General features: G+C 41.9%; 4 protein-coding genes across 5 annotated transcripts; 1 reads left to right on the top strand and 3 right to left on the bottom strand.

The window, feature by feature from the left end:
* Positions 1-28767: 28767 nt before the first annotated feature.
* On the bottom strand, positions 28768-59842 carry LOC135880853 (interferon-induced GTP-binding protein Mx1-like). Its single transcript, XM_065407222.1, has 14 exons — positions 59764-59842; positions 58648-58744; positions 54743-54935; positions 54044-54181; positions 52937-53091; positions 51099-51237; positions 49567-49765; positions 46573-46651; positions 44147-44269; positions 41967-42111; positions 40110-40268; positions 31697-31773; positions 29522-29764; positions 28768-28998 (listed from the first exon to the last, which is right to left on the bottom strand). Exons 1-14 carry the CDS (start codon positions 59817-59819, stop codon positions 28768-28770), a joined length of 2034 nt encoding a protein of 677 aa, XP_065263294.1. The 5' UTR covers positions 59820-59842.
* Positions 59843-74558: 14716 nt separating this feature from the next.
* On the bottom strand, positions 74559-92518 carry FAM3B (FAM3 metabolism regulating signaling molecule B). Of its 2 annotated transcripts, none has more exons than XM_065421143.1 (8): positions 92482-92518; positions 84470-84613; positions 82755-82878; positions 81283-81341; positions 78231-78281; positions 77562-77649; positions 75592-75724; positions 74559-74756 (listed from the first exon to the last, which is right to left on the bottom strand). In XM_065421143.1, the coding sequence occupies exons 1-8, from the start codon at positions 92498-92500 to the stop codon at positions 74667-74669; spliced, it is 708 nt and encodes a 235-aa protein (XP_065277215.1). In that variant the 5' UTR covers positions 92501-92518; the 3' UTR covers positions 74559-74666. The 2 variants fall into 2 exon arrangements, with proteins under 2 accessions (XP_065277215.1, XP_065277223.1); XM_065421151.1 differs by lacking the exon at positions 92482-92518 and adding an exon at positions 91441-91527.
* An 18426-nt stretch (positions 92519-110944) lies between these two features.
* Positions 110945-178925, bottom strand: BACE2 (beta-secretase 2). Its single transcript, XM_065416631.1, has 9 exons — positions 178641-178925; positions 144706-144794; positions 126460-126676; positions 124615-124743; positions 122439-122573; positions 120550-120651; positions 117410-117559; positions 115811-115979; positions 110945-111198 (listed from the first exon to the last, which is right to left on the bottom strand). The coding sequence occupies exons 1-9, from the start codon at positions 178923-178925 to the stop codon at positions 110945-110947; spliced, it is 1530 nt and encodes a 509-aa protein (XP_065272703.1).
* A 310732-nt stretch (positions 178926-489657) lies between these two features.
* Positions 489658-1044529, top strand: DSCAM (DS cell adhesion molecule). The gene is made up of 34 exons (XM_065422504.1): positions 489658-489749; positions 490502-490570; positions 497908-498218; positions 504194-504340; positions 801517-801663; positions 810845-811123; positions 812923-813198; positions 815698-815994; positions 816823-817098; positions 829113-829391; positions 844446-844565; positions 851680-851853; positions 909855-910051; positions 914777-914873; positions 916309-916437; positions 925448-925615; positions 933213-933283; positions 939513-939753; positions 941467-941613; positions 943883-944038; positions 953454-953587; positions 967165-967318; positions 978220-978337; positions 979142-979305; positions 983992-984090; positions 984408-984596; positions 985928-986218; positions 990457-990633; positions 1000230-1000260; positions 1006527-1006642; positions 1009927-1010076; positions 1014913-1015110; positions 1020351-1020653; positions 1044189-1044529. The coding sequence occupies exons 1-34, from the start codon at positions 489658-489660 to the stop codon at positions 1044527-1044529; spliced, it is 6138 nt and encodes a 2045-aa protein (XP_065278576.1).
* The last annotated feature ends 33182 nt before the right edge of the window (positions 1044530-1077711 follow it).

Genomic DNA, 1077711 nt, shown 5'->3' with positions numbered 1-1077711 from the left:
CCTTCTCTACTTCCCCTTACTCCCATCCAGGCTCCCTGGCCTCCTCTCTCTTCTTTCCACACTCCCCCCAGGTCCCTACCCAAACTCCTTTTTTTCTCCCCAGGCTAATCTCCCATTGAGGGTCTCCAGCACCAGGATCCCCAGTTCAATTCCCTCTCTGACAGAGGTGCTATTTCAGATTTTGGTGGTGGTGGTGGAGGTGGAGGGCAACTAAACTGTGATTCCAGGGCGCCTTGCATCTGAAGAAGTGAGGTTCTTACCCACGAAAGCTTATGCTCCCAATACTTCTGTTAGTCTTAAAGGTGCCACAGGACCCTCTGTTGCTTTTTACAGGGCTCCTCAGACAACCGAAAACTCTAGGTTTTTTTGTTTGTTTGCTTTTTGCAGATAACAACTTAGAAATTAGCTGACAGGAGCACCATATCTAATTCCTATATAAAAAGAGAGAATTAAATACATTAGACCCACTCAGCTCTAATACTAACATTGTCATATCTTGTGTCAAGTCACTTAAGGGACACTGGTTAGGTTTAAAATTTTAATGTATATTCCTACTTTGTCACTAACCCTTGAACACAACAACTGAAAAATCTAGATTACTTTCTATCACTTTTGTGCAGCTCACCAAGCTTGGAATAAGATGTTTCCAAAAGTTAAATGATCTACTAGGCCAAGGCCCTGTGAGTTTATACTGCACCTGCCTGGGGCTGTATGGATGACTCCCTACAAATAATAGACTAGAAACTGACCTTAAACAGGAGTGAAACTGACACTTTCAAGTCACTTTCACAGTATTGCCAATCCCAAATGTTCAAAAATCATGAATCAGGCTCATCAAAAATCATGAGATTATGTAAAAATAATAGATCTGGTGTTCTTTATATTTGCCTTCTGCTTTTTGAGCCTTTAGGGTACACTGGGGTCACATTTGAAGCTTTCTCCATAGCCAAAAGGGCTAGAAACTTCATTTTTCTTTAAGAATGAAGGCTGAAATAATCACATATCCACTTGACTCCAGGAGCTGGGGCTTTAAGGAAAACAATAATTATGAGACTCATGACAAAATCATGAGAGTTGGCAACACTGCTTTCACTTCTATTTAAAGGCTAGTTACTTTCCAGAAGGCTCTTAAACACAACACGAAAGTGACTGAATTGTAGTTATCACAAGAAAATATTTAAAACCAAACACCAAGAAAATTCCACATTTTAAAGCTGAAAAAAAATATTGAGTCTTCTGAGGTATATCAGAGCCACTGCAGGCAGGAAAGGAAAATAAACAGGCACAGAAGTTCTGGGCAGCTCTTCCTCTTGAAAGAAAGTTGGAAGTGTGACAGTGCACTCCATATGAGGTTATGAAAATATGCTAATGAGTGTGAACATAACATAACTGCAATATGCTTCATGCAAAAGGTCTCTTGTAAGGTATCATTACAAAGTTTATAATCTGCTGAGTGTGTTCATCCTATTTGTATGAATGTATCATCCTTGTATCTGAAGCTAGAAATATGAAGTATAACTCTGAGGTCCTATTGTAATTATGAAATGTGTGGACCATTAATGGTGGCTTGGAATCTTGATGGCTCTCATTAACCAGGACAATTGGTTGTAAATTGCTCTGTTTTACCTGTAAGTCAGCTGTATACCTGTGTGCTGGCCAGTGGGTAATGAAGTCTTACAGTGACATGTGATCATGTCACCTGAACTGGAATCCATCTTTAACCTGGGGCTTTTCCATTTAGAAGGAGGGTTGGGAACCCAGAGAGGGACAAAGGATTCCCGCCTTGTGCAAAAGATATATAAGGGGGTGGAACAGAACAAAGAGGGCTGCAGTCATGAGAAATCCCCTAGCTACCACCTGAGCTGGAACAAGGACTGTACCAGGGGAAAGGATTGGGCCCAGACTAGAAGGAGGCTAGTCTGTCAAAGAAGCTTATTGGAACATCTCTGAGGGTGAGATTTACCTGCATTTAGTTTCCTACTGTATTAGGCATAGACTTGTGTGTTTTATTTTATTTTGTTTGGCAATTTACTTTGTTCTGTCTGTTATTACTTAGAACCACTTAAATCCTACTTTTTGTATTTAATAAAGTCACTTTTTACTTATGAATTAACCCAGAGTATGCATTAATACAGGGGTTGGCAACCTATGGCACGAGTGCCAAACACAGCATGTGAGCCGATTTTGACTGGCATGCTGCTGCCTGCCACGGTCCCGGCCCCCAGCCCCACTCAGCCCCCCCTCCCACCGCTCTCCCCTGCGGGGGCAGGAGGCAGAAGCTTGGTCCTGCGGCAGCCATGCTTCCCTCCTCCCCCGCTTCTTCCCCCAGTGTGGTGCTTTACGGCCCCTCCTCCTCCCTCTCCCTGCCACCGATCAGCTGATGGCCCTTGCGATGGGGAGGGGGAGGAGTGGCAGCATGCTCCCTGCTCCGTAGAGGAAGCAGAGAAGAGGTAGGGTCAGTGCCTTGGGGAAGGGGGTGGAACAGGTCATATCCCTTCCTGCCCTAAGCCACTCAGGGCAGGGGGCTGGGAGCACCCCAGTCCTCTGCCCTGACCCCTGAACCCCCCCCCAGCCTTCTGCCCTACACCTCCACACACCCCCAGCCCTCTGCCCTGACCCCTGATCTCCCCCCCACACCCAGCCTTCTGCCCTGTACCTGCACACCCCCCAGCCCTCTGCCCTGACCCCTGAACCCCCCCACACACCCAGCCTTCTGCCCTGCACCCCCACACCCCCAGCCCTCTGCCCTGACCCCTGAATCCCCCCACACCTCACTGCCCTCTGCCCTGACCCGTGAACCCCCCCCACACCCAGCCTTCTGCCCTGCACCCCCACAGCCCCATCCCTCTGCCCTGAACCCCCCACACCCAACCTTCTGCCCTGCACCCCCCCACACCCCCAGCCCTCTGCCCTGACCCCTGAACCACCCCCCCAGGTCTGGCCCCTTGCCAGCCGGCGTCCCAGCCACAGGCCCCGCTCAGCCTGCTGCCAGCCTAGGTGAACAGAACCCCAGGCTGGCAGCGAGCTGAGCAGGCTGGCGGTGTAAGATCAGCATTTTAATTTAATTTTAAATGAAGCTTCTTAAACATTTTGAAAACCTTGTTTACTTTAATACAACAATAGTTTAATTATATAATATAGACTTATAGAGAGAGACCTTCTAAAAAAACGTTAAAATGTATTACCGGCATGCGAAACCTTAAATTAAAGTGAATAAATGAAGACTCGGCACACCACTTCTGAAAGGTTGCCTACCCCTTGTGACGTTATTGACATAATCTGGGACCATATAGAACATGGTTGCAACCAAGGTCCTGTAGTGGCTCCAAATCTTGTATAAAGGGGGTCAAATGAGGTGTCTAAGACAAGGTTATGGTTTGCTGGTTATGATTATGTTGTCTATATGTGTGTATCAATTTTGTAGTTGAAGTTATGAATATTGGCTCTAAACTGTCTGTATTTCAAACTTATGCTATGCTTCTGGGAGACATCCCAGACAAGTTGGTGTTAGTTCTGCCTAGCCTGCTTGATGGCCCATTAAGGACCATCAGCTATACAATTGACCCATTGAGAGAAGGCAAATACGCCTTGCAACTCAGCAAAGTATGCAGGAACTGGCCCATGTGACTCCAGACTCCATTTTGCTGTAATTTTCCACAGTAAGGACAAAGAGGTGTTCTTACACCTGGAAAAGACTATAAAAAGGCTGATGCCTCTCCTCCATCTTGTCTTCAATCCTGCTTCTTACCTCTGGAGGGACTTTGCTACAAACTGAAGCTCTGAACAAAGGACTGAGGACCCATCCCAGCTGGGGATTTATTCCAGAGACTTGATTTGAACCTGCAGTTTATTCTATCACTGCTACAAGCCTGATCCAAGAACTTTGCCATCACTGTATGTAATTGATTCCATTTAACCAATTCTAGCTCTCATCTATATCTTTTTCCTTTTATGAATAAACCTTTAGATTTTAGATTCTAAAGGATTGGCAACAGCGTGATTTGTGGGTAAGATCTAATTTGTATATTGACCTGGGTCTGGGGCTTGGTCCTTTGGGATCAGGAGAACCTTTTTTCTTTTATTGGGGTATTGGTTTTCATAACCATTTGTCCCCATAACGAGTGGCACTGGTGGTAATACTGGGAAACTGGAGTGTCTAAGGGAATTGCTTGTGTGACTTGTGGTTAGCCAGTGGGGTGAGACCAAAGTCCTCTTATTCTGGCTGGTTTGGTTTGCCTTAGAGATGGAGAAACCCCAGCCTTGGGCTGTAACTGCCCTGTTTTAAGCGATTTGTCCTGAATTGGCACTCTCATGTGGGTCCCATCAGAACCGCATCGTCACACCCCTGCATTAATACCTGGGGGGGGGGAGGGAGGCAAACAGCAGTGCATATCTCTCTATCAATGTTATAGAGGGCGAACAATTTATGAGTTTAACCTGTATAACATTTATACAGGGTAAAACAGATTTATTTGGGGTTTGGACCCTATTGGGAGCTGGGAATCTGAGCGCTGGAGACAGGAGCTCTTCTTAAACTGTTTTCAGTTAAGCCTGCAGCTTGTGGGGGACGTGGTTCAGACTTGGATCTGTGTTTGCAGCAGGCAAGCGTGTCTGGCTCAAACAAGGCAGAGTACTGAAGTCCCAAGCTGGCAGGGAAAACGGGCTCACAGGTAGTCTAGGCACATCAGGTGGCTGTCCCAAGGGGATTTCTGTGACCCAACCCATCACAGTGGCGTAGTTGGCAGGATCTGTGCACAGCTGATTGCTTTGAGATACCAGTAGTGATTTTAAGTGAGTTTTGGGTGTGGTGTGGTGGCACCCAGAACAGACAAAGTGGTTACTGGTTATTTTCTGTTTGTTTATTTCAGGTGAGGGAAATAAGCACAAGAAAGCAGGAAAATGACTACCAGTGAGGCAGCTACAAAACTAGAGCGGGCCAGACTGGAAGCAGAAGAGAAGGCAAAGGACCGTGAATTTCAATTGAAGCTCAAAGAAGCAGAGGCAGCCAGGGAGGAGAATACATACTGAAGGGCTATGGAGGCAGAGGCAGCCAGAGAGGAAGCCGCTCACAAAAGAGCCCTGGAGTTACGAGACAGAGAAATACAGACCCAGATTGAGGTCCAGAAGCATGCACTGGCTGTTATGGAGTGGAAGAGACAAAACCCTTCAGCAGCTGGCTCTACTTCCCCAAAAATCCACAAATGGGAGCAACTATGTCCGCATTATGATGAATCCAGTGATACTGCCGAATATTTCATCACCTTTGAGAGACTGTGCACCCTCCATGCAATCCCTGAAGATCAAAAGATGACCACATTGGTAGCAAAATTGACTGGCAGAGCTCTGGACATATTCAATAAGATGCCTATTGATGCTTCAAACTATGGTAAATTTAAGGAACTGGTTTTGAAACAGTTTCAGATTACACCTGAAACCTACAGGGTTAAATTCAGGAGTCTTAAGAGGGGATCTGGATTGAGTAATGTGGCTTATGTAAATGAAATGAGAGACTTGTTAGATAAGTGGGTGAGGGGAAAAGGCATTATAAGCTTTGAAGGAATGTGAGATTTGGTTACTCAGGAACAATTCCTGAATATGTGCAGTGATGATGTAAAACAGTACAGTATTTGTGGGACAAAAAGGTGGATGCAGTGGGTGGATTGGCTGAGTTTGCAAACTCTTTTGAGCAGTCACAAGCTGCAATTAAACATAACTCACTGGCAGAGGGGCACAGGGATGGAGGAAAGCAGAATCACCATTTATACCCCTGGGAAAAAGGAGGCTGGGCATTCACCTCCCCATTCCCCTGTTACTCGTCCCAAATCTCCTGTACAAGCAGAGGAGCCCAAGAGGTGCTATAATTGTAAGTCCACTGAGCACCTGAGGAATAAGTGTCCCTTGCTGAGTGGGAACAAGGAGCAAGTAACACATGAAACTGCTACTTCTCAGAGCCAGGCTGCTGCCTCTTTCCACACAGGATTTGTAAAGCTTGCTTTTACACAACCAAGCAGCGAGCATATGCGTGCTGTTAAACTTAATGTAAATTACTCATTGGATTCAGAGATACGGGGGCTGAAATTTCTGTGGTCAGGAGGGACCTGATCCAGGAGAAGGATTTGTTGCCAGGGAAAATGGCAGAATTGGAACTGGTGGGGGGGTTACAAAATCCTTGCACCTTTAGCTAAAGTACACATGCAAACTAGTCATTTGTAGGCTGAGCTGACTGTTGCAACAGTGGCACACAATTTTGCACAGTTTCTACTAGGGAATGATTTTTTTAATGTGGCAGAATCTGTCCCAGGGTTGGTTAGCAGTGAGAAGGAATCTTGTGCTAAAAGCCCCGGGGGGTAGGGGGGAGGGAAGGGGGAGGGTGAAGTCACATGGACTTCTGGGGAAACAAGAGGGTGTCTCTTAGGCCTGGTCTACACTAGGCGTTTATGTCGAATTTAGCGCCGTTAAATCGAATTAACCCTGCACCCGTCCACACCACGAGGCTATTTAGTTCGACATAGAGGGCTCTTAAATTCGACTTCTGTACTCCTCCCCAACGAGGGGAGTAGCGCTAAATTCGACATGGCCATATCGAATTAGGCTTGGTGTGGATGGAAATCGACGGTAATATCTCCGGGAGCTATTCCACAGTGCACCACTCTGTTGACGCTCTGGACAGCAGTCCGAGCTCGGATGCTCTGACCAGCCACACAGGAAAAGCCCCGGGAAAATTTGAATTCCTTTTCCTGTCTGGGCAGTTTGAATCTCATTTCCTGTTTGGACAGCGTGGCGAGCTCAGCAGCACTGGCAACGATGCAGAGCTCTCCAGCAGAGATGGCCGTGCAATCCCAGAATAGAAAGAGGGCCCCAGCATGGACTGATCGGGAAGTCTTGGATCTCATCGCTGTGTGGGGCGATGAGTCCGTGCTTTCCGAGCTGCGCTCCAACAGACGGAATGCAAAGATCTATGAGAAGATCTCGAAAGCCATGGCAGAGAGAGGATACAGCCGGGATGCAACACAGTGCCGCGTGAAAATCAAGGAGCTGAGACAAGGCTACCAGAAGACCAAAGAGGCAAACGGACGCTCCGGATCCCAGCCCCACACATCCCGTTTCTACGAGGCACTGCATTCCATCCTTGGTGCGGCCGCCACCACTACCCCACCACTGACCGTGGACTCTGAGGATGGGATATTGTCCATGGCCGGTTCCTCGGACATGTTAGCGGACGGGGAAGATGAGGAAGGAGATGAGGAGGACGAGGCAGTCGACAGCGCTTACCAAGCTGATTTCCCCGACAGCCAGGAGCTCTTCATCACCCTTACAGAGATCCCCTACCAACCGTCCCCAGCATTTAACCCGGACACAGATTCAGGGGAAGGATCAAGCGGTAAGTGCTTTAAACATATAAACCTTTATTTTTTACAAAACTTGAATATTAAGACTAAGAACAATCTGTGAATCATGATTTCTTCCCCCTGGGTGCTTAAGTAATCAGTAACAACTATTTAAAAAAAATCAAACAGTGTCCGGTTGTGCATGATTGTGCTGCCCAAGCTGCTCCACTCTTTAGTCCCTGCTACTGCAGCTATATGAAAATCCGGTCTATATGTCCGGGGATAGAGCAGTAATCCTCCACGGACATCTCCACAAAGCTCTCCTGCAGGTAATGGGATAGCCTGTTCATCAGGTTCCTGGGGAGAGCGGCTTTACTTGGTCCTCCGAAGTACGAGACGTTCCCGCGCCAGGAGACAAGCAGGTACTCCGGTATCAGTGCCTTGCATAGCATGGCGGCATAGGGCCCCAGTCTCTGCAGGCTTTCTCGAAGCATCCGTTGGATCTCGGTGTCCGGGATCCTCATGAGAGTAATGTCGCTCATGATGACCTGCTTTGAATTAGGTAGGGGACTGTTAGTATTGGGACTGCTTGCAACAAGTTCCTTTACAGAACTGTGACCGCTGGTTTACAGCCACGCGGTGGGGGCGGGAGAGGGGCAGCATACAGGGATCTTTCCCTGGCACATCCGCGAGGGGGTGGGACAGGGCCAGAGTTCCTGCTTGGCCGATTGCTGGCAGCACAGACTGGCAGTGCTTTCAATGTGAAAGGAGGCCAGTGGTACTCCTAAAGTTTTAAGCAGCCACAAGTCTACGGCTTACCATGTTTGCCTGCTACAGAGAGTACCGTGTCCTGCCCTGCTTCCCAGATCGGCAGTGCAAAAGCCCAGGCACTGAAGGCGAGGTTCGAAAATTCGACCTTGTCCTGAGTGCGCATGTGATAGGTGTGGTTCATGGTCTTATTCACAGAGAAAGACTATGTTCTTGATTCATAACTACATTTATCTTTCGGAGGAATTCACTGCCTTTTCCTCATTCCCACAGCCACATCTGCAACTGTCTCCCAACCCAGCCTGGCATCACACTTCCAGAGGCTAGCGCACATTAGGCGGAGGAAGAAGACGACGCGAGAGGACATGTTCTCAGAACTAATGGACTGCTCCCGAGCCCAGGCAGCACAGCAGAACCAGTGGAGGGAGAATTTGTCCCAAATGCACCGGACACACATGGAACGTGAGGAGAGGTGGCGGCAGGAAGACCAGCAGGCGACTCAAACGCTGCTTGGACTTCTGAGGGAGCAAACGGACACGCTCCGGCGCCTTGTTGATGTTCTGCAGGAACGGAGGCAGGAGGACAGAGCCCCGCTGCAGTCTATCAGTAACCGCACTCCCCCGCCACCAAGTCCCATACCCCCCTCGCCCAAAGTCCAAAGAAGGAGGGGCGGCAGAGTCCGTGAAAACTCTCACTCCACCCCTGCAGACTGCTCAAGCACCAGAAGGCTGTCATTCCCCAAAATTTGAAAAGTCCTTTCCTGCTCGCCTCACCCAAGCCCCCGTCCAACTTTCACCCCCCAGTTTCATGTCTGGTTGTTAATAAAAAATACGTTTCTGTTCATTACTGTTTCAGTCAGGTTCTTTTGAGGGAGAGTCTGTCTGAAGGGGGGGAAGGGGCTTGGTAATTGGACAGGACAGTCACCTTTAGCAGGGTACAGAGGCGGGGGCAGGTCCAGCACCAGGGCACATACACAGTGCAGTGACTAGTTACCCTGGTCAGTCTGGGAGGTGGTTTTCATGTTCTGTGGGGGGCAGGGGGGGGGGTTGGTTGCTCTGTGACTTTGTGGCGGGGGAGGGCAGTTACAGATCTTATGCAGCGGTCCTTGTCCTGGATCACAGAGCCACGCAGCAGGGGATCTGTAACCCTCCTCCCCCTGCCATAAAGTCACATAGCCCCCACATACATGCAGTCCCTCAGGAGGACTGGCAGGCTCCGTTGAAACAACCAGTCCGCCACTGCGAATCCTGTCATTCCTGGAGTTTAGAAGGATCATTTGCATCAGTACACTACACCCGCTCCCCACCACAGTCTGCGTCCCCGGTTTCAAAGATTCCCGCGAAAACAGTACTAAAGACAACGGTGTTCAATAACAAAATAAAATTGATTTTATTTTTTTGGAAGGGGGTGGAGAGGGTCTGTAACTGGAGAGGATAGTCATCCTTAACTGGGTAAAGAAACGGGGGCAGGTTCAGCTTCTCTGTACAGAAACTTAAAAGTCACTGGTCACCCTGCTCACTGTGGAACCTGGCTTTCAAAGCCTCCCGGATGCACAGCGCGTCCCGCTGGGCTCTTCTAATCGCCCGGCTGTCTGGCTGGGCATAATCAGATGCCAGGCTACTTGCCTCAACCTCCCACCCCGCCATAAAGGTCTCCCCCTTGCTCTCACACAGATTGTGGAGCACACAGCAAGCAGCTATAACAATGGGGATATTGGTTTCGCTGAGATCACAGCGAGTGAGTAAGCTTCTCCATCTCCCCTTGAGACGTCCAAAAGCACACTCCACCACCATTCTGCACTTGCTGAGCCGGTAGTTGAACAGTTCTTTTTCAGTGTCCAGGGCGCCAGTGTAGGGCTTCATGAGCCAGGGCATTAGCGGGTAGGCTGGGTCCCCAAGGATCACTGTAGGCATCTCCACATCCCCAAGAGTTATTTTGTGGTCCGGGAAGTAAATACCTTCCTGCAGCCGTCTAAACAGACCAGAGTTCCTGAAGACGCGAGCGTCATGAACCTTGCCCGGCCATCCAACGTTGATGTTGGTAAAATGTCCCCTGTGGTCCACCAGTGCTTGCAGCACCATTGAAAAGTAGCCCTTTCGGTTGATGTACTGGCTGGCCTGGTGGTCCGGTCCCAGGATAGGGATGTGAGTTCCATCTATAGCCCCACCGCAGTTTGGGAATCCCATCGCGGCGAAGCCATCTATGATGACCTCCACGTTTCCCAGGGTCACTACCTTTGAGAGCAGTACCTTGACGATTACGTTGGCTACTTGCATCACAACAACCCCCACGGTAGATCTGCCCACGCCAAACTGGTTCGCGACGGACCGGTAGCTGTCCGGCGTTGCAAGCTTCCAGAGGGCTATGGCCACTCGCTTCTGGACAGTCAGGGCTGCTCGCATCCAGGTGTCATTGCGCTTCAGGGCAGGGGACAGCAACTCACAAAGTTCAAGGAAAGTCCCCTTCCGCATGCGAAAGTTTCGCAGCCACTGGGATTCGTCCCAGACCTGCAGCACTATGCGGTCCCACCAGTCCGTGCTTGTTTCCCGTGCCCAGAATCGCCGTTCCACAACATCCACATGACCCATTGTCACCGTGATGTCCTCGGAGCTGGGTCCCGTGCTTTGTGAGAGGTCTGTGCCCCTCTCAGAGTTCAGGCCCTCACCGCGGTGCCGTAGCCTCCTCGCCTGGTTTATCTGCATCTGCCTCTGGGAAAGGTGGATGATAACCTGCGAGGCGTTGACAAGGGCCACAACTGCAGCGATGGTCGCAGCAGGATCCATGCTCGCAGTGCTGTGGCGTCCGCGCTGTCACTGACCCGAAAAGTGCGCGAACTGATTTCCCGCCGGCGCTTTCAGGGAGGGAGGGAGGGCGGTAGTGACAGACGGATGACGACAATTACCCAAAAGCACCCTCGACCCTTTTTTTTTTTACCCAGAAGGCATTGGCGGCTCGACCCAGAATTCCAATGGGCAGCGGGGACTGCGGAAACTGTGGGATAGCTGCCCACAGTGCACCGCTTCCAATGTCGACGCTTTCCCCGTTAGTGTGGACTCACAAAGTCGAATTACTGTCCTTAGTGTGGACACACAAGTTTGACTTTGCAATATCGATTCCACATATTCGATTTAAGTGAAATCGAAATACCCTTGTAGTGTAGACATACCCTTAGATTCCTCTGTAGCAGTAAAGAATGCAGCTCTGGGGGAAGGGATTGTTGTAGCCAATTCCTGTAGCCCCGGGCTCAAGGCAAGTTCCAGAGGGAGGGGCTGGATGAAGCCAGCTCCTGTCCCACAATCATCTCCCCAGGGAGGGGAATGTACCATCTTGTAGCAGGGGGGCCACCCCAGCTGCTGACTGCCAGGAAGTTGCAGGTCAGCAGGGTACAGGGCCGGCCCTGGGGTGCACAGAGACATGTGTCCTGAAGGTGGAAGTTGGGATTCTGGTGACCACTGTGGTGGGAACAGATCCCAAGGACTCTGTAGCTGGAAGCAAGCCCAACCTGAGTAAGGTCCGGGGTGGGGGGGGGGTTTGCTGGCCAGTGAAGGGTCTGTCATAGCTGGTAGCTGTGAGCCCACAGCTGGACCAGGGTCACCTTCCCTTTTGGGGGACACAGGAGTGTCTGACCAGTGGGGAGCCCAGAGAGGGAAGTCCAGACAGATGATGAGGGGAGACCAGACGGTCTGCCCACCTTTTGTAGGGAGGCTTTTTCCCAGGAGGAGGGTGAAAAATCTGCATTTAAAATGCCAGACCCCTCTCCTGTGAATCAGGTCTGACTGGGGGTCAGATCTGGAGGGGAGCGCCCACCCAGCCCACCTGTTGGGGGCAGAAAGTGGGGTAACCGGGGGGATCTTACCGATCCAAAGCACTCCATTAAAGAATGTTATTCCTGCTACCCTTGTAACAAATCAAGGCTGGGAGGAGAAAAACTCTGCACTTGGAGGGCTTTGAAAGGGGGTGTGGCCAACCCAAAGAAATTCCAGAGGGAGGGGCCGAGGGCAGGCATGGTTGCAGTGCACCCTTTCCTTGCCAAATCCTCAAACACATGCCTGAATTAAAAGCCTTCTCCAAAGAGGCAGAAGAATCTGCATCAGAGCACCTACCAAGGTACACAAAGGAATTGGGATATGCAATAGACACTAAACAAGCTAAATTGTGTGAATAAAGCCTGTCCACCGTAGATTTGCTGTTAATCTTGTGTCTTTTGCTACTTCATCTATGGGTCAAGAGAAAGGAATTAATACTAGTGGTAAGCCCTTTAAAGATGTGTGACATACCTGATTTGTGGAAAAAACTTTTGTACATTCTAGGGATAGTGACAAGACAGTCTCACAAGCATGCTGCTTTTCAGCTTATACCTGTAAACAGACTGGAAGCTTGGCACAGCAGCAAAAGCATAACAGGCCCGTGCTGCTGTGTGGAAGAGGAAACTGAGGCACGCCGCTTCATGGCATTGGTGGCTAAATGCCAAAACACCTACACTTTAACAGATATTGCTGTCTGCATTCTGTTAGCAATACTACACTCCAATGTGTTTTCAGACACCCGGGGACCAGGAACACCAAACCTTGCTAGAACACCTATGAATTACATCATACGGTTTAAAGGTACTGAAAGGGGGTGTGACCAGAGACAAACAAGTCTCTGGCAGTAAGTTCAGGAGGAGGGTGTGACGGTGCACTCCATATGCTAATGAGTGTGAATATAATGTAACTGGAATATGCTTCATGCAAAAGGTCTCTTGTACGGTATAATTACAAAGCTTATAATCTACTGAGTGTGATCATCCTTTTTGTATAAATATATCATTCTTGTATCTGAAACTAGAAATATGAAATATAACTCTGAGGTCCTATTGTAATTATGCAAAGTGTGGGCCATTAATGGTGGCTTGGAATCTTGATGGCTCCCATTAATCAGGACAATTGTCTGCAGATGGCTGTGTTTACCTGCAAATCTTCCTGTATATCTGTGTGCTGGCAAGTGGGTAATGAAGTATTACAGTGACATGTGATCATGTCACCTGAACTGGAATCCATCTTTAACCTGGGGTTTTTCCATTGAGAACATCTGTACAATGGGGATAACAGCACTGCTCTACCTCACGGAGGGGGTGCGAGGAGAAATAGGTTGGACCTTGTGAGGGGCCACATAAGTACCACAAGTAGAGTGGGAATCTCTCTATACCACTGCTATCCCTTCCCTTGGTTTTAGCCCCTTTTCACTAATGCCCCTCAAATCTCTCCTTTTCCGAATAACCTTGGCTTAGAGGGCTTGGCTGTATTTCATCTGAGTCCCTTGTGTTCTCTCTAAAACAACTCCCCCTCCAAGGGATTCCTGTTTTACAGGCTTGATTTCCATATCCTTAATTTAATCACTAGCCCTTTCTGATTTTAATCACCCATCTCTGTAAACAAAATACTCACTGCCCCAGGGGCACCTCTCCTCTGCAGAACTTACATTTCCCACTAATGCTGTGCTGTAGTAGTTAAGGGGGTGGACTCCCAATGGGGTCTAAACCCAAATAAATCCGTTTTACCCTGCATAAAGCTTATGCAGGGCAAACTCATAAATTGTTCGCCCTCTATAACACTGATAGAGAGATATGCACAGCTGTTTGCTCCCCCAGGTATTAATACATACTCTGAGTAAATTACTAAATAAAAAGTGATTTTATTAAATACAGACAGTAGGATTTAAGTGGTTCCAAGTAGTAAGAGACAGAACAAAGTAAGTCACCAAGCAAAATAAAATAAAATGCGCAAATCTATGTCTAATCAAACTGAATACAGATAATCTCACCCTCAGAGATGCTTTAGTAAGTTTTTTCTCAGGCTGGACACCTTCCAGGCCTGGGCACAATTCTTTCCCCTGGTACAGCTCTTGTTCCAGCTCAGGTGATAGCTAGGGGATTCTTCATGATGGCTCCTCTCCCTCCTTTGTTCTCTTCCACCCCTTTATATATCTTTTGCATAAGGCGGGAACCCTTTGTCCCTCTGGGTTTCCACCCCCCCTCACTGGAAAAGCACCAGGTTAAAGATGGATTCCAGTTCAGGTGACATGATCACATGTCACTGCAAGACTTTATTACCCACTTGCCAGCACACACATATACAGGAAGACTCACAGGTAAACACAGCCATTTGCAGACAATGGGAGTCATCAAGATTCCAAACCATCATTAATGGCCCACACTTTACATAATTACAATAGGCCCTCAGAGTTATATTTTATATTTCTAGTTTTAGATACAAGAGTGGTACATTTATACAAATCGGATGATCACACTCACTAGATTATAAGCTTTGTAATGATACCTTACACGAGACCTTTTGCATGAAGCATATCCCAGTTATGTTATATTCACTTATTACCATATTTTTCTAAAACTATCCCAGTTAACATGATAATAAGTGAATATAATGTTTTATAAAACCATATAGACTGCACAACGTCACAGGGGGAGCCCCTGAGAGCTGGGGAGCATAGGGAACTGGGGGTTCAGAGTGTGGCATGCAGAAGGGGGACCTTGAAGACGTGAGGAACACCCTGAGAACTGGGAGGCTGGGACCTGTGGGGCAGAGGGAGAGGCCTCCTGGGAACTGTGTGGGCACAGAGGGAGGCTGGGAGCTGGGGGCACAGGGAGGGGTCCCTCAGGAGCTGGGGGCACAGAGAGGGCCCCCCCTGGGAGCTGGGTGGGCTGGGATCTAGAGGCACATGGAGGGCCCCTGGAAGCTGGAAAGGCTGGGAGCTGGGGGCACAGGGTGGGGTCCCTGGGGAGCTGTAGAGGGGGCTGGGGCACAGGAAAGGGGCCCTCGGGAGCTGGGGGCACAGAGACGGGTCTGGGGAGGGAGCTGGGGGCACAGGAAAGGGGCCCCTGGGATCTGGGGGGAGCTGGGAAATGGGGACATAGGAAGGGGTCCTCTAGGGGCTGGGATCTGGGGCACAGGAAAGGGGCCCTCAGGAGCTGAGAGATGGGGACACAGAGAGAGGTCTCCCAGGGGCTGGGAGCTGAGGCACAGGGTCAGGACCCCCTAAGACTTACTGGTCTCTTCTTTACCCTGCAGTTTTAGTTCCCTTCCCTTCCTCTCCCCTCCCAACCTGGAAGAGGCCAGTAACTTGAAATCTGATGAGGTTCAACAAGGACAAGTGCAGAGTCCTGCACTTAGGATGGAAGAATCCCATGCACTGCTACAGGCTGGGGACTGACTGGCTAAGCAGCAGTTCTACAGAAAAGGACCTGGGGATTACAGTGGACAAGAAGCTGGATACGAGTCAATAGTGTGCCCTTGTTGCCAAGAAGGCCAACGGCATATTGGGCTGTATTAGTAAGAGCAAGGATGCCTACCCGCTATCATGGATGCATTAGGAGGTGCAAGAGTGTTTTCAACCCTCGATCTAACCTCTGCTTACTTCCAGGTTGCGGTGGAAAAACAAGACCAGGAAAAGACAGCGGTGACGACTCTGTTTGGGCTGTTCAAATGGATCCGTGTGCCATTCGGCTTGTGCATTGCGCCCGCTACATTCCAGAGACTAATGGAGCGGGAGTGTTGGGAGACTATATCTTAGGGCTTGTCTACACTTACATTTTATAGCGCTCTAACTTGCTGGCTCAGGGGGGTGAAAAATCACCCCCCTGAGCGCCGCAAGTCTGAGCGCTTTAAAGCATTAGTGTAGACAGGCTCCGAGTGCTGGGAGCCGCACTCCCAGCGCTCGGAGCTATTCCCCTCGTGGAGGTCGTTTACCAGGAGCGCGCGCGACCACACTCGCACTTCAAAACACTGCCGCAGCAGCGCTTTGAAGTTTCCAGTACAGACATACCCTGTACTGATATACCTGGGTGATGTCATTTGTGTTCTTCTTCGAGTGATTGCTCATATCAATTCCAGTTAGGTGTGTGCGCGCTCTGCTTGCACGGATGTCAGAAACTTTTACCCTAGCAGCTACCCGTCGGGCCGGCTGGGGAGCCCTCTGGAGTGGCGCCGAAATGACGATCTATATAAGCCCCTGCCGGCCCAACCCCCCTTCAGTTCCTTCTGTGACGGCTGTTGGAACAGTGGTCTCTTGTCTTTTCAAGTGTTCCACTTATCCCTAGCGTTCTCTTATCTTCATTGTAAATAGTTTGTAGTTAGTAAGTGTTAATTGTTTCTCTATAGTATTAAGTGTAGTTTAGCTGTTAGAGGGCAGTCTCGTCAACGAGTGCCCTGCGGGGCCCTGGGGCATGCCGTCTCAGGGCTTCAAGCCTTGCAAGTGTTGCAGCAGGCCCATGCCTACATGCGACCCCCACGATTCCTGTCTCAGGTGTCTGGGGGAGGGCCATCAAGCAGACAAGTGCAGAATTTGTAAAGCGTTCAAACCTCGAACACGTAAAGAGAGGGAGTTCCGTCTTAGGCAACTCCTCATGGAGTCGGCCCTGCGGCCCTCTCAAGACGTGGACCCGAGTGCCTTGGTACAGAGCACCCCTCCGGCAGTACCAGCTTCGGCACTGCAGAAGACCCCGCGCTCATCTTGGGGCCGGCGATCACCCAGGCCCCAAAAACGCCCATCTCGGCACCATTCCCATTCTCCAGTTGCTGCCAAGAAGCAAGCCGTGGGATGACCCCCTCGTAGGATCGAGACAGTTGCCACGGGCCCGACAGTGCAAGACCCTGGCCAGTCCTCTGATCAGGTCACCATGCCTCGATCTTTTCAGACCACCCCTCCACACGGGATGGTGCAAGTAGAAGAGATCATTCTACCTTCCATGCCAGACACCTTCAAGGCGGCGAGAGGTCTCATAGAGATGACGGCTCCGGAGCCTCCGGCCCCAGCTCGGGTCCCGGTACCATCCAAGGGCAAACCAGCGATGTTCAGGCTGTCAGCCCTCAGACCAGCATCTCATTCCTGCTTGGAGTCCCAGTACCATTCTGAGTCCCTGCACCGCCCCAGGTCTCGGTCTGACTCGCGGTGCTGGTCCCGCGGTCTTGAATCTCGGAGCCATTCTGCTCAAGGTCACTTTCGACTGCGCGAACATGGTCCCACGCGAGGTCCAGGTCCCGATATGTGACCTCGCGGCACCGCTTGGACCGACGAGGTGCGGGTTCCCAATCCCCGTGACAGCGATCGCCACGGCGGAACCGCTCTCCGGCTCGGCACCGCTCCTAGTCGTGGCACCGCTCCCTGTCGTTGCACCGCTCACCAGCTCGGCACAGCTCAACGTCACGGCACCGCTCAACATCGCAGCACCGCTCGCCAGCTCGGCACCGCTCAAAGTCGTGGCACCGGTCGCGGTCACGATCAGCCTCATGGCGCCGATCCCCACTTGACCTGCGCCTGCCAAGAGACTCGGTGCCTGCTTTGATCCACTCCCGCACCGCCCCTCCTTGGCTGTCGTGGTCCCGATCCCTTCTGGCAGGTCGGAGAGAGCCTCAGGGGTCTCGGACATCCCTCATTCTGGTCCAGGGAGCCTCGGCCAAGTTCCACCAGCGACCCACTGGCAATCCCAGTGGCAATTTTGGACACCCTGGGCATACCATCAAGCCCAGAGCACTCCCCAGTTGCCCGACCGCTGTCTTGCTCAAGCGCCAGGCCTCCTGAGGCAACCCTTAGCCGTCCTCCTCCTGACACAGACCAAACTGTGGAGCCAAGCGCCTGCGATAGAGGCTACTCCAGCTCCCCAGGAGGAGCCACCCATGTTGTCCGATCAGGATGCTACACCCACACCCCTTCCTCCCAGTGGAGTCATCCTCGTCCTCCCCTGATGAGGCTGTGGCTGGCACGTCCACATCTGGGCCACCCCCTCCAGGGTGACCCTTCCCATGAATAAAACCATACAAAACAATGCAAAGACTCTCTGGCAAACCCCGGCCTCCATTCCCCCCACAGCTAAGGGGGTGGAACGAAAGTACTTTGTCCCCACCAGGGGTTATGAATACCTTTTTACCCACCCTGCCCCATGTTCGCTTGTGGTAGATGCGATAAATGCCAAGGGCCTGCTCCCAAATCAAAAGACGCAAAACGGCTGAACCTTTTTGGGAGAAAGGTTTATTCTCATGGGAGGTCTCTCGCTGAGGATCGCTAACCAGCTGGCGATCCTCAGTAGGTACAATTTTAATTCTTGGTCTGCGGTCCTTAAATTCCAAGACCTTCTCCCAGCAGAAGCTCGTACAGAACTGGGGGCCATTGCTGAGGAGGATAAGTTGGTTGCCAGGACTTCCCTCCAAGGTTCCCTTGATGCTGCGCACACCCTGGCATCGGGAATCGCTATGTGGCGGAATGCCTGGCTTCAGTCCTCTGGCCTCCCGCCCGAGGTTCAGCATACCATCCAGGACCTCCCTTTCGATGGCCAGGGCTTGTTTGCGGATCAGACTGACTCCCGCCTGCATACCTTAAAGGACACAAGAAACACCATTAAGTCCTTGGGTATGCACACCCCGGCTACCCAGAGGAAGCCCTTTAGGCCACAGACCACCCAGCAATGTCCTTTTTCTCCGAGACCGAGGCAGGACCCTTCTCGTCACAGAGGTAGATACTCTCGACGTAGACTGTCTCGTCCTCCCTCTGGACAAGGCCAAGGACAATCTAAGCCACCCCCGGGCCCTAAGCGCCCATTTTGAAGGTGTGCCAGAGGACGGACTACCAGTTCTCACCCAGGACAGTTATCCCTTTCTAAATCATCTATCCCATTTCTACCATGCCTGGTCCCATATTACCTCGGACCGTTGGGTCCTCCGCACGGTGCAAACAGGATATTCTATCCAGTTCCATTCCAACCCGCCCTCCCACCCCCCCTCCCCGTCCCTCTTCAGGGACCCTTCTCACAAGCAACTCCTCATCCAGGAGGTTCAATCCCTCCTTGCCCTAGGGGCAGCGGAGGAAGTTCCTCAGGAGTTCAGGGGCAAGGGTTTCTACTCCTGCTACTTCCTTGTGCCCAAGGCAAAGGGAAGCCTAAGACCTATTCTGGACCTCAGGGAGCTCAACAAGTACATCGTCAACCTGAAGTTCTGTATGGTCTCCCTAGCCACTATTATCCCTTCACTAGACCCGGGAGACTGGTATGGCGCCCTCGATATGAAAGACGCGTACTTTCACATTTCTATTATCCCGCCCCACAGACGTTTCCTCCGTTTCGTGGAGGGCAAGACGCACATTTGGCTTGTGCACAGCCCCCCATGTCTTTACCAAGTGCATGGCGGTTGTGGCTGCTTTTCTTCGCCGACACCATGTACACGTCTTCCCGTACCTAGACAACTGGCTTATACGGGGCTGGTCTCCTCATCACGTGCAGTCGCAGGTACGCCTACTCATGGACACGTTCACTCGCTTGGGCATCATGGGAAACCTCAGCAAGTCCGTCCTCGCCCCTACTCAAACAATAGAGTTTATAGGAGCAGTCCTGGATGCAAACCAAGCGAGGGCTTTCCTTCCAGAAGCACGGCGCCTGGCTATAGCAGGCATAATTACCAGCCTCTGTAAGTTTTCAACCACCACAGCAAGGCACTGCCTCAGGCTGCTGGGTCACATGGCGTCCTGTACATACGTGGTGCAACACGCCAGCCTCAGGCTCTGGCCGCGTCCGCTTCAGGCGTGGTTGGCGTTTGCCTATAGATCAGGACGCGACAGCCTAGACATGGTCCTCATGGTCCCAAAGTGCACACTCGACTCCTTGCAATGGTGGCTGGACCCTCAGATGGTGGGTGCCGGGGTCCCATTCCATCCACCCCAACCCACTCTGACTCTGGTTACAGACGCATCTGCCCTGGGATGGGGAGCCCACCTCGGCACCATGACAACGCAGGGCTTATGGCACGAGAGCGAGCTGTTGCTGTACATCAACATCAGAGAGCTCAAGGCGATCCGTCTTGCCTGCCAAGCCTTTCTTCCCCACTTGCGGGGCCACTGCATAGCAGTTCTAACGGACAACACCACGGCCATGTTCTACCTGAACAAGGAAGACGGAGCCCGGTCATCGCCGCTTTGCCAAGAAGCCCTCTTTCTGTGGGACTTCTGCTTAGCCCACTCCATCAACCTTCAGGCCTCGTACTTGCCAGGTGTCCAAAACGTTCTGGCGGATACTTTGAGCAGGCGTTTTCTGACTCACAAATGGTACATACGCCCGGATATCATTCATTCCATTTTCCGCACCTGGGGGTTTCCCCGATCGATTTGTTCGCTTCGTGGACCAACAGAAAGTGCCCAGCCTTCTGTTCCTTCTGGAGTCACAGCCCTGGCTCGTTAGCGGATGCTTTTCAGATCACCTGTTCGGGCCAGTTGCTGTATGCCTTCCCCACATTCCCGCTGGTTCACAAGGTGCTCCTCAAGGTCCACCAGGACAAGGCAGATGTCATACTGGTAGCCACTGCCTGGCCGCATCAGTGTTGATACCCGACTGTGCTGGACCTTTCAATTCAGGCTCCCCTACGTCTTCCTCTCGACCCCGACCTCATATCCCAGAACCACGGTCGTCTCCTTCACCTGGACCTTCAGTCGCTCCATCTCTCGGCCTGGAGGATCCGTGGCTGAACCAGGCTGAACGCGCCTGTTCGGACTCGGTAAGGCAGGTGCTTCTGGAAAGCCGCAAGCCATCGACTAGACTTACCTACGAGGCTAAGTGGAAGAGGTTTTCCTGCTGGTGCGCTCAGCAGCAGGTACCCCCACTCAAAGCTTCCATTTCATGCATCTTGGACTACCTGATGTCCTTAAAGGACCAGCACCTAGCCTTTGGATCCCTTAAGGTCCACCTTGCAGCCATTTATGCGTTCCACCCAGACGTGGCAGGGCGCTCGGTGTTTGCACACCCGGTCATGTGGCGTTTCCTCAAAGGCCTGGAGAAGATCCATCCTCCAACGAAGCCACCCGTGCCTGCATGGGACCTTAACTTGGTCCTCTCCTGCCTTATGGGCCCTCCTTTCGAGCCGTTGGCCTCCTGCTCGCTTCTCTATCTTTCCTGGAAGGTCGCCTTCCTAGTGGCCATCACTTCCATACGACGGGTCTCCGAACTACGCGCTCTCACCTGTGAGCTGCCCTATACCATCTTTCATAAAGATAAAGTCCAACTAAGACCTCATCCGGCCTTTCTACCAAAAGTGGTGTCCCGCTTCCACATGAGCCAGGATATCTTCCCACTGGTTTTCTACCCGAAACTGCATGCTGAACAATGCCTCCATTCTCTCGACGTTAGAAGGGCACTCGTCTTCTATATAGTCTGGACAAAGCCCTTCCGTAAAACAACCCAGATGTTTGTCGCCATTGCGGAGCGGATGAAAGGCGCCCCGGTTTCCTCTCAACAAATATCTTTGTGGATCACCAGGTGCATTCGTGCTTGCTATAACCTGGCAAACGTCCCTCCGCCTGCTGTTACGGCTCACTCCACGAGAGCTCAGGCGTCGTCAGCTGCCTTTCTGGCACACATTCCTCTCCAGGAAATCTGCAGGGCTACCATGTGGGCCTCGGTTCATACCGTCACGTCCCACTATGCCATCGTCCAGCACTCTCAGGATGATGCAGCCTTGGCAGAGCGATCCTTCAATCTACGATTCCTTGACTCCGACCCCACCTCCGAGGTAAGGCTTGGGAGTCACCTAACTGGAATAGATATGAGCAATCACTCGAAGAAGAAAAAATGGTTACTTACCTTTCTGTAACTGTTGTTCTTCGAGATGTGTTGCTCATATCTATTCCATTCCTCCCCACCTTCCCCTCTGTCGGAGTAGCCGGCAAGAAAGAACTGAAGGAGGGTCAGGCCGGCAGGGGCTTATATAGATCGCCATTTCAGCGCCACTCCAGGGGCCATGGGATTTTGAAGGATGGAATCCAGGTAGATGAGGAGAAGACCAGGGCACTGGAAAATGGCTGGTACCCAAGCATGCCAAGCAAGTGCAGCAGGCTCTATGTTTCATGAGCTATTACAGACAATTGATCCCAAAGTTTGCACACATTGCTTCACCCCTATAGACTAGTGGGCCAGCTGGCTCAAAGGAAGGGAAAGGACCAATGCTTTGTGTGGGATGATGCCTGTCAGACAGCTTTTGACGAATTAAGACACCACCTGTGCTTTAGGCCTTGAGTTACATGGGCCCGGGGTGCCCAGGCTCCATCAATATTCATGAAGGTGGGCCCAGCTCCACCAATGTTTGGGCCCCAGGCCCCACGCTTTGGGGGGCCCCACGCCATGGGTCGGGAATGTGGGGTACTCTCACCTTGGGGGCAGCTCCCCCCATCCCTGAGTGCTGCGGAGAGTCTTGGCAGAGGCAGGGCAGCTCCACATGCTGCTTCTGTCCCCCTCCCCCACAGCGCTGACCCGGCTCCCAGCCAGCTGGCCCCGGCCCCAGAGCTGCCTGGCCGCACCTCCACAGCAGGGAGGGGGAGGGAGCTGCAGGCAGCGGCTCTCAGCCCTGGGCAGAGAGCAGCAGGAGTCTGTCACTGTCAGACACAGACACAGCCGGGGGAATGGGGGGGGGGGTTGTGGGGACAGACAGATGGAGCCAGTGGGGGGAGAAGGAGCAGCGATGGGGCACCCTGGGGCTGGCATAAAATACAGAGTACAGAGGGGGCTTCCTGGGGAGGCTATAGGAACCCCCTCCCCCCACAGAGTAGACCTAGGCTGCAGCTGGCTCCATCCATCATTCTCCCTTGCCCCCCTGAAAGACCCCCACCTGCCCCATGCCCCCAGCACCCCTCTCCAGAGAACCCCCCACCTTTGTGCCTCCAGACAGCTCCCCTCTCCCCTGCTCCCGAGCTCCCTACAATCTCCCCCTTTGCCTTCTCCCTCCCTCCCAGCCCATTGGCCAGGATGCTCCCCCTATTGGCCACTGTGGCCAATGGGTGCTGCACCTGAGGCAGGGCTCCTGCTTGCAGCTGCAGACCTGCCTGGCCGTGCCTCCACAGCACCGGGAAGGGGAGCCACAGGTGAGCAAGCCCTGGTCATCATCATCACAGGCACAACATTTCTCTGGGTATTTAATTTCACAGAGGCAAGTAATTCAATCTACTCTTCCTTTCCAGGTAGTTTGTGGCTTTTCCTGTAAGAAAACTTGCAATTTCTTTGCAAAGAAATCCATTTATAGTTTTTCACTTAAGTATATTTTCTGGTTGTTCATAAGCTCATTTATTTTGTTAACTCAGTTTCATAGGCAATTTTAAAAGTCACTTGGATTGTACCTAGCTTTTTCCATTGGTCCAGAAACACATGGAAGATGTGCAGATTTTTATTTCTGTGGGCCAAACCACCCTGTGTAGAAATGTAAATGTCAGAGCTAGAAAAGCTCTGCAAGGGTAAGGGTCCCTTCAGGAAATTGTCCTCAAGTCATTCATTCTTCTGGGCATTCCATTCTATTGTTCCCTCCTATAGGGACAGTGAGCTGTGTTTCCACCCACAGGGGAGATGCAGAAGACTGGGCCAACCCTGCAGCAACTCTGCCTCTACCCTTGTTCTCTGTCCACTCCCTCTACCAGCCCCTTTGGCCTTCCTAGGATTGCCCTACCATTACTCCCGCTGGCTCTTCTTTCTCTAGAGCGTCTCATGAAGTAAAACCTATCATTACAGGTTCTTATCTCTATAATGTATTTAATTTTGATGTATTGATTAAGTGTTAATTAATGCACTATGGGAGTCCCCCTTCAGCCCTCTGTATAAATTAATCCCCTTCTTTCCATAGGGTTTTCTGCAGCCCTAGGGCAGCCAGCAATAACCCCTGTACCTTTGCAATGGGGTGAGGGAAGGGGATCAGGGGTTCCCTATTTATTTGATTTGCAAGAAGTGTTAATACTACTCAGGGTACCAAATGTGTTTAAATGATACAAGTGCCTTGTAAAATCCCAAAGCAAGCTCACTTTCATTTCTCATGTAATAATCTCATATACAGTGTACACACATTTTTCATTAATTATACAAGTTGAAGTTATTATTATTGTTTTTATTATTAGCTAGGTTACTGTTTTTTTCGAGTGTGGAAAATTGTGTGCTATTTTCGGGTTGAATGAGTGAATGACATAATTACACCCCCCACCACCACCACCAATGTCCGTCACTAAGTCCGGTAATTTTGTCAAGTGTCCATCGCACAACATGGTGGTGCCTACCCCTGCCCCGCGCTTCAGGGGACGCAGGGTCCAGGGCGGCCTGGGGGGTTAGTGTGGGGGCCTGGTGCCGGCAGCAGCGAGTGACCTGGCCCCAGCCCACTCCGGCATTGCTCAGGGGCGGGGGCTTGGGGGAAGGGGGGGGGAAAGAGGTGGGGCAGGGTGGTCTGGAGCCGGGTTGCTTGCTGCTGCTGGCGCCAGGCCCCCCATTAACCCTCCAGGCCACCCTGGACCCCACGTTCTTCTGAAGCACAGGGCCCCCCAAGTGAGGGGCCTGGGGCCGTTGCCCCGGTCCGTCCTATGGATGGGATGGCTCTGCTTGAGCACCACCAAAAATTATACAAACCTGGCGCCCATGGTGCTTGCATCTCCTGACTTTAGCCTGCCATTTATAGTGACAACTGATGGAAGCTTGCATGACCTGGGTGCGGTGCTCAGCCAGAGGGGGCCAAGTGCATGATCACATATGTGAGTTGAGGGCTGAAGAGGTCAGAAAGACATGACAAAAACTACAGTGCTTTTAAACTAGAACTGCTGGCCTTTGAAGTGGGCTGAAATATTTAAGGATTATTTAGCATACTCTAAGGTCACAATGATCTCAGACCACAATCCACTCTGATACCTCGCAATGGCTAACTTAGGTACAATTGAACACTGGTGGGTGGCCCAACTTGCTGAATTCACTTTTGAATTACAGTATAAACCTGCAAAAACAACTAGAAGTCCTTGTGGCACCTTAGAGACTAACACATTTATTTGGGCATAAGCTTTCATGGGCTAAAATCCACTTCATCAGATGCATGGAGTGAAAAATACAGTAAGCAGTATACATATGAAAAGATGGTATAAACCTGGAAGGCAGAACTTCAATGCAGACACCCTGTCATAACTATAAAGGGAAGGGTAACAGCTCTCCTGTGTACAGTACTATAAAATCCCTCCTGGCCAGAGACTCCAAAATCCTTTTACCTGTAAAGGGTTAAGAAGCTCAGGTAACCTGGCTGACACCTGACCCAAAGGACCAATAAGGGGACAAGATACTTTCAAATCTTGGGGGGGGGGGGGAAGGCTTTTGTTTGTGCTCTTTGTTTTGGGGGTTGTTCGCTCTTGGGACTAAGGGGGACCAGACATCAATCCAGGCTCTCCCCATCTTTCTGAACAAGTCTCTCATATTTCAAACTTGTAAGTAAACAGCCAGGCAAGGTGTGTTAGTTTACCTTTGTTTTCTCAACTTGTAAATGTACCTTTTACTAGGGTGTTTACCTCTGTTTGCTGTACTTTGAACCTAAGGCTAGAGGGGGGTCCTCTGAGCTCTTTAAGTTATTTTCCATCCTGATTTTACAGAGATGATTTTTACCTTTTTCTTTAATTAAAAGCCTTCTTTTTAAGAACCTGATTGATTTTTTCCTTGTTTTTAGATCCAAGGGGGTTGGATCTTGATCCACCAGGAGTTGGTGGGAGGAAGGAGGGGGGATGGTTAATTTCTCCTTGTTTTAAGATCCAAGGGGTTTGGATCTGTATTCACCAGGGAATTGGTGAATAGTCTTTCAAGGCTACCCAGGGAAGGGAATTAGCTTTGGGAGTGGTGGCAGTGGACCAGATCTAAGCTGGTAGTTAAGCTTAGAAGTTTTCATGCAGGCCCCCACATTTGTACCCTAAAGTTCAAAGTGGGGAAGCAGCCTTGACACACCCTATCTAGATTGCCTCTACAGGAGCAATCAGAAGAGGGCAAAGATCTGGAAAAAGGCTTGCTGGTCATTCCTGCAGATGTTGTGCAGACCTGTTTGTGTCTAGAGAATCCAAAGCCCGAGGATGAAGTGATGGTAAAGAATGCAATACAAAACCTGGTAAAAGGGGAATGCCATAATCTTGGAGTACTCATGGGAGGAGATCCAAACTCTGCAATGAGAAGGCGATGTCTGACCTGTCTTAGTGGCAGTCACGAGCCAAATGAGACCAGACTGCACATTTGGGGCCAGATACCCCCAGTCTAAGAAGTTGGCCAGACAGTAGGAACGACTTAGATTACACTGCAGAATGCTGCTCCAGATGACCTACCACCCCCCGAGATGGCGAAGAAGTGTGGCAGGTAGTGGTGCCTGTGTCACTACGCTGGCAAGTTTATGAAGCCAGGCATGATCATGGGGGGCATTTTGGAGACAGGAGCACTCAAGGTGCTGAGGAGAAACTATTACTGGCCCACGATGGGTAGCGAAGTACAATCAGGGATCAATCAGTGCAAACGGTGTGCCCTAACCAAGGATGTGTTTCCTCCCACCCGAGCCCCTTTAACCTGTACTAATGTGACTGTCCCAATGGAGGTCCTAGCAATGGGCTACACATGGCTAGAGAGATCTTCAGAGGGGGTCTGAGAACATATTGGTTCTCATGGACATGTTTACCCAATTCAATGTCACAGTTCCAACTAGAAACCATACAGTGTGGACAACGGCCGAAGTCCTCATGAAACACTGGTTTGTGGATCAGGGAAGGAATTTTGAGTCAGAGGTGATGTCTGAATTGTGCAAACTGTACAGCATAGGCAAAAGCTGAACACCACCCTATCATATGCAAGAAAATGCTCACTGTGAGAGGTTTAACTGGACAGTGCATGACATGCTAAGTTCACTCCCGCCCAAAAAAGAAGCGAACCTGGCAGGAACATCTCCCTGAGCTCGTGTTGACCTAGAACAGCCATATCCATTCGTCAACGGGTTATGCTCCTTTTTATCTCATGTTCAGGAGAGATCCCAGGTTGCCATTAGATATTCTGGACAGAGAGGACCCTGAAGAAGATGACGTGACCAGTTTGGATGACTGGGTCAAAGGTCACCATGACAGACTGAAGACAACCTGTAAATTTGCTCTCAGTACAACTAAAGACACAGCCCAAAGTAGGAAAAGGACTTATAATCACAAGTCCAGGAGGGCTCTCATCACAAGTACAAACTGTGTACTAGTTTGTAACCATAGACACTGAGGGCATAATAAAATAAAGGACAAGTGGGAGTCAAATTCCCCACATTGTAATCATGCACAACAATCCCAAGCTGCCAGTTTCTTGGCCTGAATGCCTAGTTTCTTCTCATGCAAGAAGGCTTTTGGAAGATGAAGAGTTTTGCAACATGTTCTGAGCATTGTCAGATTTGGAAATATTCTGATTTCTTCTGCGGGATCACTGTCAAGGACTCTACCCAAAACATCTTGACCTCAGTAGTTTTACCCTGGGAACCAATAGTTCCAATGTCCCCAGTAGGTGCAGATGTCTCTGTGTATCATGCATGGAAAGGCTATCTCAAGACATCTCACATTAACGTGATGCCTTACAGAAGCATGTTGCACTCAAGGATGCAATATTATAGAACGAGGCAATATGCTGAATAGAGTCAGACATTTCATCTTGCTTATGTAAAAGAGTTTTCATTAAAATCCCCAGCTGACTTCCAAAAATATTGTATGCTTCTAGAATAAACTGAAGAGTGGATGGAACTGTGAAATACCATGCAAGACAAAAAACACACACACTGCTGCTTTCAACTATTTATTTATCAACTCAGTGGAGACTCCCGTTTGATGAAGAATTATTCTGAGTCCCCAGAGCAAAAATACACACACACAGTACCAACCTACACTCACATATGTAACTCAGCTCAAATTCCAGAGGACACTATGCAATATATAGGAATAGGCTTTAAATAACATATCACATGATTATCAAAGTTTAAAGCAGCATATGCTAAAAACCTTGGCAAAAGCACTAGCTGGAAGCATCACAAGGAGGCAAAAGCACTAACCACAAACCTAAACGCCCCTATTGGTAGTCCCCTCCCTTATAGAAATGTGGGAGAAGGACCTCTCTCCCAGCATGATAAGGAAACCCCTTCTCCTCATGAGGGAGAGTTTTGTATGAAGGCCCACAACAGGAGTTCCATGTGCTCCCGGTTCTGTGTATTTGGAGACAGCTGCTAGTGGAGTAGATCAGCTCTGCTGAATCCTCTCCCTCCCTTCAGAAACGTACAGGGCTAAGCAAAACTAACTACTGCAGTAAATTAGGCTGCTGTCCCTCTCCATTACTGGAAAAATCCCTTTGAAGAGCGGTTCTAGACTAGAGGCAGTTGACATGTGAGGAGACAGGCTATCAGGGGATCATGGGAGCTGGGCAGCAGTGCAGCTGGAAGATGCCTCTGCATGGGTGTCTCAGATACTGTGGGATGGGAACGTAATACAGGTCTGGCACAGACAGAGGAGTTCTGGCAGGAAATTGAGACTTTATTTCCTTGCCCCAGGGTCAGGGATCCAGGGTGGCCAGTGTTACAAGGGAACTCTCCTCTGAAGACAGGAGAATCCACAAGGAACTCCATACACTGAAATTTGAAGGGTACCCCTCTACCCTATGCAGGCTATTCCCAATTAGAGGTGAATGGGTCACAAAACAGGATTTTCAAAAACAGGAGCCTAAAGTTAGGCACCAAAATCCATATTTAGACATGTAATAAGGGGCCTGATTTTCAAAAGTCCTGAGTACCCAACACTTCCCACTGAATATTTAGGTCTCGGTTAACTAACTCACACATAAGAGAAATAAGGAAAAGTGCTATTGCTTAGCACATCTGCTTTAACCTGGGAACTTTGCTAAGCGTTGTCGAGCTTGTGTCAGACGTTTAATTCTTTCTTTCACATTTTTCCTTTCAGTGGCAGCATCTTTCTTCTCAAGAAGAAGAATGCTGAACTTATCTTTATCTTGCAAAAGTTGCAACATTGCATTCTGTAACTTTTCAGTGTAGTCCTGGAGGACGTAGGACTGAATAATCAAAGGAATTTGAGTGGAGAGACGATTGCCTGCACCCTAAGAAAAAAGAAGATTATCAATAGGATGATGTATCAATAGTCAAGGATGTATGAGGGAAACACAGAAAATAGGATTCTGCAATTTTACAAGTGATCATTCCACTTAGAGGCTTTCTAGCTATTAGGCTGGGAATATAAAAGTATAGTTAATTAATTCCCTTTCATGTTGAGGTTATGACTTCTCAATGTTACAACACTCCTAGCAATAGGGCACACTATTATACCTGGCAGCAAGTGGTTATTCTATAGCTTACTGCAAGTCGTGAACAGTAATGGGAACAAGTGCCAAAAAGCAATGACTACAACTAGGGATATTTGAACATTTGTTGTCCATAAAGGTCTTCTGTGCCCAGTACTGTTAATCCAGTATTTACTCGAAGCACTACTACTTTCTTTAAAAAAAAATGCTACGAGTAAAGGAATCACCCCTCTCCTTAAATTTCAGCTGTCCATTTCCCCCCAGGTAATTATGTTCTACAAAGTAGGACTGATGGCGGGAAATACACAGACAAGAAACTCACCTTGAAATATGCATTCAAGTGATAAGCCATTTCATCAATGGAATACTGTTTTTGAGATGCAATAGAGTTAACATGAGTAACAGCAACACCAAGAGGGAGGACTCCAGTAGTTTTTCTAATTTCCCGTAAATCCTCATGGTAAAGACTGTCCTGACAGTAAACGATGCGTTCCATTTTGAACTGATTGGCAATTACAGTTTCAGCTTCCTCCTCTTGTTTTTGTTTTAGGTCTTCAATTCTAGTCTGTGATTTAAAAATAGAAGAAGAATCAATAGAGCAGACCCAATACCACCCAACAATTTATAAAGCGACTCATGACTCTTAAGCATCCATTCAAATGTATCTACTTCCCCAAAAGAAGCAACAGTCAGCACAGACCTCAGTCTGTAGAGGCAAAGGGTCCAATCATGACAAAGGTGTTATTAGACACTCACTGAATCAGCTCAAAAAAACAGCTGTAGAGCATTTTCCACTCTAAGCATAGATCCAGATACAACCTACATTGTATCTCTGACTGTCAAGGCAGACATGAGATAACAAGCTGACTCAATACAGCTTTCCTCTGCATAGACATCAAAGCCACCCAGAACAACAAGCCTCAGTGATTTCATTCGCAGGCTGCACAAAGCTGTAGTCAGCTTGGCTGGAATGCAGAGGGGCAATAGACTAATCTGAGCCCCCCACGTCATTACTAGGTTAAGCTCATCCCACAAACACACACTCAGGAGCAGGGAGATTCCCACTTTTGAAGTCAGATGCAAAGAATGAAGCTATACTACCACCCTGAGCCTTTCAGACCATACTGAGAATGCAGATGGAGTGAGCTGGCAAAGCAGCAGCTGCACCTTCCACCCAAGTCTTTGTGACACCTTCAGAGTCAGGAATCTTCTCTATGATTAAATTATGCATCTATTAACAAACAATCTTGCATTAAACGAAACTAAATGAAAGTCAAGGTCTCTGCTAATTGTGCTCTGTATACCTGAGGCAAGACCTCACAGGACAGACTAACTGCCAGCCTACATGTGAAGATTGCTGTCAAAGGGAGAATTGGTGGGACAATCAGGGAACTAAAGTCCTACAAACTATGCACCCAGTGGGACTTCATGAGTTTAACTGTGATTCTGGTCTCAGCAGAATTCTGGAGTAACTCTATGGAGGCCTGTGAAATTACACTTGTGTAAAACCAGTTAAGTGAGATCAGAATCAGGCCCCATGCCATCAAGCTCATAGCATTATTGTTCAGCACCCTCACTTTTATAGATCTATTGCTTCACTATGTAACTTTACACCATTCACTGAATACAGTGGTAGACATTTTACCAATCAGTGGGAAGTTATACAGCTAGACAATAGATTGACCAAGAGTAAAGATAGTTCTAAGCACATGCCATTAATGATGATTTAGGTATAAGATACCATAAATCAGTGGCTCTCAACCTTTCCAGACTACTGTGCCTCTTTCAGGAGTCTGATTTGTCTTGTGTACCCCCAAGTTTCACCTCACTTAAAAACTATTTGCTTACAAAATCAGACATAAAAATATATTAAAAAAGTGTCAGAGCACACTAGTACTGAAAAGTTGCTCTCTCATTTTTACCATATAATTATAAAATAAATCAACTGGAATATAAATATTGTGCTTATATTTAAGAATATAAGAATGGCCATACTGGGTCAGACCAAAGATCCATCTAGCCCAGTATCCTGTCTTCCAACAATGGCCAGTGCCAGGTGCCCCAGAGGGAATGAACAGAACAGATAATCATCAAGTGATTCATCCCGTTGCCCATTCCCAGCTTCTGGCAAACAGAGGTTAGGGACACCATCCCTGCCCATCCTGGCTAATAGCCATTGATGGACCTATCCTCCATGAATTTATCTAGATCTTTTTTTAACCCTGTTCTAGTTTTGGCCTTCACAACATCTTCTGGCAAAGTGTTCCACAGGTTGACAGTGCATTGTGTGAAGAGTATTTCAGTGTATATAGAGCAGTATAAACAAGTCATTGTCTGTATGAAATTTTAGTTTTTCTGACTTTGCTAGTACTTTTTATGTAACCTGTTGTAAAACTAGGCAAATAGATGAGTTTATGTACCCCCCGGAAGACCTCTGCGTACCCCTAGGGGTACATGTACCCCTGGTTGAGAACCACTGCCATAAATAGCCCCTTACCTTAGCTTCTCTGAAAAGATAGAAAAAGTTCTCAAAGTGTTGCATGGCAATTTCAGTAAAAGTTTCTCGTACAAGCTCTAAAAAGGGAGAGGAGGAATAACTATAATTTCATGTTATCAGCATAAATATAAGAACTGTATGAGTCATTAACAAATTGGGTTCAGCTGTAGCTTAAATAATGTTTTAATTTGAAAACTTCTTGGTTTATGCATTTCTATTCTGTGTGGGTGATGGTTTTGTGATGTGTATTATTTTGTGTTCCAGGCGGTTATAAATGTTTTCACTTGCAAATAAGTTGAATAAAAATATTTAAACTTAAAGTTTATAATTAAGTATTTTCAGTTCATTCTCCTTTGAGGCTCTAGTCTAGCAAAACTCTGTTAACACATTCTTATCTTTAAACACTTGAGTAGTCCAATCCATTTGGGGATTTGGAGCCTGGGTATGGAAGACTTGTAGCACTGCTACTAAAATCATATTGAGTCCATGGGTCCTGTGGAGATTGTAATGGCACTTGCACGAAACAGAGTAAAATGAATTTGACACTTCCACCAAAATTATCTGCATCATACTTCCACAGTTTGTAGCAATATATTGCTACTTTAAATTTGATACAATTTTAGTGATAACTCTCTAATCCAGGGGTAGGCAACCTTTCAGAAGTGGCGTGCCGAGTCTTCATTTATTCACTTTAATTTAAAGGTTTCATGTGCCAGTAATACATTTTAACATTTTTTAGAAGGTCTCTCTCTCTATACAAGTCTATATTATATAACTAAACTATTGTTGTATGTAAAGTAAACAAGGTTTTCAAAATGTTTAAGAAGCTTCATTTAAAATTAAATTAAAATGCTGATCTTACGCTGCCAGCCTGCTCAGCCCGCTGCCAGCCTGGGGTTCTGTTCACCTAGGCCGGCAGCTGGCTGAGCGGGGCCTGCAGCCAGGACACCGGCTGGCAAGGGGCCGGCAGCCAGGACCCCAGACCTGGGGGGGGGGGTTTTCAGGGGTCAGGGCAGAGGGCTGGGGGTGTGCAGGGCAGAAGACTGGGTGTGTGTGGGGGTTCAGGGGTGAGGGCAGAGGGTAGGGTTACCATACGTCCGGATTTTCCCGGACATGTCCGGCTTTTTGGGCCTCAAATCCCCGTCCAGGGGGAAATCCCAAAAAGCCGAACATGTCCGGGAAAAGAGGGAGGGGCCGGCGTCGCTGGGTGCTGGGCCGGGGGCCGGGCCGGGTCCGGCGCTGCTCGGCCGGGGGCTGGCCCGGGCCCGGCGGTGCGGGGCCGGGGGTGCGGGGCCGGGGCCGGTAGGGTTACCATTCATCCGGATTCCCCCGGACATGTCCGGCTTTTAGAGTTAAAAATAACGTCCGGGGGGAATTTGTAAATGTCCGGACTTCCCCCCCCCCCGCAGAGCACGCGCTGCTGACAGGGCAGCCGGACGGATGGTGCCACTTACATGGGGCTCCGACAGCCAGAGAGAGCCCCTCCTCCACTTCCCCCTCCTCTCCCCTGCAGCAGAGAGCACTCCCTCGCTCCCTGCATTCGCAAATCACCAGCCGGCCGTTCGCACCGGCAGTCTGGAGCTCCTCCCCCTGCTCCTCCTCCCCGGCACGCTGGTCTGAGCGGCAGAGTAAGGGGGCCAGGGGGTCAGAGAAGGGGCAGGGAGGTTCTGGAGGGAGCAGTCAAGAGACGGGGGGGGGGTCGGGTGTTCGGGGGGGGCTTTCTGGGGGTGTGGATAAGGTTTTGGGCAGTCAGGGTACAGGTAGGGGGTAGGACAGTTAGGGTGGGGGGGTCTCAGGAGGGGGCAGTTAGGGGACAAGGAACAGGGAGGCTTAGGTCGGGGGTGGGGTTCTGGAGGGTAGTTAGGAGCAGGGGTCCCAGGAGGGGTAGTCAGGGGACAAGGAGCGGGGGGGCTGTCAGGGGGCAGGGGTGGGGAGAGGGATCGGAGCAGTCAGGGGACAGGGAGCAGAGGGGTTTAGATGGGTCGGGAGTTCTGTGGGGGGCTATCAGGGGGTGGGGAGTGGTTGGATGGGGCGTGGGAATCCCGGGGGTCTGTCTGGGGGTGGAGGTGTGGATAAGGGTTGGGGCAGTCAGGGAGCAGGTAGGGGGTAGGGTCCTAGGGGGCCAGTTAGGATGGGGGGAGGGTCTCAGGAGGGGGCAGTCAGGGAACAAGGAGCATAGAGGCTTAATGGCTCTCCATGCGTCTCTGGACCCTCTCAGCTGTCGGGCTTGGACGGAAACATTGCCTGAGGGTAGTGAGAGAATGGGTTATCGGTGAGGTGGGGGTGGGCGTGAGCCCGGTCAATAGGGGCAACCCCTACCAAGATCTGAGCCTTTTCTCACACGCCCGTTAGAGCTCGACATTATGCTGTTTGGGACCCCTCTTTGAGGAAAGCCTCTGGATTGCAAGTCCAACCGCTACCTCCTCGTGGTGAGAGTCGGTAACTGGCTTGGATAGCCAGGCGGATTGCGGAGGACGAACCCACATCCCACATTCAGTGGAGTGTGGGACGGGGTTGGGCAGCCCCATATGGTGCCACATGGATGCCCCCCTGGTAAGGGTAGCCTCCCCCAGGTACGGTTTGACTCCCCCTGGTAAGGGTTAGATTCCCCCTGGTAAGGGTAGTCTCCCCCAGGCACGGGTTAGTTTCCCCCTGGAAAGGGTAAGTTTCCCCCAGGTACGGGTTAGTTTCCCCCTGGAAAGGGTTAGTTTCCCCCTGAGAAGGGTAAATCTTTTAGCTATGGAAAAAAGTAATTTATATTTTTATACCGGATTGGCGCTGGACCGGGTTAATAACGCCCCCGCTGTTGGCTTTGATGCCCCGGCTGACAGTGTTAAATATATTAGGGGTGTGATTAGGGTCGCTGGACCAATGGATAAAATGGTGTGGACTATAATGAAGTCTCATGAGCATGAGAGTGAGAATCAAGTCCTCCCAGTGGAGCATGGAGAGGAGGTAGAGGAGACTGTTTGTGATGATCATGGTGAGGAGATTTTATCTATCTTACCGATGGTTTTTACAAGGGACACTTTTAATGATTTAACTATGGAAAGTTTTAATCCAGATTTTAAGTATTTAAGTACATTTGATGATCCATATGTTAGCGAATCGGGATATCTTAATGCTCATTTAGTTAATGGGTCTAGTTTATTAAATAGTTTTAGACCAAGTACTGATTTTAATAGGGATCGTAATAAGGATCTTAACAGTACTGGTAGTAATATAAATATATTAGAAAGTAGTTCGTGGAAGGATGGGGTTTTTTATTTAGAGTATCCCGTTGATAGTTTTAATTGTCCAATATGTCCCCAGATATTACCAACATTTGGTAAATGGGCCAAACACATTAATGTGGTTCATAAAAGTAAAGCCATACGAGTTGTATGTAGTAAATGTGGAAAATCTTCTCAATATCATAATATAGCTTGCCACTACCCCAAGTGCATACCCAAGAAGGCGGATACCCCAATGAAGAGCCATACGTGCTCGGTCTGTGGGCTTGGTTTTCATACTAGATCTGGATTGAGCCAACACTGTAGACATAGACACCCTGCTGTGAGGAATGAGCAAAGAAAAGAAGATATGGCTGCTAAAAGTAAGATCAAAGAGGGATCGACTAGATCTCGTATATGGACCAAAGATGAGGTTGCGCAGCTTATACAGTTGGAAAGGAAATATATTGGGAAAAGGAATATAAATAAATGTATTGAGAGCGAGATGAGGACCAAAACGAATAAACAAATATCAGATAAAAGACGAGAATTAGCAAAGAAGAAGTTAGTGGTAACAGGAGATAGGGAGGAAGTGACTGAGGTAGAGGACATTAGAGTAGATATATTAGAAATTCCGCCCCCAAGAGAGAGGATTTTCCCACTAAAAGGACATCCAGAAGTGGATTTAGTGGAGAAAATAAGTAAACGGGGAAAACAAAGTAGGGAGGGAAGAGAAATAATAAATAGTTTAGGGGAAATTGAAGGATTATTAAAGGAGGATTTAACAAAAGCTCTCGGATGGGCAATGTTGGAAAAATTATGTTATTCATTAGTAGAGGGAAAGGACCCTAGAAATGAAAGTCAAATAGAGTTGAGGAATAAAGGAAAAGGGAAGATGAGAAAGGAGGGGAGAAGGAAGCAATTTAATGCAATTAGGAGATATGCTACAAAGAAAGCTAAGTATAAATTCTATCAACAATTATTTGATAAGGATAGAAGAAGATTGACTCGCATTATAATGGGAAAGCCAGATAAGGCTAAGTGTGCTATCCCTATGAAACAAATTGAGGAATACTATGTGAATATTTTGGGAACAATTGGACATGGTAATATGATAGGGTGGCCATCATCCACAGAGAATGCGGATAATGATATATTAATGAGTCCGATCTCTGTGGATGAGATTAGAATAGCTTTAAGAGAAATAAGAAAAGATAGTGCTCCTGGCCCAGATAAAGTAAAAGTGAGCAATTTGTGGGATATTTTTAATTTAGACTCCTTAATACTTACAAAAATTTTTAATATATGGTTTCTAAATAGACAGGTACCAGATGAACTTAAGAAAAATAGAACGATTTTAATACCAAAGACACAAGATGAGGAGGAAATGAAGAAGTTAACATCTTGGAGACCATTGACAATTGGGTCAGTTTGGATTAGAATCTATACCAAAATATTAGCAAAAAGACTGGTGGAAACAGTTAAGATATGTAGTAGACAAAAAGGGTTTATATCCGCCCCTGGGTGTGAGGAAAATATTGCTATATTAGATAATTTGATTAAAGGGGCTAAACGAAATGGGAATGAAATTGCAATAGTGTTCGTAGATCTGGCTAAAGCTTTTGATTCTGTGGGACACGGACATATAATAGCCGGGTTGAGAAGATTTGGTATAGATGAACATTTTATAGATATTATTAGGGACCTTTATGATAATTGCACAACTAGGGTATGGGTGGGTGATGAAGTTACTGAGTCTATTTTAATTAGGAGGGGGGTCAAGCAGGGTGACCCGTTGTCCCCAATTTTGTTTAATATTGCTATGGATCCCCTTTTAACTAGATTAGAAGTAGAAGGAAGTGGTTTTTATGTTAAGGGCAATGGTGTCACGTCATTGGCTTTTGCCGATGATGTGGCAATTTTAAGCAGCTCATATAAAGGAATGATTAAAAATTTGGGTATCTTAGAGGAGTTTTGTAAAAATACTAATCTCTCTGTTAATGTGAAGAAAACGAAAGGCTTTCATATTTTAACTAAGCATAAAACCTATGTAGTTAATCCTAAGGATAATTGGCAGATAGGGTCAGAGGAGATTGAATATGTTCAACCAGGGGATTTTGAAAAATATTTAGGAGCTAGAATAGATCCCTGGATAGGTGTAGGGGGACCGGTACTTAAAGAAAAATTGAAAGATTGGAGTGAGAATTTAATTAAGGCCCCATTAAAACCGGCCCAAAAAATATTAATTTTACAGACATATATTTTACCGAAGCTATTTTATAATCTTCTTTTAATAGAACCCCCTTTTAATCTTTTAAACGATCTTGATGTGTTAGTTAGAAAAATAGTTAAAGAGATTTTACATTTACCTCAGTGTACCACAGATGGGATATTTTATTCTAGAGGTAGGGATGGTGGTTTAGCTCTCACTAAGTTTAGTGTGCAAATCCCAAATATGTTAATTCGTAAATGGAGGAGACATATTGTCTCAAGAGATGATTGGATGGACCTATCTTATCTATATGCAGGAGAAAATCTTGTGGATAAAATATTGTCATTTAGTGCAGTAACATCTCATCCCAAGAAATGGAGGGAAGAGGAATTTTTAAGATGGTCGGAACTGAGATGTCAGGGAATAGGGATAAAATATTTTAAAAATGATTTAATTAGTAATTCGATTTTTAGAAACTCTAGTAAAGTTAAATCGTCAGCGTATATCGCAGCATTGCAGCTTAGGGCAAATATTTATCCTACTAGGGAGACATTAGCAAGAGGAAGAGGAGGTGTGAATGCTCTTTGTAGATGGTGCGGTAAAGTGCGAGAGACTGTTCCCCATATCTCAGGACAATGTTATAAGACTAAGAATGCTAGGATAAAAAGGCATAATAGAGTAGTGTCTGCAGTTGTAGATAAGGTTGGTAAATTAGGGTGGAAGGCAATGATAGAGCCCCATTTGAGAAATAGTAAGGGTGAGTTAAGAAAGCCGGATATTATATTTATAAAAGGAGATACAGCAGTGGTGGTTGATGTTACAGTGCGATGGGAGGATAATGCCGGAAGTTTGGAACAAGCCCACAGTGAGAAGGTGGCTTATTATCTTGAGTTAGAGGAAGAAATTAAAAACTTAACGGAAGGTAAAAATATTCACTTCTTTGGTTTTGTGCTTGGGGCGCGTGGCAAGTGGAGTGAAGGTAATAATGATTTGTTACAATTATTGGGAATGGACAGAAGTAAAAATTTTAAGGAGAGTTTATGTAGACTTGTTTTATATTCCACTATTGGTATGATGGCTATATTCAGTGACAGGTAAAGATCCCGGAGTTTCCATTCCGTGTATCTTGCCAAAACTAAATTTTAGCTATTTTGGTTTCCATGCTCTAAATTTTCAAATTTTTAATATTTTTTTGAACATTAATTTATTTAGTGTTATTTAATATCTGTCCTTCAATAGAATGGTTTTAATTATATAATAAATACTTATTAATGGATGAAATTCCAATTTAAATTATTAGTTTATTTTTTTTTTTTAATTACTGGATGTGGATGCGGACTGGCCGCGTATAATAACCAGGAAAGGGCAGGTAGTCACGCCTGTACATAAATAGGGGGTGGAGTCCTGGGGGGCAGTTAGGGGCAGGGGTCCCAGGAGGGGGCAGTCAGGGGACAAGGAGCAGGGGGAGGGTTGGGGGTCCTGAGGGGGGCAGGAAGTGGGAGGGAGTGGAAGGAGCAGGGGAGGGGCTAGGGCAGGACTGGGGTGGGGCTAGGGCAGGACTGGGGCGGGGCTCCTCCCGTCCTCTTTTTTGCTTGCTGAAATATGGTAACCCTAGGGGCCAGGGGTGCGGGGCCGGGGCCGGGGGCGTTGGGCCGGGGGCTGGGGCCGGGCCGGGGGCCGGCGGTGCTCGGCCGGGGGCTGGCCCGGGGCCGGCACCCCAGGGCCCGAGCCGAGCCAGGCTGGAGACGCCGGGGCCGGCCGCCGGAGGGAGCCGCTCGGTTGGGGGGGCTAGACTGGGCCGCGCCTCCTCCCCCCACCCCTCCCCATCTTACCTGCTGCCTGCTTCAGGCTTCCCGTGAATCAAATGTTCGTGGGAAGCAGGGGAGGGGGCGGAGTTGGGGCAGGGACTTTGGGGAAGGGGTGGAGTTGGGGCGGGGCGGGGCTGGGGGCAGGGCCCCGTGGAGTGTCCTCTTTTTGGACACTCAAAATATGGTAACCCTAGCAGAAGGGGTGTGGGGGGGTACAGGGCAGAAGGCTTGGGGTGGGGGGGGTTCGGGGTCAGGGCAGAGGGCTGGAGGGGTGTGGAGGTACAGGGCAGAAGACTGGGTGTGGGGGGGTTCGGGGTCAGGGCAGAGGGCTGGGGGTGTGTGGAGATGCAGGGCAGAAGACTGGGTGTGGGGGGGAGTTCAGGGGTCAGGGCAGAGGGCTGGGGGTGTGTGGAGGTGCAGGGCAGAAGACTGGGTGTGGGGGGGAGTTCAGGGGTCAGGGCAGAGGGCTGGGGTGCTTGGCTCATGGGGGTACTCCCAGCCCCCTGCCCTAAGCGGCTCATGGCAGGGGGCTGGAAGGGATATACCCTGTTCCACCCCCTTCCCCAAGGTCCCGTCCCTACCTCTTCTCTGCCTCCTCTACAGAGCAGCGAGCATGCTGCCACTTGTCCCCCTCCCCCTCGCAAGGGCCATCAGCTGATGGAGAAGAGGAGGGGCAGGAAAGCACCACGCTGGGGGAAGAAGCAGGGGAGGGGGGAAGCTTGGCTGCCGCAGGACCAAGCTTCTGCCTCCTGCCCCCGCAGGGGAGAGCGGTGGGCGTGGGGGCTGAGTGGGGCTGGGGGCCGGGACCATGGCAGGCAGCAGCGTGCCACTCAAAATCGGCTAGTGTGCCGTGTTTGGCACGCGTGCCGTAAATTGCCGACTCCTGCTCTAATCTATACTATTCTCCTACTTACATTTAAAAATATGATTTGGTATTTATGGTCTCAGTGAAAACATTTGCATTTGTATATTTGATTTGAAGCAGTACGTGGAGGACTGAATACTTCAATATTTTACCAGTTAGCTACACTCCACAAGTTGTAATTACCATCATTCTGATTGCAGCCCCAAAACTCATCTGCCCCCTAAAAACTTTCCATATGAATTAAAGCTAAGCGGTTATAAAAGCAGCTAAGTGAATATGGTCAAAGTTTATGGCAAACTCAGTGAATGAAACTCACCAGTCACTGTCTTCAGTATCATGATAGCTGGTGATTTCAGCAGCACAATTTGTTGTTTCACAATGGCCTCAAATGTCTTGTAATTGACAAAACCTGGGAGCTCTCTTCCACGATAGTGATTTTCAAAGCCCCACACTTCTTCTTTCATAATTTCTTTTACTACAGCAGTTAAAACAGCACCGTTATTTCTAATAATTCGAGATGTGTTTGTTTTTATACTAAAATCTACGTGAAAAGGCCTGGATTTAATAAGGGGCTAAAACTATTTCTTAGTTCTCATGTGTCTATTTGGATGCAGAACAGCTACAGCAAACCCCAGGTTAGCTTAAGGAATAAGAAGATTGTAGATATAAAGTTTTGAAGCCTGTAGTGCTGTAGATATTTGAGGGGGCAGAGTTAAAGTCACTGCAGGAAGGATCTCTGAATTGTCTTGTGTGTAACAGGCTGAGATATCAAAGGGGCCTAAGGCACTTGGGTATCTACCTCCATTTGACCATTTTGAAAACACAGCTTATCTCAAATTTAACATTACAGAATGTTGTTTAGCATGCAGAGAGATTCACAATCACTTTTGGAGTAATTAACAGGCTGTGTTACCTTTAGCAAGCTGCAGGGCCGTCCTTACCCATACACAAAGTACGCAGCTGCGTAGGGCACCAGGAAATTTGGGGCACCACATTTCCTGGTGCCCTGCGCAGCTTGCGTACTGCTCCAGCCCGTGCTCCGGCTCTTCCCCAGGGCCCCCGCCCCTCCTCCGCCCCACCTCTTCCTGCCCCCGCTCCGCCCCCACTCCCCTGAGGACTCCAGAAGCGGTCGGGCCTGCACTCACCAGTAAGTAGAGCAACCCGGCCCCAGCCTGCTCCGCTCCCCTGGCTCCCAGCCCCACCGCCCCCAAGCCTGGGAGCCAGGGGAGCCGAGCAGGCTGGGGCTGGGTCACTCCACTTTCTGCAGGAAGTGGCCAGCCCCTCTTCCCCCTGCAGTACTCCAGAATTTTGATTTGTGGCTATGACTTTGATAAATCAACTTGCTAACAGTCATGGAAACAAACAGCTCGAAACAACCCAGGAATCTAACTTGCATCACTGCAAGGATTTAATTTCATTAGCCTTAATTTTTAGGGCTGGTACAACTTCAGGTAGAACAGAACTGCGAGAGTAGAGATCATTAAAAGTAGTGACTGGGTCACACTAAACTCTGTACTTAACACCCGCACAATTTACACAGGCTTGGATCCAGATTTGGAATTTGTCCTTTGGACTAATCTCTAATGATGGATAAGGGCCCCCAACAAGAACAAGCCGGTCCATGCAAGCAGACCTTTGTGCCCATATGGAGCCCCATTGATTTCACTAGGGCTCTGGGCACTCACAGATGTCTGTCTGTCAGAGAGGGCTGTCCTTACCCATACACAAAGTACGCAGCTCCGTAGGCACCAGGAAATTTGGGGCACCACATTTCCTGGTGCCTTGCGCAGCTGCATACTGCTCCGCCCCTGCCCTGCCTCTTCCCACCCCTTTCCCAAAGCCCCCGCCCTGCTCCACCCCTTCCCTGCCCCAGCCCCACCTCTTACCACCCCTGCTCCGCCCCAGCCCCGCCCCCACTCCCCTGAGGAGAGCGGACAGGACTGGGCCTGCACTCACTGGTGGCGGGAAGTGCAGCGGCCCGGCCCCAGCCATGCCGCCGGTGAGTGCTGAGGGGTGGTTCCCCCTGTCCCCCAAGCCAGCCCCGCTCCCCACCACGGAGGCCTGCCCTCCTCCCCCCCGCGGGGGGACTGCGTAGGGCCCCAGAATAGCTAGGAACGGCCCTGCTGTCAGCGCAGAACAACTTTCAGGCCAAGTGCCAACATTTGGTGCTTACCTTTCAGTGTACTGTTATTAATATGGGTTTCCCATTCATTAAAGTACTTGCGAACTTTTGTGAATAGTCTTTGTTTTGTTTTATCAGTTACAATTTCTTCTCCTTGCACTGAATTCATGATGTCCTGGTTAAAGAGTTTGAGTTTCTGTAAAGAGACAGGAAATTGTCAGTTAAACAACACTCAGGGGACTAAATTCAGACCCTGAGCTGTTTGCAATGATACATAACCCAAACTTTGCAGCAGGGAGGGGAAATGCTGGAGCAAATGTTACACACTGCTCCCTGCAAAACTATGGAATTCACACTCTGCAGGTTGTCTGTAGCTCCAGCTGTGGAAGTGACATTCTGAGATGCAGTCGGAGCTCATAGGCTGTGTATTTCAGCACAGTAGTGCTCAAACTGCATGGCCTGTGACCTGCTGCTGGTCTGAGGAGGTTCAGTGTTTAGGGCAAGGAGGTGGCCCAGGGTTCTATTCCCAGCTCTGCCACTGACTTGCTGTGTGGTCTTGGGCAGGTCACTTCATTTCTCAGGGTCTGTTTCCCTCTCATCCTTTGTTTGCCTTGTCTATTTAGGTTGCAAGCTCTTCTGGGAAGCAAATATCTTTTAGTCTGTGTATGTACAGTGCTTAGCCTAATGAGGTCTTGATCTCAATTTGGGCTGTTCTAGATGCTTCGGTAATACAAATGAATAACAATAATCCTCCTGGTTTCCAGCAGCTAAATTTCATCAAAAGAAACTAAAAATATATTAGAGACTAAACAATTTATTTGAGCATAAGCTTTTGTGGGCTACAGCCCACTTCATCGGATGCATGTAGTGGAAAATAGAGTAAGAAGATTGTGTGTGTGTATATATATATATACCCATTGTTTCATGTGTGTATATGTGTGTGTGTGTGTGTGTGTGTGTGTATATATATATATATATATATACACACACACACACACACACACACACATATACACACACACACATATACACACACACCGAGAGCATGAAACAATGGGTGTTACCATACAAACTATAAGAAGAGTGATCAGTTAAGGTGAGCTATCAGCAGGAGAGAAAAAGAACTGTTTGTAGTGGTAATGAAAATGGCCCATTTCCAGCCATTGACAAGGAGATGTGAGGAACTATGGGGGGGGGGGGGGGATAAGCATGGGGAAATAGTTTTACTTTGTGTAATGGCCCATCCACTCCCCATCTTTATTCAAGCCTAATTTAATGGTGTCCAATTTGCAAATTAATTCCAATTCAGCAGTCTCTCGTTGGAGTCTGTTTTTAAAGTTTTTTTGTGGTAATATTGCGACTTTTAGGTCTGTAATCGAGTAGCCCACAAAAGCTTATGTTCAAATAAATTTGTTAGTCTCTAAGGTGCCACAAGTACTCCTGTTCTTTTTGTGGATACAGACTAACACGGCTGCTACTCTGAAACCTAAAAATATATTGAATACTTCCCTAATGTTGTTTTTCCATGTAAGCAATTGCTGTAGCAGAATGCTGTGTTATTCTGAATGTGAGTGGAGGTGATGCACAAGGCAGTCTCTGTATTAAAATATAGCCACGCCGGATTTAAAGTTTGAGAAGCTCTGTTTTAGCGCACATCCCTGATCCCTACTCACTGCACACTGCTGGGATTGTTTGAGTAGTGGCTGTGAAGGGGTAGTATGGGATTACCTGGGCTGGTTAGAATACAGGTGGAAAACAATGTTGCTTTTAAAAATCACTGGAATTTTGTGCAAAATATTATGGCCTTGTAAATATGGAATACAACTACTTATTCTTGATTTCTATTACGCCTTTGCCTAATACAGCATCTTCTATTACCAGCGACTTTCAGTGCATTGATATAATTAATGCAACCAAATGTAATTCACCCATTGTATTATCAAAGCTGACATTGATAAAACAGGAACAATCTTATTTTTAATCTGGTTTATTTTATTGGGGAGTAAATATTCTGGATTTATGAAGACTGGGAATTGAGAGTAATGCTCATGGCCTAGTTCTCCTATGTTAAGGAAAGTGCATATGGATCTGTCTGTAGTTAGTGATTTCATGAAGCAACACACGGAGTACGCAGCCTAGAAAAAGAGACCAACTTGCAATATCCACACAATTCCAAATGCTAACCAATGGTTTTTATTCAAATGAGTTACCAGATCCATATTTATACTCACATCTACTAGGAAGAGCATCTGCTCTTCTACGGATTCTGGCACACCTTTGCCATATTTTTGTAGCTTGTTGTTTGCCACCCGGAGTTTGTCCTTTATCTGATTTTCTAAAGTTGGTAGTGATTTCTGGGGGGGGAAAATAATAGAATCATAGAAATGTAGGGCTGGAAGGGACTTTGCGAAGCCATTAAGTCCAGCCCTCTGTCCAGGACCAAGTAAACCTAGACCAACCCTGACAGGTGTTTGTTCAACCTGTTGTTAAAAACCTCCAGTGATAGTAATTCCACAACCTCCATTGGAAACCTGTTCCAGAACTTGACTATCATTATAATTAGAAAGTTTTTCTTAATATCTAACCTAAATCTCCATTGCTGCATACTGAGCCCATTGCTTCTTGTCCTATCTACATTGGACATGGAGAACAATTGATAACAGTCCTTTTTATGACAGCCCTTAGCAGATTTGATGACTTACCAGGTCCCTCCTCACTATTATTTTCTCAAGACTAAAAACATAGCCAGTTGTTTTTTTTTAAACCTTTCCTCATAGGTCAGGTTTTCTAAACATTTTATCATTTTTGTTGCTCTGCTCTAGACTGCCTCCAATTTGTCCACATCTTTCCTAAAGTTTGGTGCTCTGAACTGGACACGGTACTCCAGCTGAAGCCTCACCAGTGCCAAGTACAGAAGGACAATTACCTCCCATGTCTTAAATATGACACTCCTGTTAGTACACACCCGAATGATTTAAACCTTTTTTGCAACTGCATCATGTTGTTGACTCATATTCAATTTGTGATCCACTATAACCCCCAGATCCTTTATAGCAGTACTACCACCTAGCCGGTGATTCCCACTTTGCAGTTATGCATTTGTTTTTTCCTTCCTAAATAAAATACTTTTCACTTGTCTTTATTGAATTTCATCTTGTTGATTTCAGACCAATTCTCTAATTTGTCAAGGTCATTTTGAATTCTAATGCTGTCCTCCAATGCTGAATTCTAATGCTGTCCTCAAGTACTCGCAACCCCTTCCAGCTTGTTGTCGTCCACAGATTTTATAAGCACACTTTCCACTCCATTGCCCAAGTCATTAACAAAAATATTGAATAGTACTGGACCCAAGACTGACCCCTATGGGGCCACATTAGATATGCCTTTCCAGTTTGACAGCAAACCATTGATAACTACTCTTTGAATACGGTCTTTCAACCAATTGCGCACCCACCTTCTAGTAATTTCATCAAGACGACATTTCCCTAGTTTGCTTATGAGGATGACATGGGGGACTGTGTCAAAAAACTTACTAAAATCAAGATATACAATATCTACTGCTTCTCCCCTATCCACTATGCCAGTAACATTGTCAAAGGAGGAAATTAGGTAAGTGTGGCATGATTTTTTCTTGACAAATCCATGTTGGCTATTCCTGATAACCTTATTATCCTCCAGGTGCTTACAAATTGAAAAGAAATAAAACAACTGGTAAGATGGTCCCAAGTAAAAGGTTTGATTTTTTTTTAGTGAGGGGGAAAAAAAACAACAACTTACATTTTAAAAAAGTTTTAAATGTATAATATTACATGGAACAATTATAATTTTCTACTAGCGATTTTCTGAAGTGAATTCTGGGTCATCACTAACCTACAACTGAAAGTGTGAATTGTCACTTGGTATTAACAAGGTGAGGCAAAAATGTTTTTATCCACAACCCAATCTAAGAGAATAGTGTGCAAAACCTCTGATTAGCCAAGACTATTTTATCCATATATAAGGCATTGACATAAAGCTGGTATGGATCTCCTAATCCCTGGTTTAAATCAGGGGATACATATAAAAATGTACCTAATGCTTCTTAAAGATCTGTAAATTGCTTTATGCTAAACCAGGGGTCGGCAACCTTTGGCACGCGGGTTGCCAGGGTAAGCACCCTGGCAGGCCAGGCCGGTTTGTTTACCTGCCGCGTCTGCAGGTTCGGCCGATCGCGGCTCCCACTGGCCGAGGTTTGCCGCTCCAGGCCAATGGGGGCTGTAGGAAGCCGCGGCCAGCACATCCCTCGGCCCGTGCCGCTTCCCACCGCCCCCATTGGCCAGGAGCGGCGAACTGTGGCCAGTGGGAGCCGCGATGGGCTGAACCTGCGGACGCGGCAGGTAAACAAACCGGCCCGGTCCGCCAGGGTGCTTACCCTGGTGAGCCGTGTGCCAAAGGTTGCCAACTCCTGTGCTAAACCATTAGCTAAAAATATGAATTTATGAGAAAAGGTCTCCTTTATATTTATTTTCTACAAGCTAGTTAAGGTTTCAGAAAGTTCTGACCTGCTACTACACTGCTTAAATAAATATCTTGGCAAAAGAGCCAAACAACATTTGCTCTTTTGTGTGTTCACCAAATAGTTTTTTAAAGAGCCAGTAGTCCAGGTTTGCTAACTTACATTAATGTGCTCTATCAGTTCCTGTGTAAGTTTCTCTGCCAAAAGTGGGATAGTAGCTTTTCTTTCTTCCAAAAGAATACTGAAAGAGATTAAAGAATACAATAAATAATATCATCCCAAAGAATTCCTTCTTTCATCCCAAAGGATTCCAGAGTACTTCACTACAGTACAGATACTGACCGATCTGGCCAGTTATATACATACTTACTAATAGTATTAAAAATGGTCAAATTATTTCTTGCAAGTATGCAAATAACATTTCCAGCATGAATTTTTGGAGAAATAAAATGGACCTAGGCGCTCTCAGAAAACTTTATCTGTGACCAAGACCTTCTACAGCAGAGGTGGGCGAACTACGGCCCTCCTGCCCGGCCCCTGAGCTCCTGGCCTGGGAGGCTAGCCCCCGGCCCCTCTCCCCTGTTGTTCCTCCTCCCCCGCAGCCTCAGCTCACTGTGCAGCCAGCGCAATGCTCTGGGCGGCGAGCTCCTGTCGGGCAGCACAGCTGCAGAGCCGCGGCCTGACCCAGTGCTCTGTGCTGCGCGGTGGCATGGCTGGCTCCAGCCATGTGGCACGGTTGCCTGTCCTGGGGCTCTGGGCAGTGCGGCTGTAGCGCCGCCAGCCACTGGTGCTCCAGGCAGCGCGGTAAGAGGGCAGGGAGCACAGAGGGTTGGATAGAGGGCAGGGGAATTCGGGGTGGTGGTCAGGGGGCGGGGGTGTTGATAGGGATCGGGGTGGTCAGAGGGCAGGGAAGGGGGGGGGTTGAATGGGGGGAGGAGTCCTGGGGGGCAGTCAGGAAGGAGAGGGGGGGTTGGATGGGGCAGCATGGAGCGGGCAGGGATTCCGGGAGCGGTCAGGGGACAGGGAGGAAGGGGTGGTTGGATGGGGCAGGGGTCCCAGGGGGGTAGTCAGGAATGAAAGGAGGGGTTGGATAGGGTGGCGGGTGGCAGTCAGGGGCGGAGTTTCCGGGGGCTGTCAAGGAACAGGGAGCAGGAGGGGTTGGATGGGGCAGGAATCCCGGGGGGGGCCGTCAGGGGACAGAGAATGGTGGGGTTGGATCGGGCAGGAGTCCCGGGGGGAACCCCCCATCAGGGGGCGAGAAGGAGGGGGGGCTGGGCCACGCCTGGCTGTTTGGGGAGGGCACAGCCTCCCCTAACCGGCCCTCCATACAATTTCGGAAACCCGATGTGACCCTCAGGCCAAAAAGTTTGCCTGCCCCCGTTCTACAGCATCTGTGATCCTCAGGGATGACGGAGCTATCAAAGACCAGGGTGAGATTAATGGAACTAGAGAGAAAGCCTCCTGAGCTGATAGCCATCAGTGGTGTCATTCCCTTCAACAAGAGCTGAGAGCAACTACAAATCTGGCTGCTCTGGAAACAAAAATGAAAGCTCTCCCATTGTTCTTGTAGAACTAACAATAAGAAATAATTAATTAATAACCATTTCACTCTGTTCCTGAAATGGAAGAAGAGAAGCAGAACACAGGTTTCTCTTCAAAGCAGTGTGGCCTATTGGATGGAGCACTGAACTGGGACTTGGAGGATGTAGATAGAGCTGGGTGAAGTTTTCCATGCAAATAATTTTTTTTGTTGAAAAATGTAGATTCGGGTTCGCTGAAGCAATTGGTGAATTCAGGTCAACTTTGGCAAATTGTTTCAGTCAAATTTAAAAAAAGTCTGGAAATGTCAAAAAAAGAAATTTTTTGGAATTTTTGTTTCGGAATTTCACTCAATGTATTTTAAAAAAATTATAAAAGATTAAAAACGCTCCAAAACAAATATTTTGTTTAATGTTTTCAACTCATTCATTTTGTCAGGAAAAAAAATTGGCGACGGAATTAAAAAATCAGTTATTGGCACAGGTCTAGACTTCAGTTCTGTTCCTGACTTTGCCATAGGCCTTCTGGGTGATCTGGGGCAGGTTGCTTCATTGTTTTCTGCCCCAGTTTCCCCATCTGTAAAATGGAGAGGATACTGAGCTACTTTGTAAAGCGCTTTGAGATCTATTGATGAAAGTATTAATAAGATGCTGATTATGACATTGTCTGTTCTTGGGAAGAGGAAGAAAAGAGGATTTTAGGTCTGTGTATAGGCCACCCATGTGGATTTATGGAATTCTGTATGGTGCTCACACACCACAATGATAAACAGATTTTTGTCTCCGATAATAGAGATTAGCTGGTGGTGATGAATGAAAAGATTATTTTTTTATTCAGGCAGCTGGGTGCAGACAGGACTGTAGTTGTCTTTTGCACTGTAATTCCCAGGCTAAGTGTGCAACCAGATCTGGGCTGCCTCACAGTCCTGGCCTGGTCTAACCAGTCATGGGTGGAACACCTGCCTACACAACATCAATATTAACACCGAGAGTCACATTGTTTAGCTAGGTCCTCAACTACTCCAACTACAAGTGTATCAAAAGTCTCCACGCCATTGTCAGTGAACTACTTCTATTCCTGAATGAGTGAATTTACTCTGTTCTATATGCACAACAACACACGGCTAGACTGTGACTTCAGGCACAATGCTAAACTAGAGGTTGTGTGCAAGCTGCACCACCTCCAGGAGGCATTATAACCCAGAGACACACCGCTGAGTCACAATTCCTCCCCTGCTTCCGCCTTCTCCTCAGCGGGTGGTAATTTACTGATGGCCATAACCACAAGTGAACTCCTGACTATCCTGGCCAGTAAGATGATAAAGCCAAGGCACCACTCACCTGCTCCAGTTGGGGTGTAAGCAAGCAAGTACCCCCACTTACTCCTGTGTGCTTGCACCCAAAGCCTGAAGAGCCCACGTAGAGGCACATAGTTACTCCAGCTACTTCCCTTTGTGCATGCATAGTCCAACTCATAATGTGTCCCAATGACTGGTTTTAACCATTGCATAGATGTATAAGGGCATGCATTTACTCAATTTTCTGTGATTTTTAAAAAAAAAACTCTTAATAGGGAAAAACCTGTCCAATATTCAGTGTGTATTGATTTTAAAGCTACCTAAAATATTCATGCTCCTCAAAGAATTCTCTCTCTTTCTGAATTGCAGAGGCCAGTGTCAAGTTGTCATGGATGTCTTGCTGCCCACGACATTTAACAATCAAGTAGCCCTTCCTTAGGGGGATGCTGAGATTTCGGACAATGTCAACTACATCACTCTCGGTTCCCCTGTCGACCAAATCGGGTTTTGTGAGAATCCCTGTGAAGTGACAAAAGAATTACTGTATTTAGAGAGGTGACACACTTTATAGATGGAAGCACCACTCGTGCTTCCACAGTTAGGACTGAGTTGACTTTTGCATTTAAAGCAGGGATCCAATCTCCCCGCCCCCCCCCCCAAATCACAGCATTTACTGTCTTTTTTTAAAGAATTTACAAGCAAATTGGTTAGTTGATGAATTAAAATTATTTTAAAACGGGTCCCTAAGAAATTTAACACTTAGTGTCCTATATTATCTGATATCCTGAATAATCTCAGTAAAGGAACAAAACAGAGTTTTCACCATGAAAGAAAAAAGACAAATTCTAATGTGTCTTTAAAAATCAGTTTAATTTAACCTGGGGACACTAAAGTGCCTCAGTCATAACCATATAGCTTTTCCATGGCGTCACTACAGGTCAGATTTAAGGTTGTTTGGGTGCCTTACCTGTGGATTTCCATACCCTAACATATTTGTATTTCTTCTAAGTTTAACCTTATCTCTGAATTTCCTTGGTTTATAATGCTTGGTTTTTGGATAATTACATCAGTGTAATCTTTACTTACTGTAAATTACTGATCTATTCGCCCAACCTGAACTCCATCTTAACATAGTTTTAGTCTGGGAATTTATGTGTGTGTATATATCATTATCCACACACAGGGCCAGATCCTCAACTGGTATAAATTGGAGTAGCTCCATTGAAACAGAGGATCTGACCCACTGTCTAATATACTTCTTTTTGAATACTTGATGTTTACTACCTTATTAATGCACTATGAATGTAGCACACTTGCACCTATGTCCTCTTTCCATAGATTTCTATATACTACACTATATATTTTAAAGAACTTGTGAGGGCCTAAGTGCCATGGAGTGCCCAGGAAAGGATTTTCACACAAGAGGATATTCTCCCTGGAGAGTCATTAAAATAAATTCCCAAATGATTCTAGGCTCACAAAGTATCAGAACAGACATTTGCAGGAACATTTTACAGAATAGGATAATGCTCATAAATTCGGGGGCAGGGGTTGGTCGCTCCTTTAGCCATTTTCCCCTAAAGCATTTGTGATTTTTTTATCTGAAATTCAGATTCTGAAACGAAGCATTGATAGGAAAATCCTGTGTGGATTTCAAATGATAGCAAGCCCATACCAAAATACAAATCTCTCGTTCCTTTGCTGCTTTCCTATGATTCTTTTAGCAACCTGGGTAACTGGTAGAAAATGCTCAACCTCTCCAGTGTTTATTACTGAACATTCTTTGCAAGTACAATGACTTTTTGCACAACCCAATCCCATTTTCTTTTTAAATATATGTATCTTTACTTACCTAGAGTTCTCTCCCCCTTAGGGTCCACCTCTTTAGCCATTCTTAGGGCCTCTGTAGTTGCAATATCCACATTACTTGGTACCACTACCAGATTTATAGTTTGTTGCTTACAAATATACTTTTTAATTAGATTTATGATCTGTAATGAAATAAGAAATGTAATAAAAGTGTATTACTTCACATAGGCTGTGGTAGGTAAGTCCTATTACAAGTGGTAGGTTTGGTTCTTCTAGAGTTCATAGCTTTCAAAGGAATTTAGCTTCCCCCCCCCCCCCCCCGAATAATTGCCTAGGTGCATTATGGTGTTTTTTCACTTGCCTCAAAGCACTGAGTACTGCCGGAGGCACTGGATATTACTTATTGGTTCAGTGGTTTGGGTCCAGTACTGCAAAGTTTATGTTCCTAAAACAAGCTGGCTTGTGGTCAGATTTGCTAGCATGTCATTAGTATTACAGATGTGACTATGGGACGAAAACTTACATGAGAATTTTAGAAGAACACAATACAGCCTGAAATCTTATCATCTAAAGGTAAAATTAAATGTGTTAATAAATATATGTAAACGTACTGCATTTGACCAACTTGGACAACATTGTTTAAAAGCACAGAATAAGATTTATGATGGTCTTATTGTAATAGGTTTACAAGTCCAAGCAGGTATACTTAGAACTAAATTAGGAATGATTAAGCAACATCAAATTTTAGCTTTTTATGATGCTATTGAAAACTTGAAGATAACAAGTCTCACAATTTAACATTTAGGCCCAGATCCTGAGCTGCAGCTCAGGAGGTGGATGAGTGCAAATGACTTTAACACACTTGTGTATCCCCTCAGTCTTGGGGCTGGTAGTCATTGGACTGATACTGAGCATAAATTAGGGTAGCCTCAGAGTTGCTCTATTTTATACCAGATGCCCATGGCCTCAAAGGACCATGACACTCAGGGGTTGCTGGGGCATAAGGAAGCCCTGAGCATGCCATTTTCAGATGTGCACCTTCTCTTCCCATGCATTTAAAATACTGTTTTGAAAGAGACAATGAGAAGTCATTTGCCTCAGTGTAAATGTCAGAGGGTCATTACAAAAATAAAAACACTAGATCAAAAATTTCAGTGAAACCACATAAAGTAATTTCTGCAGGCTGACTATCATCCTCATCAGTGTTTGAATCAGAAAAGCTTTCTAGACCATTTTTCTTTCTTCCCCCAAAAATGCAGAGAGTCAACTTTTGGGACACCACTGAGGATGTAAAGATCAGATGCTCTCAATTCTGGTTGAGTCCAAGGGAGATTTTGAATGGACAGAAAATCTAACAACCACCTTCTCCTTCAATTAGAATAGAGTAGGGAAAAGGAAGGATGGAAAATAAAAAGGAAAGATGGAGGAGAATTAATGGGGATGGGCAGGAATTTGTTGGTGAGATGGCCAGGGCTCTACCTTCACTATTTGCCCAAGAGCTTCTGGTAGCAAGTCCATTGCACCTTACGCTAGCACGTGCTAGGAATTTGTAATCCCTGTAACCAGCTCTGCTGAAACCTCTGCAAGGTGAACGAACACACACACACACACACAGTTCCATTAGAGCACAAAGACATTTTCAAACAAATATTCTTGTCTACAGAATCTAGAGTTTCCCCCCCTTTTGTACATGGCACATCCTTCTCAATGCTAGCATTTCCTCCACTAAAACCCTATTTTGTTATATCTTAATTCTTCTTGGTAAATTACATATCTGTCTGTTCTGTGCCATCATTAAGCAGAAGATTATGCAGAGCAAGACACTTATTTCTTTTGCCATCATTTACCAGTTTCCCAGTCTAGAATTGCTTCATACTTTACCTGATTTCCAATGTCTTTTGGCTGATTCCCCACAGCCACCCTAGCAATCCCTGGCAAATCAATCAGTGTCAGATCTGGAACATTCGGGGAGCTAATTTCTAGGGAAATTAATTCTTGGCTAATGCCCACTCCTTCACCAGCCATTGCATCCTGGGCTAGAGGAAGGAGACACAAAAGCAAAGATTAGATGCTCGTCATGGAATTTAAACTAGAAAATGACGTGGATTAAGAAAAACCCTATTGCTAAATTTATTTCTATATAAAATGTGGTCTCAGAAAAGTTATCCCTTCATTTTAGCTTTGAAAGAAGATTTATAAATATAGTATAAAATAATAAAGATTAGTCTTCATTTTTTATACTGTAAAGGACAACAATATCCAAGACTTGGCCCAGGGAATAGCAAATATCAGCCTCAAAGAACAGGAGTGCTAAACCACACGCTTGCTGCTAATCTGTCAGCATCCAGCATAAGTGTATGTCTGGCTTGAAGCACAGAGTAGAGCTGGGTGAAATTTTTCACACATTCTTCTAAGCGAGAAATGTAGATTTGGCGACACCAAAACATTTCACAAATTCATGTCAATTTCACAAAATGGTTTCAGCTAAAAATACATAAAACAAATTTCAAAACAAAACAACTCCCATTTTATTTCAAAACCATCCAAACGGCTGATATCAAATAAACAAGTTTCGAGTTGGTTGAAAGGAAATGTTTTATTTGACCTGAAACAATTTTTTCCCCCCAGTTCACTGACAATTTTCAGTTTGACCCAAAACAAGATTTCCCCCCTCCCCCAAAATCACCAGTGAACCAATAAATCTGTTATTTGGCCAGCTCAGCAGGGAGCCCACTTGCAAATGTTACTTATTGTAAGCACTATGCACTTATGGAGCTATAGAAAAGAGTAAGTGATGATAATGTCTTAACTAGGCACAAACATCCAGAACAGAAGAGTGAGAAATCCCCACTTTTTATGATGCCATTGCAAACGCAGGCCTCAATCCTGCAATATGCTCCTGTGCCCACACAGACATCATTGCAGAATCAGGGCCACAAGGAAATACAAGATTCAAAGCATGTTATTTACGTCCCAGGTTACATTTACCTTTCCTTATTTCTTTTTCCACTTCGGAAGGACCATTCAATTCTTGCTTTATCTCCAAGTAAGTAATTTTTCCTTTCCATTCCTGCGTGTAATGCACTTTCTTCAGTTTGAGCTCTAAAGGACATCTGGTAACAATACCTATCAAATTAAACAAACATAAAGCACTAGTCGAGTATGAAGAATGAAACACGTTTCCCTCCTCTTTGGAAGCCATTGAAATACAGTACCAACATATTGTCTTTAGCTTATTTTCAACATGTATCATATTCAAAGGTACTGCTACTACTACTACTTTGCCATTACACAGTAGTAGGACTCAAATGTAATGTTCATTGCAATAACAGTCTTTCCACTGGAGTTCAAGGACCTCTAGAGTAGGCTCTTTGTGCTCTTCATCTGAAGAACTCAAAGCTCATTACATAGGTGTGTAAATATATTGCAGTTATCCTCATTTTGCAGAAAGGGGTACCTGAAGATCAGGGAAGTGAAGTGAGTTTTACAAGGTCACATGAGAAGTCCCTGGCAGAGCTGACAACATAGCCCAGGTCTCCTGCCTTGCAGCCCCATGTTCAGTCTCCCAGATCACAGGCTCCCCCCCATTTCAAAGCAGTCCTCCAGCACCCTTACAGAATAACACACCACTGTGACCCAGGGAAATGTCAGATTTCGGATATGAAAAGCTGAGAGGTAAATTCTTACCACTGCCTCTAGGAAGAGCGACTCCGGACAGGGCTTCTAGAACCGAGCTTTTTCCAGAACTCTGGTCTCCAATCACTGCAATTGCTGGCAAAGCCAGGTCCTTTTCTACTCCAAGGGCTCTCAGGGAGTCAATGAGATCAATGCAGGGACGAACCTTCTCCTCATATTGACTGCACAAGGTGTGTTCTGCTTTCTGATAAAAAAAAATTGCTTATAAATGGAAGAAGGACCTTGACCTCCAGTTTCAATAAAAGGTCTCTACAAATATAGGCACAGTGTAAGTGATGAGATACTGTGACACCCAGTACTCAATGTTCACCACTTTTATAAGGTTATGATATATTTAGTGCAAAGTATGCCTTGAGGTATCATTTGAAAATTCATAATCTGCTGAATATTATCCTGTTGAAATATGTGTAGCAACATTATGTGTAAAGTTATACGTTTCTACTGTATGATTCTTACTGAAATACGCTGTAGTTCTGGGTAACACCCACAAACCAGTTTCTCAGAGACAAAGACACACTGGCACATCAACAAGGTGTTAAAAAGCGATCACCAGCTTAAGCAGCCATTCTCCAGCATGGGAGAAGGTATAAACAAGAAATTTACATTTTATCTCAGAGACGGTTCACGTATACAGAAAGCTGTATGTCTGCACCCCTGGGGGGGGGGGGGGGAATCCTCAAAGAGGGGAGAGGAGTATAAGAATGAGAGACAGTGACCGCCACATCACCTGTCCTCCTCATATCTCTCTGCTCACAGCATCCACAAATTCCTGAAGGATATTGAACAGGGCGAGGGGTCTCAGGCTGGAAGGAGACCCAGCCTGTGAAATTTACTGCAGCTTATGGTGAGACAGACCTTTTTGCTTTTATAGTATTAACTTGGTAAAGTTAGGAATTAACTTGCAGTTTTATCTTTTTATTTCTTTTTTAACCAATTTGATTTTTATGCCTCATGACTTAAAATCCATCTTTCTAGAGTTAATAAACTTGATTTATTTTGTTTTTCTAAACCAGTATACGTTAGGTTTGAAGTGTTTGGGAACCTCTACATGAGATAAGACTGGGGCATAATCATTTTCCTTTGTTGAAATGACAGACTATATATGAGCTTGTACTGTCCAGGAGGGTACTGAGCAGTAGAAGATGCACATTTCTGGGCAGCAAGGCTAGGACTAAGAATTTGCTGGTGTCACGCTGTACGTAATTCAGGAGTGGCTTACTAGAAACATTCCTATAATCCAGTGGAATGACTTTGCATGCTAAAAGCTGTGTGGGAGCAGCACCAAGGGGTGGAAGCTAAGCAGTGTAAAAGTCATCCCAGGCTAGAGAGCTTGGGGGCGGGGGGAAGACAGCTGTCCAATGGTCCAGATTGTACCCTGGGAAACGTCACAGGTACACAGCATTATGCCAGGAGTTTTTTTGCAGCAGTGTGCTATAAACAGCTCTGTAGTAAAAAAGAGTGATTGCTACAGTGACGGATACTCCGTGAGATACTAAAATACATAATATTGGGAAGAACTGTGTATTCCATATCTATATTGTGAATAACGAAACCCACATGTCTCAATATGTCAGGCTGGGAGACTACCTCCCTCCTCGTGCCATCCCTGCTGCAGTTGAAATGTATGGAGGTGCTTCAGCTAGATCCCCTCCACCTCAGGATGAGACAGTGGGGCAGCTGGCAGGGCCTTTTCCATGAGGACCGCTTCCCTTTGGAATGCACCCGGCTCCTCCCAGCTATTTGGTTCAGAACAGTCTGATCTGTTGATATTCAGAGCACCTTGGAAGGCTCATCTTCTTAAGAGGGCTGGTGAGGCTGGGAAGATTACTCAAGGGGTGGGTGAGGCATTGGGAAAATGGGGGAGTCCTTTTAAGCTGGTTTCAGAGTAGCAGCCGTGTTAGTCTGTATCCGCAAAAATAACAGGAGTACTTGTGGCACCTTAGAGACTAACAAATTTATTAGAGCATAAGCTTTCGTGGGCTACAACCCACTTCATATGCATCCGAAAAAGTGGGTTGTAGCCCACGAAAGCTTATGCTCTAATAAATTTGTTAGTCTCTAAGGTGCCACAAGTACTCCTGTTACTTTTAAGCTGTTTCATCATTCTTGTCTGTGGTTTCTCTTTGTATTGATTCCATCGGTACTAGTGTTTTTAATTGCCGTTGGAGATGCCTAATGTATCAGATAGGCACCCCTTGTCAATTTGTAGACCCAGATACATAAAGTAGCTCTGTACAGCCACACATCTCTGACACAAGGACAGTGTGGCATTTCTGTACAGATAAACAAGTCAAATACCAACCAATAGTGCTTTATAAAGGGCACTCAAATTTCTCTGCCCCCAAAGCTCTAACATGGCTCTGCCCATCCCATTCATAGATTTAGACTTTAAAGAAAGAAGGGACTGTCGTGATCTAGTCTGATCTCCTGCACATTGCAGGCCACAGAGCCCTGCCTCCTGTAATAGACCCCGCACTTACCAGCCTCACACAATCCCTTGCCTGAAAGCCTCCCTGCTTGTACCCCAATAATTATTTTAAGGTATTTCTCTGAATTTCAAAACAACTCAAACTTTGAAGGTTCATATGGAGATTATTTGGTGGCTTTTTCTCCACCCTTCTCTGATGAGCTTCCCTAACTGACGAGGGACATGATAGAAAGGGGAACACACTCATTCTAGTGCATTACGCTGCACAGTTAGATCAACACTGAGAGATTCAAAGACTGTTAAGCAGCCTTCAGAAGTGCCCACAGTTATCGTCACCTACTAACTATTGAGCTGCCCGAGTGAAATGAGCTGGGGATTGCCGTCCAGCCCCCGACTGGTGTCCACCCCACAAAAGCAAACACCATGACTGGCACGGTTCTCTAGTTAGCATTCTCATTGGAGAATGACGAAGTTGGAATCGCCATAGAAACTGAATGACTGTTTTACCCTGAGAGGCAGTCCCTGCAGAAAAGGGTTGGGATACATTGGCAAGGCCTTCTGGGGAAACGTATGCTGCTGCTGTTAGTGCCCACAGGGTAACTGTTCTGTGGCTAAAAGCATTTCAGTCACTAGGGCTGTCATTCCAGCACCTTCCACGAGCACTAACAAGAACTGACAATACTGTGCAGTTACTGCACATACCAAAACAGATTTTTTTTAAAGCAGATATCCAAAGTGAGCCTGAAGACTCAAGCATTTTCTACGTATAATTAATTGCATTTCTCCTACACAGCAGGAAAATAGCAAAAGTTCTTAAATAGCATGCACTGAGACTATTAACAGTTAGGGCTAAAGCTGGGCTTGCCCAGTGCAGGTGTGCTGGGGATGTGCAGGGACGGAGAGCCTTGTCAGTCACCCAGAGCACCCACTTGGGACCCCGGCAGAACGCTGAGATTAGTGCTCCTGGGAACAGCAGTAAGAGAAGAGGACTCGCTAGCACAACACAAGGGATCGTGACCAGACCAGTTGGTGAGATGGCCAGGGCTCTACCTTCGCTATTTGCCCAAGAGCTTCTGGTAGCAAGTCCATTGCACCTTACGCTAGCACATGCTAGGAATGCTACTCAGCATGCTCCTTTCCCTAGCGCTACCTGAGGCATTCGGCCTGCATCAGCTCTGCACAAACAGAACATTCCAGAGCTTCTCTGCTTGGAGGCACAGCTCTGCTCCCTCCTCCGAAGCTCTCCAGAGAGGAGGATGTACACATATACATAATTCTCACAAACCTCGTCGACTGACGATGAAACCAATGCCCAATACTATGTGCGTAGTTAATACAGCAGATTTCAGTGGAGCTATGCCCACAGTACACCAGCCAAATATCTGGTCTTGTATTTCATCAAAACGATGGCTGTATAGTCCTTGCAAATTTTAGTGTATGGTCCTCCAAATATCTATTTGTCACTCACCTGTGCTTTGTTATTCACCATGGGAGATGGGTTTTTTTCCTCTCCCTTGACATTCTTCCCAGACATCATGCTACACTGGAGTCTTCGGGATGTCTTCCTAGGATAAAAATCAAGTCATTAGGCCTTACGGAAAATATGGCCACATTTCATGATCAAAAGAGCATTGTTAATTTAGCTCATATCCCAAGCGGCTAAGATCTTATTAGGCCAGATGCTCAGCTAGTGTAAATTAGGAAGTTCCACTGAAATCAAAACACCAATTTACATCAGCTGGTGGTGGATCTAGCCCATTGTCTCCAACCTTATTGGACTAAACGAACAGAAGTGGAGTAAATATTTAAATTCTAATTAGTTCTACATAAACTGTTGTTACACAGCATACTTCGTTTTATAAACAAGTTCTTTGGGCCTACTGCACGATCTTAGTCCCCCAGAATTATCATGCTTAACCACTGAACAACAGTGAGCAACTCTAGCCGTTATCAGCAGTGTCTTGGGAAGATCTTAGGTTCTTTTATTGCTTCCTCCCCATAAGATATAGTAAACTAGGCCAAAATTAGGACCTGTAGTAAGAATCCATATATCAAGATTTATGGTCCACCCAAATAAAGTTAACAGCACCAGCCATCATGATCATCATAAGAAATAAAACATTTACTTTGCAGCTACAAACAGGTTTTTTTTTAGAAAGCTGGAAATACCATAACATTCCTATTAACAAATCTCAGTTTCTTTTGACAAAATATAATCACACACACACACAAGCCATCACTTGATCCAATGAGGACTAATAAATCTAAAATTCTTAGCTACATTGATTTATAGCAGTTGAGGATCTGCCCCCCTTCCCCTCTTTTTTCTTTCTTTTTTTTTCTTTTCTTCCTTAAGGAAGCTTACTAACTATATTGAAATATATTTTGTAAAGAGTTTTTTTTCAAAACATCCTTAATATACATCATGTCGCCTACTCATTTCATCTAAATTTTCAGAGTTGTTTGCAGTGGCTTCTGTGCTATTTCCCTATAATCCAGATTTCTGTCAGAAAAGTCATTTGGGTTCTCATACAGTAACACCTGCTAACATAAGTAATTACTTAAAGAGAAAGAGGACCTTTACCTGGCATATGCTAGGAGTATTTCAAAACTATTAACTCTTTTAGGGTTGCCAGGCATCCTTTTTTTTCTTTTTTAAACACCAGAACACCCAGTCGAAAAGGGACCCTGGCAGCTCCGGTCGGCATTGCTGACTGGGCCATTAAAAGTCCGGTCGGCGGCACAACAGGGGGCTAGGGCTAAGGCAGGCTCCCTACCTGCCCTGGCTCCACGTGGCTCCCGGAAGTGGCTGCCAGGGCCCTGCGGCCGCTAGGCACATGGGTGGCCAGGGAGGCTCCGTGCGCTTCCCCCCCACGAGTGCTGGCTCCGCAGCTCCCATTGGCTGGAACCGTGACAGAGTCTCCCTGGCCATTCATGCGCCTAGGACAGTGTTTCTCAAATGTGGTCACCGTGGCTGCAGCCACCAAGGGGTTTTCCTGCGGCCACGACAGTCTCCTGGGCAGAGATGTGGGAGGGGACAAAGCAGCAGTCCTTCCCTGAAGTGCTGAGGGGCTCTGGGGGCAGGCTTCAGCCCCCTCCCCCTCAAGAGCATTGGGGCTCTGGCGGCGGTTTCTGGGCTTCAGCCCCCCACCCCTGCTCCAGCCTTAGGGCTCTGGATCTGGGCGTCAGCACAGGGTGATGGGGCTTCAGCAGTACAGGCCTTACCTGGCGCTGTGGTCAAGAGGCAAGGAGGCGGATGAGCCTGGGGTGAGAGGCCATGGAAGGGAGTTTGAGGTGATGGGGGCTGGGGGAGGCAGTCGGGGCCAGGGGGATCTGTGGAGGCCCAGGGAAGGCAGCGGGGACAAGGAGCACCAAAATACAACTGTACATTATTTTTATTATTGAGTCCGCAAAAAAAACCCAACATAAATAAATGACAATGATTTGGACATGTATATGTGCATATTGATAAGTTTTTCCTAACGCTAATTAAGTATTTTAGGAAAATTTGTTGGAGTGGCCACGAAAAATTTTGTTGTGAAAACCCCTGGCCTAGGGGCCACAGAGACCTAGGGGGCCGCTTCCTGGGAGCCGTGGTAAGCGCCACTGGGACCCCGCACTCTGGACCCCCTCCCACAGCACGGAGTCCCCTCCCACACCCAAACTCCCTACCAGAGCCATATTCCCACCATGTCCCTCCCAACCCCAGCTCTAAACCCCTCATCCCCAGCCCCACCCCAGAGCCCACATCCCCAGCTAGAGCCCTCACCCCCCCACCCCAACCCCCTGCCCTAGCCCAGAGCCCCCTCCCGCACCCAAACTCCCTCCCAGAGCCCACCCCCCGTACCCCAACCCCAGCTCTGAGCCCCCTCCTGCACCCCAAACCCCTCATCCCTGGCCCCACCCCAGAGCCTCCACCCCCAGCCGGAGCCCTCAACCCCCACCCCAAATCCCTGCCCCAGCCTGGTGAGAGTGAGGGAGGGTGGGGGAGAGCGAGCAACGGAGTGAGGGGAGATGGTGCGAGTGGGGGTGGGGCTTCAGAAGGGGCAGAGCAGGGAATGGGTCAGGGGTGTTCGGTTTTGTGCGATTAGAAAGTTGGCAACCCTATCTGGTCTTACTTATCTCCGTCCTTCTTTTCTCTGACAGAACTTAGGGAAACTAAACTAACCTCCGAGTGCTAGAATAGCCAAAATCTTGGGAGCCAAAGAATATTACCTTTATAGTTAAGGACCCAGTCATTATCTTTTGCCCTGTATTTTTAGGCTACTAGCAGACAGGGTAGTATTTAAAGCAAAACAGAAAATTTTATATTATTCCAGTGAAACAACCTCTATGCAACTCTTGCTTCAGAATCCTATGCAGTGGCTCCTGTACCACTGCCAAATGGCTACATATGTAAAAAACAATCTCTCCTAACAGTACAATTATTGACACAAACTTTTAGGTTATTATACAAGTGAGGAGAGGTACAAAGAGAGCTGTGGTAGAAAATAAGAAGTCTCCTACTTGCATCTTACTTATTTCAGAAACTGTCAGAAATCTGGTAGCTCCAATCCAATCTCTTTTTTGGTGTAATGCTTAGTTGGCCAAATTCTGATATCAGTTATACTGGTGGAAATCGGGTGTAACTCTACTGAACTCAGCTGTGTTTCTCCTGATTTTCACTGGTGTTAGCAACAGCAGCATCTACGTCACTAACTCTCCGCAGCTTCCCCATGCGGGCAGGGGACTGGACTCGATGACCTCTCGAGGTCCCTTGCAGTCCTAAAATCTATGAATCTAGGACAGCAAATAGCAGAAACGAAACTAACCAGGAGGCGTGTTCTCAGCATCACAGCGCAGTACACTCATGGTCTCCTACACCTGTGGCATAATGCTGTAATACTCCCAATAGAAGAGGGCAATTCCTGGTAATCACAGTAATGTTTTCTCTCCTCTGTTTATTTGAGCTTTCAGAGGCATTCATCTAGTTTCCCTGAATCCCCGAGAGACTGCAGCTGAAAATGAAACTAAGCTAAGGCAATGTACATAGTGCTATCGTTTGTCTCACAATATGATGCACTCTCTCTCTCTAGCCGCGAGGTTACCCATGCTGTAAAGCTGTGTAAAACATTGGATATCAACTCCATCAAATACCACTACAATCTCCTGTTTTAAAATATCAAATTAACAATCATCAGCGATTCCTCCCACAAACATCCTCTTAAAATAGAAACGGCATTTTCCCCTGTAACGTTATGCTACTAGTAGAGATTTTATAATCTAGAGTTCGTTTGTGTCTAGTGAGAGAAAAAACTTTTGTATGCAGTTATGTCACTTTGTTTCAGGCTTCCTGGTAGCAGCGCTTTGTGCTACCCACATCTGGCTACCAAAAGTAATTCCTCTCTCTTGCAATAGAAAAAATCACAGATGTTCACACTGCAGGGGTAAGTGATTAATTGAGAAGGAAGATAGGAGAAAGGTTCTTACCTGTTTCAGATGTTGGGCTGAGAGGGAACTTAATACTCTGATGCTTTTGGCTATACAGTGCTCATTAGCTCCACCCAACTTCTGTGACACAATTCAGGAGAAATGAAACAAATCACAGGAGCTTCTCTGTGAAATAATCTTACAAGGTAGTGCCTAATTTAAGTCTGCAGAAATTGCACTGGACAGAAGTGAGTTGCAGTTTGTATTTACTGTACATAATTAAGGCAGCGTGAGGCACCCCCCCCCCCCAAGAATATTAAAGATAAACAACTAGGGTCAATTTCTCTTTGATTGAAGATGCTGAGTAGTGGGTCTAATTTTTAATATTTGACTGATCTAGGCCCTAATTCTCCAAATTTACCATGCATAGGCAGTCCCCTGCATCTTACCAGAGCTCCACTCAAGTTCATGAGACTCTTCATGGGCACAGAAGCCCACCTGTGTGTTAGAAGGTATGTGGATGCTGCAATCACAAGGTGATCTGGGAATTATACCGCCCTGCCACTGTGTCGACAGACCCTTAAGTATGTATTGCATATTCTGTTCCAGCTGTCCACGTCACACCTGCCTTCTCAGAGCCCAGATATGCCACTGTTGCTGCTGTTGAGCAGTTCCAGTGAAGTCAATAGAACAGTTTAGGTAATACAGTACAGCCTACAGGAGCAAGGGATGGGAGCAAAATTGGGAATGAGATTCAGTGGGATTTATGTTTCTAGGTTACTTAGGAATTTTGCTGAATCCTCATAACCCAGTTCTCTCTTTTCCAGGTAGCGCATACCCTAGGCCATCAGCACTCCCAGTATCATTGAGATGGGAAAACCCTCCAGAGTGCTGCCTCAATGGTCAGCTAGGAACACCCGGGGAGAGAAGGCAGTGACCACAGACTCAGAAGCAGATGGTTTAAAATACATACATTAGCTTTGGCTGAAACATAATGGGTACCTAATTTTTGTCAAACATAAGGAGCTAATGTATCAGTTTGGATAGTGGTGGTTTCATTATTGTCCTTCATAGGAACAGTTCTTATAATTTATTTCAGTTTTTTAAAATAGCAAGTATAGGGCCAGATTGTGATGCCTTTACTCACGCTGAGTAGTACCTTACTCCACAAGTAGCTCCATTTATCTCACTTGGAGTTTTTGCAGAGTAAGGTACTATCCAATGTAAAAGTATCAGACTGGCCCACATAGATGTCTTTCTGCCTTAGTCCAGTCTAACAGGTCATACATCTGAAATCTTCCAAATACAGCTGACAAATGTATTTCAGTACTATGGGTACAAAACCAAATACCCTTCTATGGAAATGTGACTCAAAAGAATGAATTTGTCACAATAAAATGCCCCCCCCCATTGGGTTCCCCGGGTAAGCACCAGTGTTGTATATTGCTAATGCCTTTATATGCATTGGAAAGTATCTTGGGAATGGGAAGGGTTGAAGGTGTGAGTGTGGAGTGGAAGATTCCTTTGCAGGTTACAAGAGGGTGAAGGGGGAGGAAGGGAGAAAGGAAAAGACGGTTACTCACCTTTGTAACAGTTCTTCGAGATGTGTTGCTCATATCCATTCCAATTAGGTGTGCGTGCACCACGTGCACAATCGTCAGAAGAGTTTTACCCTAGCAACACTTGGTGGGTTGGCTGAGGTGCCCCCTGGAGTGGCGCCCTTACAGTGCCGGATATATACCCCAGCCGACCCAGCGCCCTCTCAGTTCCTTCTTGCAGGCTACTCTGACAGAGGGGAAGGAGGGCTCACCAATGACACTTAGAATGAGCATGCTACCTATACAAAAACTAAACATAGGTCCTGCTGCTTAATATAGTGTCCTGTTTTATAGAACAATGTACTGTATTTCTAAAGGAATAAATGGTTGACACTTTATAGACATGCATCACATATCCATAAATTTAAAAAATGGAAGCAGTTCCATGGTTAAATCAAGCATGTTATAAATCTATTTTAAAATATAATTATCCCTCTAAACTAATCATGGCAATTAAAAGAGAAAACTAAAGCCTGCCACTAGTAAGGTGCAAGAAACAATTGAGATGGAGCAAGTTGTAGATAAAACTACTTGTTTACTAGCTACAAGTAAAACTACAGTATTACTTTAGCAGGTATTTATTCTTTCCAATTTATATCAACATACACACCCAATCAGGGCTGCAAGTACATTTACAAACACTCTTGAGAGAAAATAGTTATCAAAAACACCCAACATAGATTGGAAATATTTTGCTGCCTTCTGGTTTGCAGTTTTGCTTTTAAATATAATAAACCCCAGTCACATGCACTATAATGAGTTTTTAAACTGATGAAATTAAAAGTGAGTTATGATTTAGAACAGTCAACTTGACACTTGAATCTGCTCTGTAATACTGCAAATGGGAAAACAAGGAAATAAGATTAGCTACCTAGTGCACTATGAGGTATGATAAATATTGAAAATTAGAATACACTTGTTAAATGAACAAAATTCATTTTATGATGCATTTACTCTTGGTTTTAAGTGTTTTCACTTATCTGCCAATTCAGTAACATGCCATCATTAGTCTGACTTGTGCAAGCTCTACTGTGTATAAGTTAAATGTAAATAAAATGTGGCAGTGTTTAGAAACACCAGACTGAACATCTCTAGTTGTAAGTGCTTAAGTTAAAAAAAAAGACAACAAAAACTTTTGCCCCATCTTGTAAATTAAAACAATCTTTAGATGAGCTTAGGGATTTTTTGTTACCCTCCAGGAGTCTGCATGCAGGTATTTGTACTCCTCTCCACTCCAGACCCTATACTTGGACACCCTCCAACCAAAGAGGGCTCCACCACCACAGAGCACCAGTGCCACATAACACCACATAATAGTAAAGGTTCTGTAGTGCATTTTATAAAAACCTCTACAACGCTTTGCTATGAGCTCTTTGCTAAATGGAGAAGAGAACAAAAATTAGTGAGTTCCTACTGTCTTCTAGCTGTAGAAAGCAGTAATACAACAAACTCTAAAGATCTCCTCGTATAGAAGGAAAACTGAATTTTCAGTGCTCCTGGCTCAACTGTTCCTCAAGTTTTCCTCTTTCATTCTTCTTTCGGTAATGTCCAATTCTTTCTTCTCTTCACCATTCCAGTCCAGTGATGATGTCCTGAGGGCCAGTTTCTTCCTCCAAACACTAGCACTTTCCTTCAGTAAAGTGAGACTGAGAAAGGCTGAGAGTCCTTGATCAAGGTAACATAAGCTCTATACCTACACCAACCCAGCCCTCTGGGATTTGTTCTATCCTATTTCCATGAGTTACAAGCCTGAAGGAGCAACACTGATCCAATTCTAAGTTGCATCCAAGCTGAACTTGGTGCAGTTTACAGGTGGAGGATTGTTGTAATTCCCACCTAACTGCCCATGTCTCTAAGGCAGAGGATCCCAATCTGTGGGGCGTGCCCCTAGGATGGTGCTGAGGAACAATCAGGGGGACATGGCTGGGGCCACATGGGGGGTGGGGAGGGAGTGCCATCCAGCTCCACTCCTGGCCCAGGGTCTCGGCTGCTGGCTCCGCGACCGAGGTCCTGGCCTCCAGCTGTGGCCCCGGCCTCCTTACCTGTGTCCGCATCCCCCCCCTTCCCAGAGCTGTGGCCCCGCTCCCGGCTGTTGGGGTGGGTGGGACATGGACAGGGACAAGGGGGGCACGAGTTAAAACGTTTGGAGACCACTGCTCCAAGGCATCATTCTGGCAACCGGCAATACCAGCGCACAAAGGTCACACCCCCTTCACCAGGGGCTGAGAGGAATAGGGTGGCATAGAACTGCCATGCTGCTGCAGGGAGCTGGCTACCCTGGTTTTCTGGCTGCTTTGCACTTGTACAGCAGCACAAAGCTGCTGGAGCCATTGCGTTACACAATCACCTCCAGAACACTGGCGGCGGCTGCATCTTCATAGCGTCAGAAAACGGCATCCATCACAAGCTCACATTAAAGACAAAAACAGTTTGATCAACTTCCCATTCTCTTGGTACATCATCCAATGTGCGTAAGAAAGCGCAGTCACAAAGACATGTCCACGGCTAAGGGTCTGTTTACACTGTAATTAAATACCCATGGCTGGCTCGTGTCAGCTGACCCATGCTCGTGGGGCTCAGACTAATGGGCTATTCCATTGCTGTGTAGACATTTGGGCTCAGGCTACAGCCCAAGCTCTGGGACCTTCCTGCCTCACAATGCCCCAGATCCCACGCTCGAATATCTGTGCCCTGTAACTTCAGTGCCCTCATGGCCAAGATGCAGTCTGCTCTGTAGGCAGCTCTGGCCAAGAAAAGTCGGGCGCAGGAATGCAGCAGGGAAAGTCCCTTCCACCCCAGGGGCACCTGTTCCAACCCCCCCCCACCCCCTCCGAGTGAACATACGCGTACGCACACACACCCCTCCCACCCCCCTGGAAGAGTACAATGAATATAGGAAAGGAAAATATTGATTTACAGAAGGACGAAAGGAGAAAAACAACGGGGGGGGGGGGGAGATAAAGGGAGCGATAAAACAGGGTTACATTTAAACCAAGGCCCCACAGGCCCAGTGGTAGCACACAGTCTGAAATGGCAGACACCGAGCAATGCGTCTGCACTCAGAGTTCAGGACTCCTGGGCGAAGTTCCAGTCCAGTGAGTCTTGGGGGCTCCTGGTTGTCTTCGGCGATAGAAAACTTTCCCCAACAAACCCCTCTGGTGCCCTCTTCTGCCGCTCTCTGCGAAGCCACACAGAGTCATAACCTCCCCACATGGCTAGCTACAGCCTTCCTCCTTATTCCCAATGCAAAGTCACAAGCCCAGGTACTCACGGCCCATGTTCCCTTTAATTTTTTCCACCCATGTGTGGATTGAATTTTGTTATGTGCACCAATATCAAGGTAATGTGCAGATGTGCGCCACCGGTAGAAACAAAAAACCTAGATAGAATATGTTTTTAAAAAGTTACCATAGGGATAATTACTCCAGTCAGGACAGGTTAGGCATTTTAGAACTCACTACTCAAAGAATTAAATTTAAGCATAAGAGAAGTAAAAATTATGAAATGCACAGACCAGTCAAAAAACTAAAATAGCACTTTGAAAGAATAAAATTAGAAAGAATATACGTGCATTGCAGGAAGTACCAAGTAACAACAACACTACAAGTACATGTTGGGAGGTGAGTGTATGTGAGAGAGAGAGAGAGAGAGAGACACAGACAGACAGACAGACAGAGACAGACAGAGACATGGACACACTGTGTGTGAGAGAGAGGGAGACAGAGATAGACAGACACGCGTCTCTCCCCGGCTGCTGCAGCCCCAGCCAGAGCTGGGGCCAGGGTAGAGAGGCATCTCCTGTCCCCGCCAGAGGCCGAGGAAGAGATGTGTCTTTCCTGTCGTCACTACAGCCCTGGCTGGCGCTGGGGCTGAGGCCGGGGAAGAGGCCCGTCTCTCCTGGGGGACACTTTAGGATCTTATGAATATCAAAATTGTAAAATTGCAATGAGTTGTGCCAGATATGCCGTGTAAGGTATCTGCAAAAATGTTAGTTTGCCAAGTATGATAATCTTGTTTATATGTTTGTATCGCCTTTGTATTATGAGTTATAGATATGTATGTATGTCTGTATTTCAAACTTGTGTTATGCTTCTAGGTGATAGTAACACCCTCAGACAATTTGGCATCATCAGCACTGCCTAGCCTGCTTGATGACCCATTAAGGAGCATCAACTGTACAATGAACCCATTGAAAAGGTCAAGGGCTACACCTTATGACTCAGGCAAGCATGCAGGGGCATGCCTACGGACAGAACTCTATGGCCTTGGCTACACTTGCAGATGTACAGCGCTGTGAGTTAAACCTGACTTCGTGCAGCTGAGTAGGGAAAGCGCTGCAGTCTGTCCACACTGACAGCTGCCCAGCGCACTGTCGTGGCCACATTTACGGCATTTGCTGCGCCGTTGGGAGCGGTGCATTATGGGCAGCTATCCCACAGAGCACCTTTTCCCATTCTGGCGCTGTGGGTTGTGGGAAGGGGGCGTGGGTGCAGGGGATTCTGGGTCCTGTCCCAATGCCCCGTGATGCATCGCTTCGCATCCCAGAAATCCCTTTGTTTCCGTCCACCTTTGGCACCATCTTTCAACGGTTTCTGTGCAGCGCGATCTGTCTGCGGGAAATGGAGTCCGAACTGCTGAGGTGTATGCTGACGAGTCTCGCCAGCACGTCACGTTTGGCTGTCGAACTATTCCTTAAGATCCAAAGTGACAGTGAGGGTGAGGAGTCCGACGATGCTATCGAGCCGCGTAACGCATACGACACGAAATTGCTTGTGGCATTCATGGACATGCTCAGCACCGTGGAACGCCGCTTTTGGGCTCAGGAAACAAGCACCGAGTGGTGGAATCACATCGTCATGGAAGTCTGGGATGACGAGCAGTGGCTGCAGAACTTTCGGATGAGAAAAGCCACTTTCATGGGACTGTGTGAGGAGCTCGCCCCCACCCTGCGGCGCAAGGACAGGAGATTGAGAGCTGCCCTGCCAATGGAGAAGCGGGTGGCTATTGCAATCTGGAAGCTGGCAACTCCAGACAGCTACCGGTCGGTTGCAAACCAGTTTGGAGTGGGAAAGTCGACCGTTGGAATCGTTTTGATGCAAGTTTGCAAGGCCATTAATTGCATCCTACTCAGAAGAACTGTGACTCTGGGTAACGTGCAGGACATAGTAGATGGCTTTGCACAAATGGGGTTCCCTAACTGTGGAGGGGCAATAGATGGGACGCACATTCCTATTCTGGCACCACCCTACCTAGGATCCGAATACGTTAATCGGAAGGGGTATTTCTCTATGGTTCTCCAGGTGCTTGTGAATCACCGTGGGCGTTTCATTGACATTAACACAGGCTGGCCCGGAAAGGTGCATGACGCACGCATCTTTCGGAACACTTGGCTGTTCAGGAAGATGCAGGCCGGGACTTTTTTCCCCAGAGCAGAAGATCATGGTAGGGGAAGTTGAAATGCCCATTGTGATCCTTGGAGATCCCGCTTACCCGTTAATGCCGTGGCTCATGAAACCCTACACAGGGAGCCTTGACAGCAGCAAGGAACGGTTCAACTACAGGCTGAGCCGGTGCCAAATGACTGTGGAGTGTGCCTTTGGCCGTTTAAAGGACCGCTGGCGATCTCTGTATGGGAAGCTGGACTTGGCCGAAAACAGCATCCCCGCGGTTATATCCGCGTGCTGTGCCCTCCATAATATTTGTGAAGGGAAGGGTGAAAGCTTCACTCAAGCATGGACCTCGGAGGTTCAACACCTGGAGGCTGAATTTGCACAGCCAGAGAGCAGGGCTATTACAGGGGCCCAGTGCGGGGCTGCAAGGATTAGGGATGCCTTGAGGGAGCAATTTGAGGCTGAAAACCAGCAGTGATATCTGGTGCCCTGCACGGGAGTGAAGTGCAGTAGTTCCAATCTTTAGGAATCAGTGTCTGCTTAGCAGACAAGCAGACTTGCAGTGCCTGTTTATTTCCTGGGCTAAGGAGTCTTTTACTTTATGCAATAATAAAGAATGTTTTCAAAGCCAAAAAATCCATTTATTGAAAAGAAACAAGCGGGTGGAGTGGGGAACGGTACAATCACAGATTTGCGTATGTCCTGTGTGGTGTGCTGTGCAGCGAGTGCTGCACTTCAGGATAGCTATACTGCATGGTGATGGGGGTTGAGTGCAGAGGGTAAGGGTCGTGGTTTTCAGGGCTGGGTGGTGAAGATACTGGCGTTGGAGGCAGCGGGTGGCGTGAAGAACACGGAAGTTGGGGAAAGTGGGTTGGAGGTGACAGTGGGGCACAACGGAAAGAGTTTTGGGACAAGGGCTGTAGGGGGGGTGGCGTTTACGGTACTGCTCCTCTTTCTGCATGGCTACCAGCTCCTGGATAGCATCTGCTTGGCGCTCCAGGATGCTTATGAGCCTATCAGTGCTTTGCTGCCGGTGCTCCGTGCTTTGCCGCCGGTGCGCTGCGTTTTCCTGGCGGATCCTGCTTTCTCTCTCCCTCCAGTCCTGTGCTTTCTCATTCTCTTTAATAGATTGCCGCATCACTTCTTGCAGCATGTCTTCTTTGCTTTTTCGCGGTCTCTTCCTGAGTCTTTGCAGTCTCTGAGCAGGCGATAAGAGGGACGGCTGAGGTCTCAAGGTTGATGCAGCTGTATAGGCAAAATGCAACATTTAACAGAGGCAGCATTGTTTATACCAGACAGAGTAATGATTCCCCCCGCACTTAAGGAGTAGAAAACACACAGGGTCTACAAAATAGCATAATTTTCCCGTCCGAAACAGAGCACACATATCCCACGGGAGCCTCACAATGGTGAGTAAGGGGGACTGATTGTTTCAGGGCTGCACTGTCCTCTGGGTTTCTGTGCCTTGGGGAGAGCCAACAGCTTCAGGGGGCACCTACACTGAACACTGTCCCAACATTTTCCATAGGAGTTCGTCCTGGACGATATCTCGCTGCTGAGGGTGACCTGGGAAGCAAGGGAGGGTCTTCTACTGCAATGCGGCTTCCGCCCTGGCCCATATGCAGCTTGCCTGTGTGCAGCAATGGTCCCCCCCGCCCCTCGCAGCACAGTGGCGCGGACACGTTAGCCTGGGACAAGGACCACGGTGGCTCTCCCGATAAACCTGCGCAAGCGCATTGCACACGTTCTGGATGAGACATTCGAGGAGATTACCGAGGCCGATTACCGCGATGTGATAAATCACATCAATGCACTATTCCGCATCTAGGCATGCATGCCTAACCCTCCTTTCCCAAAGAGCCCGCACCGAAAAAATTCCTTCCCGAAAAAAAAAAAACTGCTTATCAGGAACCTGCTCTTCTGTTTGTCCTCCACCAAGTACCGGCTGCTGCGACTGGCTACCTTCCTCCTGGTTTGAGAAGAGCTCCTGGCTGCATGGCTCCAGGGATTCCGGGGTGTCTCCATCCGGCCCACCATCATCACTCCCGTTTTCCTCCTCCTCCTCCTCCCCCCCCCCACACCGGCTCTGAAGTGTCCATGGTGGTGCTCGGAGTGGAGGTGGGGTTAACCCCAAGTATCGCATCCAGCTCTTTGTAAAATCGGCAGATCGCGGGGGGAGCACCCGAGCGGCTGTTTGCGTTGCGGGCTTTGCGGTAGGCACTCCGCAGCTTCTTCATTTTAATTCTGCACTGCAGGGCGTCCCAGTCATGGCCCCTTTCCATCATGTCCTTTGATATCTTCCCGAAGGTATCGTAATTCCTACAGCTGGAGCGCAGCTGGGACTGTACAGCTTCCTCCCCCCAAACACTGATGAGGTCCAGCAGCTCGCCATTGCTCCATGCTGGGGCTCGCTTGGCGCGTGGAGGCATGGTCACCTGGAAAGATTCGCTGATAGCACTCCACACCACGCCGGGCTGAGCAAACAGGAAGGGGATTTTTAAAATTCCCGGGGAATGTAAAGGGTCGGTCACATGGTTGGTTACCTGAGGCCAGGGCAGTAGAGTTTGAACAGATGACCAGAGTGGCTAGAACAGGCATTGTGGGATACTGCCGAATAATTCTGGAGGCCATTCACAGCGCATTGGGCGGCCACACTGGCGCCGCAGCGCTGCAGCGGCAGCGCAATACTTGCTATTCCTCTCGGAGAGGTGGAGTACATGCAGCGCTGCAACCACGGAGATATAGCGCTGCAAATGCCTTGCCAGTGTGGACGGGGAGTGAGTTACAGCGCTGGGGGCGGCTTTACAGCGCTGCAACTCGCAAGTGTAGCCAAGGCCTAAGGCTTCCAGGCCATGTGCTGGGCAGCTTGTGTTTGGAACAAAGGGAAGCACAAGCACAAGCCACATGGCAAAAGTCTATAAAAGGCAGCTGCATCTTCTCCATTTTGTCTTCAGTCCTGCTTCTTACCTCTGGAGTAACCAACCTTTGGATATGTTCCAGAGACTTTCAAGCCAGATGTGTTCCAGAGACTTTCAAGACTGCTAGGACCGGATATATGGACTCTGAAGTCTTTGCATGTATGTGACTGTTTTACCATTTAACAACACTCTTCTTGTTCTTTTTTCTTTACAATAAACCTTTAATTTTAGACACTAAAGGATTGGCTGGCAGCATGGTATTTTGGGTAAGATCCAAACCTATCCTGACCTGGTGACGTGGCTGACCCTTTGGGGTCAGAAGAACACTTTGTATATGTGAGCAGAGTTTTTTAAATAACTTCTCACTGTACTGGACCTAGGTGCTGATTGGGAGCCAGAGAACTGGAACGCAATAAGGGGGCTGTGTGATTTCTTTTTTGCTTCTTGATAACCAGTGGGGAGGGGAGGGGGGAATTAGAAGCACAGTTTGTTGGTTGGGGAGTTTAACTTCAGTGTTACCCACCAGTCTTGGGAGTATCTGCTCTACCTTGTGCAGCCTGCCCTGTCCTTGGCATTTCCAGTGAGGGCTGCCCCAGGCACCCCAGGTCACATCTCCTGTCCCCGCTGAAGCCCTGAGACTGGGGCAGAGAGGTGTCTCTTCTTACCCCCCCAACCCCCACCAGTCCTGCATGCCCCAAGCTCCCCCAAACCCCCATCACCTCACCCCACTGCCCCCGCCCTCCACATTCTCCCCGCTCACCTGTGTGCGTGCCTGCACGGTTGCTGAGCAGCCCTAGATGGGCCCTTAGAGGGAACACAGCTCACGGCAGCAGCAACACTGGGTCCAGCTCCGGTTTGTCCTTCTCGGGCGATTCCTCCCTGGCACAGTGCTCCTCCTGGCTCCTGTCCTGGGTGTTCCTGGTCGGCCGCCCTGTGCCTTCCAGGCTTCGGGCGGGTTCTCAGCTGCTTCACTATGTGAGGCCTAATTGCTGTAGCCCTTGGAGCTCCAGACACACACACCCTGTTGCTCTCCCTCTCTCATTGCTCCCTCCTGCCAAAACAGAACTTCCTCCTCCTCAGGACAAAGATATAAAGGGGCCATGCTCTCTAAACCCCAAAGGTGATACAACCGCAATTAAACAGCCCTTTCGCCGGAGCCCCATGAACCCGAGTCAGCTGACATGGGCCAGCCGTGGGTTTTTAATTGCAGTGCAGACATACCCTAAGCAGCCCACAAGTGTCAGTAAATCATCTGCCTTACAGTATGAGCCAGCCTCGTTATATCTAGATGAAAACTTCATTACACAAGTTATAGGAATGAGGCCATATTCAGCAGGTGCTACACTGGATCGGATCTGAATTTACTAAGGGGTTTGCCAACAGTCTGCTAGGTGGTTTACAGACAAATATAACGATAATATGTCTGACCTGAGGAGCTTACAGTCTAAACAGGCAACATCCAAACAAAGGAAATGGAAGAGAACCAACACACACAACAGTGACTGAATAGTGAAGCTAGGCATCTATCTTGTAAGTTCCATGACTTTTGTATGAAGTTATTTTGCACAATTTTTTTCAGTAAGTTAAAGGTGTGGGGGGGGGGGGGGAGGGGGGAGCAAACCCATGAAATTTAAGGGTATAGATCAATCAGCATAGAATTCTTGTAAGTGACTCTCGGGTGATTGCTAGAATAGGTTAATCATCAGTACACAAGTACATTAAAAGTAATGGCAATTCAAACTTTTCTTAGGAGATAAAGAATTACCAATTCACTGCATCAGAGTAATCTGTTTCACTGCTAGGGATTCTGTGATAGAAGAAATAGAATTTGGTTTTATATCATGTTACCTCCTAAAACCTAGAGCAGAAAGCACCCTATAAAAAATTCAACTTGCCATTCACAGTGACAATACGGTACCATTTTGATAATCATGGCAGATCTACCATACCATCATACTTACAGACCAGAAAATGGATTATTTTATCTGCACCTGTCATTGAAACAGGCATTTGCTTTCAAACCAATTGCAGAATACAACCTCTGAAGGACAAGTGGTTAAAATTGTATATATGACTTTATTAGTTTATAGCAGCTGTTTAGATGCTTATTGGTTTTATGACTGCAACCATATATAAAAATAATTTATATGACTTTATTAGCAAAATGTAAGATCAGATCAGGTTTACTGGGATACAACCTTCTATCTGGATTTCAGCTGGCCAGCCATCATATCTGTTCTTGCTATTGTCAGAATGGTTGATCTGGTTTAAAATAAAAAATAAAAAAAAATCAACCTTCAGTTTATCGTTTATAGACAGTCATCACTAGTCTGGAAAACTTCCTGCCTCCCTGCGTAGCAAGAGGGAAAAGATATGGGGGCAGGGCCTTGGAAATCATCAGATACACTTCACATTTTGCTGATCTTAAACTGGCACCTCCTCACCCCATTCTCTATTATATAATCGTTCCTCAGAATGTTATAATCCAAGCCCCTTATTGCCCAGAAGACCTCATAGTATAGGACAATGATGTTGAAGTATTTCCTGTAGGTAATTTGTTTCAGTAAGTAACATCCAACAACACTCTGGGAAAGATGTGAAACTATGGATAATTCCAATAATCTTTGGCAAATAGAATAGTTAGAGAAATCTGTGGAAACTGAGCTGGGCCAAGCATATCGATTTCTTTCCCCTCCTTGCATCACAGAAAGATGACTGTACGAAACATTTAAATGAAAATACCACTGCTATAAGGAGAAGTTCTGATACAGAAATTATTCCTGTTAAATTTTCCTCAAGTCTGAGGAGGCCAAGATTTTCAAAAGTGACTTGCGATTTTGGGCATCTCCCTGCCTGGGTGTCCATCTTGAGACTCTTAAAGGGTCCTGATTTTCAGAAAATGCTGAGCACCTGCCCTCCGAAATTCAGACCTCCTTAAAGGTCTCTCAAAAGTTGGGCTTTCAAAAATTGACACACCCTAAATGACTAGTCACTTTTGAAAACTTGTTTCCAGAAAGAAGTCACAAACACAAGGTTGTGAAGGGTTTGTGAAAATTATAGTTTTAAAAAACAAAACAGAAAACAAAATAAACCCTACCTTTTCTTTTTGAATGTCATCTGGTAGATTGAAACCTTTGGCAGCGATAAAGGCCCAGCTTGACCTGAACTTCATGTTCCATATTTCTTCACTGCCAAGCTCTGCTATTGCTTTTTTTGCACCATCGTTTAATCTAGTAGAAGAGTTGAAAATTTAACATTGGCGACTTTGAAATTCAGAACTTTAAAAATAAGTTACGTAAAAAAGAATATAGTCTGTTGATATTTTATGGTGTAATTTCTGATTTCTTATTAATGAATAATTTTTAAAGCCTTCCTGTATCTTCTACTGGAGAACTGTCCAGTAATGTGCCATAAAATTCATGGAACCAAATTCTACCCCCACCTATACCTGTGCAACTCCACCGATGTTAATAAAAGACAATGAGTTTGCACAAGGGAGCAGAGAGAAGAATTCTATGTTATGAGGGATTCTCTCTCTTTTGTACATTTATTGTTGGAACAAATTTCATGTAATCTCAGTGTCTGAGAGGTACAGGCTGTGTTATATATGGGCAAGTGTTGAATGGAACAGCATTAAATGACTGAGAGAAGGAGGTAAGTGATTAAACCTGGTCATAGCTCAAGCTGTAACAACTTTTGCTTCTCAGAAGGTTGCCACCCTGAGTTCATAGAATCATAGAATATCAGGGTTGGAAGGGACCTCACGAGGTCATCTAGTCCAACCCCTTGCTCAAAGCAGGACCAACACCAACTAAATCAGCCCTGCCAGGGCTTAATCAAGCCTGACCTTAAAAACCACTAAGGAAGGAGATTCCACCACCTCCCTAGGTAACCCATTCCAGTGCTTCACCACCCTCCTAGTGAAAAAGTTTTTCCTAATATCCAACCTAAACCTCCCCCACTGCAACTTGAGACCATTACTCCTTGTTCTGTCATCAGGTACTACTGAGAACAGTCTAGCTCCATCCTCTTTGGAACCCCCTTTCAGGTAGTTGAAAGCAGCTATCAAATTCCCCCCTCATTCTTCTCTTCTGCAGACTAAACAATCCCAGTTCCCTCAGCCGCTCCTCATAAGTCATGTGCTCCAGCCCCCTAATCATTTTTGTTGCCCTCTGTCTGACTCTTTCCAATTTTTCCACATCCTTCTTGTAGTGTGGGGCCCAAAACTGGACACAGTACTCCAGATGAGGCCTCACCAATGCCGAATAGAGGGGAACAATCACGTCCCTCAATCTGCTGGCAATGCTCCTACTTATACAGCCCAAAATGCCGTTAGCCTTCTTGGCAACAAGGGCACACTGTTGACTCATATCCAGCTTCTCATCCACTGTAACCCCTAGGTCCTTTTCTGCAGAACTGCTTCCTAGACATTCAGTCCCTAGTCTGTAGCAGTGCATGGGATTCTTCCGTCCTAAGTGCAGGACTCTGCACTTGTCCTTGTTGAACCTCATCAGATTTCTTTTGGCTCAATCCTTTAATTTGTCTAGGTCCCTCTGTATCCTATTCCTACCCTCCAGCGTATCTACCACTCTTCCAAGTTTAGTGTCATCTGCAAACCTGCTAAGGGTGCAATCCATGCCATCCTCCAGATCATTAATGTAGATATTGAACAAAACCGGCCCCAGGACCGACTCTTGGGGCACTCCGCTTGATACCGGCTGCCAACTAGACATGGAGCCATTGATCACTACCAGTTTAGCCTGATGATCTAGCCAGCTTTCTATCCACCTTATAGTCCCATTCATCCAGCCCATACTTCTTTAACTTGCTGGCAAGAATACTGTGAGAGACCATATCAAAAGCTTTGCTAAAGTCAAGGAATAACACGTCCACTGCTTTCCCCTCATCCACAGAGCGTTCTCTCATCATAGAAGGCAATTAGGTTAGTCAGGCATGACTTGCTCTTGGTGAATCCATGCTGACTGTTCCTGATCACTTTCCTCTCCTCTAAGAGTTGTAAGCCATTTATTATTCTAGCACTGGGCTGGTACACAAATGCTTGCTTACCTGCTGCTTCCATCATCATGGGTCACCATCAAGAGAAGTGACCCTTGAGGTGCATTTTTAATGAAAGTAGTCATGGGTCCCGAGAAGTCTGTTGATACAACAAATGATTATTCATTACCCCCATGCCGATGCACAAAACACCATATACTCAGCTTATTGCTACTTTGCAGCTTTGCTTCTCCAAAAAACAGAAGTTACTTATTTTTCTCTAGCCAGATAATTCCCCCATTCCCATGCAGAGGGCCCAATCCTGAAAGGTACTGACTGCGTTCAACTCCCACAGAAGACTGTGAGGGTACAGAATGATCAGCACCTCTCAGGAGCTCTGGAATAAGTAGGAAGAGACAGATTAGACTCAGACTAAGGTCAGAAGGGACCATCGTGATCACCTAGTCTGATCGCCTACAGCACAGCAATCTAGAAATAAAATAAAGGCCTGACGCAATTTAGTTTTTTTCTTTAGTATTAAACTGTGAAGTACTCCAGATGAGCAGAGATAAATCTGTTTTGCCATCTGTTTTATATTAATTACTGATCATTCTTGGAGATCTTTAGCAACTGTCAAATATTTAATTGAAAAAAATACTTTTAGTCCAAATTTCTTCTGTATGGAAAAGTGTCTACAAGAGACCCTCTGCCACTTTTATTTGGTGATACTTTGGCTCTTACCTCCTTCCCACATGTCAAAAAACTCTGTAGATATAACTTTTCCTGTTTTATCTGCAATAAAGAAATAATACACTTTAAATATGGGTAAGGAAAGGGATATGTAAGGGGAAAGTAAACAATGGTTATAACTAAAAATAAAAACAATGAGGAATCCGGTGGCACCTTAAAGACTAACAGATTTATTTTAAATCTGTTAGTCTTTAAGGTGCCACCGGACTCCTCATTGTTTTTGTGGATACAGACTAACACAGCTACCCCTCTGATAACCAAAAATAAGTGCATCTAGTATTTTATATTACGGTTTCAAGTTTTCATTAGTGCCAGATTTCCTTCCAAGTTCCGACAATTAATCTGGGTGTGGGTGTGGGTGTGGGTGTGTGTGTGTGTGTGTGTGTGTGTGTGTGTGTGTTACTTTATGTTTAAAAGAATAAGTGAATTGTATTATGAACTTTGGTACTTGCATATACACTTTATACTAGTTCCTAACAATGGCTAAGGTTTTCAAGTGGCTGTTGATTTTGGAGGCCCGAATTGAGACAATTTCAATAGCCCTAATTTTCAATGGACAGGTGCTCAGCACTTTCTGAAAAAGCTGGCCTCTTTCTAGTGGCTCAAGTTAGGCTCCCAGACACACTAGTCATTTTAGAAAATCTTGGTCAATAATCACAATTCATTTCATTGTTGTTCAAATGGGCCTATTTTTGAGTTCATGAAACAGATGTAAAACTGGAGGTAATTTTCAAGATTTCAAAATTCTTTGACAAATTCATGGAACATCTTTTTTTGCTAGTAGGAAAACTGCAAAACCAGTAACCAATTTTCATGTTACGCTTTCAAATGCCAAACTGAGTCAGGCATTTATCAGTTACATAAGACACACACGTCCAGGTAGAGGAGGATGCTTTCCTTTGGAGCACTGTATGCTGCCACTCAGTGGGAAGATTTGGCAATTGCTGCCCTCTTTCTGGCTCATCTTGGCTCTCATCCTTGGCAGGATCATAGGGGAGGGGGAAGTATCTTAAAAGCACAGGACTCTGTAAAAGTTTATTTTCCACAATTCAGGAGGCAGAGTCCAGAAGTGGAGAAATAACATTCCAGACGTGGGCCTCTCCTGAGCAGAGACCAGAGATCACACCAAACTGAGGATGCTGGATTTTACTGTGCTTGTATGTGGAATATTGCTTTTTTCTCTCTGTGTTGTTAATCTTGGTTTATAATTTTCTCTTCCTTAACAACAAAAACTGTTCATTCAGAAAAGAAAGGGGACAGCAATGTGAATTAACATATTAAAGTGATGCTACAAAAAAAAAAAGTGTTGGAGAGGTTTAATTAATTAGAAAATATGCAGAGGATGTTTTACTGTATTGAAATGTTAGATATGTCCACTTTTCTATCTGAACCAGTGGATAAAAGAAGCAAGATAATTAAGGAGTACATGTGAATATTTGTTTAGCCAGAAACTACCTCTCAGTGGAAGGATGGAAGATATTCTATTCTGCAATATTTTCACAGATTTTAAGGCCCGAAAGGACCACTGTGATTATCTGGTCTGACCTCCTGCATAACTCAGGCCACAGAACCCCACTAAATAATTTCAACATCAAATCCATAATGTCTGTTTAAGTTGTAGCAGATCCTTCAGAAAGAGATTTAGTTTTGATGTAAAGACTTCAAGAGAATTCACTATATTAGTAAGTAAGTTGCTCCAATGGTTAATTACCTTCACAGTTTAAAATTTGCACTGTATTTCTAGTCTGAATTTGTCTAGTTTCCAATCACTGGATCGTGTTATGCCTTCTTCTGCTAGATTAAACAGCTGTCTCTTCCCCATGAGGTACTTGAAGACCACAATGAAGTCACCTCTTTTCTTGGATAAACTAATTAGGTTCAGCTTTTGTAGTCTCTCATTTAAGATTTGCTGCTCTCAAATCATTCATGTTGCTCTTTTCTGAACCCTTTCCAATTCTTCAACATTTTCTTTAAGTGTAGACCCCAGAGCTAGACACAATATTCCAGTAATGGTCTCACTAATGCCACGTACAGAGGTAATAGCACCTCCCTACTCCTACTTGATATTACTCTACTTATACCTTCAAGGATCATGATCACGCTCTTAACTACAGTCTCACACAAAGAACTCATGTTCAGTTGGTTGTCTACTGTGGTCACTAAATCCTTTTGATTTTTTTTTTTTTTAAATAGAAAGTAAAAATGCAAGATAAGTTTGATGACAAGGAAATGAAAATTTTGGACCAGCTCCTCAGCTGGTATAAACAGGATATCTCCTTCCTCATTGGAGCCACACTAAAGTACACAACTTGGTTCTTTGCTTACTCACTTGGAAGGTAAATGGATGCATAAACAGAACAAAACTTTTTTTTTTTTATATTGCAACATTTTTGGGTTAAAGTAAACACCACACTACATCTGAGCTTGTTTTCCAGACTCAGGACTCTTATTCCTCACAGGAGGGGCCACTATTAAATATACAGCACCTCATCCTAGTTATTAGAGAACTAAGAAATTTCTTTTATGTGACATGCAAAGTAATTCTGCTCTCTCCAATTTAAAATCCAGGGCCACTTGTCCATTCTCATCCACTGAAAATTTAACAAGCTTTTTTGTTTGTTTGTTTGTTTGTTTTTGTTTCCCCACTATTCTAAGATTTTTTTCTTCAAGTGCTTCTTTTTATTGTTGTTAAAGCTGAGATTAATTTGAATCGGATAAAACTAGAAAGTTACCAGCTGCTGCTGTTTAAGGAAACAGAACTCCTCTAAGGCAGTGAAAGATGTGAATGCGGCAGTCTCTGTACTACTGCCACAGAGAAGGCTGTGGTTTTCAGTCATTCATACATTGCAAGGCCACTCTAAAAGCGACTAGGAGTGACAGACAATTATTGTGCTTCGTTACTCTACTTTCATAAGTGTCCAATAGAGAGGAAATGGTAGTTTAAAAAATATAGAAGGAAGACTGTTAGACTGCATCTCAGACATGCAAAATCATTTTTCTTAGTGTACTACCATTGTCCCCATAACATTCTTTTCTTACTTACAATTCACGATGGCAATGTTTATACCTCTTCCAACATTACCCTTCTGTTCACTTATGAGCCTGAAATTGAAATAAATACACCATCAGTCAGGAATTGTACTTCCAGAAGGGCTGTGATATTTACCTATGCAAAGTCATTCCTGGTATTCTTGTTTTTAGGTTAGTCGTTTAACTGAGGAGTCTGCTGAAAGCAATGGAGCCATGTCTTAAAAATCCATGGCACATTGGACAGTTTCCTCCAGAGAGCCCATAATGAGTCTAGTTCAACACTGTAGCCTGTACAAGTGCAGCACAAGCAGAGTAAAAATAATGCCAGAGAAAATCATTAGTTTTGCAGCATCATTCCATGCAGATTTATAGAATAGGCCAGTGTATCTTCACAACAACTCTACACCAAGATTTTCAAAAGTGACTATTGATTTTAAGGGCCTCAGTTTTTGAGTCCCTAACTTGAGATACTGTAAAGAGGCCTGATTTTCAGAATGCACTGAGCATCCAACCTCTGAAAATTAGGCCCTTTTACAGTGTTTCAAGCTGTGCATCCGAAACCTGAGGCACCCACAATCATTAGTCACTTTCGAAAATCTTGGCCCAAAGCAGTTTATATGAACAAAAGAGAAAAGCCAAGATGCAAGGTTAAAAAAAAAGTTAGAGATAGAACAGAAAGACTACTTTAGTGATACAAGCACAGAGAAAACAAAATGACAAAGTAGACTAACAGGAAAAAATCTAAAGTGTCAAAAGAAACAGAAGTATACTTTCAGAATACATACAGCGAGGGAGATTGGAAAGATGCAATGGAACAGAGAAAGTTAGGTGGGGTTTAGTGTTGGTAATGGGCTAAAAAAAGGGTGGGGTTATTCTCTACACAGATGGAACAGAATTATTCAGGGTTTAAAGTTATAAGAGATCCAAGAGTTGACACAATGAAGCCAATCATGTAGTCAGAAGAGACAATTAAAATGTCAGGGGTGTGTCAGCTGCACAGAAAGAAGGACACCGAGTCAAATTTTTGCCCCAGTAAAGTCAGTGAAAATTTTGGCACGGACTTCAATGAAAACAGCATTTTGACACAGTGATGAGAAAGAATCCAAAGGGAGAAAACACATGGATCAGAGGTAACAAAATTGATGAGGATTTAAAAAAAGTTTAGAATCATTAAATTAAAAATCCCAACATCTAAATGAATCCCACCTCTGGATTTCCAAGCGTGCCTCATTTGCTGTGTGACTGTCCTAGAATCACACCTATACTTTACAGAGGAGGTGGTTTCTTGCTTGAGGGACTTCAGGAGCATAGCATGGTAAATAGTATTGAAAGGGGAAAACCCCAAGACTGGTGGTATTGTGTTACAAAGTTTGCATTAATCCAAGAAATGTCTCTTAATAATAAACATTTAGTCTGTTGCTAAACCAAAATGTCCCTATTACTCCAGGCAGTCCTTGCTTCGACTTAAAGTAGACTGGTACTTACAGCTCATCTTCAAAACAAATCTTGGCAAACTTTTCCTTGCCACCACCACTGAGTAATCGATAAGCATAGCTCCCAGGTGAGCACGGAGACCAATGGTCACATTTCTGTCTTTTGGGGGGTGGCGCTGTAGTGAATAGGAAAGCAGAACATGCTTTGTTTGAGCACTATGTAAACACCATTCATATACCAAAATGACCAATTAATTAAACACCGCAGATTTATATGAGCTTGAAATTGGCACCTGCTTGCCAAATGAGGGTAGAGCGGAAAGAGGAATTTGATTGGGGAGAATGGGTCCCAGCAGTCCTCTGAGATGATCTTTCGACCAGTGTTCTAGAGTACTGCAAACGTAGACAACTGCTCAGACAAACAAGTTTGGTTACAATTTGCAGGAGATAATGTTGCTCGTTTCTTGCTTACAATGTCACCTGAAAGTGAGAACAGGCATTCGCATGGCACTTTTGTAGCCAGCGTTGCAAGGTATTTATGTGCCAGATGTGCTGAAGATTCATATGTCCCTTCGTGCTCCAACCACCGTTCCAGGGGATATGTGTCCATGCTCATGATGGGTTCTGCTTAATAACGATCCAAAGCAGTGCGGACCAACACATGTTCATTTTCATCATCTGAGTCAGATGCCACCAGTAAAAGGTTGATTTTCTTTTTTGGTGGTTCACATTCTGCAGTTTCTGCATCAAAGTGTTGCTCTTTTAAGACTTCTGAAAGCAAGCTCCACACCTTGTTCCTCTCAGATTTTGAAAGGCACTTTGGATTCTTAAACCTTGAGTCAAGTGCCGTACCTGCTTTGCGTTTTGTCAAATCTGCAGTGAAAGTGTTCTTAAAATGAACATCATGTGCTGGATCATCATCCGAGACTGTTCTAACATGGAATATATGGCAGAATGCAGGTAAAACAGAGCAGGAGACATAATTCTCCCCCCAAGAAGTTCAGTCACAAATGTAATCAACACATTATTTTTAACGAGCATCTTCAGCATGGAAGCTTGTCCTCTGGAATGGTGGCCAAAGCATGAAGGGGAATACGAACGTTTAGCATATCTGACGCATAAATACCTTGTAATGCTGGCTACAAAAGTGCCATGTGAACTCCTGTTCTCACTTTCAAGTGACATTGTAAATAAGAAGCGGGCAGCATTATCTCCTATAAATGTAAACAAACTTTTTTATCTTAGTGATTGGCTGAACAAGAAGTAGGACTGAGTAGACTTGTAGGCTCTAAAGTTTTACATTGTTTTGTTTTTGAGTGCAGTTATGTAACATTTGTAAGTTCCACTTTCACAATAAAGAGATTGCACTACAATACTTGTCTGAGGTGAATTGAAAATTATTTTTTATCATTTTTCCCGTGAAAATATTTGTAATAAAAATAACAAAGTGAGCACTGTACACTTTGTATTCTGTGTTGTAACTGAAATAAATATATTTGAAAATGTAGAAAACATCCAAAAATATTTAATAAATTTCTATTGTTTAAGAGTACGATTAAAACTGATTAATCACAACTGATTTTTTTAATCACAGTTTTTTTGAGTTAATCGTGTGAGTTAACTGTGATTAATCGACAGCCCTCTTAGGAGAGCAACACAACCAATTATTCAGTAACTAACAACCCATTTGCAGGTTAAATTACAAACACTGTGCTTCACTTATAATATACTGCATATTAGTAGAAAAAAAGTCATGTGACCACATACCCTTAAGTACTGGTTTCTCTCCAATACTCTGAAGATTTTCGATAGCTGATGATAGCGAATCTTCAGGTACGATATCTGCAAACAGGTATCCCAAATACCAAGCACACACTGATGCTAACATAAGTCCTGATAACTTCACAAGGTCTGATAAGAAACAACAAATCCATTATTTAATGCGAAAAAAGGCAGCATGTGATAAGAAGTCTACACAGGGCTACTAAAAATATAGTATCTTCTATGGCGCTGCTACACAAATACAGTACTTTGAGAGCATGAAATTCAGTCCTGATGCACAGGCATTCCACACCACTGGAAATCTTTGGTGGGGCTGCAGACAGAGTGAGCGCGGCAGTCAACAATGACAACCCCTTCCACCTCTAAAAAAAAAAAAAAAGTCTTAAAACACAACTAACAGCAAAAAACCCCATTCTATCCCCAAGCAGAGGTTTGACCCTGGAAAAGGAGACATGCCAGAGATTCCATGAAATCATCTAGAGACTTAGCTATTGTTATCCATTTTAGATTGGCGGCACCCAGATGCTACAGTGATAGGTGGCAGTTTAAAACCCTACCCTACAGATAGCTCACAGCGGGCTCTTCGTATCCTCTTTGAAATACAGGAGGAGACTAAGCTAGGCCTGAATAGGCAGATATGTAAATAGAGTTGGGGTTCAGATTGAGGGTGGAGTTGTGAAATCTAGATTTGCACACATCTGGAGGCCCAGAAGCCTGCAGAGAGATGTGGAGTGACAGCAGCCACTAGTCCAGCCGCTCTCAATTATACTATAATTTCCACCACTATTGTAGAAGCTATAGTAGTGTCTATATAGGCCAGGAGACAGGTGTGTATTTGCTATGTTTTTGGGAGTGAAGCTGATAAATACAGTCACATTGTACCAGACACTTGGTTACCCCTTCTCCAGAAATAAAAATGTATACCTGGACCTGGAGAAAAGTGTCATACCCCCTTCCCCCATGTTAATAAAATATTACATTTCTATTGCATCTTTCACCCCAAAATGACCCAAGTGCTTCACATTGTGAGTATGTACACTGTGTTCATTAAGGAACTACTTTGACCATCACTGAAATGCAGCCTTTTTGGGGGGCTGGAAGATGGGGAAGGGCCAGGGAAAACATGGGAGCTTTTTTACAATATTCAGCAGTTCAGACAAGAAAATCAGGACTGAACATCAAATTTGAAGATTCTCCTGTCTATTTTTAAGTTTCCTTTCCCAGGAATAAATATGGGATATATGGGTAGTTCCCAAATCAAATTCCTGAGCAAGAAGTTCACAAATTCCCTGTGCTTTAGCACAATCCCAGCAAGCTAGGTCCTGTCTATGCTGGAGTGGTAGGTGGGCTGAGTTTAAAATGATGTAAGTTAAAACAGCATTTAAATAAATCATGTTAAAACATTAGCACTAGGGCTGTACAGGAACCAACATTTCTGTTTCACATCAAATTCTGAAATGCTGAATTTTTTTCATTCTGATTTGCTACGTGGTGTGACAAAGCTCCGACCTTGTCTCAGTGGGTCCCGCGCTTCCAGGCGGATTACGCTAGCCTCAGAGGCTCACTATGTCCCTCCACGTAGCCCTTCTCTCTCTAGGGGCAAGGGTCACAGCCTACTGAGCCATTTTCATCATAAGCCAGCAAGGGAGGTGAGGAGACGCTACCCTCCCTCGCATAGTCTCTGTTGTCTCACAGTATTAATCGAGGAAAGGGGGGGGAGGGAGCTCAGGCCCGCACTCTACTCTGGGCTCCAGCCCAGGGACCCTAATAGTAGCAGCTATTTGTAGCTGACTTTTTGAAACAGGATGGGTACAATTCCCTGGGCCACTTCCCCACAGCAGCCCCCACTTCTTCAACAGGGATAGCTCAGTGGTTTGAGCATTGGCCTGCCAAACCCAGGGTTGTGAGTTCAATCCTTGAAGGGGCCATTTAGGGATCTGGGGCAAAAATCTGTCTGGGGATTGGTCCTGCTTTGAGCAGGGGGTTGGACTAGATGACCTCCTGAGGTCCCTTCCAACCCTGATATTCTATGATACTTCACCCTTACCTCAGGGCCTCCTTCCTTGTGCCTGATGGGTTTTTCCTGCCCAGTTTCTCAGGCAGCGCGGCTTCCTCCTACAGCTCCTGACTCATGCCTCTGACTGACTAACTTGGAGGCTTTTAACTAGTTCCAGACAGCCCTTAATTGGCTTCATTTGTCCCAATCAACCTAGCTGTCTCCACTGCTTTCTAGAAGGCTCTTAATTGGCCCCAGGTGTCTTGATTAACCTGGAGCAACTGCCACTTGGTTACCATGGTAACAGGGATTTGTTTAGCCTATGGCTAACATACCTGTTTCACTCTACTTTCCTATAGTCATCTGGCCTTACCCCATCACAGTGGAAATTTCTAAATTTCCCACAAAATGGAATTTGTAAAAATAAATAAATAAATAAATAAACCCACCAATTTCAGGCCAGGTGAAACATTACACTTCAATAAAATCAAAATATTTTGTATCCATTTTGACTTTTTATATTATAGTTTAGAATGTAAAATAAAAATTGGAGAAAAAGTCATTTCAAAATGGAAAATTGAAATGTCCCAGTCCACAGAAGTCAAAACAGAACATTTTGACCATAACAGAATGCTTCATTTTGATTTTTTTTAAAAATGAAATTTCATCAACACTGACACATGGCTGAGAGTTTACATTGCAACAAAATGACATTTCTGATGGAAAAAGATTTTGACCAGCTCTAATTAGTATCCAATTTATACAGGTTTTTAACAACTGAGTTAAGCTGCTCATGGTCTATGCTAGAGATGGAGGTAATTAGATATTGAAAAAGAGCTAGTAGAAAACAGGATGTAATTTTTGCAAAATATGTCAAAAATTTACATTTCCAATAAAAAAAATTGTATTGAAAAATTGAGTCAAGTCTTAGTACATTTTGGGTAGCTCTATTTAGCATTCACTGATTGCTAAACCCTAGCGTATGATTTATCTGATTCAACCTGTCTGAAGTTGAAGGGAGTGGTAGAAAAACAAACAATTGAATGGATTTAAGTAATGACAACAGAGGATTCTTCTAAAGTAAAATGTGAACAATGTCAAGAGTTGCTAAGCAGCAAGCTAGACAGGATTCATGGTCACCCTCAAAAAAGTGCAGAAACTCAGTTTCTTTCACCTTTTGCAGATCAAATGTGACACTGAATAGAACTGTCAAAGTGAAAGAGCAGAACTTTGATGAGTTTGGTGATCATGTAAGAGATTTTCATGATCATAAAAAATATTCACACTGTTCTGTTAAGAACCTTGTTCCAGGCTGATTTAGCTTTTTAACATTAGCTTAATTCAAGAGAAGTCTTTTGTTCATTTTCAGCATCCAAAGAAAGGCAAAGGTCAATCAGTGTTTATGCCATTTAAAACAAATCTGAAAAGCAAAATTTTCCACTTGATTAAAAAAAAAAAAAAAAAAAATCTTGCAACCTTCCTTTACACATTACCATAAATGAAGTACAAAATAAGCATTTTAAAGAAATAATTGATGCACTTAGCCTTGGGTATACTCCTCCAGACAAATTTCAACCGACAGACCCACTCTTCGTGATTGTCTCCACTGAAAAATTAACTCAAGTTTTCTATGCTTGAGTATTCCTCTTGAGCTAGCCTAGCCCTAGCGGGAGCAGCCACACACCAAAGTAACACATAACACTTGAGCTAATTTGTCCACACAGGCACAGCACTCACTCGTGTGGCATTACACTTTTGTCTTCACTAACACAAAGATGTGCGGGATGGTGGGTTTTTGTTTGTTTGTTTACAGCTAGATAACAGACAACAGTTATCCCACTGTAAAATCCTAAATACAGACAAAGCACTTATATTGTTTATCTCAAGATACCTTGGATGAGGCCAGTACTATATTCCTGTCTGTAGTTGACGTCACCTAGTTTACTTTTCAATAAAAGTAGTGCCTTATCTCCACCAGGATTTTACAGCAGTATAGCTAACATATTTGTTAGTTATCCTGTGGTAAAAACACACCATTTTTGTCAGTAACGACATAGCTTAAGACTTCTGGGGGCATATCACAGGGTTTTTATTGTTGCAGTTAGCTGAGTTGCTCCATGAATTCTTTCCCAGTGAACTGTGGGAGGACTTTTCTATATTTCCTGGGCACCTGGGAGGAATTGTGGAAAAGTGCTGGAGGACTAGCAGCATTTGAAGGGAGATAACAAGACCACTCTCTAGCGTGGACACAAGTTAGCAGCTGATGAGTTGTGCTAACTCAAGCGTTAGCCTATACCCCCCAACGGGACAGCCAACAAGGGTTAAAAGCACCACCACATTCAAGTTCAGAGTTTGTGTGGACGTGGGACTCAAGTTAGACACAACACTCAAGTTCTATGTTGAGTTAACTTTGCAGTGAAGACAAGTCCAAAGTGTGTCCACATTCACTCACGTTAGCCTAGCTCAAGAGATGCAACTTTAAATAACTCAAGTTAAGGCTATGTCTTCACAACAGAGTTAAGTACTCCAATGGAAATAGAGGAAATAGTAAAGGAAGAACTAAAAGGATCAGAATTGACATTAAGGAAAGATGATGAAACATGAAAAATGACCCTACAAGAGCTATAAGCAGCCATCCTTAGAAAACTGCACTCCTAATTAATGCTACTGAGTTTATTTCTAAATAGAAAAAAGGAGAATATTGTGTCCAAGCTGCTGAAGATACCATCCAAGAATACGAAGAGAAATATCCCGAGGAAGTCTTTGCCATTGGCTCTGGCAATAAAAGTAAAATGAAAAAGATGAGTGAATGTCTCAGGTGGATTCATCCTTAGCTTCTGATATATGAGTGTTCACCACAGTATTTGAACCTCATTGAGGAAGAAGGAATACCTAAACAGTTCTAAAATGCATTGAGATGTTCTTCTGTAACCACCATCAGATTCATTTTGGTTGAAAAAAGGGAACTTAATGTTCCCAGTTTCTCTAAGACATTTGGTAGAATTCTCAAAAAGTTTCTCTCTCCACAGCCACATCCAGCGACCATAAATAATGCTGAAATTTGCATATATATATTATGATAAGGCCTTCGATTAAAAAAAAAAAAAAAAGCACATTTTTCACATGGCACTAGAATTACAAAAGCAAACTTAGAGACTTCAGAGGGTATGTCTACACAGCTGCAGAAGTGAGCCTCCCAGTCCAGGTCGACAGACTTGGGCTAGTGATCTAAAAGAGCTTTGTAGACAGTGCTTTAAAGTTGTGCCTCAGAAAGGAGCCCTCCATAGGCTTCAAAGCCAAAGTCGCAACTTCAAAGCACTGTCTACACAGCTATTTGTAGAGTGCTAATATGAACCTTGCAAGCCCGAAGATGTTGGGCTGGGGGAGTCTACAGAGCCCATGGAAGTCAGATCTACCCGGACAGACACAATATACACCTCTACCCCGATATAACATGAATTCGGATATAACGCAGTAAAGCAGTGCTCCGGGGGGGAGTGGGGGGCTGCGCACTCTGGCGGATCAAAGCAAATTCGATATAACACGGTTACACCTATAACGCGGTAAGATTTTTTGGCTCCCGAGGACAGCGTTATATCGGGGTAGAGGTGTATTATAAATCACTGCAGTCTCAGTGAAAACTTGGCCTGATCTAATTAACTAGGAAATGGAACAACACAAGGACCAAATTGAAAATGATTCCGAGAACCTGTTACTGAGCCAAAATAAAAAGGTCAGAGGTCAAGCCAGAAAAAAGAAAGTGAAAAGTTTCTGATGGAATGTAAAAGTTAAAGATCCAGGTTTCTACCACAAGTCTATATTTGTGAAGGAGGTTGAGTCACAGCTTTTTGCATCAAAATGGTTGAAATTTTTAGAACTAAAAATCACAGAAAAAATAATTGATTTTAGAACTTTAAAAAAAATAGCAAGGGCTCTGCAGGCCTGTCCACCCAGTTGAGCATCAGTCAAGTGTTTCTTATTGTTCAGTTGGGGGTTTTATTATTATTATTAGTTTTTAATTATTGGTTTGGTCAAATTCTGTAATGGACTTGGTGCTGAAAGAGCAAATAAATTAGTCAAAAGTGTAGTGGTGCCTAAAAAAGATACAAAAGAGCAGAAGGCCTAATTAGACGAAGGACTCAGTTATCGCATTCTTATGATTTACTTACATAACTGCAAGCTTGTTAATTTTTCCAATGTGTGCTCATCTCTCTCTCCTTCCCCCCGCCTTCCTCCTCATTTAAAACTAGTCGCTGCTCACTACACCCCCACCACCATGCCACCTGGCACCATGGTGTACATCTTTATGCCTATCACTCCACACTGAACAACAAGGAGAACAATAGCTACACATACATCAGTACCTGTGAAAACCACCTGGCAGTGTATATGTAGCCACACTGTTGCAGGTTTCAGATACATGGACATAAATATTCCCCTGCCCTACCTCTGTTTTCACTTGGGATTTCAAAGTCACAATGTGGGTAAAAGATTTTTCAACTTCGTATTTGTTTGTTTGCACTTTGACTTTGCTCTCTGCTTCTTTGAACATAATGAAGTTCTTTATTAGTTTACACCAGGAATTACAGCGAATAGCAGGAAGCAAAGCCCCACCCATAGTAAGAACACCCAAAAGACTTTATTTAATAACATTAGACAACACCACTATGGCTGACTGTTAAACTGGCCTTTTAAGACCTCCCTCAGCTGCAAAGCTCCACAGTTAGCTGTTTCAATAGCCCTTGCCTCTTGCTGTTCAAATTCAGCAGACAGTCTGTCCATCTCACCCCTTCATCCTGATGGCAGCTTTTACCACTTTGCCTCACAGATATTATGCATTACACAACATGCAGTTATAACTAGGAGGATATTTTTCCTCTCTGAGATCCAACCTACTGAATAAGCCATGCTAGTGTCCATTCAATCGGTACCAAAAGCATATTCTACAGTCATTCTGCACCTGTTGAGATGGTAGTTGAATCTTTCCTTGATGCTGCCAAGGTGACCAGTGTACAGCTTCATGAGTCAGAGGAGCAAGGGATAGGCTGTATCCCCCCCAGGATCAATATTGGCATTTCAATATCTGCTGTGGTAATCTGTCTGTTGGGGAAAATGTCCCTTCTTGCAGTTTTTTTTTTAAAATCACATGTTCTTAAATATGCAAACATCATGCACCTTCCCTAATCAGTCTACCTTGATATCATTGATTCACTAGCTGTTATCTAATCATGAAAAAATATCCCTCTCTGTTGATATACTTGGTGGCAAAGAGATGTGTGTGCTATCACCCCACCTGAGTTCAGTGGGGTTCCAGAACATGACCCCTCGCTCCTCAAAATCCCCTCGCAAATCACCGGTATCCCACAGAACACTGTGCAAATGATCCACAAGGCAGAGAGCCAGGCGGTGCAGGGCACGCTGGGGTAGTTACCTATCTGTGGGGCACTACATTTTACATCAATGCAAGCATTTGTGGTGAGTACATGCACTAACACTGACACACCCGTGCCTGGGCCAATCAAACATGGAAGTGTAGAGGTGGCCAGACGGGGCAGAGAGCGGGTCCCAGCCGGTGCCAGTGTGGCTGGGGAGAGGGTAGACGCCCAGGAGAAGTGCAAAGAGAAGCAGGAATGGGAGTGGGGACGAGAAGCCCCAACACGTCTAATGTCCCAAGCGCCTCCCGTCAGCGATCGGGGGATAAACATCAAGAAGCAGCAACAGGCTTCTTCTCCGGGTCCAGAGCTGGGCTGCCAAGCACACCCGCCCGGCCCGAGGGAAGCAGGAAGCTGAGCCCTGAGCTCTTGCGGCCAGCCCGACACCCCTGCAAGGGGGCCGCGGGGAGAGGGGATCTGCCCGCCCCACTGCCCCACTCCCCTCAGCCCCCGGGAGAAGCGAGCAGCGCCCGCCACCCCTTCCCCGCGCCCGCAGCCTCCAGCCTGGCCCCAGGGCAGGGGGGCAGCCCGCTAGTTCACACTCCCGCCTGTGCGCGGCGCCTACTCACTGCTCCAGCCCGGTCGCATCTTCCCGGGCAGCGGGGCTTCTCCGCGGCGCTCCCGCCGGCCCCCTGCACCTGCACCGCCAAGAGCCCGGCCGCGCCCCGGGCTGCGGGGACAGGAGGGAGAGCGCAAACTCGCCGCACCTGGGCGCCCGGGCGGGCACGCCCCGGGGGCGGGCTGAGTCACATGTGGTAATAGCCGGGCGCCCCTGCGGCGCTGGGAGCGGAGCTTTCTGCCCGGCCAGGGACCGGTTTGCAGCCAGGAGACGGCGCTGCCCCGGGGGGAGCGGCCGCTGGGTAATCGCGGTGCCAAAGGCCGCTCGGCCGCCGGCGCACCCTGGGGGGCTGGGCTGTAGGGCGAAGAAGTGATAGGAGCGCTCCCCCCCCCCCCCGGGGCGTGTACATCCGCCCAGCAGCGCTGCCCGCACTCATCTCCACTGCCAGTGCTTTCGGTTTCAGTCTCAGGAACGCTGCTGTACTTACAACGTACACGACCTTTCCTACAGGAAATGCTCTCTGGTGTGCCCTGGTGGGCTCAACAAGAGATCAAAAGCTTGTCTCGCTCACCCACACAAGTTGGTCACCCACCTTGTCTCTTGAGCAGATGGTGTAGTTTCTTTTGGTATTCCTCAGTGGGATCGGAGGATAGTGGCCTGTAGAATGTGGTGTTCGAGAGTTGTCTGGTGGCAGCCCCCTGTTCATAATCCGACCTGTTCATGACTACAGCACCGCTGTTGTCAGCCCTTTTGATTATAATGTCAGAGTTGTTCCTGAGGCTGTGGATGGCACTGTGTTCTGTACAGCTGAGGTTATCGGGAAAGTGATGCTGTTTGTTCACCATTTCAGCCTGTGCACGTCTGCGGAAGCACTCTATGTAGAAGTACAATCTGTCATTTCGACCATCTGGAGGACAGAACAGGAGGCTGCGAGACAGCTCTCCAACACCACATTCTACATGCCACTATCCTCCGATCCTACTGAGTACCACCAAAAGAAACTACACCATCTGCTCAAGAAACTCCCTGCTACAGCATGGGAACAAATCTGCACAGACACAGCCCTAGAGCCCCGACCAGGTGTATTCTATCTGCTACCCAAGATCCAAAAACCTGGAAATCCTGGACGCCCCATCATCTCAGGCATTGGCACTCTTACAGCAGGATTATCTGGCTATTTGGACTCTCTCCTCAGACCCTACGCTACCAGCACTCCTAGTTATCTGCGAGACAACACTGACTTCCTGAGGAAACTAAAATGCACTGGTGATCTTCCTGAAAACACCATCCTGGCCACCATGGATGTCGAAGCTCTTTACACCAATATTCCACACGAGGATGGACTAAAAACTGTCAGGAAGAGTATCCCTGATGAAGCCATGGCACACCTGGTGGCTGAGCTTTGTGACTTAGTCCTCACCCACAACCATTTCAGATTTGGGAACAACTTATACCTTCAAGTCAGTGGCACTGCTATGGGTACCCGTATGGCCCCACAGTATGCCAACATTTTAATGGCTGACTTAAGAACAGCGCTTCCTCAGCTCTCGTCCCCTAGCGCCCCTCCTCTATTTCCACTACACTGATGACATCTTCATCATATGGACCCACGGGAAGGAGGCTCTTGAAGAATTTCACCTGGATTTCAACAATTTACACCCTACCATCAACCTCAGCCTGGACCAGTCCACACGAGATTCACTTCCTGGACACTATAGTGCAAATAAATGATGGTCACATAAACACCACCCTATATGGGAAATCTACCTACATGCCTCCAGCTTCCATCCAGGATACATCACATGATCCATTGTCTACAGCCAAGCCCTAAGATACAACCTACAAGATCTCTATCAAGTATTCTTAAAACTACAATACCCACCTGGGGAAATGAGGAAACAGATTGATACAGTGAGATGGGTACCCAGAAGTCACCTACTAAAGGACAGGCCCAACAAGGAAAACAACAGAACAGCCCCGGCCATCACGTACAGCCCCCAGCTAAAACCTCTCCAGCGCATCATCAACGATCTACAACCTATCCTGGAAAACGATCCCCCACTCTCACAGGCCTTGGAAGGCAGGCCAATCATCACTTACAGACAGCCCCCCAACCTGAAGCAAATACTCACCAGCAACTACACACCACACCACAGAAACACTAATCCAGGAACCAATCCCTGTAACAAACCCCATTGCCTTCTCTGTCCCTATATCTACTCTAGAAACACCATCATAGGACCCAACCACACCAGCCACACCATCAGGGGCTCATTCACCTGCACATCTACTAATGTGATATGTGCAAGCAATGCCCCTCTGCCATGTACACTGGCCAAACTGGACAGTCTCTACATAAAAGGATAAATGGACACAAATCAGACATCAGGAATGGTAACATACAAAAGCCAGTAGGAGAACACTTCAATCTCCCTGGACACTCAATTACAGATTTAAAAGTAGCCATTCTTCAACAACAAAAACGCAATTTTCCCTCTCTTGATGACACCTCCTCATCAATTATTGGGAGTGGACCACATCCACCCTGACTGAATTGTCCTTCAACATTGGTTCTCCACTTGTAAGGTAACTCCCTTCTCTTCATGTGCCAATATATATTTATGCCCATATTTGTAATTTTCACTCCATGCATCTGAAGAAGTGGGTTTTTTACCCACGAAAGGTTATGCCCAAATAAATCTGTTAGTCTTTAAGGTGCCCTTCACAAGAAGTTTAAGTACCCAGATCACCTCTCTAGAGAGTTCAGGTAGTAAAACGTCTCCTTGATTTTGTTTCCTGAACTTGTTTTACCTCATTGCATGGCATAGATTACATAACATATTGAATCATGACTACACCGCTCAAGTGAAAAGCAAACAGGATATGCAAAAAACCCCAAACCAACCAACCAACCAAAAACCCCAGGACAGAAAACACCAGCATCTTTTGTCCCCCCTATTTAAAAGAGGCTTTATACCTAATTTTCACAAATGTGAAGGTCTATACCCATAATGATTCTGGAAGGGCTTGACAATAAATATTTAAATAAATCAATTAATCCAGAGGGGGAAAAACAATAGGGGTGATAGTATTTGAGGAACAGTTAGCCAAAGACTCAAAAAGTAATAGCATTTTTTTTTTTAAGTACATCAGAAGCAGGAAGCCTGCTAAACTACCAGTGGGGCTACTGGATGACCGAGGTGCTAAAGGAGCACTCAAGGATCATAAGGCCATTGTGGAGAAACTAAATGAATTCTTTGCAGTGGTCTTCACGGCTGAGGATGTGAGGGAGATTCCCAAACCTGAGCCATTCTTTTTAGGTGACCTATCTGAGGAACTGTCACAGATTGAGGTATCATTAGAGGAGGTTTTGGAACAAATTGATAAATTAAACAGCAATAAGTCACCAGGGCCAGATGGTATTCACCCAAGAGTTCTGAAGGAATTCAAATGTGAAATTGCAGAACTACTAGCTGTAGTCTGTAACCTATCTTTTAAATCAGCTTCTGTACCAGATGACTGGAGGATAGCTAATGTGATGCAAATCTTTAAAAAGGGCTCCAGAGGTGATCCCAGCAATTACAGGCCTGTAAGCCTGACTTCAGTACCGGGCAAACTGGTTGAAACTATAATAAAGAACAATATTGTCAGACATATAGATGAACATAATTTGTTGAGGAAGAGTCAACATTGTTTTAGTAACGGGAAATCATGCTTCACCAATCTACTAGAATTCTTTGAGGGGGGTCAACAAGCATGTGGACCAAGGGGATCCAGTGGATATAGTGTACACCTCTACCTCGATAGAATGCTGTCCTCGGGAGCCAAAAAAATCTTACCGCATTATAGGTGAAACCGCGTTATATTGAACTTGCTTTGATCCACCGGAGTGCGCAGCCCCCCCACCCCCCGGAGCACTGCTTTACCGCTTTATATCCAAATTCGTGTTATATCGGGTCGCGTTATATCGGGGTAGAGGTGTACTTAGATTTTCAGAAAGTCTTTGACAAGGTCCCTCACCAAAGGCTCTTATGCAAAGTAAGCTGCCACTGGATAAGCGGGAAGGTCCTCTCATGGATCGGTAACTGGTTAAAAGATAGGAAACAAAGGGTAGGTATAAATGCTCAGTTTTCAGAATGGAGAGAGGTAAATAGTGGTGTCCCCCAGGGGTCTGTTCTGGGATCAATCCTATTCAACATATTCATAAATGATCTGGAAAAAGGGGTAAACAGTGAGGTGGCAAAATTTGCAGATGATACAAAATTACCAAACATAGTTAAGACCCAGGCACTTCAAAGCGCTACAAAAGAATCTCTCAAAACTGGGTGACTGGGCAACAAAATGGCAGATGAAATTTAATGTTGATAAATGCAAAGTAATGCATATTGGAAAGCATAATCCCAACTATACATATAAAATGATGAGGTCTAAATTAGCTGTTACCACTCAAGAAAGGAATCTTGGACTCATTGTGGATAGTACTCTGAAAACATCCACTCAATATGCAGCAGCAGTCAAAAAAGCCAACAGAATGCTGGGAATAATTAAGAAAGGGATAGATAATAGGACAGAAAATATATTGCCTCTATGTAAATCCATGATACGCCCACATCTTGAATACTGTGTGCAGATGTGATCGCCCCCCCTCAAAAGAGATATATTGGAATTGGAAAAAGTTTAGAAAAGGTCAACAAAAATGTTTAGGGGTATGGGACAGCTTCCATATGAGGAGAGATTAATAAAACTGGGACTTTTCAGCTTGGAAAAGAGACGGCTAAGGGGAGATATGATTGAGGTCTATAAAATCATGACTGGTATAGAGAAAGTAGATAAGGAAGTGTTTACTTCTCATAAAACAAGAATTAGGGGTCACCAAATGAAATTAATAGGCAGCAGGTTTAAAACAAACAAAAGGAAGTATTTTTTCACATAATGCACAGTCAACCTGTGGAACTCCTTGCCAGAGGATGTTGTGAAGGCCAAGCCTATAACAGGGTTCGAAAAAGAACTAGATAAATTCATGGAGGATAGGTCCATCAATGGCTATTAGCCAGGATGGGCAGGGATGGTGTTCCTAGTCTCTATTTCCCAGAAGCTGGGAATGAGCGACGGGATGGATCACTTAATGATTGCCTGTTCTGTTCATTCCCTCTGGGGCACCTGGCACTGGAAAGTGTTGGAAGACAGGATACTGGGCTAGATGGCCCTTTGGTCTGACCCAGTAGGGCCATTTTTATGTTCTTATAAAGAAGAGGGGAAATCTTTTGTGCCAAACAAAAAACAAAACAAACAAACAAACAAAATCAGTGAATTGACTAAGCTATTCAAAATGATTCCAACTGATTTAAATGAAAATTTTTAGAGCTGTTTAATCAAAAATATGAAAATATTAGGAAAGTTTACAAAAAAATTCTGTATGATTCAAAAGGTATTTTTTTGTTTAAAAATATAAATGATTTTAACCAGTCCTAAATATCAATCAGCCTACGCAGAAGAGTGAGGGGAAGCCTGCTCTAGGGTTGTGCAAGGAACAGGGAATAATTAATAGGGTAGCAAAATTCAGAACTTAGTCATGGCAAATTTTGATCAAATAATCCAACCCCCCCCCACTCCCATATCTATGATTTATCTTGTTTCCCTTGCGCCCCCCTCCCCCTTAATAAAAATTCCAACATATTCACCTTACACATTGAGATCCATGACAATATTTCTAACCTCTTCTCCAGGGAGAGTGGCAGCAAGACTTCCTCTACCTTGCCAAGATCAGCTTCTGTGCCCTCTCCTCCACCCTTAAAAGATACTCCTTCCCCCTATTTCAGGGAGCCCCAAGATTAAAAAAGATAGGAAGATTTGCAGTGTTCACTCTCTCCCCCCCAGCAGTAGGGGAGTGCGCTGTGAGACGGATGCCCCTGCCAACAGAGAGGGAGTCACTCCCTGCTCTACTGGAGGTTGGAATATTGTAGTCCCCCCTCTCACCACCAGGAGTTAGCCAGCCACCTGCCGCCATTTGCCATTCCTTGTCAACATGACTAGAGCTGGCAGGTGAAAAGGAACGTCCAGGAGCCATGAACTAACTGGGCAGCATCGCCAGGATATCCAAACAGGATCAGGCAGTAAGGAAGCAGATGCCAGGAGACAAGACAGGTGGAAAACATGGCTGGGTGTGAAGGATACTAGATGGCAGAAAAGCACATGCAATGAATGGAGAAGTGTGCGTGTGTGTGAGGAAGTAAAGCTATGAGAGAAGGAGCAGAACTGCTATTACTTTTTAAAGTAAGCAATTGCTGTGGTTGCCACAGGAATGTTGCAGGACAGCAAATAAGATGGGTGGGGGCCAGGAGATGTAGTCTTCCCTATTAAAAGTTTTTAGCTAGCTGTAAGAGAGAATTAGAATGGCTTTGAATCTAAAACTTGACAAGTGGAGGTTTCTTTTCTCCAATCTGTGGCCAAGACACTGAATTAAGACTCAGAACAACTTTGCAAGATTCCCTGCTTCGCAATATGCTTCCTGTGTGACCTTAAGCAAGTCACTTAATCTCTATGGGTAACACTTTCCAAAAGCGAAGGGATTGGATATCCTATGTGCCTCAGTTCCACATCTATAAAATGGGGATACTTCCCTCTAACTTTATAATACCATTGGGGGTAAATTAATTAATGAAAAATGTCCAGTGCTCAGCACTTTGGAAATACCATGTGACTTTCTTAGGTGCCTAATTATGAATTGCAGAGTTTAACACTTGGCACCTATTTTGGAAAATTTTGGCCACGAATGTTTGTGAGGCGCTCAGCTGCTACAGTGATGAAGGACATAGAAAATCTACTGGGGAAAAAAAAAAAAAGCAGCTCTGGCAAACAGCCTGCAATTGTGCTAGAGCAGAGATATGTTTAAGAATGACTCAATGTCAGTATTTTTATAACACCAGGAAGGTCATGGTTCTGTGAGTTGGTCAGGCAACTCCCATCTTTTCATGTGCTGTATATTTATACCTGCTTACTGTATTTTTCACTCCATGCATCTGATGAAGTGTGTTTTAGCCCACGAAAGCTTATGCCCAAATAAATTTGTTAGTCTCTAAGGTGCCACAAGGACTCCTCGTTGTTTTTCTATGCATGTGGACTCTTGCAGTCTCATGGAGTTCTGTTCAGAGAGTAACTTGCAGGATCAGGGCCTATGACTACTTCAAAACAAAAATAATGAAATAGTCTCTCTGGGGACCCTTGAAGTCCTTCATGAAACCTGGAAGCAAAGGTTTGGGACACAGGCCAGACTTTGAGAATATTAGATTAGCTTCACTGAAAAGCAGAAGGCCTAAACAAAATACAAAAACACCCCCCCCCCCCACACACAGAGGAATTAAATAAGAAACAGAAAAAGAATGGTGAGCAATAAAATAAGCACTTTCAAATGATGAGCTGGAAAAGCCAGTGAAACTGGAATCCAATGGGTTGGTGGTGACCAATTTATGGTTTTGTTTATGCTTAACATTCTTTAACCTGAGGGGTGGAGGTTTGGCACATACTATTACCCCAGAGTGAGACAACGTACGAGAAAATTAGATTTCACCTCTTCCAAATAAAGGACATTAAAACTGACATTACAAGCTTGAATCAGTACTTGTGGTAGAGGCACAGGAGTAGAGATGGGCAAAATGAGTGGAGATGGGTTGGACTTGCAGGACTGAATGGGGGAGAATGGTAGGAATGAGTTTAATTGGTGAAATAGAGTGTAGGAGTGAACTGAAGGAGATATCAGTAATTTGAGCATTGTAGGTAGCAACACACAACCCCAAAGAAACACCCCCCTAAAAAACCCCAACTAACCAAACCAACCCCCACCCCAAAAAATTAAAAAAGATGGAAGTTAGATTTAAGGCTATACTTAAGAAACTCAAACATTGAAAAGTAGGAACAGTCACACCTAAGGTCCCCCAAACTAATTTAACTGTCCCTGCAGCAATGTTCTGAGAAAATCATACTACCTTATGTATCCATTATAAAGTTTCATATTATCAATGACCACGAACACCATGTGATCATCACCCTCTTACTCATACATTTGCTAGAGCTGACAACTCTAGCCTTCTTTACAATTATATACATTCCATAGGAAAAAATAAATTCCTGGTTTGACAAACAGAATATTAAGGCAATTATTCCCCATTCCCCTTTTAAATGCTAAGTCTTGTGTGGTATTGAAGGCATTTGGCACCTCTTAGAATAAGGCCCAATGATTCCAAGTACCAAAAATGCAAGTGCCATTAGACACATATCTGACATCAATGAGGACATGAAACCAGTTATAGACCAAGGGCTGTGGAGCACAGTTCACTATTCCATCTCATTTGCCAGCTGTACAAATACCATGGCTGTTCAAAATTTAAACCTTTAGGTAGACAAGTTCTTATAATTCTCAGAAACATTTCCTCAAAAATCAGATATCTTGCAAAGCCACTGTTAAAAAAAACCAGGAACGTTGGGAAGCTGTAATTGTTGAGGGAGCAGACACAAATTAGTTTGGGTACTTTAACTGTGAACTTTCATACTTTCAGATATTTGAGGTATTATATATTTAACCTTAACTTTGAACATCCTGGCTTTGAATAGGGTTTGTGCTAAATACAGTATTCTTTGTAGGAATTTTTATTCTTAACCTTGTACTCAAATTTAACAAGTGTTTTGTCTGCGCATGCTACACACAATGACTCTCCTTTTAAAGAGGAAAGAATGGTTCTGTTAAGCCAAACCAATCCAATTGTGGATGTGACGGCACCCCCCATAAGGCTTTATGGAAATATCCTAATGAATATATATATGACATAACTGGAATATGTTCTGTGCTACATATGCCATGAAACATATCTATGTAAAAGTTATGATCTACTGAATCTATTAATTCTATTTGTATGCATGTATCATTTTTGTACTCAAAGTTATGAATATTGGCCGTGTACTGGCTTGATTTCTAAATAACCTTAGTAGAGCATTTGGTCAGTTCCTGGAGAAAGGAATTTGCAAAGTTAAGTGCCCAATCAGGAAGCACTTAAGGAACAATGCATCTTGGAATGCTCCAATCCACATGAATGGCTCCAGGAAGACTTGTTAAGATACCATATGGGCAATGGCTTCTGCCTGTAAAAACTGTGAGTCATGCATGGACATGTGACTCGCCCAGGTGACTCCAGAACTCCATCTTGGGCTAGACTTTGCATAGGAGAAAGGAGGGGGGTCTCCACCCACAAGAGAAAGTCTATTTAAGCCCGTGGGAGACCCCTCCATTTGGTCTTCAGCTGGCTAAAGAGAGAGCCTCTCCACCCCCAAAGATACCTGAAAGAAACTGGAACAAAGGACAGTGACTGCAAGGGGTGTGAGTGATTGCTGGATCCTGGCTAAAAGGAAGCATTCTGGAACTGGTTAGGATTTTATCTGTATTCAGTTAGATTAGACATAGACTGGCGTGTTTTATTTTACTTGATAATTCACTTTGTTGTCTGCTATTACTTGGATCCACTTAAGTCCTACTTTCTGTATTTAATAAAATCACTTTTTAATTATTAATTAGCCCAGAGTATGCGTTAATACCTGGGTGGGCAAACAACTGTGCATCTCTCTCCATCAGTGTTATAGAGGGCGGACAATTTATGAGTTTACCCTGTATAAGCTTTATACAGGGTAAAACGGATTTATTTGGGTTTAGACCCCATTGGGAGTTGGGAATCTGAGTGTTAAAGACAAAAACACTTCTGTTAGCTGCTTTCAGTTAAGTCTGCAGCTGTGGGGCAAGTAATTCAGACCCTGGGTCTGTATTGGAGCAGACGGGCATGTCTGGCTCAGCAGGACGGGGTGCTGGGGTTCTGAGCTGGCAGGGAAAGCAGGGGTAGAAGTAGTCTTGGCATATCAGGTGGCAGCTCCCAAGGGGGGTTCTGTGATCTAACCCGTCACAGTGGCGTAGTTGAGCAGGATCTGTGCACAGCTGATTGCTTTGAGATACTGGTAGTGATTTTAAGTGACTTTTAAGTATGGTGGCTGGAGAACAGACAAAGTGATTACTGGTTTGTTATTTTCTGTTTGCTTATTTCGGGCAAGGGAAGTAGGACAGAAAAGGAAGCAAAATAAAGTCTGAACACTGGGCGCTGGGAAAGTCTGTTAACTAAGAATCCCCTGAGCTGAGTGCATCCCAGTTTCAGTGAACTGCAAAGGGGGTTCTGTGATCTAACCCGTCACAGCGATATTTGTATTGGTTAGGACAACGTTTATATTAGAGAAAACTTTCAGGAGTACGGATGGGCATTTCATGGGCTATACACTGAATCAGTGGACGTGTTAGAAGTGTAGGAGAAAGTCAAGCACAGGAATGAACTCTTATCTGACCTGTTACCAATAAGTTGGAAACATGGATGTGTTACAACCAGGCTTCATTGAACAGGAAAAGGCAAAAATCAACTGACATATATAGTTATATATGCAAAAGTATTGGGTAAGTTGAAAATACTGTTCCATTTTATAATATAAAAATGTATCTTGTTTGACCAAATATTCCTGGTATCCATTGACTAGCAACATATTTTGTACAAATACATAAAAGATGCCACTTGGCTGCTTAGAAATAAAGGATTTTAAAAAACAGAATGCTGATTCCTCAACAAAAAGAATCAGACCATCATTATAGCATAAGATTATTTATGTATATGGGTATTTTTAAAAAGGAAACAACGTGTAAACTGCTTTGATTTTATTGAACTATCAGTTGTGAAGAAAGTCTCAAAGAAGTCACATCTGAAAGATGTCACAGGAGTGCCACCTTGTGAGAAAGAATCCAATAAGCAGAGCGAATTTAATATTTCTAGATCTCTATATATGACACCAAAAGAAAAATAAATACCTAAAAAGATGTAGTATTAAAAATAGTACTATGAAGTTTGTGTCCCTTTTTATCTTATAGCTGGAGCATTAGAGATAGCTATAGTTAAAATAGCCAAAGTTTTATTAGTATAACTGTTTTCCATCTGTCTTTCTAAATGATCCAAAAGTTTCACTTACTGGGCTAAAATTATCCATGTCTGATCTCTGTCCAATGGTGAATACTTTTGAGGGAAAGATGAAGCAAAAATAATTTATTTTTAAGTATGAATGTGAAAATCTCACACTCACATACAGCAGTCAGCCTTCTGCAGGTTTTAACTTTCAAGCACTTATAGACAAGTTCTACTCTCACTTTAGAGCTGAAGCCATATTGAGGGGTTATTGTTGAGAATCTTAGGGTTCTTCTACACTACCCACCGGATCGGTGGGTAGCAATCGATCTATCGGGGATCGATTTATCGCGTGTAGTGTAGACGTGATAAATGGATCCCCATCACTCTCCCGTCGACTGCTGAACTCCAGCTTGGCGAGAGGCGGAAGCAAAGTCGACGGGGGAGCAGCGGCCGTCGATCCCACACCGCGAGTACGCAAAGTAAGTGATTCTAAGTCGATCTAAGATGCGTAGCTGAAAGACGTTATTCTCGTAGCTGAAGTTGCGTATCTTAGATCGATCCTCCCTCCCCCCCGCCCCAGTGTAAACCAGGCCTTACATTTGGTCACAGGTATCCTGAATTTCATTGCATTGGGAACAATTTGGTTGGATACTGAACACTAGTGACCAGGAATTGAAATACAACATGTTTAAAAGATACACTGAACAAGTTAGAACAATTATTCATTTATTTAAACAAGCAGAAATTTTAATTTTTTATATAGTGCACATCGAAGAACAGTGGAACTTGTACAAAAATACCAACCTTTAGAAAATCCAGTAATGATGCTTAGCAGGCATTGGGAACAACATTGCACAGCAGCTGAAGACTGGCTTTATAAATGTAGCGTCCCCCTTTCTCAAGATTTTGGCCCCATCTTCCTTTAATTATCATTCAACTATGAACCATTAAAATAAAATTGAGTCCTCAGGTGGAGAAATTTCTCCAGGAAATGGAATTATTTCCTTAAGTGAAAATTCCATCTGGTGTATCATGTGGAACTAAATGTATTCAGTGTTAGAGTTTTAGAAATTTATACATGATTGTCTCTTAAATAGCAAGGCAACTTAAAACACGATTTGCTCGTTTATGTTTTCCCTTCCAGATGAGAGACATTTCAGAACTCAAATTCTTATAATCACTCACACTCATTCTCTTTTGGCCAGTAATGCACTCTTCAGATGAGGCATTAGAGTAACATGTTTTGACTGTTGATGGGGAGCTCACACCAGCTGTCTTCTCCTCCGGTGTTTGTGGAGGAGGAGTGGGGCAAGGCCCAACCCCTCCTGGCAGCCCCAGAGGAGGGGCTGCTACTTCTCCCCCCCCCACTCCCCATCACTACCCAGGAGGCTGTGGCTGCAAGAAAAGCCCCTGGTGGCCGCGTTTGAGAAATGCTGGCATAAGGACTGGTCCTGACTTACTGCTAACTTTCTTGCAATCAGGGCCACCCGGGGGGGGGGGGGGGCGCGCGCAAGTGGGGCAATTTGCCCCAGGCCCCCACGAGAATATAGTATTCTATAGTATTGCAACTTTTTTTTATGGAAGGGGCCCCCGAAATTGCTTTGCCCCAGGCCCCCTGAATCCTCTGGGCAGCCCTGCTTGCAATTATTCCCTGATGTCACCTCCTTTAGAATTTCTTCCTTCTGTCTTCCCCCAGCATTTCCCAAGTGGTGAGAGAGAAGATATACATGTAGATAATATTTTGACACTAAAGTTTAGAAACATTATTTTAGCTACCATTATTAATTGGTGTGATCACAGCCATAATTTAATTCTTTGGTCACCTGTTCAGTTTTATTCCAAAAGGGAAAGATATAAGTTGTGTCAGAAGTTTCTCTCCCTATTTTGCTCATAATATACAAACTGGAGTCAAATTCACAGTTAAATTCTTATGACAATGATCACTTATTTAAAATTAAGACATTAAACATTTAATTGAAAGTTATGTTCATTTGGAAAGTTATAGTTACTTTCTATATTTAACCTTTTGTTGGCTGAAAAAGTATCCTGTCTGCATTTTTTGTCAGAATATAAACTATCTGCCTAACACTGGAGAGCCAACCATGCTGAATTAACGATTAAAAGAAAAAAACGTTTAAATATTTGTGAAGCTATGCAAGTAGTAACTAATATTTAATATATTTTAAAAAAATATATAAAAGAACCTAGTTTCATTTGCCTGCAAATACACTATCAGCAATGCAGAAAAACAAGGTTATCTGCAATTATTACACAATGTGGGGAAAACTATGTAGTGGATGCTTTGAGATTCCAGTTTGGAATTATTACACTTGTTAATGAGAATTATGCATCCACTCTGGTGTGAAGAACATGAGATAGTCTTATTTTTTAAAAACACACCTACAAGTGAATTATCACAAAGGTGCCAGACTGTGAACTAAGATTTAAGTATCCATGGCAGAGGTAAAGCAAGAGCAGCAGCGATGCAAGCTTTTCTATTCTGCCCTGCCAACAAACATGCTTCAGCCGTGATCCATCTTTTAGTAGGGGCAGAGTACAGTCTCTTCCCATACTATTTTACAAAACTAATCCATTTCAACTAATCCTTAGCCTCTCTGCCTCTTAGTGCCAGTAGCAACAGAGCCGCTCAAGAGATGGGAGGATGGTAATGGGATACAACATAACTCACTTATCATAGTCAAACAGCAGCAAGAATGTCAATGGTTCTAAAACCAGTGTTTGCAACAGTCAGGGAGTAGAGTCTGACGTAACTTGAACCTATGTGAGGCATATACTAGTCTACAATCAATTGTAATATTTTGGCAAATTTTTACCTGAAATTCATTTAAAGAATGCCAATTTTGTAGATTTTAAACTGTTTTACAATAGAAACAATTACAAATTGTGGGCAGCTTACTTTTCTGATTTACACATATTTCATTTACTTTCACACTCATTTCTATAAGTTACCTTTCCAAGCTTCTTCATGGTGGCAAATTTGATGTCAGAATTGGAAGACTAGTCTTGGGACCATTAAAGAAGTCAAAAATCACTTCAATGGAACAATCATTCTGGAGTACCTCCGAGCCACAGAATCTAGTCTCTTGTATTTAGCAAATCCTACGTAGAATTGCTACATGTTGGAATAGTTGCTCCAGGGGTTTTCATACACAGACAATACAAACTACCTACCAAGACAGACTTCCACTCTTATAAGAAAACACCTTAGGATTCTACTCAATTTCTTGCTTTCAACTAATAAAGATAAGAATATTGTTAAGAGGTTAGTGTTTCTTTCTTAAAAAGACATACAGATTCTTAATTCTGAGGAGTCTGTGATTTACTATCTATTAATCTACACAAAGGCAAAGCTCAGAACTAGAATGTTAATGCCTGATATATCAGTGTGATGTAAGTTCAAGATCTATAGCAGAAGGATGCTAAGTGTAGGCTATTTAATTAACATTAATGTTCAGCTCAACTTCATTACAATATATAAAAAATGCTTTCAAAGTCATATTTATCTGTTCTCGTCACTGCCTGAGTTGAGCAAGGTAGCCCCAAATAAGATCCCTGAAACTGAACTTGGAGCAACAGAACAGTGAAGACAGAATTGTTGTTTTCCCTTGCTGCAGCTCGAAATCCAGCATGAAGTGAAATCAATCGCACATGTAATTCATTAGGAAACAGCTAAATATTATTAATGATTAAAGCAGCTGTATGCAATGAACTATGACTTTCCCAATTTGCCTGGTAAATAAATTTTATGTTAAAATTGGGAATGCATTGCATCAGAAACTACTATGGTTTTATTCGCATTGGGATATATTGGTCTATTACCCCATCATTTGGGGTACATTTGTTTTTTTTTTTTTTAAAGTGACAAATTGTCTTGGAAATCAATACCTATTTTCCCCCTATAACCTTGTTTTTGAAGGCATGGTTTAAAAATCTGTTGATTTATTTCAGGGATATTCATAGGAGTATCAAATACCTTATAGCACTATTTCAAAATTGGAAAAAAAAAATCCTCCTGAATAAGAAACACTTCATAAGATTCTAGTTCATCATTGAGCTTCATCTTTCATAGTAAAATGCTCAAGTGCATTATTTTCTTAATGTGCTGCTGGCTAACAATTGAAACCTGTAAGAGTTCCCATTGCTTTTCCTGTTGCCAGAGCAACAAAGAAATACCCACCTGAATATCTGCCACTGTAAGTATCAATTTAGTAGCTGAGATGAAGTTTGTGTGGCTAGCAGATGTAACTAATAGCACTTTAACTATAAGCCAGATTTTTAGTGGCAAGGGATGCCATGAAAACACACTGTATTGTTACTGGATTATTGCTTCTATACCGTATATACTCATTCATAAGCCGAATTTTTTTTAGTAAAAAAGGGAAGCATCAGAGAAGGGGGTCGGCTTATGAACGGGTATAGAGGGAGAGAGGTGGGACACAGCCCCTCAACAGAGGGGGCAAGGAGAGGCAGCACAGTCAGAAGGGAAGAGGCGGGGCCAGCGTCTCTCCGTTTCTGGCCACGCTGCTCTCTCCCCAGCCTCCGAAGCACATGCAGCTCCGGGGCTGGCAGGCTGCGGCCGTACCACCTGGCCTGCCGGGGCAGCTGTGGCCAGGCCAGAGATATCCTCCCCTGGCTCAGCCAGGTAAGGTGGGAAGGGATGGGATGGGGAGTCTGGGGGTCCTGGGCTAGGGGTGGGGTCATGTGGGGGGTGGTCACAGGGGTTACTCCCCTTACCCCCAGCTTCTCCCCCACCCCCCAAAAATTTCCCCACCAATTGCTGTCCTGGCCTGTCAGGGTAAGCAGCTGGCATGCCGGGACACTTCGTTTACTTAGGTTTACCTCTGTGCCTGCGGACGCTCAAGGTAAACAAACCGTCTCGGCACCGCAGCCAAAGTTTGCCGACCCCTGAATTATAGGGTCGGTTTATGAACGGGTCATAAACATGTTCCATTTTTACTTATCCATCTTGGGGGGGGAGGGGGGGTTGTCAGCTTATAAACGAACCGGCTTATGATCGAGTATATACGGTAATTCAAGTATTTCTATTAAAATGTCTTGACTGATGACATTTAAAATGAAACAAACTGAAGGGCTTTTATATGAAATACAGTGCATTAAAAATACTTTATTGAACTACTCTGGAGAGAGCTAACTTGTTAATACAAAGCATACCAAGAATTTTGTCCAATCATTTGCTTCTTAAGATCCTTTTCAGTAATCAGAAAGCTAAAGTGAAAATATTTCAAGGGTATGCAGTTTTTCCCCTTCAAAAGTAATAAAGATGGCTCCATTCTCCCCTGCACTATTAATCCAGACTCTGTACAAAAAGTCAAAAAATATTTTAATTTAAAACAAAATATGACAAGAGTATTAAATATATTTCCTTAACAAAACACAGATATTTTCAGTCGCATTCCTATGTGCCAAGTCAAACCCAGGAGGACCAAATGGAGCTGGATTGAAGAACTAGAAACACCATTCTTTCCAAAGCAAAAAACTTTGGGTAAAACTCAAAAAAGGAACTTTCTTTTTATGTTTCAACTCAATGCTCCTAATGCAAATTTGTTTCAACAGTATAACAATTCAATTATAAAGAAACACAGGGCCTCATTTTCAAAAGTGCTGAGCGCCCCAATGCCAGGTGAAATCAGCAGGAGCTGTGGGAGCTCAGGACTTCAGAAAATCAGGTGCATTGCATTTTATTCTCCTTTTGTGCAAAGAAAAAAAAATCCAAACAATCTGAAAGTACACTATGGAACAGAAATGTCATGATATGTGAAAGAAAAAGAAACTCAGTCACCCAGGTCACATGAGGAAACAAAAAGTGCTTTCTTAGCACAATTTTAGTCATCTTCACATTAGAACGGACAAAGGAAAAAAGTCTAATTTTTGCAATGTAAAAAGGGAAGTTGTGTGGATTTATAGAGATAAATATCATGGGGATAAAAATCTATGAAAACAAGCCTAATTGTAACACAATTTTTCTCATTCTTGCTATGCAGATTTTTACATTTCTTAGTATAGTTTTTGATAAGGCCAGGAGAAAAACAAAACAAGACAAGACAAATGCAGAAATTTCCTACTCCTAGTTCCAAGAAAAGCATTTTCAGATATAAAAACAAACTCCAGCTATTTCCTCAGCCAACCCAGCAATCTGAAACTATAATAAAACACCTTAAAAGGCACTTTTAGCCAGGATGCAAAATGTAGGTGGTGTTTAAAAAGTTTAATTATAATTTAATTTCTGAGCCTAGCACTGTTTCTCTCTCCCTTCCACCTACCCCCCCCTCACCCCACCCCACACTCACACTCATTGACTGTGCAAGAACTTTACGAAGGAAACCAAGGTTGAACTACTGCAACACTGGCTTACTAGCTATAAGAAAAGACTCATCAATATTTAAAGAAAGGGTCACATTCTGATCTCAGTTAAACTCCAGATTTATACTTGTACAACTGAGATAATAATCTGGTCCAGAGTGTTTTTTTAATTTTTAATATTCTTTTTAGGATTACTGGACCAGTACTTTTCAGTCTCTTACCTAGTGTTCCAACCACTCTGTGTCAATAGAATATATTTTTCACCAAGATGGACATGCCAGAGTTAAGCTGACATATCTTAATGTGTTTAAGTGAAAAACTATTTTATAAAAGGAGGATTAAGCAATAACTATTTGGGAGTCAAGAAAATGCATCTTGTGGTAAGGGATTTCTTGTAGTTTAAGAGCAGTTTTATGTGCGCCACACTTACCAAGAGTAAGTATCCTTATAAATTAACAGAGGTAGTCTTGTTTTACACTAAGGCTGAGTAGTTTTGGTTTCCCACTTTTCCTCTTCAATCTATTTAGGAAGGACGGCTTACAAAGGGAGACCCACTCAAATGACAGCAGTTTATTTTCTTGGAAAATAAAATTTCTTCTTGACCTGACTTTCTTCCATCTGCTGCGTAAGACTCACCTTCCCCTCTCCCCCGCACTGTGAGCACTGTTTCAAAATGAATTGCTGTAAACAGAAAATAGTATTTCTTTAATGTGATTAATAAGAAAATCAATAAAACTTATGATCTTTTTTCTTTTTCTATATTCAAGGCTTGATTAATGTTAGAAACTTGACAGTTCTTTTCTTCTTTGAGGAAGGGATGAGGAACATTGTGCATCTGATGGAAGAACATCACAATGTGTGGGGTTTTTTTTTTTTAAACGCACTACTGAGATCTTAAAGGTTCAGCTGTGCTATTGAGGAGCAGAACCAGTAAGGTAGCACTTGAGAGTAGTTATAAGGTTTTGGTTCAGAATCAGTGTTAGAAAATAAAGCGTAAAAGTTATGATGCAATATGCCTGGAGAGTATCCAGCAGTAGAACAGTGATTTGAGATTAATGTATACGGAACAAGGCCTTGGCTTTCTCTCCAGGGTTGGAAACTTTATCCTTAATTGTGTTAAGAGAATCCAAGGTTCCTTGACTTTGATCAAGTTCCTCATTTCCATCGATGACGCACTAACGATGACTCATCATTGATGACATCACTGTCAGTGAAGCGATGCTGACAGCGAGGTGGAAGAAGCAGTAAGATTATCAAAACAAGGAGGATGATTCCACATAAGCTCATGAGAGCATAAGAGATAATCCACAACATCGGTTCGTGCAAGGTCATTGTGGCGACACAGTTGCTTGCTATATCTGCTGTTGTGAAAGGGCCTTCAATCTCAGATACTGGAGAGCCACCAACTTCTGAGAAATTACAAAAAGAGAAACATTATCTAAACAGTCAATGCCTAAGGATGGAAAGAGATGACTTTTCTGAGCAAGATTTAAAACAAACAACTACAACAGTAGCAAATTCAAATAGTTCTGTACTTTAGATATTTGGAATAACTGCAGTAGCTCCGTGTTCTTCACAGTTTTTGGGTAAGAGTTATGCTTTATCTACATTTTTGGAAAAAACAGGAAACAGTTGTGGTAAAAACCCTAACACATTAACCTGATGTCAACACTATATGACAAAAAACAATGCTTTTCTATCCCTCCTTACTACTTCTATATAATAAACACTTTCCCTGTCAACTAATTTCTAGTGATATGTCATTCAGGGGTGAAAGTGAGCTGGTACAGGCCGGTACTCCGTACCGGTAAGAACCCGCACCGGCCCATACCCAGCCCACATTAAAGCGCTGCTGCAGCAGTGCTTTAACGTCGCTGCCCCTTGCCGCCGTCGGCGGCCCTGCTGGTAGGGTCCGTACTGGCAGGGCCACTGACAGGGGAGGCAAAGGGGGCAGGGACATTAAAGCACTGCTCCGGCAGCGCTTTAAGGACGGTCCTTTGCCATGGCAGCACTTTAACGTTCCTGCACTGCTGCACAGCAACGTTAAAGCGCTGCCGCGGCAAAGGGCCCTGCAGCGCTTTAATGTCTCTGCTCCATTGCCCCCCCCCCGCAGCCTCCGATGGGTGGGGGGGGGAGGCAAAGGGAGCAGTTGCCCTGGGGCTGGCCATTTAAATGGGCCCGGGGCTCCGGGCCCTTTAAATCAACACGGGAACCCCGGGCGGCACGGGCCAGGCGGCCTGAAAGGGCTGGTTGGGGGATACTGACCCCCAGCCCCGCCCCTTCTAGGGGCTGGAGCCTCCCCCGGCCCATACCGGTAAGTGGCCTAACTTACTTTCACCCCTGGTGTCATTCCCCGTGTTTCACCAATCACCCACGGAGTCTTCCAGCAAAAACAACGTAAATCAGACACGATACTACTACTAATACAAAAATGAGACAAAATATATTTTAACACCGCAAAAAAGGGACACAATCTTACTGCTTTGCAGGGAGCCTTTAAATACATACAGTCCCTAATCTCTCAATTTATTTTGAGAGTAACAAAAAGGCTATCAAAAATGGTTGTCAGAGCAGCTGACAGGAGCATAAAAACATCCCACAAAAATACAACTAAATAAAATAGGGAAACTTGTCCAACTTATTTAAATTTTTTTTTAATATGAACCAACAATTATGACCACTGTTGCACTTTAGCTATATTAGGGTATAAAATGGAGCCAGGATTCCATCCTAGGTGCCCATGATACAACTTAAAAGTCCAACAAATTTAAATCAGTGTATGTTTTGCTATTGCCTTCAATAGGGCAAGAATTTCACTTCTGGGGCCGTGCTCCTTTTTAAACATACATGCATGCATAATTTGAAAGATTTATAGCGAGACCAAGCAAATTTCAGCACACATTTATTTCAGTGGTTTGTAATTTTAAATGTTGGCGGTGTCTGATAATTACTTTAGATAAAAGTTTAATGATGTAAATATGACCATTTTATACTGTATCTACTTTCTGTGTTTGGCCATGAGAATCCCTCAGAAGATGCTTTGACAGATTTAGCTTAGAAAATGATTAATCAGCAATATGGTCAAACTAGGTTTTTTTTTTTTTTACTGCTATTTTATACTTTTCTCTTATATTGCTAACACTCAGTATATTTCTTCCATAATTCATTCATGAGACAGTCTTACATTCTTATCACTTAGTACAAAAAAATTAAAAGGCAGAATCTTACTACATGTAGGAGTTATGGTTAATGAGAGCTGCATTGCTTAAAAAGAAAAAAATCATATGATCTGAACATTTATTCCTAAATGAGAATTTAGGGCCTGATCCAAAACCCTTTGTTTTCATTTTGCAGAGACACAGACAGGCTGCAGTGGCTCTAATGAGGCAACCACAGTTTATGAACCTTCCTCCTCTTCCCTCCATCTCCCCAAAAGCTTGTTTTTGTTATGAATTTTTCCAACAGTTTAAAAATAAACTAGATCTTTAGAATCTGGAATACTCTCCCCAGCCGATCACCTGAGAACTTTTCACAATTTTTTATGAAAAGACAGTCTACTTCAGTATACTCCTTTAAACAACATTGGGACAGATTTGAAATTAGCAATGGGTGAAACACATTTTGAAGCTTCCCTTAAATTAAGCTCAAAAGTTCAAAGGCTTATCTGAACTAGTAATAGTTTGGATTTCTTCTCTTCCTGCAATAATGGACAATAAATAATCCCCTAGCCCTCTATCAGACTCTCCTCAAACTTCAGCTCTCTGGACTTGGCTACACTCGAAACTCCAAAGCGCTGCCGCGGGAGCGCTCCCGGGGCAGCGCTTTGAAGTGCGAGTGTGGTCGTGGCGCCAGAGCTCTCCCAGCGCTGCAGGTACTCCACCTCCCCGAGGGGATTAGCTTACAGCACTGGGAGTGTGGCTCCCAGCGCTGGGGCACTATTTACACTGGCACTTTACACCGCTGTAACTTGCTGCGCTCAGGGGGGTGTTTTTTCACAGCGCTGTAAAGTTGCAGCGCTGTAAAGCGCCCGTGTAGCCAAGGCCTCTCCCGAACAGGCAAGGCAAGTACTGGAGAAATTGAAGGGGTAAGTGAGCAAGAAGGGTGTGAAGATTTGGGGAATCTGTCTGTACAACTTGTGAATTCTCTCCTCCAGAGTGGTGAGGAAAGGGAAAGGAGTGTAGAGTTTATTATTTTTGTACAGATCTGTGTATTTCTTTTGCACTTAAACAGCGATGGCGTTAGAATCCTGTCCAAAGTCTCTGTGTGTGGTTTTTGTTAACCTGTGACCCCCAAAGCACCCACACTACTGGAATTCTCAGAGAGGGTGTGTTTAAGATGGGGGGACGGAGGGGAGTCTGAGGAGTCAGCCCTAGTCCCAGGAACTAGGCAGTTGGACCACAGGATCTACTCTCAGGAAGATCAGCACCCAAGAGAGTGCCTAGGCTCTCCAAGATGCGGCAGTGCCTGGACTCGGAGGTCCAGAGGCTTAAAGCACATGGGATCCAGCCAGCAGTTAGTTCCCTCACAGCAGTGTGGTGCATGCCTGATATAGGATGTTTGCCTGGCACATCCTGGAGAGCCTGACTCTACCAAGTCAAACCTCAAAACTGGTTTTGGTCCAGTTCTTAATGTTTGCTAATTGTATTTTTAATTTCTATTTAAAAGGCCATAAACCCCAGCAAATTCAGAGTGCAGGGCAATGTTCTATCATTAACTACCAACCTGGTTTCATCATAAAACCAGGGACAAGAAACTGTGTATTCAACACTCTCTCAAAAGTGAGGAAACAATCAGTAATTCAGTTTATTTTAAGCCTGTGAATAGGCTTAAGAGTCCCAACTAAAATACAGTAATAGAGTTGCTATGGAAGTCATGGTTTGGCCCCTGTGGGAAGCCAGTTATGCTGCTTAATCTCTGCACACCATGCTGACTGTTTACCATATATAGTCATGGTTTTCTGATGAAAAATTATTTTACCAGACCTCTTGTATATCCGTAATATGGAAGCTGTCAAGAAGTGAATTCAGAGTAACTAGTGTATCAACTCTCACGTGTATGTGGGAATTGCCACATCTGCACAATAGCCCGTCTTAGACAGTGGCTTACATCACATGATTTCTGAAGAAAGCAAGTTCTCATAACAAACATGGACAAATGTGTGATACTGTACCACACAGCTGAGGAGGTTGATTGAAAGAGGAATTCTTCCTGACACCAGCTAGTGATCAGTTTATATCCTAGCTAATGTAAATGCAGATTCTATTCTTATTCAGCAAGTGTAATCCCTTTTCTTTGAAGTAAGATTCTCAGAACTGAATGAAGTATCCAAATTTCATGGATTTATGACAACAACAGGGCACAGAGAGGGAGGACGCCGTCAGGTAGCCAATTCTGGGTCATTTGGCTCTCTGACGCACCAGTTTAGAAGCTGCTCTGAACTAAGCCAGCTGGTTCGGCTCACTTAAGGAATGTCTCTACAGCTATAAAAGACCCATGGCAGCAAGTCTCAGAGCCTGGGTCATTTGACTCAGGCTCACACTGTGGGGCTAAAAATAGCAATGTGGGAATTTAGGCTTGTGAAGGAGCCCAGGCTCTGGCACACCACAAGGGGAATGACTGATGCACTCTCTTGTGTTTCCCTAAAGACTAGGTAAGAGATGAGTGACAGGAGTTCACTCTTTACCCCTTGGTAACAACAACATTTCCTTAACCATTTGCTTAGGACCATCAAAAACCTGTAAAAGTCTTTAATAAATTATATACACCGTTTCCACCTTTACCTACCTTAATCCTTTCAGATATTGGTGAAAGGACAGAAAGTCACAATTTTTACTCTTTCACAAGCTGTGCTGGTTTATTACTATGATCTCATCTTTACTGGCAATGGTGGAAAGTTCGCATTAGCCTCTACTTATCTGCAAATTGTGAACTTGTAAAATGATCGTCCTTGTTGACAGAGCAGCTGATAAAGCTCCAATTTTGAAAATGGCAGATATTTCCCATGGGGAATGTTTCTCTTACCTGCGCACGGACTAACTGCAAAGCCCACTCTCTTCTGAGCCCTGTCAAAGATAACGTAGAAGCCCTCCATAACTGTAGCACCAATAACCAGGGCACTGCTGGAGGAAGAGATGCCAAACCGGTAGCATTCTAAACTCTGTCCAATCCCAAGGATGGGTTGAATATAAAGCTGTTCATTCAAATAAATAATAAATAAAGTAAGTAGCAGTAATCCACAGTATTTAGAAGATAATGACATTAGCTCATAACTGTGGAAGCATGCATAAACACGGCCCTTAATCTGGAGTGTTCTCCAGAGCTTTTGATATCTAATTTTGAGCACTCAGGAGTTCATAAGAAATGAATGAATTAGGGCAAAATGAGTGTTGTAAGATACTTAAAACTGGGCAGAGTGTCAATGGAGTTAAGAACCAGGAACACAGGTTAAATTGGGACTTTTAATTAGCTAACACTTAAAGGTCACCTTCACTTTCACGTAAGTGACCTTTTTACATTTTGTATTGTGTGTGTGTGTGTGCGCACGCGGAGGGGGGAGGGAAGGGGAGGAGGGAGCGAGGGATATGCATTCAAGTTACAGGAATATTCAAAAGGATTCTCTGGATGCAGTGGATCTAGAGAGCATTCATGTCAGCTTCAAGCCTCTAAATGAATAAACTAAAGTCAGTTCCACACCCTTGTTTCTCACTCAGGGGATGAAAGACTGTTAAGCTACATGGTCAATACAGAAAAAGCTTACATCAAGCCTTTGCTCTAATTCATGTTAAGTATACCTATATGTTTTAGCCAAGGTAAGAGGGTGTGAAACTGATGTTAATTGATGTTTAGTTCATATTGCCACCAATGCTGAAAAGGCAATCAGGAATTATATTGGTTTATGATTAAAGCAGAAGTGGCACATTATATTTTAAAAACCAGGCAGTACATACTGCATCGAGACTATAATGACAATAAAAACAAATTGACCAAGTTATGGAAATTGGCAAAGGGATCATACAGGTCCTTTGCCAAGAGTGCCATTTTCAGGAAGAAGGGCCTTACCTCACACTATCATGGGGGAGGGGGGAGAGGAATAAATTTGTTTGCCAAAATGGAAAGATCAAAATCAGCTGAAGAAAAATATGTATTGGTGTCTGATGTAGACAGAGCTGATGCTTTGGGGGGGGGGGGGGAGGGGAGAGAAGGGGAGTACAAAAGCATTCTTGGAATTTTTTCCTGACAATTTGAAAAATCCCCCTTCTGCTCCACAGTTAGTGAAAAAATGGGGATGTTTTTGCAAAGTGTCATTGACATTTTTCCCTTTTCAAATTTATTTTTCAAATTTCATCAAAAATGTTCAGCAGATCTAGAAGTAGCCCAGTTCAGACAACCATTACAAACATTTTTTGTAAGTAGGAACTCCAATGATAGTTAAAAGAAATGATTGGGCTTGATTATTTCTGTATCACCAAAATAGTTTTATACAAATGCGATGAGCAGGGAAGCTGTACAATGCAATGATGAAAGAACTAGGTCATCATAAAGTTTACTTCTTTATTGCTGTAAGGAATTATTAGACTGTAGTGTGGCTGATCAAATCCAAATAATAAGCCAAGTTCAAACCTGTGGTAGGATAGTGATCCGAAATGATCTGCTGGAGTTTTCATCTCTCAGGTAGATAGAAAGTTTAGGAAATAAGGACCATGGTGTTTCAGTCTTATCCCAGCATGCAAGCTGGGAACCAGTCCAGAATCCAGAGGAGAATGCTTGGATCTACGGGAAAAAATGTGATACATACATGTTACATATCCTCTGATAGATGCATATAACAATAATTTTAATCTCTTTAGTATTCAGGCATGCTTTCTTCTCCCTTAAGTAGGGGAGCTAAGGGGTGGACAAGACCAGTGGAGGTGTTTGTCTTCTTCTGTGATAAGACCCATGAAGCTTGTATACATTATAAGCCATCAGTGAGGTCACGTCAACCCTTCAGGCTGTTCTAATGCATCAAACTGATTAGTGTTAAGACAGTCTATTCAAAAATCTTATTGTGGCATAAACATATAAGGACTAATATGCCTAGTGGTAGGATTTTGGAAGGACTGTGGGACATGAACATTTGTATTAGGTCTGTGGATCAAAAAACTAATTTAGCCTTGGCAGCAGGGACAGAATTGTTAGAAACTATTTAACTAACTGCAGTAAATATGTAGGCAGGATGGTCAAACTCATGAGCTCCCTGAGCAATTACTGCAACATCAAGCAGGAAAAGTAGTAAACTAACCTTTGCTCCTTCCCCACCCACTCCACAAACTTTCATGTACATCTGGAGCTGAGCACAGATACAAAGGAGTAGGTACATTTTAAACACAAACAATCTAACAAAGTCAAGAACCTTCTCCCTTCTCCAGAGACACACTATTGTCTTCATGCGACTTCCAAACTATGAATTTAGGGCCTGATCCAAAGCCCTTTGAAATCAAAGGGAACCTTTCCACTGACTTCAGCAGACTTTGGATCAGGCCTTTAGTCCCTTTTCCTGCCTTACCCCTCATACAACTTGACATGCTTTTGAAATAAAACGGATTAACAGCACTTCTTAATAAGCCATGGTACTAACCAAGCAAACAATAAACCCTTGCAGAGCTTCCCCACCCAAGACAAACATCCCGTCCTACTTCTTGAAGCACATAAATGTTGACATGATGCCAGACAAGGCAAACACACTTCCTTAATCCTGTGCAGTACTTTGTGCCTGTTCCTGTTTCTTATGAAACACACACCACACCGTACCTTGCTGTAAGAAACACCATCACACCAAACATTCTGTGTAAGCGAACAAAAAAGCTAAACCTAACTTTCTTTTACATGGTTTATTTGTGCGTATTCACCATAATAGACTCTCATAACAAATTGAAGCCATATACCCAGAAATTAGTTATAGAAAATTTCAGTGGTGACACGTATTTGCAAACAGGGCGTAAAACTTTCTCCAAGTCTTAAAATAAATATGTGAATAAAAAAACCCCTCCTGCTTGGAAGTCAGAACACAGCCATCAATCATTTAGATTTCAACATTTCCTAATGCAATACCTGTCTATCATTCTTGTATAACCCCCATTACTATAGTATCTGAGCACCTCACAATCTTTAATTTAGCCTCATGTCACCACTGAGGTAGAGAAGTGTTATTATCCCTGTTTCACACATGGGGAACTGAGGCACATAAAGATTAAGTGACTTACTCAAGGTCACACACAGAGCAGGGAATTCAGCAGGATTTCCAAAGTCTCAGGCTAACATCCTAACTACTGAACCAACCTTGGTCCCTTTCAGGCAAGGTCAGCTGAACTGATGCCATAGTACTCCTCCCACACGTTGTATAGGGATCACTTATTTTACAAAGAATGGGTGACATCACCATAACAGCAATGTTTGGAGAAATGTTTTGAGATGGTGACCTGCTCATTTCCACAAAGGACTCTGGAAGATCAAAGTTGCCAGTGGGCTATCCAGCACTGAACAGGCTGCTCTGTGTTAAGGGCTTCAGTGTGGCAAGGGGGCAAGCACTGTTCCTGGGCCAGCTAAGCACTTAAATCATGGGAGTTGTCCCATTTAAGTCAATGGACTACTTGTGTGCTTGAAGTTAAGCACATGCTAAGTGGTTGGCTGGCCCAGGACAGAGTGCTCAGCACTTTGAAGGTCTCAGCCTTTGGTCTGTCCTACTGAAAAATAATCTAGAAAGAAAAAATACTTCTTTTCTCTCTCAACCTTCTCTAGGAAGACCGACCTTGCAGTCTGAAAAATACTGTGTGCTGGCATACAGCGTGGACAGGGCAAGACTATAAGGTTTTGAATGCTTGCTTTGATTTCAAGAATAATAGTTTCTTACATTATCCTTGCCTGCCTTATTTTTATATGCCAAACCAATATATTTCGGGAGGCATGGCTTTACACCACATAAATGGACCCTGCAGGTCACTGAAATAAAGATTTTAGCTGTATTTAAGAATCCCCCTCCCACCACCTCTTTTTAACAGAATGTTAATCTAAGCAAATGTCATATTTCAATGAAACAGTGCCTTTCACAAGGAAAGCATGTTGAAAGTGCTACTACAGCACTGTGTTGCAGTAGAAAGTACAGCTACTGAAATATATTCGATGCTAAACATGATCCTGCTAACATTACTCATGTGAGTCAGAGTCTGACACTCCGACTCCCCCTCCATGAACAGTCCTGATTTCAGTAGGACTGGTTCGAGAGCAAGATGCCTCTAAACATAATGGTGGCAGAATCAGACTCATAAGTAGCTTTATAGATATGAATAGTCTCACTGAAGTCCTCGAGACTCTAATGACAGTAGGCATATGCCTGACAGGAAGCTCTTGCAGAATCAACCCTTTATGTTTCATGAACATTTACTTTTGAATCAGTGAACTAATTGTCAGGCCCAAGTACACTGAATTTGAGAAGCAGGGATTACATTAATGGTTCTTCAGTGCATCAGAACAAGTATTACGCCACTGCAAAAGTGCTGAACCTTTTCCATATTAGGACCCCCTTTTCCATACTGGGACCCAACCCTACCCAGCGCCATTGCCCATTTAGCAACATGTGCAGGGTGATCACAACCTCCAAACACACCAGTTCAGGACCCCCCCAGGTTGAGAACTCATGAACTCTTGTGCTAGACAACACCCGAAAATATTCACATGCAGGTTTTCCTTCAAGGAACAAGGCAGGTTTTACAAGATCAGCTTACCGAAGATGTGCTCACAATTGCTTCGACCACAGCATTGAAGACTTTCTGGGGCAGGCGGAGGAGAGTGGTGCCACTGTCTACTATCGCTTTGTCTGCATTATACTAAGAGAACAAGAGGGAAGGAACAGAGTTTATACACCCTATGCAGGTTAAATGGTGTAGTCAGTTGCTTCATAACAATGACTAGACTGTTCTTTTTCAGTAGCAGTCATCATAAAATCTTTACTTCATGTAACCTGACAGCTCTCTACAGCTGGCAACCTGCGTTAAAATGAGGACTAAGAATGAAAGACACTGAATTAAGGTTTCCCCCATAGTTGAAATGGCTCACCATAACTTGAACATACTACAGCAGGCTGACGTATTATGACCTACAGTACTATGCACCTGACTTAAAAAGTAATTGGGGAACTTCAGTCCTCCCTCCTGCTTGTCCTGAGTCACCACCAACAGTACAAATGTCAAGCACTTCACCTACTTTTTACCCCCCCCCTTTTTTTTTTTTTGCCTACTACAGAAAAAAAGTCAGAAGTGCAAAAGGAACTACTGAACCAGAATGGTGAATTCAAGTCTTGTCACATTATAATCCATGCTTTCAAAATGGACATGTTTCTCTTCACTATACAAAATACAATAAATTAAGAAGCTTCTCAAGCATGAGTACAGTATATGAATACATAAACATTAACAAGGCATGCCTTTTACAAAATACATGTTAGTGATTATCGTTAATGATAAAATCATGTGGAAATGGTAGGTTTTTCTATGAATGCTTTTTCTATCAATTGAACCAATATATGCAATATTATTTGAGAGTTGGATGTTTATGGCACAATTTAAAAACAAAACAAACAAGGAAACAGGGTCCTTAATTAGTTTACACTCTTAAATTACAGAAGTAGTAGCACAATTTGAAATCCTTAAGTTTAATGAATATCAATTACATGGAATAGTTTTAAGCTCTGAAATGCGTCGATTAAACTCAAATCTTGTTAAAACCAAAAGATATTTTGGTTTTCTTTTGGTAGTGCTTGGCCCTGCAGATTGCTGAGCACTGTTAAAAAAATGCCGAGAGTCTAAGCATTACCTTGAACCATTCAGTGTTCACTCAGCATGTGTGCAGAAATGCTTCTATGGAGCAAAGGGAAAGGGAATTGGGGGAGGAGGTTGTGGCCAAGACATGTTGTTGTTGTTGTATGTTTAAAACAAAACAAAAACAAAAAACACAAGCTAGCAAACAAACACTGCAGTTCCCCTTCTAGTTTTACCCTCACGGAATTCCCTCAGACCCTTTATAGCACAAAGTCAGCCCTGCCCTCTTAACTGGCTCAACTGGGAGCAGCTGTTCTGGCACAGAGGCATTGGACCTATTTCAGGCACCCACCCTGCTAGGGCCGGCTCTAGCGTTTTTGCCGCTCCAAGCAGCAAAAAGAAGGAAAAAAAAAAAAAAAAAGCCGTGATCGGCGGCAATTCGGCGTCAGGGCCTTCGCTCTGAGAGGGAGTGATGGCCCCACCGCCGAATTGCCGGACGTGCCGCCCCCCTCTTCATTGGCCGCCCCAGGCACCTGCTTGCTATGCTGGTGCCTGGAGCGAGCCCTGCACCCTGCGACAGTGCTGTTTGAAATATTTTCCTTTTAATGTGTTTGGCATATACACACACACACACATTGTATTGTTTAAAATGTATAAAGTTTGTTCTTTTTCACAGGTTGTCACTGACTTTTAAATCTTATAAAGAGGGCTGCAACATACTTCCATTTAGAAGGGCGGTACATTTCAGAATTTAACTTTGATTCCATCCATTTGGTTTAGAACAAAAGTGAAGCAATCTTTGCTTAAAAAATAGTTAGGTTTTTGTTTGTTTGTTTTTTTAATCTATAGACAAATACCTCTCTGCAGTCCAAGTTAAGGTTCTGGCCTCCAACTTCCAGTTTGAGAATTTCAACCTGGTAATACCATTCCTCCTTTATAGGGGTGTACCAGATATCACCCTTGTACAAACTTGATTCAATTCCACCCATGACCTGAAGAGAGAAAATCGTAAGTTTCAGAGTAATGCAAACTTTTCCCCCCTGGTACTTGCCTAAAAACTAAGACAACTGTGATTACACAGGGCAAAGAAATTTTACTGAGCTCCATCTTCAAAAATTCGGTTGTTGAACACAATTGGATAAAAGGATACATTTCAAGTATTTCAAACGTCAAGATGCCAGAGGGCACTTGCTATAGTTAACAAGTCAAATTCCTCTTGAAATATCCTAAGTACCCGCAACGCCTGCCAACTTCAAATTGATTTCCTTATGGGCGTTCCCTTCTTGAGTTAAAATTAAACAGTGTTTTTAATGGTACTGCCAAGGCTGAATCTAGGCAACACACAAGAATGGGAAAGAGCATTAAGCCTTCACATTAAAAATTCACTTAAGAGTACAAAAGAGTTAATATAGCCTAATAATGCAATTTTTAGATGCACTTAAGAGAAATGCAATATGGCAGTTGAGCCAATGCTACCATTAGTAGTTCCTGGTAGCATTTCTATTTCTGTTAATTGTACCTTTGATACCGTAAAGTTAGTTAGTTTTAATTTAAGGCCGTTTCTTTGTCTTACTGACCTCAAGGATAGCATTCTCTGAAATGCTTCCAGTTCCACATGCAGACAGGCAGAACTACAAGGTCTCAATGTGTGGATGAGATGATAGTGTAGGGAGGCAGGTTTTAGATTTATTAGAACCCTTTGAGGAAAGGAGGCGCCTATACAGGAAAGATGAGCTCCACCTAAACCAAAATGGGACCAGACTGCTAGCATGTAAAATTAAAAAGGTTGTAGAGGATTTTTTTAAAACTATGGGCTGGGGGAAAGCCAACAGATGCAGAGGAGCACACAGTTTGGGCAGAGACATCCCGTAGGGATTAATTTATTAAAGGGGGAACTCTATTTCCTATTCTTTGTGTTAGACTATAAATTGGTAAAGTGCAGGTAGTAGCTAGTGAGGAACCGTCACACATAAAAGAATCCCATTAAAATATAAACACATGGAGGCAAACTGACTATTGACAAAATGTACAAGTGCGTATATACAAATGCTAGAAGACTAAATACTAAGATGGGTGAACTAGAGTGCCTGGCATTAAATGAGGATATTGATATAATAGGCATTGCAGAAATTTGGTGGAATGAAGATAATCCATGAAACAGAGTAATAGTGGGGTATAAAATATGCTGGAATGACAGTAGTTCATGCTGGTGGGTGAGTGGAACTCATTGCCAAGGGATGTTGTGAAAGCTAATAGGATAACTGGGTTCAAAAAAGCATTAGATAAGTTAATGGAGGATAGGTCCATTGATGGTATTAGCCAAGATAACCAGGGACAAAACCCCATGCTCTACGTGTCCTAGATCTTCAACTGCCAGATGCGGGGATTAAATGACAGAGGACAGATCACACAACATTATCCTGTTCTCTTCATTCCGTCTAAAGACTCTGGTACAGGCCACTTTCAGAAGACAGGATATTGGGCTAGATGACTTGTACATAAGAATGGCCATACAATAGGATCAGAATTTGGTCTTTGTCATACACATTTCTCAAGTGTATTAACTTACACATTTGTCAAAAATAACTGTAGCAAAAATTTGTAAGGAGTAGGGACCAGATTCTGCCAGCCTTATTCACATCAAGTACTACTTTATTCCGAGTGTTCCTGTTAATTGGAATTATGTTACTTGCAGAGTAAGGTACAACTCAGTGTGAGCAAAGGTGGTGAATCTGGCCTCAAGTGAAGATGTTAAGGGACAGTGCTTCTTTCTTACAAGTTTCTAATTAAAAAGACAAAAAATTCAATATACAATGTAGTGGTTGGCTCAAAAAAAAAGCAAAAAATCAAAAGAAAAAAACAAAAGGTAATTAGTTAAGCATATTTAAGTAAAAATGGATGAAGGATGGAAAGAATAAAGAGGCACTTTAAACTTTTAAAATTAAAAATAGATTTCTTATGTTTATTAATTTTGGAAAGCGAGAGAATGATTAGTTTGGATGATTTTTCCCTTTCAGACTGACAGATACCCACAAGACTACCTCCGTTGGTACCACTTCCAGAAACAGGCATTCCAGCACCACACATTTGCAGGGAGAAAACGTTGGGAATCTTTGCTTGACTCACAAGGGAATCAAAGAATGTCTCCACCGAACTTGAAGGCTAGAGTATGGGGGTGGGGGGGAAGGAAGAAGAGGCAGATAAATACAGGATTATTCACACAGATGATAAACTGCTTTAAGAATCATTTTAAAAAGTTTTTGTAGAAACAAGCAAATCAATCACATAAAATCCCTCTTCACTGGATGAAGATGAATTTCTGACAACTGGAAAGGAGAACGGAACAGACAAACTTTTGTTATTTCCCTTTCTCTAGATATTTCTCACACACATTTTTATTCTTGGTCATTGTTACATGCATCCAGAAGACATCAGTGTACTCATTGATTGCAGTATTGGCTCCTGACAAATTTCGCTGCTAAAAGCGCCCAAGGGCACTCAATTTCTGCAGAAATATTTGCCATATATTGCACCGTGGGTCAGCAGAAGAATCAGGAATCAGTTTTCCCTGCCACTTTTCCATGGTCAAATGGCAGCATTTTAGAGCTGAACCATCCAGCATTTCAGATTTTAACTCTAATCTTCAGTGTCTAAGTCTCACCTTCCTTCCTTTGGAAGGGGTGGAATATCAAAATGCACTTAATTAACTATTAGTTTAATAATTGGTGTCACACACTACATATCTAGAGTGATTCTGTGCCTCCACGCTAGCCTTTACATTTTCTATAAAAACAGTTAGGCTGGGCAGGTTTTATATTAAGATATATCAGCTCTGCATTTCATAACACTTGGCTATTTGTTTGGCACACAGAATACTAGGGCCTGATCCTGTGAGGTGAGCACCCGTAGAACTTCACAAGACCAAGGCCTTAATAAAAAGAGAGCAAAATCCTTGAGTATATTATTTGCCTAATCAGCAATTTGAAAAATAGCTTCCTTCCCTCCCTGCTACCCCAGTGAATGACAGTAAAGAAGGTTGAACTCAATGTAATTGCCATCCAATTAGGAGTAAAGCATTCTAGTTCTGGTGGCAACTGATAACACAATGTATGTTATAAGTGGGTAAGTTTGAGTTTCTGGATTTCTCAGTGCAGCACAATGAATGTAGTGTTAAAGTAGTTTGGGTGGTCTGATTTTCATTTCCAGATCTCTAGAGTTATTGTAAATTTAACCTTCTCTCTCCAAATTTTCTGGTTTTTTAATAGTAGGGCTGTGTGTGGTTTATAAAAATAACACACCCTATGCACGTTTTTGTAAAAGTTTCCCCCCCCCCCTTACATTACAGATATACATATTCCGACTCTTAATGTATGTTTGGTTTTTGTTTGTTTGAAATAAAATAAGCAACATGGGGCTTTGTCTAGTACATGCATCAGCTTCCAAGCAAGCATAAAGAGATTAATCAAGAACGCTCCATGTCCCAAACTTATATGTATTAGGAGACGTGTGGCCTCCTACCAGACTTTACTTATCCTGTGTTCAACAGCCAACCCTTCCACCACTAGAAGATTGTTCAGCCCAAATGAGCAAAAACTGGATCATCAGCCCCCAAACAAACCTAAATCTTCATTGGGGGCAACAGCTCCATTTAGGCTTGCTGGGATCTGCCAAACCTGATAGGCTCCCAGTGGATGTGGAGTAACTGGCTTTGACAACTTTGCTAAGGGCTTGTGGGGAGAAGTGGGAGGAGAAAAAACAAGGAGTCTAAAGCCTTCAGGGGAGTGCTCCATGACATTTGAAAGCACCTCCCTTCATTACCTTGTTTTTATTTTTAGCTTTGTTTTAATCATGAAAGGTGGGTTGGGAGAGGAGCCTTACCTTGGCTAAGGCATCATAGGCAAGTCCAAGGATCCCATGCCATTTAACCCCCGGTAAAAAGAAATTCTCCGATTCCAGAATGGTAGCAATGTTGATAGTGTAAGTGCCATTGATTCCCTTTGGAATGGTAATGATATCAGTGCCAAGCACTCCAGTCCAACTTCCTTGAGTATATCGAACAGTGACATCAGTGCCTTGTGACTTATATGTACTTGACCTATACAACGGGGCAGGAGACAAAAGAGATGCTATAAAATAAATGAACTGCTCCTTTATAATGCTAATCATGCAAATGTTGTTTAACAAAATTATTCCTACTCAAGAAAAAAAAGCAACTTCTTGCAAACAAATCACATATACTCAAGAACGATTGTAAGGGAATGGAAAGAGAAAGTTGACCCCCTATTTTGGTATTTAACCCCTTCAGTGATTAAACTCTTCAGAATTTGAGATGGCTTTTTAATCTGGGATTGTACTAGACACGTACAATAGGACCCTGATTCTGGTTGCGCCACTACCACTATAGAAATAAATAATAGTGCATTAAATTTACAGTGAGAAGGTCGGTGAGGTAATATCTTTTATTGGACCAACTTCTGTTGGTGAGAGAGACAAGCTTTCAAGCTTACACAGAGCTCTTCTTCGGGTCTGAGTTAGTTTCCCAGACCCGAAGAAGAGCTCTGTGTGAGCTTGAAAGCTTGTCTCTCTCACCAACAGAGGTTGGTCCAATAAAAGATATTACCTCACCCACCTTGTCTCTCTAATATCCTGGGACCAACACAGCTACAACACCACTGCAAATATTCAATTTACAGGAAACTGAAAAGCTCTGTGTTCAAAACTGAAATGCCAAGCTAATTGAATAGTTTTAGACAGACACCTAATTAACATTATTAAAAATTCCATTTTGGGTAAATAGGAATGTAATTCCTAGTTACATACCAACAAAACATAAGTTATATGCATTTCAGACCATCTTAATTGTAATTCAGGAAAGGAGACTTAGATTTAATAGTGAGTCACTGACTTACAGGAGGAGGGAGAAAAGTTCTTTATAGACTTGGGGCAGCAAAAGTTTAGAAACAGCAAGTCAAAGAGAAGGGCAGAAGGAATCAGGAGTTCTGAAAGAAAGGAAGGGGCAAATCCACACAGGGTTTTGGAAACTAGAAATTATATTGGGTTTGGAGATTGACAAGGAAACAGATAAATTGAGATTGGTATGGACCTACTTCCTGAAGAAAGTCTGAGTACAGCATTTTGAACTCTAACATTCAGGACTTGATCCTACACCACTAAAGTCAGTGGGAGTTTTGCCCTTGACTTCAATGAGAGCAGGATCAGGGCCTAAGCAAGCACATGTGTGCAGGGCTGGAGGGGGGAGGGTTGGTATCAGAAAATGGAATTGCCATAGCCTAGTGCCAACAGCCATTCTTTAAAAGCTAAAAGTCTAAGTCATATTTAGGAGCCTTGACAGGGCACTAAAACAGAGTGATTAGGATTTTATTTTGAAGGCCCTGTTTCTAACAAGAACACAGCCATCATTTCATGAACTTCACAAGGATTATTTTTTTGAACATTACAGGAGAGCAATGAAACTCGAATTTCTTGCAATTCGGTTTTGGTCCATTTTCCTGGCACCCAGTGTTTTAGTGCCAAATGACAGGGCTCAATTTAGTTCAATACGCCTTTACTATCACAGAGTAAGAACTGCCTTTGCTGGGAGCTTTTAAGTTAGTGAGTTTTATAGTGATGACTATATATGTGTAAATACATAAAACAGTATTATAATGTACATGTGCAATCTATGTATAATTTAAATATATAGCAGGGAATATACATTAAAGACAAGCTGTGCTTGTTGAACCATCTGCATTTGGTTCTCACATTTACATTTATATTCAGTTATATATGAAGATGTGCTGAATGAAAATTTTTTGCGTAGTTTTGGATTTTGATACAAAACTTGCCTGGAGGTTGATACAAATTCCCTAACCTCTAATGTTCATGGCAATCTTGAGGAAGAGTGCAGCGAGCCTATGCAACACAACACAGCATCCTCTCCCAAAATTGTGCATTGTATCTTTGCAAATCACAGTGAAGTTGAACAGTTTACCTTACATGCTTTTTTATTTTTATTACATATAAATAAAAATTGTCCAACCTCCAAGGACAGGAAAATTTTGACTTTATAACCTGATACCTTTCCCCCAAAAAATTGGGGGGGGGGAACCCCACCAAAATGGTTATCACATTAACATACCTCAGCACTTTTTTCCCTTGAGAACCAACATAGCTGTGAATATTTTTGTTATAAGGATTCCAGATTTTTTTCCCCCTCCCAAGAGACAAGTGGAAACTGGTCAACTCACTTGCTTCCTTTCCTGTGAACTTACTCGGTAACAGGGCCTTCCGTAAGCTCAGCAGAGCCAGGGAAAAAACACATGAAACTTATTAGGTCAGTAGCAATGCGTGTGGTGTATAAGAGACTGCATGAGCATCCAAGATTATATGGAAAAACTGGGAGCCTTCTATGCAATCATCACATTCCCTAGAAAGGAGAGCTCCTTTCATGCTCAATGGAAAACTCCTTAAGAAACCCCAGCCTGGTCTGCATGCCATTCCCACAGCCCTCGTTGAAGAGAAAGATGCAAAAGCTTTCTTTGGAGCTCAACCTCCAGTCCGAAAAGGGGGAAAGGCAAGCAATCTCAAGAAGCAGAGTGTCAACTTTCCTGCATGCTCAAACTGCTGGCCCATGAACAAAAGACCAAATTATAGTCTCAAATGCTGCCATCCATCCACCCCTGCACAGGGGGCACATGGCTATTTTATTGGACTATCAGGCAGCCAAACTGCAGTTTTCAACTTAAAATTTTTCACTTATATTTGAAGTCCTTACGCCTAGTGATGGGGAAAGGAAAAAATCCTGAACTCCATCCTCAATTAGTTCTTCATAGATTCCCTAAAATTCAGGGCTGTCTGAAGGTTAAAAGGTCATTGTGGTCCGTTAGAATCCATAATCGTCAAGAAGAAAAAAAGAAAGGTGAACTAATGCACCACTTCTAGGGGCACATCTTCAATGCCACTTTCCTAGCGCTACCTTTAGTGCAGTACATACAGAAACTGTACTTTTGTCTTATCTTAATGGCACTTCTTTTCTAATGCACTTATGGATTTCTTTAGAAAGTCTGCCTACAGAGTCTGATCTCCTCTTCTCCATCAGGGAAAAAAAAATCACTTCCTTCATGCATCTGAATTTGAGATATTCTTCTTTGATTGCAGTTTTATTAAGCACATTCTCCTACAAATTTTGGAAATTTCTGCTTCCAACAGCATACCTTCATAAACTTCCTGCCAGGTGTGTACCTCAGTCACTAAACATGTCCCAGAACCAGCTGAGCATCCGACTTCCTTAAATTTCAGAAGCAGTCATACCACCTTTAACTTGTCACTGCTACAGTTGTGTTAATGTGACTATGTATACTTCTGCATTTGTACAGCACCTAGCACAATGGGGCACTTGATCCCAAGTGAAGTCTCAAAGCAGTACCATAATATTAAAACAACTCTATAAAATCAAAATAGGGTCTGAATAATTGGCAATTTTTATGAAGGAAACTGAAGGGGCTGGGGCTGTGTGGGACAACAGAGTATGGGAGAGCCTGGAGGGAGTATGAGAATTGGTGAGGGAGGGGCTGGAAGGATAAAGAAGGGGGCAAAAGAGTGGGAAAAATTACAGCTTCCCAAACACCAGAGGATAGGAGGGATTAAGAAGAGTCCTACTCTGAGCAAGCAACGAGATCTCCTGTGAATTCATTTAAGGTTGAATTTGAAGCTTGAAATGATCACACACAGATTAGGGGTGAAGGCTTCCATATAAAAAGCTCAAAAATACCCGAAGGCAAAAAAATTATATATATTCATTTATAAAAGCTCACCATTTTAAAGCCCCCTTTTGGGGGGCGGGGAAGGAGGATGGGAAGAAAAGGAGAAAAATCATGCTTCTGATTTCTGAATACATCTGGCTAGCAACACGGAGAGCATAACAGCCTTATTCTATAAATCACTTTCCCTCATTTATTAGGAGAGTGATAACCCATCAGCATCCTGGGGATCTGATGAGACCCTGGCAGAGGTAGTTTTATTCTATGGTATCTATATACACTTCCTACATCTGCTCTGGACTGCATGACCAGAGTCAGCCAATATTTTCATATGACTGATCCAAGAATGCTTTGGCTTCTAGTAAGTTGTTCTAATTCATGGTCCCAGAATTTTAAACAAACACAGAAAGAATCCCACACACACAAACCATATTGGCCATGATTAGAAAATATAAGACTCCAGCGCTCCCTGAAGGGAGTGCACCGGAACTGCCAGGATAAGCAAAGGACCCTGACTTGCCCCCATGGAAAGCAACTATGGGGGTTATAGGGCCACTAGCACCCTACTTCTCCCCTGAAGCCCCCATGTCTCCTGTGATGCAGCCTACAGAAGCCCCCAGGCTCTTTCTAGGAGGCAAAAGGCACAAGTTGAGGAGGCAGCCAAAGCAGCAGGGCATGCACTTCAGAAGCATCACTGACAGCAGCACCTGTAGTTGACGGGCATTTTTTTGTGACAGAGGACTTAGTGATTTCTGAGGGAGGGGGCAATGACTAGATCTGGGGGAGGGAAGAGGAGAGGGAAATGAGTAACTGGGAAAGTGACTGAAATTTCAGAATTTACTTTATGTTGCTAACAAAATAGGAAAAGTATATTAAAAGCCTAACTATGTGGAAGTCTTTTCTTTAGGCCCCAATCCTGCACACGTGGGTCCAGATCCACATGGGCACTGCAGTCTGCCCACGTTACAGGTTTTGGGCCTTAGACCAGTGTTTTCAAAGTTCAGGTTGCGACCCAGTACTGGGTCATGGCATGTAAGGCACTGGGTCGCCTTGCTCAGCACCCAGGGACCTTGGCTGCTCTGGTCAGCACCACCATCCGGAACGTTAAAAGTCCCGTTGGTGGTGCTGCCCAGGTAAGGCAGGCTAGTCCCAACCTGCTCTGACACCGCATTGCGCCCTGGAAGTGGCCAGCAGCGGGTCCGGCTTCTAGGCAGAGGGGCCGCAGGGCTCCACGTGCTGCCCCACCCCAAACACCGGCTCTGCACTCCCGTTGGCTGGTTCCCAGCCAATGGGAGCTGGGGGGGGGGATGCCTGCAGGTGAGAGCTGTGTGGAGCCGGACCTGCTGCTTGCCACTTCCGAGGCGCAGCATGGTCCACGGTGCCAGGACAGGCGGGAAACCTGCCTTAGCACCCCACTGTGCCACTGACCAGGAGCCGCCAGAAGTAAGTCTGCACCCCAACCCCCTACCCTGAGCCCCCCCAAACCCAGAGCCCCTCCTGCACCCCAAACTCCTCATCCCTGGCCCCACCCCAGAGCCCTGACACCTCCCTACACCCCAACCCCCTGCCCCAGCCCAGAGCCCTCTCCCACACCCTGAACCTCTCATTCCCAGCCCCACCCCCACAGCCCTCACCCCAACCCTCTGCCCCAGCCCTGACCCCCTCCCAAACCCCTCATCCCCAGCTCCCCTGCATCACAGGCATCAACAGTTTTCTTCAACTGGGTCCCCAGAAAAAAAGTGAGAACCACTGCCTTAGACTAACCTCTTTTGTACTTGGAGCATGCCTAGCATAACGTATATGCTACTGTAATATTTAAAAAACACATGCAGAGAACAAAACCAAGAAGAATCAGTTTAATAAAACACAAAACACTTCAAGTTTGGCTTCAGTTAAAAATGGAAATAAGCTGTGGTCTCATTTGAGTGCTAGTTGTGTACCCGTCTTCAGTATTAAATAAAACATAACCCAATACCTGTCTGTCTGTATTCCTTGAAAGCAGATCAATTCAGGAGAAGATTCACTGGCAGAGCAATGTGAGGAAAACCTAGCACCCAATTTGTCCACAATCAGTACATGGAATTCTTCCATAATCCCTGTGACGGGTTAGATCACAGAATCCCCCTTGGGAGCTGCCAGCCGATGTGCCAAGACTACCTCTGCTCCTGCTTTCCCTGTCAGCTCAGGACTCCAGCACCCTGTCTAGCACAGCCAGACACACCCGCCTGCTCCAACAAAGACCCAGGGTCTGAATTACTTGCCCCAAAGCTGCAGGTTTACCTGAAAGCAACTAACAGAAGTGTACTTGTCTTTAACACTCAGATGCCCAACTCCAAATGGGGTCTAAACCCAAATAAATCCGTTTTACCCTGTATAAAGCTTATACAGGGTAAACTCATAAATTGTTCACCCTCTATAACACTGGTAGAGAGATATGCACAGTTTTTTGCTCCCCCAGGTATTAATACATACTCTGAGTTAAGAAAAAAGTAATTTTATTAAATACAGAAAGTAGGATTTAAGTGGTTCCAAGTAGTAATAGACAGAACAAAGTAAGTCACCAAGCAAAATAAAATAAAATGCGCAAATCTATGTCTAATCAAACTGAATACAGATAATCTCACCCTCAGAGATGCTTCAGTAAGTTTTTCCTCAGACTGGACACCTTCCAGGCCTGGGCACAATTCTTTCCCCTGGTACAGCTCTTGTTCCTGCTCAGATGGTAGCTAGGGGATTCTTCATGATGGCTCCTCTCCTCCCTTTGTTCTCTTTCACCCCTTTATATATCTTTTGCATAAGGTGGGAATCCTTTGTCCCTCTCTGGGTTCCCACCCCCTACTTCTCAATGGAAAGACACCAGGTTAAAGATGGATTCCAGTTCGGGTGACATGATTACACGTCACTGCAAGACTTCATTGCCCACTTGCCAGCACACACATATAAAGGAAGACTTACAGGTAAACACAGCCATCTGCAGACAATTGTCCTGGTTAATGGGAGTCATCAAGATTCCAAACCACCATTAGTGGCCCACACTTTGCATAATTACAATAGGCCCTCAGAGTTATATTTTATATTTCTAGTTTTAGATACAAGAGTGGTACATTTCTACAAATAGGATGTTCACACTCAGTAGATTATAAGCTTTGTAATGACACCTCACAAGAGACCGTTTGCATGAAGCATATTCCAGTTACATTATATTCACTCATTAGCATATTTTTATAAAACCATATAGACTGCAACGTCACAATCCCCACCTCGCCATTCAAAAATGCCAGACCCCAAAAGCCAGTAAAACCAGGCAGAGAAAGTTTGCTTCATATTTTCCTGTAAATCCCTTACAGTCTCCACAGATACAAGTCAATGTCTAAAGAAACTCAAACAATAGCAAAGAATGAGAGAATAAGAACATAAGAACGGCCGTACTGGGTCAGACCAAAGATCCATCTAGCCCAGTATCCTGTCTGCCGACAGTGGCCATTGCCAGGTGCCCCAGAGGGAGTGAACCTAATAGGTAATGATCAAGTGATCTCTCTCCTGCCATCCATCTCCACCCTCTGACAAACAGAGGCCAAGGACACCATTCTTTACCCATCCTGGCTAATAGCCATTAATGGACTTAACCTCCATGAATTTATCCAGTTCTCTTTTAAATGCTGTTATAGTCCTAGCCTTCACAACCTCCTCAGGCAAGGAGTTCCACAAGTTGACTGTGCACTGTGTGAAGAAGAACTTCCTTTTATTTGTTTTAAACCTGCTGCCCATTAATTTCATTTGGTGGCCCCTAGTTCTTGTATTATGGGAATAAGGAAATAACTTTTCCTTATCTACTTTCTCCACATCACTCATGATTTTATATACCTCTATCATATCCCCCCTTAGTCTCCTCTTTTCCAAGTTGAAAAGTCCTAGCCTCTTTAATCTCTCCTCATATGGGACCTGTTCCAAACCCCTAATCATTTTAGTTTCCCTTCTCTGAACCATTTCTAGTGCCAGTATATCTTTTTTGAGATGAGGAGACCACATCTGTGCGCAGTATTCAAGATGTGGGCGTACCATCGATTTATATAAGGGCAATAATATATTCTCCGTCTTATTCTCTATCCCCTTTTTAATGATTCTTAACATCCTGTTTGCTTTTTTGACTGCCTCCGCACACTGCGTGGACGTCTTCAGAGAACTATCCACGATGACTCCAAGATCTTTTTTGTTGTAGCTAAATTAGCCCCCATCATATTGTATGTATAGTTGGGGTTATTTTTTCCAATGTGCATTACTTTACATTTATCCACATTAAATTTCATTTGCCATTTTGTTGCCCAATCACTTAGTTTTGTGAGATCTTTATGAAGTTCTTCACAGTCTGCTTTGGTCTTAACTATCTTGAGGAGTTTAGTATCGTCTGCAAACTTTGCCACCTCACTTTTTACCACTTTCTCCAGATCATTTATGAATAAGTTGAATAGGATTGATCCTAGGACTGACCCTTGGGGAACACCACTAGTTACCCCTCTCCATTCTGAGAATTTACCTACCCTTTGTTCCTTGTCTTTTAACCAGTTCTCAATCCATGAAAGGATCCCTTTTATCCCACGACAACTAAATTTACGTAAGAGCCTTTGGTGAGGGACCTTGTCAAAGGCTTTCTGGAAATCTAAGTATACTATGTCCACTGGATCCCCCTTGTCCACATGTTTGTTGACCCCCTTCAAAGAACTCTAATAGATTAATAGGACACGATTTCCCTTTCCAGAAACCATGTTGACTTTTGCCCAACAATTTATGTTCTTCTATGTGTCTGACGATTTTGTTCTTTACTATTGTTTCAACTAATTTGCCCGTACTGACATTAGACTTACAGGTCTGTAATTGCCAGGATCACCTCTAGAGCCCTTTTTAAATATTGGCGTTACATTAGCTACCTTCCAGTCATTGGGTACAGAAGCCGATTTAAAGGACGGGTTACAAACCATAGTTAATAGTTCCGCAACTTCACATTTGAGTTCTTTCAGAACTCTTGGGTGAATGCTATCTGGTCCCGGTGACTTGTTAATGTTAGGTTTATCAATTAATTCCAAAGCCTCCTCTAGTGACACTTCAATCTGACAGTTCGTCAGATTTGTCACCTACAAAAGCCAGCTCAGGTTTGGGAATCTCCCTAACATCCTCAGCCGTGAAAACTGAAGCAAAGAATCCATTTAGTTTCTCACAATGACTTTATCGTCTTTAAGCATTCCTTTTGTATCTCGATCATCCAGGGGCCCCACTGGTTGTTTAGCAGGCTTCCTGCTTCTGATGTACTTAAAAAACATTTTGTTATTACCTTTTGAGATTTTAGCTAGCCGTTCCTCAAACTCCTCTTTGGCTTTTCTTATTACATTTTTACACTTAATTTGGCAGTGTTTATGCTCCTTTCTATTTACCTCACTAGGATTTGACTTCCACTTTTTAAAAGATGCCTTTTTAGCTCTCACTGATTCTTTTACATGGTTGTTAAGCCATGGTGGCTCTTTTTTAGTTCTTTTACTGTGTTTCTTAATTTGGGGTATACATTGAAGTTGGGCCACTATTATGGTGTCTTTAAAAAGTGTCCATGCAGTTTGCAGGGATTTCACTTTAGTCACTGTACCTTTTAATTTCTGTTTAACTAACCCCCTCATTTTTGCATAGTTCCCCTTTCTGAAATTAAATGCCACAGTGTTGGGCTGTTGAGATATTCTTCCCACCATAGGGATGTTAAATGTTATTATATTATGGTAACTATTTCCAAGCAGTCCTGTTATAGTTACCTCTTGGACCAGCTCCTGCGCTCCACTCAGGACTAAATCGAGAGTTGCCTCTCCCCTTGTGAGTTCCTGTACCAGCTGCTCCAAGAAGCAGTCATTTAAAGTATCAAGAAATTCTGTCTCTGCATTTCATCCTGAGGTGACATGCTCCCAGTCAATATGGGGATAATTGAAATCCCCCACTATTATTGAGTTCTTAATTTTGATAGCCTCTCTAATTTCCCTTAGCATTTCATCATCACTATCACTGTCCTGGTCAGGTGGTCGATAATAGATCCCTAATGTTATATTCTTATTAGAGCATGAAATTTCTATCCATAGAGATTCTATGGAATATGTGGATTCACCTAAGATTTTTACTTCATTTGATTCTACATTTTCTTTCACATATAGTGCCACTCCCCCCTCCCACCCCCACCCCCCCGCACGACCTGTTCTGTCATTCTGATATATTTTGTACCCCAGAATGATTGTGTCCTATTGATTGTCCTCAGTCCACCAGGTTTCTGTGATGCCTATTATATCAATATCCTCCTTTATCACGAGGCACTCTAGTTCACCCGTCTTATTATTTAGACTTCTAGCATTTGTACTAAAAACTTGTCACTGTTTATTTGTCTGCCCTTTTCTGATGTGTCCGATTCTTTATGTGAATGTTTCTCGTCTGATCTGGCCCGTACATTATCCTCTTCCCTCCTCTGCTCCTGACTAGAACCTAGAGAATCTCTCAATAGACTCTCCTCTAAGAGAAGTCTCTGTCCGATCCACGTGCTCCTCTGCAACAGTCGGCTTTCCCCCATCTCCTAGTTTAAAAACTGCTCTGCAACCTTTTTAATGTTAAGAATCAATAGATTAAACTATTTTAATGAAAAAGTTGTTTCTGTCTCTTCCCCCCGCCAATCACAAAAACATCAAATTGCCAAGCAGACCTTCAATCATTTCCCTTGTTGCCAATTCTTCCTCTAAAGCAAAAAACAAAAACAAAAACAAAAACAAAAACAAAAACAAAAACAAAAACAAAAACAAAAACAAAAACAAAAACAAAAACAAAAACAAAAACAAAAACAAAAACAAAAACAAAAACAGTAAAGCTCCTCATAAGTCTCCTCCAGGGTTTAAATTACCAAATATTTAACCAAGAAGAGAAAGTTGGGTATTCTATTTGGACTCAGTTCTTCAGTGCATGTACCATTAAAACCATACATAACATACATGTCATGCAGGAGGTCCAACTAGATGATCCCAGTAGTCCTTCTGGCTGTAGACTCTTAGTTTAGGGATATTCCTGGCTCTCAGTTTTTAGATATGTTTGATTGGGAAGTTAGATTTACCTCCCAAGTCCAAGGGATGATAAAAATATATGAATGCCTCAGTAGACGTTTCAGATCAGTTCTAAGGCAGTAGACTTAGCTAACATAACTGATTCGTTAAAAGGTTTTAAAGACGAAAACTAGATGGATTTTTATGATCAAACAATTTGAAAATGTAACTTCAAAAAAATAAAGGATTAGGCTAATTGAAGACCCAACATGATATAATCTGAAATATCATATTAAAAACCCCACACAACAGTTCCAGTAAATCCTTTGTGGAAAAGTAGCAAGCTACAATCACCAACACGTATTTTTGAGCAGCATGAGAAATAGAATGTTCAAGAACTTTTTTCTTGACAATCCACTTGCAAAAGTCTCAAGTGGTTTCCATCCATTACCAGAGAACATTCTCACTATCCCACTTCAGGATTACTGAAACAGATCCTTGTGAATGGTAATTTACACAATAGTTGAACTATTAACTTTTCAAATTAAAGATTGTCAGAGCACCTCATAATCCCCAACTATTGAAGTGATCCAGATAGTATTCAAGATAATATCAATCTACTTGCATATTATACTGCTGGACTGCCCAGTTACAATGTTTTGCTTGGTTTATAGAAAAATCCAACCTGTTGAGCAGGCAATACAACATACTTCATGAATAAAACATCATGCAGGACATTGCTGGGAGAGCAATACAGCGGTGCACAGACAATCCAGGAAGTTTTTGGAAAGTGTAGGGGACAATTTCCTGGTGCAAGTGCTGGAGGAACCAACTAGGGGCAAAGCTTTTCTTGACCTGCTGCTCACAAACAGGGAAGAATTAGTAGGGGAAGCAAAAGTGGATGGGAACCTGGGAGGCAGTGACCATGAGATGGTCGAGTTCAGGATCCTGACACAAGGAAGAAAGGAGAGCAGCAGAATACGGACCCTGGACTTCAGAAAAGCAGACTTTGACTCCCTCAGGGAACAGATGGGCAGGATCCCCTGGGAGAATAACATGAAGGGCAAAGGGGTCCAGGAGAGCTGGCTGTATTTTAAAGAATCCTTATTGCGGTTGCAGGAACAAACCATCCCGATGTGTAGAAAGAATAGTAAATATGGCAGGCGACCAGCTTGGCTAAACAGTGAAATCCTTGCTGATCTTAAACGCAAAAAAGAAGCTTACAAGAAGTGGAAGATTGGACAAATGACCAGGGAGGAGTATAAAAATATTGCTCAGGCATGCAGGAGTGAAATCAGGAAGGCCAAATCACACTTGGAGTTGCAGCTAGCAAGAGATGTTAAGAGTAACAAGAAGGGTTTCTTCAGGTATGTTAGCAACAAGAAGAAAGTCAAGGAAAGTGTGGGCCCCTTACTGAATGAGGGAGGCAACCTAGTGACTGAGGATGTGGAAAAAGCTAATGTACTCAATGATTTTTTTGCCTCTGTCTTCACAAACAAGGTCAGCTCCCAGACTGCTGCACTGGGCAGCACAATATGGGGAGAAGGTGACCAGCCCTCTGTGGAGAAAGAAGTGGTTCGGGACTATTTAGAAAAACTGGACGTGCACAAGTCCATGGGGCTGGATGCGCTGCATCCGAGGGTGCTAAAGGAGTTGGCGGATGAGATTGCAGAGCCATTAGCCATTATTTTTGAAAACTCATGGCGATCGGGGGAGGTCCCGGATGACTGGAAAAAGGCTGATGTAGTGCCCATCTTTAAAAAAGGGAAGGAGGAGGATCCGGGGAACTACAGGCCAGTCAGCCTCACCTCAGTCCCTGGAAAAATCATGGAGCAGGTCCTCAAGGAATCAATTATGAAACACTTAGAGGAGAGGAAAGTGATCAGGAACAGTCAGCATGGATTCACCAAGGGGAAGTCGTGCCTGACTAACCTAATTGCCTTCTATGATGAGATAACTGGCTCTGTGGATGAGGGGAAAGCAGTGGATGTGTTATTCCTTGACTTTAGCAAAGCTTTTGATACGGTCTCCCACAGTATTCTTGCCACCAAGTTAAAGAAGTATGGGCTGGATGAATGGACTGTAAGGTGGATAGAAAGCTGGCTAGATCGTCGGGCTCAACGGGTAGTGATCAATGGCTCCATGTCTAGTTGGCAGCCAGTTTCAAGCGGAGTGCCCCAAGGGTCGGTCCTGGGGCCGGTTTTGTTTAATATCTTTATTAATGATCTGGAGGATGGTGTGGACTGCACTCTCAGCAAGTTTGCCGATGACACTAAACTAGGAGGCGTGGTAGATACACTAGAGGGTAGGGATCGGATACAGAGGGACCTAGACAAATTAGAGGATTGGGCCAAAAGAAACCTGATGAGGTTCAACAAAGACAAGTGCAGAGTCCGGCACTTAGGACGGAAGAATCCCATGCAAAGCTACAGACTAGGGACCGAATGGCTAGGTAGCAGTTCTGCAGAAAAGGACCTAGGGGTCACAGTGGACGAGAAGCTGGATATGAGTCAACAGTGTGCTCTTGTTGCCAAGAAGGCTAACGTCATTTTGGGCTGTATAAGTAGGGGCATTGCCAGCAGATCGAGGGACGTGATCGTTCCCCTTTATTCGACATTGGTGAGGCCTCATCTGGAGTACTGTGTCCAGTTTTGGGCCCCACACTACAAGAAGGATGTGGAAAAATTGGAAAGAGTCCAGCGGAGGGCAACAAAAATGATTAGGGGTCTGAAGCACATGACTTATGAGGAGAGGCTGAGGGAACTGGGATTGTTTAGTCTCCAGAAGAGAAGAATGAGGGGGGATTTGATAGCAGCCTTCAACTACCTGAAGGGGGGTTCCAAAGAGGATGGAACTCGGCTGTTCTCAATGGTGGCAGATGACAGAACAAGGAGCAATGGTCTCAAGTTGCAGTGGGGGAGGTCTAGGTTGGATATTAGGAAACACTATTTCACTAGGAGGGTGGTGAAGCACTGGAATGCGTTACCTAGGGAGGTGGTGGAGTCTCCTTCCTTGGAGGTTTTTAAGGCCCGGCTTGACAAAGCCCTGGCTGGGATGATTTAGTTGGGAATTGTCCTGCTTTGAGCAGGGGGTTGGACTAGATGACCTCCTGAGGTCCCTTCCAACCCTGATATTCTATGATTCTCAGCAAAAACAAACTTTCTCTTTCTAGAACACTGAGTTCAAGGTTTCCTCTAAAACCCCATAGTTCCAAGTGGTTTTCCTGGAGACTCAAGGGTAGCAAGATAATTTTCTGATCTACACAAAAAACTGAATTAAGTTGAAATTAAGCATGTATATTTTGTCATTTGAATTAAAAGAAGCCACAAAAAACTAGACACCCAGGAAATTCAGAATTAAGGTTCCATTTCTAACATCGCACTGACATTCTAATAAAAAAAGGACACACATCCATAACTTTTTCAACAGTTTTACAACAAAGCATTAATTCTTCCTTTTCTCCCACCCCCTTTTTTTTGCATTTTTATAACTGTAGTGGAAGCGTGTACTGCTGTTGTTAAATGGAATTGAAATTGCAGGAGATATAATTGAAGGTGAGGAGGGATTTGAAATTATTTTTATTTCCTTTTAGAGGAATAAAAATAGGCACCCATCTTTAGCCTCTGTAAACTGCAATGGGATGGAATCCTGGTCCCACTGACATCAATTGTAAAACTCTCCTTGCCTTCAGTGGGGCCAGGATTCCACCCACAGTATGTCTATGCTTTAAAGAAGTGTTTGGAATTAGAAACCTATGATCCATCCATGTTTGTATGTTCAAAGTGCTTGTGATACAAAGTCTTATGCTATGTTTAGTTAGGATTTGTTGAATGTTTTTGTTCCTCTCTGTATTCCTTCAATGTCACTTATCTTTTGTTAACTATCTCCCAGGAGTGAGTTACAGTTGTGGTTATTTTAGTTAAACTCATTACACGCACAGCAAAGAGCAACCTTAACCCTGAATTTCCTAGATTTCAATGTCCATTTTTCCTGCCAGTGTTTTCCAAAGATAACATACACAAAACACTGACATGTAATTACAACCTTCAAGTGTTTTGAATGGCATTTCTTGGGGGGGAGGGGAGGGGTGTAGACTTGTTTTTAAATGGTCCTAAATCCTAGAGATAAGACCTGTCCCTACAGATACTAAGAAGTCCCTGGGGGAAGAGAAGGAGGGCAAGGAAGGATCCCCCCTCCCCGCCCGGTCTGTTGGCCATGAAGTCTCCTCATAACCCAGTCCTCACCTACCAGCCTGTGAAAGGAGTCCCTAAGCTTCTGTAAAAAGCAACAGAGGGTCCTGTGGCACCTTTAAGACTAACAGAAGTATTGGGAGCATAAGCTTTCATGGGTAAGAACCTCACTTCTTCAGATGCAAGTCTGACTTGAGGTGAGACTTGAGGTGCAAGAAGTGAGGTTCTTATCCACGAAAGCTTATGCTCCCAATACTTCTGTTAGTCTTAAAGGTGCCACAGGACCCTCTGTTGCTTTTTACAGATTCAGACTAACACGGCTACCCCTCTGATACCTAAGCTTCTGATGTCCTAAAGTCTCTATAAAAAGGGAGACCCCACTCTCTGCAGGTCCTCAAGATAGGGGATCGTTTGCGACACAGCCTAGGAGGTATATGGGAATTAGGCTCGCCTCTTGTGAGCCTCTGGATGTCTGCAGGACTGGGGCTGTTTTAAGGCTTGCTGGGGCAGGAGCAAGAAAGAGCATGGTTTACTGGAGGATTGGGGATCAGCAGACCCCAGAGGGTGTAGGGTAAGAGGAAAACTGCTTCCCCCTTCTACCACTGCTCCCCAGCCCCCATGGAGGAGATCACAAGGATTGAGAAACATCTTCCTGGCTCTCCCTGCCACTCTCCAGACTATCTTTGGGGTCCCAGTGAGGAAACACTTCCTCCCCTCCTCCTCTGCTCCCATCCTTTGAGCCTTAGGATACTCATCAAGGCCTCCCACAACCCCCACCCCATGGCCCTGTAGAGGCTCACAGGCCCTCCCCATGATCCTTAACTAGTAAGTTGAAACCCCACTTTCACACCTAGGTCTTAAGTTCTTGGGGCAGGTGGGGCCTCTCAAATTCTCCCCCAAAACCAAACCCTTAGAGAGCTAGCCACTGCTCCTCCTCTAGCTCCCACCCCAATGTGCCAAGATTAGATTATCACCTGTCCCCACAAGTCTACTAAAACTCACAGGAGGGCTGGAATTGACCCCCCTGCTTAACGTCTGAAAACTTACTGGCGGGGGGGGGGGGGGTAAAGGAGGGGATGGGGGAATTTCCCCTCATTCACAACTCAAGAGTAGAGCTGGGTGAAATTTTTCAGCCAAAACTTTCAGCCAAAAAATGCAGATCCAGCAACATTTAAACATTTTGCAGACATTCATGTCAGCTTTGCTGACTTGTTCGTGTAGAAAAAACAAAAAATAATTCCAAAACAGTCAACGCTTTTCCTTTAGGAATTTTAAAACAAAACATTTCGATTATTTTTTATTCAAAACAGCTTTTGATTTAGAAACTTCCTTCAAATTTAATTCATTTTAAGACATTAAAAATGCTCTAAATCCAAGTGAAATGTTTGGATTGACCCACAACAATTTTTTTTGCCCAGTTTTTCTGAGTTGCCAGCAAACTGAAAAAGTCTATTATTTGTACAGATTTACTCAGGAAGGCTTCCCCATAACACTTATATCCTCCTTAAAACCATTATTGAATAGGGGTTGTTCAGTTGGCATACAAAGTCTCCAATATTAAGAATCCCAAGGATAGCATTGAAGGGGACATTCTGGAATCTTCAAAAATGTCTCATTTCTAGAATATACTGTGCAAACTCTGCACTGGTGTTTCCTGGATAAAGTGCAGTCTTATCTGTTGCCATATATCTGTAGAAATGCAATATTGGTCTCCACCCCAAGTATGTTTCATTGAAGACATTTTAAAAAGCCAAATATGAAAAACCCACCCATCTAAGATTTATAAAGAGAAGGGGTATCAAGAATAGAAAGTATCTTTCAGCATCCCCATCTTCTAAATAGTTTTGGGCACATACATCAATTAAAGATCTACAGTTGGGCTTGGAAGGATTAGATTTTTTTTTAATTTCACCATCTATACATGAACCGAAGAAAATATTGTTAGATGATAATCAAAATTTACAGAAAGACAGAGTAAGAAAAATGCTGCTTCAGAATGCAGAGTTTGATTTAAAGATATTTACTCTGTATATTTTGACACAACGTTGACAAGTCAGATTTTAATGGTTATAAATCTCTAACTTTTTGAATCTCGATGCCTATTGTCATTAAATAATTCTCTAACCACCCCCATAATTTCCTACAACTGTGAAATTTTAAATATAATAAAAATGATTACAATGCATAAGTTTGCACATTAAAATTAAGAATAAAAATTTAAAAAATGCTTAAAAACATACATTGATATCACAATTGCCAACTTTCGCACGGTAAATAAGCACCCCGACTTTACAAATAAGCCAAAAATCAAGCTAATCCCATTTCAAAACAAGGCCAAAATAAGCCAATCCCCAAGAACCCCTACTCTCTAGGTGACTAGATTCTCCCCCCCCTCCCCCCAGCATGCAGTCTGGGACTGTGGCGGGCCTGCTGTGTACCCCTGACTCGCTCCCCACTTCCCCCTGCTTGCCAGGAGCTGATTAAAGAAAAAGGGGAAAAAAGGAAAAAAAAGGAAGCAACAAGCTACAAGCCAAAAAACTAGCCAATAAGCAACTCACAAGCCAATTAACCAAAACCAAGCCCAATTTCTGTGGTTTTTTTGTGGGTTTGGCATGTCTGATTCATAACAGTTAAAATTATAAAAAAGTAAACGTCAAATTCTGGCAAACCTAGATATAGTTACATTTTTTTTTTTTGCAGAAGCCTACCTAAAATAATTTAAACTAAGAAGAAAAAATGGTGAAAACAGCCAAACCCTGAGATGACAAGGCATGAGGTCATTTCAATTAATCTTGATGTTTATCTTGATCTTGTATTTGGTGCCTAGATTCTAGAGCATGTGGTATCCTACAAATAATTCAGGGCCAGATTAAAAACAAAAAAACAAAAACCACACCTCATGCCGCAAGTAGCTTCACTGAAATCAGTGGAACCTGTTGTGGAGTAAGGAGCTACTCAGCATGAGGAAGGGTGACAGACTCTGGTGCTAAAAATAAGAGATATATACCACATTCAGCAATCAACTGCAATAGAAGCCCATCCACCTGCTTTGCATTGTCTTTTCCACATACGAGCCAGAACCCAGGACATTCAATCCTATGCAAAGAGTTTTAAAAAGATACTTACTCCTCTGTATTGAAGTATGACGTTACATCAGGGTTTGGGGCACCTGCAACTGCAAAATTACTGCTTCCAGTGTCAACCAGAATATTTAACTGCAAAACCAGAAAAGAAAGGGTTTTTTATTTTCATTTCAGTTTAAGCTTCGATGAAAACATAAGTACAATCTTAAATTTATAAATGAAGATGAACATTGCTGTGGAGAATAAACAAATATTTATGCAAAAATCACTGTAAGGGAAGATATGTTGCTGTGACCTTTCATCAAATTAGCCCACTACAGTAAAATGCTTATGCTCAAATAAATGTTAGTCTCTAAGGCGCCACAAGTACTCCTGTTCTTTTTGCGGATACAGACTAACACGGCTGCTACTCTGAAACCTGTCACTATGCAAGGTCTTGAGACACATTTAACTTAAGACACACAAATAGTCAATGGAACTATATGCATGCTTAAAGTTAAGCACAAGTATAAGTGTTGTCAGGACTGGGGCTATAGGGATCGAAGGCATATGTTAATAACCTGGGCTTGAAAATTTGGCCATTGTATAATCAATGTAAATTGGGGGGGAGGGGAGGGGGGGGGGAGGGGGAGATTTCCAATGTAGTGCAATTAAAATATTAGATATGTTAGAACTTATGGAGTTTTTGCCTCAGGGCTCACTGGTAGCAGAACTAAGTTGAGAGGAAATGTTTTCTCTAACTGAAAGATGAGGTAAGTAAAACACAGATTTCAAATATCTATAGCACTAGCAGCGGAGAGAGATCCGAGAAAGGGAAGGAAAAGTCAGGTTAGAAATGGGAAAGGAAGTGGAGAAACAAGGATAAAATATGGGGGAAGCAGGACCATTAGGACACAGATTAAAAAAAATAAAAAGGTAGAGTTTGGGTGAAGATATTTTAGTTCACAGTTCATCCCGAAATGATCATTTTAGCAGCATTGAGTAGAAATGCTCCAAAATCAGAAATTCTCCAAAGTTAACCTTTCAAGAACACCATCATCATTAAACGACCTTACAATTTGTCACTTTCAAACTTGCATTGGGAGTGCATCTCAGGTAACTTTTATTGGGCAGTCATTGGCAATTACAAGAAGCAGATTTAAAAAATAAAAACGTTTCCATTCTCACTTTCTTGGGTAACTTTAGTTTACCTAGTTAATAAATGATATGGGATTGAACAGATAAGTAGAGATAAAATATGGCACAATGTTCTGAACTGTTCACTTGTTGACAGAATAGCTTATCCTCATTGCTACCAATGCCAAAAGCATTCAAAAATTACTAGTAAGTTAAAATAATAGCTTTTGGGTACTTTTTACTTGTCTTCTGGTTTCTCAGACTTTGGGGTACATTTAGATCATGTTTTCAAGCTTTACTCTGCAACCCTAAGAGCTAGAAACTTAGTTTTTCCCTAAAAAATGAAAGCTGAAATACTCATACTCACTTGATTCCAGGAGCTGAGGCTTTAAGAAAAAACACTATGTATGACTGGCAATAAAATAATGAGCTGACAAACTGTATCCTTCATTTAACAATGGCTTGGAATAATGTCTTAAATTGTTATTCTTTGTAGATAAATTGTTATTCTATTTTTCTTTACAGTAGAAATGAGTATTCTTTCAGAAAGAAATGGCTACAGTGACTAAGCCCATTAGAAACAACAAATATTACCTCAAAGTGGGTCTGCATAGAGAGCTGGGCAAATAATGGATTGGTTCACCAGCAATTCCCCAAAAAATTGAAAAAATAAATTTATTTTGAAACAAAACATTTTGTTCAACCTGAAATGAAACATTTCATTTTGATTCCAACCATTTTTACATTTAATTTATAGATATAATAAACAATTTTACACTAAAACAGAAGAGTAATCTGAAATAAAACAATTGAAACATTTCATTTCAAATGTGTAGAAATGAAATTTTAAAAAGTTTTTTTTTTTTTAAACTGAAATAATTTGTAACAGACACAAATTCACAAAACGTTTTGGTGTCACCAAATTTGCATTTTTTGCTGAAAAACATTTCAGTTGAAAAATTATGTCCAGCTCTAGATGCAAGAATTCAAAGTAATTAGTGTTTCTAAAGCAATTTGTGATCCTTGAGTGAAGTAATATTATACGTGTATGTCACAGCCTTGACATCCGTAAAATACATGGCACCATACATGGAGGAGGAGTTTATTTTAAAAATCAAAATTACAAATAGCTCATATATGAAAGATACTTTAAAACCACAGAAAGGCAGCAACACACAATTCATGAATCCCTGAATAAAGCCAATTTTACTGCCCACTTCACTGAGCAATACAGGATTCACTCTGTCTGGTTCCTAAACAAAGAAAAAAAAAACCCCATAAAATACAAAGAACAGTAGAACACAAAAAAGTTGCAAGCCCACTCTAGTGTAACCAGCATTCACATGACAAATTGCTATTCAAACTGACATTCTGCATATATATGTTTATGCATAACTAGACACAGACAGCTAATACAAACACAGATATATTGTAGTCTTCACAATAGATCCAGTGAGTAGAGGAACATTTTGGGAGGGGTGTAAATTACTGAGTTCTCTCTTTTAGGTCTGCAATTCCTTTCAGCTCCTTCACATCTCATCACGAAGGAAACCCTTTCTGCATTGCCAATACCAAAGCCTATTTTACATTGCGCTGTACATTGCCAATATAACAGAAGCAGCTTGCCGTTCACACTGAAAGCTAGAGTTATCGTTGTTACTTATGCACGGGTATAGAATGGTTTTGTCATGAAGTGTCAGAGGAAGTTACTGAGAAATCCAAGAGCATAGCAACACAACTGAACAGAGATACAAACAGAAAAGATCGTAAGTTGGCAAGACTGCTTAAGTGCAAAGCATTATTATTAAAAAAAAAAAAAAAAAAGACATGCTTGTTTGCTCCTATTTGATGTATAAAGGAAAGCCTGAAAGTTTTTTTTGTTTTTTTTTTAATTGCGGTTTCTAACTTCAATTTTTTTATATATATATATATATATATATACACACATACATACACACACACACACACCTTTTTCCTTTGTAGGTCACCTTTAATAGAACTGTAGGACATGCAATGAAAATCTATAGGGACACTTGAGTGTTATTTTGTTGGATTTAAGTCCTATGCAGAGGTGGATTAAGGTTTTGTGGGGCCTGGGGCCAAAGCAACTGGGGGCCCCTCCCCACCCCTTCCATCTGCAGTCCCCCCTGCAGAGCGCTTCTGCCGGGGCGTAGGGGCTTGCCCCACTCCACCCTCCCAGCACTCCTTCCGGGGAATGGGGATGCCCATTTTTCTGGAGCCTTCCAATTGGCCGGGGCCCCTGGGCACAGACCCTGTTGGCCCAGTGGCTAATTCACCACTAATTCGATGAATGTTAGGTTGACCACTATGAGGGTTACACTAAGAGCATCTAATCCAAAAAGCAGACAAGGTAGTGACATTTATCTTTGCCATGCCAAATTTGAACATGACATTTTACACACTATTCTTTGTAGCTCTTTTGCTGAAGACAGTAGTATAAAACGCCATCAAGTTGTGCTAGTAAAGAGAAATAAAACAAAACCATACATTTATTTAAAATCCCATATGCTAAACATGTTATAACAGTGAGGAGGGGGAAGGCCGTACATTTATATGGCACAATCTATATCTGCTCGGAAATGGCCAAGATATTAAACCCAGGCACGTCTATTGGGGAGTCAAACTCCCTGTCAATACCTCATTTAAAGAGTTCCTCAAATCTTCCAGTATTTGGTTTTGATCCAACATCAAGCAGAGTTTTCTGTATAGTGCTCTACTTCAATTTAAAACAAGGATGTAATGATTTGGGGAAGCTATTCACCACTTATGAATTCTGGCTCATTTTATGAAGTTGCTGTGTCATTTATTGTGTTTCAGCATATGTGGAATCAACCATCTACTGGTGTCATGTCTCCCAGACCTGGGACAATCCCAAGTCATTAACCTGAATAGCTCCCATTCAAATTGGAGTACCTTTGAACAATGGGATGGCTAAAGCCTACAAAAACCAGTTCGACCCAGCTTGTCTGCAGGAAGAGGTGATGGAATTCCCCCAGAAGGTGAACAAAAAAGCCAGTTATCCACACTAGCACACAAAGGTGGAGAAATTGAGGAAGTACTCACAGAGGGACTCAATGGGGCAGGTTGCCTGAGTAAGAGGAAACCTCTTTGATGGAGCTGAAGGACTTTCTCTCTGCCTCCTGCAGTCAAGGACTCCATATGTTTCAGAGGAGAAGCCATGAGCTGGAGGAGTACAGTCCAACACAGGGGGACTTGGAACCCAAAAAGAATACTGACCCAAATTCCAAAGAACACTCAAGAGTGGTGAGGAAACTGAGTCAGGGAATGGCCTACAGTGTTTATATTTTACCTGGAGCTGTATGTCTTGTGCTGTCTGAAGTAAAAACAGTGATTTTTTAAAAAACTCTTTTGCAAAGTCTGTGTCTATTTCCTTTAACTATAAAGTGTCCCAGAATGATTAAACAGTAAACCAGAATGCCCATGAGAGGGAACTCTTGGAAACGGGTATGCATAAGCTACTCGGGTCTTGCAGAGGTAGGCAATGGTCCTGGGGGCCCAGGCAGTTAGGCCATGGAGTCCCACTTCCAGAAGGGGTACCAGACAGGGAGTGTGCCGGAAAAGCCAGTTTAGCCAGTGACCAAGGGGAGCTTACAGGCACAAAGGCCCAGCACGTGGGTCCAAAACCAGCAGCTGGGTGAGCATTCTGGGGAGCTCGACCGGGGCTGCGACAGACTTACCAGAGTGCCTTTAGGGTTTTTTTGTTTTTAAACCTCTCCATTGATTAATATCAATTTTAGAAGTTACAAAACATTTGACTATTGATTTGTTTTCTTTTTCCATCTGGCAACACCTCAGTCATCTCTGGTTCTGATCCCTGTTCCACTTATTTGCTAGAACAAGTTGTGTTGCTATAGGATCATTATTGATAGTTATGTGAAGTATTGATAAGGTCTAAAGGGTGGGAGCTAAATACTCAAAACGTGCAGACATCAGCCACCCCTTCAGGAAACCATCTCCTGTCAATCACTGAGAGTCTCAACATTTCGTATTTTCTTGAGAAGGCAAATGAGACGGCAGCGATCATTCAAGTTTAGATGCACTGGAACCCTCCCGTAGAGCTGTTACCTGCTTGGATCCTGGCCTTCTTTTAGAGTTGAGACCACACTGGTCAGAGTTATTAGTGATCTCTTGCTGGTTTTTGATGGGGGTCAGCTGACCTTTCCCTACTTTCTACCACCTGGCATCCCTCACTGGAGTTCTCAAAACACAAACTAATCACAGTACAGTTCTGATACAAACTAATGACTGGTTACCGTGCCCTCTCCACTTCACTGAAACTGCTCCCACCATTGCCAACATTTAACACAACCTTTTCCTGATCGAGTCCCAGGACCTGCACTCCATTCCCATAGACCACTCTGCTGCTTTCGATGCTATTTGTTGTATAATCCACATTAAACCACAGCTGATCTTTGACTTTGAAGACTGGACCACGCAAATAGGTTTTTTTGTTTGTTTTGAGTCGGCTACTGCCTCCAAACTAATGGACCTGATCCTTTTAGCTGCAGCAGCAGCAGAGGTTTATACTTTTAGATCGAAAGGTCACACACGTTCAATTTCTTGTGGCCTTATCTTTACTGAGGTGGTGATGGAGAGGGGGGCTCGGTAGGTAAATTCTTACCTCAAGGTAAAATCCTAGTGAAGACAAGGCATTTTGTAGTTTTCACCTGAGTTAGCAGCTTGGGTTAAAACACTTAGTTTTTCCATAATTTAGCAGGTCAAGTTATTAACTGTCTGGTCTTCACTAGGCTTTTACCTCAATTTAAGAACATACCCCGCCCCAATCCCAATGAAGATACAAAGACACATTCAGGGGAGTTGTTACAGTCTCACACTGCTCAAAACTTGTCCTCCCTTGCTTTCATGCTTCCTGCTTCTCCTGCTTCAAATAAGATTTATAGTCCTACTCTCTTGCTGGAGTGTGCCCCTACAATAAGCTATTCAAGGGGCTGCTGCCCACCTTTAGGGACTATTCCCTTAATATGTATAGAAACTCCAATGCTTGCACAAGTGAGACGCTTAGTTAATAAAGCAGTACACTCTGACACATGCAAATCTCACGAAACACTAAAAGTCTACCATAGTTGAAAAAACCCGAACATGGAGCATTAATTCATCTCTTATTTTGTTTTACACATCTGTAATCAACCTTACTAGAAGTAATTTGCTAAACAACGCATTAAAAGAGGGAAAACAATTAGGTTTGTAGTTAGTAATTAGCAGCCAGAAATCGTTCAGATAACACTTTTTTTTTTTTAAAGCTGGTTAATAGATAGGAAAATTAGCAGCCAATTTAAATACTGCCTCATTTAACACAATGATTCCTAATTACATTATCAGCCCATCTGGTAAGAATTGCTTGCAACCATCAAACAAGACAGAAAATGCAAACTAACTACTATATATTATGTTTGCCCACAGTTGTGTGTTATTTATTGGCACTGATTTTGCTAGTTGGGTTCTTTTACAATTTCATTTCTGAAAATTAATCATTTTAGAATTCTGAAATATTGGTTTTTAAAAACAGTTACATATTCTTTTATTATCTGGAATAAGATTATAACATTTACAGACAGATTTCTCAAAACAAAAGACAGCTTCACTATAGTTTTTTTCACCTGTTCCTTTTGAAGATACATTTTATTTATTTAAATTAAAACGAATTAGAGGAATATTTGGAAGAATGCCTAAGTGTATAGGATCCCAGTATTGTGCACAGCAATCAGAAACATGGCCCCACTTTTTTGCACATAAAGTAGAATATACATTTACAGCTAATGCGTTTCAAGTGAGCCTGGAACAAAGTACTGTCCAACTTTGCTAATCTCTACAAATGACTGAGATCCTGTTGTGGAACTCCACAGGTGACAAAGAATTTCCAGGTTTGCATCATTTCTGGGCAGTTCCCAGATTGCAGTTACACAGTCATCAATTATTCTGTTGTACCCTGCAGAAGAACCCATAGAATGGTTCTCAGTTGTTTCTGACTGGCTGTTATACAGCTGCTCTGACTCTGAATAAGTGGCCCACCAGGCTCTACCCAACTAATTCTGCAACACTGGCTAATGTTGTCTCCATGTAAATAGCCAGCCCAACAGCGAAAGCTCTTTTATAAGGGCTATCAAAGGGAGAAGGGACAGCATGCAGTTTCATGAAGGTAAACTGTGAGAGTCCCCAGGCTGATCGGGTGGGAGTGGCAGAGGGGAAGAAAGATATCTAAACAGAAGGAAGGTTTAAAAATGAAGCTAGGGTTAGAGGACTGGTAATTCACGTGAAAAAGAAAAAAGGTGTACAAGACAAAATGCAGACGTGGAAACGTAATCATTTCTCAACATATTTTGTTACACAGGCGGTGCCACACATTTTACCAGTGTGTCACATTGTTTGATTAGGCTGTAGAAAGATAGGCAGATGAACAAATTTTGCAAGTCGGTGAGTAAGCAAATGAAAACGTCAAGGCTAGCACAACAGACAAACACACAGACAACTGCAAAATGAGTTCAGTGATTTTACAAAATATTCTACAGAGCATGTACTGAGTACTGGCTTAACATAAGAGACCTCCCCCTAGCACTTCTAGCTGGGGTTGCCAACGTTCGGATTGCAGAAAACCGAATACCTGTCCTGCCTCCAACCCACGCCTGCTCATTCCATACCCCCCTCCCTCCGTCGCTCGCTCTCCCCCCCCCCCCCGCGTTCATTTTCACCGGGCTGGGCAGGAAGTTGGTGCGGGAGGGGGAGAGGGCTCCAGGGTGGGGCCAGAAATTAGGGGTTCAGGACTCCAGCTGAGGGTGCGGGCTCTGAGGTGGAGCTGGGGCTGAGGGGTTTGGAGTGCAGGAGGGGATTCGGGCTCTGGGAGGGAGCTCATGGCTGGGGCAGGGGTTGGGGTGCAGGAGAGGGTTCGGGGTGCAGGCTCCAGGCGGTGCTTACTTCAGGCAGCTCCCGGAAGTGGCTGGCATTTCCCTCTGGCTCCTAGGTGGAAGGGCGGCCTGGCGACTCTGCGTACTGCCCCCATCCACAGACACCGCCCCCGCAGATCTCATTGGCTGCAGTTCCTGGCCAATGGGAGCTGCAGAGCCAGCACTCAGGGCAGGGGCAGCACCCCTGTGGCCATGCCTCTGCCTAGGAGCTGAAGGGAAATGCTGGCCACTTCCTGGAGTCACGTGGAGCCAGGGCAAGCAGGGAGCCTGCCTTAGCCCCACTATGTCGCCGACCGAACTTTTAATGGCCTGGTCAGCGGTGCTGACCGGAGCTGCCAGGATCCCTTTTCAACCGGGCGTTCCGGTTGAAAATTGGACACCTGGCAACCCTACTTCTAGTTCTTTACTGAGCTACTACTGTTTATTAGCAGATGATTAAAACACAAATTAAGGTTCTATTGCAGTGAAACAGAAGAGAACTCAGAAACAAGTTCCTCGATAGTATTTCCACAGTATTTTCTCAACCATCGTACATCCCACTGACTTCAATAGGGCCAAGATTTCACTTTGTAAGTATTACCTTAATCATGACCCCTTTCCTCCAATTGTGGACTCTTACACCTGCACAGGGCCCCAGTGAAAAAACAGTAAGGCTCTGTCCAATGCATAGATCTGCCCCTGTGGAGCACATTGTAGGACTTGGGCCAAAGTTCCTTCCCTTCCCTACAAAGCACTAGTCTCTTTCCTTTGTTGTGACAAGGGGATGGGCGTTCTATGGACGAGTCAATCTGCCCTGCTACATGGATTGTGCTTTTTGTAGTTTAGATTAGCATTTTTTTAAAATACCAAAAATGAGCTACTGAAACTTGCTAAACCAGACTGGCAATAGAAATATGAACATCAGATTGATAAACAGTCATTTAGAAAAGAAATATGGGAAATGCTCTCTCTCTCTCTCTCTCTCTCTCTCATTATATATATATATATCATTTGAGAATAATAAAAGGCTATTACAGTTTAAATATAATAATAAGCAGCCAATCATGGTAACAAAATATCCAGTATTTGTTACTGTGCTTTCCCTTCTGCCAATTCCTTCAGTTGCCTGAACATTAACATTTCTTCCCCCAACACATGTCATTTCTTGTGGTGTCATTTTTCAGACTGATACTTATTCTCAATGTCTAGATTTATCGCATCTATCCTATTCATGATATATGAACATGCTTCATTGCTGAACACAAGCTATTCCTTGTTTATTTTAAAGCAGTGTGAAGTTTAGCAACTTCATTTAATTCCTTCTTGTACCAGATTTTTAAAAGATACTAATTTTTTAAAAAAAGATGTGGTTTGCTGTAAGATGCCTCTGCTGACAGTCATGGGTTCCTACATGTACTCCAGGTAATTTCCAGCCATTATTCCTAAACCAAACATTTATTTTATTTTATTTTTAGAGGCACTTTTGAAGTTTAAAAAACAAACCATTTTTCAAAACATAAATCTTTGTGAGTTGAGTCCTCTCTCTAGCTTCTCAAAGACCCTGATCCTCCAAACATGCAAACGCTTAAAATTCACGCATGTGAGGAGTCCTGCTGGTTTCAAAGTTAAAGATAAGCATATGTTTAAACATCTCCAGAATCAAAGCCCCAAATCTCTGCCACATTCCACTGTGTACATAAACTCCCTGGTTTGTAGGGTTGCTCGTGAGCATTAGGCTGCTAGCAATTATTTTAAGATAGGGGATTTTGAAAACACGAGGTAATTATATTGAAAAAAATGCCCTGGGTAAGCCACATTCTACATCTATTAATGGAAGTGGTATTTCTTTAAAATTATGTTCTAATCAGAGCTTGTTCCTGCTCTTCAGTGCAAATGCCCAGCCTCATGTCTTAGAAAAAAGTTACTTTGTATGACCTGCGTGCACAAGGGACACTAGCCAAGTTTTCCCAACATGATCAGCAATGCTTGTCTGCATGTTGTAGGCCAATTACTGTCCCTTATTAACAAGGGTGCTCAAGGAATAGAATTTTAATCTCAGTAGCACTTCTCAAAATCTTGCATTGATTTATTTAATTAACTGAGGTCTGTAGTGTACATAGATAACGTATACAAACTTTCTTTGAACTCACAGAACACAAGATTATATATATAAAAATAAAATATTTAAAAACAAATGCCCCATGAAAATTATGAAAAAACTTAAAAATTTCCACACACACCGCCCCCCCCCCCCCCCGTTCTTGTTAAATACAAATTAAAATTTCTATCCTTTAGGGAGGATTTGGGAACTAAAGCATTGGCATTCGGCTCAGCATTTACAAGAAAACTGATTACAAGCAGAATGCCACTGGGACTTGCTTTTAGAAACTACTATAGAGGAGAGGTCTCAATACAGATGCAAAAATGATATTAATAACATTATTTTTAATACTAGGTCATTAAACTTGCGAGTGCCTTTACTGAAGCTTATGGTATATTTATCATTACTTTCGTATGTATGGTACTTGGAGAGAAGTACCTCACATGCATACATTTTTGTTTAATTATATGAAATATTGAAGCTGACCAAAGCAATTTTAAAAGGCTTCTACCTTATCTCCCAAGGACAAGCAAATATCAGGGAAGATGAACATGGCTTTAGAGTCATAAAATATTTATTACCTCCAAGTATGTTTATACAGACTCTGGAAGCCAGCTTTATAACTTCGATTTTGCTTTAACATTGTGTATTATTTTCCTTTATATGATGCTTTGCAGGATGTATATAAAGTTAGTTTTTGTGTTTTATGCATAATATTTTATCAGAGCCTGTAATTACAAATTGTAACTATACTGCAAATGGTCGATTCTAAAACAAGAAACCATCTGGTCAAAAACAAAAACAAAACTTATTAGCTTGTCTTATCAAAGAATAGGACACATCTTCTTTGTATAACATGCGAGTTTGATACAAAGGTAATCCTTATTTCAAGAAGGCAAACCATGTCAAGCATTCATATTTTAGGCAGAGATCGGATTGTGAAAAGAAGGTAGGGTACGTTATCAGAATAATCGGTCTAAGTAAATCTACACAAAGAAGTCTAGAAATATCCTAGCGGAAATGAAATTTATAATTAACATAAAAAACTTCATGCAGAAGAGCCTGTTGGAAAGGTGCTTAGTTGGAAGTTTTTTAAACCTTTTGTTTATTTCTTAAACATTGAAATAGCAAAAACCTTTGTGAAACACATACTTGCAAATATGTTAGCTAAATGCAAAGCTCCTAATATGATTGCTATGTAAACAGTAAAATGCTTTATGTACAAATATAGCAAGGTCATTTGATTCTATAACAGGTTACTCATAGAAGAACATTAATTGGGAAATTAGGATCTGGTAATGCTTAATCAACCCCTCACCTAACTCATGAGGACAAAAACAACCGCTCCAAAGATTGGTACAAACAAAAAAACAAAAGACAGGACTGGGGCAGGTCTTTTATGACCATTTAAACTTCAAGATTTTATAAGAATTTAATTTTAAAAAGATTATTTTAAGAGCTGACTTGTATAGAAAGAACAGAAGTGTTTGGACTCATTTGAAATAGAATTTCAACTCCTATTAAACGCTGAAGGAACTGAAGGGATATCTTAGAGAACTGACTAAATCAAAAGAAAGAATTAATACTAACGTTAAATGTTATCTGATGTTTTCCCACCACAAGAACAAAAGGTAATTAAAGAAAGATTGCATATTCATCAGGCAGACTGCGTATTCAGGAGCTGAAGGTATCACCTCAGCCATCCCGAAAGGCATGATGCCAATGAAAAAGCAACAGCAACTAGCTTTGAATCTAAACAAGCCTGAAAGGTGCATTTTCCTAATTTCATGGAAATAAGAGAAAAAGAATATGTTATATATAACTCTGAAGCAAGCACCCCTCACACATACACATTCTACTACCCTGCTTAGGCAGCAACCACTCACAGACAGACTGGGGGGGAGGAGGGGAGAGAAGAAATTTACCCAAGGAATGTCACTCCAAAACTTCAACATGGATTGGCAATAGAAAGTTAACTAATAAGACACTGCAAAGGAATTAGATTTAAACTTGTATCATGATTTTACTGGGATACTGAAATGCTACTGTAACTTAAAATACTAACAGTTCCTCTTGTTAATCACCAAGTGATTAGACCATTTAGTCCCTGTCTCCTGGAATACATCTTGTTAAAGAGAAATAGTGGGATTTAAAAATTCTGAATCTTTGTAATTGACCCTTCTCAAGACAAATCCTTAAAAGGCTACTTCTAAATAACTAATTTAAATATTTACTTTAGTTAATATTATTTATTTTGCCCAATTATGAACAGTCTGATTATTTATTAACAAGTAACAAGATCCTCTTGCACTTAAACAAGTTGTTTTGCCCATACATAAATCTAATAAGATACTAAAATTGAATTCATAATAATATTGGGAAACAGTAACTTTGGTCTTAACTTGCCAAATGACCACCACCAAGGAGGCAGTCCATTCTCAAAGTGTAATGTCTGTTAGCTTTCCACAGTGACATATATAGAAGAGATTGCACCAGAAATAGCCAGCTTATCATTGGTATTCTGTCATTTGTGTTGTTTTGTTTAATGATTTTTTTCCCTTTTCTTTAATAATAAAATAGTATTGGTTAATAATTGTGATTATTTTGCTTGGTTTTGAGGATAGTGTCTCCCCTAACATATGTAAAAGAACTTCTGTGACTAACTAGGGGAATTGCAATTCCTGAGACAGTCTCAGGAATAGCCTGTATCAATAATTGTATGTTTTAATTTTGATCTTCTCTGAGTCAACAGTAAGAGAAACAGTTGGGAAGAGCTGGCCTACCACTTCTCATTTCACAGAACTGAGTATTTTTGGTAGTTTTTAAAATAAAATTACTTGGGGTCCAACAGTTTAAAATTATCCCTTTTAACTCAACACTAGAGTCACTAGAAATTACCACAAACTCACAGCCTTAAATTAGGCCCCACCTATATTGGCAAACTTTATAGCCATAGTTCAGTGTAGTGCCCTCAGCAATCACAGTGGGAGAAGGTATACAGTACGTTAGAATATAGATATTCAAGCCTGCCTGTAAAGCAGGGATTTCCCTAAATCAATGGTCCCCAACCTTTTTCGTCTGGCAGGCGCCAGACGACGAGCCACGGAGGACCATGGCGGCGGACGAGCATCCGCCGAAATGCTGCCGACAAGCGGCAATGTCAATAGGCGTCGCCGCCAAAATGCCGCCGCCGAGCAGCATCATCCAGAGGCGTCGCCGCCGAAATGACGCCGAAAATTGGCATCATTTCGGTGGCGACGCCTCTGGGTGCTGCTGCTTCTCGGCGGCATTTTGGCGGATGCTTGTCTGCTGGCCAGTACACGGGCCCACTTAGATGCCCCGGTGGGCGCCATGGGGACCCCTGCCCTAGACCTCCCCCACCCCAACACCCCCCCGTTACATGCAGTGTTGCCAATTTAGTCGATGGCTGGAAATTTGAATTGAAATTGAAACATTAATGCACACTTTAAAAGTATATACAATATATGAGAAAATACTTGTACCTGAGAAACCATAATAGGTTTGAAAAGTATGAACAAAGACTAGCTTCCTCATACACCTGTTATTTATGACAATGTCAGCACATTTGTTTTGGCTATATTGGCCTACCTAATAATTTCAAAATTATTATTTATAAGCAAGGTCTGAATGAGCTTTCCCCTGACAACTAGTGATGAGCCAGGGGTAGGTGGAAAGGCTTCAGGACCAGACTGTATTTACATGAACACACCTACTCTGCCTAAGTATCCAGCAGACAGAGCTGTGCTACCCAAGTGATCAATTTTGGCTGGTGTTGGGTTACAGATCACTGAAGTATTAACTGTGGGGGATATGAAATGTTGTTATTCTTATTGTATGAGTAAAGGGCAGCAGAACTGTACTTAGCCTGACTGAATGAGGGGGTCTTCCTCAGTGCTTAATTTGTGCTAGGGCTTGCCAGCACCTCTAGGCTCGGCAGTTCATAGCCCTGGGACCTCTGGGCTTGTCACATCAGTTATGAAAGTAACAAACTTCCTTGAGCCTGGGCACCTCTTTCATTACAAATTAAGCATTGATCACCCTCAACTGAACTGCACTCCCTAAACAGGAGGTTTGGATGCCATATCCTAGTGAAGAGAGAGACGGTGGGGCACAGGTGTTTCGCTTGGTGGTGTGCGCTCTGCCTAAGAGTCACAGGCACTATTTGATCTGCCACACTCTCCTGTTTACAGAGAGAGAGCTGATTAGACTTCATAAGTGACCACTAGAGCTGAAATCACTGAGAATCAGGTTTAAGTGCTTAGACCTGCTGTGGGACAGTGTTTCTGTGGAAGACACAGCCCAGCCTGGACTAGCAGCGAGGTTCCCCCCTTGAGAGCTGAAATCACTGAGAGCTGGGTGGAACCTCGAGAGACCGACTCACAGAGGTCACAGTGGCAGGTGGCAACAGAAGGTGACAGTGCAGGGCCATTGAGGATGGAGCAGTAGAGTGAACGGTGGCATGACAAATAACAGCGGCCAGAGCATTGGACTATGTTTTAGTGACTTCACTACAGAATGTTAGATTTGTGACTGGGAAACTTATATAAATACTTTTCCTAGTAGGCCAAGATTTTTAAAATGCATTATTTGCCAAGGTCATTATCTCACATCATCACTATCTCAAGAGGTCACTCTCTTGGGGAGTTTCTGTACTAAACTTTATTATAATTATTTTTATGTAAGAAGGCCATATTATGTCAGACCAATGGTCCATCTATCCCAGTATCTGGTCTTCTGACCGTGACTATTCCAGGTGCTTCAGAGGGAACGAACAGAACAAGGAATCATCGAGTGATCCATCCCCTGTCATCCACTTCCAGCTTCTGGTGAATAGAGGCTAGGGTCACTCAGAGAATGATGTTGCATCCCTGCCCATCCTAGCTAATAGCAATTGATGGACCTAACCTCCATGAAACTTATCTAGTTCTTTTTTGAACCCTGTTATAATTTTGGCCTTCACAACATCCCTGGTAAAAATTTCCATGGGTGACTGTGCATTGTGTGAGGAAATACTTCCTTTTGTTTGTTTTAAACTTGTTGCCCATTAATTTTATGGGGTGATCCCTAGTTCTTGTGAAGGGATAAATGACACTTCCTTATTCATTTTCTCCACACCAGTTAAGATTTTATAAGCCTCTATCATATCCCCTCTTAGTCGTCTCTTTTCCAAGCTGAAAAGTCCCAGTCTTTTTAAGCTCTCCTCATATGGAATCTGTTCCATACCCTTAATCATTTTTGTTGACCTTCTCTGTACCTTTTCCAATTCCAATATATCTTTTTTGAGATGGGGTGACCAGAACTGCATGCAGTATTTAAAATGTGGGCATACCATGGATTTATATAGTAAAAGTGGAGGAGCTTGGTTTGCCAGACTGATCAGCTAAGCCAATACTGACAACCTATATGAAAAGGCTGCAAAATACCATGCCTCTGGACTGTATCAATATGCAGAAAGCCTTATAAGCCAGTCACTGTCAAAGCAATTTTAGAAGAACTTAATGAGACTGTTAAGAATGCTGGAGACACAACTCAGTTTATGTGAACCAACATAGCTGTTGCACCATATTTTCTATTTAAGCAAGAGCTACCACACACTACAAACTGGAGGCCAATGTTAAGTGCATTGTCACTTGTTAATCCTGAAGTTGGACACTGGTTTTGAACAAGGCTGGCACATGCTCGCTATGCTTCTGAAAAAAACTCAGCTGACTCTCTAGAAGCATGCAGTGTAACCGTGAAAGATTCAGCAGTTGAAAAAGTGAAGAACTCTCTCACTATATTCAAAATATGTGCATACATGGCTGATGAGCCACCAATGCAAATAGGCATCAAGTATTAAGTCATTGCATATGTTATCTTGAGGTCTGTGGTAGGCCAGTAGATGCATTCTAGATGTTCAGGTTATAGAAGACACATCAGCTGCATCTGTGATATCTTAGAAGAGTTAAATGCTTGTAAATTGAACCCCAAACAAATGGCTGCTTATGCATTTGATGGAGTTACAAACTTCTCATGAAGACATAGTGGAGTACAAGCTTTGCTCAGAGAAAAGTGTAACCCTAATCTCTCTCATACCCACTACAGAGGCCATCTACTCCAGCTAGCACTAGTACAAGCTGCAGAATCTTAAAAAGACATTAAAAAGCCACAAATGTAATGGCTTTTTTATACTCTTTTTTTCAGCAAGAGTCCAAAAGGACTGAATGTCTTGGAAACAAATAGAAGATACACTGGGATTGTTAGTCCAACCTGGGAAAACATGCGCTTTCTCATGAGCGATTCTTGGCTGTTGTCTTAAAATTACTGCAACTGTTATTACTGGCTTTGGAAAGCATCCATCAAGATAGGACAGATCTAAATAGGAGGCTGGTGGACAACTTTTGTTACTAAGTTCAGAGAAGACTATCGCGATTCTCTCTCTCTTGTAAGTCTACTGTTGAAACCACTTGGGTCATTAAACAATGTCATCCAGGCATCTGGTACAACAGTACTAGATCTTTGTCCAGCAATAGAAGTGACCATTGGATCAATCAGAGATATCCATGGAAAATGTACTGGAAGAAGCAACGACTTCAGTCCAGAAGTTGACTAATGAAGGTACTTATATTGACTCCTTAAGTGAAGAGGACAAGAAGTGCTTGTTGAATCCAGAAATCTGGATTCTACTCAACCTCCATGTAGCTTTTACAGATGCCTGTCTTATAAAAGACTTACAGTTGAGTGGAGTGAGGCACTGCCAGCAATAAGGCTGCTATGTGATCAGGACAGAATGGAGAATTTTGAACACAGAGTGGAATAGCATACGATGAACGAAGATTTAACTTCAACTTCTTTCTCATCACTAGTGGTTCAACCCAATCTTTGTGCTATGTTTCCTGAGATAAAAGTAGGAGGAATTCATCTCTTGCTACTCCCAGTCACAATAGCTATAGTTGAACATACTTTTTCCTCATTGAATATAATTTTGTGTTCTGAAAGAAGTCACCTTCTGCCTGATGATGAACATATCATGAAAGCCTGGAAGTAACGGACACACAAGAAGACAACAAAGAGTGCAAAATTACAACAAGAAACCAAGACAAATGTAGATGTAGTGCTTTGTAGCAGGCTTGAGTAGCCAACTTTAATTTTTGGATGATTTTAAAACATGAGTTAAATCTAATAAAATGGTCATGAAACATTTTTCAGTTTTTACTATGGTGCCATACAGCCCACCTTTGCCCTCACGGTCTCAACCCTCGTTGGCCCTTACCCCCCCTGACTATTCCAACCCCGCCCCCTCCTAATTTCAGTTCTTGAGAAAACACTGCTGTAAAGGCCTATACCAGGGGTAGGCAACCTATGGCATGCGTGCTGAAGGCAGCACGCGAGCTGATTTTCAGTGGCACTCTCACTGCCTGGATCCTGGCCACCGATCCGGGGGGGCTCTGCATTTTAATTTTAAATGAAGCTTCTTAAACATTTTAATAACCTTATTTACTTTACATACAACAATAGTTTAGTTATATATTATAGACTTATAGAAAGAGACCTTCTAAAAACATTAAAATGTATGACTGGCACGCGAAACCTTAAATCAGAGTGAATAAATGAAGACTCGGCACACCACTTCTGAAAGGTTGCCGACCTTTGGCCTATACTTTAAGAACTTAGGTGTATTTTTTCCACTTAGCTAGTTAGAGAGGTATAAAACAAAGAATCAAAATCACAAGTCTGCCTGTGTATGCGCCTTCTCTCACTAGGACAGTCTGAGGCCCTGTTCCTAGGCTAAGGCCTTTGGCTCATCCTCACATTCCAAACCAGTCATATTGAAATAAGGTGGTATTGGGCTGTTAGGAAGATGATCCTGTCCTGATAGTGCCCATCACCACCAGCTAAAGAAACAGATCTTAAGATGGTTAAAGAAAACTTAGTTTGATAGCATCCTGTCTGGCAAGAAATCACTTATCAATGGTTGTGAAACCCTCATTTTTGTACTGTTTTATCTTTATGGCCCCCACTTTTCTATTGTTAATCTGTCTGGTTCTCTAATTGTTTCTGTCTGCTGTAGAATTAATTTTTCTAGGAGTAAGTTAATTAGGGTAGTGGGATATAATTGGTTAGAGAATTATGTTACAATGTGTTCGGATTGGTTAATTAAATTTCAGTAAAATGATTGGTTACGGTATAGCTGAGAATATTACTATATAAACTGGGATCAAACAGGAAGTGGAAGGGGACTATGGAATCATGCTTGCTAAGGGGGGGAGGGGAATGGGAATAGGGAACGGGGAACAGGGACACTAGCAAGGCTCTGCAGTGTCAGAGCTGGGAAGGACGACTTGGGGTAAATGCTCTGCGGCATCAGAGCTGGGAACTGGGAAGCTGCCAGTAATCTTTCAAGTTTGGTGCTACTCCAGTGAAGGCTACTGGAGGATTGTAAATTAGAGTTAGAGGTGGTAATTATGATTTGGCATAACAGGTTTGGAGTCAAAAGCAGAGTTAACAGACCACCTTAAGAGACAGGAGCTGGGACTTGGTCCTAGGGAGTGGAGAACAACCCCCCCCTCTTCTCCCAGAGCCAGGATAAAAACCGGGGTGGGGGGTTCCCAACTGTTTAAACGTAAGGAGCCCTACCTTTGCTCAGAGCTAACTATAGCCTTTTCTTCTTCTCTTCTCCTAGCCTGTACTTTAAAATAACTTCACAGGGTTAATTGGTTGCTTTCCACCCTATCCCCCTCTCTCATACTTTTTGTTTTTCTGAAGTTTTAATGGAGGGTTTTTTAGATATTCATGTGAAATGTTTGGGTTTTTTTGGAAAAAGCATGATGGAATTCTGTTGGATTCCGTTGAAATTTTTAGAGTAAAAGATCCAGGGGCGACCATGGAGATTTTTGGAAAAAGCAGGATGGAATTCTGTTGGATTCCGTTGAAATTTTTAGAGTAAAAGATCCAGGGGCGACCATGGAGATCAAAGTTTTTTACTGCCTTTTTGAACAATCCTGAGGTTAAGGCAGCACAGGGTAAAAGGCAGTTGTTTACAGAAATTAATACTAGAGAGTTTGGGGGGAATTTGGAGGGAAGTTAATTGTGTCCCTTTTAAGACAGAGTCTCTGAGCTGCTAATAGCTTTGGATCCAAAAGCAAACCAGAAAGCATCTGTGTGAATACAAATTACCTAGCTGATAGGGGAAGGAGAAAACCACCCATAAATGGCAGCACAAAGGAGCTGCAAATAACAAATATACCTGGTCAGCAAACAAGCTACTTGTAAGCAAGAAGACTCAGATTATGGCCCTCCAGGAAAGGGAGGTGGGAAAACAAGTGAAGCCTGAAAATAAGAGGGAACAGGTAGTGTGTGTGTGTGTGTGTGTGTGTGTGTGTGTGTGTGTGTGTGTGTGTGTGTGTGTGTGTAAAATCTGAAGACAGATACAAAAGGAGTCTGCTTACATGCACGACACCCCTACCTTGTAATTCACCAAAACCCCAAGGACACAATTAAATTAAAAAGTGTATGCAAAGATTTCAAGAGGGTAATGAGAACACTGGCCTCAAAGACAAATTGTCTAAATAAAAGGCATAGTATAACAAGATACTTATAAACACTCACTGGTAATAGATTTGATGCTAATGTTATTGTTAGTTCATATGGCAATAATGCTTCTCACCTATTACCTGTGAATAAACTTAAAGCTAGGCACAGCAGAGAAACCATTACAAATAATCTGTTGTACAAGAGGGGAAACTGAGATACACCACCTCATGAATTTTATAAATGAACAGTGGGATAATTCACTAGCCTGACTATAGAACAAAACAAGGACAGTGTGGAGGTAATTCTTCTGTCTTTCCTGCAATCAGGAAGGAGATTTGTAAAAGGCAATAATCTGTCCCCACCAGGGGGCTGGGAAATATTTCTTTTGTTTGTCAGACACTCTACAAGCAAGCTGGCTCCCGCGGAAAAATAACCAGAGCACCGTGGGTCTACTGTCGTGACGAAGATTGTGTTGTGTGTTTGTGTTGTTACTACTGTTATTTTGGTGGATATTGTACAAGGAGGGTTAACACATATAGCAGCAAAGGTTAATTCATGGTATGACCTGCCTGGGAAGCACAGTCTACCCAAGCTGAGAAATCAAGTGCAAATAAAAAGGCACAATATGGGGGTTAAGAAGGATGATGTATAAATTGTTACATTAATATTACAGGTAGACCTACAAAGGGGAACCCAAGGATTCCCTGGCCTGGAATGGAACAATCATTGTTGCTAATCACAATTGTCACTACTGTAAACCCTGCCCAGATTCCATGATGTAAAGTGGCAAAAGGAGGGAACACATGGACTGCTACACTCCCGTGTTGTGGTAATAAGGCAGATAAGGACCTTAAGGATCTACCCATAGAAAACTGTACCGCTGATCCCACCCCCCATGGGAATCTGGTAGTGTTGGTATGTGGTAGACTGACTGGAAGGGGAGGGGTCCTAACCCTGTTTGTGCTGATCTGTTTATTTACCATGTCCAGATTTATATACATGTTCTGTAACCAGTTTGGTAACTTATAAGAAACTAAAATTACTAAAACTGTCCTATTCTTAAAGAAGAAAAAAAAAAAAGAGAGAGAGAAAAGGAAGTCTGACAGTCCATATCATATTAAGAAGAAAATTAAAATAAAAAAAATCAAGACCAGCAAGCTTAAATATAAAAACTGCATTATACCAAGTGAACTATTCTGATTAGAAATTGTATATGGTTTAGAATTTCAATCTTCTCATGGTTTTGCTCTCCAAAATTAGCTTCTAACTTAATTTGTCAAGTTACAGCCACCTTTCTTTAGCTCGATTGTTCATTACAATAACTTAGGATCTGCTATATGAAAAAAGCTCAAGTTCAGTTCATACCTATTCTCTATCTAGCTTCAGAAGTCATACCATGTAACAAAAGGTAATGTCGAAATGGGAAAAACAAACAAAAACAAAAAACCTGTGTAATCCTGAAGTCAGTAAGATCCAAGTAGTTTTCTATATTGAGAGAGAGAGAGAGAGAGAGAGAGAGAGAGAGAGAGAGAGAATTTATCTTCAAACCGTCCTCATGTTATAAATAGGTTTGGCAGAATTTGTTGTTGTTTTTTAAATCATTTCAGCAGATAATATTTATGTTTATTTGTAAGCATTATTAAAATTTTGTTTATTTACATGTTCACAGCTGTGGGAAGCTATGGAGAGGTCAGATATTTAATGAGAGCAGGTGTTGAGATTCAAAAAGTTGAATGTTTATAAACTGGTAAAACACAGATTGTATATTTTGACATGCGATGGTGACAAAGTAAATATCCTTACGTCAACAAATCATACCTGTTTTCCTATTCATTCGTTAGTCTAGTTATAATAAGCCAAATTCAAAAATCTAAATCACTGCATTTTGACAAGTTCTCAAGCAGCATTTTAGTCACTTTGCGTATCTATAAATTTCAATTGCTATTGACATATTTGTCATGAGTTTGCATGTGTACGGTGATATAGACGTTTACAGACAATAACTGATAAAAAAACAAATCCTTCCAAGCCTAGTTATACAGGTTTCCAAGCACAACCATTTTTAATGTTTGCTGCACTACCTGGAAATAAATGGAGCGAATCAAGTGCAGTGATTAAAACTCTAACCCACAAAACTAGGAAAACTCAGGTAAGTCAAATCTTTACTGGTGTTTTTTTAGGGATGAAAGAGGGGGTCCTCCCACCCCATGGAAATATTTTGTAAGACATTTGGTCTCCCTTCTACCAAAGCTACTGTGGTACAGCAACCTTCTCTGTAGCAGACATAGAACTGGTAGTCATCCCAGGAGCAAATCAACCTCACTCCAGAATTCCCAAGTAGAGCCTATTAAAGAGCAACACAAGGATCTCCCACTCTCCAAACTCCTCACTCTGGTCCCCCAGTGTGAACTGCACTGCCCTAGGCCAGTGCCATATTATTTAACAGTCTCAAATATAAATAAAAAACGCTGGCTTCAAACTGCACAAGAGATGTGAATCTGAGGTCAAAATATGGTGATAGTTTGAGAGAAGGACTTGCAGAGGGAAAATATAAAATTTCAAATGTAAAAAGTTATGTTTTGAAAAAGAGAACTATATTCTGAAGGTGAGAAGGAGGGGAAAGGAGTTGGGACAAGAGAGTCATTTATACTGCAAGAATATTAAAAGGCTGCGATCTCAAAACGCAAAGAAAAAATAGGTATTTAAAACTAAACTCATCGGGGTAGATATATTTCAATCATGCTTTTTTTTCCTTCTTCAAGGTATTAGCTTTGGAGACAGATACTTTTGTTCAGGGGCGGCTTTATATTTTTTGCCGCCCCAAGCACAGCAGTCAGGTGACCTTCGGCAGCATGCCTGCGGGTGGTCCGCGGTCACGCGGATTCGGAGGCATTTCTGCGGCTGATCTGCCGGTCCCACAGCTTTGGCATACCTTCAGGCCGCCTGACTGCCGCCCCTCACAGCGACTGGCAGACTGCCCCCCGTGGCTTCCCACCCCAGGCATGCGCTTGCTGCGCTGGTGCCTGGAGCCACCCCTGCTTTTGTTAATACATGGCTTTTCAAAGCTTAAGAGCTCCAGGAATGATAGGTGAGGGAAGAACACATGAGGTCATATTGTTCTACTCAGAATGTTGTGTTCGCCTCAAAGATGATTTAAAGAAAAAGTGGGTCTACTCATTAGACCATTGTGCTAGTTGTACTTAAAAGTACTATTTGGGATATGTTAGTAAGCACTTATCTAGTGCTTTCTATCCACCCTTCTAAGAGCACTTCAGCAAGGCAATTATCATCTCTGTTATACAGATGCCGAAAACAAGCACAGAGACATGAAGTTATTACCCCCAAAAAATCATACAAGTCAATGAAAGAGATGCCATTAGAAACCAAGTCCTCAAACACATTCAAGGCACTGAACTATGCTATCTATAAAGGAGGCAAGAGACAGCTGTATGAATGTATACAAGTCTATGGACTTCAACTCCAAGCCAGGACAAGAGCTTGGTTTTGTTGCACAGCCTTAAAGCTCCTACTTCCATGGATGCTGCCAAGTTCATAGATCAATGGGCTGCCAAAACTAAAACTATAGATTCTCAGTTGAATGCTTCAGATTTTTGAATACCAGACTTCATACTAGGCGCATCCTGCAGCTTTGGATTTCAGTGCTCCAAAGGGGCAGATAGTAAATTAACTTAAGAGCTCAGAGAGCGGACTACATAAAAAATAGAGCATTACGCATCTCAAGTAAGAGTCTCTGATAAACTGTCACAACTTGTTTTGTGAGATTTGACGTACAGTATTATGCTTTGCCTTATTTAAGAGTTGTTTTAATTGTATTTCAGATATTTTAATTTGTTAAATAACTACATGAATATATCTGGTGCCCCCGATCTCAGAAGGTAAGGTGGTGCAACTCCAGGGTCTTTTTCTAGTAAATAATATAGGCAAAGTAGATTTTAGGACTATGCCTAACATTTGAGTCTCTCCCCACCTTCCATAATTGGGATATTACCAACTAACACAATTTGATATGTTAACCTTTTCAGAACCATCTAGACATTTCCCGGCACCTACAGTGGATTAGTACGCAGTGTGAATATTTTTAAATGTACTTGTGTTACGTCTAACAGTTTTACTTACACAGGACAGTTGAAGTGCAGCTTTGGTAAAAAAAATATATATATATTATATTATATTATATTATATTATATTATATAATCTTTATTTTCTTATTACCTGACTTATTTACTGAAGATTCACTTTAATGTAGAACCAACAACTATGCAAAATGGCTGGCTTCTCTTGTGGCTCATGCCTCAACAGAAATTACTTATTATTATTATTATTATTACAAAGGAGGATGCATGACCTAGCCAGAACCCAGCCTTGTTTTCAGATGTCAGGTTGAATTTGCAGAGTTAGAAGTTAGAAAGTCCTCTTTTGATTCTTAAGATGAAGAAGTTTGATATGAAAGTCACTGCAAACATAATTCACAGGACATGTTTATAGTTGCCCTCCTTCCTTGCGACTATAACTCCCCTTCAGCCTGTGTGTGAAACTAACTATCCTCAGCTCCGGCAAGGACTGGCAAACTATTGTGTGATGACAGCAGCTCTTAAAGTTCCAATCTCCATCAGTTTGCTTATCAATATGGCAAATTCTGCTTTCTGCAACTTCCTTCCAAATAGTACACAAAGGTGTGCTGCTTCTTAAGAGTGCTAAAACACAAAGAGCTATGCAGTGAGTCACTAACCAGACATGTACGCTTAATAGGGTTCCCAAAGAAGGATATGAAGTCTATGACAACTAGAATATACATAAAAAGAATTGTTACATAAAATCGTATTACTCTCACCTCTGTCCTGCCAATACTAACCTTATGGCATATATAACCGTTTGGCATATATAACCTTTAGCACATATTCAGATTACTAAGTCAAGGAAAGATATCCAAATATCTAGGCACCACAGTTTTGAAAACATGATTAACATATTGGCAGTTTCTTTGAGTCAGGTGGGTAGGAATGCCAGATGTGGACTGGGGCTCTAAGAAGCATCCATATTGGCAGCAAGAAAGGGAAACACAAGGGAAAGAAAGGGGAAATAAGCATAACAGAAAGAATGGGGAGATCGGGGGAAAAACCCCTCAATTTCTAGGGGACACAGAATACCATCTTCTCTTGCAGCAGGAAAAGGATTCCCCCGTCACCCCTTCTACTGCTATAGGAGGGGAGAATGTGGAAGGAGACAGTGATCAGGCCACTTCCAGTTTCCCTTGAAGACCCCACGGAAACTGGTGCCCCCCTCAGGGCACCAAGAAAGCTTTTTAGTATAGGGAGACATGGGAATAAAAAAAGGGTGAGCTTAAACTGGGCAAATTACAACAGTCGGGGTCCTCAGAAGTTCACTCACCTTGTAGAAGAACCTTTGAGTCCATTTAGTGACTAATTACACAATAAAAGCCACATTATCCATGCGGAAGGTCTCAAACATTTGGCTTAAAACAAAACAAAACCCTGATCACATGTTTGACACCAACAGTAGTTTCCACCCCTAAATGAGCATTTGCAGGTAAATCCTCCAACTTTCAGAAAGAGCAGTTCTACAGAGAAACTTAGAAGATCTGGGCAAGTTGGAAAATGATGTAGCATTAAGGAAAGTGGGGGAAAGATTACACTAATCTTCAGTAAACTGTCAGGCAAAGGCAAGCCAGAAGAGTCAACTGACTCAACAAACATCACCCTTATCTGGCAAAGGTGAGCATCCACAGTTAAATAGTCACTAAGGAGTTTTCTGGTTATCTGCAGTTTTTCATCCAGCTGTCAGTTTATATCAGATATCCAAATGCAAAAATCTAGCACTCAGGAGCATGTGAATTTTTGTCCTTCCTTGAAGGATTTCATATCCATAAGTGAATGAGGATTATTTTGAGACAGAGTAACATTTCTGACTGTCAGATATGATCTTGCTACACTAGTGAGAAAATTCAGTCATATTAAAATTATCCTGGTCACTTTTCAGGTTGGTGGCATAGAAGGAAAACCCTAGCCCTGTACTCCTTTCTCAGATTAGAACTGCAGAATTTCAGCTCATCCCCACGCTTTTTTTTTTTTTTTTTAAGTATCTAACATCTTTTTGTTTAGCTCCTTACTTCTCCTCATGGTAATGTACAGAGAACCAATTCTGTAAATCTGAGAAAACACACACGAAATGGCAACTGCTTATTCACTCAAAAAAGCAATATGCGGGCAAAGCCTTTTGGGACATGCCTCTCATTTCACCATCACACTTGTCAGACACAGACTTTTTCCACTTTGCTGGAAAATGTGGGCCATGCCATACCACAAGTCAGCAGTATGGTGGTACAGCCTAGATCAGTGGTTCTCAAACTTGGGCTGCCGCTTATTCAGGGAAAGCCCCTGATGGGCCGGGCTGGTTTGTTTACCTGCCATGTCCGCAGGTTCGGCCGATCGCGGCTCCCATTGGCCGTGGTTCGCTGCCCCAGGCCAATGGGGGTGGCGAGAAGCGGCGCGGGCTAAGGGATGTGCTGGCTGCGGCTTCCCGCAGCCCCCATTGGCCTGGAGCGGTGAACCGTGGCCAGTGGGAGCTGCGATCAGCCGAACCTGTGGACGCGGCAGGTAAACAAACCATTCTGGCCCGCCAGGGGCTTTCCCTGAACAAGCAGTGGCCCAAGTTTGAGAACCACTGGCCTAGATGACTTTCCACATACATGCTTTATGTCTGGTGTATGACACACTTCTCACTTCACTGACCTGAATGACATGCCACAGTTACTGGTTTATAATGCTGCAATGCATCAGTAGTCAGGGATTTTGTACCAACAGGTACTATAATTCAATTTCAGAAGCATCATATTTATTTGATATTGAAAATACTGAAGAGGAGCTAGTCTATGAGGTCAAAAGTCTCACTTTTGAAATTAAAAAAGCTGATGTCTGCAATCACTTTAGAGCCCTAAGTAAACATCATTGTTCTGTGCCCAAAATTGGCAGCCTTCAAATTACCGCCTGTTGGCCCTATACTGTATTTATGATGTGCAGCTTTTTTGCTAATACCATTTAATTATTTTACTGTTGAACAATCTTTCAGATTTTGTTTTGGCATTCTGGCCTTTCAGTAAAAAACAAGAAAAATGTCCTTTATATAGTATTTCCCCCACTCCTCCCCGCAAATTAGAGAGATTAACAGCGTTCCCAGCTATGAAAGTTACTGTTGAGGCAAGAACAAGGAATGAAGATTTGACATGGGGAAGAAAGTGCAAAAATCCTGCTTCCACACATGACTAATAGATTATATGCTTAAACACTTCCTGAGGTTCTGAAGTGTTGATTTGCAGACTACTCACACAGTTAGATCCATGAACAAATATCAAAAGGCATTATCTGGAAGATATCTGTCAAAAGGATTGGATTACTTCCCCCCCTTCCCCCTTTCAAATGGCAGAACCTGGCCTTTAATGAGAAGGGACTTATATTAAGTCCCTCTACTTCAAAATTCACTTTTTAATTATTATTTTTTTAAACTACTGTATTTGATAATGGATATAATGAACAAAAGTGATGTTGTCAAGTAGTTTAGCCCCAAATATGGGTTCATTTGTGTATTATTAAAAAGAGGGGAAGAAGATTACTAAATATGATTGTAATATGAATATCTTTTTAGTTTAAATCACATAAAACAATGCAGTTGACACTGATTTGTTTAAACTTTTTTGAACACATACAAGCCATACATAACAGCAGTTTGTGCTAATGCATGAAAGACAGAGAGACAGCTGGTTATGTTCTATTTTACTGGCAATTTAATTGCAGCATTCACAAATTGAATTAAGTACAGACTTCGAAGAAAAGTAATTTTTAAAAGTCTAATTTACTCTTCATAATTTATTAGAAAACATAGGTAAGGAGAAATAATTCTCAAGTGTAATCATTATCTTGACAGTACCCCTTTAAAACAGAGCCTTTTAATTATGACACATTAATTGTATTTGATGCACTATAATTTTTTTCAGTTAATAGGAAATTTCTCATCCAACCTTTTTAAGTTACCTTTTGTGGAAATCCCCTCTTTCCCATGCACTATTTCTTCATAATGTAAGTGACACATTTGTGTACTGTATGAACATGTAACCTTCCTAGATCATCTTGTTAAACAGGAAGCCAAAAATCTGCATCTCAGGAGGAATGCTACAGAGCAGGAAGAAGAGTTTGTTCCCTAATACATGGTCTATTTTTCCAGAAAATAAGACGCCAATCAGAAAAAAGAAAAAAAAAAGTAAGAGGAGGAGAAGCAGGTCAAGGGAAAAGAAAGAAAGAGGGAAACAATACTGGGGGAACTGAGAGAAGGAAACAATAATGACAATCCAAACTGACTTGGGAAAAGGAAGTTAGACTAGTGGACTATTATGTTTTTAGTTCTCTTGAGAGGCTCTCAGAGACCATGGTGCAAGGTATCATTGTAGAACCGAGACACAGAGAAAGAGAAAGAGAGAGAGCGCTTTGTCTATACTATTATTTTAAAGCTTCTTCCCAGTGTGAAGCGTAAAGACAATGACTAAGTCAAATCCACTTTTCTCCCTGGGGTAACTAAACTACTCTGCTTTATTAGAGACAAGGTGGGTGAGGTAATATATTTTATTGGACCAACTTTTGTTGATGAGACAGATGAGATTACACAGAGCTCTTCCTCAGTGACCTGAAGATATTACTTCACCTACTTTGTCTCTCTAATATCCTAGGACCGACATGGCTACACCACCACTGCATACTACTTTGCTTTATAGCAGTTTTTTTCCCCCTTTCAATTCTTCAGATAACATTACTCAAATTTGCACACAGAACAGATTATAAAAAAAAAATTCCTTTTTTGATTTTAGTAGGGTATATTTTTAAAGTAAACAAAACCATCTGAAACACACACTTGTTTACATAATAAAAGCTAAGTTGGAAAAATCAGTAAGAGGTTAGACAAAGTCATAGAAATGCTGTGTCTTTGACAGAAAAACCACTTTTCTTCTTAAGATGAATATGATGCTTACAAATTACAGGATGGAACAACTGAATACTAACTTGTGCACTTACAAGACCTGAACCCAAACCAAAATCCATGCAGAAAAAAGGCTGTGAGCCATTTCCCCCTCAAATGCACTCTAACTATGAATATAGTCACACTTCATGGCAACAGAGAAAAGATAGAAAGGAATTCAACTCATATTAGCAGATGTTGAAATATAGATGTGCTCCTCAGCTTCCTGCTAGAGGAGTACCTAGGCTTGACCATGACCAGCTAACACATTTTTAAAGGTGAGTGACTGACATTCCCCAGGATGCAATCTGGACCACAGGACTGTTGTGTCCCCTTAATCCTACAGCCTGAGATGCCTTTTACACTGCTTTGGTGGTGAACAGCAACCCCTACAGGCTCTGCTCACTCAGCCACCATCATGTAAAAATCACTCTCTGGTGGATACATGAATGCTATGCCCAGCAACCCACGAATTATATACAGGGTGACACCCACTCCAGCCCCCAGTCTGGCCCCTCAGAAATGCGCGTCTTGCACTCTTCAGTAGAGTCCTGGCCAGTGCAAGCTCATTAATAGTCCATCATTCCATCAAAGGAAATGATTATGCACCAGCCTTTGTTAACCTGAGTAGAGATTCCCCAAACAAACACACTGGTTTAGATAAAACAATAGAACAAGTTTATTAACTACAGAAACAGATTTTAAGTGACTATAAGTGATGAGGCATAAAAGTCAGATTGGTTACAAAAGAAAAAAGATAGGAATTAGATTGCAGTTCTAAACTTTATCAAGCTAAGTAAGATTTGAAGCAAACAGATCTCTCACCCACCAGATGCTGCAGGCAATTCACAGTTGTCAGTTCACAGGCTGGATTTCCTTTCAGCCTGGGACCTCTCTCCCCGTGATTCAGTGTCCTTTCGTTGAGGTCATAAGCAGAGAGAAAAGTGGTGGAGAGGAGAGGTGGACAGGGCCCTTCCCCTACCGCCCCCCCTTTCTTATGCCACAACTCTTTGTACTGGAAAAATCCTTGCTGGGTCATGGGGGTAGGCACTTCCAATGCGTATGTGCTCTGCAAACGGTCCTTCAGGAAAATTGTAAATACTCTATTTATACCTTCCCTCCTGCTGGTGAATGCCCAATTAAACAGTTAATAGTTTCTCAGCACCTGTGCTCAGTCTTTTGTGTTGTTTTTGAGGAGTAATTCTGGGCATTTCCCAGAACCATAACACATTTTAGTAATATTATGCAGTAAAATCTCATCATTTCACATGCAGTGTTATTACACACATCATAACAGGACAATGATGTTCAGCAGATCATGTGTTTTCAAACAATACCTCACAAGGCATACTTTGTACAAAATATATCATAACCATATAAAAGTGGTGAACATGGGGTGCAGGGTGTCACAGACTTGCTTTATCCATAGTATGTCCAAAGTCTTGTTTAAAATCATGTTAATTAAAATGTATTGGCCAACATGTCTAGACAAGCCCACAGAGTAGAAGATGCTTTCCAGAAAAATACTTACAATATGTTGCATCAACACATAGCACTTTTTAATCTATCTTGGCACACATCTTGTCAGGCACATGACTATTTAAGGTTTTATGTCAAAGGTAGTCTATAGCAGGTCCACATAGCATCACCTGTCCCCAAAGTCCATGTTCCTATGTGTGTATGGTTTTTTAAAAAAAACATTCCTTACTCTGCTGATTCCATCCTAGGTTTTCCTTCCAGTTCTCACCCACTCATTCAAAGCCTAGTTCTATCCCTTATTTCCCTTCCCTACCACCACTGCTCACTGATTTAGCCTGTAATAATCTGCTATCCTGCCCTAGTTCAATTGGCTTTTACCCAATTGGCCTCCCTTTTTCTGTCCTATCCTATCACAAGAGCCTTCAGCCCCTCTTGTCACTCCTCACTGGCAGCAATTACTCTCCCATCACCACACCCTGAACTGAATCCAGAACTGCCAGAATTTATAACCTTTGAAACATCAAGCCACAACTTGTAAATGCCCAACACATAGTTAAGGTATTGAATACATATTCCTCTGGGGGTTTTTTGTAGTTGGACAGTGATAGAGGGATTGTCTCCAGTTAATTTTATGGGAATTGGAATTCATAGTTTGCAATAAAGACAGTTAGTCCCAATAACCACTTTATCCTTAATAAAACTTTCTAAATGCCAGTTTATAGGTCAGATTTTTGCTGCCCCTCTGAGCAGAACAAACTGCCATTACAAAAGCTGCTTTCATGCTTAGCATTAATAATTAAACTGAACTGATTGCGTGAAACAGATGCTTGGTCACTAGAATAAAATTCAAGTTCCACCATGGTTTCAATGGCAACTGATCAAAACTCAACTGCATCATGCTGACTACTCAGAGCTATATAGTTCCTCCACCCACCCTTTTGCATTAAAGTTACAAGGGGAATATTTGTGTAGTCTCAATATAGGCACAATTTGGGAACACAATGGGATGAGAGGATAGCAAGATGAGTGTAATCGGAGGAAAGTGTTACTCTGCAAATGTTAGGAACGCTCAAGATAGACGCACTAGAGCAGTGTTTCCCAAACTTGGGACGCTGCTTGTTTAGGGAAAGCCCCGGCGGGCCGGGCCGTTTGTTTACCTGATGCGTCCGTAGGTCTGGCCGATCGCGGCTCCCACTGGCCGCGATTCGCCGCTCCAGGCCAATGGGAGCTGCTGGAAGTGGCAACCAGCACGTCCCTTGGCCCACGCCGCTTCCAGCAGCTTCCATTGGCCTGGAGCAGCGAACCGCAGCCACTGGGAGCCACGATCGGCCGGACCTGCGGACACAGCAGGTAAACAAACCGGCCCGGCCCACCAGGGGCTTTCCCTAAACAAGTGGCGTCCCAAGTTTGGGAAACACTGCACTAGAGGAATCCGGGGAAAATGTGGTATATTTAAAAAAAAAGTTAGACTTCTGTCTCTTGTTTGTCAAAAACTGTAGGAAGAAGCAAAGTAGACAACGCTTTAGTAAAAATACATGGAAAACACAAATAAAACTAGACTTCATTCCACTTATCAAAAGTGCTTATAGCTTCCATTTCGAGGCTGGAAAAATAATACAATATTGAGTAAAGGCATTTAATCTGTTTCCAGATTATTTAAAGAAATAAAAAGTTAGACTAGTGCAGTCAATGCCTTCTCCCCAACTCATATTTCAATCTTCAGATTTGGAATAGCAGGCAGCCATAAAGTACACCATTCATCAGAAATAGGACAACTCCATGAAATAAAAGACATATATAGTAACATTCCTCAAAACACCATGACATTTTAGCTTTCAAATAATTCTCAGAGAATGTAAGTGCACTTGAATCTATTGGTAATAATAGAATGAGGGTGGATTGGCAGCTAAATTGGAGTTCTGGTATTCTAGGATACTGTGCTATAAGTCATCATATTTCATAGAGGCTGAAAGAGGAAGAGAGCTACTACCCTTTAGTTGCTTAGCAGTATATACTATTCACTCTGAAGTACACTTGCATCAGATATATGTTTGTGATTTCAGAGTCAAGCAGAGAAGGAAGTTTGTAAAGCACCTCACTTAAAAGTTTTAACTGTACAAGTCTTGATCCTGCCAACTATTAAGCACATGCATGACTTCACTTATAAACATCAATGGGATCATGTTTCAGTGTTTTCAAAGTATCTATATGACTGACTAACTTTTCATTATGGTAAGAAGTCAGAATAATAAAAAAAATTAAAAAAAAAAATCAAGCATTTTCACCTACATAGGGTCCCTTCATTCACTTAAATCTCATTAAAAGAGTGGGAGTACTAAACTTGAGGGGAAAAAAATATGACACAAAGCCCCAAGGACTTTTAGAAAATTAATCCTTCTCAGCTGACAAGTCATCCCCACCAACAGTCCACCAAGGCTTCACATGACACAGATGAAAGAACAACCAAGTTTTCAAAACTTTTGAAAGAAAGAATTATTCCTCCTCCTTGCCCCCTCCCTTTACAAATTCTAACCACAGGAAGTGCATTCTTTAACTATTAGAAATATAGAGGCTACATTTTAAATAAAAATTAAGATGTTTTAAAACTTTGCATTACTGTCGCACTTAATTTAGTAAGAGTGGTTAAGTAATCTCTGTGGGGGGGATCAGGAGCGTCTGGCAGTCAGCCTACTCCATCACACCTCAAGGCTGACTTCAAAAATAAGATGAGGTATGGTAAATACAATATTTTTGACTGACAGAGAAACTTGTTTCAAATCAAATTGACATCAAACAGTTTGAAACAAAGAGACCGGCTCTGCAGGATTTCCTTAAAATTACTGTGCCTGGGGACATTCGTTTTTCATGCAAAGTGCCAATGAATGGAAATGCTGCCTTTCAGAAAAGTTGCAAGCGGTATAACTGTACTTAGCACGGGTGCAATACAATATCTTTTAGTTTCTCTTTGTTTTTCGTCACCTAACAATACTGTCTGGCAATTAAAAGGCATCGGGGGAGGGCGACGGGGGACGAGACGGAGAGTCAATCCAGTCCTTTAACACTTGCCGTCATCGCTCACATGTGTAACAGTCACGTCTAACTCACCAACATGCTTATGATATTTAAGGTCTTCCAATGTTATAAAAAAAAAAGAAAAAGCCGACGAAGCCAGGAGTGACTTTTCCTCCTCTCCATAAACAATCAAAGGTACCTCTCTAGTCTTCCGAACTACATGAGAAGGGTCTCTTGGGTCCTGTCAATAGTGTGTGTGTGCGTGTGTGTCCTTTTTAATAGTGCTTTTAAACGGAGCTCATGCACAACCCCTTCGGCAAGGGATCTCACCTGGGAAAAAGGCCCCTATTAATGGAAGGCGCACTGTCCCCTGCACCAGTGGCAGCTCAGCTGAGCCCTGTCACCACTCCCAGCGGAGCTGGAGGAGAACGTTGCACTGGGGAGGAGGAAAAATCAGGCGAACTCCTCACCGTGAGTAGTTGGCCACCATAGGAAGAAAGTTTAAATGCGTCTAACGATCCCCGACCACCCCGGCTGCCCCCCCCCCGAATATGCAGGAACGCTCCCCCATCCACCCAAGAACCTTTCCTCGTTGACGTGTCCGTGGTGCCCAGGGCGGCTGGCAGGGCAGCAGCAGCGCCGTGCACGCAGGGCAGCCGGTAGGTTCGGGGGTAGCAAGCTGGCTTCTAGCCCAGTTGGAAGGCAAGTCCCTTGCCCTGGCCCCCGGGAGTCCCACCCGCGGGGGAGTCTCACCTTCTGCGGCGGGGTCCCGATCAGCATCTCCAGGTAGTAGCCCCGGCCGGAGTCCCCCTGCAGGTTCTCCACCATGGCCAAGAAGCTGACGGCGGCCCCGGGCTCCGAGGCTAAGGCCAAGCCGTCCACCTGGCCGGGGGGAGCCTGCTGGAGGCTGGTCGCGGAGCCGTTCCCCGGGGCTGCCGGCGGAGACACCCGCAGGGGGAAGGAGAAGAGAGCCCGGCACAGCCCGGCAGCGCCAGCCAGGAGCAGCAGGAGGCAGGGAGCCGCGGGCAGCGTCCCCATCGCGGCGGCAGCGGGACACTCGGGGGCTCAGACAGGAGGGAGCAGCCGCCTGGCCGCGGGGCTGGAGCAGCCGGGAAGGAGGAGAAGGACGGCTCCGGCTTCCCCACGCCCCGGCTTCATCTCGCACCCCCGAGCCCGGCTCCTCCTCTCACGCGCCCCACCGCTGCTCCCGCCAGAGCCCGGGGGACGCTCCGCGCGCAGCAGCGGGACCCGAGAGTTTGTGCTGGGAACAAGCGCCAAGAAACTTCCCCACCCGGCTCCGGCCAACGGATGTGACGGGGCCGCCCGGAGCCAGCAGGAGAAAGTTTACCCAGGCCCTTAAAGGGACGAGGGGGAGGGGAGCAAACACCACCCACCCCCGACAGGGCGGGGCGGGGCTCAGCCCAGGGAAAAGTTTGTCCTGCCAGCTACTGCCCCGTCCTCTGTGCGGCTTGGCCGCGTTTACACTGAGAAAGAGAAAGAGCCGGTTCCAAAGTCCCCCTGCAAGGTTCGAGCGGGCGAGTCGCCTGGAGGGAGGCGCTGGAACCAAGTATGGAAATCACAGTTCAGATAACATCACCCAGCGCCAGCCGCTTCTGCAAATGAGGTTGTGTGCGAGCATGGCATTTCGCCAGTGCTTTTCATTACAGAGGATACGGCTGTCACCACCAGCGTAAGGAATAACTTCGCACACAGAGACACCTATCATCACCTTCCCTTCCAGAGCTTGTTTTTCACCTCCCCTTTACACATTTTTCCACGCTGTAGGAGCTTCAATTCTCTCTCTTTATTCGTTACGTTTACGCAAGTAAATCGCTTTTATAATCGCACCCTCCAGCCTTCCTCTGAACTGCCATTAATGCATTGCTCCTCTCTCCCTACCACCTCCAAGAGACCGAGAGATAGATGTATATAGTTAGGAAGTAATTAGAGGAATAATTTGTGATCAAGAAGCCAGCTCCTCAGCCCGTCTAAATCGATGTAGCTGCATTGATGTAGCTGTGCACAATACACTGGCTGATCATCTGCTAGCCCAAGATCAGAAACGAGATGATGACCATTTACTATTTCTTTTGGGTTAGCGCCCGAGGAACACAATCAGGGATTAGGACCCCATTGTGTCACAGATACTGTCTGTGTAAACAAGTAAAATAAAGACTATATCTGTCCCGGAGAGCTCACAGCCTAGAATAACGAGGTGAACAAACAAAACCGGGAAGAAGTTCAAGGTAACAATAAAGATAAATGAGTTTGCATATGTTAGTAATCACCCTGATCTCAGTCGCTATGCATTTACATTCATTTTCTATATTAATATGGTATATTGTTTACTGACTTGAGTATGAAGTGTAGTTACACGGAATAAATCCTTTTGTTGTAAACATGATGAGGTTTTTAACATAATCATAACCCAAATAATTATTAACAATTGAAAGATGTGAAATCGAACGAGCTTTTCCTCTAAACTGCTGCAGCATTAGTTTTTTCTAACCTCTCCGGTAATGATAAAGTGAGTGCCAGATAATTAAATTGAGATGAAGGTCTGAAACCCTTGAAAAATAATAGGATGCAAGTCCAATCTGCATAATTTCTAGCTCTTTTCCCCCTGTACTAAGTAAACAGGAAAATATCCAAACCCAAATCGTAAACCTCTAAAGAATCGCTAAACAATTTGTTGTCCTGGGCAACCACCTGTTCTGTCTTTATGTGTAAGACAGCCCTCAGTTAAATGGCTTAGGAAGGAGAGCTTTGCACTGAGAGAGAAAGAGGGGGCGGGGGGAGTTATTGACTTCCTTTATTATTATACTGCATTTCAGAAGATCTCAAAGTGTTTTACAGATATTAATCAATCCCCACAACAACCCTGTAAAGCAAAAAGTATTACCCCCATTTTACAGATGGGACAACTGAGACACCAGTGAGGTCCAGGAGCAACATGCTAGGGAGAAATGCAGGTGAGGTTGCTATCCCAGAACATTGCTTAGAAGCTCCAGCCCAGATCCTCAGTGGGAGATAGGCACCCAGATATGGGCCTCCGGCTTTTGTATCACCTTCTGATAAATTTGAGGCTCTACAACCCTCTCTGAATGCTTCTCACAGGCAACTGACTCTTTCAGGGGAGCATCAGTAACTCTGTCCCTCCCACCGTTACACATTTTGGAGCTCTTCTCCACTATTCCCACTTGCTCCACATGCCTCTCTGCTGCTACTCAGAGCTTTCCCAAGAAGCAGCCTAGCAAAGTTGACATGATTCTTGTCTTTTTCACTAATGTCTCTAGAGTTCTCAACAGCAGAGGGACACTGACCAGAGGTTTCTTAATTTCATTCTGCTGCTGCCTGGGAATTCTATATGCAGCAAGCAGAAACAATGGAAATGTCTGTTTGCAGGCTCAGGTAGACACTACTGCTTAAGTTCACAGTTGGAAGGTTATTTTTACACTCAAGGATTAGACACAATGCTTTTAAATGGATGCTTACATTTTTGAGCAATTACTTAGGACCCCTGGCCATGGGAAACTTGCTACTCACCGCTGACAAGTAGGTGAGTGAAATTTTTCAAGTCCTGCTGTATCTGGCCTCTCATAACCTGGAATCATAGATAACAGAACTAGACAACACCACTTGGGTCAAAGAGTCAGACTCCCTGTGTCTAGATTGATAGAAGCTAAACAACTGTGGAAGTGGCATGTTCAGAGCTTCCAAGAAAGGTTATATTGCTGTAGTAATGACTTTTCTAGTCTAGCAATGCACTGATAGTGACAGGTTATTCAGTAACCTGACCATGACCTGTCTAGTCATGGTCAATATGAGGCCTACTCTCAACCAGGGGAAGTCAAAGGATTAGGACCCTTTGTGGGAGTGCTGAGAATGGGAGGAATGACCTCACCTTGCCAAGGAAAAGGAAATTAGAAAACAATTTAACATCCCCTCACAGCAATAAGTGTATATTATATTAGTCAGCAGCTATATACATTTTGTTTAAATTCTTGTGCAATACAATAAGTCTTTTCCCTCGGTTGCCAAGATATCTAGATGGTATCTCTGGCTAAAGCAACAGCAGTCAGAAGAAACATCTGTGAAGCATAAGTTTTTAAAAGTATATAACATATGCTGTAGTCTCTTCTAAATGTTCAAATGAAAACTAGTCTTTTTGTAACATTTAAATTTAAGCATCTGGTAAAAGTTTTAATCTATCTGGTTCTGTTGCACACAGGATTGGGCTTTTAGAATGCCTGCTTACAAATGGGGGAGTCAAAAACCTTTTGCATATTGAATGATTGTGTTTTATTTTATAATAAGTTATGTGTGCACAGCTTCACTGTACTCCCTCCCACAATATCATGACAGCAGGACTTGTGTTTGGTTGCACAATGGTTTAATTGTATGGTCTCTGCCACTCCTCATTTCTCCTTTATTCACCCTGGTGGTTTATAAATATGGCCCTGATTCCATAATATGCATGTGCATAGTCCTGTTAAATACTCACATGCATGACAGTGCCACTGCAGGATCAGGGTTTATGAAAGCAAGACAAAGTCCTTCAAAAAATCTGAAGACACCTATATCCAAAATATTTCTTCCAGGGCAGGTCATTTGCATATGGTACATATACATTTAATACAAACTTTGTGCACTATATATAAAAATATGAAATGCTGGAAGCAGGTAATCTTAAGTGTCTGTTTCCCCTGTTTTCTAAAATATCTTTAAATAATCCTGGTTTCTATAATATATTTCTCATTATAAATATAAGAAAGTTATTTGATTGAATATCTATTTTGATATAGGCATCTATGCATAGGTATAAATCTATATGTATGAAAACATCCATTTACATGTAGAAATGCAAATTGGAACTTGATTCACCACTGTATTAATCCAATTCAGTGGAATCATGCCAGCATAAAATTGGAGTAACCAATTAGTGAACCAGACCTATTGTATCCATATCTATATCCAAAAGAGCCTTCCACTGGTATTTACAGAATGCCATGTGTGACAGATGTGAAGCTGATCTGTAATTTTACGAATATTTTATGTTGACCTTGTTATTGGGATGTTTACTGTATGACTATATTGGGTTAATATTCCATTGAGAAAACAAGCAGGAAGTAGGTTTGCCAACTTTCTACTTGCACAAAACTGAACACTCTTGCCTCTGCCCCACCCATCTTATGAGGGCCTGCCCCTGCCATGCCCCTTATCAGAGGCCACGCCCCTGTTCACTCCATCCCCCCTCTATCACTCGCTCTCCCCACCCTCACTCACTTGCTCATTTTCACCGGGCTGGCTCAGGGGGTTGGGATATGGGAGGGGGTGAGGGCTCCGGCTGGGGGTGCAGGCTCTGGGGTGGGGGCAGGGATGAGGGGTTTGAGGTACAGGAAGATGCTCCGGGCTGGGGGGTGGAGCCGAGGGTTTTGGAGTATGGGAGGGGGCTCTCAGCTGGGGCAGGGATGTGGGAGGGGGTATGGGCTTTGGGCTGGGGGTGTGGGTTCCGGGGTGGGGCCAGATATGAGTGGTTCAGGGTGTGCAAAGGGGCTCCGGCTGGAGGTGCGGGAGGGGCTGGGGATGAGGGATTTGGGGTGCAGGAGGGTGCTCTGGGCTGGGACCGAGGGGTGCAGAAGGCGGGAGGGGGATCAGAGCTAGGGCATTGGGTTGCGCGGGAGGGGGGTGCAGGCTCCGGGTGGCGCTTACCTCAGGTGGCTCCTGGAAGCAGCAGCATGTCCCCCGTCCAACTCCTTTGCAGAGGTGCGGCCAGGCGGCTGTGTGTGTTACCCCATCTGCAGGCGCCGCCCCCACAGCTCCCACTGGCCATGGTTCCTGGCCAATGGGAGCTGCGGAACTGGCGCTTGGGGCGGGGGCAGCATGTGGAGCCCCCTGACTGCCCCTATGTGTAGGAGCTGGAGGAGGGAGATGCCACTGCTTCCAAGAGCCACGCAGACCCACGACATGTAGGGAGCCTGCGTTAGCCCTACTATGCCACTGACCGGACTTTTAATGGCCCAGTCAGCAGTGCTGACCGGATCTGCCAGGGTCCCTTTTCAACCGGGCATTCCGGTCAAAAACCAGACACCTGGCAACCCTAGCAGGAAGGGGGAACAATGTGCGAGGCTCCTGGGTCTGCTTTTCCCCAGATGGCTACTACATCCATGCCACCACCCAACACCTTTGGCAAAACAGCACTCAGTAGGCTGTAAGCCTTGTAGGCCCAGACCCCCCTGGCTGTGCTGCTCACAAGGGGTCTGATTATCAGTGTTCCTGGGGTCCCTGATTGGCCCAGACAAACTACTTAAGCCTGGAGGGGACACGGGGAAGTTACCTTGCAACTAGGTGGATCCTCAGCGGCTGCTATGACAGCCTTGCTCCTTCATCTTGCTTCTGGCTCCAGCTTTGATCCTTTGCTCTGGGCCCTGGTGCTCCACTGCTAGGCCTTACCATCCAGGCCCTGGCCATGACACAAAGACTCAACATAAGCCACCCCATGATAAACATTTGTGGGTAGTTAGGGAGAATGGGAGAGCCTCTAGCTATGAGGAGCCTGGCATTGCCTTCCATGAAACTTACTGTACTGATTTGGACAAGTAGGGTAAAAGGAACAAAAGAACTCTGGCTGGATAAAAAGATGCTCTCTCTTTTCAGAAGAGAGGTAATTGTTGGGGAGCTATTTAGATTGACACAGCCACCTGCTAGGGTGTCTGAAGAAGCTAGGCCTGCCCAGGCTATCATCAGAAAGTGATAAGCCTTTAGTAAGATAGATGTCTGCGTAGACTTTGTTGTTTTGAAATCCTTTTTGCTAAATACATTTTTCCTACTATTAAAATAAAATAATGCTTTGGTTTTAAGAAGGCTTTCAGATTCCCAAAGGGATGAGCTGCAGGTGCCTCAAACCTGTTGAGTACAAATGGTTGATACACAGGGTTCTATAGCTCTGGGCCTGATCTAAGAGTGGGACAACTGATTGGGTAATTCCACCAAGGACAGGTAAAGGCTTGAGGCCTGACAGCTGAGAGGATGCACTCAGACTACAAAGAGGACAGAGGTGCAGCTAGCCCTGCAATCCTGACATCAGGCCTCCACTCACATTTTATTCAGTCCTAACTTAGACAAAACACCCACTGAAATCAACGGACATTTTGCCAAGCAAGTACTCAATAAAAACCAAACGAGTATTTCAGCATTTCACATCATGACTAATTCCTACATGAGACGTTTAAAACAAGGTAACAAGAAACTATATTTTATATAAAAGAAAAACACAAGAGCTAATTATCTCTTGCAAATATTCCTGTATTCCTTGTCATAGTAAAATACTCTGAAGGTTGCAGTACTGACAGATACTATCAATATGTGGTGTAAATACTAATGTAATGTGAATAGTAGTTCATATTATTTGCCTGTGTATATCACACAAATAGTAGCTCATTACCTTTTTGCAGTTTCTTTTTATGACATCCTGGGCCTGATTCAGTAGACTATATCTGGCAAAAAACATAGCCAAAGTTGCAAGCAGCAGAGACAACAGATCCTGGCTCAGTGGCAGGCCTGTCACCGGGGTGGGGGTGCGGGGGGCGGGGAAGAGAACGAGAACGGGACGACAGGTCACCCTGGCATTGAAGACAAAGAACAAAACAGCTGTTCTGGGGCAGAAGAGATATGCAGACCATGGGAATTATAGCAACAGTACCAGGGTTGTAGTAACATTTCTGTTTTGCCCCAAGTGGTGAGATGGACAGTTCTGGGACTAGCCTAAGAGTTGAGCATATGTTCAAAATATATTACTGATCTGGAAATGGCATGGGGAAAGGACATTCCCCAGCCACACAGCTGATATGTGTTTGCTTGCATGTATGCCATTGTGGAAGAATCATAGTAGAGAATCTTCATCTCTGATCACCATTTTCAAGGATATCTGGATCACGATCTATCTCTCTGGTTGAAACCATTAAGTGAGACATAAGGAACTGATAGTCTTCCATCCATGCACTGGTTAAAAGACTTCCCCAGCTCCTGCTGAACACATTCAGTCATTGTTAGCCCATCTCAGAACTCATGCATTTCTTCACCACAATACCCATGAGCCTGATAGCCCAATCACCATATCTGGCAGACTGGAGTCAGAACCTCAGCCTCTTGGTATGGGGGAAGCTGGAGAACATCAGATGCCACATTCCACACCCACTAAACAGGGGTTACTCCTCAGAATACTGCTCAGGAAGCTTGCAGAGTTTTCACCAGACAGCAGCCATACAGGAAAACTTATTTCTGGATTAGACTTTAAATTATCTATCATTGATCTTCTGATTCCAAACATTCGTACATTACAACTAGCAATGGTTATACATTTATAAACAAGGAAAAATCAAACATGTGATGAACTATTATAGCACTTTAAAAACCTCACTAAAACTGTCAGGCTGCAAAGATTATTCAGATATTTGCATAAATTTGCAGGGCTGCAATCCACTTGACCAACACTAGAAAACATATATATGGTCAAGTTATAACATTAAGGGTGGTATAAATGGTAAGGCAAATATTAACGTACGGCCAGATTTTCAAAAGTTCTCAGCTCCCACTGAAACATCTAAATGAAGTGGCCAGATTTGCAAAAGAGTTTAGCAGCCAGCAGCTCCCACTAAGAACAACAGGAGCTAGTCGGTGATGAACACTTTTGAAAATCTGCCCATTGACCACTTTGGGAGGTTTAAGTGTGTGGAGAATATAACTTGCATGCTTCAGCCAGTCAAATCCACCTATTTACCATGGGGGTAGTACTGCAGAGAGGATGCAGGTAGAAAAGGGAATGTGGTCAATACAAATTGAGGCATGCCCTTCCTTGGCTGCACACTCTTACAGCTACTGTGGTAGTGTAAGTGCACCTAATGGTGACTAGCAGAACTTTCTAAGTTAAACTACCTCCTCACTCTCCCACACATAAGATTTTAAAGTGGCTTATTGCTCAGGGCCAACTGCTCTGGTCTGCAGGGGCCATATCTGATACTTCTGGGGTTGCTGAATATGCTACAGGAAATAAAATCACATTGTAATTGTGGCAAGTAGACTGGCACAACCAAAATATCTAGCCAAGACATAGAACCTTGCATGCAAGATATCCTGAGTGACACAGAAGTCACTTAAGAACATAATCAGTCTAAAAAAAACAAAAATTATATTTTCACAAATTTTCTTTGGCATTGAAATGTGGATGAAAATTTTGTGGAAGTTTTGAATTTTGCAATTTTTTGACCACTCATAAACAGTGAGGCATTTTGTGACACTGCCATATTACACTATCTGTTCATCCAACCAATAGCTAGGAAATGGCCAGCAGATTACACAAAGGAAGCAACTGCATAACTCATTATTTCTGCAAAGCCAAATAATAAAGAGTATCTATCTGTCATATCTGACACCCACATTCAATCCCAGCAGATTGCTCTCAGATCCAGTTTTTAGTTATCTACCTTTCTCTCTTTTTCACACTGACTAATTCCTGGAGAAGACTGTGTAAACTGGGTATGTTATACAAAATTACCACCATCCATAAAGATTTATGCTAAAATCTGCAACTTGTCTAAGTCCCTGAAACCACAGATAAATTACACTGTCCTGGGGTTCTAAATTAGATGTAATGTAACCCCAGAGTAGATGTTCAGAACTGAATGTGGCTCATAGATTTCAGATCAGTGTGTCTGAGTGACTCGGCAGGAGGAGGGGGGATTTGGATTGACAAACTGGGTACAGTACTTAGTAGGATTCATTAAATGTGTTTGGGGAGGAGTTAGAACACAAAGTTTAGCTGTAGTCTGACTGAGAATTTTAACTCGGAGCTGATTTGTTTGGAGTTCTGAAAGTGGTGCTTTGTGTGTGTAAACTTTGCTATTTTTATCTAAAATTATCACAGGAATTATGGGCCAAATCTTGGTGTCATTGAAGTCAATGAGAAAATTATCACTGGGACCAGCATTATAGACATCAAATTAGACTCTTTCTAGCATATGTCCACTCTTCTAACAAGGAAATAACCCAACAATAGGGTTCAAATCTTTCCTGATGTCTCAGAATGATTAGATTTGCAATGTGGGCATATTACCAAGAAAAAATAATATTCCACAATTATCCAGATCTTCCTTGCAACCAAACCATGGTCCATTTGACAGGGATATATATCAAAGTTTCAGGGTTAAGAGCACCTTTGTCCCCCTTCCTGGTCTTTCTTGAAGGCATCCATGTAAGGTTTCAGGCTCCTAACCATCACCTCTCTCAGGTGGACACCTGCATCTTTCTCCTTCCAGACTGGGCGGTTTCAACTTGCAATCCCCCTATACCTCACTGCGATTTCCCTAGCAGATCTGACCAGGTTCCAGCACTGGTGGTTAACCTTTCTCCAGGGGTTACAACAGTGCATACCAATTACCAATCAGACTTCTCAAAGAAAAATATGTATGTAAAAACATTACACAGAAAACATTTAAAACACAAAGACAAAAAAAAAAGGTTTCTATGCTAAAAGCTTATGAGAGGTCACCCATCGTCTTAGATGGCTCTAGTGAGCCAAAGTCTCTCCAACCCTTTCACAAGGGTTATCTCCCCCCACCAGAAGGTCCTGTCCATTTGCTGGATCAGAATGAAGGCCCGAGTCAGTTTAAACTCAGTCTTTTCATACCAAATCCCCTTTCTTTGTCTGATGAACTCTAGGAAACCTAGTTTGAACCAGTGTATGCATCCACAACTAGCCTTATTCACCCCCCCACATCTTCCCAGCTGTTTTTAATTCCTGGACGAGTTGTGGTAACCCTTGCCCCCTGAAGTTGCATACAATCTCTGGCCCACAATGACATATAGACCATTCATAAACTTAAAGCAATATGTTCCCGCAAAGATACTGCAGGCAGTTGTAATATCTGTCACAGTGTATAGCTATAAACATTACAAAATATGCCTTGTTAGTATCTTCTTGTTCCTTTGCAGACCTTCATTAAATTAAACATTTTATTGGGGCTAAAGGACAAAGATATAGAATTTTATTTCACAGAATGCACTCCAATAGCAACTATAATCTTAGTTCACAATGTTCCAGGGTAGACGTAGCTTTTTGAGTGTTATCTCCAACTAGAAGAATAGCCACTGCCTAAAACTCACACATAGTTTAAAAACTGATAATGAACTACTGATAGCTCTCGGCACAGGACCTTCTGCTGAGATAGGGACAAAGCTGTTCAGGTTTTTTAAAGTTAATTAGTAATAAAAGCACATGCCATCTTAAAGCCATATGGCAACTAGATATTGGTGAACCAGTTTGTATAAAATATGAACCATACATCCTTTTTCAAAACAAACCAGAAACATTAGTAAGTTTGAAAAACACTGAGTTACATTTAAAAATATTATTATTACCTGCCTCTGCATTTCAATTTTTCTATTTATTTTAATCTTTGTAGTCATTCATCATTTCTTATCCTGATCTGGGCTCATAGATCTCCTTGTAACTTTTGTATCTCCCACTGTTTGTTCCAAATACCTGGCAATGAGACTAATTATACTTGACTTTTGGCATTCTTTGTTTTCAGGAAACAATGGACCAGGGAAACTGTTCCATTAAGGTAGATTCTCATAGGCAGATAGCCAAAGAAGGCAAAACTTTGAAAACAGCTTAAGAAACTTCAGGTAATTCTACCTTCATTTATAATTGTGTAACCCACTGAAGTAAATGAGATTGGCTGGCTCTTTATATGGGCAGAATTGAGCCATTTTTCTTTAACCAATTTTTTTTAAATCTAATTCATTTTTACACTATTTCTTTTGTTTTGACATTCAAATAATGCATTACAGGAGTTGGTAGTGCTATTTACAGTTAAGATTTCCCCCCACTTCCCATTATAAGACCCTGTTTTCTGTTGCTTATAACTTTGCCAAAATTTAGCTGTTTGAGCTGAAATTTTCCATGCTAGGTATCTTGCCTTCAGCTGAATTGTTTTGGAAAGTTTCAGCAAAAACAATTCAGACATTTCTGAGAATGAGGCTAAGAAGAAAATATAGTGTTTTGCCATTTAAAAAAATGTGAGCAACCTTTTCTTTGAGAAGCTCCAGCAACTCTGTGCTTTGGAGATGGGGCTTGAAATTTGAAAGGGAGCTTGCTCTCATGTCACGGATGTGTCTTTTGCTGGTTACAATGAATATTCACTTCAATTTAGTCAAGTTATAAGCCTCTGAAAAATCTCAGTTTGCACATGCTCAGTAGAGACTTGTTAGCGTATTGCAACTAAATTCTCTGAAGACTCCATCTGCACTGAGCATGCTCTGTCTCCTCAGAACTCCTGCATGTTACCACCCTTTGTATGCACTATCATTATGGGGGTAACTGAGCATGCTCCATCCTAGGGCTGCAGAGGCTAAGCTGGACTTTTCCTGTAATTGCCAGAGGCCAAAGTGGTGCTGGGCACAGAAACTGAGTGTAGAGAGACTGTGTCACCTGTGGTCTTAATACTCCTCTGGGGGTGCTCAGACAGCATGTGGGAGAAGGTGGTGGCAGCAGCAGCAGCAGCCACAATGGAAAGCAAAGTGGTAAGAAATGGAGAAGTGGGTACAGAAGAAGACTGGTTTGCAGCAGCCAGATGGTGCAGAGAAACAGAGGAGGGGGGACAGGAGCAGGGGTTGGGGGCCTAGATGGGCGCTAAGTGAGTGGGGGGGTATGAGTCAGGAGGTATGGTGCGCGGTTGGCTAGGAGCATAGGGGGACAGAGGCAGGCTAGAAGGGTCTATAATCACTACAGCACATTCCCCTAAGTAACCTGGAAATTGAACCCAGGATTCCTCAGTCTTTACATTTCTCTGCTGTCAGAAAATAGATTAATAAATTCCTATAATAAATGCATAGATTTTAAGGCCAGGATGGACCATTATGATCATTTAGTCTGACTTGCACAACACAGGCCAAAGAACCCTAGCTTATATTTTCTGCATCAAACGCATAACTTCTTTTTGAGCGATAGTGTATCTCTTAGAAAGAGATCCCGTCTTGACGTAAAGACTTCAAATGATGAAGGATCTACCAGGTCTCTGGGTAAGTTGTTCCAATGATGAATTATCCTCAAATGTAAAAATTTGTTAACTATTTCTAGTCTGAACTCCTTCCGATGGGTCACCATACTTTTTGAATTGTGGACACCAGAACTGGACACAACAGCGGCTGCAGAGCATCATTTAAAGTGGTTCCCCCCTGCCTCATTCAACCTCCCCACTTGACTCTTCTTCCTCCTCTCAGGCACCCCCAATAGCGGCCTGACCACCCCTCCCTCTCAGGCCAATAAGCCTCCACACCCCAACCCCTCTCAGGAGCCTCAGCCCAAGAGGGAGACCTCCTATCATCTCCTCCCAGGAGCCACTGCCTCCCCCACCCCACTTCTTACCTTACCCCTCCCTGCTGGCAAGCCTCACCCTCGGGTGATGGGTCTGTCCTGCTTCCTGTCTGGTTCCCAGGTCTAAGAGGCGCCATCACTGTTTTGGCAGCTGGTAGGTGAGGGTGTGTCACTGCATGCCATGCACACAGAGCAGGACATGGGTGCTGGCTGCAGCATGCTTCCAGCCATGGTGTGTGTGGTCACTAGTTACAAGCTGACTCCATGTGCAGCTGTACGTCTGTGCAGCAAAAAACTCTGGCAAATTACATTTCTTTTGATTGGCAAGAGAGTAGAAAAGGTGGCCAGGGCGGTCAAAAATGGGTCAGGTGGCAACAATTTTTTCCACATTTCTGCTTAAAAGTTGCTGAGCCATAGCTCAGGTGCTCCCCTCCTCCCCCCAACTTTGCGGCCTACAAGACACAATATTCCAGTAATGGTTTCACTAATGCCGTATAGAGAGGTAATACCGCCTTCCTACTCCTATTTCATATTCCCTTGCTTATACATCCAAGATTTGCATTCACCCTCTCAGCTTCAGCATTGCACTGTGAGGTCATGTTCATTTGGTTCTCTACCACAACCCCTAAGTCCTTTTCAAAGTCCTCAATATTATAAATGTGATCTCCATTTTTATTCCTAGAAGTATGACTTTGTTTCTGGTTGTTAAAATGCACATGTGGTGGTGTGGTTTGCCCCTACTTGTCAGTCTATCCTGCCATCTGGTATGGCCCTTTTTGAGTCTGGGGTGGTCTTATACACAAAGACTTAGGAGACATGGGGAGAAAGGAAAGAGATCTCAGGAAGAAGTAGCATTTAGAAGGGATCCTGGTACTGTATCCTTATAGGACTGCGACCTGGAGCCGTGCAGAAAGGGTGGGGCAGGGCTCTTCTCTCACCCAGCTAATAAGGAATGAGCTGAGGGAAAGGGCCAGCATAAATGCTGCCTTTGCCTTCACAATAAGGACAGCTGTTTGCAGATGCTGAAAGGAGTAAGAGGGCCCCTGCAGGGCCCTGAGTTAGCTGGGATCCGAACCCAGCAGGAGAAGGTTTCCAAACCCTCTGAACCTGATGATTAATGGGGTCAGCTGAGGGAGATAAATTACTAGCCAGCTCCACGAGGAGAGCTCAGGATCCTTGGTAGGGAGAGGGATAATAATTTTTGGAATTATCCAGCTCCAGAAGAAAGCTGAGGCTCCTGCCATGAGGAGAGACTTAAAGACTGAGAATGCTGAGATGACTGGGAATAGAGCTTAGCAGGCAGGCGTCAGAGGAACCTGAAAGCCAGAAGTACCTTTTGTTTATTTGGGACTTCTTGATTTGTTTTGTGTTGGTTTTAAGCTATTTATTTAGGAAACTAACAATTTTACAAATCCTTGCCATGCAAATATCGGAAACAAAACAATCATTACAACAGTTAGTTTTGTTTTAAGAGCTGTTATATAGGAATATCATCATCAGATCTTTCTATTTAACAGGGTGTTGGGGTCCACTAGGCATAGCTACCAGGTAACTCGGGAGAGTGGAAGGCCAATAGTGCCGATGAAGCTCTTCTGCTCTGGGTCTGTGAACCACAGTGACTCCATTTTGTGAACTCTCACCTACTTCTATGCTAACTGCTTACATGTTGAAGCAGAAATGTAAGGGTCAGCATTTCTAGCAGATGACTGCAGTTTCACTCATACTAGCAGAAATAATAGAGATAAGGAGGAGGGAAAGGAGGGGTAGTTAGTTTGCAGGCATCTAACTCAAGATCGCAAAGACTGGGAAAGTTTTCTCACAAGCTTATGTAGAGCTTATTGTAACAGTTGTCTGGAAGGGAGGGGAGGGGGAACAGCCAGACAAAGAGATGTATGCAAACAGTTTGGAGTATAAAAGGTAAAATTTGTTTGTATTTGTTGCACTGGATTTGAGACATGCTGGTCTCCTAGTGCCATTTCAGAGCTCTGAAATAAACTTGGCTTGCTTTCTCCCCTCGGTGTCTTTATTGGTGCCAAGCACACCGGGCGACGGACCCCTGTTTGCCATCTCGAGGCCTTTTTAGGCAGGCAACAGTTTTGGCGCCCTACCGTGGGGCTCGAGGCTGAAATTTAGCCTTGCCCGGATCCCTCCTGGTGGCTGACGGATTACGACGACGACCGACGCCCAGAGCTCACCGGTGACTTCATCGGGGGCCTCGGCAGAGACGTGATTTGCTCGACCCCGGAGGGCACAACGGTGCAACGCACACAGACAGTGGAGAAGCAGCTGCGGGCGATGGTGGGGAACCGGTCCCATGGATAGGGCGACGGTGCAGAACCAGACCCTTGGATAAGGTAGGAACAGTCCAGTGGGGACTTTATCTGTCTTGACCTGGGGACGCCCAGTGTCTCCCTCAGTATGGGGCAGGGACAGAGTACAGCCGGCAGGGTACAATGTACACCCTTAGAATGCATTCTGGGGAACTGGAAAGTGTTTGGATCTGATCAGTTGATTAAAAGTAAATTGAAAAGGTTCTGTACAGTTGATTGGCCTCAGTACCAGCTAGAGTGCCAAGAAAGGTGGCCACCGGAAGGATCACTCAATTACAACATGATCCTTCAATTGCTTTTGTTTTGTCAGAGAACAGGTAAATGGAATGAACATCTCTCTGTGTATACGTTTATGGTGTTAAGAAATAGGACTGATCTTTTGTACAAGTGCCATTTGACTCCGACAGACTCGGTAGTATTGGCTGCTAAACCCCAGAACCCTCCCACTGTTGTAATGCCAGAATCGGTGTCCCCTTCGGCTCCTCCACCCCCACAGGCTTCAGAGAGTACCCCCCCCCCCCCGTGGGATTGTATCCGTTGATTACTGAGAGTGTGGTAGCCCGTCCAGGAACCCAGGATCGTGCAGCTCAGATAGTGTCAGTGTATTCTCATGTTGCTTTTAACCCTGTATGTCTGGCTGCTTTTCAGGCAGAGGCAGGAGAATTCTCAATGAATCCAAGCAAGTTCATTTCTATCTTTGAAGGGTGTCTAGCTAGCCATAAGCCTGACTGGGATGACTGTAATATACTTATGAGAACCTTGTTGTCTGAAGTGGAGCGGAATCAGGTTATAGCTAAGGCTAAGGAGAAGGCACAGAGAAGGCATTTAAGGTTTAAAAGGGAAAGCTATTGGACACCAGAGGTTGTACAGAGTGGAATCCTCAGAAGTGAGTGTGCTCATCCTGGTTTGTTGCTTCAAAGCTTTGCACAGAAGTTATGTTACTGGAAAGGATGTATGATGACAATGTGTATGTGTTAATGGTTGGAGAAAAGGTGTATGAGTGAAGAGTAGAAGGTTCCTTTGGAAGTTAGAAGAAGCTGAGAAAGGGAGAAGAGGAAAAAGCACAGAATGAGTTAACTGAGAGGAAAATACAGCTAGCAAGCTCATCCAAGGACAGTGTTCACAGCCAAGACTTGGCTGACAACCAAGAGAAAGGGGGGCCTGAATGTGCCCAAGCAACTGTGAGATCTGCAAAATATTGCAAGGCATAATGAGGACAACAGAAGGGTTAAAAAGCAGCTTTGTTGGACAGTATTGGCTCAAGGATTTAAAAATTCCCCCACTCTGTTCGGCCAGGCTTTGGCCAGAGACTTGGAGGAGTGGGATAATTCAGACAGAGCCCTCCTGCTGCAATATGTAGATGATTTGTTAATTGCTGCTGTGGGTCTAATCCCTTGTCTTAGAGCTACTGTGAGTCTCCTAAACTTTATTGGACTCCGAGGATTACAGGGCAGTGGACTGTGGGCTAAACCTCTGTATGAATGTGTTAAGGGAGCGGAACATGACCCCTTTTCACTGGTCCCCAGAAGCGGACAGGGCATTTCAGTTACTAGGTGCCTGGAAGCGTCCTGTGGCATACTTTTCTAAACAACTGGATCAAGTTTCAAAGGGATGGCCAGCCTGTTTGAGGGGGGTCGCAGCTACTACTCTAGTGCTTGGGGAAGCTGAAAACTGACACTGGGAGGAACTGTGCAAGTGTATGTTCCCCATATGGTCCGAGCCTTGCTGGATACTAAGGGTGGTCTTTGGCTCACACAGGCTCGGGTTGCTCGGTACCAGGCGAAGCTGTTAGAGAATCCTGAAGTCACCCTGCAGATCTGTCCCTCCCTTAATCCAGCTACCCTGCTACCAGAGACAGAAAAGCAGGAACATGACTGTTTAGAAATCATAGATGTTCAGTATTCTAGCCGCCCAGATCTAAAAGATCAGCCACTCCCAAATGCTGACTTGGAATGGTATACAGATGGAAGTAGTACTGTTGTGGATGGGCAAAGGAGGGCTGGTTTTGCTATTGTGTCTCTTCATGATATCGTGGAAGCTGAGAGTTTACCGGCAGGGACATCTGCCCAGCTTGCTGAACTAGTGGCCCTGACTCATGCCCTCAAGCTGGCAAAAGACAAACGGGTTAATATCTTTACTGACTCAAAGTATGCTTTTGGGGTATTGCATGCTCATGCTGGTTTGTGGAAGCAAAGGGGAATGCTAACAGCCCAAGGCTCTCCGGTCAAGCATGGGTCTCAAATTCTCCGGCTGTTAGAAGCAGTACAACTCCCCTCAGCAGTAGCAGTGGTGCATTGCAAAGCCCATCAAAGGGAAGATCAAGATGTAACCAAGGGCAATGCCAGAGCAGACAGGGAAGCTAAGCGAGCTGCTACCATGAAATCACCAACAGAGGAGAATGCCCAAATGCATGCCCTTATCCCATCAGTGGGTGTGCTTGCAGCCCCTTAGTACTCCCAAGAGGACAGAAACCTGGCTGACAGTCTCGGTCTCCAGGAAAAGGAGGGATGGCTTTAATCCACAGAGGGAAAAATCCTCCTGCCCAAGGGCCTGATCCGACTGGTGTTGCAGAAACTGCATCAAACCACCCACGCAGGCAAAGAGGCTCTTATCCAGCTTATGAATAAATATTTTCTAACCTCTAGACTTAAACCCCTAGCATCACAGGTACAAGCTGAATGTTTAATCTGCCAAAAGAACAACACTCGACCAGGAGTAGCAGTGCCACCAGCCACTCTGGAACCTACCCCAGGCCCAGGATTAGTGTGGCAAATAGACTTTACTGAGTTTCCCAGGACCCAAGGGTACAGGTACCTTCTCGTCTTAGTGGATCGATTCAGTGGATGGCCTGAAGCCTTCCCATGTCGCAACAACACTGCCAAGACAGTGGCTCTTAAGTTTGTCAAGGAAATCATTCCTCGCTTCGGCCTTCCTCAGTGGATGGAATCTGATAATGGAACACACTTCACATCTCAAATTGTTCAAAAGATATCAAGTGCTCTGCAAATCCCCTGGAAGCTCCACACACCCTGGCGACCACAAGCCAGTGGAGTAGTGGAACGCACAAATCAGACACTCAAGCGACACCTCTCAAAGGTCTGCCAGGAGGCCTCTCTTAAGTGGCCTGATGCCTTGCCCCTTGTGTTACTTCGCATTCGTGCTCTCCCTAAGGGTAGAATAGGGCTTAGTCCCTTCGAGATTATGTTTGGAAGAGCATGGCCTATGAATGGTACCCCAGTTCTGGGAATGGGAAGTGGGGTGTGGTTTCTTGTCTCAGTACATGTGCCCTCTGTCTGCTGTTCTTTCTTTTCTTCACAGGTACACCAAAGATTCACAGCCTCTTCTGCTGGATACTCCGGTCCACTCCTTGCAGCCTGGTGACTCCGTTCTCGTGTGGACCTGGAAGGACGAGCCTCTCCAAGAGAAGTGGAAGGGACCCCACACCGTCCTGCTTGTCACCCATACAGCGGCAAAGGTCGAAGGACACAAGAACTGGATTCATCACTCTTGACTGAAAGTAGTACCCGCTCCTAAACAGTGGACTGTCCAGCCTGCGGAGAAGACTGCTAACGACGATTTGGGACTTAAGCTGTTATTTAAAAGACAGTAAGGATCGCTGGGAATGCGTTGTGATCTTTCTGAACAGTCACAGCATACTCCCCGCGAGAACCCTGAGCATTGGTTTTATTTTCTCACAGAAGGCCGACCTGGCCTATGTATTTGGTCTTGTTATTTTTTGACTTGTTTAGTGTCAATACTTCTTATCAACTGGGCATTTGGGTTGTTGTAATCACAATATGGGTTCAGGTTTAGGGTCTCTCACAGCATTTCTTTTTATCACTGAGGCAATTCTTCTGTTACCTACTGTTTCACCCACATCGCATGCAGGATGGGGAGCCATCCCTGCAGATATGGCTACCAACACATACGAGGCCCTGAAAATTGCCTTTGCCCGTGAGTTCAATCTCTCCAACTGTGGGATATGTGCCCAGACTCCCCACCATTCGGCTGGATTGCCCTGGAGAGTAGTTCCTCAAAATTGATCAGACTATTGTCAAAGGTGGATGATTACCAGCAGTAGCACCTCTGACAATTTGAGTTTGCAATCTAACTGTACTGCGGAAGCTCCTTTATGGCCTATAAATGGCTCCCTCATGGTTGGCATGGTAGCTGTTACAAAGGCTATCTTGCTCCTCCCCTCCGCGTTCTACCAAGGCTCCCTCAGGTCACCCTAGGTACTATCGGTCCCTGAGAGCTACCATTGAACCCATTGGAGAAGGAGACAGGTTTGGGATGATATTCCTCCCTTCCTATGGGGTGGGACGGCTAACCCAGCTCTACAGAAGATTGTCTAAATTTCTCACCCAGTTTGCCAATGATACCCTAGCCATAGAGAAAAGCATAAGTTCTGAGCTGTACCAGCTTCGACTGCTGGCTTTGCACAACCGTCAGGCCCTAGATTATGTGTTAGCCTCACGGGGCGGTGTATGTGCCCTTATTGGAGAAGAGTGTTGTACCTATGTCCCAGAGTTTTCACAGGATATTAACAAGCACATCTTGTCAGCTGAACGGGCCTTTAACCAGTGGAAGGCCCAGGAAAGAGAACCCACTATTTTGGATTCCCTTTGGGGCTGGATACCTGGTTTAGGGGAACTAGGGGATATAGGGGGAAGCATTGTTCGCATCTTGCTCACAGGTGTGGTGATATGTTTTGTTCAAAAGATATCAAGTGCTCTGCAAATCCCCTGGAAGCTCCACACACCCTGGCGATCACAAGCCAGTGGAGTAGTGGAACGCACAAATCAGACACTCAAGCGACACCTCTCAAAGGTCTGTCAGGAGGCCTCTCTTAAGTGGCCTGATGCCTTGCATCATAAGCTCATACGTAAGATTTGTACCTCCCATACCCCATAAGTTCCCTTATACCCTCTCATTGATAATCCTGATTGCATGGCGCTTAATCGCATTTTGTCTTTAGAGTATGAGAAAACTCTGACAAAGGTTTGTTGAGTGCTCTCAAAGGAGGGATTGTTGGGGTCCACTAGGCATAGCTACCAGGTAACTTGGGAGAGTGGTATGCCAAAAGTGCCGATGAAGCTCTTCTGCTCTGGGTCTGTGAACCACAGTGACTCCATTTTGTGAACTCTCACCTACTTCTATGCTAACTGCTTACATGTTGAAGCAGAAATGTAAGGGTCAGCGTTTCTAGCAGATGGCTGCAGTTTCACTCACACTAGCAGAAATAATAGAGATAAGGAGGAGGGAAAGGAGGGGTAGTTAGTTTGCAGGCATCTAACTCAAGGTCGCAAAGACTGGGAAAGTTTTCTCACAAGCTTATGTAGAGCTTATTGTAACAGTTGTCTGGAAGGGAGGGGTAAGGGGGAACAGCCAGACAAAGAGATGTATGCAAACAGTTTGGGGTATAAAAGGTAAAATTTGTTTGTATTTGTTGCACTGGATTTGAGACATGCTGGTCTCCTAGTGCCATTTCAGAGCTCTGAAATAAACTTGGCTTGCTTTCTCCCCTCGGTGTCTTTATTGGTGCGACGGTCCCCTGTTTGCCATCTCGAGGCCTTTTTAGGCAGGCAACAAGCGTGTTACCATATTACAGAGTGAGCATCATTACAACACCTCTGTCATTTTTAGTGATTTTATTAAATCATGTGAAATCTCTGTATACACATAACAGACCAGGTATGCCTATGAAATGTTAATATTCCAGAAAACTGGACAGGTGTGTTGGGTTTTTTTGGAGATGAATGTACTTTGTCTGGGCACTGAATTAATAAAAGGTAACCAAATATCTGAGTTTCTATCTGTCCTCTATCTATTGTGCTGGGTGCATAACTGGTGTATGTATTTTCCATAACCACAACTTTTTTTTGGAACTATTCCTCAATGGTTGGGCTATCTTTCTTTTTTCCAATGAGAGGCTACCAATTGCTGAGCTGCTACTAGCAGATTCATTCTTTATTTTCTTTTTGTGTGACCATTTCCACTAGGAAGCGCTAGGAGGATTACCAAAGGAGCATTTGGTAATAAATATTCAACAATTTGTGATATTTGGTTATGGATTTTCCAATAGTCTCTAATGACTGGACAGGTCCATCATACATACATAAAATCTCCCCTTTCACCACAGTTTCTCCAACATGTATCCCCATGCAATCTCTCTCTATTTTATTTTATTGTACTACAGACTAAGGTTGCTGGTTCTCTTTTCCAGATCAAAACCCATTCTCTTAGGGTAATTTGTCTATCCACGTCCCTTTCCGAGCATGTCATATGTGGACACTCTTTTGTTAGGAAAGCTGTCTGCAAAGCTTGATTATAAATGTTTTGTTTTGTTTCCTAGCTGACCAGATGGCATAGCTTCTATTAAAATTAGCTTGTTGTATAAAACAGGCATTCTAAAAAATTGAGAAATATAATTCCTGACTTGAAAGTACTGGTACCAGGGGAGAATAGGCCAGTTAAAGTTAGTTTTGATCTCTAAATAAGTTAGAAAAGTTTCTTTACTGACTAGCTGGCCCACTGTGTGTATTCCTCAGCTCCCCCCAATCTTTGAAACTCTCAGGCTTGTGATTTGGGTTAAGACCTGGATTATTAGCACTGGGTGTCATTGAGAGAAAATAATGGATTTTCTTTCTAGTTTTATCCCAAATCCATAGGATGAAGAATGTGTAAATTTCAGAAGGGTCTGTTGTGTGGGGGGTTTTTTTTTCCTTTTTTTTTTTTTTTTTTTTTTTTTATAATCCATGGTAGTTTACCCCTTGTTTACATTACTGAAGAAGAAAATTGCAGCAAAGACCCAGTGTTTTTGCTGGGTTAGAGCACCTCCAATCCACTACAGAGTTGAGCTGACGGGCTTGATAGTAACAAAAAACATTTGGAACAGCTGGTCCACCCTGTTTAATGGGCCTGTACACAGTGTCTGCTCTCACTCTTCATCTTTTCTTATTGGAACTATTTGTTCTGGCCCTTTTGTAGGGGTCTTGGAATAAACAAGCCTTAAGGAGGGTATTATTGAATCAAGCATCAAGAGTGACTGAGGTGAGGAGCATTATTGCCTTCTTGAGAGGGGAAACTGAAGCAGAGTGTACTTACAGCATCACACTGACTTAGCAGGGGGCACTACAGAGCAGGCATGGCCTATGACACCATGTTCTTCATATGAGTCCACCTTAGCAAGTGGTCCAGGTCAGTCTGTATAATTGCAAAATAGCTGTGATACACACTGGCAAAGTGTATGTCTCATCCCTCTTTAGTGGCTGGTCCACAGAGGATAACAGCCTCATATCACTATCAGTTACTCCGTTACTCAAGTGGTAGAGGTCTGCTGTGGGTCTAAATAGCCCAGATCTGCTGATGAACCATGTGGGGGTCAATATGGTTCCACGTGGTATTTTTTTTCCAGTTTCCTATAAGAAAATAGGAAATTACTTTAAAAGGATACAAAGTCAAGCATTGGAAAGTTTGGAAGTCACTATTCAGGTTGCCCATGCAACCTTAATTCAGCCCCCTTGTGCATATGCTTTACGATACAGCCTTTGACATGATCACATGCTATTTTTTTCTACAGGACCTCTGCCTCATTCAGTGCACAGGATAGACTGTCTTCCAGCAGTTCTCTGCCTCGTGTTCACCACCTACCTTCCAAATGAGGCAGGGGTCCAACAGATAACAGCCTTCTTCACTATACCACCCTGATTCATTCCAAGAGCACAAAGATTGTTCTCATATTCAAGGTAGCTGAATGTCACCCTGGAGAATTGAATTCTATCCCTGTCTCTGCCACAGAGTTCATATGTGCTTCTATAGAAATTCTAAGTATTCTGAAAAAATCAGGTCCTGGGCATCTCAAATTTGGCACCCAAAATTAGTGAACACTTTGACAACTTTGGCCTTAAATCTCTGTGCTTCCATTTCCCCAGCTGTAAAATGGGGATACCACCACCTAAACTCAGATAGGTATTATGAAGATTGATTGCTATTTGTGAAGCACTCAGATACTCAGAGCATTATGGAAATGCCAAGGCGGAAATCAATTTTGTATTCAGTGCTGGGTTTGGATAGTGGATGTTAAATAAGACCTGGGCTCACGCATTGAATGTGGAGGATAAGATGAAATACTGGAAAATCTACCCATTCCCTGACCTAGGCAGGGCTTATTCTGTGTGTGCATGTGTGATGTGAAATAGTATGATATCATATATAATTAAAGACTGTATCATAATGCAGATGCACAAGGGAACCAAATTAAATTTGTATGGGACACCTTGATTCTGACACTTTCTAACACTTGTGTCCTTGACTTTGCACCCTTAATTTTATTTTAACAATTTTTGGGATGTAAGATAGATATTGATAATGTTTTTATGCTGATTGGTGTGGGTATATATAACACACATTCATATGTATGTTTATAGGTGTGCCATATCTATGTCATCTTTAACTGTAAAAATGTAACTGTTGGCTGTCGTGCTTGGCAGACTCATTAGTTAATAATAAGCCCGAGTGAAAACAGACTTAGAGAAGAAAACTTTTGAATGTGAAGCCTGTTTAGCAAGTGAAAAATCTCTTAAATTAACTATAGTTACATCCTATTTGTAAATGGTAAATCTTAGCACATGTATGTATGTGCACACACACAGGATTAAAAGTCGAATTGAGCTGATAAAACTTGTTTTTCTCCACTTCATTCCCTGCACTAGAATATACCATTGGGATACTGAGTATATGATAGAAATATTGTGTTAATGTATTATTGTCATTGCATGCAAGTCTCTCTCATAGAGTGCTCTGTCTTATCTATCTTAACAAGACTTAGACTTTTGGATCCTTATAGTTATATTTATCATTGTTTTTTCCTTCACAATTCTCTCCCCAGAGAATGACTGCATTGATTACATGTTAATACATTCTACAGACCTACAAAAAAAAAAACCCTTGCCTGTACACTGGCCATGACAAAGGTTTGGCTGCTACTGTATTTGAATATGAATTTCAGGATTACGTTTACTATATCCTATTAGCCAGTCTAGAAAACAAAGAATAAGAAACAAAATTCATTGCAATGTGGTAGCTAATCCCCTTCAGTGGACTTGCTGAAAATACAAATCTAAAAGGAGGTGGGAGGGAAAGAGCACTTTCAAGGATCACCATCTCTAGGCCCTAGAAAAGCATCCATATTTTAATCACATAAAATGATCAGGCAACACTCTGCTCAGCAAAGCACTTCACCACGTGCTTAACTGTAATCTTGTTAGTAATCTCAACCCTCTTCAGCAAAGCATGTGCTTAAAATTAAAGCTCTGCTGAATCAAGGCCTTAACAAGCCACTGTGGGTTCACCCTACCACACAGAATTACACTCTGCCATGAGTAGTTTACAACAACCACTTGCATTTGTAAGAAATGGTGGCAGGAGTGCCTCATGCTTAGTGACCCTTGCTAATACCTCTGCTGCGATTTCCAGTGCGTGAGAAGTTGCTGTGTGTGGTACGGGTACTCTCGTGGGAACTCTGACAAGGGCAACACTATGGATCTCTAAAGAGTTAGCAGAAGATAATCAGAACTGTCACTCTCCCCTCCATCCCAAACACACAAAAATTGGAACTATTTCTATGAAGAAAATCCTATACCTCTTGCACTAGGACCCCTCCCAGCCCCCCACCCCCCAAAAAGACCAAGAGTGAAATACTTTGTCACCAAGGGATAGTGTAAGAACTCACCCATTAATATTAATTTTCCTTGCAATGAAAACATATAAAGTGTCTAATGAATTTTAAAAATCAGCTGGAGGGGCAAAAAGGACATGCATGGCTGCTTTGAAGGGAAGAATGTCCTTACTTCATACTTTGGAAAAATCATTCAAGAGCAGTTCATCCATGTGAAAATGTGACCCCTGTAATGCTGCCAAGCTCCGTGAAAGCAGGGATGATCTGCTGGGGAAATGCAGCTTATGCAAGTTTTAAAAAACCCCACAAGAGAGCTTTCAACTTTACCATTTTTTCTGAGAGTAAAACATATGTGGAGAAGAGATGATTGGTAGTGATCATATGCTTATTTTGGAGTGATTCCTTTCCCCTTTTTGAGGAACGTTCTCTCTCTTTTTGAATATACAGGAATGTCTCTAATTTTTTGTTGCAAAAACTGCTTTGTGAGAATAAAATATAAGTAGCAAAACTGCCTACAAGTTAAAGCCTCATCCCTCCACAAGAAATATAGGGTTGCCATCTTTTAGTTGTTTGAGCTGTACAACAAATTACATCATTATAGGCAAAGCTGATAGAGTTGCCTACAGTTAACATTGCCCAATGCATTTCTTTAGAATATACTGTCTTTAGTTACTTATAATTTCACTGAATTTTAACCGTTTGGGATGAATTTTTCCATGCCGATTGTCTGCCTCAGGTTGAACTTTTCTGGGAAGCGTCAGTTAAATGTTCCAGCCAGAGAACCAAATTAGGGAAAAATGCAAGTTCTCCCCGTTAAAAAAAAAAATTCTTACAACATTTAGTTGAGAAGCTGTAAGACCTGCATGCTTTGGCCCAAGGATTAGAAAGATGGCAAGAGTATTTCCCTGTAGTCAGCGATGTGCCTTTTACTGTCCCTATAAAAATGCACCCAAATTTGGGTGAATTTTTAAACCTCTGAAAAAATTTAGTTGGCAAATGCTCCGAGGCTGGTTAGGATTTGGCAGATAAATTCTTTAGAGGTTCCACCTGCACTGGGCATGCTCCAACCCCTCACATGTCACCAGCTCCTACATGTAATCAGACTGCCTATGTTCCATCCTCCCCACAAAGTGACTGAGCATGCTCCAGCCAAGGGCTGCAGGGGAAACTGGACTTTCCCTGCACTTGCTCCTCCTAATGGCCAGGAGACCTTGCAGTGCCAGTGCCCTCAAATTAAAACAGGGAGATTCTGTCTCTTCTGTACTGTCAATGCTCCTCTTGCTGGCATCCAGGCAGTGTGGAGGAGTGAGAGCACAGGAGTGAGGAATAGAGTAGGGGAGGGGAGGGGAGGAAGAGATGCACAGCAGTAGGGAGAGGGTGTAGGAGTCTAGGGGAAAGAGATTAGGAACAGGAACTGGAGAAAGGAGCAGAGGGGGTAGAAGAAAGGGCAGCAACTGAGGACTGGAACAAGAACTTGGGGGAAGGATGGGGCAGGAGGATGGCTGGGCAGCAGCTGGAGGGGGGGGATAGCAGGGGAGGAGAGAGAGGAGAGTGGGGAGGGCATAAGAGGGGCAGAAGGATCTGATAGACCACTCTCCTCTACAGAAGCTGGGTCCTAAGTCCATACATTTCTTTGCTATACAGCACAGAATTGTGAGACCCACTGACAAAGTGTATATCTCCTTCCCCTTCTAGCAGCCCATCCACAGAGGATAACAGCCTTTGACTGCTACCAGTTACTCTGTTTACTAGAGGACTGTGCTGTGGGTGTTCTTCTGATGACCCATGTGGAGGGTCAGTGTGGTGGTTATCCCCCCACCCCCCCATATTTAAGATGTAAAGAAACAAAGGAAATTACATCCAAAAGCTGTTAAAAGAACATTCAGGTTGCAAAGTCAAGCATTCAAAAGTTGGAAACGTTAGCCCCCTTGTTTGTGTGTATTCAGATACAGTCCTGAATTACATGATTACTTACTATTTTTTCCACAGGACACCTGTCTCATTCTGTGCACAGGAAGGATTGTGCTCTAGGAATGTATCAGGGTTGTGTAGTGAAATAGGCTGTTGTCTTCAGGACTTCTGCCTCCTTTGCTGTAGAAGTTGGAAGGTGCCTAACGAATGAGGCAGGAGGCCAACCGGAGCGCTGCTCTGAACATATAAAGTGCTATAAAATATAAAGTACTCTGAAAAATCAGGCCCAGGCCTTCTCAAACACGACACTCAAAATTAGTTGACATTTTTGACAATTTTGGCTTTGATCTTTGTGCCTCAATTAAAATACCTGAGTATAAAATGGGGACAATAATACCACTGTACTAGAGTGTTGTGAAGATAAATTCATTCATGTTTGCAAAGAACTGAGCTATGACAAGAGCACCACAGAAAAGCCCATGAGGAAGCTAATAACTGTACTGAGTGCAGGGTTTGGCTAGAGTATGGTAGATAAAACTGAATGATGAGGGTACAAAGAAATATAGAATAGTTGCCCACTCCGTAAGCATTGATCATTCTGTGCACAGAACAATGAAGGGGGTCCTGTGGAAAAAATAGCTTGTAATTACAAATGTATCAACACATACAAAGAGGCTGAAATAAGGTTTCATGGAAAGCCAGCAAGTGCTCCAGTACATGAATTCACTCACCACTGAAGTGCAACCACTTCTCAAGTCAAACATGGTGGTTCCTTAACAGTGCCCAGCAACAGCTCAGGACAGAAAGCCAGGAATACTTTATTCACTTAAAACAGCAGGAGGAATTTATGCAAGCATGTTGCCATCAGAACCCTGGATGTGTGTACAATGCCTTATTGTGTAGGTCAGTTATTATAAAACCTGTTATTTTCTCTGTTCTGCAGGAATTGTTCAGCTAATGCTGTGCTAATGTACAAAGTGCATAACTAACATCATTGTAACTCTTCCTAGGATGTCTAATCAGTTTGCCTTTTCTCTCTTATGCTTTCAGTCACACCTGGACCTCACCTATTCTTCTTCCCCGCACTGATTCCTCGCCTTCCTTAATTGACTCAACACTCTCCGTCATCACGGGACATGGAATCAACAGTTTTCATAAAGGCAGTTTAAAGTTGCTTCTTAAAATTTCTTTCCATCCTACAAACAAGGACAGAGAGAAGTCTTTGTATTGCAGTCATCTGTGGCCTTCATCATGAACCCTGTCCTTCCCTCATTCTTCCCATATAAAACTCTTGCTGTCCCCATTAACCCAACACTTCCATTTTCTCTATTCTTTAAATCTTCCCTTGATCCAGTCCCACTGCAGCTGAGCTATTTGTCTGCTTTTATCTCTCAGAACCCATGGGCCCTCCTGTACACTGATACTGACTATTGTTCTAGCAAGGGATAGTGTTTTTAACTTTGCCCCTGATTGCCATTGCTCTGTTCTGCACCTTGTTATACACCCCCGTGTATCTCTCAGATTCTGGGAGCCATTAGGAACTAGGGTGACCAGACAGCAAGTGTTAAAGAGCAGGACAGGGGGTGGGGGTGGGAGGGTGTAATAGGATCCTATATAAGAAAAAGACCCAAAAATCGGGACATCTGGTCACCCTATTAGGAACACAGAGAGGTCTCAAACATAACTTACAGTAGCCCCAAGAATGCACTAAATGAGGCAGAGGGCTGGTAGAAAAGATAGTACGTGATCATGTAATTAAAAACTGACTCATAGTGCATACGTGCAAAGGGGGCACATAGCATTTTGCTCTTGAACCCCTCCAAACCATTTTTACCTTGTCATTTTACCACGATAGCTCTCATTAAAAAACAAAACAAAACAAAAAATCCCACACTTTTTAAAATGAGTAAATCCAAAAGTTTCTCTCTTGTCCTCTTTCTTCATGATTTATCAGAGTCTTTGGATCATTTCCTTTTCCTTCCTCACCTTGGCAACTGTGCTTTTTCATATTTTTTTCAATTTTCTTCCAGCTTGTCTGACTGATCCTTCAAGGCGTCTTGAGAGGATGATCCTTTTCCTTTCTCAGTGTATGTTCCTCAGGGTTTTGTTTTTGGTCTCTATTTTATTTTTATACTTGCCCTTTTGGCAACACTTTTGCTCCTGGCCTGCAATATTTGTATGCTGATGACACCCAGCTGTGTTTCTCCTTTCTTGTCTGGTCACTACTCATCAATAATTCTATTTGTATCTTCCTTATCTCCTTTGTGTATGAAAGCCAACTACTTTCAAGTAATAATTATGAAAACAGCAATCCTTTCCTTCCCCTCCAATTCTCACTATTCATCTTCTCTCCTCTCCTTTCTCACTATTGATTATATTCTTATAATTTCAGTTGCCAACACCAAGAGTACATAGTCTCTTTAAAACTAATTATGTTCTTTTTTTTTAAACCCTGGTCTTTCAAATTATCAAATCCTGCAGATATCTTTTGAGCATTTCCCATCAAAATTATTACCTTCAGTTCTACCAGTGCCATCTTTTATGCACTTCTTGTTTTGTGTCTCAACTCTTACAACACTGTCTATGCCCATACCTTTCCCCCCATTTCCCTAGTTGCCCCCTTCAATCTGTTCAAAACCATGCAGCATGACTGATTTTTCACTTTGATCTATTACAGGGGTGGGCAAACTTTTTGGCCTGAGGGCCACATCGGGTTTCGGAAATTGTATGGAGGGCCGGTGAGGGGAGGCTGTGCCTCCCCAAACAGCCAGGCGTGGCATGACCTGCCCCCCGCCCCCTATCCTCCCCCCTGCTTCTTACCCCCTGACGGCCCCCCCAGGACTCCTGCCCCATCCAACCCCCCCGTTCCCTGATGGCCCTCCCAGGACCCCTGCCCCATCCACCCCTCCCCACTCCCTGTCCCCTGACCGCCCCTGGAACCTCCACCCAACCCCTCCTCTCATTCCTGAATGCCCCCCTGGGACCCACCCATCCAACCACCCCTTCTCCCTGACCACCCCTGGAACCCCTGCCCGCCCCCAATTGCCCCCCGCTGCCCCATCCAACCTCCTCTCCTTCCTGACTGCCCCCCCAGATCCCTGCACCCATTCAACCCCCCCTTCCCCGCCTTCTTACTGCCCCGACCCATATCCACACCCCTGCCCCCTGACCACCACCCCGAACTCCCCTGCCCTCTATCCAACCCCCCCTGCTCACTGCCCCCTTACCGTGCTGCCTGGAGCACTGGTGGCTGGCGGCACGGCTGTGGCTGGAGCCAGCCACTCTACCGCGCAGCACAGAGCACCGGGTCAGGCCGTGGCTCTGCAACTACGCTGCCCGGCCGCCCAGAGCATTGTGCCGGCGGCGGGGCGAGCTGAGGCTGCGGGAGAGGGGGAACAGCAGGGGAGGGGCTGGGGGCGAGCCTCCCAGGCCAGGAGCTCAGGTGACGGGCATTAGGGTCCCGCGGGCCGGATGTGGCCCACGGGCTGTAGTTTGCCCACCTCTGATCTATTACTTATGTCTCCCAGCTGTTCTATCTCCAAAGGCTCCCTCTTCCTTTCCTACTATTCTCACCTTATTTTTATTCCTACTGCTCAAAATACTTTTCCTTCTTCTTCACTCCCTAGCCACCCGCCTGTTTCCTTTATTCAAATGCTCAATTTTAGCACAATTTGTTCATCCCATGCTGTTTCTAACATCAAGCTTTCTCCTCTGGCTCCTTCTCTTTGCAAATATGTCCCTTCCCCTTTCACTTTTCATTTCTTTCTTCCTTCGGCGTCTCATCTTAAAGGCTTTCTATGTTCTACAACCTAATCCTACAATACTGTCTATGATGCATCAACATTCCTCTTCTTAGCTTCCTTATGCCTCAATACTGCACTTACACTGGGGTCTAGCGGTTGCTGACTTTGCCATTTCTGTTTATTATTTTTCATTGTTTCCTTTGTAACTGTTGTCCAGCTCCACAGAATTACAAGTGATGTATTAAAAACCTGCAGTGGGATGTGCTGGCCTTTTAAGGGTAGACCCCAGTTGCAGCGCTATCCTGGTACTATTTCAGCCCAGAACCCAGGCATTTGGGGGGTTGTAGTCCCTATATCAGTGCAGATATAGTTCACAGCAAGAAATATAAAGAGGGGCAGCCGCAAGGGATGCAGAGTGTTGCTAATTCTCAAGATTTTATCTCAAGTCTTACAATATTTGGTGTTCTATTAGACGCTCTGGCTCCTGGAGTGTGGATAGGTGAGAATCTCAGCTTTCATTTAGGTGAAAAAAAAAAAACTTTCTAGCTCTTATGATTGTGGAGGAATGCTTGAAAACATGACCTGAGTGCACCTGACAGACTCAGAAACCAAAGGGCAAAAAAAGAACCCAATATTAAAAAAAGAATCATTATTTTTAATCCAACCTCATGATTTTTGAACATTTGGGGTTGACAATACTAAATATGAATACCTCACTTTTCCATAAAAGGAGAAGTTTGGAAGAGGGCAGGGCTTCTAGCAGGCCTGTCCAATGGAAAACTTCGGAAGGAGCTAGAGTGTGGTCTCACTGTCTGCCCAATAAGCGTATGCCTAGACTGCATCTGTGAGAGAGCCTCCCAGCCCGCGTCCACACACTCATGGTAGTGGGGCTCATGCTAGCGAACTAAAAGTAGCAATGCAGATGTTGCTTTGATGGTGCAGCTCACCTCACCCCCAGGGTTCATAGCCCCAGCCACAATGGCTACACAGCTCTTTTTAAGAGCACCACGGCGAGCCCTACTAGCACACGTCTGTGGACCCAGGCTGGGAGGCTTGCTCTCAGATGCAGTATAGACATACCTAAGGGCCCTGGGAAAGGGCCTTGCATGCCAATGGCTGCAGCTGTTGCAAGAGTCATGTGGCGAGAGCCAGACAGCTGGAGAAGGGAAACCTGGAAGGGGACCGTGTGCAATTGTTTGTGAGGGGGATTGCATAAAGATTGAAGCTCTCATAAAACAGTACTGGCTATAGCTAATTCATATGGGGATAGATTGTGCCTTTAGACTCTGCCTTGAGGCAGGGATATTGAATGAGCTGCACCACACCAGGAGTAGCCTGGTGAGACATTATTCCCTAGACACACCTCAATGAGGCACAATTCTGTCCCTGCTTCTCCCTTGCCCTGGGGGAGGGTGTATGTGCGTGGAACTGCTGGTTTATACTAGCAGCAAATTACTACCCTTCTACTAGCTCAGCTGTGCTAGCTGGTGTGGTGGGAGGTGGAAATAATGCTCCACACTTCTGAGTAGGCGAGCATAGCACCCACTTCCACTATGTGCCTGGACCAAAGTCTGGGTAGCTCATACCCAGATGTAAGCAGGAGGGGAAGGGTTCTTCCTTCATCCCTCCTCGCATACAGGTGTGTAGACCAACTCAATCTAGCCTATTGTTATCTGAATAATATATTGTGAACTGAACATTAGAGTATGGTGTTATCAAAACACTGCAGCATCACCAGACTTCTTAAAACGATAAAAGACTTGAAATATAATTGAATGTATTGAAAAAAGTGTTCTGACAGCCTGTTGTTCTGGTTTGATGTCACCCTCAGTTTGGCTCCTTGTTTCAAAGTTCTGGCAGTCACTCTAATCCCACTCATTCTGATTGGCCAAGTCAGTTTCTATGGCTGAATTCTAGTGAATTTTATGGTCAAATTCTCTTCTTCAGAGCAGCCTCTCTGCCTCTGTCATGTCCTAGAAAAGTTGTGGAACAGAACCTGCAGTTGGACCAGAAGCTGCAGCTGGTGCTGTTCAGAAGTCTCTGCCCTGCTCTCTGTTAATGAATGGGCAGATTCTGCCACCCTCACTCACACTGAGTAGTTCTTTACTCTGTGAATAGGCCCATTGAAATCAATGAAGCTATTTTCAGTGTAACGGTAGCAGAATCTTGCCCTGAAAAACACTTTCACCTCTCTGACTTGTAGTTCTGATGAAAAGATGCCTGATTGAAATGCCCAGGGAATGAAAGCTTGAGGGAGGGATAGCTCAGTGGTTTGAGCATTGGCCTGCTAAACCCAGGGTTGTGAGTTCAATCTTTGAGGGGGCCAGTTAGAGATCTGGGACAAAAAAAAAATCTGTCAGGGATGGTACTTGGTCCTGCTGTGAAGGCAGGGGACTGGACTCTATGACCTTTCAAGGTCCCTTCCAGCTCTATGAGATAGGTATATCTCCATATAATAATAAATATCCACAGCACAGATAGCTCCCTTTCATTGCTCTACCAGAGTGTGTGTGTGTCTGTCTAATTTACACTGGAGGACGCTTCCTCAGCCCCCACCATGCACATACTAGGGGGAGGAGGCAGCAGCTATGTCTAAACTTAAAATGCTGCAATTGCACTGCTGTAGAGCTTTAGTGTAGAACTACAGCAACTCAAGGGGTTCTCCCAACACTGTAGTAAATCCACCTCCCCAAGAGGCAGTAACTAGGCCAACAGAAGAATTCTTCTGCTGACCTACTGCTGTCTTGGGGGACTTAGGTTGCCTTAACTCTGATGCTCAGGGTGTGGATTTTTCACACCCCTGAGCAATGTAACTGGGCCCATCTAATTTTCTAGTGTAGACCAGCTCTGAGTCTCCACGCCCTTCACACTTTAGTGGTGAGTGCCAACAGCTGTGCTAATAAATGCCAAATTTGGTGCAGATGCTTAAAGAGATGCATTGAGAAACCTACTCATTTTCCACACAGGTGCCCAAACAATTAAATGGTAATAATTTTCAGTCTGTATCAAGTGGGGCTGGATTCAAACTGATGACCCAGAAGTGAAACGTTCCTTGTCACATGGTCAGTCCCCTAAGCCATCCAGACCTGCAACAATTGTTTTCATTATTATTATTTAGGGTTACCATATTTCAGCAAGCAAAAAAGAGGACGGGAGGAGCCACGCCCCTGTCCTGTCCTAGCACCGCCCCAGTCCTGCCCTTGCCCCGCCCCTGCCCCTTCCACTCCCTCCCACTTCCCGCCCCCCTCAGGACCCCCAACCCTCCCCCTGCTCCTTGTCCCCTGACTGCCCCCTCCTGGGACCCCTGCCCCTAACTGCCCCCCAGGACTCCACCCCCTACCTAAGCCTCCCTGCTCCTTGTTCCCTGACTGCCCCCACCTGAGACCCTCCCCCCATCCTAACTGGCCCCCTAGGACCCTACCCCCTACCTGCCCCCTGACTGCCCCAACCCTTATCCACACCCCCACCCCCAGACTAACCCCCGGGACTCCCACGCCCCATCCAACCACTCCCCACCCCCTGACAGCCCCCCCCAGAACTCCCGACCCATCTAAACCCCTCTGCTCCCTGTCCCCTGACTGCTCCAATCCCTCTCCCCACCCCTGCCCCCTGACAGCCCCCCCGCTCCTTGTCCCCTGACTACCCCTCCTGGGACCCCTGCTCCTAACTGCCCTCCAGAACCCCACCCCCTACCTAAGCCTCCCTGTTCCTTGTCCCCTAACTGCCCCCTCCTGAGACCCCCCCACCCTAACTGCCCCCCCCCCAGGATCCTACCCCCTACCTGTACCCTGACTGCCCAAAACCTTATCCACACCCCACCCCCAGAAAGCCCCCCCCGAATGCCCGACCCCCCCCCCCCGTCTCTTGACTGCCCCCTCCAGAACCTCCCTGCCCCTTCTCCGACCCCCTGGCCCCCTTACTCTGCTGCTCAGACCAGCGTGCCGGGGAGGAGGAGCAGGGGGAGGAGCTCCAGACTGCCGGTGCGAACGGCCGGCTGGTGATCTGCGAATGCAGGGAGGGAGGGAGTGAGCTCTGCTGCAGGGCGGAGGAGGGGCTCTCTCTGGCTGTCGGAGCCCCATGTAAGTGGCACCATCCGTCCGGCTGCCCTGTCAGCATCGCGTGCTCTGCAGGGGAAGTCCGGACATTTACAAATTCCCCCCGACGCTATTTTTAACTCTAAAAGCCGGACATGTCCGGGGGAATCCGGACGAATGGTAACCCTATATTATTTATTGCTGCAGCACCAGAGCTGTGCATGACATTTAAAGACAAATATTAAAAACAGACTGCTCCTGTCATAAAGGAGTTTACAAGTTAAGGGCCAAATTGAGGCTGGTCTGTGAGTAGTCCCACATAAGGGTAATGAGGGAAGAAGAAGGAACTTTTAGTCTTCCCTCCACTGTTAGATCTGGTCACAGTTACAGCACTTGTGCTCCCCTGAGGGCAAGGACAACAAGTCTAGACATATCTGGTTAATCCATTGGTTGAACACAAAAGTGTATGTAATAATCTAATCAAGAACAGAATATTACACGCCTGCCTTAAAACAGAGAATTAAGCTAATTGAAATACTGAAAAGGTGCAATGAAGGGAAACAAATATTTGAGTTTGAGAATGGTGGCACTTACAATGAGAGACTACAAAGATTGGGATTATTTAACTTGGTAAGAGACTTGACTAAAATAGCCAAGATTATGAAAGATAGATAGAGTTAAAAACAGCGTCAGGCACTTTTCTTAACTCCTTCCCACAGTAAAAGAACAAGAGGTTCCTTCAGGAGAGTGAAAGGCAATACATTTAAAACAAACAAACCAAAACACAGTACTTTATTAAATATATTGCCAGTCTCTGGAGTTGTTGCCACTAGAAGTTGAGACAAAGGGCCCATTTGTCTATGTTCAGCACAGGAACAGATGGGTTGGGTGATGGAAGGAAAGGTGGCTTTAAGCCACATTTGAATCACCCATTTTTGGGCCCTGCTCAACCCCTGGTATAAGTCAGTAGTTTACATTCAACTTCCCATGCCTCCCTATAGGCCACAGGAAGTAGAAAATAGCAGGAGTGCAGGAGCATTCTAGTCACACCCCTTCCTGACATGGTCCACCATACACAGACATGCCCCTCAACACTCTACAATAGAGCTTGGGGGAGGCACAAGCATAGTGCCATTCTTTCAGCTATATGTTGGGGGGGGGGTATTACAATGGGCTATGCCCTGAGAGCCATTTCTTCCCTCTTTAGCCTAGAGTATAATATTTATAGCCATGAAAAAAGAAAGATAAAAGGGAAATAATTAGGGCTGTCAAGTGATTAAAAACATTAATCGCATGATTAAAAAAATAATCATGATTAATCGCACTGTTAAACAATAAGAGAATACCATTTATTTAAATATTTTTGGAGGTTTTCTACATTTTCAAATATATTGATTTCAATTACAACACAAAATACAAAGTGTACTGTACTCACTTTATATTTATTTTTATTACAAATATTTGCACTGTAAAAAACAAAAGAAATAATATTTTTCAGTTCACCTAATACAAGTACTTTAGTGCAATCCCTTTATCATGAAAGTTGAACTTACAAATATAGAATTATGTACAAAAATAACTGCATTCAAAAATAAAACAATGTACTCAGACCTACTTCAGCCAATTGCTCAGACAAACAAGGTTGGTTACAATTTGAAGCAGATAATGCTGCCCGCTTCTTGTTTACAATATCACCTGAAAGTGAGAACAGGTGTTCTCATGGCACTGTTCTAGTCGGCATTGCAAGATATTTATATGCCAGATGTGCTAAAGATTCAGATTTCCCTTCATGCTTCAATCACCATTCAGAAGGACATGTCTCCATGCTGATGACGGGTTCTGCTCGGTAACAATCGAGAGCAGAGCGGACCAATGCATGTTCATTTTCATTATCTGAGTCAGATGCCACCAGCAGAAGGTTGATTTTCTTTTTTGGTGGTTCGGGTTCTGTAGTTTCTGCATCTGAGCATTCCTCTTTTAAGACTTCTAAAAGCATGCTCCACACCTCGTCCCTCTCAGATTTTGGATGGCACTTCAGATTCTTAAACCTTGGGTCAAGAGCTGTAGCTATTGTATCTGCTGTGAAAGTGTTCTTAAAACAACCATATGATGAATCATCATCCGAGACTGCTATAACATGAAACATATGGCAGAATGCGGGTAAAACACAACAAGAGACATACAATTCTCCCCTAAGGAGTTCAGTCACAAATTTAATTAATGCATTATTTTTTTAACGAACATCATCAGCATGGAAGCATGTCCTCTGGAATGGTGGCCAAAGCATGAAGAGGCATACGATTGTTTAGCATATCTGGCACATAAATACCTTGCAACGCTGGCTACAAAAGTGCCATGCCAACACCTGTTTTCACTTTCAGGTGACATTGTAAATAAGAAGTGGGCAGCATTATTTCCCATAAATGTAAACAAACTCGTTTGTCTTAGCGATTGGCTGAACAAGAAGTAGGCCTGAGTGGACTTGTTTTACATTGTTTTGTTTTTGAGTGCAGTTATGTAACAAACAAACAAAAACAAATCTATATTTTTAAGTTACACTTTCACAATAAAGAGATTGCACTACAGTACTTGTATGAAGTGAATTGAAAAATACTATTTCTTTTATCATTTTTACAGTGCAAATATTTGTAATAAAAATAAAGTGAGCAGTGTACAGTTTGTACGCTGTGTTGTAATAGAAATCAATATATTTAAAAATGTAGAAAAACATCCAAAATATTTAATAAATTTCAATTGGTATTCTATGGTTTAACCGTGCAATTAATTAATTAATCGCGTGAGTTAACTGCGATTAATCGACAGCCCTGGAAATAATACCTAATATTTCAGTCCATAAAGTGTTTAGCACGCAGGCGTTCTGCCATAGAACTCCGCATCTGAATAGGTGTATTCTCTATGCTTTTGCCTTCCTCTGAGCATCTGAAAGGTAATGGTTTCCTTACAGCAAATGTTGGACCCGGTGTCACAACTCCTATTTTCCTAAAATAAAGAGAGGAATATCTCCCTTCTCTAAGCTCCTTCACTGAGGATTATTAATAATTGTTTTATTATAGCACCTAGAAGTCGCTGTTTTGAACCAGGACCCCGTCGTGCTAGGTGCAGTACAAACAGAGAACAAAAAGACAGTCCCTGCCCCAAAGAGCTTATAAGTGAAGATCTAGAAGATAGGAGATCCCGTGTAGGCCAATTAGTCTGCTGATATGTTTATTTGACCTTTCCCAAAGGCCTGCTGTTATGTTTTGCAATGCCAAGCCATCTTGTCTGAAGGCATTTTTTTTACTTTGAGAAAATGAATCAGGACATTTTTATGTATTACCCCAGTAATCTAATAATTTACATATATTTAAAGAAAGGAAGTTAAAATAATGGTCCAGAAGGTGAAAGATATTGACAAACATAGCAATTAAAGATGGTCAAATTATTCATTTGTAGTGTTGTAGCCATGTTGGTCCCAGGATATGAGAGAAACAAGATAGATAAGGTAATAGATTTTATTGGACCCATAGGCGCTGACTCCAGGGGTGGCAGGTTTGTTTAATTTTTGGTGGTGCCCAGAACAGGTCCAAATACCCTCCCCACCCCCCCACCCCCCGCCTTGTAAGCCGATATATATATTTTTAAAATAATGTAAAAATGTGAGGGCTCTGGGGTGGGGCTGGTGATGAGGGCTTTAGGGTGGGAGGGGGTCAGGCAGAGGATTGGGTGCAGGGGTGAGAGCAGTGGGGTGGGGCTGGCGATGAGGGGTTCACGATGCAGGAGGGGGCTCAGGGCTGGGGCAGAGCGTTAGGGTACAGGGGGATGAGGGCTTGGGTTGGGGATGAGGGGTTTGGGGTGTGGGAGGGGCTCAGGGCTAGGGCACAGGGTTGGGGTGTGGGTGTGAGGGGGCAGGGATGAGGGGTTCAGGAGGGGGCTCAGGGCTGGGGATGAGGGTTGGGGGGGTCAGGAGTTTGGGGTGCAGGCAGGCTGCCCCAGGGCTGGGGCCCAAAGAGCAGGACTCCTCCTAGCCCTTTCCCCCCCAGCAGCACATTCACCTCGCACCACTGTCACTGCACATGCTCCTAGGGGCCCTCAGCTCCAGGAAGCCCCATCGCCTCCCCTGTGGTGGGTGCACGGGTGGGGGGGGGTCTGCTGTCACATGTACACTTCCTTCCCTGCTGCTGCCCCTCACTGGGGTGGGGAATGGGGCTGCCCCTTGCCCAGCGTGGGGCAGGAGCGGTGACTGGGGGGGGGGGGGCTGGGCTGGTGGAGGGTCCCACTGGAAAAGGGAAGGGTCTGAGGTGGAAGGCCGGGGCAGGGTCAACCTGCCCTGGCACTAGTGGATGGGGGGCACTAGGACCCTGCGGCGACAGTTGATGCCGGGAGCCAGCAGAGTGGAGCACAGCACGGAGCTGCAGGGGGCAGCCACCCGCTTGAGGCAGGGATGCTCTGGGGCCAGGGGAGGCGCACGGGGGTGGCAGGTGGGGCCGGGGGAGAGACCCAGCCCCAAACATCGGTGGAGCTGGGCCCCCAAGCCCTGAATATTGCTGGAGCCCGGGCACCATGGGCCCATATAACTCACCGCCTCTGGCTGACTCTGGGTGCTCCGGGGCTCAAGCACCCATGGAAAAAAAAATAGGGGTTGCTCAGCACACACGAGCCATAGTGGTTCTTGCCCCGCCCCCCGAGTTTCGTACTGGAGGTCTCCTCACAGTGCATGCCCTAACCCTAGAAGGAGCTCGGAGTGTAGAATGTGATAAATTCTGTGCTGCTCCCAGCTTCTGCCCTTGGGGCAGGGAGTTTGTTTATGAACAGAGTCAGGATAACAAGGCTCGTCATTAAATTAAATTAAGGATCATTAGATGATCCTGAAAGCATTGCCAGGCACTCCAGTTAAAAGATAGGAAACAAAGGGTTGGACTAAATGGTCCATTTTCAGAATGGAGAGAGATAAATAGAGGTATTCCCCAGGGGCCTGTACTGGGACCGGTCCTATTCAACATATTCATAAATGATCTGGAAAAGGGGGTAAACAGTGAGGTGGCAAAATTTGCAGATAATACAAAATTACTGAAGCTAGTTAAGTCCAAAGCTGACTGTAAAGAGTTACAAAGGGACCTCACAAAACTGGGTAAGTTGGCAACAAAATGGCAGATGAAATTCAATGTTAAATATAAAGTAATGCACATGGCAAAATATAATCCCAACTATATATACAAAATGATGTGGTCTAACTTAGCTGTTACCCTTCAAGAAAGAGATCTTGGAGTTATTTGCAGTACCGTGGAAGCACTATGATTGCAGAATACTGCAATTTTATAAGAATCCTTCTCACTGTGCTGCATCATCCTGAACTGTGGAACACTCATTCTCCAGCTTCAGAAGAAAAATACCTCCCGTCATCAATGGGACAGACGCAATTGAATAATGCAACTGTCCTTAACGTGCATCCAGATCATGCCAGGGAACTAGATGTAAATAAGATTGCTGATTGGTTTATCCAGAAAGCTACAGTAAGATGTAATGTCTTTAAACTGGGATGTCAGTGAAGACAGCTCGTAGGTGACTGCAATGATTTTAATATACTGTAATTCATGATAATATAATTGTGATGGGTTTGGTCACAGAGATCCCCTTGGGATTGTCACCTAACGTGCTGGAATTACCTCTGAGCCCGTTTTCCCTGCCAGCTTGGGACTCCAGAACCCTGCCTTGCTGAGCCAGACACACTAGCCTGCTGCAACACAGACCCAAATCTGTCCTGCTCCACCCCTTTTTATAGCTTTGCCACAAGGCAGGATCTTTTGTCTCTCTGGGTCCCCACCCCTCCTTATAAATGGAAAAGTACCAGATTTAGGATGGATTCCAATATCAGGTGACATGATCACATGTCCTGTGAGACCCCAGCCTCCATTCTTCCTGGGCTGGCCCACAGGTACACAGGAAGGTTTGCAAGTAAACAGAGCCATTTACAACCAATTGTCCTTGTGAATGGGAGCCATCAAGATTCTAAACCACCATTAGTGGCCCACACTTTGCATAATTACACTAGGACCTCAGAGTTATACTTCATATTTCTAGCTTCAGATACAAGAATGATACATTCATACAAATAGGATGAACACACTCAGTAGATTTATAAGCTTTGTAATGATACTTTACAAGAGACCTTTTGCATAAAGCATATTCCAGTTACATCATATTCACATTCATAAGCTTATTTTCATAAAGCATATGGAGTGCAACGTCACAGTAATTATGTAGTTCATAACAATGTAATTATTAAAATAGTAAAGATACCAATGATAGACACATACTCAATAACTAGAATATGAAAGAAGTGTATAAATATGCTGAAAATAGCCTCCCCGCCCCCAAAACACATACACTTCTTCAAAAGCATCCACCTGCAAAACCAAAAGCCAGAGCCTATGATTGGACGAACTTCTGTTTGGGGAAGGTATAATCTTTTGAGCTAAACAGAGCTCTTCTTCAAGTCTGGGGAAGGAAGCAGTGTGTCTGAGCTAAATACAAGTTGGGACAGATAATTACCCATAAGGGGTGACACCTTGAAGGCGCTCACTTGAGATGGAATGGGCAAGAAGGGTAGATTGTTATGCAAAAGGGTTTGAAGTGGGCTGTTAAGGGTTAGCAGGCAGGTGTGTGGTACAGATTGTTGTAACAGAAGTTGGTCCAATAAAAATTATGCATTAGCAATTTAGTCCTTTTCCCATTTTTGAAGTATTCACAGACTGCAACTGGTTTCTACAAATCTATAAATTACTATTCACTGTATAGTTTGGAAGTTTCCAGCCTGGTCAATCTGACTATTTGTGGTGTGTGACTGGTCACCTGGCTACATATTTGCCTCCTGGTTGGATGACTGACTTTTTAAATGGAATTACAGATACCCTTGTTCAAGCATGAACATACTTGTTTATATGCAAATATGGGTATTTGTACAGAGAACAGCTATTCCTCAAACATTCACAGGAACCAAAAGCTGTTCACCTGAATGTTTATGAACAGCAAACAATAAGGACTACATGGACATGGTAGTGATTCAGTATTCAAGCAAACATTTACAGACCTTGTTTGGCTATACTTGAACTGCTTTAGTATCCGTGCTCTGTCACTGCTGTACATTTAATGGTACAGTAACAGGGTGTACTGACCAGGGACGGCTCCAGGCACCAGCTTAACAAGCAGGTGCTTGGGGCGGCCAAGGGAGAGGGGCGGCACCTGTGGCAATTCGGGGGCGGCAGGTCCCTCACTCCCTCTAGGAGCGAAGGACCTGCAGCTGAACTGCCGTCGCCGATTGCGGCTTTTTTTTTTTTTTTTTTTTGCTTGGGGCAGCAGAAATGCTGGAGCCAGCCCTGGTACTGACCCTTCCAGGGTGGTTCAGCTTTACTGAGTTCCTACTTTCAGAACAACACCAGAGAATGCTGGGAATTGTAGTCCAGGAAACTACTGGGAACTGAAGGCTACCCCTGAATTGAAGGCTGGGAAAGAATATTAAAAAACAGCTACTATCTCTCTTAATAAGAAGAGAGTAAAAAGGAGCAGGAGCTGTGACTGGTATCTCCAGTAAGGTTCGTGGGAGACATCCAGATCGAATGAGGAAATCTGGAATGAGAAATTTTTGGGAAACTGACACCAAGTGATTGTAGAGAACCTGTGAACCCAGAAGGAGGGTGGGGAAGTTTGCTTTGTCCTGACTTTTGTTTTGTTCACTTAGATTTTGGCACCAGACTTGAACAGAAAGAATGAGATGCATTGAAGGTGCCTTCAAGCTGCCTGAGCTGGTCAGACTGGGTAGTTTGGACTTTGAATGTGGTACCCTGAAGTGAAGCGGTTTAGTTTGGCTGTAGAGTCAAATACCGACCTGCCATAAAATTGTACAAATGCTTCTCAATCACAAAGGAAATGCTATATCAACAGGGGAGCTTGCTACACTTTCTTAGTATAAATCTTGCTTTTTTCCTCCATCATTTACTCATTTCATGCCTATAAAGTTGTGGCCACAGACTTTTAAAATGAACTCTGCAAGTCACTTTTTTTAATAGAGAAGTATTATTTTGTATTACATTATGTATCTTTGTCTACAAACGCTTTCTACAATTTTTTGAAGGGCGTAAACATCAGACTAAAAAAAAAATAATTGTCAAACACGGTCCAGGGATGTATAATTAGAAGTAATAGTGGGAAGCAAACATTGTGTTTGCTGAAGAACAGACTGAAAGACACTGTCCCCCAAGAGAAATGGTAGAATCCCCATTTCTTGAGCCATTTAAAACTAGTCTGAGCAAACCTCTTGAGACTAGCAACTTAGGGAACATGCCTGGATCCCATTCCAGCAAACTATCAAGCCCCATGAACTCTCACTGACTGTAATGGGAGCTGAGGTGCATAGATTGGACCCCTACTCTCTTCCTTGTGTAACTTTTATGTTAAAACAATAGCAAAAAAAAAAAAAAAAAAAATCAATTACTCCCATGTCCACCAGATGTCAGTATATTATAGGTCTACAACGGGCACCTGATCAAACTAAATGAGATTCAATTCCTGTAAAAGAGGTACTAAGGTATCTTAAATGTTTCCCTGCCCAAGTTCAGAAAACAATGGGGGTGGTGGAGGGGAAGAACGTGTAGTCTAGTCTCCTTCAGACAATGAAGGAAAGTTACTGTTTTCTGGTCTAACTGTTCAGACAAATGGCCAAATTTTCTGCTGGTGCAAATTGCACAGTTTCATTGGCTCCAGCAGAGAATTGGATTCTCCCCCCCCCCCCCCCCACACACACACCAAATAAACATTTGATAAGAGAAATAAACTTAAGCGTGGTTGTGACATTCTATACCTCACAGTAGCATGCTGGAACCCCAATATTCACCACTGTGATATTATTACAGTATGATATGTTTTGTACAAAGTATGACTTGTGAGGTATCATTTTGTAAGTCTTGATCTGTTAAACAATAATAACCTATTGGATTGTACATACTATCATTGTATGTGAAGTTATAAAGTATTATTATATGTGTTACTGAAATATGTGGTAAGGTTGGGCACACCCACAACCATTTACAACAAAGAAGTAGCCATCAATAGCCAGACAGCATTAATGGCTCATCAACACACAATCCACTATCCTAGAAACTTCTTGCAGAAGGCATATATGCCATGGGGCGAACTAACTCTCCTTACAGCTAGGGTGACCAGACGTCCCGATAAAATCGGGACCGTCCCGATTTTGAGCTGTTTGTCCCTCGTCCCGACTGATCTCTGGTCGGGACGCAATTTTTGTCCCGATATTTTGCGCCGGCTTTTTTTTCTCTCTCTCTCTCTCGGCCGGCCGAGGGGAAGTGACATCATCACTTGGCCTCTCCTTCCTCCCCCCAAACACCTGGAAGAACATCTGGAAGACAAAGACTTTGAAGTGGGGGAGGGTGGTCCCAGACTAGAAGGTAGTTCCAGCCTGTGTGTCGAGGAACGGTAACTTGCTTGTACCATTTGTCAGGGTGAGACTTTGTTTGATTCAACTCTTGTTTAGACTAAAAGTTTAGGATTTAGAATGTGTGCTTACTTATGATTTTATTAAGGTAACAGTCTCTGACCTTATAATCACTTAAAACCTAGCTTTCTGTAGTTTCTGTTTTATATTTGACCTAAAATAGTGTTTTGGTTGAAGTGCTTGGGAAATCTCAGCTCAGGTTAACAAGGGTTGTTGCACGTCAGACACTGGTGTAGAGATTTTAAGTGAGACTGTTAGTGTGGTGCCTGAGAACAGTCAAGGAGAAGGTTACCAGTTTGTTATTTTCTGTTTGCTTATTTCAGGAAAGGGAAGTAGGGACAAAAGGCATAAAAATGAGCAAGAGTGATGCAGTTGCAAGCTTGATATTGTACAAACTGCAAGCAGCCCAAAAGGAGAAAGAACATCAGCAAATCTTGGAGCTAAAGGAGCTGGAAGTCGAGGATCACCTCTGAGCCTTAAAGGAGAAGGAAGCAGAGGCTGCCAGAGGTTTGTAGCTAGACATCAGCATCACAGTGTGAGAAACATCCCCGGTTGGTGTGTTTGAGGGCTCAGTGGTCCCACAGTCCAGGTTGCATCCTGGGGACCCAGTCACAGTGGTGTTGTATGAATGCCCTAAATAGAAAGGCTTAGAAAGACAATCAGCACTACCCTGATCCTGCAACTGGATCCATGTAGGTGGACCATTGTAATTCTGTATAGCCTCAGTAAAGTCAAAGAGGCTCTATGTGGGTACAAAAATCCACCCATACAGATTGAATTGAGGGATGAAGGCTCATATTAGTAACAATTTTTTAATCCTTTTGCATGCCCACCCATCCACAGTCACTTCTTCAGAATGCAATATTCTAGCAAGCACTTTGCTAGTGATGTCACATCTTCATGTCTCTGTCACCTTGCAAGCAAAGGGGAACCAGCAGAGGCCCAGATCTTCACTATTTGTATCTGCCTCCTTCTTACTCTGGGATCTCCCAGCTTGGAGAATTCTCCTCCTCTCAGTTGCTGGTGCTGCTCCACCCACTGGCAGGAAGACCTGAAGTCTCAAACACTCCAGCCACATTCAGCCCCTCTAGCTGGTCCCACTGCAAGTCCCGCCCCCTTCTAATTCCTGTTTAGCTTCTGTAACTTGCTGGACTGATAAGTAACGAGTGTCTGTGATGTAACTGGCTCAGCATAAGTAGATGGCTGGTCCAATCTGAAGGGACAGGCCTCTGTGACGTCGTTGGCTCAGCACGTGGAGCTCGGTAAATGGATCTATTTGGAGTCTCTAGTTCAGCATCTCTACCAGTCTGAGCTGAGGTTAGAGCTTATGCTTTTCTGAGGCCATTAGCCTTGCAGCTTTAGCACGCTGTGCCCAAAACAAGGCATGGGTCTTTTCCTCTTGCCAATACTGAAGGCTCAAAAAATCACGAGTCAGGCCCCCCAAATGAGTGTTGGTTTTTTTTAAATTATATTGTGTGTTTTTGTCTGGCCTTTGACTTTTGAAGCTCCTCCCCATCCCCAGTGTGTCTGTGTGACAATTAATGTTGCCCATGCTCTGAAATGTACTGGGTAAGGGGATTTTGGCCCCTGCTTCTGGAGGTCTCACCCCATATTTAAGCAACCCCTGACCAGGAATTAATTCTACCCCTAATCTCCAGATCAATCCTGAGTGAGAGTCATTCATGGATGCTGGAACAATTGGTACAGTGGGGGTGCTGAGAGCCATTGAACCAAACTGTAAACCCTGTATATAATGGAAACCACTGCAAGCCAGTGGGTACAGCAGCATCCCAGCACCTATGGAGTCACTGAGGAGGAGCTTCTTTCTGCCTGGCCCAATCATTTCAGACCCAGGCCTGTCAATTTGGATGAATCAAAATTTTAGGAAGGCGCGAGCGTTCGAGCAGTAGGAGAATGCTGACTCCTCCAGTCCCAGAGCCAGAGTAGTGGATGCTGGAAGAGATCAGTGGTGTTTGTTCATTTGTGGTGTGGATTTTTTTCTTGACACCTACTGTGGCCAAAACACTTAATAGAAAAGGACTGTTACAGCCTCTCCCAACCCTTCATTGGTTAGGTTTGTAATGTTATAATGCCATTTTTTGCAATCCACAATTTTTCCCCCCAAGAAATTGTCCATTCTGGAAACTTTTCATGCATCACTTTTAATTCTTTCCCTCTTTCTGCTTGATCCAGTCATTTAAATAGGCTTACGTTTCAAAAGTGACTGGAGGAAAAGCCAAAACATGAAACCCTAGGAAAAAAATGTGTAAAAGTTACCATGAATTTTTGGGCAAATGTAACATGGGTCAGTTTGAACGCTACAAAATGCAAACAAGCTGAAATTTTTCATGAAACCTTTCTTAATTTTTTTACTCACCCTAGCAACATACTGTTATGTTGGAGGGCATGCTAGCTACCTTCCATTCGGCCTAAATGAGGGAGCAATTCAATGCTTCTTTGATAACAGACCCAATTGGATTGCAGTTGTTCTGTGTGGGTCAGAAGCTGAAAGCCTCTTGAGAAAGCAGACAGAAAAGCACTTTTAGTGTGACATTAGGAGAAAGCCAACAGAAAGCTTTTGGGCAGAGTGCTGGCTGGAAAGCAGCTTGGAAACTGCCTGCTGTTCTCTGTTCCTGTTGTGTTCAAGGAAACAGGACTTTATTAACAAAGATGTACACAAACAGGATAGCTCCACAGAAAAAACTGACTCATGAATTTCTTCTCCTAATGGAAACAATCCACAAAGCCTAAAATACTGGCTAACTGATTGGACCAAAAGGGGTGACAGTATATTGGAAATCTGATCATTGTAGACTCCTGGATGCAGGAGGGGGCTCAGGGCAGGGGACTGGGGGGCAGGAGAGGTGCAGGGTGCAGCAGGGGTCTCAGGGCAGGGAGTTGGGGTGCAGGGTACAGCAGGAGGCTCAGGGCAGGGGGTTGGGGTGCGAGGTGCAGGCAGGGGGCTTAGGGCAGAGGGTTGGGGTGCATGGGAGTGCAGGGTGCAGCAGGGGGCTCAGGGCAGGGGGTTGGGGTACAAGGTACAGGCAGAGGGCTTAGGGAAGGGGGTTGGGGTGCAGGAAGGGTGCGGGGTGCGGCAGGGGGCTCAGGATGTGGTGCCGTGCCAGCCGCTTCTGAGAGCGGCGCGGGGCCTGCGGCACCACGGGGGGCAAATCCCACGGGCCGAATCCAAAGCCCTGAGGGGCCAGATCCGGCCCGCAGGCATTAGGGTGTGCCTGGGCACACCCAGCACACCCCGTGCGCACACCTATGTTCCCAACCATTAACTCCTGACTATGCCCAGGATTGGGCTCCTTTTCCTCAGTTTGGGGGTCTCCCTACTTGTAACAATCATCTCCCTCTGCTCTCCTTTGGAAGTGGGGTAGCTCAGCACTAATAGTTAATTAACTCTCTCCACGTCCATGCTGGATTTGGAATTGAGAATCAGCATCTTGTCATATGGCCATGTGATGAAGCGTGGGTCTGTGCCTGTAGCCGGGCTGTGTAAGGAAAGAACAGCATGGCACATCCTGTATTGGGCAAACACTGAAATTCATTTTGAAAATTATCAATGAGTGTTGCGTAGCAGACTGATTTTTTTGTGTGTGTCTCAATATACTTTTTTGGCTAGTATATTACAGACTGCCATATGGCCCAATTAAAAAAAAAAGTCTGTGTATATGCTGTCTCACATAATATATATGAAGACAAGGTAATTAGCACTGATTAAATCACTCTAAAACATATATGAAACATAGCCTTACAAATTAGTTAATTGGAGTTGGTTGGCCAATTCTTTAGCTTTTGGCTAACTGCTAACAAGTCAAAGATGACGTTACACAAAGAGGTGGATAACATGCTGCCACTCTGTGCACCACTTGCGCTGTAAAAACACTTCCTGTGCCTATGGGTTTTCTTATTCTTTGAAGTAATCAGAGCAGGAGTAAATGTGGGCTCATCATTCCCAAGACAATGGGGAAAACTAGCAGAGTACCTTTTCTTACTTTCTTGCTGATGTTGTGAAGGCAAAGGAAGCTGAATGAATGATTGGATGAAATTTCTCACAGGTGCAACTCTGACTTCAGTCAGGTTGAATTTGGCCTATTGTGTATCAGCATTGCATTCAGAAGCCAAGAAAGGAAGTGGGTAACAGAAGGCTGAGTTCCTAGGTGACATTCTCTGGAAAGCTATTGTAAAGAGTATAGCAAAAGCATGGAGTATTTCCTATGGGACATGAAGAGTGCTTTAGCTTACTCTCCAGGTGCCTAAAGATTAGGACACAGAAAGATTTGCATAGCTCTCCTATCCAGAAAGAAATATTGAATACACTGCTTTTCTATTTATTTTTCCTTGCAGCCTAAAGGATTTCTCCAGCCAATATACGTTCTCTGTTTATTTTAAAGAACTTTAGTGTTTGCTGACAGAGGCATAAGGCCTTTTATATGCTAAAATAACAGCAATCTATCTCCTGCTATAACTCTTCTAGAGCTACTAAATCAATGTCAATAAAACATCTGTACTTAACAGTATAGTTTATAGTCTAATCTTAAAAAAAAAAAAGATGGAGGTGCTGGTTAGGACTACATAGTTAATCAAGTTCCATTTTACACTTAAATCAGGGATTCAACCTCTGTGTTGTAAAATTACAGCACCTCATCCCCAAACTGACAGCCCTTACTCTGTGTGTACAGAATGAATTTTCTAAGAATTTACCAGCAAGTCTGTTAATTAGCTTGAGTTAAAATTAATTAAAACTGGGTCCTTTAAGAAATTTACCATGTTTCTTCATGCCAAATGATTACAACAATGGAACAATGCAGGCACTTCAAACTTCCCTGTAGTACAGTTGGGCCGGGGCTCTACCCTCCGAGATGGAGGGGTGCCACACCGGCTCACTAAATTGCAGACAGTCTAGCCTCAGGTCCCTTTACGCAAGAGCTGAGCGGCTCACAGTTCCGGAGCTCAGGCCCTTAGGTAGGGGCTGACCGCTAACTAACCGTCTAAGCAGGCCCAGGCCCTGGATCAGGGCGGGGCACAAACAGTCACAGCTCAAACCCTTTTGGGGCAGGGGTTGAGCAAACAAACAGTTAAGGGACCCAGGCCCTGGGTCAGGGCGGGGCACAAACAGTCACGGCTCAAGCCCTTTGGGGCGGGGGTTGAGCAAACAAGCAGTTAAGGGGCCCAGGTTCCTACCTGAGCTTTGGGTGAGGGGGAAGCCTGCCACCCGTGAGTGGGGGTGGCAGGGGGGGACGCAGGCCCACCCACTCCACTGCGTCCCAGCCCGGGGCCCTAGCAGCGGCTACTGTCGCTGCCGGTCAGTGGGGTATCCTGACCGAAACACACTGACATCGGCTCACAGGCCTCTGCAGCCTGACTGGGGTCGGCTACCCCCGGGCTACTTCCATGTTCCCCCTCGGGGCCTACCTCCTTGGCGATGCCGGGTTCGGGCCAGTCCAGGAGCATCGGTTCCTCGGGTGCGGGGCTTGGGGACCGGTCCGGCAGCTCTCCCCCAGGGTAGCTGGCCCGGGGCAGGCTTGACTCCTCCTCGGGGCAGCTGGTCCGGGGCAAGCTTGGCCAGTCCTCCTCGGGGTATCTGGCACGGGGCAGGCTGGGCCAGTCCTCCTCGGGGTAACGGCTCCGGGGCAGGCTGGGCCAGTCCTCCTCGGGGTAACGGCTCCGGGGCAGGCTGGGCCAGTCCTCCTCGGGGTAACGGCTCCGGGGCAGGCTGGGCCAGTCCTCCTCGGGGTAACGGCTCCAGGGCAGGCTGGGCCAGTCCGCCTCGGGGTAACAGCTCTGGGGCAGGCTGGGCCAGTCCGCCTCGGGGTACCTGGCGAGAGGTAGGCTTGACCGGCGCGGGGGGGGGGGTAGCAGGCGGCTCGCGGCCTGCGGCGGTCTCCCAAGCGGGAGCTCGGCCCGGGACGTCTGCTCTCTCTGGAGGTCTGGGCCTCACTGAGTTCTGCTGGCGGGCTTTTATACTTCCGGGTCGGGGCCGTGACCTCGGAGGGGCGGGCCCCGGACCCGGTGGCTCCGCCCACTCTGGGATTGGAGGAAGGTCGGCCCTGTCGGAGACGGAGGGGTGCCACACTGGCTCACTACATTCCCATATAACTAAAATTAATTACAGGTTTCAGAGTAGCAGCCGTGTTAGTCTGTATCCGCAAAAAGAACAGGAGTACTTGTGGCATCTTAAAGACTAACAAATTTATTAGAGCATAAGCTTTCATGGGCTACAACCCACTTCTTCGGATGCATATAGAGTGAAACATATATTGAGGAGATATATATATACACACATACAGACAGCATGACCAGGTGGGAGTTGTCTTACCAACTCTGAGAGGCCAATTAAGTAAGAGAAAAAAAACTTTTGAAGTGATAATCAAGATAGCTCAGTACAGACAGTTTAAATTAATTAAAATCTTGTGCATTACTATATTTGAAGAAATTAGGTTTTTAAGATAACAATTAAATACAATTAATAGCTTATGATTATAGAAGCAACAGGCAGGCTCAGGTTACTTTAAAGTGTGCCATTGTGACATCAGAAATAACTCAACCAATCATCTACAGCTAATTTATATGCATTAGTGCTATTGGTTGTAATGATTCAGTGGCATGAGGAAGACTGGACACCTATCAAGAACTCCCATTGGTAGAATGGGGGGCATGGATCAGTGTTCACGTCACACTCCCCGTTAGTACCTGGCCCAAGCCAAGGAAGCTAATGATTCAACTACCAGATCCAATTCGGTGATGAATCCTGGCCAGATGCCATACGAGACATTTTGTGCACAGGCTAAGAAGAAGACTGGGAGAGAGTTTAAAGATCCCATGGGCATGAATGCTTGAAAGGCTCTGCATGGCAAAACTGCCTCAGCTCCATTATGGATTGAAATCACACCAGTAGGTCCTTAAAGCACAGAGACATTGGGGGTCATGGACTGGCAGGGCTGGCTCTAGCTTTTTTGCTGCTCCAAGCAAAAAAAAAAACAACCCCAAAAAACCAAAAAAAAACCCAGCAGCTGCAGGGAGTGCGTGGAGGGCGGCTCGCAGGGGGGTGAAGGGCGGCACCTCGCAGCCGGGCGAGAGGGGCTCCCCCCTCCGGCCTTGGGGTGCCTCTCCCGGCCAGGCAGGCGGAGCCCCCGGGGGCTGCAGGAGGTGCTGGCTCAGCCGCTCCTTTAAAGGCGGCTTGGCTGGGCCAGGCTCAGAGCAGCGCTGGAGGCGGAGGCCGGTGCAGGAGGCGGGGAGTGGCGCGTCCCGGGGACCCCGGCGGCAAGGTGAACGGCGGGGATCGCTAGTTCTTGCCCCCCCGGGCCGGGGTCCGTGCCCCTGCAGGGCTGGACTGGGACTGGCGGAGCGTGGGGAGCCGGCGGGGGGCTCCGGACTGGGCTGCCAAAGCAAAAAAAGAAAAAAAAACATGGCAGGGCGACCGGAATGTGCCGCCCCAAGATTGGCCAGAATGCCGTCTCTTACAATGTGCTGCCCCAGGCACGTGCTTTCTCGTCTGGTGCCTGGAGCCGGCCCTGTGGACTGGGCCTGCCTCATCTCCCCTTTATGTAGTGCCAGTCTCACTAACACCCTCTAAATGAGTGAAGGTTGCAAATTAAGGGCTAGATTCACCAGCATGCTTTGGTTGCTCTCCACTGCTCTAGTGGTGCAAAGCTGTGGTAAATCCAGCTAACGTGGCTGGTGTGCTCCAACTGCATTGGTGCACCAGTGAATCTGATCTTAAAAAGAAAAAGAAATTAGTCAAAGTCTAATTATTTGAAGCTATATAGTATCACATAGTAGCATTCTCTTTGGGTTTCTTCAGTGTTTATATGAATTTTTAAATTATTTTAAAAGTTAAAGAAATTTGAGATAAAAAAACCCACTTAAAATCGAGTTAAGGCGGAGAGTATATATCAGTAACTTTAAGGTTAAAAAAAATTATAGGGATTATAAACCCATGAAATTGAATTAAAGTTACACTTAAAAGAAATCCAAACACACTAAGGAATCAAAACAGTAACTGCCTGTCAGGAACGAGGGCCAGCAGCCAAGCCTGGCACTTACAGCTACAGCAGAACTGCCTGATTGGCTGAAGGGAACCAGCCGCACAGGTTACTAGCTGCTCAGCACTTACACGGTCTGGTTTGTTCCCAGCCTTGCTCCAGCCCTGCTCTGGCTTCTGGTTCCGGCTCCTTCTGTGACCCTAAGCTCTTGTTAATAGTGCCTGATTCTTGCTCTAACCACATCCCAGTTGCTGGCACTGCACTGTGATGCCACAAAGGGGAAGGAGGTGGCATATGGGGGGGAAAAATAACATCTTTCAGAAAAGTCAGTTTACTCTAATCTTGATCTACAAACACTAAAATGCCTTAGTAATAATTCTTTGGTTATTGCACGTCAGTTCTAAGTGACAGACAATGCTGTGGGATTAAGTCCTTTAATAAAAATGACTTTCTATAACCTTTCACTTAATGATTCTTTTTTTCTGAGGTACATAAACTTTCAACAATAAAAGAGAAGAAACACAGTTTGAGTGAAATGTGAAAATTTTGGAGTTAAAATGAGTGATGTCTATCAAAATGAGAGATTTCTGATGGGCAAGGCTCTACAGGTGCCCTGATTTAGGAAAGCATCTCTAAACACATGCCTTAATCATGCACACTTTACAAGATATGCACCACATGCCTATGTTAGCTATATATACACATGCACTGCCTCCTTTCATTCCAAGCACTCACTAAAAGTACTTTAAAAGAAACAGCAAACTTAGTGGCAGACCCTAAACTAAACCATGGGTCTTTTTGTACCAACAGCTAATGCCTAATGTATTAGGTCAGTGAGGCTCCCACCCAAGCCACTGCACTTCTTTGTTATCACATTGGAAAAATGTGATTTAGTAAGAATGCTTTTTGCTGGGTTGGTGTATTTTCTTCTATCAGTCTCAAAACACGTTATGAAGGAGGGTAAGCATTACGCTGCTTATTTTGCAATTGGTCTAGCTGAGTACTGAAAGGCCATAAACCACAATGTCTCTCCTACAAATGTTTCAATACCCAAGATAAGGATTTGATGACAGGCTTTCATTTCCATCTCATTATTTATTTTCAATAGTCAAATGAGCGCACAAATGTATTTTTTTCCTACATTCCCACAGCAAGGAGTTGTAAAGGAGCATGGATTGGGACTTTTCTGCTTAAAATTAGAAGTTCCAACTATAACCTTTCTGCCGGGTATCAATGGCAGAAACAATGCCCAGGTCCTTTTCTAAAATAAAGGCTAGAGCCCCAGCCAGAGCTCCTACTTACCAATTACTTCTACTTCTGGTTAATTAAAATAGAACCTCCCTGCTCCCTTTTGCAAGTAGCCCTGCCTCACGCACAAGCACTCAGAGTCCTTAGGAATGTGGAACCAAAGTACCTTTCATTTAGGGGAAAAGAGGAAAAAACTGAACAAGAGAAAATACAGTTACCATGTATATAGATTTACAGACAACAAGTTGAGCAAAACCCAGTCAGTGTGTCAGGAATACGACCAACACTATAGCCCCAAATGTTAATTGTCTGGCCTATTGAAGTCCAGAATTCCTAGTCACAAAACACCCCCACCTATTTAAAACCGCACTCACAGGTCCAAGTTGACTCACTAGTAGTTAAGGACGTAAGTAGGTGCTCTCCTTTGCCTGATTGCTCCTGTCCAAAGAAGTCTGCACCACCAGGACCTACTCTGACGTGCAGTTACCTGGTTCAGTTCCATGCTGTCAGTGCTGCTGGTCTCATCTGTCCTCACTGCCAATTCAGCTTGGCCCAGTCACACAGAACCACTCTATGCATAGTTCAGAATACCTAGGTGGGGCACCCCAAACACACAGGGCTCTCCATGAGAGAGATGTCCTAGTCCCCAAGACAGAGCCTGCTAGCTTCTTTTGTTGAACTTGAATCCTGTTCCTAAACTATTTCACTGCCTATGAAACCAGGGTGACCCACTGAATCCAGGATAAATCTTGCAAATTTCTGTGCCTTTTCATAACACAGTTATAGTAACAATCAAAATATAGACAAAGTCCAACTAAACCAACAAAACACACCATGTGGAACTATAGGTAAACTATGGGTTAGACTTTATGTAAATGAGGCTGGCAAGTGCTGTTCCCTCCCTCCCCCCATAGGGAAAATAGACATATTTCGCTGTCCCACCACTCCCTGTCTCTCATCTTATGAGCCAATGGGGTACTGAAACAGATAGTAATCCTTCTCGATAGAAACAGTGTCATTTTAAAGTTAGAGAAAGGAACAGAGGGTCAGAAAACCTTGGTTCTATTCCTGACTCTGATTTCCCGTTTGACCTTAGGCAAGTCATTTTAACCTTTCTGGTGAAGTCCTGGCCCTGCTGAAATCAATGGCAAAACTCCCATTGACTTCAATAGGGCTGGGATTTCACTCTCTATTTTTATTTCCCATGTGTAAAATGGATATAACATCCACTTCTGTACAGTGCTTTGAGATTCCTTGATGAAAGGCACTAAGTAAGTATAAAGTATTAATAATATTAGTAGAACTATAAGTGCTTGAGAAAGTAGGAGTCTTACATTGCAATTCTCAGCCTGCTCACAGGAATGGAACAGATAGCAGAGGGAAGGAACAGGGTGACTTACACATGATATCAAAGTAACTCATTTTCCCAGGTCAGTTGATATGTAGGTTGCCTACCAGAGAAATCTGTGGTTTGAACCAAGTGACTTGTGTCTTTCTTTTAAATATTATTTAATGAGCAAGTTTCAGATCTTTGCAGGATTCCTTAGGACAGAAACATTAATCAAATATTATGTGTGTTTGTAACGCACAACAAAAATAAAGTAGTCCTTTTGGTTTAAAGACAGAAATATGTATACATCTATTTAAACAAGATTATTTAAATACAAGCTGGATCTCTGCCAGAAATGGAAAGAGAAATGACTGGAAAAATAATTTTCAGGATCACAAGTAGCAGTATCTGCTTGCTTAGAAGAGGAAGCTGTAATAGCTACTATAACATTTGCTGCTTTAAAAATACATATCTATAGTGTGATACAGAATGACCTACAACAATCAACATGGCAGCTCAGGAACAAGATAACCCATTAAGATTATAATTCATTAGTTGTGATCATCTTGTTTACACTATGTAATGTAGGCTACATGGCCTTCATGGATGTAGGGTAGCAAGCTGCAGGATAAACAGTCTGAACTCCTCTCTTGGGAATTTATTTTGTAAATTACTGCCATGTAATAAAAATGTGGCAGTTTACTTTTATCATTCTGTGTTTAGTTTGGCTTTTATAAAATTATTTTGAGACAGATAATTCACTTGACTCAGTTGTTTCCCATTTAACTTAAAAACAAGGGTTGTTTTTACAATAAACAGGAAAGTAAGACAAAGTAGTTTTTTTACTTTGCAAATACAGTGTGCTGCTTTACTACCCTTGACCCTACATAGATTATACGGCCAGAAGGGACCATTGTGATCCTCTAGTCTGACCTCTTTTATAGCACAGTCCATAGGATTTCCCTGAATTAATTCCTGACCATCTGACAGCACTGCACCTCATCCACATCACACTGACTGGGTAGAAATTAGAAATGGGCGTAAGCTGCAAAATGTGGTTCCATATCTGGGTATTGAACACACCAATGTTCTTGGGTGTTTGAAACCAGGATTTGAGTTGCACTTATTATAAAGATAGAGCCAGGGCCATGACAGGTAGGGGTGTGTGTGGGTGTGGGTGTAGGTGTGTTTCAGATTCCCATCACAAAGCTTGTTGGTTTTTAGATCGAGGGCTGTGGTTTAGGATTGTCTTCAGAAGAAACTGAACAGTACTGGCATTGTATAGCCAACAAGAGGGATCAAGTAAGCTATTCCATTGTTCAAATGTTCACAGTTCAAGGGCTGATTTGGGCTTATGGTTCAGCTCTAGATTCCATTTATCCAAACCCACAAGGTACAGAAGTTTTGGGTAAATGGTAATGGCTTGGGTCTGTCTGTGGCCAGTATGTGTAATTAGTACATATTTTAAAATGAGAGTGACTGAAATTAGGCTCTTAAATAAAAGTGTCTTGATTTTCAAAGGTCTTAAGCACCCACAAATCCCACTGCAATCGATGTATTACGTAGTTCTCAGAATAATTCTATGTCTCTCAGTGCCATGTATGATGATGTAAGAGAAACACTTACATGTCTGAACTAAACACTCTTGATAGGCTTATAACAAAGGGAACATCAGTAAAGCAAAGGTGCAGCGACAGGAGTCTACTCCCTAAACACTAGTTAGCGAGAGCGAGTGTCAGAGAAATATTCATCAGACAAATCACTGATGTTCTTCTGTACTTGTTTGATAGGAAGTTTTATATAATACTGAAATATGCACTGCCTGGTAACACAGGCCTAGATCCTCAAAGGTACAATGCTCTACTTTGCATTGTAATGCCTAACCGGTCATTGCCCTGCTGCCTAGTGGAATCCTCAGCTCTGAACTAGGCACCCAGGCTCCCCCTACAATGCATGGGAAGAGTTAGACACCTAAAGAGGGAATCCACAGAATCCAGCAAGCTGAGTGGAGAACTGCCTAAATCAGCAAGGAGTGAAATGCAAAGGGAAGGGGGGTTAGGCACTCAAGTGGCTAGCCTGATTCACCTAGTTGATGGGCCAGAGATAGACACCATCCCCCTCTTGGGATCCTCAGCTGCAAACCCTCTCCCGACACCTAAGCCAGGTCAGCTGCTTATGTAGCCTACACAGTAGCAGCCAAAACCATCTCTATCTCCTGCTCATGCTTGATACCTTTCTCACGCTCACCTTATGCAGGACAAAGGCCTGATGTTATTTTCTATATGGGACAGCAGACATACTAATTCTGCTAAATACATTATGGAACGTTTTGGATTTAACAAAACAAACCAGTCCTGCTAAACAAATAAGGTAATAAGTAGCCAAACCTAAAGAACTAGAAACACTATTGCTACCTCAGTCATTCAAAAATGAATCAGGCCATCAAAAATTCTGAGATTGGTTTATAAATCATGTGATTAAAAAAACCCCTAACTTGGGGTTCCTTTTATTGGTGTTTATGGTTTTTGAGCCTTCAGGGTGCATTTGGGCCACATTATGAAGCTTTTATTCACAACCATGAGGCTTAGAATTGTTTTTAAATGAAAGCTGAGATTCTCATGTAAACACTTAACTCCAGGAGCTGCCTCTTTAGGATACCGGAAACCTACTGACCGCTATACGTACCTACATGCCTCCAGCTTCCATCCAAGACACATCACACGATCCATTGTCTACAGCCAAGCCCTAAGATACAACCGAATTTGCTCCAACCCCTCAGACAGAGACAAACACCTACAAGATCTTTATCAAGCATTCGTAAAACTACAATACCCACCTGGGGAAGTGAGGAAACAGATTGACAGAGCAAGACGGGTACCCAGAAATCACCTACTACAGGACAGGCCCAACAAGGACAATAACAGAACACCACTGGCCATCACATACAGCCCCCAGCTAAAACCTCTCCAGTGCATTATCCACAATCTACAACCTATCCTGGAAAATGATCCTTCACTCTCACAGACCTTGGGAGGCAGGCCAGTCCTCGCTTACAGACAACCCCCCAACCTGAAGCAAATACTCACCAGCAACTACACACTACACCACAGAAACACCAACCCAGGAACCAATCCCTGTAGCAAACCTCGTTGCCTACTCTGTCCCCATATCTACTCTGGCGACACCATCAGAGGACCCAACCACATCAGCCACACCATCAAGGGCTCATTCACCTGCACATCCACTAATGTTATATATGCCATCATGTGCCAGCAATGCCCCTCTGCCATGTACATTGGCCAAACCGGACAGTCCCTCCGCAAAAGAATAAATGGACACAAATCGGACATCAGGAATGGTAACATACATAAGCCAGTAAGTGAACACTTCAATCTCCCTGGTCATTCTATTACAGATTTAAAAGTCACTATCCTTGAACAAAAAAACTTCAGAAACAGACTTCAAAGAGAAACAGCAGAACTAAAATTCATTTGCAAATTTAACACCATTAATCTGGGTTTGAATAGGGACTGGGAGCGGCTGGCTCATTACAGAAGCAGCTTTTCCTCTCCTGGAATTGACACCGCCTCATCTATTATTGGGAGTGGACTACATCCACCCTGATTGAATTGGCCCTGTCAACACTGGTTCTCCACTTGCAAAGTAACTCCCTGCTCTCCATGTGTCAGTATATAATGCCTGCATCTGTAACTTTCACTCTATGCATCCGAAGAAGTGAGGTTTTTACCCACGAAAGCTTATGCCCAAATAAATCTGTTAGTCTTTAAGGTGCCACCAGACTCCTTGTTGTTTTTGTAGATACAGACTAACACGGCTTCCCCCTGATACTTGACTCTTTAGGAAAAGCATCACAAGACTGACAATGAGCCGTGAGAGTTGGCAATACCAAAAAGTAACATTTCATTGTTGAACAAAAAAAGCTACATTCAACTGAAAAAATATTAGAGTGTTTGTTCTACACAAAGCTGAGCAAAATGTGATATTTCTACCCCTGTCTCTCTTTACAGTCTGGAAGCTGCACCAAGATTAGAAGCACAGATGTGGGGAGGAGGAAGTGTTAGGATTTAAGCTTATTGTAATACTTACCGTGATCTGTGTCTTCTTTAAAGACAGTTGTGGTGGGACAGGCTTCTAGGCCAGCCAGGAAGAGGTTAATGACCTCTCAGGGCACAGTCAACTCCAACCCAATACACCCGTGAGAAGGCAACTCCCTACAAGGAAGGATTCCAGTTTAATAACCAGCAGTACTTACAGGGAAGCTAGAGCTAGATCCCAGAGCAGAGAGTGCTAATTAAGTAAGTGGCTGAAGATAACCTGTTGCCTGACTTCCTGTATAAATAGAGGAATCTTCTTTACTTTAGTTTCTTTTTCTTCAGAGCCTAGAAAGCTCTATGTAGGCCCTTAAGCTGACAAAGGGTTAGAAATATAGCCCTATCTTAGATACATTTGCACTATTGCCCCTCTAAGGAGAGAGGGGTGACCCTACACTATGAGTGCGCTCAACCTTGCCTTTTTCATGTGGACTAAGGTTAACTTCCAGAAAGAGGGAGAATTGCCTCCCCTGATACTTGTAGGTAGAGAGATATAGCCCCTTTCCAGGATGACTCTATAGCAAGTGCTGCTGTAACAGGAAACTGTTGAGGACAGAGGAAGTGCCAGTATCCATGGCAATGGGATGCTTTAAAGGTAAAGCCTGTGACAGGTTTAATAGTGACTGCAGCTGATAATTCTAGAGCAGGGGTTCTCAACCTTTTTCTTTCTGAGGCCTCCCAACATACTATAAATACTCCAGGGCCCAATGTGTGTGGGCCTCTGGGCTTCAGCCACAAAATGGGGGGTGCTCAGGACTTCAGCCATGAAATGGGGGGTGGGGAAGAGACTTGGGGCTTCAGCTGCTGGGACTCAGGGCTTCTGCCCTATGGGGTGCCAGGGCTTAGGCCTCAGGGGCCAAGCTCCAAGCTTTAGCCCCCCATGGGGGTGGACTTGTGGATTCTGCCTTGTGGGGGCACCAGGGCTTAGAGCTCTGGGCTTTCAGCCCCCTGGGGGGTATTAAAGCATTTAAGTCCACAGGGGGTATGGGGCCCCTGAAACCAGCTTGCAGACCCTGGTTGAGAACTGCTGCTCTAGAGAATGCTCAGGACACTGATGTGTTGTCTGAAAAAAAATTTTTTTTTGCGCCTTTTTTCACCCTGAAAGTTCAAATACTGTAGAATGGCTGTGAATGTTTAACCACACAAAGCAGTTCTTTGTTGCAGGGGTTTCTTATGAAAACTGACCATGATCAATGAGGAACCTGTGTTGAATGTTTTCAAGACCGTTTGTTTCATTTTTCAACTTTTTAAAAAAAGCTTTAGCTCTCTCTAAGGATCTTTACCACTTATGTGCTGTGAGTAGTTCAGTTGACTTTGTCTAAAGTTGTCCATACCTCTAGACACGGTAACATATGTAACTAGTTACTTCACTGATGATCCTCCATGCGTGTGATTAACTTTAAATACAAATAGTCCCATGGAGGTCAGGTCAAAATAGTGTGCTAAAGTTTAAGCTTTGTCACGTTTTGCAGTATTAGGGCTTTATGCAGAAAAGTGTCTCCCAATGAACCAGCCCTTTTCCCCTTCCTTTTCTCTTCTCTCCTCTCCCCTGCCAAAAGACACAGAAAAAGCTGTTGTAATGGTCAAATTCATATGAGCCCCTGATTTAATAGGGGTGTGATGTGTCCTACGAATGTGTAGGTTTTCACTGGCTCTAGGGTTGTTGCCTGTTTTATAGGTGGGTAAGCAGAGGTTTTCCCATGGTCACAAGCATGTCAGAGGTAAAGCTGTCAATGAAGAGGGATATGACCTGTGATCTTTTGCAGGGTGTAGAATATTGTTAGGCTGAGAGATGCTAATGGCTGCCATAAAGGGAGTTTTGGCTCCAATGTCCATCCTAGACCCCACTAAAGCCAATGGGTGTGCCATGAACTCTTTTTGGCTCAACAGAAGGAGCCATTGGTCAGCCCCCTATAGTAAAAACTGCTGAAGGTGGGAATTTCCTGAGGTTAAAGCTATGTGGCAGGTCAGAGTTAAGACATGCAGACTAAGGTGTTTCCCCCCGTTGCAAACACAGGGACTCCTATCAGTTGCAAGCTGCCTGCATTGCAAGTAGAAAGCTAGGAGAAGGAGTTCAGTGTGACCCTAATAGGAAGGAGCAGTACAAGGCTTCTGGGGCCTAGCGCTTTCTGGAGTGAAGACTTCAGGATTTCTGGGCAAAAACTACCTGCTTTGTGTCATTCTTCAGCCCAAGAATGCTTCGTCGTATCATCCTCGATTTCCCACTTAACAGAAATAACCCTTCAAGGCCCAGAATACCAGCCACCTGCTCAGCCAAAAAGGCACCAATACTTCATTCCATTTGGTTAAGAAAATAACATTGGCAACAGCACCATGAAAAGACTGTAGCAAACAGAATGGTCCTGCAGTGATGATGGTAACCATCATGAGTGGAATCAGTAAATGGAAGTGTATTTTACTCACTTTAGGAGTTTGAATCTCTGGTGAAGAGCTTGCTGCAGCTCTGGCACACAGTAACAGCCAGCTCACGAAGTTTACCTAAGGGCTGTGACTCATGTTTGTTTTGAAAGGCACAGCACTAAGGGCCTGTGATTTATGTCTATTGTGAGAAATTGCATTGAAGTAATTACAAATGCAAAACTAAAACCAATTTAAAAGGAAGAGAAATAATGATCACAGAAACCTATGCCTACCCTGCTCCTGTGGTTCTTTGTTGCAGAAGAGTCCTGACTTCTCTGCAGCCCCCTGGGCTGAGCTCCCTCACTCTGCTTATAAGACCCAGGTGAGTTAGAGCTCATCACCTAGCTCTTCCACTTCCCCACCTGCCAGCCAAGAGACAATTAGTCACCCCACATGTGCGGAGCATGTTGTTAATTCTGGTTTTTTCCTTCTCTAGCAGAGGATGGGAATTCACCCCATCACAAAGTTATATCTGCAAATAAGCTGTCTCCACACTAGAGTCTTCTGTTGGCACAGCTATGGTGGTCACAAATCACACCCCTCACTGACATAGCTATGTCAGCAGAAACTTGTGCAGACCTGGCCTAAGTGACTTGCCCAAGATCACACAAGAAGCCTGTGGCAGGGCACGGACTCAAATTCAGGTCTTCAAGTCCTAGGCTAGTGCCCTAACCACTGGACCATGCTTCCTTTATTCTCCATCAAGCAGAAAAGAAGCTGGTCAAAAATGCTGAAATTTAATCTTGCCTTTTTACTCCACATGCCTAAGATTCTTTTGTTTGGTATGCTGTAATAGCTGCCCACAGCCTCTTCCTGCTGCCACAGAAGGACACTTCCGATGGGCTAAAAATATTTAAAACTACTTCTCCCTTTCAGGAAATACCTGTGCTAAAGAGAGACATTTTATATTTGATGTGGTACCTAGAGACGCCAGTTAGGATCAGGGCCCATTATACAAAGTGCTGTACGAACTCACAGGAAGTTGTGCTCACCATCCCAAAGAGCTTACAGTTCAAAAGTATAAGAGGAAAGAATCAATTTATTGCAAGACCTGACCCAGTGCTATTCAGTCCTACATGAAAAGGCTTCTGAGAGGCAGATCTTCAATTAATGAAAATGTCAATGGAGCAGTGACAATTTATGCCAGCTGACTATTCCATGTCACTCTTTGGGGTTTCTTTCACAGCCATCAAGGCTGTGGTACATGTATGTGCATATAACCTCTGTGACAGACCCAGACCAGTGGGGTACAGGAGTCTGGTAGAGAGCAAATATACTGGTCACTGGATGAGTAGTTTTCTGTTCCCTGAGTGACCAGAGAAGGGGCTGCACTAGAGTAATCAGGAACCTGCTAGAACCAGTTAAAGGCAGGCAGGCTAATTAGGACACCTGGAGCCAATTAAGAAGCTGCTACAATCAATTAAGGCAGGCTAATCAGGGCACCTGGGCTTTAAAAAGGAGCTCACTTCAGTTTGTGGTGCAAGTGTGAGGAGCTGGGAGCAAGAGGCACAAGGAGCTGAGAGTGAGAGGGTGTGCTGCTGGAGGACCGAGGAGCACAAGCGTTATCAGACACCAGGAGGAAGGTCCTGTGGTGAGACTAAGGAAGGTGTTTGGAGGAGGCCATGGGGAAGTAGCCCAGGGAGTTGTAGCTGTCATGTAGCTGTTACAGGAGGCACTATAGACAGCTGCAGTCCACAGGGCCCTGGGCTGGAACCCGGAGTAGAGGTTGGTTCCGGGTTCCTCCCAATTGACCTGGACTGTGGGTTCTTCCAGAGGGGAAGGTCTCTGGGCTGTTCCCCAACCCACATGGTAAGAACATAAGACCGGCCGTACCGGGTCAGACCAAAGGTCCATCTAGCCCAGTATCCTGTCTACCGACAGTGGCCAATGCCAGGTGCCCCAGAGGGAGTGAACCTAACGGGCAATGATCAAGTGATCTCTCTCCTGCCATCCATCTCCACCCTCTGACAAACAGAGGCTATGGACACCATTCCTTACCCGTCCTGGCTAATAGCCATTAATGGACTTAACCACCATGAATTTATCCACTTCTCTTTTAAACTCTGTTATAGTCCTAGCCTTCACAACCTCCTCAGGTAAGGAGTTCCACAAGTTGACTGTGCGCTGCGTGAAGAAGAACTTCCTTTTATTTGTTTTAAACCTGCTGCCTATTAATTTCATTTGATGACCCCTAGTTCTTGTATTATGGGAATAAGTAAATAACTTTTCCTTATCCACTTTCTCCACATCACTCATGATTTTATATACCTCTATCATATCCCCCCTTAGTCTCCTCTTTTCCAAGCTGAAGAGTCCTAGCCTCTTTAATCTCTCCTCATATGGGACCCGTTCCAAACCCTTAATCATTTTAGTTGCCCTTTTCTGAACCTTTTCTAGTGCCAGTATATCTTTTTTGAGATGAGGAGACCACATCTGTATGCAGTATTCGAGATGAGGGCGTACCATCGATTTATATAAGGGCAATAATATATTCTCAGTCTTATTCTCTATCCCCTTTTTAATGATTCCTAACATCCTGTTTGCTTTTTTGACTGCCTCTGCACACTGCGTGGACACTTTCAGAGAACTATCCACGATGACTCCAAGATCTTTTTCCTGACTTGTAGCTAAATTAGCCCCCATCATATTGTATGTATAGTTGGGGTTATTTTTTCCAATGTGCATTACTTTACATTTATCCACATTTAATTTCATTTGCCATTTTGTTGCCCAATCACTTAGTTTTGTGAGATCTTTTTGAAGTTCTTCACAGTCTGCTTTGCACTTAACTATCTTTAGCAGTTTAGTATCATCTGCAAACTTTGCCACCTCACTGTTTACCCCTTTCTCCAGATCATTTATGAATAAGTTGAATAGGATCGGTCCGAGGACTTCCCTTTGGGGAACACCACTAGTTACCCCTCTCCATTCTGAGAATTTACCATTAATTCCTACCCTTTGTTCCCTGTCTTTTAACCAGTTCTCAATCCATGAAAGTACCTTCCCTTTTATCCCATGGTGAATCTCTGCGGCAAGAAAATCTGCCAATAAGCGCAGGACCCACCAAGATAGAGGAGGAACTTTGTCACACCTCTTAAGTATGACATTGCTGTGATTTCTTAAACGTTAAATGTAAAATATCAGTGATGCAACTGAGGCTTTCCTGAACAGTTCAGATGATTGTGCGTAGCTGATTCTATGCTTCTGAGCATCACACTGGTCTACAATTTTTGAGAAGTCGTCTGCTTCAGAGATAAAATGTGCTATTTATTATGTATTTTGATGTGCTGAATTCAAATATGACAATTAAAACAACTGATTGGCTACTGTTTCTAAGATATTTACGTTTTTACATTTTAGGTCTATGTATATTGTGTAGATAGTAGAGTTTTAATCATAAATTGTAAACCTAGGTCTTTTCATGTGTTTATGGTTGCTTTACATGATAATATTTCACCTGTCCTGTTTATGTAACACTTTAAAAATCAGCAAAAGGGTTATATAAATAAAATTTATTATGAAACAAAAGGCAAAAAACTATTATGTACATAGTTTAGTCCTATTCAGTGTCTACTCGGCGCTTCTTGGCTTGTCTCTTGTATTCATTAAATGGAGCATCTCTTGTCACTGTCCAGCAATAGTCTGCAAGCATTGATGGGCTCCATTTGCCCTGATAGCGTTTCTCCATAGTTGCAATGTCCTGGTGAAATCGCTCGCCGTGCTTGTTGCTCACTGCTCCGCAGTTCAGTGGAAAAAAATCTAGAGGAGAGTGCAAAAAATGTCTCTTTAGTGACATGTTGCAACCAAGGCTTTTGTATGCCTTGAGGAGGTTTTCCACCAACAACCTGTAGTTGTCTGCCTTGTTGTTTCCGAGAAAATTGATTGCCACTAACTGGAAGGCTTTCCATGCCGTCTTTTCCTTGCCACGCAGTGCATGGTCAAATGCATCATCTTGAAGAAGTTCACGAATCTGAGGACCAACAAAGACACCTTCCTTTATCTTAGCTTCACTTAACCTTGGAAATTTTCCACGGAGGTACTTGAAAGCTGCTTGTGTTTTGTCAATGGCCTTGACAAAGTTCTTTATCAGACCCAGCTTGATGTGTAAGGGTGGTAACAAAATCTTCCTTGATTCAACAAGTGGTGGATGCTGAACACTTTTCCTCCCAGGCTCCAATGACTGTCGGAGTGGCCAATCTTTCTTGAGGTAGTGGGAATCTCTTGCACGACTATCCCATTCGCAGAGAAAACAGCAGTACTTTGTGTATCCAGTCTGCAGACCAAGCAAGAGAGCAACAACCTTCAAATCGCCACAAAGCTGCCACTGATGTTGGTCATAGTTTATGCACCTCAAAAGTTGTTTCATGTTGTCATAGGTTTCCTTCATATGGACTGCATGACCAACTGGAATTGATGGCAAAACATTGCCATTATGCAGTAAAACAGCTTTAAGACTCGTCTTCGATGAATCAATGAACAGTCTCCACTCATCTGGATCGTGAACGATGTTGAGGGCTGCCATCACACCATCGATGTTGTTGCAGGCTACAAGATCACCTTCCATGAAGAAGAATGGGACAAGATCCTTTTGACGGTCACGGAACATGGAAACCCTAACATCACCTGCCAGGAGATTCCACTGCTGTAGTCTGGAGCCCAACAGCTCTACCTTACTCTTGGGTAGTTCCAAATCCCTGACAAGGTCATTCAGTTCACCTTGTGTTATGAGGTATGGTTCAGAAGAGGAGGATGGGAGAAAATGTGGGTCCTGTGACATTGATGGTTCAGGACCAGAAGTTTCATCCTCTTCCTCTTCCTCGTCTGACTCAAGTGAGAATGATTCTGGTGCATCAGGAACCGGCAGTCCTTCTCCGTGGGGTACTGGGCGTATAGCTGATGGAATGTTTGGATAATGCACAGTCCACTTGTTCTTCTTTGACACACCTTTCCCAATTGGAGGCACCATGCAGAAGTAACAATTGCTGGTATGATCTGTTGGCTCTCTCCAAATCATTGGCACTGCAAAAGGCATAGATTTCCTTTTCCTCTTCAACCACTGGCGAAGATTTGTTGAACAAGTGTTGCAGCATATGTGTGGGGCCCACCTCTTGTCCTGATCGCCAATTTTGCAGCCAAAATGAAGGTGATAGGCTTTCTTAACCATAGTGGTTATACTGCGCTTTTGTGATGCAAAAGTCACTTCACCACAAACATAGCAGAAGTTATCTGCACTGCTCACACAAGTACGAGGCATCTCTGCTCACTTTAGCTAAACAGAAATGTGTCCCTTTGCAAAATCAAACACTGACAAATAAGAGAGCACGACACTGTATGATTTCTAGAGCTGATATAGGGCAATTTGTTCAGCAGAGTGATGTAACCTTCGTTATGATTGCATCCTCCATGACTTCTAGGAATAACATGATGCAATTCATATCATGTATGACGCAATACCAGCTTCAGATTGCATCATTCATTGTTTTGCCTAAAAAGCAAGTACTGTCCAAACCCAGTCATAGATTTATTCATAGATCCAGTCAAAGATGTATTTTAGTCATTTCTGGTTTAAATTGAGATCCCTTCCCTTTATAACTCACTTATCCTCCGCCATTCCCAAGTCAAGGGTCGTATATACTGACCCAATAGCATATCTTGAAAACTAGAGCCAATCAACAATTTTAAGCATCATTTTCGTTCTCAGTGACCCAGAATTAGTAAAGTTTGACTACATTTATTTCAGAAGCATTTTGGCTGTAGAGCAGTTTGTTTTCATCAAGAATAGTTGTCTGGACATAAGTTTCATTATTTCCTTCTGGGTGGCTTATTAACTTTTAATATTTAAATTTTTAAAGTTTGATGTGTAACTTGGAGGCAGAAACTTTTTTTGAGTGGCAATCTTGTTCTTGCATGCCAATGAATATTGTATGCCATTTTAGGAAGAAAAAATACCCTAGTTTAACACTGACATTGTTCTCTATGTTAAAGGATTTCAGCTGGAAGACATTAAGCGTATGTATTTGATCTTTATTGGCAAATAGAAATAATGAAGAGAAATTGACATTTTCTAAAATGTCTTTGAAGAAAATGTGTTTCGAAAAATGGTTTGAGACCCATATGCAGTGGCAGTGTATGGAATTGATACTAAGGAAAACCTGCTTTTTTGCTACTTGATGGTCAAAGTGCAACTCTGAGTGTGTATTTTACAGGAGTCTGTATTCACCACTCTAGAAAGGTAAATGGAAAGGAAATGGAGATTCAAGGCCTCATTCTTAGCTCTTTTATGATTGTCATAGTGGGTCCAGCCCACCTCCAATTTTCCCTGCTGGTGGGGAATCTCTGCATGGCACCAGGGATTTGGCTGGGAAGCTTTTATGCCCTGGCAATCCTGCCACCATTGACAGTTGGGTGTAAGTTAGAGCAGCACTGAGGGGGCTTTAACTTTTGGAGGGCAGGGCTGGCCCCTGACTGACCCTAGGATCTGGGGAATGCAAAGACTTGTCTGAGCTGCTCCTCTTGCACTGGGATCAACTTAAAAACACCATTCACAATGCATGTGCTGAAACAATAGGATATTCCACTCATCGGCACCAAGACTGGTTTGTCGAAAACGAGGAAATCCTAGCATTAATTCAACAGAAAATAAATGCATTTTGTAACTGGCAAAATGATTCCTCTAACAAATGAAAACCATGAGGTCTATCACCTGATTAAAGCCAAAGTCCAAAGGAGGCTATGTGACATCAAAAACAAGTGGTGGCAAGAGAAGGCCACTGAGATCCAGGGATTCATAGGCCAGGATGACACAAGAAGCTTCTTTCAAGCAACAAAAGCTATATATGGGCCAAGCTTCAAAGGCCTAACCCCCTTAGGTTCTCAGGATGGCTCCACCCTCCTCAAGGACAATGCAGCCATTAAACACTGGAAGGAACACTTTGAGAGCCTACTAAACCCCCAAATCCACGGCCTCTGAGGACACCATTGAGTTTATTCCACAATGCTCAGCAATGGAACACCTTGCTGATCCCCGATCTTCTGAGGAAGTCTGGCATGCCATCACTCAGACAAAAAAATCCAAAGTCACCAGGTCCAGATGGCATCCCAGTTGAGTTTTTTTTAAAAGTGGTGGAACAATGCTCCAGCACAAACTTTGCCAACTCCTCAACAAAATCTGGACCCAGGAAGAAATTCCACCTGACTTTAAGAATGCCAACATTGTTACAATATTCAAGAAAGGGAACAAATCTTTCTGTGGGAACTACAGAGGGATTGCTCTCCTCTCCATTACAGGGAAGATTCTTGCCCGGATCCTAATAAACCACCTCCTCCCACTTGCTGAGGAACTCCTGCCCGAATCAGTATGGCTTGAGGCCATCCCAAGGCACAGTCAACATGCCCTTTGTGGCATGACAGATTCAGGAGAAGTGCAGAGAGAAACACCAGGAACTGTTCATGGCATTCGTGGACCTAACCAAGGCCTTTGACTCTATCAATCGTGATGCCCTATGGAAGGTGCTATGTAGGTTTGGCTGGCCACAGAAATTCATTTCCGTCATCAGACTACTCCATGATGGGATGACTGCCACCATTTTGTGCAATGGCTCAGACTGAACCATTCGCAGTGGTGTCTAGCAGGGCTGTGTCATTGCTCCAACACTCTTCTCCATTTACCTTGCCATGATCCCAATTCTCATTTGTGACTGCCTTCCTGACAGAATCAGGATTGTGTATTATATGATGGCCAACTCCTTAATTGCCAAACAAAATCTAAGATCACGAGAATTGGTGTCACTGACCTTCAGTATGCAGATGACTGTCATTCTTGCACACACACAGAGGCCGACCTGCAAAACCCTAAATCTTTTTGCAGCTGCCTGCACAGCCTGGGTCTCTCTCTTAACATTGAGGAAAACCAAGGTACTTTACCAGCCCTCACCTGCACAAACTACTCTTCATACTCCACAAATCACCATAAGCGGAGAACCCCTGGAAAATGTGGACCTTTTTTCCCCCATACCTTGGAAGCCACCTCTCTCAAACAGCCAACATTGACACAGAAATTGAATACAGGATTCATTGTGCCAGCACATCTTTTGGAAGAGTACTCAAACAAGTCTTCATTGATAGGGATCTACAAACAGGTACCAAGGTCTACGAGGCAGTTATCATCCCCACCCTCCTCTATGGCTGTGAGATCTGGGTAATCTATAGATATCTCAAGCGGCTGGAGTGGTTCCAGCAGAGGTGCCTCAGGAGGATTCTGAGGATCATCTGGGAAAACCGATGCACTAACATCCGCGTTCTCTCTGCAGCCAACATCCGCAGTGTAGAAGCACAGGTCACGAAAAACCAACTCCACTGGGCTGGTCACTGTGTACATATGCCTGACACTCGCCTCCCGAAGCAAGTACTCTTCTCTCAGTTAAGTCAGTGAAGAAGGGCTCGCGGAGAGCAGTGGAAACGTTTCAAAGACCTACTGAAAGTACATCTTAAAAAGGGAGGCATCAACCCAACAAACTGGGAGGACTTGGCACAGAACAGAACACAGTGATGCCATACCATACACCAAGCCACAGCTCATTTTGAGGAGAACAGATGTGCTCATGAGACAGAGAAGTGACAAAGGAGGAAAGAAAGGGCACAACACTCCAGGCAACAGCTATGTCGCCTCCAAGATTACACCTGTCACCCCTGTGGGAAAATCTGCAGGGCAAGAATTGGGCTCCTCCGCCACTTAAAAACTCACCAATGAACCCCCTTGGCAGACATCCTTGCATCGAGGGATAGCCAAAGAAGAAGATATTATGGGGCAGATGAGGTATTTGCAGTGGCAGGGTTGGAGTACAGGGTCTTGCTTGGGTTTGGCACATAATTTGACAGTTAATTATTGCTGTCCCCAAGCATTCAAATATCATGAGTCTAGCTAAAATTGAGGGTTTTTAAAATAGATTTTAATTTGCCTTCTGGTTTCTGAATATCTATCTAGGTTGCATTTGGGTCACATTTTTTTCAGACTTTTCTCTGAAACCATGAGGGCTAGACCCTTTTTAATGAAAGATGAGATGCTACAATCCCTTAATTCCAAGAGCTGGGGCTCAAAGAAACACCATATCACAAGACTCACAATGAAGTCCCAAGAGTTGGCAACACTAGGTGCTTCCCTGCCTGCCAGCCAATCACAGCACTCCTTAGGATGTGCCTACACAGAGTGGCAGCTTGTAACAGCAAGTCTCAGAGCCTGGAATGACAGATTTGGGTTTATGGGGCTCAGGCTACTTCAGTAAAACCAGCTGTGTAGATGTTGCTGTCTGGATTCTGAAGCTTTTGGAGTGGGGTGGGCTTCAGACAGGGCCGGCTCCAGGCACTAGCCGACCAAGCACGTGCTTGGGGCGGCACCTTAGAAGGGGCGGCCAATGTTGGGGTGGCGGGGGGCGCTCGCGGCGTTTTTGTTTTTTGTTCAGCGGGGCGGCGCTCGAGGGGGGTTTTTTTGTTTGTTTCGGCTGGGCAGCGTGGGGGGTGTTTCGGCGGCGCGATGCTCCGGGGGTTTGGCCAGCTCGGCGAGGCGCTCAGCGCTCGGGGGGGTTTGGGCGGCCCGGCGCTCGGGGGGGTTTGAGCGGCCCGGCATGGCCCGGCGCGGCCCGGCGGGTTTGGGCGGCCCGGCATGGCTTGGTGTGGCGCTCGGGGGGTTTGGGCGGCCCGGCCTGGTGCGGCGCTCGGGGGGGGGGGGGGGTTGGGCGGCGGAGCGGCGCTCTTCTTTTTCGTCTGGGGTGGCAAAAAAGTTAGAGCCGGCCCTGGCTTCAGAGCCCAAGCTGCAACATCTACACAGCTGGTTTTACTGCAGCAGCTCGAGCCCTGTGACCCTGAGTCTGTCAACCTGGGCTTTGAGACTTGCTGTTGCAGACTATGTAGATGTACCCTTGGAGGCTCTGGGATTAACAGCCCTTCTAACAAAGAGGGATGTCATTGGCCAGAGGGCACTATAACTCCACCTTGAGGGTGTGACCTGCCCTCCTAGCCTTGTCCCATAATCTCGTAAAGGGTGGCATGGCCAAAACACTTCTGAATGAAGGAAAGTGATTAAAGTCTCAACAATCCAGTTACCTTTTCTTTCCTGGAAGCTATTATGTTGTCTCAGGAATTCATATTCATCGTTCCAACTCTTCTGCCTGCATTAGTTGCATATATCCAAGACTTAGTGTGTGCATCTCTTCCATTTGCAGATATGTCAGAAGAACTGGTATGGATCTATAGTAATGCATTCAGGAGCATTTGTAAGTCTTGACCATGGATCATTCATATGCAATGAATATTGCATACATTATCTGTTATATCATACACCATTCATTACAGCCATATGCACTGGATATAATGCATTCAGGAGGCTGTAAAGTTGCATTTCTGAAGCATTGCAGTAAATATTTTAAAATTTTACATGGCAGTAATGAACTTTGTAACCAAGGAGTACTATGTAGTGAGTCACAATCCCATAAACTATAGTGAGGCTGAAGTATAGGTACTGAATGCAATACTTGTAAATATATATATCAAGTGTATAGGATGGATGTTCAGTGATAGGGACTCCCATAGCGGGGGACAAACTTTAATTCATAGTTCCATTATGAAACCTTGTAGACTATTTTTTCTGCCTATGGGTTGGGCCTAAATATTCATTAATGGCTCATATGAGAGGTTGGTGATTCTCTAGCTAGCTTGCTTTTAGCTATGTGTGTGCTTACTTTAGCATATGACTCTGGGAAAGAAAAAGGGAGCAAGGGTGAGGCTTAAAACAGCCTTTTAGGTCTCATCCTGGTCTTATATGACTCCTTCCCCTCACATAATTTGCCTGCTGCTAGGTTCTTACATTTTCCTCTGAAACCTCTGATATCAACCACTGTCCGACATGTTACTGGACTAGATAGGAACTGCCATATTGTATCCAAGTCAAGATCCATGTTCCTAACTGAAGGAAAATAAGGGGAAGAGAAATTCAAGGCATTAGGGTAAAAGAAAACTTGGTTGGGGTGCATGTACTGGAGCTGGGGTGTAGAAAGAGGCCAGGAAAAGGAAGAGAATAACTAACCGATTTTTCAGGAAGTTCTAAAAAGGGAGGGCAACCTTTCAAAACCTAATCAGGTCAGTGCTGAGTTGAAGGGAAATAGAAAGGTGAGGCACATAAGAACATGAGGGAGGTGGGGGAAAAGAACTTAAGGTGCAGAGAAACAAGGGAGGAGAGGAAATAAATGGGGATATAAAGAGCATAAAAGGTGGCTTTTTTTTTAAAGGTGGTGGGGTGTGGGGGAAGAGACAGGAGAAAATGGTTGTTACTTAAGTGTTTCTTGGACTATGGCTTCCTTTGGAACATATACTAGCCCCTCAAGATTTTTTTTTTTAAAATGGTGCCTCTCTGGCTGTTTTTCAGAGCCCATGTTGAAAACTATAGTTTTCCATCCCTGCCCCTACACATACTTGACAAGGATGATAGAATTGTCAATCACGAGTCCAAAAAAAGCAGAAGTATTCAACATATTTGTTCTGTATTCCGAAAGATACAGCATGATGCATTCGTATCTTACTATGACCTACTTCTATGCCATCAGTAACTCAGGAGATTTAAACAGCAACTATTGAAGTTAAACATTTTAAAATCTGAGGGATTGGATAACTTGCATCCGAGAGTACTAGGAGAACTGGCTGAGGAACTCTGAATCATTAAGGTTGACTTTCAATAAATCTTCAAAATTTCCCCAGTGTTCCAAGGACTGGGGAAAAAGTCAGTTGTGCCACTATTTAAAAAGGGTAAATGAGATGCCAGTTAGCCTAATGCTGATCCTGGGGGATAGGGGGAAATCAAAGGCTGATCTGTGACACAATCAATAAAAACATGACAGCATAATTAATGCCAATCAATATACTTTATGGAGAGTTGGTCTTATCAAACAAACTTGGGTTTTTTGGTGAGAGACCTTTTTCCAGCCAAACTTGTGAACTGACAATTTACTTAAGCTTCTATAAGACATTTGAGTCCTGAATGGTAATCTGATTATACTTTTTGTATAATCCTTTTAAAAAAATGTAGCATGTATTAAATGGGTTAAAATCTGGTTAACTGTGAATGGACAATCCTCATCCAATGGGGTTGTTTCTAATAGGGTCTGACAAGGATCTGTTATTCCAATGCTATTCAGTATCTTGATCTGGAAGAAAATATAAAATCATTGCTAGTAAAATTCGCAGATACTACTCCACCAATTTGTGTCAAATAATGACAGGTCAGTTACCCAGACAGACCTGCATCACTTGGTAAATTGGGCTCATTTGAACAACAATCATTTTTATCCCAGCCAAATGCCAGGTCATACATCTAGGAACAGAGGTCACACTTCTAAGATGGGGGACTGTCTCCTGGAAGCAGTGACTCTGAAAGGACTTAATGGTCATAACAGATAACCAATTGGACATGGACTCCCAATGTGATAATGTAGCTAAAAGGGTGACCGTGGTCCTTGGCTGTACAAGCAAGGTAATATCAAGTAGGAGTAGAGAGGTATTACCTCTCTATACTGTTAGAAATCATTATTGAAATACTGTGTCCATCCATGGTATCCACACTTCAGAAAGGACGTTCACACATTGGAAAGAACAACAAGAATGATCTGAGGTACAAAGAAATATGCTTTATAGAGAAAGACAAAAGCAGCTCAATTTGCTTAGTTTATCCAAGAGAAGATGGATTTGAACACAGTCTAAAAGTATTCACTTAGGGAAGAAATTTCTGATAATAGGTGGTTCTCTAATCTAGCAGAAAAAGGGATAATGAGATCCAGTGGTTGAAAGCTGAAGCTAAACAAACTCATTAGAAATAAGGCTCAGATTTAGCAGTGAGTGTAACTAATCATTGGAGCAATTTATCCAGAGACATGGTGGATTCTCCATCACTTGAAGCCTTTAAGTCAAGACTGGATCTCTTTCTAAAAGAGATTCCATAGCTCAAGCAGAAATTAGAGGTTTTATGTAGAAATCATTGAGTGAGGTTCTTTGTCCTGTTATGCAGAGGTCAGACTAGATCAGAATGGTCCTTTCTGGCTTTAAAAATCTGAATCTGTTTTACTTTTGTCCCTGTAGCGACAGGTGCCGACTCTGTGGGTGCTCTGTCTGGAGCACCCACGGGGAGAAAATAGTGGGTGCTTAGCACCCACCAGTCACAGCTGTTCGGCGGCTCAGAGAGGGTAGAGAGCAGCAAGCAGCTGGCACCTTGGGGGAGGTGGCAGAGCAAGGGCGGAGCACCCCTGGGGTAAAACAAGTCAGCACCTATGCCTGTAGCTGCTAATAATATTTATCACTTTTCTAGTGGCTTATTGTCTGGGAAGCTGAATGTGCTTTACAAAGATAAATGAATTCAGCCAGAGGAGAACCTCTATGAAGCACATCAACATGAAATACACTTTACATAGAAAACTGAGGCACAGAGAAATTAAGTGACTTATCCACAGTTACACAAGAAGGTGGCTATAGAGAGGGACTGTTCTTGCTGGCAGTAATAACAAATGTAATATTAATCTCAGGACACTAAAATAGAAGCTGCCTTCATACAGAAACTTTTTGCTTTCCAGCAGTGTTTTGGGGAGTGAAAGTGTCTTGTAATCTCCATCTTTGGGTACCTAGATGGTTCATCTACTACAAGGATGTCAAACTGATCCTATGGCGATAGCTGAATTTCACTGTGGAGTGTAGTCTCTGGTGTATGCAGTACTCGAATTCCCAGTGATGTCAACTGGAGGCTTCCACAAGTATCAGACACAGATTCCAAGGACCAGAAGAGATCATTGTGATCATCTAGTCTGACCTCCTGTATAACACCTGCCATAGAACTTCCCCAAAATAATTCCTAGAGCACATCGTCTAGAAAAACATCCAATCTTGATTTAAAAATTGTGAGCGATGGAGAATCCATCACAGCCCTTGATAAGTTGTTCCAATGTCAGTGATGGAATGTGACTTTACTTAGTAAGTAAACATTATCATTTGTCCAACACCTTATTGCATTCTGTACCCATCCCCAGAAGGAAAATATGCTCACTTTTAGTGATGTCTGCTATTGCCATCTTTTCTTTTCTTCCTTGGCTTTGTCTGCTCCTTTGTTTTTCTTTGCATTTGTCCCTCCAGCAAATCCCAACTGCTCCCCTCTCGACAGAATGACAACACTATTAGTTTGTGCTTACTTCCCATTTTTAAGGATATTTGCAACTGTAACAGACATGGGTGGTGGGTGAACCCCTGGCTTGAGGAGGCCCCCAGTCCTGCCCCTTCTGTCTGAAGTCCCACCACTTCTGCACCCACTGGAGCCCAGCCCCCGCTGTGGCTGCTGGCCCCTACTCAGTACCCCAACCCCCCTCCCACTGTGGCTGCTGGAGCCTGCCCCAGGCTAGTGCTCCCAGCTTCCCTCATTCCTAGAGTGCCAGGCAGTGTGGCCCCAGCTAGAGTGATCAGCTGTCCAGTTTTCGACCAGAAAGCCTGGTCTAAAAGGGACCCTGGCGGCTCCGGTCAGCACCGCCAACCGGGCTGTTAAAAGTTCGGTCAGTGTTGCTGCCTGGCTAAGGCAGTCTAGTTCCTACCTGTTCTGACACCATGCACCCCAAAAGTGGCAAGCAGGTCGGGTTCCTAGGCGGCATGGGGCTCTGTGTGCTGCTGCTGCCCTGAGAACTGGCTCCGCCCTCCCATTGGGTGGGCAGTGCCTGTGGGCAAGAGCAGCGTGCAGAGCTACCCGCACACCTCTGCTTAGGAGCCAGAACTGCTGCTGGCTGCCTCCGGGGTGAAGCATGGTCTGTGGTGCCAGGACAGGCAGGAAGCCTGCCTTAGCACCCCTGTTGTGCTGCTGACCGGGAGTCGCCAGAGGTAACTCCACACCCCAACCCCCTGCCCTGAGGCCCCCCCCAACTTGTAGTCACCTCCTGCACATCAAACCCCTCATCAAAAGAGAACTAGAGAAATTCATGGAGGTTCAGTCCATTAATGGCTATTAGCCAGGGTGGGTAAGGAATGGTGTCCCTAGCCTCGGTTTGTCATAGGGTAGAGATGGATGGCAGGAGAGAGATCACTGATCATTACCTATTAGGTTCACTCCCTCTGGGGCACCTGGCAATGGCCACTGTCGGCAGACAGGATACTGGGCTGGATGGACCTTTGGTCTGACCCAGTATGGCCTTTCTTCTTATGTATTTCTTCTTATCCTCAGCCCTTACCCCCTCCCGCACTCTAGCCCAGAGCCCCCTCCCATACCCCAACCCCCTGCTTCAACTTGCAGACCACTCCCACACACCGACTCCCTTGGCCCAACCCCCCAGCCCAGAGCTCCCTCCTGCACCTCAACTCCCTGCCCCAGCCTGGAATCCCCTCCTGGACCCCACATTTCCAGCCCCACCCTGGAGCCCATACTGCAGCACAGTAAAAGTGAGGGTGGGGAGAGCGAGCCACTGAGGGAGGGGGAATGTAGAGGGGGGGCAGGGCCTCGGGGAAGGAGTGGGGCTAGGGTGTTTGGTTTTGTGTGATTAGAATGTTGACAACCCTAATCTCAGCCCCCTTGGGCCCGGAGCGCAGGCAACGTAGCCCCAGTCTTCCCGGGCTGCGCTGCCTAGCCCAACCCCTGGCCAGCATGCCCCAGGCCCCGGAGAGCCGGGCACATGGCCCTGGCCGGAGCAGCCCCAGCCCCGGGCAGACAGGCAGCATGGTGTAGCACAGTCCCAGGGGCACACCGTGGCCCCCTGCCTGCCCCCAAGGAACAGCAGGCAGCATGTGGCCTGGGGGTGGAGCATGGGTGGGAGGACATCAGGCTGTTTGGAAAGGCAACGTCTTCCCATGCCTACAGTACCCGCTGTCCATGATAACAGAGTGGCCTTTTGCAAGCACCCCCTGTCCAGGTGCATGTCTTAGGCAGTTTCAGTGACTCAGCCCTCCAACCAAGTCACATGCAGTTCATGTGAAACTGAAACAAAGCAGATCCTTTCCTTGGTATCCGTCCCCCAGGGACCTATTGCAGTGCCTCTGTTTTTAAGCAGTCTCAGTCAGGGCCGTCCTTAGGCATACATGGCATACGCAACTGCATAGGGCACCTGACAATTTGGGGCACCACCGGGCTGAGGGGCCCTGGCCTGTTCAGTGCTCTGACTCCGCTGTCCCTACCCATGGGCAGGCTGGACAGGGTTGCTTGGGTGCAGTTTGCACCCGGTGTCTTCCTTGCTGCACATGTGCAGAGTGAATCAGGACAACCAACCACCAGTGCAGGTGGGAAATTAAAAAAAAAAAGGGGGGGGGTAAAGTGGAAGAAGCCCCCTGGTTTCTCCTTTCAGCCGCCCGCTGGCCAGAGCGCTTCTCTCCACCCCCTGGGAGATCAACAAGGTAGGAGCTGACATGGGGCTGTGGGTGCTGGGAGGGAGCCATGCGCGCTGGAGAGCAGCATCTCCTCTCAAAGCTGGGGGGGGGCCCTGGCCAGAGTTTCCAGCATCCCCCTCCATGCAGATTAACACACAGGCCAACAGAGCATGTGCCCAGAGCCCTCCCACCCCGGCCAACATGGGACCCCCCCTGAAAAATGGGCACCCAAGCAGACAGCGTAAGCCACGGGGTGGAAGAAGCCCTGAGCTCGCCTGGGTGCCCAACTCTTTCCTTCTGTGCAGTACAAGGTCATAGAAAGTCTATGATTTCATTAATAGAAAATGATATGCACAAATCTTGTTATCCCAAATGGAGGTTCCCAAACACTTCAGTCCAAACACACTGGTTTAGATAGCAATAAAACAAGTTTATTAATTAAAGAGAAAGATTAAGTGAAAATAACAGGAGTACTTGTGGCACCTTAGAGACTAACAAATTTATTAGAGCATAAGCTTTCGTGGGCTACAACCCACTTCTTCGGATGCATATGCATATTTTGGATGCATATGCATCCGAAGAAGTGGGTTGTAGCCCACGAAAGCTTATGCTCTAATAAATTTGTTAGTCTCTAAGGTGCCACAAGTACTCCTGTTATTTTTGCGGATACAGACTAACACGGCTGCTACTCTGAAACCAAAGATTAAGTGATTACACATAATGAGGCATAAAAGTCAGATTTGGTTACAAAGAAAATAAAGATAAAATGCAAACTAATACCTCACTTCGCAAGCTAAATGGATTCAAAACAAAGGTTTCTCACCACCTGCTTTTTGTACTGTTTATTGGCTGACAGTCTCTAGGCCACAACCTGTTCCCCAGTTCAGTGTTTCTTCAGGTAACGTTGCTGCCGTGAGCAGAGAGGAATTGAGGACAGGAGTAATTTGCGGTGTGTGTGTGCTCCATTCTTATACCATTCTCTCATCTGAGGATTATCTCTGGCTGTCATCTGAACCCCAGCTGGTCTGTTTACACGAGAACTGCCAGCTGTCTTCCATTGCCAATATGTAAATTTTGCTTATACCCTTCTTTCTGCCAAAGAATGGCCGCTTAACTAGGTGATGGTCCACTTGACTTTGTTGACACCTGGCTGAGGAACTGGTTTGTACTAGTATTTCTAAACTTGGCCCATGTTACAGCAATGTTATACAGTAGAATCTTAACTCTACATACAATGTTGATACATCTATTTTACCAGGACAATAACCTTCAGCAGATTGAGTTTTCAAATGATACCTCACAAGGCATACGTTGTTCAAAATTTATCATAGACTTGTAAAAAGGATGAATATAGGGATATACATTCTGTCACAACTGTTCCAGGAAATTACCCCGTTCCCCCCCCCCAATTTTTTTTTTTGACAATTCCCACAAAAATCTGGCTTTTTCAGACCAGCTGTAGGGGCAGCATTGTGGTAAGCCATGAGTGTGAAAGACAGAGGAAGCAGTTAGGTGAAGGGGAGTACACAGAAGAGGATGCTGGGAAGATGGTTGGAGGCAGAGTGTAGCCAGTGGAGGCTAGCAATATGAGAGTCTGTCCAGGACAAGTAATACTGTTCAGGAAAGAAGAGAGGCAGGGTTAAGGAAATAGGAGCTGGAACACTCCTGAGAAATTCTCCAATAAGCACTGTCACCTGCAGCTTAATTACAGGGTTAAATAATACATAACAGCCCAGAGAGAGGGATTCAGAAGTATGAAGTAAGATTAGCTACTGCTCTTAATTCAAATCAGGCAGAGAGGCGCAGGAAAGCTGTTCTACGAGCTGCAGAGGAGAATTATTCTTGTGCCAAGGGTGATGGGGCTGTATGGGGAGAAAAGTCCAGTGCTAGACTGGTAAAGGGGAGCAAGTTCACTGAACTTTTAAAAGTAAGGGGGCTAATTCTCTCCTGCAGTCTAAATTGACTGGGGAAAGAAATGTATAATATAAATACCATGCTATATTGAAAAAATAAAATAAAGACCTGAAGACTGCAACAACACAATGGCCCTGAAGTAAGTCAGTAATAAACTAAATGATGCGTAGTTACAAAAAGATGCAAAATATTTAAGATCTGACAAGACAAATATCCTCAGGAACCACAAGTGTGCTCCTCTGTTTTCTAGCACAGTACATTGTCACTTATTTCCTTCACAGCATGCATCAGAATTCCAGGATCTAAGTAGTGAGGACTAAATGCTGAAAAGAATAGATGATATCCTCAAGGGAAGGAAATACCCTTCCACGTATTTAATTATAAGCCCCATTTTCAACCACACCTGTAACTTAAACAACGAGGAGTCCTTGACTAACACGGCTACCACTCTGAAACCTGTCACCTGTAACTTAGTCTTCCAAAAGGTTCTGTTCTTGAAATTGCTTTTATTTTATGTCTTATTCCAGGGTCAAGTTTCTCTGGAAAGCTTGGTAAAAATCAGAACATGATTTTTTTTTTCTTTTTTGAAGGTATGGTGTTTTGAAAGTGCGCTAGTGTCTTAGACCAATGGTCTCCAAAGTGGGGTGTGTGCACCCCAGGGGGTGTGCAAGAGGATCCTTCGGGGTGCACAGTAGGAGGAGCGCCGCCGGAGCAGCGCCACTTCGGCAGTTCGGGTGGCTTTTTTTTTTTTTTTTTTGCTTGGGGCGGCAAAAATGGTAGAGCCGGCCCTGCAGCATGGCAGGGGGTGCGTCCTCAAAATTTTTTTACTGATAGGGGTGCGCGATCAAAAAAGTTTGGAGACCACTGTCTTAGACTTCTGACCTTTTTTGGCTCCAAAAAGAAAACAAATGTGCATTTGTAGTCGGTAGGGTGATTTAGTGGAGAAATTAGAGCTGAATTGAGCATACAAGCTGATTTTTATAACAGGCTGTGAACAAATGCAAATGCGGGGGGGAGGGAGAGAGGAAGGAAGTCCCACTTCTCTCTTGGCATGTGGTGCACCCCACTACTACATCCTACTCTTCCTCCACCAACCCGCTACTATTAGGAAGAAGCAAGTACTGGAAACAGTAACCAAAAAAAACCAAAAAAACATTTTAGACTTGGCAGGATTCAGTTTGTTATAATTTTGATGCATAATAATGTGTCTTCAGGAATTTTTCTATTGTGTTTTTAAATTTTCAGTTGCAGGAAATAAGGGAGGGTTGGACAATTATTGATAGATGCAGAGACTCAAAGTTAAAGCTTTATAACCATTATAACACAGGTTGTCAATATGCAAAGCACTTATCCTTAAATCAAACTAAGTTCTCAAGCAGCATCTTTCTTTCTTTGCTTATGTGTAAACTTTATCACTGGACATATTTTTTCATTGGGTTTGTGGTGAAATTGACACTTACCAATTTAAAAAATATAATCTTTCCAAGCCTAAGTGTATCCATCATGGTCCGGCATATGATGACTGTGGGTGGAATGCAGTCACACACAGGGTATGCCTACACTGCAGTCAGAGGTGTGACTGCACCACATGTAGACATACTGGAAGTAGATTTAATCTAGCTTGCTTGAATAACAATAGCAGTGAAACTGTGGCAGCATGGGCAGCAGCACAGGGTAGCTGCTTAAGTACACACTTTTTTTACCATTATTATGCAAGCTATCTAGATCAAAGCTAGCTCTGGTATGTCTACACATGCTCCTTTCACACTTCTGATTGTACTGTAGATATATTCAGTCCTCAGAATTGTGCTTATCAACAGTAGTCAAGAACCTGATCAGTATCCATGATCAACACAAGACCCCACTTATATTATCCTATTTCTATCCAGTTTTAAATGCAGCCAATTATCCCCAGGGGACTACAAAAATCACTTCAACTTAGGCCTGGTCTACACTGGGGGGGGGGGGGGGGCGGGGGAGAGAGAAGGATCAATCTAAGTTACGCAACTTCAGCTACATGAATAACGTAGCTGAAGTCGACATACTTAGATCTACTTACCGCGGTGTCTTCACTGCGGTAAGTCGACTGCTGACACTCCCCCATCAACTCTGCCTACACTTCTCACTCCAGTGGAGTACTGTAGTCGATGGGAGAGTGCTCGGCGGTTGCTTTATCGTGCCTTCACTAGACACGATAAATTGACCCCTGCTGGATCGATTGCTCCGGAGGTAAGTATAGACATGCCCTCATTCACCTAACCTGTAAGTGAGACAAAAGCTACGTAGACATCATAGTAAACTCCGGACCAGCAAACTTCAGTGGCTCATATACCACCTTAATTTGATGTTTGAAGTGTCATATGTACCTTTATCCTTTTTGTGCACATTTATTTGAGGCCTTAATAGGCTTAAGTATCTCTGGATTTGATAGTAATAAATGCCAAAGGAAGCCTAAAATATTCAATTATAACATCCTTTCTAAACATCTCAGGTCTTCAGACAGGGCATCAAAAAGAAATGCTATAAAGCTGCCATTATTATTACTTATGAATCTCATGTTACTCAAACAACAAGTAACAATTATGTCATAGAGGAAGTCTTCATCTATCTTGGTATGTGCCATTGAACTACACTCTGTGGTTTGGCTTTTTAAATTGTCTACCTTAAGCAGCAGCAGCAGGAGGAATTTAAAACTGATCTGGATTATGGGAGAACATGAGCCAAAGTTTTGCCTGGCAGTGAGGGCATTATATAGGTCTCGGGCAGCTTCAGTTCCAGGAGGCCTCTAGCTCCTCAGTAGCTCTGGCACCCTCCTAAGCTGGGCCCTTGGATGCCTGCAATGCAGGGCAAATGGCACAGCATCTCCCCACGACTAAGAGGCTCAAATAGCAGCCTGCTTGGCTCCTGAAGAGCCAGGCAAGGCAATTCTACATAGTCCTGTAGCCAGGCTTGCCGTCATTGAAACCAACCAACCATTCCAGTGGTGCTAACTTTTGAGACTTGAGTGATGTGATATTTTTGGTGTTTCTTAAATCCCAGCTCCAGAAAGTGAGAGGCTCTGAGATTCTCTGCTTTCTTTAACAGGGGAGAGTGTGCATGTGGTTATTTTTTCCATGATGTTTGCAGAGAAAAGCTTGACTGTGAAGTAAGTTCACCCTAAAGCCTCAAACCAGAAGGCAAATTAACCCCCACCCCCAACATTTTATTAGCTTAAACAAAAAAACACCTAACTTTTGGAGCCTGACACATGACTTTTGAATGTTTGATTTCACAATAAGCACAATTTCCCTTTAAAGACAGGAGGGAATTTCCCCTGGGTCTTTTTGCATGGACCCCTTCGTAATAGTGACCATAATATAATTAAATTTAATGTCCCTGTGGTGGGGAAAACACCACAGCAGCCCAACACTGTAGCATTTAATTTCAGAAAGGGGAACTACACAAAAATGAGGTTAGTTAAACAGAAATCCCTGCAAGCTGCATGGAAACTTTTTAAAGGCACCATAATAGAGGCTCAATTTAAACGAACACCCCAAATTAAAAAACATAGTAAGAGAACCAAAAAAGAGCCACCATGGCTAAAAAACAAAGTAAAAGAATCAGTGAGAGGCAAAAAGGCATCCTTTAAAAAGTGGAAGTTAAACCCTAGTGAGGAAAATAGAAAGGAGCATAAACTTTGGCAAATGAAGTGTAAAAATATAATTAGGAAGGCCAAAAAAGAATTTGAAAACCAGCTAGCCAAAGACTCAAAAAATAATAGCAATTTTTTTTTGAGTACATCAGAAGCAGGAAGCCTGCTAAACAACCAATGGGGCCACTGGACGATTGAGATAATAAAGGAGCACTCAAGGATGATAAGGCCATTACGGAGAAACTAGATTAATTCTTTGTATTGGTCTTCATGGTTGAGGATGTGAGGGAGATTCCCAGACCTGAGCCATTCTTTTTAGGTGACAAATCTGAGGAACTGTCCCAGATTGAGGTGTCAATACAGAAGGTTTTGGAACAAATTGATAAACTAAACAGTAATAAGTCACCATGACCAGATGGTATTCACCCAAGAGTTCTGAAGGAACTCAGATGTGAAATTGCAGGACTACTAACTGTCGTCTGTAGCTATCATTTAAATCAGCTTCTGTACCAAATGACTGGAGGATAGCTAATGTGACACCAATTTTTAAGAAGGGCTCCAGAGGAGACCCCGGAATTACAGGTTGGTAAGCCTGACTTTAGTACTGCGCAAACTGGTTAAAACTATAGTCAAGGTCAAAATTGTCAGACACATAGATGAACATAATTTGTTGGGGAATAGTCAATATGGTTTTTGTAGAGGGAAATCATGCCTCACCAATCTACTGGAATTCTTTGAGGGGGTCAGCAAGCATGTGGACAAGGGGGATCCAGTGATTTAGATTTTCAGAAAGCCTTTGACAAGGTCCCACACCAAAAGCTCTTAAGCAAAGTAAGCTGTCATGGGATAAGAGGGAAGGTTCTCTCATGAATTGGTAACTGGTGAAAAGATAGGAAACAAAGGGTAGGAATAAATGGTCAGTTTTCAGAAAGGAGAGAGGTAAATAGTAGTGTCCCCCAGAAATCTGTACTGGGACCAGTCCTATTTAACATTCATAAATGATCTTGAAAAAGGGGTAAACAGTGAGGTGGCAAAATTTGTAGATGATACAAAACGACTCAAGATAGTTAAGTCCCAGGCAGACTGTGAAGAGCTACAAGAGGATCTCTCAAAACTGGGTGACTGGACAACAAAATGGCAGATGAAATTCAATGTTGATAAATGCAAAGTAATGCACATTGGAAAACATAATCCCAGCTATACATATAAAATGATGGGGTCTAAATAGCTGTTACCACTCAAGAAAGAGATCTTGGAGTCATTGTGGATAGTTCTCTGAAAACATCCACTCAATGTGCAGCGGAAGTCAAAGAAGCGAACAGAATGTTGGGAATCATTAAGAAAGGGATAGATGATAAGGCATAAAGTATCATGTTGCCTCATATAAATCCATGGTACGTCCACATCTTGAATACTGCGTGCAGATGTGGTCGCCCCATCTCAAAAAAGATATATTGGAATTGGAAAAGGTTCAGAAAAGGGCAACAAAAATTATTAGGGGCATCGAACAGCTTCCGTATGAGGAGAGGTTAATAAGACTGGAACTTTTCAGTTTGGAAAAGAGATGACTAAGGGGAGAATATGATTGAAGTCTATAAAATCATGACTGGTGTGGAGAAAGTAAATAAGCAAGTGTTATTTACTCCTTCTTGTAACACAAGAACTAGGGCTCACCAAATTAAATTAATGGGCAGCAAGTTTAAAACAAACAAAAGGAAGTATTTTTTTACACAATACACAGTCAACCTGTGGAACTCTTTGCCAGAGGATGTTGTGAAGGCCAAGACCATAACAGGGTTAAAAAAAAAACCTAGATAAATTCATGGAGGATAGGTCCATCAATGGCTATTAGCCAGGAAGGGCAGGGATGATATTCCTAGCTCTGTTTGCCAGAAGCTGGGAATGAGGAACAGGGAATGGATCACTTGATGGTTACCTGTTCATTCTCTCTGGGGTACTGGCATTGGCCACTGTCGGAAGACAGGATACTAAGCTAGATCGACCTTTGGTCTGACCAAGTATGGCCGTTCTTATGAGGGGAACTCTGGTGGCATGACATGGAATCAAGCTTCCCTCAGTAGCTCTACCTGTGTAGCTCAGCACAAGCTGAAGGCTGAGCCTAGTAGAAAGCCAGCCAGATGTACACCAGATGAGAATATAGTATCCATTTGCACAGCCGCAGCACACAACTAAATAATACTATTACGATGCTGGCATGATGAAATGTGTACCACTTCCAACAAGCTCATGTACCAGCAGTGGTGCAAGTACCACAGTTTGGGTGCCCCTGCTCTAGACATAAAGCATCTCAGCTGAATGCATCAATTCAACTATTATAGTGGTGAAGTCAGTGAGGATGATGCATTGCAGTGGAGAATCAATCTTGCTTGCTGTTACTACTGAGGCAGAGAAATGTTAAAGTTCCCGCTACAAAGGTGGGTGTTTTCCAGTATCTCCCACCTATGTAGAAGGTGGGTTTTTTTATCTCACTATTTTTAGTCTACATTTTTTTCCATATAGTCAACCAAATCTTAGTTTAACTTTGACCGTTAAATCACTGGGTGAATGATGAGGGATTATGTAGCAATGGAGAGCAAATGTCCATTTTCAGATGTTACCGTGCATGTAGAATTTTGTTACTCAAAATAGTGTTAAATCTGGGCGTAACTGAGCTCAATGAAAAGACACTTTCAATTTTCATGCTTTTTTGTTGTAAGTAAATCCTTTTTAGATATGTTTTAAAATGTCAAACACCACTGTTGCTCCCTTCCCTCTCAAGAAATCCTAAGTAAAAATGTATATGCTTATTTATGAGCAGCCTAAATAACTGTGAGAGAATATATATCTTTTTCAAACTCCAATGCATCAGTGGGGTATTAGCAGCTAATGGTGATCAGTTCAAGCAGTAACAGTGAAGACATGCAAAACTACTGATTCGGCACTGTAATGTCTAGTTAAATGCTAAACTAGCTATTTAAAAAAGAAAAGCAAGACACTTGTGTATGACTCACTAATCACTGTCTGTGCTAGAGTCAAGAGTACAAATGCCTTTTGTCATGAAAATGCTTGCTTCTTTGATCTCCACAACGTTCTTTAAACAGTTCTACAGAATAAGTAAATCTTTTGGCACATTCTTTGCAAAATAATCATATCAAAATTCAGTGTGGGAGTGTTTGATCCTTAGGAGATTGGTGCTAATACAATTTTAGTAGCAGGTGCATGCTATACATTGCTTTGCCCAAGAGGGGAGGAGAGTTTCTTACTTTTTCTAAGCAGTTAGTTAGAAAAGTGAAATGCACTGTTGTCATGTAGAATTTCTATAATTTTGCAACAGAAAAGCTTCAAAAACAGACTCCAAGGAGAAACTGCTGAACTTGAATTAATATGCAAACTAGATACCATTAACTTGGGCTTGAATAGAGACTGGGAATGGCTGAATCATTACACAGATTGAATCTATTTCCCCATGTTAAGTGTCCTCACACCTCTTGTCAACTGTCTGCAATGGCCCATCTTGATTATCACTACAAACGTTTTTTTTCTCCTGCTAATTATAGCTCATCTTAATTGATTAGTCTCTTAGAGTTGATATAGCTACTTCCACCTTTTCATGTTCTGTATGTATATATATCTCCTTACTATATGTTCCATTCTATGCATCTGAAGAAGTGGGCTGTAGCCCACGAAAGCTTATGCTCAAATAAATTTGTTAGTCTCTAAGGTGCCACAAGTACTCCTGTTCTTTTTACGGATACAGACTAACACAGCTGCTACTCTGAAATCTATAAAGTGGTTGCCATTCAAATGTTAACATTTACCAATAAATATCACAGATAGTGGCACTGTTTTGTAAATCTATCCTGGCATGCAATACAGGCACACCAGCATATTTCCCAAAATGTTTCACAGCTTTTACTCTTTATTTTATTCTTCAGCTGAAAACTCTAGATAACTTTGTTGGAGAGCTAGTAAAATACTGGCTACTATTCCAATAATCAACACATTTCTTCAGTAGAAGATGTAAATTCAGTCCCCTCCTTCATGGCTACAGTGTGCAGAAGAAGGGGGATCAGGGGAAGCCATGGGTATGTGCAGGGGTATGTACCGCTGGTTTGTACAGAGTCTTGCTTTGTGGAACTCCTCCTGTGGACTCCCATTCTCCACCCTATTGAGGGAGGAGACACAAGTTCCCATAGAGGTTACCTCAGCCATTGAGGTGCAGTGGCCACTAATCAGAGCAGCTGTGAACAGAGGTTTTCCTTTGCCTTCCACAGGTCAGCCTAGCTGGCTTTTTGAGGCTCTGCAAATAGTAAAATCCGGAAAAAGTGTTTCTCCCTCCCTCCAGTCCCCTCCCCTCCCCCAACATTTTTGCCAAAAGTGCTGTTGTTTCCATCTAATTTCACAAGCTTTAGCTAAAAGGGGAAGAAAATATGAGAGTAACGTAAAGCTACCCCATTCAAAGATATTCCACTGATTATAAGTATGAGACTAGCATTCCCCTGCCACATAGTGATTCTTAAAAAGTAAAGTTAACCCCCCCCCCCAACGTATCATCTGGTAGCAAGAAATGTTTATCTTTTTTGCATTTCAACTGTAATATTGTAATGAAAGATATGCAGCATATAACGTACACTTTTAAAATGATCTAACTGATGTTCTGTGGGTGTGTGAGTGTGTGTGTGGGGGGGAATGGAGCTGCTGCTGAAAGTTTTGGCATCCAAAAAAAGCTTTGGGTAAATGACTAACCGCTCTTGCTTGTGAAAGAACCAAGAATAGAAATTTCTGTCGTGCTCAAAAGCATGGCTATATAAACTACAGATGGACCAAAACTCCAGCTCCATGCACCCCCGACGTTATGAATATTCAAATTTAATCTCTGTATCTCTAAAGGGAAGAATCAAACCCTGAACTTTGGATCTGGGTCTAAACTTTTTGTCTCAAGTCTATCTCTAATTTAAAACATCTCCTCCCTTAGGATTGTCTCACTGTGGGTACCTGGGATATCACAATGAAACAGTAATCATCTTACCAAACCAAGTGTTACCAAAGAGCCGCTCAGTGTCCACTGGCAAAGGGTTCAATGTCATGTGACAGAAACTCTTATCAAGCCTGACAAACTCGCTACACCTAACACAGTGTTGTCAGTGTTTATAAAGAATGTCATGAGATATCCAATAAAAGCCAGCAATGCATTGGTGATTGACATCCATTATGAAATCTATGTATTAATACTACATGAGGAATTATGGATACTCTTCGATATTATGCATTAAAGTATGCAACCAACCAAAGGGAAGAGAACCTATTTTTCCCAGACAAGAGGAAGGATTGTTATCTCCCTGTCTCCAGTGCTAACTGAGCATGGCAATACCAGAGACAACTTCTATTCATTTGCATCTGAGGTAAACACCAATTACCAGGAGTATGAGGCAATAGCATGACATCAGCACATTGGAGTCTAAAATATGAGGGTGGGGGGTTCATCCTGGCTGAGACAAAGACAATGAACTTTAGGGGATATAAGGAGAAGCAAAAGGGCATCTTGTTATTCACAGCTCAGGGGACAGAGTGCTGATCTTTGTATCTTAGAACAGTGGGTGAGTGACACTGAAAGGTTGCTTTAGATAAGAAACTTAATAGTCAAGGATTAGTAAGCATGATTAAACTTTTCATTTGTAACCATTTTCTATTTCTATCTCTGCTTAGTATCACTGAAATCTGTTCTTCATGAATAAACTTATTCTTGCTTTTATAATTTCACCTTTGTACTGTTATAGTAAAGTGAGGGGTGCATCTTCACTAAGCCAACAGGCTGATATGTATTCTGTCTCTTTGGAGACAGAGGAATTGATCATTTCTGTGAGCGTCCAATGACCGGCTCGATATTGCAGCGGAACGCTCTTTCTGAGGCTTTGGGAGCTGGGGGAGCGAGTGTAACCTGCAAGACAAAGTAAGGGGTCCCAGAGCCTTAAGGAGTTTTTTGGCTGGCTAGCACACTGGGGTGATGGGGAGCTGTCACACAGGTTAGCACCAAGAAATCTGTCTTTTGCTACAGAAGATGGGTGACTTTTCTGGATGCCCCGAGAAAGCATCTCACCAACAAATACCTTCTGCGCTGGGAGGGTCAAGGATCAGCTCTTCTAATGTGGGATGTAAGGCAAAATATATATGCTGATATATCTCTTTATTGGATTTAAGTTGAGGAAATTAGTCTGTCCATTAAATCTATAATGAAATGCACATGAAGGCCTTTATATCCAACCTATATCTACAAGCTGTGGAGCTTCAGTTAGTTTATATAAAAGATGGCAAAGGAGACAGAGCTCTGAAAGGGGGATGGATTATGATCACAAATTGAGAAATTTATTTTAATTAGTCTGTGTGCTATTTAGACTGTATCTCTTTCCCTTGGTTCACATTTAAGTTCGTATTAATATTCTGTGGCTCATACATGTCTACAAATCTTTCATTTTGTCATCCAATTTAAATAGAAACTCTGGCCTCCCAATCAGTGTTTTGAATCACTAGGATATTGACTAAGTATATAATTCTTATCTTAGACACTGAACAGCTGTTGCTATTTGTGTCAGATATGTAATTACAGCAGGGGGAGCTGGACAATCGGAGATTAACAGGATGCTGCTTAATCTTCCACCACATGGTTCCACTTTAAAAAAAAATTACACTTGAGAAATCCCATTACAACACATGGTATATCTGCCCATGCCCCTACCCTCTGTTCAGTTGATAAGGCAGACAGACCTCTTTCTAAAGTTGCTGTGGGACTTATGTTTGAATCTGGGGGTCTATAGACTGTTTAAGAGCGTTCTAAGTCAGGGGTGGGCAAACTTTTTGGGCCAAGGGCCACATCTGTGTGGGGAAATTGTATGCAGGGCCGGAGCAGGGGGTTGGGGTGCAGGAGGGAGTGCAGGGTGTGGGAGAGGGTGCGGTGTGCAGGAAGGGGCTCAGGGCAAGGGATTGGGGCAGAGGAGGGGTGCGGGGTGTATGAGGGGGCTCAGGGCAGGGAGTTGGGGTGCAGGAGGGGTGCGGGGTGCACAAGGGGGCTCAGGGCAGGGAGTTGGGGTGCAGGAGGGGTGCGGGAAGGGAGTTGGGGTGCAGGAGGGGTTCGGGCTCCGGGGTGGCAGCAGCGCGCACTGGGGCCAGGGGGCAGGCTCCCTGCACGCCTGCCCTGTCCCTGGCCCCGTGCTGCTCCAGGAAGCGCTACAGCCCCGGGGGGCGGAGGCAGAGGGCTCCGCGTGCGCTGCCCTTGCTGCGCCTCCAGGTACCTCCCCCGAAGCTCCCATTGACCGCGATTCCCCGTTCCCGGCCAATGGGAGCTGCAGGGGGCGGTGCCTGGAGGCATGGGCAACGCACGGAGCCCTCTGCCCCCCCCGCCTGGGCCTGCAGGGATGTGGTGCCTGCTGCTTCTGCAGAGCGGCACGAGGCCTGCGGCGCCACGGGGGGCAATCCTGCGGGCCAGATCCAAAGCCCTGAGGGGCCGGATCCGGGCCGCGGGCCGTAGTTTGCCCACCCCTGTTCTAAGCTCTAGGCGGCTTATGGATGTCTCCATTCCTATATCTTTTGCCCCATTTTAAAAATGTACCCTGTAGTTTCCCCTCTAACATATACATTAGTAACTTTCCAGAAGGGTAGATGATCCCCTCTGCACAAGTTGAAGGGAGCTAAATTTAACAGAAATGGGTGGAGGGTATGGCAGTGGGACCTTGTCACGCTTTCCCCATGTATTCCTGAATAGGATTCCATGGTAAGGGAGGTAGCATGTTGCAGGGAAGAGTTAGAGTAGCAACCATAGTACACTCCCCTCACAGCATGCTCCCCTCACAGCAATGAATTTCTGAATCTTCCGTGGGCCTACTCACATGTATAATATTAAGCAAATGCATAAGGGCTTGCAGGATCAGAGCCAAAAGTGATCATTGAAAAGACAGCATGTAATGGAAATAAATATCTGACAAGGGGGAAGGAGGAGCGCACTGAAGTCTATGGAGTTGTGAAGATGGCACAGTATTGTCTGTGTTACTTTTGAGGTTTTATTATTTTTTAAATTATCATCAGATGAGTGGTTGTCTGAGAAATGGCTGGACCAGGTAAGCTTTTGCCAAGAGAAAGGAAGGGGGAAAGGACATTACGTGTCATATGGGGCCAAAGGAAGTCATTCCACAAACAGGGAGCAGCATGGGTGAAGGAGCAGAGGAGCTTGTGTCAGGAGACAAATACTTGACTGAAAATACTGCCTTTCATCAAAGTGTGAAAACTCATCTCTGGTGTAATGCTACAGGCTGCCAGTTGAATGGGTGAGTAGCAAGAAGATTGCAACTCTTCACAAATAGGAAGGACTTCTCTCAGAATTACTTTCAGCCAGGAAGTTAGGGGCATGTTTACGCATTCTCTAAACAGGTAATAAATACATCAACAGTAGCAGCAGGTGGTGAGTTGACATTGTATCTCCCTTCTAATGATTGACCTGGTTCGTCCATTTAATAAACTTATATGCACTATGATTTTCCTGGGGAGTATGCCTATTTGTGACGACCCACCAATGAGCAGAGTCTGAGCTTTCCACAGCAATCAGCTGTTATCTTGCAAACATGACTGCAGATGTTGAATAAGCAACATGGGCAAAAAGTAGAAATGGGGGAGAGATTCATCATGAGAAGCTTTTAAAATGTTCTGTATTTGTTAATATAACATTTCATCTTACGTTTGTGGGGAAAAATCAGAATGCAAAATTATGTGAAATGGACAAAATTAATTCTGAATTTTAATAATAAAATGTTCATTAGTTTTGTCCAATGATAAATCTGAGAGCTTTTTTTGATACCCATAACGTTAGTAATAAGGGAAGATACACAATACTGTATATCAATGTATAACCACTTCTAGATAGGGTAGCTTTTAAACAGGTGTCATCAGCTCTTTAAAATTTGTCATTTTCATATGCACTATTTCAGGCTTGATTTTGAAGTGCTTTTTGAGCATCTAATATACTTAAGCTTTCATCTGTTCTAGCTCCTTTTTTAAAAAAACCCCATAACTACAGTGTTCTATAAAGTAAACATACAAAGTAGTGTGTTTTTTTGCGCTTTTTTTTTTGTTCCTCCCTCCTGAAGAAAATTAATTTACAACTGCATCCCACTTCAGGCGGTTTCTGATTTTCCTAAGAATAAGCTTTGGGTCTTGGAAGGATTTATTGAGCGAGATTGGATTTCAAAATAGCCATGTAGTAGGTTCAGTTCTCAGAATTATGACTTCTTTTAGAACACAGTTGGAAAGGTGGTGTTTAAACTTAGTGTATGGAGCAACATTTGAGAAGCATAGTAGCCCATGTAACAAGTCTACCTGGCAGCATGTAAGCAGTTAATGAGGGTCAATTGCTTTGTCTAACTTGAAAACAACAATACTTTAACTCAGAGGGTCTTCAATACTGCATTTGATGTAAAAATAATAGCTTTGGCATGGATGATGGAATTCAAAATGGCAGTGATTCACAGAAGGTTGCTAATATCCCCCATTTCTAAATTGTTTTCCCCTTCACACCCCCAAATTTATCTTTAATCCCTGTCAGATGCATAAAATGTGGTATTGCATCTTTGACACTGGAGAAGGGGAGTGTGAGAGGGAAGAGGTTTGGGCTCTGATCCAAAGCCTATCAAAATAAGACTCCCATCGGAACACTCCTTTCTAAGTATTTACATTTGTGCACCCTCTACAAGGCTTACAGTTCTTAGTCATGGTGAGCACTGTTCAACACCTTTGCTTAGCAGCTATATTTTCACTTGTGTAACTGTTTACAAAACTGTAAGGTAAATAGTAAAACAAACCAAAATATATTCTGCTCTTCCTGGAACTAATATAGCATGTAAACTATAGAAAAAGGGTGTGTGACAGACCAAATCCAGGGAGGGTATTATATCTCACTTGTGGCTGGATCCTTAATAGGAAACACCAACAATATTTATGGAGAAGTAAAAGACTTACCATTATCAGAGTTACTAAAAGTCTCACAGTCCAAGAAGTAACTGGGACAGATTCTTCAGTAGGAAATCAATGAGGAAATGTCAAGTGGTTACCTCTCTAAATTATAAAATAACCCCCCTGCTATTCCAGTATGCCAAATCATCTTGGACAGGGGGGGAAAAATCACTCCGGGTGCATGGAATATTCACTGATGCATGTCACTGAGTAATCTTGTTGGAAGGGCAGGGCCTGCGGAGGTTAGTGTTCTGCAGAAAACTGTGGGTGAACTACGGATTCCCCAATGAGATGTGTGGAATCAGTTCTTCAATAGTGCATCTTCCAAGAATGCACTGTCCACAGGCAATTTTCTCATGTGTCTTGCTTACGTTATTGGCTGTAAACACCACATGTTGTGTGTGTTAATCTACTCCTGTGTTTTTTTTTCTTTTCTTTTTGTTTCTGAGCTTTCCTTGGAATAATGGGCCATTCATCATTTGGGGGGCAGGGGGGGGGAAGATGGACAGTCTCCCTCCCCTTGCCCCTCAATGATCACTAGAGTGAAATTTACTCCTGTATGAGTGGACAGCACAGCCCTCTATTGAGGCTTTAAGTGGTACAGAAGTCTTGAGCTGAGCCTTTGCGCAAGAATGAATCTTACCCCACTAATGCATAACAATGTTTTGGGGAGTTGGAGTAGAAAAATATGAATTGTATTTGAGTGGCCTGTGCGTATTACAGGTTTGGTGAGAGGAGAATGATATAAACTCTGCTCCACTTTATCTAAGCTTTTTTTTTTTTTTTAACTTCAAAGTAAATATTTGTCATACTTCCTTGTAAAATATGTGAGCTGATCACTAAAGACCCAAATCAGCCAGCCTTATCTGTGCTGAAGTTGTATCTTCTCCCTTGAAGAGCCCTATTGGAACCAATGGGCCCATGTATGGAGCAAGTTACTATTCAACACAAGTTAGATGGGTAGAATTGGGCCGTGACTGGTGTAAAGATTTTATGGTGACTTTTCCTGGAAATCAGAAAGTATACAGGATAGCTTTTTCCTTATTAAAAAAACAAAACAAAACACTCCCCAATTCCCCATTTATCTGCTAGAGGCCCTATGTCCTTCTTGCTCCTTGTAGCTGAAATCTTTACTGGTCTTTTCTCATCATCACCTACTGCAAGAGCAGGCAGGTAACTGGTAGAACATTCACTCCCTGCCCAGTTCCCCAATTGGAAGCTCATATTGAATTTGCCGTCCACAGCTAGTTCCCTTTCAGTATTTGTTTCCATGTTTTCCTTCCACTGACTATCTGTTTGGGGGTTTATTTTTACAGAAGTACTTCATTGACTCCATTTTCATCCAAAATTCCAGCTAAAGTCAACAGGCAGTTTGGGTGTGTCAAACATATCTCAAGACTTTTATATTAGCTTAGATTTTTTCAAGGATCCTATCTAATACACCTATTCCATTTCTACTGAGTCTGTGGAAAATGTGTCAGGAGAAACATTTAGACCATTACAACAGAAATTAATTATATAGTGTGGTGTTCATACAGTGCTTCACAGTCCATCGTGGTTCCCCATCATTAGGGAAATGCAACCTAGGTGGAGCTACTATAAGGTGGGTGCAAAACTGATTGGAAAACTATTCCCAGAGAGTAGTTATCAGTGGTTCATAGTCAAGCTGGAAGGGCATAATGTGTGGGGTCCCGCAGGGATTAGTTCTGGTTCTGGTTCTGTTCAATGTCTTCATCAATGATTTAGATAATTGCATAGAGAGTACATTTATAAAGTTTGTGGACGATACCAAGATGGGATGGGTTGCAAGTGCTTTGGAGGATAGGATTATAATTCAAAATGATCTAGAAATGGTCTGAAGTAAATAGGATGGAATTCAATAAGGACAAATGCAAAGTACTCTACTTAAGAAGGAACAATCAGTTGCACACATACAAAATGGAAAATGACTGCCTAGGAAAGAGTACTGTGGAAAGGGATCTGGGGGTCATAGTGGACCACAAGCTAAATATGAGTGAACAGTGTAACACTGTTGCAAAAAAAGCGAACATCATTCTGGGATGTATTAGCAGGACATGAGAAGTAATTCTTCCGCTCTACTCCGCATTGATTAGGCCTCAACTGGAATATTGTGTCCAGTTCTGGGCGCCATATTTCAGGAAAGATGTGGAGAAATTGGAGAAAGTCCAGAGAAGAGCAACAAAAATGATTAAAGGTCTAGAAAACATGACCTATGAGGGAAGATTGAAAGAAATTGGATTTGTTTAGTCTGGAGCAGAGAAGACTTAGGCTAGGTCTACACTACAGGGGGGGGGTCGACCTAAGATACGCAACTTCAGCTACATGAATAGCGTAGCTGAAGTGGCGTATTTTAGGTCGACTTACCTGGCTGTGAGGACGGCGGCGAGTCGACCGCTGCCGCGCCGCCGTCGACTCCGCTTCCGCCTCTTGCCACAGTGGATTTCCGGAGTCGACGGAAGAGCCATCGGGGATCGATTTTATCGCGTCTTCACTAGACGTGATAAGTCGATCCCCAATAGATCGATTGCTACCCGCCGATTCGGCGGGTAGTGAAGACGTGCCCTGAGAAGGGACATAACAGTTTTCAAGTACATAAAAGGTTGTTACAGGGAGGAGGGAGAAGAATTGTTCTTCTTAACCTCTGAGGACAGGACAAGAAGCAATGAGCTTAAATTGCAGCAAGGGAGGTTTACGTTGGCCATTAGGAAAAACTTCCTGTCAGGGTAGTTAAGCTCTGGAACAAATCGCTTAGGGAGGCTGTAGAATCTCCATCATTAGAGATTTTTAAGAGCAGGTTAGACAAACACCTGTCAGGAATGGTCTAGATCGGGGTCGGCAACCTGCAGCACGCGTGCCAAAGGCGGCACGCGAGCTGATTTTTACTGGCACACTGGCCGGGGTCCCGGCCGCCATCCTGCTCAGCCTGCTGCCTGCCTGGATGAATGGAACCCCGGGCCGGCGACCGGAACCCCAGCTGGCAGGAGCTGGTGGACGGAACCCCAGACTGGTGGCGGGCTGAGCGGCTCAGCCCGCTGCCGGTCTGGGGTTCTGTCCGCGGGTCTAGTGTATTAAATTTCTCCCCATAGGAATGTGCTACTTGCGGAGCACCAGGACTGGCAGCTGTAAGTAGTACACCATAAGTAGCACATTCCTATGGGGAGAAATTTAATACACTACACCCGGGTAGGGAAGGCTGTGCCTCTCCAAACAGCCCGCCCCCTATCTGCCCCCTCCCACTTCCCGCCCCCTGACGGCCCCCCTCATAACCCCTGACCCATCCAACCCCCCCTGCTCCTTGTCCCCTGACCGCTCCCTCCCGGGACCCCTCACCCCATCCTCCCCCCCGGGACCCCACCCCCCATCTAAGCCCTCCTGCTCCCTGTCCCCTGACTGCCCTGACCCCTGACAGGCCCCCCGGGACTCCCACGCCTATCCAACCACCCCTGTTCCCTGTCCTCTTACCATGCGGCTCAGAGCATCAGGACTGGCAGCCCTAAGTAGTACACGGTAAGTAACACATTCCTATGTGGAGCAATTTAATACACTACACTCGGCCCCGCTCAGCCTGCTGACGGTCTGGAGTTCTCAAAATATGTTCTCGCACCCCTTATAAAAAATTACACTACAATTACCTTAAAAACTTGAAAACTTAACAATTTTGTTTGTATGTTACAGTAATCATTAAAAATGTATAATGTTAATAAATACACAAGTTTGATGAAACAAAGTAGTTGTACTTATGTGCCTGTGCTTAATTTGTGTTTTCGATGATTTACCTTCTAAAAAAATCTCACATGTCTCGCACCCCCAGAAAGGGCATCTCGCACCTCCAGGGGGTGCGTGCACCCCAGGTTAAGAAACACTGCACTGAACTGATAAGATCTGCATTTTAATTTAATTTAAATGAAGCTTCTTAAACATTTTAAAAACCTTGTTTACTTCACATACAACAATAGTTTAGTTAAATATTATAGACTTATAGAGAGAGACCTTCTAAAAATGTTAAAATGTATTACTGGCACGCGAAACCTTAAATTAGAGTGAATAAATGAAGACTCGGCACACCACTTCTGAAAGGTTGCTGACTCCTGGTCTAGATAATACTTAGTCCTGCCATGAGTGCAGGGGACTGGACTAGATGACCTCTTGAGGTCCCTTCCAGTCCCATGATTCTATGGTCTCTGGGCAAATCCTGGTCCAAAGATCTGGCAGAGCTCCCACTGAGATCACCAGGATCAATGATCCCATGCAAATACCTGCCAACTACAGAGGGACTGAGTTACAAAGAAATGCTTCTAAGGCTGGGGTGATCAACTTCCTTTGTTTAATTTTGGCTACTTACAACCTCACTAATAATAGGATCACCCTAATCACACACAGTCTACATAAAAATATCCAGCTGAAACATTCAAAGGGTCTGATTAGACATATCAAACCAACAAGTCTGAACAGAGGATGGTATATGACTTAATCACATTTAATGTGATTTAATTTAATCTATTTAAAGAGCTATAAATACTATAACTATTTGATCAGTTATTCTTCCCATTGTTTTGAGGGAGCAGTTTATTACTATTTACCTAATAGTGCATAGATGCTCCAACTGAGATTGGAACCATATTGTGCTTGTGTGTGGAGCGACTGGGAGTTGAACCTAGACCCCCTGTATTCTAATCTAGTGCTTTAACCACAAGAACCGATTTCCTTTCTTTTTATGTCTGTCATGTGGCACAAAGCCAGGGTTATATAAATGTGTAATCACAAGCGGTACATGCCATTTCAAGAGGAAATAAAGTTTGTGCATATAAAGATAGGTATGTTTTCTTACGTGCAGAATGTACTGTATGCATTTCTTTCTTAGTAAAATCTTTGCAATTGTTTGATACTTCTTGCAGAATCACTACAGTGACAACTCATGACAAGCCAACATCTTGGCAAGAAAATGACTGAAGTTCAGTGGTAAACAGTGGCTTATTATGCCAGGTACAATCTAATCTACATCTTACAAATTCGGGTACGCTGCTCAAGTCAAACTGAAGTGGATCTGTGGGAAGTACTTATGGCACACTGTGCATTGCTAACTAGTGATGGCTGAAACTCAAGACTTGGCAGCTTGGTTCAGATGAGAGATGCTTCCAAAAGCTTGGATATTGAACCATACCTTACCCAAGCTTTTTCTGCTCTCCCCCACCAGTTCAGTAATAAAGAAACTAAATAATACACAGTGTACTTGATAGAGTCCTCAGCTCAGTCATCTATAAGTACATATTTCATATGGACCGCATTGGCTCTAACATTTGGTAGGTTCCACTTTCTATTTCTTCTACATTCCCTGACAATAGCTTTTTTCACTCTGCATAAAAGGAAGCTAGAATATGGGGCGTGGACACAGTGCAGTATGAAATATATGTGATAAATATCGTGGGCCTAATTCTCCTCTCACTTATACCAGTGTAACTGCATTGGACTTATTGTCCACTTTGCCATACTCCTGTCAAATGGAAGCAGTTCAGGCAGGCACCTTTTGAGGTTACCAAGAGGTTCCTGAAGGTGATCTGGAGCTGGCATGAGAGACATGTAACAGGAAACCTCCTGCTAAAGTTAAATACTACAAATTCATTGTCTGAGGCAGCCTACACCAAATTAGATAGTCAGTACAGCTTGTGGGAGAAATTTCAACAGAACTATATTCAAACAAAATCAAAATGCTTAGATTTGATTTTGCAATTTCATTGAAATCTTGTTTCAGAAGAAAACTGGGGGCGGGGGGAATTGATTGTCAAAATGTCTTGTTTTGGTATTTCTGGAATAAAACATTTTTGATTTTTCATTTTGAAATGACTTTCCATACTTTCAAAATTTGGTATTATACAAAATAAAGAAAAGTCACAATCCAAAGTTATTTCACACAAAAAATCAAAACGATTTGTTTGGATTGTCCCATAAATTCCCTCCCCCCCCTTCCACCTCACCCCCGCATTTTCTTTGAGAACTTCAAAAGATTAGGATTTTTTCCTCTGATTCAGAACAAAACCAGATTTTGAAATTCTTTGCGAAACGGAACTTCGATCCTCTGCACAACTATAGCAGTCAGTGAAATATCACCTCTGTGTGTGTACAAAGAGAGACTTGCTTAGCCAGGCACTGACATGCTAAGTGAGCTATAATCTTGATCTAATGAGTATCAGTTACCCAATATGTAATGAAGAGCAATGCATTATGAATTCACTAGATATATAAGAAAAATTATCACTGGTGGAAAAATCCTGTTTTCATTGGTTTGCCCTCCAAAATATGCATCTCTTATCTTCACATTTTTTCTATAGCTAAAATAAAACCTGTTTTGCTTTATGCTTACCATACTAAATAAATCAGTAACTAAGTTTAAAGGAGTGTGATAACCTATTTGCCCATCGGCTAATTAGGATACCAGGTGCACGTTGTGTAATATATTACCTAGCAGTCTCTGGAAAAAGACCAAATGAAACATTGTTGCAATTAATGTTCTATCTTACATCTTGGTTTGAATTTCTGCATATCAGTTGGAAGCTAAGAGAAGAAGAGTTCTGGATGGTGAGTAGGCAAGGTGGCTGCTAGTGCACAAAATAAATGGCGGGGCTGCAGGTAACAAGGCTCACCTTATTGCTCCTTCCATTTTTCTGCACAATTGCAGATGGTCTGTCGTGTCCTACGATAACTAAGTGGTATATGTTCACATAGCTACATACAGATTTTTTCATGGGGAGGTGGCATTTGTATAGAAAACTATTGTAGTCCATGTTCGTTTCTTATCTAAGTGAGGTGTGCTGATCAATGTGCATGCTGATCTACATAAGAGTAAGTGAGATCCCAATCAGGCTCCCTTTAAGAAATGAATTAACAAGGCAAAGACAGAGAAGGGACTAGAATCTAGTCTCTGAAAGGTTCATAGGTGAGTGCTCTTCCAGCTGAGTTACAAGATGCAAATCCCCTTAAAATGTGTAAGCATTTTATGTGCAGCTGCCTTCATGCATCCAGGAAACCTTTTACGATAAGTGCAGTAAGGAAAATTTGCAGTATATTTCTCTGTTGAAAACAGAAAGCATTTTAGGAAATGCAGCCTCTGCTGAAGCTGAACATTACAGGATGAAATTTATTCCTGGGTAGAAGGCCAGCATCAGGCCTGTGTACCACTGAACTCCCACTTAAACCTTATTTCAGAGTTTAAGTCGGCCTTCACTGGTGCACCAGCCTTGGCCTCGCCCTCTATACAACAGTGAATATCACCTTTTAAGTAGTCAGTGCACTTACAACACACTGACTACATCAGAAGAAAACCCTGGAAATAGGCAGGGGATGGAAATATTTTTAAATTGAAAGCCAAAGCATGCCACAAAAATGAAAAGTAAATTGTTCTGACAGATGAAATAGGATTTACTGTCTCCAAACTTGCATTTTTCTTTTATTTTTCGCCTGTTGCAGTGGCTGGTCAATTTTTTTTTTTTTATCCTGGTGCATAATGTACTGTTACTTCCATATCAGTGGAATTTATTTTCAAGTTTGACTTAAAACATGAGCAGATATATCCAAAACCTTTTTCACTCCCTTTGGGATTTCACTGTGGCATGGATTCTGTGCTGGACCTCTCTGCAGAGAAATGAATTTCACCCCCTGCTTTATTAGTTCACTCCCAGCATCATGCCTTCCTCTGTTCTGCTCCCCATGCCTGGAACAGTTTCGCAATCACCACTTGCAAAGCTTTTTCTGTCACACACTCATTAAACCTTATATGTTCCATGATGCCTTACCATTTTGGGGAGTCTTTCCATTGACTTCCAAGGGCTCTTGTCAGGCCCATAATGGCCACTTGCCACCACAACTGTGCATTGCGTTGACCGTGTCATTCTTTCTGCTAGCCTGCTTGCAGATCATAAAAGCTTGCTACGTATTTGGCACAACTCTCAAACTGTACAGCACTGTGGAACTATACAAATAATATCACTATTTTTCTACCTACTAATGGAAAAAATGATATTCTCTTTAGCTGATCTATGTTCCTATTCTGATGGGGTATTTCTCCCCCCCACACACACAAAATGGGTTTTCTGACATTTCTGTGACCTCTTAGAAGAAGAATTAGATGCACCAGTTACCAAGCAACAGAGAGTCAGGCAACACACTTTCAAAGAGCTCTAATTGCACATAATGGCAAGAACTGCATCCACATTCACAAAAGCTTCATGTACTAGAGACTTATTTGGTTGTGAGAATTCATTTACCTGTTTATTATCAATATAGTATTAAGCTATAATGATCACTACGTGGAGGAGGTGGAAAACTTAAGGGTACATGGGCTCTGGATCTGCTTTGGGTACAGTGAACCATAAAGAACTATTGTCACTCCTTAGAATTCACACATCACATTTTTTGTTTGTCTAGAGACTATTTTTAAGTGTTCAGCTCCCAAGAAGATCCATTCATTTCTACAATATTAAAACCAAAGGGAATGCAAAAACGACTGACTTAATCTTTGAAATATTTTGTAAGAGACCCAATAGAGGCTTTAAAGCACCATATATTCTGACAACTTGTCATTTTAAAACCTTAGAGGATATGTTTTATGATTCACACAATGAAATCCCTATGGGAGAAAAATACACATGCCCATGTTGGAAGGTTTCTTTTTACCCCAACTTGTATCTCGCTGCATGCGAGAACTCAAACTCTTAACTCCTTGATTGGTGCATCTAGGACAGTCAGGGCACCCCTTCCCAAAGCATTCCCATGTAATCAAAGGACCATAATAGTATGCATTCAGTGTAACAACCCTCTTTCCTCACAGGGGTTTGTAAAAGTTCAGCTTGAGCTACAGAATGACTCCACACAAAGTCAGAACTTGTGAATGGACACCCGACTTCTTTATTACACCTTTATTAGTCGTTGCCCCTTAGTTTCCTGCAGAGAGATGGTGTCATCTAGCGGTTGGAGCAAAGGAGTGGGATTTGGGACTATTTTCCACTCTGGCATTGGTTTGCTGTGTAACCTTGGGCAAGTCATTTCATTTCAGAATGAAGGCGATTATATGCCCTTCAGAGATAGGTAAATGCTTGCCTGCCTGTCACAGGTGGTGTGAGGCTGGCTTAATGTTTGAAAAGTGCTGTTACTATTTTATTTGTGCATTTATTTTTCAAGTACTCAGGTATTTGTAAGGCACCTCACAGAAACAGGTAAAGATATAAGGCTTTGCTGAACTACACTGATGTTAATGAAAGTTATGTTGGCGTAAAACTGGTGTAAGTGCGGGAAAAATCATGCTCATAGTCTGAATCTGAACATGATCTGGTCTAGCTCAATCTAAATTCAGCATGATGCATCAAGTGGAAAAATATTCCAACCTTACATGATATCAGGACCATTTTCTGCACCTTCTTCCTTGAGCCATCCATACCATATCTTTGCCCCTCTTGCCATCAGACATGAGCTGGTGCAATGCTTTGTAGGAGAGGTGAGCTGTCCAAGGGCTCGATCCTGGAACCTGATGAGTGCACTGGCCCCAGTCCAACAACGTATTTAAGCATATGAGCAGTCCCATTAACTTCACTGAGACTACTCACATGCTTAAAGTTAAGCCCCTAATTGCATAGACACGTGTATACAAAGTAGGTGGATACTTACTAGTTGAATCATCAGGAGATAAATGAAGTATTGGTTAAATTGCCCACATCTATATGGATTTTTGGAGCTCTCTTTTTCTATTTAGGAACCTTTCAGTTCAGTAACTGTGTAATTACCATGGTTTCCAATAGAGTTACTGTGATATTACCATGTAGTTTATTGCAGAGTATCTATGTAATTAACTTGTCTAACCACTGTAAGTGGAACAATCATGATTTTCCAATCCAAAAATCACTTTTTATAACCATATTCTGACACATTCAACAATGTTTCTGCCATATTTTTAGTCCCACAACTGGTTATTGCTTTTCAGAGACCCAGTCAGGGGGAGAGAATTACTATGTTGGCCAAGTATATAACAAAGACACAAATTACCTGCCACTGTTAATGGCACAAAGTTCCTCTGCAATTCTTCCCAGTTCATGAAGCTGTGGTTAACTACTTTAAGTAGGAATTGTTCAACTCCTATTGAATTCCATCAGATTTGCATGGATGTAGCAAATTTAGATGATCAGTTGCTTTTTAAATGGAAATTTAAGTTGGATCCCCTTCCAATTACACTTACCCTCCAAAATCCTGCTCCCCTTAATAGTATTAGATATTTACATGCTAACGGTATTCTCAGCATTGCTCAATACATAAATATCAAGACAATCCCTGCTCAGGAGAGGTGTACAATCTAGGACATGGAAGAGCAAGGTGTGACAAGACACAGGTAGGAGTTGCTGCAGATAAGCTCCTTTCCCCTCTGAATCTATTGACTTTTTTTGTATTTGTGGGCATCAGGGAGAAATAGGTTGTTGGGAGGGATTTAATAAGGAGAAGGAGCGGGGTTTGGAAAACTGGATGTCAGGGGCGTCATTCTGTCCATAGGGGCAGCTGGAACAAAGCACGAGGGCAGCAAAAGGATTAGAAGCACTTTTTAAAATTAATGCACATCTCCCACTGAAGTTAATTCATGCCCATTCCTGCAGTCCTTACACATGGGTGTTACTCATTGGAGTCAATGAGAGGTTTAAATGTGGGAGGGAGTCAGGATCAGGCCTAGTGGGTCTAAAAGCTTTTGCTATGAGTGATTTTCTGCCCTGATATACCCCCATATAGTCAACATTCTAATTTGAGAGAGAAATAATAATTATCTTACAGCTACAGGGCAATTTCCTTGCAAATATATATGGCTAGTACACATTCCTTCTTGCTACGTCATTACAATTAACATGTAAGCAAACAGCACTTACTGTATATTATTGTACTTTGTATGATGTGCTATCACCAATACTAGTATTAGCCTTGTGAAAGAATATATATATATATATATATATATATATATATATATATAAAAACACTGTAATCAGGGAAGCAGAAAGTCACTCGGGGTCCCAGAGCTCGGGCTCCACCCTGAGCCTGAACATCTACACCGAAATTTTACAGCCTGAGCCCCATGAGCTTGAGTCAGCTGACACAGACCAGCTTGGGTGTTTAATAGCAGTGGAGACATACCTAATGGGGCCAGAATTTCACCCAGAAAGGGGAAAACCAGTGGTAAAGTATCCATGGGATCTGTAAGCTTGTGAAGCAACAGTTTCACCAGCTCTCAAAATATTTTCCAGTTATTTGACTTGCCAAGAGAAGAACTCAATCAATATGCATGCTTGCAAATTACATTTTCTGATAAATTGAATAATAAGGTCAGAACGGTGTTTCCCATTCTCTTCCCCTCCCCCCCCCACCACCTTTCTTAAAATGGTAACCCCTGAAAAGGGTTTTAATATCAACAAAATGAAACCTTTGCTTTCTGTTGGAAAGCTGTGGGGAATGGATTTCATCATATGATTAGCTTTGATTTATTTTTTCTCTGTTAACATTCTGTTAGACACTACAATGCTCACCACAATCTGCCATGAATTTTCTGTAATGATATTCCAGCTTTCTGCAGTCCGTAAATTTTCTGAAAATGTTTCATTTTAAATGGGATTCTCCCCCCCCCCCAATACAGCCACCACTATCATGAAAACAGGCAAGTTACACATTATGCTGCCTGATGAATAGGGTTACTGCAAAGCTTTCAGTGCATGACAGTTTTGCAGCATTTGTACATACCAGCCTGAATTGGCCTACTGGTCCCCAAACTTATTTTCCTGGCCTCTTCTAGAGATGACCCTTTCCCCCTATTCTGGAGTAGCTGGCCCAATTATCTCCTCCTCTAGATCCCACTGTTCTAGCTCTTTAAAATTTAAAATCACACTGGAGTTTAATTCCCAGAATGCATTATGGGACTGTGACAACTCAGTTTTGCATGTTCCCTCCCTTCCATTTTTGCACATGATCTGAATGCTCTAAAGTGATGTGGTAACCACAAGGGTTATTCTTTGTGTGTCTGCTACTGCTTAGGAAGAATAACTTGGAAATTAGCATTTTACAATCCCATAAGATTTAGTAATTCTTTTATTTTACAAATGCAGTACAATATTTTATAAGTACAGCTGTCAGCAAAATGGGGCCTTGATTCTGATTGTAGCTCCTGGGTGCTACCATAATACAAATGAGAAATAATTAATAACGTACTAACAGAACTAAAACCACATATCTGCTTTACGGCTTTGGGACATCAGCCTCCTCTTTTGAGCGACCTAGAGCCTGGTGTCAGTGGAAGGAATGGTGAGTCTGATCATGACTATCTAATTTAAGAGACAGTATACTAGGTCCCCCTTTTTTTCACTTCACTCTTCTTGCAAATATTTATTGTACAATGTCCCAGCAAAGGCTGCCCTTGTTACCAGTCTTGAAACATGTAAGTCTGATCCAGCAGTGGCTGCTTGATCTTAATCAGTCTGGATCAATGCCATTTATCCCATTGAAGCTCAGGCTTTACCATCAGCTAGGCCTGTGTCTGGTACTAATTTCTGAGTGCTTTTTTCATACAAGTGTCTTGCATGCCTTAGTGATCTATACGCTTTTAGCAAATTTGCCTTCAGAAGATTGTAACATGATTGGTGTGCCCTCAGATTACTAGGATTTGGAGATTTTAGAAGCTCTGACTGAGAGAAAAGGATGACTTTTATTATGGTCCTGCCAGCTACTTAAGTGATCACTCAGGTGTGAATGTGTCACTATAAATGGTATTTCCTGCATCCTTGTAGGACAAAGATGGCTGCTGAGTCTATGTAGATGTGATGTATACCACAGAATTGTACTAGACTCTAGAAGGCTTAATGACAGTGGTCCCCAGACTACTGAGGGTCGTGCCCCATCTTACCCCTGTCTGCCGCGCCCCCTCCCCCTGGAGCTGGGGCCAGGAGTGGGGAGATGTGGACAGGGGTAAGAGGGCCAAGGTTGGGGCCGCAGCTGGGGGCCAAGGTTGGGGCCGCAGCTGGGGGTGGGTCTGGGCCGGGACAGAGCCGCCGCCAGGAGCCAAGGCTGGGCTGGGAGCGGGCTGCAGACAGGCCATGGTGGGGACCAGCAGCCAGGCCCTCGGCTGGGTGCAGTTCCACTCCTGGCCCTGCCCCCTCTCCCAGCCTTGGCCCCGGGCTGGGAATGGAGCCGAGGCTGGGGGCAGGGGTGGGGCTGGGAATGGAGCTGCCGTGGAGGCTGGCAGCCGAGATCCCAGCTGGGTGCAGATCTGCGCTGAGGCTGGGGCCAGGGCCAGGCATGGAGCTGGGGCTGCAGCTGGGGGCGGGGCCAGAGCAGAGTTGGGGTGGGGCTGGATGGCGCTCACTCCCTGCCCCCTGTGGGGGCTGGCCTGGTCCGTTACACCCCCCGAATGTTCCTCTATGCCGCCGTAGGGGGTGCTCCGCACTGCTTTATGGCATTGTGCAATCAGTTCTTTGACACTGGGAGATTTAATGTGCCCTGCTCCTGTTATGTTTATGTTACTCTGCATGTTTGGGAGATGATTTGCTTTTCCACGCAAGTTCTCAATGATGTGGTGGTGGTGTTTTTTCCTCTTTCTCACAATGGGGGGAGGGAGGGGTCAGAAGTGACTGTTGCTTTGTGCCAGCTCTCTCATAGCTGCTGGATTCTGAACATGCGATGCTAAAATTGTGTTTAATAGCCCATACCAGTTCATCTGTAATTTGCTCGGCCCCTATCTTTATTTGTGATTTTTGTAGCTTTTGAGGCCCTGCAGATGTCTCTAGCTCTTGGCAAACACAGAGCAGGTTCTTTAAATAGGCTTTCTTCCGGTCTTCTACCAGTCAGACTAAATACAGTTTTCTCTATAAGTAGATCACTTTCAGTGTTCACAGGCTCAGTTTTGTGGCTTCAGTCTCAAATCTGTTATATAATCTTTTCTCTCTCATTTGCTGACAAATTAGAATGAGACCAAAAGTGTTTCTGTTCTGAAATAATGTTCTGTTTAGGATTGCAACTGCTCCTAAACATTAAGAATTTTTGCATGATGAGTGTCTCATTTCCTTTCTTTGCTAATGTGGTGTTATACACTTGAAGAACACGATATTGTTTTCATATCTTTGCTACCTGTCTCTAAACCTTTGTAACAATTTTAAAACATGCTCCCATCTCTTCCAATTCTCTGTTACGTTGCGTCTAGGAACAATGGTGGTGATGGACTCCTGCTGTTCTCTATGGCTCTGTCTTAATTATGACATTAATTTGCCTTTTTGTCCTACTTTCTTTCAAATCTGCAGATTTGCTTTTCTTTCCTGGTTGTGTTCATTGTTAACCAGGATCTTGGCACCGACTGTTCTGTTGCTCACTTGTTTCTGCTCCCCACTTTGCTTTCTTTGTCTTCCACCCCGCCCCCGCCTTATTACTCATCTTGAAAAAACTTGAGTTTGTCCCAGTGCTTCATACACAAATATTGCCATTGGGGCCAGATCTTAATCCCAATGAGATCAATGACAAAGCTCTCATTAACATCACTGGGTTTGGTATTTTTGAGATGGGACAAAACACATAATTCTGCTGTAGGAAATATTTAGAAGAGCTCCTGCACACATTGAATTTCTTCATTTTAATTTTGTTACTCCATAAACATAAGTATTTTGTTATGGTAGAAAAAAAGCCCCCAACAAGACCCTCTAACAGTTTTTGGATCATCACAGAAATGACACAGGCCTGGTTTTTCCTCTTATCTACATCAGTTTAAATCCACTCACTTGAGTGGAGTGATTCCTGATTTATACAGGTGTGTGAGCAGAATCAGATTCTGCATATGCCCATTTATGTTTGTGTATTAGTGCCTCTGATCAAGAGGCAATGTTGCTTGTTCCTGTGATTTATAACAAGGACTATGGCCAATATGGTTACCTTTGTGATTTCAAAAGGGTCTTTTCCAGCCTGGATGTGTGTAAGCCCTAAATCCAGCCACAGAACAGCAGTGTGTTAATTCTATAATCAGTGTACATAATAATCTTTCAGTGATTGTCTCCTTGCAATAAACAAAAAGTACTGTACATAATTTCCCTTTTTTGTTGTTTGTTAATTGGGCTCTTTAGTAATGAAGTCCCTAATGGAAGGAATAAATGAATAACTAGCTTTTATGCAGAGCATACTTTCATTACGTAGAAAAGCTGAAAATGTAGTGTGCACTGTATTTAGAGCCAGCATTACAATAAAGACTTCTTTTATGGATAGTAAAGTAGGAAGCAAATTGTACTGTAGTTCTGCTACCACTTAAATGTTCAGTGGTGCCTCCTCAAGATTTCCACTCTCTTCTTACCAACCCGTGAATTTCATGTTAAAATTAGTTGAGTAAAATGTAATACTTTCAAATATAAAATCTAGTATTTAAAATGTTCCACTACAGGTGGGGTATGAATTCTGCTTACTCGAAATCAGAATGAGCCTCAGGCTGTTAATCCTAGAGCTGATGGGCCAGGTATGTGTTCATTGAGCAGGGATCGGCAACCTTTGGCACGCGGCCCGTCAGGGAAATCCACTGGCAGGCCGGGACGATTTGTTTACCTGCAGCGTCCACAGGTTTGGCCGATCGCGGCTCCCACTGGCCGCAGTTCACTGCTCCAGGCCAATGGGGGCTGCGGGAAGTGGCGTGGGCTGAGGGATGTGCTGAAAATGTTTCCTGCAGCCCCCATTGGCCTGGAACGGCAAACTGTGGCCAGTGGAAGCTGCGATCGGCCAAACCTGCGGACGCTGCAGGTAAATAAACCGTCCCGTCCTGCCAGTGGATTTCCCTGACCGGCCGTGTGCCAAAGCTTGCCGATCCCTGCCGTAGAGGATGGTGATGGCATCTGAAACTGGATAGTAAATTTGGCATGTTAATATACATACACATACTTATATTTTTTCTTTCTCTTTCCAGAAACCACTTTCACCTGGGGATACACAAGAGGGGATCTATTTTAGAATATCTATCAGCAGCGTCTGTATAGCACACATACCCCTTAGGGGCTACTTTGTAGGCTGTATACATTAAAGGATTTTCAAAGCAATTTGCAATGAGCAATTCTATAACAAGAAGGGTATAAACAACTACATTAAAAGAATGTCAAGGTTGGAAAGTCAGGCACTCAAAAATTAGGAAACACCAGAACTAAGGTTGCCATTGCAACTTTAATTTCACCCCTTTGTGCATATGCATTATGGTGATCTTGCCCAGTATCACATAAGAAGACTGAAACAGAGCCAGGAATAGAAGCTAGTTCACCTGGATCCTAGTCTTGTGCCTTAACCACACAAGCACAACTTTTCTCTTCTTATCATGTGCACTGAATGAGGCAGGAGTTTGGTAGAACCAGAGTATGTGATCATGTAACTGAAGACTGCATCATAATGTTTACATGTATGGGGAAAGAATTAAGGATGCATAAGCAATCTTAATCCTGCCACTTGGTAATTTTTTAGTGCTTTACTTCACAACATAGTTTTTGTAATTTCCTAGGTTTCTTTTTCTTTTAATACATCTGGAAAAATATAAATTTCTTTCCAACATGTGAAATCTTGATGTCTTATAAAGGTCATCACAGATTTTAATTCATTTAGATCCACAGTACAGATCTCTATCACTTGAGCTAAAGAAGGAACTAGTAGCAGTGGTAAGGTTGTTTGTTTGTTTGTTTTTGTTTGTTTTGTCTGTGGACTAACCCCTGGAAAGGGATGTGACACAAACTTTGCCAGCTGGTTGCACAGCTATTTGGTAGAAAGCAGACAAATGTTGGGAATCAGAATTCCTAGGTTCTGTCCCTGTGTCATAAGGGATTATGGTCTAGTGGAGACAGGCAGCACAGCCAAGCACAAAGATTTGGTGCATTCATTCTGAAAGGCAACGTGGCTAAGCAGATCAGACTTGAATCTGCCATTTTACAGACAGGATCCTTTTCTTAGTTCTACCTGACGTGAAATGTACAACCTCTAAATTACCCCATCTCTAAAGTGGGGGAAGGGGAGAGGATGATAGGGGGCTGCTTCCTAAGGTGGAGGTATGAGGCCTTGATCAACAATAATGATTCTGTGCATTTAACAGTCTTTAACCCTAGTTAGTGGAAAGACTGAATAAAACTCCTGTTCTTCTGACTCCTAGCTCAGTTTATCTTCTTTTGTTCCAAAGGGGCTGCTGTGATGGTGTTAGCTCGTGTGCTGTCACTGACAAGTGTCAGTGCTCTAGCTGTGTTCCTAAAAGACAGAAAGGATTGTGGGGCCTGGGAGTATGCTCAATGCAGTTGGCATGTTGCAGGATTTTTGGAGCAAGGCTCTAAGCAGCTCTGTTGAGCATGTGCAAATGACCACTTTCAGATTCTTCTAACTTGGCCAAATTTGTGAGTGTTTTCATAGGGACAGCAAACTGCAACTCACTGATGCTGGGATCGTCCCACTGCCAAATTTCAAGTCCCTGTTCCAAAGCAATGAGTTGATAGAGCTCTTCAAAGAGAAAGAGGAAAAAAACTTTGTGACACTAGCAAAACTACCTATTTTCCTGTAACCTTATTCTCAGGAAAGGCTAATCCATTTTAGCTGAAACTTGGGGGCCAGCCGCGGAGGGTGTAGGGGAATGGGGGTGACCAGCCTCGGGAAACAATGGAAAATATCAGACCAAATGTTGAAAGGTTTTGGCAAAGTTTTAAGCAGCTGAAAATAGGGCTTGTAAGTTATAATGGAAAGTGTTAGGAAACTTTAACTATAGACATCACTATCAGTTGTGCCTCTAATATCTCTGAAGTGATACTGTCTGTGATGAGCTCTTCAGCAGAGGCCAAATTATCCAGTTCCTGTAGCGTACTATAGTATTATAAATGTATGATGTGATACATTTCTTAGTTCTGCTCTGTATAAATGGACTGCAGTTTTGGTATCTGTGTACTAGTTTTTGGTATGAGTATGCACAGCTATCTTTAAATAATGAGCAATAGCAGAACAGTATCTTTGTGGTTCAAAGAATAGAAAGTGTTAACACTGAATATATATTGGATCATTCCATTCCCTGGGCCAAATTGTGTCCAGTTGCTGTGCAGTGCTTCTGTGCAACCCTTAAATGGGCGAGGGCATGGGTACAGGTATAAATGAAGATGGAATTTGGTCAGTAGTTGAAATTTCCAAATAAATACTCCAACTGTACCACACAAAAAATAACCTGGGTGTTGACTGATGACCATCTTCTGACTGCAGTTTATGAAATGAACAGCAGATGGGAGAGAAGCAATGTATATCCTTCACCAGCCCCCAGCTAACAATGAAACATCTGAAAAAACAAGGCATTCTGGACCTGAATCAAGCCTTTTATATAATGCCAGTTGAAAAATGCTAGAATGGAATTTAAAATAAAACAGGTTTTACTTCTAACATTAATTTTTTATTTTTCTCCAGTTCCATACTCCCATTTCTCTTTCTGCCTGTCATTCATTAACCTCTCCCAAGCAATCTGCATTGAAATATCAGTTTACCTCTGTTCAGGTACTTCTCTATCTATTCCTCATTCTGTCAGTCCCTGTCTTTACTTTTTTGTCAATTTCTCTTCCCCCCCGCCCCCATCTAGCTGCTGTCCATGTGTCTGCCCATCTATCTGTTTGCATTAAAATCTAAATACTGAATATCAGTGAAAATAACACAGGTTGTTCTGGGGACAAGGTCATTTGCATGACACTTTATGATTTCCCCCGATCTGTGGTCAAACAGAATAATCCTAAAAAGGGTCGTGACTCAGAACACTGATAAAAGTTGTATGCATAAGCAATTAAAATCTGCAATATTTTGCAGGCACCCAGCAGGGCTGCCATAGTTAAGGGCCTGTCAGTGTTTTCATTATCATAACCCTTTATGAGAAAACCTGCCATTTCTTTTTCCACAACATTTCTAATAACTGACCCTTCCTTTCTAGCTCTCCAGCTAAAATGCTCATCCATACCTTGATTATCTCCTGCCTTCACAACTGCTACCTCCTTCTCTCTAGTTTCCCTGATTCCCATTTTGTTGCAGTGAAATCTATTCAGAATAGTGCAGCAGCTAAAATTACCATCCTCACCCTCTTAAACCACATGGATCCCCCTTTTTGGAGCCCTTCACCATCTTCTCACCTTCCATATCCAACTCAAACATCTTGTCCTTGCGTTCAAAACTCTGTACAACCCCATCCAGCCCTACACCTCTCCTCTCCTCTCTTACCCTCACACTCCCTCTGCTTCCCTTGGACTATAAGGTGGATAGAAAGCTGGCTAGATCGTTGGGTTCAACGGGTAGTGATCAATGGATTCATGTCTAGTTGGCAGCCGGTATCAAGCGGAGTGCCCCAAGGGTCAATCCTGGGGCTGGTTTTGTTCAATATCTTCATTAATGATCTGGAGGATGGCGTGGATTGCACCCTCAGCAAGTTTGCAGATGACACTAAACTGGGAGGAGTGGTAGATATCCTGGAGGGTAGGGATAGGATACAGAGGGACCTAGACAAATTAGAGGATTGGGCCAAAAGAAACCTGATAAGGTTCAACAAGGACAAGTGCAGAGTCCCGCACTTAGGACGGAAGTATCCCATGCACTGCTACAGACTAGGGACCGAGTGGCTAGGCAGCAGTTCTGCAGAAAAGGACCTAGGGGTTACAGTGGATGAGAAGTTGGATATGAGTCGACAGTGTGCCCTTGTTGCCAAAAAGGCTAACGGCATTTTGGGCTGTATAAGTAGGGGCATTGCCAGCAGATTGAGGGACGTGAACATTCCCCTCTATTCAGCATTGGTGAGGCCTCATCTTGAATACTGTGTCCAGTTTTGGGCCCCACACTACAAGAAGGATGTGGAAAAATTGGAAAGAGTCCGGTGGAGGGCAACAAAAATGATTAGGGGGCTGGAGCACATGACTTATGAGGAGAGGCTGAGGGAACTGGGATTGTTTAGTCTGCAGAAGAGAAGAATGAGGGGGGATTTGATAGCTGCTTTCAACTATCTGAAAGGGGGTTCCAAAGAGGATGGATCTAGACTGTTCTCAGTGGTACCAGATGACAGAACAAGGAGTAATGGTCTCAAGTTGCAGTGGGGGACGTTTAGGTTGGATATAAGGAAAAACTTTTTCACTAGGAGGGTGGTGAAGCACTGGAATGGGTTACCTAGGGAGGTGGTGGAATCTCCTTCCTTAGAGGTTTTTAAGGTCAGGCTTGACAAAGCCCTGGCTGGGATGATTTAGTTGGGGGTTGGTCCTGCTTTGAGCAGGGGGTTGGACTACATGACCTCCTGAGGTCTCTTCCAACCCTAATATTCTATGATTCTCTAATGAAGACGTCCTCCCTACTCTCTTGTTCTGCAAGCTGCTCAGCCTTGGTGGAACCTTGGGTATATGCAGAACGCTATTGACTGTGCTGGGGCTCTGGGCACTTGGGCAGGTGTCAGCTTCTGCCTGTGTGGAGCTGCTTGCAGGACTGGGCCTTAGTTTCTTCTACTCTCTCACCCGTATGTTTTCTTCCATTCTGGAACGTCCTCCTTCTCCTGGTGCACATTATTTCCCTCCCTGAAACTCAGTTCCTCCACTAAGCCCACAAACTCCAACCCTGTGTATTTTGGGGTCCGTCTATACTTGTGACTGTACAGTTACATGTGTAGTGATGTTCTATAACCCCTGTATTGTCCACATAAATTCCTTCTGGCTTCTGCAGGGAAGCATATGGGAACGTGTCCCTTGCAAACCCCTATGTGCACCACCTGTGTAGGCTGTGATCTCCAGGCTGCAACTCAGCTTGTTTTTGCTGTTGTCATTTTAATGTGCCATCTAAGGCCTTGGCTACACTTGCGCGTTATAGCGCGATAAAGCTGCCAAGAGCGCTCTACCTCACTCCCTGTCCATACTGGCAAGGCACGTAGAGCGCTCTGACTCCGCGGCTGGAGCGCTCCTGGTACTCCACCTCCCCCAGAGGAATAACGTTTGTTGTGCTCTCGCTGGAGCACCGTGGTGCCAGTGTGGACTCCTAATGCGCTCTGATTGGCCTCCAGAAGTGTCCCACAATGCCTGTTCTAGCCACTCTGGTCATCACTTTTGAACTCTGCTGCCCTGTCCTCAGGTGACCAAGCATCAGACCCGCCCTTTAAATTCCCTGGGAATTTTGAAAATCCCCTTCCTGTTTGCTCAGCCAGGCGTGGAGTGCTCTCAGCGCATCTTTCCAGGTGACCATGCCTCCACGCGCCAGGCGATCCCCAGTATGGAGCAATGGCGAGGTGCTGGACCTCATCAGTGTTTGGGGGGAGGAAGCTGTCCAGTCCCAGCTGCACTCCAGCAGTAGGAATTACGATACCTTTGGGCACATATCAAGGGCCATGATGGACAGGGGCCATGACCGGGATGCGGTGCAGTGTTGGGTTAAAGTGAAGGAACTGCGGAATGCCTACCCCAAAGCCCATGAGGCAAACGGCCGCTCTGGTGCTGCCCCCACGACCTGCAAATTCTACAAAGAGCTGGACGCGATACTTGGGGGCGACCCCACCTGCAACAACCACCATGGACACTTCTGAGCCCAGCACAGCAAGGTGGGGGAGGAGGAAAGCTCGAGCAATGGTGCTGAGGCAGGGGGAGACACCCCGGAATCCCTAGATGCATACAGCCAGGAGCTCTTCTCGAGCCAGGAGGAAGGCAGCCAGTCGTGGCGTCCGGTGCTTGGGCAAGGACAAACAACAGAGGAGGTTCCTGGTAAGCGGCTTTCTTTTCAGGAAGGAAGTTTTTAGGTACGGGTTCTTTGGGCGAGGAGGGTTAGGCTGCATGCATGCCTAGATGCAGAATAGCGCATTGATGTGGTCTATCACATCGCGGTAATCGGCATCGGTGATCTCTTCAAAAGTCTCAGCCAGAACCTGGGCAATGCGCCTGCGCAGGTTTATTGGAAGAGCCAGCGTGGTTCTTGTCCCAGTCAGGCTAATGTGTCCACGCCACTGTGCCGTGAGGGGCGGGGGGACCATTGCTGCACACAGGCAAGCTGCGTATGGGCCAGGGCGGAAGCCGCATTGTAGTAGAAGACCCTCCCTTGCTTCCCTGGTCACCCTCAGCAGTGAGATATCTTCCAGGATGAACTCCTGTGGAGAATGTTGGGACAGTGTTCAGTGTAGGTGCCCCCTGCAGCTGTTGGCTCTCCCCAAGGCACAGAAACCCAGAGGACTGTACAGCCATGAAACAATCAGTCCCCATGGACCCTGTGCTTACTCACCATTTCTGGGGCTCCCATGGGTTATGTGCGCTCGCTTTGGGACAGGCAAAATATGGTTTTTGTGATTGCCCTCCTTAAGTGCGGGGGAATCATTGCTCTGTCTGGTGTGTACAATGCTGTCTCTGTTAAGTGTTGCATTTTGCCTGTCTAGGTGCAACCTTGAGATCTCAGCCGTCATTCTTATGACCGTCCGACAGACTGAGAAGACTCCGGAAGAGGCCATGTAAAAGCAAAGAAGACATGCTGCATGAAGTCATGCAGCAGTCTGTAAATGAGAATTGAAAGGCACAGAAGTGGAGGGAGAGCGAAAGAAGGATCCGCCAGGAAAACGCGATGCACCAGCGGCAAAGCAGAGAATGGCTGATTAGCATAATGGAGCGCCAAGCGGACTCTATCCAGGCGCTCATCGCCATGCAGGCGGAGCACTACCGCACTGGCCTCCCCCGCAGCCCTTGTCCCAAAACTCTTCCCCTTGTGCCCCCATGTCCCCTCCAACCCACTTTCCCCAACATCTGGGTTCTTACCGTCCCCAGCTGCCTCCTACACCCGTAGCTTCACCACCCACCCACGAAAACTATGACCCTTACCCACTGCACTCAACCCCCCTCAACATGCCTTATAGCCATCCTGAAGTGCAGCACTCAGTGCACAGCACTCCAGACAGGATTCGAGAGTATGAAATCAGGACATACTCAAGCCTATGGGTGAACCGGTCCCCACCCCACCCCCTTGCCCTTTCGGTATTTTTGTGTTACTTTGGTTTTTATTCAATAAATGAATTTTCTTTTCAATAAATGGAGTTTTTTACTTTGAAAACATACTTTATTAGTGCATAAAGCAACATAGACCTTAGCCCAGGAAAGCAACAAGCACTGCAAGTCAGTGTACCAAACACAGCCACTGCACTTAACTCCCGTGCAGAGCACCAGATATCACTGCTGGTTTTCAGCCTCAAATTGCTCCCTCAAGGCATCCCTAATCCTTGCAGCCCTGCGCTGGGCCCCTCTACTAGCCCTGCTCTCTGGCTGTGCAAATTCAGCCTCCAGGTGTTGAACCTCCGAGGCCCATGCCTGAGTGAAGCTTTCACCCTTCCCTTCACAAATATTATGGAGGGCACAGCACGTGGATATAACCATGGGGATGCAGTCTTCGGTCAAGTCCAGCTTCCCATAAAGAGAGCGCCAGCAGCCCTTCAAACGGCCAAAAGCACACTCCACAGTCATTCGGCACTGGCTCAGCCTGTAGTTGAACCGTTCCTGGCTGCTGTCCAGGCTCCCTGTGAAGGGTTTCATGAGCCACGGCATTAAAGGGTAAGTGGGTTCTCCAAAGATCACAATGGGCATTTTGACTTCCCCTACGGTGATCCTCTGGTCTGGGAAAAAAGTCCCGGCTTGCAGCTTCTTGAACAGGCCAGTGTTCCGAAAGATGCGTGCGTCATGCACCCTTCCAGGCCAGCCGGCGTTAATGTCAATGAAACGACCACAGTGATCCACAAGCGCCTGGAGAACCATGGAGAAATACCCCTTTCGGTTAACGTATTCGGAGGCTAGGTGGGCTGGTGCCAGAATAGGAATATGCGTCCCATCTATCGCCCCTCCGGAGTTAGGGAAACCCATTTGTTCAAAGCCGGCCACATTGTCATGCACGTTACCCGGAGTCACGGTTCTTCTGAGCAGGATGCGATTAATGGCCCTGCAAACTTGTATCAACACAATTCCAACCGTCGACTTTCCCACTCCAAACTGGTTTGTGACCGATCGGTAGCTGTCTGGAGTTGCCAGCTTCCAGATTGCAATAGCCACCCGCTTCTCCACCGGCAGGGCAGCTCTCAATCTCGTGTCCTTGCGCCGCAGGATGGGGGCGAGCTCAGCACACAGTCCCATGAAAGTGGCTTTTCTCATCCGAAAGTTCTGCAGCCACTGCTCGTCATCCCAGACTTGCAGGACGATGTGATCCCACCACTTAGTGCTTGTTTCCCGAGCCCAAAAGCGGTGTTCCACGGTGGAGAGCATGTCCGTGAATGAGACAAGCAATTCCGTGTCGTATGTGTTACGCGACTCGATATCATCGTCGGACTCCTCACTGTCACTTTGGATCTTAAGCAGTAACTCAACTGCCAAGCGAGACGTGCTGGCGAGACTCATCAGCATGTTCCGCAGCATTTCGGGCTCCATTCCTGCAGACCAAAAGGGAAAACAAAGCACGCTCTGCACAGAAACCGTTGAAAGATGGCGCCAAATGTGGACGGAAACACAGGGATTTCTGGGATGCGAAGCGATACATCATGGGGCATTGGGACAGGATCCAGAATGCCACACACCCCCTTCCCACAAGCCACATCGCCAGAATGGGAAGAGGTGCTCTGTGGCATAGCTGCCCATAATGCACTGCTCCAAATGCCGCTTCAAGTGCTGCAAATGTGGCCACGCCAGTGCACTTGCAGCTGTCAGTGTGGATGACTGCCGCGCTTTCCCTGGTGCACTCTCCGACGGCTGGTTTAACCCAAAGCGCTCTACATCTGCAAGTGTAGCCATGGCCTAATATTTCTCACCTGTGAATTTGAGACGGTATGAAATACGTGGGTATTTGACTACTTTTCTACCTTCCCTTCAGTGTTAATGGTCTTCATTTTTAAGTTGTTAGTTTGAATGAATATTCTTTTTTATACATATTGTAATGGCAGGAGATACCATGTGTTGGTATGACATAGTCTTAAAAGTTCTTTATCTTAGTCTCTGAGCAGTACACAGTTTTTGAGGAAATCATTTATTTGTAGTTCGTTTTATGATGCGGTTTTCTTTTTGGATGAGCATTTTCAAGCAGTAGCACAGTTTGCTCTGTTGTAACAAGACATGATGGAATGAAATGAGAAGGAAAATAGGAAGTATTTAGTTTGACCCAAATCACAACATGCATTCAGGAAAATCCTAGAATACACAGAGCCTAATGGCAGCGCAATACCTGATGGGTTGTCTGCTCAGCATTCTGAGCACTTATTTCAAAACAATACAGCACTTTATGGATGCAAGATTCCACAGGGACGTGGCTTAATCTGCGATAACAATGTGGTATGGATCTACTGCTCGCACAACGTTGTTTTGGATACACAAAATCTGCAACAACTTTCAAGTGTAGATGTATCCTTAGTGCCTCTATCTAGAATCAAATCACAGTTGGCCCCTAGGAACCAAGTGTGAAGGGATTGTATGCATTCTGTTTGTGGCCACCTCTGTTCAAGAACTGGTGCATTTGATGAAATATAAATAATTTACACTAAGAAAATACCCAGACTCTACACCACTGATTTCTTCTCCAATGGGGCACTGACCTGCAAGGTATAGACATCTGCTTCTGTATAATTTCCATTCATTTAATGAATTTGTGGGATTCAGAGGCTCAAACTAGAGTACTTGCCCTTCTAATTACCTAATTTAGTAATGTTTTAGGAGGAGCAAAAATGAAACGGGAGTCAAGGGGTGAGGGAATCTGGAGAGAAAGGAGCTGTGCTGGAGAAAAATCTTTGGGAGCTGAGAAGCTCTGCAGGTTAATCTGCTTCCTGCCGCCACCATCGCTTCTACAGTCAATGTGGCTAAAGAATGCCTTTAAAGTTAAGCATGTGTTTGTGTGCTCTGTTGAATCAGGGCCATTACAGTGAGGAAACTGTTAGTAATAGTAATATTCTGGCTCACACTGCTTACCTTTTTGCAAACAAATACACAATTCATTTATAATAATAACAAAAGAAGATACTTCTTAGTAATCAATCCCTAATTCATGACCCCCCTGGATTGCTTTGTATTTAGGTATTTGCTATTAAGTATGTCCTTTTATAGGTGGATTTTTAAATGTTGCTTTGTAAGATTTACATGTTTCAGAATTATCCCAGGTCATTACAAAAGGAAAAGAAAAGTCTTCTGCCTAGCCAAATGGAAAAGAAATAAAATCACACTACTCATGCATGTGTACTCCACACAGCTACAGGTAGTAACCTGTGTTACCTGTCTCATGCATCTCTAGCACCCCTTCCAAATAATTAGTGGACAGTAGGTGAAATCCTGGCCCCACTGAAGTAACGGGCCAAACTCCCATTGACTTCAATGCGGCCAGGATTTCACCTAATATCTAGAGCAAGCTGTTAAATTCCAAATAAGGAAGCTAGTTAGTTATAGGTTCCCATGCTTCACCTATATTAGTTCTCCACCAAGGGGTGAGTTAAAATTTGATTACATTAGCAATGTAAAAGGTGGAAAGAAATATTAATACATTCTGTCAGCATTTCAAAAGCTAATATTGTACTGTTTGTTATGCTAAGTCTTTCATGAACTCCCTTCAAACATAGTAAAACACCTCTCCTTCACCCTGAGAGTTAACCTTAAAAATTAAAAAACAGAGGGATTTGAATGTCAGGAGTTAGAAGTGGATGAATTTCTGCCTTATAATGGAAATGTTCTTAACTATGGAGAGACTGTCAATCTCCTCATCATGTAGTTTGCAAACTCCTCAGGACAGGGAAGTGGTTTACTTTGTGTCTTATTCAGTGCTGACCATATTGTTAGTTAGCACTTAGCAAATAATAAAGAATATGGTTCATATAATAATTCAATACGTATGCTTCAGTTTGGGCTGTAACCTAAATGGCAAATTATCTGCTCAGAAGAATTATTTTAGAAAATTTTATTTAGATTTCTTTAGCTATTTTGTAGTCAGAAAGTTGCTTTGTTTTTAATGTGAGGTGTTATTTCTCTCATAATATTGTACAATGAAGTATGCTGCCTTTCTTTTCATTTGTATCTTGGAGCCACCTGGCCAACTTCAGAGATGACAGGTAAGATGATAAAACTTAGATTCCCTTTACACCAGTGTTTCTCAAACTGGGGTCGCCGCTTCTGTAGGGAAAGCCCCTGGCGGGCTGGGCCGGTTTATTTACCTGCCCCGTCCGAAGGTTCGGCCGATCGCGGCTCCCACTGGCCGCGGTTCACTGCTCCAGGCCAATGGGGGCTGCAGGAAGCGGCGCGGGCTGAGGGACTTACTGGCCGCCGCTTCCAGCAGCCCCCATTGGCCTGCAGCGGACAGGGCAGGTAAACAAACCGGCCCGGCCCGCCAGGGGTTTTCCCTACACAAGCGGCGACCCCAGTTTGAGAAACATTGCTTTACACATGTTGTCCTTTAGACTGTCTTACTCCCACTTAGTGCAAGGAAATTTAAGTTGGTTGTTGAGTTGCCATAAGAAGGAACAAGTAGCCAGTTTTAATCTATGCATTCTTACACCATGGTTTAGTTGTTTGTTTTGCTGCTCTCTTCTCGTTCCTTGGTGTATGAATAGACTCAGAAGGCCAAATTCAGAGGTTATATTTAAGGTGAGGAGATAAATGTTTGTCTGTAGTCTAAGTCTAAGTGAATCTGATGGACCCTAAGTTGGTGCGCTTTACTCTTCATGTTAAAAGGACTGGAAGAAGGTTACATCATCTTAAGCCCTCTAGACTTTCTCAAGCTTTGACTCTTAGGTCCTGATTCAGTAAATGCTCCCAAACATGTACTTAAATTTAAGCATGGGAATAATTCCATCCCTAATTTAAAAGCTTTTAAGCATGTGCTTAAATTTAAGCACACAAGTACTCCCATTGAAGTCAATGGGACACGAGCACATTCTTAATAACTTTTCTGAATCAGTGCCTTAATTTGGCCCATCCACTTTGGACTGCTGCATCATGGCATATTTTTAAACAAAATCACTTAAAACAACTGTTTGTTCCCAAAACAGCAGTGGTGTACACAGAGTAACTTATTTGTAGGTATTGTTTACTAATAGCGTAACTCCTGTACTAATATTATATAGGGAAGCAATGTCATGTAGTGGTTAAAATATGGGATAGGGAGTTCGACACCTGAGTTCTGTTCCTGATGCAGCTAAGTCACTGTGTCACCTTGGGAAAGACACTTTCCATGTATTTGTCATGTCTGTTAACACTTAATTACCTTTGTAATGCTCTTTGAGATCCCCAGTGAAAGATGCTCTGAGGAGTGAAACTTCAAAATCTCCAACTTCATGCTGTGTGTATAACTTCAGATGTTCTACTTTATAATGCTAGAGAACTTGCATTCCCTGATGTGTCAGAATAGCTGCAGGGTCCACCAAACTAAGCCAATGGCGTATTCCAACTCCTGTGCTAGGTGGCAACTTGTCAGTGCTTAGCACTCAAAGATATTAGCAGAAATGAGCATCAGTGACTAGAGCAAGTTTTTTCTGGTTAGCATTCAGTACTGCTGCCATAGTAGGAAAAGGAAGGGGGTACATCCCCCCCGCCCGCCGAGAGAGAAGAAATAACAACGTGTAAAAAAAACATTGCTTGTTTGAGCTGAAGTCCAAGGAAGATGTTGAAACAATGATGTAGGTGGCCTGCTGCTCTTTATTTTGACAGTATCTCTCTAATAAGCTACAAAGATGCCCGCGTTGAGTGGAGGGATGATCGGATACTTAACATTATGCATCATCAACATTCCAGTCATGAGGCCAGGAAGCAGCAGCAAGGTGTTTGCAAGAAACTTGCCACTCTTCGCAACCATTAGAAGCTTCATCTACACAATGTTATAGGGATTGAAAATACATGACTATTACTCTGATTAAATGGTGATTATGCTGATTGGGAGAATCACTGAGGAAACACTTGGAATTTTTAGCTGCTGTTATTTGGGAAGAGGTCCTTCACACTCCTTTTATTTTATAGTAAAATACAAAGGTTAAAGAATCTATGTCAGGAGAATCTCAGAGAAACCAGAGGAATCCAGAGTTACTTACAGCTAACACTTTATGATTTTTACTGGCCTTGGGGGAACAGAGGAAAAGGTAGTCCCAAGGTCACTTCAAATCACAGGCCGTTGAGGGGCATTTAGGCTATGCTACCAGAAGAGCTTAGCTGGCAGAGATGACCCTCTTTCGTATAGAGAGATAAAAATACATTAAAAATATATGAATGAAATGGAAAGCCAAGAAAATAGCAAGCAATAAACAGAGCTCTGGAAATAAGATTTTTTTATGTCATACAATTTGCCTAGAAATAAAATGCATTGCAGAATTTAAAGCTTTAAAATTAAAATGAATATAAAATCTGTACAATTCCCCCTTATCTCCACAATTGCACTGTGCAGATCACAATAAATGAAGCATCCTAGAGACAACTGAAAGTTACAATCATCTGATGGTTGTTTAGTGGCTTATGTAACATTTGTTGCTGGTCTCAAAACCAGTTCCTAGTTGAAAACTGTCCAGATCAGAAAGCCACCATCACTAATGGCACAAATGGACACTTGTGTTGGCAGTGTAATCAGAGGTCAAGGACTGAATTGGCATGGATACCAAACAAAACTTGGACAAGAGAGGTGCTCCTTCCAGGTCAGGGTTGAGGCAGTTTCAGGAAGCTTGACTGCCTCTACCTGAACTCAATCTGTAGATACTAGAAGGCCTTGCTTTCTTCAGGTGTCAATGGGGTAACTTTAAGGAGCATTAAATTCTTTTAACCACCCCCAAACTATAGACATGTGTCAATAAAACACCACTCATTATAGTGGTGCAATAGCAGTGCCATAAGGTAAGGATTTCCTAGAATTTTCTTTCTAAACAGGGCCTTTAACCTTGTTCTGTTCTGACTTGAATATATTTGTATTGTTTCTCATCCAAGAGACATGTGCATTACTTTTTCTTTCATGGGGTTCCATAAAGGGCAGAGTTAAGGTTATCTGGATGACAGCTTAATACCTGTAGATTTATTCCTTAGGGTAATGGATGGTGTGTGTATATGTGAGGGGTGACGAATGTTCATATATGACTTTATTTTGTATTTCCTGGGTTTTCTGTGGTTTTAAGTTTATGGAAACCAGTTAATGTTGCTAAGAGACAATAGCAAGGTAAAATTTTCAGAAGCACCTAATTGGGAATATGCTCTTGAATCACTTGGTGCTTTGACAAACTTGCCCAAGGTGTTTTGTGGTTTTATGTTTCAATAATAATATAAGATTAATTTCAATACCAGCTTTCACAACAGTTGGTCTGAGCTTCAACCTGAAGTGATGTTTCTTGTACAGCTGCAGCAGCTTTGCATTGAAATGTTTACCAGTTCTTTGATTTCCATGGCACTTTGTATGGAATCCTTGAGGCGAGGAGTTGTGTGGTTTCTTGCTACACAAACGAGTACAATCCCCACCAGAGTGAGTGGTGTATTCTTAAAAATATGATAAGCATCTTGTGTTGAACAGGTCACATGACAGGAATGGCATGTTGTAATCTGAAAGGGTGTAAAACCAATTCTGACTGATCTTGGTTGGTGTGTGTGTGTGTGTAAAATATATATAATCAAACTACAGTGGTAGCAATATCATCCTCAGAATATAGATGTTTACCTGTTCTTTACTCTTAGTACTGAATGAGTAACAGAAATGGAAACATCTGGGAGGAGGGATTCGTTTGATGGATTAGTTTAGTCTTTGCATAGCACTGGTCTTTTACCTTTTCAGACCTACGTGTATGTCCAGAGATTATGTTATTAAGAAGTGTATTATGTAGTCATATTTTATTAGTTAATGTTGAAATCAGTTGCTGATTTCAGTTTAGTTTAGAATACAGAATGAGCCACTTCATCATCCACTCAAAGGATGTTACACACCTTTATTCAAGAACAGCAATTGACTTGCAGGTAGAAATGAGGATCACTGGTCACTTTTTATGTGAGGAATCTTTCATAATGTCTGAGTGCTGATGGTGTCTCATGAGCCACAAGACAAATTAAAGCATTTCATAAGGCAAAGCGGGTTCATGTTTTTTAATTTTTTGTAAAGTTATATTGATGAGTGATTAGTCATAGGTAGTTGGGCACTGAGCTGTAGCTGTGGGATATTAGCAATGGAACCTTGTGAGCAGGGCTTTGCCTGCCAGGCCTTAAGTCATCTTTAGGATGATCCTTAACCTGTTCTATAAACTGGCTCTGAGTTCATATATAAGTGTCAAGTTTGCCTACCCATTATTTTTTTTATGCAACCATCTTTCACTGGCCAAAGGGAAACCCAGAGCTCACAAGAGTTAACTGGCTTGCCGTTAGCAGACCAATAAGAGTCTCTGGCAGGCAAAACTCAAACTCGTATCTATATTTCATGTGTCCGCACCAGGCCTTGTGTCTTTGCAAAAGTGCTTGACATAATAAATTCATGTTGATCCATGTCAGATCAGATATTTCACTTACTAAGTTCAGTGAGCAAACCCCAATGATGCAACATTGCTGGTTTTGTGTGGGTTTTTCTTTACTTATCATTATACTTACAGATAAAAATTCTTGATTGATCATCATGAGTTGTAGGTCTTAAGAGGATAGCTTGGGATATTTGAGGACTGAGGTTTAGAATACAAACACAGTATAACTAGAAAAAGTTTGTGTATTTAAAATAACTTCAGACTCATAACTAGATATGCAATTGTGTACACGTTATACTGGACAATGGGTTCTTTTCTGGGGGAGGAAAGACCCCCCCACATGAGTGCTATATCACTCATAAGACCATATTAAATAGAACACAGTCCCTGGTGAGTCATGTCTGAACTGTAGAGTAGAGAGGGGAATTACATTTTTAAAGTGTGATCTACCCATGTCCAATAATCACAATGTCCACGGAATGAGGAAGTAGCATTTTACACCCACTTTGCATAGGTCTGTGTGAATACACAAGGCAGTGGAGAAGCAGGCTAAAAATTTCTAGCCCTAATGGTTTTAAAGAAGCTTTTAAAATGAACAGTGTGTGTGACTGATGCAGTAATGCTGACCGTAGTCTTCAGTTGCCCTATAGCAATAGCTCAAAGAGGTCAGAATTGCACAGTTCATCTCTTTGGCCAATTTGAAATCTAAAGTTGAGAAATGCCAATGCAGCTAACTTCACTGTTAATCAATTTAGCATGCACTAATGTACTTATGCTTTAATCCTAAATCATCGCCCATAACTTCCCAAGTGACAAAAGCCTCAAATGTGCTCTACTCAGATGTCAAAACCTCCAGCTTTCTCCTTTAACAACTTCTAATGTGCAGTTCTGCATTTTAAGTACAAAAATCTGCAATGTACACAACACTGAAAAGAGAGAAAAAACCTCATTGAATTTAATGTCAAAACCAATAATATAAGATATAGTGCACTGATAGTATTTGTTTTCTTACTGAATTCTATAAGAAACCTCCACTGACGAATTTACCTGAATGTGCCACAGATCTTATTTTACAGTCTACTGCTGGTAAAGAAGGAAAGTGGGAGCACCTTCCACAAAATTCTAGCTTGCTACCAAGTACCTGGTTACATACTACAGCCTTGGTTATAACTTTAAATGTTTTAGCTTTGCCTGAGGGTAGCAGAGATGATAAAGACCTGACAAATAGGGGTGTCCACAAGAGGTGCTCATAAGAAGGAATTTGGGTTTGGAAGGGCAGCTGAGAGAAGGAATAAAAAGAATCTCTCTCTCTCTCTCTCTCTCTCTCCCCCCCCCCTATAAAATGATCTTTTCTCTATCAATATGGGATCTGCACAAATCCTTCATTAGAATGGCAGTTCACAGGATGTTGATGGGGGCTGACAGAGAGGGTCAGGGGTGCACACTTTAGAAGTTAATACATGATGTTTTGGAGCCACTATCTGTGCATAAGATGGGGTTTGATAAGTCATTGGGCTAGAGGCTTCCTCCATTACTCGTGGTTATGTCTACACTGCAGCTACGAGTGAGCCTCCCAGGCTCAGTAGACACACTCTACCAGGGCTCAAGCTAGTGCACTAAAAATAGCAGTGTGGATGTTGAGTCTCCAGTGGAGACTTGGGAGAGCCACCCAAGCTCAGACCCCAGTAGAAGGGCTTGAGAACCCGAGCTACCACCCAAGCTGCAACGTCTACACTGAGGGATGGGTAGGTCCATTACTGTGAGAATAGGTAGATTCATTATCTTCTCTAAGCCTCCTCAACATAATATAGGAGCGGGTCGGGAAAGAGAAAATTAATTTGCTGGATGTTTATTTTGAGGGAATTAAGATTATCTTCCTGTCAGCATCAGATATCCTCTGAATCAAAACCAAAAAGCTGGAAAGAGGGAAGGAAGTGCACTGTCCTCGCTGTTACAGAGAAGAAATAAAATAGTATGAAACAAAGTGCTGAAGAGAGCATTACAAAATCAAGCAAGATTGAGGTCTGGGATTTTCTTTATTGGCGAATCAGAAGAGGAACAGGATAAAATTCAATCTCCTTGTGTGCAGACACATTCTGAGCCTTAAATCCTTTTTCTTTTAATCTTTGTCAGACAGAGAGCTATTTCCAAGCAATGAAGATGCTTCATACAAAGAAAGAAGGCTGACACTACACAGAGTACCTGTAAGCAAAACTCTTGTGTGTTTTTGATCATTTACTACTGACAAACATCTCGAAGTATCCTGTCTTTCAAATAATAATCCACAGTCAGGTCTTTCATTCTCTCCATTCACAGCATCATGGTTAATGGTAGCTTCCCTTACCTATTGTCAGAATTCTGTAGTAGATGGGGTTGGCGTGTGGGGCCAAGTGGCCCTTCCATACCCTGAAATGCCTTATATCATAGTGAAAGGACATATCATGTCGTTAATAGGGACACAACACAATGTTGTTTGACAGGCAGAGGGATGGCATCATTGGGACATCTGAAGATAACTCTTCCTGTATCTCAGCCTTGTGACTGATGATAAATGAAAGGATGAATAGACTGAGCCTATAGGACTTGCATCTTTTTTTGGTCAGCAAATAACTTGTAATAAAATAAAGTACATACGATTCCCTTTAATGTATATTGGTTCAAATCTAAATAGGGAAAAACTGCTAGCAGCAAATATCTCCAGTGGCTGGTGATGGGACACTAGATGGGGACGGTTCTGATTTACTACAGCGAATTCTTTCCCAGCTGTCTGGCTGGTGGGTCTTGCCCACATGCTCAGGGTCTAACTGATCATCATATTTGGGATCGGGGAGGAATTTTCCCGTGGGTCAGATTGGCAGAGACCCTGGGTTTTTTTGCCTTCCTCTACAGCATGGGACACGGGTCACCTGCAGTTTTAAACTAGTGTAAATGGTGGATTCTCTGTAACTTGAAGTCTTTAAATCATGATTTGAGGACTTCAGTGACTCAGCCAGAGGTTAGGGGTCTATTACAGGAGTGGGTGGGTGAGGTTCTGTGGCCTGTGATGTGCAGGAGGTCAGACTAGATCAGTGGTTCTCAAACTTGTTCCGCCGCTTGTGCAGGGAAAGCCCCTGGTGGGCCGGGCCAGTTTGTGTACCTGCTGCATCCACAGGTTCGGCCGATCGCAGCTCCCAGTGGCCGCAGTTCACTGCTCCAGGCCAATGGGAGATGCTGGAAGCGGCGCGGGCCGAGGGAAATGCTAGCCGCCGCTTCCAGCAGCTCCCATTGGCCTGGAGCAGCAAACCGCGGCCACTGGGAGCCGTGATCGGCCGAACCTGCGGACGCGGCAGGTAAACAAACCGGCCCACCAGGGGTTTTCCCTGCACAAGCGGCGGAACAAGTTTGGGAACCACTGGACTAGATCATGATGGTCCCTTCTGGCCTTAACGTCTATGAGTCTGAGCTTGCAATTCTTTAAGTAAAACACTAGGCCTCCCACTCTTTTGTTTCTGCCCTCTGCTTTCTGGTGCATATTTTATTGTGAAGCTTCAATCAAATCAATGTAAATGTAATAAAACAGACTAATGGATGGAGTCCCTTGTGCCAAATATCTACTACGTTTTGGTTGAAGTCCTCTTCAAATTCAGTGCAAATGTCGACATATTTATGGTATTGGATGCAAACATAGACAGTCTTCCTGAGGGTTCCACTAAGTGTCATTGAGAAGCTGGGGCATTCAACTTTTTTTTCAGTCATCCAATCCTGGGGGGGGGTGTGTGGGGGAGAGGGGGTTGGTGTTGTGGAATAATGTTGAAGAACCTTAATTACCATTGTGACTATGTTTCAATAATTATGATGATTTATAAAATTCTCCTTTTCTTTATCATCCCACACATCAGTATTCTGCTCTTCCAAGTTAATGGTACATTTGATCTTGAAGGATCCAAAGAAACAAGCCTTCCACATTTTTTTTTTTACATGAGCACAAGATCTTGCTAATTACCTCTGGATGATGTCTATCTTAATTTATGACAATGTTCATATTTTGCTTTGAAAGAATTATCTATTTTTATTACTTCACCCTATTCGGTCCTAGCACTCCTTTCAACTTTAGGTATGTTGAATTGGATAAATTCAGACACTGATGTGTGATAATCACTAATACTAATCACTAGAGCGGTTGGATATATTTTAAATTTCCAAACCTCCACAATTTTGAAATAAAAAAAAAATTGGAAAAACTTTGAATTTATTGTGAAATCCCCTCCTCACTCCCCCATTTTTAACCTAGTATACAGTTGGTTTTGAATGTCTGAAATTTAGAATTTCTGAAATTTCTAACTTAAAAAAAGAGGAATATTTTTTAAATCGCAAAATTACTTTTTTTGTCAGCTCTGTTAATTATGTACTTGCAGTTTTGATCATCAGCTTTCACATTTAGTACAACAGATTGAAAAACACCTACCCTGTGTACTGTACATTGAAAACTCAAACAGAATAGTAAGACGAACTAGCTAGTTTCATTTAGAACCACATTAGACAAAGCCATGCAGATCATCCAGAAGTTTCTAGATTCTAGCAAACCAACCCCTCCTCCCCAATAGTTGACAATGCCACCCTTCCCTCTTTTCAGTATCCAGTGACATTTGATTTCACCCACTAGTCACAAAATAATTCCACCCATTCTTTTCCCTCCTCTAGGCTTCTAGACTTACTGTTTTTCATAACTCTTTTATTGTTTCCTAATAGGCATTAAGGATTTTAATAATGGAGTGGAGAGTATGCTTATAAAATGTGCAGATGATACCAACCTGGGAGGGGTTGCAAGCACTTTGGAGGACAGGATTAGAATTCAAATGACTTGGACAAATTGGAGAATTGGTCTGAATTCAACAAGATGAAATTAAATAAAGATAAGTGCAAAGTACTGCAGTTCAGAAGGAAAAATCAAATACACAGCTACAAAATGGGACATAACTGGCTAGCTGGTAGTGCTGCTGAAAAGGATGTGGGGGCTATAGTGAATCACAAATTGAATACGAGTTAACAATGTGATGCAGCTGCAAAAAAGGCTAATATCATTCTGGGAAGTATTAAAAGGAACTGGTGAGGCCTCAGCTGCAGTACTGTATCCAATTCTGGGCGCCACACTTCAGGAAAGATGTGGACAAATTGGCAAGAGTCCAAAGGAGAGAAACAAAAATGTTAAAAGGTTTAGAAAATCTGACATACGAGGAAAGTTTAAAGAACTAGGAATGTTTACTCTTGAGACAAGAAGATGGCAGGGGAGGGGCTGATATATTTGAAGATTTGTTAAGGGCTTTTATAAAGATGATGGTGATCAATTGTCCCCCATGTCCACTGAAGGTAGGACAAGAAGTAATGGACTTAATCTGCAGCAAGGGAGATTTAGGTTAGATATTAGGAAAACCTTTCTATCTGTAAGGGTAGTTAAGCTCTGGAATAGGTTTCCAAAGGAGGCTGTGGAATTCCCCTCACTGGAGGTTTTTAAGAACGGGTTAGACAAACACCTGTCAGGGATGGTTGAGGTTTACTTGGTCCTGCCTCAGCACAGGGGGCTGGAGTAGATGAACTCTCAAGGTCCCTTCCAGCCCTACATTTCTATGAAAGCAAGAACTTTAATATTCTTATTACTTTCCTCTTGGTATTTTAAAATAGTTAATTTTCATTCAGAATTAAAATAGTATAAAAACTCTTTCAAATACATTATGTTCATATAAATACTTCAGAATTTTACTGGAAAACAACCAACACCTAAAGCCATATAAGCCTTTTCAATGCCCTTCCCTGCCCCCCGAATCAACACTAGGGTAATCCTCCCTCACCCCCCCCCAGAAAAAAGGTCATTTTTTGCCAATACTTTCTATCACTCCCATTTAGAAGCAGATAGAACTTATTCCTAAATGTTTTTCAGTGGAGCAAAATAAAGTCAAATCAAGGCAAATTTTTAACATTGAGGGTAATTAACCAATTTACCAAGGGCAATTGTGGATTCTCCATCAGTGGCAATTTTTAAATCAAGACTGGATTTTCCCCCCCAAAGATATGGTCTAGTTCAAACAGGAATTAATTTAGGGAAGTACCATGGCCTGTGTTATGCAGGAGGTCTGATTAGGTGATCAAAGTGGTCCCTTCTGGCCTTATAATCTATGACTCTTTGCACTAAGCAATGAAATAATCCATTTAATTTTGTAGTATTCTTTTTCCAGTTTTTAAATGTCTCCTCTGCTTGCATTTATCTTTAGTTTAGAGAGAGTTGTACCAGAAACTATAGTTCAAAAATAACTTGTGCTATCTACCTGCTGTTTGCCCTCTTCTCAAAATTACAGTTAAAAGCTTCTCAACAGCCCTAGCTCACTTCAGAAATTGAAATCAGATACCATTACAGTATATTTGAATTGATAATGCATATATCCCATCTGAAAAACAATGGATATTCAATTTCAATTTTTTTCCATTCACGTTGCTTTTTATTTTCATCTTATGCCATAGCAACAAATGGACAGAAGACTTGGATCAGTATTAAATAAATGATTTCATGTTGGAGGGATAAATCTTTTAGCTTTCAGAGCTGCTAAGTATGGACCAAATTCTGATATCCTTACTCATTTGAGTAGCATCTTCCTCCAAGTGTAGAAATATTGGCTGGAGTGGGATCATTTATGGAGTAAAAGCCTTATTCTCAATGAATAGTACCTAAAGGGACCCTATATTAGAAGAGTTTTTTTTTTAAATAGTATCTTGGTAGACAGTAAAGACAATAAGGAAGTGGTTTGATGATGGTAATGATACACGTTAATATCATATCCATCATAAGACGTTGAAATAGCACAGGGTTCTGGTTCTTTTGGGAATAATAGTCATTATAACACCTAGAGGCTCCAGCTGAGATCAGGAATCCATTGTGGTAGTGTCATGGGCTGGTTGGCATGGTGAGTAAAGCTGGGCTCAGCTTTGCTCATGACTTAGGAGCTGTCCCACAGCCTCACTGATCAGTTGGCAACATCAGAGCTAATTAGTGACCTCAGTTGGGTATAATGGGATTTACTTAGAAAATGACCCCAGCTGTGGTGGTAAAACAGGGAAAGCACCACAAACAGAGCTGGGAACTCCAAGCCCCAGTGACAGTCTCCTTGACTGGATTTCAATGAAGATAGAAGATTCACTAGGAGTTGAGAAGAAGGATGGGTTGCACTTATTTAAATGTTTTCCTACCCAAAATCAGATACGAGTTCTTATGGGTTCTGTTCCAGAGTAGGGATGAGTTTTAGGGTGAGTCTTATGAGGTTTTTCTTTACCAAAATGATTAGGCTATCCCTATATATGAAGTACAGTATCTCCACTTCTGTGATGGCCCATCATGAATGACACTAACTCAGGTTACCAGTGTGTATGTAGGTTGGAGTTAGCAATACTCTTGTATGAGCCCTCTGGCAGAGTCACATTTTAAGTTTGAAAAAAAGCTACCCTCAATCCTTTAGCACCTTTAAAACAAAACAAAAACACCCTATCCATATGAAAGAAATGTTATTGGTAACTCAAATAACAGCACGTTACACCTTGGCCTAAACTTACTCCTTAAGCTTCACTGATCAGATGGTTTCCCCTGAATGACCTCCACTGTTCTAGCCCTTAGTTCCCTCTATCCTGAGATACTCCATCCCCTCATGTCTTGGTTAAAGCTAACAAGAGTTGCCTTCCAGCAGGAGTCAGCAGTAATTAATCAGCATCTTTTTATATGAAGTTCCAGCCCCTGATCTTCAGTGGCTAAACAGAGGAGCTTAGATTCCTATGCATAGACCTAGGTACTACTGCCCTGCTATAGTGTAATCAAACTTCAGTCAGATCTGTTGCTTCAATGGTGGTTTGAAGGATTTTTGTGAACAATGTTAATGTTGCATTTGAAAGACATTCCATTTACACCCAAGAAATTGTAGAACATAAAACTGTCCATGATGCCGTCTCGGCCTTAGGCTATATCTTCATAACAAAAAGACATTTCAGGGAGATAAGTCGTGTGTGTTAGCTATCCAGCTGTATAATCCTAGCGGCGACAAGGCACAGGAAGTTTTTACTGTGATTTAGCTAGGCCAAGGTCGACTACAGCTGGAGGAAATAGTGTCGATCTCACCTACCTATGTCATAGCACTTTTTTTTGGAAGTGAAGATGTAAGACTTGTAAATGGTCCCTCCACGTCAAGGTGAGGCACCGTGCTTGGTAGTGTAGAGAAGCTTGCACTTGTGCTGCCTTTGCTGAACATATTTGGGGAAAAAAACAAGATTTAATTCTTCATCACTCCATGCTGTATCTTTTACCTTTAGCACAGCAGAGTGGTGCAGTAGAGGTGTGCTGGGTCCATGACTCAGAGGTGAATAGATTCCACCCCCACACACACACTTAGTCTGGGCAGCATCCATTGATTCCTTGGACTCATTTTTGGAGCAATGGGCATTGTCTGGGATTCTCCTTCTGGTTCTCTTGTAGGTCATATGGTCAAAACATCCCTCTCTCTTTGTTCTTCTTTTTTGCCTCTCAGACTCCGTTTGTGTCTGGGTTCTGTGGCCCCTCTCTTAAAGGGGAGAAGGTTCTGTTGATTTGGTGGGCTCCAGCCACCAATCCTAGTCATAAAGTAGGCATACACCTTTCACAAGCACTAACTTCACTTCAATATGAACAGAGAAATCGTCCAAGGAAAGACAATGTTTTCCTAGATGCACCGATATAAAGTGATGGTTATTTCACACTGGGATCTCTCAATATGGAAGAGATACATAATTTTATAACTATTCAGCTTTACAGATACCCAAGCATGCTGAAAATAGGACCATACATTTATGGGAGATAAAACAGTTTCATTTAAAAAAACCCTCGTTCATGGGTGTATGGTCTAGGGTATTTTGGTAGCCATTATGAAAGAAATGTCATCCCCCCCCCCCCCCCCGCCCATCCCGCCTGCTTTTATTCTGATTGTGAATATTAAAGTTGAAAGATTCCCAACTTATAATAAAAGATTGAAAAAACCTTCCTTATTTCATACAAAATTGTTAAAGTTAACCAAACACTATGATATAAATTTTATCAGTGCTCACCAAGAGAATCACAGAGCAGTCATTAAATCTTATTACAAAGCAAAGTGTAGAAAGTAATTGCCCATATTTGTAAGTAGCTTAGAATTGATTTAAAAATGCATAAAGAGAAACTGCAAAATTTTCTTCAGGCTCAAGCCTGCTAACCCCTTCAGGTAAACACTACACCAGCTCATTCCTCTAGTTACCTTCTCTGTTTTCTACTGATGTGGCAAGATGGGGATTTCCCCTGTTTTTGAAGGCAATGAAACTGTGTGTGTGATCCGTTTCAATTGCAGGAAAGCTGTACAAGATATGGAAGGCCTAAATTCATATTAAAGTTAGGAAGCGTTAGGAGAAGCTCACCAAGTAGTTTAGTTTAAGCTGTTCCTCAGACTATGTCCCCTGTTCCCTCTTCCCCGGCCGCTGCCACAGAAGACTGTATTTTCCAAATGATGTATCGGGAATTAAGTGCTTCAGTTCCTTGGCTCTTAATGTGATTTTTTTTGGTGAATTCCCTCCACCCACTGACACCACATTGAGACTGAAACCTTATGTGAGGTTATAGATATCCTTGTGACATTGACAAATAAGGATGCATGTTAAGTATCTGGGTAACTTTAGAAAGTGCCTGTATGTTAGGTTATAATTAATTTATTTGCAAATATTTCTTGAACTATGTATTTAGTAACAGTCTTTTTCTGGGGAGGCTGGGAGTGGAAGGGGTGAGAAAGCAATTATGTTTGGTACATTTGATATAACGTGACGAAATAGGTTAAACAACTTTCTATACTATATTTTGCTTTATTATGTAATCATTTTCCCTGAATGAGCAAGACTTTGTATGAGTTGAAACAAATTCAGGTGCTTCAGAAAAAGCAAGAAATAGTCAAATCTTACGCCATTCAGACCGCAGCAAGCAACCTTTTAATTTTAACTGTCACACATTTAAGCTACACAGCACGTCTCTGTTAGCGTGTTCAGAATTCTTAAAATCTGTATTGTGTAATCATTTTCTCTTCCTTTTGGATTCACATTTTTCTTTCAGCAGCAGCTGTGGGAGGTGGTGAAGAGGAGACTGAAGGTTGTTTTTTTTTACCACTATACTTTCCATCATGCACCAGACAAACCTCTTATCTAGCTCAGTGACCCCAACACTTTGTTTTGAATGCCCACAGCATTACAGTCTTCAAGTCAGTGCGTCCAGCCCAAGGAGAGGCAAGGGGGCAAACAACCCTGCCCTATAACCTTGGCACAGTGGCTGGGTAGAGGAGTCCTTGAGTTCTAGGGCTAGCACCCCTAACCTTTGCAGGTAGGGTAAGGAGGAACTTGGCTATGCGCCTCCCATGAAATGGCCACTCGGAATATGATGTGTCTTCTTTAAGAGTGGCATTGAGAGCGCACTCCCCGGGAACAAGAGCACCCAGCTGAGAATGCTTTTTGGGGGAGTGAGCTATGATTTCTGTGTGTTAATTTACAAAACTGCATTGTATTTTTTCCTTTCTGAACAATGACAATCATCAAAAAGATATAACTGAAAGGATTACAAAAGGATTTTGCTCCTCTTTGTGTTAACTTAGAGCATCTTTGGGGAGTTTTGAATAGCCTTTATTCATAGCCAAGTAAAAGCACATGTTTTTGCAACTTATTCTCAATTCATTCCATGGGACTAGACCTGCACAGCTGCCCTTCATGCTAACAGAACCGAAGCCTCACATGTTTTGCTGTGTACATCCTTATAGACTTTACAACTGACTTGTGACCCTAAGAATCCCTCAGTGCCAACTGGCAAAGGGTTTACCATTCTGTAACAGTAGCCCCTGACAGGCCTGGCAAATTCATGACACCCAACACATTGCTGTGATAGTATTTATCTATTAAGACTGTCATATGAGGTCTTAAATGAAAGTCTGGATCATGCTGCTCCTCAGTCATTGCATGATGTATGTACAGATATTTAAGAGCTAGTGTATATATGCTAAACATATGTTTAAACTAAGGCTTGGTTGACAAACAAGTTTTTGAGTCAGACAAAAGATGTTGATTCACCTGTTTTGCGGTGGCGGCTATGTAAATTAAACCTTGTAAGTCAACATAGTGGAAGCCAAATCTTCATGCGGTATAAACAGAGCTGGGAAGTCACTGGAGTCTAAACCATCAGGAGTTATCCTGACTCTGGAGACAACATATTGAACTTTGGGAATATACGAAGGATAATATACGTTTATCCACCAGCGAGGGAGCAAAAAGGACCGTGCTTTTTTGCATTAAGGAAAGGTGGATGGGTCCCAGTCACATTGGTGTGGTTTTAGGTGGGAAACACTACTTTAGACAAAGATTTTAGCCTGTTAACGTTAACTTTAACTCACTTCTTAGTCTATGCTGCTTATTTTATATGCAACCATTTCTGTTTCCATTATCCTTACTGAGTATCTCTTAAATCTTCAACTTAAGTTTATTATCAATGATTGTTTTTGCGATAACTATATCTCAGTGCTGTGATGGTATAAAGGACCTGATCCTGAGTTGTAGCAGTTGAGCTGTGTGTATACTGTTCCCTTGGGGACAGCAAACCTGATGACTTTTGTGAGTGTCCAGTGATGGGCTGGATACTACAGGGGGATGCTTTCAGTGGGGAGTGAGGGCTGGGGTACACCTATTGTTACCTGAAAGGCAAAATAAGAGCTGGCAGAGCCCTGAGGATATTGCTTGTTGGGGTGGGTGGCTAACAGACCGGTGGTATTAGGGAGCTGACATTGAGTTAAGCACAAACAAGTTTCTTTCTCACTGAGGCAGGGGGGGATAACAAGGTGACTCGCAGCTTGAGAAGCTGCCACACAGCTCTTTGAATCATGTGATTACATGGGAATCTCAACTTTCATTTAAAATAAAAAAGGCAGTATCTAGCCCTCTGGGTTGTAAAGAAGATCTTGAAAACATGAACCCCAAAGGCTCAAAACTCAGATGGGCAATAACTTTCATTATTTTTAAGCCAGGCTCAAGTTGCTTTCTTTTAACAAAGGCCGTATTGCCAACTGCATATGTTTCTTCTGAAAAGAAGAGATCCCTCCCTTTGGCGCCATATTTAAAAGATGCCCCAAAACAAAAGCAAACAAAAAAACCCAGTTACAAATTTGGGGAAATTCTGCTGTCAGTCCCAGATCATCCCTTGTGCTGGGTATGGGCATGTAAGAAACTGGAAACTCAGTGGATTTCCACTCACTGAGTTTTCAGCAAATTGTAAGTTCAGGAGGGGGTTTGACCCCCCTCACAGAGAACTGGCAAGGGGGTGCAGCCCACAGAACCTGTTCCTAAGAAAACCGTAGACTGTGACCAGCAACATGACACTGTTTCTGTCTTCTCTTGCCCTCCCTTAATCCCCAAGCTCATGTGGCTCTAGTAGGGGCGGGGCTTCCCTGGCAGCCACTGCCCTGCAGCAGGGCTTGAGGGGAAAGGGTGAGCATGCCCTAGAGCAGGCATTCTGCTCTTCCTTATCCCCACTTCTGCTCATGCCTGAATCCGAAGGTTTTTACTCCAGTTACGGAAGCAGAGGGGAGAATTTGCCTGTTACTCCAGTGCAATGTACCTGAACCCTAAGGAGACTGCACGAGTATAACTGCCCAGTGTTGTACAATGTGCCCATGGAGAAAGCAGTTGATTCCATTAGTCTGAATATTTTCATATTTGAAAACAAATTAAACCATTTTTCTTATCACTGGTGAAACTGTGATAAAATCACTGGGCCAAATTCCTTCTTGTCTAATTCCATTTACTTCACTGGGATTATACCAGGGATGGATTTTGCCCATTGTTTTGTTTTCCAGATGAGAACTGTGAATGAGGCTGCTGAATTATAAAGAAATCTATCTTGGTTTTTGAATTTAATGACCTCATCTTTGGTTTGGCCATCAGATTGTGATGTTGGTAACCTTTGTAACCCATGGACAAGAGGGTGTAATTCAGACCTAGTCAATATGAATATAACTGCAGCAGTACTAACACCAGCTGAAGACAAAGGTTTCCTAGCAACTGGAACTCTGTAAAAGCTCACTGAGTAACAGTTCAAATGTGTCATGTAGAGCTGGGATGGGGATGTAAGTTAGTGGAGTCTCCACGCAAGTCAAAACAAGCTACACATTCAAAACAGTTACCCCACTTGAGGGTAGGTTTTATTAACATAAAAGGTGATTAAAAGCCATTACAGAATATCAGCCTAAAATGCCCGCTCAAACTAGGCTGCTCCTAAGGCTCTTTTCCCAGCCTAAGCCTTCCTACTAGGAGCTTGACTGCTTCTGGGGTTCATTCTCTCAGGACCTGTCAGTTCCAGACCCAAGCTCCCTCTTTCAGAAGTGAAGTCTAATAAGCCACTTCTATCTTAGTGAGTGAGCAGGAATTAATCTGCAGCACTCTGCAGGGTTCCAACATCTGCTAACTGGATGGGGGCAACAGCTGAATCCTGGTGTCCTGACACAGAGAAGAATAGAGTAAGTATCTAGATTGCTCAAGAGCCTGCAGAAATCCTGAGTATGTGCCCAGACTTGAGCACTGGGAGGGTACATTTAAAAAACAAAATACATTTGCAAACCCTGGTACTGTAAGAATCCCCACCCTATAGGTTTGCTGGAGTGCTGAGGAACTCCAAACCTCTTTACATGCATGTGCCAAATGTACCGCAACTCTAAGGCAAACACGAGAGGCTCTAGCATCTGGTGGGTGTCAGTAAACACGCAGAGCCATGGCTCACACAACAGGATTGTTTACTGGGGCTGGCAAAAGAGGAAGTTGTTACAAATACCTTAAGTAGAGTGGCTTAATTACAATTATCACAGCAATTCCTAGCTTGGGCCCCTACGGGCAGCTGCATTCCTGAGGCCTAAGCACCTAGAATACCCCTCTCCCCAGTTACGGATCACATGCAGGTCCCACTGGCCAGGGCTCAGCCCCACCGCCTGCTGACTCACTGGGGGCCCCTCCACATGGTTCTCCAGACAAAGCTGCATTCTCGTCGGCAATGATTTGGCTGCAAACCCCACCCCACAGTCTCTATGATGTATATCTACACAAGCCCTTCTATGAGTACCTTGGAGGTCTAGGTGCAGCTTCTCTACTCCTGAGTCCCCTCCACTTTGTGGTCTGCAGATGAAAGGTACTATAGAGATACTGTATTTTTATCCCGTGTGTCAGTTATTACTCAGAAAACACCCAGTCTACTAACAGGGAGATTAGGACTCTTGATGCATTAATCCCCATACATGTGGAGCTGGTTTGATTGAAAACTCACATTTTTACAGTGAACTGTGGGTTTTAGTGTTCCTTTTATCTTTAGCACTTCCAAAATTTCACCCAGCAACATTTCAGAGTTCAATTTTCACATCCAAATTTATTTCCTTCTCCAGTAATAGCACAAAGCAGTAAAAGAACTTTCATGAAAACATGCAATGGAGTTTGCTTTGACTTTTCACCATAAAAGCACCTATTGCCAATTGTTCCTAACATTACAAAGTCATCTTCTTTCATATGGAAATAGCAACATTTCCAAGTTAATAGGAAGATTTGAAATCTATTTGAGGGCTTCAGGAGAGGCAAAGTGCAACTTTGCTATACCTCCTGGAAATGAAAAGATTGGACACTTGTTCACAATATGTTCAGTGGATTGGAAGTCTCCACGTTCGCACTGTGGTGAACACTTGATTCTCTATTTGTGAATCAGGTGCATGCATCTTCTGTGTAACATCCTAATAGAGTTTAAGGTTGTCCATTGTCTTCAGCAGAGGAAGAAACCAGGAGGTTCAACAGTGGGATCGTCTATGAGGTGCTTGTTGTTTACATCACAGCCTGCTCATTGCATCTGCCAGGTGTCTTTTGGGTTGAAGTTGGATGACAAAAGAGCTGCTCCAGCTACCCAGAATGTTTGTTGAGTCTTAATGTGAGTACAAGGCGGGTGAACAAGATTATCATGGAGTGGGAGCTTTTGGTTAGCTAGAGTTTTCTTGAACTCTCATAACATAGCTGTCTCTCACTGGATGGTTGGGGGAAAGATGTTTGTGAGGATTGGAAGCCTAGGCAGCGGAGTGGATTTCAGGGTGCCAATTACAAGTCTCACAGTCATTACCAAGTTACATTGCAGAGGATATTTTGAAAATGCTTTAGGTTCTGGTGCATGGAAGCATCCCAGTTCAGGAAGCACGGTTAAGCACGTTTAACTTGAAGCACATGCTTATGTCCCATTGAAGTCACTAGGTTCTATGCACATGGTTGAGTGCTCTCCTGAATCAGGATCTTAGTTTCTAAAGGGGATCCTTTCTCTTCATTTTCACTGTACAGCATTTCTTAGCATACGTTAATACTGTCATTACTTTATCAACAACCAATCGGAATACAGGAGAGCTGGAGTTTGGCTAATCACAGCCTGGAGAAAATTGTAAGCTGATATCCGTACAAATGGGCAGGTATGAGAATTTGCTCAAATACAACTTTTTAGTACCTTCATTAGTGCTGTAACAGCAGTTGATTTTTTTGCAGAAGAATTAAGATAAATGCTAGTTAGATGGGCAGTGTACTTGTACTTTACTTATTTCCTCTTCTCAGAAGATCCTGTGGGTGACGTCCTGGCCCCGCTGAAGCAGGTAGCAACACTCCTGTTGAATTCAGTGAGGCCAGGATTTCACCCAATAAGTAGGTGTCTTGCGGATAAAGTATTTGGCTCCCCGTCTTGGTGTGATATTCATAAATTTAGGATAACTTCCTCAAAATGAAGATTTCCATCTGTAAGGGAATCTTCAAGCAAGAAGTTCCCAACTGAAGTGCTACATGTTAAAATAAAAATTCCCTTAAAAAGTGATTGGTGCCATAATCACACAAAGAACCAAGGAGTCAATGGCGTCTCCAACACCTATCACGGGGCAGTGAATACAACTCTCTACACTACTTTTAGATGCCAGTAATATCAGCTGTTTCAGAAGGACCTGAATGCTAGACAGGTTTAAAAAAACATGTTTGGTCCAGATTCTGCTCCTACACCCTCATTTCAACTGAGTTATTCCAAATTTAAATCAGTGTAACTGATTGCAGCATCTGACCCTTTCAGATCACAGTTAAATTGAGTTAGTTCTTGATCCTGCAGTCAGATCTGTACCTATTCAGAGCCTCATGGAATACCATAGGTCTCCATGTCAGTTGACCCCTCCCCCCACTATGACAACACTGTATTGGATCTTAATTTATGATATATAGCTTCACAAATTAATCACAGGGGTTAATCCCACCTTGTCTCCAATCTACATGAGTGGAAGGCCTGGAACGCAATTCTATTGCGTACAGGTGAATAAGACATGAAAAAGTAAAGGGAGAATGCAATACCTCTACACAGAGAGGCCATGCAACCTGGATTCCATGGAATATACTGTGTGGGGGCTTCCTGAGCCTCAGCATGGAGGAGGAAGAAAGGAATGGGTCAGTGGATTCACAGGTACTTGAAACCAATAGCCAACACGTTGTGTGAACTTAGGGTTCTTCAGTCTGAGTTGGAGGTGGAGGTTCCAGCCTGGGGAGACATACCCACGCTAGCGCTGATCAATCTAGTGCATTAAACAGAGTGTATTTGCAGCAGCACAAACACTGGCAGGGGTTAGCCACCCTATGTATGTGCCTAACATCTCAGATGGGTACGCTGCCTTAGCTAAACTCTATTTTTAGCAACCTAGCTCAATCAGAGGAAATATGGGTATGTCGTCTTGAGCTGAGGCATACACTTCCAGCTCAAACTGTGGATGGACCCTGAGAGAATGTGTCCGGTAGTTACATGAGTTTCATTCTGTTCTGCTGCAACTTTATAGTGTAGGGAGAGGATTCAACCCTGACATCACCTGCTTTGGGCATCCTCATTTCACAGCCCATTTGCCACCCAATGGATCCTGAATTTGGTCCTTCAGTGATCTGAGATCTCAAACAGTTTTTTCAATGTAGTATTTTGTTTAAAGCATTTCAATTTATCGCTAAAGAACTAAGTAATTTAAACACAGAAGTAGAATTAAACTTGTGGGTTTCATTACATTACCATGGTGATTTCAGTTTTAGTGTGACCTTGTTAATTAAATACAAATATTTGCTGGACTGGCTATGATGACACTGATTCCAAGGAGAGAATGGAGTTTGTTTAAATGTAAAGAACTCAAGTATGCTTTAATTTTTGTGTGTCTGCCTTTATGCAATTGCACACACATGCACAAGCGGTCTCCATATTATGGCCTATCCTTTCAAAAGTAACAAGAGGTTCTGAGTGCCTCAATTTTTGCATGTCATAAAGGGGCAGCACTCAGCAGTTTCTGTAAATGAAGCCCTTTTAAGCTGTCTCAAATTGGATGCCCAAAAATCACTAGCCACGTTTTTGAAAATGTAGGCCATATACATTATAGGCTATATAAACATATGGCTATATAGAAAACACACACCTTGCATATAATGCAAACAGGTAAGCTCTCCCTGTGATTAGACTGCATGCCAAACATTAAATATGTTTAATTTTGTTATATTGGCTCTAAAAATAAAACATTAAGGTAAAATAATACTTTTCATTTTTATGCAAGTACTTCAGATGGAATACAGAATACAAAATATTGATTCAAGAGGCTAGCTGTATTGAAAATCAAATGAGTTTTGGCCATTGCTGAGAGCAGACAAGCCCAGTAATCAGCCTGTTCAACTAATCATTACAACAGTGCTGTTTGTGGCACTCTAGTTAAGAGTCTGTCAGCAAATTCATTATAAACCTCATTTTTCAGGGATTTATATCTTGGCTATTAAAAGTTGCTCTAATCTGAAACTTTCAATACATATACTCGTGTGGATGGGGATTGAGAGAACTGACCTGACCTGCCTAGCTGCTTACTGAGGGTCTGCTAGTGCACTATTGAAGTCAGTGGGGAATCTTGCTGTTTACATCAAATGGGATTATGATTTGACCTGCTTGTACCCTATTTATGTTAATGGGAGTGTTGCCATTGAGTTCAATTGGCCTCAGATTGGGCCCCGGTACTACTTACCTGCTGTTGAGACATGGATCTCTAAAAATGCCTATAAGAAATGTTATCTCAATAAGTAGTGCCATTATGACGTAACTCTTGGTAGAAACCTTTCTGATCAGGCATTTCAGTGAGTAAAGTAACCCAACATAGTAGCACATGACAAGGTTTCAAGGCAAAGGTTTAAATGCAAGATTTGATGGAGGTATTGTGATCTAAGTCAAATTGGTCTTTTTACCAAAGTGCTTTTGCTCAGGGTATACCCAAGACGAAATAGCAACTCCTATTGGCTATAAGCCAAATAAAATACTTAAAACAGTCCCAATTACCTGCAATACATGCATTTGCAAGGTGGAGCCATCACACTAACCAGTATGGAAGGCTGTTAAAGTGGTTGCCTAAATGGGGATCAAAGCAGCAAATTCAGATTTTGGTAGACATCAAACTTCCCATCATTTTGGGATGTTCAGACCTCGGGTTTTGCTTTGGCCCATTATCGAGAAAGAGGCCATTTTGCAAAATTTGGATCTGGTTTCAGTGTTTGAACACCCCCAAACTTCATAAGAACATAAGAACAGCTGTACTGGGTCAGACCAAAGGTCCATCTAGCCCAGTATCCTGTCTGCCGACAGTGGCCAATGCCAGGTGCCCCAGAGGGAGTGAACCTAACAGGTAATGATCAAGTGATCTCTCTCCTGCCATCCATCTCCACCCTCTGACAAACAGAGGCTAGGGACACCATTCCTTACCCACCCTGGCTAATAGCCATTAATGGACTTAACCTCCATGAATTTATCCAGTTCTCTTTTAAACGCTGTTATAGTCCTAGCCTTCACAATCTCTTCAGGCAAGGAGTTCCACAGGTTGACTTTGCGCTGTGTGAAGAACTTCCTTTTATTTGTTTTAAACCTGCTGCCCATTAATTTCATTTGGTGGCCCCTAGTTCTTGTATTATGGGAATAAGTAAATAACTTTTCCTTATCTATTTTCTCCACATCACTCATGATTTTATATACCTCTATCATATCCCCCCTTAGTCTCCTTTTTTCCAAGATGAAAAGTCCTAGCCTCTTTAATCTCTCCTCATATGGGACCTGTTCCAAACCCCTAATCATTTTAATTGCCCTTCTCTTAACCTTTTCTAGTGCCAGTATATCTTTTTTGAGATGAGGAGACCACATCTGTACACAGTATTCAAGATGTGGGTGTGCCATCGATTTATATAAGGGCAATAATATATTCTCCATCTTATTCCTTATCCTCTTTTTAATTATTCCTAACATCCTGTTTGCTTTTTTGACTGCCTTTGCACACTGCGTGGACGTCTTCAGAGAACTATCCATGATGACGCCAAGATCTTTTTCCTGATTCGTTGTAGCTAAATTATCCCTCATCATATTGTATGTATAGTTGGGGTTATTTTTTCCAATGTGCATTACTTTACATTTATCCACATTAAATTTCATTTGCCATTTTGTTGCCCAATCACTTAGTTTTGTGAGATCTTTATGAAGTTCTTCACAGTCTGCTTTGCACTTAACTATCTTTAGCAGTTTAGTATCGTCTGCAAACTTTGCCACCTCACTTTTTATCCCTTTCTCCAGATCATTTATGAATAAGTTGAATAGGATTGGTCCTAGGACTCACCCTTGGGGAACACCACTAGTTACCCCTCTCCATTCTGAGAATTTACCATTTATTCCTACTCTTTGTTCCCTGTCTTTTAACTAGTTCTCAATCCATGAAAGGACCTTCCCCTTTATCCCATGATAACTTAATTTACATAAGAGCCTTTGGTGAGGGACCTTGTCAAAGGCTTTCTGGAAATCTAAGTATTCTATGTCCACTGGATCCCCCTTGTTCACATGTTTGTTGACCCCTTCAAAGAACTCTAATAGATTAGTAAGACACGATTTCCCTTTCCAGAAACAATGTTGACTTTTGCCCAACAATTTATGTTCTTCTATGTGTCTGACGATTTTGTTCTTTACTATTGTTTCAACTAATTTGCCCAGTACTGACGTTAGACTTACCGGTCTGTAATTGCCGGGATCACCTCTAGAGCCCTTTTTAAATATTGGCATTACATTAGCTATCTTCTAGTCACTGGGTACAGAAGCCGATTTAAAGGACAGGTTACAAACCATAGTTAATAGTTCCGCAACTTCACATTTGAGTTCTTTCAGAACTCTTGGGTGAATGCCATCTGGTCCCAGTGACTTGTTAATGTTAAGTTTATCAATTAATTCCAAAACCTCCTCTAGTGACACTTCAATCTGACAGTTCGTCAGATTTGTCACCTACAAAAGCCAGCTCAGGTTTGGGAATCTCCCTAACATCCTCAGCTGTGAAGACTGAAGCAAAGAATCCATTTAGTTTCTCACAATGACTTTATCATCTTTAAGCACTCCTTTTGTATCTCGATCATCCAGGGGCCCCACTGGTTGTTTAGCAGGCTTCTGATGTACTTAAAAAACATTTTGTTATTACCTTTTGAGGTTTTGGCTAGCCGTTCTTCAAACTCCTCTTTGGCTTTTCTTATTACATTTTACACTTAATTTGGCAGTGTTTATGCTCCTTTCTATTTACCTCACTAGGATTTGACTTCCACTTTTTAAAAGATGCCTTTTTATCTCTCACTGCTTCTTTTACATGGTTGTTAAGCCACGGTGGCTCTTTTTTAGTTCTTTTACTGTGTTTCTTAATTTGGGGTATACATTTAAGTTGGGCCTCTATTATGGTGTCTTTAAAAAACGTCCATGCAGTTTGCAGGGATTTCAGGGGTATTTGGATCTCGGGTTTTGGTTTGAGTCCATCTATCTATATTTAGGCAACTTTTAAAAATGCACCCTTCTTAATCCTTTCCTAATATGTATTCTATGGGCACTTAGATAACACCATAAAGGAAATACTACTACTATTATAATAATACTATAAAAGGGAAACAAAAAGTAAAATAAAACTGCAAATAGTGTTAGAGGACTGACATCGTGATGACCTCTGAAACAGGTAAAGATTTTTTTTTCCAAAAGTGTCTAAGGGCTAGATTTTCAAAGATATTTAGGCTTCTAAAGTTGCAGGCATATACTTTTGAAAATCCCACTAGGTGCTAATCTGCATCTTTAGGTGCCTAAATACCTTTGCAAATCTGGCCCTGAGTGACTTAGGAGCCTAAGTATCATTGGAAGTCAATAGTACTTAAGCTCTTAAGTGCTTAAGTGAATTCTGAAAATACAATTTAGGCTCCAAAGTTACACAGTTGATTTTGAAAGTTTTGCTCTTTCAAGCCATGATAGCAATGGCACTATGGGTTCTGGTTCCACTGCATCATCATTTTCTCCACAAAACTGGGCAACTCCACTGAAATTGTACTGGTGTAACAGGAGAATTTGGGCTATTGCGTCTGGTTATTTCAGGTTGCTTCAAGTAGCAAGTGAGAAATACAGTACCTACAAAGAAAGGATAGAAATTAAGGAAACTGGAAATTGAACAGTACAAAGAAATGTCATAAAATGTATTAAGGCCTTTATAACATGTTAATTTACTATTTGTAATTGCACACAAGAAATTCTACCAGTCGCCGTACTGAAAAGAAAAAATACCTACTATATTTTCACAAAAAAACCCACCATTTGCTAACGTGAAAGCAACCTGCTGTTTTTCTGGCATGTACCATGAGGGAGAGGCTTGTGGAATAAGAAAGTGGGAAGAAACTGGAGGTAGAATTTATTTGGTGAAGATTGCGGTAATATGACTTTATTTCCCTCAATAAGACAGGATTGCAAGCTTATATCCATGATATGAAATATTACACATCTGAGAGAAAATAATGATCCCGATGTAGATTAATGTCTCATTTCAAAACATTACAGTATTACATTGCCCTGTGAAAGTATTAGTAGACTGTCTATTGACAAAATATGGATTCATCTAGCCATTATGTGACTGAGACTTTTTTATTAGATACGACTAACTTTTTACTATGTTAGATAAAAGATTCATGACACACAGATGAATATATGACTGGTTCATAAAAAACCCTTCCCAAATACTGCATAATCCCTGCTCTTTCCCATTATCCCAATTTTGATATGTCTGGCATTGCCTCCTTATAGCTGAGCATGTTTTTGGTTCTCTAGTTACTGATTAGCTCCTAATCATCTGCTCTGTATAAGCTCTAAAGGGTAATTTGCTGTTGTATTTTCATGAGCATTAAGAGCCTTTCTTTTGGATTTGACTAACTTCAGCTCAGTCTTGCTGTAATTTCTAATTTTGTGGAAGGTGGTTGTTTATAATTCACAAGATGTTTGTTTTAAAATAAGCAGTTGCTTCAATACTTAGCCACGCTGCAATCCTGCAACTTGCTCCTGAGTCAGCTGCTCTGCTTGTTTGCTCCATCATTATCCTGGCTGAAAAAATGTCAGAGTGATGGAGTACCCAACAGCAGCTTCCCTGAGAAAAAATGAAAGGATTTGCTGAGTGAGCATAAGACCCATTCCACAGAGAATCCTAATATCTGATGGTAAATCCATGAGACAGGACAGAAGAAAGCCTTGTTTCAAGAGGGCCAGTTGCTAATGGAAATGTAATCCTCGCGGAGGGGAGAGAAGCTAAGAAGCAAGAACTGCCTCGCAGTCATCATTTTCTGATAGCTGTTCAGTAGCCTATATAAAAAATTATGTCCCACAAAACAACATTAAAAGAATGCTAAGGTTGTACAGTCAAGCACTCAAACCTTAGGAACTGCCCAAATTATGGTTGCCCATATTTATTTTAATTCAGTCCCTTGTGTGCCTGCATTATGATAGTCTTTAATTACACAATTACATACCAGTTCCCCCCCCCCCCCAACAGGATCCCAACATCATTCAGCACACCGGATAGAACGTGCTCTTTTAACATAGGCTTTAAAAATGTAATTTCCTCATTTTTTATAAAACTTAAACTGAAAAAGAAAAATCATATCGACTCTCCGCATGGGTCATCAGCAGGGTTGGGATCTTTACATCCACAGCACCGTCCTCTACCACTTGAGCTAAAAGTAATTGGTAGCACCAGATGGCTGCTGACTTCTGTGTGGATCTGCCACAAGAGGGGAATGGAGAGAGACCCTGCTGGTGGGTGTCTCAGCTGTTTGCTAGACAGCAAGGGAATGCCGAGACCTAGAATTTCTGGGTTCCATATCAGGCTCTGAAGGAGGGTGTTTCCAGTGGTTACAGATCCTTCTGCGACCTTTCCTCTTCTCTCCTCTCTTCTCCCCTGCTCCTACCCATCTCACCTCTGCCAAACTCCTGACCCATCCTTCTCTTCCTGCCCTCCCCACTCTTCTCCTGCTCCTGTCCCACCCCCACACTGTAGCTCTTTCCTCCACCTCTTAATTTCTTAGCCCTCTGCATTTGAGTCAGGCAGGTTCCTACTTCTGCTTCATGCTGCCTCAGCCCAATATATGTGTGAGGTCATTGAAAGTACAGAGGAGACAGTCTCCCTGCTCTCAGTGTCTGTGCCTGCCACCATAGGAGCCCCTGTTAGGCAAGAGGAATAATTACAGGGAAAATTCTACTCAGCCCCTCCATCCCCTGAATGGAGCATGCTCAGTTGCTCTGTGGAGAGAGCACATGTGCAGTCTGGTTGGCATGTGGGATGGAGTATGTACTGTATGTTCAGTGCAGATGGACTCTTCAGCCATCTTTTTTAGCTGCCAATCTCTCACAGGTGTCTAGTAAGTATGTGCAAATGATTTTTTTTAATTTGAGGCTTATAAATTGGCCAAATGTGAGTACTTTTTAGAGATGGTAAAAGCTACATCCTGGCATTAGGACAACCCTGCTTGTCAAATTTAAAGTTCTTGCTCCAAAGCATGGATGCACTGGAGCATCTCAATAAAACGGTTGCAAGAATGTCTTTAACAGGAACAAAACAATCATCTTTCTTTGACCTCATTCTGAGAAATGTCTGAACTATTTTAGCTAAAACTTTCAAAAAAGATTCAGCCTGAGACAGACACATAAATTGCAGCTTGAACAGTTTGAATTTGTAAGGTTATGAGCAACTGAAAATAGGATCTTATAATGAAAGTATTGGGCAACCAAATCTATTAGGGTCTCTATCTGCGTCACCTGAAATACTTTTGAGTTAGTGGTCAGGGTCCAGTGTATATTGCACAGGTGTCCATGTGACAAACATCACAGTCATAAGTGGTAACTTTAACAGTCTCAACAGGGAGGCTATGAACTGGTGTGTGTGTTAGGTTGGGTTTGGAGACTAAATTAACCTGTCACCCTTAGATCATCCCTTTGGGTCAGAACTGAGGCTTTTGAGCAAGTCAGGGTGGAAAAGCATGCCTTGCCACTAACTAGACTGTAAGGTTTATTTTCCCTTCTATAATAAGAAGAGGACCTTAGCTTTTGGTGGGTTTGCTGGGTTCTGGCTTTTCATCCCCTCTGGATACAACAGAACCACATGGTTTTCCCTGAGCATAGAACCCCCAATAGCTGTGAAAGAAGGGGCCCTTAATTTCACCTTAAAAATAAAATAGTCTTCTGTCTTACAGTAGATCTCAAATAAATAGGAGAAGAGTTCTCATAGGATTTTTGGGGGTTTTGCATATTAATTTTTCTGAAAGATGTAGCAATCGACTCTGTTCTTACTAACAAATAAATGTGTTCCACTGCTGGCAAAACCGCTGACACTGCTTGTGAAAGTGAGGAAAATAATTTTTTCTGCCCAGTCCTTAAAGCCTCAAAAAGGAGACATAACACCTTTTCTCTGTGTGGCTTTATTTTTCACAGCTCTAAAAAAACAGAAGATGATGCCATTCTGTGGAGAAAGATGCATTATATTACTTTAGTGTTTTATTGTTAACTGTATGGTTTGGGAATGTTCTTTACTTCCCTAGGGAAAAAGCTGTTTCACAATGTACTGTACTTTCTCTAATGATGTTCTTAGTCTTCTAGGATGAATGCGCAAGTAGTCTGGATAGGATGTACTTTTCCTCCTACAGCGCTGATGAAATAATTCCTCAGATGGTCTCATAGGGCTGCATTGTGTCCCTGAGATCTCCACACAGAAGCTAGCCTCTGCACATTGATCTTTCCCTTCCCACACTGGGTGAGGTGGGGCTCAGACATCTTTGCAGCACAATTGTCCCTATCCTGAAACTCTGTACTCGCCATGTGCTCAGGCACAAAATGAGATTAAACTAGCTAGAGACATAAAGAGTAACAAGAAAAAATTCTACAAATACATTAGACACATGAGGAAGACCAAGGACAGGGTAGGCCCATTACTCAATGAGGGGGGAGGGGAAATGGCAGAAGTGCTAAATGACTTTTTTGTTTCAGTTTTCACCAAAAAGGTTAGTAGCGATTCGGTGTCTACCATAGTGAATGCCAGTGAAAATGAGGTAGGATCAGAGGCTAAAATAGGGAAAGAACAAGCTAAAAATTACTTAGACAAGTGAGATGTTTTCGAATCACCAGGGCCTGATGAAATATATCCTAGAATACTCAAGGAACTGACCAAGGAAATATTTGAGCAATTAGCAATTATCCTTGAAAAGTCATGGAAGACGGGAGAGATTCCAGAAGACCGGAAAAGGGCTCTATATTTGCCCATCTGTAAAAAGGGAAATAAGGACAACCCGGGGAATTACAGACCAGTCAGCTTAACTTCAGTATCTGGAAAGATAACAGAGCAAATAATTAAGCAATAATTTGCAAACACCTAGAACAGGGGTGGGCAAAATTTCCCACATCTGGGTGGGGAAATTGCATGCAGGGCCATGAATGTAGGGCTGGGGCAGGGGGTTGGGGTGCAGGAGAGAGTGTGGGGTGTGGGAAGGGGTGCGGTGTGCAGGAAAGGTCTCAGGGCAGGGGGTTGGGGCACAGGAGGGGTGTGGGAGGGGGCTCAGGGCAGGGGGTTGAGGTGCAGGAGGGATACGGCAGGGGGCTCAGGGCAGGGAGTTGGGGTGCAGGAAGGGTTCAGGTGCAGGCTCCGGCCCAGTGCTGCTTACCTGGAGCGGCTCTGGGGTGGCAGCAGTGTGCAGCAGGGCTAAGACAAGCTCCTGCCTGCCTGCCTGACCTGGCCCTGCTCTGCGCCATGCCGCTCCCGGAAGCGGCCGGCACCACAACTCTGCGGCCCCTGGGGGGGGGGGGGGGAAGGGGCAGGGGGCTCCGCACGCTGCCCTTCCCTGCAGGTACCTCCCCCGAAGCCTCCATTCCCCGTTCCTGGCCAATGGGAGCTGCGGGGAGCGGTGCCTGGAGGAGGGCAGCGTGTGGAGCCCTCTGCCTCCCTCTCCCCCAGGGGCTGCAGGGATGTGGTGCCAACTGCTTCCAGCAGCGGTGCAGGGCCCACGGCACCATGGGGGTGGCAATCCCGTGGGCCGGATCCAAAGCTCTGACGGGCCGGATCCAGCCCGCGGACCATAGTTTTCCCACCCTGACCTAGAAGATAATAAGCTGATAAGTAACAGACAGCATGGATTTGTCAAGAACAAATCATGTCAAACCAACCTAGTAGCTTTCTTTGACAGAATAACAAGCCTTGTGGTTAGGGAGGAAGCGGTAGATGTAGTATATCTTGACTTTAGTAAGGCTTTTGATACTGTCTCACATCTCCTCATAAACAAACTAGGGGAATACAACCTAGATGGAGCTACTATAAGGTGGGTGCATAACTGGGTGGAAAACCATTCCCCGAGAGTAGTTATCAGTGGTTCACAGTCAAGCTGGAAGGGCATATCAAGTCGGGTTCAGCAGGGATCAGTTCTGACTTCTGTTCTGTTCAATATCTTAATCAATCATTTAGCTAATGGCATAAAGAGTACAGTTTTAAAGTTTGCGGATGATACCATGCTGGGAGGAGTTTCAAGTGCTTTGGAGGATAGGATTAAAATTCAAAATCAACTGGAGAAATGGTCTGAAGTAAATAGGATGAAATTCAATAAGGACAAATGCAAAGTACTCCACTTAGGAAGATATAATCAATTGCAAAAATACGAAATGGGAAATGAGTGCCTAGGAAGGAGTACTGCAGAAAACGATCTGGGGGTCATAGTGGAATATTAAGCTAAATATTAGTGAACAGTGTAACACTATTGCAAAAAAAGCAAATATCATTCGGGGATGTATTAACAGGAGTGTTGTAAGCAAGACACAAGAAGTAATTCTTCTACTCTACTCTCCGCTGATGTGGCCTCTGGCTGGGATGATTTAGTTGGGGATTGGTCCTGCTTTGAGCAGGGGGTTGGACTAGATGATCTCCTGAGGTCCCTTCCAACCCTGATATTCTAGGATTCTATGATTCAACTAGAATATTGTGTCCAGCTCGGCACCACATTTCAGGAAAGATGTGAACAAACTGGAGAAAGTCCAGAGGAGAGCAACAAAAATGATTAAAGGTCTAGAAAACATGACCTATGAGGAAAGATTGAAAAAACTAGGTTTGTTTAATCTGGACAAGAGAAGAAGACTGAGAGGGGACATAACAGTTTTCAAGTACATAAAAGATTGCTACAAGGAGAAGTGAGAAAAATTGTTCTCATTAACCTCTGAGGATAGGACAAGAAACAATGGGCTTAAATTGCAGCAAGGGAGGTTTAGGGTGGATATTAGGAAAAACTTCCTAACTGTCAGGGTGGTTAAGCACTGGAATAAATTGCCTAGGGAGGTTATGGAATCTCCATCATTGGGGATTTTTAAGAGCAGGTTGGACAAACACCTGTCAGGGGTGGTTTAGATAATATTTAGTCCTGCCTGGAGTGCAGGAGACTGGACTAGATGTCCTCTCGAGATCCCTTCCAGTTCTACGATTATGCTGTTGGGATCCATGCAGTAGAAGGAACAGGGGCTGAGAAGGCTGGGGATGGAGTATTGATTGGTCGGGGATTGGGTAGAACTAGGAGGACTTAAGTTGTCCTGCTCCACCTCCAAACTCATCAGCTCTATGGAGATTACTAAGAAAATACAGCCTCCTTTTCTATGAAGCCCCTCAGTATTGGGGTGTCCATGAGTAGCTGTAGTCAGGGGAAGCCCTGGTAGTAGGACTCCAATGAGGCTGTGCTGCTGGGTGTGATGGAACACCAAGTGCACTATATCCAAAGCCTGGATGGGTCTCTGCAGAATTCTCTGTGAATCCAAAGGCTACGCTGGTTTCTGGGATAGCATAAGGGACCGGGGTGTAGGTGGTCTGGCTGTAGAGCAGACAATCTGTATGTAGCTAGATCAGATATTCCAAGTTAGATTTTCCCCTCTGACACACCAGAACATCACAAATTGGAAAAAGGAGCTGCAGGTTTTTCACACTGTGTCGGACAGTTTTCATTCTTAAAACTTACAAGTCAGAAAGTTGGGCTCTTGCTACCAGCTCTTTCTTAGAAAATAGACTTTTTAATACAGTCTATTTGTGAGAATTTTCTTTTTAAATTCCTTCTGTTAAAATTCAAATGTATCCCATTGTATTGTACAGGGTCCCATATACAAGTCATTGACTGAAGGTGAGGTCAGTGACATGAAGCACATTTGTGCAGGGGTTCAGTATATTTCTTTAAGCTGAAAACATTGTGTACTTCCAGGATTTTTCTATGAGATCTTTCAAGAAGAGATTTTCCCACTGGTTGTAGATGGTGGCATTAACCACAACAGCAACCCACAGAGCCTGACCTCTGCTTCTTGCTGTGGACTGAAGACTTAGACCAGTCTTGAGTGGAATAACAAAGTAGTATACATGTTCTTTTTCTACATTTTACAAGAATAACTATATTAAGGTTGCAGTATTAAGCACTCAAGTACCCACTCACCTTACAAATGCCAGACAGACCCTGATCCTGCAGCTTGTTGCATGTGTATAGACTGGTGCAGAGCCCCAGTTAAATCAGTGGGAATCTGCATGGATGCAGTAGTTTGCCCTCATGCCACAAGCTGCAGATTATCAGGGGGTAGCCGTGTTAGTCTGTATCCACAAAAACAACAAGGCGCCCGGTGGCACCTTAAAGACTAACAGATATATTTGGGCATAAGCTTTTGTGGGTAAAAAGTGAGGCTTATGCCCAAATATATTTGTTAAGCTGCAGATTGTATGTGCATCCTTAAACCCCAATCTTAACTATGCCCTTGGTGCATATGCACTATGATGCAGTCTTGGACCCTATGGATACTATGTAATATCATCTTGCCCTTAAAGAAAAGCTCTGTCGAATGTAATAGGGATGCAACTAGCAGGTTTCATAGAAATGACTCAAAAATCTACAGGATTTTTATAGCCACCTATACACTTAAAAAGAGAATAATAGTTCTGTTCTAAGAATTCTGTGAACTGGTAATATTCCTACAATTTTTTGTAGAATATCCTCTACTAAATTTTGTAGGACTTTATGGAAAAGTTCTATATAAATGACATATATAAGAGCTATATATCTGGCATACAAGGAGTAGTAGAAGATACTACGTGTCTATTTAAGGTTGAAGAAAAAAGGGTTGGCTGCATGCAAGTGCTTTCCTGGACCTGGGCCTCCATGTTCATGCTGAATGAAATTCAAAAATAAACTGACAAAAAATACTTGGTGACAGTTTATATTTTAAATACTCCATCATTTTTCATCAGGACCTTTGCAGTGTCCTTTCAATATCAAACATAGGCAGCAAATATGCTACAACCCATATTTTTCATGGTTCAGTCAGTAGTGGGACTAGAAGCAGAGTGTACAAGTGACCACCCAGCATTTGTGGTAAAGTTGCATTTGCACATTTTTTCTTCATTAGACCAGTTCTTTGGGAATTATTTAATCAAAGTGTACACATGATTTTAATGGTTAAAATAATCCTCACTCACCATTCTTTGTCTATGGAAATTTAGAAATAGGTGGTGAAAGAAGAGGGGAGGTGTTCCTAATCTGTAACAAATATCTCATGTACAGTAGTATATATTATACACCATAAAAGCCTAATCACTTCTTATGGTATCTGTTAATGGTCTTGTAGGTGAAAATTGCTAACCTGCTTTCAGTATTGTATCTCTGAAATTACTAGGGGGGAAATACCTGAATGTACTATATGGTTCTCAATAATTTGAGATTAACAAATTATACATTGACAACAATCCACACTACCATCATATTCACACTGTTGTAATCATTGCTCGAATGAAACGTTGGAAAGGCATCTAGCTACAGTGCAAGGAGAGTAATAGGTTTATTTCAAGCTCTAGAATACTCATGCTGAAAAAAAGTGGGGAGTAGGGGGGACCGGGTTCTTGTGTAAGGGCAGTGCTAGTAGTACTACCTAGAAGAGCAAGACATAATGTGGACAGACTTTTGGTAAATTTCCCTAAACAGATCTATTGATGCACCTTCGTCTTGACCAGCTATTACAGGTTATCTCTGAGCAAATATTGACCACAGTATATTGCATTAGCTGTGTGGACACATGTCCACAGTGGACTAAGATGAGACCCATTAAGATGACCCATAAATGCATTTTCACATGTCACCTAAACAAGGACTGAATCCCATTTTCCAAAGGCAAAAGGCTAGCGCTCTGACACATTGGTCTATCAAGTCTTACAGCAACAGACTTATGTTGAAGATTCTTGCTCTCCATGTTCTAGGGTATAGCACTGAAACATTGCACAAAAAGTGTGTTTCAGAAGATGTTGAGTGAAAATCGGAATTAGATTTCAGGCAGAGAATTTGGTCAATACATGAGCTACTCTAGTAATGGAAAGGTAGGTCCGTTTTCAAAACTTTTAATGAGACTTGGCTGGGAGTCAGCTCAGAAAGAAGAAAGAACTACAGCTGACTTGTGCTGGAAGAAAACACTTTCTTTTCATCCTACAAAATGTACTTCTTCAGGGAAGTCTGGAGAAATAAAATGTTGAGCCCTGCACATATCATGAATGGATCTCAGCATCTATAATCTTAATAGCAAAGATTACAAAAAAATTGTTCAAAATTCAATTTCCATAAATAAGAAACCCTGGAGAACAAATGATATGAATCCTGGGGAAATTATGCTTAATGCATGTTTATGACTGTAGCTGTCTGCCTGAGAGCAAAAATCAATGGTTTATCCTTACACAAGGCACTCTTGAGGATATGGGAAAGCAAGGTCTAAGTAACTTTTTTTGAAATAGCATTGGAGTAAGCTTAAAAAAACCACAACTAAATACCAACGCAGTCTCTGATTACATAATGCCATATAATACTGCTTACTGCATGCCAGCAACTCTATTTAGATCATGTAAATTTCTATTGGTGCTGGGTGTGTTTTACAGAAAGCTGGCTTTTTGGTTAAGGTGAAAAACAGGGATATGTGGAAACCCTGGATTCAGTTTCCAGCTCTGCCATAGACTTTGTGAGACTTTGGGCAGGTGACTTAATCTCTCTGTGCCTAAATTTCCCCTCTGCAAAATGGAGGTAATAATATCTTCCTATGTTTCATGGGTGTTATGAAAATTCATTTTGTTTGGGAGATGTTCAGTGATGGGAGCCATGTAAGTAACGATAGAGACCACTCTCCATTCTACCATATAAGCAGTCTCTGTTGTGTTCCTTTATTTCTCATGTTAATGTTAGTGCTGGCTTCTCTATCATTATCTACTGTCATGCATCTTGAGGAGGCATAATTATAATGAAATTCACTTCCATAGAGGGAAACTGGGTTTGATTTCTGGCTGGTAGATTGGAAATATTGTACAGACAGCATACATATCCCTTGAGAGAGAGCATATCTGCAGAATGGCTCAGGAACCCTTCTTTTGGCCATTTAACAGCTGAATATCAATCTGTTTTAATTCCGTTTAGTTTACATGAATTTGTTTATCTTTGATGGGTCTTGTTGCCAATCTCTCTGAAGCTTTGATGGACTTTTGATAATCTCAATTTTTGGCTTTTTTGCGTGGATGATTTAGCTTTGCCTAAGAAATTTGAAATGGGCTGTGTCCTAAAGTATTATACCCATGTTAGTGAGTGATCTCAATAAACAGCTATTGCTTTGGAGCCACCCAGGGAGGAAAATCCTAGCAAATACTGTCACGTAACTTAATCATTAACAAACAATATTACTCAAACCTCAACAAGTAAGTGCATGAGATAGAAAACCCCAGAGCACTCGCAGTTAGTGGCTGTTTGATACTTTCTCATAGTTGACATGCAATAAAGTAGAACATGGATATTTTTCTGGTTGTTTAACTGAGGGGCACATTTGCTCCAGTGCAGAGGACCTGCATAATCTTTTGAACTCCATTTAAGCTAGTGTGTAGTCTTTTGTTGGCCTGTGCACAGGGGTAGGGGTAAATATCACCCTCACAATGCAATTTTCAGCCTGTACTCAAATGCCTTCACTTAGTTTTTCAATCAGATCCCCAAATGTCTGGGAGTTTTAGGCATTTGGTCAAATGCCCAAGTGAAATTGGTCACTTGACAAGATGACTGAAAGTATTAGTCATTTGGCCAAATGACTGTCATTCTGCTGTAGTAGTACACTTAGTCACTTGAACTGTCACTGTGTTGGTGGGGCCATTCTGTTACATAACTGACCATACCCTTTTAACCGTGGGTTTCTTCTTTTGCGCAAGCAGTGTTGCCATAGTAACTTCTTGTTTCTTGACCATGCTGTCTTTCTCGGTTCAGGGCTACTTCTATCAGCATGGTTTCAGGAAAGCTCTGGTTTCAGAAAGTTTCTCTGTTAAAATTGTCTTATCAGAATACATATGAAGTGGTGGTCTCTCTCTCTCTATATATATATTGTGGCAAACCCAGGACAAACAGCTACAAAGGGGGTAGTAATCAGTCCCAGGGGGTTAAAAAGGCCTCTCCCAAGCCACTGAAGAGAGAGAACCATGGGGAAATAAGGTTCAGCTGGGCAAGGGGTTACTAGGGAACTAATTAGGGTCAGCTGGCTCCAACTGCTTGGGACCTTTTTAAACCCTCCCCAGTGTGGAAGGAGGGGGAGAGAGAGTGAGAGAACCAGGGAAGCTGCCAGTAAGTTAGGAGCAGCAAGACTCTGAACCCTTCCTGCAAGGAAGGCTGCACTCTGTCCCCAGAAGGGAAGATAAACAAGCACAAGGGGCTGACTGAGAAAAGGGATAGCCAGACCCTGCGCTACCTGCAGGGATTTGCCTTGCCCAAGCCTGTGTCTCCAAGGCTAAAAAGGACTGAGCCTGCTGCGGAGGAGACGGTACTTTGCCACAATATATTATAGCTGAAGCTGGTAGTACCACCTATTGAAGGTTGCTCAACACTTTCCATTATAAGACCCTGTTTTCAGTGGTTAATAGTTTTCCCAAACTTTAATCATTAGGGCTGAAATTTTCCATGCAGGGGGACTCTCAGGTTGGTGTGGGGGGTTCTTATTGTTTAAATTTCAGCCAAAATTGTATGTGTGATTGCACTGGCACAGTATAATAGACTTTTTTTTTTTTCCAAAAAGCAGAAATATACAGTATCTCTGGTCCCTCCGAAGTTTATACCTATCTTCTCTTTCTAAGCTCAGGCTTAAATTTTCAGAAGTAACTAGTGATTTTGAGTGCCCAGAAACACTTTGAAAGAGCTTGATTTTTCAGAAGTGCTGAGCACCCATCTTCTGAAAATCAGATTGGGTCACAGGGAGGTCAACATGAGCAAGTCTGAGCAATTGCCAGAGGTTAAAGTAAGGCAGAGCAGGAGTGAAGCACAGCTTAAAATAAGAAGGAAGCACTCCCCCTCTTCTCTCCGGGTTGGGTGACCCGTGCTCTCCCACTGCTCTTTCTCCTGTTTGATCAGCACAAGGAAACCTCCCACTCCTTTTTTCAGTGTACTTTAAGCACTGGCAGTTGTTTGGACAAGATGATATACAGGCTGAACCTCTGTAGTCCGGCACCCTCGGGACCTGACTGGTGCCGAACCAGAGAATTTGCCGAACCACAGGAGGTCAATGCAGAGTGCCAGCAGGTCTCCATAGGCACCGGAAGTAGGAGTGTGGGGGTTGCTGCAGCACCCCCAGGCTTTGCACCCAGCATGGCCCCCCCACCCGGGGGTTCTGATGCCAGCCCCAGGTCCCAGCCGCCGGCCCCTTGCCCACGGTCCTAGCTGCCAGCTCCAGATCCTCCCCTTCCCTCCCGGAGCTTGAACTCTGCAAATCAGCTGTTCGTGGTGCTCTGGAAGCACTGGGAGGGAGGAGGAGGAGTTGGTAAGCGCAGGGCCACTGGTATGTGAGAGGCGCAGGGGGATGGGGGCTGAGGGGGAGCTTGGCAACAGTGGATGCTTGGCACCCACTAATTTTTCCCTGTGGGTGCTCCAGCCCCGGAGCACCCACAAAGTCGGCACCTATGCTGGACCACAGATGTTGCCAGACCAGGGAGTGCCAGATTAAAGAGGTTCAACCTGTAGTTGATTATGGTGGTGTATGCACACCCCATCTCCTGTCAGGGTGGATAGTGGGTGTGCAGACACTGCAGTTACTGTCTACCCGACTGTCTTGGGCCTCACCACAGTGAGGTTCAAAGGTCAGGGTCAAAGCAGTGGCCTTTGGGTTCTGGGCTGCCTGGCCTAATGGCTGGGGTCAGTACAGCAGCTTTTATGTTCAGGGCCGCATAGCCTAATGGTCAGAGTCAATATAGTAACCCTCAGGTACAGGGCAGTGTCAATATAACAGCCCTTACATATAGGGCAGTGTGGTCTAATGATTGATACCCAAAGGGCAGCCACGGGGAGGGGGGGAACCTGGTGGCCCAGGTATGGGGGCACAGACCCACCCAACTCCACCAGGCCCCAACTCAGGGCCCTAACAGTGGCAGAGTGGTCCACCACTGGGTCAGCAGGGAATCCCACTGAAACAAACTGACCTCATACGGGTGGGAGATGCCACTTGCTCACCCTCCCTGGGTTACTTCCTACCATGCTTCCTGAAGCTACAGTCCATGGGGCATTGGGGTCTCCGGGCTCCTCAGTGTGGGTAATTCCTTGGGGCTCCATTGGCCACAGATCTCCATTCCAGATCGCAGGATTTCCAGCCCCCGCAGGCAAGGGCTGTGACAGCTCCTCAGCTGGAGTACCTACCAGAGGTCATTCCTCTGCAGCAGTCAGCCTGGACTGAGCCAGGCTTCTCCCTTTTATACAAGCATAGCACTTGGAGCATGCCCAGTATGCTATGATGGGCAGGACTTCCTCCACCCATAGTGTGGGGTTAACCCTTTCCGGCCCAGTGTGGTGTATGCACACCCTGTCACAGTGATCATATTGTATTGATGCATCCCACTTGCCAGTGATGCTGTTGGATGGTGGAAACACAACTCTGTCTAGTTTCAAACCAATCTTTTATTTTAAGGTTATTGCTGGAATTTCCCCCAAGCAGCATACCATTGCAGAAACTGTTTTGTAAAGTACAGTATAAGTGTTAAAGTTTGTATTGGCTGCAGGTTGAATATGCAAGTTGCTATTGACAACCCCAAATATTAAAAATTGAGTTAGGCCCTCAACATCATGTGACTGACTTTAAAATCACGAGATTAAAGAGAGAGAAGGGGGCTTGGCAGAATTCATTATTTAAAACAATTTTCATGGATAACATCAGTTTATTTTTAAGCATTTTTTTATTTTATTGATTTAAATGTTCATAGCTGCAGGAAATTATGGGTGGGTCAGACAATTATTTCGTGACCGTAGATGTTGAAGTTCAAAACGTTACAGCTTTATAGCCGTCAAAACACAACTTGTCAACATCACATGTGTAAATATCCTTCAGTCAAACTCTAAGTTCTCAAGCTGAATTTCTCTTACTTTTCCTATCTATAAATTTCTATTACCAATGGAAATATTGTGTATGTGTACAGTGAAATCAACACTGACCAACACTGATATACATCTAGTCCTGCAAGCCTCTCTCTCTCTAAACCATGATTCTTTTTATTTGCCTGCTAGCTTTTGAACTTTGACAACTGTGCTCAGATCATATTTCCAAGCTCTCTTCCACAGTCATAGGGACTGGAAAGTAACTTTCTTAAAAATGAAAGTCAAAATTCTCATGTAATCATTCGTCTCCAGATGCTGGGGCTCTAAATAACATATCATGAGACAGGTGATAAAATCCGTCAAGTTAGCAATGCTGGTAAATAAATGAAGCCTGTGATAATGTGCGTTTCCTCTTTGTTTGACTTTGTGGTTGTTTACATGCCACATGAGCTCTTTCTTTTATTTATTCTGACCATCAGAATGACCAATCATAGTTCAGCATTCATGATATGGACCAATAACCTGCCAACAGGGGCTGCTCAGACCCTCCTCCAGGACTGTGGACAAAACATTTCCAGGGAAATCCCTCTCTGCGTGCCCTGCCCTGCCCCATCCCATTCCTCTGTCTCCTTGGGGAAGGACAGCAAATCAGAGCTGCTGAATGCATTGAGAGAAGGCCTGGTGCTCCCCTGTCATCCCAGCTGCAAGTGCAGGGCTGGAGTGCTCTTATAGCACTCATCCTGCTTTGCTCAGCTGACTGAAGAGTAGCTGCTCCTCTCCCAGGCCTGGGAGGGGTGACAGTCCGGCTGCTACCCACCCCTTTCCCTTATGGTGAAGGCAGGGATTAAGAACTTCATTGTGCTGCCCTGTCCCTTCCCAAGATTTCTAAGCTGAAATGTGGTGCTAAAAATGAAAACCCCAGGGAAGTGCTTGATGGAGCTATTACAAATAAAATGGTGGGGAAGGGAAGTTATGAACAAAATATCTGGTGAGAAAGAGGTTAGAATTAAATGCTGAGATCTCATTCTGCCCAGTACTCACTACCTTTCTGGGATTTCGAGCGTGATGAGATTGATAGCCATTCAAATGCCCTCCAGTGACGATTTCTAAGACTTTGGCCCTCTTGCTGAGAGTCCTGCTCTTGCTCTCCTGAATGCCATACGTACAGCAAACGGCTTCATAGTTCCTGAGGAAAGTTATCTAGGAGTAGCTTTATTTTAGACTTGACTTATGTATAATTAAGCTTTAAACTTACCTAGCAGATTTTTGAGCAGAAGGGTTTAGCAGGGGTCCTGGGGGAAAATAGCCTACGAAAAGACAGAATTCTATACAAGGGTCAAGAAGGGAACTCTCAGTGAGGTTCCCTTATGGAGATTCCCCAGATTGTTCTGATGTGGGTCAGGGAACTGGCTGTCCTTTCAGAATAGGCAACGGATCCCAACCCTCGAAAACCACACGCCTTGTGTGATCTGTAGGAGGCTAGAGTCATCGGCCCAGAGTCCCTGTGTCTTCGCAGCAGTGCTAGGCAACAGAGCCATGTACAAAGCCCGTGGCGGCCAATGACAGAGCCTGGGCTGACAGACTTGGGCTTGTGCTACAGCTGTGTAGATATTGTGGCCCAGGTTTTGAAGCCCATCCCCCTCCCTTGGCTTTAGAGCCTGAGCCTGAACATCTACATAACTATTTTTAGCACCGTAGTGAGAACACCCACAAGCCTGAATCTGTAGACGTGGGCTCAGAGACTCGCTGCTGCTCACTATGTAGATGTAAGGAGAGGCTCCCTTAATTCTGTGGCAGTACAAAACTACTGAACCTGCTTTCTGGGCCTCCCCTAACACTGGCTGCCCTCTAGACCTTCATGTAAAGCGGGATTCCCATTGCAGAGGGAAAGGCTGAAGAAAAGATAATATATGCCTAGAGTGTGCTTTCTTTTCATAGGTTTCAGAGTAGCAGCCGTGTTAGTCTGTATCTGCAAAAAGAACGAAGAGTACTTGTGGCACCTTAGAGACAAACAAATTTATTTGAGAATAAGCCTTTGTGGGCTAAAACCCACTTCATTGGATGCATGCATTGGCAAATACAGTAGGAAGATATATATACACAAAGAACACGAAAAAATGGGTGTTGCCATACCAACTGTAATGAGAGTAATCAATTTAAGGTGGGCTATTATCAGCAGGAGAAAAAAAAACGTTTGTAGTGATAATCAGGGTGGCCCATTTCCAACAGTTGACAAGAAGGTGTGAGTAACAGTTGGGGAAAAATTAGCATGGGGAAATAGCTTTTTGTGTAGTGACCCATCCACTCCCAGTCTTTTTATTCAAGCCTAATTTAATGGTGTCCAGTTTGCAAAATAATTCCAATTCTGCAGTTTCTCGTTGGAGTCTGTTTTTGAAGGTTTTTTTGTTGGAGTATTGCGACTTTGAGGTCTGTAATTGAGTGTCCAGGGAGGTTGAAGTGTTCTCTGACTGGTTTTTGAATGTTATGATTCCTGATGTCAGATTCGTGTCCATTTATTCTTTTGCGTAGTAACTTATGTCACTCAGGGAGGTAGCTTATTCACACAGGGGTGTGTGCAAGGGGGGTCAAGCAGGGGCACGCCCCCCCCCCCCCGCGCACACCCCTGCAGAGGAAGGCTGCAACAAGACTGGCTGTTGGAAGAGTGTGGTATTTACTAGCTTCTAAATCAACTGCCATCTTTTTTATAGGCTAAGTTGGGGAGGGAGGTGGTAAAAATAGCACTGAGTGGTCCATTTATGGCCTGGATTCTGCCATGTATTGTACGTGATGAATACCTGCATCTGGACAGAGCCCTGTTGAAATCAGTGGTCTCTAAACTCACCTATGTGTAATACTTTTCAGAATTAGGGCTTCTGGCACCCTGACTTTTCCCAGGAATCTGGAATGTTTCTTAATGAATGATCATGTATGTTGTAAGCTATCCTTACAAGCTATAGAAATATGCTGCACTAGACAATTTCCCTATGATATTTGTAAGTTTCACTTAATTCTGAAAGTTTACTCAAACTTTTCAGAATTGTTGATTATTAATAGAGTATGGAATATCTGTTCCATATGCAGTTTATAAAGTGGTTAACATCAATATATTTTTGTGTGGTGTGATATCATACTTCATCTGCTTCACTGCAGTAATTTTTTTATATCAGTAACATATGGCATTAATTTTTATTCAAGACAATTTTAGGATTAACTTGACTATTATTATTCTGTGCTGTATCTGTGGTTTTCAAAAACAATTACTGAGTGAAAACAGAATAAAGATCTCACATTATTACTATTAATAATAAACAACTAATGTCATAAATGTGCATAGTAGTTTGCAGAATCCAGAAAAGGCATGTTGTTGCAGAAATGTCAAACACATGACTTGCACGATGTATTTGTGGTCCATGTGGCACATTCAACATTTGCAAGAATCTAAGTTTAAAAATAAATGTCTAACCCTTATGGTTCTGAAGAAAACCTTCCAAATGTGAACTATGTGTAACCAATGTGGTATGACTTTCCTGAATCTGCAAACTATTTTTTTAAAAATGTTTGAAGTGTGTGCTTCCCCACCTACCATTAATCTTATTGGGGCATTGACATTAAAGCAAAATGACATTTTAAATGTCAACATCTACTATTTCTTTGCTTATTTTAGCTCATGGGATGGGAAAGAGGCTGGGAGAAAAACAAGGTGTGGGAGGCGAATTGAGAATTGTTGAGGGGAATCAAAGGCAGAAAAGAAAATGAGAAATAGAAAAAGGAGGCTGGGGAAGGAAGAGAAACAAAGGGCAGAAAGAATGGTGGCCCTGAAGAAGAGCGGTGATGGGGTGTGTACCTCCCACAGGCAGTGAAATGGTTAATATGGGCCTGAGGACAATTGTTACCTGGTTGCACCTGGAGAATGGGACAACGTTCATTAGAGATGAAGCTCAGCTGGGAAGGAGGTTGGTGGTGCTATAGAGGCAAAAAGAGTGGAGCAGAAGGGGGCTTCAGAGAGGAGGGAACTCTGCAGTCACCCTCTAGACCTTGGGCTAGAGACTGGAGAGACCAACAGGATCAACAAGAAAGCCTGGGGGACAGTTGGTCCTGGGATTCTCTCCTGAATAGGGAAGGCTGACAAGTGACCAGGAGAAAGATAAGAGCAGCCGGTGGGGTGGAGCAGGCTTTGGTGGTGTGTCTTGAAAAAAGGTTGGGATCTGGACTTGCAGGGAGAGAGCCCTTGGAGGTGTTCAGTTGAGGAACAAAGCAGGGAAAACCAAGCAGCCAAGAGGGACAGAAGGTCAAGACTGAGGAGGGGTGAAGTTGGGTTTGTCCATATTTTGGGATTTTGTTGGGGGAGGGATTCTAGGGAAGAGGCTTGAGGGAAGGGTAAACCTAGAGAGGTTGTGTGGAGAAGGTCTGGTAAAAGACTACAGTCAGAAGAAGCACAGTGAGGTACCAGGGACATGTCATATAGACAAAATTTGCTTGATCACTACAGTGTCTCTGGGCTGAAACCCAGTGGAGTGGAAGGACCTGGGTTCCCCTACTAGTCACCAGAGAAGATGGTGTGAAGCCCCTGATAAGGGAGTAAGAGCTACTGGAAGCACTGAGACAGGAATGGAGACCCCGGACCCAGAGTTGGGGCTGAGACTTTTTGTGAGGACATTGGGCTGTTTTCTGTTGGATTTTCTGTTACCACACAAGGGGTGGACTAAAATATGACCTATCCAGAGGGCTGAGTTACAGGAAGAAAGGGTCCAGACCAGCCATCAGCAGGGGGTGCCAGAAGGGGAAAGAGCCTGCTATGCTATGGATCTAGGGGTTATAGTGGACCACAAGCTAAATATGAGTCAACAGTGTGATGCTGTTGCAAAAAAAGCAAACATGATTCTGGGATGTATTAACAGGTGTGTTGTGAGCAAGACACAAGAAGTCATTCTTCCGCTCTACTTTGCTTTGGCTAGGCCTCAACTGGAGTATTGTGTCCAGTTCTGGGCACCGCATTTCAAGAAAGATGTGGAGAAATTGGAGAGGGTCCAGAGAAGAGCAACAAGAATGATTAAAGGTCTTGAGAACATGACCTATGAAGGAAGGCTGAAAGAATTGGGTTTGTTTAGTTTGGAAAAGAGAAGACTGAGAGGGGACATGATAGCAGTTTTCAGGTATTGTGATAGACCCAGACCAGTTGGGAACAGCAGAGTAGCAGAAGGGAGATATACTGGCCACTGGATGAGTAGTTTTCTGTTCCTTGAGTGACCAGAGCAGGGGCTGCTCCAGGCTAATAGACCACCTGACTCCAATTAACCTGCTAAGAGTCAGGTTAGGCAGTTAAGCACCTGACTCTAATTAAGGCCCCTCTGATGCTATAAAAGGGCTCACTCCAGTCAAGCCAGGGGGAGCCAGAGGAGAGGAAGTGTGTGTGAGGAACTGGGAGCAAGAGGTGTGCAAGAAGCTGAGAGTGAGTAGGCGTACTGCTGGAGCACTGAGAAGTACAAGCGTTATCAGACATCAGGAGGAAGGTCCGGTGGTGAGGACAAAGAAGGTGTTGGGAGGAGGCCATGGGGAAGTAGCCCAGGGAGTTGTAGGTGTCGTGCAACTGTACCAGGAGGCACTCTAAACAGCTGCAGTCCACAGGGCCCTGGGCTGGAACCTGGAGTAGAGGGTGGGCCTGGGTTCCCCCCATACCTCCCAACTCCTGATCAAACACAGGAGGAATTGACCTGGACTATAGCTTCTACCAGAGGGGAAGGTCTCTGGACTGTTTCCTGACCCACAGGGTGGATCTGTGAAGCGAGAAAAATCCGCCAATAAGCGCAGGACCCACCAAGGTAGAGGAGGAACTTTGTCACAGTATCTAAAAGGGTGTCATAAGGAGGACGGAGAAAACTTGTTCACCTTAGCCTCTAAGGATAGAACAAGAAGCAATGGGCTTAAACTGCAGCAAGGGAGGTCTAGGTTGGACATTAGGAAAAAGTTCCTAACTGTCAGGGTGGTTAAACACTGGAATAAATTGCCTAGGGAGGTTGTGGAATCTCCATTTCTGGAGATATTTAAGAGTAGGTTAGATAAATGTCTAGCAGGGATGGTCTAGACAGTATTTGGTCCTGCCAAATTAGCTTCATTAAGCTTCATTAAGGTCAGGATTTCACACCTGCTCTCTACCAATCTCCCATTGACTAGAGTTGGTCTGAAAATGGAATTCCCATTCCACGGGAATTCTGACACTTTGAAACTTGTTTTCATTCTGAATTGGAATGAAAAGTTGAAATTTTCCCATGGAACAGAAATTGAGGGAAAAAATTCATTTTGAGACATTGAATCAGTTTGTTTTGATATTGCAACATTATAATATATAATATAAAATTAATATTTCAATATAATATAAATGTTAAAACAGTGATTTAAAATGATAGGGTGAAAATGTTTCGTTTTGACTTTATCTAAATGAGTCTAAATTATTCATTTCAACATTTTTCCAGTGAAAATTTCATCAGTCTGTACATTCCTCTGGAACATTTTGATTTCCATGAAACATCGTTTTCTGACATAATTGTTCCATTGAAAGTTTGTTTGGTTTTGTCCAGCTTTGTGATCAACACCTTTGGGAGTTCTAGTGTGGATGGGAGTTTATTGTTCTAAATTTTCACTTTGGCCCACAAGCTATAATTCAAAATGGAATTCAGTCCTCTCCCCAGGATCAGATTTATACCCTGTTTTTACAAAAAGAAAGATTAACTCATGATTCAAATCCATTAAATATCTGATGAAGTGCCAATAGGCACAAGACCTTTAAGGCTCATTCACCAATAACATTCTGTAGTCAAAGTTCGGAGCCTTCCTCCTGAAATACTGCTATCATTATTGCCTCTAAGCAGGTTTAGTTGAGCCCTTATTATATCATCAAAATGATTCCTCTTTCATGTGAACTAGAGTACCTCATATTAAATGAGGATATTGATATAATAGGCATCACAAAAACTGGGTGGAATGAGGATAATCAATGGGACACAGTAATACCAAGAGGTACAAAATATATCGGAAGGACAGAACAGGGCATGTTGGTGGGGGAGTGGCACTATATCTGAAAGTAAGCGTAGAATCAAATGAAGTAAAAATTTTAAATGAACCAAACTGTACCATAGAATCTCTATGGATAGTAATTTCATGCTTGAATAATAAGAATATAGCAGTAGGGATATATTACAGACCACCTGACCAGGATGGTGGTAGTGACTGTGAAATGCTCTGGGAGATTAGAGAGGCTATTAAAATAAAAAACTCAATAATAATGGGGGATTTCAACTATCCCCATATTGACTGGGTACAATATCACCTCAGGAAGGGATGCAGAGGGAAAGTTTCTTGACACCTTAAATGACTGCTTCTTGGAGCAGCTGGTCCTGGAAACCACCACAGGAGAGGCAATTCTTGATTTAGTCCTAAGTGGAGCACAGGATCTGGTCCAAGAGGTGAATATAGCTGGACCGCTTGGTAATAGCAACCATAATATAATTAAATTTAACATCCCGGGGGGGGAGAGGGGGAGAAACACCACAGCGGCCCAACACTGTAGCATATAATTTCAGAAAGGGGAACTATACAAAAACGAGGAGGTTAGTTAAACAGAAATTAAAAGGTACATCACCAATAGTAAAATCCCTGCAAACTGCATGGAAACTTTTTAAAGACACCATAATAGAGGCTCAACTTAAATGTATACCCCAAATTAAAAAACATAGTAGGAAAACCAAAAAAGAGCCACTGTGGCTAAACAACAAAGTAAAAAAAGCAATGAGAGGCAAAAGGCATCCTTTAAAAAGTGGAAGTTAATCCTAATGAGGAAAATAGAAAGGAGCATAAACTCTGGCAAATGAAGTGTCAAAATATAATTAGGAAGGACAGAAAAGAATTTGAAGACCAGCTAGCCAAAGACTCAAAAAGTAATAGCAATTTTTTTTGAGTACATCAGAAGCAGGAAGCCTGCTAAACAACGAGTGGGGCCACTGGACAATCAAGATAATAAAGGAGCACTCAAGGATGATAAGGTCATTATGGAGAAACTAAATGAATTCTTTGTATCGGTCTCACAGTTGAGGATGTGAGGGAGATTCCCAAACCTGAGCCATTATTTTTAGGTGTCAAATCTGAGGAACTGTCCTAGATTGAGGTGTCATTAGAGGATGTTTTGGAACAAATTGATAAATTAAACAGTAATAAGTCACCAGGACCAGATGGTATCTACTCAAGAGTTCTGAAGGAACTCAAATGTGATATTGCAGGACTACTAACTGTCATCTGTAACCTATCATTTAAATAAGCTTCTGTACCAAATGACTGGAGGATAGCTAATGTGATGCCAATTTTTAAGAAGGGCTCCAGAGGAGACCCTGGCAATTACAGGCCGGTAAGCCTGACTTCAGTACCGGGCAAACTGGTTGAAACTATAGTAAAGAACAAAATTGTCAGACACACAGATGAATATAATTTGTTGGGGAATAGTCAACATGGTTTTTGTAAAGGGAAATCATGCCTCACCAATCTACTATAATTCTTTGAGGGGGTCAACAAGCATGTGGACAAGGGGATATAGTGGATATAGTGTATTTAGATTTTCAGAAAGCCTTTGACAAGGTCCCTCACCAAAGGCTCTTAAGCAAACTAAGTAGCCACAGGATAAGAGGGAAGATTCTCTCATGAATTGGTAACTGGTGAAAAGATAGGAAACAAAGGGTAGGAATAAATGGTCAGTTTTCAGAATGGAGAGAGGTAAATAGTGGTGTCCCCGAGGGGTCTGTACTGGGACCAGTCTTATTTAACATATTCATAAATGATCTGGAAAAAGGGGTAAAGAGTAAGGTTGCAAATTTTTCAGATGATACAAAACTACTCAAGATAGTTAAGTCCCAGGCAGACTGCGAAGAGCTACAAAAGGATCTCTCAAAACTGGGTAACTGGGCAACAAAATGGCAGATGAAATTTAATATTGATAAATGCAAAGTAGTGCACATTGGAAAACATAATCCCAACTATACATATAAAATTAGCTGTTACCACTCAAGAAAGATCTTGGAGTCATTGTGGATAGTTCTCTGAAAACATCCATTCAATGTGCAGTGGCAGTCAAAAAAGCGAACAGAATGTTGGGAATCATTAAGAAAGGGATAGATAAAAAGACAGAAAATATCATATTGCCTCTATATAAATCCATGGTATGCCCACATCTTGAATACTGCGTGCAGATGTGGTCGCCCCATCTCAAAAAAGATATATTGGACTTGGAAAAGGTTCAGAAAAGGGCAACAAAAATTATTAGAGGTATGGAATGGCTGTTGTGTGAGGAGAGTTTAAAAAGACTGGGACTTTTCAGCTTGGAAAAGAGACAACTAAGGGGGGATATGATAGAGGTCTATAAAAGCATGACCGGTGTGGAGAAAGTAAATAAGGAAGTGTTATTTACTCCTTCTCATAACACAAAAACCAGGGGCCACCAAATGAAATTAATAGGAAGCAGATTTAAAACAAACAAAAGGAAACATTTTTTCACACAACACCTAGTCAACCTGTGGAACTCCTTGCCAGAGGATGTTTTGAAGGCCAAAACTATAACAGGGTTCAAAAAAGAACTATTCATGGAACATAGGTCCATCAATGGCTATTAGCCAGGATGGGCAGGGATGGTGTCCCTAGCCTCTGTTTGCCAGAAGCTGGGAATGGACGACAGGATGGATCACTTGATCATTACCTGTTGTGTTCATTCCCTCTGGCGCACCTGGCATTGGCCACTGTCAGAAGACAGGATACTGGGCTAGATGGACCTTTGGTCTGACCCAGTATGGCCGTTTTTATGTTCTTATGTATGTTCTTGAGTAGACGTGGCTTTTTCTACTCAGGAAGGCATGCCTAGAGCTGGGACTCGCTATCCATGGAGCAAGTTCTGAGCAACTTTGGTCAGTAGAATCAGGATTCATCTCAGCAGGAGAAGAAACACTGCAGAGGCTCTGCAGCAAAATACACTGAAAATGAATTTTGACCAGGACAGAGTTCTAAATCAGCAAAGGTTAAGTATCCAAGGATGTGCATTAGCTGTAATTCACACACTTAAGCACATGGATATCTGCTATCCTTTGGGAGAAAGCTCTCTAGATAAAGGAGAAAAAATTGTTTAAGCTATTTTGTTTGTTTTTTTAAAGTAGAGCAGTGATTTTTAAGTGACAGCAATTACTCATAAGGTATCTTGTCACTATAATTTTCAATGGATATGTAGTTATCCAGTAAGACTAAAAAATTTAAAAGTATCCTTGTTTTATCAAGTAGTAGTAGTAAAACTATATAGAATAGGTCAAATTCCTATGGAGGTACAGCAGGGATGAATCTGGCCTTAAATAATAATACTTTGTGCAGTTATCACGTTTTTCCATCAAAGGCTCTCAAAGCGCTTTAGTAACATACATCACTATTGGGGTTTTGGATGCTTTGCTTCTAAAGTGATCAGCCATCAAAACTTCAATCTTCAAGGCACTTTTATAGACTCTTCCCTGTTATTTTGGACATAAATTACTTTTCAGTTCTTGGTAACTAAAGTCCCATGGCATTTAGTGTGGAATTAGGCACAAGCAATTGAGAAATTAAAGTTTATTCTGATATAGTGGGGAACCTCTGAAAATGTTCCTGTATAGTGAAGTCCATGTGAGACTTTCAGTGAACTCTGTTCACTACTTACTAATTACAGGAAAAAATTAGGTCATGAAATTGCTTCCAAAATGACGGTGGGCCCCACAGTTTATTATATTCCTGTAACATCCACATTGTGCTAACACATCCTATCCTCTTATATTAGATCAGTTCAGCTCCCATTGTTGGATGACATAGTACAACATGGAATACTGGAACCTAATCCAGTCTGGACAGAATTTCTCTAGGTAGGTCTAAAATTATTTCAGGTACAAAGCCCCTTAAGTTATATTTTTCTCCAAAGATAGTAAGAATTCTGCTGCTGCTGCTACTTGTGAACCATTGTTTAACAGTCACCTGACTTAAAATTGTTCAGTGCATCACATCTCTGTTATGGTAGCTATTTTGTAAGGGTACAGTAATTCCACTATGATATATAATTAAAAAGGTGGGTGTAACAGTTAGATTTGGGTTTTAAAAAATCATGCCTAAAATAAAATTGGCAAAATTATTTTCTCCATCCTCAGGACTAGGCCTAGACCTAAGTAGTCACTTATTAGGGCAGTCTTGCACAGCAGTTTTGGGAATGCCTCAGGGGGTGGAAGTTCTTACTGTGATTCCAAAAGACAAATACTCCAAACTCAATGGAATGTCATGACATACGTATCCTTTTAGAATCAGTCAACATGTATGAGGAGTTCGAGTTGTTCCTTTCAACAGGTGCAAGGCATTGTGCATTGAAAAGAATTGTTTGAACTACTCATAACATTGATGAGTTTTAACTTAACTGTAACCACTCAAGGAAAAGACCAAAGTATCATTGTGAATATCTGAATGCCTTGCTTCAGTCAAAAAGCAAATATGATTTTTAGGCTGGCATTAAGGATGTGATAGAGAATAATTGTGCAAATGTCATAATGCCCTCATTTTGAATACTGTTCAGCTTTTAATTTGTCTCAAAAAGACATGGCACAAATGGGAAAGGCCCAGAGATGAGCAACAAAAATGATTAGAGGAAAGATTTTCCTGTGAGGTGAGATTTAAACAAGTTAGAAGTAATTAGTTCAGAGAAGAACTTATAAAAGGAAACCTGATAGACATACATAAAATTAAGAATATTATGTGGAAGGAGTCACTTGGGCTATTGTGTTTACTGTTCCTCATAACACAATAACAAAGGGAAATTCTCAATAAATTAAGTAAGGCAAGGATTTTAAAAATGGTACAAGGATTTTTTTTTTCTGTCTTACAAAGCACACAATGTCTTATGGAACTTACTGCTACAAGCTATCATGAAGACAAAGAACACAGTAGGACTTCAAAAAAGAATAGATGTAATAGAATATGTAAAATAAAAATATCCTTAGTTATATATCCTAGATTAAAAATTTATGGGGTATCACCCCTTGTGCTTTTGGATATAAGTGAAGTACTAATTAACTAGGAACATGAATGAACTTTCCACATGGACATATTATTACATAAGTGTCCTTTGTGGGTGTCTCACAGCTCTTCCTGAAGCAGCTGTATAAAATGGGGCTAATACTACTTACCCACCTTGGATGAAAATTGCTGTAGAAGTGAAATATACTTTATCTGGTACTGGACAAGGCTGGAGGCAGATATCAGATTAGATGGACCACTGGACTGAGCTGGTATGGCAATTTCTATGAAAACTAAACAGCACTGGAGTTATATTGTGCCTGGTGTATTTTATCTAGTATGTTAGACAACTGCTAAATTTGTAGTTTTAAAAGACTTTTAAGTAACAGGATGATGCTGGAAATTTGCAGTGAAATATTATGTGTTAGCATCACAGAATCAGCAGAGAAGAATGTATAATGGAATGACAGAATTTAGAAGCTGGGAAAGACCCAATGTGGTGTGCAATGCAGGATTGTTCCCAACAGCGTATTTTCTAATGTTTTATTGAACAGCACAGTCACTGGCCAGAAAGGCCCTTATTATTCTCATTTACATTGTCCCCTTTACACTGCTCTAGCTGTATAAAGGGGCTGTAAAGTGGGAGGGAATTACAATTACACCCACTTTAAGGCCTTTGCGTATTGCTAAAGTGTACAGGGGCTTAGTGTGAAGGAGATTCAGGCACATTGAACAGCTTGGAAAAGTGCAGCCTCAATACTCATGTGCATCCCATAGTCAAAGCTCAGACACACATTTATCAAAAAGCCCATTATGTAGCAGATGGTAGAATAAAGTGGTTGTTTAAACACAATGTGACTCAGTGTAACCTGGCATAGCACATTATCATAATGTGCTGCATGTGTTTCTTCACAGTTCTGGACTAAAAATATAGCAACTAATAACTTAAAAAAAAAATCCTGGTACAGAAACATGCCTTTTTTGCTCCTACTGGGATATCTACAGAGTCATAACAGTAATTGCAAAACAATTGAAGGGTGTGGGGAGCAGAAAATGAATTATGTACATTCATAGTAATATAGATAATACCCAAAACAGAAAAGAATTAGATCTGCAATCAAAGGGATTTTTCTCTGTTATTCATATGGAGCTTCACTGACTATAAGTGGCGCAGAAAGAGGGGCCTCTTTCTTACAGCATGGTCATCAGACTGCAGTAGATGAAGTCTCATAGAATTTACTCATGCACTGGAATATACACTATACACTAGAACTTATATACAATCCAAGCAAATAGAGCCCTTCATAGCCGTATGAGTGTATTGCCTGCACAGTATCCTGCCTATACTGTATCCACAAGATCTACTCATGCACAGGCTTCTGGAATAGATGTGGCAAAGTGGTGCTTTTGACTGCAGATTTTAAATATGGAATCAGAGTGGACTCACCTTTTTGGGCTATATAAGGAAACTATAAGTCTAATCAATGTACACTTGTGTAATGAGGCAGCCTTCCCGCATAAGCAATGTGAACAAGTTTCATAAGCCAGTAATTGAATGGATTCCCAGAAACCCTCTAAATAAGAAGAATTATTTTAGAAAAGAGAAATCCACACTATCATTTGCACTACGTCGGTGCCTTACTATGATGGGTTAATATCAACTAGTTCTGTGGTTCAGATAAATTCCCAGTGGTTCAAATCCTTAGGAATCTGCAACATATTGGGCTGCAACTTTCATGAGGTCAGGCTTTCCCGTAAAGTTTCTGGGGCTTGTGATCAGGCCAAATGTTCTGTAAGAAAATATTTCTCGTGGTATTTTGGAAATTGTACATCTTGTCCATTTTGAAAAAAATCCTCAAGTTAGGCCGACTGGTCTATAATTCCCCAGGTCTTCTTTGTTCACCTTTTTAAAGATAGATACTATGTTTGCCCCCCTTCAGTCCTTTGGGACCTCACCTGTCCTCCATGAGTCCTTAACGATAATTGCTAATGGTTCCAAGATCATTTCCTAATGCTGATGGGATGGGAAAAGCTGCTGGAAGAGTTGGTGGAACTTGTATCAGCACATTGCATTGGGGAGTTTGACTACCATTTGTAAAACAGACATGCAACATGAGGGCGTTTGATAGTGGGCTACTCTTGGATGCCTAGATAGCAGTTGTGGCCAAGAGCAATTTCTTTTTACCTGAACCTTTTCACGCTGATGTGGACCTTGCCACAATTGATTTGTGCAATTGTCACCTTGTGATAAAATGTCTGTAATGAGCTTATTATTGGAATAGCATGTTGAGAACACTTTTACACCAGTTCTCTGTGATCTGTGCTTGGTTTCCAGAAGCTTCCAAGAGGAATTAAAAGCATTAATTTTAACCTATAAAGCCCAAAAACATTTTGGGCCTACTTACCTGAGAGAGATGACATATGGCCACAGTTGAGATCAGCATTGGAACTTGAGCTGGAGCTATCTCAATATCAATAAGAGAGAATTGCTGGTAGGTCATTCTCTGAGAGCAGTCCATGGTTTTGAAACTCACTCCCCATTTTGGTCTGCCAGAACCCATATTTGTTAATCTTCTGCAAATGATGCAAAACTCATCTTTATTCTTTCTTCTCTAAGGCTGTTGAGGAGGGAGGGTACTGAGGGAGGGTATTTCTGGATAATCCTTTGTTTAATTTATGGGATAGATACCCAGGGCACAGGATATGGGCCTATAGTCATATTTTAAAAAATTGAAGATATATAGCCATACAGGTAGAGATACTGATCACCTTGCACAAGCCTATGTCTTGACATCATCCCAGGAAGTTGGAGGTGCTGCACCAGTGACCTCACAGAGGCCGGTTCCTTAGCAACATCCCAGTGAATTAGTGTGTTGATTCACTGACCTCACAGTGGCTTGTATCTTGAAATTAGTCTAGCAAGCTAGGGGTTTTGAGCCAGTTGGCTCACAAAAGCCTGTGGCTTGTCACCAAGCCAGAGCTGCTGACTCTAATAGCATTGGTAAGGTCAAAAAGACTCCATGGCTGCAGACCAATGAAACACAAAAACAAAAATTTTCTCCCAAAATCCAAACATTTTTTGACATTTTTGAAATAAAACATTTAGATTTTTTTTATTCAAAATGAATTTTTGTTTAGATATTTAGTTCAGTTTTCTATATCAAAGTTTAAAAAGCTCAGATGAAACAAACATTTTATGTTGGGTTGAACAAAGCATTTCATTTGCCCTGAAATAAAAGTCATCCACTGGTATCAGATCTTATTGACCTTATTTTAGTTTGGCTTTTATCCTCCCATGAGTGAATATTTATTTCATTGTTAGATCAACTTCTGTAATCAGCATCTAACCTTAAAAGTCTAGCTTGTGACTCAACAGTTCCCACCTTTACCCAAAATTTGTCTAAATCCCTCTTGAACTAATTAATGCTTCTTTCTTCTGTTGGTATCATTGGCAGCTTATTTTATATTTCAGCCACTTTGCAACAGAAATTCTGTCTCACCCTGCTTTTGGGATCACCCTCCTTAACCATGGCCTGAGACTTCTTGTTTCTGATTTAGTTATCTCAAATAGTTTGTTGGCATCCACATTCATTTCTTTCTTTTCTCAATCTTTCTGTGCATCAGTGAGACACCAAACCAAATTGGTATAACATATTCAAATCTCTGTCTTGTTGCCAAAATTAATGCAAACAAATTAAAAAGTATCTGGCCTTTGAAGTTTAAGAATAACAGAGGCTGTAGTAGAAAAACTTTTATACTAGTGATATGATGGCCAAGGCCTCTGGGAGTTCTTAGTTTAAAAAACAACAACAACAAAATCTCCAGAACTTTGGGAAACCAGAGATAGCTGAATTAAAGATGTCCCTATTGTGTATAATGACTGCAGTATAGCAAATGTAGCTGTTCTGGAAATGAAAATCCTATAGTAAGTAATAAAATAACTAAAAAGTTTCTAGTATTACAATAGTGAAAACTAATTTTATGTGAAGCAAAGTTGCTAAAATCACCAAATAATGTTAAACTGTTGCTGCAGAACACAAAACAGTTGTTTTTAATGAGGGCTAGGTTACATTTGTTCAAAGATTTACACTTTGGCTTACCAGGTTGCCCAGAGATTTAGTAAGGGGAGACATGGGCGGCGGATGAAGCCCCCCTTCTGGGAGGCTTGCTGCTGGTTCCGCCTCTTCCGCCTGCCCTCCCTTGCCCAAAGGAGCCCCAAGCCAGCCCCGGAGCTGCCCCAGCTGCCCCAGCCACGCCGTGCTTCCCCTTCCCCTTCCCCTCCCCAGATCCCAAGCCGCCCTGCCAGAAAAGTGCTTTGTCTCTTCTGGAAGAACCTGAACTTTTATATGCCCCATGCAGGTTCAAGGGCAGCTGAGGAAGCAGTATGTGCTATTCAGCTTCCCGGGTTCATCAGTAATCTCTCTGGTGTCCTCAAGGCCACTAAATCAAATCAAGCCCAGGTTTAGTAAATGGCTGAAAGTTGTTACTATCTGTTGGTCGTTTGGTCTCTAGTTTCCAGTGCAAAGATGTCACAAAAACAACCACCATTAATTGGAATTTTTGGCGGTCTCAGCAGAAAGGTTAAGGGCTTGATGCTGCAAGGAGGAGCTCAGCAACCTGCAGGTTCAGACCCTAAATGAATATGGAAACTAAACTCCCCTTCCTAGTAGTTGTTCTTCTAGGACAGGCATGAGATACTTTAATGGATAGTTGCTGAGACTTGCATTGCACCTGTTCTATGGCTTAATAAGATTTCTCTCTCCAAGGCTGTCTTATCTGTCACCTCTGATCAACCTTAAAATCCACACAACGTATAGACGATGCCCAGTACATTTCTTATAGCTTCAAAAATCCTCAGCCAAGTGCTTTCACCTCAAGCTGTAAAATAAGGATACATTTTAATAAGAGAATGTCAAATATGAAACCAGGTCAGAGAACCAAGTGAGAACCAAGAAGAGTAATTATCACTCACTTCACCAGCAGCATCAGTACACGCAGGGGTTCTCCTGTGGATCAGGTAGTTCATTTTGGTTTATCTGCCATATTATGTAAAGTAAGTTCTATCAGAGAGAGATTTCAGTAAGAGCAAATACTGATACTTTGTAGAAGCTTGTCAGCAGCAGCATAGACAAGATAAACAGCCTCCAGACAAACCAACCCCATTGAGTCTTCCACTTGCTGAATTTTAGCAAAATAAATGAGAGAGAAAAACTACAGTTAAGATGAGAAGTTAGTGGAACCCATTGGGAATCAAGGGGCTGACGCTGCTAGAAGTTGAGTGCCTTTTTTGACAGACATGGCAATTTCCTGCAATGTCTTTGGGGGAATCTTACTGTATTCAGTTTATATAATATTGTGGGCCAGGTATTGTATGTAATTCTATGTGAGACGGTGACCACAACTCCTCCAGGAACTATGCACAGTGTGTGTGTGGGTGATTAGACAAATTCACTCAGATTGTAACACCTCTAGAGAGGTACCACCACCTGGAGAGGTTTGTAGTTCAAACTGGATTCTCCAGTGAGTGACCAACAGACAAAGAAAGGTTTTTTGGTTAAATAGCCTGAGTTTAAACTGACTCATGACTTTCTTTCTATGAAAGGTTGGTGTGGGAGGGAAGGGGGCGGGCACAAGTCTTCCTGGGAAGAGTTGGAAAGACTTGGGTGTACTGAGGCCCCATGAGACCATTGGGTGACCTCAACTAAGCTCTTAGCATGCATATAAGAACTTGTATTGTTTTTATATGTTATACATATTGTCACCCTTACTCAGAGGTGAAAGTAAGCCGGTCCGGTCCGGTACGGTGTACCGGACCGGCTTCTCCGGCAGTGATTTAAAGAGCCCAGGGCTCCAGCACATACTACATTCTCAGCACTATGTTAAGTAAGGTAAGTAATCCACACAACGTCTCCAGTTGTATGGAAGCACAGAGAATATCAAAGTCAGATAACAGATTCAGGGGTAGGGAGGGGGAATAGTGTTTTTGACTTCATCACTAAGGGTGAATGAAATTCCTTGCTGTGGAGAAAACCAGCACAAGGCCTATACACCACTGAAGCCCCATTTCAGATGTACTTTAGGGTGAAATTCACCCTGTGTTGAAGGAAATGTATTATTATTCAGTGACAAAAGTAAAATGCTTTACTACAAGAGTGGGTTATTTCATTACAGTCCCTCCCTTGCAACAACCTTGCTGTGTAATTACTGTCATAGCGCCCCCTGATGTCAGGTGGTGGTGTTGCAGAGGACTTTGACTCTAGCCGCCCCTCTGATGGCCACTTCCTTAGCCTCACAATGGCCTGCCTCTGTGCATGTTTTCCAGTGCTTGACCCTCAGCCAGGTCACCTATAGGTTTGATCCTCTTCCAGGGTAACACAAGGTCCAACTCTAAGTCCAAATAAATATCTAAACTAATTCTTCTTCTGCCCCTTTTGGGCTACACTGAAATTCTATGCTTCTTGGATCCTGCAGGGGTTCACCTATGCTGCTTCCTCCCTGCGGGTTTGCCCCCACTGCCTCCTTTCCCCAGGGAATCTTGCAGCTTCCTCAGGGATTTCCCTGCTCCTCACAGACCCTATCTCAGCCAGACATCTGTGGGCCTCTTGCAGCCTGATTTCCCTAGGCCCTTCCCAGAGAGGGTACTCCCCAGGTTCTTCTTTCCTGGCTCCCCTTCCCCTAGACCAGGGGTCGGCAACGTTTGGCACGCGGCTCGCCAGGGTAAGCACCCTGGCGGGCTGGGCCAGTTTATTTACCAGCTGACACAGCAGATTCGGCCGATCGCGGCCCCCACTGGCCGCGGTTCGCCGTCCCGGGCCAATGGGGGCGGCGGGAAGCCGCGGCCAGAACATCGCTTGCCCGCGCCGCTTCCCGCCGCCCCCATTGGCCCGGGACAGCGAACCACGGCCATTGGGGGCCGCGATTGGCTGAACCTGCCGTGTCAGCAGGTAAATAAAACTGGCCCGGCCTGCCAGGGTGCTTACCCTGGCGAGCCGCGTGCCGAACGTTGCCGACCCCTGCCCTAGACTGAGTTTGCAGCTCTGTTTAAGTAGTTCTCTCACTAATCCCCCCCAGCTGTGGTTAGTCATTATAATTAAGTCTCTATCACTCTCAGCTATGGGATAGCTGTCTGGTCACAGGCCAGGCTGAGTCGGGCTTGCCTTCAAGGGTCAGCAAACCTGTGACACTTGCTAGCTCATAACTCCAAAATAAGTTTTGTGGACCACAAAAGTACAGGTTGATTAGTGTGTTTCTAAGAACATTCCACATGGCAGTGTCTGTACGTAGATTTGGGGCAGAAAGATCAGTCCATTACTAGAGCTGGTTCAAAATTCTCCAAGGGAAAAACAGTGCTGATTAGTCAAAATATGTTTCACAGAGATTGTCTGATTTCGACTAAGTTGTGATGGAACTCATACAGGGTTGGAAACCTGTCTGGTTTCCTGCCAACTCACCCACCCAGCTCCCCCATAGCCTGCCTGTCTGGCTGAAGGGGAGTCAAGAGCCTGGAAGCTTTGGGAGTTCCAGCTTCCAAGATCCACAGCTCTGGGGCACTCCTGTCAGGTGGGTTGCCCCAGAACTGGAGCTTCCTTTCATGGTGAATTTTGAAATCTTTGGGTTTTGTTCCAAATTGAAATGAAACCAGATTTTGAAATCTCAAAATCATCCACAAAAGAGAGTGACTTTTCTTTGCTCAGCTCTAGCCATTAGTAAAAGAACTTATTGGCCAATTTAACAAGCACATTATGGGCCTTCTTTTTGGTGTGTCCTGAACCTCACCTTCCTGTGTGGGGGTGTTCATGCACAAAAGGATAGCGCACCAAAAATGCCAAACATCAGCACATAGACAATTATTTCTGTCACTTGTGTGCGAGAGTACAATAACTTGCATGTGCAAAACCCACTGGGTAAATGAGGCTTATGCCAGAAAATTCTATCACCTACGAGCACAGATGTTAATGCACTGGGGGCATGGATGCAGAGTAGAATGTTTGCAAGTAGATGCAGCCTGCTGAAAACTAGGCCCTAGTTGCTTAGCATAGCTTTTCTTTCAGCATTTGATTATCCTTTTGGGGCCAAATATGTTGCAGCTTCTTATCTGCATATTGACATGGTTGATACCGCACAGAGCATTCTCTTATTGCTAACCTAGTTTATAAATAACTATTTTAAGTTGACTCTGGTAGACAGCACATTTTAAATTAGGTTTGAGTAGTCGGCGTGGGGCAGAAGACAGATATTTACTGTAAGTAATATTTTGGACATTTTTCTCAGTAATATCAAGCAGCAAATAGACAAATACAACAATGCACTTGTTTCATTAGCTCTGATGTTAGAAGAATGGGCCATGCTAAGCACCCTTGTGTTGCCTCTTTGCTGTTCTCCTGTCCTTGACTTATCCCTTCTCTTGAATCAGTGATGACTGCCATCATAGCCTTTGGGCTTCTCCATGACTGCATTCAACTGAGCTAGTCTTTTTTATTGTTTCTTACTGCCCTAGTTTTGTGCCTGCCTCCCCAGCTCCCCTCCCCTTTAAATTCTCCAGCAACTTTGACTAAGCTCACAAGTGTGGCTAAAAATGCACAAGCTTTTTTAAAAAGTGGGAATTTTCTACACCATGCAGGATTCCTGGTAGAATTCTCCTACCTCTAATGGGTGTCAGTGAAGTATTTTGAGGGGCCTGTTTATAACAGCTATAACCTCCTGCTTCTAAGCATTCTGACACAAAATGTTAGTTGCAATGCACACAGTAATTCACTTTGATAATATATTTGTGTATAATAGCAAAACAATTCATAATAGCATTGTGGTCTCTCCAGTGGATACAGCTATCATGAGGTAATCACACCCTCAGGGGATTAGAACCACTCATCTGTTCCGCATTTTCTATCACACCCCAAGGATGCGATTATCCCATGCCAGTAGTCATATTCCTTGTCATGCCTTACTGCTTAATTGCAGCATCCTTTAAAAAAATCAGGTGAGATATTGTTGAAACCACTTTAAGATACTGTGTTAGCTTCTGAGCTGTTAGCTATGGATATTAATTAACCCTTTTTAGAGAAAATCCACAGAGGCACGCTAAGAGACAATGTTTTCTTTCCCTCCTTCCCCCACCACCCTCCCGATACCCTGGTGTAGTCTCTCTCCTGGTATCTCATGCACTGCTCCAGGGTGTTCATGTCAAAATATACCAGCTGAGAATGTAGGATAAGAACAGCCAGAGGCTTTCTTCTGGTCCTCAAGACATTTCAAATCTATACATTCCTGATTAGTATAATACCCTGTATCTTCAAGAGCACAAATATTTTTCTTCTGGTCTCCAAATGGGCAACTTATACAGCAACGCACAAAAGCAGTATTATAAGCAGAGAGGAGAAAAACCAGGAAAATACACCAGGGAAACAAAAACTATAACGTATATTTACTTTTTACATTGAGAAACATTTAAACAATTCCTTAACATTTATAACTGCACATCCATTTGGAATAATTGAAACTGAAATGTGAAAAGAAATTACAATTTGCTAATCCATTTACAATGGTATAAATTGCTTCTCATAGCCAACTGCCAGGCTGGCTGCTTTATTTAATAACTTTAATGCTAAAGTTCCCTGAGGCAAGGACATAGTTATACCACCAACTGTGGAAGGTTTTACTGAGGTCCCCTGGCTATTGTCCAGGTACTGTGTGAGAGCTTAGCTAAAAGATTCAGATGCATTCTTTATCTTTTACAGATGTTGCAATTATTATATATTTTAATTCAAGGTAATTCAAGATGGAATAGAAAGCATATAAACAACGTATCTTACCAAATCAGGCTTATTTATTACTATACAACAGTGACTCTGTGACTAATAATTTATTATAATAAAACATGCATTGCTTTTATATTTAGGAGCCTGGAACTGAGCAATTATGACTTTATTAACCAGTAGAATCATAGAAATTAAGTATTAAAGGATTTTCTAGAGGAAATAGTATCTAGAAAGATAGTGCAGTAGCATAACCATTTGATAGACACTGCTGTCTATAATACAGTTGTCTATGAAGCTTATTCCCCTGGGTCTTTCAATAACATCAAGAAGCCTTGAGGGTTTTCTCTCCGTTTAGTTCCTCTCCCTCCACAATGATTCACATTCAGGGCCGGCTCCAGGCATCAGCCTTCCAAGCAGGTGCTTGGGGCGGCGGGGGCAGTCCGTGCGCTGTTAGGGCGGCACCCGCGTTTCCGCAGTGGCAGCAATTCGGCGGCAGCTTCTGTGTTCAGCTGCCCGCGGCGGCAATTCGGCGTGCTGCTTGGGGCGGCAAAAACAGTAGAACCGGCCCTGCCCACATTGGGCTGAACTTTCTCTTCAGGCTGAGGGCTGGACACAGCCCCATTGGGCAGGCTCCTGATCTCGTTTATGCTGCTTTTACATTGGTGTAACTCCAGTGACTTCAGTGGAATTATTCCTGACTTTTATCAGTCAGGAGAGATCGAAATCCAGTCCATTCTCTCCTTGTCAGCTTGAATGTGCTGTCTTGGCAGTTTACGCTTAACTAAATATGATATTTAAAAACAGGCCGTTCATATAGTCAATATCTTTAAAAAATCTAATTATTCATTAACCTTCCTAAAACCATAACATCAAAGATAACTGTGCTGATTTTTTATAAAATTGTATTTCTAATATCTACTATGCATGTAGGTTGTATGCAGGATTATGTCTATTTTTGTATACAAAGAAAATGCATTTTTATTTTCAGCAAAATTGTCTGTAGGTCAAGCTCTAAAATTGTTCTCAAACAGATAGTATAATTAAGGGTTTGACCTGCATGATGGAAATAGATTAGATGAAGCAGAGGTTAATGCTACTCATGTCCATTTTTTTCCCTTTCTGCTTACGAAAGGAGTGTTTACTTTGAACAATGTTTAATTTCTGACACATTCACCTCTGGGGTGGAGACTAGAGGTAAGTGAACTTGCAGATAGTAAATTTGCAGTTATGGAAGGTGTTCTTCCTATGTGAAATAACTTTATTCACGCTTTTAATATAAAACGTAAGCAGAGATTAGAGTGGACAAACCAAGAAAAATTAAGGTAGAGATCTGCTGGTAAACCAAATGTTCCAAGAAGAATAGGGCTATTAGTGCGCTTGGGAGTCTGGCAATGTGAAATGAAACCTTTGACTTGAACGTCCCTGGTTTGACTCTAACTCTAAATTAAATTCTATCAGGAAACCTACTGCAATGTGCAGTAAAGGTTTCGGAAACTATGAAGTGGCAGAAACTTCTGAGCCCTGAGGTCATAGTATTTCTGAGTGCTATGGAGTAGAGAGAGAGAGAGAGAGAGAGAGATCTTATGCATTGTTTCATCATGCTACAGTGGACAATACTACCTAAAGAAATTATCTGCTTTGCCATATGTGGGATTTGTTGGAAAATTATTTCCATTGTTAGTCAAAGCATGTATTTAACCACTTCATTCAGTGAGAACACATTTTCCTTTATAATGGTGACTTAGTCAAGAAGACTCATAAAATGAACCACATGTGTATATAGAAGTAAACATGCTTGGGTTTATGGGTATCAGCTCTTTCTAGGCAATATCAGGGAAACGATCAATTATATATAATCACAGTGTCAAATACAACAATAAAATAATAAAGCCCCCATAAAATAATACCAAAGAATGTCATACATAACTCTTACATGAATCATTCAATGCTTATCTGACCTAAGACTGAGATGGCTGACAGAGACATACAGGTCATTCTCTTCAAATCATTTCAACTACGCATTTTTAGCACTGTGAAAAGATATGGCTTGTGTGCACATTTTTCTTTAATAAGATATATTTTTTTGATCCTGTGAGAATTAATGAAATTGAAGTTCATGAAGTGTCTGTGGGAAAAGGTGATTCACAAAGAGCAATCTCTTCTGCTGAGTAGAAGGACAGTGCCTCTAATGGGCCTTTTATGATCTATGCCATGGTAATGGAGCAATTCACTTTGTAACTATGCAAACAAAAGGACAACCCCTTCCCAATGACTTGATGTGAACTGACACCCAATGGTTGTCCTTATATTACATTCTCCTGACTGGAGGCAGAGGTCCACTTAGAGTATCATAAAATTGACTTGAGCATGCATAGCCATATTCTTCTCTGTTATGCGGATGCAAATCCTGTTTAAGTCAAGGAGAACAATGCCTGGGTAACTGTGAGCAGAATTTGGCCTATGACTTCATAGCTGGTTCATCTAGCTTAAACATTTAAATTATTCAGTCTGGAGGCTGGACATAAGCACAGCAAGTCTCTCGGTTTTGTGCAGGAAGGATGGGGGATGGAAATCACGTTCGATAAGGATCAAACAAAATGTGTCATTCTTGGTGGGTCCCTCTCAGTCATTGACACACATACTAGTTGGTGAGATGGTTGGGTCTTGAGAAAGTGAGCTAAGTGGGGTTAGTCTCTAAGATTCCTCGGAATGTGTATTTGTAAGCCTTGCTTGGCTACAAGGATGCCTGATTTATTTGGGCATAAGCTTTCGTGGGTAAAAACCTCACTTCTTCAGATGCATCCTTGTTGTTTTTAAGGATGCCTGGTGTAATTTCATGAACTTCTCTGGAGTAACATCCAGCATGAAGCTGTCCCATTTTGTTTATCTTGTGTCTGTGTCTCTTCAGTTACCTGAGCAGTACTTACAAGATAATTTTAGTAATTTGGTTGTTATTTAACTCTTTGTATTTCATGTTTCTTTTACTGTATATTTTTGGACTTGTGAATGATAAGAATAAATGCCATCACTGTGCCGTTTTTCACTGTGACTATATACGGGTATATCCATCAGCTGAGACTTGTGGAAGCCAATTATCCAAGAGAGAACCAATCCATCATGGATGGTGATGTTCTGAGCCATTTGATCAGCAGACAAGAGAAAATTTGAAAAAGAAATTCCAGAACATAGTGAAACCCTTGTCTTGTGTTGTGAGAATTAATTGATTAATTAGGTAGTTTGGGTAATGTTCTTTGAAGATGAAATTATAAGTAATATGGTTATTTATAATCACAAAGCAAGACCAGGAAATGATACCACTGTTATATAATCTTGAGCATTTCGTATAGCTTCAGGCTGCATCATATGGCCAAGAACTGAACAAGCACAGTATTGAGTTGTCTGTGAGATTAGTCTGTGACATGCATACCTGTGGAATCCAGGGTATGCTAATGTCAGAGAAGGCATTAATTTTAGACTTTCTCATTGTCTGGCAGAGATTCAGAGTTAGATGTCACCAAACTTTCTGAAAGTCAGCAGGATATAGACAGGCTTTTAGGACCTTAGGGCACTGGAGTTTGATTCCCAACGCTTCTTGTAATCTAAAGAATAATGGTAACTATTTTGACTGTGCTGTGACTATTCTGAAAAAAATACACGACAGAAAAGCCTTCTCTGTTTCATTAATAGCATACAGCAATCAGAACATTTTGTTAGCTGTCAATATATCTACACACTAACTTTCACTGCCTCCAATACTGAAATGACATGCACGGATCACTTCCAGAATCACCTCAAGTCAAATGCTGTTTTATCGATTCCCTTGGTAAGGCCTTCAGGATAGGGACTTTGTTTAATTATCTGTTCTGGAAGGTTCTTAGCACACCTTTAGGTGTAGTATAAGCAATAAAAGGTTGCATTTTGACTTACGTGAAAAGCTACTGCTGCAAGGGTCTGTAACACACTTTGAACATTGTACCATATTGATCTATTTAAATCAAATGTAGCAATTTTGTATGACAGCACCATGGGTTCAGCTCTGGTTGCTGAAGTTTCAAGCTCAACAAAGTGAAAGTCACCTCTGATGCTTTTCTCAAATTTGGAGATGCTAGGAACATACCAACTCCAAGGCGAGTGACTACAGACACAATCACAAGTACAAAGTCTTATCTGTACTACACGTTTTATTGAAGCAATAAGTAAAGTTACAGTGACCTATGCATATATATAAATCCTACAAAAATCCATGCAAGAATTATAACTGTAATCTTCTTATATCCTCCAAGAGATTCTGGGGTACGATAGATCTTTCACCAGATAATAATCAATACAGGGATGATTCCTTCCGGGGTTTCCTGTGCAGTCATCCCTGGATCTTCCTACTTTACCCAACCAGGGAACCCTTTTAATATTGTCATTCTGACCACACCTAACACCTTATGCACATGCATAAAGGTTTCAACCCTCTTTTCCTTATCTGTACTTCCACACCCAATAAATATTTTGGTGCCCAGTTTTTCATAGGTTGTTTCTTAGTTCCTCTGACTCTTTTAGGATCTACGTACAACATGTGTTTCTATGGCAACCTGCGGTCAGGACTGAGCGTTCAAAGACGTTACAATCAGGTGTCTTGTGGTGTTGGACAATACATTGGGGTCTATTGCAATCTACTTTTTCGTAACATCACTTATTGGCACATCTTTTACAGTAGTCTTGTGACATTACTGGCATAGCGTTACCCACTTATGTTAAGCATCCTTAAGCTTATAGTCTAGTCTGGTAAGCTAAAGTCTTACAAGTCTCAGCCTGTGGGCCTTGTGTGCCAGCCATGCTTTACTTATATACCCAATACATACTCATCACTCCTAAATACTTGTCAATCTCATACTTCTGTAATCTTACAATTTAAAACCCATTTAGCATACATTGATTATATATATATAATAGCATATGAATTGACCATAACACCACATAACACAGTGAAAGTTAGATAATACAATGAACTCAGAGAGTCAGAGTGTAAGGCCAGAGGGGACCACCAGATTATCTAGTCAGACCTGAAGTGTATCAGAGGCCATTAGCAGCACCCAGTATCCACACACTAAACCTGACAACTGAAATTATATCAAGGTCTTATAGTTCACAGGAGATTAAACAATTATAGGCCACAGGAAGGGGACCAAGGTACACTGATGCCTGAGGCCCTGCAATATCAGAGAAATGATTTAGTGACATATACCCAAATAATCCTGGCAAGTGACCGGCACCCACATACTACAGAAGAAGGTGAAAAAAACATCCCAAGGTCACAGCCAGTCTGATCTGGGGGAAGATTCCTACCTTGCCCCACATGTGGCGATCAGTAACACTCTGAGCATGTGAGCAAGAATCAGCCAGCCAAGCTCCTGACAAACTGCTGAGCGCCACCTCAGTGAACTGGCCCACCCAGTCCTGTGTCACATGTCCAGCCATGGCCATCTCTGATGCTTCAGGGGAAGAAGAGCAAAAACAACAACAATAGCAACACCCCCCGACCCTCGCAACAAAAAACAACAAACCCAGAATACATTGGGGAAGGATGGGAGATAAATACCTTTCTGACCCCTGAAAGTTGCTGGCTGAAGCCCTGACACAAGAGATTTTAGGAACAGAAGACATAAAGCAGAAGGGAATGAAAGGGTGGCTGTGTTCTGATCCCTACCATCACAAGCAACCACATCATACAATCCCACTTATAAATGTCTCCAGCTCTCTCAAAACTAATTAAGTTGTTAGCCCCCCACAGTTCCTATTGGGAGGCTGTTCCAGACCCATACTCCTCTGATGGAATGAACAAATCACATGTAACAGCACCCCTGGCTGGGTCACCTGCAGGGATTGAACCTCGGATATCTGAATCTAAAAGCATGAGCCTCTAAAATAACCCAAACAAACTGGTCCATTAGCTTTGGGGCGGAAGCAGATTCAAAGATAAAATAGAGCTTATTGGAAATTTTCTGATGAAGTATTTTTTTGTTGGAAAATGCCACTTTGTCAAAAGTGAAATACTGCATGGAAACTTGACAATTTTTTTAAAAATCTTCTTTCTAGATAATGTTGAAACCTTCAATTTTGACCATTTTGGAACAGAATATTTAGAATTTCTGTGTTGAAAAGATTTTTAACATTAATTAAAAAAATGCGAAAAGTCAAAATGCTTCAATCAACCCTAAATTAACTTTTTTCCCTAATTTTATTTTGTAGGAAATTTCAATTCCTTTTTGTTTTCATTCCATTTTGCAAGAGACTAGAAATTCCAAGTCATGAAATACCCCATGAAATGAAAAATCTGGTTCTTGCCCAGCTCTGCTCATAAGGCTTATAAAACTTAAATCAGGGGTTCTCAAACTGGGGGTCGCGAGGTTATTACATGTGTCACGAGCTGTCAGCCTCCACCCCAAACCCCGCTTTGCCTCCAGCATTTATAATGGTGTTACATATATAAAAAAGTGTTTTTAATTTATAAGGGGGGTCGCACTCAGAGGCTTGCTATGTGAAAGGGGTCACCAGTACAAAAGTTTGAGAACCGTTGACTTAAGTGATCCAGCCACTAATGGGGGACAAAACCCACACTGATTTCATGTGGGATTTTTCATGTAACCTATTTCATTAGTTACTACATAAAGGTGGCATGGTCTAGGATCCTTATTAATGTGTATATCGCTTTTGGGACTCAACCTTTTATTGGGAATTAAAACACTCCTATAAAGGTGCAAATCATGACTCATAGTGGCAGGTGTATCTCATTAACGCCCACTAGGCTAGGTGTGGGCTTGCAGCTGCTTTATCTACTTTGAGGGGAGAGAATTTGTAGAAAGAAATCTTTAGAACAAAATCATGCTTAAGTGGAAGCCTAATTTTATGTTCTGTGGTTGCTTAAGTTTACAAGATAAACTCTTGGAAAGGGAGTGAGTTTTGCACCTTAACCTGTTGTATTGGGGGAGCAGAGTGAGTGCTGTTCAGAGTCACCAACACGTTTTGACTAGCCCTAGCTGACTTGCTTACTGTATACTGTTGGACAGAATGTTATAGACACGAAAACCGTGCTTGTTGTAACAGCTTGCAATGAATCATCACCTGTGTACAGGGCTGCTGGACTCGACAGCCTCGCTTTTCTGACAAAATAAGATTCATGGTGAGTTACGTGACCAATCTTGGTCAGTATTTTTTTTTTAATCGATACAAACTCTAATTTAACTTGTTGTGAAAATGAGTCAGGGAATCACCTTTTCTTGGATAGGTAACATGCATCTGCTGCTGTTTCATACAACAGCAGCAGCAACATCCCAAAGAAGCCCAGGTAGGGAGAGAAGAGGCGGAGCACCTAATAGCATGAGAAGTACAGGGGAAAGCACCTAGAGAGGTGGGCAGGAGCAGTGGGGAGAGGGGGTGATGGGAAGAAAAAGTGTGTGGCCAGCTAACAGATGCTTAAGTTTCTTGGCCACTTAACTCTCTGCCACTCCCCCTGAAGAGAATGTTGCAGCTATTGAAGCCACTGTATATGATGGAAACCACTTCAATCCAGGAAGTGCTGCCGCACCCCCAGCATCCCTAGTTCCAGCACCCATGCATGCGTGTGCACATCCTAAAGGGAATATTGAACATAAGTCAACACAATCACGCACCTTGTAGTAGCATTAGTGGGTGACTGCTTTCTTACTTAGCAATTACTGATAAATATTCAAGTCACAAATACTGACTTGAACATTCAGGAAAGTAATTAATGGTGCAAGCAGTAAACTAACAATTGCAGCTGCCAGCCACAGCGTAGCCTTTCTCACCATTACCTACAGTATATTTATGCTAAACCTTTTGAACAGCACTGGCATGTTTTTGCATGTCTGAGAATAATGTCCCCCCAAAATTCATGCTGAGCTTTTCTAAAAAGGGCCCAATTACTGGGGGTGGGTGGGGAGTGAGTGGGTATGTTTTCTTCTCTTTTTGCCACGTGAATCTGTAGATTAACCACTAGCTTTGATCCTAGTGTAATCCAGCATTTTAGGAGCATGTGTGTTGTGGGACAAGTGCAGGGAGGAATTAGCTTGTGAATTACTGGTAGAAGTGCAATGTGCTGTCTCCCAGCTAATACAATGTTCCTTTTTTAATCATCTCCATGAATGCATTCTTCATTAATTCTTCTCACTTTTTGTTTGAACAAAAGTCTTAATAAATAAAATTATAGGTATATTAAATAAAAGAGCTGACTTTAATGTAGTACTTTTCATCTATAGATCTTAAAGTATTTTACAAAGGAAGTGGAGATACTTATTCCTATTTCTGTAATGTAAGAGAAATGTTGCTTTGCAGGAGATGAATACCACAACATACCTGTTCACTTTTAAAGGGGTCTGTTTACAGGCATCTGGACTATTTTTTTAAAAAACACACACACACACACACACACACACACACACACACACACACACACACACACACACACACCTCTCTAAATATAAATAGTATTAAAATTAGTTTTACCATTTCAATCTTATTTTAAGTAATGTTTTACCAGGTTCCAACATATTATGTATTTTTACTGCCTAAAACACTAAAATTTATTCCTGGCTGAATTAAAACCTTCAGAAAGAGGCAAAACAAAGAGTGAATATGGGAATTTCACTCACTGGGATTAGAGCTGCTTCCATCAGTCATTACTTACATGACATCAATCCTTTTCCCCACTCCATCCTCAGACTGCATAATGGCCAACAAAGAAATCTTGGCTTCTAATCAAATGTTTACTTAAATTTAAATCAAATAACTTAAATTTAAAGACAACAAAAAGTTTCAGCAACATATCACATAGAGTAGTCCCAAGAAAAACACTACATACATACATACATACACTCTCTCTCAAGGAGAAAAAAAAAACTCTCCTAAGTAACCTTAACTGAACTCTCTCAGCCTTCTCACCTGTTCCCTAAACATACCCAGCAACTATATTAGTTTATCTAGATTTCATTACTGGATCCATAAAGCCTTGTAAGTAGTGAGCCATACACAATTTAAATTAATAGTTTGGGCAACAGATATAGGGAGATTGATTAATTAAAATATAGAAAAGTAGAAGTAAGCTTCTAGAGGTAGTTTAGTCTAAAAATACTGGAAGGAAAATAAGCAGCCAATACTTGTGGTTCTGCAAGAAGAATTATTATAAAATCAGAACAAAAATCAAAAAAGAAATGAGCGTCAAAAGGGTGGAGAGAAAAAACTAGCAGCCTGGATCAAGTGCTCCCATCCCCCAAGCTTTCTGTGAGAGGAAGCACCAGAGGCTGGAGTGGATGCTACAAGCATGGCAGTGCACTGGAAGTAGATGCGCCATTAGATGTACTAACAGAAATTGCAGCTTCTCCTGCACAACTCCCCATTCACCAAGGCCAGCAGGGGTGGCAGCAGCCATAGTTATTCCTCCTGAACAGTTTATTCTCATTTTAATAGCCTGCCACTAGAGACAGGAGATGTGCTGCTGGTTTCTCTAACTAATTAGCAAAGTATGGAGATGCACTGTGAGAAAACCGCCAAGTGATCCTCTGCCATCCCTGAGAGCAGTGAGTCTCTACTTGCACGAGAGGCTCTGTAACAGCCAGGCGCAGGGGCTGCAGCAGTGGTGAGAAGAGACTTAAATTATTAATAATCAGTGATATCAAGTTGACTGTGAATTAATGGCTATTCTGTCATTCTTGGTTTAGTGTTGTTTAGAGACCCTGAAGAACAGGGCTGGCTCTAGCGTTTTTGCCGCCCCAAGCAGAAAAAAAAAAAAAAAAAAAAAGCTGCGATCGCAAGCGGCGGCAGCTCTACCGCTGCTTCATTCTACGGTGGCAATTCGGCGGCAGGTCCTTCACTCCGAGAGGGAGTGACGGCCCCGCCGCCAGACGTGCCGCCCCCTCTTCATTGGCCGCCCCAGGCACCTGCTTGCTAGGCTGGTGCCTGGAGCCGGCCCCGCTGAAGAATAAGGCTTGATGCACTGTCTGTCATTTAAACCCTGATACTTGTTACATTGAGGTTGATGGTAAAAATCCCATTGATTTCAGTGGTACAGGATTAAACCATATTCAGCATTGCCCATTATTGTTTTAATTCACGTACACTGAAACTGTATAGCTAGTTGTTTCAGCTAATGCTGGTAGCAATAAGTAATAAATCAAACTGATGTCTTGTCCCTTTGCTTTATTAAAATTATAGAGGATGGAGGGGGTTGCTGGTGGGGAGTCCAACTATTTCTTGTTCTCCTGTTTAATCTTTGGATTTGAAAATTGGCATCTTCCTCATTGTACTGTGCCTCTGAGGGAGGGCCATGTTTCCATTTCCACTACTCATTGTGTCCCTCTCTGCGTTCTAAATGGGATCCAGAATAGATGCTCCCTGGGATTCCATCCTTTGAAGGCTGTGACTTGCCTTAGGGGAGTATCACCTCCCCCACCTGCTCACTGCTGCACAGCCAGGAGGAAGGGAAAGATGCTTAGCTCCATCGCCGTGCTCTGCCTGTACATTGTCAAAATGTACTAAGAATTCTTCACACAAATGAGCTCCCAGCTTACAATATATGTTTTTAATTTAGCTCAGTTATACATGGGTGGTTGAGAAAGGTCCTTTTTTTTTATCCTGGTAAATGTATTTCACTTTATAACTTTTGCTTTGGATTAAAAAGTTGTTGCCTTTGGCACTAAACAGCACAGCAGGTTAGTGAAAGTTAGGTTTCCTTTCATTTCCATGTTAGAAAGTACAGTAACCTATCACATTACTTTAACAACCAGAAATAAATGAAAAAGTCTAATCCAATCATGTAGGCACCGGTAGCCATATAGATGCATTACAACTACTGCAGATTGTTCACTCTTCCTCTGTTACCCCTCATGTCAGTGGATAAAGTGGTCACATATTTTCCACTGACAGGCAACTGGGAGTTTACTGTTAAGAAGCTTTCAGGATTATCTTCATGATCTTCCCCCCCACTCTTTCTTTTTCACACTGGGTTGGAGAACCTCTTCAGGAAGCAACTGGCCTTGCCCTGGTGTTATCCACTGTGCTGGGTTCCCTCATCACTGGTGGCTTGTTTACACAGTGGGGTAATGCGCTCTACAGGGGTGTGATTTGTACTATAATGTATTATGCAGAGTTTGCAGAGAGGAGAGAAGCAGTGGTCTTTTGCTTTAGGTCCTGGACTGGGCCAACAGAGATTTGAGTTCAGTTACTGTCTCTGCCACAGAATTTGTGTGTGCCCATGGGCAAGTCACTGAATCTCTCTCTGCTTCAGTTCCCTATTTGTGAAATGAGTGATAATTAGAGCTGGTTATGAAATGTATTTTATTCTCACAAAGTTTTTTGACCAAATGCTTCTTCAGAAGTTTTTGGGGGTTCATCAAAAAACTCAAAATCCTAAAAGCAAAAATTTCCCCTCCGAATGGTCAAATTTAGACATTTCCCATAAAAATTCTCATTTTGCTGAGTGTGCCATTTTTCATCAAAAAATGTTTCTGACAAAAAAGTTTAACCTGCTCTAAAAATAATACTTTCCCTACACCTTTTCTACTTCAGTTGTTAACACTGTGGGGCTGGAATGATTTGTTACTGTGTGCATATGCATATATATATAAAATGTCTGGCACAATGAGAGCTGAATGGGGCCACTAGGTGCTACAGAATCTCATAGCTGGAAGGGACCTCAGCAGGTCATCTAGTCCAACCCCCTGCTTGAAGCAGGACCAATCCCCAGACAGATTTTTACCAGAGTTTCCTAACTGGCCCTCTCAAGGATTGAATTTACAACCCTGGGTTTATCAGGCCAATGCTCAAACCACTGAGTTATTATTAGCTTTGGGCTTCCTGGTGAGTCACACATTGAATGAAAGAAACACTGTGGTGGACTCCTAGGATCTTAGTAGCCTGCTTAAAAACTTTAAATCCAAACTCACACAACCTCAGTGCCCCTACAATATGATGAAATGATAGAATGGTTCACCCAGTTCCCTTTGTACAACAACCAAGGGACTGGAACCAGCATATTCCATTCCTTTAGAGAACAACAACTTATGAGGACATACAATGTACCCCAGTATTTCTGGTGTTTAGACATGAGCTAAGGAATCTACCATACAGTTCGCATGGAATTCTGCAGGAGGAACAAAGGAATTTGGACCATTTTGGAATATGTAGGAACTTTACAATCCCAAATGGAAAAAGCTCACACATTTGCCACAAATAACCCACAAGATAAATAAAAGAATAACACCCCCACTGTATGTGGAGAGGTAAGAAAATATCTTTAATCGAACTTTTTTACACCTTGAAAGCTTGGGCTCAATTTGTTTCATGTTGGGCTGAGTTCTCATTTAATCACCCAGTAAGACATACCCAGATGGTAGATTTTCCTACTGTAGGTGTGCTGTGATTTATGCCTATTAGCTGCTTTAATGCTACCATTACTGGCTTTCTATTCCATTAATGTATGTTCCTTTGAGAGCTAGTTAGTGAATAGTAACATGTAGGGATTAATTCCCTCCCCACCCCCCAGTTTTCACTTTCTGCCATTATTTACTTCTGTACAAAGTAGATGAAAAATGCTTCCAGATCCTAACGGCTGTGTTTTTACACCCATTTTGCATAAGAGTAATTGATTACAAAGCAAGGCAGTGAAGATTCAATCCCATGCTCTTTAATTGCAAATACTGGGCCAAATCTGGTTTGCCTAACATACAGGTAATTCCACGGGAATCAGGATAAGCTCCTTGAGGCAAGGTCCTTATTTCACTAGGGCCTGTTCCAGTACCTACCAAAGTAGGTACCAAGACTATAACAGGGTTCAAAAAAGAACTAGATAAGTTCATGGAGGATAGGTCCCTCAATGGCTATTAGCCAGGATGGGCAGGGATGGTGTCCCTAGCCTCTGTTTGCCAGAAGCTGGGAATGAGCGACAGGGGATAGATCACTTGATGTTTACCTGTTCTGTTCATTCCCTCTGGGGCACCTGGCACTGGCCACTGTCGGAAGACAGGATACTGGGCTAGATGGAACTTTGATCTGACCCAGTAGGGTCATTCTTATGTTCTTATGTTTTAAATGGACATTGGATTGGGCCCTTACTTGTTTGGACAGTGCCCCGTGCACTTCAATTGCTATAGAAATAATACTCGGAGCTCACCTCTTTGACCAGTCACTCACATGTTCTTTTGCAATAATGTAAAGCACATTTTAAAATATAGATTTGTCCGCATAAGCTCTGCAGAGTTCTTATAATTATTTATTTGTAATAGGAGTGCCTAGGAGAGCCCCCTAATCAAGAATCAAGGCCCCATTGTGCTAGGCACCGTACTGAAAAGTAACAAAGACCGTCACTTCTCCAGAGAGCTTACAGCCTTGGTGTCAGACAGAGCACAAATAGTAGACGAATAAGGTGAGGGTGAGTTGGGAGGATGAGGTAACAATAAAACAGAATTCAGCAGGAAAGTAGGAGGTACAGCTCGCCACTTGCCTAATCAATGGCAGATGATAGTGATTTGTAGGCATTCCAGCAGAGCTAGGCGTTGAGGATGGATGTAAGAGGACGAGGTGGTGGCTCCATGAATTTGACAGAGTTTTTTCCCCGTGGGATAGGTGGCATGAGAGAAAACATGGAGGTGCTTGATGTGGGAGTGAATAGGCAGACAATCAAGGCTGGCATCATTGGTGGAGCAAAGGCTGGGGAGTGACTGCTTAATAACTCAGTAGAGTTTTTGGGGTGGAGCTCCCTAGTGAGAGGCCTTAAAGGCAAGGAAAAGCAGCTTGTTTTTGTTGCAGTGGAGCCAGCAGAGAGACGCAAAGTGGGGAGGAGGGGTTGTGAGCTTTCTTAGATGGAGCATGATGTTAAACCTTTCACTTTAGTGCTGACTTTCATCATGTGACTGTTGGCATTCTGCCTTCCACCTACTCTAGACATCATTACACTGAATAATTAGCTGAAAATCAGAACTTATTTTCTAATTACTATTTTATACTGGCTGGTAAATTTAATCTTTATCAGAGATTTAGTGAGTGACAAACTTCAGATTCAGATCTGAACTTTCCCATTTGGTCTTTGGATTGAGAGTCTTGATTTAGGGCCATCTCTAGTCTTTACTATAGGGAAAGCTTTGTTTCCTGTCATGCTACAGAATGCTTCTGCCAGGAAGTGTTAGCCTGTTTGATTCATAGTATTCAGGAGGGTTGTGATTTTATCACAAGGAATACATTGGTTTAGGGAAAAGCAGTTGCATGTAAGCATAATAATCATACACTCAGCAGTCTTTCTCCACCCTGTGAAAGATGCATTCTTGCTTTACAAAGGTACAGTCAACACTGAGCTCAGAAGATTATGTAGTTAACAGTTATATCAGCCGTTGCTAGTGAAAAAAACAATACATCTCTAGCTATAAATGTTGTAATTAATCAGACACAAAAACAGTAAGGCTTTTTCACGATTCCGTATTCAGTTGTGGGATCCTTAGTTTGACAAGGTGCTTAAGTGATAGTGCTGAAGATTTTTCTAATATACAAGAACATTTCACAGGGGATTTCTCAAAAACAGGAAGTTGTGAAGTTTTATCATCAGATATCATTCACATCCCTTCTGTTTCTATGGTTCCCCCCTCCCTCCAATGAGGTATAAATGAACACATTATCACTGCAATATTTGTAGATGAATTTCTGTAGCATTGCCTTGCAGAGATGAAATAAAACAAGACCATTCTGAGAAAATATGGCATTCATAAATAATTTCAGCCCATCCACAGATTACAAAACAGGATGTAATTTGAACCATTTAGTACCAACTTACTAACCTTTAACAGCCTGTAAATCACAATTTTATTTTTGCAGTGATGTAAATTACAGTGGCTCGATGGCTTGATTTGTTTTGGTTCACATAAGATGACTGTGAATAAGATCTGCCAATTTTCATGACAATATGGCTTTTAAAATATATTTTCTTTGAACAAGATAGAATGTCCTAGGACATTGTGTGAAAAATTGGGACAGGGGGTGTAGGGTAATAGGTATCTATATAAGAAAAAGCCCTGAATATCAGGACTGTCTCTCTAAAATCGGGACATCTGGTACCCTATGTCCAGTACTTCTAGATGCTGACAGTCTGTGCTCACACATCTTTGAACTTTTAGGGATCCCATCATTCTCACCTCAATGTGGAACCTAACAAAAAGTGAATTGTTATTGTTACCACAAAGGCCTTGATCCTGTAATAATTTCAGGCACATCTCCACATCTCGGTGGCACTCCAGTGAAGTTAACGGGGCTCTGTATAGGTGCAGGAGTCTGCCAGGATAGACCCCATTGCAGAATCAAGGCTAAAGTTACCTCACATTCTTAGTGATTGAGAAAAAAAAAAGATATTTCTGATACCAATGTGTGGCAACTAATTGCAATGTGGATTTTTTTAAATGTCTGTAGGTCACCAGGCAATCATTTGTTCCTTTTCTGTGGTGAACAATAGCTGTGGAAGCTCCTGCATCCTGAAATCCATCCATTTAAAAAAAAAAGGAAAACACAGAAACATAGGCATTTCCATATTCGATCAGACTTATGGTCTAACTAGTTCAGTCTCTCTAACAGTGAGTGGTACCAGATGCTTCAGAGGAAGGTGCAAAAACCCCACAGTAGGTGGATACGGGATAATCTGCCCCTAGATAGATCTCATCCTGGACTCTAATAGGGATTGGCTTAAGCCCTGAAGCACAAGGTTTAATGTCCCTTCCAGAAATGTCCACATAAATTATGAGAATTCTGGATACTTTTGATAGTCATATAAATGACCAGTCTCATAATGAATCTTGTTGAGCGCTTGGCCTCAGTGACTTTCTGTGGCAATGAGTTCCACAGTTTGATGACGCAATGTATGAAAATAGGATTTCCTTTTGTAGGTTTTGATAATATACATGGATGAAATCATTTAACCTTTCTTCTTTTTTTCCTGTGCCAGGTCCCCCTCAAGTTGGTCTATTTAATTGTGAATACTAAAAGAGTATTTAAAAAAAAATGACCCTTTTGCTGCATTAGCCTTTTAAGCGATGTACAGTGCCTCCTAGTGCTTGAGAAGAGAAGGGCAACTTTAGAAATAAAATTATGAATGTTTAAAAAGAATAGAAGTGGACTTTATCATTATCTGATATGCAAACATTTCCACCTTAGAAGCAATATCAGTGGAAGCCTGAGGGAGACAAATTTTTAAAAAATTAAATCCATGAAATTTCTCTTTAATAATATATGAGGTTACCTTATATAATAAATCCTTATGGAAGTTGTTACACTGGCAGCTAATGACTGGTTTTAGTTAATGACCCATTAACACATTAGCAAAGCAGCCACTAACTGTGATATTTGGTAAGAATCAGTTTCAAAGGGACTATTAATATTAAAATCTGACAATGATTTATTAACCAACACATTTTAAGGTATTATTTTCTACCTGGAGCAAAGAGCATGCACTGAAGTGGCAGTGCTGGGAAATCAGTAATTCCATGTGGGTTAATAACCAGTTTTACTCCAATCAGCAGACATACATAAATTAAAATGCTAATACTTATACCCCCACCCTGATTTTATTGCTGAGGCAAGTCTCACTATAGGATGGTGAAATAAAACAACAATATTAACACTGTGGTCTTCCTATGACAACCTGAAGATTTGAGTCCTGCAGATGTGAGACCCACTTCTGTCTAATTTGGCTCATGAAAAAGACCTTTCATTTGTTCTTTGCAGGGATGTTTAGGATGCTAAAAAGAACATAAAGAAGGGGTATCCTCCAATTGCAGGCAAAAGACCTCAGCAGCTGAGGTCATTAAAGAACATTAATTTTCTATACCTGATAGGCATTTTTGTGGAGAGGCGGGGGACAGTTGAGTGGTTCCAATTCTGTATTGCAAACTGGTCTAGAGTGCATCAGCATTCTCTAGTATGCTCCAGAAATCCAAAAAGCTATATCTCAGGTCTGTGGGGCTCCAGGGTTGCTGCTCTGTTGAGAACACCATTTTCACGGTCACTTCTGTCTTTGGAGAAAGTGAAGCTGCCTGAATTAGTATCCAGGCTTTCTTTGAAATTCATAATAGGTGGAAATGAGAATGGTCAGAAAGATGAGAGCTTGTGGGGGCACTGGGTACCACCCATATTCTCTTAATCCTCTTCTTCTCCAAATCAGTTCTTATCCTGCTCTCATCAACATAATGTTTGAGAAGTGCATCTAGCAACTTGACTAATATCTGTCATGTGGTATGTTCTCTCATCCTCTGCTCAGAGGGAGAAGTCTGCACAGTGCAATGTTTTCTGTTGGTAGTGTTACATACACACAGAGAGAGAGAGTCTGTATGTGTTTATATTAGAGAAGGCAAGATCAAAGAAATGCACCTTGCACGTAGAGTGGAAAGTGGTGAGGTTTGTGAAGGCCCTTAGCTCCTGTGGGAGTTTGTTCCACAGTCTGGGATTAGCCCCTGGGAAAATTCTGTCTCCTGCACAGATGAGCTTTACCCTTATTGTAGAAAGTTTTGTTGTGCCAGAGGAGCAAAGTTGCTGACCATGGTCTTCCTCACAGAGCTTTAAGCTCCCTCCTCAAAACATACTTTTTTTCTTGAAGCCTATAAAGCCCAGTTTTCCCTTCAAAGAAACCATATCTCACATGCAGGCACAGCTGAAAAATCAATATATGCTTGGAACCTCCATGATGCATGCATTGCCAACCTGATCAATCACATAACCTCACAGTGACCCTCATTCACTCCCACCCTTAGTGTTTGTAATCAACATGCATCAAGTTCCACCTCAACTTAAACTGCAAGTTCTTGAAAACAGGGATTCTCTTTATTTTGTGCACCATATGCCATTTAAGGAACAACTTTAATAAACATCATTAATAATAGTACCTTGCTCTTATATAACACTTTTCATCAGTAGATCTCAAAATGCTTTACAAAGATGAAGAAATTGCATCTGCCATTTTGTTGCCTGGTCGCCCAGTTTTGTGAAATCCATTTCCAACTCTTTGCAGTCAGCTTTGGACTTAACTATCTTGAGTCATTTTGTATGATCTGCACATTTTGCCAGCTCACTAGTCATCCCCTCTTCCAGATAATTTATTAATACGTTGAACAGCACTGACCCCAGTACAGACCCTTGGGGGACCCGGCTATTTACATCTCTCCATTGTGAAAACTGATAATTTATTCCTACCCTTTGTTTCCTATCTTCTAACTAGTTACTGATCCAAGAGAGGACTTTCCCTCTTATCCCATGACAGTTTAGTTTGCTTACAAGCCTTTGAGGATGATGGACCTTGTGAAAGGCTTTCTGAAAGTCCAAGTACACTATATCCACTGGCTCACCCTTGTCCACCTGTTTGTTGACATCCTCAAAGTATTCTAATAGATTGATGAGTCATGATTTCCTTTTACAAAAGCCACATTGATTCTTCCATGACATGTTGTATTTATCTATGTGTCTGATAATTCTGTCTTTTACTATAATTTCAACCAATTTGCCTGGTATTAAATTAGGCTTCTCAACCTGTAATTGTCAGGATCACCTCTGCAGCCTTTCTAAAAAATTGTCTTTACATTAGCTACCCTCCAGTCATGTGGTACAGAGTCTGATTTCAGTGATAGTTTACATACCACAGTTAGAAGTTCTGCAATTTGGTATTTAAGTTCCTTCAGAACTCTTGGAAGAATACCTTCTGGTTCTGGTGAGATATTAGGTATTACCTACTCTTCCTGGTTGCTGAATAGCAATGGGGAAGTGCTGGATCTACTCCTGGCTAAGACAGTCAGCATTTCATTTCTGGAGGATTGTGGGGTCTGGTTTCCTGTAAGGAAGCCTTTGTTAAGCCTCTGCTCAAGAAGCCATCTTCTCATATAGACAGACTTACCCATTTTGACTCTTTTTTTTTTTTCACAGATGTAATTGAGAAACTTGTGATAAGACACAGATCTAGCAGTATCTGGAGTTTTTCCATGACCCCAATCAGTCTGGTTTCAGGTGTGGGTAAAGCACAGAAACTGTGCTAGATGAAATAGTTGATTTCATGCCAGCAGATGAAGAGCATGTGTGTAGGCTGTATTTTGGGGATTGTTTGTTTTGGTTTATTTTTGGCTCTATCGGCTGCCTTTGATACAGTTAGGCCTGAGGTTTTTGAAACTTCTAATAAGGGATGGTAGAGCTGCCTTGTAATGGCTTCTCTCTTCCTTATATGACGGATTGCAGAGGGCTAATGAAGAGGAGTGGGCTTTGATACCTTCAGTGTGCTGATGACACCCAGATTTATTCTTCATCTCCTCCAGTTCAGAGAGTTTGGGTGAGCAATTTGGCCAGAGCCTGCATGAGACTGGGGCTTGGATGAGCTGGCTGAAGCTCAATTTGATGAAGACTGAGGAAAACAACTGGAAGAATTGGCAGAAATTATATCAGCATGCTTGACTGCCAGCTCAATAACCCAAAGTTATCTTTCGAGAGCTGCCCCTGCCCCTCTGTGTTCAGCTAGCAGCTATTGCCAAGACTGCATTTTATCATCTGGGCTTGGCAAGCAGGGTACAACCATTCCTTCTGGATGTAGGCTAAATCTCAACACCATTTGAAACATTGGTGGGTGTGATGTGAAGGATAAGCCCCTGGCCTGGCTGCCACAGACTGAGGAGCACTTGTTTGGACCCAGGACTCTGCATCCTTGTTGTGCTAAACCCGCTTATGGCTCAGCTGGCCACAAGCGGAGCAGCTTTTCGATGGCCCTGGGAATTGGGCCAAGGGAATATGGCATCAGCCTCTGGGAGCCAGGCCGCGGAGTGGTGTTTATGAACATGCAATTGAACTGCATTATAATAGGAACTTGCAGCGGAGAAAAGTTAAGGGTCCACAACTTGTACATTCCATGGCATTTTTTCCACTTACGTTTTGTTCTTGTCAACCTTTGTAGATGCAAAACAAGGATATCGCCGGTACAGTTAGTACAAATTGTTCAAACAGCCTTTAAAGAGAACTTCGATGTTATCTTTACATATTTACAGAGGGTAAAATTGGCTGCCACCTTTCTTCACAAGGTATTGAAAGTAGTTTTTACATAAAGGTAAGCTATTCTCTAAGATTCTCAGTAATGTTACCCCCTGGAACTATCACTATAACAATGAACCTTCAAATAGATGGAGACATATAATTACTGACATTTTCAATTACCCAGACGGTTTTAGAGGAAGAAAGGGCTTGAGAACAAATGGAAAGAATCACTTCATAAATTAGAAGTTACAAATTTCACTTGGAAAATCTCAGGTATCTGTAAGAAATTTTTATCAAATATTCAGCATCAAAGGATACCTCAGTATATTAATACCATTGCCATGAGAGGAAGGATTGTCCACTGGTTAAGGCACTAGCCCAGGAGTTGATAGAATGGAGGGGGGGGGTCAAGTCCTTTCTTTGCTACAGACTTCCTATCTGATCTTTGGCAAGTCACTTAGCCTTTCTGTGCCTCAGTTCTCCACCTGTTAAATGGCAATAATAGTGCTGCCTTACCTCACAGGGTGTTGTAAGGATAAATACATTAAAGATTTTGAGGTGCTCACATGCCATGGTAATGGGAGCCCTATAAGTATCTAAGATAGATAAATCACATGGAATAACTTGGCTTAAACCTCCTCTGAGGTGACATCAACATACCATATTGAAATGGGGTAGCTTGGAGCATGTCCTATATTACTTAACATTGTGTATTTAAAAGCTATGCATTCAGTGTGAGATTTTCAAAAGTACTCAGCATTAGCCTAGCTCTTTTCCTATTGAAGGCATTGGTAAAACTCCCACTAACTTCAATGGGAGCAGAGTCAGACAAACAGCAGGTGCTTTTGAAAATTCCTCCATCATGCGCCACATGACTCAGAGAAGTATCATCCTATAGTATTAAAATGTGTTATGTAGACAAGTATTTGGGCCCAATCCTGTAACTTGTCCCATGAAGTCAATCACACTGGGATCCCCAGTTACAGGCTCAGGGTCTCAGAAGATAAAAAGTGTATGTGATTATAGGAATCATAGGCAGAGAAGAGAGGACAAATTAAACTTCAGTCAGGACTAAAGCCATCAGACACCTTAGCTTCCTCTGCTGGTTCACCAGACAGTTTGACTGTTGAAATTAAGGGCAGTACTGGCTTCCACTAGTGATTTATTTATCTATTTATTTTTAATGTGCCTAGAATTCTGGACTACTTCACCTTGAATGATCCCTTAGAATATGTGCTAACTACCTATACTAAACTCTCTGTTCAACCTTGTATTTACCTGTGACAACTGTGAGTACCTTTCCCAGACCTGAAGAAGAGCTCTCTGTAGGTCCGGAAGCTTGTCTCTCTCACCAACAGAAGTTGGCCCAATAAAAGATATTACCTCACCCACCTTGTCTCTAGAATTCCAGACAGTCTGGCTAGATACATGAGCACTAGATACATATGTTCCAATGTACAGAAAATCCTATTGGTATCTAATATTTTTTTAAACGTAAGGAGCAATGTGCAGGTAATTGGGATATTGGGATCCTTGAAGATCAAGATATGAAGAGCCTAGTTGCTCTTCAACACTCATACTTTAATGCAATGTCTTCACAAGTGGTCTTCAGTGTTCTAGGGTTGAAAATGGAAGGGGATTTTTTTTGCAGATAATTTCTGGAGTTATGTTTATTGGACAGATGGCTGGGATAGGTAGAGTAAACGGATCATTTAGCTGAGCCTCAAAAAACTTCTCAGGAAGCAACTTACATTTAACTAGGCCCCTCCTTATCTTTCATCCTTAGACTTCTCCACTTCCTCTCCCTCTTTTCTATCCATCCTACAGATCACTCAGACCACAGTATGGAGGTTACTTTTGACTCTTCCCTCTTCCTTGCCTCACAAATCCTGCTGCTGCTTCCTCCTCAGAATCGCCAAGATCCATGCTTTTCATTCCACCCCCACAACCAAATCTCTTGTCCACGTCCGTATTATATCCACCTCAACTTCTGCAGGATCCTCCTCTTTGGCTTCCCAAATACTTACATATTTCCCCCCTTCAATCCCTACAAAATACATCCATTGAGGTCCGCTTCCTTGCCTATTAATTTGATGGTGTCTGTTTCCTTTTTTAATCCCTCCGCTGGCTCTCCATCTGCTAATAGCTTGTCACCCCTTTCAAAACATGACACAACTCTGCCTCTCCCAGCTTGAGAAGCTCCATGTTGCCCCACATCATCTCTTTTCCACCACATTTCCAACTTAAACTTCTCACACAATCACCGCCATCATGTTTTCATTCACAGGGAACCCCATTCATGGAACAACTTTCCTAAGCCCATCTTCATGGCCCCTATCTTCTTCACTTTTTAAAATCCCTCTTCAACACCCACTTTTGCTTGGTTGCCTAGGGTGACTCTAATCCACTTGAATAAAAATTACTTTTTACTGTTCCCTTTCCCCAAACCTTGCATACCTGTGAGCTCTGTGGGACAGAAGGTTTTACTCATGCCTGAAGTGAAGCATGCACATAAGGGTTTGCAGGATTGGGGTCTGGGATTTTAGTCTAGATCTTAACCCTTGGAGCACTGGCACTTTCTTCTGGCTTGCACAATACAGTTATTGGTTTGACAACTTTATGTTCTCTCATTTACTTCAAAATTTGAAATTCAGCTACTCCTTTCAGTAAAAGAGGTTTCAAACCTAGTGAGCCTATTGCAACTAAAAAAGTACTGTGTAAGACACTATTTAAAAATAGAACTGGACAGACATAGGACAGTTTAAAAATTGTAATGCTCAATATAATTTAGTTCAATTTATTTTCCTGATGGTCCCTCCAGTGTATCTATCTATACATCTTCCTAATAGCCATTATATATAACTATCAGTAAACATTCAATACATACTAGCAAGACCCTAATATAACCAAAATTTAGAAACTTCCACTTTATTACTAAATTCCACTTTATTATATCAGTCTTGGTTTTCCTCTCTGTGGCTATTTTCTTCTGCTGTAGGAACGCAGAGGGCTACAACTGACAGAGGCTTGTGATAGGGTTAATACTTTCCTCTGTTCTGCTCAGAGGCAGAGAAGGTTAGCAGAGGGATCAATGTGATTAAAGCTGAAGGAGAGGAAAGATGTGCCTGTCTGCTTGCTTGCTGCCTGGATGTGGTGGTTGAAGGGTGGTGTATATGCAGCCTGGTTTCTGCAGATCTGGGCTGGATATTACCAGGGATGATCTTATGCTTGCATTGGAGGATTTTTTTTACCTGTGGACCTGCCTCTGCAAACCTGCTGGTGTCTCCCTGAGCTAACGACACACCTGGGCTTAAAGCACCCGCCTCCCTTTTCCCTCTAGCTGCATCTTTCTGAAACAGAAAGCCAGCAAGCAAGTGTCAGTGGAGAACAGAAGCTAAAGGAGAGACAGATCACTTGCTTTAAGGACAATCAGACACATACACGCATTCTCCAAGCAGCTACACTGCTACCAGCAAAATAAGCTGGACTGATCTTCCCTCTTAGCTTGCAGCTTTAACCTTGCAGTTGATAAATAGGAAAACTGAAGGCAAGGAAAAGAGTGGAAAGCTAAAAGCACATAGCTGGGAGGATAGAAAGGAGCAGGGGCATGTGGATATTGGCTATCTTCTTGTTCCAGAGCATCTTGAATGGTGAGCAATACAATCATTTAGTTTGTGATTCATTTTATTTCAGCTAATTGGTTAGGGTGTCAATAGGATGATTTTTTATCTTTTGTGTTTAAAGCATCACGCTGGTTGTTGACAGTCATGGAGAGGAGGAAGAAATTTTTCTGTAATCATTTAAAGTAGCTTACCTAGCAAAGTGACAGTCCATAACTTAACAACATATCCGCTACAATTGGAATTAGATGCTGCTGTTTGGGCGTTAGTGATCAATGTGGTTTGGTTTTATTGTGAAAGTACATTATTTTCTGAAACAGGTACACAGCTAACTATATGCCTTTCAGCAATGTGTTTATTTAATCTAAAGAAAAATTAATGTCTGTCTGTATTTTGATTTGATTGGTTTAGAATTACAATTGTTAATTTGTCTTGCCACATAATTAAAGTGAGGTTATACGTAACTTATTGTAAAAAGAGGGAAATATTTCAATTACGTCTTCTAAAAAAATTAATCTAGAGACAGTTTTCATGCTTATTGCACTTATGAATATATAATGGACACAAGCAAAAATTATTTAATCAAATTTCCAGAATGTTGAGGAAACATACAGTTAATAAATTATCCAAGAGCACTACTAATTTCAGAGGACCGACAAGATTTTAATATTAACTACTATGCACAGGTAATCACTGGGTTTTTGGTTATTTTTAAATGTGGTAGTGTGGCTGAATTTGATGCTCATTAAAATGAAGAACTGATAGCACTTCAGCAGGACACAGTGTGTGCAGGCATTCTGCCATTTTCCCACAAAGCTCTGCCAATGTCCATCAGTCTTGACCTGCCACAGCTGTTAATGGTGTTATAAACCTCTACTGAGCAGAGATTGTGTGGTGGTTTTTTTTTTTTTATAAGTATCCAGTAGGGACTGAGGTGAGACCACCAAACTCTTCACTTGTAACCTGAACAGGATTTGAACTTTGGCTTCCAGGACTGAAAGTTTAGGCCCCGATACTGCAAGCTTGTATGCCGGGCACAAGATTCTCAGGGGGAGCAGGAATCTGCTTGTGTCAATTTGAAGGATTGGGATTTTAGCATGTTAACTAGATCTGGTTGAATTTCAGAAAGTCCTGCAAAAAAAATTGGAATGCAAAATCAAAATTTCCCACAAAATGAAAATTCCAAAGAATTTAATTTTGGAAATATGGAAACCATCTTATCAGAACACTTTGTTTTGATAAGGTTGAAGTGCTTAATTTTTATTTCTGTATTATGAAATATAATAGTAAAAACAATGGAGTCTAAATGAAGTACTTCAACCATATTGAAATGAAGCATTTTGATCATTTTTCATCACAAATTTGGATTAAATTGATAGTTCCTGTGAAACATTTTGATTTAAGTGAATCGGCATTTTCTGATGAAAAACTTCCCTTGGAAATTTTTTGATGCGCTCTAATGTTAATCTTGAATGCAAGAATGGTGAATTAACTCATTAGCATCTCTACAGCAGTATCTAAAGTGGGACTTTTATACCAGAGCTAACTCTGGGGGAGGAAATTGCATAAAAACAGTTGAAGTGGCCAGTCATTAGTGCTTTTATTCATAGATTCATAGATTCTAGGACTCGAAGGGACCTCGAGAGGTCATCGAGTCCAGTCCCCTGCCCGCATGGCAGGACCAAATACTGTCTAGACCATCCCTGATAGACATTTATCTAACCTACTCTTAAATATCTCCAGAGATGGAGATTCCACAACCTCCCTAGGCAATTTATTCCAGTGTTTAACCACCCTGACAGTTAGGAACTTTTTCCTAATGTCCAACCTAGACCTCCCTTGCTGCAGTTTAAGCCCATTGCTTCTTGTTCTATCCTTAGAGGCTAAGGTGAACAAGTTTTCTCCCTCCTCCTTATGACACCCTTTTAGATACCTGAAAACTGCTATCATGTCCCCTCTCAGTCTTCTCTTTTCCAAACTAAACAAACCCAATTCTTTCAGTCTTCCTTCATAGGTCATGTTCTCAAGACCTTTAATCATTCTTGTTGCTCTTCTCTGGACCCTTTCCAATTTCTCCACATCTTTCTTGAAATGCGGTGCCCAAAACTGGACACAATACTCCAGCTGAGGCCTAACCAGAGCAGAGTAGAGCGGAAGAATGACTTCTCGTGTCTTGCTCACAACACACCTGTTAATACATCCCAGAATCATGTTTGCTTTTTTTGCAACAGCATCACACTGTTGACTCATATTTAGCTTGTGGTCCACTATAACCCCTAGATCCCTTTCTGCCGTACTCCTTCCTAGACAGTCTCTTCCCATTCCGTATGTTTGAAACTGATTTTTTCTTCCTAAGTGGAGCACTTTGCATTTGTCTTTGTTAAACTTCATCCTGTTTAACTCAGACCATTTCTCCAATTTGTCCAGATCATTTTGAATTATGACCCTGTCCTCCAAAGCAGTTGCAATCCCTCCCAGTTTGGTATCATCCGCAAACTTAATAAGCGTACTTTCTATGCCAATATCTAAGTCGTTAATGAAGATATTGAACAGAGCCGGTCCCAAAACAGACCCCTGCGGAACCCCACTCGTTATGCCTTTCCAGCAGGATTGGGAACCATTAATAACAACTCTCTGAGTACGGTTATCCAGCCAGTTATGCACCCACCTTATAGTAGCCCCATCTAAATTGTATTTGCCTAGTTTATCGATAAGAATATCATGCGAGACCGTATCAAATGCCTTACTAAAGTCTAGGTATACCACATCCACAGCTTCTCCCTTATCCACAAGACTCGTTATCCTATCGAAGAAAGCTATCAGATTGGTTTGACATGATTTGTTCTTTACAAATCCATGCTGGCTGTTCCCTATCACCTTACCACCTTCCAAGTGTTTGCAGATGATTTCCTTAATTACTTGCTCCATTATCTTCCCTGGCACAGAAGTTAAACTAACTGGTCTGTAGTTTCCTGGGTTGTTTTTATTTCCCTTTTTATAGATGGGCACTATATTTCCCCTTTTCCAGTCTTCTGGAATCTCTCCCGTCTCCCATGATTTTCCAAAGACCTCTATTAGCTCCTTGAGTATTCTAGGATGCATTTCATCAGGCCCTGGTGACTTGCAGGCATCTAACTTTTCTAAGTGATTTTTAACTTGTTCTTTTTTTATTTTATCTGCTAAACCTACCCCCTTCCCATTAGCATTCACTATGTTAGGCATTCCTTCAGACTTCTCGGTGAAGACCGAAACAAAGAAGTCATTAAGCATCTCTGCCATTTCCAAGTTTCCTGTTACTGTTTCTCCCTCTTCACTAAGCAGTGGGCCTACCCTGTCTTTGGTCTTCCTCTTGCTTCTAATGTATTGATAAAAAGTCTTCGTGTTCCCCTTTATTCCCGTAGCTAGTTTGAGCTCATTTTGTGCCTTTGCCTTTCTAATCTTGCCCCTGCATTCCTGTGTTGTTTGCCTATATTCATCCTTTGTAATCTGTCCTAGTTTCCATTTTTTATATGACTCCTTTTTATTTTTTAGATCATGCAAGATCTCGTGGTTAAGCCAAGGTGGTCTTTTGCCACATTTTCTATCTTTCCTAACCAGCGGAATAGCTTGCTTTTGGGCCCTTAATAGTGTCCCTTTGAAAAACTGCCAACTCTCCTCAGTTGTTTTTCCCCTCAGTCTTGATTCCCATGGGACCTTACCTATCAGCTCTCTGAGCTTACCAAAATCTGCCTTCCTGAAATCCATTGTCTCTATTTTGCTGTTCTCCCTTCTACCCTTCCTTAGAATTGCAAACTCTATGATTTCATGATCACTTTCACCCAAGCTGCCTTCTACTTTCAAATTCTCAATGAGTTCCTCCCTATTTGTTAAAATCAAGTCTAGAACAGCTTCCCCCCTAGTAGCTTTTTCAACCTTCTGAAATAAAAAGTTGTCTGCAATGCAGTCCAAGAATTTGTTGGATAGTCTGTGCCCCGCTGTGTTATTTTCCCAACATATATCCGGATAGTTGAAGTCCCCCATCACCACCAAATCTTGGGCTTTGGATGATTTTGTTAGTTGTTTAAAAAAAGCCTCATCCACCTCTTCCACCTGGTTAGGTGGCCTGTAGTAGACTCCTAGCATGACATCACCCTTGTTTTTTACCCCTTTTAGCCTAACCCAGAGACTCTCAACACTTCCATCTCCTATGTCCATCTCTACCTCAGTCCAAGTGTGTACATTTTTAATATATAAGGCAACACCTCCTCCCTTTTTCCCCTGTCTATCCTTCCTGAGCAAGCTGTATCCATCCACACCAACATTCCAATCATGTGTATTATCCCACCAAGTTTCAGTGATGCCAACAATGTCATAGTTGTATTTATTTATTAGCACTTCCAGTTCTTCCTGCTTATTACCCATACTTCTCGCATTTGTATATAGGCATCTAAGATACTGGTTTGATCTTTCCTCCCAGTTTTGTCCTGACCCTCCTTTCTCTCTGCCAATATAGCCCACACTCCCTCTCATTTCCGACCCATCTCCCAGGTCTCCATGTTCCCCACTTACCTGCGGGCTTTGCTCACCTGTCCCCGTCGAACCTAGTTTAAAGCCCTCCTCACTAGGTTAGCCAGTCTGTGTCCAAATAGGGTCTTTCCCCTCCTCGAAAGGTGAACGCCATCTCTGCCTAGCAGTCCTTCCTCAAATAGCATCCTGTGGTCTAGGAAGCCAAAGCCCTCCTGGCGACACCATCTTCGCAGCCAGGCATTCGTTCTTTGATATATAAGGTACTATAAAATAGACAGTTAATGTATACCTTGTGCTTGAGTAAGATCTTTCCTCACAACCCAGCTTCTCTTTCAGTTTGATCCTGCAGTGAATTCATAATCCTATGTTTATGAAAACAAACCTCATTTCTGAAATTGTTATGATGTTAGCAATTGAGCATAATTTTCTTTTACCTCTCACTGTTCTTGTTTCAGTCCTAAGCAGAGATACCAAAATAGTAAAAAGGTGTTCTCATGCATTCAATGCATGACAAAAGCAGGAAGTACTAGACATCACATAAGAGAGCTTACTCTTGTTAGATCATCTAACTAACCCCCTTAAAAATACTCAAATACTCTGGTCAGTTTGGGTCATAACATCTCCATAAAAGATGTAGTAAAAATAGAAGGGCAGTGAAAATGATAGAGGCAGGAAAGAATTCCATATTAGGAGAGCATGGAAAAAATGAGGCATGCTTAAAGAGCTGATAAATATGAGGGGACATGACAGATACATAATATCATAAATGACATATATAAAATAATAAATAATAGAGAATAGACAAACCAGACACTCCTATTTACTCTTCATAATATAAGGAAAAGGGATATCATGATATTGGGTATTGTACACCTGGTGTCATACTACATAGCTCTTCCCACAGTCTTGTGTCTTGTTTTGATCTAGGCCTATGTTTGGATCGAAATTCCTAGAGTTGGTTAAGACTAGTGGGGAAAATGCTTTTGACCCATGCTTAAACCTCTAGATCAGTGTCTCCCAGGTGAATTATGTAGCCTCTTCCACTGTTTCCCTTCCTATAAACTGACATTAAAAATATTTTATTAAAGTGGCTGCCATTAAAAGCAAACCGTTATCAACTGTTAGCACATTGCTGTATCTGAGATAACAGTTTTTCCTTATACTCACAAAAAGAAATAACTGTTAGCAAATGTTGACTTTTTAATGAGTCACCATTACTTCCATGTGGCAAAAAAAACCAACAAAAAACAAACAAAAAAAAACCTGAGAATGATTACGGGGGCAGCTGAGAGTAAAAAAAAATTATGAAATTAACAAGATGTGTGCCAATGATTTTCTTGATCACTCTGGCCCCAATCCTGTGAGCTGCTCTGTGCAGGCAGACCCCTGCACCTATGCAGAGCTCCACAGAAGTCAATGATCAATATAGGAAGAGCAGTGTCATGATCACCATACGTTTCCCATGTTGCTAAATCGAATGAGATTCCTTGTCCCTCCAACTGTCAAACTCTAGCAGATCTCATGTGTGGTACCCTCATGTAGTGAATATTTCTGAAAATGTAGGTCTTAACCTCTCTAAGCATAAGTTCCCCCCAACTGTAAAATGGGGCAACGATGCTTTAAACAGAAAAGGCATTGTGGGGACTAACAATGGTTGTAAAGTGCTGTTTAGGTGTACAATGTTATAAGGGTCATTCAGTTGCAAAGGTAGGAATCAGAAGTTCTGGGCTCACAGCCCTGGGCATGTTCCTCTAAGCCATGTGATCTCTATTGCATGTTCTGTATTTCTCTTCCCCACTATTAATTCCTTCTTTTGTTCATCATTTTTGCCTATGACTTACATTAGAAATTCATCCACTGATGTTATAATGATGTCACTGATGTCATGTTTAGTATGGAATATTTGTGACATCACAAATGGCACAAAAAGTGGATGAAAACTTAATATGGAAGTGATCAGCAGAAAGAAGATAATTGTTGAGAAGTCGAGGTTCTCATGATGTATAGGGAAAATTAAAACTTCCAATATGATGTGCACTCATTTTTCTTTCTAACCGGAGTGATTGTCAGTGGTTTTCCAGAATGAACAGCAGCTGATGCAAACATATGGACAGGGACAGCCTGTTTCTTTTTATTTGTTTACGACTGTCCAAGGAAGACACAGTAGATTGTTTGTTTTTTTCTGCATTTTCCATAAAACAAGATGGCAAGGATAATATTCTCCATTTCCCCTTGTCCTGTTTAACTTTCTCCAGGAACAGAGTACAGCTCATGGTATGAGAAATAGTTGGGGTCAGATTCTGTCATCAGATCTACACCAGATAACTAAGTGGAGATGGTGGGACGGCGGGGGAAAGCAGATGGCAATTGCCCCAAATGGGCAGATGTATTTTATATCTGCTTTTCTTTTCTCAGCTTTACACCCCACCTTTAAAATTCTGCTCAGCAACCCTGCTTCATAGCTGCGCTGCTTTCTCCCCATCACATACATAAAAGACTTGGGAAGATTCATAGTCATAGAAATTTTCAGGTAGCAGACGTGTCTCTTCAACAGCACGTCTACACAGGTGGAAGCCATTTGTGGACGACAAGAATACAGAGAACACTCTGCATCCCCTGAGACATGCAGAACTCTGCTCTTCCTGGCTCCTTCTGCATGCTGATTCTGACCAGAGGAGAATTGGCCCACGTAAAGGGTGAAGTTCTGCTCTCATTTATATAGATACAACTCTTTAAATCAGAGGAGTTCCACACAGGTAAATGAGGGCAGAATTTGACTCAAGACCAGGGATAAACTCCTTCCCACATAATTACGGTACTTAATGGATTGCACTGTAGCAATAGTAAAAAGAAAGGTCTGCTGACCTCTGAGACTGTCATTTATTTTTGAAAAAGCCTCTTGGAATCTGCAAGACCCCAAATTTCCTCACAAGCTCCTGTGGCATTTTTAAAGGATGTGGCTATATATATTCCACGAAAACTAGAACCCGAATCTTCCTAGATCACAGTTATTTATTCTGACCACTTGATTACTCAGCCTCTTTTATAATCAAACACTGTTAAAAATCTGACTGACACCTTTAATAGATTTACCAGTGAAATTCCCGTGGCGCATACTGTATGGTCCGGATAAGTCACTGATTTTGATACTGCTGCAGTAGTAAGGCACAATAGGGTGGGTTTAAAACAGAATTTCAGGCTCAGCTTTTTAATGTCTTCTTGTTGTGCATACATCAGACATGTAAAGGGCAGAGTACTCCTCTTTATGGGTGTTCTAGATGTGCATCTATAGTGCTGTATTACTTCTATAGCTTCTTATACTCCTGTCTGGTTCCCAGGTCCAGGACTAACCACCATCTGCCACCTGTGCATTTCCCGTAATCAGGGCTGGTGTTAGTGGGTAGCAAGCAGGGCAATTGCCTGGGGCCCCACGCCACAGGGTGCCCCCTCAAAGCTAAGTTACATGATCAGGCTTCAGCTTAGCCCTGTGAAGCAGGGCTCAGGCTTCTGCTTTGGCTCCTTAGTTTCTGCCCAAGGACCCAGCAAGTCTAATGCCAACCCTGCCTGTAACTGCAAGCCCAACTCTGTGCAAGATAAAGTTGTCTGAAATCTTGGACACACTGTTCTGATCTTTCACCCTCAGTTACCTTACATGCAGTTTTTCCTCAGCTCTATCACAAGATCATGTTGTTTTATATATGAAGAAGTTAGTCATTCTCTCTCCTACCTTTCTCTTCTTTATAAAAGAAAAAAATAATTCTAGACATTCTTCCAAATCCTGAGACCTCCCAAAATTTCACATGAATGTAGCTGTTTGTATCTTTGCATGTCATGATTCAAAAATTGCCCCAAATGGACACATTTTCTTAAATTCTTACAGTTCTAGTCACCATCCGTCCAGCCAATGAGAACTGAATGAGCTTCCTACCAAAGCTTGTTAGTGATATTCTTTAATCATTACAATTAGTTATTAGTAGAGCTGGTCAGAAATTTTGGAAATTTCACAATTTTGATTTAAGGAAATTGTTGATATTTTGAGGGGGTGGGGAATTGAATTTTTCATAATTTTTTTTCAAAAATGTTGTCCTCGTGTTTGATCAGTTCTAAATGTCAAGGCGGCGGTTTTTGTTGTTTATTGTTGGGTTTTTTCTCTTCTAATAGAAAAACTTGATAATTTCTGAGGCAACAAAAGCAATTTTGGGAAGAAAAGCTCCCAAGAGAATATGAATTACATATACAATCTTAATACCATTTTTGCAGGTAGTAGGTTCTCCCATACTCAATAAGAAATAGGTTCTTTTAAAAAAAAATTCTGCAGGACATTCCTAGATCTCTAGAAACAGAAGTTTGCTGAAGGAAAGAGAAACTTCAGTGAAAATACTCATAGAACGACCATTTTGGTTTTCTGTGTGCTTTCTACTTTAGTAGTTTTAACATGAATACTATAGTAACATTTATGATGCATTGATTCATGGACATATCATGACTAATAAACCAAGGGTGGGCTCCATGAAGGGACTTAGGCATTGCTACACTCAGCATTATGGCACCTTAGTTTTAGGTTCCTAGAAAATCACAGGAACAACACAACAATCCACAAAGCCAAGTTAGGCTCCCTATACAATGAAGAGGAAGAGATAGACACCTTAGAATGCAATCCACAAAAACCATCAGTTGGGTAGTTCCGTGCCTAAGCTTGCCAGTAGGAGATGCTGACAAAAGCCCCACCCCTCTCTTGTATATAGGCGCCTATCTCTGCTTAGCGGTCCATGAACGGGAACCTGTCTTCTGGAGTCAGGCGGCTTAGGTGCCTAAGGCTTTTCCCAAGGGAATGAATTAGGCACCTGCCTCACTCCACGCACAATGGCGTGGGGATGGGAAGGAGGTGATTGTGGTGGTTCCAACCAGCAATTTGGAGCACTAACCTAGGATGTGGGAGACCCAGGTTCAATTCCTCCCCCCACACACCTTCTCTGCCAGAAAAGGAGAGGATTTGAACAGGGGTCTGCCACCTCTCAAGAGAGTGCTTTAGCCACTGAGCTATGGGATATTCTGATGTGAGGCTGTCTCAGTCTCTCCCGCTGAAGCTGTTTCAATGTGGATAAATACTTATATAGTCATTGGGGCAGAGAAAGAAAGAGACTGAGAATGTCCAATTGTTATGGCACCCATCTGAGCACCCATGCACCTTAGGTGGCCCAGGCCTATCCTCCCTTGGTTAATGAGTCATTCTGGGGTTTAGGCCGGAGATAGGCATGAGGATGTCTTGAGGGAGACAACAGTGCTCATGCTCAGAGGCAGACACTTTAAGTGCCTAGGGAACTTTTACCCTGAAAACTTAGGCGTCAAGTGAGTATAAATGTCTACAGGGTTCAGCGGGAGTTTTGTGGATTGCAGTGAAGTCTACCACTGGACTTGGGTGTCTAAACTTGAGATTTAGGTGCTTAAAGTTGGGGTTTAGACGTCTAAGAACCTTTGTCAGTCCCACCCTAAGTGTGTGCAAACTCCATGGACAAGTCTCAAGAAAGTACAAATGTTTAACCAGATGACAATATTTTTGCATATTATCTTCATGGAGTAATGTATGCTTTGTGGGGAAGATGAGAAAATTAATCACACGTATCCCCTAGCATTACTGGGAAAAACAAGACATTTTTATATCAAGGAATCTTTCCAATGCTTGCACAATGGAGGACATATAGATTCTATTAGTCCAATTTGTTTCATTATTTTATGTTCCAAACTCATTGTCTTTCACCATTAAGTTAATAGCAATATTTATAGACCTAGAAATGGCTTTCAGTTCTGAGGTATCCCATTGAAAATAGTTGCTTTGTGCTGCTTAAATTCAACTTATTGTGATCAAAATGGCTGATTGTGAGTTCATGAAAATAAGTGTTAAACCAGTCGTGAGTGAACAGCAAAAGGTTTAGAGATTGGTTCTGACAAGCATTCAAAATTGTTCTGAATATCTTTGGTATGAAATCTTGTGAGAACATGTTTTCCCACAAGATTCCTCCTGGTTCTACTTGCTCCCAGTCAGGCTGGAAATATGGCAAGAAAAATCCCCCTCTACTGCACCCTTCACTCCACACACACTTTTTGAATGCATTCTCTTCTAACAATGGCCCAAACTACAAATCTCAGGATCATATGAAAATGAGGGAGGAGGGGAATTTATCAAGCTTTTTATTTTCAATATTCAAATAGGATTGATTTGGATACAATTTGAGATTTGAGTAAAAGTTTGGACTGGAATTTATTTTAATTTAACTTATTCACCAATCCTTCATTTTAGCTACCAACAAATTTTTCTGATAAGCCTTTAGCTTAATAAAAAATGCAACATTTCGGTGTATATTGCCATTTTGGGTTTTTTTCAGTTGAAACAATTGTAATTCTTTTCAATGGTACTCAAAGCATCATGACAGGTAAATAATATCATTTGTAAAGATTGCCCTTAATGTTAGCTCTGTTTCCATTACAGAGTTGCACTTGTAGTGGTTACCTTTACCTAGATGAGAAATTGATAATCAATAATGACCAAAAGATGCAAAAGAGTTTCAGAAGCTGGGAGATGAATGATCCATGATAATGGTCACTGGAGGTCTGTCTTCTTATTCATCTAGCCTTTTCACCCATGTTAACTTCTCTACTCATCTGACCATTTTCTCACAGTAAATAAGGCCCTGTCTCTAAATACTATCCTTACCTTTTAGAAGTTGAATTTGGAAACCAGGTACATGTAATAAACTGCAGTGAGGTGCTCCCTTCAAATTGTTGAGTTCTCCAGTGGAAGAGATTTGGGTGAGCTTCCTTAAGCCTTAGGACCATGACACTACCCTATATCTGATTAGGTTGATTATCTCTATTATTTCCAATCCAATCAGTCTTTGTGAAAGGTTTTCACAGAAGTCCTTAAGGCCTAAATCAGTGTTGGCTTATAGTAGATAGGTCCTCATATCTTTGTCCATAAAGGAAAGGGAATTTTACTTCAGGACCTGATACATCATCTCTGGAAGACTGGTCCAATCTTCTATTTCTTATTAGAACATGAGATGTTCAGCCCATTAGAATATAGCAGCCTACTCAATCTTCTTTATAGTCATGATTTGAGAACTTCAGTAACTCAGACAGAGGTTATGGGTCTATTACAGGAGTGGGTGGGTGAGGTTCTGTGGCCTGCAATGTGCAGGAGGTCAAACTAGATGATCATGATGGTCCCTTCTGGCCTTAAAGTCTGAGTCTATGAGATTGCTGTAGTCACTTGATTTTGATAGCACATCCAACAAATATCTAACAACAGTACTTCCCATCAAGAATGGGAACAGAGTATATAAAGGATGTCAGGATAGTTTGCTGACCTTACCACTTAAACCTTCCTGCATTAGTTATTCAGAAAGCTGAATTTTTGTGCTTTTTGTCCTGGACTTAGTAGTCTTTTTAGCTTAGGTTGTTTTGGTCCAGGACACACTATATTTGGAGTATGTGTGGGCAGAACTGTCAGAAAATGTTTTGTTCTAGATGCTCTATTGGAATCAACTGGCTCAAGTGTTTCAGGGTCTTAATGAGATCCCAACACGATAGTTTTCTGCGTTCATGTTCTATAATATAACATCATCTGGAATGCTAAGTGTTTAAAAATGTAGGGGGCAGATCCTCAGCTGGTGCAAACTGCCATAGCTCCGTGGAAGTCAGTGGACATATTGCAGTTTTCACCAGCTGAGGATATGCCCCTTAGACTCTGTAAGGTGACCACTGAAAGTTGGAAAGTAAGGGTGATATTCACTTCCTGTGCAGAAGGTGAGCATGAGGTCTGTGTGCCCCTTACATCCCACTGAAGCCCTATTTTCAAGTACTAAGAGGTATTTATGTGGTGGATTGGGCTTGTGCTGGCCTTCTACACAGGGTTGAATTTAATCTAATGATCTTGTTTTGATAGTAGTCTTTCTGATGGAGCCTAAAACAGCTTTTCTGTCTGATAGAGGTGATGTGATGAAGGACCACAGAGGAACTATGGCAGCTATTTTGATTTTCCAGAAAAGACACAATTTATATTATATATATATATATACAAATATAAATTTTGACATTTTTCTGGAAAATTCTTGGATTGTTTTGGTAAGCTTTAAAAAAATAATTGCTTTTCCATATCCTTAATCCACAATGTTCTTTACAGTAAAATATACTAAAAGAGAGGCCTGGCAAACTAATAATACAAAAAATAAAAATAAAAATAAAATTCTTCCCCTTGGATGAAAATCTAATGCATCCTAAATCCCAAATGATGAACCTGGCCATTCTTGGCATCCAGACTTGAAAGAATGCATGCTAACTATGATTTCACATACTCAGAGTATGGGTGATCATGTGGCATTGTTTCTGTTCTCTGATTGGTTGACTGAAACACAAACAAAAAGAAGGAAAACAAAGCAATTCAAAGATAGCTGCATGAAAAAGTCTGGCCAAAACTCATTCACATGAGTATTCATCAGAGTTTGCTTGTCACCAATGCTTTTGCAAACTAAGAAAACAATTTATGGAAAAATTAATATTTAGGGTATTGAATCCCATCAAAGCAAACTGGCTTTTTTTTTTTTTTTTTTTAATTGCACCCCCCACACACACTTGTCTCCACCCAGTATTCTCTGCTCTACTTTAGGAAACACTTTTCCCCACTTACCCCGATGAGCAATTAGTCCCTGCCCCCTATTAGGCCCAGCTATACTACTTTAAACTGAATAACTGAGATCCTCCTGCCTTTCCTGACCACAACCCCAGCTATAACATGATGCAGAAAATGAACCTTTTGTCCCTGATGCAATTTACTGATTTTCATTTGGTTTTTAGCTTCCTTAAGAATTACAGCTGGAAGGGTTTGGAACAGGTCCCATATGAGGAGAGATTAAAGAGGCTAGGACTTTTCAGCTTGGAAAAGAGGAGACTAAGGGGGGATATGATAGCGGTATATAAAATTATGAGTGGTGTGGAGAAAGTGAATAAGGAAAAATTATTTACTTGTTCCCATAATATAAGAACTAGGGGCCACCAAATGAAATTAATGGGCAGCAGGTTTAAAACAAATAAAAGGAAGTTCTTCACACAGCACACAGTCAACCTGTGGAACTCCTTGCTTGAGGAGGTTGTGAAGGCTAGGACTATAACAGGGTTTAAAAGAGAACTGGATAAATTCATGGAGGTTTAGTCCATTAATGGCTATTAGCCAGGATGGGTAAGGAATGGTGTCCCTAGCCTCTGTTTGTCAGAGGGTGGTGATGGACGGCAGGAGAAAGATCACTTGATCATTACCTGTTAGGTTCACTCCCTCTGGGGCACCTGGCATTGGCCACTGTCGGTAGACAGGATACTGGACTGGATGGACCTTTGGTCTGACCCAGTATGGCTGTTCTTATGGCCTTATATCATGCTTCTGATACTTTTGAGTCCATTTTCAGTCCATTACTAATGTACCACAGAAGTCTCTGGAGTGTGTATCTTTCTTGTCTGGCTATACTAGTGACCTTTCTGGCTATATTCATCCTTTTGTCTTATTGTTGGGCATCCTTTCTTGGGTTCCACTATAGTGAACAAGGCTGGGTCTTGCCAAGTTGGCCATCTTTATGACCACAAAGCAGGTGTTTTTTAATACTGATTTGTTATGTGCCAGTCCCCACTTTAAGCTTGTACCCTGCAGAGCTCCCTTTGGGACAATGCAAGATTCTCCAGACCAATAATAAATGACTTTTTTTGTTTTAAGTTTTACTAATTTTAACACAAATCTTAAATTAGCCTAATGCTGCAGTGTAGTTCACAATGTTGATTCTAGTTATTTTATTTTAATGTTTCTATTTTTTGATTGGCCTTCACATCATGAAAGACAAGGTAGAAGCACAGATTGTTTTTAGTTAGTGAGGCTGCAGTTTACAGTTTTGCTAAAAGAGGAAACAAAATCAGTTCCCACAGTAAAGAAACACTTCAAAGTCTAATTGTACTGGGTGCTTTAAAAGTGTCGGAAATGAAGTTTACTATTTTGTTAAGAATCTCAGTAAATTATTTCACATGCTTCTGTGTCTAGGCTATGACCTTCCAGAAGTGCCACCCCCTACTTCTTGTCAACACATTAGTCATATAAAACTCAGCTGATGCCAAACGGACGCAGTTCAGCCAACTATAGAACTGTATAATATTCTACTATGTTCTTCTATTCATCTTGTTTTTCTCCCCGCTATGGATACTTTCTGCTGCTTTAAGACTGCAGAGGGCTAAAATTGACAGAAGCTTGTGATAGGGTTAATACTTTCCTCTGTTCTGCTCAGAGGCAGAGAAGGTTAGCAGAGGGATCAATGTGATTAAATCTGTAGGAGAGGAAAGATGTGTCAGTCTGCTTGCTTGCTGCCTGGATGTGGTGGTTGAAGGGTGGTGTATATGCAGCCTGGTTTCTGCAGATCTGGGCTGGATATTACCAGGGATGATCTTATGCTTGCATTGGAGGATTTTTTCACCTGTGGACCTGCCTCTGCAAACCTGCTGGTGTCTCCCTGAGCTAACGACACACCTGGGCTTAAAGCACCCGCCTCCCTTTCCCCTCTAGCTGCATCTTTCTGAAACAGAAAGCCAGCAAGCAAGTGTCAGTGGAGAACAGAAGCTAAAGGAGAGACAGATCACTTGCTTTAAGGACAATCAGACACATACACGCATTCTCCAAGCAGCTACACTGCTACCAGCAAAATAAGCTGGACTGATCTTCCCTCTTAGCTTGCAGCTTTAACCTTGCAGTTGACAAACAGGGAAACAGAAAGCAAGGAAAAGAGTGGAAAGCTAAAAGCACATAGCTGGGAGGATAGAAAGGAGCAGGGGCATGTGGATATTGGCTATCTTCTTGTTCCAGAGCATCTTGAATGGTGAGCAATACAATCATTTAGTTTGTGATTCATTTAATTTCAGCTAATTGGGAAGGGTGTCAAAGGGAATTGGATGATTTTTTATCTTTTGTGTTTAAAGCATCGCGCTGGTTGTTAGCAGCTGTGGGGAGAAGGAAGAAATTGCTCTGTAATCATTTAAACTAGCTTACCTAGCAAAGTAAGTGCCCATAACCTAAGTGTGTTATGATATATCTTCCTCATTCAGAATAAAACTGTGCTTGATAAAATAGGGATAGATGCAATTTTTCTTTTTTGGCTGAAAAAAGTACAGAATTTTGCCAAGCAGAGCATCAATCTGTAAGAGCATACTGAGTGAATTTGAAAGGCTTGTATATCAAGCTTTTGGATTTTGATTTTGTTTTCATGTTTTTTATATTTCAATTCTTAAATTGTCATGTGATTTAACCAAAATAATGCAGGCTTTTTATTTAAGGAAAAATATTTTTAAATTTTCTCTCGCCATCATTTCTCTGAGAAGGTACCTGCTATGTGTTCAACACACTCATTTATGTAAAAATATGCACTGATAAGCATTACATCATCTAAAAAAGGTTGAAGATTCTTTCAGTCAATTTCAAAGTTATGAAGGGGAAATAACAATGGAAAGACAATAAAAAACAAACCCTTATTTGTGTATTCCTCTGCAATAGATAAATGTTTTCACAGTTTTTAATGCTGTTATTAATAGAGGTGAGGTTTTATATATTTAATACTTAGACTTACATAGTTAGTCTTTGACCATATGTATCACCCTAAGGTGCATATTGAACTATACAACACTTAGGTAAAATGCACATAAATATAGTATCTTTAGGATAGAAAACAAATTATGCTGTATACTGTGATGCTAGTTATTCCTATTATTTTGCCTTCCTATTTTCAAATCTGAGAACATTGCTCTGCCTAAAATTCATTGTACACTGGCAGTTAAAATGGAAAGATTAAGCACACAATTTTCAAAACCAGGCAAACCAGACAGAACAGAAAAATGTTGCTTGAATGAATGAATGAGGGATAAACTCAGGGTAAAGTGTAAAAATTTTCCTGGAAGATACAAATATAATTGAAGCTCCAAGCAAAGGGTGACGAATGAATGCTGGATGAGAGTGCCTTCACATTTGCTTAGGTATATACTGGATGGGAAAATACATTGACAGGCAAAGGAAATCCAGTATGAATAGATAGAAATATCATAAAATTAAGGCAATAAGAGATGAAGCAGGAAGGAAGGCAAGGGAGTAAGGAAGATGTATCGAGAGGTATGTTTTGATGCACAGTATACTGTACAATGTAAAATCACCAAAATAACCCCCAAACTTTTTATTTTATTTTGAAATCCTCCTAGCAGTAAGACATTGCAATAAGTTCTGGCATTAAGAATGTATTTATTTATTTTGTCAGATGGCACTATGCCTTTTCTGTATCCTCTGCAGGCAGATACCTTGGAGAAAATATTTGCTTTTAATAACACAGGATCACTGTGAAAGTATATTTGCTTATCAGGGCTATTCAGTTAAACAAGGAGTTGCATAGAAAATTAGAACGGCAACATTTGTGTCCAAAAATTGTATGTCTTTAAAAGAGAGATACATATGTACCCTGCACACACATCAATTCACACCCATTTAAATTGCATACTTTTAAGGTAGACTACCTGAAAAAAAATCTGCAATTCTGAAGAATAATAAATTAACCTTGTTTTCCTTTTAAGGTTGAAATTGTATGAAAAACAGTTTCTCTCATTTATTAATGTAGTCTGCAGCAATGTCACAATTTCAACATTCACAAGTATGGACCAAAATCAAACAAAAAATTCTCAGAATACATATTTATCCTTAACACTCTAAACACAGAAGATACATGTATCTTCCCAGATTTTATGCTTATATACATACACTCTCTCTCTCTCTCTCTCTCTCTCTCTCTCTCTCTCTCTCTCTCTCTGTGTGTATATACATACACACCACAATTTTTTAAATCTTACAACACTAGAAATATCTAATGGATGGTTCAGTGAATCTTTATTAACTTAAAAACTGGTTAAAATGGGGTATTTTGACATTAATTTTCAATGATATAGTAAATATAAGATAGTAAGCTCTCTCTGTGTGTGTATTGCAGATTCTTATATGTACACAGACACAGGGTATGTATACCAGCATAAAATCTGGGAAGATGATACTTCTGCATTTAAGGGTGCTAAGGATAAATATATATTATGAGAATACATGTGATAAGTGTTTCCTGAGGTAGTGTCTGGCTGTATATAAAACATCAAATGCTCATTGTGAAAGTGCCTTTAGTTACACTGTTGAATTTAGAATACACTATTCACATGACTCTAGTAAGCTTTTGGTGATATTTTGAAAATGATTAATACTTCTGTGTTTGAAGGAAAATACAGTATATACAGTATACACAAATACAAATGTTATATATTTATACAATATGTGGCACTCTTTTATGATGCTGTATAAAAATTAACTCTTGAAGCTTGACTTCTGTTATTGCTGTTACCCACCTGCCTTTCAGAAGTCCCCTGGGAAATGCACAAATCTACTTACAACACACATGTGTTCTTGCACCCACGTGTGTGTGGCATCTAATTATGGTCTAGATATATTATAAAATGAAATAAAAATCTAGTATAGCATGTAAAACTACTAGTTTTAATTTCTTTTCTTTTTCATTTAACAAACATGGGGCCCAAACCTGCAATCTTCTATCTGACAAAATTTCTATTGGAGAGTCCTTGGGAGCCATCTGAATAAGGACAGCGGGATTGGCCCCCATATCTCCCTATAATCTCTCAGCACAAATAAATCTCATCACAATAAATGGCACCTTCATTGAATGGACTTACTATCTGTAAAATATCTTTCTTATGAGTGCAATAGAATATTAGTACACTGCAATATCCAAATAATAGGATTCTGGGACAAAATTTCCAAATTCTAACTGCAATTGTTATTTCTAACTACTGATTTTATTTATTAACACTATTGGTTTCTTAAAACATGGATAAAAAAGTATTATTAACCATAAATACAGTCAACCCATTTGAGAAGATGGGGGTACCCTTTCAAAACAGTGAATTAAGCTGCATAACTCCAACTGATGGTAAGGTGAGTCATTCAGTTATAACCCTGAGCAACACACTGAGAATTTACCTTCTGGGTTACTGTATTAGAATATTCTAGAAGCAAGCATTTAAAATGATTGATATAAGTGAAAAAATCCACTTTAGTCCAGTCCCAATGAGTATAGGCATATTTTATTGATTACTTCATGGAAAAAAATCAAAAAGGTCAAACTTTTTTTTACACATTTCAGAATTCCTGCACCCATGCGATACATTGGATTATTTGAAATGTGTTTGTTAGACATGCTATTGCTCTGTGTATTCAAATGTCGGTATTTTTTGGTAACATTTTAATATGTTGACATAAATATGCTGAAACCATTTGCAGGCTTCTCTTCCACTGTAACTCTTGTTTGCCTGTGGTCCATTAATCTGTGTTGAAATCAATGGAACACCAGGATGTACCCAATACAGTACAGCTGATACTAAAAATAAATTCCCATTAAAATGATTTCCATTTTGTATCCATAATGCATGAATCCCAGTGTGCACATGTCCATCTTTGATATATCAAAGGAGTTTTTACTAGCATATCAGACTGTAAGCGGGACAAGAGCCAGACTGTAAATTGGGATGGGGGCAGAGGGAGTAGACAAAAACTGTAAGAAGGTACAACAGAGGTAATAGGAATACTTGCCACAAGAAACAGTGATCAGTACTGCTAGAAACAAACAGGAAGGCTAACACCTTTACTGATATAAATGGGGCTTTTCCCCCCAATGGAAGGGTTTTTTGAATAGCTGTGACATCAAAATATAGTTTGAGTAGCCAAAGCCTTGCACTCAGGTAGTAAGATACTTCATGTGCTGATATATAGTTATTGACGTGTTTGTGGATAGCCCAATCTTACTGATTGATTTTGACCTTGTTACTTCTGAGGCTTTTAATTCTTTTCTTCCAATAAGTATTAGTTGATCACTGAGTGATTAAAATGAAATTTGCATTAACTAGAAAGCTAGACAGAGTGCAACAGAAATCAGCTCCTCCACTTTAAAAGAGAACTCATTTCCCTTCTTTACGTTTTTAGTAATATTCCAGAATATAGCAATTACTGCACATTAAGAATTCCTAACCAGCTTCACCAAACACAAACTGAGATACTATGACATGCTGCCTGCATGTTAGTGTGTCAGTATCACAGGACACTAGTGGGCAGCAAACCACACAAGACTGGCAACACTTCAAAACAACAGTGGGAATAAACAGTCACTGAAGGGAGGATTTATGAAGGTAGATTGTCTTGCAGGGTCACTATCCCTTTAATTTGCAGAGCTCACTATTCTGTTTTCTTTTCCTCCTGTGAGCATTGTATAACAATTATTAATGACAAGAAGTCTAGAGGCTACATTTGTATTAAAGTTTAAAATGAGGTTGATTTCCACAAATGCCAATAAGCTGTAATGAGAACTTGGGGCTTGATTCTGCATTCGTTGAAGACAATGGTAAAACTCCCTTCCCTTCAGTGTGCAGCATCAGGCTTTTTGGGTATTAAAGGTCAGAGGAACTGATGAGTGGGAAAGCTAATGGATAGCCTGAGGTTGGTTGATTGATTTTAACCTGCCTTCACTCAGCAGTTCCACACTGTATTGAATTATGTCATTTATAGAGGTACCATTCAACTCCCCACACCATCAAACATCAGACCTTTCCTTTAATTTAAGCTAATGGGTCCTCAGCATTTTTGAAAATCAGGCCATCTATTTAGTGCCTAAATTATGGACTTGGGAGCTTAACTTTATGGCATCATTTTTGAAAATCTTGGTCTAAGCCTCTCTCAGCACCCCAAAGCTCGAGAAGGTGAGTCAGACGTTATTGATTTGATTAGTGTTATAAATGGAGTCTATAGGAGGGCCAGGAATGCATGGCATGATTTTCAAAGGTGTTTGCAAAACATTGTATTATAAATGATCAGATACTACAGGGAAGGGCACCAGTACAAAACTCTAAACCAGAACAGCCTATATGTTTTTGGCAGTTGCACTAGCTAGGATTAGTATTATTTTGTAGAACCAGTTGCATTTTTTTTTTGGTCAGAAGGTGGTGTTTCAACAAAACTGACATTTGTTGTAAAATGTTACCAGTTTTAGCAATTTTGTTTTGAAAAAAAAATTAGAAAAAACGTTTTGCAAATTTTTAATAATCCCATTTCAACATTTTCAGAATGGAAAGTTTTGATTTTTTTTCCAAAATGACTTATTTCAAAATTTACTTTCTTTTATATATAATTTAAAAAAAAAAATGTCAAAATTGAAACTAAATGTTTAAAATGAATCAAAATAAAATCCCTAAATGATTTTTTTCTTCAGAATTTTGTTTTGTGAGAAATTTGGAAATTTTGGCTTTTTTCTCCATTCAGAATGTGTGTGTGTGTGTGTGTGTGTGTGTGTAGTGTTTTTTAAATCCTTCATGGGACTGGAAATCCATTTTCCAATTAGCTCTATTATTTAAAAGTGGTAGCATTGCTAATTATTCAAGTCATAGGCAAACTATTCACTCTGGGTTAGGAAGAAATTTCCCCTAAAGGCAGATTATTGTATGTATTATCTATCACACAGGCCCTACAGCTTCCGTTGAAGAATCTCGTACTGGCTATTGTTAGAGTGGAATCTCTTCTTTAAGTGTGACACTGGTTCTGATTTAGTATTGCAATTCCTATAGCATGGCAAAATGAAAATTCCTTAAAAAGATGTGGGAATTTATTATATTGCCCTGATTACTTAAAGTTGCAGAATATTTGGGTGTTTTTTTAAATTATTATTCCTCATACAGTTACTGATACCATAATTTTGTAAAAGTAGCAACAAAACCCTCTTGAGCAATAAGGTTCTCCAATGTACTGCAGACTATAAGATCCTGAATACCTACTCCAAGGTGAATGAGTGGGTGAAGGCTGTTACATTATTTGTATTCTTCCACAAAATAAACCCCACCTTCTTAACCTTGCTTATTTACAGAGCCATCTCACTTCATTAATTCATGGGCCTACACTGTCTTATAGGAACCACATTTAAAGGTTGGTATCTTCAACAAAATGAAATGGAAGAAGTGTTTCAGAAGAGCCTTTCGTATCACAAAAAAGCATTGAAGAAAATGATCTTTAAAAGTAAACCACGCATTCCACAGATACCTGTTACCTGGTGTTTTTTGCCATTGATTTTTCACACTGATCTCCAGCTATCATGTGTCATTCATTTCTCATGACTTTTGTAAATATTTCCCCCCTTTAAAGTAATGGTTTAATCACCAGAAAAAGAGAAAATAGGCTGCATAAATATATCTCATAGTGAAATGGGAGAACAGATATTAAGGACATAGACATTGAGATAGGAAGAAAGAAAGGCTAGTGGATGGATAGTCAGAATGACAGAGATTAACGAGGCTTGCCTGCGTCCCTATTTAAGTTATTTTTACTCAGGAGGCAGAGAGTAAGATTTAAGAATGAGCCAGCAGTCCTATTTATAGAAAGCCATTTTTAAATGCAGTGGCTTTGAGAAGGAGAGTCACCTCCATACTAAACGCCTGCATCCCTGGAGCTTCCTAGTAACTCGGGGAGAGAGCAGTGCAGCAAACTGTGCTGAATCACTGATCAGGCTATCTGCTGAACATTCTAGAAGGGCAGACCACACATGAGCTCAGGAACACAGTGGAGCACAGGAACACCGCTGGGAGTGGCACTCATGGTCCATGTTTAAATGGCAGCTACAAAGCCAGATGCAAACAAATGGGAGTGCAGCAGCTCAGAGGCTATGTTGATGAAATACCATTCAAGGCATCTGAACGTGCGCTGCATCACCTAAAATGAAGACCAAGCACGCAGTTGTTAATCTAACGCTGTCAGTGTTACAAGCAGGGACAAAATTATATACAGTATGTGTGATGGCTTGGAAACGACTGTGTATGGAAAAACAGGATGCTCACTCCAATGTCCAACTTTAGGTGCTGCTGTCTCCTTACACTGAATTACACATTAATCCTGTACTGAATGTTTGTCTTAAATTATGATACCTCTCTTTGTACTGTCAGCAAATATTGAAAAGTGATAGTCCCACAGATTTCTTTTCTAATTTCTTTTAAGGTAAGGGTAAAAGAAATAATTATTTAAACAAAAAACAAACAAACAGCATTTAAAAGGTGGCTGTTATTACATAATAAGAAATTAGAGACATGATTTCTGGAGTGACCAGAAATATTCTAATGGGACAGATAGCGTTGTTAATACATTCTGACACGAATTAAAATGTGTTGCATTGAAGCTTTGAATAATTTGGTGTCTATGCATCTTTACTTATAGCTATGGCAATTATAAAGATAAAGCATAGACAGAGCAACTCTGCGACAAGCATCTCCCAGAGTATGAATTCCAGGGAAAAGAAATGCTGCCATGTTGTGTTTGCAAATGATTGACCTATGCTGAAGTCTGCACGCTAAGGACTTCTTTCTTTCCCAATGCAGAGTGGCTGCACTCACTGCTTCGTTTTATAGTTGCCACAGTATGAAGTGACTTGATGGAGGTTGGCACTGGCTCGTTGGCTTCAGTGCTGCTCTTAAGTGGTATCTTCATGATGGGCATATTTTAACTAATGTGAGGCCACTAGTTGTTTAGTAGCATCATTCTTTGATACTAAATGAGAGTCTAAGTGGGGTGTAGGTGTGTGAACCCAAGGATATAAGCTGGTTGAGAGGACCAGCCATACAGTGAAACATGCAACCTCTGAGGAACCCATACGTTGTAATATCCCCTGTTGTAGACAAGTCACAAAGTGGGGTTAGTATTCCCTGAAATGAGTCAATTATCTGCTTTTCCAGACAATGGAAGGTTATGTATAAAGCTAGAAATGCTAGCTCTGAATCTGATTGACCTCCCTTCCCTGATGGGTTAGGCAATCAGAAATCATTGTTCCCACCTGTCTTCAACAATGTTATTTTCTACAGTTGAAAGCAGAGAAAGGTTTTTTGTTCTTAATTTATTTAACCTGCTGTAAATATAGAAATTGTGCCATGGATCAGCCATGAATAAAACTATTAAATTACTTTTTCTCCAGGCCATGATATCTCATCCCAGGTCCTGCCATGAGTGTGGACTGCTGTGCAACTGCAGCAGCAAGGGATAGACTATTGACTGTCCTAATTCAGGAAAACATCTTTATGCACTTAAGCATGGGTTTAAGTCCTATTAAGTCAGAGCATGAAGAAGATTAAAAGAAGATAGAGATGGGGTGCGGGGAGAGGAGGAAGGACTTCCAAATTGTGTACTGGCTCAAACCAGGGCCACTGCAAGTCTCTAAGCACATATATGTGATTAGCTGAACCTGACAATCTGTCTCCCGCTCTTGTTTTTTGTTTTGGATCTTTGCTTGTTTGTTTGACTAGAAACAAAACACTCTCTGGCTGTTGGCACATAAAGACGGGGAGAGCAGGACATGTGCTAGAGAGGGGAAGTACAATGTGCTGTTCTGCTAGGTCAGGCTAATGGTGGTGAAAGAGGAAACAAGGGAGTTATTAATCCAGGCCAGTTTTAGATATACACAAGGGACACATTTTAAATAGAAAAGGCCCATCCTGGTTTATCCTCAGAGGGGACCCAGGAACACTGTACCAAATCCCACTACCACTAAGAATCATGTCCTGCTCTAATGGTTTGTTTGTGTTTAGCTGCCTTAAAGTTTTGTTTAATTGTGCATCTCTCTGGGCCTGGTGAACCGGAAGTTGTTGGATTACAGGCACAACATTTGGCAAAACTGAAACTTAATGATGCTATGTTATAATGTCCACCCATTAATCTGGGAGCCCCTAACCAGGGTGTAGGTTATTTTAGGTATTTCTGGTGGTGTTTTTGATATACTTTTAAAAAAAATTTCAGTCCACACTTTTAGCTTCACATATGTAGGAAGATTCCCTTTCTCTCCTTCCTCTCACTCTCGCTGCATGCTTGAAATACTTTCCCTCTTCTCTATGCACCAAGCAACATCCCTTTTCTCCTTTATTATTGTCTGTACTGCTGTAGACCCAAAAGCCCAAATCTGGATCACAGCCCCATTGTGCTAGGCACTGTACAAACAAGCTTATAATCAAAATGAGAGGCAGTGGGAAGAGAAGCAAACAGGTACAGCCTACAAGCAAAGGGATCAGGATAAGGGCAGGCTCACATCATATTAGCTGCAGATTTGTTGTGGTTGGATGTTTTGTTTTCATTTTTTCCCACTTATTTGTTTATATTATGAGAAGTACTTTTAGCCAGCTATTGGGGGGATATTCCAAATAATGCATGGGAACAGGAAAGAGTTGCTGGAGTAGGAGAGAGGAGAGGGTAAAGAAGGAAGCTGGGTTGAGAGGAGGTAGAAAGGGGCAAAGACAACTGAAGGGTCATAGTGGGGGAAAAAAGGGGCAGGACGAAGTGGAAACAGCAGCAGTTGTAACATATAAAGGGGGAAACAATTTGCACTAATGTAAATGGTAGCAGGGGAAGGGGAGGACCAGATAAAGCTATTGAGTTAGAGAAGCCCATCCACCTTCTGGGATAGCAGCCTTCTGCTGCCGGCTGATGCAGTTAGTCTGATATCTCAAGTGGTAAAAGTGTGCTGCATTGCTAATCTATTCTTACATGATCATTTACTATTTTTCCCACAAGAGCCCTGCTGCATTTAATGCATGGCATGGGTACACAAAGGGGCAGAATTAAGGTGGCATGGACAACCATAAATCTGGCCTTTCCTAACCTTCTAATATTTGACTTTGCAACCTAAATAAAGTTATTTAAAATATATATTTTGGAAGTAATATATATCAGCTGTGGGAAGGTCTTATCTGTAGTGAATTGATAGAAACCGGAAAATGAATAACTTAAGCATTGAGTTATTGTATAAAATGATCTGGCACAATACTGGCAGCTCCCTTTGAATAAACAGCAGACTGCAGAGTATAGAGGTACATTGCTGATACCAGCAGGGGATTCATAGATTCATAGATTCATAGATTCTAGGACTGGAAGGGACCTCGAGAGGTCATCGAGTCCAGTCCCCTGCCCGCATGGCAGGACCAAATACTGTCTAGACCATCCCTGATAGACATTTATCTAACCGACTCTTAAATATCTCCAGAGATGGAGATTCCACAACCTCCCTAGGCAATTTATTCCAGTGTTTAACCACCCTGACAGTTAGGAACTTTTTCCTAATGTCCAACCTAGACCTCCCTTGCTGCAGTTTAAGCCCATTGCTTCTTGTTCTATCCTTAGAGGCTAAGGTGAACAAGTTTTCTCCCTCCTCCTTATGACACCCTTTTAGATACCTGAAAACTGCTATCATGTCCCCTCTCAGTCTTCTCTTTTCCAAACTAAACAAACCCAATTCTTTCAGTCTTCCTTCATAGGTCATGTTCTCAAGACCTTTAATCATTCTTGTTGCTCTTCTCTGGACCCTTTCCAATTTCTCCACATCTTTCTTGAAATGCGGTGCCCAAAACTGGACACAATACTCCAGCTGAGGCCTAACCAGAGCAGAGTAGAGCGGAAGAATGACTTCTTGTGTCTTGCTCACAACACACCTGTTAATACATCCCAGAATCATGTTTGCTTTTTTTGCAACAGCATCACACTGTTGACTCATATTTAGCTTGTGGTCCACTATAACCCCTAGATCCCTTTCTGCCGTACTCCTTCCTAGACAGTCTCTTCCCATTCTGTATGTGTGAAACTGATTTTTTCTTCCTAAGTGGAGCACTTTGCATTTGTCTTTGTTAAACTTCATCCTGTTTAACTCAGACCATTTCTCCAATTTGTCCAGATCATTTTGAATTATGACCCTGTCCTCCAAAGCAGTTGCAATCCCTCCCAGTTTGGTATCATCCGCAAACTTAATAAGCGTACTTTCTATGCCAATATCTAAGTCGTTAATGAAGATATTGAACAGAGCCAGTCCCAAAACAGACCCCTGCGGAACCCCACTCGTTATGCCTTTCCAGCAGGATTGGGAACCATTAATAACAACTCTCTGAGTACGGTTATCCAGCCAGTTATGCACCCACCTTATAGTAGCCCCATCTAAATTGTATTTGCCTAGTTTATCGATAAGAATATCATGCGAGACCGTATCAAATGCCTTACTAAAGTCTAGGTATACCACATCCACAGCTTCTCCCTTATCCACAAGACTCGTTATCCTATCGAAGAAAGCTATCAGATTGGTTTGACATGATTTGTTCTTTACAAATCCATGCTGGCTGTTCCCTATCACCTTACCACCTTCCAAGTGTTTGCAGATGATTTCCTTAATTACTTGCTCCATTATCTTCCCTGGCACAGAAGTTAAACTAACTGGTCTGTAGTTTCCTGGGTTGTTTTTATTTCCCTTTTTATAGATGGGCACTATATTTCCCCTTTTCCAGTCTTCTGGAATCTCTCCCGTCTCCCATGATTTTCCAAAGATAATAGCTAGAGGCTCAGATACCTCCTCTATTAGCTCCTTGAGTATTCTAGGATGCATTTCATCAGGCCCTGGTGACTTGCAGGCATCTAACTTTTCTAAGTGATTTTTAACTTGTTCTTTTTTTATTTTATCTGCTAAACCTACCCCCTTCCCATTAGCATTCACTATGTTAGGCATTCCTTCAGACTTCTCGGTGAAGACCGAAACAAAGAAGTCATTAAGCATCTCTGCCATTTCCAAGTTTCCTGTTACTGTTTCTCCCTCTTCACTAAGCAGTGGGCCTACCCTGTCTTTGGTCTTCCTCTTGCTTCTAATGTATTGATAAAAAGTCTTCTTGTTTCCCTTTATTCCCGTAGCTAGTTTGAGCTCATTTTGTGCCTTTGCCTTTCTAATCTTGCCCCTGCATTCCTGTGTTGTTTGCCTATATTCATCCTTTGTAATCTGTCCTAGTTTCCATTTTTTATATGACTCCTTTTTATTTTTTAGATCATGCAAGATCTCGTGGTTAAGCCAAGGTGGTCTTTTGCCACATTTTCTATCTTTCCTAACCAGCGGAATAGCTTGCTTTTGGGCCCTTAATAGTGTCCCTTTGAAAAACTGCCAACTCTCCTCAGTTGTTTTTCCCCTCAGTCTTGATTCCCATGGGACCTTACCTATCAGCTCTCTGAGCTTACCAAAATCCACCTTCCTGAAATCCATTGTCTCTATTTTGCTGTTCTCCCTTCTACCCTTCCTTAGAATTGCAAACTCTATGATTTCATGATCACTTTCACCCAAGCTGCCTTCTACTTTCAAATTCTCAATGAGTTCCTCCCTATTTGTTAAAATCAAGTCTAGAACAGCTTCCCCCCTAGTAGCTTTTTCAACCTTCTGAAATAAAAAGTTGTCTGCAATGCAGTCCAAGAATGTGTTGGATAGTCTGTGCCCCGCTGTGTTATTTTCCCAACATATATCCGGATAGTTGAAGTCCCCCATCACCACCAAATCTTGGGCTTTGGATGATTTTGTTAGTTGTTTAAAAAAAGCCTCATCCACCTCTTCCACCTGGTTAGGTGGCCTGTAGTAGACTCCTAGCATGACATCACCCTTGTTTTTTACCCCTTTTAGCCTAACCCAGAGACTCTCAACACTTCCATCTCCTATGTCCATCTCTACCTCAGTCCAAGTGTGTACATTTTTAATATATAAGGCAACACCTCCTCCCTTTTCCCCCTGTCTATCCTTCCTGAGCAAGCTGTACCCATCCACACCAACATTCCAATCATGTGTATTATCCCACCAAGTTTCAGTGATGCCAACAATGTCATAGTTGTATTTATTTATTAGCACTTCCAGTTCTTCCAGCTTATTACCCATACTTCTCGCATTTGTATATAGGCATCTAAGATACTGGTTTGATCTTTCCTCCCAGTTTTGTCCTGACCCTCCTTTCTCTCTGCCAATATAGCCCACACTCCCTCTCGTTTCCGACCCATCTCCCAGGTCTCCATGTTCCCCACTTACCTGCGGGCTTTGCTCACCTGTCCCCGTCGAACCTAGTTAAAGCCCTCCTCACTAGGTTAGCCAGTCTGTGTCCAAATAGGGATGCTGTTATCTGGCTGAAGATTGCTGTGTAACGATAAGCCAATAGGAGAAGAGTTTTTTGTTGTTCCTCTACCATGTTATCTCTGACCTTGGCAGTAGTCTCAAACTGTGTTACCAGCTGTTCCTTCCCCACTGTCTGTCCCTTCCCCCCAGTGTGATTGTTCTGAGATAACATAGTCTCCTGAGTTTGTTTGATTTTTTTAAAATTAGCATGTAGTAAAAACAAGTGTAGATTTAAACTAAGTAATTAAAAACTAAAAAAAAAAAATCTAAAAATCTTGTAGCTCATGCATCAAGGGATCCCGTACTACAACTAAATGGGCTACCGGTCTGTTGCTGCATGAATGAATGATTGATTTAAATCCAGGAATGTCTGCAACATGGGTGTTTCTCACTGTCTCAGCAGCAAAACAAGTCAGTTGAATTGTACCAGCTCCTTTAGCACAAAGAGATCTTTAGTGACACATCTTTAAAAACTGAGAAGATTCAGCTCTTTATTTTATTTTTAGATGACTATACTGTTCATATTACTTTTAGTCCTTGAGGTTTTGTTTTTGGCGTAATAATTTTCCTCTACAGAAAATGCATACTGTACTTTGGGGTGTGGTTCTTAAATTGTGCATACTGAACTATATATTTTAAAATAGCATCCCCTCTAAGCATAATGTGGAGAAATAGTAGGGAAAATAATGGGTGCTGTATTGTAGTTGGTTGCCTTTTTTATTAATGTAAAGTTATTTTGAGATGCCTAAAGGATTATCGATAGAGGTCCTTAGTGGGGGATATAGTCAATGTAAATTAGCTCACAGTTTATCCCTTATGATCTGGAATCTTTAAAATGTAGGTAGCGCCTAATTATTCTACTAGGTTATATTGTACTGTAGGGAATTTCTTTCATTCAGGGCTTGCTCACTAACATATAATAAACTCCCACATCACTATATTTAGTACAACTAAACTCAACTAGAACAGTCAATTTGAAAAGGCTAACTAGTTGCCTTAAAAATAACTCAAATCCCATCTTTTGTCAGAATAAAACACACTATAGATTTTTTTTTTTTAAATATTGTTTAAAATATTTTCCAGGTTTCCTTCTGTCACTACGTTGCCCCCACTGTCTCCATACAAATGAGTGTCATTTGATTACTCAGGTAAACATCAAGGGTATGCTTAATGTTTTGCTGCTTCAGGAAATTTTCTGCTGTTTCTGCTTTTATAACTGAAATGGATTTACAACCAAATTTCGCTATTTTATTACACAGAGAACATCACTTAATGGGTCTTCTTTCCCTTCCCCCTCAGCCTCACCCTCCCTTTAATTGAGCCACCAAAAGCAAGTAGTGCAGCATTGGACTAATTACTACAAATGCAGGGTTTGTAAAAGGACACTAATACTTTACTGTATCCCTGAAGGTCATCCAAGTGACTATCCTTAAACACTCATGCGTGTGTGGGGGTGGGGGTGGGGGGAGACTCTCAGGATAAGGTTGGATATGATTATGATAAAATTGTATGGGCTAAAATATGCGCCCACTCTTAAATCTTCCTGTGATAATCTAGTGCAGAACTGTCCTGGGGATTTGGGGGGATGTCTAAATTAAGAAATCATAGCCATGGCAAATCTGGTTCTGACAACATCTCTTCAGGGTTAAAGAATAACATGCAATCCAGATGACAAACTTAAATTGCTTCTCCAGCACTACAAACCTCAATTTCCTTTTTATTTTTATTTTTTAAAAAGTCATCTGTGCATGATCTGGCGTCATTAATGTGCTGGGTGCCTAAGGTGTTCCTTCGTCTGTTCCTCTAGCAGCTTTTCCCCTCAAGTGATTATGCTAATTAGTGTTTGATCAGATGATTAAATTATAATTCGATTAATCCTGTGTGCTAAACGCTCTGAATGCATTTTCCATTGCCTGAATGCCTTGTGCTTAAGCGCCCCTGTTTGCAGCCTGATACGAGGCTTTTGCTTTTTCCTGTGGATAGTGTTTTCTATTTTAAAAGCACCATTGATTCTCTTTGACATTAGGAAAGGGAGGAGAAGCCTTTTTTTCCCTACCCTCATTACGAGGACCTGAAATGTGGCTCCTCCTAGTTGAACTGAATTATATGGAGGGGGATAAAACAGAAAGGGGGAAAGAGTTCTGTCTGTTGATATTTACTGTTCACATCCTTTTCATAAATTCCCAAGAAAAATAAATGCTGTGTTCCTCCTAAATCATTGTTGTGCCTATTCCTATTCTAAGTTTGCATTTCCTCATAACAATACTTCCCTTTCCAAAGCTGAAATGTTTGAGTCCAGAAGACTTTTCTTTGTAGAACAATGTTTTTGTATTGTGTCAGGGTCCCCCACACGAAACCCCACCTCCTCTGTTTTATCAAGGTTTGTTTTTGCATGTCAAGTACAGTAGATAATCTCCAGCAAGAGAAGAACACAGAATATACTGAATTCATAAACTCGGTGTGGTGAAAAGATTAACACTTAGCTGCATTTGTTCCTTTCCCTTGAATACTAGGGCCTTTTTTTTGGAGTGATCCCCAAAGAATCTTCACAAATAAAACAGAGACTGCACTGTTGGCTTTTAAAATTAATTTGTAGCACATATTTGCATTTAAAAGGGGGACATTTTGGCTTCAATGTGGCTTTTTCCATATTTGTCAGGACAGGACAATAACATTTGTAGGCACCAGGGCAGCGGTGGCTGCAAGAGGTCAGGAAGGGTTGTGGTAGCTCGGGAGGTTGCTTTACCCTGTAATTTGAGTCTTTGTTTTAATTTCCAATTATAGTGCAAAAATCTTCTTTTTTTTGTTTTTGTTTTTCCCCAACTGAGAATCCTACTGAACTTCCTCCCAGGGGAAGTGTGAGAGACAGATTTAACAAAGAGATGCCAAGCTTTGTGTATGGGGATCTCCCTCTTCTGTATCCCAGCTGCAGCAAGGTAAAGCAAGGCAATGGGGATATTGGGTCCTACACATTCCTACCCCTTTGTTACCTTCAGTGCTAGTAACTATTTGTGAAACCCATATTAAGTGTTATTCAACCTCTGCCAGGTTGTCCATAAAACAACTTAGCCCGTACGGTAGCTGTTCCATGATATAATAGGGTGTTTTGTTCTTTATTTGTTTTTTACCAAGTACAAATCAAAATAGGGAGGAAGATTAGAGACTGGGAGTTTAATTAAAAGTGCTGTTGCTCAACAGCCCCATTCCACATCTGGTCTTTACAAGACAGAGTCATATAGCAATAGTGGATTTTAATATCTCATCACACGACTAATATGAGAAAATCCACACACTGTCAGTAACATGAGCAGAGGAGGTTTGCCAGAACAACAACAACAAACCCCTCCAATACCTCTATACTTTTGAATATACCTGTTAATCACAACAAAAGCTAAAGTAGCTATACAGTTTGGATTTCTGCAAAACCTTCAGCTTGGGAGACCCTGATCTTATTTTCATTTGTAATTATTTGTATTTCAGTAGCACTTAGAGGTCCCAGCTGAGATGGAGGCCACATTATGCTAGTCACAATAATACACCACATAGTAAGGCCTGGCCTACTCACAGTTTTTATGCTGATTTAACTATTTTGGTTAGATTTGTAATTTTTCTACTGAAATAGTTAGTTATAACAGTTCAGCTCCTAGTGTGGACATAATTATACTGGTATAAAGTTGCTTATACCAGTGTAATTTATTCTGCTTCCCTTATGGGAATAAATTAAACCAGCATAAGCACCTTTATATCAATATAACTGCATTAACACTGGGTGGATGCGCTGCTTTAACTATACTTACGTATGTATAGTATGGTATATAGTAAGGCTTTTGTTATTGTTGCACATGACTAGCTGAACCTACTATAAAGTGGGTGCACAACAAGTTGGAAAACCGTACTCAGATAGAAATCATCAGTGTTTAAAGGTCAAGCGGGAAGGGCATGCTGAGTAGGATACCACAGGGATCAGTTCTGGGTTCTGTTCAATAGTTTCATCAATGATTTAGATAATGGCATAGAGAGTACACTTATAAAGTTTGCGGACGATACCAAGCTGGGAGGGGTTGCATGTGCTGATTACTTCTTCCTATCCTTGGTGGACATGGGGAACAATTGATCAGAGTCCTCTTTGTAACAACTTTTTACATATTTGAAGACTGTTATGTTCCCCCTCAGCCTTCTCTTCTTTAGACTAAACATGCCCAGTTCCTTCAACCTTTCCTCATTAGTCATGTTTTCTAAACCTCTCATTTTTGTTGCTGTTCTCTGGACTCATTCAAATTTGTTCACATCTTTCTTAAAGTGTGGTACCCAAAACTGGACCTCATACTCCCTTTTCCTAGAGAAATATGTTTATGCTGTTAAATGCATATAAACTAATGGTGTCTAGCAGCAGAAGTCAGAGCTAATTGCATGGTGCCAAACACACACATGTACCAGAGGGACAAATCTAAGCCTAAGCATAAGCGACAGCCCTCACTAACCCCTCCCTTCTGTCCCCCCCCCCCTCCACTAGCATCAATGCCCTCTCTATATGGTGTCTCTGGGTTTTTAGAAGTTCCTCCATCCTATTATTTGAGGTAAAAGATTGGCAATGTGCAGCAGTTTACCACTACAGTGAACCGTTCTAAATACAACACACATGGACACAGTGCTGTAAATGTTCTCATCCTTTTAAATTAGGATACTAAATGATTTCATACTCTTTGCCACTTCAGTGGCATTCTGAAATAACAAAACTACTGGTAAATTTGGCAGATCCTTGTTGCATGCCCTGATTGTTCTATGTATCTGGCACTCTTTTATGTTTCTGTTTGGGAAAATACTCAAGCGTCTCTGTTCTATTTTAATGTACAATATGTATGTTCCCCTCTCTTTCTCAAGCTTTACCTTTTAAAAATATAAATAGGTTGATGTAAAATTAGTATCTGGTACTGTTGTCTATTACAGTGTTCTTGTTTATAAATGCTGAGCCCACTGCCTATCATGCTGACTCCTTGTACTCCCCTCTCTATAGCTGTCTCTTGTCTTTTACTTAAATGATAGGATCCTTTTAGCACGGTTCATCTTTCTGTTCTGTACAGTGCCTAGAACAGTGGGGTCCTGATCCATGACTAGTGCTCCTAGGTGCTATAAGACAAATAATAATAATTCCTGTACTAGAGCTATACACATTTCACTTGTGTGTGTCTCAAATCTCGCGCTTCCATAATTAAATATTTTCTTTAAAATCCTTTCTGTATTCAATGTAAGAGAGGCACCTGGTATATCCAGGGAGATTGGGGGGGGGGGGGAGGGGGAGAGTGGGCGGGATGAGAGATATCAAATGTCATCATACACTTCAAAATCCCATTTTCACCTGCTCTTGTGGTATGTATCAAATGCTACTTATAGGTAGTGCCCTTTGGTTATATTTTGGGAAACTCCTAGATTTAAATTTAACCATATGTCATTGTTGTCTGGAGGTGGTTGAGTTTCTTGTATAGACTATATAGTTAGGAAAGTGCTGTTATCCCCATTATTCAGAGGGGGGACTGTAAAGAGACTAAATGACTTACCCAAGGTCACAGAGGAAGTTGGTGGTGGAGCAGGGAACTGAACCTGGCTCTCCCCAGTCCTTGGATAGTGTCCTAACCACTGGATCACCCTTCTCTCATCTGTAAAATGCCTTTTGGGGAAAAAGCTGAATTCCATTTAATTATAGTCCAGGAGCTAAAATGTAAATTAAGGATTACAGAATCACCTGCAGCCACAGCAGAACTCTCTCAAAAATCAATGTGTTGTTTGCCTAAAGATCAAAGGGAGAGTGGTCTTTTTATTGTTAACATGATTATTTGTTCAGGACATTGTATTCAGTCTTGCTCATTAGAAAATATGCTTGCCTTTATGACCAGGATTCTTTTTGCCATTTGTTACCCCACCCCTCTCATTCACCGTCTGTGTATGTTCCTGTTCCTTTCTTTCCTCTACATCTCCTGCCCTGCAGCAGCTCCCAATTCCTACTCCCTTGTTAGCTTCATTCTTATTCTATCTGCTGAAAAACGATAAACAAAATAGTTAATTCTGCCATTTTAAAGTGTTATGGATTTTAGAATCAACATTCCAATGAGCTGTAATGAGGACAGGAGAGTCCACGTGTCTTGGTCTTTGTTTCAGGCTGTCTGCAGACTCAGGAAGACTGGTTACTCTCGGGTCACAGTTTGAAAGGTTTATTTGCAAGTGTGAGGACTAGATGCTAGCTTACTTAAAAATGAAAGAATATGCAGAATATGAATATGGTTTGTGGGCCATATAAATACACCAAATGGACCAGATCTGGCCTGTAAGCTGGGTGTTTGATACCTCTGCTATAGGAGATACCAGGATCTGCATGGGTCTTGAGTGAAATGAGGTATTTAACTACCAAACAGCTGCCTGTCTGCTAGGATGGTGGATCCTGATCCATCCTCATTCTCCCAAAGGTATAATGGGAAGTGGAGGGGGATCTTTGAGGTTAACTTCAGGGAGCCTGGCTCCCCCAAGGTCTCTTCCTGGGGGTTATCTTATGGGGTGGTCATCAAACCCACAACTACTTCATTGTATGTATGTGTGGGGGGGGGGGAGGGTTTGGTTTTAAATGAAGGTTTTCAGCATCTACTGTTTGGAGAATGGGTTTCTGTGCTCCTGCCAGGAAGTCCACGTATGCTTCCTGTTTCATACATTCTAAGGCCAGAATGGACCATTGTGATCCTCTAGTCTGACCTCCAATATAACACAGGGCATAGAACTTGCACAAAATAATTCCTAGAGCATCGCTTTTAGAAAAACATCCAATCCTGATTTAAAAATCATCAGCGATGTAGACTCCACCACAACCCTTTGAAAATAGATTCAATGGTTAGTTTCTCTCACTGTTAAAAATTTACATCCTATTGCCAGTCTGAATTTATCTAGCTTTAGCTTCCAGTCATTCGATCATGTAATACCTTTCTCAGCTAGATTGAAGAGCCCATTATCAAATATTTGTTCCCCATGTAGATACTTAGACTGTAATCAAGTCACCCTTTAACATTATCTTAAGCTAAATAAGTTTAGCTCCTTGAACCCTCTCCAATTTATCAACATCCTTATTGAATTGTTCTTATTCAGCTAATTATTCACTGCAACCCCCAAATCTTCTTCAGAGTCATTGTTTCCCAGAATAGAATCCCCCTTCCTTTAAGTGTGGCTTACATTCTTTGTTCATAGATATATATACATTTATACCTACCCATATTGAATCACATATTGTTTGCCAATGATCCAGATGACTCTGTATCAGTGATCTGTCCTCGTCTTTATTTACCACTCCCCTAATCTTTCCTCCTCTCCAAATTGAAGTGTTGCAGCTACAATCCTTCTGGCCAATGGTGACTGCCTAGGAATCTATTTGGAGTCTTCATACTTTCTCCTAAATATATAATGGTTATTGTGAACTGCAAGGAACAGATCTCAACAGATGCTAAGCCAATGATGGCAAGGGAGACAGAAAGTGGCCTAGGATAGAAATTGGTATGTCCTGTATAGAAATGAGCAGCAAATTCTTGTTTTTTAGTTCATAAATAGTTGTGTCATCTCCATAGTAAAACAAGCAAATTGCTGTCCAGAACAACTAAACAGACTTGGAATTATGATCAATGAGCAGGAGCACAAGATAGCCCACTTTGCACACATCTTATACTATTTAGTGAAGTTAAACAGAGTTAAATCACTGTACTCAGTTAAAGAACACCGTTCCATCTCATGACTTCCTGTCAGTACAAATACATGGGTTGGAGGAAAGAAAACTCACTCCTTACTTTACTTGATTTTTCTTCCCAACCAACTGGTCACCTCACAAATGTAAATAATCAGAATAAACCTGTCCTCAGAGATGCACAAACTGATCTTATTCAATTTTATGTGATGCTAAAACCAACTTGGATTTAAACAGCTGGCACAACTTACCTCTGCCTTTTCTTGGAAGAGCTAACTTAATCCAAATAAATGTGCTTCCATAGAGTTAATATTTCTTTCAAGTTTTGTCCATACTGATCTCAAGCTGGTTTAAAAAAATTAGAATATTTAGAAAGCCTTTCTGGTGAAGAAAGAGATCAAAGAGCAGATCAATGAAATTGCCACAGAAAAGAATATTGGAGTGATTTAATTTTATTAACTGGAAATTTTACACCTGGGACCAGTTAAATTTTTCTAGAAACTATAGGAAATAAATTTATCGGACAAAATATCAAAGTAAATTATTTTGTAAAGCCTAAAAACACAATCTGATGTATAATTTCAAAATGCATACACGTGGACAATCTCTGGATATGACTGGATATAAATAATACCAGCACAACAGCTTACTGTGTGTTTGTATCGTGGTAGTGTCCAGTCAGGTGTTAAGTACTCTGTAGAGACACAGTCCCTTTCCTAAAGAGTGAACAGTCTTCCTATCTCAAGGGACAAGTCAGGCAGACAGATATTTTGACAAAATAGCAAAGATACATGTCTTACTGGTTATACTTTAGTATCTCAAAGCCTTCCCCAGCCTGCTTACCTGGGGCCCCAGCCTGCTTACCTGGGGCCCCAGCCAACCTTCTCTGCCATTACTGACCCAAAGTGATGGCCTTCCGCTCTCGTCACTCCGTATGTGAGATGTGCAGGAAGGAACAAATAGGTAGTTACAGACTGACCAAAAGTGTTCTTAAAAAGTCTGCTCCTGTCAGGGCTGGCTCCTGGACAGTCGCAGTCTTCCCTCCTCCACCCTTGTCACATACAAACATCGCTCCATACTGCTTCTCTCCACAGATTGGAATGGTAAGGCAAGGCAGTAGTTCCCAGCATAGTTTCCCAGGTAAAAGGTCCATAATACATCTACATGTATCTAATACATCTGCTGGGATTTATTCAGGATCAGACAACTATAAGTGCAAATGCTGAATTCAAAGAACTGGCACAAATTCATGCCTTCTTTTTGGATGACGCTATAGCAAATATTAACACCTAAAGGCAAAGTATTAACAACCGAAGGCCAAATATAACTTCTCCCATAGAGATATCTATGATTTTAAAATAAACAGGTATTTTATAAACAGTAAACAAAGCAGGAAATGCTTTGAGATTTATGTATATTTAAGTTTTCTCTGCTTAAGTCATAAGCCAAAATTACTTCTGTTTAGAGTGAACGACATATTGATTACCACACTTAAAAAAAATACCACAGAGCTCAAGAGCAAGATATTAGACTTATGCTGGATGAGGAGCAATGGAATGTGTACTTCCCTTTTGAGCACTTCATAATTAACAAATACAAATGGGTTTGATTTTATTTTGCATAGACTATATTGCACTCCCATGCCTTAGGTAGGATCAACCCTAAATTATCAAATACATTTAACACCTGGCCAAGATCAAGCTGTTTTTGGAGTTTGCCGAAAGATCCAAGTGTTCTGACACAAACTCACCCAAATTAATAAGTTTCAGAGTAGCAGCCGTGTTAGTCTGTATCCGCAAAAAGAACAGGAGTATTTGTGGCACCTTAGAGACTAACAAATTTATTAGAGCATAAGCTTTCGTGGGCTACAGCCCACTTCTTCGGATGCATATATGCATAGACTATATTGCACTCCCATGCATATATGCATCCGAAGAAGTGGGCTGTAGCCCACGAAAGCTTATGCTCCAATAAATTTGTTAGTCTCTAAGGTGCCACAAATACTCCTGTTCTTTTTGCCAATTAATAAGAAATCAGCTGGATATGAAGTACAACAAAATCCTTGGTATGGATAACACAGACATCTTAAGATAGGACCAAAGGCTTATGGTACCTACCTCCCCTTTGGAAAGAAATCTCAAGAAAATTGGGCACTAGATCCTCAGTGCACATCTTTTAAGACAATGCACAAAGATTGTGCAAGATATGAAATTGGAAAATATCTGAGTCTTTTACAAATTACCTTTTCAAAAATGTAGAGTACAAATTTTACAGAATCTGGGGGTACATATGATATGAAGTGGTATTTACTCATGACTGAAAAACAACAATGAACTTTAGTTAATATTGACATGCTCTTAGGCATATTGATTGACAAACTATACATAGTGCTGCTACCAACATTTTAGTTCTATTGATCTATGACTCATCACTTATGCTATCTAATGAAAGCTTATAATTGATGAAATCTTAGAACTTGAAATAAGAAAAATGTGACTGAAGTAATTAATTGGGATGTATATCACTGTGCATGTATAATATTAAACAGATGTACACATTGTTTTTCTTACAATTAACATGTATTAAATTGAGTACTAATTGAAGGAATTCTTAATTAGACATATTTACACTTCATTTTTTACTAGTATGTTTTTATATGCTGATTAAGCAGTGGAATGATGGTCCAGTGGTTAGGACGTAGACTAAAATTTGGAGAGCTGGGTTCAATCTTCTCGTGTGATCTTAGACAAATCACGTAGAAGATATGTGCCTCAGTGCCTCAGCTGTAAAAATGGGGATAATAGTACTTTGATGCTCTCTCAGAGGGCTGGGGACTGTAAGTTGCCTTAATATCTGCCTCCACTGAGAGGAAAACCTGTTGATGGTTAACTGGGTGTCAGCTCCCTGATACCACCAGCCCGTTAGCTATCCAAACAATCTCTCTAGGCCTCCACCAGTCCTTACTTTGCCTTGCAAGTTAGCAGTAGGTGTATCCCAGCACCTGAGTCCCTCTGAAGTATCCAACCCCGTTGCTGGACACTAACAGAAATTACCAGGTTTGCTGTCCACAAGGAAACAGTGTATACACACCTTTACTAGTACAACTCAAGATCAGGTCCTTTATAACATCACAGCCCTGAGATATAGTTATAGTGAAAATAATCCTAAATTTATTATGAAAGACTAAGATTTAAGAGATAATGAATAAGGATAATGGAAACCAAAATGGTTACATGTAAAACATAAAATGAAAGCCTGGGTCTATACTTATAAATAAAGCAGATTTCCCCCCACGGATTCAGTCTTTTGCAGAGCTAGCTGGTTTTCATTCAACCAGGATCCAAGTGTTTATGAACACTTCCCACTCTTCAAAGGTTTCCTCAGTGAATGGATCACAAAATGTCCTTTTGCTTCTCCGTATATTTCCCCAAACTCATTGTTTTATCCCCAGAGTCAGGATGACCCCTGTGGTTACTTTCCTGGTATGCTGGCTCCATGATGTCTTTACATACATGTGTTGACTCCATATGCAAACTCGGCTTCCACTGTGTTGGCTTACAATGCTTAATCGACATATGAACATAGGCAGGCGGGTGAATATGTATCCCTTTCTCTGTCAGAACCTGTTTGTCAACCCTGCCTGGGACATAGACTCTAAAATATATTTTCAGGACATATACACAACTCCTTAAATATCATCTGTAAGTACATCTTACAATGGTTATGAGAATCAATATGACAAGCATTTATAGGTACTTTACGTGATATTCTTTATGAATAAATACAATGAACGTGGTGTGCTAAGTGTCGTGAGTTTGTCAGGCCTATTAGGCGTTGCTGTCACAGAGTAGTGAACCCTCTGCCAGTTGGCACCAACAGGGCCGGCTCCAGGGTTTTTGCCGCCCCAAGCGGGGGGGGAGGGGGGGGGGAAAGCTGCGATCGCGATCAGCTCTACCGCTGCCACTTTAGTCTTCAGCGGCAATTCGGCAGCAATTCGGCGGTGGGTCCTTCGCTCCGAGAGGGAGTGAGGGACCCGCCCCCAAATTGCCGCCAAAGAGCCGGACGTGCCTCCCCCCTCTCCGTTGGCCGCCCCAAGCACCTGCTTGCTGGGCTGGTGCTTGGAGCCGGCCCTGGGCACCAATGGGCCTCTGTGTTACAAGTACTTTCCTACCTCAAAGGGGATAAACACATTAAAAACTATGAGGCAATCAGATACCATGGCAATGGAGGCTATATAAGTACCTTAAATAGGTACTAATGACTGATACACTTTCTACGCCAGTAAATCATTCCTAAAAACAAACCAACAAAAAATCTCCATTCTAAGTGTGAAAAAAAAAAAACAGGTGACTCTCTGTCCAGTAGCCAAACAAGAAATGCTGGTGAATTAGTAAATAACATTATAAGAAAGGTCAATAACTCCATGCACTCCTGCTTAGCTATGAAATATTTTTAAAAGCCTCAACAGACCATGCCCACATCTCTTTCAAATACAGTATACCTAGAAGGAAAGTGTGTGTGTTATTCAAGTGAGAAATATAGTCCCCTGTACCAATTTTATTTTTCTCCCTAGAGAAGGGGAGTCCTTTGAGGTAATCTGGTTGCAGGGTTAACTGAGAATTCCATCAGCTGCTTCTGGAAGGCACTGTTCTGTGCACTAGACAGTAATTGAGTTAATCGTCCATTTTTAAATAACTACGTTTGAAGTTAAGTTGAGAATTGCTTTTTAGATCTTTAATTTGCTTTGGAAAAGTGAAATAATTCTCAAAGGGGTTGTGCTAATCAATATTCCAACGGCAAATAACCCTAGCTAATACTTGAGCATAGAATGCCCAATATTGTGCTGCTTAAAGAATTCTATGGGAAAAAGAAATACACCAGCTCAGTCTGTAATTGGCAGGTTAATAATTTTTTTGACTGCCAGGCAAAGGGAGTTTTAGTCAACAGGAGATTCATGTAGTGGAGAATTGCGTTGCAATATCATCTTCTTTTTTACCTTCTTTCTAATATAAATGATGACAAATTGCATAGCTGTAAACTTGAAAGTCTCTAAATGGTGTTTTTGTCAAAGCCTTTAGAATGAAATGCTTGCTTGGAGAGATTTTGAACTTCAGGAGCTGGAGGAGGGGTCCTAATTATTATGCATCATGACACAATGCATTATGCATCCTGGTTGCTATTCTGCTTTTTAAACACTTGTTATGGATGATGAGACTAATATAAATGGACATACAGTGAGAGCTTCTGCAAAACATTCTTATGATGTCATATTCTGTTTCTAGGGACTTTCATTGCAGCTTTTCTTGGAAGCCAAAGAATATGCACATTTTAAAAGGCACTTAGAGGCACACTAATTATTAGCTCCTAGGTAATTGTCAAGGCAAAGTCACCTTTAATCAAAGGTGCCCTCGTAGTAGGCAATATAACAAACCTATAGGTTTAACACTGGCAATGATTTAACTTGGTCTCGCTGTTTTAAATGTGTGAGTGCCTGCTCCTATCCTCATTTTCATCAATAGCAAAATACTAGCTGGCTTCAATGGATTCAGGATCAGTCCCATTATGCACAATCTTATATATAATGTATGTTCCCTTCCCTATCCTAATTTACACATAATCTTAAAATAGATATTTAAAAGGATGTGGCAGGGCCTTTTAAATGCTTAAAAGGGGCTATGGGTACTGTCCATGAGGTAAAACTTTTCAAGAAGGTGTTGTCAAATCAGGAATGACTTCCTTGGCTTCCAGGGTAGAATCAGTTTATATTAGGGTTCTGCATAGACTAATAGGGATGTGATGGAAAAGCCATATAGTGTCAGGTGTGGGGGGATTATTTACGTTTTTTAATAGTCTAGGCAATCTACGTGAATATCTATCTGCTATCAAATCTGAGGGAGAGAGAAAGGTCAGTCTGAGCAGATGTTTAATGAGTCAGCAGCAGGTAGTGGATTTAAAAAAAATTACTGCAGTTCCCCAGAAGGCAAATATAACACTGTATCTCATTTTTGAGGGCTGGGGGAAATATAATTTCAGTGTCATTGTTTGCGTTTAAACAAGATACCACTCAGTGACCCACTGAGAGAGTGTTAACATACATCTCAGGAAAGCAAGTGTGGCAGCTTTTTCCACCCCTTGAATCTCAAGAAAATTAATCCATGTGTAGCGGTGCTGTGAATGTTTAAGGGTGTGTTTGGAACTGTTTCTGAGGTACTAAGGGATCCTTCCTTTTGATTGGAGGGTGCTGTCACCCTTAGGAACCAAACTTGAACCATAAAGATTTGTGTTCATTTCAGAGAGAGGGCTGAGGTACAAACAGGGTTGTTTATACCTTCTAGTCTTGCTGCAATACAGAATAGTTTCAATTTTAACTTGTATTTCTCTCTCCTAAAATTGTGGGTGTCCTGTGGAGGTTTTGTAATGTGATATTTCTGTTAAAGTGAATCTTGTTCTCCCCCCCAAAATTTATGGTTACAAGAAGATAGCTTCCCCCCTGCCAACGATTAAAAGAGGGTGACAGCACTGGGTATGGCAAATCTGATCTCATGTTAATGATGGTACTCAACATAACCTCCTCCAGACACTCTCTGTTTGCCCTGCACAAGAGAGCTAAAACCGAAGAGCTGAGGAGAATGTACTGAGAGGGGATCCTGACCAGGGCAGGGAGCATGAACGTAGCACCTGTGCTAAGTGTCTAGAAAGACAGGACTCACTCTGCATCCAGACTTGACTGGGTAATAAAAGTCTGAGCGCTCTAACATAAATTTGCATAAATTTACATACTACATTTTCTCAGTAATTGAGTATCTTTCACATCATACACATTTGGGAGCATGAAACATCATTACCTTTCTGGAATCTCCAGGAGCACCTTCCTCCCTTCTGCAGAGAGATGATCACATAAGTTATCCCCATCTCACACCGTGCCACCCTTCCAAATACTTCCTTTCTCCCGCCCATCTTTATCTGTCCCACTTCCCCCAATGTCTTAAGCACCACATTCACATCTCTCCCTCCCCTTAGTGATGATCCAGGTTCTTCCCTCTTTCACCCTAATGCAGTTCTCCAACCCCATCTATCTCTCAGGGCCTTGATTAGGAGCCTTGCTGCAGTGCCCATATCCCCTTTTCCTCCTAAGTTTCCCATGGCTTGCAGAGGATCCTCTCATATCTCTGCTTGCCAGTCTGTAGTCTTCTCCTAGCTGCTGCTGTGTTTCTATATAGGGGGGCAGATGGGAGAAGAGTAACCAGGAGTAGAGGTTGGTGAGCAGCCAGCAGGGAATTGGAAAGGGAGGGAGGGAATCTCTGCATTTAACTCCTGCCACTCAGCAGCCATAGGAGAGCACAATGAGGAAAATGACTTTTGTAGTGAGCCAGGAAGGTCAAAGACACATGCTTGGGAGGTCAGAAAATCAGAGAAGTGGGCAGAAAGTCAGCAATTTCCACCAAAAGCCAGAGGCTTTGATCCATCCTCCAACCTAACACCATAACGTGAGCTCACCCCAAAGCTGTGCAGGTGAAGAGAAGGACTCCACAACCTCTAACCCCCCCAGTGGGGCTGGAGGAACAACTCCTTGGGGGTGAAGAGCAAGTGCCTGTCTTGGAACTCTGCAGAGGAAGGAACTGATCCTTGGACTCAGCTACCCTGAGGACAGAGGTGGGCCATGTACTCTGGTCAGCTTCACTGCTACTTCTCAGTCCGGGAGGCACCAGTGCACCTTCCACAGCATCACTATCTCCTCCTAAGGGGAAGAGATACAGCTTAGTGTGTGTGTGTGGGGGGGGGGCTAGAGCTAAGGAAGGACAGCTTACCAATGCGGTGGGTCCTTGTCCCTGTGGGAGTCTCTGGAGTAGCTCACCTTTTTCTGCTTTCACATTTCTGAGAAGACGGCTGCAGCTCTTGTCATCCTCAAGGGAACAGGGTGTTACCTGTCAGCTCTGTGTTCTTGGGGAACCAAGATGCAGTATCCAGCCTATCTGACTCACTGCCCCCCCCCAGCCTCTGCTTGAACCAAAACCCATCAGAAGAAAGACTTACAAAAAGCAATGAAAAGGCAGTGGGAGACGCACCACAAGGGTGATAAGATTAAGGCAACTCCCCTAGCCTCATTTGCATCGAAGATGGGACAGGGAGGCATCTCCATTAGTGTACAGAATAGAGAACAGAGATTCCAAGGCAAGAACCGCATGGAACTCTGGGACCAGAAAAGCAGGGAAGCACTGCATGATGGGGATCTCTGCTCCAGATGTTAATGAACCCACGCCTGCACACACCCAGCTCAGTAGTTATCAGACCAATTCTAGTAATAAATCCTTTATTGGGATCCAAAATACTGAAGCTGCCTAATTGCATTGTGAGCTCCTTTGAAGGAACACCGCCCATAGCCAGGAATGATCAGTTCCTATTGTCTAGCCTGAACAAAACAACTTTGGTATACTCCCTTGAGCCATCAGTTTACCCATAAACAAATCTAGTGTTCTCCCTTGAGCCATTGTTGTTTCCCTACAAAAACTCCTACTCATGCTCAAGTAAGTGTTCTGATGCCTGGATCCAAAATCTGCATCAGTTCCATTGGGACTTCATCTTCTCCTGACTGATCGTGCCGGGGGCTCTGCCTGATTCCAGCACTCCGGACCCTCAGCTACCACCACCACCTGGGACCCCCGATCAATTCAAGCTTCACGGAGTGGTGAGAACCCATCTCTCTCGCTCTCTCCTTTTTTTTTCTACTCTAGGTATAGCTTTCTAACCCTGACTCGTATGATCAGTTACAGTTTTCTAAACCTGAATTTTATAATTAAATTTAAGCTAGATTTAATATTGTAACTGTTTTGTTTGTTTGGCTCCCCTATGGTTATTACCTGCCAATAAATAACTTTTATGGTTAAGCTGGTTGCTTCTCTCTCTCTCTCTCTCTCCCCTTTGTGTTTTTGGCTTCCCCATTTGCTCTGCAGCAACGCTCCTCTTACCTAAGCTAAAGATCCCTGAGGCGCCCAAAAATCCTGTGGGGTTTGCTCATCAAGTGAGTTACTACCAGAACAATTGTGATGTGAAAGTGGGGATAGGGACATGCTGAACCTGGGACATATGAAGATGGCAGCTTGGAAGTGCTGCTCGACCCAGCCTACTGAGTCCAGGGACATATAAGGGGTCAGCTTGTGAGTGCTGATTGACCTGGTCCACTCAGATGTGCTCTGTTAGTGTGTGTGTGTGTGTGTGTGTGTGTTCATCTGATTCTGGGGCTGGAGAAACCCAACCCTGGGGAACGTGGGTCCTGCAGGATAGCTCCATTGGGAGGGAACTTGCAGAAGGGAGAAGTAGAGCTCCATATGAGAACACAAGTGACACAAGCAGTACATTGATAGAATTACAGAACCCCCCCACCCCCCCAGAAGAGTAACCCTAATAAATGAGCATACTCCAAAGTAATGGAAATCTGGTAACCAGGGGAGATACAGTAACAGTTCCTTCTCTTCTCTTTTTTCTGCCCTCTTCAAGGGGAAGTGAGTACTGGGGGCAACACATCTCTTTCCCCTTGCAAGTATGAGAGAGTGAGAGGGTCACTGATGGAAATAAATGGGGCAGGGATTGACAGGTGTCACAGTATGCACGTGTGCCTTTAAGAGGGATCTGGGCCAACCTATCTGTGCCTCATTAACAGCTTTGTGATGGGGCCTGATAGAAGGCAGCTGATCCCTTAGTTTAAAGAGCCAGGTAGGAACCTGTGGCTGAGGGGAACTGTAGAAAATTAGAAGGCTTCTTTAGGTAAGTTTGAGACACCCAGGAACAAGATTTCAACCAGGTAGGGCTGGGAGTGGCCTGCTAACAGCAGGGACCTGAGTTGGATTTTGAGTCCTATATTTGCAACTCTGAGTTTTGTTTTCAACTTTGATATTAATAAATCCAGACCCTAAGGCAGGGTAAATACACAGCGAGAAGTCTGTGTCTGTGAACTTTATTGAGGCGCCCTGGAAGAAAGGAAACTGTGGCAGGCTGCTGTAGAGTCGCCCCTGCCATGAGGAGGTGTGTGGAAGGTGGCTGATCTGTTACAGGGAGTACAGGGGGTGAGGCACATCTGTCTAAACACTTGGCATATAGTACTTTGGCAACAAGATGGTATGGATCTAAACCAGGGGTTCTCAAACTGGGGGTCGTGAGGTTATTACATAGGGGTTGCGAGCTGTCAGCCTCCATCCCAAACCCCGCTTTGCATCCAGCATTTATAATGGTGTTAAATATATAAAAAAGTGTTTTTAATTTATAAGGGGGGTCACACTCAGAGGCTTGCTGTGTGAAAGGGGTCACCAGTACAATAGTTTGAGAACCACTGATCTAAACCCTAGTACACCTCTATCCCGATATAACACGACCCGATATAACACGAATTCGAATATAACGCGGTAAAGCAGTGCTCTGGGGGGCGGGGCTGCGCACTCCGGCGGATCAAAACAAGTTCGATATAACGCGGTTTCACCTATAACGCGGTAAGATTTTTTTGGCTCCCGAGGACAGTGTTATATCGGGGTAGAGGTGTATAGTCATCTTCAGCTCCCTACAACTGAAATCTATTGAGGAAAGAGGATCTCTGAAGGAAAGTGTGACAGACTTCCTCATACTTCCCCCATGTCTCCTGATACTTTTTGCTGTTCAGAATCAAAAGGGAGCAGGCTTTTAGCTCCTTCTCTTGCCACATCTGCAGGGAGTGTGTGTGTGTGTGTGTGTGTGTGTGTGTGTGTGTGTGTGTGTGTGTGTGTGTGTGTGAAAAGCAGGATTGAGATTTTTTAAAAGTAAAATAAATAAAGTAAAAGTTTGTATTCCCCTGCTGTTTGATGATAAAAGGTAGCATATTTTAAATCAGCAATGCTTTACTTTGTGGTATGTTGGTAGCTAGGTTTTCTTGCACACCTATAAATTTGAATCAAATTCAAGGAGAGTTGTGTAATATATGGTTCTGTAATAAATGGTTACTTCCTGGATAATGCTTCAACCTGAATGTCATTTATCATACAGGTATAAATGATTTTTTTTATTTCCTTTTTGACAGTAGTGTGTTTACACTAAGTGGATCTGTCCTGGAAGACTTGATCTAAATGGAAAGTCTATGAAAGCATCCAATGCAGTTTCTGCACCCAATTAAGTCAATTTTTATGCTGTGGGCTACCAGGTCAGCCAGAGGAAATGCTGATGCTGTGATAAACCTTTACAGTAACTCCTCATTTAACATTGTCCCACTTAACGTTGTTTCAATGTTACGTCCATGCTCAATTAGGGAACATGCTCATTTAAAGTTGTGCAATGCTCCCTTATAACGTCGTTTGGCTGCCTGCTTGTAAGATTCTGTGGAAGAGCAGTGACTTTACAAGGGAGCATTGCACAAGTTCCGCTAATCCGCCTCCTCCTGCTCCCTCCCAGGGCTTCCCCCACGGCCAAACAGCTGTTTGGCGGCACTTAGGACTTTCTGGGAGGGAGGGGCAGGAGCGGGAAGTGCCGTGTCTCTGATCTTCCCCCTCCCTTCAGTCAAGAAATTACTCTTGGAAAGTTGTATACAAATCCGCATGTTGTCATTTTCACCAGTTAAACTCATTGCAGCTGAAATAGTTATTGTTTTCTTTTGTGTTTTTGTTTTAGTTGTTTTATAACTCCAATGGCTTTGTTCTCAAATTCCTCGATTGTTTGTGTTAGAAAACCAAAAACTCTTCACGTTTTTGTAGTTTGGGGCTGAATTTTTTTAAAAAAAATGCAGTGAAAGATCTACACAGACAAGTATAGCGAAGATGTAGCGGTGCATTCTGACTGTCTCTAGTCTCAAACAACGGCTAGTGATTTTCCCATATTTGAAGAATGGAAGGTTAGAAGCTTATTTAGCTGTTTGAAAAATAGCGCATTGAGCACAAGCACTCAGGGCCGGCGCAACCCATTAGGCAACCTAGGCGGTCGCCTAGGGCACTACGATTTGGGGGGCGGCAACCGCGGCTGTATTTCGGCGGCGGGACCTTCTGCCGCCTCCGTGGGGGGGCGGCATTTTGGGGCAGGACCTTCCGCCGCCTAGGGCGGCAGAAAAGCTGGCGGCGCTCCTGCAAGCACTAAATCAGTTTCCACATAATTAAGAAATGAGCAGCAGGCTGTGACTCTGTTTGCAGATTCCAATGCCTGATTCTACAATCATTGCATTCTGTTGGCTGTGACAGAGAGGGGACTCATGGTTGACCTTAAACCTGATGATTTGTCGGATCCAGAGACCTTATCATGCTTAAATTTTATATACCTTCTCCAGAACTTGAATCTCTTTCTCTAGGCAAACGCCTCTCCATATTAATCTTTGTTTCTTTTTTTTTACTTGGCGACTCTGCGGTGACACATTTAGCATTTAAAAGTATATAATTAAATGAATTTTGGTATAGGTTATGTATGGTACATCCTGTGAGGAGTAAATTATGGAAATCACAGAAAGCTGCAAAAGAAGAGGTGGTAGGTGAGGTTTGGAAAAAGTGTGGCTGTGCCTAATACACCTGATCACTTCTGGTTTTTCAGACTAAGCAATTCATTGTCAATATGGGAATAATACCTTTAAGGAAAAAAAGATGGTATCTTTTCTGTTTAAGATTTTTGCCTACGCGCCATTAGCAGATTATTACTGAAGTGGTGGAAAGGGGGGAAAGCCCTAGAGGTTTGGGATTCAGACGTGCCCGGATCAATTTCTTGCTGGAATGGATTTCTCACAAATAAGGATTATCCTTCATTTGTTGCTTACTCATTTGGAAACTTTAATGTATTTTGCACTATCCACATCAAGCTTCGCAATTTTAACTATTACTGACAAAGTGCACTTATTTGTTAGCTGTTCTAATAATAATAATGATGGTTGAGATGGCAATTCCTATTGTCTACCCTATTTTCAGTGGCACATTCATTTCCAAAACAATTACCTTTTAGGCTAAAATAAACTTCTCATGCTTGCTCTCTGCCAGAAGGGATTTTTATTTCCCCCAAAAGACTTTAAGATCATCTATTTTGCATGTTTTTTTATGTGTTTTGTAGATTGGACATTAAAATACTGAATGAGATAAGAAATAAGAAACAGTTGTACATGATGCAAACTAGAATTGTGTATTTGAGTTTTAGATGAACAAATTTTTTTATTTTTTTATTTTTTTTTTTGAAACCATAAGAGTTGTATCCTGGACTACAGTCATCAGGAAGCATCAGAGCTTGAACAGTGTCAGGTGCTTCCCTAATGTGACAGAACCAGGACCACAGACTGCCAGTCTGAGAACCATTGTATTAGAATCTTAACTCTGTCCCCTTCCATATGCCCATCACTACAGCTCTATGACTTGGTCATCAATACTGACCTATAAACTGGTGTAACTTGCACCCCATACTCCATGTAAATAGGTCACCTCTGCATGTGTTGCTTAACAGATCTTGGAAATGGGAATCACAAAGTTGATCATTGTGAAGCCTGCTGGTTTGCTGACTGATTTTATATGGGTTACTAGGTTAGTCAGTGATGATCTGGTAAGAGTATATGGGCTGATGCTGTTATTAGATACAAGAAATGCAGCACCAGCTGTCCACCATGTCTGCCATTCTGAAATTTAAACTGTATCTTGACAATTTCCCACCAAATGGAAAGTGGCAGCCATTGTTATCGCTGAAAAAACTGTGTACTGTAGTATATATTTTCTTTTGGTTTATTGTTATCTGGTCAGAATTAAAGCAGACAGAATTAGTTAATTCTGTGCAGTCTTTATTAGAACACATGCATATGTTTTAATGAAAATATCCTGCAGGTACATACCATCTCACACTTACCCTAGAGTTTTGCTCACACAGAATATTTGATTCCCAAAATCAATAATACTCTCACTACAAGAATATTATTTGTACCCTTAGAAGGAGATGACATCTTACATTCTTTTTGAAAGTTGCTTGTATTGTTGGGTTTTTAAAAGGCCAGAAATGCCACCCACCTGCATCAACAGCTGGGGGAACTTGATGGAGCCAGTGGTGAAAGGGGGACAGTCCCAGAGCAAGGGAGGGAGACACTCGCCAAGGGATAATAGGTAGATCCTCCCACGCCAGTGAGTAGCACCCATTGGCCAGCAGCAGGTGAGGAGTGCTGACTGGACAACATTCCCTAGTTCCCAGGATTTAACCACCTCAAGGGCAATGTGGAGCCTTTCTCAGCTCTATTCCAGCAGCACTGTCCTTCTGACCTGAACTAGGAATGGGAACCTAGCCTGACAGATGCTGCGGGTCTAGCTTATCGCCTATTTAGGGGGTTAGGAAGGAATATTTTCTCCCATGGGCCAATTGGCAGAGGACCAGGGAGTTTTTTGCCTTCCTCACAGAATCTTCAAGCCACAGTGTGTCGAGTAGGAACCTGCTTAGTACCTAATTTAGGTGCTTTGGTGGAGTTGTTTATTTGTCACGACTTCTGGTCAGTTTCCAGTGCGGTTAAGAGAATAAAATGAATGGTTCCCAGATCTGCAATTTTGGTGATGGGCCTTGGGCTCATGTGATAGTGTGAGACCTTGTGGCCTTTATGGGCCTAGGTCAGACCTTGTGGCCCTCACAGGCTGAGGGTCCCACTCTGCTGCAACCTCTGTCCTGCTGGCAGGGGGAGGGTTCTAGGACTCAGAGAGAGTTGAGTCTTGGGGTGTAGGCTGAGGAGAGCCACTCCATGTTATGGGTTATATGGTAAGGAGCCCTGTAACCCCCACACTAGAACAAACTAAGGAGAGGATGGGTGATCGGTAGGTAGCACCCCTCCCTTGTGTTAAAGTTTAATAAAAATTGCGGCCTGCCGCTTAATTCCATGCAGGTGTCTGTCCTCATTTTGCCACTGTGTCCACATCAATATGCTTAGATTGATCATTTACATGAGTGGAAAATACTTTCCAGTTACCTGAACCTCTGGAATGTAGTTACATTGTGTAGGATGAGAGAGGAGAGTGGGGGGAGGCGGAAAGAGTGGTTTGATAGAATGTATGGTAATTTGAATTAGTGTATATAAGCACATTTGTAAATCAGCAATTTTCAGTGTCTGGAGTTCTCAGTAAAGTTAATGAGCTAATGGCACATATGTCAGTGGGGGAATAGGCCCTATTTATACATTAAATGGTTTAATGCATTAAGTGTATATTACGTTATGTGGCAAGGCAGCATCAGGTCAAAATGAGAGAGGGATGGGGGCGCTGGTTGATCATTTACTAGAATTTGTAATGGGATATACAGACGCTCATTTCCAAGTCTCCAGTTTAAATAAAAGTGCATGTCTGCAGTAATCCAAAATCATTGCCACCTGATGGCTATTTATTGTCTTGTCAGATTAGTTTGTGGTCTCCATCTAATCCGTCGGGCATGCATCCACATCACCCCATGGCCCCTTTGTTAGCAGTCTAAACAGAGACACAAATGGCAGCTCCGTCTCCAGGCTCATCCTAAGTTTTCACCCTTAAACATGTTTCATCTTACTCAGTGGCAGTCTGGGGAACCGTGTACTGCACATGTCTGTGCTTCACATGTTTGTAGATACATAGTTATCTCTCCATGACTGTCAGCTAGTAACTTTCACAAACTTGCATTTATTTATTTATTTTAAAAAGAAAGGGACCACTAATCTCTGTCAGGAAGCAAAATGTGTTGAGAACTGACCGGAGCACTACAAGCTATTTACAATTTAATTTATGGAAAAATTGGGGCGGGGGGGCAGGTTAAGGATATTGCACTGATGCAAACTACAGTTGAAGAGCCCCATCTAATCTCTTGTGTCTATAATATATACTTTCACACACATGTTTCCCATCATGGTGGTATCTGAGCACCTACCCAGGATCCTCTTATTCACTATCTTTAAAAACTGAAGTGAGAGCTGGCAAAAGAAAAAACAACCTGTCAGTGGTTCCATTTGTATCAATTTTACTGCTGGTAATCCTTATGATTTTAAAAACAAATGACTTTCTGCTGCTGAGCTCTTGTGGTAAGAAGGCTGAGTTGTTTAAGCCACGAGGGAGCTTTGTATACCCTCATGCTGTATCCTGATAAAGATTGATAAAGATTCAGGCTTCTCTTCTGAAAGTCACTTGTTTGCCTCTTTTAATTAGCTAAATATGACTAACACATTTTTCATGGAAACAATGGAATGTTCATCTAACCACAGTCATTGTTCACAGGTAATCGATAGAGGTGGTTAAATATTGGAGTTGTAGTACTTGGCTTCTGTGGAGCCCCTCCTTTTTCCAGTCTACCACCTTCACAAGTGTACCAAGTTTACAGCTGGTAAATTTGGCTACTGTGCATGAGGTCTGCTTCTGAAAATTTTCCACTAAAATAAAAATATCAAGCGCTCAGAGATTTCTTGTGCGCTAGCTAGTGAGGTTGTGAGATCCACAATAAGCAGTTTTGTAGTTCCACAGCTTATTAGTTGACACTTCTGCCAGAATTTTGAGAAAATTTGAAGATGTTGGCTAGGGAAGACATGCTTAAGTAGTATGGAATTTGGTACAATTAAAAAAAATGAGGCAATGTCATGATGCATCCTCAAGAGGCCTGCTATAAAGCCCATTGATTTTGGTGGACTTTGGATGAGACCATTAGTCTTTACCCAAGAAAAATTCCCCCTTTGCTTTGAATGGGAGTTATGTTTGATTCCCAAACTTCATCTTCATGTTTGATAATTTCATCCCTGTCTTTTAAAGAACAAGTCATATAGCTGAAAAAGAATTATTTGCTGCTTTATGCAAGATTTAGAATTCTTCTTTCTGGTATACTTTATCTGGTTGTACCGACTGGTTCTATTATCAGTTTAATCAGGTTCCCTTAACACTCACAAGAAAGTTGAACGCAACAGGAATCCACATGATGATGACAATTGGGATTGGTGACCACTGTGTCCTGACCTATCCCATTGCAACACATAATTTGCATGGGTATTATTTGTTTTAAAATCAGCTTCTACAGATGTTAACTTTGAGAAATTCTGTAGTGATGATCTCCAAAATATTTGTGGAGAGCAAGGTTGGTTTGGGGTCTACTGCTGATTTTATTTTTTATTTTTTTTAAGTTGGACTCATTACACATATTGGTGATGTGGTAGTGTTATTTGGAGTCTGTTCCTTTAAAATGTATCTAATAAAATAGGCTGTTAAAGCTGAGCAGAGCTTGCTAAGTGCAGTATAAATTCAAACAAATACATTACCTTTGCCTCCTTCTGTTATTTGTACAGGGCCAGACTGTGGTGCCCTTATTCATGCTGAGTGGTACTTTTTCACCATGAGTTGTTTCAGTGAACCTAATGGGATTACTTGTGGAATAAAGTACTCATGTTAACTGGTACCTACTGTAATATTGCTCACAGATATTAAGGGCCAGATTGTGACCCCGTTCACTTCAGTGGGGCTACTCACCATGAGAGAGGGTATCACATTTGGGTTATGTTTAAGCTACAATATGGGGAAAATGGTGCAATTATGTACACTACGCTGAACAAAAGTACCCAAAATGTGGCTAGTTCAGTGGGACAACTTGTGGGAGTAACTGCCCAGTGGTAGGACTAAGGGATTCAGAATCTAGTGCTAAATATGTACTGATCAAAATACCTGCAAACAGGACAAAAACACTTCTTTGCAAACTATATTTGAAAATCTTTCCTGTAATAAACATGGTTACAAGGCAGACTGCCAAAATCACAGCTTTTTTAACAAAACAAGCAAACAGAAAAACCCTTAGGCCTTGGGACATGAAATTTTCTGATTCTAAAAAAGAAAAACAACACTCATTTTGCAAAGGTACGACTTTGTGTAACCATCTGAATTAAAACATCATCATACCCGACGGCACAGGAAGTCCCAATGGGTAATTCATTTTTAAGCGTTATTTACACTAGTATTTGCAAAACTATTCTTGACCTATATAAATCATCGGCCATAATAAGCTTTTATTTTAGAAAGGAGATTCAGTGGGAGACTGTCTGCCTTGAAAACGCTTCTAATATGGTGAGCGAAACATCAAACAAGATTAAATCAAAAGGTGAAATAGAACCCCCTGAAGGGAAAGAAACACATGTAATTCTGCTATTTTCCCCTTTAACTACATATAACTTTCACATTAGAAATAAACAGTATAATGTAGTGACTTTATGGGGGGGAACCAAGTCTGTCTGTAAGAAGAACTAAGTTTTTCTCTCTGCCCTTCCAGAATATGAGGTACATCACTCTGAATAGTCGATTGAGATTTAGTTAGGACCTACAGATAACTTATTTCCTCACTGTCTCTATAAATTGTGACTCTACTAACTGACTTAGAAAATGTACATGTGCAAAAGAAGATTAGGTCACTAAGGTTATGGGACAGTTTATGGTCCTTCATTTTATATTTTGTTAAAAGTTGAGCTTCAGGAGGTTGAGAGATATGGCTCAGCCTAGGGCTCAAAGGACACCTTGCCAGTATACTAATAACACTACTTTTTAGATACTGCACTAAAAAAAAGTATTGGAGTTTAGATAAATATTTGAGCTGTTCATTTTTTTTTTGGAAGGTAAGACCTGATTTTTTTTTCTATTTATGTGGCATTCCTGATGTGGTGCTGTATGCTAAAATTTTGGTATGTTTTCTACAGTAATAATTTGGGTTGCTAGTTATCAGTAGCTTTAGCAATCAAACTTGTGTTACCAGGAAAGCCCCAGTTAGGGAAGTTTGTGTGTGTTTCCATGGAAAGCATTAGGATGCTCTAAAATGTGTAAAATTTTGAAAGTAGAACAGAAGGCTAACAGGGTTGTGCAAAAAGCAAGGTAAGTATAAAAAACAAACAAACAAAAACCCCAAACCCTGAAGTTGGGGTAGATACTGATGTACATAATGAAATTTCTAGGACCTCTTATTAGGTAAATTAATGAAATTGTAGTGATTTTTTTTTTCAAGGAATTTTTTAATCTTGTTGAATGAGAATTAATTTATGGCAGATGTGTGGGTTTATGTAAAATACATCCAGTATTATATTTCCTTTGAACTAAAGACAATAATATCTTAAATTGGTTAATTAATCTCTGAGGGCATCTCTTCACTGCTGAATTAACTCAAGTTATAACTCAAGCATTGACCCTAAACTCAAATTCTGTTCACACATAAAAACGAGATAGCTGGCCCCTCAGGGGGCATAGGCTACAGCTTGAGTTAGCACAACTCCTCAGCTGCTAACACAATTGCTCTGTGTGGCTCAAGTGTTGTTTTGCAGTGTGGCCACTCTCTTGAGTATAGACAAGGCTTAAATTCTCAGAGCATTTCCCAGAGCTCACCACGTCTCCTCCCCCAGTATGCTATAAAAACTCCAGGGTAGTTGAAAATATTTACTGGAGTTCTGCTCTGGTCAGCTCTGGCTGAATGTAAGCCCTGAGTATAGATGATTATAATTAACTCTGCAGTGAAGACAAAGCCTAAAACACATCAGTACCATGAACCTATCTGCATTTCCAACAGTCGGGTTTGATCCCAACAGGGGGATCAAATTACAGCCTTGATCTTGCAAATACTTTTGCACATGAGTAAATGTACTCAGGTGAATATTTTGGCTGAACTCGGACTGTTGATGTGATTTAGTTATTTGCATGCATCTATTTGCAGGATCAGAGCTTTAGTAATTATTCCAGCTATCATTTAATCATTCACCTTGAGGTCTGTAATCTGCACCAGTGATTGAACACACAAGTATTTTGCTTGGATTTCTAGCATTTGAATTTATCTCTGATAAATGAGTCAATGTAACAGTTCAATTCTCACCCTCTCCTGGGTAGTTACCTTTTAAAAATAATAGTTCAAAGGAGCATTAAGATGATACAGGAAAATTCAGGCTGTTGCCTCTAGTGTAACTATTTATGTGCAGATAGACCACTATAGTTTTCTAGGACTGTCTGACTGCCAGCTTTTTGAGTGTAAAAAGTAACCAAAAATAGAATTTTATGCTGTATTGAACTGTTATCTCTTCAGCTTTGTGTGCAAAATAGCATAATCTTAAACTCAGCATGCCGTTGTATATTACTTTTATATAGGGATAGACAGTAACTTTTTACAATCTTTCTGACTGAGAATGAATTGAGCACTGCATTTGTGTTCTGCTGAAGAGAGATTACTGGGGGAAATGGGTGGAGGGAGAATACACTTCTCATGAAAAAAACATGACATGTACAATTTGCAATACTCCCACTTCCAGCCGAGCTCGTTTTATAGTTAAAGGGTGGGTGGGTGTGTTCCATTCCTCATCTGCAGCACACACGATTCCTCTTTTCCTAGAATAAGTTTTTCTTTTAATTGGGAGACCTGTGGGCAGCTGAGGGTGTGAGAGAAGGGAGAAATGAACTGAAGAGTTTGAAAATGTCTTTTTTATGTAACTAGTTCTGCAAATTACAAAAAACAAAAACCCAGCACTTCAAACAGGTTGTTTTTGCAAAATTTCAAACTTCTGGAGACTTGCCCCTCTCATTTCTAGTAAATCTTGGATAAAATATTATATCCGAAAATCCAGATTGCCCACACATAGTTAAACAGTACAGGTTCTGATGAGATACATTTTCTGCCTTTTCCTGTGGGGCTAAATTTCCAGTAGTCTTCCATGATTAAGGCTAATTTATTTTAATAAAATTGTAAAGTACAAGTTCCCCACTTGCAACATTGGTTATATGTTATTGAATCTCATAGACTGTTTTGTCTGTAGTACATCTCCTATTTGGAGAAAGCTGTGCTGTCAACTCTTGGGATTTTATCAGGAGTCTCACGATATTTAGTATTTTTCTTGAAGCCCCAGTTTCTGGAGTCATTTGAATACATGAGACTCTCAGCTTTCATTCAAAATAAAAACATTTCTAGACCTCACAGTTGCAGTAGAAAACTTGAAGACATGACATAAATACACCACAAAGAAAAAAAAAGTTAAATAAAAAACCACAACATTTTTAGTCTAATTTTTAAGCCTGTCTTAAAGCCGAGGGCTTGACTTACATATTTTTAAATGACTGGGGTTGGCAATACAGATAATAAATGAATCAAGCAGTCAGTTATTTTCATATATTTCTATAAATATACTGTGTGTGTGTTCTAAATGGCATCTGTTTGAAACTGCTCAGCTGTTTGGAATTTTACACTAAGGGAGAGAAATCAGTTGACTGAGAAAAGCAGAGATGGTGACATCAGTTTATCAAGCACCTTTATCACATGGCTCTGCCATTTATCACATGGATTTCACCTCCAGCCATATAAGCTATGGATTCTCACCATTTTATTGTATTACCAAAGTTACCTCCTGGTGTATGAAGTTGGTGGAGGTATGGGAGCTTGTAAAAAAGAGTCCCCTTTGGTTATTCACAGAAGGTGTGAGACGCTGGACATGCCCAGTTATCTACAGTGTTTGTGTGTGTGTGTGTGGGGGGGGGGGGGGGCCTTACACACAGGTCCCTGTTTCTTAGACCTTGTAAGGGGGAATCCCACCCTTTGCAGACCTTCTTAAGTCTCTTCTGATGAGGGCTCAAAAGGAAAATTAAATGTCCCAGCGCACCTGAGAATAACTTCTTCCCGGGGCCAGCTCAAAGGGACAAAGGCCAACAGTGCCTTCTTATTTCTGGGCTGTCTGTGTAGCAGTTTGCAAGGAGTCCTTCTGGCTGCACTGCTGAATCAGGCCCCCTCTGTCAGGTTTACCTTGGGAGCTTGCTGTGCTACTTGTAGGGTCGGGGGTGGAGATCTCCTGGATGGAACTTTCCCCTTGAAGCTTCAGGTGTCACTCCAGCAGTTGTCTGCTCACGGTGATCTCTCTTGCCCAGTTTACTGTAGTATCCTCCTTTTCAAAGGCCTCATCCCATCATACATGATTGTCAGGGCTGGAGGGGGAGGGCTAACACTGCACACAGGGCCTCTCTGGCACCTTTCCCGTCAATGCGGGGCCTACCCACATTGTCACAGAGCTCCATAAAGAAAGGTTGGAGGAGATACATTGCTACTGTAGGCCTCTTGGGTGGCCTTGAAGTCTTCAAAAAAAAAAAAAAAAAGTGAAAATAAACAGGTGAAAACCTTTTTTGTGTTCTATAAAAGTTGTTTACTTGTTTTTTAGAATAACACTTTTGCCCTCTGTTGTGATTTTTATTGCAAATCATATAGCCCAACTCCTGGAATCATGTGATGATGTGAGAATCTTGGCTTTAGTTTAAAAAGAAGGCTGCTTCTAGCCCTTGTGGTTACTGAGAAAAGCTTGAAAACATGAATCCTAAAGACTCAGAAGTCAAATACAAAGACTAAACATTTATTATCTTTTTTAAATCCTTGTGATTGTTTTAAGCTAACCTGCATTTTGGGAGACCTGACTCTTGGTTTTTGAATGTTTGGTGTTGCCAATACTGGAATAAAGGCTGGGACTTTTCAAAAGAACCTAAGATAATTAAGTACCCATATCCTACTGAAATTCAGGGGGAGTTAGGTTTCTAACACCCATTAGACACCTTTGAAAATTCCAGCCAAAATGTGGACTACAAAAGAGTTAATGCATTAAAGTCAACATTGATTTGAACTCGAGTTGTCTGAGTCTCCATAGCAAACTAAAACAAAAGTGACATGAGAAAAGCAGTCATCCATTGTTGCCTGATGATAGAGAAGGTTTTAAAAATCAAACACTCCAGTACAGCCTGGCAGTGCACAGAGAAAAAGTTAATTAATTATAAATAAGCTGAATAAATAATTTAAATGTATCACTTATTTCTCCTTTATAGTTTAACTCATGAAAAATCATTTCAATTAAAATTTTCAGCTCACTCGGAGATGCAAAGAGGCACTGTGGTTCAAGATGGATGCAAAGTCCTTTAGGATTTCTTTTTTTAAAGTCTGTTTTTACAGCAGGGATGATATTAAAATAACTAGCAAGGAAGAGGGAAACAACACCAAGTAAAGTTTTCTCTGATAGAGTAACTGAGCTTATTTTTAATTTATGAATTAATAAGCATGTTAATTTTAAGGCCCAATTTGTCAAAAATATCTTGGTTCCCCTACAATTCATGTTATATGCATGAAGTAGACACAGTTTCTCCATGAATTATTATTTCTCATTTTCTCAAGAGCAACAAGAGATGATTCATTCCTATCATCTTCTGGCCCAATTTGGCTCTGATAAGAGCATTTTCATTCATTATGACCTGTGGAACTATTTCCTTTGACGCCGGTCAGTAAACTGGGAAGATTGAGGGAAAATATTTCTGTCCTTTTGCTTTTTGTTTTGAACTAAGATGCAATTTTTCAATTAAAATCATGCTTTAGCCTGCAAGTCCCTAATCCTTGAAACATGAAAATACTTAGTTTCATTGTCTGAAACCTTAGCAGCAGCAGCAGCAGCATCCTTGACCTTGAACTTTGCTTTTCTTCCTATCTCTCTTACGCATGTCTGTTTGTTTATAATCACAAGTGCACTGCTGTTGAGACTGTTTCTGATGGAATCCTCCTCTTCTCTCAGTTGATTGTTGCAGCTCCCTTCTATTTGCCTTTGCCAAGCTACAGCTGTCGACTCTAGCATGCACATTGTTGCCTTCCTTCTCATATGTGAAGTATGAGCACATCATTCTGATTCATTTCAAGATCCCATTCAAAATCTCCTTTTTACCCCGTAAAATCCCTCCATACACTTCTCCCAGCCTACATCATGAAGCCTGTCACCATATGTAAAACACACATATGTAAATGTGTGTGCATTTGTTTGCAAATGGAGAATTCCTGCTGATGTGGCATGGTATAAAGGTCCTATTAGCACTCATTTGGAATTACACCATACTCTCAGTATAGAGGTTTTATCAGCGTAACTTTGGTGTTATCCCGACTGAGTGCTAATAGAACCTTTACCCTATGCTGTATCATGTGATCAGTCACTATCTCATGTTGGAGATGGATTAGCAGGCAAAGGGCAGATGAGGTGGTCAGCTGTACATGATAGTGATTTATCAGAAGGCTCTTCATCTTATTGCGTGGATATCATTTGTGTATGTCTGACATTGCTTGTTTATATAGGATTCTTGAAACTACTACCCCATGCCAACCAAAAACAACAAAAAGGAAGAGAGGTAAAGTGCAATAACAGAGATAAATCAATAGGTACTACAGAGAAGAACAGAGTTATTTGACAAAATAGATGGCAAGTTGATGAGAGTTGGAAAGATTCAAGAACTTTTAGATGGCAAAGGCTGCAAAGAAAAAAAAAAAGCTCATGTGCTAACACAAGTACCATTCCATGAAGGGACACAGAGGCCATTGCAAGATGAGCAGGAAGATGAATAGAAAGTGACCAGCTGCACGAAGCAGGTTGAAGCAAATGCATGAAGGATTTTAAAAATGAGAGGGACATTTTGAGCAGGTGCTTGAAAGGAAAGGGTAGCCAGTAGAATTGTTTGAGCATTGGGAGATGTGATTGGGATCCCCTGCATCTGAGAAGGAAGACTGCAATGTTCTGCACATACTGAAGTAGAGAATTGCAATTTGGCAAGAGCGTATAGAGGAGAACCGCAGTAATCCAACTGTCAGAGATGAGAACTAGCAGAGGTAGTGTCAAAGCAGTCGCTTACATGAACATTGTTAGAGATGATACCATGTAGATGTGTATAAATAAGGTAGGTAGGAAGAAAGGGAGAGAATATATATGTATAAGGAGAGTCTGTAGGGGAGGTGTGTGGTATCTGTATATATAATATTTATATATGCATAGGGTGAAATGCTGGCCTCAATGAAGTCAGTGGGAGGTTTGCCATTGACTTCAGTGGGGCCAGGATTTCACTGAGTGTTTGTGAATAAACTGTCTAGCTTGTAATTGTTCAGGGGGTTTCCTATTTTTGTTAAAATTCATTAAAGATTTGATATTTTTAAAAGTAAAATTTTTATATTAGTTTTGTAGAGTGTTTTGGGATACAATTGTGAGAGGAACATTTTATTTACTAAAGCTATCCTGTACACTTCTGATGCAAAAGAAGAGGTCCCTTTGGCACCAGGTCAGCCAACATAGGTCTCTGTGTGCGTCAATTTTAAAGGAAAGTTGTTTGATGATTCCAGCCTCCTTGTGGACATGGAAGTATTTTAGGATTGCAATCTTTAAAAAAACAAAGAAGCAAACAAAACCCCACACTAGTTATCATTGAAATCCCGATACTCTGGACATGGGAAATGCTAGGCCTACGACTAGTATACTAGTCTATGAGAACGTTCAGGGTCTTATCTTCTGATAGTGCAACTGTAGAAGGAGCAGATTGGTTATCCACCACTTGAGGTGTGTAATTATCGAGCAAGAGTAGAAACATATTGATTACAAGTTCAGTCCCATACAACCTTACAGAAACTATAACCTGTGACAGAATGTGGTAGATTGTTTAGGTATACGGAGTAATTGCCCTTTTTCTCTACGGTGGTTTATTGGCCTTAGTCACAACTTTTAGAAATGGATGACTTAACTTTTTGCAAATGTTCTTAATCTTCCAGTGAATTTAATCTTGTATTGTCTTTGTGGCAAGAGAGGCCTGGTGCACTATTGGCCAGGTGTCTGTATTTATGTTTAATGATTTATACACATTTTTCCCTCTTCTGAATTCCCCAGGAAGAGCTCGTCTGTTGCATTTCTGGTGAAGCATTTGATGGAAAAGTACTGTGAATATTTTTTTGTCACACAAAGTACATTTTTGTGTAAATCTAAAAGTTTATTCCCTATATGGCTTGAAAATTATGCTTCTCCAGAACTGAACAGTGGATAAAGGTGTAGTGGAAGAAAATGGCTACAAAAGAAATATTTTAGTGGTTAGCCTTTTGTTTACTTATTACTTTATCATTCACTGCTTTTACTCTATACAACATTAAGAGTTAACTTCAAAGGCTTATTTTGTCATTTGGAATCTTAAGACTTCTGCTGGAAAGACTATATCACAACTAGAGCTAGGAGGATAATAGATTTTTTGTTTCACTGTTGATTCCAAAACAGCTTAAAACCTCATCCATTTTCATTCATACAAAATATTAGTTTGACCCCAATTAAATGGTTTGTTTCCGTTTTGACCATTTTGACCATTTTTGATTTTTTAACAATAAAATTGAAGAAAATTTCAAAATGAAAAGTCATTTTGAAGCAAAATTTTGAAACTTTTTTTCCCGAATGAACAATTTGGTGAAGCTGATACAAATTTTCAAAATGTTTTAGGATTGCTGGATATGTGTGTTGTATGTGTGTTTTTTTCTTTCTTTTTTTGCTTAAATGTTTCATCTGAAAAACTTCATCTTGCTCTAATTATGACATTTTAATAACATGAATATTTTAGTGGATTATGAGGCGAAATGGAGACTTACTGCAAACATTCATCCATTTGACAGCTGCTTTAATGTCATCATGGTCAATTTGGCCCCTGAGTAGCCAAACTAGGAAAAAATGTCTCACCATTGTTAGCACCACTTTGGTTCCACAAGTGTTAGCAACATTGGGAGGCCATGTGTAGACAGGCTTCAGGTCTAATCATTACAGTATTTAAAATGACAGCTGCAGCTGGCAGCCCATCCATACTAGTGTTATCACGATTGCTAGCACTTGTGGAGCTGAACTGATGTTAATTGCTCACGGGAAACTTTAAAAATATTTCACTACTGCAGAAAAGATAGTGACTTGTAGTTGCATATTTTTTGACATTACACTCCACTACCACTCAGAAGCTTTGTGACATCACTAAGAATCTATCTCCCAGAATTCACAAGTGAAACTTCCAGCAGACTGATTGAGAGGCAGCGGTACAACTATTTTATACACACTGGGATAGTATGAACTAGAGAAATGCTAAATGAATTAGTTTTTCCATTTCAAAGTCACTAGTTCAAGTTCAGTAGTCAAAAGAAGAATCCAAGAGGAATTCCGAGGCTTATATGAAATTACTTGGTAGTCTCATCCTAACTCTTACGGGGATGGAGGAAATGGCTTAGATAAAATAAGAACTGATCCACAACTGTGTCTAAAATGTGAATTGAACCAAAACAAACTGGAAGCCAACAGCAAGTGTGTCAGTAGTATGAGAACAAATTGAACATTCTGAAGCTGTTCAGAAAAATCCTCTAGTAAGAACATTTTACCTCTTTATATTCTCTCCTTGTTAGTTAATGCAGGTCAAGTACTGTGTAAAGAATAACCAAATGCCGGGGTAGTGGAGACCTTTATTCAAGTTTTATAATTCTGCTTCCAGTCACTGCTAGAGCTTCCTCCCATCTTGATTACGTTTTGTGTGAGAACAATGCCCTGTTATAGCTTGTCTATGAAGAGGTATGACGGCCTTGGAGCATAACAGTAAAAGCATATTGAACTTGACTCACCTCCATGGGTGTCGTGGAGTACAGTTTGCATTCCTTGCATCTGTAGGAGCAGCTGCGCCTGAGGGGGGATTGACGGCTGGTGGGAAGGGCAGATGGAAGTACTGCTATTTCCCTCTGCTGAAAGGGGGAGCAGCTATAAACTCCAGCCAGGACTCCATTGTACACTGAAACCCTGCTAGCTTTCCCAAAAGCAGATATGAGATGGCCATGTGCTGTATCAAGCACCATTGGGCTGGTGTCCTGGCCCCTGCCATGTGTCTGGTTGGCCGTGTGGAGATAGTGGAAGGCTGGTCCTGCCATTTCCTGCTTCTGCTGGGCTTGCTACTGCGAGGTACCACAGCCTTTGGTTCTGCAGTAAGAAAATGAATGGAGCACCTTATTTTTAAATGTGACAGGGGAGGAAGGATGCTGGAGATTCCATGATAATTTTGAACATGGCTTCGATGTGAGACTTCTGTATATAGTAATGTCATCTTTTGTTCAGTGTGGTTGATTATAACACCTGGACATGCAAGTTCTAGTTACAGTCTGTACAATTACTACATATCGATTTTTGAACACACAGTAACATGCAGTTGTTTAAATACTCTCCTTTGCCCACCCTCCTTATAATAACCCTTTGGACACTTGAAAATAAAAAGTGACTCTTAACTGTTGTTGCTGCAGAATTATATTTATATTCTCATGATGTTAGTACTTTTGGCAAAGGAAAGGTCCTTTTATACGGTACAAATAATTATATAGACTTTGACAGAGAACATTCCACTCTGTCTTGATGAATCTTAATAGTGCCTCTTTCATGTGAGTTGAGTGTGGTGGTGAATTCATTCATTGAGTATGTGGTCTGGTTTCACACTAATAGTTGCCTATTCTCATATTTATATGATATATTTAAATCCAATCACCTATAACAAGCATGTGTTGTTGTCTCCCAAATAAAACACCCAATTAAAAAAAAAAAACTATGCAAATTCTGAGTGAGTTTAGGCCCAAGTGGACTTTACTCAGTGCTTAGTCTCATTGTATTAAGCTTAACAAATGCATGTATGGAAACAGTTTGATAAAGAGTATTCCTATTCAGTTCTGTAGTTTTACTCATATCATTCTGTGCTTTGTAGAGTAAGCAAAACTTCTGTCTGTCTTTCCAACATTAGTCTCCCATTTAAATGTAGCTTATAAGGTACAAAGAAAAATACATTTTTCGTTGTTGTTTTTGTCTTGTCTCATGATAGTCATATCAGATCCATGAAGTTCAAGCATGAATTGGGAGACTCTTACAGGGTCCTTCATATGGACATGATTCAATGTGTCAAATCTGAAGAGCATCGCTTTCCTTACCATATGCCATTCAGAAAGGTGGACAGGTGTTAACGCCTGCTCCCAACACATTTTGCAGAGTGGATATATCTTAGTTCCATAGCTGCTGACTTTCATTCCTGAAGTGTGCCCTGTATGCAAGCTTGCAATAGTAAGATACTTTGATGTCAATCAGAGGCTCTTTTATCTTTCGGCCACTTATTTCAGCTAAATTTTCCTTGATAACTCGTCAGTATCTTCGACTGTTGTCATTCCTACCTGAATTTCAACCTTCCAACTTTGGCCAAATCATCAGCTACCTCACTCCCTTACATACGAACATATGATGGAATACATTGAAAAGTCCATTTGTTGCCTCCCTCTCTGATACTCTGAGCCTTTTTATGAATTACATTGATGGTAGCATTCTGGTTTATTTGAAAGAAACTGAAAATTGCCATCTGCAAGTCAACAAATCTCACAACATATGCCTCTATTTCTGCTGTTTATTTTTTCAATGCGGTGAGAATAGCTATCATTTCAGCCATATACACACAACTCTGCCTCGATATAACGCTGTCCTCAGGAGCCAAAAAATCTTACCGCGTTATAGGTGAAACCGCGTTATATTGAACTTCCTTTGATCCACCGGGGTGCACAGCCCCGCCCCCCCAGAGCACTGCTTTACTGCGTTATATCCGAATTCGTGTTATATCAGGTCGCGTTATATCGAGGTAGCGGTGTAATTCGAGCTGATATATGCCGAAGTAGTGCTCTTTCTTGTATTCTGTTCATTAGGCCACTAGAAGAAGGCATCACAACCACCAACTGCCAGGGTCCCAATGGCCAGATATTTGCATTCTCTATTATTACATGTATGTAAATATGCGGTTGCTGTTTATAAAGATGCCCATCAATACTCTTACAACTATTCTAACAGTTTGGTGTTGAGACTCACCTTTTTAGTTTAGAAATGAATATGTAACCTCAGGAAATAGAGCATAAAATCAATGTACATCACAATATCATGTATGACATTTTAATCACATAAATAGTTCGTCAGTTTATAATGAGGCAGTTGGTGAATTTTACCCTCAAAATGCACCTACCTTGATAGGTGTTTTAACTAGGGCTGTCAAGCGATTAAAAAAATTAATTGCGATTAATGACGTGATTAATTGCACTGTTAAACGATAATAGAATACCATTTATTTAAATATTTTTGGATGTTTTCTACATTTTCAAATATATTGATTTCAATTACAACAGAGAATACAAAGTGCACAGTGCTCACTTTATATTTATTTTTTATTACAAATATTTGCACTGTAAAAAACAAAAGAAATCGTATATTTCAATTCACCTAATACACTTACTGCAGTGCCATCTTTTTATAATGAAAGTTGAACTTACAAATGTAGAATTATGTACAAAAAATAACTGCACTCAAAAATAAAACAATGTAAAACTTTAGAGCCTACAAGTCCACTAAGTCCTACTTCATTCAGCCAGTTGCTCAGACAAACAAGTTTGTTTACATTTACAGGAGATAATGCTGCACATGTCTTGTTTACAATGTCACCTGAAAGTGAGAACAGGTGTTTGCATGGCTCTGTTGTAGCTGGCATCGCAAGATATTTACGTGCCAGATGTGCTAAACATTCATAGGCCCCTTCATGCTTCAACCACCATTCCAAAATACGTGCATCCATACTGATGACAAGTTCTGCTCGATAATGATCCAAAGCAGAGAGGACCACCACATGTTCATTTTCTTCATCTGAGTCAGATGCCACCAGCAGAAGGTTGATTTTCTTTTTTGGTGGTTCAGGTTCTGTAGTTTCCACATTGGAGTGTTGCTCTTTTAAGATATCTGAAAGCATGCTCCACACCTCATCCCTCTCAGATTTTGGAAGGCACTTCAGATTCTTAAACCTTGGGTTGAATGCTGTATCTATTCTTAGAAATCTCACATTGGTACCTTCTTTGCGTTTTGTCAAATCTCCTGTGAAAGTGTTCTTAAAATGAACATGTGCTGAGTCATCATCCGAGACTGCTAGAACATGAAATATATGGCACAATGGAGGTAAAACAGAACAGGAGACAAACAATTCTCCCTCCATGAGTTGAATCTCAAATTTAATTAATGCATTATTTTTTTAACGAGCATCATCAGCATGGAAGCATGTACTCTGGAATGGTGGCCAAAGCATGAAGGGGCATATGAATGTTTAGCATATCTTGCACGTAAATACCTTGCAACGCCGGCTACAAAAGTGCCATGCAAATGCCTGTTCTCACTTTCAGGTGACATTGTAAATAAGAAGCAGGCAGCAGTATCTCCCGTAAATGTAAACAAACTTGTTTGTCTTAGCAATTGGCTGAATAAGAAGTAGGACTGAGTAGACTTGTAGGCTCTAAAGGTTTACATTGTTTTGTTTTTGAGTGCAGTTATGTAACAAAAACAATCTACATTTGTAAGTTATGCTTTCATGAGAAAGAGATTGCACTACAGTACTTGTACGAGGTGAATTAAAAAATACTATTTCTTTTGTTTATCATTTTTACAGTGCAAATAATTGTAATAAAAAATAATATAAAGTGAGCACTGTACACTTTGTATTCTGTGTTGTAATAGAAATCAATATATTTGAAAATGTAGAAAAACATCCAAAATATTTAATAAATTTCAATTGATATTCTATTTCTTAAAGTGCGATTAATTGCAATTAATTTTTTTAATCGCAGTTAGATTAATCGACAGCCCTAGTTTTAACTTCTTTATTGACCCTTGGTATTTCATAGCTGCCTTGTCTCTGACATCACTGTTCACTGTATGCTGAGAGGATTTCTGATATCATTCAGCGTTACTCTCCTAGGATTCCTTAAGGAGCACAGATACTGCAGTAGTCTGTAGAAATGTTCTTGATTTATAAAATTCTTAAATAGATATCTTTAAAACCTATTTGACAACCTGAGCCATGCAGACTAATGGATAGAGCACTAGGCTTGGACTCAGGAGACCTGGGTTTTGTTCCCAGTTCTGCCACTGGTCCTACTGGGGGACATTGGGAAGTCACTTCACCTCACCGTGCCTCAGTTGCTCCATATGTAAAAGGGGATAATGATAATGATAAGGTAACCTCCTTTTTAAAGCACTTTGAAACCTACTGATGACAAGCACTATGTGAGAACTGGGTGCTATTATTATGATATAAACAAATCCTGATTATTCTCCACTTTCAACCTATTTTTTATTTTTAAAGTATGGATAACAGTAAATGCTACGTTTTCTATCCTCCTTAAAATACATCCTGAATATTCATCAGTGCAAGATAGTGTATCCTAAAATATCATTAGCATTTAGTTTTTCCACCAGAAAAAGCTACATGCCTATTTGCTGATTACTTGAATAAAAGGAGTATTTTACACTTCAGGATTATGTATTCTCTATACGGGATCTTAAAGTATACTTTTAAGTTTGAGAGTCATTTGCCACATGTTTCAATAAAATGATGGTGAGTTTTGATATCTCTTCCCTCAGTGCTCTTATGATGGGGCGAGGGAGCTGTGTGGCTGTTTAAGTAAATGAATGTTTTTAGGGCTTTCTAATAAAATACCCACAAATTGTGTGTGTATTTGGTACATTGTATAAGTCTTATTTAGTACACACGAATATGAATATTTCTGACTCTGTATGGGTATGAGAGGGACCTAGACAATGCTTTTTTTCTCCCTGGTATTTTAATTTCTTTTGTCTTGTAGCTAGCACATTCGCCTATATAAAACTAGTTTGCTGGGGTTATCTTTGGAGCCTAAAGGTGCCAATAAAGCATATACTGTTATTCTATTTTCCCTTTTTTCCATATAGAGTAGTATTTAGTACTTCTGGATTCTTCCCAGTGGCAGGAATTCATGTGGAATAAAAGATTCAGAATGAAAGCCTTTTAGATGAAGAACATTCTCCAGTAGTTTTTATATGTTTAAGTTTTTGTCTCTAGATTTGGAATATCCTAAAAGCATTATTAATATTGGATGGCTTAGTGAGAGTCCTAGGTAATATAAATGTACAGCGGTCACACACATCATCCATCTGAGTTTAAATATTTTCAATCCTATCCTTTTAGCCAGAGCTTGGCTTGTGTCCTAGCAAGAATGGTGAATGGAATGTGTCCCACTGAATAGGGATGTGTATAAACTGGCTCATTTTTCTTGATTATTTTAATAACTTGCAGATGATCCTAGTATAAAGCAAAAGGTATAGCAGAGAATGATCTAAGAAAAGGTTAGGATCCCTCCCTTGTGTTGCATGGGTTGACAAAATTTTGCAAGGTCATTAGGGGGGTGGGATAGCTCAGTGGTTTGAGCATTGGCCTGCTAAACCTGGGGTTGTGAGTTTAATCCTTAACAGGGACATTTAGGGATCTGGGGCAAAAATCTGTCTGGGGATTGGTCCTGCTTTGAGCAGGGGGTTGGACTAGATGACCTCCTGAGGTCTCTTCCAACCCTGATATTCTATGAATCCCCCAGACACTATGTAAAAATGTCAGGGCACCATGGAGTGGGTTAACTCTTTCATTACTGGTCTGATGCATCTTCTTGCTTGGGGTGGAAGCTTGTGGGTTTTTTTCTTTTCTTTTGGGATACATCTACGCTGCAGTGGGGAGAGTACTTCACCATGAGAGCAGACAGACGCACTAGCTTTGCTTGAGCTAGAGTGCTAAAAATAGCAGCATAGCTGGGGATAGCACAAGCAGCAGCTCAGGCTAGCCACCAAGTACAAACCCACTGGTACCCCCTCATGCTACTCCCCTCAACACAATTATTTTTAGCATGCTAGCTCAAGCAGAGGTAGTGCGTGTCTGTCTGCTCTCACTGGGAAGCACACTCCCAGATGCAGTATAGATTTACCCTTATGTGGATGGGGTGTCTTTCCAAGTCAAAGACTGCCTAGGAAATGGGCAGCATGGAGAGGATTTTTAATTCTTGTACCAGTTATATTAAGCAACAATGATATGATTAAGAACCAAGTGTCAACCTTACCTTTGTTAAAGTTGTGATATATAAAACAATACTTATACACATGGTCTTTCTATTTAAGTTTTGATCATGAAATCACTTATTCTTACAAGAGGTTTATTATTTTAATGGGTGTGTTTTATTGGTGTCTTCTGTACTAAGTTATCACTCAGATTATGTAATGCAGGTTACTTAAACCTCCATGTGTGCTGCTGGATGTAATAAACCAAAGGATTAAATGCAGCATGTTTTCTAGGATAAACAAAAGCTTTGGATTGACCCAGAAGTGCTTTAGTGTGACCTTGTCCAATGATCGGAGAATTTAGGTAAAGGTGAGTTAACTGAAAATTTCTTTCCTCTTATAGTTATGACTCAGTGAAGTTTTCTGTAGTCAACAGATGGGAACATCTCTGGAGCAAAGCCCACCCTCCGAAATTAAGATTAGTCTAGAAACAAAACACACTGGTCTTTGCAGAATTTTTGTAGCATACAAAAGAGGCTGAACTTAGCTGTAACCTGTTCAAAGGTAGATGTATTTTGGTAGTGGGGTAGCCAATGACTGACCTTCACAAGTCCAGCAGAGATTGTACAGCCATTGTCAGTCTTTCCAAATCTTTGCCTGACAAACTAGCTCTGGAACCAGATTGATTTAGGAAATCTTTTGGGGGCTCATGTAAGCGGAGATTGCATTCTATTTTCATTACTGTTTTGAGACCAAAAACTGTCTTAAAAGGTTTGGTTTTTTTCTTTGAGCGATTGCATGTATCCATTCCACTCCAGGTGTGTGATCCCTAGTGCACTGTTGTCTGAGTCTTTTCCCCCAGTGGTACCAGTCGGGGCGGTGCATATGCCCTCTGTTGCCTCATGTTGTTGTGTGATGGTATAAAATGCAGAGTCTCCCCGACAACCCTCAGTTCCTTCTTACTGCCTGTGACAGTTGTTGGAGTGTGTTAATAAGAGCATAAGAATGACCATACTGGGCCAAACCAATGGTCCATCTAGCCCAGTATCCTGTCTTCCAACAGTGGCCAGTGCCAGGTGCTTCAGAGGGAATGAACAGAACAGGGCAACTATCGAGTGATCCATTCCCTGTTATCAAGTCTGAGCTTCTGGCAGACAGAGATTTAGGAACATTCAGAGCATGGGATTGTGTCCCTGACTATCTTGGCTTCTAGCCATTGATGGACCTATTCTCCTTGAACTTATCTAATTCTTTTTTGAACCCAGTTATACCTTTGGCCTTCACAACCTCCCCCAGCAATGAGTTCTAGAAGTTGACTATGTATTGCATGAAGAAGTACTTCCTTATGTTACTTTTAAACTTGCTTTCTATTCATTTTATTGGATGACTCCTGGTTCTTGTGTTATATGAAGGGGTAAATAATACAAGAACCAGTGTTATCTTGCTATCACAAGTTTTTCTCACTCTCTGTACATAGTTGGTGCTTATTTAGTGTTAGGCAGTTTTAGTAATATGTTTTAATTTTTAGACTGATTTTTAGATACACTTTGGCTCCCATTGTTGGGTACCATACCAGTGCCAGGGCATGCCTTAGTCATCGGGTTTCAAACCCTGCCATTCTGGCAAGAAACTGATGCCAGTGAGTGACCCGCAGTCCAGTTGCCTGAAGTATCTTGAGAGAGACTCATGTCAGGGATTGGTGCCAAATTTTGCAGACACTTTAAGCCAAGGACCAAAAAGAAACAGGGAAGCCAGACTTAAATTTATTCTGGTGGAGGCAGCCCTGTGCCCACACTCAGAGCCTCCCTGCTCCGAACTGGTACCAAGCACATCTGTTTCTGTCAGGAGCACTCCCCGTGTTTTTGCTGAATCCTGCAGCTAAGGAAGAGGCACCAGAAGGATTGAAGGATTCAGTATCCATGAGATCAAGGTCCCTGGCACCAAAGTCCACCAAGCATGCTGAGAAAGAGAGTGTAGTGTGCTCGAGGCAGAGACACTCCCCAAGGCAGTCATCTACTCAGACAGGACTGTTGACACGGGCACCTGAAGCAGAATCATTTAGCTCTGCAGAGCCATCCTCCTTGTCTCAGCAACAAGAGACTATCCTGGTGCTGCTAACTCCTGAAAGCTGTATCAAGGGATCTGCAGAGTCTTTCGGCACTGGTTTCACTAGCAATCCAAGAGTGCTCTCATGCGATACCATCAGCTGTTATTAAACCATGCCAACGGCTTCATCCCAGTATGTGGCACTACAAGCACCTTCAGACACTTGCGTGCCACATTGTACAGTGCTGTCCAGAGGGGAACTGGTGAAGAGCTCTCTGGTACCATCTTCTCTGGCTTACAACACTGATCCCTGGCACCAACAGGAACAGCCTCCCCTTGGTTGGAGGAAACTGATTCATCTTTAGATTCAGAGGTTGGCTCATACATGTTGCAGTCATGCTATGTACTTTGTAGTTTCCCTCTGAGTGCTTACCACCATTGGTACCCACCAGAGGCTCTGTCTTGGCCAGTCAGTAGAGGTCCATGGCCTGGAAGAAATGGGATGCCAGTACCTTACCAATGGCCATTTTGGAACCTTTTCGGATTTCCCCCTTCTCCCAGGTTGTCTCTGCACCCTCTCGACTCTACTTCATCTAGTAGGCATCAAGACCCATCCCACCAAGTGCAGCAGGCAACCGGTTTCACTAGCAATCCAAGAGTGCTCTTATGCGATACCATCAGCTGTTATTAAACCATGCCAACGGCTTCATCCCAGCATGTGGCACTACGAACACCTTCAGACACTTGCATGCCACATTGTACAGGGCTCGGTACCGAGGAAGAAGAAACTGCTCTGGGGAATCTCCCCTTGCAGGAATCAGAGGTGGCTCTAGTGCATCCAGCTTTGGCTTCCTCCTCTTCCATCCAGCTTTGGCTTCCTGCCTCTGATGAGGCAGTGGGGTCAGAGGATTCCTCACCACCTCCAGCAGGACTTTTTAAAGAGGATGGGTCCTGCCTTGGATAATTCAGGTGGAAGAGGTTTGAGAAGAGGTCTCACAGGCTGTTTGATGTTTTAGCTTCCGTAGGACCTTCTCGAGTGGCGATCTCAATTAATGATGGAGCCCACCAAGGTGCTGTGACCGACTCCATCTTTCCTTCCGACCATAACAAAAAGGGCTGAGTGCTGGTAGTATGTCCCCTCCCAGGGTTTTGAAAAGTCAACTCAGGTTGGTTTCAGCTGCCAATGAGCGCGCGCATCTGGGTCATCAGGCATCTACCCCAAAAAGAAAAGATACAAAGAAGACTGACCTCATTTGCAGAAAACTTTATACAACTCAGAATTGCTAACCAGGAGGTATTGCTGGGACACTAAGATATTGTCCCAGAGGTTAAAATCGTAAAGTTTAGGGACAGATTGCCAGAGGACATAAGAGAAGAGTTTCTCACTGTGGTGGATGAGGGAAAGCTAGTGGCCAGAACCTTGCTTTAAGCAGGTTTGGATGCTGTTGATTCTACAGATAGAACCACGGCATCAGCCATTATGATGCACGTATGTTTGTGGCTCCAGTAATTGGGTCTCCTTCAAGAAGTCCATCAAACCATCCAGGATCTTTCTTTTGAGGGGCCATCACTTTTTGCTGAGTGACAGATAAAAAGCTGCGTAGCCTGAAGGACTCCAGGGCTACGCTCAAGTCTTTGGTCATTTATACACTTGTCCAAAAGAAGAAGCAGTTCCATCCTCAGTGCTGGTCAATTTCCAGAGTGACAGCTTCTCTTACCGCACCATTTGCCACCTAAATGCTTGGTTTTGCATCGCTACAGTCTTAAGCACGGTGGAATTGGGATACACCCTCCTGTTTATTTCTACCCCTACCCTTTTATACCACGCCCCTTCCCTGTCCCTTTTCTGGAATCACTCTTACAAGGATGTTCTCCTTTGGGAGGTACAATCTCATCTCTGGTTGGGAGTCATAGAAGAATTTTCTCCATCGCACAGAGGAAAGGGTTTCTATTCTCACTACTTCTAATCTCAAAAGCAAAAGGGGTTTGAAACATGAGAGACCTATTTTAGACCTGTGAGAAATCAACAAATACGTGAAGTAAATAAAGTTTTGCATGGTCACTTTGGCTTCCATTATTCCCTCTGTGGGCCCCAGAGACTTGTATGATGTCCTTGACTTAGAGGACACGTATTTGCATCAAAGCCACAGGAAATTCCTCAGATGTTTTGGTCAACCAATCTCACTACCAGTTTGCAGTACTACCATCTGGCCTGTCTGCAGCCCCACATATGTTCATAAAGTGCATGGCAGTGGTGGCAGCATTCCAGAGGAAATCAGTAGTTCAAGGGTTTCCCTACCCGAATGATTGGTGAGAGGCTGGTCCCAGGCTCAGGTGCTGTCCTGATGGCTGTCATCCAGTCCACTTTCAACATGCTAGGATTGCTCATCAACGCAGAAAAATTAATCTTGTCATGTGTACAAAAGAGAGAGTTTATAGGAGTGGTCTTGGACCATCGGAAGCCAAGACCTTCCTTCTACAGATAAGATTCCAGACATTGCTGGCCACTGCTTTTGATCTGAAGGCCCATCCTATCTCGACAGTGTGAACTTGCCTCATGCATTTTCATAGTTCCCGCATGGCAGGCTCCATCTCAGGAAGTAGCAAGGGTGGCTAGTATAGGTCTACTCACCAATTCATCATTCTCTAGACATAGTGGGTCAGGTGCCCACTCAAATCTTCGCATCTCTGGACTGGTGGACAGACCCTTCAATTGTGTGCCGGGGTTCCATTTGCTCCTCTTCCTCAGCCAACTTCGACCCTAGTTAAGGACACTTCTACTCTAGGCTGGGTGGGTAGGGGTCAACTGGGGTTCCTGCAGATGCAAGATCTGCTCAGGATTTAACTGTACATGTAAATGTCAGAGAATTGGGGGCCATCTGGCTAGCTAGTCAGGCGTTTCTTCTGCATATCAAAGGATGAAATCTGCTTGTACTTACAGACAATACAGGAGCCATGTTCTATGTGAACAGGTAAGGAGGTGTTCAATGGACTATGCTATGCCAGGAGGTGATCAGGCTATGAGACTTCTGTATCACTAAGTCAATCCACCTCAAAGCTTCCCACTTTCTGGGTGTTCAGAACAAATGGCCACACAAGTAAGGGGATCTTCCACTGGGCACCATGAGTGGTCTTTCTTCCCAGACATAGCCAGATTCATTTTCCAGCTGTGAGAGATTCCCCACATAGACCTGTCCATTGCCCAACCCACCATCCTTCCCCTCTATATCGGAGTGTGTCTGGTAAGAGGGAACTGAGTGGAGCTCGTCGCAACTCTGCCCTTTGTACCATTGCACAGGATTTGCGGCAGTAGAGGGCGCATCTGCCACCCAGACGGATACTGCTGAGGGAGAAATTTGACAACAGTGCACTGGCGTGTGCACACCTCAAGTGGAATGGACATGTGAAACACATCATAGTGAAAAATAGATACGGAGCTAATTGGTAACTGTTTGTTTCAGGTTTCTGCTATTTAGGATTATCTACTTGTTGAACTCTTTATTATTTAATGATGTTTTAAAAAAATTCTTCATAACTCTGTACCGTTTACAGAAACTGCTTAATTAAAACTCATTAAAATGCATTTGTATTTCCCTCAACTGTATGGGTGTGTTTTGTCAGCTAATTTGATTTCTTATGACTCTTTGACATTGTAAACCGTCACTGGGTAAACAGAAACAACAAAACAACTCCAGGGCCTCATCCTCAAAGGTATCTAGGCACCTAACTCCCATTGATTTCAGTGCAAGTCAGTGGGAGTCCTCTGAGAAGCAGTCATAGGTAGTTTACTGAATATCCCAAGGAAATTAAACTAGGGTGTGGTCCAGCTGGCTCTAATAAACCACTAATCCTCACAAAGGCTGCTGGGAGTGAGAGGGGCCTGGGGCCCCTATAAGTCAGGCCCAGCTCATGCGAGGAGTAGTTGGGGGAAGAGTCAACTCCCTGAAGGGAATGCTGCTAGAAGGAGGGCCCGGTGACAGCTGGGAGTGGGGAAACTGTGAAGAGCTCAGGAAGGCTAAATGGTGCCCAGAAGCAGGACAGAACAGCATACTGGAAAACAGGACAGACCCTCAGAAAGGAAAGCATTGAACCAGGGAAGGTTTGGGCATATGCTAGGGCTTGCCTCCCTTTAAGGACATGAACTTTGTATTTGTGTGAAAGGAAAAAAGATTTCACTTGCCCTTAAGATACACAGAGTACGCAGAATTTATAGGATTTCGGTTTAAAAGTAAAATTGGTGTAAACCACTGGTAAATACCAATATACCTTTGTTTTAGAAACTGCTACACTTTCCAGCTTCACTGCCTCCTCTCCTCCCCCCCACATTTTTGTGTTGATCATCTCATTCTGACCCCCTCAGGGACTAACATGGTGACAGAGCCCGCTAACTGTTGTTGCTGCTTTTGGTAGTCTTATTGGGGTTGGTACTTATTGGTAGGACTATGACTTTAAGCAATATAGGAGCTGGGGCTCAATCCCATTAAAAACTAATGGAAAGACTCTCTCATTGATTTCAAAAGAATATGAATCGGAACCCTACTTTGTAATAAGCAGCTGAATTTCTAGATTTCCCCCCCTTTTGTAAAAGTTCCAAGTAACTTACTTAAAGTTAATGTTCTTGTGTGAACTCTGAGAACAAATTTATGATTTTTTTTGGATTTGTATTGTACTTGAGAAACATACCTGCTCATCTTTCTTCTCATGTTCACCTTTCATGGATTTTGGGGGCTAGAAAAGCCTACTGTAATCTAGTCTGACCTGCTGCATAACAGAGGCCATAGACTTTCACCCAGTGACTCTTGCATCTAGTCCAATGGTTGAACTAAAGCATATCTCTTACAAAGGCAGCCAATCTTGATTTAAAGACCCCTTAAGTGATTAATAATTTATTATACCCCGTGGGGTGCTGTTCCAATGTTTAATAACCCTCAATTTTTTAAAAAAAATGTATGTAATTTGCATTTTGAACTTTGCAGATTTCAACTTTCAGTACTGTGACTGAAATGATTTACACTTGCTTCTCATGAAATCCTGTAGTTGAGAGCACTCGGGATGTAGCGTTTGTGAGGAAGACCTAACTGAGCAATGACCATCACCCTGTTTATTGCTTAGGCATGACCTTGTTGTTACAAAGATGAATTAAGAGCTAAAGTAAGAAAATATATATTTGCTGTTAATCTTTACCAGCGCGATGGAGAGTTATTCTTGGTGAATTTTTTTAATCTGTGGAAGGTAACTTGTGAGAGCTGTATAACCCTTTGTATGAGAATCAACTCTATGTCATGGAAAAGAGATGTAGGATATGGTGGTTCAGCAATCAGCCTAAATCTGTAATTCTGAATCTCTTTGAGTGCGAATTCCAGATATGAGGCCAGCATAATGTGCTTTCTGTTGTCCCTTCTCTTACTTTCAATTGGTCCCCACACGCTCCTTTTCCTCTTCTCGGTCTATGTCCCCTCCCTCCCTGCCTTCTTCCCCTTTAACACCCGTCCTCTCCCTGACTCCACTTCTGATGATAAAACACTAACCTCTTGCAGGAACACGCTAGTAACTGCCTGTGAAGGATGTTTTTATGGGGAAGAGATGTGACACTGACTCAGGATCAACTGCAATGCAACCTTACAAGCCTATCTTCTCTGAGATTCCAAACCACACTTGAGGCCGGCATAGCAGGCATCACGTGCCATAGAGATAGCATCAGTGCCCTAAGTTATTGTGGTTAATTAGAAAATGGGGTAACCAGACATAAGTAGGTCACTCTTGTTTAGAACTGCCAATGGGCAAAAACAGGTAGCAGTCTGCAGATATTTCAGTATGCTCGCTCAGACATTTTGTAGTTTTAAAGCCTACTTGTTCAAAAACTAAACAGCAGCTTTAATATATTTTTATTGCAAGTCATTTTTCAGAAATATGCCCAAGTGTGGATGCCTCCTGTTACACACTGGTGAGATAATTAGGGGGACTGAATATTTGACCATATTGTTTGCAGTGGTGGTGTAGCCATGTTGGTGCCAGGATATTAGAGACGCAAGGTGGGTGACGTAATATCTTTTATTGTAAGCTTTCGAACTGACACATACCTGCAGAGCTCTGTGTAAGATCAAAAGCTTGTCTCTCTCACCAATAGAAGTTGGGTCAATAAAAGATATTACCTCACCCAACTTGCCTCTCTATTTGACAATATGTTTTTTTTTATATTAATCTTTCCTACACAAACAAACATACTTCATGGCAAATGTCTGTCTGGAAGAGGCATCTGTGTTTTGAGAATCAACTGAGAGGAGGGCACTACAGTCAGTTGTCCTAATGGCACAAGCTTCTTTTTGCCAGAGCAGAATAAAGGCATCTTCTCTGATGTGTATTGTCCTCAATTCCCATCTATGAAAGTTCACGTTGTTTAGCTGAGGGCTCCACTGTGGCCATGTGATTCAAACTCAAATTCACTGTTTTATTTTGTTTTGTTTTAATTCCTAGTATCTGTTTCTTTCCCCCTCCCCTCTCATTTCAGGTGAAGAGTGCTGTACTGACACTACAGTTACAGTACACGAACTCTGTCTAAATAAAACCCTACTAGCAAAGGGGACAAATTCTGCCAACAAATGTTTGTGTGTGGTTTTCACTAATTACGATGAGATAGGAATGCATGTATCCAGGGCTGAATTTGGTGCATTAGGTAAAATAGATATGATGGTGTGGCAGTATCAGTCTCTTCTCTTACACTATCTACAGCAGTGTTTGTTTTCCATAAAACATTTTTATATTTATATTTTATAATCTTTCCCAGAGGCCTCTTCTCCCTTCCTCCATCCCACACTCCCATCTTGCATGTATACCCCCTGTCTTTCAGACCCTTCCTTATCACCAAATTAACGGAAGCTGATTTCCTGCTGCCCTTGTCCCTAGACCTACTCCTCTGTTTTCACATTTAAAATGAGAGAGCTGCTTTTGTTCACCGTAAGATAGTGTGCTATAAATATGATCAATTGTCATTTGCATTCCATTACTTTACATCAGCTGTATTCCTATTGACAAGATGTCAGATGCACAATAATCCAGTACATGTTCACATCAATAATAATTCAGCATTTTATCCTGATGGCAGACTTACATATGTTATAAATGGTGGTATGAAACCTTAACATAAACAGTCAACTGTGCTGCGTGTTCCTTTCAGGTTTCTAGTGTGCTGTGCATCACCTTCCATTAAGTTTCAGAATGTTATGCAGCTGCTCTTTAACATATTTTACTCTTTAGTGGGTTAAAACCAATGAGACAGAAGAATTTATTTTGGCTTTTCCACATTGCGCATTGGGATGGGGGAGGACTCCAACTTTCCTTGGAGTTGTGGTCTAATTGCTACTTGTTAAAAATAATGAACTATCTTACCAGTTATACTTTCCCGCTGTAGATTTAATTAGCATTTTCCCTCCTTTTGCTAGGCTGATAGAGCTGAGAGGAGGGAAACTGAAGCAATTTGAAACCTTGTTAGAAATTTATGAAGTGCTAAAATGTTTTATTCCCAGAGGCTGGTTTGCCAGCTGTCACTGGTAAGCCATTCGCTGCCTGCCTGTGCGTATGTCTGTGATAGCAAGGGGAGGCAGTAGGGCACAGTCAACAAGAGCATGTACATCATTTGGCAGATTATACACTCCATAATTAGCAGGAAGTAGAGTGAAACTAATTATTTTTCTCCACAATTGGCCAATGACATTTCAGCGGAGGACGGATGTGGCATTGGATGAGGGAAGTGAAGAAAGGGCCTGGTGATCCTCCATCTTTCAAACAATTAATGTGTCATTATATGATTCCAGTAACCTGTTAACCTCGTGTACCTGCTAGAAAGGGAAAACTTTCAGATCCTTATGTTTTATATGGTACGGGACTGACTTTTTGTGTGTTGATACTTAACCTGTGAAAACTTTCTAACACATAACTAGAACCAGGTTGTGAAACCGAATTCTTTTGATTGCAGGACAAGTTTATGGGTGTGTGTTGGTTGCTGTCGCTGACATACTAAGGCTTAAATTCTGTGTTTAGATGTACATGCATACCCCCATTCACTTCTATGGAAGGACTGCGTGTGCATCCAAGGGAAGAATTAGTCCCGATAGTTGGTTCTGATGGACTGTTTATCCAGAAAAGCCAGCTTGTGGCATTTAAAAGGAGAAGCAGTTCATTAGGAGAATTAATGCTGGTTTTTATTTTAGATTTCATTAAAACACAAATCAATCTGCTTCCATTTTAGAATAAACCATTCCTCATTTGTAAGCAAGACAGGTGCCCCTTAACGGAATATGTGAACATAGCAGCTTGAAAATCACCAGGCTGACCTTTAAAGTCCATTTCTATCTATGCATTTCTAAGAAAATACTTTTACAAGATCAGTTCAAAGACCTTTTTATCTAAGTGGAGTCACTTGAAGTACATTGCATGGAAACCTGTCACTAGAAGAAAAACTACCAGCAAATGGATATAAGGGAATTTAGAAAAACAAAAATAGCAGCTTTCCCTTACCCTTAAAATCAGAAAGAGATGAGATTTTGCTTTCGATAATTTTTCTTCTTGCAGATTAAAAGTATTACCTTACAGTCTTAAATATGCCTAGAAATGTCCTCCTGGGTCATCTAGTCTACCCTCTGGCATGGAGCAAGATACGTGTTCCTATGCTAGTCCCTCAAGTGTTTTATTGATCATGCTCTTAACACCTCTAATGACGATGTGCCAACTACCTCCCTAGATAGATCATTTCTTTGCCTAATTGCCGTTGGTTAGAAAAAGCATAATATGTAACTTTTTTTCTCTCCTAATTTGGTTTCAAGGCGTTTGTTGCCCATTATGTCATTCCCAATTATTGGAGATGAGCTTGCAAAAATCCTAATCCCTGAGACATCAAGTGAAGGAGGAGAAAAGGGGGTTGGGGACAACCCAACAGTAAGGGCATTTAAATCTAAGCCATGTCAATATTATGAGAACTCTCTGTTGCATGTGTGTGTAATATAAAAACATATATGTGGACAACATATTTCTTGCAAATCGATATGATTAAAGTATATGCATTTTAAATGAAATGAAATATCTTTACAAAGAAACCATTTTAATGGTTTTACCATTAATCGAAAGGAGCAATAATTGGTTTTTGTATACAGAAGGTTAGTTTGTAGTCATTCTACCTATTTCTTAGGGGACCTGAATTGTGTGTGTGTGTGTGTGTGGGGGGGGGTGTATTTATTTTAAGGTTTGACTTTTGATTTTTTTAATGCTTGTGGGTGGCAATACTGTGCACAAGTCGTATTGAACCTACAAAACTCAGTAATTATGGTACATACTCATGAATCCTGTTGACTGCCATTTTATCTAGGAACTATTTACGTATATCCAGACATCTCTCATTGACAGAGCACTTTTGTAACTAGAGCAATGGTTGCTAGAAGCAGCAAAGGTGTTAGGGCTAGCACAGGAAGGAGTGATAATTATGTAACAAGTCCCTGTCAGTATATAAATTCATAGTGTAATCAGCTTCCCTCTAACCCCAACCAGCTAGGCTGCAGATGGATGTGATTTGAGAAATACTGGTGGAATAATGGAAAATAAAACAAACTGTCTGTTTTGGAGAGTGGTGCTCCCTGTTGGCAGTAGAACTGGTCTAAATGAGGGATTTCCAGTTTGTGGGGAAAGTTTTGTGTGTTTTCAATATTTGGTTTTATTTTGAATCAGGCTGGGGAGCATGGAAGCCCCGAGGCCCCGAGTCTGGGGCCTGTCGCATGGTGGGGTTGCCCCAGAGCCACAGACATAGGCGTCTAACTCCATGACAAAAGCCTTAAAAGTCCTGAGAAGCTCTGGCTCAAGCTGGTGTTCTCGGGGCTTCCAGTTGCATGGCAGGGAGATGAGCCCTGGTTAGAACTGGGCTTTGAGAGGCTTTTAGGGTTCTGGCTCCACAGCAGGGAGTCTGGAAGCCCTGGCATGGTGGGGCTGCCCAAATGCTGTGGACCCTGGAAGACCAGTGTCCCCACCAATCCGGTGAGCTTTAATTCACCCTGTCTTTGATTCACTTAAAATTCTTGAACCAGTGATGTTTCAACAAAAATACGACATTGGGTTCTAGGAATCGGCATTTCTGATAAAACCGTTTCACTGGACAATTTCCAACTGGCTCTAATTGGCTGCTCTAGCAGAGAGAGGGACGGTGAGGTGGGATCTCTAGCTGCACTAAAGCTTTGTGTTTTTGACAATGTGCTCTCCCCTCATGCTACAATATCTTATGACTACTGCCAGGTCATGAAAAATACACTCGCTTCTCAACAGTAGTAAATGGGAAGCTTTTCCTTGCAAGAGGAAGAAAAAAGGTTAGTTGGCTTCTGGAAAATCTAAGCCGTAATAACTTGTAAAGAAGAAGTTTGTTCTTAAACAGTGAGCAGGTACTTGCAGCTATATTGTTCTTTGTTTTATAGTGAGAAAAACCTACAAAAAAGAATAAAAATGAAGATTTCATGAGAGAGCATAGAATGTGTCTCCTTTGCAGCCTACCTTGAGTTTTTAGAACAAAATGCAGTTCAATAGCATAAGAAAGAATATTACAATGTAGTTCAGTGTACTAAGCATGGAATTTAGAACAATTTACCAAAACTTTCTAACCTAAGCTCTGATACAGAATCTCTCTGCAGCCATGATCAAGTAACTTCACTTTTCTACCTTAGCTTTCACATCTTTAAATGGAGATAATCCGTACATTGGAGTGTTGTGGTAGTGGTGCTTAATTTTGATTTACCAGTGGAAGTCAATGTAATCCAGGTGGTAATGTGATGTAAATTGGTGGATACTATTTGGAAGCTGGTGTAAAATGTGATTTAGTATGTCAGATAGTCTTGCAGAATTCAAATTTTTTTATAAGTAAAATGGATAATATGTTTGTTTTTAAGCTTTTTAAATTTTTATTTATTTAAATTTCCATAGTTGCAGGAAATTATGGGTGGAAAGTCAGACAATGTGGGGGGCCAGACAACTATTTAATAAAAGTAAATATTGAGATTCAAAAAGCTAAAGCTTTATAACTGTTAAAACAGAAATTGTCAATGTCACATGTCAAAATATAGAAAGTAAATATCCTTAAGTCAAACTCTAATAACTCAGCAGCATTATTCTCTGTAAATTCTGATTATTATTATTATTATTGATGAAAATAGTTTTTCCTCGGTTGTGTATGGTGAAATTGACATTTACCAACATTTACCAATAAAAAAATCAAATCCTTCCAAGCCTAGTTATAGATGAAAGCTCTTAAATACTGAACTGAATTATGGGGAATGGATGCTGTCTAGAGCTGGTCAGGAACTCTTCAATTAAACATTTTTTTTCATCTGAAAATACCAATTAATTGAAACCTAATCTTTTTGTAGTTATGTATTGATTTTGACGAATTTTCCAGGAAGATTTCTTAGGTCTAGGGTGAAATTTCTGGTCGGAGACAGACATACCTCAGCCAAGAGACCAGTGGTTAGGGCACATGCCTGGGATGCAGGAGGCGCAGGATTCTTCGTCTGAATCCAGCAAAGCAGGGACTAGAAACTGGGTCTTACATACCCAGGTGAGAGCCAATAGCTCAGTGGTTAGGGCAATCTAGGGTGAGTCTCTTTCTTTCATGGTTCTTCGTGAACATTTTTGAAAGACCTCATTTTCGTTTCCTCTCAGAACAAAAACAAATTCCACAACTCCAAAACACTGCAAAATAAAATTGTTATTGTCCCGCCAGCCATCATGGTTCATGGAGAGCAGTCGAAAGGCAGGGCTACACCCGTTGGCACAGGCAGGGGGCAGTTTTCAACCCTTTGTGCCAATGAGGGTGAATTTGAGCCCAACATGCATGAAGTTCTGTATAGGTGGAAAATTCAAGTGGAGAGAGTATGATGAATGACAGAGACAAGCAGAAGCAAGGAGGTGGGGCAGAGAGATGAGACTGCAGGGAGAAAAGGGGACAGTACAGAAGAGGAGCAAGGGGAAAGACACTAATATGGGAGAGTGTCAGCACCAGAAGATGGGGTGAATTTGAAAAGGGCAGAGGGGCATAGAGAGAGAGAATGGAAAAATTGATACATTAAATTTAACCTTCAAGAAAAAGACCTAGGTGTCACTGTGGACAACTCACTAAAAATATCTGCTCAGTGTATGATGACTGTCAAAAGAGCAAATAAAGGGTTAAGTTTCTGCAAGAAAGGCATAAAGAATAATACTGAAAACATTATAATGACATTGTGTAAATACTGAAATCCTGGTCTCACTGAAGTCAATGGCAAAACTGCCATTGACTGCAGTGAGGGCACGATTAGTTCAGTTTTGCTCACCCCCACTCCAAAAGAATTAATAGAAATCCAGACGGAGACCATAAAAGCTATTGCAGGTATGGAGAGACTTCAATAAGAGAGTGGAAGAGAGATAACTGATTTAGAGAGGGAAGATGATGAGGTGACATGGCTGAGGTGTATAAAATTAGTAAATAGTATGGAGAAAGGAAACAGAAGTGTCTCATCATTCAAGATCTACCGGACACTGAATGAAATTGAAAGGAAATACTACTTTAAGTAATGTATGGCCTATCCAGTTCACTACTACTCAGTATTGTGGAGACAAAGAGCTTAGCTGGATATAAAATAAATCGTTCATTTTTATGAATTGGAGAACTGGTAAATTTCTGTCAAAATCAAGAATAGGAAGGGGAAAAATTGTAATATTTGTGTGTGCGGGAGGGAGTGGGGGGTTGTTGTTTTTTTTGAAGCGAGATAATGAATATTCTCTTCCTCCACCTGTGTCTATTTTATCTTATCCTGAAGAATGAGGATTGCTATCCATTTAACATTACTGCAGCTATGTTCCAAAGGTTGGTGGTGGAAGTAGGAGGAAGCACTCTCCAAAGGCATATTGTTGCATAACAGTCCGTTATGGCAGTTGGGCACCTTCCTTTAGAAGTGTTTGGCGTTAGATGCCCTGTTTCAGACAATGGCTAACTAGGAAAACCACTGTTTACTAAAAGAGAATTGAGAGAAAAGGTGTAGTGTGGAGACTGAAGGAGTGGAGAAGGGAGGGGTATAAAGAAATGGAGGAAGGAGATATGCAAGAAAAGATGTGTAACTTTTGAACTGCTGAATTAAATTAAATATACTTTATACTCTTATTGTACTTACATGTACAATAAGAGTCTCTAAATATGGGGGAAAGGAATGAGTTAGCTATTATGAACACTTATTTATATTAATATTGAGGGCTACTTTTGATTGTGCAATCAATTAACTGAAGAAATGACAGTAAAAAAATAATCTACATTTCACCAGAATTGTTCAAATAATCCTCTGGTTTGGGCGAGGAGGAAGACTAGCAGCCCCACAGACGCTTATCTTATTGAGAGAGTTTTCCCTTGAAAAGACAAAGGTTCACACCTCCTGTATGCAGGTGTAATACATTGACCTAACCTGTATAATTCATGTGTCCCTCTAGCAATTTGCTGCAGGGATTATAACATCTTGCTACTTACAGCTAGGAAGTTTTCCTTTTAGCTCAAGTTGTAGAGTTGTCGGTGTGTGTGTGTGTGTGTGTGGGGAGGGTTTGGTACAGAGTTCCTTATTTCGATCCCTGCTGATGACTGTACTGTGTGTATGTGACCACAGTCATAATAACACTCTATGCTAAGTAATCATGATTCAGAACCTCCTGCTGATGACTGATGTATTTACGTGACCACAGACAATAACGCTAATAGAGGAGACTGGTAGTGGCCCAAAGAGTCAACTCTCTTGCCCCTCTTTATTTGTATATATGTATACAACTATGTATATGTCAATTAAATTTGGGAGTGGTCCCAAAGAATCTTCTTACAGACCACCTCCAAAACCACTAGGCTGGTGCTATGCATGTTGTGGTGTGACCATAGCATTTTCAAATGGGTCTCCAAACAATTATTTGTGTTCCAAATCTAGCTCTAGCCTCTGTTCTTTTTGTCTCCCCTACCCTGCTTTGAGACTTCCTCTCCCTGCACTAAATTTCTGTCCTGTTATCTGACGGCATTTTCATTATACTTTTTGTACGAAGATCCAAATAGGGTATTTTAAAATGTCCTTGAATTAGCTTTTTAGATTAAATAAACAATTAAAATGCTGCCTTAGATAAGTGTGCTAGTAAATAAAATGCAGTTGGCAGTCAAATTAATTTGAAAATTGCTTTTTGAATTACATTACCCATAATGGCTCAACTACATTATATTGGTGCTGAACTATAAGGTCTCGTTCCACTAGGGACTCCACAAGACTGATATCGCATATATCGGCAGCAAAAGAATTCTAGTGGCTCAACTATATAACGTAGGCTCCTCCCATACCTCAAATAGAGTTTCCTTCCAGTAAATGAATACTGATACCTTTAAACAGACCTCAAATAAACCCTACTTCTAAGGCTATTTTTTCTCCACTGGATGGTTGTAGTCCAAGTACTTTTTGTCTAGCAACTTCAATCTAGTCCAGGGGTGGGCAAACTTTTTGGCCCGAGGGCCACATCTGGGTATGGAAATTGTATGGTGGGCCATGAATGCTCACAAAATTGGGGCTTGGGGTGCAGGAGGGGGTGAGGGCTCTGGCTCGGGGTTTGGGCTCTGTGGTGGATCCAGAAATGAAGAGTTCAGTATGTGGGAAGGGACTCCAGGCTGGGGCACAGGGCTGGGGTGCGGGAGGAGAGGTGAGGGCTCCGGCTGGAGGTGCGGGCTCTGGGGATGAGGGTTTGGGGTGCAGGAGGGTGCTCTGGGCTGGGACCAAGGGGTTCAGAGGGCAGAAGGGGGATCAAGGCTGGGGCAGGGGATTGGGGCATGGGAGGGGGCCAGGAGTGCAGGCTCCGAGTGGCGCTTACCTCAAGCAGCTCCCAGAAGCAGGGGCATGTCTACCCTCCGGCTCCTATACGGAGGCGCGGCCAGGCAGCAGGGCCGGCTCTGGCTTTTTTGCCGCCCCAGGCAAAAAAGCCTCCGGCCGCCCCCCCCCCCCCCCGCGGGGGGGGGGGGGGGGGAAGGAGGGCGGCCGGAGCCCCGGGGGGAGGGCGGCAAGCCCCGGCGGGGGCTCCGCTCTCCCCTCGGCGGCCGGGGGGAGGGCACCAGGGGGGAGGGCGGCTGGAGCCCCGGGGGGAGGGCGGCAAGCCCCGGCGGGGGCTCCGCTCTCCCCCCGGCGGCCGGGGGGGGAGGGTGGCGAGCCCCGGCGGGGGCTCCGCTCTCCCCCCGGCGGCCAGAGCGCCGGGGGCAGGGCGGCGAGCCCCGGCCCGGGCTCGGCTCTCCCCCGGGCGGCCAGAGCGCCGGGGGCAGGGCGGCGAGAGGGCGGCGAGCCCCGGCTGGGGCTCGGCTCTCCCCCCGGCGGCCAGAGCGCAGGGCGGCGAGCCCCGGCAGCCGGGGGGAGGGCGCGGGGGGGAGGGTGGCCAGAGCGCCGGGGGGAGGGCGGCGAGCCCGGCTGTGGCCCCGCTCTCCCCGGCGGCCCGAGCGCCGCGCCGCCCCCCTCCAGGTGCCGCCCCAAGCACCAGCTTGGTTGCCTGGTGCCTGGAGCCGGCCCTGCCAGGCAGCTCTGCATGCTGCCCCATCCGCAGGCGCTGCCCCTGCAGCTCCCATTGGGCGTGGTTCCTGGCCAATGGGAGCTGTGGGGGCGGCACTTGGGACGGGGGCAGCGTGCGCAGCCCCCTTGGCTGCCCCTACGTGTAGGAGCCGGAGGGGGGACATGCCGCTGCTTCCAGGAGCCGCGTGGACAAGAGCGGGACAAGCCCCAGACCCTGCTCCCCGGCGGGTGCTCGAGGGTCAGATTAAAATGTCCGAAGAGCTGCATGCGGCCCCCGGGCCGTAGTTTGCCCACCCCGATCTAGTCAAATAAAGCAATGTGAAATCCGCAAGAAGCCAGACATGGTTGCACTAAACTGTGCCCTGTTAGGGGAGTTAGCTTTCTTAATGATATTGTACCTTTTCTTCAGAAATGTAAGCTACAAACAAACCCATATTCTTCAAATACATTTTTTTTGTTCTTCCCACCACTTCCCTAACTTAAACATAAATGACATTTGTGCCCCTTAAGTAGTTAGTTTGTGTTCACTGTGCATGATTTGTTAACATGAATATAGTTTGCAGAAAATCTCTAGTGAATTTGAATATTTACAGAACTCTAGTAGAAATATAGATAACAGATTTAGTATCTGCTGTGTCAATTTTCAGTATTAGACATTTAGGAGCAATAATTTCATCTTTACACTCTACTCCTTTTTATGAATGTGGTCTATGGTTTGAACTCATGGTAAAAATGAACTTTAACCATTTAAATCATATCCCCAGATTTGTATTTCAAAGACCACTCCCACACTTCACAAACTGCCTCTCTCTCTCTCTCTCTCTCTCTCTCTCTCTCTCTCTCTCTCACACACACACACACACACACACACACACACACACACACACACACACACACACACACACACACACACAAGCAAGCAGTGTCTGAGAGAGAAGTTTTCTTATCTCCATGGATCTCCCAAGGAAAGCAAGGCTGTGGTCCTTCTAATCATTTGTAGCTTGCTCTCTAAGCATGGGAAGCTGGGCTGTAGCTCTACAGCACACTAGCGTGTAGTGCACTAACAGTTTGCATGGACCCTACAGTTTCCCTAATGTGCTTTTGTAACGCCAACAGACCCCAGTCTTCGGTGGAGCTTAGTGCATGAGCCTCTGCCACATGAGCTAAAAGCCAACTCACCGTTAGCTAAGGTTGTAGAGCAGACTCATTTAACTCTCTGTAAGTGGTCTCGGTGACAGAACACCACACCCAGGAGGTGTGTGGGTTACACTTTGATCTTCTTCCATTTTTAAAGTATGTCAGCAGAGAGTATAGACCCCTTGGTATGGACTGAGAAGAGATTGCTAGGAGTTACAAAGTGGGACATTCATACCGGCTCAGACCTGCATCATGCTCTCTTTGTTTCCCCCCCCCTTAAGATCTCAGTAGTATATTGTTATTAAAGTTCAATTTAAATGTTCAGCTTAGTGAAAAGCAGTAATCAATACTGTGGTTTGTTTGCATTCTTCCCAGAAGGTAAGGCATATTTGTTTATTCATAAGAAGCATGTGCATTGTAAAGATTCCCTAGGGCCAGGAACTGGAAGAAGAAAACCATTTTCAAAGTTCTTGAGGATAAAGAATAGAGGATTTAAGATCTCAAAACAAATCCCAGTTTAAATTGCCACACCCACTGTAATAGTCAAGACATCAAAATATTATACTTTACATCTCAAGTGATTGCTTTAGAATATAAAATCATGTTACTTTATCAAATTATCACCTTATTTGTTTCTGAGTGGACGTTTTTTAAAATTCAGTTTTACTTGCACAGAGGAACAAATGCTTCTTTTATATTTGTGTCCTTCTGGGTCTATCACCCAGTAATGACCTAGATTCTGAGACTTTTCAGGTAACTATATTCTTTAAGAAAATGGTACGTGGAAAGAAGACACTTCAATTTTTTTCAAGGTAGGGATCTCACTTAATCCAAAAACAGAATAATTTTAAACTCATACTGTCAGATTAAAACTAGGTATCCTTGAGTTACAAAGAACACCTTAATTTATGAAACCTGAAACAAAAGCAAAAAATCCTCAATCAGATTATGGTATTGAGCACTGCTTGTTACCTTTTTTTGTTTTCTAAACTTGAACACTACAGTAGATCAATGGGACCCATGGGTGTCTCAACAGTTCTGAAAAATAGACCACGTTTTATAGGTGTTGAAGTATGGAATTAGGTGTTGAGGAATTAACTTTAAGCACTAAGGTTTGACTCAAAACAAAATTAGCCAAAATGTTCAGTATCTCGTGCAAAAGAACTTGAAGCTGGCTAATGCATGCTATGGTGTCTGGGCAGTGGCCCTCCCACTTTTTACCGGCCGTAAGGACAAGTGATGGGGAGAGGGGTTTGGGGGGAAAGGGCGGCAGTTATTAAAACATGATATTCTGTTTGTAAAATTCATACCTCCTAGCAGTATTTTGATTGACTGTTGTCTCTTTTTAATTGTACAAGTTACAGTTTGTGTTTGCTAGCAATTAAGCATTACTTTTGCATGTTTCTATTGTTTTCACTGGTTAGTAGTTGGTGTTCTCTCGTAGTAAGCCAGTCTGTTGGAGATTTGGAGCTGATATCTCTCAGTAAAGAAGCAGAAGGCCAGAGAAAGGGAAAATATGGTCTTGGTGGGGGTAGCTGAAGGATTTGTCCAGATTCCCTTTTAATTCCTACAAATGAAGAAGAAAATACATTTTGAATAATCATCCCTGAAAATTCTTGATACAACAGCGAGGGGAGGAGGAAAGGGAGAAAGACTGAGCAAAAATATCTGAACCAGTAGCCAAAAGTGAGGGATTGATCAATGTGCTCTCAGTACCATAATAAGCTTTTCTACATAACATTAGTACAAGCCTCAGAGATGCAAGGGATATTAGTCTATACCCTGGCTTTGATGAGAGAGAACCAACCAGAATTCAAAATATATCTGGGTGAGTAAATAAAAGCTATGGTCTTCTGTCTGAACATGTCCTCTGCTTATGGCTTCTTCTCTGTCTGTGCAAGTAGCAAATAGGGCAAGTGTGTATTCAAACTCCTCTCATGCTGTTGTGTGCAGTCTCTCTTTTGCCGCTAAGATTCTGCCAGATGATCTTAAACCCACATTTCCTCAGCGTGTGTGCAGACTCCACTGGCTGCATTAGTGTTCCCCCATTCATGGGCAAAGTGACAACTTGAAATCCAATACTTTTTGGATCAATCCAGAGCTTTTTCTTTGGCCCAGAAAATTACATCTCATGTCATCCTTTGACAGATTAGATCCAGCACTCCCACACAGATGCCTAAATGTCTCTGTACTACACAATCAGAAGGATGCTGTTCTAATAGCCTAGTACATTGGAAACTAATGAAACAAATAAACACAGTATGCCATATATCAACAAATGCATGAAAATATAGAGTGAAATTCTAGCCCTACTGAAGTCAATAGCAAAATTTCCATAGACTTCAGTCGGGTCAGGATTTCATTCATAGTCCTTAACTCTTCTTCCCTCCTTTCCATCGTGCTTAAGTAGCACATGCTATGGTTATATTGCTATTGTTCATTGACTTCTGCCTTGACTGGTTTAACAGAACAGATTAAGGAGTGTTTGTTGTTTTGAGTTTCTTTGCTATTGCTAATCTGTTCTACAAATTGAAGATTACGTGTTAAACTAAAAACACAGAAATCTGTTGAAAAAGGATAAGTTCAATAGAAGTACCTTTACTACCAATTTGAGGGCCTGATCCTGCACACCACACCAGGCATGGTACTTCCTACTATGAGTAATTCCAGTGAAGTTATGCAGTTATTCATGGTTGGAAGCCCTTTGCCCACTAAACCCAGGAGCAAAATTGAGACCTCAATTAGTGCTCACAAAATAGAAACAAACACAAATAAATAAATAAATAAATAATAAAGCAAAAGCAAGGTATGGGCGTTTTGAAGTGTATAACTTCAACCCCTCTTCTGCCCATGCATTTTTTCCTCAGCATATATTTTTAGGCTCATAGCGTGATGTTTACGTATATATGCACACATAAAAATATATACTCTTGCGTATTTCCCGATCTCTCTTTCACTAGTGAGTGTGTAGTCTTGTATGATATGTATTACAGGATGGGTTGGTTTGTCTGACTGGAAAGGAAGTCGTCTGGTGTGGCTTTTCCTATCTTAGCCTTGTCAGTCAGCGATATGACAATTTTTAAAGGATAGATTTAGAATTAATATTAGTATTAGTTAGTATTAGAATTCTTCATCCCAACATGGGCTCTTCATATCCTTTGAACTATAACACTATAATTGCCCCAGATATCTTATTTCAGTGGTCCCCAAATTTTTCATGGTCGTGCCCCCCTTATTCCTGTCTGTGCCTCCCTCCCCAAGTCGGACTGGGAGGAGGGCATGGACAGGGGTAAGGGGGCCAAGGCTGGAGCCACAGCTGTGGGTGGGTCTGGGGTCGGGAACGGGGCTGGGGCTAGGAACAGAGCTGCAGCCAGGGGCTGAGGCTGGGGTCAGGGCTGGGAGTGGAAGCTACGGACAGGCAGTGGTTGGGGCTGAAGCCAGGAGCCAGGGCCGCAGCTGAGGGTGGGTCTGGAGCAGAGCTGGGGGCAGAGCGGGGCTGGGTGACTCTTCCTCCCCACCCCCTGTTGGGGGTGGCCCGGGCCCCGCCATGCTGTGCCCCCCGAATGTTTCTCCATGCCTCCTCTAAGGTGACATGCCCCAGAGTTCGGGGACCTCTGCCTTATTTGCACCAGACTAACCTGTCAAAGGTACACGTGGCAGCTGGCATTTTTCTAGACAGCTGGGACAAACATGAAGGGTAAAATAATAAGAGGTGGTTAGACACCCTCATGCCAGCTCATAGCCCTGTTCCAGCAGAAAATGCCTTTAAATTGTGATAATGATTACACATAATGACTATTTCATACTTTGATTTTGCTTAAAAGATCTTTTATCTCATCATTATTTATACTTTAAATCAGACTTCAAAATCTACATTGCTGCCAGTTATATGTTGCAGGTACTTAACTAGCACTGATTAGAAGTAAAAGTGAAAAAAAGTATTTTGTCAAATAGGTTCATTTTATTGGGCCTTAGTTATTATTTAATGTGGCTGATGAACTGCAGATTCAACTTTTCATGAAGACCAACTGCCGTGTTCACATCAACTCATACTGTGTCCATCAGGCTGAGGGGTAAAAGATGGATCTTACAGGCCTTTGTTATAGATAATGACTGTGGTTCAGATTATTTGGGGAATGTAGGAGGGCAGCAGTGGCATACCCTTACTAGCATATTTCACCATACCAATGTATGAAAAATAAGGAGATATTGGGGTTACTACCTTCTGAGAAGTTAAGGTAGGAATCAGAGATATACTTTCAAAGCACTGTGCAGGTTTTAAGCTAGGCAACTAAAAGAGCACAAAATGCTTTGAAAATGTACCCTTTAGCTGCTATAAAATGTTTTAATAGAGCTGAAGTTACTGGATGCAGTCTGAGCCCTTTTCTGTATCTTCTACCCTGGTTAAGCTTTTATGGGATTTCCTTTTTACAAAACCCCTCACTAAAAACTACTATTGTCATCATTTAGAGTATATACACTATTTCACTGTCCTATTAGGTAATGTAACTGCTTAGAACTTTAAAGTCACTTTCTCACTTCCTTTGGACCTAATTATGCGAGGGAAACTCCCATTGTATGGGAATTTAACCTGTGACACTAAAGGTAGAACTGGGACATTTTTCCTTTGGACAGTTCGGATCTGGCCTGTCATACCCTTTACATTAGCAAGGATTTGCAGGACTGAATCCTTTATGAATCTCTCTCCATCACTGGTTTCTTGTGATTTTCAACCCTCAGACCTTCTGACAATCTTCCCGGATCAGTTATCTAAACTTGGTGCTCAAGGTAGACAGTACAACATTGTCCTGTCTGTGCATAAAGATTTCTGTAGTTTTTGAAATGCCTTTTTTTTTTTTTTAAATCTTGTGAAAATTATATATCTATCTGCTCTTTAGAGAACTATTACCAAATAGCAACCTCAATTCGAATATTTAACCCTCACCCCCACTTCCCCGATTGTTTTACAATCGCTTTCAGGCAATAAGAAGAAAATGTTTTATGTAAACAAACTGTTTAAGGCAGCACCAGCACCCGAGGGCACAATCTTTAGAATATTATGCTACAGGAGTTGGAACAGAGGGTTTATTTAAAATGAACCTATCGAAAATGTAGTAAATAGACTAGTTGCAGTTATTTAACTGATACAGGCTTGAAGGAGCATTCCCTTGGATCAGTCATTAATTTCAGGCCATTGACATTACTTTCTACTGGATGAAGTTTAAGAAAAATCTGAAGTAGGCAAATCATTTTGGAACAAATAAGGGACAAGCACTTGGAAGCTGGTGTCCGCTCTACAAAGACAAAGGTAATATAAGATTAAGTTAGTATGTATTGATAGGTTTAGCTATGGCACTCATATCACTGTGGTATCTGAGCATGTCATAAATGTTAATGAATTCATTCCTGTAACACATCTGTGAGGAAGCAAACTTTTATTAGCCCCATTTTACAAATGGGGGGAAAATACCCAGAGAGACTTAGTTGCCCTCCGCTGGACTCTTTCCAATTTTTCCACATCCTTCTTGTAGTGTGGGGCCCAAAACTGGACACAGCACTCCAGGTGAGGACTCACCAATGTCAAATAGAGGGGAACGATCACGTCCCTCGATCTGCTGGCAATGCCCCTACTTATACAGCCCAAAATGCCATTAGCCTTCTTGGCAACAAGGGCACACTGTTGACTCATATCCAGCTTCTCGTCCACTGTAACCCCAGGTCCTTTTCTGCAGAACTGCTGCCTAGCCACTCAGTCCCTAGTCTGTACCAGTGAATGGGATTCTTCCGTCCTAAGTGCAGGACTCTGCACTTGTCCTTGTTGAACTTTCCTGGCTTCTGCACTACCCCGGTGAAGTGGGCTAGCGAAAGGATCTGAGTCCTCGCTCCCACTTCCTTTACCCAGAGGCCTCCCGGCCCTTGAGGACTCCCCTTCCACTCTTCTGTCTGGCAGAGTCCTTGTAACCCCAACAAGGCTGGGCCCAGGATTCCTGGGGGGTTCGACCCCCAACCCTGCTGTGGTCACCCAGGATAGGGGCTAGGGTGTCCCCACTCCGGGGTACTGTCTCTGCACTGGGCACCTTCCTGAGCCACTGATCATTTAATACAATTTAAAGCAAATACAAGTTGTTTAATTAACAATTAATTAAAAAAAAGAATAAGGAAAAATGGGAAAGGTTAAAGGAAACACATCACCCTGCTCTGTGGCAGGGAACATCACAAACAGTGTCTCTGGAACATCAGGGCAGTTCACAGTCTGTTCCTTGTAGGTCCCAGGCCTCCTTCTCAGGCCCTGGCTGTGCTGCATAAACGCTGCGGGTTGGACACTTGCTCTGGCGGTGGCCACACGCTCTCAGGCTCTAGGTGGCAGGACCCTTTTTCCCAGCGTCGCCCCTGCCCGGTCGGGGTTACGATCCCCCTCCAAGTCTGGCCTGCAGAGCCTCTTGGCTGAGGCGTCTCCCTGCGCTGGGTCCACAGCCCAGGGTCCTCCTCACTCTCCCCAGCTGCTCACCGTACCCAGCTCCGGACCGCTCCATTCTGCCTCAGCACAGCTGCTGCTGCTGCTCTGCCTTCAGCTCCCTGGGCTGCTTCTCTGGCCCCTCTGGCTCTGGTTGCTACAGTCCTGCTCCCAGGACAGGTCTGCTCTGCAGGCTGCTTCTGTGACTCTGCTCCCAGCTCTGACCTGCTTCCTGGCTGCTTGTCTGGCCCCTCTGGCTCTGGTTGCTACAGTCCTGCTCCCAGGACAGGTCTGCTCTGCAGGCTGCTTCTGTGACTCTGCTCCCAGCTCTGACCTGCTTCCTGGCTGCTTGTCTGGCCCCTCTGGCTCTGGTTGCTGCAGCTCTCCTCCCAGGACAGGTCTGCTCTCTCTGTGCTGTGCTCTGGCTTTGGGGCTGCAGCTCTGCTTCCAGCAGCTTAGCTTGGGCCCCTGCTCTCTCCTTAGCTCGGCCCCACTCTGACTCAGGCAATTCCAGCTCACACGAAGGATGGGACCCCCCCTGGCCCCCTGACTCCCTGATTAGCCTGCCCCGCCCTGTCAATCAGGCTGATCTGGAGCATTGGCCTCTCCCCATTGTTCCTGGGGACTGTCAGTCTCAGGCTCCTGATTTCCCATCAACCCTTCCCCTTTTAGTGCTCGGAGCTAGCAACCAAAACACCCCCACTGAATGTTAGAAAGGGGGCAACAGTCCCCTTACACATAGCATTTCAGCCTGTCCTTGGTGGGCTGGGGGTAGAGAGGCTACTAGAACCCAGAGGCCCCTTGTGGCTTTAGGTATGACTGTACTGTCTGAACAGGTTGCTATATTTAGTAAAGAATAGAACTGGAATAACCCAATGCTTTTGGCAATATTGCTATGGTTGCAAATCCTGACTTGCAAAACCTTTCCTGCTCCATTGTTGGTCTCTATTGTACATACTGGGATTAGAATGATACAATCAAAGTTTTGGTCTAGTTCATTCTGTATTTTAGTTTCTTGTTGCAGAGCACGGTAATACATATATTGAAGTTGGGAGAACATTTTGTAATGTTTTATTGTGAGCCAAGAGAAAATGTGTCCTTCATCCATTGGCCAATATATAGTACTGTGTACCATTACGCTTTCTGCACCACTCCCAAGATAAAATCTGTTTCAGGGTCCACTTTCCTATGTTTTCTTCACGAGTTGATATCAGATAATAGTACTAGCTAACAGAATATTATTTGTTATATTTTATAGCAACTCCAGGCTTTTAAGAGTATTGGAACATTTTTTAGAATGTTTTAGGGCCCAGTTTATAGAGGTTTTTAAAAAGGAAATCCTATTACTACAGTGCCATGTCAACATTTTAATGGGCCAGACTGGGCTAAGTTTCTAGTCAAATTGGATGGAAAATATAGTCCTGTTTGGAAAGTGCCTCTGTGTGTAGGACCGTCCTCATGTGACGTATGTGCTCCCCTCACCATTTTAGGGCCTGATCCAACTCCAATTGAAGTGAATGAGTCTTTCCATTGACCTCAGAGGCAGTTGGATGAGGCTTACATCAAGGAAAGGAAGGTCCTGTTTGTGACACAAGTAAAGCTGGTATGTAATAAAGTTATGAATACAAAAGGAGCTGCCATGTAAGAATATTGATATGTAACCTAGTTATTGAGAGAGGATGCATAACTTTTATGTTGGGGTAGTGGAATGTTGTTACACACTGTAATACTTGGATTCAATATGGGCTGTGGGAAGCACAAACAGGAAAGCAACTCAGTAGCTTCCCAGATAATACCATCTAGATATCACCCTAGAAAGACAAGGGGCCAAGCTGTAAGTTTTAAGACTCCTATGTCCTCTGTCTCCAGTGAGTTGCAAACCTTGTTTTTCTAGAGCCAGAACTACCTGATTAAAGGGCTCCAAACAATTAAAGTGTCTTGTAACCTCCTTCACAAGAATCTTGTTAGCAGATGTCTAGGGAGACAGGCTGTGGGGAGGAGTCTAGAGGAGCTGGGCCTCCCCAGATCCAGGGAATGGTGAGCCTTACGGAAAATATAGATATGCATACAGTCTGGTTTTTTTTATTTAAGATATATTTTCAGTTGATACACAGGGGACTACAAGCAAGTACCCAGTCTGAGTGGGAGAATCACATGATTCCACCCTGAGTAAATAGCCTGAGATCTGTGGGGTCAGAGGTGCAGTTTGGCTGGTAACTCTGATGTTACCCTTTACGAATCCCTTTAAAATAAGGGGAAGGGAGATAGTGTGGCTGCCCTTGAGCCTACAGTCATTCACTAAGCATAGGGACTCAGAGTGCTCTGAGAACAATGTGCCAAGAAGGATTCTATTGTGCTGTTTTCTATATGCTGCTAATGCACATGTGATTATGCACTTGACTGTGCTGTATGTGGTGATTGAACCTGGGATTTCTGTGGGTTTTTTTTTTTCTGCACTGCCTTGCAGTTCAAACTACAGGGTCTGAATAGCAGTGTGCCCCAAAGTGCTGCTCTGTAACTCCCCCCATGTGGACACTGAGCACAAACGAAATGGCTCCTAGTTTGTGCTAACATTGTCCTCTTCACTGGGCCTTTTGTGTATGCGCTAGTGTCCAAAAGTTACTAAGTGTCATACAGACAAATCAAGTTGCATAAGACCCTGAAGGTCTCACAGTCTGAGTAGAGACATGGTAGATGAGGGGAAGACAAAGTGTAGGAAGGAGTCATGAAGAACAAGGTACCAGATGAAATCTTGGGTTAGTTTAGTGATGCTTCAGACATCTTGGTGGTGTTGGGGTATTGTTTTCAGTGTGTAGCTGGGGAAAATTTAGATATTAATAAGACTTCTTGGGGAGGGGCAATTCACCCCTGTAGTAGTGAGATTAAATAATGCTTATTTAATTTTGTTTCCTACTTATCACCTCTCACCTTACCTCCAGCTCATGCCCCATTTCTTCTAACCGATATCTTCCTCATCTTTGTTGCAGCAGAACATTTATAAATATCTTATGCCCATAAAAACAAGCTATTGCTGCTCCAGGTTCCTTCAGATCCTAGTGAAGTCTCTCCTTTAGGCAAATGGAAGAGACTTCAAAAGAGGCAGCAGGAGATGAAGAATTGCTGAGGTGTCTGTGGTTCAAAGTGGCTGTGGGGAAGGGAACTATGTCCCTGCACCTAAAAGTGATGTAGTCTGGTGTTTGTGTGTGTGGGGGGGGGGGGGGGGGCGGGGGGGGGCATGCAGATCCAAACTTACCCTCCCTGCCATTCTTCTCTCCTAGTTTCTTTTGTTGAAATATTTCCCACCCAGGGATAGGATCTCCTCTGAGAAAAACATCTCGTGTACCCTTTTAAAAGTCATATAATCTCTAAAAACAACAAGAGGGTATAATAGAACTACATAAGGTTTGGGGTAATATTGAACTGATCTTGACATGTAGGGAAATGTCTACATCCACTGGTTACATTAAGGTATGACCAATGACTTAGCCTCCGGGTATATGCAGAAAGAGAGTGTACAGCACATTAGTGTAAACCTGACTAATCATTACAACTGGTCCAATATTTTAAACCAATTCCCATTTTTTTCTCAAATTAATGGCATCATAATATTGATTTTTGAATATTGGAAAACTGCTGTGCATTTTTGAATCCTGAAAGTTTAATCAACTTTAGCTTAGTATTGGAATTACATTACCCTTCACTTGTTATGATTTAATTGTAAGAGTTTGTCATCCAATCAGGATGCAGAAACAACTTCCTGTTTCTAACTCAAGAAAGTTAAGTCCAAAGAAGACTGCAAAGAGTTTCAAAAGGAGCTCACAAAACCGGGTGACTGGCCAACAAAATGTCAGATGAAATTCAGTGTTGATAAATGCAAAGTAATGCACATTGAAAAACATCATGCCACCTATACATATAAAATGGTGGGGTCTAAATTAGCTGTTACCACTCAAGAAAGAGATCAGGAGTCGTCGTGGATAGTTCTCTGAAAACATCCACTCAATGTGCAGCAGCAGTCAAAAAAACAAAAAAAAAATATTGGGAATCATTAGGAAAGGGATTGATAATAAGACAGAAAATATATTGCCTCCATATAAATCATGATACACCCACATCATGAATACTACGTGCAGATCTGGTCACCCCATCTCAAAAAAGATCTATTGGAATTGGAAAAGGTATAGAAAAGAGCAACAAAAATTATTAGGGGTATGGAATAGCTTCCATATGAGGAGAGATTAATAAGATTGGGACTTTTCAGCTTGGAAAAGAGACGACTTAGGGGATATGATAGAGGTCTATAAAATCATGACTGGTGTGGATAAAATACATAAGGAAGTGTTATTTACTCCTTCTCATAACACAAGAACTAGGGGTCACCCAATGAAATTAATAGGCAGCAGGTTTAAAACAAATAAAAGGAAGTATTTCTTCACACAACGCACAGTCAACCTGTGGAACTCTTTGCCAGAGGATGTTGTGAAGGCCAAGACTATAACAGGGTTAAAAAAAGAACTAGATAAGTTAATGGATAGGGCCCTACCTAATTCATGGCCATGAAAAACATGTAACGGATTGTGAAATCTGGTCTTTTGTGTGCTTTTACCCTGTACTATGCAGATTTCATGGGGGTGACCAGCGTTTCTCAAACTGGGGGTCCTGACCCAAAAGGGAGTTGCAGGGGGGTCGCAAGGTTATTTTAGGGGGGTTGCAGTATTGCCACCCTTACTTCTGTGCTGCCTTCAGAGCTGCGTGGCCGGAGAGTGGCAGCTGTTGGCTGGGCACCCAGCTCTGAAGGCAGTGTCCTGCCAGCAGCAGCGCAGAAGTAAATGTGGCAATACCGTACCATGCCATTACTTCTGCGCTGCTGCTGGCGGCGGCTCTGCCTTCAGAGCTGGGCTCCCGGCCAGCAGCTGCCACACTGCGGCTGCCCAGCTCTGACAGCAGCGCCACAGAAGTAAGGGTAGCAGTACTACACACACACCCCTACAATTACCTTGTGACCCCCCTCCCCCCAACTCCTTTTTGGATCAGGACTCCTACAGTTACAACACCATGAAATTTCAGATTTAAATATCTGAAATCATGAAATTTACAATTTTTTAAATCCTCTGACCATGAAATTGACCAAAATGGACCAGGAATTTGGTAGAGTCCTATTCACAGAAGATAGGTCCATCAATGGCTACTAGCCAGGATGGGCAGGGATGGTATCCCTAGTCTCTGTTTGCCAGAGAATGGACAACAGGGAATGGATCACTTGGTGATTACCTGTTCTGTTCATTCCCTCTGAAGAACCTGGCATTGGCCACTGTGGGAAGACAGGATACTGGGCTAGTGGACCTTTGGTCTGACCCAGTATGGCCGTTCTTATCTTCTTATGTAGATGTCCAATTGCACACCACGAACAAGGAATAGTTAAACTGAAGCAGTTCACAGGCAATTCAGAGGCTGAAAACTCAAGTCAGCAAATACATAGAAATAATTAATGTTTGAGAAATTGAGATAATTTTGTAATTCAAAATTAAAAAGGGGCTAACTCATATTTTTATTTGTTTGACTAGGCCACAGAGTGCTGCTCAGTAAATGTTCCTCTTCCTCCTCTCTATCACTTTTTAAAATCTTCTGGGGGAGACACAAAGTACCTTTTGGACTATTCTCTTGCCTCTGAGTGGTTATTCATGACTGTTAAACCACTTTCTTCAAGTCCGCTCATTTCTTTATTCTTACCCTAAAATAACAAACAGGCCTCACCTGAGCTTTCCACTGCAAAAGGCAAGAATAGCTCATTGAAAACAAGCTAACAAATAAAAGTCAAAAGTGTCCCATTAAAACTTCTCTTGTATTTTAAAAAGGAAATGACCAATCCCTCCCCCCCAAAAAATTATACTGCTATCACACAGCTTAAAACATTAACTGTTCAATTACAGAATGAATAAGCAATGAAGTATCTGTCCCACGTGCATTTCTATCAGTCAAGACATTACTGGACACAAAATTGAAGGCATGCATTTATACCACAAACAAATGATACCTTCCTAACTAATTAGAGGTTTCCGTGCCTTTCACCCATTGTATTTGTCATTTAGTATCTGTGTTCATGTCCCTGCCATGCACTATACCAAACAACCCCACTTTTCACACTTCCAGAGATGCAACACATTTGTGGGTTCCACTTTTTATTTTATGGTTTGACCTGAGGACCTTATATTTTAATTGAGGAAGCCTGCTTTGATTTTAATATAAAATGCTATCCTGTGAGAATGGCAATGTAAAAATGTGCGCTTTTTGTTGACTTGTAGTAATCTTTATCTATGGAAAAAACAATTGCCTACTTAATTATCCTCATTAGAGGTTTTGAGGCTGCTTCGGATGAATACACCCTTGGAATAATAAATTGAGAGTAGGCACATGGAATAAGAGTAGCAATTTGGAAATGCACAGTCTGGTTTTGTTCCTTTTGGACACACTGTAATTTTATACTTCTCAGCCCAAAAATACTAATAGCCTGACTAACAGTACAGAATACACTACATGGGAAGTAGTTCTACAACTATGGAATGTATTCCATGGAAAGAAATTGTTTGGTTTTTTGAGAGGCACCAGTTACATAAGACATATTAAAACAATATGTAAGCTAACAAAACTTATTTGCACATATTGTGTTCCATATTGCCCCTTGATTATTCCATTGCACGTTACTGCAATAGTAATGCACTACAGGATTGCTTGAATTTCGTGGAATAGTACGGCCAAGAATTGCTTTGTATTTTGAATTGTACTTTTATCAGACTGTAAACTGACTCTGAATATTTAAAGTATTTGGGTGCTACAGTGATGCCGGAGAATAACTAGAATTTTCTTGTACAATAAATGTAAATTATGACAGGTGCAGTTCTCTAACTGACACTGTGCCAGAACATTAAAGCAATAAACATCTAATTTCAGTATGGAATTTGACATAAAACAAACTTAATATCTATCATACCAGCACTATATAGGGAATAAGTCATAATGGCGAATGGGCAAACAGTCATAACACAAATACATGTGGATTCCCTCTAGAAAATTGCCCCGACAACTTAATCCATTATCATGATTAAATCTTACAACTCTCCCCTCATTACCCTCTGATGATACAGTGTATCAAGATGGCGGAGCGGTGCGTATTAGGTACAAAAGGGATTCGAGTTGGTAGCTGACTTGTTCGGGATCTGTATCATGACCTGAAAGAGGAAGCAAGTAGCATATTAATGGAATTTACAGACTGTAACTGGGTATACAGACCCTTTGAAATTTAAGGGAAAACCTCTTGGGCTAGTATTACTCCAATCCAGGTTTGCCTGTGGCATTAGGGGACACTGTCACTGAGAGAGAAGTCGTCTGGATTTCATTGAGAAGCCGAAGCTGCTGATGCTGGCTTTAAAGCCCTCGTTTGGAGTCCCATGGATAGGATGGGCTGAAACTCCACTCTCCACCACAATGATGAGAGGTCCTGGTGGATTCTACCAGTTTCCTTCTCAGAACTTGAAGAGCAGGGCAGGCTGGGATATGTAGTCCAAAATAGCAGCCATATTACTAGTCCTAGCTTCTGAGGCTAGGTCTACACTACCCGCCTGAATCGGCGGGTAGAAATCGACCTCTCGGGGATCGAATTATCGCGTCTCGTCGGGATGCGACAATCGATCCCCGAATCGACGCTCTTACTCCACCAGCGGAGATGGGAGTAAGCGCCATCGACGGGAAGCCGCAGAGGTCGATTTTGCTGCCGTCCTTACAGCGGGGTAAGTCGGCTGCGATACGTCGAATTCAGCTACGCTATTCGCGTAGCTGAATTTGCGTATCTTAAATCGACCCCCCCCTGTAGTGAAGACCTGCCCTGACATAACAAGATAGGGAAATAAGGGAAGTATGTAATCAGTATCCTTTCCGTAATATAGGAGACCTGGAGGTAGCCAGGCTGTAGTTCTTCTTTTAAGGTTCAGGACAAGTAAACACACTATTGAAAATGGACTGGAAAAAATACTGTATAAAACAATGCTACAGTAACAGGGAGATGAAGTCGATGTTTATCTGGCTCCTTTTTTATATTTAACTTTTCAGCTTTCTGATTCATGGTATTTCAGTTAGTTTAATATGTTTAAATTGGTATGAGTTCCCGGAGAACAGAACTTACTGGTAAAGCTGGGCAGAAAATAGGTTTTCCCAGCTTTTCCCTGCTTTTACTTGCAAAATTTTTCAAGATACTGAAAAATTTCTTTCCCAAATTGGGCTTGAAAAATTGAAATCTCAAATTTCCACAAACCAAAAATCCCCCAAATTTTTTATTTGGGTCAATCTAAACATTTTGTTTCAATTTCAACCACTTTATTATTATTGTTTTTATTTCAGCTACCTTAAATTTCTGAACAGTCAAAACTTTGAAACTTTTTCTCAATTTGTTTCAAGTTGAAAAATTTGTGAAAACCAACCCAACGAAAAGTTTAAATTTTGACATATTGGCACTTTCGGACAAAAATATGTTTAGTTGAAAAATATTTGACCAACACTATTTAATTATGTTTTGTTCAGGAAAACCATTCAGAGCCACTTATGGAGAGACTGGAGAAACTTGTTCTGTTACTGAGAGCAGGGGATGAGTTAGTGTTTTTTGCCAGAAGATAGGAAGTATTTAGTAAATCCTTTCCTCTAGTAAAACTATCTATTTATCTGTCTGATTAGAACAAATTCTGAAAGTTTTGTTTTGGGGAAAGAGAACCTTATTTTGTCTTCTTTGAATTCTTACAAGAAAGCAGCGTTGGGCAAGGAGATTGAAGTGGCTTGTAGCAAGTAAATGTTTTTTTCTGTTCATCTCTTGCTTTGCTTCCAGTTAGACTTAAAATTGTTGTTCTATAGGGTATTGGTTTTATTGGTGCTTCCATATTCATTTATATATTGATGTACTATTTTAATATCCACATTGTCGGTTCATTGTTAATTATATATTTTTAATCTCATGATTGTTTGTGCAATTGACTTCATTTTTCGTTTTCTGTATTTGAAATATTTTGTGTTGATTTATCACTCTCCTTATCTCTCATTATTATGCTTCAATGCACCCAATTTTTCCTTCATTTTCTTAGTGCCATTCAGAGAGTCCTTTGAGGTCCCCCTTCTAACTTGCTGTCATTCAATGCCATTTTTCTTTTCCCCTACTTTCCGCAACATTCCTGAGTGTCTGCCTTATTTCTGTCCTAGTTTTGTTCTTTGTATGCTCCCCATTTACCTTCTCACCCCCAAATACAGAGGACCAAATTCTTCCCTCAGGTATGAAATCCAATTCCCGCTGACTTAAAAGGAGCTGTGTATGCTTCTAAGGTCAGAATTTGGCCTTCATTCCTTCATTCATTCCTTCATTCCTTCATTCATTCATTTTCTTCTTCCTCTAATACAAATATTTAATATCTATTGCAATTCCACATTCGCTGGTCACTGGGGCAAGTCACTAGAGGGAGACATGACCACAGCCAGTGTATTATGTACCATGCTTCTCTGACTTCCTTCTTCTGGCTGAAGCTACTCTATTAGGTCTCTTTGAATAGTCCTGGCAATCATGATTATTTTTACTTGTCCATTCAAATTTTTTTTTTATTTTTTTTTTACCAAGGTGTGGGTAGGGTTTTTGGGGAGAGGAAGGAATGTTTGACTACATTTAAAGACTTGTCTACCTAATCTATCTTTCTTGTATACTATGCCCACTACAGTGATATCCAAGCGCCTTGAAAAATTCTTACAATGGACAAAAGGAGATCTCTGCAACTTTCTCTTTCCCTTCCATAGTAGTCTTAAAACAGTGCCATTTACTGTGTATAAATTAGTCATTGACCCAGGGATATGAATTTGAGTCTTCCCCTATCAAGTGAGTGCCCTAACCACCAGACTGTAGAGTCAGTATCGCTTACTCTCTCTGGCCCGATGACTATTCAAATATTGTTACAAAGTACAACAGCTTCAATCAGAGACACTGAGAGTGATGTACCCCCTAGCTCAGTGGTTAGGACACACTCCTGCAATATGGGAGATCCAAGTTTAAATTCCTGCTCCACATCAGGCAGGAAGGAGGGGATATTGAATGTAGGTCTCCCATATCCCAGGTGATCGCTCTAGCCATTGGGATGAAGGCTGTAAGGGAGATCCCATTCCCTACACAATTTGTGAATCTATCCCTTCCTTCATTTCCCTTGCTTTTATTTTAAAAATGCCCAGAGACTTAACGTTTTGTTCAACTAAAATGAAATTTTTGTCAACTTTTTTGATTTGCTGAAATTTTTTAATATTAGGAAACCAAAATGACTTTGTTTAACTGCCAATGAACCAAAAATCAGTTGTTTGCCCAGGTCTAGCTCTGTTGTAAACTCTTATGGCCACCCAATTTCTAGCTATTGCTCTGGGTGCCACTTCTTTTAATGCCAGTAACGTTCTCTTTTCTTTGCCAGTTTTTAAGGAAAGTGAGTATTTCTTCTGAGTCTTCTCTATGATTAAACTATTTCTTTTGTCCAGCTTCACTTTTAATAATTTAAGTTTTGTGCATCTTAAATATTAAAACTGAAGGGATTTTTGTGCAGGTGCTGGGGTGGGGAATGGGAATAGGTATAGACACTTTCAATATAATCCCTATATATTTGTACTCCTCTTGGCCCAAGCACTTAGCCAAAATTCAGGGTTCTGCAGGTTGTTTCCAACAGGAGGACAAATTGATGCTGGAGTCAGGTATTTCTTTGCTTCAATCTTCTTTATTTACAAAGAATATACACCCAGTCCTGTTTCCCAGAACACAGCAAAAATAGCAGATGACTTCTTGGCTCACAACTGCAAGCCTCTCTCAGTCAGCACTTTAACCCAAAGCACTCGCTCTTAGCTTTTTCCTCAAGGTCACACTACAAGTGCTTGTCTGGCTGTGTCTGAGGCTTCTTTTGTCTTTCTCTGGGTGCTTCAATGGTGTTTCTTCTCTCTCTCTCTCTCTCTCTCTCTCTCACACACACACACACACACACACACACACACACACACACACACACACACACAGCAAGCAAGCAAATCAATCAGTCCCCTGCATTTGCGTTCACCTGTAGTGAAATCCCTCCATGCACATAGTTTAGATTTCTGAGTGACCTTACATGCACTGTGACCTTTGTTTTGGCTGGTGGCTCCTATTGCTTCACTTGTCTCTAAACAAAAGGGCATATAATTGTTTCCCCTTTTAGCCTGAATGGAGGGCAGCTGTTATGCCCACCAGCTTTAACAAGGTTGGACTCGATATATAGGATTAGACCCCATCAATCTATTTGGAAACTAAATTTAGTACAGAGTGGGGGCTGCCTACTTAATTAGTGATGCACTACACCAGAGGTGGAGGTGGGCAAACTACGTCCCATAGGCCACATCTGGCCTGCGGGACCATCCTGCCCAGCCCTTGTGCTCCTGGCCCGGGAGGCTAGCTCCCGGCCCCTCCCCCGTTGTTCCCCTTTCCCCGCAGTGCTCTGGGCGGTGGGGCTGCGCACTCCTGAAGGGCAGTGCGGCGGTGTGGCTGGCTCCGGCCATGCGGTGCAGCTGCCAGACATACTGCTCTGAGCGGCATGGTAAAGGGGCGGGGAGCGGGGGGGTTGGCTTAAGGGGCAGAGGGTCCCGGGGGGCAGTCAGGGGACAGGGAGCAGAGGGGTTGGATAAGCGTGGGAGTCCCAGGGGGCCTGTCAGTGGGCGGAGGTGTGGATAGGGGTCGGGGCAGTCAGGGAGCAGGGGGCTTTGGATGGGGGTGCGGTCCCAGGGGGGGTTGGATAAGGGGCTAGGGGTCCCAGGAAGGGGCGGTCAGGGGACAAGGAGCAGGGGGGGTTGGATGAGTTGGGGGATTCTGAGGGGGGCAGTCAGGGGGCAGGAAGTGGGAGGGATTGGATAGGGGGCGGGGGCCAGGCTGTTTGGGGAGGCACAGCCTTCCCTACCCGGCCCTCCATACAGTTTTGCAACCCTGACGTGGCCCTCGGGCCAAAAAGTTTGCCCACCCCTGCACTACACCCTATACAATCAGTGCTCCAGAATCTACACTTGCTGTCTGAAGGCCTTCTGGGTGGAGTTAAGGGTGCTGGGTTTTGACCAATAAAACCCTAAGTGGCCTTAGACCCCTAAATACTTCAGAAACTGCTTCTCATCCTGTGTCAATACCTGCCATAGTTGGTCTGCAGAGATGCTCAAACCAGGCCTCCCTAGTTGGTGAAAATCACAAAGGTGATTGCTGGCAGAGTGTTCCTCTTTTCTGGAATGTTCTCCCACACTTGAAACAAAAGAGCCCCAATCTGCTGAGTGGGCTACCTGGCTCAGCAGTGCAAGGGAACATCCTGAGAAGGGAGTGCTGTTTGAGGGCTGATATCCAGGGTGAGGTTTTGTTTTATTCTGCACTGTACAGTTTGCTACTCCTCACTTACACTTTGGGGGTTTGCTGCTGGCTTGCCTTTGTTCATGGGACTTATGCTTAACTGTCAGGGGTGCTGAAACTTTAAAGATAGGCACACTGTGTGATTGAACCAGTTTAAATAAAGTCAAATATTTGATTGCTGACTAATAAACTAATTTCTAGCTCTGGTCTGGAATTTTCTGAAGAAATGAGGTTTAGCTGGAAAATGCCAATTCATTGACTCTGAAGTGTTTCTCAGAAATTTTCTGGGTTTGACAAACTTCTGATGACCCATGGGAAGGGTTCTGATGGAACCCGCACCAGACAGGTGGCTTCCTGCCAGCTCACCTGGTAGACTGCTGGGGCGCCCAGGTGTCCAGGGTCTGTGGCTGCAGAGCAGCCCCACTAAGCCATGGAAACCTTTGGAGCCCCAGCTCTAATGGGGCTTGATTTGGGGCTGCCAAGCGGCAGGTTCCAGCTCCGAGGCAGGAAACCTAGAAACCCCAGGAGGTCTTAAGGCTTCCAGGCTCCTTAAGGCTTCTGGGAGCCCTACTGTGGGACTGAGTTTAGGAACCCTGGCTTCCAAGCTCTGAGGGTCCTGGCTTAGCTGTGGCTCCAATGGCTCCTATGCTTCCACCTCCCTGTCAGCCCTAATGAACTGATGGGGAGCCAAGAAGTCCTGGGAGTCAAGCCTGAGCCAGAAGCCTCAGACCATGGGCTCTCAGGAGGTCAATTTTCTTTAGAAATTTTCTAAACAAACTTTTCAATTATTTCTAAACAGCATTTTGTTCTGAAAGAATTGAAATGTTTTCAGAAATTTGGATTTTCCCACAAAATGGAAATTCTACCTTTTGACCAGCTCTACCACATATGTCCAGTGTTACTCCATGCACCTGATGTTCTACTGCACCATTGCTTCAAATTCTGCTGCCACACATCTGCTGCAGTGCAGAACAGCACAAAGGGTTTAATTACATCACTTATCTACTCTACACTGACTTTATTTTATGGTAAAATATGATACGTGGGGCCCTCTTTACCTCTGAACTTGCCCTTGATTCATATGTCTTATGATGTCTAAATAAATATTTGATGCCAGATTGGATTCATCAAAGGGAAAATGGGAAAATATTTTTGTGTGTTAAAAAGTGTTATTAATTTAGGTCTGAATTCTTCCTTACATAATCAAGTGTAAGGATAGGATTTGGCCCTTAATGTATAAAATGAAGACAACATAAATTAGAATGCTGATAAATAATCACTAACTGAGTAATGTAATATTTTTTCAATAGAACTAGTATTAGATTTCAATAGCTTTACAAATTTGATGCACACAGAAATTGTACTATTTAAATATTTGTGTATGTATAGTCTGTCATTTATAAATATTGAAATTCAACTATTACTAGAACTGTTGCTTATCTATTTCTGATATTTTGATTGTTGTAATTTCCTTTTACATTCCAATGCTAAATTAGTTGAAGAATGTGTTTGTACGACTCCTTACCCAAACTGACAAAGGAGTGTTAGGCCTGGTCTACACTAACCCCCCAATTCGAACTAAGGTACGCAACTTCAGCTACGTGAATAACGTAGCTGAAGTCGACGTACCTTAGTTCGAACTTACCGCGGTCCAGACGCGGCAGGCAGGCTCCCCCGTCGACTCCGCGTACTCCTTGCGCCGAGCAGGATTACCGGAGTCGACGGCGAGCACTTCTGGGTTCGATTTATCACGTCTAGACAAGACGCGATAAATCGAACCCAGAAGTTCGATTGCCTGCCGCCGAACCAGCGCGTAAGTATAGACAAGCCCTTACTCTCTACACAAACCTGCAATGGTCAAATCTCATGAAATGCAGTTCAGATAATCTGCAGAAGGTTGAATACTTGTCCAAATCTTTTCAGGCTCCCTCTTCAATTTCTTGTTTACTCTCCTTTCTTTTTCATGATTTTACAATGACCCTCAGAACTTTCTCCATCCTTAGAAACCTGCTGTGGGCTCATGGCTCTAGGCATCTGTTCCTCCCTCCCTGCAGTATTTTTATATAGGCTCTAGACCACTCACTTGCCTCTTCATTATTTTACAGTAGAAGGAAATTAGGTCTACAATTAATCTATGGTAGAAAAAACTATGAGAGTTAGAATGGAATTTGAAGAGCAAATAGACAAGAACATAAAAACAAAGAAATTTTAGTGTATTCAGTGGAACATGAAAGACAGCATATTTAAAACTGATAAAAGGAAATATACAACTCAGTTAGCCTCAATTAAATTATGTGGCAATGAGTTTCATGGAGTTGGAGAATAATAGGATTCAAAAAGGGGTTGGACAATATATGGATAACATGAATATTTGAGTGGTCATAGCAAGAATAAAAAAAAGTAATGAACAGTTGTGGAGGGGATGGATCTATATCCCCATGATTCAGAACATAAACCAATAATTAACAAGGGATAGGGGGAAACTTTACCTGGGGCAGATTATCCCATAACTGCTCCCTGCAGGGTTTCTTTCATCTTCCCCAAAACATCTGGTACTGATCACTGTTGGAGACAGGATGTTATACTACAACTAGATGGACCCCTCCACTGGCCTGAATCGCTATGGTAATTCCTATGTCTAGTGCTCTCTCACAGTTACTATGACTCTCCCTGCAGACACCGAGTGACCTCACCTTCCTTTTGCCTTTGATCCCACTGTATAATCAGCAGTTATAGCAGCCCCTATTGTGTCCCGCCTAGTATGGTGTGAACTCTGGAGCAAGAGACACCTGTAGACACCAGCAATATGGATCAAGCAGAACAATTATTAGACTGGCTGGCCTTGTCATAAGACCTTCAAATACAGAGTACATGTAAGGACATGGGACTCATGACTCATTAGAGAGCTGTGGGAAGCGAGTGGCTCTCAGGCTGGGAGATAGGATAATTACTGGACTACACTTATCAAAACGGGTGGTTATTAGACCCAGTCTAACCTGTAAACAGGTTTTGGTTTAGGGGAGAAAGTTAAAGTCCAGTCTGGATTCATATCACCTCCAGGGCCCTGCAACTTGCTCCACATAGGCAGACCTCCTGAAACTCTTCAGTGGATGTTTTTGTGAATGCTGGCGTCTGCCCACGCAGAACAATTTGCAGGAGCAGGGCCTAAATGTGTTTACTTGTATCTATAGCCTGTTGTGCTCTATGCTGGGAAATGTGGATTAACTTCTTCAAATCAGCTTTAGATCCAGTTTTTAAAATAAATAAAGAAGTTTATTGTTTTCTGAAAAGTTTATGGCTTCATTCCAACATCTGTCTGAACTTCTTATCCTTTGCTTGTATTCATACTCTTTCCTATTTCAAGCTTTCATCTCTTTGTTTTCACCCTTAACCTGACTGCTTTCATCAGTTACCCCCTTCTCCTCTGTCCAGTGCCATCAGGTATGGTCTCACTGTTGCTCTCCTGACTAAGCCCCCATATTTTCTATTTTAATATTTAACAAATTTTAAGGTACAACAACATATAATTATATTTCCCCCCTTATCTCAGTTTCAGTTAATTTTTGGTACCTCATCTGGTCTGTTGTTCAGCAAATTATTTTTTTCTATGAAGCATAGTAGAGATAGCTTTTTAATGAAAGATACTGCACATTATCCCATTCTGGATTTTTTTTTCTGCAGTATGCATCCAAACAGCTTGTCCATTGTGCTCAGCAACAAAATACATCTGGATCTTCTGTTTGTGTGTGTATATTATATCATTACAATTACTTTCCAGGGATTCTTTTTGATATGTGCATGTGGCTTCCATTAAGATGAATATGTACTAGATGCTACTTTAAAGTGAAGCATTATTCTATAGGCAGATGGATGAAAAGTTAGTCAGGAGTATTGAAAGTTGCTATAGGGGATACCATGCAACTGGAATATGTGATATTTTCTTAAAGGTATATTATAGCATCTAGTATGCATCCAGTTCACTTGCATAGCATTTTGATTTAAATTGTGCATGGAAAAGTTAGGCTCTACGTAAGGCACCAAACTTAATGTCTTATAATCTTCTCTATTTTATGACATTGACCATTTGTATATACCTCTTCATCCTAAATCAGAAAACCTACTGGTTATACCTGACCGTCTGTTGAGATGCAGCACAGCATATTAAGAGCTAGCGATTGTACAGTATATTTATTACTGTGAGTGTCTCTTCTTTGGAGATGAATATTAAAATATGTTAAACAATATTTCAGTTCTAATTATAGAGAATAGCTCTTATAGTTAAATGAACAATGGTGACTTCCAATTTTTTTCCCATTCTCTATCCTGTTACAATTAGTTTTGTTCCCTAATTTAAAATGTGGCTATAATTAGAAATCTGACTATATAGAAATATATATATAAAATATACATCTTCTTCCTGTATGTATTCAGTTCATATCTGTTTGCTTTACTAAAAAAAAATAAATCAAGTTTTGACTATGGCTGAACCAACCTTGAAGGATCTGTTTCATATGTGTTACTCTGAACCAGCACCTGTAATATCTGTTTGCCTGGGCTGGCTGTAAGCCATCCCCTGTCAGTCTGCTTGAAGATTCAGATTCCTAAACCTACAAGATCCTTTCAACCTGCCTCCTGAGATTTCCCCAGAAATCCCTCTCCACTTAGCTTTGCTGTCTTTTAGGTGGACAATCTGCTTTTCCTGATACCTAATGGGTCTAGAGGATCTCTCCCATTGAGGTTTTCTGGGGGTGCCAGACCAATCCTCATCTTTCTTTGTGGGAGTCACCATGAAGGGTCACTTGTTCCAACCCATTATGGTCTTCAAAGAGGTATCAGGAAACAACTTATTCCTTCCTTATCACCCACCCCCTTAGTGGGCAGGAGAAGTAAGGAAACCCTCCCTCTTACACAGCCAACCACCATAAGCGTGAGCAGCAGAAGTAGATAGCACCCTGTAAAGATTAGCTTTGTGGTTGCTAGGGGTTCTTTATACCCAACACAAGATAATACATTTTGCAGATAAAGGTTAGTATTGAACTCTCTGGCAGATGTTTAATCTGGCCTGATACACAATAGATACCTTTTTAAAACTTGGCAGTTACCCTGGATAACTTTACTTCAATGTTTATAGAATTCAAGCTGTAGTGATGTGCAAATGCAGATAATAATGCAACCTTACCTATTTGTCTAAGGTAGAACTGGCTAGTTTTTAGCGTAAATACTATATGTATATTAAATGCAAAAATATATAATGCACTGGTATGGTTGTACAGTTAAAAAAAAATCCCAATTTTTAGAAATGTAGAAGTAAAGCTTTCCACTGCCATGTTCTCAAACACAGAGCAGTAGGGAGATGCTGTTGTATTAGAGGTCTCATACTTTGGATGAAACAGAGTGAGGTTCCTTCTGCTTATTTCTGGCTTTCTGGGTAAAAGGTAAATGATCTCCTGGCTTTCCTTCTTAAAAGAATAGGGGGATAACTTCCTGTTCTGGCCTGTATTTACCCTCTCAGTATAACAAGATCTATTGTCCAAGGCCTGTGGGGAGCTATTGCTGAGCAAACTATAGTTGACATGTTAGCCTTAAACAGTCTCTCTCCTAAACATATCCAACTCTTTTTACTAGCGCTGGTCAGATAATTTTTTTCTACACATTTCTTGTTACTTTTTAAGAAACTGTGATTTTTGTTTTCATTAGTTGCTCAGTTCTTCTCATTACATTGTTTGATATACCTCAGAGATGAAAAATACATAAAAGCAAATTCTGTTTATAAATGCTAACAGCCTTTGCCAGACAGCAAATTGTAGTTACTGAAAGTTTCACTGAAGTAAATTACTGCTAGTATTTGACTGGTCTTAGCAAGAATACTGGATCAGCAATGGGAAAGGTGATCTAATTTGCTTCTTTCCAGACTAATGGTAATCTTGCTGGGGAGTAACTCTTTTTTGTTTTGTGTTTTGAGATCCATAGCTTTTTGGTTGTTTTATTCTGACAAAACACAGAAACAAATTGTCCTATCCTATATTAGGATCCAGTTGCTCTAGTTACGTCCATCAACTGTCATAACAGTTCAAAATTGATTGTGATGTATGTGTTTTACAAAAAGAAATTACTTAAAGGAGCAGAAAAGTCCTGAGCATCACTATCCTACTACTAAGTTGTAGGTGTAAAATTGTGATATGTGCAGTAATATTTTCTTAGCTGTTAAATACGCATTTGTCTGTTTTATCTTGCAGTTTTCAGTGAAGATCTACATGCCAGCCTGTATTTTGTCAATGCATCTTTGCAAGAGGTAGTGTTTGCTAGCACCACGGGGACACTGGTGCCCTGTCCTGCAGCAGGGATCCCTCCTGTGACACTCAGATGGTACCTAGCAACGGGCGAGGAGATCTATGATGTCCCAGGGATCCGCCACGTCCACCCCAATGGCACTCTCCAAATTTTCCCCTTCCCTCCTTCAAGCTTTAATAACTTAATCCATGATAACACTTACTATTGCACAGCTGAAAATCCTTCAGGGAAAATCAGAAGTCAGGATGTTCACATTAAGGCCGGTAAGTACGGTTCTTTACTTTATAACTTCAAGTTGGGCAAGGGGGGAGACCATGTGTTTCTGGCTAAAAGTGGTAGCCATTGTGAACTGGAGCAAAGACTGTGGGTCTAGAAGAGCAATCCCTAGAGTTCTTAATAAAATCAACGGAAACAATATTGGCTTAGCCTATTTTTATAAAAGAGAAGTTAAAAGTCCATCAATAAAATGAGTTTCTGAAAGATGCCAAGATTCCCAGCTGAACAGTTAGAGATGAGCCATTCATCAGAATCTATTTACTCTTCAAAGAGTTGGGGATGGGGGAAATGGGGACTCGCCCTGCACTGTTTATTTGGGGGGTGGGGGGGCGGGCTGGAAAATGGCTGACAGATCAAATTTTTGCATAATGAAATCTTCCTCTTATTTGCCTGTCTTTAGTTATGATCTGGTTTTGTGACTCAACAGAGATGAACATGTGTATTGATATATAATAATAAAATGGTATTGTAAATATATAGGAATAGCTTTATGTTTAACTTAAAGTATGCAAAGGATTTTTTGTATTGTGGGCATAGCAGTTTGTCAACTGTTTTCTGAGTTGACTGAATAGAAAGGGGTGGCCTCTATAAAGGGAGAATTGATTTTAAATGTAATTAGACTCAAGTCTATTACCGCTATTCTACTAGTGCACAGAATTCTGAAACCTGGTATCTAGACATTTTAATTAATCAAAATTTTAATTAAAAAAATTCTAGGGACAGATCCTCAGTGGATAGAAATTGTCAAAAAGCACCAGTAACTTCAGTTTACACCAGCTTAAATCAGCATAATTTATACCATCTGAGGATCTGTCCCCTAGAGGATCTGCAGTCCAGTAGCTATATTAAAGAAATTGCAAACCATGCACAAATATGGCGCTTTGGGGTTATAGCTCTTCTTATGATTCTCTGTTTGCAAACAAGGAAAAGCCAGATCATGAAGTGCATTATGCCAGTTAATAGTTTCTATTTCCTGACTTTTAGTCTTACTAATGCTAAATATGACTTCAAAGACATGCAAAGTGATAATTTAGAAGGTACAAAGAAAAACTGACATCTCCAAGAAATTCATGAAATGCACTATCCAAAACATAGTCTACAAAAATACATTCATTTTCTGTGTAGAATATACTTTTTTTTTGAGTTTATTGAATCTGTAGACAAGAGATTTGATCTTTTTAGGGAGAGAAGATGTCATATTAGCTTTCCTGTGGATTTGCCAATGCATCTCAATCTTTACTTCCTTGCAGTTCTTTCCTTGAGCTTCTTTTAAGCAGAAACGCTAAAGTGTTGGGTGGTTTCCACATAAAATTTTGCATGCTAATGATGTTTAAAGACTCAAATATTCGTTGCTTATTCTTTTGTGGATACACTAATGTGACTGCCTAAAGAAGACTGTATCTTGAAACCTTGCTAACTAAGGCTCTGATCAAGCAATGAGGTCCATGCAGCTGCAGGGACCTATGAAGCAGCTGAAAATGTGTGCATACCTCCATTGTACTCCCAATCATGTACCGGTATATAGGTGTATATAAGAAATAATTATGCAAATAGGTACTTGAATGTGAAAGCCATTTTCCTGTTCCCTCTGTGGCTCATGGGATCACCAAGACATCACCTTAGAATCTAAGGATAGTCTATGGCACAAAAGACAGCAATTTTGCTAATAAACAAACATCAATAGCATAAGCAAAGGAAAGAAGGGAATAACTATAGCCTCTGCAAAGTGTGCCTGCAGCTTCTGCCCAGCCATATTCCACCCTTTCTCCCCACTGTAAAAACAGTTATCCAGCCAGATAAACAGCCAAGCCCATCTGGGCCTGCATACAGGGCTTGGATCACAAATCCCCCCTCCTCCTCACCAACAAATATCAAGAGCATTAGAGCTGCCATTGAGCCTGATACCAGGTTATCTCCATCATTCAGTCTCAGGGATACGCCCAATCCCACAATTCTGGGAGATATATACCCCTCCCTACGATCCCTACAGAAACTGGATAATGTATTTGCAATGTATAGGAACTGGGTGATATCCCTATAAATAGTTTCGGAGCCCTCTAGTGGGCCTCCCTATTTTTTATTGCAGGAGCCATCAGAACCCTGCCAGAGTTAGCAGTGTGTACAGATAGCAAGGCCTTGTATATTTGTATATAGTTAGTAAACACGGTTATTTGGAACCCAGCTACCAGTGCAGCCTCTGCGTATTATGTTATGAAGAGAGCAAAGAGATGACACAATGTAACTTCTGGCAAAGACTACACAGTCCCCCAAAAGTTCTGACACAAAATGCTGGATCATACGGAAGCCTGAACATGATTCTGGCTTGGCCACAGCAGAAAAGAGAACACAGCGATAAGTCAACACAAAACCTCTCTCTATTTGGTAATTAAATGCAGTATCCTGAGGAAAGGACCAACGACTGGGCCTAAGCCTTACCCCACAGCAGGTAGAGAGAAACCCTGCTGCAAGCAGGATGAAAGCTGGAATGACCTTTTGCTCCCCCCTAGCGCCGCATAAAGTGGGTGCAGTGCCCTCCTTCACAGCCAATCAAAGGATTTCTTAGAGCTAGACATGTGACTAATGGAATAACCTAACACAAAGCTAATTCCTGTTTGGTCAGGAGAGGCAACGAATCCCTGGCATCCATCCTAGGAAATCCCTGGAAGAAAACTTAGCGTGTCCAGTGGCTACCCTGTGGATTTTTGTGGATGGTGGAGGTGCTCAAAGGGGATGGTTGAGCTGAAATTCTTTTGGCTTTGCATGTAATGTAGATAAATGCTCTGGGTCAGATCCTTAGCGGGGGGAAAATGGAGGTAGGTCCATCTTGCTTTCAAGTTTTGTTTTTTTTCCCAAGCAACTGTGAAAGCTAGAGACTTTTTTTTTCCCCATGAAAGATGAGTCTCATGCAATCAAATGACTCTGGGATCTGGGGCTTTAAGAAAAACAGCAAAAATCACAAGGCTCATGATAAAATCATGAGGCTTAGCAACATTGTGAATGCATTAAACAAAAAAGTTAGTGCATGTACACAAACAAGAACTGTCTCATGCAGTTTGAAACTGAATAATTACTTGTGATCTATCTCAACCTCCTTGGATATTGCAAATTCCAAAGATTAATAGTTTGGTTTGGAAATCTGATGAACATGTGCCCTCTCCCTTCCCATATGCCAAAATGTCAAGGTCCAGATACTGTAAATCTCCCCAGCAAGGGATTGAGGAAATGAGATTAGTTCTGTCTCTGTCAAGTTTCACTGATTTACAGGTGTTTGTGTACATTTGCTTCTTGGAAAAATTGCCCTGGAAGTGGCTTTTTTAATGACATGACAAGTTTTTGTAACTGTACAAGTAGTTCAGAAAAAATGTGAACCATCTTGCACTATCCCTGTTCATAATATTGTGTCATGATACCTTCTCAAAATAGCCCATGCTCTGCGAGCTATCCCTGGAGCATTAGTGGTAGGGGACAGTTAGCCACATAAAGAAGGAGATCCTTGTGCTTTGTGAGCCCTTCACTGGAGTATGGAAAGAAGATGGTAGCTGGCTTCTTTCACATGTGAAGAGGTGTTCCAAGGAAGCTGCTGTAAGAGAACATATGCTTCTGACAATCCAGCAAGTCTGTGATCAGAGTTAGTAACTTTGCCTCATTATTTATAATCAGTAATATACAGTATTTTTAGACTAATGATGCCATCTTCTCTTAATACTTAATTTTGATTCATTTTATTTTTAGACCTGTTGACCTTTAAACTATATAATTGTCTATGCAGATTGTAAAACTAAAAAAAAAAAAAAAAACACTTTCCTCTTCATGAGCTAGTGGTTGCACTGTAATTCGAAACATTGTACATTTGTACATGCTTAACTTACAATTTGAATCTGGCCATACACACTTTTTTTTTTAAATGAGAAGCAATTGTAAAGTGGTCACCATTTTATAAGTCCATGGCTTCTTTATTCCAGAAATATACATCTAAATACTGGGAAGCAAATACAGCCACACCCACTTAGAGTGAATGTGCTTATACTTAAATTTTGCTCTCAGTGAATTTTTTTGTTTAGTTTTTTGTTTTGTTTTGCAGTGGGAGTAGAGGAAGTTTCTATACAATGGTCCCATAGCTCTACTGACATGATTACCTTAGGGCACTGAAATTACTCTCATTGGTAATGATGACTACTAGACCTGCATGGCCGCTTTGCCTCTTGCTCCTTTCATCTCTTTGTATTCACTGAAACTGGCCTCCCCCTTTTCCAACACCTCTTTTGTAGTTGCATTCTTGTAGTTAGGGTGACCAGACATCCCGATAAAATCGGGACTGTCCCGATTTTTAGGCATTTGTCCCGCGTCCCGATCGATGTTTGGTCAGGACGCAATTTGTCCCGATATTTCGCACTCCTGGTTTTTTGGTTTTGTTTTTTGGTTTGTTTTGTTCCGCCGGTGGGACTCCGCTTTTTTCCCCCCCCCCCCCTCTATGCCGGCAGGACTCTGGGACTCCCGTTTTTGTTTTGTTTCTCTCTTTCTGCTGGCAGGACTCCGTTTTTTTTTCTCCGCCGGCGGGATTCTCCCCCCCTCCATGTGTCCCGATATTTTCTTCATCCCATCTGGTCACCCTACTTGTAGTGGTCTCTTCTCACACAGCCCAGATATGAAGCAATGGTGGTATTGAGCTCCTACTGTCTCACTCATGCCACTTCCCACCTTTTCCACTTCTGAACTGTACTCCATCAGGCATTAATCTCTATCTCCCTCTCCTGTTAGTTACTGTCCACAGGCTTCTCATCTCTATTTTTTATTGATTACAGTGCCTGGATTTCCTTTTCTCCCATTTATCTTCCACCCCCTACCTCAAAAATGCTCAGCTGTCGTATTGACCTGGTAGATGCTGTTGCATCTTCCACTCCCTACCATCTTCCTTTGACCTTCATCTCTGGATCAATTCTCCAAGCTGCCAGCAGGGTCACTAGTACTGTTCCCACTAATGTACCTCACTATCAGAGTTTCCTTTTTCTGATCACTACCTTATTTCTTTCAGTGTTGCCCACTCCACCTCCACCCTCACTTTTCTGCTCAACCTTTGAGACCTTCAGTCTATTAACATGCTTCACTTCTCTGCAAATCTGAGCACCCTCCTTCCTTCCCTCTCACTCACCTCTGTTGATTCCACAGTTAGCACCTTCAACTCTTCTCGCTCTCCTCCATCCTAAATTCCTCTCTCCCATCCTTCTGGTTGTCCCACTTATCCTCGCACCAAGAGAAGGTTGGCAGCTTAATTCAACGGAACCACCATATGGGAATCTCCCACCAGTATTGGGGGAACCTGTGCTCCCTCTGGTAAAGTAGAACGCTGAGCTTCTGAAGGAAGTATGGTATAAGAACCTAAACAAGCTGGCATGAGACAGAGCATCATTTTTTCCATGTGGAGACTGTTTCTGTTGGGAAATGATTTCCCCCTTGCACCTAGAATTAACTAGAGGATGAACACTGAAATGTGATGAGGTATAATATACTATTGGAGTAAACAAGAGGATCTTGGAGTTCTTTCAGGGAGACCAGCAGTGTAAAATTATCACAGATTTACCAGCTAAGACACGAAATGTACTTTCTTACCCTTGCCATTAGGATGAAGAAAGTCTAATAATATTTTACTTGCCTGCCTAATTTGTCTTTATCCTGGGTGAATTGTGCAAGATCAATGCAAGAACTGGAGCAGGGCACGATCCCACCGTTTTGGGTTTGTGGCTTTGACTAAGCCTGCTGTAAGGCATGTGAAAGTGAAAGGAGTGATGGGCATGAGCTCATCTTCTGATTTCCCTTATAAAGGCTGAGGAAATGTGTTGTTTACATTCAGTCCTTGGGGAAATGATACCCACCTGTCTTTCCAGACAGGACTTCTTTCTATTTAATTCTACCTTGGCTTTACCATCTTACTCATTAACAAAAACTCACTATTCTTCCATTTTAGTTTTACGGGAACCCTACACAGTCCGTGTGGAGGACCAGAAAGCCATGAGAGGCAATGTAGCGGTCTTCAAGTGCATTATCCCCTCCTCTGTGGAGGCATACATCACTGTTGTCTCTTGGGAGAAAGACACAGTCTCACTTGTCTCAGGTAGGCTTTAATGGCTTTCTTTCCCTATTGGATATGGTTTCTGTGTTTTCCATAATGTTCAATGGTTCCTTTGTGTTGATTATAGCTGAATGATATTTCATCTTTCCACTGTAATTAATGTATAGCACATTTAGCTCGGATGCATCCTCGTGATTAGGTGTGACTTGAAGCTTTGAGACAGCTCTGGCTTTTTTTAGCTTGCTCCCAGGGAAATTAACATGTATTTTGTTTTACACTAGACACAAAATCAGAATTTCTTGGCATTGTGGCGTAGTGTTGACATGATGGGTTTTTTTAAAGGAAATTCTGTTTGCCATAGAATTTTTTGTTTTGAGTGTCATAATCTGTTTGTTGGGTTGTGATTGTTTTCTAGTGGTGAAGTTAGTTATGGAGTAAAAGAAATTTTGAGTTGCATTTATTTTGGTTCTTTTAAATGATATGTGCAATTGACTCCCATATTTCAATAATATTTTTGTATCAGGTATGCCTATAAACAACATTTGGAAGCTTTCACAGTATGAAAGCTTATATATACTATCCACAGACATAATATAATAACATTTTTGATGTAAGCCAAATATATTTATGCATATATTGAAGTTAAACTGTATGTTTATAAAAAGAACTATCTGCACTGCTGTGTATACAGAAAATTTACTTTGCTGTTGGAAAACTGCAAACTTTCATGAAAATAATTGAATTTTCTAGTTAGGACTCCGCAAAACATCTACAATATGTACTGAAAGTATGTATAGATGCAGCAAAGATCCCATTTTAAAAAAAAGAAGAATCCCATTGAACTGATTTAACCTCACAAACGGGTCTAGGAGTGAAATCCTGGCTCCATTGAAGTCAATGGTGGGAGTTCTACCGTTGACTTCAGGGGAGCCAGGATTTCACCTTAGCAATCCAACATTTTCTAGCTAATAGTATGTAAGAAATCCATAGAACAACATATGTGTATATAGACTGTATCATATGGAAAGTGCATGTTGTTGTACTACAGCTGAAATGTGTATTATGCGGATAAACACAGAATACATCTGCTATTATATGCTCAAGTAAATGATGTACATGCACAGGATGTGAAAGTACAGCTGTTGAGTATTGCAGCAAGGGGACAATAATCAGAGCTAAATGTCAGTGCATTGTATATTAAGAATGTGTTTACACTATGCTACAGTATGTGATGAAATGAGTTAAAGATTGTAAGTTCCTAGGTTAACCACCCTCCATTTTGGATAAATGTGGTGCTGATGGAATTCTTTGTTTCTATATATCTTGTTTTCTAAATTTGACTTCCTGTCTCTGGTAAAACTATTGTTTAAATGGCTTGTCCCTTCATACATATTTTTGAGACAATATGAAAATAGACTCGTTTGGTACAGAAATGTAATATTTTAAAGTGATCAGTCACCTTGTCCATTGATATCGGTATAGTTTTTAAGTGTACTAAATCCACTTTAGTCCATTTTTTTACATTGTCCCATGTGGGCTCTGATCCAACTATCTGATCTTCATGGGTAGAAACCTGCACCCATGCAGACCCCCATTGAACACAAGAACCACAAATCCAGTTATAGTAGTTGGGACTCTGGGATTGCAAATACAATACAGATGATGTGATTTGTGGTCATGCATTAAAGAACAGGATTGAGCCATTAAATGTTACAAATATCTTTATTATTATTGTAACCTGTTAAAAGAATATATAATATAATTAAAATTACCAAACAGATAATTACATGGGCTTCTGTTTAATTTCTCTTAATCTTAAAATAGTCTATTAAGTTAGATAATTTAATATTATTAAAAGTTCCTGCATTCTCAATTATCAATTCAGAACATCTTGAAAAATTTCACCAACGTGACTTGTCTCCTCACAGCCTGATTCCTACCCTGTTGGAACACCACCACATCTTTGGATGGCTCAGTTTTTCTCATAATTCTGAAGTCTAGAGTACAATATATGTTTCTGCAGCCTCTTCCCTACTATTGTAGAGGGGAATGCTGCTCCTCTGGAAGCCACAATGGCTACATAGAACATAGAAACAGTCTACCTAGTTAGTCAAGCCTCTGCCTTCAACATCTGTCCTTCTAGTGGCTGAAAAATGATTAGGGGTATGGAATGGCTTCCATATGAGGAGCAATGAATAAGACTGGGACTTTTCAGCTTGGAAAAGAGACGACTAAGGGGAGATATGATTGAGGTCTATAAAATCATGACTGGTGTGGAGAAAGTAAAGAAGGAAGTGTTATTTACTCCTCATAACACAAGAACTAGGGGTCACCCAATGAAATTAATAGGCAGCAGATTTAAAACAAACAAAAGGAAGTATTTTTTCACACAACACACAGTCAACCTGTGGAACTCCTTGTCAGAGGATGTTGTCAAGGCCAAGAGTATAACAGGCTTCAAAAAAGAACTAGATAAATTCATGGAGGATAGGTCCATCAATGATTATTAGCCAGGATGGGCAAGGATGGTGTCTCTAACCGCTGTTTGCCAGAGGCTGGGAATGGACGACAGGGGATGGATCACTTGATGATGACCTGTTCTGTTCATTCCCTCTGGGGCACCTGACATTGGCCACTGTTGGAAGACAGGATACTGGGCTAGATGGACCTTTGGTCTGACCCAGTATGGTCATTTTTATGTTCTTATGAAGGAACATCATAATAGTCCTTTATTGATCAGCTGGGCCTAAACATTTTTTCTCATAGGACTTTTGACTTTTTTAATTGATGAAGCTGCATCCATTAAAAATCTTCTCCTCCTCCCAAAGCATCTTTATAGACACAGAGAGCAGTACAGTATCACCATTCATTCCTGTCCGTGTCTTGTTCCTCCATTAAGTCCAGTTTGGTTATGTCCCTGGAAGAAAAAAAGTGTGGAACTCCATTTCCATGAGCTGTATAGGGTGGATTCACCTAATAAGCCATTACATCTGGAACTTATTTGTTTTAGAAACAGTACAGCAAGCCATTAAAAATGAAGACTTAATACATTTATCATGGCTCTGATCCTACAATAGTATATCTGAAAAAAAAATTGTGTGCAGTCACAAAGCAAGTAAAAACTATCTATTAAAACTGATGCTCTTTAAAAGGTTGTTTAGTATATCTTGCCAGATCAAATATAAAGTCTATATTTAATTACAGTTGTTCTGATGAACTCCTCAGTACCAGTGTTAAAGGGAGGCAGGGAACATCAGTCCAGTTTAACTAGAATGACTGTAGGGTTTGCTGTTTACTATCACAGTACTTTAGCAGCAGCTTAATAGTGCTAGCTTCTTAAAAAGTGACGTGTTTTATGAGTCAATTGCCTTGATTTCTCTCCATGATCAATTCAACAATAATATGGCCGTGAACTCAAATGGTGGATATTGATTAACCTCAAAGTCTTGGATTCCCAGTGCTGATGAATAGGATACTAAGACATAACAGGACTATTGATCTGTTTTCTACTAGTGATCAATATTTTGAGGGGAAATGTATACTAACATAGGTACCAAATATGAGAACAACCTTCCCATGTGTGTCTGATCAACTTTTGTGAAGTGTTGAAAAGAAATAGGCAATAGTATGTTTTTGCATCTGACAATTTAATATTAGAACATTAGTGACAGGATAGGATTAAAAGAGAAATATGGCTGATTATCAGTGAGTAGCGGATGTCATCAGAAAGGAAAGTTAAAATGAGCAGAAACCACTACAAGGAATCTGCTAGGGATGTATATTTACTGGAGATTATCACAGACTGTATTAGACAAAATGCCATGGAAACAGTGGGATAAAACTAAGTATACAGTACCGTAAAAGGGAGAAAGTTGAAAATAAAATCTCCCATAAGGATTATCTGTTGAAGAACACACAAGTAAGACAGCAAGCGTAGACCCATGGAGGGAAGTGTGAGACTTCCCAAAAAAGGTAAACAAGCCAGCACTCTTAACAGGTGCTGCATGTTCTAGTTTTAGAAGAGTGATTTTTGCTTTTGAATTAGTTACACTTGCATACAATCCTTTCAGATATAATCTAGAGTGAACATTTCAGATACTAAAATATATGGAGACCCCATCCTGAATTTTAGAATAAAGGGACTTGCAAATGAGCCACAATCCTTGTTTCAGATGCTCCGCTATTACACAGTATGTTAGGTGTCCTTTTTTTCTATGTAAAACCAACTCTCTGCTTGCTTGCTTTTAAAAGCATTGCTGCTCATTATATATACCAAAATCTAGTTTTTTAGAAGAACACTTAGGAAATATGTCTTAGCTCAGACAGTAGGAGTCTTGTTGGTTTCATAATGATGCAACATGCTAGACATCTGTAACTTTATAATCTATTGGCTGGATTCTGCTTTTGGTTGTGCATAAGGAGGTCCCACTGAAGTTATCTGAGAGCAGAAAGCTGTCCATAGGGACTTTAGTGTGTAATAAAGATGTAATGCACAGGACTGCTGGTAAGAGACCTTTCTCTATTTCCTGGTTCTGGTTTCATGCCATGGATCAGGGTTAGTGCAAAGGTGAGGGGGTAGAAGGCCACTGGAAGGCATTCCCAGAAGATAGGCCCTGGACCTTATCTGGAGCTCTGTTGCTAACAGATTCCCCTTCATTTAAAGCAGTAGTTGCCTATGTTTAATAAAAATGGTGAATATGTATAATGAAAATTTTCCCACAAACTTTTTTCCACAAAAATTTTCAATGAAAATTTAAAATAAAATCAATTTTAGAAACTACAAATAGTAAAATTATATCCATTCAGACAGACATTTGCTCACCCATCTTTCCTAATACTAACAATTCTTCTGTGGGGGAAAACAATCACTTTCCCCCCACAGTATAGACCTTGCCTAACAACATTTGAAATGTGAAAAATAGAAAAATTTACAGTAGTTAGGAGCAATTTTAGAGGGACCTGCCCTTGTGTCTTTGTAAGTATGGTAGCTAGATCTTTGAGACCCACATATGCGTTCTAGTGAATCATGTTTTGCAGGTCACACTAAACATGAAAACTTAAGTAATCCTTTGTTGTAAATCTTGTCATGTGACTGCTAGCTAACTTTGTACATACAAAGTTTCTTCTGAGTCCTCACTGTTTTCCCTCATGAAATTACCCCCACAGATTGTCACTCCATTAGAATCTGGCACTGTGCTGTGTTGATTTTGCAACTACTGCAAACCATTTTTCCAGAAGAGCCTAATGAATGCAGTAAAGCACATTTGTGCAGTGACAACTGAAAACAAAGTGTAATGCATGGTGCTGTTGTGTTTTCCACTGCTGCTGCTGCCCCACCCCCCACCCTCTGCATTCAGCCACCAAAAGGGGACTAATGCTCGGTTCTGGTCTCTGTCTCAGTTCCGAACTGTTGCTCTGTGTACTTCAGGCAGCTCCAACAAACAGCAAAGCCAGGTGGGGAAGAGGACAGGCAAAGGCAAAATAGTCATTGATTCTCCCTGTGTTGGGTGGGTAAAGAGTAGCTCCATACCCCTTCGATTGTTGATCAGTTCCTGGGATGAGTGGAGGACAGGAGTGGTGACTGAAAGGGGATTATTAAAAGGGGTGAGTGTAAGAGAATAGTGAAGGGACAAGGAAGGAGAAGATTAAGTGGAGGGAAAAGAGAGGAAGGGAGGAGGGTAAATAAACTGTAGTCATAGTAAGAGAGAACCTTTCTTTCTGGGGGTTACAACGGTATGAGACACAAACAAATTGAAACTTTGTCTGCTTTTCCTATAACATTAAACAGACAAGGGAGAGCAGACACTGAAAAGACAGCAGAAAGGATGTACTATGATATGCATTAGAAGAAAATAGAAGTGAAAAGAAAAAGAGAAAAAATATAAACAAAACAGTTCAATAATATTGTCTATAAAAATCTTTATATTAAAATATTTGCAATTTTACATTTTGAAGGGGTAGCTGTATATAATCTAAACACACACACTCTTTATATCTGTTCTTGGTTTATTATGAATACCATGTTAGCTAGATGATGAGAACTGTGAGGTTTTTTTGAGATTTTAATGGGCCTGTGTAGTTTAATGAGGTTAACAAGAGGTGCATGGACCCTTCTGCATAAATTCCCCCACTTTTCCTGTCTAATAACAAACCTTGAAAGGATCTGAGTTGTGTGAAAAATAGGATGACTTAAAAAAGGTAGACAAAGAAGAGGGACAGTATTTATTGTGGGGATTTAAGTAGCAGTGAAAGAATAGCAGCTTTGAACGAAAGGTATAGAACTATGAAAGGTAAACAAGTCCCTGAAGGGCTTTGATTGACATGAGGATGACAGCTGTTGAGTCTGAGCCTCTGCACTTTCCATGGGCCATAAATTAGACACAGCGGACCAAGGCTTGAGAATGTGTCACTGATGCACAATGACCTGCATTTAATGTAATGAATTGCATAATTTACACCACATTCTTTAAGTCTTAACTTTAGAAGGCTCCAAGGGTTCTTGGATCTCTTTCCACCAAGAGTTCTATGAATTGCAATGACTGATGGTCAGCAGTCCTGTTTGTCAGTAGTTACCACATAGTGGTATCTAAGATACAGAATTGAAGTTTTCATCTGTACCTATATTTGGAGATTATGGCAGCATCTCAAAATCCTTGGGGTGATCATTTTTCTCCTTAATAGTGAGCGCTGCGCATGGTTAAAATGGGTTAAATTTTCTAATTAATATTATTCATGAATGTAGATAGTTTTCTATATAAATTATAGTCCTTTAGAAATATTGGCAATATAGAAGATGGTCCCACATGCAAAGATGAGATCCAGATTTGAATGCATCCAAAATTCACCCATTTCTCTCTAACAATCAACAGCCATATAACATAACTTCAAATGCTCTAGCGCTAAGATTTTTCATTGTCCAAGTTGAACAGAATAAAAATCTAAATCGCTATACCTGATTTTGACAGTAAAAGAGGTTTAAACATCTGTAGAGTTTTTGAATAATCTAATGTAATATCAATAATGCAGCTAAGGACTTCAAATACTCTTTTAAATTGTAATACTATACAGAAAAATGCCACAGCCAGACTCCTCCTCCGTTTTCTTTTTTTCAGGGCATGATTTCGAGAGTTGCTGAGCACCTGCAACTTCTGTTGATTGCTAGTGACGTTAATAGGAAGTGCAGATGCTCAGCATTTTTCAGGATTGGACTTTAAGTTTGCTGCAACGGCAATATGTTTTCCAAGCTTCATGCAGACTTGTAAAGCTCACTTATCTCTTAAACTGATATTGTTTCTTAGCTTTCTCTTTCAACAAAGTTATTTTCCTAAGGAACCATTAGGGAAAAGTAACTTACTGCATTATTTAAGAAATGCCCGGTTATTGCATTTGCAACTTTTTCTACATTCGGTAGTAGTGTTTAATGTGGGGAGTACCACATGATAGAAATTAGAGATGGGAAGGATCTATTAGGTTTTGTATATCTCTCCTGCCAGTGCAAGTTTGTGGTATGTTCTCCTGTGACTTACATAGTTCAATTTTAGCTGACTCAAGCAATGTTGTTTTCCCCCATTCATTGGAGAATCTTCCCACTGGCTGATATAGAGTATCTATTCCATCTATATTTTCTATTACATTGTATCAGAGTGTGATAATCTGAGAACCATGCTAAACTGGGTGGGGGAGGATATGTCTAGATACAAGTGTGTCAATAGCAGAGGACACAGGGAGGAATAATGTCTCACCAGACTTTCCGCTCCTTGGTCCATGAGTTGGCTATGGTGTTCATAAGAAAGCCTTGGAATTTAACTGGATCTGTGTTGTATCCACCAGGCAAAGCATTAACAACTCCAACAGAACTTTATTTACAGTGCAAGTCTCTTCTCCAAGCTGTAGCTGCACACTTTGTAACTCTCCCAGCCTCCTCAACTCCTCCCCCCTCCTTCCTGTTTCCTGTCCTTTCAGACTCCCAACAGCCAGTGCTCCCAGTTCTAATAATACAAGCAGCATCTAAACACCACATTCCCTCCTCTCTTAAGAAACTTTCCAAATTAAAATAAACATTGTTGTTCTAACCCCAGGAACAAATATGAAACAAGACACTACACTGTTGGCAGGAATATTACACTGAAAACACTGTAGATATTACATAACATAGTCTTTAGTCCAGGCAGGTGGTCGTCTGAGTCTGACAGGCCATCTTTTAAGCCCCAGTTCCACTTCAATGTCTTGTTGTGTTGGTTCTACAGTGAAGTCATCCAATGCAGACTGGGTGTTGGCATAATCTCCTCTTGGTGCATAGGCAGGTGCAAGATAAGCAGCATTCCATACCCGCCCATCAGAAAGTTGATAGGTGTAAGGTCCCTTCTTCTGTATGATTTTAAGAGGAGCTGTGAATTTATGGTCCCCTTTGCGTAAGATTCCAGGTTTTCATATTCTAACAAAGGAACCACACTTAAACTTTGGTTCCTTAGCACCCCACCATTTGTTTGTGAAAGCCTTAGACTTTGCTTGGTTCTGTTCAACTGTCTTTCTTTCAGCATTACTTAGTGTCCTTGAAGCAAATGCAACAGTCCTCTTTGTGTTGTCCTTATGAAGTTGTGTGAGGACAGCCCCAAGTCCATAATCAGAAGCATCAGTAGTTACAATTGTGGGCAATGCGGGACTGAATAATGCAAGTACTGGACTATGTACAATCAAGTCTTTCACCCTTTCAAAACTAACTTGTGCATACATTGTCCACACTAAGGTTGAACTTTTCCGTAGTAATTCTCGTAACGGTTCAATGACAGAAGCATAATTGGGAATGAATTTTGCATACCAGGAGGTAAGACCCAAGAAGGAACGTAAGGTTTGCAAATCTGTTGGAGGAGGAGCATTTGAAATTGCCAGGATATGATCTGGATCAGGTTTTAGTCCAGCCTGGTTTCTGCTCACGCTGGCGAAATCTGTAGTGATTAGCTACTACATTCACTTTTGGCACAAAAAAGTTCTTTAATGCAGTGAGTGCAGTCTCATATTTATCATCTGCAAGGGGAAAAGTGTAAAATATACACTGCCCTTCTGCTCCAAGGCAGTGGATTAGCAGAGCACGCTTTCTTACTTCAGAAATCTCTGTAGCACTGATTGAAAGCAGATAAGTCTCAAACATACGGCTCCTGGCAGTAAAAGCAATTGGAGGCTTACCTGGGCTTTGCAGAAAGGGTGCAGGTGGGTTCGGAGGCAGAAGATCCCATCCTCGTCGCCAAAATGTTGTATCCACCAGGCAAAGTATTAACAACTTCAACAGAACTTTATTTACAGTGCAAGTCTCTTCTCCAAGCTGTAGCTGCACACTTTGTAACTCTCCCAGCCTCCTCAACTCCTCCCCCCTCCTTCCTGTTTCCTGTCCTTTCAGACTCCCAACAGCCAGTGCTCCCAGTTCTGTACAAGCAGCATCTAAACACCACAATCTGTTAGTCTTTGAGGACAGACTGTGGTGACTAAGGTTTGCTGTTTGTGAATTTGGGTTATGATGTCTGATTGGAGGGGTTAGTGATCCGATCAAGATAGAGATGAACTTTCATCTCCTATATCCACTTTTAGATTAGGGTGTGAGCAATTACATGTGTTGTTCAGGCAATTCATGGTCTATAGGTGCATAGAAAATTTTGGACCATTGTATCAGATGTGTCATCTCCATGGGCCTGAAGTTTCCTAGGGCAATGAGTTTTTGGGACTCTTCCACAGTCTCTCTCAGCTTCTCTGTGAAAACCTTCATGATCTGGAGGTCAGTTGTTTGGCATGACTTTTACCTTAGATTTTGTTGACTTGCAAATAAGGGATACACTTGAAATATTCTGACTTTTTTCCCAGGAAAGATTCTTCTTCTTTAGGAGTGAGACAGCTACTCTGTTTCTGTGCATTCTGGGCCTGGTCTAAAGTTCACTGAAGTCAATGGGAGTCTCTCTGTTTACTTCAATGGATTTTGGTTCTGGCCCTCTGACAGGGTGATGTCTGGAATAGCCTGGAGGGATGCTATGGGGTAACACCAGGTCCACAGTCATCTAATCATGTTTTGATAATGTAGACAAAGGGAAAGAGGGTTCATTGGATTTAAGGTCATGGATAGCGAATGTTTTTTTACTGTTGAGTTAGCATTGCAGAACATATGTGCAAGAGGTGGGTTGGCAGCTGTGAGAGCAGTGTTTTGTTTTGTATTTCTTAGAGTGGCTACAGATGGAGTGGACATAAGTAGCACAGTTATTTTCTTTCTGGGTAATAGTTGACCTTTCAGACTTTTCACCCCCAGCCCCTTCTTCCTTTTAGTATTGGGAATGTAGATGGATGCCTGTGGGAGGTTGGAGTAGGGGGCAAGGGATCTATCAGAAAGGGATGTACCAAAAATCCAGGGAGCAGAAATCTGCCCCACCTTTGGTTACTTTATCTGTATTACACTAAGTGAAAGGACACAGCTGTGGGTGAAGGTACTGTAGATATGTCAGTACTGAAGAGTGCCTAGGAAGCAAATGGCATTTTTTATTATTTATTTTTCCTTCTCCTTCATTTAAATCTCTCCACCCTATCTCTTCCCTCTTTCTTCCACGGCCTTTTTTTCTTTTTCCTTTTAAAGGTAAGGAGCATAGGAGTATTGACGGGATTCAAATCTCTCTAGGGGAGGGATCTTGCACAAAAGGAGGGGAAGAAGAGGTGGCATGGGTACCTTGGAGAGGAGAAGGGGCACTGCCCTTCCTTCCTTCCTCGAGTGGGGAAGGAGAAATAGTGAGGATCTTCTTCCTGGGTCAGGTCTTCAAATATTAGGAAGCTTTTCCTGACACTCAATCTCGATATATCTTTCTAATTTAATGCCATTCCTCCTGGTTACAACCACTCTCCCTTTATTGTATCACCATCCTTGGAATATTAATAGGCAATTACACGCCACACTCCCTAGTCATTATAGCCTCACCAAATATAAATATATACATAATAATTCGTTCTTCCAAATGACGGAGTCCTTTCAGTCCTTAATCAATTTTATTTCTCTTCAGGTTCTCCTTCCAGTTTTGTCCACATCTTTCTGGTACTGAAGGGCCCAGAAAGTAGCACCATGTTCTAGGGCCTGACCTGTGCCACAAAGAAAGGTGCTTTCACGTTCTCAGACTATTTCATAATGATTCTAATATATGGCCTACAGCAATGCTGCAGCACAGTATGTATGGGAGTACCCTTCATGGAGCTCAGCACAGGCATAGTGGCCTGTTGCGCAATACATCACGTTACAAGACATGAGCGCCAAACTATATTGGTTTTTGGTTTTGATTTTTTTTGGGCTATCTTATTATTTTGTACACTAATGTTTAATTTGATATCCACAGTCATGAATAGGTACTTTCAGCAATGTTTCTCTCTCTCACTGGAAATATCTATGCATTGGATTATTTCCCTCCAGACGTACCTGAATTTATCTGTATTTTTCCAGGTTAAATCACATATTGCCTGCAAGATTTTTCTTGCAACTCTGTCTCCCATTATATTCTCTGTCCTCTTTCTGGAGTTGATGGCACTACCAAATATTCTGCTCTCTTAATTAACATGGTGTTTACCCCTCCCCTCCACTGGATCTTTATTAAAGATATGAATTAAGATAGAATGGACTATTAAACTTCACTGTTGCTCACTGGACTCCTTTCCTGTACCAGACACATTGAATTTTATTATTTTTCTTTATTTACAATTCCTCAGACAGTTTTTGATCCATGTGACTTTGTTTGTGTTCAAGGCACTGTCCAAGCCTTTAATTTGTGCATGTGAGACACTGTCCAAGCCTATAATTTCTGCATGGGCTCTACTCATTCAAGCCCCAATCCCATGATGTGTAATACAGATGCGGATTGGTGTGCTCATCTGTGGGGATCTAGCCCTAACTTTGCAATTCTATCAAAAATAGTGATCATAGCATTATTTTTTTTATTATCCCATGCTGTTAGCTGCTTATCGCTCTTCTTACCCTCCTACATATTTACATACTGTATATATGTTGGTGAATAGATATTGAGTATCCTCTGGGTTTTCAAGATGATTCCAACAAAATTCTGAAACTGACCTGAGAAAAACATCCTTTTGATCACTGATGGATTTGATATGAAGGGATGACATTGACGTATCAGCTCATTCATTTTAATGAAAGGATGCCTTGCTGCTCAGAACCGATTATGCCATAAAGCTGTTGTCCTATAAAAAAATGATTTTTGTTTTTTAATCATTTTAATGGATAATACCAATGTTTATTTTTAAGCATTTTTTTCCTATTTGTATTTATTTCTTTACATTTTCACAGTTGTGGGAAATTATTGGGAGTGGGTGTCAGACAATAATTATGTAATGACAGCAGACATTGAGTTTCAAAAAGTTAAAACTTCATAACCATTAAAACATAAATTGTCAACATCATATGTCAAAATACACAAATTAAATATCCTTAAGTCAAACTCTTAAGTTCTCAAACTGCATTTTTCTTACTTTGCCTATCTGTAAATTTAAATTGATATTATCATTGGTGGAAATATATATGTGTTGATTTATGTGTGTATGGTGAAATTGGCATTTACTGATAAATATCTAATCCTTCCAAGTTTATATATTTGTGGTTTAGCTGTGATTTCAAAGTGGTAAAATGTAGAAACTTTCACTAGCAATGATGTCTGACCTGTATTTTATTTTGATATGGAGTGAATTCATAACAACTGACATTGACATTGATTAAGCTTGAAATAGTATTTTCTGGTGAAGTTTTTTGACCAGTCTAACTGGTTGAAGTAAAATAACTCCATTAATGGGTGTAGTACTGTTGCCATGGATAAACGTTTAAATGTTCAGCGGTTCAGACAGACAGACATCCAAAATTCAGATGCTTACTCTGATCCATCCATCTCTCTTGAGAGTCAAAATTGAACTGAAAAGATCACTAGAAAATCAGTTCTATTGATACATCTGGTATCTCCTGATTTCACTCTGGCTAAAAATATCATAAGAACAGCTTTTCTTCTTCTGTTTCTTCACTTTGGTCTCCAAAATGCAGACCCCAATAAAATGTGTATATATATTTGTTCAGTCTAAGTTTTAGATGATCAGTCATTACTTAGGAATACGGGTCAATTTACAACCAGTGGTCTGTGCAATAATTACCAGAACTACTTACTCCTAATTTTCTGGGGGAAGCACTATCCTCTTGCTTGCTGATAATTGATCATCCCGTGTATACACAATAACAGTTAAAACTTTTTGGCATTCAATATGAGGCTATCCCAAATTTTCTTTGCTTTTTCTAGTGATTTGTTAGAAGAATTGAATCTGTTGGCTTTCTTGTAGGAGAAACCCTAAACAACTATTTTAATACAAAGAAATGCATTATACTTTCAGTATATTTCTCAGCTTTTAGGCTACTGGTTTTCTAGTTCATATCTGCCCAATTAGAAACAAAGGGTGTTTGTTTTATCATGAACTCAAATGCTATTTATGTTGAACTAGTAAAAATGTTTACTCCAGGCCACGGAGACCAACATGATGCCATACTTTCAACTGACAGAGTAGTGTGATCCACACAGACCTGTCAACAAAAGCAGGTCAGCAGGATTGTGCAAGGAAAAAAAAAATCAATAAATCTTTGAATTAATCATGCAGCTGCCGGAGAGAATTATGAGTGCATGAAATGAAGTATGTAGGTATATATCTATGGCAACTGTTTTTTTTTTCCTATCTCAGTTCAGTCTCTCTTCCTGTGCTTACCTGTTTTGGGTTTTTTTTCTATTTTAATGGTTCTGTGTCTATTCCAATATGTTCCTCTAACATTCAGAATCCATTTAAAACTATCTAATCAAATTCAGTTCACAGAAAAATGTGTATTAACTTTCTCTGTACTGCCATTTTTCTCCATCTGAATTTTATGCAAATTGATATAATTAATACAAGAATTTTAGCTTGATATAAAGCGAAGATGTTTCCATCTCATGCAGTGAATTGGACTGAAAACAACTGATGCTTCATTGCACAGAAGAGTTAAAAATTCATGTCTGCACTGCTGATGTCTCAGGTGAGCCACTGTCCTCATGTCTAATTGAGCACTTCTGCAGCAGTGCAGTGGGGTATGAGCTTTGACCTCTCAGGAGAAAAAAATCCACACCTGTGCATGAATGCCAACCCAACTTCCCCATCTGAGTAGGCAGTTCTGAATAGTATATCACAGACAATCACAATCAGTAAGCTTGATTTCTAAATGTGTGTGTGTGGGTGTTTGAGCCCTGGCTTCCAAATCTGGATTACGGTCAGAAGCATGAGGAACTAAAAAAAATTAATAAAAATAAATAAAAGTGGGGAGGGGGGCACTGTGGAGAGTAATTTGATGCTAGTGAAATTTATGAGCTGATTGAAACTAATTATGAATTAACATATTCGTCTTTTCAATAGATCTTTGTGGTCTAGATTATAAACTTCAGTTTCATCAGATTCTTTTTTTTTTTTTTTTTTTTTTTTTGGAAGGATTTATCCTTAATTACACTGTAGTGGTTTTAGGTGGATCATTCCATATATCTTCCTCTAGCAAAAACTTAAGCTTTACTGCTGCCCTGGTTTTGAGTCTGGTAACATGGACAGCTGATAAGATTAATGCTCCAGGGTCTTTAAATCCTACTGTCAGTCTGCTTTGAGGAAAAGACTCTCCCACCTCCCCACTCCACACATGACATATATCTACTTCTGAAAAATATAGCATGTACAACCAGTAGGACATTGTCTCTGGCTCTCTGCCTAAGGATCAAGTCTGGCTAAATTCCATTTGGGGAATGGCCCAGCACTTGATGTTCACTCTCACTGTACATTCAAATTAATTTTCCTCTTTTATCCATGGGCTTTCTTTTCAAATAGATGGTGATACTCATAAATTCCCTGAGAACGATCACCCTGCTACTTGTGGAAGGTCAGAGCAACTCAGTTCAGGGATTACATGTTTCAGCAGAGAAAACAAAGTTGACTTACAGCATTTTTCTTTCTGATCATATTCGTTGTGGAAAAAATAAATTCCTTCTAAACATCTGTTTCCAAAAGGAGGATAGCACATTACAGACACACTCTGAGAAAGGTATTCAGAGTCAGGGAATAAGTTGAATTTGGAATGAAAAAAATCTCTTTGGGGCTTGTCATTTTTGTGTCTTTTAAATACCTTGGTATTTATATAAATAATAAAATGTAGGGGTTTATTTAAAGGGACACAATATAAAAATCACATTTCTGTGTTGTGTTTTTCTACACTGTTAGAGGTAACCCTCAAAGCAGTCATTGAGAGATAACAGTGGGGAAATATTTTTTCTTTGTTTTTATACTGTTTACTTTGTCCATTTATGCATTCTGTGTGAGTCAGGCAACACAGAAGAAAGAGAACCATTTATTTGAAAATAGAAAATCTGCTGTGTGTTTTTATTTTTATCACAATAATATGACTGAATGAATTGGTGCCATGTGCAAAATGACTTTTATCTCCTGTTTTAAAAAATTGGTTAGATTTCATGTGATGGCGATCCTTTAAATGTAAAAATTAGTATGTGCATTTTTAAAAAAGAATTAAACTATGTAAAATACTATTCAATGCAAAAAAAGAAGAAATTGTCCTTACAAATGAAATAACTTGCCTTGAAGCAAATTTCTCATTAAAACAAAATATCTGTGTGAAGTCTTAGATCTGTATATTCAGCCTTCTTATAATTTTTATATGTGCATGCAGCATGACTTACAATAATCTTTTTATTGCAATTCATTTATCTGAAGTCTCATTCAACTTCCTCAGTACTCCTGCAATAAAAAAGCATAAGCAATTAATGGAGTGAGGGAGAGGGGTTGGAAAAAAGAACATAGTGAAACACAAGGAATGTATCAAAGACTAATACACTTGCACCATGTTATATTTAAATATGGAGTGCAAGGCTGGGAACACTGGTGAAGTAAGAAGTTTTGTGAGCTTCATGGCTTTTTTTTCCAAACATTTTTGGTTTTATAAACATATTAGCATTTCATAAAATTTTCTGTCCCTGAAAATTACCCCACGCTGATATTTAACATTCAGTGAAAAATTCCAACCATTTCTACCCAAGTGAAAGTTATATGCCTTGCCAAAAAGCAACTTTAGAACTTTGCAACAGAAGCGAAAAAGAATAGAAAGTCAGATAGTCTAACCAGTGGTTCAACAAATACTCAGCATTTTTAGGGTGGAAAATAGAAAGATGCGAAATTTGTAGAAGCAAAAAAATGTGTAAAGCAAGTAAAAAATGTCATGGTGGAACAAATACGTACATTCTGTGGTGCTGTGCTAATTTTTAAAAGGATTTTAAAAAATTCTCTACTACTTTTGCCTACCCTGTTTTTCATATTCATTATAATTTTGTTAGTGGAATAGCATTATTAATAGTAATCCTTTGCAGTTCAATAGGGCCTTCCATCCAAGAATCTTAAAGTACTTTGGGCCAGATTTTCAAAAGTGCTTAAGGAACTTAGGAACACAAGTGCTGATGAAAATCAGTCGAAAATCTCCCTTTGATAAATATTAAGGCTCTGTGAGGTATTAGTATTATTATCTTCATTTTACGTATGGAGAAATTGAGATCGAAAGAGTTTTATTAACATGCCCAAGTTCTGAGACTCTGTGGCAAAGCTGGGAACAGAAATTGGGTCTCCTAATGTGCAGTCCTCTGTTTTGATCCTTCATTTTCATATATTTCTTTTATAAATACTGGATTAGCAGAAGAAAGATTTCACACCCTATAAGTTTTCTCAGTTCATTTCCCCATCACCTCCAACAAAGACACAAAAGAAATCAGAACTGGGAAAACAATGGCCACAGTTTTGTGGTGAGAATGCCTCTGCTTTGTCTTGTGTATAGACCCAATCCTGCATGCTCTCTGTGATTTGGATTGCCATTGCCAGAACTCCCTTGACTTGGATTTGAGTTCCTTGTGTGGAAGACTTAGAATGTCAAGCTTGCTAAAAGAAATGCGATGGGAAATCATTGCTGATAAATATAGTCAGTAAAAATCAAATAAAACTGTTTGTCTTTTGCAGCTTCATTTTATTTAGATGTATTTTCTAACTGCGTGTGATATTGCCTAGTAATAAATCACTGTAAGGAAGCAGTACGAACAAGTATTAAAAAATTCCCTAAATATGTCAGAGAAAACTGAAGATTGTCTGTGTTTTAATCAGTGAAAATGAATTGCATTTAAAACTGGAGACTTCTTTCCCTTCTTCTTTGTGACTCATGTCCTTTACAAATGACATGCTCTGCTGAATTCAAGTCGCATTCTAATCTCTCCAGTTAATACCGTATCTGAATCATGTGTGGAAGTTAAGTGGCTTAGCTGGAGTTTTCTACAGTACTGTTAATTTCCCACATTCTTCCCTAGACTCTTATATGGAGAAAGGAATACTAAATATTTCAGTTCAATTAAGTTAACATGTTGTATGTTAACAAACTCCTTCAGAACATTTGTGCAGAATATTGTATTTTCTCCTGAATTAAAACTGTTAGAGCTGAGATGATTTGTATGTAGCAGTTTAACTATGCCATTCATCCAAGCTGCTCCTCTTAAATGAAATCAATGCCATTTTTGCATTCCTAATAGGAACCTATTTAGTTAAATACACAGGCATTTTTCATCTTCATTCTGATTGCAGGATCATAAGATTCCCGAGTTGCTGAGGTGCAAGTAGGTATTGGCTTCAACCCAGTGCATTAATGAGGAGTACTGAAGTATATTGTCACATCTGGGTGCCCTGCTTGCTTCGTTAAGACTGCTTTGTTGTCCTACAATATCACAACCAAGATTCATGCAACTCAGGTTTGAGGGACGTTTTAAAATTTATCTTTAACCCCATTACCTCTACATTACAATTATTATATGGGTACTTTTTATAGCGATCTTATATGGGTACTTTTATAGAGATCTATCAACATTTCTGTTCAGAAATCTTGTATTCAGGAGTTTATAAGATGATCATAAAAATGATTTTTGGACTGAACTTGGTCCTGTAGGTCCAACATTATTTTAATGACAATCTATTAGGCCATTTTAGATGTATTGCTTTTAAAACCAGCAGGTGTGAGAATTGCACAACGAGTTTAGAAAGAAAACTAGTGAGGGTCCAGAAGAGCAGGACAGAACTGAGCATTGGGTTAATCTGGCTTTGGAAGCGGCCTCAGAATGAGACATGTGGCAATAAAGTTAAAATGCAGACATACCAGTGAATATAAAACAATGAAAAATGTGCCAAAGAGACAACCCCAACACCCTCAAAAGAAAGTAATGGAATTTCATCTGAGGGTATCACGGCTTGCCACCACAGGGTGGCTGTTCCTCCAATGCCCTGTTTAATATCACCATGGAAATTATTGGAAACGGGGGGAGGTCATTGGACTTGTATGCAGTCCTCAGAATAACCATCTGCTTCTGAAGTTTGATCCAAATATGTTCACCATATTTCAAGGCCCAAAGGGAGGAGAGACATTAGAGTTAGTTGAACAAGGGGGAAACAACTTTGCAAAAAACTTCCAAATGTTGAAGTTGTTTCTGGTTTTCAGGGTTTGAAATGGAAATTTTTTTCACTTCATTGAAAATTTTTACAATTTTTTGGAAAAGTTTTTAAAATTTTGAAAGTTCATTTTTTTTCTCCTCCTCCCTTTTTATTTCCCTTTTTGCCACTGAATGAATGGTGTCAAGGGTTTGGATTTTTCAGTCTTTCATTTTCCCCCATCTGTTTCATTTTTCCTTTTACCATTCTGTAGCTTTTCTAAACTTCTGCAATTTTTTGGTCAGGGAGGGGTGGCAGGGGAAGTCACTGGGTAAAGGAAATGTAAAAAGTGTGTTGAGGGGCAACCTTAAGCATAATTTATTCTGCTTCGTTCAGTAGCAAAAGAAATGTGTGTTGGGGAGAGGGGGAGATAAAAATACACTAAAATTCAAAGTTTTCAGTTTTGATGGAAAAAAACAGGATATTTTTAAACATATATGTAAATAAATAAAAGATCAACTTTACGTGAAAGTTTCTTTTTTCATTCAAAAAGGTTTTTTATACCTCCCCTCCTCCCCCAAAGTTTCAAACCAAAATGTTTGACCAATTCTGGAACACTTGAATCAAATAGAACCATTGGCCCTGGGACTATACTTACATTAAGCTGAGCTTCCATTACACATGATAGGACTGGGGCCTGATTGGACTGACAATAGAACACATTGGGTATGTCTATACTACGGGATTAATCCGAATTTATATAATTCGAATTTTGGAAACAGATTGTATAAAGTCGAATGTATGCGGCCACACTAAGCACATTAATTCAGCGGTGTGCGTCCATGTACCGGGGCTAGCATCGATTTCCGTAGCATTGCACTGTGGGTAGTTATCCCATAGCTATCCCATAGTTCCCGCAGTCTCCCCCGCCCATTGGAATTCTGGGTTGAGATCCCAGTGCCTGATGGGGCAAAAAACATTGTCGCAGGTGGTTCTGGGTACAGCCTCACCCCTCCCTCCATGAAAGCAATGGCAGACAACCGTTTCATGCCTTTTTTCCTGGGTGAACACAGCAGACGCCATACCACGGCAAGCATGGAGCCCGCTCAGCTCAAGACAGCAGTCATGAACATTGTAAACACCTCGCGCATTATCATGCAGTTTATGCTGAACCAGGACCAGAAAAACGAGGCAAAGAGGAGGCGGCGACGGCAGCGTGGTGACAAGAGTGATGAGGACATGGACATGGACACAGAATTCTCTCAAACCGCGGGTCCTGGCACTTTGGAGATCATGTTGTTGATGGGGCAGGTTCTATCCGTGGAACGCCGATTCTGGGCCCAGGAAACAAGCACAGATTGGTGGGACCGCATAGTGTTGCAGGTGTGGGACGATTCCCAGTGGCTGCGAAACTTTCGCATGTGAAAGGGCACTTTCATGCAACTTTGTGACTTGCTTTCCCCTGCCCTGAAGCGCCAGAATACCAGGATGAGAGCAGCCCTCACAGTTGAGAAGCGAGTGGCGATAGCCCTGTGGAAGCTTGCAACGCCAGACAGCTACCGGTCAGTCGGGAATCAATTTGGAGTGGGCAAATCTACTGTGGGGACTGCTGTCATGCAAGTAGCCAAAGCAATCATTGAGCAGCTGCTACAAAAGGTAGTGACTCTGGGAAATGTGCAGGTCATAGTGGATGGCTTTGCTGCAATGGAATTCCCTAACGGGAATTCCCTAACATGGTGGGGCGATAGATGGAACCCATATCCCTATCTTGACACCGGAGCACCAGGGTACCCAGTACATAAACCGCTAGGGTTACTTTTCAATGGTGCTGCAAGCACTGGTGGATCACAGGGGACATTTCACCAACATCAACGTGGCCTGGCCGGGAAGGGTTCATGACGCTCGCGTCTTCAGGAACACTACTCTGTTTAAACGGCTGTAGCAAGAGACTTACTTCCCGGACCAGAAAATAACCATTGGGGATGTTGAAATGCCTATAGTTATCCTTGGGAACCCAGCCTACCCCTTAATGCCATGGCTCAGGAAGCCATACACAGGCAGCCTGGACAGGAGTCAGGAGCTGTTCAACTACAGGCTGAGCAAGTGCAGAATGGTGGTGGAATGTGCATTTGGCTGTTTAAAAGGTCGCTGGCGCACTTTACTGACTCGCTCAGACCTCAGCCAAACCAATATCCCCATTGCTGCTTGCTGTGTGCTCCACAATCTCTGTGAGAGTAAGGGGGAGACGATTATGGCAGGGTGGGAGGCTGAGGCAAATCGCCTGGCCGCTGATTACACGCACCCAGACACCAGGGCGATTAGAAGAGCACACCGGGAAGCGCGGCGCATCAGAGAAGCTTTGAAAACCAGTTTCATGACTGGCCAGGCTACTGTGTGAAAGTTCTGTTTGTTTCTCTATGAAAACCCGCCCCCTTTATTGACTCATTCTTTGTAGGCAACCCACCCTCCCCCTTCGATCACAGCTTGCTTTCAAAGGAAATAAAGTCACTATTGTTTAAAAATCATGTATTCTTTATTAATTGATTATAAAAAGAGGGAGAGAACTGACAAGGTAGCCCAGGTGAGGTTTGGGAGGAGGATCGGAGGGAAGGAAAAGGCCACTAAAAAAAGGTTAAAATAATGACAGCCTTTTGCTTGGGCTGTCCACTGGGGTGGAGTGGGAGGGTGCACGGAGCCTCCCCCCCCCCCCCCGCGTTCTTACACGTCTGGGTGAGGAGGCTGTGGAACATGGTGAGGGGGGAGGGGGGTTATACAGGGCCTGTAGCACCAGTCTGTGATCCTGCTGCCGTTCCTGAAGCTCCACCAGATGCCGGAGCATGTCTGTTTGCTCACGCAGCAACCCCAGCGTTGCATCCTGCCTCCTCTGATCTTCCTGCCGTCACCTCTCATCTCGAGCGTCTCTCCTCTCCTCACGTTGGTCCCTTCTGTCCTCACGTTGGTCCCTCATGTCCTCACGTTGGTCCCTCCTGTCCTCACATTCACTGGCATCTTTCCTATACTTTGAAACCGTGTCCTTCCACTCATTCAGATGAGCTCTTTCATTGTGGGTGGATTCCATGATTTCCGCGAACATCTCGTCTTGCTTCCTCTTTTTCCGACGCCTTATCTGAGATAGCCTTCAGGACGGAGGAGGGAGGCTTGAAAAATTTGCAGCTGCTGGAGGGAGGGAAAAAAGGAGAGAATTTTTTTAAAAGATACATTTTACAGAACAATGCTTATACTCTTTCACGGTGAACAACACTATTCACATTACATAGCACATGTGATTTCTGTGCAAGGTCGCATTTTACCTCTTAATATTGAATGCCTGTGGCTTTGCTGCTAGAGATCACAGACGCAGGTCCGGGCAACAGAATTCGGCTTGCATGCGGCCATGGTAAGCCATTGTCTTTCGGCTTCTGCGTCCTCCTTTCCCACATACCAAGCAAAGCCCGTTGAGTGCTGCAGTTTTCCTGTTAACCTTCAGCAGCAGAAAAGAAACTAACCCCCCACCCCCTCCAATTCTCTGGGATGATCGCTTTATCCCTCCCCCCACCGCGTGGCTGGTATCAGGGAAGATCCCTGCTAGCCACACGTGAAAAGCTTAGCGCCAAACTCCCCCCGCCCCCCTGCGCTTGGCTTACTACAGGGAAGGATTTCTTTTCAGCCACAGGCAAACAGCCCAGTAGGAAGGGCCACCTCTGTCCCCTTAATTAAATTCCCATATTTCAACCAGGTTACCATGAGCGATATCACTCTCCTGAGGATTACACAGCAAGATAAAGAACGGATGTTGCTTGAATGCCAGCAAACACCGGGACCATACGCTGCCAGGCTTTGTCATGCAATGATACCAGATTACTTGCTACTAGCATGGCGTGGTCAAGTGTCCTACCATGGAGGACGGAATAAGGCTGCACTGCCCAGAAACCTTCTGCAAAGGCTTTTGGAGTACCTCCAGGAGAGCTTCATGGAGATGTCCCTGGAGGATTTCCGCTCCATCCCCAGACACGTTAACAGACTTTTCCAGTAGCTGTACTGGCCGCGAATGCATCCCAAGTCCTCAGGGCAAATTAATCATTAAAAAACGCTTGCTTTTAAACCATGTTTTATATTTTAAAAGGTAAACTCACCTGAGGTCCCTTCCATGGGGTCATGGTCTTGGGTACTGGCTTGGGAGGGTACTTCAGTCAGGCTGAGAAAAAGATCCTGTCCGTTGGGGAGAACGGAATGCTGTGTGCTCTCCGCAATCTCGTCCTCCTCCTCCTCCTCCTCTTCCCCGTCCGCAGAATCCTCAGGTGTGGCTGATGAGATTACCCCTGCCTCGGAATCCACGGTCAGGGGTGGGGTAGTGGTGGCGGCCCCCCCTAGAATTGCATGCAGCTCAGCGTAGAAGCAGCATGTCTGCGGCTCTGACCAGGAGCGACCGTTTGCCTCCTTTGTTTTCTGATAGGCTTGTCTGAGCTCTTTGACTTTCACGCGGCACTGCTCTGAGTCCCTATTGTGGCCTCTCTCCATCATGCCCTTGGAGATTTTTTTCAAAAGTTTTGGCATTTCGTCTTTTTGAACAAAGTTCTGCTAGCACTGAATCCTCTCCCCATATAGCGATCAGATCCAGTACTTCCCGTACGGTCCATGCTGGTGCTCTTTTTCGATTATCGGCCTGCATGGTTATCTGTGCTGATGAGCTCTCTGTGGTCACCTGTGCTCTCCTGTGCTGGGCAAACAGGAAATGAAATTCAAATGTTTGCGGGGCTTTTCCTGTCTACCTGGCCAGTGCATCCGAGTTCAGATTGCTGTCCAGAGCGGTCACAATGGTGCACTGTGGGATAGCTCCCGGAGGCCAGTACCATTGAATTGTGGCCACACTAACCCTAATTCGAAATGACAATATCGATTTTTGGCGCTACTCCGCTCGTCGGGGAGGAGTACAGAAATCGATTTTAAGAGCCCCTTATTTTGAAATAAATGGCTTCATTGTGTGGATGGGTGCAGGGTTAATTCAATTTAATGCTGCTAAATTCGAATTAAACTCATAGTGTAGACCAGGCCATTGTTTGCAGTGTTGTTGTGGCTGTGTTGTTCCCAGGATATTAGAGAGACAAGGTGGGTGGGGTAATACCTTTTACTAGACCAACTTTTGTTAGTGAATGAGACAAGCTTTTGAGCTACACAGAGCTCAGGAGAAGAGCTTTGTGTAGCTCAAAGGGTTGTCTCTTTCAGCAACGGAAGATAACCCATTGGTGATCCTGACATTGGAAGCACTCCTAAGTAAAGTACAAAGGGCTAAAATATGAAAGCCAATGCAGGCACATACAAAATGTATAGAAATGCCTTGTGGAGGGCTTTGAAAATGTGGCCTATAGGTTATAGAGTGTGGTCTAAGTATAGGACTTAGTTACAGTGTAATTTCTGGCACTGACTTGATGTATGACCTTGGGCAAATCATGTAACCCCGCAGTGTTTCAAGGTGTAAAATGAAATTACTTATTGAACTACCACCTGTGAGTGTTGGAAGATTAATTTAAAAGTATGCATAAAGTCTAATGTAAGTGATAAATATCATTAACAGTATGCTGCAGTATAGCAATATGCTATCTCTTCAAATTCTTAAATGTAATTATCTTATTTTTCCTAGTTTGCAAAGTGGAATCTTTAAGGAAGGAATAAAGAGATGCTGAAATGTGTCACTGTGACATTTTATTATCCTTTGAGCCATTGAAAGATGCTTATAATTTATCACAGCAATGTTTTCAGATTTTTAAAAATTCGATATTTCACACAGTCAAGGATTTATCTATTTTGAACCTCAAGGCTTTCTATGTTTTAAAATATTTTCATAGCCACTTGATTAATTATAGATGAAATACAAAAGTTTGGATATTCTCATGAGTTTTCCAACCCTCTAGGTAACACCTCCCACCCCCCTAGGCCTAGCTCTTCACTATCTACACCTTCAACAAACACAGTCTAACTCTATCCAATAGGGTGTCCATACCTCAGAGGGTCCTCGATTCTCTAACTAGTAAAAGAAGCCACAAAAGGTGTGCATGGGAGTTGTGTTCTTGCAGCCTCTTCCATGAGGGTCATCCCTACAGCCACCTCCCTGATATGATGGGGTGCACACTTCCAGAACTTCACAGCTCAGGGCAAATGGACCCATCAGGAGGCAGATCCTCCATATTAGAGCTCATAGTGATTCGTTACGCTGGCCAGCATTTCCTACTCCACATCAGGGGCCATCTGATCAGAATAATGTTGGCTACCAGAGCAGCAACATATTATATCCATCAACAAGGAGAAGCAATATCCCAGCCCTTATGCGCTGAATTCGTAAAACTATGAAACTGGTGTGTATTGCACCGCATACAGATCTCAGTGGTTTATCCACCAGGGTGGACTCTCTCAGCAAGCCTTTCCGCATTTAGAGAATGGCATAGAGACGGCACTTATAAAGTTCGAGGATGATCTCAAGCTGTGAGGGGTTGCAAGTGTTTTGGAGGATAGGGTTAAAATTCAAAATGATCTGGACAAACTGGAGAAATGGTCTGAAGTAAACAGGATGAAATTCAATAAGAACAAATGCAAAGTACTCCACTTAGCAACAATCAGGTGCACACATACAAAATGGGAAATGTCTCCCTAAGAAAGAGTACTGTGGAAAGGGATCGAGGGGTCATAGTTAAGGCTGCGAGTTTGTCACAGAAGTCACGGATTCTATGACTTTCTGGGACCTCCGTGACTTCTGCAGCGGGTGCTGTGCCTGGCCCGGGGGCCACCTGAGCAGCTCAGGCAGCCCCTGGGCCAGTTGCACTGGCTGCTGCTGGAGCAGTCTTAGGCCACTGTGCTCCCCCCACTGCAGCAGGAGTTTGGATGTGGGAAGGGGCAAGAGCTTGGCGCATGGGACGGGGTGAGGCGGGCTCTGGGTGGTGCTTACCTCGGGGAGCTCCCCGGAAGTGGCAACCTCCCCCTTCCTCAGCTCCTAGGCAGAGGTGTGGCTAGGTAGCTCTGCGCGCTGCTTCCACCCTCAGACACCTCCCCTGAAGGTCCCATTGAGCACGGTTCCTGGCCAATGGGAGCTGTGGAGCCGGCGCTCTGGGCATAGGCAGTGTGCAGAGCTGCCTGGCCATGCCTCTGCCTAGGAGCTGAGCGAGGTGGATGTCACTGTTTCCGGGGAGGTGAGGAGCTGGGTAGGAAGCATGCAAGCCCCCCCATCCAGCACCAGTGGGGGTCCCGGGATGCATGCTAACACCCTCAGCCCCCTGGATCTCCCCTCAGTAATTGCAGAATCCCCGGGCCACCTCCCTGAGCACCTGCAGCACCGGGATGCTCCCCCCCGCCCCAGATTTAGTCAGGGGTATATAGTTGAAGTCATGGACAGGTCACGGGCCTGTTTACTGCCCATGACCTGTCCATGACTTTTACTAAAAATATCTGTGACTAAAACATAGCCTTAGTCATAGTGGACCACAAGCTAAGTATGAGTCAACAGTGTAACACTTGCAAAAAAAGCAAACATCATTCTGGAATGCATTAGCAGGAGTGTTGTAAACAAGACATGAGAAGTAATTCTTCCGCTCTACTATGCGCGAATATTGTGTCCAGTTCTGGAGACCACATTTCAGGAAAGATGTAGTCAAATTGGAGAAAGTCCAGGGAAGAGCAACAAATATAATTAAAGGTCTAGAAAACGTGACCTATGATGGAAGATTGAAAAAATTTGCTGTGTTTAGTCTGTCGAAGAGAAGACTGAGAGAGGACATGATGATAGTTTTCAAGTACATAAACAGTTGTAACAAAGAGGAAGGAGAAAAATTGTTCTCCTTAACCTCTGAGGACAGACAAGAAGCAATGGGCTTAAATTGCACAACCCCCAGTTTGAGAACCCCTGGTCTAGATAATACTTGTCCTGCCATGAGTGCAGGGGACTGGAGTAGAAGACCTCTCAAGGTCCCTTCCAGTCCTACAAGTTTATGATTGACCCTGAGTGGGAGCTGAATGACAAAGTATTCCAATAGTTATGTCTCATCTGGGATCATCAGCAGATAGATCTCTTTGCAACACCATCCAATACCAAGTGTAAACAATTCTGCTCCAGGGGAGGGCAGGCTACACCTCGACAGAGGATGCCCTAGTCATTCCTTAGCCTTGTGTATTGCTATACACGTAACCCCCAATACCTTGACTGCTCAATGTCCTAAACAAATTGAAACAGGAGAAATCAGTAGTCATCCTCATAGAACTATTGTGGCCAAGACAGTTGTGGTGCTCAGAACTGGTTCGCATGTCCCTGTAACTGCCTCTCCACCATCCCCTGACAGTGAATCTCCTGACATAGGAGTTGGGATCCATCACCTACACCAACCTCTTGGCACTTCCCCACTAGATGGCTTCTTGTATAGAATGATTGCTCCTCAGAGGTATAAACAGTAATGCTTAATAGTAGAAAATCCACAAGGAGAACTTACCTGCAGATGTGGAAATGCTTCCAGACTTGGTGTAGCTGCTGATCTATATCATCATAGAATATCAGGGTTGGAATGGGCTTAACCTTGGACTAGACCTCAGGAGCTCATCTAGTCCAACCCCCTGCTCAAAGCAGGACCAATCCCCAGACAAATTTTTTCCCTCAGATCCCTAAATGGCCCCCTCAAGGATTGAGCTCACAACCCTGGGTTTAGCAGGCCAATGCTCAAACCACTGAGCTATCCCTCCCCCCCTTGAGCCCTGTCTGACACACAATCTTGCTTACCTGTTGCATTTAAAAAAAAACAGGCTTATTGCTGAGCTCCATTAAGGTTCACCTAGTTCCCATCACAGGTGTTCACACACACACACACAAAACCCGCATCGAAGGTTTTTCAGTCTTCACCCACCTGACCACTAAAAGGTTTATCAACGGCCTGTTCAACTTCTTCCCTCTTGTCAGCAAGCCAGCTCCACCATAGGACCTCAGCTTAGTCCTCAATGTACTGCAGAAAGCCCCATTAGAACCTGTGGGGAACTTTTGCCTCCTTCATTTGTCCCTCAAGACCTTGTTCTTCATAGCCATTACCTCAGCCAGGAGGGTAGGGAAGCTTGGAGCCTTAATGGCTGACCCATCATACACTGTGTCCTCTTGCGATAAGATGACACTACATCCAGAATCTCTCTTCCTACCTTCAGAATTACACAGGAGATTCTCTTTACTGGTATTTTATCCCAAGCTTCATTCTTTGAGTAAAAAGCCGTTAGAGCTTTCCCTCGGCTTTTCGTCTTGATTGCAGAACGAATGAAACAACATCCAATTTCCACACAAAGACTGTCCAGTGGGTTGCAGGATGGATCTAAGGCCCCAATTCAGCAAGGTACTTTAATGTTAAGCAAATGATAAGTATCTTGCTGAGCCTGGGTTTATATCTATAAAATCTTGAGATTACTTAATGGAGATGCTCTCCCGCCAACTTAGGCTTCCGCCTCTCGGAGAGGTGGAGTACAGACGTCAACGGGAGACCACTCTGCCATCCAGCTGTCAGCCCCAGGTGGCAAGACTTCAGCTGTCTGCCTTGGGCAGCCTTTAATACAGGCCTACCATTTTTGATGTGCATTTTCTCCCACTGCTTCTAATTTTTCATGGTAGCCAGCTGCCATTGCGCAGTTAGTGGTCCTTGGCAGCTCATTTAAAGGTGACCTCGAAAGGAAGGAAAAATTATGTGTTTGTGTGTTGCTTTATGGTATATGAAGAACAACCGAGGATTTTTTTTTATTAGAAATTTAGGACTTGACCATCCTTGAGATTTCTATGGTGACTGGAGAACCAGTGAAATTATTGTATTACAAACTATAAGGGAGTGAAACATCAGCAAAGAGAGAAGGGATAGTTAGTCAAACTCTCTAAAATTCTTGTTTTTCTTAACATTTTAAAATTCTGATGCCGGATGACACTAGAGAGAGAAGGTTTTCGTTTAGATTCAACACCCTGAACTCCTTTAATTAAGGTGTTTATAAATTTCAAATATATATCTAAAACCTGGAACAAATCTTTTAGGAAAAGCAGAGAGGAGCAATAATGATACTGATACTTGGAAAGGTATAAAAAGAGAAGAAAAAATGATTTTAGAAAAACCAGCAACAAAAATTGTAGTCTTTTTTTTTTTTTTATTAAAGAAGCCAAGAGGAGCACAAACCTATTTTTTTAAAATATCACATTATAGGTCACAAAGAGTAATCATAAATTCTACAAGAGAATATTCAAACTGGTCCTTCAAATAGAATTTTTCCTCATTGAGGCATCCAGTCACTTCACTGAGAAGCAGGACTCCAGAGATCCCTTCGATTCCAATAGTACCCACCTGACCAGCTTTTAGTAACTTTGTGTGTGTGTGTGTGTGTGTGTGTGTGTGTGTGTGTGTGTGTGTGTGTGTAAGCACTAAGTTCAAAGACTCTGTTCTTTCTTTAGAATAAGACTGAGAATATATTATTGCCCTTATATAAATCCATGGTACGCCCACATCTCGAATACTGTGTACAGATGTGGTCTCCTCACCTCAAAAAAGACATTCTAGCACTAGAAAAGGTTCAGAAAAGAGCAACTAAAATGATTAAGGGTTTAGAGAGGGTCCCATATGAGGAAAGATTAAAGAGGCTAGGACTCTTCAGTTTGGAAAAGAGAAGACTAAGGGGGGACATGATAGAGGTATATAAAATCATGAGTGATGTTGAGAAAGTGGATAAGGAAAAGTTATTTACTTATTCCCATAATACAAGAACTAGGGGTCACCAAATGAAATTAATAGGCAGCAGGTTTAAAACAAATAAAAGGAAGTTCTTTTTCACGCAGCGCACAGTCAACTTGTGGAACTCCTTACCTGAGGAGGTTGTGAAGGCTAGGACTATAACAATGTTTAAAAGGGGACTGGATAAATTCATGGTGGCTAAGTCCATAAATGGCTATTAGCCAGGATGGGTAAGAATGGTGTCCCTAGCCTCTGTTCGTCAGAGGATGGAGATGGATGGCAGGAGAGAGATCACTTGATCATTGCCTGTTAGGTTCACTCCCTCTGGGGCACCTGGCATTGGCCACTGTCGGTAGACAGATACTGGGCTAGATGGACCTTTGGTCTGACCCAGTACGGCCTTTCTTATGTTCTTATGTTCTTTCCCTGGACTCATTGGGCATCACCATAGTTGAAGAGGTACATTTGACCTACATTAGACTGAAATCCAATAAGCTGCAGTACTGATCATTTGGAAATACTCATGCCTTTTATTTTACCCTCCAGAATATCTTCTTTGTGTATCCATCTGAGATTCAGTCAAGAATTGCTCTTCTGGACATATATTTTAGCATTACTTAAAACAAGACTTTTTTCCTGCAGAGATGTTGTGCTGTTAGAGCCAAGATGAAACACCTGTATTGAATCATCTCCCTGCATATGACTGGTTGATGGTCAGTCAATACTAAAGCTTTGTCGTCCCTGCTAAAAAAGGTGGTTTTTTACTTTGGGGGTAAATAGCTCACATCAGAAATTTAGAGGTAAAGACACAGTGAAGACCCAGCACTTTCAGGAGTGTAGCAAGGTCTCAGAAAGCTGGGTGCAAGAATAGGTTGGGGTCACCTTCCCAATTCTGACACCTAACATTTTCCTTGCCATCCGTAATTACCCAACCCAAGCATAATGTGCGGGCTATGTCTATGCAGTTTTGCAAGCTATCTACACAGAGAAAAATTCTGTTTACACATTTATACAAAATGCTCACTGGCAGTGATATAATGCTACATTTTATAACGCAGGAGTCCTGCAGAAATTATCTGAAGTTGGTAATTCTGTTACAGGTGAGAGAGTCTCCGAAATCTATCTTGTGTGTAATGTAGTCACAAGTAAAATTCCCGTATTCAAAACCTAACTAACATTTTACCAGTAAATTTTTAGCTAATTGAAAATCTCCACAACAGCAATTATGAGACCTCAGACATCAGTAATAAATACACCTATCATAACACAGAACACGTGTACCTCAGTTTTTATGTGCCATACTTAAAGCTAAGTAGCAAGGCACAGCCGAAGCACACATGTAGCTAGTCAGAAAGCCCAAGGGCTTGAGTCATCATTGTGTTACTCTAGTTTCAGGTTGGTGCAACTCTACTGGAATTAAATGAATGGAATTATACTGTGTAAAAGGGAAGTAATGCAATGGGGAATCAAGCCCCAAATCTTTATACCTGAACCCAGTTTTGCCTATGGAAAAACTTGTACTTTGAGCACAAATAACATTTGCTTGCATTCGCCAGTCATGTGGGTGGGCACCAAATGCAAAAAACTTTTGTCACAAATATTCAAACCACTCTTGAAAATGTGGTCTGTGTCACAGAAACCAAACACAAGGATCCATACTGCCATGCAATTAAAAAAACTAAACTAAACAAAAATTCTATTCACACAACTGCTATCTCAGCACTTCTCAAAGATTGTGATACCTAGTCCATTTTACATTACTAAGTCAGTCTGCTTCCATATGATAGAAATGTTACCTGACCTACATAAAAAGTCCAGCTCCCACCCTGCAACATTTGTAATGTCTTCTAAGTACCTCTAAGGCTAGGTCTACACTACAGCGGGGGTCCGACCTAAGATACGCAACTTCAGCTACGTGAATACCGTAGCTGAAGTTGCGTATTTTAGGTCGGCTTACCTAGCGGTGAGGACGCGGGAAAGTCGACCGCTGCCGCGCTGCCGCCGCCTCCGCTGCCGCCTCCTGCCGAGGTGGATTTCCGGAGTCGACTGCAGAGCGATCAGGGATCGATTTTACCGCGTCTTCACCAGACGCGGTAAGTCGATCCCCGATAAACCGATTGCTACCCGCCGGATCGGCGGGTAGTGAAGACAAAGCCTTGATACACACACTATTTGGATAGGGTTTGATTCTACCCCAATATAAGGCAAGATTCACTTGTATTCTACAGCTTCTTTTGGGCCACTCCATAAACACAATGTAACTGGCTGATCAGACCAGATTGACAATGGGTTTTCCTTTGTCAAAATGTTGCATAGGCACTAGACTGCACCAGTGAATCTAGCCTAGTTAGGAGAAACACACACTAAGAAAATAAAGAGATTAATTCTGATCAGGGGCTTCCCCAATTCATCCCTAACCCCTGTGCAAACCCCCCTTGACCACCTCCTCCACAGTCCCTCAGGGCTGGGCACCTACTCCCCATCTGCCCTCCTCCCCCACAACTCTCCCCGACTTTCTCCTCCACCCCGCAAGACCAGGCACCCACTCCCCATCTCTTGCCCCATCCACTCACTCCCCCACAACCCTCCCCCCAGCTGCCTCCTCCTTAGTCCCCTGCAACCCTTCTCCTGGAGCTTATCAGCTCAACCACAACAGGACACCTGCACTCCACACACCCATCCCAGCCTGCACCTCCTATCTGTCCCCCAGCAATTCCTGCATCCTCAGCCTGCACCCCCCCAGTCCACCTCCCACACTTGTCTTGATAAGCTCCTAGCTATTGAAATGGAGGCCACAGTGTACATTGAAGGTGGCAGGGGAAGGGACAGGGCCCAGGATGTAGGGATCATGGGAGGCAGGGGTGGAGTGGCAGATACAGTATGGGTGCTGACATGAAGCTGAGCCACAGTTGTGATCTTACACGTGCTGGGAGTGGGGAGCGGCTGGGTAGGGGGTGAGAGCACTTCCCTGGCAGCCTGGCTGTCTGCAGGCTGCTTTCTGTTCCTCAGAGCACCATCTACCCAGGTAGCCTGTGGCGTAATTACAATGGTGTGTAAGGTAGTGCAGCATCAGCTGGTTGGGCCCCCATTACCTCATGGGCCCTGGTGCGACTGTACCACTGGAACCCTTGTAGCTGTGACACTGGACACTTTAGTTTTACATGAGGTAAACTCACCAAAGTCAACCCCTGGAGGAGATATAGGGCTGATTACCTCGCAACAAAACGAATGTGCCCAGTCACTAAAGTATTAGTAACTTAATGAGTTACAAGCAGAAATGGATTGCATTTGTTTTATGAAAAATGATGTTCAGATACCAGTCTTAAAAGCAACTTTAAATACATGGATTCAAATGTTCTTCTTAAGTTGAAAGGCTCAGTGCCAAGCTTGTCTGATGCAGGAGAGGAGGAGATTGGGTACTGAGGTCTAATTGTTTAGAGAGAGCTCAGCTTCTACAGCTAGCATTTTCAGTCTTGTTCATTCAGGCCATATGATGACAAGAGGGGCAAAAATAGGTTTGTACGTCTAGAATGGCTTTTAATAGCAAGTCATAGTGAGTTTTGGTATTGACTATCTTTACTAGCATGTAAAACTGGTAAGTCACTAAAACGATGGGTATCTTTACTTGTCGTGATCCTGATGATCATTTCAGATGGATCCCTCATTAGCGATTGTGTTTGCTACTGGAATAGACAGCACACCTAACTACTGTCAACATATCAGAAGTTTACTCGATAAACTGAACTACAGTTGTTTGGTAGCTGAATCCAATACCCTAAACTTATCAGTGAGGCAAATGGGAGTATTCATCAGAGGCACTTGCTCACAATTTAACAAAGCTCCTAGTTTATTTACCTGAATGTAGGTCACAGAGTCAAGGAACAGAACTTAATAAAATTCCTAACCAACTCAGTTCTGTCACTACTCCCCAAGTTCAGATCCTCAGTTTGGTTTACTGGGCCAAACCTTACATGTTAGGTCACTTCTTCCCATACACAAGATTCAACAGCTACCATTTCAGAAACTTCATGTCTTGTTTTAGACCCTACATATGCAGTGAAACTCTCAACTATTTTATTCAAATAAAATCTAGAACAACTTTTAATAGAGTGAATTCTAGACTTAAGTACACAAACAACAAAGGTGATACAGATGTTTGTAGATCTAGCTCTGAAATTCCATTGCCTGGATAACCATGCTAGAGAGAACATAAGTTTTAAAAGAAGGTATAATACATTGCTTTCTTAATTTTGTTTTACTACACAAGCAATTGCTGTAGCTGATATATGAAGGTGAGGGGGTTGGGGGATGGTCCATAAATAGGCAAGGTGTCCAGGAGCTTCTGATATCCTCTTTCCTAAGATGTAGTCCATACAATGGAAAAAGTTTGCAAATTCCTCATTTGCTCTTTCTCAGAACTCTCCATGAATCTTAGTTTGATTTCATGAAAAATATTCATTTGCATATCCTTGAAAGTGAGCCACACATAAAGTAAGTGAAGGTCTCTAATACTGTAGAATTCAATATATCCATTGTAAGAAAGTGGCCTGATCCCAAGTTTCAGAACTGCTTTTTATTGATCATGGTGTTTTATGAGAAGGAATATAGCAACATCGCCCTCAGAAACAAACTTCTTCTGTGAAGAACTTTTGGAAAAAACGTCAGCAACAGTCCTGCACAAACTCAAACTTATTCTGGCACCTGAAGCAGTACTATATAGTATATGTCTGATCTGTTTTGTCTGTACTAGGTGGCAAGCTCCTTAGGCAGAGAGGATGTCCTCTTATATGTTTTTATAGCACTGATGGAACTATTTTCCTTTCCATATACATTATAGCAAGCACCTAGCAGTATCTGTTATGGTTACAAAACAGTTCCCATTATAATCCCATTTTCAGATTCAAAAATGGCAATAAACCAAGAGCCGAACCAACCCACTTTTGTTTCAGTTCAGCACCTACTTATTGTCGTGATGGGGATTTATAAAATCCCAAAGGAAGATAAATATCTTACCTTATTTCTGGCTCTTTAGAATCTAATTGGTGCAGTTTAAATGCTAGCATTATTAAGCATATGACCTTTTTTTTCTTTTAAACAAGGGAGATTAACATTTCGTTAACAGTTCTTTTTACATCTATAGTTACAGAACTAAAATCAAAGGTTAGGAAATGCAAATATTAAGGTTCCAACATTAATGTTCTATCAATTGTTACAAAGTCATAGTATCTTCTATCAAATTTTTGGTTAAGTATGTACAGTCGCTTAATATATTGTGATTTTAGATATATATATATAATATAATGTACTGGATGTGCTGCTCTTCCAAGTTAATATTGTTGGAACCTCAGCTTTTTTATTTCCTGACTTGTCATTTTAACTATGCAATGCTGATGTTGATTTTTTTAAAGTCGGGTTTTATTGGAATTTAATATATTCTTACAGGAGAGATGTTAAATTCCCTCCAGACAGAGTAAATGGCAAATGTCAAGATAAAGATATTCCATTAGAAAGGTCATGCAATTGTAAGTAAGTGTTAGCCACAAGTAATAAAGTGGATTAAATTAATTGACTTGTTACAAACAATATTCCCCTGGATGCTTAGAAACCTAGAAATGTTGAGAACTAGGGCTACGTAGGAAAAGCAATGGATTGGAATGGTGAAAATGACAAAAGGCTCAACTGTAGTAAAAATTTGTCTAATGTCAAAGCCATCGTATTTCACTCAAGTATTTTGTATGTAATTACTTTTTAAACCATCAAAAGTAGTGTCAAAACCACCAATTTCCAATGACCCCCCATAAATGTAAAACACGCTGTGAAAATAAACATAAAAATATTTTAAAATATTTAAATTTAGTTAATCCTCATTTAACTTAAAACAAAAACAAAAACCCCTAAGATGATCAGTAAGTACCACTAACTACCACTGTATGCCACAAATCCACAAGCCAGTCATCTGCAATGGCCACTCAGACCTTCATTCCAGTTGTGGGAGTAAGACTCAGAACCTCATGTTCCCAAAGCACAGACACTTGAGCCTGAGGAAAATCTCTTGTTATCTATTAGCTGCTTGATAGACATATGCTCAACATATTAGAGCAATACTGATTCCATCCAGCTGAAGGCAACAATACACGTCCACTTTAATCGCTTGATTATAATAGATTGATTTGGGTGTGGTGGGGGAGCCTTTTCTCAAAAATAGCTGAATAAATGTTAAGCATACACAATGCTACAGGTAATCTGCACAGTAGCAGGAGAGGGCACCAAGACAATTCCCACCATCAAGACTGCCTTTATGAAGAAGATGGTGCTGTTTTTAGTATTCAGAAATTGCTTTTTATATACAGCTCCTTTGAGACACCAATCCTCAAATTTACAGTGGACGTTGATTTTAGTGGTGCTGGGGTTCTGTGTGGATGCAGCAGTCCATCTGTGCGCTATCAGTTGCAGGACTGCAGACTCATTTGTTAAAGAACAGAAGAAGCTCACAGAGTTGGAAGCTCACAGTGGGCAGGGCCGGCTCCAGGCACCAGCTGAGCAAGCTGGTGCTTGGGGCGGCAGATTGTTGGAGGCGGCATTCTGCCCAATCCTAGGGCGGCACGGCCGCTTTTTTGTTGTTGTTGTTCTTGTTCCGCTCCGGCTGCCCTGTAGGGGGCGGCGGCGCGGAGAACCAGAGCACCCTGCAGGGCAGTCCTCTTCCTTCCCTCCCCGCCGACCGGAGCGGAGCCCTCGCGGCAGGCGGCAGGAGGCGGCGCAGCAGGAGGGGCCGCGTGGCAGCGCCCCTGCTGTAGCCCTGGCCGCCCCCTTCTCTCTCTCTCCCGCCTGCTCCCTCTTCTCCCCCCCCCCCCCCCGCTGGTCCCCCTGCACACGCGCTTTTTTTTTTTTTTGCTTGGGGCGGCCAAAAAGCCAGAGCTGTCCCTGACAGTGGGGAGGGGTTAAAATGATGATGGAGATGAGGTAATGAGTTAGTGTTGAAAATCAGTTTTAAAAAAACATCAGGCAAAACCTCCATTTTTTAACAAATAAACAAAGAAATCACACAGTCTCTGATTACCCGGTACAAAATTGCTCTGTCTGATGATCATGGATAGATATGTTCTGTAGTTAGCATGTGATTGTTTAAAATTATATTTGCTGCATAATGAAAATTAGATTCTTGCTTAAAAGCACTCTGTGGTTTACAGGAGAATTCTATTTCTCATTAGCTTTGAAAGGAAAGAGGAACAGTCATAAGAGAAGGGGACTCTGAAAAAAGTGAGTGGACCAGAAAGGGGAATGGAAGAGAGACTAGTTGGATAACAAAGAGAAGAAAATGGAAGAGAGACAAATAAAGATCTGCTAGTAGTAGTATTTTTTCCATAGGGCCTTTCATCCCAAAGGATCTTAAAGTGCTTTACAACCAGACATTCAAACTATACAGGGAAACTTCTCTTCTAACCTCTGTATAGGTAGGTGCAAAGAACATGTTTTTAAATGCTTTGCAAATCCATTTTTGCTCCACATTGAGTGATAGTTACCCATGCAAAATTGACTTTAGCCCTTTTTCATTTACTAAAATAGTCCTTTTAATCCAGGCTCTTGACTGCTTGGGGACACAAAAGGATTACCTTATCCACTTATTTATAATTGCCTTCCAAAAGGCATGATTATGGCTCTCTTCACCAAATGTTTCTTGGTGTGATCATCTGCAAATCCTTTGCATAATATTCAAGTTGCGATATACATCATCTTGGGCTAATGTGTTAATAACACATTAACACTTCAGGAAGCTTCCCTAGTTTAGGAGTTGTAGTGAGGTCTCTGCCAAGACCAACCAGAATCCCCACTGGATATTGACATCTATAGGGGACCCACTAATAGCTAAACTGGTGTGCATGTGCGAAGAGTGGGTATTTTAATGCTTTCAGAATAAGAAAATAGATTGTTGCCATTACCTCATTATTGTCATAAAGCTCACAATATGTTTTACACTTGTAAAACTCTTGCAGCCTTACAGTAATTGTGAGTAATTAGCAGCTCCTTCATCTCTGACCTAAAATGCTCTTGCCTCTGACAAATATCTCCCAGGTTCAGTGTTGGGTAGGTAGTACTCTAGGAAGGGTCACCGCTATTAACAGAATAAATGGCCAAAGAGATGCCTTGTTTAGCTGACATTAAGGCAGGCCATCTTTCACACTGTAATGTGCTGGTCTGTACAGATATCTGATTTATTTATTTTAATGCAGACAACTACAAAACATGATGTGGACTTGTAGATCATTTGTTCAAATATGGTTAGACTGCTGGGTAGTTGGTCTCAATCAAGTTACTAGGTGACAAGGGTCTATCTATTGAAACAACCACCACAATGCCACTAAACATCAATGATGCTCCCAAGTGAAACCAAGGATTGGCAGTGACCCAGTAAGGTCAGACTGAGAGATTCTGGCTGGACAGTGTGAGGATGATGCCAGTTTTGTGCCTCTCCTGTGGATATATGGAAGATTATGCCCAGAAGCTATTTTCCCCCCAGATGTCTAAACAAAGTCACTTAACATGCTATTACCATTTGAAGGGCTCCAGCATCTGGGTAAATTGCTACTGTGACTGCCTTCTGTTATTAATGATCATAATAAAAATGATGATTTTCAGTGAAAATTTATCTTATTACATTATATCTACATGGAATTTAAATAGTTGGCATGTGATTGCTCAAGCTGGAATTTGGAAACCAGTGTGAACACCCTTACTCACGTAAAAGGTGTCATGGACTCACTAGTGAACACAAGGACCTCAGTTTTACATTTTACCTGAAGGACAGCACCTCCTGCAGCACATCATCTCCTAGCACCATGCTAGGTCACTAGTTCAGTACTGACTCAAAGGACAGGGTACCATCAACTGATTTACCCACAGTTCTTCCTGCAGCTACCTCACAAGATATTCCATTTTTGTCTTTACCTGTTTCAGATTTCACAGGCTGGATTTAAAAGTGGATGGAGTGGAAATTTGGTCATCTCCAACTATATTGGCTTAAACAACATTGCTATTTTATTTTTACTTGTCATCTTGTAGACTCATAGGCTCATATTTTACAAGGCCAGAAGGGACCATCACGATCATCTAGTCTGACCTGCACATTGGAGGCCACAGAACCTCGCCCACCCACTCCTGTAATAGACCCCTAACCTCTGGCTGGGTTACTGAAGTCCTCAAATCATGATTTAAAGACTTCAAGTTATAGAGAATCCACCATTTACACTAGTTTGAACCTGCAAGTGACCCGTGTCCCATGCTGCAGAGAAAGTTGAAAATCCTCCAAGGTCTCTACCAATCTGACCCAGGGGAAATTCCTTCCCAACCCCAAATATAGCTCAGATAGACCCTGAGCATGTGGGCAAGACCCACCAGCCAGACACCTGGGAAAGAATTCTCTGTAGTAACTCAGAGCCCTCCCCATTTAGTGTCCCATCACTGGCCATTGGAAATATCTGCTACTAGCAGTCGCAGATCAGCTACATGCCATTATAAGCAATCTTATCATACCATCCCCTCCATAAACTTATCAAATCTTGAAGCCAGTTAGGATTTTTGCCCCCCACTACTCTCATGCTAAGTCCTTGTTTTCCCACATTATTTACCCAAAATATTAGGGTCCCCATTCTGAACAGTGGCTGAGCTGAACTTATTCTGAGCAAGACTGAGTGAGCAGGAGATCACAGATGGCTGTTTGCTACCTTTGCAGCTCCCTGGGTTCAGCTGTAACCTACATCTGGCTCCCTATATTTCCAGAGGCAACAGTAGCAGATGAGAAAATAATGCTCCAGCCACAGTTCCTTTTCCCTGCTCATGCCGCTAACACATTCCTTATTCCATAGACTGTAAGACAAGGGACATAAAGTTGGTATGTTGGCAGCATGCCATGCTGGTTCTTCTGTCTGTCTTCCTGCTTTTCCTGAAAAGATTTGGGCCTATGCATTTTCCTTTCCCACATGAATGCCTAGTTCATAGCTAACTTTAACAGAGTCTGAAATTATAGCAGGAGCTAATGAACCCCAGGAATGACATATTACACCATGCATGACTGTTGTTTTAAAAGACTGAATTTGTAAGAGGCTTGTGACCTTTTGTCATCATTCCTAGCAGTGACGTGTGCTGTGTGATCTCTAATGCTTTGAAATGTTGTTTTATTTTATAATAAATACAACTTACTTATTTCTTGCTTTTCTCCTATAATATGCCGTTCAGTTGTTATGGACCCTCTTTGCTGTGAAAGTTGTATTATGATTAAAAACATCTTATTTCTGAAACCATATGTAATTTCCTTTCTATGGCAGCAGTTCTAGTTTTTCAGGATAAATGTGTCTGATCTTTTTTTTTTTTTAATGTGCTTACATTTGTGCCTCTCTGCACATGCTGTCGAGACATCTCATGGGAAACATCTTCTCTTTGTTCATGCTTTACTCTTGAAATCAGTACTTGAATGTAGCTGTATTTTGCAGATAGGCAATTTTGCAATAATTAAGCTTCACGAAAACAAAGATTCATGTAGAATTCCTTAGATACCCTATGGTTCAGTTTAGCAATAAAATTCCATCTCATCTTATCGTAACCTGTTGGTGTTTCACTGTTGCTCAATTGCATCACAATGCAGATTCTGAAATTCTGAAGGTCAAGTCTTTAAAGGTTCAGCAGCAGCCTGGAATTAAATAATACTGATACGGAGTGCAGTGTAGTTTAGTGAACAGAGCACTGGACTGGAAGTCAGAAGCACTGTTCTATTCCTAGATCTGCTGCTGGTCTACTGTGTGATTTGGGCAGGTTACTTCACTTCACAGTGCCTCTGTTTCCCCGCTCACCTTCAGACAAAAAGACCCAGTCTCTGATCCAAAGAGCTTACAATCTGTGTGTAACTATGACAAGAAAAGAGAAAACAGAGAGATGTGGCAGGGGGAATGTAGGGCAGAGGTTACAAACAGAGCTGGGTGAATAACTGACTTTTTTGGTTCACTGGTGGTTCCAAAAAATAAAAATAAACTTGTTTGGGTCTAACAAAATATTTCCCCCTTCCTAACCACCAGGCTATAGGCATGTGTGTGTGTACACACGTGCTTCAGAGCAGGAATTTGAATCTGGGTCTCCCATACTCCAGATGAATACCCTAACCATTGGGCTATAGGATGTAAGGAAACCACCTCCTCTTCTGTGAATCTAGCCCTCCCACCTCAATTTTTTGTCTGAAACTATTCTGCAAATTCATGTTGAATTCACGAATAGTTTCAGTTGACTCAAATCTGCATTATTATTATTTTTTGGTGAATAAACTATTTGTCCAAAAAATAAAAAAAAAGCGTTTGTGTACATGTGTATATATATACACACACACTATGTAAAAGTAACTGATTGTTTTAGAAACTCTTTATCTTACTCACACAAGTCGTCCCATTGACTTCAGAATTTGACCTTCAATGAAAATATACAAAACACAGTCACAAAATAAAATTAAGACACACTTTCCACTTACCAATCAAATTGTTTTGTTTTTTAAGTTTTAATTCAGAGTTAAATGTTGACATAATTAACTAAGAGTTAATTTTACAGTAGCACTTGGGTAACTTGCACTGCTAATGTGAGATCCTTGGATTGATAGACAGAAGAATATCAAGTAGGATTAGGAAGGTGGTAGTACCTTTGTGGTATCAGTGAGACCATTACTGGAATATTGTTTCTCATTCTGGTGTCTGTCCTTCAAAAAGGATGTTGAAGAATTGGAGAGGGTTTGGAAAAGGGCTACAAGAATGGTTTGAGGAGGTCTGAAAAATTTGCCTTACTGTGAGAAACTAAAGATGAGCAATCTAATGAGTTTATCAAAGAGAAGGCTAAGAAGTTACTTGATCATAGACTATAAGTACCTGCACGGGGAGAAGACTTCTGAAAATAGAGAGCTCTTTAATCTAGCAGGCAACCACATAAGATCCAATGGCTGGAAATTGAAGCTAGACAAATTCATACTGGAAATAAGGTGCACATTTTTAACAGTGAAAATACTTAACCCATTAAAACAACTTACCTAGAGACATGGAGCAGTCACATGCAGTCTTTAAATCAAGATTAGATAGCTTTCTAAAAGTTATGCTATAGCTCAGATAGAAGTTACAGGTTTGATGCAGGAATCACTAACAATGTTATGACCTATGTTATAGAGAAGGTCAGACTAGATGATCATAATGGTCCACTATGGCCTTAAAACTAAAACAAGTTCCTGTTGCTGTTTCTCTATCCTTCCTCAGTTTCCTCCTCCATCTTAGTTTTTCATCCACCTGTTGTGTCTTACTAAGGTTGTAAACTCTTTGGGGTATGAACTGTGTTTTACTCTATGGCTATACAACATCTACAGCAATGACGCTTCTGAGCACTATTGTGATGTATGTTTGGTCACTGTCAGACACAAGATATTGTGGGCCACTGGAGTGATGCAATATGGTAGTTCCTATGTTAAATAGTAAATAATATTAAAATATAGGGCAGGGTCACTTTATTATTTCATTACTCTACCTTCTCATATATTTGAAAATACTTTGAATGCTCCTTTTTTCTAAAATGATGGAATATTTGCTTCTGTGTAAATATTTCTTGTTCTGTTGGCCAGTATGACATGAGACTTGCATTGTGCAAGACATAATGCTGTAATAGTTTTTTCCCTGACCTAGAGTGAACATCTTCTCGAAGGCTGATTTTGATATATGATCCATGTCCACTCAAAGGACTTGTCTTCACTACCAGCTAAATCAGCACAGCTGTGATCAATGCAGTGGGCATCGATTTAGCGGGTCTGGTGAAGACATGATAAGTCAATGGCAGAGCATTCTCCCGTCAACTTCAGTACTCCTCCTCCCCAAGAGGTGGAAGCTATGTTGATGGAAGAGCATCTTCTTTCGACATGGTGCAGTGTAGACACTGCTGTAAGTCAATCTAAGTTACGCCAATTTAAGTTACGTAACTTCACTAGCATAACTTAGATTGACTTACCTTGTTAGTGTAGACCAGGCTAAAGAGAGCTCTCCAGAGCAGACACCATCCAATCTGTCTCACTATATTTAAAATAGTTACTCTTGTGATGTAAATTAGTGTTCGCTGGGAATAGAGTTGAGACTACCAAACTCATGTCATCCATATGAAGTTAAATTTGTACCGTGATTCCAGAAGTAAATGGAGATAGTGTTGTATACATCCAGATAAAAATCTATTTCAGAAAGTTTCTGAATGCAAAGATTCTGCGATTGGTACAATTTGACTTCTGAACCTAATTTTCTAGTGTCCTCTTAGGACTGTAGCGATGTTACTTCTGGTAAGCATAATTTGCAAGGCAAATTTCCTTTGTCAAGCTGTGACCTGGTGTAAGTCAGAGGGATTTCACATCATCTAGGTTTCCCTTTTAACTGTCATCCCCCTCTTTGACCTGGGAAATTATAATATCTAAGAGCCCAAGGAAGGTCATGCTCTGTGCATGTGTCAAGTTTAATTGCAATCCAACACTTCATTCTTGACTTTTCTTACCCTCAAAACAGACAGGTAGAAAGACTGTACCTAATATCACAATTAACTGTACTGAGGCAATTATGCTGGAGGACTAATTGTGATGGTGATGGTGGTGATAGTGCAAAAATAAACTGCCTTTTTCTCCAGAAAAGGGAGGCAAAAATGATAGGATTGTACATACAGACCATCTTTTCACACTGAAGTACATAATAATGCAATTTAGTTCAGTCTTGTCAGGTTGAGGAGGTATTAAAAAAAATAATGCACACATAGCTTGTCTGACAGCCCAGCCACTAATGGAGTAAGTGACAATGGCTTTTTGCTCACTGCACACCAGGGAGTGCCTGGAAACTTTGTGAAAATAAATGGAAATCCAGTGGTATTCAGTTTCCCGAGGGAGCTGAGGGACCAGTGGTGTGTCATTGTAAGATAAATGATAAGAGTAGACTTGTACCAGTGAGGGAATGCAGAATAACTAAATAAGTAAAAATCGCTATAAAGGAAAATTAGGATTTCTGCGTTCACAGTGTAGATAATATGGTGTGTCTATTTTATAATATGGCAACATTCCAAATTAGAGTTTGTTAGCCATGGAAAAAATAGCAAATAATTCATTTCTATTTAAATTGCTTTGTGTTGCAGATGAGGGACAGCATCAGGACAAGATTTAGTGGCCTGAGTTTGAGCTAACTGGTTTAGACAGCCAGTGGTTGTGGATTCAATTTGGAACAAAATAAATAAAATAAATAAATTTGACAGGCTGACTTTAGCTGCTGCTGTAACATTTCAGGGCTTATGAATCTGCAGCTTAATAAAAATGTTTTTATATGTAGAAGCTTTTCTTTTTAAATGAAAGCAGAAATTTTGCCCCCAAAGAAGCATAAAACTGTACTTGGGGATGATTGCCACCATGTGGGGAGTTCGAGCTCTGATACAACAGTTTGAAAGGGCTCTATTGTTCTTGGTAGGCTTAAAGGGCTAGGAGGGATAATTTAGCATCCAGCACTTTTATGGTTTACCAAGATTTATTGAATTCAGCATTCAAAGGTGAAAAAGCCTGCATTGAATCCTATTATAAAACTTGATATGTGTATGTGACAGAGAGTTGTCACCTCAGGTACCTAAATGATGTTATTTTCCTTCTTCCTTTGGACGAAGGGGGCAAAGTTGATTCACATAGACCTAAATACATCCATCAAAACGGAAGGTTGGATGAACAGGCTTGATATAGCTTGGAGACAGCCTGCCTTTTCTAAAAACAAGGCTCTGGACTTGATAGGAATAGGTTTTAAAACATTATAGAAGAAAATCTGCTTTTTTACTATCTTATAACATTCCATATCTATATGCTTGTGACTATGGATTTTATTTTGTCATATATTATCTTGGAATAATCCAGATCATACTGCAAAATGCAGTTTTTCTTTCAATTAATTGCAAATAATACTTCCTTTCCTGCCAGGCTTTCACCACATTGCCATGGGGTTTGATATTGAATAATGCCTGTATTCTGGTTACAACACTGATACATCTCTGAAGTAAATTACAGAATAGGTCACATTTCTCAGTGTGAGGAATGCATAATTATTACTTGAAAATCTAATCACACTGTACCAACTCTAATCAAAATGGATCATCTCCCTTTGCTGGAAATGATAGTTTATATAAAATATATTGAAAATTAATATTATCCAATTACAAAGAATTGGAATAAACTCCTTCACCCCCAGAGTAAACACAAGGGCCATATGTTCTACTGGCTCAACTCCACTGAGGTCAATGGAGTCACACTAGCAGAAAATTTGGCCAAAGCTCCTTATTTTGTCATCTGTCCATACGCATCACCCCTATTTAAATCTTTGAGAGTTCTGCAGGCAGATTAAGGACTATGTCCTAGCTAACATACAAATGTTATGGTATGTTATTGCGCCATGTAGGGAGGCCAGTAGGATTTAATTTGATGATTAGCTTAAATGGGAAGTCACCATAACTGCTCCTATAATATGTCACCATTGGACCCATAAATGTGTCTAATTTTTATGGCATTATTAGTAACATATCTATAGAAAGTCTACATCAATCTTGAGCAAGAACAGATGCTGGGTTGGGTAAGAACAACTGCACAAAAGAAATGCAGTGCTTTTAAAAATACGTTTACCACCGAAAGGGTCAGAATTTGCCAAATAGTCTAGGATAAAGGTATCTCAAAGAGTTGTATCTGGTTGCATTTTAATTTTAACAGACTGATTTAAGAGACCTTTGATTTATACTTTGGTATTTCTTGGAAGTCAACCAAACTCACTTTAACTGATAAATATTTACATAAATTCACCCACAAATCCATAATGTTTTTATTTTGTTCTCTATCTTAATTTCAATCAATATATTTTATTTACCTAATCATCTTTTTTTTTTCTTGGTTAACTTTGTCCATCTCACTAAAATTTTTCCATATACAGTATATACAGTATAAAGTATATTTGAGAGATGATTTATTCTGAAGTGGATCAGAAGAACATAGAGGCTCCAATTCTATTATCATTATTTTTTTCATTATTAAATCAACCTTGTAAATCAATAATTAAAGTATGACTCAAAGAGTTACACATTTCAGGTTACATGGGTTGATCAACTGAATCCCTATCTAATCCAATCTATCTATGGTGTGTGAGACATCCATTACCTTGGTAGCCAAGAACCCCCACCCCCATTCTTCTCTCACATGCATTCTGCATTATGCTCTCCCTTCTATCTTTTGTCCTGTTCAGAGTGTGGCACACACATGAAGCTTTGAAAATGGATTTTGTTTTGCTTGACTACTGTATGTGCCCTTAGACATTCATATTTACTGCATACTAATTAACAGAGCTGTGCAGGTTTTAGTTGGCTTATACCAACTTGTATCATGTCGCAGAGTGCAAGGATCCCTTTTCTGCTGTCATCCATTCATTTGGGCCTAGAATGCCACAGTGGTTGTTCTCAGTTCCTACTGTGACTTATTTTGATCTGTAAGGTCCTTGTGACGGGTTGGATTACAGAACCCCCCTGGGAGCTGCCAGCTGATGTGCAAAGACTACCCCTGTTCCTATTTTTCCTGCCAGCTCAGGACTTCAGCACCCTGTCTTGTTGAGCCAGACACTTTTGTCTGCTTCAACACAGACCCAGGGTCTGAATTGCTTGCCCCAAAGCTGCAGGTTTACCTGAAAACAGCTCACAGAAGCTTAGATGCCCAACTTTTAATGGGGTTTAAACCCAAATAAATTCGTTTCACCCTGTATAAAGCTTATACAGGATAAACTCATAAATTGTTTGCCCTCTATAACACTGATAGAGAGATATGCACAGTTGTTTGCTCCCCCAGGTATTAATACATACTTTGAGTTAATAAGGAAAAAGTGATTTTATTAAATACAGAAAGTAGGATTTAAGTGGTTTCAAACATTTGCCAGAGCTTGTATGGATAAAGTAGCTGTTTTCTTTAGCTCTTGGCAAGATCACATTAGACATACAGGAACCATGCTGCAAGAGCAGATCCAATTTACTATTGTTTTAACCATACATACAACCATCTGAAAAGGTTCAGAAAAGGGCAACTAAAATGATTAGGGGTTTGGAACGGGTCCCATATGAGGAGAGATTAAAGAGGCTAGGACTCTTCAGGTTGGAAAAGAGGAGACTAAGGGGGGATATGATAGAGGTATATAAAATCATGAGTGATGTGGAGGAAGTGGATAAGGAAAAGTTATTTACTTATTCCCATAATACAAGAACTAGGGGTCACCAAATGAAATTAATAGGCAGCAGGTTTAAAACAAATAAAAGGAAGTTCTTCTTCATGCAGCGCACAGTCAACTTGTGGAACTCCTTACCTGAGGAGGTTGTGAAGGCTAGGACTATAACAGCGTTTAAAAGAGAACTGGATAAATTCATGGAGGTTAAGTCCATTAATGGCTATTAGCCAGGATGGGTAAGGAATGGTGTCCCTAGGCTCTGTTTGTCAGAGGATGGAGATGGATGGCAGGAGAGAGATCACTTGATCATTGCCTGTTAGGTCCACTCCCTCTGGGGCAGCTGGCATTGGCCACTGTCGGTAGACAGGATACTGGGCTAGATGGACCTTTGGTCTGACCCGGTACGTCCGTTCTTATGTTCTTATGTATGTACATACATTTATAAGCACTGCCCCATAAAGCCTTATGGGGTACACTGTCACAGTCCTCTTTTAAGGTAAAGACTAAATCTTAGTTTGGGTCAGCAAGGCTCTAACTTTTCCCCTCAAACTATTTCACACAGAGGGTAAAAAAACCACCCCACCCCCCGAATGACAAAAGTTTTACCGATGAAAAGCGTCAGTGTGAACAGCGCATTGTCAGCAGGAGCGCTCTCCTGCTGACAGAGCCGCTGCCACTTGGAGGGGGGGCAGTAGTTTTTTTTTGGCAGGAGATCTCTCCTTTTTTTTACCTTGTTTTTCCTGGAAGTCTCTATAGCTGAGTGGAAAACTGATAAGTTTATGGCATCATTGACTATGTTGAAGTGAACCCTGATTGAGAAGGAAGTGATTTTTGGTCACACTGCTTGAAACCTTTTGGTTTTTTTTTTTTTTTTTTGGAACTCTTGGGGAACTTAAATGCCTGAATAAACAGCAGGAAAAAAAAGTTTTCTTGTTAAAGATTCAAAACTCTTTCTGCTGCAGGTAAGAGCTGAAACAGCCCCTAAACCACATCTTGGGTCTTCCAAGAAAGACCTACAGCAAAACAGGGAGGATCAGCTTTGACATTTGTGATATTTGTAAGCTACAAAATAAACAAACCTTGCTAGGTCTCCTTTACACATTGTAAAAGAACACACACAAAAAAGGCACAAAATGTTTTTTTCACCCTTTCTCTTCATATTACTACTTTAAAAAGGAAAACATTACTCCCTTTTGACCTGAGTACTGCTCCACCCCACAATCTATGTGGGATAATGGTTAACAGTGCAAACTTCACGTAAATATATAAAAGATACATAACACTTTAATAAAACAGTTCTTTATTAGTATTGTCATTTGATCAGTCCTTGAATTAAGAGAGGGTGGCAAAGAATTTAAATTGGTCTGGTATTTTTTTAATCACGGGGAAAAAACTTGCTGTCTTCACAGCTGAGCCAGCGGTAACTGGGAAAGGGTATGTGTGTTCCAATCTTAGAGAGACAATTTGCTTAATATGCTCAAGAAAGAAGTTGGTGTTCTGGTTTAGTCACTAATGCTTTGGTACATAAACACTGTCCGTAAACTTCCACAAGTCTTCTTTAGAAGAGTAAGGCACAATAATAAACAATTTTTAATGTTTTTTTTTTACTAGAGACACAGTTTATTTATACATGCTACTCAATTAATATTCTTTTTCTAGTAGATGCATTCAAATTGCCAGATCACTAAGACATGATTATCTAAGATAATAAGTTAACCACAAAGGCTAGAACGTAATCAGATACCTTCAGAGTTGACAGACACCTACAATGTTTATTTAGATTAAGTTGGCTGGATCTGGATTTATTTATTTTTCATGTTACTGGACCAGTTAAATCAGACAATCCTAACCAAAACACACTTCACAATTATCTATAAAAATGTTATCCCTAGGATTACATCAAAGAACGCACTATAAATTATTCAATGTGTAACTCCCATTTGGCGTTTACCAGCTTCTGGGACTCTGGACTGAGCTTCAGAGCCCTCTGACACGCTTGAAGTCAGGTTTGGGGATAGAATAGACTTTACCCTGCTGAGGTCAGTAGGCAAGTTTCTGCATGGAGTAATAGGGACAGGCAGTTTTCTGGGCCAATGATGAGCCAGGGCTGCTCAGCTCTTCTGTGGGCAGGGACAGCCTGACACAGAGACAAAGAGACTAATTTTAATTTCAGATTTTGAGCTGTGTGTTTGGGAATTGGGATCTTACAGAGAAGCAGAACAGCCCAGGGAGTCTCTGATTAACTCCCCCTTCCCACAAAGAGCGTCTTTGAACTGCGGTGGGATCTAGTGCATGGGTCAGGAAGTTTCAGCCCCACAAATGCCAGCACCCAGTGTAGCAGAGATGTGACCTGGTGCTGTCCATCGAGAGTTCTACAGAAATCCAGACCAGGGAGCCAGGAGAGGAACCTGCCCCACCAGGGCAAAGACATTGTAAAAGGACACATTTTGTTATGTGTTTAAGCCAGCCAACGTTCACAGCACTGCAGCACTCATCTCTGGACTCACTCTCAACATACCACCTGCCTGGGAAGGAAGCAGGGAGGTAGCTGGGGTTGGGAAGAGTTGAGTGTTGGGAGATGGGGAATTAGTTGATTTGTTGATGTTTTAATACTTCTTAGTTAACCCTAACCCTTTCCCAGATCCTATTTTCCTGCTCCCAACAAAGTCCACCTTTGTTTTACTGTTGTTTTTGGGTGTGTCATTTCTTTGCTGGGGTTTGTGTTGATGTACTTTATTGTTTTTTGTGTACTGGTTTTATACTCCTGGCCAGCAGTGGTAGCATTATTAATTTTCCCAATGGACAGCACCCATGTGTTCCGGCCACAGTGAGAAGTCACCTTGGGTGGAGGCACCAGGTGTCACAAAAAAGAACCCAGGACCCAGCCCATGTGAGGAGAGGGAAGAAGCCACTCCAAGTAGCAAACACCAGGGAGGAAACGTGAGCCTCAGGAGAGGGGTTCCAAATGGATTGTACAGTTTGTTTGCCAATTATCCTTACTACTGCTTTTCTTTAGCCATTCATATACTTAAAATAAAAAAATCAAGGAAGATATTTGACCTAAAACATTCATGCATGTGTCATAAGTTCTAGCCTGACCTTATCAAGAAAATTATTTTGATCATTTAAAAGTTTGTTTAGCATGTTACTAGACCTGTACCATAAGTATTTCTCTGTATGTGTAACTTTATTAGTGAACATGAAAGAAGTGCCAGATTGCATATCAGCTTCCAAAAAATGACATTGTTTAAATTCATGTGTAGGAACTGGATTGAGACTATTATTTCCTAGAGGCTGTTTATTCACAAGATATTTAAAAACAGTTTTGTGGGCCTGATTCTCATTTATACGAAGGCCCCTTTACACAGCTTTGGCCCTCAGGTTACACCCTATCACCCTCAGTGGTGATATTTGTGCAGACCTATTGTAGGGACAAACCTTTTCTAATAGATAACATTATATATTATGTTTACATGTGTGTGACTGAACTGTTCAATTCATAGCTTTTCTTTTTTAATATCTGAAATGTCTTTAAGCAGGATAAAGATACATGGCTATCTGCAGAAAAGTATGATGTTCCAAAAGAGAAACTGCAGAGTAATTTGTGGTGATATGTAGTTCCTGCCAAACCCTGTGACCACCATTTTGGATTTCTTTTAGCTGCTGCTTAGACTGAGAACATGGATAAGTAACCTTTTATAAAGTGTGTTCATTGGTCGATCCTAATGTTAAACACTAAACATTCAAGCAAACCTTAGGGGCTAGTTTATTGCCAACTCCTGCAGACTATATTGGTGGGATTCAGTTGATGCAACTAAAATAAGACCCCCTTTAGCTTGTCCAGCTATCTTATTCAGTACATAGCCAGTCCTGCAATGACTTTGCCTAAGACCATAGGCTAAGATTTTTAAAAGTGTCACTGTTCCACTCAGTGTTGCAACGCCTAACATACTTAGAAGCCTAAAGATCAATTTTTGAAGTAACTTAGGTGCCGAAGTCCCAGTAGCTTTCAATGAAACTTAGGCTCATCTTTGTCCAAAAACATTGATTCATGAAAACTAAAACTTTGTGAAAAAATGTGGGATTGATGAATTTTCTGACTCAAAAAATTGTGGAGGAAAAGTTTTGAAATTGTTGAAACATTTCATTTTGAGATTTTCAAAATGAAAATTTCATTTTTTTTCCTGTTTGAAATGACTTTGTTACAAAATGTTATCTAATTAGAGTGAAAAAAGGTTTAACAAAGTGGAAATCTAAATGAAACATTTCAATTGACCTAAGATGAAAAAAAAATGTTTTCTGGTTTGTAAATATTTCAGATTTTGACTTTTCATCCTGATTTGAGATGGAAAAAAAATTCAAACTCTCAAACATTTTCATGGAAACTGCCCATCTCTTTTAAAAGTCTAGGCCACAGTCTCATTGTTTCCATCTTCATGTACCAGGTTTAAAACAACTAAACTTGTGGACTGAACCACAGACTAATCCTTGCTTGGCTCTGAAATTAAAGTATACTCTCGTGGACATAATCTGAGTGTTTTAGGAATGAAGGCGTACTGTTAAAACCTTGCATAGCATGTTCTATGGCATTATAAAGCAGGTTCCACTGACAGTGGTTGTCATGGTTCAGGGCAACTGCACCTTTATTTCCCCCTTGTGGTCCACTAAGGGCACCGACTCTAGACTCCTGGTTCCTCAGCTGTCACCTCTCTTGGACAGAAAGAGATCCATGTCTCTCTCCCTCCTGACTGGGGTTTTCCAGGCTGCACATTTCCCTGCCTACACTATGTTATTCCCAGCAAGCCAAACTACCTAAATAGGCCAGCATCTGTGCTTTGCCTTGTCCTCAGAGCCTATAAACAGCATAATTGCCAGCAGTTATAAGTTACCACACAGCTCTTTTTAAGCAAGTATATTTATTCTGAAGGTGAAAGCATTACAGAGAAAACATATAAAAACAGTAAAAGAACCTACATACATGCTAATAAGCTTACCAGAGCTCAGCCCAACTCAAACAAGGCTCTGATAGTAGCCAATTCTTCAAACTCCACAAAGAGTTTTTTTCTGTGATTACAAGTTCATAACAGCTTTAGCTCAGAACAAGCACACCCATGCAGTTTGGGTCTTTGATCTTCAGATTCTGGGAACACGTAATCAGTAGACAATGGTCCCTTCCTCAGGGCATAGCTTCAAAAGGCTGGGTTTTTGCATAACTGGAGGGGCATTTGCATTCATCTCCCCTTAGATATTTTCCAGGAATTCCAGTTCACACCTGTTGTCCTAAAATACCATTCTTGTCTGCCACATTTTCAATATAGTCCTTTGATCATCCAGGTCTGCAATATTACATAACCTTTGCATGTAATACAGTGAACACCAAAGATACTGAAACTTAATTCAATAGGGCTTTAGAAGAGTATTGCAGGAAATTTCTGTCACAGTGGTAATAAGGGAAGAAAAGCCAACAGAATGCTGGCTACTTGAGCCTGACTCTCTATCTCTTGTTGTTGCTAAAGCAGAATAGAAGTAGATGACTATTATTACCTAAAAATAGAGAGTTAAGAGAACCCCTTGGGATCTTATTTTCTTCCTACCTGCTAGATGTTTGTCATAGTTAGTTGAAGCTTACCAAAAATAACTTTATTTTTATTAACCTATCTTTGAGAAGACCCTACAGACAGGTGTTTGTGTGTCTAAACCTAGACTCTGGATAGGAATCATGGCTCAAAATCCTAAGTAAAGAAAACACTTTTGAGACAAATTTCATAGGATACAAGATTAGTTAGAACTCTTCTCAGCTCTTTTTCACCCTCTGCATCTTATATACATGTGCAGCAGGGTAGTCCACTGACCCAACAAAACATAAAAATAAAACACAGGAAGAATGTTGATGCTTCAATTTGGAGTAGATCAGAATCCAGTCTAAGCTGCTCACAAATACTTAGAGATGTTTTCCACACTTCCAAATACACTAATAATCTGTCTAGAAAAATCCTTACAACCCAAAGGCTATGAGTAGCATAACAAATATGGACATTTCTGAGCCAGGTCTAATGAAGCTTGTGTCATTAAATATCATTGTAAAGCTCTGCTCTCAATGAAGATAGACAAAAGGAAGCTCTGTTTCTGAACTAGCTGGGACTTGGAGACAAATGCTTTTACCACAGAATATTGTAAATTAGGTTAGTGAAGTTGTGTGTGTGTGTGTATCTGTATATGCAGGGCATGGCTGAGCTGAAACATCACCTGCAAATATTATGAATGCATTCCTAGAAATAGAATTAACATACACTAAATGGACCAATGTCAGTGATTTTTGTGCTTTAAGAAGGACTGCCTCTTAATTTTTCAGTTTGAATATTAGTTATGTCAGAAACAATCCTTGTTTGTCTCAGCTCAGTTAGAATACATATTCCACAGTGATCAGAATTGGACATTTAGGTCTCAATTCTCCACTCCTTTTCAGCAGTTTTACACCAGTATAAAACTTCTGTTGGGCCTTGTTCTGTAGAAATTTAATTTCCAAAAACGTTGAGTAATAGGGCTTGCCTACACGCGTAACCTTTATGAAGTTCCCTGACCTCTAAAGCCACAGATTTGCTATAGCCTAATAATCAGAAGAAGCAACGGGTTTAAATTGCAGGAAGGAAGGTTTAGGTTGGACCAGGGGTCGGCAACCTTTGGCACGTGGCCCATCAGGGTAATCCGCTGGCAGGCCGTGAGACATTTTGTTTTCATTGACCATCCGCAGGCACGGCCCCCCGCAGCTCCCAGTGGCCAGGAATGGCAAACCGCTGCCAGTAGGAGTTGTGGGGGGGCCGTGCCTGCGAATGGTCAATGTAAACAAAATGTCTCCAGGCTCGCCAGCGGATTACCCTGATGGGCCATGTGCCAAAGGTTGCTGACCCCTGGGTTGGACATTAGGAAAAACTTCCTAACTGTCACGGTAGTGAAGCACTGGAACAAATTGCTTAGGGAAGTTGTGGAATTTCCATCATTGGAGACTTTTAAAACCAGGTTAGACTAACACCTGTCAGGAATGGTCTAGTTATTATGTAGTCCTGCCTTGAGTGCAGGGGACTGGACTGGATGACCTATTGATCTCCCTTCCAGTCCTACACATACATGATTCTATGATTAACAAACCCAGGCTCTGGTGGACCAAGGGGAGAGCAAGTTCCAAGGTCCCCTCATGGAGAGTGCGCTGCTGCCAGCTCCCTCTCATTTATATTTAGGGGATTCCAGCACAAGGGCCTGCAGCAATCTTAACTACCAGTTAAATCATGGAGAGGGAGGTGTCAGTCACTCTTTGCCTTGTCTGCATTCGTATTTAAATGATGTAACAAATGAAAGAGTTTTTCTCCTCAGCTCAGGCCCTGCCAGCAGTACCTCTAGGAATCTTTTCCAACTCCTGGTGGACTACTAATCGCAATAAATGCATACCAACTGGTGCAATAGTTTTGTAATATTGATCAAAGCCCACTAGGGAAACGACCAAGGTCACTTGTGATCTGAAACAAATTTGAGTCAGCCCCATGGACGTGGAAGGCTAGTCTGCTAACATGCTCGGTCGCCAAGCTCTCTAAGATGATGTCTTAATTTAATAATAACATGGAAAGGAGGCTATGTTCATCTTGAAGATGATGGGGGTGGAAACAGCTGTATTCCCCCCCAAAAAGCTATTCATTTCTTTCATATTTTTCCTACTCTGTAATTATTCCTAATCAAACTACAACAAACAGTAAACACTTAAAATGAAATAAATGCGGTGACAGTTTGCCAATAATGAGCAGAAAATGTTCCATCTGTCTAGCAGTGAGTAAAAATCTGTGTAATTACTGCTCATTTTTCTTCTAATTGCTGAGTTATTAGTTTAAAGCTTACGCACAACTGGTGAACGGTGCTGACTACCCATTCCCTAATTACAGTCCCTGCTTTTCTGTGCTTGAAATCAGGAAAAGCAGAAAATGGAATTTACATTTAGAAAAGATGTCTCCATTAACCCCTCCGGTAATAGCAGCTGTTCAGTTTTGTCTTAACAAGATCTTGAGACTAAATCCTCAGCTGGTATAAATCAGCATACAATTTACACCAGCTGAAGACCTGATCCTAAATTTTGCAGTGGAAGTACCACTTTTTAATGTACATTTTAACTCCCCAGTGTCTGTCTTGTCTATTTTGGGTGTCAGCTCTGTGGGGCAGGGACCATCTACTGCTCTGACAGTATGATGCCTAGCACAATGGGGGCCCTATTCTTGATCATTCCTTAGGCACTAACATTATACCAACATTATTAACAATCAGCCAAAGCTAACTAAAGCTTTGTGTTTGAGTTGGCAGTAATGACTTCAGGAGCCCATAAAACATAACACTTGTGTTTATCTAGCTAGTACCACAACTAAATGAACCAGGTATATGATCTAAACTATGTGGGAAATCTGGTTCTTGTTATGCCTGTAGTCTTAGTCATTGCCATTATAATAGAGCTGGAATCTTTCTATGCCCAGAACTGAGGTGAGGAGAAGATAGACTGTTTCTATGGGAAATAGGTAGGAAAGGGTATCATGATTGACCATTCTTTTGATATGCTTGTGTAACCACCATTAACATTAATGGGGATTTGCACATGTCCCCGGACGGGAGAATAGATTCTATAGATTAACCTACTTTAAAATACAAAACACACAGCAGCAGTAGAAGGGCCTTTGATTTCTTTACTTTTTTTTTTTTTTGTGATACTTAACCTCTTCTTGTGGATGTGGGGGAGGGGGAAATCATGAAAATGTATTTAAGAATCTCTGCTCTGTGCCTAGAGGACTGCAGCATTCCCGCTTCTTTTCAACTCTGAATAAATGTATTTGCTTCGTGGGCTCACATGCATATTATGCATAATCCATTAGCTACAGTTGCCAGCTGTGTGGTGGAGATAGGGAATGGTGGGACTTCACAGATTTAAAAATGGCAAGGATATTTCACCCTAAAAGTAGCAGAAATGAAATAATTATTTGCATAATCTTTCTAGAGTCACCTAGGTTTCCTGAAAGCGGCTTAACATGTTTGGAATAATCTATTAGGAAAATATTAGGGGGAAAATACTCCTTTTTCTGATGACCATATGCATTTTGATTTTCTCTCTTGGTCTAAAAGATTTTCATTGTGTTTTATTCATCTTAAGAATATTTTCTTTTAGAAAAATAACTGTTCTTTAACCTTTGTCCACCCTAGAAGAATGCCAGTGAAAGCACAAGGTTGTCATGTGAAACAAGCTCACGTTTCTTTTTTATTTTATTTCTGATATTGTGTTCCAGACACAGTATATTGTAGAAAAAAGTATTAATGATTTAAATGCTATCAATACACGTTACTACTTTGGAATTTATTTTTTCTTTGATGTAGAACTACTTGTTATGTTGCACCCAGAATGAAAGATCCCCTTGGCCTGCTAACCAACAGAGCTAATGAAATGCTCTTCTTACCATTATGCATTAATGTAGCCTGACTGAAATTAGTCAGACTTCTCTCACAAAATAAGGCTCACTTGCATGAGTCAGGTTTTACAAGGTCTACCCAAATAGCTGTTTGTTTCACTACGTGTGTGTTGTCCAGTGTTTAATATTTGGTTTAGACTATGAAGGATAGGTACATGGAAATGGATATTGTCCTTTGGGATATATAGATTCAGCTCAGCTGTGCATCTCAGCTTCAATTAATGAAAATTAGCACTCAGGAGGCCTGTTCCTTCAGGTCAGCAAAGTGAATCTTGTAATGTTTGGGGTTTTTTCATAGTACACTGCAGATGTACATAGTCTATGTTAATGGAAGAAGAGAGGCTGAGACAGCAGTGTAAACCCAATAGAGAATTTCAAAGGCACCTAACCCACTGAATCTTCTTAATAAACACAGAAATTCAAACATCTATATACCTGATTTGCACTGATACAATATGGCTTGCCATTGAATGTTAAGTCCACCTTAACAATTTATTGGACCTTTAAAAATTATGGCATAGCATTAGCTGTGTTCACTCCCTAGAAAATAACGAACAAATAAACAAAAAAGAGGAAGGTTGTTAAGTGCTCTTAAATCACCTAAGCTCCAAATTTAACAGCTCCTAAAGTATTTCTTTTAACAAGTATAAAATGAATCACTTTAAAGCTCATTAAAACCTACCCAATTTATTAAAACTCAGATTTGACCATTTAAAAAATATTATTTGCCACCAAAAATATCTACTTTTTAAAAATCCATCACTCATTAGAGGATTTAAAAAAAAAAACCAAAACCTACCATATTTCTGTGACCTAAGTGTGCTTCCCTTCTGCTGGATTTGCAGCCACTGCTATCTAATGTGAACTGCTCGTAGACCTTGTCTACACAAGAAAGCTGCACCAGTGACATTTAACCAAAATAAGTGTTTTGCACTGGTTTAACTCAATTGGTTTAAAATCACATCTTTAGTTCAACTGGTTCAATTTTCTCATGTAAATAGGGCCTGAGTTACATGCTAACATCATCCACCAAGAAGCAAATATCAAAAGAAATTGTAATGTTAATCTCAGCTTTGTTGGAAATTGGGAGGGTGGGGGCTGTTTAGGGGAAATTGCTGTTTGTCAAGGAAATGGTGTACACAAAAATAAATGTTATTTTCTAGCTTGCAAAATGGTGTTGCAAACCATACAGCATTGAAAACAGTATTAAAAGCTATAAAACAGCTTGTGTCTTCATAAAATGTTAAGAAAAATATATCTGCAGAATAGATAATACTCTTTAAGATACAAGCAACTACCGCTTGTTTATTATACTGTAACATATGTGAGGACTTTTGTTTAATTCCCCAGTTGTCAGAAATGAGGTTGAAAGTTTTTAATAGCCTCTGGGTATCAAATCTACAGCCTCAGGCTCCTATTTGTAATTTAATAAGAGTAATTTATTATAAAGAGAGTAAAAACAAGAATTGCCCAGTAGCTATGAAAGCCCATTTACATTATAATTATCAGGCACATAACAGCTAGAAAATAGATAAAAGGAGCATTACAGTAGCACCACCACCAGCAACTGTACCGTCTGCTAAGATATGATAGAAAATCACAGCTATAGAGAAATTTTATATGGGGGGGGAGAAGTGGTTATAGATGAAAGGTCATCACCACCTCAGCTGGCTGGCTGATCAACCTGGTGGTATTACAAACCACTCTTCAGAAGGTTGTGAGAGGAACTTTAAAACACACTGTTCTTGAACCAGCTGGGGTTGGGTGGGAATTATAACAACAGACCAACAGGGAAAGGTGCACCTTGTATCTCTAAAATACTTCTAGATCAGTGGATCCATAAAGTACTTTTTAATTATGCTTCTTTCTCAAGCGCTGGTATGTCAGAAAATCTCAGTTCAAGGCAGGAAGGTTTAATGATGCTGGTAGATAGCTAACACCCCTTTTCTGAATATTATACATCATGGATTAGATTTTAGAATCATAGAATCACAGAATCATAGGACTGGAAGGGACCTTGAGAGGTCATTTAGTCCAGTCCCCTGTACTCATGGCAGGACTAAGTATTATCTAGACCAGTGGTGAGCAACCTGCAGCCTGTGGGCCACATGCGACCCGTCAGGGTAATCCGCTGGTGGGTCGCGAGACAGTTTGTTTACATTGACCGGGAACGGTGAACCGCAGCCACTGGGAGCTGCGGGCGGATGTGCCTGCGGACGGTCAATGTAAACAAACTGTCTCACGACCCGCCAGCGGATTACCATGATGGACCACTGATCTAGACCATCCCTGACAAGTGTTTGTCTAACCTGCTCTTAAAATCTTCAGAGTTCAGCATGCATCTCCTATTTTAGGTACCTAAATAAAGTGTTTGTCCATTGTTCTCAATAGGGGTGGGGGATGGGGGAGCCTCTAGGTTCTGAGAACATTTTGAAAATCTGGTCTATGTTCATGAGTAACCAAATATCTACTTGTGATTTCTACTTCTGTCTGAGAGGGCTAGTCTCATAGAACTACGTCTTGGAATTTTTTATACACCTCATGATGGCTTCAAGACTAAACATTAATTCAACTAATCCATTGAGTGTATTTAAGGAGATAGCATTCCCAACCTAGATATGGTCAGATTTACACCTTTCCTGATATTATCTTTTCTGTTAACTTACATGACATCAAAGATAGACTTCAGTCTGAGCTTTTCTGTTCCGGGGTTGTTCCCTGAAGGGATTTCTCTGTCAATAATATTTCCTCTGCCTCAGATTGTTACTCAAACTTTATATAGTTTACTCCTGGCTTGGAGCTAATCGGGTCCCTTTGGTGTGGCTGCCAGGTTGACTCACCAGATCACTGCATCTCAGTGCAGGGTCTCAAAGATGTTATCTTGTTGCATGGATTATTTGCTGGGTCTCAAAAATGTAACGGTACACTGCAGTTCCACCTGCTGCCAAGAGCTGATATGATTATTTTTTCCTGCTGGCCCAGTAGACCATGTATAGAACCATTGCTGTGTGATTTCTGCTTTAGAAGCGTATTTTGATATTCTTGAAACTGAAAAAATTCAAGGACAAAATTCTGCATTTATCTCATAATTCTGAAATAAGATACAAAAGTAGTGATGTGCTGTCAGTGTGTTTGGAAGAGGTTTCTGCATTTTTTCCCTCTTTAAACTGAGTTAAATCATATGCATATGCTCCTCCTCTGCACCTTGCTTCTATTATGGGGCACCTATCTCATCCTGTCAGTTGCAGCACTCATCAGAGGAGTGGCTAGGGCCCTGTTTCCTCACCCCCAACAATCTTATAGGGGTTCTAATGCCTCCCTTCTGTTGCAAGAACCTTTGTAAGAGATATTTGGCAGTTCTCCCTTCTCAATATCAGCCGTTGTTTCATACAGCAAGCTTCATAACTCCTGTCACCATCTAGAATCTTCAGAGGAAGGTTCACTAGCCCCAAGATGTACCAGGTTTAGAACTTCCCAGACATGGTGTACGCTTTGATGCATAGCTACTGAGGAAGCATCAGGCTGCAACAGCAGTGGACAAAGATCCTGTTATGCTAAAATAAGGGATTGAGAAACAAGAAGTGCAACTAAATGAAACTTTCCCAAATCTCAAATAGTTTTGGCATAATGATCTAATTTTACCCGTCCTTAGAAACTATCACTAAACATATCTGTTGTTGTTTTTATTTACCATTTGCATCATGTTTGTTTAAAATTGGAAAATATAAAATACCTTTGTTATTCCTTCAGTGAACATATCCCCAGACAGAAATGACTAATAGAAAGAATGTGTGATAAGGCTATGAAATTTGCTGCTGGTACACAACTGGGGATGGCAGGGGGACAATAACATTCAAAATTACTTGAATAAAAACTGAAAGATGTAGCAGAAAAATGACACAGGCAATTCAGAGTAACATCAGGTAATGAAACTAGGGAGGAAAAAAAGAGAAGAAAATAAACTCAAAATAGCCATTAGTTAAAAAACCCTCAAAACAACATTCTAAGTCTCTAAGTTCTTGTCTTCCCCAGAAAATTAGGTCATTTTAATTAACGTGATATTAAATATGATTTTGTAATCAGCAGGGGTGAGTTGTGTTTTAACACTGCTTCAGCAGGTTGTGGGTAAATCCTACTGGAACCATAGGGTCAATTATAATCAGCTGACATAAACCCTATAGTTCCAGTAGGATTTACCCATGATCAAGTGGCATGATGGTCTCTGTCTACAGTGCAATGCTTTATGCAGTACTAAAACATAACCTTGAAGAACCATGTCATCTAACTTGACCTCATTTTCAAGTGATGACAAGCCTCAAGAGCTTAATGTCTGAAGCAGAGAAAGAGACAGATTTTGCTTTGAAACCCCTCTTGATATTAATGGGACATTAATAAAGCCAAATTCTTGCTGTGGAAATGTTATGCCTAAGCTTGAGCGAAATGTTAGTTTTTTTACAATCCTTTTCTGTATGGAAAGCTCATGCTTTCCCATTAATGGTGCAGTAATTTCTGTGTATATACCTCTAACTTCCATATAAAAAAGATGAAGAGCCCAAACAACATCAAAATAGAGATAGGGAAGTGTTTGGTTTAGAGCTAGAATTTAAAGAACTAGAAGGAGTTTATATGGCCTTTAATGATGTTTGGAGCAAAAGTGTAGCTCTATATATCCCATAATAGTACAAAGTAAATAAAGGATTGAAATTTAAAGATAAGAATATGAGCTAAGCATTGCATTTTCTTACACGGCGAACATTTAAAAATAACTTTTCTGACACATTTACTGGTGCTATATATGGGTTTGCACATATCTCAAAATGTATGATTCAGAAAAAGGCAGAGCATTAAAAAATGGTCAGAAAATCCACATGAGCAGCTCTTTTAGTTGTTGAAATTCAAGAAGGGACATGCTAGATATGTTTGACACCCTACTTCACAAAGAGATTTTCCATTTTCACTGTCTCTGTCCTGCTCCCGATTATGTTTAGTTTTATAAATATGGTTAGCAATAAAACACAAAGAAAGGGTTAGAGTGGAGAAAAAAGCACAAATTATTGCTGGGAAATTATATATTCTTTTACAAGGGCATCTGTCCCTTACAGCTGTTGGGTGGTGCCTCTGGGTACCTTAAGCTTGCAGAACTCTTAGCAAATTTGGGTCCTCTGGGGCTGCACGACCGTCCCCTAGAGCAGGGGTTCTCAAACTTCATTGCTCCACAACCCCCTTCTGACAACAAAAATTACTACATGACCCCAGTAAGGGGGACCGAAGCTGAGCCCGCCCAAGCCCCACTGTCCCAGGTGGTGGAGCCAAAGCTCCCCAGCCCCCTGAGCCAGCCCAGTGAAAATGAGCGAGTGAGTACGGGTGGGGAAAGCGAGCGACAGAGGGAGGGGGGATGGAGTGAGCAGGGGCGGAGCCTCGGAAAAGGGGCAAGGCATGGGAGGGACCTTGGAGGAGGGGCAGGGCAGGGGGGCGTGGCAAGGGTGTTCGGTTTTGTGAGAGTAGCAAGTTGGCAACCCTAACTTCAGAGGTGCACCTTGTGCCTGAGAATTTACCTGGAACTGGACGTGTGTGTTCAGTGCCTCATATGTGTTGGGGAAACTCATTCCCCTGAACAGTGCTCAGTCTTCTGAGTGTTCACCCCCAGAGTGTGCTGGGATCACAGATGGACTTGCCGAGACTGCAAGCCTACCTCACAGGAGAAGCCTTAAAGTGATAGGCACTGGCACCTGAATGCAGGGCCCACAATGGCTATCAGCAACACTGAGGCCCAGTATTGCCAAGTGAACAAAGGCATCTGCTCTGGCTTCAGCCCAACATCCAAAAGAAGCTCTAGGGCAAAGTCTTCTGAAGCATTGATTGCTGTTTAGGCATTAAAACAGCACTGAAGCTATCTGCTATGACAGCTTCAGCATGTTATACCTATTCAGGAGTCCAGAGCTGACACCTCTCTTAGGGATCTGAAGGCAATTCCCCTCTTCCCCGGCACTGGCTGTGTTGAGATGCGCTTCATCAGAGTAGATGCCTTAGCGAAAGGAGAATAGAAAGCCTAGCTTCCAATTCCGTAGTGCTCTGAGAAAGACACCTTTGCACCAATTGGAGCAATAATCACTGGCACCAACCCCTCTGTCACCAGAGATAGGATAACGGAGATATCTGACACTGGCACAGGCAGAACTGTCCTGAACCCATGTTTCTTGGGGAGATGCGATCTGCCCAAAACTCATGTTGGATACAGCATTCAAAAAATGAGTATACTTCTTTTGATGGTGTCATTTAGACAATACTAACAAAAAGAGAATTGAAATAGTTAAAGATATTTATCTAATATTGACAAAGAAAATCTTTCTAGTGCTGCTAGGTCACTCTGCATTTATCCAATCAATTATCTTAAACTCCGGGGGACTACTGTTTTTGGCCCCAATCCTGCCATCAGATGTGTTGAAGTGGAGCTTCACTCCAGTGTAAAGTCAGTGCTAGTCTATAATAGCATAAAGGTCCACACAGGTGCATCTATTTGTAGGATTGGGGCCATTTTCCTTACTATTTGTGTTTCATAGCACCTAAAGGCCCAAGCAGAGACCTATTCTGCTAGGTGCTGTGTACACATGCTCTTTCTAAGAGCCATTTTGTTTCTCTTGCTTTGCCAGCATTTGTTGTTCATCTTGAGCTTCAGCTAAAGGAAGAATTTTTGCTCATGTTTAGTAAATACAAAAGATTACTGTGTTGTACTAATTGGACCCTGAGGTTAGTTGTAGCTTTTAAAAAACATTAATATAAAGTCTACTCCATAGCTTGTCTGCAGCATGAAAGTTTAAGTCTAAATTCTGTATTCTGTGTAGGGAGCCGAGAAGAGTTAGCTATATGCAGGAGAGTTACAATTGCTTCTCTCCAGGCTACTAGCAACCTCTACAACACGTCTGGGAAGAGGTCTAGGGAAGATCTCAGAAATAACGTATTTATAAACTTCATGTCAGAGAAGGGGAAATCACTCTGCATTAATTAGGGATGGGATAATAGAACACCTAAACAGGCAATTTAATTTTAAAAAGTAAGCATAGGTTCACAAAAGGGAGGTCATGCCTAGCAAATCTAATTCTCTTTTAAAAATTATTAGTTTAGAAATAATATGATGTTATGCGAATAGCTATGGAAATAATTTACCTGAACTAATCTGTAATGTTAGAGATCAATGTGTGGGATACTTGAGAGTAAAGAATAGGTTATCAAAGAGGATAATTTGCATAGAAGCAGTTTTGGATGGAGGCAGGTGACTAATGGAATGCCACAAGGATTAACACTGTTCACTTTGTAATGACCTGAGGATGGAATATGCAGTTTGGCGATTAAATGGCTGATAGAAAATTAGGGAGCAAATTAATCTAAAGAAGCAATATAGTAAAATTCAGAATAATTCTGAGCATAGAATGTGTTAGATAGGTTTGCATCATCTACTTATGTAGAACACAGGAGACTAATGACCAACAACATGGCAAAAGGACTGTAGACCCAGCAGAGATTCAAGCAAAATAATTAACAAACAAAAATGCATGGCCATTGTGATATACTTTCTTGACGGAGAATCTAAAACCATACATATCTTTTATATATACAACATACACATTTTTATTGTTTTTTTTCCAGAGATCTACTCATTTTGATACTGCTGAGTAAAATACATCTTATAAGTATAACTAGTCCTTTTGAAAGTCTGTTTGCTTCACTTAGCCCCCAGATGCAACATTGAGTGTCAACATTAAACATTAACCAGCCATATCTTAGTAAGTAAACTGGTATAAGGAAAGAAGTTGTGTGCTCAATTTATTTCCTATTTTCAGGAAATGCTTGGAACATGACATTGGTTTTGGATGACTTCCTCAGTTTTACCCCATCATTGTCAAAATCTGAATTAGACAATTTCAGATAGGTCACTGCAGCTCAGCTGAGAAAATAATGGATCTGCCTGAATGCCAGAGGTTAATGGTTCTTAGAGATGTTCACATATCATTCTTAGCAGCTGTCATCCCAGCCCAATCAGTGGTATGAATCACTCAGAGTTACAACCGTGTCTGTTTATGCCCCTTGGCCAATTAGCCATATTCACCACTTCAACTGACTAGCAGGAGAATGGCAATAATGTTTCCATTTGAATGGCAACTGTTATTCTATGATGAACACAGGATGTTGTCATCATCCTTATCACCGTTGTCATAGTCACCCTCAACCTCACCATTCTCATCAATCATGTCTGCTGTGAGAGCATTGACAACTTTTCTTTCCATTCACACTTGGAACGTTTTCTTAGAAATAAACCCCTATACTCATATTCCCCTCAACTGATGGAGCAGTTATTGAAAACAGCCACAATACACTAATTTTTTTTTTAAAAGGTTGGCAATGGATGTTGTAAAAACACTGGCCCTTGATTTCTTGCCTGGCATGAAATGTGTGTCTGGACACAATTCTGCTTCTAGGACAATGAATTCCCTCTCTTACCGCAATCCAACAAATCTGTAATACCCAAGACCTCAGACTGATGGTTGGAACCAATCAGAATAAATCTGACACTTAAGATTGCTTATTTCCTGTGGTTCATTGCAAATCAGTTGTTTAGGCTGTTGAATATTTGAGGGGGGAGAGTGCTCTTAAGGGAGCCTTCCAGAATAAATACTGCTTAAAAACAGTGGGAACTTCAGCTGCGGTATTGTCTATCTCACAGATATATTATCAGACTTAGTGAGTGAGGGGCAAATTTTCAAAAAGTGGCCTGTATTTATTCGCATGCAGCTCTGTGCCTGCCCACAGCTACATATGTATTTTTCAAGCACTAACACCTGCATGCACAGGAGGTAGTATTTACCTGCCTAAAACTCATTTAGGAGTGGTGGAGATTGCATTCTGTTACATTCTGTAACTGATAAACCTGGAGGTTAGTGCTTGAAATGTACTACCAGATGTTTGCAGGAACTAAGCTTTGTGTGCACAAATGGGAGACTGGGGTAAAATGGCTTTGAGAACGTGGCTCTTAATTTTTTAGAAGCACTTTAGAGATCTTCAGCTGGATGGTGCATGCTACTATAATATATGAAACCCCCCTGTGGGGTTTTGCTTTTGGTACTGTTGTTTTTATATTTATTGTATTTGTTGGCACTCTGGTAACAATGCCTCCAAAAGGTATAAACCTTTAATACGTGAGCATTGGGATTTTTTTTAGTAGGGTTCTTTCTAAAGTTTCCCAGGAATTTTTTCCAAGTTATTCCATTTCAGTCCAAGGCTGTATTAGTGTTTGATATTTTGCTTTCCTGGAATTTGGACCCTTCCCTACCTTTCGGTATTTTCAAACTAATTAAAAGGCTTATGGAATGTAAATACATTATAATGTTTAGATTTCCATTTTCTATATAGTGTAAAGCTGCTTACTGGAATTACTAGTAAAATTTTCTTCTCCACTCACTTCTCTTCCAACAAACTAAGTTTCACTTTACAGAATTTTTATCTGTCTTCAGTCTCAGTTTATAATCCAGATTCTTAAATCTCTGGGCCTCTGTTATTACTGAGAAATATGCTTCCCAATTATTTATGTATTTTGTTTAACTTCCTTGAAACTGGAGGTGATTACCACTTCTAATGCTTTGAAGGATTTAAGACCTGTTTGCTCATATACAGGTTTATGAAATCAATAGGGATTTATTATAAACAGCTAAATTCAATAGTAGAAGAAAAAAGTATATTTTTTAAAATACCAGTGCCAAACATCTCTCTCAATTATATTAGATGAAGATTTCAAATTAGGTTTAGTATGTGGAAGCAGAGAGTGCCTTTACTTTTCTAAACTGCCTTTTTGTACTCCAAAGTCTCAGCTAACTTTAAAAATAAATAAATAAATAAACCTCTAATACTTAATGTTCAAAAGAAACCCTTCAAAGTATGAATGGAGGCCATGTCTACTCTACAAAATTAAGTTGACCTAACTTATGTCGGCATACAGCCGCCGCAGTTACCACCTCGCTTGTGGGTGTTTACACTTTGCTCCTTGTGTCAGCGGTGCGTATCCTCATCAGGATGGCTTGTATCAATTGTACTGTCAGTGTGGGGCATTGTGGATGACTTCTGAAAGCCAGCAGTAATTGATGTAAGCAATGCAGCGTATACAGACACTGCATCAACGTAACTAAATAGACATTGACTCTATGCCTCTTGTGGATGTGGAGTTATTAAATCAGAGTAGCTGGCGAGTTACGTTGGCAGGAGCAAAATTTTAGTGTAGACATTTACAGAGTTAGGTCAACATAAACTGCCTTCTATTGACCTAATTCTATATTGTAGCCCAGTGTCGTCTAATTTTATAGTGTAGATATCTCCCTGAATTTGCAGAATGAAACAAAAGCTTGGAGAGGTGTGAACTACTCCTGTTCCATTTCAATAAAGCATTAGCTCAGATGCTCATGGATAATGTAAATGTCAACCTTATTTAATTATTTCATTACTGATCAAATCATGCAAGAAAGGAGATGGATGGTCCTATTATAAAAATCTGCACAAATTACAGGGAATGACAGCTTATTTTGTTGCCTGAAGTCTGTGGTGCTTGGGAGAGTGTAACCACTTCCCTGCCCTCTATGAAGAATAAACCAAGAAGCCTAGCATAGCTCAGCAGGGCATCTGAGCAACTCCTGAGGAACTCTGCAGAGCCAATGGGAACCCCTCTGCCAATGAGTCAAACCAAAGGAGCCCAGTGGAACCCAATAGAGCATACATGACCATATTTTGAGCACCTACATAATCTGTTTTGAGGGCCATCTCAATTTGGCATGTCAAATGGACAGAAATTTGTTTGTGGATGGATCTTGATTCATAGGCAGGGCTTGAAAGTGTATCCTTACTGACCCTGACCCCCTCCATTCAACCCCTAAGTGAAAGAATCGTGATTAATTATATATTAAAGATTTTTGCAGCACTAAGAGTCAACTGTAAGGTGTTGGACCCAATTGCCAATGCCAACCACATGTAAAATAATAACTTGCAAAATAATAAAGAGGGTCTGTACAAAATGCACAAGTTATTGTACAAAACCCAGTAGCATTTTAAGCAGAAATAAAGAGAAATAATATGGGAAGATGCTACCAAAAGACAATGCAGGACAAAACAGGGAACCATATTGTCTAGGAAACTTTTTTTTGTCATTACAGAAGACACTTTATACAACAGTTATGCTTGTGTTTCGTCAAACTCTTTACAACAAGTGGAGGAGGAATATTTTGTACTGTGTCAACAAGTATATCACCTGCTCATCTGTGTGTAAGATAACCTTTTTAGATAGTCACATGGAGATGACATTCCAGCTGCTGTAAGTAAATGGGCAGGTGATCAATGAGAGAAAAGCAAATACTCTTAGCCATAATAACTGGAACCTTTCAACTGTGTTTGCTTTCATTCAGTGGTGTTTGTCAATGGCAGATGTGCTCAGGAAGTTTAGGCTGGAAGGGAAGAAGTGGGACTCCTCATGCAGTTGTTAATTTGCAGTGCTTACAATAAGTCCATCTTGCAAAAATCAATCTGATACAGATACGGTGGGGAAAATCAGCCTGGAATAATTGGAAACAGCATTCTTTGTAATGTTCTCTTTCTGTCACACCTATTAATACTACTTCTCTATGAAGAATGCTCTCTGCCTTATGCTATATTTTGGAGATAAACACTCACCTATCACTGGCTTGCCTTACCCTTGAAATTCTACATATTAATGGGTACATGATGAGTTTATTATCCTAAAAGCACTTGCCACACATTGAATATTTTAACATGTACTTGCATTCTAGTGGAGTAAAAGTAATAATAATACAGTAATACAAACACATATGGAAAACCTAACCCAGCTAGCACAAGTGTACAATGGAAATTTTTGGACTTGTAATTGCATTTTTCACTGATTACACTAAATTTTAGTCATGACACTAACACTTACAAATCTATACTAACTGTACTAACAAAAAATATTTCTTCAATCATAGTCCTCCAAACTTTCCAATTTCCTTTTTAGTATCCACACAGATCTGCTAGCATTATTTTTAATGACCAAAAATGGCGTGATTAACACTTGAAAATTAGCTACTGCACATATACAGAAATTATTTAAAGTGACAGTTTAAATATTCATATTGAGAGGCGCTCAGATGTCATGGTAATGGGAAGGCTATAAAACCCCAGATATTTACTAACACAATAAAGGTAGTGTGCTACAGGTGGACATGAAAAATTACATATACTTTGGAGCCAGTGAGAACATGCAAAGTCAGAGTAAAAAATGAACAAACTTCTGCTGTAGCAGCTCACACAAGATCTGCAAGCAAACCAGATAGCATTCTATCTGTCATAACAAATTATACAGTAGTAGCTGTTCAGTGCATGTCTTAGGTGCATATTTGTAACTGTACACAAAAAACATTCGGGTAGGGATGCAGGAATGAGAATGCCTTAATCCCACAGCCACCTTGAAGAGGCAATAACAAAATATTAAAGTTGGGTGGTGAACATACCACACCTCCCCAGTGGTTGCATGTATGCTTGAGTGTGCTGTGAGCGCCTCAGGGCGAGGACCATTGCTTCTTGTCTGTCAAGAAAGCCTTTGAAAACAAGGGAGAGGAGGGAGAGGTAGCTGTGCAATGGATGCTTGCATTTTACACTATGGGCCCTTTTTAATCATTTTACACTATGAACAGTAAGGCCTGGTCTACACTGGGAGGGGATCGATCTAAGTTATGCAACTTTAGCTACGTGAATAACGTAGTTGAAGTCGACGTACTTAGATCTACTTACCGCAGTGTCTTCACTACGGTGAGTCGACTGCTGCCGCCTCCTCTTCCCCCTCCCCCCCCCTCGACTCTGCCTGTGCCTCTCGCCGAGCTGGAATACAGGAGTCGACGGGAGAGAGCTCGGGGATTGGTTTATCGTGTCTAGACTAGACGCGATAAATCGATCCCCGCTGGATGGATCGTTGCCCGCTGATCCAGCCGGTAGTGAAGACAAATTGCAGAAGGATCTCTTCCTTCCTTCTGTTCCCCAAAACCCCCAGGAACTTTCAGCAACAATCTGTGCTCCAAACAACCATTTTTAAATTATAAACAACAGGAATGATCCCCAAGCTTTTTGTGTTTGGTGTTGATTTTTTTACAATACAGAGTTGGTTAAAAGAAATGGGAGTTCCCCAGACTTCTGTTGAAAGGGTGAAAAGGCAGCTTGGTGCTTTAGGGGAGGTGATAACATAAAACTGTCACTTTGTTCTGCTCCACACACACACCTCTCTTCACATTTCCATCTCATGCTGCCTCTACCGTTCTCCCTCTCACCTGCTTCTGGGATCCTTTAAAGGCAGCCAAAGAGTAGGATGATAATAGAAAGGCAGCTGGGAGTGAGGGACGAGGTAGGGGGATCGGGAAGGGGAAGAGAAGATAATATCCTTAAGCCGAAAACTGCCTTACCTGCTAAAACATGAAGACTGAGATTTCCAAAATCATCTAAAAGGCCTGAATGCCCATTTCCCATTGAAAATTAGGTGTCTAAATCCCTTGCTCGACTTTGAAAATTTCAGCCTGTGCATGTGCGTGTGTGTAATATGAATTGAAATATCACTTTGAAAAGAGGTGAGAGAGGGTAGAAAGAATGACAAAATAAGATATTTTAACAACTTTTTTTTCCTTAGTAACTTAATGGCAAAGGGAATATTTTGGTTTTTTGGTTGTTAGATCACAGCTATGCATGGTGAGGAGTCCATGCACAAATGTAACGTCAAAAAGGCACCAACAAGCCAATCAGGATCTCTTTTTGGGCATTCAGTGTCCCCAGTGATGCTGAAATGCATGGATGATCGGAAAGTAATGGTACTGACCACATTGTGTGCAGTGAGAGTGGAAAGACATTTTCTCATTTCTGCACAGTGGAGCACCTCTTCCTGCTATTGAAACCCTTTGAGTCAAAAGTGCTGAAAAATATTATTTTGTCAAGCAAAAGCTGATCCAGAAAAACAACTCACTGGGGAAAATGAGGGAAAACCTAGACCTGAGTCTATCCCTGCCTTACATCAATAGCTTACTTTATCATTAGTCTCCTAATAAAAGCTGGTAGCCAAGGTAAAAGACTAAGGGTGGGATCCATGAAGGGACTTAGTTATTACAGTGCTGAGGGTCAAACCACCTAACTTATAGGTGCCTAGAAAATCACAGGAACAACCCTATGATCCACAAAGCTGAGTTAGGCACCTAGGCTCCCTATACAATGAATGTGGAGAGAGAGGGGCACCTAAAAATGCAATCCACAAAAGCCAGCAGCACACTAGGCAGGGAGCTGCCTAAACTAGCTAATGGGTGGTACTGATGAGGTGTACTGAGTCCCAATCCTCTCTCAGAGATAGAAGTTTAATTCCAGGCTGCAGGGAGGCACCTATTTCTGTTTACAATCCATGAACGGGAGCCAGCTGCCTGGAGTGAGGCAGCTTGGGTGCCTAAGCTGTTTCTTGCAGGAAGGAGTGAGGCGCGTGTCTCACTCCACAACAGATGGCTGGAGGAGAAGGTGGGTTGTGTGTGTGACTATTGAAGTATTTATCTGCAGTAGAAGAGCTTCAGCAGGAGAGATTGAGGGAGTGCCACCACCATCAGCACCGCCACCACCTCCTCCTGCAGCCAGATTTTGAATGGGACCCAGTCTGTTAGGAATACTCAGAGGCTGACAACCAGAGCGAGTCCTGCCTGTGACTTAGGCGGACAAACACCTGTCTTTCCTTGGTTTGTGTTGGATCAGGCCCTGCATATGTCTTAGGCTGACAAACACTTATCTTTCCCTGATTTATTAATTACTCTGGGGCTTCAGCACCCGAGTGCCTAGAGGGAGGCAGCAGTGCACTTGCCCAGGGGCTAAAACTTAGGTGGTACCTAGGTAACTTTTACAGTGGAGATGTAGGCACCAAGCATCAGCTGAGCGGGAGTTTTGTGGATCACAGTGGTGCTATGCACAGGGACTTAGGTGAAGAACTCTGGAGTATAGGTCCCTGAATTGCTTCATGGATTGCACCTTAGGTGTTGTCTTCTGGGCTTCACCCTTACTTTGAGACAGACCACTCAGTACAGTACAGACAGCACAGACTTAGAAAAGGAATAGAAGTAATTTTAACAGTTGGAACAGAGATAGAGATACTTTCTATTGGCTAGTATTTCTGATATGCTGGGGGGGGGGTCTCTAGTGGGTTCCCAGGAACCACTTGTTGAAATTCCACAGACAAGTTGACGGAAATAGAATTTCCTGCTGTTTCAGAATTATCCATGGGGCAGTCCACTGGCCCAAAGCCATTATCTTTCACTTGTACAATATTCCTTTCCAAGAAAGTCTTTGGAATTTTCTGTATTTTGGTTGTATAGGAATGCTAATGATGGTTTTCCTTATTTTCCTTTTGCAAGAAAAAAAAATAAGCAAAATCCCTGTTGTTTAGTTATTCCATGTGGAGCTGAATAAATAATTTGTAGGAAATACATTATTTACATGTAGCCCCTCTCTCTGTTCACAAATTGTCTGATTAATTACCAAAATACCTGTACTATCTATTCTGGGTCTGTATATTGATCATAAATATTTGTGAGTGTTTGATTGGACACACATGTTACTTAATATTTTCTATTCTGATTGAATGAGAATAACTCTTTTATAATGAGGTTTCTGGGGTGGATACTCATGTTTACATGTTCAGAATTTGCTTTCTGCAACATTCTTGAATATTATGTTAATTTGCCACTTCTGCAAACATTCCTACCAGTAAACTCATTCGGAAAGCAAATGCATATGAGGAGCAGAAAATATCTGAGGCATTTGTCCGGCTCTTCTTTTCAGTCTTTCAGAAGTCCATGTGAGAGAAGTGAGACCTTGTTTAGGAAACTGCTAAATAATTCCTGCTGTCAGATGACCTATTCCTGAGGCTCAGAAAAATATTTCTGAAGAGCAAATCTGAAGAGCTCACACCAAAGGACAAATATTATTTTAACACTTTCCTTGGAAGATAACGCTACCCTCTCGTATAAGGTCCAGCAGAGACAACCTAGTATATGTTTGCTTGCCAAGTAGCTCTGCCTCCAGCCTTAGTTCTGTTTATGAAAGGGTGCTTTTATTAAAGGGGGAAATTCCCAGTTCCCACACCCTTACTTGTTGTAAACACATGCATCCCTGTTCATCTTGTTTATTTTGTTAGGCCCCTTTGTTAACATGTTGGCAACAAACCTCTGACCAGTATTATTATTCTCCATCTACATGCGCGCACACAGTGTCCTATTGGCTAGTATGTCATCTGAAGCACTGATTGCTGGGGTAGGCAGGTGAGTTTCTGTTACAAAAATGAACCACCTGCCCATTCCTGGTCCATGCCAGTTATTCTACTAGAAAGTAATAAAATGCACTCATAAAATTAGGGACAAATCCTCAGCTGGTATAAATATCTATAGGTCTATTACTGAATGGGCCTTATGCCGATTTATTCCACCTGAGGCTGCAGCCCATGCCATTTCCTGTCTCTGAGACTCTTCCGTATGTCCCATTCATTTGCAAAATACATTTTGTTTTAATACAATTTTGTTAGACCATTTCTCCAACTGAGAGATCCGTGGCAAATATCAAACACAGCTTCTCTAGCACCAAATCAAACAGAGTTGCATTCTCAGCATATATTTGAATCTGCTAACGTTAGGCAGAATATAATTTCCCACCCCTTTTACCCATCCCTCACGGCAACCACCTCTACATTACATTTTCACTCTTTTAATGAAAAGGTCCCACATTAAAGCCTTCCTTCTTTCTACATTTCATGGCTTTTAAGCAGCATTCCATTTCAAAGCAAGAGCCCTTCCATACAGAAAACCATTTGTTTGCAGAGAATAATTCCTCCTTGGTGTTTGCCACATATTTATTTTGTCTCAGCATTATAAAAAAGTGTCATGTTGCTGACTCAGAAGGAGCTCATTATGGATAGCCTTCACCTTTCAATTGCAAAAGCCATTTCCTTGAAATGATAATGTAATGAGTGTTGGATCAGCTGCATGTATCTGTTAGGCTATTCTTTTGATCGGTTCGAAATACCTTTGTTAAAAAGCTGCTTGATTGATTTCCTGGCTGGTTTTTATACTGTTTGGATCTTCTGTACATATACACATCACGTTTTTACCACTTCAAAGTGGTTAATAAATTCACACTACTCAGGAGACTGCACACGAAACACAGTGAGCCCTTTCTATAGAGTTCTGTTGCTCAGTGCTTGATAGAAGGATTCTTAACGATACACTGAGCACCTCCTTTAAAATATTTTAAAACCATCTGCCACAAAGAGAACTGTGTCAGCCAAAGCAAAAGAATGGGATTCTCGGGGCCATATTCCCAAGTGATTGAACCCTGCAAAAGGCAGCGACACTTAGTAAACAGGGAGTCAGGAAGCCCCAATGAGAAAATGTTACTCACCTTTTTCTGGGTTTAACCACAGGTATATTTTTTTATTCTGCTTGATGTGAATAATAAATTGAGGTATTATTATTATTATTATTACTTATTTAGATGTTTGAGGTAATTTGGTATTTAAATAAACTTAAATGTACATGTATCATACACACATTATTAGCTATGCAAAATATCCACAATTAATCTCAAATCACTTGAAATTGTAAAACTTTGGGTTACTGTACAAATACTGAGGCTGTTGGTTGAAGGACATACTTTGCCTCAGTTTTGAGAACACATGACCCAGATTATGATTTTGTGTTAAAAATCATGATTTCATTATGTTTTTGTGCGAAACCAGGAGATTGTTAGTGGTCTTAATCCAGTATTGATCTGAGTTTCCGATATTTGTTTTTAACAACAAACAAACAAAAAAGAAATGACAATTATTGGGTCATGAACTTCCTGAACCAAAAGGAAAGTTTAGATGAATCCCTGCAAAGTGAAACCCTGAGGATGTGCACAGATCTGCATAAAGTACTGCATTGTAAATTGGCATTTGTTCCCAAGATAACAATACTCACAGCACAGCTTGTCTCTTCCTCTCCTCCCACTAAGCAGAGTTGCCAATTTGGATTTCACATCAAGATGATGTTGGGTGTTAGAAACAAAATCTATTATTGTTTCATTGTCCTCACATGGGCATATCCGTGACTTGGCTATGTAGTTAGCATACCATTCAAGCAATTGTGTATACGGGCCTTGTCCAAGCAGTGCAGATGCACAGAGTTGGAAGCTGTTCTCCTGTGCACACTTAAAATCCATGTCAAGGTATCAAAATATAATTTAAACACCAGAGCTTTTTGGTGTTAAGTAGTATCAAAACAGCCAGGTATGAAACAAAAATTGGAGGTAAATTAAGGAGAAAGACTTTTTGACGTTGTTTTTAGCACAGATTTCCATATATTTTTAGCATATAAAGAGTATTGAGAGATGAGATAAAATAGAATAAACGTATTAAATAGAAACCATTAAAACCTACTCACTGTGGATTCTTTCTGAAATTCAAAGTGTTTGTAATTACTCCACTATGGACAAAAGTGATTTCTGCAGCCCTAGTTGAGCCATTCAACAAAAATTTGATTAAGCCATGTAATAGTTTGCAGGCAATTCCATTGTTTCACACTATGGACTTCCCATGTGACCTTGGGCAAGTCACTTACCCTCTCTTTGCCTCAGTTTCCCATCTATAAAATGAAGATAGTAGCACTTCCCCAATTTAGAGGTGTTATGAGGATAAATACATTAACACCTAGTGTGGTGCTCAGATAGTATGGTTATGGGAGAGCCATAAGTATCTAAGCTAGATGTGAACGGTTGCTAAGGAGACAGAAGCTTATAACAATGAGTCTTGCTCCTGCTGCTCTCAAGTCCACCTGACAGAATATGTTTGATCTTGCACATCTACTGAAGGTGGAGGGATGTTTTAAGATTATTAAAATAGCCAAAAGGGGTGAGGTAGCTATACTTCTGACCTAGCTTTTCTGGGCTGTTGATCACCCAACTGGGTCTGAGTCCCTACAAGCACAAGGAAGACAACTGTTTTCTGATGGAGGTTGTTTTGTTTTCAGTATTGTACCTGATTCTTAGTAATAGGATTCCTCATTACTTGACTGAAAGCAATATGCCTCAATCCATGTACTAATATTTTTAAGTGTTTACAAAGAATTTTAGGCTCTCTGATAGGTTAGTGAATGGCTTGCTGCCAGTATGCCTTGAGACATTTTCCTCTTTGCCTAAGCAATGACAATGGGGAAAGGACACAGTGCAGTTAAATTCTATGATGTCATCATAGCTGACTATCTTCATATATGTTTATCTGGGAATGAGCATCTTCAAGATTTGGGAAATGTGACTGAAGCCCAGATCTGTCCCTTTTTGTAGGATTAAGTGCCGAGGGGGTGGAGTCAGCATCTGTTATATTATTTGTGGGGTGTGCACTTATGTCCATAAGACCTTTTCCTCCTCTCTTTTTCTGAATAGGATCAGCATTCATCAGCTTCCATAGAACAAAATGGTTAACTATAATAATCATGTTTGTGAGAATGCAGAGCCTGTATATTCTGGTTTGATTCTACTGAAGAGACCCACTGCTATGTTTGGTTTAATAAGAGCCCTGTGAAGGAGACAAAAAGGTTCAGGGGGTTTGTTTGCAAACAGATTGTAGCTGTTTGAGATGGTTACTGTATTTGGTGGTAAATGAGAGAAATATGAAGGTAATTACACGTCTGAAAATAAAGCATGTATTTTGAAACTATTAAGACAATGGACTCATTATAAATACACATAGTAATTTACTCCTCATCAGAGAGATTTATTGCTAGATGAGTCTTTTGATTAATACCTTTATTCCTGAATGTTTTAACCACATTTAAATTCATACATTCAGTATATTCTATTTTAGCATTGACCATATTTGGAAAGTACTTTGTATTCAGGGAATATAGACATTCATCCATCTGTCTATCTTACTCATATAATCACACGTGCCCATCATCATGGTGGCTGGGCACCAATACGACTACTGTACATAAAACAATATTGGGTTATAAGAACTATACCTTCCACACCACCTTTATATTAAGCCAGTAGTTCTTGCAAAGAAGTTATTAATGTGTTTGTTTTGTTTTTAAAATGTGTCCGGTACCTTGATAGAAGTACGTCCAGGTCAATCAGTCAGTCTTCTGAGTGGCTGTTCCACCCTCTACTGGGTGATTTATTTCAACCTCTGGTGATTGGGCTCAGTGGAGGAACTGGGTGACATTCTATGGCCTGTGGTATACCTGAGGTCAGAGCAGATAATCTTAAAAGAATCTTTCTGACTCTAAAATCTATTAGTCTATATCAGAATACTTCTTAAAATGAAGGAGAAAATCTCTATCCTTTCTTCTGGACCCTTTTTAATCTGCTCGACCTATTGAAGTCAAGGGAAAGATTCCCAATAACTTCAGTTGGTTTGGGATCAGGCTTAATCTGCTTCCCCCTCTCACGCTTATGCTGCTGTTGCTCTCCCCACCAAGGACTCGTGCAAGTGGCCTATACTTCTGTAAGATAAGCTGTTTACACAAAATAAGTTTCCATAATGTCACTTAGTGTTTGAACTACAAATCAATCAATATATGCTTAGGTACCCCATATGAAACCCCATTTAACATTTGTCCCCCCAGCAACCCTGTTGTTTCACTTATTGTTGTAATTTATTACCGGAATCATGAAACTGAGCTTATGGAAGATGGAAAGCAAATCCGCATACACGATGGGACAGGCTGAACACAGTTTTATTGGCAGAGGATCAGCAGTTTGCGTCATCATCTCTAACAGCTCATGCCCTGCCTTCTGATTCTACCAGCAATGCTGGGTTTCCAAGGTTACAGCTGTTTAAAGGCCTTAAGGTATACATTTCTTACCCTTTGTGTTTTATTGATTGATTTATTTTGTGCCACTGATTCTAGGACCACTGTAACTTGTGTCTTCAACCTTTTTGGACCATGGTAGGTTAATACTGTCTGGCTTGATTCCATGATTCCTGTCCAATTCTGCCCTTTATACAGCGATTCTTGACACATCCCTTCTGTGGCTGTAGGGCAGTATACACTGTCTTGGTAGCTAGTGTTCCTAGTGAAGTAACAATAGTTCACTGTTACAGAAATTTATATCTCCCTTTCATAAATGCAACTCAAATTCAGGAAGCCCAAAATCCTTCCTTACTTCACATGTATGAAATAATGTGCAGAGCAGGCATCCTCATCTTGTATGAGAATTTTATATCCATCTGTTTCTGCTGGATTCAAGGGAACTGGATTTTTTACTTGTCCAAAGTGCTGCACTTTTGTAGTTTTTCTAAGTGTATCAGTCAGATAACATGAAAGCCAAGGTTTTGTGCATTTTATACTGGCATTCTAATTCAGACTGCTATGCCACTTCAAGAGCATAGATAGCTAAATAGTACCGTATATACTCGTTCATAAGCTGAATTTTTTTAGTAAAAAAGGGAAGCACCAGAGAAGGGGGTCGGCTTATGAACGGGTATAGAGAGGGAGAGGTGGGACACAACCAAACCAAACCAAACCAAAAACCTCCGAGAGCGCAACTGCCGAAGCAAAAAAAAACCCACCTCCCAGAATGCCGCCCCTGGAATAATGCCATCCCAAGCACCTGCTTAGTTTGCTGGTGCCTAGAGCCGGTCCTGAGCTCCAGGGCTGGCAGGCTGCAGCCGTGCCGCTCGACCCCGCCCCCCAGAGCAGGCTGTGGCCGCGCCACCCGGCCTGCCGGAGCACGCTGCATCTGTGCCGCCCGGCCCAGCCTGCTGGAACACGCTGCGGTTGCACCGCCCAGTCTGGCCCGCCGGAACAGGCTGCGGCCGCGCTGCCCAGCCTGCCGGAGCAGCTCCAGCCAGGTCAGAGACATCCTCCCCTGGCCCACCCCAGATAAGGTGGTAAGGGATGGGATGGGGAGTCTGGGGGTCCCGGGCTAGGGGTGGGGTCATGTGGGGGGTGGTCACAGGGGTTACTCTGCTGACCCCCAGCTTCTGCCCCACAAAAAATTTCCCCACCAGTTGCTGTCCCGGCCTGTCAGGGTAAGCAGCTGGCGTGCCGGGACACTGTGTTTACTTAGGTTTACCTCCGTGCCTGCAGACGCTCGAGATAAACAAACCGTCTCGGCCCGCCAGTGGTTTATCCTGATGGCCCAGGAGCCAAAGTTTGCTGACCCCTGAATTATAGGGTCGGCTTATGAATGGATCATAAAATTTTTCCATTTTTACTTATCCATCTTGGGGGGGGCGGCTTATAAACAAACCTGCTTATGATCGAGTATATACGGTATATCTGTATTTGTACAGTATCATTCTTACTTTCCTTATTTCCATATGGAATGATTCCTTGTCAGATAAAATAACTGGAGAAATTATACAAGTCTTAACAAAGTATGTCTCTGTGCCAAAGAAGGTCAGAAGGACAGCCTACTGACATATAGAATTGCCTACAGTCAATTTACCATGATTTTAGGTTTCAAAATGATGTTAATATCTCTCTTATAAACAACTACCTTGGAAATAAACTTCAGTATTTTTTTTTTCATATTTGTGTTCCTCTATTCGGAATCACTATTGTAGAGATCAACACTCAGCAAGAAGAAAGCAGAACACATTGTTCGTTATGTAAATAGAAAAGCCAAGCAACTGATGAAAAGGTAACTAGAAGTTGATAATTGATCAGTAAAGTAACATAACAAATCACTCCTATCAAAGTATTGTTTTAAAGAGTACACAACCCCTCCCCAATCATAGTTTTGGCAATTCTAATATTAATAAAAAGCCAAAATGTCTTGTTCAAAACACCTAATGAAAAACAACTCAAGAATTTGAGACAAATGCATTATCCATAATGGGTTAATACTCTGTCTGGGAAAATATCTCTATTGATGAGAATACCAGCTTATGAATTAGGCTCTCTGAGACTGATTTTATATCTTCTCTTCATGGATGGGTATGTTGCACAACTAGTGCTCTTCTGCCTTTCAACATAAAAAGAGACATTTACTGGAAGTGGAAGACAGAGCTCAGGGTCAACATCACAGTTACTCTAATGAGGAAATTTAAAAACTTGTTAGGGAATGCAGAACTTCAGGTTTGAAGAGAGAATATTTTGTCATTCAAAATGGAAATTATAGGAGATGAAAAGGAATATGTTTGAGAATGCTGTGTTAAATTCTTTTCTGTTCTTATTCACCAAGGTGCAGTAGCACTGCATTAATAAACAAGGGTTCTGCTATAGTTAATGCTTACCTGTAAAATAGCTACATGTAAGAAACCTACTGACCCAGAAATGGGAGAAACCACAATCAAATAGTGAGCCAGTGGCACCAAGTCTGACGAACCCAAGTGATGCTGACATTGAGAATTTTATATTTGCAGGTTCAGCCTTAATGATAGAACCAATAGGGAGACAAAACTGGAAAGAGCATCACATCTTTGATACTCTCATTCCATGGGGAGAACAGATCTGGGTAAACAAAATTCTTATTCTCGAGCAGTGAATCGGGGGGGGGGGGGGATTTAATTTGAAAAAGGAAGAGGGTGGGGTACCTTCCGTTTTCACATTTATTATTTAGTGAAAACAAAAGACAGCTTCCATCACAACCTACTCTTCTTCTCACCCTCTCATACATGCATTCAGCTTTTTTGATTTGCTAGGAAAGTTGTGAATTTCCACTGGTTTGTGAAAATACAGAATTCAGCATAAGTGCAATTTCACTGGGTTGCAAAATGGGAAAATACCTAGCTCTGATATTTTTTAAATACCCATTACATTAATGTGCAGATTGACAGTAATGCATAGTTTCACACACTTACGTATGTCAGCATGTCCAATACAGATAGAGAGATGAGTAGTGATGGGGAAAATTGAAGGATTGAACATATTTTAAACTACTGGTTTTGATAATGCCATTAGAAATTTTGTGTAAACAGTAGCCTCGAACTAGCAATATATATTAATATATATAATAAATATATATTAAAACAAAAAGCTGTAAGAGGAGAGAAAATATTTTTAAATTAACCTATTTCATAACATAGGGATATAAATGTGCATTCTGTAAAAAAGGCACATACCTGGTCTTCTGCATATAAATTCTGTGTGCTCTTGCCAATAAGAAATAATGTTAATGGTTTATTTGGCCCTGGGCATGCAGTGAGACATGGCATGCTAACATTAAGCATTTATAAAAATAGCTATGTTTTCTACTACCACTCTTTTTTGCTTGCAGAAAGTATAGTCTTATTGATACCTTTGAGGGAAATTGTATGGGTCCCCTAACCTTGTGAGTACCTTATTTATTCTTTTTCATTAACTTATACCTCTTACATTCTTTCTGCGGTAAATTCTGACACAATCAGCCAACAGACCCTACACTCCTTTCACTTGACTCTGTCTGAATAATCTGTTTCTTCCATGTGAAACTATGAACCATCAGCATGCAGTTCCCTGTGGTGAGTAATTAATAATAATGAGGATTTGTTGACTTTGTAGTTATTTCACGTTTAAGTGGCAGAGAACCCAAGAATGCAGGGGAATGAGACATCATTTTTTTTCAACATAAAACAATATAATTCTTTTGAAACCATTATGACTCTCTATATGTATTCTTTGATTTTTAGAAAAAATAAAGGAATCCTGCAAACATTCATGTTGGCACAAAAGAGTATAGGGGAAAAATTCATTAACCGCTACAAGTGATTGAATACATCAAAAGAAATAATATATGTTGTACATTTGAATTATTACCGAAATATGGTAGCTTTATATGTAGTGATTAAAAGAGGAAGAGAGCTATCAGTATGCAAATTGACGCTGCTAAGAAAGTAAACCATACCGCTTCTAATTGGTGAAGTTCAACTGTATGTTAAAAGGTTATGCTCTTATCCAGGTTCAATAGGTTGCTTTGTTGTACAACCTATTATGTGAATGGAAATTGTAGTGGGGGAAGAAAGAAAGATTGTATATGGAGGAATGTTATCTTAAAAATTGGATACATTGGTATATTACTCAGAAAGGAAATGACAATAAACTTATTCCAGGGAACTATAGAATAGATCAGAAAATAACATTGTCCATATACTGCTCCAAAAGATGACTTTGTCTCAAGTGGCAATGTAACAATGTTTATCCCTAAACAGTATAAATAAGAAAAGCAGAAGTGGGATAAAAAGCCAAATTAATCAGTCAAAGATGTGTGGCAGGAGGGTGCTTATTGTCAAAAAGTGCTGCAGAGATGCTAGCTGTGGGCATTGGTGGGTGTTATGGTGTGGGCATTCATCCTCAGAGCCTCCCCTGGTGTTAGCCCTGGGGGGCCCCGCATGCCCGCTGGTGGCCCAGTGTGGAGTGGCAGGTGTGTCCCTGACTCAGTTCCCCCTTGTGGGTTATCAGTAAGTTTAACAAGACTTGTACAGAGTGAATGATGCCCCTTCAGGGGTCTAATTTATTTAATCAAAGACCCAACAGACGTGCAAGCAGGTCTTCACCCCCAGTGTCCTAGCTGAGGAAGAGGGGAGCAGTTAATATTGGTCTGCCTTCCCCACCTGAGTCCATCCTTCTCCTTTCACCAGTAAGGCCCTCTTGACCCAGGGCCATCTTTGGAGTCAGGCCTTCTGCCATCACCTGAGGACAGGTTCATTCCTTGGACGCAGGGCCCCAGCAGAGGGCAAACCTCTGCAGCTCTCCTCTGGAGTAGTGTGTAGTTTCCCAATGACCTGGACCTCATGCTGCTGTATGGTAAGGTCCTTTCACTGGGACCAGGCCTTTATCACCTATACCCCTTTTTGAACCCACTCCAGGAGCACCTTTCCTAGGTCCTGTTTTCTAATGAGCTCTCTAGCCAGCTTCCTGAGAAGTCCCATTCCTCAGGAGCTTCTTTACTGTGTTTTGGGACTTTCAGTCTGAGCCCTCATAACCCTTTATAAGGGTTATGAGACACTGGTACGGCCACACCTGGAGTATTGCGTCCAGTTTTGGTCCCCTACTACAGAAGGGATGTGGACAAATTGGAGAGAGTCCAGCGGAGGGCAACGAAAATGATTAGGGGGCTGGGACACATGACTTAAGAGGAGAGGCTGAGGGAACTGGGCTTGTTTAGTCTGCAGAAGCGAAGAGTGAGGGGGGATTTGATAGCAGCCTTCAGTTACCTGAAGGGGAGTTCCAAAGAGGATGGATCTAGGCTGTTCTCAGTGGTGGCAGATGATAGAATAAGAAGCAATGGTCTCAAGTTGCAGTGAGGAAGGTCTAGGTTGGATATTAGGAAACACAATTTCACTAGGAGGGTGGTGAAGCACTGGACTGGGTTACCTAGGGAGGTGGTGGAATCTCCATCCTTAGAGGTTTTTAAGGCCTGGCTTGACAAAATCTTGGCTGGGATGATTTAGTTGGTGTTGGTCCTGCTTTGAGCAGGGGGTTGGACTAGATGACCTCCTAAGGTCTCTTCCAACCCTAATATTCTATGATTCTATGATTCTATAAGGCTCAGGTGTTCCCTAACTAATTAGTTGCCATCCAGCTACCTAGGTATTTAACAACTCACAGGTGAATCTGGATTGGCTCATTCTCATTAGCAGAGCCTATCACAGCTGGGCTGGTCCCTGACTCACCTTACAGAACTAGCCCCCACAACACAGGGTGTGGTGAAATCTTAAATGAACATGAGTGGCAGGAGCAAGGAATATCAGGGTAGAGCCACCAAGAATGATTTGGATGGACCAAACCACAGGATAACTGAGAAATATCAGTATTGTGTAAAACTAAAAATATAAATCTATGCACTGTTGTATATACAAAAACACTACTCCGGAAGCTCTGACACTATGAGACAGAGATTGTGTAATCCACTGGATTTTGAGCATTTCTGTCGTGAGACTGACTCAGAATTATTTGTCTTCAGTCTAATGTCCTGAAAACATCCAGGAAAGTTGCAATGATGACAAATGATTGTCTATGTGAAATACAGTGAGTAGTCACAGCATAACTCTGTTTAACTCAATGGAATTATTTTGTGACCTGTTTTGATATTTTACATTTATCGTCTAATCAGGCTCTAATCTGGATTATGATTAGAGAATTGCTATATATTCATGTTTTTATAGCCGAAGCCTTACTGTGCAGCATGCTTATACATGCATTTTATACAGTTGCTCATTATTCTGAAATAATAAAGTGATGGAGTAGCATGGCAAATAAAGTGTATAAGGGTCAGTGTACAATAGTTGCTCCTTTAGATAATGTAGATTGCTTCTTTAGCTCAGACTTCTGCAACACTTCAGTAAATATGAAGGCCAAATTGGGGAAAGACTTGTCCAGCTGTGATATTTTGAAAACTGTCTTTCACATCAAACAGGATGCTGTGGTGACACATGTTCTGCAGCACCATTACTGAGATAATGCAGCGTCGTTATCCCATTGAACCACAAGTTCCCACTACTAGGCACCTGTTTCCTGAGGTAATAATGACTCATAGTGGCACCTGTATCTTACATTACAAATTACAACCACCATTATAATGTGTCACCATTTCAGGTCTTGAGTTTTCTCTTGGGAAAAACAACAAATCAATCTGAGAACTTAACTCCTTAGCAATAACTATAAGCAGGGTGTGCCCTAGCATATTGGATATGTCAAAATTAAAGATGGATATCAGTAATAATTTTACATAGTTGTCTATAGTCCACACACTCCATGCCACTACAGAAAAGCTGCTGTCCTAAGTCATAGGAGCACAGTGATGTTTAGGGTTGAAAGAGTAGTTCAGTATGAAGAAATATTTTCTTTGTATAAATTCTTTAAATCTATTCAGAACAAAAAGAATCCTAACAATGGTATAGATCCTTTACTAGATGAAAATGGTAGAATTATCAATAATAATGCAGGAAAAGCAGTAGCGTCCAATAAATATTTCTGTTCCCTTGGGAAAAAAACAAACAATGTAATCATATCATATAATGATGATGATGACACTCTTTCTATTCCACTAGTAACTCAGGAGGATGTTAAACCGCAGCTACTAAAGTCAGACATTTTTAAATCAACAGGTCCAGATAATTTGATCCAAGAGTTTTTAAAAGATATGGCTGATCAGCTCACAGAACCATTAATATCGATTTTCAGTACATCTTGGAATACTGGAAGTTCCAGAGGGCTCAGAGACAGCTAATCTTGTGCCAATATTTTAAAAGGGTAACTCTATTAATAAAGAATTTAAAGGAGGGCAATATAATTAATAAAATAATCAACATGGTTTTATGGAAAATAGATCCTCTCAAACTAACTTGATACCTTTTTTTGATGAGATTACAACTTTGGTTGATAAAGGTAATAGTGTTGCAATAATATATTTAGACTTCTGTAAGGCATTTGACATGGTGCCACGTGACATTTATATTGTTCTAGTTTTTTAATTAAAAATTAACATATACATTAAATGGATTAAATGCTGGCTAACTGATAAGTCTCAAAATGTAATTGTAAACAGGGAATCATCATTGAATGGGTGTGCTGCAGTTCTGGGCCCTACCCTATTTAAAATTTTTATTAATGACCTTGAAAAAAACCAAAATCATCACTGATAAATTTTGCAGTTGTCACAAAGATTGAGGTAGGGGTAAATAATGAAGAGGACAGGTCACTGATACAGAGTGATCTGGATCGCTTGGTAAACTGGGTGCAAGCAAACAATATGTGTTTTAATACAGCTAAATGTAAGTGTATACTTCTGGGAATAAAGAATGTAGGCCATACTTACTGGATGGGGGACTCTATCCTGGGAAGCAGTGACTCTGAAAAAGGTATAGAGTTGAGGGGGATAATCAGCTGAATATGAGCTCCTAGTGTCACGCTGTGTCCAAAAGAGCTAATGCAATCCTTGGATGTATAAACAGGGGATCTCAAGTAGAATTAAGAGGTTATTTTACTTCTGTATTTGGCATTGGTGTGACCTAGGGTGACCAGATGTCCCGATTTTATAGGGACAGTCCCAAAATTCAGGGCTTTTTCTTTGGATCCAGCCCATGGGATTGCCACCCCTGTGGCGCCGCAGGCCCCGCACCGCTCCCAGAAGTGGCCGGCACCACGTCCCTGTGGCTCCTGAGGGACGGGGGGCAGAGGGCTCTGTGCGCTGCCTTGCCTGCAGGCATTGCCCCCCGCAGCTCCTATTGGCCGGGAACAGGGAACCGTGGCCAATGGGAGCTTCGGGGGAGGTACCTGCAGGCAAGGGCAGCGCGCAGAGCCCTCTGCCCCACCTCCCCCAGGGGCTGTAGGGACGTGGTGCCGGCCACTTCTGGGATTGGTGCAGCGTAGGCAGGCAGGCAGGCAGGGATCCTGCCCTGGCCCCGGTGCATGCCACTGCCACCCCGGAAGTGCTCCAGGTAAGCAGCGCCAGGCCGGAGCCCGAACCCCTCCTGCACCCCGCACCCCAATGCCCTGCCCTGAGTCCCCTGCTGCACCCATCCTGTACCCAAACTCCCTGCCCTGAGCTCCCTGCTGCACCCCGCACTCCTTCTGCACCTCAATCCCCTGCACTGAGCCTCCTGCTGCACCCCTCCCTGCATCCCAACCTCCTGAGCCTCCTCCTGCACTCCACACCCCTCCTGCACCCACCTCCCTTCCCTGAGCCCCCTCATACACCTCACGCCCCTCCTCTGCCCCGACCTCTTGCCCCGAGCCCCTTCCTGCACCCCGCACTCCCTCCCGCACCCCAACCCCCTGCCCCAGCCCTGCATACTATTTCCTCACCCAGATGTGGCCCTCGGGCCAAAAAGTTTGCCCACCCCTGCCCTAGTGACCTCTGTTGGAATACTTTGTCCAGTTCTGGTGTCCAAAATTCAAGAAGGATGTTGATAAATTGGAGAGAGTTCAGAGAAGAGCCATAAGAATGATTAAAGGATTAGAAAGTATGCCTTAAAGAGCTCGATCTATTTAGCTTAACAAAGAGAAGGTTAAGGAGTGACTTGATCTCAGTCTAGAAGTATCTACATGGGGAACAAATATTTAATAATGGGCTCTTCCATCTAGCAGAGAAAGATATAACACAATCCAATGGCTGAAAGTTGAAGCTAGACAAATTTAGACTGGAAATAAGGTGTTAATTTTTTAACAGTGAGAGTAATTAACCATTGGAACAATTTACTAAGGGTTGTAGTGGATTCACCATCGATGGCAATTTTTAAATCAAGATTGGATTTTTTTTCTAAATGCTCTAGGAATTATTTTGGGGGAAGTTCTGTGACCTGTGCCATAGAGCAGGTCAGATTACATGATCACAATGGTCCCTTCTGGCTTTGGAATCTATGAATGAGGGATGAATAATCCATTGTGGAAGAAAAGGTCACCTTTTTGGTTTGGTTTTTGAGACGGAGGGTAGAGTTCTGTGTATTTTTTTTGTTTACCACCTTATGTTCTTCCCTACCCTTTTTTGTTTGTTATGTTTGTTTCTTTAAAGGCTCCCATGCTTATTAACTCAGCAGCACCTTCTTACTTTGCTGGTGGTGACAGGTTGTCATATCATTGTAGACATTCCCATTTCAGAGCTCTGCCAATCACAAACTGACTCATAGCTAGGCACCAATCAAAATCACAATTGTAAAAGTCTGAAGTAGAGCCTCTAAAGCTTCCCTCTAAGGATTACCCTAAAATCCTTTCTCTCTCACCCTCCCCACATTCTGTCTCTTCTACTCACGGCCACTACCACAACTGCAACTCCCAGGCCGACTGGATCACAGTCTTTTAACTGCAGCAAGCAGCACATGCACACCCCTGTTACTGTGTTAAGCCACTAGAATGTGGCAAGCTGTTTAAGACCTACCAGAAACAATAGATGAGATCAGCCATTAACTAATGTTAATTTCACCTTCCTTTTCCTTTTTCCCAGTTCTAGTTAATATTTTTCTCCACTAAGCTGGGATTCCTATGAATATCACCTTTCTTCATGTGTTAGCCCTGGGCCTATGAGCACTTAGGGCTGGTCTACACTGGGGGGGGGGGGGGGCTCGATCCAAGATACGCAACTTCAGCTACGCGAATAGCGTAGCTGAAGTCGAAGTATCTTGGATCAAATTACCTGGGGTCCACACGGCGCGGGATCGACGGCTGCGGCTCCCCCGTCGACTGCGCTACCGCCGCTCGCTCTGGTGGAGTTCCGGAGTCAACGGTGAGCGCAGTCGGGGATCGATATATTGCGTCTTAACGAGACACGATATATCGATCCCGGATAAATCGATTGCTACCCGCCGATACGGCGGGTAGTGAAGACGTACCCTTAGAGCAGACTGGAAGAGGGCAGTGATTGTGCACTCAAACACTCCTGGAGAAGGCTACAAATAAGACTTCCATGTTTTGCTATGGTGCATAGTTATCTTGTTCATATTAATGCAGTATCAAATCACTCTCTGGCAAGGAAGCTTTATTATATTCTACATTTTCTGAAGAAAACAGTATTGTTCAGTTGCCCTTAGTATCATTGTTCCTATACTGAAGGTCATAGAAAGTGGCCACATGATAGAAGAAAATAGTATATCTAAGTTGATGGGAAGAACCTAAAGGAGATGAACAATGTCACCTATCAAGAGAACTAATTGTATTGTGGAAAGAGGGAGCAAGAAGGAAGGTCAGACAATGCAAATAGAAATAGCAACTGCACTCCAGCAGTTAATGAACTGGCCATGCAGTACCTTGCGCCTTCTGCAGATCCAGAATTGAGAGTAGGTCTCAGGCCGCTCGGCCCTCATATTTACCAATGTGTGATGTGACCTATCAAAATACGTGATAAGTGACCAAATGTAGAACTCCTGTATTGTGATGGCCGTTGCACCAAAGTTGACTGTTTTAATGTTTTTAATTAACAATTGATGGATTCTAATAGCTTAATGGTATTAAATATATTTTCTTTATAATTTAATTTTGATCAATTGTTGACAGATTTTAATGGTTTCCAAGGCTTTCTTTAGCAGTTTGCTGTGGTTCCATCCCCTTGAGGGGGAACATTTGAATGAATGAAAAAACAGGCTTATAATGTAGGCCCTTTGTTAAATGTAGAGAATGAAAGGGAGATGGATGAGTGCAGGGGAAACCCCTTTTGGTAAATGGGCTTCTACTCCCCACAGGAGCCCTGATTCCCAGTCCCCAGCTGTACACACTACTGCCTGAGAGAAATTAATGTAGAACCTGGACTTTTTTTTATACCTGAAGTTTCAAAGATGTTTAATTTGATACAGTTTCATGTGCCTGGGCAGAAGTCTGCTAGGGATGTTTTATTGCACTAGATTATTATAATTTAGATGCTGCTGTTCTCGTAGCTCATCTGGTCCTCAGTCATTTAGTATGTACATATATAAAGTCCTGTTTCAGCAAGCAAACAATTGTCAAGTTCCTCATTCTGGCTATCCATGGACTACTGGCTTAACTAAAGACTAAGAGGTGACACCCAAAGTAATGGTGTGTGGTTGCAGGTATTAGATACCCTGAAAGAAGGAGAATGGAACAAAGAAGTATCCTCCAGCATGGCACTGTACTCATGGGTACAAATCACAAGATAAGTTAGAGCTTAAGTAGAAAAGTTACCCCATATTTATTGCCATTTTGAGAGCTTATCTTGTATTTGGCAAGCATGACATAAATGAGTAAAGGATTGCCTTCTTCCCCACTCCTTTATTTTTTTAAAAAAACATGAGTATCTCACATTCTTTTTCTGAACAAGTAAAAGAAATAGTCAAAAAAATTTCTCCTCAAGTTATCCTTAATTCACCGTGGGATGAACCCAAGTGCCCTCTGTTTATAATAATCCTACAAGAAAAATCAGGAATAAACCCATATGAAGTGCACAGAAACCCTTAGTATCTTCTGAGTAGTCACTGTTCCTGTGGTACATTTCATTGCAGTGGAGAACTTCCTGGTAAATTGGGGAATATTAAAATGTAGAAGTAAATCTGATTAGACAGTGGCAGTGTTGGCAGAAGACGCTGTAAATAATTTTAAAAAGGCTGGTGGCAAGTCCCCCTGATGCAGTAACAACATGCTGCATGGCTTTGAAGAACCATTCCCTCTAATGGGGACAGGCTTGGATTCCCTGTAGAATGCTGTTCACATTGCTTTTTTTTTTACTGCTCTTGTTCTTAATCCCTTGACGTTAGGAGAAGGAAGTACTGTATCCTGCATACAGGCAAGGCTCAGTGTGCCTGGTGGCAAACTGGACCTAAATTCTGCACTGAGGTCCCAGCATTCTAAAGTGCTCTGGTGTGTGGCATACAGGCATTTCCTCAACAGCTTATTTTAAATTCAAAAATGGAGGATTTAAATGAATTTAATTTGAAAATGAGCAATACAGCCACGACAATAGGCACTGTTCTACCTATATTATATTATATTATATTATATTATATTATATTATATTATATTATATTATATTATTTGACTCTGTTCTCACATTTCCGGTTTTCAATACGTTGTAGATTTGACCATTGACAATGCATAGCTAAATCAGAGAACTTGTGAGGGAAATCTGAAGATGTGGGCGAATGGGGGTTTTGACAATGAGGGGTGTATATGGGAGTGGGTTTGTGCTTCTGAGATATGCATGTTGGCTGCATATTTCTGATAAAAGGATTAGCAAGCAAATAGCTAACGAAGTTGACATTTTAACAACTTTGTGTTTCAGAATTAATACCCCATTGATATGAATATGAAATCCAAAAACTCGCGTTAAATTATCAGCTTTGTTAATAGTTTAATTTTTGGTATGTTACCTATGGCACTTCAGAGTAATTGCTTCATGCTGCTTCAGACTCAGAAAAATAACACAGCCTCAGTTTACATTCAGGCCTTATTTCCAAGGTTATCCTCACAGGCTAGAAAATTATTAAATAATGACATTTTAATTTCTAGAGACTGATGCTGCCATTAAAGATGGATTCAATAGCTATTTCTGTGGTTGTGGAGTCAGGGCATGTTGCATTATGATTTTGTTTTTGCTGGTGTTTTTTGGGAAGTGTGGGGGTTAGGGAGTAAGAGGAAGTGCCTGGTGCAGATGTCATGCAGAAAACAAAAGGGAGTCCACAAATTATTTTCCTTTCTTCTAATGATAGATGAACCTAAACAGACTTGCAGGCATCTTTCAATTCAGTTACATACAATCAATTTTTGAGAACTGAGAAGAGGCTCTTTTAGCGAGTAATGGTGAAGATGGAGTAAGCTGTAGCCATGCTGCGAATGGAGAGAGGGAATAGGAGAAACTCTTAATCTGAACCCTTACAGGTGTAGAGTTCATTCAGTTTTGTTACTTTCTTTTGAGTTTCTGGAACATTCCAGAAACATGCCCACATCTCTCTTGATAAAATCTACGTGTGAAAGGATGTGCTTAATGATTGAGGAATAAATGAAACCTGCAAGGTTTTTCCTTCCCTTAGGGCTGAATTTTCCCCCCGCTTTCATTTTGCAATATCAAGGAAGACTCCATTATATTAAAATAAAAACAGTGGAAAAAATGGGTAACAAAATAGAAGTTAGTAGTTTTTGTTTTTTTTACCCCCTACACTATGTCCTTTATATATATGTTTGCCAGCTTTTTCTATCAGGTGGTACAGCAAAGCTTTTGATACGGTCTCCCACAGTATTCTTGCCAGCAAGTTAAAAAAGTGTGGATTGGATGAATGGACTATAAGGTGGATAGAAAGCTGGCTAGATTGTCGGGCTCAACGGGTAGTGATCAATGGCTCAATGTCTAGCTGGCAGCTGGTATCAAGCGGAGTGCCCCAGGGGTCAGTCCTGGGGCCGGTTTTGTTCAACATCTTTATTAATGATCTGGATGATGGGATGAATTACACCCTCAGCAAGTTTGCAGATGACACTAAGCTTGGGGGAGAGGTAGGTACACTGGATGGTAGGGATAGGGTCCAGAGTCACCTAGACAAATTGGAGGATTGGGCCAAAAGAAATCTGATGAGGCTCAACAAGGACAAGTGCAGAGTCCTGCACTTAGGACAGAAGAATCCCATGCACTGCTACAGGCTAGGGACCGACTGGCTAAGCAGCAGTTCTGCAGAAAAGGACCTGGGGATTACAATGGATGAGAAACTGGATATGGGTCAGCAGTGTACCCTTGTTGCCAAGAAGGCTAACAGCATATTGGCCTGCATTAGTAGGAGCATTGCAAGCAGATCGAGGGAAGTGATTATTCTCTTCTATTCGGCACTGGTGAGGCCACATCTGGAGTATTGTGTCCAGTTTTGGGGCCCCCAGTACAGAAAGGATGTGGACAAATTGGAGAGAGTCTGCAAAAGAGAAGAGTGAGGGGGGATTTAATAGCAGCCTTCAACTACCTGAAGGGTGGTTCCAAAGAGGATGGAACCCGGCTGTTCTCAATGGTGACAGATGATAGAACAAGGAGCAATGGTCTCAAGTTGCAGTGGGGGAGGTCTAGGTTGGATATTAGGAAAAACTATTTCACTAGGAGGGTGGTGAAGCACTGGACTGGGTTACCTACGGAGGTGGTGGGATCTCCATTCTTAGAGGTTTTTAAGGCCCGGCTTGACAAAGCCCTGGCTGGGATGATTTAGTTGGTGTTGGTCCTGCTTTGAGCAGGGGGTTGGACTAGATGACCTCCTGAGGTCTTTTCCAATCCTAATCTTCTATGATTCTATGATTCTGCTATATGATGCAATGTCATTATATTATAGAAATCATAGCAGTTCAGTAGTTTTCTAGATGTCAGCCTTCCAGATATGTGAGCCTACAGCAGTTTGCATTTGTCATTCTTTCTGGTATGCTCAAAATATCATGTAGTGTTCATATACAGATATGAAAGTTTGCTTCCCATAGAGCTGAATCAAACTGCCTAATCAGAACTATAAAAATCAGTACATTTTTGAAGGGGTGAGCGTTTAAGGAGTATGCCAGAATTTTGGAACTCATAAAACATAAACAAGAAGTGTTGCCATCAAAACTCTGAACTATTATGATAGAAAGCATAGACCTTAAAAATTAGCACATCAGTTATATTCTCCAGTTTGGCGGAAACAGCTTTTCATTAGGAAAGTCATGACCAGTAATTCTCTTGATAATGCCTACCTCTCATACACGTACTGCACTACATGACTTGCTCCATGACACACTATGATTAATCACCTCTTTGTTATGGCTCAAAAATAGACACAAATCCCTAAAAAGCATTTCCTTATAGTTCTCCTCTTTCTCTGTAGCTTCCCATTGGACATGTAAGTCTGCAGATTTGATCTATGCAGTGATTTTTGTTCCAAAGTACCTGTGCTTTCTTAGAGTGGTACTGAATACACGAATTCCACAAAATACTGTGCAAAAATGACTCCGTTGCAGTATGCTCTGTTATTAGTCCCTGCCTAGAGTAAAGCCAGAGGCAAGCTGAGAAATCGGAAAATAGCAAATAATGTATTTTATGGAGAATGCAGTTTGTTGCAACAGATATATCCCATTAGCACTATGATGACATTAGGTGCCAGGATATTCCATTTTAACTAAATCATAAATTGTACTTTGCCTAAAGGATTTATCATCAGTTATGTTTGTGTCCCAGTAGTTTTTTTTTTATGGTTTGCAATCACAAGTTAGGCCTCCCTTCAAATACATCTTTTATCAAGAAGTTGGAACTGGATCATCTTGTAAATTAGGATCAGAGCACGAGGTTGTATTTTACTGCTCCCTCCTGTTGATAAATGTTCTTTCTTTTAATCTAGCTAGCAGCAAGGCAATGAATTAAACATTAGCTGAATTGGCGAGCAAAATGCTGAAATCTTTTCCTTCTAGAGAAATGAGATATTTCACCTAGCAGGTGCCTAAATAGCCTTCTGGTTAGTCAGGATTAAAAGGGAACAAAATGTTTAAATAAACCTAGAAAACAAAACAAAGCAAAACAAAAACCACACACACACCCCTCCCCCACCACCTTCTTAGCTTTTATGTCTTATGGGGAAAAATACAGTTTTATTAGCAATATTGTTTCCTCTGGTCATCCCATTTATGTTTGTTCTCTTATAAACATGTCATAATCTAGATACAGAATGTGGAATTTAAATATGCCACTTTATTTCGATTGTAGGGGGGAAAACTCTAGCCATTCTTTTTAAAATCAAAGTATAGCAGCAAATTGGGCGCAGGTAGGATTACTTAACTTCACTGGCACTGACTTGATATCAAATTCTAACACCTTACTTCCACTGATGAGAAGTTAATCACAGGGTTAGTCCCATTGACTTAAATGGAACTACTTGCTTGAGTAACTGCTCAGTGTTGTGAATTAGGTTTTCATAGTGTGGCCCTTGAAGAGATCTCTCTTACTCTGTTTTTGTAAAATACCTAGAAGTGCCCCGTTCATGTTGAATGGTAACTCTTGGTGCTACTGTAAACCAAATAATATAAATCAGCAGTAATATTTTCAGTTTATGTAGATTTTTAAGGTGTCTGGTTCCCAAACTAGCTGAGTGTGGGTTTGGACACTAGTAATTAAATTATTCCTAAATCATATGCAACCAGTTTTTCTGACCAGCTACCACTCAGTGCAAACACCCTCCAAAAAAAGTGTTTTCCTGAAATCTGCAAAAATTCTGATATTAAATTATTTTAAGTGAAACTCTTAAATATCTTTACCTTCTTTAGAACACAGAACAAATGAAAGTAATGCAACTACAATGTATGCTTAAAAAGTAAATTCAGTATTTGTACAAATAATCCTTTTAGTTTGACATAACTAGCAAAGAAGAATTTTGTAATGATAAATGTAACTTAAAATATTATGTGGGGTTGCCTCTTGCTTACACCATGAAAAATTTGATTCAACTCTTGTCTTTGTTCTCTTTACTTTATGTACTAGTGGGGAGTGGCTAAGAGCCCTCACCAGACCAAAATTCGGTTACTGTATTTTTTCCCATGGATCTACAAAGTTCCACTGGAGCTCAGACTGAGGTCTATGGCAATCTTCCACCCAGAAAAGAAAAGCGAGGCATTACGATTCTCTTCCATATGTATATGTGAAAGCTGGTCCACAATTAAGATATCAGCTGCCCTACTTATTGAAATTTCCTATGCACTTAAAAACGTTCTCCTTTAACTGAAGTTACAGGGTATGTGCCTGTCAGTACCATTTCTTCATTTGGCTATGATCCCTCTAACACCTAGGCATGTATTTAATCTTTAGGTACATGAGTGGTCCCACTAAAGTCAATAGTTCTTACCTATATTAGGCAAGTTATTTACACATGTAACTAGTCCCTCTAAGCATTATTGATTCACTAATGACCATTTTGACATAAACATCCAGCCCATGTATTTATCTCACAATTCCAAACTCTCCCATGCATTCTAGAGTGCTCCCCTACCCAACTGCTTAAATTTCCATGCTTCCGCCTTCTAAACCTCTTCAGTGCAGTTAGGTTTGGTCAGTATAAACATCCATGTCCCACTGAAAATTTCAAATATAGGGACAGAGTTAAACACATCAAATCTAATATAAAAATAAATAACATGGGACACTGTATTCATTATATTATTCATTTTCATACTTAATGTCCAGCCTGATGCACTAGAGTTCTGCAAAAATTAAGACACCTTGCAAAAACTAGGGGATTTCTGCCCATCTAGCTGCAAGGTACATAGGTCTTGGTTATAACACTAAACCAAGTCCTTGCTCTAACCTTGAATATTATTTTATAGTTCTGAATATTAACATTAAATGAATCCTGGGATGTTGATCAGAATAAAAACAACTACCTAATTCTCTATTGATGTACTGTATGTGAGGACATGACCCCTCATTGTATTTTATGTGTTATACTTCTGCATTCATTGCCTGCAGTGAAAGGCACAGTATTGTGGTGATTACAAATATGATTCTGAATGTTGAACTGAGTTTCTTAATCAATATTATTGGGCAAAGATTGTAAAGTTATCTTTGCTAAATATTGTGAATTATTTAAAAGTCAAAATAATATGTACCCATTTCAAAGGAATGATAGAATATCTCTTATTCACTCTCCTCTCCTGCCCAACTTATCAGACAGTCATCAATCCGAGTCACTAACGTAGGGTATTTATAAGCAGAATACGTACAGAATACGTACAGAACACGTACAGAATACGTGCCCAAACTAAGAAATATTTTGATTCACCGGGTGGGGGGGAAGATATCCATAATAATGTGCGAGAGAGAACTACAGACTTATTGATGTCTGTGACTCTCTATATGAGTTTTGGTCAATTGCATTTCTTTCTCTTGCCAAGTGCTTTAGAGTGGATATTCTCAACTCAGATTCATAGGCCACATGGAAAATCCCTGGCCTTGTACCCTGAGAACATACAAAAATGTTGCTGCCTTTTTTATTCTCTGCTACCCACTGGCCCTGCATGTAGTATAAACCATTCCCTTCCCCACCTGCCAAATCACCATCTCCCAATCTGACATTCCAGTGTGAGTAATGGGGAACTTCCAAGGAAATGGACAGAAATATGCCTCACATTAAACTAGTATTGTACCCACAAACATTAAAACACTTATTACATAAAGGGCAGCTGTGGTTTTATCCTACTGCATATTCTCTCCTCACAATCTCTTCTGGTGACTGGCTTGGATCTAGGAAGGGGGCCCAGAGGTTAATATAGAAAAGAACTATAGCCATGTCTGTCTGTTAAGAACATATATAAAAAGGAAATGAAAAAAAAATACTTAGTAAAACCTGTTGGGTGATGAGGTGGGCTGTAGGTGCGAATTAGATTTAAACTCATATTCCTAGACTCTTGGATGTAGGACACCAATTCTGTCATGGAGATAAAATACCCTATGCCTTCAGAGAGACTGATGCTTGCTGTGCAGAGAGACATCATGACCATTCTGGAAGGAATTCTTCATTCAAATTCCTATTAGCAGTAAGCATTCACTTTGATGACCAACAGTCTTTCTGATGACCAGAAATAAACTAGAGAGAGAGGAAGATTTTTTAGCAAGGTGAAATGAAGAATGGTTAAATTTGATGTTTTGTCTTTTTCAGAGTATTGCCACTGGAAAGAATGAAAGTGGCTACACACTGTTTAAGCTTGATTGCTACAACAATTTAAAATTCCCCTCACAATATATTTTAGAACCAATATTTCATCTGATCATCTACAGAGCTTAATCTAGCTCTGGAAAATAAAAGGCAGATGACATTTTGCCTTTTCTCAGCTATGGTGTCTTGCATCTCAAAAAGATGGTAATATTGGAACAAAAAGTGTTTGTTTTTGCTGTAGCTCTGCTATTGATAAATGTTCTGTCTTTTCATCTCGCTTCAGGAAGAAAACATGAATTAAACATTAATTGAACCATATTGACTGCCAGCGTGTAGAAATCTTATTGTAGATGTTAGAGAGTGCAGAAGGCTGCAGGGCAGATTGCTGTTTCTTCATTGATTATTTCAGTAGTAAAAGAGACTTGTTGACAGAGTGCTGTTCTGATGTGAATAATATTTACTCCCATAATATTGCAAGAGAGGTGAGAAGAACTGGAGTGTCACACTGTTTAATGTACAGTCTGTTCAATTCAAGGGAGGTGGGAAGTGCTCCCCTTCAGTTATTTCTTGGCTACTAACTACATTTAGGGTATGTCTACACTACGAAATTAGGTCGAATTTATAGAAGCCGGTTTTATAGAAATCGGTTGTATACAGCCGATTGTGTGTGTCCCCACATAAAATGCTCTAAGTGCTCTAGTCAGCGGACCACGTCCACAGTACCGAGGCTAGCATCGACTTCCGGAGCATTGCACTATGGGTAGCTATCCCAGAGTTCCCGCAGTCTCCGCCGCCCATTGGAATTCTGGGTTGAGATCCCAATGCCCGAATGATGCAAAACAGTGTCGCGGGGGGGTCTGGGTACATGTCGTCAGGCCCCTCCCCCTCCGTCAGAGCAACGGCAGACAATAGATTTGCGCCTTTTTACCTGGGTTACCTGTGCAGACAACATACCACGGCAAGCATGGAGCCCGCTCAGCTCAGCTCAGCTCACCGTCACCATATGTCATCTGGGTGCCGGCAGACGTGGGACTGCATTGCTACACAGCAGCAGCAGCTAACTGCCTTTTGGCGGTAGACGGTGCAGCATGACTGGTAGTCTTCATCGGCGATCTGGGTGCTGGCAGCCGTGGGGCTGGCAGCCGTAGGGCTGCATTGCACCAGCCCTTGCCTTTTGCCTTTTGGCAGTAGACTGGTAACCGTCGTCATCGTACTGCAGTGGCTGTCAATCATGGGCACCTGGGCAGACATGCTCAGTCCTATCGAACTGTCTTGACAATGATGGCTATCAGTCGTAGTATGCTATTTTCTGCCAAGCGCCCAGTATTTTCTGCTAAGCACCCAGAAGAGGCCGAGGACGATCTGGGGGCTGGCAGACGTGGGGCTGGCAGACGTGGGGCTACATTGCTACACAGCAGCAGCCCCTTGCCTTTTGGCAGTAGATAGTATATTACGACTGGTATCCATCGTCGTCATACTGCAGTGGCTATCAGTCTTAGTACACTAACTGCCAAGCGCCCAGTATTTTCTGCCAAGCACCCAGAAGATGCTGAGGGCTATCAGTCATGCTGCACCGTCGTCTTAAGATGTAAAAAATATATTTGTTCTGTATTCATTAGCTTCCCCCTCCCGCCGTGAAATCAACGGCCTGCTAAACCCAGGGTTTTGAGTTCAATCTTTGGGGGGGGGCATTCTGTGTGACAGTTGTTTGTGTTTCTCCCTGATGCACAGCCACCTTTGTCGATTTTAATTCCCTGTACCTGTACGCCATGTCGTCACTCGCCCCTCCCTCCCTCCGTCCCTCCCTCCTTCCCCTGATCCGTCAGATACTAGTTTCGCGCCTTTTTTCAGACCAGGCGCCATAGCTAGCACTGGGATCATGGAGCCCGCTCAGATCACCGCGGCAATTATGAGCACTATGAACACCACACGCATTGTCCTGGAGTATATGCAGAGCCAGGACATGCCAAAGCAAAACCAGGACCAGCCGAGGAGGCGATTGCAGCGCGGCGACGAGAGTGATGAGGAAATTGACATGGACATAGACCTCTAACAAGGCACAGGCCCCAGCAATGTGGAAATCATGGTGTTCCTGGGGCAGGTTCATGCCATGGAATGCCAATTCTGGGCCCGGGAAACAAGCACAGACTGGTGGGACCGCATCGTGCTGCAGGTGTGGGACGATTCCCAGTGGCTGCAAAACTTTCGCATGCGTAAGGGCACTTTCATGGAACTTTGTGACTTGCTTTCCCCTGCCCTGAAGCGCCAGAATACCAGGATGAGAGCAGCCCTCACAGTTGAGAAGCGAGTGGTGATAGCCCTGTGGAAGCTTGCAACGCCAGACAGCTACCAGTCAGTCGGGAATCAATTTGGAGTGGGCAAATCTACTGTGGGGGCTGCTGTGATCCAAGTTGCCAGGGCAATGAAAGACCTGGTGATATCAAGGGTAGTGACTCTGGGAAACGTGCAGGCCATAGTGGATGGCTTTGCTGCAATGGGATTCCCAAACTGTGGTGGGGCGATAGACGGAACCCATATCCCTATCTTCGCACCGGAGCACCAAGCCACCGAGTACATAAACCGCAAGGGGTACTTTTCAATGCTGCTGCAAGCCCTGGTGGATCACAAGGGATGTTTCACCAACATCAACGTGGGATGGCCGGGAAAGGTACATGATGCTCGTGTCTTCAGGCACTCTGCTCTGTTTCGAAAGCTGGAGGAAGGGACTTTCTTCCCGGACCAGAAAATAACCGTTGGGGATGTTGAAATGCCTATCGTGATACTTGGGGACCCAGCCTACCCCTTAATGTCATGGCTCATGAAGCCGTACACAGGCAGCCTGGACAGGAGTCAGGACCTGTTCAACTACAGGCTGAGCAAGTGCCGAATGGTGGTGGAATGTGTATTTGGACGTTTAAAAGCGCGCTGGCGCAGCTTACTGACTCGCTCAGACCTTAGCGAAAAGAATATCCCCATTGTTATTGCTGCTTGCTGTGCGCTCCACAGTATCTGTGAGAGTAAGGGGAAGACATTTATGGCAGGGTGGGAGGTTGAGGCAAATCGCCTGGCCGCTGATTACGTGCAGCCAGACACCAGGGCGGTTAGAGGAGCACAGCAGGGCGCGGTGCGCATCAGAGAAGCTTTGAAAACGAGTTTTGTGACTGGCCAGGCTATGGTGTGAAAATTCTGTTTGTTTCTCCTTGATGAACCCTCCCCCCCCACCCGGTTCACTTTACTTCCCTGTAAGCCAACCACCCCACCCTCCCCTCCCCCCTTCGAGCACCGCTTGCAGAGGCAATAACGTCATTGTTACTTCACATTCATGCATTCTTTATTAATTCATCACACAACTAGGGGGATAATTGCCAAGGTAGCCTGGGATGGGTGCGGGAGGAGGGAAGGAAAAGGACACACTGCAGTTTAAAACTTTAACTCTTATTGAAGGCCAGCCTTCTGATGCTAGGGCAATCATCTGGGGTGGAGTGACTGGGTGGCCGGAGGCCCCCCCACCGTGTTCTTGGGCGTCTGGGTGAGGAGGCTATGGAACTTGGGGAGGAGGGCTGTTGGTTACACAGGGGCTGTAGCGGCGGTCTCTGCTCCTGCTGCCTTTCCTGCAGCTCAACCATACGCTGGAGCATATCAGTTTGATGCTCCAGCAGCCGGAGCATCGACTCTTGCCTTCTGTCTGCAAGCTGACGCCACCTATCATCTTCAGCCCGCAACCTGCTCTGTTCATCCCGCGATTCAGCACGCCACCTCTCCTCTCGTTCATATTGTGCTTTTCTGTAATCAGTCATTGACTGCCTCCATGCATTCTGCTGTGCTCTGTCAGCGTGGGAGGACATCTGGAGCTCTGTGAACATGTCATCCCACGTCCTCCTTTTTCTATTTCTAATCTTCACTAGCCTCTGTGAAGGAGAAACATTTGCAGCTGGTGGAGGAGAAGGGAGAGGTGGTTAAAAAAGACACATTTTAGAGAACAATGGGTACACTCTTTCACGTTAAATTTTGCTGTTCACATTACACAGCACATGTGCTTTCGTTACAAGGTCGCATTTTTCCTCTTATATTGAGGGCCTGCCGGTTTGGTGTGAGAGATCACTCACGCAGTGCCAGGCCACAGATTTCGGCTTGCAGGCAGCCATGGTAAGACACAGTCTTTTGGCTTTTTTAACCTTCTTAACATGTGGGAATGGTTTCAAACAGTAGCGCTCTCATTTCCCATACCAAGCACCCGTTGGGTTGGCCATTTGAAATGGGTTTGCAATGTAAAAGGAGGGGCTGCGGTTTCAGGGTTAACATGCAGCACAAACCCAACTAACTCCCCTCCCCCTCACACCCAATTCTCTGGGATGATCACTTCACCCCTCCCCCCCACCACATGGCTAACAGCGGGGAATATTTCTGTTCAGCAGAGCAGGAACGGGCACCTCTGAATATCCCCTTAATAAAATCGCCCATTTCAACCAGGTGACCATGAATGATATCACTCTCCTGAGGATAACAAAGAGCGATAAGGAATGGATGTTGTCTGCATGCCAGCAAACACCGGGACCATACGCTGCCATGCTTTGTTATGCAATGATTCCAGACTACGTGCTACTGGCCTGGCGTGGTAAAGTGTCCTACCATGGCGGACGGGATAAGGCAGCCCTCCCCAGAAACCTTTTGCAAAGGCTTTGGGAGTACATCCAGGAGAGCTTTCTGGAGATGTCCCTGGAGGATTTCCGCTCCATCCCCATACACGTTAACAGACTTTTGCAGTAGCTGTACTGGCCGCGATTGCCAGGGCAAATTAATCATTAATCATTAAACACGCTTGCTTTTAAACCATGTGTAATATTTACAAAGGTACACTCACCAGAGGTCCCCTGTGTGCCCTCAGGGGATGGGAGCACGCCTTGGGTGAGTTCGGGGGTTACTGGTTCCATGTCCAGGGTGATAAACATATCCTGGCTGTTGGGGAAACCGGTTTCTCCGCTTCCTTGCTGCTGTGAGCTATCTACATTATCTCCATCCTCATCTTCCTCGTACCCCGAACCCGCTTCCCTGTGTGTTTCTCCAGTGAGGGAGTCATAGCACACGGTTGGGGTAGTGGTGGCTGCACCCCCTAGAATGGCATGCAGCTCCACGTAGAAGCGGCATGTTTGCGGCTCTGACCCGGACCTTCCGTTTGCTTCTCTGGCTTTGTGGTAGGCTTGCCGTAGCTCCTTAATTTTCACGCGGCACTGCTGTGCGTCCCTGTTATGGCCTCTGTCCTTCATGGCCTTGGAGACCTTTTCTAATATTTTGCCATTTCGTTTACTGCTTCGGAGTTCAGCTAGCACTGATTCATCTCCCCATATGGCGAGCAGATCCCGTACCTCCCGTTCTGTCCATGATGGAGCTGTTTTGCGATCCTGGGACTCCATCACGGTTACCTGTGCTGATGAGCTCTGCGTGGTCACCTGTGCTCTCCACGCTGAGCAAACAGGAAATGAAATTCAAACGTTCGCGGGGCTTTTCCTGTCTACCTGGCCAGTGCATCTGAGTTGAGAGTGCTGTCCAGAGCGGTCACAATGAAGCACTGTGGGATAGCGCCCGGAGGCCAATAACGTTGAATTCCGTCCACACTACCCCAATTCCGACCCCCTAAGGCCGATTTTATCGCTAATCCCCTCGTCGGAGGTGGAGTAAAGAAACCGGTTTAAAGGGCCCTTTAAGTCGAAAGAAAGGGCTTCGTCGTGTGAATGTGTCCAGGGTTAATTCGAATTAACGCTGCTAAAGTCGACCTAGACACGTAGTGTAGACCAGGCCTAAGACTTTCAGCCTTTGTTAGAGAAAAAGGCCATAGAGAATATTTTCCTCCTGGTGTTTGTGAAATTTTCCCCTACCCATTTCTTTTTGCTACAAAAATGTGTCTATCTTTTTCTTTCTTGTTGCTCTTCCCGTGTATTGTAACAGGCTTTCCAGTACCCATAGTAACGCATATTGAAAGTGACTAGCAAAGAATCCCAAAGCTAAGCGTCTTGGGATAGATGACTGCACTAGAATTTAAACCAAACACACACTAGGCTCAGAATGAAAGACCCCTAAAGCACTGAGTCAGTGAATGAAGGGAAGATTTTAAAACTTGCGAGGTCTCAAAGATTGCTCTAATGCATCTATACAAAGGAAACTGACTAAAATAATTAATCATACTTTTCTCTTGTTGGCTTGTGTTTCATATAACTATCTTTCTGCAAATAGCTTAAAGATAAACAGTGCTCAGAAAAATTTCTAGTGGTTAGAGCAGGTGGGTGTATAGAGCATATCAGAACAATAAAATACACTGGCATGTATACACTATATAATTTTTGAACTATGCAAAAAGAGTTCCATGGATAAATACGTTTTTCTTTCATCTGTGTGGGTTATAACCATTAATCCTACTTGACCCAGGTGCATTATACACAGTAAAACACACACATAACTTCATTGTTTCCCACCGCTTTTCTAGCAATTAAACAGCCCTGTTTATAAATAGATATATATTTGAATTTCTCAGAGGGCCCTGATTTCAGTGGTACTAAACATTTAATACCTTTTTGTAGCAGCCAAAGTCTCTCTGGGGCTCACAGTACCAGGAAATCTCATTTGCTTTTTCATTATGAATTTTGCAGATCAGCACCTTCCATAAGTCATAGCATAACAGTGGCTTAAAAGTGAGATACTGCACCTTGATATGTATACCTATTTTCTTATTATTGGTGTCTTCTTCTTCTTCTTTTTTTTTGTTTTTTTTTTGTTAAATTCATTTAGTGCTGAGTTGACAGAGCACTGGTGACAAAAGTCTCCTTATTACTCTCAGGACAAGTACAACAGAGGAGGCAGTGGTACAAACCTCCCCATACATCTCACTAAAGTATTTCAGCTTTGAGCAGAAGAGGACATCTGTAAGGATAAGCATGTAGTTCACTCTCCATGCTCACTCTCACCTAGAGCTCTCTGCTGCCACTGCCAATAAGGGTGATCATCAGGAAGTCTTAGGCATAGAAACATAATGCCTTACTATGTCTAAAATCCTCTTAACTGTATCCCTCCATACTAGCCCCACAGAGCTTTTGTGGCTTCCTAAGTTCATGTGTGATAACATTTTGCGATCCAGATACCCTTCTATTGAGGACTGGAACTCCTTTCACTTAAGGTATGTCTATGCTGCGATTAAAAAAACACACTGCACCAACAGGGGTGCTGGAGCAATTTTTCTAGTGTGGTTGCTAAAAGCAGAAACCATGTATTTGGTTGTTATTACTACTTCAGCACCCGTAGTTCCAGCACCCCTGAGCACCAAGTCTCAGAGGCTGGGTCAGCTGACTCAGGCTCACATGGCTCAAGCTGCCAGGCTAAAAATAGCAGTGTAGACATTCAGGCTCAGGCTGGAATCCCAGGCTCTGAGACTCCCCCCTCCCCCAGGGTCTCAGAGCCCAGCCTCCAGCTCAAGCCTGAATGTCTACACTGCAGTTTTATAGCTGGCAACCCAAACCCTGGGAGCTCAAGTCAGTGACTTGGGCCAGATGCGGCTGTGCCAAGGTTCTTTTATTGCTGTGTAGACATACCGTTGGGCCTCACAACAGCTAAGCCGTGACTTTGTCGTTCAGGCTCTATTTACTGATTTACAAGTGAAATTGTCTCTTCCATTACCAGTACATTTGATCCATCCACTTCCTTGTGTTTACATTTTCTTAACATTATACATTAGGGAAGTACAAACTTTTTTTGCCTACTTCAAACCAAGGAAAACATTGATGCAAATGTAGAGCAGCTCAAAGTTTTCTGAAAACTGAATTTTCAGCCCAAAAAATCCCTGCAGTTTTTCAACAAATTAGGAAAATCAGATGATGTTCACCATTTTCTGCTATACATAACTCTAAAACTTTTAAAAAAAAACTTTTTTGGGGGGACAGGAGTGGAGGGGAGGCAGTATGTGTTACAAAGGTAACAGCCAGTGGACTCCAGGAACTCCAGTTTTCCAGTCTGAGAAACTGTATCGTGCCAGCGTATCGCCCACATTTGGCTGAATAACCTTCTTTAATTGATTGTGGCACATTACTAGCTTCCCTCTTCATATGCCATGTTTGCTTTTACTCATGTATTCTGGCTGTCCCTTTAATGTTAATGGAAGTATAAGAATGTAGTGTGTTTCAGCCACAGCCTGGGTTAAGGTCCAATGTTGAGAAGGTCAGATTTGCTGCTTCCTCTGATGAAAAGAAATCCTGAGGGATTACAAACTAAGGCTTATGAGACCGTGTCTTCCTCCCAAAAAGACTTTTTCCCCCTTCACAAGAAATCTGAGAACTTATCTCTGGTAGGCAGGAGTTACAAGGAAAGGCAGAGGAGTGTGAGGATGAGACACCAGATAGGATAATGAGGTTTTTACAAATACCGTTATGTAAAGTTTAAGATGTAAAGGGGAATGTTTGTCTGAGAGTTAATATCCATGCAAGAAATTATTTTAGAAAGTGGCTTTGTCTTCCCAGCTGGGAGTTATAGCCCATGTTGTAGGTAGTTGTCAGGAGTAAGGAGCGAGGAATCAGAGAACAGTAGGACTGGAAGGGACCTCGAGAGGTCATCTAGTCTCATAGACTCATAGACTCATAGACTTTAAGGTCAGAAGGGACCATTATGATCATCTAGTCTGACCTCCCGCATGATGCAGGCCACAAAAGCTGACCCACCCACTCCTGGAATAATTCTCTCCCTTGACTCAGCTGTTGAAGTCCCCAAATCATGATTTAAAGACTTCAAGTCGCAGAGAATCCTCCAGCAAGCGACCCCTGCCCCATGCTCTGGAGGAAGGCGAAAAACCTCCTGGGCCTCTGCCAATCTACCCTGGAGGAAAATTCCTTCCCGACCCCAAATATGGCGATCAGCAGAACCCCGAGCATGCGGGCATGATTCTCCAGCCAGACCCACATTGACCATTGATACTAATTACCAGCGATGGCACGTTAGGCAGGACTAAGTATTATTTAAACCATCTCTCTGACAGGTGTTTGACTGACCTGTAATTAAAAATCTCCAATGATGGAGATTCCACAACCTCCCGTGGCAACTTATTCCAGTGCTTAACCACTCTGACAGTTAGGAAGTTTTTCCTAATGTTCAACCTAAACCGCCCTTGCTGCAATTTAAGCCCATTGCTTCTTGTCCTATCCTCAGAGGTTAAGGAGAATAATTTTTCTCACTCCTCATTGTAACAATCTTTTATGTACTTGAAAACTTTTCTCCAGACTAAACAAACCCAATTTTTTAAATCTTCCCTCATAGGCCATGTTTTCTAGACCTTTAATCATTTTTGTTGCTTTTCTCTGGACTTTCTCCAATTTGTCCACATCCTTCCTGAAATGTGGCACTCAGAACTGGACACAATACTCCAGTCGAGACCTAATCAGTGTGGAGTAGAGCGGAAGAATTACTGCTCCTGTCTTGCTTACAACACTACTGCTAATACATCCCAGAATGATGTTTGCTTTTTTTGCAATGGTGTTACACTGTTGACTCATATTTACCTTGTGATCCACTATAACCCACAGATCTCTTTCCACAGTACTCCATCCTAGGCAGTCATTTCCATTTTGTATGTGTGCAACTGATTGTTCCTTCCTAAGGAACTTTGAATTTGTCCGTACTGAATGCTGGTTGCATTGGAAGCTATTTGCTGGAGGCAGAGGCTCTTCCTGTTTGGTGCTTCTCATCAAGCATTATGGCAACTGAATGAAAGCACATTCCTGAATCTGTTTGTCTCTCTGTGTGTGTTTGGTCTAGGGTAGGTATGCACACACACACACCACAAAATACTTTGGCAACTTAACTTTACACAGAGAACTATGGAAGATAATAGACTGTGCAGACTTAACCTATCTGAAATCCTCTCCTGCTGGGATAGAGCAGGTAAGGGTTACAGGGACAACAAGGAAAAAATAAACCCTTTCCAAATATACTAGATACAGAACAAGAGACTAGTATGTCATTAGATATCCAACTGTGCATAAAAGTTGCATATATTCTTCCTTCTCAAAACTGCCTGTTACATAAGGCTTTTATTAAGGTTAAGTGATTTAGCTTGGATTAAATTCCAGCCCATTTTAACACTGGAAGTTTGAGTGATCCAAACCAAATCCGATTATGTGATCATTTCACATGTCTTATGAAAGTGGTGAAATGTTAGTTAAGGTGAACACAGATTGTTTGCTATCTGTCCCCCTTTCCTTCCATCCTGCAAAAGATTACAGATCATCAACGTTATGGGTCCATCTTCTGGGAAGCAAGAAGGCAGATTTATAGACACCCAAGCGCCCCCTCCCCAACCTTCAGTATTCCTTGCCTCCTCTCCTGTAATGTTGGAATTCAGCTCTCAGCTCTCTCAACTTCTCCTTTCCGTATTGTACTTCCTCTGTGGCAATAGAAGAAAAGGGTAAAGAAAACTCTGAAATAGGGAGAGGGAGAAGTGAGACAAGAACAGGAAGGATCTTGCTGAAAGAAGGCCAACACTAAGCACCATCTAGTGATTTTACACCAGTTGAACAGGTTTTGAAAGCCAACAAGTCATGGAAATCACGCACCAGGGAATTTTACATCATTTGTGCAGGCCCCCACCATTGGATCTGGTCCTGCATAATAGGGGGGATGGTCAACACCCTCTAGGATGTTTCATCTCTAGGTTGCAGGCCACCCTTAAGGTGGATTTTTTCAGGCTGCATGGTGTTCTGTTTTTTTTTTGGGAGAGCATCTCATGTCTCAGTAGTAGGATCAAATTGTCAGGAATCTTGTCATTCCTGAAGCCTCTCCTTTAGTACCCTCCTGTATTCCCTGTTTGTGCAGCTACTATGCCTGAGATTTGAAAGGCAGTGATTCAGTGCCCACTGAACTCTCTGTAACAACCTGTATAATTTGTGTTCTCGCTGCATTCATTAGACAGCTAGACATTTAGACCAACCCTCCTCTCACTTTCTATATTTGTTGAACTCAGGCCTGATCTTGATTTTTCTAATTTTGAGGATAGTCCAGCCCAAAATCCTGAATCCAAATACACCTGAACTTTAGGGAGGTCTGATATGAAATTCACAGCCATCACTGTAATGGACTGAACCATTAGATACATACAGCATCATGCTTTGAAGTTTAGATCTGGTTGCTTAAGTTTATTTCTGGGCCAAATACCTTTCTACACATCTTACTAATAAGTGATACCTCACTGGTTCAATAGCTGTGACAAATAATATTGAGGACAGTAGGCCTACCTCTTGAAATGCAAAGCTGAATTGTTTGTTATTGGGGTTTTTTTAATATCTTGGACTTGATTCTCCACTCTGTTGCATGGCCTTTTATATCAGTGTAAATGCAGTGACATAATGCTGGTACCATGGAGTGGAGAAGAAAGCCCCTCATTTTTTTCTATTCACACTTTGGGAATTGTAGTCCTGTAGTAGTAGTTTTCTCTTATTTGTGTGTGGGTTTATTTCCCAATTTTATTTCTTATAATACCTGGATCCATGATTTCTCGGTATCCATTATTATATCTTCTTTGTGTTGCCACATTATTATTATTAATTATTATTATTTATCATTATTTTATTATTGATTATTTTATTTTATTATGTTTGTTTGTTTATTTAAACTCTGGTTTGACCTGTGGATAATCATAACATCCCTCATTTTGAATTTCCTGGCTTATTTCTTTCCTTTCTGTTCACATCTTTGTCATCATTTAAATTAGTGTTTTGGCTGATAACAATGAGTACTTTCCTTGCTCTAACTTGTAAAATGCCTAACTTCATTTAATCAAATATTAATTTAGTCATTAAAAGGTATTTACATTGATTGATTTACAGATTGATTACATAGGTTGTGTTAAACTAAAATAACAGTATGCCCCCAACAGCTTTATGCAGCCAACTCAAACAGTGTTCGGTGGTGACCTGTCAAAAAATAATTCTCCTCTTTAATCTGGAATCACAGAATGACCACTGTCTAAAATAATTACCTGGGTAACTCCTCCAGAAAGATTTTACTGTTAGGGCTTCTTACTGGTATATGGAATCAGGGAATTATCAGTAAGAAATGAACTTTTCCATTGTTTTTAGAACATGTTGATACTGGAATGGTAAATATAAAGTACAGCTTCTACATAAGATTTTTTTCTCTCTGAATGTATAGTAGTAAACTGTATATTTGTTCAAGTGCTGCAATTAGTATTCTTGCTTACGTGAAAGTACAGCATGACTCAACAGTTAATTTTGCAATATATAGAATATAGTCATTACATACATTTTGGGTGAACCAAAACTTTAGTGAGATTTCAAAAAATACCAAGTTTGCAAGTTTCTCCATTGCATCTTTCCCAGATATCTGCAGGTCTGGAAGTTTGCATGAGGGAGAAGAGATGGCAGATTCAGGGCTGGGGAGGGACTGGGGCAGGGCTTCCCTGTGGGTACGAGTCATAAATCCACCTAAAAGTTAATAACACAGCCTGAGTCTGGATCATTTTTTGCCTGGTAGCCTCTCCGCACTGGAGAACCTCCTTGCTTTGGTGGGCAGAGGATATTCCAGGAACATCCATCAACGGCAGTAGCCATAAGAGCAAGATTCCTGGGAACCCAACACTGCTAGGGAACAAGAAGGAGCAGAGGGTCCCATAGCCACCATGGAAACATGCTGATGGCCTAGTCACCCTACTGCCTCCAGAAGATCCTCCTGAGATATGTGAGTTCTGAGGAATTGAATGCCCTGCTCATTCCACACTGGGGAGTTCCCCTGCATGAAGATTCTGGCAAAAATGCTGTGAGTCTTACTCCTCTGCTGCTCTCCACCTCACCAGGGAGAGAATAAATCCCACGAGTATCTGAGTAGTTGGTCTGTAATATCTGCTCCCTGTAAAGAATTACAAATACCTTTTGCACATCCAGTCAGAAATTGTATATCTGCCTATGCTTTCCATAGTGCAATGTCTTCAGACAGACAGTGATTTCAGTTGGCTTTCTCCTTCCTGGAGCGCATGCCTAATGCAAACTAGTTGGAGAAATCTGAACCATGAAATGTAAGTACTGATAACAGATAAGGGTGGGCAGGACAGAAGGTAAGTGTACCACTTACTTGGCAAGAACTGGATTTAAAAATGAATTCATCCTCCATAAATAGAAATTATTTTGGGGACCAGCGCTGACCTAGAAATTCTGTATGCAGTTGGCTTTAGAAGAAGACATTCAGGAATGCCACAAGAGTGATTCATTTAAGTAATATACTTTATCATCTGTCTGTGTTGATGGTGTTGCCACTACTCATTTCCTGTGGTATTATAACACCTCTAGAAATATAATATTCCAACTTACTGTGCTATATAAAAAGCTATAAGTAACTTTTAATAATAAACATCACATGATTATTACGTACAAATACATTTTTTTAATTGGAAAGAAAGGCATCTGCACAGCTAGATGTTCAAACTCCAATGCCTCAATATACTGCAATATATATTATTAATTTTTTTTAAATGAAAAGAATGTTTGCCCACAAGCTTGTTGGGTGGGAATTGAATTATCCCTGTTGTCTTAAGCCCAGTTTATGAGGTATAATCTCCTTTTCCTCTGTGTATAATTGCCATTAGTGGTTTATACATGGTATGGAAAAAAGAACAGACTCTTTCACGCAAACACTACGAAGATGGAGTTCAGCAGACAGATAGCTTTAGTGTTGCTATACATATTTTTTTCATCGAGTATTATTCATATTTATTAATCTTATAACTAAGCATAACAGTATGTCCAAAAGAAATTTTCAGTCAATCAAGTTGTTTCTATTAGGAAAATGTCATAGTTCATAATAATCATACTTGCAGATCATCCTTTAAGAGAAGACATGGCAATTCTATCATCCACTGCATTTTTTAATAACTTGTAATTTTAAAAAATAATGATGCTCCATTTTTCCCTATTACATTTCAATTTTTACCTTATTTTTCAAGACTTTTTCATTTATATTTACTCTGGTAATGATGTAGACTACATCATTCAGCTGATTTTGCTATTTCCTTGTCCCTTCCTATACCTGCAGCTAGTATACTTGTGGGCCATAGCCTGGCCGTAGATTTCTTAATCAGCTAAATAAATTCAATTGTTTTTTTTTTTATTAAAATGGATGAGTCCTATCTGTCTAGATCAGATTCATTGCAGGTATAAAGTCCTGCCAATGACTGATCAAGATGCTATGTGGTTGTTTCTTTTTCTTCTTCTTCTTCTTTCTCATTCTAATTCAACCAGCCAGCGGTATTAAACCTGGTTTTCTCAAGCAACTTCAATTTGCAAAAACTGATCAGGTCAATCTATTGTCCTTGCTGACAGCCCAAGATGCAGCAGACCTGCTGCACAATAGGCAGCCTACAGGGGTCAAAGCCTGCATGTGGCTGATAACAGTGCTATTCTTGGATGGAAAACACCATGATTAGTGAGCTTCAATCTGCCTCAGCATGGGACTATAGCTCAATGGCAAATCCTAAAGAAGCCACATTTAGGAATCTCTTCTGTCCCTGTATTTTATTTAAAAGTGGAAGCTGCAAACGCAGAGATCTGAACACTGTTATTCCCCCCCCCCTTACCTCTCCCCACTCAAGTGAACCCTACTATAAATAATCAAGGATGGTAGTAGCCAGGGGAGGGGATGAAGTTCAGAATTATTACCTTGCCTTCTCACGTTATCCATACAACTCTACAGAGATCTAACATGTTAGAGTTAAATTGTGTCTTCTGCTTTCCAGGCTTACTGATTTAGCTGTGAATGTGGTTGAGGATCTCTGTAATTTTATATAATTATATACAATTGCCTACTCAGGCTGTGACCACTTTCTAGTAAGCTGATCATTTCAGAAGTGCTAAAGAAAATTATATATAGATATATGATCTCATCTGTTTCATCCTGAAGGATCTCAAAGTGCTTTAGAAAGTGATATGCAGCATAAATTATGTATGGGGATCCCTTATTCCACCATTGCTATTCAGCACTGTAACATTACTCAGACTTTTGGGAAAGAAAGCAGATCAAATGTACAGAAGTGAGGAGATAGAACAAGAAGAATTTTCTTACATGTTATAAACATTTATGTATAAATTGATTGATTCTTTCTACATATGATGTTATTGAGACTTGAAATCTTTTAATTGTTGAAGTTGAATCTGCAGCAGGTTCACCATTTCAGAAGCTGTTAAGCAGCACCCTACTGTACAATATTAAACAGGCAACTGCAACCAACTAAAATGAAGGCGTTTTGTCACCTTCCGCCTCAGCACTGCCATTCAGCCAAAGCTTACCATTAGCATGGCTATGATAACTAGGAATCCTAGCATTAGAACCTGGCTTCTAAAAGGGCCCAGAATAAGATATGTAATAACTGAGTGGGAAAATAACTGATGGCATGCTCTCCCTCCCACCCATCTCTTTTTTTCTTTAGTTATCAGTACAGGAAAACATCAAAAAGGTGAATTCCTGAGGAGTTGCTTCTGAGATTTTAGAGAAGCAAGTAGAATAAAACAGTAGATTAGAAGTGATGGTTTGAGGAGATGATTTCAAATCTGGTGGGTGATCTTGTGAACACGCTTTGTTTTGAAACTCTCTTGCGGCTGGGAGTGATTGCAGTAGAAGGCAGAGCTGAATGTTGTATAGCAGCAGGGGCGTAACCAACCAAGTGAGCAGCAAACCATTAAATGTCTTGGAAAGTGCCTAGAGCTCAAGTGAGGTCTGATGAGAAAAAAGGGCATCACTAGTACATAAAGCAGCCAGTAGAAGAAACAAAACAGTCTGATACTGAAGATATGTAGTGCTCCTATTTCTTAAAATCAGGGCAGGGCTACATATTCCCAAAGTATCAAGATGCTTCCATGATGGAGGAGAAAGAGAAGCACAAGTCACTCAGGGAAACTGAATCATATGGCTCACAAAGGGAATGTCATCAAAAAAGCAAGAGAGAACCGGTACGTTGATAGCAGGATAGAAAGAATGGGAAAAAACATATTAAGATATTCAGTGTAGGCACCATTTATAGAGATTCTTCCGTGGATGAATTTGAGTATGATCACGCTACAAAGAGCCAAAGTGCAGACAGCGTGAGCAGTGAGCAGTGAGCAAAGAAACAAGTTTATAAAAAGCATTCAAAGTCAAAATGGAAAAAATAAAAGAGAGAGTTATTGAGCTTTAATTCTGAGGGCTGGAACAGAATAAGAATTTGAAATTTCTGGATCAGCTATTGATGGGGTTGAAACCACATGAGACTATATATATATATATATATATATATATATATATATATATATATATGACTTAAAGTGCTCAGTCCTCTGCTGAATGACTGTAGTTCACCCACATAGGCATTAATGATACTGCCAGGTCTGACTGTGAGCAGATCAGCAGTAACTACATATCTCTGGGAGCTTGGGTGAAGGAGTTGGGGACTCAGGTCATGTTCTTGTCCATTCTCCTGGTTGAGGGTAAGGTCCCAGGCATGGTTCCAGGTCCCAGCACATCCTGGAGATGAATGGTTGGCTGCATAGATTATGTCGATGGGTAGGAAAGCTTTGGCTCCCTCGGCCATGGGATGCTGTTCCAGGAAGGAGATCTGCTGGAAAGAGATGGGATCCACCTGACCAAGAAGAGGAAGAGCATCTTCACGCACCGACTCACCAATTTAGTGAGGAGGGCTTTAAACTAGGTTCAAAGGGGGAAATCAGTGGGGAATCCTGCTCAGCATCTTGGATGTCTATACACAAAGGCAAGGATCATAGGGAATAAATAGGAAGAACTGGAAGTATTAGTACACAAGTTAAATTATGACTTAATTGGCAATACTGAGACTTGATCTGATAAATCTCATGACTGGAATATTGGCATAGAGGGGTTTTGCTTGGTCAGGAGGCTCAGGCAGGAAAGAAAAGAAGAGGAGGTGCTGCACTATACATCAAGAATATGTACACTTGTTCTGAGGTCCAGAAGGACGTGAAAGGCAGATCAGTTGAAAGTCTGTGGGTAAAGATAAAAGGGGGAAAAGTAGATGATGTCATCCCTGGGGTCTATTATAGGCCACCAAATGCAGAAGAAAAGGTGGATGAGGCATTTCTAGAACGACAGAAATATCCCAAACCAAAGACCTGGCAGTAATGGGGGACTTTAACTACCCAGCCATCTGTTGGAAAAGTAATACAGCAAAACACAACATTTCCATTAAGTTCTAGGAATGTACTGAGGACAACTTTTTGTTTCCAAAAGTGGAGGAAGTAATGAGAGGAACAGTGATTTTTAGGCTTGATTCTGACCAACATGGAGGAATTGATTGTGAATCTGAAGGCGGAAGGCAATTTGGGTGAAAATGACCCTGAAATGATAGATTTCATGATTCTAAGAGCAGCAGAATAAGAACAATGGACTTCACAAAAACCAGACTTTAACAAACTCAGGGAACTGGTAGATAAGATTCCCTGGGAAGAAAATCTAAGGGATAAAAGAGTTCAGTAGTGGCAGTTTCTCAAGGAGATAATATTAAAGGCATAGTTGCAAACTATCCCATTGCAAAGGAAAGACTGGAAGAATAGAAAGATGCTAATATGGCTCCATCAGGAGCTCTCCAATGACCTGAAAATCAAAAAGGAATTCCTGCAGAAAGTGGAAACATGGACCAATTGCTAAGGAGGAGTATGAATAGCACAACCATGTAGGGACAAAACCAGAAAGACTAAGGCACACAATGAGTAACATAGAGCAAGAGACATAAAAAGGTAATAAGAAGAGATTCTTTAAATATGTTAGAAACAAGAGAGAGATGAAGGAAAGTGTAGGTCCCCTACTTAGCTGGGAGGGAAAGCTAATAATTGATGAAATCAAGAAGGCTTAGGTGTTTAATGCCCATTTTGCTTCAGTTGCCATTAAAAAAGTTAATGGTGACCAGATACTCAACACAATTAATATTAAAAATGAGGAAAGGAACGCAATTATCTTCAAGAACTCATGGAGGAAGGGTGAGGTCCCAAAAGACTGGAGAAGGGCAAGCATAGTACCTATCTTTAAAAAGGAGAACAAAGAGGAGCCAGGGACTTATAGACCAGTCAGCCTAACTTTGATACCTGGAAAGTTACTAGAACAAATTATTAAACAATCAGTTTGTAAGCACCTAGAGAATAATAGGGTTATAAGGAATAACCAGCATGGATTTGTCAAAAACAAATCATGCCAAACCACCCTATTTTTTTCTTTTCCAATATGTTACTGGCCTACTGGGTTGTGGGAAGCTGTAGACATGATATATCTTGATTTTAGTAATGCTTTTGGCATAGTCCCACATGACATTTTCATAAGCAAACTAGAGAAATGTGGTCTAGGTGAAATTATTATAAAGTAGGTGCACAACTGGTTGAAATACCGTACTCAAAGAGTAGTTATCAAAGGCTCACTGCCAAACTGGGAGAACGTATCTAGTGGGGTCCCACAGGGGTCGGTCCTCGGTCTGGTACTATTCAATGTTTTCATTAATTACTTGGATAATGGAGTGGAGAGTATGCTCATAAAAATTGAGGATGACCCCAAGTTGGGAGGGATTCCAAGCATTTCTGAGGACAATATTAGAATTCAAAATGACCTTGACAAATTGTCTGAAATCAGCAAGATGAAATTCAGTAAAGACAAGTGAAAAGTACTTCACTTAGGAAGGAAAAATCAAACACACAATTACAAAATGGGGAACAACTGGTTAGGTGGTAGTACTGCTGAAAAAGATCTGGGGATTATAGTGGTTTACAAATTGAATATGAGTCAACAATCCAGTGCAGTTGAGTAAGAGGCTAATATTATTCTAGCGTGTATCAACAGGAATGTCATATTTAAGACATGGGAGGCAATTGCCCTGTTTACTCAAAAAATGCAAGAAACAAGAAGTGGTAATATGACTTCATGAAGGAGTGCTGAAGGATCAGAGGGCTGGAAATAGAGAAGGAGGCTGGGAATCAAACAAGAACAGATAGATTTAATTAAGGCTTAAAAGGGGGAAGGGTAGACATTGGTAGCAAAACAGATCAAAGTGAATTTGTATTTGTACAAATATATCAGACAGAAAACAAATCGTAGAGAGAAAATAGTTACATTAATAAAAGAGTGGAAGAAAGTAAAATAATGATTTTAAAATGACTGAACTCATGAAGTGCTTTTTAAAATGACTGAACTGCAGAGGTAAAATAGGGAAAGCAGCATGGACAGTTAAGAAGTAATGAAGACCTTGTAAATTTAATGGTTTAATATAAAGTATCTAAAAGAATACAGTAAAACCTCAAAGTGTACATTTAACTGAGACACACAAATTGTTATTTTCTTCCCCACTTTTCAACAACTGGATAGCAGAACAATGCTATGAGATCTCATGTTACTAGAGTTGCTTTGCTTTTACATAATGTACAATATTCAATACTATATTGTAAAGTCATAAATAACTAGAACTATACTACACAGTGGGAGGGAGAATACGTTTCATATACTATTATTAGGATGTGTATAGTGTCATACATGTACATAGCAATTTATAGGCAAATATAAATAGTGTTTCTTCCTCAAGAGGCTTCTAATCTTAAATTAGCCAAAACACAACAAAAGGACAACAGGCTATTCAAGATGAGGAGAGGTGATTTGGGCAAAGGTATACAAACGTGGCACGGACATTGTGTCATAGGTGCTGGAACTAGGGGTGCTGGGGTGTATGGCCGCACCCCCTGACTTGAAGTGGTTCCCATCATATACAGGGTTTATAGTTTGGTTCAGTGGCTCTCAGCACTAAATAAATTGTTCTAGCACTCCTGCACTGGGGACAACTTAGCTGTGGAGAACAGAGGTTAAAGCTGTTTTCTTCATGGATTCCTTGTTTGTTATTTATTTTAATTAAATTTAAAAATAAAATAAGGCATTTTCAGTGTTGGAATAGCATTGACAGGCTTTGTGAAACAAATTAGTATTGAGGAAAATTTTGAATAAGGATGGGATGGCTGTTTATGTGCATAACAAAGCATAAACATCCTTGATATTTCATAGGGTGATTTTTCTTTTACTCAAAAGGTAACAATTCATTACCTGCCATTAGTCTATGATGTCAACACTTATACACAATTGGTAGGTCCAGCTGATGTGTCTTTGGTTGTTAAGGGAATTAGCAAATTAATTTACTGACCCTCTGGCAATTATTTTTCACAATAATGGTGAGTGGGCAAATACCAGAGAATTGGAAACAGCAAATGTGGCACTGGTCTTTTTTAAAAAGGGCAACAAATCAATCCTGGAGATTACTGTCTAGTAAATCTGACTTCAAATGTGTGTGTGGGGTGGGGGTTTAATATGAGTCTATAAGAACGTTGGCTGGGATTTCCAAAAGTGAGTTAGGTGCACAACTTCATTGAAAATCCCAGCCCTAGGGGATATCAGACCCATGAGCAATAAACAGCAATGCTATATAAGGAACAAATTGCTTCACACAAGGGTGATAATTTTTTGGATGGAATTATAAAATTAGTGGCTGAATGGAATAGATACTCATTTATTAAAGAAATCTGAGTTAAAATATTTGAAAAATTCATTCAGATTGGCTCAGATTAAATATTGAAATATGCATTGCAAGCTGTCTGAAGGGTCACATATAAAGGCATTCAATCCTTCACTAGCAGGCGAATGGACACAATGATCTAACTGGTCTTTTCTATATCTAATTTCCTATGCTTATGTGATGATTCAGCCTTATGGCTTTAAAATACGGTAGTGGTCGAAATAGAATTTGCTGTAAAATGTACTCTCCAGTATTGCTTACATGAACTTTAAGTAACAGATTCCTTACGATATATCACTGGATTATCTTCCGTCCTGAATGGCAAAATCATTAAAGTTTTAATGCAGTCCTGCACCTCTGAGTTCCCTGCAGCATCTGTTTCCTGGTCAGATATAATCAGTTTCCTTGTGCTGCCTGCTAAGAGCCAGCATGGACTGTAAATCCAGATTGATGCATGCTTTGACCATTTTCTATATTTTACTTCCAAAGCAAAGTATCTCTGGGGGGAAAAAGAAGTACTGTAGAGTCAGAAAACCTATTAAAATATCTTCTCTCATAGTAGTCAGGAACAATTGTCCAGCTGTGATTTGGATGTATAGATAGGTACATATGCACTTTACCCCCTAGGCTTCTTTATAGATGTTACTATGCTTGAGAATCCCAGTTTGCTACTTGGTAATGTACATTTGGTAAAAATGTCAGCATAACAACCTGAAGCAAGTTTCTGCTCTCAACTGCTTAAGCTATGCAGATTGTTGACTAGGGGTGAGGGAAGCAAAGAGGATGTGTAGTGCTACATTTGTTTTTACACACTGAGGGTATGTCTATATAGCAAAAGTGGTACATGGGCAAGCCTACCCAAGCTAGTTTGAATCCGTCTGGCCTGGGTACCAACAGTAAAGACAGAGGATGAGGGCTTCAGCACAGGGCGAGCCAGGCATAGACCCTGGGTTTGTACTTGGATCGTTAGCCGGCTCTGAAGCCCGTGTTGTGCTGTCTTTAAAGCAACTTATCTGTGCTAGCTGGATTCAGTCTAGCTCAGGTAGGTGAGTCCAAGAGAAAGCTGGGGCGTACTACGACTTGCTTCATCATAAGTAAGCTGAAAAGGAAAATAATATCCCAGTGTGTGTTTTTTTCATTAGAACCAAGAGTCAACAGTCAAGAAATACACTGTTTGCATGCAGAAAGTTTCTATGTAAAAAAAAAAAAAGTGAAATATCTGTTCTAAGAAACCACTTGAAAAATTAGCTTATTAAATAATTTTTGTTAGCTGTCCACATAAGGTGTGGATTAATCAATGCTAATAAGAGTCATAAAGCCTGATTCTTCTTTTGCCAGATTTTACACTGTTGTAATTCCATTGATTCCAATGCAACTACTCTCAGCTTACACCACAGTCAGTGAGAAGACAATCAGACATACGGTCCATATCTTCTGACACCTGTTAGGTATAGCATAACTTTTCTGCCTAATCTAATACACATTCTGTAGCCTATCAGTGGGAGAATTTGAGTGTCCTTGCAATAGGAGAGGCTCCTGGGTGAAGCCTCAGTAATATAGGTACTGTGGGCCAGTTTTTTAAAGGTGTTTAGGCACCTAAAGATGCAATAGGTGCCGAGGCACATTTGAAAATCCCATCATGTGCCTGTCTGCATCTTTAGACGCCTAAACACCGTTAAAACTCTGGACCTGTGTGCCTGTTTTCCCCCAGGATTCCTATAAAGGCACATGGTTATTTTTCAGGTGAGTTCTTATGGCAGGCATTTGAACATGGTGGTATTCCTTTTGCAGAAACTTTTCCTCTTTCATTTCTTTGCTAATGTCCTTTGAATGTTGAGTATAAAACTGCACTGAGAATTTTTTGTTCTTTTTGGCTTCTTGGTAACGGTGCATATAATTAGCAACCAATCCAATCTCTTCCCATTGCGACATCTACTTATTGTGTGGAACTTCTTGATCTTTTGCTACTGCGTCTTCTCTCATTACCATTGGAGGTTTTTATCATTTTCCTAAAAGTCTGATCTCTTCCTCGTCACTAAATATATCCAGTAATATAGTAAATCATCATCAGCTTCCTCTCTAGCTTTCATAACAGTGTGTTGAACAGTGAAGATGGTATCTAGGCTTATTGATGACCACTAAACAGAAGATGGTTTTTTAATTTATATTAATCAGGTTCTGATCCCTGAAAATCGACTTTTTGGGCAAAAGTAGGGTCAGTTTAACATAACATTATAACTGAGATACATTTTGTCAGTAAAAAAAAAAATCTTTTATTTATTTATTTATTTTTTACCTGTGATAAGTGTGTAAGCAGAGTCAGGATGAGCTCTACCCTGACATCTGGTGGTGAATTATGGTGAGGGTGGAAAAGAACTTCAGGGGCTGATCTTGTTTGCATAGGCACACCCACCTGCCTAGCCTGGGACAACAACAACTGAAAGTGGTTACTTTGGCTGGTGTGGGATCCCCAGTTTCTCTGTTATTGGGGCAGGAAGAATAAAGTGTTGTTATCCTGATTCTGTGAATCAAGGCCAGTGGAACTGTTGTATGACAGAGGGACTCACCAGTAACTAAGTAGCACTCGCTAGACAAGGGGCATGGGTTACAAAACCCAGTGAATTGAGAGAGGTTGGGGACAGATATGTGTACCTGATGGTATGGGCCCCTTTTGAGGGCCTGGAACACCAATTGCACTACTCCCTCTCTCCACTGTTGAATAGCAGAGCTAAGTTTGCTTCCATTAGGAGTCTAGCTAGAAGTTGCTGAGCTGAATTCACTTTGGGCCAATGGTGCACCAGCACTGGGGCTCCCCTACTACAAGCTGAAATCACTAAAAGAGCTAAAATTGCTGAGCTGAGATCACTGAGTGCTGTGTTAACTAGTGGGGGAGCCTGAAGTAATATTGCTAAGTAGCTGGCAGAGCCAAGCAGTTTGTGGGACGGTTGGAGCGGCCCACGGAAGAGCGAGCGGAGCGGAGTGGAGCTGAGCTGTTTGCGAGGGCAGCTGGAGCAGTTCATGGGACGGCTGGTGGTGTGGAGCGGCTGGCAGAGCTGAGCATTTTGTGGGATGGTTTGAACGGCTCATGGAACGGGGGGCAGAGCAGAGCAGAGCAGTTTGCGGGGACGGCTGGAGGAGCGGAGCGGAGCGGCGCGGCTGGTAGAGCGGAGCCATTCGTAGTAAAAGCTGCAGCAGAACTCCACGGAGAGGTGGGGCAGTCGGCCTCGAACCACGTAAGGTGCCCCTTAACACCCCGTGTGCCTCCCCCCATTTCCGCCCAGGCTGGGGGGGGGGTAAAACTCTGCAGATAATCTTTTGAACTTTGGGGCAGCAATGACCAGGGACAGAGACTTTGGGGTTGTTGGACTTAAGACCCTGAGGGGAAAAGGACACTGCCAAACTTACTTGGAAGTGGGTCTTTTGCTCATGGTTTGTGTTATGAATCCTGTTTGTGGTGTTTCCCCAACATAATGCCGCATTGTTTCCCTTCTTTATTAAAAGGCTTTTGCTACACTCAGACTCCGTGCTTGCGAGAGGGGAAGTATTGCCTCCTAGAGGCGCCCAGGGGTGGTATGTAATTGTCCCAGGTCACTGGGTGGGGGCTCGAGACGGTTTTGCATTGCGTTATTGAAATGGAACCCCTAGATACTGAACCCAGGCCTTGTTGCTGCCAACTTAGAGGGGCAGAAGGGTTACAAGTGTATCTTACACACTTTTCTTTTAGGTTATTGACTCTGACTCTAAGACCAGAAATTTGATTACCCTATTGCAGGAACATTAGAAGAACATTCCTGACTCAGCTGTATTAGGATCATTACCAAATTTTACATGGTTACTAGTAGGTGAAAGCCCATGCTGTTAAACAGAGGCCATTCAAAAATCATGTGTGTAAAAAAGCCCCAAATGGCTAAGAACTTAAAAATTGTGGTGTAACAGACAGCAGATCCAATGATGATTGAACTGGTGATATTCTAAACAAAAAGTGCTCTCAACCATGTGTGTGACTGTTTCCATCTCTTTACACAGTGACTCAACAAACTTTCAAGGCTTTAGAATGAGGTTTGAGTTTATTATGTGTGCTCTTTGTGGCATTTGTGTGGGTGGCTGGAAAAAATTGCATGTATGTTATGTTGGGTTGGCAGAGTTGTGTGGATTTTTGTATGTGGCAAATGAGGGCTGTGTGCTGCAGTGAGGAGCTGTGTTTTGGGGTGTATTGTAGTGCTTAATTTGTGCCAAGGCTTGCCAGGACTGAGCCCCGGCACCTTTAGACTTGGCAATTTGTAGGGCTTGCTGCATCAATTATGAATATTTAAAAAAAAAATTGCTTGAGCCCCGGTACCTAATTGCTTGAGTCTCAACACCGCTTTCATTACAAATTAAGCAGTGGTTTATTGTGTATGCTGGTTGTGGTGTTGTGTGGATGGTTGTGTTGATTTGTGTCTGGGAGGGTTGTGCTGATAGATTTGTATTGAATTTATGCAGGTGACAGTTGGGTTCATGGGTGTAGCGGATGGGTCAAGTAATCCCCATCTGTGTAGCCTCCTTCATACAGCCAATGAAATTGTTGCATTCAAAGTAGCTGTAATATAAGCGTGGTGATTGGCTGAGTTACCTCTGATATCACAATGGTGTAGGAGTCTTGGCATGGCACAGATACCTGCCTTACTGTAGCTGTACACTGCACAGGTGTAATTTGTAAAGTCAAAATGCCTCAGAAGTTAGACTTTGGATGGTAACAGACTGAATCCCAGTGATGATTCAACTTGGTAGTATTTTGAACAAAAAGAGCTCTCAACCATGCTTGTAACTGATTCCATTGCCTCTTACTGATTCAACAGCCATTTTAGATTTCAGAGTGACATTCCTGGAATATATTATATAGATTTTAAAAAATCAATTTAAGTGTTTACTTTGTGGGAGGATTTTGTGTCTAACTTATTATCTATTTATTTTTTAAATCCTGTTGGCTAATTTTTTTTTCTCTTCTAACATTCTTGCATAGCTGTGAGTCTAAAATAATGTGCAAAAGCCGTTAACCCCTCTGCCCCCACACAAGCACACAAACCATGGGCTTTAGAGTCTCTTGTCTAAGGTGCATGGTGGTTGTCATCTTGAAAAATGTAGTTGTCCTTTAATCCAAATGCCATTTTATATATATAATAAAAATGATTTCTGACCACTAGTCAGCTCTATCCATTGGCTCATAAATTCTATCCCGTATCCTGTTGTGCCTGATGAAGGACATTCCTTTACATGAAGCTAAAAGTAACCAGGGATTAAAACTCCTTCTATTTGGTGGGCACATTATGATTTGTGAAATAAAGAATGGTAGGTGTCAGAATTAGTAGAGGAGAGCTGATTGGAGTACTTAAACCATAGCAAAGTGAAAGAGCTGACTTAGAAAACAAATCTCCTCCTCTTGTAATCTGAAGATTTGCTAAGTAAAAGAATGAAAATCGAATGCTTCTGGTATTTTTTATTATTTTCATGGCGGATCAGAGATAAAACTGTTTTGGCAATTTTGTTTGTCTATCAACCATTACTACATAGAGAATTAAATCAGGTGATAGTAAATAATAACTGTACTGCAGACTCATTACTAGACAACTACCCAATAAACCTGGTTTATTGCAGCAGAGAAACTACTTTCCTGGAACAGTTATGACTGACACTAAATCAGTATTCTAAGTAATGTATCAGATCAGATACTATAAAGCCGCACTGCTCTAACTTAGAAAACAATATGTTTTCAAGGATATAGTTGAAAACATGTTCAAGTAGGAATCTCACTTTAAAAACCCACTGCTTTATTTCTGATCAGTTTGAACCACATATCGGAGCGTTCTCATTGTAATTGTTCGAGGCTTCATTACCTGCAAAAAAACCATAAGTATTTATAGTGCTCTCCGTAGAATGTCTTCAGCCTTAGCTAACTATGTCATAGTGCACTTGGAAACATCAGCGCTTAAAAACTCAGGCTGTATTGGTGGGTTGTTTCAAAGCACGCAGAGACACACTAAATATCCCATGTCTGTAGTGCTGTGCAACAGATAGTCCACACAAAGGCAGTTGTTGAGACATAAAGAAAAGCGAGAGCAACAGTTAGTAAGAGTGGTAGTTTTTCTCAACTGTCTAACAAATATTATCGTGAATATGTCTAAAAGAGGATAGAAGGACAGTTTTAAGTTGGTCTTAACTAAGGCACCCACTTAGCAGGCATTTTGGCCACTTGGGCCAGTCCCTTGCTTGGGCTGCAGAGTTGGCCGGATGCACTAGTGGTTTTCCCCATGTCTATTGTTAGACCAAGTAAAGTGAGCTGAGTGTCAGTAAGTCCATGCTTCCATTCACCAGCACCACTTATTGGCACTGCTGAAACACCAAAGCAGGCAATTCCCTTCCCTGGCCTCAGGTAGGAAAACTGAAAAACCTTGTTATCTAGATTCATTTCTGCTACTTCTGTGGGAAAGAAAGCAGGAAAGAAGAGAGCTCCCCCTCCCCCCCCCCAGCCCCCGCAAATAAACAAAACAAAACAAACAAAAAACACCTTCAGCAGAGACCAGGAGTGAAGAAATGGACCCTGACTGGACCCGCAATCCTTGGAAGGGACCTGCCCAGCAGGTCTGATTTAATATGAGTGACTGTGTTGTAGTGGGGGAAATGGTGCATGGGAGCAGAGGGTGAGTTTGTGGTGTCAGAGTTATCAGGTGGAGTGCAAAGTTATTGGGGACAGAGTGGAGAAGAAAAGGGAGAGTGAGTGAAAAGGAGAAGAGTGAAGATAGGAGTGAAATGGAAAAGACAGAGGATCAGGGAGAGCTGGAGATTAAGGTGAATAGAGCAGGAGAGTGACAGGAATAGGAATGGGAGCAGAACTCAGAGATTTGAAAGGATCTAGAAAATGGATGAGTAAGAATACAAGGGATATAGAAAATGAAAGGAGAGAAGAGTAGGTATTATTACTCCATAAATTAAAGGAAACCTAGACTGAGGGGAAATGGAGGGAAGATTCATCAAGATACACACTAGAGGGAAAGAAGAAATGAAGTGAACGAAGGTAAATGAAAAAGAATAAAATGAAGGGAGACATCATAAGGTAATCTAATTTAATAGATCATTTCATTCCAAAATGTTACAATAACTAAACCTCCTCATTAATGTTGAGTATGCAGAAGAACTGAGCACTGTCTTTTTAATGACTGACAGAAGTCCACTAAAACTTCCACACACAGAGCACATGCACATGAGAATGTGGGAAATAGAAGGGAAGGGTGATTAAATTTTGTGGACTGCTCTAAAGATATTATCTGAGCTGACTGAATCTACCAGTCTGACCCTGGTTCTGGAGTGGGATGATGGGAAGTGCTAGCTTACTAAATAGGTCAGGTAACACAATTGTGAATAGTCCTTGCATCAAAGAGAAGCTCTGGCTGTAGAACTCAGAACTGGATGGCCACAAGAGAATGCCTCAATCCCTCGTCAGACCTCTGTCTATGTAATCCAGACAGTGAGTGATATAATGCTCTACTCCCATACTGAGCATTAGAGCCATCAAGAGACCGACTCACATCAATCTCTAACACTGGGTATCTCAAGCCTCAAGGTTGAGAGATACAGACCACCTCCCCTCAACTTTAGTCTGCTCTGACTGAATAATTTGATCCTCTTGTAAGGACTCCCTGTGCTTGTTCAATCAACAAGTTGTGACAAATGGTTCATAGTCATAATAAGAACCAGAACAAACTGCTTATGTCCAAGTGCTATGTTAGCATTCCCAATAGAGGAAAAAGAAAACACATCATTAAAATAACATAATAAATAATGTCCAGTGACAATGTAGCAGTGAAAGAGTGAAAACAGGGTGACAACAATGCCAATAATATTTCTAATATGCCACTCTGTCACAATGGTGGCCCTGATGGGAAGCAAAAGGCAGAATGGCCTGGATTTGTTCAGCTCCTCCAATGTGAAGAGAAATCTGGGCCATTCAACCAATGATTAGTTTACCCGTAGGGCCAATGTGAGGATCCAAGTGGAGAAGTCTAGCAGTCATAGGCTAGCTGACATAGGAACCTTTTGGTCTTCCATCCTCAATCTGGATACCGCAGCAATATAGCTGGGACAGCTTCTACTCTGATACCCCTGTGCATTCCCATTGAAATCAATGTGGCTGCATGCAAGTAGAACTGAAGTTCCTATTCTGTTCTCTTTCTGTTCTATTTTCTTCAGATCTTTTATACCATGCTCATCAATGTAGTGTCTGAGTTCTTTCAAAAGTGCAGTAATTGACATGACTAGCATCTGTCATATGTGGCTCAGTCTGTCTTTCTTCCACTCCCCAGGAGGAAGATTGTGTGTAGAGTATTGTTATTTCTGAATGATGTGCTATGTGATGTTTATTAGTGAAGTGAAGACGAAAAAGTGCACCTTGCTCTTCCAGTGGAGAGTGGGGAGGTTTGTGGTCGTTCTTTGAGGAGTTCATTCCACAGACATGGACCAGTGCCAGAAGAAACTGTCTTGTACAGAAATGAGCTTTACCCTCGATATAGACAGTTCAATTGTGCCAAATATTGGAGTTGTCAACAGTAGTCTTTGACCTTTTGGCAATCTTTTAGTATCCCAATCCCAAATAATTAGGCACCTTGAAGGTAAAGACTGTGCTCTTTAACTTCATGTGATATCTGTGGGGAACCAGTTTAGTGAGTCCACATGTCCATTTTGTAGATGTCATTTCCTCAAGGCTAACAGTTTCATGCCCAGCTAGATTGCATTGTTTTAGTCCAGTCAAGAGATAATGAAGACAGACATAAGTCTAAATTTTTGAGAGTGGGTATTAGAAAACAAGTTGGGGCTAGCAAAAAAATCCCAGGTAATCCTGGAAGGCTCTAGGCTGAGGTTAAGAATTAATAGCCGCAGTATGTTAGATGGTTTGAAATTGCAATAGTGGGATGAGCAGGCAACTGGAACATTTGCACTTTATACTTGTTATAACAGTTAGCAATATGTCTCCAATCTGGAGTTTGTATGTGACAACATTTTTATAATCTTCCACTCTAGCATTAGCAAAAAGTTCCCTCTAATTCCGAGTGGGGGAGGGGAGTGGAGGGAGAAGGGGGAGGGTTAAGAAACTGTTGTAACAGAATCCTGATTTTGAGTTGAACAGTTAATGGAGGTCAGCTTAGTAGCCCCATTCTATCATTTCCTAGCACCCCAGGGAATTAGAAAAGATACAGTATGAAAGTGTTTGTTGTTATTAAAAAATGTTCTTTCGATACCATATGTCATGAGCTATATCTGTCTGAGCATATTGCAGAGCTTTCATTGCTTTATGCAATGTTTTAAATTATATGCAAAAATAAATATTGCACTTGTGTGTCAAGCTTCATAGGTGTATAAGATTTAAACTTCTGTTTTATAGTAACTTTATATTTAAATAGTGTTTCTCCTCATCTTAGACTGTAAGCACATCAGAACCTCACCTATCTTTGTATGTGTTTGTACAGTGCCAACACAATGGGGTCCTGAGCCTGACTTGCACCTTTGAGTTAATATAAATACTTAACTGTAATTGGGTAAAATTTCCAATTTAGGCTCCTAAAAGCCTAGTCTCATTAACAGTGAGTGAGTGCTGTGGTGACCAATGGGAGTTGTAGTTTGGATGTCTTGTCCATGGGCTGGGCTCCCTGACCAGCTGACATGTCTCATAATGCAGTACAACCATGTGACTGCCATTAAGTCCTGCAACAGATCAGCAAAAGTAGAGCCCATGGTAAATAATGGGAGCTGTAGTCTGACCATAGAAGTAAAAGTGGCAGGAGGCATCTGAGTTACAAGTCCCATGAAGCACCATGGCTGCACAGGTCAAACTGCTCTGAAACAAAATATTTTAATTCAGTTTAACAAACCAAAATAGTTTTAGTCAGTTAGTACTTCGTTTCAATTTTTCTGATGGAAACTTTTGGTTTTTGGTCAAAAGTGTCTGGTTTTTGGATTTTCAATTAAAAGTCAAAATTTTCCATGGATATCCTATCCTATCTCTTAGAACTGGAAGGGACCTTGAAAGGTCATCGAGTCCAGCCCCCTGCCTTCACTAGCAGGACCAAGTACTGATTTTGACCAGATCCTTAAGTGGCCCCCTCAAGGGTTGAACTCACAACCCTGGGTTTAGCAGGCCAATGCTCAAACCACTGAGCTATCTCTCCCCCCTTTTCTTTGTTGTTGAAATTTTCCACAGGAAAACCCCCATTTTCCAACCAGTTCTACCCTCTGGTCTTGGTTGGTGCCCAGAGGCTCACCTGTATCTCCAAAGATCTCTAATAGCTAATGTCAGAATCAAACATTATTTGGATAAATTTTAATGGTGATGGTGGCAGTTACCAACCTCTCATATAGCCAGTGGTCAGATGAGATCCCACACTAGGATACCTAGCAACTTTAGGGGACTTCTAGACTTCAGTCATAATGCCCAGCGGAATTTATTTTGATTTGCTTTGTTCTGGGCTTTTTTTGGTTATTGCTTTTACTGTTTTAGAGATAGATGGGACAGAGAATTTCTGAGATTAAGAATGACTCTGGAAGCTATGTTCAGCTTGGGATTGTGGGTAGCACAAGATCCGACACATTTTTTGTGGGTATCAATATTTTTATTTAAGACAATGTCATGGGTTACACAGAGGGGTCAAACCCCCACTTGTGGTAAACTGGGGTAAACTGGCATAGGGCCTTTGACTTCAGTGTATTATGTGTCTTAGAAAATAGATGGTAGTGAGCTCATTGAGGATATGCCACTTTACACGAGCTGCGGATCTGGGTTTCAGGATTTGTAATTATTATTTTTTGTATCGATATCTAATGTTTACACCACCCCACAAACCACCTCCATTAGTAGTTCAATTTTGCAAATGAAAAAGAAATCTGATGAGGATTTATTTTAAAAAAATCTTCAGACCTCTACCTTTGTGTATAAAGATCACCCTAAGCTCAGAAAAATATTACATCCAGCATTAATAAATTATATGTATAAAATTAACTAGAAAAGTAGTAGTAGAGACATTTTGTTATGAAAGATATTTTGTCACTGTAATACTTAAGGCAGCCTTTTGCCATAATACAAAACTTAGAAATGAAATAGAAAATCTTAAAGCATGACATTTGAAGTATATTTTATACAAGTTTTAAGTATTTTATTTTTAATATATTTTGTGAAAATATCCCTGAATATAATATGAATATTTGCTGTTAGTTGTGGAAAAGTGTCTGGCTTCAAAATATGAAAGAATCAGTTCAGGTTTGTAGTCGTTTAAAAATATCGTGTATCTATTAAACTACACAATACTGAGGGGTCAGTCCTGCTCCGTGAGGTGGGGGATACACATTGTTTTTTGGCACATCTGTTAAAAAGTTGCTTTAGACACCTACACACATTAAATGGCTTTTTAAGTCACTTGGGGACATATGTCATTATAAATTACCAGAGAAAATTCAGAATAGAAAACGTTATGTTCCTTTGAGTTAAAAAGGCATTAGGATCACAGATTTTTGTCATGGAAAATTATCATGCACAAGGAATTAAACTTCATTGTGGGTTAGTGCACTAACTCTTCAACTTTGAAAATGTATATCAAAATCTGGATTCGGGTTCTGATTCAGCAAAGTAGCAATGTACCTGCTTAAGTCAGGGGCTGAATCAGGGCCTTTAATTCACAAGTGAATGTTATACCGATACTTTGGAAAGTTACTTTGAAGTGTTTGAAACACTAGACAAACTCAGACTGGAAACAAAGTGTAAATTTTAAACAGTGAGCATAATTAACAGTTGGAATCATTTACCAAGGGTCGTGGTGGATTCTCCATCACTGACAATTTTTAAATCAAAATTGGATGTTTTTCTAAAAGATATGTTCTAGGAATTATTTTGGGGAAGCTCTAGTCTTGTACAATACAGGACATAGATGATCACAATGGTCCCTTTCTAGTCATAGGCCAATTTTAAAAAGTGTTGTTGTTTTTTTCAATTTAAAAAATAAACATATTAAACATGATTGACATAGCTATTGAATTTTTTGTTTGCCAAAACCCTGATTCTTCTAATGTTTGTGATAAATTTTAAAATATATTTACAAGACACATTTTTGAAAGTAAAAAAAAAAAAAAAATCAACAATACCAACAATTCTTGGGGGGGGGAGGGACACATTCTTTTTAGCAAAAAATGCAATTTTTCAATTAAACTTTTTTTGTTTGAGAAACTTCTACCAGCTGTACAAATCACAAAGTAAGCAATATTAACTTAATTAACATTATTTTACTGAGAAAATGCAAAGATGGGATTATTTACTGTTTGTGTTGCATTTTTTTAGCTAAGACACAGAATAATGTACAAAAAGTCTGTTGAGAATAAACTTCATTGTAATACAGAACCCAGCCAGTAGCATGTGGGTAATATAAGATGATGAAACTAATCATAACAGTGTTAGTGTGTTGAGTAGCTCAGAATAAGTATTTACTAGTGTATTAAATATATGTTTACTCTAGGTGGTGGATTATTAAATTTCTTTTCCCATTCATCTTTAAATATTTTAACCACTTATTTTCAAGGTAAATTCATTGTATTTACTCTGTGGATGCCAGGAGACATTTCCTTCAAATCTTTGATTCAGTCTCTGATCCATTATGCAAAGCTTGGATTATCTTTATTTTGATGAAGAATCAACAAAATCAGGACTGCCATATATTAACTTCAGAAGGACTGTAGTACTGATGCTGTGAGAGTGTTTACATTTAAGATATCCCTCTTTCTTCCCCCAACCCCCCACTCCACCCCAAGTTGGGCAACCTGTATGTATGTGTGTGTGTGTTTTATATTTATATATATATTATTAGGGCTGTCGATTAATCACAGTTCACTCATGCAATTAACTAAAAAAAAATCGTGATTTAAAAAATTAATCACGATTTATCAGTTTTAATTGCACTGTTAAACAATAGAATACCAATTGAAATGTATTAAATATTTTTGATGTTTTTCTACATTTTCAAAGATATTGATTTCAATTACAACACAGAATATAAAGTGTACAGTGCTCACTTTATATTATTATTTTTATTACAAATATTTGCACTGTAAAAACAATAAACAAAAGAAAAAGTATTTTTCAATTCACCTCATAGAAGTACTGTAGTGTAATCTCTTTATTGTGAAAGTGGAATTTACAAATGTAGATTTTTGTGTTACATAACTGCACTCAAAAACAAAACAATGTAAAACTTTAGAGCCTTCTAGTCCACACAGTCCTACTTCTTATTTAGCCAATTGCTAAGACAAACAAGTTTGTTTACATTTACGGGAGATAATGCTGCCCAGTTCTTATTTACAATGTCACCTGAAAGTGAGAACAGGCGTTCCCATGGCATTTTTGTAGCCGGCATTGCAAGGTATTTACGTGCCAGATATGCTGAACATTCATATGCCTCTTCATGCTCCGGCCACCATTCCAGAGGACATGCTTCCATGCTGATGACACTCATTAAAAAATAATGCTTTAATTAAATTTGTAACTGAACTCCTTGGGGGAGAGTTGTATGTCTCCTGCTCTGTATTTTACCTGCATCCTGCCATATATTTCATGTTATACCAGTCTCAGATGCTGACCCAGCACGTTGTTAGTTTTAAGGACACTTTAACTGCAGATTTGACAAAATGCAAAAAAAATACCAATGTGAGATTTCTAAAGATAGCTACAGCACTCGACCCAAGGTTTAAGAATTTGAAGTGCCATCCAAAATCTGAGATGGATGAAGCGTAGAGTATGCTTTTAGAAGTCTTAAAAGCGCAATACTCTGATGCAGAAACTACAGAACCCGAACCACCAAAAAAGAAAATCAACCTTCTGCTGATGAAAATGAACATGCGTCCATCTGCACTGCTTTGGATCATTATCGAGCAGAACCCGTTACTAGCGTGGACACATGTCCTCTGGAATGGTGATTGAAGAATGAAGGGACATATGAATCTTTAGCGCATCTGGCACATAAATATCTTGCAACACCAGCTACAACAGTGCCATGTGAACACCTGTTCTCACTTTCAGGTGACACTGTAAACAGGAGGCAGGCAGCATTATCTCCTGCACATGTAGACAAACTTGTTTGTCTGAGCGATTGGCTGAACCAGAAGTAGGACTGAGTGGACTTGTAGGCTCTAAAGTTTTACATTGTTTTACTTTTGAATGCAATTATTTTTTGTGCATAATTCTACATTTGTAAGTTCAACTTTCACGATAAAGAGATTGAACTCCAGTATTTATATTAAGTGAATTGAAAAATACTATTTCTTTTATTTTTACAGTGCAAATATTTATAATAAAAAATAAATATAAAGTGAGCACTGTGCACTTTGTATTCTGTGTTGAAATTGAAATCAATATATTTGAAAATGTGGAAAACATCCAAAATATTTAAATAAACGTTATTCTATTATTGTTTAACAGCGCGATTATTTGCATGATTAATCATGATTATTTTTTAATTTTACGATTAATCCTGATTTTTTTTAATCGCTTGACAGCCCTAATATATATGTGTATATATCGGTGTGTGTGTGTGTGTGTGTGTGTGTGTGTGTGTATATATATATGCGCAATAGAGCATCAAAGTTAAAAATCAGAGGAGGAGAATAAGGCAAACAGCAATATTGGCGAGGAATACCAACGTGAGTTGAGGTGGCAAAACCTGAAACAGGAATAGGAAGAGTTTGGTTTAAAAAAAAAGGGGAGGGGGAGAATACAGAAAATTAAAAGTGAAGGAGTCCTGAAGTATGAGAGAATGGGGGCGGAGCACAGAGAGGAGAGAAGACTGGAGTTGTTAGAGTGATTTGGTTTTGAGGATCTGGTCAAGTTACTTATTGTGAGTAAACTAGCCAATTAATGATTATTTTTTCTATTTTCAAATGATTTATAAACCATTTTAATCTTGGCAGACGTATAATTCTTTGCAAAATTTGCCAGATAGTTTAGATGACTGGTTCTCGGTATATGGGTTGTTTCCAGACTGTTCACTTTGACTGTAGATGGTCGTTATTTGTTGTATGTGAATGGCTACCTAAGTCACACTATTTGGATGAATGGAACAAGTGGTGAATATCAAATAACAAAATAAATAAAAGGGGCCATGAATATAATTGAACCAACCAGCTGTTTGAAACTGTATTTCTGCAACAGTCAGTATATATCTTAGGCCTGGTCTACACTAGGAGCTTATATCGAATTTAGCGCCGTTACATCGAATTAACCCTGCACCCGTCCACACCAGGAAGCTACTTAGTTCGAAATAGAGCTCTTTTAAATTCGACTTCTGTAATCCTCGAAAACGAGAGGAGTAGCGCTAAATTCGAAATGGCAATATCGAATTAGGCTAGGTGTGGATGGAAATCGACGGTAATAGCTCCGGGAGCTATCCCACAGTGCACCACTCTGTTGACGCTCTGGACAGCAGTCTGAGCTCGGATGCTCTGACCAGCCACACAGGAAAAGCCCCGGGAAAATTTGAATTCCTTTTCCTGTCTGGCCACTTTGAATCTCATTTTCTGTTTGGACAGCGTGGAGAGCTCAGCAGCACTAGCAACGATGCAGAGCTCTCCAGCGGAGTTGGCCGTGCAATCTAATAGAAAGAGGGCCCCAGCATGGACTGATCGGGAGGTCTTGGATCTCATCGCTGTGTGGGGCGATGAGTCCGTGCTTTCAGAGCTGCGCTCCAAAAGAAGGAATGCAAAGATCTATGAGAAGATCTCTAAAGCCATGGCAGAGAGAGGATACAGCCGGGATGCAACGCAGTGCCGCGTGAAAATCAAGGAGCTGAGACAAGGCTACCAAAAAACCAAAGAGGCAAACCGACGCTCCGGATCCCAGCCCCACACATCACGTTTCTACGAGGCACTGCATTCCATCCTAGGTGCGGCCGCCACCACTACCCCACCAGTGACCGTGGACTCCGAGGATGGGATATTGTCCACGGCCGGTTCCTCCTCGGAAATGTTAGGTGACGGGGAAGATGAGGAAGGAGATGAGGAGGACGAGGCAGTCGACAGCGCTTGCACCGCTGATTTCAACGACAGCCAGGAGCTCTTCATCACCCTTACCGAGATCCCCTACCAACCGTCCACAGCCCTTACCCCGGACACCGAATCAGGGGAAGGATCAAGCAGTGAGTGCTTTAAACATCTAAACATTTCATTTTAACATAAGTGGAATATTTATATTGTTAAGAATGGGCTTTTCAGTCACTCAGTTAAACATAGAAACTTTTATTAATAACAAAACAGGAATAATAACTATATCAGTAATTTGTTGTTCATGATTTAGTTGGCTTAGTAAACTTTTTTCTACTAACTATGTATAGAAAATCAAGTACTGTCCGGATATTCATGATTAGTCCACAACACGGCCCCTCCACTCTGTAGTCCGTTATGCTCAACTTAAAGGAAAAGGCGGTCAATGTGCCCGGGAATGGACAGACAGTCCTCCTGTGATAGCTCCGCATAGCTCTCCTGGAGGTACCGCTCCAGCATGCGCACGAGGTTCAACGGCAGGGCAATCTTGTTTGGTCCCCCGTGGTAGCACACGTTCCCACGCCATGAGTCCATGAGGTAGTCGGGGATCAGTGCGCGGCACAGCATGGCGGCATATGGCCCAGGCCTCTGCATGCATTCACGCAGCATCCTTCCCCTCTCGGTCTCCGAGATCCTCATGAGGGTTATGTCACACATGACGCCCTGCTTTAAATTAGGGAGGGGAATGTTAGTATTTGGACTGCTTTACAGCCACGCGGTGGAGGCGGCAGAGGGGCAGCATACAGGGATCTTTCCCGGGGACAGCCGCGAGGTGGTGGGACAGGGGCAGAGCTCATGCTTCCCTGATTGCTGCCAGCAGAGAGTGGCCTTGCATTCAGTGCGAAAGGAGCCCAGTGCTACTATTACATGTTTAAGCTGCCACAAGTCTACGGCTTACCATGTTTTCCCGCAGCAGAAGTAGAGGTGTCCTGCAACGCTTCTCTGATCGCAACTGCAGGACCCCAGACACATAAGGCGAGGGCCGAAAATTCGACCTTGTCCTGAGTGCGCATGTGAAAGGTGCAGTGCATGGTGTTGTTCACAGAGAAAGACTATGCTCTTTGTTAGCAACTTCATTTATCTGTCTCAGGAATTTACTCCCTTTTTCCCATTCCAACAGACACATCTGCGAACGTCTCCCAACCCAGCCTGGCATCACACTCCCAGAGGCTAGCGCAGATTAGAAGAAGGAAGAGAAAAACTCGTGAAGACATGTTTTATGAACTTATGGAGTGCTCACGAGAGCAGGCAGCCCAGACGACACAGTGGAGGGAGAACTTGTCACAAATGCACAGAGCAGTCATGGAACGGGAGGAGAGGTGGCGCCAGGAGGACCAGCAGGCTACTCAAACCCTGCTTGGACTAATGAGGGAGCAAACGGAGACGCTCCGGCGCCTAGTGGATGTTCTGCAAGACCGGAGGCAGGAGGACAGAGCACTGCTGCTGTCTATCTCTAACCGCCCTCCCCCGCCACCAAGTCCCACACCCCCCTCACCAAAAGTACAAAGAAGGAGGGGCGGCAAGGGCCGTTAAAACTGTCAGTCGGCCACTGCACACTGCTGCAGCAATGGAAGGCTCTCGTTCCAAAGTTTGAAAAGTCCTTTCCTACCCATCTCACACTAGCCCATGTCCAAGTTTCCTTCCCCCCCCCCCCCTTTTCATGTGCGGTTCGTAATAAAACATCGGTTTCTGTTAAGTACTGTTTCCGAGAGTGTCTTTTGGAGGGGATTCTGTCTGAAGGGGGGGAAGGGGTTTGTTACTTGGACAGGACAGTCACCTGTAGCAGGCTACAGAGGCGGGGGCAGGTCCAGCATCAGGACACATACACAGCACAGTCACCAGTTACCCTGGTCAGTCTGGGAGGCGGTTTTCTTGTTCTGGGGTGCGAGGGGGATTGATCTGTGACTTTGTGTCGGGGGAGGGCAGTTAGAGATCCTATGCCGCGGTCCTTATCCTGGATCACAGAGCCACGCAGCAGGGGATCTGTTACCCTCCGCCCCCTGCCAGAAAGTCACTTGGCCGACACATACATCCAGTCCCGCCCAGGACTGCTGGCAGGCTGCGTTGAAACAACCAATGCAGCACTGCGGAGCCTGTCATTCCCGGACTTTAGAAGCATCATTTGCATCAAAACAGTAAGCCCGCCCCCCGCCACAGTCTGCGTCCCCGGTTTAAAACATTCCCGCGAAAACAGTAAAAAAGAAAACCTTGTTCATTAACAGAACAGAACAGATTTTATTTGTTGGGAAGGTGGGGAAGGGGGTATGTAACTTGGAAGGATAGTCAACAGTAACTGGGTAAAGAAACGGGGGCAGGTTCAGCATCTGTGTCCACAAAGTAAAAAGTCACTGGAGACCCTGTTCAGTCAGGAACCTGACTTTCAAAGCCTCCCTGATGCACAGTGCGTCCCGCTGTGATCTTCTAATCGCCCTGCTGTCTGGCTGGACGTAATCAGAAGCCAGGCTATTTGCCTCAACCTCCCACCCCGACATATAGGTCTCCCCCTTGCTCTCACACAAATTGTGGAGCACACAGCAAGCAGCTATCACAATGGGGATATTGGTCTCGCTGAGATCACAGCGAGTGAGTAGGCTTCTCCATCTGCCCTTGAGACGGCCAAAAGCACACTCCACCACCATTCTGCACTTGCTGAGCCGGTAGTTGAATAGTTCTTTCCCTGAGTCCAGTGCGCCAGTGTAGGGCTTCATGAGCCAGGGCATTAGCGGGTATGCAGGGTCCCCGAGGATGACTGTAGGCATCTCCACATCCCCAACAGTTACTTTGTGGTCCGGGAAGTAAATACCTTCCTGCAGCCGTCTACACAGACCAGAGTTCCTGAACACCCTAGCGTCATGAACCTTGCCAGGCCATCCAACGTAGATATTGGTAAAACGTCCCCGATGGTCCACCAGTGCTTGCAGCACCATGGAAAAGTAGCCCTTCCGGTTGATGTACTGGCTAGCCTGGTGGTCCGGTGCCAGGATAGGGATGTGAGTCCCATCTATAGCCCCACCGCAGTTTGGGAATCCCATCTCGGCAAAGCCATCTCTGATGAGCTCCACGTTTCCCAGGGTCACTACCTTAGATAGCAGTAGCTTGACGATTGCCCTGGCTACTTGCATAACAGCAACCCCCACGGTAGACTTGCCCACGCCAAACTGGTTAGCGACGGACCGGTAGCTGTCTGGCGTTGCGAGCTTCCAGAGGGCTATGGCCACTCGCTTCTGGACAGTCAGGGCTGCCCGCATCCGGGTGTCCTTTCGCTTCAGGGCAGGGGACAGCAACTCACACAGTTCGAGGAAAGTCCCCTTCCGCATGCGAAAGTTGCGCAGCCACTGGGATTCATCCCAGACCTGCAGCACTATGCGGTCCCACCATTCCGTGCTGGTTTCACGGGCCCAGAATCGCCGTTCAACAGTATTAACAAGACCCAGTGACAGCGAGATGTCCTGGGTGCTGGGTCTCATGTTCTCAGAGAGGTCGGAGCTAGTGTCCGACTTCATGCCGTCACGGTAGTGCCGTAGCCTCCTCTCATGATTGATCTGCAGCTGCCTCTGGTACAGGTGGAGGAGAAGCTGCGAGGCGTTGAGAACTGCCACAACTGCAGCGATGGTCGCAGCGGGATCCATGCTCGCACTGCTGTGGCGTCCGCGCTGTCAGTAATCAGAAAAGCGCGCGAACTGATTTCCCGCCGGCGCTTTCAGGGAGGGAGGGAGGGAGGGCTTGAGTGACTGACGGATGACGACAGGCGCCCAAAAGCACCCTCGACACATTTTTTTACCCAGAAGCCATTTGGGGCTCGACCCAGAATTCCAATGGGCAGGGGGGACTGCGGGAACTGTGGGATAGCTGCCCACAGTGCACCGCTTCCAATGTCGACGCTTGCCCCGTTAGTGTGGACTCACAAAGTCTCACAAAGTCGAATTACTGTCCTTAGTGTGGACACACACGTTCGACTTAGTAATATCGATTCCACATAGTCGAATTAACTAAAATCGAAGTACTCTCGTAGTGTAGACAAGGCCTTAGACCAGCTGCTATTCAGCTGGTACAAATCAGCATAATTCCATTGACTACAGTGGAGCTAGAGTCATTTAATTCATCCAAGGATCAGAATGTTTCCCTATTCCACCTAGCTCAAGCACCATATATATTCTTCATTTTGAGGCAGAAAAAATGGGCTAGGGCTAGTAGACCTCTTTTTTTTTTTAAAAGACATATGTTCTCAGCATGTGTCCCAAATTGACTTCTGCTCCTTTGCCCCAGTTTCTTAAGCATGGGAGTCAATTGAATGCTTGGTGTCAGCAGCTGATCTCTTTGCCAGATATGAACTTTAGGGCCAAATGTCAGGCAACTCACAAACTAGCGATGTTTAAAACTCTGATAAACCGATTATTGCCACCTATAAAATGATGAATGTGGTGACAGTCTATATTTTTGCTATACTAAGAACACAAGCATAGGGACTTGACTGACGTAAAACATTTAAAAAGGAGTACTGTGATCTCTGTCGTCTTTAAATTTCACTAATATAAACTGTTCATAAGAGGCTTTGTCCTTTAATCCTCACTGATTTTTAGACAATTTGTTGTCTTACAATTAAGTGCAGATGGTTTGGAGCTGTAATGCAGATAAACAAAGATGCTTAGGACTGTTTCAATTTCCGGGCTGGATTTTAACAATAATCCAAGTCTAAAACATAAGAAATCTGTTTTTATCTGATTTTAATGCTCTTTTACTGTAATCACTGAAATATGTCAGCTATCTGTCTATAAAATAATACCCATTATAATATTTACTGAAGGAATAAATCTAAGTAGACTGTGCAGAAATATACAGCTCTTCACCCTATTATGTCATGTGACATATAATAGTAGACAATTCAACCATGCTAAAAATGACATGTAGTGCAGGTCAGATTTGGTATTGAAAAGGGGATAGCACTATCATGAAATCTGCGAAAGTTTGCAATGAAAACAAAATTCCCTTATTTAATACACAAAGAAAATAAAATCTTGGATGACTCCAAAATGGCTCAGATACCAAACTGCTTTTATAAAAATCTGATTTTCTTTTGTTAAAGACACAAATAGAGATGGAGAATTTTGAAAGGCCTTGTAATACATGAATTGATAGAAAGCAGGGAAGAGACTGCCTGATAAATTTGAATACATCATCTGCAATGGGTCCCTGTGATAAGCATGCTTGGATGTTAAGGGGATTAGCTAAGTGACAACTCTCCAATAACCATATTCATATTGGGTCACACCTTTCTCCACAAGTAGTCCCACTGAAGTCAATGGGTCTCTTCATGGAGCAAGATGCTATTCAGTGTAAGGGTGACAGAATCTAGCCCTTTTGGAAACAATGTTGCTTATTTTTGAAAAGTCATGGAGAATTGGGCTGGCGAAATCTTACTGACCTTCAAAAAAGGAGAACCATTTTAGCAATTAACACAGAGTAGGTAACTTCAATTCCTTGTAAAATGATGGGAAAATTACAAAGAAGATAAAACATAAACCATAAAGGACATCTGAGCCATTATCAGCATGGGTTTATAAACCTGACAACCTTGACTGCTTTTGATTGTATCACTACAGTATCAGTCTCTGATCTGGAGCTAATTGCAGGAGCAGGGCTTTGGTGTCTGACCTAAAGCCAGCAAATAGATTTTAGTAAAATGTTTGGTAAATAGACTGACAATCTTACTTGAAAAAAATCATTGTGACTTGGCTATCAGTGCTGTCACGTGAAGCATAGAAATTAGAGACAGAAGGAAGTTAGTGGATCATCCCTCCTGCTGGCGCTAGATTATTTCAGTGGAGGATGGGCTAGTGCTGTGTTCTGGTTAGATGGATGGAGCCAGACCCTCAAGTGGTGTAACTTAACGTAGCTCTGTTGACTTCTATGCAGCTACATTGATTTACACCATCTGATAATCTGGTCCATTAATGTATGGTTGTCGAAACTTTTTCTAATCTCCAACAGCATGCAAGTATTGTTGGTGCTTGAAGTAAGTTCCATAAACTGTTTAAAGAGAGTGATTTAATAACTGAATATGCACTTTCACAGCTCCTATATCTACTCACTACTTTGAGGAGGGTCAGTAAATTATCTCCTGTCTATCTGCTTCTGCCCCTTAGGGACTTAACGCTAGTAATGGAGAACACTCCTGCCCTCTCTGCCTCTTCCTCTAAAGGTTGAGCTTAAAGGGGAAGAAAAGGAGGTGACCACTACTAGTAACTGGGGGAGTTGGAGTTCCCCAGTTGTGAGCAGCTGCTATTGCTGGAGTGACCTGGCTGCATCTTTGTGCAGTGGTGCTCGCTGCCGGTTCCTTTCCTTGTTCGTGCAGTAAGCAGCAAAGGTTGTGCTGCAGCTGTGACTGGATCCTGGAAGCAATCCAAGCCTGAGCTGTTCATAGAGGACAGCTCATCCCCAGTTCTCACCCTTGTTTTATTATAGCAGCTGGGCACTGTCCTTCCCTTCTGGCGGGCTTCCTTTCTCTGCTTCGCTTGCTCTTGCTAGCAGCGGCAGCATCCATCCCCACCCCCTCAGCCACCTCCACACACAGCTGGAGAAATTTGGCTTCCCCTCCCTGATCATTACAGTAATTATCTGCCCTCACTTTTGTCCTCACAAGCAGACATTACGTCTACACTGAATTTTTAGCACTGCTCCAAACTTTGTCCTTGCACCTGTTCAGTTGCAAGGGAGAGAGTGCTAATGTAGGTAGGGTGCAATGCTGTCTAGCCCTGATCGGGCCAACTGTGGGGAAATGCTGGTGTAAATAAGGCCCCACGGGTGGTTTATGATCACTCTGTAGCATCCCAAGAAGACTTCAGGTAGGATACTGCTTGTTTTGTGTCTGTCTGCTTTCATGTCCACTCTCACCAACAAGTGATTCCCAGCTCCTAGCTTGAATTAGGAAGTGGAAGCAGGGATGGAAAAATGCAACACTGAATTCACATTTAACTATTAGTAAAACATCATTTTAAAACAAATTTTGTTAGTTTATTACCCAAGAGCCCCCAACTCTGTGTGTGTGTGTAATTTCTCCAGACGATGCTGTCCACTCTTTAACAGTTCCAAACTATGGGGCTTTCACCAGTTCCTGAAAATATTATTACACTATCTAATAAATCTCACTATCAAAAAGTTACCCCCTCTATACTTGGTCTTAAATTTCTTTCTTTTAGTTTTATCCAGTTGTCCACCCTACTTTGTACCACCCTAGATACATATGGATTGCAATCTGGCCAAAAGAGATAATGATGGGCAGCTTGAGAGACATGTGTTAGGTCCCATCTAATTTAACATCTTCACTACTTATCTGGAAGTGGGGATTAATTAACTGCACATTAATGAAATTCTCAGATCATATTAAATTAGGAGCTATTGCAAATATCACTGAGGACAAACATTAATGTAATGAGACCTAGATAGATTTAAATATGGTATAAGCATTAAAAAAAATAAAATGAGTTTCAGCTAGGAAGAATACACGCTAATACATGGGCAGGGGGAGAGGGAGGTGAATTTGAAGCAGATATTCATTGGAAGAGTGGTATCCAGCCAAGACAGACCTTGGGGTAATAGAGCAAGTTGGCAATAAAAATACATGCAAGTTTGCAATAAAATGTGGGGGCAGGAAAGCAGTTTTGGGACTGTGTGTGCAGAAGCTGCACATTGTGGAGCAGGGAGATGATAGTTGACCCTGGTAAAGGATGCACCTGAAATATTTTGTTCATTTCTGGCACCTCACTACTCAAAAGATGTAGGTAAAAGTGGAGGGATTTCTCATACTTTGTGCTGGCAGCAGAATATCATTAACTTGTCTTGTTCTAGGTCCATCGTCGAACCAGCAAAGAATAGTCTCAGGTTGCTAGATAGATTCTACACTAGGCCCTTTTATTCTCCTATATTCATCCAGTCCCCAAATGGTGCTCTGCTTCGTGTGTGTAGGCTATGACATAGCACGTCAGAATGGCCACAAACCTCACTGCCTTCAGAACAAAATGTAAAGCTCACTTGTTTGATTTAGCTTTCCCACAGTAACCCCACCTGCATTTGTGGGAGGGGCTAAGGAAAGAAGCTGATAATACCTGTCTTTTTAAAAAAAAAGAAAAGAAAAGAGATGGTTATGTTTATAGTAAAGGATATTGTATAAAAATAGAGTCTTGGTGATGAGAAGAGGCTAGTTTGCATTCAGACACTATTGACACCATATGTGATACAATAACTGTTTCGAGAACACGTCTGTTTTTGATTTCTCTACAGCTTCTCTTATAAATACAAATAATAGAAAATCAAAAAGAGAAAATTAAAATTGTAGCAAAATGTTGCTGGAGGACTGCCACAATAATAACCCACCATACATAATTCATGCCAAGCCCGCAGCTTCAAAACCTTGGATCTCTGCTTTCTTCTGAAATATGCATTTAAAGTGAGCTCCCTCACTTTTGCAAAGTTGAAACACAATCAAAATAATTTCCCCTCTTCCCACTCATATGAAAATGACTTGGAAGCTATGACCTGAAATTTTCTGTTTTGTAATGTTGAGGGGGAAGAGGCCATGTTTGTCTAATGTAAGGTTCCCCTTTTTTCTAAGCTCTTACAAAACCTTCATTAATTCAGCATAGTTTGGATATAGCTCAGGTGCTCTCTCTGCTTTAAGAACAGAGTGCTTGTTGAGTCTGAATTTCATTTCTGAAGCCAGTCACAAATTTCAGACATGCATGATAAATATGCACAATATCCTCTCCAATGGCTGCTGAATAGAATGGTAGAAAAGACAGCTAGTGAATAGACCTTCCAGGACATTATGTTATGGTTTCCATGGAGTCAGGAAAGTTTGAACACAAAAAATGTTTTTTTTCTCTGTTAGCAGAGTAGTATGTTGAAACAGACCCACAATATTGTATCTTATTCTAACCTTTATTTATCAGAGGGGTAGATGTGTTAGTCTGGATCTGTACAAAGCAACAAAGAGTCCTGTGGCACCTTATAACCTTTGTAACCTTTATTTATAATTATGTACACTCTCTGTTGGGAGTATTAGACAGTGAAAGGAAGGTTCATGCAATTCCACTTCAAAACACTAGCCAAGGACACTCACCTAATCTCTAGCCCCATGTCCCGTTTCCCCACCCCGTTTCTCTTAGTGTACCAACTGGTACTTGTGTGACAGATTTATGTTACCAATCTGCCTGGGGCTTCAGGTGATCAGGCTGAGGCTGCAGGATCTTTAGGGGGGGGAGATGAAGGAGCACACCAAGTGACTAAGTTTAAAGCTTTATTAACCAAGTAACAGCGGTGCATGCTGGGCACACCCCACGTCACTCAGAGGGAGGAAGAAAGCGTTAGTGCCCGAGCCCTAACCCACTTTCATACTTACACATGCACAACCCAAGTCTGACCAAGTCTGGGTGTAATGTAAGAAGAAGGGGGGGGGGAGGGTAGACGAGAGTTTGCCCTGTGCACAGGTCGTCTAGGGTCCGCTGTAAATCTCTGACTTGCTTCAGCTCTCGGGAGGGTTTTAAGCCCTGGGTTCTTCTGGGGGTGTTTTCGTCCATGGACCCTCATCCCCATACTCTCGATACCAGTCCGAACTGGCCTTCCGTGGCTCCCTTAGTTTCCCCAAAACACACCGGTATCAGGGTCGCAAGACTGTTGTTACTGAAATAGGGATATTTGTTTGGACCCTTACTTTGGGTTCCCAACTCAGATATCTATTTCAAGGGAGTAATTAATTTCATAGTAGTACCACTCTGTGTCAATAGATCTTGGTTTGAGATTGTTCTGGGCCAAAAGATACGGAGGATTTCCCTGAGGCAGGTTATATGGAATGAAGAGGATTTGAGCACCATCATTGCCAGGAGGCGTTGGAGATGGGTTGGCCATATGCTTCAGATGGAAACTGATTCCATCACCAGAGTGGCAATAAGATGGATACCTGAAGGCAAGTGAAAATGAGGCCACCCAAAAACAACATGGCGAAAAGCTGTGGAAGCCGAGCTGAAAAACCTGGGGCACAGCTGGGGAACAATTGAAAGACTTGCCAGAAACAGACAGGAGTGGAGCAGCTTCGTTGCTGCCCTAAACACCAGAGGCGTAATGGGAACATGATGATCGTGACCACTCTATCACAGATCTTTCAAGGCAAGGGAGGGAAAAATGAGAAGATACCATGGAGGAGTGTTTCTGCTCTCAGAGGCTGACTATAGTTGTTGGATCTGCGTATCTAGGTGAAATAAAACTGGGTATGAGGGATTCTCCTTTCAGTGACTTACTTCTGCCCACAGGTAATGACATGTTGAGGATGAGAAACAGCAAAGGAATAACGATCAGGGCTGTCAATTAATCGCAGTTAACTGACGCGATTAACTCAAAAAAATTAATCGTGATTAAAAAAATTAATCACAATTAATCACATTTATAACAATAGAATACCAATTAAAATTTATTACATATTTTTGGATGTTTTTCTACATTTTCAATATTGATTTCAATTACAACACAGAATACAAAGTGCACAGTGCTCACTTTATATTATTATTTTTTATTACAAATATATGCACTGTAAAAATGATAAACAAAAGAAATAGTAGTTTTCAATTCACCTTATACAAGTACTGAAGTGCAATCTCTTTATTGTGAAAGTGTAACATACAAATGCAGATTTTTTTTTTGGTTATATAACTGCACTCAAAAACAAAACAATGTAAAACTTTAGAGCCTACAAGTCCACTCAGTCCTACTTCTTATTCTGCCAATCTCTAAAACAAACACGTTTGTTTACATTGACAGGAGATACTGCTGCCTGCTTCTTATTTACACTGAAAGTGAGAACAGGCATTCACATGGCACTTTTGTAGCCGGCATTGCAAGGTATTTACATGCCAGATATGCTGAATATTCGTATGCCCCTTCATGCTTCGGCCACCATTCCAGAGGACATGCTTCCATGCTGATGATGCTTGTTAAAAAAAATAATGTGTCAGTTAAATTTGTGACTGTACTCCTTGGGGGGAGAATTGTATGTCTCCTGCTCTGTTTTACCCCCATTCTACATATATTTCATGTTACAGCAGTCTCGGATGATGACCCAGCACATGTTCATTTTAAGAACACTTTCACAGCAGATTTGACAAAATGCAAAGAAGGTACAAATGTGAGCTTTCTAAAAATAGCTACAACACTCGACCCAAGGTTTTAAGAATCTGAAGTGCCTTCCAAAATCTGAGAGGGACGAGGTGTGGAGCATGCTTTTAGAAGTCTTAAAAGAGCAACACTCTGATGCGGAAACTACAGAACCCAAACCACCAAAAAAGAAAATCAACCCTCTGCTAATGGCATCTGACTCAGATGATGAAAATGAACATGCGTCAGTCCTCACTGCTTTGGATCGTTATCAAGCAGAACCCATCATCAGCATGGATGCATGTCCTCTGGAATGGTGGTTGAAGTATGAAAGGGACATATGAATCTTTAGTGTATCAGGTGACATTGTAAACAAGAAGCAGGCAGCATTTCCTCCTGCAAATTGTAACCAACCCTGTTTGTCTGAGTGATTGGCTGACCAAGAAATAGAACTGCGTTGACTTGTAGGCTCTAAAGTTTTATATTGTTTTATTTTTGAATGCAGTTTTTTTAACATAATTCTACATTTAAGTTCAACTTTCATGATAAAGAGATTGCACTACAGTACTTGTATGAGGTGAATTGAAAAATAATTTTTTTTTGTTTTTTACAGTTAAAAAACTATTTGCAACTATTTGTAATAAAAAATAAATATAAAGTGAGCACTGTACACTTTGTATTCTGTTTTGTAGTTGAAATTAATATATTTGAAAATGTAGTAAACATCTAAATCCATTTAAAATAAATGATATACTATTGTTGTTTAACAGCGCAATTAATCGCAATTAATTTTTTTAATCTCTTGACAGCCCTAATAACGATTTCATTATCTTTCTTTTAAAATCCCTCTACCACTTTATATTAAACATGAGATTTATAACTGGGCTTTCTAAATTCAACATAGCACACTGCGAGTCAGAGTCAAATTGCAGCCTAGCTTCTGCAGTCATCAAAGTCAGGCAAGAAACAAGATACTGCATCTTTAAGAAGTGCTTATTTGGCATTTACTTATTTAGTTAAAGATCATCACCAAGCAGAAATCCCTCGGGAGGAGTAGATGGCTCATTGGGCCCCATGGGGAGGGCGGTAATTAAACTCTGAAGGCAAGCACTGATGTTAAGCTAAAAGCTCGTCTTTAAATAGTAATACACTTGCAATGTAAAGTGGTAGGCCCTCGGGTGCCTGTTGACATAGCGTTAGGAGCTGGCACTTTTTTATATAAAAGCTAAATTGAAGAAACTGTTATGAGCTCATCTGCATAAAGCAATATGATTCTGCCTGAGGGTGCAGGCAACAGGGAGTGATTAGCAAAACGTCTTTTTCCCTGCTACTCTGTTGCTCTGCTAACATGCCACTTGTCACTGAGAAATTTGAGACACCATATGCCAACCTGCAGCTACAGAGACCCCCTTGCTGATTGCACATTGAAGAATTCCTCTTCAGCACATGAGGTGCTGTCAAGAGAAATTTTTGAGGGCATAGGAAACACACTGGAAAGAAAAAGCTGGTGTTGCCTTCCTTATCCCTTCTCCTCATGCTGCATCAACCCTTACCCAGTGAGAATTTTATATTTTAAATAAAACACTGTTATAGGAAGAGTTCAAATGATTTCCCCCCTAGGTGGGGTAGACTTGTTCTAGTTATTCTCTTTACCATACAGAAGCCTAAGCTGGCTGCTTTTTATGATTTATTGAATAGTGATTTGTTAACTTGTTAATTATCTTAATTATATATTATATATAAAGATGATTAACAAGTTAAATTGCTATTTAAAACTAAAGCAAACAAAAAATACTGAAAAACCAGTTAACACTGACAGCAATGTAATAATCTATCACACCATTTTGTGAAACCCAATTACTTAAAACAAAGGGAATAGATAATTGAAAATATTGTAAAACTTAATGCACATGACAATTGTGATAAAGTATAAAGAAAGGTATATTTCATCACAACAAAACAACCTTAACTCTGACCCATTATTTTGCTGTTTTGATTCATATCTGTTGTTAAATTGGAAAAGTAATTGATATAGTTTATAATTATATGTCTGTGTACTTATATGGCTCTTGTCGCCATGCTAACTAAGTACCTCACATTTATTAATGTCATCAAAACACCCATATAGGGAGCTGAGGTACAGACAGACCAAATGACATGCTTGGTGTAATTAATTATGAGTGCATTAATTATGAAAGATTTCCTCATCTGTTTATGTTGTCAGCACATTTTAAATGCAACCTGAAGAAATGTAGTTTTTAATATTCTCTAGAACTGGGTTGTTCAGCTATACTTGGATTTTGGTAAATATTTCATCTTTGGGGTAACTTGAATTCTAGATTGTTTTATTATTTTACTGGCCTCACAAAATGCAAGAATCTTAAGAATATTTGATTTTCACAGAAGATGCAATGTTGATTACCCTAGAGATGTGGATATGAAGGTTCAGAAATAGAAGCACTATTTCACTTAACCTCTGGATTCTCATATTGTGAAATGTATCCTGTGCAGTGACATTCCTACCATTTAGACCAATGGACATTCTAGTATGGAGAATACATAGGCATGCAAACTTTTCTGCATCATAAATTATGAGGCTCCTTTCCTGAAACCTCAGCTCAGTCTTCTTTTATGGCTCCTGTCCTAGAACAGGAGGAAAAAACACCTTATTTGCTCAACATAACAAAACAATGGAAACATCAAGGAACTGGGTGGATCAGCAGACTAATTATATATATATATAATTATATATATATAGGTCATTGGTTCAGATACAGGACTGGTAGAGAGTGAAAGCCATTTCCATCTACTAGATGTTCAATGACCTATATAAAATGCATTAGTAGTTACAGCCTAATCCCTAAAGACTAGATGTCCACTGTACTTCACAAAAATCAGTACAACAATGGGCATTCTTGGTGATAGTCTCAGCAGTAAGGCCAAGGACTGGAGGATGAACTGAGCTTTTACCCCTTGAGGGATTCATTAGAGTGTCTAGTTTAAAAGTAGAAGCATTTGGGGCATTAAGGCAGTCTAAAGAGGATATGAAAGACGGCACCTTCCAAAACACAGCTGAAGCATAATGACAGAGTAGGTTTGGGAGGCTTACACTGCCACTGCGCCCATGCTATGCCTCTTCTGGGAATACATAGAGGAGGATTTCAGTGCCCAAGGCTGCCAATTCACAAGCACTATATTTTACTTATTTATTTATTTAGTTAAAATGGGTCCATGCCCGGGAATATGAGACTTGAGGGCTAATCAGTTTTTAGGATGTGACGCATATTTAGAACTGGCATTAACTATGAAATGTACAGATTCCAATGGCCTGTTCTCCTGGAGTGCAACTCCATTAATTTTCACAGTTACTCCTGATTTACATCACTGCAAGAAGGAGGAGGGCCAGGGGCTATAGCATTATCACATAAAGTAGACATTTGGAAGGACTTAAAAATGTTCAGCTTATGAAACCAATGTTAATTTCCAAATCTGTTTGGTGATACTATGTGAAGTTCACCTTGCATAGCAGGGGAAAATGTTCCAGATACACAGAATGGCCTCCAGATTCTTACAAAAGAGACGGCAAAGTTGTATTTGGCAACAAATTAATACAAATCTAGTGACCTGTTGGCCAGTTTGAAACATTAGGGACCAAGCCTCTCCCATCTCACAAAGTTTAGTGCTTCATTAACATTTGTCTACTCTGTTTGTTCAGTCTTTCAACTTTGAATGAGCCTAAACCAAATCACAAAATAGGGAACCTTGCCATGGAGGCTATCTGTAAAATTCAGGTGGCTCTAAACCAAAAATCAGGAACCAAAAATGTATCGTGGAACCAAAAATCTGCAGCAGTTCAGGTCCATTTTCAGAACAAGGTCACAAAATCACTATCTGTTTATAACACTGAATGTATTTCATTGATGTTTGAACTTCAGGTCCTCTGGGAAGAAAGAGGCTGGTAACAGTCTGGCAAGTGTTTGCTTGCAACACCTCACCTGTTGGCGGGGGGCGGGGGTTCCCTGGTGAGAGAAGGTTGAGTGCATTCTTCTGACTCATTACCTCAAGTGGGAAAGAGGAGGTGGGAGCATCCAGAGAGAGAAAGAGAGAGAGAGAGAAAAAACAATCTAGGGTGTGAGCTGAAGAATCCTGAAGTAGGAATCCTTGGAGCAGTCAAGCCTGGCCAGAGGACTTGTGCTACACTTCATGCAGTATTATTGCTAATTTCTTGGTTGGGCATACTCTAGGAAAAGGGAGTTTCTGTGTGTGGATTTTCTATGTGCGGAGTTGGACATCATTATAGAGCAGGTTGAGAAGGGCACCTGCTCACAGTGCTATATAAACATAAGATGTTACATTAAAAAAATTCAATCGTGAGCTGATGTTAAAAAAAATACTGTCAGTGTCAGAGATGATACTTATTTCTCTTGTTCATCCCCTCCCCATTCTTCTTTTGCTCTGGCAGCTTTGACCATTGATTCTAATTAGTACTGAAAAGGACATTTTTGGCAAGGCTTTTAAATACAGCTTTTATCTTCTCTAGCAACAGGCAGAGTTGCATTTAATGGTATTTGACATCTAAGAGTGACTGCAACTTTTTTGTTTTTTTTAAAAGTCCTTCTTACTCCTGAAATTAATCAGGAAATCAGAGCACTTTTGTTCTCAATAAACAAATATATTGTGGGCTTGACCAAGTGTATCTAATCTATCTATCTAGCTCATGAATTTAAAAGGAAAACATGAACATTGTGAGTGTTGCATTGAAACATCAAGAGTTCCTTTTATGAAAGTCTACATCACATATTCTGTTGAGCTGTTGCCTTGGTTACGTGCACCTTTTTAAATTAGTCTTTCCTTTTGGTGGTTTTAAGATATTTCCTCCAAACACCTGTTAGTTATTGACCTGTATATTACAGTTTATGTACTGTGGTAATGGGCCAAGGAGGAATAAACAATCCAAACTGGGTTGCTGCAGATATTTCTTATGCATTTAGCAACACCCTAGTTAGTATTAGTGACCATACATTTATGGAATTGCTTTAATTGTTTTCAGAAGGTCTTATGCTAACTTTAGGGAATGTGCTAATGCTGGCCAAGTATTATTGCCAGCTATTATGATATTGGCCTATAAGTACTACCTTTTGGTATAGGACTTCTAAGAATGATAATTTTCTGGTACCCATCAGAACTAATGACTGGCTAACTACTTAACATAAACCTGCTCGCAGACATCTGACTAATGACTACTCCTGTTTCAAGAGATTTGTGCTCCAAACCCAGTTTATCTACTTCTGTGCTCTAAAAATGTGTTTTTCCCCCTCTTTTCAGCCATTTGCATTGCAAACTGCTGGAAACAAGGTGGAACCGGTATATAAAATGTGAAAGATGGAGGGGATTCCTCTTAATATATTTCTTTTTATATATTGCAAAGGCCTGTATATATTTTAAAGACTTTGGGGACTGTACTTTATGCTACAGTGTAGTTTCAGTAATCTAAGGAGAGAAATGCACATTCTTTGGACTATTTCCTCTTTTACAGCTGCCTGCAGAGCACCACTAAATTGCGAATAATGGCCATATTCTTGGGAGCAGTGAGGATGCTTTGCTCCTCACTGCTGGCAGAATCCAGCCACATAACTGGCTATAGGAGAATCATCCCAGTGAAGGAGGATCCCACAGCAGCATAGAGCTGATGTAGGCGCTCCTATATCGTAATACTTCTCTGCAGTTGGCATATAGAATGTGTTCAGAGGAAAGGGGGCGTGCCAGAGACTTTTTCACCCTGCTGATCTCTGTCTGCTGTATTGGGGCTTGAACCCAGCTGAACGATTCCCATTGGCTTCAATGGACTTTAGATAAGGTCTTTGGCCTTTTGGGGCCATTGGCATCTGTCGTAACTTAGAGCAACTCTAAGGCTACTCTAACTTAACCTTGTAGACTGAGCCAACACAGAGCTGGCCCAGTTTCAGGAGAATAAGAAAGCAGGCTATATCTCATCTTTGTATTCCCCACCTGTACAGTGTACCTCGTAGCCATACTCAGGGTTCTAGCTGTAAGTATTTGACAAGGTGATGGGTAGAGCTGGTCAGGAGTTCTCCAATGGAAAATGAGAATTTTCAGTTTTCCATCAGAAAAATCGAAATCACTTTGACCTGAATCAGAATATTTCCAAAATGCTTCATTTCAAACCAGTTCAACAAAACATTAAATTGCATTTCCGTATCAGAGCATTTCCTTATGGGAGTTGCAATTTGGACTCCCATTCTCTCCTGTGGTCTGGGCCCCTTGGAGGACTACCTCTTCCATAATGAAATGCGGATTTTCCTCTGACAGAGGCGCATAGTGCATTCTGGACATGTAGTCTGGACAAGAAGCCTGGCCCATAGGGGATGATGAGGGGCATCAGGCTCCCGAACTACAACTCCATGAGGCAATGCACCACTATGGGAAAAAGCAGTTTAAGATAGAACTGACTCAGAATGAAGTGTTTTGAGTCAATTAAATTAACCAAAATGAAACATTTCAATTTTGGGAATGTTGAAATGTTTCATTTTGATCAAAAATATTGAAACGAAATATTCTGACATTTCCAAAATGACATATTTTGAAATTCCTGTTCTGTGGAGAAAAAAGCCAAAATTTCAAATTCTGTACCAATTTGGGACCAAAAAACCCACGCCAAAATGAAAACCTGTTGACATGTTGGAATGTCCTACAGGGTGGAAATTTCAAATTTTGCTTGACTCTAATGGTATGTTATTTATTTGGGGATTTTTTGGGTAAACAGTATGGTACATCAGGAGTTCTACGTCTGATACATGTAAAACTTGTTAACTAATAACTGACATTATGTGCATAATTGTTCAGATACCCTGTACTGAGCTAAAAGTATAGGCCTAAATGCAACTCCTGTAGTTGATATGAACTACTTTCCCTATGAAAGGTAATTACTGTGCCTCCACAACCAATGTGAAAAGAACTGTTTTGCCTTGCAGGCTATTATGGTTTTCTTGAGGAGTGAAAGAAACATAATAATCAGCATTTGCCAAGTGAGACATTCTTTTTATTCTAGAGAGAGATTTTTGGGCTGGAGTGAACGTTCCATTCCATAGTGTCTAAAATCTACAGCAGTTAATGTTAACTAAGATGTTTCAAATGGATAATTGGTTGCTACTTGTGGGAACAACATAATTATCTGTTTCCATAGAATATTCTGAAGCTTAAAGATTTAAAACAAGGATTTTGGGTTAATGATGCAACTAAGGATGAATTTCACCCCAAAGGACCCTTACGTACCTTTAAGTTAAGCCCTTAGCCCTCATCCAAAGTCTAATAAAATCAGTAGAAAGTCTCCAATTGATTTCAGTAGGGTTTGGATCATTAACCTTGAGTCACCATTCTGCACTGGAGCTCCTACTGGGTGATGTAGCTGCACATCACCCCATGCTCCCAAAACATAGAACAAATGTTCTATCTAATCCATAGGCAGTAAGGGACAAATTTTCAAACAGGTGCCTAATTTCTTCCTGTGGAATCTTTTTACAGCAATGTTTTATAAGCACAACATAGGCCCCTGTGTTTGAACATTTGGTTCAGTGTGAGCCTTAGATTCATACTACCTCATAAACAACAAGGAGTCCGGTGGCACCTTAAAGACTAACAGATTTATTTGGGCATAAGCTTTCGTGGGTAAAAAACCCACTTCTTCAGATGCATGGAGTGAAAGTTACAGATGCAGGCATTATATAATGACACATGAAGAGAAGGGAGTTACCTCACAAGTGGAGAACCAGTGTTGACAGGGCCAATTCGATCAGGGTGGATGTAGTCCACTCCCAATAATAGATGAGGAACGGTCAATTCCAGGAGAGGCAAAGCTGCTTTGGTAATGAGCCAGCCACTCCCAGTCCCTATTCAAGCCCAAAGTAATGGTGTTAAATTTGCAAATGAATTTTAATTCTGCTGTTTCTCTTTGAAGTCTTTTTCTGAAGTTTTTTTGTTCAAGAACAGTTACACCTCTACCCCGATATAACGCTGTCCTCGGGAGCCAAAAAATCTTACCGCATTATAGGTGAAATGGCGTTATATCGAACTTGCTTTGATCCGCCGGAGCGCGCAGCCCTGCCCCCCGGAGCGCCGCTTTACTGCGTTATATCCGAATTCGTGTTATATTGGGTCGCATTATATCAGGGTAGAGGGGTACTTTTAAATCTGTTGTAGAATGTCCAGGGAGGTTGAAGTGTTCACCTACTGGCTTTTGTATGTTACCATTCCTGATGTCCGATTTGTGTCCATTTATTCTTTTACTTAGGGACTGTCCGGTTTGGCCATTGTACATGGCAGAGGGGCATTGCTGGCACATGATGGACTACCTCAGATGTATTAAACATTTCTTTTCAAGGGGTAGCTCCCTCTAACAAGGCTTACCACTTCAAAAGAAAAAAGCAGCAAAACTAAAAAGCATAAATGGGTATATTTTCACTGCCTAGCACCATTCTTAAAATGAAATATTTTATTCAGCAGAAAGATAATGAAGGAAGAGAATCTTACTGCTTTGGAGAACCAAGATATCTATTTTTTTAACCCCAAGAAGACAGCATTTTTACTTGTTTTTTGTAGCTACAGTAAAGTGTCATTGTCTTCTGTCACCACTGAAGTCTCTCCTCCCCTACTATTGAAAGCTCTCCTTTATTAAACCCACAAGACCATTTGATCCAAGGAAGATATTGTGGCAGTAAAACCATATGTTTTTCACAGCTTTCTTTGTTGGTCGATGGAGTTTTATCTTTTTATGTTCCTGACATTTCTATATCTCCTAAGCCTCACTCAGCTACTGGGAGATGTTTTCATTTCACATTAATTTTAAGACAGGTTTGAAAGAATCTCCCTTTTATGAAGAAACATGTTTCAATGAAAAGTTTAAAATTTCATTCAGTTTTTCTGAATGCTCCCTCGTTCAGATTGCTAGCCCCTATTATGTTCCTACATTTTTAAATGATCATTATTGCCCTGATCCTCATCCCATTGAAGTCTATAACAAAACTCTCATAGTGCAAGAGTCGGCCCACTGTCTGCCAATTTGTGATACTTTTAAACCATTTCTGTTTGACAAGTCTGCCTGTTGAATGTTTGCTCTTGAATTTGAAAATTTGTGTTAGTAATAAAGAGTAAACACTGGCTGATGAAGAGGTCTACTTAATTGCAAAACGCCTTTGAAATGCACCATTAATCTGTTGAGTTTTTAGATATTTCCTTTGAGGAACAAAGAATTTTTCTGACCACTCTCCTTGTTAAGTTTTCATGGCTTCCTTGACAGAATCAGCTTTCTCTGTGGCCCCAAGTGAATTAATTATATTAAATATCACAAAGAGTCTCTACACTTATAGTTATAAAACAGCTGAAAAATGTGGACAAGTATCAAGCTTTAAAAAAAATATAGGCACATCATAAATATTGCATATTAACGAAGGAATAGTAATGAGAATTACAGAACATTTTAAAATGAAATAGGTACAAGGAACAATTAAATACCAGGAAGTACAGCCTATTTGACCCACAAATTAGATACTATATGGGGGGAGGGGAACCTTATCAATGATTTTAAAGAAAATAATTAAAGTTCCGCTAGAATGGTAAAACTATAATATATCTCAGATAGGAATAAAGTGAGAAGCAAACATGAATATCTTTGCCAGGAATAAATTCTATTTTCTGTGGAGGTACAAGATGAAAGAATTATAGATTTGCAATCTGCTCTGTATACACTAATGTAAAATATAAGATAAAATGAAAATGCTGCTGGACAAAAAAATCTTTCTGATCAAGTAGAAAGATTCTGATAATACATAACCCCAAGAGATAGTGAACTCTTAGCATTATCTAGTATGCAAGATTTCTATTGGGCAGCATACAGATGAGGGCCTCAACTGACTTGACATTACACAATGACAAAATATGGTTTCTAGTAGAATAGAAATTACTCTCAGAAGTTACACTTAAGGATATAGGATGAAATGCTAGCCACGTTAAAGTCAATGGCAAAACTTCCATCAACTTTGATGGAGCCAGGATTTCATCCATAGTCTAATTTTCCACTCAGTTGTATCATTTTTACATCAGTGTAATTTACTTCTTTTTAATGGAATTCCACTACCTAAAGCAGGTGTGAAATAATATACCAAGAATTGGATCCCCTGCCAAATCAACATATGTCATTAGTATGTTTTCCAAAGGGGAAATGTTTTATTTTCTTAAATTTAAATAGATTCCTTTCAATAATACACTCTTCTGTACGATCCAAAGGCCCTGTGTTCCAAATATATTCAATACCAGTGGAGGCTAGAGAAAAAAACAAAGAGAAAAACTTAAGTAGTAATAAGTAATGGAGCACAGACTAAAAATATCTTCTTCTCTTCTTTTTCTTCTGGTACTACACCCACTGATCTTTCAGAAATGTAAGCTAGGATGGCATGTAGTTGCCTGTTTTAGTGTTGCTCATGGGGAGCATGGAATATCTGTTTCATTGCTTGAACTGTCTTCGTACTAGTTTCTGGGAGCAGTTTAATGTGTTGAAAGGTTGCTTAAAACTTTCCATTATTTAAAAATAAATAAATAATTCAAAACATGTTTGAAATATCTGTAATGCCTCCATAATTTGCAGCAAGGACTTGAAATTTGGCAAGCGGATAATCCTGAGGTCAGAGAGGTACGTTCTGCTGAAAATCCGTTCAGAATTGGCAGTTATAATTTGTTGAAAAATCCCCACTTGCCGTCTGTGTTCTGCTCCATAGTGCTTACTAGAGGCTTGCTGCAAAGAAAAAAATATGAACATTGCATTTGCCCCAGCCAGCATGCTCACCGACAGCATGCTCTCAGGCATCTCCCTGCATATATCTAAAGCAGTCAGATGGAATCATAGATGCAACCACTGTGCATGTGTGGGTGCGGTGGAGATGGAAGAATTGGGGTGGAGGGGCTAAGACATGCTCCCTGCTCCAAAACTATTTTCCTAGTCAGTGATGCCCATGGCCAACCAACACTGCCTGCCTCAGGTCTGGAGATTTAAAAAATAGACTTCCCATAGAAACATAGGGTTAGAAAGGACTGTAAGGTACAACGTAGCCTCCTGTTGCTGCTTCTCTCCATTCAATGCGTTCTGTCTCCTCCCCACCCTGGCTATGGTGGGTGTCATGTCTGTATGCTACGGACAGCAGAGTGTGCAGGGAGAGGAAGGGACATAGATACTGCAGCACTCCCTCTTCCTGTGCTGCAACTGACCTCCCCTCCCAGCACTGGAGAAAGCTTAGGGTAGGGGGGTGAGAGAGAGAATGAATGAAAGCCAAGAAGTTACACAGGCAACTTTAATTCTGGCATTTTCTAACTTCCGAGTCTTTGACTTTACAACCTCAATGTTCTTTCCTACCTCTGGAAATTTCCACTACATGCGTCTGACGAAGTGGGTATTCACCCACGAAAGCTTATGCTCCAATACGCCGGTTAGTCTATAAGGTGCCACAGGACTCTTTGTCGCTTTTTACAGATACAGACTAACACGGCTACCCCTCTGATACTTTTAACATAGTTCTTCATATATACTCTTCTAGTCCTTAAAAAAAAATGGTTTCATATGATGAAAATTCCTATTGGGCCCCACATGGTTCATCAGCATGGTTTGGATCTTTAGATCCACCGCACAGACCTCTGCCACTTGAGCTAATGGAGTATTCAGTACTAGTAACCTGTTTTCCTCTCTAATGAGTCAGGCCCCAGAGTGGGATGAAACACACACTTGCCAGTGGATTTCACAGCTATTTGCTGACAGCAGAGGAATACTGGGCCTAGAGCTGGGTGAATAATGGATTATCCAGTTCACTGGCAATTTAAAAAGTTTTAAAAAATGTTTTGGGTCAAACAAACGATTCATTTTACCCAAAAGGAAGCATTCAGTTTTGATTTTGAGGATTTTAAACGTTTTTGAAATTTTAAACATTTAAAAAAGGAAATTTTAAAAGTTAAAGGAAATTTCCAAACAAAAGGTTATTTTGAACCAAAAAAAAAAAAAAAAAAAAAAAGAAAGAAAGAAAGAAAGAAAGAAAGAAAGAAAGAAAAGAAAAGAACTGCTCCATTTGGAAAAAATGTTGAAATGAAACATTTCAATTTTTCCTGAATGTTGAGGTGTTTTCCCCCAAAAACAGTTTGGCAAAATCAGCACAACTTCACCAAACATTTTGTTGTTACCAAATCTACGTTTTTCACTGGGGGGAAAAATGGTCAAAAATTATTGCCCTGCTGGTACTGGAACTCGGGAATCCTGGGTTCTTTTTCCAATGGACAGTTTTCTAGTGGCTATAGTGCCTTCTGTTTCTGCCCTCCAACCTCTCAGCCTGTCCTTATTTCCCTTTCTCCTTCCCTCCACTTCCCAGACTGCCTCTGCTCCCTTCAGCTCTTCTTCGGGAGGTGGAGAGGGGGAATCAGCCAGAGGCACATTGCCGACATGGAAAGCATCAGCCCAAATGGCTAAAATTTGATGAATTTAGACGTGACAGAAAATGGGGTTTTATAATGGAAACTATTGGGCAACCTTAAATATAGACATAGGTTGTGTCTATACTTAAAATTATACCAGCATAGTTCTGAAAAACTCACAGCCCTGACCAACATAGCTATGCGGACTAAACACCCAGTAAAGATGCAGCTATACGGACAGAAGTGTGCTTCTGTTAGCACAGCTAATGTCATTCAGTGAGACAGTGTTCCTACACCAGCAGAAAAACTCCTTCTGCCAGCATATGCTGCATCTACGCTAGGGGGCTGTACAAGCATGACTATACTGACATAGCTATGCCAGCATAGTCTTGGTAGTGTAGAAATAGCGATAGCTGCCAGCTACACCTATAATATTATATAAATATAATTGGATAAATATATGTATATATCTTGCTTCATGTACAGCAAAACAAACATTTATTTTTTTATTATATGTAATGATTATGTAAAGGTAAACAGTAGCCAAAAGTCAATAAAAAAAATCTTTATGGGGAAAAGTGTGTGCTTTCTAAATGAATTTCCAAATCCATGGAGAAACATTCATAATGATTCCATAAGTATTTTTATGCTTCTTATCACCATTTGTTATTTTCCTTTGATGGTGCTACAATGTATTTGTTTATCTATTGTTTAGGACGTGTATAGAGCACATATAACAGAAGGCAGTTGAATATCCTCTTGCCTTCCTTAATGCAAAGAAAGAAACATGCCTACAGCCTTCTCAGGGTTATTTACTACTTCAGAGCTTAAAAGGAGGACATGTAAGAGAGAAACTGATTTTTCTGTATTATGGTGCAGAAATAAGATAGAAAAGAGAGTATGTGAGAGAGGCAGACTGAATCTTATGAGGTACCATTTATTCCTTTTGTTCATGCATTCTGTTCTTGTCACTGATGTCATACTGCTCTTATTTTCTTTGGTTGTTAAAGTAACTATCAGTTTGGCCCATCCAGTGATATTAAATAAGGATGTCAAGTGAAGGAGAGCCGAAGAAGGACATAGAAAAAGAAAGAAAATAGGGAGAAGAGAAAAGCATGAAAAAGTTAAATGCTTCATATCAAAATGTGTAGCATAAACTTTGAGAATTAATTTGCATAATGTTGGATTTGCCACCTGGATGTAATAATCATTTTGATTGGAGGTCAGTAAAAGGATTTCCTCCTGAGTTTAGTTTGGCTCTGATTTCCACTTTGTGTTCTGATTTTAATAAGATCGTAAACCCAACCTCTTTCACTGTGGATACAGAAAACATGACTTTTAATTTAGTCTGTGGCAATGCACAGCACTTGTGTTAAACACAGACTGTACCAGGGAAAACTAAGAAAAAAATCATGTAAACAAAACAAAAACCCTCACTATTCTGCCTACAAAGGACCAAGATATCATACAGGAAGATCTGGATGACCTTGTAAACTGGAATAATAGTAATAGGATGAAATTTAATAGTGAAAAGTGCAAGGTCATGCATTTAGGGATTAATAACAAGAATTTTTGTTATAAACTGGGGACGCATCAGTCGGAAGTAACAGAGGAGGAGAAGGACCTCGGAGTATTGGTTGATCCCAGGATGACTATGAGCCGCCAATGTGATATGGCTGTGAAAAAAGCTAATGCGGTCTTTGGTTGCATCAGGCGAAGTATTTCCAGTAGAGATAAGGAGATGTTAGTACCGTTATACAAGGCACTGGTGAAACCTCATCTGGAATACTGTGTGCAGTTCTGGTCTCCCATGTTTAAGAAGGATGAATTCAAACTGGAACAGGTACAGAGAAGGGCTACTAGGATGATCCGAGGAATGGAAAACCTGTCTAATGAAAGGAGACTCAAAGAGCTTGGCTTGTTTAGCCTAACCAAAAAAAAGGCTGAGGGGAGATATGATTGCTCTATATAAATATATCAGAGGAATAAATATCAGGGAGGGAGAGGAATTATTTAAGCTCAGTACCAATGTGGACACAAGAACAAATGGATATAAACTGGCCATCAGGAAGTTTATACTTGAAATTAGACGAAGGTTTCTAATCATCAGAGGAGTGAAGTTCTGGAACAGCCTTCCAAGGGGAGCAGTGGGGGCAAAAGACATATCTGGCTTCAAGACTAAGCTTGATAAGTTTATGGAGGGGATGGTATGATGGGATAGCCTAATTTTGGCAATTAATTGATCTTTCACTATTAGCAGTAAATATGCCCAATGGTCTGTGATGGGATGTTAGATGGTGTGGGTTCTGAGTTACTACAGAGAATTCTTTCCTGATCTTTGACTATTAGCGGTAAATATGCCCAATGGCCTGTGATGGGGTATTAGATGGTGTGGGTTGTGAGTTACTACAGAGAATTCTTCCCTGGTGAGTCTTGCCCACATGCTCAGGGTTTCGCTGATTGCCATATTTGGGGTCGGGAAGGAATTTTCCTCCAGGGCAGATTGGCAGAGGCCCTGGGTTTTTTTTGCCTTCCTCTGCAGCGTGGGGCACGGGTCACTTGCTGGAGGATTCTCTGCACCTTGAAGTCTTTAAACCACGATTTGAGGACTTCAATAGCTCAGACATAGGTTAGGGGTTTGATACAGGAGTGGGTGGGTGAGATTCTGTGGCCTGCGTTGTGCAGGAGGTCAGACTAGATGATCATAATTGTCCCTTCTGACCTTAAAGTCTATAAGTCTATGTTAATCGTGACCCTCTCCATGTTAATTACCAGCTAAGCATCTTCACAGTTTGGAGCACCTGGCATCAAACCTCTTACAGAGGGGCCAAGAGGGTTTGAGTAGCAGTGTGGAGGCCTTGAGCCCATTAGGTAAGAGGTTTAGGGGATGAAACCTAAATACGTTTGGTGTGGGTGGAGCAATTCTGCTTATGGAAGAATTCCAGAAAAAAACTGCAAACATACAGAGTTTTGCTGACCAGTCCCCATGTGGGAATAACGCCCAACCTAAGGCAAAAATCTGAACCAAAGGGATTTGTTTAAAAAAACCAAACTGAAGTGAAAAGGCAAAGTGTTTTCAAAAAACGGATGGCACACTATTTGTTTTTAGCTTTCACCAGTAGTGCACTTTGTAAATAGCTCTAGGTGAGCGTTTCGAGCTGAGCCTTGCTGACACACTGACACCTATAAAATGGCGCACTGTACTGGTATATAAAAAGCACTCAGCATTAAGCTTTTGAAATAATCAATTATTTAACAACTTATCACATTTACTCCCCACTGAATGAAGAATCTTTACAGCGTCAACAGTCATCACAATTGGATCATCTCTTCTAAGGGCTGGTCTACACTGCCGCGCTAGTTCGGCGGCTGGGGATCGAAGTTCCGGGTTCGATTTATCGCGTCTGGTCTGGACGCGATAAATCGAACCCGGAAGTGCTCGCCGTCGACTGCGGTACTCCAGCTCGGCGAGAGGAGTACGCGGAGTCGACGGGGAGCCTGCCTGCCGCGTGTGGACCGCGTCTGAACCGCGGTAAGTTCGAAGTAAGGTATGTCGAATTCCGTAGCTGAATTTGCGTACCTTACTTCGACTTGGGGGGTAAGTGTAGACCAAGCCTAACATTCCATCTTCAAAACATGAACACAGCTGAGAGCTCCTACGAGGAAAAAGAAAAGCAGGGATCCCAGGTTTTGCTAAATTATTTACAGCAAGAGAAAATGATTGTTTATAACTTATAACTGTGAATCTTCTTGGACTACAAAGGGCACAAACATCCAAAAAGAGGGGTTTCTGGATAAATAAATGGAAATAAGATAAATGGAAATCTTTTGGTTGACTTCTGTGAGCTTTAGATAAGGCCATTGAGGAGCATTAGGTATTCCTTAGTGGAGGATGAAGCTAGCTTCCAATTATAAGCTCAGTTTCCAAACCCCCTTCTTCTCAGAAAGAAATGAATATTGTTGAAATATTACATATCTCATTCCATCCTCAGGGAGAGTTGTTTTTTGGAAGATTGGAGGAAGAAATCAAATGAGGAGTTTTGAAACTTTGGCATTTACAAAAATTCCCCAAATTTATGAAAATGTGTAAATATCCTCTCTTTTGGAAGAGGGGCTCATGTCTTCAAAATGGTGTGCTGCAAATGTCGTGTGTTTGGTTGGAACCTTTTATTGTTTTGGGAAGGTAGGGTTAGTGAGGAAATTACTAAAATTCAAAAAGAGCTTGTGATGGGGGTTGGAATACCCCGACTGTAAGAGAAGCAGGGAAAGCTTTACTTATATGTTCATTAGATCAGAAATATAAAGAGGAAGCAGCAGAAGTTTGGGGGAGGACCCTTGAGACAAAAGTGAAGCTTTCTGCCTGTCCTGTCCCAGTTGGAAACAGGGGCTGGAAACTCACAGCCCCCACACACCAGACCAGGAAACAGTGAGAAGCTGGGAAACTGACCACTTTGCTTACATGATACTGTACATTGCTAACCAGATGCTTTTGTAAGTTAAAGCAATTTGGTTTTACCTCCAGCTGAAACAACCCATCCTTTGTTTACTATTTTGCTCTTTCTTTTGGGTTGGCCTGAAGAAAGGACAAAACGTAACTCCCCATAAAATAATCCAGAGTAGAGAAACACTCTATGGACTCTGGTATTTGTGTAGCGTAAAGTGTCAGAGCATACATGTGCGGAGAGGGGCTGGAACAATTTTTATAGTGGGGTTGCTGAGAGCCACTGAACCAAACTGTAAACCCTGTATATAATGGAAACCACTTCAAGCCGGGGGTGCAGTAGCACCCCCAGCACCTCTACGTCCAGCGCCTATGTGTGCACGTGCATATGTGTGTTGGGGGTGTCTTTGTTTCTTTTCCTTCTTTTCAGCTGCCCACTGCTAAGGTCAGGCCATGCTTGTTCACAGCCCTTTTCATATGTTTACAGACTAACATCCTAAGTTATTTTCAAAGGTGACTTACATATGAGAAACAAAAAGGGCATATGTCCTTTTTTGCTCCTTTATGATGTATAAGGGAGGCCCGAAAGGCTGATTTTTTTAATGTAAAGAAGCTCTTGTTCTGTTTCTTTTTGACATTATAAATTAAAATTTTGTTTGACCTAGAAGAGTTAACAGTTAGTGGAGAACTAATGAAATTATGACATCATGAGATAGGTGGTGGAAAGCAGTGACACTGAGCAGAGAAGGGATTTTAGTCTGAATGTTTACAACTTTTGGCTCTTTTTGTTTTATTTTTTTTCATTTCATAAACTCCAATAATTAATGAATACATTGGAAAAAGGATGTCTTGGTGAAAACTCTCAGGAAGGTCCACAGATCCTCCAGCAAAACCAGTGAAGTCCAGACCAGACATTTCTATGATTAAAATACAAGCAGAAATGGATCTATTACCTCTTACTGAGGCAGACTGATAGGTTGACAGAAATTGTGTTGATATATGGTAGCACTGAAAATTCTGCACTGCATGTCAACAAAGAAATATTTATTGGCACTACTCTATATTTATATGTGCAATAGCACTCGCTAAATATAGTAGTATTTTAAAAGAAGGTGCTGGAAGTCATGAAATATGAATAGGAAATTTGAAAGACTGTATTTTTACATATTTTTTTCCGACTGCTATTCAACAGTCCTTCATGTTAAAATTATGTTAAACACTGCAGGGTCAGATTCATCCCCATATAACTCCACTGAAATGAATAAAGTTAAACTAAAATGAAGCTGACCCTGAATCAGTACAAAGCGACAAGGGGAGGGGTGTTTATATACTTCAGCTTTTGTATGTAGACTCTTTTACTGCCTTTTCTAGAGTCACAAAAACAAAGTAGCCGTGTTGGAAAAAATAAATCTGAGCTAGTATGGCTGCTGTCAGTGCCTGAAGAATGTGAGTATTATGCAGCACAATGCATTTCTTTTCATACATAGTGCCTTGAAACATCTACAGTGCTGAAATACACATTCAGCAGTGGGTGGCAAATAGACCATTTAATCCTTAAAAAACAACCACCTTATATTTGCAAATGTTATAAATATTAGTAGATGTATAACATGAAAAACGACAACTCCAATAACTTGAACTTTTAAAAAAATGTTCAGGGTGTTTAATCAACAATTTATCCATGCAAATATCTTGAATAGGTTTAAAACTTACACGGACATGTTAATGGGGCTTTATGCTTGTGTGCCTCCTTGTTAAGCATCTAATTCTGCATTTAAGATAGGTGGTCTTGTTTTCAGTGGTGCAGGTCAGCTCTGGTGTATGTGGTGCAGAATTTAGCTTCAGATTTCTATCTGTGGGCCTGTCTTCACTACAGGGGTAAGTCGACCTATATTACGCTGCTCCAGCTACGTGAATAATGTAGCTGGAGTCGACGTAGCTTAGGTCAACTTACCCCAGTGTCTTCGCTGCACTGCATCAACAGGAGATGCTCTCCGGTCGACTTCCTCTACTCTTCTTGGGGAGCTGGAGTATTGGGGTCGACCAGAGAACGCTCTGCCATTGATTTAGTGGGTCTTCACTAGACCCGCTAAATCGATCCCTGCTGCATTGACTGCAGCAGTGTCAATCTTCCCGTAGTGAAGATCAGCCCTGTGTTGGGCAAATGAATTTCCCTATTTTGTCCAGTTGCTCTGGAACACAAAGGAAGATGACTAGAACTCAATGAACTTTCCTGTTTATTATAAATACAAGGGATGAAATCCTGGCCCCACTGAAGTCAATGACTAAACTGCCATTAACTTCAAGGATTTCATTCAAGGTCTTAAATAAGCTAATTGGTAGTTTTAACATATTGTACTAACAGAAATAGCTTCAAATAATGAGCTGTCAACCCATCAACAAGGTAGATGCCCATGAAATGGTTCTTCTGTGAGTTTTAGTCTCAAATATTTATTTCAGACCATTATTGTTTCTCATATCTTTGCTATTTTGGTATATTTTCAGTAATTCTTAACATAAATATCCTATATTATGCATATATACCAAAACCTTCTCCATTCTTCCTATGTTCCTTTTAATATTTTGTTGAATCTTCAACTAACATCTCTTACCCCATAAAGCAAATCAGGCAAACACTGATGTGTTTAAAAGTATGTGTCTGAGCAAAATGATTTTATCCCTCTTTTTGATCTAATACGTTACTTCAGTTATTTTTACCTTAAGTAAAAAGTAAATGGGAAGTGCTGGTACATGTGGTTGAATATTTATTAAAATAGACATGCAGTGAAAAGAGGAAATGCAAAGCAAATGGGAAGATATGGACGAGTGTCAAATGCAGAGACTTTTTTCTAAAATCCTACAAGAATTTCAATGTCAGCAACAAGCAGAAGACATGGGGAAGCCTCACCTTCCATTGAAATATTGAAGCAATTAATGTTAGGGACCAATCAGGAAGGCCTTGTCTGTCTTCTAGAATTCAAGTGGGAAGACAATTAATGAAATGGAAGATATCTTGGTACCTCAGTTACCCTCCAATAAAACTTGCAGGGCACTCTGCAGACCATGGAGTGGGATTTTTCAAAAGCACTTAAGTGTTTTAGGAGCACAAGTCACAATGGCTTTCAATGAGACTTTTGCTCCTAAATTCATTAGGTGCCTTTGAAAATCCCACCTCATCATGCAGATTTGTTCTTTTTATTCCTGACCAGATACTACATTGCAAGGGAATATGGCATTTATATAATAATAATACCATAGCCACCTATACTTTCATAACTCATCTGAGCATTTTAAATCACACAAATCTGTATGCCTCAAAAAGAAAGAGAGAGAGCACACTGTACTCACAAGGATAGCTGAATTCTGCAGATACAGTAACTCAGACTTAGCCTTTGGACTGTTGTCTGAAAGGACTTGCTAAATTCTGATATATGCAGCTCCTTTGCTGTTGGTTGGACTCTTAGTCTTCTACTGAAAATAAACATAATTAACAGTGTCAGCTGTTTTTTCTGTTTTTGAAAACCTTCCTTAGAGGATATGCTTTGTGACACTTTTAGTGACTTCATACTTAATTGATTGTATGAGAGTCAAGGTTAACATACTGTCTGATAAAATGATGATGGGTTTATTGCTACATGGGAATGTGTGTCTGACTGTTTTTTTAAATATGGAGACAGAACCAGGGTAGAGAGGTCTCTCCTGGAACTGACTGTGATTCTGAGGCACATAATTTTCATTTTTCAGGCCACAATTCTCATCCAGCTGGGGATTCCAACTTGAAGTAGGTTTGTGACTCTGGGTCATATGCTAATAGAAATCAGCTTTCATTACAAACTCACAAGCCCTGTGTGTAATTAAAGATGATTGGTATAAGAGGGCTGTTTTTTTTAAATCCTGAATAGAGCTATCATGAAGTCTGTTTTTATCTTCCTTTAAAAGGAGTGGCTTATATGAGGTCTGATCATTGTGACAAAGCTAACGAAAATATACTCCTGTCAATGGACAGCTAGACAAATGAAGAATGTCTTTTTTTCTCGTACCAAGAGATGACCCAAATGAACTGAGAGCAGGGGATTCATAAGAAAATATGTTCTTCATTGGTCAGTGCAAATAGGCTTTGGAATTCTCTCAGAAAGCAAAAGTGGATGTGGAGCCCCTCCCTACTGTGTGTTTTCCCTTCAGACCTCGCAGATTCTTCCTAAAGTGACCCTCTATACAAGAACAGATCCATATATTCTATGACGGAACAAATAAACAAAAAAGAGCGATTCTATTTCCATGGCAATATCAATTCACATTCTGCAGGTACAGCAGCTGCCAGTTAGGCCACTGACGAAATGAAGACTCCTGAAGGCTCTTTGTAATGCAGCACTTGGCCAAAAATAACTTGGCATGCCACAGTTTCCCACAAACCCACAGAGAGAGGAGGATTAAACTGACTGGCAAGCAAACTGTCAGCTCGTTTAGTGTCTTCATGCTAAGAGGAACAAAACAGTCACTGTAAACATTTGAGAGAAAAAAATGTTTATGATTTGGCACATTACATGTATGGCCTAAAAGGTAAAACATTTATGCTGTTGAAAGGAATATAAAATATGCTCCATCTAGTTCACCCCAAGGGCACTGGATAATTTGTTTTCCAGCAGAACTATTATAATTACATACATTCTGAATTGGAATTAATTAGCATTTTTTGGAAGTAACAGCGATAAAACTAAGCCATTATTTAAAATTCATTCTAATGGAAGTAAATCAGTTTTCTTACTCACTCTTGGACTTTTTAGTGTGCATTTTTCTGAGAGAGACATAAAATGATTACTTCCATCATTATCTTAATACTGAAGCCCTGTTCATAATTAGATCTCACCACATGATATTAAAGTCTGCATCAGTGCTACCTGCCCTGAGTAGATTTCAGTGGTAATCGAGTGTTACTATAGTGCTCCATAAGGGTATTCAGTATGAGCAGGTAAAATTAAACTTTTTTTGACACTCCTGTTAACCAGAGCATATGTAGTGTTTTACCTGTAATGTGTCTAATTAAGTTAATTAGAACTAGAAGAGACACTCCTGAGTTGCAGCATTTGGAAAGTGTGCTAGCAGGCCGTCCAAAGGGATTAGGGACTAGGTGGACACTCTATTCAAAAGCTCATTTGGGAAAGTGATCTGGGTATGGAGCCTGAACTTGCTCATTGATATGGTCCTTCCAAAATGGTGTTATATTATACAAGTTGATTATGGATGGAGTGGAGGACTTGCCACTCTTCTGTGGATAGCAGACTTTGGATGTAAGGGTTGTCAGCTCAATGTCTTTCATGAGCTGCTAATAAACTTAAAGGGGTCACTAATCAGCCTTTGATTTTGCAGGCAGAATTTTCAGTGTGCAATTTACTGTAAATACAAATGCTAGCATTTAGGGAACTAACTACTTGCTTTGTGGCACACGCAGGTAGTTCGATGTATAAATTCAAATATTTGCACCAGCAACTCATTACAACTTCAGAATCAAAGACTGTTTTTAGATTTAGTCCAAAACATTCTTGACTTTTTTATCATTGCTTAATAGATATCTGTACAGTATGCAACAGGAGTAATTCAAAACACTACAGCTTGTAGCTGTAATGATACAAAATGCTACAGTACTTACTATTGTATGTTAGGCCTTTATTATGAAATGCGTTACTTATTTTTCTGTAAGTAACAATAGTGAACTTAATTTCCATTTTGCCATACTAAGACTTCACTTTTACCTTTTATTTCCTTAACTGGTCTATTTTTTTAAACACCATTTCTATAACACAGCCTTAAGAGTTAGCTTTAAAATATTCCATCAGGAAATTCCACCTTGATATTTTAAAATGGTAAGCAAAGGTAAGTTTATGTCTCATCCAATTGTAATTATAGATTCTCCAGGGAGTCTCCCATTAGTAGAAGACTTTCCCTTTTAATGTATTTCTTTGGGAATATGCTGTCTGACGCACACACTGAAGCCTTGTGAATGCTTATAGGAATATCAGTGTGGATTTTTTTATTTTAAGAGAATTTCTGTGGAAAATGACTTTTTCTGAGTGTATCATTGATATCTTATTTTTACAGAGAATGTATTTGGTGTGTGCTTTATCTGAACACAAGGTGCCTCCTATATTTAAGTGTGTGTTTTAAATATATTTAAGTGTGTGTTTTAAATATAGGCCTTCTAGTATGACACCTAGTGGGCAATCAAGATAGATATTTTGGAGTGTCATTCACATTAGACAAGGATGATTAGCTTTTATCAGATCTACAAATACAGCATGTGAGAAAAATATGTGAAGCAGCATAAACATTTCAGAGGGGTCCTTATTGATGGCAATATGCATTACCTCTGTGGCCTGTAATGCAAAACATTTGTGTCATTTAAAGGAACATCAGGTATTCTCCATCTTGTTCACCCCCATTAGATATTACCACAGGACATTAGAATATGCATCAGTGCAACTTGGATGGTTTTTATGACATCTGTAAATGCAAGAGGAAGTTTCCCTCCCTTTGTGTTTTTTCCCCCCTCCAATATAGCCCTAAAAGAATAATATCCAAAACCATGTTTAAAGTGATTTAAAATCCCCTGATACTTGGTTTAAGAGAATTCAGGAATTAGAAATGAGATTCAAGTGTGGACTAGAGGGTACAGTTAGCAATAAATAAAAATACAATTGTATGTCAGGTAGTGGAAAACTATAGATGCAGAAGGTTTAAAGTCAAACCCAGATGTGATTTACATTGCCTAAGCCAGATTTAATATATTTTAGTCATCTTTACTTTTGAGCCTGTGGATAGAAGATTTTTTAGGGGCTTTCATCTTGAGTGAATTTTTTCTATAGAATTGTCCATTTATTCCCACCTATTTCTTCCCTTCTGCTGCCCCAACAAAAATCCTAATGTACTTATATAAACCCAACTGCATGTCTTAATTTTAAGTAAAGTAGCTTCACTTTCTGCAGAATCACCTACAGACCACAGAACTCACTTGAATTTTACTGTGATATTGGAATTTTCTTCCAAAGTGAAATGGAAATCTTATTCTTGGGACCAAACTGGCCTGTTGCAGAACTTATTTTGAAGACTAGCCATTTCCAAGGATGCCACATTTCTCACTTTGATTCTAATAATAATATCATGATTATGTTTTTGACACATTCTTCCCAAAACAATTAAGAACACAGTTTAATTTAAATATGGGAAGAATGACCATATGGAAGATAAATGTAATACTGCAACATTCAATCTTATAAGAAAATAGACTTTTTTGGATGTATTGAAGAAGTCATTGCAGCAATATATTGGCTTTGCTGAAATAAAACAACTTTTGTTACTGATTTAATGTTGCATTTCCATTTAATACATTTTCCCCAGTATAATCTTTGTTTCTATATTTGAATTAAACTGCATTCCTTTGTGAACTGTACTTCTACAGCATTTTTATTGGGGGGACTGTGGTGAGGTCTCTCTCTTACATAAAACGTCTATTTAATGTATTTTATTTCGTCTCCTAAAATACATTTTGGCTTAGAAGAACAAAATGATCTGCCAAGTAGGCCCCCAATTCAGCAAATCACATAAACGTAATAGTGGTCATGGCTTTAGTAATGTAGATATCTGTTCCCCCATGCACTGAATATAGGCCACCAAACCGTTATATATAGTCCACCAAAGAGCCATCAGAGGTTAATAAGTTCTGGTCACAAAAGTGTTGGCCAGATTCAAAATAGCAGCCTACAGCTGAAACTCTTAGAATCCCCTGAACTGTTCACTCCCTAGGTAGGTCCATTTATTTATCTGAAAGAAATGGAGTATGCTCTTCTGGGTTCTAAATGAAGTTGAATATAACCCATTTAATTCCACCCCCAACTTGTCCTCAAGTATGACTTGTTAGCTCCTTTTATAGTGATTGAAAAATACATAAGTACAGGTGTACAATAAGGAAAGCACCAGAATCCAAATTTAGTCGGTAGTACTTTCCTTTGAATTTTTGCAGAGTTGTACAGTCATAAATATAGCTTCATATTAGCCTCGCTTGGCTTTGTCTCTGGCCACCAAAGGATTTTTAAAATGGCAGGCCCATCAATGAAGTTGTTTAGCCACTTTCTTAGTAGAACAAGTTTAAACATTAATCTTTAAACACTGAATCTTTCATGTTCTTTGACTTTATTATTCCTTGAAGTCTGGATTATTCAGTCTCTGAGTGAAAGTAGGAAGCTAAAGAAACTGGCAAAAAAAACCCCACAACCTACAGTATAATTCATTTGTTTTCCCTCAGATTAAATTTTGTAGGTTAACTCTACCATTTAGTCCTTTCTCTGGCTCATTAATGAAACCTCTGGTAGAGGGTCCTAGAAAACGAGATCAGTCCCATGAATTGAGTATTTTAGTTGGTTGGAATATGCATTCTTCATTAGTTGTCTTGGGACCAGATGCAGTGTACATCGTTATTGTCCCAGTGCATGAGTGTTGGGGGTAGAGATAAATCTGTAACAAAGCTCTGACAGCAGTCATTAGTCTTTAAGATTAACAGAGCGGTTTTATACATTGGCTACATATTAATGAAACAAGAGTGCAGTATGTTGTAATAAATGTTTCTCCAGTAGTCTGGAAAGATGCTTCATAGTAGCAGAAGTCAGCTGGGTATTATTGTTCCTGTTTTTGGGGGGCTGTGTTCCTTATTTATGGGACCTTACATCATCATGAACATGAATGAAAAAATGCCAAATATTTATAATTGCTGCATGCTCATTATTTGAAGGATGTGTCAATTAATAGGGTTATTGGTAAAATATTAGTCTAGAATGTCTTTATCCCTGTGCACAGTGGTACTGCAAACAGAAATAGTAGTGGGGTTTTTAATTAGGAGCATTGTTTGTCACTGTCATTAAACAGGTCCTAAATGATCCTGTGTTGTGAATGTAAATCCTAGGGGAATAGTTTAATTGGAGTACTAGACGCTGCAGGGTTCTCTCTGACTGCCACCCACACCTTAGCAACTGCCTGATCTCTTGCCAACATGTACTGCGGTTACCGTAAACAGGTGTGAAATTTGAAGCAAATCAATAGTGTTTACCAAGTGAGAGCTCTGTTGTATGGACAGTCCTAGATGTGAACTGGCGTTCCAGTAAGAAAAGTAGATGTCTCTCTAGTGGGAGGATGTGACACATTTCAAAATGATGGAGAAGCACCTTAGACCAAACCAGTCGTTTCTAGAGACTTGGCAGGTAATTCATTAACACACTTAGAAGCCTGGTATGACGTTTCTCAGTCCAATGGATTTGTGAAAAGTGTGAAAATTGTAGTAATAATAATGATACCCTCCCCAGCAGACAGCCAAATCTCCTAACTGGCTTTAAAAATGTCAATATAAATATGCAATGGCAAGGAAAGCCACCATTTTTTAGTTCAAACCTACTATGAACTTTTTCAGCTAGTGAAGATTCTTTTCAAAATGAGCCCAGAAGTCATTTACTGTACATAACCTTCATTGTTAATTTTAACTGCTTAAATCCTCAGTAATAAACACTATACAAACAAACCTATTCTGAGTATCCTAGGAGGCATGGGGACAAGAAAACCATGGGATTTGCAAAGATCCAGAGTTACCGTCTACAGCCGAGAAACTTTTTAAAAAATGTCCTACTGTTGCTAACTTCTCTTCAGCATTATAGGTATTAGCAATGTAGGGGAGCCCTTGTGAAGAGCCTGCTGTCATGTTTAACACAATGTCATGTATCCTTGCTCAAAGCAGGTCTGATTGACATGATACTTTCAGATACTGCCAGCCTGTAGAGAAAACAACCCAATGTCTCTCTTTTGAACCTGGGTATTTGAGTGGATTTTGTCTTATGTCTCTCTTCATTAGGGCAAATGCATAACTTAAATATATTACTAGATCCATTTACTTCTCTGGGACTATTCTTATACTTAAACTTAGGCATGGTTTTAAGTACTTTGATGCATCAGGGCTAAAGTCATTGGGGTGCCTCGAACACCTGAATTATTTTGAATTGAATCGGTATATTTCAAATGCTGATTTGCCTCAGGCATTAAGAACTGCAAGTCTTATAGAAGAAGATTAATAAAAACAGTTCTCAGTTCTTATGGCATTACTCTGTAGGCGAGATATGAACCCCTTAAATTTCAGTACTAAAGGGACAGAACATAAAAGATTTTTTTGTCATAATACTTGACATTTTTATTCTTTCTTAACTTTTTTTTAAGCATTTCATAGTTCTTGTAGCTATGTGACATGCTGTAGGTAACAGAACCTGATGTGGGTAGGACTTAAGACACATGACAGCTCTGTGAGAAAATGAGCATCTGCTTACTTGCTTATTCTAGTTATTTCATGACCATGACAGAAGACATGCCCCTCTCCTGTCAGAAATTTATGTTAATAGGCCTCCTTTGGTAATGCAGGATGGCTGATGACAGAAGTGACTTGAGTTTGTGTTTCAGAGGTGCATTTCTAGTCTGGTTAGGTGCTCCAGGAAAAAAAGCAAAGATAGTTTGGGTGTTAGTATTTCAGAGGCTACTGCTGTGAAAACAGAAGTGTGGCATTATATTCACGCTTTCACCAGTATAAAATACTTGGGGGGAAATGGAGGATGATCACTCATTGGGTACAAAATAATTTCCCTGCAATACCTCACTTCACAACACTGAAATACTCTTTTGGAAAAAAATTATGCTGATATTAAGATGCATTAAATGTATATATATATAATCATAGATTTTAAAGGCCTGAGTGAACAATTATGATAACCTACTCTCATATCTGCATTACATAGGCCATAGAATTTCATACAGATAGATAACTTCACAGTTTAATTCAACTATTGAAATGTGTTGACTTGACATTGTTTGTGGTACGTTAACAATTCTATTCCCTTATATATTTCAATGTAATTAACTTTTAATTTACATTTTCTAAGCCATTAAATGTAGATTTGTAAATATACAGAAACATAATATACAGTGATAAATAATCCTGTTAGAAAAAAACTGACATGGTGGGTGGGGAACATAGTGTCTTTTATCCTATGATGTGAGTGGCAATATCATTGTCTGATAGTGTGGCTCCAGGAAGAGACTGCCCTGAAATTATTTGTGTCTAGATTAGAAAGCAAATCTAAATTTTGCCAAAATCCAAGGTAGCTCAGGTCAGGAGTTCCAAGTCTGACTTGACTCATGATCTGTAGTAGTAATAATGCATAACATTTCTCTAGCATCTTAAATTTTCAAAGCCGTTAACAGCCGCATAGTAATTAATCCTCAGAAGTGTGCCTCATCACTAGAAATAGGCCACATTCTGACATCAAGATTGCCAAGGTTGTGATGTTGTGTTTTGTTTTTTATGGATGCCCAACTCATGCCTTTGCAACTTCGTCTTCAGATTCTGCCTTTGATAATACATGTCCTAAATAGAGTTGTGCAAGTATAAATGAAAGCAACACTTAGCCCTGCAGTTCAGATACAGTAAACATAATTTTTGATACACAACCTCTATAGAACCAGGTCACATTGCCATAGCTTTGTAGTCTCTGCAAGGTTAGCAGGGACAAAAAGCAATACAGTTTTTTTCCCTCCTGCAAAAAATAAGTGGATATGACTCAATGTGCACAAGGAGTAGATTGGTTGAGCTAGGAGATGCCATTTTTATATAGCTTCAGAATAGAACCCCACTTTAATGTATTTGTCACATTGCATTTGAAAGTATATTAATATCTATGCTCCCTAGGTATTTCCTGCACAAAGCAAACCATAATTTACAAAGCTAATAGGAAGGGGAACATTGGTAATGCAGGTGTGAAAACAGCATCCACCCAAGTTAAGGTAATTCCTAGAGGATTTTTCTGTCCTTCTCCAGTAAGAAATGTATACTGGGAACTGTTCCTCTCCATGCTGAAATGAGACTTGTGGCTCATAGAATCATAGAATATCAGGGTTGGAAGGGACCTCAGGAGGTCATCTAGTCCAACCCCCTGCTCAAAGCAGGACCAATTCCCAACTAAATCATCCCAGCCAGGGCTTTGTCAAGCCTGACCTTAAAAACCTCTAAGGAAGGAGATTCCACCACCTCCCTAGGTAACCCATTCCAGTGCTTCACCACCCTCCTCGTGAAAAAGTTTTTCCTAATATCCAACCTAAACCTCCCCCACTGCAACTTGAGACCATTACTCCTTGTTCTGTCATCTGGTACCACTGAGAACAGTCTAGATCCATCCTCTTTGAAACCCCCTTTCAGGTAGTTGAAAGCAGCTATCAAATCCCCCCTCATTCTTCTCTTCTGCAGACTAAACAATCCCAGTTCCCTCAGCCTCTCCTCATAAGTCATGTGCTCCAGCCCCCTAATCATTTTTGTTGCCTCCGCTGGACCCTTTTCAATTTTTCCAACAAGTGGGTGTCATGCTGTGACTGCGGTGCTGCATAGTTCAGACCTCGGTTAGAACATCACAGGAAATTAAATTAACCTCTGCACCAGCAATAGTCCCTAACACTACACAGTGCCCTGATGCTTTCCTCAACTATCCATATGTTTTATTCCTGTTCCTTGAAATGATATATTGTGGGGTAAGAAGAGGCTGTATAAATACAAGGTTTCTGCTAGCCAGGATATAGACACATACTAATAGAGCATTTGTGTGCACCTGCTTATCTGAGGGCGGTTAAACCCTGTTTTTTCCTCAAACAGATATGCGTATAATGGTATGCATATAATAACAAATAATGTGTCTGTCTTCTCTATTTAGTTTGTAAGCTCTTCAGGACAGGGATGATCTCTTGCTATGTGTATGAATAGTGCCTCGTACAGTGGGGTTCTGATCTTGGTTGGGGCTTTTCCTGTAATACAAATGACAGCTCCCCTGTACTGGTCACAATTTGTTTATATCCCCAAGTTACACCTGATTGGTATGCACTATGTGGTCGTTTCTTTTATCCGTGTCAGCCTCATCTGAAAAGTGAGAGGAGGGTGCCGTTTGGATGCTAATAGGTATGCAGATGGTGCCAGCTGGAGAGACTCTCCTGTAATAAAGGGGGGGGAGGGGGGGAGGAAACGGTGTATATGGTAGCCCTGCTCAAGGGGAGTAGCGTTCTCTTCTTTCGAAGTATGAACAGCCAGACTTTCCAAAGGGAGGAAAGTTCCATGAAAGATTCACGAGCATTAATTTGTTAGATAATCTCACATTACTGCTATGCTTGACGTCTTTTTAATGGAGGCAGTCAATAAAAGAGGGAAAAGCAGAGCTTTATTTGCACACATGAACAGGCACAAAGCTGGATTCTCAACTGGCGCTGGAGTGATGAGAGCAATCCCCAAAGAATGTTTCCTCCAGACCAGTCCTTGAATATTTAATAATGGTGAATTACCAGAACCCTTCAACCATAATGAAGGAATAAGCAGGCAATTAGAGCAAACTCCAAATCCCTAGCCCTAAAAAAAAAAAAAAAAAAAAAAAAAAAGGCAGCCTGTTAACTCACTACCTTCAAATTTCTTTCCCTTCTGGTTTTTGTTCTCCCATTTATTTGAAACCAATGCTGAGAAAGAGGCCTTCTGCCATCCCATTTTTTTAAAAAAAAGAAGAAACCATGCTATCATCTTCTGTAGTAATATTCCCAGACACCACCACTTATTGAAGTGCTATTGTGTTTTGCTTCGTTACAGTAGCATTTTTAAGAGGGATTGTACAAAGCACTTTGGAAACCATGATAAATCAGTCTGTAATAAGCACAATTTTTAATACCACCAATGTGTCAATAAGGTACCTTGTACCATAATATAAAGCACTAGTGCCACACTACTGCAGGGCAAGAGAAACATTATCCACTGGTATGCTTTAGGTTTGTTAAGCAGAAGAGTCTTATAAATCTTGAGCTGCTTGGAGCTCTAAACAATTGTTTAGTCTGCTTATGCCTAGTGTGACCATTGGTCAGAACTTTGTGGTTGGTTTTAGGATTTATATATATTTTGTGTGTGTGTGTGTGTATATACATATAAATACATGGATGAGGTATGGAAAAGGAACTCTCCTAGCTTGTAGATGACACTAAAATTAGAATCAGAGCAAAGAATGAGAAACAGTGCAACCAGACTGAAGAGGATTTGGATTATTTAGGTAATTAGGTCAGCAGATGGCAAATGCAGTTCAATATAGAAATATGTAAAACAATTAGTCTGGGAAGAAGAAACCAATCATCCCAGCACACTAATCAGGAAAGAATTCATTGGTTATTGAGGAAAAGTGATTAAAATCATCCAGACTATGGACAGAGCAATAATGAACAATGCAAACACTGCTAAATTGTACTAGCAAAGGGATGGAATACAAAACCAAAAATAAGCAATTGGGTTACTATTTAATAGAGACTCCAGCCCTTCGTGCAATGTGTGTTTTTGGATATTATTTCCTTAGTATTACATGTGGGCTTGGAAATAGGAATCAAAATCAAAACCCCTACATATGTAATGCTTGAGAAAACACTGTTCATGGAGAAGTTTCACACTATGAGATGTGGCCGACATGATGACATGGACTTGTATAAGAGATCTGTTGGTCCCAATTTGATATTCTATAGGTATTATTATTCATAGGAAGGATGTTATCACCTTGGAGAAAGCCGACGATGCAAGATGGCAACACCAATAACCCCAAATTTTCAGGCACAAGAAAATGCTATTGAGTCTGTCCTCTGTGACTGAAATGAGACTTTGAGATAACCTTGGTGAGATATTCAAAATCATAGCAGTCAGATAAGGCACTTCTGTTTTTCACACTGACTAGGGGTGAAAAAACTTCATCTGCAAATTAGAAGCAGAGTGAATTGGGAGTAACACAGCATGATAATACTTAGAATTTGCGTAACAGTACGGACCACATTCTCTGCTGCTGTACATTAATGCATCTACAGGGAAGTCAGTGGAACCGTGCCAGTTTACACAGTACAGAGTTCGGCACTATATATTCGAAGTACTGTACAGACATTAATTAATAAACCCACCTGCCTCACGGTTTGGTGTTTTGTAAGGATTATTATCCACATTTTGCAGAGGAGGAAATTGAGACAAGGTAATGAAGTGACTTGTCCAAGGCCACATAGCAAGTCATTGGCAGAACCAGCATTAGAATTCAGGACCTCCTGATATCCAGTCCTGCACACATTCTTCCAAACCACACTGCCTTCCAGCAGATAATTGCTACATGCAGGCCTGCCGACAGCAATTCTGGGCCCCAGGGCAGAACAATCAATGGTCCCCCTTGAAAGGGATGGCTGAGGTTTATGACACTACTTTTTATCCTATTGATAACACATTAGAACCCACCATGCGTAAGTTGTGATGTTGCTTGATCTAGTTAACTTTTTTTTCCAGTTACAGCCACCAGTATTAAACAAATTGTGAGCCTAAATATGAGATGTAGAATTTGTTATTTTGAATTATATATTTAATTTAAATAAATACACTATGGAATGAAATTAATTAATATGTAAGACATTTAAAGAAGCACAGAGTAAGAAAACACCTAAAGTATCAAGTAGGCTAATTAAATACCTAATCGTGATTCATGTGTAATCTAATGACAAGGAAAAAACTGATATACAAAATGTAACTGAATATAATCAACAAAGTTAAAATGTACAATACAATACTTGCACTGCTGGTGCTGTGGGAAATTAACACCCAGAGCAGTGAGGAGACGGCAGGCATGGCACGTCACACCTACCGGGAGATATTCGAGGAGGCGGCCAGGGACAAAGGCAGAGGGAAAACCCGCGCCTCGTTCCATGGCAGAGCAGTGGAGGTGGCTTCTCATCCTATGCTCATGATAGCAGCTCATCAGCCAGTGCTAGTGGCAGCAAAGAGGGGGCTATCCCCAGCTGCCTCTCGGCAAACTTAGGGCAGCTCGATTGGGTGGCTGAACTTGCTGGCTTGTGTTTGGCGAGGAGCCTGCAGTCTTGGGGGAAGAAATCTGGTAGTGCAGAGGGAGCTTGTTCCTCTTTCAAGTCTCCCTCTTTCAAGTTCCTCAGCCCCTCAGCCGGAGAGCCAGCATGGCAGGCACAGCGGCTCCCAAACAGCCAGAGGAGGCAGCAAGCTTCACGGTTCCCAGGCTGCTGTTGCTGACAATCTGACAGACCAGTGGGGTGCAGCAGCGCTCTGGCAAACTGTTACTGTCACAATGAGGGACAGCACTCTGTACAGAACATTTAATCTTAATTTTTATTAATAAAATACATATCTATCCCATCCACCCGGGCCCTTGTAAATCGCCAGCCCCCTGGGCAAATAACCCCTTTGCGCCCTCCCCCCGCCACTTGTCGGCATGGAATGTATTATTGGAAACCACCTTTGGATATTCCCATTCCTACATGCTGTCATGTTCTCTTTGTGTTTGAGAGAAACTTCTGTACAGTGAAATTCTGAGATCTCACACAATACATTCCTTCTACTGAAATGGTTTTAATCTTTATCTGCCATTGTTCCAAAACAATATTCCATCCTCAGAATGCTTGGGTTCTTTTCCCTTTAGGGCTGCCTTCCTCCGGCGGCAGAAGATGTCTCACTAGAAAATAACTCATGTTGACTGCAGCCTCTGGACTAGGAAATTTGCTATGATTACAAATATTGTTTTCTACATGGATGGGCATTTTGATTTCTAATTCAATCTGAAAATCATCTACAGTAATTCACTAAATCTAGATTTCAACAGCCTTTACCTAAAGAATCTCAAATAAGGATGAACATAAACTCCATTTCTGATGTATCTTTTAACATCAGTGTTTCAGGTGAAGTTGCATTTCCTGACATAGAACCCAGCAAAGAAACATGGAAGCAGTGAGGTCCTGCAGGGATCTGTCCTGGGTCTGGTTTTATTCCATGTCTTCAAAAATGATTTAGATAATGGCATAGAGCAGTGTTGAGCAATCTGCGGCCCACGGGCCGCATGTGGCCCATCAGGGTAATCCACTGGCGGGCCGCCAGACAGTTTATTTACATTTGCACGGCCGCCTGCAGCTCCCAGTGGCTGCAGTTCGCCGTTCCTGGCCAATGGGAGCTGTGGGAAGTGGCGGCCAGCACGTCCCTGCGGCCCGTCCCACTTCCCGCAGTTCCCATTGGCTAATAACGACGAACCGCAGTCACTGGGAGCTGTGGGCAGCTGTGCAAATATAAACAAACTGGCAGCCCGCGGGCTGCAGGTTGCCCACCACTGGCATAGAGAGAACAATTATAAAGTTTGTGAGCAATACCGCGCTGGGAGGGGTTGCAAGTGCTTTGGAGGACAGGATTAGAATTCAAATTATCTTGACAAACTGGAGAAATGGTCTGAAATAAATAGGTTGAAATGCAATAAGGACAGATGCAAAGTACTACACTTAGGAAGGATTAATCAATTGCACAGATACAAAATGGAAAATGACTGCCTAGGAAGGAGTACTGCAGAAAAGGATCTGAGGGTTGCAGTGGATCACAAACTAAACATGACTCAATAATGTAAGACTGTTGCAATAAAGGAAACATCATTCTGGGATGTATTAGCAGGATTGTGTAAGCAAGACACAAGAAGTAATTCTTCCATGCTACTCTGCGCTGATTAGTCCTCAACTGCAGTATTGTGTCCAGTTCTGGATGCCACAATTTCAGGAAAGCTGTGGACAAACTGGAGAAAGTCCAGAGAAGAGCAAACAAATGATTAAAGATCTAGGAAACAAGACCTTCAGGGAAAGATTGTGGGGAAATGAGTTTGTTTAGTCTGGAGAAGAAAAGAGAAGACTGGGGTGGGGGAGGGAAGGGCATAACAATCTTCAAGTACATAAAAGGTTGTTATAAAGAGGAGGGTGATAAACTGTTCTCCTTAGCACTGCGGACAGGACAAAAAGTAATGGGTTTAAATTGCAACAAGGGAGGCTTAGGTTGGACATTAGGAAAAACTTCCTAACTGTAAAGGTAGTTAAACACTGGAACCCATTACCTAGGGAGGCTGTGGAATCTCTGTCACTGGAGGTTTTTAAGAACAGGTTAGACAAAAATCTGTCATTGATGGTCTAGATAATACTTAGTCCTGCCTCACTGCAGGGGACTGGGCTAGATGACCTATGAAGGTCCCTTCCAGACCTGAATTTCTATGATTTCTATGGAAATGTGAATTCAAATTAGCTCTCACCTCCCTCTAAGCTTTTCTACGAAAGCAGCAAGTTTACTTGTGATTTGGATGTCCCAAAGCTTATACACCATTTTTTAGAACTAATCCATATCAGTTAGGCCAATCCCTTAGTTAAGAGCTTGGATCCTTCACCTTGAGTTGGCAGAAATAAATCAGCCTTATATTCTAGTGCCCTACATAAAACAGAATCCTTTTAAATGATGTCTTTTTTCTCTCCATCTTTTTGATCTGTGTCAAAAGTTTCTAACTAATCAAACTATAATTATCTATCATTTTATGCTTGAAATTTTATGTTTGCAATATTTAATTAGGCATCATCTGAATTTCCCCAAAAAACTATTAATACTTGACATGATTTTTATTATATGGTGTTATGTAAAACCAAAGAAGTTGACATTGTTGTTTCTTCATGTGCACATAGTTTTTAAGGAGCAATCTGTTTCTCTTAATCTAGACTTTCATCCTTTCCTCTTAGATAAATAGAAGAATGTATTAAAGTCAATTGTTTGAAAGTCATTTTGTTTAAGTACTGTAGCAATGAATTTAGTTCCTCTCCTCTGTGATCTGCCTCAGTTCTATATCACATTACCTTGGTTATTTCAACCTGATTTTGCAGTATTATTTTGCCAGAAATTATAATCCACCTAAAACTGGTGTGTTCAGAACTCTGAATCTCTCCTTTGATGATTATAATAGAACAATAGACCAAGTAACTCGATCCTGTGACCAACGACTCTTCCCATGTAAGTGCTGTCAGTTCATTTGCAGTATATTGAGATATTTTGCATGTTTTACGCTTTCTACCATTTACTGTTAGAGATGGAAATACTACCAATATTTCTCCTTTATGCCTTCTCTTACATTCCTTTGCACCTTTCTTCAAAGTAGCAATGAGTAGTAACTGCAAGAACAGGAAAAAATCCCAGTAATCAGACGTTGCTACTGTTGGCAACAGCTCTGGCAGCATATGCCCACTTTGTAAAACAAAGCCATTTGTAAATCCATAAACTGAGAAGGAAAACACTCTTGCTTAACATATTAACATAAAAAAAATTCTACTGTTAATTCAATTCCCTGTCAGATTGGGGCCCGGGTATTTACACTGAAGAGATGTAAGAGACATGATAACTTGCATTCCAATGATTAATGCTGCAAAAACTTTTTTCTAATTTTAATTCATTTGAAAGAAGTTTAGTGCCACGGCCCAGTGGCTAGAGTACTAGACTAAAACTTAGGAACCCTTGATTCTGTTACTGGCTCTGCTAATGACCTACTGTGTGACCTGAGGCAAGTCACTTCAACTCTCAGTGCCTCATTCTTCTCCCTCTCTTTGTCTGTCTTGTCTATTTAGATAGTAAAATCTTTTCAGAAGATAGTGGCTCATGCTAGTGTTTCTACAGCATGTACTACAATGGGGCCCTAATTTTGGTTGGGACCTCTAGATACTATCATAATACAAATAATAATTAGTAATTGTGTTTGTTTTCTAATCCATCATTTTTAATATTTCAAAATTTAAGTATAATTGTAATTTTTTTAACTGCTGATCTGTGACACTGTGAAATCCACACTTATAAGTAACATTTACTTGTTATAGGCAAAAGAAATAGATTACTCCTTGCAGCAATAATTAACCATGTAATTTTATTGTCTAGGGTGAAATCCTGGCCCTAGTGAAGTCCGTGGCGAAACTCCCATTGACTTCAGTGGGGCTAGGATTTCACTGTTATGATCTAGTACCTGAATCTCTAAATCGAGAATTGGTAGGTTTGGAAAACATGAATAGACAGTTTTTTCTGGCAATAGCAAATATGTGACACTCATCTACCCATGTATAGTACACTAAAGTCTGACAATATTCTTTTGCTGTATACTCAGAAAGCTATAACTTTTTTAAAGTGTTTATTGTAATAACAAAATATGGTCCTAATCTGCCTTCTAACACCCCAAATCACAGTGATGTCATTTCGGAAGGGCATATATTATTGCATTCCTTCAACACTGCAGGTTGAAATTTGGGTTGTTTTGAAGGTTTTTTTGTGAATTTTTGAATAAAATGAAGATTTTGTTGAGTTCAAACATTTTCCCTTTATAGATTCTGAAAAAAAATGAAGCTTTAATTTTGAATTTTCATTTTTCCACCACTGGTAAGTAAAAAAGTGAAAGTAAGCAGGGTTTCCCTAACTTTTTCAAATAGAAAATATACACACACAAAAATAAAATTACTAGTTTTTCTGTGAAAAATTTCAATGTTATCCAAACTCCACTTTTTAATTAATGTTTATAAACTCTAATCACTTTCATTTAAGACATGATGGAAGCACTCCTGCTTCTACAGCAATATTTATATAATAAAGTTTTACCATTACTATAGCATTTTACAAATTTAAATAAGCAAAATGACTTTGATTGCCTAGCAGCAGAATACCCTCTATCTCTTGAAAAAAAAAATGCTGTCGTATCACGTCAGCCTGAGATCATCCTAGCAAAATGTAACCCAAGTTGATCAACATAGTGTGGAATAGCAGAGCAATCATTTAAAAGTGGTGGTGAGAAATAACACTTTAACCTGCAAAAAGGTCAGTGGGAAACACTTGGCACCTTGTCAGCCCTAAATTAGAACAGGGCATTTTCTAGAAATTGGCATGTTTGTACTATCCAATAACAATTACAATATATTCATCTAGATTTCTTCTGATTTCTGCATCACACACACAGAGTTAATCTCTGAGCACAAGATGTTCTGCTTTTTGTATGGACCAAAACTCCAGATTGTGTGAAATGTGGTTTTGATTCTCCCACTCACACCAGTGTAAATCAGGAGTAACTCCATAGAAGTCAATAGAGTTACACTTGGTGTGAGTGAGTGAGTGAAGAATTGGCATCATGAGCTTTTGTCCCATATCTAAAAGGAAGGAGTAATGTCAAAGTTTACATTATACGATCTAAGTACACTAACCTACAGAAAACCATGATGGTTTGTATCTTCTTGGGTAAAGCAATCAAATACATTTAGACAACAGAGATCCATAGTGTTGAATGTCCATGGCCACACTGTATGGCTTTATTCCAGATGTCTAGGAGCTCCACAGGGTTAGTACTGATCTGATAAAGCCAAATAAATTGTGAACTACTGCATGACCACTGCCAGTCCATGACTGGGCAGTGTCCCCTCCTGACTTCAAGTCCAATCTTCAGAGCTTGGTGTGTGGGGACTTTTTCTCCAAGGTGGGCAACATGAACAGAAAGGGCCAGCCGGTGGTGGCTGATGATGGCTTCAGTCTTCTCAAGGCCAGTTCTCAATGTTACTGATAACATCAAACCATCTTCTACCCAATAGTTGCCATTGGCAATGCATACAATGTGTCTCCAGCTCCTGATGTCTTGCTTAAGCAAAGTCCGTGATTCAGATCCATAGAAGAGGATCAGGAGTACAAAGGTTTGGTAAATCCATCACTTTGTATATAGTTTCACCTTCTTTTGGCTGCAGACCTTATGTATGTGCTACATGGCTGATGCTGCTAAACCAATTCTCCTTAGGATGTCCATCTGGCTGTGCCCATTTGATGACAATTTAGTGCCTAGATAGATGAAGTCATTCACTGCTTCCACAGATGTCTTGTATCACAACTTTTATGCCAACACTCTGGATTTTTGTTTTTGCCCAAGAATCCCTTAACCCAAGGGAAGCTGCCTCATACTAAAAGCTCTCTACTGTGTCTTTGGGGTTGTTTGCATCCTGTCTGAAGAGGATGACATCATCTGCATAATCCAGGTCAGTAAAAGAAGTTGAACTGACATTTATACCGCTATTTGCAGAGATATGTTCAAGGAACCAATCCATTGTGTGGCAGAATAGGGCTGCGATCAGGACACATCCCTGCTTCACCTTGGAACTAGTGTGAAACCTGTCAGACCTATAGGTCCCCCATGTACCTGTGCCCCTGGGTCATTATGTAGTGCTTCAGTTAGCCTCAGGAGGATGTCAGGAACACTGATACCTCCTAGGGCCTTCTAGAAGACAGCTCTATCGACAGAATTGAAGGCTGCCTTTAGGTCTATGCATGCTGCTGTCAAAGGCCGGTTGAATTCACAATAGGTTTCAGATAAAAGATGGAGAGCAAGTATAGTGTCCATTGTAGATCTCCTGGAAGTGAAACCCGATTGCTCTGGGCAATGATGTTTCACAAGGAGAGGAAGAAGCTGAGCGAGTAGGACATGTGTGAGGACTTTTCCAGGAACAGAGAGCAGAATTACTGGCCTGTTGCTACTGCACTCAGCGCATAGGCGTTTCCCTTTATTGAGTGGGATAATGATCCCTCCCTTCCACTCTGCTGGTACCTTCCCAATAGTCCATGTTTCGACAAAGAGTTGATGCAGTGCTACGAGTGTGAACTCTATGGCACCACTGAGAAGTTTGGATTGTATGCTGTCAGATCCAGCAGCATGCCTGCTTTGCAGTTTCTTTATGGCACAGCAAACCTCTTCCAACATAGGTGCATCTACACATGTTTCAGGATCAGGGATTGCATCTACTGCTAATGTATCCAGATATGAACACTGAGTCATTTAAGGTTAGTTAAGGGTGGACTTATAATATTCTTTCCATCTAAGCAGGACTTCTTGGATTTAAGTGCGTTTTACCATCTGTCTTGTTTATCAGCATAGCCCTTGCACAAAGTTCAGTTTTGGATCAAAGTTATTGAATAGCTCTGAATGCAGGTCATAACTTATGACATCTTGTTCCCTTTTCTGCCTCCTTTGCCAAGTTCTCAAAATAAGCTTCATGATCCACTTTTGTTCTTGCTCAAATACCCTGTAAATGTTAAGGTCAGCATTCATCATGAGGCTATCTGGCCTCAGATTTCTTTTGCAAAATTTGCTATGTCTTCTTGGGGAGATAAAACATAATGAAAGATATGATGAAGCATGAAATGACATACAAGTATCTGAAAATAGTATACGATACAAGAAATTCTAAACTCCAGCAGTAGCAAATGTTACATGAGTTTAATAAAGCTACACACTGCGATATTTACAGAGTAACTGTGTTGGATGTGTTTGACGCATTGGCTGAACCAAGAAGATCATAACTGTGTAATGAAATATTTTTTAGGAAAAAGATTAGCAAAACAAGAACAGAATCACAGTTAGAAGCAGGTCATTCAAAGCAATTAGCTCAATTTAAAATGCCCCAGATGCTATAATTATTTTTTGTTAATGCAAGTGCTCTCTCACCAGTACAACATGTTTAATTTCCTTTAACTTAGAAACAAGCAAAAATATAAACAGGCATGAAGTATGCTTGAGATTCTTAGCTCAGCTTACAGGGCTTTCTGGTCTCTCTGGAACTGGGTCTAGTCAAACACAGCACCCTAGGAAGTATCATCACTTAGCTTGTTTTGCTATCCTCGGCTACTCTCCTTTCTTTACAGCAGGATTTAGAAGTACAACTGAAGTACTTGGTCTTCCATGCTCTCTAAGATTTGTCCAGCTCAGTCTCTGTATTAAACCACAGTTCAATTCACTAATGAAAGTCATTATCCATAGATATAGCAATGTCGAAACTTGCACTTACTGTGGTGAATGGCACCTCTTCTACAGAATCAAGTCCAATAAGAATGGGAAGTGAAATGCATATTTTGTTCTCCTAGAAGGACTGTATCTGTGTCTTAGTTTGTGTACATATGTAAAATAGTACGGTGACAAATTATATTTGCAGAGTACTTCTCTATAAAGTGGTTATTGGAAGCCAACATTCTGCCATGTCATAACAGATTTATCAGAAATTGTAGTAATTATGTATCAGGAGTATCTTTACAACAAAGAATGGAAAAATCTTTGCTCCCTACTTTCTAGCATTCCCTTAGCATATTTACTGAAGATGACTAAATAAACTACACTATTTATTATTTGTTAGTACCGTAGTGCCTATGCACCCCAGTCATGAACCAGGACTCCATTGTATTTGGCGCTGTACAGACACAGCCCCCGAAGAATTTAAAATCGATTAGACCTTCAGCTGATGTCATTTGGGGTAGTTCCCTTGATTTAAATGAAACTACATTGTAATCCAGCTGAGAAGCTAGCCCAATACTACCATGTGAATATTCCATCTTTAAGTCTAAATGCCTGTTGGTTCTTTTTTCTAGCTATGATAGGGACATTTTAATATAGATCTGTTAGAACTAATGAGAGAACATGCAGAACGTTAATAATCACCACATGTCCAAAAGCAAAGTAAACTGTCCAGGTTGAAAAATAATTAAAGTTAACATTCCTCTGCTGTCTAGCAAATAGTTGTGCAAGCCACTAGTAAAGTATGTGTCTTGTTTCCCTCTAGTAACTGGTCCATATATAGAATAACAAATATTTACCACAACCTATTACATCATTAGCTTAAGTGGTAGAGGTTGTGCTGTGGACCCTAGATTCTATGTTCTTTCCTTTTCCTCCCATGCAGGAGGTAAATATGGTTCCACATGATGGGATTTGGAAGGGGTGGGTTGTGATTCAGTTTTCTTCAAGAAAGAATCATTAAGAAATTGTTTACAGAAAACTATGTTAAAACACTAAGGTTGCAGAGTCAAGCATTCAAAAGTTAGGAAATTCCAGGATTCATGTTGCTCCTGCAATGTTCATTCATCCCCCTTCTACGTATGCATTAAGATACAGTCTATAATTACATGATCACATAATCTTTGTTCTACAGAATCCCTTTCTCACTCAATGCCCAAGGCAGATGTTGATTGAGGCAGAGGGTTGCAAGGAAGAATGTTCTCTTGAATTTAAGGCCCTGGACTGGAATCCAGGAGAGCTAAATTCTATTTTTTGGCTTTGTCACAGACTTCATATGTGATGCTGGATAAGGCTATATTAATCCATACGTTCAAGGAGGTCAAATTAAGGTCACACAAGCTACCTTAATTCTTGCATTCTTAACTTTTAAGTGCTTAACTTTGCAACTTTAACAGTGTTTTATGTATAACTATATATATTTACGGGTAGGATTGGTAGACTGTGGTACACACTGGTTAACATTTTCAAAGAAAACGGATAAAGGCACACAAGTCTATCAAAAAATTAATGAGTTACGTTATCCTTTACTCAGTTTTGAAAATTTCTTCTGGTACCTTTATGTAATTCAGACAATAACATTAAGTGCAAAACTCCTCCAGCCATCTGCTTATTTCTCTTTTAATTTCCCCCCTCTTACTTTCTAATTTTATATCTCTCACATAGAGCATGATGCTTATGGATCAAATCTGGCAAAAATGTATTTCTGAGCCTTTTCACAGTAGTAGGTGCTGCCACTGGTAGGAGGTGTTTGCAGGACTGGGTCCTGTTTTAGGCCATACAACTGACAAGACTTGTATTCAAACTTAAAGTGCAAAACTTAATATTGTTTGAAAATATTTTTTTTTTAGTGTCTGGATTTTTGTAGTGCTCTTTGGACACCAGTATAAATTCTGGTAAATAAATTAATTTATTTAGTGCATTCAACAGCAGATGAGAATTAGAATGATGTAATTTATCATGGGTTGTTTATGGGTCCAAAGTATGCAGTCTTTTTTCAGCCAAAACACTTCCTGAAGGAAGCAAGATTTTTGCCTGAGTGAGGACTGCAGGATTACTTCCTATGATTAAGCACTGTGGATCTCATCCAAATACCACTTAAATCAGTTGTGTGCAGTGTTGTTGTAGCCATGTTGGTCCCAGGATATTAGAGAGACAAGGTGTGGGGGAGGTAATATCTTTTACTGGACCAACTCAAAGCGACACCCGACCCTGCCAGAACAAGAGATGCGAAACCTGCAGACATATCTCTACTGCTACGATAGTCAATACTCCTCCCAAACACACTGTTCCAGATCCATGAGTCCAACACATGCCTATCACAACACGTGGTGTACCTCATCCAGTGCACTAAATGCCCCAATAACAACTATGTGGGCGAAACCAGACAATCACTATGCTCTTGAATGAACTCACAAAGAAAAATGATGAAAGATAAAAACACCATTTCACCTGTGGGCGAACACTTTTTACAAAATGATCACTTCATATCTGACCTCTTAGTTCTCATTCTCAAAAGAAACACTAGACTGGGAGCTTAAATTTGTAACTTTGCAAGATATTAAAAATTATGCTCTTAATAAAGAGCCTGGATTTATGGCTTATTACAACAACCTGTAACCCACTAGCACCCTTTTTTGTCCTATAACTGCAGAGGTGTGAACAGGCCACCTAACCTTGAATGGTCTCTTATGATGTGTGTTAACTACATATGCTAAACAATCTGTTCTACCTTGTATTTAGCAGTGACGCTCTAAGTACATTTCTCAGACCTGAAGAAGAGCTCTGCGTAGCTCAAAAGCTTGTCCAATAAAAGATATTACCTCCCCCACCCTATGTGTCTATTGAAATCACTGGCAGTTTTTTCATTGACTTCAGTGTGGTTGGACCTTTTGTAAGCCAAACAAACTGTCTCTTCCCATGTCCCCTACTTCCATACAAGCTATTTATGTGAACATTATAATGATAGAACATTAAAAATATTATATAAAACAAAATACACACACATTACCTTGGTTGCAGGCTTGTCACGAGCCTATTCTTAGTTGAGGAAATTTCTTTTAAAGAGTTCTTAAAGAAATAATTGTAATGTTTGTCACTTTCAAAGTAGAGTTTGTCCTACTTGAATGCCAAGGTCAATTTTTTTCTTGAAATAAATGATTTTCCTTCCTACTAATCAGAATTCATGTGGTAAACTGTAATTTGGTAATCAGTACATTTTTTATTTAAATTCATTAGTTGAGGGAGGCAATTACGCCCTGTGTGGCCTATTTTGTTCTTAATACTATACAGATTACATTTTAAGATGAAAATTTAAACATTGGGAATCTGTGTACTGTATATTCCATCTCCCGTTTAGATCTTTAAGGGAAAAAAAAAACGTTGACAGCAAAGATAGATCACCATATATTCAAACTTAATCTGACATTTCTCTGCTAACAAACTAGGTGAGGAATTTATTTTTTCTTAGTAATGGCTCATGAATATTCATGATGTTGCCCCCCTGAGGCTGGAAGGGAAAAAACACCCCGAAGTATTTATGATACATAGAAGAAAAAAGGCCAGTACACTATAGACAGCAGTAGTTTAATGACTTGAATCTAACATGGTCCAATTAAGCAGTATATAGCATTTGCCAAGATTTGGGAAATCCATCAATTTCACAGGAAATTAAGGTTGAATTTTTGCCATTACTTGGCCACATGGCAAGGATCCCAAATGACTCTGAGCCCTGAAGACCTAATTGAGAGCTGTGAGTACATGCAGGGATTTCTCTCCTCTATTGCATTTTATGCATACAATAACCACTTTGTTTATACAAGATCTCTGTAGTGTTGCCTAGTGGAGTGCGGCTTTCTTTCAGATTGAATGTCATGCCGTGGAGCTATGATTGCAGTAGTAGTGGTGATTGCCACCACAATTTGATCATAGAAAAAATATTTTGCATTCTTCAGTTCCTTTACTTATGTATATAGCACAAAAAATGTGGATGGCACTTTACAAAGAGAGTAACCCATGGGGGAGCGTGCAATCTAAAGGTCCAATCTTTCTAGGTATGTGAGTATAGTTAGTCATATGCATAGCAGTTCACAAGGTTGGGGACCAGGTTAAAATATAGCTGAATAATTAGCACTAGAGAGACTTTGGGTGAAATCCCAAACTACTGAGGTTAGAGGAGTTTTGACATTGACTTCAGTGAGGTCAGGATCTCACCCTGGATGTCCAATCCTGCAGCCATAGAAGCCAGTGGCAGCAGAAATGTGTCCTAATAAATACACTTGTTTTCCTTGACCAAAAATTTATTTAATCAAGTTAGCTATCCCAAATAAAAAATGAAGTACCTTTTATTATGTGTAAATGGTCCTTTGGTAACAGAAAGCAACAAACTTCATGTAGGGTGCATTACCATAACCTACATAGCTGTCAATTTCCCCATTATTATATGGCTTTCATTTTCATTTTTCTTCCCATTTCCAGATTTTTTTCATTTTCTATTTGATGGTATTGCTCTGAAGTGACAGTGTACATATGAAGAAGGTGCAGGTTTTGCATTTTGTGACTATCCAGTGATTAATTGGAACCAATCATACAAAATTGTTCCTGTTTTGCATATCTGCTCTCCTTCCTTAGCTGGAGTCACTAGCTATTTTGTAAAAAGCACTGAAATGAGTCCTTCCTTTTCATTGTTTTAAAAAAAACAAAGAACCTTAGAACTAGATTTATCTCTTTTAGCCAAGTGACATGACTGTGTTGTTCAGTGTTACGAATTTGGAAGACTTTCCTTTTCTGTTTTCCTTCTGAAATGTTAAGTTCTATTGTAATTCACACTGAAACAGAGTGCATGTTCTGTGAGACTTAACCCCTGCATGTGCTCCTCCAGCACAGTAGACAGATAAATCCATGACTTTCCACTTTTAGAGTTTCATCTTCCTTCTTTGTTTCGGTCAAACATAATTTGCCCACCTCCTGCCCAATGCCTGTGGAAAAAGTGGGCGGTTTGCCCCCACAAAACCAGTGGCTCTCCAATGATCTGCAAGGCCTTGTGTCTCCACATGAGCTTCAAGGATTCCTTGGGCTCTCCACTGCTTTGGCTATCCTACTGCCAATAACGATGCCTTCAGGTGATGTAGATGTGTTTATATATTTTGAGCCAAATTCTCACTCTGCAAATGAGCTGCTTTTGAGACCCACAAAAACTATTTTGTTCAATCTTTTCAGGCTCAGTAGCAGCATTTAAACCATACTATTCCTGGAGCTACCATTAATGATGCTGGTGCAGAAAACAAGATGTCTTGGAGTGACACCGTGCTAGAATAAATTTGAAAATACAGGTGCTGTAGTTTATGCGGGGATGGGAAGAATTGTCTGAGCTACATTTGAAATGCGGTGCTTGTGTGTTTGACACACTGAAAAAGGTAAAATCATTATGAGAATGTTTTCCCCTAAATGGGCTGGGTTATTTTACATGGGGGAGAGAGGCAAGAAGAAATAAACTATGGAAAAATAGCTTAATTGGGTGGAGTCATGGGATGATTTGTGGGTTTTGAGGTATCAACATCTTCACCTCTAGGTCACCAGTTCAATTCCAGTTGAGGATGCTATTGACAGAAAGTCACTTTCACCTGCCTTCATTGCCCTATGTGAAATGAGTTGGGTACCCTGTGACCTTTTCCAGCTGGGCACAAGTGTACTCAAAATAAAAACTTTCACTCATTATTAGGCTAAAACTTGAACCAAACCTTCCTTAAGGTTCAGAAATGTTGTTCACTTCTGGTTTCCAGCAGGGTCTAGAAGGGCTGAAATAACAGGAGAAATGCTGTTCTCCCAGTAATTCCAGATGAGACTGGAAGCAAAAGAGTTGGAAATCTCATGTGAAAGATTTCAACCCCAGTTTTTCAGACTCAGGTGTTTTGGATAGTTCAGATAAATGTTTGGATGCTTATTCAGAGTTTATCTGCTCATTCACCATCTGTTGTTGTTTATGGCTTTTTACAGAGACTAGGACAGAAGTGAGGAGAAATTTTCCCTACACTAAAGAATTTATAATCTGTGTTATACAAACATAGAACCTAGGGTACATCACATGTAGTTGCATTTAGAACAATTTAAATTGATCTGTCTAAGGTACTTTTTATGTCTCCCATCACTTTGATATCTGAGTGCCTCACAATCTTTAATGTATTTATCCTCGCATCATCCCTGTGAGGTAGGGCAGTGCTATTATCCCCACTTTAGAGTTGAGGAATTGAGGCACAGAGAGACTAAATGACTTGCAGAAGGTCATACAGGATGTCTGTGATGAAGCATGAATTAAAACTGGGTTTCCCATAGCCCAGGTTAACACTCTAACCACTGCACCATCCATCCCTGCTATGGAAGGATATCAGTGGTATTGCCTTTCCTGTAAGGTGCTACTCAATGTGAGTGAGGGCCACAGATTGGGCCCAAGTGAAGTAGATAGGAAAGGAGGGGTTAATAACAAATACTGAGTCATATTCTAACAAGCCAGTCTTGTAATCTCTAGTACTTGCCAGAGATGGAGTTTGGGAAAAAGTGAGGCGTCTCTAGCACACGGTGGTGGGAATCAGCAGAGGAAATAAAGGCAAAGGAAACGGATATTGAAAAGAGATCAAAAAGAGGAGAGTGAAAGTGCCTGCTGAACCCAGTGAGGGACACTGTTCCAGGCTGAGAGCAGTGTGAAAATTCACTGCGGTGAGAATGGGAGCGGGCAAAGGGAGCAATACAAGAAATGTTTCTCTTGCAGTAGTGAGTATTTTTCAACCAGAGATCCCAGTGAGCCAAGGCCAGCATCATGGTGCTTCATTATCCCTGTCCCAGAAGCAGCAGTAGGGCCTCTTTGCCATAGTTACCCCAGGAGCCAGAGTGCATTTTCTTAGGGGAGTGGGGAGTGCCAGCTCAATACAATCTACTCCTGCCACACCCACAATCCCATGTTGGGTTGATGTTGACGTCTTCCTTCCACCCTGAGCAGAGGGTTCTGATGTTCCCCCTGTTGAGATGCCAGGAGTAGTTCACACTTCTCAGATCTGTTTTTCCAAACTCTCTGCAGGCTCAGACATCATTGCACTGGTTCCATCTGAGTCTCGTTTTCAAGTTTTTCTTCACAACCGTGAAATCTAGAAATTGTTTTTAAAATTTATTTTATGGAAGCTGAGATTCTGATGTAATCACACAACAGCAGGAACTGGAGCTGGAGGCACAGGCCAATAGTGTCTATGCCTTCATCGAGCCCTGAGGAAAAGTTGGTGGTCAATTGTGTTCGGCAGGAGGTCAGACTGGATGATCACAATGGTCCTTTCTGGCCCTAAAAATCTATGCTTTGATGGAGGCAGAGGAATTGAGGAAGCGGGAATGAAGACAAGACTTGGGCCTCGTCTACACTGCAGAGCTTTGTTGGCAAAAGGCAGCTTTTGGCGGGAAAACTGTGGAGGTGTACACACTGCAATGCCACTTTTGGCGACAAAATAAAACCACCTCTATGAGAAACATAGGGCTTTTTGTGACAAAGTTAAAATGAGAATGCATCAGTGTAGACGCTGCTGTTTGTTATATTGCCAGAACTGGCCTCCCCCAGTATCCCACAATGCCTGCTGTGACTGCTCTGCTCGCTGTTTTGAACTTGGCTGCCCTGCAGGCATGCACCCCTTCCCTTTCAAAGCTTCCTGGAGTTCTGACAGCTCAGCCTGCTGTTCTGCTCCAGGAACAAAGAGCAAAGCATTAAGGTGGAATGTTCCTGCTCTTTCCCGTACTAGGAACACAGAGGCAGGCAGGGGCATGTGTGTGTGTGTGTGTATGTGTGAGAGAGCGAGAGAGAGAGAGACTGCTGTGCTGTGAAGAGCCAGGGAGGGAGGCGGGGACTGATGTTGGGGGTGTCCTCCTCCCTCTGCTTCAGGACTGGTTGCTTTCAGCAGCTGGACAGCATGCCGACACACTCACTCTCCCCCAACACACACTCTGTCTCTCTCTCACACACACACCTCACTCTCACACACACTTCCCCAACACACACACTGTCTCTGTCTCTCCCTCCCCCCACACAGTCCTTGCACATGCTCTCCCCCCTCACACACTTCATTTGAAAAGCAGCTGACAATCTAGTAGGATGCCCATGGAATGATGGGATTGAAAAACCTGCATCATGTGATGCTGTACCTGCCCTATGAGGTATTGCAAACCCTTCCCAGAGCACCCTGCAGCCAGTTGCACAGTGGGATAGCTACCACAGTGCACTGCTCTCTATGTCGATGCAAGAGCTGCTAGTGTGGATGTGCTCTGCTGACACAAGGAGCTAGTGTGGACATGCAACAGCGCTTTAATTAAAGCGGCATAACTTTTGGCGACAAAACTCTGCAATGTAAACAGAGCCTTGGAAATGAAGAGGTGATCAATAACTTTTTTGAGGGCAGTTTCAGTGGATTGGGGAGTATGGAGGATCCCCTCATAGTCAGATCCACCACTGACCTGACTTGCTGTTTGACAATCGACAATCACTTAGCTTTTCTGTGTGTCAGTTTCTGCACCTGTGTGAATTTGCTTTTTTCATGAGCATTACATTTATGTAAGATTGTAAGGAAGATATTTTCTGCTAAACAAAACTTTAAAGTTACAATGTGCACTGTTGAGTTATGCTGCATAATGTAGCTAATTGCTGACTGTAGAAGCAACGTATATATCATCCTGGATAATTCCAAATAATGTATCTTCTGCTCTCTGGAAAATAATGGAGTATGAAAGAACTGAGAGAGAGAGCAAATTTAATTTTGTCATACGCTACAAAACTTTTCTTCCTAAAATCTTTACTGCGTACTTTGTCATTTATATAGTCATCTTTGCCATTCATAGCATTTGAAGTTATATTATAAAAATGCTATGCACTATAATAATGGGCTGCAATATAAGATAAGTCACTGCCATTCTATGCTTCTGACTAGAACTCACAAATGTGGATTATTTTTTCATTCTATTGAAATATTCTCAACCTACAATTGAGCAAATTAAAATATTTATATGAATTGCTTAGATCTGGTCTTTTTTATAATTTGCCTACTATTCTTACATTGAAACAACAGCTTGATCTGACACAGAAAGCCAGATATATATTTTTAATAATTACATTACCATTACAGCAGCTCTGCTTTAATTAAATCATCACAATTAGACAGGCTTGTTATTGTATGTCATTAGTCTCCTTAATACCATTTTACCTATTATCACCTGGTTTTCAAGCATACATCTGTCAAAGGGAAGCTACTTTTCCACCTCACTTCATTGCTCACTGACTTACACCTAAAAGCCTTTAGGCAATTATATTAACAATTATGAATTGCCTTGGTGAAAGTCACAGGAATAATAAATAAATAAATAAATGGACTACACAGGTGCATTAGACTGAATAAAAACATGAGGAGAAACAGATTCTGGGGAGCCAGTAAGGTTTTTCCTGTGGGGTTTGTGTTGCCATTTGGTCTAATTCTTTCTGAAATGTCCCCATAGTATGCTATTTCAGTGCATACTCCCTCACTTGATTTTGCTTCCTAAAGATAAGAAACACAGTGTTGATATTAAATTAATCAGCTCGATTGATAGACTAAATGTAATTCCAGTTTTCCTCAATTTCACAGCTTTGAAGAATTCTTCTTTTCATTAGTTGGTTTTATAATATTGTAATTTTTTTGAGTGAGCTCCCAGTTGCTTGTTCAGTAATTCATTAATATTGTGAGCGTGATGTCAAAAGCTACCCCACCCTCCCTTCACCCTAAACATTGATTCTTTCAGTGTGTGCATGGCTTTGTGGACTTATTTGTAGAGTAAAAACTGGTCAGAGTTATTATTTAATCTGACCCTGCATGACTGGTGTTTTATTCCTGCTGTTAAAGTTCATGGCAAAAATAAAATGTCAATTACACAGAGCGTACTAATGTTTTAGGCCTTGTCTACACTACGAGAGTACTTCGATTTTAGTTAATTCGACTATGTGGAATCGATATTACTAAGTCGAACGTGTGTGTCCACACTAAGGACAGTAATTCGACTTTGTGAGACTTTGTGAGTCCACACTAACGGGGCAAGCGTCGACATTGGAAGCGGTGCACTGTGGGCAGCTATCCCACAGTTCCCGCAGTCCCCCCTGCCCTTTGGAATTCTGGGTCGAGCCCCAAATGCCTTCTGGGTAAAAAAATGTGTCGAGGGTGCTTTTGGGCGCCTGTCGTCATCCATCCGTCACTCAAGCCCTCCCTCCCTCCCTCCCTCCCTGAAAGCGCCGGCGGGAAATAATTTCGCGCGCTTTTCTGATTACTGACAGCGCGGACGCCACAGCAGTGCGAGCATGGATCCCGCTGCGACCATCGCTGCAGTTGTGGCAGTTCTCAACGCCTCGCAGCTTCTCCTCCACCTGTACCAGAGGCAGCTGCAGATCAATCATGAGAGGAGGCTACGGCACTACCGTGACGGCATGAAGTCGGACACTAGCTCCGACCTCTCTGAGAACATGAGACCCAGCGCCCAGGACATCTCGCTGTCACTGGGTCTTGTTGATACTGTTGAACGGCGATTCTGGGCCCGTGAAACCAGCACGGAATGGTGGGACCGCATAGTGCTGCAGGTCTGGGATGAATCCCAGTGGCTGCGCAACTTTCGCATGCGGAAGGGGACTTTCCTCGAACTGTGTGAGTTGCTGTCCCCTGCCCTGAAGCGAAAGGACACCCGGATGCGGGCAGCCCTGACTGTCCAGAAGCGAGTGGCCATAGCCCTCTGGAAGCTCGCAACGCCAGACAGCTACCGGTCCGTCGCTAACCAGTTTGGCGTGGGCAAGTCTACCGTGGGGGTTGCTGTTATGCAAGTAGCCAGGGCAATCGTCAAGCTACTGCTATCTAAGGTAGTGACCCTGGGAAACGTGGAGCTCATCAGAGATGGCTTTGCCGAGATGGGATTCCCAAACTGCGGTGGGGCTATAGATGGGACTCACATCCCTATCCTGGGACCGGACCACCAGGCCAGCCAGTACATCAACCGGAAGGGCTACTTTTCAATGGTGCTGCAAGCACTGGTGGACCATCGGGGACGTTTTACCAATATCTACGTTGGATGGCCTGGCAAGGTTCATGACGCTAGGGTGTTCAGGAACTCTGGTCTGTGTAGACGGCTGCAGGAAGGTATTTACTTCCCGGACCACAAAGTAACTGTTGGGGATGTGGAGATGCCTACAGTCATCCTCGGGGACCCTGCATACCCGCTAATGCCCTGGCTCATGAAGCCCTACACTGGCGCACTGGACTCAGGGAAAGAACTATTCAACTACCGGCTCAGCAAGTGCAGAATGGTGGTGGAGTGTGCTTTTGGCCGTCTCAAGGGCAGATGGAGAAGCCTACTCACTCGCTGTGATCTCAGCGAGACCAATATCCCCATTGTGATAGCTGCTTGCTGTGTGCTCCACAATTTGTGTGAGAGCAAGGGGGAGACCTATATGTCGGGGTGGGAGGTTGAGGCAAATAGCCTGGCTTCTGATTACGTCCAGCCAGACAGCAGGGCGATTAGAAGATCACAGCGGGACGCACTGTGCATCAGGGAGGCTTTGAAAGCCAGGTTCCTGACTGAACAGGGTCTCCAGTGACTTTTTACTTTGTGGACACAGATGCTGAACCTGCCCCCGTTTCTTTACCCAGTTACTGTTGACTATCCTTCCAAGTTACATACCCCCTTCCCCACCTTCCCAACAAATAAAATCTGTTCTGTTCTGTTAATGAACAAGGTTCTCTTTTTTACTGTTTTCGCGGGAATGTTTTAAACCGGGGACGCAGACTGTGGCGGGGGGCGGGCTTACTGTTTTGATGCAAATGATGCTTCTAAAGTAAGTCCGGGAATGACAGGCTCCGCAGTGCTGCATTGGTTGTTTCAACGCAGCCTGCCAGCAGTCCTGGGCGGGACTGGATGTATGTGTCGGCCAAGTGACTTTCTGGCAGGGGGCGGAGGGTAACAGATCCCCTGCTGCGTGGCTCTGTGATCCAGGATAAGGACCGCGGCATAGGATCTCTAACTGCCCTCCCCCGACACAAAGTCACAGATCAATCCCCCTCGCACCCCAGAACAAGAAAACCGCCTCCCAGACTGACCAGGGTAACTGGTGACTGTGCTGTGTATGTGTCCTGATGCTGGACCTGCCCCCGCCTCTGTAGCCTGCTACAGGTGACTGTCCTGTCCAAGTAACAAACCCCTTCCCCCCCTTCAGACAGAATCCCCTCCAAAAGACACTCTCGGAAACAGTACTTAACAGAAACCGATGTTTTATTACGAACCGCACATGAAAAGGGGGGGGGGGGAAGGAAACTTGCACATGGGCTAGTGTGAGATGGGTAGGAAAGGACTTTTCAAACTTTGGAACGAGAGCCTTCCATTGCTGCAGCAGTGTGCAGTGGCCGACTGACAGTTTTAACGGACCTTGCCGCCCCTCCTTCTTTGTACTTTTGGTGAGGGGGGTGTGGGACTTGGTGGCGGGGGAGGGCGGTTAGAGATAGACAGCAGCAGTGCTCTGTCCTCCTGCCTCCGGTCTTGCAGAACATCCACTAGGCGCCGGAGCGTCTCCGTTTGCTCCCTCATTAGTCCAAGCAGGGTTTGAGTAGCCTGCTGGTCCTCCTGGCGCCACCTCTCCTCCCGTTCCATGACTGCTCTGTGCATTTGTGACAAGTTCTCCCTCCACTGTGTCGTCTGGGCTGCCTGCTCTCGTGAGCACTCCATAAGTTCATAAAACATGTCTTCACGAGTTTTTCTCTTCCTTCTTCTAATCTGCGCTAGCCTCTGGGAGTGTGATGCCAGGCTGGGTTGGGAGACAGTCGCAGATGTGTCTGTGGGAATGGGAAAAAGGGAGTAAATTCCTGAGACAGATAAATGAAGTTGCTAACAAAGAGCATAGTCTTTCTCTGTGAACAACACCATGCACTGCACCTTTCACATGCGCACTCAGGACAAGGTCGAATTTTCGGCCCTCGCCTTATGTGTCTGGGGTCCTGCAGTTGCGATCAGAGAAGCGTTGCAGGACACCTCTACTTCTGCTGCGGGCAAACATGGTAAGCCGTAGACTTGTGGCAGCTTAAACATGTAATAGTAGCACTGGGCTCCTTTCGCACTGAATGCAAGGCCACTCTCTGCTGGCAGCAATCAGGGAAGCATGAGCTCTGCCCCTGTCCCACCACCTCGCGGCTGTCCCCGGGAAAGATCCCTGTATGCTGCCCCTCTGCCGCCTCCACCGCGTGGCTGTAAAGCAGTCCAAATACTAACATTCCCCTCCCTAATTTAAAGCAGGGCGTCATGTGTGACATAACCCTCATGAGGATCTCGGAGACCGAGAGGGGAAGGATGCTGCGTGAATGCATGCAGAGGCCTGGGCCATATGCCGCCATGCTGTGCCGCGCACTGATCCCCGACTACCTCATGGACTCATGGCGTGGGAACGTGTGCTACCACGGGGGACCAAACAAGATTGCCCTGCCGTTGAACCTCGTGCGCATGCTGGAGCGGTACCTCCAGGAGAGCTATGCGGAGCTATCCCAGGAGGACTGTCTGTCCATTCCCGGGCACATTGACCGCCTTTTCCTTTAAGTTGAGCATAACGGACTACAGAGTGGAGGGGCCGTGTTGTGGACTAATCATGAATATCCGGACAGTACTTGATTTTCTATACATAGTTAGTAGTAAAAAGTTTACTAAGCCAAATAAATCATGAACAACAAATTACTGAAATAGTTATTATTCCTGTTTTGTTATAAATAAAAGTTTCTATGTTTAACTGAGTGACTGAAAAGCCCATTCTTAACAATATAAATATTCCACTTATGTTAAAATGAAATGTTTAGATGTTTAAAGCACTCACTGCTTGATCCTTCCCCTGATTCGGTGTCCGGGGTAAGGGCTGTGGACGGTTGGTAGGGGATCTCGGTAAGGGTGATGAAGAGCTCCTGGCTGTCGTTGAAATCAGCGGTGCAAGCGCTGTCGACTGCCTCGTCCTCCTCATCTCCTTCCTCATCTTCCCCGTCACCTAACATTTCCGAGGAGGAACCGGTCGTGGACAATATCCCATCCTCGGAGTCCACGGTCACTGGTGGGGTAGTGGTGGCGGCCGCACCTAGGATGGAATGCAGTGCCTCGTAGAAACGTGATGTGTGGGGCTGGGATCCGGAGCGTCGGTTTGCCTCTTTGGTTTTTTGGTAGCCTTGTCTCAGCTCCTTGATTTTCACGCGGCACTGCGTTGCATCCCGGCTGTATCCTCTCTCTGCCATGGCTTTAGAGATCTTCTCATAGATCTTTGCATTCCTTCTTTTGGAGCGCAGCTCTGAAAGCACGGACTCATCGCCCCAGACAGCGATGAGATCCAACACCTCCCGATCAGTCCATGCTGGGGCCCTCTTTCTATTAGATTGCACGGCCAACTCTGCTGGAGAGCTCTGCATCGTTGCTAGTGCTGCTGAGCTCTCCACGCTGTCCAAACAGAAAATGAGATTCAAACTGGCCAGACAGGAAAAGGAATTCAAATTTTCCCGGGGCTTTTCCTGTGTGGCTGGTCAGAGCATCCGAGCTCGAAGTGCTGTCCAGAGCGTCAACAGAGTGGTGCACTGTGGGATAGCTCCCGGAGCTATTACCGTCGATTTCCATCCACACCTAGCCTAATTCGATATTGCCATTTCGAATTTAGCGCTACTCCTCTCGTTTTCGAGGATTACAGAAGTCGAATTTAAAAGAGCTCTATTTCGAACTAAGTAGCTTCCTGGTGTGGACGGGTGCAGGGTTAATTCGATGTAACGGCGCTAAATTCGATATAAGCTCCTAGTGTAGACCAGGCCTTAGTCCTCTACCTATTTCAAAGGGAGGAATAAAATATCAATTCAGCAACCATTAAATGGATTACTGGTAACAACTTCCCCTTGTGAAAATCCGTGGACCCCATTTTCAAAACTGCAGAAACAGCCCTCTTAGGGAGTTATCTGTCTTCTTGATGCCATCTGTGGTTATACTCATGTGGCAGTATTTTTTCTGATGGAAAAATGACACCTGTATGTAAATTTAAGAGCTAATTAACATCACTCACGTTACCTTGCACATAATAAATAAGTGAGGTTGTTGGGATAGGCTCCACTAGGTCATTCAGAAATGAGAAGCATATTGTTTTAAAAGAAAAAATCTAAATTATTTTTCATTGTGTATATTAATTTTTCAAATGTCGCATATTCTGACAGATTTAAATACCATCCTCAAAGAGAAGGCAGTGAACCATTGCTGAAACATCAGTTTCAATGCAGCTAACGTTGCCCAAATTATTCAATCCCTTTATTTATCAGCTCTTTGATAAATAAATCTCCCGAGATAATGCATTTAGAATGTCACCGTAAATCAATTCTCAGCATTAAAAATACTTCGTTGACAACTCCATAACTTGTAAAGGGAATTTCCAATGCACACTCTATTCCCTTCCCCATACACAATTCTCATTGATATCAATAGCAGCAGAGTGATAGGACCAAGGTACTGAATTGCTGAAACCATCCTGACTTGTATGGTAAATGGCTTGTGGTTTTGACCATCTGGGCATGAAACTTTTATTTTTTTAAATTTAGATCTGCACATGGAAGAGAGATTTCAACTGTAGTCTTTAATTGTAGCATAGTATCCTGACCTACAGCCCAGCCTGTCTGTCCATGAATGCTAACTCTATTCAGAGATTAAGAGTAGCAGGTTACCCCAGTAATCACAGGAGTATCTTTAAAAAATAAGTAGCCATTAACCTATTCAAAACTAGATTTTTTTTGTACAAAAGAAAACCCCAATAATTTTTCCAGATGCATAAACTCTAGTTTTTTGTTGTCTGTTTGGAATTTGCAGCTCATGGCACTAACTTATGTGCTTACATTTATACATGTGCTTAAGTGCTTTGCTGTATCATGGCCTAAAATTACTTATTTTCTAGCCCACTATTTTATTAAAGAAAAAAATTCTATAATACTAACTTTGGACAATGTATGGCATGGAAAGGGTTTTGGACTTTCTCCAAGAACTGGAAGTGTAATGAAAGATTTAAGGTAAAAAGAAAATAATGCAGAATAATGAACTGACTTATCCAATGGAGCAGTCATCTGATTACTAAACACTCTTATTAATATGATCAATGAATAAAATAATCAAAAATATACCTACGACCTTAGACCAAACCACGAAAGACAGCAAAGATCCCTAAATTCAGCTGAGCAATAGCCTTGGACTCCAGATTTAATTCAGAAAGAGATTAATAATGATGAAATGATAAACTAATTGAACAGGCCTAGTTGGGAAAGATTGCCACACCCCAGTATGAAAAAGAGTGTATCTTTGTGTTTGTGTACCGGTTGTTAGGCTGAATATTAAGATCTAAGGGAAAAGATTTTTGTGTTCCTGAATAGAGAATACATCTCGGAATGACCAGATGAGAGTGGATCAGGTCAGCTGACACTCTGATGAATATTAAGGAATTAAATAAATCTCTTTAATTGTGCATGAGGGATAATAGAAGGAATACAGTATTGCTTGAACATTGAAAACAAAATTTTAAAGCTGAAGGGTGGTGGTATACTTTACAATGAGAAAATGTACTCAATTCAAACATTATCTAAATTCACTTGAAAAACTATGTTAAATGAGGGTTACAGTTGCAAAAATGAAACACTCTTAAGTCAGGAAACACCAAAGCTAAGGTTGACTATAACCTTAACTCTGAACCTTTTTGTGTATGCATTACTCTACAAATTTTAAATACATAGAAAACCAATGTGGTAGTGTAAAGCAGGGGTCGGCAACCTCTGGCACGCGGCTCACCAGAGTAAGGACCCTGGCGGGCCGGGCCAGTTTATTTACCTGCTGACATGGCAGGTTCGGCTGATCGCGGCCCCCACTGGCCGTGGTTCGCCGTCCCAGGCCAATAGGGGCGGCAGGAAGCGGCACGGGCGAAGGATGTGGTGGCCGCGACTTCCTGCCGCCCCTATTGGCCTGGGACGGCGAACCGCGGCCAGTGGGGGCCGCGATCGGCCGAACCTGCCACAGCAGGTAAATAAACTGGCCCGGCCCGCCAGGGTGCTTACCCTGGTGAGCCGCGTGCCAGAGGTTGCCGACCTCTGGTGTAAAGGATCATAATGTAAATGGGCTGTTACAGGATGAACCAACCCTTTAAGAGGGTTGGGGCTCAGCTACAGCTGTGTCACACTTACCTTGCCCTCCAGGTGAAGGAAACAAGTAAAGTCACATGACAAGGGGTCAGGTGACTAGGAGTGAGGTGTACAGGGAGATAAAAAGGCAGCCTATGGTTCAGTAAGAAGAGACAAGTTGAGAAGATTTCAGAGGCTGGGGGAAGACAAACATTAGGAGAGATCTGCAGGGAGGGGTGTCCTGGAGATAGAGCAGAACCTGGTCAGCTGGAGAAGCTTCCCAGAAGTGAAACACAATCCCAGGAAGGACGGTAGTGGTCCCCCGTCCCAAGGGAGAAGATGTTTGAGCCCAGGATTGAAGGCAAGGAACACACTGGGAGTGACTCCAGAAGAGGAATGGAGCAGGGAGGAATTCTGAGGTGGAGCTTGTGATGTTATTGACATGAACTGTGACTGTATAGATCATTGTTGCAACCAAGGTCCTATAGTTGCACCAAAACTTGTACAAAGGAGGTCAAGTAAGCTATCTATAGAAAGGTTGTAATTTGCTGGTTATGATTATGCTATCTGTATGTGTGTATCATTTTTTTATTTGAAGTTATGAATATTGGTTATGTACTTGTATCTCAATGTATTTGATTCTAAGTAGCATCAGTGAAGCATTTGGTCAGCTTCTTGAGAAAGTACTATTCTGAGTAAGTGCCCAATCAAGAAACACTTAACTGACAATGGACTTTGGAAAATGCCAATCCACATCTGAGCTTTTCTCGGAATGTTCAAACTATCATGTAAACAATGGCATCAGCCTGCAAAAAGCTGAATCAGTCATGGACATGTGACTTGCCCAGGTGGCTACAAACTCCATCTTGTTCCTGTGATTTTGCACAGAAGAACAAAGGGGTTTCCGCCCACAAGAGAGAGAATATAAAAAGCTCTGGAAGCCCCTCCATTTTGTCTTCAGCTGGCTTAAGAGATAGCCTCTCCACCCCAAAGAGATGCCTCAAAGAAACTAGGACAAAGGACTGTAACTACGGAGGTGTGAGTGATTGCTGGACCCATGCCATAAACCACAAAGTTGGTCTGAAAAGGATTGGGCCCAGACTAGGAAGGAGTCTAGTCTGTGAAAGAAGCTTACTGAAACATCTCTGAGGGTGAGATTTACCTGTATTCAGTTTCCTACTGTATTAGGCTTAGACTTGCGTGTTGTGTTTTATTTTGCTTGGTAATTTACTTTGTTCTGTCTGTTATTACTTGGAACCACTTAAATCCTACATTTTATACTTAATAAAATCACTTTTGCTTATTAATTAACCCAGAGTAAGTAATAATATCTGGGGGAGCAAACAGCTGTGCATATCTCTCTATCAGTGTTATAGAGGGCAGACAATTTATGAGTTTACCCTGTGTAAGATTCTTATGGTACATAATTGTTTGGAGGTCTCTGCAATGTGTAGGTGTGGCAGAATATCTTTAGGACAGTGCGACAGCCTTATCTCAATATTCTTGAATATATTTTTGGTTTAAGTAGTACACTTAATAGTGTGTTCAAGCCATTCATATTTTTTAGAAAGAGAACATGCAATAAAAAGAAAACTGGATGACACTGGATTTGGTGGTTCTTTGGCTCAGTTATGTGCATTACATTTTTTCTACTGAAATCTAAATGTAATGAACAAATCAGACCTGGCTCAATGAGAGTAGTGCCCATTTATGCCTGAGCTGAATTTGGTTAAATGCTGTTTCTCATTTCACTGCTACTTTAGATCCAGCATTCACTCCTCCATAGAGCTTTTCAAGTGATTTGTTGTGAATAAATTATCCTACAAATTTAGACCACTTTTCTGTTTTGCAAGCCATTTTCAAGCCTATTATGATTTCTGCAAATGTATTTTCTTTTTTTGAAAGTATTTTCTGCTTCAGGTCTTTGGGGTTATAGTCTCTTCTGTTGGGAAGGAGAAAACAATTTAAAAATTCATTAACAAATATAACCAAGTATGCATCAACATACACACACTTGCACAAATATTTAAAACTTCTATATCTGAAGAAGGAATCCCTGAAAGTCCGGTGTTTTAATTTTTTGGATGAATATAAAGATGGTATTTTGTCTACCTCCTCTAAGGCCTGACCTAAAGCCCATTAAAGTCAGTGGAAAGGCTCCGATTGATTTCAATGGGCTTTGGATTAGCTCTCTAATGGGGAATATTTATAAATATACACTATGTTTTTCTAAAATTGTTAAAATGCCTTTAAACTTTTATTGTGAAGCAATTCCAAATATTTAAGGTTTATTTTTCCACAGAACTCCTAGAATTACTTATAAATGCTGTAATGTAGAAAACAGTTGTAATACTACTCACTAAATAGGAATGTACCCACTTCAGGAACAGGAATCCAAATATTTTACTTAAATAGTTTACTTAAAACTTCTAATAGAAAATCTCTCTGTCTCGCTCTCAAATGTACAATGTGTAATGTACTGTGCATGTATAACAGCATATTTGGAGCAAATTTACATGAAAACTGCCCAATATTGCTGCTTTCTATGTGTCTCAATATTCTAGAGAGCCTAATTTTACAATGAATAACACCAGATGCCTTCGATGAGCAGTGGGCACTGTCCCAGGTTCTCTGCTTGGTGTCCCCTTCTGGCTCCCTGCTTTTGACCCTGTGACCCTCACTCCCATCTCTGTTTGTTTCATTTGTTGTCCCCTGAACTTACTTGAGTCCTGGGTTCAGTAGCTCCTCTTCTTAGGTGGGGGAAAGGGCCTTCAGATGTGGGTGGGCTTCTGCCCACCCCTCCCCTAGACACTCAATAGTGTCCACCTCCTGCAGAGCCTGCAGTGACTCACCCTCAGGCATGCTGCAGCAGGCTATCCCTGGGCAGGGTCTAGGTCAGATGACCCCCAGGCACAGGTATTTCACTCTCACTGTCAGCGCCACAAGTTAGTCTGTGCAACAGTACTGCTCGGCTAGGAACCCTCCCGTAGCCTCATGGTTTTAGACTCCCTAGGCTTCCAGCCTGCCCTCGATCCTGTCACTGTCCCTGCCCCTGCCCCAGCCTTCTTCCAGCCTGCGTCAGCCTTGTCTGTGCCCTATTCTGTCCCTGTTCCTGACCTCCTCTAGCCCTGACCCTCAAACCCTTGGACTGACTCCAACCTGATTTCAGCCTGCTTCCGGACTCTGAACCTGATTTGGCTTGTCTATGAACTCTGACCCTGGTTCTGACCCATGGCCTGTCCCTGGACCCTGTGTCAGCCCTGCCCTTGGTCCAGTCCCGACTCTACATCCAGCTTCAACCCTTGGTACCTGTTCTTGACCACTGCATCTGATCACCTAGAACCCAGAGCCTGACAGACCTGATTAAAAAGACATGACATAGCAACAATTTTACTGAAATCAACTAAGACCTATTAGTGCCTCAAAGCCAACTTTCATGAAGCATAACAGTTTCAAAAGCACGTGAGCTGCCTTTCCATGAGACTTAAGCTCCTGAGTGTCTTTGAAAAAGCAATTTTAGACTCTGAAGCAAGTGCCTTAACATCACAATATAGGATCAGATTTCATGATGAAACTGAGGTATAGGGTCAAATGTTGTATTTTTGGTGTCATTTTGTCCCATGATAATCATATCAGGCCATGAAGTTCGAGAATGAATTCAATTACTCTTACAGGATCCTTTGTAAGGGCTTGATTTAAGGTATCACATCCAAAGAGCATCCCTTCCCTTACAATATGAGGTTTAAAAGGGTGGGCAGATATGAAAGCCTGCTCTCCACACATCTTGCAGAGTAGGGCAAATTCCAAACTCAGTGACACCCATGCAACCACATTGACATTATGCTGTTTGATCACTTGCAAGCTTAACTCTTTCCAAAAGGTTTTTATTTTTTAAATACACAGACACACTATCATTTTACAAAGCTGAGCGCTTTCCTTTGGGGCTGGATTGTGCCTGGCCCTTGTGTGGGTGTGGCAGGCAGAGAAGGGCAAAGAGCCCACACTTTCAGATAAATGCAGGGACCGTTACAGTACTTGAATTCAGGACACACATGACCCAAAAGGGGGAGAGATGGAAATAGCTCCATGGCCCTGCCCACTTCCAGATTCTTCCTTAGTGGTGTGCACCTCTGCTTCATTCCGTACTTAGAGATGTGCCCAATGGGCACTGTTTTGCCATTTCTTCCTTATTTCTTTTTAAAGGAGGCTACAGGGATCAGGAACCAGGGATTGGGTCACTTAACTCCCTTAGGCTTCTTTGAAAATCCCAGCCCAAGCTTATAAATAAACCAATGATAAATTATCTATACTCCCCCATTGACCACCAGCCCAGTAAATAAACCTTGTAAATCTCTCACATAGATTGTAAGCTCTTTGGAACAGAGACTGACTTTTTTTCCTGTGCTTATATAGCTCCTAGTACAATGGGGTCCTGGTCCATGAATGAAGCTCGTAGGTGCTGTGACAATACAAATAATACCTGGGGAAACAAACCCTTATTTTTGCCATTCTCTTTAAAATAGAAGCTTTGGCAACTTGAAGACAAATTTTGAAGACCCGCACACCCAAGAGCACCTAACCATTGCAGGAAGTAGAATAAAACAGACAATCCCATCAGAGCAATGGTTGACATTAAAAAAGCTAACAGACACTGAGGGTAGCGACCCTGCGAAGTGCCATTATAATAATCACAAGCCAATCAGCATCTAAACATGAACCAGATTTTTTTAGAAGAGTCACATCACTAAGCAACTGGAAACTAACTCAATACATACAAGCTAGGAATACCATATACATTCTGTGTTATTAGCTCTCCAGCAAAGCTGCTGCCTTTGCTGTTTTTCCTGATTAGGAGTTGCAAACCTTACAGGGTAACTGCCCCATCGCTCTCTAAGGATGCCATTCCTTTTAAATCTTGAAACTTCATTATAATGGCAGTTGATTGTTGTGATGCCAATCAAAGGCTTTGTTAGCAGAAAGAGGCTGGAGGCTCCTAGATGATTTACAGAAATGCTGATCACTCTGCAAAAGGAAGGTTTGGGGCTACTACACATTGCTTTTATAGCTTCCACTCCCTTACTGCTCTAACCCTTATCTGAGATATTATACGAAAGAGGCTAATTTGCTTCCTTTTCTGGCCATGCAGTAGATAGGAATCTTTTGTAGTATTTGAACATAAAAAACACAACCAACAAACCAAAAAATTGCTGCAGAAAAACACTTGAGGGAAAGGGGTGAGAACAGGATAAGGAGTGAACAAAGCTTATTGTAGTATTTATTAAAATGCACAGAAAGAAATTATTTTTTTCTTGTTCGTTACAGACATGAAGAAGTCATTTGCCATTTATTTGCTAGGGATAGTGAAAAATATGCTGGCATTGCAGTAGTCAGCTTGTCAATGTGACCTTTTTTAATGTCACATGTCACAGAATTTCATGTCACACTAAGACAACGTGACAGGACCGAGCAGAGCTTTTCTAATGTTTTCCCTTCACGTTCTCAAAAGTGTTTGCATCCTAAAGAGGAAAGGTTCAGTATATCCAGTGTTTGGTGATTCAGTGAACTCTGAAAAGAGAAAGGTCATACTGCAAGACATACTTCTCTTACCTTCTCCCCCACTCTTCTCCCTTCCCTCTGTTGTATGTATGCATGTATGTATTTATATTTAGAAATACACTATAAAATTCAAATAAACTAGCAAGGCAGTCATGATGCTTTGTGCTTGGTGACAAGAACAAACTTGAAATGTCAGGGCTAGTTTAGAATGTCACTCAAATTCTTTATGTAATATTATCTCTTTACATCTAATATAATGAGAACTAAATGCAAATGCCTAGGTCCAATTCTAGTAGCAATCTGTGGTGGTTATGTGTCTGCAAAGTGACAAGGGCCATACAGATAACAGCACCATTTTTCATCATTTCCTTTTAAAACCAAACCAAAACAAACAAAAACACTACATTAAGGCTGACTTTGATGATAAAACATAGAAATCAATCTACATTTGTGTATTAGCTGTGAAATTTTTGTCAACAGAATAGAGACCCTAGATCTGTCATTAGTGTTGTGGAAATCCTTCTTTCTTACATTAAAGATACCGATACTAAGGCAATTTCATGAAAGAGATGAAGACCTTGTTTAAGGCACTTACATTTTTCATATAGTAGAAGGTACCAAAAACTATCTCTACTCTTCTTTCTTTTTCTTAGTCTAGTTGGCAAATACTGGTTTTTTTAATGGTGATTGCTATAACATATAGCTCCAGACCTCAGCTGGTGTTGGCCCATAATACATATATAAATGCTTATTACAACTGATTTTGTGTTGTATTAGTATGTAAGTTGATGCACTACATATGTTGCATTTAACACAGTTGTATTTTCTAAGTTTAATTTAAACTATTAAATGGCATCTCCAATAGGGTGGGCCAGCCCATGTTGTATACATGAATGAATTACCCTTTTCTCTGTTGGGTTTGAGTGCTTTTTTCCAGATAGTGTAGACTCTAGAGGAAAGGTGAGGGGTTATCGTGGTTGGTTTTTTGTTTTGTTTTGTTTTGTTTTGTTTTTTTAGCTAGACAGGCCAGATTCCCAGCTATCTTAGATTACCTGCAGAAGATTTTGTCAAAGGCCTAGATTTTGACCTTTGCACTGTTAGGGTTAAGGCTTCTGCATTGTGTCTTAAGGGGTTCAGTAGTTGTGAGGGACTTTGGATCCTTCCCCCGTTTTGTCATATTTCTTGAAGGTGGTGACAACAGAGACTTTCACCATACTGGGCTTTCCAAGCCCGGGCTTTGAGAAGAGACTCAACATCTCATTTAGGGGGGGTAAATTAGGTTAATGATATCTTGATATCAGAAGGAATCATACTGGAGAAGTAGAGGAGGGAGCTCTAGAGAGCAGGAAAATCCTGAATGATGATTGGTTGTCATCTAGCTTGTCAGTGTGACTTGAGATAGCCTCAATGTTGGTGTGTTATTGACTGACTAACAGAAGGCCAATTAGCCAGTAAATGGGAATATAATTTGCCTTTCCTCTCAATCTAGTTGAATCTTTTTTTAAATATTTCCATCCATTATGCAAAAGTCACTGCTCATATAGGACATAATCCAAAACCCACTGTAGTTAGTGAACAGACTCCCATTGCCATTGTCACTAGTGCAGAAAATTGGTTCACATCATTTGTTTACATGAATGGGTGTCATAATGGGTGAATGGGTGCTAACGCTGAAGAAAACTAACTAGTGCTATGGTAATGAAAGGGTGCAAAATTGCTGAGTTCAATACAATACAATAAATTAACAGATTTTCCATATACAGTGTTGATTTATATTAGAATTCCTTGTAGCATTAGGCAAATGGGTTTTGTGTAAAATAAGTAAAAATCGGAACTTTCTCCCAAACCTTTTTTTATTTTTGAGTGTTTTGATTTACTTTATTCCTTCTCCAATTTTGCATTACTGGGTTTTAGCCTGAGCTAGAAGTGAAAAGGTCAAAATACTTCACTTGCCAAGGACCTCTTCTAGGTATCGACTTTTGACATTCTCTCCTTATTAATTATTTGACAAGTATCTTCATTCCGCTGCTTCTATCCTCTTTGCCTGCCCTCCCACACACCTTTTAGGATGTTTACACATTGTTGCTGACACTGCAGAAGAACAGAAAAGATTAATTCAGAACCTCACAAGTACTGAGTCTCAGCTGGTTTTTGTAGGGCTACATCTCTACATGTGTATCCTTATTGTTTTGTGTCATTATGGCACATGGCCAGAAGACTGTGTTTAGGAGCTAAGGCAGCCATACGCATGTATTGCAAATGAGTTCCAAATTTTAAAGGGCATTGGTTAAATGGACTATGCTGGATTTTGGAGCCAGAGTTTGATAGTGTTATAATTTGGAGATGATAGTTATGTGGCTAGTTTTATAACACTTTGGCATTTGGCCCTTATTTCATTTAGATTGTGCTGGATACAGATTTAAAAACATGTTCCTTGTTTGTTTGATTTTTTTCCCCTCTGATATCATCATTTCAGTGAAGATTTAGTTTTATTTTCAAATTGCTGTTTCACAGAAAATCCATCATGTTTGTAAACATTGGAATCAAAGTGCTATTATTCTGCAAGCGTATGGTTCAGTATGAGGTGAGAAGGGGGTCAGACTGTGTGGTGCTGGCTGTGCTTTTTGCATTTGATTTCAAGTGTAGGTGTTCTGCTATCCTGAAGATACATCTAACTTAGTGTGTCCAGCTGGTGCTTGAGTCCGAGATGGGGTGTGAAGGGGCTTGTACTGATTGTCAGGAATACTTTGCTGAGTTGATCAGTTTATTCACTGTGGTGGTGGTGGAAACAGACAGGCTAATAGTGCTTGATAATTTCAGAGTCCACACATATGATTCCTCTGGATCAGTGCAGGATTTCATGACTTCCATGATGACAAATGGACTATCCCAGATGACTTCTGGGTCTTCTCATAGAGCTGGCCATACTGTGGAACCAATATTCAGGACAACATTAGAATAAAATTAGTGTGTTCATTTTTAATGTGTGTATGGTAGCCCGCACAATTTGTTAGATTTTCTTCATTCGTTCAGGAAAGGAGTTCCCCTGCTCTGAGGAGCTCACAGTCTGAGTTCATGTGGATTTTATTAGATCTGTTGAGCGGGGACTGTTTTTTATTGTATGTTTATACAACGTACAGCCCAATGGGGTCCTGATCCTGTTTGGGACTCCTGGGTATTGCTGTAATACAAATAATAAGTAATACTGCTAATAGTCAGCCAGCTGTCTTTCAAACCATCACCCAAGTTTTTTTTGTTGGGACAATCCTAGTGAAGTGAATGGAGTTGTTTTTGAGAGTTTCTGTTCCTTCTTATCTTGGAGGTCCCAAAGGGTGATTTCCAGGAATTGCTTGTTGTGCCTTGAGGGCTCTGATGTTCTGCAGGGGTACACTTCGTCTCCCTTCATGTTAAACACATATATGAGGTCATCTGTAAAGTTGTGAGGAAATATAGATGGCAGTGTATTCAGCATGCTGATGATACTCAGCTTTATGTATCCATAACAGTGAATCTGCCTGTTGCAATGGAACGAATAACCCAATGTTTCCATGAAATCTGAATGTGGACAAGGGCAAGCTAGCTCAGTTTTAATTTAGACAGGATCACAGAGGTGACGATAGTTTGGGGGAAGAGACTGGAAGCTTTGTTGAAGGTGATATCTACACACTTGGGTGAAGGAGTATGGCCACAGTTTGTGAATCAGCTTCACAATCTTGGACTGACAATGTAGCCTAAAAGGTTTCAGAGTAGCAGCCGTGTTAGTCTGTCTCCGCAAAAAGAACAAGAGTACTCGTGGCACCTTAGAGACTAACAAATTTATTTCAGCATAAGCTTTCCTGGGCTACAGCCCACTTCATCGGATGTATAGAATGGAACACACAGAAATAAGATATTTATACATACAGAGAACATGAAAAGGTGGAAGTAGCCATATCAACTGTAAGAGGCCAATCAATTGAGATGAGCTATCATCAGCAGGAGAAAAAAAACTTCTGAAGTGATAATCGAGATGACCCATAGAAGGTGTGAGGATACTTAACATGGGGAAATAGATTCAATTAGTGTAATGACCCAACCATTCCCAGTCTCTGTTTAAACCTAAATTAATTGTATCTAATCTGCATATTAATTCAAGTTCAGCAGTCTCTCTTTGGAGTCTGTTTTTGAAATTTTTTTGTTGCAAAATTGCCACCTTCAAGTCTGTCACTGAGTGGTTAGAGAGGTTGAAGTGTTCTCCCACTGGTTTTTGAATGTTATGATTCCTGATGTCAAATTTGTGTCCATTTATTCTTTTGCGTAGAGATTGTCCGGTTTGGCCAATGTATATGGCAGAGGGGCATTGCTGGCACATGATGGCACATATCACGTTGGTAGATGTGCAGGTGAATGAGCCCCTGATGGGGTGGCTGATGTGATTAGGTCCTATGATGGTATCACTTGAATAGATATGTGGACAGAGTTGGCATCGGGCTTTGTTGCAAGGTTAGGTTCCTGGGTTAGTGTTTATGTTGTATGGTGTGCGGTTGCTGGTGAGTGTTTGCTTTAAGTTGGGAGGCTGTCTGAAAGCGAGGACTGGCCTGTCTCCCAAGATCTGTGAGAGTGAGGGATTATCTTTCAGGATAGGTTGTAGATCTTTGATGATGCGCTGGAGAGGTTTTAGTTGGGGGCTGAAGATGATAGCTAGTGGCGTTCTGTTATTTTCTTTGTTGGGCCTGTCCTGTAGTAGGTGACTTCTGGGTACTCTTCTGACTCTGTCAATCTGTTTTTTCACTTCAGCAGGTGCGTATTGTAGTTTTAAGAATGCTTGATAGAGATCTTGTAGGTGTTTATCTCTGTCTGAGGGATTGGAGCAAATGTGGTTGTATCTTAGAGCTTGGCTGTAGACAATGGATCGTGTGGTGTGTCCTGGATGGAAGCTGGAGGCATGTAGGTAAGTATAGCGGTCAGTAGGTTTCCGGTATAGGGTGGTGTTTATGTGACCATCGCTTATTAGCACAGTAGTGTCTATGAAATGGACTGCTTGTGTGGATTGGTCTAGGCTGAGGTTGATGGTGGGATGGAAATTGTTAAAATCATGGGGGAATTCCTTGAGGGCTTATTTTCCATGGGTCCAGATGATGAAGATGTCATCAATGTAGTACAAGTAGAGTAGGGGCGTTAGGGAACGAGAGCTAAGGAAGCATTGTTCTAAGTCAGCCATAAAAATGTTGGCATACTGTGGGGCCATGCGGGTACCCATAGTAGTGCCGCTGACTTGAAGGTATATATTGTCCCCAAATGTGGAATAGTTGTGGGTGAGGACAAAGTCACAAAGTTCAGCAACCAGGTTTGCCGTGATATTATCGGGGATACTATTCCTGATGGCTTGTAGTCCATCTTTATGTGAAATGTTGGTGTAGAGGGCTTCTACATCCATAGTGGCCAGGATGGTGTTTTCTGGAAGATCACCGATGGATTGTAGTTTCCTCAGGAAGTCAGTGGTGTCTCAAAGATAGCTGGGAGTGCTGGTAGCATAGGGCCTGAGGAGAGAGTCCACATAGCCAGACAATCCTGCTGTAAGGGTGCCAATGCTTGAGATGATGGGGCGTCCAGGATTTCCAGGTTTATGGATTTTGAGTAGCAAATAGAATACACCTGGTTGGGGTTCTAGGCATGTGTCTGTACAGATCTGTTCCTGTGCTTTTTCAGGGAGTTTCTTGAGCAGATGGTGTAGTTTCTTTTGGTAATCATAAGTGGGATCAGAGGATAATGGCCTGTAGAATGTGGTGTTAGAGAGCTGTCTAGCAGCCTCTTGTTCATATTCCAACTTATTCATGATGATGACAGCACCTCCTTTGTCAGCCTTTTTGATTATGATGTCAGAGTTGTTCCTGAGGCTGTTGATGGCATTGTGTTCAGCATGGCTTAGGTTATGGGGCAAGTGATGCTGCTTTTCCACAATTTCAGCCCGTGCACGTTGACGGAAGCAATCTATGTAGAAGTCCAGTCTGTTGTTTCGACCTTCAGGAGGAGTCCAAGTAGAATCCTTCTTTTTGTAGTATTGGTAGGAAGTATTCTGTGGGTTAGTATGTTTTTCAGAGGTGTGTTGGAAGTATTCTTTGAGTCGGAGACGGCAAAAGTAGGATTCTAGATCACCGCAGAACTGTATCATGTTCGTGGGCCTGGAGGGACAAAAGGAGAAAGGATAAAAGGTGGTATGTTTTTGCCTAGTGAGAAGGATGTGACCTCCAGTTCAGGCCTTGCACACCATCATCTATGTCTGTCACCTCAAGACTTGATAATTGTAATACCCTCCAGATGGGGCTGCTCATCAGTACTACTCAGAAGCTCAAGCTACTGCAGAATGCAGCTGCCTGCCTACTGAGTGGATTGTCACACAGGAAGCATATATTACCAGTACTACTATGCTTTTCACTGGCTGCCAGTCCATTTCTGGGTGGAGCTGAATTGTGCTGGCTTTAATCTATAAAGTCCTAAATTGTTTGGTTTCTGGTGATTTGAGGCACTACCTCACACTTGGTGTGCTATTACCTCATTTGTGATCTGCTGAAATCTGCAAGCTAGAGCCCTGTGGATATAAACAAGAGGAAGCTGCTTGGCAGGATATTCCCTGGGGTGGTTCCTCAGCTCTTCGTGTTGTTCTGCTAGAGCCCTGATATATTATCCTTTCAGATAGGCTGCAACGCCCTTCTTTTCTTTCAGGCAGTGGTTGTGGATTTTCATCAGAAGGGGCTGGGGAATGAAGGAGGATTTAGGTTGTGTCTTACGGTATGGCTGGGTAGATTGCCTTTATTTCTATTCAAGGGAGTCTATTAATAGGACAATCTGTGTATTTGTAAATCTTGTAAGGTGCCTAGAGACTTGAATAGCAATCAAAATGAATATATAAAAATAAAGAATATAGTGCATCTGGGGGTTAGCAGGTCTGTGAAATTAGCCTTTGGCCAATAATGGCTCTTCCCTGGGTTAGTGTAATTTGCTGTAGGAACATGTTTTGTTAGCCAGTTACTATGTTGTTGTTTTTGATAAGATGGTACTTGATTACTGTCTGACAAAAAAAAATGTTTTCATCACAAATGTAAAACCACTAGAAACATGTGCAAGCCTTTACGCCACATCATAAGCAGTGTTCAATGGAATATGTGTAGAAACACTTACATATATCATCATGTAATGTGTATAATGCCATAAATTAACGTAATGAGTCTAAGCTGGGTTTTTTTAGTTTAATAGAAATAACTCCCAAAGAGTAATAGTGTAGAAATGAGTGATGGGAATATCAAAGTAGCAAATTGATGTCTGTAATGTGATAACACCCAAAATTTCCTCTGGGGTTGAGGCTTTGTTTGTCTTCTGTAAAGAAAATGATATGTTCAGGAATTGAGGATGGCAATTAACCACTCTGCACCCAAGAACAGGCTACTTGGAAAGCACTTGCAGTAGTCTATTCTTGGTATATTGGCTAGCTGTTCTCTTGGTAATGGCTTTAGGAAACTCACAGGTATAGGGCTCCAACATTGCTCTGGAGATGAATAAGCTTCTCTAGCTTCTTTTTCTCTTTCTCCTCTCATGTTCTTCCTTTCTTTTTCCTCTTTCTTTATACATTTGATTTTCATCTTTCTAGCATTTTTGTTTTTTTATTTTCTCCTTTTTTGTTCCCTTTCAATAGAAATTGCTATTTCTCAATTATATCTTGCATATGTTATTGGATGTGATTATTATTGTTCTTTATTTGTATTGTCCTAGAGCATACAAGCCCTAGTCACAGACATCATTGTGCTCGGCACTGTACAAATAAATAACAAAAATATGGTGCCTGTACCAAAGACTTTACAATCTAAGTCAGTGGTGGGCAACCTGCGGCCCGCGGGCCACACGCAGTCTGCCTGGGTAATTCACTGGCGGGTCGTGAGACAGTTTGTTTACATTGACCATCTGCAGGCACGGCCGCTTGCAGCTCCCAGTGGCTGCAGTTCGCCATTCCCAGCCAATGGGAGTTGTGGGAAGTGACACTTAGCCTGTGGCTCAAGGCAGGCTTTGCGCTGTCACACAGGGACTGCATCTTGCCAAAGCCCATGGCCCTCCCACAGCCCTCTTGTCACTCCTGGCTCACCGTGGGCACCATTTCAGATTTTGGGGAGGAGCAATTTTAACCATGATTCCAGGGGCTATTTAGGCACCTGAAAACTCCTGGTTTTTTTTGCAAATAATAACTTAGGAATTAGCTGACAGGAGTATCTAATTCCTATATAAAGAAAGAAAAAATATATACAAACTCCAATTAAAGCCATATTTTAAGTGTATATGTAAATTTTGAACAATCTGGAGATAATACAAGAAGATATTCCCAATCCCAAACCTAAATTTTGAACAATCTGGAGATAATACAGCAAGATAGTCCCAATCCCAAACCTTGAAGTATCAGTGCTGGAGCTTTATCACAGATATCAGAAAGACAAGTTTGATACTTCATATACTACCTTTAGTAGAGATAAATAAAAATAAATCAAATCTGCTTAAAATCTGTTTACTTTCTCTAACAGACACACTCTGTTACTGCCATTATTGACTCTATTTTAGTCAATTGTTTTTCACTCCACTAGAAACGTATTTACTTAATTTTAACATACACGATTAAGGTTTTTTTCTCTTTTATTAAGAATGGGAATTTATTTTTCTAATTATTTTGGCATTTATATTTACCAATCACAATCATGTATGTGACTCACTAACATTTGACTCCATCATTGCTATTAGTATCATACTTGGAACTGCATTTATTTTTGTATGAATTTTAAGTTATTTTACAGATATAACTAAAAATACAATTTAAAAATAAGCGACCTTTATCTGCACAGCGTCTAAAGTTATGTGTTTAACTAATTTTTTTTAAACTGGCACTGCTAAGGTGAGTACAAGCTAAATTTACATTCTAGAAGGATACTATTATTTGATTGTACCATTTTAAATAATGAACGACAGAGCACAATATGGTAATCAAATGATAATTACTCTAACCAGGATAGGTGAGGCATTTTAGAACTCACTACTCAAATAATTAAATTTAAACATAAAAGAGAAATAAAATTAGGAAATGCACCGACCAGTCAAAATACTAAAATAATGGCACTGCAATCCTTAACAAACTTTGAAAGAATAAAATGACAGAGAATATATGTGCAGTGCACATTTTGACAGGATGTGCCAAGAAGTAATAACAACAACAATAACAATGCAAGTGTGTGTCAGGGGGAGAGTGTGTATGTTGGGGAAGTGATAAGAGATGGGGAATGTGTGTGAAAGAGAGAGAGACTGTGTGTGTGAGAGAGAGTGTGTGTGTGTGCTGGGGGAGTGTGAGAGAGACAGAGTATGTGTTGGGTGAGTGTGTGAGAGTATGTGTGTGAGTGAGAGAGAGAAACAGAGTGTGTGTTGGGGGAGCATGTGTGTGTTGGTTGTGTGTGTGTGTGTGTGTGTGTGTGAGAGAGAGAGAGAGAGAGAGAGAGCACCAGTGTGTGTGAGAGAGAGAAACAGTATGTGTTGGGGGAATATTAAAGAGACAGAGTGTGTCTGGGGGGACTGTGAGAGAGACTGTGTTTTGGGGGAGTGTGTGTGTGTTGGTTGTGTATGTGTGAGAGAGAGAGACAGAGTATGTGTTGTGGGAGTGTGTGAGAGAGACTGTGTGTGTGTGAGAGAGAGAGAGGGAGAGAGAGAGAGAATATGTATTGGGGGAGTGTGAGAGACATCATACTGTCTCTTCAAGCTTGTTCAGACAGCAGCACCAATAGCAGCTCCCACTCCTGACCCAGAGGCAGTGGCACAGACTCCTGTCCCTCCCTGCAGCTCAGCAGAGACTGGGTGCATGGGTGCGGGGATGGGGACACTCTGACCTCAACCCCCCCCATGCTCTGCACAGCAGACAGAAGGCTCCTTGGAGCAGCTTGACCAGGAGCACCTTGGCCAGGGGCAGCTCCAAGGCAGGGAGGAGGGAGCAGGAGCAACAGTGGCTGCAGAGAGCAGCAGAGGGAGGAAGGGCACCCCATAGCACGGCGCCCCAGGTTGTGGTCCAGCCCACCCACCCCTAGGGCCAGCCCTGCTTGTACAACATACTACCAAATACTTCTGTCTGTCTCTCTCAGATTTTTCCATCAGTTATGGAGATGGGCCTGCGCTGCAAATTTGGGGAATGGATTTGAGCTTCTCCAGGGGGATTTGGATCCAGGGATTTGGTTCTGGGCCATCTAGCCTGTTCTAATTAAATTATTGAAGACACCCAAAATAAAGCTACAATTCATATATATTTCCATCAGTAATACATTCCTGAATTTTCTAAGTGTTTTAGAGGAGAGGGAAGAGTTTTTTAAAGTTCAGAGACCAAATAAAATATGTTCATTTACTTCTCTCACTCTTTCTACTAAAAAGATTAAACTGCTGTGTTATATTGTGTGTGTTATTGCCTCTTTCTTCTCAAGCTCTTAGACTTATAACGTTCCATGAGAGGCAGCATGATGCCATTATAATCACAGAACAATTTTTTGCCTGCTGGGAGGAGACACATGGTTTCCCATCAGTGAAAGAAAATGGATCCTTTCAACATTGCAAGTAAAGTAAAACAAAATACCTTTTAAGTTGCTATCTATTTTTAATTACTGTAGACCTCTGGAAAGTAAGCCTGGGAAAATGCCACATTTTGAAGGAAAATATCTTTCTTGAGTCTTTGTTCTATTAGAAACAAAGGGATTTTTTTTCTCCGTCTGCGAAGAGATTAGATTGTTTTTGTGTTGTTTTAAGAGAGAGAGTTTTAGTGATTCAGGCATCACCAATGCACCCGTGCCTGTTTCAGGTAACAGACTGGCTTGGTGCTTGAATGTTTGTGGGTCAGGTGTGTTTAATATCCAAAGTAATTACCTAAGGAGCTGCCTGGGGTTACACTAAGTATTGCCTCATTAGCATTCAACACCATTGCTAGAGCATGAAGGAGGAAAAAAATCACTCAGAAACATGTGAAGACAAGATAAAAGGAACATGCTGAGAAGAAAAGACAGTTGTTTTCTAATTGAACTGGGGAGGAAGATGAAATGGCCTGTAGCATGTTTCCTGTGATCTATACCTGCTTCACATGGAAGTATGATGCTGCATCCTGCTACATTGTCAGCACTGTGATTATAAGTAAGAGCAGTTACTGATGTTTTATGCCACATGCAAATAATTAAATAGTACCACAATCCTTTACAATATCTGCTACGTGGGCACTAGTGTTTGATAAAATATTTACACATGTTGTGAACTTTCTCTCTCTCTCTAGAAAGCTCACCTCCTCAACAAATCTGATTTGGTCTTCATGTGGCATTGTAACACAGAGGCCCATTGGTGCTTCTACTCTGTCAGCAACTCTCATCGGGCCTGACATACTCACCACACCTAACACACTGTTATCATGATATATACCCAAAAGTTGACATGTAATATATCATTTGAAAACTAATAACTCACTCACCATTAATATTTTTGCATGATGTTTATACAGGGTGTGATCAAAGAGGTATGGATATGTGCTAGAGTTACGTTCTTAAAATGTTTGACAAGCAATGCGTAAGCACAGTTTGCAGTAGACAAAGGAGTGTGTACTTGTCTGTCCAGCCTGGTCATCAGGCAGAGACAATCAAGGTCCATTTACATATAAAGCAAACAATGCTATCAAGCAGGGGAGAAGACAGCATGGTGTCTGCACCCCAGTAGGAGACAGAAACTTTATCTGGGCTATAAAAACAGGGGGTCTGAACCTCAAATGATAAGTAATGGAATCAACTGATTGTATACAATGTTACTGTATTACAAAAGTGTATTGAGTAAGGTCTTTTATGAAAGCTAATGGCACACTGGTGATTAATATCATTGTGAAATGTATGCGTTAACACTATATGAGGAAATATGGATACTTAATGATATTATGCTTTAAAGTTTGTGACCAAACACAGGGAGAAACAGGTTTTCCTCCAGACAGGAAGGAAGGAAGCTATCTTTCTGACTTTAACAAAATTAAGCAAGGTGTGACTAAAAACAAAGGAAGCTCCAGATACATATGAATCAGCAGGGAGATGGGAAGTCCACAGGAAAGGAAGAACAGTATGAACTTGTCCTGAATCTGGAGCAAAACAGTAAGTTTGGGAAGATATAAGGAAAGAGAAGACGCCATCTTGGTGTCCATCATGGTTCGTACACAAGGGGCCAGAGCTCTTGCAAGCTGAGATTGTTGAAATCTCTGGGAATAGAAGATTAGTAAGGTAACTACCTTGAACAAAGACTGTAGCTCAGGGGTTGGCAACCTCTGGCACGCGGCTCGCCAGGGTAAGTACCCTGGCGGGCCGGGCCAGTTTGTTTATCTGCTGCGTCGGCAGGTTCGGCCGATCGCGGCTCCCACCGGCCGCGGTTCGCCGTCCCAGGCCAATGGGGGCGGCGGGAAGCGGCGTGGGCGAGGGATGTGCTGGCCACGGCTTCCCGCCGCCCCCATTGGCCTGGAGTGGCGAACCGCGGCCAGTGGGAGCCGCGATCGGCTGAACCTGCCGATGTAGCAGGTAAACAAACCGGCCCGGCCCGCCAGGATAAGCACCATGGCGAGCGCATGCCAGAGGTTGCCGACCCCTGCTGTAGCTTGTTAAATTAGATCTTAGCCATTGGGAAGTATATTTTAAATTTTGTTTGTTTTTTACTCTTTCTAACTTTATTCCTTCCACTTGGTATCAGTTACCGTAGGACTTGCTTTACTTTTTACAATAGTGCTGTGCTGGAAGGGAAAAGTGTATTTCCCCCATTAAATTAATAAACTGTGATGTGCTTTTGTCTCTTTAAGGAGCAAAATAACCTTATTATTTCTCTGGGTGTTCCAGGTGAGGGCTGGACACATCAGGGTAGACGATATGGGGGACATTTGGAACTGGGAGTGTGTCGGGGTCAGGGTATCTCAGGTAACTGGGAGATAGAGACTAGAGTGGGGCTGTTGTGCTGTAGGCAGGCTGCTGGACTCAGAGTGCTAAACCAGGGCTGCACAGCACACAGACATTCAGGATACTACATGCTTATCAGCTGGCTGTTCGCGTCTGTGCTGTGAGTTTCAGCAGCAGAGCAGTTAAGGCACCCAGGGTGACAGGGCAGGTGATGACACAACCCCTCACTGGTCCGGTTTGCACCCCAGGATATGGCAGATATGTACTGCGGTCTGCAGATATTTTAGCTGCGTGGGGTTTTATTTTATCACCTCCTCCTGTTCAATGTGTAAGTAAACCCACCAAAGAAAATAGAGAGATGTTTGGGCCATGGTGTGCCATGTATAAGCTGATGATATTTGGCTCTATTTTCATTACACTAAACTCAGAAGTCTAGTTTCCAAATGCCTTTCTCTGACAGGGATATGAATGAAAGTGAACTCTTTATGATTCCTCTATAAGCCAGAACTTTATCATCTCCAGGCTAGAGTACTATAAAGTGCTCTATGTAGAGATAACAATAATGAAGACTATCTAGAGGCTTCCACTGGTGAAAAATGTAGTGGCCGGCCTCCTGAGTGAGGTAGGCTGCTATTAGTACATAACATCTCTCTAATAAAATGTATGCTTTGACTTCCTATTTTTATCCAGGTGTTACTCAAGGTGTTAGCTAACATTTTTAAATCTTTGAATGATTTGGGACCCAGTTACCTGAGATACCCTTTACCCTGTGCTTCTGTGTGACTAGAGCTGGGTGCACTACTTGCAATGATGACTTTTTTCAATGAATTGACTGTTTTATATTCTGTTTGTGAACTACCGCTGACCCCATGTGGCTTTTCCTGAATTTTGTTTTATCATTCATAATTATTTATGGCACCACTAGCCAGAACAAATTACAGCCTATGGCTGACTTGTGAAGTGAACACTATTATTTGTTGTGTGGTTGGTCATCTAAGTCACATGGGTGTTGTTTCTATTCCTTGATTGAATGACTGAAACTATTTAAAACAGGAGAGTAAACAATGGTGAATACCAAATAACAAATGACCTTGTTCACAGGTGTGAAGATTGGTATTAATATGAAATAACAGCAGTTCCGCACACAAAAAATAAACAGAAACCAATTATCCAAATATTCATGGGAAAATGAGCAAAGAGGGGCACAAACATTACCAAATCAAATTGAGAGTTGTTGGTGAAATCCTATCAGGAGAGCACAGTGAGCGTAGTTCTCTCTGGCTTGCTTTGCATCAGTGATAGAAAGTGTCAAATTAACTTAATAGTACCCAGAGGCTGTGCATTTCTAGGAAAGACGGGTTTAAATTCTAGGCAGAGAGGATAGAGGATTTTCTGTACTTTTACACTATCATGCAACATTGTAATTCTGACAATTTAAAGTGGTATGCCAGTGTCGCTGCTCTTGCTGTAAGATGTTACAGCTGCAGTACATACAAATACTAATTACAGTGCTCTCAGGTAAAACAAGTACCTTAAGGTTGGCAAAAATTTGTGGGATGATATGGGTGTTTTTATAATTTTTGTATTTTTTTTTAAGATAATGGTGTTCAGAGCTACAATTCAGAACTGGAAATATATGGTGTAAACTTGCAACCATTTACACCATAGAAGTAAAGAGAAAATAAAGTAAGATTGTACTAAGTGCTAGGATAATGCATGTCTCAGTGATCATGTATCATTTTCTTGTTTTTGTTAGCATTGCAATGCATTCTGAGTCTGCATGATTTTTGTAGGACTTCAAGGATGTTTTGTCGAATTTCTTTATAATTACCGGTAAATAAATGATTACAGACCACCATACAGAATCTACAGTCAGGCTTGCCACTATTTGTTTGTGCTTTTTACACTTTCTTCAATATCCCTTTATAATTAAAATTAATTTGATATTTGGTATCTAGACTCTGTGGTTCCATATGGGGGAATAAACTGATTAAATTTAAGGAATGATGTCAATTTTAAATTTGGCCCCAAATCTAAATTCTGTAAAACAATTCTGATAAAAGTTATTCTTATTCTGTAAGTGGGAATCATTTAAGAACACCTTACTAGATGCCCCAAAAGCCACAATTGAGGAAGAAGATTGTGCCAGTTAAAAAAACAACCGGATTTGGCTGGGAAGTGAAGGCAGCTATAAAAAAAATAATATATATATATGACAAATGGAAGAAATGGGAAGTTGATAGTAATGAATATAAATAATAAGTTAGGAATTGTAGAAAATTGATAAGGGAAGCCAAGAGACACAAAGAGAACTTTGTGGCCAGCAGAGTTAAGGACAATAAGAATTAGTTTTAAAAAAATATATTAGGAACAAAAAGAATCCTGACAAAGGTATTGCTCTGTTACTAGATGGAAGTGGTAGAATTATCAATAATATTGTAGAAAGGCCAAAAGTGTTCAATAAATATTTTCTGTTCTGTATGGGGGTGGGGATGGAGAAATGATGCGGTCTCATCAGAAGGTGATAACAACACTATATCCATTCCACTAGTATTAGTATTTCTGGATGATGTTAAACAGAAACTACTAAAGTTAGACATTTTTAAATCAGTTGGTCCCTATGATTTGCATCCAAGAGTTTTAAAAGAGCTGGCTGAGGAGCTTGCTGGACTGTTAACGTTGATTTTCAATAAGCCTTGGAGCACTGGGGAAGATACAGCTAATATGCCAATCCTTGAAAAGAGTAAATGAGATGACCCAGATAATTGTAAGCCTGTCAGCCTGACATAAATCTCAGGTGAGATCATGGAGTGGCTGTTACAGGACTTTATTAATAAAGTACTAAAGGAGGGTAATTAATTCAAATCAACATGAGTTTATGGAAAATAAATCCTGTCAAACTAACTTGATATCTTTTTTTTATGAGATCATAAGTTTGGTTGATAAAGGTAATAGTGTTGATGAAATATACTTAGACTTTTGTAAGGTGTGTGACTTGGAATCACATGACATTTTTATTAAAAAATTGGAATAATACAAATTTAACATGGCACGTATTAAATGGATTAAAAACTGGTTAACTGATAGGTCTCAAAATGTAACTGTAAATGGGTAATTTTCTGTTTCCCGTGGGGTCCCACAGGGATCGTGGTCCTGCATTATTTAAGATCTTTATCAATGACCTGGAAAACAACATAAAATAATCACTGATAAAGTTTGCAGATGACCCAAAAATTGAGGGAGGTGTAAATAATGAAGAAGACAGGTCATTGATTCAGACTGATCAAGGTCGTTTGATAAACTGTGTGCAAGCAAACAATATGTGTTTTAATATGGCAAAATGTAAATGTTTACATCTGGGAACAAAGAATGTAGGGTATATTTACAGGGTAGGAGACTCTGTCCTGGGAAGCAGTAACTCTGAGATAGATTTGGTGGATGATGGCCTTCTAGTATGACTCTGTGGCTAAAAGAGTTCATGCAATCCTCGGATGCATACACAGGGAAATCTCCAATAGGAGTAGAGAGGTTATTTTACCTCAGTATTTAGCATTCATGTGACTACTGCTGGAATACTGTATTCAGTTCTGGTGCCCACAATTCAAGAAGGATGGTGATAATTCAGAGAGGGTTCAGAGAAGAGCTACGAGAATGATTAAAGGATTAGAAAACCTGCCTTATAGCGGGAGGCTCAAGGAGGTCAATCTATTTAGCTTGACAAAGAGAAGGTTAGCAGTAACTTGATTACAGTCTATGAGTACCTATATGGGAACAAATATTTAATAATGGGGTCTTCAATCTAGCAGAGAAAGGTATAACCCAATCCAATGGCTGGAAGTTGAAGCTAGACAAATTCAGAATGGAAATAAGGCATATGTTTTTAACAGTGAGCATAATTAACACTGGAACATTGTGTCAAGGCTTATGGTGGATTCTCCATCACTGACAATTTTTAAATCAAGATTGGAGTTTTTCTAAAAGCTCTGTTCTAGGAATTATTTGGGGGACGTTCCATGGCTTGTGTTACAAAGGAGGTCAGACTACAGGGTCACAATGGTCCTTTCTGGTCTTAGAATCTATTAACACAGGATTTAGTGCAGTGATTTTTTTAAGAAAATATGTTTTTGGTTTAATTACAAATCCACAGATTTCCAAGGTTGTTAGGCAACTAGTTTCAGTTTTCAAGCAAATTATGCTTTAATCAAGGAAACTTTTCCATTCTTCTGTCTGTGCCTACAACTTAGCTTTTTCCTGTGCTTAGCTACTGAACCTCACTGAAGACATAGTATATGTGCAGTAATCCTCACAATACAGAAACCTGTTTTTTAAATTCCAGATGTTTCGCTGCCTGATGCACCTACACAATTGCAGCACTACCTGTGTGTGTGCGTGTGTTTTGACCAGTCAAGGACCAGGCTTCATTAAGAAACAAAAGGAGTGAAAAGTGCTGGCTGCTGCAAGATACTTGTTGCCTAGTGACAGAGCCAGACCTATAAACTCAGGCTTAACTCCAACTCCATTTATCCTCAAGGCACCAGGAATTGTATTTTATTCCTGGGCAGTTGTTCACTCTTTATTTTTTAGAAACAGGATGTGGATTTTTAAGTGCCATAATTGTACCACTAGATTCCCATAGGAACAGATAGATATTGGGCAGTTGGCAAGTGAAATTAAATCAAGGTTACACCTTTACTTTAGGGCCAATATAAATGTGCACCTCTTCTTTGAGCATAACTGACTTAGAAATGAAGTGCAAGTGAAATATGAAAATACAGCTGTGGAACTGTTTTGCAAATTACAGTTCTCTCAATGGGAGTTGTAGGGATCATATTCTCCTAGGATCAGGCCTTAACACTGAAAATGGGGAATAAGGGGGAGGGACAATTACATTCTCTCATTGCAGTAATTATGCTAAATTGTATCCTGTTGTTCTATTGCTTTACTACAAAATGCTCATTGTTGTTAGGATTAATTTCCTTTTTCTCTATTCCTGTTGGGCAAGACAGTCTTCTTCCCACATCAAATGAATTGTGTAACATGCTCAAGCTATTGTCTAAATATTACTGCAGTAATAAAGTAAGTTAGGCTAAAGAAGTGATAGTTTTAAGTTCTCAGAATTTTTAATAGATCAAACTTCTGTGAGTTACTACATCACAATTGCTTGTATAACCTGAGCATGCCATATTTCTCCCTTTTCCTATGCCAGATATTTTTGTGCTCCTGGGCTAATATGTATTTAAACCCAGGAATTTGGGAAAGATTCATTGCTCATGTTGTCACTCCAGAAACCTGTACCTTTGAAAGTGGCTTTAGGATTACTGACCATTGCCACAGTTAGATTTGGGAATTGCTTAAATTTAGAAGCAACAATCATATTCGTAGAGCAAAGGAAGTTGATAGCCCTCCTTATTTGCAGTGGCAGAGATACCGGATTCAGAAAATGTGTCCTCTGCAGTAAGAATACTAGTCAGATACACATAACATGACAGGAAATTAGGAATCAGAATGGGAAATGTTAAGATCCAAGGTAAAGGAATGGATTAAAAAAAGCATAACTCCATTTGCATTGGAATGAACGTTTTCTGTCCCTCCCACCATTCTGCATTACTGCTACCAGTATAGTAGGTGAGCTACTGTATTAATTTGTTTTACAGTAGTGCCTAGATGTCCCCAAACCAGATCAGGGCCCCATTATTGCAAAGCACTGCATAAACACCTTCTAAGAGAATCCCAAACCTGAAGTGTTTACAACATGACAGATAAACCAACGTGAAGTGAGTTACCCAAGGTCAGACAACAGAGCAGTGGCAAAGATGAGACTAAAACCCAAGGCTCATGATTCCGAGTCTAGTTCCCTTGCCAGTAGACCACACAGTGGGGAAAGGAAAACATAAAAATCCAAAACTTCTTAATGAGTATTTTGCTTTTAAAACAGTTTTTTATTGTTTTACTTGATTCCATTTAAAATGGTTTAGATTTTTCTAAGAGCCAGGTTTTCTAAATGGACTTGCTTTTTAGTGCAGTGAAGCTAGAGAGGGACCTGAGCAATAGAGGGGCAGATTCCCTTCTGTCTGAGCAAAACTTAGTACAGGATACAGGAGGGTGGGTGAGGAGGGACAGAGAGAGATTCGGAGGGCCAACTTTGGCCTCCACATAACTTAAAGCATTGCTGCTTGATTGGCTTAGGGTCCATAATGGTCATTATGCTAGTGCAGGAACTGCCACACACTTTATTTCAGGAAGGGGTGAGACCAGGGACACTAGGCTTGGCTGCAGCACAAAAGCAGTAGAATTGTCTGCTAGACACTTGTGGCTGGCTCACGCCACTTTTGTGCCACATGAGTGGTGCAAAGGGGCATAACCCATTTTGTTAATTTAGACCCAATTCAAACCTTCCTCCAGATTTCAGGGCATAAGGATCCACAGTTTTGATTTGGGCCCATCTATAAATGAAACATCTCAAAGAATACATATTAAAGAAAGCTGAGAGGGAGTGTTAAGATATTAACAGATGTTAAAGGACAATGGATCGTGTGTAGTCAAATTTGCTAATTATATGGTACTGATGGGGGGGGGTCAAATACAAACTAATAAAAATTAGAGCAAATTCAAAAAAGGATGCGTAACTTGGGTACCTATCCCATCCATGCTGTTTTCTGTAATAGCAAATATCACCCTGGTGGTTGTTTAGCAACAGGACTGCATAGTTGTAATTCGCCTCACACAGTAACTGCTTCTGCTGGAATGACTGAAAGCCCTTGACTCAGACATTTGCTTCTTTAATCAACAGCAAAAACTACTGTAGGTTGTACATAGTGGGCCAAATCCGGAGAGGTGCTGAAGACCTGAAACTCATTGAAGTCAGTGTGTGTTGCAGGTATTCTGCGCCTCTGAGGATTTGGGCCTTTGTAAGATATAAAGATTGGGGTTTTTGATGTTGTTGTGAATTTCAATAATCGTAAGAGAGCAACAGAAAAAAATTAGCCTTAGGCTGCTGCTGGGATGAGCCCATTCTACTACACTACCAACCACAGCACTCCACTTTAGAAAATTACTTTTACTGAACTCCATGAATCCTGCTGTAACCACTTAATTGTATTCACACCTCTCCCACATCAAGTATAAAGCAGTTCTATCTGTCTATAGCCCCCTTTCAGGTAAAACACTTTAAACTACCTTCTTCTTGGCATTGTCCACCTTTATTTATGCACACAAATGCTTTCAGGATTAAACAGAAAAGTACTGCCTGGTTTGGACAGCCTTCTGGCGAACGATTACATGGATTTGCATGAGAGTGTATTGTTGTGACCAAACAGAATGTCATGGTAAAGCAGACAATGCCCCCATTTTAGATACCAGAAAGAATCAAAATTAATTGGGCAAAGGGTTATTTACCACTGAATTAAATGTAGAGAAATGGCATGCCAGTAAGTGCAAATTAAATAATTATGTTAACCAGTTAGAAATATCTGATAAAATGGATCGACTCCCTCATCAAAGTGTTCCTAAATAATTTTGCCATCTGGAGGGGCCTCCGGAATGATTTGTTGATACTGATTGCTATTGGGGCTTCACTAATACCTCTCTCCTTAAAACATCGATTGTTAAGAGTACGCCACTTGAACCCTGTGGATATGCTGTCTTTCAGTAATGTAGATTGCTTTTCAGCCTGCTTGTCTTTCCCTTTTAATTTTAGGATTCATTGTAATAGAAGCTTTTGTACAGTGGTCTACATTAAGAACAACCTGGCAGTTGTGTGAAGCATACTGTCACTGCGATAGAACCAGAGATTTTGATTAGACTGGATACATGCTATATGCTTTTACAGCAAAGCTGGATGGTAAATGCTTTTCTGTCCTAGGAAAATTTGTCCAGATTTCGAAACATTTTCCCGACCTAATTTGGGACAAATAGTTGTATTCTCCATTTTTTTTTTTGAATTGACAATCTGAAAAAAAAAAAAAAATTGGTTCAGGTCAATGATTTTAGATTTTAACCTTGCTATTTTTTTTAGAATGAAAATGAATTTTTTTGTTTTGAAAATGACTAAATGGGTAATTTTGACCATTTTGAAATGTTTTCCCCAAACTTTTTCAAATGAGAAGTTCATGAAAACCAACCTTTTCCCTCGCACACACTATTTAGGTTTTGATGAATTGGCCCTTTCTCATGAAAAAAGTTTCATTCTCTTACTCGCTTGTTCCTACTTTTAATTTCCAGGACATCTGCTGTGCTGTGAGCCGCTATTGTAGAGAACCTTTCACTTCAAGGCACTAACTTTTAATAAAACTGTCTATTTGTAAAAGATTAAATTATTATTTAAATGGTTTTTCATAATCTTTGATTTATTTTTTAGAACATCACACCACTTTTAGAAATTCCAGCCTGTTATGACATTACATCCCTCCTAGCATAAAAGATGGACTGGTGTAATCGCTCTTGTACTGAATCAGAGGGGTGAACTTACAATAGACAGTTCTTGTTAATCATGCAGTCACTAAAGCATGCTACTTTTAAAAAATAAAACATAACTTTGAAAATGGCTTTCTATAGTTTTGTACTGAAAGCCCAGCTAGCAGCAACCCATCAAAGAATAAGTTGTACTGTTTAAAGCTTCATTGCTGCAACAAACAAAAAGCAGAAAAAATTAAGGGTAGATGTGACAAATGTCACACACTTAATGTGGTGCACAGGCATTTTGCAGGCCTGTCATGCATTCTTGCACCACCAGTAAAATGTCTCTTACTGACAGACCAACCCCCAACGAAAGGTGCATTAAACTATAAACCAAGATCTCAGCTCTTCTACTGTCTGTTCTTAATGTTCCTGTGGTCTACACAACTCTTTCTAGCCAAGACCTCTTATCTTACTTATCTGAGGGGGATACAACTATTATTCACCCATTTTACAAATAAGGTAACTGATCGGTTGAAGCAGGTCACTCTGGGCAGGATTGGGACTAGAACCCAAGGCAGCTCACAGCCACATTACCTTTTAGGTGAAAGCTGTCAAATTATGTGTTGCGTAATCCACACTAACAGCGAGTGTAGGTCTTTTTCTCCCTCTAGTGGCTAGACCACATAAGGGCTGATCCAAAGGCTACTGAAGTCACTGGGATTAATTCCAGTGGGCTCTGGATCAGACCTGTATACAGTTTATGAATCCACACACTGTCTCCATGCTAGCATGCATCATCACGTAATTCAAGTGACAAAAGCTTGCACATTTAGATCCAGTCATCCAAAGGTGAGTCCCTGCAGATTATCCAAACGGGTTTCATTCAACACAAGTATGCTCTATCTAACCACTATGCTGATCCTGGGACTAGAACCCAGGATTCCTGATACCCAATATTCTAGTTCTGGTTCACAAACTGAGTAACCACTGATAAAGTGCATGTTGGGGCTCTAGACAGCTTCTCACACAGAATAACAGCATACCCCCCCCCCACACACACACACATATATATATCTCCATGTCCTCCTGTTACTTTAATAGCTGAAGCAGTAAAAATCTGTGCTCCTGACAGTTGCAGGTTCTAACTGGGGTGATAATCCATATTAGGGAAAATTTATATATGTTAGTGTGAAGATTCTGGGAAGGGATAATTGTTTCAATTATTCTGTATTAGAAGACATAATATTTAAAGTTGAATTTGTATGTTGTGTTACTATTTGTTTTATTTTTATTTTTTGGTTAATGTTTGCTCTAAGTTGTGGTTTGCACCAGTGCAGTTTAACTCCTTTTTTGAAATTGAAGTAAACTGCACTAAGGCAAATCACAGCTTATAGTGACTTTGCCTGTCTACACTAGAGGTGTGTAATGAAGCAGTCACACCCAGTCACTGCCCACCAATACTTAGCTAGGACAAATGCCTAGTGTAGACGAGGCCTAAGGGTTGTATCCGGCTCTGACAAACAGGGCAAAAGTAGTTGTTGTTTTTAATAAAACAAATACCATTTTACTGCTGTTGTCCTCAGAGCTACGCAGCATATGTACATGTTGTTTGTCTTCTCATTTGTTTGAAATATTCAAGTAAGCCCAGAAAGATACTGCATTCAAATGGAATTCTTCCAGCAGCTCTTCCCTCACTTGGAAGCTCAAAGTTTAAAACTAGTTAGGAAATTAAGAATCAGAATGGGAAATGTTAAGATCCAAGGTAAAGGAATGGATGCAAAAAACATAGCTCTATTTGCATTGGACCAGCATTCTGTGTCCTTCCCCCCCATCTTGCATTACTGCTATGAGTATAGTAGGTGAATTACTATATTAGCCATGGGCAGCGCATGAAGTGCTGGCTGGGAGAGGTTAGCCCCCAGCCACACCCATTCCACCCGAGGCCCCGCCCTTTCCATGTGCCCCGGAACCCAGAGCCCCCCCCCTCCCCCCACTGTGGCCACCAGCCCCTGCCCCAGTCTGGCTAGTGCCCACAGCCCTGCAGTGCCGGGATGGAGAGCGCACAGTGGTGCCGCTGCAGCCCCCCTCCCCAGCCCCGAAGCATCGGGAGGGAAAGCATGCAGTGGCACCGCTGCAGCCTCCCCAGCCCCTGGAGCCCAGCAGCATCGCTGAAGTGGGGCCCTGGGAGCGGAGTGTGGGCAGGGCCATGCCTGGCTGTTTGGGGAGGCACAGCCTCACCCAGCCTCCTGTACCTGCAGCTCATGATATTAGCATTTATTTGTTTTATAGTAGTGCCTAGAAGTCCCAAACCAGATCAAGACCCCATTATGCGAGGCACTATATACACACTTTCTAAGAGACAGTCCCTACCCTGAAGTGTTTACAATCTGACAGACATGACAGATAAATGGAGGTGAAGTTATTTGCCCAGGATCACATAGCAGGTCAGTGGCAGAGATGAGAATAGAGCCCAGGTCTCCTGTTTCCCTCGTCAGTTCCCCATCCACTAAACCCACATTATGGGAAAGGAAAAGATAAAAATCTGATACTTCTGTCAGTATTATAACATCTTTGGAATTTCTAAATATTATAGATGATTATTTCCTAACTCAAAAACTGTTGCAGCCAACATGGAGGAATACTATATTAGAGCTCAGCTTGACAGATGAAGAGGAACAGATCAGAGAACTAAAAATTAATGGTAACTTAGGCACAAGTCATCATGACTTGATCACAAATCAGCTGGGAGGAAGAATTTAATCAGAAAAATGTCAGTGATAATTGGTAATTGTTAAGAACACTTTACTAAAGGCCCCAAAAGACACAATCTCAAAGTTGAGGAAGAAGACCATAATGGTTAAGAAAATGACTTGGTTTGAGAAGAAGTGAAGGCAGCTATAAAAAAAATTAAGAATAACAAATAGCAAACAAAACGGAGGGGAAGTTGATAGTAATTAATATAAATCAGAAGTTAGGAACTGTAGAATATTGATAAGGGAAGCAAAGTGACACAAGGAGAAATCTATGGCCAGCAGAATTAAGTACAATAAAAAGGAGGGTTTTTTTTTTATGAATATTAGGAACAACAATAATCCTAAAAATATTAGTCCATTATTAGATTAAAATGATAAAATTATCAGTAATAGTGCAGAAAAGGCAAAAGTGTTCCATAAATAGTTCTGTTCTGTATTTGGGGAAAAACAGATGATTTAGTCATATAATATGATAACACTCTTTCCATATCGCTAGTATCTTGGAAAGATGTTAAACAACAGCTACTAAAGTTAGACATTTTTAAATCAGCAGGTCCAGATGACTTGCATCCAAGAGTTTTAAAGCAGCTGGCTGAGGTGCTTGCTGAACTGTTAATGTTGCTTTTCAATAAGTATTGGAACACCGGGGAAGTACCAGAAAACTGGAAGAAAGCTAATTTGTTCCAATATTAAACAAGGGTAAACAGGATGACCTGAGCAATTATAGGCTTATCAGTCTGACATCGATCTCAAGTAAGATAATGGAGCAGCTGATACAGGACTTGGTTAATAAAGAATTAAAGGAAAATAATATAATTAATGCCAATGAACATGGGTTAATGGAAAATAGATCCTGAAAAAAAACTTACTTGATATGCTTTTATCAAGCAAATATAATAATATTGTTGATGTAATACACTTAGACTTCTGTAAGGCATTTGACTTGGTACCATATGACATTTTGATTAAAAAACTAGAATGATATAAAATTAATTAAAGATATTACATTACCCACCTTGTCATTCTAATATTCTGGACCAACACAGCTACAACAACATTTCAAAAATAAAATTAACATAGCATACATTAAATGGATAAAAACATGACTAACTGATGGGTCTCAAAATGTAATTGAAAACAAGGACTCATCATAGAAGAGGTGTTTCTAGTGGGATCCTGCAGGGATCAGTTCTTGGCCTTATGCTATTTAACATAGTTATTAATACCTTGAAAGAAAACAAAATCATCACTGATGAAGTTTGCCGATAACACAAAAGATTAGGGGAGTGATAAATAATGAAGAGGACAGTTCGCTAATACAGAGCTATCTGGATTGCTTGGGCTCAAGCCAACAATGTACATTTTAGTATGACAGGCGCCGACTTTTCAAAGTGCCAGGGGGTGCTTGACCCCCGGCTTCGCCCCAGGTGTAAATCTGGAATAGTGAGAGTAATGAACCAGTGGAACAACTTACCAAGTGTTAGGATAAATTCTTTATCACTGATAATTTTTAAATCAAGTTTGGATGTTTTTCTAAAAGATATGCTCTAGGAATTATTTGGAAAAGTTCTGTGGTTTGTTTTATACAGGAGGTCAGACTAGATGATCAAAATGGTCCCTTCTGGCCTTGGAATCTATGGGTACGTCTATACTTACTTCCTGGTCCGGATGTAAGCAATCGATCTTCTGGGATCGATTTATCGCGTCTTGTCTAGACGCGATAAATCGATCCCGGATCGATCCCGGAAGTGCTTGCCGTCGACGCCGGTACTCCAGCTCAGCGAGAGGAGTACGCGGCATCGACGGGGGAGCCTGCCTGCAGCGTCTGGACCCGTGGTAAGTTCGGACTAAGGTACTTCGAATTCAGCTACGTTATTAATGTAGCTGAATTTGCGTACCTTAGTCCGAAGTGGGGGGTTAGTGTGGACCAGGCCTATGAAAACTGTGAGTAACCTAAACCATATCTGTTGCTCCTTCTTTAGCAGCCTACAAGCAGCAGAATATGGTGTTATTTTATCCTTCACTACTTACAAATCTAATGCATCTTGTGCTGCTTGATTTGCCCCACTGGTGACATTACTAATGAATGTTTTTCAAATAAACCACTGTGTTGTCACAGTTTCAATAACTTAGTGATGCACAAAAAAATATCACATTGTGAAATGGAGACCTTGAATTATAAAAGAAATACTCCCCTCCCACAACCCAGCTAGTTTAACTACTCAGCAAAACAGAGTAAGAAAAAAGGTTTTTTTTTAAGGATGCTGAATTGGATGTGCAATTATTAGTGGAGCTGGTGAAATGTTTTCACGGAATAGCTTATTCCCTGATTTAGGGCCCTAACCCTAGACAATAGAGTCGTTCTGATTTTCTTTCTCTGGTCCAATGACTATTCATGGTCCTTATGAATGACTATGAAGTGCCACTGTGAATGACCATGAATAGTCATTGAGCTAGGAAAAGTGCATCAGAATGACACTATAACTTGCTGGTCAGGGCACTCAGCTGTGATGGGAGAACCTCAAGTTCAAGTCCATGCTCTAATGACTCTTTAATTATTTATAACAAGTGGAACAGCTTCAACAGGAGAGACTGAGAAAGACCCACATTAGAATATGCTCTAGCCACCGGACTATCTAGCAACATGAAACACCTAAGTTCAAATCCCTTCTCCTCATCAGGCAGAGGAGGAAAGGCATCCCAGGTCATTTTGTGAAACTAGTCCTCCTTTGCTTTGGTCAGAATGCCCAAAATCAAAATAAAAAATGTCAGGTTTTCACCTTGTTTTGTTTTGACATTGTTTTGACCTGACTCAATTTTTTCTAGTTTTTCATTTGCCTAAAATATTCTTCTTTGAGAGATGGTCTCTATATGTATTCCAATGTGGGTGTGCATGCGCGCCATGCGCTGGAGCCAGAGGTTTTCAAGACCAGGGTACGTTAACCCACATCTTATGATGTCTTGTGCTCTAGGTGAGGTTATAAGAGGCCGTGTGGGGCAAAACACCCCCAGCTCCCTCTTACTGCCACATAGTCGGAGTCGGAATCTTCTCTCCCTGCACTAGTAGCCTCTATGAGAACGATCGTCCGTTGCATCTAGTTACATATAGTTAGCTAGTTCAGTTGTTTTTCTTAGTTGTGTACGTAGCTTGTAGTTAGTTTAGATAGTTGCCCCATTTGGGCCTCATCCCGACTTTGTCGGGGGACTAAGCCCTGTGGTCAAGGGTTTAAGAACTGTGCCTCATGCCATCGCTCATTCTCGGACAATACCACTTTCCCTTTCCAGCGCGGACCTGAAAGGCTCATCTCCTGTGCCTCTGAAAATTCCTCATGGAGGAAGCACTCTGGCTCTGCATGGCATCCAGTCCTGGACTGGTGAAACTAGTGGTGCCCCACACTTCACTGGTGGTGAGTGCCCCACCTTCTACCTCCCGTCCAGATCCAGTGGCACTACCGAAGCACGATAAGGCCAAGAAGAGAGCTGCAAGCGCTGCCATGGACATCACAGCAGGTCCTCGTCATGGACTACTGCAAAGCACAGCATTCCCTCCCCGAGCCATGCCTGATTGGACAAGACATTATATGCAGAACCTGCCTCGCCGCCCCCTATGACTCCACATGTGGGGGGAAGGTCAAGAGGAAGAAGGCGGCACTGGTACCATCGGCTCCCCTGCCAGCCATGCAATGCAACAGCCCTCTGAGGCATCCTCCTCCACCTCAACAGGAGTCCCCACACTCTGCTCCGCGCATCCCCGTCCGCTTCAGCAGTCAGCGGGATGTGCCTTGGATGCCCAGCAGGTTGAACTGCTGCTCCCCATGATTTCCCCTTTTTCCCTGCTCCTCTTGGCTCTGCGGCCACCTACACCAGCAGATACACTGCTATGACTGGGCTGGGATCTGTACCCGACGGTCATAGAACCGCCCACTCCGGTGGCCCTGCTGCTGCTGGAGGCCTCTTCAGATGCTGAGGGATTTTCGACAGTAGAGCTGCCATTTTCCCCGGTGTTCCAGCGCAACTCAGACCCCCAAGCACATCCACCGCACCAAACAGGCTACCCCCCCGGTCCTGCCATGGTGGTATCCTTGTTCTTGGGGCCCACAGTACCCTGCCCCACAGCTGCAGTGTCCCGCATGAGATCTGTATCACCGCCTGTACCTGCCTTCACAGGCCTCGCACCCTTCCATCCAGGCCCCTCCGCCAGAACCGTCCAGCTTGGACCCAGAAGCAGAACCAGAGTGTGAGCGAGTGCCACTGGTTCCACCCGGTCCTGATGGTGGCATCCTCGTCTCCAGATGAAGCAAGGGTTGCCCCAACCCTCTCACCTCCTGATGATTACCGCAGGTACCACGAACTGCTGCAGTGGTTGACCCTTGATTTGGGTATCCCCTTGGAGGACTGACCCCAGCCTCAAAGACCAGCATGTGTGGCTCTACCCATTAACAAGGCCATCCTCCATCCCACATGAGAGGTCTGGCACACACCAGCGTCCTGCGCCCTGATACCTAAGACAGTGGAACGTTGCTACTTTGTGCTGTCCAAGGGATCTGATTTCCTTTTTTCCCACCCTGCCACGGCCTCACTGGTGGTGCATGCAGCAACAGAACAGGTATGACAACACTCCTCCACCCCTCTGGATAAGGCAGCAAAGCACCTGTACCTGGCTGGAAGCAAACTTTACTCCTCTGTGGCCGTGAAGTTCTGCATTTCGAACTACCAGGCTCTCTGCCCTCACTAGACCTCCATGTGGTCCCTCTCACACCTATCCATGAAGGTCCTCTTCTTTGTCGCCATCACCTCCACTCAGCGAGTCAGCGAATTGGCAGCCATGATGGCTGAACCCCTCCCCTGCCATATACAGTCTTCCATAAGGACAGAGTCTCCTGCACCTTCACCCTAAGTTCCTCCCCAAAGTTGTCTCTGAGTTCCACCTCAACCAGTTGCTCCATCTCCTGGTCTTCCATCCTAAGCCGCACTCCACTCCCGTGGACAGGACACTGCACTTGCTAGACATCCGACGCACACTGGCATTCTACTTGGACAAGACTCATGGCTTCCATGCCTCCCCACACCTCTTTGTGGCCATTGCAGAACTGTTGAAGGGGCAGGCCCTCTCCTCACAGGACATATCCAAGTGGATCTCTCCATGCATTGCGGAATGCTATGTGTATTCCAATGCCATGCTGCCCAGCTGAATTACAGCCTGCTCCATGAGGGCGAATTCAACCACCTCCGCCTCCCTGGTGGACATCCCTGGCACAATAGCTGCCATGCAGTGATCTGGCGCTCCATCCATATCTTCACAGCACCCTACACCATTGACCAGTGGGCAGCTGCAGATGTGACCATGGGACATGCCATCCTGCAGCAGGTGATACCTCTCACATCCTTGCACCCCCTCCAAGCTGATCACTGCTTCATACTCACCTGTGCTTGGAATACACATAGGGACCATCATTTGAAGAAGAGGAGGTTACTTACCTGTATCTGGAGGTTCTTCGAGATGTGTGGTCCCTATTTGTATTCCAATACCTGCCCACCATCCCCTCTGCTGCAGACAGCCTATTCAGCGGTAAGAGGGAGACTGAGGGCACCTCGCCCCACATGGCCTCTTATAACCTTGTCTTGAGCATGAGGCAACAGAAGATGCACCTGGCATTGGCCATTATGGGAAGACAGGATACTGGGCTAGATGGACCTTTGGTCTGATCCAGTATGGCCATTCTTATGAGTACTTCTTGTCAGAAGGACATCAAGTAGAGCTGTTACCTGATATTCTGATAAGTCTTTTAGGAGAGGGGGTGTATATACATTTTCCACTTAATTCCCCATCAATTCCAGTTGGATAAGATTTCTTCATGTGCTGCAGATTTTCATTCCAGAGGCAGCATTTCACGACGAATGGTTCTTGTGCATTGTATAAGTTTGTAAAGCACTATGGGATCCTGTAGGGTTGCTCAGTAGTATGTAACTGTACGTGATTATTACTTATCATTATTCAATTCTGGTAAAATATTTTTGTCCAACCTTAATATAATAGATTCTACCATTTGTTTATATCCTCTGTGACAGACCCAGACCAGTGGGGTACAGGAGTCTGGTAGAGGGCAAATATACTGGTCACTGGATGAGTAGTTTTCTGTTCCCTGAGTGACCAGAGAAGGGGCTGCACTAGAGTAATCAGGAACCTGCTAGAACCAGTTAAGGCAGGCAGGCTAATTAGGACACCTGGAGCCAATTAAGAAGAAGCTGCTAGAATCAATTAAGGCAGGCTAATCAGAGCACCTGGGTTTTAAAAGGAGCTCACTTCAGTTTGTGGTGTGAGTGTGAGGAGCTGGGAGCAAGAGGCGCAAGGAGCTGAGAGTGAGTGCTGCTGGAGGACTGAGGAGCACAAGCGTTATCAGACACCAGGAGGAAGGTCCTGTGGTGAGAATAAGGAAGGTGTTTGGAGGAGGCCATGGGGAAGTAGCCCAGGGAGTTGTAGCTGTCATGCAGCTGTTACAGGAGGCACTATAGACAGCTGCAGTCCACAGGGCCCTCGGCTGGAACCCGGAGTAGAGGGTGGGCCCGGGTTCCCCCCAAACCTCCCAATTGACCTGGACTGTGGGTCCTTCCAGAGGGGAAGGTCTCCGGGCTGTTCCCCAACCCACATGATGAATCTCTGAGGCAAGAAAATCCGCCAATAAGTGTAGGACCCACCAAGATAGAGGAGGAACTTTGTCATACTGGTGTCAGGAGTGGGATCTTGGGGTGCACAGCGCGGCGGAAGAAGGAGGGTGATTAAAAAAACAAAACAAAACAAAAACAAACAAACAAAAAAAAGGGAGAGGGTTTATTTTTTTTCACCACAATGGATGACGCAGTGCGGGCACTGATACAAGCTACGGCAGCCCAGCAGGAGGCTATCCGTGTCCAGGCAGCCGCCCAACAGGAGGCAGTGCGGCTGCAGCAAGAGACTAATTGCCTGCTGATAGACCAGGCTGCTCAAGACCGAGCTATGTTGCGGGAACTGGTAAACCAGGTAAAGTCCCTTACAGAGCTGAATCGCGGCCATGATGGGACGCGGCTCATACGGGCCAGCCATTGGCTGCAGAAAATGACACGGGAGGATGATGTAGAGGCATACCTTCTGGCCTTTGAGAGGACAACCCTACGGGAGGCCTGGCCTCGAGATCAGTGGTCTGGCATCCTTGCCCCATTCCTGTGTGTGGAGGCCCAGAAAACCTACCATGATCTGCCTGAAGAGGCTGCGGCAGACTACCCCCAGCTGAAAGCAGAGATCCTGGCCAGATCTGGGGTAACGACCGCAGTGCGGGCCCAGCAGTATCACGGTTGGAGGTACCAGGAAGACAAAACCCTGCGGTCCCAATTGTATGACCTCATCCATCTCGCACGAAAGTGGTTGCAAACAGAGTCCCGGAGACCGGAAGAGATACTAGCGGTTCTGGTCATCGACCGATACATGTGGGGACTACCACCAGACCTTTGTGCCTGGGTAAGCCAGAACGAACCCTCCACCTATGACGAGGTTGTTGCCCTGGTAGAGAGGCGAAGCACAGCGAGGGAGCTGACCCGACCAGTTAAGGAAGAGGCATCCCAGGTTAAACCAGCAGCACCAAGCCCTAAAGTTCGGGTGACTGGGCCACCAGGAGGGCCCAGGTGGAAAAAGAGAGAGGCTGAAGGCCCATCAGAGGCCACAAAGAGTCGGAGCACTGAGGGAGAAGAGGATCGTGATGTTAGACTGCCCAAACCAAGAGACCGGGGAACGCCTAGGGCTCCATACAGATGTTATGCCTGCGGGGAGTGGGGACACATAGCTGCACAGTGTCCCAATGCTGAGGAGCCTATGCAGTGTAACCTGGGGAACTGGGCAGATCCATGCTCCCTAATCCACCTTGTGGGGGTCTCACTAACCCCACATATGTATACCAGACCAGTGAAACTAAATGGGGTAGGGACCACGGCACTGGTTGATTCGGGGAGTGCTATCACGCTTATCTCAGGGAAGCTCGTGAAGCATAGTCAGCTGCTACAGGCTAAACGTACGGGGATAACGTGTCCATGGGACAGTTAGTTACTACCCCACCATCTCAGTAAAAATCGAGATCCAAGGGAACACTACTGAGGTAGCAGCAGGTGTAGTCCCTAAACTCCCATACCCGGTGCTCATAGGGAGGGACTTCCCAGGGTTTGGAAACTTACTTCCAGTAGGGGGATTGGAGAAAGATGGGGACCCTAAAATTGGTGAGGCATCCACAGCAGACTGTCAACCCCCAATCTTCTCTGAAATATCCCCAGATTTGTTCTCCGCTCCCAGACAGGGTAGAAAGACAAAAAGGGAAAGAAGGGCAGCTAAGGCCTTGGGAACCCGAATACTGACCCAAAGCCAGAGGGTCGCTCTTGTAGGTAGGCGGACCTGCGCAGCTGAAAAGGAGGCCACGCAGGAGGGAGAAGCACCTGAGTCTGACCCCCACCCTAATGCTTCTGAACCAGTAGAGGCAACAGAGACTGGGCCCCTAGATCTTGAGCAGATTAGCCCCGGGAGAGGAAATTTTGGACGGGACCAGGCAGAAGACCCAAGGTATGACAACATTAGGAAGGAGGTGACTGAAATAGATGGGGTCCCCGTGGAAGGGAAAACCCAGGGACCAGGACCCTACTTCATAATGAAGAAGGATCTCTTATACCAGGTTGCACCAGTACAGGGGCAGAAGGTACAGCAGATCCTAGTACCTCAAAAACACCAGAACACTGTATTAAGTCTTGCTCATAGTCATCTTTTTGGGGGGCATTTGGGGGTAGAGAAGACCCTGTCACGAGTCCTACAACGGTTCTTCTGGCCCGGAGTACATGAAGAAGTGCGGAGGTACTGTGCCTCCTGCCCAGAGTGTCAGCTGCACAGTCCCCGTCCCCACTTGAGGGCACCTTTAGTATTCCTTCCCATCATAGAGGTCCCCTTTGAGTGAATAGCCATGGACCTAGTGGGACCCCTGGAGAAGACGGCTCGGGGCCACCAATATATACGTGTTGTTTTGGACTATGCTACTCGCTACCCAGAAGCCTTCCCCCTGCGGAACACGGCCTCTAAAACTATAGCCAAAGAGCTGGTGGGGATCTTTGCCCGAATGGGGCTACCGAAGGAGATATTAACCGACCAAGGAACCCCATTTATGTCGAAGCTAATGAAGGACCTCTACGCTGCTCCATATACATACCCTGAGAACTTCGGTCTACCATCCGCAGAGTGATGGGTTGGTAGAAAGGTTTAACCGAACCCTTAAGGCTATGATAAGGAAGGTGGTAAGTTGGGATGGGAAGGATTGGGACACCCTACTACCCTACCTTATGTTCGCTATCCGGGAGGTACCTCAGGCCTCAACTGGGTTTTCCCCCTTCGAGTTATTATACGGGCGTCACCCGCGGCATACTAGATATCGCCAAAGAGATCTGGGAAGAGGAACTCAATGAGGGGAGAAATATCATAGAGCATCTAATGCAGATGCGAGACCGGATAGCCCGGGTTACCCCTATTGTACGGGAACATTTGGAGAAGGCACAGGAGGCCCAGCGAACCCATTACAATCGCCAGGCAAAAGTGCGACAGTTCCAACCAGGGGATCGGGTTATGGTGTTGGTACCCACGGCAGAAAGCAAGCTTCTGGCCCAATGGCAGGGGCTCTATGAGGTGGTTGAACCCATGGGGGAAGTAACCTACAAGGTGCGGCAGCCAGGACGCAGAAAACAAGAACAGATTTATCACGTTAACCTTCTGAAACCCTGGCATGCACAAGAGGCATGCACAACGGTCCAAAAAGACCTAACCCAGGAAAACAAGCCTTCCAAACAGGTGAGAGTGTCTCCCAATTTAACACCAGATCAGAAGAATGAGGTGTCTGAGATGATCTTCCGGAACCAAGATGTGTTCTCGACAAAACCGGGTCGAACAACCGAGACATATCACCACATCGTCACGAACCCTGGGGCCAGAGTAACAATGAGGCCCTATTGGGTGCCATCGGCAAAAAGGGAGGAAATAAAAGCAGAAGTAAAAAAAAATGCTGGAGTTGGGGATCATCGAAGAATCCCACAGTCAGTGGTCCAGCCCAGTCGTGCTGGTGCCCAAACCTGATGGCACCACAAGATTTTGCAACGACTTCCAGCGACTAAACGAAATATCCCAGTTTGACGCGTACCCCATACCTCGCATAGATGAGCTAGTGGACTGTCTGGGTAATGCCCGGTACTTGACTACCCTAGACTTGACAAAGGGGTACTGGCAAATTCCCCTTGCAGAAGACGCAAAGGAAAAGACTGCGTTCTCTACACCAAAGGGTCTTTTTCAATATACTGTCCTCCCTTTTGGACTACATGGGGCCCCAGCTACCTTCCAGCGCCTCATGGACAAGCTATTACGCCCGCATAACAGTTATACTGCTGCCTACTTGGACGATGTGGTCATTCATACCCCAGACTGGGAAACCCACCTGGAGAAGGTGGAGGCAGTCCTCGATACCTTCAGGCGAGCTGGCCTTGCAGCAAACCCTGCCAAGTGTGCTGTAGGGTTTACAGAGGCCAAATATCTTGGCTACATTGTGGGAAAAGCTTTGGTAAAACCCCAAGTGAACAAGTTAGAGGCCATCCAAAATTGGCCCCGACCAAGTCGCAAGAAACAAGTCCGGGCGTTCCTAGGTGTGGTGGGGTATTACCGACGATTTATCCCCCACTTTGCCACAAGGGCAAGCCCCCTGACAGACATAGTGAAAGCCCGTGGACCTGATCTGGTGAGATGGTCTGACGCAGCAGAGGAAGCATTCACAGATCTACGGACTGCCCTCTGCAGTAACCCCGTACTGATAGCCCCTGATTTCACCAAGGAGTTTATCCTGCAGACGGATGCATCGGAAGTAAGGTTGGGGGCCGTTCTATCACAGATGGTCGGGGAGGAGGAACACCCAATTCTATACCTCAGTCGGAAACTCCTTCCAAGGTAACAAAAATATCCAGTGGTGGAGAGAGAATGCCTCGCTGTAAAATGGGCCATGGAAACATTGTGCTACTACCTGCTCGGGCGCAGATTTGTCCTCGTGACCGACCATGCCCCTCTTCAATGGATGCAGCGGAACAAGGAGAAGAACACAAGAGTGACCAGATGGTTCTTATCCCTCCAACCTTTCCAGTTCCGTGTGCAACACAGAGCAGGGAGCCATCATGGCAACGCCGATGGCTTGTCACGTGTGCACTGTCTGGCGTCCCAAGCTGCCCAACCCCTTGGCGTTGAGCAGGGGGGAGGGATATGTGACAGACCCAGACCAGTTGGGTACAGGAGTCTGGTAGAGGGCAAATATACTGGTCACTGGATGAGTAGTTTTCTGTTCCCTGAGTGACCAGAGAAGGGGCTGCACTAGAGTAATCAGGAACCTGCTAGAACCAGTTAAGGCAGGCAGGCTAATTAGGACACCTGGAGCCAATTAAGAAGAAGCTGCTAAAATCAATTAAGGCAGGCTAATCAGAGCACCTGGGTTTTAAAAGGAGCTCACTTCAGTTTGTGGTGCGAGTGTGAGGAGCTGGGAGCAAGAGGCATAAGGAGCTGAGAGTGAGAGGGTGTGCTGCTGGAGGACTGAGGAGCACAAGCGTTATCAGACACCAGGAGGAAGGTCCTGTGGTGAGAATAAGGAAGGTGTTTGGAGGAGGCCATGGGGAAGTAGCCCAGGGAGTTGTAGCTGTCATGCAGCTGTTACAGGAGGCACTATAGACAGCTGCAGTCCACAGGGCCCTGGGCTGGAACCCGGAGTAGAGGGCGGGCCCGGGTTCCCCCCAAACCTCCCAATTGACCTGGACTGTGGGTTCTTCCAGAGGGGAAGGTCTCTGGGCTGTTCCCCAACCCACATGGTTAATCTCTGAGGCAAGAAAATCCGCCAATAAGCGCAGGACCCACCAAGAAGAGGAGGAACTTTGTCACACCTCCCATAGCAAATTATTAGCTATTTCAAATTGTTACTCTTCATACATACTCTTTATACCTTATACAAATGGGATGTGAATTTGAGATATATTTAGGGTTGCCAACCCTGCAGGATTGGCCTGGAGTCTCCTGGAATCGGCATCTATCTCCCGGTGACGATTTATAGCAACCCAGGAGATTTTAATAGGATATTTTAAGAAAATGACATTATGGCATGTTGGGGAAAAAAAAAATCTCCCGGAATAGCTTCAGTCAGAGTTAGCAACCCTAGATATATTGGGGGGGATGGGAAGGAACTTTTTATACTCTTCATTTCTCTGTGCCCTATTAGTGTCCTATTGCTTTGCAGTTTAGCTACCGTTCTTTAGTGATAATAGATGAGATCAAAGTAAATAGTGATGAGTGCCCCTTGACAGCTTTAATATTGCTATTATATTATGGTACATTAAGTTTTTAATTAAATAAAATATGGCAGATTGCAGGATTACATGATTACAATTTCAGGAAGCAGTAAACAGGTTACTCACTCGTTTGGAATTGCTGCAGGTAATTTAATAGCCAAGATACTTCCACCCACTGATGGTAATTTGGATTGTGCTTGGATAAATTAATTGATTGTGAATATCTGATGAAGAGAATTTGGGGGGAGGGGTATTTCACAGTTAGTATTTTGTTCAGTTAAGTACAATTGATCTTATCCTTTTGTATCACATTACATGATATATTACCAGACAGTGTTATAACAACATGTAGTTTAGCTATATAGGTCCAGTTGCAGATCAGAGGGTTATTGTGAAGTCAATGAGAGCTGCACTTACATTTCAAAACAGAATTTTTCTACTTGGTTGTCTAGAAGTGAAGCAGGTTTTCTCAAAAGCACAGTTTTTAACCATAGTTAAGCAGACCAATGCAAAGCCCTCCCTATTCCTATGTCTCTCATTAGGGCTGCATGGGAGAGGCTGCCTGCAGAGCAGGTGCACAGGGTTATCTTTGGACCAACCTGAGTACTGAGGAGCGATCTCTGTGCCAATCAGCTCTGATGAAGATTGACAGCAAGGGGAGAGTCACAGGATTCATATTTTTGCTGGTTGTGGTTCTCACACAACACAAATGACATGGAGGGGCTACAGCCAATACACCAATCTACAAACTGAAGAAGCACCTGCAGGTATCCATGCAGCAGCTCCATGCACTGATCCTAGTTTAGGTTGTGGATTTCACCTCTCTAACTTTGTACAGTTTAATCTGCACCCTGCACCAATAATTGGTGACATTTCCATGGGTGAAGTGATTTTCCCTATTTGAAGGGGTGGTTAGTACTGATGTGAATTGGGCTGTACTGGGAGTTGACATGATTTAATGTAAGACCTGGTATACTCACAGCTTTTGTACCGGTATACGTATTTTGGTGAGGAGTGTGAGATTTTTACCAAAATAGTCACACCAGTACAAACTCTAGTGTTGATGCTGTTATACCAGTATGAAACTGTTTATTCCACTTCCATTACAGCCACCAATATAACTGAGGGTATGTCTACACTACGAGAGTAGTTCGATTTTACTTAAATCGAATTTGTGGAACCGATATTACAAAGTCGAACGTGTGTATCCACACTAAGGACAGTAATTCGACTTTGTGAGTCCACACTAACGGCGCAAGCGTCGACATTGGAAGCAGTGCATTGTGGGCAGCTATCCCACAGTTCCCGCAGTCCCCGCTGCCCATTGGAATTCTGGGTCGAGCCCCCAATGCCTGCTGGGGCAAAAAATGTGTCGAGGGTGGTTTTGGGTAACTGTCGTCATCCAACCGTCACTCCCGCCCTCCCTCCCTGAAAGCGCCGGCGGGAAATCAGTTCGCGCACTTTTCTGGTGAGTGACAGCGCGGACGCCACAGCACTGCGAGCATGGAGTCTGCTGCGACCATCGCTGCAGTTATGGCCATTGTCAACACCTCGCACCTTATCATCCAGCTTTTCCAGAGGCAGATGCTGAGAAATCGGGTGAGGAGGCTACGGCAGCGCGGTGAGGACATTAAGTCTGAGAGGGGCACAGACCTCTCACAAAGCACGGGACCCCGCGCCGTGAACATCATGGTGGCAATGGGTCACGTTGATGCTGTGGAACGGCGATTCTGGGCCCGGGAAACAAGCACGGACTGGTGGGACCGCATAGTGCTGCAGGTCTGGGATGAATCACAGTGGCTGCGAAACTTTCGGATGCGGAAGGGAACTTTCCTGGAACTTTGTGAGTTTCATAGATTCATAGATTCTAGGACTGGAAGGGACCTCGAGAGGTCATCGAGTCCAGTCCCCTGCCCGCATGGCAGGACCAAATACTGTCTAGTTGCTGTCCCCTGCCCTGAAGCGCAAGGACAGCCGGATGCGAGCAGCCCTGACTGTCCAGAAGCGAGTGGCCATAGCCCTCTGGAAGCTTGCAACGCCAGACAGCTACTGGTCAGTCGTGAACCACTTTGGCATGGGCAAATCTACTGTGGGGGTTGCTGTGATGCAAGTAGCCAACGCAATCGTTGAGCTACTGCTGTCAAAGGTAGTGACCTTTGGAAACGTGCAGGTGATCATAGATGGCTTCGCCACGATGGGATTCCCAAACTGCGGTGGGGCTATAGATGGAACTCACATCCCTATCCTGGGACCGGACCACCAGGCCAGCCAGTACATTAACCAAAAGGGCTACTTTTCAATGGTGCTGCAAGCACTGGTGGACCATAGGGGACGTTTTACAAACATCAATGTCGGATGGCCGGGCAAGGTTCATGACGCTCGTGTTTTCAGGAACTCTGGTCTGTTTAGACGGCTGCAGGAAGGTATTTACTTCTCGGACCACAAAATAACTGTTGGGGATGTGGAGATGCCTATAGTGATCCTCCGGGACCCAGCCTACCCGCTAATGCCCTGGCTCATGAAGCCCTATACAGGCGCCCTGGATAGTGAAAAAGAACTCTTCAACTACCGTCTGAGCAAGTGCAGAATGGTGGTGGAGTGTGCTTTTGGACGTCTCAAGGGGAGATGGAGAAGCTTACTGACTCGCTCTGATCTCAGCGAAACCAATATCCCCATTGTTATTGCAGCTTGCTGTGTGCTCCACAATCTCTGTGAGAGCAAGGGGGAGACCTTTATGGCGGGGTGGGAGGTTGAGGCAAATAGCCTGGCTGCTGATTACGCCCAGCCAGACAGCCGTGCGATTAGAAGAGCACAGCGGGACGCGCTGTGCATCCGGGAGGCTTTGAAAGCTAGGTTCCTCAGTGAGCAGGGTAACCTGTGACTATTAAGTTTGTTTAAAGAGAAGCTGAACCTGCCCCCGTTTCTTTACCCAGTTAATGTTGACTATCCTCTCCAGTTACATACCCCGTTCACCCCGTTCCCCCCCTTCCAACACACGTTTAAAAATAAAATAAATGGAACTTTGTTAATGAACACCGTTTTCTTTATTACTTTTCGGGACTCTGTGTGTGGGGGCTATGTGACTTTGTGGCGGGGGAGGGCGGTTAGAGAGAGACTGCAGCGGGGCTCTGTCCTCCTGCCTCCGGTCCTGCAGAACATCCACAAGGCGCCGGAGTGTGTCCGTTTGCTCCCTCATTAGTCCAAGCAGCGTTTGAGTCGCCTGCTGGGCTTCCTGCCGCCACCTCTCCTCCCGTTCAATGTTTGATCGATGGTATTGCGACATGTTCTCCCTCCACTGGGTCTGCTGGGCCGCCTCTGCTCGGGAGCAGCCCATAAGTTCTGAGAACATGTCGTCCCGTGTCCTTTTCTTTCTCCGCCTAATCTGCGCCAGCCTCTGGGAGGGGGATGCCAGGGTAGGTCGGGAGACAGTCGTAGCTGTGGGATGGGAAAAAGGGAGTGAATTCCTCACAAAGATAATTTTTTGTGAACAATGAACATAGTCTTTCTCTGTGAACAAGACCATGCACAGCACCTATCACATGCGCACTCAGGACAAGGTCGAATTTTCGGCCTTCACATTCAGTGCCTGGGGTCTTGCAGTGGAGATCAGACAAGCGGGGCAGGACAGCGGAATTCGGGTAGCAGGCTGACATGGTAAGCCATAGACTTTTGGCTGCTTAAAACTTAAATTATAGCAGTGCCCTCCTTTCACATTCAAAGCAATGCTCCTAGCGTTGGCCAGTTCCTGCTGCCGGCAATTCGGCAAGCATGAACTCTGCCCCTGTCCCACCCCCTCGCGGCTGTCCCAGGGAAAGATCCCTGTATGCTGCCCCTCTCCCGCCTCCACCGCGTGGCTGTAAACCACCGGTTACAGTTATGTAAAGGAACAGGCAAGCAGTCCCAATAGTAACATTCCCCTAATTCTAAGCAGGTCACCATGAGCGACATCACTCTGCGGAGGATTTCTGAGACAGAGAAAGAACGCATGCTGCGTGAATGCCAGCAAAAACCAGGGCCATATGCAGCCATGCTCTGCAAGGCAATGATCCCAGAGTACTTGATGATAGCCTGGCGCGGAAAAGTTTCCTACCACGGAGGACACAATAAGGCCGCTCTCCCCAGGAACCTCATGCAAAGGCTTTCCAATTACCTCCAGGAGAGCTTCGTGGAGATGTCCCATGAGGATTTCAGCTCTATCCCCGGACATATAGACCTTATTTTCCAGTAGCTGCACTGGCAAGTACTAAAAAGTAGAGCACCTAGGGCAAACTAATCATGATAAACTGGACATTGTTAGATTCTTTTGCAGTAGTTGCACTGCCAAGGACTTAAACGTTAAGCGCCTAGGGCAAACTAATCATGAAAAACCCATTGTTAATATTCCTGTTCTGTTCAAAATAAATGTTTACATGTTTAATACACTTATCAACTGATCCTTCCCCTGATTCAGGGTCCGGGTTAACGCCTGGGGACGGTTGGTAGGGGATCTCTGTGAGGGTGATGAAGAGATCCTGGCTGTCGGGGAAATCAGCGTTGTAAGCACTGTCGACTGCCTCATCCTCCTCATCTCCTTCCTCATCTTCCCCATCCGCTAACATCTCCGAGGAAGCGGCCGTCGACAATATCCCATCCTCAGAGTCCACGGTCAGTGGTGGGGTAGTGGTGGCGGCCGCACCTAGAATGGAATGCAGTGCCTCGTAGAAACGGCATGTCTCGGGCTGGGATCCGGAGCGTCCGTTTGCCTCTTTGGTCTTCTGGTACCCTTGTCTCAGCTCCTTGATTTTCACGCGGCACTGCGTTGCATCCCGGCTGTATCCTCTCTCTGTCATGGCTTTTGAGATCTTCTCGTAGATCTTTTCATTCTGTCTTTTCGATCGCAGCTCCGAAAGCACAGACTCATCGTCCCACACAGCGATCAGATCCAAGACTTCCCGATCAGTCCATGCTGGGGCCCTCTTTCTATTCTGGGATTGCACGGCCATCTCTGCTGGAGAGCTCTGCATCGTTGCCAGTGCTGCTGAGCTCGCCACGATGTCCAAACAGGAAATGAGATTCAAACTGCCCAGACAGGAAAAGGAATTCAAATTTTCCCGGGGCTTTTCCTGTGTGGCTGGTCAGAGCATCCGAGCTCGGACTGCTGTCCAGAGCGTCAACAGAGTGGTGCACTGTGGGATAGCTCCCAGAGCTATTACCGTCGAATTCCATCCACATCTACCCTAATTCGACATGGCCATGTCGAATTTAGCGCTACTCCCCTCGTCGGGGAGGAGTACAGAAATTGAATTTAAGAAACCTCTATGTCGAACTAAATAGCTTCGTTGTGTGGATGGGTGCAGGGTTAATTCGATTTAACGCTCCTAAATTTGACATAACCTCCTAGTGTAGACCAGGCCTGACTCTACACTAGGCAGTTGCACCACTTTAACTGTATTGGTAGAGTTAAAGCAGTACAACTTGTATGTTTAGACAAGCCCATAGATTTGATATGCTTTATATAATGGGAATAAGAGGGTGAGATGGCCAAACACCTTTACATAAGTCGATATGGGAAGGAATCGCCAGACTTAAGCGATTACTTGTGGGAGATATATTGGATGAAGTGCACTCATAGTTTCTTGGTGACTATGACTGGGATTTTGAAAGGGCCTAAGAGAGAACCAACTCTTTGACTTTCAGTGGAGGTTGGGGCATGACTCCCTGTTGAAAATTCCACCCTACGTGTATATATAAATGGTAAAAACTATGGTATTTCATAAGTCCTAAATTCACTAAATTTCCTCCTATTCTGGGTGTTTTATAATGCTGCTTAGTTTGGGTTTTGGCTAACACCCACTTTGTCAGTCCACACCTGCTTTAGAGACATCTATAACATGATTCTAGACAACATGCTGACCTGGAGATTTGCCCTTTTTAAGGGAATGGCATCAGACTAGCTGAGCCAAAAGTTACTGCAGAGGCCACTATCAAGTCTTTATAGCCTAAGGCTTTAGTTTTGCCAAATTTCAGAGCTCCACATTGTGACTCTGATGGTATTAGATGGCCCTAAATGACCCAAGTTAGAAAAGAGTGTAATTAAGTTACCTTGGCAATATCTTCTGTACCTTCTAGACATGTATGGCTTGTTATAATTTAAACCCACACAAAGAGAAGTAGAACTGCAGTGTTACCACGGCAACAGCAGGGGCCTGTCAACACCTCTCTCACTAATAGTGACAAATGGTACTTATTACATCAGCACTAATTTCATCCGATCCCTTTCAGATGAAGATACTTAGTCCTTGTTGATCAAATTGTGTTGCTGTAATTACTGAGAACAGACCTTATTAGATGACAGCACTCCTTACTCATTGCCTCATCTCATGTTGAGGCTCATCACTTTTCTAGTTTTACTACTTTTGATGGTGTTTTTGCCTATTATGCAGTGTGCTCCCCATTCAAAAGCAATGACTTTTTATTTAATTCAGGGAGGTGCAGAGAGAAATTTAAACTATTTATATTAAATAACTTTCTGGGTGGTTTTAAAACACATATGAAAAAGCAAAAGTTAATTCTCAATAAGGTGTGAAGCAAAACAACCAGTACACATAAAACTTTGCAGGTCCTTTTAAAGAAAAACTAGAAGTTTAATCTGCAAACTCGTAGGAAATACAGTATGTTTATGTTAAGCTCTCATTATTTTAACAAGTAGCACATATTGCAACAATATTTTTGTTACCTTACTAAATGTTTTACAAATACAAGTACCTCATAATGCAGAGGCAAGGTAGCCCAATGAGTAGGGCACTGGACTGTGCCTCAGGAGAACCTGGCCTCTGTTCTCTACCACCAGTCAGCTGTGTAACCTTGGACCCTGCCCTGTATACCCATTCCACTCCCACCCTGTTAGTTGTCTACTTAGATAGTATGCTCTTTGGGGCAGGGACTATCTGTCATTGTGTGTATGTAAAGTGCCTAGCATGATGGGGCCCTGATCTTGTTTGGACACCACTGTAATATGGTGTAATGGGAAATAAGCAAGTGGCTCTTACAAATATCTCTTTTCAGCTAAGATTTCTTATGGTGACACAAACTACATGCTAGGCCCTACAAACACTTAGGCATGTGTTAATGTGCTCTCTCATATACTTAGGTGTTTGCAGGATCCGCACTTAAAACAATGACACCTGAAAAATGTAATCCACTTTGGTGAAAAAAATGCATAATAACCACCATACCCCAAATATACCACACAGAATATAGTTTATTCTTCAATAGCAACACTGCACCTCTGTATTGCTATAAGAAATATTGTATCATAATGACCTGTCCATCAAATTCTCTAATAACTTGTTCTATTACAGTTTCTTTGGATGAGTTTTTAGTCCGTAAATTCAAATGTGTTTTACTAAGTAAGGACTGCAGGTAAGGCCCTATAGTTTTAGAATAAACAAATTGGGGCGGGAAGGGGGGAATACTGCTTTTTAACCAGATCTAAACAAATCTAATAAGATGGGAAACAAGATCACATTTTGCAGATGGAGAGCTTTTAAAATAAGAATGCCCTTTGTGAATTTGAAAAAAATGTAAATGGCAGAAATATTTGTTTTAAAATTAGCCATTGGGCATGCACAGTACTCCTGTTATTTTTCATAATATTATTATCTTGACATCAAAATGGAAATGACATCATGATTGTTAGAATTATTATTATATTGTCATCTGATTAAATGACAAAACCATGCTAGATTGTTGTTTTTCCCAAGACCATGTATCCGTGCTTATCTATAGACAAAGATGACATTTAGTTTCAGAATTAAATGAAACAATACCAAATCAATTCACATTATCATAATCACACAGAGACCCATAAGCAAAACTACAGTGTCGTAGAATTCACTATAGGCCTGATCCAAATTCTATTTAAGTCAATGAAAAGACTCCCATTGACTAGCATAAGCCTTGGATCAGGACCCAATTAAAAAAGAAGAAGAAAAGAAAAAAGAGAGACTTCATACATTTTCAAATGTCTTTGTAAAAAAGGCAGCTGTATTTCGTATTAGAGCAATACTGTAGAATTTTTATACAACTCGTTGCATGCATTTTTAAAGCACAACAACTTTTGTATACATGCAATTATCTTAAAATAGCACATGCCACAGACAGACTCCATGCCTACTATGCAATTTTTTTTGTCTACATTTAACTACTGGGACATAACAGTGACATTCAAGGCAACGACATTTGGTCATTCCTCTGGGAAAAATATAGCCACAAATCATCCCAACACATGATTAGGTCAAATGGGAATAATCAAGTCATATTCATAACTCATTGGAAATAGACTATTCTGAAATTGCTACCTGATACAGAACAAATGCCTCATTAATCAGAAACGCATCAACCTAAGAACACTAGTTATGTCAGATAGAATTATGAATGACACTACAGGGAACACAACATTCTGTACTACATGCAAGAATGCATCTACCTATTAGGAATGGCACATCCTTATAGTACTTGTTCTACTGATCAGGGTACTGTAGAAACATACTGGTATATAAAAATAGACCTGGGTGAGGAAGAAAGATAGACAGCTTGACATACTGAAACAGCCTGCAAAATAAATCCTCTTTAGTATACTTCACAGGAGAGAGAGCAGCATAATCATAAATGTATGAATCCTGAAGTCCTTACTGAGGGAAAACTCACATTGGAGAAAATAGGAGTTTTGCCTGATGAATAAGGACTTCAAGATTAGATAGAATATGAATAATAAGCCTGTAGTCACACAGCAAATCAGTATCAAAATAAGATGTGGAATCCAGCTCTCTTGACTGCCATGCCCAAGCCAGACCTGAAGAAGAGCTCTGTGTAGCTCAAAAGTTTCTCTTTCACCAACAGAAGCTGATCCAATAAAAGATATGACCTCACCCATTTTGGGTATGTCTACACTACGAAATTAGGTCGAAATTATAGAAGCCGGTTTTATAGAAATCGGTTTTATACAGTCGATTGTGTGTGTCCCCACATAAAATGCTCTAAGTGCATTAAGTCCACAGTACCGAGGCTAGCGTCGACTTCCGGAGCATTGCACTGTGAGTAGCTATCCCACAGTTCCCGCAGTCTCTGCCACCCATTGGAATTCTGGGTTGAGATCCCAATGCCTGATGATGCAAAAACAATGTCGCGGGGGGTTCTGGGTACATGTTGTCAGGCCCCTCCCCTTCCATCAGAGCAATGGCAGACAATCAATTTGCGCCTTTTTACCTGGGTTACCTGTGCAGACAACATACCATGGCAAGCATGGAGCCCGCTCAGCTCAGCTCAGCTCACCGTCACCATATGTCATCTGGGTGCCGGCAGACATGGTACTGCATTGCTACACAGCAGCAGCTAATTGCCTTTTGGCAGTAGACGGTGCAGTATGACTGGTAGCCGTCATCGGCTATCTGGGTGCTGGCAGACGTGGGGCTGCATTGCTATACAGCAGCAGCTCCTTGCCTTTTGGCAGTAGATGGTGTATTACGATTGATATCCGTCATCGTCATATTCCTCAGTGAGTTCGATCAGAGGCACCTGGGCAGACATGTCTTGTCTCCTGGAGACTCAGTCCTGCTGGCAGTCCTATTGAACCGTCTTGACGATGATGGCTAGCAGTCGTAGTACAGCATCTTCTGCCAAGCACCCAGAAGATGCCGATGGCTATCAGTCATGCTGCACCGTCTGCTGCCAGCTTAAGATGTAAAAAATAGGTGGACCAGATTTGTTCTGTATTCATTTGCTTCCCCCTCCCTCCGTGAAATCAACGGCCTGCTAAACCCAGGGTTTTGAGTTCAATCTTTGGGGGGGCCATTCTGTGTGACAGTTGTTTGTGTTTCTCCCTGATGCACAGCCACCTTTGTTGATTTTAATTCCCTGTACCTGTAAGCCATGTCATCACTCGCCCCTCCCTCCCTCCGTCAGACAATAGTTTCACACCTTTTTTCAGCCCAGACGCCATAGCACTGGGATCATGGAGCCCGCTCAGATCACCGCGGCAATTATGAGCACTATGAACATCACGCGCATTGTCCTGGAGTATATGCAGAGCCAGAACATGCCAAAGCAAAACCAGGCGAGGAGGCGATTGCAGTGATTGCAGCGCGGCGACGAGAGTGATGAGGAAATTGACATGGACATAGACCTCTCACAAAATACAGGCCCCAGCAATGTGCAAATCATGGTGTTACTGGGGCAGGTTCATGGCGTGGAACGCCGATTCTGGGCCCGGGAAACAAGCACAGACTGGTGGGACCGCATCGTGTTGCAGGTGTGGGACGATTCCCAGTGGCTGCGAAACTTTCGCATGCGTAAGGGCACTTTCATGGAACTTTGTGACTTGCTTTCCCCTGCCCTGAAGTGCCAGAATACCTGGATGAGAGCAGCCCTCACAGTTGAGAAGCGAGTGGCGATAGCCCTGTGGAAGCTTGCAACGCCAGACAGCTACCGGTAAGTCAGGAATCAATTTGGAGTGGGCAAATCTACTGTGGGGGCTGCTGTGATCCAAGTAGCCAACGCAATCAAAGACCTGCTGATATCAAGGGTAGTGACTCTGGGAAACGTGCAGGTCATAGTGGATGGCTTTGCTGCAATGCAATTCCCAAACTGTGGTGGGGCGATAGACGGAACCCATATCCCTATCTTGGCACCAGAGCACCAAGCCACCAAGTACATAAACCGCAAGGGGTACTTTTCAATGCTGCTGCAAACCCTGGTGGATCACAAGGGACGTTTCACTAACATCAACGTGGGATGGCCGGGAAAGGTACATGATCTCGCGTCTTCAGGAACTCTGGTCTGTTTCAAAAGCTGGAGGAAGGGACTTTCTTCCCAGACCAGAAAATAACCGTTGGGGATGTTGAAATGCCTATCGTTATCCTTGGGGACCCAGCTTACCCCTTAATGCCATGGCTCATGAAGCCGTACACAGGCAGCCTGGACAGTAGTCAGGACCTGTTCAACTATAGGCTGAGCAAGTGCCGAATGGTGGTGGAATGTGCATTTGGACGTTTAAAAGCGCGCTGGCGCAGTTTACTGACTCGGATAGACCTCAGCGAAGCCAATATTCCAATTGTTATTGCTGCTTGCTGTGCGCTCCACAATATCTGTGAGAGTAAGGGGGGAGACATTTATGGCGGGGTGGGAGGTTGAGGCAAATCGCCTGGCCACTGATTACGCACAGCCAGACACCGGGGCGGTTAGAAGAGTACAGCAGGGCGCGGTGTGCATCAGAGAAGCTTTGAAAACCAGTTTTGTGACTGGCCAGGCTACGGTGTGAAACTTCTGTTTGTTTCTCCTTGATGAACCCTCTGCCCCCCCTCCCCCGGATAACTCTACTTCCCTGTAAACTAACCACCCTCCCCTGCCCCCTTCGAGCACCGCTTGCAGAGGCAATAAAGTCATTGTTACTTCACATTCATGCATTCTTTATTAATTCATCACACAACTAGGGGGATAACTGCCAAGCTAGCCCGGGAGGGGTGGGGGAAGAGGGAAGGACAAGGACACACTGCAGTTTAAAACTTTAAAACTTTAACTCTTATTGAAGGCCAGCCTTCTGATGCTTGGGCAATCATCTGGGGTGGAGTGACTGGGTGGCCGGAGGCCCCCCCACCGCGTTCTTGGGCGTCTGGGTGAGGAGGCTATGGAACTTGGGGAGGAGGCTGTTCCTTACACAGGGGCTGTAGTGGTGGTCTCTGCTCCTGCTGCCTTTCCTGCAGCTCAACCATATGCTGGAGCATATCAGTTTGATGCTCCAGCAGCCGGAGCATCGACTCTTGCCTTCTGTCAGCAAGCTAACGCCACCTATCCTCTTCAGCCCGCCACTTGCTCTCTTCAGCGCGCGATTCAGCCCGCCACCTCTCCTCTCGTTCATATTGTGCTTTTTTGCACTCTGACATTGACTGCCTCCACACATTCTGCTGTGCTCTGTCAGCGTGGGAGGACATCTGGAGCTCCGAGAAGATATCATCCCGAGTCCGCCGTTTTCTCCTTCTAATCTTCACTAGCCTCTGTGAAGGAGAAATATTTGCAGCTGGTGGAGAAGGGAGAGGTGGTTAAAAAAGACACATTTTAGAGAACAATGGGTACACTCTTTCACGTTAAATTTTGCTGTTCACATTACACAGCACATGTGCTTTCATTACAAAGTTGCATTTTTCCTCTTATATTGAGGGCCTGCCGGTTTGGTGTGAGAGATCACTCATGCAGTGCCAGGCAACAGATTTCGGCTTGCAGGCAGCCATGGTAAGCCACAGTCTTTTTTGGCTTTTTTAACCTTCTTAACATGTGGGAATGGTTTCAAACAGTAGCGCCCTCATTTCCCATACCAAGCACCTGTTGGGTTGGCCATTTAAAATGGGTTTGCAATATAAAAGGAGGGGCTGCGGTTTACGGGTTAACATGCAGCACAAACCCCAACTACCCCCCCACACACCTAATTCTCTGGGATGATCACTTCACCCCTCCCCCCTACCGCATGGCTAACAGCGGGGAACATTTCTGTTCAGCCGAGCAGGAACGGGCACCTCTGAATGTCCCCTTAATAAAATCAGCCCATTTCAACCAGGTGACCGTGAATGAGATCACTCTCCTGAGGATAACAAAGGGAGATAAGGAATGGATGTTGTCTGCATGCCAGCAAACACCGGGACCATACGCTGCCATGCTTTGTTATGCAATGATTCCAGACTACGTGCTACTGGCCTGGCGTGGTAAAGTGTCCTACCATGGCAGACGGGATAAGGCCGCCCTCCCCAGAAACCTTTTGCAAAGGCTTTGGGAGTACATGAAGGAGAGTTTTCTGGAGATGTCCCTGGAGGATTTCCGCTCCATCCCCATACACGTTAACAGACTTTTCCAGTAGCTGTACTGGCCGCGATTGCCAGGGCAAATTAATCATTAATCATTAAACACGCTTGCTTTTAAACCATGTGTAATATTTACAAAGGTACACTCACCAGAGGTCCCTTGTGTGCCCTCAGGGTCTGGGAGCACGCCTTGGGTGAGTTCGGGGGTTACTGGTTCCAGGTCCAGGGTGATAAACATATCCTGGCTGTTGGGGAAACCGGTTTCTCCGCTTCCTTGCTGTGAGCTATCTTCATTGTTTTCGTCATCATCTTCGTCGTACCCCGAACCCGCTTCCCTGTTGCGTGATTCTCCATTGATGGAGTCAAAGCACACGGTTGGGGTAGTGGTGGCTGCACCCCCTAGCATGGCATGCAGCTCCACGTAGAAGCGGCATGTTTGCGGCTTTGCCCCTGACCTTCCATTTGCCTCTCTGGCTTTGTGGTAGGCTTGCCTTAGCTCCTTAATTTTCACGCAGCACTGCTGTGCGTCCCTGTTATGGCCTCTGTCCTTCATGGCCTTTGAGACTTTTTCTAATATTTTGCCATTTCGTTTACTGCTGCGGAGTTCAGCTAGCACTGATTCATCTCCCCATATGGCGAGCAGATCCCGTACCTCCCGTTCTGTCCATGCTGGAGCTCTTTTGCGATCCTGGGACTCCATCATGGTTACCTGTGCTGATGAGCTCTGCGTGGTCACCTGTGCGCTCCACGCTGGGCAAACAGGAAATGAAATTCAAAAGTTCGTGGGGCTTTTCCTGTCTACCTGGTCAGTGCATCTGAGTTGAGAGTGCTGTCCAGAGCGCTCACAATGAAGCACTGTGGGGTAGCTCCTGGAGGACAATAACGTCGAATTCCGTCCACAATACCCCAAATCCGACCCGCAAAGGCCGATTTTATCGCTAATCGCCTCGTCGGAGGTGGAGTAAAGAAACTGGTTTAAAGGGCCCTTTAAGTCGAAAAAAAGGGCTTCGTCGTGTGGACATGTCCAGGCTTAATTCGATTTAATGCTGCTAAATTCGACCTAAACTCGTAGTGTAGACCAGGCCTTTGTCTCTGAAAGGTATAAGTATGACAAATGTGTGACTATGTCCATTGAGAATAGAAATGCTTGTGTAGCCTTATTATAGACATCACTGTGTTTTCTATCTACTCTCTCTCTTGATATATATTCCCATACATAAACACAAACACTTTCTGGCTCTCATTTTCACAAGGAGCCCCTTAGGGTATGTCTACCCTGCAAATAAAAGATGTTAACTCAGGTTAGCTAACCCACATTAGCTAACTCATGTTAAAACAGCAGTGACAACATGGCAACTTGGCTTAGCAGCTCTATTTCAACCTCAGGTTCCCTTAGGGTATGTCTACACTGCAACGGGGAGTTAGTCTCCTTAGTGGGGCTCAAGCAAGTGCGCTAAGCAGACCAATGAGGATGTTGTGGATCCGGGTGAGTCTCTGGCTAACCACCCAAGTTCTGACCCCGGGGGTCGTATCGGCTTGAGAGCCTGAGCTGCTGCCCAAGCCCCAATGTCCATACTTATAGCATGCTGTGAGTCTGTCTACCTCAGCTGGGAGCTCACTCCCACATATTTCCTTGTAGGCTTTAATTTGAGCTGCTAACCTGAGTTAAAAGCCAAGTTATGATGTCTTCACTAACGAGGGTTAGCTAACCAAAGTTAAGAACACATCTCTCTTTGCAGTGTAGACATAACCCCTTAGCCTGTTGCTGAAATATAACTATTTATGTTTTTTGTAGCTTTTGAAACCTGCTCTGCTTGTAGAATAGTTTCCCATATGCAAGCAATGTCTATTCTATTAACATTTCACAGAGCTGTCAGTACTTTACACATACACCCACGAGTTTCACGGCAGGAGCAAATATTAGCAGACATGTTAGGAAATGGCAACAAAGACTTTACCTTACAGTAGTTCTAAAGTTTAATACTGAAGTATCTGGTTTTAAAACCACAGGAAGGTAATTCCAATTGATATGTGCTGAGACTGCAAATCCTTACTCCCACATGACCTCTTCTATGATGTAACTATTAAGTTGTTATGGCCATTTGATCTTAAAGTACAGTATAAACCCCAGCTTGAGTCTTTAGTAAGTGTAATGAATTATTTCATGTATTTTCTGTTTTCAGCAGAGAGACTGAAGATCTAGTGGAACAGTACTAATGATTTTATCTTCCCAAGAGCATAATGTGTTTTGTCACTTGTTGCAAAAAAAAAGTTACCTTAGGTAAATAAAATATTTAAAAACTTTAAATTCCCCAAAAGTTAAATTTCTAGTTATTTTTTTAATTTTTCTACTTATCTACATTATTAGTAAGTGTGATCTATTCTGTCCAAGAACCTACGTATATATTCAGACAGCTAACCCCTCCCACTGCCCCCACCATCACAGCTACACTTCTATTTTTAGTGTAATACCAGGATCAGAGCTAATGTAGGTGTTTTCTACTTGAGCTGGAAATTACATCTCCCACCTTTGGTGTAGACATACCCTATGATTCAGAATGTTCAGAACAATATGAATTTTTTTTTTTTGAGGATACAGACAAGAATCCAGAGTGATTCCTTACTGTGTTGAATCAGCCTGTCAGGAGATATTGTCTGGAACTCAATTAACCATCCCCCCTGATAACCTATGGCGCGGCACAAAAATAAGTGAAATTGGGTGACAACTATGAAAGATGCAAAATCCCTGCACATGAACCATTGTAGCAATGTTTGGGTGTTTATAAAGTATATATCACAACATCTAAAGAGTGAATAAAATTATGGAGAAATATAAGAATCCCGAACAAATGGTGTATTTTTGGAGGGAGGGATAGCTCAGTGCTTTGAGCATTAGCCTGCTAAACCCAGGGTTGTGAGTTCAATCCTTGAGGGGGCCACTTAGGCATTTGGGGCAAAATCAGTACTTGGTCCTGATAGTGAAGGCAGGGGGCTGGACTCAATGACCTTTGAAGGTCCCTTCCAGTTCTAGGAGATAAGATATCTCCATTAATCTTTTCTTTGTGTTTCCTTGGAATTTACCAGAATGTGTTGATTGATATGTATTCAATCCAGGACATTCTTTTAATGGCCACTTTTCTGGGACAAGATTTTATTGCAAAATGTGCATCATGCAAAACGTGCAGCATAATTCCATTAATAAGAAATGGAAACAGACAACATGCAACTAAAAATAAACGATTACATAGGAAAGCAAACATTTTAAATGCACGTCTGTTTGCAGCCTATATTGACAAGATAACTGATGGGTATGGCTTTTGTATTTTTTATGTTTACATCAACACTGGGATTTTGAGTTTTTAAAAGCGGTATTGTACGCCACAAGCATGATCCATGACATTATACTGTCGGGGAAATAAAGTAATTAACACTGTGGCACTTTTGAAAACAGAAAATAAATTAAATAATTGATTAAACTTTTGCTAAAGGTCCTTAGCCTCTATAAGCTGGTGCTAAGTGGCCATCAGAGGATTCTGCTGGTTAGCAGAATCTCCTGGTAGCAGAGAATCGGTATAGCCTACTCTCTGCCACCCCTCCCTCCCATAACTCCTGATATAAGGGAATGTGTCTGGGAGGAGCTGTGATTGGAGCATGCCCTACTGCTCTTAGGGGGTGGCTGTGCCTGGGAACTTCTGGTTTTGGCCAGCCATGTGCAGTTGGAAAGAAGGGACCACTGGGGTGAGCAAGTGAGGCTGATGTCTGGGTCACTAATGGACCAGGAGGCTTTGGCTATGTGTGCAGTAGACATCACAGATGTGTTAGAATGTGGAGTGTGCCTGCAGAACCAAAAGCCCACCTCCATGCTAGAAGGTGGGTTCTGGAGCCCAGAGGGCAGAACAAGCAATGCAGGATGCAGCTTCCAGCAGGCTGTCGTTGCTGTCATGTAATGTTTAAATAAAAATAATTTAGTTTTTAATTACCAGCTCTCTGAACCTGAATAAGAATGACAGCAAAAGCTAGACTTCACCCTGACCCGCTGATAACATCCACTGCACACTCACCAGTCAAAAGCCTGATTCATGCGAAGTTCAACTAAATAACCCTTACGTTTAGGCAAGGCCTTTTTCTCTTTTAACTAGTGGAACCTCAACACTTCTGAGCTCCTGCTTTTCAGCTGTCGGGTTTGCCAGTGGCATTCAGGTGTGCAGGGAAGAAGAGTCTGACTGGACACATTAGATCTTTCATTCTCAGTAGATCTAGAAGGTGATAATGGAAAGAAGCCATTGTTCAAACTGGATCCTAAAATCAGAGTCACTAGAGGAAAAAAAACTGGGGCTTTGGTTTTGAGTTTAACTGCTGGTGATGCTTGTGATGCTTTTGCCATCTACATTTATACTGTCTTCAAAACCTGAGGACAGCAATTACACCAAATATCTAGACATCTCTGTTCAGTTACCTCTAGTTCTGACTGCAGGTTGCAAGGATTTCTGTGCTCACTGGTTGGGATTTCTGGATTGGAGTAGAGGAAGGTGAAGTGAGGGCTTGTTCTCCGACCTGTTAGGAGTGAGTGCTTCCTCAAGAAGACCAAGGACTTTTTGTCTGACACTAACTATGGCAGATTCTGATCTAATGAGCAAAGTGGGGGAAAAGAAGGAGCTTTAAATTAAAAAGACAGAATGGTGGCACAAAAAAAGCTACCTGTTGTTGGTTAATAGTTTTATCTGAAGTTGAATCTTTCTGCTATTTAGATGGCTGAGTTATTAAAAGTAAAATGAACAAAATATTAAAAATATATCATTTATAAATATGAAGAGTGCTTATGTCACTTATATGTGTGGAGTGGGTATGGGTTTTTAAAAAAAATAAATGTAGAAGTGATCAAGCTGCAAAATTCAGGTCTAGATCCAGATTTCAAAGTCCCCAAAGTGCAGATGCAGAGTTGGTTTGAACCCATTTCTACATGTTAATTTCAAATCCAGTAAAAAAAAGTTTGCAGTGTGTGAGAAGCTGTTTTTTTTTAATCTTTAAAGAAAAAACAACAATATAATGAATAATTTCAGGTAAAGAATCAGTTCTAGGACTGTGTGATCTTGCTAACATATTGTGAAGAGAAAAAGCGGTGAAATTTGATAAATAAATTATTTGCTATGAATTATTTCCTAGGAATGGTGCATCTTTTAGTTACCTGTCTCTCTCTCTCTCTCTCTCTTTCTCTCTCTCTATATATCCTGCATTTATAATGAGTTCTGCTGCTTTTGTTGTTATAGGACATCTTCACTGTGTGCAGTTTCATTCTGGTTCCTCAGTCAAATGAAAAAGATCTCTGATCCTGGGATGCTGTGTTCCAGTTATAAAACTCTAAACTAAATATGAGACTGTTACAATTTCAAATAGATTAAAAGGTGCTCACTTGCCCAACTATATGATAGGGAGAGATTATAACAGGGCTCTGTTCTAACTTGATAAGAGAAGATCTGTCAAATATCTGCAGTCCACTTACTTTCCAGCATGTGTAGTCAAGAGGGGATTAAATATAGCCATGGCTATACATGTTTTATTTTTATTCATGAGTGAGTCTCAATCACATAGCTGAGATAGTAGGGACAACATTTGCAAAACTGAGCGCCTAAAGTGAGGCACCTACATCCATGTGGTCTGATTTTCAGGAATGCTAAGCATTCAAAGCTCCCATTGACTTTGGTGGTATTGTGAGTGCTCAGCATTTCTAAAAATCAGGCCATGGATTCAGATGCCTAAATGTAGATTTAGGTACCTAACATTAGGCACCCAAGTTTGATCATTTTGGCCTAGGGCACATGCACAGCCGATTCTTTGAACACATTGTGCTGTGCTGTAATGTGGTGAAGAACTATGAAATCTAATAGGATGTCAAATAGATGGAAATATAATTAGTCCTTCACCTGTATAAACTGGGTGATTAAACAAAATAGTCGCCTTGAGGAGTGAAGTACTCTCTGATCTGTCAGTCTGTGCCACTTGTACTACCAGTTGTAGTTTTGACTGGGGAAAAAAGTGGGTTGAATGGGGAGCGCAGACACTGTATTTCTGACTAGCTCAGAGAGATGAGCTTACACAACTAAAGCCAGCCTCTCCCTCAGAGAAAGAGAGTAAAAAGGCTCTTGCTGACTCTCCTAAGCACATGGGGGGTGGGCGGGAGTTAGACAATTAAGACAAAAACCACAGCACATGATTTAAACCACATGACCATTCCTAACTACCTCAGTTCAGAATTTATCTTGAAATTCCCATGGGAATCCAGATAGTTTGGGGGAAGTGGGAGAGGGGAACCAGCACTCAGCTTCTAATTTTTCCTCGTGCAGAAAACTCCACAAAAAAGGATGTATTTTCCGAGATGCAATGTGAATGCAAAAAAAAAAAAAAAAAAAAAGGGGCCAATTTCCAGTGTTTACAATTTTTATACAGATGTTCCACACAGCCCTAGATGGATTCTTATTTTGAATTATCTGATCTTGTGCTGTTGTTTAAAGTAGGGGTGGAGGGAGATGCAACAGTAGTGAAAACACCTTCCATAACTGCAGGAAGGAAGATAGCATAATTTGCATAATCAAACTTTTCTGAACTGTTGCTCACTAACATTTCACACATCTTTGAGAATTGATTGTGTTTGAAATATATAGTTGTTTGAGAGAAAGAGGGTGTATGTGTGGATGTTCTTAAAATCATATTTATATGAGGGAATATTTCAACATTACAAATGCCATCTTATCTTGGAGATTTAACACTGTAAATGCTATTCTGGAGTTAATGAGTCGACATGTAACTTGGAGGCAGTGGTATGGTGGATTTACATACACTTGGGACCAAAGACATAGCTTTTCGATCAGACTAATGGCTTGGAAGTGGCTTCAGAAAGAGTGCTGGTAATCATGTTTGATGGTCTGAATTGATGGCTGATGGCTTGTAAAGGGCAATGCACTGGAGTGATTTCAGGGAGCTTTTAATAATGCTTGGCAAATGATCAGGCTCCACAGTTATTCACTTTGTAGGTGCCAATATTCTTTTTTTCAGAGAGGCAACAGAGCATAAAACAAAGGAAGCACAGAAATGCAGATATTGTTAAGGGAATCTGAGTTTCCAGATGAACAGAATAGAATGTCAGGTTTATGGAATCAATCTTATATAAACAAATCATACCTATAATGATTCCTTGAAATTTAAATATTACATATGGCTCTCATTATATATTAATATTATTATTTGTTGTTTCCAGTAGCGCCCACAAAGTGCTAGACCTTGCACAAACATAAAGGGGGGGATTCTTTCTCCCTCTCTGGACCCGGACATGAAGCAGCATACTCCCTTCACTTTTTCTCTCTCTCTGTTTTTTTTTTTTTTTTAAGTGGCAAGCCAGCAAATGATCAGTGGTGGCTCAGGAATGAATTTTGGTTCAGTTCCATCTCCTCCTTTTTCATCCTCTGTCATTTTGTGAGTAAAATTCCTTTTGAATATCTGGCAATATGATGCAACTTCTCCAGAAGACCTACCAATTTTATGCACAAAATATCACAAAACAAAACAAAAAAAACCAACCCCAAAAACAGGCCTTTGCCGTCACATAGTTGTAAGTGTCATCAAAGTCTATAAAGTTAAAAGTATTTATGATACAGTTTTTTAATTGCTGCTTTTTCATATAGCTTTTGTTGGAATATTTCTATTACACCTATTTGTGGGATACCTTCTGGATTACCCATTTGGCTTAGTCTCCTTCAGTGGCTAACTTGAAATTACTTATGCTTTACTCAAAAGCGTGCATCGGCCTGCACAATGGAGTGTAGAAGCCATCAATTGCGTGAATTAATTTTTTTCCATGTTGCTTCCTCTTGTGGGGCCAGATACACCGCTGGTGTAAATTGCAGTAGCTCCACCTGTGGTACCTAGCGCTGTCTAACTAGAGCATCCAGAAAGGAATGTTGTTACTGTCAACCCCCAACTTGAGACAATAAGACCTGACAGTTATAGTACTGGAAGTTTCAGTGACAGATACATTTTCCACCTTATTGAAAAATGGAGTATATTGCCTGGAAAATATTGATAAGCTAAGCCATATAATGTAGAAACTGGAATATTTTGTCCAACAATTAAATATGTCTACATGCAGGATGAGCAGTTTGTTTTCAGTATTTGTAATTCTAGTTTCCTAGTAATAATAGTAACTATGCATTTCTCATAGGAAACATATTAAACCTTGTGCTCAGTAATCTGCACTGGCTACTAGTCAGTTTTTTGATGACATTTAAGGTATTGGTTTTAACCTATAAAACCCTAAATGATTTGGATTTAAGAGAACACTTTTCACCACAATTGATTATGTGACCCACTGGTCAGTGTGTCATGTGTTCCCTTTCTGCGCTTGATCCATAGAGAATGAAAGTCTGTTACAGCTCCTAGATACAGAGTTTGATTCTGGCTCTTAAACTGAAGCTGCGGAGACTCATGCTTTTAGCTCTAACAGTCTTCAGTTCAGTCTTCAGCATGTCACTTATGATGGTGAGCATCACAATAGCACAGGGTGTGCAATCAGTTGACATGTTCCAGCACAACTTCCTTGTGTAGTTGCAGTGATTCTTGCCATTGGAGAGGGCTGGCAAGTTTTCCTTAACTCTGAAACTTGCTACCACCCCTTTGGTCTGTCAGACATCAGATTTAGCAAGCTTCAGGGCATGCTGCAAGAATTGTTTGTTTTTTTCAGGCTTTCAGGCTTCAGGTTTGTCCTGGGAGAGCTGAGTGGAGTTGATTCGGGCCCTGAGTTAGGAAAATTTTGTTTCAAGGTTGGATGTCTGTTTAAAAAGGCCTTTTAATATCTTTCGGACTGGTCGTGAATTTGATTAAACATTCTGTATCCATGTAGAGAGTTTGTGATAGACACAATATACAAATCAAAATAAATAAAAATGACCGCAGGCGATAGGTACTGACTGCTACAGTTAAACTTGCAAAAAGTTTTCATTACAACCCCTCATTTTCAAACACTCATCACTTTTCCATGCTCTATGTGAAATCCTGGCCCCATTGATGTCAATGGGAATTTTTGCTATTGACTTCAGTGGAGCCAGGATTTCACCCCTGGTCTCTACCAGTAGGTAACTTCCTCTCATATCCCCTCACACATGCTTCTGCTTTTAAAGATTCAGCAAAAAATATTTTGCCATTTCCAAATTAGGAAAGAATAAGGGGAGAAAAACTTCTTGTCCCCTTGAAATTCTCTGCTTCTCTTAACAGTGCTACAGCAAAAACAGCTGAGGTTTGCAAGCTGTGACTTGGCATGGATATACAGGAGTTCTCACCAGGGCCGGCTCTAGGATTTTTGCCGCCCCAAGCAGAAACAATTTTGGCCGCCTCCCCCCCCCCCGTTTTTTTCTTACCCCACCCCCGGCCCCACCTCAGCTCCACCCCTTCCCCAAATCCCCAGCCCTGCCTCCTCCCCCCAGGCTCTCAAGCCTAGGAGGGAGGCGGAGCAGCGGTGCGCGCGCCATGGCCACTCGGAGTCTCCCCCTCCCTCCCAGGCTCTCAAACCTGGGAGGGAGGGTGAGCAGCGGCGCGCGAATCAGCTGTTTCGCGCGCCGCGGCCGCTCGGGATCTCTCCCTCCCTCCCAGGTTTGAGAGCCTGGGAGGGAGGGGGAGCAGCGGCACGCGAATCAGCTGTTTCGCGCGCCGTGGCGCGCAAGCGGCAGCAGCAGAGGTGAGCTAGGGCAGCCGGGGCACATTTTTAGGGGCGGCATTCTGGCGCCGGCCGTGCCGCCCCAAGCACCAGCTTGTTTTGCTGGTGCCTAGAGCCGGCCCTGGTTCTCACTAAGCACCAGTGCTTTTGTTTGCTTTAAAAACAATTTTATTTTAACTTACCTACGTTATTAGTACTCAGAAATTGTTTACAAGTAAGTCAGTCTTCAGTGTTTTGAAGTGAAGTGGGGGAAAAAATGAAGTGCATAGTATTTTGGCACTTTCACTTCCTATCCCAAGTGGAGATGCTAATATTCATAACAAAATGCAAGAATATGGCCCAAAGCATATTTTCTTACAGTGTTTTTACTATTATATGCACATTTTTAGGTAAATTTAGAACCACTTTTCAGTGAGACTGGACAAAGCTTTGAGCAACCTCAGATTGGTTTCTGAGTCCAAAACTGGCAAAATGGGGTAAAAATCCATGCTTTCAGAATCTGCTGCAAAACCAGCCATTTTGTTGAAATGCAGGTGAAGCAGAATGAGGTAACACAATGTGAAACAGTACAAACGTTTGTACAAAACTTCACAGAGTATTATGAATTTTACACAGCTCTAATCTTGATTGAAACAAGGAAGTTCAGGGGAGTGTGAAAATGGAAAGAAGCATATAAAGGAGGATGGGTGTGAAGTAAGCTAACCATTTTTCAAATCTCAGAAAAGGTTTGGTTTGTGTTTTGGTTTAAGTTTTCTGTAAAAGTTTGTCAGTTCTGGTTTTGTTTGAACAGCTTTTCCCACCTGTAATTAATAAAATGACAAAAAAAAAAAAAAAAACCTTTCCAAGGCTTTTCTGATGTTCTGGGTCCCTTGAATGATGTTACTACTTTTAGGACATATACCTCTATCACATTTCTTTTGATATAATATAGATAAATTACAAATGTTTTATTTGGAGATGATACATTCAGTCCATTAAATGTATTAAAAGAACAAAAATAACTTCCCAGAATGATTGTCTGACCCCTGATAGAGCTTTCTATACTCAAGCTTTCTAGCTGTTTTGTTCATAGATTGAGGCCAGAAGGGACCATTATGATCATCTCATCTGACCTCCTGCATAACACAACCACAGAATTTCATCCAGAATTTCATCCATCCTGCATCAAAAGCCCTTAACCTGCGACTGAGCTAGAGCACTGGCTCTCAACCTTTCTGAACTACTGGACCCCTTTCACGAGGCTGATTTGTCTTTTGTAACCCCCAAGTTTCACTTCACTTAAAAATGACTTGCTTACAAAATCAAACAAAAAAATACAAAAGTGTCACAGCACACTAGTACTGAAAAAATGTTTACTTTCTCATTTTTACCATATACTTATAAAATAAGTTGATTGGAATATAAATATTGTACTTACATATCAGTGTATAGTATATAGAGGAGTATAAACAAGTCATTGTATGAAATTTTAGTTTGTATTGACTTCACTAGTGCTTTTTATGTAGCCTGTTGTAAAACTAGGCAAATATCTAGATGAATTGATGTACCCCCTGGAAGACCTCTGTGTACCCCCTAGAGCTTTGCATACCTCTAGTTGAGAACCACTAAGTTATAGCATATCTTTTAAAAAGACAGCCAGTCTTGATATAAAGACTTCAAGTGATGGAGAATCCACCACATCCCTTGCTGTTAAAAATGTACACCTTATTTCCAGTCTGAATTTATCTAGTTTCAGCTTCCAGACACTGGACTTCAGGGGTGGTGGAATGGGGTTGTGGGGGGTGATGCCTCCAGTGGAAATATTGGGGGTTGGAGGCAGGCCCGCTGTCGGTGGGTCTGCGTGGGGGAAAGCTTCTGCAATATTTTGTGGAAGCAAGAGTGGGACCTGGCTATGTTCTGCCTGCAGGGGGCAGGACAGAGACAAGAGTGGAATCTTAAGGAGGGCTGGAGTGGCCACTGCTACACACAAGATCAGGCAGGCCTTTGGAGATCAGAGAGGTCACCCTGGCCCAGCCCAGTCCATCCTAATTCCAACCACCATGGGGCCTGGCAAAGACACCAAGCCCAGGGGAAGGGCAGGAGCACATGCACCAGCCACCTGGGTTGAGGACAGAACTGGCACCTGGGGAGGACAGGGGGCATCAGTACACAGATGCCAGCCACTGAAGAGGTAGGATAGAACTGGGCACCAGCTGCTGAGGAATTGCCATAGGAACAGCAGTAGAAACTACTAGGATGCCCCTTCCCAGCCCTCCACTTCCCATCCCTCCACCCAGCCCATTCACAGGGAATTCCCCGCACTGGATCTTGTGATGCCGTTGTCTTCTCCTTACGTACGTGGGTGGCAGGCTTCACTCAGAGGTCAACAGGCCTAGTGGGCAAGCCATGGCTCAACAGTCCCTAAAGCCCTGTGATACCCTTGCTGGGCAGTCTGGGAGCCAAGCAGCTACTGCAGTCCACTGTTCCTCGGTGTCCCTTGAGTTCTTCTGGGGAGGGGAAAGTAGTGGGACCCAGGCCCTCCCTCTCCACCGGGTCCTGGCCCAGGCCCAAGAGAAAGGGAAAAGGAGTGTCTCAGTCTCCTCTTCCTGATACACCAGACCAGCCTTGAGTGGGTTGCTTCCTACCTCCTTGCTGTCTCTTCAGTTTGGGATAGGATCACAGCACTCTGCCCCCCAGCCCCTGTCCCAGCAGAAAGTTCACAATCAGTCTCAGCAGTTCAAATAGCCAAATGGGTACTCCCCAGTCCACTTATCGATGTCCAGTTTTTCTCCTTTGTCAGAGAGCAGGGGACAGACTAGGGTCAGGTCCTTGACCTACCAGTTGGATCTTATCTGCAATCCAGACTCTTCTCCCATGAATCCTTCTGTCCGAGAAGCTGCAAACTGGCTTCATCTTTACACACAGCCTTTCCTTCCCCCCTCCCCCCATGCTTGACTGTCAGAGTCCCCTTTAAAGCAGATCCTTTATTTGGAGTATAGTCCCCAGCTGCTGAGGGGCAGGGCCCTCTTGGCCCTGTATTGCTCCTTTGTGTGGGGTCTGTAAACCCCATCAGAAGGTGCTTATAGAGTGTGATAAATCACTTCTTAACCTTTCCTTTGAAAAGCTAAATAGTTTGTGCTGATTAACTCACTGTAAGGCAGGACTTCCAGACCTTGAATCATTCTTGTAGCTCTTTACTGTGCCCTTTCCAATTTTTCAACATTTTTAATGGTAATTTAAGATTTTATTTTTGTCTTACTTTCTCCCCACTAGTCCATTTCTGCTTCCCGGATACGAAGACTTGATAGCTGGTGTTTATGAACACTTAATTCAGAAGCTGGTGCTCTAGACTTGATATTTACGTGTATTCCCTCTGTCTTCAATACAGTGTCATAGGTAGCTGGACTCCCGCCTTCCAACTTCTTGTGTGTGAACAGTTTTGCCCAGAGTTAACTCTCAATTTATGTATAATACATCACTTACATAATTTATCACACACAGGGGCCTTATATTATTTATCACATGCATAAAGACATTTATGTGCAGACATGCAGGCGTAGGATATTTTCTTACATACATACTCTTATTAGTGTATTAATATTTAACCTTGGTTATATTCCAAGCAAAACTTGCTCCCAAAAGTTTTACAAATCATTTCAAAAAATAGCTTTATATATAACATGTAGTAGAAGTACCATTAAAAAGCAAATGTTTACCATGATATGAAATGAATAAATCTTCAAAATATAGTAAATACCACAATTAATTCAAATGCTGTAATATGGTAAATGTTGGCTTCTTAATAGCACCACTCTATATTTTTCTTCACATATTCTGATTGTCTAGTTGTGAACTGTCTTCTTTTAAGATATATTGTCATTGACCTTATGTCGCATTCCAAAATGCTACATATGAAACAAAACTTTCTGAAAAGAATTATGAATTTTTATGAGTAAACTGAAGATTATTTTACTTTCAGAATAATTATTCTGTACAGTGTAGGTTTAAACAGGGACTAGAACATAGTCAGGTGTCCAATAACAACATAGTTTTTTGCAAAGTGCTGATTTGTCAAGCCTGGAATGGTTCACAGAAATATCTCCGATTTGAACTTTCATCATGTCACAAACAGCGTTCCAATGGAAACCTTCTAAAAATCGAGAAACCTTAGGGGTTCTCAGGGCTTCCAGGCTTCCTGATATGGAGCTGGGAACCTGGAAGCCCTGGGATCCTCAGATCTAGTGGGCACTCTGAATGGTAGGGCTGACACTAACATGAATCATGTCAATTTCAGTCAGCCACAGCCCAGGGAGCATATTTTGTTTCAGAAAAACCATGTGTCAGTGTTCCCAAAACAGAAATTTCACAGAAATTCAAATTTACATGATATTGTGAAAAAAATTGCTTTCGGTCTGAACTGGAACAAAAGCACATTTCAAAATGTCATTTTCCTATGAACCAGAAATCCCAAGTTCCAGCCAGTTCTAATATTTACCCCAAATTAGAATTTGGCCAGGATGCGTGAGTGAACCATCCTACTCTTGTAAAAAGGGCTATGGGATATTTAATGACCAAACTTCAGTTTTACCTCTCAGCCAGAAGACATGCTAGGTGAAGAAAGTCTTCCATATTCTGTCACTACATTGCTAAAGCAAATAGGCACAGTTTAAGTTAGAAATGCAGCTGCTTGCATATTCTTGCCAATGATTGTTTGTCCATCCGCCTTTTTAAAAAAAGAGTTTGGCATTTTGACATTTAGTCAAAAAATGCTTCCGAATGTAAAGGCGAGAGTAGCTCTGTAACTAGAGGTTTCTCAAGGTAGAAAGGTAGGCATTAGGAAATGGCTGTTGCCTTAGGCAATATTACTTCCTCTCCCTGCTGCTTCCCCTACTCAAGCACCCTCCCTCTCTTCCCCTCCCCCTCCTTCTTCCCCCGTGCGCACACACGCACACCCACGTTTTGGATGTCTACCATCAAATGGGATTGAATGTCGCGAATACTGTACCGAGTACGAAAACCAAAGAGGATTCCATTTCACAGCTTGAAATCCCAGTTCCCCAAGTGAAATCAGGTCTCTCCTTTGTTTACAGTCATCTCAGAGGTATACCCAGGCAGACTATTCTACATGCTAAAAGATAGCCAGGTAATAAGAGATTATTGTAAAAGAGTTGCAGCTTTAAGACCCCGTTTTGAAAGAGTAGGTCAAAGCCAACAAACATAATCGGTTGGTCACACAATCAGATCCCATTCAACCACTTATAATTAATTATTAAAGCCCTTCTTTGCGCACTTACTTGTCAGTTTGAATAGAAGATGTGCCAGCTCTTGGGTCACTATTGAAGATCAGCCTTAAATCATTATTATTGAACTGGTAGACTCTGGTGCCACTACTGCTGTCTTGAAGAAAAATAAGTGAAGCACAATATATTGACTTTTGGAGCAAAAGTTTTTTAAAATTTAATGTATTTTATAGTTACTCCTGTCCTCTGCCTCCTCTGCTCTTCAATGTATTACATTTTGAACAATATGATCCTTACACTACAGAAAGAACACAAGTCAACCAAAGTCCAGTAATGGAGTTCCTATATATCTTGTTTCTGATTTAAATTCTTTAGAGGTGGGGAGGGGAATAGGGTGTCCAGAGGTACACAGTGTAGAATGTTAATACTGGGTATTATGATACAAGCTACTGGGAGGGCATCATAAAGAATTTTAGCAAGAGAAATTGACCTCTTCCTGGGAGGTAAAGTCCCTGTGAGAGTCTAAAGAAATAACTATGACCCTAATATATTCTAATGAGGCAGTTGCTTAAGAGGTTGAATTTTTGGAGAATTAGCATATAATAAATGCCATATGCCATCCAGCTGTTCAGATTTTACCACATTAGTTTTCTTTTTATGAAACTTATTGATGGCTGTTCACGTCCCTAAACCATTGGCTGCAGAAAATAGAGTTATCAAATTAAAGTTTAATATCAAGAAAGGGAAGCAAAAATAATTTTAGTCTAAAGCCTTTATCTCTACTGTTTTATGCTGTCTGATTTTGAAAAACAGGAATATTCTTTTTTTTTTTTTTTACTTTGCAATCTGGAAGAAATTGCCATTTTAAAAAAAATTGTCATAGCATGCCAAATCATAAAAATTGCAGCATGTTTCTTTTCAAAATTCACTGGGTACATGGCCCCATATTACGTGAATTTGCCTATAAGAGAGTATCTGTAGGCCTTGTGTATGTTTAACTTTTTCCACACTATCAAAAGGAAATTGAATATTCCTATAGGATGAATTTCACGTCTATGCAGAGTGCTAGCAAAAGGGCTACGCACCATTTAAAACCATCTTAAGCCTTGGTTTGAGGACTTAAATGAGACTTAATTAGTTCATAGGGTTCATGTTGGTCCTCTGCATGAAGATAAATTTCACCCATGTTAGCTAATCTCCTACAAGTGCACCCTGAAGCATACTCCCCATATGTCATATAAATATAAGAAATGCTCATCTTCTAATCTTTGTATAGAAATATTGTCAATGAGATAGCAGGTAATGTGTCAGAACAATGGAACTGTACCAATGGAACAAACTGAAATACCTAGTACATTTTCCATATCCCTAACATTGCCATCATTCATACCCTCCCAATCTGCAGAATGGGCCTCAGAATGAGGCCCCCTGGGCAAGGTTCCCTTCACTAAGGTGCTCCCCTATCATCCTTTTGTCCCTTACAATGGCGGTGAGGAACACTCCCCAAACTAGATCCTCAGGGATCTGCAGGAGGCCAAAGCCATCTGTGATGAAGACATATGCCTCCACATTGACTCTGGCTGCAGACATGGCCATGTTTTCTCCCACCAGATTCTCTAACAGCCTCTGGAGCTGGGAAGGGAAAGAATTGCTTTCCAGCACGGATCTGTATGGGTTGAGCAACACATCTTCTGTTCACTAAGACAGACTTTTACGGGTGTGTTTCTTGAAAAACAGGCTGTAAATAAAGGAGGAAATGTTTTGTGACACTCAAAAATTGCAAAACTTGGGGGGAAATTTTTGGTAAAGCCTAAAGTGCCGCTGGGCTCTTCCATACGTAGTTTAAAAAATGAGAAATAGTATTAGAGCATTATATGCTTCTTAAAATAACTCACATCTCATAAAAGAGCAATAGAGCTAAGTAACACAAGTTGAAATAATTTTTTTTTCTGATATGTAAAATGAATTCAATTTTAATCCTTAGATACTGTTAAAAAAAATCTAAACGCTGTGTAGATGGAGGGATATTTAATAGGACTATCTGAAACAAAGTATGGAGTCTGTCAAAGGGCTGTATTTTCCAAATGATTTGATTTTGAGTTCTGCATACAAAGTGGGCAAATGTACACTCAAATGGGAATCCAAGTGTATTTACACTTCGGCTGTTAAAATAGTAATAATATTTAGTATTTACATAGTGTTTTACATGTTCAAAGTGCAGTCTTGCTGTGCACTGACCTAAACAAAAGAGCATATAGAAGTTGGCAGGCCCACAGACAGACCATGCAAGTACTAATGATGAAGGAGGATTATCTTGTGCTTAAAGCACAGAACTGGGAGTCAGGAGATCTATGTTCAATTCCCAATTCAGCCATAAACTTCCTCTATAGCTCTTCACATTTCTGTGCCTTGTTTTCCCGATTGATTTACAAAAATCGGGATAATAAATATTGCCTCACAGAGATGTTTGGTGGCTTATTTCATTAGTGTTTCTGAGATAGTCAGATGCTGTCTAGTGATGAGCACTGGAAAGGCGTATATACATAAGTAAAATAAATACTTAAATTATTGATTTTTATGCTAAAGGATTTTGTCTGTAATGCATTTCTTTCCATATCCTGCCAGTCCTGAGGGACACAATATTACTGGGTGAAATTCCCCCATAGGGAAAAAGATCAGGACCCGACTTACGTGCTGGTTAAATCTCACTTCCGCCCTCTGTCTAGAAATTAAGATGGATTTGAGTGGCTCATAAGCCTTCAGTTGATCTTCTGCATGTGGCTGAATGTCACCCATTTTAAATGACTATATTTAGTAAACATTTTAATTACAATTTTTTAAAACATTCTTTGAATAAATGTTATGTGATTAAAATGTCAGCCTTAAAAACCAATAATGTACCATGACAAGAAAAAGTAATCATAATGTTAAGATTATATAAAACACCGCATCACAACACAATTCATATCTTGTCATTTTAGTGTTGATTTTAGCTATGTTTTGAGAATGTTAAGGTGTCGAGGTTAAACTCTCAAAAAATCAGGAAATGACAAAGTTAGAGCTGCATGCACACCTTAAATCTAATCCCTTGTGCGGACGCATTACGGTCTTTAATCATATACTCAAATATGAATTTTCAATTAATACAATGTAATATAGTTGTTTTTCCCCTATAGCCTTACTTATACATGTATGGCATCTTGTATAATTCTTAGTTGCTGAATACCACATCAAATATTCAATCTAGGAAGCAGCCTCATTAGATCATAGTAGACAAGAATTATTTAATTTCATAATTCAGACTAGCACAGACACTTCTGCATATTCTCCTATTGTAGTGATCCTGCTGCTGGTACTTCTAATCCTTTAAAGCACTTCTCCAACAAATAGGTTGCCGTTAATGTAACTACACACCTTTCTGTGTTGATACCAGATAAAGAGTCAGCATCTTTCAATGCCAAGAAAAATTATCCTCAGATCCTAAAAGATGGGACTAGCAATGCATAAGACATTGAGACATTTCCACCAACTCAGTGGCACTGCAGAGGTGAAAAAAACCTTAAAACTGAAAATGTGTGAGAAGTGGTCCTATGCTCCACAGTACACTATGACAGTGCATATGAGTGACAAGAGAAATGTATTCCACCAATATGCTGTAATAGTGTATGAGAGGGAGACATTTAATGGGGGGAGGGAGAGAAAATATACACTTGATTGTATAGGAAGGACAGTATATGGTTAGTGCATTGGAGACATTTCCAAATAACAGTCATATTTTTTATTATCTATTATTTATATTAGTATAATGCCTAGAAATCCGAGTCATGGGCCAGGACCCTGTTGTACAAGGCGCTGTACTAACACTGAACAAAAATATTGTCCCTGCTGCAAATAGCTTACACTATAAGTATATGACAAGAGGCAACAGATGGATACAGTGTAATTGTAGCCATGTCCGTCCCAGGATATTAGAGAAACAAGGTAAGTGAGGTATTATCTTTTATTGGACCAACTTCTGAAGCTGGTCCAAGAAAAGATATTACCTCACCTACCTTGTTGGTACAGTTGGAGAGAGACAGACAGAAGAGTACAAGGAAACCATGAGACAATATTGGTCAACATGATAGGCTCTGGCCTCAGCACAAGAGCAGCCTAACTGTTGCCAAGTTTTTGTAGGTATCATGTCAAAGGGGAGTTTTATGAAGGGATTTGAAGGCGTATAATGAGTTAGATTTGCAGATGTTTACACTGAGTACCGTCCAACTGTGAGGGGCAGCATGGAGAAAGCACAAAGGTGCTTGTTTGAAACTTTAACAAGTGGGTGGTGGACCAGCCTCAGGTGCACCAAGTTTGCACTACTGTCTTGTTCAGGGAAGTGAACAAGGCTTAGAGCTACAGTTCTCCCCCTTCTTTGGGTCCTAGACTAAGCAATGTACACCTGGACCTAAAGAGCTGGGCCTTGGTGTTCAGAAGCCATTATTTTAATTTAGTCTTATTGATGTCTCTGTTTCTGGTTGTTTCCAGGCAAGTGAATACTTCAACGAGTGCTTATCCAATGGGTAGCTTATGTTTACTTGCCAAATCAATGAGAGAGAGAAAATAACCCCAGCCCAAACCCCAAATTATTTGTTTGGGATTCCTAGATTTGACTAACATAAAGTCAACCATCAGATCAAAATACTAAACTCGAATGTGTAAAGTGACGCTTTGTAAAATAGAGCATATGCAATAGGTGAATATACTGTGAAAGTCTTACAAGATTTTTCATGGGGGGGAGGAAGAGATACTGGGGCAATTTTTTTTATATGACTCTCCCTCCAGTTTGAGATGCTTCATTACCTTTGCAGTTACTTGTGAGGTGATCCAAAGTAGTAACACATCAATGTATTTAAAATATGTGAAACTATTAAACTGCAGCAATTCTAATCAAATGTAGTATAATATTGATTATATGCAATTAGTTACAATAAGGCTGCTGCTACTGGCACTAGTAATGCCCTAGGCCAGTGGTTCCCAAACTTGTTCCGCCACTTGTGCAGGGAAAGACCCTGGCGGGCCGGGCCGGTTTGTTTACCTGCCGCATCCGCAGGTTCGGCTGATCGCGGCTCCCAGTGGCTGTGGTTCGCTGCTCCAGGCCAATTGGAGCTGCTGGAAGTGGCGGCCAGTACGTCCCTCGGCCCGCGCCACTTCCAGCAGCTCCCATTGGCCTGGAGCAGCGAACCACAGCCACTGGGAGCCGCGATTGGCCGAACCTGCGGGCGCAGCAGGTAAACAAACCAGCCCGGTCTGCCAGGGGCTTTCCCTGCACAAGCGGTGGAACAAGTTTGGGAACCACTGCCCTAGACTATGATTTATGCTAATCATATTGTTTATACCTAAAGTACTATGCATACAAAGTGACTTTGAAGGTACAAACCATTAAGTCTGATGCATAAACCTAACCATTGTTCAGTTCAGAAGAAATGCAAGTCCTCCCTTCATATAATGGGTGATGTCTTGCTTGTTCTTAAATCTCCCTGTTGATGGAAAAGGGGATGAATTAGGTTTCCTGGTATCATAGCGTAAAATGTAAGTTTAGCTGTATTGTGCCACTGGTCACCTATAGGCCACATATTTATTAAGGATTCACCAGCAAAAATTTGAAAGAACTGATTTTAATCCTCAAGCAGCTCCATACATCACAAGTAAACCCGTTTAATCAAAAGCCGTCTTAAAACTAGCTAGTGATTTAAAACTTAGCTGCTTTCTTTGCAACTGAAAGAGGGAAAGCAGCTGACAAGAGTAACGTCTATAAAGGCCTGAATCATCTAAAACTGCAGTATTAAGATTATGACAATTTTCCTTAACATGCTGGAGGATTGACAGCTAACTACTACAGGAGAGATTTGCAACTACCCAGACCAAATGCTCTCAAGGGAGATTTAGAGAAAAGAGACTGTGCATTATGTACATGTTTTGAATCATTTTTTTATGATCAAACAGCACAAAAATAATTAACATTGACATAACTGTTAATTAACACAATCTTGACAAATGTACATAAAAGTACAATTTAATATTGATCATTTTCCTTTCCCCCTTGAACTACCAATCCCTTAACAGAAAACAAACACGTAATTTTAAAGCCCCAAACAGAACATAATACAAGTACAATTAGGACTGACAACTGATAGCAAATATGCCCCTTTTTTTGCAAATTCTAAAACATGGGTGAGAAAGGAAAAAGAAATGAGGAGGCGCATCTCCTTAAATGTTCTGATTTATATAATGTAACTTTCAGTTTTCTATGGTGCCCATTATCACAGTATCTAAATATTATATTTAACTTCTTAAAATTATTGAACTGTATACACAATAAGATTATCTATTCATTTTTTCTTACTTATTCTGCTCTTAGAGAGAGACAGTATTATGATAATAGAGTTGAGCCCATATCAACCAAAAGTATGAATTCAAACTCCCATACATTTTAGGGGTGTTTGGATTTGTGTCATCAGATTCAGACCACTTCCTGTGGATCTGAATGCAACATGGCTTCGAAACCTAGGGGCTAGTCACTGCTTAGTCCTTTGTATCATGTCAGTTTATAAAGATGAACTTGGTGTTTGCATATTTTTGAACATTTTTTTAGTTACCTCATAGTCCTAGGAGCAGGGAAAGATTTTTTTAAATGTAAAAGCAGATTGTTATTGTAGCTTAGTAATGTCACAGATTTTGCCATAACGGAAGGGTGGCCAGGCCAAATTTGAGTGGGTGGCATTGAAACCTTATGCCACAGGGTCGCAGCACCACTCAGGTTTCGTCTGGCTGCCCCTGCCCCCCAAGCATCTGCCTGGTTTGCATATAACTACAGTGGCTTCTGCCCATGAGATATTTCAAGGATGGGGTGTGGGCAGTATTCTCTTGGGAACCTGGGGAACTGCACCTGAGGGCTTTATCTTCCCCATGAGAACTGAAACAGGAGAAGGGTGGTCTTTTTTCCCTGTCCCCTTCCTGAAGGATTGGAGGAGGGAGAATGCTTGCTTACTCAGTGGTGTCTCAAAACGCTGACAGCTGCTTAGCCAAATATGGCTAATAATTGTGCTAATCTGGAAATTAATTATTCAGTTTGCAAACTCCGGTTTCTTTCACCGGAAGCTCAGAAAGGGAAGTCATATGTCAGCACTGCTGCAAGCAAAGTTGATGGTAGTGATGAGCAAACCTGAAAAAGTCTAAAGTTTGGATCTAGGATAGATAAACATGCAAAACTCTGGATGTTTATCTGAAACTCTTGAGCTTGAGCTTGGAAAACTCTTGGATTCAGAATTTCATAGATCTTAAGGCCAGAAGGCACCATTATCATCATCTACTCTGATCTTCTGCCTGACATAGGCTAAAGAACTTCACCAAATAATTTCTGTATCTAGCTTTTGACCTCTGATTAACCTATAGCATATCTTTTGGAAAGCAATCCAGTCTTGATTTAAAGACTGTAGATGATGGAGAATCCACTATGTCCCTTAGCAGAATTATTAGTTAGCAGAATCATTTCTGGGTTAGAAAGCTATTTCAATGGAAACCTATCTGTTTCTTTGAAAATTATGAAAGATTAAGAAACTTCTGTGCTTGTGTGTAAATTTGATAGCTCAAACCAATAAACTATCCACCAATGAAAACAAGAATTTAGGCCCTTTCCAGACTACAACTGAAACCATCTTGAGCCTCAAGTCTGCAAACGTTTACACGTGTTCTTAATTTTACTCATGAAAGTAATCTCACTGAGTTCACATAAAGGCTCAAAACAGCCAGTATGAGCCTATATGCTGTACTGCCAGCTCTGTGAAGCTACTACCTGTATCTTGTTTTACAAAGTCTCAGCTTTCATTTTGAGGGGAGAGAGAGAAAAACACCATCCCTAACTCTCTAGTTGTTATTGTTCTGAAGAAAACCTCAAAAGTATGAACTGAGGGCTTGTCTGCAGTTAAAGCGCTGCAGTGGCACAGTTGCGCCTCTGTAACCCTTAGTGAAGATGTTACCTACGCTGATGGTACAGCTTCTCCCGTCAGCATAGGCACTCCACCTCCTCAAGAGGCAGTAGCGATGTCAAGAGGAGAAGGCCTCCCACTGACATAGTGCTGTCTGCACCAGGAATTAGGTCAGTATAACTACATCACTCAGGGGGGTAGATTTTCCAGTCCCTTGAGTGATGTAGTTTTACTGATACAAGTTGGTAATGTAGACCAAGTCAGGGGATAACTGATGCAGAAGTGTCTGTGAGAGTCTGCAGAGAACTGGAACAATATCTCTGAGAGGTGTGAACTGCCCCATTCATCTCAATAAGGTGTTAACTCAGGCTTTGTCTTCACTACCCGCCGATCCGGCGGGTAGCAATCGGTTTATCGGGGATCGGCTTACCGCGTCTAGTGAAGACGCGGTAAAATCGATCCCTGATCGCTCTGCCGTCGACTCCGGAAATCCACCTCGGCAGGAGGCGGCAGCGGAGTCGGCGGCAGCGCGGCAGCGGTCGACTTTCCCGCGTCCTCACCGCTAGGTAAGCCGACCTAAAATACGCAACTTCAGCTACGGTATTCACGTAGCTGAAGTTGCGTATCTTAGGTCGGACCCCCGCTGTAGTGTAGACCTAGCCTCAGATGCCCAGTGGTCCTGATTTAAATGTTTTAAATGATTACTTGTTTTATTTCTCATGTCAGAAAAGAGATGGGGGATCATAGAGCTGCAAAATTTATTGAATAACATCTCATTTCAGTGCCAAAAGTGTATGACATTTGAGAGATATCACAACTTATTTTTCCCCCCAAGCAAGAAGGAGTTATGCCAGCCTAAGGAGCCCAGCAGGGCCCATGGGTATAATCAGTCCCCCTGAAGGGAAGCCAGTGGAGCTAAGAGGGATGCATACTCTTATTTTGGACATCAGTGCAACCTACTGTGAGTGGCATCCCGTTTTGATGACTCACATGGATAGAACATATTTTGTGAGTGTGTTACCGAAATATTGGGTTTACCTAGCTGAGAGCCAATAATAGCCAGACAGGGATAAGGAGGAGTTGCTTTATTTTGCAGAAGAAAGGAGAGCTTTGCACCTTGGTACAAAGACTTTGTTTTACACACATTTTACAGATTTTTTATACATATTTAGACCAAGGTCCTTACAGTGTTAACACTTGATTGGTGGTGGTTAGACCCGTGCTTTTGCTATTTGGTCAGTGAAAACCAGCTTGGGACCAGCTTCAACTACCTTAAGGCCTTGAAGGGAAAACAGTTGAAAAGTTCAGGCTACTGTGTCCTTAAAGTGTCTGCTTTCCCCTAATGGCCGCTGGCTGACATAACGACTGCTCGGACTAAGGGGGTGGGTCACTAGTAATTTTTACAGTCCCCCCTTCGGGCCTGACAAATTCAAAAATTGTCAGGCCCGTTACGCAATTTGCGATTAAGGTGGAGGGACAGATACTGGGTTTTCTTACGGACAGCAGAGCTTTTGATCATAGCATTACACAGGCATTTGGCACATTGTATTATTATTCAGATAACATATAGGAAGAAAAGAAAGAAAAAGATTTATTTAACCATTGTTTGAAAGAGCTTCGTAAACCATGACCCAAGGTCTGGAAGGAGGTCCTCAAAACTAAAGGTGTGATCAAGAGATACAGCATGGAAAACAACAGCAGCATTCTTAATGGCTTGTAAATCCTGCTTAATTAAGCTAGAATGATTAACATAGAAACAACATTTTTTTTCGATGCGGGCACAAGCCCCCCCTAATTCAGCATTCATAGCATTTAACACACGTTTATTTTGCAAAGCTATTTTTGCCACTTTATTAATTTTTTGTTTTAACTTTTGGAAAGCGTTTATTGATGCATTGGCTATTTTTTTTAGTTCTGCAGAAATATTTACTATTGCTTTTTTTAGCTCGGCTACCCCCAACCCAGGAATGAGCGCACGAACAAAGGAGTGAAACCCGTTTGCCTGACTACTAGGGGATTGTTGGCACGTTTTGCTTGAGTCCTTATAAAGGGGGGGATGAAAAACTTATGGGCATAGCTGCCCAGGTTGAGGATTTGGCTGGCATCCAATGTGTTGTTCACTTGGACATTTGGTAACACCCGGGCCACACCGCACCGACCTTGCCAACCTGAAGGGAGAGCTTTGTAGACATTGTGGCCACAGATAAAATACAAGCCAGGGGTCTCTAAATAGAGGGTAAGGGTATTACCCGCAACTTGATGGCGCCAGGTCACCTATCTATCCCAGCGCCCGGAGTTACTTACTAGCCGGTCCTGGCACCTCCAATGGGAAACATTTAAGTCTCCTAGGGCATGGGTATTGTTTAAAATGGCCCCACAATACGTAACCCCAAATATGTTAGCTGTAAAACTTGCAAGTGATCCCATGGACTCCGGGCATCCAGACATCCTTTCAAGGGATTTGTGGGGCAACAGAATGCCAGAATAAATATTCATATAATACATATATGTTTTATTTATGGGGCCTAATGGGAGGAATGAGGGAAACCACTGCCCTTGATAACAAATGCCTGTTGGTCTTACAGTAATGGCCATGTGCAGGAGACAATGGGGTTTTGGGGCATTCTTAGGGGTATTTAAACGGTAAAAGGTTCCATTTCTGACCTCAGACCGAAGGGTTTGATTACAGGCCTCCAGGGGAAGGTAGCCCAATTTCCTTCCACTTTTTTTAGCATTTTTTAAACAAAGGGGCATGTTATACCCGATCCCAAGAACTTCAAAAAGAGGGACCCCCTTAGCTGCCCAGTAATAATGCCAAACTTCAGACCTTTTTTTATATTTGTTATATTGATATTTTCCAATTCATGCCCATTCAGTTTTTTGTTTTACCTGTAAGGAGAGTACTTCAGAAAGATTTGCAGGTACAGCCCACAATCCTATTCCTTTTTCAGAGCTGGTTTTGTGACACAGCCAACAATCAGATAAGTGTCCCAACGTGGCTATTTGCTGAAGAGATTTAGCGGCTGGGTGTGGGTTAGCTTGTACAAGGGGCAAACCCAAAAGCAATAGCCACTGCAGCACCGTTTGAGAACCCATAGTTATAAAGTTTTAGGATTTTGTTCGCCAGAACAGAAGCTTTAGTTCCTTAAGAGGTTTAGCTTTCCAGGTATTGTTTGCTTCTGGCTCTTCTGGGTCGCGGTGGGAAGAGCTGGCGGTGCTCCCTTGAGGTCCGAAGTTGTCTGCTTTTGGCCCCGTCCTAGGGGCTAGCTTGACTCGGGTGTGGTGTATCCAAGTGTCTCGCTCTTTCACTCGAATAGCAGTGTGAGAGGTAAGAAGGACTTGGAAAGGGCCCGCCCACCGGGGTTGGAGAGGCTCGTGTTTTTACTTTTTTACATAGACCCAGTTTTTTGGAGCGATCCGGTGGGCAGGAACATTAGCGGGTAGGGACTGAAATTGAGCCGCATACCTGTGGAGAGATTTGAGAGTGGTTTGAAGGGAAACAACATATTTGGTTAGCTTTTTATTACCCCAAGTGGCTAAATCAGTTACAAATTCTGGATCAGCAAATCCGGTGTATGGCCTGCCAAATAAAAGTTCAAAGGGTGAGAGACGGAGCCGGCCTCTAGGGGCAGTTTGAACTGCCAAGAGGGCCAAAGGCAGAGCTTGAAGCCATTTTAACCTGGTTTGAGCACACAGCTTAGAGAGTTTAAGTTTTAAAGTCTGGTTTATTTTTTCCACTTGTCCTGAAGATGGTGGTCTCAAAGGGGTGTGTAGAAGCCAGTCAATACCCAGGGCTTTTGCAATGTTTTGAATAATTTGGGCAGTAAAATGAGTTCCTTGATCAGAGTTAATAGACCTAGGGGGGCCAAACCTAGGAATGACATAGTTTAATAAGGTTTTTTTTACTTTTAAGGCAGTTGCTCGTCTAGTCGGGAATGCTTTAGTCTAACCAGTCAGTTGGCACATGATTACAAGGAGGTACTTGTAGCCCTGGCATTTTGGCATTTCTGAGTAGTCAATTTGAAGTCGCTCGAAGGGTGTGTATGCCCATAACCTGGCTCCGGGGGGGCCTTTAGGTTCCCCCCTTGGATTGAATTTCGCACAGATGTCACAAGTGGCAAGGACTCGTATGGCTTCCTGGAATACTCCAGGAGCATACCAAAGTCTATTTACAGTAGCTGCCATGGCCTCTGCACCACCATGGGTTTCCTGGTGTAGTTTAAATAGGGCAGGCCGCAGAGCAGCTCGGGGCAATGCTTTTTTTTCATCTGGCAGTCGCCACTCCCCCCCTTGGGTCTTGTGGCCCCCATGCTTTCCCAACGCTCGATCTCTGATGGCTCAGGGGTAAAAGGGGCTGGGACTGGAGTTGGCGGGGTGGAGGATGTGAGTACCATTTGGTTGGTAACATATGGCTGTAGGGAGGCTGCTTTTGAAGCTGAATCAGCCAACCGATTCCCACAAACGGTGGGATCATTTCCCTTCTGATGGGCCCGAACATGGACGATGGCAATCTCAGATGGTAGATGTATGGCTTCCAATAATTTCAGGATCAGGGGCCCATGTGCCACCTTAGTGCCACTGGAGGTAATAAAGCCATGCTCTGCCCACAGTTGGCCTGTGGCATGGCAAACACCAAAGGCATATTTCGAGTTAGTATATATGTTCACCGACTGACCTGCTGCCAACTCACATGCTCGGGTGAGGGCTATCAATTCTGCCGCCTGGGCTGAGGTGGAAGGTCCCAGGGGAGCAGACTGTAATACATCAAACTGAGTAGTTACTGCAAACCCAGATACCCGTTGGCCCACCATGACCCGTGCTGAACCATCAGTGTACAGTTCCAGTTCAGCATTTGGAATGGGCACATCTGAAAGGTCTACTTGAGGTTTTTTTTGATGTTGCACTATCTGAAGACAATCATGTGAGGGCTCGTGATTATAGTCCGGGAATGGTAAAAGGGTTGCAGGGTTCAAGGTATGGCACTGTTCAATTTTCAAATTGGTCCTGGATAATAAAGAAACTTTTAAATGTGTTAATTTCTGAGAGGTTAAATGTTGCGTGCCCTTTTGGACTAACAGTTGTTGAGCTGCATGAGGGGTCCGTAGGGTCAGTGGATGGCCCAAGGTAATTTTTTCCGCTTGGGGTACCAGGAGACCAGCAGCAACCACTGCTCGGAGACAGCCAGGAAAGCCCTGTGCCACAGCATCCAATTTTGGGGAGAAATAGGCCACAGGTCGTTCTCTGGGTCCAAAAGCCTGAGTAAGGACACCAGAGGCCCCCCCAAGTTGCTTATGTACATAGAGAACAAAGGGTTTGCGATAATCGGGGAGTCCAAGGGCTGGGGCTGAGGCCAAGGCTGTTTTAATTCCCTGGAAGGCTTTGACGGCCCCAGAGTCCCAGTGAAGGGGCTCCTTAGCATTATGGGTGATCTGTTCAAAGAGGGGTTTTGCCATCTTTCCAAAGCCTGGAATCCAGGAACGGCAGAATCCTGCAAGGCCTAAAAATCCCTGCATTTCGCGTTTTGTTTCTGGTCGGGGAATATTAAGAATTGACTGAATACGGGTACTAGATAACGCTTGATACCCAGGGGTGAGTACATGACCAAGATAAGTTACCTTGTCTTTATCAAACTGCAACTTAGAAGGAGATACTTTATGTCCCTTGTCTGCCAAGCAATTTAGCAAGTAAATAGTGTCCGTTTAACATGTTACCTGATCCGGAGAACAAACCAGGACGTCATCCACATACAAGAGATACGTAGACCCACCCAGTAGGCTGATATCAGCTAAGTCACGTGTTAGGATAGAGGAAAAAATAGTCGGGGACTCAACATATCCTTGCGGGAGCCGAGTCCAGGTCAGTTGTTTTGCTCTCCCAGTTTCTGGGTCCGTCCATGTGAATGCAAAGATATCCCAGCTGTCCTTATCTAGAGGAATACTAAAAAAAGCATTACACAAGTTTATTACTGAATAACAAGCAGTACCTGCTGGAATGGCAGTCAGGATTGTGTGAGGGTTTGGTACCACATTGTGTTTAGCTTGAACAACCTTATTTACTGCACGTAAGTCCTGGACAAATCGGTATACCGGTTTTTCCTCTGAGTCCATGTCAGGTTTTTTGACTGGCAGAATGGGAGTATTGAAAGGAGACTTGGTGTGAACCAGCACTCCCAACCGCAGGAATGTGGTGATAAGACTCCGGAGGCCAAGCAGAGCTTCTTGGGGGATGGGATACTGACGAATCCGAGGAATTTCAATGCCTGGCTTCAGGGTTATATGCACTGGCTCTGTCTGGAGAGTCCCCAAGTCTGCCCTTGAAGTGCCCCACAGGGAGATGTTTAGCTCCTGTCTGAGTCGCTCGGGTAAGATTGGGTCCGCAGGCAGGATCGGGTCCTTTGAAACTTGGGTTAGAACAGCACACAGCTGGGGAAGTTGGGTTTGAGGCAACCGAAGAATAATTTTGTCATCTGAAAAGAAAATCTGAGCACGTAGTTTACACAACAGATCTCTGCCTAAGAGGTTAACTGGGGAATCCGGGGCTAGCAGAAAGGCATGGGAGACGGAGACACCAGAGATTTCTACAGCAGCCTCCTGTAGTACAGAACAGTCAAATGGCTTCCCGCCTATACCCATTACCGGAATGCTCTTATCTGTAAGGCTTCCTCTCTCCGGCTTGGCAGTAACAGTAGAAAGTGCAGCCCCTGAATCCAAAAGACAAGAATAGGTGGTTCCTCCCAATGTTAGGCGAACCTGGGGGTCTGTGGAGGAACAAACATAAGTGGTAAAATTATTTAAATAGGTGACAAGAGGACCCCCTGGTTGCCATCATTCCTCATTAGCAACAGCGTCTGTTCTTGTCACAGCCATCTGTTGTTGAGGTCGGTCTGGGCGACGGGGTTGTCGTCCGGTAGGTCGGTTCGGACACTCTCTCTTTCAGTGGCCAAGCTGCTTACAGTAGTTACATATGTTATTGGTATGTCTCGGGGTCCCCCCATAATCTGATTTTGGTTGCCACTTGGGGGGTCCCTGCCGCCCTCCCTGTTTTTCATTTCCAGTGTTTACAAGGGCTGCTAGCATTCTCACCTGTTTGGTCTCTTGAACTTTTTCCCTTGTATGATATACTCGGGTGGCCACGCTTACCAGTTCCTCCAGGGATTTTCCTTCAGCACCCTCGAGCTGCTGCAACCGCTTCTTGATGTCCGGGGCTGACTGGGAAATAAAAATAAGCCTGACCGTGGACTGTGTGTCCATGGCCTTGGGATCTATATTAGTATGGATACAAAATGCTTTACAAAGTTTTTCATAAAAATTAGAAGGGTGTTCTTCTTTCCCTTGCACAGTATTATGAACCTTTGTCCAATCTAAAGTTCTTTCTTCCGCTTGTTTTATGCCTGTTAAAATATAGTCTAGGAATTTCTTCAGATCTGCTTGTTGGGTCAAATCATTCGGGTTCTAATGGGGCGGATTGGCGAGCCTTATAAAATTGCGACCGTCATTGGCTGCCTCTGCTGCCTCCCGGGCCCCCCTTAGTACCCGCTCTTTCTCTTTCGTGCGCAATAAACAATCTAAAAGTTGGCCCACGTCTTGCCAATCAGGATTATGAGACTGGAAAATGGCACGGAATCGCCTGTGAACGACGTCCGGGTCGTTCCTAAGGCGAGGCGGAGTGGTTTGCCAGTTCATAAGGTCAGCAGTGGTAAAGGGGACATGAACATAACGGTCTACAACATTCCCATCCATTGTAGGGACCTGGGATGGTCCAGAGGGGTGCCTGGATATTAATTACCTTGTCCCCATAGAGTGCCCCCTTCCTTGTATGGGACGGACTAAGGCTGGGAACAGACAGGGAGGTAGTGTACCCACTGCTGGTGGCTCCACTAGCTGATTCGCTTGCCTGCATTGTGGTGTCCTCAATCTTTGTTGGTAATATCTGTCTCGGTAGGCCTGCTGTCCTGGGCTCCGTTGAGGAGGGTACCGGGTCCACCGCAATTGGTAATGCTGCCGCCGAGGGTGGGCATGGTCTAGAGCAATACATGGGGGGGATATCCTCCAAATAATTAGCCTCATGAGGGGCAGAAGCTTTCGGGAATAGAGGGGCCTGAATCTGTACCTTCTTCATGCGACGATGAGCCTCATCGTCCCACAAAAACCAATAGTTTATTTGCCCCGGCGCTTGGTTTTCCAATGTCAGGCGTAAGGGGGTTAAATGGGTAGGAATATTAAAGAAGCCATACTCGGGCCATGCAGTCCCCAGGGCTGGCCAATCCTGGGTGCAAAATTGTAAGAAACGCTTCCTTGTCATCCCTTTTTGAACACCGGGTAAGGGCCATTTGCTTAACATATAATTCAAAGGACTATCCTTTGAGGGTTTTACCAGAGACCCACCCATCTGCCTGCTGACACTCTAACAGAGAACTACACAGAGAACAGAGGGAATTATGGCCTAATAGGATCCTATTACAGGAATTTCTACTAATACTGACCGCTACAGGGGACGGGACAGAAGGATCCCAATTCGACCTCAGAGCTTCATTGCACGCGATGGCTTCCACTCTGAGGAATTACGAATGAGAGGCTCAGTTCCATCCACACACCTAACGCCCAAATGTATAAGACAGAAATTAATTAACCGGTTAACCAGACCAGAACCAGACCAGAACCAGATAGTGTCTCCTTATCCTATTAGGACTCACCTTATCGGAACACGAACCCCAGGGGCCGCGGTGAAGCAGAGAAAAGGGGCGAAACACCCCATTGGTGCCGTTCCCAGTTCGCCGCAGCCGTCCGGAGTCCAATGTCCGAGCTAGGAGAGTCCCGGCGGAGTCGCCAGTAACTGTCACCGAAATATCGGGTTCACCTAGCTGAGAGCCAATAACAGCCAGACAGGGATAAGGAGGAGTTGCTTTATTTTGCAGAAGAAAGGAGAGCTTTGCACCTTGGTACAAAGACTTTGTCTTACACACATTTTACAGATCCTTTATACACATTCAGACCAAGGTCCTTACAGTGTTAACACTTGATTGGTGGTGGTTAGACCCGTGCTTTTGCTATCTGGTCAGTGAAAACCAGCTTGGGACCAGCTCCAACTACCTTAAGGCCTTGAAGGGAAAACAGTTGAAAAGTTCAGGCTACTGTGTCCTTAAGGTGTCTGCTTTCCCCTAATGGCCGCTGGCTGACATAACGACTGCTCGGACTAAGGGGGTGGGTCACTAGTAACTATTACAAGTGGATCTTAGAAGAGTACCACTACTCTTTTTTTAACTCAATCTGGTTCACGCAGATTGTTTTGTTGTTTAGAGAATCATGTTGTAGCAATGCTATAAAATGGTGAGAAAGGTTATTCTCTAGAATGGCTTTTTTGAGAAATGTTCAGGGTAACCATTCTAGATCGTTGCTAGAAAAACAGTTTTCTCAGTTGGATGCGATGGGTACAATTGATAAAAGTTTAGTTGTGTTATATTATCATTTAGCATCTGATTAAAGGAACCATCTGTTCTTTTAATTTCTGTCAACCCAATTTAGGCTGCAATAATACAAAATCATGATATGTTTCCCACAAAGTGAAAATCAAACATTACCCCTTATTCAAAGACTAACACTGTGGCTGCCAGAAAGGGGGAAATAAATAACGTTAAAAAAAAAAACCTTGAAAACAAGCTAAAAGAATAATTAATGTTAGAGTCTTAAAATATGCTCATTTTCATACACTAATTCCACAAGAAAGCATTCAAATACTTTTATGAATTATACATGAGAAAAATTTCATATTGGAAACCCAAACGGAGTTATCTTAACTTTATTACTAAGACCTGTAAAATTTTATTTTACTCTTTGATATTATCCAATCCAATGGATGGCATAAAACCTTACATAAGAGCAATTTCATGTTGTTAATGTGGCCTCTCATCACTTAGAGAAATTAATACAATATTTGCCAATGCAGCTAAACTTTAATGAAGTCACTGGGTTATTTAGGGCAGTAGGCAGCAGTTAGTAAAATAAGAAATGCACTTCTTTAGATGCCATCCAGGAGGTTTAAAGGGAGACAGTTCAGGTTGGCAGGCTCCAATTTGACCTACTTTCTCTCCATCTATTTCTTTTCAAGATTATTAATTTTTTATTTGTTTCCTCAGATTAAATGCTTCAGTAATGTCTCCTATATAAATAAAAATTGAATGTTATTCACAATTGATGGAAAGTAATTTGATTAAGGAAACTAAAATGGTTGCTGGTAAAGTTTGCAGATGGCACGGAAATTGGTGCAGTTGTAAATAATGATAAGGATTAGGTCAATTGTACAGCGTGATCTGGATCACTTGATAAACTGGTCTCATTTGAATAGCACATGTTTTAATACAGCTAGATGCAAGGTCTAGGAACAAAGAATATAGGTCATACTTTCATAGAGTTTAAGGCCAGAAGGGATCATTAGATCATCTAGTCTGATCTTCTGTATATTACAGGCCATTAAATTTCCCCATATACCCCTATACTGAGCCCTATGATTTTAGTTGGACTAAAGCATTTCAGTCCTCAGAAAACTTAAATATTGTGTGCCACAGAAAGAGAACAGGAGAGTATTGGGTGCCACCAATGCCCAAGGCCCATGCAGGATGGGGGGAACTGTATTCTGGAAAGCACTCTGAAAAGGACATCAGAGGTTATGGTGAATAATCAACATTAGTTACTGTGGCTAAAAAGACTAACATGTTTTTTGGATGCATAACCAGGGGAATATCAAGTAGGAGTATGGAGAGGGTATTATCTCTGCATACAGCATTTCTGAGACCATTGCTGAAATATCGTGTCCAGTTCAGGGGTGTGAACTTAAAAAGGCTGTTGAAAAACTGGGAAGGGTTCAGAAAAGAGCTGCAAAAATGATTCAAGGTCTGAAAGATCCACTTTACAATCTAAGATTTAGGAAGGTCAATCTATTTAGCTTATCAAAGAGAAGGTTAAGAGGTAACTTGACTATGGTCTGTAAGTACTTACGCGAGGAGAATATTTCTAATAATAGAGGAGCTCTTTAATCTAACAGACAACACATAACAATATCAAATAGCTGGGAGCTGAAGTTAGGCTAATTCAGACCAGATATAATGTACAAACTTTCAACAGTGATGGCAATTAGTCATTGGAATAATTTACCTTGTGGTTGTAGTGGTTTCTCCATGGAAGTCTATAATCAAGATTTATGTCTTTCTACAAAAATATGCTCTAGCTCAACTTCAAGATATGGACTTCCTATAGGAATTACTGTGTGAGCGGAAGATTATAATGGTTTCCTTCAGGCCTTAAAATCTATGAATCCACAAACTATTAATCCTCATACTGAAGTGAAGTTGTACAGTGGAGACAGGTGAAGACTGGGGGCCAGGACTCCTGGTTCTGTTCCCATCTTTTCCACTGACCCTTGTGATATTTGGCAAGTCCCTGGTTAATCTGTGTGACTTGGTTGCCCATCTGTAATACAATTATAATGATAATATTAGTAATAACACTTGCCTACCTCACAATTGTGTTCTGAAGAGTAATCAGTGTTTGTAATATGCTTTGAGGTCCTTGAATGAAAAACACTATATGCAAATGATGGGCCTGATTTTCAGAGGTGCTGAGCACTGAAAACTGCAATTGAAGTTAATAGGAGCTGCAAGCACTCAGCATCCCTGAAAATCAGTCTCTAAAATTATTATAATTATCAAGTTTCCAAGGGATTATTACATTCAATAGCAAGGAAAAATAAATGTAAATTATGAAATATATTTTGACAGTGTTCTTTTATTAATTGGGGTGAAGGTGATTTCTCTGCCTCCCTCCCTCCCTTGAAGCCTGCTAACAGCAAACAAACAAAAAGCTTAAATTTCTCTGAAAGGATGCATCTTTACAAACATTCTTGTTTAGCATATTAAGTAGGTAAATCAAAAAAATTGATTTTGCTAGAGCAAAACCAAGAGTGATTAAATTAAATATGCCTGGAGAACAGAACACTCCCCAAGATCAACAGCGTAATAAATGCATGTCGTTCCCCATCCTGGTGCGTTTCTAAACACTTTTGAAGTACAGTACACAGAATGCTCAACACTTAGGCTTTGTTGCAGCTGACAGCCTGTCGGCTTTAATGAAAATGCTCTCCGTTTAGAAGGTGACAGAAATTACATACATTTTCTCTTTTATTTTTTGTCATCTTTTATGTCTAGCATTTTTATGGTTTAAAGGAGTTGGTTATAAAAGTGTTACATAAGTATGTAAACTATATTAAGAAAAAGAGGAAGAGAAATGCTTTAATCTTGTAATTACACACAGTGGGTGTGGGTGAGAAATGTATACTCTGTGATAAATCTGACCGGTGGCAATAGCTCTTTATTTTTAGCCATGTTTAAAGAGGGTCAGGCAAAAATTCCTCAATAATGTAGTAAGTAAAGGTTTTATTTAACAACTCCCTTTCTTATATCTGATCGTGAGATCATTTAAATAGTGTTAATATTACGTGTACATTCAAAGAGGCAAGTCCATATACGGGGCTAAGACTAGAAGAAGATTACATGTAAATCAATAACTCTATATTTCAAAATAATTGTGTTTAATACATTACTCAGATAATGATCATTTACAAATTCTTAGCTGTGCAGAGACATTATGTAATGTTTCTCTAGCTTTCAGACAGGCTTTTCAAAAAATAAGACCAGATTTGACTGGCATGTGTACATAGGCGCATGTGAGAACTTTTGTAGGCTGGAGTAGGGGAAAGAAGGCTCAACCAACAACATGCAGAGGTGCAAAGGGGCATTGTGGGGTCTGGGAGTGGCTTACATATCCATGCATATACCGTATGTCCCTTAGAACAACAATAGGCAATATACATAGGACTCAACATAAGATTCCTTTTCCTATATTGGTACGAATAATATGCATTAGGTGGGAGATGCTGTGGGAATTCAACTTTTAAACCCAAGTATATGCAAAGACTTTGGCATGTGTGTAACTTTATGCATGAGTAATCCCTCAGTGGCTTAAATCTTTGTAGGACTGGGGCTTTACTTAGTAAAGATACTATTGCAATCAGAATCAGTCAGTACCGGAGAGGGGGACATGGATCAGCATTCACAATGCACTCCTTGTCAGTACCCAGCCCAAGCCTGGGAAGCTAATGATCCAACCAGCTGACCAAATTTGGTGATGAATCCTGGTCACATGCCACCTGAGGTATGTTGTGCATATGCTAAGAAGAAGAAATACAGGAGATACTGATGCAGGGCACTTTTAGGACGTTTGTTTGGCCATTTGCACATGCAATTACATTATTCTCATACATGGTTGGGTAAATGAGCTAATTAAGACCATAACTGTACACTTAAATTACTTAAAATTCATTCTTTTCAACTGTGATCATTAGGCTTAAGAGTTAGCCCCAACTGAGATTAATGAGGGCAGCTCACATCTCTTGAAGTGATCATGTCAGGCTGCCTGCTGTCAGAGGAAAATATCCTTGCATTGGTTACATGGTTCACATCATGAGGGTTTCTTTGCAAACAAGGAATATAAACTTTTTTTTAAAAAAGTCTAGATTCTATAGACATGTTGGTCAGAGACCTCAGAAGTTCTGGATCTGGACTGTGGGCTGGGTTTTTGGCATGACATGGCAAGTGTCCTTTTTAGCACAGATGTTGGAATCTTTACAAAGTAAAATGTATGAAAATGCTGCACAGAAGTTAGGTTGCCAAATGATAAGTAAGGGGCAGAGGAGAGTGGATTGCATAGTTGTGTCTGAGTGTGTATAGGTTGTAAATGCCATGGAAAAGGGAGGGTTACTTAGCATGGTGCAAGGGGGTATAAAGAAGAGTAATATGGTGAAACTCAGCAACATAAATTTTTCACTGAATACCAGTGAAACACCATGGAACAGCCTTCCAAAGAAGTGGTAGAAGCCCCATCACTGGAGCCATTTAAAAGTAGACTGTACACATAATTAGAAAATGTAATGTAGAGAGCAAGCATATACCAGCTAGTGAAGCCCTAGATGATCTAATAGATACTTTCAATCTCTAATTTCTGTGTTTTCACCCGTTGCTAGGTTTGTCAGTAAAATTGTTCAGCTGCTTTATGAAGAGTAACCTGCAGAGCCAAAGAATCCCTGTTTGGCTAAACATTACTCCTGGAAAGAGCTCGTAGTCACACTGGTAACCTCTTATGTAAAAAGAATGGTGCTGACCATTCTTATTGAGTTAGTTATTCATTGTTAGATAGACTATACCATATTCTCCAAATATTGTAATTAAAGATATTCCAATATTTTAAAATATAAATGCTGATTTTTTTCCTTGTAAACTTTCCATTGTATATTTTAGCCATAATTGTACTGCTCTGAAATACTATCTCCCAGGAGGTGGTATCTGCCTTCCACTATGCTAAGAAGCCTGTTTTGTTTCAAAGTAATCTGCACTGAAACACAAAGCCTGTGCATTTCAGTAATTAAAATTTTCAAGACATTGTTCCTTGGATAGTCCAAAAAAAAAAAAAAAAAAAAAAGCAGCATCTCAGGGTAAACAATTCATGTTTTAGGTTTGAATATACTCCCAGAGTGCCTCCACAGATATACTATGGCTGAAAAGCCTTTTCCCCTCGCTTTCCCTATGACATCTGTCCCATGTCTACCACATCTGCTGAAGTTGGGCACTGAGCTCTGCATTTGATCCAAAGTGAGCAGGAGCTCAATATCCTGTATATTTATGTTTCGACGGGAGTTTTCAACAGCAGCTCAGAATAATAGTTTAATGTCTTTTGCAAAAATGAGGAAAAATAATAGATTCAAAGTTCAGCCTAACCCTGCTTCCACTGAAATAATTGGCAAATATTGCATAGACTTGAAAGGAAGCAAGATCAGGCCACGCCAGTGTCATATCTGAGGTTATTTTAGCATTCAGCACCTAACATGAGAAAGAAAGGTTATCTACAGTTGTTTTAGCACACTGTGCCTTGTTCCAAAGGTTAGTCTGTGCTATGGTTTTAAATGAATTTCTACAAATTATTTTAAAAATTCTTTTAGATCACTGCTTAAATGGGATGGCTCGAGTAATTGTCCTCCCCAAAATAAAATACCATTTTATTTTGATTCACTGATTCTTAGAAGTGCTTATACCTTGACCCATTTGTGTCTAAATGCCCTTCATATTGTTAATCACAGACAAATCTGTATGTAAACCCGTGTTTGGTTAAAAGGAAGTGTTTCTCAGATCCATTTTATTGAATATTGGTTTATAACTGTTGTCATCCCTGTATATTTTCCACCATAATTCAGAAAGTAGGATATATTTTGCAATATGCATGTACAAATGTTCTCATTGTAAGAGTTATAAAACACCAGGAGAACAATAGTGCACTTAGAATTGCTATATACTGTTGATCTCTTACTTTTATTAAATGCAGTCATATGTAGGGCTAAAATTCCAGATGGGTCTTCAGAGGGAGTTGGGTGGGTGTTCTTATGAGTGCAAAAGCTTGCACTGCATTCAAATTACAATGCTAGATATAAAATGATAGATAATACCACAAAAACAATTTTATATTTTCTTTTTATCCTGTCTCTCTTAATTCCCATTTATTCTAATGGAAAAACTTGGTAAAACCTATTCTTTCCCTGAAAGATTGATTGATTGATTTGTTTGTTTATTGATTGATTGTTATTCCAGCAATGTCTGGAGGCACCAAATGAGATCAGGGTTCCCTTGTGCTAGGCACTGTACATATGCAAAGTAAGATATAGTCCCTGTCCACAAAAGCTTATGATCTAAATAGGCAAGGTAGATAAAAAGTGGAAGAAAGAGAGTATTACCACCAGTTTGTGGATGGGGAATTGAGGCACAGATTGATTAAGTGATTTGTCCATGCTCATGCGGGAAATCTGTGATAGAGTTGGAAATTGAAGTGAGATCTCCAGCCTCCTTACCGACAAGACCAACTTTCCTTTCAAATTTTGTTCATTTTTATTTGACAGTGTTCCCCTCATCAATACAACTAGCTCTTCATCATCCATGATTCTTATGGTGCACAGGACAACATTGCTTCACCTTATTTATTTCCAGTCATTGTTGTTAGCATTATCAATTAGACCAACACAACATGGAGAACAGAGCTTGTTCATTATTCTGTGTTCCCTTTATTGGCTGCCTGCTTGGTTCTGTTAGCACACCAAATAAATAAATAAATAAATACATAAACAAAAATTATAAAAACTGTATACACAGTAGCTTTTTCATGTTCTAGGTTAAAGAAGAATGGATTAAAAAGAAATGTAAATACATATATTCATATATTATATGTAGACTCTTAGACTTTAAGGCCAGAAGGGACCATCATGATCATCTAATCTGACCTCCTGCACGTTGCAGGCCACAGAATCTAACCCACTGACTCCTGTAGTAGGCCGATAATCTCTGGCTGAGTTACTGAAGTCCTCAAATCTTGATTTAGAGACTTCAATTTACAGAGAATCCACCATTTACTCTACTTCAAATCAGCAAGTGACCTATGCCCCATGTAACAGAGGAAGGCAAAAAAAAATCCAGGGTCTCTACCAATCTGACCTGGGGGAAAATTCCTTCCCATCCCTGAGCATGTGGGCAAGACCTACCAGACATCTGGGAAAGAATTTTCCATAGTAGCTCAGAGCCCTCCGCATCTAGTATCCCATCTCTGGCCATCGGAGACATTTGCTAGTAGCAGTTGCGGACGGGGCCATATACCATTGTAGGCAACCTTAGCATACCATCCCCTCCATAAACTAATACCAAATGCAAGTGGCTGTTTATAATATAATATTTTAAAAATTAATTGGAGAAGACTTTCCACCACATTTCTACAATGTTAAAGTACTGTGGGTCAAATGATGGAGCAGGACAATTCGTCCTGTCCCTTTTTAAAGAGCAACCTCTGCTGGGCTTACTTTCTTCTTGAAATTAGACTTTGCTTCTAAAATTTTAAGAATATTGCTGTGTTTTTTTTAAATCTTTGGTTATTTGAACTTGAAAGCATTTCCCTTTTCTTGATCTAGTTTATCTGAGCTCATAATCTGGGCTTAAAGCCGAGAAGTCTCCCATTGCAATATCCCTTCAAGTCATCTCAGGTTAGCTTTGCTTTCTTTGTTTTCTATTCTGAGGTCACACTTTAAAGAGATGAGTGGCAGGGCCTTCTCAGGGCAGGGTCCCAGTCTTTTTCCAGATATGTCTTCCCCGCTGGAGATATTTCCAGATCTTGGTGTAAAATCTTTCTATTTTTGCAAGTTTCTCTCTAACCTCATTAGACTCCCTTTTCCTCACAATCTTATTTGAAAATTTTCTGTTTGTTTTCTGGTGCTTCTGAACAATGAGACCATTTGGTTTAATATTGTTTTATTATGCATATCCTCCCAAATAATTATTGTAATGTATATCATTCCCCAGGTAAATTACTAGCATAAAATAATACTCTTTGACATTTAAAGTAGTTGGCTCAAATTCTATATTAGCCAATTCCCTCCTATATTTTATTTAAAACACCTCTTTGGTATTTGGTGTTGTAATGATTATGAATTAATGATACCTTTCTTTTATATTCGTATGTCATACTTTTCATATATATTCTTGTACTTTTATAAGAAATCCACCTGAATTAATTTCAAGATTGGTGTTCATAAATGGACACTTTGTAAAATATAAGATTGGCAACACATTATCTCTAGACTCTTATGAGGAAAACTTCAATTTTTTACCTCAGAAGACAAAACAATAATAAAAATCTTCAGGTGTTTTGAACACTGTAAACTCTTGTGTCTTTCAGGATCTAGATTTCTCATCACATCCACGGGAGCCTTGTATATTGTAGATGTACAGAATGAAGATGGATTGTATAACTACCGATGTATCACACGGCACAGATACACTGGAGAAACAAGACAAAGCAACAGCGCAAGACTTTTTGTATCAGGTACTCTGGAATTTCTTAAACTACATACTACATATTTCTCTCTCTAGCATACTGAACTGATAAGGCAGGAACTACTGGTACTAATAATCACTTGTCTAGCAAACTAAATACACATGTAAGTAGGTAAGAATCTACAGTACTTTTCCTGTAGAAGTGAAACATTATAAATTTAAGTTGCTTTTTCTATTTTTTTTCACTCGATTATTTATTTTCTGTTATATCCTATGTGGAAAATACTGTCCAGAATGCTATAATGTAAACTATTCCCTCAAAATATAGAAGCTACAGGTCCAAGGCTACACAGCAATTCATTCTCAGAACTGGGATAAAAACGCAGGAATTCCTGGCTCTTAATCCACAAAATTATGTTGCTTTCTACAGTAAGATCTGAACTTTTTTTTCTCTCAAATGGCCCTTTCATGAGTAATATACATTTAGAGGCACGTGGTCTTTTCCTCTTGTAGTTTGAAAGATTCACTTGCTATTATTATTCTACTTTCTAGTAAATATTGATTGAAATGGCTCCCATTCTGCAATATTCATGATTTAACAATTTTATTTTAGCCCAGGGTGACCAGATGTCCCAATTTTATAGGGACAGTCCCGATTTTTGGGTCTTTTTCTTATATAGGCTCCTATTACCCCCCACCCCCATCCCGATTTTTCACATTTGCTGTCTGGTCACCCTATTTTAGCCACTGGGCCTGTGAATGCAACACTCAGTGCCATCATTTCAAACTATCGCTGAGGTATTAGTCTGCCTAATTAGTGTGCACAAAGAGTAAAAAGTAGATAAAGCTAGGAAACTGAGAGTTAAAAATGAAACTCCACCTTCCTGTATCTTGGTAATTAAATATACATGGCCCTAAAATTTGAAAAAGAGGTCGGGCAGTAAAATTTGTCCAGGGATTTGGTTGAATTATGCAAACAAATTTGCATGTCCAAAAAAGAAGCTATTTTCAAAATTGGACATGCAAGCTGCATAAAAAATGTAATGCTTCTCCAAATAACATGGGGGGGGGGGGATATCAGCTAGGCTTTAGTGTGTATTTTGGTGAATTTTAGTAGGTCTACAGTGCTTTACAAACATTAACTCGTCACTTCCATTAGCTAAATAGGTATGCATTACTATCCTAAGTTTTCCAAAGGGCATAATTGAAGAAAAAAGGGAAAGTGACTTAACCAAGGGTGTTAGTGTCAGCAGTCAGGTTAGAAAGCAGGAGTCAGTGATCATATTTAAATTGCATCCAGATGTCTTCACCCTGCAGGCTTACAAATGAGAAGGCAGATCATAGAGCAGTGTGTTTTATTTTTCTTTTACAATCTCATTATTTTAAAGCCAGCATCACAATTGTTGTATGTCTAGTGATTTTGGAACACTAGGGGTTGTCAATACTGCCCTCCTCCATGTCCCCTGTATCCTACCCTCTGTTCCCAGTCTTAATACAGGGAACCGGGAGGGAGCTGAGAGTGACGAGAGGAGGCAATGGTTGCTAGGACTGGGATTTAGTGCCACAGCATAGGATTAGAACCCCCACTTACAAACAGAGGCCTTGAAGAGATCTTCTGGGTCACTGAATCCAGTCCCCTGTTGTTGCAGGCAACCCTGCCATGTAATCCCATTCATAAATGTAACAAGTTCCATCTTAAAAACAGTTAGGTTTCTTGCCCCCACTACTGCTACTGGAAGGCTGTTCCAAAACCTCCCTCCTCTGATGGTTAATGGGTATGTGTGTGTTTGTGTGTGTGAATGTCTTTGTACATGTCTGTTTCTGTATCCAAAAATCATTACACATCTGCAAAATCATCTGCTTTTGTGCCCCAGACTATAAGTGCACAGCCTCTCCCCCTCCCAGCCCCCCAAGAGGCTATCCTTCCTTTTTGATGCATATGGCATGGGTTATAACTACGGTTTCTGGGTGTTTTTTCCCCCCGGTTTTAATTTATAAACACTGATAAAACACCCATATATCGCTCATTAAAAAAAAGAAAGAAATTTGGTGTTTATCCAATAAACACTAGACATGGGTACTTATATCTAAGGGTTTGTCTACATGGAGCAGTAATGCGGATACAGGGGCGTGATTTCTAAAGTGCATTAATGTGGTGTGCATTAATTAGTCAGTATAGACCTGGCAGGTGCTCACTAAAGATTCACTGGTGTGCTTTAACGTAGTGCTATCTGAAACAGTACTACATTACAGCATGCTAGAGAATATTACAAAGAGATTACTCATTACAGTATATACAAAAAGAAAGCCCACCTGCGCCTGATTTTTGGACATCCACATAAAACTCAAAAATTGCTAAAAATAAATTCTGAAAAATGAAATTAATAAACTTGAAAACAGACGCTCTAATTATAGCATTGTAGCAATTACCTGTTTTCACTATCAAACAGCTGTGGTCATAGCCCTGCAGATCATTCTGGGTATAGCAACTGTCACAAGCAAATAACTGAAGGACTCATTCTCCTTCCCTGGGATTAATCCTTTATGAGGGAAATCTGGTGATTAAATCCTCAAATCTCCACTTCTTGCAGCTTGTCAACTGTGACTGAGATCTTAGGTCACAAAGACTTGCAAAAGGATCAAACCTACTGTTCCCCTTTCTTCTGTGAATGTTATCTAATGGTTGGTCAGCCCCTTTGAAAATATAAATCAGTATGTAAATGCTAAATATTATTTCATTATACAATCCAGAAGTATTTCACTATTCGAGTCCTGCTATTTGTACTATGTCCCATGTGGTTGAAACACTCACCCCTAATTTTTCCAGCCAGATGAGGAAATATAAGTCCAGCACAATGGTCTCTCTGGTTATCCCAGCTATTTGGTCTTAACAGTAAAAGTTGATTTCCATCCTTCCCATTCAGCCCTTAAATATTGCCCTACTCCATCATGCAGTCAAGCTAAAACTGAACCAGTGGTAATCTGTAATAAAGCCATTATCTTGACCAGCAAAGGAGGATTTCTACCCCGGTTGCTTCCTGGAACAAGGGGGAGAGAGGGCTTTCTGCCTGTTCCATCACTTATGCCTTCTTTGAGCAGCCCAGGGGATATACCTCTACACGGAGTTCCCTTTCCTGCCCAATTCCACACACACAGTGTTGTGGGAAGTCTGGTGCATCCTAATGTACAGAACCTTAACGTCAGCATTTGGGGCTTTTGAATTGGGCAGGAAAGGGAACTCCATGTAGAGGTATATCCCCTGGGCTGCTCAAAGAAGGCATAAGTGATGGAACAGGCAGAAAGCCCTCTCTCCCCCTTGTTCCAGGAAGCAACCGGGATAGAAATCCTCCTTTGCTGGTCAAGATAATGGCTTGATTACAGATTACCACTGGTTCAGTTTTAGCTTGACTGCATGAGGGAGTAGGGCAATATTTCATTACACCCTTGAAAAGCTAACTTCTGCTCTCATTTACACTCCTGCAATCCTGCTGAAATCCCTGGGGTGTAACCAAGAGCCGAATCTAGCTTCACGCACAGAATTCCACCTCCTAGTGACTTTGTTTTAACAGGACACACACACAAAATCCACAGCCAAACAGTGTCAGACACAGTGTTTTGCCTCAATTTTCCATTGTCCTTGTTCACAGCCTCCTGCAGCTGACTGCTGAATCACAATATTTTAAAGAGGTTGTTGCAGTTTGTTTTTCATTAGATTTTTGAATCGGGATATAGTGCTTTCCTGTTTACTTTATTGGAGGTGATTACAAATAGAGAATTGGGTTTCTTTTCCTCTAACGGCTTTGTAGGAGCTCCTACCAGGAATCTTTTTGAGGACTAGCCTATGAGAAAATATGGCTATTGAAGAGATACTTGAATACATTGGAACAGAATGCAAGAAAGAGGGGTCACTTTAGTTTTATTTTGTACATCCCAAAATGGATCTATATTATCTATATCTATATTATCTCCTCCACCACACATGCTTTGTAAACCAGTGCATGTGCCACAGGGAATAACTGTTCCATGAAGCAAGCACACGGATGTTGGACTCTGGTATGTTAGATCTCTTTTTTTTCCTCAATCCACTTCTTTAGTTCCCTGAATCTGAATAGGTGATCCTTGTCGTGTTTCAAGGTCTGAATGCCACTTCATGGATTTGCACTTTAGGGGGTTGCAAACTGTACCACTCAGACCTATCAAACCCTTTGAAACTGAAAACATCTATTCAAAAACCTCCTGCTCCTGGAAGCTTTTTAATAGTGTTGCACAAAAGTGGCAACCAAACCAAACAAACAAAAAAGTAGAATTTCCTGTAAAATGTGTAGCCATTTTATATGCAACTTGTAGAGGAGGGATGGAAACACTTAAGAAAAATTATTCAGATCTACCTAGGTGGTGTTTGGGATTCAGCTGGAGCCAGTAGAGGTTATGATGTCATCTGGGTCCCTCTCTCTAGCCCAGTCTGGTCAGGACCTCTCAGGATTAGGATTACAAAGGCCCAGGGTCCCAGGAGATAGGGAGAGTGTCAGCCATGATGGTGAAACTTGCTCTAGTAGCCAATTTTTCTCCCCAAAGTCTCTTTCTTTAAGGACCCGCAAACAGAGGAATGGAATAACCTGTCCCCTCATTATTTTGTCAACAATTAGACCTAGTTTCTGACACACCAATTATGGTTCACTTTTCTTGTTTACCAAATATGATCTTAACACAGTGCTTGAGTAATATCAGTAGGCCTTTTAAAAAAATTCAGTCTTTGTCTCCTTTTCGTACCCTTTTCCATAAACATTTGTTGTTATGGGTTATTGTGACGTCTCATGAATTTACACTCACTTTTTACAGTTGGGCTCACAATCAGGGTAAATTTGCAGGCCCTATTATCACAAAACTCATCCGTTTTAGTGGAAGATGGGCATCTAAGTCCCTTAAGTAGCTTTGACAATCACAACCAGGATGTATTTTAAAAGTCACTTCCAAGTTTTAAAAAAGTTATAAAATCAGTTTTAAAAAAATTAAACAAACTGACTTAAGGTGGCCAGTATGTTATGATCTTCTCACTTCATCACTGATTCTCAGTTACTCTGTAGCATCTGTTGTATTTTGCACCCTCATGATAGTGCTACTTAATCTACCTTTTTGTTCTGATGGGCCTCAGATCTTTTTTCCACGCCAGCATCATGATGGACAATATCATCTGGTTGACAGCAGCAGCATCACAACTCATCAGCTTTGTGGTTTGATTAAATGCCCATAAAATAGCACACTTCAGGGGTAATGTACAGGCTAGTATCCTCTTGAGTCTGGTTAGAAAGCATATAAAATGTTGTATCACTACATGCAGCTCCTATAGCCATCCCAGGCACATCCCTGGTGGAATTAAGACCACATCCTTACTTCATTTAGTAGCAGAGAAGACCACTGTGCATCTGAAGCTCCTTAAATATATGCTATGTTGAACAGTCCACTGAAGTGTCAGCATATCTTAGGGACCATTACTAGCATCCTATCCATATTTGCATTTCTCCTGAGTTAACTCCATCAAAACCAAGTTGAGGCAGCAGGATGCCAAACAGGATATATACAGAAAACTCTTGTTACACAACATCTTCACGTTGTGGCTGCGGTCTGACACTACAAACCAGAGATGAAGTAGGAGCAGGTTAACCACTTAGTTATGATTGCTTTCAGCTTTTCTAAAATGTTACAGGGAGAGTGTAATTTCTGAAAGCCACACATGCACAGCACGGCATGCTAACAAATGTTATAGGTGTTGTTGCCAAAGATAGACCCAATGGCTACTGATGCATGTAAAGTCATTGGTTTGGATGGTAGAGCTTACAGTTGGTGAAAGCATGCTGTAGAACTGATGTTCTTCCTCAAGTGATTGCACATGTCCATTCCACTGTAGGTGTTTGTGTGCTCCACGGCACAGCTGTTGTAGAGTCTTTTATTCTGGCGATACCCATTGGGGTGGCACAAGCACTTTCTGCTGACTCGTGCACCACATGCAGGCATAAAGGGCCGAGCCACCCTGACCCCACCCACACACACTCTTAGTTCCCTCCTACTTCCCATGACAGTTGCTGGAGCTCCCTTATATTGATTCTGCAAGTCTTTTCTTTTAGTGTAGAAGCAGTACCATTTTTAGAATCTGTGTAGTTAGCGTAGATTAGTTGAAAAAGAAAAAAATAGTTTTTTTTGTTGTTTGTGTGTTTCTGGTGCCTAATCTGGGTACCAGCCCTGGTACTGGAGTTATGCTGCACTCTCGGGGCTTCAAGCCCTGCCACTCTTGTGGTAAGGCAGTGCTGATTAGGGACCTTCACCTCAGCTGCTTTAAGTGCTTGGGGAAGGCTCACGTAAGTGACAGATGTAGCATCTGTAAGGGCTTTAGGACCTGCTTTGAGAAGGATTGAGGGTTTCCCCCTCAATCAAGAGCATCTCTGCATCCATCTCAGCCAACTCCATCTACTGGCCATAAGGAGCATCAATGCCGCAAACAACTTAGTGTTGGTACTGAGCCCAGCACCAAGCAAATTCAGGACCCTTCTCATGAGCAATCCCAAGAAGAGTGGGAATGGGACCAGCCGCCAGTTGACATTGGTGGAGGTGTCCTGCTCTAGGGAAGTTCAGGAGGTGCTGCTGAATAGTACAAAACCAGTAAGAGCACTTACCTGGCTAAATGAAAGAGATTTTCCATTTGATCCAGACTGAAAGGGTTGCTTCTATTAGGCACATGCTGGACTATCTTCTGTCCCTAAAACACCAAGTGTTGGAGATTAGCTCAATCAGTGTGCAGCTAATATATGGAGATATACCTATCTCATAGAACTGGAAGTCCAGCCCCTTGCCTTCACTAGCAGGACCAAGTACTGATTTTGCTCCAGATTCCTAAGTGACCCCCTTAAGGATTGAACTCACAACCCTGAGTTTAGCAGGCCAATGCTCAAACCACTGAGATATCCCTCCCCTAATGTGTAGCCTAGCATTCCCACCTATTGCTAACTGATCTCTTTTTCCAGCCCAATGTCTGTAAGACTTTTAAAGGGCCTGGACAGACTATTTCTGCATGTGCAGAATGCTGCTCCCCCATGCAGCCTGAATCTAGTCTTAGCAAAGATGATGGGTTCCCCCCACTTCAAGCCTCTATTGACCTGCTCCCAGCTGCATCCTTTGATGAATGTACCTTTTTTAGTGGCCATTATACCAGCCAGAAGACTGGGAGAGCTCAGGGCGCTAGTGTCAGATCCTCCATATACATGTTTCTACACAGAAAAAGTTTACCATCATCACCCAAAATTTCTTACCAAGGTGGTTTCCACTTTTCAAACCACTTTTAACCAAGAAATCTTCTTGCTGACTTTCTTTCCAAAGCATCATAGTCATCAGGATGAGGAGAGCCTTCATGCTCTGATGTTAAAAGAGCTTTCACTTTTTATCTGGATCAGATTAAACCTTGCAGGTCTCCCACTCAGTTGTTTATTGCATTTGCAGACAGAAGGAAGGGCAGTTCTGTATTCACTCAAAGGATCTGGTCTTGGATATCCAGCTGTATTTGTTTTTGTTACAAGTTGGCTAACATGAAGCCTCTGGATAGAGTGTTGGGTCATTTGACTAGGTCCCAAGCAGCCTCTGTGACCTTTCTGGCTAACATTCCCATATTAGACATTTGCAAAGCAGCAACCTGGTCATCTTGTCCTACATTTACCTCTAACTATGCCATCTCCCAACAATCTAGAGACAATGCTAAATTGGGATGAGTGGTCCTCCAGTCCCTGTTCACATAGACTCTGAACCCACCTGCACTAGGGATTGCTTGTGAGTCAGCTACAGTGGCATGGGCATGTGCAGTCACTCAAAGAAGAAGAAACAGTTAATAACCTTTCTGTAACTGTTGTTCTTCAAGATGTGTTGCACATGTCCATTCCAGACCCTGCTTTCCTTCCCCTCTCTATCGGAGTGTTCTGGGGGGAAGGAACTGAGGGGGGTCAGGGACCGTTCTGCCCTTTATAGCTGTGTGCAATACACGAGGCAGCAAAGAACAACAGTTACGGAAATGTTAGTAACCATTTTATAGTGGTTCAAGTGTTTTGCTAGCATCCAGATAGAGGCAAAGATTGTGTGGTTATCTTTGATTAAACCTGACAATTCACATTTTACTAACTGTTTATATAAAATTAACATGGGTGACTGCTTAGTCCATTTGTTTGCAGTCTAATGGTATTTTATTTTTTAGAACTGTTTTTATAACTTGCATAACAACTCTGTAGTACACAGCAGATGGAGTGCAACAAATAGATCAACATATGCTAGGTGAGAGAGAGGGGGAAGTTTAACATGTGGAGTCTACCATGGTTAAAATGTTGTCGCAAAATTGGTTAAGATATAAGAAAAATAGCTTCATTTAAGTCAATATTTGATATTATAATAATTATTTATTTTATTTTATGTTAGTAGCAGTAGTAATAAACATGAATTGTGTGGTAGTGCCTAGAGGCCTCAGTTAGGTTGGGCCCCATTGTACAGCATGAAGCACAAACATAAGAAAATGACAGCCCCTGGTCCTAAAGAGCTTACGGGCTAAAAAACAAGACATAACACATAGATCGTTATGTTTGGTGAAGGTATCGAAGCATGATGTGCCACATTTCTCTAGAATAGAAATAACAACAGTCACATGGCAGTTGGGACTTGTTTGTGTGAGAGAGTCTTCCTGGGAACCTGAACAAAGAGCAGTTTGCTGGAGTTATAAGCTCTAGTTTACTTTTGCTATCTAAGATTCCTTTTTAAGAATATACAATATTTGTCAATTAGACTACACGCCCCTTGCTTCTGCCCATTTCTCTTCTGACAAGGGAATAATTCACTCTTCTAGTTCAAAACCCTCCGACCACTTAGAAGCAGGTGGAATATATTGGTTTAGTTCTAGGTGAAATGTGTTTACACTTTCTGGCTCTTCTCTTTCCTGATGGGTGACGTGAAGAATGACTGCCACCTGGAAAAAATCCAGTGGGAGGTCTTCCAAGTAATCAGGCAATGTTTAGTTAGTACATGCTGCTGGATGTAAGCCAGTACTGCTGAGATACCACAATCTGGATGACTGGTGCACAGTAGCAGTTTACAGTACATAAAATTCTGGGATAGCAACTAAAAAAAAGAAGATAAATAGCAGCATATTGCTTAGAAAATGTAATAATCTTAATTAACTACACTGAAAACATCTATTTGCTTTCCAGACCCAGCAAACTCAGCACCGTCTATTCTGGATGGGTTTGACCAACGTAAAGCCATGGCAGGACAGCGAGTGGAGCTGCCTTGCAAAGCATCGGGGCACCCAGCACCAAAGTACCGTTGGCTGAAGGACAACGTTCCCTGGGAGCCAGATAGCAGGTTTCGGCAGACAGTCACAGGTCTGCTGATAGAGAACACACGTCCTTCGGACTCAGGCAACTACGTTTGTGAGGTGTGGAACAACTATGGTACTGCTGAGGTGATAGGGTATCTACATGTAAAACGTAAGTCCAGGACTGAATGTGGCAAGTATAATTTCAAACCCATGATTGTGCTTGATTTTGCAGTGGAAGGAAAAGAAGGAAATATTTTGTAGAAGCTTCTTTTGTTATTGGTTTTGTTGCTGTTACTTGTTTTGTTATTGTCAATGGTGGCTCCTTGAAGCTGCTCAAAGGTTTGGAATGTTATAAACTGTCTTAGTGGAGATGGATTAGCGGGCAGAATGCAGATGAGAGATCAGAAGTGCAAAATGAACACAGTTTATCACATGGTTATGTGATTTTTCACATAAAGGATGTATTTTGCTTAGTAATAGAAGTGGATGAATTGCAAACAGTCTTCTGAATAAAAGTGTCAAGCTCTGGTCACTGGGGTTCCTGCTATTCATTATTTTGAATATTCAGATAATCCCTGAGTATTCATGAAAATGTATGCAAATCCTGAATGTCTCATGAATTTTATCATAAATGATTATTAGTCTGAAATGCTGTATTGGAAAGACTGTTTGTTATTCTTCTGTTGTTTAATTTTTTTGGTATAAAGGAACAGAAATAATACCATTTGACTTAGATTTGCAACCACACAACATGAATAAGAAATTGTGAAAAGGAAAAGTGTGTGAACAATCCATCATCTAAAAATTATTCAGTAAATAATTACAAATAACAAATACATCCAAAGGAAATCAGGATCTTTTATCAATGATTCAGAAATTTAAAAAGATGGCTACATTTGTAAAACATTCATAACAGGTAGATGAATCAGATCCATTTAATATTGTACAGGCTCATAACAGACCAGGAATATCTAGCAATCCTCAATAGAGAAATAATAATAACATTTCCATTATCATATTATACAATATTCTTTAAAGCAGAATTAAGTTAACTAAGGAATTGTGTATGTGTGTATAAAATATCATATATAATTATTTATTTAACTCATCTGTTTTACAGAATATAGTATAACATCTTATATCTATAGCTCTCTGTGTGTGTGTGTGTGTGAGAGAGAGAGAGAGAGAGAGAGAGAGAGAGAGAGAGAGAGATGTAAAATAAATAAGTAATATTGATAGCGCATCCAATATTAGGTACAATGCTGGTCATTAAACATGCTAAATAAACAATATCTCATCACATTTGATTCATAACACATATCCACAGATGATAAAAGAGATGTATTATATTTTGAATTATTTCTTGTTGATAGAGCTGGTATTGAACAAAAATCCTGGGGAAGAATCCCATCTGGATATAAATTTCATGGTGGTCTGTTATATATGTACTGGGCCCAATCAAAATGTAGGGAGGTTGGGATGCAGATCCAAATTCAGTAGCTTTAGTTGTTGGTATGTGTGTGGATAAAGATTCCCTTCCTTGTGTTTACTATTGTTACTTCAATACTGTGAATTTTCTTTCACACATAATATCAAACTTCAATAAAAATATATCATCATATTCTTAAATGGTGATACTGAGAATAAAGTCAGGTGGGCTATCTTACTGCTTTGTGTGCTTATCCCACAGTGAGTTCCACACAGAGGCACCCTTGCATCCAGGCAGAGCCCCACTGATGGTAATGGGACTCCAGCTGGGTATAGGGGTCTGCCTGTGCAGAACTAATTGTGGGACTGTGGCCTTAAAAGGCCCTTGAAATCAAACATGGTCACCTATTCTCATTTCAGAGATGTGTATTTGTGATTCAGTATTTTTTCTCAGTGACAGGTCACCTGTTAGTCATATTTTTTTTAAAGATACATAATGTCTTCCTTTCCCCCCCCCCTCCTTTTGACTTAAATCTTCAGAGCCTCTGAAAGCCACAATCAGTCCACGGAAAGTTAAAAGCAGTGTTGGTAGTCAAGTGTCCTTGTCCTGCAGTGTGACTGGAACTGAGGACCAAGAACTCTCCTGGTACCGAAATGGTGAAATCATCAACCCTGGAAACAACGTGAGGATCATGGGGATCAACCATGAGAATCTCATTATGGATGGCATGGCCAAAAGTGATGGTGGAGCGTACCAGTGCTTTGTACGCAAGGACAAGATGTCTGCTCAAGACTATGTTCAGGTGGTGCTAGAAGGTTAGTCATTACCTGCTTTAGTGGGGTTACTGGCTACAGTGAAGTGTTATTGTATGTATATAGTATATACAATATGCTTGTGGTCTCCAATTATAAAGAGAGAGAAGACCCTGTGCCTGTAGGAAGGATCAAACTAGCCACACACTTTGGGGGATATTTGTGCCTCTCCATGCTCCAGAACAACAAATGAGAGGAAATTAGGATCCAGGTGTCAAAGAAATTTATTTGAAAAATATCCCTCCTACTGAAGCCACACCAAATGCGTTAATTTTTTGCTGCTATCAAAAATTCTGTAACTCCAGGACAAGAGAGAAGAGAGATCCCTACCGAGGATCAAACATTTCATTCCAAACACAGTTTTCAGGCTGGTTGTGAAATCAGTTGAAGGTCTGGAGATCATCCTAAGTAACTGACACAATGTTCCACATAATAATCAAGTGAGGAAAGTAATCAATTTGTACAGAGCCGGTTCACTAATGAGGCTGTAGTGCAGTCATGGCATGGCCACTATTTTTAGTCTTTATAGAAAAAGAAGAGATTACCTGCCTGGACCTAGTTACCTCGGCAACCATCTCTTGTGACTAAGAAAGCCTAAAGAGCATATTGATAATCTATAATGATGTCGAGAGAGTGCAGGTTATCAGAGAGCGACAGCAGGAAAGATTTCAAAGACACTCGGGTCTTGCTGGGAAAATAATGTCTGCTTTCATCTCCAAAAAAGCCTGTCACTTGAATAAAAAAAGGGCAGAGGTGCATACTGAGCGCACTCACTGATTTATTTGTCATGTGTCAGTTTCCATTCAGGATAAAAAGCCGATAGCTTTTTTGTCTTGTGAGAGATGACAGTGCGAATGCATGGAAAAGGAAAGGAAGAGAGAGAGTCAGAGATGAAGAAAGAAATTTTAAATACTCTGTCACGCATCCAATAGGACAGGAACAAAGAGAGAGGGAGAGAGAAAAAAATATATAAGAAACCCAACCTAATGTCCCTGCTGAAATGTAGGTGTTTCAATGTACTGGAAATGATAATTTTGATGCTCTTAGGTGATTGTGCTGGGGAGAGAGAACACTGCTGTACTTTTTTTTTAATCCTGCTGAGATTCAGCACATTTTGTGGGGATAGCAATTCAAGCTCCACACACATCACGAGATCTCCCTCAGTTTTCTGTGTGCTCCTGTGTTGAGATTACTAGGTAAGGAGAGGCTATTTCCAATGGAATTATGCTGGTCTGAGCCTCCATGAAATGTGCTGAGTGCACTATGTATTCTCTCACAACATTAGAGTTACTGATGCTTGTCACTGATGTCCTTCCCCATTACATCTTGTATGGAATTAAAATGAGTTATTCCCATAGGGCAAAGCCCACTGGGTGGGAAGAGAGGGGTTTTCAAGAGGCTTAAGCTGTTCTTTATACTGTGATTAAACCACCCCCTTATAGTCTTTGCTGATGCTAATATTTTCTCAACTTTAAAACTAATTGGCTGGCCCCACTATGCATTAGATCCAGACAATGGCATACAGAATTGTTTTCTAAACCTCTTACTAGACTGCTTCCTACATATTATGAGCTGAACCAAATGCATTCTTACCCCCAATTATATTTAAATCCATTCTAAACACCACTCTTAAAGTATACCGTAATTTAAAAAAGAACAACAGAAAGAGTGTACTGTATTGCAAAATCTGGGAAAGAATCGTCTAAATAATAATAGGGTGTCATTTTTGTTAAAACCATTACCCTTCTGTGCTATCGAGTTAGAGAATAATTTAATTCTACTCCATACTTTGAAAATCCTTACCTTTTCTTTTCTCGCTTGCACCTTGGAGACTTCGGTTAAATTGTGACATGGGTCACAAGAAAATATATTTGGTGTCCTCTCCACCTTGGTAGATTTGTGTACAACACTAAGCTACCTCAAAAATTGTCATCATCAGCATGAGTAGCAATTTATATTTGGAAAAGGCTTATTTTAATACTGGTATAAAAGAGATATTGCAGAACTGAACTGAATTGGCAGAGCTGTGTGGAATTAGCATACACAAGTTACGCCTGGCTTTGGCCAACATTATTCGTCCTTAACTTTCAAAGGAACTGAAATGTATAATAAGTATATCCCCAAACCCCATCTTAGGCTTACACTCTACTTCTTTGGCTTCTCAGTTGCCTATGGCATCCAAGCCTTTTTCACAGGAACATGTGAATTGCTATATCAGAACAAACCAATGGTCCATCTAGTCCAGTATCATCTCTCCAACAGCGGTCAGAATCTGAAGCTTCAGAGTAAGGTGCAAAAGAAACCCTGCAGTAAGCAGTTATTAGATAAGCTGTCCACAGGAAAAATCCTTCCTAACCTTCATTAATTAGAGGTTGGCTTATGTTCCTGAAGGATGAGGGTAGCGTCCCTTTCAGAATTCTTGGTTTATGGGCTAAACAAAGGTAGTGAGAGCAGTTTTATTGTGCATACATGCTGTTCATTTGCTTTCCGTTTCCTCTTCAGATGGAACTCCCAAAATCATTTCTGCCTTCAGTGAGAAAGTGGTGAGTCCAGGAGAACCTGTCTCCCTTATGTGCAATGTGAAGGGGACTCCTCTGCCTACAATCACCTGGACACTAGATGAAGATCCCATAATTAAAGATGGTAATCACCGTATCAGCCAGATTATCACCTCTGAGGGCAACGTGGTCAGCTACCTGAATATCTCTAACACTCAAGTTCGAGATGGGGGAGTCTATCGCTGTACTGCCAACAACTCTGCTGGAGTCATCCTGTACCAGGCTCGAATAAACGTAAGAGGTGCTTGTCAAATCAGCTCCTCAAAAAAACACACATAACTCATTGTAGTGGAGAAGATTGTTGCATGCACTGGTCTGAATCTTGGAATGCCGAAACTGACTTACTGTGGTTCTCCCATCTTCACACCTCCCTCAACCCCCTCTAGAAACTCTGTTGTATGGTTTAAGGTTGAAAGGCCCCTTCCCTCTTTGGCTTGTGAAGTCAGCTTGTTATACAATCTCTTTCCCTAAACGTATGTTCCTCAAGCATGAGGGTTAGCGTCCTCACTAATATGTTTTCCTATTTTAGTTTTTGCATGCATGTGTTTCTTATTTTCCTCTCCTCCTTTAGTTGTCCTACATTCATTGTAATTACTCATGCACATGGTACGTTAGCTTGAACTTGTAGTTCTACATGGCATAATACCCATCCTCATGATATTATATTTTATATACATCAGAATGAATGCTAACTTTGTCAGTGTTCTCATGTGTAACAGGATTCTAGCTTAGCATACGTTTTAGTATTTGACATTTAATTAAATCATTCCCTAGTCTTTAATTTGTAATGCAGCAAAGATTTTATCAGACAAGTATTCAATAATACAAACATATACCACAGCCCTAATTAGAATGTATGCTGTAGGGCGAGAGAAACTAGAGCACATAAAGATTAGGGAGACTGCTTAAGTGGTTCTTAAAAGCAAAAACTGTCAAATGTTAAGAAGAAATGTTATGCAGGCTACATTAATGGATGTTGTAAACATTTATATAATCAGCAAAAAATGAATATTTCCTCTAGCATGTATGCCCTTAAATTATTTTTAAGAGTTTCTTTGTACTTTTCCAGGGCCAGCAAGCATCCGTCCAATGAAAAATATCACAGCAATAGCAGGACGGGACACCTATATACATTGCCGTGTGATTGGCTATCCATATTACTCCATTAAATGGTACAAGAACTCTGACCTGCTTCCTTTTAACCATCGCCAAGTAGCATTCGAAAACAATGGAACGCTGAAACTCTCAGATGTGCAGAAGGAAGTGGATGAGGGGGAATATACATGCAATGTTCTGGTTCAACCCCAGCTGTCTACAAGCCAGAGTGTACATGTGACTGTAAAAGGTAATGTTTATATTGAAATATAAAGCTAAGCTAATGGCCAGAAGGTTTTTAATCAGTACAAGAATCCACACATGTAAAATTGTACTGGTGATTAGAAAATAAGCAATAGGACAGTTAATCTGCTTTTTTTTAACAATTGTGTAGGCATGATATATAGCCAATGGTCATCTACAGATATCATATTATACCAGACTTGCTCTCATTGAGTTGTGCCTTGTCCTGTTGACTTCAATGGGACTACTTCCTTAGTAAGGTACTGCTCACCATGAGTAAATCTGGGAGAATCTGGCCTTATATGATGACGAGGACTCGAGTGCTTCTAAAAACTGAAGACTAAAGAGCATGGAATGTAATTCTTTGTTTTCTTATGAGATGACTCAGTGGCTGAGGATGACTGATCATTCAATGTTATGTTCACTGAAGTTTCATTGGTCATTGTCTCTTCTTGATGACTAAAGTCAGTTTTGTAACCTAGTTATTTTTCAGCTGCTAGCAAATGCAATGAGGTTTTGTTAGTTATGAATTGTGTCTATTTCTCCTTTTTCTCCAGTAAGCAGTAAACAGATTCAAGAGCTAAATTAATTAAACTTGATTTAAAAAAAAAATAGGAATTGTTTTTTTCAGGGAGATGTTGATGCTTTAAAGAGAGAGCCATTTCTCTAAGTTCATTTTAATGTTACACGACTTGTAATTTGGAACAGGATGTTTGAAATCAATACAAAAGTTCCCATACAAGGATGTAAATATTCAGAAGTAGATGATGATAATTTCCAAGCTTTGCATCCAGACCATACACAAAGACATTAAAGATAAAAAGCACAAAAGTGCTCATTATGCCTGATTGTTCAAAACTAGGTTGTACTGCGATGTGGTCCAGTCCCCCATCCAAGATGACTAACAAGTTCATTTCACATAAGCCTACAGGAAGAACTGAAGTACATTTTCCCCTTATGAATTTGTTCAAAAGCTTTTCTACCCTTTTGCATTTTTCTTTGATTAATATGTCTCAGGCCATAGATAAGATACCCAGAATATTTCTAAGCCTTTTTTCTTGTTTTCATTCTAGAATTATGTTAATTGCTTATTACTTGAAGGGGTGGAGGGATTAGGTTGTAACCAGTAGTACTGTGAACCCTTCAAGGAGTGACCCATGTTCTTTAGCCCAGAAGGGGCACTGTTCCACGCAATCTGTTATAAAAAGCTGCTAACACTGCAGCTTTTTATCATATGCTCTATCTTGTCTGTCACCGTAATAGTCTTGCAAAACTGCCGTTGGTGCATCTCTGTGAAAATGAATGTTAAATTAGTGATTGTGCTGATATCGTCTCTACTGTTCCCCCTGGTTGAGAATGCCATCTTTTAATTATATCATTCCTCAAGTGCTTATGACAGCTAATGTAATCAGATGTAGATGGGAGTGCTCTTACTATATTTGTAAAGAAAAGCATTGGCGCCATACCTATACAATTCAGATATCTAGATCAAAACACAACTGCCATTCTGAAAGCGATTTGATGCCTTAGATTCAGACATGTGGATGGATTTTAAGACTATGACTTTTATTAAACTTTAACACAGGGGAGGGGTGCTGTCCACCCATCACTCCTGGTCTCCTATACCAGGCATTAAAGTGGTTCCAGTACAGCAGTTACAGGGCTCCTTCCATATAACCCATAACTTGGGGTAGGATTTCCTCAGCCTACCCCCCAGGACTCAGCAGGCTCTGAGTCCTACCAACCCCGCCCCTATTAGGGGGACAGAGGCAGAAGGTGGGGACCTTGGCCCATGAGTGCCACCAGGTCTCACCCTATCCCATTAGCCCAAGACCCATCAGCAAAATCCCATGTCTTTTACCTCTGGGAACCATTCACTTTATCTTTTTAATGGCACTGGAAACTGGCCACAAGTTTTGATGAATTAATAACTCAACCAGCTATCTCAGTTAGCAAGTACATTCCTGCTTAACCTACTGTGGCTCCAAGGTGCTGTGAGGAAGGAAAAATCTCTCCAGGCCTCTGCCAACTGGCCATATGGAAGAAAAAATTCCTTCCTGACCCTCAATGTGTGAACAGCTAGACCCACAGCATCTGCCAGACTGGATTCCCATTCTTAGCTCCGGATGGGTAGGAGGATGGGGCTGCTGGAATGGAGATGAAAGAGGCCCCACATGGCCCAGGCTTCAGGTTAAATTCCTGGAGTTCGGGGATGTGAGCCAAACATTGTCCTTCTCCTCACCCCCCCAGCTGGCCAATGGGTGCCAGATACTCCAGGGGGGAGAGGAGGTAACTGGTGCCCCTCAATGTGTCTCCCACCCTCGCTGCTGGAGCTCCCCTCCTTTGCCACCAGCCCCATTAAGTTCCCCCACCCATTGAGGTGGGTGGGTGGCATTTTGACTTCCAGTGGATAACAGATTTCAAACTTGACTCTGCCTCTCTCTGAAAGTCTCAAACGATTCAGAGGCCTTTAATTTATCTTGACAAGAATGAGGTATTTAAAAAAATAAACTAGCTAAATCCGTATCCTAACAAATTATTTTTACATTAAATACAAGATTCCAAAAATGGGCTTTATTCTGTTGTCTCGTCAAATCTGAACAAATTTTAATTTAGTTGTTATATATTTTAGCTGTAGTCCAGCACTGCCGTAAATTATCCTGGACAGCTACACATTTTTTTGTCGCAATAGTTAATAACTACATACGGATTTTATCCTGCATATTATATATAGTTTCTTGGAGCATTAGCAGTTAACAACAGTCAGTATTTTCCTATTGCTTGAAAATATAATGTAAACTATTATAATTTTAGTGTGCTATCTTTTCCTCCATAATTCAGACTGACACTGTTATGTCTGATACTGAAAAATACAAAATGTGGAGCAGCTTCAATAGATTAATTCAAATATCTTGAAATAGTTTCATAGAGTTTAAGGCCTGAAGGGACCAGTAGATCATCTAGTCTGACCCTCTGTATATCACAGGCCCTTACATTTCATCCATTTCATTTGCACAGCCAATCTTAATTCTGGCATTTCCTAACTTCTGAGTGCTTGCCTTTGCCACCTTAATAATATTTCTTCAATATAGCTATTTGTGGGTAATTTCCTGGCTTTTTAATAAACCAAATTGCAAAAATAAAAATTCTATCCTATGGCATCATATTGATATCCACTGCACAGATCTCTGTCTCTTGAACTAAAGGGTGGTTCTCCTGTTTGCACAGACTCTTCTGTTCATTCCTCCCAAACTTGACCCATTCTGCTCTGTCCTGTCCAACCTGTCCTTGTTTCAGTCCTGTCGTTTCCCCACCTGTGTCCTCCTTCCAGTTCCATTCTCTTCACCTCGTCAATCCCAGTCTCTACTCCTCAGGCTTTTCAGTCCCAGTCTTCCCCTCTGAGCTCCCCATCCCAGTCTCCTTGTCCAACCATTTTCAGTTCTCCCTCACCCTCTGGGTACAACTCTTGTTCCCTCTGCATTTGAATTGGGCAGCTTGCTCCTCCATATTGACTGGACCCAAAAGGGGGTGTGACAGGGTGTATAAACCCTGCACTGGTGATAAAGGGTTTAAAGAGTTGCTGTGGGCAAGGCTAGCCCCATCCCTCCGGCTCTGTCAATCAAGTCAAGGGTGGAATAAAGGCTTAAAAACAGGAAGTTCCTAGCAGCTGCTGGGCAGCTGTGGGAAAGAGCATATGGCAACTCTACACTTCCCAGAGGAGACTCCTGGAAGCCTTCATGGGAACTTCCCTTGGGAAGGCCATTTACCATCCCCTGCTCCATGTGCTTACAAGGAGACAGTGACCCAGTTATACCAGCCAGGTAAGATAGGTCCGGCAAGCCCCAAGGTAAGCTGATTAGTTGCTTGGTGCTGCTACTCTCTACTCCTTTTGGGATTAGAGAAGCTGAGAACAGACAAAACGGACTAAGGGAGTGGGAGCCAAGAACTCCATCCCCAGAAATCCTAGGGACTCCTATTTAGGCAGAGGGGGGCACCCTGAGGACTTTTCAGTGCCAGTCCAGTAGGAAGCACCCATCGTCAGCCCGAGAACTGTGACAAGGGAACATTGAGAGCACAAGAGAGACAGGCTCCCTGCTGTCATTTCTGATGCCTGTCTCCAACCCACCCACAGCCGTCCACAGCTGCAATTGCGGGAAAGTTCTGCTCCTCCTCCCCCCCGCTGGAAGCCGAGCTGGAGCACGCTGAGTGCAGATAGAATCTCTGGAGTTTTTAGCTGTGAAGTTCTAGCAAGTCTCTATTGAGCAAGTGTGAACTGTGATTTTTCAAAAAGTCATAACTTGGCCAACTGTGGATGGCTTTTTTTCAGGGATAGTGAAGGGCACATCCCTGGCACAAAAGCCACCTCCCTGACAAATTTGAAGTCCCTGCCCTAAAGCATGGGAGTGCGAGATCTTCTTGAAGGAAAGATTATTAGAATGGTTTACATGAGCATAACAATGTATTTTCCCCCAACCCTGTTTTGGAAACAGCCAAACAATTGTGGCTGAAATTTTCAAAAAAATGTCAGCCCGTGGCAGACACCCAGCATGTTCAATTACAGCCCAGACCATTAAAGTAACTGAATACAGGGGTGTGTGTATATATATAATGATATTTTTTTGAAACATATTGTTGAAAAATTAACCCTTCAAACGGTGAGATCAAAATTATTATTATATATTCAAGCTATAGTAAAACCCATCAGAACTAAGTGGTGATTTTTTTGGTCAGTCTCATAGGAGATGCTTCCCAGCTGAACAGCCTGCTCTCATTCACGTTTCTCTTACTGAAACAAATTGAAAAAGAAGCCCAAGAGAGGGGAGGATACAACATCATTAAACAAATGCAGTGTTAAAATGTAATATCACTGATTTCATAGAGTTTATTTATGTCTGTGGTTTAGAGGAAGTTGCACAACCTTACCTTTTGTAAACCTTATAAAAGAATTATATTAGAGGGTTTCTTCTCTGGTAACAGGAAAGCCAATTATGGGCTATTTCTAAGGTATTTTATGTTACAACTGTCTCAATAGCTCCTCTTTGCCTTTCTTGGGAAATGTCTGTTTTTCTCTAATTAATAAATAAAATGCTGCCCATTGATTTGCATTGCAGATCAGAGCATGGGAGGCTGCTTTAGAAAATGAAAACTATATAGGCATGAAAGGAGAAAACTAGAATCTTTCAAGGGTTCTATGGATCTCTTTACACTTTCATCAAGCAATCTGCTAGTTCTTCCATGCTTGGTTCAATCGTTAGTATATGTCTGACAGTAAATGTGAGCTTCGTTGCATGCATGTACATAAGGAAGGCCTTACTCCATTTCTGCACTAGCGAGACTAGTGTTGCAAGGTTTGGGGTGAGAAACATTTGTTAGTCTCTAAGGTGCCACAAGTATTCCTGTTCTATTTTTAGCTTTGATATCCTTCCTAGCCTCTGCTGTAAGTGAGCTGAGACAAGGCACTGAGGCCTGAACAGCTTAAATACGCAGTTTGCGTGAAATGATATTTTAACTTTGTATAGACTTGCGAAAACACTATATGGTAAGACAGCCCTACACTGTGTCCTCTCATTGCTGATATGCTTTGCAACTTCACTATAGTCTAATACTTTATTAATATTCTAATAGTAGGTTAGGGGTTTGTGGGTGGGTGAGATTCTGGGGCCTGCGTTGTGCAGGAGGTCAGACTAGATGATCATAATGGTCCCTTCTGACCTTAAAATCTATGAGTCTATGAGTAATACTTTTCAACAAATCAAGGAAACAGTTTGTGCTGTCTTGTCAGGTGAAAGTTGATGGATATGTCCATTGCATATGCCAGGTGCAAATCAGCTATGATCCCCCTTCCTAGTACTGTTTTATTTTTATATTTTGGAGTACCTTTATATTAATTGGCAACCTTGCTGCTCTTATTGCTATGTTCACATGAAATATCTTCTGTGGGAACCTTCCAAATTCACGTCTCAACTTTTTAAAAATTGTTTTGTATGCATTAACACAGTGTAGAGGTTGCTGAATTCCATTAATAAAAAAACACAAATGTGACGTATCCTGAGTCCTGCAGTAGACAATATATCTGTTCTGCTATGTATTTCTGATTATTTTACTTCCAAAAATGCAAACAATGGCACCGCTGAAAAATAGACATGGAAGCTGTTACATTGCTATGATTGTACTGTATTTGTGATGGAGAATTAGTCATATACATGTATGTAACAAAATATTTTGTGTACTGTTGTTTCATACAAATAGAAAAGTATGACATATTAATTTTGGTTTGATAACTCTTTATGAAATGTATTGTATTTGTGTGTACAGGAGTAGTAGAGCTGGCTGGGAATTTTTTGACAAAATAGTTTTTCGTCAAAAAATGCCAATTCATCAAATCGAGCACAGAAACATAGCAGTTTTGATGAAACTTTACTCAAGTCCAGTTTGGAATTTCTTGTGAAAGAGAGAGAGAGAGAGAGAGAGAGAGCTACCCCAGCACAGCCAATAGTCCAGTGGCTAGGGCACTCATCTTGGATATGAGATACAGGGTCTTAAACCTGGGTTTTCTATATCCCAGTTGAGTGTGCTAACCACTGGGCCGACAGCATTAAGGGAAGCACAGCCATCACTGTCTGAAAAATGTCATCCATCTCTACCCTTAACGCCATGTTAATGCAGGGTTTTCGTTTGTTTTGGTTTAAGTTCTTTGCATTTGAATTTCCCTTGTTTGGGGGAATTTTTCATTTCCCTTACTGATATTAATTGAAAAAGAAGTCCAAGAGAGAGGACGATGCAGCACAATTTTAAAAGAATGCAGTGTTCAAAAGTGATGTCACTGATTTCATAAAGCTTATTTATCTCTGTGATTTAGAGACCTTCCCACTACCTCCTGCTGAAGTTACACCACCTTACCTCCTGCAAACCTGATAGAGGAATTATATCAGAGTGTTTCTTCTCTAATAACTGGCTCTTACTCATTTATTTGAGGGTTATGGCTGGTATATGTGTATGATATATATAATATATGTACTACACATGAATATTATATATGTGTACACACATATATGTAAGATTATAAAATCAGGATTATGAATAATGGAAAAGTGGATGTAAAACCAACTGCCTGGGTGTAATTCTGGAATTATGATAGCAGGGGAGTTGGTGTGAAAACAGTATGACTGTCAAAGTAGTTGCAGGAGTCAATTCGAGAGCCAGTAGTCCTTTAAAATCATCCTGCCGGTAGTCCCCTCTCACTTACATCTGTGGCTCTTAGCTCAAGTCCTTTAGTAGATCTCAACCTCTCACCTATAACATGAGGAGAGAGGCAATCTCTAGTGTGGCTAAGGCCCAAACTGTGGAAATAGTTAGCTCCCTGTGCAGACAAAGGCATAGTAAGACTCAGTGGTTGGAAGCTGATATTACATACATTCAGGCTAGAGCTAAGGTGCAAATGTTTAACAGTGAAGGTAATTACCCATTGGAGCAATTTACCAAGGAACATGTTGGATTCTGTATCAACTGAGATCTTCAAATCAAGATTGATGTCTCTGTAAAGTACATAGTCCAGCTCAACCACAGTTCAATGGAGGAATGACTGGGTGAAAAACTGTAACTTGTGTTATGTGGGAGGTTAAACTACGCATTCACAATGCCCCCTTCTGGCCTTAGAATCTATGTAAACCTTCTTGCATTTCCTAATTTATGAGTGCTTGATTTTGCAATATTTTTAATGTAGGGTTGTGTATTTCGGGGGAGGGGGTACTTTATATATATGTCATTGGCATAGAAGTGAAGAATGCACTATGATACAGTGCCCTGATAAATGAGTGTCTTTGTACAGCAATAGAATCACACAGATCAGCCCCCCCCCACCCCTTTTTTTATGCAGTTGCTTAGCAAAGGCTTTTAGAACATTGTTTCTCCCTTTTCAGGACAGGCTAGATTAACACTTAGCAATGAACCCAGAACATACGGAGACAGTAGCTCAGATCAATAAATGTCATTAGCAGATGTAATGTTAGCAGATGTCTAGTCTGTTTATTTGGTCACTCTTTTCAGTTTGGAATAAATATTTTGATGAATGATAATCCCTGCTGATAAGGTTCAATATGCTGCAGTAAGGGGCAGACAATTGAAAGTCTAATGCTCCAGTGACTAAGTTGGATTCTGCACCTAGTAACACACAACTGATGAAACCGTTTAGGAGAAACCAGATGTTGTTAAGGAAATTTACAAAGAGCTGGACTGTGGCTAGTCCTGGGTGTCTGCACAAGGCCCAGACACTGTCCTGATCCTTGCACTCTCAATGCATAAAAACCAAGTGACTCCAGTCCAAATGGAGGTGAGTAAGCGCCCCAAAGGGGCAGAACAAGTTGATGAGGGTCAGGCCATTATTTGTATCAGCCAAGGGATCTAGACCAGTCTGGGAAGGGGAGCTCACTCTGTACCCTGTGAAAGGGTATGTCAGAAGCCATTCATGTAGGTGTTTCTGTTCGCATGCTGCAGAAAAATCCACTAAGGAACAGTGTTACAAAGTGACAACAACCTCAATTTCACTGTGGGGGACCACAGGGGGTGAGGGTGGCAATGCTCACAGGGAAGATTGCAAAGACAGATTAGTTGGAGGATGTACTGTTTCAATGAATCCCCTCAGCAATTTCCTCCAACAAGGTTGCTATGGACCTTTGGCCAAGAAATTAAAGTTGCTTCTCTCCTAATGGAAGGCAGTGGTGAAAACTGAAGGTAATCAAAGGAATCTCTCACAGGTGCGCTTGCTGGGGCAAGGAGACATAATTTGAATCTTTCTGCACTAGTGAGCCTGACCAATGATCCTCTTCTTAAATAAAATAAGTGCTCTTAGCTTCAGCATTCCTAAAACATTACAAGAGCTGGAATTTGCACTGTTTTACCCCAGGCTTACTCTTCACTGGATCTTTCCTTGTCCTACTCAATGTTTTCTTACTTACCATGGGAGTGGAAAAACAATCCACCGAGCATATGGGGAAAAGCCCACAGGCTCTGGAGACCTGTTTGCTCAAGTCCAAGCTTTTGCCAAACAGGAAAGAATGTTTGTTATAGCAGTACATTTTAGCAACACAATTTTGGAAGTATTTGTTATAGTATACTTGTCTGTACTTCTAACAGTACTATATGGCCCTGTGTTACACTCCAGTGTAACTGCAGTTATACCAGCATAAAACTGGAGTAATACAGTGGTTAGGTGGGCTTTGTATTTTTTAAAAGAAATGAAATAGTTTCTTTAGTTGGGGATAGATGCAACCTTTGTACAAATTGTATTTATTCAAACATGACATATTAGAAATCTCTCTCTTATAGCCACTTTATTTTAGAAATATTGGGACATATTTTGCCTAATGATTTTTTGTTGTCTATCATTGGGTTCTTGAGATGTGAAGTATATTTGTTTTCCAAGAACATACCTGCTCGGGTTAGCTCATTGAAGCTGTCTTGAGCAACTCAAGCATACAAATATAATATCAGATTAGGTGTTAGCAACAAGTTGGAGTTGTCACTGAAATATTGACATTGATCAAAGCAATGATACTAATAACATATTGGTTTTAAAAAATATTCCCTGCCAGGACACCAAACCGCTACAGGTTACGTGCATGTTAAAGGTTATACAACAGGAGTAAAGAGTGGTCTGTCTCATTTATGCTCTAATAACCTGTTTGGAGAGACAATGTGCTGGTCTTCAAAATGTCACAACTACTTTCTAAATTCCATCTGAAAACTGCTACATAGTGGTGAAGTCAACCTACATATTATAATGCAAGAGATTAGGGTGGAGAGGCTAAATTCAATACCTTGCAAAAAGTTGCTCAAAAATTTGAATGTTAATTTGATCCTTCAGAATCGCCAAAATTAGGGTGGGAATTTCATGAGACAAGTCTTTCTTGCAAGTTTCTGGAACTTTCCATGAGTACTTAAGCCAAAAATTGCCCCAGACTATACACCTGCTTCTGATCCCAGCAAGAAACTGGAAGTATAGATGTGTGAATTATTTTCAGATATTACATAAAAACATTCCCTATTCAGTCTGAACTACTTTGCTGATGTCTAGTACAGCGTATCTAATACTTTCAGGCTTTAATGCAATCTCTATCAAATATTTGCTAGATTTGGAAGCCATGACAAGTAATGTCAGGTGACTTTCTGCATGTGAGCCTGTACTCCTAAATTAGCATCTTTACTTCAAGCTATACTACTCTTAGGGTCCTCTGAATTGACATTTTTGAATGGGGAAGGGGGAACGCCAGTACTTTGTTCCTCTTTGTCTCCATTTTCACGACTATGGAAATGTCAACCTCAAAAATACAAGTTGAAGAAAGAACAATTCAAAGAACCCTAACCCACACTCTAGTGTATAGCCATTTTTGTCATCAACGTGAATGGGAATTGGGATGGTTCCAATGTCCAACATCTGAGAATAATTTACTGGATCAGTATGGAGTGTCACTGCTACCTGAAAGAATGTTTCTGCTATCAACAACAGCAGGGCTTCCAAATTCAAATTATTTTTTCTTTGGTCTCTTGACATCTATCCCATGATTCTGTTATAAGAGCTTGTGCAAATGGGTGAAGTTAATATCAGAACTTCACATATTTATTATTTCTCTGATTAATTTGTAGACACAAATCATAGTCTTTGACATATTAAACCTAAAGTGCTTCATTTTCCCCTCAGATACAAGGCCCATGCACAATGTTTAATTCCAGTTAAGCCTTCTTAATAAATACATGATGTGTTGAACTAGGCCTCTTAATAGGGCTTGCATGGGACTGAAGTGGTGCACAGACCTTTTGCTGCCCTTGTGCATAGAAATTAATTTCACCCTAAGGTTCTGATCTTGCAAATACCTATGCATATGCTTAACTTTAAGCATCTGAGTAGTCCCATTTGAAGACAGTAGGGATAATTACGTGGCTGTGAGTAACTGTTTGCAGAGTTGTCTAATGGTTAGAACACGAAATTCTATTCCAGACTTATTCTGTGATGTCAGAAAGTCACTAAGGCCTAAATCCTCAAAGGTATTTAGGCACTTAAGTCTCATTGAAATCAATTGGCAGTAGGTGCCTAAATACCTCTTGAGGATCTCAGCCTAAGACCTGATTCTGCAAGGTGCTGAATCTTCCCAGAGCATATTTAGCACTCTTGATTTCCATGAGAGTCTAGGGTGCTCAGAACTAGATCTGGGCAGGAATTTTTCAACAAAACATTTTTTCATCAGAACCAAAACTTTTCACAGAAAGGTATCGATTTTGATAAAACTTTAGTGGGGAAGGTTTCTCAAGTCAGGGATAGAACTGAGAGAGAGGGAGAGACACCCATCCACCATAAAATAGCCAGTAGTCCAGTGGCTAGGGTACTCCTCTGGGATGTCAGACCCCGCAAGTTTAATTCCCTGCTCTTAATCAGAGCAGGAACTTCAACGTGGGTCTCCCCCACCTCCCAGGGGAGTGCTCTAACCCTCGGCTATTCCGAGGTGGGTTTCTCTCTTGCTCTAATTTTTCTCACACAAAATTAAAAGGTCTCAATTTTTGTCCCAATGCACAACACCACCAAATGCTGAAACCTCAACATTTTTTGCAAAATGGAAGTTTTGTTTTCTGGGAGGCCTTACTGAGAATGTTTCAGGAACCACAACTTGCTGGATCAGGATGTAATGGTCTGATTTTAAGAGGTGCTGAGCACTCACAGGTGCCATTGACTTCAGTTGGAATTGTAGGTGATCAGTATCTCTGAAGGTCTTGTCACCTCAGTTTATCCATCTGTTAGATGGGGGAAATAATGCCTACATCATAGAGGTGCTGTAAAACTTATTTAATTCATGTAAATCATATTGAGATCCTTGGATAAAAACTGCTATGTAGTTACTATTTTTTATTACTATTACATATGCGACATACCAGCTGGCAGGCTGAGAATAGTTTTCTTTTCAACAATTATCAGTGTTTTCCATAATTATACTATATTTGCAATAACTTTTTTCTTTTAATTTTTCATTTCAGTTCCACCTTTCATCCAGCCTTTTGAGTTTCCAAGGTTCTCCATTGGACAGCGAGTCTTCGTTCCATGTGTTGTGGTCTCAGGGGATTTGCCAATCACAATCACCTGGCAGAAGGATGGCAGGCCGATCCCAGCCAGTCTTGGAGTAACTATTGACAACATTGACTTCACCAGTTCCTTAAGGATTTTTAATCTTTCACTGATGCACAATGGGAATTATACCTGTATAGCTAGAAATGACGCTGCAGCTGTGGAGCGCCAAAGCCAATTAATTGTGAGAGGTAAGATATGTAATTAGTCTGAAGGGCACCAATTAAACAGAAGTCAACAATATTTCCAAATGAGCACTGTTTGATGGAGGTATAAAATCGTGGAATAGATGGGGTAATCCCTCAGGCCTAACAAGCTCCCTCTTTGGGGGGGAGGGATAGCTCAGTGGTTTCGGCATTAGTCTACTAAGCCCACAGTTAGGAGTTCAATCCTTGAAGGGGCCATTTAGGAATCTGGGGCAAAAATCTGTTTGGGGATTGGTCCTGCTTTGAGCAGGGGGTTGGACTAGATGACCTCCTGAGGTCCCTTCCAACCCTGATATTCTATGATTCTTTCATCTTAAAGAACACAGAACAATAAAGCAGAAAAACAAACATAACTTTTTCTTTCTGAAAGTACTGAGCCTTGAACCTAATCAGCAACCAAGGAATTCATTAGGGCACAGATGGGTGCCACGGGATTTAATTTATGGAAAATATTTTGAAGCACCAACCCACTCTTCATTTAGGAACAAAGCATTTAAACTGCTATTATATTAGTTTCCCTTTTTTGGTGTTCTAGTATGATTCTCCGTATTTTTAATTTAGCAGAACAGTATCTCCTACAAATCATGCTAATAAACTGGAGAACATGAAAATTTCTAGGAACTGCCTTTAGCAGTTTCCTCCTGCTTATCAGTTTTTAAAATATTATTTGTGGCACCTTAGAGACTAACAAATTTATTTGGGCATAAGCATAAGCTTTCATGGGCTAAAACCCACTTCATCAGATGCATGGAGTAGAAAATACAGTAGGAAGATATATATATATATACAGAGAACATGAAAAGATGGGGGTTGCCATACCAACTCTAACGAGACTAATCAATTAAGGTGGACTATTATCAGCCGGAGAAAAAAAACTTTTGTAGTGATAATCAGGATGTCCCATTTCAAACAGTTAACTAAAAGGTGTGAGTAACAGTAGGGGGGGAAATTAGCAAGGGGAAATAGTTTTTAGTTTGTGTAATGACCCATCCACTCCCATCTTTATTCAAGCCTAATTTAATGGTGTCCAGTTTGCAAATTAATTCCAGTTCTGCAGTTTCTCATTGGAGTCTGTTTTTGAAGTTTTTTTTGTTGAAGAATTGCGACTTTATCTGTAATTGAGTGTCCAGGGAGGTTGAAGTGTTCTCCGACTGGTTTTTGAATGTTATAATTCTTGACATCTTATTTGTGTCCATTTATTCTTTTGAGTAGAGACCGTCCAGTTTGGCCAATGTACATGGCAGAGGGGCATTGCTGGCACATGATGACATATATCACATCGTAGATGTGCAGGTGAACGAGCCCCTGATGGTGTGGCTGATGTGATTAGGTCCTATGATGGTGTCCCTTGAATAGATTTGTGGACAGAGTTGGCAACGGGCCTTGTTGCAAGGATAGGTTCCTGGGTTAGTGTTTTTGTTGTGTGGTGTGTGGTTGCTGGTGAGTATTTGCTTCAGGTTGGGGTGCTGTCTGTAAGCGAGGACTGACCTGTCTCCCAAGATCTGTGAGAGTGAGGAATCGTCCTTCAAGATAGGTTATAGATCCTTGATGATGCACTGGAGAGGTTTTAGTTGGGGGCTGAAAGTGATGGCTAGTGGCGTTCTGTTACTTTCTTTGTTGGGCTTGTCCTGTAGTAGGTGACTCTTCTGGCTCTGTCAATCTGTTTCTTCACTTCAGCAGGTGGGTATTGTAGTTCTAAGAATGCTTGATAGAGATCTTGTAGGTGTTTTTCTCTGTCTGAGGGATTGGAGCAAATGTGGTTGTATCTTAGAGCTTGGCTGTAGACAATGGATCATGTGAGGTAGTCTGGATGAAAGCTGGAGGCATGTAGGTAAGTATAGCGGTCAGCAGGTTTCCGGTATAGGGCGGTGATTATGTGACCATCACTTATTAGCACTGTAGTGTCCAGGAAGTGGATCTCTTGTGTTGACTGGTCCAGGCTGAGGTTGATGGTGGGATGGAAATCGTTGAAATCATTGTGGAATTCCTCAAAGGCTTCTTTTCCATGGATCCAGATGATAAAGATGTCATCAATGTAGTGCATGTAGAGTAGGGGTATTAGGGGACAAGAGCTGAGGAAGCATTGTTCTAAGTCAGCCATAAAAATGTTGGCATACTGTGGGACCATGGGGGTACACATAGCAGTGCCGCTGACTTGAAGGTATACATTGTCCCAAAATGTGAAATAGTTGTGGGTGAGGACAATGTAACAAAGTTCAGCCACCAGGTTTGCTGTGACATTATCGGGGATACTGTTCCTGACAGCTTGTAGTCCATCTTTGTGTGGAATGTTGGTGTAGAGGGCTTCTACGTCCATAGTGGCCAGGATGGTGTTTTCTGGAAGATCACCAATGGATTGTAGTTTCCTCAGGATGTCAGTGGTGTCTCGAAGATAGCTGAGAGTCAGAGGTGAAAGTAAGCCGGTACGGTCTGGTACGGCATACCGGCAAGAGCCGGTATGCCGTGCCAGACTGGACTGTCTTCCCCGCGGTGATTTAAAGGGCCCAGGGCTCCAGCCACTGCAGGGAGCCCCGGGCCCTTTAAATCACTGCCGGAGCTCCGGCAGTGGGGCTCGGGCGGCACTTTAAAGGGCCCGGGGCTCCCCTCAGCGGCCGGAGCCCCAGGCCCTTTAAATCACCGCCGGAGCCCTGCTGCCCCAGGTTAGCGGTGGCAGGGCTCCCGTAGTGATTTAAAGGGCCCGGAGCTCCGCAGCGGTCAGAGCCCTGCGCCCTTTAATTCGCCCCTGAGCCCCGGGGCTCCCAGCCGCCTCTGCAGCTGGTAGCTCCAGGGTGATTTAAAGGCCCTGGGGCTCCCAGCCACAGCCGGAGCCCCAGGGCCTTTTAATATTGAAAAATCCCTCCTATTCCGCTTGAGGCCAGGCCTCTTCCAGTTGAGGTCACGCCCCTGCTCAGGACTCCGGCGTGCCGGTAAGTCCTTTAAGTTACTTTCACCCCTGCTGGGAGTGCTGGAAGCGTAGGGCCTGAGGAGAGAGTCTACATAGCCAGACAATCCTGCTGTCAGGGTGCCAATGCCTGAGATGATGGGGCGTCCATGATTCCCAGGTTTATGGATTTTGGGTAGTAGATAGAATACCCTGGTCAGGGTTCTAGGGGTGTGTCTGTGCAGATTTGTTGCTGTGCTTTTTCAGGGAGTTTCTTGAGCAGATGGTGTAGTTTCTTTTGGTAACCCTCAGGGGGATCAGAGGGTAATGACTTGTAGAATGTGATGTTAGAGAGCTGCCTAGCAGCCTCTCGTTCATATTCTGACCTATTCATGATGACGACAGTTAGAGTTAGTCTCTAAGGTGCCACAAGTACTCTTCGTTTTTTTTGTTGATACAGACTAACACAGATACCACTCTAAAACATTATTGTAATTAGCTAGATATTGTCCTTCTGTGTCTTTGCACCTGCTCTAAACTCATAATCTCTGGAATGTGAATATAGGATCCCAAAAGTTAGAGATGGAAAAGACCTGTTAGAAGAGATACTCTGGAATTTCTTTTTCCTGTAAACAAATTCAGGAAAACAAAAAATTTTGTTTTTGTAAAAGATTTTCTGCCACATTTTTTGGGTTTCCATTACAAAGAGAGAGAGAGAGAGAGAGAGAGAGAGATGTGTTTTCAGTTTCAGCAACCAAACGCACCCCTCCCCCCATGAAAAAAAATTATTGCAAGGCAAAATGTTTAGTTTCATTGAAATGTTTGTTCAGACAAAAATTTTCAGTTTTTGATTTTTTTTAATTATAAGTCTGAAAAATTATAATTAAAAGTAGATATTTCCAACTGAAATTTCTCCTTTTAATGAAAAAGCCATTTCATAAAAAAAGCTATTGATGAAAAGTCATTGAAAAAAATTGAAAAAAAAAATTTCAGCCAGCTTTATATATTATATTTAACCCATTTCCTGGGGCCCAGTGCTAGATTATTCCCTTTGGTATATTCTCAAGTTTACTATCCTATTATAGTATTATTACAAGTATTTTTGTTATTGTGTTTTAGTAGTACCCAAAGACCGCAGTCAGAACTGGGGCCCCATTGTGTGAGGTGCTGTACAAAGACACAGTACCTACCCTGAAGAGTTTACTGTCCATGAAGACAAAAACAGACAAAGATAGGGGGGAACAGGGATACAACTTACAAGCTGCGGCCCCATTTCAAGAAAGCCCTTAAGGAGCTGCTTAAATTCCTCCTTATTCAAGAAGCACTTAAGTGCTTAACTGTTAACTTGAAGGCATGTTTATATTTCATTTGGGGTTTAAGTATGTGCATAATTTGAAGCATGTGCTAAAGTATTAACCTGAACAAGGATGCTTTCCTGAATCAAGGCCAGAACGGTGTGAGTGTGTGTGTATTATTTTTCTAAATAAACAAAGCAGTTTTCCCCTATGTAATGGGAGAATAAATGGTACTTAAGCTCTTCCCGTTTCTAATCCATATTGTGCAACAGCTTCTGAACAATATGCTCTGGACTTAAACACTGGCCTTACCAACCGGCAGGGGATGGGTTCTTGGAAAAGTCTCATTTATGTGAAGTGTGTGGTTTTTTTATACAAGAATAGCGAGAAATCATGTGTGCTGGTAAGGAAAAGTCAAGAGAAATATGACTGTTCATCGTAAATATTATTCTCCCTTATTGCTCTTTACACTGATGTTATTAATTTAAAAGTTGAATTAAAATGCTTTTTATAAAATAGATAATTACATTTAAAAATATTTGGTAGTCTAGATAATTTAACAGCACATGGGTAGACTTAAAATAGCCTCTAAATACCCTGCAATCCAAAATTGAATTGAAGAGCATTTTATCTGCCAACAGTTGATTTTAGGGGTCTGAATTTCTCCTGCAGTGGCTGTTGACAACATCATTAATACCTACAATACTGTAAAGCAGAATAGGAAATTGTTTATTACCGGTGAGGGTATGAACTTTTGAAGGGTCCATATGGTGACTCATAAACTGGGGAGAAAATAATCTTCAGTTATTCTCTGTCAAATCATATTTATCTGTAATTTTTAAACATGCATATCTTTGTTAGTTTTGGGGGGCTGTCAAATAAGTCTTGTGTGTTTTTAATGTAAGTGTTTTAATTTGCCTTTAGACTCTGACATTTTGCAGGCAATAAAAATGGTGATGGTGGAAAACATTATTTTCTTTGAATTGCGTGCATCTTAGGTCAGATCCTACACCATGCTCCAGCCCTGTAGTGCTACATAAAAGTGCCAGAGTGACCCCAGTGCTGTCTGAGTTATGCTGGAGGCCTCTCCTCTAGTCCTTTGTTTTAAAAATAAACTCACCTACTTGAAGGGAAATCCATCTACTCTCTTCTTTCAAAGATAGCTGGTAATCAAGCCAAATGAATGAAAATGAGGTTCACTTTTATAAATTCATGCTATGCTGGCTCCTGTCAGTTTTTATAGAAAAGTCCTATCGAATTTACTAGGGATTAAATCAATATGGCTATGTCAAAATTACTCTCAAATCTATATTAACTATTATTATTATTATTATTATTATTATTATTATTATTATTATTATTTTATTTCTGGTCGCACCCTCAATGTGCAACACACTATACAAACACAAAAGAAAGAAAACGACTCCTGCCGTAAAAAGCTTTCACAGAATTTCAGAGAACTATGTCCTTCCTATAGAATTTTTAAACCATTTTACAGAATTAAATTCAGCATTTTCTCTCTTCAATAGGCTGGTTAAAAATTCTGCAGAAAGGTTATGATTAATAATTCCTCTGGGGCTTTTCTAATACAGGAGTAAAATAACTGTGAAATAAAAAGTGTAGTCAGAAGTGTTTTAATTGGTGAGAAAAACCCTCATAAATATATTATGAATTCACAAATTCTGAAATACTACTAGAACAGAGATTTCAAAGAAAGCAATGTGTGCATGCATAAATCATGATTTTAACTTCTTTTGTGTGAACACATCATGAGTTTAAATTGAGATTAAGGTCTTTAAATACTGTACCTAATAACCCCCCATAATGCATTTAGTGGAAATGTGATTTCATTTTGTGCTTGTTTGGTCTATCTTATATTGTCAGACAGTTAAGCAGCCCATGAGGAGTTCCAGAGCCTTGAATGTTCCATAAAGGAAGAGAGTCTGTGTCTGCTTACTGACATTTTGAAAACATTTCCTAACAAATATAGACTCTTATTGAAAAGTAAGGAAAGGAAGACAAACAGTCATTGTCATTATTGAACACTCCATTTAATTTCCTTGTTGGTATTTACATTGCAGTTGAAGGCTATTCTTGAAAAGCTCACATCATATTTAGTGTTCTCATTTGATGTACCCGATCAACATGAACTGCTATGCACTGTCTCACTTGGCCAAAGAACAGCTCTTTTCTAGAATTGCAGAGCAAATGGTTTCACTAAACCCGCTAAATTGACCCCATAGGTCCAATTACCAAATTTAATAACTGTTCATCTCTGCTAAAAAACAGTGTGTAATGATCTTATTCATTAATACATCAATGGCTGCTTTGGTGTTTAAATTTCTTCCATCATTTTGACAATGTGACCTAAATGTAAACTACAAATGTTCCATGTAAAAATGGAACATTGTATTCTGGGCCAATCACTTGGATTGTTTTGCCTCTGACTCCAGGGACTCACTAGAAAAGCTCATGTTAGGAGTCTTCAGAATTACTCTCTGGTATAATGTACTGTTAACGATAGTTGGGATCAAAAAATACTGTTTTTAAAATTCAGTCAGGAAGGATATCTGGGTTTATGAAAAGCAAAATTAAATTAAAGAACAGCAATGGTTGAGTAATCATTTATTTTAAGTAACCTTGGATCAAGTCCATCAATATGACACTGGTGAACAGTGTGTAATTAGATCACTGATTGACCTTTCCCTAACTTTTTGGGACTTTTTCAGACAAGCAGATAATAAAATATTTCCTAGTCTAAAAAATGTCACCGTGGCACTAAAGTTTATCTTCCGCAATCTGTTTTGATTTCTTTGACCCTTTGTTTTCTCTTTGTTAAAGCCTGAAACTTTTACTCATGATATTGAGGGAAAATACCTTTTAGGTCCCTCTGACTTCAACCATTAAATAGTTTGAGCCTGATGACCTAGGCAACTCAATCCTTAGCACAGATCCATCGGTCACGGGAAACGAGTGAGCCTTAAAGAAACTCAATGCTAAATCAAAATAAAATGTCTACCTTTATAAGCTCAGGAGCCAAAGCTGCTGGAACAAAGGTAATATTCAGAAAGGAATCACTCCATCATAGTCTCATTCTATTTTTGAATGTATTTGTGAAGTGATGTGTAGGCAGGTTAGGCCAAAGCATTAATACCACAGCAAGAGGTGCACCAGACTAATGGCTCTCTTCCCAGAGTTGACTTTACTTAAGCTCATCAGCCTGGTCAACTTGGAGAAATCCTTACCAGGCAGATTTTCTTGATTTCTCCAAGGTCCAATGAATGCCTTGAAGAAACTGGACCATGAGAGCATCTTTATAGGGCAAAACTAGATCAAAAGTCAAAATCAAAAGATGACAGCTTGTGTGTGTATGTTCGAAAAATATATTGGTAACAATGAAGTAATCACTCATTTGTAAATAAAATTGCAGGGGGTAGGGATTGAGAAAAACAAAAACAAACAAACAAAAAAACATTATAAAAAGAGAAATTGAAGATGTCCTTTCTTTTTATCACCTGGTTACTTCCCATTCCAGTCATAGAAGAAGAAAGTCCTTTGCCTTGGCTAGAAGAAAAAGAAAATAAGTAGTCACAAGCTCATTGGGGGGAGGGATAGCTCAGTGGTTTGAGCATTGACTTACTAAACCTAGGGTTGTGAGTTCAATCCTTGAGGGGGCCACTTAGGGATCTAGGGCAAAATCAGTACTTGGTCCTTATAGTGAAGGCAGGGGGCTGGACTCAATGACTTTCTAAGGTCCCTTCCAGTTCTAGGAGATAGGATCTCTGTATTTATCATTGAACTACTGTAAAAGTCTGTGTCATTTTGCTTTGTTGTAGCAACAGTTCTGGTGTCCAGTGGAAATCTAGTAATAGCAATAAAGATACCAGCCCAACTGGCACAAAATGGTGTTCTTGTAGGTAGTCTTTACAGAGAGACCAAAGTTTGAATGGGCATAGAAATGAATTCCTTTATTACTCATAATTGTAAGGGTTGAAGCACTATATTTGTGGATCTGTGTGGGAAAGCTTTTATGCTGCTGTTCATGCTGTATTTGTTCTGTAGCTAAATATTAGACTCCAATTTCCACAGTTGTCAATCTGGCACTAAATTCGATAATAGTAGCAATAAATTAATAATGATAAATTATATACACACATTTGATCCTGAAGGATACAAACCATTTCACAAAATTATTGTTCCTTTTCGTAAAACAAGTAATCACATATCATGCTTCAGGGCATCGGCTGATCACTGTGGGACTGGGATTTCCTCTCCCCCGCTCCCCATGTACAACACTGTATGCCCAACTGGCCAGGTACACCTTGACAGGGTTTTTTTTTAAAATCCTCTTAAGCATCATGCTCATGGTAGGCTACAGCCTGAGTGTGTGATGGACCAGCTTGTCTGAGCTGGTATGGAAAATTATGTTTGTACATAGCACCACTGAACAGCAACCACAACTGTTGTGGTAAAGTGGTAATCAGCTAATGTACAACATGCTGCTCCTGAGAGGGGAAATTTTGTCTAAGGATATCAGAGCAAAACCATACATTATGGAAGTACAGTGGAATCTGTAGTGTCCATAAAGAGCAGCCCAGAGCATGATTTTTAAGGCCTTCTCTGAAAGGCATTCACCCCCAAAGTACAAGAAACTCAACTTATCCCTCTAGGACAGTGGTTTTCAAACTTTGGGCCACGACCCTGTACTAGGAACCGCCCAATGGGAGCTGGCATGGGGTGGTGCCTGCGGGCGAGAGCCGCGTGGAGCCGGACCTGCTGCTGGCCGCTTACGGGGCGCAGCGCAGTCTGCAGTGCTAGGACAGGCGGGAAGCCTGCCTCTGCACCCCGGCTGCCCTGCTGACCAGGAGCCGCTAGAGCTAAGCCTGTGCTCCAACTCCACGCCCCAATCCTCTGCCCCAGCCCTGAGCCCCTCCCCAAACCCAGAGCCCCCTCCTACACCCCAAACCCCTCATCCCCAGCCCCATCCCAGAGCCTGCACCCCCAGCTGGAGCCCTCATCGCCCTGCACCAGAACCCCCTGCCCCAGTCCAGAGCACCCTCCCACACCCTGAACCCCTCATTCCCAGTCCCATCCCGCAGCCCTCACCCCTGCATTCCAACCCTCCGCCCCAGCCTTGAGCCCCCTCCCACACCTGAAACCCCCCATCCCCAGCTTCATTGGGTCATGGGCATCAACAATTCTCTTCAACTGGGTTGCCAGAAAAAAAGTTTGAAAACCACTGCTCTAGGAGGAATGTGAGACCATGTCTGGACATGAACAAGTGATTCCAGGGAGTTAGACTTTAATCCTATGTCACTAAGCCACCTGTCCCATCATAATGAGAAGCCAAAGTCTGGTAGGTTGGGCATAGGACTGGGAGTCAGGAGAGCTAGGTTCTAACTCATAGTTGACATCTTCCGAGGTGCTGAACTCATCAGAAGTTGTGATTGGTCAGCACCGTTTATATGAAGCCTGTGTGTGACATGGGCTCTCTGTGGTGTAGTTACCCCATCTGTAAACCTGGAGTAACGATACTGACCCATTTTTGTAACGTGTTTTGAGATTCACAGATAACAAATATATGGGTCCGTATTGTAACATTGTAGCCTCCACTTTTTTGAAGGACAAAATAAGTCCCGTATTTATCTAGTTGGATATTATCTTAGAGTATCATTTATAGTTACTAAACTACTATGTTCATTTATTATTGTATTAGCAATGTTTAGGTGATATAGTATCTTGCACCTTGGAAAACCAAGGGTAAAGATACTGATTCTGTACTGGACACATCTTTATTCTCAACCTTTGACAATGTTACTTGGATTTTAACCTCTGAATACCTATGCTCTTGAATTGACCCATTATCCACTGACTCAGAGCCCATCTCTATCAAGCCCTGTCAAGCTGAATACAACACATTTCCATCCAATTCTAGAGGAAATTCAAGTGTCTCATTAGTTTTAAAATGATGTCTCCTTTATTATAAATATGTCCATTTTCCATCATATCCTTGTATGAGGCAGGTGCTACTCTAATCAGAACTGTAGCCTTTTGTTTCTGGGTCTCAGGCAGTCTCCTTTGTATGCACCATATCGTTTTACCAAAAATGTCTTACAGGATGTTTCCTGAATCAGGCAAAGTATTTGTTTTACAGAATGTTAGCAGTTTATTTTCATGCAAGAATTTACGGATGGTCACCTCTTTATTGATTTTGGGAAATCTTGAAGCTAATTTGCTTCCCATTAACAGTTCTCCAGGTCAAACATGCTGATGTCACTAGACTGTGAGCCATATAAACCCAAGTATGTTTGTGTTACTGCCTAATAGTGAAGTTTTTTAGCAGGCCTTGGAGAATCAGTACCCCAGAGCCCCTTTTCTGCTTTTCTATTTGCTTGGTGATGAAATGGACTTATAATAATTTGATTTCATATGCTGATGTAAATATTTTATGTTAATGAATGGAATAATGTGGATTATTGTCCAAGATTATGATTGCTAGGGTTGCAGTTTTGGTGAATAGCTTTCATGTGAATTAATGCAATACTTGATTTGTGCTTGACAGCATGACAATCCTCTGGAAAGCTAGAATAATTATGAACAATAAATACAGTAGCCCTTTCCATTGCAAAGTAATAAATGAGAACCGGCCTTTTTCAGTGCAAAGGTGGATATTGTTTCTGTCACAGTTAGCTCCTGTGGTTTATTGCAGTAATATTTAAGACATACTGACATTTCTTGTTTTCTGCTCATTGTCTTTATTCATATTTGGTTAATTAACAGCTTCACACTGTATTAGATTATTCAGTGTCCTTGATAAAGCTTTAGGATTTAATTTAGAAAAGGAACTCGTAAAATGATTGTCTGCCCTCAATAACATTGTTCCAACAAGTGCTAACTCATCCTGCAATGGATGGTACTACTTATATAAGCTACTAAGCCACCTTTACTGGAAAATTTAGGTCATTAGTATAGCACTGGTCATTCTGCTGTTTCTGCTTTGTTTCCATTGCATGCCGTATACCAGGGGTCGGCAACGTTTGGCACACGGCTCACCAGGGTAAGAACCCTGGCGGGCCGGGCCAGTTTTATTTACCTGCTGACGCGGCAGGTTCGGCCGATCGCGGCCCCCACTGGCCGCAGTTCGCCGTCCCGGGCCAATGGGGGTGGCGAGAAGCGGCGCGGGCGAGCAATGTGCTGGCCGCGGCTTCTCGCCGCCCCCATTGGCCCGGGACGGCAAACCGCGGCCAGTGGGGGCCGCGATCGGCCGAACCTGCCGCGTCAGCAGGTAAATAAAACTGGCCCGGCCCCCCAGGGTGCTTACCCTGGCGAGCCGCGTGCCAAACGTTGCTGACCCCACCGTATACCAAATTAAATAAAAACACCTTTTACAGGCTCAGTCACCTAATATGGTTTTCTGTCTGGCACTAAAACAACAAGAAGAAGATATTTACATATTGAGGATACAAATAGTTTATACACTTCTGTTTTCCAAATGAGTGGTCATTAGTTAAGCACTGGAACAAATTACCTAGGGAGGCTGTGGAATCTCTGTCACTGGAGGTTTTTAAGAACAGCTTAGACAAAAATCTGTCAGGGATGGTCTAGATAATACTTAGTCCTGCCATGAGTGCAGGGAATTGGACTAGATGACCTCTCGAGGTCCCTTGCAGTCTTACATTTCTATGATTCTATGATTATGGGCCTGATTCAAAGCCTTTTAGATTAGATCCTATATGCCTGAGGCCTTCTTTTTTTTTTTTTTTTTAGAACCTTCGGCTCAGAGTACTTCAAACTCTGAAAGCCATAAATCATGGTTGTCACCTTTTCAAGTCTATGTCTATGCAAGTATGTCTAGTAGTGGCACCTCATGGTCAGCTCTTAGTGCCAATATTGTCACAAGTAGTTAATCTCCTACCCTGTGTATACTTATTGGCACATTATGGTCAGTTCCTCAAAACCAACACATCTAGTGACCTCCGCAACACATATCTATCTCAGATAACTCAGATCATTTCTCTCTCATTTGAGCATAGAATCACAGAATCATAGAATCATAGAATATCAGGGTTGGAAGGGACCTCAGGAGGTCATCTAGTCCAACCCCCTGCTCAAAGCAGGACCAATTCCCAACTAAATCATTCCAGCCAGGGCTTTGTCAAGCTGGGCCTTAAAAACCTCCAAGGAAGGAGATTCCATCACCTCCCTAGGTAACGCAATCCAGTGCTTCACCACCCTCCTAGTGAAATAGTGTTTCCTAATATCCAACCTAGACCTCCCCCACTGCAACTTGAGACCATTGCTCCTTGTTCTGTCATCTGCCACCACTGAGAACAGCCGAGCTCCATCCTCTTTGGAACCCCCCTTCAGGTAGTTGAAAGCAGCTATCAAATCCCCCCTCATTCTTCTCTTCTGGAGACTAAACAATCCCAGTTCCCTCAGCCTCTCCTCATAAGTCATGTGCTTCAGACCCCTAATCATTTTTGTTGCCCTCCGCTGGACTCTTTCCAATTTTTCCACATCCTTCTTGTAGTGTGGGGCCCAAAACTGCACACAGTACTCCAGATGAGGCCTCACCAATGTCGAATAAAGGGGAACGATCACGTCCCTCGATCTGCTGGCAATGCCCCTACTTATACAGCCCAAAATGCCGTTAGCCTTCTTGGCAACAAGAGCACACTGTTGACTCATATCCAGCTTCTCGTCCACTGTGACCCCTAGGTCCTTTTCTGCAGAACTGCTACCTAGCCATTCGGTCCCTAGTCTATAGCAGTGCATAGGATTCTTCCATCCTAAGTGCAGGACTCTGCACTTGTCCTTGTTGAACCTCATCAGGTTTTTTTTTTGGCCCAATCCTCTAATTTGTCTAGGTCCCTCTGTATCTGATCCCTACCCTCCAGTGTATCTACCACGCCTCCCAGTTTAGTGTCATCTTCAAACTTGCTGAGAGTGCAGTCCACACCATCCTCCAGATCATTAATAAAGATATTAAACAAAACCGGCCCCAGGACCGACCCTTGGGGCACTCCGCTTGAAACCGGCTGCCAACTAGACATGGAGCCATTGATCACTACCCATTGAGCCCGACGATCTAGCCAGCTTTCTATCCACCTTACAGTCCATTCATCCAGCCCATACTTCTTTAACTTGGCGGCAAGAATACTGTGGGAGACCGTATCAAAAGCTTTGCTAAAGTCAAGGAATAACACATCCACTGCTTTCCCCTCATCCACAGAGCCAGTTATTTCATCATAGAAGGCAATTAGGTTAGTCAGGCATGACTTCCCCTTGGTGAATCCATGCTGACTATTCCTGATCACTTTCCTCTCCTCTAAGTGTTTCATAATTGATTCCTTGAGGACCTGCTCCATGATTTTTCCAGGGACTGAGGTGAGACTGATTGGCCTGTAGTTCCCCGGATCCTCCTTCTTCCCTTTTTTAAAGATGGGCACTACATTAGCCTTTTTCCAGTCATCCGGGACCTCCCCCGATCGCCATGAGTTTTCAAAGATGATGGCCAATGGCTCCGCAATCACATCTGCCAACTCCTTTAGCACCCTCGGATGCAGCGCATCCGGCCCCATGGATTTGTGCTCATCCAGTTTTTCTAAATAGTCCCGAACCACTTCTTTCTCCACGGAGGGCTGGTCACCTCCTCCCCATACTGTGCTGCCCAGTCCAGCAGTCTGGGAGCTGACCTTGTTTGTGAAGACAGAAGCAAAAAAAGCATTGAGTACATTAGCTTTTTCCACATCCTCTGTCACTAGGTTGCCTCCCTCATTCAGTAAGGGGCCCACACTTTCCTTGACTTTCTTCTTGTTGCTAACATACCTGAAGAAACCCTTCTTGTTACTCTTAACATCTCTTGCTAGCTGCAACTCCAAGTGCGATTTGGCCTTCCTGATTTTGATATTTTTATACTCCTCCCTGGTCATTTGTCCAATCTTCCACTTCTTGTAAGCTTCTTTTTTGCGTTTAAGGTCAGCAAGGATTTCACTGTTAAGCCAAGCTGGTCGCCTGCCATATTTACTATTCTTTTTACACATCGGGATGGTTTGTTCCTGGAACCGCAATAAGGATTCTTTAAAATATAGCCAGCTCTCCTGGACCCCTTTGCCCTTCATGTTATTCTCCCAGGGGATCCTGCCCATCTGTTCCCCAAGGGAGCATGACCTCAGAGAAGTAGAGATCAGCCAAAAATGTCCACATTTGTTTATAGAACGATAGGCACTGGTTTGAAACACATCATTTTAAAGTAAAGTGATCTTTCTAAAAGGTAGGTGGTATTAATATTTTTGTTATCATATTGCTTTGTTCAATGATATTTAGGTTTGTTTTTCTGCTTTATTTTCTTTGATTTCCTCTTTTTCTAAAACCTGTGAGCATACATAATTATTCTGATACAAAGGGGCAGCAGGTTTTTTTTTTTAAATTGTTGCTTGTTCTTAGACACCTGTTCTACCTCTGTCTTCCACAGCTAGCACTCCTGTGCTGAGTGTGAGGATATGTCATCATATGAGCCTGATTCTAAGGTTGATCACATGAGACAGCAAGTGGAATTTACCATTCAACCTTTTCCCCCCCTGTAATCTCTCACACAGTGGTGCACAATATATATATATTTCATTTTCAATGGCAAAAACTGCTTTAAATTAGTGCAAATTAAAATTAAGAAAAAGCAAAAGTAAAAAGTTTAGCTGTTAGATTTGAATACTGAAAAGTTATCTTTTTTTATTTTGCCTTGTGTGAAATTTTGTGCCCATTTCTAATTTTTATTCCCATTAAAATTCCTAGAGTTGGCCAATAATTTTCTGAATTATCTTCTCAGCTGCACTATTTCTCAATGATTCCTTGTTTTTCCCTCAGTTCCCCCTAGATTTGTGGTTCAACCAAGTGATCAAGATGGGATTTATGGTAAAGCTGTAATCCTCAATTGTTCTGCAGAGGGTTATCCTGTACCCACCATTGTCTGGAAGTACTCAAAAGGTATGACTTCTTTCATAATCATTTGGGTCCGTATTCTGGTACTCATACTTCAGTTTAGTAGCATCTTACTACATGTAATTCAAAAGCACTAGTCATGGAGTAATACTGAATTTGAGTTAAGAGTATCACAATTTATTCCCCTGATATTTAGAGTAAGTAGTACTATTAACATTCATGTGTTGCATCTGCATGTATGTGTATACATTCCTCTGTGGGCGTTTGACTGTCTACTACAGTGATTTTAGGTTCTTGAAAGTAAACCTGAATAAAGTCTCAAGAAGAAGGGTATGGAAGGTAAATGTTGCTTTGATTGCTGTGACCTTCAGAACGAGGTTCATTGGTACTACTTGGTTTGGTTTTATTTCTTTTAAAATCCATGATAACACAGCCAATCAGATCTTTTCTGCAAAGAAGAAAGGTCAGATAGTATTGGCATAACCCAGTAATTCAGTATGCGCTTTACATAATGTTTTAACATTTTATTTTTATGTAACTGAGCATTAAAACTGGCCCCACTTGACCCCAGCTAACCACATGAAATTGACAGCTTTTTAATTAAAATGTGCTGCCTGCTAGATTGTGTCTTTTAGCCAATTATCTGTTAATGCTTACCTTGTGTCAAAGCTGGTGTTATTCCAGAAAGCAACTGTACTGTATACATTAGTTAGATGTTAACCCTTTACCACAGTATAAAAGAGAATACCTTATCACACCAAGTTGTATGTAGACAAAAAAAATTGACTGGCTAAAATTTGGTGCTGTTTGGGGCAATAGCTGAGGCAACACTACATGTCATTTTCAGTTTAATAGCACTGTTTTGCTTTACCAGTACATGGAAGAAAATATGGAATTAATTTAAACACTTCACAATGTGCTTTTATTTTCACTTTCCATGTTGTGCTAATAAGGAAAAAACAATTATTCTGTATTCCATTTGTATTCTGAAGCAGGAGGCCAAGTCATGCTAGCTAAATTCCAGCTAACAGCATGTAAGCACCACTAGGGTTTTTTTTAGTAGCAGAAAAGAGAAGTTTCATTTTAATGATGTTCTACACATCTAAGTGAAAATCCTATAATGATCTCCATTCATAGCTCTTCCTGAATCTTGGATGAAGTAGGTTTGTCATGCAGAACGAAGTTTTAGCTGATATTAGAAGTGGTCAAAACTGTTTGAATTTTTGAAGTTCCAATATTTTTTTTCCAGAACAGCTCTAGCTGACATGGACAATATTTTCATGCTGACACTGTATTTTGTTATTACATCATGATTTCATCAGAAGATTTAATTAAAATGTTGTACAGATCTCTAGGCTTCACAGTCCATCTTGTCTTAAAATGGCACACTGTATACTGTGACAGGTTTGTACACAGATCCAAAATAAGTACTGTGCTGGAGGTCTTTAGCAACAAAGCGCACAGGTACCATCAAGTTTGTAGATGCCATGTAGAGTTTACAGATTATCAACAAATCTGAAAACCAGTTAGCATCATGGCCAATATAAGGTTTCTAAAGTTAGTGCAAAAGGAAAGGCAGAATGGCATTTGTGCACAACGGGATAATGTTTGACAACTTTATCACTGCTCTAGACTTATGACCTAAATCAATATATGAACCCAAGTAATAATGAGCAAGGTGGTATTATCCTAGTCACTAAGGAACATTCAGTCACATCACAAAACTCAGTACACAGTAATGCACGATTGACAGTCACTGCTCAGGATGGACTTTGGCCTGGAATAGCTGGTGTTTTGCAAGTCAGGAGTGAGATGCCTTTGCATAGCTACATGTAGACACTTTCCCAAATTGTGCCTGTCTCTCACCAGTGCTATTAGTCCTTCAGTCACTTTCCATGAGCACCAAATTACCCACAGAATTTTGGATACAACAACAAGAGAGCATCTGTGCACGGATACCTGGGCTTTGCACTGCCAATACACACAATTCATGAAGTGTAACTATTTCCCTTGCACTAACCACAAGAAAGTTGGTTCATTCAAGAAAAAGAAGTAGGAAAAGAGAAACAACATTAATGTGACTAATACAGTTGAAAAATCATTAATGACAGCTAATATCTGTGCAGACATTATCCTATAATGTTACCAAGTTCAGTGCATCTGCCTAGGTAATCTTCCATGTAACTGCCAGTCCCAAAAGTAAGCTCTTTTAGGATTAGAGAAGCTTAAATTTGCACATATGTTAAATTTTAACATTCCAAATGTTGTATTCATGAGTTGTTATAGCGTTCTCTTTCCCCATAGTATTTTCACATTCCATTTTCTTTTAGGCTTACTCAGCCCACTGCTTATAGTAATTAATGTCGATGGATATCAAATTCATGTACAGAAAGTTATATAAGAGAATCCCATTGAAAAATATATCCATGTGATTTCTCTGATAATGCCCCCTACTGCCTCCCAAATTAGACTGTCAAACCTTTGGAACAGGGCCCTTGTCCTTGTAGTGTTTGTAGAACACCTAATACTGTGAGAACTGATCCTGATTTGGGCTTCTAGGCACTATGATAATGTAAACATTATATTGTAATCAACTATCTAAATGTAAACTAAATTGATAGTAATGGAAATTAGCATCCATTGTCAACAATACAAATACTATCTATGTAATCTCTCTAAGGTGTTCCAAGGAATCTATCAACACAATATCAAAGGGTATGTCATGTGGTCAGGTGTGTGGTTGCTGCACATGTAGACTTACCCAAGCTAACTTAAATCTAGCTAACTCAGGTACTGGAGTAGTGAAGCTGTGGCAACACAGGCTTCAGTGTGGACTATACAAGTCCACATGGGACCCTGGGTGCTTACTCGTGTGGCTAGCCTGCACTGAAGCCCATGCTGCCATGGCTACACTATTATTGGTACCCATGCTAGCTAGATTAAAGCCAGCTCAGGTACATCTACACTAAAGCTAAGTGAAATTTTTTGGATTTATAGTTTATTTGAAAAAAAAAAGAACAGTTTTTGGTGAACCGAAACTATTCATGAATTCAGGCTGAATTTGTCAAATAATTTCAGATGAAAACAAAAATGAAAAAAAAAAATTGGACAAAATTGAAAGTCTTTTTTTCAGTTCAGCCACCAAAATGAAAATTAATTATTCCCTGAACTACACATGCTGCAATCGCACCTCCACTTGCCGTGTAGACATACCTTAAGTGCCAAAAGCATAGACAATGGTAGTGCAAGATTCCCTTTAAACACACTTCAGTTCTAGTCTGTTCTAGAAGGAGTACCTGTAAAAGCGAAAAGGTCGTTTAGCTGCCATATCCAATTCTTGGTGAATTTTGTGAGGAGAGCATGTGTAGCATTAGAACTGGACTGAAACCACCAATGTTGAAGTGGGACTAGAGAAGCAACGATATTCAGTACAGGCTTGGGCCCAATTCAAGCAACTGAGGTACTGCATCTTATTACTTGACCCCTGATTCATCCAGTCTCTCCATTCCCGGCAAAAACGGCTTCAGCTCAATCATTTGGGATTGGAAATGGGACCTTTATTCTCTTGCATGAGCAAGACCCTTGATGTTTAATGATGATTCCAGATCAGAAACAGGCACAATAACTTTGCTACTGAAGGGTATTATGCTTCACTCGGCTGTGTGGTGGAAGGGAGTCAAAGTGTTCAGCTAAAGGGTGGAAGGGAAAAGTGGCCACATGGGAGGTTAACCAACTCTGTCTATTTGCCCTTTTCTCTTTGACAGTTGTTATATACAAGCCCTACTCCACAGAGCTGGGTAGGGTACGGCCAGAAGGACGTGGGAAGGAGTTGAGGGAACAACTACTCCATGTGGCTTAATCCCCTATCAAATCAGCATGAAAGTACCAAAATGTAGTGCTGCCATGAGCAAGAGTAAATCCCTCTCGGCAGTTTTTCCACTGGGGACTGTGACGGGGCTCAGCCAATGTCAACGCAGCAAAGACAAATGCTGTGCTGCCTTGTTGTGTGGGTAGCCTGGGAGAAGAGCAGACAGGCTTAAGATCTAAGGGGCATGACTCTGTTATTCCAGCAAATCTTTGTCTGTCAGAAGAAGTGGCAGAGTACACACTGCTTGTGGACCCACCTCCTGGAAGTGTAATTGCCCAAGGCCTTCTAGATCTGTCTTCCTTTTTAACGTGTGAAAGGAAGCGTATGATCCTAACCCCAAGCAGATGATTCATTTCTGCCCAACCAGCCTCCATGTCTGCCAAGTCATAAGACGGATCTGAATTCTGTATTTTAAACTAGCTGTTAAGTTGAGCCTGTGATGGGTTGCCCCCCTTCGGGATGCCACCTGATGTGCTGGGATACCGCTGAGCCCACCTGTTCTGCCAGCCCGGGCACCCTTTTTACCTGTCTTGCTGAGCCAGGCTATTAAGCTTCCTCCAGCACACACACAGGCAGGGCCACACCCAAGTGCAGAACGACACAGACACTGAGATCAGCTCTAGAAGGCCTCAGCTTAAGGGACTTGCCCCAGCACTCAGGTGTCCACCTTCCTTGGAATGCAGACCCAAAGGTATATTGTCTTGTGCTGTAGAGAAATCTATACAAAGCAAGCTCATGAATTTGCCCCCTCCCTCAATGTGGAGGAAGATATGCACAACTTCTCTCTCCCCACCTCCCCGTTAGAAATTAAAGAAACTGGGTTTAATAATAAACAAAACAAATTGTATTAACTATAAAAAGCAGATTTTAAGTGGGTAAAGGGGTAGCAAACAGAACAAAGCAGATTACTAAGCAAATAAAACAAAACACGCAAACTAAGTTTGATTCACTAAAGAAACAGGTTACAAATATAATTTCTCACCTAAATCTTGTCACAGATAGATTATAGAAAGCCTTGAAAGGCAGCTACACTGGCCTGCAGCTTGAGACTTCAGGTACTTCCTCTCCCAGCCTGGGTTCAACCCTTCTCCCTTCAGTTCAGTTCTTGATTCCAGGTGTTTTTCAGTGTCTCTTTGGGTGGGGAGGCAGAGGAGAACCACAATGATGTCACTGCCCTGCCTTATATACCTCTTGTGTATGGCGGGAGCCCTTTGTCTCCCAGTGGAAGAACACTGGCCTTCCAAGGGGTGGGTCCAGTACCAGGTGACTCAGACCCATGTCTCTGCAGGGCTTGTAGGCTGTCTGGAGCATCCACAGGAAGACTAAGCTCTTTTACAGTGCATTGTGTTTGCTACTGGGCCATTAGCCCTGTCTGGCTTTTCCATTGTTGTACCTGAAGGGCTGGTTGGGGGTGACACGCAAAGTAACACATTTGAAATGCAGATACATAGTTAATATTCCTAACTTCAGATACAGAAATGATACAGGCATATAAATTGGTTAATCACATTCAGTAAATCATAACCTTTCCAATGATAGCTCACATGAGCCATCTTGCATAAAGTCTATCTCAGTTATGTCATATCCATATCATAAGCATATTTTCATAAAGAATATAGAGTGAAACATCACAGAGCCATTTACGCAGCTTATGACAGTTTCCATATCTGCTCCCTGATGGCTGTGCACAGTTTGGGTTTTGTTTTTGTTTTGAAAATTTTAACAGCTTTGTTCACACCTTATTACATTCTTTGCAGCTCTGACTGAGAAAATTAACAGATTGAAATCCTTTAAATTGTACATTGCATTTTAATTTGGTTTCGTTGCTCCTACTCATGCCAAAGAGTGAAGTTTGGCTACATGTCTATGTATTTGCAGATATCATAGATTTATCTTTAGATGGTTGTTTCAGTCCAAAAAATATTATTAAGCTGGCTTCTGTTTGCATAACTGATGCTGGTAGTAGAATGTTTGGTATCGGTTATTAGACATCCCAGTATATTACAGTACTCAGTCTAATCTAATCTAATGCATATAAAATTCACCCATCACTGTGGTATCTAGGACCCATAAAAACAATTTAAAAAGTAACAATTATCTAAGAGCATCATACCTATTTTGCCTGATGTCCAGCCAAGGAATGCTCTGCGCAAGTCAGCGTGGGGCTGCAAAGCTGTCCTCCACTTACATGCACACCTCAATGCTGTGCCACCCCAGACGCCACAATTTGGGGAATAACACTACAGCACTGGTGAATGGAATCAAAATAGAGCAAAAGAGTGGGACTTAAGCACAGCGTAGGCCTCATGCAGACCCTATGAGAATATGTACTATTAGAAAGGGATACCCATTAGCAAATAATAAATATATCTGAAATAAACTGAATATAATGGACACATGCAGGAGGGTGTTATACAATACTGTAAATCTAACCTTGAGAAGTAAGGATTTTCTTAAGGAGATGAATATCAACAACTCCATCTCAGCATTCCCTCATAACAGAGATCAATGAGCTAAATTCGCCCTTGCTGAACTCCCTTGACTGCAATGCAGTTACATCAGAGTTGTATTTGGTTCAAGGCCTCATTTCACTGTTGATAGAAAAGTGACCAGGGCATGTTCTGAGTGAGTTGTGCACCAGCTATAGTTCTTTATTGGCAAACTGCACCTGCAGTTAGATGTGTTCTTGCACCAATCCGAATGCGGTCCCAGAACACAGTGACTCAGAGATTAGGTGTGATCAGACTGTCAGTTGCAGGAGGAAATATTCACTGATGTGCTTGTCCACATGCTACCATGAGTTTAGTGAACAAGATCCTTAAAGTCCCTTGAGCATTCCATGTTTACTACAATAAACATCCCTCGTGATCATAAGGAATTCATTTGGTATACGCATAAGGAATGCAGACTTTGTGGCTGTTCAGCTGTAATTTTGAATAATTTATCAGCCACTAAATGTACAACAAATGTGGCTTTTTACCCAGGAGCTCTCTGCAAATCTTTCTCTCCCTCTCACTCCTTTTTCCCTCCGCCTCCATCCCCTACCTTGTAGTGAATTGTAACTACAGTTATAACTGATAAGATAAGACTTTTGTTTCTTTCCATCGAATTACTTTAGTTTTGGCAAAAGGCATTCAGTTTGTTCTGTAGATGGTTATAATGCCAGAAAGCAACATTTCATTTTAATTGAATTTAGCCTGTAATAATAAGTAGCTGTTGTTGCTGCCTTTTAAACAAATTCTTCTTTCCCCACCTCTTCCCTGCTGATTAATCTTTTGGGTTCTGCTGTAGGTGCTGGGGTCCCCCAGTTCCAGCCCATTGCCTTGAATGGCCGTATCCAGCTTCTCACAAATGGCTCCTTGTTGATTAAACATGTGCTGGAGGAAGACAGTGGATACTACCTCTGCAAGGTCAGCAATGATGTGGGCGCAGACGTCAGCAAGTCCATGTACCTCACTGTTAAAAGTAAGAACTAAAAGCAATTCTTTTTGATCCAAAGCTGAGTTACAGAGGTTTGTTTGTTACCTCCCTGTTCCTGATAACATTGAAATTCAATTGCATATTCTTGTAACTGGAATGTCAGTATAGCTGGGTAAGGTTTATTTAGGAGAGTTAAAAAACCAATGAAAAGGCAGAGCGTTGACACTACTTATAGTTCAACAGTGAAGAATGTGGTGAGAACATTCTTTGGGTAAGGACAAGGAATGAATAATGAAGGAGAAATACTATGAGTATCTGCTATCAAACCCCAAGATTGGCCGAGAAGAAGGATGAAGAATTCCTGGACTAATTCTCAAGGTACTGCAGTTATTATATTTATTTTAAATTGGTCATTGGTCGATTGTTTTCAGAAAACACATACATATTTACTTCTGCAAAAGATTTGGTCAAAGCCTTTTCTATCTGATCTGAGATCTTTACGGGGCTTAAACATATCTTCTTTACTGTGCGGGCAGGAGGGACAATTTTTAACATCTGTGTTTGTAGTTCTGTGTTTGTAAAGGTCCTAGCACAATGGGGCCTGGGACCGTGACTGGGGCTCCTAGGTGCTACAATAATACAAACAATACATTTTCATAATAATAGCTACACAACTTCTTTTAACGTAAACACAGGTGAGAATATAGAGATGATGATATTGTCATGCTGTCTGGAGTGGCTCACAACCGAAAGTGCCAATCTCAGGTCAGGCTGTCAGAAAACAGGGCAGACACCCCAAACTGGTGGTATGTTCTATAATTAGATTTCACCAAACCAGTAACAAATGTGTATTCCTGGATCACTAGAATAGTCTTACCGTGCAGTCACAGACAGCCCCCTTAAGCACTCCAGCCTATCTGATCACTCAGACTGGTGGATTTTGTGATACTGGTCGCTATACCAAACATCACATCATGTCAGGTTACTCCCAACCCCAAAGGGTCAGTCACTTACCCCAGATCAATGGATACTCTCAATCTCACACCAAAGACAACGCTGACAGCCAATTTCTCTAGTAAAATAACTGAAGGTTTACTAGTTAAGAAAAAGAAATGAGAGTTATTGAGAGGTTAAAATAGGTAAAATACACTAACAGGCGAGTCTACGTTTGTAAGTCCAAAATGATAGCAGAGATTTGGTAATCTGCTAGTCTCCAAAAGTCTTTCAGGGTTACCCAATATAACTCTGGGGATCTCTGTCCACTCCCTCAGTATTTCTACTCTGATGGAATCCAAAACAGTCCAGAGTTGAAGGATCTTTCCTAGAATCCATCTTTTATAACTTCTTCACACAGAATGCTAGCTGACAGCTTTTGAACCCACATGGGCCTTCCTTTGAATAGATAATGAGAACAATACACCTAACAGTCCATTAGTTTTCATGAAGTTCTAACACCTGAATACACTCTTCATTTAACACACCTTTGATCTAGGGTTATTTAATTACATGGTATACATAATGTAGAAGTAATATAATAGCAAACTACAGGCTATAGACAGACAAAAACAATACAATCAACATCCCCCCCCTTTGATCTCTATTAGCATACGAGTGAATTAGTTTGAACACATACTAACACTCAACCCTTCTTTGATATTCACATACAAGTGAATCGGCCTATGGTTTTGGCTAGAGCTGGTTTATCAGTGTCACAGATATATTCCAGAGGAAGTCACAATGTTGACACATTTCCTCACCATAGAGAGGTACAGAAAATAGTGACACACCAGCACACACCATCCTTCAAACATTCCTTGTTGACTTATTAGAACAGCATTGCTGGAGATCGCCAGGGACAGCATGCACTTTCATGTCTGTTGTATTTCACAGATTGATTGAATGCTTTGGGAGTTCTGGATGTCAATTGTCTTGACACAGGGCTATTTTTGAAAGTAAAAAGGTATTTTTCCCTGAAAGGGAGGGGAAATCCAGATTATTAATTCTTCATTGGATCTGTAGTCTAGGATGTACAGTTTTTGAATACCAAGAATTGCAGATTGTTGTAAATGGATTGCAAAGACTAGTGTGAATCTTATTACAACTGCTAGTTTATAGCCTCAAACATCTTCCACGCTCTAGTTTTTTTGCCAAAAGTGACACACTGATTGGTACGAAGGAGGGGACCATTTTTCCTGATCACTGCAGAAATGACCAGAGTAATGTGATATCCAAAATTTCCAAAACCAAAAATATGAGCAATTACTAATGGTTTTCATAAATCAGGTTTTAACACCAGTTTCCCATGCTTCTGTAATTGACCATTTTTTGGGACCAGTTTTCAACTACAGTAGCAGTACATTTCTGTAATACGCTATAGAAAAGCAGCTTCTCCCTTGTTGGCAGCTCTGCACAGTGCCTGTCTGATCACTGCATGCAGTTTCATGTGTGATAAAAGAGCATCCCTTATCAAATAAGAGCAGGGGCCTCCCTGGAGAGTTAGTTACTGTTTGAATCTAATGAAAACCCCTCTGGCTCTAAGATAGCAAACACACACATGCATGCACTCTCACACATACACACTCACACACATACTGTTTCCAGCATGGGATTAGTAAAGCAGCTATAGCATACACTGTTTGTATGTGGGTATATGCTTAAAGGAGATTCAGATTTAGCTTTAATCAAACATACATTAAGGGCAATCTGGTTTCTGGAGTGACATCAGTAGAATAGTGCAGTTGTGTGCCTATGATATGGCTGAATCCCCAGTTATAATAGGGATTATTATGGTTGAAATGTAATAAACTGCTGTCACTCCAAAGGAGACCCTATACCTATGTGGTGTTCTCCAGATGTATTCTATTGTTTGTATGTTGTTTTATTTTCCCCTGTGATTATTCTTGCTCCCTTTCCCACTCTGTCACACACTGGCTTCTATGCTGTAGTCCTCAGGGAAATCCCTGCTACTAGATGAAAGCCTCAGATTTCCTCAGTGAAATTCACTGTGCTAGTCATTAATTGATCCTGCATAACATGTTTGCCCAGCTCCATGTGTTCACCCTAACTGCCTCCTTTTACTCCAAGGCAGAAGGGGATAAAGTATGCTACAGGTAGTGATTTCTGGGTGACAGGGTTAGAACGGAATATCCTTTCAAAAATTCAAAAAGATTAACACAAATATTTTGCTACTTATTTTCTTTGAAGATTCCTTGCGACAAATCAGCTTCCTTTCCCCCTCCCCGTATTCCTTGACACTCTATATAGATTTTCAATCTGTATACCAAACCGTAGCATCTCAGATCACTTGAGAAAGAAATAAGTGGCTTAATACAGACTTAAAGTCATTGAGCTCTTGAAACCACTCTGAAAAGGAGACATAAGGGGTGGTTTCTTCCACCCCTCCTTTTTAGCCTATCTCTTGAATGACTAGCAACATATGTACACATATGCCAACCATTGAAAGTATAACCATGAATTAAAAATAATAATCTTATACGCAGGTTATTTTTTCCATTTTTAATGAGTGTTTCTGTCTACTCCATTTTCTCCTTTGTCTACCTTAACACTTTCAGAGACGTCTTCTATATTAACTGAGATAAATCTCATCTTTTGGAAAGACTGGATTCTTTCCTCTTCCATCATTTCTAGTATCAAGTATGCAAAGTTATTCCCTATTTACAGTAGGTGTTAACATAAGATAAGTGTTTTTATTGGTAGTTTATAACTGGCTAGAATGAACATTTGAACTAATATACTTTCCTGGTTTATTGCCTCTTCCTCATTTTTCTCAAATAAACAGACTTACTATGCAGTTCATATAGGCTAAAAAACAACCTTGCTAGCACCTGGTGGCAATTCCAGATATGTATTTATATTATTTAGCGCTCCAAATGGCACTTGTTGTAAGATGATTCACCTCAGACAATATGGCTAAAGCTGCATGACTGATGGAGATTGCGTAAGGAATAAGCATACAGGGAAGAGAGATGGTACCAAAGGACAGAGCCCCAAGGAAAATCAACCGAGGGTGAGGAGGAGAAAGAGCCTCCAAAGTGGATATTGGAGCAGCAGCCAAAGGGCTAGACTGAGAACCGTAAAAACATAGTCTACGCCTAACAATTATTGTCCATCTCTTTACCATTTGATAAGTCCATCTGAAGATTACCATCGGGTATGACTGTCTTTCTGCTGGGCTCAACATATGCAATTTTCAAACTTCACATGTGCCAGGATATATAAAATGTGAAAAAACCCAATGAGAGAGCCCTGAAAGAAGGCATCCAGAAATGGACTTTTTCCAGTGGTGGTTGGAATTATGGGATTCTAAGGAAATTCTACAGAGGATAAGAAGCCTTTCAAGTTGAGGGAAGGACTAAAGTTAATTGAAGGTTGTCCAGGAGTCATAGGAGAAGAGATGTCTGTTAAAATGGGCGCCATTCAAAAAATAACTGCACAGATTGGTTCATCTGAATCCAAATTAGAGCGTGTATAACATGTTAAAACAGTTTGGTAATAATTTCTAATGGGAGCCAAGCTTCAGTATAAAACATAGGAAGTAATCTGCGGTATGTTCCTATTCAAATCATCAACTGGATTCAGCCATGATTTCCGTGATCCTTCCTAAATCCATCACTCATTTGCGTGCCAGCCGGGAGACTGGTGACATTTAATCTGAACACCAAAACACATCCAGCAAGTCTTGTCTACCAATAAAATCACTTCATTCACTTTCCTCTCAAATACACTTCTTGACAATTTGCATTATACATGATTAATACATAAACCTAAAGCTGTACCCTAGAGTCAGACTCATGCATCCTTCCAGCATGAATGTATTAATCGCAGATAATAGTTATCATGCTAAGCTACCCCACTTTAAATATTTTAGCTAAACCCTGCTAGAGATCTGTGACAAGAGCTCAGAGCAGAGAAGAAAACAGCCTGGGATAGGCAGCATTGCCCAGTGGCTAGGGCCCTGGGTTGGGAGCCTGGGGTTCTAGTCCCTACTCTTCCTCTGACCTGCTGTATGACCTTGGGTAAGTTACTTCACCTCTCTGTGTCTGTTTCCCCTCCCACCCTATATCTGGTAACTCCATTTCAATTGTAAGCTCTTCACAGCAAGGTTGTCTTTCATTCTTTCACTCTGTATGTACAACACCTGGCATGGCGAGGCCCTGATCTCAGTTGGGGGCTCTAGGTGCTACTGCAATACAAAGAAATGATGATAATTAAATACAAAAACACAAAGAAGAACAAATGGAGGCTTATATAAGGGAACTCTGAGTCCCGTGAAACTATATCTTCCACTGTTGAAAGGTAACATGCTACCATATCACTGAGACATTGCAGTAGTCATAGGTGAAAAAAATATATACACCTGTCCTCCTTTGTGTACCTTTACCCTGCAGGATAAAGACACACTTAAATGAGTTTGTCTTACGAAAATACCTACATAATAACATAAGAAAGGCCATACTGGGTCAGACCCAATGTCCATCTAGCCCAGTTTTCTGTTTTCCAGTAGTGGCCAATGCCAAGTGCTTCAGAAGGAATGAACAGAACAGGGCAGTTATCAAATGATCCATCCCCGTTGTCCAGTCCCAGCTTCTGGCAATCAGAGGTCAGAGACACTCAGAGCATAGGGTTTTGTCCCTGACCATCTTGGCTAATACCCATTGATAGACCTATCCTCCATTAACTTATCTAGTTCTTTTTTGAACCCAGTTATAGTTTTGGCCTTCACAACATCCCCTGGAAACGAGTTCCACAGGTTTACTGTGTGTTGTGTAAAGAAGTACTTCCTTTTGTTTGTTTTTAACCTAATGCCTATTAATTTCATTCAGTGACCCCTTGTTCCTGCAGTAAAGCCAGTGGATGATAATGGAGCATTCAGTGTGCTTACCTCAGCAAAGTAACTCCAACTAATCACCCATGGTGTGCTGTAAAGGAAGATAAAAATTACCATCCGTAGCATGTTCAAAAATCCATTGTAGGAAGAACAGTTGTCTCATGGTGTCAAGTTCACTGTGAACAAGCCCAACTATTCTGACTGATATTTCTTCATCTGGCCTTATTCCATATTTTGCATTTCCATGTTCAATAAATAGTGTTTTCCAAGACAAAACTCCGGTTGTACACTCTGTGTTTTATTATTTTCTCCTTCTATGTTCTGCCATCTTGAGCCAAAGTTTAAAATTTCTTATCTATTGCAGCCACCTTAGGCAGAGAGGGCTGAGATTCTGGCCAATGGAAAAGGGAGACTCCATAGTTCAATGACTTAAACATCTCATCAGAACAATGGAGTAAGTAAAGGCAAAAAATAATAAAAAATTAATTCAGTTGAACCGAAAGCAGTATATACACCCCAAAAGTGCCTTTTTCTTGCCATACCCAATTGCCTTGCCTTTTTCTACCCCACCCTCCTGGCCAAAAGACGGGTGTATCTTTGTTGAAATATGTAGGTATAAACGAACTATTGGGAGCCTCTGTTCTAATTTCAAGTAAATGTTGATGGATTGTAGTACTTTTATTTTTTAATGCAGTCTGGGAGAAGCTAGAGAAAAGCTATGGTAAATCTTGAAAACATGAAAAGGTTCCCTAGACACAAATACTCACTCTTGTTAGTATAACAGGCCCCTTTTTATTCTAATGAGGTCCTCCCACTATGAGAAATGAACAAGCTCTGAGTGCTGTTTGCTGCCTCTTCAGACCATCGGCACAGCTTTGATTTAAGGACTTGCACTTTAATCACCCATCATGTGTCATTACCCCGACAGGCGGCAGCAGCCGCAAGATACAAGCGCCAGTAAATTGCACTGAAAGTCGCTGAAGCAACCCTTTGTTGATTTTCTTTTACAGCTATTCCGTGGCAGATCAGCTGTCATAACAACACAGTGCTTGTGGCAACAGGGTGAAATTAAACGTGAAGTATGTTCAAGGTAGCTGGTAGAAAACTGGAATATCCCTTTTTTTCTGTAGATTTGAATGCTTTTTACTATTCTCACTAATGTCAAGCCTGTGGCAAATGGCTGAAACGACTGCTATATCTCGTCAGATAATTGCCAGATGCACTACAGTACAAATATTAAAGTGCTTTTGTATGCAAATCATTACATTACTATCATTTTTTAAAGAAGGGACTGGAAATTTGCTCTCTTTTTTTAAAGAAAGAACCCTGTAGTAATTGGCTATGTGGGAGGGGAAAAAATAGCAGTGCCTTTTTCTTTCCCAGGAGACTAGCTGCACCAGCAATGCTGCTAGCAGGAAGATGAAACATAGAGATTCTCACCCTAAGGCAAATATAGATAAGTATATATAGACCTACAATATCTTTTTATCTGGATAAACGACATCACACTCATTATCTTTTCTTGTAGATAGTCGTCTCTCCAAGCCCTGTGGTGCTTGCATAACAAAATTAAACATGAAGTATATGTGGATTTTTTTTTAATACTTACATAGAGAACATTCAGTTGGGACTGTAATTCTATTTTCAGAAGTGTTCTGCTGTCAGAGGTATCATAAGGGATGTAAAATATTAAGGCATCATTGCAGAGATGATCAACGTAATAAAGTCATTACCATTTCCTCCTTCAAAGCCTTCTTTCAAACTTACTTTTGCTATGAAGCCTACAAGAAACTAGCCAATTACTACTGGATAGTCTGAGGGAGATGGTGTAGTGTAACCAATATTTTATTTCTTTATATTTAAAAATGTATAAATAATCACGATAGGTGAAATGTGTATAAAACTACAGATATTTTCACTGTATCCCTCTTCCCTGCCCTTGGTATGTTGCTTGTCCTATTAAACTGTAACTTTTTTTGGAGACAGGACAGTGGCTCTGATCCTGCAATGAGCACCCAGACAGAGCCCTGCTGAAGGCAATGGAACTGCGTGCACTCAAGGGTCTGCCCAACAGAGCTCATCACAGGGTTGGGATCTGTGTCTTCTATGTATATGGACAGCACCTAGCACATTATGAGCAGGACCAGAATAAATAATAGTAAAATATTTCCATTGATATTCTGGTACTTCCATGATGGCTATTAGATAGAAAATTATCCAGTTCATATTTACCTTCATCAATCTTATAAACCTTTTGTGTTGATGGGAGTGGAATTAAAAATGGATATTTAAAATATAAGATACAGTAGAGCTAGTTCAGTGGTTCCCAAACTTGTTCCGCCGCTTGTGCAGGGAAAGCCCCTGGTGGGCCGGGCCAGTTTGTTTACCTGCCGCGTCCGCAGGTTCTGCCAATTGTGGCTCCCACTGGCCGCGGTTCGCTGCTCCAGGCCAATGGGAGCCATGCCACTTCCAGCAGCTCCCAGTGGCCTGGAGCAGCGAACGGTGGGAGCCGCGATCGCCCGAACCTGTGGAACAAGTTTGGGAACCACTGAGCTAGTTAAAGGGGCAGCATGCCCCGCTCAGAGAACAGTTCACCTGTCACAGCAATGCAATTCCTGTGGAGAGAGGGAAATTAATCCAGTGTATATTATAGGTGGCTCGTTGAAATGTAGAGCGCCTCTCTTTCTTTTTTTCTCTTTTTTCTCCCGATATTCAAGTCTAATTCATTTGTCATAGAAATGCAATGTCAGTGGCACTAGAATATAAAGGAAGCTGGTTAAGAGGCATTCTTTAATCTTGGAAGGCTTCCATCTTACAGGAAGTGTATTGGAAAATGTCCTCACTTATAGTTTGGGTTTTCTTTTTCTTTTTTGAAAGAGAGAATTTAAAACAAAATTATTCAGTTTAGATGTACCATCACATGAAGCCTGCATGTAGATTTCTGGAATAATATATGTTTTTCTAAATAGGCTTTTAAGCAAGTATATGCCAACTATCTTAACAGAGTTTCACTATTACTTGTACTTGCTTACTGCACTGTTACAATATATTTGGAGAGAGCTCTGTATTTTTTTCTATCCTGCCCCCTTAATTGTTATTCCATTGTGACACTTTTCAGAGTTACCCAAGGTATCTGGTGTGGATCACTATCACCTGCTTACAGCACGAGAGTGCCTGATCTGTGCCCACCAGGGGAGACCCTCCCCAATGGCGGTTGGCAACACAGGCGCTCCTATCCAGCCTCCAGGAACCCAGCTCTTTCCCAATTCAGGCTATCAATTTACACATCCCACTTTGTTACACTCGAGTGCCCCGTCTCTTCTCTTCTGGACACCCACAATGTACACTTGTCTGCTGCCTCCGTGAAAGCAGTGAGTCCTATTTCTCCAGTCTCCTTAGCACAAGGCACTTAGGCAGAGGCGCCGACTTTCTGAGTTCCTGGGGGGTGCTCAATCCCTGGTCCACTCCAGGCCCTGCCCCCACTCCACACCTTCCCCCCAGGCTGCACTCCCGCCTCGCCTCTTCCCACCCACGTCTCGCCTCTTCCTTCCCTGTTCTGCCCCTTCCCCCGAGCACACCACACACTCACTCCTCCCCTCTACCCTCCCACTACCTACTGCCTGCTGCTGAACAGCTGATCCTCCGTGAGCGGGAGGCATTGCGGGGGAGGGGGAGGAGCTGATCGGCACAGCCCATGGGTGCTCCAACCCTGGAGCACCCACAGCGTCAGGACCTATGCACTTAGGTTTATAGTAAAACCAAATTGAAGTTTATTTAATGGAGCTTGAGACAGAGATTGAAATAAAAGCGAGTATTAAGGGTTTGGAATTAAGGTTCCAGGTAAAAGAAAAACATAAAATGCAATCAATAGCCTACACTTATTAGCAAGTTATTTCCTATCTAATAAGGTACTTCTTACCCAATAGTCAATCCTTACAGCTTTTGTCTAGTTCAGAAAGCTCAGATCTACCTTTCATGAGACACCCCTCCTGGCAGAGTCTCTCCTCTGCAATGATGACAACTTGTGCTCTCTCTTTATCACTTATATAGTTATAGACTATTGTCTCTTACTCCAGAGGGTTCCTTTTCTTGGCTTTTATTTATTTTATTTTTTTGGTCTTTGTAAATCCTCAAGCCCTACTTGAGACAGGTGTCAGGAGTCCAGGGTAGTGCACTAAATGTTTGAGTTCTTCCTGAAGGGATGCACCCAAAGAATAGTGATGGGAAACTGGACCTCCACCAATAAATCCCACAAGGATCAATTCTCTCTCTGGTTCTTTTCAACATTTACATTCAGTGACTAGGTGAACTTGTCAGATGCAAGGACTAAAGTGCCAGCAATATGCAGATAACACACAGCTCTACCTATCCTTCATCACATATGAACATACCTCTACTCCCAAGATGTCCCAGTACTTGCATTAGGTCAGCTCATGAATGAAGAACTGCTGGCTGAAGCTGAACCTGGGAGCTACAGAGAGGTTTTAAAGTCCTCTCAAAGTCAAAAGATTAATGCTGCCTTAAATATGGAGTTGTTACCATGCCACCAAAATACTCTGATAAAACAGTTTTGTGGTAGTTTCATTTTTATTCAATATGTAATAGGAAGTATTAGCTAGTATATTGTACGTATGCACACAGCTCATCTGTGATTCTGATTAGTTTACATGCAGGCGGATGAGTTTTTTATACTACCGTATAGACACAGGTATACAACTCCACTTTTTCCCTATACATTCACCTTATTTGGTGGTCATATCAACCCCGTTTCTTGAATAATGTTTAAAAATATATGTGCAATTATGAATAGATTTTTTTCATTGATGATGGAGCAAATTTAAATTACTTTCCTAATGTGAAAGGCGTGTGTGTGTGTGTGTGTGTGTGTGTGTTGGCACCCAGCAGAATATAAATTCCCATTATAGGAAATACATGCATGATTCATCATCACTTATTTTTGTATTTGCAGTTCATCAGGAGTTGGGGCTAAATTTGCTAACAGAAAATGAATATGCTTAAATCAGTGATAAATGGCATACTTCTAAAGAAGATATGGTAAAACTGATAGCAAGATACCAATCAATTTACCAGCCATATACAGTACATGTGACTATTTTCCTCCTCAGAAGTGTTGATTACTTCATCCCTATTTTTAAGAAATGAACATTTCTCCTTTTTAGTTTTTCTTCTTTCTACTTACTATAGTGCTAACTTGAGGGTGCTTCCTATTTATAAAGTTATAAGCATATACCAACTTAAATACACTTCAAGGCCAAGATGCACCAAGATATGGATGTCAAGTATCAGAGGGGTAGCTGTGTTAGACTGGATCTGTAAAAAGCAACAGAGAGTCCTGTGGCACCTTTAAGACTAACAGATATGGATGTTGCTCACAACTTTTCTCTTTTTTCACCTGCTCTCCCTCTTTTCTTCTATCCATAGCCCACCAAGCCACTTTCTTCCGTACAGGTCATCAGGCCACTTCTCAGTATATTTTGATCACAGTATGTTTCAAAACTCAAGTACAAGACAGAAGCTGGTATTCTCAAATGATAAAGAGCAAAAATGCAAGTTTTGTGACCCTAAGAGCATCCCAGTGCCAGAGGGCCAGGGCTCACTGGTATCAGGTAATGAGTTTCAGCTGGCCCGACCAATTCAGTGTACCCCAACTCACTGTGGTTATAATCTGTATCTAAAAGGTGTCATGTAATGTGTCATTGGAAAATTAATAATTCATTGATCATTAGTATTCTTGTATGATGTATGTACACAGTGTTTATTGAGAGTTATGGAGATATGCTGAAATTATAACTAAAGTGTGTCTAAACCAGGCATGTCAGGGGGAGTTGGCACACAGATCTGCCCTAGACAAAAGAATGTGTATTTGCTTCTCTGGCTGGCCCAGTCATCAGGCAGAGACAATGAAGATCCAGTTGCATATTAGATAAAAAAACTATCAAGCTAACAAATGGGACAGAGACAGCTTCCAGCAGGCAAAAGAAACTTTATCTGAGCTACAAAAGGCAGGGGGTTAGAACCTCAAGTGATAAGCAATTGAATCAACTGATTGTATACATGTGACATTACTGACAGTACAGTCTGAACTGATGAACAACTGTGTCCCCTCAGTTCTCCAATCTGGGGCACTTTTTACACTGTTTTGCTGTGAGAGCCACCGTTCCTAGCCTGCTCACGCACAGCCTCCAGCATATAAATTATACTGCAAGAATGCTACAGCCAGCCATCCTTGAATTATACTGCAGAGCAACACCAGCAAATTCCCAGGTCCAGACTTCCCCCCAGAAATGTGCATCATGTACTGCCCAGCAGTCTCCTGGACAATACAAACTCATATAAAATTCGTCATTTTATTAATAGAAACAAATCCTGTTATCTCAAATGGAACTTCCCAAACACTTCAGTACAAACACACAAACACACAGGTCTAGAGAAAACAATAAACAAGATTATTAACTACAGAAAGATAGATTTTAAGATTACAAGCAATGAAGCATAAAAATCAGAAGTGGTTACAAGAAAATAAAAGTAAATCACAACTATTGCCTAACTTAACAAGTTAGAGTAAATTCAAAGCAAAGGTCTCTCTGACCACGATCTAGAGTCTTATTGGCTGAATTCTTTCAGTCAGGATACCTCCTCCAGTCCAAAGCTGTTTCCTTTGTTCTCCAGGTTTTGTGGTTGCCAGGGGTAGGGAGGAAAGGAGGAACAGATAATTTGGGGCACCTCCTCTCTCCATTTATAGTTCTTTCTCTTCTTCAAGAATCATCTCCAGCTAAGGTTCAGGAAACAGAAAGTGTGCGTGGACAGGAACCCCCAGCTGTTTCTTTTTCAGGATGTAGATTTGCACCCACATCCTCTTTCCTGCCAAAGAATGGCCACTTAACCAGGTGATGGTCCATTTGATTTTGTTGACACTGGATGAGGTGTTGGCTAGCCTTTTGTCACTGGGAAACTGGTTTGTGGTTGCCCTCCCCCCCCCGACTTGGAATATGTCTTGTAATACCATACAGAGGAATTCTATAACTTTACATGTAATGTTGCCACACATATTTTACCAGGGCAATAGTGATAAGCAAATTATGAGTTTTAAAATGATACTTCACAAGGCATACTTTGTACAAAATTTATCATAGTCCCATAAAAGGGGTGAATATAGGGGTACAGACAATCCAATTACAATATGATTGTATTAAACAAGTTTATCGAGTGAGGTGTTTTATGAAAGTCTGTGACACACTGGTGACTAATATCATGGTAAAATGTATGAATTGACATTATATAAGAAATTGTGGATACTCATTGATATTAGGCTTTACACTCTGTGTCCAAATGAAGGGAAAAACAGATCTCTCCCAGAGAGGAGGGAACGTCACAGCTATTTACCTGTCTCCTACATAAATTAAGCATCGTGGAATCAAAACAATGGAAGCCCCATTTACATACAAAGGAATGGGAAACCCACAGGAAATGAAGAAAAGTCTGAGGTCATCCGTCCTCTTGAAACAAATTAATTGAACTTTGGAAGCTATATGCAAGGACAGAAGCCATCTTTGGCATTCATCACTAGACAGACACAATGGAACAGAGCTCTTGCAAGCTGAGAAAGATGGGTCGTTCAACCAATGTGGGGTTGAAGTATCTGAAAACTGAATATAGATGAGAAACCTGTTTAGGCAAAGATCTTTCACCTAGGAAGACAAGGGAAAGCAGCCTTTTGTGCTTCTGTGGAGGGTCCTGTCTGAGAGAAAGTCGTCCGTGGCTGGAAAGGAAAAAGATTAATAAGAAATCTTCCGTGTACAAAGACTGTAGCTTGTTAAATCTTAGCCATTAGAAAGCGTATTTTGTTTTGTTTAACATGTAACTCTTTCTATCTTCATTCCTTATACTCGAACTCACTTAATCTCATGTATATGTAATTCCTCCTTGAAGCCCTTCAACCTGACTTCTGCTCCCTGAACTTTACTGAAACTGCTCTTACCAGGGCCTAAGTGACCCCTTCCTGACTAAGGCCTCATTCCTATGATGTGTTGACTTCAGTGGGGCATTGTGCGAGCACAGCAGTCTAACCACGTGCAATGAATTGCAGGATTGAGGCCTAAGTTGGAGGACCTTTACTCCTTCCTCATCCTCTTTGATCTGTCTGAAGGTTTTGGTATCCTGGGTCGTTGCCTCATCAACAACCTATCCTACCAGTCAGCTTTGTGAGTTGGTTCTCTCTTAATTCTTCTTCTATCTCTCTGCCCTTCTTCCAGAATCTATGAGGTTCCTCCTTCCTCCACCTCATATTTGTTGGTATTCTATAAGGCTCAGCCCTTCCTCCTGCCTTCCTCTCTTAACCCTAGGTGACCTCATCCACTTACGCATTTTCAGCTACCATCTCCTTACTGATTATTCAAAAATCTATATCTGAGCTGTCTTCCCCTCACCTCTCATATGAAAATGTAGAATTTGAAGAATATTGTCAAATGCAGCAGAAGTTGTGGACAGATCCTTAAAACATGCATCCATGATTTTTCATGCCTACAGTTTCATGTGTTCCTGATGAGCTAAGCATGGACATTTTCAGCACAAAATGTTTGTTTAAAAAAGTTATGCATTTTTGAAAATGGGGGTTATAACGAAAACTGTTTTTACTAATCTTTACTATCATAGGTTCTACCAGGTGCTCACTATATTAATTATAAAAATTAAATGATCTTGCATTCTGGGTCCTTACAAAGAAGTTAATTTTAGACTTCTCATTCTTCCTCCCTCCCCAGGCAAGCTTTTTAACACCGTGGAAAACTTAGAGAGCGTTTTAGAAGTTAGCATCTTATACTAGACTATTTAGCCAAGACTTTTATTAAGTCTAAAAAAATGTCATTTTCAAGAAAAAGGCACTGAATTCCAACAAAAAAGCATCCTTTGAGAATATATGCAGAGAGTATAAACCAACCCTGAGTACTGAGTGACACACACACTCCACAGTAGTTACATATATTTTGCTGCATAATATTCACGTGGCAAAAGAAAATGTAAAGAGCATAGTTCCTATGCAAATATTTTATGCTTTGGATCCAAACAGCATATTTGATTTTAAATACAATATTAAGTATCTCTGCTAGCCAAAGAGGTTCTCATCCAGCTGCTTCCATCATTATACGTATAAGCATTTTTTTGTACAGGAAGCAATTTTGTCTTGAGAGATAAAAGAACAGCATTTTAGTAGTCTTTTGTTTTGTACTTCAAACTGTTATTCAAGAGTTACATGGTAGCTGTGATCATATCTTTCTATGAAAATCCTATGATTATTCAGTATAAATACCATGTGTGTATCCTATAATAATCACAGTAAAAGCAAAGGTTAAGTATACAGTTTGGAGACACACTGAAGTTACAGAAGATGCAGGACTAAAGGAGGACTATACATTAGGTCAAAGATCCCTGCAGACAAGTGAATTTCTGGCATTTTGTTTCCCAGACTGCCTCTTGCTGTGCGTTCATCATGTACAGTAATTCACAAAGAAGCACTTGCAAATGGTTAGTAAAGTACAGTCGTTTTCAGCAGCCTAGATAGATTTGCTCTGTGGGAAACTGTTTTTCTTGGGCCTGAATTGTATACTTAAACAAAGATTTCATCTCAGCATCAGTGTCTGAATGCCTATTAAAGTTTTTTCTTTTTCCTTTCTTCAGATATTTTCAATGTGTGATGCCAATATATACCATAATCTACTGCCTGCATGTTTCTTTGGAAGCAAGGACAGCCTTTGGAGCAGTCCATTTATAACAATGGCTGTTACCTTTAAACTGTTGTAAAAATGTCTTTATGGTACACAGTCCATCATAAAGAACTAAAGAAATGTATCTTAATTTTTAAATAAATCTCATTAGGGGAATACAGGGTTAAGTCTTGTCAAACAAAGAGCCATGATTAGCCAATGAAAGAACTCACAATATTGTCCCAATCCCTTAAAAACTGAACAGTCTTGGTTAATTGTAGCTTTCTCCATCAGGCCACAGAATAATTAACAGGTTCTGCATTGACTTTTTTCTCTTTTCCATCATATGGTGAAATATTTGAGTATTTTCATTTAACCTGTAAAAGAGAGTTGTCATAACAGTAATAGACTACTTTGTAAAACTCATTTTGCTTCCCTTAGTGTCATTTATTTAACACTTAGCTTCCATCTGGCAAATGCAAAGGTAGCCCACAGGGATGTAGTTTCAGATTAATGTGTGGGGATGTATGTGCATAAAATACTCCATGATTCTTCAAGATGAGAATAAACACCAAAGTCTTTACTCTTTCGTTGAAGAAAAGCATTGTTATTATTGAATGACAGGATAATACGTTCTTTACCTTATGGACTTCTGTTAAAGTTCCAGTATTAATTTGAGCCTCTGAAACATTATTACTCGCTCTGCTTTGAAAAGATTAGATCAGGGGTTCTCAAAGCCGGTCTGCCGCTTGTTCAGGGAAAGCCCCTGGCGGGCCGGGCCGGTTTGTTTACCTGCCGCGTCCGCAGGTTCGGCTGATTGCGGCTCCCACTGGCCGTGGTTCGTCGCTCCAGGCCAATGGGGGCGGCAAGAAGTGGCGTGGGCTGAGGGATGTGCTGGCCGCCACTTTCCACCGCCCCCATTGGCCTGGGACGGCAAACCGCGGCCAGTGGGAGTCGCGATCGGCCGATGCGGCAGGTAAACAAACCGGCCCGGCCCGCCAGGGGCTTTTCCTGAACAAGCAGCAGACCGGCTTTGAGAACCACTGGCTTAGGTAATAGTGCTAATTGATCTTTTACAACTTCAGATATTATTTAGGGATTTAAGTTACTTATAAACAGCATTCATTGTGGACAGCTAGTTGGAAATCTAAATATATCCATCTGTGTGGGCAAAATGTGTGCATGTGATTAACATTATGTAATTGTTATAACTATTATTGTATTTGTGTGTCTTTCCCATGCTATTCCCATCACACAAGTTGAAGCAGTATCACTTGTATAATGAACTTGCACAGTATAGTTAAGACTGGTAAAATGGTTTCTATATCACACCCTGTTTCCGTATACTCAAAACTTTTTATGCTGAATATTTCCATGCTTAGTTTTGCAGAATGTCACACTGTGTCATCATCCATTAAAACACACAACCACAAAAAATAGTCAGCTACCCTTCCCCTTTTGATCTCCTTTAATTACTGGCCACAGTCACCAACACTTTGTGTGCATGTGTGTGTGTGAGAGAGAGAGAGAGAGTGATGTATTGTGTACTACCTAAGTGAAGGGACAGAAAAGTGAACAAAAAGGGGTACAAATATGGTCAGTTGATATTGAGAGTCAGATTTCATAAACATAGCTATGCATATTTTTTCCACTATTGCCCAGTTCTAATTTAGTTTTTGCATAGCATGGCCCTCCATCAGATAGTTCTGTCCATTTTGATACTGGTGGTAGTTTCTACTCACGAGTCTCCTGTACGAGAACTTACACATACAGATTTTGAGAGAACTTTTTAAGACCATATGGGGAAGCTTGCCAACACCATGCATGGTTTTCATATTTATGAGCATTAAATGTAATCTTCAAGGCTACAATTTTAGAAAAATTGCTTCCTAAGTCTATATTTATACACCTATATGCTTTATGACTTGATTTTCAAACATGCTGAATAACCAATAGTTCCCAGTGATTTCAGTGAGAGCTGATTAATACTATACATTTTGAAGAGCTGGACATTTATTTAGGCACCTAAATTTAGGCACTATCTTTTAAAATCTTGGCCTAAACGTTTAAGAAAAATAAACAATGATGACTAGTATTTATGATAGTACTATATACTGCAGTGGTGGGCAACCTGCGGCCCATCAGTTCGTTTACATTTGCACAGCTGCCCGCAGCTCCCAGTGGCCATGGTTCGCTGTTCCTTTTGGTTTTTGTCTTTTATCATTTTCCTGTGTCAGTTCATTTGAGAGTGTCGTAATTGTCTGGTTTCATTCACATAGTTGCTACTGGGGCATTTAATGCATTGGATGAGATACACCACATGTTGTCATAGGCATGTACAGGACCCATGGATCTTGAAAGGTGTGCAATGGGGGGTGCTGATCATTGTAACAGTGGAGATAAGTCTGCAGGTTTTGCATCTCTTGTTCTGGCAGGGTCTGGTGCCGCTTTGGGTTGGTGTGTCCTGGTCTGTGGGGAACTTGATTCTGATGATGAGCTTATAGAGCTAGGGGGGTTGTTTGAAGGCTAGAAGAGGGATTTCAGGAAAGATTTATTTTGGGATGGGGTCCTCATCAAGTATAGGTTGTAGTTGTCTGATGATACCCCATATGGGTTACAGTGTGGGATGGTAGGTAACACCACCAACTATAAAGAAATCAAAGAAGACCCCACACTACAATTTACCCAGGAATTTAAGGATATCATCAAATCCTTCCCCAGACCACTCCAAGAGAAACTTTATAAATTCATCCCCTCCAAAAAAGCCTACCCCAGGGACCTTCTACATGCTTCCCAAGATACACAAACAAGGGAACTCAATTCTTCCCAGGAATTGAAATTAGAGGGGGTGTTTGAATTTACAAGTGGGGTTGTAAAACAACTAAATTGGCAATATTACATGTAACTAGTTGACCACTGTGCGGGGGGGATGGGGGAATTCAGGGGTGTCTATACATATCTGGCCACGGCATTCTTACTGAAGGAATATCAGGACTCATAGAAACTATCCTCAAAACCATTCACCATACAAAGGGCCAGCTTCCTCCAGGACACAACCAACTTCCTCCACAAACTCCACAACCTTAACAACCTCCCTCAGCCTTGCCACCATGCATGTCACTTTTCTCTACACCAGCATCCCATGTAATGACAGGATAGCTGCCTGCCTCAAATACTTACAAGAAAATGGACAATCCTCAGATATCCACCCCAAACACATCGCCTAACTCATCCATTTCATCCTTACCCATAACAATTTTACATTCAACAACAAACACTTTGTCTAAACCATGGGAACTGCCATGGGTACTAGTATGGCTCCCCAATATGCGTTGCATGTTACAGATTGTTGTAATGAGCCATGAAACCAATATCTCTATTAAGTCCATGGTTTTTAGTGTCTAGCAGCGTCATAAATTTAAGTTCCCAGGCTCACCTTTTGAAGGTGTTGTGCAGGTTTCCTTTGAGGGTGAGTATTGAAAGATCAGATATGGAGTGATTATTTTGTGAAAAGTGTTCACCCACACTTATTGTCCACTCTATTTCAAGTGACCTCCTACAACACGTGTTAGTGTGACCCTAACAGTACTCCAGTGCCAGATGGAAAGGGGCTCTCTGGTATTTAGTTGAGTCTCAGCTGGCCTGACTCAGTGTACCCCAACTCACTGTTGTCCTCATCCTTCTCTAAAAGCTGCCATGTAAGATATCATGTGCAAACTGGTAACTTGCTGGTCATTAATATTATTATGTGGTGTATGTATGGGTGATATATGAACAATTATAAATATGTACTAGAAATATGTACTTAACATATGTTTGGCAGGTAGGGCTTAAATCACCCCACACTAGACAAAGGAATGTGGTCTTGCATGCTTGAATGCGTCTCCAATATAAACTGAGGAAAGAGAGACAATGAAAGTACTTTTACGAAAAAGGTAAACAAAGCCGTCAAACTAGTATGTAGCGCCGCAACCACTTAACTATGATGACAGGGGGTGGAGACTGCAAAATTTAACATGGCAACAGCTCCCTAGTGGAAACAGCAAGCCGAGCCCCCAGGAGGGCTTCCTGACTTTGAAAACAAAGATAAAACTTCAAGGGTTTAAGCAGAGAGAAAAGGTCATTTTGGTATCGTTCACCTGAAGAGACAAAGAAAGCAAGTGCTTTGAGCTCTGTATTGGATCCTGGCTGAGAACTTGCCAGTCATGCTGGAAGAACAACTGTAATGAGAAAATTACCCTGAACAAAACTCTAGTTTGTTAAGTTAGGTTTTCACCTTAGAAGCATATTTTTACTTTTGTTTGTTTAAACCATGTCTAGCTCAATTCCCTCAACTTGGTATCACTTAAATATCTGGGTTTTTTTGTTGTTGTTAATAAATGTAATCTTGTTTTATTACACAACCATCTCAGTGCAGTGTTTCAAACTGAAGAGTAAAAACCTCAGTCAAACTAACAGGCTGGTGCTGTGTACTGTCTCTTTAAAGGAATAGTGACCTTGGTAAGGTTTTATTAGTACTACAGTGAGAGGGACTGATCACTGCAGGGGAGACGGTTTTGGAGAGACTTGGGCCTGGAAGCAGTATTGGCATCACCCTGCAAGGAATAACTAGGCTGGTGGAAGCCAGGATGAGGCAATTGTGCTGAAAGCAGGCTGCTGGTGTCAGAAATCTGAGCCAAAGCTGCACAGCATAGAAGAACCCCCAAGTTGTAAGGCAGGTGGTGACACAACTTCTTAGTGGTCTGGGTGAACCCCCAAAGCATCACAGTTACCCCTTATGCTTAACTATCTGTCCCAAATTGTATTTAGCTCAGACACTCTGATTTCCTTTCCCAGACCCAAAGAAGAGCACTGTGTAGTTTGAAAGCTTGTCTCTTCCACCAACAGAAGTTGGTCCAATAAAAGATATTACGTCACCCGCCTTCTCATATCCTGGAACCAACATGGCTACAGCTACACTGCAAACCGCAAGAAAGAGGCATTTTGTGATGTAGGCACGTCACGCTGTTTCATACACCTCTGGCTGACAAAGGTTGATTCCCTGCCAAATATTTAAAGTCATACTCCAGTATTTTCAGCTGGAAATCAGTTTTTAAAACAGCGACTTTCCCAGCTGAAATAAGGCAGAGCAGACTTCCAATAAATGATTGTGTGTTATCAGTGAAAATCCCCTCACTGTTTGCAAACCTAATGTCCCTCTCTAATTAAGATATAAGTAATTGCTTAATGAAGTTAATGTATTTTAATGCAAATGGGCATGTATTTAAATGGTGAATATGACTGCCAAAGCCCTAGCCCTCATGATTTTTGCCGATTCCATGTGATACATGGACCTGATCATACAGCCAATCTGATTTGAAATATTCCAGACAGGATTTTGTTTTTCGTCATAAAACATCTCTGCTTGACTCACATTTTTCATGGATCCTAAATAATCCATTAGACATGGGAGTAACAAGCAGATGCAATTGCCTTGTGTCCTTGCTATTTTTATAAACATATATATTCTTCAAAAGGAAAATTTGTATGAAATACCAGTAGCAGCTTTACTCATCTAATCCCTCTTAAACTCAAACATATTTAAAGCAGCACACCTATAGACAGATTGTTTTGAAAAAGGTTTTTGAATTTTGTTAATTTATAAATTCCATGTAGTAATAGTTCAAGTTTATTAAAATATTTGCTATCAACAAAACAATTTCTATAAAGACACCAGTTGTGCAGGATTCTCACTTCTTGGCTTTAGCTCCTGAGCACGAAACTGGCAGAACTCACAAAGCTCTTAAGCAGGGATTAAAATAAGGTACTGTGCAGAAGAGCATACTTGCTTTTTCTTCCCTTGCCCTGGAGGAGCAGCTCCCTCATCTACATTTGCTCTGGCTGGTGTGGCGAGAGCTCCCCCTCCTGTTTCAATCTACTTTAACCATGGCTCCTAAGGTTATTTGACTCATGAGGGCAACAGTAGCAAGGTGGAGGGTGAGCCAGGCACCCTACATGGCTACTCACTCACATGCTGTCAAGTATAAATGCTCTCCAACCATTCCATTCAGTTCATTTGAGCTTGTCTACCTGGGATATTTTTCCAATTCTTCCTATATACCAGTATAGTTAAAGTGCTATAGTTACACTGGTATAACTCCGCATGTGAACACTCTTATTCTGGAGTTAGAGTGCCTTTTTTCAGCTTAGTTTAAACCACTTGCAAAGCAACATAAACAAAACTGGAAAAAGGCCCTCTGATACTATAATAGGAGTGTCCACATATGGAGTTATGCCAGTATAAATATAGTGCTTTAAATTCACACCGTACCTTATACTGGAATAACTTCCCCACACAGACAAGCCTTTAGATGAAGGGAGGTGAAGCTCCCAGAAAGACAAGCCACGTCAAGATGATCAACATAAGAACATGCCCCATTTATATAGCACCATGCTATAGAAAAACTAGTAAATTGTCTCAAGTTTCATTCAAGACACATAGGCTCTGTCCTTCTCTTCATAGATATCTCTGCATCCCATAATGTCAAGGGGGGGAAGGGTTACATCTTTTTCTTAAGAACCTATTACATATCTAACGAGTAGAATTAGTCATCGTCAAGATACTATATTTGTTTTGTTTTGCCTTTTTTTACTTCCTATACTTCCAATGAGATTAAGATATTGCATTTGTATCCATTTAGTCTTCTTATTGTGTGTTTCAGCAATGAAATATATGATTGATTTTCACAGCTCTCATGCAAGTAATGTAATGCTTGAGTGGAATTTGAGTCTGGCATACCAAATGTATGCAGTGTGATATTTTCCTAGCAAAATATTGACTATTCACTAAAAATCTGACTTTTGTGGTATTGCATAGAATTCTTTTAAAACGAGAGTTCTTTTTTAAAAAAAAAGTATGTAACCCTTCTGCCCATCTAAGTTGGCAGCAACAAGGGCTGGGTTCTGTATCTAGGGGTTCCGTTTCAATAACGCAATGCAAAACCGGCTCGAGCCCCCACCCAGTGACCTGGGACAATTACCTACCACCCCCTGGGCACCTCTAAGAGGCAATACTTCCCCTCTCGCAAGCACGGAGTCTGAGTGTAGCAGAAAATGTTTAATAACATGAGGTAAACAACATCAGCATTAAATTGGAAAAAAAAACACACCACAAACAGGATTCCTAACACAAACCATGAGCAAAAGCCCCACCCCAGCAAATTGGGCCGTGTCCTTTCCCTTTGGTTCTTGAATCCAGCAACCCAAAAATCACCCAGAGTCCCCAAAGTCCAACACCCCCAAAGTCTCTTGGGTCCAGCAACCACCCAAAGTCCCAAAAGTCCAACAACCCCCCAAAGTCTCTGTCCCTGGTCAGTGCAGCCCCAGAGTAAAAGGGGGGCACGTAGGGTGTTAAGGGGCACCTTACGTGATCCGAGGCCGACCGGCCATCTCTCCATGGGGTTCCGCCGCAGCCTTCACCACGAGCCAGTCCACTTCCTGCCGTCCCACGACCTGCTCTGCTCTATGAGCTGCTCCGCTCACCGACCTGTGAGCCGCTCCAGCCGTCCCCGCAAACGGCTCCGCTCCACTCACCGACCTGTGAGCCACTCCAGCCGTCCCCGCAAACGGCTCCGCTCGCCGTACCTTGGGCCGCTCCAACCGTCCCCACAAGGCTCCGCGCTGCTCCGCCAGCCGCTTAGCAGTATAGCTTCAGGCTCCCCCACTAGTTAACACAGCACTCAGTGATCTCAGCTCTTAGTAACTTTAGCTCTTTCATGATTTCAGCTCTTAGTGATTTCAGCTCGTAGTAGGGGAACCCCAGTGCTGGTGCACCATTGGCCCAAAGTGAATTCAGCTCAGCAGCCTGTAACTAGACTCCTAATGGAATCAAAGTTAGCTCTGACATTCAACAGTGGAGAAAGGAGATGGTGCAATTGGTGTTTCAGGCCCTCAAAGGGGGGCCATACCATCAGGTACAAATATCTATCCCCATCCTCTCTCAATTCACTGGGTTGTGGAACCCATGTCCCTTGTCTAGTGAGTGCTACTTAGGTTATGGTGAGATCCTCTGTCATAAAACAGTTTCATTGTCCTTGATTCACATAATCAGGGTAACAACACTTTATTTCTCCTGCCCCAATAACAGAGAAACTGGGGATCCCACCCCATCCAAAGTAACCACTATCAGTTGCTGTTGTCTCATGCCAGGCGGGTGGGTGTGCCTATGCAAACAAGATCAGCCCCTGGAGTTCTTTTCCACACTCGCCATAATTCACCACCAGATGTCAGGGTAGAGCTCATCCTGACTCTGCTTACAAGTACATTAAAAAAACACACTTCATATCATTTCCTATATGGGGCCATGAAAAAAGTCAACATTTAAAACTCCATAGTAATTGCCGTATAGTGGTATCTCCTCTGTATAAGAAGATACCATGGTTACTGAAAATACCCAGGGCCATGAATATTTAATTTTTAACATCATTCACTCTATACATTTCCAGTGAAAGTATAAGATTAGTAGCTCTAAAGTATCATTTGTGGTTGTCTGTATTAAACAAACGTTTTCCAGCTAAACTTTGTGTAGTATTAAATTATAAGAAATATGTTTTCATGAACTTTGACAAGGCATACATCTTCTTATTTGCTAAAAACAATGCTTTATCAGCACTTGTGTCTCAAACTGTTGAGTCAGATGAGAAATTTGAATGTTCAGTGAACTTTTACATCCCTCATATTGACTTCATGGCAACTTTTTGTTTTGTTCTTCCATCAGTTTTAAGGTCTGTGATCTACTTACAATTGAATTGTTTCAGATAAAAATAAAAATAAATACTTCTCAGTAATGCTTCTTACAGCACCATTAGAGTTTGCTTGGACTTATAAGATTTTTTTCTTTTACTGTTTTGGGAAGTATGCTGTACGAACAGTGTTATGTTAGACTACGAGGTAATGAGTAATTATTTAAAATACTATAAATAAAAAGTCAAATTAATTCAGTGTGGATATTTGAATGTTAGGCCCTGATTCATGAAAGCATCTCTCTTTAAGACAGCACTTAAGCATGTTGAGGTTAAGGAGACTTAAGCACATGTATAAAAGTCAGGAAATTTAATTATAGTTCTCCCAGCAACAATGACTTGGCCCCTTGGACATTTTTAGCATTGCATTAGTCTAAACTGTAAATTTATCCATGTGACAGACTATGCTGTTGAGTTACAGTTATAGAAACCATAATTTTGAATTTCCTGACCTTCATGCATCTAAATATTCAACTATAATTTTGCATCAACCGAGTTGCTCTAGTTGTTGCTTAATTTTCTTTGCATCAACAGAGTATATTATTGTTATTTTAGTTGTTGCTTAATTTTCTTTGGTTTAGAAGAAATATAGCATTGCACACCAAAATAAATGCAATGTAAAAGAATTGTAATAAACACAACAATGTTTCTTTTAGTGTTCAGGGAGCCAATATGTGTAGGCTTAATATATATATGTACCTAGTGTTCTGCACCTCAGTGCAATGCTAACAATGTTGAGATTAAATATTCCCTTCCCATATAAAAATATATGTCAGGGTGCACAGGAAGGGTAATGAGGTTGACTTTGTAGTTTCCAAGCAGTCATCTTCTCAGGTTGTAGAGTTCTGGTGTGGGGCATAGAGTAGGCAGGGGTATGTACAATCTCTCATTTGTGGATTCCAAATGAAGGCCTTGGACCTTCAGGGCCAGGAGGTGGAGAGCTCGATCCTTTGGGCTGTTCTGCTGGGCCCCATCATCCCATGCCCTTGGCAGCACACTGCCCCAGGAGCCATGTTGCCGTAGGATAGCCTAGCTGGGATGAATGGTGCTTCAAGCAGCATTCACTCCAGATCAGATTTCTGCTTCAAAATCTGGGGACAATGCTGCTATTATTCCTGACTGGTTCTCTGTCCTTTCCAGTCCTGCCTCAAGCCCCACCCTCAATATAATCCATTGCCCACCTCTCATTCCAACTGAGAAGCTTACCTATGGTCCCAGGAAGAAGTGAGTAGGGGAGGAGACATGAAGCCGTCATAACAATATGTAGCTGATGTGGATTTTCCTCCACTTGTAGAATTGGATATGAACTAGCCCTTAGAGGCTTATGTGAACTGCATGCCAAGAGATGATTTTTATATATCTTTAATATTGTCTAAGCTAATTCCAGTCTCTTCAAATGTATCATAGGCAATTGCTGTTGAGGGCTAAATTTATGAGAGGCTTGGAGTTTTGCTTAAATCAAACAATTTGTATCCAAGTGCAGATATCTATATGAAAATATTCTGTAAGCACTAACATACTTAAAAAAATTCTAATAACTCAAAAAGACCACTTGGAATTTTACCAAATTTAAGAGAGGAGGAAATAAATTTTGTACTGAAAACAAATTTCAAGAAGTCCCAAAGGTTTTAGGGTTTTTTTTCCACCCCAGAATGCTATAAATGGGGATTTGCAATCAAAGTGCCATGACCTTGATGCTATAATACTGTACTACAACTGGTATAAGTGCATCAAAATATTAATCAACATTAGCATCAAAATGCATTGGCAGGTGACTCCTTCTTACAGTCTGTAGACAATATGTTTACATGGCTAAGGAGGTATATATTACTACAGCATAATTCATAGAAATAATTATGGTTTCTATAGAAAGATGGTCTGTCTAAAGCTCTTAAAGAAATTTTGCTTTGTATGTGGCTTACGGACAAGGTTGTGAGAAATGTATTTTTCTGCCTTATCTCTTGTGTGGGCGGAGGAGGTTGCATCAACTGTAGTAGGTTTGCTATCTAAATTACTTCACCTTCATTAGGTTAGTCAAGAACTCTGAAATTTAATTGTTTTCAGGCTACAGTTGGTAGAGCAAAGGTGACAAAGGGTTTGTAACACGGTTAGGTTTGTGTTTCTCTTATTGATCTCCATGAGAACAATCATTAGTATAATGATCCTAATCCAAGATCCCATAATATAACAGGGAATAAACACTTCTTGATTAATGTGCCGCAATTAATAGGTCACCCGATATCACTGCAGCAGGTTGTAAATGAGTAGGTTTTAGGATCTGAGCCCAAAAGATATTAGGTTTTCCTACTCTGTTTAGATAAAATGAATTCCTAAGCTTTACTCAAATGAATCACTCTTGTAGTCTTTAATTATAGTATACACATGTAATGACACCATTGCCAGGAGATAATACAATGTCCCAAGGACCATGTGCTGCAGTTGCTTCCTATGAAAACAATTGTGAGTGATAATACAGCCTGTCACAAGATGTCAAAAGAAACCACATGGTGTCTTGCAATGATTGTGAAATTATCAGGTGTCACCATTGCATATATGATAAACAATACCATCATAGCTGAATTTCTGGTGAATTTATTAGGTGACTAATAGTGGAGAGAGCAAACAATTGAGATTTTAGACATCTTAAATGCACAGAATGATGCAACAATGAACTGTTTAAGGCTTTTATTGTGATTGAATAACAGTACATTAATCGTGAATCAAGGATCTACCTGGTAATAAGTAGCGTTCAATAACTGTTTTAGAATTAAAAATGTGCAGAAGTGAATTATCATATGCTTACTAAATACTAATTGATTTTCTTGTAACATACTGTGGTTAAATCTGATTTAACATACTCATTATAGCTGTTGTCAGTGACTACTGGTATAGTTAAGAGCTGTCAAGCAGTTCCACTATAAACCCATTTTCATTAAAGGCTAAGGGTTAAATCCTGACCCCACAGAAATCAATGGCAAAACTCCCATTCACTTCAATGGGGCCAGGATTTCACTCTAATAGTTCTAAGGGTCTTACAAGTGCAGAGTCCCCTGCAATTATAGTTAATTTCATCCTTAGGCCCTGATCCAGCAAAGCTTGTAAGCATATGCTTAACGTTAAGCACATGGGTTTTCTTGTTGAAGTCAGTGGAATTACTCACAAGCTTAAGGGCTTTGCTAGTTGGGGGCCGCAATGAATAATGTAGACTCTATTCTATTAAAGTTAAATGTCATACAAATAAAGTATAAACGATTCAATCAAACTATCCAATTTACACTATGCATTGCTTTTCTTTTTCCTTCATAGGAATGGCCCATTCCCAGTCACATGCAAGCAAAACTCCCATTGAAGATTTACTGTTACTGTATTTTTTTAGGGAAAACTAGATCTGAAGGTCACTCAAGTGTCAAATATACTGGCCTGTGGAAAGAAATGAATGAGTGTGAATGTGAAGGTAGATTAATCTTGAAGGGTCTACATTCTTGGTTGGCAGTTTGAAATACACAGTAAGTCTGAGTAAGCATCCAGAAAATTCACTGATGCAAAAGTTACTTGTCAACAAAAATCCAATAGCACTTTAATATTGTCTCATAAAGGAATGAATAGTTAGTCTTAAGCCTGTACACACACGGTCACAGACGACAACCCCACATAAATATATTACTTACTGATGGATTGGTACCTCAAAGTCTTCTTGGATGGTCTCTGAAAAGTTCTAAGACCAGCTCATTGAGAGAGGCTCGACAACGGCGAGACAGATGACACACATTCTGTCACGAACTCAGACAAGACCGAAATATTGTAGCTCCTGCTGAGTACCATGGCAGAGTAGTTCAGGAGAGTAGTTTTCCTGGCCTGTGCACTAGTGAGTCATTTCTTTTAATAGCTGATTTGTAGGAAAGCTCAGAGTGCCCCATTTATCCGCAGTAGATCTCCTTTGACTTCAATGCAACTGGACAATTCGGGAGCTACCCATGTCTAAGCACATTCCATTTACCAGACCATGAGTTTATCTTGGCTTATTGGTGAGGATTAATGAGAAAGATACAGGGAGCCACATCCATAAGAGGAGATGGAGGGAAAAGTTGGAGGTTTCTTTATCTGAACCAGTCCAAGCTTGAAGAGCAGTCCAGATTTTAAACAGGAGTGCATGAATGAAGATTCTGGGCAGATAATTGTTTCCGAATAATTTTGACGGTGTTTTTTTAAATTTTTATTTGTGCTATATTTTAAGGTTTTCTTTCTAAACCATAAGGCTACAGTTAATTGGTTTCTATATTTTTGTTCTATTGGATTTTCTGTTACAGTACTGGGAAATATTAATACAATAAGATGGCATAGCAATAATGTTTACTTCTTATTATATACCAGTTCCCTCTCTCTCACCCACCCCCCTCGGCCTCCATTGTTGGTAACTATCACATGCATTTGGCAGATCTCATGTCAGTCTTGTTGCAAGTAGAGATGGTCCCAAGAGAAATTTTTAGGTCTGAAGACTTCAACTTAGTGGAATTTTTGGATCCAGAAATGGAATCCAAAATACTCTGGTAGCTTCTAATTCTATGCAGAGCCAAACTAAAATCCTAGCTGTGAACATTCCCAGACTCCAGAGAGTAGTATAATATTTTGTACATTCAAGGAACTCACAAATATGAATGAAACAAGCCTCACAACAACATTCCATTGTGTTAGATAAATATTGCTATCCCTATTTTACTGAAGGGGAAACTAAGGCCTGGTCTGCACTACAGGATTAGGTTGACGTAAGCTGCTTTGTGCCAACCTAGCTGTGGAAGTGTCTTCACTTAAGTTTGGCTCCTGCTGATGTAAGTGCCTCTCTGTGCCGATTTAGTAACACCACATTCCTGAGTGGTGTAGAGTCATGGTAGATGTAATTAGCTTGACGCGGTCTCAGTGTAGACTTTGCATTGCTTACGTTGAATGTTATTGGCTTTCAGGAGCCATCCCGCATGCTCCACACTGACAGTACAATCAATACAAGCACTTCTGGTAAGGATGCGCACAACCGACACAAGGAGCCAAGTGTGCACACACACACACGAGATTTAATAACTGTGGTGGCTGTATGCTGACGTAAGTTAGGTCGACATAGTTTTGTAGTGTCGACATGGCGTAAGTCAGAGAGAAGGTAAGTGATTTCCAAAGGCCTCACAGGAAATTGGTGACGGAGTTGAGAATAGAACTCTTATCTATAAGATGCAGATAATGACACTGTCCTCCTTTGGAAAGCATTTTGAGATCTGATGAGATAAAGCACTATATAAGAGCTAGATGTTCTCTCACAGACCTGTGCTTTTTCTGAATGACCATCTCGTTATTCCTTTCAGTGGCTTTATTCAGTTTTCAGATACTAGTAATAATGGAGAGAATCTGACCTTTGCCATCCCATTTACCTTTATCAAACCTTGGATTTCAATAAACACATCCTCATGAAATTAATGCCTTTTTATGTAGCAAATACAGATGGGTGAATCAATCTGGTTGAAAGCAAGTGCAAGTCTGAACACAAAGAAATCCTTTTGAGATTTGGAAAATCACATGGATAACATTTAAAACACTAATATTCTAGTTCACACCTCTGTACTACTTGTTTCTAGCTGAGTCCAGAAGGGGAAGTGCCAAAACAGTATGAAAGCATGTTCTTGCAATATTTCTATCCTTACCAGAAGTAGTAAACATAGGAATTTAGGAACCCAGATACTATGCTGATGAGCACGGTATAAAAACCTGTGTAGGATAGAATAGAATTCTTGACAAGTGACTCATTTTCATAAGATTTCCAGCCTAATTTTCAGATGATTGGATATGATTAAGATAATGATCCAAATTTTGGTGGTTGTTTTTTTCTGAACTGAAGTTCCAAACCTTTAATGTTTTCTGCAAAACTCCTGCTTATTTAGGTTTACAGCATTGCAGTTGCCAGCTAGGTCTGCCTGATACATACAATACATTTCCATTGGCCTTTTTTTCACCTCCTTCCCTCAAAGGTCAAGTCTCTACAAGGAACACAACCTAATTCAAGAACCCAGCAGGAGCCTGCTGAGAAAGGGAAGAGACTTGGAAAAATACTGTGTATGGTATTACAGGCTTTTGTTCTGGCCAAAGCCAAGGCAAGGAACATGAGCTCCAGATAGACAGGTAGAAGGGATTGAGATTTGTGAAAGATTAGAACACAGAAGATGGCAGAACTGACAATAGGCGTTGGGTGAGTTACTGGAGCTGCCAGCAACTTTGCAGGCTTTTGGAAAGAGAATCAAAGAGTTATTATTTGTTAGCAGCAGTATTAAAAATGTATTGAATTGACAGAACTGAGCAGGCTTTTCCTTTCGTCCCTGCTGTGGATAAGCCTGAATTTTTTTAATTATTTTTTTACAGCTCTCTACAGGTCAACTTTCTAATGAGCTGCTCATGTAGATCAAGCTCTGAACTGTCTGACTCTTGGCTGATGCCACACTCATACAAAGCAACTGAATTAAATATACAGTATTAATATTGGTACATTTTGGGCTCTAAGCCCACAGATCTTCATGAAGTTTCCAGATGTGCCCTGGAGAAAGCATTGCTTCATCAGACTCTGAGTCTTTGGCAAACATAATGTTAAAATTTTGTTTCTTCTAGTTATGGGTCCATTTCTAAAAGGCAACAAGCACCTACTGCTTTACTTTTTTCCAGTGAAAATTCTTTACTGCCCAGATAATGAGGACTTCCTCTTAGGATGACTTCAGTTGCTGTTATGAGTGCTCCGCACATCAGTAAATCAGGCTTTCAAGCTGGGCACCTAGAAAATGAGGAACACACAGTTAGTGACCACCTGCCAAAATGTTGGTTTAAACAACTTGCCCAATGTAATATAGAAACGCTGTGGCAGAAGATAGACTAGGACTAAATTATCCTGTGTGGTTTCCACATGCCTTAACCACAAAACCATCCTTTGTCTTCCTGCACTTCTTTGTCTTATTCAGTGTATAGCCATGAATTTCTCAAGTAAAAGAGACAGGAATCCTACAAATAGCCTCATTTACTACCTACCCCTAAATCATTGCCTGAACACTGTCCATCCTGCAAACTAAATGAGGCAGGGTTTCTGTGAAAGAAACAGTATGTGATCATTAAATTAAAGATTGTATCATACTGCGTAGGCACAAGGGGGCTGAATTAAGGTTTCCCAGGAAGCCTAAATTCTGTCATTTCCCTGTGTTTGAGTGCTGGACTTTGCAAACCAAAAAAATGTTCATTTGATGTATGGTTTCTGTATGTATTAAAGAGCCACTTGTGGCTCCCGAGCCTCAGTCTGAGTATCCCTGCCATAATTAGTTTGAACTGCTGTTCTAGGAAGTGCAGCTGTCCAAAAATGAATGGAATTTTAGGGAAAATTTTCACAAAAATATTGTCTGGCTTTTCATATCAATTCAAAATTTCAACAAACAGTTTTTCAGTTAATTTTGTAATTTCCCAATCAACTGTAACTAGGATTACAGGAATCTTACGTATAAAATAGGATTTATATTGCATGAGTAAGGCAAGGAAGATTTGGACAATATAGAATTAAATGATATCTCTCACTGCTCGTTTCCCTAGCATGATGCATAGCTTTATTCCTTTCTCCAGTTCTGCCACATTTTTCTAAATGCCTTCATTTGGTGGTGCTTTTTCTTGTTAGTTATAGAAAGATATTCGTTGTTAGTTACTGCAGGGTGCAGGGTGGAGATTTAAAACAAATACACTATGCTCTGCTTATCATGCAATCCGTATTAGATAAGCAGCTTTTGTCAGATAATAAATATTCTTTGTAAGAGGGTTTCTGTAATTCTAAGTAGATTTACTCTAATGGGCTACATCAGTCGCCATGTGTCAGAGTATTAATATGGACCACCTAGGGAATTGGTAGCTCTGGAGATTGATAATGGAATAAGTAGACTTTTCCTTCTAGGACACCAGTTTGAATCGGACTAGATTAGTGTGAATGAAAATATCTAACAATTGTTTGGTGCTCTCAGTCCAGTTTTCGAGTAAACAGGTTTCCGCATAACAAAGCTAACTGTTACAGTCAGTTCCCCAGTTGACATGTTAAACAGGGAGGCTTAGAACTGATTCAATTTGGATACCCAAAAACACTTTGGCAGCGGATGGACTGTACAAGTAATAGCTGAGAGGCATTAGCAAGGAGGTATGGGGAAAACTTGTATTGCTGCTGTCCATGTTGTAACTGTTGAATTAATAAACAGAACATGTTTGTCTCCTGATGAATAAATAGAAGATGTGTGCCTCAGTCAAGAGGTGGTGATAATGACAATCTTTATCAACGAAGTATTCACTCCATACACACTTGACAGACAACACAGGAGACCAACATCTTCTGTTTCTTGACTGAACAAGTTCAATATGAGCAATGGCAGAACTTTCCCCAAGCAACCAATTGATAGACACCCCTTGCCCCCCAAGAAATGCCTTTCTTGACAGTCTTTTCAACTATTGCTCTGACTCCTGTTTTTGAACCAGGCTATTTGATAAGGTTATGGCAAGGCACCTGTAGTATTAACTCAAGTACTGTGACTTTCTTGAGTACTTTCATTCTGGCTTTAATGCCATCTCCATGCCCTATATGGGCCTAGTCAATTTGGTTGGTGATGTCTTACTACAATGATGAATAGAGCTGATGTTCATACCAATTCTTTTAGGTCATCATCAGCCGTTGTTATGATGAATCACTTTGAGCTGACCCACTTGGAGACACCGGCTGACGTGAACAGCATCATTTTTGAGTGGCTCAGCATCTTTTGGAAAGTGTCCAGACAGTTCAGGATTGGGGTTCTGGAGTTGAGCTAGTCATTTTTTTTTATTATTTTGATTAATTCTATTAAAATGTAGATGACAACTGTAAAGAGACAAATTTAACAACATTTTCATGACACTCTTTCATTGTTTTTTTCTAGCAGGTCTATGCCTAAGCCAGCTGGGTGCTTTCAAGGAAATCCTGTGTTTCATGAAAGCAGACTCATGCTGCTGTATCAGAGATCCTATCTCAGTCTAAAAAACTGAGGGAATGCATATACAAAAAGACTGTCTGTAAAAGCTGCTCCCCACTTTACATATTTAACACGCAACCTGAAAAGCAGGGAAATGAAAAGTTAAGGCACCTAACAGTGCAGTCTATCTGTTCTTCCACCCTGAGACACAAACCTCACCATTAGCACAACCACCATACACAACAGCCATTGCATCACACTGTCAAATCTGCTCCATTAGGCACGACAGCCTTCCAGTACCCTGGGGGAAGTTTGGCCAGATACAGGGGTGTTGGTGGGAGTTTGGCCAGAGCAAAGTTTTGCATTGACTAGACTGGATCAGCCACTCATCTTGCAGTGTTGTCCCTAGACCAGTGCTGAGGTGTGGGTTTTGTACACACAACGGGTAGACCCATTTTGTGGGTGCAATTGAGATGGCAAATATGGATAATTTGATTAAAAGTCATGCTAAAATATAGTCCTCATTTAACATAATACTGTAGCGGGTGGCTTAGCTTGATTTATTATTTCAGTACCTATTGCAAAGTGTGTGTTAACCCATGCTGGGTGACATAACTTAATTCTTACTTTGCATGCAGCTACGATATCCCTATTGCCATTCTTGTTCACTGCACATTGACGTATTTGTGGAAGTGGAGGTGTTTCCATTCATTTAAAGCAAAACATTAAAGGAAACTATAAACCAAACGAATGAAGATCTTCATAGATTTTATGAAATGTGCCAGTCAGTGGTGGTAAAAAGGGGTCTGGAATCTTTTACCATGTGTTTTGTCCATGAGATTGATAGCTATAATTTACTCCAGCCTGAAGCACTGGAATTTATTATGCCTTTCCTTAGCCCAGGGATAAACATGGTCTCCAGAGAAGTAGAAACATATTTCTTTTCAGAGTATGCTGAAAACAAAAAGCCTTATAATAATGGAAACACTAGGTATGGGCGTGATGGGGGATTCCTCTGTTCTTTTCAAGATATTTTAAATCCTTATTCCAAGTTATTTGACTCCATGAAAAACAGCTTTTAAAAAATCAGATCCTTTTGGTCCAAAGCATCAACTACGGCCCATGAGAATACAGCACAACCGAGGAGCAGTACAAACATGGCTTTGTGCTCCCCTGGTCCTCAAATGGCTGGACAGGTTAGTCCCTTAGGATAAGTCAGAGCAGCCATAAAGCTGCTTTAAGTTGCATCAACTTCCATTGGCCCCAAGGGCTTCATACAACAGCCAGATTGCAGCAGCATGTAGGGATGTCCAGGCCATGCCACTTTCCCCTGGGCTCAGGGAGGGTGTGAGTCATAGGATGTGTTGGCTTGATGCCACTGGAAGAGTTCATTGCACTGGGGGCAAACCTCTTATGGCTGGCTACACTGGCTTTATGGCTTCTTTGTGCTGTGAGTGTGGCAAAAAATGATGGCAGTGCAAGGATCTGGACCTGTAAATACCAAGTTCTGTATCGTCAATAGCAAAATTTGGCCATAGAGTTTGTATCTCTGTTGCCACGTATGTATGTAGTGGTCATCAGTACAGTGTCTGAGCACCTCTTGCTGTCTTGCTACTATTCTATTTTAGTTCTTACACCACGGCACGCCCATCACTACATCTGACACCTTTCATAAAATCGTTAAGGGAGGTGAGGGAGGTGACTAACATCTGTCAGATGTGGTTCATTCTTTTTTCCTTCCTTTCACAAGGAGGAAAATTCCATACAAAGTTGGATTTTTAAAATAACTTTAAAGCACTTTTATTGTGTAGATGCTGTGGTGTGAATTGAGGCAGTATATCTTGCACTTAGAATGGAAAGAGAGGAGGTTCTAGATGGAGCTGAGATGCTGTAGCCATTGGTTCTTGGACTGGTCCGCAAGAAAGCTCTCTCAGCCGCATAGAAGAACTCTTTGCAATGGTGCCTAAGGATCAGACCTGTCAACCACGGTCCTCATCCTAGAGCTTTAGGTGATCTTTTAGGTATCTTGGGCCCAACTCACTGACTGCCTTGAGGATAAAGACCTAGGCCTTAAATCTGACAGTGCACTGTACGTAGCCTGACTGTACAATACATGTAAAAAGCAAAAGGCTTCCCCACCTATCGCAAAGGGATAGGTAAGCCATTCTACGCCCTAACCCAGATTTAGGCAAACAAAGTGAGAGTTACCCTTTGTGGTCATCTGTTGCTTCCTCCTTTCTAGGTCACATACACACCCTCCAATAGATTCTATTAAATCATATTCAGTTAAGCAGTTTTAATTTACAACTGGCAAGAACTAGGTGGTTTTTATCCCTGTGGTTAATGCCACATTCACTTTTCATAGGTCTTCCTACATAAAATGGTGTACACACAGTAAATACAGCTACCTACCTGTCTGCTTTTAGACCAGGCAGCCTAGTTTTTCACTCCCTGAGCAGGTTCCCCACTCTTCATGAACATTTTCCTTTTACATACCAAAGTTCAGGGGTCTGTTTTCCCCTGCAGAAACTACTGACATTCCAACCAGCCATAGATGAACATATTGCTGAAAGAGGGCAAAACATCTAGTGGATTAGGATTCAAGTTTGGTGTTTTTGTTTGGCAGTGGATGATGCTAATACTCAGCCACAGAGCTGGTCCAAACACAGTCAGGATTCCTACCTGCCTGCCTAATTCCCCAAATGGTCTCTGGAGCAAAGGACAATCTTAAAGTTTTGATTGGAGAAGCAAGATAGATGCATGTTAATGTAAATACAATGTCTTCAGAACTTTGATTAGGTTTTCATTCAAACTAGAGATAATTCTACTGTCTTGCCTTCTCAGAAAGTTGTATTTATTGATATCATGAATCTCCTTGTTTTTGTCTAAATTAGACTCAGTGCTTCATTGTTTGTATGTACAACCATGCATATAGAGTGTGTGTGTGTATAAACACATCTTTCTATCTATATGCAGAGGAGCTCTATCTACTGTGTGTGCCATACGGTGTAGTTGTAGCCATGTTGTTTTCAGAATATTAGAGAGACAAGGCAGGTGAGGTAATATCTTTATTTTGCTGGGAGTACCTTTACCAGACCTGAGGAAGAGCTTTGTGTGGCTCAAAAGCTTGTCTCTCTCACCAGCATAAATTGGGCCAATAAAAGATATTACCTCACCCACCTTGTCTCTGTGTATGTACCACACACACAAATATATATTAATAGATATATCCTGCTTCTATTCTATTCTAGTTCTTATGCTGCAGCCATCACCATGGTATCAGATGCTATCTATCAATCTATGCACTAGAACTATAATTCATTCTGAAAAGGCAAAACAATACTAGACTGTTTGTACCAGAACTCTACTTTGTATACATCAGCAGATCGTATTTCATGGCTTTTTAGCTCAGAACTGTGCGGTTATACACCCAAGTCACTGTGCTTAAAAGTATACTTACTTGCATGAACGAGCAGTGAATGAAAACCATTAGTGTCCCAGCATGCATTGCTCAGCAGCACTCATTTTTGTTGTAGCTGGAGCTTCTTAGTGTGTTTCTGCTTCATTTAACCCCCTCAATACCTCAATTAGTGCCTGCTTCTCTTCCCCTGGGAGGGACATTTACACATGTCACTTCACAAGGCTCAAAAATCTAAAAAGCCCCTGAGAGCAGCATGGTTATAAAATATCTCCTGATTAAAAACTTGTGTTTTCCAAGGACTTTCTGCCCCTGTTTTGTTTAATTTGTAAACAGTTCTGGTTTTATCAAAGGACACAAACAGAAGATTTCAGGAATGGCAACTAATCAGAGAGTTTCAGAGTAGCAGCCGTGTTAGTCTGTATCCGCAAAAATAACAGGAGTACTTGTGGCACCTTAGAGACTAACAAATTTATTAGAGCATAAGCTTTCGTGGGCTACAACCCACTTCTTCGGATGCATATAGAGTGAACCATATATTGAGGAGATATATATACACACACATACAGAGAGCATGAACAGGTGGGAGTTGTCTTACCAACTCTGAGAGGCCAATTAAGTAAGAGAAAAAAAACTTTTGAAGTGATAATCAAGATGGTTCTTGATTATCACTTGATTATCACTTCAAAAGTTTTTTTTCTCTTACTTAATTGGCCTCTCAGAGTTGGTAAGACAACTCCCACCTGTTCATGCTCTCTGTATGTGTGTGTATATATATCTCCTCAATATATGGTTCACTCTATATGCATCCGAAGAAGTGGGTTGTAGCCCACGAAAGCTTATGCTCTAATAAATTTGTTAGTCTCTAAGGTGCCACAAGTACTCCTGTTATTTTAATCAGAGAGTAAATAGGAACTCTCCCCAATGACCCTAACAGCCTCTGCTGGTTTTTACTGATTTATAATCTGTAAAAGTAAGCCACAAAAATTTGAAAACTCAATGGGTCTAAAATTGTGGTAACAGATATATTATTATTTAACATTACAACCTGATGGTGTTTCAGTGCATGCACTGAACTTAACCTAGGATCAAAGCAAAGGAGAAAACATCCAGAATAATCTACTACTACTTTTAACTATTGTAACATTTCTATTGATCTGAGATTTAACTTTTGCACAGCAGATAATAAAGCTGATAAAAAAAGGGTCCAAGAAAATTTCCTCTTAGTGGATGAACATTTCAAATACCAATATATTTTTGAGAAATCCATCCTTTGTAGTGTAATAATAATGCTCATTAATTTCCCATGGAGAAGCTGGTCTTTGTCCAATTCTTCATGAATCATGCTAAAATAAAAATAACTGTTTATAAATCTCCAATTAGTTATTCTTCTTATTAGCTATTAGTCTAGCTTCGATGATATTTAGCTCACAAAGTCTCATATGATCTATCACAATTTCTCCCAAATTTCCTCAGGCTTTTACTATAATTCACTGCAGGGAACATAGCTGTCAACTTACTATTTTCCATTTTCCATTTTCATTTCTGTTGGTTATTCGGAAGTGTGGGGATTGTACACACATGGCAATGCAGAATCAAGTCACATTCATTTCAGAACTATGTTAGATGAGAGAAAGAATGAAAAATATAAGCACTGTTAGTCTCTGGTATGTTATTTGCAGACAGCAGTCTGCAGTGTACCAACATAAAATGAGTGCAAGAAAAAGCTCAGGAAAAGGGAAAGTCTTGCCTGTAGTGTATTGAGAGAAAAAAACCTTGTTATTAATGTGTCTTTTGGTTAAAATTCATAGTTGCCATGCAAAATAAATCAACTCCTTTTCCTATAATCTGACCTGAAACTGCTTCTGGGTGAATAAGATATGAACCCTAAATGTTCAAGCCTTTACCCTGACACATTCAATCATATCATGAGGCTCCGGAGAAGCCGCCTAGTGTTCGAAACATTGTCATTCTTTTTAAAGCTTAGCATTAAATAAGGCCTTTTCTAGTTTGGAAACACATGTGTGAGTAATACTTTTTATCAAGTAACTTCATTATACAACTGTAGTAAGCCACCAGAGATGATATTTAAGAATGTGCTGCATGCTTATTAATTCCAGGCTGAAGAAATAATTTCATTCATAAGGATTAAGGTTACCCAGTAATCAGGCCCTAACGCTGCAGTTTTTACATATCATAAAGTTTTGGGTAAGAAAAATGTTTTGATCTGGGGATTGCAAGGTCACTGACAAGAACTCTATTTGTGTTTACAATTTTAGTTTATTATTTATATGCTGCTATTAAAATGCTGGATGCTGTATAAACAAATATGAAGACAAGATCCCTCCTGTGTTTTTATCTTTCATCCAACATGCCACTGTTTCTCAACAAGTATTACTTTCAGACAACTGTCCTGCTAGTAGAGAAAACATTTAATGAAACCTAAATGAGTTGCAAGACAACTGTCAATTAACAAGTGCTGTTACACATGTAAATATAAGGTTGAAAGGCCTTATTTTGTGCCAGGTTTGATTGTTTAAAAAAATAAGCTAACTAGCTGGCCTGAACTAATTTCATACACATTGCAAAATATCCTGCATTTCAGTGCAGTACTCTAAACTAAAGCTGAGTGAATAATTCATACTGAATAATTAATTCATCAGAAACAACAAGGAGTCTGGTGGCACCTTAAAGACTAACAGATTTATTTGGGCATAAGCTTTCGTGGGTAAAAACCTCACTTCTTTGGATGCATCCCACGAAAGCTTATGCCCAAATAAATCTGTTAGTCTTTAAAGTGCCACCAGACTCCTTGTTGTTTTTGTAGATACAGACTAACACGGTTACCCCCTGATACTTAATTCATCAGACTCCCCCTCATTTTCTGTTTGCACAGTGTTCATGAACAGATTGCAAAATTTTCATTTATTTGTTTGAAATTATCTGTAATGTCTTCCCCTTGTATTAATACCTCACTAACAGTTCATTCCAAAATATTTGCTATTTGAACTTTGAAATTCATACCACATTAATTAGTTACATAAGTCACCTCGCATTGCTTCTATTCATCAAATAGATTACTTATATCGTGAATTCAGGATGATTCCAAACACGATAATAAAATATACAATGTAAAATTCCGTTCCAACAACTATTCAAATATTTGAGCTTAGAATTTTCTTTTTGCAAGTATTTGTGCCAAAAAGCTTGATTTTCAGTATTCATGACAAGCAAATACGAAAGGATCTCAAAAAGTAGTCACACTGAAATTCATTTTCAAATTTGAATAAATACTAATAGAAAATGCTTTCCATTATTTGCTCAGCTCCACTGTAAGCCATTGCTTCCATTAGAAATAGCACTATTTACAGAAGAATTGGCGAGATACGATATGGCTGATTTTTCTAATTTATTTCTGAGAATGAATTTAGTGTTCTTAAAAGTGAGTGATTAATATAGTATTAATATGTAGAGCCCTGCGCAGATACAAAATTTGTATCTGCATCTGATCCATGATCTGCAAACATGATCCATGGATAGCCACATCCACGGATATAAAGCTGATATCCACAGATTTGCAGGGCTCGATTAATATGAACCAGCCACATTGCTATCTTTCTCACACAGCTCTGTCATCAGTCATGACAGGCAACGTTATTTCTGTTCTAGGCCTGGGCGTCTCCGGAGTTGTCAAATGATGTGAACTAAGATGAGACGAGTATCTTCACTTGTTGTATAGGCCCTGATCCAGCAATCCATGTAAGCATACGCTTACCTTTAAGCACTTGAGTAGTTCCATTGACTTTAAGTTCTTTGCTAGATAGGGGTCAGTGTATGTATTTGAATTCAGGTCTCTAAAAGATGGAAGCTAATGTATTAAACTTAGCCTCTACCAACAGGGAAATTTGAAATTAAATGGCAAATTGTAATGGTTTACCAGTAGGATATTATAGGTTTATTTGTATTTGAAAGGAAATTAGTTAATGGGAATCAATAAAATAGATATGGGCAAACCAGTTGATCTAGTTTTGGTTTTAGCTAAACTATTTAGAAACTGTGAACTTTCTTCCTGAAGTTTAAATTCTTTTATTTTTAAGGGTGTTTCAGTTTTGAAAAAAACATGTTTTTTTCCTAGCTAAAGTGAAATCTGCTGTATGTGTTATCACTAGGAAAGCATTCGCTATACCCTGAGGGTTTCCTGCATACACTTTAAATACTACATTTATTTTTTCATTCACATTTTTTCTTTTCTGCTTCATGCTAAATTGTTCATATTATTATAGTTACAGAAGTACATAGAAACTCCTGTGACTGGTTCCCCCCGGGGTGCCACCTGGAACTGGGGTACCACTGAGCCCCTTGACCCACCAGCCTGGGCTCCCTCTCACACTGTGCTGCTGTGACAAGCTACAAAGCCTTCCAGCCTGCACTTTCACCAGCACACATACAGGTAGGGACACACCCAACTGCAGTTACAAGAAAGCTCTCTGACCAGCCCCTGCATGGGAAAGCTACTCCCAGCTCCTCAGGCACTCCCCCTCTCTGGAGTATAAACCCCAAATTATACTGTCTTGCGCTGCACAGGGAGCCATACAGCGTAAATTCATAAAATTCGCTCCCTCCCTCAATGTGGAGAGGAATATGCAACAGCCTTCTGCCCCTGAGTTATGGTTTCCACACACTAGTTTAGATAAAGCAAAAACAAGTTTATTAAATGTAGGGTTACCATTCGTCCGGATTCCCCCGGACATGTCCGGCTTTTAGAGTTAAAAATAGCGTCTGGGGGGAATTTGTAAATGTACGGACTTCCGCCCCCCCCATGCAGAGCGCGCGCGGCTGACAGGGCAGCCGGCCGGATGGTGCCACTTACATGGGGCTCCGACAGCCAGAGAGAGCCCCTCCTCTGCTTCCCCCTCCTCTCCCCTGCAGCTGAGAGCACTCCCTCCCTGCATTCGCAGATCACCAGCCAGCCGTTCGCACTGGCAGTCTGGAGCTCCTCCCCCTGCTCCTCCTCCCCAGCACGCTGGTCTGAGCGGCAGGGTAAGGGGGCCAGGGGGTCGGAGAAGGGGCAGGGAGGTTCTGGAGTGGGCAGTCAAGAGACAGGGAGTGGGGGGGGGGTCGGGAGTGCGGGGGGGGGCTTTCTGGGGGGTGTGGATAAGGTTTTGGGCAGTCAGGGTACAGGTAGGGGGTAGGGTCCGGGGGGGCAGTTAGGGTGGGGGGGTCTCAGGAGGGGGCAGTTAGGGGACAAGGAACAGGGAGGCTTAGGTAGGGGGTGGGGTTCTGGAGGGCAGTTAAGAGCAGGGGTCCCAGGAGGGGTGGTCAGGGGACAAGGAGCGGGGGGGGGGTTGGGAGTTCTGGAGGGGGCTGTCAGGGGGTGAGGAGTGGTTGGATGGGGCGTGGGAGTCCCAGGGGTCTGTCTGGGGGTGTGGATAAGGGTTGGGGCAGTCAAGGGACAGGTAGGGGGTAGGGTACTAGGGGGCCAGTTAGGATGGGGGGAGGGTCTCAGGAGGGGGCAGTCAGGGGACAAGAGGCAGGGAGGCTTAGGTAGGGGGTGGAGTCCTGGGGGGCAGTTAGGGGCAGGGGTCCCAGGAGGGGTCAGTCAGGGGACAAGGAGCGGGGGGAGGATTGGGGGTTCTGAGGGGGGCGGGAAGTGGGAGGGGCAGGGGCGGGGCTAGGGCAGGACAGGGGCGGGGCTAGGGCGGGGCTCCTCCCATCCTCTTTTTTACTTGCTGAAATATGGTAACCCTAATTAAATGATTATAAGTGATAGCAAACATATCAAAGCAAATTACCTAGCAAATAAACAAAAAATGCAAACTAAACTTAATATACTAAATAGATTTGATATTAATAGCAGATTCTCACCCTAAGAGATGATAAAAGGAGGCTGCAGATGCTTAAGGGGCAAGGGATTCTTAAGGGGCATATTAAAAGGCTTTACAGCTTGGAAGCCCATATGCTAAAAATCCCTTTAGCCTGGGTCCAGCACTTCCCCCAGTTCAGCCTTTTTTCCTGAGGTGTTTCCAGGAGTCTTCTTGGGTGAGGAGTGAAGAATACCAGATGATGTCACTACCGGCCTTATATAGCTTTAGTATACGGCAGGAACCCCTTGTTTCAAAGTTTGGTTCCCAGACTGGTCTTTTGAAAAACACTGACATCCCAAGATGGAGTCTAGAGACATGTGGTCTCATCACATGTCCTTGTAGAGTCATAGCAGTCATCACTCACAGGCTATCTGGAGCATTCACAGGAAGGCTCACCATGTGGGAGAGAAGTTTCTCCTAAGGCCAATTGTTTTTTCCTATTGGCCCATTGCCCCGAATAGGCCCCTCCACGCCCATCTAGACTGAAAACATCTTGTCTAGTGGACGTTACCCAGGTGTAACTACATTTGAAATACAGATATATAGTTAATATTTATAACTTCAGAAACAAAAACAATACATGCATACAAATAGGATAATCATATTCAGCAAATCATAATCTTTTCAATGACATCTCACATGACTTATCTTGCATAAAATACATCATAATTATGCTATAACTAGGGCCCTACAAAATTCACGACCATGAAAAATGCATCACGGACCGTGAAATCTGGTCTCCCTCCATGAAATCTGGTCTTTTGTGTGCTTTTACCCTATACTATACAGATTTCATGGGGAGACCAGCGTTTCTCAAATTGGGGGTCCTCACCCAAAAGGATGTTGCAGGGGGTGTCACAAGGTTATTTTAGGCGGGTCATAGTATTGCCACCCTCACTTCTGTGCTGCCTTCCAAGCGGGGCAGCTGGAGAGTGGCAGCTGTTGGCCAGGCACTCAGCTCTGAAGGCAGCACCGCACCAGCAGCAGTGTAGAAGTAAGGGTGGCAATACCTTACCATGCCACCCTTACTTCTGCACTGCTGCCTTCAGAGCTGGGTGACTGGAGAGTGGCGGCTGCTGACTGAGGGCCCAGTTCTGCAGGCAGCAGCGCAAAAGTAAGGGTGTCAATACCATACCATGCCATCCTTACTTCTGTGCTACTGCTGGTGGAGGCTCTGCCCTTAGAGCTGGGCTCCCGGCCAGCAGCTGTCACTTTCCAGCTGCCCAGCTCTGAAGGCACCAGCAGCAGTGCAGAAGTAAGGGTAGCAGAACCTCAACCCGTGAAATTACAATACCGTGAAATTTCAGATTTAAATAGCTGAACTCATGAAATTTATGATTTTTAAATTCCTATGACAGTGAAATTGACCAAAATGGACTGTGAATTTGGTAAGGCCCTAGCTATCACCATATCATAATAACATCACTGTGAAGAATATGGGGTGCTGGGTCACAACACCAACCAAGCTCAGGACCCCAGTGTGCTAGAAGTTGTACAGACAAAGAGTGACAGGACCTGCTCTGAAGAGCTAAATAGACAAGAGTGGGAGAAGAAACAGAGGTGAAATGACCTGCCAAAGGTCACATAGCAGGTCAGTGAGAGCACCAGGAATAGAACCCACATCTTCTGAGACAGCAGTCTATCATCATATCTACTAGACCATACTGCTACTCGAGTTCCCTTTGTATTTATTTTTTAACTCTGCTTGTTATCTGCTATATTTGCCGCTTCATTTTTCCAATGGGTTGTTTTCTCATTGGACCCTCTCTCCTTCTTTGTTTTCATCACCTCACTTAAGCAGAACTTGAATCCATGCAATGTTTGGATTTGACTCAAACCTTTGAACACTTTTAAATAGGGTGACCGTATTTCTCTATGCTGAATATGGGACACCTGGTAAAAGTACTCGTATTCAAGCGAGTTCAAAGGCAATCAATCGTACAAATGTTCAAATTAACATCAAGTTGACTGAGCCCCTGTTAAAAAGAAATACTGAGTAGTTGAATTCTTTTCATTTACCTTCTTATCTTTAAGGCTTTAGGGTTCACATAGTGAAGGGTGACACACACACCCCTAACACCCACCCACCCACACACACACACACACGGGGAGGGGTGACACACACACACTCCCATATACCTCTCTCACACGGCGGGGTGATTGACCAATCTGACCCTCCCTGCCTGGAGCTCTCCACCCTCCATACCTGGCTGGGCTCCTGGGATGGACCTGCCTCTCCTGGTATGTGGCACCACATCTTCCTAAGGCAACACATGGGGAGGGGGCAGCATGCAGGGTCACATGCCCCCCCTCCCCAGATTTCTGCCAGGGTTCACACCAGAATATGGGCAGCAGCAGACTTTTGGCACTGTGCGAGAGGGAAGGGATAGGAGCTACTTCCAGACGCAGGGGAGGGGGGAAGGCATGACCTGGCCTGTGTCTTTGCAGAGCTCATCTCTTCCTTCTCCCCCGCAGCCCCCCACCGCTCCCATGTGGCTGGAAGCAGCTTGTCACTTCCTGCGCATACAGTGTCACAAGGCACCTAACACCTCCAGGCTGCTGCTGGCCACCAACATAACCCTGCTGCCTCCTGTCCCCCGGTTACAGCACGAGCAGGAAGGGGTTAAGCCCTAAGGATGCATTGTGCACCAGGGCCCAGGGAACCTGTCTGCAGGGGCTTCAGTGAACCCAGCCACAGAGGTGGCTCAGCAGAGGAGGGTGCCTAGAGGACGGAGCAGCCCTGCGCTCCCTGGGGGCAGAACCCAGGGCAGGGTGGGTGGGTGAAGAGGGTGCTAAGCCCCTGCCTGGGGGGCTGCTGTGGAGCCTGCAGGGTCAGGGCGTGAACAGGCTGGAAATTGCTTCCCCCTGCACTCCAGAGCTTAGCTAAGGGGCAGAGAGGCTTCCCCGTGCCAGCGCTGTGTGGGGATTTGGCACATGCAGGGCTCAGCTCCTCCTGGCCAGCGCCCCAGGCCAGAGGGTCTTGGGCTTTCCCGGTGCGCCATCCCAGCCAGAGGCAGTGGGGGAAGGCAGGAGCCTGCCGGCCAGGCTGTAAGTGAGCTGAGCATGCTGACCAGGGGCTGGTTCTCTGCACAGTGCTGGGAATGGGACGTGTCCTGCTGCAGGGGATATGGAGGAGCTACAGGGCTGGGGAGGGGCAAAGCAGAGAGAGGTCAGTGAGAGGGGAAGCATGTAAATGGCCAATGGGTGGGCAGCAGAGGCAACACATAACCAGCCACTGCCTGGTGCCTGGCCGCACTCATCGACCACCACAGATTGCAGCACGCAGCCAGTGCCAGCCAGAAACAGGATAGGGGGGGTACGACCCTGCTGGCCAAGAGTCAGCACGCAGTGGGGACTGAGCTGACGGACCAGCAGGGGGAGCGGCCGGCCCTGCATGCTGCATCTTCGCCCCAGCCTTGCACACCCACCCCCATCATAGGCCACTGGGCCGGCCCCTCATTGGGTGGCTGGCGAGCAGGGATCTGGCCAGCAGCAGGACCCACCAGTACTGATGTGGGGGAGACAGAAAATACAGGACAATTTGCCCGTTTTAAAGAAAAAGTCAGACACCTGCAGGAGGGCTTAAATATGGGACTGTCCCTTTAAAAACGGGACATATGGTCACCCTAGTTTTAAAGATGGTTTGGAATTGGGCAAACCACATTTGCCCCTTCACCCTACTATAGAGAGCCTGCCAGTGCTATCGTCCCATCAACAGTTCTTTCTTCAGCTTCTAGGAATCCTGGGGAATATAGCACCTATTTGCTGCCTGGAGGCTCACTATAGTGGTAATTATTCATTATATGTTCAGAGAGAGGGTATTTTTAACATTTTTCTTCCTTGGTGGATGTTTTTAACAAACTGGTTGAACTCAGCTAAAAACAGAAAAAATGAAAAAACTCACAACGTTGCAAATTTCTTATAAAGGGATTTTCAGTGGAATTCACACCAGGTTCACTTCAGTTTATTAATGCCTTGTGATGGGTGAATCTAAAAAGATTGAGAAGTTTGGCTCAGATGGTTATCTCAAGCTTATCCTAACTTATTGGAGCCTCCTTGGTGTGGAATAAGAATAGCTTTTCTAACGGTAAATCAATACGTCCAATTTCAGTTCCTGATGAAATAATAAGTGCAGTGGTGGACAAACATTAAAGAGAGGAAATAAAGGCAAGTTAACAAACTTTACTGAAACTCAGTAAAGGTCCAGGTTCAGTTTAGTTCGAGATTTAGGTGTAAGGTGACTGCACAAGCTCTTATTTTATGTGAATCAATTCAACAGTTCTTACCTGTTCTACTGAATTCTGCACCTTGATTTTTGGATGGGGAAGTTAGCAATCTCTACCAGTGAAGTTATTCCCTACAATGTCCACTTAAGGAAGGGGAAGATAACTGGTTGACATGTAAAAAATTTAATCATCATCCTTCCAGGCCGAAGACCAGCTTTAAATACAGAACCCTCACTACATACAAACCAGTAGATCTGGGCTCACATTGCAAAATTCAGATCTTGAAGATATGAACTGTCATACTGGCTCAGACCTATGGTCTATATAGTCCACAATCCTATCTTCAACAGGGGTCAGCATAGCAACAGGTACTATGCAAAGAACCCCCCAGAAGGCAGATGTGGGGCAATCTGGCCCCCAGGGAAGCCGCCTCCTAAATCCTAATAACTGGAGATGGTTAAGCCCTGAATCATGATGCTTTATATCCCTTCCAAAACACTTTAGAAGTAAGTATTTACTGCTACAACTATGACTTCTTGTTGTTCATATAAATGTTCTTGTTTGAATCTTACTAAATTTTGACCTTGATGACATGCTGTGGGAGTTTGTTCCACAGTCTATTTATCTTAATCTGAATGTTCCTAATGTCAGAAGTTGTTTGGATTCGGCACATTTCTTATGCCAATAAAGCCAAAATGGTGAAGTAAATTCTACTGAGAAATATATTTTATTGATTTTATTAAATAGATTGTTCAAGATGGTTTGTTAATAAAGAACCAAGATATTTAATTAGGCTATTTACACCACTTAACAATAGTTGGTTAAAGATAGAAGGAAAGAGAAACATGCAGTCTTAGGAATGTGGCTTTGATACCAGAAATCTTCTTTTGACATGGAGAGAATAAGAGGAGAGTCTTGGAGAGTTTATGGGTTAGGATCATTGCAAATAGATTGTGGAGAGTAAGAAATCAGCTCTGGAAGGAAAGGAAATATGTAGCTGTACGAGTCCTTGCTATGGCAATGAAGAGTCAGTGCTGACGACTGTGTTAGAGGAAACGGAGGCTAAGGAGGGATAAAGTTGTCAGTAAAGAATAAAATGATTTCTTCTTATATAATTTTTCTAGTGTCCTTTCTAAGAAAGTTTGCTTGAATATTTGTTTCTTATTTACTTGTCACACACACAGCCCTGGTAACACTCCCTCTGCTGGACACTCACCGGACTGCTGTGTTTGGGTCCCTATAGACCAGGGGTCGGCAACCTTTGAGAAGTGGTGTGCCAAGTCTTCCGTAATTTAAGGTTTCATGTGCCAAAATAAATTTTACATTTACAGGGGCCCCTGACAGAACCCCAGACTGGCAGCGGGCTGAACGGGGCCGGCAGCAGGGACCCCGGCTGGCAGGGGCCGGTGGACGGAACCTCAGACCGGCAGCGGGCTGAGTGGCTCAGCGCGCTGCCGGTCTGGGGTTCTCTCCGCCGGCCCTGCCAGCTGGGGTCCCGTCCACCAGCCCCGCTCAGCCCGCTGTCGGCCTGGGGTTCCTTCCATCCAGGCTGGCAGTGAGCTGAGCGGGGCCGGAACCGCAGCTGGCAAGGAGCCGGTGGCCAGAACCCTACACCGGCAGCTGGCTGAGCGGGGCCGGTGGACGGAACCCCAGACTGGTGGCGGGCTGAAAGGCTCAGCCAGCTGACGGTCTGGAGTTCCGGCCGCCGGCTCCTGCCAGCCTGGGTCCTGGCCATCGGCCCCACTCAGCCCGCTGCCAGCCTAGGATTCCCTTCATCAAGGCAGGAAGGGGGCTGAGCGGGGCCGGCGGCCGGAACCCCGGCTGGCAGCAATGTGCCAGTAAAAATCGGCTTGCATGCCACCTTTGGCACGTGTGCCATAGGTTGCCGACCCCTGCTATAGACCCTTCTGTCCTTAAGCTTCCCTTGCTCTGAGTAGACTGTCACACTGTTTCTTTCCTTGGCCTCTCTGGCACAGGCCCTGTGTCTGTTACTGCTTAACAAAACAGGCCCAGATGGCCCAGCTGCCCCAGGACTTGCATGCTAACCCTCCAGTAGTTTCACCAAACCCTCTCCCAGAGCTGTATCCTTGTGCGCACTGTGGTTTTACCATTCAATTTTTTCAGGGACACATGATAGGTATAGCACATAACACACACAGGCTTTGCAAAGATTTCTAAACACAATTACTCTTTACATTAGCGAGCACAAAAGATACTCAGATCCAGAAGAAAAAAAGATACACAGATCCTATAAACATTTCCCTGCCTCGGTTCCCTCACCGCCCTGGAACATTCCTTGGGCTTAGGTCAGAGTCTTCTGCAGTGTTGATCCCTCTCCTGCAGTTCATAGTTTCTCCTCTGAATAGAGTGTCTCTCTCTGATCTTTCCAGTCAGTATCCCGCCACACATACTCTTCCCCCACACCATCCACTATTCAATGAGAGGCTCTCTCTTTTAGAACCTCCAATCCCTTTTGGCAGCTCATCAGGTGATCAAAGTCAGGTGATTCGTTGCTTAGTTACCTCACCCCTGAAGTTCAGACTTGAAAAACTGGTGTTCACTGAGTGGCAGCTATCTTTGTCCAAGGGTATTCCATCTGAATGTTCAATCATCAGAGGTTAATGACCATCTATTGTTAGCCATGTGCCAGGTGCAAGAATTTCTCCTATCTCCTGTGAGTTTTAGCTCAATATGGAGGCAAAAGACAACAGAGAAGGCAAACAGTCTCTGCATTCAAAATCGTTTTCAGTCTGACACAGAAACACAGAAGGTCCCCAATATCAACCAGAATTCATAAGTGGCACGTAGATAGACTCTCCCAAATCATCACAATTTTTTTATAAAGGAAAAAGGATAGATGGAGTTTGGTTTGGCATTGAAATATCAGTTAGTTAGCTGTTTGCTGGCACAGTTAAAACTAGAGAAATGAAAAAAGAACCCCAAACCAAATTTCCCTGAAGCTTGGGGAATTCAGATTCAGAGCCAAACTTGACATTTTTTGCAGCTGTACAGTGCTAAATTCTGCCTTTGCCACTAGCTCAATGTATGGGGCAATGTATAGTTGCCACAAAAGCAGATTGTGACTCAGACATGCAAATTGGTAGATGCAGTATCTGTGTTTCGTAACCACCCAATGTATTTTTAAGATTCTTATGTATACCTCAGATGTAAAATATCAGTTTTGGACTTTGAGTACTCATAGAAATATTAGTATTCTAGATTGCTGCACTCAAATTCTGAAAATATCAAAAGCTTTTTTTATTAAGCTGACCCTTTTGAGTTAAGCATTTAAAATACCCCCCTTTCATTCTGTAGGCCATATGAGATTTAATGTTTGAGTAATTAAATTCATGCAGCAAGTATTTAAATTACATTATTCTCAGACTTGTGTCCAGGACATTCTTGAACTACAACTCTGTAGTAGAGGGAGAGATACTTGTTATCAGTTTAAATGCTATTAGAGAAAATATTAATGAATTGAGATCAAATTTGGTGAGTAGTTTTACCTGAAAAAAATGGATTTTTTTCAAACAAGTCAAAATGGTTCATTTAGACCATTTTGAAATTAAATGTTTTGACTTTTCATTTTGAAACTTTTCATTTTGAAGTTTAGCTGTTTATTACAAAAAAAAGTTTTAAAAAAGCAGAAACAAAACAAAATGAAAAACATTTTTTTCCTTTGTTTCAAATAAAAAACACCCTAAAACAACAAAGCAAAATGAAAAACTGGGGGAAAAAAGGGGGGTTCTTGGTTTTGTTTCATTTTGGGTGTTTTTCAATCTGAAACAAACTTTGTTTTGTTTTGTTTTCATTTTGGTGAGAAAATAAAACAAATTAAGTTTAGAAACACTGGGAGTTTTTTTCAAATTTTTTGATTTGGCCCCTGAACCAAAAAATGAATGACACACAGAATCATAGAAATTGTAGGGCTGGAAGGCACCTCAAGAGGCGCCGAGTCAAGACCAAATAAACCTGGACCATCCCTGACAGGTGTTTGTCTAACCTATTCTTAAAAACCACCAGTGACAAGAATTCCGCAAACCCCCTTGAAAGCCTGTTCCAGAGTTTAACTATTCTTATAGTTAGAACGTTTTTCTTAATATCTCACCTAAATCTCCCTCATTGCAGATTAAGTCGATTACTTCATGTTCTACTTTCAGTGGACATGGACAATAATTGATCACTGTTGTTTTTATAAGAAATTTTTAACTTATTTGAAGACTGTTTTCAGCCCTCCGTCCCCCTCCCCCCGGTGGCCTCACCCCTCCTTCTTCATTTCTTAAAAGGCTAAACATGCCCAGTTTTTTTAACCTTTCCTCATTGGTCAGGTTTTCTAAACCGTTTATTATTATTTTTTGCTCTCGTCTAGACACTGACCTATTTGTCCACATCTTTCCTAAAGTGTGGCACCCAAAACTGGACACAGTACTCCAGCTGAGGCCTCACCAGTGCCAAGTAGAGTGTGACAATTACCTCTCGTGTCTTACATAAGACACACCTGTTAATACACCTCAGAATGATATGAGCCTTTTTTGCAACTGTATCACACTGTTGGCTCATATTCAGTTGTAACCCCAGATCCTTTTCAGCAGTACTACCACCTACCCAGTTATTCTCCTTTTTGCATTTGTGCCTATGATTTTTCCTTCTAAGTGGTAATACTTGGTACCAGGGCAGAGGTAGCTGCTTGATTCAATGGATGTACTATACTGTAATCAAGGGGGTCACCGATCACCCACGGAAGTTCCCTCTGCCCCAGCACCACAACCCTAATCCTGTCTCGATATGGAGGGGAAGCCCAGAGAGGGGGCTGCTGGAGAGTGACCTCACCCTGAAGTGGGGGCTCCTGTCCCGTGGGGCTGGGCTGGGCTCCCCACTCCAGCCATTGTGACCTGGCACACAGATTCACAGTGCCACTCAGGTTTGACCTGCTTGGTTTCATGGTGGGTGCAATTGAATCCATGCTACAGCTGCTTCTGCTTTGCACTTTTCTTTATTGAATTTCATCATGTTGATTTCAGACCAATTCTCTAATTTGTCAAGGTCACTTTGAATTCTAATCCTGTCCTCCAAAGTGCTTGCAATCCCTCCCAACTTGGTGTCACTTCCAAATTTTATAAGCATAATCGCCACTCCATTATCCAAGTCATTAATGAAAATACATTATAGTACTGGACCCAGGACAGACCATTGCGGGACTTCTGTGGATACATCCTCCCAATCTGACAGCATATCCTTGATAACTACTCTTTGAGTATGGTTTTTCAACCAGTTATGTGCCCACTTTATAGTAATTTCAGTTTAACCACATTTCCCTAATTTGCTTATGAGAATATTATGTGGGATTGTGTCAAAAGCCCTACTAAACTTAAGCTATATCACATCTACTGCTTCCCTTCCTATCCAGTAGGCCAGTAACCCTGCCAAAGAAGGAAATTAGGATGGCTTGACATGATTTTTTCTTGACAGATCCATGCTGGCTATTACTTATCATCCTATTATTCCCTAGGTGCTTACAAACTGGATTTTAATAAATTGTTTCAGTATCCAGGTATCAACGTTAGATTGTCTGATCTATAATTCCCCAGGTCCTCTTTTTTCCCCTTTTTACTAAATTCTACATCATGCTATAACTCTATTTGGGGACTATATCCCATACTTATCAGGGAATCAATCAACTAGATAATTTAATCGTTTTTTTCCATTGCTAGCTTCCATGATTAACCAAATTTGTGAATATTGAGTTCATACACTACTGTAGAAATACCAACTGAATATAGTTTACAACAAACAGAAAATGCTTGTGAACTTCTAAGCCCCATGCCCGCTCTGACTAAATTCAAAGGTGCAAGCTCAGGCACTTGGCGCTAGAACTTGTAAGCCACATTTTCAAAGGGCCTCCTTTTCATTTCCTACGACATGTAGTGCATAGGTGCAGCTGTCTGTCCAAAGTTGCAGGACCAGGGCCAAAATGTGCCAGTGCCCCCAGGTACACATATAAAACCTACCTTTGCGTCCATAAATTGGATAACTGTATATGCCTAATTTACTGATTTGTAAGTTTAGATGCAAATGGGTGCATGCCCCAAAAGCTGACCCTCTGTATATATGTCCTTCTTGATAGTTGGAAAGTCATGCTTTTGTGAAATAAATCAGCTGAGCAGTATTATATTTCGTGAGACTCCTGGAGAAATGGGGACCACAACTTATTTTTATGAAAGAAGGAATTCCTCTCAACTCAGTTTCCTCTTCCAAGTAATCTTTAATGTGGAACACTTCTCTGTAAAAAAGTTTATCAGGATTTAATATACAAACAGTTTTACAAGACATAGATAATCAGACTGCATAATGATGCCTGGTAAGTGCATCATATCTCAGAGAAAACCTTTCTAAGAATCCCTTCTGTAATTAGATCCAATTTTTAATTCTAACCCACAGCTCCATAACCCTGTTAATTATCAGATCCGTTTGTTATGGTTCAGAAACCCTTCTAACGGAAAGGGCTGCATCCTGACATATTGTCATATCCAAGCATCAATAGCTCTGACATGTGAAAAGGTCATGCCACCAAACATTAGCATTTCAAAACAGTAATTATAGTAATTCGTTTAAAAAAGGTTTCTTCTTCTGTCCACTAGCAGTGGCTTAGTCTGGAAGAAAAGACTGGAAAGGCCCCGAACCAAGTTGAGTGGCACTATTTTCTTTCTGAAATTGAGACCCACAAAAATGTAAATGAAACAAATTGACTATTTGCCTGACAGAAAGAGGCAGGCTCACCAGGCATAGAAGTGGAGAGAAGGGTACTGTGGAAGTAGCTCTGGATGTGAGAGGCTGGCAAGGAGTGTCCTCCCTCTACTTCTGCTCCCAGGCACCTCCAAGTAAAGGGCCTATTCGATTCAGAGGAAGGTGGTTCCGTTCAGCACACAGAGCTTTCAAACTTTTTCAGCGTGGGCCAGATCTTAACTGAGTGACAGACGTCCTTCCTATTCGCAATTGCCCAGGCCCCCTTTCCTCCCATCCATTACTGCATAACAACCCTACAGCAAGGGTTGACATGGAAAGGTACTAGTTGTGTTTTTAACTGCCTGAATGGCTGATAGTGGAGACCTGAAATCATTTCTTTAAGATTTTTTTTCTCTCATACGCTTTCTTTATGTTCTTCATATGAACATATTATCACAATAATATACTGTGTTTCTCCTATGCTCCCTCTCACCCCCCCCCCCCCCCGCACACACACACACGGAAGGTCTTTATTTTTTCATTACTTTCCAAGGCTTGGAGAGGGCTGAGGCAGTGAAGCAACATTTTTAGTCTCAGTCCAGAGCATCTGAAAGGGTTAATCCTTCGTCGCCTCTATCCACCGACACTCTTTATATCTGCCTGTCCTTATCCATTGAGTCATGTCCACACCCTTTTATCCACTGTTATTCCAAACACTGGATAGCAGGGTGTGACATTATTGACATAAACTGTGACCATATAGATCATTGTTGCAACCACTGTCATATATTTGCAGCAAATATTGTACAAAGGTTGTTGTTGAAAAGGTTATAATTTGCTGGTTTTGATTATGCTATCTGTATGTGTGTATCATTTTGTAGTAAAAGTTATGAATATTGGCTATGTACTTGTATCTCAATGTGTTTGATTTTAAGTAGCATTAGTGAAGCATTTGGTCAGCTTCTTGAGAAAGGAATCTACAGATTAAGTGCCCAGTCAAGAAACACTTAACTGACAATGGATTTTGGGAGACGCCAATCCACATCTGAGCTTTCCTGGGAACAGTTCAAAGTAACATGTAAACAATGCTTATGCTCTAATACATTTGTTAGTCTCTAAGGTGCCATAAGTACTCCTGTTCTTTTTGCGGATACAGACTAACATGGCTGCTACTCTGAAACATGTAAACAATGGCATCGGCCTGTAAAGAAATGAGTCATGCATGGACATGTGACTTGCCCATGTGACTCCAAACTCCATCTTGCTGCTGTAATTTTCCACAGTAAGAACAAAGGGGTGTCCTTCCACATGGCAGAGAATATAAAAGGCAGCTGCATCATCTCCATTTTGTCTTCAATCCTGCTTCTTACCTCTGGAGTAACTTTGCTACAAACTGAAGCTCTGAACAAATGACTGAATGACCCATCCAAGCTGTGGATGTACTCCAGAAACTTGATTTGAGCCTGCAGTTTATTCCATCACTTCTACAAGCCTGAATCAAGAACTTTGCCATTACTGCATGTAATTGATTCCATTTAACCAATTCTAACTCTCATTTATATTTCTTTCTTTTTATGAATAAACCTTTAGATTTTAGATTCTAAAGGATTGGCAACAGAGTGATTTGTGGGTAAGATTGGACTTATATATTGACCCGGGTCTGGGGCTTGGTCCTTTGGGATTGGGAGAACCTTTTTTCTTTTACTGGGGTGTTGGTTTTCATAAGCATTCATCCCCATAACGAGTGGCATTGGTGGTGATACTGGGAAACTGGAGTGTCTAAGGGAATTGCTTGTATGACTTCTGGTTAGCCAGTGGGGTGAGACCGAAGTCCCCTCTGTTTGGCTGATTTGGTATACCTTAATAATAAAGGAAACCCAGCTTTGGGCTGTAACTGCCCTGCTCTAAGCAATTTGTCCTGAATTGATACTCTCAGTTGTGTCCTGCCAGAGGCAGCATCATTACAATGGCGACACTCCTCATATCTGCCTGTCCTTATCATTGACACTCATGTCCACACCCTTTTATCCACTGTTATTCCAAACACTGGATAGCAGGGTGAGGCACAACATGGCACCATTTTTTATACCTTGTGCCTGTGGTAGCCTATCAGGAAACCCAAGGTCAGAGGACACATCTTCAAGATTGTACCCAAAATCCAATCTGTGGGCAAACCTACTTCCTGTCAGTGTAAAGATGGATGTGGCTCTCTTGAGCAGACTTACTTCAGTCCATTTCCTCAGATGGGGGCTGTTTTTTCACTCTGCTCAGCCAACAGCTTAATGATGGTAGCACCCAGAAGAAGGGAACACTTAGCCTGCCTGACTCCAAGATGAAGAAAAGGAAGCAGGATTTGCTCCTTTCCTGGGAAGAAGCAGGAGGCTTGTGGCTGGTTTATCAGACAGACAGAAGGACCTCAGCCGCGTCTCATTCTGATGCTGCAGCAGCAGCACAGGTCAGGCTGGGTTCTAATCACTGAATGGTTCTTTCTTCTCACCTGCCATGATCTCCATATAAACGGGGAGCCAGATGTGTGAGTGAATAAAGCACTTCTCCACTCCCTCAGGTGGCAATTCAGGGAGCAGAATCTAGGTGTATGTCTACACAGCATTTTGGAGATCACCTCCCGGCTGAAGTCAACCAACTTGGATTAGAGGGGCTCTTCCTAGCACTCTAAAAATATCTGTATAGAGAGCACTCTGAAGTTGTAGCTCAGGCTGGAGCAGGGCTCTGAAGCCCACACCCCTCCTTGACTCAGAGCCTGAGCTACAACTTAAAGTATTGTTTATACAGCTATTTTTAGAGCTCTAGCACAGGGGTTCTCAAACTGGGAGTCGGGACCCCTCAGGGGGTCGTGAGGTTATTACATGGGGGGTTGTGAGCTGTCAGCCTCCACCCCAAACCCCGCTTTGCCTCCAGGATTTATAATGGTGTTAAATATATAAACAAGTGTTTTTAATTTATAAGGGGGGGTCACACTCAGAGACTTGCTATGACGCCTGCTGTTGATGCAGGCTGGGTGGCTTGCTCCAAAATGCTGTGTAGAAAAGCCATAGGTGGTCAAGAGTGAGTGTAGTGTAGTGTGATATTCAGCAGCAGATCACAGCATTTGTGGCAGTGCTCACTTTTTGGCCAATGTGTGCGGTGGGGAGAGGCAGTGGCCCTGAGTTCATTCCAGAGTCCACTTCACAGGCTACATGTCTGATTGCTCCACGGCCCATCCTGGCCTGCTTTAGAGCATGTTGTTCAGAAACTTACATATACAATTGGACACAAAGCTGATGCCACACTGTTCCTCTGTGTGGCTCTGCTGCTTCTTTCTTGTGATCAGGCTACTGTCAAAATTTAGGAGTCTTCTAAATGTCAGTTACCTTCTGGCTCACGAGACCAGAACAAGCAGAGCAGAGAGACAGTGCAGTGCAGCAACCACAAACTAACCCAGCACTCGGTGTGCTTGTTGGTGAGTCACTCAGCTGTGGTTTACTTTATTGCATCACCCAGTGTCAAAAGAAGGCAGAGATTTCAGGGTCTGATTTTGTTGAAATGGTATTTTGAGAGGAGGTTCAGTTTTGGATTGGTCAGTTCTGAGCTGGTCTTTTTAAGGAACCGTGAGGGGAGGACATGCAGTAAAAGACTTCTGAGCACTACAGATAATTACATCTATGCCATAATGTAGATTTTGAAATGAAACTTGAAAATTGCATTTTCTTTATATAGATTGTGACAAAAGTAAGATTTTACAGCTTTTTTATTCTTCTTAGCCCTGTAGAGCCAACACAGCAGACACTTAGTGTGAATAGGCTGAAATCATGTCCAAACTGACTACTCAATATAGTAGGAGAAAATCAGGGTAGATATAGCATCAGCTTTATATATAAACATGTGCAGTACATATGATAATTACGGTATATACTGTGCATACATAGATCATAAGTTCCTCTATGCAGCCATCTGTCTCTTGTGTTTTTGTACAGCTCCTAGCTTAATGGGGCTCTGATCTCCACTGTAATGCTGACAATAATGCAGAATATATTTATAAATAAATAAAAATGTAAATACGTGTCCCATTGGTCTTCCTCAGTCATTTCTGCTGAATCTCATCATAGTAGGATGGCACTGAGTATAAAGTTCTTCCATCACATCTTTACAGGCCACGGACCTGACTGCTTATGGCTCACGGTAATTTTCTGTATCTATGCATATTTTAATTTATTAAAGATAAGGATGGACTCAAGCTTCAGATCTAGATTCCTAGAACCCTAATGTGTAGGGAGAATTGTTTGGATCTCAGATGTTGGCTCGGGACCATCTTCAGCTAAAATATTATTTCTTATATTACATAAAAATGAAAATAAAACCATTGTCTAAGTATTTGTGCTAGCTAGTGACATATCAAGAGCATGGCTGAGCCTGAGACTACAAGGCCAGACCTCAGTTACAATAGCTGTCTCACTGATGAGCTGCCTTGTTTTTGATTTTAGTTCCTGCTATGATCACTTCCTATCCAAACACCACTTTGGCAACACAGGGTCAAAAGAAGGAGATGAGCTGCACAGCACATGGAGAGAAACCCATCATAGTCCGCTGGGAGAAAGAGGATCGAATCATTAACCCTGAAATGTCCCGCTATCTTGTTTCCACCAAGGAAGTGGGTGATGAAGTCATCTCTACCCTGCAGGTACTAAAGCAAAGCGACTAATGACCTGTTTATACATTCGAGAGCATTGCTTGCTTCTATTTTTTATGGCTGAGGACATCAGGCACAGCTGCTCCCCGCCCCCTTCCTGCCAATCTAAAAATAATGACTTTGGGTCTGATGCTCCTCTTTCTTATACTGGTTTGAAACAGGAGTAACCCCTCTGAAGTCAGTGGAGTCATATTGGTACAAAACCAGTGTATCAAGAGAATCAGGCCCTGTGTTTTTCAAGTGCCTTCTCTCCCTCTTCCCATCTGCGCTTCTAGTGGCACCCAGGCAGTCAGAGTAATAACCAGATAAAATGTCCATTACAATATCCTAAGCCAAGTGAGGTTAAAGGAAAAAGTGCCTCAGGGACATGAGAAGGACTTGCGCTGTGTTTGTTAATATTCAGCAGATACTGGATATTGTAGCAAAAATCATCCAGCCAGCTGGCAAGAAGTCATATTTCACAGCTTTGCTGTTACTTATGGGAAATACAGCTCTCTGGTGGTATCAGAGCTATGACTCTTGCTTTATCTGTCAAATATAGACAGGGCTCAGTTAAGCCAGAAGAGGCTCCGTTGGAAAGGGTATGGGGAGGAGGTGTACCACCTTAATGGCATTAGTATCGCATGGGCAGTAGTGGGAGCAAGAGTAGAGGTAGCCCTTGCTAAACAAGTGAAGCTATCCTAGTGGGCTGGTGCCATGATCCTGCCCTGACTCTGCCAAGAAATGCATTCTGGATACAGTATCGTTTCTCATGGTGCTAGCTTGCCCCTTCTTCCATTACGGCAGCCTGCAGCCAAATAATGCTGCCTCCTGCACAAGTGTGCTAAGCAAGGGACAAAGGGCTTCTTGTGCCCTCTCCCCACCTCCAGCCTGCCATAGCCACAATGTGGCCTGGAGTCTGTATTACCAGTACATGTATAAAACACTATCCAAGTAGCTGAGACCAGGTGATGAATCCTAACATGGTTTTGTAATACGGCCCTTCTTAGTGTTGAAATTGACATCAGGACTAAGGACATCTGATGCTGCTGCACTTTTTGGCCCAAATACCCGGTATTTAAAGATTTAGATGGATACCATGCCTAATGTAGCAATTGGAGCACCTTTCTTTGATCTTCTTTTACTTTTAAGTATTGTTTCCAGTGTGATTTGTCATCAGAATCCCTCCAGGCTCTAGATCCCTGGAAGTGCAGGTGTCTCCCCTTATCCCCCTCCGCTACATGGGAAGGGCACCAACAAGGCTCTTTTCCCCCCACTTCTCTCTGGGCAGCAGGGCTAAGCAACACTTCACTTTTCTGCAGCTCCTCTGTTGAGCTGCTACTGTATTCTGTCTGGGGATGGATGGAAAGATGTAGTGGAGGAAGGACTGACAACATCTGCAAAGGGAGGGATAAAAGGAAGTGGGAGGTCTTTGGAAAGAAAAATATTTTTGGGAAGAAAATATATTCAGCAGATGGGAAGGATTAAGGAAAGACAAGATCAGGTGAATTAAACACTGAGTTTTATTTAAAACTCATCTATAAACATAAGTTACTAACCCGCATGTATATTTAGTAAAAACATATTTTTGCATGTATATTTAGTAATATATTAAAAAAAAAATCCCACAGATTTTCAAAAAACCTTCCAAAGAAAACAATGCAAAACTTTCTCCATAAGTTGGCAAAATTCTTTTAATTTTCCAGTACTGCTTTTCAGTTATACTATATAAAAAAAAGAGAGAGATGTTTTATATCAAACTCAAGGAAATAACTTTAGCTCTGTGATGATGCTAAGGTATACTCTCACAGTAAAATATAGCTCTTTCTTCACTAGCTGAAAGATGTTTTGGAGAATATCCAGTAAAGCTCCTGTTCTACTTTTGTTGAAGTCAATGTGAGTTTTGTCATTGACTTCAGTGAGAGAGGATAAGGTCCTAAGTGTGTGTGTGCATGTACGTATGCGATGAATAGTATTTATTACATACAAATGAATCTATTGTGCAAATAGATACATTAGCATGGGTCCCTGCACCCACAACCATCTTGATGATTTTAGTGTGATTCCATCTGGGTGCACATGATAGCACTTCTGTGTGCAAGATTGGGGCATGAATCCCTTTCTTGGTTAGCAAATTGTTCATGAAATAATATGGTAGTGATATATATATATATATAGAGAGAGAGATAGCTATAGATATAAATGCACAAAAAAGTTATAAGAACATTAAGGTTGCAAAGTCAAGCTCTCAAAAGTTAAGAAATGTCAGAATTAAGGTTGCCTGTGCAACCTTAATTTGTCCCCCTCATAATCTTTAATTACATGATCACATAATGTTTTTTCCACAGGAAACCCTGCCTTATTCAGTACATGGGATGGACAGTGCTCACTTAATGAACAGCTATTGAATATATAGATATATATTTTATTTTAATTGTTCTGTGTGGGGCCCAGGCCGTATTTACTGCACACTATTCAAACCCTGTTCTGAATAAAAAACTATTCATTTCCTCATAGGATTCTCTATGGCACTCATAATTATACTATCTGAGTGCTTCTCAAACATTAATTAATCTATCTTTACAGACAGCCAGGTGAGGTGAATCATAGACTATCAGGGTTAGAAGGGACCTCAGGAGGTCATCTAGTCTAATCCCCCTGCTCAAAGCAGGACCAATCCCCAGACAGATTTTTACCCCAGTTCCCTAAATGGCCCCCTCAAGGATTGAACTCACAATCCTGGGTTTAGCAGGCTAATGCTGAAACCACTGAGCTATCCCTCCCCCCGCAAGTGGTGGTATTATCCCCATTTTACAGATGAGGAACTGAGGCGCAGAGAGATTATGATCAAATGTTTCCACTAATTTTGGGTGTCCATTTTCAGACACCTACAACTTGATTTTTCAGAGTATGTAGCATTATAAGGCACTTTATATGTTAAAAGCACAGCTCCCATTGATTTCAGTTGCAGCTATGAGTGTTCAGGACTTCTGCAAATCAGATCCAAGGGTCTCAAATCAGGCACCCAGGAAATGAGAAAAACACAATTAGAGACCATCTGTGAAAAGTCTGGTTTAAGTGATTTGCCAAGTATTACCAGGGCCGCCCAGAGGATTCAGGGGCCTGGGGCAAAGCAATTTTGGGGGCCCCTTCCATAAAAAAAAGTTGCAATACTATATTCTCATGGGGGCCCCTGCAGGGCCTGGGGCAAATTACCCCACCCCGGGCAGCCCTGAGTATTACATAAGAACTCTGGGACAGTGGCAGGGATAGAATCCAGTTCTCCAGGACAGCATTCAGCTGCTTTAACCATGAGACCATCCTTTCACTTCCCACAGTTCCCTGCCCTCTCTATGTTAGAATCAGACAGTTGCCTTCTCCACATTGCCTGGATCACCAGCAGGGGAGTTATTGAGAGCACAGGAGAGACAGGTTCCTGTCTCTCCGTTCCTTTGCTTGGCCCCATGCTGGCCTGGAGCAGCTGGGAGCAGCCATTACAGGGAAACTCCAGCTTCTATGATGTAGCCCTGGGCTGGAAGGTGCACGCTCAGCCACTCTGTGGGTATGGCTCATGCAGAATCTGGTCAGCTCTAGGAGAAGAGAGAGGATGCAACACGCTCAGTAAATTTGTGTGGACGGCTCATGTGCAGTTCTGTCACATGTAGGATCTGTGAGGGGACGATGCATGAGCAGACTAGTCAGCACTTCGAGCTGGGAGAGGTTTGAACATGCTCAGTTAGGAGGCAGTCTGTGGAGATTTTAGCTGCTGAAGTCAGAGCTCTCTATTGTGCATTTACAAACTGGGATTTTTCAAAGTCTTATAACTTGGCTACATTTGGGTGGATTTTCAAGGGGATGAAAAAAAGGCACATCTGTGACACAGTCACTCCCCTGCCAAATTTCAGGTCCCTGTTCCAAAGCATGGGGATTGACCATTGTGACTGAAATTTAAAAAACAAACAAACAGTAGCCTGAGGCAGACACCTGGTATAAAAAAAATCTCAGCCCAAATTATTAAAGTCTGGCAAAGTTATAAGCAACAGGATCTTATAATGGGAAATGTTAGGCAAGCTTAATAATAGCTGGCTCTACCAGCTCCACCTATAAAATATGTACGTATATATATATAATGTATAGATATCATTACTATGGTGCTTATATCCAGAGTTTCCTGCAATAATTTGTGACACCGTACATTAAATTGCATTTATTATACATTTTTGACCACCTCACCTGCACTCTGCCCACAAATCCATCTCCACTAGGATTACTTCCAGATATTAAGTTGCTTCAAACATCTGCCATTCTCCTTTTAAAAAAACCAACCTGCCAAAGAAAAGTTTCTTTCATGCTTCCAAAGTAAAATATTAAAGTGATCTTAGGTGCAGAATAGGGAGTATTGAGCCCTGGATCAGTGAAAAATTAAAGATCTGACCTCATGTAACCCAACAGAGCTAAAAAAGGGTTCTACCACTGGAAAGGGGAGATGCCCAGCTTTCTAATAGATTTAGCTCTTGCCTCTAGTCTTGATAGATACCAGCTTTTTGGACCTTACACTCATGCCATTAATATTTATTCTGCATAGTTACATGTGTGTTTGTATTTTCCATGTACACACACACATACAATATCTGTGTACTACTGCAAAGAGAAACAGTTTGTATCATTTTATGCTTACATTTATTTGTTTTCTGTACATATTGTTGAATCAATGGCTTCTTTTCAATCCACCTCTAGATTTTGCCAACTGTGCGTGAAGATTCTGGCTTCTTTTCCTGCCACGCTATCAATTCTTATGGGGAGGACCGTGGAATAATTCAGCTCACTGTGCAAGGTAGGAAGAGGACAACATAAGGAAAAAAACACAACTATTGTAGTACAGTAAGTGTATGCCATGCTCAGAAATCTGTTTTGGGGGGGAGGTGCTAGTCCCTAATTAAACATATTCCTAATTGTCAGAGAAATTAGAAGTTGCATCAGAATCTTAAACTCATGTTTTCTAGCACCATAGAATCAATCACAATGAAGCTTAAATTCCAGAGTCTTTGTAGAAATGTACAGATGAGTAAAGGGAGTATTTCTTATATTCACTAGTTGACAATCTACTTGTCAGACATAAAAATCCATCCAGCACGTATACTGTAGGGATGGTATACTTGAGGTTTATTTATTTTTTAAATCAAAAAATGGTTTAAACTCAGGTGAAATAAAGCAAAAGCGATTTGATGTGATGTTTTTTCAGGAGAAATGTTAAACCTACTATATATTTAGAAACAAAATATTTCAAGTTTAATCAGTCAAAATAAATTTTAATATATTTGTGCAACTCGGGCTCCAGTAGCCTGTATCGCTTGGGGCTGGGTTCTCCCTCCTGTGGGGAGTTCAGTCGGGCAGACAGCAGCAGGTTGTGGAGTGGTTTAAGGTGATGGTATTTTAGATGCAGAGCAGAGGCAGAACTCAGCCACTGGCCACTACTGGTTTGCCACATGACACTAGCTCATGTGCTTTTATGCCTTGGAGCATAACATATCTAATACTTGCAAAAAATCTTTCTCCCAACCCTTGGTTCCCCGTGACTACAGGTTCCACAGCATGTCTGAACCAGCCCTGTCAAGAAATTCAGGAGGAAACTGGGAGCCAGATTCTCATTTGCCCTAAGGGTCCTTTATACTGCTCTGGCAATGTAAAGGGATCTTAAAGTGGGCATAAGCTATACATATATATATATATATATATATGCCACATTGTGTAACAGCATAAAGTGGGCTTAGTGTAAATGAGAATCAGGCCCTCGGTTTTGAACCCTTCTTTTATGAATTTATATTCAAAGGGTTGGGATTCTTATTCCCCCCAACCACCGATAGTTTAGCCCTAAAAGTACTGTCTTTATGTATATACCATCACATACATTCAAAATGTAGAAGTACCAATGCAGTGTGACAGTTATAGCCAGAACCTCCCCTGGCATGAATACTGCAAATGGGAGTAGAATTTAAGCAATACTACAATATGTTGCATCTATGCCGGTCTACCATTAGTTAGTAATCCAAGACAAATACAGTCACTCTTATTTTGAAAAGTGACTTTTCCTTCCTCCACAGTATGTTCTTCAATGGGTGGTTAAATGAGTATAGATATTAATGAGGGAGCAGAGAAAATGGCATGAGATCATCCTGTTAACAGACCACATTAGAGCCATGCTCATTATTATAGCTTATGCTTAGTACCAGCGTTCTTTCGACTAAAGCAGAGTCTGTCTGTTAACTCAGAGCCACCAGATCCTCCTGAAATAGAAATCCGAGAGGTGAGAGCACGCAGCATTGCCCTCAGATGGACCATGGGATTTGATGGAAATAGCCCGATCACAGGCTACGATATTGAATGCAAGAACAAGTCTGGTAAGAGAGAGTCTTCATTTGCAAGTGATTCATTTCTCATAACTTGTTTTTATTCCTTCATTATTTTGTTTGTACTGTAAACAGTGAATCATAAATCAAAACATCTTGATGGAAATTCCTCCTCCACAGTCTGTTTATTTTTCTACAGTGGGCTTTATCTTTTGCCATTTCACTGTTTTTGATTTCTTGTATTATGACCATTTTGTTTATATTTGGATTGTTGCTCTTCCCTTTTTTTATTGGGATATCCACAGATTTCCTGATATAGCCTTAGCCATTCCACCTTGTGACTGCCACAATGGATGCTGAATGGTACTAGGCCATTATTATTACCTTTACCTCCTTCTGTTTTTTTTTCCCCCACTGCCCATTTTTCCCAGGGGGGTAATTTTTCTGAACAGTGACCTTTTATCTGGAGTGATGAGCTACAGAAATTCTCTTCTGTTGTACGTAGGGTTGTGTGACGTTTCACCTGAACAGCAGGGTTAGGAGCCAAACTGCAGTCTTAGGAGTGTACTAGGATAGACAAAGCAAGCTGTGTAGTAGCTTGCTGAGCCACCAAACTGAGTTTGCAGTAACCTCTGAAATGCTGCAAGGGACAGGCTAGTGGAACATATCTGCAGTACAACGTAAGCAGATATATTTCTGCTAGGTCAGCATTCAGCCATATCAACATGCAGCTCATAAGTAAAGCTGACCCATCTGTCTGTATCACTACAGGTGTGCTAATTCATATTCTTAAAGGGAAAATACAGAGACACAGTGACATTTTAAACTGTTAAATATATGAACTTTTGGATTAAATATCATAGCTCTGCCTCTGGGCTGAACTTCATTTGCTCTGTAACATAAAAGGTGCATGTTGGCTTGAGTTTCAACTGTGTTTGGACAGTTGGCAGAAAGCGTTACCGGTAAGGTCATGACATCACTTTCATTTATGCTTTCTCACATATAATATGTTGTTGCTGTATGTTATGCTACTGTGGTTAATTTAGTGTAGATGAAAGATGTGAGTCCATCTGTTTCACAAACATTTTATATACAAATTTGTAAGACATTACACACTCACAAATAAAGTCTTTCAAATTGTCGGGGGCGGGGGGGAGGAAAATAGGTATAGAAAATGCAAAAAAGATAAAGGATTATGGAGCAAAGCTGAAAGGGTCATTGGAGAATGGTGAGAACTTGAAGAACTGGAAGAAAATAAACATAACTCCTGGTTCAGGAAATCATCCCTAATCAGGAAAGAATTTGAAAACAGGTTTGTCTTTAAGCACATGTTCACGTTCCATTGAAGTCCATACAAGTTAAGGTTATGCTTAAAATTTAAGCCTATGTTTAAATACTCTCGTATATCACGGCCCAAGAAAGGACTAGGAAGGAAGCAGAAAATTATAGATGAATAAGATTCACCTTATTGATAAGTAAGCTTTAAAAGATATTTTAAAGGGATATTGAATTTGTTTGTTTATTTTGTGTTGCTTCTCATCTTGGTGTTTGTTGTACTCTGTCTATGGAGATAATCTGTGGACATAGTGTAACTGATGCATTTTGAATATATATGGTTATCCGTGCAAACATATTGCTGATGAAATTAATAATGAGAGAGTATTTGTAAAACATTATATTTTTAACTTTTTGAAACTGATAACTAATTGTACAAATTATATTCCACTATATGTCTTTAATATTTTGCATTTGATTCGTCTGTATTGTATTTTTCCTGTGCATAGGGTTGCCACTGTCCAGGTTTTCCCTGAATTGTTTCTTTTTTTGAGGTGGCTGTCCCAGGAAGTCTGTAAGGGTGCTCAGTACACAATACCAGCTGTTCAGTTTTATGGGTTCAGGATCATCCTGGACATCCCCGTTTGTGTAGCACAGAGGTAGCAATCCTACCTGTGCATGGTCTTTGATATGCAAAAATAGCATATAATATTACTATTGCTAGATTAGGAAGTGGGAGTTAGGAGGATGCTGTGCCACAAAATAGAAGCAAACATCACACTTGGTTGAATAAACTTCTCATAAGTCAGGGTTTTTTATTTGTTTGTTTTTTTAAGGAGAAATGAGATTATTTAAAAATTGAAATTATACCAGTGAGTATGGTTCCCTAAAGATTATGGGCCAGATTCTCAGTCTATCATCCCTGGAAGCACAGCCCAGGATGTGCAGTTTAGCAGGTGATATGACTTTAAGTTATGTGTGCACTTCCATGTTTCTGGGTCTGGCTTTCCCTATCCACCTGTAATCCACTCCACCAACCCAAAAGAAGTGGAGTTTAGAATGCCATCCCTCCCTGACGCACCCTCCTCCAACTCTGAGCCTACCCCTACACTGCTCAGGGAATCCCCTGCACCTGGAGACTTCCTGCCTGGAGCCATCCAACTGCTTTCCTCTCCTGCTAGGCTGGAGGAGTGATGTAAAGGGGCAAGAATGCAGCCCAGAATCAGGGTCTATATCTTCTCTAGTAAATCTGGTGGAATCTTTTCAGGTGATAATACAGAGTGCATGCAAGGGGGAAGTAGTGAACACAATGTACTTGGATTTCAAAACTGCATCTGAACAATACCACATGATAAACCAGTAGCAAGGATAGCATAGTAGTTTAAAAAGTGGTTATGTGACTAGGGCACATTATAATAATAAAAGTTTGAGTCTAGAAAGAAAAAAGGAATGGTCTGGAGGAACTGGTGTATAAGACAAAACTTTAAAATCTGTATAGTGGTCATTTTCACTGAACTACTGTGCCCAATTTTTGGAAGATAGAAAGGCAACAAAAAATACGAAAGCACTGGTAAAGTTAACTTATGCAGAATGGCTGGGGAAAGCAATGCTGAAGAAAAAGAGAGTCAAGAGGGGTTATCGCTGCATTTTTTCAGATGTTAAGAGAGACAGTGATCTTAGGAAGATAAGATCCTTGAACTAATATTAAACCCGGTGCTTGGTGTACACAGACAAAAGAAGGAAATAACAGGCTAGAAGATAATTTAGGCAAAACATTCACACAGCAGATGATAAGCATCTGTAATACCCTACCAAGAATACAAGTGAAAATAACCAGCATAGTTATGTTTAAAGAGAATTAGATACTTAAGAAATAACACTGCAGGTTACTGATGGATATGCCAACTGACTACTTAGGTACCTGGGTCCTAGTGATTGTATAGCGGTCAGAGTGGTGACTAGAAACCAGAAGAGGTGATTCTTTTCCCACCTATTCTGGAACTTCTGCTTAAAATGAGAATTCATGAAAAGACCTCAGAACACTACTCTCCGAGCTATGGCTTTATGGCCATACACATTACACCCAACATGAACATGTGTACCATTGTTTTTTCTAATTATATTATACTTGAGTGTCTTATTTGCAAGTCCTAAAATGTGTGTCAGCCTAGAAATATCAGTTAATGAACAAAGTTCTACCTACAGTAAGCCTTAGGTGAATATTTAAAAATTTCATGGACAAGTCACTGGCGAAAAAAGGCTAAAGTCATAGGTCCAGCAAACCCCCAATCCAACCAGCAAGTCTCTCACAACCGTTCCTAAACAGTGACCCAATGTCATCTCCCTTTCTCTGATACCAAACCCACGTTAACACCCTCCAGTGAAACTTCATTCCAACTCTTGAGTAAACCCACTTGTAATTGTTCTCAGAAAGCAACCAGATTTACTGCCACTTCCAGAATGACAGAAATGGCCACAAACCTTTGACAAACATCCTGAGCTCATCTTCTATCACCCAAACCTACCGCTGCCCAAGTAAGAAGCATTTGTAGCTCTGAAGCTCCTGCAATTTTAAAAGAGTACTGATAAGTAGTTAAACTTGGGAAATCACAGAAGATAAGAATATTCAGTTTCCATGACTTCCATGAGAACATGAGTCAAAGGCCTTTTACATGAATGAATGAACTGTAGCAAAGGCAGAGGAGGATATGAGGGGCCCATTCAGGAGCAGCATGGGAAAGAAGCATTCTGCAGATTAAATTGGCATGCGGTGTTTAGTAATCTATTTTTGAAATTATTGCCCAATCACACTGCATAACATTGTCATTAGCCCTTTTCACTCTCACCATGATGTTTTTACTGTAGGCTTGATCCTGTACAATGCAGGTGCTGAGTGTTGTGTTATAAGGTAAAGTGTGATGAGCAAGTCTGGGGAGCACAGGGCAACCTAGGACCATATAAAGGCAATCTCTGGTTTAGGCGCATCATAACATGGGAGCTCTCATGGCCCCACCCATGTACCATGGCCCTTTCCTCATTTGAAATGGCAGTGGGCCCCTCTCCTGTCACAGAAAGGCAGGGCAACATAAGAACGGCTGTACTGGGTCAGACCAATGATCCATCTAGCCCAGTATCTTGGTTTCTGACAGTGGCAGGTGCCAGATGCTTCTGAGGAAATGAACAGAATAGGACAAATATTGAGTGATTCACCCCCTGTCATCCAGTCCCAGCTTCTGGCAGTCAAAGGTTTAGGGACACAGAGAGCATAGGGTTGCATCCCTGATCATCTTGGCTAATAGGCACTGATGGACCTATCTTCCATGAACTGGTCTAATTCTTTTTTTAAACCCAGTTATACTTTTGGCCTTTACAACATCCCCGGCAATGAGTTCCACAGGTTGACCGTGTTTTGTGTGAAGAAGTACTTCCTTATATTTGTGTTAAACCCGCTGCCTATTAACTTCACTGAGTGACCCCCAATGGTTTTTGTGTTATGTGAAGGGGTAAATAACACTTCCCTATTCACTTTCTCCACAATATTCATGATTTTATAGGCATCATGAGGCTCCCATCTCTCCACCAGGAATGGAAGCAGGGCCCACACCCTCTTTTCAGTGATGGCATCAAGGGGGGCTTCCCATACTTATTCCAACAACTGGGGTGTCACTGTTGGATCGGTGGGACTCTTATCCTCCTTCCACACACACAGTCGTCCAGGACAAAGGGTGGGGAGGGGTTGCAGGGATCTCCAGAGGAGTTGGTGTTGGAATTAACACCTCATTGAGATGAATGGGGTAATTCACCCCTCTCTGAGCTGTTGTCTCTTTCCCTTCAGACTTAGGTAGACATTTTTTGCATCCTTTATATGTCCAATTTTCAAGCTTTTCTTTACAACCAGATGGGCCAGAAACTTTTTTTAAAATAAAAGTTGAGATTTTGATATTATCACATGGCTTCAGGAACTAAGATTCCAGGCTTGGGCTGATAGTGCCTATCTGTGTCTTAATCCATCTATGGCCCAGGAACCTAACTTTGCAGTGAAATTACTGCTGTCTGGTGACCAAATTACTCCAGCCTTCTAGCAGGAGAAGGGACAAGGGGTAGGAGACACGATGTAACCAGGTGTCTCCTCATGCTTGATCTTATGTCTTCTCAAACATGTCCATTCTTTGTCCTTACCCTGTCTATTTTTGACACTGCATCCTTGAAAGTTAGGGAGCAAGGTGCACAAAGGGAGGATTATGCCTAGTGCTTAGCCTTCCTCATGCCCATACATAGACTCAGCTCACACTTGCATTTAAGCACAACAGCTCTGCATTCCTTGCTTCATGCTGTGCATGGATTTGCAGAATCAAGGTCTTTATCTGCAGCCTGACAAGAATAGCTTCAAGAAATCATACAGCTTTTAGCAAAGTGTGCCACAAATGTGTGCAGTTTTAAATAGTATCACTAGATGGCACCTCACACAAAAAATAGAAATTCACAGCACTGGCTAAAATATTATATATACAATCTTTCTCCCAAATCAGAAGTAAAGTACAATATAAAACATACACCTCTACCCCGATATAACGCGACCCGATATAACGTGAATTTGGATATAACGCGGTAAAGCAGTGCTCCAGGGGGGGGCGTGGCTGCGCACTCCAGCGGATCAAAGCAAGTTTGATATAACGCGGTTTCACCTATAACGCGGTAAGATTTTTTGGCTCCCGTGGACAGCATTATATCGGGGTAGAGGTGTATTTAGCCAAGCTAGAGTCTGTAAACGGACCTCTATGGGTCAATCAGTATCTTAGGAATTAGTGAAAAATACAACACAGAGCTATGGATTTTCATAAACGCTTTCTGTTTATGTTCATTTTATACAGCACTGAGAATTGCCTGATTTAAAAAAAAAATCTCTTTGAGGGGGAAAAATGAACTGAAATTTTATGTTTTCTTTTTGCTTCATTTATGTATGGTTCTTATCTGTTCTGTATATTATTTCTAAGTTGAAATCCTATTAAATACATCGATTTTAAAATGCTTTAGTATGGTAGCAGAAAAGAAAAGAGCCATAAATCAATCACAGTACCCCACTGGATGATTATTTTACTGCCTACACAGGAACAATCATTTTATTTCTATCATTTAGCAGCAGAATTTAAATCACCATTTATTTTTTGTTGCGTCAGCTGGTGACAACATTGGAGAGAAATTAAACAATTTCTTTCTTGACTATGTGTCTCAAGCTTTTCTTATTTTTCCCTCAGAAATTCATATAAAAATATACTCTAAAATCCATGTATTACCTACACTCTATCATTCTGGAACAAAATATATCTGGAAGTCTTCAAGATTCTGGTTTTCCATCTCCTCCCTTATCTTGGTACGTCATTATTTAATCTATAAAGAACCTAGGGGTTTTTCCAGGCTGGATACTCTGATTTGATTAACTTAATAGTTAAAAAAACCCTCTAACATTGAAGGAAATCTTTTTAAAAATCTTAATCAGTTTTGTAAAATATTCAAAGCAAAATTATCATCTACCACAAAGGAAGTTTACTTAACCCTCCATACAGACTGGATCGTTTTAGTCCAGAACTGTTGACATGATATAAACTGAGACAGAGTCTTTCTTTATGTTTCTACAACGCTAAGCACAATGGGGCACATATCTTGGCTGAGGTCCCTATGCACTATTCTAACAACAACAACCATTTCTAAATATTACCGGCCGGATTCTCTGCTGCCCTGAGATTCTGCGGAGTACATCTGAGTTGTGGGATCATCAGGGAGCCAGCTCCCTGATACTTTGCCCAGCCCTAGAGCAGATTAGTATAGTCCAATGGCTGCTCTTAAATGTATCAGCTGGCAATAGTTCCCGAAGGACCAAGCGAAATAGAGCCAGAATGCAGTGTATTCCAGCTATGCTTCCTTCTTGCCCTCCAGTGACAATGGCTGCAGGGAGGGTGGCATAGGAGTATGTTTTGCCAGCTGTATACCTAGAAGAGAGTCTCCCATTTCTGGATGTTTTTATGAACTTTAAACATTTTGAGGTTTGTTCATCACTGAATGATTCCCCATTTCGTATAGTATGGTGGCTTAATTCTTTCTTCTGAAGTATTAGGCATCAGCTAGTCTCATATACAGAATACTGGACTAAATGAACAATTGGTTTATTCTGGTATGGCAATCCCCAAATTGCAGCGTTTTGAAGGGTGATGGCTACTGTCATTAATTCAAATGTTAACAGTCTTCCAAGACACATCAGGACAGTGTCAGTTTTTGCTCAAGAGCACCATTTAAAAATGTCCATAAAGTGTACAAAGAGTATTCCAAGCAAATGTTATCGAGGCTATGTGCAGAGAAGGCCTTTAGGCATTCTGGGAGCACCACTGCAAAGGCAGCAGTGATGAGTAGTAAATGAATTCAGATGCAGTTGATTAGCACTGCATCAATTGATACCTACATGTTTAGGAGTTTTTAAGTGAGCATCAGTTGATAGCTAAATGTTTGGGCATTTTTAAATACAAACAGACAGATGAAGAATGAAATTGTTCTGCAACTAACAAAATTATTTAGTATGTAAACAATTTGCCCATCTCTAAGGGATGCCACAGAGAGAGAGAGAGAGAGAGAGAGAGAGAGGGAATTACACACTGCCTCAAAAACTGGACACGGTATATTGTTTCCTGCTATGCTTTCCTATTTTTAACCAAGACTTTTCTGTCTGGTGAGCTTTTCATGATGCTGCCTGCAGTGACCCTCGCTATACAACACCACTGTATAGCTCCCAGCTAAATCCCATAGGATATTACAGAGGTTAAAGGAGGAATATGCAGTACAGTGAGAAAGAAATGACAGATGACAACACATAAGAGATGTCAAGATGATTTAAAACAGATCAGTCCCATTGTTTTATTTGGACTGATTCAATGTTACGTTGAGGCCAAGTGGTTACTATATGTAACCAAATTCTGTCCTTTCTAATACCATGTGTCAAGCAAGTTTAGTGAATAATTTATGCTAAATTTGGATAACCCCAGGTTTCCGTAGATATTGATTTAATCTGGATAAAATTCCTCCTTTTACAAGCACATACAAACAACTCATGGGATTAATGACTGCACCGATGTTAAATCTCATTGAATTTGGATCTGCATCGTTAACCTGAAAACATCTCAATGGCTTAGTACTCGATACTGAAAGGTGCCAAATACTCTGGCCTCAATCCCACTTAAGCTCAGGCTTAATTATCTGCATAGTTAATTGAATAAGCTTGCAGGAGCAAGCCCTTAAGAATTTAAAATATAAAACATTTTTATCTTTTTAAATGATCCTTTGCATCTTTAAGAATCCTTCCTGTCCCCCTTTTCATTCCTGTCGAACAACTTCCTTTCAAGGCTCTTTGTCACAGTAACCAACCTTCCCTCTGAGGAGCACTGAATGGAATTCCTTTAGGACAGCGGATATCATCCTTTTCCCACGTCACAAAAAACAAAACAAAATGGGGGACCCCCTCACTCTCATTTCACTATAAAAAAGAGGGTTGTAGCAAGCCCTTTGGACCTGTTCATGCACCCCAGGTTGAGAATTCTTTCTTTAAGAGCTTTGATCAGTGAGAAGGAGTACTGAAGAGAAACATGATATTCCATTTAGGTTGTATTAGCAAAATGTTCCCAGTGCTGATGCTGAAAACAGGAGGTCTTCTCTTATAAGGTTGAATTACTTAAATATTTGAAATAACAAAATGAATGCGAAATTTTCTTTAGTTTTTTCTCTCCCCCCATTTATTAAATAGACTCCTGGGATTCTGTTCAGCGAACCAAAGATGTCTCTCCTCAGCTGAACCAGGCCACTATCATTGACCTCCACCCTTCCTCCACCTACAACATCCGCATGTATGCCAAAAACCGCATTGGCAAGAGCGAAGCAAGCAATGAGCTCACTATCACTACGGATGAAGCAGGTACGTTCTGGCTTTGTATTGTCTAAATCAGGGGTTCTCAAACTTTTTCTCTCTGAGGCCCCCCTCAACATGCTATAAAAACTCCAGGGCCCAGCGGGGGCGAGGGGGGACTCAGGGCTCCAGGCTGGTGGGGGGAGAGGGGGGCAGAGGAAAGGGGGCCTTGGGCATAGGCGTAGTTTGACTTTTATTTGGTGGTAGGCAAGGGCCGGCGGGGCTCGGGCTAGCTCCACACAATGCGGTCCAGGGAGGGAGTGCCACTTCCACTCCCTGACTCACCTCAGCAGGCCACCCACGGGGGATGCAACCAAAAAATATAACTCAAAGCGGGGATTCAATTCAAGAAGTTTGAAAACCACTCAGGGTGCAGGGAGGGGGTAGCTAGGGGCTATGTGTGGACAGGGGGTAGCTCAGGGTGCAGGGAGAGGGGTAGCTAGGGCTGCCCCCAGGATGTCCCCACTCTGTGTAAGGCACTGCAGTTTGGGGGAGCAACACGCTTGTGCCTCCCCAATTCTGCCCATAGGCTCAGGGCTTCTTCCTGCAGGGAGGGCTTCATCCCTGTGCTGCTCCCAACTTCAGCCCCGGGGTGAGGGCAGCACTGGGGTTCCTGGCTTCAGCCCCACACCTCTGCTGGCTTCAGATGGGGGTGGGGGCGCCGGGGCTCCACCACCGCTCTCAGCTTCAGCAGGGGGGAGGGGTGGCACCAGGGATCCCGTCTTCAGCCCTGCACTGCTCCCAGCTTCAGACCTGGGGGGCACTGGGGCTCCCACCTTCTGCCCCATGCTGCTGCTGGCTTCAGCCCTTGGGGATGGCACCAGGGCTCCTGGCTTCAGCCCTACACTGCTCCCAGCTTTAGACCGGGGGGATGCCGGGCCTCCTGGCTTCAGCCCTGCACCACTCCCGGCTTCAGCAGGGGGGAGGGGAGGGGCTTCCGGTTTCAGCCCCATGCCACTGCTGGCTTCAGACCAGGGGGCACCAGGGCTCCCAGCTTCTGCCCCGCGCCGCTGCTGGCGTCAGCTCCGCACTGCACAGCTGCCCGCTTTTGGGGGGGGGGGGTGTCGTGCCAGGGCTTGGTTCACTGGGTTTCAGCCGGGGGGGCCCTGCGGACCCCTGAAAGGTCTTGTGTACCCCTAGGGGGCTGGTCTAAATCTTACCTGAGCTCAAATTTTCTTCCTTACTGGAAATTTCAGTTTGAAATGCCAGCTACGCTACTACAACTATCTCACAGAGGATGCTAAAATATTCCAAGAAAGCATTACTTCAGAAACGTCATTGTGCAGGCCTGTCATTAAAACTGTTCAGTGACATCTAGTGGTCAAAGAAGACATTATGCCCCACATTTTCAACCTTGGGGACTTGAAGCTATGCATTTAAATCCCTATTTAAGCACCCAAATATGGATTTAGGTGCCTAACTTAAGATTCCCAAGATTGAAAATGTTGATTTACATGAATAACGTTATTATTGAGCTATTCTCCACCCATTTAATGTCCTGACTGCAATTAAAGTTAGTTTGCTGTAATTAATTAATGTTGTTTCCTTGAATTTAATTTAATGCTGTCCTCCACCACAGATGGCATTGGCCATTGCAGCACTTCCTCTCCAGCCAGGAGGGCAAGTGACTGATTTTTCACAGAGCAGTCATACCAGCGCCACTGTCTCTCTGTTCTGGCAAGAGTACCCTGCCAACACCTTCCCCTTAATGCCCGGAATAGCCCTTTTTGAGCCTGTAATTGTGGTATGCAGTGGCTTCTTTGCATTCAAGTCTCTATGTATCTCACTTGCTGAAGTGAAAGAAGTTATCCTTTATTGCTCTCCTTTGCTCTGACGCCTCCCTCTTTCTGAAGCCAATGCCTTATCATTTTCTCCCTTGAATTATACGTCATAATGTTGAATGTCTGCAAATATCTCCTATCAAAGTTACATATTGCAATTAAATGAATAGAAATCACAGCTGGGATTCCCAAAGGAGCCTAAGAAAATTCAACATACAAACATCACTGAAATTCCTATATCCCTTAGGTTCCTTTGAAAACTCTAGGCCATACAAGAATCTGCCATTTCTTGTTTGTAAAGCATACCTGCACCATGCATATTTGTTTTCTATGCTAACATGCTAATACCTCCCTGCTTGGGGTTTTTTTCCCCCTAAAAGATATGTGCTAGGAGTTATTTTCAGGACGCCTTAGGGCCTTGTGTTTCACAGGAGGTCAGCCTATGATCACCATGGTCCCTTCTGGCCTTGGAATTTATGAATCTATGTACTGTTGAGAGGTAAAATAATAATGTAAGTGGTTGGGGGTGGATTGTGTCAGATAAAGGCCCACCGCATTCTAAAGCTACATGATGATCTGGGTTCTAGACACTCAGTGGCATGGTTTTCAGCCCACACATGAGAATTTGGCTGTGCAAATCTTATTAATATTAATAGAAGACTAAATCACCGCAGTGAAAATTTATCCCTTGCTGTGAGATCAGATTCTCAGTTCTCAAGGATTTGTGACAAAGAATAAGAGCACAAGGGCTTACTGTGCAAACGGAAGCAAACAGGAGACAACATGAGCTGCATTCATTTTTTCCCTTGATGCCCTTTTTCAGCATATATATTGGACCTACAAATAATGTCTGTGTTAGAAAAGGAAGAGAGAATGAACAGAACTGTGCATTATGGGTTTTAATTTTATATGATTCTTCAGTGGTGGGGCAGATTTCTTTACTATATATCAAGGAAAGGATGAGTAATTTGTTTGCTTTTAAACTACATGCTGAATGCAGAAATGTTTTTCCTGTTTGCAAGGTGAAATATGAAAACTTTAGAGAAACAGGTTACCCATCCCCAGAGCCCGGAATACCTCCACCTTCCACTCTCCCCTCTCCAAAATCTCCTAAAGAAATTGTGTTTCTCATATACTCACACAAGTTATTAGTATGTGCTGTTAATAAACTTGGAGTGTTCCTTACTTACTGACTTTCTTTTGTCTGATAATTAATATGTCAGCATCAGCAACTGACCTCCCATTAAAGACTAGCTTCCCCATTAGGCTGAAACCTGGATGTCACATTTTATCCAATGTCTCCTGACCTAGTTTCAGGATGACTGGGCCTTTCACTGCTCTCATTAAGGAGCTGTCCAGTCAGAGTGAAAGGTCAGTTATGTGGAACCGCAGTCAAAAGTCATTGATTTATTCAGGGAGCAATCAGCAGAGGGAAGGCCAGGTCTAGGCAAGGCAACAGCATTTGTTGTCTTGGTTTTGGTTTGATCAGTCGCACAGTATGCAGAAGTGCAGTCATTTGTCATTGTTTACTGTTTGCTGCTCTTACATCAGGAGGGTTAAATTAGCACAGGGTGCTGAGCAGGAGGGAGACACCTAAGGGAAGAGATCAAAATGAAGGCTTAAGAAAAACAACATTAAAAATTTAAAAATCCAAACCCCTTCACTGCAAAGGTACAGATTACATATCCTACACTAGTGTGACTCCAGGCTGCCGGCATTATTTATTAGAAAGTAAACTGAAAAGGATGCCTTCAGCAGGAGGAGAGTCAAGCAATATTTTCTGTCCTTTCACTAATCTGGAGCTGATTTCAGGGCTATTGGAGCTTTTCCCCCTATAACCTTTAATAGCTATTGCTTTGAAAAATAGACTGGGAGAGCTCATTTCCTTCAGTGTTTGACAGGAAAGCAGAGGGCTGGTTTTTCTTTGTTTCTGTGTATTGTTAAAGTTTAACAGTGCAAGCTGAGATATCGGGGTTCTCTTTCTGGCTTTGTCACAGACTCCGAGTGACCTTAAGATGCTCATTTATCTTCTCTGTGCATCAGTCTCCTCGTGTGTACAATGGGGATAAAACATTTACCTGCCTCACAGTGATGTTGTGAGGCTTAAATCTGTCATGTCTGTAAATCCTTTAGAGATGCTTAGATGGAAAGCCCTAGAGAAATGTATGGCATGCTAGAGCAAGCAAGGTTGCAGGAAAGTTGGCACCCACATGCAAATAGTTATCAAAGGCTCAGTGGATTTAGTGTATGTGTATAAGGCTATGACTACACTGCAGTTAGGAACAACCCAGGTACACAGACTTGCGCTAGCATGGCTCAAGTTGGCATGCTAAAATAGCAGTGCGGATATTGTGGTTCTGGCAGAGACATGGGCTAGCTACTCAAGCTCAGAACCAGAGGTGCTGGACGGGCTTCAGAGCCTGAACCAGCCACCCAAGCTGCTATGTCCATACTGCTATTTTTAGCATGCTAGCTTGAGCCCCACAGGCGTGAGTCTGTCTGCCTGGGCTGGGAGGTTCACTCCCAGCTGCAGTGCAGACTTACTGCAATTAAAAATCTGCGGCTCACGGGGCTCGGACTGTGGGGCTGCTTAATTGTGATATAGACATTCCAGGCTTGGGCTGCAGCCTGAGCCCTGGGACCTTCCCACCTCACAGGGTACTAGAGCCCAGGCTTCAGCCTAAGTCCAGAAGTCTACACTGCAATGAAACAGCCCCACAGCCTGAGCCCTGCAAGCCAAAGTCAAATGGCATGACCCAGCCGTGGGTTTTTAATTGCATTGTGGTGGCCAGCACAACCCTGTGGCCTGCACTGCTTCCCGCAGCTCCCATTGGCCAGGAACGGTGAATCGCAGTCACTGGGAGCTGTGGGTGGCCATGCCTGTGGAAGGTCAATGTAAACAAACTGTCTCGCAGCCCACCAGCGGATTACCCTGACAGGCCGTGTGTGGCCCACAGGACACAGGTTGCCCACCCCTGCCCTAAGAGGTTAACATAACCTTGCACGTTTTGGATGGAGTTTTTGCAAAAAATCACCTATTGGTCTCAAATTAATTCCTGGAAACCATACTGGAAATTCACCTCATTGCCTTCAGGGTAGTAGTTAGATTCCTAGCAACTCTTCATAATCATGTGAGCTGTGGTGAATGTGTACAGTGAAATTGGCAGACACTAATTTCACTCCACCACAACCTCTGTCACAGCCTCCTTACCACACACTTTGTCACAGCATACTCCCCTCTCTCCTCTCTATGCCCTGTGTCACCATCCTCTCCCCTAGCCCAATGCCCTCACACAAACACACTCTGCTATACCCTCTGTCACAGCTTGCTCCCTCCCACCATATCCCCTGTCATGGCTTCTCCATCACAAACTCACCCACAATCTGCCTCCACCATTCACCTTCCTCTACACTCTCTGTCATAGTCCCCCTCACCTCTAACTTCACTATACCATCTACTGCACCCCACAGCCCATAACACCATCTGTCATGACCATTAGACTCATAGAACCATAGGGCGAGAAGGGACCACCAGGGTCATCTAATCTAACCCCCTGCCAAGACGGAGGACCCATTTCCCTCACACTTATCTCATCCCCCCTCCAGCTACCCACTGACCCAGTATACAACCATTCACTCTGTCATGGACTCACCACATTCTTTATCACAACCCATTCAACTGCAACTATCTCCTTCACAGTCTCCCAGGCAAGGTCCTGAGTCTGCTCTCACTTACATTGATGTAAATCAGGAGTACTACTATGAAACCAATGTGAGAGCAGAACTGGGTGCAGGATGTGTTATCCCAAGCATAGCAAAGCAATCCAGAATCTTTACAAAAAATAAGGCATAATCGCTAATGTTTGCTGCAATGTTTCTCTCTGATTTCCTTCCTACTTGCACGAGCTTCCTGTGGTGAGTCTGAATTCTTCAGACCAGACAAGCAAAGGTTTAGCCTATATAAATATGTCACAGCAATAACTTCCACATCAGAGACAGAGAATATGTTTCTGCACATGGAAGAACGAAATAAACTGTGGACATAAAGGGGATTTATGGTTGCCATATTGTGATGCCAATGAAAAGCCAGGATTTTATCAGCTCATTTTATGGGCCAAATGTTTTGCACATATCTACTACAGAATAATATATCTGCAGTGATGACATTTGTGTCTGTAAACTGGTGGTCAGAGTCTAGAGTTGAGTTAAAGAACTAGCAGAGACCCCACTCTTGCTGTTGTACTTACCCTGTTTTCATTACTGTGTGATACTGCATAGGAAACTTAGGGTACGTCTACACTGCAACTAAAACCTGCAGCTGGCCCATGCCAGCTGACTTAGACTCATGGGGCTCAGGCTCAGGGACTGTTTAATTGCTGTGTAAGCATTCAGGCTCAGTCTGGATCCTGGGCTCTAGCACTCTGCGTGGTGGGAGGGTCCTAGAGCTCAGGCTCCAGCCCAACCCAAACATTTACACCACAATTAAACAGTCCCTTAGCCTGAGCCCCACAAGCCCGGGTTAGCTGGCATGGGCCAGCCACAAGTGTCTGATTGCAGTGTAGACATGCCCTCAAACTAAGGACCCACATGAGCTATAGGCAATGGTTCCACTTCACCATGCGTGAAATTCACCCCATTGCACAGGGCCAACAAAATAGGATTTGTACATGACTTCAATGGAGCATAAGCCTTGTGCTAGGTCTCTGTACAGGCGTGAATTTCACCCATGTAAGCCAAATGGACTTCTTTCACTGCAGTCATTTGCTGCTGTTTACCCCTCAGACTGCTTTCATTGCAACATCCATTTCCTCCTGCTCTCCCTCTCACAACCTAGTCTCCTTTGCGCCCTTTCTCATATTATTAAATTTGTGATTTCTTACTTTTTATTCATGCCACCTCATATATATAGAAATCTTCTACTAGAACTCTGAGATATCTCCGTGTCTTCCTTCAAATCCTTCCGTTAAAATGGCTTGGTTTTGTTAGCTTTCTTTTACAAATCCCCACTGCAACACTAACTGCCTCCAATCAGCAATCATTGCATTGTAACTGTCTAACTTAGATAGAAGTTTCTCAGGACCAGAACTTTGTCTTCCCACTTGTTTGTGAAGCACGACACATACTGTTGGCAGCATATAAATAATAAGAGAGACTCCCTCTGACTGAGCCAGCAGGAACTGTCCCGGGTTCATTTAATCAGGCGGGATATTCTTTATATGGCTTCCACACTGATATATTTAGACACAGAAAAACTATTTGTGCAGTTTTTACTTCATAAAATAATAATTTTGTACTGAACATGCTCAGTCTTTAGTTAACAGAACGACTTTAATCAGAAGCTACATGTTGAAATGATCAAAGCTGGCTGAAGAGTTGCTGTGTTCCCTAATTCTGAATGGGTGCTGCTGTCTTTTCAGTGCCAGCACATTCACAGCAGCTTAAAGCACATTCAGTACATCAGTAGAGAAGACTTCAAAGGGAAAGAAAAGCATCTTGAGCATGTCACTAAACAAGGCTTTTGAAAGAAAGTCACATGCGACTCATTCCTGTTTTATTTGCAAACTTGCTAAATCTTGAAATCAACAACATTTCATTGTCACAAATACCATGCAACCAGCTAGTGGAGACTCCTTAGCCTTTTGGTTTTGTTTGAGTAAAGTGATACCTTCAATGCTTCATATGCTGTTAAATGGTTTCATACCAACCCAAAGCCTCTGTTCTATGCCACAGTGTTGGCATCAACACTGTATATTTTGTTTATTTCTGCCACATTATAAGAACCTGCCTTATGATGGATGTGTCTCCCTCTCTGTCTCTCTCACCAGCTCCTGATGGCCCACCTCAGGAAGTTCAGCTTGAGCCTGTATCTTCACAAAGCATTCGGGTCACTTGGAAAGTAAGTAACCATAGCAGGAAACAGAGAGTCTAGCAGTATTTATGCATGTTCAGAGAGCTGTTGTTAGGGTGAATATTATAATAACTGTGGATCAGAAGTATTTTATTTTGAATAAAATTTGCAGATCATTTTGCCAACAGATCTTACAAGCTTTGTCAATAAGACTGTCATTTTATTCCAGGAAAGAACATTCCAGAGGAAGATCATTGCTGCAGGCCTGTGTTTCTATTGACCTACATTTGCTATTTGTGCTCTAAGTGTCCTTATTCTGAGTTTGCAAGCAGGGCATTGTGCTGACAAAATTAGTGCTCACTGAGGACTGATATGATTATAGGGCATGATCCCCAAAAGCCTTTGGAGTCAATGGGAGTCTTTCCATTGATTTTGGCCCAGGCCCTTACCAAAGGAATGCCTGCACAGATAGAGGCATGGAGACCCTCTTTGGTGCTATGTCTCAATTTGATCAAAAGTAGAGTCCATGAGTTCATACATAGTTTAGTCAAAATTATCTATTTTTCCAATGTAATTTAAACAAATCTCCATTGTAACTGCTGTACTCTAATGCTTGTGACTTGGTTTGTTTTTATGCAGTGTTCTGATAACTGAAAAGTTTTACATATGTTGTTTGACAGTGAAACCAGTAGGTTTATAAATACATTAAACCAAACTGTACATCCTGTTGGATAGAATAAAGATGCGTAGTCACTATGTATAATCTTAATAAGAGTGGCAATTTTCATACCATATTCAGAAATATGTAGGGTAAACTGTTCAAATAAAGTTACAGCATAATAGCCATAAACTTGTGTAGACATTCTACATGGTTACTGTAACTTATGTAATGTGATGTGAACTTTGCCATGTAACACAGAACTTTTGGAGTGCCGTGGTAATAATTGTAGAATGCTGGCAATTTATCATACCAGCACACTCTCATTTCAGACAGTTCATGATGAAACAAGATTATCCTGCATATAAAGGAAGTGTCTGTGCAGACAGACAGACTATATCTAATGAATTGTCCAGCTAATGCCGACAAACCTCACATGCTAGGGATTCTTGAGTAGGTTAGTAGTAGTTAAAAATAGATACATTGAAAAAACTGTCTCCAGGGGCTGTCCACTGAAGTACAAATACAGGTTTCCCTATCATCAGTCCTAAATTTATTCTTCTCCATCCCACAAACATGAGGGTGACATGAAAGTACAAATAATATTAAAGGTGCTTTGCACAAAACAAGGCTTTTCCTCAGTGGTCTCGGTTTCTGGGGATGATTCTCCTTTGCTGCTGAGGTATGCATTGTTCTTAGTGTGCATGTGTCATCTGCAAAGCATTGCATTTAGTATATAAATCTAATAGCAAAATATAATTATTCAGATTGGGAAGGGAGATGATAAAATTATAAAATGCAGCAAATTGCATCCTATTTAAAATTCCTGTGATGTGTAAGGAAGTGATTTTGCCCTGACTTGTTCAATCAGGCAAAAATTCTTTGCTAGTCCTTTTTTAGTTGTCAGATATACAGTGATAATATTTGCATCACCTTCATGTCGTACAGTTATACTTTTTGTTGCTGTGGTTTTCACAGGTAGCAATGGTTTGTGGCTACAAAGAATAGCATCATATAGTAGGCAAAATGAAGCTCCATAACATACCAGTAGAGAAAGCTAAAGAGGGTACATGAAGTGCTATACTTTAATATATTTTACCATTAGCAGGAGAGCACATAGTCATCTTCTGAAATAATGTACACTGTATACTGACTCTGGCCTTATATGAAGAAATACTTAAAGGCTGATTTTGGAGGAGATTTCCAAAAGCACAAATGGGAGTTAGGCACCATTGATTTTCTGTGGGAGTTATGCACCTCATTGCCCATTGGTGTCTTTTGAAAATCTCCTCTTAAGCATTATGGACTCACATCCACGCAGATATTTACAGCTGAAATGAAACTTCCTGGCCTAAATTTTCAAAAATTGCCTCCATCATCATAGGTACAATTTTGCACTCTTAATTAAATGTGGGCACAATTAGCTGTGCCTGCAATTGTATCCATTTAGACATTTAACTACCTAGTCTGTGTGTGCTGTCAGGAAAGTAAATGCATCTAAATGAGTGCAGCTGTAGTTGTATTTTTCTTGGTCCCTTTCTTGTACAGAGGGCATTCAGAATCAAGGCCAAGACTGATTTGCTCTATGAAACTACAACACTTTTCAAGTGATGGCATTGTACACTTTATAATAAAAGGAACATGCAAGAGCACATTATACTGAAAGAACAAATGACATACACTATAATGTAGCAGTAAGATAATTTATTATAACTCATATACAAATAAATAATAGTATTAATAATAATAGTGCAACAGTTAAAGTTGCTACACACTCAACCTACCTGACATAAACCACAAAAGCAAGGAAATGGACGTTTAAGCCACATATCAATACAGACCCTCTATTCTTCTAACCATAAAAACACACCTTAACTCTATTGCAGCTATCATACACCATAGACCATGAACCACAACCTTCACTCTTCTGCTCTAGAGAGGCACCATAAGAGGCATGATATTCACTTAATTAAAATTATTTTTGGTTCAGTATGGTGTGTTAAGAAGTAGTACATTTTGGTTACAGCTGCACCAGTCTCCCTTGCTCTCAGTTCCCCAGGTGTCGGGCAAGAAACCGGTCACTTTGATTCAGTGGTATTTAGAGTTGTTCTAGAATATAAAGTGTCCACAGATGATCTGTTGGCTCATCTAAACAATGCTAGGTTTCACCATGGTGTTTGAAATAAGATGACTTCTTCTTTCTTTTCTTTTCTTTTTTGACCAAGGATCTCCCTCACTGGTTAAGTTCAGGCTACTACTCTGCCAGTAGCCCTCCTGTGCCCTTCCCTTAGGACTACTGTTCACCCATCATGATCCTTACTGGGAGACTTCTTTTCTGACAGGGAGACTATATAATTATAATTAATGGAGATATCCCATCTCCTAGAACTGGAAGGGACCTTGAAAGGTCATCAAGTCCAGCCCCCTGCCTTCACTAGCAGGACCAAGTACTGATTTTGCCCCAGATCCCCAAGTGGCCCCCTCAAGGATTGAACTCACAACCCTGGGTTTAGCAGGCCAATGCTCAAACCACTGAGCTATCCCTCCCCCCATTTAGAGCTATCCCTCTGGGCCTTAGTCTCTATGGCCCCATTTAGGGGTGGAATGAGCACTTTGCTATACAAGTGACATGTACACAACCTCTTGGATACAAACAGGCTGCATCCTTATTGCTTTGCATAAGATAAGATAAGAACATAAGAAAGGCCACACTGCGTCAGACCAATGGTCCATCTAGCCCAGTATCCTGTCTTCTGACAGTGGCTAGTGCCAGATGCTGCAGAGGGAGTGAACAGAACAGGGCAATTATGGAGTGATCCATCCCTTGTTATCCAGTCTCACCTTCTGGCAGTCAGAGGCTATGGACACTCAGAGCATAGGGTTGTGTCCCTGATCATCTTGGCTAATACCCATTCATGGACCTGTCCTCCATTAACTTATCTAGTTCTTTTTTGAACCCAGTTATACATTTGCCCTTCATATCATCCCCGGGCAACGATTTCCACAGGTTGACTGTATGTTGTGAGAAGCACTTCCTTATGTCTGTTTTTAAACATGCTGCCAAGTAATTTTATTGGGTGACCCCTGGTTCTTGCTATATAAAAAGTACAACAGTAAAACATTGCAGCTAACATTTTCAAACCTGCTCACATAGAGTAAGGCTCAAAAATCCATATTTAGGCACAAGCGGGTCAGGAATTTTTTGGTCAGAAAATGCTGATTTGTCCCAGCTGAAACTTGGTGCAGCAATACACCTCTACCTCGATATAACGCTGTCCTCAGGAGCCAAAAAATCTTACCGCGTTATAGGTGAAACCACGTTATATCGAACTTGCTTTGATCCACCGGAGTGCGCAGCCCCACCTCCCCAGAGCACTGCTTTACCGCGTTATATCCGAATTTGTGTTCTATCGGGGCGCATTATATCGGGGTAGAGGTATATATCGTTTTCAGCAAAACTTTCTGAAGTACAGGGTGGAGTTTCTGGTCAGAAAAAGACACCTGTCTCAGAATGGCTAATCGGGTATGTCTGCACTTCAACCTGTAGGTATAAATTCTAGCTTGAGGAGACAGACCCAAGCTAGCTCTAATCAAGCCAGCACACTGAAAATAGACTGTAGCTGTGGTGGCAGGAGCAGCAGGCAAGTCTAGCCACTCCATGTGTGTGTCCAGCATTTCAAATAGGATCATACTCAGGGTATCTAAGCCCCTGCCTCTACTGCCACATCTGCACCCTATTTTAGCATTTTGGTTTTCAGACATTCAGCTTTTGAACAAAAAAAAAATCAAAATTTTCCATTGAGACTGTTTTCACAAAAAAAAATAGTTTTCTATCTAAAAACAGTTTTGACAGAAAATGTTTAACAAATTTTCAATTTCAACAAATTATAAGAAAAGGACATATAAGCAAGAAAGTGAATGAATGACCAGTTAACTGAGTATTCTAATAATTCTGCTGTCTACGCTCTGGTGGATTTTTTGTTTTTGTTTTTGGATGGTTTTTTTACTCAAACAACAAAACTACACTGTCCATTCACAAAGATGGTCCACATTTTATGCAGTGGTTATGAAACAGAGTGCAGAGTGCTTCCATCAAGAAAACTACTTGCCTTTTACTTACCCACTTAACCACTAAAATATAACTGTGATATTTCCTTCTTAACTGGGACAAATATCTGCATTCCCATGAAGATATCCAGATTTTTTAAATTCCAACCAGCTTACCCCGCCCCATGGTAAAATATGAAGTTTTACAGTCATTTAAAGAGCAAGAAACTGTAAACATATTGAGACTATGATGCCACACTGGCAGCTAATGCATTTTTTATAAGATGTGACTTTTTAAAGAAATGTCTTCAGTCACCCAACAGGACAGAGTTATTCAGGAAACCAAGAAAAATAACTGGTCTATTATATATCAGAAAGCATGGTTCTACTCCCACCTGAGGTCTCATGCATGAACTTAGGCCCTGATTCTGCATCTCTTTTGCATACTTCTGCTGAAATCAGTGAGGATTTGGTGTGTGAGGGCTTAGTGATTAGGCTATGTATATTTGTCTTTACTACTTCTTATTAGCTAAAGGTCCACATTGAAACAGTAAAAGAGGAGGCAACCACTCTCTTAGAAAATGTGTTGTTACTGGGGGAATTGAAGTATATTCTTGTCCTAAGAAAAGATTCCTGCCTGAAGCTTTGTCTCCTTTTTTGGAAACCAAATGCAGCGGAAAATAAAATCCTGTTACTCTAGGAAATCTGATTATAGACTTCAGTATGGTGTGCTGATGATAGTGGGAGAGCTTATCTGGGTAGTCTGATGGGATCTCTGTGTGTGTGTGTGTGTGTGTGTGTTAGTTTTTGTACATGGACCCTAAGTGGTAGTTATAATTTTTACAATAATTGTATATGCACCCAGAGCATTAGATGGGAACATTTTTACAAAATGAAATAAAGAGTAGTTCAACAAATTTCAGCATCTACATAAGTGGAAACGTAACAAACATTTCTGTTACTAATAGACTTTCTCACCAAGTTAACAATGCTTATTTTATTTTCTACTATATTTTATGCTACAGTCTACTGAAATGGAAAGATCTGTCAGTCAGAGTGCAGGAATCTTGTATGGTGACTCAGAACTATAGTGTACAATACATTTACTGGGCACATTTTTTAACATTGGATACCAAACACTTGTTTCAATAGCCATTCAGTGTAGAAATTCCTACATTCTGATTCACTACTGCCTTCAGAGGTCATCTATGTGCCCACAACAGACGTGGCTGCCTCAGTGTCTTGATTTATCCAGACAAAACTTCCAAATCTGAATTAGGCTTCAAAAATATTTCACCATTAGCTATTTTAGTAAAATAACAGTCTGGAATTCTTTTTAACTCATTGGTGATTATATCCTGGGTAATAAACAACTTGGCCCGAAATTTGTTTAGCATAGTAAAGAGTGGTTGCCTTATGAACAGTGACTCCCTCAATTTATGACCTAAAAATAGAGTGGTGTTCATTTAAAGAAAACGTTGACTTTCTGTGCAGTTCAAAGTGCTTAAGGGACAGAATTTATTTGCATTTCCACATATATTCTTAACATATAATATTTCCTATCCTGTTCAGGCTCCAAAGAAGCACTTGCAAAATGGAATTATTCGTGGATACCAGATAGGCTACCGGGAGTACAGTGCTGGGGGCAATTTCCAGTTCAACATCATCAGTATTGACACCACTGGAGATAGTGAAGTTTATACCCTGGATAACCTGAAGAAATTCACCCAGTATGGCATGGTAGTACAGGCATGTAACCGGGCTGGAATAGGACCTTCTTCTCAGGAAATCATCACCACTACCCTAGAGGATGGTAGGTCCTAGGCAAGCAAATATCATATATACCATTGCACACATTTTATGACTTCTTTATCAGGCCTTTTATTCTCATTGATGGATATGTTGACCTAATTGTATCTACTGCCTGATTAGTGTTCATTATATAGTGGATAAGAGAATGGTTACATTGGGAAACGATAGTTATATTATAGACAGGTGGGAGGGAACAAATCAGCCTGCGTGTTGTGTACAAATTTCAAATTGCTAGCTATGCAATATAGTTCAGTTTAAGAAATATGACTGTTCTGATTTAATAACATCTGCAGTTGTGAGATAACTTGATTGAGAACATAGCCTTTCTTAGCAACACCCTTGTTTTGATATTGACTCAGTTGCCAGTTTCATGCTCTCAGCATAGGATCATAGTGTGGTTTGATATCTCGTAAAGTAAAAATACTAAAACTGAAGTAACTATTTTTTTCAGATAAGTGAAACCCAGAGCTATGTTTATGCAGTAACATAATTTGCCAGCCTAAAATGAGACATGAGTTTTTCCAAGAATGTCCAAACTAATAAAAGAAAAGTCACTGGCACTTTCTGTATATTTCAGGCTGTCCACTGAGAAAAGCAATTCAGAATTATTTTTCTAAACCACACAGAAGAGCACTTCTCAAATAATGATAGAGAGTCCTCTAGTGGAAAAAAAGAGTTATTCCATATGCTATAGAGAGGACTTTAATACTTTAAAACATTTTTACTTTATAAAAGTAAATTCTAACACAAGCAACCAAGGAAGATATCAAAAGCCAGATTTTCAGCAATTTAAATTGGCATAAATCCACTAAAGTCAATGCCATCTTACACCAACTGAGAATCTGACTTTATGTATGTTAAACAGAGTAACACATTTGTACATTCTTGAGTGTTACAGTGTTTGAGGCATATGCTTCAGAGAACACTGGTGTTTTACATTTACTGCAGATCCTGTTAGTACTAGACAGAGTACAGCATGATGGAAGACAATTCACTGAAACGTGCATGTTTTTACTACTGCAACAGGTGTAAAGTTTTTCTGCTATATCTGGCACATATAGGTTCTTTCTTGGCAACATTTTTGTAACATCACTGTGAGGGCATTATGGGAATTGGGGATAAGATAAATCAAGAAGGCAAAACGATAGATTAACAAGTATTGCATTTGAAACAGAAATTACTAAATATAAATTTGTTAAAGCTGATTGAAAATTTGAAAACGTTCTAAATTTTTGTGAATTTTTTTCAAAAAACTGTACATTTTGATTTAGAAAAATCTCAAAGATATTCAAAAAAATCAATTTTTCTGTATATTTTAATCAGCTCTAGAATTTATTTTCCTTTTAGTAGTGAGGGAAAATCCTAATGAAGGGCAAGTCAGTGAGGGTCCAAAGACATTTCTGGGAAGTGATCTGTACTTTCAGAAACAAACGTAGTAGTAACCAAGCAGTTCCATCAATAGCAAAGTAGAAACTCAGGGTAAAATAATGGATTTTGCTTAAGTGATGAAAATTGAAAACGTAGTAGAAAGGGACTCTTCCAAGAAGTGGGTATGATTATTATTTAATTTGTGTCTCCAATGAATTATGAAGAAAATATATATGTGCATTTTAAACATTCAGTTTCACATTGGTGACTATAATCTCTTAAGAGTACAGTTTTACTTGTCCACAGAAGTTATCTAGAGCTAAAATTGGTAAATATCTCATTCCAGTGCCCAGTTGCCCTCCAGGGAATGTCCAAGCCACTGCGACATCACCAGAAACTATCTCCATTTCCTGGTCTACACTTCCCAAAGAAGCCCTGAATGGGATTCTACAGGGATTCAGAGTTATTTACTGGGCTAATCTCTTGGATGGAGGTAAGCAGCTTTAACCAACCCATCAGGTGTGTGCCAATAGCAATGACAGGATAACAGGAAATTCATGGCAGTTAATATCATTTTGTCCTCCGGTATGAAAAGCATACCAGAAAACTTTAAATTTTCTTTAATCATCATTTTACACAGAGCATCATACATCTCTGTCTGGATCATTTTGTACAGAGCTTTGAGTAGTTGACAGGTTGTTACAAAACTATTTATGAACACACACATGTTCAAAAGAGAATTTTGGCAAGTGTGGGAGTATCATCAGTTCCTCTTTACCTCCTCAGAGATGAAGCTACTGCCTTTCCTTTAAAGATTACTGTGCTAGTTTTAGCAGCATTATCAAAATACCTGATATCTGATTATTCATCCAGGAAGAACAAAATTAAACACAGGAATCCTTGTTTAAATTCCACAAACGTTTTTAAAAATATATTTTTTGAAATACTCAAAGGTTTCTTGTTTTCAGAGGGGGAAAAAGAGACCTACCTGGCATTTCTTTTTCTTAAGGTCAGCAGAATTACCTCTGAAATCATTTTGTATTATGGACTTATCTTCAGTGATTGGCTTTTGAGGCCCACAATGTAGGGGATTTCTGTTTTGTAATTAGTAAATGGCTTGAAGTATTTCAACCATTTTGGTAAATAAACAAGTTGCAGTTTATCTGACAGTAGCACTTTTAATCTCCATGTGATTTGAAACAAAAATTACATAGTAAAATGTGTGTGTACACTAAGTAGTGACACTGTAAACATAACACCATCCTCCTCAATAGATCTGCTCCCAGTATATTTTTTTTTAGTTATGCTGACAATGTGCTTTTGCCTCCACAATTAGGGTGAAGGAAGGAAACAGGTTTGGGGCAGCTTTTTTTTTTTCCCCCCCCAACATGTATTTGAAGTGCTCAGATGTTTGGAATGTTAACATAGATCCTAAGGGAGGTGATCAAGTGTGCATGCATTTATCACATTCTGCAATTTATGATGATATCACCTCAATATTTGTTTCCTTTTTGTGGACTTTAGTGAACAATACATTTTAACTCTTGTCTTTTTTTTTTTTAACTCTTGCTAACAATGCAGAGCTGTCTCAGCTCTGGCAGAATGAGCTGGATTATATTCTGGTGTGTGTATCCATCAATAGAATAGTTACCGTAATTAAATTCCAATTGTCTTGCCAAGTTCTATCCTCTGCTAGTTACACCTGTTCAAACATGAGGTTGCACAGGTGTAAATGAGGGCAGAATGTAACCCGGAGGCTCACTATTACTGGTGATAATGCTCAAGTAAGAAATCTTTTGAGGTACAGTGACTACTCACTGGTGAATGAAAAATAAAGATGAGAAAATGTGCAGTCCTGATTCAAGACAAGGTAATTATTTTTCATTGACTTCAGTAGGCTTTGGATTAGGCCCTACACTGCTGAAAAGCTACATTACAGTATAGCCTACTATACCCCGCAAAACACAGCTATTGGACCTGAAATTTATCTTTGAATGTCCTTATCTTGTTAGATATATTTTCTGCTCTAGTTGTTCTTTTAAAGCATTTTTGCACATGAATCGTGTTTTCCAGCTTAATACATTAAGGTTTATGTGATAAGCCCCATCTCTCCGTGCAAGTGAATTTGGTTTTACCGCATTTAAATCTATCGTTAACTAATGCTTCTGACCATAGTGCGCTTTACAGTAGAGCTGGGCAAATTTTTTCAAACAAAAAGCGTTGTTTGTTTAACTTTACACAAAATGGCTTTTTTTCAGACATGAAAACTGTTGTAGAAATTGTTGATTTTTTCTAATGTTTTTATTTTGAGGGGAAAATGTTGCATCATTATTATCAATTTTTAAATTGTAAGTATTGTCAGTACCATTATAGAAATATTTTATTTACCGAAAAGCTGTTTCTCAGTAAATGCAAAATTTTAATAACCCTTTTGACAGTGGTTTTGATATTTTTGCTTAATTTCAGTTAAAAAAAGCTAAATAAATTATAAAGTTAAAAACAAGTTTGCTGTTAATCATGTGAAAAGGAACTGACATAAAAATTTCAAATGTTGTCATTTTTTTCCATCTGCTCTATTTTATAATAATGATCAGTGTGAGCATTTAAGGTATCTATTTAATAATCACAAAATATTCTTTCTCTTTCATGAGTGCATATTCTTTAATCAGAAGATTCCCCTTTTATTTTCATACCAATATAGGCACATATGATTAAAAGAAGAATAGCATTGCCAATAACTTGGTTCACTTTTTGTTCCCTAGAGCTGGGAGAGATTAAAAATGTCACTACTACACAGCCCTCACTAGAGCTTGATGGGCTGGAAAAATATACCAACTACAGCATCCAGGTGTTGGCATTCACACGAGCTGGAGATGGAGTCAGGAGTGAACAAATTTTCACCCGCACTAAAGAGGATGGTAAGAACTAAGAACTTCTCCATAGCCAGCCTGACATATGACACTGCTTGATTTGGCCCAGATTTTCAAAGCAATGTGTGTACAACACCCAGCGTGCATGCAAAAATTGGGATTTGCATGCATAGCTCTTGAGTTGTGAGCACACGTTCAGTGCTGTGTGCACAGTTTAAAAAAAATTGGGCATTTCTATTTATTCATTCCTTTTATGGCCAGGTTAATGAGTAAGGCCCCAGTTCAGGAAAGCATCTAAGAATGTGTTTAATTTTAAGCATGTTAGTATTTTTTTTAATGTAACAATAGTTTATTTAACAACTTTGACATGTTCCTGTTTTTGAATTATCCTTGAGATAGACTTTCTAAATCAATAGAAGGTAGGAGCCTAACCTGCTAAGCACTTTTGAAAATCCCACTAGGCACCTAGCTGCATCTTTGAGCACCTAAATACCTTTGAAAATCTGTTCTCAAAAGGTCAAGGATGTTTTGGCAGAGATAGGAGTGTGAGGCACAGAGCTGGCTGAATAATATTAGTTCAATAATTTCTTCAGTGACATTTGTGATATTTTTTCAAATAAATTAGTCAATAGTTTTTCTCTTTATTATTCATCCAATGTATAGATAATGCATAAATATTAGTAAAATTGATATGGGAAGGGGATTTACAGAAGTGCAAAAGGGAGGGGGTGTCCAACTCCTACTGACTTTCATTCATTGAAGAATTCCATTAAGTTAATCAAACCAAGTATTAAGGGGTTGGTTCTGAAATTTACCCCCATTTTAATGTCACTTTACACTGACAGAGTGGTGTCAAGGGGCCTCACAGCAAATGAGGATCAGGCTATTGCAGGGTGGCACTAGGCCTTTAAGAAGGAAGAGGCTATGTACCTGTGACTCATCAGCTGCCTCCTAACTGAGTCTTAAGAGGGCACCTGGCCCATATAAAATGGGAGTTGCCTGGAGGAGTAATTGAGGGAAAGGGCAGGTGAGAGCTGTCAGGGACCAAAAGATTGGAGGTGCTTGAAGGAAGCTGTAGGAGATTTGTGGGGGAAGGCTGAAAGCAGGAGAGCAGCAAGTTGGGTTTGCAGGCTGGTCTTCCTAAACCAGTGAGCTAGGGCTGGAGGCCAGAGAGGGTGTTGCCTGCTGACTTCTAAGCCAGAGAGCCAAAGCTGCGGCTGAAGGTAAGGGAGCAGTGTAGGGCTTATTTGCTGACACCTCTGTGGTGGACAGTGGGAGCCAGGTGAGCAATGGAAAGGCCTATCTGCTGGCCTGTGTGGGATATGAAAAGTTAACTGAACAGGAGGAGCGGTGGTGCCCTCCATCAGAGTGGCTGGGGGAAGGGTGTTCCTGCTGGGAAGAGCGGATTATATCCCAGCTGGAAGTCTGGGGTAGCTGACCTGGTTAAAGGACGGAAGTGAACTGAAGAAGAGCCCAGGAGTGATGGCAAACACTGGAGTTTGATATGTGAGGTGTTGAGGAACTAGATGTCTTGGGGTTTTAAGGGACTATCTGCACTTGGGTGATAAATGGACTGTTTGGGGACTGTTGTTATGGGCTATTTGAACTATGTTTTTGTAATAAACTGGTCCCAGGGAGAGACATTATTAGGCAAGAGACTGTCATGGAGGTTTTGGGTTGCCTGGGAAGGTAAACTGAGGCAGTCATGCCTGTTCTGTCACAGCCTGCTGCTAGAGGGCACTTCAGGCAGAGCCACCCTATGACACATGCCCTTAATGTATATTTCTTTCCATTATTCGCTCAGCTTTATTAAGGTATTTGTTCCCAGACTTGTTTTTATTTTCAATATTTACATAGTTCCTTTTATTACTTTGAACAAAAATGGATTAACCGCAAAAGCAGGAGCACGTCTTATGATTCATAAATGTAGTTCTACTTCCAGAGCTCAGTAAAAGCAGCTATGTTTTAACTCCTTTAGAGAGACAAGGTGGGTGAGGGAATATTTTTTACCTTATCTTTTATTTTTCAAGAGCTTATCTTTTATTGGACCAACTTGTTTTCGTGAGAGACATTACTTCAGCCCCCTTGTCTCTCTGATATTCTAGGACCAACACAGCTACAACACCGGAAACTCCTTTAGTTCATCAGCAGCAATTACTCTGTCTGAACCTGCCTTGAGATGCCTTAGCCACACCCCAAAAGACAGTGAAATTCTTTCAAATCATTTTGTAAGTCTATATGTTTGGACCGTCAGAGCACGTAGAATCATAAGACTGGAAGAGACCTCAAGAGGTCATCTAGTCCAGTCCCCTGCCCTCATGGCAGGACTAAGTATTATCTAGACCCTTCCTGACAGGTGTTTGTCTAACCTGCTCTTAAAAATCTGCAATGATGGAGATTCCACAATCTCCCTAGGCAATTTATTCCAGTGCTTAACCACCCTGACAGTTAGGAAGATTTTCCTAATGTCCAACCTAAACCTCCCTTGCTGCAATTTTAACCCATTGCTTCTTGTCCTCTCCTCAGAGGTTAAGAAAAACAATTTTTCTCCCTCCTCCTTGTAACAAGCTTTTTATGTACTTGAAAACTGTTATCATGTTCCCTCTCAGGCTTCTCTTTCCCAGACTAAACAAACCCGATTTTTTCAATCTTCCCTCATAGGTCATGTTTTCTAGACCTTTAATCATTTTTGTTGCTCTTCTCTGGACTTTCTCCAATTTATCCACATCTTTCCTGAAATATGGCACCCCGAACTGGACACAATACTCCAGTTGAGGCCTAATCAGTCTGGAGAAGAGCGGAAGAATTACATCTTGTGTCTTGCTTACAACACTCCTGCTAATACATCCTAGAATGACGTTCGGTTTTTTTTGGGTTTTTTTTGCAACAGTGTTACACTGTTGACTCATGTTTAGCTTGTGGTCCACTATGACCCCCAGATCTCTTTCTGCAATACTCCTTCCTAGGCAGTCATTTCCCATTTTGTAGGTGTGCAACTAATTGTTCCTCCCTAAGTGCGGTACTTTGCATTTGTCCTTATTGAATTCCATCCTATTTACTTCAGACCATTTCTCCAGTTTGTCCAGATCATTTTGAATTTTAATCCTATCCTCCAAAGCACTTGCAACCCCTCCCAGCTTGGTATCATCTACAAACTTTATAAGTGTACTCTCTATGCCAATATCTAAATCATTGATGAAGATATTGAACAGAACCAGACCAGAACTGATCCCTGCGGGACCCCACTCGATACGCCCTTTCAGCATATCTGGGAACAGTTTTCCAATCAGTTTTGCATCTACCTTATAGTAGCTCCATCTAGTTTGCATTTCCCTGGTTTGTTTATGAGAAGGTCGTGTGAGACAGTATCAAAAGCTTTACTCAAGTCAAGATATACCACGTCTACCACTCTCCCCCCCACCCCCCCCATCCACAAGGCTTGTTACCCTGTCAAAGAAAGCTATCAGGTTGGTTTGATATGATTTGTTCTTGACAAATCCATGCTGACTGTTACTTATTACCTTATTATCTTCTAGATGTTTGCAAATTGATTGCTTAATTATTTGCTCCATTATCTTTCCCGGTACAGAAGTTAAAATGACTGGTCTGTAATTCCCCCGGTTGTCCTTATTTCCCTTTTTATAGATTGGCACGATATTTGCCCTTTTCCAATCTTCAGGAATCTCTCCCATTTTCCATGACTTTTCAAAGATAATTGCAAATGGCTCCGATATCCCCTCAGTCAGCTCCTTGAGTATTCTAGGATGCATTTCATCAGGCCCTGGTGCCTTGAAGACATCTAACTTGTCTAAGTAATTTTTATCTTGTTCTTTCCCTATTTTAGCCTCTGATCCTACCTTATTTTCACTGACATTCACTATGTTAGACATCCAATCACCACCAGCCTTCTTGTTGTGGCACTCCAAAACGCCATGAGCTTGAAGTTGCTATTGATGTCTCTGGCTTCAAGAAATGTCTAAAAATAATTTTAAAATTGTAAAATACTGTAAAATGTTCTCAATGGACTTTTGCATTTGAGGTGACAGGAGAGCCAATGTGGCAATGCTTGAGTAAATATTCCATTCCAGTGACCTAGCACTGAGGGCTCAGCCCCCATGTCAAGAGTGGGACACGCTGCTCCACGGGAGCGCAGGAAGAATTCTGTCTCAGGGAGGCAGAATTCCTCTCAGAGCACCTCAGAGTACAGAGGGAGAGCACCTGCTGCTATGTCCCTTCAGGGAGAGTAGAGCATACTACCAAATGTGTGCTGGCCAGTCTTATGATGGAGGGCCAGGGTCGTGTCTCTTCCTTCTCCCTGACTCCTTTTGGGTGTCTTGCCACCTGGGATGCATAGAGTGAGCAGTCTCCACATTCTGAAAAGCACAGAGGCAGTGATTGTGCCTGATTCAAGAGGGGGCTCCTTTAACCCTCCTCCCTGAAAAACCACAGAGGTGTTAAGCAGTATCTGTCCCTAAATCAGTAAGCCCAACCTTTTCCGATATTGCAAGAGTCAGCTCAATGGCCCTACTGTTTAATTCTTCAACAGAGAATCTCATTTAAGATATGTAGATATGAAATAGTGACATTATCTATATACATATCTTACACCAGCTTCACTGCAGTTATTTTAATTCTGGCACAGATCTTTGCTAGGATAGTGAGAGGGTTAAAATTAGAAATGGTCCAAACCGAAGCCCTGGAGCCAAACACCCCTGAACTTTGAGGAAGTTAGCATCTGAATGATGCTGCTGGCTGCTCTTTCTACAAACTCTGGTGGTAAATATATGACATCTTCGGGAGAGTTCAGATCTGGAGAGCTCATATCTTCTACTTGTGGTCGCTCAACTCTACTTAAATTGAGGACAGAGTATCCCAATCTTCAATAATAAACTTATTCTTGAGTGTCTTTACCTTACCATCAAGCCTCCTAGTTCTTTATTATTATTATTGGGTTATATCATGTCGTTTTTGTTTTTGTTTTTGTTTCTTGTTTTTACATCAGTAGGAAGTTTTCCTTAAATCAATGGCCTGGTATGTCCCATTATTATTGATAAAGGCACATTGTGGCCATTCATCACTTAAATATGGGTTCCCAGCTCCGATATACATGTCCATAAATCCAGAATATCTTTAGCAGCCCTGAAATTGACAAAATATTTTCTTCCCAAGTAGCAAATGTAAACAGTAAGTGATAAGGAAATCAGGCTAGAGAAAATGAGTTTGCATTTGGTTTTCTTGTAATAATCAATACTCATTTTAGACACCAGAGGTCAGACATAGTTGCTGTTGAGCTTAGGAAATGAGAGAGGTTCCAGATGAGAATATGAAGTGAGGCTTCCTTTGAAGGTGGCATCATTAATGTTTTTGCATAGCTTTTCTCCCCAGGAGCCTTCGGAGAAAATAATTGTTCCTCTCAGAGATCCTAGTGGCACCATGAGAAGTGGAGCAGAAACTTCCTATTTTAAGAATTCATTGCATTTTACCCTACCCTTTTCACTCTCAATGGAGCCACTCATAAGCCAAGTGTCTTCTTCACCCGTGGATTTATTTTACTGATCATTAAAAATTAAAATAGATTTTCTAATTCTCTCCCTCCTTGGGTTTAAACTGCATTTCACAAGCTATATTTGATGGCATGGGGATTGAATTATTTCCTTCATATTTCTTTATTGGAAATGATACATTATAAAACCTTAATTAAAACAATGACTCTCTATTCTTTATTAGATAGACCCATTGAGCCAGACCCTCAGCTAGTGTAAATCAGCACAGCTCCATTGATTTCAATGGAACGACACCAATTTGCACAAGCTGAGAATCTGGGCTATTAACTCACGCAAGGCTCTGTTAAAAAGGGATACTTAGATGTGGGTACATACAGCCCAATTTGGCCTTGTGGCAGCCTTAATCTGCTATGCCTGACTTTGTATTATTGCGTAGCTGCCATATGCAGCTTTTGGGACTCGGATGATCCAGAAGGATACATGTGTCTTTCTGTCTTGCTTTTCAAATTCACTCTTTTTTATTTTAAAACATTCTGCTCATATTGTCTAGAGGGAATATAAGTTTAGGCAGCAATGCCTTTTTTTCCACCCAAAAAAGTTGGGTGCCAGACATAATTGGTAGTGGCTTGGCTCTGTATATTGCAGAGTCGAAATCCTGTGTACAGAGCAAAGCTTTGCTCTCACAGGGGTGATAGAGCCTTCAAATGTACCACTCATGGCACTTTTGCTTCCCGGGTGTCTGGTACTGTGAAGAAAAATAGTCAGCTACACACCTGCTGTGAGAGAGCTCCTGGAGCCACAGCCACTCTAGATCCCCATGCTCCACCATCAGTAAATTCTATTCCCCATCCTAGTCCTCTCAGTATAATTGTCCTCTCCCACCTTTCAACACACTTTCATGCAGCCACAGGGACAACACAAAGTGCTCCCTTTCCTGCATGTCATGAAACATGCTATCTCTATGCTGTTTTTAAGTTCCTATTGTCCAGGTAACGAGCTTGGGGTCCAATGTCTGATCACAAGGACAGCTTTAAGTGGTGTTTAGTGTTTTGGTGTTGAGTCTTTCTTTCCTCCCAACTTTATTCTGTCTCACCCCTGGCAGTCACTGAAAAGCGGTCCATAGTACATGCCATGTCTAGCTTGTCATTGTTAGGAATTAGAGGACTCAAAGAGCTTGTGAGAATGATGGAAATCTCAGGCTGCAACCAAAAGATCACCTTTGAATTCACCCTCTTAAAATCACTACAGCCATTAGCCAATTTTGAGAGAACATGTGGGATTATCTGTCCTATTATAACCAGAAGCTATTAGGTACAGTCAGTCAGGAATTTTCCAACAAAATACTTTTTCATGGGAAAATATCAGTTACTTGAAATCTAAACTTTTAATAAGAAGGGGTTGGTTTCAATCTCTGTCTACAAATTTTTGAAAAAAAAAGAATTGAAATTGTCAAAGTCTTGTTCTGACATTTTCAAAATGAAATGTTTTGATTGTATTTTTGTCTGTATTTTTTCTAGATTATCAACTCTCAACATTTTTTGTGATTTCAATTTTTCATTCTGTTTTGGGACAGAAAAACATTCAAAATCTGAAAAACTGTAGCAGGAAAAACTCTAACATTTCCTGCCCAGCTGTACTATTAGTTCCATAGAAAAGAGTGGCAATGGGTGACAGTGGCTACCAGTGTAGGATTGTGAGCATGTCTCTCAATAATAAGGTCAGCAGCACATATCACCACCAAACCATAGGTTCTTCAGAATATTCAGGGATCACATTTAATAAACATTGCAGTTATTTTATTATATAAACCCACTCTATGCTCCAGGATAGAACACTTTCACAGCCTCATGTAGTTTTCCTGAATGCAGAAGCTGGATATGTGTGTATGTATGTTTGTATATATATCCAGAGGGAGAAGATAAAAACAAACTTGGATTTACATGTCACAGCAATATCCTTCAGGGTTTTCTGAATGAATATCTAAAATGAAAAATTATTAGCCATTGAAGTTTGTCAATATCTACACCTTCTAGGAGAAAATATAGGAATCCAGTGAAAAGTAAAGCTTTTCATGTGTCTGGAAAACTCTAGATCAATTTTGAATTAATCCTTCAGCAGTTGACAGATAAGAGCCACTCCCGTCAGAACCTCTCCCCATGGATCAAACACTAATTTGGCAATAAATTATTTTAAACTCGCTTATCTAGTTGCAGTGATTTTCAGGAGACATTACTAACCATAAAGGAATCTCCCACTGGGCTAAGTAATTACCCAGGAGAGCCAGGTTTCATTCTTCAGCAGCAGTAACAAATAGCATTTCTAATGAGCTGGATATAAATATTGAGCTGAATGGTGTCAAACATCAATATTTACTGTGGATTGGATAGAATCTACTAAATGAATTAGCCTTTCAGAGCAAGGATTGGTGGGAGGGTGGCGGGGGGGGGTTATGTGAATATAATGATGAGCTCCTCATTTGGACCCTTAGTAACATTCTCAATACAGTATAAATAGAAAATGCTGGATTACAGGAAGCTTCCATAGTATTTTGAATGGCTGCATCTTAGGCAAAATTGTAGTTAGTGGTACTTACCAATCAGCTTTCTTACACTGTTTAGAAAAATATTAGATCCAGTTGAGTGGCAGTGTACGACAAAGCTGATTTATCTATGCACATGTAGAAACTGAAGTTTTCCTTAAATGCATTTCAAAGGCTGAGGCATTTAACTATGAAACTAACTTTAGCTGCAAACATAGGCCCCAATCTCGCTAGCTTCTTCTTGCGAGCAGACCTTACCACCTATGTGGTGCCTATTAATTTCACAACCAAGGCCTAAGATGGTGTGTATTTAGTAGCAATTTTTTTATGATACTGAAAAGATCAGATCAGCAACCGAAATTTTCATTCCAACATTAAAAAGAAATTCAGAATCAGAACAATAAGCTGAAATTTCCCATTCAAAAATTCAGAAAAAAATGTATTTGGAACCATCAAAATGGTTTGTTTTGATACTATCAAAACATTTCTTTTTGATAGTGTTGAAAATCTTGTTTTAATTTTTATGTTACAGGTGTATCTATAATTAAAATATTTAATGTATTCTAAGTTGAAATGATAATGATAATGAAAATGTTCAACACTATCTAAACAAAATGTTTTGACATTATCAATATGAAATATTCTGAATAGAAAATGTTGTTGAAATAGACTCATTCCCACAAAACATTTAGATTTTTTTACTGACTTGCATTTTTCAGTGGAAAACTACTCTGTCCAAAAAAAAATTCAACCAGCTCTCACACTAAAAAGACCTTGTAGCATGTTGTAATAAGTACAGTTTATTGCATACTTTTCATATAAGTTTCATATTTCATGGACGGGCTCACGTACACAATAGGAAGAGGCTATGCCTATATATCTGAAGTTGTAGAAAAATTATACAATATATTGTATGCTTAAGAAATATGAGTGCATATCATTAAATTCTTTCTCATAATGCAAATACACAGGGAGGCAGGGTTAATGTTGTACACAGAAAATTAAATATGGCATTTCCTGACTTGAGTGTTTAACTGTGCAGCCTTAATTAGTGTTTTCACATAGTTTGTGATGCAATACATAAGGATCTACTGTAAATAAATAATTGTGTGCATATAGATATGTATAAATATATGCAAATTTATATTATAAATATGTAGAGCACATAATTTCACATATATAATCTCTGCAAAGATTCAATAATATTTGTGGGCGGGGGAATGATATATAAAATATTAATTATAACAAATACTTCACTGGATGCAATTGACTCTTGGTAGGATTTCTTCCCCTTTTTTTCCATTTCTTGAGTACATTAAGACCTCTGAGCTGTTTTCTTGTTAGATATGCTGTACTATACAGGTCAGTCTGTTTCGATTGCGTTGGTCCACTTTGATAACTATACATGTTGCTCTTTCAGTTCCAGGTCCTCCTGCTGGAGTTAAAGCTGCTGCAGCATCACCATCCACAGTATTTGTGTCCTGGCTCCCCCCATTTAAGTTAAATGGTGTCATCCGAAAGTACACAGTGTTCTGCTCACACCCCTATCCCACAGTAAGTTCTACAAAACAACTTTAGAAGTTCAGTATTAATCTATCCATATACATTTCCAGATGTTTAGTGCCTAACACTTTTATTGAATTTTCTCCCTTTTTTTTCTTTCTCTGAAACGTTTTCCCCCCCCCATAATATATATCCTTGTTGACAGTACTTAAAGCTTAATACAGCACACTAATTTACAAATCATTTCAAATCATAGGATTCCAAGGTTGAATGATTTTAAAGGCACAGGTTCTGAAGCTTTTTAGTTGGTTCTCACAAGACCAACTGCCAGCTATCTGTGACACAATTACAGCTGGATAAATTGTGGAAACATTTATTTATGAACATATTTGCTAACTCCAACTTGCATTTGGATCTGTGTTCCTACAGTTCGGGCTTGGGCATTCATTTGTGAATGAATGTAATAATGTGTGAACGACCATATTTGCTTGTGAATATGAGTATTTGTGCCAGAAGCATTTGCCCATCCTATATATGCACATTATTACTTTCTGAAAATGTGACAAGGGATAACTGAATTGAACATTGGCTAGCCATCTCATGCCTTTCTCTCTCCCTCAATCAGGAAGGAATCCAGCTATTTTAAAATCTGGGGGAACATCTATTCTTTATAAACATCAATGGTTGTCTTTCTGATACAAATGTAACATATTTATCAATACGTTTTATTTATTGCATTTTATATTTATTTCTCTATGTGGCAGAAGGGTGTGGGAGTGTTAAATGAGAGTTTTCATCAACCATGGTACTTTTAACTGAACATAGCCTCAGTTTATGATGCAATAAAAATGTTGTTCCCGAATTAAAATGAGGCTTAGGGGGAAATATTCAAAAGTGCCCAAGTCAAATTTTCAAAAGTGAGTTAGGAACCTAAGGACTAATTTTCAAAGGTATTTAGGTACCTAAAGATGCAGGCAGGACCCTTTTGCAATTTTCAAAAGCACCTATGAGATTATGCACCTACCTCCCATTGAAATCAATGGGAAATAGGCTCCTAACCTGCCTAGATGCTTCTGAAATCCCACTAGATGCCTGTCTGCATATTCAGGCACCTAAATACTTTTGAAAATCTGGCCCTTTAGAAATGGGACTTAGTCTTCTAAGCATTTTTTGACATTTTCCCCCCTAATTCCATTATTTCAAAAATCACTGTGTTGAAACCCAAAATATCTTGATGATATGATGTGTTGCTGTTGGTGTTAAACTAGCTATTGGTTTTACAGCACTGACTGCTAAGGGAGTAGGTGTTGCTCAAAGAAGGTTGTTTGGCTTTTAGTGAACCAGACCTTGCCTGTATTTTTTAGGTCATGCTTGTGATGCTTCAAACAGGTTAATTACTAAGTCACTGTGTCTATGGTTTAGAAAAAACACCAGGTGGTGCTGCTGCTTCTTTTTGTTTACTTCTCACACATTTCCTCCAGCTTCTTTGCTGGAAACATTGTTGTACTTGGGTTTATATCACAGGGAGATTAAGCACCATACAATACATCCAGTAACTGGAATTTGTTTTGAAGGTTCTCTCGGATTATATTCTTTCTTGGGCAAATCCTTTTTTGTGTGTGTGTGTGTGTGTGTGTGTGGCTCACAAATTGTGTTAACCTCCATCTTTTGCTAACACTTCATTATTAGGCTCAAAACGCTTCTCTCATGGTTTATGCTACAGAGACATTTTGTGGAGTAAATGTGAGTGTTCTGCTAGGACTGACTAGAGCCACTGCTGGTGTTGGATTATGTTGCATTGTGCTGCTGCAATTTTGTGATGTAATGTCAAGGTTCCTAGAGCCTATGGATATGGACCCTTTTGCTGTTTGCATGCATTATAAATTTAAAAAATCTTAAGGGCAGGCTGTGTAAACTCCTCCATAAAACTCTGCTGATTCATATAATTATGATTTTCCCAGCAGCACCTCCTATTCAGTACAGAGCACTCTATCTTGAACAGAGGTGGCCAATCACACCAAATTGTCAGCATCTGTAAACCACAATTTAGGCATCCTCTTTGGGTAAGACAAGACTCATTTTAGGACCTCAGCCTGATATTTTTTTTTTTTTTGTTAAGAGAAAATGTCTTGGGTTTTTTTGTTTGTTTGTTGTTTGGTTGGTTTGTCATAAAAACATCCTCAGATAAGGATTTTACCATCATCTATTGAAACCTAAACTGAGAGAGAGAGATTGTAAATAGAACGGTGCTTTCATATTGCATGTTGCTGCTATAGTACCCCGGAGCTGGCAGAGCTCTGTTTTAAAAGCCACCATCATTATTACATTTTTCATTTGAAAAAAAAAAAAACGTTCACTGATTTATTATGGGGACTTCTTGGACATTACACAGTTGAACACAGTGTCCTAAACAAGAGCCAGATATTTCCCTCACTTACCCCCAGCAACCATAATATAATTTTGCACTCGTCCCTAAATTCTCCCCCCTGCCAGTCCCATACGTTAACTTGTAGGCATTCGTAAAGTAGATGAAAATAGAAGGAGGCGCTCATCAGTGTTGGTGGTGGTTTGCCATCATGGGTTTGGATATCATGTAACGAAGTGACCCGGTATCATCTTCTGTGGGGGGACTTGGTCTGAGGACAAAGGAATAAATGTATTTGGCAGGAGTCCTTATCCTCAATCAGGTCTATAGCCAGCCAAACAAAAATGGTGGGTGTGTGCGCGTACGTGAGTGCATGTGTGCACTCATAGAGGGTGCAACTATGTAGTGGGATAATCCTTATGCTCCCAACCACCTCTGTTTTGGCTGGGCTGGGGAAACTTGTGTGAGAAGCTCCCTTTTCTCATGGAGGATGAGCTGAAGGCACCAAGCTCTGCCTATTTTCCTCTCTTCCCCACTTGGCAGGGAGGGGATTCAGCAGGGGAAGAGATCTTCAAGAGAAGAAAAATAGGTGACCTCCAGCTTCCCCAATTCTTCTACTCCTATGAGGTGCTAGTACAGCTCCACCTAGTGGCAAGAAGACCTGGAGTTCCATAAACCCCCCAGCCAGGTACATCTGCTGCCACTGCAGAGTCTTCTTCATTTGTACTTCTTCCATCAGTCAGTGAAGAGGTGGTAGGCGAAGGTAGAGCTTTAGGGGAGTCGATCTCCTCCGAGCCCAGTAGAAAGTGTGAAGGGGAGAACCTTCTTTCTGCTTTCAGTAAAGGGAGAGGATCAGTGCTCTGCACTTCACCCCCTTATTTGAACTGCTGCCTGTAGGGTTGCAGAGAATCTACCACATTAACAGAGTGACACAGAGTTTGCAAAAAGATACCAGGAAAAAGAGAATAGGTCAGAGATTAAGGTGACCAACTTTGACTACATCTCTTTAATTACTCTATGTTTATAATGGTTGGCATGTATAAGAGGCTTGGGGAGGCTAAGCCTCCCCAAAATAATTTGCCTGAAGCATCAGGGGGAAAAGGCTGTCCATGCAGGAGGCAAATGCCAGGAGTGGCTCACCTCCCTTTGGAGGCTCATCATTTGCATTGGTTTTCACTTTTCAGAGACCCTCACTGCAGGGGGCAGCCTCTCTTCCCCTTCCTACCTTTGCCAGGAGGGTGGCGCAACTCCTCCACAGCCTGCTGCCTGTCCCCAGCCTTGACACACACACCCCCGCTCATGGGCTCAGGCTGCCTTCTTGCTCCAGAGGGAGGCTTCGTGGCCACCCATCCCGGCCGCTGCCACTGCATTTGAAATCTGGAGTAAATCAGTACCGGTGCCTGATGAAGCAGAAACATTCCTTGTACCCAATCACCCTCTCCTCCTACCCCCCAAACCCAGGTCATTTTCAGCCAAGACAACTTCAGCCCCAGGATTCCCAGGAGTCAGGGGACCACTCACAATGGCATTGCTGCCCAAGAGTTCATCCACTCCCCAGAATGGTTAGACCTGCACACAGAGTGGGAGGCGGCACTGAGAAGAGATGGGCGACCGCCTAAAAGGCATCACACTTCTCCTATGCTCCTTGTGTCCCATAATGGACCCTCGTGCATGGTCCCCATTTCTCCATTGCCCTGCTATGCAGGATGCCCACCGCATGACTCCCCCACTACGAGACCTTTCCTCTGCTTATGCGGGGCCCTTCTCTTGAGCCGGAGCCCCCTCTCCCTGGCTCTGGTCTCAGCTCCTGAAAATGGCCTCTAAAACACATTGTCGCCGTCTTGTGTGATCTTCCCATCTGGGGAACTTCTGCAAACTTTGTCCGCCCACCAGCTCCCACTGCTCTCTCCCGGTGGCTGAACTTTCCTCCTTTGATCACTAAAAGGCAAAGCTGGGATGCACCTTCTCTTGCTGCTGGGATCCTGGCTGGTCTTGGTGGAGAGGGAGGCCAGAAAGCAGGATGGACATTCCCCGTTTTCTTTAACCAGCTCCTGCGAGCGGGGGGGCTTTTACAAATCTTCCCCAGCAGGAGCAAGACTTTTAAAGGTAAACAAACTGGATGGAACTGAATTTCCTCTTGTGTGTGTCAAGGGGGGAGCTGAGACCAGAACCAGGGTACAAGGAGCATTTGTTGACATGCGATGTTGACAATTTGTGTGTTAATGGTTATAAAGCTTTAACTTTTTGAATCTCAAAGTGTACTATCATTAAATTGTTATTCTCTGACCTCCCCATAATTTCCTGCAATGGTGAAAATTGAAATGGACAAAAACCAGAAAAAAAACTTCAAAATAAACATTGATGATCAAAATTATAAAAAATTAAAAATTAAATTCTGCCACGCCTAAATATAGTTAATGTTCTTTCCGGTAAAAACAATTCTTGGGAGTCCATTGGGTATATAAAAGCCACAATAAACCACTCTGAATTAACAAAAAAATGAACAATTATTGCTGGCCAGATTGTGCACACTTCTACGCAATGCATCCATCAAATGACCCTGCGGGTTTCTGAAGTGCAGATTTGCCAGCACTTCTCACAGCCAGATTCAATTTGCAGGGGCAGACTCTGATAGAAGTTCTGCTGACTTTAGGCAAAGGGAAACTGAAATTTTCAGCTTGAAACATTTTGATTCCAAAGGGCAGCATCTGCCTGGAATATTTCAAACACAAGAATTTGATTCACCAGTGAAAACAGAAAAGCAACTATCATTGAATTCCCAATTTCTGTCCAAGATTCCAGGAGAGGACCCCTACACCACACAACATTGTGAACTACACTCTCTTTTCTTTTCATTTTGGAAGAATATTTTTTCATTGTGCAAAACAGAGAAAAATACAAAAATGCAGCTACGTTTTAAAGCTGACTGCTAACCTTAATTGCTTGCAGAAACAGATTTCCATTTATAAAAGAGATGAATGAACCAATTTAGATTAAATAAAAACTGGGAAGCCGAAAACAGCATCACAATAGCAAGTGACGGCAGCCTCCCTGCTTAGGGGAAATAGCAATGTCAGGATAGGAAAAGGGAGACCAAAGACACATGTCTCATGCTCAAAGTGGGATGAGGAATAAGGAGCAGGATTTCATTGGTGGAAAAACAGAGGGCAAGAGTGGCAGGACTTCAGATGTGATGGGAAAGCAGAGCAAAAAACTAAGGACTCGTGACCTTATGCAAAATGTGGACTATATATATAGTTCAACAGTGTATGATAACATCTATCAGAAATATACTGTATTAAAACCTAGATTGCATAACCGGTTACAAAAGCTCTCAGCTCATCACATGAGGTAGAAAATTTAGAAAGGAAAATCATTAAAGCAGGTTATTCTGCTGCTTCCATGAAGTGGGTCATTTAACTGAAAATAAATCAGCTATTCCGTCTATGGGATGGTTAGAGATGGGGAAGAAGGAGCGATTTAAGTAAAACAGCACGCTGAAAGGATACTAAATGGAAGACAGTTAGCTCTTGTCTTCTATTCCACCCATATTAAGGTGTGGAGTAAGATGACTTCACTACAGTACTCTAATTTCCTGCTAAGGGAAGTCTAAAAGCAGAATTAGTTTGGCCTATTGTACCTAGTGAGGGTTGAAATGGAAGGTGTGCAACCTCCACTGATGGATTTCAGTGGTGCCTTTTCCTCTGCCTAATTAAGGAAGTATCTTTGCTGCCATTATACATTCCATTTTTCTCAGAAGGTAACATCTCAGCTATAAAATTGTTGATTTTTTTTTCTTTACTTACTGCATAAATATTTCCATGGTAGACAAAGAAATAATATGCACTTTTCGTAATTAGGGAAGGTTTAATTACATGACAAATCATAATGGTTGAATAGTAGACTAGAGTGACTTCTAAATTACTTTTCAAGTTCATTTGGTCTATTTTTGTAAAAGTATGTGTGTGTAATAGAAAAACACACTGCTGGGGATTTTTTTTTATGTTAGGAAAGTATGGTTATGTAAACTCGTATCATCGCTTTCCTTTGAAAAGCTATCTTTGTTGTGCACAGCTATTACTGGGTTCCCTAGAGACTGCGTGATTTGATATACCTTACGCAATGCCATACGAAATCATAATACTTCAGCAGATTATGGAAGAATTGTGATCCTTAAGTGCGTTGCCTTTGACTAAGTGCTTCACACTCTTCATCTTACTGAAACTAGTTTTCATAGTGTTTACTGGTCGCATTGAAACTCTGAAAATTGCCTAGTTCAACGGATATGGGGAAAAATGGCTTTTATAAATAAATACACCCCCCCTCAAAGTTCCAAGTAGAAGTGCAGTGGGCCTAGCACAGATTCGGCTAGGTCTGTCAATACTTATGTAAAAGTAAGAGAGGGAGATAGAGGGACCTAAAGAGGTTGTGGGGAAAATAAGATTATGTTTGGCCAGGGAACCAAACCAATTGGACCCTAAAATATTATTTGATTTGAGGAATTGACAAAGGTTAAGCATTGTTCGACTTTTGGTTTGCCTGAACCAAATTTGTCCGCCACTATTTTAGACACTACATCTTGAACTTACTTCATAAGGTAGTCAGTATCTGATTCAGGTTTTATTTGTACACCAATCCACCAATAAAAAAGATGTATTACATTGTTTTACATTACATTGTTTGTCCTAGTGTCAAACACAACATATGGATATCTGCTGGTGGTATAATCCCTGCATGCTGTGACTTTTGCATGCACCACTGTACATGCTCTGTCTGCTGGCTCCTGTGATTGTACAGTCAGAGAAGAGACAGATCCCTACACACCATTCACTGGAGATCCATAGAATAAAATGTGAGGAAAAGATTACAATCAGTCTTCCTCTTATTGAAGTGACTTTTTTCTCTGACTTGCCCATCATTACTCACTTTGAGCGATTATTTTCTTGTGCAGAACATATGCACGCAGAAAATACAGGAAGGTTGGTTATTACACCGATTGTAATTTATTCTGTTATTTATATAAATATCATAAGGATACATGGCACTGTATGGCAGATGACCTGTGGTGAACAAATACAACCCTGTTCTAGCTCTCTAGCTGCAGATTTAGGAACACAACTGGTGTTGCACAGGGGATGCCTGCATCCTAACCCTGATGAAGATGTCTTTGCATCCATCTCTATCCCTCCCCAGTTTTGAAGACATGAGCAAAACTACACAATATAATGCAAAACCAGTTGTAAACAAAATGGGGGTATGGTCATTACAGTTCTACAGGCCTTGTAGATTAAGAGTATGATCAGTTTTTTAAAAGAGGAAAGAGAAAATTGGTGAATATTAAAAAGGCAGAGTCAGGGGTAGGCCAAGGGGGTAAAAGGTGCACTCAAGAGGGAGGCATGGCTGGAGTCAAGTTGGCTGGAGGGGTGCTGAGCCTTTTGTCTCTAATCCACACTTAGGTTCATGCATTATAGGAAGTATCTGTCAATTTGATTACATGGCACTTTATACAGCATGAGAGTATTTGTTTATTTAATACTTATTTTTATAAACCACACATAGACTTATTTTATATGTTTCAGCTATTTTAAAAACACTTACATATTCATACACCATAGTCTTATTTTATAACTATTTTACAGCTTTATTACCAGCACAAATAATTGTAGATTCATTGTTTAAATCTGTCAGCTTTAATTTTTTGTTTAACATTTTTAGACATAGTGCATATCTCTAAAATAGATTGGAAATAACAGATTAACTGATATGCACAAATGGCACTGATATACTATATGATATCATTTTAAACACATCTTCTTTTAAAGCCCTGCTAAAAATAAAACTCATCCTTCTTTTCCATAAAATGGTGGACTTGTCTCATTACCCAGCTTCAGATTTGGCAACTGATGGATTTTAATAGAAAATACTGAGTATCTGATCATTTTAGCATGTATGGATTCCTCACACCCTCTTAAACATATATCATAGAACTCACAACCTTTAGCTCCAAAAGCACAGGGCGAAATCCTGACCCTTTTAAAGTCAATGCAAAACTCACATTGTCTTCATTAGGGTCAGGATTTCACATACAGGTTTTTTTAAGTCTGTAAATTAAAGAGTCGTTCTTTAAAGTGTGGCTCATTACAAATAGCATTGCTGGAGTTCTGTGATTATTTTCTCTCTAAGTCTCCAAGCTCAAACATCTTCGGTTTACAAGTAAAGTGATGTTTATTTCTAACTGCCAGTCTTACAAACTCTACCAGTGATGTGTAGCAATGAGAGACAGGACTTGGCTGGAGTAAACAGCTAGGTGATTCTTTATTGAGGCTGTTAGACACATATATGTTCTGTAACTCCCTGGCTCTCTGCTTTGCCAACTGAGATACACAGCTTGTGCTGCCCCACTCAGTGTCTGCCTAAATCCCAGTCCAATTGGAGTAATCATGAAATGGATTACTGAGGAATAGATTACACTACAGGATGGAAGATTCAAACTGGGTTTTGTCTTACTCATCACCACTAGTAATAAAGGTTCTTCTGGCTAATTCATTTCTTCAGCACCACCTGTGCAACTCCACGGTCTTCAGTAGGTTTGCAAAGGGTGCACCTAAGGACTAAGCTGGTTCTGTTGATGGTGATGTACAAGAAGGCATAGAATCCAGTTTATCATTAGCTGAGTTGACTCTGCAGTGTTAAGAGGAGTAAAAAGGAGTAACATCTTATTTTAGTCACTAATCTAAGGAGCTGTGATTCTGAATACCCCCAGGGAACAGGTCTATTGAATAAGAAGGTCACATTTCAGAATAGAATCACACTTTCTAGTAATGCTGTCATTTCTTTTACATTTTAATTTGATGCTTTTTATGCTCATGCTGGGGGTGTTAGCTGCATTGACTTTGCTGTTTCTTCACAAGCCACAGCATAAGTCTGAGTCCCAGTTTGCATTCTTCTCTCAGCAGTCTTCAAATAGCTCTTTCAATTCATCCTAATCCTAACCTGGATCTCTGTGATTCCATAGGAAAATGTGCAAGGAGAGGAACACTTGTGATACCTTGGAATCTTGGCAGGGTCAGGACAGAGAGAGATTTCCAATGCAGCAATTGTTCTCAGTGCAGAACTGGCTGAGATTCAGTGCAGACAGGGGAAGCAGCTTGTTCTTGTCCCATTGGCTGTGTATCCACAGGAAATCCTGGCCTTGATCCTAACCCGGTGGATACCTGGACTGCTGCATAGAGGCATTCTTCTTCTGCAGTTTCCATAGGTTTGCCCCAGCCATGGCAAAACAGGTGGCCCAGCTGCTGTTCTGCATCTAGCTGACACCATCTAGTTACCCGCACCTTGCAGTCCCACTGATGAAGTCACAGAGTTTGGAAGGGATAGTTAAGGCCGTCTCTAACAACATTAACTAATCTATTTTGTAATATTTTTGAGGCTACGTGGGAGGGAAAGTATGCTACCTAGAATGGCTGTTCCTCTGATTCTCTTTCTGTTGCCTGGATTCCAGCAGGTAGATGGTCTACATGGATAATTAGAAGAGAGAATGCACAGAAGGGAGAATGTCTCACATAGTTTCCATTTCATGCTGCACAGTCCCAGCAGGTTTTCCATGGTCATGCTCCATGCTGTGCTTCACAGACAGTGAACTGAAACAGCAAACAATAAACCCAACAGAGGAGAGCTGAAGAAGCCACTGCACCAGCTCAGTCAGTTACTCTGGGAGGAATTCTGTGCCACTGTGCATGTGCAGAATTCATGTGTCTCGCTTTTCTCCCCCCAAAATATATTCTGCTGGAGAGGTGCTGCAGTTACACTTTTTCCCACCAGGGCCTGCTGTGGTGCCAAAACAGAGCAGCTGGCTCACCGGCAGAAGCAGCTGGCTGTTTTCCTCACAGCACCCTGCCCACTGGGCCAGGTTAGAAGGCCCAGGATATGGTGGAGGACAGATAGAGTGAGGCACATGGGGCTGCTGGAGGATCACATAGACTGGTGTTCAGAAGGGCTAGTGGGGGGAGACAGACTGGGGCAGGGGCTGAATGGGAGTGGGGGTGCAGGGCCACATGGGGATGGGGGCAGGAGAAGCAGGGTCACACGGGGCTGGCGGGGTCTGAGTAGGGGTGCACGGACACATGGGCAAACGGGGTGCAGAGACACATGGGGACAGGCAGGGCGGCTGAGCGGGGATGCAGGAACACATGGGGATGGGTGAGGGGGGTGAAGGGCCACATGGGGACAAGTGCAGGAGTGGCTGAATGTGGGTGCAGGGACACATGGAGACAGGGGAAGGGGGAGCAGGGAAACATGGGGATGGGGGAAAGGGGTGCACAAGGACACATGAGGACAGGGGCAAATGTTCTTGACTGAATGGGAGGGGCTGGGGTCATGCGGGAGGCTCCCCAACTCCCTAAGAATCATCCCGCTATCCAATACTTCTCCCACCCACACCCAACACTCCAGATTCATTCTCAGGCTTCTTCCCAGCAATTACTTCCCTCTCCCTCAGCTACTCTGTTACCTCTGACTCCACCAAGCTTTCGCACTGCTTGTGAGGGGTGCGGGAAATGCATTTCTGTATTGTAGTTTAAGTGAATTATTACTCAGAGTTCTGTATATGCTTAGTAAAGAATCTATTTGTCAAGAAAAAAATTCCTGAATCTTTTTTATTGTCTGTATTGTTACAGACATACTTGCTGACAGGTATTATTAAATAAATTACCAACATTTATTCTACAGTGTTATTTTGACAAATAAAATTTGCCAAAATTTAAAATATTGTGCACAGAATTTTTAATTTTTTGGTGCAGAATTCCCCCAGGAGTAGTCAGTAGAAAGAAACCCTTGAGCAAGTTCAGCATTCCTTTCAGCATAGGGCATTCATAATGGGACATGCAAAGCCTAATATATGACAAGGAAACATTTCCTTTAAAATGTTTTATTACAACTTTTTTTTAGTTATTTAATCTTCTTGCTCATAAAGCTCCCTTTCCCCCCTCATGCAATGTAAGTCTCTGACATTTTAGTCTATCTGAAATGAAAGAAAAAAAGCTAGAAGTAAAATCAATTCCTTGTCACTGGAATGTCCCCAAGTGTTTGGTAGTTAATGTTAGATGTTGAAATGCGAGAATTCTGTTAACCAGTTAGAAACTGAAATGGTTTGCTAAATAATCTTGCTAAAAAGGAACCAATTGAGTATGGATATATTTGCTAGTTATGCCAAATTCAATTAATGAATTGATTCAGTGAAAGAGTAAATAATTAATTGAAGCAGATAAAATTGCTAATGCTGTCCAGTCTCTGTGGCAGTCGGAAAGGAGCCAAACATGAGGGAGCTTAAAAGGAATTGGAGACACCACTGTTGTGATTCTTCCACCAATGGAATGGCAGTAAATATCCCAGTGGCAACGGAGGTAGAGATCAGACAACACATTTTTAAACAAAGCATTCCTTCTCCACCCTAAAGGCAAAATGCAGTTTAACATGTTGTTAGTTAACAAATGTTCTAACAGGAGTACTTGTGGTACCTTAGAGACTAACAAATTTATTTGAGCATAAGCTTTCATGGGCTACAGCCCACTTCATCAGATGCCCACATCTGTAGCCCACAAAAGCTTATGCTCAAATAAATTTGTTAGTCTCTAAGGTGCCACAAGTACTCCTGTTCTTTTTGCGGATACAGACTAACACAGTTGCTACTCTGAAACCTGAAATGTTCTAACATGATCCATTTTCCCCAGTGTAGAAGATGCCATCTCAAGGGTAGAGGAGTATGCATTGCCCCACCAGTTTGCTGAGACTTCCTGTCAGTTCAGACTACAGAGGTGTTAATTGACACCTGAGAAACAGCCAGTTTATTCTGAATTTCCTTTTGAAGGACAATTTATGTGAACAGTTTCAGGTCAAAGTCTCCTTTGAAATACCAATTACTTGGAATGGGCCTTTACCACCCTGAGATATTTGTATATCAAAGGGCATTCATGCACCCAACCTGTCTGTTTTAATGAACCTTGAATTATATGAATATTTATTTGTAATAAAAAAAATCTCAACACAATTGTAATTTGCATCATTAATACTCTAGTAGCCTGGCATTAGCTAATGACACCCAAGTGTAATGTTGCACATAAAAATGATTCTATTTTATTCCTTGAACTGATTGGCTATCCTGGCTGTTTATATATTCAAGATTCACAGAACCTGTGTTAGAAATAAAACTGGATGTTCTGACTGTACGTAATTGCTAACTACTGGCTTCAATATTTTTACTGCAACTCCCTTCTAGCTGAACCAGCAGGAGAAAGTAAGTTGGTAATAGTGTGGTGTCAGGCAGTAATATCACAGCTAGCTCCTGGTATTCAGCACTGTCTATTGTATTCTTCCAGTTGCATTTACTGTTCAAGCCTGAGACAAAATTTCCTTCCCAGATCAAATCCTCAGAAGAATAAAGCCTCATTGTACGGTGTGTACTTACATACAAAATCTCTGGCCATCCTTAAAGCCCCATGCTTCTTTAATTACATAAGTTATTTTGGATACACTGTAAACTATCTCACCACAACCGGCACTAGCTGGCACCTTGTTAGCATCTCTCCAGCACACAGTTGAAGCATATTGGTGTGGCAATTTGGGGAAGACTGACCTTCCACTGCCCGCACTATACCTATTATCGCCCTGATCCAGCACGGTAGCTGAGAAGACCCATAGCTGAGAATCTTTGAATCACGAAAACAAAATTAATTTTGTGACTAAACAAAATTTACCTGGAGTGGAGGTAGTTTATAAAGTTTAGATCATCCAATCGGAGTAAGAAACTGGGTTAAGTCCTTCAATCAAGGTATAGGAACTAGGCCTTAAGACATGGGTGACCCGTCACAAAGCATGTCTAGTGACTCTAATCAGACAAATAAATGAATATTCACTCAGGATGATTTGACTACAACCCACTGTGCAATGTGTTCATAAGAACTATTCATGGAGTACCGTTGTCAAATATGTTAATTAAAATTATTCATCAACCTAATTAAAAGAAACAAAGTCATAAAAATCACGATCTATGTACAGACAATTTGCAAACAGAAAATAGGGCTAAATTCACTGAATAGATTTCAAAATGTAGTTCTATCCTATTAAGTACCATGTGCAGTCTATTCGGAGCAATTACCATCATTCACTCCAGATGTCCAGAGGTAAAAGACTTGAGCTACTCCACTCAACAATCTTTCTCTAGATATTGTTTATTTTAGTTTGGAAACATTTGTCTCTCCCATCACAGGTAATCAGCGAGTTTGAAGCCTCTCCTGACTCATTTTCCTACAGAATCCCCAACTTGAGTCGAAATCGACAATACAGTGTCTGGGTGGTGGCTGTCACTGCTGCAGGAAGAGGCAACAGCAGCGAAATTATCACCGTGGAACCATTGGCTAAAGGTATGGAGACTGCCCTTTATAAAATAGCCTGTCCGTTTGTCTTTTAAGAACACCGGTTACTAACATACCTTAATTGTAATTGGTGTTGTGGTTTGTTTATTTTTAAGTTTCAGTTCTAAGTTTACTGTATGGTCTGTCTGCGTGGCAATCAGAGGTATACCTGTCTTAGCTTTAATTGAGCTAGTAGAGCTGAAAACAACAGTGTATAAGGATGGCAGAACTGCAGGGGGGGGGGGGGGGGGGCTAGTGCCCTGACAATGGACATATTGGAGGGGGGAGTGCACCCCCGCCAGGTCTCAGGCCTCAAGCTATCACATCTCTCTTGGAGTGGAATCACACATGCCTCCCCGTCTCAGACCAGGTGCTGGGCTGTAGTCCTCTGTGATTACTTCAGCAGGCCTGACTTATCTTCAGTGCCTGCAGTTCTGTTCCCTCCAGCAACAATGACATGGGACAGAGTGTTCACTGGTGAACGTGTGAGAAGCTCCTTCGGGGGAGAAAGGAGGAGCGCAAAGCTGTTTTATGTCAGCTCAGGACTGGTGAAATTACAATATATGAAAGCAAAAGTCACACTAATACAATGTCATGTCCTCTAATATAAGGATAGTAGGCAGTTTGCAGGCATGCAGGGTGTTTTGACAACACAGTAAAATAATGTGAGACTTGCAAGTAAGCTGTTGATAGCTTGGGCAAAACAAGCTCTCTGAGTTCATTTGTGAGGATCAAAGTATTTTATACTCATATATGGCTGCTATAATTTCAAAGCTAGTCATTGTTTTCTAAGGAATTTGGGAATTTTGTTTGTTTCTAGGTTAGTTTGTTTGTATTTTTTTTAGAATAATCTCAGAAGATTATTAGAAGTTAAGTTATGCGGAAATGTTTGTGTTCCAGATTTCCAAGCTGCTTTACTATCTACTTTACAAGCAAATAACATTAAAAGAGTATCTAGTGTATGGAAAGTAGTGGGCCTTACCTTAGACCTTAGTTCCTCCTGTGCCGCTGACACATTGGGCAGTCCAGTTTCTCCATTGATTATGACGCTAATTATGGTGGTACTTCCCAGGTGATACCAACACATTCAGTATCCTCTGTCACTGTCTTCTGCCAGTTCTTCCTTGGCCTTCCTCGCTTTCTCTTTCCTCCTTCCGGTACTCAAATCAGTGCTTGCTTAGCACCTCTCCCATCTTCTGTATGGTGTACGTGTCCCAACCATCTGATCCTTCTTTCTTTGATGATATTTGTTAACATGTCCTGCTCTGTAAGCTCCCTTCTCTCGCATTTGTTATTTTGTCTTTCTGTGAAATGTGTAGTATCTTCCTTAGCCATCTGTGATGGTGATGGGCAGCCATCTCTTTTCATTAGCCACTGTCAGTGGTCAAGTCTCTGCTACAATAGGGTGACCAGTACAATCACATGGTATAATCTGATCTTTAGTTTGGTGTGGAGACTTCTGTTTGACCAGCTGTTGTGGTGTACTTTGTGGTAGATCCCTGCAAATCGGCAGATATCCACTTCAGATCTGTGGATCATTTTTGCAGATTGCGGATCAGATGCAGATACAAATTTTGTATCCGTGCAGGGCTCTATTTTGTGGTACAGATGAAGTGAGCCCTTTTATAATTTAAAATTTATAAATTACAAGAAAAGTAGCATCATCTTCTTTTATACTGTGAACATGTCCTTAGGGTGACCAGATGGCCCAATAAAATCGGGACTGTCCCGATATTTAACCCTTTGTCCCGCGTACCAATCAATGTACAATCGGGACGCCATTTGTCCTGATATTCAGGTAAGGAGGCAAGCGGGAGGGAGCCCCCATGGGGAAAAATTGCAGCCAAGCTCCCCCCTCCTCACCTCTGTCTCTCCCCCTCCCCCCAGCATGCCGTGTCCCCGCTCCTCCCCCGCTCCCAGCGCTTCCCGCCGCCTAACAGCTATTTGGCGGTGCTTAGCGCTTTCCAGGAGGGAGGGGGGAGGAGCGGGGATGCGGCGTGCTCAGGGGAGGAGGTGGAGAAGAGGCAGGGCAGGGGCGGGGACTTGGGGGAAGGGGGTGGAATGGGGGCGGAGCGAGGGTGGATGCTTGGGCAGGAAGAGGCGGGGGGTGGGTGAGCACCCACCCGACAGAGGGGAAGTCGGCACCGTAGGCGTGAGTGGCGGGTGGGGAGGTGAAGAGGTGAGCGAGTGAGCGGCGGGCAGGAGGGGGTGTGGAGGCGAGTGGTGGGTGGGGGACTGAGGAGGGACGCAGCAAGCCAGCAGGGGGCTGGGGAGATGAGGAAGGGCACGGTGGGGGGGAGGGGGCGGGACCTGGGGCGGAGCCTGGGAGGAGTGGGGGTGGACTGTGGGCGGGGCTGACAGTGCCCCAATGTGTCCCGATATTTTAGTGTTGTGATCTGGTCACCCTAATGTCCTGTGAGCTGCATTCTGTCAGTTTGCAAGTGGTTTGTGTTCCTGTGAAGTTATATGTTACTTCTGCACACCCTAATGATGTAGAGCACAAAATGTTGAAAACCATTTCCTATCATAACCACAACTGGAATGTCCGCAGGGACCTTACATCTTGTGGATAAGGGAGAAGCGGTGGATGTGGTATACCTAGACTTTAGTAAGGCATTTGATACGGTCTCGCATGATATTCTTATCAATAAACTAGGCAAATACAACTTAGATGGGGCTACTATAAGGTGGGTGCATAACTGGCTGGATAACCGTACTCAGAGAGTAGTTATTAATGGTTCCCAATCCTGCTGGAAAGGTATAACAAGTGGGGTTCCGCAGGGGTCTGTTTTGGGACCTGCTCTGTTCAATATATTTATCAACGACTTAGATATTGGGATAGAAAGTACGCTTATTAAGTTTGCAGATGATACCAAACTGGGAGGGATTGCAACTGCTTTGGAGGATAGGGTCATAATTCATAATGATCTGGACAAATTGGAGAAATGGTCTGAGGTAAACAGGATGAAGTTTAATAGTGACAGATGCAAAGTGCTCCACTTAGGAAGGAACAATCAGTTTCACACATTCAGAATGGGAAGAGACTGTCTAGGAAGGAGTACGGCAGAAAGGGATCTAGGGGTTATAGTGGACCACAAGCTAAATATGAGTCAACAGTGTGATGCTGTTGCAAAAAAAGCAAACATGATTCTGGGATGCATTAACAGATGTGTTGTGAGCAAGACACAAGAAGTCATTCTTCCACTCTACTCTGCGCTGGTTAGGCCTCAACTGGAGTGTTGTGTCCAGTTCTGGGCACCGCATTTCAAGAAGATGTGGAGAAATTGGAGAGGGTCCAGAGAAGAGCAACAAGAATGATTAAAGATCTAGAGAACATGACCTATGAAGGAAGGCTGAAAGAATTGGGTTTGTTTAGTTTGGAAAAGAGAAGACTGAGAAGGGACATGATAGCAGTTTTCAGGTATCTAAAAGGGTGTCATAAGAAGGAGGGAGGAAACTTGTTCATCTTAGCCTCTAAGGATAGAACAAGAAGCAATGGGCTTAAACTGCAGCAAGGGAGGTTTAGGTTGGACATTAGGAAAAAGTTCCTAACTGTCAGGATGGTTAAACACTGGAATAAATTGCCTAGGGAGGTTGTGGAATCCCCATCTCTGGCGATATTTAAGAGTAGGTTAGATAAATGTCTATCAGGGATGGTCTAGACAGTATTTGGTCCTGCCATGAGGGCAGGGGACTGGACTTGATGACCTCGAGTTCCCTTCCAGTCCTAGAATCTATGAATCTATTAATCTGATTTGTAACCTAGGGAGTAATTAACTTTTGAAGTTACCTTCAGAAAGTAAGAAAACTACACAAGAAGGTTGGTAGGAACTTGGTGAGGCCTTTTACTGGAATTCTGCTGTATGAACACATTTTTTTCTTCAAGTCAGGTATCTTGCAGTAGTCCAAAATAGTAGTAAAAAATAACAGAAATTTTCAGTCAGTATAAGAGAGCTTAAGTAGTCTCAGAAACATTTTGAAAATATCAAAATGAAATATTCTCTTGACACTTCTGAAATGAATATCTGTTCCATGGGAAATTTTGCAATTTCATTTTTTGGACTTTTTTGGAATGATTATTTTTTGTTGAAAATTTGGAATTTTCAGTGGAACAGGAGAAATTCTAGTTTCCTTCCATCTCTGCTCACAAGTGGATTGGAGCTTTTACTGATACTTCAAGGTATCTTTGGGTCTGTTTTGTAGATAAATTATAGTGACTGCATTAACTGCTATTTTCTTAGACAGAATGACTAGCTTAAAAAAACACTCCAATGGTAAAATCTTGGCTCCACTGAAGTCAGTGAGAGTTTGGCATTGACTTCAGTGGAAGCAGGATTTCACTCCAGGTGGACAGTCTGTGGGTAGACTTTGGGATTTTGTTTGTTTTAGTTAGCTTGTTTTTAACTATCCAGTTACCTTTTCCTACTGTGTGGTCTTGTCATGCTTGTGTTAGTCTTTCCCAAAACATATGCGCCTGAAAATGGCACTGCAGAAAACAACACTGCAACATCACAAGTGACGACTGACTTCCTTCATGCTATTCTGGTGATATCATTTACTCAAGACAGTGCTTCATTAGCCTTGATGGGATGGTGGTTTCAGAAGTACCTGTACGTGTAGAGTAAGCAGGTATTTGTTGGCTGCTGTTTAGCATCAGCAAGTAATGGGCATTTTCAGTCTGGCTCTTTTTCTCTCAGCAATATACTGTAGTCCTACTACCTAGGCTTCATTTCATCTGTTCCTCTCAATCATTAGAACTGATTTTTGGTGTATGTTTTAATTAATTTTTTTACCAGAGCAAATGTCCTAATAAGTTCAGGCTTCTACCACACATTAAGAGAATCTAGGCATCACAGTCCAAAATGATTACCAGTACCTAATATATGGCTTCATTTTCTTTTCATGTATCCCAGCAGTCCCACTGCAGCCCACTGAAGTAATTTTCTTTCACTCTTCAAGACCTGTTCTATGTATGATTTTACTTTAAATATGATTTGCAGAGGATAAGAACCCACTGAGATGAAACATCTCAGTTACATTTGATGCTGACTCTCATTTTCATGTTTGTCTAATTGGCACAAAATGGATCATTAACTGTCAGTTCTGATCAACATGCACGATTGAAGAATATCAGTATTAAAAATGCACTATGAAATGTAGTTGCATCCAAATTCAGCATGGTGCTTTTAGATGCAGACTTAAGGACTAAAACTGAATAATAATTACATTAAGGGTCATACCTGGGAAATTCATTATGTTAAAGCTAAAACATGACCCCACAGGGCTTATGTATTATGGAACAAAAATACTACAGTAACATTTTGCTGAAATCCTTCGGTACAGTATGTGTTAAAGATGGAGCTGCCATCTGAACTTTGAATTTATTAGCTTTTGTGGATTCAAGTTAGACTCCTATCCCCTCCGATTTATTTGCCTAACTCCCTAGTAATTGCGGTGAGACTATCCCTCCTTAGCAAATTTCATATTGAAAAACAAAACAGCTTTGTGTTATGTAGCACAAAAGGAATCTATTAAAAATGACAAATCTATTTTCCAAGTTCCCACAGCTCAAAATACCAATCTGAGCTTTTCCAATTCATAAGAAAATTCATCTTCCCCAGATACAATGTTTTAGTCTGGGCTTGCTCATAGCATGTTGAAGAAAACACACTATTGACTTGTGTTGAACATCCTGCTGCTGCAGCCATAGACGTTTAAAATTCATGGCTTAAGCAAGCATGTGCTAAAGTGGAACGAAATGAAGTTTCCTCTATGAGCCAACTTATAAAATAGTTCCTTGATCCTGACAACCACACTTTTCTTATTTATAAAATTCATTGTCCCACATAGATTCATCCCATACAACATAAAGGCCTCATTTTCAAAGCAGACAGCCCATTTTGAGTACACAAATAACAGTTTTGTAGGCACAAACTGGTGCAAGACCAAATTTAGACGGCGCCTTTAAAATTGTGTCTTATATTGCTAAAACTGTCTGTGGGCCATGCATTTAGGACACATCTTACACATCCACATGAATGTTTTCAGATGGGATACCTTGCTGACTTTAGCATGTGTGTGATCACATTTCCCATGACCAAAGATCTGTTCTTTTCTGGTGATTTCTAGTTGCCAAAATGGTCCTTGGGTACTATTGCAACCTGAAGCAACTTAGATCAGACAAAGGGCTGTTCTAAGTTGCACCAGGGACTGGCTCCAGGGTCAGGGGCACATAAAGCCACATTTTCCCCTCCACTCTATATCTGAAGTGAATTCTTGACAGAGAGTTCACAACTATGGATCATTTTAATGTAATGCTCATATCATTAGAGGAGATGAACCATCCATAGACTGACCTAATTGTCCAAATCTATCTGTCTGTCTATTTTAGGCATTTTTATAGCATGCATCACTATAGTAATGAATGTAAACCCCTCCTCTCTATACCATGCGTGGATGAGACGATGGTGTAGAGAGGAGGGGTTTACATTCATCAGGAAGTGGGGAAACTTTTGGGATGGGGGGAGCCTATACAGGAGAGATGGGCTCCACCTAAACCAAAGTGGAACCAGACTGCTGGCACTAAACATTAAAAAGGTTGTAGAGCAGTTTTTAAACTAGGAGATGGGGGAAAGCCAACTGCTGCAGAGGAGCATGTGGATTGGACGGAGACTTCTCTTAGGGGAGAGTCTATTGATAGAGAATCTCCAGGTTATAGTCAGGAGCAGAGGATGGAGGAGGATAATGTAAGGGCCAGATCACATGATAAACATTCACATAAAAAAGAATCTAACACATCAGAAAAGGGCAGACAAATAAACAGTGACAAGTTTTTAAAGTGCTTGTACACAAATGCTATAAGTCTAAATTATAAGATGGGTGAACTAGAGTGCCTCGTGATAAAGGAGGATATTGATATAATAGGCATCACAGAAACCTGGTGGACTGAGAGCAATCAATGGGACACAATCATTCCAGGGTACAAAATATATCGGAAGGACAGAACAGGTCGTGCAGGGGGGGGAGTGGCATTATATGTGAAAGAAAATGTAGAATCAAATGAAGTTAAAATCTTAAGTGAATCCACATGTTCCATAGAATCTCTATGGATAGAAATTTCATGCTCTAATAAGAATATAACATTAGGGATCTATTATAGACCACCTGACCAGGACAGTGATAGTGATGATGAAATGCTAAGGGAAATTAGAGAGGCTATCAAAATTAAGAACCCAATAATAGTGGGGGATTTCAATTATCCCCGTATTGACTGGGAACATTTCACTTCAGGACGAAATGCAGAGATAAAATTTCTCGATACTTTAAATGACTGCTTCATGGAGCAGCTGGTACGGGAACCCACAAGGGGAGAGGCAATTCTAGATTTAGTCCTGAGTGGAGCACTGAAGCTGGTTCAAGAGGTAACTATAACAGGACCGCTTGGAAATAGTGACCATAATACAATAGCATTCAACATCCCTGTGGTGGGAAGAACATCTCAACAGCCCAACACTATGGCATTTAATTTCAAAAGGGGGAACTATGCAAAAATGAGGGGGTTAGTTAAACAGAAGTTAAAAAGTACAGTGACTAAAGTGAAATCCCTGAAAGCTGCATGGGCGCTTTTTAAAGACACCATAATAGAGGCCCAACTTCAATGTATACCCCAAATTAAGAAACACAGTAAAAGAACTAAAAAAGAGCCACCGTGGCTTAACAACCATGTAAAAGAAGCAGTGAGAGATAAAAAGACTTCCTTTAAAAAGTGGAAATCAAATCCTAGTGAGGCAAATAGAAAGGAGCATAAACGCTGCCAAATTAAGTGCAAGAATGTAATAAGAAAAGCCAAAGAGGAGTTTGAAAAACGACTAGCCAAAAACTCCAAAGGTAATAACAAAATGTTTTTTAAGTATATCAGAAGCAGGAAGCCTGCTAAACAACCAGTGGGGCCCCTTGATGATCGAGATACAAAAGGAGCGCTTAAAGACGATAAAGTCATTGCGGAGAAACTAAATGGATTCTTTGCTTCAGTCTTCACGGCTGAGGATGTTAGGGAGATTCCCAAACCTGAGCCGGCTTTTGTAGGTGACAAATCTGAGGAACTGTCACAGATTGAAGTGTCACTAGAGGAGGTTTTGGAATTAATTGATAAACTTAACATTAACAAGTCACCGGGACCAGATGGCATTCACCCAAGAGTTCTGAAAGAACTCAAATGTGAAGTTGCGGAACTATTAACTAAGGTTTGTAACCTGTTCTTTAAATCAGCTTCTGTACCCAATGACTGGAAGTTAGCTAATGTAACGCCAATATTTAAAAAGGGCTCTAGAGGTGATCCCGGCAATTACAAACCGGTAAGTCTAACATCGGTACCGGGCAAATCAGTCGAAACAATAGTTAAGAATAAAATTGTCAGACACATAGAAAAACATAAACTGTTAAGCAATAGTCAACATGGTTTCTGTAAGGGGAAATCGTGTCTTACTAATCTATTAGAGTTCTTTGAAGGGGTCAACAAACATGTGGACAAGGGGGATCCAGTGGACATAGTGTACTTAGATTTCCAGAAAGCCTTTGACAAGGTCCCTCACCAAAGGCTCTTAAGTAAAGTAAGTTGTCATGGGATAAAAGGGAAGGTCCTTTCATGGATTGAGAACTGGTTAAAAGACCGGGAACAAAGGGTAGGAATTAATGGTAAATTCTCAGAATGGAGAGGGGTAACTAGTGGTGTTCCCCAAGGGTCGGTCCTCGGACCAATCCTATTCAACTTATTTATAAATGATCTGGAGAAAGGGGTAAACAGTGAGGTGGCAAAGTTTGCAGATGATACTAAACTGCTCAAGATAGTTAAGACCAAAGCAGACTGTGATGAACTTCAAAAAGATCTCACAAAACTAAGTGATTGGGCAACAAAATGGCAAATGAAATTTAATGTGGATAAATGTAAAGTAATGCACATTGGAAAAAATAACCCCAACTATACATACAATATGATGGGGGCTAATTTAGCTACAACAAGTCAGGAAAAAGATCTTGGAGTAATCGTGGATAGTTCTCTGAAGATGTCCACGCAGTGTGCAGGGGCGGTCAAAAAAGCAAACAGGATGTTAGGGATCATTAAAAAGGGGATAGAGAATAAGACTGAGAATATATTATTCCCCTTATATAAATCGATGGTACAGCCACATCTCGAATACTGCGTACAGATGTGGTCTCCTCATCTAAAAAAAGATATACTGGCACTAGAAAAGGTTCAGAAAAGGGCAACTAAAATGATTAGGGGTTTGGAACGGGTCCCATATGAGGAGAGATTAAAGAGGCTAGGACTCTTCAGCTTGGAAAAGAGGAGACTAAGGTGGGATATGATAGAGGTATATAAAATCATGAGTGATGTGGAGAAAGTGGATAAGGAAAAGTTATTTACTTATTCCCATAATACAAGAACTAGGGGTCACCAAATGAAATTAATAGGCAGCAGGTTTAAAACAAATACAAGGAAGTTCTTTTTCACGCAGCGCACAGTCAACTTGTGGAACTCCTTGCCTGAGGAGGTTGTGAAGGCTAGGACTATAACAGCGTTTAAAAGAGAACTGGATAAATTCATGGTGGTTAAGTCCATTAATGGCTATTAGCCAGGATGCGTAAGGAATGGTGTCCCTAGGCTCTGTTTGTCAGAGGATGGAGATGGATGGCAGGAGAGAGATCACTTGATCATTGCCTGTTGGTCCACTCCCTCTGGGGCACCTGGCATTGGCCACTGTCGGTAGACAGGATACTGGGCTAGATGGACCTTTGGTCTGACCCAGTACGGCCGTTCTTATGTTCTTATGTTAGTATTTAATCACTGCCACTCTTTTTCCCCATTGAGCCAGTCTCAGCCAGAAAATATAGACCTAACTGAAAATCACACATCAGGTTATGAACCCTGGCAATTCCACCAACAATCCCACTGTGGTAAAGTAGGTATCTAGCCTAAACTGCTAACTCTCACCAGGCTGTGGATAGTGATGATACCCACGGGAGTTCAAGATGACAATGTTTTATCTGGGGTAATAGTTTCCTTTTTTACATTAACATTACTTTCCATGGAAACATAGATAATGGGCAAGACTGCTTTAAAAGAGCCCATTGTATTCCATGAAATGCTAGAAAATGAGAAAGAAGAACCTTTCTACCCATGCCACTCACACAGAAATAGAGCAGGTATTGGGACAAGCTCTGATCACATGATTACCTTAGAAAGACTATGCAGTGGGGCATAGGACCATACAGATAAAGCCTAAGGTGGTTTGACACTTGTAAAAAATGTCTCGTTTATAGCAAGAGCAGGAATAAAACAGTGTTGACTTTTGAAGTATCTGGGCCATTGAAGACATAGATTAGTCATAAAAGAGATTATCAAAACAATTATTGATAAATTCAGAAAGTTTTCAACTTTCACTTCACTGAGGTGAATAAGATTTTGTGTTTGCTAGTCAAAATGAAACTAGGAGATATCATAGGATGCTGATATGCTATTCTTCAGTAACTAGAGTCTTTAAGATTCTGACGTGTTGTAGATACGACTACCAGAAAATGTGGACTAGAAGATAATTCAAAGAGGGGAATCCCTTTGATATAACATTTCATTTTAGCTCCCACCAATAAATATACAAAAGATTAAGTTTTCATAAACTACTAGAAAAGCAAAGAGGGCTCAGGGATTAAAAGCTTTTGGGATTTATTCTACTTCAAGGCTCTTCCATCCCCAGTCTTCTTTCCTCCAGATATTAAAAATACATTATTTGTGTTCAAATAAATAGCTGATAATGCTGGTAAAAAATAATTAATTTTGCATTTGTGTGTTTTTACTCCAAAGAATGCATGAAAAAGTGCTCCTCTGTTTCAGTCTTCCTCTTCTTATTGTTCAGCTCCAGCCAGAATTCTGACATTCAGTGGCACAGTAACGACCCCTTGGATGAAGGATATCATCCTTCCTTGCAAGGCCGTTGGGGACCCATCTCCTACAGTCAAATGGATGAAGGATAGGTAACCAGCAACTATATGTGTAGCTTGAATAAGGCACTTTAGCTTAAAATCATGGGCAAGATTGGGCATGACACTGCATGAGTGTGTCCGGAGGAATATATCCTTGCTTCACTGTGTAGAGACTGATTACAGCTGCAGAAGGGAAGTTCAGAATGTCCGACTGACTAAAACTTGTTGACTTTAAGGGTTAGAAGGTACTGAAAATGGGGGGGGAGGGGAGGAGATAAATATTAAATACTTTAAATATAGTTTTAATTGCTATTTAGATATCAGGCTTGGGGAATATAACTGTAGTGTCAGTGATCATTGTGTTGCTAATGTGAATCAAAATCCGTGGTAAATGCCAATAGTAGTAATTTTCTAAAAAGAAAACATTCATGAGTATAGTACACGACACACATTTTGCTCTTTTCTAAACATACTGGTCATGCGTTGGAGAGCCATGCTTGTAACTGTATGGGCAATAATTTGATCCAAATATTGGATCAGCAGTGATACTTGGAAGCTATGAGAGAGCAATCCATGTCCCATACCAGTGATTATGATGCATTGTAAAACTCTGAGTTACATTATGTCCCGAGTTGGTTGTACTTTTTGAAGTGGTGGATAATTAAGGAGGGAGCCCTCTCCTTTATTATTCAAATCATAGCCAGGATTCCCACTTATCCAAATACTGACCATTGGCATTCTGCAGCAGCAGGCTTCCAGTGCTGCTTTAACTAAAGGGGGTCCTGTTCTTTCTTTTGTTTGTTTTAATCCGATTGTAACTTCTTTAATGTATGCATTTTGTTTCCTGTGAGGTAGTAACGGGACACCCAGTCTAGTGATGATTGATGGGCGAAGAAGCATCTTTAGCAATGGCAGCTTTGTTATCCGTACTGTGAAAGCAGAGGATTCTGGATATTACAGCTGTGTGGCCAGTAACAACTGGGGATCTGATGAAATTATTTTGAATTTGCAAGTGCAAGGTAAGCCAATTGGACCTTTTACATAATTGTTTTGACAGTCTTATCATGGCTGTTAGTTAATGTGTGAGAGTGTGTGTAATGTATATTTAAGTGTGTGTGTGCGCGTGTGTTTGCATGTCTATGTACAAACAATATTTTTGCAAATTTAAATAATCAAAAACGAGACATGAGAACTCATAAGAAAGGTTCTCCTAGTAACGGTGACTTGGCTGCTTCGCAGTTTATCATCCTGTATATTTTATGGTATACATTTTGCAAGCTAAAAATTAATATGATAAAGTCACTGACTTCAATGGGACTGTTCATGCACTTAAAGTTAAGCATGTGGATAAGCATTTGCAGAATCGGGTCCAAAGTGTTCACTTTCAATTGGTTTTGAGTTCTACACAAGGAAAATAGCATCTTATGCTTTTACTGTTGTTATGTATATATAAATATATCATTTTAAAGTTGCAAAATTTAACAATAGCTGAAGGAATTTTGTTTAAACTTCCCAAATCAAATTTTGCTGGACTGAGACCTAGCATGGAAAACTTCAGCATGAAAGGAGAAATGTACAGAAAGCTATGGTGACTATAAGAGGGGGTATTAATATTTTCCTCTACTATAATCTTAGTTAGCAGATATTACCAGGTACCTCCTATAATATTTTTTAAATGTATACAGTCACCCAATATGGTATTGCTAGGTGCACAAACAATGTGAAAATATATATAACACTAATGTCAACAAAAGCACACAATGTTCATGTGCACACACACACAAAGATCCCTCAACTCACAAGAGTCTCCTCCTCTTTCCCCCTCAGTGCAAAGCTTGAGCAAATAACCCTTGCAATGTGCCTTAATTGTCAAAAACTTATCAGATATGGGAAATATATTACTGAATTGAGCACATGGAACACTCTTTGGAAAACACTCTGTTCCCAGTCCCCAGATATATGATCCTAAAAATTGTCAGCTCAAGCAGCCCAGCAATTTAGAACACAAAGAGAGAGGTGGTCTCTATGGCAGTGTAGGTATTTCTATGTATCCCTATCTATTAAGCCTTGAAACAAATATCAGTGAGTGCATTAACTCACCTAAAATCCAACAAAGAAGCAGGGATGCTTTTTTGTAATGTCTGAAACATGATCAAAATAGAGAAATGGGACAGAAATAATGTTAAGTTGAAGCCTTGTTTCTTGTACTCTGATACATACTTTCATAATTGTATATTCTCGAAGTTATTAAACTGCAATAATTAAAAGCAAATCACTATTAATTCCTTGGAATAAAGGGAGATTTGCATCTAATATGTGGGATCTTAGGTGAGAACTGTGATGAAAAATTTTATGTTCAATCTTTTAGTGTGTGTTGTCAGATGCTACCGGTGTGGTGCTCTGCTTTCTCCTATGTTGATATCACTCGGCTGCGTGCGTGTGTTCCCTCTGTGTGCTGCCCCAGCTCTGCGCAGATAGCTGACCCAGCAGACCCGAAGAGAACCCCCAATAACCACAGAGTCTAGTAAGATGCAAAGTCACGTCGACTAGGTTTATTGCAACCTTGGACACAATTGCAGTTCCCTGTAGATTACTTAGTCTACTGGGCATACTACGAGAAAGTGCCTCTTGGCAATGGACCCGGCTCAGTGGCAGGACTTTCCACTGCCCCCTCGGCCGGACAAAGACACCACCCCAGGGATACATTCTTATACACCGGTACAAACAAGTTACACATCACTCCTGACGTATTGAGGTGCAACCCCTCTACGTAGCAAGGTGCCGCCTCTCACCTTGTACAGATTGGTTCAATCAAAACAACTCTATCCATCATTTTACCCTTTTGCCCCTGTCATTGGGATGGGTCGGCCTGTTCCATGTTATCTGTGGAATGTTCCAGTATAGTGTATGTTCTGATATCTGGTGTCCAGTACCTTTTAGGTATGTCTCTTTTTGCAGCATCAGCCCTTTCCTTGTCAGCTTCTGTGAGCAGGGCCTGCCTCTGGCTCACAGCTTCACTTTGCATTATGTTAGCCAAGTCTTGACCATTACTTTAGTTCAGGCCCGAGGCCTCATACTGGGCCTTTATTAGGGCCTTCACTTACTACAGTGTGTAATATGTTCAGTAACTCTCAGTGGAATGTACCAAAGCAAAAGGAATAAGGGAGCAATGGTACAGTACATCTGATGTAATTAATCTTCCCTGGAGTACAGAGTTTATTTTTTCTCCAGCACTCATACTGTACTTAGCGAGTTAAGTAACTAAGATCAGCCCCCCTATAAACGAGGTGAAATTGGTGGTCTTGCTTCACATCAGCACTGATCAAATTGCTGTCCTGTGACTTGAATGGGAATTTCAGCAGGAGATTACTCCAGCTGCTTTGCTCTCGGGAACACAAAGAGTCCATAAATCCAGCTGTATTTACAGCTGCTTTGTGTCACTAGAACTGTGCTTAGTAGCTGAAGTATGCTAGTGAATCTGACCTTTAGGATGAAATTCTGGCTTCATTGAAGTCAATGGGAGTTTTGCCATTGATTTCAGTGGAGTCTGGATTTCACCCATAGTGTTCAATTTCACATGCTTCAGCCTCCAGTTTCTTTCTCACTTCTATCTATGGTGAAAAAAGAGATGGAACCTATATTAAGATTCTGCTCCCTCCAAGCATTTCTGAGCAGGATGTCTCTGACAGAGCTGAGTGGGAAACAGTTTTCCAATCTTGGGAATATTTTGAAGAGTGTGAAAATATTTCCTTATTCTGAATCAGGACTAAATTTTCACAAACCAAAAAAATAATAATAATAATTCAGTTCAGGATAAGTGAAACATTTCATTTTGATCATTTCAAAATGTTTGATTTTGACATTTTTTTTCTTCGTGCCTCTTTTTCACTCTAATTGGCTTAGGTTTCTAAACAAAAAGTCATTTCAAATTGGACAAACTGAATTTTTCATTTTGAAAACGTTGAAACAAAAGATTTTGACAGTTTCAAAATTTTTCTCTAAAAAAATTTCACGCCAGGAGATTCATTAAACTTACCTGTTTCTCAGACAGTTTTGGTTTTGATGTATTGGCATTTTTTAATGAAAAAAACGTTTCATAAAAAAAGTTCCCGATCAGCTCTAGTTTCCAATCCTAGAGATTTCAGAGGTGTTTCTTACAGTATGGAATACATCATAGAATTCTTAGGAGGAACATGTAGATGTGTAAATGATAGGGGCAGGGATTCCCTCAGAAAAGGGCAAATGGCAGAAAAATTTTTATCCACTCATCAGTACCTGAAAGTAAGGATGGATAAGCCTGGTTGGGTAGAGAGAAAACAAATCCAAACTCTCAGACAAAACCTCGACTTGAACTGAACGTGTGTTGTGATTGTAAAGTGTATATAACTTTTTAAAAAATATTAATTTATGATAATCTTGAACCTCTGCCTCTCTTGGTTCAAACTAGGAGCAGAGGGGGACGTGATGTGACAAAATACCACACAAATTTTCCTTGCCATATTTCTGGCCTGACTCTAACCAGGCAGTCTCAGAAATCATACGAGAGCTTTTTCTCATCAAATTTCTAGTTCAGAATTGCAAACCCAAGTGATTCAGATAAAGTTTAGATAAATATTCAGACCCTAGGCCTCTGATCCAAACTGAATCAACTCTTTGGAATTTCACCTACCACTACTCGTTAATTTTTTAACAATCAGCATTAGCTTGGCAAATGTTCATCTTCAAGGAGTCCACAGGATGCACTGCATTTTCAGTCCCCACATTCAGGAATTCTCAGTTGGCATAATAGGACTAGATAAATAGGTCTGTTGGAAATCAAAGCCATGTATGAGTCTGCCAAAATGAACCAGAATATTGCAAGATGAGCTCACGTGATGGAATCATGATATTTTGTCACAGTGAAAAAGAGGGAGGGATGGTCACTTTCCCACAATCAGCCCCAGACGCACTGTGCTCTGGGAATCCATCCTCTATGTCCAGGAAAACTCTTGGGTCTGATAGACTGTGCACAGCAACAGAACCAAAACTTCTCCAGGTTTACCCACCTCTTGTTGGTAGTGCTGCATCTCCTCCATGTGGATGGGCATCGTGAGTGGAAGAGAAACATCTGGAGGAGCTGTAGCTTTGCAACAGCTGCTTTTGCAAAGAGGAAGCTGGATTTCCTCATGGCAGAGATACTCCATTCCTGTGCCATTTAACACACACAGCTAAATTTTCAGCACATGGAGCTGAACAAAAAATGTGTATGTACCCAGTTTTGCATATGCAATTACCACTATTTGGTGCAAACGCATCCCTGTGTGTGCCATTTATTTGCAAACGGGCCTCAATTTCCATCAGCTAAACTTGCAGCCATTGTGCTTAAAACAGGCATGAAAATTAATAGAAAGTTAATTATGAGAGGCCAAGTGTATTCCTGGTCATTTGGAAAGAGATCCTACAGGATAGCAGTGCTGAGAAATACAGATGTTCAGAGAAAAAGTGGGGAAAAATGAAAGATAAAATTGTATAGAAATTTAAATATAAAAAATGAGAGCTTGTCTGCTCGCTCCTAACTGAGGATGTCAACTATACAGACACTTTGACAGAAATAATTTGCATTTTTGCCACACAAAACAGTTATTTGATAAATGACTGTTAGAATGGTTTAAAGCTATGCATAATCATTTAAATCTATTTTCTATTTTTAACTCCTTCCCATCCAGTGCCACCAGATCAGCCAAGACTTACTGTGTCCAAAACCACATCTTCTTCTATCACTCTTTCCTGGATACCTGGAGACAATGGTGGTAGTTCTATCCGAGGTAATAGAATTCAGGTTAACTGCAACTTCTTACTAAATTATCATCTCTTTATAGGCCTGGCATATAATAATGATTAGGGCTCTGTGTCTGTCACGGAGGTCACGGAAGTCACGTACGCAAGTCATATGTATATTTATATTACACAGAATCTATTGGAACTAATCCAGTAAGAAGAGAGTTCAATATCTTTCTGTGCTAAAAGGTTTCCTAATATATAAAATCCTCATAATATCTTGTCATATTCAGCAGAATTTGTGATTTGTATCTTCTAAAGAAGTTAGGTACCTGGTTTATCATTGTCTTTGCTTTTCTTGCAGGTTACATACTGCAGTACTCTGAAGATAATAGTGAGCAGTGGGGTAGTTTTCCCATTAGCCCTAGTGAACGGTCCTACCGTTTAGAGACCTTGAAATGTGGTACCTGGTACAAGTTCACACTAACTGCTCAAAATGGAGTGGGACCAGGACGCATCAGTGAGATCATAGAGGCCAAAACACTTGGAAAAGGTACTGAATTGCTGTCCTGTTTACTCACACAGTTAATGAGTGTGAACTCTCCCATCCTGCTATAGAAGTAATTCTGTTGTTCTGGTTAGAAAGAGAAGCACAGATGTTCCAATTTTAGTTGCTTTGAGTATTTTGTTATTGCTTTTGAAAACATTGTTTGCATTGTTGTTGTAACCATGTTGGTCCCTGGGCATGAGAGAGACAAAATGGATGAAGTAATATCTTTTATTGGACCAACTTCTGTTGGTGGAAGGTACAAGCTTTCAAGGTCTGGAAAAGGAAGCAGAGTTTCTGAACTAAATACAAGTTGGGATAGATTGTTAAGCAGAAGGGGTAAATTACCTCAGCTACCTTGTCTCTGAAAACATTTTCAGCTATGTCTTTATCATGACAGAATAGGTTAGCAGTACAAGCCCTTATGTGCACCTTAGCTGCTTCTCTTTCTTGATTTAAGGTAATAATATCCCAAAATGATTTGGTAAATTTTACCTCTGAATCTGAAGTTTTTTGTCCTTTTTTGTTAATTTAAAGATATACTGTCTGTTCCCTCTACCATTAATGAGACTTGCCCATATGCTTCAAAGTAGAGCTAGTCAGAAAACAGAATTTCCGTAGCATGGGAAATTCCAGTATTTTTGACATTTGTTTTGATCTTGAAATGGGATGAAAAGTCAAAATATCAGCTGCTTTTCAGGAATGAAAAGTTTAGATTCAGAAACTTCAAAACAAAAAAATTGGACATTTTTGAACAAAACAGTGTTTCATTTCAAAATGTCAACATTTTGATGCTTTTGCTTTGAGTTTTCCCATCACAAAAACAGAAGATTATGTCAAAATTAACATTTTCCCACAAAATATTTTGATTTTGACAAAGCCCCTTATACCCCAAAATTTATGGCTGAAAAATTTTGATCAGTTCTACTTCAAAGGAAGAATATAGCCCTAAAGGGCAATTCACTAATATACAATTTTTTTCCAAGTTTACCTGCCTTTCTATTACACTTTCACTTAGTTTTCTATATATTTGGTTTTTGTTTGGGCAGCAGTGAATAACATTCTGAAATGTTGGTTGTAGATTTTCAAACTGACTTGTGCAAAAGTGCAAACTGACTTGTGCAAGTCCAGTCCACACAGAAGTGCATGCACACTATTTCTGGGTTTAAAAATCTGGGTCTCTGGAAAAAAAAACCATTTTAAAACGGGGAGAAAAATTTGCTGACTAGTGGACACTTTGAGAATGATTTATGAAAAAGGCAGGACCGTCCTGTCAATTATTCCTTATTTATTTTTATTTATTTTAAGTATTTCACTTACAATATACTTTCTCTTAGAGCCACAGTTTTCCAAAGAACAAGAACTCTTTGCCAGTATTAACACCACTCGAGTGCGATTGAACCTTATTGGCTGGAATGATGGTGGTTGTCCAATCACCTCCTTTACTCTGGAGTACCGGCCATTTCGGACCACAGTATGGACAACGGCTCAGCGGACGTCACTTTCTAAGTCCTACATACTATATGACCTCCAGGAAGCAACTTGGTATGAACTGCAAATGAGAGTGTGCAACAGTGCAGGCTGTGCAGAGAAACAGGCCAAATTTGCCACACTCAACTATGATGGCAGTAAGTGCATCCATTTTATGTATTTGGTTTAGCTCAGTGGTTCTCAACCCGCTGCCACCCGGCCCCGCAAGCTCCGGAAGTCCAGGGTGGGGCAGCCGCCTGGCCCCACAACTCCAGGGGTCCAGGGTCGGGTTGGGGGCTGCCACTGCCCTGTCACCCAGCCTCTGCAGCCCAGGTAACATATTGTGGGCCACATATATGGCCTATAATGATAAATAAGTTGAGACCCACTGGTTTAGATGCAGTTTTTGTGTAATATCTAAAGTTTCTCTTCCATCCAAGAGTCATTTTGATTTTTTTTTTTTGACTGGTGCCTGCAACCATCACCAGAAAGAGTGTGATTGGCTGCAGTGTCATTCCCTGGAGTTTCTTTGTGACAGAACTCCAAACTCACTAAGTAACCTAACACTGAACAACTCAGAGTGCTGGACTAATAATTAAAACTAGTCCTTTTTGAGTGTAGTAAGTTATTTTGGTGCAGGAGGTTTCCTTACTGTGTTATACAATCAGTGCTGGCTATAACTCAAGTACCATCAGCTGACTTCTTAGTGTTTTACTTAGGCCCTTCTGTCTCCTCCTTCTCAATCCTTTCACACACAGTTTTTCTGCCTTTTCCTGACATTTAAAAAAGCCAAGCACAATAATTACTGCATGACTGGATCTGCTGTTTTACGCTGCACATTAAGTTGGGATGTTGTGAAAGGGGCAGACCAGAATGTATAATAAAAGAACTAGAGCAGTTAGCCACTAAATTCATATGAAAAACTGTTTTCAAAAGGCAGCTCACATGCTTTTTGGTCAGTAGACGGTAAATAATTTAATTCACATAACGTTATCTAAGTGCCATTTAACTTTGTGTGCTGCGATATGGAATCTGCAATAAGAAGACAATAAAACTGTAAAAGTATTTATATTTCAATGGGGCACTGCTTCTGGTCAACTGGAAAATCTCACAAAGAGCAGCAGACATTTATGACACTGATTATCCTGTTTGATAACAATGCTTTGGTAGTGAAGATCTACAGCCAAAGTGGCTACAGTCAGCCTTAGAGAAAGAGAGTTTGATCTAGAAAAATGAGCACATGACTGGGAATCAGAAGAGTTTGTAGAGCAGGATGGGAAGCAGAATTTTATTTACATGAAAGGATTTTTTTCATCCCAAATTGAGACAAAAACCATGAAATTCTGAAATAATTTGTTGTAGAAACACCAAAACATTCCAGCCACAGGGATGTTTTTCAGTGTTGCCAAAATGAAATATACTCCTCATGTTCTCTGGCTCCCTAACTGCTCTCTGGTGGGCTGCCAAGATAGGGGGAGCCATAGAGCTGGAGACAATTTTCCAATGGAAACTCAAAATATTCTGGCAAAATTTAAATATTCCTGAGGAAAATTCTGATTTTGCAGAAGGTGAATTTTCTATTAGAATATCATTCAGATGTGAAAGTTCCAACCAGTTCTATTCATGAGTGCTAATCCTGACCTTTTTGACTCATTGTGTGATTTAGGGCAAGTAATTTTACCGGTCTTTGTTTCAATTTCCCTACCGGTAGAAAGGAAATAATAATACTTCTGAATTTATGTACTGTAAGTTGTTTTAAGGACTATTGTACTGGGGTTTTAAGATGTAAAGTGCTACAGACGAGTGCTTGTTAGCAATAGTAGAATTTGGGTAAAACCTTCAGAAAGTTAGCAGAAAGTTCTGAATTGCACATCCTTTCAGTTGTTTGGTTTGCATTTGGTTTGGAACAGCTAATAGGTGTTAGGTTAAATGCCCTAAAACATAAAGCTCTGTACAGCCAGTTAGTCTGAAAGGCTAGAGCATTCATACTAGAGCTCTGTGAAATTCTTTGATTTCAGTTCCCACACATGTCAGCTAACCTTTCCCAGTGGTTTCAGTTTGCAGTATTTTGTGTCCCCTCTATTTTTGCTTGCGTTTCAGTTACATTCAAACCAAAATACTTAGGTTTGGATTCTTAGCTGTAAGTATCCACTGAGCATAGGGGCGGGGATGGCATCGGGGAATACAAAGGAGCCAGTTTTGGATCCCTAATTCTAAGGCTGGTTTAATACTAATCCTGGAATAAATTAGAACAGTTCAGTAGCAGCTCTAAACTACACTAGTTGACTAGGCCCACAAAGGCCCATCCAACAGCCAACAATAGCTGGAATGCAGTAAGACATTCTGGAGTACCAGGTCCAGAGTGTATCATGGGATATGTAGGCTGGCTGGGGAGGCTGGCCCATAGGGGTAAATGGGGTCATGAGGCACCCGAACTACAACTCCTATGAGGCACCACAGCAGCTCAGGCAGATGCAGATGAATGTTGAACTGATCCAAAACAAAACATTTGCAAACTGAAATTATTTATAACTTTTTGTTCTGTGAAAAGTTTTGATATTTTAACTTTTAATGGCAATTTGGGATGAAAACAAATGTTGAAATATCAGAAATTGCCATGGGATGGAAATTTTGTTTTTTGCTCAGCACTAATTACACACACTAAACATCATACACGGATTGTGTGAAGCATATATAATTCTATTAAACTTGTGGTACATATTGTATTAAACTAACAGTGCTCATCTATAATGTACCAGGTTTGCACTTTATTTAGAATAGCTATAGAACATTTAATGTATTTACCTAAAAACTGAGGTTTTAATTTAAAGTTAGGACATTATTTTAATACCACTTAAGTCAAAATATAGCATCTCGAAGGACATATTTTTAGATACTACTGAGCCTAACTCTCTCCTCAGCCAAAGGGTATATGTAACTGTAAGTGAAGGCAAATTTTAGTCATTAGTATTCAGGAGAATTTGAGATGATTACTTTGCAGAGATTAGTTTGCCCTTCATTAGTTTGCAGCTCTTTCCATATCTTTAGCTGATCATTCTCTCTGTCGTTCCCTTAGCTAACCATTTCCGTTAGTTCTGTGTAAATATGTTTTCATGCTTTACTCTATAAAGCTGTTATTATTCTTGGTTTCCTATTAAACCACATTATTTCTGGTATAACGTGAACACTGTAGCTCAGCAAAGGGAAAAAAAACCCTACACAATGTGTATGAAAAATGCTACCGTATGAAAATAAATGTGCTGAAGTATCTGAGATAACCTTGGACGTTGGCACATCCTGTGGTTACCCAAAGTCTTTTAGGGTATCACTGTGCTTATTATGTACAAAACAAGTAGCTATTCTGCAAAAAGGGTGTAGATCTTTACATTTGACCTGTAATTATGGCACTTACATTGCATCACATCATAATACTTGTATGATTTTATATGCTACATAATGAGAGACAGCCATATGACACAATACAGGAGTACAGATGTAAAAGAGAATGTATCTGTTTTTTGATCCTAACCTTCTATCCATTCAGCAAGCAGATAGCCAGTTTTATGCTTCCGTAGCTGGTTAAAATTAAATAGCGTCCATCTGCAGTCATCAGAGTTCACAATACTTACGTATTTCTACTCATGTTCCACACAAATCTACATTTTATAGCCTCATTTGTGGATGCATATAGCAGGTTACTAGTAATCAGGAAGTGAATGAGAACCTTCTCACGATTAAACAGCTTTCTTTAGAAAGTGCTGCATGCTGCTCATATCCCTGAAAAGGAAAACAAAGAGTGAAGTATTACAGACCATACATCAGGGAATGATGCTGAAAATGCAAATGCATCCCAAAATGAAAAGAGCAAGTTGCCTGACTCTTATAATGGCTGTGCTTTATAAACTACTTCCCCTACGCCACTTCTAAAATCTCATGGCTTCCTCATATCCTTGTTGTCCTGTTTCTTTCATGAGCTAAACCTCAGAAAGTCTTTATCAGCTCCAGAATTAGCAGCAGGTAGGTTATCTGAATTCAAGATCAATGCAGTGCTGCCCACTTAGACACCTGATACAATAATGTTTCTGTTTAAAGGGCCCATTTGATGTACATAGCAGTGAATGTACATTCCTTTTTAAAGGAATACCTGATAAATGATGTAAATCTGTTACACAAATACTAATTTCCCATAGTAAAGAATGAAACAAATAGGTTAGACTTTAGATCTGCAGTTTCTTTGTAATAGTTAAATATGTCATGTGTGAAGGTAATACCACGCTGAACATGACAAAACCCTCTTAATGGCTTGTATGCCCTTGGAAGATACAGTACAGTTTCTATGAAAACTCAACCTTTTCTCTTCATTAATAGGCATCTAATGTCATGACACTGTTTCCAGGTACAATCCCTCCACTCATTAAATCAGTTGTCCAAAGTGAGGAAGGTCTGGCGACCAACGAAGGGCTAAAGATGCTGGTGACCATTTCCTGTATCTTGGTGGGGGTCTTGCTGCTTTTTGTGCTTCTGCTGATTGTGCGAAGGAGGAGGAGGGAGCAGAGACTGAAGAGACTCAGAGGTAAGAGAGGACATCTGGCATTTATTCCCACATACTCATAGTCACCTAGCGTGAATGTATAAATGGGGCTGTGAAGAGAAAACCTTGTGAGACTTTGTATGGTGTACCAAAGATATTTTTCTACATAAAGTGTCATTTTCCTGTGATATTAAGTTAGTAACTATAGTAATACAGGTGATTTGTCTTTAAAAAAATCTTTTTTTTACAGAAATGAATATTGTAAAGAAATAACTTTTTGAAAAATAAGTCTCATCGCCATAAGCAAAGTGATTATTTTATCTGGGGGGAAAAATCATGTGTTCCATTTTTTTTTTTTTTTTTTAAGAATTTCAGCATCCCCTAGTTACAATTTCTTTGAAAGATCATGTTGGTTGTTCTTTGGGGGAGAGAGAAATCCACTTTTCAAGAAAACATAAACCACGCATCTAGGATAATTCTGATGCAGTAGCCAGATATCAATGAGCTAGAAAAACACACCCATAAATTCTCTGACTTGCTCATGTATATTTGCAAAAGATGTGATTGCATATTGCTTATTGGGATGGGCATTAATTATATTGTATAATGTACTGTATTATAGCAGGAGAAGTTTAATAATAGCATACTTCATTGTTCGCTTCAAATGGAAAAAGTTTTATACTGTCTATCTAACTCTGCTCTCCTATTATATCTCGTTTTCTTTGTTGTTGAGCTGTCCCTTTCTCTAATCAATACCCTATTCATACATAAGTGTCTGCACTTGATATAGGTATTAAAGCTATGAATTAATGCAATTTCATTGTTTCTTCTGATGAATGCACTGATCACTCCATCACCACTAATTGCAATGGGGGCAGAGTACCATATCTGCACCCTGCCCTGCGTGCCTCATGACTTGGCTGTGTTTGTGAAGCGTGGAGAATAGTACATGACATCAAGGCTTACTGAAATTATTTTGTTAAAAGCCTTTCACAGCCTGCACTACATAATAACAAAAATATTTGTAATCCTTAAAATGAGTTTATTTCCAAGTACTGCATGAAAAAAAATTAGTCATAGATATTTCACACAACATGTGTTCTTGATGATTAAAACGAGGGCCAACCCTAGGCTTTGCAGGATAACATGTGGAAATCCCTGTTCATCTTCCTCCCAATATTAGTATCCACCCTCCTCTTCTTCAGGTTGCTTCCTGCCTTCCTGTAGTGACACCTGTGTGTGTGTTGATGCAGGGCCCTTAGAACTGTGCAGATGCGTAGGTTAATCAGAGGAGGAATGATCTTGCATTTAAAGCACAGTACAGGGAGTCAGCTGACCTGGATTCTGTTTCCTGCTCTTCAGTAGGTTTCCTGTGTGACATTAGTCATGTCACACTTTGCCTCTCTGTGCCTCAGTTTTCCTCATCATAAAAATGGGGATACTGATACTTACCTACTTCTCAGAGATATTGTGAGACTCAATCCTTTAATGATCTAAAGTGCTTTGAGATCATTGGGTGAAAAGCATTATCATTATGCACATCTGGAGTAATTTTACTCTGATAATTAGAGTTTTCATAGATTCATAGATTATAAAACCAGAAGGAACCATTGTGATCATCTACTCTGACCTGCTGCATAACACATGCCATAGAACTTCCCTGCATTAATTCCTGTTAAAGCATAACTAGAGCCTATATTTTAGAAAGACTTCTAAACCTTGATTTTAAAATTGCCAGTGATGGAGAATCCACCACAGCCCTTGTTAAATTGTTCCAATAGTAAATTATCCTCATGGAAAAAATGTGCACCTTGTTCCCAGTCTGAATTTGTCTAGCTTCAACCTCCAGCCATTGGATCTCATGGTATCTTTGTCTGCTACATTGAAGAGCCCTCTACTATCAAGTTTCTATTCCCCATGAAGGTAGACTCTGATCAACTCACCCCTTAACCTTCTCTTTCATAAACTAGATAGATAGAGCTCCTTGAGTCTTTTGATATAAGGCATGTTTTCCATACACACAGAATGCTGCAAAAGAATCCTCAGCATCCTGCCAACCTATTCTAATGAAAACCTGCTTTGGAACATTACATGGGGACTTTTCACATGCCAATGAGTGGGTGTAAATATTTCATTATCAAGACATTCAAGACCCCATTCTGTCAAACTGTATAGAGTGTGAAACTCACCCTAAAGTTCTTCTAATTTATTAAATTAATCCAACTCATTTGTGGTTCTTCTCTGAACACTTTCCAGTTTTACATCCTTTTTCAATAGTGGACATCAGAACAGGACACAGTATTCCAATAGTAGTCCCACCAGTGCCAAATACAGAAGTAATATAACCTGTCCACTCTTACTAAATATTCCTCTGTTCATACATCCAAAGATTGCATCAGCCGGTTTGGCCACAGCATCACACTGGGAGCTCATGTTATTCTAATTATCAAACATGACCCCCAAATCTTTTTCAGAGTCACTGCTTCCCAGGATAGAGTCCCCCATCCTGTAAATATAGCCTGCAGTCTTTGTTCCTAGATGTCTGATCTTACATTTCATTGTATTGAAAAACATATTGTTTGCTTGCCTCCAGCTTACCAACTGATCCAGTTGGTATCAGTGACCTTTCCTTTTCATTATTTACCACTCCCTCAATTTTTGTGTCTTCTGCAGACTTTATCAGGAAAGATTTTATGTTTTCTTTCATGTCATTGATAAAAATTATTAAATAGTATAGGGCCAAGAGCTGGTCCTTACAGAACCCCACTACAAACACCTCTGTTTTGACATGTCTGAATCTAAACTTTTCATTCCTGAATAGAAGTTGATATTTTGACTTTTCATCCCATTTCAGGATCAAAACAAATGTCAAAATATTTCTTACAGTTAAAGTTTGAGTACTATCAGTAAGGCAGTTTTAAATCCATTTAACGTGTGCTATATTGTTTTTTGTCTCATTCTAGTTTCTTATTCAAAATGTTGTGTGGTACCAAGTCAAATGCCATATAGAAGTCTAAGTATATTACATCAACACTATTCCCATTATCAGCCCAATTTATAATCTCATCAATGAAAGATATCAAGTTAGTTTGACAGGCTCTGTTTTCCATAAACCCATGTTGATTGCCATTAATTATATTATCCTTCTTTAATTCTTTATTAATCAAGTCCACTATCAGCCATTTCATTATTTTGCCCAGGTACCCTTGTAAAATTTTGGTTTGTCCCAGGTACCCTTGTAAAATTTTGGCAGAGCATTAGCTTTTAGCTGTCATCTGAAGCTTCCCTAGTGTTCCAAGACTTATTAAAAATCAACATTAATGGTCCAGAGAGCTCATTGGCCAGCTCTCTTAAAACTCTTGGATCCAAGTTGTCCGGAACAGCTGATTTAAAAATATCTAACTTTAGTAGATGCTGTTTAACATCTTCCTGAGTTCCTGTCACAATGGAAAGTATTTCATCATATAATATGAAGACACCATCTGGCTTTTATCCAGTTACAGAACAGAAATATTTATTGAATCATTATGATACTAAAGCCATCACTGACTCACTTTTCACTGACATTATTTACATTTACATTTAATATAATTCTGAAATTGTTTTCTCTGCATAAAGGCTTTAAAAATATTTTTAGGATGTGTGAACATTATTGCATGGTGTGCAAACTGAGGGAGACAGGACCACTGTGATCATTTAGTGTCTGACCTCCTGTATAACACAGGACATAGAAAATCCCCAAAATGATTCCTGGAGTAGATCTTTTGGAAAAACATCCAGTCCTGATTTAAAAATTGCCAGGGATGGAGAATCCCCCACAAACCTTGGTAAATTGTTGTAACGTTTAATTACCCTCACTGTCAAAAATTTCCAGTCTAGCTTCCAGTTTCAGCCATTGGATAATGATGTACCTTTTTCTGGTAGCTTGAAGAACCCATTCATAATATTAGTTCTCCATGTAGATACTTATAGACTATAATCAAGCTACCCCTTAACCTTCTCTTTGTTCAGCTACATAGATTGAGCTCTTTGAGTCTAGCACTATAAGGCAAGTTTTCTAATGGTTTAACCATTCTTGTGCATCTTCTCTGAACTCTCTCCAATTTATCAACCTCCACCAGAACTGTTCACGTTATTCCAGCAGCAGTAGCACTAGGGCCAAATGCAAAGGTAAAATAACCCCTCTACTGCTACTTGAGATTCCCTTCTTTGTGCATCGCAGGATCTCATTAGCTCTTTTGGCCACAGTGCCACAATGGGAGTTCATGCTCACCTGATTAACCACCATGGCCCTGACATCTTTTTCATAGATTGATGTCACTTGCAGTGCATTTTTCATAAGAGCATTCTTTCCATGATCTATATTTGGGGTTACGGTTATGATCTAGAATGGGGTTATGGCTTCAGTTCTGCCCAGGCAAATTAAGCAACCTACCCAGTATTCTCTTCCTTCTAAAGCATTTTACTGATTGGTTGAAAATGTAGAGACAGCTAAAAAATTGTCTTCCTCCAATATCGCATGATGTATAATTTATTTATTTATTCAAGAACTCTCAGTACAGAGACACTACTTGGTTTTCAACCAGTTGTTTACCCAATTTTTCAGCCATATTGGCTGAGGCACTAGGAGGTCAAGTGATACCTGAGGTCAACATATAGTAGAACCAAGGAAACTGCTGACTTTCACTCTTTTTCTGCTATTAACCTAGCCCCCACTGTTACCGAAACAGTATCTCCTTTGCTTTGAATTTCATCTCACTTTAATCCAAGCAAGAGATACCAGCAAAGAATGATACCTGATACATGGCAAAGCCCAATTTAAAACTGCAGTACAGTTCTGATTTCCCCAGTCAACCCTAATGGGTTAAGAAATATAACTCGATTTCCCATTTTTCACATCCTGATGTAGTCATGCACCAGAAGCCTTTCTAGCATGTACAGGTAACATGCCAATGAGTGTGAATTTCTGCTTCAGTTAATGTTTTGAACATATTGTTGTCTTATTGCAATTGGCACAGGTGTTTTTTACCAAATGTGTAAAGTATTCACAGACTTTATGAGTAACCCTTCCTGTTGTCTCGGTACATTAGTTTTCATTCAGTAAGTCACTGCCATGCACATGTAAGCTCTGAGCAGAGCATGGAAGGCACATATAGCCCTTGTGTATTATGTTGTCTGAGGCAATGGACCAACTTGGGTAGTTGCTGTGCTAAATATTGGTCCTGCAGTTAAACTGCAGCATTTTCTCATTCAACGTTTTATGCACCGTTGCATAGGGCTGCAGGTTTCCTTCTGGCAGTCTGGGTGAAATTGTGAGGAGATGCTCCCTTACACAAATGTTGTAAGGCCAGCTAAATCAGCATATGAATACCCTACCACATATTTGTGGTGATGAGAACATAAACTCACTCCATTTTTTTTCCAGATACAGTGAGGAGCACAATATAGCTGAGCAGCAGCTGAGAATATCTGGAAAGAGGTTGCTTGAAACCAAGGGAAAAGGACACATGCGTGGGCATATTGATGCTGCATTGCATTTATTCCAGACAAGTGGCACTAGGTGATTCACAGTGTATTTGCTTTCTAGAGCCAGTCGGACAGGCTGCAATTTAAAAAAGGAGCAAACATTTAATGAAAAAACTTTTCCTTGGTTTCAACCAGCATTCTAGCTATCTGTAGTCTCACTGTAGGAACTATGAGTTGCTGATTTAAAGCTTCCTGCAGGGTAGAGGAGAGTTTTTATGTATCACAGCAACGTTGTTAAGTCTGAGTTGTGGATAATATTTGGATCTGGTCTCTCCATCATCCCAGATATTGCTGTAACTTGTCAGCACCAAGAAACACAATTGAGAGCTGCAAGAAATCAGAACTTACTTTGCATCAATGGCTGCATTTTCTAGGCAATATAGGCTTCATTTTCCCTTGTCTTTTATACATAAAGACCTTGCCATGTCCTTAAAAGTCAATGGTAAAACCATCATCGACTTCAGCTGGAAGCAGAAGCAGGCCCTTAGTTTGGTTTATAATTTTAAAAATATTGTTCTTGTTATTATGTAGCACCATTTGTATAAATTGTCAATCAACTGTTAACAGCAAAATCCGTTGATGTAAGAGAGAGAGAGAGGCTCAGTGGCACAGTGATTCAAATTAGATGGGGCATTTCAAGTGAAAAACCCCCCTCTCCTCTCCGTCCCCCGCTATCTGCTCTTGCTTTGCATAGGGAAAGAGAAGGTTAAAACTGAAAGAATGGAATGAGCAGAAGGGGAGAACAAACATTCAGCTACTTCAGTCAGACTGAGGTATAAAACCCAACGTAGATGGATAAGGTGGCTGGTGTCAAGATGTAGGGTATTGCAAATCCCTGTAGGATTTTAAAAGCAAAGAGAGCCCATTTTGCATTATAGTCAAAGTTGAATAAAAATCCATTAAGAGTGAGGCATTAAGCTAGTGGTGATATGCTCCTGCCTCCTGGAACATGTGAATGGTTTGCCCATTGTATCCTACATCTTTGGAAGTTTAGAAATGTGACATTTAAAAAGACCGTGTATGAAGAACTTGCAATACATGCAGTAGACCCCAGAGGTGATTAAGGAATGTAAAAGATTTCAGCAGAGGCAGGGAGAAGATAAAGACAAATTCTGCCAGTATCCTGTACATGCTGATAGATTTGCAAACAAGGAGACAAGGGAGAAAAAGGTAAATTAAGGGTTCCACATGACCAGTATTTGATAGAACAACTCCTTAAAAGCTTGAAACTTGAGATTTATTTTCTTATCACATTTCTTTCCCTCTGTTGCACCTGCACACTGCTTTGTTGTTCTGGGATTGCTTGTGATCTCTGGACTCACAAGTTTTTAAATTACTTCATGTTTTGGATGTGGGGGGATGCACATCAGTCTTTGTTTTGTTAAAATGCCACAAAAATAATTATATTAGTTTTGCAAACAAATAGAAGAGGCAACATTGAAAGACAGACTTTGAGTCGACCAGCCTTCAAAGGTTTCCCTTTTATCCGTTCTCTCTGTTGATAATGATACCCAGAAATGGCTTTATTTTAATAGTAGTTGCAGTGGTGCCTATGAGAATGTCTACACAGCATTGTAAGCTTGGGTCTGTGGGACCTGTGCCTGCAAACTCAGTGTTTCCAAGCCTGCACTTGAGCATCCACATTGCATTTGAAACCTGGGCTTCACAACCACGCTAGTGTATCCATACTTCCCTGCTCAGATCTGAGTCAGAACTTCAGCTTTGGTGGGCATAGACCATGATATCCGAGAGTTCCTAGCACTTTCGCCAGCTGTAGCCACTCTCAGGCTTGGTTCATAGTGGGATGTGGGAGATCTTGTCTGTCTGTCCAGCTGGAGTACGCTGGAAGTGTTTTGAATGATTTTTGCCCATCAACATATCCAGCTGAGCCATTATGTATCTGCACACCCCCAAGAGCCAGAGCCATCAGCATGGATTCTAACCCAGTGGAAGAACTTCTCCACCACATGCTGTCAGTCCTATTTCAGGAATCAGGCAGAGCATCTGCGAGATGCCGGTGGACATTTCAATGTCAGTTTTTGGCCTGCCGAAGGCACCTCTCAGACAGGGACACTCACATGCCGGTTACAACCCAACTGATGCTGTTCATGCCTTAGCTGTAGACTCCTCATATGTAGATTGGTGCTTCTGGAGCAGGGCCATAAGTACAGACTGGTGAGATCACATCATCATGCGGACCTGGGATGATCTGCAGTGGCTCCAGAACTTTTGCATGAAGAAGCAGATGTTTCTGGAGGCTGGTGATCAGTTTACCCCAACCATCAGGTGCCAGGACACCCATGTAGAGGAGGTCATATATGAGTCCAGATGCAAGTTGCTATAGCCATCTGGAAGCTGGCTATCCCAATCTGCTACAGGTCCCTGGCTAGCCAGTCTGGAGTTGGCAAATTAGCTGTGGGGGTTGTCATGGCACAGGTTTGTGAAGTGATCAGGACTGTGATATACTCAGAGGTGGTGGGCATTACAATTGTTCCTGAAATAACTGCTGGCTTTGCACTGGGGCCGTTGATGGGACTCGTGCCTATAATTTTCCCTCCTCAAGGAGCAAATGAGCACATAAACAGCAAAGGGTATTTCTCTGTTGCTATGCAGTTCCAAGCAGGGATCAGCACTCCATTGTAGGAGACATTTACAAACAAATAACATAAAGTCACTCCCAGCCCCAGACAGTTTACAATCTAAAATTTAGATAATCTGTAGCAAATGAATAAACAGATAAAAGGAGCAGGAGGAGGGGAAGGGAGGGAGGCTACAGAGGCAAATTGAGTTTGGATCTCTAGGAGGAAAAAAACCATAATCTTAGAAATTGGAAATTGGAAAACCTGTAAATAAATATTCATAATAAATAACATAAAAAGCTTCCTCTTTCTGAGATGTATATTAACTGGGGAGCTAGCTAATTTCAAAGAGCCACCATGGACTTTTGTGAAAGGCAGGTGGGACAGTTTCTGAATACTGGATGTCAGATTGGATTGGGACTCCTGGGAGGAACAAGACCCAACGCACCCCATTTTCCTATCTGTCTGAACAGCCCTCCTCCATTGGCCTGGTCTCCCATGAGAACTGCTTTGTCCTTGCTGCCAGTTCCCAACTGCTGTCTGGAAGATGTAGTCCCTCAAAGAAGTCAGGCTGAGGATACAGCGAACCATTATGACAAAAGAAACTTCAAGGTGGTAGAGTCTCAGTGTGAGACTTAGTTCTTAGGGGATTACCGTGGAAAGTTTTAAAATAAGAATTAAAAACTAGTGGCTTGAAACACAAAAACATGCACTCAAATGGACCTTTACTCCTGGTTGGAGCCCTATTGAAGTTGTGAGGGAATAAGGGTCCACCCACTGGGATAGTTTTGAATGACTGACTCTTATGGGAATAAGCTGCTCCCTACTGATTTGTATTTAGGGCTCCCTCTGAACACAAAGGGGTAGGTCTGCATAATAGCTAATGGAATGGTGTGGATACCTGATAGTGACCAAACAAGCTCACCCTTTTGTGATCTTCCTTGGCCAATTCTCCAGGCAATCAGATTTGGTTTGGTGGTGCCTAGGTAGGGGATTGTTCATTCATGTCATGACCTGCTCCTATTCAGAGGTACCTGAAACTTTGTGAACTGCTTTAACTCATCTTGATTTCTTTTAAGCTAATTGTGTTGAAGAAGGGACAGTGCTAATTCTTTTATTAGGGCTGTTCTCGTTTTTATGTTGTCTCTCTCTTCTACTGAATTTCTTTAGCTTTTTCAAGTTAAATTCTATTCTGTTCTAAATTTAGTTTTCTTCAAAGTCAAGACGAACAGTTTGCAATAAAGCCTTTAATATGTTCCCGAGCATTTTCACTGCCACTGGAGAATTATACATGCTCTGTGTGTCAGAAAGATATATGATAGTCAAATGCAGTTTTAACAAAAATAAGGAGTTTTAGAGGCTATTATGTCTTGATGGCTGATCTGAGGAAAGAGAATAATCTCTAATAAATGGCTGGTCTGAATCTTCCAGTCCTTAATAATCCATCTACCAAAAAACTTTCATTGTGGCACAAACATTAAAGTGTTAACTAGCTACTTATCAGGTACTAATATTTGCCCTGTTTTCTTCTAGATGCAAAGAGTTTGGCTGAAATGCTTATGAGGTAAGAATAATGTTTAGTAATTCCAAATTTAATAATGTTTCTGGTTCAAGGGATTATATTCAAAATCATTCCTGGGAACAACTTAATTATTAAACCTTCCATTCCTGAATTCTTTGTATCTATGTGCCAAACACACCATTTTAGTGTCTCTTAGGAATGAGGACAGTGATTTCTAATGGTCCCAGAGACAAGCAGAGTTCCACAGAAATCTGGCCAGTCACATGGTGCTGATTCACCTCTTTGTTTCCCCCTATAACATCATGTTAGAAGAGGCTGAAGATGCATTGAACACTTTCCTAATATTGGATGTGCATTTAAGCAGTTGCTGAACTTGCTTCAGGGATTTTATTCAATCAGTGAAAAGAGAGGTGATCAGTACAGACATAAGTGGCAAAAAAGGTGACCTATCAGACAATATCTCTATTAAGATGTGAACCCCAATATAAAAAGGGTTGAGAACCCCTGGAGGTAGTGGATTAAATTACAGAACATGTTTAGGTCCCTTTGGACATTTTGCCTGTTCACTGAAGTGTTTTCATAATATGCATAAAGGGAATTGCTCTTCAGAGATCATCTTATTGAAGGCAATAAATGCCTGGAAGCACATATTTTAAAATACAATACACATACATACACACACACACACACACACACACACACATATCATTGCTAGCTGATTATAAGTAGAGCTTTCTGAAAGTGGGGACAGTTTATTATTTTGCTGTTTTGTTCTGAGTCATTTCACTATCCAGAACTATAATTCTTTTGTGAAATGACAACAAAATGACTTTTCTTGCAACAATAGCCTACAAATATGGAAATTTCATATTTTCAGTGTTTATTGGTTTGTCTGGAAAAAATGTTGAACTTTGAAACCATTGTGGGTTTTTGAAAATAGGATCATTTTGGTTCATATTAACTGAAAATCGTACTTATTTTTAAGAAAATAAAAACCTCCAGGATATCTGATGATTTGCCAGTTTGGATCATTTTCAAAAATTCAAACTCCCCCATCTCTGAGGTTTTAGATTTCATTTGAATTTACGGCACACCTTAGTTATTAAACTGTCTCTGTCTGGTGTGTTGGTGATACATAGGGTTAATCAGTTAACCTAGATTCAAATACAGACCCCCATCCCGCAAACACTTACATATCTGTAGAGTCCCACTGACTTCAGCAGTATTGCTTGTGTGGGTACAATTACATATGTGCATGTTTGCAGGATTGGAGCCCTCACTGACTGTAAGTGACAAGTAAAAATAATGTCAATAGAGTCATTCTTTGGTGTTTCTCCATCTCCCAAAAAACCCACGTAGTTCAGCATATTTGGCAAGCCTCTGCTCAAAAGAGACCCAGTACTAACATAGCAGATCAGATCAAGTTGCATTGGCAAAATGTTTTAGTACAGCTATCATGTTACTTATCTGTAGTCATTTCTGCCAACCTTTAATTTTTGTGTGTATTGATAGTCATTCCTTCCCCCATCCCATTAAAAACCCGGTTGCTTGATTTAAAAAAATCTACTGCATATATATCTTTTAAAGATATAAATAACAGCAAACAATTATCAAAATAGGCATTTTGAAAAAAATATGTGATTGAGGACAGTTTCAAAAGTGACAGTTTCAAAAGTGACAGTTTCAAAAGTGATTTACGACAGTTTCAAAAGGTGCTCAACTTGTGGCACTTTCTGACGGCCTGCTTTTCAGAGGGCGTGTGCACAGCACATTCTGAAAAATCAGGCCCCTTTAAGGGTTACCTCAGATTGGGTAACCAAAAACTGAGGCTCCCAAAATGACTGGTTAACTTTTGAAAATTTAGGTCTTTTTTAGACAAAGGAGGCAAAACCCCAATAATCCACAGTCACATATGTTAAATGTGTTAGTACATTATGAATTGGATTTCTTTATATTATACCAAAACCTAGTATCATATACAAATCTAGAAAGTCTAGAAATCTCCCTTGGGGATATTTGTGCCCCTGTGAGTGCATTTAAGAATAAAAAGGGTTAAGGAATGTGCTTTAGTCTTTGTGTTGAATGCCTTGGTTTGGGGTATTTAAGTCAGATCCCTGGGGAAGCTACGCAAGCCCCACTTATTAACAGTTTAATGAAAGTTGTATGATTTGCCCCTCGCACCTCAAATTAGTAACAGTTACTAGTATTTGAGCTCAGCTTGGTGATGTTTCCTTTGGCAGCAAGTTCCAGATAAATTCCTCTTAACTGTTCATCATTGATTAGCATAAGGAACTGGCTCATGTTTCTAATTTTGAGCATAGAATAAGACATACATTGCCCCTGAAATCTCTAACCCAGCCTTCACATTTACAAAGGAATAGTTTTCCATACCTCTTTTGCATTAACCTACTTACTGACCTCAGCCCCAAAAATTAATGAAGAGTCATGACTGTTGGCCAAGCATCCAAAATGACCTTAGTTTTACATAAGTGCCATATGTAATCCCTTTGTGTATAAATGGGTGTGTAAGATTCAACCCTGTTGTGAATGTACATATTTTTTTAGTCATTCAATTGAGTGGGGGGTTAATGCCTAGATCAGGGGTCGGCAACCTTTCAGAAGTGGTGTGCCGAGTCTTCATTTATTCGCTTTAATTTAAGGTTTCGCGTGCCGATAATACATTTTAACGTTTTTTAGAAGGTCTCTCTCTATAAGTCTATATATAATATAACTAAACTACTGTTGTATGTAAAGTAAACAAGGTTTTCAAAATGTTTAAGAAGCTTCATTTAAAATTAAATTAAAATGCTGATCTTAAGCCGCCGGCCTGCTCAGCCTGCTGCGGGCCTGGGGTTCCATTCACCTAGGCCGGCAGCGGGCTGAGTGGGGCCTGCGGCCGGAACCCCGGCTGGCAAGAGGCTGGCAGCCAGAACCCCAGGTTGGCAGCGGGCTGAGCGGGACCGGCGGCTGGGACCCCAGCTGGCTAGGGGCCGGCAGCCAGAACCCCAGACTGGCAGGGGGCTGAGCGGGGCTGAGGGCTGGGACCCCAGACCGGCGGCGGGCTGAGCGGGGCCGGCACCCCAGACCATCAGCGGGCCGAGCGGCTCAGCCCGCTGCCGGTCTGGGGTTCCGTCTGCTGGCTTCTGCCAGCCAGGGTCCCAGCTGCCGGCCCCGCTCAGCCCGCTGCCAACCTAGTGCTCAGGGTGGGGATGTGGGGGGTACAAGAGTCAGGGCAGGGTGTGTGGTGGGGCTGGGTATGTGTGGGGAGGGCAGGAATCAGGGCAGGGGGTGTGGAGGTGCTGGGTATGTGTGGAGGGTGCAGGAGTCAGGGCAGGGTGTGTGGGGGGGCTGGGTATGTGTGGGGAGGGCAGGAATCAGGGCAGGGGGTGTGGAGGGGCTGGGTATGTGTGGGGAGGGCAGGAATCAGGGCAGAGGGCTGGGGGCATGTGAGGGGGTGCAGGAGTCAGGGCATGGAGTGTGGGGGAGATGCAGGGAGTTGGGGTGCAAGGGGGTGCAGGGGTTAGGGCAGAGGGCTGGGGGCGTGTGAGGGGGTGCAGGAGTCAGGGCATGGGGTGGGAGGGGGCTGGGTATGTGTGGAGGGTGCAGGAATCAGGGATGGGGTCGTGGGGGGGATGCAGGGGGCTGGAGTGCAAGGGGGGTTCAGGGGTCAGGGCAGAGGGCTGGGATCAAGGGGGTGCTCCCAGCCTCCTGCCCTGAGCGGCTCACGGCAGGGGGCTGGAGGGATACGCTACGCTCCTACCCCCCTTCCCCGCCTCCTTACTGGTCTGAGCAGCGAGGGCGCTGGAGCTGCTCTTCCCCCCTCCCTCGCAAGGGCCATCGGCAGCAGGGAGGGAGAGGAGGCGGGGCTCCACGCAGCACGCTGGGGGAAGAGGCAGGGGAGGGGGAAGCTTGGCTGCCGGCAGAGCCTGCCGTACAGCAGCAGCCGGAAGGAGCAAGGTTGCTTCTGTCCCCTGCCCTCGCCAGAGAGAGCGGGGGGCGGAGAAGAGCGGGCTGGGTCAGGCAGGATTTTTAATGGCACGCTGCTGCCTGCTGTTCGGCAGCGGGCTGAGCAGGACCCCAGGAGGCAGCAGCGTGCCATTAAAAATCGGCTCGTGTGCCGTCTTTGGCACGCGTGCCACAGGTTGTCGACCCCTGGTCTAGATCGATTATTCAGAATGATGTTCATCTCTTTAATCAGTTTTGAACAAACTTTAACACATCATGCATTTCACTTGCTTAAAAAACAAACAAACAAAAATATTTATCCATAGTCAATAAATGAGGTATGTTATATACATGCCATCACAATGTCTAGGGAGCTAATTAGCAACCTTGAGACAAATTTAAGGCTTATGATCAGTAGAGTCTCTTTTTTTTATCATTTCAGAGTAATTAAAATGTAAGTAAATTATATTTTTCCTGTTAGGGAAGTAGTCTCTGGAATCCTTATCTATGAGATTATAATCCAGGGATCGGCAACCTTTGGCACGCGGCCCATCAGGGAAAGCCGCTGGCAGGCCAGGATGGTTTGTTTACCTGCAGCGTCCGCAGGTTTGGCCGATCGCAGCTCCCACTGGCCACGGTTCGCCGTTCCAGTCCAATGGGGACTGCGGGAAGCGGCGGCCAGCACATCCCTTGGCCCACACCGCTTCCCACAGCCCCCATTGGCCTGGAATGGTGAATCATGGCCAGTGGGAGCTGCAATTGGCCGAACTTCCTGACACTGCAGGTAAACAAACCGTCCTAGCCTGCCAGAGGATTTCCCTGATGGGCCGCGTGCCAAAGGTTGCCAATTCCTGTTATAATCCCTTGATGCTAATAGCCTGGATTTTCTAACGTTGAAGACCCAGTCACTAGAGTGGGTTGGGAATTTTTCAACAATTTTTTTTGGTTGGAAAATGCCAATTCTTTGAAAAAAACATCTATTCATGGAGACAAATCAGTTTTAATAAGAGGGTTTCTCATCTCCAGGATAGAATTTTGATAGAGAGAGAAAGAGAGACATTTGTGAAGAAGGCTTCTTGGGGGTGAGGTCATGGTGGATTGTCCATCACTGACAATTTTAAAATCAAGATTGGGTGTTTTTCTAAAAGAGCTGCTTTAGGAATTATTTTGGGGAAGTTCTATAGCCATACAAGAGGTCAGACTAGATGATCACAATGGTCCCTTCAGATCTTAGAATCTAGGAAGAGTCTATGAACCTCACAGGGTTGTTGTGAGAATAAACACATTAAATACTGTTGATAGGGGCCATAATTCCTAAGATAGAGTGGGGAAAAGACTAGAAAAGTAGAGTCTGGCAGATATGTCCTAGCTCAGTTCTGGTGGTCCCATTGGATCTGTTGGTTTTAGAGGCATAACTGCTGCCCATTTTGTGAGGGGAGGAAATTCCTCTTACAAAATGATTCATGGAAAACAAGGGGGCCCGTATGGAGAGTTCCTTCCTTCCTTCCGTTCACCATTTCCATGGAAAGGGGTGAATAGGTCCTTGGATTTTAGTGTAATATGGAGGATTTTACCACAATTTCTGTATTGCATATGATTATGCTGCTCAGTTTTATTACCCATTTTCATTTACTTATTAGTAGATGGCTCATTCTCAGAGTAATTTTCTGGTACACAGACATTAAAATTGTTATAGCTTGTGTGAGGATACAATAATTGTTTTATAGTCCTGTTCTAAAATACCAAATCCAATGAAAGGAGTTAATCCATGAATGCTAACAATGTTTATAATTTCTTACTACTGCAATGTCAACAGAACTAAAGTCTTCACTTTTCCTTATGCAATTCATTATTATTAATGGAATTTCTAATGAATGTTTGATTGATTTCTTAACTTACCAATTATTATGATATTCTGGATTTAAATCATTGCTGAAAATTAATTAATACGAGAAATTTATATAAGACACCATCTTCCCACTGACCTGTTTGGTCAGCTGAAGGGTTCATAAGTCAAATCTTAGAAATGCAAAAAAATGGCAGTTTTATAACTGTTTCCATCAGTTTCAATATTGAACAGCTGCATCGAAAAGATTTAATAAGGGCTTTTGATAGATAAGCCACTGAATAATGGCAGACTCAGTCCCTTGCCCCCACCTATTTTTTCTCATCTCCCTACCACATACTTTAAATTAATACCACCTATTTGCTTCAAAGTACAAAGAAAGAAAATAAAATGTATGAGAATTTTGGTGACTATGGTAATTTTATTAGCTTAAGTTGAACGGATTCTTAAAAAGGAAATATTTAAGTATCTTTTCATATGGGGGGCGTTTTCATGTTTGTCTCTCTTTTGTGCTTAGTAAGAACACCAGGACCTCAGATACACTTAACAAGCAGCAGCAGACGCTGAGGATGCACATAGATATTCCCAGAGCTCAGCTTCTGATTGAAGAGAGGGACACAATGGAGACCATTGGTAAAATGTCAATGCACTTATGTTGCTTTATATAATACATGTTTTTGGTGGACTTTGCACTGCATCCTTTACACATAAAAAGGGCTAGGGTCCTAATTTACAAGATAATTTGTCACGGTTGAAAAGTGAATTGAAGCCTTTTCTACATATGAATAATTTTGAGCTTTAAGGAACCCTAGCAAATTTAAAGTGGAGTAGGGCAGCAAAAAGTGAAGTGTTCCATTCTGACATTTTCAACATGAAAACTTTAATTTTCCATTTTAAAATGATTTTTTTGTTTTGAAATTGTAATTTGTTTATTATAAAAGAGGTTATTTTTAAAAGGTTGAAATTAAAACAAAACATTTCAAAATTACTGAAATAAAATGTTTTGATTGACCCAATCTGAAATTTTTTTCAGACTATCTGCTTGTGAAATGAAAAGAACTACTTCATGGAGGATAGGTCCATCAATGGCTATTAGCCAGGATGGGCAGGGATGGTGTCCCTAGCCTCTGTTTGCCAGAAGCTGGCAGTGAGCGGTAGGGGATGGATCACTTGATGATTACCTGTTTCGTTCATTCCCTCTGGGGCACCTGGCATTGGCCACTGTCGGAAGACAGGATAATGGGCTATTTGGGCCTTTGGTCTGACCCAGCATGGCCATTCTTATGTTTGAGATTTCTTTTTTTGCCCCAAATTTGGGACAAGAAAAAATTAAAAAAATCTCTAACATTTTGCAGGTCTAGAAAATTGTTTCCCACCAAATCTACATAAAACTACCTAATTATATATCTGTCTAGCTATAGCAAAAGTTATTCTGTATTTTGCTACATTGAATAAATAAGGAAAAAATTGAGATTCATTAAAACTGGGACCCTGAAGCTGAAATCTTTTACATTTCAGAAGGTTGGATACCAAATCTCCTGGAACCAGAATCACCACTGTCATTCTGGTTTCAGGTCAAAAGTCATAAATAACTTATGTTATGCCTGGGATGCATCTGAAATCTCACAAAAACAGCAATTTCCCTATGAGTTCATCCCAAAATGGCTGAAAGCTCGCAAAAACAACTGATCTAATGAGTGTCTTGCTATACAAAATAGCAGGGCTCTCACAGAGGGAGCTGATGTTGCCAGATTTTTACCATTTTGGACAAAAAGCAGTCTAAAGCAAACTTGAAGCTGGCTTAAGTTAGTGGGGAGAGATAGCTCAGTGGTTTGAGCATTGGTCTGCTAAACCCAGGGTTGTGAGTTCCCTCCGTGAGGGGGCTATTTAGGAATCTGGAGCAAAAATCTGTCTGGGGATTGGTTCTGCTTTGAGCAGGGGGTTGGACTAGATGGTCTCCTGAGGTCCTGTCCAACCCTGATATTCTATGATTAAGTGGTCAGCAGAGGATTCCACTTGTATAGAGGAATCCTCCAGTGATATAGAGCATATGTAGTGGTCACATTTAGGATGTGGTCAGAGGGGAGGGAAATAGTGGAGTCAGCAGGTATAATGTAGCTTAGCTCTGAGGGTCCTACTCAGTCCCAGAATTGGGGAAGAATGAGCTAACTTTGTCCCATCACATCCTGGGCCAGGCTAGCTTGATTTGGCTGGACCAGAGGATTCAGACCTTTCTCTGTTTCACAGTTTATAAGGTTGCTTTGAAGATGAGATCCACACATCACCTGCAACATGGACATTTTTGTTTCCAGCTTTATGTTTCCAAAGTTCATTTTGGTGCTGCAATCTTTTATGAAAGAGATTTCACTCTTGAGTTATACTAGTTGGGCAATAGGGGGTTTATAATGGAAATGCCATTAGCTCCTTAACTACAGCAATGTGATCGGTGCCACAGTAATAGACTGTGGTGCACAAAGCAGTAATAGTAAGCCAGCACTTTGACAGGATTTCACATAGGCTTTGGCAGGTTTTATTCATGACCGGACTAAGAGCTCCTCTTTTGCCAGGGACCGCATAATTTGGTTTCATAACGTTCATTCTATTTAGGGCCTTTTTTGGGCAAAAAATGCCAGTTATGTTACTGTGCAGAATTGTTCACATTAATGTTCTCTTGTCAGTTGAAAAAAAAACCAAAACAAAAAACAATTGTTAGAAGCAGTGGATCAGCCACAGCTGATGGGTAAATTCACAGAAACACCATTGCTGGCAGTCCCTTTAGAAATGCATTAAAAAGCTATACATTGTATGAGAGCAGGAATTCCCCATGGTTTTCATTGCTATTAAGAATAGAGGGAAAAGACTGTAATAATGTAAAAATAAAATCTGGAGACTGAGACCAAGTAAACACTAAGCATACAAATGTAGTTGTTCTGCAAGCGTGAAGTCAATGGAAGATTTACCATTGATTATAGTGGGGGCAGGAAGGGACTTATTATTAAAACTTGTATGATTGAGTGGGCATCATACTCTGCATTCTGTATAGCTTCTTTTTAAAAAAAAAACCAGCACTGTGATCACAATTGTAAAGAAAAAAGCTACTAGCTGCCACAGGACCAACTGCTCCCCCACGTAGCCTGGCTTGGTGCAGGGAGGGGTGGAGATTCTGTATGGAAAGTCGGAAGGAATCCTCCGCAGTGGCCTCTGCTGTTTCTTTGAAGAGAATCCATGCAGTAGTGGATTCACAAGTGTTTCTTTCTCCCCTACTCGGCCTGAGGTCTAATTCCCTCCCCTACCCCACTCCACCAATCCTGCTGTGCAGATAGGAAGAAGCCTCCATGCAGCTGTACATGGAGTCAGTTCTGCTGCAGGAACTTTGCAACATAAGGAAGAGGCAAGATTTGGCCCAGGGGCTCCAGACCACAAAAGCATTTATGCATGTGCATAACTGTAAGCACAAGATTTGTCCCACCAACTTCTGCAAGAGTGTTCAAATGCTAACGCAAGTTCATAAGCACTTGACTGGATGAAGGCCCAAATGCTGCAATATTTTTGTTCGGGTGCTGCAGAGGCGAAGCGAGCCAGAAGAGAGAGCACAAGTGAGCTCTCAATCTCCTTTCGACATCACAGATACAATCCCTTACGCTAATGACAAACATGAAGGGCCTGGGGGGACCAGTGTTTACAAAATGGAAAAAGTCCAAGTACTTGAGGCAAAAGATTGTTACAGGCAATAGAGAGTTTCTAAATTTTAGGATACACAAAAAGCCTATCTGTGTCCCTTAAAGTCATCATATCACAAATGAAGGCCCACAGGCAATACTCATTTCTTTAGTTTTGTGTAAACTTGAGGACTTAAACTATTTTTAAGGATCAACAAAAATGTGATTATTTTAATATTCATTTTCTATTGCTTATAGATGACAGATCAACAGTGTTATTAACTGATGCTGATTTTGGAGAGACATCTAAACAGAAGTCATTGACAGTTACTCATACAGTACATTACCAGTCTGTCTCACAAGCTACTGGACCATTGGTTGATGTTTCTGATGCCCGGCCAGGAACAAGTGAGTATAAAAGAGACTATATTACCTATAGCAGATATCATTACCACAGTATTTATATTATTGTGGTGTTTCCTTTATTTCGAATGTAGTGCGGAAACTATTTTGTGCAGCAGGAAATAGTCTCTTTACAATTGGACCCACTGTAAAAGTGGTACATATTAAGGTTAATACAGTAAAAGTTTCTTTTGCATGTTAAAATGTAGATGTAATTTAAGGTAATTCAGACCTGAATATTCCTCAAAGGAAATTTATGCTGCATTTTAGCATCTAGACTCTATTGAGTAAATGTTTTTAGTGGATTTTCATAGCTAATAGATATTTATTTCTCAGCAATCAATCTTTATTTCATTTCTCAATTAACTGTGATTGTTCCTAATGTTCTAGGATATGAGAAATACATTTTCTGATTACTGCATTTTTGAAAATGTACATTTCTAGTTACTATATTAAATCAATTTTCCCAGCTATATCCATGCTGAGATCATCTTACAATGATTTAAACAAAATGAATAAATGTACTATTACACTACCTTCTTCCTAAACTCAGTTATAAATGTGTTCCATATCGGTATAATTGAAAAAGTTTCATTAAATCTAAGGAATACTTATTAGATAGTAATATGGTGTAATGTGGCATACTTGAAGTATATAAACAATTCCTAGGATGTATAGAAATACAAAGATCAAATACTGTCATTGATGTTTATTATACTGAAGAATCAAGATTATGAGAATGAACAATATAATAGAACCCTGCATTGTTTTAAAATCTAACTATCTTTAATGCTGCAAGATCCTGCACTCCAAAAGTACTTGTCTTTCCTAGGGATGATTAGAGGCTGGACAACACCCCAGAATACTTACACTTTCCATCCCTTATCTCCTCCAAATCAAAGCCCATTGAAGTCCATGGAAATACTGTTACTTAAAATGGGCTTTTAATCAAGCCCAATAGTCTGGTTCACATGCATCCCAGCAAGTGTGGTGGGAAACGTGTAAAATATATTCCTTGAATATTTGAAAGTAACACTGTGCACCATAGGTGCTGGAACTAGGGATGCTGGGGATGCTGCCGCACCCCCAGGCTTGAAGTGGTTTCTATCGTATACAGGGTTTACAGTTTGGTTCAATGGCTGCACCCCCTCTATGCAAATTGTTCCAGCACCCCTACTGTGCGCAGGACCGGTCTTAGAATTTTGAGTAGTGTTTCCCAAATTTAACAGACTCATCGAAATGAATTTGAGGGGCTCAAGGATATGCAATTGTCAGCCTTCTCTGCTGCAAGGGAAGAACAGCCCAGCTGTTTGTGCTGAGGCCCAGGAATAGCTACTAGCATTTAAACAGATTTGTTAAAGTAACAATTCTCCAAACAAGCTGGAAGTCTGAGATTGCCAATCCCCCTCAATGCAGAGACCATCCATCCATCAGACTCCATATATGTGATTGCAAAAAGTCTGTTTAATCATCCTTTTTTAAGTTGTAACACAATTGTTGTTCAAAATCTAAACTTTTATTCAGAAGACAAAAGTTGGGTACAACTGTTGCAGTGTCCACAATCCAACTGGGCTCTGCTAGGGCTTTCATTCCATTTGTTCTGTCTCCTTTTGGAAGTCTAGTGATTAGACTCTTCTGTTCCTTGCATTCAGGGAGCATAAGGTCTAGGATTATAGCTGGCACCTGCATAGTTGCACAGAAGGAGGAAAGCTTCTTGCTTTTTTTACCCATGCTGCTCACCTGCACTGGGACAGTCACAGTCTGGAGTGAAATCTTGGCCCCATTGAAGTCAATGGCAGAACTTACACTGACTTCAATAAGGCCATGATTTCACCTTTGATCCTTTAAAGTTCATGCATGTTTCAAGATATTCTAAGACTAAGTCTGGGAAATGGACTCAAATAAGATTCAGGAGATTTAGGTCATGTCTTCGGGATGACTTTGATACCTCAAAAAACAGAGGGTCCTACATGACTTGCATCGATTTCAAAGATCCACTGGCATTTTTCTTTGTAAGAGCAGTTCCAATATCCTTGGCCAAAATTTGTCCTCTGCCCAATGCTGTGCTATGTGTTGTGTACTGCCCTCTCCTGCTAGAGATGATTGTGTTTCAGTGGTGCACTGTGTATAAACTTCACAATAGGTTGTAAAGGGCTTTGGGATCCTTCAGGATGAAAGGTTCTGAAAACATGGACAATTGTTTATTTATTAGTGATATTCTGGGATAGCTGAGATCTTCTAAACAGTATAGCTACCAAATGCCAGTCAAGGAATAGCTACTCATGTCCCAGCTCTGGGAACACTGCTAAATGGCAAAGAACTATGTTGCAGCCCAAGCCTGAACATCTACACTGCAATTAAACAGCCCCTTAGCCCGAGCCCTCAAGCCCGAATCAACTGGCACAGGCCCGCCACCAGTGTCTAATTGCAGAGTGCAGCTGTTAGACACGGGGAATTTGTGGATGGCATCTTCCACACACACCCACTGCCTCTTGGATTTCACGTCTGCAGAGGATGTGAGTTACCCTTACAAAGCAACACCGGAGAATAAGGAGGCACAAGGAACCGCTTTGCTCCCCACTCCTGACCATCCAAATACTGATATCACAATTCATAGTACTAGGGGAGAGCAGCAACAGTGGACAGACAGGAATGGGGAATGATCAGAGGCAAAGCTCTGTCCCTCCATCCAGCAGACCTCAGCTGTCACAGAGGAGGAAGAAATCTGCTAATGGTGTAGTAATTTCACAGTTCCCAGCACCCCCCTCTACTGCCCTCTTCAGTCTGCTTCTGAGGTGGTGCAGCTATGCACCATGCCTTGCTCATGGTAGATTGAAAATTTACAATCTAGTCTCTTAATAATTTCCAACATTAACCTGCTATCTTTTCATAGCTAGATACTAGCCATCTAACTATTGTCCTTGTTCTAAAGAGCAGGCGTGATACAGTGTTTATCGATGGCATTGAGTTTGTATTTTTGTTTTGCTTTGGAGGAGGATCTGAACAGAAGGTCAAACAGGCATGGCCATTTTGTATTTATAAATAACCTGCACATTTGAAGTAACACGCTGTAAATGCTTCATAGGGAATGTTGATTCAGAAACAATGTCCAAGTCAGTATCTAGTGATGGTTTATCCTTAAACCCATTCCTGTTCAAATCTCCCACTCCTAAGTGATAGAACAGCCTTACCATTTGAATGTCAAAGAGCACTGTTTAATTCTTTTACTCACCATAGAAGCTTCAAAAGAAAAATCTTTCCCTGATGGTTTAGTCACTTTCCATTTGCCAATTAAAGATTTTTCTTTTCCCTTTGGCTTATGATTAAGGCCCTACCAAATTCATACCCGTGCAAATTGCATCACAGACCGTTAAATCTGGTGTCCCACATGAAATCTGGTCTTTTCTGTACTTTTACTCTATACTATAAGATAAACGTATACAAAAGTACACCCTTACTTCTGTGCTGCTGATGACGGCAGTGCTGCCTTCAGAGCTGGGCACCCGGCCAGCTGTTGCACCTCTCCAGCCACCCAGCTCTGAAAACAGCGCAGAAGGAAGGGTGGCAATACCGTGACCCCCCACACACAATCGTTTGCGAACCCCTTGTCGGTCAGAACCCCCAGTTAGAGAAACACTGAGTCTTAAGGGCTTTACATGATTATATTTTGTTACAACACTGTGAAATTTAAGATTTAAATATCTGAAACCATGAAATTCAAAAAATGTTAAATGCTATGACCATGAAATTTAGGAAAATGGACTGTGAATTTGGTAGGGACCTACATCTGACAAAAAACAAGCCTTGTTTTTGTACCAGTGCTACTGATGATGTCAACAAAGCCTAAGCAGTCAATTGTGGCAGTTAGCTTACTTGTACTCCCTTGGAAGGATGGATGGATTGTCTCTGGAGCAGCAAAGTATAAAATATTTTAGGCCCTACATAAATAGTTGATTTTTTTTTTAATTTCTAAGGAAGAATTGGGGTGATTTTATTTTTTTCAGACACTGTAAGAATCTTTATGGATAAATTTACCATCAGAATTTGGAGGATTTTAAGATTTGCCATGTATTCAGCAACCTGGTAGCAGCCCTTTAGCATGCATGATCAATAACATACTAGCCCAAATGTAAACGAATAAATAAATAATAAACACATAGGGTTTTGGTAGTGAGTAATACTGTTGTATGTTAGCTTTCAGAGTAGCAGCCGTGTTAGTCTGTATCCGCAAAAATAACAGGAGTACTTGTGGCACCTTAGAGACTAACAAATTTATTAGAGCATAAGCTTTCGTGGGCTACAACCCACTTCTTCGGATGCATCCGAAGAAGTGGGTTGTAGCCCACGAAAGCTTATGCTCTAATAAATTTGTTAGTCTCTAAGGTGCCACAAGTACTCTTGTTGTATGTTAGCATTAACCAAGATCCCTAGATTAAGAAATGTGATAATATAATCTCTTAGCCATTTGTAATCTTTTCATTTATATTTTATAAATTTGGGGTCGGAGGGAGTTATTATGATTTATATGAAGTGATAATGAGTAAAGTAGAGTTACATGGCAGTAGGGAACTGTTTGAATCCCTTTACCTGTTCATTCCCAGACTGTTTAACATTTGTGATTGTATAAACATGTAGAATTTCTGTGAAGAAAATGTCCTAATTTGGGGATGTACTCACTGCACTTCGCTGAAACACATTTTCATCCTTAACTCCTTTTTGTCAGTTTTTGTTTTTAACAATACCTCAGTCACCACTTCATTTCAGTTATTCTGCTGGTGATTTTTCATTGACTAATGAAGAACTTAATGGCAAAGTTGGTCAATCTCTGTTTGTCAATCACAGACCCTACTACAAGAAGGAATGCAAAAACTGGGCCCACAGCTCGCAACAGGTACGCTAGTCAATGGACTCTCAACAGACCCCATCCCACTATATCAGCCCACACCCTCACCACAGATTGGAGGCTGCCAACACCCAGAGCTGCAGGATCAGTAGACAAGGAAAGTGACAGCTACAGTGTCAGCCCCTCACAGGATACAGGTATAATGTTGTTTGCAGAATTCCCCTCTGAAGACAGGACTAGCATAACTGGAGTAGTATTCACTGCATGAGATTTACCATGTTCGCTGCTGGGATTAAGAGTTTTCTTTTCTTTTTAAAGCATTTTAAAAACGTACCTTCTAACTGCAACTGCTACTGGGTTATACTACCATTTATGATAACAGACATTGTGTACGTGACTTCCTATGCCGAAAATGTACTCCAAAATCTTTTTGATGGTTCTGTGGGTAATTTTTCTGGTCACTGAAACGATGTACTTCCTGAGTTCTAAGGGAGAGGTATGAGAATTTGCTTCATGAAATGGCACCAGCCAGGAAGTGGCAGTATTAGCGCTGGGAAAATGGAGTCAAAACTGGAATGGTTTTAAGGTTTGAGCTACTATAAGGTAAGTCATTTCCAGTGGTGTAATTTGCTCATAGGGGGAATGCCCAGCTTTCAGGACCAATCCAGTACTCAATAACATCAATGGGCATTGGACAAAGCCCTTATTTTCTTTGGGAGCAACTATATCTATAACTAATGAGAAGGAGGAACCTGAAGATGCAATTCTTCACTCAATCTTAATACTAGCCTTGTTGTGTCCCAGTTAAAATGCAGTTGTGAGATTGAAAAGTGAAGCTGATTTTCTTTTTCCTCTATACTGAACAAGAGATGAAGAAATGTACAGCCTTAAATGAGTTACATCATGTGATCAGGGAAACACTCACACAGCAGCTCCAAAGATAGGTTAAAAAACAAAAAAACAAGGAAAATGTTTGTTTTGAGGCATATCACTGACAGAGGAGGTGACTCCCTGCCTAGCTCAAGGCTGGCCAGAAGCAACTGCTTGTAATCCCTTGGGGTTTAGACAGGGGTGAAAGTAACTTAACAGACTTACCGGTACGCAGGGTGGCCAGGGTCCTCAGCAAGTGGGGGGGTGGCTCTGGGCCCCCAGAAGGGGCGGGGCTGAGGCCAGACTCCCCCAGCCAGCTCTTCAGCACTGCCCAGCCCGTGCTGCACGAGGCTTCGGTGGTGATTTAAAGAGTCCAGGGCTCCGCCCGCTGGCATGGTAGCAGTAGCAGCAGTGGTGGCCGGAAGCCCCAGGCCCTTTAAATCGCCGCAGGAGCCCCGGGGTAGCCACGGCGGCGGCCGGGAGCCCCAGGCCTTTTAAATCATCGGGCCCCGGGGCAGCTGCCCCTTTTGCCCCCCACCATCAGGGGCCCTGCTGGTCTGGTCGGCTGTGTACTGGCGACCACCTTCTTACTGGTACGCCATACCATACCGTACCAGCTTACTTTCATCTCTGGGTTTAGAGTGGTTACGCAGGAAAGTCTCAGAACAGTCAGGTCCCAGAAGAGAAAACCATCCAAAGCAGTATACACAAATAGCTTTTCACTAAATAGAAATATGAGGGTTTTAAAAAAAAAATCCAGTTATTCTCTGAGTAAGAAAAGGCAGACATCAGCCTTGCCTTGATCTAAAAACGTTTGGCGCAAGATTTTCAAAAATATATTCCTAAAGATAGTTCCTTAAATCCATATTTAGGGACCTAAATATGCAGCTTGATTTTCAGAAGTGCTGAGCACTACATATCGTCCATTGACTTCCACTGGGCTACTCAGAGTAGTAAGCACTGTGCCCAGTAATATTTGTAGGATTAAGCTGTTAGCTTTTAAGAATGGACAACTTCCTTTTAAATATCTTTTAAAATCTACCCTCTGTTTACATATGCTATCCAACATTAATATCAGGAACTTCCTATGGGCTGTGCTTTTGTCATTGTAAGGTACATCGTTAAATCAAATTATGTGAAATTTACATGACTATGTGGTTAGATACATAAAAATAAAAAGACTTGTAAGACTTATTCAATTAAGAATCAAGGTACATTTACTTTGCTATAAAAAGATTTATGCATATCTAAGTCAGTGGAATATTTCTTTTATTCTTCAAAGGGAAGGTTGGGACCTAATAATGTACAAATTAAATCTAAAAAAGTGCAGTGGTGGGCTGCCCTAATGGCTCATGGATATTGCTGTGCGAAGCTGCATGGAAATCCAGGTGCCTCTCTCTTGGGCTGTCAGGAAGTAGAAGAGTTGAGGAAGGCAGTGTGTCCATCTTGGTTAAAGAGAGAGTGCTTCATGTTGCCCATCAGACATGCCTCCAGTTTCATCCAGACTTCTTTATCTAGAAGGATGGTGAAAACCTTATTATGGGCATGCTAGATTGCGGGCATGATCCTGGATTTGCTATGCCCCAACCTGTAAACCATCTCCAGGGGCACCCCTTTAGTGTGCCAGACCCTCCCAAGGAGTCACATTCTTCCATAAGGTAGGCCACATGGCCTCAGTGCCTCCGGCACTGAGCCTCCCAGGCTCCAGAACACCTGTTCCTCACTGTGAGCTTTTCTCAGTGAGTCCAACTGAAGCAGACTGCTGTTCAGAGATTTTTACCCCTTTGGGAGGTTGATGCACTTCAGCAAATATCTGGTGTGACTTTATGTAGCCTTTTCAAAACAGGATTTATTAATCAACTAGAATACAGCAATGGGAAGTCCTTAGATTAGCACAGAGAAGCAAAGATAAAGAGAGAGTTCAGACTGGCCAATGCTAGGGCTGCATCCAGCCAAGCTATTCTAGAATTCACCTTGGCCCTGTCTCTTTGTCCTTCAGTCTCCCGTGAGAGCTGCTGTGTTTCGGTGTTGCCAGTTCTTATCACAGACATCTGACACCTCTTGCCTTTGTTCTCAGGACACAGCCTGGCTGTGTTCACATGTTCAGCTGCCTCTGCAGTTAGGTGTTAACCTTTGGTCATAAGAGTTTCCATTGTCTCTTCCAGGACCTCCATTGCTAATTATTCTGGTCTCCAGCCAGGCAGCTGTGTGAGTCAAACACCTCGTGTGTCCTGCTCTGCCCCTAGAGCAACATTTTAACCCTTTGTCACTCATTGGGTAGCAATACTGAGGTGATAGGTACAGAGTCATATGGATAGTTCATAAAAATGTTACAGAAAATTCTCACATGCGTCACAAGCATATTGTCACATATCCCAGCACAGCAAGATTCTTCTCACCCAGGGTCATTTTATTTGACGGACAAGTAAAATATCATTAGGTTTTCTCATCATCATCCAATCATCATGGAAAAGGACATGCAAGTGGGTTCACTGCATGGGCTTGTAAACTTTAACAATGATTTTACAAGCCTGCTTCATAACCTAACAAAAGTTGTTAATTACTAGACACCTTCCAACTCTATCCCTGCCCTTTAAGATGTGCAGGGTTTTATATTAGAATTAAAATAGATTTTTAAAATCAAAAGTAAACTTGGGTCATGGAAGGGGTACACAACACAGGGGTGACAAAACAGTATATATGCTGTGCTTTTGATTTCTAGGAAAGGAATGGGGTCAGAGTGATAAATCTATTGTTATTTTAAAAGATGAAACAATTGTGTATTGAGTTGTACAACCAAACATAGCTGTGCTACATGTCTAAAACGATGTCTTCACTAGAAACACCGCAGCAGCACAGCTGCAGTGCTTCAATGTAGACACATACTATAGCAACAGGATGGGTTTTCCCGTCACTCTAGTTAATCCACCTCCTTGAGAGGCTGTCAGTGGAAGAATTCTTCCATCAACCTACTGCTGTCTACTCTGAGGATTAGGTCAGCTTAACTCCATTGCACAGGGGTGTGGATTTTTCATACCCCTGAGACACGAAGCTGGATCGACCTAACTTTTTAATGTAGGGCTGGCCTAAGAATCAATAAATGAAATGAACGAAGGGTCTACCAATTTTGATCTGCTTTCAAGCTCTGGTCTCAGATTTGCAAAGTAAGGCAGCTTGGGACATATGAGGACAGAGTTTAGCATTTCATGAATTGTCCCAGATTTATGGGCCAGTAGCTTTAAACTCAGTGGCGACATGTCCAAAAGTGCTTTAATCATTCAAGGTAAGCTTGAAGGTCCTAATCAAATTAAGTCATATCAAAAATACTTATGAATTAAAATAATGCATTTACATCTTTATAATTGACAGGTGTATTGCTCTTCTTATGGAATAAAAACTGATACCAAGCCTCTAATATATGATATAAAAAATAAAGACTTGCAATTAACAAACTGTTGTATCTAGTTACTGTAGTAGTCTCATCTTATGAACTAGTTGTTGTTGCAGCTATTATTAATTATTATTATTATTATTATTATTATTAATGTATTGAGTATCAGTAATGTGCATGGAACTGTACAAAACCTGGAAGAAGACATGGTTCCTGTTCAAGGACCTTGTGAAACTTCTCTTCTCTCCTGATACACCACAGCTGAAAAGTATAGCATTCCAGGGACTTTTCCATTTAATTAAATAGAAAGCTCTCATCTGCTTCACTTTTCAGGGTTTGGCATTGTACTTGCAGTATGCTTTACCATACACAAGTGATTAAGTAAATCTTCAAGAATAATGATGCTTGTTCAAGGGAAGTTGATGTCTCCGGGAATTGGTAATGGGAAAAGAGACACTTCTTTATTACAAAGGACTTGATCCTGTGCCCATTAAAGTCAATGGTGAAGTTACCAGTGACTTCACTAGTGATGAATCAGGCACTAGAATACAAGCACACTGGTAGTGACCAAAAGCTGTTACCTTCTGATGCAGGCATTTGCTCTATGTGAGATGAGTTGGTGGTTTCAGTCCAGTTCCCAGAAAACAGATGTCTGTCTCAGAATCATTGCCATTCTATTGTACCTTTGTTGGCATTCTCAACAGAAGGGCCAAGGCGTGAATGAATATAGAAAGAGAGCTATCCTTTCACCATTCGAGGTGAGCCCTCTGAAACATGTCTGAGGCACATTAACAGGATACTGTATTGAAACTGTCCTTGGCAGTGCTGTGTCTGTTTTGTAGATAAACAGTGGCCTTCTGTTTTTCTTTTGACACGTAAAGCACTAAACTTACTTTTCAAAAGAGAAAGGTGCGGGGGCGGGGGGAAGAGTAATCACATTTTTCTTACTGAATAAACATTTTTTTCTGCTTCCAAGCAAACAAGTCAATTCTGATTCATATGCTGCTGGTAAGGCAATGAGACCTCATTTTAAGTGTGAAAGATCAACATTAATGATGAAGTAGATTTCATCCAAGTCATAGTCAGGAAAACTACACTCTAGTAAAAACCCTTTAATATTAATGATTTAGGTTCTGAAACGACCACACTGTTTTTTAATCTTTTTTGGATGTTTAGATCGAGCAAGAAGCAGCATGGTCTCCACAGAAAGTGCCTCCTCTACGTACGAAGAGCTAGCGAGAGCATATGAACATGCTAAGATGGAAGAGCAGCTGAGACATGCCAAGTTCACAATTACAGAATGCTTTATATCAGACACATCATCGGAGCAGCTAACGGCAGGGACTAATGAGTACACAGACAGTCTGACCTCAAGCACTCCATCAGAATCGGGGATCTGCAGATTTACTGCTTCACCCCCCAAACCTCAGGACGGAGGGCGTGTGATGAACATGGCAGTTCCAAAGGCACATCGGCCAGGTAAGAGCACTGAGCTAACTTTTTGGTACTTTGGGTGAGTATTTCACTGCATGCATAACATGATAGATGGAACAAGATATATCAGAATGAAGGAAGAAAGTGTTCATCTTTAAGGAAAGTATTCACAGAGTAAAGAATCACTTTTTATCATAACTGATGTTATATTCAGTGTAAGTTTATCCTCCTGTATACAGACAAATTAAAAACAATGGCATAGTAATACCCTTTCACTGATCTCAAAGGAATGCCAAAAATGTCATTGAAATTGGTTGCAGATAGGTATAATACCTTTTCAAGGACGTCATTGAGGTGTTATAATTCCGTAAGCACAGACATCAAGGGGAGAGTACAACTATTTGAAACTGGAAAAAAACAAAAATGTTAAAAATATCAAGGAAACAGGCTACCTCGGGGGACTGACAACAAAAGTGCTGGAACTAGGGGTGCTGCTGCACCCCCGGGCTTGAAGCGGTTTCCAACATATACAGGGTTTACAGTTTGGTTCAGTGGCTCTCAGCACCCCCACTGTACCAATTGCTCCAGCCCCCCTGACTGACAATGGGATATGGAGCCTTCCACTGGTAGGTCACTAACTTAAGTCCAACCCAAATTGTTAGTGACTAATAATGCCTGATGGGTGCCTATTGATTTTAGTCCAGCTCCTGGAAGGCAACAAATTCTATCTTTAGTGACACCCTAATAATATGTATTTATTTATACAATGCATAGGTATGTGTGGTGCTCTGCAGGCAAATATGTCACAATCCCTTCTCTGAAGAGTTTACAGTCTAGGTTAGACAATGCATGACATGACACAGGGAGAGATGACGTAAGTGAAGAAGGATTTACACAGTAAAACATTATGAGGTTATTTATTTTATTTGTAATTTCATTTTTAGTAAGCTTGTTCATTAGGCTGGGTTGGTGTCAGGGCTCCCTATACATTTAGAAAGCAACTCATACATTGTGGGTGCTATCCTAACACAAATAATAAATACTACTAATTGAACAAAGGGGATTTGGGGGAAGAGAGGAAACAAGCAAAACAAATAGTGTTGAACAGGTTGGTCCAGGAGCAGGAAGTAGCATGGAGGGAAGCCAGGAGGGGCTTGTGGGGAAAGTATACAAGAAGAATTTGAAAGGACTCAGAAAAAGAAGAAATGAAGTTGTAATAATATAGGAAGGGAATTACCAAGCTATTCAAAAGGATGAAGGAGGGATGGGTAGAGGAAATACTTTAGTGGAGAAAATGACTGATTTCCACCTGGTTACACACTGGTAACACAGACCCCAAGAGTGGTGATCACTTGGGATATGTGAATCTACAGAAAACAAGAATTAAAGGTAATTATTTTTTCTTACTTTGCTTAGGGGAAATATCCACATTTCACAGTTGAAAGAAAATTACAATCTGCCCCTTCCAGTCAGTCAACAGACGTTCTATAAATTCCTCAGGCAAATAGAAGAGTAAACTCCTTTCATTTTTCCAAATAAATTATTTATGCTTATTTAATATTTTTAAATGTTCTAATGTATTCTAAATAATGTACATGCTCCCTGCGGGCAGCCAGTGCTAAAATTCAGTCCCCACACTTGAGTTGGAAAGCTTCATGGTTTAAGATCTCAGCAGTTCCCCTCCAGTGAATTAAAGATTTCTAGTCAGCCCTGAGGCCATCAGCTAAATTGATTTGAATTCACACCCATTTTCTTGCTAAATTTTAACTTCCTTTTGCATTAAGGAGAGGCAATCTATCATGTGACATGGTAATTAGATTTAATAACTTGGAATAGTGATGCAAGTTCTAGTGGCCCAACATGATTGTGGCTAAGGCTATATTTTAGTCACGGGTGTTTTTAGTAAAAGTCATGGACAGGTCACAGGCAGTAAACAAAAATTCACAGCTCGTGACCTGTCCATGACTTGTACTATGTACCCCTGACTAAATCTTGGGTGCTCTGTGGCGGGGGGTGGCCCGGGGGCACCGGCACATGGCCTAGGACCCCCACTGGTGCTGGGAGGTGTGAGGGGGGCTCAGCAGCCCAAGACCCCCGCTGGTGCTGAGTGGGGGTGGGCCAGGGGCTGCCCAAGCAGCTCGGGTGACCCCGGGGCCAGACACACCGGCCACTGCAGAAGTCATAGAACGTCCTGGAAAATCACGGAATCCGTGACTTCCGTGACAGACTCTGAGCCTTAATTATGGCTCATTGATAATAAATGTTTCTTAACATGAGCTTTCAATGATACTTTATAACTAAAAAGACTTAAGACAACATATGGAATTATAAGGAAGTTGATTCTTGAATGCTAGAAAATAGATTAATATTCCCAGTGTCCACACTGTTGATGGGTGACTCAAGGGGCAATATTTTCAATCATTTAATTTTTTAGAAATCATGAGGAAGTTAATAATAATTGAAATATAATTACTTAAAGATATCATTGTGCATCTGGTAGCATGATGAAGAAATAAAAATGTTAAAATGTTTAGATTTGCTTGATGGCAACATTTGAAGGTGCATACCTTGACAATGCTCTTTGATTCTGGTTTTCTCATTTAATGTCATTCTTTTTCAAGATCACATCTACCTGTCTGTTTCCATGGTATTTTTCTTTTCCTCTGTCTCTTGTATTACATCATTTTCTGTAACCTATGCCTCCTTCTTCCTAATTTCTGATCTCACCTTTCAATCAAACTTCTGTAGCCCTCCTGCTGCCAATTTATGGTTGTAGGGATCTGCATAAATAATAGCTATTGTTCAAAAATAATCCCAAGAGAGTTTTGGATTACAAATAGAATGTATTTGGAATTTACAAGACATTCCACACCAGATTATAACAACTGGATATTTTTAAAGACTGGAAATATTGAGGCTAAACCGCCTGATGGTAAGAGCAAGGTAATGGATAGAGATAGGTGCATAAAATAACTTGCTGTATAGCACCAATATTAGCCAAAGTCAGTGAGTCAAAGATTTTGGGATGTTTTGGGCTGACATTCAAACCACTCAGGTACTTAGCTAACCATCCTCAGTCTGTTGCTCTCATTAATGTAGACAAAACTCTGAAACCTTAGGGCTCAATCCTGCAAACTGCTGAATGCTCCTGTGAGGGAACATAGCACCTCACAGTAGCGCTCAGCACCTTGCAGGATTAAGCCCTTTAGTCAGAGTGGCTGACTCGTCCAACAAGTAGCATTTGAGCCATTAGGTTGAGCCACTGAAGATGGCTAATGGTGAGCAGTGGAGAGTTTGGGCGCCCATTTGAAAGAAGGGTGGGAGAAAGGCAGGGTAGCCCATTTTCAGTTTTAATGAGGTCTTTATTCAGGGATCTGAATAATAGGATCATCCCTTATTCCCCTCCAGCTCAGCTTCATTCAGAAAGTGTCATCTCAATCCAAATATTTGAATATTTACTTATCCCTATAAATGACAGCTGCAAATAACCATGCCAGGTTGGCATTTTACATTGGAATTCAATTTGGATGGCTCATCACACATCTAGGCAGGCTTAAAATGTGATCTTTTACAGCACTACTGCTGGGAATTAGGACTGCCTTTCCAGAACCTCTACACTTTAAATGTAACTCTAATTGTGTAATTAGTAATATGTGATAGAAGACCTCTACTTATTCCAATCCACTGTAAACCTTTCAGTCCTTTGGGATGAAATTAAAGACTGTGACCTTTTTTCCTCTCCCAGTCAACTGTGTTTCTGATCCCCAGTTTTCTGATGCTCATGCTTACTTGCAAGTGGCAGGCATATTTAGAATTGGCTTCTAGTTTACCTGGATTTCTGCTCCTATGTTAAGTCTACACCATGAAGAGAGTCAGGTACATGAAACGATAAAATCATGAATTTAACATTTAGTCAATTACACTGCAATAAGAGTCATTTAAAAGAAAAAGAAAATGATAGGACCTAATAAAACAAACTGACAAAGCTGAAAACAAGAATAATTTTATACTAAATTAGAGACATGCAGCATCACTGGAAAATCATTTAAATATTCAGCTAAATTATTCTTAAACAATGCAGACTGTTAAGCATATTCTGCTACAATATGTCTTGCTCTCCATCACATCACAAGCATTCCATCATTTTCACTTATATCAGTTGAACATATTCCACAAAGCATATTTATAAGGTACCATTGGAGGGGTTGCATTACTAAATATTCCAGTAGTTGTGCTTTTCTAAATATATTTTTTTTAGAAATCACAGCTGCAGGAGATGGAACAGAGAACTAAAATGGTTTATGAATTCTCACTTTCAGAGTTCTAAAGGCAGAATTCTAAAAGCATTTTGCTAATCTCTCCAAACCCACATACAGTTTTTTGGAGAGACCAGACTATTTGCTGCTTTTGCTTTTATGTCAACATTAACACAGTGTTTTTTCTTTTACCTCTTAATAATGGTCAATTGGACATTTTAGATCATTGATTAAAATAAAATTGCTGCACTATACCTCCTTCTCCCTAAGTTTCAAAATGCAGGGGCATGTTTTCTGATCTACCTCCTGGATGGGTCAAGAGTGGTATTAATAGAATCTTCTTGTTAATCATTGCATCATGATACCTTGACCTTTTACAATTCTGCAGGCACAGAGCAGCCTACAGATTTTGCAAACCTTGCTGACTCAATGTACAAAATCTAACTGAGTCTCTGAGTCTAGGTCATCTTGTATTGGTGATGGTCATACTGCACAGTATGCCACTGTGATGGCATCATGTGCTAGAATGAAGGTTAAAAGAACAAGGGGATATGAGAGACAGTATGATAGTATTTTAAACTTTGTGTGCAAAATGGGCCCTTCATAACGAGGAGGCCTGTCATGTTTTGGGGTGCAACCCAAACCAGTGAGAGGTTGTGTCACTGCTTTTCCTGTAATCCTGAGTTTCTTAAAATGTTCTGCTGCTGTAGTTCCCTGTCTGGACGCTCCCAGCCAACATACAAGTATGTCTGTGTGTTAAGCAGCCCTGGTTCAACAAGTCTGACTCCAGCAGCCTGTTGGTTACACCTCAGCCACACTCTTGTCTCCACCAACCTTAGTTACTATTACCCAAGTGGACCCCAACACACCCCCAGTCAAGAATTTCCCCCAAACCACCTTCACTGAAGTCTCAGCCCTCTCCTGGAACACTCAGAGAATTAATAAGGTTTTTTGTTTCTTCAAAGAAACAAAGGCATGGTTTATTACTTTAACTGGAGTTAGCAAACACTTCAGTTCAAACACAGCTGAGCTGAGCAGTTTCACTGGGTTGGTTTAGATTAAAAGCAAAACAAGTTTATTAACAAAAAGAGACCCGTTTTAAGTGAGTTCAAGTACAAGGGATAAAGGCAAAATGGTTACAAGCAAATAAAAATAAAATATGCTTTCTAGTGGCTAAGACCTAACTTGACAAGTTACAACGTTGGTAGATTTCTCACCAATCTTTTTTCCTTCCACCCATGGCTGAGTTTCTCTCAGTCAGGACCTTTCACAGAAGTACAAGTTAATCATTCCCCTTGTTTCCCTAGGTGAAAGGTCTTTGCCTAATATAGGTTTCTCACCTATATTCAGTTTCCAGAGACTCCAGCCCCCATCTTTCTCAGCTTGCATGAGCTCTGGCCTTTTGTATCTGTCCAGGGATGGAGAACAAGATGGCTTAGTCTCTCACCTTATATCTTCCCAAACTCACTGTTTTGTCCCCAGACTCAGGATGATCTCATACTGTTCTTCCCTTCCTGTGGACTTCCAATGGGGCTATCTTTGTTTTTGATCATGCCTTGCTTAATTTCATTGGAGACAGGTAGATAGCTGCCTTATCTCCTGTCTGGAAGAAACCTGTTCCTCCCTTTGTTTGATCACAGACTTTAAAGCATAATATCAGTGAGTATTCATAATTCCTCATCTAGAGCTAATACATAATTTTTACCATGATATTAATCACCAGTGTATCATTAGCTTTCATAAAAGACCTTACATGATGCACTTTTATAATGCAGTAATATTGTGTCTGATCAGTTGATCAATTGCTTATCATCTGAGGTTCAGACTCCTGCAAGAGGCAGTCTCCCCCACTCGCTAGGTTGATGGCTTTATCTTTTATATAAATGTGCCTTCATTGTCTCTACCTGACAACAAGCAAATACATGTTCCATTGTCTAGAGCAGACTGGGCTTATGCACTGCTTGCCAAACACATTTTAAGAACATAATTCTAGCATGAATCCATAACTCTTTGTACACACCTCATAAATACATCATTCAAGAATATTAATGATCAGTGAGTTATTAGTATTAGTGAGTATTATGTATTATATTACATGCTACCTGTTTGGGTACACGTCATGACAACAGGGTATTAGGTGTGGTTAGATGTCAGGCCTGACAAAAGTTGCTGACACAAAGTAGTGAACCACCAATGGCCACTGTGTCACAGACCCCCAATGCCCATCATCTTCATAGTGCTAATATGTAATATGTGAAAAATGAGGCCAAGATATTGTTAGCATTGAACTTAATATCATCCTCAACTTCAAAGCTCCTGGAAGTCTGGGAGTTCACCTAACTTCAAGAGAACAATGGATAAATCAAATGAAAGCAATTGGAAATTGAAAATATAGAGATTTTTTACCTCTTGGTCAACAATGTCAGACTAGCTCAGGCTAGTAGGTGCCTCAATCAATTAACATTTCATGGTGATCCAGTCATCTAGGTGAGAAGAGTTGATGGGCTTAGGGCGGTTCTTAATGGACAGGTGTCCACATCACAGATTGCACCCCTATTGCCACTATCTGGCAGTCTCGACTGTGACTGAACCAGTTATGGAGACTGAACTATCATTTCAGCACAAGCCCTAGTCCTTTGGGTCAGGACTGAGGCACATTAGCACATCAGTGTTAGGCAATTTCCACTGCTAATGCCTGTGGTCTACCTGGGAAACTGATACATGCGTTAGTACCTGCTTTGAAAAAATTGGTGTGGGAAGTTGAAGCTAAACAAATTCAGACTGGAAGTAAGGCATACATTTTTAGTTAACCACTGAAGCAATTTACCAAGAGCTATGGTGACTTCTGCCTCACCGTCAATTTTTAAATCAAGATTGGATGTTTTTCTAAAACATATGCTCTAGGAATTATTTTGGAGAAGTTCTGTGGCCTGGATGTGCTATACAGGAGGTCAGACTAGATGATCACAAGGGTCCCTTCTGGCCTTGGAATCTATTAATTTGAAATAGACATGCTCCGTTCTTGCCTTTCACTGCCCTCTCAATGGTTTTTTTAAATGGAAGATAAGAAAAGATAATTGTAATAGTTTGTGAGGGGGGTGTTTACCTCACACAATGCCTGAGCAGGTAAAAAGGGCCAATTACCCTGTGACAGGCTGCACCTGGAGGAGAATCAGGGCTGATTGGGCCTAATGGCTGATGAAGCCCAGTTCGGGGAGGAGCTGAGCTGGGTTTACAAAGAGAAGAAGTTGGTGGTAACAGGGGACTGTAGGGAGGAACTCTACTGTCACACCCTAGAGAGGAGGAGAGTTGGCAAGAGACAAGGAGGAGTCCTAGGGGGGAATAAACTCTGGGATCCTGCCTGAGAAAACAGACTTTGGCAAGAGCCCAAGAGAGGGCAAAGTAGCTGCAGTGAATGGCGGAGGTTCCAGTGGTAACTCAGGCATGGGCCAGAAGACAGAGAAAGGAAAGAGCCCAGAGAAAAAGTGGCAGGGTTTAGGATTGCTTAGACCATGATTGCTAGACATAGGGTCACTAGGCTGGAACCCAGAGCAGAGGGCAGGCCTGGGTTCCCCTACCAGCCCCTGGGGAATTGGCGTAGTCTGGCCAGGTGAACAGAAGACTGCCTGAGACAGATCATCCAGTGGGACTTTGATACCCTGGAAGGAGAAAACAATAGTGACCTGGCTGGAGGCCAAGCTATGAAAAGGGAGCAGTTGATTTCAGAGAGGGGGGGAGCAAGAACTGAAGGAGGGGGCATCAAACTGTTTGAGAGCTAATCGCCAGGTGCAGCCACAGGGAGGCATCACAGCAGTGAGTAGCAAACCCCGTGACATAGTTGAAGTTTTCTCATAATGTTGCTATTTTCTGCTTTGAAAATATTAACACAAAATTGAGTTATCACAACAATTATTCTAACTTCAATAAACATAGCAGTCATGGAGTTTATTAAAAATACATTTCTGTTATTATCATTTTAAATCTTGTAATGGCCTCATCAACCGAAGTCATAATAAAATGAAATAGATTTAGTGTCATTCGCTGGGGGAGGAATTATGGCTCTGTCCACTCCCCACCCCTCCTTGGTGACTTGCTCCTTGAGGATTATGTCAGGCATAAAGCCCTAGCAGTCCCCACAGCACCCAGAGTGAAGGCTGTCTGAGGGATGGAATCCTGGCTGTCCTCTATCCTTTGTGTGGCCATGTGAAGAACTACTCACAATATAGTATGCATGTTATCCAGATCCTCTGATTTAAATATGCTGACATTGTCCAAGAATTCTCTTATATGCCCTTTATCAATAACAACTTGTATAAGGTCTTTAGTTTCTAATCTATTCAATGCTAGGCATGCCTACCAGAAGACTGAGGTCTGGTCTACTGTGGCATAACGATGTTAGTTAGGGATATGATTCTTTTGGAAACATAACTTTGCCAGTAAAAGCCCCAGTGAAGATGCAGTTATACTAGTATAACGGTATCTTATATCAGTATATCTTATTCCATTTACCAAACCACAATAAGCTATACCACTATAACTGCATCTACGCCAGTGGGTTTTGCCACATTAAGTATAGCAGCATAGTTAAAGCAGCAAAATTTCTAAGTGAGGACAAGCCCGTGAGATGCAGAATGCAATCACTTCTATGAAATAATTGCTCATAAAGCCCCTCAAGCAGATGTTGAAGATTAGTTGCTGCATATGGAATGCTGCTTTATGATCCCAAGAAGGAGGTGAAAGTTAAGAGAGTGGCCTGGGCACAAATCTTATTTTCCAGACTCGTACAGTATGGATAAAAATAAGCTACTCAGTGCAATGAGGGGGGGAAATGAAGTATGCAGTAATAAAGTTCAAAGGGTTCGTTCTTTCTTTTCAAACATTAGCCCTGCAACTCAGGCAAAAGAGATGTGAACTGGTATGTGATGAATTCAATGATGCTGAAGCTGGAGGTTCAGTTTGCTACCTGGCAAAGATTAGAGTGCAACATGGAGGGGAAATCTATTTTGAAACTCAATTTCTGCTGAAAAGTGGCTGGCAGCAGTACCTGAACCTGATATGAACTCAGCCATTGGAGATTTATTAATGACTGTGAGGCTTGACTCAAGAATAGCATTGACCTGAGAAAATGAATGTTTTATGTCCCCTTTTTTCTCTCTCTTGTATTTCTGCACTGGTTGAAACTAGAGGTGAGTCCAAGCCGCAAAGTCTGTTTCCAGAACTAAAACTGAATTTCCTTAAAGATTCAGGGTGTTTCAATCTGGAGTTTTGGTTCAAGTTCACATCTAAACTGAAACCTGTATGCTGTCTGATAAATCGTGTAATTGCAGGTTGTGTGATTTGAGATTACCCTTTATAACAACAAGTCTATAGAGTTGATTAAACTGGTTAGAATAGCATTGGGTTTCTTTCTGCTTTTTTGAACTCTATGTGAAAAATTTGCACTTATATGGTCTCTCCATTTTTCATCAAAAATTGGGCCAAATTCTCCATTGCCTTATACCTGATAATCACTCACACTTGGGCTAAGTGAGAGAATTTGCAGAAATGTGAATGACTGCATGAGGTGTAAGGCAATGGAGAATCAGGCCCATCCTTTCTATTTGGTGAAGGGACCTGGAGTCCCTCTCCAGTTACCATCAACATTCAGTAGCTGCTAGAGATATCCTAGGGAGCATTACCCAGTTCTTTACAGTGCTTATTTAATATCCTTGGATTTGCAATACTAATTCTATGCTCTTCAACCTGCACAAATGTTGCAAGAGGACATTCAGCTGTCCCAGGATTCTGACTAAAAAGAGTGAAATGGATGATATAAGAACGTAAGAATGTCCATACTGTGTCAGATCAATGGTCAGTCTAGCCTAGTATCCTGTCTTCCAACAGTGACTGGTGCCAGATGCTTCATAGGGAATGAACAGAACAGGACAACTATCTAGTGATCCATCCCTTGTTGTCCAGTCCCAGCTTCAGGCAGTCAGAGGTTTAGGGACATCTGGAGCATGGGATTGCATCCCCGACAATTTTAGCCATCAGCCATTGATGGACATATCCTCCATGAACTTATCTAATTCCTTTTTTAACTCAGTTCTCAGTGGTTTGAGCATTGGCCTGCTAAACCCAAGGTTGTGAGTTCAGTCCTTGAGGGGGCCAATTAGGGATCTGGGGCAAAAATCAGTACTTGGTCCTGCTAGTGAAGGCAGAGGGCTGGACTCGATGACCTTTCGAGGCCCCTTCCAGTTCTCCATATATATACTTTTGGCTTTCACAACATCCCCTGGCAGTGAGTTCCACAGGTTGACTGTGTGTTGCATGAAGAAGTACTTCCTTATGTTTATTTTAAACCTGCCGCCTATTAATTTCATTGGCTGACCACTGGTTCATGTGTTATGTGAAGGGATAAATAACACTTCCCTATTCACTTTCTCCACACCAGTCATGATTTTATAGACCTCTATCCTATCCCCCCCTTAGTTTTCTCTTTTCTAAACTGAACAGTCCCCGTCTTTTTAATCTCTCTTCATAAGGAAGCTGATCCATGCCCCTAATCACTTTTGTTGCCCTTTTCTGTAACTTTTCCAGTTCTACTATATTCTTTTTGAGATGGGGTGACCAGATGGAAGGGGATGCTTTTTCAGTTGAATATTTGCATCATGTGGCTTAAAATGCAATAGAAAATATTTTCAGTCAAGGTTTTGTTTGCTGGAAGCAGTTCCAAGACTGATTCAAATCATCAACTTGACTCTATAAAAGATTTAAATGGACCCGGGACCAGTGCTGAGAAAACTGGATGAGTAGGCTAATCAAAGCAGGCAGGAAAACAATGGAGCAGGTGGAATGTTTGTGCATAGATTTTTACTATGTTTTTTTAATCTTCACCAGCAAGTCTCCTAATATGTACTATGTGGCAGAACCCTTACACGTCTCCTGATTCCGAAGTTACTCCCTTGGATCAACTTTGCAGGAATGGCATCTAACATCTTATTTTATTATGTTTTTCTCTGTGCTTGGGATAATTATTTATGTTTTATTCTGCTGTTGGTAAACCGGGAGCACCTCATCAAAATTCAGATCCATGCAGTCTGCATCTTGTCACAGGGGCAGCACATCAGTGAAGAAAAGAGAAATTTTCAACTTCTCTGAGCTTTTCTTTCTTGGGATATCAGGGGTTTAGCCATCTTTGAGCCTTGACAAGCTAATGTTCTGCAAACCACTTAATTTCGCATTTAATAGGGACTCATTACAGAGTTTAAATCACTGGCTTGTGTCATTTCCTTAATTGGTTTACAGAGTGAGGTTCATTTTTACAATTTGTATAACCTGACTGCTGCATTAATATTGAACTAGAACAGTATTAGATTAGTGACTCTACTGGTTTTGTATCAAACTGGAAACTATATTGAAGTGATTTTAATGCTTAAATCTTGCAGCTCTTTTGATCCAATCCTGTTTTCCAGCCAGCTTTAGTGTGAAAATTTCAGTTTAAACAGAGTGTGATAGACCTGAACATTATATTCAATTCAATGGGTGTAAAAGAGTTGGAGATTGCTTCTGCAGCTACTATAAATGAATCAGTAAAGCTCATGTAAGGTAACTTTATCCCACCCTTTTGTTAGAAGAAAACAGAATGAGAGCCCAGTTCCTCACTGATTCCAATAACCGTGTCAAACAGCAGAACTGTGAACTGTTTTCATCTTGTTCTCAATTGATGCTTCATTTTTATTTTTCTCATTTGAAAGTTTATAATGGGTTTTTCACAAGTACTTATTCTAGACTGCTTTAGTTTACAGTGTAGTTTGTTTTCACTTTCTGTCAGGTTAAAAAATCCCATGTTTTTATATATAATGTGTATGTATAAAAGAACACAAATGTCCTTTATTAGCAACAACTTAAATGATTAAAAATGAAAGATTTATAAAATCTTTACTTTTCATTACTAATTCTGATTGTTTACTTTCTTTGTATTTCTCTCAGCTGAAAATAAAATTAAACAGCCCAGTGTCTTTTATACCATGGAGGTAATGGATGCAACTCCATAGTGAAGGCAGAGTTTTGCACTTAAAGCAGGGGTTAAATTTATAGTTTGTTTTCAGTCGATGCTCTAGCCCATTGCTGAAATGTTTAGATTGCAAACACTACTACAAGGGAATGTTCAAATCCAAATTAAAAATATTGTTTTTATTTTAATGAAAATAATAGTTTGTGAAAACAATTCTATTAATCTGATATTTTTTAAAACCTTGGTTTTACAAAACCTTAATTTTGGACCTAAATTGACCTAAGAAGCATCGTTTTAATGTATAGTGAGTGAAACATTTCATCTTGCTGGTTTTGTGAGATGCTGTGTGATTTTTATATGCCATGTCAAGGCAGTCCCAGAGTAACCAGAAACAATTGTTTCCATAGAAACAGTAAATGATCCAGCTGTGCCATAAGCTGCTGTGGTCAGTTACAGGTGTCCCTGTTACAACTAGCCCATACCTCAGGTTCTGTTTCTTTCCATTATGCCATGGGGCCTTATTACAATTTTAGATTTACAACAAATCTAAAATGTTGGCAGCTGGAAATGTTAGTTTGTGGTTACCTGCAAGAACATGATCATGCTCTTGTCAGACCATAATGTGCAAGCTAACAAGTGTCATTGTATGTGCAGGTAATCAATTTAACAGCATAGCCTTATCATAACTGCATTTTTTCTCAGTGTGAAGGCTTCTTTAGATGGTAACATTTAATATATACATATTTTTATGTTGTTCAACCTTTGATGTCAGTAGCTAGAAAGTTCTTAATTTAAGTAAGAAAAATCTGGATTTCTGGCCCTAGTTGATAAATTAGCAAGAATTACACAATGCACCCTGTCAGCACCACTCAAATTACTTCCACTGGTGAGCATAAGGACACCCAGTTACAGTAACTGTGCTCTGAGCATCACTTCAGGGATGTTATATATCAGCAACAGTCTTTGATTCTGAGTTTTTGCTGCTTCCAAATCTTCCTACTATTGTTATTAGTAGAGATTGAAACTACAGCCTAACTTTGAGCTTCTTTTTGTAGGGTTTCTAAGGCCATGTCTACACTGACATAATCACATAGTGTAGACGCAGCCTACACTGAAGGAATGGGTTTTTCTGTTGGTGTAGGAACGCTACCTCCCCAAGCAATAGTAGCTAGGTTAATGAAAGCATTCTTCCATCAACTTAGCTGCATCTACATTAAGGGTTGGGGTGGCATAACTGTGTTCCTCAGGGGTGTGGATTTTTCACACCCCTGAGCAATGTGACTATGTCAACTTGTATTTTGTATGTAGACAAGGTTTATGTCAGATTTAACCATGGATTTCAACAGCAGGGTCTGATCCAAAGCCTATTGAAATCAATAGAATGACTCTCATTGACCTCATCGGGCTTTGAATCAGGTTATATTTTCCAGTTGAATATCCTAAAATATCCCAGGAATATACTGTGAGGTGTACCAGGTTCTAGAAAGTGGCAACTCTATGAGACGGTGCATATTTAAAGAATTTTCATTCAGTTCATCCAGTCAGCAGCAAACTAGTGTTAAACACTAGTGTTACTAACCATGCATAACTGAGTGATGACTTTAGTATGTTTTCTCTATCTCCTCATGGCCTGGAGATCATTGTTTCTAAGTGCCCTTAAAAACATGAAACAGCTTGGCTGATGATGTTGATTTACCCAGAGAGGTCGTTTTTACAATCTTGTTGCTGCATTCATATTGAACTAGAAAAGCCTCAGATCTGCAGCTGTGCTGGTATTGTCAAAACCTGGACTCCCACCCACCAGCTGTGTGATCCAAAGGATTCTGTACTTCCATTATGGTATCTGGAGTTAATTCATTCTTAGTGCCAGCACCAGCAGTACAGTGGCAGCCCTTAAAGATGTACCAGTTTTGCCTGATACATACAACTAAAATTACTTCAAAGATTTTTAATATTCCTTTGTACTTTCTACTGTAGCAAATACCTTGGATACTGAAGATGTTGTGCTAAGATTGTCTAAATACAAATGCTTAAGTATGAGGCAACTGACAAGTTTTTAAAGTCTAGTGCTGTAAGTCAGTCCCACTTCTGCTTGCAATAGTAAGAAGAAGAAAAGTACTTCTTTTACTGTTTTATTAGAGGCTTCAAACTAGAAATGTCTATGCCTCCTAGTATCCAATTAATAGGTGCACTGTTTAAGTATGTTTCACTGATTTAATACAAATGTATGTTCTCAGTTCAATTATAGTGGTCGTGGTTTTGTTTAAGACACTCATTGATTAAGAACCTGTTTTAGGAATTAGAAGGCTTAAGCCTAAGTATTTTAGTAAATTACATTCTTTTAAAATGTTCCATATTAGATGGAATTTTCATTTTTGATCACTGAGGGCCAGGTCCTCAGCAAGTGTAAATCAGTTTAGTCTCACTGAAATCAATATAGCTATGCCAGTTTACACAAACTGAGGTTCTGGCCACTAAACTATAGTATTACTCGTCCCCCGGTGGATATTTAGATTATGATTATAAACAACGAGTAGCTGAACAATGATGAATGGAGTCAACAGCAGGTGGGTTTGTTTCATTGTGTGAAACTTAACTGCTAATTATTCAAAAAACTAGGGGGGGAAAGCTTTTGTGAACACGCAAACATCAGCAGCTTGCAAGAAGCAGTTAAGTATATAGGTCTGCGCAGATATATAGCTCTACAGAGATTTCATAAAAACAATTCCTTTCCCTAGTATAAAGTGCAACCATGAGGGGAGCTAAAGGAGTTTTAATATCCCAGTCTAGATATAGTAAATATTACAGGGAAGTTCTGGATATCTCCAAATGAGTGTCTCACTAGCAGAGTGTAGCATGGAGATTTTACTTCTTTTGCATTATGTGCTTACGGGCATAGGTCTGTGTTTTCATCTTGGGTTGGGGTTATTTTTTGTTTTTGTTTTTTTAGTGCCATCTGTGAACTATTAAAACCCCTATCTCCATCTTTGTGAGAAACTCTAAATATGGAATGGCATGGGCTCTAATGTCATGGTGGTTACCCATATGAAAAAGAGAAGCTGACAGTCACCTAACTGCAAGTTAGCAAACTACTAAAATGCATCAAAAATTGAGTATCCCTATTGGATCCCATTCAAAATTAACCCTTTAACTCATTTAAATATGCCAAAAGTTGAGCCCTTTGAGGTGTTTTCATAGGCATTTGAGCTCTAGTTGAAGGCATTCAAACCAAGCTGAGAACTAGTGAGTGCTTTCACAACTAGGTTCCTGGCCAATCAGAGAATGAGTTACACTTCCACTTCCTTTTTTCTCCCTGCTACATGGCTAGTTAATAATAGAGCCACTCCTTCTTTGACGAACCCTTTCCAACTCAGGCTAGATAATAGTTCTATGATATCTCTATATTAGTGTGTCTAGGAGATGTGAGCTACCTTGGGGTAGAAAAAGGAGTGAATAGGCTAGGCCCAGTCCTTCTGTAATAGGGGAGGCAGGGGATACCTCAGGCAATAGTTTTTATAACTATGCACTCTCCTTCTTCCTGCACCTGAGCATAACTCTTTGCTGGAGCACAGGCCAGCATTTTGTCTTTTCATGACTGTTTGAAAAGCAATACACCAAGTTAAACCTCAGGGGTGTTGTAGGTAAAACCTTAGTAAATAGATGTTAATAGGTCCCAGTCAATTTCAAAGAGAGCATACCGTACACAAATATTTAATGCACACAAAACACATTATTAATAGTATCAAACATTGTAAATGGTATTGGGAATACTATGAATGACTTTTAAACAAAAGCTATTACACAGTAAATCTATTGGTGTTCCTTACACAGTCTTTTCATAGACTCATAGAATCATAGGACTGGAAGGGACCTTGAGAGGTCATCTAGTCCAGTCCCCTGCACTCCTGACAGGACTAAGTATTATCCCCCTTTGTTTCTGTTACAAAGATTCAAATGTAAGGTTTCGTCATAACACACATTCCCCGCTGATCTCCTCTTGGAGATGATTTCTCAGTCTTTATAGTGTGACCATAGTATATCGCGTGTGTCACCTGTAGTCTTCAGAGCTGGAGGAGATTGGCAGCACCTCAGTCCTTTCAAGCACTTCAGAGCCCTGTCAGCAAACAAACAGCCTGGGGATCTCCACAGCTAGCAGCATTCCAGCCCTTGGGTTAATAGCTGATTGGTTCTCACAGTTGCTGGTGCAACAGAAGTCTGTATCCAAAGTAGTACAGGAATTGGGACTCAGCCCTCACAGCAGTCACATTTCTTAGTCCTGTGCCGATCAGTCACTGAGTCCATAAGGCTCTGATTGGCTCCAGTCCCAGAGGGCTACTAGGGTATAACCTGCCAGGTAAGCGGCCCTCAATTAAAATTTCCTATACAGCCTCAGAACAGTTATTGAGCATGCCTAGAAACTACCACAATCTGTTCTGGAAGTTTCTGGGTCTTTCTAGTTGAGTTACCCTGCCTGGCTCTCTGCACAGACCATCCAACTAAGATCCATGTCTCCTCCCCACTGGTTCTCTTTCCCTCCCTTGGAGAAAGTCAAATGCTGTGGTATAAAGCATGCGGTTACACTTCCTCTTCTGGCTTAGGCTAATCTAAGGGATTCAGCAACCAGAGAGAGCTCTGAGGCTGCTACAAAGCACGTGTTCTGGAAAGCTTCCTATTAAAGTTGAAAGATTGTTTCATCTGTTGTTCAGTCACCCTGCCTGTTTTCTTAGAGGGCCTAGAGGTTACCCAATGTGCTCTGAAGTGCCCAAAAGAACTTAGGTTTCCATAGCCCATTGCTACCGGAGGGCTTCATTTGGTTGAGAGCTAGTTGAGGGCTCTGTTCAGTTGAGCAGACACTAATTTGCATGGGAAAATTTCAGTTCCCTTTCAACTAGTCTTCAGCACACAGTGGAGTCCTGTTTGAACACTCTGCCCTCTGTTCAGTTTTCCGTATTAGTATATTAATTAAAAACACCCTGGCTGTGTTCATTCCCTGTTTTTCGCTTAGAGGGACTTGCACACTGGAGCAGTCTTGAAAAAAGTGAACATTTAAAAAATATTGGGCTAATATTTTTCTAATCTTTTTCCTTTTTCCTTTTCTTCAAGGGCTAAATTGAGCCTGTGGGTAAGTCCACGCAGCAGCTGGGAAGTGTAATTCCCAGCAGAGGTAGACAGATGCACATTAGCTCTGCTCAAGCTCGCACGCTAAAAATAGCAGTATGACCACGGTGACACAGGTGGTGTCTCAGGCTAGCCGCTCAACTAGGGTGGGGTCAGGGATCAGGTGGGATTGTACTTGGGCAGCTAGCCTATGCAACTGCGGACACACTGCATTTTTTAGGTGCTAGCTCAAGCAGAGATAGCACATGTATGTCTGTGCAGGGTATCACACCTCCCAGCTGCAGTGTAGACATAGCGTGAGACTCAGTGCTTAGTAAGGGGTGACGTAATTTCTACTTGCCAGGAACAGGTGATCCCCTTTTCCTGTGAAAGAGAATAAGTAACTTTAGCTCTTGAAAGGATAGAGCTTATTTCCCCCTGATGGCTGGCCAGTTACTCTGCCAGTGAGTAAGAAGGGGAGGAAGCAGAGCAGAGTTTCTCCCTGCCCATTTATTCTCTGGGGCTAGCATTCACAAAGCAAGAGGTGTGCTCTCCGTCAGACTCAAACCCAAGATCTGTGTAGGCCAAGCAAGGAGGCACGAGGCTGATCCTTCTGACTGCCCTACTCAGTTGAGTAAAACATAAGCACTATCTAATCCTAAGAGGTTTGTGTTTGAATAGAGGCTTTTTCTTTCTCATAGCTCCACTTATTCCTTGTGATTATTATAACTCCATAGCCTGTTGCTATGGAAATTATTGTAATGCAACACAGACAACTCTTTTGGTTCAGTGCAGCATAAAACGGACAATGTGGGCGCAAGATCTCGTTTCAAAATACTGACAGCAACAATTGTAAGAAGTATTACAGCTAGATTGAGACAACAGCCCTATTTAAGGCTACCTAAGAATTTCCTGTCACCCAATTTTCAGACACTTCTAACTTTCTGAAATGTCTCTTTTGATCTGATGTTTCCTAGCCTGTGATCAGCCAAGCTGAATTTTTTTTAATGTTTGAGTGAAAACTGTTTAGCCATATTTGAGAATGAAAACCCTTTTTGATTATTCAAAATCTTGCCCCCTTTGTTTGAACCCATTTCACACCTCAAGCGGTGGGGATAGAATGTTGAAATTTGTTAGGAAAATGGTCATCATTGAGGAGAAATACTTTGGGGCATTCGGGTGAAAATTGGTTTTGATTTGGCAAAGTCATGATCCATTAGACACACCACACAGATACTGCATACCGAACTGGTAAAGGTATCTTTTTACAGCCTACAAGACTCCCGTAATGAGCATGGCTCAGATCCTTGGCTTGTGTGGAACAGTTTAAAAAAAAGGTGGCGGAACTTTCTAAAGTTTGAAGGATACTTAGGCTATGTCTTCACAGGAAAAAAGATGTGGGCTTGGTTTGGGTTTGAGTTAATTGGTGGTTTGGTTTGGTTTGGATCAAAATAGCTATCTCACTGTAAAATCCTAGTGGAGGAAAAACATAAGTAGTTTTTATCTCATTGTAGCCAGTCAAGGTCAGCCCTATGCCCCCCAGCCTGGATCTGACCTCCCTTAGCTGCATGAAGTTAACAATTACTCATCTCGGCTAGGATTTTCCATCGTTTGCTTTCTCAGTGTAAAAACACACCTATTTTGCAGTGCAGTCACAGCCTTAGGAAACATCCTTTTTTCTGGGAAAAAGATATTGTAAATGATAAATGCATGTAGGGAAGTCACAGTATTTGGTTATTTTAATTTTCTAGAAGATATCACTTCATAACATGAACTGTGTGAACTATTTCAACTGCCGTAGAGGTTTGGCCACTCAGAAGGAAGGACAAAGTCAATGCTCAATTAAATTGCTGGGCTCATATTTGAATGGATGATTAGTATTGATGTACATACTCCATTTTTCCACAGACAGTATATCTCTTATTTTTAAACCCATCAGAAAGCTATAGATTCTGAATGGCTTTTGTACTAATTAAGCCTAAATGCATAAATTATTAAATATATTCATTTGCAGTGCTTACGCAGTTGAAAGGTTTGCTTTCATTGCTAATAAGGCACACACAGCACTGAAAAGAGGTAATTAGAGCATCAAAGGCAATGAACCATCTTAAAACTTCATAACGCTTTGCCTGAAAAATTTAGCATTCAACTGAATTCAACTTTGGCAGAGTAGGAACAAACCAAAAAATAAATATACCAATGTATCCAGTAATATGAGAAATGAAATCTTGCCGTGTTACTTCTGTAGCCATGGCTCTCCCATCCTTTTTAATCTTCTTAAAATACCCTCACCCTTGATCTAGGAAGCTAAAGTGGACCCCCTGTGGTCATATTTCAAAGACTGTTTTTCAGTCAGAAATATTAGTTCTAACAAATCAAAGACTTTTTTCATGCCGTGATATGGCTCCAGTCCTAGCAAGGGGGGTAGGGGGGAAGTTAGATTCTTGAAAGTTTTCTTTTTCAACACTTTTAATCATCTGTTTATCTTAGAAGTTGCAGGGAATGATGCTTCTTTCTTGTTACAAAAACTACTGCTTCATTACAATATGAAAATGTGCACATCACACAAAATAGCTAGTGTTCAGGGTAAATCCAAGATAAGATGACACACTGTGTTAGTGGATTTTGGAGAATCATAGAATCATAGAACTGGAAGGGACCTCGAGAGGTCATCTAGTCCAGTCCCCTGCACTCGTGGCAGGACTAAGTATTAAATTTGTGCATCCCTTCATATGCAAATTATTATAACAATTGCTGCATATTGTTTGTAAAGATTAAAGACTCTCCTAGCAGAAGTGGATTCAGAGAAACCCTTTTTCTTTCATATAGTCCAGAAAGCTCTCAAATGTGTATATATATTGTTTTTTATCCAGCATCTTGAAAGTAAAACTTCAACTATATGAAGTTAAACACTTTTCTTTTTTACAATCCATGTTTAATCCACTAGTCTCAGGAAGCAGCAAAGTGGTAAGTGATTGAAATACATATTTAATATGAGAGTGGGGCCTGCCAATAATGCAAGATCTGGATTTCACTCTGAGTTTGTTATTGTTACATGAAATATATTGTGGAACATATAGTGCAAGCAGCAATGGGTATAAATGGCCAGTTTGTATGGCATATTTAAGACATGACCAGTTCCATGCTACTCTTAATGAAGTGGTACAGCTGTATCATCTTGCACTGTGGGTAGTAGGAGTTAAGTGCGCTAAATCATTACTATGATGAGAGTGATCTCCAGGGAAAAAAACGTTGCTGCAAAAATTGTTTTGGTGATTCAGTACAGTAGGTGGCGCTTGTTCCCTGAATCATATGGAACCAATGTTCCAACATGGTGTTATGGGGCTCTGTGCTGCTGAGTGTGTCATTGTTCAGATGCAACATAAAACCCAGGTCCTGATGGCTAATAACCTTAGGGTGACCAGATGTCCCGATTTTATAGGGACAGCCCTGATATTTGGGGCTTTGTCTTATATAGGCGCCTATTACCCCCCACACCCATCCCGATTTTTCACACTTGCTGTCTGGTCACCCTAAATAACCTCAAAATGTTTGTAAGCATAAAGGTGTGAATCCCACGGGCCTGTATAGGTAATTATGTACCATTTACCATAATTCTTCCTCCCATTTCAGTTTCATACACTGTCGTTCATGTCCTGTCCTTACCAGCTGAGCAGTGTAGCTGTGTGCTGGTGCACTTCACCCTTGTGGTGGCTGCAGTCCTGCAGTAGTTAAAGTGACTCGTTTACATGTAAACTGCTCTGGGATGAGGTATCAGTGAAGTGTAAAGTAGTAATTATTAGTGGTAACCATATGATTATGGGCACACACTGTTTTTCCTGTTCTTGTATAAATGATGCTGCAGTATGTCAGCTGAATCCTGAGACGTGCACTACATCCTACTATGTGGGGGTTAAATACAGTGTACTGTACATCTCTATTGGAAATGTAACTAGAATAAAACATATGGTGCCAGACAGTGCCTGCAGGAGATCCACAGGAATAAACTGTGATTCTGTCCAAATATAACTTCTCAGCAATTTTTCTGTCCGTGACTTTAAATCATGAATAGATTAGAAGCTAGATTAGAAGCTATTTTTAGATAACAATAACATTGCCTTTACTTTTAGGACAGGTAAAGAATCTGCTTTATTTTAAAGTATTGGGCAACTTTCAGTTTGATTAGTCAAAAACACCACCCACCCGCATCAATTGACAGGACCAGCAGTGAAAGGGGGACAGTCCCAGTAGCAAGGGAGGGAGGAACTTGCCAAGGCACAATATGTAGCTCCTCCCATGGGAGTCTTTGGCACCCATTGGCCAGCTCAAGGAGAGGGATGCTTATTGGCCAGCATTCCCCACCTACCAGAATTTAGTCCAGTGCAGGGGCCATGTGGAGCCTTATTCGGTTCTATTCCAGCAGCCCACCCTACCCACCCAAACTAGGAATGCGAACCCAGCCTCACAGATGCTTCAGGTCTAGCCAATCTACCAATTAGGGGGTCAGGAAGGAATTTTTTCTCCCATGGGCCATTTGGCAGAAGACCAGTGAGATTTTTGCCTTCCTCGCAGCACTTTCAAGCCACTATGGGTTAAGTAGGATCATGCTTACAACCTAAATGAGGTACTTGGGTGTAGTTGTTTATCCATCTCAACTTGTGGCCGGTTTCCAGTGTGGGTAAGAGAATAAAATGAACAGTTCCCAGAGGTAAAAGACGTGTGATTTTGGTGATGGGCCTTGGGCTCATGTGATAGGGTGAGACCTTGTGGCCTTTGTGGGCTGCAGTCCCCACCCTGCTGCACCCTCTATCCCCTTCACAGAGGGAAGGTGCTAGGACTCAGAGAGAGAGCTGAGTCTTGGGGGGTAGACTGAGGAGAGCCACCTCATGTTATGGGTCATATGGTAATGTGGCTGTGGATGGGAGTGGAGGCCCAAAAGAGATGAATTGTCATTATCGTGCTATACTAAGCACCCAGATCTGAAGGTATTTCCCACCATCATCACCCATGGATACATCTTCAACATCAAAGCTTTTTGGAAGGAGACATGCTTTAAATTTGCTTCTTTTTTCTGGTCTCCTTGAATTTTTGCAAGTCAGTCTATGAAAGAATAAGACAATATTAGATTAAATTAAACTGGTTTGTGTAGCAGGGCTAGCAGATGGGCAGATGCATACATAAGAACAAGGATACCCTACATCTTCTTCCCCACGTGGTGCACAGTGACCACAGAGCAGCTCCAAAGAGGCTATTACAACTCAACAGTGGGAGTGGGTTCCCTAGCTCTGTACGAAGGCCCTTGCCTGCAAAAAATGATGGGAGGATGTGTGCAATCATAAATCCTCTAGCCCTGTCAGTGTAGCATTATTGGCTACAACTATAAATGCTCAAAAGTCAGGAGATGAAAAAAGTGAGGGTTCATAGTAATGTTAACTGAACAGTGTTAATTGTTCATGTGTTGTATTTTGTATCCCTGTGTTGCTCTTTTAATGTGTATGCTAATAAGTGAATGTGTGTGTAGTTAAATGTCTACCATAAGGAAAGGAAGATGGATGCTACAGTGTGTTGGCCACTAACCTCGGTAATCTGGAGACCCAGATTCAATACCTTGCTCTACCACAGATTTAGTCTCTGTGCCTCAGTTCCCCATCTGTACAATAGGGATGATAGAACTTCTCTACCACTCAGATGGTGTTGTGTTGGGGACCAGTGATGGATGTCATAATACATACAGGCTGTGCAAAGAGGGCACATTGAGATTACTATAAGGGCCGTCACTTTTTTATATTTTAACTTTGGGGTGTTTAAATTTGTAACCTAGTGTTATTTCATCCAAATGTTGTATAATTCATTAATTTTGTGCTAGATGGAGCCTTTAGTCAAAATTCGGGGGGTGGGGGGGTCACTGAAAACCAAACCAATATTTTTCAAAGTTGAATAGCCAAAGCCTTCCAGTTTTTGACAATCAAAAACCAAAAACAATTTTTTTTTTGGCCTTTAATGATAAATTATGAAAAAAGTCCTTCCATTTTTTTTCATACAAAATAAAATACATTTTGACCAGCTTCGTTGCCTTTGTGTTATGAACATTCTGACTGGGTCAGGGAAGTCTTGTTTTGAAATCAGATTAAATGGCTGCCTAAATGCTTGAGTCTATATCAGCCAAATAGGCAGTTTTACTGAATTGCATGAAGATAACTAAGAGGTGTCTTTTCATATTTTTCTTCACAGGTGACCTCATGCATTTGCCACCGTATCTTAGAATGGACTTTTTGTTGAACCGAGGAGTTTCAGGCACAAGCAGAGACCTGGGTTTGGGCCAAGCCTGCTTGGAACCTCAGAAAAGCCGAACCTTGAAGCGTCCCACAGTTCTGGAGCCGATACCTATGGAAACATCCTCCACGAGAGAAGTACAGTCATGGCAACCTGGTGCCGTGGCAACATTACCTCAGCGAGAAGGGGCTGAGCTAGGACAGGCAGCTAAAATGAGCAGCTCCCAAGAATCCCTGCTGGACTCCCGGGGCCACTTGAAAGGAAACAATCCCTACGCAAAATCTTACACCCTGGTATAACAAAAAGAGCATGGCTGGACAGTGGCTGTAAATACTTACAATTAAAAAAAACAATCAAAGCTACCTTTTTTATTGAATTCCAATATTTATAATTAAAGAAGATTGCCAAAATATTTGAAAAAAATGCAAACTACAGACAGTGCAAAGACTCTCCTGCTTTTTTTCTGTCTGAGTGTGAGCTTCATCTGACTGGACATCTGAATTTTTGGGTAAAAGAAGTCCAGTTTTCTGATCTTCACAAGCTTTTGTGTTTTTACTGATTTTCTACAAAGTGCATGGGGACTAAATAAAACATTTTAACTGGAAGTTCCATCACACAAGATTAAAAAGAAGGAAAACAAATCACCCTATTTGTGAATTTAACAGGGACATTGATCTGGGAAATCAAAAAGTCTTTTGTCATGTTTGCACACTTTTTTTTTAATTAGAAAATGGGTCCTTGATCGATCTTTTTGTTTTGTTGTTAATTAGGATGAGTGCTGTCAGTGGAGTGTGGGGGGGATCAATTTGCTTTTGGTTTTTCTTTTCTTTTTTTTTTTTTAATAATTTAATGAGACACTCTTTGCATTTTGTCTATGCGAAATAAAAGGGTCTTCTGCCTTTATTTGTGATCTTTGCTTGCATCGCTTTCTGCTGTGCTTGGTTTTCTTTATGTCCAGTAACTATTTCAGCACTTCTCCCTGTATACTTTACACAGGCAAAACCTTCATTGACTTTGCTGTTTGGATATCTTTTCATAAAAAGAGATGACCTGGTTCAAACAGGAATGAATTCAGGGAAATCCTATGGCCTGTGCCTTAGAATCCCTTCTGGCCTTAGAATCTATGAATCTTTGATTTGGAATCGAGTTTGGCCTATGTAAGGAGAGCAGGGACATGCCTTTAAAATTTATTGGGGTTTGCTCAGACAGAGATCCCTTGCTAATGGGGTAAAGGGCAAGACTGTTGCAAAGGAATGAGGTGCTTGGAACAAAACCAGCATTGGACCTTCTGTGTACTCTTTGGACCTGATCCAAAACCCATTTAAGTCTATGGGAGTCTTTCTATTGACTTCAATAGGTTTTCGATCAAGCCCTTTATTAGCATTTTGAAAATGTAACAAGAAGTGTTTTGGTGTTACTTTGCTAGGTATCTAGGGGTAAATCTTTAGTCCTTTATGTAGGCATCATTTCCATTGGCTTCACTGTTATGTTGTCTACTTCAAGACTGAATAGTCAAGCTTCTCCCTATGACAGGACAAGGTGGGTCTTTCCAACCATCCAGAAAAATCTTTGTACGCATTACTTCCTAAGCAATTATAAGAAATGTGCTTTCTATCAACCTGTCTTTTCTTTTTAAGAAGACAAAGACCTCTTTTTATGAAGGACTTCCCCACTCACGGATCTTCATTGCACCTTTTGCTTACATGAAAATATTGTTTATTTTGCAGAAAATAGAAAGTATTAAACCAATGCAGTTTGTGGGTTACACAACAAAAAAATAACCTTAGTAATCTCTAAGCTCCTATTTCTGTGTTCTAGTCTTTCTCTCTTTGACAAAATATCCATAACAATGGGGTGGCATACTGTATGTCTTATTTTATTATGTATTTGTAAAGACCCTGAGCACAGTATTTGAGCACATGCTATTGAAGTCAATGGGACTTAGACATGTGCTTACATGCTTCATTACATCAGGGCCTAAGCACTAATAATGTGGTTGGTACTGCAGAAGGGACAAAATGGAGATGGCCAAAGGCCTTTTCAGCTGGCAGGCCAATAGAGAAATAGAGGGTGATAACTAGGCTATGTTTATGTCACAGAGGTCATGGAAGTTACGGAATCCCTGACATCCAGAGACCTCAGTAACATTCTTTTCTTCAGCCCCTGGGGCTGTGGGACTGGCGCTGGCAGCCAGTGGGGCCCTGGCAGGGTTCCAGTGACAGGCAACAGCAGTGACAGGTGACAAGGGGCTCCCTGAAAGGTTCCAGCGACAGGTGACAGACTCCTGAGGAGGCCCTCCTCAGAGTTCCAGTGACGGGGGGAGTGGGATGCTGCGGGCAAGCAGCTGGGGGTGTCCCATTTTTTCTTTGGGAAATATGGTCACCCTGCAGCTTCCAGCTGCTGCGGACAGAGGGGGAACCCCACAGCTCCCAGCCACCATGGTGGTGGGAAACCATGAAGCCGCAGCAGTAAAAGTCACAGACAGGTCACAGCTTCCATTAATTTTTGTTTATTGACCATGACCTGTCTGTGACTTTTACTAAAAATAACCATGACAAAATCTTAGTCTTAGTGATGACCATTTCCCCATGTAGGCCACTAACCTCAGCAACCTGATACTACAGCTGGTCAAAACCCAGGGATTTTTTCCAGCAAAAATGTCCAAATTATAAATTTACACTAAAAAAAAAAATTCAATTTTTCACATGAAAGTTCACTTAGAACTTGCCTATGAAAAATGGAAATATTTTTAGTGTAAACTTGTCACTTGAATTTTTTTTCATTTTGGTTCAAATAGAAATTGCCGTTTTGTTTGGGTTTTTCATAATCAACATTTTCATCTTCTGAAAATCAAATGAAAAATCCCAGCACACACTGCAATGCTATGCTGGATCAGAAACAGAGTACTCAGCACCCCACAAGACTGAGTCCTTACTGCTCTGTGACCCTTACGCACTTTCTCCTTTATTATTAAGAGAAAAACACACACCTGTTAAAATGTCTCTTAAAGAATTAATCGATTTACATAAAAACATGTGAATGACCCAGGGAAGGAACCTGGGCTTGAATGTATTGCAACGGACTTAGAAATGCCTGGTTGAAATTGCTTTCTTGTGGTGCATACAGTAACTGTGAATAGTTGACAGTGCCCAGGGGGCAAAGTCTCCATTTTAGCTTTTATTATTTTAACCCCACAAAATAGAAATGGAGCAGCCGCCCCAATTAAACTACGTGTAGATCATGTAGAAACATGTCTAACATTCTTACATGTTTCACAAAAATAACAAGCTATGGGAGGAATTGATACCCAGGATCCAGGCAAAGAGAATCCGGGCTGCGTGCAGGTTTCCCCTTTCCTACACTGGCGTGGGCATGTCAACTGCCTCCAACATGTGCCCTTCATAGATCTACATAGAGAGAGATGGCCAGGAGGACACACATTGCAACCAGTGGTAACTCTACTAAAAGCTAGTGTAACCTGAGTCTGCATTAACTCTTGTATGGAGCCCACTCCTTATTGCGAAACATTTATAATGAGGCGGGGAGAGTTCTAGAGGTAGTTGTGTAGGAGCTAAGCCTAAATAGTGGATCTTGGTGCTAGAGACCCAGGGCCTAAGTAATGGGGCAGGCAATCCCTGAGCCTCTGTGTAGACACAGGCCCTCCGTTGGATTCCCCACACTCAGTGTGGAGATTGACAGCTTCTGGGGGGATAAACCCTACCACATGTTCTACAGCTTTGGGAGTGGGATAGAGGTGAAACCCCATCCACCAGATAAAACAAACTGTAGGAAACTAAATAAGGACAACCTCAGTGAGGATTCTTCCTCCATTGCCACCTGTCCCCAAGGTTCTTTGCACAGATTTTTCTGCAGGAGATGGTGATTCCGCTGCAACTGCTATTTGTCTACATCATACCTCCTCCAATGATCCACCCCCTAGCCATGCTTGGAATAATCTCCTATTTTCTGTCCACCAACCACCCATTCTATGTCCTCTCCATTGATCTACTGAGAGGAAGAAAGGTGGTCCAGTGGTTAGGGCAGTAGCTGAAGACCTGCATTCCAGCCTCTGCTTTGCTACAGCCTACCTGTGTGACCTTGGGCAAGTCACGTTGTCTCTCTGTTCCCTAGCTGAAATATGGGGATAATAGTACTTACCTATCTTGCAGGAGTGTTGCAAAGATAAATACATTAGAGTGTGAGATGCTCAGATACTACAGAAATGGGGGCCATATACGAAAGTAATGGGTTGTTATTATTTGTATTATTGTAGCATCTAAGGGCCCCATTGTGCTCGGTGCTGTACAGACACATAACAAAAGACAGTCCCTGCACCCAAAGAGTATAAGACAAGATATAACAGCTAGGTACAGACAGACCAACAGGGGGAGTACAAGGAAAACAATGAGACGATATTGGTCTGCACCATAGGCTGTGGTCTCAGCACACCGGCAACCTAGCTGTTGTCAAGTTTTTTTGTAGGCTGCATGGCAAAGGAGAGTTTTAAAGATGGTTCTGAAGGAGGCTAGGGAGTTAGCTTTGCAGCTGTTTACAGGGAGTGCTCCCAAGCATGAGGGATGTCATGGAAGAAAGCACAAAGGTGCTTGTTTGGAAATGTAACAAGTGAGCCATGGAAGCTGACCTCATAGGCTGACCGGAGGTGGGAGATGACATTTCAATAGTGACTGAGAGATGATAAGTAAAGAGCAGATAGGCCATGAAAGGCCATGAAAGTGAGGACAAGCTGTTTATGTTTGGTGGAATACAGAAGATGAAGCCAGTGGAGGTCTATAGAGAGGGATGGCCTGGTCAGTGTCAGGCGAGGAAAATGATCTTTGCAGCAGTATTCGGAATGGATATGAGTGTGGCATAGCCTTAGTATATTTACCGAGGCCAGATTAAAGGATGATACAATAAGCAAGATGCGAGATAGTGAGATCCTGGCTGAGTGTTCGAGCAACATGGATGGATAGGAAACAACACATCTCAGAGATGGTATACAGAAAGAATCTGCACCGTTTAGACATAGCTTGGATGTGAGGAGTTAGAGAGAGATCCAAATTGAAGATGACACCCATGTTACAGGCCTGAGTGACAGGCAGGATGGTGGTGTTGTCCATAGTGCTCAAAAAACAAGGTAGCAGGGAGAATTTTCGGGGGAGGATTAAGAGCTCTGTTTTAGCCATGTTGAGCTTAAACTGAAGGCTAGACATCAACAAGGGGATGTCAGAGACATAAATTGAGATTTTTGTTTGGCCAGAAGATGACGGGTCTGTATATCTAGATATTATCTCATCACACCCTTTTTTACTTACATTTTGTCCCTCGTTTTGTTTGTGGTAAGTTGTGGGCTCCTTGCTGCAGGGACCATGTCTCATTCTGTATCTTTTAAAGGGCCATCTTCATTTACACTAACTGGTAGTCTCTGCAGAAAAGCCAAAGATTGCATGGACTTGGAGATTGAGAGTCAAGGATGTGGAGGTCTGTGTGGAAACTTGTACAACAGTTGACCATGCTTTAAATGATTTTGGATTAACACAGAATATATAAGAACATAAGAATGGCCATACTGGGTCAGTATGTCCAAAGGTCCATCTAGCCCAGTATCCTGTCTTCCCACAGTGGCCAATGCCAGATGCTCCAGAGGGAATGAACAGAACAGGTTATCATCAAGTGATCCATCCCCTGTCACCCATTCCCAGCTTCTGACAAACAGAGGCTAGGGACACCAACCCTGCCCATCCTGGCTAATAGCCATTGATGGACCTATCCTCCATGAACTTATCTAGTTCTTTTTTGGACCCTGTTATAGTCTTGGCCTTCACAACATCCTCTGGCAAAGAGTTCCACAGGTTGACTGTGCACTGTGTGAAAAAATACTTCCTTTTGCTTGTTTTAAACCTGCTGCCTATTAATTTCATTTGGTGAACCCTAGTTCTTGTGTTATGAAAAGGAGTAAATAGCACTTCCTTATTTACTTTCTCCACACCAATCATAATTTTACAGACCTCTATCATATCCCCCCTTACATAGGCGCCAACTTTCTCCGGCGCTGGTGGGTGCCAGGGCCCCCCCGTCCCTGGCCCCGCCCCAACTCCACCCTTACCCCACCCCAGTCCCCACCCCAACCCCATCCTCAAAGTCCCCTCCCTAACTCCGCCCCCTCCCTGCCCCTATTGGATCCCTTCCCCAAATCCCTGCCCTGGCGCACCGCATTCCCCCTCCTCCCCCCTCCCTCCCTGCCCCACAAATCACCTGTTTCGCGGCACAAGCGCTGGGAGGGAGTGGAGAGAAGCAGGACACGGCGGCATGCTCGCGGAGGAGGCGGAGGCGGAGGTAAGCTGGAGCGAGGGGCGGGGCGGGGAGCTGCCGGTGGGTGCTGAGCACCCACCAATTTTTTTCTGTGGGTGCTCCAGCCCCGGAGCACCCACGGAGTCGGCACCTATGCCCCCTTAGTCTTCTCTTTTCCAAGCTGAAAAGTCCCAGTCTTATTAATCTCGCCTCATATGGCAGCTGTTCCATACCCCTAATCATTTTTGTTGCCCTTTTCTGAACCTTTTCCAATTCCAATATATCTTTTTTGAGATGGGGTGACCACATCTGCATGCAGTATTCAAGATGTGGGCATACCATGGATTTGTATAAAGGCAATATGATTATTTATTATCTATCCCTTTCTTAATGATTCCCAACATTCTGTTCACTTTTTTGACTGCTGCTGCACATTGAGTGGATTGACTCCATGATTTCTTTCTTGAATGGTAACAGCTAATTGAGACCCCATCATTTTATATGTATAGCTGGGATTATGTTTTCCAATGTGCATTACTTTGCATTTATCAACATTGAATTTCATCTGCCATTTTGTTGTCCAGTCACCCAGTTTTCAGAGATCCTTTTGTAGCTCTTCACAGTCTGCCTGGGACTTAACTATCTTGAGTAGTTTTGTATCATCTGCAAATTTTGCCACTTCACTGTTTACCCCTTTTTCAGATCAGTTATTAATTTATTCCTACCCTCTGTTTCCCATCTTTTAACCAGTTACCAATCCATGAGAGGATCTTCCCTCTTATCCCATGACAGCTTACTTTGTTTTAGAGCCTTCGGTGAGGGACCTTCGGTCAAAGGCTTTCTGAAAATCTAAGTACACTATAGCCACTGGATCACCCTTGTCCACATGCTTGTTGACCCCCTCAAAGAATTCTGGTTCCCAGGGTTGTCAAGCCAACACCTTTCACCAGGATGAATGTGTGTATGTGTAATTTTTATTTTTATATAGACAATGCAAACAACACACAGGTGAGTTTGAATGTGCTGAATACAACAGATTCCTCCAACATATCATAATGATGAGAACATCTGTGCTGAAGCACTTTATGCTGACCTGCCGTGAAAAGTCACAGAACAAACAACCTTCCTGATTTCTCACTTCTTCTTTCTAACTATAATTTGGTGTCTTGTGCAGCAGACGATTCAAACTTTGTCATCACCTTGCTCCCCTGAGGTATAGAGGGAGCTTCAGCTTTCTGAATGATACATTGAAGTCAAAGGAGCTACACAATTAACACCACATGAGAATCTAGTCCATTCTTCTATATATATTTTTAAAAATTGAGTTATTTTTTAAATATTTTGGGGGGGAAGGAGGATGGAGGGAAGATCCCCTTTGGAGAAATAAAATCAAACATGCAGCCTATTAATTTTGTAAGTCTTTGCTAGGTTATTTCCACTTAGGTCATGGCAATGGTTTGATGGTCTCTTGCTGCTGACTCTGGAATATTCCAGAAAGGAAAAAATGCTTTTCACTATTAATTTTGTTTGATCTTGCCTGAGCTTCCCAGGGGAGATCTCAGTTCCTCCCCAAAGAGACATGTCTATCACTAGGAAATACACAGGTCCAGTGAACACATTAGGTCATACCATAATGCAGTGAGGGGGACATTCTACACCTGCTTTGGTTTAAGGCTGACAATTATATCCAATAGGTTATATTTCCTTATATCAGCATTTCCATGCAGCATACTTAAAAAAGCTAACTTAGGTTTCAAAGGTTCCATATTTATGAACTGCATCAATAGTGGATTTCATGCAATTACTGGGCAATGTCATAACAGGCTGATTCTGGGAGTGTTCAGAGGTCTCTGTAAATGTCTGGGTGAGTCTACAGAAATGGTATCTTTTGTGTGGCAATTTGTGGGTAGAGCTGGGCAAAAGTTTTTGGATGAATAGCCTAAGGGCAGGTCTACACTAACCCCCCAATTCGAACTAAGGTACGCAACTTCAGCTACGTGAATAACGTAGCTGAAGTTCGAAGTACCTTAGTTCGAACTTACCTCGGTCCACACGCGGCAGGCAGGCTCCCCCGTCGACTCCGTGGTACTCCTCTCGCCAAGCAGGAGTACCGCAGTCGACGGCGAGCACTTCCGGGTTCAACTTATCGCGTCCAGACAAGACGCGATAAGTCGAACCCAGAAGTTCGATCGCTCACCGCCGAACTACCGGGTAAGTGTAGACCTACCCTTAGTCACCAAAAATGCACCTTTGGGTCAAATTTGGTGAACAGTTTTGGGCAAAAAAATGAAAAAATTGAACCATTTTGTTCTGTCATTTTCTAAAGCATGGATCGGCAACCTTTGGCACATGGCCCGCCAGGGTAAGGGCTGGGCCAGTTTGTTTACCTGCCGCGTCCACAGGTTCAGCCGATCGCAGCTCCCACTGACCACGGTTCGCCGCTCCAGGCCAATGGGGGCTGCGGGAAGCGGCACGGGCCGAGGGATGTGCTGGCTACCACTTCCCGCAGCCCCCATTGGCCTGGAGTGGCGAACCACGGCCAGTGGGAGCCGCGATCGGCCAAATCTGCAGACGCGGCAGGTAAACAAACTGGCCCAGCCCGCCGGGGGCTTTCCCTGGCAGGCCGCATGCCAAAGGTTGCCGATCCCTGTTCTAAACAAAATGGTTAGATTTTTTTTATTATTCAAAATGATGTTGTATAGAAATGTAGCCCGATATAGGAAAAGAAACAAACAAACAAAAAGGAGTAAAAGCACTCATAAACAACATGAATTAAAAATAAAACAACAGCGCAAAGAATTATAATACTTTTGGGTCAAACAAAATGTTTCATTTGGCTGAAACAAACATTTTTCACGTTTCCATTTCAGTCACCAAACAGGCTGTGACACAAGAAAAGCCATAGGTATATTGTGTGTGGCTTGATCCTGCAAGGTGCTGTGCACCTTTCACGCCTTCAGTGGGAGTGGAGAGTCCTCAGCACTTTGCAGGACTGAGTCTGAGCATGTGGACATGTGAGAGTGTGATTGTGTGGGATGATTCTGAGAATACGACGGGCTAAATTCAGTCTTTGTGTAAGTGGCTGCAACTCCACTGACTAATTGTAAAGTGCTTCTCATCCTATGGTGGTATTGGCCTTTTACAGAAAATCATTTAAAGCCTGAAATGGATTTCTTCCTCTCTCGGATAATTAGAGAGAGTTTCATTGTCTCAAGGTGTTGAGTTGGGAGGGAGAGCAACAACGTTGTTTTAGGCATCTCTATGTCCTGATTGGATAAGAAAAGTTGCCCCTGATTCGCCCGACAAAAAAAAAAAATACTGTAACCTTGAACTCCCAAGTAAAAACACACATTTAATATGTATTTATTCTCCGTTAATCGTTCATAGTAAAAGTGGTTCACATTGCATGAAGTGAACAATGTACATTTAGCCACACAGCCTTAGGTCAAAATTTACACATCTAGATGTCTAAAGTTTAGGCTCCTAAACTCATAGTTAGGCACTTAAATAAATGAGGCCTAGTATTGAAAAGTGTTGGGCATATCTAGCTCCTGTTGTCTTCTTTGAAAATATGGCCACTTTTATCTTGGTGGCTAGATATTGATTTAAGAGCCTAACATTTTCTATTTATCTGCGGCATCCATGCTCTTAGCATCTGAGTGCCTCACACTCTTTATTGTATTTAATCTTACAATACCCCTGTGAGGTAGGGCAGTGCTCTTATCCCCATTTTACAGCTTGGGAACTGAGGCACACAGAGACTAAGTGACTTGTCTGATGTCAAAGCAAACTAGGAAAATGTGGTCTAGATGAACTTACTATAACTGGTTGAAAGACCAAACAAAGAGTGTTATCAGTAGTTTGCTGTCAAACTGAGCAGATGTATCTAGTGGGTTTCTGCAGAGGGTCTGTCTTGAGGCCAGTACTATTCACAATTTTCGTTAATGACTTGAAGTGGAGAGTGTGCTTACAAAATGTGTAGATGACACCAAGATGGGAGGGGTTTCAAGCACTTTGGATGGCAAGATTAGAATTCAAAATTACCTTCAAAAATTGGAGAATTGGTCCAAAATCAAGAACGTGAAATTCAATAAAGACAAGTGCAAAGTACTACACTTAGGAAGGCAAAAAATCAAATGCACAACTATACAGCGGGGAACAACTGGCTAGGTAGTAGTACTACTGAAAATGATCTGGGGGTTATAGTGGATCACAAATTTAATATGAGCCAGTAAAGTGATGCAGTTGCAAAAAAGCTAATATTATTTTGGGGTGTATTAACAGGGGTATCATATGTAAAACACAGGAAGTAATTGTTCCACTCTACTCAGCGCCAGTAAGGCCTCTGTTGGCATAGGGTGTCCAGTTTTGGGTGCAACACCTTAGGAAAGATGTAGATAATTTGCAGAGAGTCCAGAGGAGAACAAAAAAATTATAAAGGTTTATAAAACCTGACCTGTGAAGAAAGGTTTAAAAAATGGGCATATTTAGCCTTGAGAAAAGAAGACTGAGCGGGGACCTAATGAGCAGTCTTCAAATATGTTAAGGGCTGTTATGAAGAGGATGGTGATCAATTGTTCTCCATGGCCACTGAAAGTAGGACAAGATGTAATGGGCTTAATGGGCAATGGAGATTTAGGTTAGATATTAGGAAAAGCTTTCTAACGGTAAGAAGAGCTAAGTACTGGAATAGGCTTCCAAAGGAAGTTGTAGAATCTCCATCATATGAGGTTTTTCATAACAGGTTAGACAAACGTCCGTCAGGGATGGTGTAGGTATTCTTAGTCCTGTGTCAGCAGAGGGAGATGGACTAGAAGCCCTCTACAGGTCCCTTCCAGCCCTACATTCCTATGAATGTTACACAGGGAGGTAGTAGCATAGCAGAGAACTGAATTCAGGTCTCCCAACTCCTGACTAGCACACTAACCACTGGGCCATTCTTTGTCACTTTAAGCACCTGGGTTTGAATATGTTGGCCTTCACTTCTTTGTGACCTAGAAAAGATGCTGCTGTTGTACACAGGATTATTGCTGTGTTTCACATGCTGAATTATTTTTCTGGAAACCATAAAGAAAAAAGTGGCATGTGTTTAATTAGTTTTGGCATTTCAGTTAAAATGACCCTGTTGTATCAGATAGGTTAAATGGGATTATATTGTTAAGGATTTCGGTTCATAATCCTTTAGTCCCATTGGAAGTCCGACACTGTGGGACCTGTCAATGTCTCTACATAGACAAATTGATAATCTATGTTTTAATATCTCCTTCTTTTCATTAGGTTCACCAAGACAAATTGGTTTCTAAAAATTCACCGAGATTGTTTGATGTAAGTAGTGCTAATCCAAGGGCCTAGTTTGAAGATACTTTTGTTCACAAATTAAAAAAAAGAAAAGCATTATGGAGCTATAAGGTTGCACGCCACATCGGTTTCTTCACCTCTCTATAATTACCCTAGCTTCAGTAATAGTGTAATTATATGCTTTTGTGAGGGAACGTACATTAACTGCAACCTGAATCAACTTGAACTTGAAAATTGCCAAGCACACACCACCATTGTTGCCAACAGAGCAAGTTATCTTAAAACTCCCACAAGTCAGAAACTAAAGGAAGGCGTAATTAAAGTTGGTGGCAGAATATAGATTTACACCTGAACCAACATATACAAAGAACTGAAAGCTGCTAATGTTGTTTGGGGATTCCAGTCTCTATTAAAATAATCTAATAGCTATTATTTAACAAACAAAACCAAAAAGTAACAGCCTCACTTGTCTTTTATCCTGAACATAGGGAAATGGGTGACTGACAGGTGGTTTGGTAAACTATTCCAAGCCAGCCTAGAGGGGCTTGTTCATTAGGCTTTGACTTGTTGGCAAACAGCTCCCACCAGCTCTAATTAAATCACTGTCCTTGAAGGTGAACCCTTTTCAGTATTTATAAGCAGAGTAATGCAAGGTAAAGTGGCTCTGAAAAGTAATAGCATGGGCTCAGTTCTGTACTGTTGACATCAGTGAGAGTTTCGACATTGACTTCAATGAGAAGAAAATCAAGAGTCAAATTTCATAATGCTGTCAAGAATGGTGTTGTTTTTAATAAAAGAGAGGGATGTTGTGTAACAACTGGAGAAGAGTGTAGCTAGAGTAGCTATTTTAAAACTGGTTTGGTACACTGGGGAAAAGGAGAAATGGGGTATATTTCAGTGCCATTGTGTCATGATTTTACATACACCAACTTTTTAGGCATAGGTGTCTAAAGTTAGCAATCTAAACCCATATAAGGGCACCAAAATATGTGGCCTGGTTTTCTTAGGCACCGAGTTGTGTGCTCGGCACCTCTGAAAATTGGGCCATTTGCTTAGGTGTCTATCTTTAGACCCCCAAATCTGAAACTGTTGGCCTTTAATTCCTTGCACACCTCACTGAAAGTGCACTCCCAAAAACTGCTTGAGTTTCAGTTTAGTACACGGACATGTAGCCACTCCAGCAAGATTACATATAACACTCGGCTGGTGTACTCACCTACTTACACAACATATGACACACAGGACATGTTTTGAATTTGGCTGGAGTTTGATTGCCACTGGTACAGCCAGGTACGCTGAAGAAAGTGCACATTCTGAAAGACAGCAATGAGGGTGGAGCATACTCTCATCTCTCTAGTGAACAGCAGAATGGGATTTCAAGGAGTCTCAAGTCAGTCTTGCATTGCAGATCCAGCTGTCATCAATACTATGATTGGTTTGTTTATTTGTGGTTATAACAAACAGACAGGAATAGACATTCTCCTGCACAGAAAACTTCAAGATCAATGTGAAATCTATCACATTCTTGTTACTATCACTGTATATTTTTCTTAATGGAACAGAGGAGGGAAAGTTGCTTATCTTTGTGAAACCTCGTCAATCAACCATTTGCAATCACATCACTTTGAAGTGTTCTTCTGTGGGTGTATATACAGGTATTACTAATTTAAGGCCAACTCCTTTAGCAAATGTTTTCCTTTCTAGCAGACAGTGTCTCCCCCTTATTTTGGTCATTTTGGTTCTTATTCTGAACTGGTCACAGTACTGAGTGGAGCTTTCAAACCCTTTGCCCACCAGGCCACGAATCAGAGCATTTATGGGCAGTTTTCTAAAGGGATGTGTGATAAGAACTTATATAGAATAGGGTGTTCAGTCCAGTGTGCAGCTGGAATCGCTGACTGAGTGCAGGGAAGATGTGAAGGGGTTAGAGGAACAGACACCTCTCCCCAGGCCCTGGGAGGCTGCTACATCTGTCCTAAAGCTACACAAGTCCTTGTGGTCCTAAAATATCCTCTTCAAAGGGATGTGGCTTAACATAGCAGCAGAGCCTCTGACCCACCTTCTGCACACAGACAGTGCTATGAAGCTGAGTTCAACACCACCTGTTCTCTTCCCCCCCCCCCCCCCCCGTACAGCAGAATGACATCAATTCCCCCATCAGGGGCCCTGAGCAGATGTGGGGAAAGGGCCAGGGTCTTGCCCCTTAAAGCATATGCAAGCAGTGTTATTACAAAACTAACACGCTAACAAGGAACATGTTCAGTGTATAACAAAGCAGTTAACACCACATTAATACCTATGCCTCATGGTGTGTGGTTTAAAATGGAACAGCCAGACTAGGACTGGTTCTAAGCAGTCTTGATAAAAGTATTTGGTATAGCCCATATGGAAACAGCGCACAGTGCTGAGCTAGAACTTTCAAATAACACTCAACTAGCAGTATGATGGGCACTAGCTGAGAGGACTTGAAATTTTGCCCTGAAATTTAGTGACTGACATTCTCAACCAATGGAGTGATCAATTAGCACGTATGTATTTGAACCTGCCATTGATCTCAGAATCCATGGAAAACTGAGCATAGCAAATCCCCATGTGCAACCTCTAAACACACTAGCAATATGCAGAGTGCCTGGAAAATAGATGGTACTGTGACATACCAGGGTACAATTCAGACCAGTGGGGTGCTGTGTCACCCCTGCCCTGTGACTGGCCTTGCTGCTGTAGCCCCCAACCTGGACTGCTCACAATCAGCCACCACCATGCAGGTCACTCCCAGATGTGTATGTGTAACTGCAGCCTGCCAGTGAGACCCTGGCTGTCATCAGACTTAATTATACTGTAGGATGACCCAAACACATGCCCAATCGTGGACTTTCCTCCAGGAAGCTATGTCCTGCACTGTCCAGCCTACTCCCAGCTAGTCCAGAAATAGTATGTTTGTTTTTCCTTTAATATATACCAGTTTATCATGATAAATGAAGTTACCCAGACACTTTAACTTGAACACACTGGATTAGATGGAAACAATAAAACAAGTTTATTAACTACAAAGAGAGAGATTTTAAGTGAGTACAAGTAATGAGGCACAAAAGTCAGAAATGGTTACAAGAAAAATAAAATGCTTTCTAGTACCTTAACTTAACAAACTATATTAGATTCAAGAAAAAAATTCTCCCCACATGCTACCAGCAAGATTATTGACCAAACACTTTGGGTCAGGTTCCTCCCCTCCACCTCCCCACCCCCAAAAGTCCAACGGCTGTTTCCTTTTGTCTTCTCAGGTGCAGAGAATGTGATGGGCAGGGAGTGTCTCGGGATGTTTGTCAGTCCCCCAAAACATTTCTAGCTGAGAACTGGAAGACAAAGAGTCTCTGTGGAAGGATGGATTATTTTCACCTGTTTGAGCTTCCTTTTCCCCCCCTTCTTGCTTGCTGACTCTCTACTGCTTAAATGCAAATTAAGGCAAGCACACATTCCTTTGTTTAGGACAGACCTGTTTGCCAACTTGTGCCTGGGCAGGGCTGTGGAGTTTGGAACCTGTGTTAATAACCTCATTATAACTTCACATACAATGTTGCCACACATATTTTATCAGAATATTACTGATTGCCAAGTTATGAGTTTTCAAATGATACCTCACAAGGCATAATGTGTACAAAGATTATTACAATAGTGTGTACCGTATGAATACAGGAGTGTATTCCATCACCGTGAGATACCCTGAATTGAATAGACTGCTTTCCAGAACATGGGTTTGGTGCAGGCTCAAGGGAACTAACTCTCTGAGCTTAACCTGGGCCACACAAGGAAAATCAGGCCCAACCTACTAACTCCTCTACTTTGCTATTTCTACCAAAATACAGGGTAACTTTTCCATGCATGCTGCAGTAACACATGTGCCTATGCAACCGATCCAAAACTCTGGGTGAAGAGCTGCAAATTAACCTTGAGTGGGTAAGTAATTCTCAGAGGGGCAGCCCTTCTTAATTTCCAGCCATGCAGAAAGAGAGACAGGAAGAGGAAGTGTGGAACAAGAAAATAAGCAACTTGCTCAGTGATGGACTAGAAACCTATGTCACCATGCTCAGTGACCTGTGACAGTGCTTAGTTCCCTCTCAGAGCTCAACCAGCACTCAATTTTCAGCATGCTTATTTTAGATGATGCCTTCAGTCTGAAAGAACCCAGCCAACTTTTGATGCGTTTTCGCTGACTCCTACTTGAACAATTAAAGTGATCAAAATACCAGTAAAAACACAATCCAAATTAATTGGTGCCTGGAGAGCAGAAAAATTAACACCCACAATAGATTAATTAGTGATCAAATTATGTGACAGCCAGTTGTATTCACAGTAAAATAATAATGATAATACTACAGACCCAAATTATGTCCTCCTTTATAACCTGTAGAACTCTATGACTTCAGTGGGGTTTTATGGTGAGCAAAGTAAGGCTGGATTAGGCCAGCAAGAAGCAGTGTAAATGATCTCCTGGGTGCGCAAATGCTGAAAAAGTTGCAGCTCAAACGCGAAAACTGCACAGTGTACTGAAATTTGCAACAGTTTTAAACCCAGCATGATATGAATGTTGACGTTGCTACACATTTACATGTCTGTATTACAGAGCCAAACTGATGCTCGGTAGCGTCCTTTTTATTGCTCTTTTTATAGCTTTAATCCAAGTTTAAACGTTTAGGAACAGCTGCATTGTCAAACGTTAGTTTTGCTCTGTGAGATGCGGTAAGTGGAAAGACCTCAGTTGTTGTAAGCGTGGCACAATTGTAAGCTCAAATGTCACAGGACTAGGTCCAAGTGCCGTGTCCCACTGCAAAGAGGGGAATCTCCCCTCCCAAGTGGATAAAGCTGCCATTCCCAGTACTATAGCGCCAGGGGATGACAGGTCTTAGGAAAGCTGTTATTTTGTTTCCTCAGAGACTTTTCTCTAATACACACCTCATTTGTTGCAGAAGTTGGGAAATGTGTAATGGATGAGCCAGTGGACTGTAGGAAGGGAAAGTCTGGGCTCATGGTTAAGGCAGTTGCATGCACCCTGGGAAGGGGACTCTATGCCTATCGCTGTCGCAGAGTTCCATGGCAATACTAGGCAAATCCCACTTCAGCCCATATCCTTAAGAGGAGTTAGGCACTTATCTTCCATTGACTTCAATAGGAGTTAGGCACCTAAATGCTTTTGTGGCTCTGGGCCTTAAACCAAAATGTGCACAGGTGGCCACTAACTGTGTGTCCTTCATTTTCTGAGTGCCCAATTTGAGACATCTGGTGCCAGATTTGCAGAAGTGCTGAGCATTCACAGCTGCAACTGAAATCAGCTAATACTAAATACACAGAAAAATCAGGCCCTATAGGAACATTTTTGACAATTTGGGCCTAATCTCCCTAGTCTTCTATTCCCCTGCTGTAAAACGGGAATAATAATACCACCTAATCTCCCTGAGATGTTGTGGAGATAAATTAAGTAAAGTTTGTGCAGCACTCAGGTACTGAAGTGAGAACACCATAAAAACACTCAGGAGGAAATTAATCACTTTGTATTCAGTGCAGGATTTGGTTGTTAGCTATTAAATAAGGCCTGGGGCTACACATTGAAAGTGGAGGATAAAATTAAATATTGAATATTGTTTTTTGTTTTTCGATTTTTTGGAAAAAATATTAGCTGAGCATGTAATTAAAGTCTGTATCATAATACATATGCACAATGAGGCTGAATTAAGGTTACACAGGCAACCTTAATTCTGGCATTTCCTAACTGTTGTGTGCTTGACTTTGCAACCTAGTTTTATGGATATAATATAGTAAATATAATATTACAAAAATACTGAATAGGTGTCAGCCAATAGTTATGTTTAGAAATAACTTTTATAGGTGATTCGTTCGACCAATAGGATATTCCTGGTTCCAAGCCTAAATATATTCTGTCTACAGGAATGTCAATATTTTAAAAAAATCTTTTTTACTGAAGTAAGTACAGGTTTACAATGAAGTTTTGAATCACATGTCAAAGTATCCCAGAGCCCTAGAAAGTGGCCACTGGGGCAATACATATAAAAATACAAAGATAATAAAACTACTATTAACAAAAGGTTACATTAATATGCAGAGAAGCTTGCAAGGTTTGCTGGTTGATATACATTTAAAGTGTTTCCTACATATTTAATAAAGGGCTGACATTTATAAAAAATGATGCTTCCGTTTTGTGTTATCGTTTTTATTATACTGACTCCCAGGGACTTTTTGAATTCCATACATTAGGAATTTTGTATGTTATTCTGGGATCGTTTTATATGTCTTGTTTTCAAAACATTGTTTCCAAGCACATGGAAATGCTGCAATAATTTTACAAAGCGTAAGTACTGGTCACCAATTCCTAGGAATTTCAGTACTGATCTTAGGCCTGGTCTACACTATGAATTTAGGTCAAATTTAGCAGCATTAAATCGAATTAACCCTGCACCCGTCCACACAACGAAGCCATTTATTTCGACATAAAGGGCTCTTAAAATCGATTTCTGTACTCCTCTCCAACGAGGGGAGTAGCGCTGAAATCGACATTGCCGGTTCGAATTAGGGTTAGTGTGGACGAAATTCAACGGTATTGGCCTCTGGGAGCTATCCCACAGTGCGCCATTGTGACCACTCTGGACAGCAATCTGAACTCGGATGCACTGGCCAGGTAGACAGGAAAAGCCCCGCGAACTTTTGAATTTCATTTCCTGTTTGCCCAGCGTGGAGAGCACAGGTGACCACGCAGAGCTCATCAGCACAGGTAACCATGCAGTCTGAGAATCGAAAAAGAGCACCAGCATGGACCGTATGGGAGGTACTGGATCTGATTGCTATATGGGGAGAGGATTCCGTGCTAGCAGAACTACGTTCCAAAAGACGAAATGCCAAAAATTTGAAAAAATCTCCAAGGGCATGATGGAGAGAGGCCACAATAGGGACTCATATCAGTGCCGCGTGAAAGTTAAGGAGCTCAGACAAGCCTACCAGAAAACCAAAGAAGCAAACGGAAGGTCCAGGGCAGAGCCGCAGACATACCGCTTCTTCACTGAGCTGCATGCAATTCTAGGGGGGGCCGCCACCACTACCCCACCCTTGACCATGGATTCCGAGGAGGGGGTACTCTCAGCCATACCTGAGGATTCTGTGGACGGGGAAGATGAGGAGGAGGAGGATCAGGACGAGCTTGCAGAGCGCACACAGCACTCCATTCTCCCCAACAGCCAGGATCTTTTTCTCAGCCTGACTGAAGTACCCTCCCAACCCTCCCAAGGCGGTATCCCAGACCATGAAGCCATGGAAGGGACCTCTGGTGAGTGTACCTTTGTAAATATAAAACATGGTTTAAAAGCAAGCATTTTTTAATGATTAATTTGTCCTGAGGAGTTGGGATGCATTCGCGGCCAGTACAGCTACTGGAAAAGTCTGTTAACGTGTCTGGGGATGGAGTGGAAATCCTCCAGGGACATCTCCATGAAGCTCTCCTGGAGGTACTCCAAAAGCCTTTGTAGAAGGTTTCTGGGCAGTGCAGCCTTATTCCGTCCTCCATGGTAGGACACTTGACCACGCCATGCTAGTAGCAAGTAATCTGGTATCATTGCATGACAAAGCCTGATAGCGTATGGTCCCAGTGTTTGCTGGCATTCAAGCAACATCCATTCTTTATCTTGCTGTGTTTTCCTCAGGAGAGTGATATCGTTCATGGTAACCTGGTTGAAATACGGGAATTTAATTAAGGGGACAGAGGTGGCCGTTCCTACTGGGCTGTTTGCCTATGGCTGAAAAGAAATCCTTCCCTGCAGTTAGCCAAGCTGTGCGGGGGGGGGGGCATTGGCACTGAGCTTTTCACTTTTGGCTAGCAGGAATCTTCCCTGATGCCAGCCACGCGGTGGGGGGAGGGGTAAAGCGATCATCCCACAGAATTGGATGTGGGGGGTTAGTTTGGTTTCTGTAGGCATCTTCCCTGATACCAGCCCTGCAGTGCGGGGAGGGATAAAGCGATCACCCCAGAGAATTGGATGGGTGGTGGGGGGGTTTAGTTTGGTTTCTGCTGCTGCACGTAAACAGGAAAACCGCAGCACTCAATGGGCTTTGCTTGGTATGGGAAAGGAGGGCGCTGCTTTTATGAAGGTTGCAGAAGCTGAAAGACAATGGCTAACCATGGCTGCATGCAAGCCGAATTCTGTTGCCCAGCCCTGCGTCTGTGATCTCTAACACCAAAGCCGCGGGCACACAATATAAGATGCAAAATGCGACCTTGTACCGAAATCACATGTGTTATGTAATGTGAATAGTGTTGTTCACCGTGAAAGAGTATAAGCATTGTTCTGTAAAATGTATCTTTTTAAATACTTCTCTCCCTTTTTTCCCTCCCACAGCTGCAAATTTTTCAAGCCTCCCTCCTCTGTCCCGAAGGCTATCTCAGATAAGGCGGCGAAAAAACCGCACACGAGATGAAATGTTCTCGGAAATCATGCAATCGACCAGTGATGAAAGAGCTCATCTGAATGAATGGAAGGACACAGTATCACAGTACAGGAAAGCTGCCAGTGAATGTGAGGCCATGAGGGATGAACGTGAGGAGAGGAGGGATGCTCGAGATGAGAGGTGGCGGGATGCAACGCTGGGGCTGCTGCGTGAGCAAACGGACATGCTCCGGCGTCTGGTGGAGCTTCAAGAATGACAGCAGGATCACAGAATGCCACTGCAGCCCCTGTATAACTGCCCTCCCCCCTCACCATGTTCAATAGCCTCCTCACCCAGATGCCCAAGAATGCGGGGGGGGGGGAGGCTCCGTGCACCCTCCCACTCCACCCCAGTGGACAGCCCAAGCAAAAGGCTGTCATTATTTTGAACTTTTGAAGTGGCCTTTTCCTTCCCTCCTATCCTCTTCCCAATCCCCATCCGGGCGACCTTGTCAGTTCTCTCCCTATGTTTATAATCAATTAATAAAGAATACATGATTTTTAAATGATAGTGACTTTATTTCCTTTGAAAGCAAGCTGTGATCAAAGAGGGGAGCGTGGGTTGCTTACAGGGAATGAGTCAATCAAGTGGGCGGGTTTTCATCAAGGAGAAACAAACAGAACTTTCACACCGTAGCCTGGCCAGTCATGAAACTGATTTTCAAAGCTTCTCTGATGCGCAGCGCTTCCTGGTGTGCTCTTCTAATCTCCCTGGTGTCTGGCTGCACATAATCAGCGGCCAGGCGATTTGCCTGAACCTCCCACCTCACCATAAACGTCTCCCCCTTACTCTCACAGAGATTGTGGAGCACACAGCAAGCAGCAATAACAATGGGAATATTGGTTTGGCTGAGGTGTGAGCGAGTCAGTAAAGTGCACCAGAGACCCTTTAAACGTCCAAAGGCACATTCTACCACCATTCTGCACTTGCTCAGCCTGTAGTTGAACAGCTCCTGACTACTGTCCAGGCTGCCTGTGTATGGCTTCATGAGCCATGGCATTAAGGGGTAGGCTGGGTCCCCAAGGATAACTATAGGCATCTCAACATCCCCAATGGTTATTTTCTGGTCTGGGAAGTAAATCCCTTGCTGCAGCCATTTAAACAGATTAGTGTTCCTGAAGATGCGAGCGTCATGAACCCTTCCCGGCCATCCCACGTTGATGTTGGTGAAACGTCCCTTGTGATCCACCAGGGCTTGCAGCACCATTGAAAAGTACCCCTTGTGGTTTATGTACTGGCTGCCCTGGTGCTCCGGTGCCAAGATAGGGATATGGGTTCCATCTATCGCCCCACCACAGTTAGGGAATCCCATTGCAGCAAAGCCATCTACTATAACCTGCACATTTCCCAGAGTCACTAACTTTGGTAGCAGCAGCTCAGCGATTGCTTTGGCTACTTGCATCACAGCAGCCCCCACAATAGATTTGCCCACTCCAAATTGATTCCCGACTGACCGGTAGCCGTCTGGCGTTGCAAGCTTCCACAGGGCTATCGCCACTCGCTTCTCAACTGTGAGGGCTGCTCTCATCTTGGTATTCTGGCGCTTCAGGGCAGGGGAAAGCAAGTCACAAAGTTCCATGAAAGTGCCCTTATGCATGCGAAAGTTTCGCAGCCACTGGGAATTGTCCCACACCTGCAACACTATGCAGTCCCACCAGTCTGTGCTTGTTTCCCGGGCCCAGAATCGGCATTCCACGGCTAGAACCTGCCCCATTAACAACATGAGCTCCAAAGCACCGGGGCCCGCAGTTTGAGAGAATTCTGTGTCCATGTCCTCATCACTATCATCGCCACACTGCAGTCACCGCCTCCTCCTTGCCTGGTTTTTCAGGTTCTGGTTCAGCATAAACTGCACGATAATGCGCGAGGTGTTTACAATGACTGCTGTCTTGAGCTGAGCGGGCTCCATACTTGCCGTGGTATGGCGTCTGCACAGTTCACCCAGGAAAAAAGGCACGAAACGGTTGTCTTCCGTTGCTTTCATGGAGGGAGGGGGAGGATGTACCCAGAACCACCCGCGACAATGTTTTTGGCCCCATCAGGCATTGGGATCTCAACCCAGAATTCCAATGGGCAGGGGAGACTGTGGGAACTATGGGATAGCTACCCACAGTCCAACGCTCCGGAAGTCGACGCTAGCCTCGGTACATGGACGCACACCGCCGAATTAATGTGCTTAGTGTGGCCGCATGCACTCAACTTTATACAATCTGTTGCCAAAAATCGAATTCTGTAAAATCGGAGTAATCCCGTAGTGTAGACATACCCTTAGAGCCTCAGAAACCTGTCTAACCTTTTAAACCATAGCTGAAAAGGGGAAGACATGGAAACTTCCTGGATACATGCAGACAAAATCCCTGTACTTGACTAGTTATAAAGATAACAGTCCAATTACCAACCAGATGTCAGATTCTTGATAATTAAGGGCCCAATTCTGCAACCACTTATGCAAATGAGTAAGTTTATTCACATAACTTGCCCCCATTTAGTTCAATGGGACTCTGTGAGAGTAAAGTTACTCGTGTGTAAATGGTTGCAGGACTGAGCCCTAACTCGCCTCCAGATACTGAGGAACAGATTCTTTTAATCTGTGTCTTCTGGCAAATGTAGAATGCTAGTGCTCTTCAAAGCACTTGACTTTCTTACCTGAAAGTGTGATCTCGCAAAGTAAGATAACATGTAAGAAGCACTGAGACTGCACTACCCTTTAATGAAATCACTCTTAAGTATAAAGAAAAGGAGGAGGGACGTTGCATGGGTACTCTCCTTTTTTAGCATGCATATATTTTAAAGGTTACAAACTACCATGACATTTACAGTTCTCTGCTTTGTTGGAACTTATAAATTGAAGCCAAAGTGTCATCCAATTAACTGTTCACTGAAGTCCCTTCTTTTATCTCTTCTTATGTTACCTCTGAGAGCTCAGTAGGACTGCTCAAAAATGCTGCTGAAAGCTGAATTTGACCCCAGTCAGCCTACTCTGCATCTGTATAGTTGTAAACACATTTACTAGCTTGTGCTTAACAAACGGAAGATCAGCAGAAATACAAAAATAAGAGGTGAGGTCTAGAAGGTTTTTTTTTTTTTTTTTTTTTTTTTTGCCATTTGACAATTTCAGGAGAGGGTAACCTATGAGAAAAGTTTAATGAACTGTTCTATTGCCATGTTGGATGAAACTTCCATGTTTTCCCATTCCTTATTCATAACCATAATTTGGGCCAGGATTGTTGAAGAGGAGGATCTAGTATCCATGGGGCTCCCCTTTCACTGCGCAGGCTCTAGAGATAGAAAAATTTGTGTTTACTTCTTGTGGAAGATGCTCTGATACCATGGTGATGGACAACCTTGTAAAAACCTAAATAGATAGACAGACGCACAAGAGACCAGACGCTTACCTAGTGCAAAGCAGCATCGCTTCTTTGAAATTAATGCTATTCTGCTGATTTACACCAGCTGAGAATTTGACTCTGTATGTGTGTGTATTTATATATATATAATAGACAGGGAGACTTAGATTTGGGTCCATATATTTATAATCTAATACTGTGTATGTAAGCCTATACATTCTTAATTTTTGTAAAGCTTTCACACTGGTATATCATGTCATTTGTTATTGCATATGGGCCCAATCTAGCATCCATGGAAGACTGCCTTTGACTTCAGTCAGGTTTGGATCAGTACCCTATGAATTATTTGCCAATGTGGGCAAATCTTAAATGCAGCACTGAATGTGAGGTTCCCCCACAGGGTCACTGGGTAATATTCACATTTCATCTCCCAACACTAACATACAATATATCTCATTCATTCAGTGAATACATTCAGCCTTGAAATCTATTTCTACTAGTGGAATGAGAGGATAGAAAAGAAAACATGTATTTAAACCTTTCAATCAGCCCAACAGTGACTTAAAAAAGCCTTCATCCTTTCTTTCTGGAAGGTATTTTATAAATTCTCCTTTCAATCTGTCGCCTTCTCTACTTGACTGATGACAAAGCACCTGATTTTTGTTTGGCTGGGTTTTGGTATTTGGTTTTGGGTTGGTTTTTTGGTGGAAGGGTGTCCCCTTAGTACAGCAGTTCGTGGAGCAACTGGACAGCAATTCCTCAGCTCTGCAAAACTGAAGCCCATGAATTGAATTTCTTTTTTGTAAGAGCCCGGTAAAAGTAAGCCTACAATGAATTATTGAAAGGAGTTCATTTAACATCACTGTGATCTGACCTTGAATATAGAAGTTCCAAAGGGGTTCCCCAACTCTAATTGTATTCCCTTAGCGTTCCTATTAGAAGACATAAATGTTAGTTTAGCAGCAGAAATATCTGCTGGAGGGAATTTAATATGAATCAAAATGACCTCTGGAGAAGCAAAATAATAAGTCAAAGTTGCTGAAAAAATAAGAGAAAAACTATTTAATTTTAAACAATTCAAAATACTTCAAGAAAAACATACTGTGACATATATGCAACAAACCAGTGAGCTATGGGTTAGGTGTCAGATGGTTTTAGGTTTGGGAAACACATGATGAAGCTGGAATTAAAGGTGAATCACCTTTATATCAGAAATGGCACTGTTTTAATTCATTGTTTATTACTTGTTTCATTAAAGGTAAACAGAATTGTTGACAGGATAAGTAATTTTTTATTAGTGATTAAAAAAAGGTTGTCACCTATACAAGTTTATAATGGAAGGTAGCAGAGCAAAGGCAGTTAAGGTTACAATAAATATGTGTACTGTTACTATAAATGTTATGTCATTTTTTTCATCTGTTCATTCCACAGGATCCACCTTTCCTCCAACAGTTCATCTGTTAACCTAATACAGGTACCCAAGTCATTCCATTTCTCTTAATTCCCTTATTTTTGTCAGCTACATTTCTTTGGTCTTGCAACCACAGGTCCCAGTTCAGCAAAGCAAGTAACGTGTACTTAAGCCTATCCCTATCTATGGATGTACTTAACTTTGTGCTTACGACCATTCTATGAAATCCTGGCTCCACTTAAGTGAATGGCAATGCTCCCAGTGACTTCAATAAGGCTAGGATTTCACTCATTAACGTCAGTGGGACTTAATCATATGCTTGAAGTAAGGCACATACTTAAATACTTTGCTTAAAAGGAGCCATAGTGCAGCTATACTTTTAGGGTTTTTTTCCTTTGCTTGTTTGTTTGTTTGTTTTGTCACCGTTTTATTATATTATATATGGATAAAGAAAACAAGGAACAACTATGACACAAGTTGTTGGGGAAAGAACATCTGTAAATATAGTACAATGAGATTGTTTACACAAAAAATTCAAAACAAAGATTCTTTACAGAATTGTCCATTGTATTTAGCTACACAGTTATAGAAGATATGGGAAATATGTAAAGGAACACTGTCAATTTATATTTGACTCCAAAATTAGATATTGTAAAACAAAAAGTTTTCTATGATTTTTTTGTACATTCCAGTGGAATTAATTTTTTTAAAGTTCCCCTGTAATTTTTACAACACAAATATTTCAGCATTGAGATGCTGAAAGTGAAAATGACTATAAAACAAAGTGAACTGGCATAATTGATTTTCTTTGTCAAGTAGAGCGAAATGCAAAAAGTAAACAAAAATCATAAATACAAGCATACTATATATTTTAAATTCTTTCGCTTTAAATCAAGTTTCCTTTTAAATAATTTCCAGTTAATAACAAATTGATTTGTTTTGAACAACTAACTCATTTTCATTTCTTGTGTAATTTTATTTTATTTATATTTTGCTTTACAAAAACTGAAATCACATGAAATTCTCCAGTTTTGGGGTCACACTCCATTTTTGAACCCACAGGATTCTGTTCACATTTTATTCCAAGCTTAAGAACCTCTCATCAAAAGCACAGATGAAAATGTGTGACTAAACCTCTCTAGATGCTGTGTGTCACTGTTCATTTTGGGTTTGACTGGGAATCATTGAGAGATCACCCAGAGAAATTCACATGCTAAGGTAAGCATTCTATTTCCTGGCTTGGCCAAGCCTCGACACAGATTTTGGAGAAGCAGCCTGGAAGATGTTTGTGGATGGGTACCACAGAGAGAGGCTGTATTTAACTGAGCTTTGTAAATCCAGCATCCAAAAAGCACAGCTAACCCAAATATTATACACTTTGGGCTAGATCCACTACAGGATTTAGGTACCTAACTCCCACTTTAGGTGCGTAACTCCAAAATTTAGGCTCCACTGAGATCCTCAAAACCCTTTCTCAGCTGCTGCCTCACTCGGGAGGCATGTAAAATTGCTTGGTGCCTAAATTTTTACCAAAAAGGTCCCCATGGCACCTAAATTTCTGACTGTGGGCACATGCACAATGCCTCAGTCTAAGCACCCAGGCACTTATCTCTTACCTGAGCTTCAGCAGGATCCTCAAGCTAGGTATTCCCCACCTATCTCACCCAATGGTGGATTAGCAACTGAGCCAAAGGGGCCCATGCCCAGGGGCTCCGGCCAATTGGGGGGGCCCTGAAAAATGGGCGTCCCAACCAACTCCGCCATCCCGACACTCCAGCCGGTGAGCGGGGTCGGAGCGCCCCACCTGCCCGCCTGGCAACAGAGCATGGCAAGCCCCCATGCCCCGCCCCTGCTCCCCAGCAGGAGAACTGGGCGGGGACTGCAGGCAGAAGAGGTGGGGAGGGACCCCATCTTGCTCTGGCCCAGGGCCTCAAAAACCGTAATCTGCCTCTGATCTCACTTGCAGGGCCTGATCTAGTAGGCATGCTCAAAGCATGCCTAGCTCCACGCAAAACAGCTAGGTGGAAGTCTACCTTTTAACCTTTACCTCAGTGATTAGGGAACAGAATGTGGGAAGTTCTGGTTCCTATCCCCCCTCTACCTAATGAGGAGATGGGATATGAACAGGAGTTTCCCGCTTTTCAAATATGTGCACTAACCACTGGGCTACGGGATATTCTGATGTAGGGTTCTCTCAGTCTCTCCTGTTGAAGTCCCCCCTGTTTGGGTGCTATTGAGATCCTCAAAACCCCCTGCTCAGCTGCCTTCTAAAGTGGGAATTATCTGCCTTAGTTCCTTTATGAATCTAGCTCATTGTATAAGTCTCCATTGTCTTATCATAACTTTCTTTTGGCAGGGACTAGAGGTATAGTAGGAAGGGAGGTTTTGTGTGCGTGTGTGTGTTTACACATATGAATGAGTATATCTGTCTACATCTGGATAGCTGTGGAATGGAGCTATGACAATTTACACCAGGTGAGGAAGAGGATCAGAACCTGAGGGCAAGTCTACACTATAGCGCTACATTGGCGCAGCTGCAGTGGTGCCACTGCACGCTGTACCGCATCTGGTGAAGACGCACTATGCCAACGGGAGAGCTCTCCCATCAGCATAATTACTCCACCTCGGCGAGAAGCAGAAGCTATGTTGGCGGGAGAGAGTCTCCCGATGACATAACGCTGGTGTGGACACCGCAAAATTTGTGTCGCTCGCGGGGGGGCTTTTTCACACCTCTGAGCAGCGTAAGTTATGTCTACTTAGGCTGTAGTGTAGACCTGCCCTGAGAAAGAGATCGAATGCCTCCTTAAATTCTTCATTGCTGTATATTCTCTTTTCTTCTTCACTCTCAGTATATGACATATATTTGAGTACATAGCTTTGAAGTGGCCTTTTCTGGCTTTTTATTAACATCAATATAATTATGACCTTACATCTGAGCTTTTAATACTTGACCGAATGTGCCTCCTTTCTCTTTAGAATGCGCTTTAATTGTGGAAAATATGCTGGGTATATTTAAGGCTTGAGTAGGTAAAGGAAAACATATGTGTTTTTTTTTTAATTTCCCTAATGGACATGGTAATTTTCTCAGTCTTGTCAAGAATCAGAGTAAATTAGTTTCCTATAACAACTGCATTTGGAATTAATCAGTATGCCTCGTTACTACACAATTATTTCCTAAATGAAAAAGTGCACATTATCATGAATATTCCAATGAGAATGTAGGCCATTAAAGCCTCATTTGTTCTACAAACAGAACTGTGGTGATTTTTGAACTAGGACTTCCTGCAAAACAGTTTTCTAAGGATGTGTTAGGCAAGGCCTTTTTGAAAAGGCTATGTCTGTTTACAAGAACAGTAACTGAACAGGGCTGCTAGCTCAGTCTAATTTTCTATTTGATTTTTCAAAATTGCCAGACTTTTCAAATGTATCGTCAAATCTCCAAATGAACCTGAACAAAATTGTTTGTTCCTTTGAGGTTAATGGAGCTGTTACTTTTTATCCAGGCTAAATCACTGGTCAACAAGTTTATTTTTATGATTAGAGAGTGTATGTATAGATCCTCAAGGATTTTTCTATCATTTGTAAAGGTGCAGGAATAATTCTACTGCTATTCTACATCGCTTTTCATCTGACAATCTCAAAGTGCTTTAAAAACTTTAAATAAAAGCCACAAAACCCCTACAAGAAACATAGTCTACAGTGCGAGCTAGGGGTGTGGTTCCCCTGCTCATGTGCATATATTTCAGTAGCTCACTGAGCGCTAGGCTAGCACAAGTATAAACAGCAGTGTAGCCACAGTAGCGGCAGCAGAAGCATAGCTGAGCCATGCTGAATACAACCTGCCTGAAAGCTATGGGTACATACACGGCATGACTCAGCCTTGCACCTGCTGCTGCTCCCCATGCTACTGTGGGTACACTCTACTTATACTCATGCTACCTCAATGAAAGCTAGGGCAAGGATGTGTACACGAACAGGGAAATCACATTCCTAGCGTGTAGTGTAGACATGGCCTTAACGTTAAACCCATAAAGAATGTTAACACCAGTATATTAGCCAAATTTCTACAAGATGTTTTTACTATCTTACTGAGAAACTGGTAGAAGTGCTGCACTCCAATAGGATGGAGAACAAGTCTGATAATTCAGCCAACAAAAACTCTGGCTCATGGATCCGAGTCTATAGATTTTTTGAATGTAACAACAATTGTATATACTGAGACTTTTTTTCCCTCTGATTTTCAATGTACTTCCACCTTACTGCTAGTGAAGACCCTAGTAGCTTTGGCCCACATCCTCAAATTTAGTTGCCAAAATTTCATTGGTATTTAGGTATAAATTAGGTATTTAGGTGCCTAAATTTCATTGAATTGGATCCTTGTCTGTAAAAAGTGATTCCTTGTATAGGGAGAAGAGAAATTCTTTATCACTTAGAAGAAGTTTAGTCTCTACAGTAGTAACATGCAGAAAGGAAGAGAGAGGGAAGGAAGCATACAGTGCACTATTTAATTAGGGAATGGGGAAAGAATGTGGATTGTGCTGATGGCACACAGGATCAATTTCCCCCTCAGTGCACATGCATAACTTCCATAAATGCTGAAAGATGTCATGCAGCAAGAAGAATGGTGTTGCCTGTGGGATCATGGCATATCCAATGAACCAAATACTGTCCTCACTTATCTCCAGGCCTGCCAACAGGGGGGCAAAGAGAGCAATTGCCCTGGGCCCTTTTAAATCACCCGGGCGGGCCGCAGGGCTTCTAGGCACACACGGGGTGGTTCCAGCAGTGGCAAAGGCAGCCAGGCGAGCAGGTGGAAGCCCTGGCCATGCCGGAAGGGCGCCCATTGACTGTTCTGGCCTGGAATTGCTGTCAGTGGGTCTGCTTATCTCCAAGTAACCTTGTTGAAGTCAATGAACAAAAAAAATGGGGATGTGCCATGAAGTCAGCAGGGTCACACTGGTGTAACTGAGGGACAATTTGGTCCACTATGTACACTACCTTTCCCCCCCCAGAAACTAAATTCTAAGGCCTTAATCCTCCAAGTTGCTCTGCATGGCAGTCCCCAGCACTCATGCAGCGCTCCTTTGACTTCACTGGGGTTTTACACAGGAGAAGGGGGCCACCTGTGAGGAGCTCCTTGCAGGATTGGGGGCCTAAGATTGAAAGCTCTTCAGGTCATGAAGTCTCCTATTACTCTGTGTTTGTACAGGGCCCAGCACAATGGGGTCCCAATCCTGATTGGGGCTTCTAGACACCTCTGCAATGCACATAATAATAATTGGTCCCATTATAGTTTATCATTGAAACTGACATTTTTACGTTAATTTTTGAAGCATACTGAACTAGTTTTTTTTTTCTTTTTGAGGAGAAAAGATCTGTAAACACAATCAATTTTTCCCACCACTGCCAAGCTCCCAATGACATACCAGTGCTGGATTGCAGATTTTGCTTTCTATTTCATTAATTATTTCATTGAGGAAAATAATTAACACACAAAGGGCTTGTAGCGGGGTGGTTACCCTGCTTCTGCCTGAGGAGTTTAAAACAGCCCTGGCAGAGGGCTGGGGCAAAGGGAAAAGCTACTGGTCTGATTGGGGAAGTAGCCACAGCTGGGCCACACCCCAATCAGGCCCCAGCTGACCTGTATAAGAAGGCTGGGACCCAAGAGCTCAGCAGTCTCTCTCTGCCTTCAGAGGGAGAAGGGCCTGGCTGCAACAAGCTAGAGACTGAGTACCTGAGTGGAGCAGGGCTGGGGACAGGCTGAGGAGCTGGGGAGCTCCAGCCTGGATAGCCCCAGGCTGTGGCCTAGTAGGAGGCCAAGAGGTACTGGGGGTTGCAGAGGGAAGCCCATGGGTAGGCCAAGACAGCAGGTCCAAACCCAACCTTGCCTGTGATGAGTGGCCTATACTGCAGTCTGCCCCAGGGAGCAGGGGCTAGTTGGTGACTGGCAGTGGCCTTATTCTGAGGTGAGGTAGGGATAGTGGGTGGGGGTTCCCCAGGGAGGGGAGACCCTAGTACTGAGGGGTGTACTGCCAGGGGGCAGCACTCCAGATACAAGGGCACTGGGGTCTGGGAGGGACATGGGGGCCAGAGGACAGGTGGATCACTGCCCTGCAGGGGGTGCTCCAGGATGCTGGAAGAGCTAATTCCCGAGATGACCAGCAGGAGGCGCCGCAGGGGTGAGTCCGCTCCTCTACAGGGCTGAAGAAGGAAGCCTTGCTTTTTCATATAGGCAGGCTGTAAGTGCAATTTGGATGGTTGTATAGCTTTAATGGCTTTGGAAATGGATACAGCAATCTTAATATGCAATTGATGCATAGTGAACAGATGCAGCTCCTTGGGAGGCATTCACATTGACTATTATGATGTTTCCCTAATTAGATGCCTGTGAATACAAATCTCCTATTTCCAGCATGTTTTTTTATGTTGAACTACTCAAGAAATTCAGTTCAACTGGCAGTTTAGCTTACCCAAATGCCATCAAAGGAAGTTGGCTGAAATAATTTACAGAAGCAGTAACATGCTTTCAGCACTAATATTAGCATTTCGTGGCCTTTAGCTAGCTTGGGCAATAAACAAACTTGAATTGTGCAAATTCATTCAGACAAAAGTTTACTGTGTGCTGCCAGAATGGTGGCAGAACATTAGGGGCCAGCATGCCGTTTTTTGTCAGAAGCCATGGCTTGCTCTCAGCTGATGGAGTGCTGCAAATCTTAAACATGGTCACAAAGCATTTTCCCCCATAAGAGGAGATTAAGTGTGAGAAGTAAAACAAAGAAGGGCATTTTGACATTACACTCCATATTCTTTATGGAGATATGCTTATGATATGGATACAGCATAACTGAGAGACTTTATGCAAGATGGCTCATGTGAGATATCATTGGAAAGGTTATGATTTACTGAATGTGATTATCCAATCTGTATGCCTGTATCTTTCCTGTATCTGAAGTTAGGAATATTGACCATGTATCTGTATTTCAAATGTGTTATTTTGGGTAACACCCTGTGATGGGGCAGAGCGGCCCCACACTGGTACTGTAGGGGTTAACCCTTCCTTCCTAGCAGAGGAAGCCATGCCCCTGGGGCTCTGCTGGGCATGCTCCAACTGGAGAACAGGTATAAAAGCTGCTCAGTAAGGCTGACCACTGGAGGGGAAGGAGGCACGTCACCAGCTTCTGAAGAGGGAAAGCCTGCGTTCCAGGATCTGTAGGCCAGCCAAGCCGGGAAATGCCCCGATGCCCAGACAGAGTACTTCACAGAAGGGGAACAGACCAGCGGACCCCCTGAAATGGAGTACCCGGAAGTTATGGTAGGAAGTGACCCAGGGGAATGTTAGAGGAAAACGGCATTAAAGCCTCACAGAGACTCGGCGTATTTCGGGCAGATCCCCATCAAGCCAGTGGCATGGGGAACTTCCCATTACCAGGGCCCTAGGTCGGGAGCCGGTGGAAAGGGTGAGCCCGGGTCCCCCTACCCCCGGCACAGGAATCATATGGACCCTGGCCATTGGGCCACACTGCCCAGACGTTTGGGGTGAGTTACCTGGACTCTGGCCGTTAGGCTGCACTACCCTGCTTGTGAGGGGGATTGTATAGACTCTGGCCACTGGGACACACTGCTTTGATGCTGGGAGCGATTTATATGAACTCTGGCTGTTAGGGAACACTACCCTGACCAAGGGGTGGTTGCATGGAGGGAGGCTATTAGGCCACATCGGGCTGCCCACACAGAGGCAAGCGTGTGAACTTGGGAGTGGTGAGGTTATGACACCCCATTCCCCTCTGCCCCAAAGGGGCGGTGCAGTGCCAGGCCCGCCACACACCCCCAACTAGCCCTTCAGGTACAACAATGAAAAAGCCAGACAAGGCTGATGGCCCATTAGCAGAGACATTGGACTGTGAAAGAGCTTAGTCTTCCTGTGGACGTTCCAGACAGCTTGCAAGTAATACAGCCCTGTAGAGGCATGGGTCCAAGTTACCTGGTACTGGACGTCCCCCCTCCCCTTTTGGAATGCCAGTGTTTTTCCCCTGGAAGACAAAGGGTTCCTGCCTTACACAGAAGCTATATAAGGCAGGGGAGTGACATCATCATGGTTTTCCTCTGCCCCCTCACACAGAGACACTGAAAAACACCTGAAACCAAGAACTGAACTGGGGAGAGAAGAGTTGAGCCCAAGCTGGAAGGGGGTCCAGCTTGTGAGTAATAATACCTGAGGTCTCAAGCTGGAGACCAGTGCAGCTGCCTTTCAAGACTTTCTGTAATCTGACTGCAACAATATCTAGGGTGAGAAATTACTATTTGTAACCAATTTCTTTAGTGAATCAAGTTTGCATGTTTTGTTTTATTTGCTTAGTAATCTGCTTTGTTCTGTTTGCTATCTCTTTAACCACTTAACATCTACTTTTTATAGTTAATCCATTTATTTTGTTTATTATTCAACCCAGTTTATTTAATTTCTAATGGGGGGGGGGAGAAGTCATGCATATCTCTCTTCACATTGAGGAAGAGGGCAAATATTTATGAACTTGCGCTGTTCGGAATTTTCTATACAGCGCAAGACAATATACCTTTGGGTCTGCACTCCAAGGGAGGTGGGCACCTGAGTGCTGGGGCAAGTCCCTTAAGCTGAAGCCTTCTAGAGCTGATC

This window comes from Emys orbicularis, chromosome 1 (assembly GCF_028017835.1).
Source record: "Emys orbicularis isolate rEmyOrb1 chromosome 1, rEmyOrb1.hap1, whole genome shotgun sequence".
In the NCBI taxonomy this organism is placed as follows: domain Eukaryota; kingdom Metazoa; phylum Chordata; order Testudines; family Emydidae; genus Emys; species Emys orbicularis.
Note: the sequence above shows the minus strand (reverse complement) of the source record. Positions and strands in the feature narration are given on the sequence as shown.

What these genes read in the sequence shown, in the direction of transcription:
- FAM3B (XM_065421143.1), bottom strand. An exon ending in AGAGAAACCAGTACTTAAGG is followed by an intron (nt 82,879 to 84,469) that starts GTATGTGGTCAC and finishes TATTCACTACAG; the next exon opens with CGCCACCCCCCAAAAGACAG. An exon ending in ATGACATTCAAAAAGAAAAG is followed by an intron (nt 74,757 to 75,591) that starts GTAGGGTTTATT and finishes ATTTTAAACCAG; the next exon opens with ATCAACCATTCTGACAATAG.
- BACE2 (XM_065416631.1), bottom strand. Translation starts at nt 178,925, where the DNA reads ATGGGGACGCTGCCCGCGGCTCCCTGCCTCCTGCTGCTCCTGGCTGGC. An exon ending in TTAACTTGGACTGCAGAGAG is followed by an intron (nt 120,652 to 122,438) that starts GTATTTGTCTAT and finishes TTGTTCTCTTAG; the next exon opens with TATAATGCAGACAAAGCGAT. An exon ending in GGATCACTATCCTACCACAG is followed by an intron (nt 115,980 to 117,409) that starts GTTTGAACTTGG and finishes TTGAATGAACAG; the next exon opens with CTTTATATTCAACCCATCCT.
- LOC135880853 (XM_065407222.1), bottom strand. Translation starts at nt 59,819, where the DNA reads ATGCCTGGCAACCCTAAAAGAGTTAATAGTTTTGAAATACTCCTAGCA. An exon ending in GAGGAGCATGAATATTTTAG is followed by an intron (nt 46,652 to 49,566) that starts GTAGCTTTAAAA and finishes AATCTCTTTCAG; the next exon opens with TATTCTTTTGGAAGAAAGAA. An exon ending in ATCTTTTCAGAGAAGCTAAG is followed by an intron (nt 29,765 to 31,696) that starts GTAAGGGGCTAT and finishes TTTAAATCACAG; the next exon opens with ACTAGAATTGAAGACCTAAA.
- DSCAM (XM_065422504.1), top strand. Translation starts at nt 489,658, where the DNA reads ATGGCCACCCAATTTCTAGCTATTGCTCTGGGTGCCACTTCTTTTAAT. An exon ending in GGCTCGAATAAACGTAAGAG is followed by an intron (nt 815,995 to 816,822) that starts GTGCTTGTCAAA and finishes GTACTTTTCCAG; the next exon opens with GGCCAGCAAGCATCCGTCCA. An exon ending in GGCCAAAACACTTGGAAAAG is followed by an intron (nt 984,597 to 985,927) that starts GTACTGAATTGC and finishes ACTTTCTCTTAG; the next exon opens with AGCCACAGTTTTCCAAAGAA.